The sequence below is a fragment of the Harmonia axyridis genome, chromosome 1 (assembly GCF_914767665.1).
Source record: "Harmonia axyridis chromosome 1, icHarAxyr1.1, whole genome shotgun sequence".
NCBI lineage: Eukaryota > Metazoa > Arthropoda > Insecta > Coleoptera > Coccinellidae > Harmonia > Harmonia axyridis.
This window is the reverse complement of record NC_059501.1, coordinates 45,400,837-46,338,618: the sequence shown is the minus strand read 5'-3', so window position 1 is coordinate 46,338,618 and position 937,782 is coordinate 45,400,837. Positions and strand designations below refer to the sequence as shown.

Below are 937,782 nucleotides of genomic sequence, written 5' to 3'. Positions count from 1 at the left end.
TAAACATCCAGGTAAAAATCGAAATATCCAGCATTCAAAATAGTGCTCCTTCTACTTTTACCCTTGAATATACTGATATTCATATGAATGTTTATATGAATAAACATTTTGTTTTCTTTCTAGAGTCCACTGTTGAATAAATAACCAAGTTTCCTCCAGATAAATGAATTTCACATTTTGTTGCAAATATTCTCTGTATTCACCATAAAATCGTACTCAACTTATTATATTTTCCTGATTATCAATAAGAATTTTCCTTTTATTAACTGTTTTGAACTTGTAACCAATTAAGTTTATGTAATGTTGTCTTTGATTGATTAAAATCCAGATGCTTTTTGGTCAAATTTCATCCAGGCTGATATATTGGTTGCTTTTGATAACAATCAAATCATTCAATGATTCTTTGAAGGTGAATTCGTATTCCACAGGTTTTCTTCCACTAATAATCCAGGTTGTAATGACTTGCCTTCTTCTTTTTTCAAACAGTACTGTGAGAAATACTCAAATAAACTAATCAATGTGCGTTTGAAATTGATACAACTTTTTAGTTTCAAAATTACTTGGATCAAAACCATTAACAGATAACAAAAAGCAGCTCCCAGTTTCACATCTGAAGAACCCAATGGTAAAACAACAACTCACAGAAAAAATAAATGAAGAACTAAGCAAAATGGACCTGACCCCGAGCTCTGACGTGGACACGAAATGGGAAACTCTTAAAACTACAATTATGGCCCCAACAACGGACCTATTGGCAACAATCAAAGATACAAACAAGAAAAAGTCATGGATGACTGATGACATATTACAGTTAATGGAAATCAGAAGGTCGTATAAGAATAGAGACGAAAGTGCATATAAGACCACACAGAAAGAAATTAGAAAGAAAATACGACACGCCAAAGAAAAATGGCACGAAGAAAAATGTGTAGAAATAGAGAAACTCCAAGCAATACATGATGACTTCAATCTCCATAAAAGGATTAAAGAACTAGCGGGCATTAAAAAAGCAAACAAAAGCAGTATTCTACTAGACAAAAACGGTAAGATAATTCCAGACACCAAAGGGAAATTAGAGAGATGGAAAGAGTACATAGAAGAGCTGTTTGAAGATGAGAGACAACAAGAGACAACAGATGGAGACACAGATAAGGATCAAGGCCCAAACATAACAAAAGAAGAAGTTATGTACGCAGTTAAAACAGCTAAAAACAATAAAGCTCCAGGACCTGATGAAACACCAACAGAAATTATCAAATTAATTGCAGAAGATCAAATTGGAGTACTGGTAGATCTGTACAACACTGTATATAACACCGGTGTCATCCCTAGAGAATGGCTCAAATCAACATTTATTACACTGCCAAAAAAATCGAACGCTAAGGAATGCAAGGATCATCGGACGATCAGCCTAATGAGCCATACCCTTAAGATATTTCTTAAGATTATACATCGAAGAATTTTTAGAAAGATGGAGCAGGATATCAGTGAAACACAATTTGGGTTCAGAAATGCAATGGGTACTAGAGAGGCGCTGTTTGCCTTTAATGTGCTGTGTCAAAGACTCATGGACGTCAATCAGCCAATATACGTAGCCTTCCTCGATTATAACAAAGCTTTCGACAAAGTCCGCCATAATCATCTCATAAAACTCATGAGAGATAAAAACATAGACAGGAATGATATCAGGATAATAACATATCTCTATTTCAACCAGACTGCCAAAGTTTCTGTGCAAAATGAACTTTCAGAAGAAATAAAAATAAAACGCGGAGTAAGACAAGGATGCGTGCTCTCGCCGTTACTCTTCAATTTGTATTCAGAAGATATAGTACAAGAAGCACTGGAAAATCAAAAAACAACAGGAGTGAAAGTTAATGGGAAGGTTATAAACAACATCAGATACGCGGATGACACAGTACTAATAGCAGAAACCCTGGAAGAACTACAAAGGCTAATAGATCTAGTAGTACAGATCAGTGAAGAAAGGGGGCTCACACTTAACACCAAGAAGACTAAATTCATGACGATCGCAAAACACCAACAACAGCGAGAAACATTATGGATCAAAGGAGAGCCAGTGGAAAAAGTCTGCAAATACAAGTACTTGGGAACAATTGTGAATAACAATAATGATTGTTCACAGGAAATAAGATCAAGGATCGGAATGGCTAAAACAGTGTTCAATAAAATGAGGAATGCATTAACCAGAACAGATCTCAGTCTACATCTTAAAATCAGAATGCTTAAATGCTACGTATTTCCAGTACTGCTATATGGGATGGAGGCCTGGACGCTTAAGAAATGCGACACCGATAAGCTGGAAGCATTCGAGATGTGGACATATCGAAGAATCCTCAGAATAAGCTGGGTGAGCAGAACAACGAACAAGGAGGTGTTGAGAAGAATGGGAAAGGAGAAGGAAATAGTCGACACAGTCAAGATCAGAAAATTGCAGTATCTGGGCCACGTGATGAGAGGGGAGAGGTATACGCTGTTGCAAACCATTATACAGGGGAAAATACAGGGTAAAAGAAGTATAGGAAGAAGACGCATCTCCTGGTTGAACAACCTAAGGCAGTGGTACAACAGTAGCTCTGTTGAATTGTTCAGATCCGCAACTTCAAGGGTAAAAATCGCCATGATGATAGCCAACCTTCTTAAAGGAGACGGCACATAAAGAAGAAGAAACAAACTGAACAATCTAACCACCTGTCAATGACATTTCCAATGCCAACCCGAAATCTGCAATTCAAAATGTTACTGAATGAGCCAGTACCAACTTAATTTCGATTTTCCAAAGCCACCCGGGATGTCAATAATTCCTGAATGGACTGTAACTGAAAATGTTGACATAGTTCTTGCATTTCGCTTTGTGTGATATTCTACAAATATTTATAATTTTGAATCATTTTAATGGTTATGAGACGTTCGAATCACTATAGACCGCGGGCACCTGACGTCATACGCCAACTGTCAATCACCTGCTGGACAAACAAACCGTATTTCAATAAACAACAATGGTAATTTAATAGCATTAAAATTGCAATTCTGAGAAAATTATGGGTTTATCCTTCGTAAACCTGAAAGAGAGTAACGTAATTTGATTTTGTATTCATTATTCTTTCTGCTTGCACCGAGATAATTTGTGAGATGGCTGATAAAAGTGATTATTTCAACACCTTGTCTATGGATGTCTAGAAGAGATATTTAGAGAAGATAAAAGAAAGTAATGGATGTGATCCATAATTATAAACAGGTTTTATTAGACTGATTTTTCCTGTATATATTCTTTAATACCATGTAGGTAAATAATTACAATAAGTAGGTATAATATTCATCTAACATTATCGAAAGGCCACAAAGCCAAAAAAAATTTACTGATAGATAAACAATTGATATAGGAGCTATCAAATAACTCCAAAATAAAATACAATGTACTATGTATTATTGTATTATGTATATTTATAATGCCAATAAACTATATTGAATTTGAATTTTTTTGGACGTGATCCTTATTTATTGAAATTTGGGGATTGTAGTGATGCTGTGAAGGACTTTCCTAAAGTTTCAATGTACGACATTATAAACTATTTTGTATATAAGAAGGGTGCATACATAGGAGAAGACTTCAAAGCCTATAAAAGTTTGGATTCATACAATATGTTCATAAGTAAATGGATTAGAAGGATTGGATAATTGGATACATTTTTATATGCCTATGTTTCCTTGATTCTATGAGTATACTTCCTACAAAATGTTTTGAACATACAGTTGCCCATTTCAACTTCTCAGTAGTTAAATCTGCTCTTCTAATTGCCTTAATCCACAATTCACGTCTCTTTTGAGACAGAGGATTGATATGTTTTCTATCGTCGTAAATAGAAGGGAATCGGTGGAATGAAACCTTATCTCTGCCGCTTCTACTTCCACATTTCACAACCGCGCAAAATTGAGGCATTATCGAGAAAAAACAATTTTTAATATGACATAAACACACAATAAGCATTTGTAGATCCGTTTGTTTGTCCAGCAGGCTGATTTGACAACCATCATTTACTGTCGTCTGTCAAACGTGCCCGCGGTCTATAGGCATCTGAGATTAAGAATGCAGCGCCAAGGTGAGCAAACGTAGAACTATAAATGTTGCCATTGGAGTGTTTTGTTGTATTAGTTGTGTGTGTATTTGCGTTATTAAAATTCGATTTTACAATAAATATAAAAACTTTTCAGACTTCTATAGTGAACAAGTGTGTTACTGTGTATATTTTATTTTCATTTTAGGTAAAGGCGGTAGATATCATCATTTGTTTCAGTTCAGTCTAGTGGTATTGAAAGTTATACAAGGATGGAAGACTTCGAAATATGACGAATAACAATCGTTTGCATATAATATGTGAACGGTTCAATCAACATTATTATACTACAGGATTCTAATAGTACCTTTTTTAGGTCCAAATGGCAAGACTGAGTAGAATACTTGGGGTATCTTAAAGGTACAAACACTTCTAGAAGTGTTTATGAAGGTGAAGAAGTTTTAAATGCTGGTCACATAATAAAAATGTTACATGTTATTTGCATGACTAATAAACTTTAGTTGAATGGTTTTTTTACTTATCCGAATTGATCATTTCACATTATCCTTCAATTATACAGTCCCAACAAAATATTACAAATGCTAATGTATTGAATATTTTTAGGAATACTACAGAAAGTCGCATATCCATTTTTTTTATTTATTAAGAGATAACTCAATTTACATAAAATGTTTCTAAAAATAAATTTAAATAACTAGGTTACTTAAAACTACTCATATCGATACCTATTTATCGAATTAAATTATTGCTTGACTAATGAATCATAAAAAAATAATGAGAATTCAATTGAAAATATTTCACTTATGGGATGTATTTATTTTGAAAATATATTCGGCATATTATACGACTATTTTAAAATAATTAAAATGTGATAGAGAAGTATCATCAGTGTGCCCTGAAAAAAAATATATAGAATTTCAGAATACATGTCTGAATTTTTCCAATATTGTGTAAAGGTACCTTAGATTTGAAGACAATGTATCTTTGGCACAATTCTTGTGAAATGCCAAATAAAACAGATAATGTCACATATGAAAGATCACATTTCAATTTTGTTAAAACTAAAACAATACACTGCTTGATTGTTAAACGATCTGATCACTGTAAATAGATTGTTCTGCTTCTACTATTGTATCTTATAGTTTCATATTATTGAGACCAGTAAAAACAACTGTTCAGAGCACTATCTGTTGTTATCAGATCACACAAAGAAGATACTTCAGGAGTATTCACTTGCACTTCGAAATCCTTGAAAGTTTTAGGCCCATTATAATCAGGCTGACCCTGAAGAAGCTGTAATAGACCTTGTGCAGCTTCGATTTCATCTTGGGAAGTAGATTGTAGAGCAGGTTCGATTTCTTCACTAGAGCATTCTTCAGCAATAAGTTTTTCTTTGTTGATATTTCTTTGATTCAATCCTTCAGATCTACTACTAGAACATTCATCATCGATAAAATGCAGGGAACATACTTTCATATTTCTTGTCACTGGTTTAACGATTTTGAATTTCAGTTGCCAAGCTTTTTGTCGATCCATCAGCACTTTACTCCCCAGTTTCCCTTCCATCCAAACACGATATTTATTACCAGTTTGAGGGAAAGCATGGAACTTGATATTTGACCTTTTTTTTCCCAGGAAGAACAATAGCGATTCGAACGACTCAGAACTATTGAAATGATTTAAAAAATATATAAATATTTGTAGAATATCACACAAAAACAAAGCAAAATGCCAGAACCTCAGAGGAATGAAAAGGGCTGACTATCTCTGAGGCAAACCATGGCAACATTTCTAGTTACTCAAATCGTCACCAGGTGCCGTAGCGCTTATCTTGATTCGCCTATAGGCAAATCAACATAAGCACTACGCCACCTGGTGACAATCAGAGTAACTGAAAATGATGACATAGTTCTTGCATTCTGCTTTGTGTTAGTGTGATATTCTACAAATATTTATATTTTCAAATCATTTTAATGATCATGAGACGTTCGAATCACTATTGTTCAGTTCCTCGGTGCTCTTCCTGGGAAAAACAAAGTTCAAATATCAATTTCCATGCTTTCCCTCAAACTGGTAATCACTATCATGTTTGGGTGGAAGGGAAATTGGGGAGTAAAGTGCTGATAGATCGACAAAAAGCTTGGCAACTGAAACTCAAAATCGGTAAACCAGTGACAAGATTTTAAAAGTATGTTTCTTACATTTTATTGAGGTAAGCACGGATCATAGATAAACTAGTTCCCTAGATGCCCAACGTGCCTGCATGAGACTGGTTCAACAAACATCAGCGGTCTCATGCGTCTTAACGCCGGTACTAAAAGCTTTCGCGGGAATTTCAAATGGGATTCCATTCAGAATCGTGATATCGCACAGCGATATCAAACACTCAATTTTCAAACTGACTCTGACTCAAACTATGTGTGAAGGTTAATTTGAGTCAGAGAAATAGAAATATATTCAATAATATCATAGTATAAGGAATGGATAGTAAGCCAACCGCCGTTTGACGGCAAGGAGCTGGTCACTTGGAGTCGTTACTGTAGTTGGAACCGGTGTTTTAAGGGTTGCATATATCGAACACTATTGACTACCCAAAGTGGAGAAGTAACTCGATAATAGACGGCGCTGAATCATGAGCTATAGATGGCGCAGAAATAATACGATAATTCATTCAGTGGCGTGGTTGAAAAGGGGTCGCATGACATTGCCAACAATTTTTATGTTATTATTAAGTTACCACTACATTTGAATATTTATTCGAATAATTGCGATTTGCATTACGATAAAAGTTTGAATGATCACTTAACTCTCTATTCAGGAATAATTAAAACAAATTGATAGATACAATTGAATTAAAATTATTCATATAATAGTAGAAAGTGGTTTCATCCGAAGAAATATGAATAGAATTGGGATATTATCAATGAAAAAAATATAAAAATTGAATATAAGATTCAAACATATGAATTTAGCAATAAAGAGTTCTAAAAATAATAATATAAGATTCCACATTCGAAATGTAATGTCGTCTTTCAAATCGTTGGCAAAGTTTTTTCATTTGAAATCTTGCTCTTCTGTTCCCTATGCATTGTGATTTTTAGACATTTCTCTATTTCAGTGGTCAAAAATTTTTTTATTCTGAATTGAGAACCGACGAATCTTTCTATTCTTTTAAACCTGGGGTCTTGAAATGTACACACATCCTCTTCTAACTAAACTGAATCAGAAAAACAAAGTGTTTTGAATCATTCATAGAATTGAGGACGAAGTGTATTCTTGGAGGATTTAATGTTCTCAAAATCCGCTCGATCATTGTTTTGGTATCTGTATACCTGTAATGAGAACGAATTTATTTATGGCATTTAGATTGTATTGCTGTGTCCCAGCGTAGGATTACTGCGTCTACATAAGGATCTATAATTGTATTTTGAACGTTGTCATGTAATGAAAATTATTTATGGATTTCCAAAATGAGGTTTTTGATTGAGAATTAGTCTCGAAAATTAGCTCCGCTTTGTATGATCGGTATTAATTTTCTCGATAATTTGGAACAATGAGCGATAATGAATGATACTGCTAGTCTGCTTGGATGATTTTTTTATGCAATTTAACGAAAATTGTTTTGGGGTTTGAGGATGCATTAAATTGAATTTGTATTTTAGTATATCCTGAAACATACTAACTATATTTATCTTAAAATGATAAGGAAATGCCAGGCGGCAAATTTTCAAAGTGCCTGTTATGGTTTATTACATCTCTTGTCGTTAGACACTTCTATCTTTTGAGCGTTTTCTTGTGTACCTCCAATTTATTTTATTACAAGGTCAAAAGGATTATTGAACGCATTACGACCCTAGGACCGGATCATAAAATACCATTTGGTACCTATTTTGCTCACTCTCAATTGAGCGGTAGTTTTTCTATAGAATTTAACATGTACTTGGGTAAATATCTTATTTTCTCCTTTCACAGTGTTTATGCTGCCATAATGACAGCCCTAAGAACTGGAGAACTAGTATCGGCAACAGCCGAAAATACTGCACGCTTTGTGGAAACCATCAACAACTTATTTGATGCTTTGAATAGCACACGGTTTCATTCAACAAAACCTTGTAATCGTGCACTTAGTGATAGAAATCCGGAAGTTATAACAGCCATTAATAATGGTTATGAATTAATTGAAAACTTGTATAAAGTTGGCAAAAATAACAAATTAACGAGGCCTGATAGTTTTGATGGTTTTCTATTAACTATAAATGCCGTGAAGCAATTTGCATATGATCAAAGAAATGAGGGATTCAACTATTTATTCACGGGAAGGCTTATTCAAGATCCTCTCGAGAATCAATTTTCTGTGTATCGTCAGAGAGGGGGATATAACAGAAATCCCACAGTAAGTTCATTCAGAACAGCATTCAAAATTAGCATTGTATCAGATTTTTTAAGGCCATCTGCAAGTGACAATGCAGGTAGTAAGGCAGATGACGATGAAAATATTTTAGTGGCAGATAACAACGAACCTTTTTCCTTATTGAATCTCGATGAAAACTCGTCTTCATCAGAATCGGACGATTCGGATTCTTCAAGTAGTCCAAGTAGTACTCCTGCCACCGAATTTCGAGATGGAGTGACATTGGAAAAATGTTCTGTAGTTTATTTTGCAGGTTATTTGGTCAAAAAATGTTGGGAGCGTTTCGGGTGTGAAGATTGGAAAATCACTTTGGAGGCTCCTAAAAATCTTGAAAATGAAGATGAGCTCTTGATCTTTTTCAAAAATTACGGTTTAAATTTTGAATGTGGATTAAAAGCACCTACATCTTTGCTGGAGAAATTCACAACAATAGTTTTGGATTGTTTCAGCAAAGATATAGGGAAAAGTTGCAATGATAAAGTCATGTGTAATTTGAAAAAAAAAGTGTTAAATGCATTAAAAATTTTCTGCCCGAATGGTTCGCAACGAATATCATCTGCTCGGAACATAGAAGATATATTTTAGATTTGTTGTTAAGAACTGCAATAAATAAATATTGCAAAAATATTTCCAGCCTACTTAAATCTCGGCAATCATCGAAAAATGTGAAACTGTCAATAGTTCAACATTATTGAATATACAAAAGGCCAATTTTTAATCATTCAAAATAATAATGATAATAATAATCAATTAAGTCCCATTTTTAGAAAATAGGACTTTATTGATTTAAATTCGTTACAAATGAACAGAAAAGCAAAACAACTTATAACTTAATATTGTACGAACAGAAGGAAAGTCCAAATAACCTTCAAAATATAAAGATAAAATAGAATATTTTTCTAATGTCACTTCGGTTCGAGCTATTCGATTGTGGGACTACTAAAAATAAATAAATAATTCTCTTTATTCCACAATAATTCAAATCATAATGAAATGGCGTCATCAAAATTGAGGCTTTCATTGAGTTTCAACATATCATAAACGGAATTGTTGTCATACTACCAAAATATTTTCATTAACATATGGCTGACTACCTTGCAGGTAGACTCTGTTGCGGATGTAATTTGTAACAATGCTAATTTTGAATGCTTATTGTGGGATTTCCATTCTCTGTATTGTATTGGGATTTGATTCTTGAGTCGATCTTGAATAAGCCTTTCTGTCAATGAATTTTTGAGCCCACATTTTTTATCCGTTGCAAGTTGCTACACGGTTTTTATATATAGTGACAAGGAAACCATCAAATATATGGGTCTCGGTACCTAATTTGTTATTTTTGCCAACTTCAAAGATATAATTGCCAATTAATTCATAATGATTATTGATGGTTGCAAGAGCATTCGCTCAGTATCTTCATGATTACAAGGTTTTATTGACTGAAACTGTGTGCTTTTCAAAGCATCATATTCATTATCACCAGGGCAGCACTGAGACTCAATAACCCTCATCAATATCGTATAGTGTCTTATATCGGAAAAGCTTTATTCCCATAGAAAATTATTTTGTAAAGAATTGGTGCGAGTTGAATTCAAATAACAGAGAGTATCGAAAAAATACATCATATTGTTTCCTTCCAAGAACAAAAAAAAAATCAGAAACTTTTGATTTCTAATTCAGTAAAATTTGAGGAAATCTCTCTAAATTTTTATTGAATTAGAAATCGAAAGCTTCTGACCTGGTCGTAGCTAAATTCTTTAATGTATTTCTGACATCTAAATTCACCTTGATACTCACTTGTTACTTGAATATTGAAGGGATTGAGGCAATAGGTCCTTTCTCAAATGCTGGATAAATAACAGATTTAGAACAAGATCTTGTAGAACTGATGTTAACCAGAGAGCTAAGAGTTTTAATTAAACAAGGATAACAACGATTCTGATTTAAAAAATCATTATCAGTTCTTTCTTCGTTAATGGTTGAGCTTGGATTTAATAAAGTAGCTTATTTACTTTATAAAAAAAACTGCACAGCACTAAGAGTGGCTATTTGCTTAGTATGTATAGAAGAACTAAAATTCCATCAGTCTCTACCAACTCTTGAACTTTTCTTTATAAAATTTCTTTTATTTGATATTAAAACTGAATTTTCCAATTTTCAAGTTTTTCCTTCATTTTTACCAAAAAAGATGTATTACTAGGAAACCTCTAATATTTCAAGCTCCTGAGCTATATGAAAAATCCATTGATATGTTCAATCCACAAACTATAACCCGAAAATATTCATTTCAATTTTAAATATAAGGTAGATATAAAAATAAAACATGATTTTATTTATTTTCAACATCATTGAGATATTTCAATATAATTTGGTTGTTGAAGGTAAACTTTTCTTCAAATATTCATAAAAACATGGGCTGATTTTTCGGTCAGAAAATATTATTACAGTCGAATAATAAAATAAATAACTCTAAGAATCGTAAAAGGTTGGGAAAAAATGATCGAAACCAACTGTCAAATGCTAAATATAGCTTTTGAGAAATTTCATTGGAACTTACGACATTAGGAAATCAATGTTGATAGAAACTTTACCTATTCTCACTCAATCTATAATAAAACAATATCAATCGAATATTCTTCAAATATATTCAATTGCAATATCGATATCCCGGAAAATGGAGTTTATTCCATTCATCAATCCTGAAAAAACCTAGAGATATCATTTCATGACGACTGGAACTGATTAGTGATTTCATGATAACTTGTAGCATTGTACTCGTTTATCACAAATACACGCCACTGGCGTAAATTCTTATTGTAGAGCAGAAAAAATATCAAAATATAGAAATCTTCTGACCACTCTATTTCAAATGTTTTAGTTCTTCAAAATAACACCAATTCTTTCAGAGGGCTCCACTTTACGGACCAATTTTTTGACAGTAAAATTCGAGGCTTAACGTGAGTGCAACTAGATGGCGCTCAACATCAACAAAATCGAAAAAAGCACTACACTGGCTTACTATCCTTTCCTTATACTATGATAATATATATTAAATAATATTTTATAATAATATGAACAATACAAAGTATTATGATATTTCGATTAATTTATCATGTTTAAAAGTTACATGTATTGTGAGAAATAACAAAATAAAATGTACAATATTCAGCCCAAGCAAGCTTGTATGCTACCAAGTTATTCAAATACAAAAGATGGAATTACTACCATGTAAAAAATACAAAAATATCAATTATAATAAATAAACTCTGTATATTGTGTTGGATTGGTTTCTATATTATAGAATATAAGAAACCTTATAATTGAACAATGAATAGGACATAAAAGCAACATTAGGTAAAAATGAAATAGAGTCAAAACAACTTATAGCACAGGTATGGTATACAATGTATGCCCGAAACAAGATTCCAAAAACAATTACTATAAGGAATAGGTTTCAGGAGTGTATCACATTTATACGAATTAAATTTATAAAGGCTTTTGGTTTAAAGAGAATGTCAGTCGTCATCACATTTCATTTGCTTTTATTATGGAAAAAACCAAGTTTTTGAGAAAAAAACTATTCGTACATCTAGAGATTCAATATATTGAAATAACTGTTAAATAAAAAAAATGGAAAAAATTAACTGGGATGGCAAAATCGGTGAAGGAAATTTGGGACAGGGGGACTGTGAAAGTGTGAAGATCGAAAAAAATGGGGATAGTTTTGATGTATAATATGCTTATCAAAGTATTTTTGTACCCTTTTCGATCCTTTTTTTCCTGTAATTGAAAATTTCAATAGCTGCAATTTTGATTGGGTCTGTATCCATATATGCTCCTCAGTTCCTTCCACTTTATATCCTTTTACTCGCTCTGCTCGCCGAAGGGGCTCCGCCCCTTGGACCCCGTCACTATGCCTGTAGATCCTTCACTGGGTATCCCTCTAGAAAATAAAAGATTTTTTTCGGAAACCTTGTATCGTTAGCTGATTTTAGACGATTCACTCGGTATCCTATGCTGATTCTAGGGTGGAATTCTATATGACTTTTTTCCTAGAACATACCGTTTCGCCCTTGTTCACATGAAAATATTTGATGCAAATAACTTTCCATGACGACAAATCAAGGGCTGTCCTAGCCTTAAATTTTGAGGGGGTTCGCCGTTAAGGTTTCGAGTTTTTCTATCGGACCAAATCCCAGATTACACCGATATCAAGCTTAACCTCTCAAAAATATTTATATTTAGATATTTATATGAATATTTATACAGGGTGTTTCAAGTTCGACGGCCTATTAGACGTTTCTGGAGAACGGGGCCGATTTGAAATATGAAAATTCAGAATATGACATTGTTCATGATGCCCTATTCAGCTAAAATAGTTTAGAATTTCCGGCACTTCCGGTTATACAAGAATTAAAAAAAAAAATTTCGAAAAAAACTTTTTTTTTCATTTTATGCCCCAGATATTATCTAGATTTCCATTCTCAATTACTCTCTGCTAAAATTATTGCGTTAGTTCCCATAGTTTTCAAAATTTCAAGAAAAAACCGTAAAAAGAGAGAATTTCCATAATCACCATTACGTGAATTATTTTCACTGTGAATATCCGTATGCGTATACTCAATTCACTTTCACAAACTAGAATGATGTTGGAATATCGTGCATATCTTGAATTTGAAAAATATCATCACAGGGTGTTTCAAATATTGTGCCAAAAATTATGAACAAAATTTGATCATAACTTTCGATTTTCAAATCAGAACCCTATTTTTTTTGTGATTTTGTTGAATTCTACGGTAAAAAATAAGGGTAGTGTTCAAACATGATTATGCTCTCAAATTCAATAATTCAAGAGTTATTCGAGATTTTATGAATTTATAATAATAATAATAATAAAGGTCTTTATTATTTAGACATGACTTACAGAAAATATATCATACAAACAAATAGGGCGAGGTTCAGTGTGGGTAATTGCACATTTCTGTACAACCCCCACCTGTTCTTACACCTAACCCAAAATTCGAGAGTGGCACTCAGAAAATAAGAAAAACAAAAAAATGTCATACGTAGGGTCAATTACATTCAATCTGTTTCTAGAGTGCGTTTCAAATATTCAATTATTTCAATGTGACAGGTGTACTCATTATTGAATCTAGTAGATTATAATTTCACGATATGAATCACCGTTATTCAAATAATGAAATTCTGGATCTATTCCATATCCACGGTGAATGCAACAGAATTGTTTCGAGAACTTGTCGAGCATTCAATCAGAAATATCCACATTTACCACCAATTGACGAGAAGATAATTCGGAAGGATGTTTCAAACTTTCTGTTACTCCCTTTTCATCACCACGCTGATTTTTTCCTGAATTCATAAAATGTATTCTACCGCTTTTTCATATGAATAGAATTGGCACACAGGAGTCCTGCATGATTTTATTTCATTTGGTAGGTAAAGGTTTATTTCTTCTAGAGGTAGGTACTCCATCCAGTATAATGGATATTCATGAAGTATGCAACATCCTTTCAAGAAGATGAGGAAATTTCTGATTTAAAATTTGATGAGTTCTACCAATAATTCTATTGCATTCATCGTGAATATGGAATTAGATATTTATAATACAAGTGCAGAACTTATTGATATTCTTCCAAGAGTTCAAAATGACCGAGTGGTAGAATGAGCCTTCTGTACGAGTTTTAAACATTATGTTCCCGAATTCACTGCCTTTTTATTGAAATGAACAGAAATTTCCATAAATATCTATTAGTGATTTTTGCATTGAAAAATGTTGGTTGGCAGAACAGTTTTCTGTATTACAAATTTGACAAATAATAGATAAATCCGTTCCAGTCTATTTTGTTCCACAAAATGTGCCGGAAAGAACTGATTTGCCACATAATTAGAGAAAAGTATATCCAGAATTTTGTCATTTGAATATCGGAAATTCAATTCGTGAAATCAAATTAGTGAAGCTTTGATAATGAAAATACCTGTCACATGTAAAGTAATTAGATATTTAAATTTCTGTGGTCCTAGAATATTATTGCTAGTCTGTCTGGAAACAGATCGAATAAAATTGACCCTACGTATAACCATAGTATAAGGAATGGATAGCAAGCCAACCGCCGTTTGACGGCAAGGAACTGGTCACTTGGGGTCGCGACTGTAGTTGGATCCTGTGTTTTACGGGTTGCATATATCGAACACTATTGACTACTGACTACCCAAAGTGGAGAAGTAACTCGATAATAGATGGCGCTGAATCCTGAGCTATAGATGGCGCAGAAATAATACGATAATTCATTCAGTGGCGTGGTTGAAAAGGGGTCGCATGACATTGCCAACAATTTTTATGTTATTATTAAGTTACCACTACATTTGAATATTCGAATATTCATTGAATATTTATTCGAATAATTGCGTTTTGCATTACGATAAAAGTTTGAATGATCACTCAACTCTCTATTCAGGAATAATTAAAACAAATTGATAGATACAATTGAATTAAAATTATTCATATAATAGAAGAAAGTGGTTTCATCCGAAGAAATATGAATAGAATTGGGATATTATCAATGAAAAAAATATAAAAATTGAATATAAGATTCAAACATATGAATTTAGCAATAAAGAGTTCTAAAAATAATAATATAAGATTCCACATTCGAAATGTAATGCCGTCTTTTAAATCGTTGGCAAAGTTTTTTCATTTGCAACCTTGCTTTTCTGTTCCCTATGCATTGTGATTTTTAGACATTTCTTTATTTCAGTGGTCAAATATTTTTTTATTCTGAATTGAGAACCGACGAATCTTTCTATTCTTTTAAACCTGGGGTCTTGAAATCTACACACATCCTCCTCTAACTAAACTGAATCAGAAAAACAAAGTGTTTTGAATCATTCATAGCATTGAGCACGAAGTGTATTCTTGGAGGATTTAATGTTCTCAAAATCCGCTCGATCATTCTTTTTGTATCTGTATACCTGTAATGAGAATGAATTTATTTATGGCATTTAGATTGTATTGCTGTGTCCCAGCGTAGGATTACTGCGTTTACATAAGGATCTCTAATTGTATTTTGAACGTTGTCATGTAATGGAAATTATTTATGGATTTCCAAAATGAGGTTTTTGATTGAGAATTAGTCTCGAAAATTAGCTCCGCTTTGGATGATCGGTATTAATTTTCTCGATAATTTGGAACAATGAGCGATAATGAATGATACTGCTAGTCTACTTGGATGATTTTTTTTATGCAATTTTTTTAATGAAAATTGTTTTGTGGTTTGAGGATGCATTGAATTGAATTTGTATTTTAGTATATCCTGAAACATACTAGCTATATTTATCTTAAAATGATAAGGAAATGCCAGGCGGCAAATTTTCAAAGTGCCTGTTATGGTTTATTACATCTCTTGTCGTTAGACACTTCTATCTTTTGAGCGTTTTCTTGTGTACCTCCAATTTCTTTTATTACAAGGTCAGAAGGATTCTTGAACGCATTACGATCTAGGGCCGCCTTCAGGACCGGCCAACCGGACCATTAAATACCATTTGGTACCTATTTTGCTCACTCTCAATTGAGCGGTAGTTTTTCTATAGAATTTAACATGTACTTGGGTAAATATCTTATTTTCTCCTTTCTTGTTATAAGAATAAGGTTAAAACCAAAAATCATGGTTCTGCAGTTTTTGCCCATTCTTATATTTATATTTTATAGGATGAGAAAGAAATTGTGAAATGAAATTGTTTCTCGTATATTTTCCATTCCTCTGAGGAATCAACAAACTGATTGGATAATTGAAAAAAAAAACTAATACTTGAAATATCCAGAAGCTATTTCAGATGCGCAATAAAAAAGAATCCTTTTTTGGTGAAACTTTAGAAATGTAATAATTTTCTCGAACAAAAGACAGTGGTGTAGAATAAGAATAGAAAAACTATCAGATCGTTTCCCGAATTTATAAAAAGTTTCTGATTAGTAGGTACTTAATAAAACTATGTTTATAGTTGTGAGTTTTGACTGATCATGTTTTTTCAAATGATAGGAAATAACGACGCACCCAATAAGCTGAAACAAAATATGCTACTGTTTGGGTACTTTTGTGGTCTAAATGTGATAATTGAGTTCTGATTTACTTGACAGGGTTGAAGGTCAGGTTGTTGGAACAAAAACCACCTCTCAGTCCAGTTGCCGACATCAATTGAGCGGTAGTTTTTCTATAGAATTTAACATGTACTTGGGTAAATATGCTATTTTCACCTTTCTTGTTACAAGAATAAGGGTAAATACCAGAAATATTGGTTTTGCTGTTTTTGCCTATTCTTATATTTTTTGAGAAGGATAAGAAAGAAATCGTGAAATGAAAAATGAAATTGTTTCTCGTATATTTTGCATTCCTCTGTCCTCAGAGGAATGCAAAATATACGAGAAACAATTTCATTTTTCATTTCACGATTTCTTTCTTATCCTTCTCAAAAAATATAAGAATAGGCAAAAACAAACTGATTGGATAATTAAAAAAAAATTTTTTGATGCTTTGAATAGCACACGGTTTCATTCAACAAAACCTTGTAATCGTGCACTTAGTGATAGAAATCCGGAAGTTATAACAGCCATTAATAATGGTTATGAATTGATTGAAAACTTGTATAAAGTTGGCAAAAATAACAAATTAACGAGGCCTGATAGTTTTTATGGTTTTCTATTAACTATAAATGCCGTGAAGCAATTTGCATATGATCAAAGAAATGAGGGATTCAACTATTTATTCACGGGAAGGCTTATTCAAGATCCTCTCGAGAATCAATTTTCTGTGTATCGTCAGAGAGGGGGATATAACAGAAATCCCACAGTAAGTTCATTCAGAACAGCATTCAAAATTAGCATTGTATCAGATTTTTTAAGGCCATCTGCAAGTGCCAATGCAGGTAGTAAGGCAGATGACGATGAAAATATTTTAGTGGCAGATATAACAACGAACCGTTTCCCTTATTGAATCCCTTCATCAGAATCGGACGATTCGGATTCTTCAAGTAGTCCAAGTAGTACTCCTGCCACCGAATTTCGAGATGAAGGATTGGAAAAATGTTCTGTAGTATATTTTGCAGGTTATTTGGTCAAAAAATGTTGGGAGCGTTTCGGGTGTGAAGATTGTAAAATCACTTTGGAGGCTCCTAAAAATCTTGAAAATGAAGATGAGCTCTTGATCTTTTTCAAAAAGTACGGTTTAAATTTTGAATGTGGATTAAAAGCACCTACACCTTTGCTGGAGAAATTCACAACAATAGTTTTGGATTGTTTCAGCAAAGATATAGGGAAAAGTTGCAATGATAAAGTCATGTGTAATTTGAAAAAAAAAGTGTTAAATGCATTAAAAATTTTCTGCCCGAATGGTTCGCAACGAATATCATCTGCTCGGAACATAGAAGATATATTTTAGATTTGTTGTTAAGAACTGCAATATATAAATATTGCAAAAATATTTCCAGCCTACTTAAATCTCGGCAATCATCGAAAAATGTGAAACTGTCAATTGTTCAACATTATTGAATATACAAAAGGCCAATTTTTAATCATTCAAAATAATAATAATAATAATAATCAATATAGTCCTATTTACAAAATAGGACTTTATTGATTTAAATTCGTTACAAATGAACAGAAAAGCAAAACAACTTATATCTTAATATTGTACGAACAGAAGAAAAGTCCAAATAACCTGCAAAATATAAAGATAAAATAGAATATTTTTCTAATGTCACTTCGGTTCGAGCTATTCGATTGTGGGACTACTAAAAATAAATAAATAATTATAAAAGTTTAATGAGTCTTCTTGATGAAGGATATTTAATATAAATCAAATAATTTGACAACTTTGTGTCTAATCCTTCACAATAATATATATATATAATAAATAATTCTCTTTATTCCACAATAATTCAAATCATAATGAAATGGCGTCATCAAAATTGAGTAGTTCGGAGGATATTTTCTCGATATCATTGAGATTATTACTCCACAACAGAATATTCGTGTCATCTACATATTTCAATAGCAGGTATAAGAGAAGGTATATCATAAACGGAATTGTTGTCATACTACCAAAATATTTTCATTAACATATGGCTGACTACCTTGCAGGTAGACTCTGTTGCAGATGTAATTTGTAACAATGCTAATTTTGAATGCTTATTGTGGGATTTCCATTCTCTGTATTGTATTGGGATTTGATTCTTGAGTCGATCTTGAATAAGCCTTTCTGTCAATGAATTTTTGAGCCCACATTTTTTATCCGTTGCAAGTTGCTACACGGTTTTTATATATAGTGACAAGGAAACCATCAAATATATGGGTCTCGGTACCTAATTTGTTATTTTTGCCAACTTCAAAGAAATAATTGCCAGTTAACTCATAATAATAATTGATGGTTGCATTGTTGCAAGAGCATTCGCGTTGATATCACTCAGTATCTTCATGATTACAAGGTTTTATTGACTGAAACTGTGTGCTTTTCAAAGCATCAAATTCATTATCATCAGGGCAGCACTGAGACTCAATAACCCTCATCAATATCGTATAGTGTCTTATATCGGAAAAGCTTTATTCCCATAGAAAATTATTTTGTAAAGAATTGGTGCGGGTTGAATTCAAATGATAGAGAGTATCGAAAAAATACATCATATTGTTTCCTTCCAAGAACAAAAAAAAAATCAGAAACTTTTGATTTCTAATTCAGTAAAAATTGAGGAAATCTCTCTAAATTTTTATTGAATTAGAAATCGAAAGCTTCTGACCTGGTCGTAGCTAAATTCTTTGATGTATTTCTGACATCCAAATTCACCTTGATACTCACTTGATACCATTTACTTGAATATTGAAGGGATTGAGGCAATAGGTCCTTTCTCAAATGCTGGATAAATAACAGATTTAGAACAATATCTTGTAGAACTGATGTTAACCAGAGAGCTAAGAGTTTTAATTAAACACGGATAACAACGATTCTGATTTAAAAAATCATTTTCAGTTCTTTCTTCGTTAATGGTTGAGCTTGGATTTAATAAAGTAGCTTATTTACTTTATAAAAAAAACTGCACAGCACTAAGAGTGGCTATTTGCTAAGTATGTGTAGAAGAACTAAAATTCCATCTGTCCCTACCAACTCTTGAACTTTTCTTTATAAAATTTCTCTTATTTGATATTAAAACTGAATTTTCCAATTTTCAAGTTTTTTCCTTCATTTTTACCAAAAAAGATGTAATACTAGGAAACCTCTAATATTTCAAGCTCCTGAGCTATGATATGTTCAATCCACAAACTACAACCCGAAAATATTCATTTCAATTTTAAATATAAGGCAAATATAAAAATAAAACATGATTTCATTTATTTTCAACATAATTGAGATATTTCAATATAATTTGGTTTTTTAAGGTAAACTTTTCTTCAAATATCGATAAAAACATGGGCTGATTTTTCGGTCAGAAAATATTATTACAGTCGAATAATAAAATACATAACTCTAAGAATCGTAAAAGGTTGGGAAAAAATGATCGAAACCAACTGTCAAATGCTAAATATAGCTTTTGAGAAATTTCATTGGAACTTACGACATTAGGAAATTAATGTTGATAGAAACTTTACCTATTCTCACTCAATCTATAACAAAACAATATCAATCGAATATTCTTCAAATATATTCAATTGCAATATCGATATTCCGGAAAATGGAGTTTATTCCATTCATAAATCCTGAAAAAACCTAGAGATATCATTTCATGACGACGTGACCTGATTAGTGATTTCATTATAACTTGTAGCATTGTATTTGTTCATCACAAATACACGCCACTGGCGTAAATTCTTATTGTAGAGCGGAAAAAATATCAAAATATAGAAATCTTCTGACCACTCTATTTCAAATATTTTAGTTCTTCAAAATAACACCAATTTTTTCAGAGGGCTCCACTTTACCGACCAATTTTTGACAGTAAAATTCGAGGTTTAACGTGAGTGCAACTAGATGGCGCTCAACATCAACAAAGTCGAAAAAAGCACTACACTGGCTTACTATCCTTTCCTTATACTATGGTATAACATAAAGTCATAAAATCTCAAATAACTCTTGAATTATTGAATTTGAGAGCATAATCATGTTTGGACACTACCCTTATTTTTCACCGTAGAATCCAACGAAATCACAAAAAAATAGGGTTCTAATTTGAAAATCGAAAGTTATGATCAAATTTTGTTCACCAATTTTGGCACAATATATGAAACACCCTGTGATGATATTTCTCAAATTCAAGATATGCACGATGTTCCAACATCATTTTAGTTTGAGAAAGTGAATTGAAATAGGCATAGGATATTCACAGTAAAAATAATTCAGGTAATTGTGACTAACGAAATTCTCTCTTTTTTACGGTTTTTCCTGGATATTTTGAAAACTATGAGGACTAAGAGCCCGTTCACATGACGAGCGGTCTACGCGCGGTTTGAAACCGCGCGTTTACAAGTACATGAATTTTCTTCGAAGCGTACATATGCCTCCGCGCGTTTTTATGGACCGCGCGTAGAGCGCTGTTCTAGAGCTTGCCCGTAGTAACCGCGCGTTGGCTCGCGGTTTGAGATCATTGGTTTCTAATGTAACCGTTCAGATGACCGCGCTTGCACGAGCTGATAGATGCCAGCACAGCCGTCTTCAACTCAAGCCGTGCACAGAGAAAGGCAACGCCGCTTTCGTTGATTCAGGGAGTCCTATGCTCTCTCGTCGATCCAATGTTAGTTCGACGCGGACTCCTATATCCGCATCCTTAGTTTATAATTGTTGCATAATACACGGAATAATTCGAAAAGTACTATTGTTGGGGAGAAAATTCAGTTTATTTTTTGTTTTAAATTATTAGAAGATGTAGTTTCCACAACACCCAGGAGGTACTACCGTGAAGCGTTACTTTTTAATGGGTAGTTCGCCAGTAGCCCTATTTTCCCAAAAACAATTGGTATTCAACCAGAAATAAAAATTACAAAACATAAACTCTGTAGTTGATAAATAGATAAAATAATATAGATATTCTGTGCAAACAAAAATAACGAAACATAAACTCTTATCTAGTTGATAAATGAATAAAATGATATATCTCTGTTCATACTATCTGGAGAGTTTGTAATTTTCTTTTTTTAGGGAGGTGTTTAGATGAATCTGAGGGTGAATCGGTCTTTTTGGATTCAATGTTAGAGTTGGTCTTCTCTTTTCTATAATCATTTAATATTATATTCGCGAACACTGACAGCAAATGAAATAAAATTTTCTTATAGTCCTTTCCACATAAACAAGTATTTTGAAATTCTTCAAAAGCGTATTCTGTCTGAATACTCAGAAATGTTAATTTTGAAAGAATATATTTTTGATCAACCGCTCGTAGAAAGTTCGATTCTAAGGAACTATCATTTAAAATTACCTCGAAAATGAGATAATTAAATGATTCAAAAAATATGTCGGTATCACTTCTAAAGTTTTCCTTGTATGTTGCCAAAATGTTCTCTAATTGTGACCATCTGCTCAATTTCAAATCGAAAGGAAGAATCCACTTCAAATCATTGAAATTCAACTTGTTTTTACCCAGAAAAACTTGAACAACCATATTCTCATTAATTGAAATTTGAGTTTCAAGCAGAAGCGAATCCTGATTTTCCTGAACTTTCAACTGATAGAAATAAATTTTATTTTCCGCTTTGTGAACTATCCAATTAACAAGTTCTAATTTATTAGAATATTCATTTAACAATTGATCGAAATTTTGAATAATGTCTGCAGTCTCAAATTGGTGAATAATTTCATTATGTGAATCAATATAATTTTGACGCCTTTCATCGGGAGTTTTTCTTGCAGAAACAGAAGGTTTAGAAAGATATCCAGGCAAATTTGGAAAAATTGATGGAACTGCATTTTTATTTAATTTTGGATATCTGAGGAGGTTCTTTCCAATCCTGCCATCTTTACGTTTGAATACATCGTATCTAATTATTTTATTCTCTTGGAAATGAACTGAACAAACAGCTGAATTTTGGGAAGGTGACCAATTTTTACGAGGTATAGCGGAGATCCATTTCATTCTTGAATCAGGTTCCTTAGGAAATTTAAAAATAGAGACATACGTATTTTGTGAGTCGTAATTGGACTTACAACCTGTAACACAACAGCGACGAGGCATTTTCAATGTTTTTCTGGGGAGACAGGAAGAGTCAGAAACTTTGTACCAGATCACTATGTAAATTCAAGCACTAATTCACAGAATTGATACTGAATCACACTTAAAACTGATCAATATCACAATATTTCAAACACTCAGATGAACTTTATAAACAATACACACTCGGTACACAAAACCGGTAACAAGTGCAACTTGTTTGAAGAAATTATCAGAAAACCCCACACAAATCGGTGATCTGTAAGAACTAAGAATAGTTATTCCCCTTTAAGTTTTGAACTGAAAAGTCAAGTGGTACCATTCCCTCTTAAACCCCGACCTTCCCGATGCATTTCGGGTCTATAGGCCACTCAGACATTGTTGCCGCTCTTACTGTGCATGGCTTGAGTTGAAGATGGCTGTGATGCCAGAGACGTATTTACGTATTTTCCTTCGATCCGTTCGGCCAGAAATATTTCAAAATGGAACCGGACGCTCCTAAATTATTCATAGATGAAATTGAGAATTTTCCTGTGATATGCGACATGACAAGTAGTGTATATTCAGATAAAAACTCAAGGAGACGGGCTTGGAAAGAACTCGTCATCATATCCTGTGAAGGAGATGCTAATGAAGAAAAAATATTTATTATGTGACCACATAAAAATGATAATAGCTCTTTATTTAGAAATAATGAGATACACGTAGAACAAATACAAATGAAGAGAAATAGTATCAAAATAACATTCACCTACCACTTAACAACAGAAATCTACTATACTATATAAAGGGTGAGTCTTTGACTTGTACATATATTTTAACCCAAGATTCCTGAGGTCAAAAGAAACACTTTTTTCCTTTACCATTTTTTCCGATTCGGCCCGGTTAAAAAGATACAGGCTGTTGAAAATCGTTAAAAAAATGTGATTTTCGGCTATATCTCGTAAATGGTTGTATCGAAGGAAATGATTTTTGAAATATAGCTTTTTTTTGATGTGATACATCTTCTCCGAACACCAGATTCCCTACACATTCTTCTGTTTCTTCGTTATGAACATAACATACCATAAAAATACCAGAAATTCGAAGAAACCAACTCTTAATAGTAATTTGAACGTTCATTGAAGAATATTTGGCTAATTTGAAAAATAAAAGTATTCTTCATATTTTCTCGTACAAAGCGCCGTTTTCGAATAACTTGATCTTAAAAAAAAAAAATTATCTGTGCAATTCAAAAAATTGGGTACTTTGGCTGAATGCAACTCTGTTCTATTGTGGAAAAAAAAACCACAGAAATGAATATTTACAAGGAAGTCATGTCTCAGATTTAAGAATTGAAGTATTAGCCAACTTAGTTTGAAAATGAAGTTATTTGAATAAGCTCACCTCAACTCCTCGATTTGATTAAAAATCACTGAGCTTTGGCACAGCTCTGATAATAAGAAGATACTTCACTAAAATCAACATTCTTTTTGAAAAGTCCAGATTATTCATAAAACCCATGTTTAAAAAAGTTTTCACAAAATAGTCCCATTATAATGACAACAATCAATATCCCACTAAAGACTGCTGCTATCGAATAATACTGTATTCTTCTTCGGCTCATTCAAACTCACATCGAAACATACCACTAGGACTAGGTACATACTAGACAAATTTTCATGTGATTGAGATTGAATACTTTTATTCTTTTGCTATTCCATAAACTCATCCTAAGAGCTTATGATTGACATACTTCCAAGAGGGCCATAATTGTTTTAATGTGAAAACAAATTAGGTGAGTTGAAAGAAACCAAATATTCTATTGTGGATATTTACATTGAATACTTCTCATTTATTTTCAATGCCAAAATCAAGATGAATTAAGTAGTAAAGTTGGCTATAATGTAGGTACACATTAACAACAAATTTGATTACAAGTGGAGTCTAACATTTTCCATTGATTACAGAGCCAGAATATTTTACATATTTCCATATTTCCATACTGATGGTTTCAAAAATATTGATGCATTTCAATATTTTTATGAGATGGTTGGAACAAATCAAATGCTTCATTTCATAACAAATATCTTATAACAATAACAGTGTAAACTGTAAATGAAAATTTTAGGTTAGAACCTAAAATTTTCATTTACAGTTTACACTGTTATTGTTATAAGATATTTGTTATGAAATGAAGCATTTGATTTGTTCCAACCATCTCATAAAAATATTGAAATGCATCAATATTTTTGAAACCGAAACCGAACCGAACTGCTGTGTTTATATTTGGCATCACTCGGAATATGAAATTCAAACTTAAAACCACAGATTACTATAGTCTGTGTTAGATATTTCATAGATGAATATTATTTATTTGAGATTTTAAGGTTAATTCTTGCACGAAAAATAAACAACGATATCATATAAATGAAATATAATGAATGAATGGATATGAGTATCAGAGCTAATATGGGTGGTAGCGAGCTCAATTCGTTATAATTATCGAAAATGAAATAGAAATCAAGAGAAGAATATTTAATCTTTAGCGTCAACGAAATTGGAATAACTCATTTATTTGATTATAAACACTACTTTGTTCAACAAATGGAATGTTAAACGTGAGTTTATGATGGTTTTTCTAATTTAGTAGCTTATTTCCAAGGTTCAAGAGGTATATCTTATGCTTGAGAAAACTTCAGTGTTCCGGTTTTCAGGGGTGAATTAGCTCATTTTGAAAATTTAAAATGGCTATATCTTTTTAACAGGGCCGAATCGGAAAAAATGGTAAATGAAAAAAGTGTTTCTTTTGACCTCAAGAACCTTCGGTTAAAATATATGTACAAGTCAAAGACTCACCCTGTATATAAGTATATGGTTCTAATTATAATTATTCAACAATCAATTGAATATTATATTCTTAAATGGTTTATAATTATTTATTTCTTTGATTTCATTAGGCAGTCTATTGAAAAACTTTAAACAACTGTATTCTAGCTGCTGTTTGTGTTGAATTTAATTTACAAATTTTTTTTTCCTGTCGAGCCACGTGTCCTGCCCACTGCCACTTCAATTCTGCAACACGCGCTATAATATCTACGACTCTAGTTCTTTGTCGGATTTCTTCATTCCTTTTTCTGTCTCTAAGACAGACATTGAGCATCGCTCTCTGCATCACCCTCAGCTGGTTTGCGCCGTTTGCGGTCTTCTTAGTTATTGCCATAGTTTCCAGGCCATATGTCGCTACCGGTAATATGCAGGCATCGAAAACTTTCCTTTTAAGGTTTATTGGGATGTCGTTATTCCTGAATATATATTTCATCTTTCCAAAAGCCATCCAAGTTAGCCTGATTCTTATTTTTATCTCTGCTGTTTGATTTTCTTTGCCGATTCTTATTGAGTGTCTTAAATATATATCTTCTTCTACATTTTCAAGTTGTGTGCCGTCAATGTTTATGTGTTCTGTGGTGTTGTTGATAAATTTGGTCTTCGAAACATTAATTTTCAAACCGGCCTTTTTCAGAGCATCAATAAGTTGTTTTAACATATCGGTCAATTCCTGCATGTTGCTACTTATTAGGACGATGTCATCGGCAAAACGAAGATGATTTAAGTAGGATCAGTTTTAATTGATGAATAATAGAAACTATTCGATCTATAATTACCTATCAAAACTTAAAAACGTTTAATTTTCACCTAAATCTGATACTGAATCCAGATTCAAACCAAAATGTAGAATTCAAACTGAATACGGGCCGTTACGGCAACGCGCGTTCACCGCTTGGCAACCGCGTTCCATGTGAACGGTATCCAATTATCCACCGCTCATTCAAACGCGCGTAGACCGCTTGTCATGTGAACGTGCTCTAACCCAATAATTTTAGCAAAGAGAAATTGAGAATGGAAATCTCGATAATATCTGAGACATAAAATGGAAAAAAAAGTTTGTTTTGAAAACATTTTTTTAATTCTTATATAACCGGAAGCGCCAGAACTTCGAAAATATTTTGGCTGAATAGGGCATCATGAACAATGTCATATTTCGAAATTTTAGATTTAGAGCCCGTTCACATGACGAGAGGTCTACGCGCGGTTTGAAACCGCGCGTTTACAAGTACATGAATTTTCTTCGAAGCGTACACATGCCTACGCGCGTTTTTATGGACCGCGCGTAGAGCGCTGTTCTAGAGCTTGCCCGTAGTAACCGCGCGTTGGCTCGCGCTTTGAGATCATAGGTTTCTAATGTAACCGTTCAGATGACCGCGCTTGCACGAGCTGATAGATGCCAGAGACGTATTTACGTATTTTCCTTCGATCCGTTCGGTCAGAAATATTTCAAAATGGAACCGGACGCTCCTAAATTATTCATAGATGAAATTGAGAATTTTCCTGTAATATGCGACATGACAAGTAGTGTAAAAACTCAAGGAGACGGGCTTGGGAAGAACTCGTCATCATATCCTGTGAAGGAGATGCTAATGAAGAAAAAAAAATATTATATGACCACATAAAAATGATAATAGCTCTTTATTTAGAAATCATGAGATACACGTAGAACAAATACAAATGAAGAGAAATAGTATCAAAATAACATTCACCTACCACTTAACAGCAGAAATCTTCTATACTAGTATATGGTTCTAATTATAATTATTCAACAATGAATTAAATATCTTATTCTTAAATGGTTTATAATTATTTATTTCTTTGATTTCATAAGGCAGTCTATTGAAGAACTTCAAACAACTGTATTCTAGCTGCTGTTTGTGTTGAATTTAATTTACATTTTTTTTCCTGTCGAGCCACGTGTCCTGCCCACTGCCACTTCAATTCTGCAACACGCGCTATAATATCTACGACTCTAGTTCTTTGTCGGATTTCTTCATTCCTTTTTCTGTCTCTGAGTCTGACATTGAGCATAGTTCTTTCCATCGCTCTCTGCTTCACCCTCAGCTGGTTTGCGGTCTTCTTAGTTATTGCCATAGTTTATAGACCATATGTCGCTACCGGTAATATGCAGGCATCGAAAACTTTCCTTTTAAGGTTTATTGGGATGTCGTTATTCCTGAATATATATTTCATCTTTCCAAAAGCCATCCAAGTTAGCCTGATTCTTCTTTTTATCTCTGCTGTTTGATTTTCTTTGCCGATTCTTATTGAGTGTCCTAAATATATATATTCTTCTACATTTTCAAGTTGTGTGCCGTCAATGTTTATGTGTTCTGTGGTGTTGTTGATAAGTTTTGTCTTCGAAACATTAATTTTCAAACCGACTTTTTTCAGAGCATCAATAAGTTGTTTCAACATCTCGCTCAATTCCTGCATGTTGCTACTTATTAGGACGATGTCATCGGCAAAACGAAGATGATTTGAGTAGGATCAGTTTTAATTGATGAATAATAGAAACTATTCGATCTATAATTACCTATCAAAACTTAAAAAAGTTTAATTTTCACCTAAATCTGATACTGAATCCAGATTCAAACCGAAATGTAGAATTCAAACTAAATACGGGCCGTTACTGAAACGAGCGTTCACCGCTTGGCAACCGCGTTCCATGTGAACGGTATCCAATTATCCACCGCTCATTCAAACGCGCGTAGACCGCTTGTCATGTGATCGTGCTCTTAGGCGTACAACTTTGCTTCTGCCGTTTTGCAATAGATTGCTGTAACGGTAAGTGGTAGTCGAAATAAATATATCGTAGATGTCATACAATAAGTTTAGTTTTTTGTGAACATAACGCCATCGACATGTTAGTTGATTTGTGTCTGCATCATAAAATTATTCACGATTAACCATGTCAGCTTACGAGCCAAATTCTCGTCATTTGCGGGATTGATTAATTTTCTACTGAAATATGAATAAATCTGCGGCTGAGGCTCATCCAATGCTCTCAAATACCTATGGTGAGGCCGCTATTAGTGAAAGAACGTGCCGAGAGTGGTTTCAACGCTTCAAGAATGGTGATTTTGATGTCGAAGACCAGCATCGCGGTGGAAGAGAGAAGGTTTTTGAAGATGCATATCAATACTTGATCAAGACTCATTTCAAACGCAACAATAATTGGCAGGATAATTAGGACTATAAGCCATTTCAAAACGCCTGAAAGTCATAGGAATGATTCAGAAACAAGAAAAGTGGGTGCCGTACGAGTTGAAGCCGGTAGGTGTTTGAACGGAATTTGTTTGTTTGTGAACAGCTGCTTTCAAGACAAAGACTGAAGGAATTTCTGCATCGGATTGGGACTGGAGACGAAAAACGGGTTTATTACGATAATCCTAAGCACATAAAATCATGTGGATATCCCGGCCATGCTTCCACGTCGACGGCCAAACCGAATATTCTCGGTTCTAAGGTCATGCTCAGTATTTGGTGGGACCAGCTTGGCGAAGTGTATTATGAGTTGTTTAAACCGACTGAAATGATCACAGGCGATCGTTATCGAACGCAATCAATGCGTTTGTGTCGAGCATTGAGAGACAAACCGCCGCAATACGATGAGAGAGTAGATGAATGGATTTTACTGCATGACAATGCTCGACTCCATGTTGCGAAAGTCAAGATGTACTTGAAAAAGTTGAAATGGGAATTCCTACCCCACCCAACGTATTCTCCAGACGTTGCTCCCTCGGACTATCACTTGTTTCGATCAATAGCATACTGCCTGGCTGACCAGCACTTCCTATCTTATGAAGAATTATAAACTTGGATCGATTCGTGGATGGCTTCAAAAAAAGATGACCAGTTTTTTCAATTCGTACGCTGCCCGAAAGATGGGAGAAAGTATAGTGACCAGCGATGGGCAATATTTCGAATCATAAATGTATAACCAGTGTTTTACAATAAAGCCTCAAATTTCGCAAAAAAAGTTGTTCGCTTATGTATTTGTTATATTATAATATATTTATTTACTTATCACGGTTTTAGGCATTCAGGTAGAAATTAAAAAAAAAAAAAAAATAGTAAATCTATTGTTTAATATGAAAAAATAGAAGACAATTGGCAACTATAACACAAAATCTAATTTGGTCTTTGAACCCTTTGAAAACCTTGTAATCACAGCGTTCTCGTCTACATCAATGTCCCTGTATATGTGCAGGAGGATTAAACTGAATCCGATGCCAATATCGAAAAAACCAGAATAACACCATATGAACTACCATTTATTCATTTCGAAAATCATTTACAAGTTTGATAATAGCCAATTCATTTTACTTCTATTTTAATTAATATCACTGATTCACTGATTTCACGTAAAATTATTTTGGACTACATAAAGTCACTTTTATTATATCAACCCAATCTCATCTTCCTCTTCCATTATAAACATTAAGTTAAGTTTCATTTTGATATATCTGCTTTAATACTCAATACTGATATAATATAATCTTAATCTAATTAAACGAAAACAGAAATATTTCATGAATCGTCTTTGATGATAATTTCAGACTTTTAATTCACTCATTCAAAATATACAACGTAAGTAGAGAATATTTTCAATATGTAATTGAAAAGCTTAATGCAGAAACACTTAAAACTTGATTGTATGTGATAATTTTAGGTTTCTCACATAATGTTTACTATATAGAATTAATTTCAATAATGAGCCAAAAGTTATGAAATTTTGCAGACCTACTTATTTTGGGTCTTAGATCACGAATCCGGTGACATAAATTCCTCAATCCTGCTATTTTTTTTTTATTTGTAAAGTTGACCTAATGAAGGTGAGGTTATCCACATTAATAGCTAGTTCTATTGTATTTTATTAACTGATTCTCGTTAGAAATGACTAATCAATCACATTTCAAGTTTTTCCTGAAATAAAAATCCCTTGTTTTTCGTCAAAAACTACTATTTTATTCATTGTTTATGTACGGTGGCGACCATTATGTTTCAACGTTGCCAGTGTGACACATTTGTAGTTAAATTGAATGAGATTATGACAACAGGGATCGAATTTTCGCGGCCCTTTTGGATTCTAAAAATTGGCAAGTGTATTATATGTGAAGATCTTGTGAATTGGTTCCAACTATCTATGGTTTTCATTGAACAAGTATTCCCGCTCTTTTAATCAAATCAGTCTACAGCTGATACTGATACCGAACCTTTGAGGGGACCGGGCAAAATTGTAGAAATAGATGAAGCGAAATTTGTTTGGAGAAAATATAATTGAGGTAGAATTATAGAGGGACAGTGGATGTTTGGGGGAATCGAGTGAGAATCCAAGAAAGTATTCATGGTTCCAGTTGCTGATACGAGTCAGGATACTTTGTTGAAATTAATCAAGGAGTGGATTCTTCCAGAGACCACTGTTATGTCCGATTGTTGGAGATCCTATGATTGTTTGGAAAATGAGGGTTTCCAATATTTTGTTCTTTACTGGGCCGAGCATTATTTTCATCGTAAATTTCCTGAATTCACCGATAGGTTTCATTAATTCTTCAAATACATTTCCGAAATATATACCCCCACAGACACTCAACATGATCATATAAATTATAATAATGTTTTCGAATTTTCTACTCGAATAGGTGTGCGAAAATTATGAGTTTCCATTCAGTTTTATAATACGTCATAATCTCAAACAATCTATTAATATGAATTTCCACCAAGTAAAAAACCGATCCCATCAAGAAGATCTGGCATACAGGCAACGTTGCAGTTTATTTCGCATCTGACAGACGTTACGTATTAAACATGATGGCCGCCGCCATATATAAACAATGGATAAAACCATCGATTTTGACGAAAAAAAAGGCATTTTTATTTCAGGGAAAGCTTGAAATGTGATTAATTAATCATTTCTAACGAGAATCAGTTAATAAAATACAAGAACACTAGCTATGTGGATAACCTCACAATTAAAAAAAAAAAACTAGCTTGATTGAGGAGAGGAATTTATGACAGCGGATTCGTGATCTAAGACCCAAAATAAGTAAGTCTGCAAAATTTCATCACTTTTGAATCATTATTAAAATTAATTCTATATAGTAAACATTTACCTGTTTTTCTTTTCAGAAGATGGATTATTTTCGTTTGGATGGATAATTATACAGGATATTTATTTGTCGAATATCAATTAGAAGTATCTAGAGATGTTGGAACAATTCAAGTCTGAGAATTGAGATTAAAGCTTCAAATTATTAACTAATTTGTAAAGAAATACACAATATTTGATCAACAATTATATAGGGTGTATATATTTGAAGTAGTAATTAGTCATTTTTAGAGAAATGAGACATTTTGAAATCTGAAATTCTCATTTCTCTAGAAATGGCAATTTCTTTCTTCTTTAAAAAATTTGGGAAAAATGCATAATCAAAATGTGAGAGTTATTATCAGTCAATAGAAATACTACCTGAAATAAAGAAACTGCATTCAATGTTTATTTTCAGTTTTAACAAATATTGAATTTACATAATCATTCGATAAGATCTATGAAAAGACCTACAGTGAAATTTTGTTTTAGGAATATTCAGTATAGCTATAATGAACTGAAAAGAGGCAGAATGAATAGATCTACCTTTCAAGAACCCGTGGCTTATGTTGCCTTACAAGCAATATCATTTTAGGTGTAACATTTAGGAGAAATCAGGTTATAAGAAGTCCCTCATTTCCAAGGTTCATCAATACTTTTTTCAGTTGAGCAACAAATTATTCTTCTATTCCATAATTTATCAAGAAATACAATATATATATATATATATATATATATATATATATATATATATATATATATATATATATATATATATATATAGGGTGTAATATTTAGAATACAAGGAAGGACACTTTTTGAAATCTAAAAATTTGGTTAATAGTAAGTTATTTTCAATAATTTATAATATCGAAAGACCAATTAGACATTCCTGAAGAACTAAGGCGTTTTTAGAATCTGAAAATTGTATCGATGAATTTTGCATACTCTTCTGTTGCATATTTCTTGAAGGTATATGGACAAAAATGATTTTTATGGGTGCTGGTGAATGATCAAAGGGATACAGGTAACAATTTCATTAATACCAGTCGAGATGTAGTTATCATAGATGAGGGATGATATAGAAATTACACTAGATAATTCTGATTCAGTGGAGGACAGCTGAATGATGGTTCGCTACGTTATAGAGCAAGCTTGTAGCTCTGGGTTTTACTCAGAAGTAAATTGAACAGGGCAACATATATAGTAAATAAAATTTTGACAGATATTATTTAAAAAAGATCAACAATTGAGCATTGTATTTACATAAAATCAAAAAATAATTTGTTAACTGTTGTTGCATTGTACGTGGATGACTTTTTTGTTTTAACTAATGTTAATTCTGAATGAATATATCAGATAGGAAATATGAGTGATAATTTTATGATAAAGAATTTAGGGGAAGCTAAAAAATGTTTAGTGATGAATATCACTACAAATTATGAAAAAGGTATTATAGCCATTGTATTGCAATAATTCAACATGTCTGATAGTAAACCTGTGAAAACTTAATTGAAATTTGATTCAACAAAAGAGAGTTGTAATGATGAACCATATAAGAAATTAATAGGTTTAGGAGTATTAACTAATCCTGATATAGCATACTCTGTCAATTTCTTGAGTCAAATTGTATCGGCTAATATCTAATATTACCCATGTTAGTGGGTTCGATAACTACACTGACTTGATTTTTTCAAATGTTAACTTTGGATCTGAATCAATTAATAATTTAATTTTAACCAAAATCAAAAGCAATGAATAAATCAGTAGGATAGCATTTTCGAACTGGCCATAGAGCAACTATTCTTATAACCATTGAAAACTTTAGTGAAATAGGTATCTACATGTTTATACAAGTTTAATTATCATTCATGAAATGGAAAGTTTTGATGAATAGGTACTTTTTAAAGTATTTTATACCTACATTGAATTGCTGGAAAATTGATACCAATTTCAAAAGTAACTGCCATGTTGAAATTCTTCATACACTGAATGATCCTTTAAATTTTATTTCTGTCGTAACATTTTGACTAATATTTCAACTGATTTTTTATATGTATATCCTAGTATAGCTTCAATAAACAAACTAAAAAGAGACAGAATGAATAGACTTGCCTTTCAAATACCCATGGCTTATGTTACCTCATAAGAAATTTTAATATCTTATCTTGGTGGAACCTTTTTGAGAAATCAGGTAAAAAGTTTGAGTCTCTAATTTCCAAGGTTTATTGATACATGTTTCAGTTGAGCGACAAATAATATAATAGATAATTTATAGTTGATATTATTCGTATGGAAGATTTCACAACGATTTGACTTATTCATTATAAATTCAACAGAACTGCACTCAAATTCTTCAAAAACGGATTGGCCATTTATATTTTTGCACTCTTCTGTCGTAAAAGTGTATATTTTAGATATTCAAGAAACACATGGAAATTTTTGAATGTCATCTGACTAACTTGGCTCTTTTCCAGTAATAAAGCCAATTGTGAATTATCTATAAGGAGTTTTTCTATTTGTTTAATACATGTTCAGATGAAGCTTCTGTTCTCTTTTGTAGTTCCATCTTCTGTCGCAATAGATTCAAATTCTCACGAAAGAGAATGTAGTTTTATAATTTGTGGAAAATAAACGAAAAATTCCTGATATCAAGTAACATTCATCCAATTGAATCAATAATAATACAAACCCTTCAAACGAACCTGAACTGAAAATGCATTCGATGATATCAATATTCATTTCCAAGTTTTGACAAATATCTATCGAATTTTTGATTCGCCGAAGACTTCGCATTTTATCTGTCGGCATTTATTTAAATATTGAATAACAGTTTTGGAAACTGCAAACTTTTTCAAGAACTTTCATATATCGAAATGGAATATTTATTATTAACATGACACTGACAGTCAAATTGTCCACAGATACCACAGAAATATGGGACTTGAAATGTCAAAATGATCCGAAACACCCCGTATACTCGAAAACCGCGAGGAGAATCGAAGGTTTGGGATTTTTCCCGGGATCTCCAGACGATTTTGAGGGGGGTCTTATTCTTGTCATTTTTGCTCTAGATGGTCCCGTTTGGGCTGTGATTTTACGTTTAAAGTTTGACGTAAATGTGCAAGCGGTTTTATATAATTATAGACTCGCTCTGCTCGCCGAAGGGGCTCCGCCCCTTGGACCCCGTCACTATGCCGGTAGATCCTTTACTGGGTATCCGGCTAGAAAATAAAAGCTTTTTTTTCGAAACCTTGTATCGTCAGCTGATTTCAGACGATTCACTCGGTATACTATGTTGATTCTAGGGTGGAATTCCATATGATTTTTTTCCTAGAATATACCGTTTCGCCCTTGCTCACATGAAAATATTTGATGCAAATTACTTTCCATGACGACAGATCAAGGGCGGTCCTAGCCTTAAATTTTGAGGGGGTCCGCCATTATGGGCTTCGAGTTTTTCTATGGTACCAAATCCCAGATTACACCGATATCGAGCTTAACCTCTCAAAAATATTTATATTTAGATATTCATATGAATATTTATATAAGGCGTACAACTTTGCTTCCGCCGTTTTGCAATAGATGGCTGTAACGGTAAGTGGTAGCAGAAATAAATATATCGTAGATGTCATACAATAAGTTTAGGTATTTGTGAACATAACGCCATCGACATGTTAGTCGATTTGTGTCTGCATCATAAAGTTATTCGCGATTAACCATGTCAGCTTACGAGCCAAATTCTCGTCATTTGCGGGAGGTTTTAATTTTCTACTAAAATATGACCAAATCTGCGGCTGAGGTACATCGAATGCTTTCAAATACCTATAGTGAGACCGATATTGGTGGAAGAACGTAACAAGAGTGGTTTCAACGCTTCAAGAATGGTGATTTTGATGTCGAAGACCAGCATCGCGTTGGAAAAGAGAAGGTGTTTGAAGATGCAGAATTGGAGGCAATAATTGATCAAAATTCATGTCGAACGCAACAATAATTGGCAGGATCAATAGGAGTGACACTAAAAGCCATTTCAAAATGCCTGAAAGTCATAGGAATGATTCAGAAACAAGGAAATTGGGTGCGGTACGAGTTGAAGCCGCGAGGTGTTTGAACGGCGTTTATTTTCTTGTGAACAGCTGCTTGCAAGGCAAAGACGGAAGGGTTTCTGCATAGGATTGGGACTGGAGACGAAAAATGGGTTCATCAAGATAATCCCAAGCGCATAAAATCATGAGGATATCCCGACCAGGCTTCCACATCGACGGCCAAACCGAATATTTACGGTTCTAAGGTCATGCTCAGTATTTGGTGGGACCAGCTCGGCATAGTGTATTATGACTGAAAGAATCACAGGCGATCGTTATCGAACGCAATTAATGCGTTTGTACCGAGCATTGAAAGACAAACCGCCGCAATACAACGAGAGAGAAGATTAATTGATTTTACTGCATGACAATGCTCGACCCCATGTTGCGAAAGTAGTCAAGATATACTTGGAAACGTTGAAATGGGAATTCCTACCCCACCCGACGTATTCTCCAGACGTCGCTCCCACGGACTATCACTTGTTGCGATCAATAGCACACGGCCTGGCTGACCAACACTTCCGATCTTATGATGAATTAAAAACTTGGATCGATTCGTGGATCGCTTCAAAAGATGACCAGTTTTTTCAATTCGTACGCTGTACGAAAGATGGGAGAAAGTAGTGACCAGCGATGGGCAATACTTTGAATTATAAATGTATAATCAGTTTTTTACAATGAAGTCTCGAATTTCGCAAAAAAAGTTGTACCCTTATGTATTTGTTGTATTATAATATCATTATTTACTTATCAGTGTTTTAACCATTCAGGTAGAAATTAAAAAAATTATTAATTAGTAATTCGATTGTTTAATATGAAAAAAAAGAAGAAAATTGGCAACTACAACACAAAATCTAATTTGGTCTTCAAAACTTTGAACCCTTCGAAAACCTTGTAATCACAGCGTCCTCGTCAACATCAATGTCCCTATGAATATTCAGGAGGACAAAATACTCCATAAAAATGGAAGCAAACTACTAAATATGTCGTTTTCCACTGAATCTTGTCATCTGAATCTTATTATTTATCACATCAAAATATCTCAGCGATATACAGGGTGAGTCTTTGACTTGTACATATATTTTAACCGAAGATTCCTGAGGTCAAAAGAAACATTTTTTCCTTTACCGTTTTTTTCCGATTCGGCCCGGTTAAAAAGATACAGGCTGTTAAAATCGATAACAAAATGTGATCTTCGGCTATATCTCGTAAATGTATCTATTGAAGGAAATGATTTTTGGAATATAGCTCTTCCTTGACATGACACATCTTTTCCGAACACAAGATTCCATACACATATTTCAGTTTCTTCATTAGGAAATAACATACCATAAAAATACCAGAAATTCGGAGAATCTAACTTTTGAAAGTAATTTGAACGTTTATTCAAAAATATTTGGCTAATTTGAAAAATAAAAGTATTCTTCATATTTCCTCCTACAAAGCGCCTTTTTCGAGTAACTTGATTTGAAAAAAAAATTATCTGTGAAATTCAAAAAATTGGGTTCTTTGGCTGAATGCAACTCTGTTCTGTTGTGGAAAAAAACCATAGAAATGAATATTTACTATGACGTCATGTCTCAGATTTTAGAATTGAAGTACTAGCCAACTTACAGTCCATTCAGGAATTATTGACATCCCGGGTGGCTTTGGAAAATCGAAATTAAGTTGGTACTGGCTCATTCAGTAACATTTTGAATTGCAGATTTCGGGTTGGCATTGCAAATGTCATTGACAGGAGGTTAGATTTTAGTTTGTTTGTGTTATTGGTTTTGATCGAAGAAATTTTGAAACTTAAAAGTTGTATCAATTTCAAACACACATTGATTAGTTTATTTGAGTATTTCTCACAGTACTGTTTGAAAAAAGAAGAAGGCAAGTCATTACAACCTGGATTATTAGTGGAAGAAAACCTGTGCAATACGATTTCACCTTCAAAGAATCATTGAATGATTTGATTGTTACCAGAAGCCGAGCCAAAAGCAACCAATATATCAGCCTGGATGAAATTTGACCAAAAAGTTTTTACAAAATAGTCCCATTATAATGACAACAATCAATATCCCACTGAAGACAGCAGCTATCGAACATTACTGTATTCTTCTTCAGATCATTCAAACTCACATCGAAACATACCACTAGGTATAGTATATCCAAAGTCACTTGAACTAGTCTATAAAAACGCTTGGCCAGAGATAATTGCAAAATAGTCATAAACCATAGGCGTACACTTTTCAAACCCTTGAGTTGAAAATAATAGATATTTCTGAGTATGTATGGGACTCAGATGTCGATTATTTCAGAAAATTTGTGACGTGAGTAGCTTTTGCTGTTACATCAAAAATGATACTATATGTCATTCTACGGTGTTATAATTTGATTATTCTTTATTCTCGACCTGTAATATACTATCAAGGAACGTTATCAACGATGATGAACTGATCGTTGCATAGAATTATAAGAGCACGAAAATGTTTGAGATGAATTCGGAAATGTTCTGTCTGAAGATAAGATAAACTAGGGACGAATAGGTGTATGACCTTGATATACTTGAATGACAATCGACCATATTCACCGTCGCCATATTGGTGTGCGACAATACCAACTACCCAGTGTTCCCATTGGAGAAATATTGAGTTTACTAGAAAAATTTCGCAATATAAAGTTTATAATTGTGGTTTATGTGTAAATTCCGGAGTACCTTTTCTGGCTGTTACGCCAGATTGGCTTGTTTGGGACATTATTCGCAAAAATTCCACCTTTTGGAAATGAAAACATTAGTGAAAGGTAGTTTTATATACAAATTAACTGTGGCCGAGTGTATAAATGAAGGCTTCGCTCTATTTTTGGAAATAGACAGTGGAAGAATTATGTCTATGGCTGATAGTATTTTTGATATGAGTGGTATTTTTCCAGTTAACTCAATATTTCTCCGTTGGGAACACTGGGTAGTTGGTATTGTCGCACAACAATATGGTGACGGTGAATATGGTCAATTTTCTACGTCAAGTTAGCAGCTACGTTGCCGAATTGAATTTTATTTCTTCGTTATTGTAAGGCGAAATTTATGTCCCTCAGTGGAAGCAGAAGGCTAAATGATAATAATGTACAGGTCGATTCACCGCGATGGCCTATTGTTTATGGAAAACTAATAATAATTTTGTGCTGAAAATTTAAACAATTTCCTTTTATACCGGAAACAGATTACTACTTTCTTATTTCAAACGGCACACCCAGTATATTATTGCATTATCAGATAGCTTGGTTGATGATAATTTCAGCAATATGGCAATACTTGAGTATAAGCTCAACGGTTCATAAGTTGAAGAGATTCCTATAGATATCTTATGAAAAGTTTTTTGGAAAAATCTATATTTTTATTCATTCAGTCAATTTTACGTAGATATAAAAAGAGAGGGGTCTCAAGCAAATCCCATACTTGAAGAGTTATCGAGGAAAAACTTTAACTAAGGAAAATTTCTCATTGAATGGAGTAGTCTATGACTTCCAGAAAACAAAAAAAAAACTAAAAAGTCGAAATTTCTTGAATTGTAATAAATTATTGTTTAAGATGATTGAAAATCCATAAACCAATAAAATTTTTAATTACGAATAATTAATGACATTTCCTGAAATGTCAAATTTAGTTATCCAAATTTCGATTTTAGTTTCTATGTTTTCCGGAAGTCATAGACTACTCCACTCAGTTAGAAATTGTAGTATTTCCTCAGCTCAAGTTTTTCCTCGATAACTCCTAAATTTTTCGTATTCAGAATCAGAATAAATATTCAAAGATATGTGTAACCTATTATTAAAACTGTCCCGACTGATGGCAGGATATGGTGAAATATTTCTATTTTCTATAAAATACTTGATTGATTTTTCGATCTGCCAGTAATTACCTTGCTATAATCAGAAAAATGTAATGGAAATTTTGTTGGTTAATCTCATTTTAATCAATTCTTCCTTCAGTGGAATGAAGATATTTAGGATGCGAAATCATTTTCTTCAGAACTCGTCATATATCAATTCTGACTTTGAAAGTAAATGGAGGAATTGATTTGATATTCATCTTTTTTTACATAAGCCGTAGAATTGTGCCGAACATCATAGTCGAAATCATTAAAAGCATCAGTCACACAACGAACTAAAACTACGTAAAAATGCATTTCAATAATACCCCTATGGACCACACTGGTCTATGCGAATTATTAGAAAGTATTTACGAAGTGAAAGATGCAGCCAATGAGTGTAAACAAAAACGCTCTCAAAGTGGAAAGGGGAATACGAGGGGAAATATTCAGCCAATAAGATCAATCTAATCGGGACATTCTTGTTTCCAAGACGATTTGCTAAATACCGGGGTTTATTTGAGAGTATTGATAGCAATATTTTCATAAATTCCAAAGAATTTCTGGAAACTTGGAAAACCCTTGTATAATTGAAATATTAAGGCTTCCTCCAAGTGACTTTGGATATACTATACATACTAGACAAATATTCATGTGATTGAGATTGAATACTTTTATTCTTTTGCTATTCCATAAATTCATCCTAGAGCATATGATTGACATACTTCCAAGAGTGCCATAATTGTTTTAATGTGAACAGCTGTGTTTAAGTTTGCAACACTCGAAATTTGAAGTTCAAACTTAAAACCACAGATTACTAGTCTGTGTTAGAACTTTCACATATTATGAATTTTATTTATTTGAGAATGTGAGGTTAAATGGCAATTCAATAATTGCGATGTAATAAATGAATGGATATGAATTATGAATATCAGAACTAAGCTAATTTGGGTAGTAGCGAGCTCAATTCGTTATGATTATCGAAAATGAAATAGAAAATCCAGAGATGCCTGGGAAATTGCAGAATTTCGTGAAGTGTATTGGACTATAATTTAATAGTGATGGTTCCCTACGTTATAAAGCAAGCTTGTAGGTCTGGGTTTTACTCAGAAGTGAATTGAACAGGGCAATTTATGTCCTATATAGTAAATAAAATTTTGACAGATATTAGTTGCAAAAGATCAACAATTGAGCATTGTATTTACATAAAATCAAAAAATAAATTGCTAACTGTTGTTGCATTGTACGTGGATGACTTTTTTGTTTTAACTAATGTTAATTCTGAATGAATATAATATCTGATAGAAAATTCAAGTGATAATTTTATCATAAAGAATTTAGGGAAAGCTAAAAAATGTTTAGGGATGAATATCACTAGAAATTATGAAAAAGGTAGTAGGTATAGTCATTGTTTATATTCTTCAAATATGTATTGCAATAATTGAACATGTCTGATTGTAAACATACGAAAACTCATTTGAAAACTAAATTGAAATTTGATTCAACAAAAGAGAGTTGTAATGATGAACCATATAAGAAATTGATAGGTTCATTAAGAAGCAATATTAAATAGTCCTGATATAGCATACTCTGTTGATCTCTTGAGTCAATTTAATAATTATCTCATTATTGAACATTGGAAAAGTGCAAAACTCATTTCAAGATGCAAGTAAAAAAAAATCATTGTTCAATTTTCACTTCAGTCAGAAGGACCTGCGTTTGAAATGAGTGCCTCGGTACTAAAATTGTATCAGCCAATACTATTGACCCATGTTAGTGGGTTCGATAACTACACTGACTTGATTTTTTTCAAATGTTAACTTTGGATTTGAATCAATTAATAATTTAATTTTTACCAAAATTGAAAGCAATGAATAAATCAGTAGGATAGCATTTTCGAACTCGCCATAGAACAACTATTCCTATAACGATTAAAAGATTGGAAACTTTAGTGAACAAATATGTATATACATTTTTATAAAAGTTTTATCTTTCATTCATGACATGGAAAGTTTTAATAAATAGTTACTTTTTAAAGTATTTTATACCTACATTGAATTGCTGGAAAATTGATACCAATTTCGAAAGTAACTGCCATGTTAAAATTTGTCATATACTGAATGATCCTTCAAATTTTATTTCTATCGCAACATTTCGAATAGTATTTCAAGTGAAAAACTTGAACTGATTTTATATATGTATATAGTATAGCTATAAATGAACAACCTTAAAAGAGACAGAATGAATAGACTTGCCTTTCGAATACCCATGGCTTATGTTACCTCATAAGCAAATGTTATATCATATCTTTTCGAGAAATCAGGTTATAAGTTTGAGAGTCTCTTAATTTCCAAGGTTTCAGTTGAACAACAAATAATATTATGATAATATAACAGGGTATATATAGTTGAAATTATTCGTATGAAAGATTTCACAACGATTTGATTTCTTCATTATAAATTCAACAGCACTGCACTCAAATTCTTCAAAAACGGATAGGTCACATATTTTTGCACTCTTCAGTCGTAAAAGTGTATATTTTAGATATTCAAAAAACACATGGAAATTTTTGAATGTCATCTGACTAACTTCGATCTTTTTCCAGTAATAAAGCCAATTGTAAATTATCTATAAGGAGTTTTTCTATCTGTTTAATACTGTTTCACGGTAGGTAGCACAACTTTTACTCCAATCCAAGACTGAATTGACTGGGTGATTCATGTTTATTAAAAGTTTACAATTTAAGAATATCGGTATTCCTATTGATGATCAGATGAAACTTCTGTTCTCTTTTGTAGTTCCATCTTCTGTCGCAATAGATTCAAATTCTCACGAAAGAGAATGTAGTTTTATAGTTTGTGGAAAATAAACTAAAAATTCCTGAAATGAAGTAACATTCATCCAATTGAATCAATATTACGAACCTGAATTGAGGAAAATGCATTCGATGATATCAATGTTCATTTCCAAATTTTGACAAATATCTATCGAATTTTCGATTCGCCGAAGACTTTGCATTTTATCTGTCGGCATTTATTTAAATATTGAATAACAATTTTGGAAACTGCAAACTTTTTCAAGAACTTTCATATATCGAAATGGAATATTTATTATTAACATGACACTGACAGTCAAATTGTCCACAGATACCACAGAAATATGGGACTTGAAATGTCAAAATAATCCGAAACACCCCGTATACTCGAAAACTGCGAGGAGAATCGAAGGTTTGGGATTTTTCCCGGGATCTCCAGACGATTTTGAGGGGGGTCTTATTCTTGTCATTTTGGCTCTAGATGGACCCGTTTGGGCTGTGATTTTACGTTTAAAATTTGACGTAATGTTGCAAGCGGTTTTATATAATATGGACTCGCTCTGCTCGCCGAAGGGGCTCCGCCCCTTGGACCCCGTCACTATGCCGGTAGATCCTTTAATGGGTGTCCGGCTAGAAAATAAAAGCTCGTTTTCCAAAACCTTGTATCGTTAGCTGATTTCAGACGATTCACTCGGTATACTATGCTGATTCTAGGTTGGAATTCTATATAATTTTTTTCCTAGAATATACCGTTTCGCCCTTGCTCACATGAAAATATTTGATGCTAATAACATTTCATGACGACAAATCAAGGGCGGTCCTAGCCTTAAATTTTGAGGGGGTTCGCCATTTTGGGCTTCGAGTTTTTCTATGGGACCAAATCCCAGATTACACCGATATCAAGCCTAACGTCTCAAAAATATTTATATTTAGATTGTAACGAAGTCTGATTATTCCCATAGGAATGATCAGGCTCCGTCTAAAGAATATTTCATTGTTTTTCGTTCAAATTAATCATTCTGATATATTCCGTAAATATTGGAAATAATTTATTAATTGTTCACCGCGATAATGAAAAAGTCCATGCCTCATGTTTTTCAACCGACCAGGGCCTCGAATAATCCGATTGAAATAAGATAAGAAATTATTTATTTCGGCGTTTTTACCGCTGATATATTTTTTTCCATATGTTAGATTACATTCCGCCAAGAGAATTTTCTCGAAAAACGAGGTTTTTGTCGACATGAAGAGTCACGTGGGCTGAATTCTTTCACCGCCCCGCACCGAAGTTATAAAGGGTGTAACCGACCCAAAATCGGGAATTCATGTTTAGGCATTCAGTATTATCAGATAGTAGTAGAAAATTCATGTTTAGGCATTCAGTAATTATCAGTCAGTATTAGAGATTTGCAGATTTAGTCAGTAGTATAGTTAAGATTCAGATTTAGGCAGTAGATAGTTTAGTTTAGTTTAGTTAGTTATTTAGATTTAGAGATTTAGGCAGTAGTATAGTTTAGTTTGGAAAAAGACATTTTGGTTAAGGAGTTACAAAGTGACTGGACAATAGTAAAATTGGTAATTGAACGCCAATAGTTGCAAATCCGTTTCTGAGGTCGAAAATCGCCATTTTCATCAGTTAACTTACTTGTTAGTCATTTTCTGGGGAGTTTGCTAATTTTTACTTGTGACTTTCTTACGAGTGAATATTCAAGGGTTTCATTTGATAGAGACAACGAGAGGGTGGTGTACCGGTGGAGTTTTTCAACGCGTTAGGATTAGTTTTCATTCCTTCCCGACTCTACAATATCCACGATTCTCAATCTCCAAATATCATAATTTCCCGGCTCCCGGATCCGACTAACTGGTTCAACGGTTCTGACTGACATTAAATTGGTGAGGTAAGGACACAGTAGTTGTAGACAAAACAAATTATCTCAGTAACCGAATTTAAGTATACATATTGATACAGTTTATACTTTTTCTGATTTCCCGTTTTTGCTGAGATTGTCTGTATTGTAGAATTGAATCAGTAAACCTATTAATTTTGTTGCGTTGTTTGTTACTTGGTCACCGCTACCATCCTAGGTGACACCGAATCCTGTCTTCACTAAGCTACCCTGGTAAGGTTCGTCAATTTCTCCCTAAAATTGGCTGGCGCTCGAGATACTACTGCAAAGTGCTGAAGGGCAATTGGCAGAGGCGCACAGTGACGCAAAAAGGAGCGTTACAAATGACGCCCTAGAGCAGGGACCAGAAAAGACAACGCTACAAAATTGCGCCCTAGCGAGGGACTTGAGAGGACAACGCTACAGAATAGCTCCCGATCTTCAGAAAACGACGCTTAAGGGTGTAAGGACTGAAGAGGAACCGAAGCTCAGTGCAACCATTTTTTTTTCTCTCTCTCTGAGTGGAAGAGATTATCTTCTCCTGTTGGAGGAAGATCCGTATATTGTTTAATTTGTTACTGGTACCTAAGTATCAGTGGACTATATTAAAGTGCTATAAACATTTTCGCGTTTGACAATAATTTCCTTTATTAGCAGGAAACCGACATAGCATTGACAGTGTGGACATTAATATCTGAATAACTTTTTTTTTGTTTTGTGTATTGCAGGACTAGAACAATCGACCGCCGGATTTCTTTGTGACTTTTTCGGTTACGTGAAAGGTTACGGAAAGTGACTTTGGGGTGACACTCAGTGACTATCTTTGTGCGCGTTGAATACTGTTTAACGTTGAGTGGTTGGTTCAACTCGGACAGAAAACCAGTGAGTATAATTGAGATACTGCTACCGATTGTTTCATTGTACAATCACTGTAGCTAAGATAGTGATATCATACCGCCTTCATATAATAGGGTATTGTTCACTGCTACTATTTACTGTTCCTCGTTTGAATAAAGAAAAGATTTGTTTTTTTTTCTCTTACACACTATTATCCTGAGCAACTTTATTCCAGGCTGAAACAAGGTAGGGATATAAAAGTCATAAGGACTTGGAGATATTTACTTGTGATTTCATTTGCTTTTGAACCATAATAGCTGATTTCTGATAAATAAAGTTGACTTGTTTTTATTATTGCTGCAACAGTGAATATAAGTTTTTGTTGCTGTGTATTCCTTATTTCTGAGTTTACTGATTGCCTGAAACATTTTTATTTTGTGTTGAATTGCTGATGAATTTTTGAAACAAGTGATTATCGTTATTGATTTGAATAAAGACTTGCATTGAATTTCTTTGTCTGATATTCCAGGATTGCTGAATTGTTGTTGATTTATTTGAAATATATTTTGACTGTGAATAAAATTGACAATTTGTTATTTTTGAGATTATCTGATTGCTAGAACTGTCAACTGTGTTTGACAGTGAACATTATTTGAACTACTCGGTTAACCCTACTTTTCTTTTCTGGGTTTTTGAATTATTTTCTTGCTGAAATTGTCAACTGCGTTTGACATTGAATATTTTTTTGAGCTACTCAGTTAACCCTACTTTGTTCTTCTGGGTTTATGAATTAGTTTCTTCGGGAAATTGTCAACTGTCTGATATTGGAAAATTTTTTGAGAATCATAATAAATTTAAACCAACTTGTTTTCTGAAAGTTTTCTCATTTTTGATTTTCTTTGACTGTATTAAAAACAATAATTCAAACTTGAATAGATTCTGTTGTCAACTTGTAATTTTTCAGCATTGTTGTCTATTAGTGTTATTTTTGTGCGAGGGATAAGGGAAAAATAAGGACTGTTACCGGGAATAGTGAAGTTGGGGAAAGTGTTCGGACTTCAACGGTTCATAAGAAGAGGACAGTGTCGAATAACTTCGATAGATTTCAAATCGATTGTTTGAGTTTGGACTTCAACGATTAAATCACTTAACCTCAACATGGATGTGAATCGACTATTGAATGATGAGCTGACTTATGAGTTACAGCTGAGAGGACAAGTAATACCCAGCACAGTAATGCTAAAGAGGAGTTTATTACGACAGGTATTGAAATTGAATTTGCCTCTACAGCCGACAGGAATGAACCCGACACTGGACATGGAGTCCTGTCAGAACAAACTCACCGACTTGCTGGAAGCCATTAAACACTTTGACACTGGGAACACTACAAATGAATATACTCGGATTTCAACAAGATTGATACACATTCAGAGAATACTGAATTTTATTATCACTGAAAATGAAACCGAGTCACAGATGATAGAACAATTAAAGGAGACTGCAGCTCAGGCCTTGAGGTCATTAGAGGCACTAGTGACTGCAGACAAACCGCAGCCATCGAATCATCCGGATGGATCGCTTTTGGACGTAGAAATTCCACAATCGCCAGGGATGTCTCCCATACAGCCAACCAAAGTTGCACCACTGGAGACATCATTGATAACATTGGACGCTGATGATCAGCCACTACCACAGGTTCCAATTCCCCAGGCTGCGACACCTAAAAATAAATCAAAATTAGCACAGGTCCTGAATGAAACTAGACAGGAATGTGAAGAGTTACTACAGCATTTACCAACAATGCCAGTTTCTCAACCACAGAGACAGAATGTGGAACAACAAGAGGGACCAACTCCTAGTAGGTGGACGAGCTCTATGAGAAGGGTGTCATTTCCCCATCCGACGGAATCAATAATAGATTTGAACCCCCGACATGACACCCAACAGAAGTCAACACCGACTGCAACGGTACCCATTCATGAATGGAATATTTATTTTGATGGGACTGATAGCGTAACAGGATTTATAGAGGAGATAGAGAGACTGGCTGAATCCCGGAAGACATCCTTAGAATATGTGTTCGAATCAATTTACGAACTTTTACGAAAGGATGCCAAGGATTGGTTCATCCCCCGGAGGGGACTTTTCAGAAACTGGGATGATTTCAAAAATCAATTGAAGGAAGCATTCTTACCAGTCAATTATGAAGAAAACCTACTGGATGAAATCAAGAAGAGGATGCAAGGCCCTGATGAGAAGCTATTGTTGTATGTTACCCGGATGCAAAATCTGTTCCAGAAATTGACTTGCAATCGTCCCACGGAGAGTGAACAGATTCGACTGATAAGGCAGAGGTTATTGCCATCACTGCAGCAGGCTTTGGCCTTTCAAGAGACCAACACATACGATGAACTGCTGAAGAAAGGAAAAATCTTTGAATTAGTACAATGGCAAATGGGACATTATACAAAACCACCGGCTAACTCCAGCCTTATTGATGAACCTCATCTCACCTATCAACAGCGTCGTCAAAGAGACTATCAAGTTAATCTCCATGTACTGACAGAAGATCAAGTCCCAAATTCCAAACAGGATTCCCCGAGGCCAGTGTCCTCCCACGGTAGAATAGAAAACCGAAGACTCCCTGGACCTGGTCGTTCACAACTGCCTTCAAGATCACTGGAGCATACAGACAACAGGTCAAGAAATGGTAACACCTCCCAGGACCGGACTGGATCCCCAGCGGAACGAAGAGTGACCTTTCAGACCCAATGCTTTCGATGCGGAAAATATGGACATTTAAGAAGAGAATGCCAAGGAACGCCGAAATTATTTTGCTCCCGATGTCAGAGAGTGGGCATCCTCTCCCGAGATTGCCCCTGTTCCCGGAATCAGAAAAGAACTTCCCCAACGACGTCCATCGAGCTACTGACTCCACTGGACCCCACTACTGGAAGTGACAACCGGCCCCTGGTACTGGTATACATCGAAGGAAAAGTATTTCACGCACTGGTAGATACTGGTGCAACCAAATGTTTATGCAGCCGGAAGGTGGCCCAGCTGTGTGAAAGAAACGGAATCAAGGGAGAAAAATCAACGACTGAAGCTGTCATGGTAGCAAATGGACAAACTACAGCCATACCGAAGATGTATCACCTTGGAATGGTGATAGCCGATTATGCCCTGAAGAACATAGAATTCTTGCTTGTACCCAACTTACCAGTCGACTTAATCCTGGGAATAGAGATGTTGAAGACCTACAACTTCTCCCTGGATATCAAGAACACCGAATGTTATCTAGAAGGACGACGGATCCCCAAGGCTAAACAAGTTGGCCAAGAGGTCATAGAGGTGCAGACTCCCGAAAAACACCTCCAGAATCGAAGAGGATCCCACAACAGACTTGCTGACAGCCTGTCAAGAAATCCATTGCCGACACTCAACTGTGTCCAACTGAAAGAAACAGGTATGCAATGTAAGTGGTATAAAAATAAGTTTCAGGAAGTAGAGAAAGGACCAGAGCACTGCCCCGAGTATTCCATCATCAATGGAAGATTGCACCGACACTTTTGGGATTCACCAGACGTCAGGGAAGCTGGAACAGGCCATCCCTGGAAGTTGTGTATACCCACCGAACAGAGGACCAAAGTACTGAAAGAAAACCACGACTCTGCCTTGGCTGGACATCTGGGAATAGCTAAGATGATTGCGAAGATCTCGCGGAATTATTACTGGCCAGGTATGTTTAGGGACATTGCGAAATATGTCCGGAACTGCACTTCGTGCCAAAAGTTCAAAGTACCCCAACAGCAACTGGCAGGAAAGATGCAACCTCGAAAGATGGTGGATGCGCCGTTCAAGGAAGTACCGGTGTTAAGGAGGAGAGCAACGACGGAGATGCGGATGCCCGGAACCCCCCAGAGCTCGGTGTCGTCAGTGCGAGGGAGAAACACCCTAGCAAGAGTGGAGAGGGTGGTGAAACGGACCACTACACAGTCTACACAAACACCCCCTTTGTGCCAGCTGCGTACCAGTAAGCAAGATACCGGTTCCAAAATTTCATTCAGGACGAGTGTGGAAGACAACACTGTCATAACTAAACCATATGTTTCAGATCAAACCACACCGGCCCCAAGGAGCGTTCGTATTGTAGGTACGATGGGAAATAAAGTGTACCTAGAGGTAAGGCCCAACACTTGCTGGAAGTGCGGCAAGACATGTCCCTCGCGGCAGGAGTGTCGAGGTCGACCACTCCTATTCTGCAGCAGATGTGGTTTGATAGGTACGCAGACAAGGTACTGCGAATGCGTACCCAGGAAACTGGCCCCACGGCCAACAGCAACTAGGTTGACGCCGGAACAGCTAGCCTTGAGTCCGTGTGCAAGATGCACAGAGAGGGAAGCCACGCAGCGGAGAGAAGAGAGAGCAAGAAAATGAGATAAGAGAATGATGGGGAAAATAGAATTAAAAAGAAGATACCGTTGTTTTTGTTCCATAATCCTGTAAAACTGTATAAAACAATATAGGGCCTAACCCGATATCTTAAACATTATATTCAGGACTAGTAGACTGATTTTTAATCTGTAAATGTTGATGAAACCGAATAGTGCATAATAAGTCAGTGAATATTATTCAATAAAAACAATTCCAGTCACTTGCCCCGAATTTCAAAGGCCGTCAGATATAAATCAGTAGTTTCACTGTGTAACCAATTTGAAGAATGCCATTTCTAATCTCTTACTGTTCTGATAAATAACTGAAATATTCCGCAGTGTTACAGATGAAGTTTTCTAAGAGGCTAGATACTCACCGATGAGAATAAATGCTGGAGATAGGCAACACACCTTTCACCGGATGATCAGCTGTAAGCCCAATTCCACCGAAGACATGTAATCAGTCAGTCCTGAAGATTTAATCATGTCATCATCCAAGAAAGAAGTACTTGAAGAATTGGACATCATGGCCTGTCAATTATTACTCTGGTGGACATTTGGATTCCATTTCAATTTTCATATGGATAATTTAAACTGTATAACTGGAAGAATTTTCACTGTTCTGAAAATGTCACCATACAGTCACTGATTCCTTGTAATGCCCGCAGGTAAATCAAGCAGTATATTCCATATATTCAATGGGTTTGGAATGGTTTCGTCTCATCTGACTGGGAACTTCGACGTCCCTCTGAAATAATATGGCATGATTCATCGAGAATCGAGATATGGAAATCACAGAACTACTCACCGGAGAATGGGATAATCCACACCTGACATCAGATTATTTCACCGACACTTGGAAACTTCATGGAAATGGGAATGAGTTCTACTCCACAACCCCGAGATGAAGAAATTCCCCAAACATGTACATATTCAAATCACCCCGGATGACAGAAGAAAGAAGACGACGTTTGAATTTGACAGCGATTCATAGAGCAAAGTTTTATTTTTATGAGCCCGTTCACATGACGAGCGGTTTCCGCGCGGTTTGAAACCGCGCGTTTACAAGTACATGAATTTTCTTCGAAGCGTACACATGCCTCCGCGCGTTTTTATGGACCGCGCGTAGAGCGCGGTTCTAGAGCTTGCCCGTAGTAACCGCGCGTAGGCGCGCGGTTTGAGATCATAGGTTTCTAATGTAACCGTTCAGATGACCGCGCGGGCACGAGCTGATAGATGCCAGAGACGTATTTACGTATTTTCCTTCGATCCGTTCGGTCAGAAATATTTCAAAATGGAACCGGACGCTCCTAAATTATTCATAGATGAAATTGAGAATTTTCCTGTAATATGCGACATGACAAGTAGTGTATATTCAGATAAAAACTCAAGGAGACGGGCTTGGGAAGAACTCGTCATCATATCCTGTGAAGGAGATGCTAATGAAGAAAAAAAAATTATTATGTGACCACATAAAAATGATAATAGCTCTTTATTTAGAAATCATGAGATACACGTAGAACAAATACAAATGAAGAGAAATAGTATCAAAATAACATTCACCTACCACTTAACAGCAGAAATCTACTATACTAAGTATATGGTTCTAATTATAATTATTCAACAATAAATTAAATATTATATTCTTAAATGGTTTATAATTATTTATTTCTTTGATTTCATTAGGCAGTCTATTGAAAAACTTTAAACAACTGTATTCTAGCTGCTATTTGTGTTGAATTTAATTTACTTTTTTTTTCTGTCGAGCCACGTGTCCTGCCCACTGCCACTTGAATTCTCCAACACGCGCTATAATATCTACGACTCTAGTTCTTTGTCGAATTTCTTCATTCCTTTTTCTGTCTCTGAGACTGACATTGAGCATAGTTCTTTCCATCGCTCTCTGCATCACCCTCAGCTGGTTTGCGGTCTTCTTAAATATTGCCATAGTTTCCAGGCCATATGTCGCTACCGGTAATATGCAGGCATCGAAAACTTTCCTTTTAAGGTTTATGGGATGTCGTTATTCCTGAATATATATTTCATCTTTCCAAAAGTCATCCAAGTTAGCCTGATTCTTCTTTTTATCTCTGCTGTTTGATTTTCTTTGCCGATTCTTATTGAGTGTCTTAAATATTATATATTCTTCTACATTTTCAAGTTGTGTGCCGTCAATGTTTATGTGTTCTGTGGTGTTGTTGATAAGTTTGGTCTTCGAAACATTAATTTTCAAACCGACTTTATTCAGAGCATCAATAAGTTGTTTTAACATCTCGCTCAATTCCTGCATGTTGCTACTTATTAGGACGATGTCATCGGCAAAACGAAGATGATTTAAGTAGGATCAGTTTTAATTGATGAATAATAGAAACTATTCGATCCATAATTACCTATCAAAACTTAAAAACGTTCAATTTTCACCTAAATCTGATACTGAATCCAGATTCAAATCAAAATGTAGAATTCAAACTGAATACGGGCCGTTACGGCAACGCGCGGTCACCGCTTGGCAACCGCGTTCCATGTGAACGGTATCCAATTATCCACCGCTCATTCAACCGCGCGTAAACCGCTCGTCATGTGAACGGGCTCTATATGTCATACTGTCTACAAAAACATTATAGTCTTTGATAACGTAACGTAACAGTCAGACCCGTACTTCCCATATATCCCGCGTACTAAGACAGGATAGTATTCGGTTATTTTTTTTGTTTGTTTTTAGAATTCAAATTTCTGTTTCACCGTAACTTGAATTTTTCCGAACCAGGGGGATGTAACGAAGTCTGATTATTCCCATAGGAATGATCAGGCTCCGTCTAAAGAATATTTCATTGTTTTCCGTTCAAATTAATCATTCTGATATATTCCGTAAATATTGGAAATAATTTATTAATTGTTCACCGCGATAATGAAAAAGTCCATGCCTCATGTTTTTCAACCGACCAGGGCCTCGAATATTCCGATTGAAATAAGATAAGAAATTATTTATTTCGGCGTTTTTACCGCTGATATATTTTTTTCCATATGTTAGATTACATTCCGCCAAGAGAATTTTCTCGAAAAACGAGGTTTTTGTCGACATGAAGAGTCACGTGGGCTGAATTCTTTCACCGCCCCGCACCGAAGTTATAAAAGGGTGTAACCGACCCAAAATCAGGAATTCATGTTTAGGCATTCAGTATTATCAGATAGTAGTAGAAAATTCATGTTTAGGCATTCAGTAATTATCAGTCAGTATTAGAGATTTGCAGATTTAGTCAGTAGTATAGTTAAGATTCAGATTTAGGCAGTAGATAGTTTAGTTTAGTTTAGTTAGTTATTTAGATTTAGAGATTTAGGGAGTAGTATAGTTTAGTTTGGAAAAAGACATTTTGGTTAAGGAGTTACAAAGTGACTGGACAATAGTAAAATTGGTAATTGAACGCCAATAGTTGCAAATCCGTTTCTGAGGTCGAAAATCGCCATTTTCATCAGTTAACTTACTTGTTAGTCATTTTCTGGGGAGTTTGCTAATTTTTACTTGTGACTTTCTTACGAGTGAATATTCAAGGGTTTCATTTGATAGAGACAACGAGAGGGTGGTGTACCGGTGGAGTTTTTCAACGCGTTAGGATTAGTTTTCATTCCTTCCCGACTCTACAATATCCACGATTCTCAATCTCCAAATATCATAATTTCCCGGCTCCCGGATCCGACTAACTTGTTCAACGGTTCTGACTGACATTAAATTGGTGAGGTAAGGACACAGTAGTTGTAGACAGTACAAATTATCTCAGTAACCGAATTTAAGTATACATATTGATACAGTTTATACTTTTTCTGATTTCCCGTTTTTGCTGAGATTGTCTGTATTGTAGAATTGAATCAGTAAACCTATTAATTTTGTTGCGTTGTTTGTTACTTGGTCACCACTACCATCCTAGGTGACACCGAATCCTGTCTTCACTAAGCTACCCTGGTAAGGTTTGTCAATTTCTCCCTAAAATTGGCTGGCGCTCGAGATACTACTGCAAAGTGCTGAAGGGCAATTGGCAGAGGCGCACAGTGACGCAAAAAGGAGCGTTACAAGATATTCATATGAATATTTATATAAGGCGTACAACTTTGCTTCCGCCGCGGCAACGGCGCGCCGTTTTGCAATAGATGGCTGTAGCGGTTAGTGGTAGTAGAAATAAATATATCGTAGATGTCATAAAATAAGTTTAGGTATTTGTGAACATAACGCCATCGACATGTTAGTCGATTTGTATCTGCATCATAAAGTTATTCACGATTAACCATGTCAGCTTACATTAAAGCCATACGTCCCGGTACGCCGGGATATGTCCCGGTTTGGACCATTGAGTCCCCGTGTCCCGGTTAGTTATTCAATTGTCCCGGTCAGTAATTTGACCGTTATGAGATTCATATTTCCTTATATAGTGTAGGTGAGACAAAATTTGTTTTCATGGAATCTCAACGGATTCCAGTAATCATAAATCTGAAATGCTGTTTCCGTTGCTCAAACATTATTTTTCAGAAACCGAAAGATTGAAAATAAAATTATTAAAATTGGCCAAAAAAATCGTCTTATGCAATCACTTTATTTTGTATTGTATCCTTAGAGTACCTTAATATTTCCATATAAAATATTTTCGCTGTCAGTGCGGATAACACAAATAGGTACTTACTTCGATGTAAAATAAAGGCGAGTTTTTTTAATTCGACAACGAAACTATCGGTTGTCCAGCGCATAGACTTCCCAATATTGCTTCCACTTCCGCCGATATAATTTTAATTTCTGTGCATTCTATTGGTCTTAAAATTTTCAAATATTTTTCGATATTTTTTGGAAGGGTCGAACGATGAAAGGTTTTCGTGAGTATGCAGAAACAACTTACAGCAATGTTCTTTCTTATTCTAGAATTCGATGGCTTTCACTAGTTCTAGCTATTGAACGCTTTGTGAAGCTATGGGTGCCATTGAAAAAAAATTTCTTAGCTGAAAAAAAGGCCTTAAAAGCTGTAACCGATTTTTTTTTGACTCTTTATTAGAACTTTATACTCTATTTCTACACAGTCAAGCATTTCTGATTGACAAACCGATTGAAAGTATTGAAAAATCATTAATTACTGTTATTAAAGATTAAAGTAAAAATTAATTGAGAGGATAGGTACTAAGAAAGAGTTGAATGGAAGATTACTAAATAACTATTTTGGAAACCAAACAAGACAAGTCTACAGGGTGGCCACTTTTTTAATGGGATTGTATTGGTAGCTTTTAAACCATAAGAGTTAGAAGGTCGGTCGAATGGAGAAAAAATTGCATGCATAGGAGCATTATAAAGCAGTTCAAACAAATCGAGATTATCAGGGCCGGTTATTGAGATATCATAAAAAAAGTAAATTATGTCATTTTAATTTTTCTTTTTTCCCCACTTTATTTAAAATATTATCAAAAAATGTTTCAGGAATTTTTTATTCGACAGTAAATTATCCTCAATTTGACGTATTCAGATTTCGTATTCAGCGTTTCGAACTCTCTGGGACACCCTCAACCTCATTTTTTTCAATACGGACCTGCATATTTTATGACATTTTCGAAATAACTTTTAACGCTGAATTCAACGATATATCATACAATGTCATTCAAAGTTGATTTTCAGATGATTTTGACCCTCATCCAAATTTAATGGTGTGTATGTACTTTGAATGATATTGTATGATATATCGTAGAATTCAGCGTTGAAAGTTATTTCGAAAAATGTCATGAAATATGCAGGTCCGTATTGAAAAAATTGAGGTTGAGGGTGTCCCAGAGAGTACGAAACGTTGGAAACGAAATCTGATTACGTCAAATTGAGGATAATTTACTGTCGAATAAAAAATTCCTGTAACATTTTTTGATGATATTTGAAATAAAGTGGGAAAAAAAGATAAATCAAAATGACATAATTTACTTTTCTTATGATATCTCAATAACCGGCCCTAATAATCTCGATTTGTTTGAACTGCTTGATAATGCTTCTATGCATGCAACTTTTTCTCCATTTTACCGACTTTCTAACTCTTATATGGTTTGAAATTTACCAATACAATCCCATTAATAAAGTGGCCACCCTGTAGACTTGTCTTGTTATGAGTTTCCATACAGTTTTATAATACGTCATAATCTCAAACAATCTATTAATATGAATTTCCACCAAGTAATAAACCGATCCCATCAAGAAGATCTGGCATACAGGCAACGTTGCAGATTATTTCGCATCTGACAGACGTTACGTATTAAACATGATGGCCGCCGCCATATATAAACAATCGATAAAACCATCGATTTTGACGAAAAAGAGGCATTTTTATTTCAGGGAAAGCTTGAATTGTGATTAATTAATCATTTCTAACGAGAATCAGTTGATAAAATACAAGAAAACTAGCTATTAATGTGGATGACCTCTCACTCAACTTCACAATTAAAAAAAAAAACTAGCTTGATTGAGGAGAGGAAATTATGACAGCGGATTCGTGATCTAAGACCCACAATAAGTAAGTCTGCAAAATTTCATCACTTTTGAATCATTATTAAAATTAATTCTATATAGTAAACATTTACCTGTTTTTCTTTTCAGAAGATGGACTATTTTCGTTTGGATGGATAATTATACAGGATATTTATTTGTCGAATATCAATTAGAAATATCTAGAGATGTTGGACCAATTCAAGTCTGAAAATTGAGAATAAAGCTTCAAATTATTAACTAATTTGTAAAGAAATACACAATATTTTATCAACAATTATATAGGGTGTATATATTTGAATTAGTAATTAGTCATTTTTGGAGAAATGAGACATTTTGAAATCTGAAATTGTCATTTCTCTAGAAATGGCAATTTCTTTCTTCTTCAAAAAATTTGGGAAAAATGCATAATCAAAATGTGAGAGTTATAATCAGTCAATAGAAATACTACCTGAAATAAAGAAACTGCATTCAATGTTTATTTTCAGTTTTGACAAATATTGAATTCACATAATCATTCGATAAGATCTATGAAAAGACCTACAGTGAAATTTTGTTTTAGGAATATTCAGTATAGCTATAATGAACTGAAAAGAGGCAGAATGAATAGATCTACCTTTCAAAAACCCATGGTTTATGTTGCCTTACAAGCAATCATAATATCATATTTGGGTGTAACATCTTTGAGAAATCAGGTTATAAGAAGTCCCTCATTTCCAAGGTTCATCAATACTTTTTTCAGTTGAGCAACAAATTATTCTTCTATTCCATAATTTATTAAGAAATACAATATATGATCAACAATTATATAGGGTGTATATATTTAGAATATAAGGAAGGAAACCTTTTGAAATCTGAAAATTTGGTTAATATTAGGTTATTTTCAATAATTTATAATATCGAAAAACCAATTGGACATTCCTGAAGAACTAAGGCGTTTTTAGAATCTGAAAATTGTATCGATGAATTTTGCATACTCTTCTGTTGCATATTTCTTGAAGGTATAGGGACAAAAATGATTTTTATGGGTTCTGGTGAATGATCAAAGGGATACAGGTAACAATTTCATTAATACCAGTCGAGATGTAGTTATCATGGATAAGGGATGATATAGAAATTTCACTAGATAATTCTGATTTAGTGGAGGACAGTTGAATGATGGTTCGCTACGTTATAGAGCAAGCTTGTAGCTCTGGGTTTTACTCAGAAGTAAATTGAACAGGGCAATATATATAGTAAATAAAATTTTGATAGATATTAGTTAAAAAAGATCAACAATTGAGCATTGTATCTACATAAAATCAAAAAATAACTTGCTAACTGTTGTTGCATTGTACGTGGATGACTTTTTCGTTTTAAATAATGTTGATTCTGAATGAATATAATATCTGATAGAAAATTCAAATGATAATTTTATCATAAAGAATTTAGGGAAAGCTAAAAAATGTTTAGGGCTGAATATCACTCCTTTGAAAACTTAATTGAATCAATAAATATACAAACCCTTCAAACGAACCTGAACTGAAAATGCATTCGATGATGTCAATGTTCATTTCCAAATTTTGACAAATATCTATCGAATTTTCGATTCGCCGAAGACTTTGCATTTTATCTGTCGGCATTTATTTAAATATTGCATAACAATTTTGGAAACTGCAAACTTTTTCAAGAACTTTCATATATCGAAATGGAATATTTATTATTAACATGATACTGACTGTCAAATTGTCCACAGATACCACAGAAATATGGGACTTGAAATGTCAAAATAATCCGAAACACCCTGTATACTCGAAAACCGCGAGGAGAATCGAAGGTTTATGATTTTTCCCGGGATCTCCAGACGATTTTGAGGGGGGTCTTATTCTTGTGATTTTTGCTGTAGATGGTCCCGTTTGGGCTGTGATTTTACGTTTAAAATTTGACGTAATGTTGCAAGCGGTTTTATATAATACGGACTCGCTCTGCTCGCCGAAGGGGCTCCGCCCCTTGGACCCCGTCACTATGCCGGTAGATCCTTCACTGGGTATCCCTCTAGAAAATGAAAGATTTTTTTCGGAAACCTTGTATCGTTAGCTGATTTTAGACGATTCACTCGGTATGCTATGCTGATTCTAGGGTAGAATTCTATATGACTTCTTTCCTAGAACATACCATTTCGCCCTTGCTCACATGAAAATATTTGATGCAAATAACTTTCAATGACGACAAATCAAGGGCGGTCCTAGCCTTAAGTTTGAGGGGGTTCGCCGTTAAGGGTTTCGAGTTTTTCTATGGTACCAAATCCCAGATTACACCGATATCGAGCTTAACCTCTCAAAAATATTTATATTTAGATATTTATATGAATATTTATACAGGGTGTTTCAAGTTCGAAGGCCTATTAGACGTTTCTGGAGAACGGGGCCGATTTGAAATCTGAAAATTCAGAATATGACATTGTTCATGATGCCCTATTCAGCTAAAATATTTTAGAAGTTCTGGCACTTCCGGTTATACAAGAATTAAAAAAAAAATTCTTCGAAAAAAATATTTTTTTTCATTTTATGTCTCAGATATTATCAAGATTTCCATTCTCAATTACCCTCTGCTAAAATTATTGCGTTAGTTCTCATAGTTTCCAAAATATTAAGAAAAAACCGTAAAAAAGAGAGAATTTCCATAGTCACTATCACGTGAATTAGTTTCACTGTGAATATCCTACGCGTATACTCAATTCACTTTCACAAACAAAAATGATGTTGGAATATCGTGCATATCTTGAATTTGAAAAATATCATCACAGGGTGTTTCAAATATTGTGCCAAAAATTGTGAACAAAATTTGATCATAACTTTCGATTTTCAAATCAGAACCCTATTTTTTTTGTGATTTCGTTGAATTCTACGGTAAAAATAAGGGTAGTGTTCAATAATGATTATGCTCTCAAATTCAATAATTCAAGAGTTATTCCAGATTTTATGAATTTATGTTATACGTAGGGTCAATTTCATTCAATCTGTCTCTAGAGTGCGTTTCAAATATTCAATTATTTCAAAGTGACAGGTGTACTCATTATTGAATCTAGTACATTATAATTTGACGATATGAATCCCCGTTATTCAAATAATGAAATTCTGGATCTATTCCATATCCACGGTGAATGCAACAGAATTGTTTCGAGAACTTGTCGAGCATTCAATCAGAAATATCCACATTTACCACCAATTGACGAGAAGATAATTCGGAAGGATGTTTCAAACTTTCTGTTACTCCCTTCTTATCACCACGCTGATTTTTTCCTGAATTCATAAAATGTATTCTACCGCTTTTCCACATGAATAGAATTGCCACACAGGAGTCCTGCATGATTTTATTTCATTTGGTAGGTAGAGGTTTTTTTCTTCTAGGTAGGTACTCCATCCAGTATAATGGATATTCATGAAGTATGCAACATCCTTTCAAGAAGATGAGGAAATTTCTGATTTAAAATTTGATGAGTTCTACCAATAATTCTAATGCATTCATCGTGAATATGGAATTAGATATTTATAATACAAGTGCAGAACTTATTGATATTCTTCCAAGAGTTCAAAATGAACGAGTGGTAGAATGAGGCTTCTGTACGAGTTTTAAACATTATTTTCTCGAATTCACTGCCTTTTCATTGAAATCAACGGAAATTTCCATAAATATCTATTAGTGATTTTTGCATTGAAAAATGTTGGTTGGTAGAACAGTTTTCTGTATCACAAATTTGACAAATAATAGATAAATCCGTTCCAGTCTATTTTGTTCCACAAAATGTGCCGGAAAGAACTGATTTGCCACATAATTAGAGAAAAGTATATCCAGAATTTTGTCATTTGAATATCGGAAATTCAATTCGTGAAATCAAATTAGTGAAGCTTTGATAATGAAAATACCTGTCACATGTAAAGTAATTAGATATTTAAATTTCTATGGTCATAGAGTATTATTGCTAGTCTGTCTGGAAACAGATCGAATAAAATTGACCCTACGTATAACATAAATTCATAAAATCTCAAATAACTCTTGAATTATTGAATTTGAGAGCATAATCACGTTTGGACACTACCCTTATTTTTTACCGTAGAATCCAGCGAAATCACAAAAAAATAGGGTTCTGATTTGAAAATCGAAAGGTATGATCAAATTTTGTTCACAATTTTTGGCACCCTGTGATGATATGTCTCGAATTCAAGATATGCACGATGTTCCAACATCATTTTAGTTTGAGAAAGTGAATTGAAATACGCATAGGATATTCACAGTAGAAATAATTCAGGTAATTGTGACTAAGGAAATTCTCTCTTTTTTACGGTTTTTCCTTGATATTTTGAAAACTATGAGGACTTACACAATAATTTTAGCGAAGAGTAATTGACAATGGAAATCTCGATAATATCTGAGACATAAAATGAAAAAAATTTTTTAATTCTTATATAACCGGAAGCGCCTGAACTTCGAAAATATTTTAGCTGAACAATGTCATATTCCGAAATTTTAGATTTAGGCGTACAACTTTGCTCCTGTCGTTTTGCAATAGCTGGCTGTAACGGTAAGTGGTAGTCGAAATAAATATATCGTAGATGTCATACAATAAGTTTAGTTATTTGTGAACATAACGCCATCGACATGTTAGTCGATTTGTGTCTGCATCATAAAGTTATTCACGATTAACCATGTCAGCTTACGAGTCAAATTCTCGTCATTTGAGGGAGGATTTAATTTTCTACTGAAATATGAATAAATCTGCGGCTGAGGCTCATCGAATGCTCTCAAATACCTATGGTGAGGCCGATATTAGTGAAAGAACTTGCCGAGAGTGGTTTCAACGCTTCAAGAATGGTGATTTTGATGTCGAAGACCAGCATCGCGGTGGAAGAGAGAAGGTTTTTGAAGATGCAGAATTGGAGGCAATACTTGATCAAGACTCATTTCAAACGCAACAATAATTGACAGGATCATTAGGACTACAAGCCATTTCAAAACGCCTGAAAGTCATAGGAATGATTCAGAAACAAGAAAAGTGGGTGCCGTACGAGTTGAAGCCGGGAGGTGTTTGAACGGAGTTTGTTTGTTTGTGAACAGCTGCTCTCGAGGCAAAGACGAAAGGAATTTCTGCATCGGATTGGGACTGGAGACGAAAAACGGGTTCATAACCCCAAGCACATAAAATCATGTGGATATCCCGGCCATGCTTCTACGTCGACGGCTAAACCGAATATTCTCGGTTCTAAGGTCATGCTCAGTATTTGGTGGAACCAGCTCGGCGTAGTGTATTATGAGTTGTTAAAACCGACTGAAACGATCACAGGCGATCGTTATCGAACGCAATCAATGCGTTTGTGTCGAGCATTGAGAGACAAACCGCCGCAATACGATGAGAGAGTAGATGAATGGATTTTACTGCATGACAATGCTCGACTCCATGTTGCGAAAGTCAAGATATACTTGAAAAAGTTGAAATGGGAATTCCTACCCCACCCGACGTATTCTCCAGACGTTGCTTCCTCGGACTATCACTTGTTTCGATCAATAGCACACAGCCTGGCTGACCAGCACTTCCTATCTTATGAAGAATTAAAAACTTGGATCGATTCGTGGATCGCTTCAAAAGATGACCAGTTTTTTCAATTCGTACGCTGCCCGAAAGATGTGAGAAAGTATAGTGACCAGCGATGGGCAATATTTCGAATCATAAATGTATAACCAGTGTTTTACAATAAAGCCTCAAATTTCGGTAAAAAAATTTGTACGCTTATGTATTTGTCATATTATAATATTTTTATTTCCTTATCACGGTTTTAGCCATTCAGGTAGAAATTAAAAAAAAAAAAATAGTAAATCTATTTTTTCATATGAAAAAAAAAAGAAGACAATTGGCAAGTATAACACAAAATCTAATTCGGTCTGTGAACCCTTTGCAAACCTTGTAATCACAGCGTCCTCGTCAACATCAATGACCCTGTATATGTTCAGGAGGACTAAACTGAATCCGATGCCAATATCGAAAAAACCAGAATAACACCATATGAACTACCATTTATTCATTTCGAAAATAAACTTGTCGAATTTTCTGCTCGAATAGCTGTGCGAAAATTATGAGTTTCCATACAGTTTTATAATACGTCATAATCTCAAACAATCTATTAATATGAATTTCCACCAAGTAAAAAACCGATCCCATCAAGAAGATCTGGCATACAGGCAACGTTGCAGATTATTTCGCATCTGACAGACGTTACGTATTAAACATGATGGCCGCCGCCATATATAAACAATCGATAAAACCATCGATTTTGACGAAAAAAAGGCATTTTTATTTCAGGGAAAGCTTGAAATGTGATTAGTTAATCATTTCTAACGAGAATCAGTTAATAAAATACAAGAAAACTAGCTATTAATGTAATGATGTAACCTCACCTTCATTAGGCCAATTTCACATTAAAAAAAAAAAACTAGCTGGATTAAGGAATTTATGATCTAAAACCCAAAATAAGTAAGTCTGCAAAATTTTGTAGCATTTCACATATGCTTACTTATGCGTTTCGTCCCTGGCACACACACCGGACTCATCAGTGTGACTTTGGTATAATTGTGTGTGCCGTGTCACAGACGCTTGGGGAATTTATTATTATCGGGAGCCGCCGGGACTCGAACCCGGACCTTGTTGCAACTCGGTGAGTGAGAACACAGTCTTAGCCTCTAGGCTACTGAGTGCTGTGTTTTATTATTGTTGCTATGTGGGCTTTATGAGAAGCCGCCACATGACTCCCTCCCCAGTGACGGAGGAACGAAACTTATGCGTGTTACGAGGTCATCGGTGCAGCTGGGTGATTGCCGCCTAATCAGAGCTGCACCTCGCGGCATCGTGCGGACGGTGAATGCCGCCTATTCAGGTCCGCTATACCGCGGCAGACCAAGGAGCACGTATTGCACGTCATGGGAATGGGCGTCTAGAGTTTCGTTGGAAATTGCAGATATATGGGAGCTATGCATCAACCTTCTGCTTTCCAGGACACATAGTTAAGATGGCCATTCCCATCACGTCGGGCTTGCATGCTGTGACGACGGAAACACGAGGCTCGGCGTGCCATCGGCTCTAGTGTCCGACGGACACACCAGTAGCCGTAACGTTGAGCGGGGCAGTGAGTCGCCTCTGCGCTCCAACGCCGCAGTTTTCCGCCATCACGTCGGGGTCACCAATGTGGGATTTCACATATGCCTACTTATGCGTTTCGTCCCTGGCACACACACCGGACTCATCAGTGTGACTTTGGTATATTTGTGTGTGCCGTGTCACAGACGCTTGGGGAATTTATTATTATCGGGAGCCGCCGGGACTCGAACCCGGCACGATGTCGCATCTCGGTGAGGGTGTCTACAATCTTACCTCTAGGCTACCGACTGCGGTGTTTATTGTTGCTATGTGGAGCTTTATGAGAAGCCGCCACAATTCTATTCATTCTATAATAATTTGAAGAATGAAAGAACTCTCAGTCCATATTTTTGAAAGTACAATTATTGAAAACTTTGATTGTTACATTAGAATGTATAATACATCCCTGCATTGAATGATAATTCAGGTATGAAGTGGTTACGTTTGTAGTACCTATGTCATTTGTGTTTATAATGGGAACTTTCAAAATTTGACAACTCGATGCAGGAATATAGATAGCTAGCCAAAATTTTAGCAATATCCAGTTTTTTCTGTGCTGCAGTTCTGCATAACTTTCAGCAACAGAAGAGCTCTTCCATCCTCCATGTCATTTCAAGGATATCATATTTTCTCCTTTATTTAGCAGGTGAGAGGTAGATAATTATTTATTGTTATGCTGCTCAACTCGATTCTTCTGAATTCACCAGAATATCTGCTAATATATATATACACCTGCAACGTTGTCCCAAAATTATGATCATGTCTTGCCGAAATTCAGATAAGATAAAAAGATAAGATGTGATAATATTGAGGATGATATACATAGGATCTTGACATCGAGGAATTCAAAAATTTTTCAATGTCTTCAAATTCTAAAACCTCAGACTTTTTCGGAATATATTTTCTTGACAAAGATTTTAATAGAGGTTGTCATTTCGAATAATTCGATTTCGAAAATCAATATTATGTTATCGGTTGAGTATACAACAATACATCGAATAGGTTTTCTCTTCCACAAATTTGACCACATTGAGCCATCAACTTTTGAACATAATTCTAACCGTCCATTACTATATGGTTTCAATTTTCATAATGCAACATTAATCAATTGTGCAATATAACTTTGGTCAATAAAAACAACAAGTGGGGAAAGTCCAACTTTTCTCGCTCGTGTGTTTGCGGCACTCGCCTTTCAGGCTCGTGCCACAAACTTCCACACTCGCGAGAAAAGTTGGACTTTCCCCACTTGTTGCACAATATACTATTCTCGACTGACAGGATCATCGAAAACTTCTACTTTTCCTCTGGCGGAGGAAAAAGTGGTTGCTACGGAAACGATTAATTAGTTACCAAGGACCAGAATTGATAATTCTAATTCAAACGTCATTTTTATTGACCAAAGTTATATTGTACAGTTGATTAATGTTGCATTATAAAAATTGAAACCATATAGTAACGGACGGAAGGAATTATGTTCAAAAGTTGATGGTTCAATGTGGTCAAAGGACCCCGCACGTTTAGTATGGAAAATGGCTTTCCGTGAATTTGGCTGAATTTTTGATATGTTGTAGTTCTTGATGAACTGATCAGAAAAGTCCTCAGCCATAAATCTCAAAAATGAACAGTTTGCGAGATATGGAGCTTTGAAAATGGATTTTTTGCAATTTTCGGGGTTTTTGCTCATCAATCAGGGAGCTCTCATTTCTGGTTTTGATGGAATTTGGATGTTCGGCGGCCAGAACCCGACTGAGAAATGATCTCCCTTGGTTATATTAGGCACCGCCATCGATAATTTTTTATACACTGCTCCACATTGGCTATGAAATGAGATACAAAATCCAAGATCTTCCATACATCTTTCCATGCCACAAGATGACGCCAGAATAATTCACATGACCGAGAAACGACATATTGTGAGATTTTTTCAAGAGAGACCATAATAACTGAATCCTCATATATCTGATGTCCAATAATATCAAATATGTCAGCCGAAATGTTCATAACCAGGCATTCCGAGCTGTAATGGGGGAAAATGGGAAAATCATTATCATATATCCTCAGGGATAACAATTGTGATCATTATTGATGTCATTTACATATGATATGTGATTTGTTTCTCACAAATCTCGATAATCTGACAATGGGGTGCCAAGACATTTTCCTCAGAATGTCTCGAAATTGATGATAGCATCTCACGGACAAACGAATGCGTGAAAATGTCTGCAGTTTTGATGCAATATAGTACTATACGGGTAGAATATAGAAGTCCAAGTGTTGGAAGCTAACTATGAATGGAACTTCCGATATTAACCCACGAATTCTTGAAAATATATTTTTTTTCTATGAACTTTTTGAACTTCACATATACGAATGAATACTATCTAATAATATGATCGTTGGCAAAATGAATGAGTAGATCAATCAGAAACAATATAATAATGAGAGTAACATTCATAATAATAATAACAATAATGATAATAAACAAAAAACTTTCAAAATTATATTAGCAATCGCAAGAAATCATTTAGAATATTATGAATCGAATCGGGGGCAAAATTAATGATTTGATAACATAAAACTATATCAACGAACGTAACACAATCAAAAATCATCTCAAAAATAAGAAGAAAAATCAAGCCTTTCACGCCATGTAAACTCCTATCTAACTACCCGATCTTTGGTTGGGTGGATACTACTGAGGTAGTATCCATGATGAGTCAAATCATAATATCATTGATTCATTCTGTTGGCAGCATCGATCACATAGTTCAATAAATCGGAATTTGGATACTTGACTCCTTGGTTATGGCGAGCATAACCAAGGAACCATAAAACGCTAGCAATGTGAGCACAGCATCCTACGTTGATATAGTTTTATGTTATCAAATCATTAATTTTGCCCCCGATTCGATTCATAATATTCTAAATGATTTCTTGCGATTGCTAATATAATTTTAAAGGTTTTCTGTTTATTATCATTATTGTTATTATTATTATGAATGTTACTCTCATTATTATATTGTTTTTGATTGATCTACTCATTCATTTTGCCAACGATCATATTATTAGATAGTGTTCATTCGTATGTGTGAAGTTCTAAAAGTTCATAGAAAAAAAAATATTTTCAAGAATTCGTGGGTTAATATCGGAAGTTCCATTCATAGTTAGCTTCCAACACTTGGACTTCTATATTCTACCCGTATAGTCTATATTGCATCAAAACTGCAGACATTTTCACGGATTCGTTTGTCTGTGAGATGCTATCATCAATTTCGAGACATTCTGAGGAAAATGTCTTGGCACCCCATTATCAGATTATCGAGATTTGTGAGAAACAAATCACATATCATATGTAAATGACATCAATAGTGATCACAATTGTTATCCCTGAGGATATATGATAATGATTTTCCCATTTTCCCCCATTACAGCTCGGAATGCCTGGTTATGAACATTTCGGCTGACATATTTGATATTATTGGACATCAGATATATGAGGATTCAGTTATTATGGTCTCTCTTAAAAAAATCTCACAATATGTCGTTTCTCGGTCATGTGAATTATTCTGGCGTCATCTTGTGGCATGGAAAGATGAATGGAAGATCTTGGATTTTGTATCTCATTTCATAGCCAATGTGGAGCAGTGTATAAAAAATTATCGATGGCGGTGCCTAAAATAACCAAGGAATATCATTTCTCATTCGGGTTCTGGCCGCCGAACATCCAAATTCCATCAAAACCAGAAATGAGAGCTCCCTGATTGATGAGCAAAAACCCCGAAAATTGCAAAAAATCCATTTTCAAAGCTCCATATCTCGAAAACTGTCCATTTTTGAGCTTTATGGCTTGGGACTTTTCTGATCAGTTCATCAAGAACTACAACATATCAAAAATTCAGCCAAATTCACGCAAAACCATTTTCCATACTAAACGTGCGGGGTCCTTTGTGGAAGAGAAAACCTAATCGATGTATTGTTGTATACTCAACCGATAACATGGCGAGCTTATGTTTACCCGCCGAACGGAGTGAGACGGGTAATTTAAGCGAGCCATGAAAAGTCACTTCAACTCCGAATGAAATATGCTATTTTTTTCAAACGTTTTGTAATTCATACAATCAAATTCTGAACAAAATCGTACGAGAATATATCAGATTTGCACAGCTTTCATGGTTATATTTTATTATCATACGTTGGTACTCCGAACTCTCCGTCAGCCGTCACGGATTTATCTGTCACTTCATCGTTTATTTTCATTTCTGCTCAGAAGTCAAGTCGTGAACAATAACAAATTCAATATCTACTCTACACCTATAGTAATATCGAAATTCCTGGAACGTGCCTAAATAGAAATATATCAAGCAGATTCTGTGTTATCTCGAACTTTTCTAATAGTATAGAAGAAGTTGTTTCATAAAATGGAAGTAAGAATCAAGCAAAATTATTACATCTAGTATGACTACTATTTACATTTATTTTGCAGAATTTTTGAACTCTCCAGGGTGAAAAAAATCGAGAATACTAATATGTACAATCCACACATACGTATTTATATATTTATCATAATAACTGCATTGGATAACCAAAAGGATTGAAATAACTAGAAATATTTTTGATGAAGAATATTGTTCACAATGTTTTCTTTACGGATAAGTTATGGAAAGGCATTGATCAAATATATTGTAATATAACTAACCTAAAAATTTTAGCATAAATATTTCATTAGTGTTCAGAATAAATGATTGAGAGAATTATTATTTTCATCAACAATATTAATGCACTTATATTTTTGATTACTAAAGAAGAATTACTGCAATTGTGCTAATATGTGATTTTATGAAAATAAATTAGATTTGTTTTGATATATTCTATTCATTCTATAATGATTTGAAGATTGAATGAACTCTCAGTCCATATTTTTGAAAGTACAATTATTGAAAACTTTGGTTGTTACATTAGAATGCATAATACATCCCTGCATTGAATGATAATCCAGGTATGAAGTAGTTACGTTTGTAGTGCCTTTGTCAATTGTATTTATAATAGGAACGTTCAAAATTTGACTACTCGATGCAGGAATATAGCTAGCCAAAATTTTAGCAATATCCAGTTTTTTCTGTGCTGCAGTTTTACATAACTTTCAGCAACAGAAGAGATCTTCCATCCTCCATGTCATTTCAAGGATATTATATTTTCTCCCTTATTTAGCAGATGAGAGGTAAATAATTATTTATTGTTATGCTGCTCAACTTGATTCTTCTGAATGCACCAGAATATCTGATAATTAATATTACCTGCAATTTTGTCCCAAAATTAGGATCATGTCCTGCCAAAATTCGGATAAGATGTGATAATATTGAGGATGATATACATAGGATCTTGACATCGAGGAATTCAAAAAATTTTCAATGTCTTCAAATTCTAAAACCTCAGATTTTTTTGGAATATATTTTTTTGACAAAGATTTTAATAAAGGTTGTCATTTCGAATAATTCTATTTCGAAAATCAATATTATGTTATCGGTTGAGTACCTCTGCAACAATACATCGAAAAGGTTTTCTCTTCCACAAATTTGACCACATCGAGCCATCAACATTTGAACATAATTCTAACCGTCTTTTACTATATGGTTTCAATTTTCATAATGCAATATTAATTGTACAGGGTGGGCAAATAAGCGAGGTAAGCGGCTATATCTCAGGACCCACTCATCGTGGAGACTTGCTGTAAAAAATTTTACCACTAAAGTGAACAAGGAAACACACTGGAAATTATTTTGAAGTTCATACCTTTACCGCTAGGGGGCGTTATAGCTACCGTCGAGTGGAAAAATGAATTTTACACGAAAATGTTTCATATGAAGTTGAAGAATAAATATCATTACAGTAATCCTTGGAAAATTCTCTATCTTTTTAAATTGTCACTTTCGATTTTACGACAGCAAATAATGGTAGGTGAAAGGGAGAAATCTGACTGATTGAAACGCCTGTAACTTCAGTTTGGCTCAACATTTTTGAGCAAACTACATCTCGTCTGGAAGATAATATCTTGTTGATTGAGAACAAAATATACTCATGATATATTTGTTTTCGCTGCTTTCGATAGGGGGCGCTAAGTCAGAAGTTCATTGTTTTGTTCATTTTACTCCGAAATTTCAAATGTAATGATAGGATTTCTTTAACAGAAACAGAAATTCCATCAAATTTGCATGAAAAAACCTGAAGGTCACAAAGCGATAATTTCAGACGTTCTGAAGTTATGGCCGAAAGAAAATATTCTTCAACTAATGCACGGCGAAGAATCAAATTGTGTCTTTAAGTTCTTACACAAAAAGAAATCCCATCAAATTTGTATGAAAAAACCAAAAGGTCGCAAAGCGATAGCCTCAGGCGTTCTGGAGTTATAGCCATGGCCCCCCCTGAGATTTTGATTACATCAGTTTTCAGCACAACACCCTCAATATTACTTTATCAATCCATAGAGCAAGGAAAAAAGATAGTAATGGATTCACAACAATTTTCCGGTTTTCAATGGAATTACTATACATATATTCATAATATACTATGCACATATCCATAATCGGCAGAAGTATTTTTTGAATTGAAAACTTTTTTGGGCGCGTTGAGTACTTCTTGGGTGAAGAAAAATCGTGGAACCGAACGCAATCCATGTGTCTCAATTCTTTTAAAAATCCATCTTATATACACTCTCCTATTGTCTTCAATAGATGAAGGTAATAAAAAAGGTGTTGCAGAAAATAGAAAAAAAAAATTACAGATTATAAAACAATAATCCTTTGTTTTGTGGAACTCGTTAGTCAGCTAAATATAAATCTTTGCGAGTTTTCGCTGAGAACTTCAATACTATAATATATTCAAAACTCTCTTTGCTATAATATCTGGAGAAATTTCAATGAATTCTTCAACAACAAAAAGAACTGCTCAGTTATGGGCTGCAATAAACTCTTTCACTTTTGTGATTTGTTTGACGGTAGCAAGTAAATATTCAAATATATTGGAACCAATAGCAAATACACTACAAGGTGTTTCTATTAATTTTGTAAATTTTCACTGTCATATAAACTTAATTATAGAAATTGTGGAAAATATCGCTCAGATGATGCATGCTTCACAGAAATTTTTTCCAAAGCATCATCTATTGCTCAGAGTCTCAATATAGAGATTGGAACCACGAATTTGCGGTAGACAAATGTATAGATCTAACTATGAAGCAGATTCAGCTGAAGATTTCTTTAAAAAATCTATATTCATCCCATATTTAGATCATTTGATTTCAGCACTTGAAACGAGATTCTCGAAAGAACATGTACCTAATGCTTTTTTTCTTTGTTCAATTTTTTGCCAAAGAATCTTTTGCATCTTAAGGTCAGCAATATGTATAATATTGATAATGTAAATTTTTGTCCTGCTGTCAAAGAATGCCTTATTCTTCTCCTTACATTTCCATGTACTACTTGTGCTATAGAGCGTAGTTTCAGCACTTTGCGCAGAATTATATTTTAGTTTAGAATAAAATATGCCTACTCTGTTGTATAGCGATTAGGTATTTCGTCTTCAGAATTAATATTGTTTTTATGAGTTGTTTTTTGCAATTTATGATTTGTTAATTTTGATAATATACTCATTTGTTGTTTATGCAATCTAGAGCAATTCTGTGTTATTTTGAATCATATTTTAGTATTAAATTTTAAACTTCATTGTTTGCGTGTATATTTCAAGATTTATTATTTTTATAAACATAGTTTTATCGAGCGTTTATGTATATATTTCTCATTTCGTTATCACTCGTTGATTTTTCTTTATTTATCAGCAATTATAATAATTAATTCATTCCATTCTCCAAAATTTTTATATTTTATTTCTTTGTGAATTGTTCCGTTGAATGTGACTCGTTTTGAAAAGAGTTACCGTATTATTTTACATCACCCTATGTTGATGTTTCAAAAGAAATGTTGAAGTGGAAAACTTCATAATTTTTATTTTGCACAGTCCTCCCCTCACTGATGAATATAAATACAGGAATAGAAAGAAACGGAATACTAATATCGCCTACGACAATCATGGACGCCTTATCGTTTTTCAATAAATTTCATTTTGCCCCCCCTGAGAAAAATTTCTGCGGGCGCCCATGAATATAACTTTGGTCAATAAAAATGACGTTTGAATTAGAATTATTCATTCTTGTCCTTAGTAACTAATTAATCGTTTCCGTAGCAACCACTTTTCCCTCCGCTGGAGGGAAAAGTAGAACTTTTCGATGATTCTGCCAGTCGAGAAAAGACGTTGTTATTGAACGTTTGAAAAAAACCAGATTTTATATCGATCGTTCATACTAATATATATAAATATGTTTTTCGTTGAGAAAACCACGTTTTTAAAAACGAATTTATTTACAAGGAAATATGGAAATGAACAATAGGATGAATCTAAGATGATTCTAAAGCTGATTATCTATCTGACTATCTATCTGACTGACTGACAATAACATATTGTCTCCTATTTATAACATTATATTTTCTTATCTTAATTGACGCCACGCGTCGAACCACCTGCATTATGCTGGTGTAAGCAAAATGCAGCACACTGATATGTGAATCTAAATGAACAATACAATATTACGTCAATTGATCAGAACGGGATGGAATCCTGTAATTCCTCCCCACCTAAGTTAAAGTTATCACCTTTAATAGGTGTGACTTTAGCAAGTCTATTATTTTTCAAATATTTAAAAATAAGAAAAAATATCAAAATCAATATTATTATAAACATAAGAATAAAAATTAATGAATATCCTGGTTGGATGTGCCATTCTTCTAGGTCTTCCAACTGGATGTCAGGGATGTCTTCTTTCTTGAAGTTCGAACTGGGCTGGTTCTTCATTGGATGAGCCATCTTGGGCAGGACAATGTATTTTTCTTCCATAATCGTAGAAATGGGAAAAATTTCCTTTTGTGTGTTTCCTACAACACATCTTGAACGAAGGATTGCCGTTGGGGGTATGAAATAATGTTTTGTTTGCTGTGGGCATTTCTCTTGGACTTTTTCATTTTTGATTGAGAGGATATTTCCATCTTCTAGAAGTTTCAAGTTAGCTTGTGGGACTGATACAATTCTTGAACAATTTTCTTTGTGATTTTTCAACAAATTTCTGAAGCATTCTGGAGGCTTGGATAGTAGATCTTGATCGCATAGGAAGTCTTCTTCAACTGGGTGACATTGACTCGTACTCCATAGTAATTCTTCTTCTTGTGAGAGCATGTAGGAGTCGGTTAAGGAAAGGGATTCATTATTTTGGGAAAGAAAGTAAAACTTGTATAATTCGTATCCCTTTTCATAAATGGTTGGAATAGATATAAGAAATAGTAAAATTTTATTTTTGAAAATTACCTTAGTATGGCATAATTGATAATAGTCTTTTATATGATGTAAGGGAATGATACTTGAATTTTTGATCACTTCTGAGAACTTTGAATAGGGTAAAATGGATTCATGCAACAAATGTAACCTAGCAAAACTAATTGCAGTTTGAATTTCATCCAAAGTATTTTTAATGTCTTTGAGTTCAAAAGTCATAAGATGCATTTGCTGAACTTCTTCGAGTGCTGGTACAATTTTTAATAATTCAAGATTATCATGCATTTTCTGAAATTTATCAATATATTTGTTTTTCAAGTCATTAACTACAGTAGCGATCTTCTTTTGATTCCTTATGAGGGTTTCCTCATTTTTCTTTATACTATTAAAATAATTTCTGTATAATTCTTCATCGTCAGAATCTAGGGTTCCAAAGAGTATTTTTGAGATTTTGCCTCCTAGATTAATCAATCCTCTCTTAGTCCGTATTTTGTCATTAACTATTTCTTCGAACGATTCAATATTTATTTTATTAGACTCTTGCAAATATCTATAGTTTGCAGTCTGCGAAAAACCTAATGATTCCTTCTTAAATTTATCTATTTCTTTCTGATATGCCAAAATTACATTTTCTATTTTATTTAAATCAATATGATAAATTAGTTGTAAATTCTTTTTTGTTATGTAAGCTTTTCCTAATTGAATGGGCAATACATTATTTTCAATTGGAATAATTTCTAATGAATTAATTATCTTCGTTACTTTTATCATTAAAATTATAATTATCAATGTAAATGAATGGTGATCCATGTTGAATCTGAAAATAAAATTTTGAAAGTTACTTCTTTCGTTGCTTCATAATTTTCTTATGATAAATATGTTTATTCTTATTATCTTGTATACGATGTGAATCAATTTCTTTCGCATCTATCTTTTTGAATGCAGGATCAAGTTTTCTTGTGATTGGGGCTTTGATATAGGTCGGGTTTTTATTAAGAGGGTGATCTTCTTTCGCACGTCTCTTATAATTGGTTTTTTCTAATCGATTTAACTGTTTATCTCGCTGTTTTTCTATTTGTTTTGTGATGTCGTTCAAATTTTCAATATAATTTTCTACATAATTTTGAACTTGTTCATTATGCGTACGTTCAATGGGTAATGAGTAATTTAAATCTGCCTTAATAATTTGCATGGGGGTCATTTCTAAACTTGAGTGATTTGAATTATTATAACTTAATAAAGCCTGAGCTAATTTATTTTGAAAAGTACTGTTTTTACCATTAATAGTTCTTAATTGTTCAATAAGTGTTGAATGAAATCGTTCCACTAATGCATTCGAATTCGGGTTATAATTTGTAATGTAATGAATTTGGATTTTATGCACTTTACATAGATCTTGTACAACATTATTTTTAAATTCAATACCGTTATCACATGTTATTCTATTAGGTATACCATAATGGCTGAAATAAATTATTAATTTATCTACAATTTCTAATCCGTTCTTTTGAAGTAAGGGATAACATTGTCCCAATCTAGAAAATGAATCTATTATACTTAAACAATATGTTTGACCAAATCGTATTGTATCACAATAAAGATGAGAAAAGGGTTTAGAACCAACAGGATTAGGTTTATATTGTAATTGAATTGGTGTTCTTTCGTATTTACTTTTCTGGCAATATTCACAAGAATTTATATAATTCTGAACATCTTTATTCATATTCGGCCAATAAAATTTTCTTTTCAAACTAATAAGATTTTCTCTTAATCCTCGATGTATTGTTTTGGTTTCATGATATTGACAAATTCTAAGCTGTCTTTCATCTATGTCTTCGACATCTTCTAACAGAATTCTTGAAATTTTTAAATCAAAACTCTTGTAATCGAATTTCTCCTGCAAAATTCGTATAAGTGGTTTTTCTAATTCTGGTGACTTAAAATATAATGTAAAGGAACTCTTTGGTCTAATATATTCTTTAATAAATTTATATAAATCGTTTTCAATTGAATTTATGGAAACAATAAATCTGAGTTTTTCTCCGAATAGTTTAATTTTTATAACATTATAATTAGATGCAGTTTTGAATATTATTTGTAAATTAGATGAGTTAATACTTCTTTCTGTATAAGGTATTTCGAAAATTGGATTTTCAATATTGCTATGAATAGTTATATCGTCATGAATAATAACATTTTGAGTTTCGAAGTCAATTATATCATCTTCACTTTCATTAAAATCATTCATTTGGGAATTCAATGTTTCAATTTGATTTATTTTATTATTATCTTCTCTGGGTAAATAATATACAATCACTCTCATATTTGAATTGAAAAAAATATACTTTATCATATTGAATATCGTTGACCATTTTAATCGGTCCAAGCCGCTGGCAATGCGCGGTAATGCTAAACATTTTTCATTATTTTGTTTACATAATCTCTCGAGATTCAAAATCGCTTGAAATACATCTTCATACTTAGGTTTATCATAATAAAATTCTTTTGTGATTAAATAGTAAATATTCCGATTATTTTTTCGGATCGCGGCAAATTCGCCTATAGATTTATTTTGAGATTTTAAATTTTCAATTTCGCCATATTTATTTTTGAAACTTGAAGCTATTCCTTTATTCATATGGAAATCCTGTGAAACACAATGTGCTAAAGCAAAATTCTTTTGAGAATTGAATAAATTTCCTTCCTTCTCTTTAATGTTCGGTGAATCTTTTACATCGTTATTTTCTTGCGCCTTTATAAAATTTTCGTAAGTTAGGTCATCTTCCATAACTATTCTACTTAATGCATCTGCATTGTTCTGCGAGCCTTTTCTATATTTTATTTCATAATCAAATTCTTCAAGTTTTATTCGCCATCTCATTAGTCTCGAATTAGGTTCTTTTAGAGAAAATAGCCAAATTAAAGGTTTATGATCTGTATAAATTGTAAATTTTCTTCCGTATAAATATGGCCTGAAATGTTTACACGACCATACAATCGATAATAATTCTTTTTCGATCACACTGTATCGAGATTCAGCTTCATTTAAAGTTCTACTCGCGAAAGCAATCGGAAGATCATTGGGCGGTTGACCTTGAGATAATACTGAACCTACTGCATATCCGGATGCATCTGTAGTTAAAACAAAGGGTTCTTTGAAATCAGGATATCGCAATATAGTATGGTTTAATAAATTTTGTTTACATACTTCAAAGGCTTCAACATATTTTGGATCATTTATATTGATTTTAGAATTTTTCTTCAAGCAATTTGTAAGGGGTTTGGTAATTTTTGCAAAGTTAGGTATAAATTTCCTATAATATCCGACTAAACCAAGAAATGATTTGATTTCTTTTTGAGTTTTTGGAATTGGGAATTTATTCACAGCAGTTAATTTATTAGGGTTAGGTTTAATTCCTTCTGGAGTTATAATATGACCTAGAAATTCTATTTCAGTTTTGAAAAAATGACATTTGTCCAATTGTATTTTCAAATTATCTTCTTTAAATACTTCAAGAATATTATGGATGTCTGCTAAGTGTTGTTCTATTGAATCTGAGAAAATAACAACATCATCCATATAAACATAACAATTTTTTCCAATATAATTTCTCAATACTATATTCATTAATCTTTGAAAAGAAGCAGGGGCATTTTTCAATCCGAATGGCATTCGCAAAAATTCATAATGACCATTTTCAATTGTAAAGGCGGTCTTTTCTATAGAGTCACTATCTAATTCAATTTGATGAAAACCTGACGCTAAATCGAGCGTTGTAAAATATTTCTTTTTTCCTAACTTATCTAAAATTGCATCGATTTGCGGTAAAGGGTATTTATCATCAATAGTTTTTTCATTTAATTTTCTGTAATCAATTGCTATACGCCATTTTTGTTTTTGTGATAAATCTTGTTTCTTTGGAACTACAACAACAGGAAAGGACCATGGTGAAATACTAGGTCTAATAATTTTCTTTTCTAACATCTCATCGATTTGTTTCTTAATTTCCTCTCTATGTACTTCTGGGTATCGATAAATTTTACAATGAACGGGAACTTCATCTATCGTTCGAATTCTATGTTTAATTTTATTAGAAAAATTCAAGGGTTGACCCGGCAATTGAATTGCATCCTTGTTAGTTTGTAAAATTTTCATTAATTGATTACTTATTTTGGATTCCAGATGGCTAAGGTCCACTGGTATTTTGATAGGATTTTGACAAACTTGTTGATATTCAAAAGGAACTTGACAAAATTCATTTTTTAAAATTTGATTTTTGAAATCTAACATTAATCCATACTTATTTAAGAAATCTGCTCCTATAAGTCCGTCATAATTCTTATGAAATTTATAAAGAATGAAAGGATGAAAGTCGTTTATTCTAAATTCAGAAAACAATGGTAACGATACTTTTTCATTCGACATTTCTTGTCTCATACAAGCAGTTAATGTAGTCGATTCATTGAAAATATTCTCAGGGAAATAATTATATGCAAATTTAGGATCAATTAAACAAACTGAACATCCACTGTCAATCAAAAGTTTACATTTAGGATAATTAAATTCGATATAGGGAAGTTGATTTGAATAATCAATACTATTATTTAAGTCGATTCGTTTCCCGAGGCTAGTTCGCAAAAATTTTGTTCCTCAAAATTTTTTGAAGTCGAAGCGTCGCCAATTACGAATTTCGTGGGAAATTGTTTTGATTTATTTGAATTCGAGGTTTTCCAACGACCTCTATCATTTTGTTCATAATAATTCTTTTTATTCTGACTCGAATCTAATTGGGTTAATTCCTCAAATGTATAATTGGGGGTTTGTTCATTGGAATAAAATTTCTTATTTGGATTTGTTGGGAATTGCGTCGAATAATTTGGACGTTTTTGTGCAAAGTTTCTAGTTTGGACTGACATTTTTTCTGGTGGTGTATTAATTCGTTGGTTGGGATTTGGTTTAAAAACATTTTGATTATTATATCGTTCCGTCTTTGGATATCCGAACACTTGTTTGTTTGTAGGATAATAATTATTATTTACTGATCTCTGAGTATACTGAATAGGTTGTGAAGGAAAGTTAGGAACGGAGTTAGAATTATAATTATTTCTGTAACTATTATTTGAATAAAAATTTCTATAATTATTTGGAATATAGTTTCTTTTATTGTTATTATTATTTTGAAAATTATTTTTCGTCCTTCGCGATTGAAAATTATGTTTTCTACTTTTATCTAATAAATCATATTGCTCCATGTTTGACAAATAATCTTTAATTGCATTTATGGTCTGGTCAAACGTTAAGTCATTATTCGCGATTAAATAAGTTCTAAGTTCCGTTGGTGCATTCGAAATTAACACCGTTTTACAAATTTTCAATATATTAGTCTTATACAATTGTTTTTCTTGAGCTGGCATCGTGTCAGCATCTATTCTGTAGTTAATTCTTATTTTCATCGAAATTATTTCATCTATAAAGCTAATCATATCTGATTTCTTTTCTAAGAATTGTAATTGGTGAATCAACACATCTAAATTGATTTGATCGCCAAATTTATTATTCAAAAATCTTTTCAGATGATCCCAATTATCGGGGATATCTGAGGTAGAAACTTCAGCAAGTGCTCTACCGACTAATTTTGATTTAACTAAAGCTAAACAATATTTTTTAATAAGTTCATTTTCGTTACTGAACATACTTAAATAACTTTCTACGTTTTTTATAAAAGAATGGAGTTCGTTCTCTATTCCTGAAAATTTAGGAAGGAGTGATCCAAACTTTTCTGCCGTTGATAAATCCATTTTAACTCTAGCTACTTTCTTTTCTTTTTTACCGTGGAACTGTTTAAAGGAAGTAATATTGATAATTTTAATAATCGGTTTTTATAATAAGAAACCTAGGAAAAACTTTGTGATCGGTTTTTTATAAGAAACCTAGGAAAAACTTTTTAAAGTTTTACGCTCAAAACTTGGGAAAACCACCAAATTTTCTTCTTTAATAGGAACGGCACAATCCCATCCTCGTCGCCAAATATGTTTTTCGTTGAGAAAACCACGTTTTTAAAAACGAATTTATTTACAAGGAAATATGGAAATGAACAATAGGATGAATCTAAGATGATTCTAAAGCTGATTATCTATCTGACTGACTGACAATAACATATTGTCTCCTATTTATAACATTATATTTTCTTATCTTAATTGACGCCACGCGTCGAACCACCTGCATTATGCTGGTGTAAGCAAAATGCAGCACACTGATATGTGAATCTAAATGAACAATACAATATTACGTCAATTGATCAGAACGGGATGGAATCCTGTAATTATATATATATATATATATATATATATATATATATATATATATATATATATATATATATATATATATATATATATGTATATACAGGGTGGCCACTTTTTCAATGGGATTGTATTGGTAACTTTTAACTCATAAGAGTTAGAAGGTCGGTCAAATGGAGAAAAAGTTGCATGCATAGAATCATTATCAAGTAGTTCAAACAAATCGAGATTATCAGGGCCGGATTTCGAGATATCATAAGAAAAGTAAATTATGTCATTTTGATTTTTCTTTTTTTCCCACTTTATTTCAAATATTATCAAAAAATGTTACAGGAACTTTTCATTCGACAGTAAATTATCCTCAATTTGACGTAATCAGATTTCGTATCCAACGTTTCGTACTCTCTGGGCCACCCTCAACCTCATTTTTTTCAATACGGACCTGCATATTTTATGACATTTTTCGAAATAACTTTTAACGCTGAATTCAACGATATATCATACAATGTCATTCAAAGTTGATTTTCAGGTGATTTTGACCCTCATCCAAATTTAATGGTGTTTATGTAAGAAAAAACAAGTCTATTAACGATATCAATGTTCTGACCCAAATTCAATCGAACCCAGAAAAAAAATCGAGAACTGTGGCCAGTGAATGGAATTTTTCAAAAACTGCTGGTAATAAAATAGTTAAGAGACGCGAATACAATGATTTTAAATTTTAATACCAAGCCTTGCAAAAATTATATCGTAATGACCTCAAAATGAAGTTCGAATTTGTAGTTTGTTTCAACAATTCAAATGACAAATACAACAATAGTGATACCTTGCGAGAAAATTGAGAATGTTTTGGAAGGTATTCAAGGAGACCAAACAAGCAAATGTATAAGAAGTATGGGTTCCAGAACCGTAAAGTGCATTTTACAAAATGGTGGACTTTTCGAACACTTACTTCATTAATTTTCATTTACTTTCGAATAATCATTTGATTTTTCTTTCATTAAATAACACTTTCGTTTAATTATTATGAATTGAAATATTCAAATGATTATTATAAAAGAAGAACCAAGAAACCAGTATACTGGTTTCTTGCTTTGATTCTAATATGTTCCATTTAGTTCAAGATGGGTAAGTTGATTTTCTTATCGAAATTTATTGCATATTGTTAATTAAACTAAATGAAGGTAATACAGATCCGACCCGAAGAAAATTGGATAAGGGTCAAAATCACCTGAAAATGTACTTTGAATGACATTGTATGATATATCATTGAATTCAGCGTTAAAAGTTATTTCGAAAAATGTCATGAAATATGCAGGTCCGTATTGAAAAAAATGAGGTTGAGGGTGGCCCAGAGAGTGCGAAACGTTGGATACAAAATCTGATTACGTCAAATTGAGGATAATTTACTGTCGAATAAAAAGTTCCTGTAACATTTTTTGATAATATTTGAAATAAAGTGGGAAAAAAAGAAAAATCAAAATGACAGATTTACTTTTCTTATGATATCTCAATAACCGGCCCTGATAATCTCGATTTGTTTGAACTGCTTGATAATGCTTCTATACATGCAACTTTTTCTCCATTTGTCCGACCTTCTAACTCTTATGGTTTAAAAGATACTAATACAATCCCATTGAAAAAGTGGCCACCCTGTATAATAGATAAGAATGTTAGGATGTTTCGATCTAGGAAATTCAGTGATACACTTTTATAATTTTATTACGAATTATATATATATATATATATATATATATATATATATATATATATATATATATATATATATATATATATATATATATATATATATATATATATATATATATATATATATATATATAATATCGGTAAATGGCCTGGTGGAGACACACATGATTGAAAACACGAAACGTCTACAATTAGATACTTACCTGATTAGCCAAGCACAGAAAGAGGTCGTCCTGGGTACCACACGGACAGTCAGAAGATTTCTTACTAGGTCCTGAGTACAACCTTGGTCGCTGTGGTGACCCGGTTATCTTAGATCCATCCCGCTTGTCGGTGAATTAAAAAAAAAAAAAAAAAAAATATATATATATATATATATACAGGGTGAGTCTTTGACTTGTACATATATTTTAACCGAAGGTTCCTGAGGTCAAAAGAAATACTTTTTTCATTTACCATTTTTTCCGATTCGGCCCTGTTAAAAAGATATAGCCATTTTAAATTTTCAAAATGAGCTAATTCACCCCTGAAAACCGGAACACTGAAGTTTTCTCAAGCATAAGATATACTTTTTGAACCTTGGAAATAAGCTACTAAATTAGAAAAACCATCATAAACTCACGTTTAATATTCCATTTGTTGAACAAAGTAGTGTTTATAATAAAATAAATGAGTTATTCCAATTTCGTTGACGCTAAAGATTAAATATTCTTCTCTTGATTTCTATTTCATTTTCGATAATTATAACGAATTGAGCTCGCTACCATCCATATTAGCTCTGATACTCATATCCATTCATTCATTATATTTCATTTATATGATATCGTTGTTTACAAGAAATGCCATTTAACCTTAAAATCTCAAATAAATAATATTCATCTATGAAAGTTCTAACAGACTATAGTAATCTGTGGTTTTAAGTTTGAATTTCAAATTTCGAGTGATGCCAAATATAAACACGTCAGTTCGGTTCGAATAATCTATGTTCTAACCTAAAATTTTCATTTACAGTTTACACTGTTATTGTTATAAGATATTTGTTATGAAATGAAGCATGAAGCATTTGATTTGTTCCAACTTTCTCATAAAAATATTGAAATGCATCAATATTTTCGAGCCATCAGTATGAAAATATGGAAATATGTAAAATATTCTGGCTCTGTAATCAATGGAAAATGTTAGACTCCACTTGTAATCAAATTTGTTCTTAATGTGTACCTACATTATAGCCAACTTTACTACTTAATTCATCTTGATTTTGGCATTGAAAATAAATGAGAAGTATTCAATTTAAATATCCACAATAGAATATCCAGTTTCTTTCCACTCACCTAATTTGTTTTCACATTAAAACAATTATGGCCCTCTTGGAAGTATATCAATCATATGCTCTTAGGATGAATTTATAGAATAGCAAAAGAATAAAAGTATTCAATCTCAATCGCATGAAAATTTGTCTAGTATGTACCTAGTGCTAGTGGTATGTTTCGATGTGAGTTTGAATGAGCCGAAGAAGAATACAGTATTGTTCGATAGCAGCAGTCTTTTGGGATATTGATTGTTGTCATTATAATGGGACTATTTTGTGAAAACTTTTTTAAACATGGGCTTTATGAATAATCTGGACTTTTCAAAAAGAATGTTGATTTTAGTGAAGTATCTTCTTATTATCAGAGCTGTGCCAAAGCTCAGTAATTTTAAATCAAATCGAGGAGTTGAGGTGAGCTTATTCATTTTTACAACTTCATATTCAAACTGAGTTGGCTAATACTTCAATTCTAAAATCTGAGAGAAGACATCATAGTAAATATTCATTTCTGTGGTTTTTTTTTTCCACAACAGAACAGAGTTGCATTCAGCCAAAGTACCCAATTTTTTGAATTTCACAGATAATTTTTTTTTTTAAGATCAAGTTATTCGAAAACGGCGCTTTGTACGAGAAAACATGAAGAATACTTTTATTTTTCAAATTAGCCAAATATTCTTCAATGAACGTTCAAATTACTCTTAAGACTTGGTTTCTTCGAATTTCTGGTATTTTTATGGGATGTAATGTTCATAATAAAGAAACAGAAGAATGTGTATGGAATCTTGTGTTCGGATAAGATGTATTACATAAAAAAAAAGCAATATTTCAAAAATCATTTCCTTCGATACAACCATTCACGAGATATAGCCGAAAATCACATTTTTTTAACGATTTTCAACAGCCTGTATCTTTTTAACCGGGCCGAATCGGAAAAAATGGTAAAGGAAAAAAGTGTTTCTTTTGACCTCAGGAATCTTGGGTTAAAATATATGTACAAGTCAAAGACTCACCCTGTATATATATATATATATATATATATATATATATATATATATATATATATATATATATATATATATATATATATATTGAAAGTGTAATTTTCTTGGGTTTAGAGCACATTAAAATTCAAATATTTATATTTTATTCAGTGAAATCGACATATGTTTCGGCGTAAATAAGCCTTTTTCAAGATTGTATATAATAACAGTTGGACATCAACATCTAAAATTAATTAAAATTGATTATTATTCATTTTTTTTTTTTTCCCTTATGTCTATGCTAACTTACTAGTCTAGCAATATTCCTATAATAAAAATTGTACAAGTCAAATCAATAAAATTTAATCTTTACGAGGGTACTGTCAAATAAAATTTGATTTGTTTAATTCTTGACAATGCAGTTCCCCAGTTTATCACTTGAATTGCCATCTGTGTTTATCTATCTATATTAATAAATATGTTATTGAAGTTTTCATTTCATTTTGATTTTGTTTTACAATTGTAGTCACAGATGCCTCCTCCAGATAGGTTTTATATTATTGCAGGATATTATGGTAAATTTTTGCTAAATTTTTCAGGTCGGTTCTGTCGTTTATAGAGTTTTTTTCCTTTTGAATGTAAATCATTTCCAGAAAAGTCCTAATTTTGCTGTTGGTTTCTTTGTGTAAGATTTCACAGTTGTCGAAGTCGAACCCATGGTTAGTTGTTAATTCATGTTTCTTTAAGGCTGTAGAATTTTTTGCATATTTGTGGCCGTTGATTCTTTCTTTTATATATTGGGTTGTTTGGCCTATGTAAACTCCTGAACATTCCTTGCATTTTAGTTTGTAAACACAATTGGATATTTTATCTTTTGGAATTTTGGATTTTAGCTTGGTGTAGAGATGTTTCAAATTGTTTTTGGATTTATGTGCAATTTTTATGTCCGTGTCTTTGAATATGTAATTAATTTTTTCTGATAAATTTTTCACGTATGGAATTGCTACATATTTTTTGTTTCCTTTTGTGGCTTCGTTTTCGATGGTATTATAAGCTGAATGAATTCTGTTTTTAAATATTTTTTCTATTAGATTTGATGGATAGTTATTTCGATTTAGGATTTTCTTTGCTTTTTTTATTGTCTCGATACGATATTTTGGTGATGTCAGCTTTATCGATCTATCGGCAATCCCTGAAATTACACTTTTTTTATATTGAATTGGTGCTATTGATTTATAATTTAGGTATCTGCCTGACCATGTTTCTTTTGTGTGCCAAATTGTTTCTATTTTTGAGTTCATAATATTATGTATGAGTGTCATATCTAAAAAGTTTATTCTGTTGTCTTCTTCAATTTCTGTTGTAAATTTAATTTTTGGATGATAGTTGTTTAATTCGTTTAAAATTAATAATATATCTGCTTCGGAAACTGCAGTCAGGCAGTCATCTACATATCTTTTGAAAAAAGATATTTTGTGTTTTATTTTATTTATTATGGTTTCTTCAAGATCTTCCATTACCAATTGGGCTAATAGTGCTGATAGAGGGGCTCCCATGCTGCATCCGTCTATTTGGATGTAAAAAGAATCCTCAAACTGAAAATAAGAGTTTGATATGCAGAAATCAGTGGCCTTCAGAAATTCAACTTTCGTGAGATCTGTGTGATGTTTTATTTCATCCCATCGTTTTGCAATTATGCTTTTGGCTTTTTCCATCGGAGTGTTGGTATATAGGCTGACAACATCAAATGATACCAATTTTTCATTGTCTTTCAAGCTCACTGTATTTATGAATTGTTTGAATGTCCAAGAATCTTTTATGTGGTATGCATTCTGGCCAATAATGGGTGAAATACACTTGGATAAATATTTTGATAAATTATAGGTAGGACTTTGAATACAGCTGACAATTGGTCTTAATGGAATATTGTTTTTGTGGAGCTTAGGTAAACCGTAGAATTGGGGAGGTACAGCGTTGTGTATTTTGAGACTGGAACATAGTTTTTTAGGTAGAAGATTTTTCATTTCCCAATTTTTTATTAATTCGTTATTTTTCTTTTGAATTATTTGTGTAGGATTTCTATTCAATCTTTTGTAAGTTTGTTCGTCATTAAGATGTTCCATTATTTTATTTTTATATTCACTTTTGTTCATAATAACAGTTTTATTCAATTTATCTGGTTTCAGGATGGTGAGTTGAGGATTGTTCTTCAGAAATACTGTCGTTTCTTTGATTTTTTTATTCAATATTACTTGTTCTCTATTCTTCTTAGAATTTTTGTGTTTGAAATTAGTGATGGTATTTGTAATATCTGTTCTTATTTTTGTCTGTGTTTCTGGTTCCAGATTCATAATTGCAGTTTCCAAACTCGCAACAATGTCCGTTATAGGTATGTCTTTTGTTTTATATTCTTTGCTGTAGTTTGGGCCCAAGCTTAAAACTTCCATGACTGTTTTAGGTATAGTAGTGTTAGTGAGGTTAGTGACCCACTCTGTATGTGTGATATCGGTATTATCATTTTTGTTGTTCAATTCCTGTATTTTTTTTATTTGTTTGCTTTGGATTTTTTTGAATGTTTCCTCTATTTTCATATTCTGGATGTTAAGATATTGTCTAATATAGTTAGATGGTTGTACATTATTCAACTCCGACTCTGTATGTTTAATTTCCCTTTCTAGTTTTCTCAGGTGTTTCGTTGTGTCTGTTAGAAGTAGATTGAGTGTTTTCAATTGGAAACAACGTACTGCACTGTCAAATTTTACCCCCATTGAGTTGTCCAGGAATTTGATGTGGGGAAGACTAAATTTCAGAAATGTTGGACATAATTGTGCATTTTTGCATTGTAAAAGAAATAGTCTCCTGTTTTTCTGCTTCGCATTCTTCTTTTTGATGTTCCAAAGTTTTTTCAAAGCTTGTGATATGTCCTCAGGATAGTTGTCACGAATAAATCTCATGTTGATGTTGTTTGTCTCCATTTTTTCACCCAGGAGCTTATGAATAGGAAAAGTAATATTTCTTGTGCTATATTTGATGTATTGATATTCAATACATCAAATATAGCATATGTACAACCATCTAACTATATTAGACAATATCTTAACATCCAGAATATGAAAATAGAGGAAACATTCAAAAAAATCCAAAGCAAACAAATAAAAAAAATACAGGAATTGAACAACAAAAATGATAATACCGATATCACACATACAGAGTGGGTCACTAACCTCACTAACACTACTATACCTAAAACAGTCATGGAAGTTTTAAGCTTGGGCCCAAACTACAGCAAAGAATATAAAACAAAAGACATACCTATAACGGACATTGTTGCGAGTTTGGAAACTGCAATTATGAATCTGGAACCAGAAACACAGACAAAAATAAGAACAGATATTACAAATACCATCACTAATTTCAAACACAAAAATTCTAAGAAGAATAGAGAACAAGTAATATTGAATAAAAAAATCAAAGAAACGACAGTATTTCTGAAGAACAATCCTCAACTCACCATCCTGAAACCAGATAAATCGAATAAAACCGTTATTATGAACAAAAGTGAATATAAAAATAAAATAATGGAACATCTTAATGACGAACAAACTTACAAAAGATTGAATAGAAATCCTACACAAATAATTCAAAAGAAAAATAACGAATTAATAAAAAATTGGGAAATGAAAAATCTTCTACCTAAAAAACTATGTTCCAGTCTCAAAATACACAACGCTGTACCTCCCCAATTCTACGGTTTACCTAAGCTCCACAAAAACAATATTCCATTAAGACCAATTGTCAGCTGTATTCAAAGTCCTACCTATAATTTATCAAAATATTTATCCAAGTGTATTTCACCCATTATTGGCCAGAATGCATACCACATAAAAGATTCTTGGACATTCAAACAATTCATAAATACAGTGAGCTTGAAAGACAATGAAAAATTGGTATCATTTGATGTTGTCAGCCTATATACCAACACTCCGATGGAAAAAGCCAAAAGCATAATTGCAAAACGATGGGATGAAATAAAACATCACACAGATCTCACGAAAGTTGAATTTCTGAAGGCCACTGATTTCTGCATATCAAACTCTTATTTTCAGTTTGAGGATTCTTTTTACAGCCAAATAGACGGATGCAGCATGGGAGCCCCTCTATCAGCACTATTAGCCCAATTGGTAATGGAAGATCTTGAAGAAACCATAATAAATAAAATAAAACACAAAATATCTTTTTTCAAAAGATATGTAGATGACTGCCTGACTGCAGTTTCCGAAGCAGATATATTATTAATTTTAAACGAATTAAACAACTATCATCCAAAAATTAAATTTACAACAGAAATTGAAGAAGACAACAGAATAAACTTTTTAGATATGACACTCATACATAATATTATGAACTCAAAAATAGAAACAATTTGGCACACAAAAGAAACATGGTCAGGCAGATACCTAAATTATAAATCAATAGCACCAATTCAATATAAAAAAAGTGTAATTTCAGGGATTGCCGATAGATCGATAAAGCTGACATCACCAAAATATCGTATCGAGACAATAAAAAAAGCAAAGAAAATCCTAAATCAAAATAACTATCCATCAAATCTAATAGAAAAAATATTTAAAAACAGAATTCATTCAGCTTATAATACCATCGAAAACGAAGCCACAAAAGGAAACAAAAAATATGTAGCAATTCCATACGTGAAAAATTTATCAGAAAAAATTAATTACATATTCAAAGACACGGACATAAAAATTGCACATAAATCCAAAAACAATTTGAAACATCTCTACACCAAGCTAAAATCCAAAATTCCAAAAGATAAAATATCCAATTGTGTTTACAAACTAAAATGCAAGGAATGTTCAGGAGTTTACATAGGCCAAACAACCCAATATATAAAAGAAAGAATCAACGGCCACAAATATGCAAAAAATTCTACAGCCTTAAAGAAACATGAATTAACAACTAACCATGGGTTCGACTTCGACAACTGTGAAATCTTACACAAAGAAACCAACAGCAAAATTAGGACTTTTCTGGAAATGATTTACATTCAAAAGGAAAAAAACTCTATAAACGACAGAACCGACCTGAAAAATTTAGCAAAAATTTACCATAACATCCTGCAATAATATAAAACCTATCTGGAGGAGGCATCTGTGACTACAATTGTAAAACAAAATCAAAATGAAATGAAAACTTCAATAACATATTTATTAATATAGATAGATAAACACAGATGGCAATTCAAGTGATAAACTGGGGAACTGCATTGTCAAGAATTAAACAAATCAAATTTTATTTGACAGTACCCTCGTAAAGATTAAATTTTATTGATTTGACTTGTACAATTTTTATTATAGGAATATTGCTAAACTAGTAAGTTAGCATAGACATAAGGGAAAAAAAAAAAAATGAATAATAATCAATTTTAATTAATTTTAGATGTTGATGTCCAACTGTTATTATATACAATCTTGAAAAAGGCTTATTTACGCCGAAACATATGTCGATTTCACTGAATAAAATATAAATATTTGAATTTTAATGTGCTCTAAACCCAAGAAAATTAAACTTTCAATACATCAAATATAGCACAAGAAATATTACTTTTCCTATATATATATATATATATATATATATATATATATATATATATATATATATATATATATAGTAAGATAAATTATTTGCCGAATAAAGTAAGGAGGTGTGGTTGGGTATCTAGGCAATTTAGAAAAGATCAACAGTCTATAGTCTATTCATCTATATTTCGAACCAATATGCGGTTCTTCTTCAGGATGCTAAAAAATCACACAAATTACAAAGTTGGAAAGTTGTAAAAACAGCAATCTATGCTTACATCTGACTGGAACAGAATTATTTAAGATGATAAGTGCAGCTATAGAAGGTCTTCTACTCATAAAATTCAATAAAAATCACAATAATCGTAGAAATCTCAGAAACGTTGCCGTAATGCATATGTCAATTTTACAGGTTAAAACTCATAGAACAGGGGAACACAGAGAAAACAACAATTCACGAAGTGACATAAAGTCATGTTTATCTAGATGGCCTACGATCTAAGGATAACAAATAACTATATACAACACTTAACTTCTTCAAGTCAGTCTTCTTATTTATATTAATTTCATTTTCATTTATAAAACACATTTCAGGGAAACTTTTTTTATTATAGTTAGAATTGGTACATAATATTTCAACTTCATCAAACTTAAAATGGTGGTCTAGAGAGGACGAATGGCTAGCTAATGCACATCTATCAGGTCGTAATCTGGCGTCACTCTTATGTATGTTTAAAAAGACGTATCTCAATACATAAGAGTGACGCCAGATTACGACCTGATAGATGTGCATTAGCTAGCCATTCGTCCTCTCTAGACCACCATTTTAAGTTTGATGAAGTTGAAATATTATGTACCAATTCTAACTATAATAAAAGAAGTTTCCTTGAAATGTGTATGAGTTTTAACCTGTAAAATTGACATATGCATTACGGCAACGTTTCTGAGATTTCTACGATTATTGTGATTTTTATTGAATTTTATGAGTAGAAGACCTTCTATAGCTGCACTTATCATCTTAAATAATTCTGTTCCAGTCAGATGTAAGCATAGATTGCTGTTTTTACAACTTTCCAACTTTGTAATTTGTGTGATTTTTTTTTAGCATCCTGAAGAAGAACCGCATATTGGTTCGAAATATAGATGAATAGACTATAGACTGTTGATCTTTTCTAAATTGCCTAGATACCCAACCACACCTCCTTATATATATATATATATATATATATATATATATATATATATATATATATATATATATATATATATATATATATATTATTAGCTGTAACGGGTTGGTGCACCGAAAAACAGTAAAACATCTACTTGAGATGGATCTCCCCCATAACACCATTGCATGGATGCAGAAGGCCGTAATTTTGGGAACGGTCAACATAATACGGCAAGTACTTTTCCCTCATTAACAGATGGGATGGCTCTTGGCAGCGATGCCCGGGTCATCTGACTGATCCACATTGCGTGTGAAGGTAAAAAAAAAAAAAATATATATATATATATAGATATATATATATATATATATATATATATATATATATATATATATGTTCGGATAGGTTTCCTATATACAGGGTGTTTCATCATAAACTGGACAAACATATATATTCGTGTAGAGGACATCGGGAGAATCATTTTTGCCTTATACAATATATCCCGTTTTCGACGCATAAGCGAGATACAGGGTGTTAAACGTCAATTTTGAGCAAGATTCTTATGGGTGTGGTCAGTTTTGTATAACACTCAAAGAAACGGTTTTTGGTCAAATCTCAGTATTTTTGGGTCCTCTATTCAGAAAAGTTGATGAAATCCGAAAAAAGAATTACAAAATGGCGGAAAACCTGCAACGTTCCTAATTTTTTTTTCCAGTGGTCAAATTGAATTTTAGTTCCTGAATGAACACAATTTTCTAAGAATTTCTGTGCAAAAATTTTTTCAAAAATCGAACACAATTTTTTTTTTACATGTCTACAGCGATAAAAAAATTTCACCCGAAATGAATGAAATTTTGTACAATTATACTCCTTCAATTATCAATCACGAATATAAAAACAGAATTGTAAAATATCAAACGGTTTCGTTACTACAGCCATTCAAATGTTTCGTTCAAACCTCCAAAAAAAATTTAGAATGGCTTCTTAGAGTCAAAATTATTAAATTATTGCTATTTCCAAAAATTCCGGATGCTAAAATGTATTTATACAAAAAAATTCGGTAAAACTTAGTTGGGAGTCGAATCCTCGATTCCAACGTAAGTATTAATGAAGAAATTAAGACAGTTCTAAGGATATTAATATTCGTTGCTAAGAAACGGAAGTTCGTTGCTTATAGAATTCTACTGGTTATTTGAATTTCACTGAATATAATTTCGCAAGTATCGTGACAGGAATTTGTTGTTATTATTATTATTATTAACTGTCATGCGCGAGAATGTCGAGAATTCCCTTCAAATACCATTTTGACGTTGATGTTATTTTGTTCCAAACAACAACAAAATTTACATTTTCTGTTGTTTCCCATTTTAATTGCGGAGTGGAATGAAACAGTTTATATGTAGAATTTTCCAAAATTCGTCTTTAATTGAGCTTTCTTTGTAGATGAAATTTGGTATTATTATATCAACAGCTACAAAAATATACAAAATCTTCTGCAGACCAATTTTTGAATATAAACACACTATATAGAACTGAACTAGTGCCAATAAGGGAAAGACTGCAAAAATTTCCAAGGAAACTTTTCTAAAGGCTACACAACATAGAACTAAAGTGACCATTGATGCGAATATGATAGAAGTTGTTTATTATTATTATATTTATTTGTAGGTTGATCAATTAATGTGATTTGATAATATGAAAGAGAAGTTTGTATGATGAGATTGAATTGAAAGTGCCCTTTTGTTACTATGAATAAGTATTCAAATTAAAGCTTCTTATAATTATTTTATGTGAATTGAGAAATTTATTGTTTGTAATAATGGATTGAACTTTAAGAAATTACATTAAAATATCTAGAAATGGATTTTTAAAAGTACTACTAGCTTGTTTCATATCAAGATTAGTTTGACATTTCACCTTGATAATAATTTCAAACTTTAAATCAATGTGTTATGTGAAGGATCAGGGCAAGAAAAAGATTATTTCAGATTGTAGCATCCCTTATACTATTATATATAGATCATTCAGAAACCACTCATGAATCTCAAAAAAGATTTCTCTTGGGGTTTCAATACAGAAGGGTAATATCATTCAGTGATTATGGTTAAGTAAACACTCGGACAATAATAAGTATATGATTGATAAAAAAATTGGAGGACCAATTTTGTCACTTGTATCATAATAAATATGAATTTAATATTCCTATTTTTTTTTTTTAAGAAATCCAAATTGTTAATTTTTAGGTTTTCTTGTACTCTATAATAATATACTGAATAGTTAAACGATATTACTGGGCAGACGCTCCATTACTAAAAATGCTAATGAGGTAATTTTATTTTCAGATTAGGATATAATGCATATAATGGAAATATAATAAAATCTGTATCAAATTCTTTACAGCATAGAGAATTTTGGCTGTTCAATACAGTTGAGAATACACTTTCATTGAGTTATGGGAAATGAAATCGTATAATCAATACAGGAAGTAGTTTATTGTAAGAAAACTTACAGTTGTTCAAAATTATATATAATTATATTATATTAATTATAATTAATTTCATTGATTTATGTAAAGGATGTATGTCATATTTTATTTTGATATTGACTGGTTCTTCTATCCACATTTGAACATTGTACGTCTCTTATATGTGTAACATGCTGGTTCAGTTAGAATTTATTACCTCGATTTTTTTGTCAATCTCATTTCAATGTTCTAAATTATTTTCTATGAAGTTCTGGTAGTCTCTGCTAAAAATGAAAAAAGAATATGAATTTAGAGAAAAGTTTTTTCATAGAAGATGCATACTATTCATTTTTTTCTTGGGAAATAGATTTGCTTCTCAATTTTCACTTCTTAGATGTTAGTTCTTCTTGGCATTGACCCTATGTTTGGAAAATTTTCCATTGATAGTTGCATATAATCTCCTCTTTCCTTCTGCATTGAGAGTCTTCAATTGTTTTACACATTTCAGCAAATCCTAAAACAGTTGAAATAATGAATTATACAAAAACTTGAATTGAGCTTGCTTTAACTTACATTTTCTGTGTTATTGCTTATAGATGTGAAATTTTGTGAACTAGAAATGGTTTCATCTATAAAATGTCCCACATCTTCATTATAGTTAACTTGTTGATGGCTCATTAATTTTTAAATTGTTGTCGTCATCTTAAACAGAATTTATTCTTTGTCCGAACATAGTAACAGCATGCAAATGCTTGCACAATATAACTTTGATGCTATTAGTGGAACACTCACATTTATATTTGTGCAAGCATATTTAATAATGACTACAATATCCTAAACCACAATCTGGATCATATGATGATATAAATTGTGTATTATAATATTTATCATCATATACAGACCTCCTCTATTAAGTCTTTCATTGTTTCTGCTTTTTTATGAGATTCTACAGAAATTTTTTGTTGATAGTTGTTGGAATTAAGTCTTTCATTTCTCATAATTTTCATCCACATCTTTTCATCAACTATTTCTTCCAACAAATCTGATAGCTTGTCAACTCTAAAACAATGAATACTCGTAAATTGATAATTGCAAGAATAGAATTATGTATAATACCTTATTTTCTTTTCCTTCTATTTTATTAGATTTCGGATATTTATTCAAGCTCTCTATCGCCATATTTGTATGAATACCTGCTCATATACTTTAACAATAGGCCACATCATTATTCTCTGTTGGTTTTGAAAGTAATGACTTAAAAATATCCATGATTAGTTTCGTTAGAATAAACAATCTGCCAAATTCTGCTCACTTTTTCAGATAATTTAGGAATTTGGGTAAAATTTGTTCTTCCTCATTAACCAATATATTTGTATGAATTAAGCAATAAAAATTGCTCTTCAACACTTTTTCACTTGTAAAATTCGAATATACCCAAATAGAGGCAAATATATTGTCACTGTGTCTATTCATGACAGTTGACAAGTGTCAAGTAATGATTTTAGTTGCAGATCCTCGGGAACTCGAGGATTTACGACACAGCCGATTCACGAAGAAACCCGAATCATCGATCGGGTCCAAATATTTGGTCCGTTTTAGCGTATCCTAACGTTAACCACGAGAGGTCCTGTATTCATAGTAGAAGGGGGTGACCCACGTGATGGAGGTCGCGCAGTTGTTAGGCAGCCTCCAGTCATTGATCGAGCTGTCATCGATCGAGTAGTTATAGATCGAGTTGTTTTCGATCGGTTTGTTGTCGATCGAGTTGTTATCGATTGTGCAGGAACCGATGGTGATGTCACGTGACTTCGAGTCATCGATCGGGTTATTATCGAACGGGTGGCAACTGGGAGCCTGGTACGGGTGGTATGAAGCTGAACTGTCGATTGGGTTGTTGTCGGGGGCTGAGTTATCGATCGATGTGTTGCCCTGAGACGGGAAATCAAAGGTTTCCAAGTGTTGGGTAATCTTTGACCGTCATCCCGTTTGTTGAGACAATTGGATCGTTTTTCGATCTCGAGTGCTTCACGGATTATCCTACATGTGAGGGTTCTCTCTGCAGAGATGGTCTTACATCCCTCAAAATCAACGTTATGTCCTGTTTCAGAATAGTGTTTGAATAGGGCAGATGTTGGGTCTCCTTGGCGTATTGCAAGTTGGTGCTCATATATTCTGTTAGTTATACGTCTGTTGGTTTGTCCTATGTATGTTCTAGGACATGCGGAACATGGTATCTCGTATACTCCTTGAGACTCGTTATCGATCGTATCCTTTGGTGTTCGAAGAAATTTGGAAATTTTGTTATCGGCTGTGAAAACTGTTTTTATATCCTGTTTTCGTAGTATGCGACTGATTTTGTCAGTGACACCTTTGGTGAAAGGTAGAAAAGCTTTATGGGGGAAATTTTCTGGAGGATTTTTGGGCTGTTGTGTATGGGTCTGATATCGGTTGATGGCTTTCTGAACTTGTTGACTGTTGTAGCCATTCTGTTGTAGTCGGTTTGAAGGATGTTGATTTCTTTTTGATTGTGTAGGTTATCTGTCAGTTTTATGGATCTATGTATTAAGGAGTTCAATACGGAAATGATTTGAGACGGATGATGGTGTGAATTTGAATTCAGGTAGCGGTTTGTGTGAATTGGTTTTCTGTAAATCGTGTGTGTGTGTGTGGAGGAATCGTTGGATTTCGCTACGAGGACATCAAGAAAAGGGAGTGAGTTGTTGGTTTCAACTTCCATAGTGAATTTGATATGGATATTTATTTTATTCAGATGATCAAAGAAGTCTTGGAGAGTTTCGGGTCCATGTGGCCATATGACGAAAACATCGTCCACATATCGAAGCCAGCAAGTAGGTTTTAGGTGGAACGATTCGATGGCGTTGGTTTCAAAATCTTCCATGTAAATATCAGCGATGGCTGGAGAAAGTGGAGATCGCATGGGTGTACCCCTCACCTGTTTGTAAAATGTACCTTGAAAGAGGAAGTACGTGTTCGACATGCAATGGTTTATAAGGGTCAATGTATCCTGGGGTATGCGATGTTTGGTCTCCAGTATTTCAAGGGACTCTTTGAGTGGAATATTGGTGAAGAGAGATACGACGTCAAAACTGACAAGAATGTCTGACTCATGGATTTGATACGTTCTTAAGGTTTCGATGAAGTGGAAAGAATTCTTTACATGCGATGATGATTCTTCAGCTAGTGGTTGAAGTGTAGAAGCTAAGTATTTAGCAAGATGATGAGTTGGGGATCCAAAGGCACTGACGATTGGACGAAGAGGGATGTCCGGTTTGTGAACTTTAGGCAATCCGTAGATTCGAGGGATTCGAGAAAATCTTTCCCTTGGGATGTGAGATTTTCTGATTTCTATCGGAAGCTTCGAGGCAGTGATGAGAGCTTTGGTTTTCTTTTCTAGATAGGTTGTAGGGTCCTGCGGGGTGGTTTTGTATTCTGAAGACTTCAGGAGGGATGACATCTTCTCCACGTAGTCAGAAGTGTTGAGAATAACCGTAGCGTCACCCTTGTCGGCTGGAAGGACAATGATATCGGTATTATTATGGAGATTTCTGAGGCATATTCTTTCAGAACGTGAGATGTTTGATGGAGGAAGTTTGGCTCTCCTTTGGGTGCTGGCAATGTCCTGACGTGTTTCCTCGGCTTCGGTTGGGGGGAGGTGCGATATGGCGGATTCCACCTGAGTAATGTAGTCGGTAGTTTGTGTGGGGTGATACAAAAATTGAATCCTTTAGATCGTAGCTCTCGAGTGATCTGATTGATGGGGGTATCGGAGAGATTGTGTATCAGGACAGGGGGGTTGGATGTTTGTTTAGGTAGGATTTTGTGTTGGAGAAGGAAAAACAGTTTTTTCTTCTAGGAATAGGTCTCTTTTGCACTTATATGATCTGCCTTTTTGATAGAGATTCTAAGATAAGTGTCCCAGATAATAGGATGGATGTTAGCAAGCGATAAAATTCCAAAGTGATGATAAAGTGACGAGTTGGTTGTATCGAGAGTTTGTCTGATGTTGTGGATGGTTTTCCGGATTAAGGCATGACTGCACTTTGCGAGAATGTTCACGGTTGAAGGTGAACCGTCTGGGTGTTTTAATCGAAAATTTGTAGGAATGACCTTGTTGTCTCGGCATGACTTGAGGAATGTTTAGTCACAAAGAAGTTTGGATCTGCGAATTAGAAGCGATGAATACATTCTAGAAGATTTCAAAATGTCCTCCCCGTAGAGGCGTGAAATATGTTCGGATAGGTTTCCGCGGTAGGAAATATTTGAACTTTGTGTGTACCGAATTGGACCGCGTCTAATATTTTGTCGTGTTCGACGTTTCGGCTCCGATTTTGGAGCCATTTTCAAGAACCGTTGACTTTACGCCAGGGTCTCAATCTGCCTATTCCCCAGGTATCATCAACAAGAGTATTCTCGTACGTGTGGTTATCTTCCGTCCCTCGAGGCAACTGAACGTTAACCACGAGAGGTCCTGTATTCATAGTAGAAGGAGGTGACCCACGTGATGGAGGTTGCGCAGTTGTTTGGCAGCCTCCAGTCATTGATCGAGCTGTCATCGATCGAGTAGTTTTCGATCGGTTTGTTGTCGATCGAGTTGTTATCGATTGTGCAGGAACCGATGGTGATGTCACGTGACTTCGAGTCATCGATCGGGTTGTTATCGAACGGGTGGCAACTGGGAGCCTGGTACGGGTGGTATGAAGCTGAACTGTCGATCGGGTTGTTGTCGGGGGCTGAGTTATCGATCGATGTGTTGCCATGAGACAGGAAATCAAAGGTTTCCAAGTGTTGGGTAATCTTTGACCGTCATCCCGTTTGTTGAGACAATTGGGTCGTTTTTCGAGCTCGAGTGCTTCACGGAGTATCCTACATGTGAGGGTTCTCCCTGCAGAGATGGTCTTACATCCCTCAAAATCAACGTTATGTCCTGTTTCAGAGTAGTGTTTGAATAGGGCAGATGTTGGATCTACTTGGCGTATTGCAAGTTGGTGCTCATATATTCTGTTAGTTATACGTCTGTTGGTTTGTCCTATGTATGTTCTAGGACATCCGGAACATGGTATCTGGTATACTCCTTGAGACTCGTTATCGATCGTATCCTTTGGTGTTCGAAGAAATTTGGAAATTTTGTTATCGGCTGTGAAAACTGTTTTTATATCCTGTTTTCGTAGTATGCGACTGATTTTGTCAGTGACACCTTTGATAAAAGGTAGAAAAGCTTTATGAGGGAAATATTCTGGAGGATTTTTGGGCTGTTGTGTATGGGTCTGATGTCGGTTGATGGCTTTCTGAACTTGTTGACTGTTGTAGCCATTCTGTTGTAGGGCGGTTTGAAGGATGTTGATTTCTTTCTGAATGTGTAGGTTATCTGTCAGTTTTATGGATCTATGTATTAAGGAGTTCAATACGGAGTTGATTTGAGACGGATGATGGTGTGAATTTGTATTCAGGTAGCGGTTTGTGTGGGTTGGTTTTCTGTAAATCGTGTGTGTGAAGGAATCGTTGGATTTCACTACGAGGATATCAAGAAAAGGGAGTGAGTTGTTAGTTTCAACTTCCATTATGAATTTGATATGGATATTTATATTATTCAGATGATCAAAGAAGTCTTGAAGAGTTTCGGGTTCATGTCGCTATATGGCGAAGACATCGTCCACATATCGAAGCCAGCAAGTAGGTTTAAGGTGGAACGATTCGATGGCGTTGGTTTCAAAATCTTCCATGTAAATATCAGCGATGGCTGGAGAAAGTGGAGATCCCATGGGTGCACCCCTCACCTGTTTGTAAAATGTACCTTGAAAGAGGAAGTACGTGTTCGACATGCAATGGTTTATAAGGGTCAATTCAAACACTACTCTGAAACAGGACATAACGTTGATTTTGAGGGATGTAAGACCATCTCTGCAGAGAGAACCCTCACATGTAGGATAATCCGTGAAGCATTCGAGATCGAAAAACGACCCAATTGTCTCAACAAACGGGATTACGGTCAAATATTACCCAACACTTGAAAACCTTTGATTTCCCGTCTCATGGCAACACATCGGTCGATAACTCAGCCCCCGACAACAACCCGATCGACAGTTCAGCTTCATACCACCCGTACCAGGCTTCCAGTTGCCACCCGTTCGATAACAACCCGATCGATGACTCGAAGTCACGTGACATCACCATCGGTTCCTGCACAACCGATAACAACTCGATCGACAACAAACCGATCGAAAACAACTCGATCTATAACTACTCGATCGATGACAGCTCGATCAATGACTGGAGGCTGCCTAACAACTGCGCAACTGGCTCCTGCGCAACCTCCATCACTTGGGTCACCTCCTTCTTCTATGAATAGAGGACCTCTCGTGGTTAACGTTCAGTTGTCTCGAGGGACGGAAGATAACCACACCTACGAGAATACTCTTGTTGATGATACCTGGGGAATAGGCAGATTGAGACCCTGGCGTAAAGTCAACGGTTCTTGAAAATGGCTCCAAAATCGGAGCCGAAACGTCGAACACGACAAAATATTAGACGCGGTCCAATTCGGTACACACAAAGTTCAAATATTTCCTACCGCGGAAACCTATCCGAACATATTTCACGCCTCTACGGGGAGGACATTTTGAAATCTTCTAGAATGTATTCATTGCTTCTAATTCGCAGATCCAAACTTCTTTGTGACTTAACATTCCTCAAGTCATGCCGAGACAACAAGGTCATTCCTACAAATTTTCGATTAAAACACCCAGACGGTTCACCTTCAACCGTGAACATCCTCGCAAAGTGCAGTCATGCCTTAATCCGGAAAACCATCCACAACATCAGACGAACTCTCGATACAACCAACTCGTCACTTTATCATCACTTTGGAATTTTATCGCTTGCTAACATCCATCCTATTATCTGGGACACTTATCTTAGAATCTCTATCGAAAAGGCAGATCATGTTCGAATAGGTTTCCGCGGTAGGAAATATTTGAACTTTGTGTGTTCCGGATTGGACACGACAAAATATTAGACGCGGTCCAATCCGGAACACACAAAGTTCATATATATATATATATATATATATATATATATATATATAGTCAATAGAAAAGCAGGTAAATAACATAATCAAAATATATATATATATATATATATAATATATATATATATATATATATATATATATATATATATATATATATATATATATATATATATATATATATATATATATATATATATATATGAGGAAGTTCTTAACGTCCCTCTGAAGCGCTTTGGCAAAAAAAAATGCCCGGCACTAGGAGTTACCTGCCCTATATGGTGATTGAAAAAAAAAAAAAAAAAAAAAAAAAAAAAAAAAATATATATATATATAGAAATGTTTCAAAAGAGACAAATCTTCTGATAAATCATCTTAATTAATTTTAATTTATTTTCATATATCTTCTGCATCGTCATCTATTAGTGTTAGTGAACAAAATAATATTGAACAACTTTTCGTGAAGTGCCCTGAATTTATCATCAACCAGGTGAAGCCATAGGTACTTAAGTGAGGTAAATTCTCCTGAATTCCCTTTCTTGGAACCTTCTTTTTGGAACCAGCTTAGCGGTGATTCGCCTAGGTTTCTTCTGCAGCCTGTTGGGGTGAGTTGCATTTCACAATTTTCCGGTTGTTCAATATTAGTAGCAAAATCATCTGAAATTGACCGCAAACCCCTTTTTGCGGACAATTATTGGTGTTGGAACCCGGGAAAATTCATCTCAAAACCCCCTAAGTTCAGTCTAATTGTCATTTCCGTTCATCTGATTGAATTTGTGATTTGATTGTCGTTCATTAATTGGGTAGTTATCGAAAATTCACAACACGGCTATCTTATCGCGCGTCATCTGTTCATTATCTTCAACGATAAGCACATCGTCTGTTCTTAGATTTTTCGGAATTAATTTATACCTTTATACATGCGGGGTTCATTCGACAATTCAAAATGCCATCAATGGAAAAATTGAAGGCCTCTTTAGCAGCATCTGTCATTAAGCGCGAGAATGCATTTTCCGCGGCATCTACTGTTCTTAAATTAATAAAGGATTTGACCACGGAAGTCGATGTGGCCAACATGTGCCTGGCTGAGTTGGTCAAAGTGGAGAAGACTTTCAGAGAAGCTGATGAGTTGGTTGTCCAACTCCATTCTCACCTAGAGGAGCCTGGTCAAATCGGATCACCATCAAAATTCGAGGCATTTTTTGAAATTTGCCTACATGTACGACGCCCATAGTCGTCTATGTCTGTTAAGGCGCCATCATTCTCATCTGCTGAGCTACCTATTCCGCGGGTTGACGTGCCATACTTTCAGGGCAAGGTTGAGGAATGGCCCGGATTCATCGCTCTATTCGATGCCTTAGTGCATCAAAACAATTCCCTGGCGCCCGTTCAGAAGTTTCACCTTTTGGCATCTGCCATCTCTGGTGAAGCAGCATCTGTCATCTCTGGTTCTGAATTGAATTCGGTGAATTACCCTCTCCTATCAAGCCCTTCACTCCCGGTATCAAAACCCTCATCGGTTATCGAATCTTTATGTGAATCAGATCTTGGATTCACGGCCAGCATCTGTTTCTTCATTGCCACAGTTGAAGAAATTTGTCACGACGCATCAGAATGCCATTCATGCCATCAAGGCATTACCAATTTCAGATCTGGCTGAGTTCCTCTTGTTTTCTCTAGCTTAGCGCAACCTCAATATACCATCTCGCCACTTGTTTGAGGGGCAGTTATCCTCTGATGACTTTCCCACTCTCGCTCAATTGCTCGAATTCACCAATCGACAGTTGCGAGTGTTGGAGAGCACTTCCGTCAACCCATCCAGTGCGCCGAACGGATCATTAAGACCTCAATCTCCAGCAGGCTTGGCATCTATTTCCCCCTCGTCTGTGCCTTCATCCTCTGCTGTGTACCCCCGCCGCCCTGCTTACGCTGGTGCCTGCCCTTCGTCGTCTTCCGCGTCTGTGTTTTGCTCGGCGAATCATTCTGTTCGCCAGTGTCGTGAGTTCAAGGCCATGAACGTTAAACAGCGACGAGCTTTCGTGACTGAAAGGCGACTATGTAGAAATTGCATGTCGTCTTTCCATGCCACCGCTAAGTGCAGTTCGAGTCAGAGTTGTCACACATGCGGGGGACGACACCATACAATTCTCCATCTGGCATATGCTGCCGCGGCATCTGCATCCACGGCATCTGCTGCCACTGCATCCCCTTTCGTTTCCCATGCTGGAAGGAAATCCCTTTCAACGGAAGAACCTCTTTCTTCGCCCTCTGTTTCATCAGAGCAGCCAACCCGTGCTTTCTCCTCATAGGGCACCTCATCACTCGATCAGCGGGGATCCCGATGTGCCGGAGCCCTGACGCGGCAGGTTCAGTATCGTCTCGAGCCTCGCCAGCTTCACCACCCCTTCATTCTTCCCACTCCTCTGGAAGTGGTTCCGAATGACTACACTGGTCATCTCGCGGTTGTCTCACTCCGTCAAACAAACATCTGTCTTAGTCTTCCCGTCTGTTCTCTTTTTATCATCTGTCTTCATCTTCGCGGTCTTCTTTGCGTCAGACCAATAATCCTGACTATCTCATGCCTACCGCTTGGATACGTCTTGATAAACGGTGGAATGTCGTGTTTGGCCGTGCTCTCCTAATTCCGGCTGCCAGCATACCCTCATCACCCGAGAGTGGGCCTCCAAGCTCCGTCTATTCATTCACCCTGAAACCATCCAACTTCCCACATTGAGTAACGCGGATCAGTTTCGCATTCGTTGATTTATCTATGATAGTTTCTTCTAAATCTTCCATTATAAGTTGTACTTTCTTAGCTGAAAGTGGAACTCCCATACTACATCCATTCATCTGAGTATAAAATTCGTTTTTGAATCGAAAATACGAGCATGAAAAGCAAAGGTCGATAGCTTTTATAAATTCTGTTTTTGATAGGTCTGTATGTTCTTCTTTTTTCCCCCATTTTTAATAATTAATTCTTTTGCTACGTTGAGTGATAAATTTGTATATAAGCTGACAACATCTAGTGAAAACAGTATTTCATTTTGTTTCAATAACATATTATTTATGAATTTTCTGAATTGCCAGGAATCCTTCACGTAGTAAGCATTTTTTCCTAGTATTGGAGTCAGACAATTTGCTAAGTATTTTCAAAGTTTGTAAATAGGATTTTGAACACAGCTAATAATTGTTCTAAGGGGTATTTCACTTTTGTGTGATTTGGGAAGTCCGTAAATTTGGGGAGGGTTTGAATCATGTGTTTTCAATTCATTACACAGCTTTTTAGGTAGAATATTTTTTTCCCATGATTTCATCAGTTAATTATTTTTAGTTTGAATTATTTTTGTTTCAGTTTTTTATAAGTTACTTCGTCTTTTAGGATATCATACATTTTTTTATCATAGTCTCTTGTATTCATTACTATGGTTTAGTTCGATTTATGTGGCTTAAGAACTGTTGTTATTTCAGGGTTATTTTTAAGGAATTATTTTGTTTTCTTGAACTTGTGATTTGATTGTAATTGTTTTTTATTTAATTTTGTATATCTTTTCTTGAAATTAGTAATAATATTTACCTGAAATACGAAATGTCGTATTTCAGCTTGAGTGTCTTTATCGAATTTTTCAATTCCTGCTTCTATATTTGTTATGATATGGTGTATCTGTTTTTCAACCGAAATGCAGTATTTTGGTCCTAAATTAAAAACTTCTTGAACATCGTTTCGTATAATTATATCAGAGATGTTCGCAATCCAATCTTATTCTTCAATTTTGTGTTTCAGTTGATTGATTTTATTTATTTGTTTAGTCCTGATTTAATTGTTCCCCTATTTATCGGTCTTTCTTTACCCACTCTCTGTTATCACTCTCTAGCATTTGATTTGTTGCATTTGTTATGCTTTTTTGTAAAATCCAGATGTTTTTGGAAGTGTCGCTAATGAGAAGGTTTATCGTCTTGAATCGAAATGTCTTAAAAGTTTCGCTGAATCTTTTTTGGGTGTTTTGGTCGGCTATCTTAATATGTCCAACATTTAAGCTGAGGAATGTTGGTACGAGTTCTGAGTCTTTACATTGTAACAGAAATATAGGTCGGTTCTTCTGTTTTACTAATTTAGACTTTTTTTCAAGTTTTCTAATATTTTGTGATCCTTCATGATTGTTGTATCTATTATTGATGTTAACTTCCATTTTCACCTGGAAGATTTTATATTATTTGTTGAATTGATTTAGAATTTTTATAATGAATTGATTCTTTGTGGTTCCGAAAATGGGAAAAATTATAATGTTCATGTACAGGCTGATCCAATATTCACGAAAATAGAAAAAGTCTGAAATTTTCCTAGTCCGGATCTGATTTACTCGAATTCAGAAATATTGAAGGAAGGCGATAGGAAAGGGTGACAAAACTTCAAGATTTGAAATTATTCGGTAGATTAGTTAAAGAGTTATTGAACTGTAAAATTTCACTCATAAGATGAACATCACCCTGTATATCCCCAACGAAGGCACTCAGGCGATTGAAACATCTTGATACGGGTCCTCCATGATGACCTTAATTTATGGTATTCGTTTGTCGCATTCTTCGCGGGACACCCTGTATATATTCTTTGGAGAAAGAGAAATACAAATTATTAATTTCAAACAATGAAGCATATGTGTCTATGAATCTCAGTATTAGCATGTTCATGTGTCACTGATTGTAACCTATTGTTTTTAGCCTGAAGAAGGCCTTATAAGGGCCCAAACGAAGTCTTGAAACTTCAATTATAACTTGGAACGAAATTTTCTATCCATTCCTTAAAATTATCAAATTTGCAACTTAAACTGTCAATTATTTCATTTTACTGTAAAAAAGGAGTTATTCACTAAGAAAAAATTTTTGTGTCAAAAGTATCTTTTGCTTTATTAATTGACATTGCGCCCCTACAATGTACCGCCCCGGCAAAATGGCCGGTATGACAGTTCTGGCGTCAACCCTGTGCATATGGAATTATCAATGAGGAAATTGCTGAATTAGGAGAATATTCGTTGAAGCTTCATCTATTTTCGCATAAGGAGAAATGTACAATAACGACTTTTGGGCATAGAAAACACTTGCAAACCGTTGAAACAAATGGTGAATATCAAAATTGGCAATGAATCTCTGAAGGTTGAAAACAATGAACGAAATCCAGGACTCATAGTAGAAAATGATTTCATGTTCGATAAACATATCTCCCAATGTATTCGAAGACCATATTTTGAACTGATAACTATCTACAACAACGACCAGTGGATACCAGAAAAAAAATTTGTGCGATTCTCTTGTACTTTCGACATTTAATTACAGAGATGTAGTTTATGGTGATTGCCTCACCAGTATCGAAAAAATGAGAACTCAAGAAGTGCAGAATTTTTGTCAGTGGTGCATTTCTAGCATTCGAAAATATGACAGAGTTTCACATAAGTTAACGGAATATGGTTTGCTTGAATATCGTCGAAAATTTCAAGCGACATGTTTCGTAGTAGTACCATAGTATAAGGAAAGGATAGTAAGCCAGTGTAGTGCTTTTTTCAATTTTGTTGATGTTGAGCGCCATCTAGTTGCACTCACGTTAAGCCTCGAATTTTACTGTCAAAAAATTGGTCCGTAAAGTGGATCCCTCTGAAAGAATGGGTGTTATTTTGAAGAACTAAAACATTTGAAATAGAGTGGTCAGAAGATTTCTATATTTTGATATTTTTTCCGCTCTACAATAAGAATTTACGCCAGTGGCGTGTATTTGTGATGAACAAATACAATGCTACAAGTTTAAAATGAAATCACTAATCAGGTCACGTCGTCATGAAATGATATCTCTAGGTTTTTTCAGGATTTATGAATGGAATAAACTCCATTTTCCGGGATATCGATATTGCAATTGAATATATTTGAAGAATATTCGATTGATATTGTTTTGTTATAGATTGAGTGAGAATTGGTAAAGTTTCTATCAACATTAATTTCCTAATGTCGTAAGTTCCAATGAAATTTCTCAAAAGCTATATTTAGCATTTGACAGTTGGTTTCGATCATTTTTTCCCAACCTTTTACAATTCTTACAGTTATGTATTTTATTATTCGACTGTAATAATATTTTCTGACCGAAAAATCAGCCCATGTTCTTATGAATATTTGAAGGAAAGTTTACCTTAAACAACCAAATTATATTGAAATATCTCAATGATGTTGAAAATAAATAAAATCATGTTTTATTTTTATATTTACCTTATATTTAAAATTGAAATGAATATTTTCGGGTTGTAGTTTGTGGATTGAACATATCAATGGATTTTTCATATAGCTCAGAAGCTTGAAATATTAGAGGTTTCCTAGTAATACATCTTTTTTGGTAAAAATGAAGGAAAAAACTTGAAAATTGGAAAATTCAGTTTTAATATCAAATGAAAGAAATTTTATAAAGAAAAGTTCAAGAGTTGGTAGAGACAGATGGAATTTTAGTTCTTCTATACTAAGCAAATAGCCACTCTTAGTGCTGTGCAGTTTTTTTTATAAAGTAAATAAGCTACTTTATTAAATCCAAGCTCAACCATTAACGAAGAAAGAACTGAAAATGATTTTTTAAATCAGAATCGTTGTTATCCTCGTTTAATTAAAACTCTTAGCTCTCTGGTTAACATCAGTTCTACAAGATCTTGTTCTAAATCTGTTATTTATCCAGCATTTGAGAAAGGACCTATTGCCTCAATCCCTTCAATATTCAAGTAAATGGTAACAAGTGAGTATCAAGGTGAATTTAGATGTCAGAAATACATTAAAGAATTTAGCTACGACCAGGTCAGAAGCTTTCGATTTCTAATTCAATAAAAATTTAGAGAGATTTCCTCAAATTTTACTGAATTAGAAATCAAAAGTTTCTGATTTTTTTTTTGTTCTTGGAAGGAAACAATATGATGTATTTTTTCGATACTCTCTATTATTTGAATTCAACCCGCACCAATTCTTTACAAAATAATTTTCTATGGGAATAAAGCTTTTCCGATATAAGACACTATACGATATTGATGAGGATTATTGAGTCTCAGTGCTGCCCTGGTGATAATGAATTTGATACTTTGAAAAGCACACAGTTTCAGTCAATAAAACCTTGTAATCATGAAGATACTCAGCGAATGCTCTTGCGACCATCAATAATCATTATGAATTAACTGGCAATTATTTCTTTGAAGTTGGCAAAAATAACAAATTAGGTACCGAGACCCATATATTTGATGGTTTCCTTGTCACTATATATAAAAACCGTGTAGCAACTTGCAACGGATAAAAAATGTGGGCTCAAAAATTCATTGACAGAAAGGCTTATTCAAGATCGACTCAAGAATCAAATCCCAATACAATACAGAGAATGGAAATCCCACAATAAGCATTCAAAATTAGCATTGTTACAAATTACATCTGCAACAGAGTCTACCTGCAAGGTAGTCAGCCATATGTTAATGAAAATATTTTGGTAGTATGACAACAATTCCGTATATGATATGTTGAAAACCTCAATATTGATGACGCCATTTCATTATGATTTGAATTATTGTGGAATAAAGAGAATTATTTATTTATTTTTAGTAGTCCCACAATCGAATAGCTCGAACCGAAGTAACATTAGAAAAATATTCTATTTTATCTTTATATTTTGAAGGTTATTTGGACTTTCCTTCTGTTCGTACAATATTAAGATATAAGTTGTTTTGCTTTTCTGTTCATTTGTAACGAATTTAAATCAATAAAGTCCTATTTTCTAAAAATGGGATTTTATTGATTATTATTATTATTACCTATTATTTTGAATGATTGAAATTGGCCTTTTGTATATTCAATAATGTTGAACAATTGACAGTTTCACATTTTTCGATGAATGCCGAGATTTAAGTAGGCTGGAAATATTTTTGCAATATTTATATATTGCAGTTCTTAACAACAAATCTAAAATATATCTTCTATGTTCCGAGCAGATGATATTCGTTGCGAACCATTCGGGCAGAAAATTTTTAATGCATTTAACACTTTTTTTTTTCAAATTACACATGACTTTATCATTGCAACTTTTCCCTATATCTTTGCTGAAACAATCCAAAACTATTGTTGTGAATTTCTCCAGCAAAGATGTAGGTGCTTTTAATCCACATTCAAAATTTAAACCGTAATTTTTGAAAAAGATCAAGAGCTCATCTTCATTTTCAAGATTTTTAGGAGCCTCCAAAGTGATTTTACAATCTTCACACCCGAAACGCTCCCAACATTTTTCGACCAAATAACCTGCAAAATATACTACAGAACATTTTTCCAATGTCACTTCATCTCGAAATTCGGTGGCAGGAGTACTACTTGGACTACTTGAAGAATCCGAATCGTCCGATTCTGATGAAGACGAGTTTTCATCGAGATTCAATAAGGGAAAAGGTTCGTTGTTATCTGCCACTAAAATATTTTCATCGTCATCTGCCTTACTACCTGCATTGTCACTTGCAGATGGCCTTAAAAAATCTGATACAATGCTAATTTTGAATGCTGTTCTGAATGAACTTACTGTGGGATTTCTGTTATATCCCCCTCTCTGACGATACACAGAAAATTGATTCTCGAGAGGATCTTGAATAAGCCTTCCCGTGAATAAATAGTTGAATCCCTCATTTCTTTGATCATATGCAAATTGCTTCACGGCATTTATAGTTAATAGAAAACCATTAAAACTATCAGGCTTCGTTAATTTGTTATTTTTGCCAACTTTATACAAGTTTTCAATTAATTCATAACCATTATTAATGGCTGTTATAACTTCCGGATTTCTATCACTAAGTGCACGATTACAAGGTTTTGTTGAATGAAACCGTGTGCTATTCAAAGCATCAAATAAGTTGTTGATGGTTTCCACAAAGCGTGCAGTATTTTCGGCTGTTGCCGATACTAGTTCTCCAGTTCTTAGGGCTGTCATTATAGCAGCATAAACACTGTGAAAGGAGAAAATAAGATATTTACTCAAGTACATGTTAAATTCTATAGAAAAACTACCGCTCAATTGAGAGTGAGCAAAATAGGTACCAAATGGTATTTTATGATCCGGTCCTAGGGTCGTAATGCGTTCAATAATCCTTTTGACCTTGTAATAAAAGAAATTGGAGGTACACAAGAAAACGCTCAAAAGATAGAAGTGTCTAACGAGAAGAGATATAATAAACCATAACAGGCACTTTGAAAATTTGCCGACTGGCATTTCCTTATCATTTTAAGATAAATATAGTTAGTATGTTTCAGGATATACTAAAATACAAATTCAATGTAATGCATCCCCAAACCCTAGAACAATTTTCGTTAAAAAAATTGCATAAAAAAATCATTCATTATCGCTCATTGTTCCAAATTATCGAGAAAATTAATACCGATCATCCAAAGCGGAGCTTATTTTCGAGACTAATTCTCAATCAAAAACCTCATTTTGGAAATCCATAAATAATTTTCATTACATGACAACGTTCAAAATACAATTATAGATCCTTATGTAGACGCAGTAATCGTACGCTGGGACACAGCAATACAATCTAAATGCCATAAATAAATTCATTCTCATTAGAGGTATACAGATACAAAAAGAATGATCGAGCGGATTTTGAGAACATTAAATCCTCCAAGAATACACTTCGTCCTCAATTCTATGAATGATTCAAAACACTTTGTTTTCTGATTCAGTTTAGTTAGAGGAGGATGTGTGTACATTTCAAGACCCCAGGTTTAAAAGAATAGAAAGATTTGTCGGTTCTCAATTCAGAATAAAAAAAATTTTGACCACTGAAATAGAGAAATGTCTAAAAATCACAATGCATAGGGAACAGAAAAGCAAGATTTCAAATGAAAAAACTTTGCCAACGATTTAAAAGACGGCATTACATTTCGAATGTGGAATCTTATATTATTATTTTTAGAACTCTTTATTGCTAAATTCATATGTTTGAATCTTATATTCAATTTTTATATTTTTTTCATTGATAATATCCCAATTCTATTCATATTTCTTCGGATGAAACCACTTTTTACTATTATATGAATAATTTTAATTCAATTGTATCTATCAATTTGTTTTAATTATTCCTGAATAGAGAGTTAAGTGATCATTCAAACTTTTATCGTAATGCAAAACGCAATTATTCGAATAAATATTCAATGAATATTCGAATATTCAAATGTAGTGGTAACTTAATAATAACATAAAAATTGTTGGCAATGTCATGCGACCCCTTTTCAACCACGCCACTGAATGAATTATCGTATTATTTCTGCGCCATCTATAGCTCATGATTCAGCGCTATCTATTATCGAGTTACTTCTCCACTTTGGGTAGTCAATAGTGTTCGATATATGCAACCCGTAAAACACCGGTTCCAACTACAGTAGCGACTCCAAGTGACCAGCTCCTTGCCGTCAAACGGCGGTTGGCTTACTATCCATTCCTTATACTATGGTAGTACCTACAACATATCAATAGTACTCGAATTAGTGATGTGCCAGCTGATACAAGTTCAAGCGCCTTTTTGTCGAGTTGCCCAGAAATTATAGATGATGAGAAATATGGCCCTTGAAACTAACTAAGTAATCAATTTGGCAGCAAGTCTAGAAAGTTGGAGCCTTCTAATTCATTCAAAAATTTTTTTTTCGAAGGTAATATCCCTTAACATTTTTATAACTGCTGAAGTCGAGAATTATCTCTAGTTGTCTGCAAATCCCCTTCGAATATTTTCAAACCATTTCGAAAAAAAAAACATGAACGGTATTACACACTTTATAATAATATAAAATAAAAAATATAATGTATGATTATGAAGAACAAATTGCTCCCAATCAGATTGGTTGATGAATTATAAAATAACAGAATGAACTACGTTCTATAAATAAGAGGTGTTTCGAATGCCACCTCATCTTCATCTTCTTTGGCATTCAGATTATTTTCAACACTTTTCTTATTTCCAAATGTTTCTCCAATTTTTTCATCATTCTTTCTCTTAAATCGTATTTCTTCTGATGCTTTAACTAATTTCTTATAATTATCCGATGACAAATCATCATCTGTTTTCTTTTCTGTAGATATTTTAAATTTGTCTACGAGATTATTAATATTCCTCTTCCGTAGTTTAGGCCTAATAAAATTATTTTCTTCAATTTTGAGAGGTGGAAAATTATTTAAGTTGAATAGGGGATTCTGAAACGAGTTTCTTTTTTTGTAAAGATCGATATTTTCAAGATCTTTTTCGATTGTATCTAGATTATTGGCAGAAATTCTGGTATTCACTGAATTATCCAAACCCAGATCATCAGAATTACTTCTCGTGCGAATTTGAGGCATATCATTTGTTTCCATATAGTTCTCAGAATTAGCAGCTGCGTTTTCCGTATGATATGTTTCATCATCAATTTTTTTCAGCATATTGAGATGGTTCGCTATGTAACTCTTCAATGGTGCTGCCCTCTTCCGGGAATCTTCATCGAGTTGATTATATTGATCCAATAATTTGACAAGGTTGACTTCAAGTTGGCTCCTAAGATCTGGGTCTAGTCTAGCAGGGGGACAGGATGCTCTAAATAGAAAAGTATCTTCATGGTATTTGTCATCATGTCGTGAACTGATTCTATGCTTTGGAGGTCTCACTATTCTTTTCAAGAAATTTTTCAGGTGACTTGGAAGTCTTTCACAAAGTTTTTCTTCAATCTGTCTCTTAACCAATTTATTCAGAACGCAGGATACAGATCTGAGTAAATTCTTCGCTTCTTCGTATTCTGCGCGTTCTTCGAAACTACAAACTTTGGCGTAGTTTCTCTGATTCTGAAACATCAAAGAATTAATTTTCAAATTCAAGTTTCAAACTGATTTCCTGATAATTTATATAAACATATTCAACTAGAGGAAAGCTCGATTGATTATTCCATACGTTTGGTTGAAAAATTTTTGAAGCTGGGTACTGATAGTGCGATCGATTGACTGGGCACATTCAATCCGTGGAAACAGGTTTCTGCTGTTTCATTGCGTAATATTAGTCGCTTATATTGTTTCGACACCTCGTATTGTGCATTTCAAGTTGGTATCAAAAAGACAGAGTACAGCATGACATATGGTGAATTATCAATCATCCTAATAAAATACCTGTACACTCCGTAAATCTATCATATTACATTGAAGACCACGATATGACAGAAACTATCCTTATATATATATATATATATATATATATATATATATATATATATATATATATATATATATATATATATATATATATATACATATATATATATACATATATATATATATATATATATATATATATATATATATATATATATATATTATCATTATCATTATATATCACGATCTGGCATTTGAAATGAAAACGATATATAGCCTGAAATCGACTGCTATACTCCCGCTGGTCATGTCAACAAATGGGTTGGTGGAAAAACATCTGCTTAAGAACCCATAACAAAATTTCAGATAACTTATTTCATCAACTACCTCCAGATACAAACATAATATAATCATGATGTGGCGGATCTTTTGTAAGATATCGATATTTTCTGAATTCATTATTATTCACAGAAACAAATTTATATTTGATTCGGAGTTCAATCGATTAGATTTGACGCATAATGGTTATCAAAATGAAATTCGAGACAAGTCATCTGACTTATCACCCTTATACATATACACCTGAAATTCCATGGACATCTGACAAATATTTTCTGATATTTCAACTTTTATCTAAGAGTTTTCTTGATTCACTAGCAGATTGATTATTACTAATTCTGCCCATTTAATTGATTCATTGTGGTGCAAGTGATTTCTAAATTTCAATTCATTGAATTGGTAGCATTCTGATCACTGAGGAAATAAAATTTCAGACGGTTTTATCTTCGAAATCGCCCGAGGATTTCGTATTATCAAGCTACTCAAAAAGTACCGAGACTGTAGCTTGTTCTTTTTGTAAGTTATTGCATGTAAAGTGAGATCATTTCTACTCGATATTCGAAAATTACGGACATTCTAGCAAATTTTCTTTCATTCAAAGTATCAGTTGAGATTATTCAATAAACATATTGCATGAAATAGCTGAACGCCACTTATACAATTATAACAATATCGTATATCGAATAGACGCGATAAGACCCTGTGATCTGACAACACCGCTGGGATCGACAAGGTTGACCGTACATGTCAGTCGAGTATAATAATAATAATAAGCGGGTAGCGGTAGGTGAATCCCTAGCGATTCACCTATCAGGAGAGTTGAATCAACTCCTGCCCACCGCAGATTCCAGGAGCTCCCTGACCCGGGAAGCTGAAACCTGTCGGAGGGTCCCTGTCCAGGGTAACGGACGAAGCCGTGTGGAAAGCAGCTCAAGAATTCTCCCACCGTAGCTCTGCGGATCGTAAAAAGCGATCAAAGGCCGTCTCCCCCACGACACGGAGGAACTCATGAATGATGGTGAATTTGAGGAATAGGAATATAGAGCCGCTGCCTGAGGTTCGTCAGGGCGTGTCTGGAGCCGGCGCTGGACATGACAGTATGCGGGACGTCGGTGACAGAGTGCTAAGGAGACGGGCGTCTGTCGAACAAAATGCTACGCCTCCACAATTTCAACATTCTAGGAGAAGAATAACACGAGTTTCTCCGACCGCTGAAGGTGCTGCGCAGGATCCCCAACCAGCACTCACCCAAGCAGGTCTACCAAGAAGACGCATGAAATGGACAAGTTCGATAAATGAAACGATCATGCGCATATATTATGAAGTGACTAATATGGAAGAGGGTAAAATAGGCTACCGGCAAAAATTATCTGCAGAATTCCACAGAAACTATCCCGAACTCCAAGTTTCTGAGCAAAGAGTAGCCGACCAATACCGGGTCATATTGAGAAATAAACTTGTACCCGATGAAAGACTTAACACCATAAAAAATGAAGTCCAACTGAGGCTACAGAATAGAGACTTTTCATTTCAAAATTTATCACAGATATAACATAACTATGATAAAACTGAAACAGGTCAGGTGAAGCACTACATCACGATCTCTAATGGGTGGAACAAAGGTGGTAAAATTCGTTTATATCATATGGTTCTCCATCTAATATAAACTTCCGTAGCTCAGCCTCGAACAGTCTTGATGTTTTAATTTGCCAAAAGTATCTGGGAAGAGCATTATAAAGTTTCATGCAAGTATATTTAGTACTTCTTTGAGTTAACGTAAGAGAATATTTCGGAAGCAGATACGGAATAGTTTGACGAGTATTATTCGAATTTTTAAAATTAGAGAAAAGCTCTTTATGGGTGTTGATGTAAAGCAGGGACCTGTAGATGAACAAACCCGTGAAAGTCAGCATGTTATTCGCCCTGAACAATCCTCTACACGATTCCCTGAATGGCAATCGCAACATTGATCTTAATGTCATCTTTTGAGTGATGAATAGGCGCTTTGCATAAGAGGTGTAACCCCAAAATATGATCCCGTAGGATAGAATTGACTCGAAATTGGCAAAATAAACCGTCTTCAATACATCCAACCGAACCTGAAACTTTAATACATTTATTGTATATAGTACCGAAATCAACCTCTTATTTAAATTATCAATATGGAGGTGCCACTTCAGGGAAGTATCCATGCATATTCCTAAAAAATTGGTAAATTCAGCAATCGGAACGTTACTGTCGCAAATTTTGATCGAAGTTGGAAATAAGAGCCGAGATCGGTCAGTATGGAAGAAAAGTAACTCGGTTTTAGAAATATTTAAATTCAAACAGTTACTTTTACACCAGGATGTAATCAATTCGAAGGCCACCTCAGTTTTCCGCTTGACCGATTCAAACCCATCATCGGAAACTATAACATTAGTGTCGTCTGCATATAATAACATCTTGTAAGCTGGATTGTCAAGAATATTCGATAAATCATTTATATAAATTAAAAATAAAAGCGGGCCTAAAATGCTTCCCTGGGGAACACCCTTTGTGAGAAAGAGATTGTCGGACTCAAAGGTCAAGCCTTCCCTCACAATGTCCACCCTTTGTTCCTGTTTGCTCAAGTATGAGCGTATCAGCTTAAGCTGATTATCGCGAATACCACTAACCTCCAACTTAGACAACAAAATCTCATGATTGACACTGTCAAATGCCTTTGACAGGTCGAGAAACATTCCAAGAGGAATACCACTACCCTCCAGTACATTCAACACTCCATCCAAGAGCTCAAATATGACCGTTTCGGTGGATCTATGTGGAATGAATCCATGTTGATGTTTACTAAAGATTCTGTGCTTTTGAAAAAATGAAATAAGGCGGAGCGAAAGCACTTTTTCGAAAATTTTTGAGAACGATGATAATAAATTAATTGGACGATAATTTCCAAACTCCTCACATGAGCCTTTCTTAAGGACGGGCTTAACAATTGCCACTTTTAAAGATTCGGGAAAAACTCCCTCAATGAATGAGTTAGTTATAATAAAGCTTAATTGTGTCGCTATTTTATGTATGCATTTCTTTAGGATTCTAATGGGTATTTGATCATACCCACAAGAAAAGGAATTTTTCATATTCATAACTATACCTATCAACTCTGAGGGAGCCAAATCAAACATAAAAAAAGATTTATGACACTCTGTTTGTCCAGAAGTACTATATTGTGGAGGAGAAGAAGTGTTTTCACCTGCATTAACAAAAAATTTGTTGAATTTATTTGCGATCATATAAGGGTTCCCTGAAGGTGCCCTCAGGGTTCTTACGGTTTTTTTGCCAGTAAATTCATTTATTAGAGACCAAGTTGTTTTAGATTTATTAGTTGAGTTATCGATTAACTGTCCATAATGTTCTTGTTTTAGCCTTGATATCAATTTTGGTTTTATCAAATGCGTAAATTGGTGACCAATCTACTTCCGCTAGAGCACCCATGAATTTGTGTATATTGTGCTCACTAAAATTGCGTTGTTTTACTAACTCTTTTGTATTTGAGATATAGAACTCTTCTAGATTAAAATTAAATGCTATGGCACTGTGATCCGACAGATGGGGCTGAAACACTCTCACCTGTCCGCTCTCAACATTGGTAAATATATTGTCCAAGCAAAAAGAAGAGTGGAAAGTTTCGCGGGTTGGCTCGTATATCAGAGCCTGTGCGCCATATGCCTGCAAGATAGACATTAGCATCCGACAGCTACCTTCATCAGGCTTCATTAAGTCTATATTAAAATCTCCAATTATTATATATTTTGTTGATTTCTTTTCGGTAAAAACATCAAGAAGGCTCGAAAGCTTCTCAAAAAAAAATATCTAAATTACCCCGATTGGGTTCACCCGACCTGTAAATACATACAATATTTAGTTTAAAATTACCACCAAAAGTGCATTGAACAGAACAACATTCAAAAACATACTCTATAGCTAAACTATTTATATCATATCTCGTAGTACAGTTGTCGATAGAATTATGTCCATATAATACACATCCACCATGCATGTAGATTGGACGACAAAAGTTTGATAACTGCCTATAACCAGGTAGAGTGTAGTTGATCTTGACACTGCCAGTGTTCGGTAAGAGCCAAGAAGTCGAATTTTTCGGTAGCTACAAGTTGCTGTAATCCATTATACGAGGTAGATATACTCTGAATATTAATGTGAGCAATACCTAACCCGCTTCTAGACATCACAGTTGTAAACTCTAACTGGAGTTTGTTTTCTGGAAGAAATTTCGAAAAGAAAATTCCCTAACAGTAACGCCACTGGGCAAAAAATCTACACTATTAAGACGCTTGAAGATTTCATCAGAGAAGACGCCAACACTAAATGATGAATTTCTTCCCTTACTTTCGAGTTTCTTTATTTCTATTTCCTTATGTCCCTCTATTTCAGTTAAGTATTCGTTAATCATTTCACAAGATACATCATGCCAGCTATTTTGCCTATATAAAGCCATTTCTCCTTAACAGCACCTGAGAACTTAGCAGGTCTATTTTCTGTTATTGGACCTGTGGAAGTTAGGTATTCCAAACGTTTGTCCATTCTTTTCTTTCGAGAAACAGTTACCCAATTATCCTTGTTGTCTTGAGTTTTATTTTCAGCAGGGAGATTCACTATATCATGCATTAATATTCTTTGCTGAGCCTGTAAAATTGCTGTGTTTACAGTTTGTTTACTTATTTGAGGTTTAATGTATATATATATATATATATATATATATATATATCAACAATTTTAATTCCCAATATACAACAATAGTTATAAGTATGATAAGGGGTGTGGGAAAATTGATAAGTGTTATAATTTCACTCTTCTTTATTTCATTTAGTCGACGTTTCGATCCCGATGGGGACCTTCTTCAGGACTCTACAATAGCAATAGAAAACAGTCAAAAACATGGCAATCACAAAACATGTAAAAATAGTACATACCGAAATACAGAGTTGTAAAGACCTTATTTGAACACAAATCAATAGCTCTCAAGAAAGCAATGAACAAGAACATTAACAAATTTAGCGAAAAAAGATCTGATATTTCGTTAGCATAAGAGTAGAAATCAATTATCATATGTAAATAAGGTAAACCGAATAATCAACAAAATGAGAGGTTGACAAAAATGTTGTCAACCAGACTTGCCACAGAATACACGCACATGACAAATGAAACATAGAATAGCATTAAATCACACTTGGTCGCAGTAATTCACTCTCACCGAACTCAGAACAAATGCGATTATTGTATTTGTATTTGTATTTGTTCTGATTTCGGTGAGAGTGAATTACTGCGACCAAGTGTGATTTAATGCTATTCTATGTTTCATTTGTCATGTGCGTGTATTCTGTGGCAAGTCTGGTTGACAACATTTTTGACAACCTCTCATTTTGTTGATTATTCTGTTTACCTTATTTACATATGATAATTGATTTCTACTCTTGTGCTAACGAAATATCAGATCTTTTTTCGCTAAATTTGTTGATGTTCTTGTTCATTGCTTTCTTGAGAGCTATTGATTTGTGTTCAAATAAGATCTTTACAACTCTGTATTTCGGTATGTACTATTTTTACATGTTTTGTGATTGCCATGTTTTTGACTGTTTTCTATTGCTATTGTAGAGTCCTGAAGAAGGTCCCCATCGGGATCGAAACGTCGACTAAATGAAATAAAGAAGAGTGAAATTATAACACTTATCAATTTTCCCACACCCCTTATCATACTTATAACTATATAGATATATATATATATATATATATATATATATATATATATATATATATATATATATATATATATATATATAGATGTTTGCGCATTTTATATTTTTCTTGTATTACCTTGCGTGAAAACATAGGAAGAACATCTGTCGATCGCGTCTTCACGAGATCGCGTAGTATTCTTAATTCAGTATTAATTTGATTGTTTACGCTGAAAGATATCGCTCCCGTTTTTCATTCGAAATAAAATATTAGTTCGCCCGCTTAGAAATTCCGCTATAAATTATAGAAACTTTCGCTATTATTAACAATAGAAAATCCGCTAAACCAAAAAAATGTAGTGCACCCGCTATCAAATAGTTTTTATTCGCAATAGAAGAAAGTGCCAATAGTGTCTTCCAGTATTGGGTGGAAGCCGACAAGGAAAATAGCAGAAAGGGCGCTTGTTGAGACCCTTCGCTCCTTTTTCTACCCCCCAACCCCACCTATCTCCTTTGATTCACGAAGGGTAAAATACGTTAGCACAAGGATTAGATTTTGGTGAGTTGAATTTTCCGCAGTTTCCACAATTCTTTTTAAATCTATACAGTCCATTACAATTTGCCATAACATTAATTGGTCCTTCGAGCCGGATATTGTGTAGATTGCTGGAATTCAATTTCATTTATTTGAATTTTGTTGATTTCGTTGAAATTATTCTGTATTTCACGATTGGAATTTCAACTCTCCATTTCATGTTGAATTCAATTCAATTGACAGATGTTCTAACATTCAACGCATTCAGAATCTGGGTTTTTTTGTTCACATACGCTGTTTTATATTATTGAACCTGATTTCATTTTCCATTTGATCGAATTTAAATTAAGTATGTCGAAATCAGAACCTCAAATTGAGACTAAAAACAATAAGCTAAAAGTTTTAGAATCAAGAAAAGAAATGTTGTTCCAACGTTTCCAGAAACTGTACGATTATACAAAAAGTTTGGATAATCCAAAAATTCTGGAATATTTCAAAGTCGGTTTGAATAATTTAGAGAAATCGAAGACTCAATTGTTGGAAGTAGTTGATGAAATCAATTTACTGAGTGTAGAATGTTTGCCAGAGTATGTTCCTTCCTATCAAGTAATTGAAGCAGCGGACGATTTATATTGTCACATTGTACAGACTTCTAAAATAATGTCTATGAATGAAACTAATGTTAGTTCCTTATCCGCAATGAAAGCACAACCAAGATTGCCGAAAATTGGTATAGTGGAATTTTCTGGTGATCCTAAAATGTGGCCAATTTTTTATCAAAATTTCAAAAGCTGTGTTCATGAAAATCCTGATTTGGATGACACATGCAAAATTCATTATTTGCTCGGGAAATTACGCGGACGAGCTCGAACTTTGTGCTCTGGCATCTCACCAGTAGCAGAAAATTATGAAACAATCTGGAAAATATTAGTAGACACTTTTCAAGATGAACGCCTTTTAGCTACTACATATTTTAAATCTATAGTTGAATTTAAACAATTGAATATGGAATCCGCAAATAATTTGAATTCATTCTTAGAAAAATTTGATATAGCCGTTAGTGCTCTTAAACAGCTCTCATTGAAGAATCTTGCTGATTTTTTGCTTGTTTCTATAGCGTTATCAAAATTAGATCCTAATACACAAAGGCTTTTTGAGATGTCTTTGGCATCGAATGAAATTCCATCTTATGATAGCCTAATAAAGTTCGTTCAAAAGCAATCGAAAGTTTTGAGTAGAACCTCTACTCATGCCAGTAGTTCGACCCAGTCAAAATCGCCTGGGGCGAAACCTAAAGGTGCATATTCTTATGCCAGCGCTAGTTCTGTTTCAGATAAAATCGTACATTATCCTTGTCCTGTCTGCGGAGAAAATAGCCATTTGATAACCAAATTTCATCGATTTTTGAAGCTTTCGCCAAACGAAAGATATCAGTTGACGAGAGAAAAAATCTTATGTTCAAATTGTTTGAGAAGCAAACATAAAATAAGTCAATGTAAATCCTTAAATTCTTGTAGTGTTTGCAAAAATAGACATCATTCTCTTTTACATTTCAACAAAGAAACTCCAAAAGAAGTAAAACCTATTGTTAATAGTACTGTAGAAAGTAATATTTCTCAAAGTGGTGTTAGTTTGATGGTAGCTGATAGTATTAATCGCAAAATGGATATTTCGCATAATTATGATAGAATCACTTTATTACCTACAGCTGAGGTAATGATTAAAGTAGATGATAGATTAGAAAAAATTCGAGTTCTTTTAAATAGTGGTAGCCAGGATAATTTTCTCTCAACTGAATGCTGCAAGCATTTGAAAATTCCGTTCTCAAAAAGAGATATTAAGGTGACTGGAATAGGAAATATTAGTACACCTATAAGGGGTATAGCTCCAAACCTAACAATATTCTCACGCTTCAATGAAAAATTCCAAATAACATTGGACGCATTAGTTATAGATAATCTTACCTCAAAATTACCCTCATATGATATCCCATTGGAAGATTTAAGTTTCATTGACAATTTGCCTCTGGCGGATAGTAAATTTAGCTATTCTGGGAAAATTGATGGTATTCTGGGTGCAGCAATTTTCGTTGGAATTCTGAAGGGGGATAAAATAATCGACCGATCAAATAGCTTATTCGCTCTTAACACTTCCTTCGGTTACGTTATTAGTGGAAAATTTTCTTCATGTAACAAAACCAACTTGCCGCTTTACTCCAATTCGTTTCATATAGTTGTTGATAATTTCGCTCTAGAGAAATTATTGAAACATTTCATAAAACTCGAAGAAGTTCCAGAAAAGGAACATTTTAGCTCTGATGATTTAGCTTGCGAAGATTTATTCAAAGCAACTTACTCTAGGGAACCTTCAGGAAGGTATAAAGTATCTCTTCCTTTCAAAATAGATCCCTCCAATCTAGGAGATTCGTTCACTTCTGCTTTGAAAAGATTTTTAACTTTAGAAAAGAGACTGTCCTCGTCATTGGACTTAAAGGAGAAATATAGTGAAGTTTTTCGAGATTACTTGAATCAAGGTCACATGAAAAAGTCTTCAACTTTAGATGAAACTTTTGATTTTTCTACTCTCGCACCGCACTATTTCATTCCGCATCACGCTATTTTTAAAAATTCCACTACGACTCCGGTTAGAGTCGTATTCGATGCTAGCTTGAAAACAAATCCAAAATCCCTTTCGTTGAACGATTGCTTGTTTGCGGGTCCTAGACTGCAAATAGATATAGTGCAACTCTTTTTGAATTTTCGAATTTTCGAAATAGCTATCATTGCTGATTTATGTCAAATGTATAGACAGGTGAAATTAATTGAGGATCATCACCGATTTCAGCGGATATTGTGGCGCTTTTCACCTGAAGAATCAGTTGACATTTATGAATTAACTACAGTTGCCTTCGGCGTGAAGGCCTCGCCGTTTTTAGCTTTGCGAGTAGTTCAACAGTTAGCTTCCGATGAATCACAAAAATTCCCACTCGCTTCAAAGATAATTTCCAGAGATTTGTATGTGGATGATTCAACCACTAGTGTGGATAATATAGATGATGCAAAACTCTTGTTTTCTGAACTTACTGATATGTTTAGGTCAGGAGGTTTCCAAATTAAAAAGTGGCACACTAATTCGGAGGAATTATTATCGAATATTCCTATAGAACAACGTTCTTCGATTTTTCAGTTCAACGATGAGAGTGAAATTATTGAAGTATTGGGTATTCGGTGGGATTCGGAGGCAGATTCATTGTCTTCTGATATAAAAAATTTTTTGGTTGAAGACAAGATGCTCAGCAAACGTGTAATTCTTTCAAAAATAAGTAGAATTTTCGATCCACTGGGTATTTTAGGTCCGGTTATTCTGTATGCCAAGTTATTTATTCGGCAGTTGTGGGCTTTGAAGGTGGACTGGGATTCCAATCTTCCAAGTAATTTAATAAGTAGATGGAGAAAATTTGAAACAGAAATTCCGCTTTTAGAAAATATTTCTATTCCTAGATGGTTAGGAGCAAACAATAACCTTCCCATTTCATTAATTGGTTTCGCAGACGCATGTAGTGGTTCATACGGTGCTGCCATCTACTCACGCTTAGTTGTTGGTCAACAAGTTCATGTAAATTTAATTTATTCTAAATCAAAAGCAGCTCCTTTGAAAGTATAATCAATTCCAAGACTGGAACTTTGCGCTGCTTTTTTGTTGTCCAAATTAATGAAGTATGTAGAATCCGTATATCGCGCAAGAGGTAAAGTTGAAAGAATATATGCCTGCAGTGATTCGCAGATCGCATTATCTTGGATTTCGAGTTCACCTCATAGGTGGCAAACATTTGTAGCTAATCGCGTGTCATTAATCCAAACCAAAATTTCTAGAGAAGATTGGTTTTTCGTTCGGGGCAGTGAAAATGTGGCTGATATTATTTCAAGAGGATTGTATCCCGGCGAATTCATAGAAAATAAGGATGTTTGGCTTTCAGGTCCGAAATGGTTAAAGGAAGACATTAAAAAGTGGCCTTTAGTAGGTATTAAAAATTTAGAGTTGCCTAATGATCTGCCTGAAAAACAGAAACTCACTTTCGTTTCTATAGTTGAAACTTCGGAGAATATTTTCTATTCCCTTATTCACAAATGTTCATCATTCCAAAGGTTATGTAACATTATGGTTTTCGTATTACGATTCACCAAATTATTACCTTATCGGAAAGAAATAGTTATTTCTGATATAGATGAAGCAGAAAAATATTTCATTAAGATACTACAGAAGATACGGTTTGCGGATCTTTTGTTGTGTTTGAAAAAAGGAAAAATAATTCCCTCAAATTTTAGGAATTTATCGCCATTCCTGGATAAAAATAAAATTATTCGCGTAGGAGGCCGAATCTCAAATGCAGAAATAGGTTACAATCATAGGCATCCTTATCTTCTTCCAAAAAACGAACATTTCGTGAAAATTTTGATAGATAATTATCATAGAAAAAATTTCCATACCGGTTCACATTTATTGCATTCTTTGATAAGGACAAAATATTGGATCATTTCCGCTCGTACTATGATTCGTCAGAGAGTTAGAGCTTGCAATATATGTTTCAGATTCAAACCTAAAGCTTCCTATCCATTGATGGGAAATTTACCTCCTTACCGAGTAAATATTCCGCAGAAACCGTTTATAGATACCGGGGTTGATTATGCGGGTCCTTTTTCGATTACCTTGACTCGACATAGAGGAGTAAAAACGCAAAAGGCTTATGTTTGTTTATTTGTCTGTTTAGCTACCAAAGCTTTACATTTAGAACTTGCGTCAGATTTATCTACTGACACATTTTTAGATTGCCTCGAAAGGTTTTTGAGTAGAAGAGGCCCAATCCAGACGCCACTTAGATTCCTTGAAGAAATTCATCGTCTCAAGCGATTATACAAATTCTCTCAAAAACATTCTTATTAAAAATCAGATTAGTTGGAAGTTTAATGTTCCATTAGCGCCTCATATGGGTGATTTATGGGAGGTCAAAGTCAAATCGATGAAAACCCATTTGTTTAAGGCAATAGGACATCAAATTCTTTGTTATGAAGAATTCGCTACTGTTTTGGCCCAAATAGAAGCACTTTTGAATAGTCGCCCTTTATGTGGGTATATTAGTAGTGATCCATCCGATCCTGAAATGCTTACGCCCGCTCATTTTACTTTGAATACGCTACAATGCTTACCATCAATTGACGTCTCAAATATCGATTCTAATAGATTGCATAGAAAGCAACTGTTGGATCAAATAGTTCAGTCGTACTGGAAACGTTGGAAGAACTAGTATTTGAGTCAACTTCAGGTACGAACGAAGTGGACACAAAATTCAAGTTCCCTCACACTCGGAACAATAGTTGTTCTTATGAATGAAAATACTCCTGTCCTTCAATGGCCTTTAGGTATCATAGTTGAGGTTTTTCCAGGAAAAGACGGTATTGTTAGAGCCGCCTCTGTTAAAACAAAACATGGAACATATCAAAGGCCAGTTACCAAATTGTGTCCTTTGCCGACACAATGAGTTTTTCATTTTTTTTGTATATTTGTCTTAGTTTTTAATGCATTGAGTAATTTAATAATTGGAAAATGAGTACCATTCCCCAATGGTGAGGGAGGATGTTTGCGCATTTTATATTTTTCTTGTATTACCTTGCGTGAAAACATAGGAAGAACATCTGTCGATCGCGTCTTCACGAGATCGCGTAGTATTCTTAATTCAATATTAATTTGATTGTTTACGCTGAAAGATATCGCTCCCGTTTTTCATTCGAAATAAAATATTAGTTCGCCCGCTTAGAAATTCCGCTATAAATTATAGAAACTTTCGCTATTATTAACAATAGAAAATCCGCTAAACCAAAAAATTTTAGTGCACCCGCTATCAAATAGTTTTTATTCGCAATAGAAGAAAGTGCCAATAGTGTCTTCCAGTATTGGGTTGAAGCCGACAAGGAAAATAGCAGAAAGGGCGCTTGTTGAGACCCTTCGCTCCTTTTTCTACCCCCCAACCCCACCTATCTCCTTTGATTCACGAAGGGTAAAATACGTTAGCACAAGGATTAGATTTTGGTGAGTTGAATTTTCAGCAGTTTCCACAATTCTTTTTAAATCTATACAGTCCATTACAATTTGCCATAACATATATATATATATATATATATATATATATATATATATATATATATATATATATCAACAATTTTAATTCCTAATATACAACAATAGTTATAACTATGATAAGGGGTGTGGGAAAATTGATAAGTGTTATAATTTCACTCTTCTTTATTTCATTTAGTCGACGTTTCGATCCCGATGGGGACCTTCTTCAGGACACTACAATAGCAATAGAAAACAGTCAAAACATGGCAATCACAGAACATGTGAAAATAGTACATACCGAAATACAGAGTTGTAAAGATCTTATTTGAACACAAATCAATAGCTCTCAAGAAAGCAATGAACAAGAATATCAACAAATTTAGCGAAAAAGGATCTGATACTTCGTTAGCACAAGAGTAGAAATCAATTATCATATGTAAATAAGGTAAACAGAATAATCAACAAAATGAGAGGTTGTCAAAAATGTTGTCAACCAGACTTGTCACAGAATCACATGACAGATGAAACATAGAATAGCATTAAATCACATTTGGTCGCAGTAATTCACTCTCATCGAACTCAGAACTAATGCGATTGTTGAAAGACTCCATGAACCGAATCCAATCCCCTCTCACAGAAATAGTCCGGAACACAGAATTCATTATTACGTTATCCCTCCGACTGTAGAACTTGTGGAAATTCTCACTCTATTTGATCCATCCAATTGACTCCCACCAAACTGGTCATAATGAATCAAATAAGTATAGATGGAGCTAATATTGTTTACATCCCTTCTGTAATTCATAGAACAAGTGTGGCGTTTAATATGGTACATCTCCAAGAAACATCTTTTCTTTCCACTAACTTCACATTCAAGAATTTTGGTGGAATCATAATTCATTGGGTGATCTTTGTCCCGGGTATGGTCTGCTAGGGCACAAATCTTATTTGAATTCTTGATGTCGCTCTTGTGTTGAGCAATCCTTCTCTTCAAAAATGACCTTTGTCAAAAAGTACCATAGATGAATGATTGCAAATGGGGTATTTCTCGATCAGAACTTCATGTAGTATTATATAAAAATTGGCATTCCCATTTGAAAAATAAGTTGGTATCGTGTTTCACCACTTTCAGACCGGCCTATAGAGTCAAAAATAATTTAAGCTTATGCGATGAGTGCTGTCGATTCCGTCAAAGTTTGAAAAATTTTCCTAGACCAAAATTAACAGGAGTTATCGACCGATCGAGCACTATGGACTCACCTTGAATAAGGTGTCCCATCAGAACGGTGTCCCATGTTTGAAAAGGATAATTTAATTTTTTCGATTGAATATATTTCAATATGTTTCATTTTTTTCGAGATCTCATTCATATTTGGTTCATTGTATAGTTTTAGTCAAGTCTTATGTAGGGTATCCATTTGAAAAAAAGGCCTACTACCCTCTATATCTCTGAAACGGTTATTAATTTCTATGATGTTTCATGCATAAAATATGAATCATAATATCACTGAAACAATACAAAATGAATTAAATCTCGAAATAAGTTAAAGTTATTCATATAAAAGGTGTCAGAGCTGTGCCAAAGCATTGTGCTTAGTGCTTTCGAAAGCACTTGAAGCCTTTTTGTGCTCCCGAGCACTTTTTAAAACCAGTGCTTAGTGCTTAGTAATCGAAGCACTTTCGCAAAAATCTTAGTGCTTAGTAATCCCAAAAGTGCTCCCGAGCACTGCGGTGCTCGCGAGCACTTTGGCGGATTACTTAGCACTGAGCACTTCCAAATTTCTGTCATAACACGAATATGCGCAGACGCTTTAGTACCCTTTGATCGTTTTACATTATCTGATTAGTTTTGATCGTCTTGAAATTTCAAAACTAATCAGATGATATAAATAAATACTTATTTAATTCATATTTATTTAATTCAATAAAAAATCAATACATTTGTTGAAAAAAAGGAAAATATGAAATTGAATTTCAAATCATTATTATCATGACGAAATGTTTCTAATGAAAAAATGTCAACAAGTATTTTAATATTTGCATGATTGAGGAAAGTCTATTAGAGTTTGATCAATACAGCGTAGTTAGCCAGAATGTAAACTATAAATGTTTCGGGAATTATATAATACATGGTCACAATTCCTTTATCTAAATCATATACTTTTTATGCTTGCGTTGTACTATACAAAGAAATATAATACCTATATTCTAGTTGATTATTTCGATTTCTTGAAATGAGATATTTTTGAACTTTTTGCGATTCCAAACATGAAATATTTTTTTCGTATTTTCATGAAGTTTTTAGTTGGAAGAAATCGTTTGGTTTTAAAAAATCTAACCGAAACGGCTGGGAATGATTAGACTCTAGAATGTTCCGATGAATCAATTCATTGTTCATTGAGGTTCTTCGTTCTACGTGAATCTACCTACTTAAACGTAATAAAATCATAAAACTTCTTTGGTGGCTGTCGGCTGAAAATAAATACAAAGAATGATGGAATATCCCAAGGGCACCTCATTGAAAACAGATGGTGTTTAACTTCAGTTGAAAATATGCCAATATCTCAAATTTGTTCTATTTAGTGAAAAAAAATTGTTGTAACTGGATTTCCATTGACAAATTTGAGTGGCTGAATATTTCAAATTTAAATATATTCATTTTACATAACAAAATCGTTTTTTTGATGACCTTTATTTTATAGAGAATTTTTACGAAGATATACAGGGTGTTTCCTAAACATGCGGCAAAAATTCAGGGGGTTGTTCCTTGGACTATTCTAAGAATATTTTGTCCTTTGATGATTTTTGAAAAACCTATTTGTTTCGAAGATATAGGGGAAACAAAATTTCAGATAATAACATTTTATTATGAAAAATTACATGAAAATTCAACTCAACCTACAAAAACTGTTGAAAATGACCACCTCTAGCCAGCATACAAGCATCCAATCTTCTCCTCATTGACCGCCGAACCCTTTCAAAAACACCAGGATCATTTCTTATTAAGTTACACCCAGCAATGATCCGATTTCGCAAGTCTTCCACATTTATCAATTTTTAGTCAAAAAACTGGCCGTTTTTAGTAATTGGAATGTTGTTAAACAAATTTAAAAATAAATTGTACCTACTTAGTAAACACAGTGCGGTACGCATTTTTATTTAAACTATTATTAATTTTAAAAATATGAAAAATGTTGTTCGCCCTGTATCTTCGAAACAAAGAGGTTTTTCAAAAATCATCCAAGGACAAAACATGCTTAAAATAGTCCAAGGAACAACCCCCTGAATTTTTGCCGCATGTTTAGGAAACACCCTGTATATTTGTATTTCCAATCAATTCAATTATTTAGATTCATATTTTTTTAAATTATGTGGCTATGGGAGCAATTGTTCAATTGTTGAAAGCACATAAAAAGAAAATCAAAAATATACTGCCGTTTCAATTGAAAAGAGCGTATCTGCAAAAAAGGAGATTTGAGATATTTGTCTTTGAAGACTTTCATTTCACCCACAGATTTAAATGAATTAATATGAAAAAGAAATACATGCCAATGCATGTTTACTTACAAACTTCAACTCTATATATCACTACATAATAGGATCCTTTTGTTAGTATTTCAGATTCAATTTCGAACCGTATCTTGTATTTAGTACCTCGAACACTCATATTCAAAGAATTTTGTATTTGATTATTATTTATTGGGTTTCTTTTATATCTTTATCGATGATTGAATGTTTTCGGCATTTCTCTAAGTTATCTGGGAAAATGACTTTTATGGAAAAGAGTAATTTCTGAAAAAAAAAACACACAAATAACAAAAACGATTTTCACGATGCCATAGGTAAAATTCGACCCATTCTTCCACGATTTCCTTAAAAAATTTCTTGTTTTATTTTCGAATCTGTACGCATCTCTACTATCTATCCAATTCATGAAGTAAAATTCAACCATAAGAGACATTAGAATAAAGTATATTATGAATAAAGTGAAAATATAATTCAGCGCTATCTGTGAAATTTTGTCAATAAGCACGACAGTAGATTTTTGATAGATTTCTGAACGATGTTGGTAAATTTTTAGTATATTTCTGCGGCAAGTTTAGTAGATTCATCATATTCCAATCTGGTCATGCTGCTCAGGCGATTGAAACCTCTTGATACGAGTTCTCTATGATGACCTTCATTCAGGGTATCCGTTTGTCGCATTCTTCCCGGGACATCCTGTATATGAATGATAGATGTTTTGCTATTACTTTTATTGAAATATATATCATGAAATTAAGTCCGAAAATAGTTCTGTGAAGTGGTTTCATAGAAATAAACAGATAATCTGTAATTTTTTTACAGTGTTCGACCTGATATTTCAAACAACCTTTGAAGAAAACATTGAAATCCGAAAATGCACGTTATATTCATATATTGATGTGATTCTACGTTTAAGATTTCAAAAATAAGAATAATTCAGATATAATATATTGATGAATGTGATAAATTTGTCGATTTGTTTATTATTAATAATAATAATTGTCTTTACTTCAAATCACTCTATGTTACAATACAAACAAAATTTGAAACTAGTAATAATGTAATAGTAATAATGTCCGGAGAATTTCCATCTTGATGAGTTTCTATCTAAAATAGATAGAAATATTTCAACTGCATTTCAGATGTAAATACGGCTCTCCGCTGCAGTACCGTATCTAGGGCGTGGCAAAGGTGGCACTTGCCACGGGCGCAAGGTCAGCAGGGGCGCCCGAAAATATCAAAAGAAAAAAATATTGGAACACCAAGCGAAATAATTGTGGAAACTTTCAAAATATTGCTAGCCTTCCCTGGAATATGAGTACTAAGTCTAAAATATAATTATAAGAGAACAACGAAACTTTAATTTAAGGTAAGAAATAATATACTTAAATATGGCTATGTTCAAGCGTGCCATAATCTAATCATAAATATTACGGTCGCGCATCGGCATGTGGGCTTACCCCTATTTCCACGATTTTTTTGCGCTTCATCAAGCTTGTCGATATTTCTTCGACAAACTTTACCATCTATTTTTGTGTGAAGTGCGTCTTCTTTTTCTTTGATACAATATTATAACGATCTTTTTTTTGGATCTTCAGGATCTTCAGGATCTTCAGGATCTTATCTTATGTGTATTTCAATGGTTTCAATAAAAATAAATAAATATGTACAGGGTGTTTATGAATCGTTCGGAAAAAATAGGGGTGTTATTACTGACACAAAAAAATGGGTAGGTCCTCCATATAAACCTTTTTTTGAGCCCCTTTCCGCTAATTTACAGTACCCCAAAGATGGCGCCCGAAAAGTAGTTTTCGATTTTTTCATTCACAAAAATGAAATTAAGCTGACATTTCATGCGGGCGAGAAGGCATTCAAAACTGTGTTCCTCTATGATTCCAAGGGATAGAAAAAGCCACCTCACCAACTTGTTTGGCAATAACTTCTTCTCCATTCATATTTCAAAATTAATGTAACAAAAAAAAACAATTATAAACTTTTCACAAATTAGAAACTACTTTTGGGGCGCCCCCTTTAGGCCGCTGTTACTAAGCAGGGGGAGGCCCAAAAAAAAGTTAATATGAAAGACCCATCCTATTTTGTGACAAGGAATAGCTCCCTGAATTTTTTCGCTAGGTACTATTCATGTTCACCCTGTTAAAATTGTGTATTATTTTAAAACTTCAACGAAAATATAATTATAATGGATGAAAAAACCTTTTCGGAAATAGGGGGCGCTGTCTAATACATTGCCACAGGCGCAACAGTACCTAGATACGGCTCTGCTCCGCTGTTATTGTTGCCTATCGGCTCGTTTGATTATTTAATTACTCTTCTTTGTAATTGGTAGACCCAGTGCACTAATACTTCTAGGGTTTTTTTTCCGAAATTCGAAACAGGTTTATTTCATCCGGGTTTGCATTTTTAGAATCCCGAAATATAGATGAATACAAAAAAAATTCCTTAGTGAATTTTTTTTCACTTATGTCTTGAAACGTCATAAGACGTCTCAAGCTGAGCAGATACAAAATTACGGTAGAAAACCAAGAGAATTTGTTTCTGGAGACAAGGTTCTAGTAAAAGAGTACTCCATACCAAATAAAATGACCTGGGAGGAAGGAAACATAATATCTAAAGTAGGAAATGTAATGTACGAAGTTGAGTCTTCGAGAGATGGAAAGAGTAGAAAAAAACATTCTGATCAAATTAAAAATCAGGTTATTATGGGCTCTGAACCATCTAACGGAAATTCAACTGTTAGGTTTAATAACAAACAAGACAAAATAGATTTTTCGGTTAAAAACGAGCTAAATGAAAACGATTATAATAATGATGTAGACGCTCTAATAGAAGAGACGCCTGCTAGGTATAATTTAAGACCTCGAAAAAATGTATAATAGTTTCATTTCTTATATTTTGAATTATTTTCTTTCTGATGTTATATATAGATATGTTATGAAATTAGTTGATAAATAGGGGTAAGGGTGTTACGTTGTGAGTTTAATTCTTAGGTAAACATCTGTTGTTTTCACATGTGTTGTTATTAATGATAATAAATGATCGCAAATTATTGCAACCAATTTCAGATGACGATAACTATTAAGGGATTAAGCAATTTGTTGAAAGAATTTGTGTGCACTTACCTCGTGAGTTAAGAGAGATGATGTCTTTGAATTTACCCCCTAATCTGGTGGCAGAAGATGGTCAGGTGGATGGGTAAAAGGGATGATTAACCTCTTCTGCACCGGCTTCGTAGTTATCACTCAATTTGAGTAACACACAATTCACTTAAATTGCTCAATCAGTTTTTAACAGAAGAAATTGAAAATGTATAAAGATGATAGATGATTAGATGAATTTTAAGTAATCAAATAACTTAGCTTGATAAATTTTAGAATCGATAAGCACAGTTTGACACTTGAGAAAAATTATTGTTATTAATTATGACGATGTTTGTTTACCGACCGGGTTTACCGACCGGGTAATACCGCGGCCGCAGGTGGCGCCAACAAACAACAAATTTTCTGCAGGAAAAATTCTACACGACGTAACATGCCGCCCGCCCTGCAGAGTCCCTTCAGTAATATCAATTGCAACAAGTGAACAGACGAAAAAGGGTCATCTATTGACTTGGAAGAGGACACAGCTTGACGACTGGTCGTCGAATTATCCCAGAGGAAGTAGTAACATCAGCTACACGAGTGGTGGAGTCAGTTCCAGGAAAAACAGATGATATACGACCGATACTCCATTTCAGAGGAGGAAGATTATCATCTCGAATGACGACTACAGTACCTGGAAGAATGGGTGTAGATGGCTGCAACCACTTGTGACGTTGCTGCAAGGTATGCAAGTATTCCTGACGCCAACGCTTCCAGAAGTCCTGCTGAAATCGCTGGACTAGTTGCCAACGAGATAACCGGTTCACAGACACAGAACTGACATCGTTGTCAGGAGGAGCTGTTAGGGACCGGAAAACCAAGAAATGCCCTGGTGTAAGGGCCTCAAAATCAGAAGGATCAGATGATGGAAGATACAGAGGACGAGAGTTGAGGATGGCTTCAACCTGAGTGCAGACGGTGAGAAACTCCTCGTAAGTGAGTTTCTGCTCGCCAATAACGCGAGTAAGATGATGTTTAGCAGATTTTACAGCGGCCTCCCACAGGCCGCCAAAGTGAGGACTGGAAGGGGGTATGAATCGCCAGTCAGTTCCGGACGACGAGGCGGCATCACAGAGACTCTGCTGATGTTGTGGAGCAGACAGTAAGCGGCCAAGGTCACGAAGGTAGTTATGAGCACCAACAAAGTTGGTCCCGTTATCCGAAAAGATGACGGAAGGATGACCTCGGCGTGCAACAAAACGCCGATAAGCAGCGATGAACGCTGGGGTTGACAGCTCAGATGCCAATTCTAGATGAACTGCTTTAGTAGAAAAGCAGATGAAGACAACCAGATAAGCCTTCGTGCTAACGGCTCCGCGTAGTCGTGCACTCGTCACATAAAATGGGCCGGCGTAGTCGACACCAGTAGTTAGAAAAGCCATAGCAGATGATAGCCGCTCTGGTGGAAGATTGCCCATTGGCTGTATTAGAGGACGGGGCTTGCAAGAAAAGCATCGGTTGCACTTGCGCAGACGATTGCGTACTACATTACGTCCGTCCAATATCCAGTACCGTCGACGAATGTACGAATGAGTAGCTAAAGCACCGGCGTGCAGAAGACGATAATGGGCATCATCGATTATCAGATGAGTGAGATGATTGTTCTTCGGTAGAAGAACAGGATGTTTGTGTCGATATGGTAATAAAGAGGCTGAAAGGCGACCTCCAATTCGAACAAGTCCATGCTCATCGCAAAAAAGGTGAAGTTTCATGATGAGTCGATGACGAGAAGATGGTTTCTGCAGCTCAGCCAGCTCCTCGGCAAAATGAACAGACGTATTAAGCAGATCTCTGCTTCCTGAAGCTCAACAGAGGTGAGAAAACCTGTGCGAGGAAAAGCTGAACCACGAGCATTCAGTATGAAACGTCGACAAAAGGCAATGACGCGCTTGAGTCGAAGATACGAAGAAAAACGGTCAATCATGGTGGGTTCACCGGAGACAACCGTCAACACTAAAGCGGAGAGCGGCTTGGCTTCTTCGTCCACGTGATCAATTTGAGATGAATCAACAGAGGACAGGGGCCATAGAGAGGAATCGAGAGACAACCAGTGAGGACCACGCCACCACAATGGGTGATGATGAATATCTGCAGGCATCAATCCTCGAGAGGCACAATCAGCTGGGTTGTCTTCAGACACCACATGCCTCCAGTGATTTGAGGGAATCAGATCCTGGATCTCAGCGACTCGATTGCCAACAAATGTCTTCCACCTGTGACTCTCACCACGAATCCACTACAAGGCTACAGAAGAATCGCAGAAGGCGATGCATTCAGTAGTGAGATGCTGCAAAACACGAGCGGACAGGTGATGCATGAGCTTGGCGAGAAGATGGGCACCGCACAGTTCCAAGCGCGGCAGGGTTGTGGCCTTGCAAGGGGCAATTTTGGACTTGGCCGCCAGGAGAGACACATGGTAATGTCCAGAAGATGCGAAAGTGCGGAGATAAACTACTGCAGCGTAGCCAGATTCAGAGGCATCACAGAAGCCGATCAACCAATGAGCAGAAGAAGAAATGGCTGAGATGAATCGTGGTATGTGAAGCTCTGTCAAAGTGGGGAGCTGGGATTGAAACTGCAACCATGGGGGCTGAACCTCACTGGAAAGAGGTTGGTCCCATTCCAGATGGAGTAAGCAGAGCTGACGGAAGAAAATCTTGGCATAGAAGGTAACAGGAGCTAACCATCCCAAGGGATCGAAGATTCTGGCCATCTGACTCAACACAGACCGCTTGGTGATTGCTGTTGAGGTCAAACGAACAGAGTAGAAGAAGTGATCAGATGCTGGATTCCATCCAAGTCCCAAAATCTTGAGACTCGGTTCACGGTCGAGAAGAAGGGGGTCAATGGAGGAGGATTCTCTACGATGGTCAGAAGGAATACCATCCAGAAGAGGAAGATGATTAGTAGCCCATTTGCGTAGCTCAAAACCGCCCGCCATGAGCAGATCCTGAACTTGTTGACGTAACTCAAGAGCTTCAGCCTCGGATGAACAACCTGTTAAGATGTCATCGACATAAATTTCATCTAGCAAAATCTGCCTAGCAGCAGGAAACTTGGGTCCGTCGTCCGAAGCTAGCTGTCGGAGGGTCCTAAGTGCCAAATAGGGAGCTGAAGAAACTCCATAAGTGACGGTGTTAAGGCGATAATATTGGAGAGGTTCCTGTTTAGTGAAACGCCAGACTATGCGTTGATAATCCCTTTGCTCAGGGCTTATCAAGATCTGTCGATACATCTGTCTGATATCGGCAGTGAAGACATATCGATGTAGACGAAAGCGAAGCAGAAGAGTGAAAATATCCGCTTGCAGTTTCGGGCCAGTAAGGAGAAGATCGTTGAGGGATTTGCCATTAGCAGATGCGCAAGAGGCGTTGAAAACCACTCGAATTTTAGTAGGAGGGTCGTCAGGGCGATGTACAGGATGATGAGGGATGTAATAGGGTTCATATCGCGGACAATCAGAAGATTCAGGAAATAATTCCATGTGTCCACTTTCGAGATAATCACGCATGAACTCATGATAGGCGACACGAAGAGCAGGATTATTGTCTAGACGATGTTCCAAACGAATAAACTGCCTAGTCGCCACGTTGACGGAGGTACCCAGCCGAGAAGATGACAAGGGTAAACCAACGGTGTATCTTCCATTGGAGTCACGAGTTACATCAGCGCGATACAGCATTTCACATTCTTTATCTGCAGGAGTTAAAGGAAGTACTTCAGGTACCTTGTCGAGTTCCCAAAAGCGACGAACGAGGTGGACAAGCTCCTGGTCTGAATGATGCGAGGGGCTCATGTTCATGGTTTGAAGATCGGTAACGACATGAGATTTGATCACGTCAGATGGTAAGAGTTGGGGAGATGCATCAGAAGACTCAGGTTTGACAGAAGAGGAATGGCAGGTGATCACTGATAGAGGAGAATCAGGCTGCGTAAGTGACGAAGAAGGAACAGCAGGTGATAAACCTGTAGAAGATGATGAAGAGGTGTGCTGTTGGGAGGCCTGATGGGTACTTTGAGGATGTCGAGTGAAACCATTGACAATGTCAGGTGAGAAGGAAACATGTTTTGTTCTCTTGCGATAACGAGCATAGGGCCCATAGAGCACCCAACCTAAGGTGGTAGATAATGCCCCTGGAAGTTCAGACGATGGGCGCAACGTGCCAGGAAGAATTAGATGAGGGAGCACATCCGAACCAATCAACATCCCTATGATGCGAGGAAGATAGAAAAGTGGATCAGCTAGGTTGAATTGCCGAAACTCAGACCATCGGCCATTGAACGCTTGGACAGGAAGAGGATCTAGGTGGCCGTCAAGAACGTAGGCTTTAATGATTAGATTTGGGGGATCCCCTTGGTGACAGAGAGTGACGTATGCGTACCCTTGGATGCGAAACTGATCCGCGTTACTCAAGGTGCGAAGTTGAATAGCTTCGGGGTGAATGCGCAGACGAAGCTTGGTGGCCCAATCTCGGGTGATGAGGGTGTGTTGGCAACCTGAATCAAGAAGAGCTCGGCCAAAAACGACATTCCGCCGGTTGTCCAGACGGATACAAGCGGTAGGCATAAGGTAGTTCGGATTATTTGTCTGACGCAAGGCAGAGCGCGCAGATGAAAGCAGATGACAAGGAGAGAACAGAGGAGACGCCGTGGACGGATGTTGGACCGACGGGGTGAGTCGGCCGCAAGCTGACCACACTCGTAGTCATTCCGAACCATGGCAAGACGATGCTGAACCTGCCCCCCTAGAAAACGTGCGCGACATGCCGAGATTCATCAATCGACCTCTTACTCCCACTCGAGAGGTGGAAGTACGAGCTGACTGATTTGAAGAAATAGGTGGAGAAGGGGATAGGTCTGTCAATGGCTCCTCCGTGCGGGAAACAGAAGGTGGAGAGGGGAGTTGGTCTGTCGAGTATCGAGTCCAGGTGAAGAATCGTATGGTGACGTGCCCCGCACGTGTGGCAGCACTGACTTGACCCGCAGTCAGCAGTGGAGTGGAACGACGACATGCAATTTCTGCACAATCGTTGCTCAGTCACGAAAGCTCTTCGCTTATGAATAGTCATGGCCTTGAATTCACGACACTGGCGAATGGAGTGATTTGCAGAGCCGAAAACACATGCGGGCGATGGAGATGAGCGCGAACCAGTGTATGCCGGACGGCGATAGGACTGGCCAGAGGATGAAGGCACAGCCGATGGAGAAACAGAAGCTGAGGCTACCGGTGATGGTGGTCTTGACGACCTCTTCGGCACAGACGAACGGCATGACGTGATAGAAGTGCTTTCCAACACTCGCAGCTGTCGATTGGTGAATTCGAGCAGTTGCGAGAGATTGGGAAAGTCATCCGAGGATAGCTGCCCCTCGAACAACTGACGAGATGGTACGTCCAGGTTGCGCAAAACCAGAGAGAACAGAAGATAGTCCGCTAAATCTGGTATGGGCAGCGCCTTGATGGCATTGATCGCGTTTTGATGCGTGGTGGCGAACTGTTTTAGCTGGGACAAGGAAGAAACAGATGCAGGCCGTGAATCCAGTATCTGGCTCACATACAGGTCAGCAAGTCGACGAGGATTTTGATAACGGGACGACAGGGCTTGATAGGCGAGAGCGTAATTCACCGAATTCATCTCGAAGCCGGAGATGACAGAAGCCGCCTCACCAGCAAGAGAAGATGCCAGAAGATGGAACTTCTGGACTGGCGCCAAGGAGCCATTTTGATGCACTAGGGCATCAAATAGCGCGATGAAGCCAGGCCATTCCTCGATTTCTCCATGAAAGGAGGGCAATTCGACACGAGGAATAGGGAGATCAACAGAGGAAGGCTTCGCAGCCAAAGGAGATGCAGTCAGATTGCTATGGGCAGCACGGACATGCAGGCAAATCTCGAAAAAGGCAGAAAACTTTGAGGGGGACTCGTCCCGTTCTTCTTCTAACTGAGAGTTGAGCTTTACGATCAACTCGTCAGCCTCTTTGAAGGTCTTCTCCACCTTAAACAACTCGGCCAAGTACATGTTGGCAACATCTGCTTCGGTGGTCAAACTTTTGATTAGTTTGAGAAGAGTGGAAGCCGCTGCGAATGCATTTTCGCGCTTGACAACCGCCTCAGAGATAGAGGCCTTCAATTTATCCATCGACGGCATTTTAACTTTCGAACGACCCCGGTATGAAGAAATAAATTGATTCGGAATTTATAGTTCGAAAAGTGAACAGACGATGCTTATCTTGCCAAAGGAAATAATAAACAGATGACGCGCGATAAGTCGTTCAATTAATTTTCCACTTGATTTATTGGAAAGAAAATTAAACGACGAATTTAAATGAATAATCAGATGAACGGAAATTGAAATTAGACTGAAATTATGGAATTAATTTGAACAATTTCCGGGTTTCGGCACCAATAAATGATCGCAAATTATTGCAACCAATTTCAGATGACGATAACTATTAAGGGATTAAGCAATTTGTTGAAAGAATTTGTGTGCACTTACCTCGTGAGTTAAGAGAGATGATGTCTTTGAATTTACCCCCTAATCTGGTGGCAGAAGATGGTCAGGTGGATGGGTAAAAGGGATGATCAACCTCTTCTGCACCGGCTTCGTAGTTATCACTCAATTTGAGTAAAACACAATTCACTTAAATTGCTCAATCAGTTTTTAACAGAAGAAATTGAAAATGTATAAAGATGATAGATGATTAGATGAATTTTAAGTAATCAAATAACTTAGCTTGATGAATTTTAGAATCGATAAGCACAGTTTGACACTTGAGAAAAATTATTGTTATTAATTATGACGATGTTTGTTTACCGACCGGGTTTACCGACCGGGTAATACCGCGGCCGCAGGTGGCGCCAACAAACAACAAATTTTCTGCAGGAAAAATTCTACACGACGTAACAGATAAAATAAATCAGTTTTAATCCAAACTTTGTTTGAGATACATTCCAATTACCTGAATTATCACAGAGTGTATCTAAAGTTTCTTGAGCACTTTCATTGTTGGCGTTTGCATGTCGCCTATGGCCTATGGCGGTGGAATCATCTCTTTGTTCATTATGTGCAGAATATGTGAGAGTTTTTTCGATGTCTTCAGTCTAGAACGAATTGGTAGTTTAAGAGGATTAGTACCCTCGAATTCTATGAAATATCTGTTCATTGTAACAGATAATTGCTCTAATCTAATAGATCTCTTCGACCTTCTTCTGGGTGTTCCATAGTTGCAGTTTGTATATTCCGCCGTTGCTCATCTCTTAGGGCTAGGAACATAGTGAAGCGACCAAGAGGTGCGAAGAGGATAGCAGAAAGGATAGCGGTTCCCGAGAGTAGCGCCGATGACGAGGTGTCATCTCATAGTGAGGCGAACAAGAAATCAAGGCGATAGTCGAGTTTGATTATTATAGAGGAGGCGCGTTACCGAAATATGGATTTATACTGTTAGAAAATTCGTTATTGAAACTCTTGTATGTAATGAAGAATGATGAAAATAAAAGAACTTGTAGTGTTCACGGAATTGATAAATATAGGAAAGTACATGGTGAATTTCATCACTTGTATAAAGAATAACGCGATCATCCAGAGAAATTTCTTTCACATTTCCGCATGAATATGGCAACGACTACATTCTGGGAAAAATTGAATCTAAATAAATGAAAAACTGGACTAATATCATTCGCGACCCTATCACTCCCACGGATTAATTACTTGTTTGTTTCATTTCATCCGCTACAGCATCCCATAACTTGTCCAAAATATATCAATTATGATGTTAAGCATCTCTCTGATTCCACAAATTACTTTTCACAAATATCAAACTTATGAATGCGTCAATATCCAATTTAATTTATTAATTGCGCAGCCGCTCGGCGATGAAGGAAAACAAACTTCCCCTATCTCGCCTCTATCCTCGCTAAACCGCCTCGCGCAACCGCATTCGGGATCGCTGCACTATGTACTACCCTATTAGAATATATTTGTTTGAATTCGCCTCTATCCTCTCTACTATCCTCTTCGCACCTCTTGGTCGCTTAACTATAATCCTAGCCTTACTGGTGTCAAATCTCCGCTGTTTTGTTACACAGTATTAATTTGTGCATTGATGCACAATCGTATTTTTTCTTCAATTGTTGCTTCATTGTTTGTGAGGTTCCTTCAATTGTCGCTTCATTGTTAGTGAGGTTCCTATTTTGTAGCCTCAGTTGGACTTCATTTTTCATGGTGTAAAGTCACTCATCGGGTAGTCGGGTACAAGTTTATTTCTTCATATGACCCGATATTGGTCGGCTACTCTTTGCTCAGAAACTTGAAGTTCGTGATAGTTTCTGTGGAATTCTGCAAACAGTTTTTGCCGGTAGCCTATTTTATCCTCTTGCATATGAGTCACTTCATAGTATATGCGCATGATCTTTCCATGCATCGAACTTGTTCATTTCATGCGTCTTCTTGGTAGATATGCTTGGGTGAGTGCTAGTTGGGGATCGTGCGCAGCACCTTCAGCAGTCGGAGAAACTCGTGTTATTCTTCTCCTAGAATATTGAGATTGTGGAGGCGTAGCATTTTGTTTGACAGACTCTGTCACCGACGTCCCGCATACTGTCATGTCCAGCGCTGGCTCCAGACACGCCCTGACGAACCTCAGGCAGAGGCTCTATATTCCTATTCCTCAAATTAACTATCATTCATGAGTTCCTCCGTGTCGTGGGGGAGACGGCCTTTGATCGCTTTTCACGATCCGCAGAGCTGCGGTGGGAGAATTCTTGAGCTGCTTTCTACACAGCTTCGTTCGTTACCCTGGACAGGGACCCTTCGACAGGTTACAGCTTCCCAGGTCAGGAAACTCCTGGAATCTGCGGTGGGCAGGAGTCGATTCAGCTCTCCTGATAGGTGAATCGCTAGGGATTTAATACCGCTATCCTTTTATTATGACTTTTGCCTATACGCGTAGGATTTCTCCTCGCCGTCGGCTTCTCACTCCTCGCTAAAAGGAACATTCACTCAATCACAGATATTTAAAATATCAGAAGGGCAGAGCTCGGTCGTGTCCGGTCCTTGTGGTCCCCCTGGTTCTCGTCGAACTTCTGGTCCTCTTACACGCGATCCTTGGACGTGTCCTTCGATTCCTAGAAATTTTCTCACCGTCCTTGCAGTACCTAAAAGAACAGCTCTTTGCATTATATTACATATACAGGGTGGCCAATTTTTCAATGGGATTGTATTGGTAACTTTTAAACCATAAGAGTTAGAGGGTCGCTCAAATGGAGAAAAAGTTGCATGCATAGAAGCATTATCGAGCAGTTCAAACAAATCGAGATTATCAGGGCCGATTATTGAGATATCATAAGAAAAGTAAATTCTGTTATTTTGATTTTTCTTTTTTCCCACTTTATTTCAAATATTATCAAAAAATGTTACAGGAATTTTTTATTCGACAGTAAATTGTTCGCAATTTGACGTAATCAGATTTCGTATCTAACGTTTCGTAATCTCTGGGCCACCCTCAACCTCATTTTTTTCAAAACGGACCTGTATATTTTATGACTTTTTTCGAATTTAACTTTTAACGCTGAATTCAACGATTAATCATACATTGTCATTCAAAGTTGATTTTCAGGTGATTTTGACCCTTTTCCAATTTTCTTTGGGTCGGATCTGTACTGAATGCAATTTATCAAAAACTGCTGTTAATAAAATTGTCAAGAGACGCGAATATAATTATTTCAAATTTGAATACCAAGCCTATGCAAAACTTATATCGTAATGATATCAAAATAAAGTTCGATTCTGTAATTTGTTTCAACGGATCCAACAATAGTGATTTCTCGCGAGAAGATTGAGAATGTATTGGAAGGTATTCAAGAAGACGAAATAAGCAAATGTATAAGAAGTATGGGTTCCAGAACCGTTAAGTGCATTCTACAAAATGGTGGACATTTTGAATAATTACTTGATTCATTTTCATTTACTTTCGAATAATCATTCGATTTTTCTTTCATTAAATGATAATTCCTTTAATCATTATAAATTGAAATATGTAAATAATTATTACTTGTTTCTTGATTTGATTCTGATATGTTCCATTTAGTTCAAGATGAGTAAGTTGATTTTCTCATCGAAATGTATTGCATGTTGTTAATTAAACTAAAAAGGTAAAGGTACCTAAATGCAATACAGATCCGACCCAAAGGAATTTGGATAAGGGTCAAAATTACCAGGAAATTAACTTTGAATGACATTGTATGATATATCGTTGAATTCAGCGTCAAAAGTTATTTCGAAAAGTGTCATAAAATATACAGGTCCGTTTTGAAAAAAATGAGATTGAGGGTGGCCCAGAGAGCACGAAACGTTGGATACAAAATCAGATTACGTCAAATTGAGAACAATTTACTGTCGAATAAAAAATTCCTGTAACATTTTTTGATAATATTCGAAATAAAGTGGGAAAAAAAGAAAAATCAAAATGACAGAATTTACTTTTCTTATGATATCTCAATAACCGGCCCTGATAATCTCGATTTGTTTGAACTGCTTGATAATGCTTCTATGCATGCAACTTTTTCTCCATTTGACCGACCTTTTCACTCTTATGGTTTAAAAGTTACCAATACAATCCCATTGAAAAAGTGGCCACCCTGTATACTCACTAAGTCCTAGTTGCTTGATATTTCTCTTGAGATTTTTGGGTACTATTCCTGTTGTTGAGATGATAATTGGAATAGTTCTCGTTGATATCAATACCCACTGGAGCTTTATCTGAAATTCGAGGTCCCCATATTTTGAAATTTTTTCGACCTCTTTTTGACGCATGTTGTTTTTATTGGGTATTGCTACGTCGATTAGTATTGCTGCCTTTTGATGCTTATCAACTAGCAATATATCTGGTCTGTTGTGAGGGACTGTTTTATCAGTCAAAACTGTGCAAACACGCGTATTGGCAAAAGTCGGGATAATAATAATAATATTGCAACGCAAAATGAGAACCTTCATGACGAAAGCACACAAGCACCATCCGAAAAGTAGCATCGAGGGGACGACACTGCCGAGGAATAAAGGAGGCAAAGGTCTGCTAGACATTATGGAACTTGCCCATGGTCAAATTGAATGCCTACGAACATACTTCGAAGACAAATCAGTACTGTGTGAAGCAGACGAATCAACACTTTTACAACTGCACAAGGAGCAATTGTCATACAACCACCAGACAATCCAAGAAAAACTGCAAAAATGGAGAGAAAAGCCCCTACATGGACGACATTTCAACGAGGTGAACCAGGATCATGTCAACATTGAAGCGTCGAACTATTGGCTCACATCAGGTGCGATGTATCCAGAAACGGAAGGATATTACTGACGATCGATGCCGTTATGGGTGTCCAACGAATGAGACAATCCAATAATCCAATAAATTGAATATCACTACACGTGTGAACAGTTGAATATTATGCTCTCTGAAGAATACTAAGTTTAAGAAGTAACGTTTCAAAATATTTTCTCTTCTTCGTCCCCAGTGGAAGAACGGTGAGTTTGCTTTGTTTTAGATAATTTTGAGAAATAAATTATAATATTGGTTTGTTTTCCGCTGTAATTCTTCTACTTTTCGTCGATCAGTCTTTATCTTATCGGCATATGTACAAGAGATAAAAATCGGACGAACTCATGGAACGCGTATTATCTGATTCTTAATCGAATTTGTATGAGTAATAATTTCAGCGTATCTGATTCTGAATTATATAAGAGGGTGATTGAAAAATTCCTCTGTTCTTTTACCTCTGTGTTTTCTCTTCTTCTTCTCGGCCTCCTGTGTTCGTTATTCAAGTCTCTCTGATCGGCCACAGTAGAGTGAAAGTTGTGATCCCTGTGTCTCATACTGATGTCTACAACTCAAAAAACTAACTCGGCGAGGCATCTCCGTAGTGCTTCGAATTCTTCAGTACAAGAAACTTCAGCGGAAGTCAGTCAACTCGATATTATTCTGACTAAGGTGTCTATTCTAGACTCTATCGCCAAAGATGTTGCATCCATAAAGTTAGCGCAAACAATTAAGCGCATGTGTGCAGTCTATCGAGTCCCATGGGGAGGGAGCTGCTGAGCAGACACGAAAAAAATCTTGGAATCGCATAACCGGAATATTCAAGACCTCAAGAGCTCAGATGAATATCTCAAGACTAAAATCAACAACTTATAGTCTAAACTTGAGTCTCTCGATGTTGGGGATTTAGTTTCTGCCATAACAGGCTTGATACTGAGATGAAAATTTTGAAGGTCAAAGCACCTGCAGTTCCGATCTCAGCACCTTTAACCCACATGATCAGTCCTAACGAAGTGCTGGAGCACATGAGAAGAGCTAATAATATTTTGATCCGTCGTTTACCTGAAAATGAGAACGACGATTCTGATCGATCGGTCGTGCTGGATATTGTAGGGAAAGTTGATATTTCCCTGGTATCTGCTGTGATTGCTATTAAACGAGTAGGGCTTGTCAGGGATGGATATCCGAGACCTGTAAAGGTCGAATTCAAAGATAGCAACTGCTCTCGTAAAATTTTACGCAAAGAAAAATCATTATCCACTCATAAAGACTATAGTGGATTGTATATATCTGATGATAAGACACCATATCAATCTATAAATTACAAATAAATCACACTCGGAAAGTATCGATGGAAAACAGGAGAGTCACCGGTAATACAGACAGGAATAAAACGGGTCTTACCAACCCTAAGAATTTCCCACCTCACCACACGAATTCAAACGTTCAAAAGGAAAATTGTAAACTTAAAATTAAACTCTAAATTGTTACTCAAGGAAAACCACAAAACGATCCGCTCAATAACTATAAGAAAATATCTAGCTCGAAGACACCGACAGGAGTGAATCGGAAAATATCTTTATACTTCGAAGACACCGGCGAGACTCATTGGAAAAATATCTTTTTACTTCGAAGACACCGAGAAAAATAATCCTCCTTTTCTGAAATACCTCACTAGTAATGTCGGTTGGAAGGGGAAAATTTCGAGTATCAAAATCGGCGGTGTGCCTATGAAAAACGACAACTTGTAAAAAAGAACATATTGAAGAGATAACGTCTATAGCGGTGTCGCACGGAGGTTTTTATATATAGGCTGATATTTTAAATTGCATCGTTATATTTTCATGAAATAAATAAATCAGAAATTATTTCAAATGAATTTTCCTGAACTGGACGAAAAATGCCTTCATTGCTTTCGATTGAAATTTTATTTTCACCTACTCTAGTGACTGGTAGAATAATGATGGAATTCTAAACCTGGGGCAAATTATACTGGGTGATTCTAGTAAAATAATTATTGAATTCTAAACCTGGGGTAAATTATACTAGGTGATTCTAGTAAAATAATTATTGAATTCTTAACCTGGGCTAAATTATACCGGGTGATTCTAGTAACGAATTTCACTTCGTTACAAGTGTACCGCGTAACATTCTTTATTAGTTAAATTAACAATATAATCATAAATACGGCAATCAGTTTGAATATAACACCCTGTAGTTGGTAACATTCTTAGATTAATAAAAATAAGAAATAATTTCTCTCATATTCTGTTTTCTACACCACAAGTACCAAACATGTTCGGAAACAGCTCATTTATATTAATATAAAAATGTAACAAACTTAGGTGTAACATTCAAACCAATTAGCGCTAGACAATAAGTATTTTTGATAATATTGTTAATTTAACCAATAAAGAATTTTACGCGTTACTTTATGAGCTATGAGCACATACGAAACTATTGCAAGCATCCAGTAAGAAAACCAATGGAAATAATGACATTGTATCAGCTGAAAATGTATTATTACGTCAACTGATCGAAGAGAAGGAGTCGAAAAATTCAATCCTACAAGAAAATATACACCTTCTTAAGGAAAAAATTATTATATAAGGTGAGAAATCACGAAATTCATCGTATAATCCACAACAAAAAACTGCTCCGATAACGAAAGTAAACATCGAGAATGTTCCTCATATGCCATCATTGGCGCCTGCAGTGGAAAAAGGTAAACAAAGTGCCAGTCAAATGAAAACGTCAACATCTGTGATTCCGAAAAACTCGATGCAAGCCACTCTTATCAACAAACAGTCGTCTACATTTCCATCTGATAATCAATTCGAATACATGATAAGAGAAGCAGTTCAAAAAGAAAATAATCAAGAAATTTCAAGAAGCCAAAAAAGTCAAAATAACACCGATTGGATTAAGGTCAAACCTAGGAGGCATCGTAATTTCGTATTTGGTCAATGTAATGAAGCAGGAACCATTCAGACTGTCCCGAAATTTGTCTCTCTACACGTCACCAGATTGCATCCAAATACCAAAACTAGTGATTTGGTGGATATCTTGAAAAATAAATTCCCCGATGTCAGTTGTGAAGTACATGCATCTAAGTACCTTGACAAGTATGCATCTATGAAAATAACAATTCGACAAGAAAATCTCAAAGATGCCTGGAAGCGAGAAGTATGGCCTTCAAGTGCAATTGTATCGAGGTTTTTTGCCAAAAAGAGGGTGCTAACTCAACAAATAGACCCTCAAAAACAGGAATTCACACACAAACAATAAGTATCATACATCAAAACGTTCAGTCCCTAGGAAACAGCATCGACAAATTGGAACAATTAATCTTAGACAACCCAGATTGTTCTATTCTCTGCATAACAGAACACTTGAAGTCAAAGGAACAAATCTGCCGATTGGGTTTGAAAAACTTCAGGCTAGCTGCCAGTAGGTGTCGGGAAATAGGTAAACATGGTGGATCAGCAATTTTTATAAAAAATAACATCAATGCTAAAGAATGTGAATTCATAAGTAACCTATCCACCCTTGGAGAATTTGAATGCAGTGCGATACAGTGTGAAGTGAATAAATTAAAAATGATAATTGTGTCAGTGTATAGACCGCCAAATGGAAGTATCGAAGTATTTTTTGAAAAACTTGAATGTTTGTTGTTTGAAAAAATTGAATCCAATAGCACCATATTTTTGGGAGGAGATTTCAACATAGAAATGAAAGAAGATAATGTCACTAAAAACAGGTTATTTACACTTCTGAATTATTTTTCAATTAAACCTCAAATAAATGAATATACAAGGATTACTGCACACTCTAAGAGTTGTCTTGATAACATCTTCACGAATGTAACTAATAATATAACATCTCAGGTTATCGAATACCATATTTCTGATCATAGCACTCAAAAAGTAAGCTTTCAATTGCGCAATGATATAAAAACAAAACAAGTTAAAAGAAGATTTTTAGAGATTTTTTAAAGACCCTTTTTCTCAGTAAAATTGTAGAAGAGACATGGTATAATATTTACCTCATTGAGAAGTCTGATGTGAATGAACAATGGCGTGTATTCATTAATCAATTTCTCAATATATTCAACGAATGTTTTCCCCTAAAATCGATTAATAAAAATAAGAAAGAAAAATTTAAAAAGTCAGGACATGAATACCAGTGATGAAAAATAAGAAACACCAATATAATAATAATAACACCCAACTTAATGAAATTAAAGCAAAACTAGACATAATATTTGTGATTTCTGATAATGATATAAAAGTCAATATATTGCGTTAAAGAAAGAATATGACAATTTGTTGAAATTAGAAAGAAATCTAGAATATGAACAAGGAATTAAAAAATCAAACTGCAAAATTAAATCAATGTGGGCTATTCGTAGTGAACTGACAGGAAAAAATGTTCATCAGGTCAACTCATTTAGTGAAAATTCAATACAGTTAGCTGAAAATTTCAATCAATACCTCATAAAAATAGTAAAAGATGTTCAATTCGATCAGGTTTCAGGAAATTTTTCCCTCTTGATACCGGACGCTAATCAATCAATGTTTTTCAGACCTGTGAGTGTTGATGAGCTCATAGAATTAGGAAGTCACCTGAAAAACAAATATTGTAGTGGATATGACGGCATTCCGACTAATATTGTTAAATTTTTCAATAAAGAGCTAACAGAAGTGCTATGTTATATAATAAATAATTCTATGAGATTCTCAATATTCCCAGATCAATTGAAACTGGCGTCAATCAAACCGATTTTTAAAAAAGGAGACCCGGATGACCTTGGTAATTACAGGCCAATAAGGTTATTACCGGCATTTTCCAGGATTTTCGAGCTTGTTATGTGTTCCAGACTGATTACTCATATGATTGAAAATAATCTTTTTTCTCGATACCAACACGGTCATCTGAGGGGGCGATCAACAAATACGGCTATTTACCAATTCGTCAACACAATTTTAGATAATTTAGAAAATAGAAATTTAGCCTTGGGCATTTTTATTGATTTGAAAAAGGCTTTTGACTGCGTTGATCATAATATTTTGATACTTCAGAAACTACAAAAATACGGAGTAAGAGGTAAAGCGTATGAATGGATAAAATCATTCCTTTTCGGTAGGCGACAACAGGTTGTTATAAATAATATAAAATCTAAAATCACAGACGTCGATATAGGAATAGCACAAGGAAGTATGATAGGTCCTATTCTTTTTATTATTTATATAAATGACCTCCCATTATCATTGAACAATTATTCTATAATGAATTATGTCGATGATACCAATGTTTTAATTAACGCATTCATGAAATGAATGATAGAGTAAAAGAGTGCTTTTTAAAAATAAGTGAATGGTTATCCATGAATAAATTATCCATAATTGAGTCTAAGACAAATGTTATACTATTTCGCACGAAACAGTCGCCAATTATTTCAAGCAACATCACTCTTGGTAATAATGTAATAATGCCTGTATCACATACAAAGTTCTTAGGTGTCCAAATTGAGGAATTCTTGAACGGAGACATTCATGTAAATAAAATGTGTTTAAAATTAGCTTCCATTGGCTATGGAATTAGAATTGTTACTCATTAAATGAATGAAGAAACACTTAAAATCTTATATTATGCAAATTTTGAGTCGATTTTGAGATATGGAATCATTTTCTGGGGAAGTAGTTCTGGAATCCAGTCAGTTTTTGTTTCACAAAAAAGAGTAATTAGAACCATATTCAAGATGAGGTATAGGGATTCATGTAGAGGTAAATTTAAAGATAAAAATATTTTGACAGTTTATGGTTTATACATATAGGTATGAATGTTTAGTTTTTGTTTTTAAAAATAAGGATGGATTCAATGTTGGGGGAACACATAATTATAATACAAGAACGAAAGATTTAATTTATCCCCAACATAGATTATCTATGTTAGAAAAGGGACCTTATTATATGGGCATAAAATTTTATAATAAGTTACCTGATAATTTAAAGAACTGTTATAATTTAGGAAAATTTAAAAGGTTCATAAAGAATATATTAATTGAATTGGAACCATATTCTTTATTTTTTCATTTTTTATGTATATATTATATGTCAAATTTGGAAATAAAGATAGTTGTTATTGTTATTGTTATTGTATTTTTGTCCACCCTGTAACAATTTTAATGATCTTTTGAAGCACGATAAGCTCACTAGTGAACTTTCTCAATTCTAAAATGAACATCGACATCAAGGAAAGCGATGTACAAGAGTGTCACAGAATTGGAAAACCGAATGATAAAAATCGGAGAGTAATATTCCTTAGATTGAGGGAACTTCAGACAAAACATAAAATTTATAAAAACAAAAAACTTCTCAAAGGCACTGGACTGGTAGTTAGGGAAGATCTATCGTCAACTCGGCGAAAATTAATGGAAGAAGCAATAAAACGTACAAATATCAAGAGTGTTTGGTCCCAGAACGGAATTATTTTTGTGAGAAAGAACAAAGATTTCAAACCAATTTTTAGTGTAAATGATTACGATAACTTGTCACTTTGATGGAGAATAATTTTATATTTTTTATATATGATTCAAAAATTTTTCTCAATAGATTATAAGGGTTTTTTTTTTTTAGTGGTTTAAGAATAATTTTATGAGGTCGGCTCGCTGAACGGAGAGTATTAATTAAATTCTGCATTAGAGATGCTGGACTTTTTAGGTAATTTGGATGAGATGATTGAAACAGAGGTTGTGGACGGTTTTGAAGAGGCTTTTAGGGAGGGGAGGATAGATGATTTAACTATTTTACATCTAAATATTCGAAGTGTTCGCAATAATTCTGAAGAGTTTCTTGTATACCTTGAATCTGTAAATGATAGAGTCGGAGTTGTTGTATTGTCTGAAACTTGGAATGTGGAGGAGGTGAGTCGGTTCAAAATTCCTCTTTTCAATATATTTTACAATGAGTCAAGATTCAATAAAAATGATGGTTTGATTGTCTATATTCGCGATGTGTTCACTGCGCAGGTGATCAATTATTCCTTGACTGAAAAAGTGTTATGTAGGGTATTGCTCAGGATAGAAAAACTCAGTATAGGAATCAGGGCATCATATAGGCCTCCCTCCACTGATGCATTGCTTTACATTAGATATGTTCATGAATATATAAAAACTTTGAAAAGGAATAATAATAATAATAATAACATTTATTGATCCTTTAAGACAAACAAGTATAGGACAGGTCATAATAAAGCAAAAGAAAATTCAAAAAGATTAAACTAAACAATATTTGCAATTGACTGTTACTCGTATAGTTTTGAGTCATTGTCCTCTGAATATTCTCTTACAGAGTAGTAACATTTATTCAGTAACAGATTCTTAACTAATTTTTTGAAGTAGTACATATTTCTACTTCTTATAGAGACTGGTAAATGATTGAACAGAACAATCCCCTGATATTTCAGATAAAATTATCGTTCCGAAGATTTAATGCGATGGTGGGGAATATCAGTCACAAGGAACAGTTGTACACAATTTATTCAATGGCAACGTTTCTGAGCATTTAGCTCCTTCATCAGGCTAAAAACAAAAACCAATTTATAAACAACGGCATGGATCATACAATTGGTGTAGCAATAAAGATAAAAAATACATAAAATGACTATAACGCCATACAATAATAAATATGAAATATAAACTAGATGACAAAATAACAATGAATATAAATATAAAGCAAAACAACATAAAACAATTCACGCCAGGTCGGCCAAGGAAACAATAAGATTACAAGAAAAAGCGATCTCACCCTATGAATAACGGTTATAAATCATTCGAATACATCGAAATCATCGACATGTATGGACATTTATTTGATGATTTCGATGTATTCGAATGATTTATAACCGTTATTCATATGGTGAGATCGCTTTTTCTTGTAATCTTATTGTTTCCTTAGCCGACCTGGCATGAATTGTTTTATGTTGTTTTGCTTTATATTTATATTCAGTGTTATTTTGTCATCTAGTTTATATTTCATATTTATTATTGTATAGCGTTATAGTCATTTTATGTATTTTTCATCTTTATTGCTACACCAATTGTATGATCCATGCCGTTGTTTATAAATTGGTTTTCGTTTTTAGCCTGATGAAGGAGCTAAATGCTCAGAAACGTTGCCATTGAATAAATTGTGTACAACTGTTCCTTGTGACTGATATTCCCCACCATCGAATCCTCTGATAGTTCGGAGATTGTTCGTATTTTGATGTTCTGTGCCCAGGAATTACTAGGATATCACCGCTCCTTGTTGGGTAAGAATGGTAACTCGATAGCTTAGTGAGATTGTTTTCATTCTTTTTAGTATGAAGTAAACATTTAAACAAGTAGATACCCGCTACTGTTAATATTTCATTGTCACAAAAATAAGGTCTACAAGATGTGCGTGGATGGATATTGAATATCAGTCTTATAATTTTCTTCTGACAAACGAGAACTCTATTCAGCTCAGATGTACCGCCCCATATGAGTATGTTATATGCTATATGCGGATAGCTTAAACAGTAATAGGTTTCTATAATTGATTTTAGGGGTAATAAGTTCTTAATTTTATTGATGGCAAAAAAGGAGCAATTCATCCGTTCACATACCGCATCTACATGATCTCTCCACTGCAAACCATCGTCAATATATACACCCAAAAACTTTGTAGATGTTCTTGAAGCGCTAGAAACACCTTTGTGAGAAGTAACCAGAACATCCTTTGTTCCATTTTCAGGCTGAAATGAATGGAGATTGTCTTCTCAATATTGACAATAAGCCCATTCATGACACACCATCGATTAAACATATCAACAATTGCCGTGGTCGTCCGTTCTAATTCTTTAAGACTTTGTGCGACAATTAAAAATGACGAATCGTCAGCAGACAGAACAATTATATCTGCTATGACATGCAACGGTAGATCGTTAATGAACAGAAGAAACAGAAGCGGCCCGAGTACTGATCCTTGTGGAACTCCGTGATCAGCTTCATAATCATCCGAGAAGGTGTTATCAATCTTGACTGACATATTACGATTTGATATTTAGCTTTTCAGCCAGTCAAGAAATATACCCCTGAAACCTAGGTTGTAGTATTTACAAAGCATGAAAGAAAAATTCAAAGTGTCAAACGCTTTTGTCAGATCGAAAAACAAAGCAGCTACGCACTTTCATTTATCCAAGTTTTCATAAACACCCTGAATAAATGTGAAAGCTGCTGTTTCTGTGGAATGTCCGGGTCTAAAACCATGTTGAGAGCTTGTTATGAGATTGTATTTACTCAAATAATTCAGCATACTATTGAAGAAAATTTTTTCGAATACTTTTGAGAAACAGCTCAACATTGAAATAGGGCGATAATTCAAATATCACACTGATCACCTTTTTTCAGAATAGGAACGACTGTGCCCCTTTAATATCTGGATACGTACCAGAGCATAACGACATATTAATTAGGTAAGCGAAGTGATCAGCTATGGTTTCATTAATGATTTTGAGCATCCTCGCTGATATACAGTCTCTACCAATGCTACCCCTGTTGCTCAGCGCCCTTATAGTAGCATATACCTCATCATTTTCCACCGCATGAAAGAAAAACGTAGTGTCGTGCATGTGTGAATCAGTGCACAACCCTGACATTGATCCACCAAAATACTTTGTCAGCATTCTGGAGGTAGCTGTGAAGAAATAATCACGAAAAGTGTTGGCAATAATAGTTGGATCACAAACCAGATTTCCATCAAGGACCAGTGATATCCGATGATGACCTTTATTTACTCTACCAGTCTCTAAATTAACAAGGTGCCAAGTTGTCTTTTTCTTTTGAGCTGAACACTATTAGCTTAGCAAAATAAGATTTTTAGTATCTTCCAATAGGATATTATAGTTCTTTTTCGCGGTCTTCTAATTTTTTAGTGATGTATCACTCTTTATGTTGGAGTGAATCCAGTGAAGATTTTTGAGGTATTCACTGGCTTGCCTTATTTCAGGTGTTAACCACCCCTTCTGGATATTACCAGGATTTCTGACACATTTCAAGGGACAGCTCAACTCAAAATTATGCTTGACAATCTTGATGAAAGTTTCAAAACAAATATTAACGTCATTAGAGCTATATATATCAGAGAAGGTATTCTCTTGAATCAAAATTTTCATAGTCTTTAAATTTTCTTGAGAGACTTTTCTTATGTATCTCATTTTATTTTCAATTTGGTTAGATCCTGAAACCGTGGATTTATAGAAATATTCTAGGGAGACTATTCTATGATCAGCAAGATTTGCATCAAATGTTCTAATTTTACATAATTGAATATCAGCATCTGTCAAAATATAGTCCAGCAAAGGAATTGAGTTATTGCCAGAAAGATCTGTGAATATCCGGGTTGGTTCAAGAGATGTTATATTTAGGTTGAAACAATCGTGATAACTATTGAAGTCGGTTTTTAACCTAGAACTAGTTTTGTTTACATCAATATTTAGATCACCACATATGAAAGTGAGATCAGTTTTTTCTATACATTTTTGTGTTATATAGGTAAGATTTTCAAGCAATGCAGTAAAGTTACCTATAGGTGACCGATAAACACATAATATGCCTATCCTTATGTTGTTGATGTTGACTTTTACACCACACACTTCACAATCCAATTCCTCTGAAAGGTGTGAGAGATGAAGATCTGATGAAATCCACTTTTCGTGTACGTATATCGCTGTACCTCCATTTTTGTGTTTAGCACGGCAGAAATATGCAGCAAGTACGAATTCTGGCAGCGCCATACACTTCATACTATCCTCGACACACCAATGTTCGACAACACTAAGAACATCTGGTTTTTCATCCTCCAAGAGAACAATAAGATTATTGACTTTATTTGATATACATTGTATATTCAACTGTAATATTTTGAATTTATCTACTGTTCTGTTACAGTTATCGAACTCAGGCGGGTCACAGCTTTTTTTGATCGAAAAAAATTTCGGACACTGGCGTGATTTGGCCAGTTAGATGGAATGAGGGCCTTGTCATAATCGCTTATAGGAATTGTGACCTTGAACGATGAATAAGCTTCGGGGGAACGAGAATTCAATGGTTCACATTTGACATTTGCAGAAAATTTTTGTATCAAGAAAGATTGAAAATCCTCCGTTTTAACATCAGGCCTAAGATTTGTCACATGCAGAATTTTCATGTTTTCTATACCCTGTACATTAGCACTTGAAAATTCACCAACGACCAGTGTACAATTTGAGTGCCTCTTTGGTTTTTTTATGTGTGACCTTTTTCCATTCATTTTTCTCAAGAATATCTGATTTTTTATCCGGTTGACCTGATTCATTCGACATAGGTATCAGCTGGGAATTTGTATTTATATTTATATTCTTCTTATCTGTTATCTTAGATGCATATGGGACTCCAGATACGGAATTCCTCTCTTCATTGATTTCGATCTTATCAATCTGACTGTGATCGGTATTCTTCACATGGGAATTCCCATTTCTTTGTTGACTTTTTACTTTCTGTCTACTGTTTATATCCTTGGGAGTATTGATATCGTCACTCTTAGGAGAAATGGTTCATTAATTTGATTTGGTTTTGTAAGGCTTCAATAGCTATAGCCTGATTGGCAATTACTTGATCCTTTTGAATGGGTAGTTCACTCATGTACTTGATTTCAATTTTCAAAATATTACCTGATTTCTCTTCTCGCTTTATACCAGCTGACTTATCAACTTCTGGACTCTCATCTGAAGTAGTTTCATTCTTCATTTTGTTGACGAAAGAAATCAGCACCTCACTTGTGACATTCTTCGTCAAGATGTCGCGACGTCAAGATGAAATGCAGCGTAATAATATGCAAAGGGATGAATATACATCAGATGAAAAGAAAATATTTTATAAGTGTTGTGAGAAAAGAGAATGCAAAACTCTCTTCTGTATAAAATGTGAGGGCACCTACCACAGGTCTTGTGCTCAACTTAAAAAATTTGTTTTTATAAGTGATACTCAAGTTGTATGCTGTGAAGAAGTATCTACAAACAAGGAACCGGCAGATATAAATGAATTTGATTTTACACAATTGAAAGTGAGCTACCTGGTCCAATTATTAAAGTCAGCTAATGAGAAAATTGAAATACTTCAATCGTACAATTCTTTTCTATTGAAACGTATTGATGATCTGGAAGGTAAACATACCGAATCTAATAAAATAAAAAATGTTGAATACAAACCAAACATACGGCATGAAAATATCAGACCTGATAAGAATATAATGGAATTCAGCGATGTTGTAAAAGCAAGTGAACCCAGTGCGCATGCTGCAACTGATAGTCCCGGGCAATCTACCAGCACAGATAAAACTCATTCGAGATTGCCAGTTACGGGTCCTCCCAAAACCCAACCAAAACAAAAACAAATAAGTTCCTCACATGAAAAGAACATCATAGTTACAAACAGTAGAAATTCTGTTGAAACTGAAAAATCGGAATGGAATGTTGTCTCTAATAGGAAATTGAAAAGGAAAGCCCGACCACCATTGATAATTGGGAAAAGTACTGAGATATCTACAGTTGAAGGTGTTGAGAAGCTCAAGGCATTTCATGTCTCAAGACTTAAACCTGAAACAACATCCGCTGATCTTTATTCCTTTTTAAGTAAAAATTTCACTGATGTTAAATGTGAGTCCTTGAAGTCAAGATACCCTGAATCTTATGCTTCTTTTAAAGTTCTCATTAAAAGTAGTGAAATGGAGAAAGTACAGGATGCTACCAATTGGCCCAAAAATTCCAGCGTCAATTATTTTTTTCGCAATGCGAGGGAAAAAAAGCAGGATATTGTGAAATCTCCGAATCCTTCAAAATAATTCATGTAAACGTTCAATCTTTGAGCAACAAAATTGACAACTTAGAGCTGATTTTAGCTGAAGAATGTCCACTATTCGCGAGTATAGTTGAACATTGGTGTATGAGTGACAAATTAAACTCCATGTCTCTACGAGGGTATATCCTAGCGACCTCCTTCTGTCGTGGTAGTTATATACACGGTGGTGCTGCTATCTACGCAAGAATTGGATTGAATGTAGTTGATATGGACATCTCGAAGCATTCCATAGAAAAAAATTTTGAGTTTTGTGGCATAAAAGTGGTATTCCACGGAATAAAATACGGAGTGATAAGTGCATACAGAGTTCCTACTGGTAATTACTCAGTTTTTCTTGAAAGGTTATATTTTATCTTACAACAGTCTTTCAAACAAGTTGACATTTTATTCTTATGTGGGGATTTAAATGTCAACTATTTATTACTTGATAATCCACAGAAGCAAAATCTGGATGATTTGTTGATGTGTTTCAATTTGAAGGTAACTTCAACTGAACCAACCAGAATCGTTACTCATATCAATCAATTAACTACCATCTCTAAAATTGATTACATTCTAACAAATGCCTGTTCTGATAGTTATGTAACTAATGTTTTTGAAGGAAATATGGGCGATCATAAAGTTCTCTCTCTAGATTACTATATAAGTATGCCTGTCATAAGCGAAAAATCTGAAAATGACTGGATAGATTCTAGAAGAGTATCACCTAGGGCTTTAAATAATTTATCTGATTTTATAACTACTGTTAACTTTGATACTTTGTATATGCATACAGATGTTGATGATTGTTTCTCAACATTCATGAATTTGTTCGAATATTGTTTGGAAAGATCTTGCCCAATGCGACGTGTGAAGCGTTCACACAATTTTTGCAAAAGTTGGGTAAATGATGAAATAAAAAAATCTAGTAGTGATTTGAAAAAATTGAATTGGCTCAATAAAAATTTGGGAACATATGAATCATATGAAATTTATAATAATGCTAAGAGAGACTTTAGATATCTACTCAAACAAACAAAATCTTATTTCTATCAAATTGTCCTGAATTCATCTATCAATAAAAATAAAACAGTCTGGAATATTGTTAATGAGGAAACTGGTAGAAAAAAAAGAAATAATATCAGTATAGGCCTGAAATACGAAGGTACCATATATAATAAACCTACAGATGTTGCGAATTTGTTTGTTGATCATTTCGCTTCTGTTGCTGAAATTAATATTCGAAATTATTTCGGCAATTCACTGTCACAGATATGCACAACATCTCATTTATCTGTCAATACATTCTTTTTTCGGCCAGTCCTGGGAGAAGAAGTCATAAATATTGTTAAAGCTTTTGAAAACAAAAAGAGTACTGGTATTGATCAGGTTTCTGTTAATATTTTAAAATCAACTGTTAACATTGTAGCTGACCATCTAGCTCATATTGTAAATCTATCAATTGGCTCTGGAAAATTTCCTAGCCTACTGAAAATGGCTTCGGTTATACCAGTGTATAAAAAGGAGGACCCTCTCAATATAATAAACTATAGGACAATTTCAATTTTGAGTATATTTTCTAAAGTTTTCGAGAAAATTGTACTGAATCGGATGATTTCTTTTCTGACAAAATTTAAAGTTTTAACAGACTGTCAGCATGGTTTTAGAGAGGGAAGGTCCACTGAAACAGCGGCAGTGTCGTTCATGAATTTCGTCTGCGAAAAATTAGATAAAGGACTTTTTGTTGCTGGTCTATATTTTGATTTGACCCGTGCTTTTGACGTACTTTCCCATAAATTTATTATGGATAAGTAGTACAGTATTGGTTTTCGCGGTATTTTTCTAGAGTGGATTATGTCTTTCCTGACTGATCGTGATATTTCTGTGAAGGTTGAAAACTGTTGGTCTAGAAAATATAGGATGCACTATGGGGTTCCACATTGCTCCGTGCTGGGACCGCTTCTGTTCCTCCTCTTTATAAATGATTTGCCAGAGTATATTAATCCTGAACTTCTAATTATGTTCGCTGATGATACGTCAATGGCGGTCTCAGCGGGGAGCTTTCTGGAACTCACTGCAATATGCGAGTCTTTGGTCTTCGGTTTATCACATTGGTGCAAATCAAATGCGCTACTGTTAAATGTTGAGAAAACTGAATGTATATATTTCTCAAATAGGAATGTATATGGAAAAAGGCTTATTATCAGTTGTACATGTGAACAAATTACTTCAAAACACTCCATTGTGGGGAAATTCCAGTTCTGTTCAGAGGGTTTTCATAATGCGAAAGAGAATCATAAGAATGATATTTAATTTAAAACCTCTTGATTCATGTAGACCTGTATTTAGAATGCAAAAAATATTAACACTTCCCTGTTTGTACATTTTGAGGTGCTTAGTTTATATAAAAGAAAATGAGCAGTTAGTTGATAGTATATCTAGTTTTCATCATTATTCCACTCGGAATACTAGTACTTTGTGTATACCATATCACTCAACAACCAAGTTTGAGTCGAGCCCTATGTATCAAGCCATATTGTTATTTAATCACCTACCAGCTGGATTGAAATTATTGAACAGGAATCGATTCAAAATTGTTGTGAAACAAAATTTGTTGCGGGCAGGATATTATAGTGTGAAAGAATACTTCGATGATAAGTTTGTTTATAATTGAAATTGTAATTTTTAGTTTTTTCTTTTGGACCTGTCCCATACATTTTGTAAATTATGTCATAAGGGATCAATGAACTATTGTTATTGTTATTGTTAATGAACCATTCATTAACAAGTTCATTTTTACGCAATTTATTCATTTAACTGTAAACTACGTCCGCACTCTCTGACATCTTGATGATAATGATCCACTTGAAATATTCCTGGGGGATATTAATTTCAATTTGCTGGACAATTCATTATTGGATGTCACAAATTATCATAATATGTTAAGTGGAAATGGTTGTATTTCTTACATCAATGAAATAACAAGAGAAACGGAAACTTCCGAAAGCATATTGGATCATTTTTTTATTCGAAGGGCAAGATACATCAATGACTGTGTCACTATAAAACCCCTAGTTGTACGGGCGGCCCTCACGGACCATTTTGCTACTCTCGCCTCCCTTAGATTCAAATTTAAAATCATCAATCGCTCACCAGGAAATCTGATGCAAATAGATCGGACCGATTTCGATAAAATAAGTCAGTACTTGAACGAGGAAGGCTGGGAGGACGTTTTGAAATCTAAGGATATACAGTCGAGTTATAATATTTTCATTGATAAAGTTCAGGGGTTATTCCAGCGTTGCTCTGTGAGGAAAACTGTTCATCGAAAATTTGTAAAGCTCAAACCTTGGATTACTCGCGGTTTGATTGAGTCCATAAACAAAAGGGATCGTTTGAAAAAAAATCTCACCAAAAATTTGTAAAAATAAAACTGTTATTTTTAGGGAAAACAACTTTTTAACTTCTATGTTCTATGTTCTATGATCTACGTTCTATGTCTGAGATTCTAACCTAAGACTAGTTCATGTGGTATTTGTGAGTTATTTTAGAATCCCGAAGAAGTGGCATTGTTTTTGATTTCTTACAGGTTAGTTAGCTATTTCTTTTTATTTATTTTTATTTTATTTCTTTGTATTGCTTTGTATTATATTATTTCTTTTTTGTATGTTATTATGTTATATTTTAAACTAAACAAAATAAATCTTACAGATTCAAGACATCAAATCGTCTATTTCTTTGATTATAAAAATAAGAATTGATTACATTCTTATAAATTTTTCAATAGAACTCAAAAATGAATATTGTCAGTACAGAAATAAATTGAATAAACTTATAAAAATGACAAAGAATGATTTCTACATGTTACAAATAAAGAATGCGGGAAACAATTATAAAAAATATGGAAAACAATTAATTGCGCTACTAATAATAAATCTAATGAATCCAGTTCGAGCAAGATTAGTTTAAGAGATGAAAATGGTTTGAGTATAACAGATGATAGGGAGAATGCGGCTATATTCAATAATTTCTTTGTATTGCTAGAGTGGGTACGAATATAGCTGAAAAAATAAAAACGGTCAAACCAGATGCTTGTAAGAGAATTAAGACTAACAAAATAATCCGGGAATCAGTTTTTCTATCTCCAGTTACAGAGAACGAAATAATAGGAGAAATCAGCAGCTTAAAGAATGACGCTGCGACTGGACCTGATAAGTTGCAAGCTAAATTGTTGAAACGTATACACATGTTTATCACTAAACCTCTCTGTCATATTATAAATTTAACATTCACATCCGGTTCCCTTCCCCTTCAATGGAAAGAATCTATAATTGTCCCTGTTTTCAAAAGTGGGAATCATGATAATCCATCTAAATATCGGCCTATCTTTCTCATAAATAATTTCGCGAAGATTTTTGAAAAAAGCTTCAAAAGGATACTTCTCTCATTTTACGATCAGCACCATGTTATCTCGGGCAAACAGTTTGGTTTTAAAAAGGGTGTCAGCACGTTGGATGCTGCTTTAGATCTAGTGGGGAGGATTGTGACCAGTTTCGACGAATCAAAAAAATGTATGACGGTGTTTCTTGATTTAGCTAAAGCGTTCGACACTATTTCACATGAGCGGCTGCTTACTAAGCTCAGCAATACGGTAGTGGGGGGGGATCGCTTATGACTTGTTGAAAGATTACCTGAGGGACAGAAGCCAATGCGTTAGAGTTGGTAATTCTCTTAGCGATTCAACAACGGTTGTGTCGGGGGTACCTCAAGGTACAGTCCTTGGACCGTTGTTATTTCTTATCTATTTCAACGATGTTTTTGAGATGAATAATATCTCCGATAAGATCATATCATACGCCGACGACACTGCAATTGTTTTCGTGGGTGATTCATGGGATGCTCTTTATAGAACGGCGGAGAGTTGTCTCTTTGATCTTTATGAGTGGTTGAGTTTCAATTCTATGTCCTTGAATTTTAGCAAAACTAAATTCATTACCTTTTCGATCACTATTGATGGGCAGCCCGATAATGATCTTCTACTTGTTCACAATGATGAATGTACTCTACAAAGTTGCGCATGTCCATCAATCTCGAGAGTTGACGAGATAAAGTACTTGGGTATCATGGTGGATAAATACCTGAGATGGGAGGCGCAGTCCGCTATGTTGATGAAAAGGTTGAGATTGCTCCAGCATAAATTTTATGTTCTAAGAGATATATTCAATACGAAAAACTTATTATTACTTTATAATTCTTTAGTAGAGTCAGTTCTCAGGTATTGTGTGATTGTGTGGGGGGGTCTTACTAAGAACGCTGGAAAGGGTCTATAAATATCACAGAACAGTTTGATAAAAATAATGTTTAGAAAAGACCTACTTCATCCTACGGATGAATTATATGAATCTGGGATTATGAATGTAAGAACGTCATTCATTCATCAGACTCTCATGTACATGTTCTCCCAAGATCATCCACTCATTGAACAAGAAAGAAGATACGTGACCAGAGCGGTGGACAATGAGTCGCTTGAGATTAGGTTGTTCAGGAAGAGTTGCTCACAACGTTTCATTTTCTATATTGGGCCTGAATACTATAACAGAATCCCACTAAATGTTAGAAAAATTAAGAATAGAAAAACGTTCAGTAGGGAGCTCAGGAAACTTTTGTTCGAGAACCGATTCACCTTCGATTTGTGAATTTGATATATTTCATTTTGTTTTTTTTTTTGAAATCCTCAAGCTATTGTTTCTTGCCGTGAAGTGCAAAGTTTGGTTGTTTCGTCTTGATGGGGATAACATTGAAATTGTTGTATGTATTTTGTACTATATTTAAGCACATTGTGATTGTGGTTGGAATCTCAAATAAATTGAATAAATTGAATTGAATTAAAAGTGCAATCATATAAGTCGGTACTATTTTCATATTGGATGTTCATATGTCTGGGATTGCTTGATTTGAACACACCCGAGAAATGATTTTTATAGAAATTTGCTATTTCAAGAGGTTTATTAGATAGTAACTCGTTCAATACCCTTGTTTGATGTAGATCTCTATCCGATCGTTAACGAACTTCCAGAAATATTTGAGATTACTACGAATAGAGTAATCTACTTTAGCCACGTACTGACCGAAGCAAATTCTGTTTTCAGTGTTACAACTTTCTCTTATTACGACGAAATCATAATCGTCAATGTTACGAGTTTGCTTGTATTTTTCATAGGCTGCTTTTTTACTTGAAATCAGCTTTTTTAAGTCAGTAGAGAACCAATGAGGAAAGGTACCTTCCTTCTTTTGATTTCAATATTTTGGGATGCGTTTATGATACGATAAATCACCTCGTAAAATGCGGTGATAGTTGAGGCCCAATCATTTTTAATTGAAAGGTTTCAATCCGTTTGAGACAAACTCGGAACGATTCCTTGATAATCCGCTGCCTTGAAATCCCCAATATATTCACGATTTCGGTCACTCCTAATATTTTCAAATGGAATATCGAAGTAAAATGGGGGGTGATGAGGATCGCAACTAATCAATTCATCACTCGCTCTAAATACCTCGACGTTATCGTGAGAGACAAAAATCAGAACTAATAGAGTATTATTTCCGTTTTTATTTTGTTGAGCTGTTTTACATCAAGTATAGCAATTCCATAACTTATCATGAACTGTGGTCTCGACATGACACATATAGAATTCCCCAATAAATCGAACCAAAGATCGCTGGACAAGTTGAAGTCACCACCGTATATCAGTTTCATATCGTCTTTGTATTCCTCTACTATTAATCCTAGTTCGTTTAAATAAGTTTCGAATACTTTTTCTCCGGTATTAGAAGGGATATATACATTTAATATTACGTACTTAACTGAAAGAAACTTTTCAAGAAAAAAAGAAAACTTCTATATTGGGATCAGACATTATTGAACAGGAATGAAACATTTCTTTGATTGCAATAAGAACTCCACCACCCGGCTTTTTATTACTTGTACTAGCATCGCTATCCTTCCGAAAGACTGAATAATCATTCAAGCCGAACTCAGAAATATCGAAATCAGCTGATAGTGAAGTTTCAGACAACATAATTACATCATAATCACAAATGATTGAGGACATCCAAAAGAGATTATACCCAAGTTTCATCCTGACTGCCAAAATCTCAAATCATTGCTCCTTTTCATATTCTGTGAAATATTTCCAATAGCAACAGTGCTAGGAGTGAAGCCAAAATATAAAGTCAGCAACCAGCAAGGGAAAAACAACAAAATAAATCACATTGGCAAAAAAGGATAAAAGACAAAGTCCATAGCACCAAAAAAGAAAATTGGGAGGCTCACCCAGTTTGCAGAAGGTTTGCCGTCTAGAAAACTACAAAAAATGGTGAATATTATAACGGATCATCACCGGCAACATACAACGTATTATCCAACAACGAAAATGCTCAACAAATTTAAGATATACTATAACAAAAACTTAGTGTGTACTCCGAAAGACTGAAAATATATAATGAGAGCTTTGGAAGTGAACAGGATGATATGATTTTTGAAAACTACGAAAGAAAATTCTATGAGATCTTATAGAATATATATATCGGGTGTCCCAAGGTGAGTGGCCTATTAGATTATTATGGAAACTATTGATGGTGAAGATTTCAAATTTTGTGGATAGATATTTGGCCATGTAAGGTACATTTTTGAAATAATTTCACATTTCCAGTGTTGCCGGATGTACGACAATTTGGCAACAACTTTGTTATTTTAAATGGGACATCCGGTATTTCTATTTTTTTATGATACTCCATAAAATATTAAATCTATTCACTCTTACTTTTTCATCCCTATCTTTAACGGTTTTTGAGTTATTAATTATTTTTCGAAATTTTAGATCAAATTGGCGTATTACAAAAATGACTCTAGTTCGCTCAATATTTGAAATTTAAGTCAGAAATTTTGCAAGTCGCTAGATATTGATCTGATCTGTGTTACTGCTTTCGAATTATGGTTGTCAATAATACAGGACGGACAAAAAAAAATCATCATTTGCCAAGTTACAAAATTGTAAAAAAGTATATTTTTTCAAATTAGACACCTAGTATATTTTTCAATTTTTGGAATCAGTAGAACACACTCTACAATTTTTCTATTCACGTCCCTATACCTATCTCAACTGGATTCCGAGTTATATGCGTTTATTAGATTTCACATTGATTCAATGAGCGTTAATTTCTTTTGTATTGTTATTTTCTCTATGTCGTTCATAGATGGATATATCAATGAATCAGTTAAATCCATAAGTGTTAAAATAAACAATTATTGACTAACAGGTGTATTGTTCCGAGGTTTTTCTATAAATAATGGCTCAAGAAAGATATACACATATAACGCATATAACTCGGACTCCAGTTGAGATAGTTATAGGGACGTGAATAGAAAAATTGTAGAGTGTGTTCTACTGATTCCGAAAATTGAAAAATATACTAGGTGTCTAATTTGAAAAAATAGACTTTTTTACAATTTTGTAACTTGGCAAATGATGATTTTTTTTGGTCCGTCCTGTATTATTGACAACCATAATTCAAAAGCAGTAACACAGATCAGATCAATATCTAGCGACTTGCAAAATTTCTGACTTAAATCTCAAATATTGAGCGAACTAGAGTCATTTTTGTAATACGCCAATTTGATCTAAAATTTCGAAAAATAATTAATAACTCAAAAACCGTTAAAGATAGGGATGAAAAAGTAAGAGTGAATAGATTTAATATTTTATGGAGTATCATAAAAAAATAGAAATACCGGATGTCCCATTTAAAATAACAAAGTTGTTGCCAAATTGTCGTACATCCGGCAACACTGGAAATGTGAAATTATTTCAAAAATGTACCTTACATGGCCAAATATCTATCCACAAAATTTGAAATCTTCACCATCAATAGTTTCCATAATAATCTAATGGGCCACTCACCTTGGGACACCCGATATATATATATATATATCTTGAAAAAGGCTTATTTACGCCGAAACATATGTCGATGATTTCACTGAATAAAATATAAATATTTAAATTTTAATGTGCTCTAGACCCAAGAAAGTTACACTTTCAATATATATATATATATATATATATATATATATATATATATATATATATATATATATATATATATATATATATATATATATATATATATATATATATATATAGAATATATATATATATATATATATATATATATACTACTAGCTCCTGAGTACAACCTTGGTCGCTGTGGTGACCCGGTTGTCTTGGATCCATCCCGCTTGTCGGTGAATTAAAAAAAAAATATATATATATATATATATATATATATATATATATATATATATATATATATATATATATATATATATGTATGGTGTAGGAATACGAGATCCGTATACAGCCAAGTTATCAACGCTACGAGATCATGAGATCCGATGGCCGGATCTCGTAACGTATTTCGTTCATTTTCGGTATCCTGAGGTAGTATATATCATTCTGGCGAAGTTTGAGATGGAGCTCATAGCGGTCACTAATTACATGCAAATTGTACAAATGAAGTTCGGGAAAATTGGCGCTGGCATCGAAAATGTATATCGTCCTAGAGGTGTCGTGCGTACTTTGGGAGATCCTTGAATTGCAACACTGTGTGGATCTCGGAAAGTCGAAACTCTTTATCAATTTGATGAATTAAATACATACCTATTATTCATGTCATGACTCGTGGTGATTTATCTAAGTGGAATGACGAGAAGGGTTTGGGAATGCATTTATTTCGCTTTCTGATACTCGAATTCCTGACAACGCTTGAAAGTCTAGCTAGGGCAGTTTGAACTGTTATTTCGATAAGTGTATAGGATGGTCTTTGTTGGAAATTTTCAACTTTTTAATGTAGGTGTTCGAATATACATAAGTAAAATTGAACGAAATGAATAAGAGCGAGTTTTATCTAATGAATAAATGATATTCATCGAAGTATTTCATATTTATGAGGAAAAATTTATCTCTTCTTCAATACTATAAATGAAATCATTCGAGACGTACGTTTCCTTTCCTAATTTAATGTACTCGAGACAGAAAAATATTGAGTACTCGTACCTTTGCATAATGTTGTTCTAGGCTTTGATCATAAAATATTTATTGATAGAGCTCAAATTCAAGAGCCAATATGTTGAATTGATTTTATAAACCATAAATCAATTCATGGAAATTTTTGGAGTATCTTCTTGAAAATCGGTCAATAGATATTTCTTTGGAATTTTGTTATTGTCAATTTATAATTCTAAGAACGGATATCATTATGTCGGATCGCAGATCAATTAGTTTTAGGCTGAAAGTGACGTCGCTGAATAATTAAAAAAAAAATTGTTGGAGGAAAAGTTTCGTTACATTTTCCCAAGAAAAATTTTCTATGAAAATTGATAAGTTACACCAGCCTACTGAATCGGATTTTGTATCCAACAATAAACAGAAGTACCTACTGAAGATTAATATAGGGTGGAATGCAAAATATCATATCTGGGACACGTACCAAATGATTTCGAATTATACTAGGCGGATTGTAGGTATCATTGACAAGCTTCAATATTTTCTACAATTTCTCGTATATACCGAATATTCGTCTATGGCTTTTTTTGGAAAAACTTAGGTATTGTTGAATGTAATTTCCTTTGCTCTGTTGTATTTGTCAATCAGTAATATGTAAGGGAATAAGATTTCTTCTTATAGGGTATTCCCCGAAAACTCTCGTTTTCTTTTGAAAAATGAATTTTTTGCTAGAAGACTAATGATAATATAACTTAATTCATTGCAAACATAGGTGCTAACTCTTTTTACTAAATGAAAACATTTATAACAAGTAACTATGAATTTGAGGTCAATACTCCTATCTAAAACATCATTTTTAATTAGAACATCTTATTCGAATTGCTTGAATTCCAATTTCAGAAAGAATCAAATCTTAAAATTTTTGTTGATTATTCTCTCGAAAATGGATACGTTCAGAGCCTTCGACGATGAGTACCGTTTTTCAAATTGTGATATAAAAGAGGCGAAGCTATTTTTTTACCATAATACAAGAGCGCTCACATAATTTTGCGATTTAATAACTGTTGGTTATTTAAAAGGTAGCACCTGCTTGTTATTTTTTCAGTGGGAACAAACATGAGGAAGGTATCCAATTATTTATAACAAATTATTTATTAAATGAACAATTTGAGTTTGAATGCGAATATTATTCTTTAACATGAAATAGCAGGATAAACTATGAAAATTGGTTAGTACATATGAATAATAAGTCGAATAAAATTATTGTATATCAAAAAAGACTACACCTACAACTCAATTTCGAAAATTTTAAATTAAAACCGATTTTTGCACCAAACGTCTCAAATTGAATCTGCTGATTGAAGAGATTTATATTGGAATCTACTAAGAATGATGTAATAAGAAATATGCTTTTGCTTGTGTGTTTCTCACACCATTCCACTCTAAATCCCGTAGCTCTAAGCTGACATTAAATTCCACCTCAGATTCCACTAGTTAATATGCGAGTTTAACAAAAAGGTTTTTTATGATTCCAGGTTATTTGCCATCAAATTGCACCGCACATTTGTGTTTTCTAGAATAGAACCTTTACAAAAAAGATTTTACACGAGAAATAAACCACAAAATTTCATTCAATATCAAGGAAATTTGATGTGGAAAGTTGACATAATATATAATAGGAATTCCTTCGGAATTCGAAAAATTCTTAAACGATTTTTTTCAGTAGTTTTTATGGTTCAAAGAATACTCTTAACAGATCATAGAAATTAATTAACGTGTCAGAGACATAAAGCAAAGTTGGTGTTTCATAAATGGGACACTCTAAATATGTAGAGTTCCATTTAAAAAACAAGAAACTGCGTTGAAAAGTTTTTCAACCTCAGAATTGTCGAAAAGTGTACCGTTATCGATTTTTCAAAAATATCATCTGTTTCAAAGATTGAGTAATTTGTCTTTATTATTTGATGGGACGCCTCATATATAAATATTTCTCGATGATTAAAAAGTAAAATAACTTATTTCCGCTTTATATAATATAAAGCGGAATTTCCGACAAGTAAAGACTGAAACAATCAAACACTAAATATTTCTCATTTATCTGCACATTTAATTCATTTTGTGTTCATCGTAGAATTGTAATCCAGTCATTAAAGTGTCCAATTTTCAAAATACCAACACTCCTCTATATCTCTGAATCGATATTTGATTTCTAATTAAGTGGGAACACCCTATATATAACTCAATTACAATAATACGAAGAATACAAAATGAATTGATCTCGAAATTGATGAAAAATATGTATATATGAGGTGTGCCATCAAAACGGTGTCCTATGTTTGAAACGGATAACAGAAATTTTTTTTTGATTGGATAGATTTAAATATGTTTCATTTCTTTCGGGATCTAACTGATGAATTAGATCTCGAAATAAGTGAAACATTTTTACACAAAATGTTGTGTCCATTGTATAATTTCAATCGAATATTATGTAGGGTGTCCCATTTAAATGAGACCAATTCCCGTCTATATTTCTAAAACGATTATAAATTCCTATGCTGTGTTACTGTGTTATTCTTAAAATATTGACCATTAAAATTACTGGAATAACGGGAAATAAATTGAATCTCAAGATAAATGAAAAATATTTATATACGAGGTGTCCCATCGAAACAACGAAGTCAAAAATACAAAATCTTTGAAACAGATAACATTTTTTAAAAAGCGATAACGGGATGCTTTTCGACAAATCTGCGGACAAAAACCTGCGTCGAAAAATATATGGTGTACCATTTGAGAAACATCAATTTTACTCTTTATTTTTTTAACGGTAGGTAATGATTTCTATGTTGTGTTATCAGTATCATATGAAACATAAAAATTACTGAAGACAATATTTTAGAATGTATTGAATATAAGATATATATATTGAAATATTTGTAATTTTTCATGAATGTCTTGTAACTTGAGAACTGAGCAAGATATCTATGATCAGCTTTCTGATCTTGGTTTATTTCGAAAGAAGAGCTCAGGAGTCCTTGAAGATTTTTTCATCTTGTCTTATGAGTCTCGAGATATTGAATTTAGCTCATCCTGTACATACAGAGTGTCCGGAAACTATTACGCCGAATTGAAAAAGAACAAACTTCTTTGAACAATTTCGGAAAATGTGGAATTAACGAATAAAAATTACATTCAATTTTTTATAATCTCTGCAACGAATGATTTTTGGGAAAAAAATGAAGTCTTATTGATTTTTCAAGAGAAATGTTCTGTTTTGGCATCAAAGTTTCGGGACACTTTGTATATTAAAACCATCGTTGGTTTGGGTGATTAAATTTGTTCCACTCGAAATGAAAAATTTTCCTTGTGTTCACGACTAATTGATAAAAATATTTTTTCACATTATCTTAGAAATATGTTAGTTTCACATATACCAGAAAGGGTTAGTAACAATAAGTTTGAATTACGTCTTGAACATTTATTAGAATTCGAAGGTTATGTATTAGTAATAGAATATCAAACCATAATAATCATCCTGTGGCTTGAAAGTTATTGCTTTTCAATATTTTCGTATTTGCCGGAGAATATCCTGCATCTTCGGAACAAAAAATAAACAAAACGTTTGATGGTTCGTTCGGAAGTAATATTAATTGTATTGGTTCCTAAGAGCTATTCTGTTATTTCAAGCGATACTGAAAAATTGATGAACGCTCTGTATATGACCGTTTTAGAAAAAGAAACAAACGTTAGAGTTATGCATAATATCGACGTTCCTTCATTCTACCACGACGGCCCGTCATCTGGTGTCATCTGGAAGAGGAGACCGATATGCAGGGGGCACTTCAAGCGTTGACAGGTATAATTTGCCCAGACGAAGATAATTTTTAACGCATTCATATCAGTTTTCTAAACCAACACTGTATCGATATAAGTCTGTAAAATTTTTGTGTTCAACGCTGTCTTGACACATAATTTGAACTAAAGAGAAAATAGCGATGTTTAATCGAATTGCCGTAAATGTACTTTATGTTTTACGACCTCCTCATTTTTGAGCTATTGGACCACATAATTTGATTCATTCGCGTTACGTAGTAGAATTCACTACACAACTCAAACTTCATTAAGTTACATATTTTTCGGAAAAGAATTCACTCTAAAGAACTTAAACTCTACCAATAGCCGTAACTGTTTTTTTATAAAGGGTGTTTCATTGGGCAACAGAAATATTTCACAGGTGCATAGGTGACAAACAACCAATGTAGAAATGAATTACAAAGTAATCTTGAAATAATTAAGAATTCAATATTTTTCATGATTTATTGTTAGAAGTCATTTCAAACCACTTTCAGGTATCGAAGTTTAAAAACTTCACTTTTACGTTGAAAATTTGTGCAGTAAAACTGTCTGCGCTAAAATTTGAAGTACACCTCCCAGTTCAGTTTTTAGTTCAGATTTTCAAAATTCCGATCTACAGGGTGTTGTAACGAGGATTCAAACGATTCATAATTTTTTGTTAACCCAGACATGGATTTTCGAGGCGGTTATTGCATGATACGTTTGGGCTCTCAATCAGGAATATATTTGCCAAATATGAAGAAAATATACCGGGTGGTTCGTTCGATATGGCTTCAGAAAGAAACGGGTGAAATTCATAAAACACCCTGTATCTCGACTATGAAGACAGTAAGACCCAATAAATGGGGTATCCCCAGAACCGCCTTGGTGCCACCTATGCACCCGGAAGTATTTCCGTTTTCGAATGAAACACCCTGTATAATGTGGAAGTCTTTCTGAATAACTCATTTGGACCAAACACATTGAATACCAGCTGAATATTTTTCTAAAAAGGCGTTGTTTGCAAACCAACTTGTTTGACGTCAAGTAGTCATCAATGTAATAAACATATTCTTATGATTTCGAGGGAAATGATATCAACAACAGTACAATGTTGTGCTATATTTTGTTCATTATAGGCAGTCGTAGATTAATCGTCGTACTATATAAATGTTTGATAATTCATCATTATTGATATATTCGTGTGCTTACATAACTCGTGCTACGCACTCGTTTTCAACATACACACTCATATAATAATAATAATTTTATCCCACTTGTATAGAAAATAACTATCATCCACGACTGCTTGATTTTGAAGCTCTAATGCCAATAATTGTGGTTCATTTGCGTTGCGTAAGAATACTAATCAGGCAATTCATCACGAAATGAACGAATTCAGAAACAGACTCATGAATAACCAGCACTGCTTCTTATATACAGAGTGTAATTGAATGTCAATATCCATGGAGGTGATTTTGGTGCCCATTTTAAGAAAAAAACTTCATATGAACATATGTCCTAACCTTTTCAGGGTGGTAAAGTTTTCGAAAATAATTAATTCATTTTTAATATCTCCAATAACACTTCCGATATTTCAATGAAAGTTGTCATTCATGTACTAGAAATCAAGAGGCATTCTTTAATCTATCACCTTTTTTTTTTATTTCCACCAGTGGGTAAATAGGCCGGAAATAGGCAGGTCAAATGACTTGCCTATTTCGGTAGACATTGATAGTATACCACATATTTTTCCTCAAATAAAAATTATTCTCGAAATTCCCAATCATTTTTCACCAAAGTTGATAATCTAACTTTTTTCAATTCGATGCACGGTTTTCGTTAAAAAACTAAAAACTGTTTCTCTGCATGATCATAACAATATCGTTGATTTGACAATATCATCATACAGAGACATAAGTAGATTTTATTATTTCAGACGAAACCCGTGCGTCATCCAAAAAAAAATCAAAATATCAAATTTAAAATATCCGAAGTGGTATTGTACATATTAAAAATAAATGATTTATTTTTGAAAAATTCATCAAATACCAAGGCAATTTATTTTAATCAATATATTGTGGTAAGTGATAATTTAACGGCATTTTATTTTTTCGAAAAAACGCATTGCTGAATAATATTTCAACAAAAAACATGAGTGCTGGTGGCAAAAAAAATCTGAGTTCAAGACAAGGATCTTTCACGAATGCTTCTCGTTAGAAACACATTATTTTGGTTTGTGTTTTTTATAATTTTTCACAGGAAAAATGAGATTCCGAAATAGTAATCGACAGGACTATTTCATGAAACCATAAATTCTTTTTATCAAAGGTATTTTGATTTTGATGACAAGAGCTGTCGAGTTTTACAACGGGTAAACTCGAAAAAACTGATGAAAGATGATATCATACAGTTTTCCATCAAGGTAATTATTTGTAATTCAAAATCGAGCGTTTCAGATTGGTGGAAATCAAGAAGGGGAAAAGTGTAATTTCACAATATTCAATCAAAACAATGTACAGCAATGTACAGTCTTAGATAAAACGATGTAAGTACTATATATGTATCTGTGTGAATATTAAAATATTCGTGTGTACTTACACAATAAAGTATATAGATATTAACGATGCATTGATCCCATGTTTATATATATAGGAAAATACAATTATTTGTTCGAAGTGTTTTATCTTTTAATAAGTAACTCATGTTATTTCGATGAAATGTGTTACCTGATGCGCAAGTGGTGCACATCTTTCTTGAGATTTGATACCTGCATTCTATTTTCTATATCGATGAAAGCAATATCACCTGCTTATACATATATAAAACTTTGGAGTTAAATTTTTATAATCTCTAATCATCTATAATATTCAGTCGAAGTTGTAGGCAGAGATCCAAATATAAGCAGAAACGAGTCATATTAAAATGATGTATTATATTATAGTATGATTCAAATGAATCGAAATATTTGCTCATATAACCTCCACTTTCAGGACATTAGCACACAATATCAATATATATTATAGTTCGAAAACAATATCAATTTTAATATGAAGACAATAGGACATAAAACGTTCAACTTGGTGTTCATTGTCTTGGAACTTTATATTTTATAACAACAATGTCCTAGAAGTAGAGGTATATTTTGATTGGTTCTTCATGATACAGTTGGGGTAGAAAATATATCAAAACCAATTGAACCTGCTTTTGACAGCGAAACAATTTCCCTCGTCAATTTTTATACATGTTAAGAAAATAATACTGATAAATCCTTAATTTTATCAGAAAAAAAATTTACCTATATAATGTATGAGAATCAGACATAAAAAACATAAAGTGTTTCTCATTCTCGTTAATTTTTCTTGTATTTCATTTCTTTCTCGGACTCTATATTCCATTTTTTTTTGTGCATTGCCTGAATAGTCAATAGCATATAACACGTATTTCCACAAAACGTTTTCAATTATCACATAAATAAGAAAACAAACAGAAATTATTGTTATTGTTTTACAGGATCAATAAAGTATGTTATGTTATGTTATTAAAATGAAATTTATCTTCTGAGGAATATTTCTGAATTATCGAAAAAATATGTTGATTAAAAACTCCTCTCTGAATATAATATTTTTGAGAGAATATGCATGAGTATTACTCAAGTAGAAATATAAGGACAATTTGAATTGTATCCTGGGTTGAGTGAATCCCATGCGGATAATTGGAATACTTGGTAACATTGACCAGCCGACCAAGATGCGAATCGCTAGTTAGAATAACGTGTTAAAATGAGAGAAAGCTTGGGATGCACAAATTTTTTGTTTTCTTTGTTTCATTTCGTTAAATCTGAGTGAATTCTGAATTTCTTGATCGGTCAATTTGAGTAATCGAGTGATTTCTAACATAAGGGGGTTGTGTCAAGTAACCGTGCAAGTAACGGTGACTGTGTTAGCTTTTCATTATTATTGTGCCCTTTCAAAAACCATTCACGAAAAACTCATTTGGTTAACCGGTAACGAAATTCAAAACAAACTTTTCTGTTGATACTGCCTGCTACATTTCAATCAAAAAGCCCTTTCGTTTCGACTGGATACGATAACTTGAAATTCCTTGTTTTACGAGTAAACATGAAATTTCCAAAAAACATATTCATCCGGCTATAAAATCTGAATTGTTCGTGAAACAAAATATTGTAAATACCTACTATGTACAGTGCTCAAGCAAATTCATAACAGTGTTAATAATGAGGTTAGGGAAAATCGTAAAATGATAAAGTATCTAGTGAACATGATCATTTTCCTATCGACACAAGAGCATTTAGGGGAATCAATGAAAGTGTTAATACTGACATTCGAGGAAATTTGGAGAAGCTTGTTGAAGTCGCCATGACGTCAGACGTTATTAGAATATATTTCCGTTCCGTCTGTATTTTGCAAATTATATCGAAAACCTTTCAGAATGATTAAATTGATTCGGTGACCAAAATTTTGAGGCAAATAACATTTATAACGAAATGGACAGTGTTTTTACTAGGAATAATGTATTCATTATTCATTAATAACTGATACTGATGTAGATTATTATCTGTTTAATTTCCATAAAATGAATGTTTTGTTACTGAAATATATGTTTTTAGTTATGTTCAATATACGGCCTAATAAAAAGCGTCACTTCCACTTCTGATAATAACATTTTTAAATCTGATTGATAAGTGAGAGGAACTATTCGATCTATAATGTTCCTTGAAACTCAAAATGTTGAATTTTTACCTAAATTCAATACTGAAATTCGATTCAAACCAAAATTATTGAATTAATCAAACTACAATTCAGTTATTGGCTAAACCCTACATATAAGTGTTGGCAAGAAATCGTGGAGGAAAAACTACTTTTATCAATTATTCTTCAAATTAATTGAAATGAGTATGACTACTTCAAACCTTATTCTAGCAAGGCACTCGAAATTTTGCAACAAGCTTGAAATGCTTATTTCATATATATGCGTAAAAATGCAACCCGTTCGAAAGATCAATTACCGAAATTCTCATTATGGCATCTTCCATATTTTTCTTGAATTATCCTTGGTCTATATTTGATTATACTGATGATATGATCAGCTTTATATTTCGCACAGGTCCGGGCTGTGTTTTAGTTAAAGCTTCTGAAAACTCGATCCTATCGGTTCTGTGGTATCAGAGATATTTGATAGTCGCCTTTCGATATCCTTTTCAATTGCTCTATGGTTCTGGTTCACTGAGCAACATGAAATTTCACGGAAGGCTTCAAATTGTCGTATTTCAAGGGAGTGCGTAATTTCATTCAAGTCAAACTCATAGTTTTGAAATAAATAGAAACTCAACATTTCTAAAAGACATATTCACTAAAATCTTGGTCAGATTTTACCAGTTAACGAACTTCGCGATACGAAACCACCCAAGTACACTGTCCTTCATCTCGAATGTTTCGTGTATACAAACACGCAAACAGATTTATATTTGAAGACGAATTCATCAACAGGGAGTCGAAACTTAAATTTCGACCACTCAAAAATCGGTGAGATTATGACAGAGTTCAGCCCTAAAAATGATGAAATAGGAACACCTGCTACAATGATTGACTCTGGCGTTGGCATAAATACATATTCCAAGTACACGACATGTTCTGCATCTTGCGAGATCCGACGAATATGCGATTTTGACCCTTATCGATATACAAAGATTTTGATACTTATCTCGCATCTAACGAGATCCGTCTTAGTGGCAACGTTGAACGGATCTCATTGCCACGCGGTATACAATGTATATAGGGTATATAGGAAAGGATCTCGGATTGTTGGTTTATAAGACATGGACCTCGTAGCGTTGAAATTTTACAGGGATCTCGTAATCACATTTTCGAAGTATATATATATATATATATATATATATATATATATATATATATATATATATATATATATATATATATATATATATAGAATATCTTATATCAGCAACAACAGGAATTTTTCCAAGCGCTGAGGATATTGAGAATTTTGGGATACTTAGATCAAGGGCGAGTTCGGAAAGTCAGCGCTGAAAGAGATGCGCTTGACAGCTCTGAACAGCGCTATACCAGCAAAATGCTGGAGAAAGAGCGCTGCATTCTATGCTGAATTATAGATTTACGTTGAGTTTACAAACGCTTTTTCAACGAAGTAATGGTTTCAATGTCTCTGAATTAATATGAGAAAACTAAAATTATCTGCATGCCAGGATGTTATTTTCTTATGCTCTTATGTCACAACGACAGTTGTGACGTGTCGACCTTGAGTAAGCCGGTCACAAGGCTAAAATTCGGCTCGCGACTACTCAGTGAAGACGGGAGTGAGTTCTTCAAAATAAGGTGGAATATAATAATGGGCGCCAGGTAGAGATTTGCCTGCCTTAAGAACAAATTGCGTACTCATCTACCAGAGTAGCAAAAAAACGAATACTCAATGTCAAACGTTTAATTGAAATTAAAATGTCTGCAGTGGTTGATAATAAAAAAATAATGAAAAAGAATTATCTTAATTACCAAAAGCTAGAAGAGCTTCCCAAAAACTTCATCTAACACTAACAAATGCCAGCAGGGCTTCCTATAAAATATAACTAACAACATATGCCAGAAGGGCTTCCTACAACCTATAATGCCTAAACTAATCCTGAAAACAGAATCCTTTTATCAGCCTACACTCGGCTTAGGCTAAACCTAAAATTTCAGTACCAAAACTAAACCTAAACGGAATTTACCAGATAAAAAACCAGACAAAAAACCAAGTTGAACAAGAAGATTGACCTCAACCACAGATCCTGAAGGAATATACAAATACAGTCGTTGCAATAACTTTCCGAAAGAAAATCAATAATAAAAACCGTTAACTCCTATTCAAATGACTGATTTACTATCAGTACACTAAATCGTCACTTCCAAAATTAAATCTCAATACAATAATCTTTGAAGCCAGTGCAAGCACCGGTTACCTGATACAAAATCAATATTGAAGGTTGACAGCAAACCTAACGGTGAGATCTCTATACGTAGAATGTACTCCAGGTATACCATATGACAACAATATACTATGTACTCGAACTGTACCATATATCAGAATGTACCATCCATCAGAACTGCACCAGAAATTCACCACCATATACCAGAAAATAAATACCATAAACTCCAACCGTACTCTACACCAGACTTAGAATTCTCAAAGTTATCCAGCACTAGAATTCTCAATCCAACCTGGCACTAGGATTCTCAAGGTATTCAGGCACTAGGATTTTCAATCCAACCAGGCACTACGATTCCCAAAAATATCCAGGCACTCTCAGAGGTGCGTCAAGTTGGTGATCCACTCCCAGAATTTTGGTATCGAATTGTTTTGGGTATTTTGTGCCCATTTTGTGCCAATTTTTGCCGTATAAAAAAAATTTTGTGCCCATTCGGTTTTCGAGATATTTCGAGTTTTTCCCGTGAGTCACTAACTTGACGCTGTGACTCATACATGGAAATTTTTAAATTTTTTTATTTGGGTATTTTGTGCCCATTTTGTGCCAATTTTTGCCGTATAAAAAAAATTTTGTGCCCATTCGGTTTTCGAGATATTTCGAGTTTTTCCCATGAGTCACCAACTTGACGCTGTGACTCATACATGGAAATTTTCAAATTTTTTTATTTGGGTATTTTGTGCCCATTTTGTGCCAATTTTTGCCGTATAAAAAAAATTTTGTGCCCATTCGGTTTTCGAGATATTTCGAGTTTTTCCCGTGAGTCACCAACTTGACGCTGTGACTCATACATGGAAATTTTCAATTTTTTTTATTTGGGTATTTTGTGCCCATTTTGTGTCAATTTTTGCCGTATAAAAAAAATTTTGTGCCCATTCAGTTTTCGAGATATTTTGAGTTTTCCCTGTCAGTCACTTACTTGTCGGACGGAAATTTTCTTATTTAGATAAATTATGCTCATTTTGTGGCGTATGGTAAAGTTTTGTTCCCATACAGTTTTCGAAATATTTCTACTTATTCCAGTGCGATGGATAAATGTAGCCCACTTCATCGACGAGCATTGTATCATAAAATTATGCTTCGGATAAATCTGCATTTGCTTAACCTCATATGCAAATGCGTATAAATTTGTGTCTCAAATGATATATTTTTGCCTTGCAGAGCATATTTACTAATTTTCGGTTTTATTTGCATATTTTCAAGATGAAATTTGTTTTCAAACCAATAGAAACAAGCCGAATAGAACCGTACGTTGAGAATATATTTGACAAATCCCAACCAACTTTTATGAGCTATTGACTACTAAACCCCTAAGGAAGGGAGTGTTTGGAGAAAATATTTATCCCGATAGCTAATATTACTAACATCTGGTAAGTATTACAAGGGAACACATAATCGATGTTAACTTGGTCAACTTCAAAAACAAAATAATCGAACAATGGCAGAGCAGATGGAACGAAACTGAAAGTGAATTAAGAGAATTCAAACGATGTTCAATATCTTTAACACAAAATAAAGACAGCAAAATAAGTCTGACAAACACATGTGCTTTCGATCCATTGATTGCAACAAATTTTGTGACAGCAAGTTTCTCGCTGAAATCAACCAAGATGAATTGAACAATATACAGGGTGTACACTTTTGAAACGGCCTTACTTCAAGGGGAGATTATACAGGTGATTGGCAACAAAAAATATCATATAACACATGGTCGAAATGTTGGTGGTTATTCTTCAATTTAGCATTTTTTGATTTCACGGAATTAATCACTTTTTTCCATAAAACCAATTATATCTTATTCATTTCTGCGTCCTCATCGAATTTGATCATATATTCCGAAGGTGCATTAAATTTGCCTTGATATGAGCAGTCATGAGTGGCAAAAGATTTTCACTGACGAGTATGGTGAAGTGGTGAATCCAAATATTCTGAAGAGAGCCAAATAGTCGTATCTTTCCAATCGTTTTATGAAAGAAAAACTATAAATGAGAATATGTTTTAAATGATCTTGAGAGATAATACTGAATGAAAAATCGTAGTTTCCAGATTGATAATCAGACCATTGAAGCATTTTTAACTATAAACTCCTCAACATCTCGAATTAATTTGAGTGTTTTAAGTCATGTTTGTTGTTTTTGTCTGAATGTATATTTCAGCTCCCTGAAGATGGATACACAATGATGACCGAAAGCTAGGATGGTACAATAAATGAAATAGATCTTATAGAGTTTGACGACCACACCCGATATCCTTAAATTGAGAATATGTTTTCTTTGCAGTAAAAACTTCTCCATTTTGAATGCTTTCGAATGACATATCCAGTTCTGTGTTAGCTACTTTCTTTTTGCTGTAATATCATGGCTGACGTGATGACAATGAATACTCAAACTTTCCTTTGCTCTATTTCGGAGGTGCTTATGATTGGATATTGAAATAATTCACATGGAAATACTTATTTCTATTGAACTCAATGTTTCATAAAAAAATGAATTAATTTCTAGTTATTTTTACCGAATAAAATGATTAAATCAAATAAGTTCAACCGCCACCTGCTACTCGAGTAGTACAGAGTAGTAGTACAGAGTCGGAGTTAGATTGATTCATTTTGACATACCTGTTGGGACATGCTGTACTTCATTGTTTCATGCTTTAAATGTTATATTTTTTTGTAGTGTGTTATTGTTATTATGACACAAGATTAAGTTAGAACGAAGTTGTCAATAAAAAAATCGTCACAAAAAGTCACCTTCCAAGTATTTATTTTATATAATTAGAAAGCAACTCAACATAATTGGCATCCCTGGAAATTTTGGAAAAGAGCATGCAGTCTTTGAAAACAGAAAGAAAGATTGTCAAGGACGCTGCAAGAAAACATTTCCAAGAGATTGAGAAGGTAGGACAGGATGATAAGGAGAAAATAAGTGAACTACTGCAACAAGTTTTAGTCAAAGCAGAAAAGGTATTTTCCCTAGACAACAATATAAAAGAATTGCTTTGTAACGAAGAACCCAGCGACGAAGATTTTAGTGAAGAAATCACAGAGGAAATGAATTTTTGCACTGAGGTAACCAAGTATACAAACAAATGCAATTTTTTACTGAAAAAAAATAAAGAAGCAGAAGCGGAGGTTAAAAACGAAAAAAGAAAAGCTCCAAAGAATTTTAACCTACCAAAATTAGAAATAAAAAAGTTTGACGGAAATGTCAAACATTGGATAAATTTTTGGGGTCAATTTCGCAAGATAGATGAAAATTCAGATTTGCCCGATGAAGACAAATTCCAGTACCTTATCCAATCCACCGAAGAAAACTCGCCAGCCCGTAATTTGGTAGAAAGCTTCCCACCCTCAGCAAACAATTACGAAATTGCCGTTGACCAACTCAAAACTAGATTTGCAAGGGACGAGGTTTTAATTCAGGTTTATGTGAGAGAGCTTTTAAGCCTCGTTTTAAGTCAACATATTTCACCGGAAAAATCAGGTATGGCTTTATCAAATTTGTACGATAATTTGGAGACTCAGCTCAGGGCGCTGGAAACATTGGGTGTGACCACAGACAAATACGCCGCGATGCTTTTACCATTGGTTGAGTCAGCTATACCACACGAATTACTAAAAATTTGGGAAAGAAACCGTTTAACTAATGATAAATTTGTTAACGAGTTACAGGGTCTACTGAAGTTCCTAAAAGCCGAGGTGGAAGCAGACGAGCGAATAAAACTTGCACAAAACAGTTTTTCTTTGGAAAAAGGAGTAAAAATGGGTCAGGATAGGTGTTCTGTAGAAGTGTTGCATGTGAAAAATACTGAGACTAAAGGTAAGCTCAATTTTTCTTGCATATTTTGCGATTCAAACTCTCATAACAGTCAGGATTGCATAAGAGCACAAAAAATGACGTTAGAACAAAAAAAGACAACTGTAGCAAAGAAAAGAGGTTGTTTTTCATGTCTGAAACCCAATCACAGTTTTAGAACTTGCAAATCTATAGTCAAATGTGTAAAATGTACACGAAAACATCATGCTCTTATGTGTCCCGATCTGCATGAGAAAGAGAAAGGAAAGAAGGACGCAAATAGGCAGGAGAGAATTGAGCAAACAATGACAACTGTCAATTCAGAAACTTTGCTGCAAACAATAATTGTAAAAATTATTTCTGATAATAATAGATCAAGAACAGTAAGGGCTCTGCTAGATTCTGGCTCACAGCGTTCATATATAACAACAAAATGCGCTGAAGAGTTAGGACTTTTTAAAATCGGAGAGGAAAATATTGTTCAGGGCATGTTTGGTGGATTACAAAGCGATCCAAAAATTCATCGCGTATTCAAAGCAAATATTCAAAATTTAGAACAAACTTTTAGCGTTGGTATGTCTTTGCTTGAACAGGATAAAATATGTAATTATATACCAAAGCTAAATGATATCAATATTATTGAAGACTTAAAATTAAAAAATATACTTGTGAATGATGTTGCTTCTAACGATTTCGAAGTAAACTTATTAATGGGAGCAGATATTTTTGGAAAAATTCTTACAGGAAATATAATCAGAAATATATGAGTCTATAGTAGTTGTAGGAACAAACTTTGGATGGACCATAATGGGTCAACAAAGCTGTAATAAAAATAATGTGTTTGTTTCTACTTATTTTTCTGATTCTTCTTTGGCAAATTTATGGAATTTAGACGTGTTGGGCATAAAAGAATCAGCAGAAAAAAAATGCAGAGAGGAGTTAGAGATAAAGACACTGGAAAAGTTCATGGAAAGCACCAGAATAAATGAAGAAAACAGGTACGAGGTGTCTTTACCATGGGTGGACGGTTTTCCTAACATAACGTCAAATTTTAAACTAGCGGAAAATCGATTATTTTCAAACACAAAGCGTTTACTTTCAATAAATAAATTTAAAGATTACGATAAAGTTTTTAATGAATGGGAGCAAATGGGAATTATCCAAGAAGTGGAACAAGACGAATGTGAACAAGGACACCACTATTTGGCGCATCATGCTGTCATAAAGGAATCAAGCTACACAACAAAAATAAGGCCAGTATTTGATGCATCACAAAAGGATAGAAACGGTAATTCTCTTAATGATCTACTAGAAAAGGGTCCCAATATGATTGAGTTAGTTATTCCTCTTATCTTAAAATTTAGGCTACATAAAATAGGGGTAACAGCAGATATCGCCAAAGCATTTTTACAAATTAGCATTAAAAAAGAAGATAGGGACTATTTGCCCTTTATTTGGTGGAAAGATTACGAACAACGACAAATTAAAATTTTTAGACATTGTAGAGTCGTTTTCGGGTTAAAGCCTAGTCCATTTCTATTGGCAGCTACACTAAATTTACACTTAAAAAAAGAGAAAAAATTTAAAGAAACTGCAGGTCAACTTTTAAATGCGTTTTATGTTGACAACTGTGTTTACAGCGTAAAAAACGAAAAAGATTTGGAAAAATTTATAGGGGAGTCAAAAGATATCTTATTAAGAGCAAATTTCGATTTAAGGGGTTGGACTTATAACGAACAAAATAAAGAAAATTTGATAAACCAGGAAAACAGCGAAAATAAAATTATTTCTATTCTAGGAATGCAATGGAACTTTGCAAATGACATTCTAAAATGCGAAATTAAAAATTTGGGTTGTCTTCAGGATATTCCAAGGACAAAACGGGGTATTTTATCAGCAACTCAGCGGGTTTTTGACCCTATTGGTTTCACATCTCCTTTTACATTGTTACCAAAGCTTATGCTGCAGGAAACTTGGAACTTGAAACTTATGTGGGATGAAAAACTGCCTGAGGATTTAGAGAAACGATTTGAGAATTGGCTGAAATGTGTAAATCTTTTAAGTTTTTGTAGTATTCCTAGATGTTTGACAGATAATATAGAGAATGAAGACATGATAACAAAAAAATCGATTCATGTCTTTGTAGATGCTTCAAAAGTATCTTATGCGGCTTGTGTTTTTCTTAGGTTGGAGTATCAAAATTCAGTTTTCATTGGACTTTTGTTAGCAAAAACTAGGTTAAGTCCAATAAAACCAATTACACTCCCAAGGCTCGAATTAATGGCTGCTTTAATTGGGGTAAGACTAGCGGAAACGGTTAAAGAAGTAGAAGACTTCAAACACCTAGAAACTACCTACTGGAGCGATTCCATGATCGTTTTGACCTGGATAAAAACAAAAGGTTTGTGGAATACCTTTGTTGGAAACAGAATCAAGGAAATAAGAAAATACAGTAGTGTAGATCAATGGTGTCACGTACCAGGAGAAATGAATTCAGCAGATATTTTATCACGTGGTTGCAGTGGAAAGCAGCTTATGGAGAAAAAATGGTGGCAAGGACCAGAATGGCTAAAAGAAAGTAAGGAAAAATGGCCAAAAGAAAAATTATGTGCCACAGAAGATGAAATTGAGAAGGAGCGAAAAAGGATCATCAATACAAATTTAGTAGAGAGTTTAGTTGATGAAGCATTTTGGCAGAAAATAAATCAAATTTCAAAATATAATAAAATTAAAAGAATTGTTGGATGGATTTTGAGGTTTGGCGATAGTTTAAAAAATAAACTAAGAAACAAGTGCTTAGAAGCAAAAGACAAAAATAAATTCGAATATTTGAGTACAGAAGAACTTGAAAGAGCAGAAACACGTCTTTTAAGAGTAGTACAAAGGAAAGATTTAGGAGAAAATTTAAAAGGAATGCGTAAGTTTGAGTATTTGACAGACGATAATGGGATTTTAAGAATGAAAACAAGACTTGAATTTGGAAATTTTAACGAAAGTTTTAAATACCCGATCATTCTTCCAAGTAAAAACGAAATTGTTAGGAAACTACTTATAGAAGAGCACGAAAATAGTTGTCATGCAGGACCAAAAATTTTATTAGGAGTCATCCGAGAAAAGTTTTGGTTACTAAAAGCCCGTAAAACGATAAATTCCATAATATTTGCCTGTGTAAATTGTAAAAAACATACATCTAAACCACTTGAAACTCCTTTTGCGCCTCTTCCAGCAAACAGAATAAACGACGCGGGGGTTTTTGAAGTTGTGGGTGTTGATTTAGCAGGACCATTACTACTAAAAGATGGTAGCAAAGTTTGGATTGTATTGTTTACGTGCGCAGTCTACAGGGCAGTTCATCTTGAACTAGTTAAATCGCTTTCTACAGAAGCATTTTTATATTCGCTAAGACGCTTCATCAGTAGACGAGGTAGACCAAACACCATTTATTCTGACAACGGGACAAACTTTCGTGGAAGTAATAATTTGTTTAAAAAATTAAATTGGGAAGAAATTGAAAATTTTTCGGGACAAAAAAGAATTAAATGGATATTCAATCCACCTTCGGCTTCGTGGTGGGGCGGATGGTGGGAAAGATTAGTAAGGGTTGTAAAAGAATTATTGCGTCGATCGTTGGGAAAAGCATCGTTATATTATGTTGAGTTATACACTGTGCTTTGCGATGTAGAAGCAGTAATTAACGAACGACCACTCACCTATGTTTCCAGCGCCGATGAGTGGGAGGTTCTTAGTCCTGCAAGGTTTTTAAGGCCTATACACTCACAGTCGTTAGGTACAAATTTTTTGGGTGAAGTTGCGGATTTAGACGAGGTAGACGCGACATTTTTAAAAGGTCGTTTTAAACATTTGCAAAATGTTCGAAATTCATTACGGGAAAGATTTAAAAATGAGTATCTTGCAGAGTTAGTTAATAAAGGTCACAGGAAGAAGACGGAGCAGATTAAAGTTGGTGATGTAGTTTTGGTTGGAGCAGATAACCTGAAACGGGTACTTTGGCCAATGGGAAGAATATTAGAAATTTATGATGGAAAAGATGGAGTTAGCCGGGTCGCAAAAGTAAAAACGAAGAACGGAATAATAATTAGGACATTCCAAAGGATTTATCCATTAGAATTAGGAACAGCATCAGAATCAAACAGTAAAGAAGTTATCACTACAGAAAAGAAACGAAAGAATAAGAAAAAAGAAGAGAAGAATGAAAACTCAGTCGAAAGATCAAGGTTTGGTCGAATCTTGAAGGCTCCAGCAAGGTTGGGTGTGGAATAAGCTTGGGGCCGGAGAATGTTGGGACATGCTGTACTTCATTGTTTCATGCTTTAAATGTTATATTTTTTTGTAGTGTGTTATTGTTATTATGACACAAGATTAAGTTAGAACGAAGTTGTCAATAAAAAAATCGTCACAAAAAGTCACCTTCCAAGTATTTATTTTATATAATTAGAAAGCAACTCAACAATACCATTCTCACAAAGGCACCCGATAATCTTGCCAAAGGCACAGCAGTTAACTAAATTAATTGTAAAATCTGAGCATATGAAACATTTACATGCCGGTGTCCAAAACTTACTGTCGCTGATTAGATTAAATTATTGGCCAATCGATGGAAAGAATTTGGTAAAAAGAGTAGTAAGGGAATGTATTAAATGCTTCAGAGCTAATCCAAAAACCACGAGATTTCTAATAGGTGAATTACCTAGCGCTAGGGTCACACCCAGTAGACCATTCTCGCACTGCGGTGTTGATTATGCAGGCCCAATAATAATTGAAGAAGGAACACTTCGCAGAACCAAATTGGTGAAGGCATACATATGCATTTTTGTATGCTTCTCAACACGTGCAATTCACATCGAACTCGTGAAAGATTTATCCACCGAGAGTTTTCTCAACGCGTTGAATAGATTTATAGCAAGAAGAGGAAAGCCATCAAAAATATATTCGGATAACGGCTCCAATTTTAAGGGAGCCCGTAATTATTTTCTAGAATTGCATGATTTGTTAACGACTAAGTCCACAATAAAAAATGAATTAACTTCCTCACGCCACACTCGATTGAGTGGTCGTTTATACCTGCGAAATCCCCACATATGGGAGGTATTTTGGAGGCAGCCGTAAAATCGACGAAGTACCATTTAAAACGAATTTTAGGCATCGCTTCAATAACGTATGAGGAAATGTACACAATTTTGACGCAGATTGAGTCGTGCTTCAACTCGAGACCACTTTCCCCCCTGTCGTCCGACCCAGACGACTACCTACCTCTAACCCCAGCGCATTTTTAATTGGCGACTCTTTAGCCACTCCTCCACAGAAAGATGTCCGAGACATTAATTTAAATAAATTGTCTCGTTACCGACGTACTCAGCAGCTTACGCAGCATTCTTGGTCACGATGTTCCAAGGAATATTTGACGCAGCTGCAACAGAGGACACCAGATGTTACACCCAAGATAGGCGACTTAGTCGTTCTGAAGGAGGACAACATTCCACCACTTCGCTGGCTCATGGGACGCATAGTCGACATCCATCCAGGAGCTGATAAGGTGCCCCGTGTTGTGTCCGTAAGGCTATCCAGTGGTAGTGTATTCAAACGTTCCACGAACAAGGTGTGTGCGCTCCCGATAGACAAAGAGGACTAGTTGTATTCATGAGGTGTGAACTCTCGAGAACATTTGTGCATATGTTGTAATCAACAATTATTATTAAGTGATTTCAATTGTATATATTAAGTTAATGTAATGTTGCTCTAAATTTAATATTTGAAAGCGATTCTTTCAAGTTGGGCGGCCTATGTACAGTCAAGCCACGGTGTATAGAATTTATACCGTGGTCAAACATGATTATTAGATGTAGCGCCACTGTGCTCAACATGGTAACGTGGCAACTCCCCCTGTCTCAACAATTTCACCCTTATTACGAGGCAGAGAGAGAGTCCTCCGTCTCTCTGGTCCCAACCGTCAAGGGATCAACACGTTCTCGTTAAGTAACCACGCGCCGTATCACCACAATTGTAAACCTTGTAACCAAGCAAAATATACACGTAAACTTGATACAGTCTATTTCTCGTTCCCGAAAGGGTGGTCCTTCATACACGCACTATTCAACTTAGTAAAATTCTTTCCAAAAGCTTTTCTCTCAAAATTATCACAAATCGCCGATAACCTCCATCTGACAATTTCATTCCTAACCACAGACTTAACCAGTTGTCAAACGAAACTTTCCACACAGAAGAAAAATTATAAAAAAAAATCCAGAAATTATAAAATATTTCCCCACGGTAGTGATATTCGACCTCAGCAATACGGAAATAAGTGTTCTATAATAAATTCAGAATTATAATAACACGAAACTAAATCAACAATCAACCTCCAGAGGGCGCATTACCAACCGAAATATAAAATGGTGTGAATCTAACCGTTACAAATCCCCCCTTACTTAAAAAAAAAAAATTTACCAGGAGGGTCAAATTTTTTTCTCCACTAACTATAAAAAAATCAAATACGGTAAATTAAACAGCGACAATACTTCAATGCATTCTAAAGGAAACGACACCAGCAAAACTCCAATACCGACACAACTAAAACCAGAATGTCACAATTGAATTAACTTCAAAAGTCCAATATCAGCAAATTGAAATGGAGATGGACAATATAGCATGTTGCTATCGTGGATCTGACGTTACAGAAGATGTTAGGCATATGTCAGCCACTATATGAGGGTAGTGACCACCCTAGTAAATTTATGCTCAAGGCAAGGGTTAACCATGCTTCAACCCAAGCAAAAACAAAAAACAGCCAAAATTAGTCAGACAAGTGTTCATCCGTCAGTTGATCCGGTGGATGAGCTTTTAAATCTTCATCTCAACGTCATCATATATTCTCCTAAAGGATTCTTCCCGTTCTTTAGTCAAGGCAGACCTGTAGGAACTAATCTGATCAGGACAGGTATTTTCACCCTCACACGAAACTTCCCTTCCAAAAACAATAAAATTTTGAGAGTAACCGGTGACTTCGTGATTTGAGGAACGAATAGTTAACCCAACCTGGTTTAAATGTCTATCCCAACCTCTCTGATCTTCTGACAGGTAGGACCTCAACATGATTTTTATAACCGTATTAATTCTTTCGACCGGATTAGCTTGGGGATGATATAGTGCGGTATACTGAATGTTGACATTATAAGATTTTAAAAATTTAACAAATTCTTCAGACCGAAACTGTACGCTATTATCGGCAATGATGGAAGTCGGACATCAAAGACAGGAAAGACATGTATATCCAGTATTTTTACAATGGCTGACGCGGTAGCCGTACGCAGTGGAAAAAGAGGAGGGAATTTGCTGAAACAATCCGCGACGACAAAAATATACTGGTTACCGGAGCGAGACCGAGGTAAAGGATCAACCAAATCCGCAGACAGAAGCTCGAATGGTCGAGAAATTGATAATGTTTAGGGAGCATGAGGCCAGAAGGCTTCTCCTGGCTTGGTTCAATGGCGTGACAGGTTCTGCAGCAGCGAATAAACGAAGTCACATCATATCGCATCTTTTGGTCAGTAATACCGTTGTGCCAACTTACTATGAGTTTTGAAAATTCCCACATGAAGCAGAGATTCATGGACCTGTGTATTTAATGATTTTCGTTGAGGACGCGGAACCACTTCTCTCCAGTAATTACATTTTCGAAAAGCCTACCCTGAATGATCTGCCAGGATGGGAACCGGTGAGGGGCATGAGCCACTTTTCCTAGAAGTTTGTCATACCACAAATCCGTGGAATGACCCTGAGAAGTATCAACAGTATCAATGATAGGCACCGCCCTAGATAAGGAATCAGGTACGATGTTATCTTTACCTTTACGATGGATAATGGTATAGTCATACTGTTGGAGTCTGATAGCCCACCGGGCCAATCTTCCAGAAGGTGAATTCAGTCGATCCAGCCAGAGCAAACTAGCGTGATCGGTGATAACCGAGAAATGTGACCCCACAATATACGGTCGCAGCTTCTCAATCACCCATAGAACAGCAAGGCATTCACGTTCCGTGGTGGTATAATTGCGTTCTAACCAGGTTAAAGACCTGGAAAGATAGCATGTCACCTTTTCTTCATCCTCTTGTTGCTGAGTCAAGACAGCACCAATCCCATAACCGGAAGCATCACACTGAATGGTGAACGACCTCGAAAAATCCGGGCAAGACAAAACAGGGGCACTAATCAAACATTCCTTCAACTTAATCAAAGCCTCATCACATTGAGAACTCCATCTGAAGGACCGATTTTTCTTGAGTAGCTCCGTTAAGGGAGCAGTCAGATCCGGAAAGTTTGGTACGAATCTCCGGTACCATGAAGCCAAACCCGAAACACAAGTGGGGACTGGTATGTTCAAAATGGCCTGAACTTTCGCTGGATTCATTCTTAGACCTTTCGAATCCACTACATAACCTAGATACAAGAGTTCCGGTCGACAAAAGTGACACTTCTTCTTTGAAACCGTTAAATTAGCTGCTAGGAGGCGGTTAAAGACCTCCTTTTGTACCTCTACATGTTCCTCAAAGGTATCAGTAATTATTATTATGTCATCTAAATAGACAAACACATATGGTTCCAAATCCGGACCAAGAACTCCGTCAACCAAACGTTGGAAGGTAGCCGGACTATTAGACAGTCCCATAGGCAGACGGAGGAATTGAAACAGACCTCTATTGGGTACTGTTAACGCAGTTAAAGGGCGAGAGGATGCTACTAAGGGCACTTGAAAATAAGACGACTCAATGTCCATAGAGGACAAGAACTTGGCGTTGCAGAGCCGATCCAATGTAGAATTTATATAGGGGAGAGGGTACGCATCTTTTCTGTGACGGCATTCAATTTCCTTTAATCAACGCAGAATCGGTACGAGCCATCTTTTTTTTCAACAAGAAGAATCGGGGATGACCAGGGGCTGGTCGAAGGTTCAACAATGCCCTGGTCCAGTAAGTTGTCTAACTCTGCATCATATTGACCCTGCATTACCGGACTCACAGGATAATACCTCTGCTTAATGGGACGGCACAAGGTTTTAATCTCATGTTCCACCAGTTTAGTACACCCTAACTCGTCACCCATGTTCTGAAAAGACTCCTGCACAACCTCGTTCAAAATCCTAGATTGCTCAGGGGTAAGGTGTTCCTCTGATGCAATCGCATCCACAGATACATCGGCATCTCGTTGAAATACCCATTTCTCACAACGAAGATCTGGTACGACGCTTCCTCCAAAAATCAATGCCTAGGATTAAAGAGTGCAGCAACTCAGGAACTACTAAGGCAGAAATCATCTTAACCTTATGTTGAAGCTTTATTTGTAAATCCACTGAACCGATACTAAAACAACTTTGTCCATTAGCGACTCTACAAGCAATTACATTATCGACATTAATATTCAAATTCAAATTATTCAACATCGCCCACCCACGACCTCCAATAATCGTGCATCTAACAAATCAACATCAAAAACAGAAACCGACAAATTGGTAGATCCACCGAACCGATACTTGAACAACTTTGTCCATTAGCGACTCTACAAGAAAGAACATTATCGACATTAATACTCAAATTTAGATTCTTCAACATCGCCCATCCAGGACCTCCAATAATCGTGCATGAAGCACCCGAATCTAAAAGACCTAACAAATCAACATCAAAAACAGAAACCGACAAATATGGGCGCCAACACATCATCTAACAAAGCTTTCTGGTGTAAAGGTAAACGATCACGGGCAGAGAAATGAGGAAAGGCACACATACTGCCATTAGAGGTCTTCCCCCTCAGTTTTCCGACGGCTTACACTTAGGACAGGTCCGAACAGTGGAACCTGGACGACCACACTTGAAACAGTACTTACTTTTGGTCATCTTACAATCCGTAGAAGCATGACCAGGTTGTTTACAACTTCAGCAAGTCAATACTGCACTTACCTCAGCCGAAGAGGTACTTACATCAGCAGAAGAGGCACCTACATCAACAGAAGAGGCAGATGGTTGTTCTGCATATACGTATGCTAGATCAGGTTCCATCAAAGAGCTCCTATTTCGTGGAGGAGGTACGAAGGATTCGATGGAATCCTTGCGAGCCTCGAGTTGTCTTCCGATATCCAACAGTTGCGAAATCGAGGTGATGTTAGTCAAACCTATTTGACTCTGGTAAAACCTATTTGACTCTGGGTGGAAAAAACTTTTTCCTCAATTCATCAACTAACTGCGACCACGTTGACAGGGTAGACCGAACAAATCGAAACCAGATAAGAGCCTTTCCCACAAATAGATCGCTAGCAGACAAAAACAACTGCTCGTCTGTAACGTTCCGGGAAATACATAATTCCTCGACATTTTCGAGGAAAGAACTCAGGGAACATTCAAAATTATCCCCACTGAATTTGGTAATTTTCCATTTTGCTACCGATACTGAAGGTATAGTATATCCAAAGTCACTTGAACTAGTCCATAAAAACGCTTGGCCAGATGTCCTTTTGAAGTGGATACCGCGATTCGCTAAATACCGGGGTTTATTTGAAAGTATTGTTAGGCAATAAATTCACTGGCCCCAAAGGAATTTCTGGAATCTTGGACAACCCTTGTATAATAGAGATATTCTGGCTTCCTCCAAGTGACTTTGGATATACTATACCTTACATTGAGGAGCTGAAGCTGTATTAGTGGTTCGGTGAACTATATCACTAACTGTGACATCATCCGATTCAGATTCTGAAGATGAGTCAGATATACCAGCTTCATCCATCATCGTGCTCATCTCAAGAGACGACTGAGTTTGCAGCGACAATCTCCTATACTTCCTTGCTCGCGCCCTAATTCCGCCTGTAACCAAATTATTTTCGCTAAATATCCTGACCGGAGAACCTGTTCTTCTTCTGAGAGCGCTTGAGATCTTTCCGCCCGCTTAAACAAATGTACTAAGCGTGTGGACGTCTTTAGAAAAGAAGGACTTTTCTCATCACCCGTAAATTCTAATAATTCCCTTTGAAATAACGAAATCGAATTTTCTATCACCTTTGAGTCATCTTCGAACCGATATGGATATGATGGATATTTGGTTTTAATTCCCGATTCTTCTAACCTCAAATAACCTTCAAGACTCTTTCTCATCTCAAAAACCGTACTCAAGTTACCTAAACCTCTTATAGCTAATTCATAACTTAATTCATCTTTATCAAGACGATTTACGTCCATTCGACCCTCCATACTCAACAAAATACTAAAAACACAATCCTACCTAACCTCAAAAATACAAAATATTGGCAGCGCCAATAAATACAACGGAAACTACCAGATAATAAACCAGACAAATAACCAAGTAAAACAAGAAGATTGACCTCAACCACAGATCCTGAAGGTATACAGGGTGAGTCTTTGACTTGTACATATATTTTAACCGAAGATTCTTGAGGTCAAAAGAAACCCTTTTTTCATTTACCATTTTTTCCGATTTGGCCCTGTTAAAAAGATATAGCCATTTTAAATTTTCATAATGAGCTAATTCACCCCTGGTAACCGGAACACTGAAGTTTTCGCAAGTATAAGATATACAATTTGAACCTTGGAAATAAGCTACTAGATTGGAAAAACCATCATAAACTCACTTTTAACATTCTATTTGTTGAACAAAGTAGTATTTATAATACAATTATTCCAATTTCATTGACGATAAAGATTAAATATTTTTCTCTTGATTTTCTATTTCATTTTCGATAATCATAACGAATTGAGCTCGCTACCACCTTTATTAGCTTAGCTCTGATAGTCATACTTCATATCCATTCATTTATTATATCGCATTTATAATATATCATTGTTTATTTCATTTCGTACAATTAACCTCACATTCTCAAATAAATCTGTAAAAGTTCTAACACAGACTAGTTGTCTGTGGTTTTAAGTTTGAACCTTAAATTTCGAGTGTTGCAAATTTAAACACAGCAGTTCGAATAATCTATGTTCTAACCTAAAATATTCATTTACACTATTTACGGATTACACTGTTGTTGTTATTATGATATTTGATATTATGATTATTATGTTAGCTTGCAATGAAAATCATCGAAGGTTTGAAGAATCCCAACAGAATATTGAAGTTCCATACATATCTTGAAATTTGAAAACAATTTCCAAAATAATTGTGTGGATACAAAATAAATAAGTATGCATTCTGATAGAGAGTAATTCTTTTATGAAATGAAGCATTTGATTTGTTCCAACTATCTCATGAAAATAATGATCTGCATCAATATTTTTGAAGCCACCAGTGTGAAAATATGGAAATGAAGTTTTATGGCTCTGTAATCAATGGAAAATGTTAGACTCCACTTGTAATCAAATTTGTTCTATAATATGTACCTACATTATAGCCAACTCTACTACTTGATGCATCTTGATTTTGCCATTGAAAATAAATGAGAAGTATTCAATATAAATATCCACAGTTGAATATCCTGTTTCTTTCAACTCACCTATTTGTTTTTATATTAAAACAATTATGGCACTCTTGGAAGTATGTCAATCATATGCTCTAGGATGAATTTATGGAATAGCAAAAGAATAAAAGTATTTCATCTCAAGCACATGAAAATTTGTCTAGTATGTACTTAGTGGTATGTTTCGATGTGAGTTTGAATGACCCTCGAAGAATACAGTATTGTTCGATAGCAGCAGTCTTTAGTGGGATATTGACTGTTGTCATTATAATGGGACTATTTTGTGAAAACTTTTCTTAAACATGGGCTTCATGGGAAATCTGGACTTTTCAAAATAGAATGTTGATTTTAATGAAGTATCTTCTTATCATAAGAGCTGTGTCAAAGCTCAGTAATTTGTAATCAAATAAAAGAGTTGAGGTGAGCTTATTCAAATAACTTCATTTTCAAACTAAGTTGGCTAGTACTTCAATTCTAAAATCTGAGAACATGACATCATAGTAAATATTCATTTCTGTGGTTTTTTTTCCACAACAGAACAGAGTTGCATTTAGCCAAAGTACCCAATTTTTCGAATTTCACAGATAATTTTTTTTTTAAGATCAAGTTACTCGAAAACGGCGCTTTGTGGGAGAAAATATGAGGAATACTTTTATTTTTCAAATTAGCCAAATATTGTTCAAAGAACGTTCAAATTATTTTTAAGAGTTGGGTTGTTCGAATTTCTGGTATTTTTATGTGATGTAATGTTCATAATGAAGAAACTGAAAGATGTGTAGGGAATCTCGTGTTCGGATAAGATGTATCACATCAAGGAAAAGCTATATTCCAAAAATCATTTCCATCAATAGAACCATTTACGAGATACAGCTGAAAATCACATTTTTTTATCGATTTCCAACAGCCTGTATCTTTGTAACCGGGCCGAATCGGAAAAAACTATAAAGGAAAAAAGTGTTTCTTTTGACCTCAGGAATCTTCGGTTGAAATATATGTACAAGTCAAAGACTCACCCTGTATACAAATACAGTGGTTGCAAAAACTGGCTTGTATAAAATAGCTGGTTGAATGAAGTAATAATAAATTCCAGTTACAAATCCTGAAGGTATACACTAGTATTATAATTGTTGAAATAAATGGCCAATTAGTGAAGTGCACCTCACCGTAAACTGTTTACAATGTCGACAGAATATAATTAGCATGAAACAACCTTTATTCAATATATTTTGATATAACTATCTGAAAAAAAATCAATAATAAAAACCGTTAACTCCTATTCAAATGACATGATTTACTATCAGTACACTTATTCGTTACTTCCAAAATTAAATCTCAATACAATAGTCTTTAAAGCCAGTGCAAGCACCGGTTACCTGATACAAAATCAATATTGAATGTTGACAGCAAATCTAACGGTGAGATCTCTATACGTAGAATGTACCATCTAGTCGAGCTACACTATATGCCAACAATATACTATGTACTCTAACTGTACCATATATCAGAATGTACCATCCATCAGAACTGCACCAGAAATTCACCACTATATACCAGAAAATAAATACCATAAACTCCAACCGTACTATACACCAGACTTAGAATTCTCAAAGTTATCCAGCACAAGAATTCTCAATCCAACCAGGCACTAGGATTCTCAAGGTATCCAGGCACTAGGATTCTCAATCCAACCAGGCACTAGGATTCCCAAAAATATCCAGGCACTAGGACCCTCTCAGTTGTTGTTCGAGGGAAAAGGATCTTCTTGGTATTCTTCCTGTAAGTCCAACAGTTATTCGAACTAAACACCGGGAAGCGAATCCTCTCAGATCTTCAGGGTAAATTCAATACAAGAGATGGGCCTTGTGGAAGAAAATTTTCATAATCACGTATAAAACGTATTTCCCAGAAATATTCCAAATACCATAAACATTACAGGGAAATATCCAAATTCAAGAAATAATCGCCTATAACAAGGATGATTCTAGATCATATATTCTCCAACTTAGTGAAATTCTTTCCAAAAGCTTTTCTCTCAAAATTATCACAAATCGCCGATAACCTCCTACTGACAATTTCATTCCTAACCACAAACTATACCAGTTGTCAAACGAAACTTCCCACACAGAAGAAAAATAATAACAAGAAATCCAGAAATTATAAAATATTTCCCCACGGTAATGATATTCGACCCCAGCAATACGGAAATAAGTGTTCTATAATAAATTTAGAATTATAAATACACGGAATATTCTAAGCTAAATCAACAATCAACCTCCAGAGGGCGCATTACCAACCGAAATATCAAATGGGGTAAATCTAACCGTTACACAGTTCAAACGAATAATTAGGTCAATCTATTTCATTTTCTCACAAAAAAAAAATCTTTATTTATTGCTTCAAAATACATAGTAATTTGAAAAATATATTCTTTATTGTCTATGTAAACAATTTCCTTGAACAATCTTTTCATACAATGATATTTGTTCGGGAAATATTTTCTCAATATCGTTTAATTATAAATAACATATTATACATCATTATTAATAATTAATTGATAATTGAAAATTTCTGTTCATTTAATCCTTTCTTCCATCTATTAATTCTATGATTCGAGTAAAAAAGCTTTCACCACAATTCAATATTATTCAAATACACAGCCGTTAAATGGAAAACAATCAATAATCAAATAATATTAATAATTAACCAAACCAAACTCAACTTCACACCCAACTGACAAGACAACCCCTAGGAATGACTGCATAAACATTCTCTTTCTCTCTCATTCAGCAGAAACACCGGTCCTTCGTTTCGCTGGAATCGATGAGACATCGAATGAACCAGAGCTGAATTCGAGAGGTGTTTAAGAACCCGATGGATCCATCGTGCGCTGAACCATCGATAGTTTACGAACGCTTTGTTGCTGACTTTTCGCCCCAACTGGCTACACCAACCCCTCACAACTCCCAGGTCAATTGGATAAGAAGTGAAGAGAAATCATGTATCATGACAATAGAACACATTTCGCATAACGCAGTCATTATAAGAGAATTGCATGAAATATTGAAGAACACACAATGGACTAGTTTAGTGATGTTGATAATACTACATTTGACACGATAGAATTAAAATATAGAGCAAAACTGATGAATCAGTGAAAAAATTTTGAAAATCCATCAATAAATGACTGAGAAATAGATCATTCAAATTTACGTATTTAAGCGCGGAACGTCTTTGGTCTCCGACTCGTCTGTGACGCCACGCCACTTGCCTGTGATTGCTACACCATAAATTACGTTTAAATACTTAGCCGCGCCAAGGCTCTCGCGCCGTTTGTAGTTGTACAGTGTATTTTTAACTAGAGTTTTGTTTTTATGTCACCATAATGGAAGAAGGCTTCCTGAAAGGACAAAGTTATTTTCACTCAATAACTTATTTCAAACCAACTTACACCTCAGAATTTTTATTATCAGAAATAGACAGCTAGTACTGATAGATACTCACATCAAAATGATCTTCACACGCATATGAAGTAGTTTTAGGTCCAATTAAGTCACGCCTCATTAATTTGCACCACTTCTTCCTTTGATTCATGTCATTTGGTACATGAAAATACAATTTATTGGGGTTTTTAATTGTCGTGCTTGCACACATAGGCACAATACAATATTTGTAGGATTTTTTTTTATTTCAGCCATCGTGTAACGAACAAAACACGACACGAACGGCACAAGTGATTGTACACCATTGAATTCGTAAGCACTCTGCGAATACCAGTCGCCTCGTGTAAGTGGCGTCACGTCACACACTAGACTATGAAATTATTCTTCCAAGCGCAACTTCAAAGTCCCATAACTTTTACATTTCTAGAGATATTTCACTGATTCTTCCACATTTTTGTTTCATTTTACTTAAATTTTTAGAATTAATCCTCAACAAAAAAATGAAAACTAGTCCATTGGAAATCACCAGGCCCAGATGCAATCCACAACTTCTGGTTAACAAAATTTTGGTGTATACAAGGCAGGCTAGTTTAAACCATAAACAGTGTTATAAGTAATCCAACTGCAATGTCCAAATTGTTGACAACAGGGACCACTTACCTCCTACCGAAGGATCTAGAACACACAGTAGATCCATCAGAATTCAGACCAATTACATGCCTACCACCACTATATTAAATCATCTACAATATGTATGAGACAAATAATATAATGACACCACAGCAGAAAGGATGTAACAAGAATGTACAAGGATCAAAAGAACTGCTGATAATAGATTTTATCATATGCAACCAACATTCAACAAACACAGAATAGTTATTTATAATACAAGTGCAGAAGGCATTAATATTCTTCCACGAGTTCAAAATTCAAAAACGAGCCACGAAGTGGCGAGTTTTGGAATGAACGAGTGGTAGAATGAGCCTTCTGTACAAGTATTATACATTATTTTCTCTAATTCATTGCATTTTTATTGAAATCAATGAAATATTTCCATAAATATAATTTAGTGATTTTTGCATTGAAAAATGTTGGTTGGCAGAACTGATTTCTTTAAGGCAAATTGATGAATTGACAGATAAAGCCGTGGCGGAAAGTTCGGAGTACCAACATAGAATTATAAAATATAACCATGAAAACTGTGCGTTTCTGATATATTCTCGAACGATTTTGTTCTACAAGATGTGGAAGAATGAACGTTATAACCACAGAATTAGAGAAATCTCTTTATGAAATATTTTGACTATAAGATGGCCTTCGACTCTATTCCTCATAAGTGGTTGACAAAAATTTTGGAAATATACATGATCGATCCATAAATAATAAACTTTCTGAAGTATTCAATTTGCAACTGGAGAACAAATATCGAACTTTCTACGGCGAACATAACTACTTAACAATCCAAGATTAAGTGATCTCAACGATAAATTACTGCAACCATATCATAAAGGATCGAACTATTTTTGACGATGCCGATATGGGTGTCCAACATATCACGGAAGGATATCAAATGTTCGCAGGTAATATAAAGAGAGACAAGATGCAGTAGGATAGAGGCTGCACCAAGATTTGGCAACCCTATTAAAACTAATTCATTCAGAAGAAGTGCCATACTATAAGTACCGATCAGAGATCATCCTGGAAAACGAACGCTATAAACTGCACTGAGATCGTACAGTTTTGACTGATAGAACAGTCTCTCACAACAGGAGGAGTTTTTTGTATCCTACGCGTATAGGCTAAAGTGGGGATAATAATAAGGAGTTTATTCATTATAAATTACAATAATCTTCCATAAAACCATAGATGTGTAATGATAAATATATAAACCAAGGAAGAATTCATTAAAAGTCAGACCGTTGCGTGACATAACTATGAACACATGAATATAAGACGAAAACAGATGCAAAAATGATAATATATTATAAAAATTACAACAATGTTATTATTTAAATTAATTAAACCGACCAATAAAATAAATAAACCAAAGTAGACCGGAACAGATGGAGCAAATTATACAGGGTGTTTCCTAAACATGCGGCAAAAATTCAGGGGGTTGTTCCTTGGACTATTCTAAGAATATTTTGTCCTTTGATGATTTTTGAAAAACCTATTTGTTTCGAAGATATAGGGGAAACAAAATTTCAGATAATAACATTTTATTATGAAAAATTACATGAAAATTCAACTCAACCTACAAAAACTGTTGAAAATGACCACCTCTAGCCAGCATACAAGCATCCAATGTGTTTGTATAGCGATTCATAATAGTCAAAGATAAAATGTTAATTGCTAATACATCACAAAACGAATTCAAATGAAAACCGTGTTTAATCTGTATTCCTTTACCATCTGCACTTGTCAATTTTTAGTCAAAAAACTGGCCGTTTTTAGTAATTGGAATGTTGTTAAACAAATTTAAAAATAAATTGTACCTACTTAGTACACAGTGCGGTACGCATTTTTATTTAAACTATTATTAATTTTAAAAATATGAAAAATGTTGTTCGCCCTGTATCTTCGAAACAAAGAGGTTTTTCAAAAATCATCCAAGGACAAAACATGCTTAAAATAGTCCAAGGAACAACCCCCTGAATTTTTGCCGTATGTTTAGGAAACACCCTGTATAAGCAAATTCAGTCGGTCTTTTACTGAAGGGCACTCAAAAAGCTCATCATGAAAACAAAATAGGTGTAAGTATTACCAACAAGACAGATGTATGTATTACTTTCTCATTCTATTATTCTGTGAATCACCTCTCTAGAGTTTTCAAAAATAAAATTTTTCAGTTGATTTTTGAAGTTTTATTAATGTATTTTCCGTTTTAATATAGTCTGGTAGTGTGCTATATAGTTTTATAGTTGTTTAAAACATTATTCGGTAAATGTTTACTCTTCAGAATGAATTTAAATAGTAATTCAAAAGTGTGAAGTTTTGCAGACTCACTGATTTTGGGACCTAAATCACGAATCTGGTGACGAAAATTCCTCAATCCTGATAGTTTTTTCCAAAAAACATTCAAAGTTGGCCTAATAAAGGTAATTCCAAATTAATAGCTGGTATTTTATCAACTGATTTTCTTTAGAAATGATGAATTAGTCACATTTCGAGCTTTTCCTGAAAAAAAAATTACATTTTTTCCTCAAAAGCGACGATTTTATTCATTGGTTATATATGATAACGGCCATTATGTATCATACGTAACACCTGTCAAAAGCGAAACAATCTGCAACATTGCCAGTATGACACATTTGTAGTTAAATTGTATGAGATTATGACATTGACAGGGAAAGAATTTTTGCGGCCCTTTTGGGATTGAAAAATTGGCAATTGAAGATCTTTGTTAATTGGTTCCAACTTTCTATGGTTTTCATTGGATAAATATCCCTGCTAGAATTATAGGGAGGCAGTGGAGTTTTGAGGGAGTCGAACGAGAATCCAAGAAAGTATTTATGGTTTCAGTTGCCGATAGGAGTCACGATACTTTGTTGGATTGGAATTAATCAAGGAGTGGATTTTTTCAAAGACCACTGTTATGTCAGATTGTTAGAGATCCTATGATTGTTTGGAAAATGAGGAGTTATAATATTGTATTATAGTGGATATATATACTATTTTTAATAAGTATATATCACGATGAACAGCGTTTGAATCAATGACAAAACATTCATTAATTTGATATTCATTACAGAACAACCGACATTAGATTAAAACTACTAGAACTGAACAGATTTCTAACACCCTCACTTAATCTAATGGCAAAAATGAATCAGAATATTATTATATCATTCTGGAAATAAACTTCATTTTATAATTTTCAATCCTAATTCATGAACACAAAATGAATGCTTTGGCTTGAATAGGCATTTAGTCAAGATATCTGCTGGCATTTCTTCTGTCTGTAGATAATGAACAGAAATTTCATTATCCTTGGCAAGTTCTCTCACATAATGATATCTGATAGATATATGCTTCGTGCGGTTGTGGAATACTGGATTGTAAACTAACTTGTTTGCTCCTTGATTATCATTGTAGATATTAATGGTCTCACACTCTTGATACAACTCTGTTAACAATCCCTTGAGATATACTGCTTCCTTTGCTCCCTCACACAAAGCCATACATTCAGCTTCCCTAGTACTTAGTGCAACCCTTTTTTGCTTTCTGGACTGCCAACTGATAGCTGCGTTGGCGAAAATCATTACCGAACCGGTGTACGATCGACGATTCTCAATACATCCACCCCAATCGGCATCGACAAATCCTTGAATTGATTTTCCCGTCTTTTGAAAACATAGGCAGTAGTCCATAATTCCTTTGAGATACCTCAAAACTCTTTTTGCTGCACTCCAGTGCTCCTTTTTGTGACAATTATTAAATTGACTCAAAAAACTTGTACAAACTGATAGATACATCAAAGCACCAATTAACTCTTGGTATGGATACAGGGTATCATTTTCATCAGCCTTTTCCAATTTCAAATTTGTTTCCAGTGGAGTACTTATCGGTTTTTAGTCTTTCATTCCAAATCTCTTCAAAATTTGTTCTATGTACTTCTTTTGGTCAAGACAAATATTTGTTTTTGTTCGCGTGATCTTCATTCCCAAGCATTCTTTTATTTCACCAAGATCCTTCATCTTGAAGTTGCTTCCAATTTTTTCTTTCAACTTTTTAGTCTTGCTCTTGTCTTCCGAAAAAATATAAAAATCGTCTACAGAAAGAGCAATTATAACTGATTTGCCTTTATCATTCTTTATATAAACACAGGAATCATAGGAGCATCTCTTGAAACCAATACTCAGCAAAAGATCATTAATTTTATCATTCCAAGATCTAGCTGATTGTTTCAAACCATAAATAGCTTTCTCAAGTTTACATACTTTATTAGCCGTTTTTGCATCACTGAATCCAGGAGGATGCTCCATATATATTTCTTCCTGCAAACTCTCATTTAAAAATGCAGTAGTGATGTCAATGTGATCAATCTCCCAATTATTTTCTACAGCTAGCCCGAACAATAGTCTTATAGTTGAAAGTCTAACCACTGGTGCAAATGTTTCTTCATAGTCTTCTCCCCATTTTTGAGAAAATCCTTTTGCCACCAGTCTAGCTTTATGACGCTGTGTTTTGCCATCTGCAGATTCCTACAACTTGAAAATCCACTTACATTTCACCACATTTTTTCCTTCAGGACGATCAACAAGCTTCTATGTCCAATTATCTATTATTACATATTAATGCTCCGAGATATTGACGTGTTTCGAACGTTCCGCATTTGTTGAAATTTTCGAGTGGTAATATCCGTCATTCGAGAATAAAATTGTACCGACATGCTTCTTGAGAAACCGTAGTAATTGTGAACTAGTTGGTGATTTATGAGGTTTTTTTTTTCGTGAGATACTCGAGAAAATTCAATTTTGGGGTCGCCAATTACCGATTAATTTCATTCCAGATGGAATGTGATAAGTGTAAGTCGTCCGCAGTTACAGATGTGGCGATTTGCGATAAATGTTTTCATAAACAATGCAGATCTTGTTCCGGTCTCTCAACAACGGAAATGAAGGCTATGAATCTTCAAAAGAGAAATTTGTTTTATTGGTGTCAGGATTGTGTGAGGAGATCTGAAATTGATCCAGTTGAAACAATTGAGGGAATGCTGGACAGAAAAATTGAAAAATTCATGGAAAGTATCCTTTCAATGGTCAAAAATGTATCAGATGAGGTTATGTCTATTCGTGAATCGAATATAAAACTTGTTAATCTCTTATTTGCTAAAGAAAATGAAGAACCCGCCAATTCAAGCGACGTAAATGCAACTGACGATTCATTTCCATTGATCGATAAATGGTGCGGCAAAAAGAGTGTTGAAAAACAGAAACTTCAGCTGCCTGATACAGAAGCAGGCCAAAGCACGATGAATGAAATGAGTTATGCTGGTAAAGTGCAAGCAGGCAAAAGTGGAGAAAAATCGTTTAAAAGAAGAAATCTAACTTCACAACCACAATATCAAGCAAAGCCAGGTGATTCTGCTCTTGGAGATCACCAGCAACATGCTAAAAACGGTTTAAATAAACCGAAAAGTGAATTAATTTCTACATTGGATGGTAACAGTCGTGGTTCAACCTCGACATTTAGTGTTCCTCAACAGCAAAATGGGGAATATGAATGGAGACAACAAAAACAGCGAAATAAAAGAATATTGAACAAAAATAAAAGCTTAATTGGTCAGAAAAATATCAATGACGGTAAGCTTGTTATAACACCTAAGAAGGCATTCCTGCATGTGTCCCGTTTTTCTCCAGAAACAACAATTGATGATATCACAAATTATCTACAGGGCGATTTTCCTGAGGTGAAGTGCGAGAAACTGTCATCTAAATATCCGGATTACTACAGTTCATTCAAAATAATGATTGATTTAGTTAACCTAGAAAAAGCTAAGGATCCTACCATTTGGCCAAGAGGAATATATGTGTCGAGGTTTTTTCAGAAACGCCAGAGACTCGACAACGTAAAGACTTAGCCCAAACAAAAAGGAGTGAAGTGTTAAGTGTCGTGCATTTTAACGCTCAAGGTGTTCGAAACAAATCGAACCATATAGAATCGGTTATACTGAATAATTGTGACATTTTGTGTGTGAGTGAGCACTGGCTTAATGAGATGAAGTCATCTGTTTACAAACTGGAAGACTGGAACACAGTGGCTTATTTTTCCAGAAAGAATTTCAAAAATGGCGGCGTCATATTGTTGTGTAAGAATATTTTATATAAAAATTGTATTCCTATACAGAATTTAGTTTGTGTAGAAAAGGATATAGAAATAACTGCTTGTTGTTTTCCGGTGATTGATGTGAGGGTGGCTGTCATTTATCGTTCTCCATCAGGAAATATATCTGTTTTTCTTGACCAACTTGAGAAAAATTTAAATGTTCTTACCAACTTAGGAAAAAAATGTATTATAAACGGGGATTTCAATGTAAACTTCGATGATCCGAAAGAGTCGGAGGCTCTTTTGTGTTTATTTGCCAGTTTTGGTTTCGAACGAACGATATTTAAACCAACAAGGTTGAAAAGAAATATTGATAATATATTCATAAACTTCAATTTTGGAAACTTTGAGGCAGATACAGTGGACATTGACTTTTCGGATCATAGAGGTCAACGAATAAAAGTAGAGTTTCCAAATTCAGACCAAAGTACCCTATCGAGGATCAGTAGACCTCTTACACATATTGGATTCTGTAGAATGCATAATATCTTATCTGATATGAGTTGGGATTTTGTAAATCATATAAACGACTCAAATGAATGTTTTCATATGTTCCACCAATGCTTCGTTAATGTGTTCAATGCTTCATTTCCTGAGAAAACAATGAAACATTGTGTAAGGGGTGAGTTAGGCATCAATTGGTTTACGAATGATCTTAAGAAAATGAGGGGCCACCTGCAATTTCTTCAAGAATTATACCGAGATTTTAGATTAAATGAAATAAAAAATTTAAGGAAAGAATTCAAAAAACAATATCATATTGCTTTGGTATCTGCAAAAAAGAGAGCTGTAGAAAATTACATCAAAAATTCCAATAATAAAATTAGAGCTAGCTGGAAGCTCATCAATAATTACAGAAAAACAAAATTATCAACTACGTCCTCTATTTCACCTAATGACTTTAACATTTACTTTTCCAGTATAGCTTCGAAAATTGTGAAAGATATTCCAAATTTTGCTGACGTTGATCCTGAATATAAAAAATTCGGTAGCACGTTCGAGTTTGAGGAGGTCACTTACACGGGAATCAGGGATATTGTCAGATCTCTTAAAAATTCAAAATCCAGAGATATTTACGGACTTTCTGTTCAGATATTGAAGCGTAATATTAACACGTTATGTATACCTCTCACAAAAATGTTGAACAAATGTATCAAAGCTGGAATGTTTCCTTCAGACTTGAAGGTGGCAAAAGTATTGCCCCTTTTCAAGGATGGTGATAGGAATAATGTTTCAAGTTACAGGCCAATCTCAGTTTTACCGATTTTTTCTAAGGTATTTGAGAAAGTTTTGAACATACAAATAGTGAATTACTTTGAACGAAATAAATTATTTAGCGATCATCAATTTGGCTATAGGAAGGATAGAAGCACTGGTTCGGCTATTTTGAGACTTGTTACTCATATAATGCAGGGGTTTGAAGAGGGTGATTATACTGTAATATCATTTTTAGATTTGAGCAAGGCCTTCGACTGCGTCTCGCCGCGAATTCTTCTGGCCAAACTCAGAAACTATGGATTTTCAGATAACAGCATCAAACTACTCCAATCGTATCTTTCTGATAGGTGTCAAAAGGTCGTTAAAGATGATAAGGAATCGCATATAGAAAATATAAAACTGGGCGTACCTCAAGGTTCTATTCTTGGACCGATCTTATTTTTGATATATATAAATGACTTTCCAACTAGTCTTCCAGACACAATTGAATCTATTTTATTTGCGGATGATGCTTCACTTCTTTTAAGGGGTAGCGATTTTGATCAGGTTATGGAGGGTTCGCGCGATGCGCAGTCGACGGCGAAGGATTGGTTCGGTAAGAACGGTCTAATGCTTAATCAGAACAAAACAAATGTTTTAGTGTGTACTTTGAAACCACTGGACGCTGAATTGAAACATAGTTCTTGGGCTTATATTTGGATCATAAACTTACTTGGGATGTTCACTGTGAAGAACTTTCTAAGAGGTTGAGCAAGAATATTTTTGTAATTCGTACACTGTCCTTTAAGGTTTCAGTAGAGACATTGCTGACGTCCTACCATGCTCTATGCCACTCTCTAATAAAGTATGGAATTTTAGTGTGGGGTCACACTCCACACGCCGCTAAGATTTTCTCACTTCAGAGAAAAGTAGTCAGAATCTTAGACAATCTGGATTACAGAGCAGATTGCAGAAGCTCTTTCCAAAAGTTTGGAAATCTTACTCTACCGAGTATTTTCATTTTTGAATGCTTGAAGTTCATGCATGACAAGCACTCACGTGCCCTAAATGCAGATATTCACCATCACTATACAAGAGCAAGGCTGGATGTCAGAAATGACTTCTGTAGGTTATCTAAGACTCAAAATGGTCCAAATTTTTGGGCTTATAAATTATATAATAGGATTCCTCATTCAATTAGGAACATGAAGAATCAATTCAACAGTGTTGTTAAAAAATATCTTTCTGAAAATGCCTTCTATTCTATAGAAGAATTTCTTGTAAAGAAAATTATGTAAATTCCGAATTTTTGTGACGAATGTAAGTCGAAATATAATAGCATGAATAAAAATTATTATTATTATTATTATCCGACTTTTGCCTATACGCGTAGGATTTTTCCTCGCCGTCGGCTTCTCACTCCTCGCTAAGAGGAACATTCACTCAATCCCAGATATTTAAAATATCAGAAGGGCTGAGCTCGGTCGTGTCCGGTCCTTGTGGTCCTCCTGGTTCTCGTCGAACTTCTGGTCCTCTTACACGCGATCCTTGGACCTGTCCTTCGCTTCCTAGGAATTTTCTCACCGTCCTTGCAGTACCTAAAAGAACAGCTTTTTGCATTAGATTACATATATACTCACTAAGTCCTAGTTGCTTGATATTTCTCTTGAGATTTTTGGGTACTATTCCTGTTGTTGAGATGATAATTGGAATAGTTCTCGTTGATATCATTTCCCACTGGCGCTTTATCTGAAATTCGAGGTCCCTATATTTTGAAATTTTTTCGACCTCTTTTTGACGCATGTTGTTGTTATTAGGTATTGCTACGTCGATGAGTATTGCTGCCTTTTGTTGTTTATCAACTAGCAATATATCTGGCCTGTTGTGAGGGACTGTTTTATCAGTCAAAACTGTACGATCCCAGTACAGTTTATAGCGTTCGTTTTCCAGGATGGTTTCCGGTCGGTACTTGTAGTATGGCACTTTTTCAGAATTAATTAGTGTTAATTTAGTTGCCATTTCTTGGTGTAGTATCTTTCCTACTGCATCGTGTCTCTCTTTATATTCATTTCCTGCAAACATTTGACATCCTCCCGTGATATGTTGGATTGTCTCGTTCGTTGGACACCCATAACGGCATCGATCGTCAGTAATAGTTCGATCCTTTATGATATGTTTGCAGTAATTTTTTGTTGAGACAACTTGATCTTGGATGGCTAAAAGAAATCCTTCCGTTTCTGGATACATCGCACCTGATGTGAGCCAATAGTTCGACGCTTCAATGTCGACATGATCCTGGTTCACCTCGTTGAAATGTCGTCCATGTAGGGGCTTTTCTCTCCATCTTTGCAGTTTTTCTTGGATTGTCTGGTGGTTGTATGACAATTGCTCCTTGTGCAGTTGTAAAGGTGTTGATTCGTCTGCTTCACACAGTACTTTGTAGATCTCTGACGTGCCTGATTTGTCTTTGAAGTATGTTCGTAGGCATTCAATTTGACCATGGGCAAGTTCCATGATGTCCAGCAGACCTCTGCCTCCTTTATTCCTCGGCAGTGTCGTCCTCTCAATGCTACTTTTCGGATGGTGCTTGTGTGCTTTCGTCATCAAGGTTCTCATTTTGCGTTGCAGGTTTTCCATATCTGTTTTGGTCCATGGAATGATACCGAAAGAGTATGAAAGAATTGAACATGCATATGTATTGATAGCTCTCGTCATGTTCTTGCTGTTGAGGTTTGTTTTCAAAATTTTGTTGATTCTCCTAATGAACTCAGTTGTTAAGTCTTCCTTCATTCTTTGATGGTTTATTCGTCGGTTTTGTTTCATTCCTAGGTATTTATAAAGATCGTCCGATTTCATTGCTTCTATCTCCTGTCCATTGGAGAGAGCTATCGGTTCATCTTGAATTTTTCCACGCACTACGCTAATAGTACGACACTTGTCCAATATGAATTTCATCCCCACGTCTTCCGAAAAATTTTCCACCAGTTTGACCATAATTTGCAAGTGGTTTTTGTTGCCTGTTATAAGTTTGAGGTCATCCATGTATAGCAAATGATTGAGTGCAATATTATTTCTGTTTCCTTTCACATTGAAATATTATTATTATTATTATTATTATTATCCCCCGACTTTTGCCTATACGCGTAGGATTTATCCTCGCCGTCGGCTTCTCACTCCTCGCTAAGAGGAACATTCACTCAATCCCAGATATTTAAAATATCAGAAGGGTAGAGCTCGGTCGTGTCCGGTCCTTGTGGTCCCCCTGGTTGTCGTCGAACTTCTGGTCCTCTTACACGCGATCCTTGGACCTGTCCTTCGCTTCCTAGGAATTTTCTCACCGTCCTTGCAGTACCTAAAAGAACAGCTTTTTGCATTACATTACATATATACTCACTAAGCCCTAGTTGCTTGATATTTCTCTTCAGATTTTTGGGTACTATTCCTGTTGTTGAGATGATAATTGGAATAGTTCTCGTTGATATCATTCCCCACTGGCGCTTTATCTGAAATTCGAGGTCCCTATATTTTGAAATTTTTTCGACCTCTTTTTGACGCAAGTTGTTGTTATTAGGTATTGCTACGTCGATGAGTATAGCTGCCTTTTGATGTTTATCAACTAGCAATATATCTGGCCTGTTGTGAGGGACTGTTTTATCAGTCAAAACTGTACGATCCCAGTACAGTTTATAGCGTTCGTTTTCCAGGATGGTCTCCGGTCGGTACTTGTAGTATGGTACTTTTTCAGATTGAATTAGTGTTAATTTAGTTGCCATTTCTTGGTGTAATATCTTTCCTACTGCATCGTGTCTCTCTTTATATTCATTTCCTGCAAACATCTGACATCCACCCGTGATATGTTGTATTGTCTCATTTGTTGGACACCCATATCGGCATCGATCGTCGGTAATAGTTCGATCCTTTATGATATGCCTGCAGTAATTTCTAGTTGAGATCACTTGATCTTGGATGGCTAAAATAAAACGCTCTGTTTCTGGGTACATTGCACCTGATGTGAGCCAATAGTTCGACGCTTCAATGTCGACATGATCCTGGTTCACCTCGTTGAAATGTCTTCCATGCAGGGGCTTCTCTCTCCATCTATCCAATTTTTCTTGGTTTGTCTGGTGGTTGTATGAAAATTGCTCCTTGTGAAGTTGTAAAGGTGTTGATTCGTCTGCTTCACACAGTATTTTGTAGAACTCTGATGTACTTGCTTGATCTCTGAAGTATTCCCGTAGGCTTTCTATCTGCCCACTAGCAAGTTCCATGATGTCCGTAAGACCCCTGCCTCCTTTATTTCTCGGCAGTGTAGTCCTCTCAATGCTGCTTTTCGGATGGTGCTTGTTTGCTTTTGTCATCAACGTTCTCATTTTACGTTGCAAGTTTTCGATGTCTGTTTTGCTCCATGGAACTATACCGAATGAGTATGTTAGAATTGAACATGCATATGTGTTGATGGCTCTCGTCATGTTCCTGCTGTTGAGGTTTGTTTTTAAGATTTTTTTGGTTCTCCTAATGAACTCAGTCGTTAAGTCTTGCTTCATTCTTTGGTGGTTGATTCGTCGATTCTGTTTCATTCCAAGATATTTATAAAGATCATCCAACTTCATTGCTTCTATTTGCTGTCCATTTGCGAGAGTGATCGGTTCATCTTGTATTCTTCCTCTCACTACGCTGAGAGTACGACATTTGTCCAAACCGAATTCCATACCTACATCTTTCGAAAAATGTTCCACTAGTTTGACCATAATTTCTAGGTGGTTCTTATTGCCTGTTATCAGTTTCAAATCATCCATGTACAGCAAATGATTGAGGGTGGTAGTATTATTATTTCCTTTAATGTTGAAACCCTTTTCAGTAGCGTTTAGCTGTTTAGAGAGTGGGTTCAGCGCCAAGCAGAACCATAAAGGGCTCATGGAGTCACCTTGGAAAATTCCCCTCTTAATTGGAATCAGTTTGGTTTTTATGTTTGCCGTGGAAAGCTCGATGTTCGTTTTCCAATTGTCCATTGCAAGCTTTAGAAAATTGGTTATAATTGGATCGATCTTGTATATCTCCAAAATTTTCTTCAGCCAGCCATGTGGAAGTGAGTCGAAAGCCTTCTTATAATCAAAATAAGTCATGAAAAGGTTTCTATGTTTCTTGAAGGCTTGGTTGCATATGATGGAATCTATTACCAGCTGTTTCTTCGATCCTTGTGCATTCTTGGAACATCCTTTCTGCTGTGTTGTTATTATTTTATTTTTCTCGCAATGTTTGTAGATACGAGATGCTAAACATGATGTGATGATTTTGTATATTGTTGGTAGGCATGTTATAGGTCTATATTTTGATGGATCCATAGTGTTTTGAAAATCCTTCGGTATTAGGTAAGTGATACCTGTTGTTAAAAATGTTGGCATTTCTGTTGGATTATGTATTATGTTATTTATGTATTCGACTAGCCTGCCGTGCAGACACCAAAACTTCTTCAACCAGAAGTTGTGAATTCCATCTGGGCCTGGAGATTTCCAATTGTGAGTGTTCTTCAATATTTCCTGTAGTTCTTCAGACGTTATTACACTATGTGGCATATTTTCTATGGTCTCACATGATTTCTCCTCTCTTCTTATCCAATGCGCTTTGGAGTTAAAAGGAGTTGGTGTTGACAGTTGATCGGTCCAAAAACTCTCCATATCTTCGGCGCTTGGAGGACTCACTAATTTAGTTGACGTTTGTTCATTAAGCATTCTATAAAAGTTCTTTTCGGAGTTTTCAAAAATCATATTGTCATGTTTTCGTTTATAGCTCTCATTGTATCTTCTCAGTCGTTCAGAGTATACACTTAATTTTTGTTTGAGTGTATCTAGAGTTTCTTGAGCACTTTCATTGTTGGCGTCGTAGTTTGCATGTCGCCTATGGCGATCCATAATTGCATCCACTATTTTCTGTAGTTTTCTCGACGGAGAACCTTTTTCAAATTGTGTTAACCGTCCTATATCTTGTCGGAGGCTATGTACTTTTGCTTCTAGCCTATTTTGCCAATGTGGTTTGTTATGCTGTTTTTTCTGTGCTGGTTGCTCACTTCTAGGTTTTGGCTTCACACCGAGCACTGCTGATATTGTAGAGGCTGCACAGTAGGTAATAAGATGCAATGACTCTAGGTTTTGGTCATTCGAAAAAAACGGTGGAATTATCTCTTTGTTCATTATGTGCAGAATATGTGAGAGTTTTTTCGATGTCTTCAGTCTAGGAAGAATTGGTCGTTTAAGAGGATCAGTACCCTCGAATTCTATAAAATATCTATTCATTGTAACAGATAACTGCTCTAATAGATCTCTTCGACTTTCTTCTCGGTTTTCCATAGTCGCAGTTTGTATATTCCGCCATTGCTCATCTCTTGCTAGTGCCAAATCTCCGCTGTTTTGTTCCTCAGTATTAATTTGTGCATTGATGTTGTGTTGGTTTTCAGCACAATCGTAGTTTTCTTCAATTGTCACTTCGTTGTTAGTGGGGTTCCTATTCTGTAGCCTCAGTTGGACTTCATTTTTTATTGTGTTAAGTCTCTCATCGGGTACAAGTTTATTTCTCAATATGACCCGGTATTGGTCGGCTATTCTTTGTTCAGAAACTTGAAGTTCGGGATAGTTTCTGTGGAATTCTGCAAAAAGCTTTTGCCGGTAGCCTATTTTATCCTCTTCCATATTAGTTACTTCATAGTATATGCGCATGATCGTTTCATTTATCGAACTTGTCCATTTCATGCGTCTTCTTGGTAGACCTGCTTGGGTGAGTGCTGGTTGGGGATCCTGCACAGCACCTTCAGCAGTCGGAGAAACTCGTGTTATTCTTCTCCTAGAATGTTGAGATTGTGGAGGCGTAGCATTTTGATCGACAGACGCCCGTCTCCTTAGCACTCTGTCACCGACGTCCCGCATACTGTCATGTCCAGCGCCGGCTCCAGACACGCCCTGACGAACCTCAGGCAGCGGCTCTATATTTCGATTCCTTAAATTCACCATCATTCATGGGTTCCTCCGTGTCGTGGGGGAGACGGCCTTTGATCGCTTTTTACGATCCGCAGAGCTACGGTGGGAGAATTCTTGAGCTGCTTTCCACACGGCTTCGTCCGTTACCCTGGACAGGGACCCTTCGACAGGTTGCAGCTTCCCGGGTCAGGAAGCTCCTGGAATCTGCGGTGGGCAGGAGTCGATTCAACTCTCCTGATAGGTGAATCGCTAGGGATTTCCTACCGCTTATTATTATTATTATTATTATCTGCTAAAGCCGTCAGTTCCTCCTCTATTGCTTGCTCCCACAGTATTTTATCACACCTTGAAAGAGCATCTGCAATATCGACAGGATCGAAAGGGTTATTTTACGCAAAAAATGAATATTCCATATCATCATATATTTTTGGTCTTCTTTCTCTCTCTGGATACCGTCTTTCTTTTTGAGATTCAACACTGATTTCATTCTGATGAATTTCCCTCTCATTGCTAAAATTTTCTTCAGATATGCATTCATCATTCCTCATGTTATTAAGGTTTCCTTCCATAATTCTATCATTTAGATTTGAAAGAATCTGAATTTTCCTCGTTTCACATTCTTCACTCAAAATACTATTTTGTTGAGTATCTTGAAAATTTATTCTTTCTGACTCAATGAAAACTACATCGCGTGCTTTAATAATCTTCTGAGGATTTTTTATGTCAAGCAACCGATAACCTTTTGAATTTTCACAGAATCCTACCATCATATTATATTGACATGATTTAGGATACATTTTCTTTCTAAGATGCTTTTTCACATGAACTTGAGCTTTGCAGCCGAATATCCTCAAGTGAGATAAATCTATATTTCGATTTGACCAAACTCCCTCAGGAATCGCATTTTTTACTGCTGCAGTTGGAGATTTATTCTTCAAGTAAATTGCAGTGTTCATAGCTTCTGCCCAATATTTCTTGGAGAGATTAGCATCAAACAGCATACATCTAGTTTTTTCAATCAATGTCCTGTTTTTTCGTTCAGCCACCCCATTTTGTTGCGGTGTATACGGAATTGTTGTTTGATATAAGATGCCATGAGTTTCTAAAAATTTCTTAAAATCGGAATCAATATACTCAGTTCCATTATCACTGCGAATGCACTTAATCTTTTTATGGGTCTGGTTTTCTACTAAGCTTTTGAAAATTTTAAATTCGGATAAAACTTCATTTTGATGCTTCAGCATGTACCCAAAAACCTTTCTGCTAAAATCATCTACGAAAATCAGGCAATATCTAGCACCACCCCAGGATGAAACTTTCAAAGGTCCTGATATATCTGTGTGGATAAGCTCTAATAGCTCACGAGCTATTAAGATTTCTTTGTAGGAAATTTCTGTACCGTCTGTTTCCCTTCAAGACATTCAATACATACATTGTCTTTTTCTTCTACATAATTTACTCCTGTAACCAAACCTTCTTTGAGCATTTTCATTCCCCTCCGATTCAGATGACCTAAACGTTTATGCCATCTCTCATGATCTGAAGTTAATGCTGATAGTGCCCTCACTGAATCAATATATCGATCAGCAACGTATAATCCATTTTTCAAACTGGCAGTAAACTCAACAGTTTCTGTTACATCACAATCGGATTCATCGAAAATTTTACAGCCCACCTTATCAAATAAAATTTTCTTGCCTTTTTCAGTCATTTTACTAACCGATAAAAAATTTTAAGAAAGATTTGGTACATACAATACATTGGAAATATTTTTCGTAACCTTTTTTCGTTTTCACTTCATCTGATGAAAGCTTTAAATTGTTATATGTTAGAGCCATAACTAAAGGTTCATATTCCGAACTTAGTCCATTCAGCATAACAAAAGCCACAAAATCATCTTCAATGGTAACACCAATATCAGCAAGTTTGTACACTGTAGACATTATATCACCAATATATTCTTCCATTGAAGTCAGTATGTTTGGTTCTGAAGAGATGCCTTTGTAAATCGAACTTTCTGTTCATATCCTTTGATTCGAAAGCTTTTTGGAGGTTGTCCAATGCTTCTTTGGATGTGGTAGCCTTACATATATGTACGTAACAAGTAGGTTTTACACATAAACCTATTTTCGATAGAGCCTTATTATCAAGGTCTTTGTTTAAGGTATTTGTATTGTTCATTGGTCCATTGATAACTATTTCCCATAAACCTGCCAGCATCAGACTCATTTTCATGGCAGATTTCCATGATGCGTAGTTGCTATGTCCCTCTAATTTGTCTATATTTGGAACAGACGAAGAGACTACTGGAGCAGTAGTGAATGTCGGAATAGAATTATTATTCTCACCAGGTTGTGTCATTATATAGAACTGTTTGCACAAAATTCAAATAATTCCAAAACAACTTCTTCAAATTCTTCCGCTGTTAAACATCGGCGCTATGCCCATAACCAGTTATCATATAATATTGGACCTCATCCTCAGAATGTTGAGAAGCTTTGAAGGGATATCAGGTATGATATTTCCAGGTAAGGAATGGGCTCGGATCATTTTTTTTACCTGGCCGAGCGTAAATTCCACTTATAATTCACTTCTATTATTATTATTATTATTATTACAAGGTAAAGAGTTGAGGCCAAGCCTATAAACTCACAAAAATTGAAATATATGAAAAAATACACCGAAACTCAAAAAAAATGCATTACAAAAGAAAAAGCAATTCACAGCTCCACAAGTAGCACTCACTCGCGACGAAACCAGGTGTCATAGTTGTTTTTAAAAGAGTTCACAGAAACTGAGTTCACCACCGATGAAGGCAAAGAGTTCCAAACGGTAAACACGCGGTTTGTGATGAAGAACTGTCTTTGGGATGTCTTGAAACTTTCCTTCCTCAGCTTGAAAGCGTGACCTCGCAGACGGTCGTCCAGGTTCAACTTGAAGAGACCACTGAGGTCAACTCCAAAAAAGTTGTGAAGAGCACGAAAAGTAATGATGAGATCACCACGCAGCCTCCTGTCATCAAACGTGGACAGATTCATGATGGACAGTCTTTCACCATAACTGGGACGTAAGATGCCGTAGGGCAAACGAGTTGCCCGTCGCTCTCCAACAATGCCGAGTCTCTACTCAATGAAGGACTCCACACAGGGCCAGCAAACTCCAGTATGGGTCTCACGTAGAGTTTGTAAAGGATAGCACAGGTGGAGGGATCACATCTACCAAAAGCTTTCTGAACCATAAATAAAGTTCTTTTGGCCTTGTTTACCGCCTGAAGAATGTGGTCGGACCAGCTTAGATTCTCTGACACAATTACACCAAGGTCAGCATGACTACTACAAGTAGCGATGGGGTTGTTGTTTATATAGTACTGACGACGGGGATTGCGAGCACCCAAGTGCAGAACAACACACTTCTCGTAGTTCAGAGGCAACCTCCACTCCTGGCACCAATGGTTCAATTTCTCCATGTCTTCCTGAATCAGATGAGCTGCCACGTTGGGGTTACCGAATAATTTGGTATCGTCGGCAAATTGGGAACACTGAGAGTTGAAGATTTTGGGTAAATCAGAGATGTAGAGGAGAAAAAGTAGTGGACCCAAAACAGAACCCTGTGGAACTCCACTTCCAACAGGTCTCGCCGAAGAGAGAGATTTATCGACTCGAACCTGGAAGGTTCGATCGGTAAGAAATGCTTCAATCCAAGAAAGCAGGCGGCCGCGGACCCCAAGATGTTCGAGTTTATGTAAGAGAAGATCATGTGGTACACGGTCAAATGCCCGAGAAAAATCCAGATAAACAATGTCGACTGGAAAGCCTTTATCAAGGGACTCGGACCAGGAGTTTACGCATTCAAGGAGGTTAGTAATGACTGATCTACCAGGAAGGAAGCCGTGTTGACATTCGGGAATAAGGTTACCGCTAATTGCAAACTCAAGGACACCACTCAAGATGATCTTCTCGCACACCTTTGCCACAATCGGAACCAAACTAATTGGACGATAATTTTCTGCGTCACGTTTATCTCCCTTCTTGAAAATTGGCGTTACCAAGTGCATTACGCCAAGCAGAGGGTAGGCAGGATGTTTGAAGTGAACGTTTGTACAAAATAGAAAGAGGATACGAAAGAGGTTGGGCACATTCCTTGAGTATTTTAGCAGTGATACCATCTGCACCAGGAGAGGAGTTAACATTGAGTGAAGATAAATGGGCTTCAACGACTGCAGGGTCGAAAGAAGACTCTGTTATTTCAGAAGAATTCCTCTCAACGTTCAATCTTGGAAGTTGGTGGGCTCCTCTTGTAAAAGAGGCAGCAAAGGAATCAGCTAGGACGTTTGCCGTCTCCTCGGGACAGGAGCAGGGAGTATTGCTAGAATTGCGAACCAATGGTATGTCAACTTTAGAATTAAGGGTTGATCTGACGTATTTGAAAAACTTTTTATTGTTCTTAGAATGTATAAGATTGGATTCAAATTCCCTTTTGGAATCGGCAATTAGTGATGAAAGTGAATTGGAGAAACGTCGATGATCTTCGTAGTCTCTTACTTGCTTACGACGTAGGTAACGTTGCCATATGGACTTCTTGTGACGTATTAGTCTAAGGATATTTTGATCGATCCAGGGCTTAGCTGGTATGCAAACAATATTTCTCACAGATGAGCATTCATTGGTCAAGTTTAGAAGGGTTGTGGTAAAAACAGCCCACATCTCCTCAGTATCAGTATTGGGCGCAAGAAGTGTACTCCAATCGACGTCCCCCAGTCTCAGACAAAGTTGATGATAGTCTATGATTTTCAAATGTTTTCTTGACCTATTGGATGGTGTACGTGATCTCATATGAATGGTGAAGAGTAAGATAATGTGGTCTGATTTGCCTAAGGGTGGATATTGTTCAATCTTGGAAACAAGGTCAGTATCGTTCGTTAGCAATAGATCTAGAAGAGAAGGAGTCTGCAAATTGCGAAAGCGCGTAGGAAAGTCCACCAGTTGAAAGAGGTTGTAGTCGCGGATAGCGTCTACATAAACGCTAGATGCCGAATTATAGGTCTTTGATGTCATAGGCCATTCAACATCGGGCATGTTGAAATCACCAGCTATATATAGATTGCGCTTGGTCGTGGAAAGACTACCCAGATGAGCAGCCAGTGAAGTATCGGATTGGCAAGGGCGAGGTCGATAAATGCAGCCGATGGTAAAGAAGCAAGACTTCTCCTCCAACAGATCAAGGAATATATTGTCAATTCCTGGCAGGTCAAGGTTAGTTACTTTCAGAGAAAAAGATAAAGAGATATTCGTGGCCACATACATGCAAACACCACCATGACCCACAGTTGTTGTACTGTCCTGCCTATAAATCAAATAACCGGGTATGGAAACCAGTGAGTCTGGAATACCAGGATGAAGCCAGGATTCCGCAATCAAGATGAAAGTTGGATGATGGACGTCCACATAAGCTAACAATTCCAAGTACTTGGAGAACAGAGACTGTGCGTTGGTATAAAGGATGGTCCACTCATGGAGAATGTCTAGTTTTTTGCGCTCTTAGAAGTGGAGATCTCTGTGATAGTAGGCTTACCGGAGATATATTTGATGTTGATGTTAGACTCGCCCGCGTCGATTCTGTGCTTTAGTTCGGCACGCAAATCATTGAGCTCTTTTACTTGTAAAGGTGTTTTATCGTCAGTAATGCTATATTTCCGCCAGTCGCGTACGCTGGCGATGACTCGCCTGTCTTTGAGAATTCTCGTGACTATCAGTGGGTTGTTGAAAGATACCTTGAGAATTCTTGGACGGTTGTTAGTCGATACTCCTATTCTAGAGATGGAGGTACGTTGCAAATTAGCATCCGGATTCACGCGGTCGAGAACTTGAGAAACACTCGCCTCGTCATCCGCGGGGCTAGCTTCAGGAATTCCGCGAATCAGTATATTGTGGGACCTACGTAAGCGTTCCAACATTTCAGCTGGCTGAATCTCAATCTCGGATATTTTGGTGCTGGCGTTATCAATCGCGACGGAAAGTTGTTCATTCGATTCCTCTAAACTCCGCATTTTAGAAGTGCAGGCCTTGATCTCAGTTTCGTGCTTAATGATGGAGTTGGAATGTTCATCGAGAAGGCTCTCATGACGGCGCAAATCCTCAGAATGTTCCTTCAAAACAGACTTGCACTCGGATAAATCTGACTGTATCGCTAGTTGGGTGGATTTTATGGTAGACATATCAAGAGACATTTCGTTTAATTTTGCCATAATGGCAGCGAATTGATCACCACTGAGTGAGGAAGCCGAGGAAGACTGTGAGTTTAAAGTCGAGACCGGTTTATTCAGATGCTGGGAAGGGGATGATACCGATCCACTACGAAGTGAACGACCCTCCTTCTCACAATAGCTACAGATCCAATCTTTATCAATCAGGCTCAACTCATCAGGCAGCAAACACAAGCACTCCACATGAAAATGTTTCTTGCATTTAGAACAATTTGTGAATTTAGTGGAGGCTGTTTGTTTCGAGCATATATGGCATTTAGCCATTTTCCTACTGTATATTCTGGGTTAAATGGAAAGGTGGAAAGGGAATTTACGAACTTCACTCTCTTGGGCCGATAAGAGAGACTTACACAGATAAGGTTGGCCACGGGAAGGAATAACGAGGTAAATAGATGAAGGATTTAAGTTTATATGACCTAACAATGTGAAAACGACCCTGCCAACAGTGCGAAGACTTACGACGCCCACGCTGTTGAGTTTGGAAGCAGACTTGTATAGTTCTCCCGTCAAAGCAAGAAAGGTACTGAGCGGCAGGCAAACAAACCAAGCGGAAAACGAAGCGAAGCGTACCGACGCAACGTAGGTATCACGCGCAGCTGGAGGGGTTATCGACGCAATGGAACTGCGTATATTTAGTAAACAATGAACAAGTCAGGGCGAACAAGAAAAAATAGAATACAAAAAACCTAATTTGAAAGGTTATATTCTTCAGATTATCTGTGGTTTTCATACCTCGGGAAGCACAGGAACCATCACTCAAAAATTCACTATAAAAAGATCGGTATTTCTCGAAGAAAATATGCAACGATTAAGGAGTAGCTCGTAAGACGTGTTAACAGTTAGATTCGGTGAATATTTCACTTCTATTCATGTGTTCTATTCTATTCAAATTTTTTCTTATTTTTCTCCAAAACTCAAGTTTTCCTCATTTCCATTATACTTTCCTGGCAAAGGTGGCCTACACCTCTTCTTGGTCTTTGCTGGATAGCTTTACCAATAGTAGGAAGAAGGTTACCTGACATGTTGGAATAAGTTAACAAAGATGAGCCTAAGTACTTATTTTCGCAATAAATAAACCTTAAAATCAGTTTTTAACATATAAATTATTATGAATTTGCCAAATTTTTTATTCAAAAAGGTGTGCGTGAGTTTAGATAAAATACTTCATTATCTCAAACAATTTAGTTACAATTCACTAATATGAATTTTCCATAGAAAGACCGATCCCATCAAGCCGCTATGTCATACTGGCAACGTTGTAGATTGTTTGGCATCTGACAGGTGTCACGTATGAAACATAATGGTCGTCACCGTATATGAACAATGAATGAAATAATCGTTTTTTACGAGAAAAAAAATATTTTTTTTCAGGTAAAGCTTGAAATGTGATAAATCCATCATTTCTTACGAGAATCAGTTGATGAAATACAGAAAAAACCAGCTATTAATGTGGATAACCTAACCTACATTAGGCCAAATTCACAATTTTTTTTTTAAACTAGCAGAATTTAGGAATTTTCGTCACCGGATTCGTGATTTAGGTCCCAAAATTAGTAAGTCTGCAAAATTTCATTACTTTTGAATTATTATTTAAATCACTTTTATATAGTTAACATTTACCCATTATTCTCATTAGTCTGCAGTAAATAAAAATATACCGGAGTTCCCATATAAATTGATAAGGTTGAAAATTCTGATTCCACCGGAAGTATCGTGCGTTCATCCAAATTCGTGGTAACGAGTGCTTTGGAGACATTAAAATTACAAGTTGTGCTTAGCTTGTACGATATGGTTCCCAAATTATGTATGTAATTAGATGATAGTAAAATGGTTCAAGCTAAGCACTACTTGTAATTACAGAAAATCCACTATTTTTTCTCTACAGCACTCTTGGCCACGAATTTTAATTGAAGCTCGTTATATTATCAACAAAAAAATCTACATCACATGCATTTCTGGAATATTTTATATATATTGTCCTTTTCGTTCAAAAGATGTTCACTTGGTTCTTTACGTTATACCAACCCTGTATATTCATTGAACCTCTAATTAACCTTCCAGCGGGCGCGCCCTTTGAGTTTCCATGAGCGGGCGCTTGTCGTAAATTTTGCGTCATCCAGTGAATTATGTTTTCTTCATAAACATGTTCGGGAATTATTGTGGTCATATGAAAAATGAAATTCAACATCACTTTGGAAGAAATAAAGTTTTATTCAATAAACAAAAACTCATCCAGAACATAAAAATCATGAATTTCATAACAATTCAATTAACGAGTTAATTTTCAGAATCAGCATTCTCATCTTCACAATCATGACAAACCACATTGATTGAAGCATGTTTTTTGCAAGTGAAGGACTGACAACGGCAACATTTCATCGATGCTGAGGTTTTTTCCTCTCCATCACACATACCCGACATACACCTCGTTTTGGAAGATTTATTTCTTCAATTTCTTCTGTTGGTTCAACACACTGACCATAAGTCACTTTCAGGAAACATTTAATGTCTTGGGGTAAATGTCTCAGAGTCGATTTAGAGATGAGATGTTCTTTCATTAGGCTCAATGCCAACCCTTTGTTGGGCAGGCAAATTTGTGTAAAATTTGAGCATTTATGCCTCCTATATTCATTAGAGTGTAGAAAACTACACACGGCCATCTCTTTGTTATTCTAGAGACAGAATACGCAGCACACATTTTGTCGACGGTGTCCACTCCACCTTTGGTTCCGTTATAGTCTAATATAACTTGGGGCTTTCTGGTGTCTGGATCCATTTGGTCGTCGTCATGAAATGTTGACAGTAATATCACGGATTTATTCTTCCGAGGTACATAGGAAACCATCATTTTGTCCTTTTGGAAACCAAATAGAGATGATTCAACACTTCTTTTTTCGTCTGGCAAGAATTCTTTCGGGATTTCACATTTGTTCTAGCTCCTCTTGTGTAAGCGGCTTACTTCCCATGATGAGGCACTATGAAATTTTATTTAGCTGAAATAATAACAAAAATATAGAAATAAATTCGAAATAAAAACGAAAGACAGTTTACACCACAAACTCACCTGTGAGGGCGCGTGTCGTAAAATTTACGCTCAATGAAAATTTCCCGAATATTTGGATATAAAACACTTCTGAGCACGGACCGCACGCCTGAAGTTCTGGGAGGTACTGATCCTGGAATACCTCGAACCTCTTTGCTCTCAAACAAGTCGTTAGAGTGGGAGAAGCAATTATATGTGTTTGTCGTAAATTTTAAGACACCGCGCCCGCTGGAAGGTTAATATCGATACAGTATTTTTCTTTCTCCAATGCTGCATATATTGCAATATTTCTCTTCATTCCACCATTATAATAAAGCTACATTCATGTTGAATGTGCTGATAGGAATTAACACAAAAACCATATCGTCAATAAATAACTTGGACTAGATTGACGCACACACACTAGTGTGTGAGCACTGAATTTGTGATTGTTGACTTAATTTTACTATTCGCTGTTTGCTGGAAAAACCCGAGTAATAACGTGATTTCAGCAAGGGTAGAAGTGCTTTTAGTCGTATTCATTCGTATAGCCCCACGTAGAAAGATATTTTTTCCACAACCATATATCCCCAAGATTTCATTATAAGAATTAATTATCGGTCGTTAAACTTTTATGGTTTGCATTATTATTTCAGTCATAGTTGTTTTTACTTCGAATACTTTCACCCAGCTTCCTTTCAATGTATATGGACTAATTCACACTATCCTTCTTCAAACTTTCGACAAAACTAGTTGAAAAATAATTTGACACAATTGAGTTTAATCGAGACGGATGTAAAGTAGGTATGAATTATTGGCCTTTAGCATACATCGCAAGATTTTTGGCGCTCTTGCTTCCAGAACCTCAAAGGCGCACCTATTTCCTTCCTTGCAAGTAGCCACCGAAGGTATAGATATTGCAACGTCCTATAAAGTCGGTAACAGCGTGTGTCTTAACATAACTTCAAGGGTTCGATCAGCCGGCTAGCCAAGAGAACGCAGAATATGGATTGAAGAGACAGAACTAGGCAACGACATTGAATCAAATGATTCCGAGTATCATGTTCATCGAAAAAAGTTGAATTTTCATTCTATGTTTTTTGGCTACTTTTCGGAACTGTTGGCTACGTTTGTCCTGTGACGGTATCTGTTCCTTCAAATTGAATTATTTTCAGTTAAAATCAGAAATGTATGGAAGCAACATCAATTATTTTCATTTCCAAAGCTGAGGGAATATCATTTAGGCGTACTTTTAGGATTATTTTGATAAACGAGGAATTAGTACTCACATTTTCTGTTTCATATATTCTCTTCTTATTTAGAGCATTTCCAATTTTAATTTTGAGATTCGTGTTTTTATTAACTTTGTTCATTATTGCTTCTACAATTTCTTTGGCAAAATGCATGTCTTGATACTCGCTGTTGCTCTTTTTACGCAAAAGCATGAAATCTTCCTATAAAAATAAGAAAAATTATTAAAAATGAACAAATGATATGCACTAACTAACAGGATTGAGTTCACTTCTACAGCAACTTTCTGTATTACAATCTTTTTGACAATTCCGACGACGAATTTTTCCAATTTGAGAAATCACATCATCTTCATCAAAACCGTCATTCGAACTCTTGAAGATATTTTCTGGTTCTTTGAATTCATCAGGTGAATTTTCCTTCATATTGTTCCCCAAATAGTTCAGTTCTTCATTCTGTTTTGTCAGTTTTTATTGAGAGGTCTTTAAGGAATACCTTCTAGGTCTTCTCACCTGTCTGTCTGAAGAGTCCTGATGCGGTTGTCTTGCCTGAATTGAATTTTCTACTGATGATAACTGTCTTCGATTTCTAGGGATGACTTGATTATTGATTATGTAACGGCCGCTTAGATATTCATTTTTCAGACGATCGTTCACTTGTCGTGCTTTCTGTACTAACATGTCATTGGCAGTATCATCACATGGTAATGGACAAGCAGGTGGACAAGCTGGACAAGGTGGTAATGGTTCACAGGGTTTTGGACATTTACGCTTCTCTTTATTTTCAGTATCGGTTTTGAAATTTGAACTGGCAATAAGATCGGAAGCTGATGCTGAAGAAGGTAGAATAATTGATGGTTGAAGAATGTTTGACCTCCTCTGAAGTGGAACTCTGGTGTTCTCACTATTACACTTATATCTACAAGGACCAATAATATTACAATTCCAATACCAAGGAGGACAAGGAAAGTCAGATTCTTGGCAGCATTGGAAACAAGGTTTTGATACAGCACAAGGATCTGGACAATAAGGTTCGATTCGGTTAGATTCAGATTCATCACAATTACACCCGCAGATACAATTTCGAGTACAAAAAGGTAATTGACAAACTGGTTCGAAACAAGAGAACGGATCATTAAAGCTTATAGATTCGATGCAATATGGAGGAGTGCAACAATCTAGGCAGTCACGTAATTGCTTGGACTTGGGAATATCATTGAGAAATTTTGGACACAGCCTATTGCGCTTCATACGATCAGAAAACTGTCCAGAAATATAAACTGGATAAGAAGAAGGTGAAGAACAGCATCTCTTGCTCAAATATGTGCAAGGACATGGAATTCCATAATTTATAGTACAAGGAACTGGAGAGTATGGAAAATGACTTGAGCAGGGTAGTGGACATAATTCGGGTATCTGACAGCAAACTTCGGGACAAGGAAATGATCCTGGAATACTTGTTGGAGAACAGTCTCGGTACGGAGAACAACAACAGGTACCCCAACAATTTGGTAGACTCAATTCAGGATAAGAATGAATACATATTGTCCGGCATGGATCCTGAGAACAACAACATGGACTTCGTTCTTCGATTCTATGATTGCTTTCTTTTTGACTTTCTCGCTTACAAGGCCAATCACAGTTATAAAAATCACAAGGACAATTACCGCAAGATCCACATTTACATGATCTACAATTAGAGCAAGGATCACATATCTTACATGTCCTGAACGGGTTGCAGAGATTTTGTGAACATGGAGATGGAAAATGCAGAAATCCAAAAACGCAACGCTCATTCAATCTGGGATTCGAAGGCAAATTTCGAATTTGTCTTTTACAAGACATGCAACAAGAGATGATGTAAGGATAGATGGAGGGACAAGGACATGGAGACGCACAAGTAGGAAGGCAAATAGAGGAGCATGGACAGGAACAGGAATATTGATTGCAATTAAAATGATATGGATTGCAAAAATAGGGATCACAAAAGTCACATTGGGGAAGACATCGTCCAAATCTTTTATCTTCGCTTTCTTCTGAATATTCACCTATATCGTTAGTTTTATAACACGGGCAAGATAACCCACAAAGACCAGGTAATGAACACTGGTATGATATTGGATAATAGCAAGAGCACGAAGTACTTGGTGTAAAAGAAAAGGGATATTCAGAAGTGCACATTTTGATAAGTTTTGATTCTTCAATTTTTGGGAATACTGTTGAATGTTCGGATGTTTTACGTTTTGTGATGAAATGAGGTTCATACATATTGGGATGGGAACTTTGGCATTGCCTACAAACATTTTTCACTGGAATACATGAGACTGGACAATTACAAGTGCATGATGGACAGACAATATCTGGACAAGTACAATGTATTTCGGGATAAGTACATGGAAATGGGCAAAATGGCTCAATCCATAAATAAGTAAATGGAACACATAAACGCTTTTTGATATTATGAGGAGAATTTATACGGAAAATAGAATGAGATGCAGAGCAGTCATTTGGACAAGTTGTGTGATAAGTATGGATCATTGGATGAAAACATTCTGGAGACATAGACGTGTAATAAGAAATTAGATCTGGGTAACTGTATCTCTGATTCTTGAATATTTCTGTTTCTTGATCTCGTTTCTCCACAGGAGCAGTGAAAGATTGATGATACGGTTTCATAATGGAGAAATAATGTTGAGGATAGGAACGTATATGATACTTTGGACAAATTTGATCCTCTCGTACTCCTCTGGGTTCATTATTGAGCAATTTTTTCTCCTTATTATATCCATTCATCACATCACTCATTTCCATGTCTTCATCTTCACAATGAGAACTCCTTTTCATTATAAGATGTTCTGCTTCATGATTATCACCTGATGATCTAGTAGTAGAGGAACACGATACAGGATAAAAGCATTGGTTATCTGAACGAAATTTATATCCAGGAGAGCATGAGCGAGGTTCTGAACATTCTGGAAAAGAAGAACACATATATTGACACGAATTTGTGGGATGAGAACATAGACAATAAGTTGAGCAAGGATTTGTGATCGAGTGAAGTGAATTTCTACAGAGAGATGAGCCGAGAAAGGGGCACCTACCTGTTATTCCATGAAATTTATCATCTTCTTGAAGATTCGACTCCGGTTCCACTGCTCTAGAATGAACTTTTTCTAACTTGGAAATAATAGTTTTATGATCTTGAGAGGAAGAACGGTCATCTCTTCCAAAAAAACAAGGTTCTAGAGCAACAGATTGTGAACAGCACCAAGGAGTACAGTCAGGGCAACAGCGTTTAACAATTTTATGATCTCCACTTTCAAAATCTTTGAATTCTGATGGATTAAACATTCGTTTATTTTGGGAATTGATATTAATCTCCTGATCCTTTTGTTGTCTGTTGTTATCCATAATGAAAGAAAGAAGAGGACATGAGCATGGTTGAGAAGAGGGATATGGATGAGTATATGGACATAGTAAAGGAAAGGGGTGTTGGGAATCACATGGCGGATAAGAACAACGATTTCTGATTTCATGATAACGAAGTTTATCTGGAGTGTCAGATATACTTCTTATATAACAATTGGAGCATGATGATAAGGCAGGAGCAGAACAGATGCATGAAAATGTATATGGACAAGAACAATGATAATATGCAGCACAAGGACATATATGTGAATGGAAGTCTGAACAGGGATATAAATAAATATGACGACATCTCTCACAACATATGAAATCACAGGATGGAAGACAAGAATAACAGCTAGGACAGGGACAAGAAGCAGAATGAGGGCATGCATAGGAAATAGGATCATATGACACTAATGGACAGCGATTCTTTATTCTATGAAATTTTGTTTTTATTTCTCTTTTAATCGCATCGAGACATGAGCAAAGCAAAGAACATGATTTGGAACACTGATAAGGAGAACAAGGATATGAATATGAACATAATTCATCTGGAGATAGACATACGTCGAAAGGAGATAAACATCCACAGGGTGGTGAAAATTGGTAAGGAGGGGGGCAGATCAAGGGATCACAAGGAAAAGGACATGAGCATGAACAAGCGCAACTACAAGAATTGCAAGGATACGAACAACAATCACATGAATTTGCACATCTATCTTCCTTCACAACTTCTGAAGGATTTTTAGTAGAAGAACTTATAGAACGTTCCTCGACGTTATGGAATTTATTGGTTTCTAAAGCCTTTCTCGCAGAAGGACTGCAACAAGGGCATGGACAAGGATATGAACAAGGATATGGGCATGTACCAGGGCATGAACTAGGACAAGGACAAAAGCAAGAACTAACAAATGGACTAGTTGTTGGTTCACAATTCAATATGGTATGTCGCTTCTTCATATCATTAAGACAATATTTTAGAGCAGAAGGTTTTTGAGACGGTTCCACAATTTTATGAGACTCACCAGATTCGAATTTTCTTTTAACCCGATGCGCAATTTGAAAATCAGAACATGAACTAGAACATGGATAACCACAAGGACAAGAGCAAGGGCATGAACTAGGTAAAGGTATGGGTTCACAACACGACGGATTAGGAAGACAACGATCTTCGATGAAATGCAAGTTACCTTGTTCACTGGAGATACTTGAAGATTGTTTTAAGTCTCTGTGGTAATTAGAAGAAGGGCAAATATAAGTATCAGAGGAAGGAGAAATGCAAGAACACGGACAAGGACAAGGACACGGACAAGAACACGGACAAGGAAAAGAACATGGACAAGTACAAGTACTAGGTAATGGTAATGGTTCGCAACAAGGAAGACAACGGTCTGTAATATCATGTGACTGATATTCTTGACCGGAAACTCCTACAGATCGTTCCAATGGTTGATGAGAGTCAGAAGATTCAAAGTGCCTTTTTGTCGGATGATCACTGTGAAGATTAAAAAAGGAACAAGAATAAGGATAAGCACAAGGACTAGAACAATGATAAGAACAAGGACAAAGCATTGGTTTGGAACAGCTGTGATAAGGAATACAACGGTCAGTAATATCATGTGACCCATAATCTTGACAGGAAGCTGCTACATATCCTTCCAGGGGTTCACAAGGGGAAAAAGATTCAAATTCCCTTTTTGAAGGATGATCAATTTGACAATTGGAAAAAGGACAAGAAGAAGGAGAAAGGCAGGGACAAGGGCAAGGGCAAGGACCAGAACAAGGATACGAACAAGGACACGAACAAGGACAAGAACAGGGACAAGGACAAGGGATTTGTTCACAACAAGATGAACATGGAACACAACGGTTGGTTTTATCATGTGACCAATTGTCTCTATTAGAAGCTCCTTCATATAGTTCCATCGGTTCATGAAATTCAAAGTGCCTTTTTATCGGATGATTGAAAGCAGGACAGGAACACGGATACGGACAAGAACAAGGGCAAGGACATGGACAAGAACAAGGACATGGACATGGACAAGGACAAGAAGAAGAACAAGGACAAGGACATGGACATGGACCAGGACATGGTATTTGTTCGCAACAGGAGGGACAAGGAAGACAACGCTCGGTTATATCATGTGACCAACAGTCTCGACTTGAAGAATCAACAGATCGTTCTACGGGTTTATGCGATTTGGAAGATTGGATTTCTCTTTTTTCCGGATGATTGTTGTGATAATCAAAAGATGGAAATGCATAAGAACAAGGGCAAGGACAAGGACAAGGACAAGGACAAGGACAAGGACAAGGACAAGGACAAGGACAAGGACAAGAACAAGGACAAGGACAAGAACAAGGACAAGAACAAGATATAGGTTCGCAACAGGAGGAGCAAGGGAGACAACGGTTGGTGATATCATGTGACAAAATATCTCGACTGGAAGATTCTTCAGACCGTTTAATGAGCTTATGAGCTTTAGAAGATTCAATTTCTCTATTCATTCGATGATCACTGTGATAATCGGAAAAAGGACAACGACTAGAATAATCACAAGGACAAGGGGAAGGGCAAGGGCAAGGGCAAGGATAAGGACAATTACAAGTACAAGGATTGGGAATTGGTTCACAACAGGACTGACAAGGAAGGCAACGGTCAGTATTATCATGTGACAAAAATTCTTCACTGGAATATCCTACAGATTGTTCCACGGGTTTATGTGATTTGGAGGACTCGATTCTTCTTTTTGACAGATGATTACTTCGAGAATTATAGGAAGGACAAGGACCAGCACAAGGGCAAGAAGAAGGACATGGACAAGGACAAGTAGAAGGATAGGGACAAGGACAAGGACAGGGAATTGGGTCACAACAAGGTGAACAAGGAAGACAACGGTTGGCTCTAGAATGTGACCAATACTTTCGATTGGAAGATTCTTCAGATCTTTCAACTGGTTTATAAAATTTGGAAGATTCGATTTCACTCGTCGTTAGATGATTGTGAAAATTAGAAACAGCACGAAGACAAGGATGAGAACATGGACATGGACAAGGACAAGAGATTGGTTCACAACAAGAAGTACAAGAAAGACAACGGTCAAAACTATCGGGTGACCCAAAATCTCGACTAGAAAATCCTACAGATAGCTCCATAGGTTTATGAGATTTGGAATATTCGATTTCCCTTTTTGTCAGATGGTCATTGTGGAAATTGGAAGAAGAACAAAGACAAGGACAAGGACAAGGTAATGGACAAGGACATGGACAAGGACACGACCAAGTACATGGACATGGACAAGTACAAGGACAGGGGATTGATTCACAACAAGATGAACAAGGAAGACAACGGTCAGTTATATCGTGAGACCAAAATTCTTGACAAGAAGATCCTACAGATCGTTCCACAGGTTTATGAGATCTGGAAAATTCGTTTTCTCTTTTTGTCAGATGGTTATTCTGGAAATTGGCAGGAGAACAAAGACAAGGACATGGACAAGGTAATGGATTAGGACATGAACAAGGACATGGACAAGGACATTGACAAGGGCATGGACAAGGAGATGGACAAGAACATGAACACGGACAAGGACATGGAATAGGTTCACAACAACATGAACAAGGAAGACAACGGTCGGTTATATCGTGAGAACGAAATACTTGACTGAAAGATCCTTCAGATCGTTGCACAGGTTCATGAGATTTGAAAGATTTGATTTCCCTCTTTTTCAGATGATCATTGTGGAAATTAGAAGCAGGAGAAATACAAGGACAAGAACATGGACCTGGACAAGGTGATGGGCAAGGACAAGGGCAAGAACAAGGGCAAGGACACGGACAAGGACAAGAACAAGGACAGATTGGTTCACAACATGATGAACAAGGAAGACAACGGTCAGTTATATCATGTGACCAAAATTCTTGACTGGAAGATCCTTCAGATAGTTGTACGGGCTTACGAGATCTGCCAAATACGTTTTCCCTTTTTTGGCAAAAGTTAGAAGCAGGACAAAGACAAGGACAACAGCATGGACATGGACAAGGTGATGGACAAGAGCAAGAACAAGGACAAGGACAAGGACACGGACAAGGACACGGACAAGGACACGGACAAGGACAAGAACAAGGACAAGGATAGGTAATGGGATCACAACAAGATGAACAAGGAAGACAACGGACGAAATTATCATGTGACCGAAATTCCTCACTTGAAGATTTTTTAGATCGTTGCACAGGCTTGAATGATTTGTCGGATTCGATTTCCCTCTTTTTCAGATTATCATTGTGAAACTCAGAAACAGGACAAAGACAAGGAAAAGAGCATGGACATGGACAAGGTGTTGAACAAGAACAAGGACACGGACAAGGACAAGAACAAGGACACGGACACGGACACGGACAAGAACAAGGACAAGGATAGGAAATTGGCTCACAGCAGGATGAACAAGGAAGACAACGGTTGGTTATATCATGTGACCAAAATACCTGACTGGATGACCCTTCGGATCGTTCCACGGGTTTATGAGATTTGGAAGATTCGGTTTCTCGTTCTTTCAGATGAATATTGTGGATATTAGAAGAAGGACAAAGACATGGACAAGAGCATGGAAGTGAACAAGGTAAGGAACAAGGATAAGGACAAGAACAAGGATACGGACAAGGTGATGGACAAGAACAAGAACAAGGACAGGGGATTGATTCACAACATGATGAACAAGGAAGACAACGGTCGATAATATCATGTGAACAGAATTCACCACTGGAAGATCCTTCAGATCGTTCCACGGTTTTATGAGATTTGGAAGATTCGATTCCTCGTTTTTTCAGATGATAATTGTCTAAATTAGATGAAGGACAAACACAAGGACAAGACCATGGACATGGAAATGGTAGAGGACAAGAACTAGGACACGGACAAGGACAAGGACAAGGACAGAGGATTGGTTCACAACAAGATGAACAAGAAAGACAACGGTCGGCTATATTATGTGACAAATATTCATGATTGGAAGATCCTACAGATCGATCCACGTGTTCATGAGATTTGGAAGATTCGATTTCTCGTTTTTTCAGAAGGTTATTGTGGAAATTAGAAGAAGAACAAAGACAAGGACATGGACAAGGACATGGACAGGGACATGGACATGGATATGAACAAGTACTCGGACAAGGACATGAACAAGGACATGGACTTGGACAGGAACAAGGACAAGGACAGGGGATTGCTTCACAACAAGATGCACAAGGAAGACAACGGTCGGCTATATCATGTGACCAAAATTCTTGACTGGAAGATCCTTCGGATTTTTCTATTGGCTCATGAGATTTGAAAGATTCGATTTCTTTTTTTGTCAGATGGTCATTGTGGAAATTGGAAGACGAACAAAGACAAGGACATGAACAAGGACAAGGACATGGGCAAGTACATGGACAAGGACATGGACAAGGACAAGGACATGGGCAAGGACATGGACAAGAACATGAACAAGGACATGGACAAGGGATTGGTTCACAACAAGATGAACAAGGAAGACATCGATCGGTTAAATCATGCGACCAATCTTCTTGACTGGAAGATCCTTCAGAGAGTTGAAGAGTTTTATCAGATTCGGATGATTTGATTTCCCTTTTATTTAGATTATTATTTTGAAAATTGGAAGTAGAACAAAGACAAGGACATAAACAAGGACAAGGACAAGGACATGAACAAGGACATGGACAAGGACATGGACTAGGACAAGTGCAAGGACATGGACAAGGACATGGACAAGGACAGGAACAAGAACAAGGACAGGGGATTGGTTCACAACAACATGAACAAGGTAGGCAACGGTCGGTGATATCATGCGACCAAAGTTCTTGACTGGAAGGACCAATAGATCGTTGCTCGAGTTTATGAAATTTGGATGATTCAATTTTTCTTTTTTTCAGATTATTATTTTGAAAATTGGGGGCAGGACAAAGACAAGGACAAGAGCATGGACAAGGACATGGACAAGGACATTGACAAGGACATGGACAAGGACATGGACAAGGACATGAACAAGGACATGGACAAGGCGATGTGCAAGGACAAGAACAAGGACAAGGATAGGGGATTTCTTCACAACAAGATGAACAAGGAAGACAACGGTCGGTTATATCATGTGACCAACTTTCTTGAGTGGAAGATCCTTCAGATCGTTCCACGGGTTTATGAGATTTTGAAGATTCGATTTCTCGTTTTTTTAGATGGTCATTGCGGAAATTGGAAGACGAAGAACGAAGACAAGGACATGGACAAGGAGATTGACAAGGACATGGACAGGGACAAGGACATGGACAAGGACAAGCACAAGGACATGGACATGGACATGGACATGGACATGGACATGGACATGAACATGGACAAGGACATGAACAAGGACAAGGACAGGCGATTGGTTCACAGCAAGATGAACAAGGAAGACAACGGTTGGTAATATCATGAGACCAACATTCTTGACTGGTGGATCCTTGAGATCGTTGCACTGGTTTATGAGATCTGGATGATTCGATTTCCCTTTTTGTCAGATGATTATTCTGAAAATTGGCAGGAGAACAAAGACAAGGACATGGACAAGGACATGGACAAGGACATGGACAAGGACATGGACAAGGACATGGACAAGGACATGGACAAGGACATGGACAAGAACATGGACATGGACATGAACAAGGACAAGGACAGGCGATTGGTTCACAGCAAGATGAACAAGGAAGACAACGGTTGGTAATATCATGAGACCAATATTCTTGACTGGTGGATCCTTGAGATCGTTGTCCTGATTTATGAGATCTGGATGATTCGATTTCCCTTTTTGTCAGATGATTATTCTGAAAATTGGCAGGAGAACAAAGACAAGGACATGGACAAGGACATGGACAAGGACATGGACAAGGACATGGACAAGAACATGGACATGGACATGAACAAGGACATGGACACGAACATGAACAAGAACAAGGACAGGGGATTGGTTCACAACAAGATGAGCAAGGAAGGCAACGGTTAGTGATATCATGAGACCAAAATTTTTGACTAAACGGTCCTACAGATCGTTGCTCGGATTCAAGAAATTTGTATGATTTGATTTCTCTTTTTTTCAGATGATTATCCTGAAAATTAGAAGCAGAATAAAGACAAGGACAAGAGCATGGACAAGGACATGGACAAGGACATGGACAAGGACATGGACAAGGACATGAACAAGGACATGGAAATGGACATGGACAAGGAGATGGGCAAGGACAGGAACATGAACAAGGACAGGGAATTGGTTCACAACAACATGAACAAGGAAGGCAACGGTCGGTGATATCATGTGACCAAATTTCTCGAGTGGAAGATTCTTTAGATCGTTCCACGGGTTTTTGAGATTCGGAAGATTCGATTTCTCGTTTTTGAAGATGAATATTGTGGAAATTAGTAGAAGGACAAAGACAAGGAAAAGGGCATGGACATGGACAAGGTAACGGACAAGGACAAGAGCATGGACATGGACAAGGACATGGTATTGTTTCACAACAAGATGAACAAGGAAGACAACGGTCGGTTATATCATGGGACCTAAATTCTTGAGTGGAAGACCCTCCGGATACTCCCATGGCTTTTTGAGATTTGGAGTCTTCGATTTCCCTCTTTTTCAGATTATCATTGTGAAACTCAGAAACAGGACAAAGACAAGGAAAAGAGCATGGACATGGACAAGGACAAGAACAAGGGCATGAACATGGACAAGGTAATGAACAAGGACAAGAGCATGGACAGGAACAAGGTAATGGACAAGAACAAGAGCATGGACATGGACAAGTACAAGGAGAAGGGCAAGGACAAGAACAAGGTAATTGTTCGCAACAGGAGAGGCAAGGATGACAACGGTCGGTGATGTCATGTGACCCATATTTTTGACAAGAAGTTTCTACTGATAGTTCCACGGGTTTATTGGATTCGGAAGATTCGATTTCTCTTTTTGTCTTATGATCACTCCTATAATTAGACGCACTTGAACAAGAATAAGGACAAGGAAAAGGACAAGGACAAGGAGAAGGACAAGGAGATGGACAAGAACAAGGACAAGGACAAGGTAAACAACGGTCTGTTATATCATGACACCAATTTCTTTGTTTAGAAAATTCTACAGATCGGTCCATGGGTTTATGCGTTTCGGTAATTCCGGTTCTTCCTTTGTCAAGTTGATCACTGGGATAATCAGGTAATGAACGAGAACACTCATAAGTACAAGCGCAAAGACATGGACAAGGACATGGACAAGGACATGGGCAAGGACATGGACAAGGACATGGACAAGGACATGGACAAGGACATGGACAGGGACATGGACAGGGTATTGATTCGCAACAGGAAGGACAAGGGAGACATCGATCAGTAATATCATGTGACCCAAATTCTTTACTGTAAGCTCCTTCAGATCTTAGTACGGGATTATGAGATTTGGAAGATTCGCTTTCCCTTCTTGTTAGCTGATCACTCTGATAATTAGAAGAACAAGAGCATGGACATGGATAAGTACAAGGAACAGGACAGGCTAATTGATCATAACAGGAGCTACAAGGAAGACAACGGTCGGTCATATGATGTGACCAATTATCTTCATTTAATGACCTTACATATCGTTCCTCGGATTCATGAGGTTCAGATGATTCGAATGCCCTGTTTATCGGTTGATCATTGTAATAATCATGAGATGAACAAGAAGGACAAGCATAGGGACAAGGGCAAGGGCAAGGACAAGGACAAGGGCAAGGACAAGGACAAGGGCAAGAACAAGGGAAAGGATAAGGACAAGGCATTGTTTCACAACAAGATGGACAAGAAAGACAACGGTGACTTATATCACGTGCTGAATATTCTTGACCAGATGTTTCATCGGATCCCTCCACGGGCTCGTGGTCTTCTGAATTTTCGAAATCCCTTTTTGTCTGATGATTCTGGTCATCATTATAAGAAGGATGAGCATAAGGACAAGGACAAGGACAAGGATAAGGGCAAGGACAAGGACATGAACAAGGACATGAACAAGGACATGAACAAGGACAAGGATCAGGACAGGGGATTGGTTCACAACATGATGAACAAGGAAGACAACGGTCGGTCATATCATGTGACCAAAATTCTTGACTGAAAGATCCTACAGATCGTTTCACAGGCTTCTGACATTTTGAAAATTCGGTTTCTCTTTTTGTCGAATGATCACTGTGAAGACAAGTAGATGGACAAGGATAAGGACATGGAGAGGGGCAAGGACAAGAACATGGACAAGAACATGGACAAGAACAAGGACATGCACTAGAACAAGAATAAGGACAAGAACAAGGACAAGGACAAGAACATGGACAAGAATAAGGGCAAGGACAAGATATTGGTTCGCAGCAGGAGGAGCAAGGAAGACAACGGTCGGTTATACCCCGTACCCAATTTTCTTCACTGGAGGATTCAACTGATTGTTTCATGGGTGTGTGAGATTTTGAAGATTCAAATTCCCTTTTTGTTCGATGATCACTGTAATAATCAGAAGAAGGACAAGGATAGAGGCAAGGACAAGGACAAGGACAAGGATAAGGACAGGGTAAAAGAATTGGATCGCAACAAGAGGAAAAAGGAACACAACGGTCAATTATATCATGTCGATTGGAAGATTCAATATATCGTTTTGAGGGTTCATTTGATTTGGTGTGTTCGAACTCTCTCTTCATAGGACAAGTACATGGACATGAAGGACATGCACAAGGACATGGACATGAACATGAACAAGGACAAGGGCTTGGACAAATACATGGGCATGGACATGGGCATGGACATGGGCATGAGCATGGACATGGGCATGGACATGGGCATGGACATGGGCATGGACATGGGCATGGACATGGGCATGGACATGGGCATGGACATGGGCATGGACATGGGCATGGACATGGGCATGGACATGGGCATGGGCATGGACATGGGCATGGACATGGGCATGGACATGAGCATGGACATGGGCATGGACATGAGCATGGACATGGGCATGGACATGGGCATGGACATGGGCATGGACTAGGGCAAATACATGGAGAGGGACATAAACAAGTACTTGAACAAAGACAAGAATATGGACATGAACAAGGTGGAGAACATAATGCAGACATCAATTCACAACAAGAAGGACAAGAAAGACTTCGGTCTTTCAAAGAATGTGAAGAATATGATCCTTCAAAATCCCTTTTCATTAGATGGTTACTGAGATAGTTAGAACAAGGAGCAAAATAACGAAAAGAAGAAAAACAAGGATTGGAATGGCAAGAACAAGAATACCAATCAGGTATTTGTCCAAAATCAGAAGAGGTACAACGGTCTTCAATATCATGTGAGTTTGATTTATGACTGAAAGGATTCAAGAAACAGTCCTTACTGCCATGTGAATCCTTTTTTTCTAGTTCTCTTTTCACCAGATGAGAAATACATGGACATGGACAAGGACAAGGACAAGGACAAGGACAAGGACAAGGACAAGGACAGGTGCAAGTACAAGGTAATGGTTCGCAACAAGATAAGATACAACGGTCTCTTATACCATGTGAGTGGAATTCTTGGTCATTTTCTGATTCTTTGCAGGATTGCATATAATTAGGTGAACAAAAATATGGAGAAGAGGTGAAAATTTTCGATGGAAACTGTTCTGGATGATTCATTTCCGAGTTGCGTTCTCTGATTTTATGTACTTCATTTTCTGTTGGTGCTGTGAATGAAACGTCCGAACGAAGCCCACAAGGTAAGGAACAAGGACATGAACAAGGATTTGCACAAGAATCACAACTACATAGAAAAGGCTTATTTGAACATGGACAAGGTTCAAGAACACAGGGACATGATTTGCAGGAACATATATCTGGATATAAGCAAGGTGTAGACGAACAGGGATAAGGACATGAACATGGTTCACAACGACGATTTAAGGCATTACCTTTCCTATATCCTCTCTTATGAAATGAAGAATCTGACTTCGAATAGGTATCTGGTGAACGTTCACTAACAACGTGGTCTTCTGAATAGTCATCCGTATTAATTTTATCATTTTCTTTCACATGAGGTGAAGCAGTTGGGCAGGGATAAGATTGAAGTGGAGGATAAATACAAGGTGATGAGCAAGAAGTTGATTCGCTATATATGGGTGAGGATATATCTCTTGAACAAAATTCTTTTTTTGTCAATCCTGCTGAACTCAAACCAGGACTTTCCTTACATAACTGAGGATAAGGATTAGGAGTTGACTCGTATGGATCACAAGGGCAGGAAACTGATTCGCACTTATTAAGAATATAAGAACTTGGACCTGACTCACGGCATGATGGGCAGGGGTGGCAAGTGTTACACAAACGATTAGAGCATAGGTCTTCTGGACAATGACAAGGGGCAGATTCGCATACACGGGAATCATAACAACAAGGATCACAAGAACATGATTGACAAGAACAAGGATCCAATGAACACGATTCACACGAACAATGACAAGGGTCAGGCAATGGTTGACAAGGTAAACAAAACGTGTTGGGATCACAAGAGTTCCAACAAGGATCACAAAGTTGTCTTTTGTTTTCTAAATCAGCATCAGCAGATTCTATTCTTCTTGAAGGACCATAAAAACTATAATCTTGTTCACTGAAACTAGTGGGTTCCGATTGTCTTTCTGACCTTATGTTGCCATCATATCTACCAAAAAAAGGAATTTCATCATGCAAAGCTTTTTCTGACTCGTCAGGTTGACTACTGAAAAGTTTATTTTTCAATTTTGCTAGTTTTTCTCTAAATGATACTTGGCAAGAATGGTGATCAGTTTTTTGTAGTTTGAATTTTTTTTTTTTGCATTTTTTTTTTGGGTAGCAGCTCTTTTTCGATTCGAGAAAATAACTTTTTTCAATAGGTGCCTCTTCGTACTCATAATTATCTTCAAAATTTCGGCATGGAGCCATAACTCTACTGTACTTCTTCAATTTCGAATGTTTTTTGAAATTTTGACCTTCGGATAAATCGGGCTCTTCTCCGTAATCAGATTCCGTTCGTTTCTCTATAATTTCCGTTGGCTCATTTATTTCATCATCTTCTTTACCGTCTATAACGTCTCTCTTCTGTATGATGTGTTTATTAGTGGTAAAATCATAACTGTTCATTAATTTTCTGGAACAAATACAGTTGCAATAATCCAAAAAATTATTTTTGTCGTTCCGTAAATCAATAGTTTCTGGTACACCATTCATTTTCATGCCAAAATTTTTCTGATCGATAGTATTTGTATTCGATAAAGAATTGCACATCGCCTTGCTATTCCTGAATGAACAAATACGATCCATATATCTTATCCTAGTACATTTCGGATCATAAGTGTGATTGAATGTATCTGCTATATATCCCTTTGTATTTTTTGAATTTTCCTTTTCTTTCAAATGAAAAATATATTTTGTTTTATCGATTTTGTTATTCTTTTCTGTCCTGCTTGTTTCTATGATCCGATTCATTTCTGTATTCATCGACATATTATAATTTATGGCTTTAGTACTGCTGGTTGAATTCTTGAGTAACAGAGTGGTTGTCATCAGGACTGTAGGAAGTGTTATTGCAGAATAGAGCTTATCTGAAGTTGAACTTGAGTCTTCATTTAATTCTACTGATGTTTTTTGTGTAGGTGTATCGGTCAATGTACTAGTTGTCGTGGTCAATGTACTAGTTGTCGTGGATAATTCTATTCCAATAGTTGAATATTTTGCAGAGTCATCTTCATTTATCATATTATATATCTTACCAAACTTTTTCTCATTTTTTTGAGATGGCTCTGCAATAGAATCAATGAACTTCAAACTTCTAGATGGGTAAATATTACTATCAACAAGAGTTTGCATGATTGGAAATTCTCTTTTGAATCTCATTGGTTTCATATTTCCATTAATTGCTTTTGTGTAGTAAGGTTCATTATGAATCATGTTCCTTAAATTTTCGTTATGAATCATACTTCCAGGATCTTGAATGTATTCAGGGTCCATACAAGATCGATATTGATTTTGAGAATTAGATCTTGAAAATTCATCATCACTACCATAGTTCTTCTGAACCTGATCAATAATATTTTCCACAAATCTAGGAATGTTTTGCAGAGACTCAGATGATATGAAAGCTCGTTTCAATTCAGAAATAGTTTCTGGTTCTTTCAATTTCATAAAATTATTGATAAGATTGGAATCTTCTTTAGTTCCGTCATGTCCGATAGTATGCATTAAATAGTTATTTGATCTACTGTCGTGAGCATTTCTAATGTGTGTAGGTTGAAGAATATTTCGAAAAATATTAGCATGAGTAGGTTGATCGAATGGAATATTGTCATTGTTGTCGAAGGAATAAGTTTTGCATTTTTTGCCTTTATTCATACCAAGGTTTAGGTCTCTTTTGCTCTTCTCCCTTTGTGTATTAACTGCTATTTCTCTTTTTATGGTTGAAGATGGTTCTGAAGATTCTGTTGTGGTCAAGACAATATTGACTGGTTCATCGTTGGTGTTCTTGAAATCTGAATTCTTGGAGAGAAATAGCTCTCTTTTAGGGGCTGGGGTTATTCTCGCATATGTTGGATGTGTTGATCGTCCCAATTGGTTAAAAATAGTCATGAGAGCTTCATGAGCATCATTTTCCATCAATTCCGCGTTATTTCCTAAATTGATAACTCGTTTCCTATCTGGAAAAAAAAATTGATACAATTATAAAAATGAAAATTGTAATTCACCAAACTCACCCAGAATATCTATGTTGCCCTTTGTACTTTTTGGATCAACTTCGACATCTTCTGCTAATTGACGCCGATAACGTACACCCTTATCGATATCGAAATTATCTAGATATTTATCCAGGTAATGTTGATCTGAATGGTCCTTATAAATATGGGGATAAATATCATTTAATGGCCTGTTTGATTTGTGTATCGACGAGACTCTATTAATAGGCGGTGAATATTTCTCCTGAAATAAATATTGATTTTGCAAAAAAGAACCATTTCAATTAATAATGTCTTCTAATATAAAGATAGATATAGAGATAAATATAAACTATATTTTGGTATTTCATGACTAACAACAGTTATAATTTGAATGTCTCCATAACAGAAATGGATATAGAATAATATATGGATATATAGAGATACAGAATAATAAAAAAAATAATAACAAATATTTATTTGGTCCATAATGACCATTCGGTGTATATCATGTACATAAAAATAAATGTTATTTCAACTAGTTAAACATTATTGTTGAACACAATCTCAAGGAACCTCCGGCGCTGGACATGACAGTATGCGAGACATCAATGACAGAGTGCTAAGGAGACGGGCTTTCGAACAAAATGCTACGCCTCCACAATCTCAACATTCTAGGAGAAAAATAACACGAGTTTCTCCGACCGCTGAAGGTGCTGCGCAGGATCCCCAACCAGCACTCACCCAAGCAGATCTATCAAGAAGACCTATGAAATGGACAAGTTCGATAAATTCCAATGTTGCCGGATTCCAAATCCGGCAACATGGCGACATTGGATGACTTTTACGCTGAACTCAATAAATTAAATAAAAATAAGTTAATCGAAATTATATTCAATAAAAGTGTATCAGACAGTATCACAATGAGTGAAAGTATCAGAAAACATATAAATGTGTGGAGTGAAGACGGTTTGCATGGTTCATCCGGCGATTCATCACAACTTAACCTAGAAACAAGTATCCAATTTGTGAAGTTGAAAAGCGAATTGGAAATTCTAAAAACAAAATTAGACGCTTCTTCTGAGAAGACATCATGCCTGATGGAGGTAATTGAAAATCAAAAGTGTATTATCGAACTGCAAAAATCAATGATGAATGTAAACAAAACCAATACAAGAGAAATGAAAGGCGATGTTGCCGTTACTACTGAAAATTCCGAAATTCTCTCAGGTAAACCAAGGAAAATGAGACAAGCTGAGGAAAAAAGCAGGATGCCCAATACTGGGGAAACACAGGTATCAAAAAGCGATCTACGGAGGGAATCAATCATAATGGGAACTGAATCAAGCACAACTTTCGTTAGTTCCCAAAGAAAGGCTTGGATATATGTGGGACGTGCAAATGTTGATACAAAGGAAGAGACGGTCCATAGCTACCTCAAAAGCAAATTTCCTACAAGGCAATTCACAGTAGAGAAACTTCCACAGAGAGAGAATGCCCATAGCAGCTCTTTTAGGGTAAGTGCAGATATCAATATGACTGATGAATTATATAAATGTGAAAACTGGCCTGAAAATATTGTTGTTAAAAGGTACAGATTTTTTCGAGGGACAAAAGAAAATAAAGGCAAGTAAAAAACAGGAAACGTTTGTAGTATGTAATCTTAATTTACAATCAGTTAAAAATAAAGTAGATATTATGCAACATTTTCTCATTGAGAACAAGATAAGTATTGCTTGTTTTACTGAACATTGGACGACAGTGGACATTCTTCAGCGAATTGTTCCTGCTAATTTCGTTGTGGCTGATTGTTTCTCTAGAGGAGGAGGTGTCTATGGAGGAACTGCTATAATCCTGAAAAATGACCAAAAATATGAACAAATCAGGTCAATTAAAGAAAAATCGTTAGAAAATCATATAGAAATGACGTCAGTCCGAATAGTTGAGAAAAAATTGTTTATATTGGCCATATACAGGCCTCCAAAGGGAAACTTTGATGATTTTCTATCGAGACTTAACGAAAGTCTGAATATTTTGTCGAATTTGAAATCAAATCATAATATGTACGTCACTGGTGATTTCAATATAGATTTTTTGAAAGAGAGTCGTCAGCGAGCTGATATTATTGAACTTTTTGAGTCATATGGACTGAGTCGGATTTTTAGTGAACCTAGTCGTATCAGCAGACTCACGCAGTCATGCATTGATAACATTTTCACAGATTATGACAACTCTACTTACCAACACAAAACTATTGATCCATATTTTTCAGATCATCGTGCCCAGATCGTGTCAATGCCTCTTGTTGTATCTGGAAGTAAATTAGTAACTAAAATGAAGTACAGTATAAATAGTCGAAATATACAAAGGTTCAAAATTTCACTGGCTGAGATAAACTGGGAAAGTGTAAGGGATAATAATGCTGCAAAATACTATGAGAACTTTCATTCTGCACTCCAAGGCTGTTTTGATGACTGCTTCCCAAAAATAGTCGTTAAAAACACCAGTTCTCTGAGAAATTCTGACAAGCTCAAAAATAAGAACGAGGGACTTCACAAGGCAATCGAGGCTGCTCAAACTATATATGAGGTAAGGAAGGATAAAGCCTCATGGGAATTACTGAGTGTTCTCAAACGTCATCTACGAGAATATTACACGAATATTAGAAGATATCGGAATGAGATGCATGTACAGCTAGCTGAAAATAAGACTAGAGCTATTTGGAATATCATCAGGAACCAAACGGGTAAATCGAAGGAAAATACCGAGAATGTCAGCGTCTTGAATGCTGAGAAATTCAATAAATTCTTCTCGGAAATTGGAGAAATTATCTCGAAACAGTGTAACCCTTCTGTGGATCAGGCATCAACTATGTTGAGGAAGAACAAAGGCAGGTTATCATCCTCCTGTCAGTCAATGTTTTTAGAGCCAACAACAACTAGCGAAGTATCGAATATTGTCTGCAATCTCAAAAATAAAAAATCAGGGGATGTGTATGGGCTCAATTCTGAATTGTTCAAGCAGATATATCCGATTCTTTCAGATGCTCTCTGTGAAGTTTTGAATATGTGCATGGAACAAGGAATATTCCCTCAGGAATTGAAGATTGCTAGAGTGGTCCCAGTTCATAAAAAGGATGATGTGGATGAAGAGGGCAATTATCGCCCAGTGTCGATCCTGCCAATTATATCTAAAGTTTTTGAAGAAATTCTGAGGAAACGCTTACTATCCTTCCTAGATGAACATTCCTGTATTTCTGACTCTCAACATGGTTTTAGATCGAAGCGATCCACTACTTCGGCAATAGTTGAACTCATTGCGGGAGTCACAGAGGCTTTAGACCATCATCTACACCCTGAAATACTTGCGTTAGATCTCAGTAAGGCTTTTGACTGTGTTGACAGGGAAATACTGCTTGAGAAGATGGAGTACTATGGAGTGAGAGGTATAGCTTTGAAATTCATCAGATCATACTTAACTGATAGAAAGCAGGTGGTCACATGGAAGGGTATGAACTCTGGAATTAGAGAGATAAATGTGGGAGTCCCACAGGGATCGATACTGGGTCCTTTGTTGTTCATTGTGTACATTAATGACTTACCAGGAAATGTTCCGTGCGAGGCAACGAGTTTATATGCAGATGATACATCCTTTCTGAATATTGCTTCTTCACGGGAGGAACTGGAGCGTGTGTGTAATGAGACCCTGCGAGTTGCGGAGGACTGGTTTACCTTTAATGGTCTAAAATTGAATAGAGATAAAATTCAAAGACTGAATTTCAATTTAAACAACAAAGAAAAACGTAGTTTGAACCTACTTGGGATAACCTTGGAGAATGATCTTTGTTGGAAGGGGCATATCTCATTACTTACCAGGAAACTGTCGACAGCCCTTTTTACTATGAGGCGTATGAAGGCCATCTCTACCGATAATGTCTGTAAGCTGACTTATTTTTCCAACTTTCACTCTGTGGCGACATATGGGATACTGATATGGGGGCATAGTCCAGGTCTTGATCAGATTTTCCTGAAACAAAAGGAGGCAGTAAGAATTTTGAGTGGAGTACCAAAAACACATAGCTGTCGAGAACTATTTAAGAAGCATAGGATACTTACCATTGTCTCCGTTTTCATTCTGGAGTGCTTGAAATTTGTTCACTCAAACAAAAATGGGTTCACTCAAGTCAGCGATTGCCATTCGTACAACACCAGACACAGAGATGAGTTCAGGAGCAATTTTCATAGAGCTAAATCCACTCAAATTGCAGTGAATTACTGGTGCATTAAACTGTACAACAAGCTTCCTCAATCTATGAAGAGTTTGCCAGGGTCAGCTCTTCAAAGAAATGTCAAGAATTTGTTGTTGGAGAACGTATTTTATTCTGTTGACGAGTTTTTGAGATTCGAGTTCTGACTTGTGTTATCTTCAGCGTGTTGATGGATTGAATTTTAACTTGTTAAACTGTGTTAACTGATGTTTATATTTATATTAGTATGTTTTTTTTTCTCATTATGTAATATTGCTGAATGTGTTTATATGACGTGCCATGTAATTCTTTCTTGATGGCGAATAAAATTTACTATTACTATTACTATTACTACTAAATGAAACGATCATGCGCATATATTAGATAGATAGATAGATAGATAATCACACTATTTCCAAATACAGTTTGATACAGAATGGAAATGGTGTCCAAAACACAAATAAAAAAAAATACAAAAAACAAGTAACAAAAAAAAAAATCAAAGAATCATATCTTTCAACTCTAATAATCCCTTAATTCATACAGTTCAAGTGACACTAGAAATTCAAATAAATACTTCCTGAATTTAGCAAAATGCTCTATATTTTTCAAATCAATAAGAAATTTGAAATTTCGGAGTAAAATAAACAAAACAATGAACTCGACTAAGCGCCCCCTATCGAAAGCAGCAAAAACAAATTTATCATGAGTGTATTTTGTCCTCAATCTGTTGATTGATATATATCTACTTAGATATTATCTCTCAGACGAGATCTAATTTGCCCAAAAATGTTGAGTCAAACTGAAGTTCAATCCGATTTCTCCCTTTCCCCTACCCTCATTTGATGTCGTAAAATCGAAAGGGACAATTCAAAAAGATAGAGAATTTTCCAAGGATTACAGTGATGATTAGTAAGCACTTTGTAAAAGTAATTCGAAATTTCGAGCACTAAGCACTTCAGTAGGAACTGTTGAGAGTGAAGTTTTTTAATCGGAATGAATATTGTTCCTATGAACATTTGTGACATTATGGTAGGGTAAGAGGAGAAGTACAGCGAACTGATTCAAAATAGTAAATTTTTGAAAATAAAAAAATGGGGTTATTATTTTTCATAATTATAGTTGATAATATAAATAGGATCATCAAAATAAAAAAGAATTGGAAAAATGAAAATGAAAGAGAACAAGTTCATATTCTTCAAATATGATTTTGAATTTTTAACAATTCAATTTTTATTTGTAGAAAAATGTTTGACTATATTTGAATGAAAGTAAAACTTGAAATTTCATAATAATGAATGATACTAGTTAACCAACATATAGATTGAATATCAAATAGCAGGAACCTGCATGGAGTGGACGAATGTGATGAGTTATTATTCCATACTTGAAAACTTATGATCATAGCTTTTTGAGCCGTCGTTCAGCTTTATTATTTCGTCTTAATGTCTGTAATTTATGAATTTTGTGCCAGAGATGGTCAAAAACAATGAAGTTCGACAGAGGGTTCGACTCACTGATGATGAATCCGTCCTGAAATTCGATTCTGTTCGTCCGGCCGAAAACATGATAATTCAAGGAGAGAAATTCAAACTTGAATTTTCAGGATATCTTAATGATAATAATATTAGAGTCTTTATTTGGTCAATTCAAGGGGCGAAGTCTAGCCAAGGCTACTCCACTCAACCCCCCTTCGAGTATCGAATGTTGCTGTTTAGTTAGTCAAAGTACGACAAGGAATTCCGTAGATATAGCCGTTCGAATTTTTTTTTGAAGATTTCGAAACTTTCAGTTCAATCTGAATGAAATGTTGCCTTCAGATGTTAAATAACACTTTCAAGACTTTCAAGAGTAGTAATGAATATTATGTAGATAGCTCAACCAGAAATATTAAAATTTCAAACAAAATATCTTGAAAAAATTATCCAATATATCCTAGATCACAAAACCGACGAGTTTGGCTTAAGCCTAACTAGGCTTCCGATGAATATGCATTTGCATAACTACATATTCCAATGTATATTCGAGTTGAACTTCATATTTCAATTTTTTTTTGTTGGGAATGGACATTTCCAAGATAAAATTTGTTTTTAAACCAGAACAAATCTAATAGAACCGTTCTTCTGGCAAATCCCAAAGAGCTTTTATGACTTTTTATGACCTAGCCAACCCGCAAAGAATGCAGTATTCGGAGAAAATATTTATCCCAAATGAGGACATTAAAAACATCTGGTAAGAAAGATAGTTTACCTGAATAAGAATTAATTCTGAACCATCAAACTAACTCAAATTATGAAAGATTTAAATAATATTTGATTTTTTACTACGATACGGAGCAGCGTGACCATCAGATTGGCATATGGTAAATCTACTAAATTTGCCGCAGACATCTACGAACATTGTTCTGAAAACTACCAAATATTTACTAACATACTTTTTGACAAAATTTCACAGATGATGCTGCATTAAATTTAAAATTGTCGTAAAAATCGTTTCTGTCATTCTTTTTCAAGTGCCGACTGAAATTTTTCTTCGGGCAAGTATCAGAGCAATGAGAATTTGAATGAAAATATGAATTTCACTATGGAACTTTTTTGCGTATCAATTTCTTGACCCTTATACGTATTTATTCTTATTATTTGAATTTTCACTGTCGCTTACCTAACTCTGTAAATAATACTATTGTTGTTTAATCCACTATTGGCCAACGGGATACTAAACTAATGAAATTTTTGAGATTTTATTCTTCACGACCTTTATACCTGCTTCCGTAGGTATTTTGTTCAAACGAATACTTCATTATTTAACTATAGTATAAAAGGAAGAACCAACGATCACATATAAGTGGATACATAAGAGTTTTTGTCCGATCAGAAAAATTTTTACCGATTTGTATTTCTTTTTCAGAAATCACTCATTTCCATAAAAGTTCTCTTCCCACCTAACTTCAAATATTGTCCAAATGAATGCAATCACTGACAATGATGTACAAAATACCCAATGAAATATAACCAAATACAAAATTTTTTTAACATCAGTGTTCGAGGAATTAGTTGAATCTGAAAGAATCATAAAAAATAGGTTTTGCGGAAAATTTTCAAAGATCCTTTTATTTAATGATATACATGATATACACTGTGTCTGTAAAGTATCGAAAAAATTCATTTTTAGCTAAACAGACCACTTTAAGAAATAATCCTGAAACAAGTCGATTTTTCATTTTAATTTAGTGTATTTTGAAATAATAATCTAATATACGGGTTAATTACTTTTGAGTAATGACGTTACCGTCATTTTTTTCAAATGGAACACCTCCATTTTGTCTCAATTTTCCGATTACTGTTATGTGATATGAATATCTATAAATCTGAAATATTCAGTCACTTTAATTTGTCAATGAAATTCTAGTTACACCTTTTTTTCCGCTTAATACCAGATGTGAGATCATGGTATATTTTCAACTGAAGATTTAACACCACTCGATACACCATCTGTTTCAAATGAGGTACAAAATTCCATCACCTTTCGTATTTATTCTAAAACCTCGTAGAACCTCGATGAACAATGAATTGATTTATCGGAACAGGTGGCGTATATCAAGAAGCAGAAATGAGTAAGTGGTGAGCAAGCAAATTGAGCAATGATAAAAACGGTTTAGTGCGGACAAGTGTGGAAAGCATTCAGATTGGCGTGTGAAATGCAGTCTAATAAGTCAGATGTGACAACCTATCCTGTGTTCCGTACGGTCTAGTTCGATACCTCCTTATTCGAGAAAACAAGCCTGAACAATATATTCGAATCAGGTCTTGTATCGACGCATCCATCAAAATGGATATCAAGGGAATTGGGGCAAAATACTATGTCGATAATGCGACTGTGATCCGGATATCAAGAATAAACGACCCTTCTCCCCAAGATAAAGGTGCCTGGTGGTCCCAAATAAGAGTTGCTCGCAATTAGGAACCGGACAGACAAACTCCACTTGAGAAAGAAAGATCAAAGAAATAAATTTCACTTAGGGTATACCCCGGCGCATCCACCAATTCACGACTCGAGTCGGACCGGACAGGGTAATTAACCTAAATGACCGCAGTGATCCGGAAATCGGAAATAAACGACCCATCTCCCCAAGATAAGGAGTTTTGCCTGGTAGTTCCAAATAAGAGTTGCTCGCAATAAGGAACCTGATAGACAAACTCCACTTGAGAAAGAAATCTTTCTTTCTCAAGTGGAGAAGCGAAGAAATAAATAAATTACAAATAAATAACACTCGGAAGGTAGCGATGGAACACAGGAAAGTCACCGGTAATACAGACAGGAATAAAACGGGTATTACCAATCCTAAGAACTTCTCACTTCACCACACGAACTCAAATTCTTTTTGTGTACGAGCTAAGTATCAAATTCACGAATATAAAATACTGCACTAAAATTTCCAACGTTCAAAAGGAAAATTGTGAACAAAAAATTCAACTCTAAAATGTTACTCAAGGAAAACCACAAAACGATCCGCTCAATAACTATCAGAAAATATTTCAGATGAAATTATCGTTCCGAAGATTTAATTCAATGGTGAGGAATATCAGTCACAAGGAACAGTTGTACACAATTTATTCAATGGCAACGTTTCTGAGCATTTAGCTCCTTCATAAGGCCTATGAATAACGGTTATAAATCATTCGAATACATCGAAATCATCAAATAAATGTCCATACAATAAAATGGCATTATCAGGATAGCATAAAAAAAAACCACATCAAATAAGACGTATAAGTATAAACTAAGGTATCAGGCAACACTGTCTTGCCTGATACCGTAGTTTATACTTATACGTCTTATTTGATGTGGTTTTTTATGCTATCCTGATAATGCCATTTTATTGTATGGACATTTATTCCTCCTTCTCCGAAATACTTCACTTGTAATGTCGGTTGGAAGGGGAAAATTTTGAGTGTCAAAATCGGCGGTGTGAATATAAAAAACGAACGACAACATGTAAAAAAGAACATATTAAAGAGATAACGTCTATCGCGTTGTCGCTCGGAAGTTTTTATACATAGGCTGATATTTAAAATTGCATTGTTATATTTTCATAAAATAAATAAATCAGAAATTATTCCAAATGAATTTTCCTGAACTAGACAAAAAATACCTTCACTGCTCTCAATTAAAATTTTATTTTCACCTACTCATATGAATAGATAGAATAATGATGGAATTCTAAACTTGGGCCGAATTACACTAGGTGACTCAAGTAAAATAATAATTGAATTCTAAATCTGGGGTGAATTATACTGGGTGATTCTAGTAACGAATTTCACTTTGTTACACATCCCCCTTACTTCCCCGAAAAAAAGGCCGTTTTTTTATGTCACCACCTGCTACCTCGTTGTTCAGAAATCTATTGGCAGACAGCCAATATAACCCCTGGATGAATCTTCAATGACCAGCGATGGAGGTTCGTCGCGGTTCGCAGCAGCTCGCATTGGATTCCAATGGACTCGGTGTTGGGCTGGTCTGATCTCGCTTGCTGATTGCGGTTTTCTTCAGCTCGCGATGGCTCCTCTTGTCACCTCGTTTGGACTCGACTATCTTGGGGGAACTCTTTCGGGCACAAGTATTCCCTGGACATTACCCCCTCGCAGTCTTGGCCAGTAGTCGAATGCTTCTACCACCAGCTCGTCTAGGCGCGCTAACATGGGATCCACCAATCTGACATTGAATAGGTTCTACTACTTTCTAGATATGTCTATTCTGAAACATAAAAGGATTAGCGACTATTCGTATGGGTCCCCCCAGGACCAACGACGACCCACTTCGGACTCCAATATAAGGAAGTTTTGATGGACGGCCTCACACTCTGGGAGTCCAAATTCGCATTGTGATCACATCTAAAGAAGAGGCGGGTGATGTGACCGCCAAAGATCGGGGCTTCCAGAAAACGAGCGGCTAACACGGTTACACCTTATTGGCATGCTCTCCACCTAGCTCATCCTCGTGGAACAGTTTCAAATCTTTCACGTGGATATGACGGAGGCATTTACTCGACCCGCTTTTCAAGTCGTAAACCACTGGAGATATGACCTTGGTAACGGTATATGGACCAGAATATTTGGGCGCTAATTTAGATGCAAAGCCTTCTGCCGCCGACGACAACGGATGTTCCCGGCGCAAAACTTTGTCACCTACCCGGCACGACCAAGCTCTCCTCCGGAGATTATAATACCGACTCTGTTGGTTGAATGAACGAGCCAGCTGGAGTCTAACAAACTCCCGTGTCTCTTGGAGTCGCTTGATGCGATTTGCGTATTGGTCTACAACTTGGACCTGTGGTTCCTCCGTTGATTTCTCTGCATCACCTGATGTCCTGATGTTCCTGATGTCTGACGGTTTGTTTCTGGGGAGTGAACCTCCCGACCGAAATTCAGGAACGCCGGTGTGAACCAGTGGACTCATGTTTGGCAGAATTCAACGCGAAAGTCAGTTCTCCTACTCGCTCATCCCAGGAGCGATGATCCTGCTCGCAGAATTGTGCTATCACGGTTTTGATGGTCCGGTTAGCTCTTTCCACGGGATTGCACTGCGGCGAATAGACTGGAGCAAACCTATGTTGGATACCCAAACTCTTCAGGTTTTCCCTAAATAGACGTCCGTCGTATTGAGAACCATCGTCGCTTATAATGGTCTTTGGACATCCAAATTTCAGCAACACTAGGTCGTAGAACGCCTGAAATACACCTTTACCCGTGGCCGCCCGGAATGATTTGCATTCGATCCACTTCGAAAAACGGTCCTGGAACATCACGAGGAAGGTATTACCCCTTTTGGATCGAGGTAATGGGCCTATTAGATCCGTGCAGACAGTATGCCATGATTCGGTGATGTGGTACGGTTGTATTTTCTCTGGGGGTTTCGGTTGGCAAACCTTGTACCTCTGGCATCTCTGACACCTTTGAACGTATTGAGCTGCTTCACGAAATATCCAGGCCAATAGTAGCCTTGGGCCACTCGAGATATGGTCTTTGCGACTCCCAAGAGACCAGCCACCGGCTCGTCATGGTTCTCCCGTAGTATCGACTGCCGATCCTCGGTCGGGATGCATAGTTTCCACGTTGTTCCCATCTCCGTTTCCGTGAAGTCGTCGGCGCTCTGAAAATATCTATATAACCTTTCCTCCTGTATCCGATAATCTGGAAATTCCGCAGGATTCTTCGAGACCTCCTGGTATTTCTTGGTATACCACGGGCATCGGTTCGTGTTCTTAACCACATAGACCTGTTCCTCGATTTTCTGCATCTTGGGCTTACTCGGACTATATCTAGGCTTTTTCGGTTTAATCTTCGGTAGGGCCATCCTTGTTCCTTCGGAACCTCCAAGTTCCTTCTCTGGGAACTTCTGAACGACTCGTGTTTCCTGTCGGTGCAAGGAACTGGTCGATGAGTTGTACGGCGTGGAGATCGGCGAAACGGCTCTCTTTAGCAACTTGCACTTGAGGAAGCACTGCGAGGTACGAAAATCAATCTTGAAATCGTGCGAAGCCAGCAGGTCCATTCCCAGAACCAGATCCATCGGTACATGGGTCACCAAATGGAGTCGATATTTGATCTCCTCCTCCCCAAACCGTATTATGGGCTCGTACATCTTTTTCACGGTGATTGAACTTCCGTCGGCAACTGTGGCCACCATATCTGCGATCTCCGATGAGAAAACTCCCATATACAGGGTGTCCCGTAAAGACCACGTCAAACTCAGGGAGAATGTAGATCAAAGGATAACCCACCTGCTATGACAAAATTGCTATAATGAAAGTCTTACCGTTTCCGAGATATTTTTTTTTTTCGAAAATAATGAATTTTTGCCCCTTTCAATAGTTTTGCCCTTACGGTTGGTACAATTTTACATCTTTCTGGTTAATTTTTTCAGTAAAATATTGCAGAAGAATGATTTTAACGTTTACATTAAAGTAATCCCCCAAAAATTTTAAAGGGGGGCTAAGAGAAATATTTTCATTGGAAATTTTGGTAGTGGATTATTTTGTTCATGAAGTTTAGCCCATCGTAGTGGAAAAAAAAATGTACCGAGCTACTGCTGCACATTACTCCAATAATTTGTCTATTTTATAGTGAATTCAAAGAGGTATCACACAAGTCATTTGTTATTCAAAGAAAAAAGATATGGCTGTTTTTATCCAAATGGGTACGTTTCTGACAAAATCAAGTTTGTCAATTCTGTTGAGAAATCTTCGATGTTGCATTACTTAGTGAACAATGGCAATTGTTTACGTGCGAAAATATTACTCGCATAATTATTCACCTCAACGAAATTCAATTTTGCCGGAAAATTTTGGAAAACATCATGCAGGTCCAGATTTTTTTAATAAGATCATTTGGAGCGACGAGTCTTCCTGTACCAAGGATGTGTACATTAAGACCTAAATCCTCTGGACTTTTAATATTGGGGCTGCCTAAAAGACAAAGTATACGCAACACCCATACGTGATGAAGCCGAATTGCGGATGCGTTCTCTCAATTCGGCTTCATCATGTATGGGTATTGCGTATACTTTGTCTTTTAGGCAGCCCCAATAATAAAAGTCCATAGGATTTAGGTCAGGTGAACGAGGAGGCCACAAAATTTCACCTTCTCTTCCAATTCACCGGTGGGGATAAGTTCTATTCAAATGTGCGGTATCTTCGAGTCCGTAATGTGCTGGGCATCCATCATGTTGAAACCACAGACTACGGCACATCTTCCAATAAAATGGGCAGCTGGTTGGTTAAAAATTCCAAATAATTGTTTGCGTTCAGTGATGGTGGCAGTTCAATCGGGCCCAAAATTGCACCATTAAATATTCTAGTCCATAAATTGATCTTGAATCGATATTGTGATCTATCTTCTCTCACCTAGTGTGGATTTATGATATTCCAGCTATGCAAATTGTGAAGATTCATATACTCGTCGCTCCAAATGATCTTATTAAAAAAATCTGGATCTGCATGATGTTTTCTAAAATTTGCCGGCAAAATTGAATTTCGTTGAGGTGAATAATTATGCGAGTAATATCTTCGCACGTAAACAATTGCCATTGTTCATTGAGTAATGCAACATCGAAGATTTCTCAACAGAATTGACAAACTTGATTTTGTCAGAAACGTACCCATTTGGATAAAAACAGCCATATCTTTTTTTTTTGAATAACAAATTACTTGTGTGATACCTCTCTGAAATCACTATAAAATAGACAATTTATTGGTGTAATGTGCAGCAGTAGCTCGGTACATTTTTTTTCCACTACGATGGGCTAAACTTCATGAACAAAATAATAAACTACCAAAATTTCCAATTAAAATATTTCTCTTAGCCCCCCTTTAAAATTTTCGGGGGATGTTTTTAATGTAAACATTAAAATAATTCTTCTGCAATATTTTACTGAAAAAATTAACCAGAAAGATGTAAAATTGTACCAACCGTAAGGGCAAAACTATTGAAAGGGGCAAAAATTCATTATTTTCGAAAAAAAAAAATAAATTCGGCAATATCTGAATAAAAACGAATAAAAAAAAGTGGCCATTTTAAAAGATCAGAAAAAAGAAATACCATAAAATACTTCAGAATTGCAGTACTCGTGATCAACCTTTAGTTGAAGTCGAATGTAACGAAGAGGCTGATCCAGAAGAAACAATAATTATAGCTTCAGCCAGTAGTGATAATACTGAGGAAAAATCCAAAGGAAATGAATACGAACATGATATGTCAAGAGGAAGCGTCTACATTAATAGTGCTGATGAAGAAAACATCGACAACAAAAATTTGAGGCATTCTCTATCTGATATCGAAAAGAAGATTAAAATAAAAGAACAACTCAAGATTTGGACAACGTCTTTCAATATTATCATTCTGCATTAAGAGAACTTTTCGTTATATTGAACCTGGCTATTCCTAATCTTCTTCCTACAGATTCAAGGACATTCCTTAGTACTTCTCAACAAGTTGAACTGGTAACACTCGAAAATGGAACGTATTGGCACAATGGTCTAGAATCCAACCTAATAATTTGCTTGGAAAAATATTCTCATATAGAATCTATCACAAAAAGAAAATTCAAGTAAAAATTCGATGTTTTATAGCAGATTCTCCCGCGTGAGTTTTCATCAAATGTGACTATTTTCTTGAAAATTTCTTTTAACATTAATTTTCATTTACTTTCAGAAATAGCGAATTTTAATGCCAAACATATTCAAATCTAATAATTTGAGGTTACTTCACGCGTGGAAAGAATCTGTATGCAGAAGTTATTCGAAACGCAATATAACTAAATAATTGTTTACTGTTGTATGGTACGCATGTTAAGCGATACTTCTGTCTTATTATGTAGTTTGCAACCGCGCTATAGGATAACACGCAAATCTAACGTACAATGTTGCTAGTTTAGGCAGTAAGTAGTTATAACATACATAAAATTAGTAGCAATAAATAGGTGGACTATTTATTTTATTATGATACCTACATCTTGTAGTTCAAGATGTTTTAAATGCACCTATAATGTATGTTTTGGCAATTCTATTATGAAAAGTATTCTATTTGATACCGATTGTCATAAGGGGGTTCATTGTAACTTTCAACTGTAAACTTGTGTTGGAGGGAGTTTAGTCATATAATAAAACACTATATTGCGACAGATCCCCATATTTTAACTGAGCAAATAACTTTATTTCTATAATAACTGATTAATTATAGCGAAAAATCTTCTTTACCTACATTTTATGCAGAACAGCGACTTGTATTTTTTGCACACAATGTGGTAGACTACTTACTAAACTCACCTTTATATCAATATCAACTTTTATATTGAATTCTACCTATTTTTTCTGTGAAAAACAAAATGCTGAGGGAAAATATTTCATATTTATTATTAAATCTGGCAACATTCAAAAGTGGTCAAGAATCAAACTGCAACTGACTCCTGAGATTGTCAAAAACAATCAATTTTATGGCGCTGCATTGAACAACATAATAAAACTGTAATATCGTATAGTGCCATGTAGGAAACAGAATCATTGTATAAGGTTTCCAATTTGTAGTCTACCATATACGCCATATTTATTGAATGCTCGGATTATCAGAAACCGTAAAAAGATGAAATAAAAATAGATTTTTCAAAAAAATATAGAGATTTCCTTTCCGCTTTCACAACAGTCATAATATATGTTGTTTTAAGGTTAAAATTCAACAAATAAGACATAACTTTTATTATTTTAATAAATTCAATAATGTATGCTAATATGACGCGCCTTAATTAAAAAAAAAAAAAAATATATATATATATATATATATATATATACATATTTATTTATTTTTTTTTTCACCTCATAGGGTTGGTATTTCTTAGTGCCGGGCAGAATTTGCCAAGGCATTTCAGATAGATGTAAGGAACTTCCGTACTATTCTAACATTTGCTAGTATGACCTCCCTCTGGGCTGTACTAATGAGGTCCACATCCATATATATACATCCATATATATATATATATATATATATATATATATATATATATATATATATATATATATATATTTATATATATATATATATAAAAAAAGAGGGTTATCCTTGATGCCTTGGCGTCCGGATAACTCTACGAAACCCACTGATAAGTGTGAATTAAAAAAAAAAAAAAAAAAAAAAATATATATATATTTATATATATATATATATATATATATATATATATATATATATATATATATATATATATATATATATATATATATATATATATATCGTGAATCTATTAAGGGAATTCGACTGATAAGAAGGATTTCAGTTTTACTCTTTATTCATACCAAGCTTTCGGAACTGGTTGGTATGAATAAAGAGTAAAACTGAAATCCTTCTTATCAGTCGAATTCCCTTAATAGATTCACGATATTTATAGTACGACTGTTATCTAGAGACAATATATATATATATATAACTGTGAATATATATATATATATATATATATATATATATATATATATATATATATATATATATATATATATATATATATATATATATATATATATATATATATATATATATATATATATATATATATATATATATATATATATATATATATATATATATATGTGTGTGTAAAGGATAACGAGGGTTTTTGTTCATAAAACAAAGCACAAAAGGATGAGGACAGTCCCTCACAGAGAAATTCTAACCGTAGACACGTGTTTCGGGCTTTCGGCCCTCATCAGTACGGTGAAAAAGTGTTAGGATGAGCAACACTTGAAACAAACAACAAACAAACAGAGTCAACAACAGAAGCCAGCCGTCCATTTGTGGTTTCAGCAGGAAGACCCAATGGGTTTTCGGGAAACAACCAACATCACCACGTAGGAAGCTATAGATATATATATAAATATGCAAAGATTTTCAATAATACACTGGACTGTGGGCAAGTTTTGCAAGATGATCTGAACTCCTTGTTCCTTGTCCCAAAAGTGGCTTCTACCCATCAACTTCAAGAAGTGTGTGGTTCTCCACATATATATATATATAGAAATATATATATATATATATATATATATATATATATATATATATATATATATATATATATATATATATACATATATATATATATATATATATATATATATATATATATATATATATATATATATCAACAATTTTAATTCCCAATATACAACAATAGTTATAAGTATGATAAGGGGTGTGGGAAAATTGATAAGTGTTATAATTTCACTCTTCTTTATTTCATTTAGTCGACGTTTCGATCCCGATGGGGACCTTCTTCAGGACTCTACAATAGCAATAGAAAACAGTCAAAAACATGGCAACCACAAAACATGTAAAAATAGTACATACCGAAATACAGAGTTGTAAAGATCTTATTTGAACACAAATCAATAGCTCTCAAGAAAGCAATGAACAAGAACATCAACAAATTTAGCGAAAAAAGATCTGATATTTCGTTAGCACAAGAGTAGAAATCAATTATCATATGTAAATAAGGTAAACAGAAAAATCAACAAAATGAGAGGTTGTCAAAAATGCTGTCAACCAGACTTGCCACAGAATACACGCACATGACAATTGAAACATAGAATAGCATTAAATCACACCTGGTCGCAGTAATTCACTCTCACCGAACTCAGAACAAATGCTATTATTGAAAGACTCCATGAACCGAATCCAATCCCCTCTCACAGAAATAGTCCGGAACACAGATTCCATTATTACGTTATCCCGACTGTAGAACTTGTAAACATGATTTTAGGATTGAAGAATCGCATCGAAAAAGTTGCCCATCCAAGTCTAAGGCAGCAGAATCTGAGGTTATTGTTACAATTGATGCTAGAGAATGGATACCCAAAGAGGTTGTTGTCCAGATTGATATACAATACCACTCCTTCGAGACAGCCAACGAATGGAGAGAGGGGCGCATCCACCACTGTGGACACTGAGAACGTAGATAGAATTCTTTACTCTTCTATTCCCCTAATAAATGGTATGACTAATGCATTAATTAACCTCCTAAAGACCACACAAATTAAATTGATTCCGAAATCTTATTTTAAAATTGACAGACTATACAGTCGAGTGAAAGATAGGATGACTGTTGATAATATGAGTGGTGTGGTGTATTGTATTCCATGTTCAATATGTAGTGAGGTGTATATTGGTCAGACATCTCAGCTTTTGAAGAGAAGGATTGCTCAACACAAGAGCGACATCAAGAATCCAAATAAGATTTGTGCCCTAGCAGACCATACCCGGGACAAAGATCACCCAATGGATTATGATTCCACCAAAATTCTTGAATGTGCAGTTAGTGGAAAGAAAAGATGTTTCTTAGAGATGTACCATATTAAACGACACACTTGTTCTATGAATTACAGAAGGGATGTAAACAATATTAGCTCCATCTATACTTATTTGAATCATTATGACCAGTTTGGTGGCAGAGAATTGGACGGATCAAATGGAATGAATATTTTCACAAGTTCTACAGTCGGGATAACGTAATAATGAAATCTGTGTTCCGGACTATTTCTGTGAGAGGGGATTGGATTCGGTTCATGGAGTCTTTCAATAATAGCATTTGTTCTGAGTTCGGTGAGAGTGAATTACTGCGACCAGGTGTGATTTAATGCTATTCTATGTTTCAATTGTCATGTGCGTGTATTCTGTGGCAAGTCTGGTTGACAGCATTTTTGACAACCTCTCATTTTGTTGATTTTTCTGTTTACCTTATTTACATATGATAATTGATTTCTACTCTTGTGCTAACGAAATATCAGATCTTTTTTCGCTAAATTTGTTGATGTTCTTGTTCATTGCTTTCTTGAGAGCTATTGATTTGTGTTCAAATAAGATCTTTACAACTCTGTATCTCGGTATGTACTATTTTTACATGTTTTGTGGTTGCCATGTTTTTGACTGTTTTCTATTGCTATTGTAGAGTCCTGAAGAAGGTCCCCATCGGGATCGAAACGTCGACTAAATGAAATAAAGAAGAGTGAAATTATAACACTTATCAATTTTCCCACACCCCTTATCATACTTATAACTATATATATATATATATATATATATATATATCGGGTGTCCCAAGGTGAGTGGCCTATTAGATTAATATGGAAACTATTGATGGTAGAGATTTCAAATTTTGTGGATAGATATTTGGCCATGTTAGGTACATTTTTAAAATAATTTCACATTTCCAGTGTTGCCGGATGTACCACAATTTGGCAACAACTTTGTTATTTTGAATAGGACATCCGGTATTTCTATTTTTTTGGTGATACTCCATAAAATATTAAATCTATTCACTCTTACTTTTCCATCCCTATCTTCAACGGTTTTTGAGTTATTAATTTTTTTTCGAAATTTTTGATCAAATTGGCGTATTACGAAAATGACTCTAGTTCGTTCAATATTTGAGATTTAAGTCAGAAATTTTGCAAGTCGTTAGATATTGATCTGATCTGTGTCACTGCTCTTGAATTATGGTTGTCAATAATACAGGACGGACCAAAAAAATTCATCATTTGCCAAGTTACAACATTGTGAAAAAGTCTATTTTTTCAAATTAGACACCTAGTATATTTTTCAATTTTTGGAATCAATACAACACACTCTACAATTTTTCTATTCACGTCCCTATACCTATCTCAACTGGATTCCGAGTTATATGCGTTTATTAGATTTCACATTGATTCAATAAGTGTTAATATCTTTTGTATTGTTATGTTCTCTATGTGCTTCATAGATCGATATATCAATGAATCAGTTCAATCCATAAATGTCAAAATAAACAATAATTGCCTAAAAGGTGTTTTGTTCCGAGGTTTTTCTATAAATAATGGCTCAAGAAAGATATACACATATAACGCATATAACTCGGAATCCAGTTGAGATAGGTATAGGGACGTGAATAGAAAAATTGTAGAGTGTGTTGTACTGATTCCAAAAATTGAAAAATATACTAGGTGTCTAATTTGAAAAAATAGACTTTTTCACAATTTTGTAACTTGGCAAATGATGAATTTTTTTGGTCCGTCCTGTATTATTGACAACCATAATTCAAGAACAGTGACACAGATCAGATCAATATCTAACGACTTGCAAAATTTCTGACTTAAATCTCAAATATTGAGCGAACTAGAGTCATTTTCGTAATACGCCAATTTGATCAAAAATTTCGAAAAATAATTAATAACTCAAAAACCGTTGAAGATAGGGATGGACAAGTAAGAGTGAATAGATTCAATATTTTATGGAGTATCATAAAATAAATAGAAATACCGGATGTCCTATTCAAAATAACAAAGTTGTTGCCAAATTGTCGTACATCCGGCAACACTGGAAATGTGAAATTATTTTAAAAATGTACCTTACATGGCCAAATATCTATCCACAAAATTTGAAATCTTTACCATCAATAGTTTCCATAATAATCTAATAGGCCACTCACCTTGGGACACCCGATATATATATATACATATATGTATATATATATATATATATATATATATATATATATATATATATATATATATATGTGGAGAACCACACACTTCTTGAAGTTGATGGGTAGAAGCCACTTTTGGGACAAGGAAAAAGGAGTTCAGATCATCTTGCAAAACTTGCCCACAGTCCAGTGTATTATTGAAAATCTTTGCATCGTCGGCAAACATGAAAAGCCACGAACGAACATCACTGGGGAAGTCAGATGTGTATAAGAGGAACAAAAGTGGCACAAGAACTGATCCCTGGGGAACTCCACTAGTTACGTTCCTCGCATCGGAAACTGATTCACCCACTCGTTTGCGAAAACTTCGTGAAGAAAGAAAAGCTTCTATCCAAATCTCCCCGTAATCCAAGATGTTCCAACTTGGGGACTGTGGGAGCCCCGGTCGAATGCTTTGGAAAAATCCAAGTATATGACGTCCACGGTTATATTCACGTCCAAAAAACGGGTCCAGATGCCTACAGATCCCAGAAGATTAGTGATGATTGACCGTCCCGGCAAGAATCGATGCTGGCAATCAGGGATTAAATTGTTCTTAAAGGCAAATTCTCGCACTCTCTCCATCACAATACGCTCACAAACCTTGGATACGATCGAGACAAGGCTGATTGGACGATAATTTTCAGCACTCAGTTTATCTCCTTTCTTGAAAACCGTGGTAACCAGAGAGTGTAGCCAAGATGACGGCAAGGTGTGAGATGAGAACGACTTGTCGAAAATCTTCGACAGTTGAGATGAAATCTTGGGAGCACAATTATTAAGCATAGCAGCAGATATGCAGTCAGGGCCTGGAGCTGATGTTGTATCGAGATATAGAAGATGCTTCTCCATGCGTGCCTCAGGAAAATCGATCTCAGAAAGTGATAATTATGTACGAGGAGTAGACAATGTTGGCACTGATCACTTTCATGTATGAACGCTGATGAGAATGTCTCGGCAAACATATTGGCACTCTCTTTGTCATTTGTGCACCTAGAACCATTATTGTTGCGAACTAACAATTTACATATGCACACGTATATTTCGCTGCTCTGATATAATTTCATCGCACAGTTGAGGTGTTGAGGTGATTTAAAATCTGGAAAAGTAGATACCTGTTGAAAGTATACTTCTTATAACATTTTTGTGGTTGAAGATTGTTCCTTGAACGATTCTGTCCGCTGTTCTTTGGGAGTGATTCATTATTTGTTTACCTGAGGATTCCTTATCATTAAGTCGAACATCTGACTGATGTTGGGAGTTCCCTCTATAAGGGAAACCACTTACTCTCCTTCAAATATTCACTGATTGTCTCAGCTGTGTTTTTTCACCTATTCCATCCGTGGCCTTTTTCTGTCTGTCATATTTGAGTCTCCCTGACGGGCCACAGAGGAGTGAAGCGTGTGTGCTTGTTTATGTTTTTCCTTTTTTCCCTTTTTTTTGCTTTTCGCCTGATCAGCAGTTTTTTGCGGTGGCTGGTGGAGTTTGTTTCTGCTGCAAGCAATCTTTCGCGGAGAATTGAATTCATTGAAGGTACCCGTGGCAAAAATATTTGGACCGTTTTTTCAGGTTAAAAATTAATTATTTCTATGGCAGATGATTGGAACAAAGCTGTGAGAGTACTGAAAGAAGAAATTATCAAAAACAGAAAAGAAATCAAATCCGCTATTGAGGCGTCGGAAAGTAAATTACTATTGAAAATAGAAGAACTTAACCACCGAGTGAACAATTTGGAAGCTGAAAATACAGTCCTCAACAATAAAATAGAAGCCTTAGAAATAACCACAAGGAAAAATAACATTATTATATTTCGGTTAGAAGACTCTGAAGAAGTATCCCCTTCCAGTATCTGTAAAGATATCAAGAAACTTTTGGATGTTGATGTCCATACATCTGACTCAAATAATCTCTACAAATTGAGAACCTCGGAAGAAACCCACTGAAGTTCGAATTCGTTCCGTACTTCCACCAAAGGCAATTGCCGCTCCATCAGAAAAAGATAGGCTTAAAAGTTTAAGATCTGGTTCTTCATCAAGTACTTGCTCCTGAGATGGTGAATTTGAAAACCATGACTACTGATTAGACTGTCCTGAACTAACTGGCGTACAAGTAGCTTAAATAAAAAAGAAATGAGTATATAAGAGACTGTAAAGCGGATCCCATAAGCACACTAGTGGTGGAAAGTCATGAGGGACCAAAAGTAATCCTTGAAAACAAGAGCGAGTTGACAATTTTCCATACGAACATCCGCAGCATAAGTAAAAACTTCGACGAGTTTCAGGCATACATGTCACAATTCGAAAATCAATACCCCATATCTTACATTGATTCATCTGAAACTTGGAAAATACATGATATTAGTTTGTTTAATATGCACTATTACAACAGTGTATACAATGGCAGTCCCCTGAATAAAAGTGACGGTATTATGGTATATATTAGGGATACTATTGGTTCCACTTCGAAACAAATTAACTTAGGTGGAACACAGGCAGTCTTTACTGAATTTGACATTGGTAAGAAAAAAATCTCGATACTATCGATCTATCGATCACCATCGACCTCTATTCAGATGTTCAATGATAGGCTGGAACATTTTTTGAGTAATGTAAATATAGAAATTTATGACCAATTTTATATCATAGGTGATATCAATATAGACCTTATGGATGATAGCGATGAATTAACTCAAGAATATATCAATTTGTTATCTGAAAAGTGATTCGTATCGCTCATCAATACCTCTACTAGAGTAACTCATACTACCGCTACCTGCTCAGATCATGCTTTTGTGAGAATGAAAAATGAACAGTATTGTACAGATATAACTCTAGCTATCATCAGAACCAACATCACCGATCATTACTCATTAATCTTAGGCACAAATATCACTAATACGACAAACAAAATCAAAAAAATTACTTTACCTATGACATATTAAATAAGGATAAACTTCAGCAGTTAATACAAAGAACGGTGGCAAAATGTTTACACCTCAGAAAATGCCGAAACCGCGACTGATGCATTTGTTAAAGAGCTCCAACACTGCATCAGGGCCGCAACAGCAACCATTAAGAAAACAATGAAACCAAAGAAGAGAGAATGGATAACGAATGGACTCATAACTTCGATAAAACAAAGATACCAATTGCGTCAAAAGTCTCTCAAATTTCCCAAAAACCAGACCCTAAAAACTGAGTATAAAAACTACCGTAACAAACTAAATTCCCTTATAAAAAAAAACTAAATTCAACTTTTATAAAAACAAAATAGTTCAAAACTCCCAAAATTCCAAAGAAATGTGGAAAACAATTAAGGAGTACGCAGGAAACGATCCCAAAAGGCAGAATATTGACAGCGTTGAACAGGAGAACGGCAACATTGTCTTTGATAGGAAAGATATTGCTGAATGTTTCAATATTTATTTTGCGAATGTGGGCAACGACTTGGCAACAAAACTTAAAAATCATGGAATAAATGAACCCGCTACCAGAAGACAACCTCAATCAATGTTCCTAACTGAAACAAACCCGTCTGAAGTGACAAAGATAATTACAGAACTGAAATCCAAAAAGGCACCTTTCCAGATAAAATCACTAACGATATTTTGAAGTCCATATCTGAAAAACGCGATTATCATACCAATCTACAAAAATGGTGACAAGAGAAAAGTCAACAATTACAGACCTATATCACTAACTTCTACAATCTCTAAAATCTTTGAGAAAATCCTAAAATTGCGAATGACAAACTACCTCGATAAATACAAACTGATTGCGCTATCACAGTTTGGGTTTCGAGATAACCTATCCACTCAAGACGCCATTGCTGCTATCTCCTACCAAATAAACCAAGCAATGGACAAGAGAAAAGCGTGTCTAGGAATTTTTATCGACTTAGCGAAAGCTTTCGATACTGTTTGCTTCATGTTGCTGTTGAATGAGCTGGAATGTTTGGGTTTTCGAGGGTCGACCTATAGATTACTGGAAAATTTTTCAACCAATCGCAAGCAAAGCATTCGGATAGGAGACGATGTAAGCAGTGAAATGGATATCACTTATGGTGTTCCTCAAGGGACCGTGCTAGGCCCAGTCCTATTCATAGTTTATATAAACGAAATACTCACTAGAAAGAAATCTGGGACTCTAATTTCATTCACTGACGATACGGCGATTATACAGGGTGTCCCGGGAAGAATGCGACAAACGAATACCATAATTTAAGGTCATCATGGAGGACCCCTATCAAGATGTTTCAAACGCCTGAGTGCCTTCGTTGGGGATATACAGGGTTATGTTCATCTCATGAGTGAAATTTTACAGTTCAATAACCCTTCAACCAATCGACCGAATAATTTCAAATTTTGAAGTTTTGTCACCCTTTCCTATCGCCTTCCTTCAATAATTCTGAATTCGAGGAAATCAGATCCGGACTAGGAAAATTTCAGACTTTTCCTATTTTCGAGAATATTGGATCACCCTGTTGTGACGTGTCGACCTTGAGTAAGCCGGTCACAAGGCTAAAATTCGGCTCGCGACTACACTCAGTGAAGACGGGAGTAAGTTCTTCAAAATAAGGTGGAAAATAATAATGGGCGCCAGGTAGAGATGTGCCTGTCTTAAGAACAAATTGCGTACTCCTCTACCAGAGTAGCAATAAAACAAATACTCAATGTCAAACGTTTAATTAAAATTAAAATTTCTGCAGTGGTTGATAATAAAAAAAAATAATGAAAAAGAATTCTCTTAATTACCAAAAGCTAGAAGAGCTTCCCAAAAACTCAACCTAATACTAACAAATGCCAGAAGGGCTTCCTGTAAACTATAATATAACAACACCTAATGCCAGAAGGGCTTCCTACAACCTATAATACCTAAACTGATCCTGAAAACAGAATCCTTATATCAGCCTACATTCGGCTTAGGCTAAACCTAAAACTTCAGTACCAAAACTAAACTTAAACGGAGTTCAACAAACTCCAACTAAACCAGACAAAATAACCAAGTTGAACAAGAAGATTGAACTCAACCCAGTGGCGGCTCGTGAGCTTTCATTCAGAGGGGGCCAAGCAAAAAAAAATAGGTATACCACTAGTGTATCTACTAAGCCAGCGAAATGCATACCCAAGTGCAAGTATGAATAAGTATATATATATATATATATACGGTTCAATGTTATTTACCTGCTTTTTAATAGTTACTAAGGTTTCCTTTATTTGGATGTGTCATTTGGATGACACATCCAACCGTAGTACACACCTTAGTAACTATATATATATATATATATATATATATATATATATATATATATATATATATATATATATATATATAGTTATGAAATATTCAAATATTCATCATGAACTTAAATTGACACGTGGTCCAAAAAAAATCGAATGTCTATTCTATTAACTTGTCCCTGTTCGAAAATACTGTGAAAACAATCCTAGATGTAAAATTCCACCTTGTTGCCGCATTTGATGGTAATCGATTGGACCCTACTGCATTGAGAACCTCTGTTCTTTTAGAAGATTTGGAAAAAAATGAAGAAAAACCAGACAAATTTGCAAAAAAAATTTTACATTCTCTGATACTACCCGAGCAAGCTCTACTTAAAACTAAATTTAGTGCGTGAGCATTTAAATGACCTGCCATAACTGAAGCTCCATCATACGTCTGCGCTATCAATTTTTTTTCTAAATTCAATTTGTTGAACGTTTCTGTCAAAAATTTGAATAAGGAATCGGCAGTTCGACCTGCGTCTGCAAAAAATCCTGCAAATCTTTCAACTATTTGCCTCTCCTGATTTACATATCTAAAAACTATGGACAACTGCGAGCTACATGTAATGTCTACCGTTTCATCTGCTTGCCAGGCCAAAAACAATGAATTTTGCAATTCCGCCTCAATTTTACTCCGCACTACAAAACTAACCGCTTCGATCAAATCGTTTTGAATAGATTTTGACGTCCCAGAGAAAACAGTGGCATCATTCAAAAACTTTTCTAATTTTGAATCATAGCGGCTAATGAAACACAATAGCTCTTTAAAATTTCCCCTATTATCCGAATCTACACTTTCATCATGTCCTCTAAACGGCAATTCTTGAAAACAAAGGAACATAACTACGTCAAGTAATCTTTTCAAAATATCCCTGTTTTCTTTGACCTTTTCGTTATGATCTATGATAGTTTGCCTATGACCCTGATCAAGTGAATTTACAATATTGAGTTTTCCGAACAATTTAAATTTAATTGATGCGCCTAAATGAGATTTTGATCTGCCATGTCTTTCAATAGACCTCTGTAAATTTTTTAAATCCGAATACCCTAATTTTGACCACACATTGATTTCTGAATCGTCGGAGAAAAGTAAACAAAACCAACAAAATAATTTATTCCGAACTGTACTTCCGGTCAGCCACTCGCATTTATTGTACCATTGGACGCAGAAGGAACGATTATGCCTGGAATTGACAATTAAATTTTGCATAGGCTGAGGTGTTTTTATAGTTTTGGTAATGAAAATTTTGTCATCGTAAGGCATTTGGCTGAACTTTTTAATCAAAATAAAATCTACAATATCTTCAGTAACTCTGAGTTCCCTACTGACACTATCATTTTCATTTCTAGTTTCCGACGTTTCCGTTTCCATTTTTCTCGATAAAATATATCTGAATAGCCAGCCAATATCCTTCCTTACCTACAAACTTTGCCGAACAATCCTAACACGAAACCACAAATCACACGCCGAAAGGAATAAAAAGTACTGACCTATCTTTTTCTTTCCCTAATTCTGGCGCTAATAAACAGAAACAGCTGATATAAGCCCATCGTTAATCGCCGTGGATCATGTTCGGGCCGTTCGGGTTAAACGAATATATGCTTCGGTCAACGGAGACAGGGCCTCCGGCACGTGATATCCAGCTCGAATTTAGAGTGGCCGGTGCTTCGTATCGGGAGAAATTTGAAATTCTACGTTCAAGACAAACGCGACTAGAGAGGAATTGGGCCTCCGCGACCCGCGTCTGGAGTCTGCTGTATTCTTTAGCACATCGCATGCCTGTAGTACGGTGCAGCGATGCGCAATCTTCTCAGTTTTGAAGTCTGTTGCGGAGAATGTATAAATATGATGAAATATTGGGGTAAAAAGTATCCAGAAATTTGAATATTCTATTGATTTAGGTTAACATGATATAGTTGGACTTGAACTAAGAATTAAATATAATGCGGTAAAATTTGGGGAGGCCCGGCCTCCTCTGCCTCCTCTGAGCGGCCGCCACTGACTCAACCACAGATCCTGAAGGAATATACAAATACAGTGGTTGTAATAACTGGCTGGTATAAGATAGCTGGTTGAATAAAGTAATAATAAATTCCAGTCACAAATCCTGAAGGGATACACAAGTATTATAGTTGTTAAAATAAATGGCCAGTTAGTGAAGTGCACCTCACCGCAAACTGTTTACAATTTCAACAGTATATAATGAGCAAAAAACAACCTTTATTCAATATATCTCAATATAACTATCAATGGATAGAAAATTAATAATATAACCGTTAACTCCTATTCAAGTAACTGATTTACTATCAGTACACTAAATCGTTACATCAAAAATTAAATCTCAATACAATCAATACTCATTAAAGCCAGTGCAAGCACCGGTTACCTGATACAAAATCAACATTGAAGGTTGACAGCAAATCTAACGGTGAGATATCTATTCGTAGAATGTACCATCTACTCGAGCTACACCATATGTCAGCAATATACTATGTACTCGAACTGTACCATATATCAGAATGTACCATACATCAGAACTGCACCAGAAATTCACCACCATATACCAGAAAATAATACCATAAACTCCAACCAAACTATACACCAGACTTAGAATTCCTGAACGTAACCAGGCAGGAGGATGCTCAAAGATATCCAGGCACTAGGATTCTTCAATTCAAACAGGTACTAGGCTTCTCAACGTTACCCAGGCACTAGGACCCTAATAAAATACTATAAGATATTGTTCACAGAATGAAAAAGGATTTATACCTCTCAGTTGTTGTTCGAGGGAAAAGGATCTTCTTGATATTCTTCGTGTAAGTTCCACAGTTGTTCGAACTGATCGGCGGGAATCGGATCCTAATAAAGCAGAAATCTCAGATAATGACTCAAGATATAGTAATGATATCATACCTCTCAGATCTTCAGAGTAAATTCAATACAAGAGATGGGCCTTGTGGAAGAAAATTCTCATAATCACGTATAAAACGTATTTCCCAGAAATATTCACAATACCATAAACCATACAGGGAATTATCCAAATTGGAGAAATAATCGCCTATAACAAGGATGATTCTAGATCATATATTCTCCAAATTTGGTCAATTTTTTCCAAAAGCCTTTTCTCAAAATTATCACAAATCACCGATAACCTCTATTTGACAATCCATTTCTAACCATAGATTATATCAGTTGTCAAACGAAACTTCCCACACAGAAGAAAAATAATAAGAAACAAGAAATCCAGAAATTATAAAATATTTCCCAACGGTAATGATATTCGACCTCACTTATCCGGAAATAACTGTTCCATAATAAATTCAAATTTATATTAATACGGAATATTCCGAGTTGAATCAACAATCAACATCCAGAGGGCGCACTACCAACTGAAATATCAAATGGTGTAAAATCTAACCGTTACAAATCCCCCCTTAATTAAAAAAATTGTAATTTACGTAAGTCCGGAAAATAGGGTTTTTTTGGACGAATAGACAAAATTCCAGGACGAGCGTAAGCGAGTCCTGGAAGTCTGTGAGTCCAAAAAAACCATTTTCGGGAGTGTTGCGTACAATATTTTTTCGGCAACCATGTAAAATAACACTATCGCTGCTGCTTTCCATATTTTATTGCGATTGCGATTAAAAAACATGCAAATTTTTGACAACTAATTTCATATGAACTGTCAGCCGTTGTCTCGGTTGCTATGGATTCTATGATTCTTTTCCGGCCTAGTCCGGGAAGTACGTACTTTCCGGACTAGGCCGGGAAATGCTACTTTCTCAGACAAAAAGCGTCCGGGAAGTGAAAACTTCCCGGACGGTTGCCGAAAAAAAATTTTACCAGAAGGGTCAAATTTTTTTCTGCCAGTAACTTCAATTGCCAAATACGGTAAACCAAATAACGACAACACTTCAATGAATCCTAAAGAAAACGACACCAGCAAAACTTCAATACCGAATACAAAACTAGAACCAGAATTGTCACACTTGAAGTAACTTCAAGAGTCCAATCTCAGCAATTATAGCATGTTGCTATCGTGGTTCTGACGATACAAAAGATGTTAAGCATATGTCAGCCACTAGATGAGGGTAGTGACCACCCTAGTAAATTTATGCTCTAGGCAAGGGTTAACCATCCTTTAACCCAAGCAAAACCAAGACAGCCAAAATTAGTCCGACAAGTGTTCATCAGTCAGTTGATCCGGTGGATGAGCTTTTAGGTCCTTTATATGCCAAACTCCCTGGTATTTACCGTCCTCATCCTGCAGTTCATAAGTCCAAGGAGATACCCGCTGAAATCAAGAAAGGTCCAACATATTTCGGTGCCAGCTTAGCTGTAAAATATTTCACGGCGTCCGAAAGCACCTGATTTCTTCTCCACACCAACTGGTTAACAGTGAATTGGACATCCCGACGTCGAAGGTTGTAAGTTCGACTATTGGCCTCGTACGCTCTCGCTAACTTAATCTTAACGTCACCATATATTCTCTCGAAAGCTTTTTCCCGGTCCTTAGTCAAGGCAGACCTGTCGAAACTGATCTGATCAGGGCAGGTATTTTCACCCTTACACGAAACTTCCCTTCCAAAAACAATAAAACTTGGAGAGTAACCGGTGACTTCGTGCTTTGAGGAACGAATAGCTAACTCAACCTGGTTTAACTGTCTATCCCAACCTCTCTGATCTTCTGACAGGTAGGACATCAACATGGTTTTTATAACCCTATTAATTCTTTCGACCGGATTAGCTTGAGGATGATATAGCGCGGTATACTGAATGGTGACATTATAAGATTGTAAAAAGGAAACAAATTCTTTAGACCGGAACTGTACGCCATTATCGACAATGATGGAATTGGGACACCCAAAGACAGGAAAGACATGTGTATCCAGTATTTTTACAATGGCTGACGCGGTAGCCGTACGCAGTGGAAAAAGAAAAAGGAACTTGCTGAAACAATTCGCGACGACGAAAATATACTGGTTACCGGAGCGAGACCGAGGTAAAGGGCCAACCAAATCCGCAGACAGAAGCTCGAATGGTCGAGAAATTGAGACCTGTTTGGAGAGCAAGAGGCCAGAAGGTTTCTCCTGGCTCGGTTTGATGGCATGGCAGGTTCTGCAGCAGCGAATAAACGAAGCCACGTCATACCGCATCTTTGGCCAGTAATAACTTTGTGCCAACTTACTATATGTTTTGAAAACTCCCACATGAAGTAGAGATTCATGGACCTGTCTAATTAATGATTTTCGTTGAGGACGCGGAATAACTTCTCTTCAGTAATCAGAATCAGAGGCTGGTTCGGGAATTCGAGGTGTTACATTTTTGAAAAGCTTACCCTGAATAACCTGCCAGGATGGGAACCGGTGAGGGGCATGAGTCACTTTTCCTAGAAGTTTGTCATACCACAAATCCGTGAAATGACACTGGGAAGTGTCAACAGTATCGATGATAGGTACCGACCTAGATAAAGTATCCGGTACGATGTTGTAACGTAGTTTCCTACTTTTATTACATAATTGCACTTGGCAGCTTTTCGCCAGAGAACATTTGGGTCGTAGGTTATATAATTCACAGAATTCTCGTTACCACTATAACAATTATTAAAATGAATTGGGCGCCACTTGATTTAATTTAATTAAAATAAAATTATATGAATCCACTGATTGAAAATCAAGAGACAAACAGTGTTACTTTCAGGTGACAGTGAATAAAGAAATATGATTACCTAATGACAATTTAATATATGCAGGTGAAATGCAATTATAATATTCAGAAAAATAAGGGGTTAGTAATCCTACTTATAACACTATTCTAATGATGATGGAAAGAAAGTCTTTGTTTCAAAAGGTAGTACGATATTGAAGTTATTACACCAAACTCTCCTTTGATAATCGTAATATGAATATTAATACAGTGTAGATTGATACTGGCCTTGATGTTAGAAGGTCCTTACAGAACAACTGTACTTTAAAACATAATGGCTTCAGCTTGCAGTGATGATGATGATTGACGTAACTCAGGTAAGTATACTCGAAAATACTATTTTCAGAACGGTAACCGAATTCCAGTTGATAAGGTTGAATCTCTGGCAGTAACAGCAATAATTTCCTTCTAGGTATCCGATAAGAAAGACAATTATGTACAAAGCCTCCGGTAGAAACCCTAAAATTTCGTTTTCACGAATGAAACAATTGAAATTAAATCTCGACAACACTCACCTTTTGATAAAAAGGTTTTTTCAGATTCAATAGAATTTTGGTAGGTATTTCGATACGAAATATTCTCTATATTCAGAAGTTTAGGTTTATTAATTTCTAATCCCTTTTCAGGTCGACAACCAGATCGATAATGAAAAATCTGTAATGATTCTTATCTACTACGCCGATACAATATAAGAATAAGGAGACATACGGACAACGATCGCCACCTTTGTTCTGTTCGAATTAATATTAACTTGTGTTTTTAAATAAAACTGTCTGATTTCAAATTGATTTTAATTGATGCCGTAAGATGGACATGATGTGAAAAGAGGAAAACTGTTTGCTTAATAGAAAAATATCTTGAAATGGTTCAAATAAAAACAGAGGAATTTTATACCGTTACACTACCCCTCTCCTAAAAAAGAAAAAAATTAATATAATTTTTTTTGAGTTCATCTTCAGTATACATGTAATAGGCATAGATGATTTAGCGGCTTACTAACCCTGTTATTTTGTTTTTCAACCTATTTATTCCTTATAGCTAATTTTTGTTTCGTTGTGGCCACAACCCTAAACTAACTAAACTATCTAATTATTATCTAACCTATTCATCTACTTATCTAATCTATTTATAACCTATCTACTAATAACCTATCGTTAACTATATAATATATACATCTTTAGGTCAAATCCTGATAATTTTCAGAAATTATCCAATCGAAGGAGTTATTAAATGAATACATCAGAAAGGAGGTATTCAACGAAAGCGATACTTCAAATTACTTAAACGATACTTAAGAAATCTTTATGACACGGAAACATCTGAATTTGAGCCGAAATATGGTTTTGGGTCTTTGACATGCCATTTACCGTCCGGTGAACCGTCTAGATTTTCTAAATTGTAACAAAGTCCGGAAACTCTTTGATGGACTCGACGCAACACATACTTTGGTGCAAGTTTTGCCGAGAACTTCTTCGATGCATCCGAAAGGACTTTATTTCGTCGCCAAACCTTCATTCCTACCTCAAAATTGTAGTTCCGTCGACACAAATTATAGGTTCGGGCATTCCTGTTATAAGCCTTATGAAGCTTTTTCCGAATATTTCGAAAAATATCAGACAACGGTGCGATATCAACAGCGTAACTATCCCTCTTTTCAGGTAACAATTGTATATCGTCCGTCGACTCTATTTCCCCGTAATAGTCTCCACTAAGCGGAACATATCTACCGAAATTCAGAAAAATTGGTTGAAATCCTGTTACCTCATGCTTAGCGGTATTAATAGCGAAAGCAATTTTCTGCAATTCTTCATCCCATTCCGTGTGATTCTGTTCTTTTATATAACAACGAATGGTAGTACCAACAGTTTGATTTGTTCGTTCAACAAAATCACACTGCGGTGAATATACGGGCGTGAACCAAATCTTCTGTACCTTATATGCTCTGGCCAGGTTCTTCATAGCGCGCCCTGCGAACTGTGTTCCATTATCAGCTATGATAAACTGTGGGATACCAAACTTTAAAAAAACATCTGATTCCAAAAATTTAACGACATTTTCAGCGCTAGCCTTACGCAAAGGGTGTAGAATGACATATTTCGTGAACCAATCAGATATGACCAGTAAAAAAGTATTTCCACGTTTCGACCTAGGAAAAGGACCTACTAAGTCTAAGGCAATAATTTGCCAAGGAAAACGGACATTTTTCTCTTGCCCCATTAATCCTAAACCTGGCTGGTTATAAATCTTATTCGCTCCGCAAGTTTTACAACTCCTTACGAATTTGAGAACATCGGCTCTCATCTTTGGCCAGTAATAAAGTTCATTTATTCGGGAAAGTGTCTTAAAACAACCGAGATGACCGCAGGTTGGAGGGTTGTGGAACGATTCTATTATTGACTTACGTTTCTTTTTTGGTACTACGACCTTCCACTCAGAAATATTTGATTGAACATGAATGCTTGACGGGACGAACTTAAAGAGTTTCTCATTTTCTACTTTCCACTGTGGGTAGGAATTTCCACTTTGTTCAACTTTATTACGCATGTTAACATACCAATTGTCAAAATCATCGTCATGAAAGGATATTACATTAATCTCTTGAGATTCATGAATGCGGGATAAAAAATCGGGTACCACATTGTCCTTGCCCCTTCTATGTATAAGCTCGAAATCATATTGTCGCAGTCTAACTGCCCAACGAGAAAGTCTACCAGATGGATTTGTGAGTTTATTTAGCCATAAGAGCGAATAATGGTCCGTTATGACGGTGAATCTAACGCCTTCCACATAGGCTCTGAATTTATCCAAACAGAATATTAAGGCCAAAAGCTCGCGTTCAGTTACTGTGTAATTTCTTTCTGTTCTTGTGAGAGATCGGCTAGCATACGCAATTACTTTTTCCTCGCCGTCATGACATTGTGTTAGTACGCCACCGACACCGGTTGCAGAAGCATCGCTTTGTATGGTAAAAGGTAAATTGAAATTAGGGGATGTAAGTATGGGAGACGCCACTAGAGCCTCTTTTATTTTCAAAAAAGCTTCCTCAGCTAGAGGAATCCAAGAAATGGCCTGTCGTTTCTTTTTGCCTTTCAGTAAATCATTAATTGGCGAAAGTAAAGTAGAAAAGCCTTTGATAAACGCTCGATACCATGAGCACAATCCCACGAATCTTTTTACTTCTGTACTCGTATTCGGACGCGAAAAATTGACCATACAAGACACTTTCTCGGGATCAGTTCTTAAACCATTTCCATCCACAATATAGCCTAAATATTTCAATGAATTTCTGAAGAATTGGCATTTTTCCAGGTTAACACTAAGATTGGCTTGTTTTAGACGATCGACAACCTGCTTCAGAAGATAAACGTGTTCTTCGAAAGTACTAGATATAATTATTATGTCATCGAGGTAGGCAAATATTTTATTTTCGAATTCGGGACCGAAGAGACTATCAACCAGACGCTGCTGTCTTTGCGCACTATTTCGCAAACCGAAAGGAACGACTGTAAACTGAAATAAGCCTCTTCCAGGTATACTAAAAGCGGTTTTTTCTTTTGATTCTGGATCCAACGGAATTTGCCAAAACGATTTCTTTAAATCAATACTAGTAATGAATTTGGCTCCAGTGAGACTTCTTAATATGCAATCGATTCGGGGAAGAGGGTACGAATCATGTTTAGTCACTTCATTTAATTTGCGCCCATCAAAGCAAAATCGATATTCATTATTTTTTTTCTTGACCAAGATAACCGGACTGCACCAAGGTGAATTTGATGGTTCAACAACACCCAAATGCAACATATCATCCAATTCCTCATTTAGTATCTTCATCATATATGGAGACATCGGAAATTGTTTCCGTCTAAAAGGTTTCGCGTCGCCGGTATCTATAGTTAGAGAGATTCTATCTGTTCTACCTAGACGTTTTTCACCGCTGACTTCCTTGAACGACTGTAACAACTCATTGATAACAACTTTTTGATCTGGGGATAAACTTTTTCTATGTTCCAGTTCATTTTTTGAATCGACCGAATTAACCGTAACCAAGGAAACATTATTTTGTTGTATTTCCCAACTCCCCTCAAGATAATCAATTTTTATTCCAAACTTTTGGCAGAAATCACTTCCAAAAATCAAATTATGATTCAGACTTGGAACGACCAGTGCTTCTACAAGATGACACTCCTCGTTAATTTCAATAGGCAAATGTACGAGACCTCTTACATGTTGTTCTTTATTATCAGCGGTATGTACAAATTTCGAGTTTGGACTAAAAATTTTCAAATTCAAACGTCGAACTATATCAAAGCCACCTTTACCGAGAATTGTAATGTTGGAACCAGAGTCCAACAAACCAACTATTTTAAAGTCTAAGATTTTCACTTCTATATATGGTCTATTATCGTGTGTCATTTTACTGAAAAGTCGTGAGGTTTGGAAATTTTCAGAAAAATTCAATTCAGAAGCCCCCAAATTAGATGATTGGGACGAAGCTCGGGCTTTTAGTTTCGCCCCTATAATTATTTTTTTTGACAATGCGTGCAAGTACGAACAGTTACGTTAGATAATCCGCAACGATAGCAAAATTTACTTTTTCTAGCTCTACACTCACTATAGAAATGTCCTTTCTTATGACAATTCCAGCATTCATCAGGGTTAACAGGAATATTATTATCTTTTTTATCAATCGTTAATAATTTAGGTGAACGAGTATAATTTTTTGAAGCATTAGGGTATGAGGGAGCATTTATGGTTTTGAAAAAGTTACCTTTCGCAGTTTCGGCACGACTACTCGAGGGCATCTGTATATTTATATCCAAATAATCATCGTCTTCTAAACGTTTAATGAGCTTGTAAAGTTCGGAAACGGATGAAACTTCTGTCATTGCTATCGCCTTACGATATTCCGGGATCAAATTATTTCTGATATATCTAAGTTTAGTGCTTTCTGCCGGAATTCGAGTTGACCGAACAATTCATTCATTTTGGCAAAATAAATAACGACCGATTCGCTCTTCATTTGAATTCAACATTTAATAGTTTCCCAAAGCTCATCGTCATGATACGGTGATCTAAAATCTCGTTTTAATGCCTCAACAAGTGCATCCCAATCTTCAACATTATCTATGGTCTGTCTAAACCAACATCGTGCATCACCCACAAATAAGTCCCTAGCTGATTCGAACAATTCTGTTTTGCTTACGTGCCGAGCTTTTCTTAACTCTTCTACGTTCTCTAAAAATGAAGATAATGTGCTCTTATCGCCAGAAAATGTTTCACCCCATTTATAAACAGGTATGGATTTATAGTAAGGAGGATTTGGTAATGACTGTGATGTACCGGAGACACTGTGTATGCAAGAATCGATGTACTAGATGCGTTATTGACAGCAGGTGATTGATCAGTGATTTTATCATATAAGTCAGCTTCTAAACTGATACAAGTTGCAAAGGCTTCATTTTTAAATGACAAACGTTCTTTTTCATCATCTTCTCCAACGATAATAGGTAAACGTGAAATTCGCTCTGAAATGTGCGATAAACGTGATTTCGCTCTTTTAAAAGTTGAATCGTCCTTATTACCTTCGAACTAAATAACAAGTTGCGTTATAGACTCTAATGTGGCATTAATTTCGTTTTGTTCAGTAGTGAATGAAAATTCAGGATCGTGTAATTCCAAGTCTTTAACGGTTTTCTGACGTACTAATAACCTACGCAAGATTTTCCTCCTTTCATCTTGTCCTCTACATGATACAACGCGCCTTATACTCAATTCATAGTTGAGTTCATTAATCGATAAATGAGTTGGATTAATTTCGATTTCCATTATACAGAACAAAAATAAAAATCATAAATTCAACAAGAACTGCAATACCTAGCACATATGTTGGCAATATCCATCAGATAATCAAACATCACACAAATAAAAAAATTGAAAAGTTTGGTGCATCACAGCTATCAAGAATAAAAAAATGCAGGATATTCAATTATTATAGAATATAATAATATAAATTTGGAATAAATATCATTCAATAGCAAAAAGTATTCCGAAAAATATGAACTTCTGCCCCTCGTTTGGGCGTCAATTTTATGTAACGTAGTTTCCTACTTTTATTACATAATTGCACTTGGCAGCTTTTCGCCAGAGAACATTTGGGTCGTAGGTTATATAATTCACAGAATTCTCGTTACCACTATAACAATTATTAAAATGAATTGGGCGCCACTTGATTTAATTTAATTAATATAAAATTATATGAATCCACTGATTGAAAATCAAGAAACAAACAGTGTTACTTTCAGGTGACAGTGAATAAAGAAATATGATTACCTAATGACAATTTAATATATGCAGGTGAATTGCAATTATAATATTCAGAAAAATAAGGGGTTAGTAATCCTACTTATAACACTATTCTAATGATGATGGAAAGAAAGTCTTTGTTTCAAAAGGTAGTACGATATTGAAGTTATTACACCAAACTCTTCTTTGATAATCGTAATATGAATATTAATACAGTGTAGATTGATACTGGCCTTGATGTTAGAAGGTCCTTACAGAATAACTGTACTTTAAAACATAATGGCTTCAGCTTGCAGTGATGATGATGATTGACGTAACTCAGGTAAGTATGATGATTAAAAAGTAAAATAACTCATTTCCGCTTTATATATTTATTTTCACAACAATTGTTTCGTCATGATAACATGACTTCGTCAGGTGAGTATGGTAACTAACTACATATTTGGGATACAGTTCTTTAAATAGTTGAAAAAAAATATGGTGTGAAATCTAATAAAATCCTGGAAATTCTTGGTTTTCAAAATAAATATATAAAGTGGAAATAAGTTATTTTACTTTTTAATCATCAAGATGAATTTCCGACAAGTAAAGACTGAGACAATCAAACACATCAGGTAAGTATATTCGAAAATACTATTTTCAGAACGGTAACCAAATTCCAGTTGATAAGGTTGAATCTCTGGCAGTAACAGCAATAATTTCCTTCTAGGTGTCCGATAAGAAAGACAATTATGTACAAAGCCTCCGGTAGAAACCCTAAAATTTCGTTTTCACGAATGAAACAATTGAAATTAAATCTCGACAACACTCACCTTTTGATAAAAAGGGTTTTTCAGATTCAATAGAATTTTGGTAGGTATTTCGATACGAAATATTCTCTATATTCAGAAGTTTAGGTTTATTAATTTCTAATCCCTTTTCAGGTCGACAACCAGATCGATAATGAAAAATCTGTAATGATTCTTATCTACTACGCCGATACAATATAAGAATAAGGAGACATACGGACAACGATCGCCACCTTTGTTCTGTTCGAATTGTTATTAACTTGTGTTTTTAAATAAAACTGTGTGATTTCAAATTGATTTTAATTGATGCCGTAAGATGGACATGATGTGAAAAGAGGAAAACTGTTTGCTTAATAGAAAAATATCTTTAAATGGTTCAAATAAAAAAAGAAGAATTTTATACCGTTACAATGTTATCTTTACCTTTACGATGGATAATGGTATAATCATACTGTTGAAGTCTGATGGCCCACCGGGCTAATCTTCCAGAAGGTGAATTCAGTCGATCCAGCCAGAGCAAACTAGCGTGATCGGAGATGACCAAGAAATGTGACCCTTCAATATACGGTCGCAGCTTCTCAATCGCCCATAGAACGGCAAGGCATTCACGTTCCGTGGTGGTGTAATTGCGTTCTAACCGGGTTAAAGACCTGGAAAGATAGCATATCACCTCTTCTCCATCCTCTTGTTGCTGAGTCAAGACATCACCAATCCCATAACCGGAAGCATCACACTGTATGGTGAACGATTTCGAAAAATCCGGACAAGACAAAACAGGGGCACTAATCAAACATTCCTTTAACCTAATCAAAGCCTCATCACATTGGGAACTCCATCTGAAGGACCGATTTTTCTTGAGTAGCTCCGTTAAGGGAGCAGTCAGATCCGCAAAGTTTGGTACGAATCTCCGGTACCATGAAGCCAAACCCAGTATACGTCGAACCTCCGAAACACAAATGGGGATTGGTATGTTCAAAATGGCCTGAACCTTCGCTGGATCCATTCTTAGACCTTTTGAATCCACTACATAACCTAGATACAAGAGTTCCGGTCGACAAAAATGGCACTTCTTCTTTGAGACCGTTAAGTTAGCCGCTTTGAGTCGTTTAAAGACTTCCTTCAATATCTCTACATGCTTTTCGAAGGTATCAGTAATGATGATTATGTCATCTTAATAGACAAAAACATATGGTTAAAGATCCGGACCAAGAACTCTATCGACCAAACGCTGGAAGGTAGCCGGACTATTAGACAGTCCCATAGGCAGACGGAGGAATTGAAACAGACCTCTATTGGGTACTGTGAACGCAGTTAAAGGGCGAGAAGATGCTTCTAAGGGCACTTGAAAATGAGCCGACTTAATGTCCATAGAGGACAACAACTTGGCGTTGTGGAGCCGATCCAAGGTGGAATTAATATAGGGGAGAGGATACGCATCTTTTTCTGTGACGGCATTCAATTTCCTGTAATCAACGCAGAATCGGTACGAGCCATCCTTCTTTTTAACAAGAAGAATCGGTGATGACCAGGGGCTGGTCGAAGATTCAACAATGCCCTGCTCCAGTAAGTTGTCTAACTCTGCATCAATATGACCTTGCATTACCGGACTCACAGGATAATACCTCTGCTTAATTGGACGACAAGAGGTTTTAATCTCATGTTCCACCAGTTTAGTACACCCTAACTCGTCACCCATGTTCTGAAAAGCCTCCTGCACAACCTCATTCAAAATCCTAAATTGCTCAGGGGTAAGGTGTTCCTCTGATGCAATCGCATCCACAGAGACATCAGCATCTCGTTGAAATACCCATTTCTCACAACGAAGATCCGGTACGACACCAAACTTCCTCCAAAAATCAATGCCTAGGATTAAAGAGTGCGGCAACTCAGGAACTACTAAGGCCGAAATCATCTTGACCTTATTTTCAAGCTTTTTTGGTAGATCCACCGAACCGATACTTGAACAACTTTGTCCATTAGCGACTCTACAAGAAAGAACATTATCGACATTAATACTCAAATTTAGATTCTTCAACATCGCCCATCCAGGACCTCCAATAATCGTGCATGAAGCACCCGAATCTAAAAGACCTAACAAATCAACATCAAAAACAGAAACCGACAAATAAGGGCGTTCATCATTTTGCGCATGCGCCAACACATAATATAACAAAGCTTTCTGGTGTGAAGGTAAACGATCACGGGCAGAGAAATGAGGGAAGGCACACATACTGCCATTAGAGGTCTTCCCCCTCAGTTTTTCGACGGCTTACACTTAGGACAGGTCCGAACAGTGGAACCTGGACGACCACACTTGAAACAGTGCTTATTTTTGGTCATCTTACAATCCCTTGCAGCATGACCAGGTTGCTTACAATTCCAGCAAGTTAATACTGCACTTACCTCAGCCGGAGAGGTACTTACATCAGCAGAAGAAGTACTCACATCAACAGAAGAGGCAGAAGGTTGTTCTGCATATACGTATGCTAGATCAGGTTCCATCAAAGAGCTCCTATTTCGTGGAGGAGGTACAAAGGATTCGATGGATTCCTTGCGAGCCTCGAGTTGTCTTCCGATATTCAACAGTTGCGAAATTGAGGTGATGTTAGTCAAACCTAACTGACTCTGGTAAAAGGGTGAGATATTACGAAGAAGAATTCTCAGTCAAGCAACCTCATTAAATGGTACAGTAAGTTGTTTGAACATAGTGTCCATCATTGCCAAATACAAACCGATGCTTTCATCAGGGCCTTGTGTTCTGCGTTTAATTTCCTCGAAAAGTTTCTCGTTATAATCGGGAGGGAGAAACTGTTTTCTCAATTCATCAACCAACTGGGACCACGTTGACAAGGTAGACCGGACAGATCGGAACCAGATAAGAGCCTTACCCACAAATAGATCACTAGCGGACAAGAACAACTGCTCTTCTGTAAGGTTCCGGGAAATACATAATTCCTCGACATTTTCAAGGAAAGAACTCAGGGAGCATTTAGAATTATCTCCACTGAATTTGCTAATATTCCACTTGGCTACGGATACTGAAGGTACCTTACATTGGGGAGCTGAAGCTGTAGTAGTGGTCAGGTGAACTATATCACTAACTGTGACTTCATCCGATTCAGATTCCGAATCAGATATACCAGCTGTCCTCATCAGCATGCTCAACTCCAGAGGTGACTGAGTTTGCAGCGATAATCTCCGATATTTCCTAGCTCGCGATCCTAATTCCGCCTGCAATTGAATTATTTTCGCTAAATAACCTGACCGGAGAACCTGTTTTTCCTCTGAGAGTGCTTGAGATCTTTCTGCCCGCTTAAACAAATGTACCAAGCGTGTAGATGTCTTAAGAAAAGATGGACTTTTCTCATCACCCGAAAATTCTAATGATTCTCTTTCAAAGAATGCAATTGAGTTTTCCATTGCCTTTGAGTCATCTTCGAACTGATACGGATATGGTGGGTATTTGGTTTAAATTCCCGATTTTTCTAACCTCAAATAACCTCTAAGACTCTTTCTCATTTCAACAACCGTATTCACGTTACCTACACCTCTAATAGCCAATTCATAACCTAATTCATCTTTATCAAGACGATTCACGTCCATTCGACCCTCCATACTTAACAAAATACTAAAAACACAATCTTACCTAACCTCAAAAATACAAAATATTGACAGCGCCAATAAATACAACGGAAATCGACACTACAGAAAAAATTATAAGAAGATAGATTTGAAAACTAACGGAATACGAAAAATATCAATAATAACAGCAAGACCGATCAACCACTGCAAGTCAGATAGAATAGAATTTTGAGCCCCACGTTGGGCGCTAATTTGTGACGTGTCGACCTTGAGTAAGCCGGTCACAAGGCTAAAATTCGGCTCGCGACTACACTCAGTGAAGACGGGAGTGAGTTCTTCAAAATAAGGTGGAAAATAATAATGGGCGCCAGGCAGAGATGTGCCTGTCTTAAGAACAAATTGCGTACTCCTCTACCAGAGTAGCAATAAAACAAATACTCGATGTCAAACGTTTAATTAAAATTAAAATTTCTGCAGTGGTTGATAATAAAAAAATAATAATAAAGAAGAATTCTCTCAATTACCAAAAGCTAGAAGAGCTTCCCAAAAATTTAACCTAATACTAACAAATGCCAGAAGGGCTTCCTGTAAACTATAACAACACCTAATGCCAGAAGGGCTTCCTAAAAACTATAATCAACAACAAATGCCAGAAGGGCTTCCTACAACCTATAATACCTGAACTGATCCTGAAAACAGAATCCTTATATCAGCCTACACTCGGCTCAGGCTAAACCTAAAACTTCAGTACCAAAACTAAACTTAAACGGAGTTCATCAAACTCCAACTAAACCAGGTAATAAACCAGACAAAATAACCAAGTTGAACAAGAAGATTGAACTCAACCACAGTTCCTGAAGGAATATACAAATACAGTGGTTGTAATAACTGGCTGGTATAAGATAGCTGGTTGAATAAAGTAATAAAAAATTCCAGTCACAAATCCTGAAGGGATACACAAGTATTATAGTTGTTAAAATAAATAGCCAGTTAGTGAAGTGCACCTCACCGCAAACTGTTTACAATTTCAACAGTATATAATAAGCAACAAACAACCTTTATTCAATATATCTCAATATAACTATCATTGGATAGAAAATTAATAATATAACCGTTAACTCCTATTCAAATAACTGATTAACTATCAGTACACTAAATCGTTACATCAAAAATTAAATCTCAATACAATCAATACTCATTAAAGCCAGTGCAAGCACCGGTTACCTGATACAAAATCAACATTGAAGGTTGACAGCAAATCTAACGGTGAGATCTCTATACGTAGAATGTACCATCTACTCGAGCTACACCATATGTCAGCAATATACTATGTACTCGAACTGTACCATATATCAGAATGTACCATACATCAGAACTGCACCAGAAATTCACCACCATATACCAGAAAATAATACCATAAACTCCAACCAAACTATACACCAGACTTAGAATTCCTGAACGTAACCAGGCACTAGGATGCTCAAAGATATCCAGGCACTAGGATTCTTCAATTCAACCAGGCACTAGGATTCTCAACGTTACCCAGGCACTAGGACCCTAATAAAATACTATAAGATATTGTTCACAGAATGAAAAAGGATTTATACCTCTCAGTTGTTGTTCGAGGGAAAAGGATCTTCTTGATATTCTTCGTGTAAATTCCACAGTTGTTCGAACTGATCGGCGGGAATCGAATCCTAATAAAGCAGAAATCTCAGATAATGACTCAAGATATAGTAATGATATCATACCTCTCAGATCTTCAGAGTAAATTCAATACAAGAGATGGGCCTTGTGGAAGAAAATTCTCATAATCACGTATAAAACGTATTTCCCAGAAATATTCACAATACCATAAACCATACAGGGAATTATCCAAATTGGAGAAATAATCGCCTATAACAAGGATGATTCTAGATCATATATTCTCCAAATTTGGTCAATTTTTTCCAAAAGCCTTTTCTCAAAATTATCACAAATCGCCGATAACCTCTATTTGACAATCCATTTCTAACCATAGATTATATCAGTTGTCAAACGAAACTTCCCACACAGAAGAAAAATAATAAGAAACAAGAAATCCAGAAATTATAAAATATTTCCCAACGGTAATGATATTCGACCTCACTTATCCGGAAATAACTGTTCCATAATAAATTCAAATTTATATTAATACGGAATATTCCGAGTTGAATCAACAATCAACATCCAGAGTGCGCACTACCAACCGAAATATCAAATGGTGTAAAATCTAACCGTTACACTGTACGTGGACATTATGATTTTTCCACATTTTCGGAACCACAAAGAATCAATTCATTATAAAAATTCTAAATATCTGCTTAGCACGGTCATACAGGGTGATCAATAAACATTCCCTTATGGGTGATTTTTTTTTTGTTCAATAACTCTTCAACAAATCCACCGAATAATTTCAATTTTTGAAGTTTTGTCGCCCTTTACTATCGCCTTCCGTCAATATTTCTGAAATCGAATAAATCAGATTCGGACTAAAAAAATTTTAGACTTTTTCAATTTTCTTGAATATTGGATCACTCTGTACGTCAATATCAATTTTTTTTCGTTTTCGTAACCACAACGAATTAATTCATAATCAACATTCTAAAACTCAGCTTGCCACCGTCATACAGGGTGACCAATAAACATTCCCTCAGTAAAGAAGTACAACCGATTTAACCGAATAAGATAGCGAAATCTGTGAAACAACTATTATATCAAAATGCTCACAAATGCATTGAAATGGAGGAATATCATTTTGAACAATATCTGCTGAACTGAAAATATTTTATTTTCGATTAATTGTTTTCAAGACCAAATATTTTCAATTTATTTGCTGTTTTCGTTCTATTCTTTACCCAGCTTGTTGATTGAAAGTTTTCCTAAATAATTTGGGGAAAATTTAGGTGAGACATTCGTGAAGTGTGAAACAACTTCAATTTTCGAGATAATTCTACCGATAAATTCAAGATATCTTGAACTATGAAATTTCTTTCATGAAGAAATGTTTATTGATCATCCTAAATGATGGCGCCAAGCAGAGATTTGAAATTTTTATTATGAATTAATTCTTCGTGTTTACGAAAACGAAAAAAAATCATTTTTTCAACAGACAGGGTGATTCTATATTCAAGAAAATAGAAGACGTCTTAAATTTTCCTAGTCCGGATCTGATTTACTCGATTTCAGAAATTTTGAAGGGCGACAAAACTTCAAAAATTGAAATTATTCGGTGGATTTCTTGAAGAGTTATTGAATTAAAAAAATTTCACTCATAAGGAAATGTTTATTGATCACCCTGTATGACCGTGCCAAGCCGAGATTCAGAATTTTTATAATGAATTGATTCTTTGTGGTTCCGAAAACGGAAAAAAATCATAATGTTTACGTACAGGGTGATTCACGATAATAGGAAAAGTCTGAAATTTCCCTAGTCCGGATCTGATTTACTCGAATTAAGAAATATTGAAGGAAGGCGATAGGAAAGGGTGACAAAACTTCAAAACTTGAAATTATTCGGTCGATTAGTTAAAGAGTTTATCAACAGTGAAATTTCACTCATAAGATGAACATCACCCTATATATCCCAAACGGAGGCACTCAGGCGTTTAAAACCTATTGATACGGGTCCTCCTTGATGACTTTAATTCATGGTATTCGTTTGTCGCATTCTTCCCGGGACACCCTGTATATACTGGAGAATCATGGCGACAGGTACGAGAAACAGCTGAAAACGATCTAAAGCATATTTTCGAATGGTTCAAGTGTAGTGCCTTCACAGTAAATGAATAGAAAACTAAGGTTATACCATTTGCGTCATACGAGAGTAATTTACCCAGTTACGATACCCTCACGTTGAACGGTGTGGGTGTCCCATTGGAGAGATCGGTGAGATATTTGAGGATCATTGTTGATTCGTTTCTTAGATGGGACGTACACACGGCCAATGTAGTGAAAAAAATCCGTGGACTGATATACAGATTCTGGCAGTTAAGGAAATTTTTGGGGTTCACTCATCTCAAAATCTTCAGTACAGTATTATTGGCTGGGGAGGCATTTTAAGTTGTCATCTGAAACCATTAGAGATACTCCAAAAATGGTTCATCAAAATAATCCTGGGAAAACCGAAAACTTATCCAACCGACCAACTGTTTTCTGAATCCCAACTACTCGATTTCTGACAATTGTTCTGTAAAAATATTATTCAATTCATTTCTGAAAAAAAAAACATGTATCCATTCAGCGAACCATAAATATCCCACCAGAAACAACAAAGGAACCAATATGTTCATGCCCAGAGCAAATAAGTCAGTTGGTCAGATGTTTCTCCTACCTTGCTCCTCGTTTACTCCGCTTGTTGCCTGATGAACTTCAAGGAAACACTTCAAAACCATTATAATATTAAAGAAAAGACTGAAACGTTGGCTTCTGAATACCGATAAAGCAAGAATTCATAGCATTATCAACTGCTGATTCTATATATTTGCTATCTCCCTTGTATCCACTTCGTCGAAACCCTTCCGAATGTGTCCTTACTGTATCTACATCAAGAGGAAAAAATTATTATCCTGTTGCCTTGTTGAAGACTGTAAAACTGATGGCCGATATCCTGTAATTTTGTTTGTGGCGTTACTTATGTGTTTTTTTGGTTCTCTTTAAACAGGACTGTTTTCCTTAAAAATTTTTGAACAAAGCCTTAATGGCATACTGTATCCCCTGAGAGATCTTGAAACCATGGGAAGAGATGGAGGATAGAGGTGTGCTCACGGACAAGTTCTTCAATGAACTTAGGTGAGTTCATGTTGCCATTTTTTATCTCCTATGATTCCGTGTATTTATGAATCCCAACCATTTATATATGATACTGCAATCTCGAGATCATGAATTGTTGTGTGTTGTTTTCATTCTATTTATTTTATTCACTTGTACTGTTTGAAATCGGAGCCTGAAATTATATGTAACAAAATGGTGGATGAATATTTTTATTGTTTTTATTATTTTTTATACGCTGTTTTGCATGTATTTCATGAGATTGATATGAATGAAAAAAACTTATTATTATTATGATTAAGTTTTTTTTGACTTTGGAGAATAAAGAAGATCTGAAATATTTGAAGAATTTCTTGCGGTTATTGGATCTGACAAGTTTCCTCTCATAGTTTCTCTTGGCTTTCCGAATTACACCTGATAGATGAGTGCTATAGTTTCTGTGTGACATGTAGTCAGAATGCAGCTGGCGCCGAATGTACCTCTGCCATATCGATCTTTTATGACTATTCATCCTGAGTATTTCCTGACTAATCCAAGGTTTTGATGGAAAAGATGTTATCACCTTGGTGGTAGTGCACAAATCAATAGCCTCTATCAGGGTACCCAAAAACACATCTCACATTTCCTCTACAGTTGAACGTGAGGAAAATGGGGTTTCCCAGTCTTTATCGCCAAGGACGGTGTTTAAGTGTTGATAACCAATAATTTTGATTGAGTTTCTCTTCTTTTTAAGACTGGTGGGTATAGTAAGCTGAAGTTCAGTTAGTAATGTGACATGATCTGATCTGCCAAAAGGGGGAAGATATTGTATGTCCGAAACAAGATATGAGTCACTCACAAGAATAAGATCTAAAAGCGAGGGGATTTAATTTATTCTGTATCGGTTCGGGAGATCGACAAACTGAGAATAGGCAGATGTCCGGAAAAGTTGAAAGTATGCTTCCGATGATATATTACAACCTGTAGCCGATGAAATCGGCCAATGACTATCTGGCAAGTTGAGATATCCAGCAATGAAAATAGTGTTCTTGATGTTCAGAATACTTCTTAAATACTCAGCAAAATTTAAATCAAAAGTTGATGGCCGAGGCCTGCAGACACAACAAATTGTGAGGAAAATGTTTTTATCAACAGCGAAATCGAAAAATATATTGTCTACACCCGGAGAAGCACGAGGGAATGTGGTAACCGAAAACTGGTCAACTATAGCATTGCGAACAAAGATGCAAACTCCGCCATGACCAATGGTTGTCAAAGAAACTTGCCTGAAAACCGAATATCCAGGTATAGCAATGGTGTTGTCAGTTATTGCTTCATGAAGCCAGCTCTCAGAGAGAAGAATAAAATCGAGTGTTTCAGCCTTGGCAAAGCTTATCAACTCCAAATACTTTGAGTGGAGAGATTGAACGTTAGTATAGGCCACACGCCACGATGTGAAGTTGGTATTTAGTTTTTTGCATGAGCATCGTGTGAAATATTGAAAATCGTGGGAACTCCCTCCATGAACTTGATATCAATATCAGTTTCGCCCCCCATCTTCTCCGATTCCACTCTGCCCAAAGATGGGTGAGCTCTGCAATCTGCTGAGGTGTTTTATTATCCGTTATGTTGAAATCCTTCCAAGATGGTATGTCTGATATTATCTTCTTTCGCCTAAGAATGGTAGCCATGATAGAAGGATTTGAAAAGCATATTTTAAGTGGACGATGGCAAGGAGGGTTGTGCTTTCCAATAACTCTGGTGATAGATATACGTTGACTGTTGGCTCCGCCATCGATACGATTGAGAAGTTGCGTAACCAATTCTTCATCCTTGCCTTCCTCAGGAATCCTCCTAATGAGGATGTTGCTAGCTCTTTTGACACGCTCAAGGATCTCCGGAGGTGATACAGAAGAGAAAGAGCGCCCTTCCGATTATGTGTTCCATCGTTGTTTGAGAGATAAACTTAGCCTCGAGAGCATCCAAATGCAGCTTTATTTTCGAGTTGTTCTCTGATATGGACGCTATTTGAGATTGGCACTCGAAAATCCTGAAATCGTGAGCTTCCAGAGCCCCAGAATGAGTGTTCAGAAGGGAATCGTGGCCTTCAATGACTTGCGAATGATCTTGGAGCATCGATTTACACTCTGAAAGTTCTGTTCGAATAGTGTTCTGAAACTCTTTTATATCCGCAATGTCCTGCGAAATTTCGTTAAGCTTGGTCATGAGAACAGTGAATTGATCGACCTCCAGAACTGGTACACGAGGTGAATTGACCAAAGAATCATTCACGTTACTGTCGGTGCTAGAGGATGATGTAGGCATTGCTCTACTACGGAGCGAACGACCATCCCTTCTACAATATTCATATTGCCAACTGTCATTCCCCCCACTCGCAAGCAGCCTTGACTCGTTGGATGGCAATTTGAGGCAATTGATATGGAAACACTTATTACAAAGAGTACATTTCAATAGCAGGCTCTTAGCATCAGTGGAACACAAATGACACTTCATTTTCTAGGAATTGGATTGAGGACTAGACACTCTTCACTCTCCCGGGTCTATAAGAGAGACTCGACACAGAATGGCGACCCAGCAAAAAGGAACGGGATAAGGGAAGAAAACAAAGGACGCCTAGACAGAGATCCGATCAGGACAGTTCAGTGGTTAGCAGTGTATATGAGCCCAGAGATAACTGCGTGAAGCAACACCTGTTCCCTCACAGAGAATAAAAATAAACGATGAACGAATTTCATGAAAACAAATAATCAATTGTTACTTAATGGCAATGATCCACGATGAAGGAGGTATATTTTTCTACCTTAGCCTTTCACTAATTGAACACAAACAATAAACCGTTTGCACAGTATCACACGCGAAAATTGTGATATGATGTGATATATGTTAGAAAATGTAAAATCTGCGCTTCTTGTAAGCCATACAACCTTCCACAGGCCTGCTTGACAGGAAATTATCGTAATATCAACTCTCCTTTTTCAATTTATTTCTGCAGACTTGTAAGCACAATATCCTGGATCGAAAAATGGAAATCAGTGCGTCCTTGTTATTACTGATTGGTTCACGAAATTTGTTTTGGTACATCCTATGGTTAAAGCTACCGCAAAAGGCTTCTTCAAGTTTATTGAGAATAATGTGTTTCTAATTTCCGTAGTTCCACAAATGATGGTAGTTGATAATGGAGTCCAGTTCATTTCAAAGGATCTTGAAAACTTAGTGAAAATTATTACAGAAAATCTAGTAGAGGGTTTTTTACCATAAATTACCCACCCCTTATCAGCCTTATTATTGTCTACAGAAAAAAAAGTTGAATGAAATTGACCCTACATGAAATCTCGAATAACTCTCGAATTATAGAATTTGAGAGCATAATCATGTTCGGACACTACCCTTATATGTACCGTAGAATCCAACGAAATCTCAAAAAAATAGGGTTCTAATTTGAAAATCGAAAGTTATGATCAAATTTTGTTCACAATTTTTGGCACAATATTTGAAACACCCTGTGATGATATTTCTCAAGTTCAAGATATGCACGATATTCCCACATCATTCTAGTTTTGAGGAAATGAATTGAGTATACGCATAGGATATTCACAGTACAAATAATTCACCTAATAGTGACTATCGAAATTCTCTCTTTTTTTCGGTTTTTCCTTGATATCTTCAAAACTATGAGGACAAACGCAATAATTTTAGGAAAGAATAATTGAAAATGGAAATCTTGATAATATCTAACACATAAAATGAAGAAAAAAGTTGTTTCCAAAAATTTTTTTTCAATTCTTGTACCACCGGAACTTTGAAAATATTTTAGCTGAATAGGGCATCATGAACAATGTCATATTCCGAATTTTCAGATTTCAAATCGGCCCCGTTCTCCAGAAACGTCTAATAGGCCGTCGAACTTGAAACACCCTGTAGAATCATAAAATATATAGCCAACAGTTTTATTTCTGAAAATTCCGCACCAAATGCTAACAGTTTTTCTTCCTGGTTTCTTTATTTGTTCAATCAATCGACGTTTCCAGTTGACAATTTAGGACGGAGTCGGTTCTTTCTACCATTTTTCTCTATCTAATAATCTTTTCATTTTTCGTCTTCGTTAAGATGTCTAATCAACATGCGCAGAACCTGATTTGCACGAAGGATTGAAAATTGGTCAACTTATGACTTTCACTCAATTCCTTAAGTCGCGTGCGTGAACATTACCATGAAAAATCATAGTTTCATCTTGAGTTTATGATTAGGTTAAGTTAAGACTAAGTGAATTCGCCATTAATCGACGTCTAATAACTCGAAAACGCTAAAAGATAGGGGTAACATGGTATATTTTTCAATTTAGGGAAAATATACCATTCCAGAAATTCAATAATATACAAAGTGTTTCATTTGAAAGAAGAAATTTGTATCCCCTGAAATCTGCACGCCACTGGGTTTTTAAAAGCATTGTATCAAAATTCAGTCAGAAGCACACAACTTTTACATTCAACTTTTTTTTCTGTAAGCAATAATAACGCTGATAAGGGGTGGGTAATTTATAGTGAATAACCTTGTACAATACTAAGTATTTCCTTCAGATCAATTCTACGGAACCATAGACCATAGTAACAGCAATAAGATCTTTTATTCATGAAAAAAAAAAATTTCTTGAGGTTGAATTCTAGAGTATGAGAAAAACCAGCTATATTCAAACATTTATCCATGTTACAGAGAAAAATTCAAATTTGAGATCTGGATCGACAGTCTTAGATCTGAGCTTTTTGACGAAAGATTTGTTGGACGTCATAGAGCCAAGTACGAGTAACCAAACTTGATCAGATGCCAACAAATCCAAGAGAAGTTATTGGCTACGAGACATTATCATAAACAGAATTAACGAGAATCATCACAAGAAAATTTTCAATATCCGAGACCCTGTTGAAGTAATTAGAGGTTTGAGGTTCTCCAGGAAGTGCGAGTCAAATGTGACACACACTTCAGGTAAGAGCTCGCTTGTACTCCATCATCAAAATGGAGAAATACGAATCGGTCGATTATTTCGACTCGATAATATGAGAAGTAGTTAGGGATAAGTATGTTCTAAGCCACAAAACGAACCTAACCTCACTTTTTGATACTAGTGGGATAATGAATATTGGAGTGCGGCGCCATCTTGTGGTGGATAGCGTGAGTGACTTTGGAAGCTAGAGGTGGGAACTGTTTTACCGTTCGCGGCGCCATCTTGTGGTGGATAGCATGAGTGAGTTTGGAAGCTAGTGGTGGAAACTGTTTTACCGTTCGCGGCGCCATCTTGTGGTGGATAGCGTGAGTGAGTTTGGAAGCTAGTTGTGAAACTGTTTTACCATTCGCGGCGCCATCTTGTGGTGGAGCTTGAACTGATAAAAAAGTCTGAGCGGAATTCGAACCGGCGGTGCCTCGAGCGTCAGATTGTGAATCCAACGCCTTAACAACTGAGCTACAGGGAGGCACAGAGTAAAGTAAGAAATTAAGTGGTAGAAATGGAGTGTGTTCTTCGAAGCGTTAATCGAATATTTGAGATTTGAACGAATAGATGGTTACGTTGTTGAAAGATTGGATTTATCCGCAGTGGAATTTGGATTTCTGTAATTTTCCATACTAATTAGTTCATAATTTTAATAGTTGCGCGTGTTTTATTTGAATTGAGTAATGTGTGTGTGTGGCTTGACGCATTCGCATTTATAGGGACGGAACAGAACCATTATATTTGCATGATCTCAATGAATGAATGCACTGGGTGTCTCATGATAATCAAGGATATGCATGGAATTTTGGCATTCAATGTGATATATAATGAAAAAGCAAATTACACTCTTTAACTAGGTAGCTAATGCTTTTCGCTGTAGGATTATATGATTCATTGCCGAGGAAAATATTTTAGGATTCAGACAAAGCCATTCGTAAACAAATTGTTTGAAAGCAGAATTGCGATTTTGTTGAAGGAATTTTTTTCATGTCAACAACAACAAGCATGTGAGATATATCGGGAATGGAAATATGGTGACATATCGTTTTGACCTGAAGGTGGGGTGTTTTTGAATGGAGGAATTGTACTGGTTTGGTTATTGAAGAATAATATCAGAGGAAGATGATTTTTTATTGACACAACGTTATGTTAGTTATCTAAGTCGTTCAATAATTTATTCTTATAGAAGTACATACATTCTAAAATTGCATAACTCTGAACACATGGATTAATTCTACAGAAAGCATTTATAAAATCTTTAACAGAATTTTCATTGCTGGAGTTCTGTGTTAATCCTTTGATGGTGTCCACGAATTTGAAGTAATACAGAGATATTCGTAGATTTTTCAGCATCTCAAGACGATTGATAATTAGCAGTTGATTCAATTCAGATATTTTATTCAAGTCAGATATACTGAAATATATGCAGTTCCCCCATTTTTTAACTCTAGTCATCATACATTCACAATCACATCGTACAACTGTTGCTCCACATTCTCTTTGGTAATCATTTTCGATTTGTGACATAAACAACTCCCATTCCCAATCATCAAACGATATTACACAATTATTGCAGCTCAGCTTGACGGCAGGGGCAAATTGCCTTGCTGGACTTATGCCACAATCAATGTTTAGAGAAGCAGATCCCAATCTACATTCCATTTCCAGACGAAATTGTTGGTTCAACAGGTAGTGCTTTTCGTTTTTCACTGCAGCATTATATGATTCATCATCATCATCATTATGCTTTGATTCAACATCAGAAGCATTTACGCTTAGCGATGGCTCATTGTATTGTGGTTGCATGATTGCTCAAAGTTTGTTTTCTGACTGAATCCAGGAATCATGTTCTTCACTCATCCCCAACTATCGCACCAAAACCTTGTCTGCACGTCAATACTTTTTCAACCAAGTAAACATCGGGCTGCTTTGTCTTTTGCAACTCTTCTTGGTAGAAAGCTCCACTTATAGGTCTACCGGCAAAATCTTCAAGAAGGTAACTTACTGGGTTGGTCAGTTGAACTTTTGTGATTTTAAGTATTTCAGTAGTCCATTGTGGGAGATATCCTTTTGTAAAAACATGTCTGTATTTACTTATACGTACAATATCACCCTTCTGAAATCTATGAGGTCCTGCTATTGTGATGTGGTTGTATGCAAATTTATATATGTCACTCTCATTTTTCGTATTAACATCACATGGTTTCATTCTAATCGTCCGATGCCTTTTATTATTATATGCATTCACCACATCTTGAAGGATGTCGATCCATCGATAATTTCCTCTCAAACTAAATTGTTTGAAAAGCGCTTCTTTCAACGTTCTTATGACTCGCTCCACTATTGCTGCTTTCTTATCACTATACGTATTATAATGATTTATGTGATGTTTTCTAACTAGTTCTTGAAATTGGTGATTGAAAAATTCCTTTTCTTAATCAGATTGTAAGTTGATAGGTATTCGTCCGTCATTGTGCTGTAGGATATCGAGCAAAGCCCTAGTCACTCCTTCGCCTGTTTTCCTCTTCACTGCTCTAGCCCATACGAATTTTGAGAAGCAATCAATAACAACAAGAATATACTTAAAACCCTCATTACTTGTGGCGAGCTTATCAAGCTGCCCTAAATCCATTTGCCAAAGATCATCTAACCCTTTAATAATTGTCCTTCGTCGAGAGAAATTTTTACGCGCAGGACAATGAAGTTCTTTAATTACTTGAACTATTTCTTTAGATGGTTGGGTGTGTCTCATCTTTATGAGTTTCACAATTCATCTGTGAATGTGTGATTGGTACCACGGTTGTTATTGAAGAATGTGTCCAGCAGAAGGAGCAACAGAAGCAGCAGGAGCAGCAGCAACAATCCAATCATAGCTCTATAGCAGAAGCAGACAACTCTACGGATGCCAAGCTAGAAACTTTAGATGGTTGGGTGTGTCTCATCTTTATGAGTTTCACAATTCATCTGTGGATGTGTGATTGGTACCACGGTTGTAGTATAGGCAGAAGCAGACATCTCTACGGATGTCAAGCTAGAAATCATTTCACAAATTTTTTCCAATTTCTCACACATGCGTTCCAATTTCTCACTCAGGTGTTCTAATTTACTTCCAAAATCTTTCAAGACATTGCTAAGGTTAGACAATACTATGTCAATGATTTCTTCAGTCACAACATCACTTTTTTCAGTTGGTCTCTTCACATTACATAGCCTTCTATTGCCGAAATCATAGTCACCATCATTGGTCATGGGAAAAGTATAATCAACCCGCAAGCGCTTCGCTGATGAGATGTTTCCAGTGTATGCAACCCGACCAAATTTGTCCATTGTAGCTGCTATAATGAATTTGGATGCAAAAAACCACACCTAATATATTATATTATTCCAGCTTCACGCAACTCATCCACAATTGCTTCGATTTCGTTATCGTTGGAGTTGTTGCCTGCTTCTTTTGACGCGTGCTCTAAACACAAACGATCGACTAATTCGTTAATATCATTCCAATATCTATACTCTATCGCTTTTTCATTGTATCGCATCATCCCACCACCAAGTTTCTTTATAATATTTTTATATTTGTGACCAATATTTGCCTTGATTTGTTTTGATGGATTGAATTCTCTTCTATGTACGTTGGTGATGTTTAATATTCGCTGATAATTTTCTTCATCTTCTCGTGTGAATCCTACTGGTTCTTTATTGAATAACAGTTTGAGGAGGCCCTCACTGTCTGGAAAATAAAATTCACCATCAATAATAATTTTACCACTGCGTGAATCAAAATCTAGTGAGCCGCCTAGACTCCAACTAGAAGCTCGTGGGTCATATTTAGGACCATATGTGAAATCTATTTGTGCATCTCGATTTAACGATTGTCGAATGAAGCGTTGTACATTTTTGGGATAGGTTTCCAAAGTTTCTTCGAGACTGTTGAAATTATGCATTTCTTTGGAAATGTTTTTCGAATCAGTACCTACATTTCCATCACCATCATCATCATCATTATCATCATTATGATTATTATTTTCAAACTTTTTCACAACAGATGAAGCATTAGATAAAGGGTCTAGCTCTTTTTTCATGGTTTTACTGAGGTTTCGTGAAGGTTTTTCTTCAATTCCTTCAACAGGTAACGCTTTCGTAACAATTCCTATAGGAGTCGATGATGATTTTGGTTGTGGTTTGGTTGCCAGCGATGTCTCATGCTTCATGTGTTGCGTCATCTCATCTAAACGTTTTGTAATGGGAGAAATAATCCGATTGATCGATTCATCAGCTTCAGAACGACCCAATTTGAATGCTAAATATTTTCTTTTAACATCATTGATGAGCTGTCTTATTTTGAGTTTACGATTATGCGTTGACTTGTCTCTCGACATGATTCTTGTGAACTGGTCAATTATCCTTAATGCTTATGAATTTATCGAAACCATGACGATAACGACCATCGTTCAAGTTTAAATCTTTTACAATCATTAAAAAACCATAATTATCGGTACTCCAGCATATGGAACAAATATCTTTAAATTTTTCATAAGGCCGCACCTACATTAGGTCCGCATTTCTCCCGATCCGATCCGATCCGATGTTGTCCGATGGTCGGACGACGTCGGAAGAAAAACAAACACCTTTATCTTAATGTTAGTGCCTACAACTAATCGGCCGTCAAATTGGATAGTGTCGTGAATCGTCGGGAATCGAGAATTCGGAAGCTTCGTTTCAATTGTAGGCACTAACATTAAAATAAAGGTGTTTGTTTTTCTTCCGACGTCGTCCGACCATCGGACAACGTCGGATCGGATCGGATCGGAAGAAATGCGGACCTAATGTAGGTGCGGCCTCACTCATATCAGGGGATATGTGTTCATTGAAAATATAACGTGAATTGACATTATCACTTCTGAATATAACAATAATATTCGCATTGTCACGGATCAGATGTTTATTAATTGATACATATGTCTGACAGAGAAAAGCAATATCAATATGTTTATGTCTACCCATAGAGTAATAAGACTTGATTTTATCTTGCTTGCTGTTACATATATCATCAAAGATGAATATGGAATTTTCTTTAGCCTCTGAAGTATCTATGATTTCGTCATTTTTTTTATAGCTGTGATAACCAATACCATGAACACTGTTTAGGACTTCTTCGAGTAGCTGATACTTGGGTTGATTTAAACTTTTCGAGAATATATATATACATTTTCAATTGTAAGTCCATTAGGATGAAAAAGTAAGGATAAAAGTGCGTTAGATTTTCCACAGCCACTTGGACCCATAATCAAAAATCTACAACTATCATAGATGGAAATAAATCACCATTTCTATTCAATTATTTTTTATTCCTCATGTACTGATACAATATACAAGCACATCTGCAAGAACCATAAGATTCACAAATTCGACAAGCCAAGCCATCTACTTCATCCCACCTTAGGTCTGCACCAATGCACTTAAGAGGACAGCAATATCTCAATCCCTCTATGATATTGAAACTTCCTTCCTCAGTCATTTTGCTGCACAGGTTAGTATTACTTTCCATGCAGAAAACAGTTAGACCACAGCTGAGACATTTCACATGTTCTTTATCAAATAAAAATTTGCTACTCGGACACAAAGCATTTTTCAGAGTTTTCAGACAGTAAAGTATTTCCAAAAATAAGAGTGTACTCAATAAGTATATTCCAATGAAAATGTATCTCTCTATTAATTCATAGAGTGAACCTTCCATGATGACGGTCACTGAGTTAATAAACTATAAGAGCGGGATACACTTAGTTCTGAATTCATTAATATGCTGACGTTTAAGAAGGGAGGAGGTCTAGTTGATACACTCATTAATAAGTTACCTATTGAGCTGCATATACCTTGTGGTTACAATTTCTGTGGGCCTGGTACAAAATTAGAAAAACGTTTAGAGAAGGGCGACAAAGGAATCAACTCACTCGATGATAGTTGTAGGGAACACGACATATTTTATTCACAACACAAGAGCCTAGCGGAAAGACATAAAGCAGATAAAATTCTAGAGGACAAGGCTTGGCAACGTGTAAAATCAAGGGACGCTTCAGTTGGTGAAAAAACTGCAGCACTCATAGTGACTGGTGCAATGAAAGCTAAACGCAAACTCGGAATGGGTTGTAAAGTGAAAAAAACGTTCAAGAGAAGCTTAGTAGTTCCTTTAACAAATCGAATTGTGGTAAACTATGTTTGCAATTTCTGCTGAGTAAAAATTGAAAAGAAACATAAATAGCATCATTTTTATAATCCATCCTCAGTCATGTCGTTAGTATTCACATTGAAAGGACGTAGTTCGACACTCTCAACAGATTTTGTACCTCCAATCGAGCTAGATCCTAGTCATCAGTATGGTATCGCTTTAATTGGTTTTTATTCATATAATACAATACAAAACATTGAAGAAAACACGTATTTGTATTATTCAGAAGCATCTGCAGAAGGAGTGCAGGAAAAAAAGCTACAAATCCCTAGTGGAACATACGAAATTTCAGATATCGAAAAGTATCTAGCTAAATACCTGATTGCAGAAAACGAGAGGAACGAGAGAGATAAGATTTTTTACTTGAGACCAAACAATACCACTTTAAAGTGTGAACTTTTTCATCGATCGATATCTATCGATTTTACTAAAAGTGATGTACTAGGTAAGCTTTTAGGCTTTTCTCGAAAAAATTTGGTGGCTGGTGTTGAACATCAGTCAGATTTACCTGTTAATATAGTTCCTGTACGCTGTATTCATGTAGATTGCAGTTTAGCCCAGGGATAATTTTACAACGATAAAATTTGTCACACAATCTATGAGTTTTCAGTCGGTGTTGATCCTGGTTACGCTATAGATATAACGCCTCAACACTTGATTTATCTACCTGTAAGTAGTAGTGGAACAATTGACAATATCACTTTGAACATACTTGATCAGGATTTCAACTTTGTCAGTTTTCGAGGTGAAGAGATTATTGTTCGCTTAGAACTGAAGAAATGGTCTTGATTTTCCCTCAACGTCAACACTTTCAGCATAATAAATACGCCATCCAGTCAGAGAAAAAGTCATTAGTACAACAACACCGCTCAGAGAAGCAACAACAACAACAGCAGCAACAACAACAACAACTTACGAGTATATCCCAGAGAAATAGAAGAATACTACAATCGCTTGGCTATGTTGTCAGGCCACACGTTTGACATTTATCAACCGGTGGATAAAGATGATTCAATTGTTCGTGTGGAAAATCGCACATACCTACCATTCATAAAATCATTTAACAACAATGATACAATTGAAATTGTTATTAACCGACCAGATATATGGTTTCTGATGTATGAATCAGCACTTTTCATAAGGGGGCACTTGAGAAAAACCGCAGGCGCAGGAACTTTGAAGCTGGTGAATAATTATGGCGCTTTTCTTTTTGACTCAATAACCTATGAATTATGTGGTACAGAAGTGGAAACTGTTAAAGATCCAGGACTCGTATCACTAATAAGAGGATTTTTGTGCTATGAGAAAGGGGATAATAGTGAATTAAATGAAGCTGGATGGAATTTTCCTGATGAACCATTGCAAAATGATGATGGTACATTTGCTATACGTATGCCCCTCAAACATTTGCTCAACGTGTTTAATGATTACCCGAAAGCAATGTGTGGAAAACAGGTGATTCGGTTAATTAGAGCTCGTAACGATAGCAATTGCATGATAATCACAGCAGGAACAGGTGAGCAGAATGGAGCGACAAATGGGCAAATTACAATCAGCGATATAGAGCTAAGAGTTAAACATGTGCATCCAAATGATGAGATTAAATTCAATCTACTATCCATGATAAAAAGCGATAAACCTATCTCACTTCCATTCAGGAAATGGGATGTCCATCAACTTCCAGTTCTTACGGCTGGAGCAACTCAGGAATTATGGAGCATTAAAACGGGTGCTATTGTGGAATGTCCTCGATATGTTATTATGCTGCTTTCGCTCGGATCGAAAAGACAACCCCACTAAAGATCCAAATTACTTTGAGAATGTTGACACTTCAGATATACGTGTTTTACTCAATGGTATTATTCTCAAAAAAGATTGCGACTGAATTTCGATCAAAATGACTATAGCGAAGCTCATTATAATTATTGTGAATTTGCAAAAACTTATACTGGTAGAACAGGGAATACAGCAGTGCTCGATTATGGTGAATACAAGTCACGTTTTTTATTTGTTATTGATTGTTCTAAACGGGATGAAACTTATAAATTCGCCACCGTTGATGTTAAATTGGAGATTGAAGCGAGAAAAGGTTTCCCTGCCAACACCAGAGTGTACTGCGTCATTGTTCATGACAACGTCATCGAGTACCACCCACTTAGCGAAATTATAAGAAAATTAACAAACTTTTGAGGATTCAGTTCAGCAAGAGCAGTCACCATATCAAGATGAAAGTGGCAGTAGTAGATTTTCAAGGTTTCACAATTAATGGCAACTTCCAACCAAAAGAGATGTGTGTAAATAATGGGCACCAAATTGCACATTTTATTGTGAAACCTGAAGTTAAATTTTCATCTTTATTGGTGCAAGATCAGAAGCTAATAAGATGGTTGGAAAATAATTTTCATGGTATAAAGTATAATTCTGGAAGTGTAGAACTTCGCGATGTTTGTGATGTTCTTAGCAGATTACTCTCAGATATGGATGTACGAAACGTACAGAAAATCCTATTCATATCATAATTTTCCAATAATATTCATACAAATTAATTTCTGAAGGTATTTCATATTTCTCAATCAAACGTAGATTGAAGGATGTGTGTCTTCAATTTGTCTACAAAATCAGCATTTTCATTTCCGTTCGAAGTACGTTGACCAGAGAAATACCTAGTTACTTTCATATTTCCGGTGAACTGTGGAATTCGTATTGTATCAATAAATATATTGTCATCATATTTACGCTTGGTCTTGACGTCACTAGAATTATATTATAAATAGTTGTTAGTTTTAGAAATAAAGTGCATTTACACATGATCTGCCTTTCAGTCATAACCCTTGAGTCCTTAACAAATCCTTTACTTTGAAACTCAAGGTAACGTTGTGACGCTACCCCAACATTGGTCCTTCGAGCCGGATATGAACCAGCGACCTATGGATTGTTGGATTACTTGCGTTGTCGGATGTTTCAACCATTCAGGTCCATTCCACCAGAGATCATTTGTTGCCAGTGCACCTGGTCTCAATCCCCGTGAAATCAGATCTGCAGGATTGTCGGTCGATTTAACGTAGTACCAGTGCACTTGACCTAGAAGCTCCTGGATGCATTGAACTCTGTTGGCGATAAATGCTTTCCATTTTCCCGCATCAGCGTTTATCCATGATAAGACAACTTTCGAGTCGGACCAGGCGTATATCTTTGTATTGTTGTGCTCCAGAGCCGTAATGCATCGCTTGATGAGTTTTGCCAAGAGGAGAGCTGCACAGAGTTCTAACTGAGGGATTGTTTTCGTGTTCCTCAACGGTGCAACTTTTGATTTTGATGTGAGCAGTCGTACTTGTATTTTTCCACTGTTGTCCATGGTTTTGGTGTATACTGCTGCGCCATATGCCTTTAGGGATGCATCTGAGAATCCGTGTAATTCCAAATGTTGAGAGCGGTTTAGATGAATCCAACGTTGCACTTGAATTTCTTCTAGTTTTGGAAGCTCGATTTTGAAGTTCTTCCAAGCGTTTCTTATTTGCTCTGGTGGTGATTCGTCCCATGAGGTGTTGTTTTTCCATATTTCTTGCATTATCATTTTCGCCTGAATTATGACCGGTGACAACAATCCTAGTGGGTCGAAAATTGTGGCAATTTCTGATAGTATTTTCCTTTTGGTAAGCCGACATTCGGAGTTCTGAATTATTTGATAGTGTATATTATCTTCTCTGGGTGTCCATGATATACCGAGTGTTCTCGTTGGGCCACTCTTGTCGTCCAACAAGAAGTTTGCTGGGTTTTTCAGTTGTTTATTGAATTTCCATTTTCTGATATTAAATCCTCCTTTTTTCAGTAAATTCATTATTTCACTTTGAATGTGACGAGCTTCTTCTTCAGTGTCGGCTCCACTTAGCAGGTCATATAGGTGCAAATAAGGCTTTCCAGAGGAAGAGGATGCAAATCGTACAAAGGATACATAGCGATATTCATCTGCCTGTCAACTAAGGCAATTCACATAGAAGCGGTAACAGATTTAACATCAAATGCCTTCATGGCCGCCTTCAGAAGATTCATCTCGCGCAGAGGAATATGCACCGATTTGTACTCCGACAACGGAACGAATTTTGTCGGCGCCAAGAAAATCCTAGACAAGGAAACCAAAGAAGCTATTGACGAACAAGCCCTAAAAGAAGCAGTTGCAATCGAAGCCGTGCGATGGCATTGGAATCCTCCAGCATCCCCTCATCATGGAGGTCTATGGGAAGCTGGAGTCAAATCCATCAAGTATCATCTGAAACGAGTAATCGGCAACCACACACTCACATATGAGGAACTGTCAACCCTACTGTGTCAAATAGAAGCATGCCTGAATTCACGCCCATTAACAGCCCTCTCAGAAGATCCAGAGAATATAGATGTGATCACGCCGGGGCACTTCCTAATCGGACACCCCCTTAAAATGATTCCTGAAACTCCATTTTCATCAGATGAAAGGTTGAGTCTTCACAACAGATGGTCCATTATTCAGGCGATGAAAAAGGATTTTTGGAAAAAATGGACCAACGAATACTTAACTAGACTACAGCATAGATCGAAATGGATAAGGAAAGAAGAAAACCTGAAAATCGGGGACATCGTGCTGATAAAACAAGAAAATGTCAATCCAAATAACTGGCCTCTCGCAAAAGTACGAGAAACTCACCATGGCAACGATGGTCTAGTGCGAGTGGTAACCTTACGCACTAAAGACAACTTCAACATTAGAAGACCAATCACGAAAATATGCAAACTCCCAGTAACAACAGAGAATGAACAGGACCTGAACATTTCAAAAACTTGTACAAAAAAAAATAGTACTTGCGGAATATTGACGATGTTGGTGACTCTAATGTGCATAATCACCCCATTGAATGCCAACTACACTCAACAAACACTAAAGCCTGGACTTTACGTGGAGCACATGGGTAAAGCCTGTATAAATGCAGGCACCCTCCAACTTAAGTTGAAAATTCCGTGGGAACAAGTCACATCGGACAGATACAACGTCAGAAACACCTCCCAGCAATTTGGAAATATCTGTGACAAAATAGGGACTCATGAAGTAAAGACCCATTGCAGGGAGCTCGAACATCACATAAGAGAGGTGGAAAAGGAAACTACGTCCATGATTGAAAGTCTTCTCGATTCAAAGACAAGAAAAAGAAGAGGTATCCTTGGCAAATTAATGACTGCTGTGTTTGGAGTAAATGAAGAAGTATACCGCGATATCGATGAACTACACGATAACCAACAACACTTGATTAGTCTTACAAATCATCAATCAAAAATTATGATCTCGACGATGGTAGCCATGAACTCATCAGAGGCGAGAATCAACCAGAAGCTAGAAAATTTCCGACGCAAATTCAACGAAGGAATAGCCATCATAGATGAAATGCGCAAATGGTATAAAATGAAGAATGAGCACACCCTGAATTTACAAGTTATGATGAATTTCCAACTGGCTAACAACTATATTGAAGAAATCAACACAAAGTATCGAAAAATAATAAATACTCACTACTCACAAGGGCATATAACAGACTTCATAACGCCATTAGAGTTGAGAAAAATCATAAGGGACGTGGAAATGAAACTGCCATCTGACTTGAGGATTCTCATAAAGCCAATATGGAAGATGGAAACGAGATCCAACACAGACTCTTTAGGCATATATGGTTTTTTATATGTGGTACAAAGGACATACTATGACCTGATAAAAATCACCCCAATACCCGAAGAAAAGCAGAACAAAACATTTGTGGAGCCAGCAATTTCTTCCTCATTTCTCGGTGTTGAATACAACACGCAAAAATACTTCGAACTCACAAAACAAGATGACTCCAGAACAATAACCATCGCTGAAAACGTTTATTTATGTAATCCAAGTATAGTCAGGAGCATGGTCCAACATCCTAACTGCGTGATAGACGAAATATTTAAGGAGCCCCATCAAAACACGTGTCCCTCCTACAGTTACCAAGTACCTAACATACTGTGGAGGAAACTGAAGAAACAGAACTCTTGGCTATATATATCCGACCATCCCGTAAGAGTCTCAATAATTTGTAATGGCGAACGGAACGAGATTACAATAAACGGCACGGGAACAGTCCAAGTATCTACACACTGCACGATACAAACCGACAGGAGCATCTTGAGATCGGACAATTATAACGAAAAGGTCGTCATTGGTACGTACATCCATCCCATGAAAATTAATTTGACTGCACCAGAATTCCCAAAAATCTCTAGGCATATAGAGAGCGAACAAGAGCTGCAGACGTCTGGAGAAATCGACAAGCTATTAGTCGAAGAAACTGACCTAGGTGACGAATTATCCAATTACAAATGGAAGCACAATCACCTACATTCATCCATAAACTCGAGTGCTACGGTCATCATAATAACTGTCATCGTAATATTATGTTATTCAAGGTTAAAGAAACGACAACGCCGACAACGAACCTCAGTCCAGACGAGCGATGAACCTGTGCCTATTGAAGAAGGGATTGAGTTGCAGCCAATCTACAGCCACCCCCATGACAGACCGATCAACCCTCACCTGGCTTAGAATAGATAGATAGATAGATAGATATGTTCTTTATTTCAGATTTTAAATTTTCATATACCATTCAGGACGTCATGACTCCAACCACAATACTAAGGCCGCCGGGAATATGTACGAAACGTACAGAAAATCCTATTCATATCATAATTTTCCAATAATATTCATACAAATTAATTTCTGAAGGTATTTCATATTTCTCAATCAAACGTAGATTGAAGGATGTGTGTCTTCAATTTGTCTACAAAATCAGCATTTTCATTTCCGTTCGAAGTACGTTGACCAGAGAAATACCTAGTTACTTTCATATTTCCGGTGAACTGTGGAATTCGTATTGTATCAATAAATATATTGTCATCATATTTACGCTTGGTCTTGACGTCACTAGAATTATATTATAAATAGTTGTTAGTTTTAGAAATAAAGTGCATTTACACATGATCTGCCTTTCAGTCATAACCCTTGAGTCCTTAACAAATCCTTTACTTTGAAACTCAAGGTAACGTTGTGACGCTACCCCAACAATGGATATAGTGTACGTGAAGGCCCATCAAAAAAAGAAATATTAATTGGGCATGGGGCAGTCGTTCATGGTTATTGATCTGAATGAGCTAGAACATTTCAATCCCCCACCACCAAATTTAAAGATGCAACGACCGTTGTGTATGTATCATGATGGAAATGTACCACGCATGTGCAGCATGACAAACTGCAAAGAAATATTCGATCGGCTTTGGGATTTCATTCCCCATTAACCGCATGCACACACACACACACATATATAGAAAAAATGACGATTCATGATTTTAAACAAGAACTACCTCTACCCAATGATGGAAACTATCACAATCAAGTGCAAAACCTAATTATTCAATTTGGGATGCTAAGCTTTCAGGAATATGGTGATCAACGAAATGCATATGCATCATCATCGTTATCATTATCATCATCATCTACTTCAGAATGAATCCGTGACAATGCGAATATTATTGTTATATTCAGAAGTGATGATGTCAATTCACGTTATATTTTCAATGAACACATATCCCCTGATATGAGTTATGAAAAATTTAAAGATATTTGTTCCATATGCTGGAGTACCGATAATTATGGTTTTTTAATGATTGTAAAAGATTTAAACTTGAACGACGGTCGTTATCGTCATGGTTTCGATAAATTCATAAGCATTAAGGATAATTGACCAGTTCACAAGAATCATGTCGAGAGACAAGTCAACGCATAATCGTGAACTCAAAATAAGACAGCTCATCAATGATGTCAGAAGAAAATATTTAGCATTCAAATTGGGTCGTTCTGAAGCTGATGAATCGATCAATCGGATTATTTCTCCCATTACAAATCATTTAGATGAGATGACGCAACACATGAAGCATGAGACATCGCTGGCAACCAAACCACAACCAAAATCATCATCGACTCCTATAGGAATTGTTACGAAAGCGTTACCTGTTGAAGGAATTGAAGAAAAACCTTCACGAAACCTCAGTAAAACCATGAAAAAAGAGCTAGACCCTTTATCTAATGCTTCATCTGTTGTGAAAAAGTTTGAAAATAATAATCATAATGATGATAATGATGATAATGATGATGATGATGGTGATGGAAATGTAGGTACTGATTCGAAAAAGATTTCCAAAGAAATGCATAATTTCAACAGTCTCGAAGAAACTTTGGAAACCTATCCCAAAAATGTACAACGCTTCATTCGACAATCGTTAAATCGAGATGCACAAATAGATTTCACATATGGTCCTAAATATGACCCACGAGCATCTGATAGCTGAAAACTGTACCCTGGCCAACTTATAATATTTGATTTTTCTTTTTGTGATCTGCTTGTATCAAATAGAATAGCTTTTGATTTACTTTCATTTAATATTAATTTATTTTGGTCAAACCATGCTTTGGACTTAAGAAATAATTGACCAGCTTTCCTTGTTAGTTCTTCGAAATTTACATCACTTACTAATAAACTGGTATCATCAACATAATTAACAACAAATTCTTGAATTTTCAACAATAATACTCCTAGATCATTAAGATATACAGGGTGTTTCCTAAACATGCGGCAAAAATTCAGGGGGTTGTTCCTTGGACTATTCTAAGAATATTTTGTTCCTTGATGATTTTTGAAAAACCTATTTGTTTCGAAGATATAGGGGAAACAAAATTTCAGATAATAACATTTTATTATGAAAAATTACATGAAAATTCAACTCAACCTACAAAAACTGTTGAAAATGACCACCTCTAGCCAGCATACAAGCATCCAATCTTCTCCTCATTGACTGCCGAACCCTTTCAAAAACACCAGGATCATTTCTTATTAAGTTACACCCAGCAATGATCCGATTTCGCAAGTCTTCCACATTTTCTACTGGAGTGGTATAAACTAATGATTTTATCAATTTTTAGTCAAAAAACTGGGCGTTTTTAGTAATTGGAATGTTGTTAAACAAATTTAAAAATAAATTGTACCTACTTAGTAAACACAGTGCGGTACGCATTTTTATTTAAACTATTATTAATTTTAAAAATATGAGAAATGTTGTTCGCCCTGTATCTTCGAAACAAAGAGGTTTTTCAAAAATCATCCAAGGACAAAACATGCTTAAAATAGTTCAAGGAACAACCCCCTGAATTTTTGCCGCATGTTTAGGAAACACCCTGTATAATGAACAAAATACCTCCGAGTGAGCTTCCTTGGTCAATTCCTGTGGCGCGAGTTAATATTAACGACTTGGCAGTTACATTATTTTGAGTGATAGTTACTCTCTGTTTCCTGTTTGTTACAAATGATTTCAACCATTTGTTTGCATTTCCTCTTACACCATAAAATTCAAGTTTTTGTAAGAGATATATTGTATCTATTGAATCATATGCTTTGGACAAATCTCAAAATATTCCCAACGCCATTTTATTATGTGCTCAAGCTGAATAATATATCTCAAGCTGAATAAAATATCTGAATTGAGTCAACTGCTAATTATCAATCGTCTTGAGATGCTGAAAAATCTACGAATATCTCTGTATTACTTCAAATTCGTGGACACCATCAAAGGATTAACACAGAACTCCAGCAAACAAAATTCTGTTGAAGATTTTATGAATGCTTTCTGTAGAATTAATCCATGTGTTCAGAGTTATGCAATTGTAGAATGTATGTACTTCTATAAGAATAAATTATTGAACGACTTAGATAACTAACATAACGTTGTGTCAATAAAAAATCATCTTCCTCTGCTATTATTTTTCAATAACCAAACCAGTACAATTCCTCCATTCAAAAACACCCCACCTTCAGGTTAAAACGATATGTCACCATATTTCCATTCCCGATATATCTCACATGCTTGTTGTTGTTGACATGAAAAAAATTCCTTCAACAAAATCGCAATTCTGCTTTCAAACAATTTGTTTACGAATGGCTTTGTCTGAATCCTAAAATATTTTCCTCGGCAATGAATCATAAAATCCCACAGCGAAAAGCATTAGCTACCTAGTTTAAAAGTGTAATTTGCTTTTTCATTATCATATCACATTGAATGCCAAAATTTCATGCATATCCTTGATTATCATGAGACACCCAGTACATTCATTCATTGAGATCATGCAAATATAATGGTTCTGTTCCGTCCCTATAAATGGGAATGCGTCAAGCCACACACACACATTACTCAATTCAAATAAAACACGCTCAACTATTAACATTATGAACTAATTAGTATGGAAAATTACAGAAATCCAAATTCCACTGCGGATAAATCCAATCTTTCAACAACGTAACCATCTATTCGTTCAAATCTCAAATATTCGATTATCGCTTCGAAGAACACACTCCATTTCTACCACTTAATTTCTTACTTTACTGTGTGCTTCCCTGTAGCTCAGTTGTTAAAGCGTTGGATTCACAATCCGATGCTCGAGGCACCGCCGGTTCGAATCCCGCTCAGACTTTTTTATCAGTTCAAGCTCTACCACAAGATGGCGCCGCGAACGGTAAAACAGTTTCCACCACTAGCTTCCAAACTCACTCACGCTATCCACCACAAGATGGCGCCGCGAACGGTTATACAGTTTCCACCATTAGCTTCCAAACTCACTCACGCTATCCACCACAAGATGGCGCCTCACTCCAATATTCATTATCCCACTAATATCAAAAAGTGAGGTTAGGTTCGTTTTGTGGCTTAGAACATACTCATCCCTAACCACTATGAGAGTATGAAACTTGTGAGGATGTGATTGAGCTAACTGATCTAGAGATGAGATCTGGATTTCATCGGGCTGTATTACCAGTCATATCCGAGTTACGAAATGCAGATCTGATCAGGAGACAGACCTCAAACCAAGAAATTAATTTAGACGAGACCAAGACCTTCATCTCTCTATTAGAGAGATTAAAGGCTGAGAAGAGGTCTCAAATTAAAGAGGAGACTCCAAATGGTTCAACGGGAGAACAAACTAAAATGCTACCGTTGTAACAAAGAGACACTGGTCAAGTGATTGCAATTTGAGGTAATAGAATATGTGGTTCTGCTACGGTTGTGGGGCAATCAAGAACCATAAGAAAGAGGATTGCCCTAACAATGGTGGCACCAACGAGACTAGGCTCGTTCAATCTAGAGGAAAGAGTAGAGGTAGATTGCCAAGTTGAAACATTAAGAGACGGAGCCACGTAGACCAGAGAGAATGAGAAAGAGCAAGAGATTCAACAAAGAGGGTCGCTCCAAGGCAAGAAGGGTTGGAAGTATAGAGCCTAGAGAATCTCAAATTAAAACAGGTGAGCTTGATCCAACCATTTAATCTTTGCAGATTCTGGAGCAACAGACCATATCGTAAATGATAGTGTCTGATTTGCGAAACTTTGAGAGATGTCAAAATACGAGTATAAAGAGTGATAATAAAAACGAGATAGCAGACATTGTAATCGATGGTTAAGGTGAGTTAATCTTATATTCAGTTTCTAGAGATGAGAATACTAAGAAATTTCAGAATGTATTTGCAGCCGAAGAGATTTCTGAGAATTTGCTTTCCTTACGTAAACTTGCAGACTGTGGGTTCAATATTTACTTAGACGATCAAGTCCCAAGAGTTTAAGATTGTGACTTTGAAATTGTTTTAGAGAACAATTCCAAGTCCCAAGAGTATACAATTAGGTTAATAATGAAATTGTTTTAGAGAACAATTCCAAGTCCTTAGAGTTTTTAATAAGGTTGATTATGAAATTATTTTAGATAACAATTCCAACTCTCAAGAGTTTACAATAGGGTTAACAATGAAATTGTTTAAGAGAACAATTCCAAATCCTAAGAGTTTGCAATAAGGTTAAGAATGAGATTGTTTCAGAGAGTCAGTATTAAAAACCGAAATGGATTCTTAAATTCAAATTTATTGTTACAGAGCAACGATAAGCGAAGAAGATGTGATGAGCTTGCACTCGCAGACACATTCCAATAACGAGTTATTAGGTTCGGAGGGAGAACCGTAATCTGTGATTGAGAGGGAGAAAAGGAATAATCTCATCTCTTCACCTGAAGAGAAAGTTTTACAAGTTTCAACTGACAAAACAGATAAAACACAATCTGAGCAACAAGATAAAAATTGGGCTTGCAGTCATATTAGTAGAGATGTAATTTAGATCGATGACTTACAATCTCTCCAAAACTTAGAGAAATTATGTATCGTAAGTCCATTAGAAAATAACTCCTGTAATCCAGAAAAAATCAATGAAGCAATGTAATGGCATTGTAGACTTGGACATGCTCCACTTAACTATCTGAAGAAAATGCAGAAGTTAAACGAGAAACTTTAGAACGTCATATTTGACGACTTTATTTCACTATGTGAAGTATGTATCATGTCAAAAATGGAGAAACTACCTTTCAAAGAGAAGAGAATGAGAGCTGAGAAACAACTTCAATTGTTACACACTGACACGATGGGACTTATTAAACAACCATCTCATCCAGGTCAGTAAAGATTCATTAACGTCTACATAGACTTTCAATCGAGACTTGCTGAAGCCTATTCATTAAAAACAAAAAATGAGTTGGCTGAAGCATTAGAGAAATTCTTAATATCAACAAGAAGCTTGTTGGGGAAAAATGAGAAGGTGTGTTATATCAGGTCAGATCAAGGTACAGAATTTACCGAAAGGAAATTCCTAGGAGTACTGAGTAGAGAAAATATAGAGAACGAGTTTGCAGCTCCATATACGCCTGAACATAATGGTGTAGCGGAGAGGTTTAACTCGACGATCCAAAAGAAGGTTCGTACATACATGTTTGATTCCAGACTACCTAAGAGTATGTGGGAGATTGCTGTTGATGCATCTATAGATGCGTACAACAGAACACACAGGTCTATCGGATATAAAACACCATTGACAACGTTTGCACCACATGCACAATGCCACTCTGCTCAAATTAAGAGATTTGGATGTATTTATATGTATTGAAATGTTTGCGTTAAGATTCCAAAACCCAGCTTGAAATTTGGATAATGTGCCTTGAAAGATGTCCTAGTGGTTTATACCGCTACAGGATACTTGACGTGGCATCCAAGCTCGGGAAAGTCCTTTGAATCTCAACATGTGAGATTTAATGAGAAACTTGTCTACAAAGATGTTTATAGAAATGAACAACTTGATGACACTAGAGAAAAATTAGAGACCCAGGAAAATATAATTGATTGGGTTTGGATGGAAAACTCCAAAGAGACCAATAAGGAACAACAAGAGGTTGAGAAGGGTGAGCCGAGGAAACGAGGCAGGCCTAGAAAAGAAACAAATGTTCCCAAAATTGGAGATAAGGTAAATATCACAAAACTGTATACGAGGAGCCAAAGTAAGGGAACTGCCGATAAAAAGGCAAGTAGCCTGCTACACTTAGAGAAAACTGTAAGCTATGCAAGGTTTTTTAATTAGGTACTCAGAGAATAATATTTTAGAAAATAGGCTGAAAGATCTCGTTCGATTGTCCTTTGATAACTAGTTATCAATAAAGATAATATTATTATTTTAGGGAAATATAAGGAAACCGATAGAGAAGAAGATATGAGGCTTTGTCTTATTTCTTCATTGAATAGACAACCCATAAATTCCGAAGAAGCTTTAAATTCTAGAGAAGGCCATTTATGGAAGAGAGCTATAAAAGAAGAAATTGATTTCATGATACAAGATGAAGTTTGGATATTGGAAGAGAAAGAGAATATTCAAATATCTGTTAAATGGACCAATATTATAGACTCGAAATGGGTATTTAAGAGAAAATTAGAGGAAAATGGTCTTATACGATAGAAGGTAAGATTAGTCATACGAGGCTTCAAGGTCAGAAATAATTATGACCTTAAAGGGACATATGCACCAGTATCTAGACTTCCTGTAATTAGAGCTACACTTTTAATTATTAATGAGTATGATTAACATGCTTGTCAATTAAATGTAAAAACTTGTTTTTTAAAATGGCACTATAGAGGAGAAAATCTATATGGAGATTATGGATGGAGTAGACATCGACAATGAGATCAAACGATCTTATGTATGTAAACTCCGGAAAGCCCTCTTTGGACTGAGGATATGAGAAGAAAAAAAAGAGATTCACTGAAGAAATCGAGAAACTTGGTTCAAAGAATGATCTACATGAACCTTGTATACTTGGAGGAGAAATGATAAAGTGGTACTACTATACTCATATATGTAGATGATATATTGCTAGCTAGTAACTAAAATTTTTCTAGGTATAAAAATAGAGATATACCGAGAAGAGAGTTTTATAAATCGATCAATCAATATATCATTCATATATTAGAGCGATTAAATATGAATGAATGGAATGCCAAAAATACTCCTATGGAAACCAGACAGGTTGAAAATTGGATTAAGAGAAATCAATCAGAGAATCTACAAGATGACTCAGATGAACTAGAGATTTCTTATAGAGAAGCGGTTGGTAGCTTAATGTATCCCTCAAATGGTAAGCATTACGTTTGCTGTTAACTATGTAGCGAGAAAACAAATAAAGCCCATCGAAGCTGATTGGAAAGATGTGAAGAGAATCTTCAGGTATTTGAAAGGTATTGTGAATTTAAGTCTTAAATTTACTGCTCAAACTGAAGACTTGGAGGTATTTACCGATGCAACCTTAAGAGACCATACAGATTCTTCATCAACTGGAGGGTATGTTATTAGATTGTTTGGAGATGTAATAGCTTGAAGAAGCCATAATAAAAACTATGTCACATTGTCCACTTGTCTAGCCGAATATCTTACCATGAGTGATGCCTGTCAAGAATTAATATCTCTTGACAAGGCACTTAGATTTGTGATAGGAAAAACGATGTTTCCTATAACAGTCTGGTGTGATAACAAATTCGTTGGAGACTTCATCAAGAAAGATGGTAGTCACAAACAAAAGGTATTCGATGATCGTTTAGAGGTAATAAATGACGATCTACTAGATAGAAAGAAATCTGGACTTAGACGACATATGGTTGAAACACATGGTGAGAATGTAACAGACATAATGACAAAACCTCTACCATCAGACGGTCATAAGACATTAACTTAAAAACTTATGATTTAATAATCTTAGAATACAAATTCATTAAATTTTTGTTTTTGAGATTATTCTTAGATACTAGAGTACAAACTAATTGAGTTCTGTTTATAGATTTATCTTAGAGTGGATAATGCTGGTTGTAGTTCGATGAAGGGAGGGAGTGTTAGAATATTATTTCATCCGAACAAATTACGAGAGAGACAACCAACATTACATTCTACCTACTTACTTCATCTCGTCACCGCGGCGCTTCGAGTGCTAAGCGAGTGACGAGGCCATCGAGGCTATCGAGAGAAAGAACAAAAATAGTTCTTCAATGATCTAGAGCGAATGACAGAGGTCTAACCTAAGAGATGAGTCTATGCGACATCGAGCTTGCTCGGGGAGAGACATTCTTTACATTATATTAAACTATTAAAACTTTAACTGTGGATTAGTGAATCCTCTACTAAACCTATAAATCCGACAAGGATTTTCTCTTTCCCATTAATGCTTCCTTAGGAACGTTCCTATTGATGGAACATTTTTTGGTTCAATTTCAGATAATGCTCACAATAATATAAAAATGGGAAATAAAGTAATGGATTCTTCCTTCCAAGCTGACAATCTCTCAGAGCTTTATAAAACAATACGTATCCAATTATCGACGTCAACGTGTGAACAGTTGAATATTGTGCTCTCTAAAGAATACTAAGTTTAAAAAGTAACTTTTCGAATTTTTTTTTTCTTCTGCTTCGTCTCCGGTGGAAGGTCGGTGAGTTTTCACTTTGTTTGAAGTTATTTTCTGAAATCAGTTCAAACTGCAATAAATTATAATATTAATTTGTTTTCCGCTGTAATTCTTTCACTTTTCGCCGATCGGTCTTTATTTTATCGGCATAGGTACAAGAGATAAAGATCGAAAGAACTCATGGAATGTGTATTATCTGATTCTTGATCGAATCTGTATGAAAAATAATTTCAGTGTGACGATTGTGAATATATGTACAAGGGTGATTGAAAAATTCCTTTGTTCTTTTACCTCTGTGTTTCCTTTTATTCTTCTCGGCCTCCTGTGTTCGTTATTCAAGTCTCTCTGATCGGCCACAGTAGAGTGAAAGTTGTAATCCCTGTGTCTCATACTGATTCCTCGCTTCCCGAATTTCTCCTTTTGAAATGTCTACAAGTCAACAAACTAACTCGCCGAGGCATCTTCGTAGTGCTTCGGGTTCTTCAGTACGAATTACTTCAGCGGAAGTCAGTCAACTCGATATTATTCTGGCAAAGGTGTCTATTCTAGACTCTATCGCCAAAGTTGTCGCATCCATAAAATTAGCGCCAAGTGATCTCAGCAAACAATTGTGCTCATGTGTACAGTCTATCGAGTCTCATGGAAAGATGCTGAGCAGACCCACGATAATCCTGGAATCGCATGACTGGGATATTCAAGGCCCCAAGAGCTCAGATGAATTTCTTAAGACTAAAATTAACAACTTAGAGTATAAACTTGAGTCTCTCGATGTTGGGGAGGTAGTTTCTGCCATAAACAGGCTTGAAACTGATATAGAAAATTTGAAGGTCATAACACCTACAGAAGCGCCTCCGGTTCCCATATCAGCACCTTTAACCCCCATGGTCAGTTCAAATGAAGTGCTGGAGCGCATGAGAAGAGCTAACAACATCTTGATCCGTCGTTTACCTGAAAATGAGAACGACGATTCCGATCGATCGGTCGTACTGGATATTGTAGGGAAAGTTGATATTTCCCTTGTATCTGCTGTGATAGCTATTAAACGAGTGAGACTTGTCAGAGATGGATATCCAAGACCTGTAAAGCTCTAATTCAAAGATGGTTACTGCTCTCGTAGAATTTTACGCAACAATAACTCATTAGCCGCTCATAAAGACTATAGCGGACTGTATATATCTGATGATAAGACACCATATCAATCACTCGGTCGGAATTGAAAACTAGACGTTCTTGTGGTGAGACCAACCTTACCAAATAATATATTAAGGGAATACCGAGTATTGTAGACGCGGGATCAGCTTCGGTTTCAGCAGCAGGATCAAGAAACAAGATCAACATTCAATTGAATGACCGATTTTTTACTCAAATCTCGTAAATCAGCTAAATTCAATGAACTTCTCCTATTGGTGAAGGATCTGAAAACAGTAATAATTTTTCGGACTGAATCTTGGCTGCACCCTGGAATTCCTGAGGTTGCTACAAGATTCCCGGTTATTGTATGTATCGCTGTGACAGTGTCACAACGCCTGGTTATGCTGGTGTATGTATATATATGGTGTATGTATATATAGGTATATATAGGAATAATATATATATATCATTCCTTGCACATGGCTTGTTGCGATTAGACGTGTGTTCGAGCGCTCCTGCAATTCAAGTTAATTCGAGTATATAAATTAAGAAAAGTACTTATATATTATTTGCCGGGGGGAATATCAACGAAGATGGTTTTGACCCTGGATGTGTCAGATGAAATAAAATCTGCAGTTGAATCTGCAATGTCCAAATTCCTGAAAGATGCAACATTTGTTAAAACGATCACTGACAGTGTGGCCAAGGCGGTAAAACTATCCATCGAAAAAAAACTGTCTATGCTGGAAGAGAAGATTACTGACCTTAAAGTGGAGATGAGGGAATCAACTCAACGCTATGAGAACCGAATAGCTAACCTGGAGACCACAATAAGAGAAATAAATTGTGAAAATTCCCTGATGCATAAAAAAGTCGACATTATAGAACAGGCCACGAAGAAGAGTAACTTACGGATTTTCAATTGTAAACAGACTGATGAAAAAAATTTGAAGGAGGACATGGTCAAATTTTTAAAAGAAAAAATGGCAATCAATATAAAAAACACGGATGTCGAATTGTGCTATAGGGTCGGAAAGGGAACGGAGGGTCGAGAAAAAAAGAGAGGAATTTTTATGAAACTTACAACGTACGAGATGAAACAAATAATTTACGAGAAGAAGAGATTTTTGAAAGGAACTGGAGTCGTTATAAGGGAGGATTTGACTAGTGCCAGGTTGAATATTCTTAAAAAGGTTATTGATAAAACATCATTACAAAATGTATGGACAAACGAAGGAAACATTTTTTGTAATTATAATAATAAAATTGGTATCTTGAGATTTGGTGATGATTTTGATAGATTTTTCGGAGAAGAAAACTAAATAGAGCCATTATAATCCCTATTTTGTTCAAGTTACTCTTATTTCTCATTTCAACGAACCGTTTTTTTGTTTTCCTCTCTGAATTATTGAATAAGATAAATCACATGCATATTTACTTTTCACTGAAACGAATTAGGGAGATATCGAACATGTTTTGTTTTGTTCGATAACACATTTGGAAATCGAACATTTGTTTTGTAAACATTACCTATATTTAGGTTGATTCTGTTTTCTTTTCTTTTAGGAAGTAAATATTGAGTTTTATATATATTTTCTTTTGAGCAAACACCTTTTTACTATATTATGAATGAATTTTTGGATTTGTTGGATGAGGAGAGAGAGTTTGAGACTGAGGAGTACTGCGATTTTCGAGCATATCTTGGGGAGGTTGGGGACAGGGTAAGTTCGTTGGCTTTCATCCATTTTAATATCAGAAGTATCAATAAAAATTTTGACGAGCTCACTATCTACTTGGTTGAGTTAAAGAATCATGTGGATGTAATAATTCTATCCGAAACTTGGAAGATTGAGTCGGTGAGTGACTTTTCAATTCCAGGTTACTCAACATATTATGATAATTCTAAGGTGAATCAGAACGACGGTCTGTTGGTATATATCAGGGATTGTATATCTGCTAATGTCGATGTAATTCCATTAACAGAAACGAATCTAGTTCGTGTTTCAATGTCGATTGATGACGTTGAGATTGGAATTACAGCTTCTTATAGGTTACCTTCTATTGACACCCAAACTTATATAAATGACTTAAGTAAATACATATCTGATTTGAAAAAAAAAAAAAATTATGTCGACATATTCATGGGTGACATTAATAGTGATTTGATGGATGAGCGTTCTGGTTTTGTCAGTGAATACCTCAATATACTAGCTGAAAATGGTTATTTTTCCTATATCAATAAGCCCACCAGGGTTACCTCAAATTCAAAAAGCATAATAGACCATATATTTGTTCGCAAACACAGTATTAACCAGAACATTCAATTGGCTTCAGCTTTGTTCCAAAACGATCTCACTGACCACTACCCAGTGCACTCGAAATTATCGGGAAAAATGAAACCTCATCACAAAGGTGAACCCAACTTATTCGAAAGGAATAATATTATAAGTTTCAATAGATTAAATATTTCTTTGAAAGCTGAAAAATGGGAAGAGGTGTTGAACAACAAGGAAACGCAGCTTTGTTACAATAAATTTATGGAAAAATTGGGATCTCATTTGAAAGCAGCCTCATGTTCTTATGTTGCGCAACACAAAAAATATAAAAAAATAAAACCGTGGATTACCACTGGTCTGATTACCTCAATACGACATAGAGATCGACTGAAAAAAAATTATTGAATGGATATACTCGGGAGGGAGAGAAAGAATACAAATCATACAGAAATCGATTGAATAATATAATAAAGCTAACTAAAAATCAATATTACAAGGGAAAGTTATATACAGCGAGAGGAAATTGTAAAAAGACATGGGAAATCATTAACGATATAGCAGGAAGGAGCACTACCAATAAAATTAACCTAAATAACATGAATATCAAAAATATAAATGGAGAGCCAATTTTAAATAAACAAAATTATCCTAACATCTTTAAAAATTACTTCACTAATATTGGAACTGAAATGTCAAAAAAAAATTTAAAAAACTGAAAACTTGCCAAAACAATTTCTTGGAGATGCCACTCAACGAAACTCCATGTATTTGAAACCCATAACACAAAATGAGCTCATAGACATAATATCCAAACTGAAAACTAATAGCTCATCTGGTCCTGATGGCATCTCCTCGAAACTCATAAAGAATATCCATCCGTTTATTTTATCTCCACTGGCTCATATCATAAACATGATCTTTAAAAATGGAAAATTGCCCCACCAGTGGAAAGAGTCAATCATCACCCCTGTATATAAATCAGGTAAGCGTGACAGTGTAGGTAACTATAGGCCAATATCCATCATAAATAATTTTGCCAAGATTTTTGAGCATAGCCTGAAGAGTAGACTCACAAACTACCTCAATGACAAACGAGTTCTTACAGACAGACAATTCGGTTTTATAAGTGGTTCCAACACCGAAAATGCCGTTCTAGATTTCATGAAAGAAATTATTAACAGTTGGACAGATCGGAAAAGAGTTTAGCAGTTTTCCTAGATCTGGCGAAGGCGTTTGACACCGTTGATCACGGGATGCTTTTGAGCAAATTGCATGATTATGGTGTACGTGGTCCAACTTATAATGTGCTCAAAGACTATCTCACACATAGAACACAGAGGGTTAAGATTAAAAGTGATCTCAGTGAGGCAATGGAGGTCAAAATGGGAATACCACAGGGAACGGTGTTGGGGCCAGTTTTATTTCTTGTTTACATCAACAGTATTGGCTTCATCAACGGGTTTGGGGGCCATCTTATCTCATTTGCGGACGATACAGCACTTGTTTTCACGGGTAATAGTTGGAGGGAGGCTTATGAAAAATCAGAAAATGGTCTGAGATGTATACAGTTATGGCTTAATTATAACCTACTTAGTCTGAATGTGAAAAAACCAAATTTATCACTTTCACCCTATTACAGAACAACCAACCGTGGCAAAACACTATCCACATTCACGAGAAAGACTGTGTTTGCTCAATGAATTGCAACTGTCCTGCTATCGAGAAGACGGAGATGATCAGGTATCTTGGGGTAATTGTGGATCAGCATAAGAGATGGGATGAACATGTGGCTTATGTGGTGAGGCGACTCAGGCAATTGATCAGGAAATTCTATGAACTGAGAAACATCCTCGAGAAAAAAAATCTAACCACTATATACCACGCTCTTGCGGAGTCTGTAGTGAGATACTGTATTGCTGCCTGGGGTGGTACTTTCAATAATTCCCTGAACGTCCTCCAGGTGACTCAGCACATAATATTAAAAATTTTGTTTAGAAAACCGAGATTGTTTCCCACGGAATGTCTGTACAGAGAAACTCAGTTACTCAAGGTAAGAGATCTCTATATAAACCAGTGTTTACTCTGGGTATTCAAGAACAAATCTGTTCTTCGGGAGGAGAAGGAGAAGCTTACACGATTCGTGACGGGTTCATGCTTGACTCTACCATCCTTCAAAAAGAGTCACACACAGAGGTGTGTTTTCTATCACGGCCCAAAACTTTTTAATCTCTTACCAGTTACCATAAGAAATATTTCAAATTTCAATGTGTACAAAAGCTCAATCAAAGCTTTCATCATGCCCAATAAAGAACTTTTCAACTTGTTTGGTTGATTAGGGGTGGCTATGAGAGTGGCAGCTTGTGTTTTTTCTTCTTGAGAGAGGTTCTCTCTCTCTCTCTCTCTCTCTCTCTCTCTCTCTCTGCCTCTCTCTTTTTGTCATTATTTTGTTTTCATTATTTTTGTTACTATATTTTGCTCAAAGGATCATCAGACTAAATGTTTGCCTTGGATGTAAAAAAAGGTGTGTTTAATCTCGGTCCTGCAATATTTAGTTCTTATAATATCTTTGAACACCCTGAATGGAAGATGGAGAGCACAACACAAGTTGCTACTTAGGTGCGTCCATCCTCACATGAGGGGTATATAATTTCAGATTGTATGATTGAAATTGTATTTATATTTCTAAGGAATAAAATTTGATTTGATTCGATATCTTTCGGAGTCTATACTCCCTTGTTATAATATATCTGTGGACTCCCTCAATTGATAATATTTACTAGATATATGGTGAACTACACCCGATCTTATTTTAGTTGATGATACTGATCTTGTGTCTGATATGAATTATCTTCCACCTATTGCACAGTCTGATCACGTGGTTGTATATACCAAAATTCAGCCGCGATCGACCAATCAAACCCGGAATCAGGCAATAAGTGTTAGATTCGTAGATTATGATGAGGTCAACCGAATTTTGGAAGGGTGTAACTGGAGCACAATCTTAGACAGCACCGATGTGGACAATACATGGAACCCCACGAAGCCCTGGATCAGCAACAGGATTCTTAAAATGGTTCGGTGCAAGCGAAGTTTGTGGCAACGTTTCCGACGTGGTAGGTCAACCCAAGACTTCCAAAGTCATCGAAATTACTCAAACCAACTCCCTGAATCCATCCGAGATGCTAAGAGAACTCAAATTGGCACAGTCCAAGAATAAGAAAAAGTTCTTCAAGTATGTACGCAACATCCTAAACTCAACTGTTTCTGTTCCAATATTCCGGACCAATGACAATACTTTGTTGACTGACCATTCAAGGATTGCAGAAATGTTTGCGGATACATTTTCTGAAGCATTTCCTATCGAACTAGATACTCCTCTGCCACAGATAAGCGAGCCAAAAATAGCTGATGGTGTTAACGACTCAAACATAAATGAGGAAATTGTGCACGAACATCTACAAAATCTTGTTGCTGAGAAGTCCACTGGGCTTGATGGCATTACCACAACATTGCTCAAACGTTGTGTCTCCTCCATCACCTCACCACTTACGATGATATTTAAGCTATCGGTATCAACGAGTAAATTTCCGGAGTCTTGGTTACGATCTTTCGTCACTCCGATTTTCAAAAAAGGCAATAAATACTGTCCTCAAGACTATAGATTCATTAGTTCAACATCAGCTGCACTCAAGGTTTTGGAGAGGATCATCACTTCGGAATTGACCACATTCCTATTGGACAATTCTGTTTTCCTACTGAACAACATGGTTTCGTACCAGGCAGATCAGTTTTAGCGAATCTTCTGAAGTGCGTGGGTTCATGGACTGCATCTCTAGATAGGAAGAATCCGGTAGACGTAATTTACTAAGATTTCTCACGTGCATTTGATAAGGTGCCAATTTAACGTCTGCTCCATAAAGTAGAACATTTTGGAATCCGTGGTCTCCTTTTGAAATGGATCGAAGCATACCTTTATGATCGCACTTTGTCGGTAAGGGTCGATTCGGGGGGATCTTCCTTTAGGTCGGTGAACAGTGGAGTCCCTCAGGGTTCCGTGTTGGGTGCTCTGCTGTTCCTGGTTTATGTATGTGATCTGCCACGTTTGATATCTTCTGACATCGCATTTAATGCCGATGATATTAAATTTTACAATAACCCCACTACGCCCAGTAATTTTCTTCAAAAATATTATAAGGACGTGGACTGAGGACTGGCTATTACCTCTCAATTACTCTAAATGTCGAGTACTGCATTTGGGTAGCAACAACCCCAAAAAGATTTATTACTTGAATGGAAGTCCAATAGAAACATGATCAACTCACGTTGACCTGGATTTACAACAGGTAACTAATAAAGTCAAAAAGTCCCTCTACCTCATTCAGAAATGCTTCAACCGGTGTCATTACTACACATTAGCATCGCTCTACAGGATCTACATTCGCCCCATATTGGAGTCCGCCGGTCCAGTTTGGCATCCCACATTCGCACAAGATACACATCTATTGGAGACAGTGCAGAGAAGAGCTACTCTGATCCCATACGGTATCATAAGACCTGATTACCGAAATCGTCTCTCACTAATGGATTTAGATACGTTTGCCAATTGTAAGCTTAGATGGGATATGTTAACTACATTTAGAACTTCGAATGGACTTTTCGGGGTGGATATGTCTGGCCTCTTTACTCCAAATAATAACCACCTGAGAAGGCACATTTACAAGCTAAGTAGAGAGCAATTTTTCACCAGGAGCAGGGAGAATTTTCTGAGCAATAGGGTCTTTCGCATATGGAATATGTTACCCAGCAATTTAGTCAACGCCCCAAGTGTGAATAGTTTCAAAAATAGATGGGACGCATGGAGAGCTGGTGGTCCATTGTGACATGTGTTTATGATTTGTTCCTTGTGTTGTGGTGAATGAAATATATTGTTATATTGAGTTTTTCTTTAATAATTGTTGGGTATATTTTTTCACACTGAAATGCTTTATTTAAGTTCTGTGAGTTATATAGGGAATCCTCAACTCTTATATTGTATAATAATAATAATAAAATATAAGAATTTTTTCAGAAATGTGGACAACAAAATAATAAAATAATAATAATACAAAGTAAGCTCTTTAAAGCATATCAGAAAAATGCCCATCGTTATAACTTGAGGAAACGCGATCTTCGTTTTGAGGTAGGAGATAGAGTTCGGAAAAAGAACTCCGTTCTGTCAGACGCTTCAAATAAATTTTCAGCCAAGTTAGCACCGAAATACATCCCCTGTATAGTGAACAAAGTTATTTATCCGTTGGTTTATAATTTGAAAGGCTTGAACGGGACTGAATTTGACAATTGGATGAAATGAGATAAACATTGTAGGAATTTGTCCCAGACATGAAATCAACTGAAAAAATGAAAATGTGTGATTAAAATAGAAATTTTGAGCAGGTACTAGATTGAAAAACTCATTGAAAAAATAATTATTATGAAAATTCAGACAATCGCATAACTGCTAGTCTGCAAACAAGTTTCGAAAATAACAAAATAAAAATTAAATAAGTACTTTTCAGTCTAAATGAAATATTTTCGATGACAATCTTTTTTTGTTGGTATTCTATTTATACCAGGATTTCTATTCTAACTCGGTCATCATTCTGTTAACTTGGTGAATGCTTGGAAATGTATTCCATACATTCATGTTTTCTGGGAGGCTTCTTGTCCCTTACATTATAATTGAAGTGTTTTAGTACTAACTGCTTCTCCTCTTCTAACCATATATGACGTTTCTGTTTCACTTCTTTACTTTTAGTGTCCACGTCAGTTGAAGAGCCTTGACATAAAAGTATGAAAGAACAAATATTATATTATTCTTGAAAATATCTGAGCTTTTCACTGCCATTATCGAAAACAGAACATATAAAACATTAAATATTTCATTATATATAATGGGCCTGCGTTAGAAGTTGTACACTCTGTGAGGAGCAAATCAAATTTTGCCTCCGTTATGAAACATAAAGTACCTATTGAACTGTTCGAAATAATGTCCCAAGTCTAACTCAGATCTTTGTCGGTAATTATACTCGTATAAGAGAACGATGAAAAAAGTGAATGAGCAAAGCACAATCAAAATGAAGCAAGGAATCTACCCAATAAAAACCTTAATATTCAAATAAAAATTTGAAAAAGGAAAACAACTGTCCAAATTTCCGTAATCATAGTTCTCATCTTAATATTCAACTTTTTAGTCCTGTCATGAAGAGGTTCAGCTTTTGCAAGATAACTCAAACGGAAACATACTGATGATGAGTGTACGTAAGATACTCAGGATGTCTCGAGGAAGTAGTAAAAGATGGTATGCTACTTCATATTTGAGAAAGAATGGATATCTTCCGCTGAGAAATGAAAAATAAATTCAGATCCTTCGCATTGACGAAAGTGATGTTCCTCCGAATAAAAAGTAATATTATTTCTGTATCCACTGCTTCGGTTTCTATAAAACACTCATTTATGAGGGCATCGATAAATATGCAATGCATATCTCAACAATGATTTCTGACAATCCACCAAATTATGTCAAATGCTTTAAAATTTTCAACCAACAACGTATTTCCTCGATAGAAGAAGAAAAGACAACGTATTCGATGAAATGAAACCAGTTTATTTTAGTTTCATATAGAAATGAGTCCCCTCCTATTTGTTTATATGGCGAATTTCATATGAAAAAAGCATAAAATAAAGCAAATATTCCTTTTTTTATTCAATGATCCTATTGAAAGCAACTGTATTTACAGTGGCTGGTGAATTGGCCAATTTGAAAATATCTATCACAAAATCTACTAGAATAACGTCCTTGCTTGATGGTCTATTGCCTCATCATTGAGCTAATTGTCGCAGCAGCTAAAGTGGTCTGTATGGATTTGATACCCATAAAAAAGTTTTTGTGTGAAGTTGTAAAAAAGGCAATACTCACAATACTCCTCTTGTGATATTATAACTGAATTTTCTAAATGATCAGTTTGGATCCCTAAAATTGTCCGCGTGAAAACTTGTTTCAAATCACGATAATTTTTCTCATTCTCAATTTTTTTTTATAGAAAAAATACCAAATATTGATCATTTCAATCTAACAGAGATCACCGCAACAAAATCTGTTATTTTAAGATGTAATCAATTTCGTTTTTGAGGTGAGGAAGTTATTTCAGTTCTAAGGAACAAAAAGCACTATGGTTCACCAGGCGCGGATCCAGGCCCCACTTTTGGAGGGGGGTACTTTTTGATACTCAAAATACCATCAAGATAGAAGAGAAGGAAGCGCTATGAGCAGTTATCGTGCTAAAAGAAATGTGTCCACTAGGCAGGGCTAATTCTATTACTAGACTGGTGGAAAGATCAGGGTCGAATTAACACTTTCATGAAGGAATACGAAAATAAACCGTGTTCATCACTTTTTAAACAGTCCAAGCATTGTTCACCAACAAGTTTTTGTTTCAAATGATATACAATATATCCTGCCATATGAATTTTAATATATTTAGAGCATAGTGAAGATGGATATGCAGATATACAAAACTTGTGAATACGGATCTATTCACTCTTATGAAATGTTATTGGTCAAAAGTTAAGATCTATATCCAGAAAGACGTACTGGTACCGCTTTAAGTAACGAGATGTCGACTCCTTCTCTATTCTATCTCGATGCAAAATAATGAAAATGTGGACTCCAGACACATCCGCCATTTTGGGATATCATTTTTATTTTGCCGTTCATTAATATGGTTTTTCAAAAAATGTATTGAAGGTGAAATGAATAGAATGAAAAATGACCCCATTCATTTACTTGTACATATTTCCACATTATATAAAGTAACAAAGTGTATCAGTTCATTGACATTTTTTATGTCACTTGTGTTCAGTAGGTTATGCCATTTAATCATGGCAAGATACAAGCTTTCACTTCGAAATGGACCATTTTTTTCTTCAAAATGACACTGGGTTCACACAGCATGAAAAAACCGAATGGATTGAATGATACTCCAAATCAGCTATTATACAGGGTGTTCTTAAATTAGAGGATAGGCACCCAAACTTTTTGTTTTCCAGATACAGGGGGTTGAAGTTTGATTTTTCCAAGATTTTTCTCATAGCACCTGATGTCCTTCACAAGATATTCAACTTGAATTTGGCATAGATATTCTAATCTAAAGTTTTCATCATGTGATACGAATATGCAAATTTTGAATACAAATCTACAGGGTGATATTTTTTCTGGAACAGTGCCCGCTTTATTCCTCCAGAACTTTTTTTTGATGGACTACAGGTAGTTTAGAAAAATGTCAAAAGAAACTTTGGTCGAGTACTACACTTTTTGGTTTCGTGTAGTTCTGTCCTATCTGCTACTGATTTCCAGAAAGAAATTTCAAACTATTCTTTAGTGCCAAATACTCATAAAAATCCAAATTATAACGAAGATCCAATTAGTAAGCTATGATGAATGAATTTATTATATGAGTATTGATACTTATTTACTGCATCTGCAGCGGAGATGAATAAAGATTCGATAAACTGGTATAATCATCACAAAAAAACTAGATTACAAAACTTACAAGAAACACTCTGTATCACGAACACAAAACTTTCGCGGGCCTATATTTATAAGCCTTTTTTTATTATCCAAGGAATCTCTCATATTCCTTTGTACCTCCAATTTTGGCAATCCATTCCTATGATTATCCAAAAAAGCTAAATATTTCTTGTGATAAACAAAATTAGAAATATATTGACAAGTAGGCCTGCTTTTATTGAAGATCATTATATTTCAGATCCTTTTTTTTCGAAGAATCAATAAAGAGGAAATATTTCGCATCCACGTAATATAATTACTTTATAATTGTCTATTTTCATTACCATCCGTTCCAAGAGACGGCCTCATAAACATGGTATAGAATAGGTAACTCAAAACATCATTAGACTCAAATAACAGAAATGGATAGACGGAGGGACCCGACGTCTTATCATGTTTCATGGGATAATTAGAAAAAAATTACTCAGAAATTGTTTTGTTAACGCGTAGTCTACGATCGTAGACCACCACAATTCCAACGTTGATATATTTTTAATTTCATTGATTGTATAAGCGTGGCCCTCAGTAACTGTACCTCCTTCTAACGATTATCTATGCATTGAGCTATAGGAAATATTATTGGTGGAGTTTAGGAGCGTCTGAATACGACTGGTCTACCATTTAAATCCACGCGCCTAAAGCTAGGTTGACATGGCTAGTGGATCACAGCTGTGGTTCAAGAATACATGGAAAACTACCTGTGTCAACGGAAGAGTCGAGCGAATATTCACGAAATGAACGATTTATCCTAGTTGACACGGGTAGTGAAGCAAAAGAGAGGTTAGTTATGTGTGGAGATCGACTCGTGTCAACGGAGGAGTTGTGAAACTATTCTCGAAACGGATTGTTTCGAAGGCGGCACGACCGTAAAATCGGATATCAAACATGTTAGATATTTAACGTGTTTCGTGGTGAGCGACCATAGTGGAAGAAGACAAGGGTTATTTTCGATTTTTTTTTACTGAATTGTGCTGTACTAGGTTTGTGATACTTCGTAACATTTTTTTTCGTACATACGACTTTGAAAATATTTTCCAAAATATGTTTATTGGGTTTAAACGGATGAATTAAATTTTTAGTAGGTACTTGTACTAAATATCACAAAATTCAATTAAAAGCAAGGCCAGCACATATGTCATAAAGTTTTTGGGTTTCACAGGAATACTCAAAAATTAAAAAAAAACTCATCCCAGCACATCTGTATTTCGATTTTGTGCTGCACTTATGGGAAGTTGTGCCCCTGACATTTCCGTAAAAAAAAATTGAAGAAGTCGTGCACTTTCGTTTTTCTTCGGCCAAAATTGCTTCAGATACTTTTACTACATTTGTGCAGTTGCATTGTTCTGGTCAGATTTTCAGAAATAACTCTCTACTTTTTCTTCAAAGGATGGAAATCACTAAATTGTTTGAAAACCTGGCAGACATTAGTCAGCTGAAATATAAAGCCGAACTATACAGGGTGAGTCTTTGCTTGCTCATGTCCGATTCCATTCCATTTGCGAGATATAACTGAAAATTAGATTTTTTTTTAAGGATTTCCAACAGCCCATATCTTTTCAACCGAGCCGATTCGAAAAAAATGGTAAAGGAAAAAAGTATTTCCTTTGTCGTCAGGAATTGCGATCTGCAAATTTCGAATTTAATTCTACTGATAAGTTTATCGCACAATGAAATTTCGCTCATAAGGCAATGTTTATTGATCACCCTGTATGAGAATGCCAATAATGATTTTTGAATTTTCTCTATAAATTAATTATTTGTGGTTACGAATTCTAGATAAAATCATAAAGCACCAACAGGGTGATCCAATATTTCCGAAAATATAAAAGTCCGGATCTGATTTGTTCGCGATTTCAGAAATATTGAAGGAAGGCGATAGTATAGTGACTACACTTCAAAATTTGAAAATATTCGGTCGATTAGTGAACTATTAAATTTCACTTATAAGGTTAACATCACCCTGTATATAGCAAACGGCGCTCTTGATACGAGTCCTTCATGATGACCTTCATTTATGCATCCATTTGTCGCATTCTTCCCGGGATACCCTGCATATAGCCTAACTATATAAAAATATTCTCAGACAAAAACTTTTTTGAAAATATTAACGGCAAGAGAAAACGAAAAAGCGAGATGCCTTCGATTAAAAAAGTCCTATGAAAATAGAGCCACAAACGTTTTGCGATTGATCAACAAAAATCACAACAAAAATGTTTAGAAATTCGGAATGAGATTTAATTCGGTCATAAACAACAGGCAGGAATACCGACAAAGTTAATTCCAATCAAAAAGGAGCCGCATCATGGTCATAAATATCTAGATTGACGCAGAAAGACATGTGCAGTCATCAGGGCTGGTCGGCATCCCTTTGTGCCGACGAAGAAACAGCATAAATTAGCCAAATAGGTTCTGGAGATACGAATATACGTCATTTCGTTTCTGTGAAAAAGGAGTGAAATCATCGAAATCAATGCACTACCCATGTCAACCTAGCTTAACTGCGATATGATTTTTGGAAGCATGTGTGTTGTGAGAAATTCGGTAAGTTTTGTTTTTCTGGCATTATTGCAAATTTAATCGAGTTCATTTTATGATTAGCAAAGTTTTGGTTTATTTATGTGTTCTTATGCTATTATTATTTCATGAATATTCATGTATCAGGAACAAAATATTATGTCTGACTCTAAGAAGACTCTAAGAGAGTATAGAAAGGAGCATAGATACGGGGGTTTGGCTGAGATGTTTCGATAAAATTTCAAATAAGAATATCTATTCGATGAAATTGAAGAAGATGAAATAAAGTTTACGAGAATGAAAACTAAGTGGAAACTCGAATTTAGAAGAAGTCGAGCAAGAAGATGAAGATGAAAGTGAATGTTTTTTTACAATATGAAGGTGATCGTAATGAAAGTGGGTGCTCTGATAGAGATACATAAAGAAACTGAGTGGAGAAAAAATGCAAAAATAAACAATTGCGATGAACAAGTGCGTAGGTACTTTTCTTGGACTTGATGCGACATTACCCAAGGCAAGTTAATGTTGTCGGACGATTTCATAAATGCCCCCCAAGCCGCATTATATCATCAAGAAAAGTCTGCGTGAAATGCAGAAAACACGCATGCAAAGAACATGCAGTAGATACCTACTTGTATTGACTGTTTGGATGGTTGGACAAATAGCAATTTTCAAGTCGAATTTCCATGCACACGATGACTTTTTAGTGATTGAACTTAATATACATTTTCACTCAATATGTCCATGTATCAGAATATTTTTTTTTCAAACCTTCATAATTGTTTTTTGTTTGTTGCCCAAAATTGTCGAGAAGCCAATAAATGTGTGAAAAAAGTGATTCTTTAGGTTTTCATTCTTCACAGTGCGATTCTTGGAAATTTTGATGAAAAAATATTCAACATTGAAGCAGAGACATGAACAAAAATAAATTCAAAATAAACCCGGTGGATATATGACTCAATATATCATTTAATGACAAATTATTATGGTCTACGATCGTGAACACGCGCCTAACGAAGGTTTAACGGAATTCTGAAAATTACAGGCTCCCAAAAATCACGACCCCGTAGAGAATCACTCTCGCCCCCCTCTCTCGACGGACTAAAAGGCTTGCGTAAGACGGATAAACTACGTTTTTATTGCAGATTTGAATTCAACGTACTTTGAAATGCAAAAGGCCAAAGTTTAAGGTATGACTATAATGAAAAAATGGTTGGATTCCAGATGTTACTACAGCATCATGTCAAAAATTGTTGCAATTGTGAAATGTCAGCTCAAATCATATTCATTTAAGGTAAGTTGAATACCAATGAAATATTCTGATATTTACAAATAATATTTAAATGATAAAATTAATACAAATAGTGGTTTATTTATATTTGGCGAAACGTCAGGTGAACAAAAATAAAAACATCAAAGACTTGCTAAGACTAAATTTGTCCTAGTACAAGTCAATACAACAATTATATTTTGGGGTCACAAAACAATTTCACAATATACAAATTAACAAATAGAAAACAACAGCTTATTCCGATCGTCTGCACTCTCTTTTCCTCTTCTAGGGGTTCATAATTCTGATTGATAAATTGAAAATGAAAACAATTGCTGAAATATCAGAAATAACGCCTGAAGATCTAAAACACCCATCAAAGAAGCCACACTTCACACAAAAATTAGATGGTTTGTCAAAGAGATACCGACAAGATTTATGAAATGCAAAAAAACTCTTGGAAATCGGGGTAAGCAGAGAATTACATGCCGACGCGTGACAGTAATATTTATGACCCAATGGCGGCACCTTTGAACGTGTTTATTACGGCAGGTTTGAATATAGAAATTGGACCATATTCATTTTATTTCTAACCTTATTGCATTTTCATTCCTTATCGGTACTTTCAACATCTTTGTTTGAGAAATTGCGTCAAATTACATTTTTGCTGATTTTGTAATTATTTGAGCCTTAGTATATCAAATTCTAGCAGGGCCGGCAAAATTTAAGAGATGCCCGGGCCATTTGGGGGAGGGGGGAACGTTTCCCCAGTTCCTGGATCCGCGCCTGGATTCAATTATGACTATAATAACTTATTGCATAAAAAATGATTACACCAATGGAATCCACTGAAAACACACCTACAGCGCCTGTAGAATGTTTCTGTTTCATTACTTTAACACCAATAATAAAAATGTTAGGGGAACTTTTCATTATACTCCATTTTCAAATTTCTTCTTGTAGCTTAAAAACAGTTGAAGTTGTGAGGTTGCAGTTTTCACCAAATTAATTCTCTCAGAAATCCAGCACGAAAATGAGCCATTCTGTTTCTCTAGTTCGAAGAATTCTAAAATCCCCTCATTGGACAGCGAATTGGGGACTACCCATACAGAAAAATAAACAGAAGGCTTGCTTGGAAACAGGCAGAACAAGAAACAGATAAATGGACGGACATAAAGACCTACGAAAAGATAATCAGACATATGGATGGAAGGATATTGTAGCCATATGGTATTGATATCGTAGCCATATGAGTACGTAAGTTCGAGTTCTCTGGAGTTTTTTGATTATAAGCTGAGAAATAACCTCATTGTTTCACTAAAAGTCCCCCAGACAATTATTTGAGTTTATAGTTTATGTTTTTCTCGGAGTGTTTCTCAGGAAAAATAGTCTTTTATAGTGTAATTTGCGATTGTTTTGATTCGGTTCAGTTATTCATTCGTGATAACTCGTATCAGATCAGCACATGTCACTTCGTGAACATATCTAAAGCGTAGCATACACGTCAGGATTGAACAAGAAGGATGGCAACAAATGAAAATAGAACAGCACTTTTGAAGAGTGAATTTGCCAAACAAGCTATTACCCTCAAACAAGAACTTGCAAAGGTGAGGAACGAGATAAGGCAGTTCGGAGTCGCCACGAATAATAGATTGGAGACTTATGAGAAACGAATAACTAATGTTGAGCAGGAAATTCTAGAAATTAAACGAAGATCTTTAAAAAATAACATTATTGTATCTGGACTGGAACTGGACAATTCTGATCTACCACGTCCCGTTATATCTAAGTTGAATACCCTATTGGATATAAATCTGGTGGAGATAGAAATAAATAAAATCTTCAGACTGGAAAAAAATCAACCAGTCATAAAGATCGAATTTCTGTCCTACTTAGCGAAATATAAGGTAATCAGTAATAGACACAAATTAAAAGGATCTCGTATTTACATCAACGAAGAACTCTGCGAGGAGGATCGAGGGGATTTCAAACTTCTGCGGCAAAAACTAAATTTGGCGAGAGCAACTAACCAGAAGGCATACATTCGTCAAAAATTTCTGGTTGTGAATGGTGAGAAATTTTCAGTGGATCAACTCAGGAAACAGACTGAACCTGAATCGGAGTAGTAAATAATTAACAGCGCACCTAATAGCCTTCCCCAATAGCTCGTTTCAAACAGATGGTGACTGAGAACGAACATCTACTATTGGAAGAAGACTCCAAGATCAACAAGGAGATCTCCCTACTAAACCAGGTACTAGAGAAAACTAAAGACTGGGAGGAAAGAAGTAGGACAAAGTCACAATCATCAGGGACCGGAGGTAGCAAGAAAGATCAGAAGACTAGTGGTAACGGAGGCAAAACGAAGAAAGGTGGCTAGACGGGAAGTATAGATTGTGTCTTGCCATTTTAAGTAGTATATTTCCTTATTTTTTGCAATTGAATAGTATATGTGTATAAAATTGTTTTTTGTGGTATTGATATGGATCAATTTTTGAGGGATTTTGAAGGGGAACCGCATGGGAATGAGTATATATGTTGTATTGAGGAACTGGATAATTTTAATATAGCTTCAAACTTCAAAATTGTACATAATAATATTAGGAGTATCGAGAGGAATTTTGATGAATTTAAATTATTGTTGAGAACTTATAGAGAGGAATTTCATATTATTGTTTTAACAGAAACATTCATTATTACAGACTTAGAACTTTATAAGATAGAGGAATACACATGCATATACAACAATGGAACTTTCAACAGAAACGATGGAGTTGTATATATCCGGAATAATTTAGAGTACAGCGGGAGAATAGTAGCTATAGGACAAACAAAAGCATTGGAATTAGACCTCATATTAGAAAGGAGAAGGATTAAGATAACAGCCATCTATCGTTCACCACAAATTTGTCAAAAGATGTTCAATAAAAACTTAAGCGATTACATTAGTAACTCTAATACGTCATTATTGGCGATATCAACATCAACCTTCTAGCAAACAATGAAATTGTTGATGAATATAAGAATATACCTACTCAGTTTTTATGGGTATGAATCTTATGTAAATAATGTAACTAGACCTTCAGGGAGTAGTTGCATAGACCATCTATTTTTGAGATGTCGTCAACCTATTCCAGAGCAGACTAAATCATTTATTGTTCGTACGGATGTAACTGAGCACTACTCAATTCTGTTATGTCTCGATTTCATGAAAATACCTCCGAGGAAGAACAAAATACGTTATAAAGAATATATAGACTATAAGCGGTTGAGGGATGATTTGGGAAAAGTTGATTGGAAGGAATTAATAAAGGATAGAGAAGTGGATATCGTTGCAGAACTTTTTATGGAATTGTTGAAAAAATAAACAGAGAGGCACACAACAAGGATTGAGCTGAGTTACAGGAAACCAGGTAAAAGCAATTGGATCACTCCAGGATTACTCAAAGCAATAAATAGGAAGAACGACTTATATAGGACAATGATGAGAGATCAATTTAATACTGGATTGAAACAGCAATACAGAAAATACCGAAATATTCTACAGAAGCTAATTAGAAACGCTAAAAGAGAATACATCAATACTTTTATCAAAAGAAGAAATACTTCGAAAACAAAGGCGCTCTGGTCATATGTGGATAATCTATGTGGCAGGTCCAAACCTGAAACAGAGATAAACTCAATCATAAATATGGATGAACAGGAAATAACAAATAAGGAAGAGATTGCGGAAGAATTTGGGAGATATTATAGCGAAATAGGAAGAAAACTGGCAGAGGCCATACCCCATACACTACAGGTAAATGAGTGTGAAGGTTTCTGTGATGAAACATTGTTTCTATTCCCAACATGTTTGAATGAGGTGAAGGAGATTATTCAGACATTAAAAAACGGTGGAGCCCCTGGTGATGATGGCATTAGAGCAGAACTCCTTAAGAACATCAAAGATGAAATAGCCGAACCCATAATGTTACTAACGAATATGTGCTTTGAGTCTGGTAAATTCCCCAGAATATTAAAAGTGGGTGTCGTCAAACCAGTATATAAGTCGGGAGAAAAAAACAATATGACAAACTATAGACCTATTTGCCTTACATCTAATGTGTCAAAAATATTGGAGAAATTACTGAAGGTTCGCATCGTGAAATTCCTGGAAAAAAATAAAATACTATCAGAAGATCAGTACGGCTTCAGAGAAGGGAAATCCACAGAAGATGCAATTAGAAGACTGATAGAGAGAGTATACGGTTGGTTGAATGGTGGGAGGACGGGTTTATGTGTCTTCATAGACCTTGAGAAGACGTTTGATACTGTTTCACACAGAGGACTATTAGATAGGCTCTATCCATATGGGTTCCGCGGCAGAGTTTATGAATTGTTGAGGAGCTATTTAACAAGTAGGCTTCAGTTTATAAAGGTGGGCAACTGTTCTAGCGCAGCGAGATATGTTGAATATGGAATACCCCAAGGAACGGTGCTGGGGCCGATATTGTTCATCGTTTATGTAAATGGCCTATTGATGATGGAGAAGAAGGGTGAAGTCATTAGTTTTGCGGATGACACCGCTATTCTATATGAAGATGATTCATGGCTAAAGTTGAAATCTAAAACTGAAAGGGATATCTTTCTATTATAAAACAATGGTTTGAGGTGAAAGAACTTACATTGAATTTGAAAAAAAACAAATATTTACCATTCGCCTCTTATAAATCAGGTCTACCACAAATGGGTCCTCTAACCGTCAACAAGCAGACGTCAATACCAGAGGGTGATTCAATAAAGTATCTAGGCGTTACGGTTGACAGACATCTGAAATGGGACATTCATATAGATGTTTTAGTAAAGAAGCTGAGATGCCTTTTATTAAAATTCAAACACCTAAAAAAATACCTAAATACAGAAAAGGTAATGGAGATATACAGTTCCTTGGGCCAATCTCTAATAAGATAATAATAATAAAATAATAGCTTGGGGAGGAGTTGTTCAGAAATGGATACTTCGAGTTATCGACGGAAAACCCCATTTATTTTCATCAGACGGTTTATATGCCATATCAGGAGTTATGAATCCTCAACAGTTGTTTATGGTACAAATGTTGATTGCAGTCTGTCTTGGGAAAATCAAACTGAAACAAACCGAGTGTGAAAAAGAAACTAGGAGTAAAAACGCTTATTATATCCCAAGAGCCGAAAAACGTATTGGACAAATATTTCACATACTTAGCACCGCGCATTTACAGAATATTCCCAGGGAACATGAAAAATATAAAAAATAACAAGAAACAAAGAAAAATCATAATAAAATGGGTAATTGAAAAAGGAAGAGAATATTTCCGATTGCTGATTAATCGACGATGGTGAATCTCATTTTCTGTTCATCTCTGGTGTACTTACCTGTGAATAAGATGATCATATTTTATCATGGTTTCTCAACATTATATCCATAGTCACCAGAACAGTTGTTCTGGTATAAAGATAATAAATTCCCGAAATTTGATTGGAAAAGAATGACCCTCGATGCTTTCTATTCCAATGTAGGTACTCGTACCTGGTGTACAATAGTTTTAGTATATATTTAATTAATTCTTTTTGTATTTGTTGAAAAACATATATTTTTCTTCACTAGATATTTATGTTGGCTACTGTAATAATGAATGTATTATTTGTATATCGCGTACAGGCTCTAAAGCCTCTGCGATTAATGTTTATGATAAAATAAACTACATTATTATTATTCAGGTGTGTGAATAAGTCTTTCCCGTTTTTTGTAAGAGATGGCGCCACCAGTACTGTGCGAGTATTTAATGGTTACATATGTCATAATCAAAGCTTATTCATCTGTCAACAATTCCACACTAACACATTAGTTGAAATTTTTTCGCATCATAAATTTTTGAAATCGTGAAAATGTCGAAATTTGAGCCGAGTCGACGTCATTTGCGGGAAGTTTCACTTTATTGGTTCAATTTGAAGAAATCTGCTGCCGAGGCGCATCGGTTGCTTCAGGAAGCTTATGGAGAAGGTTGTGTCGATGATTCAAGTGTTCGCGGATGGTTTCGACGCTTCAAAAGTGGCGATTTCGACGTGGAAGACAAGGAGCGTTCCGGGCGGCCGCAAATCTTTGAAGATCAAGAATTGGCGACTTTGCTTGATGAAGATTCGTGTCAAACGCAAGAAGAACTTGCTGAAGCATTGGGAGTTGACCGAACAACCATTTCCAAGCGTTTGAAAGCCATGGGAATGATCCAAAAGCAAGGAAATTGGGTGCCGTACGAACTGAATCTGAGAGACGTCGAACGGCGTTTTTTCACTTGCGAACAGCTGCTTCAGCGACATAAAAGAAAGGGTTTTCTGCATCGTATCGTGACTGGCGATGAAAAGTGGATCCGTTACGATAATCAGAAGCGAAGAAAATCATGGGGACTACCAGGCCATGCATCATCATCGACTTCCAAGCCAAATATTCAGGGCGCCAAGCTCATGCTCTGTATATGGTGGGACCAGCTAGGTGTGGTTTACTATGAGCTTCTGAAACCGAATGAAAGGATCACAGGCGAGGTCTATCGACGACAATTGATGCGTTTGAGCCGCGCACTGCAAGAAAAACGGCCACAATACTCCGACAGGCACGACAAAGTTATTTTGCAACATGACAATGCTCGCCCACATGTTGCACAGCCGGTGAAAACATACTTAGAAACGCTCAAATGGGAAGTCCTACCCCACCTGCCGTATAGTCCAGACATTGCTCCGTCTGATTACCATCTCTTCAGATCGATGACGCATGGCCTGGCTGACCAGCACTTCCATTCCTACGAGGAAGCCAAAAAATGGGTGGATGACTGGATAGAGGCCAAACCGGTCGAATTTTTTCGCAACGGGATTCGTATGTTGCCAGAAAGATGAAGAAAAGTTGTAGCTAGCGATGGCCAATACTTTCAATAATTCATTTGTAACCATTTTTTCACAATAAAGGCTCAAAATTTGAAAAAAAAACGGGAAAGACTTATTCACACACCTTATATTATTATCCCCTACTTTTGCCTATACGCGTAGGATTTCTCCTTGCCGTCGGCTTCTCACTCCTCGCTAAGAGGAACATTCACTCAATCCCAGATATTTAAAATATCAGAAGGGTAGAGCTCGGTCGTGTCCGGTCCTTGTGGTCTCCCTGGTTCTCGTTGAACTTCTGGTCATCTTACACGTGATCCTTGGACCTGTTCTTCGCTTCTTAGGAATTTCCTGACCGTCCTTGCAGTACCTAAAAAAACAGCTTTTTGCATTATATTACATATATACTCACTAAGTCCCAGTTGCTTGATATTCCTCTTGAGATTTTTGGGCACTATTCCAGTTGTTGAGATGATAATTGGAAAAGTTTTCGTTGATATCATTCCCCACTGACCCTTTATCTGAAATTCGAGGTCCCTGTATTTTGAAATTTTTTCGACCTCATTCTAACGCAGGTTGTTGTTATTTGGTATTGCTACGTCAACGAGTAATGCTGTCTTTTGATGTTTATCGACTAGTAATATATCTGATCTATTGTGAGGGACTGTTTTATCAGTAAAAACTGTACGATCCCAGTACAGCTTATAGCGTTCGTTTTCCAGGATGATCTCCGGTCGGTACTTGTAATATGGCATTTTTTCAGAATGAATAAGTTTCAATATGGTTGCCATTTCTTCGTGTAGTATCTTTCCTACTGCATCGTGTCACTCTTCATATTCATTTCCTGCAAACATTTGACATCCACCTGTGATATGTTGTATTGTCTCATTTGTTGGACACCCATATCGGCATCGATCGTCAGTAATAGTTCGATCCTTTATGATATGCCTGCAGTAATTTCTAGTTGAGATCACTTGATCTTGAATAGCTTAAAGAAAACCTTCTGTTTCTAGGTACATTGCACCTGATGTGAGCCAATAGTTCGACGCTTCAATGTCGACATGATCCTGGTTCACCTCGTTGAAATGTCTTCCATGCAGGGGCTTCTCTCTCCATCTTATCCAGTTTTTCTTGGTTTGTCTGGTGGTTGTATGAAAATTGCTCCTTGTGAAGTTGTAAAGGTATTGATTTGTCTGCTTCACACATAATTTTGTAGAACTCTGATGTACTTGCTTGATCTCTGAAGTATTCCCGTAGGCTTTCTATCTGCCCACTAGCAGGTTCCATGATGTCGTTAAGACGCCTGCCTCCTTTATTTCTCGGCAGTGTAGTCCTCTCAATGCTGCTTTTCGGATGGTGCTTGTTTGCTTTTGTCATCAACGTCCTCATTTTACGTTGCAAGTTTTCGATGTCTGTTTTGCTCCATGGAACTATACCGAATGAGTATGTTAGAATTGTGTTGATGGCTCTCGTCATGTTCCTGCTGTTGAGGTTTGTTTTTAATATTTTTTTGGTTCTCTTAATGAACTCAGTCATTAAGTCTTGCTTCATTTTTTGGTGGTTGATTCGTCGATTCTGTTTCATTCCAAGATATTTATAAAGATCATCCGACTTCATTCCTTCTATTTGCTGTCCATTTGCAAGAGTGATCGTTTTATCTTGTATTCTTCCTCTCACTACGCTGAGTGTACGACATTTGTCCAATCCGAATTACATACCTACATCTTTCGAAAAATGTTCCACTAGTTTGACCATAATTTTAAGGTGGTTCTTATTGCCTGTTATCAGTTTCAAATCATCCATTTAAAGCAAATGATTGAGGGTGGTAGTATTATTATTTTCTTCAATGTTGAAACCCTTTTCAGTAGCGTTTAGATGTTTAGAGATTGGGTTCAGCGCCAAGCAGAACCATAAAGGGCTCAAGGAGTCTCCTTGGATGATTCCCTTTTTAATTGGAATCTGTTTAGTTTTTAGGTTTGCCGTGGAAAGCTCGATGTTTGTTTTCCAATTGTCCATTTCAAGCTTCAGAAAATTGGTTTTAATTGGATCGATCTTCTATATCTCCAAAATTTTCTTCAGCCAGCCATAGTGTTTTAAGAATCCTTCGGTGTTAGGTAAGTGATACCTGTTGTTAAAAATGTTGGCATTTCTGTTGGATTATGTATTATGTTATTTATGTATTCGACTAGCCTGCCGTGCAGACACCAGAACTTCTTCAACCAGAAGTTGTGAATTCCATCTGGGCCTGGAGATTTCCAATGGTGAGTGTTCTTCAATATTTTCTGTAGTTCTTCAGACGTTATTACACTATGTGGCATACTTTCTATGGTCTCACATGATTTCTCCTCTGTTCTTTTCCAACGCGCTTTGGAGTTAAAAGGAGTTGGTGTTGACAGTTGATCGGTACAAAAACTCTCAATATCTTCGGCGCTTGGACGACTCCCTAATTTTGTTGACGTTTGTTCATTAAGCATTCTATAAAATTTCTTTTCGGAGTTTTCAAAAATCATATTGACATGTTTTCGTTTATAGCTCTCATTGTATCTTCTCAGTCGTTCAGAGTATACACTTAATTTTTGTTTGAGTGTATCTAGTGTTTCTTGAGCGTTTTCATTGTTAGCGTCGTGGTTTGCATGTCGCCTATGGCGATCCATAATTGCATCCATTATTTTTTGTAGTTTGGAGGAGAACCTCTTTCGAATTGTGTTAACCTTCCTATATAAATATTGTACTCATTGTTAACTTCTTCCTATATCTTGTCGGAGGCTAAGCACTTTCGCTTCTATCCTACTTTGCCAATGTGGTTCAGTATGCTGTTTTTTCTGTGCTGGTTGCTCACTTCTAGGTTTCGGCTTCACGCCGAGCACTGCTGATATTACAGAGGCTGCACAGTAGGTAATAAGATGCAATGACTCTAGGTTTTGTTCATTCGAAAAAAACGGAGGAATTATTTCTTTGTTCATTATGTGCAGAATATGTGAGAGTTTTTTCGATGTCTTCAGTCTAGGAAGAATTGGTCGTTTAAGAGGATCAGTACCCCTCGAATTCAATGAAATATCTATTCACCGTAACAGATAATTGCTCCAATAAATCTCTTCGACTTTCTTCTCGGTTTTTCATAGTTGCAGTTTGTATATTCCGCCATTGCTCATCTCTTACTAGTGCCAAACCTCCGCTGTTTTGTTCCTCAGTATTGGTTTTCAGCACAATCGTAGTTTTCTTCAATTGTCACTTCGTTGTTAGTGAGGTTCCTATTTTGTAGCCTCAGTTGGACTTCATTTTTTATAGTGTTAAGTCTCTCATCGGGTAAAAGTTTATTTCTCAATATGACCTGGTATTGGTCGGCTACTCTTTGTTCAGAAACTTGAAGTTCGGGATAGTTTCTGTGGAATTCTGCAAACAGCTTCTGCCGGTAGCCTATTTTATCCCCTTCCATATTAGTCACTTCAAAATATATGCGCATGATCGTTTCATTTATCGAACTTTTCCATTTCATGCGTCTTCTTGGTAGACCTGCTTGGGTGAGTGCTGGTTGGGGATCCTGCACAGCACCTTCAGCAGTCGGAGAAACTCGTGTTATTCTTCTCCTAGAATGTTGAGATTGTGGAGGCGAAGCATTTTGTTCGACAGACGCCCGTGTTCTTAGCACTCTGTCATCGTCGTCTCGCATACTGTCATGTCCAGCGCCGGCTCCAGACACGCCCTGACGAACCTCAGGCAGCGGCTCTATATTTCTATTCCTCAAATTCACCATCATTCATGGGTTCCTCCGTGTCGTGGGGGAGACGGCCTCTGATCGCTTTTTACGATCCGCAGAGCTACGGTGGGAGAATTCTTGAGCTGCTCTCCACACGGCTTCGTCCGTTACCCTGGACAGGGACCCTTCGACAGGTTACAGCTTCCCGGGTCAGGGAGCTCCTGGAATCCACTGGTGGGCAGGAGTCGATTCAATTCTCCTGATAGGTAAATCGCTAGGGGTTTTCCAACCGGTACCGGCTATTATTATCATTATATACATACACACAGACAAACAGGCATACGGACGGAAGGACAGACAAAGAATTTGAACTATTATTTCTCATCCGGGAGTGGAAACTCTATCGTTTGATATTATTTTCAGCTCAATATTTGAAAACGAAAACTTTCCACAAAAAACGAGCGCGAAAAACGATTTTTCTCAACTTTATTGTTTAACATTCTATAGAATTATCTTTCGGAGTTTTCAAAAATCATATTACCTGTCTTCTTCTATAGCTCTCATTGAATCTTCTGAGTCTTTCGGAGTACACACTAAGTTTTTGTTTTAGTGTGTCTGAAATTTGTTGAGCATTTTCATTGTTTGGATCATACGTTGTATGTTGCCGGTGACGATCCATTATTATATTCACCATTTTTTGTAATTTTCTAGACGGCGAACCTTTTGAAAATTGGGTGATCCTCCCAATATCTTGGCGGATGCTATGAACTTTGTCTTCTAGCCTTTTTTGCCAATGTGGTTTATTTTGTTGTTTTTCTCTGGCTGGTTGCTGACTTTTAGGTTTTGGCTTCACACCCAGCACTGTTGCTATTGAAAATGCTGGTGACAGACTTAGGAGACGACAAGGGGTTGCCCACCCTAACCCAGAATGATCGCTCAGCGCGAAATTCAAAATGATCAAGCACGTGCAACAGCCGCCTGTGGGGGACACGATCAAAGGCACGGGAAAAATCGAGGTATACCACGTCTACGGAATCCTTCTTGTCGAGTGCTCTTGACCAGTTATTGACGCATTCCAGTAGGTTAGTTATTACTGAACAACCAGGAAGAAAACCGTGTTGGCAGTCGGGGATGATTTTATTTTCCAAGGCAAACCGCAGAGCGGAGTCGAGTATAATCCTCTCACAGATCTGGGCTACTATGGGAACTAGGCTGATGGGACGGTAATTTGATGCATCCAGCTTGTCACCTTTTCTGAAGATAGGATTAACCAGAGCATTCCGCCATAATATAGGTAGCAAAGTCGATGCTCGTTAAACCAATGTTGATACGATTTGTTGCAATCTCAGGAGGTAAACCAGTTTCCAGGCTAAAATCTGCAGCAAAAGTATCAGCCAGGACATCTGCGGCCTCTCCGGGCTCATCGCATGGTCGGGCACTTGAGTTGCGGATCAGTAGGATATCGACTTTAGAACTTAAAGATGACCGGACATTCTTGAAAAAGCGCTTCCCATCTCCAGACTGCACCAATTTCGACTCAAACTTCCTCTTGGCAGCAGAAACAGTACAGGAAAGAAAATTAGAGTATTGGCGATGAGCATCGTAGTCAGGCTGTTGTCTACCACGAATAAATCTTGGCCATAGCGATTTTTTGTGCCTAATCATTCTGAGAATGCCATTGTCAATCCAGGGTTTTGAAGGAACTGTTAAAATATTCTTCGCACTCATCAGCTAATTTAGTCAGTATTTCCACAAAACGGCTCCACATGGTCTCGACATCAGTCGCGGACTCAAACACGGCATCCCAGTCAACACCACAGACATCAATCTGCAACTATTCGTTGTCGGTAATCTTTATTGACTTCTTATTTTTATTACCCTTCTGCAACTGTAGCTGCAACCTGAAGAGAAGCATGACATGGTCCGACTTTCCTAGGGGAGGATGGTGCTCAATAATAATAATAATAATAATAATAGTTTATTAATCCTGTAAAACAAACAAGTGCATAGGACAAGTCAGCAAAAAACACAATTAACCAGTTTCAAATGAGTCACAAAGATAATCATTTACACAATAATAACATTTTTTCAACATCAATGCTTTTACAACTTTCTTAAATTTATTTACATTAAGAGATTTTATATAATCTGGCACATGGTTATACAATTTTAAACATTGATATAATGGAGATTTTTCAAATTTACTAGTTTTATGCTTAGGTATAAATAATGTTCCCTCATTTCTTGTATTATAACCATGAAAACTAGAAAGTTTTTTTATTTTGTTTTCGTTCTCCTTAGTATAGATAAGACATTTGAGAATGAAAATAGAAGGCAATGTGAGAATGTCATTTTCCAAGAACAAACTCTTGCAAGAAGTACGTGGACCCACCCTGAAGATCATGCGCAAGATTCTCTTCTGCAATATAAAAACTCTACTGGCTCCAGAAGAGCTCCCCCACAGAAGAATATTGTAAGTCAAGTGGGAATAGACCAGGCTATAATAAATATTAAGCAGTGACCCCAGAGGTACTGAATCTCTGACCCTACAAATTGCATAAAATGAACTATTAAGTTGTTTGCACAAAACATCAACGTGCAAACCCCACCCCAATTTTTCGTCAATATGGATGCCCAGAAACTTGGTGCAATTTTTTGCTGTTATGGTATTATCTAGATGACGAATGACCAAGCTACGATCACTTTCTCCGATCGAGAAATGAATAATTACAGTTTTGTCAACATTGACCATCAAATTATTGGTACGACACCACATTACGAAGGAATTCAGTAAAAGTTCGCACAACCTATGCAGCTCCAGAAATGTGGGGGCTGAGATGGCTACTGAGGTGTCATCAGCAAATAAAGCCAATTTGATTCCATCCACTGATGACTGTAAGCCCTGATAGGTACACAAGTTAATTACCATTTCTCTTAAATTTACTGGTAGGTCATTGACAAATAGTAAAAAAAGCAATGGCCCCAGAACAGATCCCTGAGGCACACCCATACCTAACTCATGCTCGCCAGACAAATGGTCCTGAACCCTTACACGCATAGATCTACCCTGCAGATAAGTGCCGAGCCAGTCTAAAAATATTCCTCTGAAACCAAGATTATAACATTTGTCAATAATAAATCCAAAAGGTAGACTATCGAAAGCTCGAGACAAGTCGAAAAATATACCAGCGACAAATAAGCCAGTGTCGAGACATTCATAAACAAACTCAATAAAATGAATCGCTGCCGTCTGAGTTGATCGGCCAGTTCTGAAACCGTGTTGAGCGCTATCTAGTATATTGAATTCATCAAGATATTTCATCATTCTATTAAATACAATTCTCTCGAAAACCTTAGAGAATACACTCAGAATGGAGATGGGCCTATAATTCTCAATATCATGAACATCATTTTTTTTTAAAATAGGTATAACAATGGCCTTTTTAAGAAGGGAAGGAAATACGCCCGTGCTTATTGATAAATTTATACAATGGGCAAAGTGCCGATCAATGTCAGGACCTATCAATTTCAGAATTCTGGCGGAAATTGAATCAGTACCTATACATTTTTTGTTTTTTAGAGAATAAATTACATCAACCACCTCATGATTCATTACAGGATAAAAGAAGAAGTTGAAATTCAAAATACAAGACGTGGTACATGACATAGATAGTGAATTTCTATAATAATTTCTGAGAGTGGCTTCAGTTACTGTGGAGAAATGTTCCGCAAAAATTTCAGCTAGTTCATCAGCTTCACTATGCGGAACATTGTCAACAATAAGAACCATAGATTCTTTCTTCTCAGTCTTTCGGCCAGTTAACGTATTCACCATCGCCCACAAAGTTTTATTCTTATTATCTGATTTTTCAATAATGTCACTATGATATTTGAGCTTTGAATTCTTTATGAGGGACTTATAAGAATATTTGGCGTTTCTATACAAATTATAAGTAGATTGATTTCTAATATTCGTATGCAACCAATAGATATCTTTCAACTCTCGTTTAGCAGAGATGATTTCCGGAGTAATCCATTTTTTGCGATCATGAATTTGTTTAGTCCTTCTTATTAATGGACAACATGTATCATAAGTATTCTGAATAATACCGACAAAAGCTTTGAAACATTCATCAACATGTGTGCGTTCATATATTTCATAGAAATCATTCATGGATATCCGAAAAGTAAACTCATCAAGATTTTGCCTACTCATATCCCTAACTAGTTGATTGTTATTAGTTGATAGAGGCTCATCAATGACATTCAGATCAGCGAGAAAGTCCAGAGATATTACTCGATGATCACTAATATGTGCCTCAAAAACCTCAGCCGTACAATCAGACAGGTTAGCATTTGTTAATATATAATCAACCTTTGAAATTGATACATGGCCAGTTACGTTTGTAAATATTCTTGTTGGGACCTTAGATGTTATATTTAAATTGAAGCACTCCAACAAGTCGATCAATAGTTTACAATTTTTTGTGTTGATTGTCAAAAAATCTACATTGAAATCACCGCATACAAAAATGATATCGACCAAAGAGAAACAATGAATCAGTGCACATGTTAATCTCTCCAGAAAATGAACAAAATCACCAGAACAAGGTCGGTAAACACTTATAATACCTAACTTAAAGTTACCTGCCACTAGCATGATTCCACACATTTCACATTCCAATTCAGAAGAAAACTTCGAAACACACAACTTCTTCACCTGTAATCCAGATTTAACGTAGATCATAGATCCTCCATGAGCTCGATTTGGACGGCAATAGGAATCAGCTTGAAAGTATCCAGGCAATGTCATCGTTTTTACACTTTCGAAACTGCACCAATGTTCGACAATACTGACAAAGTCAGGATTATTTTCCGACAGGAACAACTCGATGATGTCCAATTTGTTCGATATGCATTGGACGTTCAACTGTACAATTCTCAAATTTCTTTGTTGGGCTATGTCTAATCTGCTGGACGATTCACTTTCTTTGGTTGAAAAAACCGATGAATACTTGCCTTATTTGGCCAATTTGATCCTTCGAGAGCTTTCTCATTCTCAGAACTCGAAATAAGCACTTTAAATGAGGAATAGCTTTCAGGATATTTTGAAGTTAATTTTTCACACTTGACTGTTGAGAATTTTTTTTTTTAGAAAAAGTTGCAGGTTTTCGACTGTAGTATCCGGTTTTAAGTTAGACACATGGAAAGCCTTGTATTTTTCTACCCCTTCGACATTTGAACTGTCTACATTTGTTCCAATAACTAGTGCTTTATTACGTTTTGAAGCAGCTCTTTTGTGGGAAACAACATTCCATTCAGTTTCCTTACTAGGTTTATTTGGTGGAATTTTCTTTAAATTAATGTTGGGAATAGACTCATTAGCAGCATTATGTAGATTTGATGACTTGGATAATACAACTTGGTTTTCTTTTCTTGGATTGCTGTTCATCCGCTTCGTCGGAGCGGCAGAAGTCCCCGCTGACGGAACCATTGTTGTAGGAACTAGGGTAATTCTTGAGCGAGCATGATCGTCAGTTACGGCATCCTTTATTCTTGAAGAATAACTAACTAAATCATGTTCCGCCATCCTCATGTTGACATCTGTGTTTATTTTTAATTTCTTATTCAGATCGCTAATCTGCGTATTTTTAATGATGACTTCCGATTCGAGTGTAGAAATCTTATATTTTCAATATTGTAACGAAGTGTAATTCGTTACTAGAATCACCCGGTATAATTTGCCCCAGGTTTAGAATTCAATGATTATTTTACTAGAATCACCCAGTATAATTAGCCCCAGGTTTAATTCCATCATTATTCTACCAGTCATATGAGTAGGTTAAAATAAAATTTTAATCGAAAGCAGTCAAGGTATTTTCCGTCCAGTTCAGGAAAATTCATTTGAAATAATTTCTGATTTATTTTTTTCATGAAAATATAACTATGCAATTTAAAATTTCAGCCTATGTATAAAAACTTCCGAGCGACACCGCGATAGACGTTATCTCTTCAATATGTTCTTTTTTACATGTTGTCGTTTGTTTTTCATAGGCACAGCGCCGATTTGGAGACTCGAAATTTTCCCCTTCCAACCGACATTACAAGTGAGGAATTTCGGAAAAGGAGGATTATTCTTGTCGGTGTCGTCGAAGTAGAAAGATATTTTTCCAATTAGTCTCGTCGGTGTCTTCGAAGTATAAAGATATATTCCGATCTACTCCCGTCGGTGTCTTCGAGCTAGATATTTTCTGATAGTTATTGAGCGGATCGTTTTGTGGTTTTCTTTGCGTAATATTTTAGAGTTGAATTTTTAGTTTACAATTTTCCATTTGAACGTTGGTAGTTTTAGTGCAGTATTTTATATTCGTGAATTTGACACTTAGCTAGAACACGAAAAGAATTTGAGTTCGTGTGGTGAAGTGGGAAGTTCTTAGGATTGGTAAGACCCGTTTTATTCCTGTCTGTATTACCGGTGACTTTCCTGTGTTCCATCGCTGTTTCCGGGTGTGATTTATTTGTAATTTAATTTAGTACTTTGATCTTTCTTTCTCGAGTGGGGTTTGTCTGTCCGGTTCCTTATTGGGAGCAACTCTTATTTGGAACTACCAGGCAAAACTCCTTATCTTGGGGAGAGGGGTCGTTTATTTCCGGTCTCCGGATCACTGCGGTCTTTTAGGTTGATTACCCTGTCCGCTCCGAATCGAGTCGTGAATTGGTGGATGCACCGAGGCATACCCTGAGTGAAATTTATTTCTTTGATCTTTCTTTCTCAAGTGGAGTTTGTCTGTCAGGTTCCTTATTGCGAGCAACTCTTAGTTGGAACTTCCAGGCAAAACTTCTTATGTTGGGGAGAGGGGTCGCTTAATTCCGATCTCCGGATCACAGCAGCCTTTTCGGCGAATTTTCCTGTCCGGTCTGACTCGAGTCGTGAATTGGTGGATGCGCCGAAGAATACCCTGAACGAAATTTATTTCTTAGATCTTTCTTTCTCAAGTATAGTTTGTCTGTCCGGTTCCTTATTGCGAGCAACTCTTATTTGGAACAACCAGGCAAAACTCCTTATCTTGGGGAGAGGGGTCGCTTAATTCCGATCTCCGGATCACAGCAGCCTTTTCGGCTAATTATCCTGTCCGTTCTGACTCGAGTCGTGAATTGGTGGATGTGCAGAAGTATACCCTGAGCGAAATTTATTTCTTAAAACTTTCTTTCTCAAGTGGAGTTTGTCTGTCCGGTTCCTTATTGCGAGCAACTTTTATTTGGAACTACCAGGCAAAACTTCTTATCTTGGAGAGAGGGGTCGCCTAATTCCGATCTCCAGATCACAGCAGCCTTTTCGGCGATTTACCCTGTCCGATCTGACTCTAATCGTGAATTAGTGGATGAATCGACAAATACCCTGCCTGAAATTTATTTCTTAGATCCGTCTTCCTCAAGTGGAATCAGTGTGTCGGGTCCCTTATTGCGAGCGACTCTCATTTGGGACCACCAGACAGAATTCCTTATCTTGTGGAGAGGGTTCGCTCATTTCCGATTCACGGATCACCGTGGTCATTTCGGTGATTCACCCTGCCCAGTCTGACTTGAGATTTATTTTGGTGGATGCGCCGACGAATACCCTGATTGAAATCTGTTTCTAAGACCCAACTTTCTCAAGTGGAATCTGTGTGTCGAGTCCCTTATTGCGAGCAACTCTTATTTGGGACCCCCAGACAGAATTCCTTATCTTGTGGAGAGGGGTCGCTTATTTCCGATTCACTGATCACCGTGGTCATTTCTGTGAGTCACCCTGCCCAGTCTGACTTGAGATTTATTTTTGTGGATGCGCCGACGAATACCCTGATTGGGATTTATTCGTTAGATCCAACTTTCTCAAGTAGAGTCTGTGTGTCGGGTCCCTTATTGCGAGCAACTCTTATTTGGGACCACCAGGCAGGACTCTTTATCTTGGGGAGAGAAGTCGTTTATTTTTGATCTCCGGATCACAGTCGCATTATCGACAAAGGAATTTGCCCTAATTCCCTTGATATCAATTTTGGTGGATGCGCCGATACAAGACCTGATTAGAAGAGATTGTTCAGGCTTGCTTTTTTTAATAAAGAGGTTCCGAACCAGACCGTACGGAACACAGGATAGGTTGTCACATCTTACTTATTAGACTGCTTTCACACGCCAATCTTCATGCCCCTGCAAAATAGACTTGTACTCGGATAATTCAGACTACAAAATCAATTGAACTCTGCCTGTTTGGCCGTTGGGTGGATTGAGTAGCTCAGCGGTCAGGTTGCCGGTCCTAAGCCCGGATAAAAGAGGAAGGTTGTCGGGCCAGGTTAGCACCCTACCCAACGTAAAAACAAGAAAATGCTCATAGAACCAGAAACACGCCTCGGACCAGGACTGCTAAAACGATGACGACACAAGCTAGAAAAAGGTATTTGAGTTGGAAATCCGAAAACATAATGACAGTTGCCACTTGGAACATAAAGTCACTAAATAACAGAGACCAAGAAACAATGAATGAGTTGAGTGATAACAAAATCGATATCTGTGCCATTCAGGAAACTAAGAAGAAAGGCAATGGTCAAAAACTTTACCCTGAATATCTGTTAGTATACAGTGGTGTACCAAAGAATGAGAGGGCGAGAGAGGGAGTCGCTATAGCCATTAAAAAGAAGTATATTGGCTGCATAGAAAATGCTGGTATATATCCTCTCGGATTGTAGTCATCAGGATGAATACTGAAAAACAAAAATTGAACATATTATCCATCTACGCAACAGAAGAACACAGACCAAAGGCAGAAAGAGAATTATTCTATGATGAGTTGCAGGATACTATTGACAAACTACCACCTAGACAGCCGATGATCATCCTTGGAGATTTTAACGCCCGCGTTGGCAATGAAGTAATACTAGGAGTAAAACAAAGATTCAACGAAGCTGCCGTGAACAAGAACGGAGAATTAATGATGGGTTTGTGTTCCTTCAATGAATTACGCATTAATAACACCTTTTACGGCCATAAACCTCAGTAAAAGATCACTTTTTCGAACACCAGAAACCAAAGTTCGACAATAGACTACATATTAACAAACAGATGCATACATCCCGGACAAGTACTGGATACAAGAACACTTAACTCAGTGAATGTCGGCAGTGACCACAGCATGGTGCTGGGAAAAATCAGATTGAAAATCATAACAAAAAGAACCCCTAGATCAGAGAACACAACAGAAAAGATCAATATAGAATCACTGTGGGACCCAACGATAAAAGAGCTTTATGAGAGAAGATTGAAAGAAAAGATTGAGCCTATAGAGGGGGCAGACGGAGTTGAAAGTGGCTGTATGAAGATCAAGGAGAACATACTGAACGCAGCATTCGAAGCACTTGGCACAAGAAAAGGCAGAAGTAGCAACAAGAGCACGAACAGGACACCGTGGTTCCGCCCAGAAATCAAACAGAAATGTAAGGAGAAAAAGCAAGTCTACCTTCAATATCGAACATTGAGAACGCCTGAATCTTACATCGAATACAAGAGGATAAGGAACGAAACAACAAGTCTAGTAAGGCAGATAAAAAATGAACATTGGGTGAATTTCTCAAAGAGAATGGAGAACGACTTATATGGCCTTCAGAAACAAATATGGAGAATGATAAGTTCACAAAGAAAGGAGGTCAATGAACTAACAGAAACGAACCAAATATCTAAGGAAGATTGGACCAACTATCTTACCCAGTTATAGAAAGGAGAAGACATAGAAGAAATAGAAAACACACCTGAAATAACAACTAATGAGAATGTGAAGGTTTAAACGCAGGATAAAGAACAGGCCCTTCAGAAGCTCAAGAACAGAAAAAGTCCTGGACAAGATACAATTACAAACGAGCTACTGAAATACGGCGGACAAACTCTGGTGCAGCAGTTGACAGAACTGATTAAAAAAATATTGGATCAAAATGAAATACCTGATGAATGGAGAACCAGTACTACCATCTTAATGTTTAAAAAGGGAGATAAGAAGATACCCTCAAATTATAGGGGCATAAACTTGCTGAGTACAATACTGAAACTTACTACAAAAATCATAACAAATGAGATTAATACTCTTGTATCCCTTGAAGACGAACAGCAAGGCTTCAGATCAGGTAGATCGTGCACGGACGCGGTGTTCGTACTAAGACAGATTAAAGAGAAATCATTAGAGTACAACAGACCTGCTTTCATATGCTTCGTGGACTTGACAAAAGCTTTCGATCGCGTACAATTGAAAGATTTTATACATCTTCTATACAACAGACATATTCCACACAACCTGATCAAAAACATAGAGGACATATATAGCAAAAATCAAGTCCAAGCTAAAATAAATGGAGAGCTCACCACTTTGATCCCAGCTGGGAATGGCATTCGTCAAGGAGACTCGCTAAGCCCACTTCTTTTTAACGTCATCATGGACGAGCTAATAAGAAAAGTACACACAATGAGAGGATATAGGATGGGAGACAAAGAAATTAACATCATATGCTATGCGGATGACGCAGCACTGGTTGATGAGAGCGAAGACGACTTGCAACGACTCCTTCATCAGTTTAACCGGACAGCTAAATCGTTCAACATGATTATAGCGGACACCAAAACAAAATGTATGACCACCTCAAGAATACCTATAAGGTGTAAACTCGAAGTAGACGGAAGTGTTATTGAACAGGTAATGCAGTTCAAATATCTGGGAGTAGAGCTGTCGAGTGGTGATGGCGTTGAGAAGGAGGTGGGAGAACAGGTAGCGAAAGCAGCAAAGATAGCTGGATGTCTTAGTCGAACAATATGGTGCAACAAAAATATGAAAACTGAGGTCAATTCCAGAATATACAAGGCGGTTATAAGACCAATCCTGACATACACCACCGAAACAAGGCCAGAAACAGCGAAGATCAAACGCTTAATGGAGACAACAGAGATGAGAGTGTTGAGAAGAATTGCGGGCAAAACACTCATGGACAGAAACACGAGCGAAAGCATAAGAGGTGCATGCGGGGTGGATAATGTGAATGACTGGGTACTACAACGGCGAAAAGAATGGGATGAACATATTAGCAGAATGGATGAGGGAAGAGTGGTGAAGATAGCTCGAGATAGATCTCCAAGGGGACGCAGAAGTTTGGGGCGACCCAGGAAAAGGTGGAGTGATGGCCTGAGGGGTGATGACTGAGGGATGAACAGGCTTCAAGCCTAAACCAGAGAAGGAAGAAGAAGAAGAATATCAATTGATTGGACTTGATGGTGGAAATGTCAGATGATATTTCGTTAAGCTTGGACATAAGTAAAGCGAATTGGTTATTGTTCATAGGATCGAGTGGGCAAGGCTGGGAACCACCACCTGCAACATTCGAGCCAATTGATGGAAGAGGCGAAGGGGCTGATTGACTACGAAGTACTCGAGTGTCGCTTCTACAATATCCGCAATTCCATTGCCCGCCCACCCCACTCAGCTCATCTGGCGACAACTTATTTATTTATTTATTTATATAAACAGGAAAACATACAGGTGATGACCACCCAACACAGTATCCACTATTTGGAAACTCAAAGTGTGCTTAATTGCTTAATTAACTTAATTGCAAAACAAAAATATATAGATACATATATATATATACAACAATAGTTATAAGTATGATAAGGGGTGTGGGAAAATTGATAAGTGTTATAATTTCACTCTTCTTTATTTCATTTAGTCGACGTTTCGATCCCGATGGGGACCTTCTTCAGGACTCTACAATAGCAATAGAAAACAGTCAAAAACATGGCAATCACAAGACATACCGAAATACAGTATGTATTTCGGTACATACCGAAATACAGAGTTGTAAAGATCTTATTTGAACACAAATCAATAGCTCTCAAGAAAGCAATGAACAAGAACATCAACAAATTTAGGGAACAACAAATTTCGTTAGCACAAGAGTAGAAATCAATTATCATATGTAAATAAGGTAAACAGAATAATCAACAAAATGAGAGGTTGTCAAAAATGTTGTCAACCAGACCAGATCTCAAATAAGATTTTTACAACTCTGTATTTCGGTATGTACTATTTTAGCATGTTTTGTGATTGCCATGTTTTTGATTGTTTTCTATTGCTATTGTAGAGTCCTGAAGAAGGTCCCCATCGGGATCGAAACGTCGACTTAATGAAATAAAGAAGAGTGAAATTATAACACTTATCAATTTTCCCACACCCCTTATCATACTTATAACTATTGTTGTATATTGGGAATTAAAATTGTTGATATATATATATATATATACATATATATAATGAGACAGAATGAATAAAAAAGGAAAACAAAAATATTGTGAGGCAATAATAACAAGAGAACAATGATATATATTGAAACAGCAATGAAAATGATCACAAAAAACAAAAACAAAATCTCACTGACACAAATACATCCTTTTAAGTCTCTGCTTGATTGAATTCTGACTTATATGGAACAAATCTATATCACCCAAAAAATTACAGCATCGCATCATCCTGCAGAGAGGTGAATTCATCGCGCTATTAGTGTTGCGAAAGGGAATGTGAAACAATTCGCTATTTCTGAGGGGACGGCACGGAACATGGAGAGTTATGGAGGAAAAGAGGTCAGGGGAATTAAAGATATTATTAAGGAGCTTATATAGGAAAAGGACATCACTGATTTTTCTTCTATTCTCTAGGGAAATGAAACCAAATTGAATCAAACGAAGATTATAGTTTTCGGGATTTCTAGGTGTTAAACGAAAATTGTACTTGAAAGAAATGAACTTTGAGAATCTATTCTGAATTCTCTCGAGCCTGGCAATATATAGTGCATATTTTGGATTCCAAACTACAGATGCAAAGTTGAGCTTACTGAAAACATAGGAATTATATAAAATGATGAAGGTTTTCAAATTTCTAAAGTGTCTACTGTTTCTTGTAATAAAGCCCAAAATTTTACAACAGGAACTTGCCAGTTGATCGATATGAAGGTCAAAACTCAGCTTAGAGTAAAAAACTACCCCTAAATCTTTTATGTTATCTACCCTAGACAAGACAGTATCTTCAAGATTATAAAGATAGATAATTTTATTGATATTGCGCGTGAATGTGATGACCAGGCATTTATCTAAATTCAAATATAATTGATTTTCACCACAGAAAGCACAAAGGGCATTCAATTCAGACTGCAAAACTAGGCAATCCTGTTCGGAGCTTATACTTTTCATTATCTTCAAATCATCCGCGAAAAGGAGGAATTTACATTTGGTAAAACATTCAGCAATATTATTGATATATATATAAGAAACAATAATGGTCCTAAGTGGGAGCCTTGAGGTATACCAGAACATACCTCAAAGAGACTCGAAGAATAGCCCTCCACTGAAACGAACTGGAACCTATCGGACAAGTATGACACAAACCATCCAAGCATACTGCCACCCACACCAACCTCAGCAAGGCTAGAGATATGAACATTTACATCTGTTTTATCAAAAGCCTTGGTGAAGTCAGTGCAGACAACATCAACCTGAACACGTCGGTCAAGTCCAGACTGCAGAAACGCTACGAATGTTATTACATTAGTTTCGATTGAACGCTCTTTCATGAAGCCGTGCTGTTCCGCAATAATTTTCGATGCAACTAGACCTGAACGGTATGGATAAGCCAATGACTCAAACACTTTTTCGAAAATGGATAATTTGCTTATGGGTCTATAATTACTAATTGAACTTCTATCTCCTGTTTTGAAAATTGGGGTAATGGATACAGTCTTCCATCTTGTCGGAAAATAGGCTGTCTTCAGAGATTTATTATATATTATCATTAGTGGTTTAACTAGGGAAAGACTACAATTTTTGATGAAAATTGACGGAATTCCATCAGGTCCGGCACCTTTCTTTTCATCGAGACCCTCTAGTGCCTTCCGTATTTCATGAGATGAAAACTGAATGTAATTTAGTTGATTCGGAAGATCAACTTGAGGAAAATTGTAATTTTGATGAATTGATTTGAGAGGTCGGTTTCTTTTAATGAACACACTCCTAAAATATTCCGCGAACAATTCAGACACCTCCCCTCCCGACGAAGCCGATTTGTCCCCACAAAACATCAACTCCGGAAGACCCTGACCACGACATTTTCTCGATGCAAACCTGAAAAAACTCTTAGGATCATCAGTAACCTGCTGTTCAATCCTTGAAATATATTTTCTGTAATCAGATGCAATAACTTTTTTTGATGTAGTACGCAAATTCCTGAATTATACTAAATCCTTCATATTTTTATAGATTTTCCATTTGGCATGCAATATATTTTTACGCTTAACTAGTTTAACTGCCTTCTTAGAGAAATAAACAGGAAAACGTTTACGAATTTTTTGTTCCGGTACATGAGACTTAATAATTTCAAAAAGTTTATCGTAAAAAATATTCAAGTCGCAATCGACGTTATCATTATTCAGCAAAGTTTCCCAACCAATATCAGATATAGACTGATTTATAATATTGTAGTCAGCTCTTCGAAAGTGAAAAAAAGAAGAGACATTGGATGGAATATGTCTGAATGTTTCAACCTCAAACAAAAACTCTAATGCAGGATGATGACGATTTTCAAAAACCAAAGGAGATAAACAATGTTCCAAATTATTAACCCTGTGAGAATTGCTGAATAAAAGATCAAGATTTCTATTATTACAGTTTTTTATATGAATATATTGCATTAGTTCCAAATACGCACAAGCGTCAACAACATGTTCGAATTTACTTTCCACATTAAAGGCATTCAAATATTTTTCATCATCATTAAAAATCCACGAAATCGATGAACAATTAAAATCGCCAAGGATTATGACGAGACAGTCATCAAATTTTGTTTTGTTGGAGTAAAGTTTAAAAATGAAGCTGGAGCTAGCAAATTGCTCGCCAGGTGGAAGATAAACACAATAAATAAAGAGCTTTATAATACCTAGTTCAAGCACTATCCAAATATCCTCTGCATCACTTTGAAGTTCAGCAGCTCTGGTAGGTTTAAAATTGTTTTTAACCGCAATGAAGACACCACCTCCGTCGGTTTTTACCACACCCGTCGCACGATCTCTCCTGAAGATAGTGTAGTTGTTCAAATCGATTAATTCCGAGTCAATTATTCCATCGTTCAACCAAGATTCGGTTATACAAATTATATCGTGGTTATTAACAGTGGCGTTTACTTTAAATTCTTCTAATTTAGTGCTGAGTCCAGTGACATTCTGGTAATATATCGAGAGAGCCATGGTAATCAAAAAATATTTTTAAACATAGGATGTAACTATATGGACTATATGAGCTTTCTCAACTCATCGCTTGACCGAATATGCAAAATTTTAGAAGCCTCGTTCTTGCGTAGAAGAATATTACCAGATTGAGTCCATACATACTTATACTCCTTTTTCCTTGCAATTTCTCGTGCTTCTTTAAATAGAATTTTGTTGTAAGTTGACAAGTGCTCATTAATGTATAGCTTTTCAGATACCTTTTCAACTTTAATTCCTGATTTATCAAATCCCGAATTTGACATTCGTTTGGCCTTGTATGCTGCAAGAAAATCGCCTCTCCTGATTTTCGAGATGAATTTCACAACAATATTCTTAGGTCTCCCTTGAATGTCCGTAGGAACCCGGCTGCAAAAATCAAAACAGGAAGAGTCAACCGGTGATCAATAGCCCTCCCAATTGATGAAATAATCTCTATGATATTCTCATTAGGTTTTTCAGGAATATTCTGAATTTCGATGTTGTTAGATCTGGTGAATTGTTCAAGGTTATTGACTTTAGAGCTGAGATCCATGATCTGTTTTTTCAGAAATTCATTCTCCCTCTCCACTTTACCCATTCTAGTGATAAGCTCGTTGAATTTACTTAGCTTGATTTCGAAATCGCCTATTTTTCCTGAACAAAAATTAACTGATTCTCGTAGGTTTCTTATTTCCATAGTGAGAGATTGAATGGGCCTATTTTTGTTCAGCGTCTGATTCATCATCTGAAACGATGGGCTTTTCAACTCGTTGAGACTGATTACCCAGGGATGCGAGGGATGGACGGCCAGCCGAAATAGATTGCCTCCTCCGATCTCCACCACTGGATATATGTGCATTTTCTTGACGACATGTGTCACATTTCCAATCAGTACCAGGCATATTCTTGATTGCCGATAACTGACTCTTAGTGACATCAGAGCAGGTGCCATTTGCGTGATAATGTTTTCGACAAAAACTGCAAAAAATACTCGGCGATCTCTTTGATGTTACTTCATTACAACGCACGCAATGAGACATTTTATAGTTTTAAAGACAAAATACTTCTCTTCTAGATTTTTTGAAATAAACTTTCTGTAAGGATGGATTCAACACTGATCACTGTGTGAAACTAAGAGATTTATAGACTATATTAACACACTTAATTTCGAAAAAACTATGGAGCGAACAGAATACTACCTTCAAGTCCGACAACATATATAATAATGAGGCAATCTAAGTGGAAAGTTCCCTCACATATGAAACAGTTCACACAGCGTTGGGATGCTGTCTGCTTTGAACATACATGACACTTTGGCATCATTGATGAATTTCTATAATAATCTCACAAAAATACGGGATAAGGATGAGGAGAAAAACGCACGTCACTCTCTTGGGCCGATAAGAGAGACTTGAGACAGACAAGGAAGGCCACGGAGTCAGGGGTGAATGTTACAAAGGCAAGGACGATTGGAATGAAAACAAGAATACAAGATGAAAGTGCTCAAAAATAAACCGTCATAAACAAAAAAAATATATTCTAGCGACAATCCAAGATAAAATGTGCGGACCTCAACCACCAGCGAATCACGCTTTCCGAGCGAGGAACAAAACAAAAATGGAGTGACAGGATTGTTGAGATATGAAACGTGATGTTTGTAGACGGAAATCAATAAACCAGCATCAAAAGCACTAATCTCATACCAGATGCAGGCCTACTGTACAGAGAATAAGCGTGTCAGGGCTGCCGCTAAAGGAGGTGGGAACAAATTTGAAATCAACTCAGATCGTCGGCGCGACTCAAATTTGAGATAGGAAGACACGCGAATTTCACCTCTAAGAAAACAAACAATTAAAGAGCAACAAAAAATAACACGATTGAAGATCGAAGGAAAAGTTCCGAAAACGAAAATTTGCTTACGTGTTAGAAACTAAACAACACACCAAAGTATTTGATCACAATTTTATAAAAAAAAATTTGTTTTATACCATTCAAAACTTCAAACAAATTTGACAGACAAGAACATACGTGTGTTACCCGAATTCAAATTCAATTTATAGGCAATACTCAACAAAAAAAAAACCTATTTTTGGAAATTATTAGAATATTGTAGGTTTGGTTTTGAATGACCAAAGATGAGAAAACTAACACGTATTACGCATTCACTAGACGTCCTATCCGTTCTCTATTTGTTATTAACGTACCTACATAACTAGAATGCTCATTTAAATACATGAGTAAATAATGTAAGTTGATCCGGCCGTTTTGAATATTGTATCCAAAACCAACAATAGGAAATTGAACAATACATTAGGTAACACGAGAGAACTTACCTTCAATTTGAATCCCTGAAATCCAAAGACACAAAAAATATTGAATAATTCAACTTTGAATACACTTTCAACTTAGTTTCGCGTAATTGTTTCTCTAGAATAGGAAATAAACTGAAAAGGTTCTGCAATATCATACCCTTTCTCGGAAAACAATATCGTGATTGGAAAATGGATAATTATTCTGCATTTTTGAAATATCAAAGAAGCAGCCTTAAGAATATCCCTCATTCTAAAGATGCCTACCAATAAAGCAATCATCTGGTGAAGTTTAGTGAGATAACAGATAATGCCGACAAGCTTCATGATCGTAAAACACATGTGTATATTGGGGAGCGCAGGGAGCGTAAAGCTGACTGGAACTTGAATTATAATTTTAAATATAATTGAGGAATATTTCTCTATATATCCCGTCCAATTAACTGCTATTGTTTTGTATTTTTATAACTAGTTGAGAGCGCCTATTCGATTTATTTTTACCACAAAGAGTGGTAATTTAACTAAGAAGAAAATTTTATTTCAAAAAGTATGTCTTTTTTATTAACCGACTTTGCGTCCCTAGAATTTGGCGCCCCGGCAAAATGTCCGGTATGCCGGTCCTGGCGGCGGCCCTGGGTATGGAATTCAACTTTTAAGAAAAATATCGTTAGAGTACATACTTTTCTTGGAATAAATCAAAGCTTATGAGTGAATCTAACCATTTTTAATAGACACACGAAATCTTAGAATATTTCATTCTATGGTGCACTAATTATCAGCCCGGTACATTATAAAAGATAGAAGAAGAAGAAGAAATGAAGTGAGAACTGGTCAGACTTAGTGACATTAGGGTAATGACCATATCAAAATTCTGAAAGAGATTTTTTTTTCAAAACTAAATGGAAAACCATAACAAAATTCAATTCTTCAAATTAGTCTAAAAGCCAGTGGACAGTGGACGGCAGAAAACACATATTTTAGAAAAGCTCAAAATTTCCTGAGTGAGTCTATTGTACCTACCGAACATAGAATGAGGGTTAGCTAAGCGCGGTTGCGGTGGCCTCAGCTTTTTATTTTGACATATTAAATCGGCAGCGTTCCTAAAATATGTTTTTTCATGGAATTTTCCCACTTGTCGCTCTTCACTACAGTTGAGGGCACCGCAACCGCCCTTAGCTAACCCCTGGGTTTCATGGTCGGTAGGTACAACAGACTCACTGAGGAAATTTTGGGCTTTCCTGAAATATGTGTTGTCTGCCGTCCACTGGTTCTCAGACTATATATATTTTTCAAGAAAACAATTATTGAAGAAAGAGGTTATGACACCATTTCAATTCTGTATCAACTGTATTTGGAAATAAAGTGATTATCTATCTATTTCACAACGAACAACATCTACGCTTTGTTCCTTCAAAATCGTAAGAGATTGAAAAATTGTATCGTCATTCGAAAAAAGTCTTTCACACAGGCAGCATTGGGAGTCTAAACTGGTATTTCCAAATTTTTATTGATTAAAAAATTATAGAAGATTGTCCTTTTCCACGTTGATAGGGATTTTCGTTTCCGTACATGAAAGAGAGTACTTATAATTTGAAAACTTCATTTCTCAAAACTCAGTTACAATTAACTAGGAGCAGAGAGTGGTGGTTCAGTGCAGTTTTTAATTATTGACTTTCTCTCGAAAGTGTCTAATGAGCTTGTATATTATTTAGGTCTTCGATGAATTTTTTGTGTCTCAGTGAATTCCATTCCGCTTTAGCGCCTGCACTTGACGAAAAAAGTGGGGGTCAAATACATGCGATGAATTGTTCGAATGAAATAAATGAAATGAAATAGTGAAATTCAAACACACGTCCTGTGAAAATTACGATTAAAATTTTAATCTGGATATTTGTCGCTAATCTCGGAAAGCCCTGAACAGGTATTGTTGATTTATTCAGTCAAATTTTATCTTACACGGAAAAAAATCTATTTTCAAATCAAGAAAGATTATATTCTTGAAATATTAAACTTGATCCAAGTATATATTGGATCAGAAAAAGTAAAGTAAGAAATTTGGTATACTCGGAATGATTAAATAGAATACCGAATATATATACTTCATACAGGGTCTTTCACGAGGAACCTCACCCATATTTATACGGGAAACTACTGAACGTATTTTCATGAAATTCAGCACTTATAAGTATTTCACGATGCTGATGAAATCTTAAATATTTTGAAGGCATGAGCACCTCCGGTTTTTCCGGAAATGACGTCAACTTCCGTTTTTCAAATTAGAACACCATTTTTTTATTGCAGAAATAGATTCCTTAGAAAATTCCAAGTTATTTTGATGTAACATTTTTAGTTTTGGTTGAAAAATTCTCTGAGCGGGAAAATTCGAAAAAAAAATCGAAAATAGAGCTCCGCTGAAACAAGAATAACTTCGAGGTTTTTGGATGGAAAATTTTCATTTTTGAGATTTTTCAAGATGTAAGATTGATGTATCCACTTTGAAAATCGAAATCGCGATTCATGATACAGGAAGTGAAAAAATCGCTTTCAAAGTTAGGGATGACAAAATCGTGAAAAATCAATTTTTTCGAATAAGAACCCCCTTTTTTTATGGCAGATATTGAATCTACGTTGAAAAATAATGTGAGTGTATGCATCACACCCTTGCCCTAAAATGGATATTTTCTGAGTTATTCACAAAAAAACTGTTTTTCGTCTTGAATTTTCAGCTATTTCTTTTCCCTTCACGCCAAAAAGATGAAATTTTCAGGAACTGTTACTTAAACCATGTTTTAGATTTTACTACCCTAATATGCAAGAGAAAAAAGTTACAGGTTGTTCCTAAATAGATGGCGAATTTTGATTCGAATTTGTATCGGAAACCTCTTTATTTCAACTAATCGGCCATCGGTTTTCTCTCCAGTGATAAATAAATAATTCCTTATGAACCATATGCAAAAACTTACCATGTTTTACATTCTTTTTTTCTAATGATAGATATCATCAATTACATCTGCCAAATTCCTCTTTATTCAGTAGCATTTTGTGTTTTCTATTAATTTGGTGATAATTCGTATTCGTATTAAGTTATAAAATCGATCACTATGCCTAATTTAAAGTTTGCCATGGTTCTCCTAATAGTAACTTGAAGTCGGTTTCAAGAAGTGGTGAAAAATCTACAGTATGGTTCAAATAACAGTTCCTGAAAATTTCATCTTTTTGGCGTGAAGGGAAAAGAAATAGCTGAAAATTCAAGACGAAAAACAGTTTTTTGTGAATAACTCAGAATATATCCATTTTAGGGCAAGGATGTGATGCATACTCTCACATTATTTTTTAACGTAGATTCAATATCTGCCATAAAAAAATGGGGTTCTAATTTGAAAAAATTGATTTTTCACGATTTTGTCATCCCTAACTTTGAAAGCGATTTTTTCACCCCCTGTATCATGAATCGCGGTTTCGATTTTTAAAGTGGATACATCAATCTTACATCTTGAAAAATCCCAAAAATGAAAATTTTCCATCCAAAAACCTCGAAGTTATTCTTGTTTCAGCGGAGCTCTATTTTCGATTTTTTTTTCCAATTTTCCCGCTCAGAGAGAATTTTCCAACCAAAACTGAAAAATGTTACATCAAAATAACTTGAAATTTTCTAAGGAATCTATTTCTGCAATAAAAAAATGGTGTTCTAATTTTAAAAACGGAAGTTGACGTCATTTCCGGAAAAACCGGAGGTACTCATGCCTTGAAAATATTTTAGATTTCATCAGCATCGTGAAATACTTATAAGTGCTGAATTTCATGAAAATACGTTCAGTAGTTTCCCGTATAAATATGGGTGAGGTTCCTCGTGAAAGACCCTGTATAATACTCCACAAGGCCGCCGCCAGACATTTATGCTCCCCCGCAAAATAAAATTTCACCGCCCTGCTCTGCCAAATTTCTATGAAATTTCGTGGAAGGAGCATCTTTTGAATTCCATATGGAATCGTATGTTTTAATGTAAACTCACCTTGTCAAACTTATCAAAGAACGTTTTGTCGATTATATCAAAAAAGTCCTGCATTGTTTAAAAGTACGACGCTCTGTAAGCATAAGACGACGTAAAAAGACGACGTAGTTCAAAAAGGTACATTTAAGAACCTATTGGTATTTTCATAACAATAGTTGCGAAAGCTCCTGGTAATTTTATCATTTTACTACAAAGAGTGGAATTTTCACTGAGAAAACAGTTTTGTGTCAAAAAATATGTCTTGTTTTATTAACTGGCTGCACCCCTAAAATTTGGCGCCCCGGCAAAATGTGCGGTTTGCCGGTCCTGGCGGCGGCCCTGATACTCCACACCTACTAGCAAATGTTATATTCAAAATGAACGAATAAATTCATTTATTCAATAATACTACTACATAATCTTTGAACAAACGATATTGCATTTTCGAAGATATCATTTACTCTTTATGGAAATTGAAATATACTCATTTCATATTATATTTTTGAAAAATTGAATTTACACATTTAAATTATTTCGAGTGATACATTTAAGTTGCAATTAGAATATGCCCAAGTCACAAATGCATTGGAGACATATTTGCTCCTTTTGCATGTTTAAGACTAAGACCATTCAATCATAATCAATGAATTTATAAAATTTTGTGGTCAAATTTTCGTCATAGTGAGACATATTTCATTTTAATATTTAAATATTAAGGTTTGAGTGTTAGGAGAGGGGTAAATAACTCATCTGAACCCAACCCTGTGATTGAATTAGCAGGTAATATGAATTTTATAAGAGGGAATGCAACCACTTGACTGCTCAGTTCAAAACTTAAAGGGGAATAACAATTCTTGCAGATCACCGATTTGTATGGGGTTTTCTGATAATTTCTTCAAACAATGATCTGAAAGCAGGGGATTGGCTTTTTTTAATTTGCGAATGAAAAAACAAAAAAAAAAGTTGGTAACTTTTCGTTTTACATTGTTGGCAACGATATCGATGTTATGTGTTCGTTACTAAATAAAGATTTTGATTTACTAGATGATTGGCTTAACGATAATCAATTGAAAATTAATATCAATAAATCAAGTTACATGATTTTTGGAAGGGAGTATACATTAAGATCTTTAAATTATGGGAGAGTAATAATCAAAGTTGATAACCAAGTATTACAGAAACTTAACTCAGTCAAGTATTTAGGAATTATACTCGATGAAAATCTGAATTTCGAACTTTATGCCGATCATTTGACAAAAAAAATTTCACAAAAGATCCAATACATCTCAAGGATAAGTAATAAAATTGACATGAAAACAAGATATCTTTTGTTTAGGTCAATCGTACTGCCACATTTAGATTTTGCACGTCTCTATTATTTAATTTGAAATCGAATATCATCACTAGACTACAAATAGTCCTGAATGAGGCATGAGAATGGTTCTCAGATGTGGTAGAAGAACACCAATCAGATCAATGTTGGAGGCACTAAATTTGATGACCGTCAGACAAAGAATCTATCTCAAAACGTTAGATTTCATATACAAAATTGAACATAAAATGTTACCAGATTATTTATCTGAGAAAATTAGATATGTTTCTGAGGTTCATCAGTATCATACCAGAAATCAAAATAGTTTTTTTGTTGATACATTCAGCACTCAGTTGACAATGGGTTCCACCCTGATTCTTCGTCATCTTCGTCAACATAATTCGACTCGTTTGATATGCCGCGCCAAAGAAAACGTTCTTATTCATCTGTTGGCAGTGCTTATCGTAATAAAGGTATATAAATGCTTTCATTCACTAGATTCAAGAATATTATTCGAAGCTATACTAAAATGCGTTCTCTGTGCAGTTTGCAATAGACAATATCCCTTTCGCTCCCCTTCAGTCTCATATGCATATGGGTGTGATAGGACTGATCGGTCAACGAAAGTTTTGATTGTGTGTTAGTGACTGAACACCTACTACAAAAAGCAAAATTTAATGAGGAATTAGTGATACATGGAGTGTCAGATTGGAACATTTTAAGCTTAGCTTTCATTGAGAAATAGTTAAAACTCACATATCTATTTAATTTTTATCATGATTTTGGATTTTATTTTTCTTTTCTTGATGCTCATGGTGTCTTTGAATATTGCAATTCAGCTTGATATTTTGTATCATTCCTTTGAGGACTAGGTATTTTTGAATTGATATTTTCATTTAAATCCTTACAACAAATGCGTTAATATTTCGCAAGTAATTAGATCGGTCCTAAATATTTTCAAGATATTTCTAATTATTTTCGTAATATTAATGCATTTTTTGAATACCATTTCCTGTGTATGAGTGATGAATGTTAATTGAGTTTGATTCATTTTCAGAATAGGGAAAATTGTCCTGATGAACAATTGGGAGTACGTTATGATTCGCTGATGAAAATGCAAATAAATGGATATCTATCGATATGAGTGACATACAATTTTTGAATAATTGTTCAGGACCAGGTAGTATCTATTTTTCATTCGAAAAAGCCACGGTGAAATTTATTAATAACAAATTTCTTTTTTTTTTTGCAGATCTCAAATGACATTGGACAAATCATCAATCAATCAAGAATAGAAAAATAGAGCAATAAAGAGGAATCTAACCATACAGCCCAACTTTTTATTGGAATCAGGGAAATATTTTTTGTAGCCGAAAGGTTCAATTGTTGTAGATGTAGAATGTAGATGAACTATGTTCCTTTGTAGTACAATGTTCTATCCTGTATTTGTATAAATCATCCCCGACTTTCCCCTATACGCGTAGGATTTCTCCTCGCCGTCGGCTTCTCACTCCTCACTAAGAGGAACATTCACTCAATCCCAGATATTTAAAATATCAGAAGGGCAGAGCTTGGTCGTGTCCGGTCCTTGTGGTCCCCCTGGTTCTCGTCGAACTTCTGGTCCTCTTACACGCGATCCTTCGACCTGTCCTTCGCTTCCTAGGAATTTTCTCACCGTCCTTGCAGTACCTAAAAGAACAGCTTTTTGCATTATATTACATATATACTCACTAAGTCTTGATTGCTTGATATTTCTCTTGAGATTTTTGGGTACTATTCCTGTTGTTGAGATGATAATTGGAATAGTTCTCGTTGATATCATTCCCCACTGGCGCTTTATCTGAAATTCGAGGTCCATATATTTTGAAATTTTTTCGACCTCTTTTTGACGCATGTTGTTATTGGGTATTGCTACGTCGATGAGTATTGCTGCCTTTTGATGTTTATCAACTAGCAATATATCTGGCCTGTTGTGAGGGACTGTTTTATCAGTCAAAACTGTACGATCCTAGTACAGTTTATAGCGTTCGTTTTCCAGGATGGTTTTCGGTCGGTATTTGTAGTATGGCACTTTTTCAGAATGAATTAGTGTTAATTCAGTTGCCATTTATTGGTGTAGTATCTTTCCTACTGCATCGTGTCTCTCTTTAGATTCATTTCCTGCAAACATTTGACATCCTCCCGTGATATGTTGGATTGTCTCATTCGTTGGACACCCATAACGGCATCGATCGTCAGTAATAGTTCGATCCTTTATGATATACTTGCAGTAATTTCTTGTTGAGATCATTTGAACTTGGATGGCTAAAAGAAATCCTTTCGTTTCTGGATACATCGCACCTGATGTGAGCCAATAATTCGACGCTTCAATGTCGACATGATCCTGGTTCACCTCGTTGAAATGTCGTCCATGTAGGGGCTTTTCTCTCCATCTTTGCAGTTTTTCTTGGATTGTCTGCTGGTTGTATGACAATTGCTCCTTGTGGAGTTGCAAAGGTGTTGATTCGTCTGCTTCACACTGTACTTTGTAGATCTCTGACGTGCCTGATTTGTCTTTGAAGTTTGTTCGTAGGCAATCAATTTGACCATGATGTCTAGCAGACCTCTGCCTCCTTTATTCCTCGGCAGTGCCGTCCTCTCAATGCTACTTTTCGGATGGTGCTTGTGTGCTTTCGTCATCAAGGTTCTCATTTTGCGTTGCAGGTTTTCCATATCTGTTTTGCTTATTGCATTATTATTATTATTATCATCATTATTATCATTTATTCAAAATAAGAGAGGAGGCAAAAGCCTTCACATCTCAGGTACAAATAAATTCAAAGATATACGTTGCTAGTGAGCGAGGAGTTCAAAACAATACAATCAAAAAGAGAAGGCAGGAAAAAAAAATACAAATTAACATTGAAAATCACGATACAGTCAAATGATGATTAAGACGGTTTTTGAAAGCGTTTATTGACGGGGCGCATGCAACTTCACTAGGCAGTGCGTTCCAAGCGTGGAATACACGATTAGAGAAAAAATTCTCTCGAACGGTAGAGCTTAAGATGATGACCACGCCGTCCAGCACTATCCAGAAAAAGGTGGCAGACCAAACAAACTGAGCCTCTCCTCGTACGTTAGACGCATGATACCGAATGGAATCCTGATAGCCCTTCGCTGAACAGACTCCAGGGTTTCGCGATCTCGAACTAGCACAGGCGCCCAGACAGGACCAGCATATTCTAGTACCGATCGCTTGATGGGATATATGAGTCTATTAGCTTTGCTCACTATATATTCAATATGTTGAGACCAACTGAGGTCGTCAGAAACCACAAAACCAAGATCGCTTTGGGAACTGGTAACTCGCACCAATTGCTCATTAATGAAGTGCTGGTGACCAGGGTTTTCTCTTCCCAAGTACATAATAGCACATTTTTCAATATTTGAAGGCAAGATCCACCTTTTCGACCATTCGAATATGCGATCCAAATCCTGCTGCAAGTCAAAACTTGAAGAGATATCAGAGAAGATCTTAATGTTATCGGCGTACGAAGAGTGACGGCAGACCAAGCCCGTCGGCAAATCTGCCACGTAAGCCAGGAATAGGATTGGGCCGAGGACAGATCTCTGAGGCACGCCACTACCAACTGCGAAATTACGGGAAGTAACGTCAGCCACCCTCACCTGAAACTGGCGATCCTGCAGAAAAGATTCAATCCATCGTAGGAGTCCACCCCTGACACCAAAATGTTCGAGCTTGTGGAGAAGTCTTCTATGCGGCACACGATAGAATGCACGCGAGAAATCCAAATATGCAACATCCATCGGAATATTTCGATCTAGTGATTTAGTCCATTCATCAATACACCTCAGCAAGGTGGTTAGGACTGCCTTCCTTGGGAGAAAACCATGCTGATCGCCAAGAATAATGTTGTTTCGCTCAAAGAACGATAATAGCCTCGAACTGAGCAACCGCTCGGCAATCTTACCAATAATAAGAAGCAGTCTTATAGGCCTATAATTTGAAGTATCAAGCTTGTCCCCTTTCTTATACAATGGAGTCACCCTGGCACATTTGCATACTGTAGGCAGCTTCATAGAATCAAAAGATATATTAAGTAGTCTTTTAATAGGTTAGAGACCCAGCACAGTGTTTTAGGATGCTGGCAGGAATGTTGTCAGGACCTGGTGCAGAGGTGGGGTCAAGTGACCTTAGAATGTCGTTAATTTCTGTGGGACTAAAGCTGATACGATCGAGAGTCTGGTGGCATCTTGGTGCTTCAACATCAGGAATAAGTTCATCAGGTTCCGATGTGAATGTTGAAGCAAAAGATCTGGCAAATGAGTTGGCACACTCCAGAGAATCAGAGCAAATCACACCGTCATGGTTTCGAACCTGAGTTGTAAATGTAAAACAATTATTTTTCAATGAAGATATGATTTATTGGTTGATTTTTCTTTATTATATGTGTATTTTTCGGGAAGAGAAATAAATTTGTTTTTATATATGCTGTATTTTATTTAGCAAGGACTAATGGTTTATTTATATAACTTATTTACTTTTACAAGCAGTTAGCATGGCAACAATGAGTACAAAACTGCGCATGTTTTGGTTACTATGATCAACTATCTACAAAAATTTCCATCTATCTCTAATCAAAGATAGAGATTCTGTCATTAGCTGTTTATTGAAACCAAAACATGCTAACTGCCAGTGAGAAGTAAATAGGTTATATTAACCAGCCGTTAATCGTTCTTCAGTCGACAATATAATTGTACTTAGTTCATTGGTTCAGATTAAGAAATCTAATGGATTGGACAGATAATTGCATTTATTCTATCGAATAACTTCAAAGAATTGATTTCAATTAATATTCATTTCAAGTGAGTTTACTGTTTCTTCGGAACAACTATAAAATTAATTTTGAATTGACCACATTTCATACTTGTTTTAACACTAACTCAATTTTGGTTTGACTAATTAATACTTTCATTCGAGTATTTGATTCACTACCTTTAAACGATTGAAATTGAGGAATTCAAAATCTTGACTTGAAAATATTTCATATTCAAACGAAATTTTCCAACCACTCATTTCAAGTATAGTCATTCACTCAAAGCTTATATTGAAAATTTCCTTGGGCCAATAATACCGACTATATTAAATTGAAGAATATCATATACTCATTGGAAATACTTGTTATATTTGAATTTCGAAAATAAAGTATAGTTGAGCCAAATCTACTATATTCTTGCTTATATTATATGAATCTCTCATGTATTTCAACCAATTATTATTTACCCAATTTGAGAATAGATTTTTTTGCGTGTAATAGATTATAATATAAATATATTTTACTATATGGTCTTTTAAACCGACGAGGTTGCGGGTTTGATACGAATTAGAATGAAACAGTCTGGAATATTGTAAACCTCGTCGTCACCATTTTCTTCATAAAAATTTCATTGTGAACCACCATGTATAGGTCTTTGTGAGTTGAGATAAAAACATTGAAACATCAGCTAGCAATTTCTGAGTTTCAAGCCAAAAATGATTTCAAAAGTACTGAATGAAATAATTGTAGGAAAGTTCATTTCATGTGTTCTGCAGTACCAATGAACTTTCAGAAGATCATCGACTTCTTGAGAAGATTAAACCCTACAAGTGAATAACTCGAAATCTAACGATCTGATCGAATACAAGCTCAAAACACTATTCAATGTTCTTCATCCAGACTCTTTTTGACCTCGGTATTTAGAGAAAAATAGCAATTTAATTTCGTAATTGAAAAGATTTAAATGAATTGTATCCTGAAATTGATGCTGGAATATGTATTTTGAGTAACTTACATTATTCAATTTCTTATTACTTGTCACAAAATTGTCCTCATCATATACGTATTCATCAATATCTCGTTCTCTTCGATCCCTGGACAAAGTGTTGTCAGCTTGGCTCTCGGCGGATGCCCTTCTTATCATTTTGAATGCCTTCTTGAATTTTATAACATCCTCGAAAAATGCATTGAGGTCAATAGGGTTGTCGTCACTGGTTTGTAAATCCTGATCGAGAAAATCAGTTGAATAATAAAATGAGAAAATTGATATTGAATGGGATATGAATAGTTGTCAAATGTTGACTAAGAAGAATTTATATGATAAGTTTGGTACTTCTTATTTCGTCGAATATTAATGTTTGAAAAAATATTCCGGATTATACATTTGTGGATTCTCTTTTCTGAGGAAATAGTCAGCTCGTGTGTTTATGCTCATTATGGTTTGTCGGTTTGTTTTGATTGTCAACGGTGATGACAGTGCTGCCGAACATCGTTTTGTGAAAAAACCAGAATGTAAATAGATCAAAAAAGGAAAAAATACTGTTTGACCCCCAAAGTAGGGAGCAATCTTCCATCGGGAACAATCAATAGATAACAATGGAAAGAGGATCGGGACTATCTTAGTTTCCTCTCATTCTCTTCACCTTGGACTTTACCAACCAAATCTCTTTTTTATATAATCTTATAAATATATCTTTTTCCACTGCACCTAGCCTGAACTACTTATCTATTGGACACTCGATTCAGTATTGAACATAAAAATAATTATTTTGTAATATGCCATGCTTATAAAAAGATTTGAACTGGAGTTGCACACAATAAGTTGATAGAAGATTATCGAAATTCACTTTGTTGATATCTTTTCAATCTTTCATGTTCGAACTATGAAAAAAAATCACCTGCTTTTATTCAAGGAACCAATTTTGTCCTTTTCGTTTTTTGAGGTTTAGATCGATACTGCATTGAATCCATCGTTATCAGAATCCTTGGATTATTGAGTCAGGTGCCATCCATTCAATACATCCAAGAAAGTTTGCGATACATAATCAAAGATCAAAAGCAGCCCAAACCACATCAATAAAAGCCTCATTTGTCGAGTGGTCACAAAAAATAAAAACACAAACAGGACATGTTTATAACATGATGCTGGACGAAGAAGACGTGCTCTCGGATTGCTCCTATCACTCTGAGCCCAAGTCGTTTATGAAGTTCTGTAAAAACAGAAAAGGAAGCGTAAAAGTATGCATAATCTCCTTCTCCTTCTATCACGAAAGTTGCATTAAGAAGAAACCCAACATAGTAGAGTCAGACAATGCAGAAGTGGTTTGTTGTGAAAATCTGAATAATCAAACTGAAACATCGCAAAAACAGGAAAAAGAAGCGCTTCAGTTTGGAGTTCGATATCTACGAGAACTGGTGAAAGAAACACGAGCCGAAAATATTAGTCCAAAAATCTACAATAAATCATATATTGACGCTGTCATGAGCTCCGTCGCAGTTCAAATACCTCGTCTTCGTCCCAAATTTTAACCTCAAATTCAGAAATACAATCAAAGCAGAAAACAACCCATTGCAACAAAACTGTTGCATTCCGAAAAATCTTCTTGAAAAAATGTCATTTGAAATGAGATTTTAGAGGAAATGGGAGATATAATCAGCTAATCAAGATTGCTCCAGAAGGCAGAAATGGATCTGGGTAGGTGGATTGATTCAAACACTACCGTAGATAAAGTAGATAACCTCTCGACGTACGCAAAGGAAAAATTGCCTGACAAGGATGATAATAATAATAATAATGCAACGCAAAATGAGAACCTTGATGACGAAAGCACACAAGCACCATCCGAAAAGTAGCATTGAGAGGACGACACTGCCGAGGAATAAAGGAGACAGAGCTCTGCTAGACATCATGGAACTTGCCCATGGTCAAATTGAATGCCTACGAACACACTTCAAAGACAAATCAGGCACGTCAGAGATCTACAAAGTACTGTGTGAAGCAGACGAATCAACACCTTTACAACTGCACAAGGAGCAATTGTCATACAACCACCAGACAATCCAAGAAAAACTGCAAAGATGGAGAGAAAAGCCCCTACATGGACGACATTTCAACGAGGTGAACCAGGATCATGTCGACATTGAAGCGTCGAACTATTGGCTCACATCAGGTGCGATGTATCCAGAAACGGAAGGATTTCTTTTAGCCATCCAAGATCAAGTGATCTCAACAAAAAATTACTGCAAACATATCATAAAGGATCGAACTATTACTGACGATCGATGCCGTTATGGGTGTCCAACGAACGAGACAATCCAACATATCACGGGAGGATGTCAAATGTTTGCAGGAAATGAGTATAAAGAGAGACACGATGCAGTAGGAAAGATACTACACCAAGAAATGGCAACTAAATTAACACTAATTAATTCTGAAAAAGTGCCATACTACAAGTACCGACCGGAAACCATCCTGGAAAACGAACGCTATAAACTGTACTGGGATCGTACAGTTTTGACTGATAAAACAGTCCCTCACAACAGGCCAGATATATTGCTAGTTGATAAACAACAAAAGGCAGCAATACTCATCGACGTAGCAATACCTAATAACAACAACATGCGTCAAAAAGAGGTCGAAAAAATTTCAAAATATAGGGACCTCGAATTTCAGATAAAGCGCCAGTGGGGAATGATATCAACGAGAACTATTCCAATTATCATCTCAACAACAGGAATAGTACCCAAAAATCTCAAGAGAAATATCAAGCAACTAGGACTTAGTGAGTATATATGTAATATAATGCAAAAAGCTGTTCTTTTAGGTACTGCAAGGACGGTGAGAAAATTCCTAGGAAGCGAAGGACAGGTCCAAGGATCGCGTGTAAGAGGACCAGAAGTTCGACGAGAACCAGGGGGACCACAAGGACCGGACACGACCGAGCTCTGCCCTTCTGATATTTTAAATATCTGGGATTGAGTGAATGTTCCTCTTAGCGAGGAGTGAGAAGCCGACGGCGAGGAAAAATCCTACGCGTATAGGCAAAAGTCGGATAATAATAATAACAACATACTGCAAGGACGGTGAGAAAATTCCTAGGAAGCGAAGGACAGGTCCAAGGATCGCGTGTAAGAGGACCAGAAGTTCGACGACAACCAGGGGGACCACAAGGACCGGACACGACCGAGCTCTACCCTTCTGATATTTTAAATATCTGGGATTGAGTGAATGTTCCTCTTTGCGAGGAGTGAGAAGCCGACGGCGAGGAGAAATCCTACGCGTATAGGCAAAAGTCGGATAATAATAATCGTTCAGATTAAGTTTTAAGGGGTTCTTATCAGGAGAGTTGAATCGACTCCTGCCCACTGCAGATTCCAGGAGCTCCCTGACCCGGGAAGCTGAAACCTGTCGAAGGGTCCCTGTCCAGGGTAACGGAAGAAGCCGTGTGGAGAGCAGCTCAAGAATTCTCCCACCGTAGCTCTGCGGATCGTAAAAGCGATCAAAGGCCGTCTCCCCCACGACACGGAGGAACCCATGAATGATGGTGAATTTGAGGAATAGGAATATAGAGTCGCTGCCTGAGGTTCGTCAGGGCGTGTCTGGAGCCGGCGCTGGACATGACAGTTTGCGGGACGTCGGTGATAGAGTGCTAAGGAGACGGGCGTCTGTCGAACAAAATGCTACGCCTCCACAATCTCAACATTCTAGGAGAAGAATAACACGAGTTTCTCCGACCGCTGAAGGTGGTGCGCAAGATCCCCAATCCCCACTCACCCAAGCAGGTCTACCAAGAAGACGCATGAAATGGACAAGTTCGATATATGAAACGATCATGCGCATATATTATGAAGTGGCTTATATCGAAGAGGATATGCTACCGGCAAAAATTATTTGCAGAATTCCACAGAAACTATCCCGAACTCCAAGTTTCTGAGCAAAGAGTAGCCGACCAATACCAGGTCATATTGAGAAAAACACTTGTACCCGATGAGAGACTTAACACCATGAAAAATTAAGTCCAACTGAGGCTACAAAATAGAGACCTCACTAACAACGAAACGACAATTGAAGAAAACTACGATTGTGCTGAAAACCAACAGAACATCAATGCACAAAAGAACACTGAGGAACAAAACAACGCAGATGTGATAGCAATAAGTGATGCTCAAGGACGGAATATATATGCTGCACCCGTCGAAAATTCAGAAGAAGACCAAAGAGAACTACTGCCACAATGAATAGATGCGTTATAGATATTGAGGGCACAGATCCATTGAGACGACCGATTCTACCAAGATTAAGGACCTCCAAGAAACTATCTCATCTTCTGGTCTTGGCCAACAAGAAGCTTATGTCAAAGTATCTTTCTGACTACCATGATCTCGAATCATTACACCTCATCATATACTGTGCAGCATTTTCAATAGCAACAGTGCTAGGTGTAAAGCCAAAACCTAAAAGTCAGCAACCAGCCAGAGAAAAACAACAAAATAAACTACATTGGCAAAAAAGGCTAGAACATAAAGTTCATAGCATCCGCCAAGATATTGGGAGGCTCACTTAATTTGCAAAAGGTTCGCCGTCTAGAAAATGACGAAAAATGGTGAATATAATAATGGATCGTCACCGGCAATATACAACATATGACTCAAACAATGAAAATGCTCAACAAATTTTAGACACACTGAAACAAAAACTTAGTGTGTACTCCGAAAGACTCAAAAGATACAATGAGAGCTATAGAAGAAAACACGATAATAATATTTTTGAAAACTCCGGAAGAAAATTCTATAGAATGTTAAACAATAATATGTCAGCAACACCAGGAAGTTATCCAACCGTCGAGAATATTGAGAATTTTTGGACAGATCAACTGGCTACACCAAATCCCTACAACTCTCAGGCTGATTGGATAAGAAGTGAAGAGAAATCCTGTGAGACAATATAACACATGCCGCATAACGCAGTTTCTATAGAAGAATTCCATGAAATATTGAAAAACACACACAATTGGAAATCACCCGGCCCAGATGGAATCCACAACTTTTGGTTGAAGAAATTTTGGTGTATACACGGCAGGCTAGTTGAAACCATAAATGAGGTTATAAGGAATCCAAAGGAAATGCCCAAATTTCTAACAACAGGGACCACTTACCTCTTACTGAAGAATCTGCAAAATACAGCGGATCCATCAAAATACAGAGCAATTACATGTCTACCAACAATATATAAAATCATCACATCATGTATAGCATCTCGTATCTACAAACATTGCGAGACCAATAACATAATGACAGCACAGCAGAAAGGATGTTCCAAGAATGCACTAGGATCGAAGGAACTGCTGATAATAGATTCCATCATATGTAACCAAGCCTTCAAAAAACACAGAAATCTTTTTACGACATATTTTGACTATAAGAAGGCCTTCGACTCTATTCCACATGGGTGGCTGACAAAAATTTTGGAAATATACAAGATCGATCCAATTACAATAAACTTTCTGAAGTATGCAATGTGCAACTGGAGAACGAATATCGAACTCTCTACAGCGAACATAACTACTAAAAAGATTCCAATAAAAAGAGGAATATTCCAAAGAGATTCATTGAGTCCCTTATGGTTCTGCTTGGCGCTGAACCCCCTTTCTAAACAACTGAAAGCTACGGAAACAGGTTTCAATATCAAGGGAAATAGAAATACTATTGCACTCAATCATTTGCTATACATGGATGACCTGAAACTTATAACAGGCAACAAAAACCACTTGCAAATTATGGTCAAACTGGTGGAAAATTTTTCGAAAGACGTGGGGATGGAATTCGGATTGGACAAGTGTCGTACGATTAGCGTAGTGCGTGGAAAAATCCAAGATGAACCGATAGCTCTCTCCAATGGACAGGAGATAAAAGCAATGAAATCGGACGATCTTTATAAATACCTAGGAATGAAACAAAACCATCAAAGAATGAAGGAAGAATTAACAACTGAGTTCATTAGGAGAATCAACAAAATTTTAAAAACAAACCTCAACAGCAAGAACATGATGAGAGCCATCAACACATATGCATGTTCAATTTTCACATACTCTGTTGGTATCATTCCATGGAGCAAAACAGATATGGAAAACCTGCAACGCAAAATGAGAACCTTGATGACGAAAGCACACAAGCACCATCCGAAAAGTAGCATTGAGAGGACGACACTGCCGAGGAATAAAGGAGGCAGAGGTCTGCTAGACATCATGGAACTTGTCCATGGTCAAATTGAATGCCTACGAATATACTTCAGAGACAAATCAGGCACGTCAAAGTACTGTGTGAAGCAGACGAATCAACACTTTTGCAACTGCACAAGGAGCAATTGTCATACAACCACCAGACAATCCAAGAAAAACTGCAAAGATGGAGAGAAAAGCCCCTACATGGACGACATTTCAACGAAGTGAACCAGGATCATGTCGATATTGAAGCGTCGAACTATTGGCTCACATCAGGTGCGATGTATCCAGAAACGGAAGGATTTCTTTTAGCCATCAAAGATCAAGTGATCTCAACAAGAAATTACTGCAAGCATATCATAAAGGATCGAACTATTACTGACGATCGATGCCGTTATGGATATCCAACGAATGAGACAATCCAACATATCATGGGAGGATGTCAAATGTTTGCAGGAAATGAATATAAAGAGAGACACGATGCAGTAGGAAAGATACAACTCCAAGAAATGGCAACTAAATTAACACTAATTCATTCTGAAAAAGTGCCATACTACAAATACCGACCGGAAACCATCCTGGAAAACGAACGCTATAAACTGTACTAGGATCGTACAGTTTTGACTGATAAAACAGTCCCTCACAACAGGCCAGATATATTGCTAGTTGATAAACATCAAAAGGCAGCAATGCTCATCGACGTAGCAATACCCAATAACAACAACATGCGTCAAAAAGAGGTCGAAAAAATTTCAAAATATAGGGACCTCGAATTTCAGATAAAGCGCCAGTGGGGAATGATATCAACGAGAACTATTCCAATTATCATCTCAACGACAGGAAAAGTACCAAAAAATCCCAGAAGAAATATCTAGCAACTAGGAGTTAGTGAGTATATATGTAATATAATCCAAAAAGCTGTTCTTTTAGGTACTGCAATTACGGTGAGAAAATTCCTAGGACGCGAAGGACAGGTCCAAGGCTAGCGTGTAAGAGGACCAGAAGTTCGACGACGAGAACCAGGGAGACCACAAGGACCGGACACGACCGAGCTCTGCAATTCTGATATTTTAAATATCTGGGATTGAGTGAATGTTCCTCTTAGCGAGGAGTGAGAAGCCGACGGCGAGGAGAAATCCTACGCCTATAGGCAAAAGTCGGGATAATCGTTTATTGATCTCATAAGACATACAATTATGTGTGAGATAAGTCACAAAAAAAAGAAAAAAGTTAACATAAATAATTATCAACTGTATCGTTTAACAGTATAATAACAATTTCTTAACAATAAAGCTTTCACACTGGCCTTGAATTCTCTAAGATTCAGAGACGTAATATGGGAAGGTAAATGATTGAACAATTTTATGTCCTGATATGTGGGCGACATTTCAAATTTTGTTGTTCTGTGTTTTGGCACAAACAGCACTTCCCCACTTCTTGTATGGAAATTATGAAAGCTTGATAATTTTGTGATGCTATTCTTTTTTTCCTAAATATATAATAAAGTTTCGAGAATGAAAACACAAGACAGCGTGAGAATACCATTTTGTGAAAAAACTTGTCTACAAGACGTCCTTTTGAATAATAAAGACCCTACTAACCTCTGAAGAATTTCCCCAAAGTAGGATGTTGTAAGATATATGGCTATATACTAAGCTGTAATAAATATTGATCAACGATGACATGGGAAACAAGTGTCTTACTCTACTCATAGCGAAAAATGAAATTTTCAATTTACCGCAGACCAAATCAATGTGACTGAACCATCTTAAAGCTTCATCCAATGTGTTATGCTTTGAACTGAAATCTTATCACCCAAAACAAAAGGCATTCAAATTCGACAGCAGAGATCTGGAATTCAAAGAACTTCTGAAGCCTGGCCAGAAGGTGTAACCTCAAAATTTTGTAACCTCAAAATTCAGGTTTTTACCTGAACTACCTACTTAGATATCCACGGCTTGCCTCAGTGGAGACGGGGTGATTTTTCAAGATGGTAAGATATAATAAATATAATAAAACATTTCTAAAATTTACCAAAAGAGTGTAATGATGAAAAGGTTTATACAGGTAGCACAAGATACAGCTGCCAATTGGCGTTGACAAAAAAATAAGAGCAAATTGGTCGCTATTGAACGATAAGGAGGGGGTCACTGATACGAAGCCGTGAGAAAGAGGAAATGAAATTGAGGGAATCAAATATCAACCGCGTCGCGTCGCTTGAGCTCAGGCGCATGCGCGTAGTATGGTAAAAATTTATGCGGAATTATTCTTTACAAAAAAAATACGTTGAATCTGTACCTCACCAATGAAATAATGGTCGGTATATATAGGCGATATGTCGTCAGACAATGATGATTTTAATTCTACTTATGATCCAATAATGATAACTTTCTCTATAATATTTGCATGAAAATAACCTCATTTATTATTATTTGAACTGGGGTCGTTTTGGTTCGGTAACCCTTCCAGGAACTGCGACCATGCAGATCTTTTGTTCTCTACCCTACTCATTCAAAGAAACCCAAGGAGGTCGTCAATGACGTTAATAAAACTGACAACCTCCATAGGGGCCTTGGCCGTTACCTCTCTGGCATCCAGGACCGGCTTATCCATGTGAATGGTTCTTAGGCCAGCCAGCTCCTGACACTTGCATACCAAGTTTTCAGCTGTTTCTGCTTCCGATCCACAGAGCCTGCAAATCTCGTCTGCTGACTTTTCCATACAGTACAAATAATGTTTGTACCGACATTGCCCCGTCAGCAGTCCCACCATCACCCGAAGCTCGGCTCGCGACAGCTTCAGGAGTTTTTTGGCGTAGGTAGGTTTTTCTTTGCCTCAACAATTCTAGGAGTGTTAGTTCAGTGGATGGTCCTGCTGTTCAACTCCCGTAGCTGGACCGCAGCTTCATGTTGGTCTTTTCCTAGCCCACAGAAAGGCTCAAGTCCAGCAGGTGTTAACCTTGATGCACATTTTGCAAGTTCATCAGCTTTTCCATTTCCTTCAACTCCACAGTGCCCTGGTACCCATAGTAGAGTCATCTTATATGAAAATAACCTTACTTATAAGTGTTCTATTGACAAAGGTAATGAGATAATGTTATCTTTATGAAACTGAAGGTCTTCGCAGTTTGAACCTGCTTGGTAATAAAGTTATGAACAAATAGTATATCAATAGAAAATAATCAGGTTCAGGCAACTTTCATGAATACAGATGTTTCAACGATCCGAAACTTGCGTTAAAATCCTCAATAGTCCTCAACTTGATGACTCTCCTCTCAGGAACTACTCCTTCTATACTTCTCCAATCTCCTCGATTCCAAGTTGACTGTCCCTTGAAATCGATCCCCAGAGTGGAATATAACTCAGCGCTAATCTCACAGGACTACGCAGAAACGTGGTGCTCCATCAAGACGACTTGATACGATGACGTTCAACTAACACCCTGTAGATAAGGAGTGCAAATGAGGTTTCGACAAAGTTAAAGGGTTCAATCTTTATCACTAGAATAAAAATTGATCAATATCAAACACTAGAAAGAACGAGGAACTTTTCAATTCATACCCAGTTGTTCGGGGGCAGTCAATGAGACTTCTTTCCACCGAGTGGAATTTTTCAGTGAATTCCAACCAAATTTCTCCAAATGCACTAAGGCAATGACTAATGAAGAGGAAATATCAGATGGTGAGAAGCATTGCAGAAAGTGTATACTACGAAACATACCTGATTGACTGAAATTCCAAAGATCACCACATGCAACAGTAGAATATTCAAATAAGCTTCCTTTGAGAAAAATACGGAAAATACCAGTTTCTCCAAAACGAAAAAGGGCTTGGATTGTGAATAATGCACAAAATATGATTAACGAAATAAATCCCACAATGGATGACTCTAAGTCAAGAATTCGAGAAATCGCAAATGATACCTTCAGCTCCTGATCAAAATTTTCCATAATCATAGAGTCCCTGGCCTGTCAATTTTTTCCACTCGAATATCTATGATCGACAGTTGACACCGGTAGCGCTAATGCACGCAGTACGAAACATAAATAATAACATTTACCTCAACTGGTGAAAAATGTCATAATAAACTTTTAGCATGTAACAAAGGAGTCAAAATCCGTAGGTTTCGTAGTTACTAGTTGTTACTGCAACTAGTCAACTCATCTTATTTTCTTTGTTTTCCTTTTATTATTAATAAATTCATTGTTTTCCTAATTCAGAGAATATCATTCATTTAAATGTACCGCGGGAAAACATATGCTGGAGATTTGATAGATGCCAGATACGCGAGGATTCATTCAAGACCCGTCCGTGCATATGGACATTTCATACAGATTTCCACTCGCTCTTTCGTTGTGTTAAACGCAATATTTTCTTTTCATAAACATTTTCTAGTCGACTCTATTTTCAAGAACAATACCGTTTCTTCGGTTGTGCGAGATTGAGTGTTCCGTCTACCACCCGTTCGACGGCGAAGATCTGTCAGCCAAGGACATTTCATGGACTTTCCTTTATCAAGGTAGGCAGAAATCATTTCTCCACGAATTTCAATTTTCGGTCCTTCGCTACTTTTTTCATATTAAGGCTCTTGTCGTGCCATATTGGTCCAATCGAGCCGAATATTTGAACCTTATTTCTAAATTCTTTTGATTGGGAAACTCTGAATTTAATTCATTTCATTTCCATATTGTTCTGCTCATAAAAAACTGATGAGCGCAGTGTGTTGACATTCAGCGTCTTCTCAACCATAGACGACGTATTTTCAGTGGATAACCTCTCATTGTCGAACAATAACAATAACCTGACTTTTCGTAAACAATTTCATGATTGTTTACTTTCGATTATTTCGTTTCTCTATTTCTATATTCTCGCTCTTTCTGTCAGGTATTGTTCTTGTTTGAACATTTATCGATCTATAGTGTCCATACTTTGTTATTGATATTTTCATTTTCGTTCAATTTGAAAAACTTTTCAAAATAAACTTTCGACCTAACATTATAACTGCAGTATACTTTGAATCGTAGAATAGCTCATTCCACTCACAATGAATTAAAAGTGAAACAGAATAAAGCACGACGTCAAATTCTCATTGATGACATCGAGGAAATTTTGGTTTTAGCTCAGGCTGCGGTAACTGATCAAAGTCTTCACGTACGATTTCGTTTAAGATACGAAAGTCTGGAGGAAATTCACAGCGAATTTCAAACTCTGCACAGTGCTATCATAGTACTTTTAGCAAATTCAGACGAACCAGATTACAACGCCGAAAAATCAGTTAGAGCTGCGTTTACCGATAATTATTTCACAATCAAAACGATCTACGTGAATTTATTTCCTGTCGTTATACCTGAGACCAATCGTATATCAAAATCGCCAAGTGTTAAACTTCCTAAAATCGTTTTACCTATTTTTGATGGTAATTATAAGGAATGGCCAACGTTTTATGACTTATTCAAAAGCTTAGTTCACGAGAATTCTAATTTGAGTCAAATCGAAAAATTTCAATATCTATTAAGTTCACTTTCTTCTCAAGCTCTTAATTTGCTCAAAGGTTTTCCTTTGACCGCTCAAAATTATGAAAACGCCTTTCAAACTCTAACTGATAGATATCAAAATAGACGCCTCTTAGCTAATACATGTTGGAATGAAATTTATAATATTTCAAAACTTCACAGTGAGTCGGCATCCGGACTTAGACGGATTCTGGAGGTATTTTCGGAAAATTTAGCTGTGTTGAAAAACTTAGGTCTGCCTACTGATCAGTGGGACTTTGTTTTATTTCATCTGCTCATTCAAAAATTAGACACAGCCACCATTAAACGATTCGAATTACAGGAATGCTCAACAGACATTCCTTCATTTATCAATTTGCAAACTTTCTTAACTAATCAATGTGTAGCTCTAGAATCAGTGGCTCTTTCTGTTCCTTCAAAATCTCAACAGTTTTCTGATTCTCGAACTTCAAAATTCAATAATACTTCAAGTAAACGAAATTCCGCTCTTTTAGTTCAGTCGAAAAATAATTCAGATAAAAAAGGCATTAGCTGTAATTATTGCAAGTCATCTCATAATATTTACAACTGTCCTTCGTTTTTGGGAAAAACTGCCTCAGATCGTTTCAAAATTGTCAAAGATAAGAATTGGTGCATCAATTGCCTTCATTCTGGGCATCAATTAAATAACTGTTCCTCGAAATCAACATGTCGAACCTGTAATAAAAAACATCATTCTTTATTGCACATGCGCAGTCCATCCGACGATGTACCTCAGAACGAATCATGCCAATCGCAGAGTCAAACCTCTTATTTTTCGCATTCCAACTCAGTGAATCTTTTGCCTGCCAACTCCACAGTTTTATTGGCTACTGCTCAAGTAGACATCCAAGACGCTTGGAGTATCTTTCAGAAAGTTCGAGTTTTATTAGACGCCGCACAGTGGGGCAAGATACCCAGAAAGTTGGCAAAAAATCAAAAAATTAAAATCAGTATCGAGGATTTTTTTTCTTTAGAATACGTATAAACCATCCTACGGATTAGATAATACCCTTATTTCAGCCACCGAACTTTTCAATGACTTGTTAGTTGGCTATTATTTTCACTGTATCAAAATATTTTATAAGCTGTAAACTTTAGTTCATTGTGTACTCAACTTTTGAATAGTTAGTTTGTTATTATTTCGTAATAATTCTTGAAAACCAAATATGGAAGCTTCAACCTCAGGTAAGTGACGACAATTTGACTATTTGAATGTTATAATATTCTCAAATATAGTAGGTCAATAAGGCATTTTTAAATAAGATGTACAAGTGTTGAAATTTTCGCATGTCACGCATATATTTTGGACTTTTTGTTATGGAGCTCCACCAGATACCGCTTTCATTTTATATTCAATCGAAAGCTTGAGGAATCCTCTTTGAAATATACTTGTCTTTGTTTGCCTTTTGTTGCCTTTTAAATCAATAGGACATTAATTTTATGAGTAGTTTTGATACATAATGGTAATGCAACGTAAATCGCCCTGGACTTCATATCTACATCTAGCTTGTTTATATTTATTTGTTCAATTTATTTGTATGTTGAGAAAGTTGTATGGAATAAAAAATTAAGTCTTATGTACTAATAATAATGATTAGCAGCCCAAAATGTGGCCCGAAAAATATTTTAATTTAAAAAAGGTATCGATACCATGATTTAAAATATGTTTTCAATTGAAGGAACTGAGTGAAGTCTACAGTTCACGAACTAATAAGTGTCTTTTCCTTTCCCTTATAGGATCATGTCTTCTGCACTATTACCTATTGGACAGTTGAGTGAGGAGGCTCAGGAAGCACAGAATAAGGATTTCAAAAGATACATAATTCCAGAAAGTGTAGTAGATCCAAAAGAAATGAAGATATTTTCAACTTATTTTTGATTAGTAGCGATCCAGTAATTACAAGCAAAAGGAAAATGAAAAAAAAGAAACAAGAAAAAATCCCATGGGAAGCTTTGCAATTGTTGAATGTTTCATCCTCATTTGATTCGTCATCAGAAGAAGAGGAGGAAGAACAAATTTATAATGATACGAATTCTGATTTCTAAATAATCAAAATTCAAAATATGCATCAAAGTTGTTTTTTTGTTTTTCATTGGAGAAAATGATTCATTAAAATTCTTAATTTTTAGTTGTCCCGAATTCTTTTCTGCCTGAAATCGAACCTCTACCCGTGGTTTTTTTACACTTTTATTTTACAATGGGCTTCATTGTACCTTATAAATGAATAAATAAATCATTTCGTAATTTAAAACAGTTTTCTGATTTTTTGCCAACATTCTGGGTATATTTTTTCGCAACACGGACCTGGAATTTACTTCCAGGTTTAGCGCGAAACAGCTGCCATTCATATTTTTTTTTGTTTTGAATTTATGTATGTGAATTTTAATTGTAATTTTTGTTATGATAATGATGAATAAAGATTGATTTGAAAGATTGATTTGATTGCCCCACTGTGCGCCGGTTCTCAAATTAATATCATATCCCAATCTTGTGTTAATAAGTTAGGATTGCAAATTTCAAAGACTGCACTTTCAATTACTGGCATAGGGAAAAGTTCATCTACTGCTTCTGGTAGCACTGTCTGCTCTATTCGCCCTACAGGTCAGATCAATCCATCTTTCACCTTTGACGCTGTAGTTCTCCCAAAAATTTGTACACAAATGCCGACCTCTTTAGTCCAATTTTCCAATTGGAAATGCATCTCCAACAAAAAATTAGCAGATCCTGAATTTTCTACTCCACATTCTGTGGACATTCTTCTTGGTGCAGATATTTTCCCACTTGTACTCAAAGACGGTCGAATCAAAGGCAACGGTTCGGAACCTACAGCCCTAGAAACTGTTTTCGGTTGGGTTTTCATGGGACAAATTCAGTCTCCTAGTCGCTCAATGAGTTCATTTCATTTGTCTTTATGTGATTCTTCTTTGAATTCCACATTAAAGAGGTTCTGGGAATTCGAAGAGGTGCCAACAACAACATCCTCTTCACCAGAGGATCAACGTTGTGAACAACTCTTTGTTGAAGGTCATTCGAGAGATGCTTCGGGACGATACACGGTTGCATTGCCATTTGAAAGTGGCAAATGCGTTTGTTTTGGGGATACATATTCTTTAGCTCTGCGTCGTTTTCTGTCGCTCGAACGTAGACTTATAAGAACTCCAGAAGTTTACCAGGAGTATTGTCATTTTATGAAAGATTATTTGAGTAGTAATCATATGTCGTCAGTAATCACTGATGTCGAAACTGAAAATAATTTCTATATCCCTCATCATTGTATCATCAAGCCTGATAGTGCGTCGACTAAGTTACGAGTAGTGTTCGACGCATCAGCTCACCTTCCAGGTAAATTGTCCTTGAATGATGCTCTCTTGATTGGTCCTAAATTACAGAAGGATATTTTTGTAATTCTGTTGAATTTTCGTGTCCACACTTTCGTTTTCACTGCCGATATAAAACAGATGTATCGTCAAATCTTGATGCAGCCGTCACATCGTGATTACCAAAGAATTCTTTGGAGGTTTTTTCCGTCAGAGCCTATCGGTGCATATCGATTAAACACTGTCACCTACGGAGTTGCGCCTGCTTCTTTTCTTGCTCTTAGAACTTCGTCTCAACTAGCTGAGGACGAAGGAGCCTCTTTCCCAAATGCTTCCAAAATCCTGCTCAGAGATATTTACGTGGACGATATTGTCACTGGCTGTGATGATCTCGAACAGGCCAAAGTTTTGGTGGATGAGTTGATATCATTGTTGGAATGTGATGGGTTTGAGCTTCGTAAGTGGTGTAGCAATAGCCATGAATTACTTTCGCGTGTTCCTTTAGACCACCAACATCAGCATTCCATAAACTTTGATGCCGACTCTGCCATTAAGATTCTTGGTTTGAAATGGTTTCCTTCATTGGATGAATTTTCTTACTCAGTGAAGTCATCTGGTGAGGTCTGCTCAAAACGATCTATCCTGTCTGATCTCTCGCGTATTTTTGACCCTCTCGGATTTCTTGCCCCATTTACTTTTCTTGCAAAGCACTTAATCCAGCATCTCTGGACTTTAGGCTTGCAATGGAATGATTCTCTCCCAGTTGAGGTAAACAATAGCTGGAATCAGTGCAAATCTGAATTGCACGAACTAGCAAAGCTCAAAATTCCTAGACTGTTGGCATCAGGTTCCTATTCACGATGCGAACTCCATGGCTTCGGAGACAGTAGTGAACGAGGTTATGCTGCTGTCATTTACCTTAGATTTTTCTATCCCAACAGATCTATTGATACATCATTCGTATGTGGCAAATCAAAGGTTTCTCCGGTAAAGAGAATTTCAATTCCTAGATTGGAACTCTGCGCCTGTCTTCTCTTGTCTAAACTCATTTCCTTAGTTCTCTCGGTCTATTCATCCGCCTTTTAAATAAACAAAGTTTTTGCCTGGTCCGATTCCACAGTCGCTCTGACATGGATCAGATCCTCCCCTCATCGATGGAAATCATTCGTCAGTAATCGAACGACTCAGATTCAGGAATTGGTTTCACCAGAACTCTGGTATCATGTCAAATCTAGGGATAACCCCGCTGATTGTGCTTCACGTGGTTTGACGCCAGTTGAACTTCTGAATTGTACATTATGGTGGGCGGGACCATACTGGCTCCGTTCAGAGGAAACCACTTTCGATCGCAGAGAAATGGAAAGTGATCAAAATCTCGTGAGGGAGGAAGAACGTCACATTTCTTTGCCCACATTTGTCTGCTCGCAATTTGTACCTGAGTTGCTTTCAAAGTTCTCGTCGTTGTCCAAGATTCAGCGTATAGTGGTTTACGTTTTCAGATTCGTTCATAACCTGAAAAATTCCAAGTCTCGTATAAATGGAATTGTATCATCGATAGACCTCAAACATGCTTCATCATCAAGCAAGTACAGCAATCTGTGTTTCAGGCAGATATAGCTAATATTCAGAATGAAAAACCTATTTCGAAGGGTCTTCCTAAGTTGAATCTTTTCATTGGCGAGGATGATGTTCTCAGGGTGGGCGGCAGACTTTCATTTTCTGGTCTTTCGTATGACCATAAACACCCAGCCCTTCTCCCGTCTTCTCATCGACTCACTGAACTTATAATTCAGCATTTCCATAGAGTTTACCATCATCCAGGTGCCCAAACTCTACAATTTCTCCTTACTCAACAAGTTTGGATATTTTCCGCTCGAAGAGCGATAAATAAAGTTATTTCTCGTTGTCATACCTGTTTCAGGGTGAAACCAAAGGCTTCTCAGCCTTTAATGGGTAATTTGCCCTCTCTAAGAGTGAATCAGCTCAAGCCTTTTCAATGTGTAGGTGTAGACTATGGTGGGCCATTTCAAACAACTATGTCTCGAACTCGCGGTTCTAAATCGTTCAAGTCGTACATATGCCTGTTTGTATGTTTTACAACAAAGGCATTACATTTAGAACTCGTCTGAGATCTCTCGTCCAACGCCTTTCTCGCTGCATTACGTCGATTCATTGCTCGACGAGGACGATGCAATCATATATTTAGTGACGGCGGAACGAACTTCAAAGGAGCATATCGAGAGCTCTCAAACTATATGCAAAATGCGCTGATTGAGGAACAAATAAAATGGAGCTTCAATCCCCCTTCTGGTCCACATTTTAGAGGACTTTGGGAATCCGGAATAAAATCCGTTAAATCGCACTTGCTTCGAATCATAGGTGATCAAATTCTTACTTATGAGAAATTTTACACAGTACTTACGCAAATAGAAGCTCTTCTCAACTCGCGCTCGCTTTGTCCACTTAGTAATGACCCGAATGACATATCGGCGTTAACGCAGGGACATTTTCTCACCTTAGCGCCATTGACTGCGTTACCTGAACCGGACTTATCACACCTTTCAATGGGAAGACTTTCACGTTGGCAGCTTTTGACGCGTATCCACCAAGATTTTTGGAAACGGTGGCACTTGGAATATTTAAACACGTTACAACAACGTAAGAAGTGGTTCGATAAAACCACCGATTGTCTCTCAATAGGTACACTCGTACTTATCAAAGATGATCAGCTTCCTCCATTGCGCTGGCGTTTAGGACGGATCGAAAAATTGCACCATGGTGCTGATAAAATAGCTCGAGTAGCTAGTGTCCGTACAACTCAAGGTGTACTGCAGAGGCCGGTGGTTAAGTTATGCCCTTTACCACTTCAATAGTTTTTTTTTTTTTGTCAACTCTTTTTTCGTGTAAAATATTCTATTTTAGTTGAGCGGTTATGTTACTGCAACTAGTCAACTCATCTTATTTTCTTTGTTTTCCTTTTATTATTAATAAATTCATTGTTTTCCTAATTCAGAGAATATCATTCATTTAAATGTACCGCGGAAAAACATATGCTGGAGATTTGATAGATGCCAGATACGCGAGGATTCATTCAAGACCCGTCCGTGCATATGGACATTTCATACAGATTCACACTCGCTCTTTCGTTGTGTTAAACGCAATATTTTCTTTTCATAAACATTTTCGAGTCGACTCTATTTTCAAGAACAATACCGTTTCTTCGGTTGTGCGAGATTGAGTGTTCCGTCTACCACCCGTTCGACGGCGAAGATCTGTCAGCCAAGGACATTTCATGGACTTTCCTTTACCAAGGTAGGCAGAAATCATTTCTCCACGAATTTCAATTTTCGGTCCTTCGCTACTTTTTTCATATTAAGGCCCTTGTCGTGCCACTAGTGATTTGTTAAAAATCGGAACTGTGAGTGTTGAACAGACCAATAGGTCTGTATCAAAGAAATCTGTAAGAGATATTTCATTTTACTACCGAAATGTAATAGGTTTACGAACAAAGTTAAAAGATATTTCACATTAAAGCACCTTTCGCACGATGTTGACTGTGCCCAATATCACAGCCTTTTGCATCCACATCAGAGTATTTTGTGGTAAGTTTAGTTCCTTCAGATGTTCGGTTGTTTTACGATGGACGAGTCCATTCGCGCTGATGATGATAGGTTTTATATTCACTTTCTTCAGCTGCCACATATCCCTCATTTTGCTTGCTAGTGCCTCATATTTCGAGATTTTTTCGGTGTAGCTTTTAGAGAGGTTGTAATCTCGAGGCACAGCGAAGTCTATTATGAGGGCGGTTTTTGCTATCTTATCCCACACTACCACGTCCAGTCGGTTATGTTCGACACCTCTATCTGTGATGACGGTCAGGTCCCAATATATGTTTGTCGTTTCATTCTCCATAAGCTTCTGCGGGTTGTATACGTGGTGCGGCGTGAAGCACTGGATTCCGTCAATCCCAGGTGATGACCAGTTTTTCATTCTTCTCACTGTTTCGCGTACATTCTCTTCCGTGACACACACTGTCTGCATTTCTGGCAACGTTCTTAGATTCTCCTTTTCGGCTCTGATCCAAGGAGCACTGTCCTTGTGTTTTGAACTTTGAGATCATAAAAATAAATAGGTAAAATTTCCAATATCATACGATATTAACTATTTATCCGGTCAATGTATCAGCAATAGGAAAATGCCATCCACACAACCATTGTCAGACAGAAGGTCTCCACTCCATTACGTAGGATTCAAAATCGAAAGTAACCCAAGGAGAATGCATGCCATCAAGGAGGATAGCGATATACCGGTTTCACCCTTATTAGGGATCATCAGTACCGCATAACCCTACCCAAGATGACAAACAAATTGTCCATTTGATAGTGATTTCAAAGAGGTATCACACAAGTCATTTGTTATTCAAAGAAAAAAGATATGGCTGTTTTTATCCAAATGGGTACGTTTCTGACAAAATCAAGTTCGTCAATTCTGTTAAGAAATCTTCGATGTTGCATTACTTAGTGAACAATGGCAATTGTTTACGTGCGAAAATATTACTTTCATAATTATCCACCTCAACGAAATTCAATTTTGCCGGAAAATTTTGAAAAACATCATGCAGATCCAGATTTTTTTAATAAAATTCATAAAATTTTCGGAGGATGTTTTTAATGTAAACGTTAAAATCATTCTTCAGCAATATTTTACTGAAAAAATTAACCAGAAAGATGCAAAATTGTACCAACCGTAAGGGCAAAACTATTGAAAGAGGCGAAAATTCATTATTTTCAACAAAAAAATATCTCGAAAACTGTAAGACTTTTATTATAGGAATTTTGTCATAGCAGGTGGATTATCCTTTGATCTACATTCTCCCTCGGTTTACGGGACACACATATATATATATATATATATATATACATATATATATATATATATATATATATATATATATATATATATATATATATATATATATATATATATATATATATATATATATATATATATATATATATATATATATATATCTGAAATGCCTTGGCAAATTCTGCCCGGCACTAAGAGATACCAACCCTATAAGGTGAAAAAAAAAATATATATATAATATATATACAGAATGATTTCTAAGGGAATCGACCAAGGTTTACACCAAAAAATACTCTGTTTTCTTTGCCGAGCTTTCGGATTTTATTCAATCCGATGAAATGATGAATAATTAAATGTGTGAACACACCCACCATCTCTCTTGTACACATTATTTGATGCCTTGTCTCATTGATTTTTATCTTCTGTCTAAATTGAATGATTTAAACGCATGTGCAAATACCACCATCTTATTTCATTCTATATTCCACATTAAAATATTGACCTTTATCGACATAAGATACCCAGTTGGCACTTTGAGATTCCTGAAATATTTTTGTTTGATTTATGGATAACTTAATGATTAGTTTATATTTGATGACACCTTAACCTCGATTTCAATGAGTATGTTTTCAATTGTTTTTGTTTTTCATTTTAATCAGTTTTTATCGATGACTGTATGTACCATTGTGACAGTTTTATGTTTATTTTTTCTCCTTATTGTAACTGAAAATTTTTGTTGATATCTTGTAGAAGCCCTGAGGATGGATTGAATAAAATCCGAAAGCTCGGCAAAGAAAACAAAGTATTTTTTGGTGTAAACCTTGGTCGATTCCCTTATATATATATATATATATATATATATATTATATATATATATATATATATATATATATATATATATATATATATATATATATATATATATATATATATATATATATATATAACTTAGATGCAGTAATGATCGTGATTTATACAGAATGATTTCTAAGGGAATCGACCAAGGTTTACACCAAAAAATACTTTGTCTTCTTCTATATATATATATATAAACACTATGCTTCAGGAAATAGAGGCTCAATTGTGATAGGAAAAAAAAAAAAGTGGTACTCTTTTTTCTAAACCAAGCTTTCGCAATACTTTATTGCTTCTTCAGGGTGTCTAAAATAAACAGATACAAAACATTAATACATTTACGTAAATTAAAATCATCTCGTAAATTACCGAAATTGAGGTTATATATGAACAATTGAAATTGGTGCAATCATTAAATGGCAAAATCCTTTTATTTCAAAATACAATTTAGTATGTCTAATTAATTTTAACTTAAAAAGTACTATGGCAATCTTGTTTCAACTTATATTTTTTTACTGGGTCGTATTTTTTTTGACGGAATGTCATCTGTCCTTATGTCTAATCACTCATCGAGTGGGCCGTCATAGAATTCAGTTTCTTTTTCTAACAGATAGCTGTATATATTATCATACTCAATTTTTTAGTATCAGATTTTTTATTTATGGAGTTTTCTCTTTTATTTATTTGGATCATTTCGTGGATAAGTCTTTTATGATAATTGTTTTCAGTTTTTAAAATTTCTACGTTTTCAAAGTCAATTTGATGGTCTAGGTTATGCGCATGTGTCGCCAATGCACATCTATCCTTACCGCTTCTAATGTCTGATCTGTGTAGATTTATTCTGTTTTTCACCCATTGGGAAGTTTGGCCAACATAAATACCGTGACAATCTTGACAACTTAGTTGATACACAACATTACTTTTCAATGTCTTCTGTATAGGGTCCTTGAGTATGGAGTATAATGATTTAACGGTTTTTTGGTTGTAAGTTGTTACTAACACTTCCTCATCTCTAAAAATGGATTTGATCTTTGATGTCAGCCCCTTGATATCTGGAAAAGAGGCATAAAGTTCATTTGTTGGTTCATTTCTCACTTGATTTTGTTGGTTCGATTCAGTTGTTTCATTTGACGCATATATCAATTTATTGATCATTGATGTTGGATATCCATTCTGTCTTAAAATATCGAATAATCTCTTTAATCCATCTTGTCTGTAGCTTTCATGGCATATTTTGTTTATTCTCTCTTTCATTTCTTTTATAAAATTTATTTTGATATTTATATTATCTTTGTTGTAAGCGTTTAAGTACTCAAGAGTTTGTTCAATTTGATCTTCAGGTATTGCTGCAATTATGTCATCTACAAATTTTTTTAAGAATGGTTCTTTGAAATTTACTCTTCTTGTGCACTCATCCAGTAGATCATCCATAACATATAAAGACAAAATCGGGCTCAATTTGGACCCCATAGCACAGCCAAAAATCTGTTGATAAAATTTTCCTCGAAAAGTGCAATAATTATTTTCCAGGATATATTGAATTATTTCCAAGAACAGATCTTTATCCATCTTTGCATATTATTGAATTGTTTCCCACTTTTTTTCCAAAATTCTAATGATGTTGTTTTAATCTAGGTTTCCGAATAGATTCACAACATCAAATGACACTATTTTATGATTATTAGGTAGTTGAAAATTATTTATTTGTGCTGCGAAATCGAATGTATCTTTAATATAGTAATCATTATCTGTATTGTATGCTAACTTTAAGATGTCTGCTATAAGCTTCGATAGATTTGTCATGGGACTATTTACACTGGATATTATTGGTCTTAATGGGTTTTCTGGCTTATGCACTTTTGGGTTTCCATATATTCTAGGACAGGTGGAATTGTATGTTTTGAGTTTTTCAGCTTGTTGTTCTGTAATGTAACCTTTGTCATGCATTCTTGATACGAATTTATTGCATTTTTGTTGTATACTATTTGTTGGATCCCTGGGTAATTTCTTAAAATCTTTCGAATCAAGTAGGACTTGTATTTTATTTTCATATTCAGTTTTTTTCATTATGACTGTCACTCCTCCTTTATCACTTTCTAATACTATAATATCTGATACTAAAAAATTAAGTAATATATACAGCTATCTGTTAGAAAAAGAAACATAATTCTATGACGGCCCACTCGATGAGTGATTAGACATAAGGACAGATGACATTCCGTCAAAAAAATACGACCCAGTAAAGAAATATAAGTTGAAACAAGATTGCCATAGTACTTTTTAAGTTAAAATTAATTAGACATACTAAATTGTATTTTGAAATAAGATGATTTTGCCATTTAATGATTGCACCAATTTCAATTGTTCATTGTATAACCTCAATTTCGGTAATTTACGAGATGATTTTAATTTACGTAAATGTATTAATGTTTTGTATCTGTTTATTTTAGACACCCTGAAGAAGCATAAAAAGAATTGCGAAAGCTTGGTTTAGAAAAAAGAGTACCACTTTTTTTTTTCCTATCACAATTGAGCCTCTATTCCCTGAAGCATAGTGTTTATAGTTAAAAAGGCTCTTATCTCAGATTACAATAGTAAAAATGGGATTTTATGAAGATATTAGTGACAGATATGGACCTGAAACAACAAGACAATTGAAGATATGGAGTAATATTAACAACAAATTGGCGTCAACACGAAACAGGAGGATATTCTTGCTTGAATGCAAGAGACGAGCAGTTATACCGAAACATATTATGGGTAACTTGAAGAATGTAATGAGATTATTTGAATTCAGTAATGGAAAACTGAACAGAAGATTAAAAGAATTCAATGACAGAACAATTAGACACATACTGAATTTAGAGATAAGTCAGGTAAATTATAAGATAACCAAACTAGAAGTCAAGAAAGAGAACATCCTAGTTGATTTAGAACACCTACCAAATAGAATAATTATGGAATATAGTCGTAGAATGCACATGATCTATAATAGGAATTTTCATAATATTAAAACAACAAATTTAAAAAAGATTAATGATCTGTGTATGAGAAAGCAAAATCCAGTAGAAATACAAGAGAGATGGATAAAGAATCTCACAAACAAACCCCTTCCAACAACAGTAAAAATTCAGTGTACCAACAACAAAAAAAGATATCAAAATAGATAATCTTATTGCAGACTTAGAATATGCCCTACTAGCAGTGCCTGAAAACAGAAGAGATGTACTCAGAGCAAGGGCGACAAATATGATTACTAATTTCACCCACGAAAACAACAAATCAGATACATTCATTCAAAAATGGTACAAGGACACAAAAAAATATTTAAAAGACAATGATGATATTATAGTATTAGATAGGGATAAAGGAGGAGTGACAGTCATAATGAAAAAAACTGAATATGAAAATAAAATACAAGTCCTACTTGATTCGAAAGATTTTAAGAAATTACCCAGGGATCCAACAAATAGTATACAACAAAAATGCAATAAATTCGTATCAAAAATACATGACAAAGGGTACATTACAGAACAACAAGCTAAAAAACTCAAAACATACAATTCCACCTGTCCTAGAATATATGGAAACCCAAAAGTGCATAAGCCAGAAAACCCATTAAGACCAATAATATCCAGTGTAAATAGTCCCATGACAAATCTATCGAAGCTTATGGCAGACATCTTAAAGTCAGCATACAATACAGATAATGATTACTATATTAAAGATACATTCGATTTCGCAGCACAAATAAATAATTTTCAACTACCTAATAATCATAAAATAGTGTCATTTGATGTTGTGAATCTATTCGGAAACCTAGATAAAAACAACATCATTAGAATTTTGGAAAAAAAGTGGGAAACAATTCAATATCATGCAAAGATGGATAAAGATCTGTTCTTGGAAATAATTCAATATATCCTGGAAAATAATTATTGCACTTTTCGAGGAAAATTTTATCAACAGATTTTTGGCTGTGCTATGGGGTCCAAATTGAGCCCGATTTTGTCTTTATATGTTATGGATGATCTACTGGATGAGTGCACAAGAAGATTAAATTTCAAAGTACCATTCTTAAAAAAATTTGTAGATGACATAATTGCAGCAATACTTGAAGATCAAATTGAACAAACTGTTGAGTACTTAAACGCCTACAACAAAGATTTACAGTTCACAATCGAGAAGGAAGACAATGATCAAGGAGTTCCATTCCTGGATACCAAGGTACACAGACATGAGAATATTGTAAAATTAAATTGGTACAGAAAAACCACTTCATCAAATAAATTTATAAATTACCTATCAAATCATAATATAAATATCAAAATAAATTTAATGAAAGAGAGAATAAACAAAATATGCCATGAAAGCTACAGACAAGATGGATTGAAGAGATTATTCGATATTTTAAGACAGAATGGATATCCAACATCAATGATCAATAAATTGATATATGCGTCAAATGAAACAACTGAATCGAACCAACAAAATCAAGTGAGAAATGAACCAATAAATAAACTTCATGCCTCTTTTCCAGATATCAAGGGGCTGACATCAAAGATCAAATCCATTTTTAGAGATGAGGAAGTGTTAGTAACAACTTACAACCAAAAAACCGTTAAATCATTATACTCCATACTCAAGGACCCTATACAGAAGACATTGAAAAGTAATGTTGTGTATCAACTAAGTTGTCAAGATTGTCACGGTATTTATGTTGGCCAAACTTCCCAATGGGTGAAAAACAGAATAAATCTACACAGATCAGACATTAGAAGCGGTAAGGATAGATGTGCATTGGCGACACATGCGCATAACCTAGACCATCAAATTGACTTTGAAAACGTAGAAATTTTAAAAACTGAAAACAATTATCATAAAAGACTTATCCACGAAATGATCCAAATAAATAAAAGAGAAAACTCCATAAATAAAAAATCTGATACTAAAAAATTAAGTAATATATACAGCTATCTGTTAGAAAAAGAAACTGAATTCTATGACGGCCCACTCGATGAGTGATTAGACATAAGGACAGATGACATTCCGTCAAAAAAATACGACCCAGTAAAAAAATATAAGTTGAAACAAGATTGCCATAGTACTTTTTAAGTTAAAATTAATTAGACATACTAAATTGTATTTTGAAATAAAAGGATTTTGCCATTTAATGATTGCACCAATTTCAATTGTTCATTGTATAACCTCAATTTCGGTAATTTACGAGATGATTTTAATTTATGTAAATGTATTAATGTTTTGTATCTGTTTATTTTAGACACCCTGAAGAAGCAATAAAGTATTGCGAAAGCTTGGTTTAGAAAAAAGAGTACCACTTTTTTTTTTTTCCTATCACAATTGAGCCTCTATTCCCTGAAGCATAGTGTTTATAGTTAAAATATATATATATATATATATATATATATATATATATATATATATATATATATATATATATATATATATATTGTAATCTGAGATAAGAGCCTTTTTAACTATAAACACTATGCTTCAGGGAATAGAGGCTCAATTGTGATAGGAAAAAAAAAAAAGTGGTACTCTTTTTTCTAAACCAAGCTATAATATATATATATATATAATATATATATATATATATATATATATATATATATAATATATATATATAATATATATATATAATATATATATATATATATATCGTGAATGTATTAAGGGAATTCACGATATTTATAGTACGACTGTTACCTGGAGACAATATATATATAATAATAATAATAATAATATATACTTTATTTCCAACAATACTTTTCATAACAATAATCATACAAAAATACATTATATATAAACAGCTGTTGGAAATTGGTGAGAATATCGAAGAGAGTTTTGAAACAAAACTCCCACCGGTTTTCAATTCCGACCAAACAAAAAAAAAATAGTAAAATAACTAGTCTACAATACCAAATTGGGAAAAATATATCCAACGAAAATAATCCCTGTAACAATCTTTCATTATAAACATTTCATGGGGAGGTGCATAAAATGAAAACTCAACAGTCCAGTACAACCCTGATAATCAAAAATAAAGCAAATTGAAGTGTAATGGGAATAATCTATATCTTATAATTGAAATAAAACAAACAAAAATAAATAAGTAAATATGTATATAAATATATGGATATCTAAACATGGTGAAAAAATCTTACATAATCTGCTTTGAAACGATGAATGGATGTGCTCTTCAGGAAATTTGGCAAGTTGTTGTATACCTTAGATATTTTATATGAAAACCCCTTTTTGAAAAATTGAGTACGATGTGACGGAATCATCACCACCCCTCTATGTCTCAGGTTCAAATTATGAACGTCAGTCCTAAATGTTATCTTGTTATATAGATATGCAGGGGTTTTATTGAGTACTACCTTATGGAACATGCACGCACAGTGGAGCTTTCTGCGAGCATCCATGTCCAACCAGCCAATCTCTTTTACTCTATGAGAGATCCGTTCTCGTCTTCTGATACCATAAATAAAACGAAGACACGAATTTTGAACCATTTGAATTCTTTTTACATTTCTATATGATAAAAAAGAGCCATATAATACGTCGCAAAAGTTGAACTGAGATAACACTAATGTATCACATAAGAGAGTCTTCGTTTTGGTAGTAAGAAAGTGTCTATTCCTATAAATCAACTTCAACGCACTGAAAGAACGTCGGAGCAATAGTTTCACATGATCATCAAATGAGAGACGATCATCGAGCATCACACCAAGGTTTCTAGCCACATGAACAAATTCCAAACGATCACCATCAATAAATAAATCAAGGCAGGGAAGACTCGTTCGAAGATGGTTTGGTGCAAATAACATAGCCTTTGATTTTTTGGCATTCAAGTATAAAGAATGGTTCCTAGCAAATTGATGTATTGAAGATAGGTCATCATTGATTTTCTCAACTGCACATTGAAAATCAGAGACCGGAAAGGAGAAGTATAACTGGGTATCATCAGCATAAAGGTGAACTTTACAGGATTTTAAAAGTGATGGCAACCTCGCAGTGTAAAGAGAATAGAGCAGGGGCCCCAAGATGCTACCCTGGGGCACGCCAGAAGTGATTGGTAGTGGTGCAGAGGTCGTGCCATCGAACGAAACAAGCTGAGATCTATTGAATAGATACTGAAAAATCAACGAAAGTGAACCAGAACCGAAACCTGTATACCGCAGAACAGAAAGTAATGTCTGATGATTTATAGAATCGAATGCTTTAGAGTAATCTAATAAAATCAAGATGGTCACATGGTTTTTATCTAGAGCAGAAACGATATCATCTACAACATGCAAAAGCGCAGTCTCACAACTATGCCGTGGGCGAAATGCAGATTGAACAACCGGAATCAAAGAAAATTTGTTGATAAATTCATTTATTTGATCCTTCAGGATCTTCTCGAGGAGCTTGGATAGAACACAAAGAACACTGATCGGACGCAGATCACCCTTATGTTTGGGAACTTTCACCTTAGGAATAGGAGTTACCAAAGCCTTCCTCCACTCAGATGGAAATACAGATTTTTCAATACAAAAGTTGATTATATGAGATACATAAGGAATGATATGGGGATAACAATATTCGAGCATTCTGTAACTCAAACCATCAGATCCGGCTGAACTGCCCCTCAAACTCCTAAAGGCTTTATCAATGATATCTTGCGATACACAGTAGAAGGAAAACTGTTCATCATCCAATACCCTACAGTTACCGTTGTAAAATGCTAGTGTATCAAGATCAGGATCCAATCTTGGCACAGACTTCACAAAGTAGTCGTTAATATCATCTGCGTCCGCCAAGTAGTTAGGAATCCCAGTAGTTCTTCCCACCACACCAAGCCGCCTCAACCGGGTCCAAACATTTCCACCATCTGCACCCACCCCATGCGCACCATTCAAATATGCTCGCTTTTCCGCCTTAATAACCCGAGCTGTGAAATTTCTTAAGTTCTTGTACTCATCATAGTCAATCGGGCTCCTTGAACATTTCCACTTTACTCTTGCTTCATCGCGAATGGACATTAATAATCTGGTGTTTGAAGTTAACCAGGGTGAAAACTTTTTTCGAGATCTTACTTTTTTAAACGGTGCATGAACTTCGAATAGACATAATATATGTTTAGTGAAGAAGTCAACCTTGGTATCAACATCATTGAAATAAAACAGCTTATGAAACGGAACAGCGAAAAAATCCGACAAGAACAAGTCTATGTCAAAATTTCTGAAGTCCCGTATTATTTTGAAAGTCTCCTTATCCGAAATTGGGCGCAGATTGAGGTTACAAAAAATCAATTCATGATCAGAAACATTGTCAGCATTCATTGTGTCCCAATCAGCAACTAGATCAGTATTTGTAGTTAAAATGAGATCTATTGCAGTCGCAGAACTTCGGGTCAGCCGAGTCGGCTTATCCACTATTTGCTTTATAGAATAAGCATCGCACATTTCAGGCACAACTTCCGCTGGCCAAATCGAGTACATCTATGTTAAAATCGCCTAAACAGAATAATTCATCACAGACTGGCAAATATTGTGAAAAATCCATCTCAAGGTCATCAATGAAGTCAGCCACGCTGGTACTCGGTGGTCTATAAGCAACCCCTACCACAACACACAATCCATTTAATTTAACATTTACCCATAGTCTTTCACCAACACTCAAATTTGGAACAATTTTACAACACAAATTGTATATATAAATATATATATGTAAAGGACTTATTCATTGGGTATCTAGGTTGAAGTTTAACTTCGATGTTTATTGTTTACAAACGTTTCGGCAAATCCGCCTTCTTCAGTGTAAAATATCAATTAAAATGGACATTACAATCTAAAAATTGCATACATCAATTAAATGAATAAAAATTATTGCAAAATATCTCAAAAATTGTCATCTTTGTTGTTTTGATGTTGTCAAGTGGGTGCTGTCATCTTTATGTCATAGTTCTAGGGTTCAGTCCGCTGTCATTTATTGTCAGTTCTTTTACTTCAATTCGGTGGTTGCTTCAATAGTGGCATATAGATACGGCTCAGATTTTTAGTGTCTAATTTGTCATTTACTGTGCTTTCGTTTGTCATTTGAATGTGAATCATCTCTAAAATTTCTCTTTTATTTTGTTGGGGTTCGATTGCTAAAATTTTGGTGTCTTCGTAATTAAAATCGTGTTTTTGTGTTTTTTTATGCTTGTTCAGTGCTGTGGTCGCGTTTTTGGTGTATTTGTGTGCGTTTAATCGGTCTTGAAGTCTTTGAGAAGTCTGACCTATGTACTGTCTGTCACAATCTCGGCATGGCACAGTGTATACCACGTGTGACTTTTTTGTTTTTGGTGTTGAAGCTTTTATCTGGCCTATTTGATTTTGTGGTTTGTGAACTAATTCTCTATTAAAAGGTTTTATTATGTTATTAATTTTCTGTGACAGACCCTGGATGAAGGGTAGGGGTATCCATTTAGTATTGTCAGTTGTGGACTTTTCCTCCTTTTGTGTATTGTATAATCTGTGTGTTCTTCGTATTATAAGTTTCTGAACCATAATCTTAGGGTAGTTGTTGGCGAACAATAGTTACTTCACATATGTTACTGTCCTCTCCCGCAGTACTGGTGATGTCAGTTTTAGTGCTCTGTCAATATATCCTATAGCTGTACTTTTTTTCTGGGACTGGTGGTGATTGGAATTGAAGTCTAAAATGTGAATAGAATTTTGCTCCTTCCTGTACCACTGTGTTAAAAGCTTTCCATTCTTTCTCATAATTGTCACATCCAGAAAGTTTATGCTGTTGTTACTTTCTTCTTCCAGTGTGAATTCTAATGATTTATGGAAATTATTGAAATGGTGGAGGATCTTAGTAATTTCGTCTGGTGTTGTAACGATTATACAGTCATCAACATATCTTTTGTAGAATGTTGTTCCATATTGTTCCATGATTTCTTCTTCAATTAATTCCATTACTAACTGGGCTATAGGGCTAGATACAGGGTTACCCATGGCAGCTCCTTTGGTTTGTTGGTAGAAATTGTTTTCGTATTGAAAATAGCTGTTATTCATGATGAATTGAACAGTTTCAACAAATTTTTCTTTGGTTATTTTTGTGAAATGTGATATTCTGTCCCAATTTTTTTCAATTGCCTGTTTCGTTAAGTCGATGGGAATGTTTGTATAAAGTGATCGCACATCTAATGAATATAATCGGTGGTTATTTTGTATTTTGATGTTTTTTAATGACTCTTTGAGGTGAAATGAGTTTTTTATATAGTAAGGATTGGTGTTTGTTGTTTTTGAAAGGATGTTGGCTATATATTTTGACAACTTATATAGAGGTGATTGTATGAATGAGACTATTGGTCTCAGTGGTATGTTCTCTTTATGGATTTTTGGCAATCCATATATTTTTGAGATTTTACTGTTGTGGACAATCATCGTTTTTGCTTCTTGTGTTGTGATGTATTTCTCCTGTAGCCAATCTTTGACTATTTTGTTGTTCTCCTTTTCTATTGTTACAGTCATATCTCGTTTAATTTTTTTGTAGGTTGTTTTGTCATCTAAGAGTTCTTGCATTTTTTTGTTATATTCATCTTTGGATAATACTACCACTTTATTGCCTTTGTCTGCTCGAATAACCTGTAAATCGTTGTTATTTTTCAAGAATGTTTTTGTTTTCATGAAGTTTGATTTAACAATATTTTTCTTTGGTGTTCTACTTCTCAATTGGTTTTTGTGTGTATTGAGAGCTTGTGTTATATTTGTTCGTATGTTGTCTTAATCTTCCTTAGGCAATTTTTCGATTGAATTTTCTATTTCTGTAATTATATCGAAAACTGGAATTTCACTTTCTCTGTCTATTTCCATAGCATATTTGGGGCCCAAGTTGAGTGTTTCTGTCACGAATTCAGGTAGTGTTGTCTGTGTTGAGTTTACCATTCTGGTCGTTTCCTTATTTATCTGTTTATAATTTTTCTGTGAATGTGTCAATTTTTGGATTTTTTGTCATGAATGGTTTTATGTTGGTTTATTGTACACTTTAATTTATGGTCCACAAGTCTTTCTAGGATGTTTCTCGAATTCTTTCCTTTGATGTTTTCGAATTCGTTGAGTGTTCTGTGGATTTCACCCTCTAGCCTGTTTATTGTTTTGGTCGTGTCTGTTATCAATAAGTTTATCGTCCGGAAGATGAAGTTGTCTTTTAGTTTCTTATATTTCTCAGTGAGATATCCGCAATTGTACACAATGTGATCTGTTCTCAGCTTTAAAAATGTTGGGCATAATCTATATTGTTTGCATTTAAGTAGAAATATTCTTCTGGTCTTTGTTTTGGCAACCTTGTCCATCAATTTCTGTGTGTTCATGTTATGGAGCTGTGCAGCTACGTCGTGATCTTGAAAAATGCTTTCTTCCCCCTGCATTGTTATATTTGAATTCATTTTTACCTAGTTCTTTATAACATGTAAAGAACTTATTCATTGGGTATCTAGGTTGAAGTTTAACTTCGATGTTTATTGTTCACAAACGTTTCGGCAAATCCGATCAAAACAACAAAGATGACAATTTGTGAGATATTCTGCAATAATTTTTATTTATTTAATTAATGTATGCAATTTTTAGATTGTAATGTCCATTTTAATTGATATTTTACACTGAAGAAGGCGGATTTGCCGAAACGTTTGTAAACAATAAACATCGAAGTTAAACTTCAACCTAGATACCCATTGAATGAGTCCTTTACATGTTATAAAGAACTAGGTAAAAATTAATTCAAATATATATATCGGGTGTCCCAAGGTGAGTGGCCTATTAGATTATTATGGAAACAATTGATGGTAAAGATTTCAAATTTTGTGGATAGATATTTGGCCATGTAAGGTACATTTTTAAAATAATTTCACATTTCCAGTGTTGCCGGATGTACGACAATTTGGCAACAACTTTGTTATTTTGAATAGGACATCCGGTATTTCTATTTTTTTTATGATACTCCATAAAATATTGAATCTATTCACTCTTACCTTTCCATCCCTATCTTCAACGGTTTTTGAGTTATTAATTATTTTTCGAAATTTTAGATCAAATTGGCGTATTACGAAAATGATTCTAGTTCGCTCAATATTTGAGATTTAAGTCAGAAATTTTGCAAGTCGTTAGATATTGATCTGATCTGTGTCACTGCTTTTGAATTATGGTTGTCAATAATACAGGACGGACCAAAAAAAATCATCATTTGCCAAGTTACAAAATTGTAAAAAAGTCTATTTTTTCAAATTAGACACCTAGTATATTTTTCAATTCTTGGAATCAGTACAACACACTCTACAATTTTTCTATTCACGTCCCTATACCTATCTCAACTGGATTCCGAGTTATATGCGTTATATGTGTATATCTTTCTTGAGTCATTATTTATAGAAAAACCTCGGAACAAAACACCTGTTAGGCAATAATTGTTTATTTTGACATTTATGGATTGAACTGATTCATTGATATATCGATCTATGAACGACAAAGAGAAAATAACAATACAAAAGAAATTAACACTTATTGAATCAATGTGAAATCTAATAAACGCATATAACTCGGAATCCAGTTGAGATACGTATAGGGACGTGAATAGAAAAATTGTAGAGTGTGTTGTACTGATTCCAAAAATTGAAAAATATACTAGGTGTCTAATTTGAAAAAATAGACTTTTTCACAATTTTGTAACTTGGCAAATGATGAATTTTTTTGATCCGTCCTGTATTATTGACAACCATAATTCAAAAGCAGTGACACAGATCAGATCAATATCTAACGACTTGCAAAATTTCTGACTTAAATCTCAAATATTGAGCGAACTAGAGTCATTTTTGTAATACGCCAATTTGATCTGAAATTTCGAAAAATAATTAATAACTCAAAAACCGTTGAAGATAGGGATGGAAAAGTAAGAGTGAATAGATTTAATATTTTATGGAGTATCATAAAAAAAATAGAAATACCGGATGTCCTATTCAAAATAACAAAGTTGTTGCCAAATTGTCGTACATCCGGCAACACTGGAAATGTGAAATTATTTTAAAAAGTTACCTTATATGGCCAAATATCTATCCACAAAATTTGAAATTTTTACTATCAATAGTTTCCATGATAATCTAATAGGCCACTCACCTTCGGACACCCGATATATATATATATGAATAAAGAGTAAAACTGAAATCCTTCTTATCAGTCGAATTCCCTTAAAGATTCACGATATTTATAGTACGACTGTTATCTGGAGACAATATATATATATATATATATATATATATATATATATATATATATATATATATATATATATATTTATATATATATATATATATATATATATATATATATATACAAAATATATATATATGTATATATATATATATATATGTATATATATAATAGATAAGAATGTTAGGATGTTTCGATCTAGGAAATTCAGTGATACACTTTTATATCATCCAAGCTTTCGGTAAGACTTCTTACCTTTCTCAAGGATCTGTAATATAATTTCCTAGATCGAAACATCCTAACATTCTTATCTATTAGATATATTGCGATCAATAATTTTCTTACTAATTATATATATATATATATATATATATATATATATATATATCAATATATATATATATATATTGATCTATATATATATATATATATATATATATATATATATATATATATATATATATATATATATATATATATATATATATATATATATATATATATATATATATATATATATATATATATATATATATATATATATATATATATATATATATATATATATATAGTTCAATGAGATAAGGGTTTATCGACTCAATGTTTGGAGGAATAATAGAAAGATGAACTCTTTATTCTTTGCCAAGCTTTCGCATTTTTTTAATGCTTCTTCAGGGCTTCTAAAAGAATGTACAATAATTTTCACAATGAACAATTTAAAATATTTTTTTACACATTGAACTTACCGAATGTGAGATTTTTAAAGTCACTAGCATCATGCTCAAACATTCGTCATTAAATAAAACTTACAGACTAGACAAAACAATACAAATACAATTATCAATGTAAATTAGCCGCATCGCAGTTTATAGAAATAAATGATTGATAAACTTGTTATTGTTGCTTTGTTTACGAAATAATTACAGGTTATGTTACAGCTCTCTGTGGATTTAGATCTTTACTTTGTGTTCCCAAATCTTCCTGGTTCATTATTCATCTACAGGGCCATCGTAAAAGTTCTTGTATTTTGATCTTTCCAACAAATAACTATATATTGAACTCAAATTGTTGGTGTCCGTTTTTTCATTTATCACCTTTTCTGTTTTATTGATGTGGATCATTTCATGTATCAGTCTTTTATGATAATTTGGTTCAGATTTCAATACCTTTACACTACCAAAATCTACACGATGGTCTAAATTATGCGCGTGAATAGCTAGGGCACACCGTTCTTTATATTTTGTTATGTCTGATTTATTTATCGCAATTCTATTTTTGACACATTGTGAGGTTTGTCCAATGTAACTGCGGTCGCAACCCAAGCACTCTGTTTCGTAGACGACATTACTTTTCAGAGGAGTTGGTATAGGATCCTTTATCCTGCTGTATAAATTTTTTACGGTTTTTTGATTGTACACTGCAATTTTAACGTTTTCATCCTTGAATATATTTTTAAGTTTTTTTGTTAGGTTGTTTACATTTGGATATGATGCAATATGTACTCTACTTGTGGTTGTATTTTGGTTTTCTATCTGACGTGATGTTTGTGTCCCATCATTAGCATAAAGCAATTTGTTCAGCAGACCATTTGGATATGAATTTTGTTTGAAAATTTTCTGTAATCTTTTTATTCCCTCTTGTTTGAATGTATCATGGCATATTTTGTTGATTCTATTTTTCATCTGTTTTACGGTGTTAATTTTTATATTTATGTTGTGATCTGATTGGAAGTGAATGATCTTGTTTGAGTGGGTATCTTTTCTATGCCATTTTAGTTTTATTCGGTTGTTATGTCTAAGTGCTTTTGTATCCAAGAAAGGTACTGCTTGTTCATTATTCTCTATTTCGATGGTGAATTGGAGATTTGCAGAATGTGAATTGAAGCATTCGAGTGTAGTTTGAATATGATCTTCAGGTACTGCCAATATGATGTCGTCCACAAACTTCTTTATGAAAAGTACTCTGAATGATAATTTAATCAAGCAGGAATCCACTACATGATCCATCACATATTGTGCTAGGATGGGTGTAAGTTTTGAACCCATTGCACACCCAAAAACTTGAAGATAGAAATTTTGTTTAAAGGTGCAATAGTTTTTGTTCAGCAAGAATTCGATTATTTCAATAAATAATTCCATATCTACAGTCGTATGATCTTTAATGATGTTCCATTTGAGTCTTATAATCTCAAGTATTTCACCCTTGTCCAAATTACCAAATAAATTAACGACATCCAGAAAATTAGTCTGTAGTCATCTGGTATTTCAAAATCGTTAATATCCTGTGCAAATTGAAATGAATCCTTTACATAATATGGATTGTCTGTATTATAGGCACTTTTGAGGATATCAGCCACAAATTTTGACAGTGAATTCATTGGGCTATTTATGCTGGATACTATGGATCTAATAGGGTTTCCCTCCTTGTGAATCTTTGGATTCCCATATATTCTTGGGGCTACAGAGTTGTATGTCTTCATTTGTTTAGCCTGTTCTTCTGTTATATATCCTTGTTGTTGCAACCTTCCTATGTATTTGTTACATTTGTTCTATGTAGTTTGGGTTGGGTCCCTTGGTAGTTTTTTGAAATCTTGGGAGTCTAGTATTTGTTGTATTTTTTCGTGATACTCTTTTTCTTCCATTAGGACAGTCACCGCACCTTTATCACTGTTTAAAACAATGATATCATCATTGGTTCTCAGGAATATTTTGGTTTCTTGATACCATTTATTAATTTGGGAATTAGATATTAAATCCTTGTGTATGTAATTTGTAATTGCATTTGTGACCCTTGCCCTCTGTATATTTTTCCTTTCATCTGGTATTCCCTGCAGAATATATTCCGTATCTGCAATAATGTTTTCTATGTTAACATCTTTTTTCGTTGTTTGTATACTGAACTTGGAACCAAGAGATAGTAAATTATTTACTGACTGTGGGATTTGTTTGGTGGTCAAGTTTTTTATCCATTTATTTTGAGTTTTTATACCTGTACCTGTGATATTTCTTTCTTGCAGACTATTCAATTTTTTTATGTTAGTATCTTTTATTTGATGGAATTTTTTGTTGTAAGAGATGTTTAGCCTGCTCTTGTATTCTCTCAGTATATTCTCTGGTAAGTGTTGAAGTTTACGTTGTATTTCACTAATATGCCTTTCTAACAATTTTATCTTATGGTTTATCTGACTAATTTCTAGGTTAAGAATTTTTTTGGTTGTTTTGTCATTAAAATCTTTCATCTTTTATTTTCATGTTCAATTTACTGTTGTTGTACTCAAAGAGACCCATGACATTCTTTATATTGGTTGTTATATGTCTTGGTATTAGTTCTTGTCTCTTACATTCTAATAGGAATATACGTCTGTTTTTTGCTGATGCCAGTTTGTTGTTATTTGTACTCCATAATTTAAGGTCCCTTGTTGTTTCAGGTCCATAACTACTGTTTATATCTTCATAAAAACCCATGTTTAATTATATTATAAATGAAGTTAAGAGTCTCAGGTATATTTAGATCAATGAGATAAGGGTTTATCGACTCAATGTTTGGAGGAATAATAAAAAGATGAACTCTTTATTCTTTGCCAAGCTTTCGCATTTTTTTAATGCTTCTTCAGGGCTTCTAAAAGAATGTACAATAATTTTCACAATGAACAATTTAAAATATTTTTTTACACATTGAACTTACCGAATGTGAGATTTTTAAAGTCACTAGCATCATGCTCAAACATTCGTCATTAAATAAAACTTACAGACTAGACAAAACAATACAAATACAATTATCAATGTAAATTAGCCGCATCGCAGTTTATAGAAATAAATGATTGATAAACTTGTTATTGTTGCTTTGTTTACGAAATAATTACAGGTTATGTTACAGCTATCTGTGGATTTAGATCTTTACTTTGTGTTCCCAAATCTTCCTGGTTCATTATTCATCTACAGGGCCATCGTAAAAGTTCTTGTATTTTGATCTTTCCAACAAATAACTATATATTGAACTCAAATTGTTGGTGTCCGTTTTTTTATTTATCACCTTTTCTGTTTTATTGATGTGGATCATTTCATGTATCAGTCTTTTATGATAATTTGGTTCAGATTTCAATACCTTTACACTACCAAAATCTACACGATGGTCTAAATTATGCGCGTGAATAGCTAGGGCACACCGTTCTTTATATTTTGTTATGTCTGATTTATGTATCGCAATTCTATTTTTGACACATTGTGAGGTTTGTCCAATGTAACTGCGGTCGCAACCCAAGCACTCTATTTCGTAGACGACATTACTTTTCAGAGGAGTTGGTATAGGATCCTTTATCCTGCTGTATAAATTTTTTACGGTTTTTTGATTGTACACTGCAATTTTAACGTTTTCATCCTTGAATATATTTTTAAGTTTTTTTGTTAGGTTGTTTACAATTGGATATGATGCAATATGTACTCTACTTGTGGTTGTATTTTGGTTTTCTATCTGACGTGATGTTTGTGTCTCATCATTAGCATAAAGCAATTTGTTCAGCAGACCATTTGGATATGAATTTTGTTTGAAAATTTCCTGTAATCTTTTTATTCCCTCTTGTTTGAATGTATCATGGCATATTTTGTTGATTCTATTTTTCATCTGTTTTACGGTGTTAATTTTTATATTTATGTTGTGATCTGATTGGAAGTGAATGATCTTGTTTGAGTGGGTATCTTTTCTACGCCATTTTAGTTTTGTTCGGTTGTTATGTCTAAGTGCTTTTGTATCCAAGAAAGGTACTGCTTGTTCATTATTCTCTATTTCGATGGTGAATTGGAGATTTGCAGAATGTGAATTGAAGCATTCGAGTGTAGTTTGAATATGACCTTCAGGTACTGCCAATATGATGTCGTCCACAAACTTGTTTATGAAAAGTACTCTGAATGATAATTTAATCAAGCAGGAATCCACTACATGATCCATCACATATTGTGCTAGGATGGGTGTAAGTTTTGAACCCATTGCACACCCAAAAACTTGAAGATAGAAATTTTGTTTAAAGGTGCAATAGTTTTTGTTCAGCAAGAATTCGATTATTTCAATAAATAATTCCATATCTACAGTCGTATGATCTTTAATGATGTTCCATTTGAGTCTTATAATCTCAAGTATTTCACCCTTGTCCAAATTACCAAATAAATTAACGACATCCAGAAAATTAGTCTGTAGTCATCTGGTATTTCAAAATCGTTAATATCCTGTGCAAATTGAAATGAATCCTTTACATAATATGGATTGTCTGTATTATAGGCACTTTTGAGGATATCAGCCACAAATTTTGACAGTGAATTCATTGGGCTATTTATGCTGGATACTAATTGGATAATTGTATTTGTATTGTTTTGTCTAGTCTGTAAGTTTTATTTAATGACGAATGTTTGAGCATGATGCTAGTGACTTTAAAAATCTCACATTCGGTAAGTTCAATGTGTAAAAAAATATTTTAAATTGTTCATTGTGAAAATTATTGTACATTCTTTTAGAAGCCCTGAAGAAGCATTAAAAAAATGCGGAAGCTTGGCAAAGAATAAAGAGTTCATCTTTTTATTATTCCTCCAAACATTGAGTCGATAAACCCTTATCTCATTGATCTAAATATACCTGAGACTCTTAACTTCATTTATATATATATATATATATATATATATATATATTTATCCAGCATACTATGTTGCGTCCATACATGGCTTTGGGCCATACACTCTTGCGTCCTGAATAATACTGCGTCCGTATAATGGACGCAGCATTGTTTTTCGAGTTTTTCTCGGGTGTTTCGCAAGAAACAATGACAGAGTGGTCGCAAATACTTCAGGACTCTCACAGCTTCTTTTGGAACAAATATAGGTATCTTTTGTCTTATGAGAAGATAGTTATTCCGTCTCGAAAGTCTAATCTTGGGACGTAGCATGGTACGTCGAATGAAAGATGTTGTATATTTTCAGTTCACGTGAATTCTGCTTCGGAGGCGCTGCAATAGGTGAAGGTTTTTATAATTCAGATATACATCTTCTAAGGAAGGCTCAATAGTGCGTCCTAAATCTGGCAACAGTGGATACTACTGAAACAGATGCGTTCGCTCGACCGATATGATTTTTTCTCGGCTCCAAGGTATATCCAGCTAATGTTGATATGAAAAGAAATCTGACGTTCGAGCACTGGTAGACGTACGATTGAACTGCGGTCATTTTCAGTTGGGTTGATAAGGTTTATTTTTGTTATTTCCTCTAGAAATTTATACAGTTCGGGTGGAACTAGCTGAAAAAAAGTTCACATATTTCCTACCGCGGAAACCTATCCGGGTAGATGTATATATATATATATATATTTATATATATATATATATATATATATATATATATATATTTATATATATATATATATATATATATATATATATTTTTTATATATATATATTTTTATATATATATATATATATATATATATATATATATATATATATATATATATATATATATATATATATATATATATATATATATATATATCAACAATTTTAATTCCCAATACACAACAATAGTTATAAGTATGATAAGGGGTGTGGGAAAATTGATAAGTGTTATAATTTCACTCTTCTTTATTTCATTTAGTCGACGTTTCGATCCCGATGGGGACCTTCTTCAGGACTCTACAATAGCAATAGAAAACAGTCAAAAACATGGCAATCACAAAACATGTAAAAATAGTACATACCGAAATACAGAGTTGTAAAGATCTTATTTGAACACAAATCAATAGCTCTCAAGAAAGCAATGAACAAGAACATCAACAAATTTAGCGAAAAAAGATCTGATATTTCGTTAGCACAAGAGTAGAAATCAATTATCATATGTAAATAAGGTAAACAGAATAATCAACAAAATGAGAGGTTGTCAAAAATGTTGTCAACCAGACTTGCCACAGAATACACGCACATGACAATTGAAACATAGAATAGCATTAAATCACACTTGGTCGCAGTAATTCACTCTCACCGAACTCAGAACAAATGCGATTATTGAAAGACTCCATGAACCGAATCCAATCCCCTCTCACAGAAATAGTCCGGAACACAGATTTCATTATTACGTTATCCCGACTGTAGAACTTGTGAAAATATTCATTCCATTTGATCCATCCAATTCACTGCCACCAAACTGGTCATAATGAATCAAATAAGTATAGATGGAGCTAATATTGTTTACATCCCTTCTGTAATTCATAGAACAAGTGTTATATATATATATATATATATATATATATATATATATATATATATATATATATATATATATATACCTACCCGGATAGGTTTCCGCGGTAGGAAATATTTGAACTTTGTGTGTTCCGGATTGGACCGCGTCTAATATTTTGTCGTGTTCGACGTTTCGGCTCCGATTTTGGAGCCATTTTCAAGAACCGTTGACTTTACGCCGGGGTCTCAATCTGCCTACTCCCCAGGTATCATCAACAAGAGTATTCTCGTAGGTGTGGCCATCTTCCGTCCCTCGAGGCAACTGAACGTTAACCACGAGAGGTCCTGTATTCATAGTAGAAGGAGGTGGCCCACGTGATGGAGGTTGCGCAGGAGCCGGTTGCGCAGTTGTTAGGCAGCCTCCAGTCATTGATCGAGCTGTCATCGATCGAGTAGTTATAGATCGAGTTGTTTTCGATCGGTTTGTTGTCGATCGAGTTGTTATCGATTGTGCAGGAACCGATGGTGATGTCACGTGACTTCGAGTCATCGATCGGATTGTTATCGAACGGGTGGCAACTGGGAGCCTGGTACGGGTGGTATGAAGCTGAACTGTCGATCGGGTTGTTGTCGGGGGCTGAGTTATCGATCGATGTGTTGCCATGAGACGGGAAATCAAAGGTTTCCAAGTGTTGGGTAATCTTTGACCGTCATCCCGTTTGTTGAGACAATTGGGTCGTTTTTCGATCTCGAGTGCTTCACGGATTATCCTACATGTGGGGGTTCTCTCTGCAGAGATGGTCTTACATCCCTCAAAATCATCGTTATGTCCTGTTTCAGAGTAGTGTTTGAATAGGGCAGATGTTGGATCTCCTTGACGTATTGCAAGTTGGTGCTCATATATTCTGTTAGTTATACGTCTGTTGGTTTGTCCTATGTATGTTCTAGGACATGCGGAATATGGTATCTTGTATACTCCTTGAGACTCGTTATCGATCGTATCCTTCGGTGTTCGAAGAAATTTGGAAATTTTGTTATCGGCTGTGAAAACTGTTTTTATATCCTGTTTTCGTAGTATGCGACTGATTTTGTCAGTGACACCTTTGATAAAAGGTAGAAAAGCTTTGTGGGGGAAATTTTCTGGAGGATTTTTGGGCTGTTGTGTATGGGTCTGATGTCGGTTGATGGCTTTCTGAACTTGTTGACTGTTGTAGCCATTCTGTTGTAGGGCGGTTTGAAGGATGTTGATTTCTTTTTGAATGTGTAAGTTATCTGTCAGTTTTATGGATCTATGAATTAAGGAGTTCAATACGGAGTTGATTTGAGACGGATGATGGTGTAAATTTGCATTCAGGTAGCGGTTTGTGTGGTTTGGTTTTCTGTAAATCGTGTGTGTGAAGGAATCGTTGGATTTCGCTACGAGGACATCAAGAAAAGGGAGTGAGTTGTTGGTTTCAACTTCCATAGTGAATTTGATATGGATATTTATAATATTCAGATGATCAAAGAAGTCTTGGAAAGTTTCGGGTCCATGTGGCCATATGACGGAGACATCGTCAACATATCGAAGCCAGCAAGTAGGTTTTAGGTGGAACGATTCGATGGCGTTGGTTTCAAAATCTTCCATGTAAATATCAGCGATGGCTGGAGAAAGTGGAGATCCCATGGGTGCACCCCTCACCCAGTGCCCTATTACTATTTTTTCTCACTTCTTCAGGATATTTACGTTTTCTTCTCAATCTCGACTGCTCGCTGGGGGATACTAATGAAACATCTGACTGGCCCTTCAGTGAAACGATTATCTACAACTCGCTGGTCGGCGAGATATGAAGCTTGCAACAGCATGAACCAAAATTGGAAAGAAATTGTCGCAGCTTTGAGTGAAATTGATGAGCGGGACAGGTCTAAGACTGGGAGTGAAGCAAAAGGATTGAAAATCAAGCTAACATCTCTGGAAACCGCAATAATGTTCGCTGTATGGAGTCCAATTTTGGAAAGATTTGATAAAGTGAGCGAAGCAATACAGAAAGTTGGCATTGGTATAGATGAAGTAGTTTTGTATTATGAGTCATTGGTTGATTATATCTTAGGATTAAGAGATCAATTCGATCGATTTGAGGAGAGAGCGAAGATCAATTCTGGATTTGAGAAATATCGAAGTGAAGAAAGAAGAGCCACAACAAGAACTGTTCCTGGTGATGAAACTCGAGTGGGACATAATAATAATAATAATTCTTTATTGCCATAACAAAGTGTTACATCGTGTATTACATTGTGCAATAGGTGAGCATATCACTAAAGCGATATCTTCCTGCCTACCTAAAAATGTGTTAAAACAAGATATGACGAGACTCATTGCTTATGGCCACTAATCTAATACAGAACTAAAATTCGACTACACACGACTGAGGATACAGGATTGGAAAAAAAGGAGAAGGGAAAAGCGAAATTGCACAGCGCGATGAACCTACCTTTATCTTTATATCAAAGTTCGTTAGTAAGTAAGTACTTCTTAAGAGCAATCCTAAACGATGAAAAAGTAACACTTCGAGTGATAGATGGAGGAACACGATTCCAGAGCTGGGAGAACCTCAACGAGAAATTGTTGGACATAATACTAGTCCCATGTGCTGGTATCCTGAGAGTAGTATTGGAATGGGCTCTAGTATTATAGAACTCACCACCCAGACCACGAAGACCCTCGCAGAGATATCTAGGCTCACGAGCTCTCATAACTTTGAAGCCCAACAACAACAGTCGCCAATAACGGCGTTGCTTTATTGTTAGCAATTTGAGTTCCCGACGAAAACTACTAACATGATCGAACTTTCTTAAACCATACACGAATCTTATGCCGGCGTTCTGCAATCGGTCGAATTTGCTGAGCTGCTGCGACGTCAGTCCCATATAGGCCACATCCGCATAATCAATTATGGGCAGTAACAAAGAATAAAATAGGGACTTTCTTACTACAAGAGGAAGAAAGTTCTTTAGGAGGCGTAGCTGGTGCATAGTGCGATAAAACCTTCCGTGGACAGAAGCAACCTGAGCATCCCATGACAAAGTTTCATCAATCGTTATACCAAGATTACTCACGTTGCGAGAATATGGAATATTACTCCCATTGACAAAAATTTCATGTCCCTGTGGATTTATCTTACTCAGAGACATACGGGTACCAATTATTATGGACTGAGTTTTAGTAGGATTCAGTAATAGACCCCAACTTGAGGCCACCTGAGATAAATGTGCTAAATCCTCATTGATCGACAGGACACAACTCGCAAAATTCTCTACAGTAGTGTGCAAATAAATCTGCAAATCATCAGCAAAGAGGTGGTATTTACACTTAATATTTTCCATAAGAGAAGAAATATAAATGGAGAATAAAAGAGGACCCAAAACACTACCCTGCGGGACTCCCACGCTCGCCTGCACCCAATCCGAAATACTATCGCCCAAGTCGACTCTACTCTGTCTACCTCTCAAATAAGTCTCAAAGAACGACCTAGAGCTGCAAGAAAATCCCATGGAACGTAGCTTAGCAATCAATATGTCAAAGTCCACAGTATCAAACGCTTTACTGAAATCTAAAAGTACCAACACGGTAAGTAGCTTACTATCCATTGCCTCACTTATATCACAGGTTATTTTGGTTAATGCTGTAGTTGTGCTATGTTCTTTGCGGAAGCCAGACTGAAACGGATTAAACAAGTTATAGGTGTTCATATATGATATAATTTGTGAATGAATTATTTTTTCAAATATTTTAGAAAGTGTGGGCAGAATCGAAATGGGTCGAAAGTCTGCTACATTGTTAGTATCATGCTTTTTCGGTAGTGGTATTATCTTGGCATGCTTCCACAAAGTAGGAAAAACTCCGTTAGAAAATGAAAAGTTATATATGTGTTCTAAGACTGGGAGTATTCCATCAACAATAGGTTTGATGAGAGCCGTACCGATATTATCCAAACCTACCGCCTTCGACGTTATATCCTCCAGTGCTTTCTTGATATCATCGGCTTGAACAGGAGCAAAATCAAAAGGAGGTCTAGAAGGCAATGATGTGGTGTATAGTGATTCCAGCGTGGCCCTTTTTTGGTCATCACTCAAAGTGATAGGAATCGAGGAAAAATGATGAGCGAAAACGTCAGCATCGATACCATAAGAATGACTAGGCTTCTGAGATCCTAGGCCTACAGAACGAAGGGTTTGCCAAACTTTTTTGGGAGAGACATTGATGAGATTCTTATGGAAAAATTCCCGCTTTTCACTTCTACACAGATGATTACATCTATTTCTCAATACTCGATATGCTTCCCTATTTTCCACAGTGGAGTTCCTCAGATAAAGCGACTTCATTTTATCGCGTTTCTTCATCAACCTTTTTAGACCTTCGCTCAACCAGGGGCATGGTGGGTGTTTTACTCTTACCGGTCTAAGAGGTGCTACATTGTCATAAACTCTTAAAATGTTTGCGTTAAGATATTCAACCTTTGCATCAACCGTAGGCATCCTATATAACGGATTCCAGTCGACTTTACAAATTTCATGTTGAAACACTGTTTTATCAATATTAGTTAGGTTACGACAATTTATGACAAGTGGTTTCTTTTTGGGGCGCTTGAAATTAAGTGCAGCAAAAATAAGGTTATGGTGAGAGAACTGATAGGCGTCCCTTTGGCCGTGCGTATAAATTTTGTTAGGACTGGAAGTCACAATCAGATCGAGCAGCGTACTAGAGTTAGGCAAGTGATGAGTCGGCTCTTTATTTACTAAATACAGGTTATAACTATTGAAAATATTACAAAGGATTTTAGAGCGATTAGTACTCTGTAGCATGCATGTATTCAAATCTCCCATCATATCAACATCCGGATAATATGGTAAAAGCTCACTCATGACGGAATCGAATTCTTGAAAATAATTGAATGAAGGAGGTGAATAAAGAACGCCGACCAATAAACGCTTACGTAAATTGATTTCCACGAAAACATACTCCAGGAGAGGTCCGTGATCCGGGACCGACTGCTTTACAATCTTATAAGGAATTTCTTCCCTAATATATATTGCCACACCACCACCACGACGGTGGACTCTGTCATTTCTCAACAATCTGTAGCCCTTCACCTCTACCATGGTCTTTTGAATAGAAGGTTTCAGCCATGTTTCACTGACAAGAATTAAATCATATATACAATCAGTGAAAGTGTTCAACATGTCATCACGGTGTGCTACCAAACTTTGTGAATTTATGTGACATATGAGGAAATTATTTGGTAGCACTTCACTTGAATTACTATCACCCGAAGTATGAGGTGGATCATCAGATTCCAGCAGGCCCGAAATCTCGTGCTCAATGCCGCTTGGGTCCAGGACATGGGAAGGGAAGGAAGTATCGAATGTGTAGTCATAATTTTCCATAATAAATCCAAATAAAATTAAAAAAAAAACAAAAATTACAAGTCAAGTAAGACTTCTAGACTGTAGTGAAATGAACGAGGGAAATAAAATCAACAATATGTAATAAGAAAAAAAAAACAATAGAAATTCGCGGCCACTGTGAAATATTAAATGAGAAAAAAAAGAAAAAGAGTGCCCTATTTGCTCACATTTTTGCTTCTAGTATTCGGTCTTGAGCCCTTAGTAGGCAAATTCTGGGATCGAGCAGCTTCTGCACCCCCCACAGCAGCACTCCTCAACTCATGGATCTGGGACAAAGAAGATATCTTGATTTTACGTTTACCCACCGCAGCATGTATATAGTATGCAATATGGCTTCAACAGATAACGATGTTGTAAGCGACGATCTTCCAAGTATTGCAAACAAGTGCGCTTATTGCAAAAGAAATATTGCGAAAATTAGTGTAAAGTGTAATTCATGCACTAAAGTATTTCATAATAGTTGTGGATTGAAAATTTCGAAGTGTTGTGACCAGAAATTTGCGATTTCATCGACTGGCGAGAAGGTTAATTACAATTCAGATATGAATACAGCTGTCGGAACCGACCTACAAGTGAAAACTCCGTCTAATTTAATCGATAAAGATTCAGGCCGACAAGAACTCTTGTTTAAGATAATTGCCGAACTGGAAAGTAAAAACTCTATACTGGAAGAAAATATCGAATTAATGAATTATAAAATCTCCATCCTTGAAGATAACATCACAAAAAAAGATTCCCTTATAACACAATTGAACAAAAAATTAAATAAACAAACAAACGCAGGCAACGGGAATAACGCTAAGGTTCAGCAAAGCGATCGTGATCGACATACTGTAACTGATGCTCCCGAGGCTACCGTGCTATCTACTTACACGGCAGAAATTTGTGAGGCGAGATCTCCACTTGCAGAAGCGCCAACAATGTCAAAAATAGTAAACAAAAATAAAACACCTGAAATAAAAAGTATGAATAAGAAAATATTGATAAAGAAAGATCAGGATCCTCCTCTAAATAAACAGGTCAGTCTCAGTACGAGTGTAGATATCAAAAACATCTCCTTTGATGGTGAGGTAAATAATGAATGGAAAAAAGTTTCTCGAAAACGAAATAGAAAAAGTTCCCGTCCTGCATTAGTTACAGGAACATTCTCGGGTCCATCAGCTGTAGAGGGGATCAAGAAATACAAGGCACTGCATGTAACAAACCTTAAACCTAACACTGCAGCTGAGGATCTTACAACGTTTTTAAAGCAGAATTTCTCTGAAGTGATATGTAAGCCAATTAAATCACGATTCCCAAATAGTTACTCGTCTTTTCCTTATTCCCACTGGTGAAAATGACAAAGTGATGATAGAATCGAATTGGCCAAATAGATCCACAGTTCATTATTTTCACCAGCGAAAAAGGAGAGAAGAAGAACCCTAAGTCTCAATAATCATACAAGTGAACAATGTGAAGAGATATTCAAGATGAAAATACTACATAAAAAAAAAAAAAAAAAAAAAAAAAAAAAAAAAAAAAATAAATGTTAAGAAATCTTACTATTGTAATTTTGGATAAAGCCGTTGAAATTGTATTGACTTGTCCTATACATTGTTATATGTCTCACAGGATTAATAAATATTATTATTATTATTATTATAACCATTTTGTGTCCATACATTTTGAGAACCAAAAGCAGTCCTTGCATCTCCATAAAGCTTCTGTCTCTTCCTAGTGAGAAATTCTGTGATGAGTATGCCAGAGCCCTTCAGCTTCCTCTTAGCAGACCACATCGAATTTTTGTAGCTGAACTTGGTAAATGTAACCAGAAGAGGTCTTGGTTTAGAATTATTCTGGCCAGTGGGCCTGCCGAAACGATGAACATCATCTATGCATTTTTCAGAGGGCAGATGGGATTCAAGCTTCATTATAGCAATCACGTTCTCGACCAGTAAAAGAGGGACTTCATCTTCTGTCTCAGCAACACCATGAACAAGAATGCAAGTTTTTCTTGAGTCGTTTTCCAATGCCTCAATGCGATCATCAAAATTCACAAATATTTTCCTTATATCATTCAGCGCACCAGTGATATTCTGTTTAAATGCGGAGAAATCTTCTTGCAGGTGATTTAAGTACGGATCATTACCACTGGTATCAATTGCTCGCTGCAACCTCGAGCTAAAATTGCCGATAGATATGTTAAAATGTTCTTCTAGCCTTCTGAACTCCTCTGGTAGATCCATTATGTTTATGCAGTGATAATATCCGATGAACGCACGAAACTGAAAGTGACAGCACAGATGATCCCGAATAACAGGTGGTGAATGAATATTCGATGAACGTATGCGCGATATGATTGTTCTTATCGCTTGTTTACAACAATTATTATTGAAAACAATATCCAGAACTCCGAAAGAAAAACACCAAACATCCAAAAATACCAAGCACAGGCACTCAATTGTTGTACTGTTCAATTTCAAACTAAACTTTCCAATTAGATATAAGGTAAAAACAAAGTTTTTCACAGCGCCGGTATGAGTGTCCTCATCCGATCATATCTCGCTTATCAAATTTACATTACTGCTTTGAGTGGGAGGGAAAACTTCAGAGTAGGGGTTTATCTTGTTATAATTGACTATCTAACAAGAGAATTGAATCAACGTAAAAATTGCTACAAGGGTTTTGCTGCGAAATTCTCCTTTTTATTAAAACTGCAATCGATTAGTTCTGAAGAATTAGGAGTAGCGGTTACTAATCTCATCTCTAGTTTTCCTCAGGATTTAGATGAAAAACTCCACGATGAATGTTTGCACTTCAAATCCTACTTAGCACAGTTAGAACAACCTCCAAAAACTCTACACGAGATGAGTACTTTCATTAGAAGTGATAAAAGCTTAGTGCAAGTGTTTCCCTACATCGATATTACAATTAGAATGTTTTTATGCACTTTTGCAACGAACTGTTCAGCAGAGAGGTCGTTTTCAGCATTGAAGCGAATTTTATCCTATTTGCGATCTAGCATGTCTCCAGAGCGTTTGAATTCTCTGGCCGTTTTGTGCATTGAAGCTGAATTGTTGAAAAAATTAGACTTCAAAGCTGTGTTGCAACAATTTGCGGAAAAGAAGGAAAGAAGAAAACCATTATTAGTTTGATTATGAAAGCTGTAATTTTTTACTATGAAATATAACTCTGAAACATTAGATTGTTTTATTTCCAGATAGAAAATTGTCTTTATCAACTTCTGCGAAAATCACGTATTTAAAAAATTTTAATTTTTAAGATTCTCTTTACTCATAGGGGCGGCAAATTGTTTTTGGCCTAGGGGCGGAAAAGAGTTTAATCCGGCCCTGCCCTCACCTGTTTGTAAAATGTACCTTGAAAGAGGAAGTACGTGTTCGACATGCAATGGTTTATAAGGGTCAATGTATCCTGGGGTATGCGATGTTTGGTCTCCAGTATTTCAAGGGACTCTTTGAGTGGAATATTGGTGAAGAGAGATACGACGTCAAAACTGACAAGAATGTCTGACTCATGGATTTGATACGTTCTTAAGGTTTCGATGAAGTGGAAAGAATTCTTTACATGCGATGATGATTCTTCAGCTAGTGGTTGAAGTGTAGAAGCTAAGTATTTAGCAGGATGATGAGTTGGGGATCCAAAGGCACTGACGATTGGACGAAGAGGGATGTCCGGTTTGTGAACTTTAGGCAATCCGTAGATTCGAGGGATTCGAGAAGATTTTTTCCTTGGAATGAGAGATTTTCTGGTTTCTATCGGAAGCTTCGAGGCAGTGATGAGAGCTTTGGTTTTCTTTTCTAGATAGGTTGTAGGGTCCTGCGGGGTGGTTTTGTATTCTGAAGACTTCAGAAGGGATGACATCTTCTCCACGTAGTCAGAAGTGTGAAGAATAACCGTAGCGTCACCCTTGTCGGCTGGAAGGACAATGATATCGGTATTATTATGGAGATTTCTGAGGCATAATCTTTCAGAACGTGAGATGTTTGATGGAAGAAGTTTCGCTCTCCTTAGGGTGCTGGCAATGTCCTGACGTGTTTCCTCGGCTTCGGTTGGGGGGAGGTGCGATATGGCGGATTCCACCTGAGTAATGCTAGTTTCGGTCGGTAGTTTGTGTGGGGTGATAACAAAAATTGAATCCTTTAGATAGAAGCTCTCGAGTGGTTTGATCGATGGGGGTATCGGAGAGATTGTGTATCAGGACAGGGGGGTTGGATGTTTGTTTAGGTGGGATTTTGTGTTGGAGAAGGAGAAACAGTTTTTTCTTCTGGGTATCGGTCTTTTTTGCACTTATATGATCTGCCTTTTCGATAGAGATTCTAAGATAAGTGTCCCAGATAATAGGATGGATGTTAGCAAGCGATAAAATTCCAAAGTGATGACAAAGTGACGAGTTGGTTGTATCGAGATTTTGTCTGATGTTGTGGATGGTTTTCCGGATTAAGGCATGACTTCACTTTGCGAGGATGTTCACGGTTGAAGGTGAACCGTTTGGGTGTTTTAATCGAAAATTTGTAGGAATGACCTCGGCTTCGCTGACGTGTTTCCTCGGAAACACGTCAGGACATTGCCAGCACCCTAAGGAGAGCGAAACTTCCTCCATCAAACATCTCACGTTCTGAAAGATTATGCCTCAGAAATCTCCATAATAATACCGATATCATTGTCCTTCCAGCCGACAAGGGTGACGCTACGGTTATTCTCAACACTTCTGACTACGTGGAGAAGATGTCATCCCTTCTGAAGTCTTCAGAATACAAAACCACCCCGCAGGACCCTACAACCTATCTAGAAAAGAAAACCAAAGCTCTCATCACTGCCTCGAAGCTTCCGATAGAAATCAGAAAATCTCTCATTCCAAGGGAAAAATCTTCTCGAATCCCTCGAATCTACGGATTCACAAACCGGACATCCCTCTTCGTCCAATCGTCAGTGCCTTTGGATCCCCAACTCATCATCTTGCTAAATACTTAGCTTCTACACTTCAACCACTAGCTGAAGAATCATCATCAGAATCAGATCATCGCATGTAAAGAATTCTTTCCACTTCATCGAAACCTTAAGAACGTATCAAATCCATGAGTCAGACATTCTTGTCAGTTTTGACGTCGTATCTCTCTTCACCAATATTCCACTCAAAGAGTCCCTTGAAATACTGGAGACCAAACATCGCATACCCCAGGATACATTGACCCTTATAAACCATTGCATGTCGAACACGTACTTCCTCTTTCAAGGTACATTTTACAAACAGGTGAGGGGTGCACCCATGGGATCTCCACTTTCTCCAGCCATCGCTGATATTCACATGGAAGATTTTGAAACCAACGCCATCGAATCGTTCCACCTAAAACCTTTTTGCTGGCTTCGATATGTGGACGATGTCTTCGTCATATGGCCACATGGACCCGAAACTCTCCAAGACTTCTTTGATCATCTGAATAATATAAATATCCATATCAAATTCACTATGGAAGTTGAAACCAACAACTCACTCCCTTTTCTTGATGTCCTCGTAGCGAAATCCAACGATTCCTTCACGCACACGATTTACAGAAAACCAAACCACACAAACCGCTACCTGAATGCAAATTCACACCATCATCCATGTCCTAAAACATACATAGGACAAACCAAGAGACGTATAACTAACAGAATATATGAGCACCACCTTGCAATACGTCAAGGAGATCCAACATCTGTCCTATTCAAACACTACTCTGAAACAGGACATAATGTTGATTTTGAGGGATGTAAGACCATCTCTGCAAAGAGAACCCTTACATGTAGGATAATCCGTGAAGCACTCGAGATCGAAAAACGACCCAATTGTCTCAACAAACGGGATGACGGTCAAAGATTACCCAACACTTGGAAACCTTTGATTTCCCGTCTTATGGCAACACATCGATCGATAACTCAGCCCCCGACAACAACCCGATCGACAGTTCAGCTTCATACCACCCGTACCAGGCTCCCAGTTGCCACCCGTTCGATAACAACCCGATCGATGACTCGAAGTCACGTGACAGCACCATCGGTTCCTGCACAATCGATAACAACTCGATCGACAATAAACCGATCGAAAACAACTCGATCTATAACTACTCGATCGATGACAGCTCGATCAATGACTGGAGGCTGCCTAACAACTGCGCAACCGGCTCCTGCGCAACCTCCATCACGTGGGTCACCTCCTTCTACTATGAATACAGGACCTCTCGTGGTTAACGTTCAGTTGCCTCGAGGGACGGAAGATGGCCACACCTACGAGAATACTCTTGTTGATGATACCTGGGGAGTAGGCAGATTGAGACCCCGGCGTAAAGTCAACGGTTCTTGAAAATGGCTCCAAAATCGGAGCCGAAACGTCGAACACGACAAAATTTTAGACGCGGTCCAATCCGGAACACACAAAGTTCATATATATATATATATATATATATATATATATATATATATATATATATATATATACACAATTTTTTTTTTTTTTTGTATAATTCACACAGTGTAAACTGTGGGTTGTTTCCTCAGAACATGCCCGGGCGTAATGCCAAGAGCATTTCTGCCTTCCCTACGTCAATGGGGGTATATAACCTGTCTTATTATATTCACTGTTCCTAAGATAACAGCTTTTTGCATCCATGTAATGGTGCCTTCCGGGAGTTTCAGTTCTCGCAGATGTTTGACCGTATTTTTGTGGACTAATCCGTTCGTACTTATTATTAGGGGTTTTATGTCCACCCTGTTCAGCTTCCACATATCTCTCATCTGCCGGGACAGTGCTTCGTACTCATTGATTTTTTCTCCATACGACTTTTTCAAGTTGCAATCCAGAGGCACCGCGAAGTCCAGTATTACGACGGTATTCTCCATTTTATTCCACACCACTATATCCGGTCGATTATGTTCCAGTCCTATATCTGTTATGACCGTCATATCCCAATATAATTTGAAGTTTTCATTCTCCATTAGAGTTTGTGGTGAGTATGGGTGATGTGGTGTGAAATGTGGAAGAAGTTTGAATTGAAGATCCAGCAGCTGGTGTACCACCTTGCCCATGTTATTGTGTCGGGCTAAATATTTAGTGGCCGCAATCGTCGAACAAGGTGAAGAGATGTGCTGCAGCGTTTCCTCAGCAATGCTGCATAACCTGCACTTGGTATTCTCGACAGGAAGTTTCATTATGTACTTGCTATAGTTACGGGTTGGCACCACCTGGTCCTGTATAGCGAAGAGTGTTCCCTCTGTCTGCGGATAGAGGTATCCCAGTGTGAGGTAAGTGTTGTATTATGCCAGGTCCACTTCTGGCTGGTGTAGGCTAGCATAAAACCTCCCGTGGAGAGCTTTGGCCCGCCAGCTCAGTTCTAACCTCTCTATCCGATTTTCTGTTTCAGGCTCCCCGGCTCCTTCCTCTCGGTCCAAGATGTGGATGTCTCTTTGCGTGGCTACCCATCGGTGTACAGGTTGGTGCGCTCCACGAAAATATGCCCTTATGTGTGCTTCTTCTTGCAGGCAAGCCTGTTCGATGCTGGTTAAACCTCGACCTCCCTGTTTCCGTGGTAAGTATAGCCTTTCAGTAGCTGAGTTGGGGTGAAGCATACCGTGCTCTGTCAATGTTGTTCGCATACCTCTGTCCATTTGTTGTAGATCTGTTTTGGACCAGGTTAGCACTACTGCAGTATAGGTGAAGGAGGGTATGGCCCAGATATTTAGTGCTTCGATTTTGTTTTTGGCTGAGAGTTGTGTTTTGAGGATCTTCCGCACTCTTCTCATCAGCTCATTTTTAAATTGAAATTAATAAAAAAAAAAAAATATATATATATATATATATATATATATATATATATATATATATATATATATATTTTTTTTTTTTTTTTTTTTTTTACCACCGTTTTCAAAAACGGGATGAAACCCTTGCCGGGCTGTCAGCCAAGGCAAGTGTTGCAGCTACGGACCCTGCAGAAACTTTCTGACGGTTCTGACAGTGCCCAGGATAACCTGCTTCTGAGAGGAAGAAATTGTGTCGTTGTCCAAGCACAGTTTTTTGGTGTTTTCAGGTAGGTGCTTCTCAACCAAACCGTTCACCGATATAATCATCGGGAGTACACTTATTGTCCGGAGCTCGTATAGCTCCCGGAGCTGGAACGCCAGATCAGAGTACTTACTGACCTTTTCAGAGTAGGCTCTGGAAATGTTGTCATCTGCCGGGATGGTGAAATCCAGCAGCATACAGGTCTTCCTCTTCAAATCGAAGATAGCGACATCCGGCCGGTTGTGGGCAACACCTCTGTCCGTTACCAAGGTGGTATCCCAGTATAATTTATATTCCTCGCTTTGTAGCAGCGACTTCGGCTGATACCAGTACGATGGAGTTTCATTCTGCAACAGGCCAAGTCTCAGTGCAATCTTTTGATGGTATATTCTTGCCATAGAGTTGTGCCTTTCAAGATAATCCCTTGGGGCGAGAACTGGGCATGCCGAAGTAATATGCTGGATGGATTCTAGTGCTTGGGCACACCTGCGACATCGATCTGTAGGAATGTCAATCCGAGCAATGTTTTTCATGTACGCTCTTGTTGCCACAACCTGATCCTGAATGGCGATGAGTCGCCCTTCTGTCTCGGGAAAAAGGTATCCCGCACGTAAGTAGGTGAGTGATTCTACCTCATTGACATGATTATTATTTTTCAGGTGACTGGGATATCTTCCGTGGAGGGCCTTCGCATTCCATTCTCCTATCATGTCTTCCCGCGACCGTCTGGTGTCATGGTGTTCCGGCGCGGACAGGTTCAGTGCAGTGATCTTATCATCAGCCTCACGAATGGACAGGAACAGAGGTGAGTTTTCTTTGAGGAAGTAATTCCTCAGTGAGATCAGATTGCCTTCGTGAACATTTTCTAGGTTCATGAGGCCTCTGCCTCCCTGATGTCGTGGGAGGTAAAGCCGGATTTTTGACGCATGGGGATGGTGCATTCCGTATTTTGTGAGCATAGATCTCATTGCTCTGTCTATTTCTCGCAGCTCAGTCAGAGACCAAGTCAGGACGCCGAAGGAGTACGTTATGCTCGGGATTGCCCAGATGTTAATGGCCGTAAATAGGGACCTGGAGTTGAGTTTGGATTTTAGGAGAAGGTTGACTCTTTTGTATAGTCTTTGTTTGAATAATTCCTTCATCTCCGAGGTCTTGATTTCCAATGCCTGTCTTATTCCCAGGTACTTGTAGGTGTCATCTGTGTTTAGGGGGGGAACCGTTATTTGGTTCATCAAAGTTGTTCCCTTGCAGCTCTCCTGAATCTTTCCTCTCTTCACCTCAAGAATAGCGCATTTATCTATGCCCATCTTCATGCCTATGGAGTCGCTGAAAATTGACACGATCTCTAGGAGTCTCTTTAGCTGGTCGGCGTTAGCAGCGTAAAGCTTCAGATCGTCCATATATAACTGATGGTTAATCCGAGTTCTCCTTTGTTTATCGATGACGTATCCATAGGCTGTGTTGTTCAGTATCATGCTGATAGGGTTCAGCGCCATGCAGAACCAGATCGGACTCAAAGTATCTCCCTGAAAAATCCCCCGCCCGATCCTGATTCTGTCCGATTCTACCATACGGTCCCCCGTCCCCAGCAACAGTGACGTCCTCCAGGATTTCATAAGGTATGCCAATAGCTTTGTGACCTTATCATTAACTCCGTGCATCTCTAATACTTTTATCAGCCATGAATGAGGGACCGAGTCGAAGGCCTTTTGGTAATCAACCCAGGTCACAGAGATATTCCTCAATTTCCGCCGGGCTTGTTTGGTAAGTATATAATCAATAACCAACAGTTCTTTACACCCTTTGGTACGTATTCTCCCGCCATTCTGCTCACGGGCTATGAGGTTGTTGTTTCTCAAATGTTGGCTTATGTTCCTGGTGAGCACTGCCGTGAGGATCTTATAGACTGTTGATAGGCAGGTAATAGGCCGATAGTTTTTGGGGTCCTGGGGATTTCCGTCTTTAGGTAAAAGATGAGTTACTCCCACTGTGAAGAAATCAGGGACTGTTGTTGGATCCTCCAAGGACCTCTGAAGAAGTCTGGCGAGAGTCCTGTGTGAACTGGTCAGATGTTTCCACCAGTAGTTGTGCAGTTTGTCTGGTCCAGGTGCAGACCAGTTGTTTGAACCCTTCAAAGCTTCACCTATGTCCGCCTCAGATATCTGCATCTCGGCCATCCGAACATCCGGGATCTGAGACTGGGCCTCATCGATCCAGTATGCCTGCTCGTCATGGGCTCCACCGCTGGACCATATCTCGCTCCAAAATTTGTGAGCTACACCGGGATCCACCCGGCAGCCTCCCTCGTGTTCGGTCTCCTCAAGGTCCCGGAAGAACTGTTTTTGGTTCTGGTAGAAGATCCTATTATTCTTGTACCGTTTACATCTTTCATTATAACGCCGGATGCGATGACCTAAGGCTCTGATTTTTTGTTTCAGATTGTCCAGCACTACAGACAACCTATCCCTGAAAGAAGGATCCCTACGTTTTACCCGGAACTCGGATGATATTTTCCTGACAGCTTTAGCCACCTTCGCTGTCGGATTATCAGAAGCCATGTAAGCATGTATAACTCCTATTTTTTTTCTGATAATAACGATCTTTTTGTCCAGGCGTTTCTTCCAAGGAGGTACTTCAGATGACTTTGGACCGTGGTGATGTTCCGTTCCTCGGCCATGTTCCTCACACGTAGTGGCTGCTCCCGCATATACAAGATCAACGATCTCCTCCAACTTGTCGACTTTCTCCATATATTTCGAAAGAATCGAATTGATCATCTTGACTGTGGCAAGGAATTCCCTGGAATGTTGCATGCGGGGAATCTTCGGTCTCTTCTCCGGCGCAACTCCCGAGAACTTCAACACGTTCCCCAGAAATCGCTGTTCCAACTCGTTGTTGTCCTCGACTTGTGTTTGCAATCCACTTCTCCGTATCCTAGCCGATGACCTCCGTGGGGTCCGCTCTTGTAATTCAGAGCTGAGTTGCTCGGTTAGGATGAGTGGGTAGCAACTGGCTTTGATGTTCTCCAGTTCAGCTCAGGACAATTTCTGGTTTTGCAGTATCCATCTTACTCTGTTGGACAGTAATTGAGCATATGCTGGTCTGCTCGGGCAAATATTTTCCCATACATCTACAAGATGTTGTCTGTAGGTTCTACCAGGTTCCGCAGCTAAGTCCAATGCTATATAGTGTGCACGCATAACCATACAATTTTCCTTTGTCGTCCAGCGTGTTCGCCTGTCCCGGTGTGGGCTACCAGTAGCGGAGTGAACATTTGTCTGCACACCCAAGCGACTCGAGCTTACTCTCTGCGGAGTACCGGGACTTGGCCTTACGGTGCCATCTCGGGGGGGTGCGCCGCTCGCCCCACACCTTTCCCCTACAGGCCGAACCTCTGGACGGTTCCGAGAGGAGCCGGCCTGAGACTCCTCCCCGCCCTGAATTCTACTACGAAGAACTGGACCAGCGCAACTACATAAACCCATTCGAGGGTGCTTACCTCGATGGGCTGGTGACTCGGGTACGCGGGGTCGTCACTCCCCGTAGGTCGAAACCTCCCTGCATATATTTATATATATATATATATATATATATATATATATATATATATTTATATATTTATATATATATATATATATGTATATATAAATATTTTTTTTTTTATTAATTTCAATTTAAAAATGAGCTGATGAGAAGAGTGCGGAAGATCCTCAAAACACAACTCTATATATATATATATATATATATATATATATATATATATATATATATATATATATATATATATATATATATATTATAAGTGAAGTTAAGAGTCTCAGGTATATTTAGATCAATGAGATAAGGGTTTATCGACTCAATGTTTGGAGGAATAAATAAAAAGATGAACTCTTTATTCTGTGCCAAGCTTTCGCATTTTTTTAATGCTTCTTCAGGGCTTCTAATAGGATGTACAATAATTTTCACAATGAACAATTTAAACTATTTTTTTACACATTGAACTTACCGAATGTGAGATTTTTAAAGTCACTAGCATCATGCTCAAACATTCGTCATTAAATAAAACTTACAGACTAGACAAAACAATACAAATACAATTATCAATGTAAATTAGCCGCATCGCAGTTTATAGAAATAAATGATTGGTAAACTTGTTATTGTTGCTTTGTTTACGAAATAATTACAGGTTATGTTACAGCTCTCTGTGGATTTAGATCTTTACTTTGTGTTCCCAAATCTTCCTGGTTCATTATTCATCTACAGGGCCATCGTAAAAGTTCTTGTATTTTGATATTTCCAACAAATAACTATATATTGAACTCAAATTGTTGGTGTCCGTTTTTTTATTTATCACCTTTTCTGTTTTATTGATGTGGATCATTTCATGTATCAGTCTTTTATGATAATTTGGTTCAGATTTCAATACCTTTACACTACCAATTGTTGTAGATCTGTTTTGGACCAGGTTAGCATTCCTGCAGTATAGGTGAAGGAGGGTATGGCCCAGATATTAAGTGCTTCGATTTTGTTTTTGGCTGAGAGTTGTGTTTTGAGGATCTTCCGCACTCTTCTCATCAGCTCATTTTTAAATTGAAATTAATAAAAAAATATATATATATATATATATATATATATATATATATATATATAATTATGTTTTTCGTTGAGAAAACCACGTTTTTAAAAACGAATTTATTTACAAGGAAATATGGAAATGAACAATGGGATGAATCTAAGATGATTCTAAAGCTGACTATCTATCTGACTGACTGACTGACTGACTGACTGACAATAACATATTGTCTCCTATTTATAACATTATATTTTCTTATCTTAATTGACGCCACGTGTCGAACCACCTGCATTATGCTGGTGTAAGCAAAATGCAGCACACTGATATGTGAATCTAAATGAACAATACAATATTACGTCAATTGATCAGAACGGGATGGAATCCTGTAATTCCTCCCCACCTAAGTTAAAGTTATCACCTTTAATAGGTGTGACTTTAGCAAGTCTATTATTTTTCAAATATTTAAAAATAAGAAAAAATATCAAAATCAATATTATTATAAACATAAGAATAAAAATTAATGAATATCCTGGTTGGATGTGCCATTCTTCTAGGTCTTCCAACTGGATGTCAGGGATGTCTTCTTTCTTGAAGTTCGAACTGGGCTGGTTCTTCATTGGATGAGCCATCTTGGGCAGGACAATGTATTTTTCTTCCATAATCGTAGAAATGGGAAAAATTTCCTTTTGTGTGTTTCCTACAACACATCTTGAACGAAGGATTGCCATTGGGGGTATGAAATAATGTTTTGTTTGCTGTGGGCATTTCTCTTGGACTTTTTCATTTTTGATTGAGAGGATATTTCCATCTTCTAGAAGTTTCAAGTTAGCTTGTGGGACTGATACAATTCTTGAACAATTTTCTTTGTGATTTTTCAATAAATTTCTGATGCATTCTGGAGGCTTGGATAGTAGATCTTGATCGCATAGGAAGTCTTCTTCAACTGGGTGACATTGACTCGTACTCCATAGTAATTCTTCTTCTTGTGAGAGCATGTAGGAGTCAGTTAAGGAAAGGGATTCATTATTTTGGGAAAGAAAGTAAAACTTGTATAATTCGTATCCCTTTTCATAAATGGTTGGAATAGATATAAGAAATAGTAAAATTTTATTTTTGAAAATTACCTTAGTATGGCATAATTGATAATAGTCTTTTATATGATGTAAGGGAATGATACTTGAATTTTTGATTACTTCTGAAAACTTTGAATAGGGTAAAATGGATTCATGCAACAAATGTAACCTAGCAAAACTAATTGCACTTTGAATTTCATCCAAAGTATTTTTAATGTCTTTGAGTTCAAAAGTCATAAGATGCATTTGCTGAACTTCTTCGAGTGCTGGTACGATTTTTAATAATTCAAGATTATCATGCATTTTCTGAAATTTATCAATATATTTGTTTTTCAAATCATTAACTACAGTAGCGATCTTCTTTTGATTCCTTATGAGGGTTTCCTCATTTTTCTTTATACTATTAAAATAATTTCTGTATGATTCTTCATCGTCAGAATCTAAGGTTCCAAAGAGTATTTTTGAGATTTTGCCTCCTAAATTAATCAATCCTCTCTTAGTCCGTATTTTTTCATTAACTATTTCTTCGAACGATTCAATATTTATTTTATTAGACTCTTGCAAATATCTATAGTTTGCAGTCTGCGAATAACCTAATGGTTCCTTCTTAAATTTATCTATTTCTTTCTGATATGCCAAAATTACATTTTCTATTTTATTTAAATCAATATGATAAATTAGTTGTAAATTCTTTTTTGTTATGTAAGCTTTTCCTAATTGAATCGGCAATACATTATTTTCAATTGGAATAATTTCTAGTGAATTAATTATCTTCGTTACTTTTGTCATTAAAATCATAATTATCAATGTAAATGAATGGTGATCCATGTTGAATCTGAAAATAAAATTTGAAAGTTACTTCTTTCGTTGCTTCATAATTTTCTTATGATAAATATGTTTATTCTTATTATCTTGTATACGATGTGAATCAATTTCTTTCGCATCTATCTTTTTGAATGCAGGATCAAGTTTTCTTGTAATTGGAGCTTTAATATAAGTTGGGTTTTTATTAAGAGGGTGATCTTTTTTCGCACGTCTCTTATAATTCGTTTTTTCTAAGCGGATTAACTGTTTATCTCGCTGTTTTTCTATTTGATTTGTGATGTCATTCAAATTTTCAATATAATTTTCTACATAATTTTGAACTTGTTCGTTATGCGTACGTTCAATGGGTAATGAGTAATTTAAATCTGCCTTAATAATTTGCATGGGAGTCATTTCTAAACTTGAGTGATTCGAATTATTATAACTTAATAAAGCTTGAGCTAATTTACTTTGAAAAGTCAAATTTTTATTTCCAATTGTTCTCAATTGTTCTATGAGAGTAGAATGAAATCTTTCAACTAATGCGTTTGAATTTGGGTTATAATTCGTGATATAATGTATTTCGATTTTATGGACTTTGCAAAAATCTTGTATTACATTATTTTTAAATTCGATCCCATTATCACAAGTAATTTTGTTAGGGATTCCATAATGACTAAAATAAATTAATAATTTGTCCATAATTTCTGATCCTGTCTTTTGTAAAAAAGGATAGCATTGTCCAAATCTGGAAAAAGAATCTATCACGCTTAAACAATTTGTTTGATTAAATTTAATCGTGTCACAGTAGACATGAGTAAAAGGTTTGGTACCGACGGGATTTGGTTTGAATTGAAGTTGAACTGGAGTTCTTTCATATTTGGATTTTTGACGAATTTCACATGTATTTATATAATTCTGAATATCTTTATTCATATTCGGCCAATAATACTTTCTTTTCAAACTTAATAAATTTTCGCGTAATCCACGATGTGAAGTTTTGGTTTCATGGAATTGTTTTATTATAAGGAGTTGTTCCTCCTTGTCTTCGACATCTTCTACTAATGTTCTCGATATTTTCAAATCAAGGCTCTTATAATCGAATTTCTCTTGCAAAATTCGTATAAGAGGTTTTTCTAATTCTAATGATTTGAAGTATATTGTATAAGGACTTTTTGGACGTAGATATTCTCGAATGAATCTACATAAATCTGTTTCGACAGAATTTACTGATACAAGAAATCTTAATTTGTCTCCGAACAATTTAATTTTCGTAACATCATAATTCGATGCTTTTTTAAATATGACCTGTAAATTCGCGGAGTTTATACTTCTCTCCGTATAAGGTATAAAGATAGGGTTTTCTATACTACTGTGAATAGTTACATCATCGTGTATAATCACGTTTGAAGTTTCGAAATCAATTATATTTTCATCTTCATTTTCATATTCATCTGCATTTAGTAATTCTAAGCATTCATCAAGTTCTTCGTCAGTAACTTGATTAATTATTGACACTAAGTCATCTTCAATACAATTATTTATTTCTTCGATTCCGTTCAAATCGTTCATTTGCATATTTGATGCTTTGATTTGATTTATTTCATTACCATTCTTATTTGGTAAATAGAATATAGTAATTTTTATATTAAAATTCAGAAAAATATATTTTATCATATTAAAAATTGTGGACCATTTCAATCGGTCTAATCCGCTACTTATACGTGGTATTGCTAAATATTTTTCATTATTCATTTCACAAATTTCTCTGAGTTCCATTAGAGATTTAAATACGTTTTCGTACGTAGGTTCATCATAATAATTTTCTTTCGTTATTAAATAATAAATATTCCTATTATCTTTTCGGATCTTGGCAACTTGACCTACCATTTTATTTTGCGATTTCAGTTTTTCAATATTTCCGTATTTATTTTCAAAACAGACGGCTATACCCCGACTCATGTTGAAGTCTTTAGAAACACAATGCGCTAATGCATAATTTTTGGGGGCTTTAAATAAATTACCTTCTTTCTCTTTTACATTTGGAGAATCCGTTATTTCATTCATTTCATTCAGCTTTATAAAATTTTCAAAATTAATTTCATTTTCTATAACAATTCTGCTCAATGCATCTGCATTATTCATTGAACCTTTTCTGTATCTAATTTCATAGTCAAATTCCTCTAATTTAATTCGCCATCGCATAAGGCGAGAATTTGGTTCTTTTAATGAAAATAACCAAGTTAATGGTTTATGATCCGTATAAATTATAAATTTTCTTCCATACAAATAAGGTCTAAAAAATTTGCAACTGAATAAAATAGCCAAAAGCTCCTTTTCTATGGTGCTATATTTTATTTCCGATTGGCTGAGAGTACGACTAGCATACGCTACAGGTAAATCACCTGGCGGAGTACCTTGAGAAAGAACTGAACCGATTGCATATCCGGATGCATCTGTCGTAAGCACGAAAGGTTTATTAAAATCAGGATAACATAGGATTGGATGGTTTAAAAGGTTACGTTTCAGAACCTGAAAAGCTTCTACATATTTTATATCATCAATATTAATTTTCGCTTCTTTTTTTAAACACGCAGTTAAAGGTTTTGCTATCTTTGCAAAATTTGGAATGAATTTTCTATAATATCCTACTAAACCAAGGAAAGATTTGATTTCTTTCGAAGTTTTAGGAATTGGAAATTTAGTTACTGCTTCTAATTGTTTTGGATTAGGTTTTATTCCTTCTGGAGTTATAATGTGACCTAAAAATTCGATTTCTGTTTTGAAGAAATGACATTTATCTAATTGAATTTTCATATCATCTTTCATAAGTGTTTCCAATATAGTATGAATATCAGCCAAATGCTGTTCTACCGTTTCTGAAAAAATAATTATGTCATCCATATAAATATGACAAATTTTTCCTATATAATCTTTCAAAGTATTGTTCATCAATCGCTGAAATGTAGCTGGCGCGTTTTTTAAACCAAATGGCATTCTTAAAAATTCGTAATGTCCATTATCTACAGTAAAAGCCGTTTTTTCTATTGATTCTTCGTCCATTTCGATTTGATGAAAGCCTGAGGCAAGGTCAAGTGTCGTAAAATACTTTTTATTTCCTAATTTATCTAGGATACTATCAATTTGGGGTAAAGGATATTTATCATCAATTGTTTTATCATTCAGTTTTCTATAATCGATGGCCATTCGCCATTTTACTTTTCCTGATAAGTCCTCTTTCTTTGGGACTATAACTACTGGGAAAGACCAGGGGGAAATACTTGGTCGAATAATATTTTTATCTAATAAATCTTTTATTTGTTTTTTGACTTCTTCCCTGTGTACTTCGGGATATCTATAAATTTTGCAATGAACCGGAACATCATCGGTTGTTCGAATCTTATGTTTGATTCTACTAGAAAAAGATAAAGGTTGATTGGGTAATTGTAATACATTTTCGTTTGTTTGTAAAATTTTCATAAGTTAATTACTTATTTTTGATTCTAAATGAGAAAGATCCACTGGGATTTTCGTTGGATTTTGACATACTTGTTGGTATTTAAAAGGAATGTTGCAAAATTCATTTTCTAAAATTTGATCTTGAAAGTTCAAATTGATTCCATACTTGTTCAAAAAATCTGCTCCTATTAAGCCATCATAATTTCTATGAAATTTATAAAGTACAAATGGATGAGTATCTTCTACGTTAAATTCAGAAAATAAAGGCAATAAGACTTTTTCATTTGAAGTGTTTTGTCTCATACACGCGGTTAAAGTGGTTTTTTCTTGATAAATATTATTTGGGCAATTATACGCAAATTTGGGGTCTATTAAACAAACTGAACATCCACTGTCAATCAAAAGTTTACATTTAGGATAATTAAATTCGATATAGGGAAGTTGATTTGAATGATCAATACTATTATTTAAGTCGATTCGTTTTCCGAGGCTAGTTCGCAAAAATTTCGTTCCTCAAAATTTTTTGAAGTCGAAGCGTCGCCAATTACGAATTTCGTGGGAAATTGTTTTGATTTATTTGAATTCGAGGTTTTCCAACGACCTCTATCATTTTGTTCATAATAATTCTTTTTATTCTGACTCGAATCTAATTGGGTTAATTCCTCAAATGTATAATTGGGAGCTTGTTCATTGGAATAAAATTTCTTATTTGGATTTGTTGGGAATTGCGTCGAATAATTTGGACGTTTTTGGGGGTAAACTCTTGTTTGCACTGACATTTTTTTCTGGTGGTGTATTAATTCTTTGGTTGGGATTTGGTTTACAAACATTAGTATTAGTATTATATCGTTCCGTCTTTGGATATCCGAATACTTGTTTGTTTGTAGGGTAATAATTATTATTTACTGGTCTCTGAGTGTACTGAATAGGTTGTGAAGGAAAGTTAGGAACGGAGTTAGAATTATAATTATTTCTGTAACTTTTATTTGAATAAAAATTTCTATAATTATTTGGAATATAGTTTCTCTTATTATTATTATTATTATTTTGAAAATTATTTTTCGTCCTTCGCGATTGAAAATTATGTTTTCTACTTTTATCTAATAAATCATATTGCTCCATGTTTGACAAATAATCTTTAATTGCGTTTATGGTTTGGTCAAACGTTAAGGCATTATTCGCGATTAAATAAGTTCTAAGTTCCGTTGGTGCATTCGAAATTAACACCGTTTTACAAATTTTCAATATATTAGTCTTATACAATTGTTTTTCTTGAGCTGGCATCGTGTCAGCATCTATTCTGTAGTTAATTCTTATTTTCATCGAAATTATTTCATCTATAAAGCTAATCATATCTGATTTCTTTTCTAAGAATTGTAATTGGTGAATCAACACATCTAAATTGATTTGATCGCCAAATTTATTATTCAAAAATCTTTTCAGATGATCCCAATTATCGGGTATATCTGAGGTAGAAACTTCAGCAAGTGCTCTACCGACTAATTTTGATTTAACTAAAGCTAAACAGTATTTTTTAATAAGTTCATTTTCGTTACTGAACATACTTAAATAACTTTCTACGTTTTTAATAAAAGAATGGAGTTCGTTCTCCATTCCTGAAAATTTAGGAAGGAGTGATCCAACTTTTCTGCAGTTGATAAATCCATTTTAACTCTAGCTACTTTCTTTTCTTTCTTACCGTGGAACTGTTTAAAAGAAGTAATATTGATAATTTTAATGATCGGTTTTTATAATAAGAAACCTAGGAAAAACTTTGTGATCGGTTATTTTATAAGAAACCTAGGAAAAACTTTGTGATCGGTTTTTTATAAGAAACCTAGAAAAAACTTTTATACAAGTTTTACGCTCAAAACTTGGGAAAAGGTTGACTATTTTTGGGACAGAATAGGTAAACTGGGAGTCAGTTAGAAAGGATTGCTCACCTCGTTGATATTCCTTGTTTGAAGTTGAAAGTGTCCTGGGCGCTACTCCAATGATCGAGCCTCTGGTTTTCTTCTTAGGGGTTGCTTCTCACCTTAACAGTTGAAACTGATAGTCGAAAGAAAGTTTTTGTTTTTCACTTCTACGACCGGCACAATATTTCAGATAATACGTCGCGAGATTTCTGTCGCGCTATTATTTCCGAAATATTTAAAGAGATCCCATCCTCGTCGCCAATTATGTTTTTCGTTGAGAAAACCACGTTTTTAAAAACGAATTTATTTACAAGGAAATATGGAAATGAACAATAGGATGAATCTAAGATGATTCTAAAGCTGACTATCTATCTGACTGACTGACTGACTGACAATAACATATTGTCTCCTATTATGTGAATCTAAATGAACAATACAATATTACGTCAATTGATCAGAACGGGATGGAATCCTGTAATTATATATACATATATATATATATATAAATATATATATTTATATATATATGTATATATATATATATATATATATATATATATATATATATATATATATATATATATATATATATATATATATATATATATATATATATATAAACTTCAAACTTATTTTTAAGAGTCTTTAGTGTATAACTGTGAACTATTGATAAGGGTCAAACGACTCGATTATTTTGGAGAATAAAAGAAAACTCTTTATTCCTTGCCAAGCTTTCGAATTTATTTAATTCTTCTTCAGGGCTTCTGAAATACAATACAAATCCTTCACATATTCAGTTTAACAATAACTACAAAACATTTGTCTTAATTCAATTCACATTGATCCTTTGGACATTAAAACGACAATAATTTTCTTCAATTTGAAACGTCAACAAAATAAAAACATTTTTTTCACAACCAAAATATATTACTTAAAATATTTAATTTATTTATTTTTTCTCCTTTGTGTCAACTGGCTAGATAGGTATATTGTTTTGTTTGTTTTTGACACTTTCGTAATCTGCCTTCTTCCTTTCACTCGTCAACTGGACCATCGAAAAAGTATATGTTTTCTTCCGATTTTTCTAACAAATATCCATATATAGCACTCAACTTATTTGTGTCTGTTTTTTTGTTAATAATATTTTCCTGTTTATTTATCTCTATCATTTCCAATATCAACCTTTTTTTGTAATTTTTTTCCGTTTTTAACACCTTTGCTTCTTCGAAATTTATTTTATGATTTAAATTGAATGCATGGGTTGCTAGTGCGCATCTATCCGGATGTTTTGCAATATCTGATTTTTATTATGCCAATCTGCTTTTCAACCATTGAGATGTATGTCCTATGTATATTTTTACGCAATCTTCACATTTTACTTCATCGACTACGTTGCTTTTTAATAGTGTTTGAATAGGATCTTTTAATTTAATTAATTAATTTAATTCAATGATTCAACAAGCAAAAAAATAATAAACCTAGAACTGTGTCAGGTTAATCACAAAATAAAAAGACTGGAATTACTCAACACCCAGATAAGACAGAGTTTACAATATCTACCAGAATATATGCTTATACAGTATCAAGACCGACTGAAATGCTCGTTCAACAAAGAGTTCCACAAGATTAAAATGACAAATTTAAAGAAAATCAACAACCTCAAGACAACTAGCATTCCGAACGTAACAACTCAAGATAGATGGATAAAAAATTTATCTGACAAAGAAATACCAAATACAGTCAAAAGTCTGTTATCATTAGGATCCAAATTCAGTGTAACAACTACAAAAAAAGATGTAAACATTGATCACATAATAGCAGATACAGAATATATCCTAGAAGCAATACCAGATGGAAGAAAAAATGTACAGAGAGCGAAAGTCACAAATGCAGTCACAAATTATATACATAGACCTATAGAAGAAAATTCTCTGATACAAAAATGGTATAAGGACACCAAATGGTTTTTAAAAGAAAACAATGATTTAATCATATTGAATAGTGACAAGGGTGCAGTGACAGTTGTAATGAATGAAAAAATGTATAATGAAAAAATTCAATCTATTTTAGAATCCAAAGATTTCAAGAGACTACCCAGAGATCCCACACAGACATTACAAACAAAATGTAATAAATATATTGACAAACTAGGAGAACTGAAATACATAACAAAAGAACAAATGAAGCAAATGAAAACATACAACTCTGTTGCGCCAAGAATTTACAGGAATCCAAAAGTTCATAAAGATGGTTATCCCATGAGGCCAATAATATCAAGTATAAATAGTCCAATGAATTCCTTATCTAAATTCATTGCTGACATTTTGAAAACCGCATATGATGAAGAAAACCAATATTATGTCAAAGATACATTCCACTTTGCAACAACAGTTAACAATTTCAAATTACCAGAAAACTACACACTAATCTCCCTAGACGTCATAAATTTATTCGGTAATCTGGACAAAAATGACATTATTGAAGTCCTGAAACAAAAATGGGACATAATTAAAGAACATACAAACATCAATATGGAGCTGTTTATGGAAATTATTTTGTTTATATTGAATAACAACTACTGCTTGTTCAAAGAAAAATATTACCTTCAAATATTTGGATGTGCTATGGGTTCTAAACTAAGTCCAAGACTAGCCCAATATGTCATGGATCACTTGGTAAAATCATGTGTGGAAAAGTTACCATTTAATATACCCATTTTAAAAAAATTCGTAGACGACTTATTATTGACTGTACCAAAAACACATATACAGACTACGTTGAAGTGTTTTAACTCTTATTCCAAAAACTTACAATTCACTTTGGAAGTAGAAAACTTGGAACAATGTGTACCTTTCTTAGACACAAAAGTACAGAGACAAGATGTTGTTATAAAGTTAAAATGGCATAGAAAAGAAACCCACTCAAACAAAATGATTCATTATAATTCAGACCATAACATAAATATAAAAATTAACATGATAAAACAAATGAAAAATAGAATAAGAAGAATATGTCATGAGTCTTACATACAGGAGGAAATACAAAATTTATTGGAGATATTAAGACAGAACGGATATCCCTATGGAATGTTGAAGAAATTATTGTATGCAAGTGACACCACAGAAGCACCACAACTAATAAGAAGCGAGGAAGAAACAGAGGAAATTCATTATGCATCATACCCAAATATACATGGATTAACAAAAAAACTAATAAATATATTTAAACATGAAAAAGTGAAAATTGCTATTTATAATAAAAAAACTGTGGGCAATTTATATACAAAATTAAAAGATCCTATTCAAACACTATTAAAAAGCAACGTAGTCTATGAAGTAAAATGTGAAGATTGCGAAAAAATATACATAGGACATACATCTCAATGGTTGAAAAGCAGATTGGCATTACACAAATCAGATATTGCAAAACATCCGGATAGATGCGCACTAGCAACCCATGCATTCAATTTGAATCATAAAATAAATTTCGAGGAAGCAAAGGTGTTAAAAACGGAAAAAAATTACAAAAAAAGGTTGATATTGGAAATGATAGAGATAAATAAACAGGAAAATATTATTAACAAGAAAACAGACACAAATAAGTTGAGTGCTATATATGGATATTTGTTAGAAAAATCGGAAGAAAACATATACTTTTTCGATGGTCCAGTTGACGAGTGAAAGGAAGAAGGCAGATTACGAAAGTGTCAAAAACAAACAAAACAATATACCTATCTATCCAGTTGACACAAAGGAGAAAAAATAAATAAATTAAATATTTTAAGTAATATATTTTGGTTGTGAAAAAAATGTTTTTATTTTGTTGACGTTTCAAATTGAAGAAAATTATTGTCGTTTTAATGTCCAAAGGATCAATGTGAATTGAATTAAGACAAATGTTTTGTAGTTTTGCAAGTTTCCTAAACATAACCTCACATTCTGTAAGTGAATTATTAACGAAGTTATTGTTAAACTGAATATGTGAAGGATTTGTATTGTATTTCAGAAGCCCTGAAGAAGAATTAAATAAATTCGAAAGCTTGGCAAGGAATAAAGAGTTTTCTTTTATTCTCCAAAATAATCGAGTCGTTTGACCCTTATCAATAGTTCACAGTATATATATATATATATATATATATATATATATATATATATATATATATATATATATATATATATATATATATATATATATAAATATATATGTTTATATATATATATATATATATATATATATATATATATATATATAAATATATATGTTTATATATATATATATATATATATATATATATATATATATATATATATAAACATATATATTTATATATATATATATATATATATATATATATAAACATATATATTTATATATATATATATATATAAACATATATATTTATATATATATATATATATATATATATATATATATATATATATATATATATATATATATATATATATATATATATATATATATATATATACGCCGTTGCAAAAATATACCACATGGAGATAGCTCGAGAAACCGGATTGTCACTGGATAGTCGAAGTGTTTATGAGTATGAGCCCAGAAGCGTGCTGGAGAACGAAGAATACAAACTCTACTGGGACACAACGATAATAACAGATAGGGCAATACCGCATAATAGGCCAGATCTAGTGCTCTTCAATAAGATCGAGAAGAGTGTACAGATTATCTATGCAGCAGTGCCTGCGGATGAGAATATTGGAAGATCCTACAGTGAGAAGCTTACTAAGTATCATGACCTCGCATTTGAAGTGAAGGAAATATATGGTCTGAAGAAAACATCAATACTCCCTCTGATTATATCAGTGAATGGCTTGGTCGAACAGCACATGATAGAAAATACTAGACGTTTGAAGTTAGATTCTAGCCTCATTAGTCGAGCTCAGAAGGAGGTTGTACTGGCCACAACCCGAGCTGTCCGGAAGTTCCTTACCAGCTCCTGAGGACACCTTGTCTGCAGAGTAGACCGGTGCTCCCAGCGAACCGACTCGTCTATCGGTGGATTAAAAAAAAAAAAAATATATATATATCAGAAGTGAAGATGCCTATAGAAATAAGCATGTACGTCTTCTTTGCTTGAACACGAAGGTTGCTCCATTCAAATCATTATCTATTCCTCGGCTCGAGTTGTGTGCAGTCCTTTTATGTGCAAAACTAGTAAACCAAGTTCAAATATCCCTAAATATAAAAGCTGAAATTTTTTATTGGTCAGATTCTCAAGTTGTTCTTCATTGGTTAAAAACTGAACCTAATATAATACAAATATTTGTGGCCGGCCAACAGAGTAACACAAATCCAAACTTTGACCAATGTACGCAATTGGAACTTTATTCGATCTCGATCAAATTTCAATCCAGCGGATGTGACATCCAGAGGTATAGCAACGGGAAAATTAATGAATTGCGATATGTGGTGGAATGGCCCAGAATTTCTATATTATAATACTGATGTGACGAATTTTTCAAATCACTTTGATCCAGATTTCATTTTAAATATGAAAGATGAACCTGAAATAAATAAAATTACAAAATCGATATTCCAATTCACTAACGAAACGAATGTTTTTCTAGACTTAATAACTAAATATTCAGATTTTCATAAATTGAAACGCATTTTTGCATATTGGATGAGATTCATTGATAACACTAGAAAAAGGGTTACTCTTTCAACAGATTCAACATAGGGTGCCCTCGAAATTGAAATATATTTTAAGGAACTCATTCGAATTATTCAACGTCAAGAATTTTCCGAGAACTATTTAGCATTAACAAAGAACCAATTCGTGTCTAAAAAATCAAAAATTTATAACCTCGTTCCATTTTTAGATGGATTTCAGTTGATTTGTGTTGGTGGTAGATTGAGGTACTCAAATCTTTCACAAGAAAAAAGACAACCTATTCTGTTACCAAAAGATCATCCTCTAACTCTATTAATTTTCAATCATTATCATGGTAACTTTCATCCAGGTTCCCAATTATTATTGAGTTGGATACGACAACGTTATTGGCCCCTAAATGTAAAAGTTACAGCTAAAAATATTGTTAGAAAATGCATTACATGTTTTCGTCACAAACCTCCTGAGAATAAATTAAATATGGTTCCGTTATGCCTTCTGCATATATATATATATATATATATATATATATATATGCAGAAGGCTGTGATTTTGGGAACCGTGAATATCTTACGGAAGGTCGTATACCCCCATTGATCAAAAAGAGGGTTATCCTTGATGCCTTGGCGTCCGGATAACTCTACGAAACCCACTTATAAGTGTGAATTTAAAATATATATATATATATATATATATATATTTTTTTTTCACACTTTCGTGGGATTATCTGGTATTGTCCGGGCACGCGTGCGCCAAGGACAACCCCGTCTGTTAATGAGGGTAGAGCACTCTCCTTATGATGTTGACAGTTCCAAGAATTACCGCCTTCTGCATCCACATAATTGCATTGTGGGGCAGGTTGAGCTCTTTTAGATGTTGGGTGGTCCTTTTTGGGACGAGTCCATTTACAGATATGATAAGAGGCATTATGTTGACCTTTTTCAGCTGCCACATATCTTTAATTTGTTGGGCTAACGCCTCGTATTTTGACATCTTTTCCCCATAGGTCTTGGCGAGGTTATAATCCTGGGGCACGGCAAAATCTATTACCAGGGCAGTCTTCTCTTCCTTATCCCATACCACCATATCCGGTCTGTTGTGTTCGACACTCCTGTCCGTTACAATACTTAGGTCCCAATAGATCTTATATCGCTCATTTTCCTCTATCGGATGGGGAGAGTATAGATGGTGTGGTGTGAATTTGTGAAGAAGGTGTTTTTGGAGACACAACAACTGATGAACTACTTTCCCCATGCTGTCGTGTCTTGTCAGATACCTGGTACCTGCGATGGCTGAGCACCCAGATGAGAGGTGCTGGACTGACTCCTCGCTATTGCGCAACCTGCATTTCGTGCTCCCCACTCGTTGCTTCATTATATGTCTGACGTATGTTCGTGTCGGTACAACCTGGTCCTGAATGGCCAGAAAGGTACCTTCTGTTTGAGGAAATAGGTAGCCCTGAGTAAGGTAGGTGTTAGAATTTTTGATGTCTACTTCTGGTTGATGCAGGCTGGCGTAAAATCGTCCGTGTAACGGTTTAGCTTGCCATGTTTGTCTGAGTCTATTTAATCGATTTTCTTCTGCATCGGCTGTGCTGGTTGGAGTGGAGACACTATCAGATGCCGCTACCCATCGGTGTACAGGTGAGCTGGAGTTCCGGAAGAAGAGATCTAGTTTTTCTTTTTCTTTCAGGCATGCTTCTTCGAGATTAGTCATCCCTCTTCCACCTTCTTTACGGGGTAAGTAGATCCTTTCCACTGCCGAATTCGGGTGTAACATACCGTGTTTCGTGAATAGTGTTCGGATGTTTCGATCTACTTGTCCTAGCTCAGTTGTTGACCAGGATAGTATACCTGCGGTATACGTAAAGCATGGTATGGCCCAGATGTTTATTGCCATAACTTTATTTTTCGCCGAAAGTTGCGTACTTAGTATAGCGTTCACCCGCTTGAGGAGTTCATTTTTTGTGTTGTCTTTATTTTCTCTCTGTTTTATTTCATATGTTTGTTGAACTCCCAAGTACTTATACCTATCCTCCCTACTCAGGCCTGTCACTTCTCGCCCGTCAGCTAGGGTTACACTATCCTCCACTGCCATCTTTCCCCTTTTCACGTTCACCGTCGCGCACTGTATATATATATATATATATATATATATATATATATATATATATATATATATTCTTTTGAGAAAGAGCAATACAAAATATTAATTTCAAACAATCAAGCATATGTGTCGATGAATCTCAGTATTAGCAGAGGAAATGTAACGGGGCATCATACGAACGAGTAAATCAGGCACATTCACTTCAACACGTAGGCTTAGATTTTGCTGGTCCATATTATATGACAGATCGAAAGGGCCGGGGTAATAAAATTACCAAATGTTACATTTGCGTTTTCATTTGCTTTATAACGAAAGCAGTTCATTTGGAACTTCTTTCTGACTTGACAACGGACTGCTTTATAGCTAGTTTGAAACGATTTATTTCACGTCACTAATTCCTACTAATATTTATTCCGATAATGGAACCACATTTAAGGGAGCTAGAAATGTACTTTATAGACTTAACTATATGTTACATTCGAATGAAGCATCAATTCTAAATTTTTCTTCAACATTCAATATTTCATGGAAATTCGCTTCTCCTTATACTCCCAATTTCAGTGGTCTCTGGGAAGCCGCTGTAAAGCAAATGAAATTACATCTCAAGCGAACTCTTAATGACACACATTTAATTTATAAAGAGTTCATAACACTTTTATATCAAATAGAAGCCATTCTCAATTCTCGACCCCTGTACACCATTTCAAATGATTCTAATGATCTTCAACCTCTCACCCCATCCCATTTCCTGATACACCTTAATATATGTGCCCTTCCTGAACTTGATATCCAAAATATTTCCTCAAATCGCCTCACAAGATACGAACATATACAGCAATTGTATCAACGATTTTGGAAGAGATTTTCAACAGAATACATCAGCCAGCTACATCAAAGTTACAAATGGCACGGGACAACGTCACAACTCGCAGAACGGTCACTTGTTTTAATCAGAGATTCAAAGCTCACACCAGGTAAATAGAGTTTGGGAAGAATCATAAAGCTTTTCCCAGGCAGAGACAATATCACAATGGTGGTTGAAGTGAAAACAACGAAAGGTCATATCACTAGGGCCGCAAGATATTTATATCCACTTCCAAGCCTAGAAAATGAATCCTCAATTTGAAGACTCTTCAAATGGCGGGGGCTATGTTAGGAAATTACCGGTGACGAAAGAAAAAGCCGAGGAGCCGGCAGCGTTGCAGATCTGCGCACATTTGATTAAAAAACAGCTGTTTAGTGCATATTGTTAGTCAGTCGAAAATTCATGTAGATGCGATTAATAAACCCACATAAAATTACATACAGTCCATTCATTTTAATGAAGTTTCCACCACTCGGATCTCATTAATCATTTTTTTATGAGTTTCTATGCGTTATTTTTTGAAGGGTAGTAAAAGTTTTCACTTGAATTTCCTACATAGCATACCTAAAGTGTATATCGAAGGAACTTTTATATTTACTGAACTGAAATTTTCAATTCCCCATTTTTATATTATCAACAGAACATTTTCACAACATTATTATCAGAACATTATGAACGAAATCAAATAATTGAAAATATATGAACAGCACACTCACCTCTAGTAGATCCTTAATTTCTTGAGAAATATGCAAAATCGATATGAAAATCAGGAGTTCTTTGTATATAATACATCGCATGACACTGAAAAGAAAAGGAAGTTGAAACTCTGCTTTTAACCGTTATAATTTGTATAATAATTAAAGTATTAATATCAGAATGAATTCATATGAAATGTTCACTGTCCTGCCTATCATAAGATGAATCGTTTTTTGAAAATCTTTTGTTTTCCTCGCCGAGGGGGAATTAATTTATTTTTGGGACACCCTGTATCGTGATCTGATTTTGACGATCCATCCTGATCCATCCGATATATATATTCAGTTGATTTTAGGGCGTACTCTATATACGTACCGTTTGGACCCTATCCATATAAAAATATTCGATGAGAATACATTTTGATTATGACAAATGGTTGAAAGAACAAGTTTCAGATTTTCATTGAAGACTCAAACCTCAAATATCGATATAATAGCTAATTAAATATGAGATTGTGACCCTCGGTAGATTTTTCGCCTTCGTATTTTCAATATAAAAGTACTTTTAAATTGAAGTAAATAATTGAAAACACAATTGAGCAAAACCTACTGAGGTTCAAAATCTCAACAAACAACGAATAGTTTTCAGCTGGCCGCCAGAAAAAAGTTCCGATTTCTGCCAGTGCTGTAGTAGTTTAACGCTGACGCTAGTATCTAGGAACAATGTCAAGGAGTTTTAGCACGGAAGTCGAACTTCTTCTTTATGTTGGTACTGGAGAAGTCATAGATTATAGAACATATATATACATATATATATATATATACATATATATATATATATATATATATATATATATATATATATATATATATATATATATATATATATATATATATATATATATATGTATATATAAACAACTGAGAACTGCCTTGATAAAACTTACCCGGCACTCTCAATGGCCTAACCCTAGAATGGTCAAGAAAAAAAATATATATATATATATATATATATATATATATATATATATATATATATATATATTTTTTAAATTCACACAGTTGTGTGAATATATATATATATATATATATATATATATATATATATATATATATTTATATATTTATATATATATATATAAGTAGGGGTGATTTGGGTATCTAGGCAATTTGAAATGATCAACAATCTATCGTCTGTTCATCTATATTTCGAACCAAGGTGCGGTTCTTCTTCAGGATGCTAAAATCACACAAATTACAAAATCAAGAGTTGGAAAGCTGCAAAAACAACTCATGCTTACATCCGACAAGACAGTATTATCAATGCTAATAAGTATAGCAACAAAGGTCTTCTGCTCATAAAAATTACAATAAACCAAAAAGAAAGGAAAGAAACGCTATCACAATGAATCTGTCAAAATTATAGGTTAACATTCACAGACAAGGGAACACAGAGAAAACAACAATGCAGGAAGTGACATAAAGTCATGTTTGTCTAGATGGCCTACGATCTAAGGATAATAAATAACTATATATAACACTTAAATTTTTTAAGTCAATCTTCTTATTAATATTATTTTCATTTTTGTTTATGAAACACATTTCAAATTTTGGTACTAGACTCAAGATAACCTCAACTTCGGTGGGAATTTGTGTAATAGTGAGATTGCAAAGCCATTCATCTCTGATTTGGATGGACTAGATTTTGTGTTTCTTTGGTGCAAGAAACCTTTTTTCAAGAAGCTTCTTGTTGTTGGAAAACACTCTCTTGTATGATCGGTTCCTTCTGTCGTTATTGGCAACATCTGTCGTTCTGCAATGGAGCAAGAAGTTCCTTCTACATGCTAACTTTGCTAATTTGGTGTTCAAATGAGCCCATAGTCTCATCTGTTCAGACGTATTCCTACCATACGTTAAATCTACGTCATCAAAGAAACCCATTTCTGTATAATGCAGTAAGAGAATTACCCCTACTTACTTTATTCGGCAAATAATTCTCTTACTGTATATATATATATATATATATATATATATATATATATATATATATATATATATATATATATATATATATATATATATATATATATATATATATATATATATCTATATATATGTATATATATTTATATATATATATATATATATATATATATATATATATATATATATATATATATATACATATATATAGATATATATATATATATATATATACATATATATAGATATATATATATATATATATATATATATATATATATATATATATATATATATATATACATCATCCGCCAGGTGCTTTACTCCTATTGAAGGTGACGACAGGATTTTTACCTTGGTGCTCCCACCCGGTTGATCCTATATAACCACGAAAGTGTGAAGGGAAAAAAAAAAAAAAAAAAAAAAAAAAAAAATATATATATATACAGGGTGAGTCTTTGACTTGTACATATATTTTAACCGAAGGTTCTTGAGGTCAAAAGAAACACTTTTTTCATTTACCATTTTTTCCGATTCGGCCCTGTTAAAAAGATATAGCCATTTTAAATTTTCAAAATGAGCTAATTCACCCCTGAAAACCGGAACACTGAAGTTTTCTCAAGCATAAGATATACCTCTTGAACCTTGGAAATAAGCTACTAAATTAGAAAAACCATCATAAACTCACGTTTAACATTCCATTTGTTGAACAAAGTAGTGTTTATAATCAAATAAATGAGTTATTCCAATTTCGTTGACGCTAAAGATTAAATATTCTTCTCTTGATTTCTATTTCATTTTCGATAATTATAACGAATTGAGCTCGCTACCACCCATATTAGCTCTGATACTCATATCCATTCATTCATTATATTTCATTTATATGATATCGTTGTTTATTTTTCGTGCAAGAATTAACCTTAAAATCTCAAATAAATAATATTCATCTATGAAAGATCTAACACAGACTATAGTAATCTGTGGTTTTAAGTTTGAATTTCAAATTTCGAGTGATGCCAAATATAAACACAGCAGTTCGGTTCGAATAATCTATGTTCTAAGTTCTAACCTAAAATTTTCATTTACAGTTTACACTGTTATTGTTATAAGATATTTATTATGAAATGAAGCATTTGATTTGTTCCAACTATCTCATAAAAATATTGAAATGCATCAATATTTTTGAAACCATCAGTATGAAAATATGGAAATATGTAAAATATTCTGGCTCTGTAATCAATGGAAAATGTTAGACTCCACTTGTAATCAAATTTGTTGTTAATGTGTACCTACATTATAGCCAACTTTACTACTTAATTCATCTTGATTTTGGCATTGAAAATAAATTAGAAGTATTCAATGTAAATATCCACAATAGAATATTTGGTTTCTTTCAACTCACCTAATTTGTTTTCACATTAAAACAATTATGGCCCTCTTGGAAGTATGTCAATCATAAGCTCTTAGGATGAATTTATGGAATAGCAAAAGAATAAAAGTATTCAATCTCAATCACATGAAAATTTGTCTAGTATGTACCTAGTCCTAGTGATATGTTTCGATGTGAGTTTGAATGAGCCGAAGAAGAATACAGTATTGTTCGATAGCAGCAGTCTTTAGTGGGATATTGATTGTTGTCATTATAATGGGACTATTTTGTGAAAACTTTTTTAAACATGGGTTTTATGAATAATCTGGACTTTTCAAAAAGAATGTTGATTTTAGTGAAGTATCTTCTTATTATCAGAGCTGTGCCAAAGCCCAGTGATTTTTAATCAAATCGAGGAGTTGAGGTGAGCTTATTCAAATAACTTCATTTTCAAACTAAGTTGGCTAGTACTTCAATTCTTAAATCTGAGACATGACTTCATAGTAAATATTCATTTCTGTGGTTTTTTTTCCACAATAGAACAGAGTTGCATTCAGCCAAAGTACCCAATTTTTTGAATTTCACAGATAATTTTTTTTTTTTAAGATCAAGTTATTCGAAAACGGCGCTTTGTACGAGAAAATATGAAGAATACTTTTATTTTTCAAATTAGCCAAATATTCTTCAATGAACGTTCAAATTACTATTAAGAGTTGGTTTCTTCGAATTTCTGGTATTTTTATGGTATGTTATGTTCATAACAAAGAAACAGAAGAATGTGTATGGAATCTGGTGTTCGGAGAAGATGTATCACATCAAAAAAAAGCTATATTTCAAAAATCATTTCCTTCGATACAACCATTTACGAGATATAGCCGAAAATCACATTTTTTTAACGATTTTCAACAGCCTGTATCTTTTTAACCGGGCCGAATCGGAAAAAATGGTAAAGGAAAAAAGTGTTTCTTTTGACCTCAGGAATCTTGGGTTAAAATATATGTACAAGTCAAAGACTCACCCTGTATATATATATATATATATATATATATATATATATATATATATATAAATATATATATATATATATCTCTATATATATGTATATATATATATATATATATACAGGGTGAGTCTTTGACTTGTACATATATTTCAACCGAAGATTCCTGAGGTCAAAAGAAACACTTTTTTCCTTTACAGTTTTTTCGATTCGGCCCGGTTACAAAGATACAGGGTGTTGAAAATCGATAAAAAAATGTGATTTTCAGCTATATCTCGTAAATGGTTCTATTGAAGAAAATGATTTTTGGAATATAGCTTTTCCTTGATGGGATACATCTTCTCCGAACACAAGATTCCCTACACATCTTTCAGTTTCTTCATTATGAACATTACATCACATAAAAATACCAGAAATTCGAAGAACCCAACTCTTAAAAGTAATTTGAACGTTTATTGAACAATATTTGGCTAATTTGAAAAATAAAAGTATTCTTCATATTTTCTCCTACAAAGCGCAGTTTTCGAGTAACTTGATCTTAAAAAAAAAAAATTATCTGTGAAATTCGAAAAATTGGGTACTTTGGCTAAATGCAACTCTGTTCTGTTGTGGAAAAAATCCACAGAAATGAATATTTACTATGATGTCATGTCTCAGATTTTAGAATTGAAGTACTAGCCAACTTAGTTTGAAAATGAAGTTATTTGAATGAGCTCACCTCAACTCTTCTATTTGATTACAAATTACTGAGCTTTGACACAGCTCTTATAATAAGAAGATACTTCATTAAAATCAACATTCTATTTTGAAAAGTCCAGATTTCCCATAAAGCCCATGTTTAAAAAAGTTTTCACAAAATAGTCCCATTATAATGACAACAGTCAATATCCCACTGAAGACTGCTGCTATCGAACAATACTGTATTCTTCGAGGGTCATTCAAACTCACACCGAAACATACCACTAAGTGCATACTCGACAAATTTTCATGTGATTGAGATTAAATACTTTTATTCTTTTGCTATTCCATAAATTCATCCTAGAGCATATGATTGACATACTTCCAAGAGTGCCATAATTGTTTTAATATGAAAACAAATAGGTGAGTTGAAAGAAACAGGATATTCAACTGTGGATATTTATATTGAATACTTCTCATTTATTTTCAATGGCAAAATCGAGATGAATGGAGTAGTAGAGTTGACTATAATGTAGGTACATATTATAGAACAAATTTGATTACAAGTGGAGTCTAACATTTTCCATTGATTACAGAGCCGTAAAACTTCATTTCCATATTTTCACACTGATGGCTCCAAAAATATTGAAGCAGATCATTATTTTTATTTTTTGAGATAGTTGGAGCAAATCAAATGCTTCATTTCATGAAGGAATTACTTTCTATCAGAATGCACACTTATTTATTTTGTATCCACACAATTATTTTGGAAATTGTTTTTAAATTTCTCGAAAATATGTATGGAACTTCAATATTCTGTTGGGATCCTTCAAATCTTCGCTGATTTTCATTTCATGTAACATAATATCAAATATCATAAGAACAACAACAGTGTAATCTCACTGTAAATAAATATTTTAGGTTAGAACATAGATTATTCGAACTGCTGTGTTTAAATTTGCAACACTCGAAATTTGAGGTTCAAACTTAAAACCACAGACTACTAGCACAGATTACTAGTTAGTCTTTGTTAGAACTCAGATGAATATTATTTATTTGAGAATATGAGGTTAAATTGTACGAAATGAAATAAACAACGATATATTATAAATGCGATATAATAAATGAATGGATATAAATTATGAATATCAGAGCTAAGCTAATATGGGTGGTAGCGAGCTCAATTCGTTGTGATTATCGAAAATGAAATAGAAAATCAACAGAAAAACATTTAATCTTTATCGTCAATGAAATTGGGATAACTCATTTATTATATTATAAATATACTACTTTTTTCAACAAATGGAATATTCAAAGTGAGTTTATAATGGTTTTTCTGATTTAGTAGCTTATTTCCAAGGTTCAAATTGAATATCTTATACTTGCGAAAACTTCAGTGTTCCGGTTACCAGGGGTGAATTAGCTCATTATGAAAATTTAAAATGGCTATATCTTTTTAACAGGGCCGAATCGGAAAAAATGGTAAATGAAAAAAGTGTTTCTTTTGACCTCAAGAATCTTCGGTTAAAATATATGTACAAGTCAAAGACTCACCCTGTATATATTCATATATATATATATATATATATACAGTAAGATAAATTATTTGCCGAATAAAGTAAGGAGGTGTGGTTGGGTAACTAGGCAATTTAAAAAAGATCAACAGTCTATCGTCTATTCATCTATATTTCGAACCAATATGCGGTTCTTCTTCAGGATGCTAAAATCACACAAATTACAAAGTTAGAGTTGGAAAGTTGCAAAAACAACAATTCATGCTTACATCCGACAAGACAGAATTATTCACGATGATAAGTAAAGCTATAAAAGGTCTTCTACTCATAAAAATCAATAAAAATCACAATCAATCTAGAAATCTCAGAAACGTTGCCGTAATGCATTTGTCAAATTTATAGGTTAACATTCATAGACAGGGGAACACAGAGAAAACAACAATTCACGAAGTGACATAAAGTCATGTTTATCTAGATGGCCTACGATCTAAGGATAATAAATAACTATATACAACACTTAAATTCTTCAAGTCAGTCTTCTTATTTATATTATTTTCATTTTCATTTATAAAACACATTTCAAAGAAACTTCTTTTATTATAGTTAGAATTGATACATAATATTTCAACTTCATCAAACTTAAAATTATGGTATAGAGAGGACGAATGGCTAGCTTATGCACATCTATCAGGTCGTAATCTGGCGTCACTCTTATGTATTGAGATACGTCTTTTTAAACATTGTGACGTCTATCCAACATACACAGACTCACATTTCTCACATGGAATGCGATGAACCACGTCAGATCTAGACATGGTGTGGATCTTATCTTTAGTTTGGCTGAAAAGAACGCCTACTACTAAAGGATTGTACTTCGCAATTTTTATGTTCTCAATTTCTTTTAAAATTTTGGTCAATTTACCTGTTAATGGTGGAATGAGGGGCAGGCATGCATATTTGTCATGTGTGGCAGGGTCGACTAATGTCGATGTTCTTATCTGTGGGACTTCGTCGATTTGGTTAGAAGTTAGAGAAAGCAGACATCTGTTCAAAAACATCCTGGGGTAACCATTGTTCTCAAAGATCTTAAGCAACTTTTCTTCACTGTTATGAAGAAAGTCTGGATGGCAGATTTTCTTAATTCTACGAAACATACCTTTAATTAAGTTAGTTTTCATAGCCCAAGAATGGTTGGAACTATAATGTATATAACGACCTGAAGAGGTCGGTTTTTGGTACCAATCCAATTTTACAATGTTACCTGCACATCTGATAGCTTTGGTGTCAAGGAATTGGACACCATTTTCAGTTTCTTCTTCTGCAGTAAACTTAATGTGTGGGTCGTAGTTATTGAAAACGGCCAAAGTCGTAGCAGTCCTGTCTTCGGGAATAGCAAGGAGAAGGTCATCAACGTATTGATAGGTAATCGGCACCTGGAAGGGCAGTAGAGGAATGCAATATTTCAAAAGCACTGACATGACTATATTAGCCAAAATGGGACTGATTTTACTCCCCATTGCACAACCAAAGATTTGTAAAATGAAGGAGCCCTTGAAAACAAAATAGCTGGACTCAAATAAAAACTTTATGATTATTAGAAAAAGTGATATATCTATGGTTGTGACCTGACTTACTCTGGACCATTCCTGCTGGATAATTTGTATAACTAGCTCTAGTGAAATATTCGTGAATAAACTGACAGCATCTAAGGAAATGAGTTTATACCCTTGGGGTAATATAAACTTATTAATTTTGGAAGCAAATTGGAAAGAGTGAGCTATGGTATCATCATGGAAATCTGAGAATGCTTCTGTGAGAATCTGTGTCATAAACTGACTGAGTTCAACTGACGCTGAGCCAATTGTGGAGACGATGGGCCTCAATGGGATGTCTGCTTTGTGTACTTTAGGAAGTCCATATTTTCTTGGTGGAATCGCTTTATAGGTGGTTAATTTTCTGGCCATGGAAGCATCAATAAAATCTTTGTCTTTCAGTTGTTTGACAATTTTGTTGTTTCTACATTGAAATTCATTTGTATGGTCTTTCCTCAATTGTTTGTAAACTGACGAGTCTTGTAAAAGCTGGTTCATTTTTTGTTCATATTGTTCTGTGGAAAGTACTACTGTGATGTTACCTTTGTCAGCAGGAGTGATAACCAAGTCACCATGTGTCTTGACAAATCTTCTAGCATTGGTCAAAAGGTAGTGTTCAAAGTTATGTGCCATCTGTGAATTGTGCACGAAGTTGGTTATAGCATTAGTGCATTTAGCTCACAAGATATTCTGCCTGGTGATAGGAGCCAAGTTGATTATGTTCTCTACATCCGCTACAATATTCTTGATTGGTATGTCTGTAACAGGAAGGGGAGCTACACCAAATTTTGGTCCTAGACTCAAGATAACCTTAACTTCTGTGGGAATCTGTGTAGTAGTGAGATTGCAAAGCCATTCATCTCTGATTTGGATGGACTGGATTTTTCGTTTCTTTAGTGCAAGGAACTTTTCTTCAAGAAGCTTCTTGTTGTTGGTAAATACTTTCTTGTATGATCGGTTCTGTGAAATGTAAAATCGTTCAAGGATTTTAGTTGGAACGAGTACCAACAATTCAGTTTTCAGGTATTCTATCTAAAGTGGAAGAAAAATTATTGATTTTCTTTATGGTGAAGGAAATCTCCATGTTAAAAATTCTGGTAGATATTTTTTTGTTGAAAAGACTAACCTTTCTGTTGTTTTCGGCATCATCTGATAAGAGGTTGGTCAAACATTTGATGTTCTGGACGATATGTCTGGGTAAAATACCGGTCGTTCTGCAATGGAGCAAGAAGTTCCTTCTACAAGCTAACTTCGCCAATTCGGTGTTCAAATGAGCCCATAGTCTCATCTGTTCAGACGCAGTTCTACCATACGGTAAATCTACGTCATCAAAGAAACCCATTTCTGTATAATTCAGTAAGAGAAATTATTTGCCGAATAAAGTAAGGAGGTGTGGTTGGGTATCTAGGCAATTTAAAAAAGATCAACAGTCTATCGTCTATTCATCTATATTTCGAACCAATATGCGGTTCTTTTTCAGGATTCTAAAATCACACAAATTACAAAGTTAGAGTTGGAAAGTTGCAAAAACAACAATTCATGCTTACATCTGACAAGACAGAATTATTCAAGATGATAAGTACAGCTATAAAAGGTCTTCTTCTCATAAAAATCAATAAAAATCACAATCTTGTCGGATTTCTTTTTGGTTTATTGTAATTTTTATAATTTTTATGATCAGAAGACCTTTGTTGCTATACTTATTAGCATTGATAATACTGTCTTGTCGGATGTAAGCATGAGTTGTTTTTTCAGCTTTCCAACTCTTGATTTTGTAATTTTGTAATTTTAGCATCCTGAAGAAGAACCGCACCTTGGTTCGAAATATAGATGAACAGACGATAGATTGTTGATCATTTCAAATTGCCTAGATACCCAAATCACCCCTACTTACTTTATTCGGCAAATAATTCTCTTACTGCATTATACAGAAATGGGTTTCTTTGATGACGTAGATTTAACGTATGGTAGAACTACGTCTGAACAGATGAGACTATGGGCTCATTTGAACACCAAATTAGCAAAGTTAGCATGTAGAAGGAACTTCTTGCTCCATTGCAGAACGACAGATGTTGCCAATAACGACAGAATGAACCGATCATACAAGAGAGTGTTTTCCAACAACAAGAAGCTTCTTGAAAAAAGGTTTCTTGCACCAAAGAAACACAAAATCCAGTCCATCCAAATCAGAGATGAATGGCTTTGCAATCTCACTATTACACAAATTCCCACCGAAGTTGAGGTTATCTTTAGTCTAGTACCAAAATTTGAAATGTGTTTCATAAACAAAAATGAAAATAATATTAATAAGAAGATTGACTTAAAGAATTTAAGTGTTATATATAGTTATTTATTATCCTTAGATCGTAGGCCATCTAGACAAACATGACTTTATGTCACTTCCTGCATTGTTGTTTTCTCTGTGTTCCCTTGTCTGTGAATGTTAACCTATAATTTTGACAGATTCATTGTGATAGCGTTTCTTTCCTTTCTTTTTGGTTTATTGTAATTTTTATAATTTTTATGATCAGAAGACCTTTGTTGCTATACTTATTAGCATTGATAATACTGTCTTGTCGGATGTAAGCATGAGTTGCTTTTTCAGCTTTCCAACTCTTGATTTTGTAATTTTGTAATTTTAGCATCCTGAAGAAGAACCGCACCTTGGTTCGAAATATAGATGAACAGACGATAGATTGTTGATCATTTCAAATTGCCTAGATACCCAAATCACCCCTACTTACTTTATTCGGCAAATAATTCTCTTACTATATATATATATATATATATATATATATATATATATATATATATATATATATATATATATATATATATATATATATATATAGTAAGAGAATTATTTGCCGAATAAAGTAAGTAGGGGTGATTTGGGTATCTAGGCAATTTGAAATGATCAACAATCTATCGTCTGTTCATCTATATTTCGAACCAAGGTGCGGTTCTTCTTCAGGATGCTAAAATTACAAAATTACAAAATCAAGAGTTGGAAAGCTGAAAAAGCAACTCATGCTTACATCCGACAAGACAGTATTATCAATGCTAATAAGTATAGCAACAAAGGTCTTCTGCTCATAAAAATTATAAAAATTACAATAAACCAAAAAGAAAGGAAAGAAACGCTATCACAATGAATCTGTCAAAATTATAGGTTAACATTCACAGACAAGGGAACACAGAGAAAACAACAATGCAGGAAGTGACATAAAGTCATGTTTGTCTAGATGGCCTACGATCTAAGGATAATAAATAACTATATATAACACTTAAATTCTTTAAGTCAATCTTCTTATTAATATTATTTTCATTTTTGTTTATGAAACACATTTCAAATTTTGGTACTAGACTAAAGATAACCTCAACTTCGGTGGGAATTTGTGTAATAGTGAGATTGCAAAGCCATTCATCTCTGATTTGGATGGACTGGATTTTGTGTTTCTTTGGTGCAAGAAACCTTTTTTCAAGAAGCTTCTTGTTGTTGGAAAACACTCTCTTGTATGATCGGTTCATTCTGTCGTTATTGGCAACATCTGTCGTTCTGCAATGGAGCAAGAAGTTCCTTCTACATGCTAACTTTGCTAATTTGGTGTTCAAATGAGCCCATAGTCTCATCTGTTCAGACGTAGTTCTACCATACGTTAAATCTACGTCATCAAAGAAACCCATTTCTGTATAATGCAGTAAGAGAATTATTTGCCGAATAAAGTAAGTAGGGGTGATTTGGGTATCTAGGCAATTTGAAATGATCAACAATCTATCGTCTGTTCATCTATATTTCGAACCAAGGTGCGGTTCTTCTTCAGGATGCTAAAATTACAAAATCAAGAGTTGGAAAGCTGAAAAAACAACTCATGCTTACATCCGACAAGACAGTATTATCAATGCTAATAAGTATAGCAACAAAGGTCTTCTGATCATAAAAATTATAAAAATTACAATAAACCAAAAAGAAATCCGACAAGATTGTGATTTTTATTGATTTTTATGAGAAGAAGACCTTTTATAGCTGTACTTATCATCTTGAATAATTCTGTCTTGTCAGATGTAAGCATGAATTGTTGTTTTTGCAACTTTCCAACTCTAACTTTGTAATTTGTGTGATTTTAGAATCCTGAAAAAGAACCGCATATTGGTTCGAAATATAGATGAATAGACGATAGACTGTTGATCTTTTTTAAATTGCCTAGATACCCAACCACACCTCCTTACTTTATTCGGCAAATAATTTCTCTTACTGAATTATACAGAAATGGGTTTCTTTGATGACGTAGATTTACCGTATGGTAGAACTGCGTCTGAACAGATGAGACTATGGGCTCATTTGAACACCGAATTGGCGAAGTTAGCTTGTAGAAGGAACTTCTTGCTCCATTGCAGAACGACCGGTATTTTACCCAGACATATCGTCCAGAACATCAAATGTTTGACCAACCTCTTATCAGATGATGCCGAAAACAACAGAAAGGTTAGTCTTTTCAACAAAAAAATATCTACCAGAATTTTTAACATGGAGATTTCCTTCACCATAAAGAAAATCAATAATTTTTCTTCCACTTTAGATAGAATACCTGAAAACTGAATTGTTGGTACTCGTTCCAACTAAAATCCTTGAACGATTTTACATTTCACAGAACCGATCATACAAGAAAGTATTTACCAACAACAAGAAGCTTCTTGAAGAAAAGTTCCTTGCACTAAAGAAACGAAAAATCCAGTCCATCCAAATCAGAGATGAATGGCTTTGCAATCTCACTACTACACATATTCCCACAGAAGTTAAGGTTATCTTGAGTCTAGGACCAAAATTTGGTGTAGCTCCCCTTCCTGTTACAGACATACCAATCAAGAATATTGTAGCGGATGTAGAGAACATAATCAACTTGGCTCCTATCACCAGGCAGAATATCTTGTGAGCTAAATGCACTAATGCTATAACCAACTTCGTGCACAATTCACAGATGGCACATAACTTTGAACACTACCTTTTGACCAATGCTAGAAGATTTGTCAAGACACATGGTGACTTGGTTATCACTCCTGCTGACAAAGGTAACATCACAGTAGTACTTTCCACAGAACAATATGAACAAAAAATGAACCAGCTTTTACAAGACTCGTCAGTTTACAAACAATTGAGGAAAGACCATACAAATGAATTTCAATGTAGAAACAACAAAATTGTCAAACAACTGAAAGACAAAGATTTTATTGATGCTTCCATGGCCAGAAAATTAACCACCTATAAAGCTATACTTATTAGCATTGATAATACTGTCTTGTCGGATGTAAGCATGAGTTGCTTTTTCAGCTTTCCAACTCTTGATTTTGTAATTTTGTAATTTTAGCATCCTGAAGAAGAACCGCACCTTGGTTCGAAATATAGATGAACAGACGATAGATTGTTGATCATTTCAAATTGCCTAGATACCCAAATCACCCCTACTTACTTTATTCGGCAAATAATTCTCTTACTATATATATATATATATATATATATATATATATATATATATATATATATATATATATATATATATATATATATATATATATATATATATATATATATATATATATATATATATATATATGGGCAATTCAAAAAAGATCAACAGTCTATCGTCTATTCATCTATATTTCGAACCAATATGCGGTTCTTCTTCAGGATGCTAAAATCACACAAATTACAAAGTTAGAGTTGGAAAGTTGCAAAAACAACAATTCATGCTTACATCTGAGAAGACAGAATTATTAAAGATGATAAGTACAGCTATAAAAGGTCTTCTACTCATAAAAATCAATCAAAATCACAATCAATCTAGAAATCTCAGAAACGTTGCCGTAATGCATTCGTCAAATTTATAGGTTAACATTCATAGACAGGGGAATACAGAGAAAACAACAATTCACGAAGTGACATAAAGTCATGTTTATCTAGATGGCCTACGATCTAAGGATAATAAATACTATATACAACACTTAAATTCTTCAAGTCAGTCTTCTTATTTATATTATTTTCATTTTCATTTATAAAAAACATTTCGAGGAAACTTCTTTTATTATAGTTAGAATTGGTACATAATATTTCAACATCAAATTTAAAATAATGGTCTAGAGAGGACGAATGGCTAGCTAATGCACATCTATCAGGTCGTAATCTGGCGTCACTCTTATGTATTGAGATGCGGTCTTTTTAAACATTGTGATGTCTGTCCAACATACACAGGCTCACAGTTCTCACATGGAATGCGATAAACCACGTCAGATCTAGACATGGTGTGGATCTTATCTTTAGTTTGGCTGAAAAGAACGCCTACTACTAAAGGATTGTACTTCGCAATTTTTATGTTCTCAATTTCTTTTGAAATTTTGGTCAATTTACCTGTTAATGGTGGAATGAGGGGCAGGCTTGCATATTTGTCATGTGTGGCAGGGTCGACTGATGTCGATGTTCTTATCTGTGGGACTTCGTCGATTTGGTTAGAAGATAGAGAATGCAGACATCTGTTCAAAAACATCCTGGGGTAACCATTGTTCTACGAAACATACCTTTAATTAAGTTTGTTTTCATAGCCCAAGAATGGTTGGAACTATAATGTATATAACGACCTGAAGAGGTCGGTTTTTGGTACCAATCCAATTTTACAATGTTACCTGCACATCTGATAGCTTTGGTGTCAAGGAATGGGACACCATTTTCAGTTTCTTCTTCTGCAGTAAACTTAATGTGTGGGTCGTAGTTATTGAAAACTGCCAAAGTCGTAGCAGTCCTGTCTTCGGGAATAGCAAGGAGAAGGTCATCAACGTATTGATAGGTAATCGGCACCTGGAAGGGCAGTAGAGGAATGCAATATTTCAAAAGCACTGACATGACTATTTTAGCGAAAATGGGACTGATTTTACTCCCCATTGCACAACCAAAGATTTGTGAAATGAAGGAACCCTCGAGAACAAAATAGCTGGACTCAAATAAAAACTTTATGATTATTAGAAAAAGTGATATATCTATGGTTGTGACCTGACTTACTCTGGACCATTCCTGCTGGATAATTTGTATAACTAGCTCTAGTTACTTCGTGAATTGTTGTTTTCTCTGTATTCCCCTGTCTATGAATGTTAACCTATAAATTTGACGAATGCATTACGGCAACGTTTCTGAGATTTCTAGATTGATTGTGATTTTGATTGATTTTTATGAGTAGAAGACCTTTTATAGCTGTACTTATCATCTTTAATAATTCTGTCTTCTCAGATGTAAGCATGAATTGTTGTTTTTGCAACTTTCCAACTCTAACTTTGTAATTTGTGTGATTTTAGCATCCTGAAGAAGAACCGCATATTGGTTCGAAATATAGATGAATAGACGATAGACTGTTGATCTTTTTTGAATTGCCCATATATATATACTACAATTTCAACAATATACTACAATTTCAACAATTAAAATTAAAATTACATATACAAAAGGAACTATCACAAATCTTTAAAAACAGTCACTTACAGAATTTGAGGTTGTCTCCTTAAGAGTCCGTTCACGCGGCGCAAATTCCGGCGTTTTCTTCACTAATTCGGTCTTGATTTTCTCAGGAACGGTAAACGCTATCGAGATGATTCAAAACAATATTGGAAGGTCTTTATCCCTTGTATGTTCGTTAGGTAATAATTTCACTTTAAGTTGCAAATTAATTGTTTTATTGAAGTAGAAAGTACGATTTTCAATACCAATTTTGAATAATTTATTGTCGCTTCAGTTGACCTAAATTCGAAAATCTAATACAAAATGGTCATAGCCTATTTCTTCTTCTTTCCAATGATACCAATTAGAAATATATTACATCATAGTTACTCAAAATTCTATGTGACGTTGTAAATCTGTTTCAAGTGCCAGAGTTGTGAACTAAAAATCGTTGCTCCTCCCTGAGGGGCGTGGCTTGTAGCTATCAGGACCGTCTTTTAGGAAATATATTCTTGAAAACCTGAATTATTTGTCACGAACAAAAAAAATATTTTGTCGCTTATACCTGCATGTTTCTATTGCAGCATTGATTATCTTAAGAGCCATACGACCGATTTTCATGTTACTTTCTCGAATGAAAAAATGGATTCCTCATGGAAGGATTTGGATTGGTTCCAATAGTCAATTATTTACTTCGGACCGAAGGTTTCGTAAGTTTGGGAAAGAGTAAATGTCTGTTATTATGAAGGAAAGCGATTCGGATGTAATGATGGCTGGCAAATTACCTTGTTTTTACCATATTTCATATAATACAAAATTTGGGAAGTTCAGAAGCTCTCTTAGATTCGGTATTGTGCTTGAGGATAATACTTCGGAAGTTAACAAGAAGTGATTTCGTGTAAATTTATTTGAGTTATTTCACGATTTTATTGCCACATCAGATAAACATCAGTTGTAAATAAAGGTTACTCGGTACTCTTTTGTGTACCATATTATTTCATTGCTGGACAATTTGACAGTTTCCAGGTAGGTTCAGCATTGCATAGGTACCTGAAAGAAGGCAATTTCGGAGTAAAGATTCAAAATGGTCTATTTTTGTACCGATACATATATTTCTACTTACTCAATGATTCTATGTAGAAATGAAGAATATTAACTATACCTGACATTAAAATAACGCATTTTCGAACTGAAATTTCTAGAATGGTATTTTCAATTTGGGGTTGAGGTACCTATTACTAGAAGTTTTCATATCTATTTGGCCTGTGCAGTTCTTCTTATAATTTTTGTTACGATAGCTCAGAAAATTTAGAAAAATAAGGAAAAAGAATTTGAGAAAAAGAATACACAAAAGATACGTTGGAAGCACTCGACCTACCTTTGTTGGAATGAACGCCAGAGTTGGAGATGGTACTTCCCAGTATCTATTGTCTTGAGAAAACTTGCAGAAAATAGCGAAAATGTCCAAAAATTTCGTGGTTCCGATTGAATCAATTCACGGCGTAGCGCACTTTTTGGAACGAGAATTCGAACTGATCTCTCGCCCATATGTCACCTAATGCAGTCCGAGATTTCCCAACGTATTTTACTACAACTAAATGAAATGAACAAAATGAACGGAATAAATGTGAACATTAATTAAAGAAATCGACGCATTGATTCAACGATTGTTTCGAAACAAAATAAATAATTATATAACCGAATTTAGAATAAAATTAGAACAAAATAAACAATGAGTGTTGCATTAACATAACCGCACACCTAAAATATACATATTTTAAAGAAAGAGAGAAAAAAAAAGAAAATTGAAACTGAAATTTAGCAATGACTATTGCTGTGGCAATGGACACAACTTTACAATAGGTAGTTGCATCACACTTTGGCTTGTGCGAATGGTAGCTACACGAGCTATTCCATCTGAACCCAGATGTAATTTCTCGATTCTTGCCAATCGCCAGCGCAAAGGAGAAATAGGTCCATCATTGATGAGGACAAGCATTCCTGGTTTTAGGGTGGAATCTGAATGTTTATCCCACTTTTGACGTTGTTGTAACGTATGTAGATATTCGGTGTGCCAACGTTTCCAAAAATCAGCATGAAGCCGCGAGAGCAATTGCCATCGAGACAACCTATTGATTTGTAAATGGGACAAATCATCATCTGGTAGCGCAGTCAAGGGTGCAAGAGTCAAAAAATGACCCGGTGTCAAGGCGGATAGGTCATTTGGATCACTGCTCAATGGGCAGAGGGGTCGTGAATTCAGAACCGCTTCAATTTGTGTCAGAACCGTATACAGTTCTTCATAAGTCAATTTCTGCTCACCTATCACTCTCATTAAATGTGTTTTCACTGATTTTATGCCAGCTTCCCAGAGACCGCCGAAGTGAGGTGCAGATGGAGGATTGAAACTCCAATCAATATTTTCAGCCTCGGTAGCATTGCGGAACAAAGTACGTAAAAGAGTGTAGGCACCACGGAAATTGGTACCACCGTCACTAAATATTCGATTACACCGACCTCTACGTGCTCTAAAGCGTCGTAATGCTGCTAAGAACGCTTCTGAAGAAAGGTCAGAAACCAACTCTAAGTGTATTGCCTTAACCGCGAAACAAATGAAAAGGCAAACGTATGCTTTTGTGTATTTAGTACCTCTTGACCTTGTCATAGTGATGAGGAAAGGACCACCGAAATCAACACCAACACATTGAAATGGCTTTACCTGGTGTAAACGGCTAGAAGGCAAGTTTCCCATAAACGGCTGAACTGGCTTAGGATTCGAACGGAAACAAGAAGTATCCAAAATTGCTGACAAATAAGGTATTGCAATGCTTGGTGACCTGGATGTAGGTGTTTAAAGTGGAAATGACGAATTATGAGGTCCGTCAGAGGATGTTGGCAAGGAAGTAAGGCAGGGTGTTTGCTCTCAAAAGAGAGCCCTGAAAGAGAAATTCTACCGCCCACCCTGAGAACATCATCTGAGTCAAGAAAAGGATTCAGTTTTCTGAGGGGCTTAGATAAAAGTTTACCTTTTCGAAGCTGATCGATTTCCACGGCAAATATATCTGCTTGAACTTGTTTCACCAGAAAAAGTAAGGCCTGTGTTAGCTCCGGAAAAGTCAACTTGCCTTGGCAAGGCGATGAAGAATTTCGAGTATTGAAGCAGAACCTTAAGACATATGCTAAAATCCGTTGAATTTTCGGGAGAGATGAGAACTTTGTTATTAGGTCATCAGTCAAGGATGCCTGAACTGATGTTATCAGGACAATTTTCCGTTCTTCTTCCGAACAGAGAGGAGAATCTTCCGAATCAACAAATGAAGTGCTCAGAATTTGGTTCGATCTCAACCAAGCTGGTCCCGACCACCACTTACTGCAATTTATCAATTTTAGCGGAGTTAAACCGCGAGAGCCAAAGTCAGCAGGGTTATCCTCTGATTTAACATGAAACCAGTTTTCAGGGGGAACAAGATTTTGAATTTTTGTGGTTCGATTGCTCACAAAAGATTTCCACTTATGAGGGGACGATTTTATCCAAGATAGAGCAACGGTTGAATCTGACCAGGCGAATAGGTCAGAAAATATACCTGATGGATAGGTTGAGACTACAAAGGAAATAAGTTTCGCTAATAATAGAGCAGCACATAACTCCAGACGAGGAAGAGATATGCGCTTAATGGGAGCAACTTTGGATTTTGCACAAATAAGAAAAGTTTCAATTTGTCCCGATGAATAAAAGAAACGAAAGTAGACGACTGCTGCATAACCTTTTTCACTGCTATCACCGAATCCATGTAATTCACATCTGGTATATGATTCTGGAAAAATGCAACGAGGAATACGTAGATTTTGTAGATGAGAAAGTTCAAACTTACATTGATTCCAACAGTTTACGACGTCAGAAGTAGGGGTCTGGTCCCACTGTAAACCTTGAGTCCAAAGAACCTGTATGAGATGCTTCATGAAAAAAGTAAAAGGAGTTAAGAAGCCCAAGGGGTCGTAAGTTCGAGCAAGTTGTGATAATATGCTACGTTTCGTGCAAATGGAATCTATTTTAGATGTAACAAATGAAAAAGTATCGATATTCGGATTCCAGCAAAGTCCAAGAATCTTCATGAATTCCCCATCAGTGAATGAAAATGACTGCATCAGCTGATGTTCTATTGGAATTCCTTCGAGGATTTCCGGCTCATTACTGGCCCATTTTCGCAATTCGAAGCCCCCTTTGTTCAAAAGATAAATGAGCTCATTTCTGAGATCAATGGCATTCTGAACATTATCGGAACCTGACACGACATCATCAATGTATATATCCTCATCAAGGATCCTAGAAGCTAAAGGACAACTATCTTTTTCATCTATAGCCAAATGACGCAAGGTTCGAAGCGCTAGAAAAGGAGCCGAAGACAGCCCATACGTGACAGTGTTTAACTCATAACACTTTATGGATTCTGAGGGTGAAAATCTCCAGAGAATGCGGTGATATTTACGATGATTCGTGTGAATCAGAATTTGCCGATACATTTGTCGTATATCGGCCGTGAAGACAAACTTATGTGTACGAAATCGGAGAAGGATGGTGGCAATATCCTTTTGTAACTTTTGGCCTGTAAGAAGGCAATCATTCAAAGATGAATGACCAGCCACCTTTGCTGAGGCATCAAACACAACCCTTAGTTTGGTGGAAGTGCTATCGGGTTTGAGAACGCAATGATGTGGGATAAAATAGGAGAATTCATCAGAAGGCATTGAATCTACCAATGTCATATGATCAGATTCCAAATAATCTTTCATGAAATCACTATATTGTTTCCGCAGAGAGGAATCTTTATTGAGTCGTTTCTCCAGCAACAAGAAACGACGCAATGCCAATGAATAGGTGTCACCGAATGAAACGGGAATTGATTGTTTGAAGGGTAATGATACACTAAAACGACCTGTCTTACAATCTCGAGAGATATCTTTCTTGAAAATCTCTTCACAGAGAATTTCATCGGGAGAATGTGATTCTGATGCCAAAATTGGAAGTTCTTCGAGTTCCCAGAATGCCTTCAAAGTTGCGTTCAGAGATGAATCTAGAGTCACATGCAATGCATTTACTACCTTACAAGAAGAATGAGTTCTACCCATCAAGACCCAACCGAACACAGTTTCGAGTGCTGAAGGTTCTCCTACTCCACCTTCTTGACGACCATCAAGAAGTAAAGAGGGAAATATTTCAGCTCCCAGAAGTATGTCGACACTACCAGGTTTATTGAAATTTGGATCCGCCAAATTCAGTGAATCGTGGAATGAAAATTTTGTTGTGAAGTTTGGCAAGTCTGAACATATTCTTGGGATGACAACAGCATCGAAGGTAAAGATTGGGTGAATCCCTTCTCGGGGGCGGATTGTGCAAGTGGCAGTGGAAGTTGATGGTGATGATCTTTCTCCTATGCCTTTTATGCATAGAAATGATTTAGATAATGTTAACCCTAGTGAAGCAACACACTTTTTAGTAATTATATTAGTTTGGGAACCACTATCTAAAAGAACTCTGACAGTTTTATAATTCCCCCAGGCATCGAGAATTTCTACTTGAGCTGTAGCGAGAAGAACGTTGGAAGACGCAGTGGTAGTGAAACTCTGAGCTGAGTTACATGAATTGATATCAGAAGAAGAGGGATAGGTTTGTTTTTCATTTTCATCGGAATCGATATGGAGCAGAGAATGGTGTTTCCTAGAACAAGTGCGACAACTTGATTTAGAAGCACATTTCGAAATGTCATGCGCTGAATGCAAACAATTAATACACCAATTGTTACTTTGGGCAATTTTCAATCTTTCAGTTGGAGTTTTGGACAGAAATGAATAGCATTTGTAAATAGTATGCGGTGAATTGCAAAAATTACATTTTATTTTTGAAGAAATATTATTAGTTTGAGCCAGAAAAGTGGAGGTTGATTTACTCGAGGAAGGTTTTTGCTGTTTGGTTTGAGTTTGAGCAAGTGGACTGTATTTGGGTTTAATGGAGGTAGAGAGAGCTGCAGATTCTAAAGCGGTGCACTGATTCAGAAGGAAATTGTGTAAATTTCGGAACGATGGAATATCTGACGAGCATTCTTGTAATTCAAAACGTTTAATTGTAGCGTTATCTAGTTTCTGAATAATCATATGAAAAAGTACAAAATCCCATTGATCAACTGGCAAACCTGAGTTTTTCAAAGATGACAAATTCTCAGAGAATGTATCGAGTAGGTTCCTCAAACCTTCAACCGACTCATTTGTCAACTTTGATATGTTCGTGATATCTTGCCAATATGAATTCGCCAAAAGACGTTTATTTTGATAACGTTTAGTCAAGGTGTCGAAAGCAATATGGTAATTTTGTGCTGTTAATGGAAAACCTTTCAACAATGACAAAGCTTGGGATTTTAAGGAATTTAGAAGATATTGGAATTTTTCAATATCAGACAAATTAGCATTATTGTGAATCAAACTAGTGAATATGTCATGAAAGGTTGTCCAATCTTTATAATTTCCGCTGAATGATGGCAAAGAAATCTTCGGAAGTTTGACATTAGGTGTAACTTTCGAGGATTTGACCGAAACATCACCACTGATTGTGGGGAATAAATTATTATAAATGGTTTTTATAGTGAAATATGTATCATTGAATGCTGACTTTATCTGTTTTTCTGACACTAAATCAGGGTTTTCTAAAACTGAAATGATTGAAATAATTGAATTGTGAGTGTTATGAAATTTTTCATGAATATCCTCCAACTCTTCATATCGAAGTCGGAATCTAACATGACGACTTGTATCATCGACCGCTGCTGTCGCTAAAGGAAGAATTTCCTCAACATCGTCAATTTGTAATTGTCGAATAGCATAATTTTGTTTCAATTTATTAGCACTCATAATGAACAAGCTGAATGTAAATAAATAATTAAGAAGAAATCAAATTATACTGCAACACTCAATATGTGAATCGATTTATCGATAGTGAAAAAAATGAAAGTGAAATATTGAACTGAAATAATTTCGAAACAATTGTCGAAGCAACGGAAATTAAAGAAAATTTGGCTCGAATAGGACCAATGTTACGATAGCTCAGAAAATTTAGAAAAATAAGGAAAAAGAATTTGAGAAAAAGAATACACAAAAGATACGTTGGAAGCACTCGACCTACCTTTGTTGGAATGAACGCCAGAGTTGGAGATGGTACTTCCCAGTATCTATTGTCTTGAGAAAACTTGCAGAAAATAGCGAAAATGTCCAAAAATTTCGTGGTTCCGATTGAATCAATTCACGGCGTAGCGCACTTTTTGGAACGAGAATTCGAACTGATCTCTCGCCCATATGTCACCTAATGCAGTCCGAGATTTCCCAACGTATTTTTTACTACAACTAAATGAAATGAACAAAATGAACGGAATAAATGTGAACATTAATTAAAGAAATCGACGCATTGATTCAACGATTGTTTCGAAACAAAATAAATAATTATATAACCGAATTTAGAATAAAATTAGAACAAAATAAACAATGAGTGTTGCATTAACAATTTTGTTTATGTGTTCATCAAAATTCTCAATGAAACTTTTTTATTTCGGATTAGATATTTCAAAATTCATTCCATTTAATTCATAAGAGTTTTTAACAATTCAAAAAATGAGGATAATGGTATATCAAAGCGTATTTGGATTCTCAATTCGATATCAAGTAATTATGGAAAGTAGAGTCTTTTTCAAAACCTAAAAAACAGTTCGTGTTTCTCAACTCTGTTCTTATTATAAAGAAACCGTCTTTACAATTACAACCATAATCATAGGTGACCATTTGACAATCATTTCATTTCATCAAAATGTCGAATATGCGGCTGCATATTCCGACACGCACTAGTAGAACTCGAGAAAGAAACGAGATCATCCCAATGCGTTACAAATTCATTCAATCTGGGCTGAGGGGCTAATACGTTCTCTATATTTTTACTACGATAGTCAACGCCCACCCGATCTTGTCCCTTCACGTTGCGACCCCTCTGCTTCCCAAGCAGTGTGGTGTAAACAGACTCTTAATAAGTTAAAATTCATCAATTAACGCAAATTTTCAAGTAAATTAGTCTCAAATACTCTATCAGTTGGATTAATCTTTCTTTGTCAATTGGATGTGAAGTATAAAAAGTGTGTCTAACCTAACTTGATTATTTACTTTGGTACATATCACAGAATCGCGTCGCGTCAACTTTGGTTTACTTTTTCTTCTTATTTTTATTCGTCTAGTGGTCCATCATAGAATCGTTCCCGGTTTGGATATGTTAACAGGAACGTGTAAACATTGCTTAATCTTTGTACGTCGGTTTTTTTTTATTTATTGGATTTTCTTGATTTCTTATGTTGATCATTTCTTGTATCAGTCTTTTATTATATTTATCTTCCGTACATAATACTTCTGTATTTTCAAAATCAATTTTGTGATCCTTTTTCATTGAGTGTACAGCTAAAGCACATCGTGGGTTCATTGTCCGGATATCACTCTTATGTAACGTTAATCGACTCTTTAACCATTGAGATGTCTGTCCCACATAGGTGCCATCACATTCGGAACATTTAATTTTATACACTACATTAGATTTCAGTGGGTTTGGTGTTGTATCTTTCAATTTACTGTATAACATCTTGATAGTTTTCGTGTTGTATGTACTCATTTTTACTTTTTCATCTTTAAAACAATTCTTAATTTTGCTGGTTAGATTTCCTATGTTGGGAAGGCTGCCATATTTTATTACAGGATCATCTTGAACTATATTTTCAATTTGTTCAGGTTTTCGTCGAGGTTCTGTTATGGAGACTCTGTCAGTTTCATACATTAGTTTGTCGAGCATTTGTTTTGGATAGGAATTTTGCCGAAAGATCTCATGTAATTTCTTTATGTTCGCATCCACCATATCTGGATGGCAGATTTTTTGTATCCTGTTTTTCATTTCTTTGATACAATTTATTTTCATGTTTATCGGATGTTCTGATTTGAAATGTATGAATTTGTTTGAATTTGTTTCTTTTTGATACCAGTCCAGTTTAATTATGTTATTTATTCTGCAAACCTTTGTATCCAGGAATGGAACATAATTATTTTCATCTTCTCTTTCACTTGTACACCACGTACAAAGATTAAGCAATGTTTACACGTTCCTGTTAACATATCCAAACCGGGAACGATTCTATGATGGACCACTAGACGAATAAAATAAGAAGAAAAAGTAAACCAAAGTTGACGCGACGCGATTCTGTGATATGTACCAAAGTAAATAATCAAGTTAGGTTAGACAAACTTTTTATACTTCACATCCAATTGACAAAGAAAGATTAATCCAACTGATAGAGTATTTGAGACTAATTTACTTGAAAATTTGCGTTAATTGATGAATTTTAACTTATTAAGGAGACAACCTCAAATTCTGTAAGTGACTGTTTTTAAAGATTTGTGATAGTTCCTTTTGTATATGTAATTTTAATTTTAATTGTTGAAATTGTAGTAACCCTGAGGAAGGAACCAATCAGATCCGAAAGCTTGGTATGAATAAAGAGTAAAACCGAAATCCTTCTTATCAGTCGAATTCCCTTAATAGATTCACGATATTTATAGTACGACTGTTATCTGGAGACAATATATATATATATATATATATATTTTTTTTTTTTTTTTTTTTTTTTTTTTTTTTTTTTTTTTTTTTTTTTTTTAATATCACCATAAAGGGTAGGTAAACCCTGAACAGCCGGACAGTTTGTGCCAAGGCTGCTCAGAGGGATGTAAGGAACTTCCTCACCAGTCTAGTATTGGCGAGGATTACTTCTTTTTGAGCTGTGCTCACGAGCTCTTTTTCTAAACCTAGTCTTAGGGTGTTGTCAACTAGGTGTTTCTCCACTAGCCCATTGGTGGACATGACTAGTGGCAGTATGGTTGTTGATTTGAGGCCATAGATTGTCTTCATCTCAAATGCCAGGTCCTGATATTTCGTTAGTTTTTCCGTGAAAGCTTTAGCTATGTTGTCATCGGCCGGGATAGCAACGTCCAGGATTTCCATCGTTCTCTCTATTTTATTGTGGAGCAGGATGTCGGGTCGGTTGTGTTTGATTGTCTGGTCCGTTGTGATAAAATTATCCCAGTATAATTTGTAGTGCTCGTTTTCTAATATGTTACTGGGTCGGTATTCAAACGGTCTTACTGTTTTTTTTATTAGTCCGCACTTTTTGGCTATCGCCTGATGGTAAACTCTGGCCATCGCGTCATGTCGCTGCGTATAGTCAGTTGGAGCCAGGATGGAGCAAGATGAGGTGACGTGCTGAATGGATTCAGTCACCTGGGAGCACTTTCGACATTTATCCGTGGGTATGTTGCGTCTAGTAATGTTCTTAATGTATGATCTTGTTGGGACCACTTGGTCCTGAATGGCGATCAATCTTCCTTCAGTTTCAGGAAATAGGTATCCGGATTTAAGGTAAGTAAGTGAGTATTCTTTATTGACGTGATCGTTTTTTAGGGTCCCGGGATACCTTCCATGTAGCGCTTTGCTGTGCCACTCCTGAGTCAATTTTTCGATGGTAAGTTGTTGTGGTTCGATTTGTCCTGCCAGGTTCAGCGGACTCAAGCGGTCATCTTCTCGACATATGGTTCGGTGAAACGGTAAGTTTTTATTCAGAAAATATTCTCTTGTGTCGCGAACTGTTCTGTCATGTATCATTTCCAGGTTCTGCAGCCCTCTCCCCCCTTCATGCCTTGGAACATATAACCTATTGACGGATGCATGCGGATGGTGAATGCCGTGTTTGGTGAGTAGTGCCCTAACTTTCTGATCAATATCTTTTAGTTCCGTGTTGAACCATTTGATGACTCCAAACGAGTAGCTTATACAGGGTACTGCCCATATATATATATATATATATATATATATATATATATATATATATATATATATATATATATATATATATATATATATATATATATATATATATATATATATATATATATATATATATATATATATATATATATATATATATATATATATATATATATATATATATATATATTGTCTCCAGATAACAGTCGTGCCGCACCCTGTATGTATATATATAGATATATATATATATATATATATATATACAGGGTGAGTCTTTGACTTGTACATATATTTTAACCGAAGGTTCTTGAGGTCAAAAGAAACACTTTTTTCATTTACCATTTTTTCCGATTCGGCCCTGTTAAAAAGATATAGCCATTTTAAATTTTCAAAATGAGCTAATTCACCCCTGAAAACCGGAACACTGAAGTTTTCTCAAGCATAAGATATACCTCTTGAACCTTGGAAATAAGCTACTAAATTAGAAAAACCATCATAAACTCACGTTTAACATTCCATTTGTTGAACAAAGTAGTGTTTATAATCAAATAAATGAGTTATTCCAATTTCGTTGACGCTAAAGATTAAATATTCTTCTCTTGATTTCTATTTCATTTTCGATAATTATAACGAATTGAGCAATGAGCTCGCTACCACCCATATTAGCTCTGATACTCATATCCATTCATTCATTATATTTCATTTATATGATATCGTTGTTTATTTTTCGTGCAAGAATTAACCTTAAAATCTCAAATAAATAATATTCATCTATGAAAGATCTAACACAGACTATAGTAATCTGTGGTTTTAAGTTTGAATTTCAAATTTCGAGTGATGCCAAATATAAACACAGCAGTTCGGTTCGAATAATCTATGTTCTAAGTTCTAACCTAAAATTTTCATTTACAGTTTACACTGTTATTGTTATAAGATATTTGTTATGAAATGAAGCATTTGATTTGTTCCATCTATCTCATAAAAATATTGAAATGCATCAATATTTTTGAAACCATCAGTATGAAAATATGGAAATATGGAAAATATTCTGGCTCTGTAATCAATGGAAAATGTTAGACTCCACTTGTAATCAAATTTGTTGTTAATGTGTACCTACATTATAGCCAACTTTACTACTTAATTCATCTTGATTTTGGCATTGAAAATAAATGAGAAGTATTCAATGTAAATATCCACAATAGAATATTTGGTTTCTTTCAACTCACCTAATTTGTCTTCACATTAAAACAATTATGGCCCTCTTGGAAGTATGTCAATCATAAGCTCTTAGGATGAATTTATGGAATAGCAAAAGAATAAAAGTATTCAATCTCAATCACATGAAAATTTGTCTAGTATGTACCTAGTCCTAGTGATATGTTTCGATGTGAGTTTGAATGAGCCGAAGAAGAATACAGTATTGTTCGATAGCAGCAGTCTTTAGTGGGATATTGATTGTTGTCATTATAATGGGACTATTTTGTGAAAACTTTTTTAAACATGGGTTTTATGAATAATCTGGACTTTTCAAAAAGAATGTTGATTTTAGTGAAGTATCTTCTTATTATCAGAGCTGTGCCAAAGCTCAGTGATTTTTAATCAAATCGAGGAGTTGAGGTGAGCTTATTCAAATAACTTCATTTTCAAACTAAGTTGGCTAGTACTTCAATTCTAAAATCTGAGACATGACTTCATAGTAAATATTCATTTCTGTGGTTTTTTTTTCCACAATAGAACAGAGTTGCATTCAGCCAAAGTACCCAATTTTTTGAATTTCACAGATAATTTTTTTTTTTTAAGATCAAGTTATTCGAAAACGGCGCTTTGTACGAGAAAATATGAAGAATACTTTTATTTTTCAAATTAGCCAAATATTCTTCAATGAACGTTCAAATTACTATTAAGAGTTGGTTTCTTCGAATTTCTGGTATTTTTATGGTATGTTATGTTCATAACAAAGAAACAGAAGAATGTGTATGGAATCTGGTGTTCGGAGAAGATGTATCACATCAAAAAAAAGCTATATTTCAAAAATCATTTCCTTCGATACAACCATTTACGAGATATAGCCGAAAATCACATTTTTTTAACGATTTTCAACAGCCTGTATCTTTTTAACCGGGCCGAATCGGAAAAAATGGTAAAGGAAAAAAGTGTTTCTTTTGACCTCAGGAATATTGGGTTAAAATATATGTACAATTCAAAGACTCACCCTGTATATATATATATATATCTATATATATACATACATATATTAATATATATATAGGGTGTTTCATCATAAACTGGACAAACATATATATTTGTGTAGAGGACATCGGGAGAATCATTTTTTCCTTATACAATATATCCCGTTTTCGACGCATAAGCGAGATACAGGGTGTTAAACGTCAATATTGAGCAAGATTCTTATGGGTATGGTCAGTTTTGTATAACACTCAAAGAAACGGTTTTTGGTGAAATCTCAGTATTTTTGGGTCCTCTATTCAGAACAGTTGATGAAATCCGAAAAAAGAATTACAAAATAGCGGAAAACCTGCAACGTTCCTAATTTTTTTTTCCGGTGGTCAAATTGAATTTTAGTTTCTGAATGAACACAATTTTCTAAGAATTTCTGTGCAAAAATTTTTTCAAAAATCGAACACAAATTTTTTTTTACATGTCTACAGCGATAAAAATATTTCACCCGAAATGGATGAAATTTTGTACAATTGTACTCCTTCAATTATCAATCACGAATATGAAAACAAAATTGTAAAATATTGAACGGTTTCGTTACTACAGCCATTCAAATGTTTCATTTAAACCTCCAAAAAAAAATTCAGAATGCCTTCTTAGAGTCAAAATTATTAAATTATTGCTATTTCCAAAAATTCCGGATGCTGAAATGTATTTATACCAAAAAAATTCGGTGAAACTTAGTTGGGAGTCGAACCCTCGATTCCAACGTAAGTATTAATGAAGAAATTAAGACAGTTCTAAGGATATTAATATTCGTTGCTAAGCAACGGAAGTTCGTAGCTCATAGAATTCTACTGCTTATTTGAATTTCACTGAATATAATTTCGCAAGTATCGTGACACGAATTTGTTTGGAAACGAAAATGAAATATTCTCTTTTAGGAAAAAATGATATTGTGCAGGCTTATTATGAAGTGAATTGCTCAGGTAGAAAAGCAAGGGAAATTTACTCCCGCAGATTTCCAAGCAGAAATTTGCCAAACTTCAAAACTTTTTATGAAACATTAGGTACGCAAATTACGTGAAGAAGGAGATTTGCACCGGAAAAAGAAGGAAACAATAAGAACAAACGATGATCGCATCCTTAATTTAGTAGGAGATAACCCAATGATTTCAACAAGAACTCTTTCGAACCACCCTTCAGTGAATAAAAGTAAAACTACTGTTTGGAGAGTACTCAAAAGGAACAGCTTCCATCCGTTCCATTTCCAACTTTGCAAAACTTTAGAAGACGGTGATTTTCATAGAAGAAAAGAATTCTGTCAGTTTATTTTGAGAAGAGTACGTGGAAATAGGGATTTTCTCCATCAAATTTTATTTACGGATGAAACTACTTTTCATAGGGATGGTTTCTTCAACAGAAAAAATAATATTTTATGGCATAGAGAAAATCCGCATGCCACGGTATCAAAAAATAGCCAGAAGAGGTTTTCAGTTAATGTTTGGGCGGGAATAAAAGATAAATTCATTATCGGACCATACATTCTTCCTCAAACATTGACTGGAAACGGCTATTATCACTTCCTGACGGAGATTCTGCCAGATCTTCTTGAAGATATTCCGCTGAGTCAGATTCAGGGCATTTGGTACGAGCATGATGGTTGCCCTGCCCACACAACTCGTGATGTAAGAGGGTATCTAGATGAAGAATACCCACGCCGATGGATTGGCCGATTAGGACCTATCGCATAGCCTCCTCGTTCGCCGGATCTCACACCACTTGATTTTTATTTCTGGGGACATCTCAAAAGTCTTGTTTATGATAAGAGAGCTCCAGTAAACTCAAAGGAAGAACTTATTCAACGAATTGAATCAGCTGCCGAGGAGATCCGGCAAAACCCCGCAATGCGGTCGATAGTGTTGCGAAAAGGGCGAGAATGTGTATTCTTAAAAATGGAAACATCTTCGAAAACGATTTATAAATTGATTTTTCCACTAATCTGTTTTTTTTGTGTTTATAAAATGTAGAATTATTAGTAAAAAATTCAGGTTTATTCCTTGAATAATTCGTTTACTAATGAGCATGAACCATGACATTTTTTCCAAAAGAGAATATTTCATTTTCGTTTCCAAACAAATTCGTGTCAAGATACTTGCGAAATTATATTCAGTGAAATTCAAATAAGCAGTAGAATTCTATGAGCTACGAACTTCCGTTGCTTAGCAACGAATATTAATACCCTTAGAACTGTCTTAATTTCTTCATTAATACTTACGTTGGAATCGAGGGTTCGACTCCCAACTAAGTTTCACCGAATTTTTTTGGTATAAATACATTTCAGCATCCGGAATTTTTGGAAATAGCAATAATTTAATAATTTTGACTCTAAGAAGGCATTCTGAATTTTTTTTGGAGGTTTAAATGAAACATTTGAATGGCTGTAGTAACGAAACCGTTCAATATTTTACAATTTTGTTTTCATATTCGTGATTGATAATTGAAGGAGTACAATTGTACAAAATTTCATCCATTTCGGGTGAAATATTTTTATCGCTGTAGACATGTAAAAAAAAATTTGTGTTCGATTTTTGAAAAAATTTTTGCACAGAAATTCTTAGAAAATTGTGTTCATTCAGAAACTAAAATTCAATTTGACCACCGGAAAAAAAAGTTAGGAACGTTGCAGGTTTTCCGCCATTTTGTAATTCTTTTTTCGGATTTCATCAACTGTTCTGAATAGAGGACCCAAAAATACTGAGATTTCACCAAAAACCGTTTCTTTGAGTGTTATACAAAACTGACCATACCCATAAGAATCTTGCTCAATATTGACGTTTAACACCCTGTATCTCGCTTATGCGTCGAAAACGGGATATAATGTATAAGGCAAAAATGATTCTCCCGATGTCCTCTACACAAATATATATGTTTGTCCAGTTTATGATGAAACACCCTGTATATATATATATATATATATATATATATATATATATATATATATATATATATATATATATATATATCTATATATATACATACAGGGTGCGGCACGGAGGATGGATGGTTTTAAAAAAATAATAAAAGCGTTAATTTTTACTCAAAAACACATTTATTGACGGAATCAGATTCTCAAGGAAATAGCATTTGAGACAGTCAAGTGTGGAAAATCACATCAGGCATGTGGTGGCCGAAATCGATGATGCAGTGCTGGAGGCGCTCTTGGAAGTTCGCGTAGACTCTCTCCAACATCGCTCTCTCAACTTGGGCAACTTCCACGCGAATAGCCCTTTTCAATTCGTCCAGAGTTCGGGGCTTGGTCTCGTATACTCTAGCCTTGAGGTGTCCCCATAAGAAAAAAATCGCATATGGATAAATCTGGGGACCGGGGAGGCCAATGAACATCGCCAAACCTGGAAATAAGGCGACCAGGGAAGAGAGGGCGAATAACGTCCATTGATGCTCTGGCTGTGTGGGCGGTCGCCCCATCCTGTTGGAACCACAAACGTCGGATTGGAACACGTTGCCGTCGTAATTCGGGGATAAAGAAGTTGTTGATCATTTCGACGTACCGTTCTGAGTTCACGGTAACAGCACGACCATTAACGTCTTCGAAGAAGTAAGGGCCAATGACAATGCCAATGCGAGTTTGCGATACAGTGCACCAAACCGTAACTTTTGGGCTGTGCATCGGTCTTTCGTGTAAGTGTTGCGGATTATCATTAGCCCAATAACGGCAATTCTGCCGGTTAACCATGCCGTTGAGGTGAAAGTGGGCTTCGTCACTCATGAACAAAATGAGGTTCTCATTTTGATCGATCAGTGCTTCCATCTCACGTGCGAAGTTCATTCGTTGTGCATAATCTCCGGGGTGTAACTGTTGCACAATGGCCAATTTGTAGGGGTGAGAACGAAGATCCATATGCAAAATTCGCCTCACCGAACGATCACCGAGGCGAAGTGCAGCAGCATGTTTCCGAGCAGATCTCGACGGACTGCGAAGAATGGCTTGTCGAACGCGTTCAACATTTTCAGGCGTTCGAACTGTTCGCACAGGTCCTCTTGGTCTTCTGTTGATCAGTTCACCACGTCTGCGAAGTGATTCAACCCAACGAAGGATGGTGTTTCGAGAGGGAATAGCTCTATTCCGATGAATGTGGAAATGGCGACGAAACTCACGCTGCACGACCGTGACTGACTCATTATTTCGGACGAAACTATCATAGGCGAAAACACGATGCTCCACCGTCCAAGGCTCCATGACGACAACTGGTAAATAAATGCTAGGAACACACGAGTCTAACGGCACCTTCCCCACTTCTCTCGTCCTCAGTGGGGGAAAGTTATGCCCATCTGAAAAACGTCCGCCCTCCGTGCCGCACCTTGTATATATATATATATATATTGAATGAAATTTATAACAATAGTTATTATATATATATATATTTTTTTTTTTTTTTTTTTTTTTTTTTAACCACCTTTATAGGGTATGGCTTGAGGAGCGAGAATGCCGGGCCGAGTTGGCCAAGGCATTGTTACTCACTGGTCAAAAATCCGCGTAAATTCTTGTCGTCCACAAGATCACCTCTCTTTGTGCATCCGATATGAGTCTCTCTTCCAATCCAAGATGGTGATATTTTCAACTAAATGTTCCTCAACCAGTCCATTCGTGCTGATGATAAGGGGAAGTATCGTAGTGCTGGTGAGTTTGTAGATTTCTTTTAATTCGAATGACAGGTCATGATATTTAGTCCTTTTTTCAGTGTAAGCTCTTTCGATGTTGTCATCCGCTGGAATGGTGATGTCGATGATTATCACCTTCCTGTTCGCTTTGTCGAATATGACAATGTCGGGTCTATTGTGTGGAACAGGCCTGTCCGTGGTAAGTAGAGAATCCCAATATAACCTAGTTCCATCATTCTCCAGTATTTCCCTTGGTATATACTCATGCACCTTCTTTGTTTCTTTTATTAGTCCGGCTTGGATGGCAATGGCCTGGTGGTATATCTTGGCCATAGCGTTGTGGCGATCTGTGTACTTTCTGGGAGCCATTACCGAACAGGACGAGGTGATGTGCTGAATGGTTTCAAGCGACTGAGCACACTTGCGGCATCTATCATTAGGTATGTTTTTCCCTATTATATTTTTCAGGTACGCTCTTGTGGGGACCACCTGATCTTGGATGGCCGCCAACCTGCCCTCCGTCTCGGCAAATAGATATCCAGATTTGAGGTAGGAGACTGATTTTTCTTTATTGACTGTTCTTCGTTTCAGGGCCGTCGGATATCTACCATGAAGGGCTTTGCCATGCCATTCTTCAGATAATTTCTCAGATGTAGGAGGTTCAGTTGGTTGGTTGCTGGATGCAAGGTTCAGATATATATATATATATATATATATATATATATATATATATATATATATATATATATATATATATATATATATATATATATATATATATATATATATATATATATATATATATATATATATATATATATATATATATATATATATATATATATATATATTGTGACGGCGACTTTCTTCGGATTGTTGATTGTTTACTATTTCCCTTCTTTATTACCCCGGGCGCCAATTGCGATAGGTTTTATAAGGTCGCAATTCCTTACGTCGCTCACTATTATCGACCCTGGGTAGCTTTTAAACAGTTGGAGAAGGGTTCGATTCAATCTAAGATAAGAGCGATTGACCAGTGGTGATTTCTTTCACTAAATGGCAGTAAATGTCTATGAGATCAATAAAAGACACCCTGACGAAACACACTATATTTAACAATATTCGTTCCCTTATGTACAACACCAAATTATATACAATACTATCCTATATATACAATAATGCAAAAGGCTACTAAACACCAAAAGCAAATATTTACAATGCAACACGGTACGGAACGAGAACTAAGCGAGGTGAGCAGGTGGCGTATATCAAGCAGCAGAAATGAGTAAGCAGTGAGCAAGCAAAGTGAGCGATGATAAAAACGGCTAAGTGCGGACAAGCGTGGAAAGCATGCAGATTGGCGTGTGAAATGCAGTCTAATAAGTCAGATGTGACTACCTATCCTGTGTTCCGTACGGTTCGGTTCGATACCTCTTTATTAGAAACAGCAAGCCTGAACAATATCTTCGAATCAGGTCTTGTATCGGCGCATCCACCAAAAATTGATATTAAGTCAGACTGGGCAGGGTGACTCACCGAAATGACCACGGTGATCAGTGAATCGGAAATACGCGACCCCTCTCCACAAGATAACGAATTCCGTCTGGTGGTCCCAAATAAGAGTTGCTCGCAATAAGGGACCCGACACACGGATTCCACCTGAGAAAGTTGGGTCTTAGAAACAGATTTCAATCAGGGTACTTGTCGGCGCATCCACCAAAATAAATCTCAGGTCGGACTGGGCAGGGTGACTCACCGAAATGACCACGGTGATCCGTGAATCGGAAATAAGCGAACCCGCTCCACAAGATAAGGAATTCTGTCTGGTGGTCCCAAATAAGAGTTGCTCGCAATAAGGGACCCGACACACAGATTCCACCTGAGAAAGTTGGGTCTTAGAAACAGATGTCAATCAGGGTATTTGTCGGAACATCCACCAAAATAAATCCAAGAAATAAACTTCGTTCGGGGTATACTATGGCGCATCCACCAATTCTGGACTCGAGTCAGACCGGACAGGGTAATTCGCTGAAAAGGCTGCTGTGATCCGGAGATCGGAATTAAGCGACCCCTCTCCCCAAGATAAGGAGTTATGCCTGGTAGTTCCAAATAAGAGTTGCTCGCAATAAGGAACCAGACAGACAAACTCCACTTGAGAAAGAAAGATCTGAGAAATAAATTTCACCCAGGTATACTTCGGCGCATCCACCAATTCACGACTCGAGTCAGATCGGACAGGGTAATTAGCCCAAAACACCGCGGTGATCCGGAGATCGGAAATGAGCGACCCCTCTCCTCAAGATAAGGAGTTCTGCCTGGTAGTTCCAAATAAGAGTTGCTCGCAATAAGAAACCGGACAGACAAACTCCACTTGAGAAAGAAAGATCTGAGAAATAAATTTCACTCGGGTATACTTCGGCGCATCCACCAATTCACGACTCGAGTCAGATCGGACAGGGTAATTAGCCCAAAACACCGCGGTGATCCGGAGATCGGAAATGAGCGACCCCTCTCCTCAAGATAAGGAGTTCTGCCTGGTAGTTCCAAATAAGAGTTGCTCGCAATAAGGAACCGGACAGACAAACTCCACTTGAGAAAGAAAGATCTAAGAAATGAATGTCGTTCAGGGTATACTTTGGCGCATCCACCAATTCTAGACTCGAGTCAGACCGGACAGGGTAATTAGCCCAAAACACTGCCGTGATCCGGAGATCGGAAATTAGCGACCCCTCTCCTCAAGATAAGGAGTTCTGCCTGGTAGTTCCAAATAAGAGTTGCTCGCAATAAGGAACCGGACAGACAGACTCCACTTGAGAAAGAAAGACCTAAGAAATGAATTTCGTTCAGGGTATACTCTGGCGCATCCTCCAATTCACGATTCGAGTCAGATCGGACAGGGTAATTAGCCCAAAACACCGCGGTGATCCGGAGATCGGAAATTAGCGACCCCTCTCCTCAAGATAAGGAGTTCTGCCTGGTAGTTCCAAATAAGAGTTGCTCGCAATAAGGAACCGGACAGACAAACTCCATTTGAGAAAGAAAGATCTAAGAAATAAATTTCGCTCAGGGTTTACTCCGGCGCATCCACCAATTCACGACTCGAGTCAGATCGGACAGGGTAATTAGCCCAAAACACCGCGGTGATTCGGAGATCGGAAATGAGCGACCCCTCTCCTCAAGATAAGGAGTTCTGCCTGGTAGTTCCAAATAAGAGTTGCTCGCAATAAGGAACCGAACAGACAAACTCCACTTGAGGAAGAAAGATCAAAGAAATAAATTTCACTTACGGTATACCTCGGCGCATCTACCAATTAACGACTCGAGTCGGACCGGACAGGATAATTAACCTTAAAGACCGCAGTGATCCGGAGATCGGAAATAAACGACCCCTCTCCCCAAGATAAGGAGTTTTGCCTGGTAGTTCCAAATAAGAGTTGCTCGCAATAAGGAACCGAACAGACAAACTCCACTTGAGAAAGAAAGATCTTAGAAATAAAATAAATTACAAATAAATCACACTCGGAAAGTATCGATGGAACACAGGAAAGTCACCGATAATACAGACAGGAATAAAACGGTTCTTACCAATCCTAAGAATTTCCCACTTCACTACAGGAACTCAAATTCTTTTCGTGTACGGGCTAAGTGTCAAATTCACGAATATAAAATACGGCACTAAAACGTCCAACGTTCAAAAGAAAAATTGCAAACTAAAAATAAAACTCTAAATTGTTACTCAAGAAAATCCGCTCAATAACTATGAAAATATATAGCTCGAAGACGCCGACAGGAGTAAATCGGAAAATATCTTAATACTTCGAAGACACCGGCAAGAATAATCCTCCTTTTCCGAAATATTTCACTTGTAATCTCGGTTGGAAGGGGAAAATTTCGAGTCTCGAAATCGGCGGTGTACCTATGAAAAACGAACGACAACATGTAAAAAAGAACATATTGAATTGATAACGTCTATCGCGTTGTCGCTCGAAAGTTTTTATACATAGGCTGATATTTTAAATTGCATCGTTATATTTTCATGAAATAAATAAATCAGAAATTATTCCAAATGAAAATTTCTGAATTGGACGAAAAATACCTTCACTGCTCTCAATTAAAATTTCATTTTCACCTACTCATATGACTGGTAGAATAATGATGGAATTCTAAACCTGGGGCAAATTATACTGGGTGATTTTAACAAAATAATTATTGAATTCTAAACCTGGGGTAAATTATACTAGGTGATTCTAGTAAAATAATTATTAAATTCTTAACCTGGGCTAAATTATACCGGGTGATTCTAGTAACGAATTTCACTTCGTTACACACCCCCCTTACTTCCCCAAAAAAAAAACGAAAGTTTTTTTTTGTCACCACCTGCTACCCCGCTGTTCAACTATTTATTGGCAGACGGCCAATATCATCCTTGGGTGAATCTCCATCGGCCATAGTTGGAGGTTCGTTGAGGGTCGCAGTAGCTCACACTGGATTCCAATGGACCGGAGATTGGGTTGACCTGACCTCACGCCCTGATCCACTCCGACTCTAGACGGCTCCTCTTCTTGCCTCGTCCGGGCTCGAGTTTCTCTTGGGCATGGACAATCCCTAGACATAACTCCCAAACGACCGCAGCGAGAACAAAATAATCGGACGTTGTTCCGGCAATCTCTCCGGGCGTGGCCCAGTAGTCCACACCGCCAACATGCACCCTCCATGAGTTTGACGAAGCGTGGAACTTCCCTCTGCGCTCCTGGGTAGTGTGGGTCTGGGGCTGGTACGTGGATTCTGGAAGGCCTGCGGGGTTTTCTAGCCTTTGGCTTGTGTCGTCCACCGGCATGGCCACGAGGTAAGTCATAGGGGCGTCGTCTCGCTGGAGGTGTTGGGTGATGACGTAGAGATGTAGGTGTTCCCCTAGCCGCCGTCTCCTTCCGTTGCTGTTGCCAGAATTCGATTTCTTCCTCCACTAACTCGTCGAAACTGGCCGGCATGGATTTCACTATTCCGGCGTCGATGAGGTCCTACTCTCCTCTAGACATCTTTGTTCTAAAACACAACAAGATTAGCGACCCATTGTATAAAACTTACCAACACCAATGACGACCTACTTCACTCATTGACGGACAGACGGACGTCCGCGGGACAGAGAGGCGCCCTTACTCCTGGGGAACCCAAATTCGCTTCGTCCTCCCATTCGGAAACACGAACTTAGGGTGGAGTCTACCCCGCACTCCTGGAGGGCGAAACCGCAGCAGCCTCTGCCTGAATCGGGGAGTCCAGCCACCCTTTGGTTGCCTCTCAAAGGCTTCTACAAAGCTCTCTCCCACCTTTATGGCCTCAAATTTTGACGGTCTTTCAGATGAGGCCATCTCTTTGGACCCCTCTGTGGCTGACACGGCCAGCTGCCTGAAGGTCATCTCGCATCATGCAGCGGAAGGGCGATGCGCTGGATCAACCCTCAGAAGTTCCACCAGGCTGCTGCGTAATCCCTCTGGCACCTCGAGCATCTCCTCCCCGCGGTAGTGTCCTATCAAGTTCATGACCTTCTTTTCCCCATTCGGCGTCATGAAGGGTAGCTTCCCGGTTGCCATGTATAAGGCCGTCACTCCCATGGCCCACACATCCGAGGGGAGTCCGAATGGCAACCTTTTCAGGACCTCCGGTGCCCAAAATGGGGGAGTACCAGCTCGCCGCGACGTGGTCGGGAACCTCTGATTAAGTCGGCAGGCGAGCCCGAAATCAGCGATGCAGACCCGCCGACCCCGGAGGAGACAATTGTCCGGTTTTATATCCCGGTGCAGGATACGCTGAGCATGGCAGGCCGCCAGCCCAGCGAAAGCCTGCCCCAACATATCACAACACTCCCCCTCCGGCAGAGGTCCCCGTCGTTGGACCAGTTCCAACAGGTCTCCCTCCATCAGCTCGACCCCAAGATAGAGCCGTTCGTCGGTTACGTAATCCACCAATAGGCGGACCACGTTTGGGTGTCTCATGGCTTTCAGCATCCTCAGCTCCGTCATGGACACCTCGTCTTTCGGGGCCACCTTCAGGGCAAATCTTATATCTCCGTGTTCGACCTCGAACACTTTTCCAAAACCTCCCTCGCCGAGGGTACGGATCTTCCGGAATGGTCCGGAGATCCTGGTTATTCTCTCCGGAGTGGACTCTTCATCAGAGGGGTTGGAGGGTACGACCGCCACTGATCGCAACATATCCTGAAACAGACGGATGACTGACACGGCTCCACCCCTCGGTCTTATGCATGCTCTCCACTATGTATCCGCGGGTTTCCCGCAATTGCCGAGTGCTCAACGCCCTGCTCACCTTCGTAGAATGGTTTAAAATCTTTAACGTGGATGTGACGAAGATATTTACCCGACGCGCTTTTCAAGTCGTAAACCACTGGAGATATGACCTTAGTAACGGTATACGGACCAGAATATTTGGGCGCTAATTTAGATGCAAAGCCTTCTGCCGCCGACGACAACGGATGTTCTCGACGCAAAACTTTGTCACCTACCCGGCACGACCACGCTCTCCTTCGGAGATTATAATACCGACTCTGTTGGTTGAATGCACGAGCCAGCTGGAGTTTAACAAACTCCCGGGTCTCTTGGAGTCGCTTGATGCGATTTGCGTATTGGTCTACCCCTTGGACCTGTGGTTCCTCCGTTGATTTCTCTGCGTCACCTTTGGTTCCTGATGTCCGACGGTTCATTTCTGGGGAGTGGACCTCCCGACCGAAATTCAGGAACGCCGGTGTGAATCCGGTGGACTCATGTTTGGCAGAGTTCAACGCGAAAGCCAGCTCTCCAACTCGCTCATCCCAGGAACGATGATCCTGCTCGCAGTATTGTGCTATCATGGTTTTGATGGTCCGGTTAGCTCTTTCTACGGGATTGCACTGCGGCGAATAGACCGGAGCAAATCTATGTTGGATACCCAAACTCTTCAGGTTTTCCCTAAATAGACGTCCGTCGTATTGAGAACCATTGTCGCTTATAACGGTCTTTGGACATCCAAATTTCAGCAACACTAGTTCGTAGAACGCCTGGAACACACCTTTTCCCGTGGCTGCCCGGAGTGGCTTGCATTCTATCCACTTCGAGAAACGGTCCTGGAACATCACGAGGAAAGTATTACCCCTTTTGGAACGAGGTAATGGGCCTATTAGATCCGTGCAGACCGTATGCCATGGTTCGGTGATGTGGTACGGTTGCATTTTCCCTGGGGATTTCTGTTGGCAAACCTTGTACCTCTGGCATTGCTTGCACCTTCGAACGTATTGGGCTGCTTCACGGAACATCCCAGGCCAATAGTAGCTTTGGGCCACTCGAGATATGGTCTTTGCGATTCCCAAGTGACCAGCTACCGGCTCATCATGGTTCTCCCGCAGTATCAACTGCCGATCCTCTGTCGGGATGCACAGTTTCCACGGTGTTCCCATCTCCGTTTCCGTGAAGTCGTCGGCGCTCCAAAAATGTCGGTATAACCTTCCCTCCTGTATCCGGTAATCTGGAAAATCCGCAGGCTTCTTCGAGACCTCCTGGTATTTCCTAGTATACCAAGGGCATCGGGTCGTGTTCTTGACCACAGAGACCTGTTCCTCTGACGGCAACGGATCCCTGGACAAGGCATCTGCCACTCGGTTCAGGGCGCCTTTTCTATATTTGATCTCAAAATCATATTGTTGCAGAAAGACACACCACCTTGCAATCCGGCCTGAGGGAGATTTTATCGATCGTAACCAGCGCAAACTCATGTGATCAGTGATCACGGTAAAATGATACCCTTCCAGATACGGCCTCATTTTGTCTATGGCCCATACGATTGTCAAGCATTCCTTTTCGGTCACCGAATAGTTCTTTTCGGCACCATTTAGAGTACGGCTGGCGTAGGCGATAACTCGTTCGCGTCCTTCCTGGATCTGCGTTAAGGCAGCCCCGAGCCCGCTCTCGGATGCATCAGTCTGCAACGTAAACGGTTTGGAGAAATCCGGACATTCTAACACTGGTGATTCAGTGAGTTTCTCCTTCAGCGTATCGAACGCTCGCTGTTGCTCCATTTCCCACTTCCATCTTTGCTTTTTCTTCAGCAATAACGTGAGTGGCGTAACTATTTTTGTGAAGTCATCCACAAATCTTCGGTACCAGCTCGCCACTCCCAGAAATCGGCGAAGTTCTCGTACGGTCTTCGGCGGCTTCATCGAATTTATGGCAGCAATCTTGTCCGGATCCGTCGCAATCACTTCTTCGGTTATCACATGACCCAAATATTTCAGAGAACTCCTCACGAACTCACATTTATCTGGGTTGATCTTGAGGTTTGCTTCTCTGAGACGGCGAAACACTAACTTTAAGTTAGCCAGGTGCTCCTCAAACGTTTCTCCCAAGACCACTATGTCGTCCAGATATGCGAAGGCAATTGGGTCCAACTCAGGACCTATGACACGGTCCAAGAGTCTCTGGAACGTCGCACCGGCGGAATGAAGACCAAACGGCATCACTTTGAATTGAAACAGACCTCTTCCAGACACAGCAAAAGCAGTGATGGGCTTACTCTCCTCCGTGAGAGGAATCTGCCAATATCCTTGTTTCAAATCCAACGTAGAGATGTACTTTGCTCGCCTCAGTTTGTCCAATATCCCAGCAATGTATGGCAAAGGGTATGCGTCTTTGACCGAGACCTCGTTTACTGCTCGGAAGTCGATGCAGAATCTGGGGTTTCCATTAGCCTTCTTTACGATAACGACACAGGAGCTCCACGGTGATTTTGACGGTTCTATAATGCCCTCTTCCAACATTCGGTCCACTTCCTGGTCTATTATCTCCTGCATTTTGGGGTTACATGGGCGGTATCTCTGCTTGATAGGCTCGGTCCCGGGCTTCACCTTGATCTCGTGTTGCGCCATTTTCGTCGGTCCTCGTATCTGTTCGAAGACTGTAAGTTCTTTCTCCAGGAACTTCTTCCTGACGATCTAAAGAACTAATCGACGTGTTGTGTGGCGTAGAGATCGGCGAAACGGCTTTCTTTAGCAACTTGCCCTTGAGGAAGCACTGCGAGGTACGGAAATCAATCTTGAAATCGTGCGAAGCCAGCAGGTCCATTCCTAGAACCAGATCCATCGGTAGATGGGGCACCAAATGGAGTCGAGATTTGATCTCCTCCTCCCCAAACCGTATTATGGGCTCGTACATCTTTTTCACGGTGATTGAACTTCCGTCGGCCACTGTGGCCACCATATCTGCGATCTCCGATGGAAAAACTTTCATCCTCCTGCATGCCTCTGCTGCCTTTTTGCTCAAAAAGGACTTAGACGCACCAGTGTCTAGCAGGGCTGCCACTGACTGTTTTCCGATGTGGACAGCGACTATTGGCCGGTTATCCTGCGTGTACGCTGACTGCTTGATTGGGGATGCCATGGAACGGAACTGTCTCTTCCCCGCGGGGCAGCTCCGCTCTAGTTTTCCGAACATCGGCAATCCCTGGACATCACGCCTTGCTTCCCACATCGGGAACAAAACAGCCTCGGCGTTGATTGACACTCCCTTCTCAAGTGTCCGACCTTACCACAACGCCAGCATTGAAGTTCTCGGAGCCTGATGTCTTCGAACCGAACGACCTTCGCATCACGGGGTGGTGTGTCTCCAGGTTTGGCTCTAGCGGATGTAGACTCCCCGTTTGGTGTTTCCTTCCGGGCCTTAGGCGTCGACTTCGGTACATTTTCCGGTGGCTTCATCTCTTCCGGCCTCTTGGACGGTGGAGACTCGACGGTCAAGGTCTGTGGAAGTTTTCGGCGAGGTCTTTCATATACCAGGTGTGGATCATCGATTAGACCTTTATGGGCTGGAGGTGGAGTGTATTGGTCCGCATGCCACTGAACCAACTCGAACACCTTTCCTTTGGACAACAGCTGGGCATAATTGTTGATCTCTTGAAAAGCCAGTGCCTTCTGCAGGGTCGGCAACAGACGCTTCCTGATCATATTCACCTGTTCTTCTTCAGGAGGTCGCTTTGTAGTCAACTTCAAGAACAGGTTCTGCATCCTTGTGACGAACATCAACAGCTTTTCGTCCTCCCCCTGAGTTCGTTTCCTTATTTCCTCTAGAAGCGTTTCCTCGTAGTCGAGGGGGAGGAAAGCTTCACGCAGTTGCTCCTTGAAGTCTTCCCAACCTCTGAATGTACCTCTCCTGGGAATATACCAATCCCTGGCATCCTTCCGTAGTAACTCGAAGATAGATTCGAAGAGGCACTGTCGAGTAACCTTGCGAGTTTCGGCTAGATGTTCGACCTCCTGCAGGAATGCGTTAACGCTGGTTGATCCATCGAATTGTATATTCCACTTATAAACAGGTACGGCTGGCTGATTAAATGATCTATCCATTCCAGTCCTGTTGTCCTGTCCTGTTCTGCCTCACTCCAAACTATCTGATCTGCCTAGATCAGCTTGACCTCCCGTAGCCGTCGTGTGGGCTACATCCTCCTCGGTATCTCTCGAATCCTCGGGTACCAAAAATGGGAACGAAATTCTCCGAGTCGACTCAGCCACCACCGGCCTATTCCCTCGCATGAGCGGTCCAGAAGTTTCCTCTGTCCTCCAGGGACTAGTGAAGTTTAATCGTCGACGGACAGCTTCACAAGCCCTGTTGTGTAACCGCCGGAAGAAACTCAATGAGAAACCTCCCTCGCTATTTTCCTGCTGCAAAATCTGCGTTTGGTCTCCCTTGAAGGTGCCTCCGTTATCAGCGCCGGTGGTTTGTTGGTCTTCCATGGGAGGATCCTCGAAGGAGATAAGACTTACTTCTCTTTCCGTTTGAGATGCTTCACCCAGCTCAGGGTTTTCCGAAACATCCCACATCCCGTTCCGGGTAACTTTAGCTCTGGCCAAGACCACGGCGTCTCCCAGCATCTCGTCTGTTTGTTTCCATAACTCAGACAGCTCGTCGGCCTTGGCCTGTTCCTCCATCGTAGTTGGTCTCACCAGGCTGAGACGGTTCTGTAGGTGTATGAGTCTACTCCTGATACGAGGCTCCTCATTCGCGGTGTTCTCCTCGTCAAAAGCTTGAACATGTTCCACCAAGCTTCTCAGGATTCGACTGGCATCGTTCAGTTCTTCCTCGGTGTCTCTTTCCATGGGACAGAACTGTACTTCCTGTGCCAACACCTTCCTTAGTTCCTTTCGGTTTTCCTGTACGGTTCTGCCGGCTCTACGGCCACGAGCCTCCAGCTCCCATCTCAACTCTTCCGCTCTCAATCTGTTCACCTCCATTATCCTCTGAAAAATATTCTACACAAAAAATACTCTAAAGGGCTCTTCTGTCAGTCCTATAGCAAAAAAAAATCAGGTCCCTGCTCGGGCGCCAATTTGTGACGGCGACTTTCTTCGGATTGTTGATTGTTTACTATTTCCCTTCTTTATTACCTCGGGCGCCAATTGCGATAGGTTTTATAAGGTCGCAATTCCTTACGTCGCTCACTATTATCGACCCTGGGTAGCTTTTAAACAGTTGGAGAAGGGTTCGATTCAATCTAAGATAAGAGCGATTGACCAGTGGTGATTTCTTTCACTAAATGGCAGTAAATGTCTATGAGATCAATAAAAGACACCCTGACAAAACACACTATATTTAACAATATTCGTTCCCTTATGTACAACACCAAATTATATACAATACTATCCTATATATACAATAATGCAAAAGGCTACTAAACACCAAAAGCAAATATTTACAATGCAACACGGTACGGAACGAGAACTAAGCGAGGTGAGCAGGTGGCGTATATCAAGCAGCAGAAATGAGTAAGCAGTGAGCAAGCAAAGTGAGCGATGATAAAAACGGTTAAGTGCGGACAAGCGTGGAAAGCATGCAGATTGGCGTGTGAAATGCAGTCTAATAAGTCAGATGTGACTACCTATCCTGTGTTCCGTACGGTCCGGTTCGATACCTCTTTATTAGAAACAGCAAGCCTGAACAATATCTTCGAATCAGGTCTTGTATCGGCGCATCCACCAAAAATTGATATTAAGTCAGACTGGGCATGGTGACTCACCGAAATGACCACGGTGATCCGTGAATCGGAAATAAGCGACCCCGCTCCACAAGATAAGGAATTCTGTCTGGTGGTCCCAAATAAGAGTTGCTCGCAATAAGGGACCCGACACACAGATTCCACCTGAGAAAGTTGGGTCTTAGAAACAGATGTCAATCAGGGTATTTGTCGGAACATCCACCAAAATAAATCCAAGAAATAAACTTCGTTCGGGGTATACTATGGCGCATCCACCAATTCTAGACTCGAGTCAGACCGGACAGGGTAATTCGCCGAAAAGGCTGCTGTGATCCGGAGATCGGAATTAAGCGACCCCTCTCCCCAAGATAAGGAGTTATGCCTGGTAGTTCCATATAAGAGTTGCACGCAATAAGGAACCGGACAGACAAACTTCACTTGAGAAAGAAAGATCTGAGAAATAAATTTCACTCGGGTATACTTCGGCGCATCCACCAATTCACGACTCGAGTCAGATCGGACAGGGTAATTAGCCCAAAACACCGCGGTGATCCGGAGATCGGAAATGAGCGACCCCTCTCCTCAAGATAAGGAGTTCTGCCTGGTAGTTCCAAATGAGAGTTGCTCGCAATAAGGAACCGGACAGACAAACTCCACTTGAGAAAGAAAGATCTGAGAAATAAATTTCACTCGGGAATACTTCGGCGCATCCACCAATTCACGACTCGAGTCAGATCGGACAGGGTAACTAGCCCAAAACACCGCGGTGATCCGGAGATCAGAAATGAGCGACCCCTCTCCTCAAGATAAGGAGTTCTGCCTGGTAGTTCCAAATAAGAGTTGCTCGCAATAAGGAACCGGACAGACAAACTCCACTTGAGAAAGAAAGATCTGAGAAATAAATTTCACTCGGGTATACTTCGGCGCATCCACCAATTCACGACTCGAGTCAGATCGGACAGGGTAACTAGCCCAAAACACCGCGGTGATCCGGAGATCAGAAATGAGCGACCCCTCTCCTCAAGATAAGGAGTTCTGCCTGGTAGTTCCAAATAAGAGTTGCTCGCAATAAGGAACCGGACAGACAAACTCCACTTGAGAAAGAAAGATCTGAGAAATAAATTTCACTCAGGTATACTTCGGCGCATCCACCAATTCACGACTCGAGTCAGATCGGACAGGGTAATTAGCCCAAAACACCGCGGTGATCCGGAGATCGGAAATGAGCGACCCCTCTCCTCAAGATAAGGAGTTTCGCCTGGTAGTTCCAAATAAGAGTTGCTCGCAATAAGGAACCGGACAGACAAACTTCACTTGAGAAAGAAAGATCTAAGAAATGAATGTCGTTCAGGGTATACTTTGGCGCATCCACCAATTCTAGACTCGAGTCAGACCGGACAGGGTAATTAGCCCAAAACACTGCCGTGATCCGGAGATCGGAAATTAGCGACCCCTCTCCTCAAGATAAGGAGTTCTGCCTGGTAGTTCCAAATAAGAGTTGCTCGCAATAAGGAACCGGACAGACAGACTCCACTTGAGAAAGAAAGACCTAAGAAATGAATTTCGTTCAGGGTATACTCTGGCGCATCCACCAATTCACGACTCGAGTCAGATCGGACAGGGTAATTAGCCCAAAACACCGCGGTGATCCGGAGATCGGAAATTAGCGACCCCTCTCCTCAAGATAAGGAGTTCTGCCTGGTAAATCCAAATAAGAGTTGCTCGCAATAAGGAACCGGACAGACAAACTCCACTTGAGAAAGAAAGATCTAAGAAATAAATTTCGCTCAGGGTTTACTCCGGCGCATCCACCAATTCACGACTCGAGTCAGATCGGACAGGGTAATTAGCCCAAAACACCGCGGTGATCCGGAGATCGGAAATGAGCGACCCCTCTCCTCAAGATAAGGAGTTCTGCCTGGTAGTTCCAAATAAGAGTTGCTCGCAATAAGGAACCGAACAGACAAACTCCACTTGAGAAAGAAAGATCAAAGAAATAAATTTCACTTACGGTATACCTCGGCGCATCCACCAATTAACGACTCGAGTCGGACCGGACAGGATAATTAACCTTAAAGACCGCAGTGATCCGGAGATCGGAAATAAACGACCCCTCTCCCCAAGATAAGGAGTTTTGCCTGGTAGTTCCAAATAAGAGTTGCTCGCAATAAGGAACCGAACAGACAAACTCCACTTGAGAAAGAAAGATCTTAGAAATAAAATAAATTACAAATAAATCACACTCGGAAAGTATCGATGGAACACAGGAAAGTCACCGATAATACAGACAGGAATAAAACGGTTCTTACCAATCCTAAGAATTTCCCACTTCACTACAGGAACTCAAATTCTTTTCGTGTACGGGCTAAGTGTCAAATTCACGAATATAAAATACGGCACTAAAACGTCCAACGTTCAAAAGAATAATTGCAAACTAAAAATTAAACTCTAAATTGTTACTCAAGAAAATCCGCTCAATAACTATGAAAATATATAGCTCGAAGACGCCGACAGGAGTAAATCGGAAAATATCTTAATACTTCGAAGACACCGGCAAGAATAATCCTCCTTTTCCGAAATATTTCACTTGTAATCTCGGTTGGAAGGGGAAAATTTCGAGTCTCGAAATCGGCGGTGTACCTATGAAAAACGAACGACAACATGTAAAAAAGAACATATTGAAGAGATAACGTCTATCGCGTTGTCGCTCGAAAGTTTTTATACATAGGCTGATATTTGAAATTGCATCGTTATATTTTCATGAAATAAATAAATCAGAAATTATTCCAAATGAAAATTTCTGAATTGGACGAAAAATACCTTCACTGCTCTCAATTAAAATTTTATTTTCACCTACTCATATGACTGGTAGAATAATGATGGAATTCTAAACCTGGGGCAAATTATACTGGGTGATTTTAATAAAATAATTATTGAATTCTAAACCTGGGGTAAATTATACTAGGTGATTCTAGTAAAATAATTATTAAATTCTTAACCTGGGCTAAATTATACCGGGTGATTCTAGTAACGAATTTCACTTCGTTACAATATATATATATATATATATATATATATATATATATATATATATATATATATATATATATATATATATATATATATATATATATATATATATATATATACAGGGTCTTTCACGAGGAACCTCACCCATATTTATACGGGAAACGACTGAACGTATTTTCATGAAATTCAGCACTTATAAGTATTTCACGATCTAAAATATTTTCAAGGTATGAGCACCTCCGGTTTTTACGGAAATGACGTCAACTTCCGTTTTTCGAATTAGAACATAATTTTTTTATTGCAGAAATATATTCCTTAGAAAATTTCAAGTTATTCTGATGTAACATTTTTCAGTTTTGGTTGGAAAATTCTCTCTGAGCGGGAAAATTCGAAAAAAAATCGAAAATAGAGCTCCGCTGAAACAAGAATAACTTCGAGGTTTTCGGATGGAAAATTTTCATTTTTGGGATTTTTCAAGATGTAAGATTGATGTATCCACTTTAAAAATCAAAATCGCGATTCATGATACAGGGGGTGAAAAAATCGCTTTCAAAGTTAGGGATGACAAAATCGTGAAAAATCAATTTTTTCCAATTAGAACCCCATTTTTTTATGGCAGATATTGAATCTACGTTAAAAAATAATGTGAGTGTATGCATCACAACCTTGCCCTAAAATGGATATTTTCTGAGTTATTCACAAAAAACTGTTTTTCGTCTTGAATTTTCAGCTTTTTCTTTTCCCTTCACGCCGAAAAGATGAAATTTTCAGGAACTGTTACTTAAACCATGTTTTAGATTTTACTACCCTAATATGCAAGAGAAAAAAGTTACCATGTTTTACATTCTTTTTTTTAATGATAGATATCATTAATTACATCTGCCAAATTCCTCTTTATTCAGTAGCATTTTGTGTTTACTAATTTGGTGATAATTCGTATTAAGTTATAAAATCGATTACTATGCCTAATTTTACAAATGAAGATTATTTAAATCTCATTCTACTTCATGGAGAACGTAATAAAGTTGTAGATAGAACGATTCGACTGTTCATTGAGAGGTTTCCTGACCGACCCAGACCAACGAGAGATACCATTAACAGAACCATGACAAACTTGAGAAATGTCGGATCTTTCGTTAAGAAAACTATACACAGAGAAAAAAGTGTAGTAGAAGATGAGAACAACGAAATTACAGTTCTTGCATATTTTCGTGTGAATCCTCAAAATTCTCTCAAAGATGCCGAGATTGATCTGGGATTATCTCAATCGAGTGTTTGGAGAATATTAAAAAAACATAAAATGCACCCATATAAATTCAATAGGGTACAGCATTTGAAGGAAACTGATTTCGTCAGGAGAACAGAGTTTTGCGAAGCTATGATGATTCGATTTCAAGAGAATGAAAACTTTTTGGACTGTATAATTTGGACAGATGAATCTAAATTCACAAAGAATGGTTCTTTCAATAGGCATAACAGTCATTATTGGGATGAAGAGAACAACCACCACTTCAGACAATGGAACTTTCAAGAGACCTGGAGTTTCAATGTTTTTCGCGCCATCAAAAATAATGCAATTCTCAATGTTCACATTTATGATGGGCTTTAACTGGTAGGATAGAACACTACAAATGTTTGCATTATTTAAAGAATGTTCTTCCTTAGGAGATAGATATTCTGACATATTGACTCAAATAATTGAGCCTCAAGTACAGAACCATAATGACTTATGGTATCAACAAGATGGCGCGCCTCCACACAATTCACTCAATGTGTCAAATATCCTCTACAGGCTATTTGAAGATCGATGGTTGGCGAACAATGGTCCACATCTTTGGCTACCACGTTCTCCCGATTTAACTCCTTTAGACTATTATGTTTGGGGTAGGATAAAAAATATTGTCTACTCAACTCCCCTGACTGATAAAGAGGACTGCATAGAACGAGTCAGAAATGCGTTCAGGTTTGTTTAGATTTTAAGATTCATAGTTTTGAAAATCAATTTGGTTTTTAAACACTTTTGCAGATCTCTTCCTCCCGATGAAATAAGAAGAGCAACGCACGAAGCATTCCTGAGACGTATAAATAAATGTCTAGAAATTAACGGTCAAAACTTTGAGCATCTTCTCTAGTTATAACTGCGAGAGTTTGCCATGGTTCTCCTAATAGTAACTTGAAGTCGGTTTCAAGAAGGGGTGAAAAATCTACAGCATGGTTCAAATAACAGTTCCTGAAAATTTCATCTTCTTGGCGTGAAGGTAAAAGAAATAGCTGAAAATTCAAGACAAAAAACAGTTTTTTGTGAATAACTCAGAAAATATCCATTTTAGGGCAAGGGTGTGATGCATACACTCACATTATTTTTCAACGTAGATTCAATATCTGCCATAAAAAAATGGGGTTCTAATTTGAAAAAATTGATTTTTCACGATTTTGTCATCCCTAACTTTGAAAGCAATTTTTTCACCCCCTGTATCATGAATCGCGATTTCAATTTTCGAAGTGGATACATCAATTTTACATCTTGAAAAATCCCAAAAATGAAAATTTTCCATCCAAAAACTTCGAAGTTATTCCTGTTTCAGCGGAGCTCTATTTTCGATTTTTTTTTCGAATTTTCCCGCTCAGAGAGAATTTTCTAACAAAAACTGAAGAATGTTACATCAAACTAACTTGAAATTTTCTAAGGAATCTATTTCTGCAATACAAAAATGGTGTTCCAATTTGACAAACGGAAGTTGAAGTCATTTCCGGAAAAACCGGAGGTGCTCGTGCCTTGAAAATATTCTAGACTTCATCAGCATCGTGAAATACTTATAAGTGCTGAATTTCATGAAAATACGTTCAGTTGTTTCCCGTATAAATATGGGTGAGGTTCCTCGTGGAAGACCCTGTATATATATATATATATATATATATCCTTAACACATGTGATTATCCCGGGACTCGGATGTCACGCAGGTAGCTATAGCTTCCTACGTGGTGATGTTGGTTGTTTCCCGAAAACCCATTGGGTCTTCCTGCTGAAACCACAAATAGACGGCTGGCTTCTGTTGTTGACTCTGTTTGTTTGTTGTTTGTTTCAGGTGTTGCTCATCCTAACACTTTTGCACCGTACTAATGAGGGCCTAAAGCCCGAAACACGTGTCTACGGTTAGCATTTCTCTGTGAAGGACTGTCCTTATCCTTTTGTGCTTTGTTTTATGAACAAAAACCCTCGTTATCCTTAACACATGTGATTATCCCGGGACTCGGATGTCACGCAGGTAGCTGTAGCTTCCTACGTGGTGATGTTGGTTGTTTCCCGAAAACCCATTGGGTCTTCCTGCTGAAACCACAAATGGACGGCTGGCTTCTGTTGTTGACTCTGTTTGTTTGTTGTTTGTTTCAGGTGTTGCTCATCCTAACACTTTTGCACCGTACTGATGAGGGCCTAAAGCCCGAAACACGTGTCTACGGTTAGCATTTCTCTGTGAGGGACTGTCCTTATCCTTTTGTGCTTTGTTTTATGAACAAAAACCCTCGTTATCCTTAACACATGTGATATATATATATATATATATATATATATATATATATATATATATATCGGGTGTCCCAAGGTGAGTGGCCTATTAGATTATTATGGAAACTATTGATGTTAAAGATTTCAAATTTTATGGATAGATATTTGGCCATGTTAGGTTCATTTTTAAAATAATTTCACATTTCCAGTGTTGCCGGATGTACCACAATTTGGCAACAACTTTGTTATTTTGAATAGGACATCCGGTATTTCTATTTTTTTTATGATACTCCATAAAATATTAAATCTATTCACTCTTACTTTTCCATCCCTATCTTCAACGGTTTTTGAGTTATTAATTATTCTTCGAAATTTTTGATCAAATTGGCGTTTTACGAAAATGACTCTAGTTCGTTCAATATTTGAGATTTAAGTCAAAAATTTTGCAAGTCGTTAGATATTGATCTGATCTGTGTCACTGCTCTTGAATTATGGTTGTCAATAATACAGGACGGACCAAAAAAAATCATCATTTGCCAAGTTACAAAATTGTAAAAAAGTCTATTTTTTCAAATTAGACACCTAGTATATTTTTCAATTTTTGGAATCAGTACAACACACTCTACAATTTTTCTATTCACGTCCCTATACCTATCTCAACTGATTCCGAGTTATATGCGTTATATGTGTATATGTTTCTTGAGCCATTATTTATAGAAAAACCTCGGAACAAAACACCTGTTAGGCAATTATTGTTTATTTTGACATTTATGGATTGAACTGATTCATTGATATATCGATCTATAAACCACATAGAGAACATAACAATACAAAAGATATTAACACTTATTGAATCAATGTGAAATCTAATAAACGCATATAACTCGGAATCCAGTTGAGATAGGTATAGGGACGTGAATAGAAAAATTGTAGAGTGTGTTGTATTGATTTCAAAAATTGAAAAATATACTAGGTGTCTAATTTGAAAAAATAGACTTTTTCACAATTTTGTAACTTGGCAAATGATGAATTTTTTTGGTCCGTCCTGTATTATTGACAACCATAATTCAAGAGCAGTGACACAGATCAGATCAATATCTAACGACTTGCAAAATTTCTGACTTAAATCTCAAATATTGAACGAACTAGAGTCATTTTCGTAATACGCCAATTTGATCAAAAATTTCGAAAAATAATTAATAACTCAAAAACCGTTGAAGATAGGGATGGAAAAGTAAGAGTGAATAGATTTAATATTTTATGGAGTATCATAAAAAAAATAGAAATACCGGATGTCCTATTCAAAATAACAAAGTTGTTGCCAAATTGTGGTACATCCGGCAACACTGGAAATGTGAAATTATTTTAAAAATGTACCTAACATGGCCAAATATCTATCCATAAAATTTGAAATTTTTACTATCAATAGTTTCCATAATAATCTAATAGGCCACTCACCTTGGGACACCCGATATATATATATATATATATATATAAGGGTTCATATTATCATATTATGTAATTATATATATATATACGGCAAGTACTTTTCCCTCATTAACAGATGGGATGGCTCTTGGCAGCGATGCCCGGGTCATCTGACTGATCCACATTGCGTGTGAAGGTAAAAAAAAAAAAAAAAAATAAAATAAAAAAAAAATATATATATATATATATATATATATATATATATATATATATATATATATATATATATATATATATATATATATATATATATATATATATATATATATATATATATATATATATATATATATATAATTACATAATATGATGATATGAACCCTTATTAATAAATAGATCCTTTCCTTCAATCCCATAAGAACCATATATTACAATCTATCTAATTGCAGATTCAGCATTTCATCTTTATGAATAGGCCTTTGTTTCACTTGTTATTGAATTGTTATTCACCTAGGAATTTAGATAAGAAAATCTATAAAGGGGACTGAATCTGTGTACTCATTAAGAATTGATTGTGAACTCACTAAGAACTGATTGTGAATCCATCTAAGAAAGATCGATTAGAGCTTACTAGCATTGTATTGAGTTTTTCCAACACAAAAAATATATTTGGCGACGAGTTGATGGGATTGTGCCGTTCTTATTAGAGAAGAAAATTTGGTGACATTGATTGTGCCATTTTTCCTGCCAGAAGAAGAAGTTCCTGCAGTGATCCAAGAATTCAACTCAATCAACATCGATCTTCCTAGGACGTCGGTTTCAACCGATCAGCACAACCGAACAGAGAGTAGAAAACCACCCAGAAGCCTTGATCACCTGAGTAGCGCCCCGTGACGACTTCACAGAATACAATTCGATGAGCAAAATCCTTTCCAATTTTTTCTTCCCAGTTTACTTATTCTTGACAAAAAGAGTCATACTTTCTAATAGTTTTGTGTGTAAAACTGTATCATAGTTTTTCCTAGGTTTCTTTAAAAAACCGACATAAGAGTTTTCCCTAGGTTACTCATTTAAAAAACCGATAACTATATTTTACTTTATTGTATCAATAATTAATCAAGATTACGTCAGTAAAGCATTTTAAAGGTAAAAAAAAACATGAAGAAAAAATAAATATGGCTCAAGAAAGAATAGATTGAACATTGCCAGAAAAATTTGGAAAGTTAATACCTAGATTTTCAGGAGAAGAAAATGAGTTGCATTCGTTCTTACGTAGCGCAGAACAATTTTTATTCATACTTGCAAATGAAGCCCAAATAATTAAAGATTATTGCTCCGCAGTTGTGAAATCGAAACTTACTGATCGTGCATTAGCAGAGGTATCTACTTCTGATATACCTAACAATTGGGACGTTCTTAAACGATTCTTAAATACGAAATTCGGAGATCAAATAAATTTAGATGTATTAATTCATCAATTGCAATTTTGAGCAAAGAAGCCACATGAAGACATGTTAAATTTCATTGATAGAATAATTTCGTTGAAAATTCGAATTAATTATAGAATAGATTCAGATCCTATGCCTGATCCAGAGAAATTAATTTATAAATCAAATATTTTAAAAATATGTAAAACAGTATTGATATCGAATTCCCCTATAGAATTACGAACTTATTTGATTACTAACAATGCATTCAACTTTGATAATACCGTAAACGCTGTAAAAGATTATTTATGTAAAATGGCTCAGTATGAATTATTAGACAAAAGTCTACATAAAAATGTATCAAGAAATAATTATTCCGATCATCGCAATAATACAAACAAATACATACATCATTTTTCAAATAATAATTATCGAACGCAGCATTATGAAACTCAGCATAGATTTCCTTCGAGACCGATACAATTTACGCAACGTCAAGTAAATACTCATTACCCTACGCAACGTGAAACGTTTGGTGTTCCAAGTACGTCGAGAAATCAAAACGTTTTCAAACCGAATCCAAATCAAAAAATTACTACCCCACCTGAAAGAATGTCAGTACAGACACGAGTTTATCCGCAAAAGAGATCTAATTATTCAACCCAATATCAAAATAATCCCCAGAGAAAATTCTATAATAATAATGATCGAAGCTCTGATTTTCTCGTAGAAGAATTAACTAATATTGATATAAATCCAAATAAAAAAAAATTTTTTTCACAACTTTCTACATCGAAAAATAATTTCTCAAATAAACTGAATTTTCAAGACCCTACTTTAGAAAACGAACTGACATAAATCATACGTTAGATGATACGAATCAAAATCCTATTGAAGTACCAGTAAACCTTAGTCATTTAGAAACTGAAAAAAGAGATTTATCACAAAAACAGAAACTGCGTATTGCAAATAATCTTAGAAAATTAAATGAAAAAACTATTGACATTAATCATCCAAAACCGGAAATAAACAATCTATTGTCGAAACATATAGAAATAAATAATATTGAAAACGTGATTTTCAAATGCGTAATAACTAATGATACGAATAATAATGAAACCAATGAAATTGAAAATAATGAAATAATGGAAGAAAAATTGGATAAACCCTCTGAATTATTAAATACTATTGAATAAAAATGATGATTTTTTGGTTCATAAATTGATAGAAGATGTAAATGATCATAATTAATTAACATACCAAAACTTTTTAACTTTTAACAAAAATGATACTATCAAAAATTACGTGAATATTAGAGACAAAGAAGGGAACTTATTTGAATCCCCTGAAAATTGCGCCCTAGCACATTGTGTATCACAAGAATGAATACGGTGGAATAGGAAAACTGAAGAATCAAAATGAATTAGTTGGCGAAGTTGCCACAATCCGAGAAGATAATAGGAATATTTATTATTTGATTACTAAGAAATGTCATTATGAAAAACCTGAATATGAAACAGTTTTTCAGTCACTTTTAAATCTTAGAAAAATATGCGATATTAATGACGATAGATTTTTAGCTTTACCACGAATTGCATGTGGATTAGATCGACTAGAATGTTCAATTATTTCGAAAATGTTTAAATATATCTTTGGTGAATCCAATATGAACGTGATTATTTACCATTTACCAACAGATCCTAATGAGAATTCAATTGAGTGTAATGGAAAAGATGATGATCTTATTTCAATTGCAAATCAGATAACTGACGAAGAGTTAGATGAATGCTTAAATCTTTTGAACTCCGCAGACGAAAATAGTAAACAAGATGAAAATATAATTGACTTCGAAACTCAAAACGTTATTATTCATGACGATATAACTATTCATAGCAATATTGAAAATCCAATTTTTGAAATACCTTATACAGAAAGAAGTATTAACTCATCTAATCTACAGATAATATTTAAAGAAGCATCTAATTATAATGTTACAAAAATTAAATTATTCGGAGCAAAACTCAGATTTGTTGTTTCCATAAATTCAATTGAAAGCGATTTATACAAATTTATTAAAGAATATATCAGACCATAATACATACATACTACATACATACATACTATACATTATATTTTAAATCACCAGAATTAGAAAGACCACTTATACGAATTTTGCAAGAGAAATTCGATTATGAGAGTTTTGATTTAAAAATTTCAAGAATTCTGTTAGAAGACGAGGAAGACATAGATGAAAGACAACTTAGAACCACTCAGTATCATGAAACCAAAACGATACATCGAGGATTAAGAGAAATTCTTATTAGTTTGAAACGTAAATTTTATTGGCCGAACATGAAAAAAGATGTTCAGAATTATATAAATTCGTGTGAATATTGTCAGAAAAGTAAATATGAAAGAACACCAATTCAATAACAATATAAACATAATCCTGTTGGTTCTAAACCCTTTTCTCATCTTTATTGCGATACAATACGATTTGGTCAAACATATTGTTTAAGTATAATAGATTCATTTTCTAGATAAGGACAATGTTATCCCTTACTTCAAAAGAACGGATTACAAATTGTAGATAAATTAATAATTTATTTCAGCCATTATGGTATACCTAATAGAGTAACATGTGACAACGGAATTGAATTTGAATATAATGTTGTACAAGATCTATGTAAATTGCATAAAATTGAAATTCATTACATTACAAATTATAACCCAAATTCGAATGCATTAGTGGAACGATTCCATTCAACACTTATAGAACAATTGCGAACTATTGAAGTAAAGACAGTAGTTTTCAAAATGAATTAGCTCAAGCTTTATTAAGTTATAATAATTCAAATCACTCAAGTTTAGAAATGACTCCCATGCAGATTATCAAGGCAGACTTAAATTACTCATTACCCATTGAACGTACGCATAATGAACAAGTTCAAAATTATGTAGAAAATTATATTGAAAATTTGAATGACTTCACAAAACGAATAGAAAAACAACGAGATGAACAGTTAAATCGCTTAAAAAAAACGAATTATAAGAGACGTGCGAAAGAAGATCACCCTCTTAATGAAAACCCTACTTATATCAAAGCATCAATTACAAGAAAACTTGATCCTGCATTCAAAAAGATAGATGCGAAAGGAATTGATTTACATCGTATTCAAGACGATAAAAATAAACATATTTATCATGAAAAAATATTGAAACAACGAAAAAAATAAGCTTCAAATTTTATTTGCAGATTCAAAAATGGACAAAACAAATGGTATACTACTTACTCTAATAATGATAATCCTATGGACAAAAATAATTATCATAATAAACGCACTCGAAATCATTCCCTTAGAAAATAATATATTAGCTGTTTTATTAGGAAAAGCCTATGTAACGAATAAGAATCTACAATTGATTTATCACATTGATTTAAATAGGATAGAGGAAATAATTTTTAAATATCAAAAGGAAATTGAAAATCTAAAAGACCAAAAATTAGGTTTTGCTCAGACAGCAAATTATAAATATTTACAACATTTAAATGATATAAATTTTAAAGCCCTTGAAGATATTCTTAATGAAAGTATTAAAACTAAAAGAGGATTAGTTAATCTTGTTGGCAAAATTTCAAAAATATTATTCGGAACGTTAGATTCAGACGATGAAGATTTATATCGAAACTATTTTAATAGCATACAGAAAAATGAGAAAACGCTCACGAAAAATCAGAAGCAAATAGCTACAGTTGTAAACGATCTTAAAGATAAATATATCACTAAATTCAAAAATATGAATGAAAATTTGAAATTATTATCATACAAATTGTTCCAGAGTTACGTGAGGTAGAGCAAATGCATCTCATGACATTTGAAATTAAAGATATTAAAAATACCCTTGATGAAATTCAAACAGCAATAAGTTTCGCAAGATTACACCTTTTACACGAATCCATTTTACCTTATGCTAAATTTGTCGAATTAATCAAGAATGTCACAATAATACCTGTTCATCACCTTAAGGATTATTATCAATTATGTCATACTAAGATTATTTTACAAAACAAAATATTACTCTTTTTGATTTCAATTTCCACTGTTTATCAGAAAGGCTATGATCTATACAAGTTTTACTTCCTACCTCAGAATAATTTAACCATTTCTCATACCAATCCCTATATGCTCTCTCAAGAAGAATTATTGGAATGGTTAACTTCAACAAATAATTGTCATCCCGTGGAAGAAGATTTCCTATGTGATCAAGAATCATTAAATAAATCCCCAGAATGTCCCAAGAACATTTTCATAGAGAAAATGGTCCTAGAATTAAAACTACTTCACATTCAGATATCAGATTGTTAGAAGATGGAAGTATTCTTTCAATAGACAACGACAACAATAGAAAGTTCAAGAGAAATGCCCTCAACAAATTAAATATTATTTTACTCCTTCAATGGCACTCCTCCATTCAAAATGTGAAATAAGCAACCTTCAGAAAGAGATTTTCCCTCTAACCACCATAAATGAAGAAAAATATATTATTCTACCCAAGCAGATCTATTTTATCAAGAATAATTCCAAAGAAGAAAATATCGATAACGAAGATATTCCAGACATCGTCTTAGACGACTTAGACCAGTGGAATCTTCAACCCATAGGAATAACTTTTACATTTATTTTAATAATATTTATAATAATAATTATTATTGTTTTTGCTTTTAGATATTTCAAAAGAAATGTATTTTTAAAAGCTACACCTCAGCAAGGTGATACCTTTTTCCAAGAAGGGGAGGAATAACATAATATGAACCCCTATTAAATAAATAGATCCTTTTCTTTAATCCCATGAGAACCATATATTTCAATGTATCTAATTGCAGATTCAGCATTTCATCTTTATGAATAGCCCTTTGTTTCACTTGTTATTGAATTGTTATTCACCTAGGAATTTAGATAAAAAAACCTATAAAGGGGACTGAATCTGTGTACTCATTAAGAATTGATTGTGAACTCACTAAGAACTGATTGTGAATCCATCTAAGAAAGATCGATTAGAGCTTACTCGCCTTGTATTCGAAATAAATCGTTTTGTTTTTAAAAACGAGGTTTTCCACCACAAACACATATTTATATAAATATATATATATATTTATTTATTTTTTTTTTTGCTTCACACTTTCGTGGGGTTATTTCCCAGTTTACCCGGGCCAGTAGGCCAAGGGTAAGCTGTGCTACTAGGAATTATTAGTAGGGATATATATATATATATATATATATATATATATATATATATATATATATATATATATATATATATATATATATATATATATATATATATATATATATATATATATATATATATATATTTATTTTTTTTCCACCACAAACACATATTTATATATATATATATATATATATATATATATATATAAACAATGGTTTAAGGGGTGTTGGAAAACTTCAATTGTTACTAACTTCTTTATTTCATCAGTCGACGTTTCGATCCTTGGTTGCACAATTGGGAAAAGTCAGATCACAAGAAAGGTGGGTTAAAAATATAAGTGGAACAAATATCCCGGATAGAGTTCTAAAATTCTTGTCGCTGGGTCCTAAATTCAGCATTGACATCCCTATGAAAGAAATCTCTATTCCGAAACTTTTATCTGATGTTGAGAATGTTATCAACCTCAATGACTCCTTATCTCCTGATGCCAAGAACATAAAACGCGCCATGGCCACCAACATTATAACTAATAATATCAAACCTAATAAAGTTGTCAGAAATGTAGTACAGAGAGAATTTTATAATTGTAAAAGATATCTCAAAGAACATCCAGACTTACAGGTATTACAATCAGACAAAGGAAACGTAACAGTTATTATGGACAAGTCACAATACATAGAACTATCTAATGGAATTCTCAATGATCTTGACTATTACAGAAGACTACCTAGAGACCCAACAACTACTATACAAACTAAAGGTAACACATTGATTAAAAAATTGGTAACAAGTGGTCATATTTCCCAAATGCAAGGAAAATCCTTGTACAGTTATAACTCCATTCCTGCAAGATTTTATGGACTACCTAAAGTCCATAAACCTGTTCTCTCCCTCAGACCCATCATCTCCTCTTTGAATACACCAACATCTAAGATATCAGGTTATATATCTGAAATAATTTCAAGTTATTTAAGTGTTTCTAGAGGCAGATATTACGTAGAAGATTCTTTCTCTTTTTCCACCTTCATTAGTGAATTCCAATTGCCAGAAGATTATGTCCTCATCAGCCTTGATGTAGTATCCCTCTTTACCAATATTTCATTAGAATTAGCTCTGTCTGCAATTCAACACAGATGGGAATCAATCAGTAGCCACACCACAATACCTAAGGAAGACTTCATCAACATCATCAGATTTCTTTTCAACTCCAACTATTTCATCTTCCAAGGTAATTTCTACAACCATATACTAGGTTCCCCAATGGGGTCTAAATTCAGCCCTTCCATTGCAGAGGTAGTGATGGATTTCCTCCTAGATGGCATCCTAACAGATATCCCCTTTGAGATGCCTTTTATTAAAAAATATGTAGATGACATCATTTGTGCAGTTCCCAGTGATAAGACATCTTACACTCTTGAAAGGTTCAACAGACAGAGTGAGTCTATAAAATTTACCATAGAATTAGAAAATAACAATAGTGTGCCTTTCCTAGATACCCTAGTCATTAGAAGACCTGACAATACACTGATTCTTGATTGGTATAGAAAGCCCTCTAGCTCAGGTAGATACTTGCATTATTTTTCCAACCACCCTCAGAGACAAAAAATCAATATGGTTACAGGATTGAAGAATCGTATACAAAGAATATCACACCCCACTCTGAAGGAGAAGAATATGAAACTATTATATCAGTTGATGCTTGAGAATGGTTACCCCAAGAACCTTTTAAAGAAATTGATACACAATTCATCGAATTCTGGACAGCCACAGAATAATGACGAAATCGCATCCACCAATTTAGATCAGAGAATTATATTTACTTCCATTCCACTGATTAATGTAATGACAAAATCCTTAATAAACTTATTAAAAACTGATAACATCAAAGTGATACCTAGAACTGAATTTAAAGTAAAGAGACTTTATAGTAATTTGAAAGATAGGATAGAAACTGATAAGAAAAGCTGTGTTGTATACAGAATACCCTGTCAAAATTGTGATGAGGTGTATATCGGACAAACATCCCAACAACTTAAAAGAAGAATAACTCAACATATCAGCGACATTAAGAATCCTAGAAAGATTTGTGCACTGGCAGAACATGTAAGATCAGTTGACCATCGAATGGACTATGATTCGGTGACAGTCTTGGAGTGCGAGGAGAATATGAGAAAAAGATGTTTCCTGGAGATGATTCACATTAAGCGACATGAAAATTCCATGAACTACAGAAAGGATATAGAGAACATTAGCAACATTTATTCATATCTGATACATTCAAACCAACTTAGTGAGAGTGAGTTGTTGATCTCAAGTTCTATGTTCTCCAATGTCAGTTGAAGATCTATGATGTTCTATGAACCCGACCTAACCCCGTTCGTTTTTTACGCAGTTGTCAGATGGATGAAGAAAGAATTTCAAAAATAAGTTTTCAAGAGAATAAGGAAGTGTGTGATATAAAAAAGAGACGTTATTGTATTAGAGACTATTTTGTGTTCAAGTTAATTAATAATTTTTTCCTCCAAATCTGTATAAGATTCAGTGCAACTTAAGATCTGGTAACTCTTCGCATTTCGGTGCGTTTTAACATGTTGTCTTTTCTGCAATGTTTGTTATATTTGTATGTTGTTTGTTTTATAGAAGTCCTGAAGAAGATCCCAACCAAGGATCGAAACGTCGACTGATGAAATAAAGAAGTTAGTAACAATTGAAGTTTTCCAACACCCCTTAAACCATTGTTTATTAATTACTTTAGGAAATTATCATATTTTGTATATATATATATATATATATATATAGATTTGTTTGACCGCTTATACAGACCCGAATCGATATACTCTACCGACTTTTCAGTCCAAAACTGACGTTGTCAGACCCGACTCCGGGTCTGGTAGCGTTTAACCATATATTCTTGATCAGGGACGTTCGGGGATGCCAGGGATAAATTTTCAGCCGGGTGTGAAAAATCGGTGAAACGTCATAATATATACAGAAAACTTCAGGGTTCGGCCAGTGCGAGGGCGCTTATATCGAGCGTAACACGCTGTATATAATTGATATATTCGATCGACTACTCCAGACCCTAAATATGACAACGCTGTAGATTGTATATAAACTTAAACCTCACACTCCGCACTGCTTATACAAACCCGGTATATAGGACCGACGTCGATAGAAATCATTTTTTATTTGTTCTTATAGAGCTCGTAAATCGGATATTCCATTTTTCTGAAATATACATCTGAAAACCATACGATTTGAAGCTTATACAAACCCGGTACATTGAATCGACGTCATGAGAATTGGATAGTGATCCTTTCGATTATGAACCTAGCAGTCATACTTGAAGAATTTATTAAAACTAATAGTATTTTTCCATAGGTAGTCGTTGTGATAAATGCTTTCTTTTAGAGAACTTGGAATTCTGCTCAAGGGAACAGAGATACATGAAAAATTTTATGAGTGGTACAAATTTTCTTATTAACTTGAATGAAACGCATACCTACGTGAACGTAAGAGGTTCTTTCATATACAATTTTTTTAAATCTGTCCCAAACGTAAAAATCCGAAGTTGATGGAGCTGTACTTCTCACTGGGCACGAAACAGGTTCTGTCATATGTATCCTTCGATAAGGAAGCAATTCGTTCAAAAATATACCAACGTTGAGCCTAGAGTATGCGGAACACTCATTCTATTGAAAAATGATTTCACGCCTATCAATCAACGAAACTTCCAGAAAAGAAGTTTCATATCTGTTTCCGAAAATTCTTTATAATTTTCCTGTCTATGATTGCACGAAACTAGTGAATGCGGAACTTTCTCTTGAGAAAAAAAGAAGTAAATTCGCCAGATTCGAAAATATTTCTGGCAAATCAAAAGTTGCATGCCAAACATACTATTCAACCTCAAAGCGAAATAATTATCGAATTGGGATCAACGTGGAAAATGAAGACGAAAAATGAACTAAGGTAGAAAATCTTTTAAGAATCAAAAGAACTTCAAATTGAGGGTTATCAATAAATATGACTCAAACGACCGCAAATGAGTCATACCAACTTATTCTCCACGGTTCAAGTCTTATTTGGAATCATCCTGTATAGAACTTGAGTTATTGTGTAGTGCAGCATGTTTTTCTGCTTGTTACAGAAGAGCTGCATGCGATCATTTTTCTCCAAAGACTTTGATCTTCGGATTTTGAAAAAAAAAAATTATGAAGCAATTGAATTCGAATATTTGATGAGTAATTGTCGTTCGAAATCGATTCTGACGGGCGCAGACATGATGAGTATAGAATCAAGTTTAATGATTTATGACTACCTATGATATAACTTTATTTTATATTGTTTTGTATAAACAATGAAAATATTATATAAATGAACCGAATAAAAACCATGCTTCACAATCAAAACTATGTTGGAAATGATGGCCAATCATAAAAAGAACGGTTTGAATTCAATCAATTAGGAGTGTTAAGGAAGAATACAATAGATTGGTATAGTGTTATGAGGAGATATTGAACGTTTTCTGTGAAATTCATAGGAATATCGAAACTAAAAAGAATGAATCAAAATAAAATCATTGATATAAATGTTATATCGATAACTGGAATGATCTAATTCTTAGTTAGAACTAGTTGAATAAAATAAATATTCTTAGAATTTGTCTCTGAACTGAAATCATCTGGAAAAATAAGAATGTGTGAGTGAAATAGATATTGTGAGCGGGTACTTGATTGAAAAATTCATTGAAAATATAATTATAATAAAAACTGAAAATATCACATAACTGCAAGTCTGCAAATAAGGTTTAAAAATAACAAAACAAAAATAAAATGAATAGTTTTCAGTCTCAAACAAATATTTTCAATTACACTCTATTTTTGCTAGTATTCTTTATATACCAGGATTTTAATTCGAACTCGGGCATCATTCTGGAAACTTGGCGAATGCATGGGAATGAATTCCATACATTCATGTTTTCTGGGAGGATTCTTATTCCTTACATGATTCTTGAAGTGTATTAGTACTAATTGCTTCTCCTCTCCTGACCTTATATGGCGTTTTACTTCTTTGAGTGATCACGTCAGTTGATGAGCCTTGAAATATAAGTATCAAATATAAGATTTCTGGGCTTTTCACGGCCATTATCTGAAACAGAACCTATATAAAACATTTAATATTCCTGCATATTGAGAAGGTGTACACTCTGTTTGTGAGGTGCGAATCAAATTTTGCCTCAGATATAAACATTAATTATTGAACTGTTCAAAATAATCATCATTCGTTTTTCATTACAATAAATATTGGAAGTCATAACACAAACATGTATTTTGTTAGATGTAAATCAGAAAAATTTCTATGAAAAATAACAATTCTTTTTCTTTCTAAACATATATAACACCAAATATAAATTATTCATCAAACTTAAAGAATCATCGAAAGTTTTACTTTCAAATGGCAAATGACTTATTGAAATCTGTGGACTTCAGATAAGGGAAATTGTCCGTGGCCACCAAGATTTACTATCGTTAGATTTGTTCCTTTGGTCACATTCAAAGAGTATCATTCATCAGTTGAAAAATTTCAAAATAAATTATCCGGCACTGTTAAATTCAGAGAACTTGGTGGCCACCGAATATATCTGAAGTTCACAGATTATAATGGATAGGCTTTAGGGTGACTTTCTATGTGGAACTGAATTTTTTGATTATTTATATAGTTGGATGAGCAATTTATATTCCATGTTATCATTATGAGAAGGAAATAAAAAGCGATTTCATTTCTCATAGAAATTTTTTCGATTAACATTCAAAAACCACAAGATTGTATCACATCTATAATAACTAACAGCAATAAAAAATGATAACACAAATAGATTCTACTGAAAAAAGCTCCTGTAGAATGTTTTTGTTTCATTACTATAGTACCAATGATAAGAATGGTATGGGAACTTTTCTTTATACTCCATTTTCAACTTTCTTTGTTTAGCTTGAAAACAGATATACAGAAGGGCAGACCAAGAAACAGATCAATGGACGGACATGCAGACGTACGAAAAGATAATCAGACATACGGATGGAATGTCATACATACATACAGACAAACAGGCATATGGACGGAAGGACAGACAATGAATTTGACTTATGATTTTTCATCAGGGATTCGCAACTCTATCGTTTGAGATAATTTTCGGCTTAACATTCGAAAACGACAACTTTCCTCGAAAAACGAGCGCGCAAGTACTATTTTTCTAATCTTTAACATTCTGTGTGATTCGAATTAGGAATGCATGTATGAGGTTCTAAGAAAAAATTAAAATTTTCTTGGTTAGGAATAACTTTCGATATACTTACACAATCTCCCAATCTATAATGATGACCCATCGATGCACATTGCTTATTTAAATGAACCTCTCTTTCAAAGTCGATACCTACAGAACAGATTATCAGTTGTTTCATAATTTGTATCACTAAAATTAGTGAGGCAATAATGAGTTATTGCTTCGAACAATATCATAATCTAAAGAAATTGTCTCATGGAGTATTCATAATCTATTCTATTTAAAAATATAATAATAATTTTTACTATGCAGTTGCTGCGCGCGGACATTGTTCCTTCCCATCTCAACACAACTCATACCAATTAAACGATACCACAATAACACAAAAATTTCGAGCCCTTTTGTATATCGAATAAACAAGATCGGACCCAAATGCGAGAACGCCCCACTCTGTATATAATTGTTATGGTCTCAACGTCTCCATTCCCTCAATGTGGTTGACCGCAGATGAAAGGCAACGATTTCAATATTAGATATTTCATCTTATCTGTATATAAACCTAAAACTAACACTTGGCTACTTATACAAGCCCGGTAAAAACGGCCGTCGTCATGAGAAATGCTCATTTCGAATTGTCTGTACCCAGATCGAAAATGAAATATTTAAACTATTTGCATTATATGCAGGTGATGTATGTAAGGAAGGAAAACGACTTCGTGATTTGATCCTTGTATGAAAATTAGAAGGAGTAGTTCAATTATTTTTCGAAATCAGCCTCATTTCCAAGATACATTCCGTACAGCTCTAATAGTGTGTTGGCGAGTTTATGGTTATTGATATTTGTAACTGCTCTGAATAAACATCGAACACAATTACTCTAGATAATGTTCGAAATTATTTTTGTGAAGATGATATTTCAGACATATAATCAGACTTTGGAAAAGAATATCGAAAGAGTTGAGTAGAGTAGATACTTTTCTTGAAATAAATCGATGCTTACGAGTATATCTGACCACTTTCAATACAGACACACGAAATCTTAGAATATTTCATTCTATGGTGCACTAACTCATTGATATGAAATGAGAAGAAGAATTTTTTCGAATGACCAACAATTTTTCATTCTCATACGATTTTGATGGAACAAAGCGTAGATGTTGTTTGTTGTTGTGAAATAGATGAATTAATCACTTTATTTCCATATACAGTTGATACTCCTTCTAACTTTCATACAAGAATCAAATCATGAAGTCATTTTCCTTCCTTACATACATCACCTTCATATAATGTAAATAGCTTAAATATTTGATTTACGAGCTGCGTACAGAAAATTCCAAAAGAGTATTTCTCATGACGACGCTCGTATTTACTGGGCTTGTATAAGTAGCCAAGTGTTACTTTCAGGTCCATATACAGAAAAGATGAAATATCTAATATAGAAATAGTTGCCTTTTATTTTCGGCCTACAACATTGAGGGACTGGAGACGTTGATTGACCATAACAATTATATACAGAGTGGGGCGTTCTCGCATGTCGAGTTCGATCTTGATTATTCGATATAAAAAGGGCGCGAAATGTTCGTGTTATTGTAGCATCGTTTAATTGGTATTAGTCGTGTTGAGAAGTGAATGAACAATTTCCGCGCGCAGCAACTGCATAGTAAAAATTGCGACAGGAATGGGTATTATTATTATTACATTTTTTTATAGAATAGATTCTGATTACTCTATGAGACAATTTCATTAGTTCATGATATTGTTTGAAGCAATAACTTATCATTTTCTCACTAATTTTAGTGATACAAATTATGAATCAACTGAAATCTATTCTGCAGGTATCGACATTGAAAGAGAGGTTCATTGAAATAAGCAATGTGCACCGATGATCTAATATTGAAATCGTTGCCTTTCATCTGCGGTCAACCACATTGAGGGAATGGAGACGTTGATTGACCATAACAATGATATACAGAGTGGGGCGTTCTCGTATTTGGGTCCGATCTTGTTTATTCGATATACAAAAGGGCTCGAAATTTTCGTGTTATTGTGGTATCGTTTAATTGGTATGAGTTGTGTTGAGATATGAAGGAACAATGTCCGCGCGCAGCAACTGCATAGTAAAAATTGCGACAGGTATTATTATTATATTTTTAAATAGAATAGATTATGAATACTCCATGAGACAATTTCTTTAGATTATGATATTGTTCGAAGCAATAACTCATTATTGCCTCACTAATTTTAGTGATACAAATTATGAAACAACTGATAATCTGTTCTGTAGGTATCGACTTTGAAAGAGAGGTTCATTTAAATAAGCAATGTGCATCGATGGGTCATCATCACAGATTGGAAGATAGTGTTAATATATTTAAAGTTATTCCTAGCCAAGAGTATTTTAATTTTTCCCCAGGACCCCATACATGCATTTCTAATTCGAATTACACAGAATGTTAAAGATGAGAAAAATAGTTCTTGCGCGCTCGTTTTTCGAGGAAAGTTTTCGTTTTCGCATAATAAGCCGAAAATTATCTGAAACAATAGAGTTTCGACTCCCGGATGAAAAATCATAGGTCAAATTCTTTGTCTGTCCTTCCGTCTGTATGCCTATTTGTCTGTATGTATGTCATTCCATCCGTATGTCTGTTAACATGATATATAAATTGCTCATCAAACTATATAAAAAGCCTCTCAATTTATTATTGCCAGGTATTTTCTTTTAAAAATTTTTCAACTGATGAATGGTGCTCTTCAAATGTGATCAAAGGGACAAATCTTACGATGTTAAATTCATAGATCTTGGTGCCCACCGACAATTCACATTATCTGAAGTCCACAGATTTTAATATGATATTTGACATGTGAAAGTAAAACTTTCGATAATTTTTGAAGTTTGATGAATAATTAATATTAAGTGTTTTATATGTTTCAGACGGAAAAAAATCAATTAGCATAGAAATTTTTCAGATTTACATATGAAAAAACACACGATTGTATTATGATTTCAAAACTTAATTGCAACGAAAAATAAATGATGACTACTTTGAGCAGTTCAATAGTTAATTTCTGTTTTATATCTGAGGCCAAATAATAATAATAATAATAATAATAATATTTATTTATTTCACAGTATAAACATAAAGGAAAACGTCGAGAATAGCAATAATATCAAAATGTCAAAAAGGACAGTTTAACAGTTTCACAAATAACAATATTTTTGTACAAACATCAAAAATATCACAGTCGAAAAGTTCAGTCACCTCATACATCGCCGTCCTCAATAGCACCCTCTTCACCTCCGTGCTGAAACGTTTTTCATTTAGAGCCTTTATACGATCAGGTACCATATTGTAGAATACAGGACCCCAGTGATCAACAAACCGCTGAGTAGATGCCAGACGATGGAAAAGGTGTCTCCAGGGCTGCCTTGTTGGTAATTTGATTTGTTCCTCACAAACAGAGTGTACCGGATGGGCAAATTTCGATGTTTTAGCACTACAACTTTTAAACCTGAGGTGATAGACAAAATCTGATACCCTATACTCGGTCTCTTTTTCTGAAAAAATAGCAAGAGTTGTATTCATTTTTGGCCACCTGCTTTTATTTTCGAGTTATAAACGAAAATTGGAAAAATGGCGATATCGAAAAACTTTTATATTTCCGCTAATACTGATGCTAGAGCTCCGAAATTAAAACATTATACAGGCACTTTTTTACGTAGAATCCAGTTATGTTTTTTCAAAGGGGAACACTAAATTTCTGTGTCATTTCTTGAAAGCTTAATTTTTCCTGATTTCAAAAATATATAACATTGTGTGGTTTGAATCGAAATAAATAATTTTGGGTCGAAGCTTCGTAATTAATGACCCTTTTGAAAAAACAAGACCGCTACTGGATTTTACGTGAAAAAGTGCCTCGATAATGTTTCAATTTCAGAGCTCTATCTTCAGTATTTTCCCAATTTTCGCTTATAACTCGAAAACAAAAGAAGGTGGCCAAAAATGAATACTACTCTTGTTACTTTCTCAGAAAAAGAGACCGAGAATCGGTATAAGATTTTGTCTATGTCTAATGGTTTAAAAGTTGTAGTGCTAAAACATCGAAATTTGCCCACCCTGTACACCTATTGAAGTAGGCAGGAATATTAAATGTTTTATTTAGGTTCTGTTTGAGATAATGGCAGTGAAAGCCCAGAATTTTTGAAAAAAAATCTAATATTTGATACTTATATTCCAAGGTTCTTCAACTGACGTGGTCACTTAAAGTGAAGAAGTAAAACAGAAACGTCATATATGGCCAGGAGAGGAGAAGAATTTAGTACTTCAAACACTTTGAGAATCATGTAAGGAATAAAAAGCCTCCCAGAAAACATAAATGTATGGAATTCATTTCCACGCATTCACCAAGTTTCCAGAATGATGACTAAGTTAGAATTTAAATCCTAGTATATATAGAATTCCAGCAAAATAGATTGTTAATAAAAATATTTCATTGAGACTGAAATATTAATTATATTTTCAATGAGTTTTTTAATCAAGTACCCGATCACAATATCTATTTCACTCACATATTCTAATTTTTCCAGATGATTTCAGTTCTGAGACAAATTCTAAGAATGTTTATCGTATTCAATTTAGTTGTAACTAAGAAGTATTAGTATTAAACTTATTATAAATTAACAAAATCATAATATCTATTTTACCATCCTTGATGTTTTCTCGCTATAATGGTCGATCAAATACAACTCATCTCACAAAAGTTTCGCTGTGCTCTCATCAAACACAAGAACTCATAACCAAAATTTCAGATAACTTATTTCATCACCTAACTCCAGATTCAGACATAATATAATCGTGATTGGCGGATATATTGTAAGATATCGATATTTTCTGAATTCAATTACAATCGTTTGAGATCATTTCTACTCGATATTCGAAAATTACGGACATTCTAACAAATTTTCATTCATTCAAAGTAACAGTTTATATTATTCAATAAACATATTTCATGAAATAGCTGAACCATGCCAAAAATGCAATATTATCTTGATTTGTTCAGATCTCAACGCCACTTATACAATTATAACAAAATGGTATATCGAATAGACGCGATAAGACCCTGTGATCTGACAACACCGCTGGGATCGACAAGGTGGGCTGTACATGTCAGTCGAGTATATGTGGGAATGAAAAGTCGGCGGAACGTGACGGGTCCCAAAAAGAGAACAGAATATATAACTTTCTTGAATGAAAAAAAAATTTTCCCCTCTATGGATGCCTAAGGAGTTATATTTTCAAACAGCTGATATATATATATATATATATATAGATATATATATATATATATATATATATATATATATATATATATATATATATATATATATATATATATATATATATATATATATATATATATATATATATATATATATATTGATCCAACAGACGTATTCAGTCCCGTTATACTTGGCAGGCTACCTCAGACCATATATTTATATATATATATATATTTAAATATATATATATATATATTTATTATATATATATATATATATTTATATATATATATATAATAAATATATATATCTTTAATCTTTGCCGAGCTTTCGAATTATTTTAAATCTTTTTCAGGGCTTCTGGAATACAATATAAATTCAAATATAAACGATCAGTTTTTCATTATTCACTTACTGAAAGTGAGGTTATATGAGGAATTTCGATCAGCCATAAAGATCGTCTTAAATTTTAAAAACAAATTGTGTATATGGGACTTGCGATTTTTATCTTCAACAAACTACTTAAAAACATACAATAAATTAAATAGACTATTAGTTAAATGACTGAAATTCAGAACCGTGTCAAGTTGTTGGATAAATTTTGAAATTTTGCCATTCTATGGTATTTATTCGTCGAGTGGGCCATCATCGAATATTAAGTTTTTTTCCATTTTTTCCAATTGATATCCATATATGTTGCTCAACTTATTTGTATCCGTTTTTTATTGATGATATTTTCTTGTTTATTTATTTCTTTTATTTCTAGAACCAATTATTTTTGATAATTTCTTTCTGTTCTCAATAGCTTCATATCTTCAAAATTTATTTAATGATCCAAATTTAATGAATGTGTTGACAGTGCGCATCTTTCAGGATGTTTGGTGATGTCAGATTTATGTAATGCCATTCTAGTTTTTAACCATTGAGAAGTTCGTCCTATATATACTTTCTCGCATTCTTCACATTTGACTTCATGAACTACGTTATTTTTTAATGGTGTTGGAATTGGATCGTTCAACTTTGTATATGAGTTTGCCACTGTAATTTTCACATTTTTATTTTTGAATATATTTCTTAACTTTCCTGTTAATTTATATTTGGGTATGACGCATAATGGGTTTCGTTGGGTGTTTCTTCCATTCTTGGTGGTTTTATATTTGTTATATGACTAGAATATACTAATTTGTTCAACAAACCATAGGGATAACCAGTTTGTCTAAATATTTCCATTAGATTTTTTATCTCTTCTTTTATGTATGACTCCTGACTTATTCTGTTTATTCTATTTCTCATTTGTTTTATGATGTTAATTTTAATGCTAATATTATGGTTTGAATTGTAATGAACAATTTGATTGTGTTGTCCTGACGTTGAACTTTTGTGTCTAGAAGAGGTACACATCGTTCAGAATCTTCCATTTTCAAAGTGAATTGTAGACTTTTTGAATATGAATTGAAAGAATCTATTGTGGTTTGAGTGCTTTCTTTTGGTACAGACATTATTATATCATCAAGTCTACAGTTTACATTGGAAATGGAAGATTATGAAAGATGTGTACCTTTTCTAGACTCAAAAGTTCAACGTCAGGACAACACAATCAAATTTAAATGGATAGAATAGAAAGGAGACTCAATCTAACAGAATTGTTCATTACAATTCAAACCATAATATAAGCATGAAAATGAACATAATCAAACAAATGAAAAATAGAATAAAAAAATATGTACATGGTGGGCGAAAAAAAAAATTCCGAAATTAATGAAATTTCTCACGATTACACTTTTCTTATACCTAACACGAATATGAAAACAGAATCGAAAAATATCGAACGGTCCCTTCATAACGGGCATCCAAATTTCTCATACCTCTAATAATTGAAAAAACAACTGGTTGGCCTATGAGGTGCAAAATTTTGGAATTGCATTGTCGAAACATTCCAGATGGTAGTATAAAATTATAAAAAAGCGAAAAAAACATTTCGCTGTAATTTCAATAAATCTCTGTGGAGCAGTCGAACTCTCGACCTCTCGAGGTATTACCCAGAATGTAAATTTGAACAGATGCAACGATATCCATTTTCGTTACCAACAATTCAGAGAATTTGACAGTATATTTGCATTTGAATATTATTTCGCAATTTTTCTGCTGATGTGCTGTTTATTCTCACGTTTGTGAAATATGCAATTATTTTTAAAACTTTCTCTAATAATTCTATTAATATCTGGAAAATTATTGAAGTACCCAACAGCTTTCAAATTCGTTTCAAAGAACTTGCAAAATAGTATTCAGTAAAATGCGATTACACTGTCAAATTCTGCGCTTGGTTACGAAATAGTATATTCTAAAACAAGTTCTAGAATGGACTCCTATTCCAACACGAATGCGAAATTCGAAAACGAGCGACGAAGGAGCGAGGTTCCGAACGCATGAGTGGTGGAATTGCCTGCTGCAACGAGAATTAAACGATATTTTCTCTATTTCAGTCAAGTTCTGTGAAATTTTGTCGAAATTCAGATTATGCATCCTAGTGACATTTGTATTGTATCTTGGCAGTTGGTGTGAATTTGAATCATACGTTTCGAATTTCAATTAATTCATAATCACGCATTAAATTCGTGAATTATTCCGAAATCGATTTAGCACTAACAGAATTAAGAGAAAATGCCAATAATGTTTCAAATCCAAATTATATCATTTTGATGTGTGTTGAATTTTGACAGGGTTGGAAGTCTATGTAGACAAGCACAAAACGAAAAATATAACTGAAAACAATGGAGTAATGAGTTCATTACAGCACTATTTTTCAAACTGTAATGAACCAATTACGATATTGAAATAGAGAAATCAATATTGTTGCATTAGTTCAAATTTACATTCTGGGTAATACCTCGAGAGGTCGAGAGTTTGACTTCCCTACAGAGATTCATTGAAATCACAGAGAAATTTTTTTTTCGATTTCGATAACTTCATACAAACCTCTGGAAAGTTTTAAAAATGCAATTTCAGAATTTTGCCCCTCATAGCCCAACCAGTTGTTTTTTCAATTATGTTAGAGGACCGAAGGAGAAATTTGGATGGCCTATATGAAAGAACCGTTTGATATTTTTCGTTTCTGTTTTCATATTCGAGTGAGGGATAAAAAAAATATCATCATCATCATCACTCAGCTCCCTGCGTCCACTGCTGAATATAAGTCTCCCCCATTTCTGCCCATTCCTTCCTGTCTTGAGAAATTTCATCAATTTCGGGTGAATTTCTTTTTTGCTGTAGACATTTTTGTTCGATTCTTGAAATAATTTTTTCACAGAAATTCTCAGAAAAATGAGTTGATTCACAAAATGAAATTTAATTCGACAACAAATTGATATGAAAAAAATTTCAAACGTAGTAGATTTTTCGCCATTTGAATTTTTTTTAAGGTTCTTTACCTTTTCTGAATTGAGCACTCGAAAATACTCTGATTCGACCAAATATCGTAACTTCAAAGAATATAATTATGTTTTCGGTATCATAAACAAAACTATATAGGTTTGTCCGGTATAAAATGAAACACCCTTTAGATAATCATACAATAATTCAAGCTTGTATAAATTCTGTTTTCAACTTGTAATTTTCAGCATTGTTATCTATTAGTGTTATTTTGTGCGAGGGATAAAAATAAGGACTGTTACCGGATATAGTGAAGTTGGGGAAAGGGTTCGGACTTCCACAAATAACAATAATAAAACAGTGTCGAATAACTTCAATTGATTTCAAAACGATTGTTTGAGTTTGGACTTTAGCGATTCAACCAATTAACCTCATCATGGATGTGAATTGACTGTTGAACGATGAGCTGACTTATGAATTACAGTTGAGAGGACAAATAATACCTAGCACAGTTATGCTAAAGAGGAGTCTATTACGACAGGTATTGAAATAAAATTTGCTTCTACAACCAACAGCAATGAACCCAACACTGGATATCGAATCATGTCAGAACAAACTCACTGACTTGCTGGAAGCCATTCAACACTTCGACACTGAGAACACCACAAAGGGATATGCTCGGATTTCAACAAGATTGATACACGTTCAGAGAAGACTAAATTTTATTTTCACTGAAAATAAGACCGAGTCAAAGATGATAGAACACCTAAAAGAAACCACAACTCGGGCCTTGAGTTCATTGGAGGCACTGTTGACTGCTGACAAACAGCAACCATCAAATCATCCGAATGGATCGCTTTTGGACTAAGAGATTCCACAGTCCTCTGGAATGTCCCTCATCAACCAACCATAGTTGCACCACTGGAGACATCACTGATAGCAATGGACGCTGATGAATGCCCACTACCAACTGCCTCGGTTTCTCATGCTGCGACACCTAAAAATAAATCGAAGTTAGTACATGTTCTGAATGAAATGAGGCAAGAATGTGAAGAATTATTACAGCATTCACCGACGACGCCAGTTCCTCAACCACTGCGACAGAATATGAATCAACCCGAGGATCAACTCATAGAAGATGGACAAGCTCTATGAGAAGGGTGTCATTTCCCCATCCGATGAAACCAATAATCTGAACCAACGACATGACACCCAACAGAAGTCTGAAATAAGGTCAATGCCGACTGCAACGGTACCCATTCATGAATGGAATATTTATTTTGATGGGACTGATAGTGTTACAAAATTTATAGAAGAGATAAAGAGACTGACTGAATCCCGGAAGACATCCTTAGAACTTGTGTTCGAATCGATCTACAAACTTCTGCGAAAGGATGCCAAGGATTGGTTCATCCCCCGGAGGGGACTGTTAAGAGACTGGGAGGACTTCAAGACTCAATTAATAAAGGTATTCTTACCAATCAACTATGAAGAGAACCTACTGGATGAAATCAAGAAGAGGATGCTGGTCCTGATGAGAAGTAACTACTGTATGTCACCCAGATGCGAAATCTGTTCCAGAAACTGACCTGCTATCTTCCCTCTGAAGGTGAACAAAATCAGCTGATAAGACAGAGGTTATTGCCATCACTGCAACAGGCCTTGGCCTTCCAGGAGACGACCACCTATGATGAACTCCTGAAGAAGGGGAAAGTTTTTGCAACCACATGTAATGTATCATCAACGTTGCCAACAAAACTACCTCGCCAACCTCACTGTAAATGTGGAAACCACGGCATAACTGAACCACAGTACTCGTCAAGGAGCTCCAACGCCATCCCCATCTCCAAGGATGGACCCGTCAAGACCGGTAACCAGACCCAGAAGGACAAATGACTGGAATAGCTCAGTATCATCTGGACCAGATCATCCCCATCTAACCTCGGGGCCAACAGAATACTCGACCAACAGAACAGGAAATGCCAACACCTCCTAGGACCGAAATGGATCACCACCGGAGCGAAGAGTGTTCTCCCAGATACAGATGCTGGGGATATGGCCTCTACGTCGAATTTGTCAAGGGACGCTGAAACTGTTTTGCTCTCGATGTCAACGAGGGAATATCCTTTCACGAGACTGCCCATGTTCTCGAAACCGGAGAGGATTTACATCGTCAACTTCAGCTGGACTTCTGACTGCAGTTATTCTTATCGTCAGCAGCGACAGCTGGCCTCTGGTTGAAGTGCACATCGAGGAAAATGTATTCCATGCACTGATAGACACTGATGCAGCCAAGAGCTGTTTGAAATGGAATCAAGGGGAAAAATCAACCACTGAATCTGTCTGTAGCGAATGGACAAACTACAGCTACGCTGAAGATGTATCACCTTGCGATGGTGATAGCCGATTATGCCCTCACGAACTTCGAATTCTTACTTGTACTTAACTGCAGGCTGAGTTAATACTAGGAAAAGAGATTCTGAAGATCTACAACTTCTCCCTGGATATCAAGAACACGACTGTTGTCGAAAAAGACGACTGATTTCCAAAGCTAAAAAGGTTGGCCAAGAGGTCATAGAGGTGCAGGCTACCGAAAAACACACCTCCAGTACCGAAGAGAGCCCCGGAATAAGCCTGCTGACAGCCTGTCATGGTATCCACTGCCAGCGATCAGTTCTGTTCACCAGGAGGAGATAGAAATTCTCTGCAAGTGGTATCAGAATAAGTTCCAGGAAGTAGAAAAAGGACCTAAGAATTGCCCAGATTACTCCATCAGCAATGGAAAACTTCATCGTCATCAGATGTTTGGGAATCTGGAACAGGCCAACCCTGAAAACTGTGTGTACCCACAGAAAAAATGACTGGCTGGTCATCTGGGAATCACCAAGACGATTGTGAGGATATCCTGGAACTACTACTGGACCGGCATGTTTAGGGACGTCGCAAAATACGTCAGGAATTGCACTTCGTGCCAAAAGATTAAGTTCCTAAACAGCAAAATGCTGAAAAGAAGGATATCGACTGCAGAATGACAGCCAAAACAGATAGGAAAATCAAATCTTATGTTTCAGATAAAAACTCACCGTCACCCAGGAACGTCCATACCGTCAGGGTCATGGGAGGCGCCATCTATCTGATGCGGAGGGGACAGTGCAAGGGAAGGCTCTTGTTATTCTGTAGCCAATGCGGTGTGCTGGGAACGCAAACACTACACTGTAACTGCTCAAAAAGTCAGCATGACCCAGCGCCTCCATGAAGACCATCCATCGACCATCAGTTCCGACAATAAGACGGATGAAATAAGAACCACTAGCTGGGCGTCCAGGACTCTGATGTCAACCTGGAGACACCAATTCCAAATATTAAATACTGGATTGTTGATACTGGATAGAATAGATAATTAACCCATTAATGCCCAGAACTATCAACTCATGTTAAAATGATGAAGGTTACTATGTTTTGTCAGAAAATGATTGAAAATGACCTAGAAAAATGTTAAAAAAACTTGTAATTTATGATTTAGGGCATGGGCACTTATAGGAGAAAAAAAGTATATAATATATTTATTCATTCATATGATTTGAAGTGAAAATAAGAAGGAAAAATCATTCAAATTCATGAAATTCGTCAAAACAATTATCATGTAGTGGAAATTTACCACATGCCTCAGTTGTTTTTTTTACAAAGCGAGCATCTTGCTTGGTGGCAGATTATCAAAGGCGGTCCATCCAAAGTAGAATAAAACGTGAAAGCCTTCCTAGGTTTCTTTTTATGTCTATGATAAAATTTTTTCTTTAAAAATCATGAATTCTACTTTTGCTCTAAGCTGTCATTAGCTCAATCTAGCTGAATTTGTTGCCTCCTCGTCTCCTGAATCACAGACCGTAGTTTTGCCATTAGTTGCAGGGGAAGTAATTTGTATAAATTTCATCGGAAAGAATTGGTGAATAATTGATATCCAAATTCTCCACTTCCTCTAGAACTTCAGTCACTCTTCCTGAAAAATATTAGAAATATGAATAGTTCGATAGATGCCCAAGGGTCCGTTAACGAGCAATCAGACCAAAATGGCTTGCCATTTACGTATATCGAACCCAAATTAAATCGAATAAACACATATATTCCCAAGAACACCTGACAGAGCTATAAGTAAAATGAAACAAAAAAGTAATAACATGGAAGCTACTTACCAATAATAATTTGTACAGTGCATCCCATTTTGGGTGAGACAGCCAGGTTTCTCGCTTGTTATTCAAGATAGAGCCTTGCGGTTTTCACGTTCCTGTCCTACTTTTTCGTGAAACTCAAGTTGGTCTTATCAGATTCTGCATAACTTTTTCCGTTCAAAAGATACAGAGTGATTTTGGAAATTGATACTTTTCGAACCCCTCCTTTATCTCCGAAACTATTAGAAATAATGCTGAGCTGAAAACTACGTCTGAATCAGAATTCTGCGTAGAATCCAGTGGCGTACTCAATATTTTTTTTCGGGGTATGGTTTTGAAGATTCAACACAAACTTATGTTTTTTTTAATGGAACACCATGTGTATCATTTCTTCGTTGAATTTGTTATTTTTTTCCCTTCAAAATGATAAATGATACTATGTAGGTAGGATGTTTAGAAATGTTAAAAAAACACTAAAACGTCAAACAATGATGATTTTTTGTAAATGGGCCATGAATTTTCTATGTTTCAATAAGAGGATTATTACTTTCGATTTTCAAAAGTAGTAGATCATTGATGACACAAACATCCTTGTTGTTATTATGGCTACTATGCATTTGGGAGCATTGTTTTATCAAGTAGGCATTGGAGGGAAAAAACCAATCTGATCTAGCTGTCATCGCTATAAATTATTGTTATCATTATTGATTCTTCTTTTCTATGGGAAATCCATTGCCCATTAACAAAAAATCATCATTATTTGATGTTTTAGTGTTTTTTTTTAACATTTCTGAACATCTTAGCTACATAGTGTCATACATCATTTTGAAGGAAAAAAAATAACGAATTCAACGAAGAAATGATACACATGATGTTCCATTAAAAAAAACATAAGTTTGTGTTGAATCTTCAAAACCATACCCCGAAAAAAAATATTGAGTAGGCCACTGGATTCTACGCAAAATTCTGATTCAGACGTAGTTTTTACCTCAGCATTATTTTTAATAACTTCGGAGATAAAGAAGGGGTCCGAAAAGCATCAATTTCCAAAATCACCCTGTATCTTTTGAACGGAAACAGTTATGCACAATCTGATTAGACTAACTTGAGTTTCACGAAAAAGTAGAACAGGAACGTGAAAACCGCAAGGCTCTATCTTAAATAACAAGCGAGAAACCTGGCTGTCTCACCCAAAATGGGATGCACTGTACACTTGATCACTTTTCTCATTTTCGTGGAAGTTTACAAGTACTAGAAACACGTATATGCTTCTGTGCATAGCGTATAAATGGAAAAACGATGGAATTATAATTTGTTCATATCAATGCAATAGTCGCATCTTCTACCACTTGCACTGCGTGATAGAACAATTCCTAATCCATGGGTCGTTAACGACCCCTTGGGCATTAATGGGTTAATAACTCCGATTATTTCTATTTTCTAAGATTATAAACTGTATAAAACAATATAGGGTCTGACTTGATACTGCAATCAGGAACATATATTCAGAAATAGGTTTAAACTGTATTTGTAATAGAGCTAAATAGTGAAAAATACGTCAGTTAGTATTATACAGGGTGTCTGCTGAGGAATGGGACAACGTTTAGGTGGTGATGAGGAATGTCTCAAGGAGTGAGAAAATGCCATTTGAAATCATCTGAGGTACATGGTTCCTGATATACAGGGGGTTTTAGAAAAAATGTGGAAATTTCAAATGACCTTAATTCAGGAAATGTGAGAGCTAATCCGATGATTTGTCGTATGAACAATGATAGAGTCAGTACGAATCTGTTTGAACGAAAAATTCGAAATAAAATCAGATCCGGACTCAGAAATTTCAGTTTTTCTGAAATTAGGTAAAAACAACACCCTGTATGCGGTTTTCAATTTTTTTGACTTCAGATTCTGAGAGAGCAGGAAAAATACTTTCGAACTCAACTGTCATCGCGAATGGCACAAATTTTTGCTGCTTTCTATGCATTCTATGAATGTCAATCTTCCGATTTGTGCTCCTTACATATTATTATTTTCTCGACATTTCAGAGTAATGAGATCCCAGATAGTTACTCATAAGAAAAGAAAGGGTCATAAACGAATCAAAAATTTCATAAAAATTATCAAAAAAGCGAAAAACAGTTAACATTTGGAAAATTTACGAACTATTTCTGAAGTACTAATTGATGATTCAGTAGGAACAAGATTAATGATTAATTCTTCAAATATTGTTCAAAATTAAAACCGTCAACTTCTTTTCTCTTAGTCGATCTTTCAGATGAGTTTGGATCATTTTTTCCTGTAATATCCAAAGTTTCATTCGTCATGTACATATTTCATCATTAGTCTTGAATCTAGTTGCCAGTTATGTCAATTCTATAGTGTGCTATCATTTATGATGAGAAAAGATAGAGCATTTAGTTATCTGTCAAACTAGTGATTTAATTGTTGATACAATCTTACTTCAATTTGTTGAAAATCATGCCGCACACATTTTTTAATGAAGAGTATGTTGACATGCTTTTGGTGTATGGTAAATGTGATATGAACGGAAGAGCAGCTGAAAGGGAGTATCGTAGACGTTTTCCCAATCGTCGGGTTCCAAATCACAAAATTTTTGCCCGCCTTGTTGCGCATACGAAACAACATGGTACTTTTCCCAGCAAAACAGTTTCTGAAAGACCACATACAATAGAAGAGAATATCCGTGAAAATATTTTAGAAACTGTGCAAAACGATCCGGGAGTAAGTATCAGACGATTGGCTTCAATTCATGAAGTATCGGAATGGTACGTTTGGAATACTCTGAAGAGTGAAAAATATCACCCTCAACTTGTCCAGCAGTTGGAACCTGGCGATGAGATCGCACGGCTTCAATTTTCCAGGTGAATAAGAAGTCATAGAAGAAATGTCCAAAGAATATTATTCACAGATGAAGCTCAATTTACTCGCGATGGAATAAACAATGCTCGAAATAATCACCTTTGGCATCAACAGAATCCTTTCGCTGTCTTACAAAGACAATCACAGAGACGTTTCAGTGTTAATGTGTGGTGCGCAGTTTATGATAATAATTTAATAGGTCCTCATTTTTTCGAAGAAAGAATCACCGGAGAAATTTATAGAGATTTCCTCATGAATGTTCTTCCTAATTTATTAGGGAATATTATTCAGAGAGAACTTATCTTCCAGCATGATGGAGCACCCTAACATTTCTCAATTTTAGTGAGAAATCATTTGAACGAGGTATATCCAAATAGATGGATAGGTCGTGGTGGTCCAAGAGCATGGCCACCTCGGTCCACCGACATGACACCATTAGATTAAGTAGTTTTGAACTTAATGAAAAGAGCAGATAAATGTGTAGAAGTTGGCGGTTTTCATTTCGAACAATATTTGAAGAATTAGTCATTAATTTTCCAAATGTTAACTGTTTTTCGCATTTTTGATAGTTTTTATAAAAGTTTTGATTCGTTTATGATCTTTTTTTTTACTTATGAGTAACTATCTAAGATTTCATGTTTCTGAAATGTCGTGAAAATAATATGTAAGGAGCGAAAATCGGAAGATTGACATTCGAAGGGTCATAGAAAGAAGGAAAAATTTGTGCCATTCGGGATGACAGTTGAGTTCGAAAGTATTTTTCCTGCTCTCTCAGAATCTGAAGTCAAAATAAATTGAAAACCGCATACAGGGTGTTGTTTTTACCTAATTTCAGAAAAACTAGAATTTCTGAGTCCGGATCTGATTTTATTTCAAATTTTTCGTTCAAACAGATTCGTACTCACTCTATCATTGTTCGTACGAAAAATCATCGGATTAGCTCTCATATTTCCTGAATTATGGTCATTTGAAATTTCCTCATTTTTTCTAAAACCCCCTGTATATCAGGAACCATATACCTCAGATGATTTCAAATGGCATTTTCTCACTCCTTGAGACATCTCTCACCACCACCTAAACGTTGTCCCATTCCTCACCAGACACCCTGTATAGTAAAAACCTATTTCAGTCACTTATTATAAAGTGAAGGTTAACCTCTAAATTCAAATCTAAAAATATAATATGAAACTGAGAGATTTTCGAGAAGTGAAAAACAAAAATTGACGTTAAATTCTGTTCTGATTAAGTGGAAAGAGGAAAGCCATGTCTGAAACGAAAAGAGAAGGTAGTGCTCTGTAGGTGATAATTAAATCACCTCTTCTCCTGCGTTCTGAAAAGGAAGGCAATTCAAACAACCGCAGCCTTGCCACCAGACAAGGCTGCGGAATACCCGTCTTCCAAGTTCAGGCGATTCCTGCCAAATGGTAGACGGGTATTCCATCGTTGTACGGATTCTAAGAGTTCTTGATCACCCTTCAGATTAGCCCACCAAACAGGACCAGCATACTCCAGGATAGGACGCACATAGGTTGTGTAGATAGTTCTGCTTGTTGCTATATCACATCCCGTGGAAGTTTCAGATAGTCGGTAGGTAAACTGCCTAGACACAGCAATAAAAATGTGTGTGGACCAAATCAAATTATCAGTGGCGGTAACAACCCGGTCACAATGATGAGAGACGCTAGCTAGCGTCTGTTGGTCGATGAAGTAGCGGGTCCTAGGGTTACCCCTGCCGATATGAAGATCGCAAGACTCATCAATATTTAGTGGCAAAAACCACTCCCCATACCACTCGAAGATCTTGTTGAGGTCATCTTGAAGATGCCCTGTATTTACCAATGGACAGTTATAGAGTTTTGTGTCATTCGCAAACATTGCACAATCAGACAGAAATAGACGAGGAAGTTAACGATAAGAACAGGATTGGACCCAGCACCGAACCCTGGAGCACTCCACTCAGAACCCACACATCTGAGGAGGAAAAACAATCACCGACCCTTACTCGAAAAGTACGGTGGGACAAAAATGATTCGATCCAAGAAAGCAGAGTTGGCGATAGGGGACACGATCAAATGCCCTTGGAAAGTCGAAGTGAACAACATCCACCGCACCACCAGAATCAATCCACTTGGTTCAATCGTTAATACAGGTTAGTAAGTTTGTGATCGTGGACCTACCAGAAGGAAACCCATGTGGTTCCTTGGGATGTATTTCATTTTGCAGGGCAAACTCTATTGACTTATCGCTAATAATTCTCTCGAGCACTTTGCAAACCTTAGATTTCTTGCTTATTTGTTTGAAGTTGTCAGCAGAAAGCTTGTCCCCCTTCTTGAAGATAGGTGTGACAAAAGCTGACAACCAATCTTCGGGGAGCGAAGATGTACGAAAAAAATATGAGAATATAATGGAAAGTGGCTCAGCCAAAGCATTGGCACAGGAATGAAACAGCTGTGAAGAAATTCCATCACGACCAGTGGAGGAGTGCTTCTTCACCCTGGAATAGTAACTCAGTACCAGTTCTCCGTTCACATCGATCATCGCCAACCCATCGACAGTATGCGAGAAAATAGGATCAATAATGAAATTGTCAGGCTCTGGCACAAAAGCGGACGCAAATTTCACGGCCATCACATCAGCCACCTGAGTAAGGCTCTCGCAAGGTACTTGTCAAGGCTTACAGAGGAAGAAGAAGAATCCTGTGATTCTACTCGATGCTATCTCCCACCATAGTCCCACTACGACCAGAGAGGGCTTTCAGTTATTCATTCACCAGTTATAATTCAGTATTCAACCAGTTAACATACAGTCAGTCAGTAACTCAGCATCAATCATACATATTCAAGTATTCAATAAGTTATTACTATTATAACATTATAATTATATACAGTGTTTGTGTTAACATTTTAAACAAGTAAAAATCATAGGTATTGTCCTTCATCCAAAATCAAGCATACACACGTTCATGGTCCTTCGAAGCCGAATTAAATATACCAAGCACACACTCGTTCATGGTCCTTCGAGCCGGATTTATACGAATCAATCAATCCATACAATCGTTCATGGTACTTCGAGCCAGAAGATCATTTTTATAATTCAAGCAATCAATCCATACAAACGTTCATGGTCTTTCGAGCCGAATCAATCATTCCATACACTCACCACATGGTCCTTCGAAGCCGAATCAATCAATCGAGCATGATCGTTCATGGTCCTTCGAGACGGATTCAAACGAATCAGTGAAAATACTAATCAAGAAACAAGTGATTGAAGATAACATCAAACAAGAAGGCCCACATTCCCGTTCATGGTCCTTCGATAGCCAAATTCACAAGAATCAGTTAAACAGCAGAAAAACACAGTAAGTCATCCACTATCCTTCTATATATTATTATTCACATTAATTCCCTATTTTTGAGGATTTTTAATCCGACAAAATATAGTGTATATATATATATATATATATATATATATATATATATCGTGAATCTTTAAGGGAATTCGACTGATAAGAAGGATTTCAGTTTTACTCTTTATTCATACCAAGCTTTCGGAACTGGTTAGTTCCTTCCTCAGGGTTACTACAATTTTAACAATTAAAATTAAAATTACATACACAAAAAAAACTTTCACAAATCTTTAAAAACAGTCACTTACAGAATTTGAGGTTGTCTCCTTAATAAGTTAAAATTCATCAATTAACGCAAATTTTTAAGTAAATTAGTCTCAAATACTCTATCAGTTGGATTAATCTTTCTTTGTCAATTGGATGTGAGTATAAACAGTGTGTCTAACCTAACTTAATTATTTTCTTTGGTACATATCACAGAATCGCATTGCGTCAACTTTGGTTTACTTTTTCTTCTTATTTTTATTCTTCTAGTGGTCCATCATAGAATCGTTCCCGGTTTGGATATGTTAACAGGAACGTGTAAACATTGCTTAATTTTTGTACGTACAAAAATTAAGCAATGTTTACACGTTCCTGTTAACATATCCAAACCGGGAACGATTCTATGATGGACCACTAGAAGAATAAAAATAAGAAGAAAAAGTAAACCAAAGTTGACGCAAGGCGATTCTGTGATATGTACCAAAGAAAATAATTAAGTTAGGTTAGACACACTGTTTATACTCACATCCAATTGACAAAGAAAGATTAATCCAACTGATAGAGTATTTGAGACTAATTTACTTAAAAATTTGCGTTAATTGATGAATTTTAACTTATTAAGGAGACAACCTCAAATTCTGTAAGTGACTGTTTTTAAAGATTTGTGAAAGTTCTTTTTGTGTATGTAATTTTAATTTTAATTGTTAAAATTGTAGTAACCCTGAGGAAGGAACTAACCAGTTCCGAAAGCTTGGTATCAATAAAGAGTAAAACTGAAATCCTTCTTATCAGTCGAATTCCCTTAAAGATTCACGATATTTATAGTACGACTGTTATCTGGAGACAATATATATATATATATATATATATTGAATGAAATTTAAGGGTCTTTAGGCTCAAGTTTTGGGAGTAAATGATTGACTACTCTTTATTCTATGCCAAGCTTTCGCATTTATTTAATGCTTCTTCAGGGCTTCTGCAAAAGATCAATAAAATACAATTAATAAATAACAAATTTTAGAAAACAAACAAATTTACTCACTGAATGTGAGGTTTTACATGGATAACATCTGCCACAAACGTTGTAACTAATAAAAACAAAAAGTTATATTTTGATTTCATAGGAATTCTCCAAAAACACGTCAACTAAATCTATTTCACAATTTAAAAATTCTTCCGGTTGATAATCTTATTTATACACAATTTAGTAACTCTCATCTAAGATAACACAATAATGACATTTGATGGTTATGTTTCTGTTATTATAGAAAACTAGTCTCTCACTCCTCTATGTTCCCTGTCTTCTTTATTCATCTATTGGGCCGTCATAAAAAGGTTCCATTTTTATCCTTTCTAACAAATAACTGTATATAGAGCTTAATTTGTTCGTATCTGTCTTCTTATTTATGGTTTCATCTTCTTTGTTTATGTTAATCATTTCGTGAATCAATCTTTTTTGATAATTTCTCTCTGTTTTGAGTACCTCAACACCTTCAAAATTCACATGATGGTCCAGATTATGCGCATGCGCAGCCAATGCACATCTCTCTGGGTATTTTCTTATGTCCGATCTATGTAGCGCCACTCTACTTTTCAACCATTGGGAGGTATGTCCTATATAACATTTGTCGCATTTGTATATAGGACATACCTCCCAATGGTTGAAAAGTAGAGTGGCGCTACATAGATCGGACATAAGAAAATACCCAGAGAGATGTGCATTGGCTGCGCATGCGCATAATCTGGACCATCATGTGAATTTTGAAGGTGTTGAGGTACTCAAAACAGAGAGAAATTATCAAAAAAGATTGATTCACGAAATGATTAACATAAACAAAGAAGATGAAACCATAAATAAGAAGACAGATACGAACAAATTAAGCTCTATATACAGTTATTTGTTAGAAAGGATAAAAATGGAACCTTTTTATGACGGCCCAATAGATGAATAAAGAAGACAGGGAACATAGAGGAGTGAGAGACTAGTTTTCTATAATAACAGAAACATAACCATCAAATGTCATTATTGTGTTATCTTAGATGAGAGTTACTAAATTGTGTATAAATAAGATTATCAACCGGAAGAATTTTTAAATTGTGAAATAGATTTAGTTGACGTGTTTTTGGAGAATTCCTATGAAATCAAAATATAACTTTTTGTTTTTATTAGTTACAACGTTTGTGGCAGATGTTATCCATGTAAAACCTCACATTCAGTGAGTAAATTTGTTTGTTTTCTAAAATTTGTTATTTATTAATTGTATTTTATTGATCTTTTGCAGAAGCCCTGAAGAAGCATTAAATAAATGCGAAAGCTTGGCATAGAATAAAGAGTAGTCAATCATTTACTCCCAAAACTTGAGCCTAAAGACCCTTAAATTTCATTCAATATATTTATTTTGGCTCTTACAACAATAGTTATATATATATATATATATATATAAGTATGATAAGGGGTGTGGGAAAATTGATAAGTGTTATAATTTCACTCTTCTTTATTTCATTTAGTCGATCTGATATTTCGTTAGCACAAGAGTAGAAATCAATTATCATATGTAAATAAGGTAAACAGAATAATCAACAAAATGAGAGGTTGTCAAAAATGTTGTCAACCAGACTTGCCACAGAATACACGCACATGACAAATGAAACATAGAATAGCATTAAATCACACTTGGTCGCAGTAATTCACTCTCACCGAACTCAGAACAAATGCGATTATTGAAAGACTCCATGAACCGAATCCAATCCCCTCTCACAGAAATAGTCCGGAACACAGATTTCATCATTACGTTATCCCGACTGTAGAACTTGTGAAATTATTCATTCCATTTGATCCATCACATTCACTGCCACCAAACTGGTCATAATGAATCAAATAAGTATAGATGGAGCTAATATTGTTTACATCCCTTCTGTAATTCATAGAACAAGTGTGTCGTTTAATATGGTACATATTACATGGGCAAAGTTGCCCATCCAAGTCTAAGGCAGCAGAATCTGAGGTTATTGTTACAATTGATGCTAGAGAATGGATACCCAAAGAGATTGTTGTCCAGATTGATATACAATACCACTCCTTCGAGACAGCCAACGAATGGAGAGAGGGGCGCATCCACCACTGTGGACACTGAGAACGTAGATAGAATTATTTACTCTTCTATTCCCCTAATTAATGGTATGACTAATGCATTAATTAACCTCCTAAAGACCACACAAATTAAATTGATTCCGAAATCTTATTTTAAAATTGACAGACTATACAGTCGAGTGAAAGATAGGATGACTGTTGATAATATGAATGGTGTGGTGTATTGTATTCCATGTTCAATATGTAGTGAGGTGTATATTGGTCAGACATCTCAGCTTTTGAAGAGAAGGATTGCTCAACACAAGAGCGACATCAAGAATCCAAATAAGATTTGTGCTCTAGCAGACCATACCCGGGACAAAGATCACCCAATGGATTATGATTCCACCAAAATTCTTAAATGTGCAGTTAGTGGAAAGAAAAGATGATTCTTAGAGATGTACCATATTAAACGACACACTTGTTCTATGAATTACAGAAGGGATGTAAACAATATTAGCTCCATCTATACTTATTTGATTCATTATGACCAGTTTGGTGGCAGTGAATGTGATGGATCAAATGGAATGAATAATTTCACAAGTTCTACAGTCGGGATAACGTAATGATGAAATCTGTGTTCCGGACTATTTCTGTGAGAGGGGATTGGATTCGGTTCATGGAGTCTTTCAATAATCGCATTTGTTCTGAGTTCGGTGAGAGTGAATTACTGCGTTGTCTGGTTGACAACATTTTTGACAACCTCTCATTTTGTTGATTATTCTGTTTACCTTATTTACATATGATAATTGATTTCTACTCTTGTGCTAACGAAATATCAGATCTTTTTTCGCTAAATTTGTTGATGTTCTTGTTCATTGCTTTCTTGAGAGCTATTGATTTGTGTTCAAATAAGATCTTTACAACTCTGTATTTCGGTATGTACTATTTTTACATGTTTTGTGGTTGCCACGTTTTTGACTGTTTTCTATTGCTATTGTAGAGTCCTGAAGAAGGTCCCCATCGGAATAGAAACGTCGACTAAATGAAATAAAGAAGAGTGAAATTATAACACTTATCAATTTTCCCACACCCCTTATCATACTTATAACTATTGTTGTATATTGGGAATTAAAATTGTTGATATATATATATATATATATATATATATATATATATAAATATATATATATATATATATATATATATATATATCAACAATTTTAATTCCCAATATACAACAATAGTTATAAGTATGATAAGGGGTGTGGGAAAATTGATAAGTGTTATAATTTCACTCTTCTTTATTTCATTTAGTCGACGTAAGTATTAATGAAGAAATTAAGTTAGTTCTAAGGATATTAATATTCGTTGCTAAGCAACGGAAGTTCGTAGCTCATAGAATTCCACTGGTTATTTGAATTTCACTGAATATAATTTGGCAAGTATCGTGACACGAATTTGTTTGGAAACGAAAATGAAATATTCTCTTTTGGAAAAAAATGATATTGTGCAGGCTTATTATGAAGCGAATTGCTCAGGCAGAAAAGCAAGGGAAATTTACTCCCGCAGATTTCCAAGCAGAAATTTGCCAAACTTCAAAACTTTTTATGAAACAGTACGCAAATTACGTGAAGAAGGAAGTTTGCACCGGAAAAAGAAGGAAACAATAAGAACAAACGATGATCGCATCCTTAATTTAGTAGAAGATAACCCAATGATTTCAACAAGAACTCTTTCGAACCACCCTTCAGTGAATAAAAGTAAACCTACTGTTTGGAGAGTACTCAAAAGGAACAGCTTTAATCCGTTCCATTTCCAACTTTGCCAAACTTTAGAAGACGGTGATTTTCATAGAAGAAAAGAATTCTGTCAGTTCATTTTGAGAAGAGTACGTGGAAACAGAGGTTTTCTCCATCAAATTTTATTTACGGATGAAGCTACTTTTCATAGGGATGGTTTCTTCAACAGAAAAAATAATATTTTATTGCATAGAGAAAATCCACATGCCACGGTATCAAAAAATAGCCAGAAGAGGTTTTCAGTTAATGTTTGGGCGGGAATAAAAGATAAATTCATTATCGGACCATACATTCTTCCTCAAACATTGACTGGAAACGGCTATTATCACTTCCTGACGGAGATTCTGCCAGATCTACTTGAAGATATTCCGCTGAGTCAGATTCAGGGCATTTGGTACCAGCATGATGGTTGCCCTGCCCACACAACTCGTGATGTAAGAGGGTATCTAGATGAAGAATATCCACGCCGATGGATTGGGCGATTAGGACCTATCGCATGGCCTCCTCGTTCGCCGGATCTCACACCACTTGATTTTTATTTCTGGGGACATCTCAAAAGTCTTGTTTATGATGAGAGAGCTCCAGTAAACTCAAAGGAAGAACTTATTCAACGAATTGAATCAGCTGCCGAGGAGATCCGGCAAAACCCCGAAATGATACGTTCAGCGGTCGATAGTATTGCGAAAAGGGCGAGAATGTGTATTCTTAAAAATGGAAACATCTTCGAAAACGATTTATGAATTGATTTTTCCACTAATCTGTTTTTTTTTGTGTTTATAAAATGTAGAATTATTAGTAAAAAATTCAGGTTTATTCCTTGAATAATTCGTTCAATAATAAATAAGCATGAACCATGACATTTTTTCCAAAAGAGAATATTTCATTTTCGATTCCAAACAAATTCGTGTCACGATACTTGCGAAATTATATTCAGTGAGATTCAAATAACCAGATAACTTCCGTTGCTTAGCAACGAATATTAATATATCCTTAGAACTGTCTTAATTTCTTCATTAATACTTACGTTGGAATCGAGGGTTCGACTCCCAACTAAGTTTCACCGATTTTTTTCTGTATAAATACATTTTAGCATCCGGAATTTTTGGAAATAGCAATAATATAATAATTTTGACTCTAAGAAGCCATTCTAAATTTTTTTTGGAGGTTTGAACGAAACATTTGAATGGCTGTAGTAACGAAACCGTTTGATATTTTACAATTCTGTTTTTATATTCGTGATTGATAATTGAAGGAGTACAATTGTACAAAATTTCATCCATTTCGGGTGAAATTTTTTTATCGCTGTAGACATGTAAAAAAAAATTTGTGTTCGATTTTTGAAAAAATTTTTGCATAGAAATTCTTAGGAAATTGTGTTCATTCAGAAACTAAAATTCAATTTGACCACCGGAAAAAAAAATTAGGAACGTTGCAGGTTTTCTGCCATTTTGTAATTCTTTTTTCGGATTTCATCAAATTTTCTGAATAGAGGACCCAAAAATACTGAGATTTGACCAAAAACCATTTCTTTGAGTGTTATACAAAACTGACCACACCCATAAGAATCTTGCTCAAAATTGACGTTTAACACCCTGTATCTCGCTTATGCGTCGAAAACGGGATATATTGTATGAGGCAAAAATGATTCTCCCGATGTCCTCTACACGAATATATATGTTTGTCCAGTTTATGATGAAACACCCTGTATATATATATATATATATATATAGATCAATGAGATAAGGGTTTATCGACTCAATGTTTGGAGGAATAAATAAAAAGATGAACTCTTTATTCTGTGCCAAGCTTTCGCATTTTTTTAATGCTTCTTCAGGGCTTCTAAAAGAATGTACAATAATTTTCCACAATGAACAATTTAAAATATTTTTTACACATTTAACTTACCGAATGTGAGATTTTTAAAGTCACTAGCATCATGCTCAAACATTCGTCATGATGGTTTCCAAGCTATCCATTTAGTTTCAGATTTTTTTTCAGAATGGGTAGTTAACTTCAAATCGATATAATGAAAACTAATATTTAGTACTCCTTTCTGCTTCTTTTTTTTTTTTGTTTTAGGATCCAATTGGAAATTATAGAGTCGTCAACCGAAGAGAGAGGATAAAGTAAATTTTGTTTTGGTTGAAGAGGAAGTCCTTCAATATAAATTATGTCAGCTTATTCTGTAAACGTTTACACAAACCAGTCACTACACCGATACAGGGAGACAGAGTTTTTGCTGAGGTTTTTATCTGTTCTCTTGTATCATACGTTGAAATGTATGATGCCCCGTTACATTTCCTCTGCTAATACTGAGATTCATCGACACATATGCTTGATTATTTGAAATTAATATTTTGTATTGCTCTTCCTCAAAAGAATATATATATATATATATATATATATATATATATATTTTTTTTTTTTTTCATTAAATAAAACTTACAGACTAGACAAAACAATAAAAATACAATTATCAATGTAAATTAGCCGCATCGCAGTTTATAGAAATAAATGATTGATAAACTTGTTATTGTTGCTTTGTTTACGAAATAATTACAGGTTATGTTACAGCTCTCTGTGGATTTAGATCTTTACTTTGTGTTCCCAAATCTTCCTGGTTCATTATTCATCTACAGGGCCATCGTAAAAGTTCTTGTATTCTGATATTTCCAACAAATAACTATATATTGAACTCAAATTGTTGGTGTCCGTTTTTTTATTTATCACCTTTTCTGTTTTATTGATGTGGATCATTTCATGTATCAGTCTTTTATGATAATTTGGTTCAGATTTCAATACCTTTACACTACCAAAATCTACACGATGGTCTAAATTCACAAGGAGGGAAACCCTATTAGACCCATAGTATCCAGCATAAATAGCCCAATGAATTCACTGTCAAAATTTGTGGCTGATATCCTCAAAAGTGCCTATAATACAGACAATCCATATTATGTAAAGGATTCATTTCAATTTGCACAGGATATTAACGATTTTGAAATACCAGATGACTACAGACTAATTTCCCTGGATGTCGTTAATTTATTTGGTAATTTGGACAAGGGTGAAATACTTGAGATTATAAGACTCAAATGGAACATCATTAAAGATCATACGGCTGTAGATATGGAATTATTTATTGAAATAATCGAATTCTTGCTGAACAAAAACTATTGCACATTTAAACAAAATTTCTATCTTCAAGTTTTTGGGTGTGCAATGGGTTCAAAACTTACACCCATCCTAGCACAATATGTGATGGATCATGTAGTGGATTCCTGCTTGGTTAAATTATCATTCAGAGTACTTTTCATAAAGAAGTTTGTGGACGACATCATATTGGCAGTACCTGAAGATCATATTCAAACTACACTCGAATGCTTCAATTCACATTCTGCAAATCTCCAATTCACCATCGAAAAAGAGAATAATGAACAAGCAGTACCTTTCTTGGATACAAAAGCACTTAGACATAACAACCGAATAAAACTGAAATGGCATAGAAAAAATACCCACTCAAACAAGATCATTCACTTCCAATCAGATCACAACATAAATATAAAAATTAACACCGTAAAACAGATGAAAAATAGAATCAACAAAATATGCCATGATACATTCAAACAAGAGGGAATAAAAAGATTACAGGAAATTTTCAAACAAAATTCATATCCAAATGGTCTGCTGAACAAATTGCTTTATGCTAATGATGAGACACAAACATCACGTCAGATAGAAAACCAAAATACAACCACAAGTAGAGTACATATTGCATCATATCCAAATGTAAACAACCTAACAAAAAAACTTAAAAATATATTCAAGGATGAAAACGTCAAAATTGCAGTGTACAATCAAAAAACCGTAAAAAATTTATACAGCAGGATAAAGGATCCTATACCAACTCCACTGAAAAGTAATGTCGTCTACGAAATAGAGTGTTCGGGTTGCGACCTCAGTTACATTGGACAAACCTCACAATGTGTCAAAAATAGAATTGCGATACATAAATCAGACATAACAAAATATAAAGAACGGTGTGCCCTAGCTATTCACGCGCATAATTTAGACCATCGTGTAGATTTTGGTAGTGTAAAGGTATTGAAATCTGAACCAAATTATCATAAAAGACTGATACATGAAATGATCCACATCAATAAAACAGAAAAGGTGATAAATAAAAAAACGGACACCAACAATTTGAGTTCAATATATAGTTATTTGTTGGAAATATCAAAATACAAGAACTTTTACGATGGCCCTGTAGATGAATAATGAACCAGGAAGATTTGGGAATACAAAGTAAAGATCTAAATCCACAGAGAGCTGTAACATAACCTGTAATTATTTCGTAAACAAATAACAATAACAAGTTTATCAATCATATATTTCTATAAACTGCGATGCGGCTAATTTACATTGATAATTGTATTTGTATTGTTTTGTCTAGTCTGTAAGTTTTATTTAATGACGAATGTTTGAGCATGATGCTAGTGACTTTAAAAATCTCACATTCGGTAAGTTAAATGTGTAAGGAATATTTTAAATTGTTCTTTGTGAAAATTATTGTACATTCTTTTAGAAGCCCTGAAGAAGCATTAAAAAAATGCGAAAGCTTGGCACAGAATAAAGAGTTCATCTTTTTATTTATTCCTCCAAACATTGAGTCGATAAACCCTTATCTCATTGATCTAAATATACCTGAGACTCTTAACTTCACTTATAATATATATATATATATATATATATATATATATATATATATATTATAAGTGAAGTTAAGAGTCTCAGGTATATTTAGATTTAGATTTATATATATATATATATATATATATATATATATATATATATATATATATATATATATATATTATAAGTGAAGTTAAGAGTCTCAGGTATATTTAGATCAATGAGATAAGGGTTTATCGACTCAATGTTTGGAGGAATAAATAAAAAGATGAACTCTTTATTCTGTGCCAAGCTTTCGCATTTTTTTAATGCTTCTTCAGGGCTTCTAAAAGAATGTACAATAATTTTCACAAAGAACAATTTAAAATATTCCTTACACATTTAACTTACCGAATGTGAGATTTTTAAAGTCACTAGCATCATGCTCAAACATTCGTCATTAAATAAATCTTACAGACTAGACAAAACAATACAAATACAATTATCAATGTAAATTAGCCGCATCGCAGTTTATAGAAATATATGATTGATAAACTTGTTATTGTTATTTGTTTACGAAATAATTACAGGTTATGTTACAGCTCTCTGTGGATTTAGATCTTTACTTTGTGTTCCCAAATCTTCCTGGTTCATTATTCATCTACAGGGCCATCGTAAAAGTTCTTGTATTTTGATATTTCCAACAAATAACTATATATTGAACTCAAATTGTTGGTGTCCGTTTTTTTATTTATCACCTTTTCTGTTTTATTGATGTGGATCATTTCATGTATCAGTCTTTTATGATAATTTGGTTCAGATTTCAATACCTTTACACTACCAAAATCTACACGATGGTCTAAATTATGCGCGTGAATAGCTAGGGCACACCGTTCTTTATATTTTGTTATGTCTGATTTATGTATCGCAATTCTATTTTTGACACATTGTGAGGTTTGTCCAATGTAACTGAGGTCGCAACCCGAACACTCTATTTTGTAGACGACATTACTTTTCAGTGGAGTTGGTATAGGATCCTTTATCCTGCTGTATAAATTTTTTACGGTTTTTTGATTGTACACTGCAATTTTGACGTTTTCATCCTTGAATATATTTTTAAGTTTTTTTGTTAGGTTGTTTACATTTGGATATGATGCAATATGTACTCTACTTGTGGTTGTATTTTGGTTTTCTATCTGACGTGATGTTTGTGTCTCATCATTAGCATAAAGCAATTTGTTCAGCAGACCATTTGGATATGAATTTTGTTTGAAAATTTCCTGTAATCTTTTTATTCCCTCTTGTTTGAATGTATCATGGCATATTTTGTTGATTCTATTTTTCATCTGTTTTACGGTGTTAATTTTTATATTTATGTTGTGATCTGATTGGAAGTGAATGATCTTGTTTGAGTGGGTATTTTTTCTATGCCATTTCAGTTTTATTCGGTTGTTATGTCTAAGTGCTTTTGTATCCAAGAAAGGTACTGCTTGTTCATTATTCTCTTTTTCGATGGTGAATTGGAGATTTGCAGAAAGTGAATTGAAGCATTCGAGTGTAGTTTGAATATGATCTTCAGGTACTGCCAATATGATGTCGTCCACAAACTTCTTTATGAAAAGTACTCTGAATGATTATTTAACCAAGCAGGAATCCACTACATGATCCATCACATATTGTGCTAGGATGGGTGTAAGTTTTGAACCCATTGCACACCCAAAAACTTGAAGATAGAAATTTTGTTTAAATGTGCAATAGTTTTTGTTCAGCAAGAATTCGATTATTTCAATAAATAATTCCATATCTACAGCCGTATGATCTTTAATGATGTTCCATTTGAGTCTTATAATCTCAAGTATTTCACCCTTGTCCAAATTACCAAATAAATTAACGACATCCAGGGAAATTAGTCTGTAGTCATCTGGTATTTCAAAATCGTTAATATCCTGTGCAAATTGAAATGAATCCTTTACATAATATGGATTGTCTGTATTATAGGCACTTTTGAGGATATCAGCCACAAATTTTGACAGTGAATTCATTGGGCTATTTATGCTGGATACTATGGGTCTAATAGGGTTTCCCTCCTTGTGAATTTAGACCATCGTGTAGATTTTGGTAGTGTAAAGGTATTGAAATCTGGACCAAATTATCATAAAAGACTGATACATGAAATGATCCACATCAATAAAACAGAAGAGGTGATAAATAAAAAAACGGACACCAACAATTTGAGTTCAATATATAGTTATTTGTTGGAAATATCAAAATACAAGAACTTTTACGATGGCCCTGTAGATGAATAATGAACCAGGAAGATTTGGGAACACAAAGTAAAGATCTAAATCCACAGAGAGCTGTAACATAACCTGTAATTATTTCGTAAACAAAGCAACAATAACAAGTTTATCAATCATTTATTTCTATAAACTGCGATGCGGCTAATTTACATTGATAATTGTATTTGTATTGTTTTGTCTAGTCTGTAAGTTTTATTTAATGAAAAAAAAAAAAATATATATATATATATATATATATATATATATATTCTTTTGAGGAAGAGCAATACAAAATATTAATTTCAAATAATCAAGCATATGTGTCGATGAATCTCAGTATTAGCAGAGGAAATGTAACGGGGCATCATACATTTCAACGTATGATACAAGAGAACAGATAAAAACCTCAGCAAAAACTCTGTCTCCCCGTATCGGTGTAGTGACTGGTTTGTGTAAACGTTTACAGAATAAGCTGACATAATTTATATTGAAGGACTTCCTCTTCAACCAAAACAAAATTTACTTTATCCTCTCTCTTCGGTTGACGACTCTATAATTTCCAATTGGATCCTAAAACAAAAAAAAAAAAAGAAGCAGAAAGGAGTACTAAATATTAGTTTTCATTATATCGATTTGAAGTTAACTACCCATTCTGAAAAAAAATCTGAAACTAAATGGATAGCTTGGAAACCATCATGACGAATGTTTGAGCATGATGCTAGTGACTTTAAAAATCTCACATTCGGTAAGTTAAATGTGTAAAAAATATTTTAAATTGTTCATTGTGGAAAATTATTGTACATTCTTTTAGAAGCCCTGAAGGAGCATTAAAAAAATGCGAAAGCTTGGCACAGAATAAAGAGTTCATCTTTTTATTTATTCCTCCAAACATTGAGTCGATAAACCCTTATCTCATTGATCTATATATATATATATATATATATATATATATATATATATATATATATATATATATATATATATATATATATATATATATATATATATATATATATATATATATATATACAGGGTGTTTCATCATAAACTGGACAAACATATATATTCGTGTAGAGGACATCGGGAGAATCATTTTTGCCTCATACAATATATCCCGTTTTCGACGCATAAGCGAGATACAGGGTGTTAAACGTCAATTTTGAGCAAGATTCTTATGGGTGTGGTCAGTTTTGTATAACACTCAAAGAAATGGTTTTTGGTCAAATCTCAGTATTTTTGGGTCCTCTATTCAGAAAATTTGATGAAATCCGAAAAAAGAATTACAAAATGGCAGAAAACCTGCAACGTTCCTAATTTTTTTTTCCGGTGGTCAAATTGAATTTTAGTTTCTGAATGATCACAATTTCCTTAGAATTTCTATGCAAAAATTTTTTCAAAAATCGAACACAATTTTTTTTTTACATGTCTACAGCGATAAAAAAATTTCACCCGAAATGGATGAAATTTTGTACAATTGTACTCCTTCAATTATCAATCACGAATATGAAAACAGAATTGTAAAATATCAAACGGTTTCGTTACTACAGCCATTCAAATGTTTCGTTCAAACCTCCAAAAAAAATTTAGAATGGCTTCTTAGAGTCAAAATTATTATATTATTGCTATTTCCAAAAATTCCGGATGCTAAAATGTATTTATACAAAAAAAATTCGGTGAAACTTAATTGGGAGTCGAACCCTGGATTCCAACGTAAGTATTAATGAAGAAATTAAGTTAGTTCTAAGGATATATTAATATTCGTTGCTAAGCAACGGAAGTTATCTGGTTATTTGAATCTCACTGAATATAATTTCGCAAGTATCGTGACACGAATTTGTTTGGAATCGAAAATGAAATATTCTCTTTTGGAAAAAATGTCATGGTTCATGCTTATTTATTATTGAACGAATTATTCCAGGAATAAACCTGAATTTTTTACTAATAATTCTACATTTTATAAACACAAAAAAAAAACAGATTAGTGGAAAAATCAATTCATAAATCGTTTTCGAAGATGTTTCCATTTTTAAGAATACACATTCTCGCCCTTTTCGCAATACTATCGACCGCTGAACGTATCATTTCGGGGTTTTGCTGGATCTCCTCGGCAGCTGATTCAATTCGTTGAATAAGTTCTTCCTTTGAGTTTACTGGAGCTCTCTCATCATAAACAAGACTTTTGAGATGTCCCCAGAAATAAAAATCAAGTGGTGTGAGATCCGGCGAACGAGGAGGCCATGCGATAGGTCCTAATCGCCCAATCCATCGGCGTGGATATTCTTCATCTAGATACCCTCTTACATCACGAGTTGTGTGGGCAGGGCAACCATCATGCTGGTACCAAATGCCCTGAATCTGACTCAGCGGAATATCTTCAAGTAGATCTGGCAGAATCTCCGTCAGGAAGTGATAATAGCCGTTTCCAGTCAATGTTTGAGGAAGAATGTATGGTCCGATAATGAATTTATCTTTTATTCCCGCCCAAACATTAACTGAAAACTTCTTCTGGCTATTTTTTGATACCGTGGCATGTGGATTTTCTCTATGCCATAAAATATTATTTTTTCTGTTGAAGAAACCATCCCTATGAAAAGTAGCTTCATCCGTAAATAAAATTTGATGGAGAAAACCTCTGTTTCCACGTACTCTTCTCAAAATGAACTGACAGAATTCTTTTCTTCTATGAAAATCACCGTCTTCTAAAGTTTGGCAAAGTTGGAAATGGAACGGATTAAAGCTGTTCCTTTTGAGTACTCTCCAAACAGTAGGTTTACTTTTATTCACTGAAGGGTGGTTCGAAAGAGTTCTTGTTGAAATCATTGGGTTATCTTCTACTAAATTAAGGATGCGATCATCGTTTGTTCTTATTGTTTCCTTCTTTTTCCGGTGCAAACTTCCTTCTTCACGTAATTTGCGTACTGTTTCATAAAAAGTTTTGAAGTTTGGCAAATTTCTGCTTGGAAATCTGCGGGAGTAAATTTCCCTTGCTTTTCTGCCTGAGCAATTCGCTTCATAATAAGCCTGCACAATATCATTTTTTTCCAAAAGAGAATATTTCATTTTCGTTTCCAAACAAATTCGTGTCACGATACTTGCCAAATTATATTCAGTGAAATTCAAATAACCAGTAGAATTCTATGAGCTACGAACTTCCGTTGCTTAGCAACGAATATTAATATCCTTAGAACTAACTTAATTTCTTCATTAATACTTACGTTGGAATCCAGGGTTCGACTCCCAATTAAGTTTCACCGAATTTTTTTTGTATAAATACATTTTAGCATCCGGAATTTTTGGAAATAGCAATAATTTAATAATTTTGACTCTAAGAAGCCATTCTAAATTTTTTTTTGAGGTTTGAACGAAACATTTGAATGGCTGTAGTAACGAAACCGTTTGATATTTTACAATTCTGTTTTCATATTCGTGATTGATAATTGAAGGAGTACAATTGTACAAAATTTCATCCATTTCGGGTGGAATTTTTTATCACTGTAGACATGTAAAAAAAAATTTGTGTTCGATTTTTGAAAAAATTTTTGCACAGAAATTCTTAGAAAATTGTGTTCATTCAGAAACTAAAATTCAATTTGACCACCGAAGAAAAAAATTAGGAACGTTGCAGGTTTTCCGCCATTTTGTAATTCTTTTTTCGGATTTCATCAACTTTTCTGAATAGAGGACCCAAAAATACTGAGATTTGACCAAAAACCGTTTCTTTGAGTGTTATACACTGCTTCAACTTGCTCGAATCCAGGGAAATTTCTTCTTGAAATTGATTAAATATTTTTCCACTTCTTCTCACAATGATTTTCAGGTACGTATTTAACAATTTTAATATCTTGCAATTTTTCGTTAATAAATTCTTTCGTTTATCAATTATTTCAGATATATTTCTTGAGTCAGGTGATGTGCTCTCAACAATGGTTTTTTACTGACTGACTAGCTGTCATTCGGCTGGGCTTTATATAGGTTTTTATTTTTTTCTTGAAATCAAGATTGCCTTGGATGCCAAAAAATTTTCCAAATATGATGCTTTCGCAATTTTCTCTTTTGAGGTAAGTTTTCCTTCTTCAATCTTGATCTAGTTAATTTCTTCATTTTTTCCCCCATCTTTTGGTACCACATATGTTGCATTCGGTCGATTCGAAGTTACAAAATTTTCAAATATTCTATATACAATTTGGAAATTTTTCTAATATTCACTTTCTTTGGCCTAATATTCAAAGATTTCTATCTATAACTCCTAAAATCTACTACATATTTTTAAATTATACTATAATCTAAAGAAATATATACATTTTTGTATGTTTGAGACATTAATTACTTTGGAATCCCTGATTTATCATTCGATATCCTATCCCTATCCATTTTTTACAATTTTATTAGGAATTTCAGCTAATATTACATTTTTGAGATTGCATCTAGATGTAATTCACTAGATCACAAGCTATTTCATGAAAATTAACATAAGAAATATAAAATAAATGATTATTTTTTATCATTTTGAATGAAAATTGAATATTCAGTCTTTTGACTCTTTCAACATTATTTACATGATATATAAATGGTTCCTGATACTTGAGTTGAATATCTTTTGTTGATCTTATCAAATTGAACTTGAATTTTATTAATATTTTCATTTTGTTTCAGATCCTGAGATGTTTTGAATGAATATTGATATAGAACTTTAAAAATATTGGATTTATGCTACTTTTATTATGTGCAAGTGAATGGAATAAATGAATAAAGTTACTCTACTTTCTTTAAAATTATTGGATCATATCAAGTTGAATTTTATTATCTATTTGATGAATTTGCTATAGTTTCCGAAAGATAGAGTCTGGTAATGTATTCTCATTGATTTTATGAGTTGATAATACCATTCCATAACAATATATATAACTAAATCAAAATGGTTGAAGCATTAAAACTCAAAAGAGGATAAATCAAATGGCAACTAACTCGATTCAGCAATTTTATATCTAATCTGTCGGATGGAAGTTGTGAAACAGACAAGCACCAAATCAACAGTAGATTAGAAAAACTGAGAACGCTTCATGACAATTTCAATCAAATTCAAGGCAGTATCGAGTTAGAAAGCGGAAAGATAGATGATGACGAGCGATCATATTTCGAGGAAACTTATTTTGATTTAGAAGCACAGGCACTCGAATCAATTTCTGAACATTCTCTCAAAACATGCCCTTCAGAAAACGGATCTGTTCATTCGAACAATCCAATAAGTTCAATAAAGCTGCCTCATTTAACCCTACCCGATTTCCAGGGTTCTTATACGCAATGGTTGACTTTTCACGATACCTTCGACTCATTAATACATTCAAACTCTCTCTGATGTTCAAAAATTCTATAACTTAAAATCATGTTTGAAATCAGAAGCTGCAGAGTTAATACGATCAATAGAAATCACCTCAGATAATTATACTATAGCATGGTCACTATTGAAAGAAAGGTATGAAAACAAAAGATTAATCATTCATACACATGTAAAATTAATATTTGAACTACCTCCTGTTGAAAACGAATCACTCTTTCATTTGAGAAAACTTCTAGACAATTTCAATAAAATATTCGATCATTAAAAGCTCTAAATCAACCCATTGAAAGCTGGGATACTCTTTTAGTGTATATATTGTCATCAAAATTGGATTCAATTACCAAAAGAGAATGGGAAGAATTCGTGAACGCAAATTTAGATAATAAAACACTTCCCACAATATCAGAGTTGACTTATTTCCTGTTTGAAAGATGTCAACTTTTGGAAACAATTGAAAACGAAAGCAAACCTTCAACTGATCCCTATCGAGAAAACAAAATACATACAAATTTAGCAACGCAAAAGCAAACATGTTCATTTTGTAGAGAAAATCATTTCAATTATCAATGTCGTAAATTCTTAGAAATGTCTACAAACGAAAGATTAGAAGAAGTTAAGAGAACCAAGCTTTGCACCAATTGCTTAAGGGATAATCACTCACAATCAAAATGCAAATCACTTTCTAATTGCCGAATTTGTAAGAAAAGGCACAATACGTTACTCCATAACAATACTAAAAGTCCAAATTTGTCGGTAACTGACGCATCTAGTAATTATTCTGTACCTACTCAGGTAGAAGAAAACGACCATCCAAAAACCCATCAACCAAATTCGACTTTCACTTCAATACTAGAAAATAAGCCGACTAATTCTCTATTCTCAGAAAGTTCTCAGGTAATATTACCAACAGCTAAAATTAATTTTTTTGACTCAAAGGGAAAATTAATACCATGTAGAGCAATTCTAATTACTGGGTCACAAAGCAATTTCATATCTTCATCTTTAGCCAAAAAACTTAATCTCAAAGTTTCTAAAATCAATATCCCAGTTATCGGTGTAAATGCTACCACAAGTCATATTCAAGGAAGATTAAAGACATCATTTATTTCAAATAATCGAAATTATCAAACAAAAGACAAATTTTTAATTGTAAATGAAATTACTAATCAACATTCTTTCGACATTTCAAATTTAAAACTGCCAGACTACATTACCCTAAATTTTATAGATGTATTGTTGGGTGCTAGTATATTTTTCAATATCTTATGCTCTGGACAAATTAAAACCAATCGTAACTGCCCCACATTACAGAATACCAAACTAGGTTGGATAATTTCAGGCTCAATTAATTACGCAAGGCATTCGAATTCACCCGTCCTTTGTAATATAAATAATAACAATAATGAACAACATCAAAATTTTTGGGAACTTGATAATACAAGACAAGAAAGAACTCATCGAAAATTTTACTTCTAAGGGAGGAAAATCTTACACTCGAAAAAGCAGAGGAATTAGTCAGATTACAGGAGACGACGAATAGGATGATGCAAGGGAGGCCAACAAACACGAAAATATCTGTCGTTGACACTAATAAGGTGTGCCAACTATGTGAGAAGGGGGGACACTTGGCGAAGGAGTGTAGAAAAGGTTGGAGGAATCAAGGGAGCCCAAGCCAAAATACCGGGAAAACTTGCTATTCCTGTGGCAGATCCGGGCACTTCGCAAAAGAATGTCGTAATAACGACAGAATAGGACGAAGGAACGCGGAAACATGTTTTTTCTGCAATCAAACAGGACATTGGGGGAGGGAATGTCCCAAGAATAACGCAGCGAGAGGCCCTGGAAAAGAACAAAATTTTAGAATTCCAAATAGGGAAGAAGGATATCAATGGCAGTCCAGAAGGGAAGGAGGAAATCGATGGAACCCCAGGAGGGACGAAGGAATAACCTCGGAAAATAATCGAGAAACCGGCGCAATACCAAGACAATCGAGACCATCATCTTTTTTCCGAAGAGAAAATTTAAACTCCAGAGGCCAAACTCCTTCTGCACGGACGGCGGTCCAAAATATGTAACTAGGCAGACTTATTCAGACGAAACATTGGGGGGCACAAATAAGGGAAAATTGGGGAAACAGCCAGTTATGGTAATTCCGGAGATAAACTACGGGGAACTACAGGATATAGCACATATAGTAAAACTTAATATAAATGGAAGGACGAGTTTTTGTCTGGTAGATACGGGAGCGGCGGTGACGCTCATTCAAAAAGGTCTAATACCGATCGATAGACGAAATGAAGATGAAGTTAATTTTCATCTGACTAGCGTATCGGGCCATAGTTTACGTACCTGGGGTACGACTGAAATTTCAATAAGACCAGAGGGTGAAAAGTTGGGCACAAATTGGACCACTATCCTATGCGATGATAGCAAATTAGAGAATGTTGAAATTATTTTGGGTAGGGATTTTCTCAGCGCGAATCAGGCGCTCATTAGCTACGAAGGAAAACCCATCATGATGATGTGGGGTAGGACTTTCGAACTTCTAACTAAAGAAGAATTTGAGGATCAAATTATTGGAGAAAGAAGGGATGTGGCTGCGATCCAGGGGATCGAAGAGGATAATTATAACAATAATACAGGTTATAAGGGAATTTCTTTGAAGAACAGAGAAGAAAATTCGCCGGCGGACGTAAAACGTATAAGGGAATATTCGCCGGCGGGCGTAAAACGTATTAGGGAAAATGTGCCGCCGGGCATAAGACGCGTTGAGGAAAATACGCCATTAAGCGTACGAAATGTTAGGGAAATAGGAATACAGGTGGAGAGTACCGAAATAAATAGGAACTCGACCATAGGGATATCAAAAAATGGATTCAAGGAGGCAGTAGGAAATGAGGAAAGCTTCGACTTTTCAAAAACAATGAGTCACCAAAATATGAAGTGAACGAAGGAAAAAATAGCAATAGGACAAGGAGTTTTGAGGAAACGGAAAAGGAGCCGGTCACATATGAAAACAGGGAAGAACGTTGGGAAACAGACATTATTTTAGTCGCAGGGGTCACAATCCCAGCTCGTTCAGAGGCTCTGGTAGAAGCTGAATTGAAAAAAGAGATAGAGGGAACAAACATAGTCTGCGAACCAATAGAATTAGGTATTGGTCAAGCGTATGTCGCCAATTGTTTAATGATTAAACGAGATAAATTGTGGATTCGCGTAGTAAACGTATCAAAAAAGGAGGTTAGATTACAGAAAAAGCAAAAATTAGCAAAAGCCATGACTTGCATAATAAAACAGGAAAACAGGTCACATTTGATTGGGAAAATCAGTCTCGAAGGAAAAGATGATTGGGCAGCCAGTGGATTTAATTTGGAGCATTTAGATGAGAATACTCAATTCAAATTGAAAAAGTTGATTAAAGAATATGCTGATTTGTTTATTGAGGATGACGAAGCATTAACCAGTACAACAATGGTTAAGCATAGCATTACATTAGAACCAGGAACACAACCAATTTGTAAAGCCCCGTACCGAATTCCTTATCTTCAGAGGGAAATTTTACAAAAAAAAATTGATAAGTTATTAAAGGCAGGCGTTATTCGTCCATCATTTAGCCCGTGGTCGGCGCTTGTGGTTCTCGTTACAAAGAAATTATTTACGGGAGAAGACAAAGTAAGGATGTGTATTGATTATCGGGGACTCATTAATGTCACTAAAACGGAATATTATCCCCTTCCCAACATATCAGATTTGATTCAAGGATATAGCCCCGGAAATGAAGTACTATTTTCAGTAATCGATGTAGCAGAGGCTTGCCATCAAATTGATATGGAAGAAAAAGATATACCTCTGACAGGATTCAGTACCTTTCAAGGACATTACGAGTACACTAAAATGCCATTCGGATTGAAAAACGCACCTTCAACGTTCCAACGATTCATGAATATCACGATGACTGTACTTACCGGGGAATTATGCATGGTATACTTGGACGATATCATAATATATAATTCAGAAGGAAATGAGGACCACATAGGAAGATTACGACAAGTTTTTGAACGCTTAAGGTCCGTTAACCTAAAACTTAAACCGAAAAAATTTAACTTCATGCTGAAAAAGGTTAAATATCTAGGGCATATGATAACGCAACAAGGGGTACTTCCAGACCCAGAAAAAATTGAAATTATCCAAAGTTTTCCTATACCAAAAAATGTGAAAGGATTTCGATCATTTCTAGGATTAGTAAACTGGTATAGGAGGTTTATTCCAAACGCCGCGGAACTAATAGCCCCATTGTCAAATCTGACGAAGAAGGAAGTGAAATTTGAGATCAAGCCAGAAGTACTAAACTCGATTGCTCACCTGAAAAATGTTCTTACATCAGACATGGTACTTATATACCCGGATTTTAGTCAACCCTTTGTGGTCGCGACCGACGCCTCTGGATTGGGAATCGGGGCGGTACTTAGTCAAGTTAGGGATGGGTACGAACGACCGATAGCATACGCTAGCCGTAATTTCAATAATGCAGAATTAAATTATTCAACCACAGAGAAAGAACTTTTGGGAGTAGTTTATGGAATACAAGCATTCAGATGTTATCTTTACGGAAAGAAATTCACTGTTATATCAGATCATCGACCACTCAAATGGTTGTTAAGTTTGAAGGACCCAGGATCAAGATTAGCTAGATGGGCAATGACATTGGCAGACTATGATTTTACCGTAATCCATCGAAAAGGGAGACTACATGGTTACGCCGACGCATTGAGTAGGGTGTATAACAAAGAGGATCATTTCATCGATGTCAATATCAATGAATTTCAAGAATATAAACGCAAACATCAAATGCCGGAAATGCAAAAATTACAAATAAAGAAGGTGTAAATTCAAATGTGAAATTCTTCAATTACTTTTTATTTGAAAACTTCACAATTCAGAACTATCAAAAAAACTAAACTCCTTTGATTTCCTGTTCACTCGTCTGTCAAATTAAAAAATGAATTTGGCCTTAACATTTCCCCCCCCCCCCCCCGTGAAGAACTTAAAATCTTCACTAAGTGGTCGGAAGGATGTACAGCTTCGTAACAGGTCTTTTATAAATGCCTTTCTTCGTTTGAATTTTTGCCACCCTCACAACACCATAACTTCCTTGGTTTTCTCAAAAACGATGGTCCGCTAAACCAATCTCCATCTTGTTTAAGATTGATATTTTTCAATTCTTTGGTAGCCTGATCTGCTACATTTCCTTCAGAAGGAACCCAGTGCCACTGGAAAACATCTGTATTTTCATGGATTTCTCCTATTCGACATGACACGAACATAGGAAACCTTCTCGACTGGGATCTTATTTGTTTAAGTACCACCAATGAATCAGTCCAATGATGTGTTTCGCGAATTTTATGTTCAACTTCTTCCCATATTTTCTTGGATAGTCTGCATGCCAACACTGCTCCCTGTAATTTTAATTTGGGTATGGTTTGCTGAGTCAATGGCGCAACTTTATACTTAGCAGTAACAAAGCAGACATGTGTTTCATTATTATCCTCCTTTTCTTCTGTTCTGAAGTAAGCAACAGAGGAATAAGCTTTATCACTCGCATCACAAAACACGTGCAGGTCCACTTCTTCTACACAAGAAATGCTTGGAAAGTAATACTACAATAGGAGCCAATTCTTTGAGTTCATGAAGCCAGTTTTTCCACGCTGGTAATAACGTCTCAGGTATTTCTGAATCCCAATCCACGTTGCTCTTCTAAATATTTTGCATCAATATCCTCGCCTTTATGATCAAAGGTGTCAAAAACCCGATAGGATCAAATATTGACATGATGATCCGCAAGACCTTCCGTTTCGTTGGTGCTATTGATCCTGATCTTTTTTCAATAGGAATTTTGTGAAAGTTCAGCGAATATATAAATTGGTCAGTTTCTGGAGACCAAGACAATCCAAGAACTCTTTTGATTTGTTGTGAATCAATTTTAATGTTTTTTTCTGATTCAGCACGAAGACATTTTGGAATTGATTCTAGAACCCTCTTGGAATTACTAATCCATTTCACCATTTCAAAACCAGCTTGATTATGAACATAAATTACATCTCTCACTCTTTGAATAGCTTTCTCGTCTGTGCTACATGAATCCAAATAATCATGAACATTATGTTGTCTCTTCATTGCTCTGCTTATTCCAGGGAATTTATTTTCGAAACATTCGGCATTCCTGTTCTTGATGAATTGGGCTACGGATGGAGAAGACACGGCCCCGAAGATCATAACATTCATTTCATAAACATCCGGAATTCCACCAAGGTTATTTTCATCATGCCAAAGAAATCGTTGAGCACATCGATCTTCCTTTCTTATTAACACTTGGTGAAACATTTCTCTGATGTCCCCACTAAATGCAATTTTTCCCTGTCTAGAGTGCTATAAAACGGAAACCAAGGAAGGAACAAAGGCTGGACCTTGTAGTAAAAAGTCATTGAGGCTATATCCAAATGATCTTGCAGCAGCGTCAAAGACAAGTCTGATTTTACCGGGCTTATGGACGTTCCACACTGCAAAATGTGGTAAAAACCTGTTTCTCGGATTTTCTGTAATCTCCTCTAACTCTAATTTTCTTGCATAACCCTTGTTGATGTAATCCTGGATCTTATCACGGTACTGCTTTGCAAATTCACAATCTTTCTTCATTTTCCTCTCCATGCAGGAAAGACGGTTGAGTGCGTTTACTTTGCTGTAAGGAAATGCGACATCCATATTTCTCCAAAGGTGTCCAATTTCCCAACGGTTACCAATTCTTTTAGCTGTTCTATTCATGATTTCAAGTGCTTTGCGATCTTCTACTGAGCTGATGATTTTTTCATTCACTCCAAAAGCTTCTAACTTGAAACTATCTTTCACCATACGATGGAGTTCATCATCTTCAATATGTCGGCAACACAGAGTTGCATGATTCATTTCATTTCCATCAGTTGAATCAGTGAGTGCTCCAGTCCAACCTAATTTGGATGTGGACATTATAGGTTGATTTATTCTTGGTTGTATAACCTGACGTGGTATAATTAGTCCGCAATTGTCTTGGCCAATGAGAATTGCTGGAGTTGCATTCTCCACGGCCTCTAGAATTTTTCGGTTCAAATGTGGGAAATTCTGAGACAAAAAAACTACATTGATTTTCTGGTTTGGTATACTCAAGTTTTCAACAGTCCTCAAATTTTTCAGATTATAGAAGATTCGTTTATTGCTGTCGGCAGAAATATCAACATCAACCATTTTCGGTTCATCCTCGAAATGAGTAATGTTATTTGTCCATTGAAAACAGAGTGGAACGATGGGTTCAGAGAGGTTCAATTAAATAGCTAAATTTTCATCCATCATCGAGCATGTGGAGCCTTCATCGAATAAGGCAAATGTCTTGATTTCATTATAAGGCCCACGAAGTATAACTGGTGCTATTCTCAGCAGAGTTTTTTGATCTACATCGTTCAATTTCGCACAAAATTCACTCGAAGCTGCAGTTTTATCTTGTAAAGTTGGATATGAGCTGATTGGATCTCTTGCCAGATGAAGAAGACTGCTATGCTTTCCTTTACAACCCATTATACCACATCTCGGTCTGAGGAAACATTTATTAGCCATGTGGCCCAATTGGAGACATAGAAAACATAATCTCAAATTCATAACTGATTGTCTTCTCTCTGATACAGTCTTCTCTATGAATTCACCACATTCCTCTATTTTATGATTCGTTCTCTTGCAAAATACACAAACTTTGGAATTTTCTGCCTTTCTCGGCCCGGCCTTTTTAGAAAAACTAACTGTTTCTTTCCTTGACATGTGCTTACTTCTCTGGAATGAATTACTTGTAGAAGCCATAGAATTTACCTCTTCTTCGTACCAATTTGCAAAATCTTCAAGGGGTGTTGGTATTCCCTGTAAATCTTTCTGATATTTATATTTTCCCCAGTTGTACTTTTGTATGGTGGGAAGTTTTTCAACAATATTCACTAACATTTCCGGATTGAACAAATATAGTGGAGAATTAACATTTCTCATCGTGACCACCATATTAGTAACTGCGTTTGAGAAAAAAATACAGGATTCCAAACTGTCTTCTTTTACAGGGCTGATTTTCTTCACTTTTTCCATGAGAGATAGAACAATCCATTCAGGTCTACCAAAATTCATCTCGAGCATATTGATTATCCTTGAAACATTGCTCGGATGTATTAGAAGAGCTTTAACAGTTTCCCTAGCTTTTCCCTTGAGTGCTCTATCAAGACGAATGAGGTTATCCTGGTCTGATAATCCAAACTGTTCCGTGGATTTTTTGTACTCACTGAAAAAATTCGGCCAATCTTTGAGTTCTCCTGAGAAATATGAGAGTTCTTTGACTTTCTGTCTCATCAATAACTCATTCGCTTTTGCCATACTTGCAATACACTGATACATTGATGGATTTTCACAAATGTCTCTGGATTGTGAGCATTGTTCATCGTTGTTACATTTTCTTGCATTCTCAATCCAATGTCTTATGGAAAGTGGATCTTCGTGAAGGTCTTGAAAGGATAGTGAATTGATGTCACCATTCGTTGAACTCTTTTCTATGATTTTTTGCTGAATTTCCAGTTCTTTCAGAACATTTTCTCTTCTTCTCTCAATGGCTCTCAACTTTTCCTGAGTTTCTTGTTCATCAAGTTCCTTCTTCTCCTGGATAAGCTTGAGTTCCAGATTTAACTTTGAAATGCTTGACTTTCCCGAAATTACAGATTCTCCCTTCTTTGTGGAATCACGTAACAAAGGTTTGAAGCAGGGGTGAATTATATCTGACCTGGTATTTCTTTCGTCCTTTCGGGCAACAGTCATATTTTCCATCGATTCAGCAGAAATAATTTTGCCCGCTACACTTTTGCAGTTCTTTTTCACTCTACTGGTATTGGCATTACCAATAGGAACTGCATTCAATCCAAGTTCAGCGTCTCTTATTTCTGCCAATCTTCTCGGCGGAACACCCTTGTTTATCCGACGACTTCTGCGAAATCCCGTTCCTTCCGTTTCACCACCATTCTCTTTAAGTGTTACTTTCGACTGTTCCATAGCGTGTTCTATTTGATTATTCGAAGGACCAAATGTAAATTCAAATGTGAAATTCTTCAATAACTTTTTATTTGAAAACTTGATAATTCAGAACTATCAAAAAAACTAAACTCCTTCGATTTCCTGTTCACTCGTCTGTCAAATTAAAAAATGAATTTGGCCTTAACAGGAGGGGAGCCTATTTTCAGCACCCGAATCGTGGGCCTTGGCCCATTGTGTATCACAAGACATCACTATGAAAGGCGGAATAGCCGCACAATTTAGAAAAATTTACGGTTCAGTAAACAAATTACGCCAACAAAACAAACATGTAGGAGAGAGGTAGCCGAACTAAATTTGCCGGAAAGAAATATTTATTACTTAATTACTACAATTTCGGAACATGATAAACATTCGTATAGAAGCATATGGAACGTCCTGAAGAATTTAAGAACATGTTGCGAAAGAAATGGGGATAAGTCGCTGGCCATAACTAAAATCGAATGTGTCTCAGATGAGTTCGACTGGAGAAGAATTTTGGAGATGATAAAGTTCATATTCCATAATTCTAATATCGAAATTATAGTTCACGAAACAGGGTCGATACCGATATCAACAATAAAACTTCAAGAAGAAGAGGCAGTCCGTATGGAACCTGAGTGGGACAGACAGGCCTTGAAAGAGGCACAACATAATGATCCTTACTGTAAATCGATTTTCGAAAGGTTAGGCACTCAAATAGATTCCGAAGTTACGGCATATTACTTATCCAATGATGGTATCTTATATCATTTCAATAAAGAACAAGATAAGTTAGTGGTACCACAAGTTTACGTGATGAAGGTGCTGAATGACTTTCACGATTCTCCAATGGCAGGGCATCCAGGACAACAGAAGACTCTTTCCAGTCTTAAACTAAGATTCTTTTGGCCAAACATGCGAACTGACGTTATAAAGTACTGTGTAAGCTGTGATGCGTGAAATAAGAGAAAAACCTCACCTCACCTGAAAAAGGCACCACTTCAAAAATTTACAGCTACCACAGAACCCTAGGAACTAACATCTATGGATATCGTAGGACCCAAAGTTCATACAATGAAGGGCAATCGGTATCTCCTCACTTTTCAGGATTACTTCACAAAATATGTGGAAGCGATACCAATTCATGATCAGAAGGCCGATACAATCGCACGAGCATTTGTGGAAAATATAATCGTTAGACACGGAACACCAAAAAGGCTGCTTACAGATATGGGGGCTAATTTTACCTCAGCATTATTTAAAGAAGTCTGTAGGAATCTTGGTATTTAAAAAATACAAACGTCAAGCTATGCCCCAACCTCGAATGGACAGATCGAAAGGATGCACCGAGTGTTGGAGAAACTCTGTATCTAAGATATCTAAGAAACATAATTTTTTGACGTTGTCAATATTTCGAAGAAATAATATTTTGATGTTGTCAGTTTTATGAATATATTTTACGAGACAATAGTTATTTGAAGCCTCCTTTGGAATCATATTTGTTTACCATTCTCCATATTAGACGTCTTTGTTCACCGGGTAGGTGTTCTTTGGAGACGAAACAATTTGGCGACCGTGACAGGACACCTTCAGATTATGGAGAGGGTGAAGAAGATGCTTGAGGCTCAGAGAGTATCATTTACTCGAATTTATGATGCGGTGATTACACTGCTTGGTGAGAAGAATGTTAATTTAATTGAAATTCGAGGAAATGTTCGAATATTGGACCAGAAAATTGAGTTGATTGCTGATTTGGGCAGACAATTGCTAGATCATATCCTAGAGTCAGAAAGCAGCGAAGAGAGTACTTTGCTTTCCGAAATTGAATCAGCAGATAATTTTTTGAAAAAATATCATGAACTCAAGTTGATTGTTGAGAGTCATTCACCGAATCATTCCGATGAAACAAGTAACGTATGTTCCACCCACACGAAGCGTAAACTGAAGCTACCTACTATAGAATTCAAGAAATTTGGAGGTGATATCACAGACTGGCTTCCATTCTGGAGTCAGTTTAAGCGAATTCACAATGATGAAGATCTTCCTGTTGAAGACAAGTTTCAATATCTTTTACAAGCTATGATTCCGAACTCTCGTGCTCGTCAATTGGTTGAGAGTTATCCACCTAGCGGAGACAATTATCCCAAAGTTATTGAAAGCCTTGAGAGTCGATTTGGCCGAAAAGATCTTCTTGTTGAAGTTTATGTTCGAGAGCTGTTAAAGTTGGTCCTGACTAGTATTGAGAATAGAAATAAGCTTAGTTTTCTCTATGATAAGCTAGAATCCCAGTTGCGATCATTGGAAACTCTAGATGTGACATCAGATACATGCGCAGCAATGTTGTACCCACTGGTGGAATCTTGCCTCCCCGAAGATTTGATTAGGGTATGGCAAAGGAGTAGTCATTATGATGTTGAATACACTTTGAAAATACGTTTGGATAACCTGATGATCTTTCTTAGAAAGGAAGTTGAAAATGAAGAACGGATTACTTTGGCGGTTGCTGGTTTCGACATGCAATCTAAAACAAAAAAGATTGTGGATTGTCCTCCTGTGAAAAATGCTCTTCCAACAGCATCTGGACTGATGAATAATAAATTCCAGAAGAAATGCCACTTTTGCAACGGAAGTCATTGCAGTGGAGATTGTTCAGATGCCAGAAATTGGACACTAGCTGATCGTAAGAAGAAATTGATTGAACGGGGGTGCTGCTATCTATGTCTTAAATATGGTCACATTGCAAGAAAATGCAGAGTGTTATTGTACGTCGGCTAATAATAACTATTTTTTGGTTAATAATAACTTTTTAATGCTGTGACTTATACAAAAACAGTTTAACTTAGAATAACAAATTTTACTATTACTATGGAAACTTTCATATATCATATTTTAATGATTGTAAAGCCAACTGACTATTAAACTATATAAAACTGTAACATTCTCCCCCCCAAAAATAAATAAAACAACAACTTTATTGAATATCTAGGGGACATAATTTAACAGCTGGTCTTCTGTATGTTCCCAGTGTTGTTTTGACGTCGGCGCTTCTGACTTGTCCATCCTTTCCAACAAAAACAGCTTCGATCACCCCTTTCATCCAGCAGTTCCTGGGCAAGTCACAATCGATTATCATTACTACGTCTCCTACGACTAAATTTTTCGCCTTCTTGTGCCATTTCGTCCTTCTTGTGAGAGTTGGAAGATATTCCCTGATCCAACGTTTCCAGAAACAGTCTGAAAAATATTGGGATATCTTCCACTGCTTTCTCGTAACTAGATCTCTTTCCGACAAGAGGCAAGGAAGTGGAGAAGCACTTGAAGTCCCTATAAGAAAATGGTTCGGCGTCAAAGCTTCTCCATCTGCGGCATCTATTGGAACGTGGACTAAGGGTCTGCTATTTACTATATTTTCAGCTTCGATGAGAAGTGTAGACAAAACTTCTTCTTTTGGCGATCTCTCTTTGAGAGTGACTGATAGGGCCGTTTTTACGGATCTCACCATCCTTTCCCAGCAACCTCCCATGTGTGGTGTAAGCGGTGGTATCCTTACCCACTCGATTCCCTTAGTGGTCATTTCGGCTAAAATCTGATTTTCGTTCATTTCCTGCAACGCCTTCTTCATTTCTCTCTCGGCTCCCTTCAGATTCGTACCATTATCAGCAAATATTTTCTTAGGACAACCTCTTCGTCCGATCATTCTTCTGATGGCCATAATGGTGGAGTCGGTAGTTAGAGAATTTGCAATCTCCAAGTGGATGGCTCGAATACTCATACAAGTAAATAAAACCCCGTAACGTTTTTCGTGTCGACGGCCAATGGTGACATTCATTGGACCAAAGTAATCCATACCTGTAAAAGTAAAAGGTCTTACAAAGGCACTTACCCTGCATTTTGGGAGTGGAGACATTTCTGGGACTATGGGTTTCGCTCTGAAATTCCTGCACCTATAGCAAGAGTTCCATGCACTTCTGACAGCAGCTCGAGCTTGTAAAATCCAAAACTTCTGTCGTAACTCATTCAAAACCAACTCTTGTCCCTGATGACTGGCTCTTTTATGATAATGAAGGATCAAAAGACGTGTAAAATAATGTTTTCTATCAAGAATGATTGGAAATTTTGTTTCATAACAGATATCTTCTGATTCTCCTATTCTTCCGTTTATCCTTACAATTCCTTCACTATCCAACATTGGCGATAATTTATAAAGTCTACTCGTTTTATCGACAGGCTTCTTATTCTTTAAACTTCGAATTTCTTCCCTGAAACATGCTTCCTGTACAAGTTTAAACCATAATTTTTCAGCTCTGTCTACTTCATCTGGTAATAACTCAGAGAACGATTTTATGGTACCTCTGAAAACTTGAATAGCTCTCAACAACCAGGCAGTTGACCTTATGAGTCGAATATAAGATGAAAACCTTTCAATTTTCGGAATAGACTCAATTAAATTGTCTCCTTCCGTTGTCAGAACAACGTATTCTTTTTTCATTTCCCTGAAAAATTCTTCCATTTTTTCATTTTCTCCTTTGTCTATCTCTATTTCGTTTTCTCTGAACTACGTGTCTTCATCGCATCTAAGAAAGGATGGACCAATGTTCCACCTACTTAATTCCGACCATTCACAATTTATATTATCCCTAGTTGCTTCATCTGCTACATTCTCCTTTATTGAAATCCAATTCCATTCATTCTCTTCAGATATATCCAATATTTCATTAACTCTATGACTCACAAATGGCTTAAGTTTGCGAGAATCTGATTTCAACCAACTGATTACTGTCCGGGAATCCGTCCAAAAATACTGACGATTTATAGGAATACTGTGATTTTCTCTTATTGTTCTAGCCAAACGAGCTCCCAGTACTGCTCCTTGAAGTTCTAATCTAGGAATAGATAAGGTTTTCAGAGGACTTACTCTTGATTTTGCCATAACGATATTGGAATAAATTTTTTGATATGATAAAATTCGAAAATACGAAACTGCAGCTAAGGCTTTCGAACTGGAATCACAAAACGTATGCAATTGTATTTTACGTTCCGTATTATCATCCAAATAGCATCTATGAATTTTCACACCTTCAATTTTTCTTAAATCTTGCAACCATTTGAGCCATTTTTCATTTACCGAATGTTCTAATTTGTCGTCCCATCCAGAAACCATTTTCCAAATTTCTTGTAACAAAATTCTTGCTTTGAGAGTGAAGTGACATAGAAACCCATGAGGGTCAAAAACTGACATTACAATTTTCAACATTTTTCTTTTAGTAGTTATTGCTTTCTTTTCTAAAATTTCCATAATTTCCTTGGGTTCGACTTTGAACAAAAAACAATCTTCATTCGGATTCCAGTGAAGTCCTAGAACACGTTCTGCTGGAAGCTCTTTCTCTATTTCTACATCTTTCAATTCCCTTGTTCTTTTTTCTGTCGGAATCAGCTTTAAAACTTCTTTGGAGTTACTTGTCCAATTTCTTATTTGGAAACCACCTCTCTTATGAACCTCTTCGACACCGGTTATTAAATCTAATGCCTCTTCTACAGAATCAACACTATCTAAATAATCATCCATATAATGCTGTTCTAAAATTACCCTTGCTGCTTCAGGAAATTCGTCTTCAAACTCTTTCGCGTTTTTTCTCATTATGAACTGTGCAGAAGAAGCTGCTCCGAAAATCATCACTGTCATTTCATATTCCGTCGTTTGTCCATTTTCTCCCCACCACAAAAATCTTTGAAATTTTCTATCTTCTTCTCTGATGTATACTCTGTGGAACATGTCTTTGATGTCTCCTGTGAATGCAATTTTCTTTTGTCTAAACTTGAAGAGTACACCCAGTAGGGAATTTAAAAAATCAGGACCCTTTAATAATTTTTCGTTTAAAATGATACCATTTACCTTAAAGGCAGCATCAAAAACTAATCTTACCTTTCCAGGCTTTTTGGGATTCACAACTCCAAAATGAGGTAGATACCATGATTTTTCATCCTGTATTTCCTTATCTATGACCTTTCTTGGAAACCCGTTGCCTTCATATTCATTCAATTTGTTTAAATATTCCTTGGAAAATACTGGATTCCGGGCTAATTTCTTTTCCATCATTTTGAGACGATTTTCTGCTGCTGACCTCGACTGAGGCATTTTAACATCATCTTCTTTCCATAGAAGGCCTATCTCCCATCTGTTTCCGACTCTCTTAGCTGTTTCTTCCATTATTTTCGTTGCTCTAGCTTCTTCTACTGATATTTTCTCTTCCATCTTCACTCCAAGGCTATCAATTTTAAAAGACATTTTAACTAATTCATGCAATTCTTCATCCCTATCGACATGTAAAATGAATGCATTGTCAACACGGCCACGGTGCATCATATTGCCATGAACAACCCAACCAAGCTTAGTACGAGACAATATTGGTGAATTTTTTCCAGCCTCTATAACCTCACGTGCAATTATTAAATGAATATTGTCTTGCCCGATTAATATTTTTGGTTGCGCATCTATTAAGTCTGGAAGGTTAATTGGTGGCAAATAATTCCATTTTTTCATGAATTTCTCGTAACTAATTGTCTGAGTTGGTAAATTCAGATCGCTGACAGTTCTTACGTTCGTCATAAAAAATTCTTTATTTTCATTTTTGCCTTTGATAGTTAAGTTGATCCTCTGAGAATCGTTCTCTTCATTAACAGTTGAATTTGTCCAGCGCATTCTCAAAGGATCAGTTGGACCTGTTGCTCCCAAAAATGAGGCTAACTCTTTGTCTATCATGGTAATAGTGGACCCTTCATCGAATAACGCATATGTATGAACCTCGTTTTCAGGTCCTTTTAAAATTACAGGAGCTATGCGCAATAAAACTTTCTTTTCTGTTTCTTTTGTATGATAACTCACATTTTCAGTCTCAGAAATTGGTGCTGTGGCAATATATTCTCTCGGAGAATTTGGATGGAGTAAGCTGTGATGGAATTTATCACAACCATCTTTGTTGCACACTTTTTTCTTTCTACAAAACCTAATCTGATGATTGTTACGCAAACAACAGAAACAAATTTTATTTTTCTTTACCCATTCCCATCTTCTGTCTGAATCCAACTGCTTAAAGTTACTGCAAGTATATGTCCAATGATTGTTCATTTTGCAGAACAGGCAATTGAATTTGCGGGTAGAGTTCTCCTCACTGGCGGCACATACGTATTTCTTCTTCTTTTCATTTTCAGTTTCCGGATAACTTAGAACCCTACATGCAGCATTTGCTATCTCAGCGAACCAATTAGAAAAATCTGAAATATTAATGTTTTCAATTTTGACATTTAGACAATTCACTTTTTTGCCCCATTCCGATTTCAAAGAGGTTGACAACTTTGAAACTAGTTCAGTCAGTAGCTGTGGATTGTAAAAAGATTGTTGACAGTTGAGACTTGTCACTGTTACTGACAGATTCTGAACTGCTGTGGAGAAATCTAATATAGGTTCTAATTTATCGTCGCGCAATTGCGGAAACTTTCTAATAGAAGCTATCAAATCATTAATAATGAACTCCGACTTTCCATACCTCTTTTCGAGTGTTTCTATTATTTTATCTACTTCACAGGTAAAATTCAATAATGCTTGAACACTCAACTTAGCTTTTCCTCTCAAACATTTCTGGAGCCTAGCAATATTTTCCCTATCACTGAAGCCGCATATTTCAGTGGTTTCCCTGAAGGCTGTTACAAACTGCAACCATTCAGTTGGATCTCCGGAAAATATTGGTAGTTCTTTGGGAATGGACTGTCTTGATAAAAACTTGCATAAGTTATGATCTTCTTGTTTTACTTCAATTTTTTCTTCATAATTCACCTTCTGCTTCTTCTCCTCATTCTTCTGGTGTAGTTTCTTCTTTCCATCACTGTCTTCTGTCCCTGTCTCACTACCCAAAAGATGTTCAGGATCTTTGCCAGACCTAGAACTTAAAACAAGTTTTTTATTATGAAAAGCATGAACCTCAACCCAATTTTGGGTCCTGCATTTAAAGGCGTAACATATGTCGGTTTCTTGATCTCCACATTCACTTCTTTTTTCTGACGATTCAGAATGTCCTAAGTCTTGTCGTTCTTTCAACTCTGCTTTTTTCAGTTCAATTTCTTTCAAAATGAGTGACTTCTCCAATTGCACGATCCGGCGTTGGGCTTCAAGTTCTATCTCTAGTTTTCGTCTTCGGATTGTGCTGGTTCTCGTCATCTTCGATAAGGCTTTCGATGATAATGATTTTCTCTCACTCAAAACCTCTTGATCTTTTGGAATTTCTTCGGGTTCACGTCGATGAATAATTTGTGGTTCGGATATTGCTTTGGGTTGGCTATCATCCCCATATCTTACTGGAGGTACTCCCAAATTCTTCCTACCACTTATTCTGACAGACATGATTATTCCCGAATAGTTTGTTGACTATTTTTCCACGGACTAGGCAGTTTTTTGCTCGAAGGACCAAATGTTATTGTACGTCGGCTAGTAATAACTATTTTTTGGTTAATAATAACTTTTTAATGCTGTGACTTATACAAAAACAGTTAAACTTAGAATAACAAATTTTACTATTACTATGGAAACTTTCATACATCATATTTTAATGATTGTAAAGCCAACTGACTATTAAACTATATAAAACTGTTACACAGAGTAAATTCGGTGTGTTCAATCTGTAATGGAAGACATGTTGATATCATGTGTACAAAGACTGATGAAACAACTACGAAATTCGTACCTGCTCCAAAACAGTCAAATGTAGAGAATTCCCTTTCGAATAATACATATGCAGAGGTGTTTCTACAAACTCTGAGAGTGAGGCTTAATGGATTGAATAAATCATGAATGGCACGAGTAATCATTGACACCGGTTCTCAAAGATCATACATAAAACAATCCGTTGCTTCTGAGATGTTATATGAATCTATTCGACGAGAAGAAATGGTGCATGCCCTCTTTGGTGGCACGAATACTAACGTTTGCAACCATCATTGTTATCAAATACGATTGAGTAGTATCCACGACGACTATGCGTGTAACTTCGAAGCTCTAGACCAAACAGTCATCTGTAATAATGTTACTTCTGTAAGGCAAGGACCTTGGATGGATGAACTAAGTTCATTGGGAATAGAAATATCAGATAAAAGAGATAGTCCCGTTGATATTTTAATTGGTGCTGATATTGCTGGAAAGTTACTCACTGGAAAACGTCATGAACTTAAATGTGGACTTGTGGCATTGCATACGCTATTAGGATGGACAATCATGGGCAAAGTTACTTCGAATGAGCAATCTATAAATTCCTCAATGCTGGTTGTTACTTCTATGTTGAGTAGAGACTTGGGCCCTACCGACTTATGGAGTCTTGATGTCCTTGGAATCACCGATCCATTACAACAGAAATCAGAAAAAGACACGGAGAAAGCTGTAATGGAACATTTCTTGGAAACTGTTCTGAGAAAGGAAGATGGAAGATATGAGGTGCACATGCCGTGGATTGAAGGCTATCCTCCATTACCCAACAATTTTTCAATAGCACAGAGACGACTCGAAAATTTGATGAAAAAATTGAACAATGATGGATGTTCTCCGAAGAGGTATAGACTCAAACTGAAAGAAGATTTGCGAAGAAGATTTCGAACAGAATATCTAGGAGAATTAAAATTATTTTCGAAAGGTAACAATGTCAAAGAGATCAAATTGGGAGATATAGTTTTAGTTGGATTGGACAACATAAAACGATTGGATTGGCCACTGGCTCGAATAGAAGAAATGATTCCACGGCGAGATGGTAAAATTCGAGTAGTTCGCTTGAAAACAGCTACGGGGTCATTATTGAGACCAGTGCAAAGAATTTATCCCCTAGAAATCAATAGTCGGGATAACGAAATAGATTTCCATGCTCTAAACAGAATAGGACAAGAAAAAATGAAAGAAGAGAAAGGAACGAAAAGGGACAGAGAACCAGAAGAACAGAAAAATGAAAAAGATGACAAACCCGCACATGAGAAAAAACCTGTGGTCACAAGATACGGGAGAATTGTCAAATCGCCATCGAAGTATACAGGGTGATTTGGAATTGAGTTACTCCTCTGATGTTTTGTAACTCAAGGTGGGAGTATGTTGGAGAAACTCTGTATCTAAGATATCTAAGAAACATAATTTTTTGACGTTGTCAATATTTCGAAGAAATAATATTTTGATGTTGTCAGTTTTATGAATATATTTTACGAGACAATAGTTATTTGAAGCCTCCTTTGGAATCATATTTGTTTACCATTCTCCATATTAGACGTCTTTGTTCACCGGGTAGGTGTTCTTTGGAGACGAGACACCGAGTACTGAAAGATATGTTATCTCAGTACGTCAGTAATGATCAACGAGATTGGGACGAGTGGATACCATTCGTGTTGATGGCATATCGAGGTAGCATTCACGTTGCAACCGGATATAGCCCATATTTCTTATTACACGGAAGGGAACAAAGTCTCCCAATTGATAGTTTTATCGGATCCGGAAGAGTCAGATATGACTATGATGATAACTATGTATCGGAATTAGTTAAACGACTTAGAAGGGTATATACAGAATTATACCAAAGTACGGAAAAAGACAAGACAGATCGAATCGAAAGATTCAATAAGAATACGGCCGAAACATATTTCCAAATAGGAGACAAAGTATATTTGAAAAACATGAGTACAAAACAGGGCTTATCGAAGAAACTCACATGGCGATCCTGCCAGTCCTATACAGTTAGAGGACTATGGTTCTTATCAACATATGGATATGTGACTCCAGTAGAAGATTCTAGTTCAACCTCCAATCCAAGATGGAATCTTCAGAGATGGCAGCCAAGTTCCTGTCAGTACCAGACATCCTGGGAGATGGAGCCTTCCTGTATGTATATTTGAAAGGTAAATGGACCATCAAGAAGAAGATCAGGAGAAGCCATCAAGATTTGGTATAAAACCGTAAGAAAAATGTAGTCCCCTCATTGTTATGTCCAATTGTAGAAAAGTGATAAACTATTTGCGGAGTTACGTGGTGAACGTAGGGAACGGGCCGATAGAATCAATTAATTTAAAAAAAAAAATTTTTTTTAGTCAAGTTAAAATATAAATTTAATTAATTGAATGGAATTGTCAACTCGGATCCAAATTTTCTCAAAGCAAACCTCACCAAACAAGTCTTACAAATTCACTTTCAAAATCTCGGAAAATGCTTAGCGAAAGGAAATTTTGACCATTCAAATCGAGGTCGTGACCGCAGCAAGCAGAATTACAATGCAGCGAAAAAAAATCACGGGCAAGGTCGCGGTCGCCAGTTCATCAATCATTTCAAAAACAATAACAAAATCAATTAAACAATAATAATATCTCTTCAATATGACTAATCCTTCTAGTAGATTAACCAAAATCCTTTTGGTTTTAGAAGAATATGACTTCACGGTTCATTATGTAAAATATTCAGAAAATTTTACAGCAGATGCCTTATCGCGTATTAAAATAGATTCGGAAGAACGTCAAAATGAAGTAGGTTCTACATAACATGAGACGAATGCCTCCGATGGCAAAAGGATTGATCACCCTGTTGTCGAAGTTTTAAAACGTCCAACAAAAAGTATTGAGTTGAAACCACTTTCAGAAAAAGAATTTCGTAATTTGAAAAATCAACATTTAGAGGTTTACAATGAAAATTTTATATGTATATAATGTGAATTCACAAATTATTTTCATTAACCAGGACATCCGATCAGCGTACGACTTAGGTACATCGTTGAGGAAACTGGAAAAATTATGCGCAGAAAATAATATATTAGAATTGTACCTCATAAAGCTAGCTAGTAATAAAAAAAATTTTGAATATGTTGACAAATTATAAGAATAAAATTCTAGGAACATCCCTCAAGATCAAAATAATAAGAGATGTAACGCGAATCGAAGACAGAGAATTAAGAGGCAAATATACTTCTATACTTCTAACGAATTAGTTTTCGGAAAACTTAGTAGATTTCCACAAAATTTAAACAGCCAAGTTAATGCAATCTACAATTTTGATAACTATCCCCTTGAACTAAAATATAGGTTGCAAACGGCATGGAAAGATGCTAGAGAAAACTTGGTGAAGGCAAAATTGAAGAGAAAAGAGATTTGTTGCCGGCCCTGCAGAAGGCGCTGGCTTTTCAAGACATCAACAATTATGCCCAGCTGTTGTCCAAAGGAAAGGTGTTTGAGTTGGTCCAGTGGCACGCGGACTAATATACTTCACCTCCAGCCCATAAAGGTCTAATCGATGACCCACACCTGGTATATGAAAGACCTCGCCGAAAACTTATACAGACCTTGACCATCGAGTCTCCACCGTCCAAGAGGCCGAAAGAAATGGAGCCACCGGAAAATGTACCAAAGTCGACGCCTAAGGCCCGGAAGGAAACATCGAACAGGAAGTCTACATCCGTAAGAGCCAAACCTGGAGACCCACCACCCCGTGATGCGAAGGTCATTCGGTTCGAAGACACCAGGCTCTGAAAACTTCAATGCTGGCGTTGTGGTAGGATCGGACACTTGAGAAGGAAGTGTCAATCAACGCCGAGCTGCCTCGCAGGGAAGAGACAGTTCCGTTCCATGGCATCCCCAATCAGGCAGTCAGCATACATGCAGGATAACCGGCCAATAGTCACTGTCCACATCGGAAAACAGTCCGTGGCAGCCCTGCTAGACACTGGTGCGTCTAAGTCCTTTTTGAGCAAAAAGGCAGCAGAGGCATGCAGAAGGATGGGAGTTTTTCCATCGGAGATAGCAGATATGGTGGCCACAGTGTCCGACGGAAGTTCAATCACCGTGAAAAAGATGTACGAGCTCATAATACGGTTTGGGGAGGAAAAGATCAAATCTCGACTTCATTTGGTGCCCCATCTACCGATGGATCTGGTTCTGAGTATGGATCTACTGGCTTCGCACGATTTCAAGATTGATTTCCGGACATCGCAGTGCTTCCTCAAGGGCAAGTTGCTAAAGAAAGCCGTTTCGCCGATCTCTACGCCACACAACACGTCGATTTTTTCCTTAGATCGTCAGGAAGAACGTGTCCTTCAGAAGTTCCTGGAGAAAGAACTCACGGTCTTCTAACAAATACGAGGACCGACGAAAATGGCCCAACACGAAATCAAGGTGAAGCCCGGGACCGAGCCTATCAAGCAGAGATACCGCCCATGTAACCCCAAGGTGCAGGAAATAATAGACCAGGAAGTGGACCGAATGTTGGAAAAGGACATTGTAGGACCTTCAAAATCACCTTGGTGCTCCTGTGTCGTTATTGTAAAGAAGCCTAATGGGAACCCCAGATTCTGCATCCACTTCGGAGCAGTAAACGAGGTCTCGGTCAAAGACGCGTACCCTTTGCCATACATTGCTGGGATATTGGACAAACTGATGCGAGCAGAGTACATCTCTACATTGGATTTGAAACAAGGATATTGGCAGATTCCTCTCATGGAGGAGAGTAAGCCCATCACTGCCAGGGCCGTCGCTAGCCAAATTGCCGCCCTAGGCAAATTCCCAATTTGCCGCCCTAACAGTCAACTCTGCAAAATGCAAAAAAATTATTTTGGCTTATCGGGGTCTTCTACCGAAATATGGAAAATTGAAGGTGACTGTTTGGGAAATTTTAATAATAATAATATAGAAAAAACAAAAACAAAACCAACAAGTTCAAACTTATACAAAAAATAAAATTCATTTTAGGATTGGTAAGTAACAATAATAATAGGAACACATGAATGACTAGAACAAAAAATGAAAGTATCTGTCCGGAAAAAATATTCAACGAATTATTTAAAAATTAACTTTTCGATCATTGGAAAAAATGATCGAAGTTATACATTATTTCCATTCTTTGAACCAAAGAGAAAAGAAAACGAATTAAATATAACGAATTCGGTACGTTTTTTTGCGGACATTTCTAAGTTTTCATCAAATTATGCCGTAAATTGTAAAGAATCAAAAAGATGGAGTTCGCTACCAATACCTTTCGTCCTTTCATATTTCATAATAATATTCAATAAGGACCCGCTCTAGCGTTTCTGCCGCCCCGGCAAAAATACAAGTCGACGCCCTTGCAAATTCGTGATAAGATTTTTTTATAAAAAGTTAAAAAGGTTTTATGGACGTAATATGTATTGAGTGTAATTATTTCTTATGAATTCAAATTTAATCAGGAAAGATTATTAATTGATAAACTACTAAAGAAATTCATGAAAATTGTTGGACGAAACAGATAAAAATTCGATTTCTTGAATATATTTGGTTTTTTCCATGAATTGTTCGTAAACCCGTATTAGGTCACAAAAATCTACCCTCGATTTCAGCAGCTGGTATAACGTAAACAAAACCGATCTTCGACAGAGGCAATAAAGTGATAAAACTGTGCTAGAAACCAATTGCTAGTTATGAAAGGAAGCAAGGACGATTTCTCATAAAGGCACGTCACGGTCCGTAATGTTTTTAAGATGTTAAAAAAATGTGGTAATGGAATCTATTACAAATGTTCGAATGATAACTATTTCAGTTCCGTTAATATCGCTCTTTTGCCTTCTACCGAAAACAAAATTGCAAGACCCTCCGAATTTCAGAATTGTACCTAGCATTTTAACACCTGACAAAGTACCTTATCAAGTATCTGAAAAAGAATCTTCAGATAGTTATTTGAATTCTTTTTTTTTTAAGTATCTTAAGATACCTTTGCAAAAAAGTATCTTATTTTGTATCTAGATACTCTTATAAAGTGAATTTGACGGCTTTGTCAACTTTATTTTAAAATATAGGTAATTGATTTATAAAATTTGAAATAATATTCCAATTTCCAATCAGCATTGAAAAATCAAGTTATTAATCCGAAAAAAAAATCACGGTGAAAGTAAAAAGAAATCTATTCAATACATTCTTCTAGTAATTTAGTACCTAGATTTCTCGGAAAAAGTAGAAAATACCTTCCTTCAATCTTTGCCGCCCCTCTAGAATAGGCTCTGCGATTTCAGGTTCTTCTGCTGAGTTTCACTTTATAAAACGTTTGAACATTTTGTTTTTTTTCAGGGGGTTTAGACGACATCTGGATATTTATGAGTTGTTGTGTATAATGCGGCACCTTTGATGGTTTAAATTGTTGATTAAATTGTCTGTATATTTTCGTGTTGTTTCTAACCGATTTAAATCTCATTTCTTACTTTGAATTTTTACACATATGATTTCTGTTGATCAAGATTGAAATGCCGCCCCAGAATTTTGCCGCCCTAGGCGGTCGCCTCCCCTGCCTACCCCCTAGCGACGGCCCTGATCACTGCTTTTGCTGTGTCTGGAAGAGATCTGTTTCAATTCAAAGTGATGCGGTTTGGTCTTCATTCCGCCGGTGTGACGTTCCAGTAGGGATGGGCAACAATTATCGATATATCGAAATATCGATATTTTTTTCTCTAACATATTTCGATACATTTCGATAGTGTCAGAAAATATCGATACAATATATATCGATAGTTTTCTGTCCCTTGCCCATCCCTACGTTCCAGAGACTCTTGGACCGTGTCATAGGTCCTGAGTTGGACCCAATTGCCTTCGCATATCTGGACGACATAGTGGTCTTGGGAGAAACGTTTGAGGAGCACCTGGCTAACTCGAAGTTAGTGGAGAAATTGCAGTTTTATAAATCATAGACTTGAGAGAAATCCCATAGATGGCGCCAGCGTCGGTTCTCCCTTATATATTTAATTCAATTTAATTTTTAATTCATATTCGATATTGTATTTCTTCCTCTGATGAGGTTTTCTAATGTAAATGACATAATTTGTATTCATTGGTATAATTTTGGATAAGTTTTCTTCATTGTATAAATTCATGAATTCTGTGCGTAATATTCTATGGTAAAAGTCTATGTTCTGGGAGCATGAGATTATTCTGACCTCTCTTCTTTCTAGTTAGCGCGTGTATAGTTGACTCTTTGTCGTTAACTGTCTCGTGTTAAACACGTGATCGTGAGTCTATGTTAACAGGCTCACGTTTTTAGTTCTATCTGTTGTTAGTTTTAATAGTGTTCAAATGAACCATTTAACCAGCGCAGGAATTATTATTTATTATTTTATTTATATTTTTTATACAGTCCATTATATCGTAGATATTTCTATGGTCCTTCGAAGCCGCATATTTTTATAGAAGCTTCGAACCGTATAATTCCAAGGTACTACGTGTACCTTCTGGTTAGTGTGTAAAATCGTTACATCGAAAGACTGGTGACCTTTCTGTTCCTGTTTTAAAGAAGACATCATTGGAAACCAAGAAAGGGCCAGAGGAAAAGTCCATCTTTCAAGTTTAAGTCAAGTTTATTTCAACAAGTAAACTAGTAACCTTTCTGTTTTCATGCGGTAAAAAGCAAGAAAGTGCTAGGAAGTCTCCAGAAGAATATTGTTTTCGTGTGAGAAAGAGCCAAAGGAACCCATCTGTTAAGTATCCTTTGTTTTACCTGCCAATACTATTTGAGTCAACAAATTTTATTCACTTATATAGTTAGTATATTTAATTCATTATATATATTCAGTAGGTATATTAGTATAATTCATGATGGATAGTATGCTTTTTGAAAAACGTGCTAGATTAGAAGAAAGGTTCACAATAATTGCAGAGAAATTGGAACCTTTCATTGCGAAATTTGAAAGCGATTCATCTTCTTTGAGTGAAGAAGATTTTGATATTATTAGCGATTTTAAATGTAAATTATCGTCAATTGATAAATGCTTCGATGATGTTCAGACAGAAATTGAAATGTATTGTGAAGAAGACCAATTTGATACTCAAATGAGTTTAAGAGAGGAATTTTTCGACAAGGTCTGAAGTGAAAAGTACGTCGATGTTGAACAAGAGAAATGTCCTCAATAATGATGTCAAATCTGAGATTAAGTCAAGGGTACAATTACCAGTAGTAGATTTACCTGAGTTCAATGGCACATTAGATGGATGGTTGAATTTTAAAGATATTTTTCATTCTCTCGTTCATTCAACTCAATCGATGAGTAATATTGAAAAGTATCATTATTTGCGGGCTAGTTTGAATAGTGCCACATCCGAAATTATAGAGTCGCTTGAATTTTCATCAGAAAATTATGTTAGTGCTTGGGACTTACTCTGCAACCGGTTTGATAACAAAACGGAGGTATTTTCTCCCAAGGAAGATATTGAGTGTGATGAAAGTTTTGAATCAACTTTCTCTAGTAGGGAATGCGGTAGATTTGGGGTGAAGATTCCTTTTTTTACAGATGATATCTGTAAGTTGGGTGACTTAAAGGCAACATTAATGAAAAAGTTGTTGCCTCAAGAGATTAGGTTAGAAAAAAATCCGGTCCTCAAGAAACGATTTCATGATTTCATGAAAGAATATCGGGAATTAGGGCACATGAGTTTGATTAGCGACATATCGCATGATAAGGTGTCATTTTTTCTACCTCATCATCCTGTTCTTCATGAGGATAGTCTCACAACAAAAATCCGAGATGTTTTTAATGGGTCATCTTCTAGTACCTCAGATTATTCATTGAATGATATTCAATGTGTTGCACCTCAAATTCTTGGCAATCCTCTTAAATTATTATTCAAATTCGGTAAATTTCACTTTGCCGTCTTGGCAGATATAGCCAAAATGTATCGAGCTGCTTTGATGCTCTCTCGATTAGTGAAATCTGTCACCGAAATCATGACCACGGTGGCAGAATGCGATTTATGGTGGGATTATGAGATTGTGTTATATTGAATTAACACAGAACCCGTCAAATTGCAGCTATTCGTTGATTCTAGAATTTGTGAAATTCAGGAGCTCACCTGCAATTTTAAGTGGAACTATGTCCAATCTAGCGAAAAACATGCGGATATCGCATCTAGAGGTTTATTTCCGTCAGAGTTACAGTCGAGTGAACTCTGGTGGTCCGGTCCTAATTGGATAAAATATTTCAATCAAGACAATTTTCCGGCGCGCCGGTGTAAATCCGGTGGAACGCCGCGGCGTTCCTGAATTTCGGTCGGGAGGTTCACTCCTGAGAAACGAACCGTCGGACATCAGGACCCAAAGGTGACGCAGAGAAATCAACGGAGGAACCCCAGGTCCAAGGGGTGGACCAATACGCGAATCGCATCAAGCGACTCCAGGAGACCCGGGAGTTTGTTAGACTTCAGCTGGCTCGCGCATTCAACCAACAGAGTCGGTATTATAATCTCCGAAGGAGAGCGTGGTCGTGTCGGGTAGGTGACAAAGTTTTGCGCCGGGAACATCCGTATTCGTCGGCGGCAGACGGCTTTGCATCTAAATTAGCGCCCAAATATTCTGGTCCGTACACGGTTACATAGGTCATATCTCCTGTAGTTTACGACTTGAGAAGCGCGTCGGGTAAATAGAAATAAAAATAGTTTATTGATCCTGTAAAACAAACAAGAGCATAGGACAAGTCAGTGAAAAACATAATTAACCAGTTTCAAATGAGTCACAAAGATAATCATTCACACAATAATAACATTTTTTCAACATCAATGCTTCAACAACTTTCTTAAATTTATTTACATTGAGAGATTTTATATAATCTGGCACAGAGTTATACACTTTTATACATTGATATAATGGAGATTTTTCAAATTAATCAGTTTTATGCTTAGGTATAAATAATGTTCCATCATTTCTTGTGTTATAACCATGAAAACTAGATAGTTTTTTATTTTGTTCTCGTTCTCCTTAGTATAGATAAGACATTTGTGAATGAAAATAGAAGGCAATGTGAGAATGTCATTTTCCAAGAACAAACTCTTGCAAGAAGTACGTGGACCCACCCTGAAGATCATGCGCAAGATTCTCTTCTGTAATATGAAAACTCTACTGGCTCCAGAAGAGCTCCCCCACAGAAGAATAGTGTGAGACAAGTGGGAATAAACCAGGCTATAATAAATATTAAGCAGTGACCCCAGAGGTACTGAATCTCTGACCCTACAAATTGCATAAAATGAACTATTAAGTTGTTTGCACAAAACATCAAGTGCAAACCCCACCCCAAATTTTCGTCAATATGGATGCCCAGAAACTTGGTGCAATTTTTTGCTGTTATGGTATTATCTAGATGACGAATGACCAAGCTACGATCACTTTCTCCGTCACATCCACGTTAAAGATTTGAAACCGGTCTACGAAGGTGAGCAGGGCGTTGAGCACTCGGCAAATGAGGGAAACCCGCGGATACAGAGTGGAGAGCATGCATAAGAACGACAGGTGGAGCCGTGTCAGTCATCCGTCTGTTTCAGGATATGTTGCGATCAGTGGCGGTCGTACCCTCCAACCCCTCCGACGAAGAGCACACTTCGGAGAGAATAACCAGGATCTCCGGACCCTTCCGGAAGATCCTTACCCTCGGCTAGGGAGGTTTTGGCAAAGTGTTCGAGGTCAAACATGGAGATGTAAGATTTGCTCTGAAGGTGACCCCGAAAAATGAGGTGTCCATGACGGAGCTGAGGATGCTGAAAGCCAAGAGACACCCAAACGTGGTCCGCCTACTGGTGGATTACGTTACAGACGAGCGGCTCTATCTTGGGGTCGAGCTGATGGAGGGAGACCTGTTTGAACTGGTCCAACAACAAGGACCTCTGCCGGAGGGGGAGTGTTGTGATATGTTGGGGCAGGCTTTCGCTGGGCTGACGGCCTGCCATGCTCAGCGTATCCTGCACCGGGATATAAAACTGGACAATTGTCTCCTCCGGGGCCAACGGGTCTGTATCGCTGATTTCGGGCTCGCTTGCCGACTTAATCAGAGGTTCCTGACTACGTCGCGGCGGGCTGGTACTTCTCCATTTTGGGCACCGGAGTTCCTGAAAAGGTTGCCGTTCGGACTCCCCTCGGATGTGTGGGCCATGGGAGTGACGGCCTTGTACATGGCAACCGGGAAGCTACCCTTCATCTCGCCAAATGAGGAGAAGAAGGTGCTGAACTTAATAGGACACTACCGCGGGGAGGAGATGCTCGAGGTGCCGGAGAGATTACGCCGCAGCCTGGTGGAACTTCTGATGGTTGATTCGGAGCATCGCCCTTCCGCTGCATGGGGCGAGACGACCTTCAGGCAGCTGGCCGTGTTAGTCAAGGAGGGGTCCAAAGAGATGGCCTCATCTGAAAGACCATCAAAGTTCGAAGTCATAAAGGTGGGAGAGAGTTTTGTGGAAGGCATTGAGAGGCAACCAAATGGTGGCTGAACCCCCCGATTCAGGCAGAGGCTGCTGTGGTTTCGCCCTCTAGGAGTGCGGGGTAGACTCGACCCTAAATACGTGTGTCCGGATTAGAGGATGAAGCAAATTTGGGTTCCCCAGGAGTAAGGGCGCCTCTCTGTCCCGCGGACGTTCGTCTGTCCGTCAATGAGTAAAGTAGGTCGTCATTAGTGTTGGTAAGTTTTATACAACGGGTCGCTAATCTTGTTTTGGTCTAAAACAAAGATGTCTAGAGGAGAGTGAGACCTCATCAACGCCGGAATAGTGAAATCCATGCCGGCCAGTTTCGACGAGTTACCGGAGGAAGAAATCGAATTCAGGCAACAGCAACGGAAGGAGGTGGCGGCTAGGGGACCACCTACATCTCTATACCATCACCCAATACCTCCAGCGAGACGACGCCCCTATAACTTACCCCATTGCCAGGCCTGTGGACGACACAAGCCAAAGGCTAGAAAACCCCGCAGGCCTTCCAGAACCCACCTACCAGCCCCAGACCCGCACTTACCAAGAGCGAAGAAAGAGATTCCACGCTTCATCAAACTCGTGGAGGGTGCATGTTGGCAGTGCGGACTACTGGGCCACGCCCGGAGAGATTGCCGGAACAACGTCCGATTATTTTGTTCTCGCTGCGGTCGTTTGGGAGTTATGTCTAGGGATTGTCCAAGCCCAAGAGAAACTCGAGCCCAGACAGGGCAACAAGAGGAGCCATCTAGAGTCGGAGTCGATCAGGGCGTGAGGTCGGGCCAACCCAATCACCGGCCCATTGGAATCCAGTGTGAGCTACTGCGACCCGCGACGAACCTACATCACTGGCCATTGAAGATTCATCCAGGGCTTATATTGGCCGTCTGTCAATAGATAGATTACCCGGTATAATTTGCCCCAGGTTCAGAATTCAATAATTATTTTATTAGAATCACCCAGTATAATTTGCCCCAGGTTTAAAATTCCATCATTATTCTACCAGTCATATAAGTAGGTGAAAATAAAATTTCAATTGAGAGCAGTGAAGGTATTTTTTCGTCCAGATCAGGAAAATTCATTCCCAATAATTTCTGATTTATTCATTTCATGAAAATATAACGAAACAATTTAAAAAATCAGCCTATGTATAAAAACTTTCGAGCGACACCGCGATAGACGTTATCTCTTCAATATATTCTTTTTTACATGTTCCAACCGGCATTACAAGTGAAGTATTATGGAAAAAGAGGATTAGTTTCACCAGTGTCTTCGAAGTATAAAGATATTTTCCGATTTACTTCTGTCGGTGTCTTCGAGCTAGATATTTTCTGATAGTTATTGAGCGGATCGTTTTGTGGTTTTCCTTGAGTAACATTTTAGAGTTGAATTTTTAGTTTACAATTTTCCTTTTGAACGTTGGACGTTTTAGTGCAGTATTTTATATTCTTGAATTTGACACTTGGCTCGTACACGAAAAGGATTTTAGTTCGTGTGGTGAAGTGAGGAGTTCTTAGGATTGGTGAGACCCGTTTTATTCCTGTCTGTATTACCGATGACTTTCCTGTGTTCCATCGCTACTTTCCGAGTGTGATTTATTTGTTGTTTATTTTATTACTTTTCGAGTGTGATTTATTTGTTGTTTATTTTATTTCTTTGATCTTTCTTTCTCAAGTGGGGTTTGTCTGTCCGGTTCCTTATTTCGAGCAACTCTTATTTGGAACTACCAGGCAAAACTCCTTATCTTGAGCCGACGAGTACCCTGATTGAAATCTGTTTCTAAGATCCAACTTTCTCAAGTAGAATCTGTGTGTCGGGTCCCTTATTGCGAGCAACTCTTATATGGAACTACCAGGCAAAACTCCTCATCTTGTGGAGAGGGGTCGCTTATTTCCGATTCACGGATCACCGTGGTCATTTCGGTGAGGCACCCTGCCCAGTCTTACTTGGGATTTATTTTGGTGGATGCGCCGACGAGTACCCAGATTGAAATCTGTTTCTAAGACCCAACTTTCTCAAGTGGAATCTGTGTGTCGGTTCCCTTTTTGCGAGCAACTCTTATTTGGGACCACCAGACAGAATTCCTTATCTTGTGGAGGGGGAACGCTGATTTATGATTCACTGATCACCGTGGTCATTTCGGTGAGTCACCCTGCCCAGTCTGACTTGAGATTTATTTTGCTGGATGCGCCGACGAATACCCTGATTGGAATTTATTCCTTAGATCCAACTTTCTCAAGTAGAGTCTGTGTGTCGGGTCCCTCATTGCGAGCAATTCTTATTTGGGACAACCAGGCAGAAATCTTTATCTTGGGGAGAGGGGTCGTTTATTTTTGATCTCCGGATCACAGTCGCATTATCGACAGAGTATTTTGCCCTATTCCCTTGATATCAATTTTGGTGGATGCGCCGATACAAGACCTGATTCGAATATATTGTTCAGGCTTGTTTTCTCGAATAAAGAGGTATCGAACCAGACCGTACGGAACACAGGATAGGTTGTCACATCTGACTTATTAGACTACATTTCACACTCCAATCTGCATGCTTTCCACGCTTGTCCGCACTTAACCGTTTTTATCATTACTCAATTTGCCTGCTCACCGCTTACTCATTTCTGCTGCTTGATATACGCTACCTGCTCACCTCGCTCAGTTCTCGTTCCGTACCGTGTTGCATTGTAAATATTTGCTTTTGGTGTTTAGTAGCCTTTTGCATTATTGTATATAATTATGTTTTTGAGATGGAAAACCTTGTTTTTAAAAAACTTTATTCACAAGAAAAAGACGAAAGGTACAATGAGAACTAACCGTCATGAACTGATCTATTATTGACTTATACGTTATGACTTATCCGTTATGACTGACTAAAAAACAATGCATCTGAGAATTCATAACATTACTTATCTCTAATGCAAAATGTGGCGTGATCCTAAGCGTCACAAAAAGAATAGATGAAATAGCAAAAATACATTGTAAGAACAAAGAGCGTATTATGCTTACAATGGGCATTCATTCCACGCACATTATCTCGTGTTTGAAAATGATGAGTTAACAATATTCTATCATGAAATATAAAGTAACAAATGAAGATTCAAAAATATATCGTATGATCAGAATGGGGTCGTATTATGTAATTCCTCCGCTTCTTGGAAAAAGGTATCACCTTGCTGAGGTGTAGCTTTCAAAGATACATTTCTTCTGAAATATCTACAAGCAAAAGCAATAACAATAATAATTATAAGTATTGTCAAAATAAATGCAAATGTTATTCCTATAGGATGAAGATTCCACTGCTTTAATTCTTCTAAGACGATGTCTGGAATATCTTTATTCTTGATAAGTTCTTCTTGAGAATCATTCTTGATAAAATGGGTCTGCTTGGGAGGAATAATATATTTTTCTTCATTTATGGTGGTTAGAGGAAAAATTTCTTTTTGTGAATTACTTATAGTACATTTAGAATGCAACAGGGCCATTAGCGGAATAAAATAATGTTTGATTTGATGAGGGCATTTCTCTATGACTTTTTTAATGTCTAGAGATAAAATATTTACATCTTCTAATAATTTCAAATCTGAATAGGGAACTGATGTGGTTCTGGTACAATTTTCTTTATGGGTTTTCAAAACGTTGATGAGGCATCTTGGAGGTTTCTTCAAGGATTCTTGATTACATAGGAAGTCCTTTTCAACTGGATGACATTCACTTGTCGACCATTGTAATATTTCTTCTTAAAATAGCAAATAGGAATCGGTGTAAGGAAGGGTTTCATTATTTTGTGATAGGAAGTAAAACTTGTACAACTCGTATTCCTTTTCATGAATGGTTGAAATCGATATTACGAACAATAACATCTTGTTTTTGAAAATAACTTTCGTATAACAAAGTTGACAATAATCTTTCAAATGATGAACAGGGATTATCGTAACATTTTTGATTAATTCAGAAAATTTTTTGTAAGGCAGAATAGATTTGTGCAAAAGATGTAATCTAGCAAAACTGACTGCCGTTTGAATTTCATCAATAGTATTTTTAATATCTTTAGTTTCAAATGTCATAAGATGCATTTGTTCGACTTCTTCGAGTGCAGGTAAAATTTGTAATAATTTCAAATTTTCAGTTATTTTTTGAAATTTATCGTAATATTTGTTCTTTAAGTCATTAACTACAGTAGCAATATTCTTGTGATTCCTTATGAGTATATTCTCATTTTTCTTTATGCCATCAAAATAATTCTTAAATAATTCCTCATCATCTGAATCTAAGGTTCCGAATAGAATCTTTGATATTTTTCCACCGAGATCAATAAGTTCTCTTCTTGTTTTTATATTTTCATTTGATAATTCTTCAAGGGCCTTGATATTTAATTCATTGGAATGTCGTAAATATTTAAAATTCGCTGTTTGTGCGAAACCTAGTGGTTCTTTTCTAATATTCTCAATTTCTTTCTGATATTCGCTAATTACTTTTTCAATCTTACTTAAATCAACATGATATATTAATTGCAAATTTCTATTTGTAATAAATGCTCTTCCAAGTTGTATGGGTAACATATTATTTTCAATAGGAATAATTTCTAAAGTAAATGATTCTATGATAATCTTAAGTAGTGTGAGTGTCACGATGAAATAATTCATTTTCAATCTGAAACAAAAATTAAAATTTACTTTTTCCGTTGTTTCAGAATTTTTTTATGATGAATATGTTTATTCTTATTATCTTGTATACGATGTGAATCAATTTCTTTCGCATTTATCTTTTTGAATGCAGGATCAAGTTTTCTTGTAATTGGAGCTTTAATATAAGTTGGGTTTTCATTAAGAGGGTGATCTTCTTTCGCACGTCTCTTATAATTCGTTTTTTCTAAGCGAATTAACTGTTTATCTCGCTGTTTTTCTATTTGTTTTGTGATGTCATTCAAATTTTCAATATTATTTTCTACATAATTTTGAACTTGTTCATCATGCGTACGTTCAATGGGTAATGAATAATTTAAGTCTGCCTTAATAATCTGCATTGGAATCATTTCTAAACTTGAGTGATTTGAATTATTATAACTTAATAAAGCTTGAGCTGATTTATTTTGAAAAGTAATGTTTTTACCTTCAATAGTTCGCAATTGTTCTATAAGTGTTGAATGAAATCGTTCCACTAATGCATTCGAATTTGGGTTATAATTTGTAATGTAATAAATTTCAATTTTATGCAATTTACATAGATCTTGTACAACATTATTTTTAGATTCAATTCCGTTGTCACATGTTATTCTATCAGATATACCATAATGGCTGAAATAAATTCTTAATTTATCTACAATTTCTAATCCGTTCTTTTTAAGTAAGGGATAACATTGTCCTAATCTAGAAAATGAATCTATTATACTTAAACAATATGTTTGACCCAATCGTATTGTATCGCAATAAAGATGAGAAAAGGGTTTAGAACCAACAGAATTAGGTTTATATTGTAATTGAATTGGTGTTCTTTCGTATTTACTTTTCTGGCAATATTCACACGAATTTATATAATTCTGAACATCTTTATTCATGTTCGGCCAATAAAATTTACGTTTCAAACTAATAAGATTTTCTCTTAATCCTCGATGTATCGTTTTGGTTTCATGATACTGACGGATTTTAAGTTGTCTTTCATCTATGTGTTCCACATCTTCTAACAGAATTCTTGAAATTTTTAAATCATAACTCTTGTAATCAAATTTCTCTTGCAACATTCGTATAAGTGGTTTTTCTAATCTGATGATAATGACCTACTACAATACCTACGCTTATTAGCTTTAGTTTGCCGCATGCGTATAGCTATACCTTGTACAACATAGCTTGAACTTTTTGACAGATGGGTTAGTGATGGGAAACACAAAATATCTATTGGTGTAAAAAATATGTGGCTGTATGTATGTTTTAAACTATTCAAAATAAATTTATTCATTTATCAATCAATTTTATTGCACTGGACATAAAAACATTGGGTAGGTAAGAGACCATTGTTTTCGTTTTTCTATTTAAATTTTACTTTGAAGCAATAAAAACCACTTAAGACCTTCGGAAAATGCTTGAGTCTTTAACAGGTACTTTTGTGTAGTGTGTCTATTCTTATGATTATTAACAATTATTAAAATAAGAAAATATTGTTCGTCGTTGCAAAGTTACATCGATTTCAGATTTGACATCCGTCAAAAAGATCAAACTATTAAATGCAACTATAAACAGGGTATAAGTACTCCACTTAATTAAATACCTATACTATATGTAGGTGTAAGAATACAATTTGATGCGGTGTGGTTTATGTCATAAAGAAACCTATTGAAACGTCATACGTAATACCAAAGACAAAAAGGGGAATTCCCGACTCCCGATCGTCGTTTGACTTGACGAACGGGATTTCCCCTGTATTTGTCTGCGATGTTGTGACGTTTGTTTTGCTTGTAGTTCTTACTGTCTGCTCGAGCTCTGATAAAAAAATAGTATTGTTTGATTAAATCGTCGTTTGTCTGTTTTGTGTTAGCGAATATTTTCGTAATAAAATTAATTAAATACTGAATTATTATATAAAATGTCGAAACGGTCATATCCTAGTGGATCTGAAAAAAGGAAAGAAGCTCTACATCAGAAAGAAGTGATTGAAAAGTTACCAAAATTAACATCTTTTTTTACTACTACTACTGGAGAAACTTCTGTAAGTAGCAATCAACTAATATATGTTCCACATGATGAGTCAGCTCAATCACAAATTGCGGGAATTTCCAAACCTTCATGTTCCAATTTTGAAAAAGAGATTGAATCAGAAAGCGAATATTCCTACGACGAAAGTGCAACAACTTCAGTGACTTCACTAAAACCGACAACTGTGTCAATTAACAGCAGTTTTCCAACACAGAAGAATTAATATCACACGACCCCGCCGATTATTTTCACAAAAAGTTTATTGAAATAAATCGCGAAATTTTAATTCGTAAGGGACCAGTATATTTTCAAAATAAAGATTCTGACTTTTCCGAGGCATCTAGAACCTACAAAGATGGTAATAAATTAGTAAAGAGATATTTCAACAAAGCATTAAATATTCGCAAATTAAAGAACAATGAAAGCGTCGAAAGAAAATGGTTGCTGTATTCGCCTTCCAAATGCTCTGTATTTTGTTTTTCATGGTGCTTATTTAACCCAACTGATGTTAATCTTTGCTCTCAGAATGGATGTAATGATTGGAAGCATATTAATAACATAATTTTATCACATGAAAATAGCCAAGCGTATAAGCAATCTATGATGACTTATCTGGCACGAAGTAAAGCGGTTGGTAGAGTAGATATAGACTTATTATCTCAACATCAAAAGGAAGTGGATTACTGGAGAAACGTACTTAAACGGATTGTAGCTGTTGTAAAATTTTTGGCATCGAGAGGGCTTCCGTTCCGCGGCGACAATGAAATCCTAGGATCTCCAAACAATGGAAATTATTTGGGTTGTGTGGAATTATTAAGTGAATTTGATCCATTTCTTGCAGATCACTTAAAAAAATTTGGGAATCCTGGAAAGGGTAACATTTCTTATTTATCAGCAAATATCTGTAATGAGTTTATTGAAGTAATGGGAAAACAGGTTCTAAAAAAAATTATAAATGAAGTTAAATCAGCAAAATATTTTTCCATTAGCGTTGACAGTACTCCCGATCTGTCTCATATTGACCAGCTAACTTTCATCATTCGATACGTAAAAGACTGTGTTCCTGTTGAAAGGTTTTTGAAATTTATACCTATTAAAGAGCATAAATCTAAGTATTTAGCGGAGACTATCTTAAATTTTTTAGAGATACATGATATTCCCATAAAAGATTGCAGAGGACAAAGCTACGACAATGCTTCAAATATGTCGGGAAAGTATAGTGGTTTACAAACAAGAATCAAGGAAAAATGTGAATTGGCCACCTTTATACCATGTGCGGGACATTCACTAAACTTGGTAGGTTTCCATGCGGCTGGGTGTGTACCGGAGGTATCACAGTTCAGAAAGTGTACAACTTTTTTTCGGGCTCTACCCACAGATGGAATATGTTAACAGAACATTAAGGTTCAAAAAAAGTTGTTAAAAGTCTTTCACAAACCAGATGGTCAGCCCGAGCTGATGCAGTAAGCGCTTTGCATGGGGGTTATAAACGAATAATAGAAGCTTTAATCACCATCGCAAACGATACTGAACAGGCACGAGAAACTAGAGACGAAGCCCTTAGTCTGTCTAGAAAAATGGGAAATCTAGAATTTATTATACTGACGGAAATCTGGAGCTGTATATTGGAAAGAATAGACAAAACAAGTAATTATCTTCAGAAAGAAACAATAACACTGGACGTTGCAACCAATTTGTTCACTTCACTTTTTATTACTGATTTTATTGAACGTTCTATAAGATTGGTAAGATGGCGTCAAGTGACGATGAGCATAGTGAAAACGAGAGTATCAAAAGCGACAAAAGTAATAGTTTAACAGAAAATTATTATAAATGTTGTGCGAAAAAAGCTTGCACTATACAAGTATGTATAAATTGTGAAGGTATTTTTCACGGTTCCTGCGTGAAAAAGAAAAATATTAAAGTTCTGAGTAAACGTCATATAGAATGCTGTGATAAGATTCCTGACAAACAGAAGAAAATGAATAAAGAAGAAATATTGGAACTCAAAATTGAATATATAAGTAAGTTACTTGCTGAATGCCAGGAAAAGAACGAAGTTTTAAAAGAAAACAATTCACTTTTAAAAGAAAATAATAGGTTATTATTATTACAATTGAACTCCATAAATAAAAAAAGTGAAACAAAAAATATATCAGAATATGCAAACATTGTGAAGAATGGATGTCAAAATGATATAAACAAAATAGTTCCAAAAATATTAGTTCAAACATCTGACAGAAGTAGCGAGAGACCTAACAAACATAACCTAAGCGTTGACCAGCGAACGCAACTGTCGCAACTTGGGAATAAACAAACAACTCGTAACCCTACGCATAGACAAGATATACCTAGGGCTGTAGAGATTAAGGATGATAACAACAAGGCAGAAAAAGGAGATGATTTCATACAAGTACGAAGAAAAAAATATCACAAAAGACTGGGCACTGCAACTGTATCAGAAGAAGTAATAAAAACAGGGTTTTCAGGAGCGGAGAGGAAGGTATGGCTCAATATATACAGAGTTAACAATCATGTAACTACTGACATGATAGAAAGTTACATAAAAACCCAAAAGGGATTCGAGAATGAAAAAATAACAGTTACTGAGTTACAAACAAAACCAACCCAACTAAAAAGTTTCTGTGTTACAGCACCATTAACCAGAAAAGATAATTTATATGAACCATCATTCTGGCCCCCAAATGTAGGAATCAGAAGATTTAATTTTGAGATATATAAAAGGAATAATGGAGGGCATTTTTTAGTTCAATAAATGACGACTGCAAGAGACCACATAAATATGAAGTAATAATCAAACCAATAATTTCAAAAATGAGTTTAATCCATCAAAATGTACAATCTATCGGTAATACCATCAATAAATTGGAATATGGACTTCAGGACCATAAGGAGTGCATGATATTATGTTTAACTGAACATTGGAAATCTAAAGAACAACTTATTAGTTTGCCAGTAAAAGATTTCAATCTCATAGGAAGTTTCTGCAGAACAGAGGGTAGCCATGGAGGGTCAGCAGTTTATCTGCATAAATCGATTGAAGGAAAAAAAAGAGAAGAACTTCAAAAATTCTCGCAATGTGGGGATATTGAATGTGCAGCAGTGGAATTTTATGGAAAGAACACAAGTGTGATAGTTCTCACAATATATAGGCCACCTAATGGGGATATGAAGACTTTCTTCTTTAAATTAGAAAATATTCTGGACAAAATTCATCAAGAAAATAAACTTATCATTATTGCGGGTGATTTTAATATAGAACTGTTGCAAATGAACAAAGATAGATCGGAATTTATGAACCTTATGGAATCATTCAACCTTTATATATATATGAATAATTTACCCATAACAACTACAGATTTTTCACATATGGAAACCATTAATAAATCCTTTTATCTAAAACCTACAACATCTACAGAAATTGAAAACCTAGGCAAGTCAATAAAAAACAAATTTAGCAGCGGAGAAGACGAAATTCCTATAATTATAATTAAGTTAGCATTACCAGCTGTCAGTGAAATAATGTCTGTCATCATCAACAACTCCTTCAAATATGGCATCTTTCCCGAATCACTGAAACTCGCATCAATAAAACCATTGTTTAAGGAAGGAAAACCAGAAGATATAAACAACTACAGACCCATAAGTTTATTACCAGGATTTTCAAGAATTTTTGAAATGTTGATGTCATCAAGGCTGATGAATTTTTTTGTTGAGAATGAGCTATTTACCGACGCCCAGCATGGTTACCTTCAAGGACGCTCAACTCGAACAGCAATTTTTTGGTTTGTGCAGTACATAATACAACAGCTTGAGCATAATAAAATGGCATTGGGTATATTTTTAGATTTGTCCAAAGCATATGATTCAATAGATACAATATATCTCTTACAAAAACTTGAATTTTATGGTGTAAGAGGAAATGCAAACAAATGGTTGAAATCATTTGTAACAAACAGGAAACAGAGAGTAACTATCACTCAAAATAATGTAACTGCCAAGTCTAAAATATTAACTCGCGCCACAGGAATTGACCAAGGAAGCACACTCGGAGGTATTTTGTTCATTATATATCTTAATGATCTAGGAGTATTATTGTTAAAAATTCAAGAATTTGTTGTTAATTATGTTGATGATACCAGTTTATTAGTAAGCGATGTAAATTTCGAAGAACTCACAAGGAAAGCTGGTCAATTATTTCTTAAGTCCAAAGCATGGTTTGACCAAAATAAATTAATATTGAATGAAAGTAAATCAAAAGCTATTCTATTTGATACAAGCAGATCACAAAAAGAAAAATCAAATATTATAAGTTGGCCAGGATACAGTTTTCAGCTATCAGATTGTGTAAAATTTCTGGGAGTACACATTGACCAATTTCTTAATTGGCGTCAACACACTGAGATCCTGTCAATTAAATTAAGTAGAATATGTTTTGCATTGAGATCCATCACTAGATACTTGAATGAAAGAACTTTAAAAATAGTTTATTTTGGGAATTTTGAAGCAAATGTCAATTATGGAATAATATTTTGGGGAAATAATGAAAATTTAAATAAAATATTTTTGATACAAAAAAGGGCTTTCCGCATAGTTTTTAAGTTAAAATTTAGGGAATCTTGTAGGGGAAAATTTAGAAATAAGAATGTTTTCACAGTCTTTGGTCTATATTTGTTCGAATGTTTGTTGTTTCTGCACAAAAATAGGCACAATTTTGCAGAAGAGAATTTAAATATATATAACACAAGATCTTTAGACATAAACTTTCCTGCACATAGGTTAACATTAACAGAGAAATGTCCATCTTACATGAGTATAAGAGCTTTCAATAAGTTGCCTAATCAAATTAAATGTATATCAGATTACAAACTATTCAGGAATAGAATAAAGAATTTATTAATAATGTTAGAGCCATATAGTCTGGCAGAATATTTCGAAGGGGCGGTATAAGGGCCTGTAAATGTATGACGTCATTTCACTTAAATTTTTCTTTGTATAACATTGTATTTGTTTATTTGAAATAAAGAAGCATTATCTATCTATCTATCTATCTATTACTAACCTCAGGGATACATTTGATAACTTCGAACCATCTGCCAAAGAAAAGAACCCAGAATCTGACTACAAGGATCTATCTCAAAGAACAAGACGTAGAAGCTCTCGGCAGAGTTTTTTTGACGGCTCTGCGCCATCAGTCCAATTGAATGGAAAAGAGCGATTCAACGTAGAAACCTTTCTCCCAATAATCGATACCTTGAGTGTTCATCTAAAACAGCGACTAAGTTCATATGAGACCGTTAGTCAACGTTTTAGTTTATTTTTTCAGTTAAAAACTCTGAATTCCGAAGAGATACGACAAGGATGCAAAGAATTTACTGAAATCTATCACGAAGATGTAAATGAAAAAGAGTTAGAAATAGAATGCCAACATTTAAATAATACTTAAAAAAAGGTCAGAGTGAAAATGAAGCACCTAACAGTGTACAGGAAGTATATAATCTATTAAATCAAAACAAAATTGAAGACACATTTCCTAACGTAGAACGAATAAAAAATGAATTAAGAAGTACAATGCTTCAAGAGAATTTAACTAGTTTGTCGCTGATGTCCATAGAATGTGATATTCTCAATACCATAGATTTTGAAGAAGTGATTAACGATTTTGCTCATCTTAAATCTAGAAGGGTACCTTTGCAATCAACATAGAATTAATCTAAGGATTTTATGCTAAGCGAGTTACTTTTGTAGATTATTTTTTATATATCCTATTTTTTTAAAGTTAGTAACTAAATAAAAATAAATTTAGAACCTTGTTTGTCTATTTTCTTTATATATTATAACTAAATAGTGTTTTCTCAAGGTCATAGGGGCCCCATGATCCTAATGTGCCCAGGGCCTCAAATAGTTCAAAGACGGCCCTGTGAATAATAACATTTCGAGTTTCTGAGTCAATTATATCATCTTCGATTTCATTAGTAAATTCATCATTATCTTCATTTTCGTATTCACTCGCATTTAATAATTCTAAGCCTTCATCAAGTTCTTCGTCAGTAACTTGATTAATTACTGAAACTAAATCATCTTCAATACCATTTAAATCTTCAATACCATTTAAATCTTCAATACAATTTATAAATAAATAAATAAATAAATAATAACTTTATTTCAAGGAATCCTCACGATAACAGAGATCAAATGAAATAGACGTCACAAAAAAATATAACTACAAGAGTTTAGTAGCTTCAAAGTATTCGCTCAGCGAATATGGCTCAATATTTATAAGAGAGTTTTTCAGTCTTTTTTTGAACACATTCAGGTTACATGAAATTCTTAAATTACTAGGAAGTGCATTGAACAATTTTATGCACATGTAAGATGGATGTTTTTCCGTCACTGATAATCTGTGAATTGGATAGTGTAAATTTTCTGACCTGGTTCCATAATTATGATGAGTTGTATGTACTTCAAACACTTCTCTATGTTTGAAAAAAAATACTAAACACTCAAATATATATAAAGCGTACAGAGTTAAAATACCGTTCTTTTTGAACACCCCTCTACAAGACTCTCTAAATGACATATGATACATAATCCTAACAATTCTTTTCTGAACTCTGAAAATTACATCTACCGCAGAACTACTGCCCCAGAAAATTATTCCATACCTCATAATCGACTCAGCATTTGCGAAATAAACAATCATTAATTCTTTTTCACTTATATACTTTGACAATGTTCTTATGCCAAAACTAATCTTACTGAGTTTAATTGATAAGTACTCAATGTGGTCATACCATTTCAAAAATCTATCAACATGTAGACCCAAAAATTTTGTTGATTTTTCTATTACTACAATTCTATTTCCGAGCTGTAAGGTGTCATCCAGATCTCTACGTGATTTATCAGTACTGAAAATTAATGCTGCAGTTTTATCTTCATTTATTTTAAGTTCATTGGAGCAGAGCCAATTTTTAATTATTGTGAAAATTTCATCAGCTTTCTCCTTTAGAACCAAAAAAGTCTCACCTTGTAATAATACGTTTGTATCATCCACAAAGCAAGTAATAATAATTAAAAGGTATTCAACCAATATACACAGATCATTTACATATAGAATAAATAATAACGGGCCCAGTACACTACCCTGAGGTACTCCTGTTTCAACTTTTGTGAACTCTGATTCAGATAACACACCTTCTACTGTTATAACAACTTTTTGATGGCGACCTCCGAGGTAAGACTCAAACCACTTTTTCACCTCATTACGAACTCCCATTCTTTCAAGTTTTTGAAAAAGATAATCATGATTGAGACAATCATATGCCCTTGATTGATCTATAAATAAGCCTAAACCCAGCTCATCATCCTCCAGTATTTTTATTATTTCATGAGTAAATTGAAAAATGGCTGTGATCGGAGACCTACCCCCAAGGTAACCATGTTGAGATTCACTAAATATTCCATTTCTTATACAAAATTCTAAAAGCCTTGCAGACATTGCTTTTTCAAATATCCTAGAAAAACTAGGGAGAAGACTTATGGGTCTATAGTTTTCAACTGCATTTTTATTACCCTTTTTAAAAATAGGTTTTATTAACGAATATTTCAGCTGATCTGGAAATATTCCAAATTTGAAAGAATTATTGACAATATATGAAATCACGGTTTTCAGTTCATCGCTACAAGATTTGATCAGAGATTTGACAGAGACACCTCATCATAGCCACTGCAATGTTTATTTTTGAAACTATTAATTATTAGAACAATTTCTTCAGGCGAAACTGGCGTGAGGGTGAATACTTCCATTATTTCCGGAGAATAATTTACAAAAGGAATATCAGTAATTTCCTTAGCCAACTGTTGAACAAGCGAATCAAAAAATTTGGAAAATTTGTTTGACACCTCAGAAGGTGACCCTTCAACACCACATTCATTGTTATAATTCTTTCCGGTTACATCATTTACTATTGACCACATCATTTTGGATTTGTTATCTGAACTTTGGATCTTTTTCCCATAATAGGAAGCTTTGGATTTAACTAGAAGGGACTCATAGTTTTTCTTTTCAATTTTATAAAGATCATCATATATTTTATGATGAGTTCGCAGTAGTAGAAGATTATCTAATCTATTCTTACATTCCCTAATTTCCTGAGTTTCAAACATCTTTATGGAATCCACCTTCCTAACATGAACAAGTTTTTGAGGAAACTTCTCATGGAAGAGCAACAAAAATACATCCATAAAACTCTTCCATTGAGAATTCACATCACACTCAGCTGCCGCAAATACAGACACCCAGTCCTGCTCCCCCAGATCACTCCTGAAAGCCTCAATATGTTCAGGGGTAAAAAACCTTCTAAAAATTGGTTTACTTTTGTTAACTTTATGGAATTTCAAAGAAATTTTCTGACCGAAGTGATCCGATATTACAGTTCTGAGTATCTGCGATTCATATTCAGAGTAATGAAAACTGGTAAAAATATTATCTAAGCAACTACTACTGTTAATTGTTACCCTGGTAGGTTCATTAATGGTTTGAGTGAGTTCAACTGAACTCATTAAGGACAGAAAATCTATTTTATCACCTACATTTGTTGACTCCAAAAGGTCAATGTTGAAATCATCCGACACAATAATTTCCGGCCCCACACCAACTGAAGCTAGCACCATTTCCATCTTCTCAAGGAAAACATCCAAACTGCCGCCGCAGGGTCTATATACCGACAGAACGATCAACTTGGTCTTATTAATCCAGCACTCCACAGCCGCACATTCAAAATGGCCAATCACCGAGAAATCACTTAAGTCCTTTCTTTCTTTGCACTTCACTGATCTTCTTGTGTAGATTGCTGATCCTCCATGTTTTCCACTTTCACGACAAACAGAAGACATCAATATAAAGTCGTCAATATAACTATTCAGTTCATATTTCGCCTTCCAATGCTCAGTAATGCATAGTACTTGGCAGTCTTTAGGGTATATGAGGAGACTTTGTAAAGAATTCAGAGCATTTCCCAATGATTGGACGTTATGATGGATAATGCTGTACCAATTTTTGGAGTTATCAATTTTTCTGTTCTTATTGTCAGTTATATAAAATCAGATGAGGTTCGATTCTTTTCATAGGCTCGAAAATTGAATCTTCTGATCCCCACATTTTCCGGCCAAAATTCGGTGTCATAAAGTTCATCTTTATGTTTAAAAGGAACTTTGATCAAAAAACTCTTCAGATCACCAAGTTTCCCGGCCAAAGATAGCTCCTTAACTTCCACAGTTGTATCCTTGAAATTATTTTTGGATTTAATGTAATTTATGACTTGCTCCTCGGTTACGTGAGATTTAACTCTGTTTATAAAGAACCAAGCCTTCTTTTCTTGACCTGTGAAACCATTCTGATTATTATCGGTTTTACCTGTCCCATATCTCGTTTTAATATTCTTTTTTCTTCTTTTACCTACGGTTTTCCATTCCGAAGACATTTGCGTAGCTGGACTAGTTGTTCTGTTGCTGGTTTGTTCGCTTAAATTTTCACGAGATTTTTGTTTGTTTTGATTTACACTTAGGTTATTCAGGGAACTTGATTGTTTATGTTGAGTTGCGAGTACCGGAACTGAAACTCCCAGTTGATCTCTACCATGATCGTCAGTTGCAGATTGCCTAACTTCACTGCTCGATGGAATGACGTTCATGATATTTTCAACATATTGTTTATCACTTTTTTTGTTGCGTTTTATCTTCATTTCTCGAATAATCTCTTCTTTTTCATCCAAGGTCTTTTCTAATATTGATATTTTGAACTTATATAAACTTGCATTTTCTTCTAATTGATTTATAATTTTCAACAATAAATCAACATTTGTAGATTCAGCAGATAGACTACTCGCGGTTGATACATCCGCGGCTAAATATTTGTCCTTTTCTGTTTCATTCCGCAGGGAAAAGGCGATTAAGTCTTGTCCACAGCAATTGTCCTTTACTCTATTTCCACAACTAGGATGGAATATTTTCAAACAAGTACGGCACTGTAAAGCACTTTTCGACACAGTATTTTTACAGTATCCACACTTTGATATTTCGCTTTGCGGAGCGCTACCGACACGACTACTCTCGTCGGACGACATGTTGCGTATGATTTAAATCTTTAATTTCATTCAAATCGTCTATTTGGGAAATCAATGTTTCAATTTGATTTATTTCATAATCAGATTCTAAAATAATTCTACTCAATGGGTAAGCACATTCTTTATTAGTTGAGAAAAATTGTGAATTGCATACTTGCTTCCTTCTGAATATAGGATCAAGGTTGCGAATAATCGGTGCTTTGATAACAGTTGGGTATGTATTACAATAGGAGTAATTGAACGGTTCGTGAACTACGTAGCTTGATTGAAATTGTATGGGAGGTCGTTTGAATTTGCTTTTTCGACAAATATCAGCGGAAAACTTATGGGAATTCATATCATTCGAAAATTTTTTATTTATTTTCGTCCTTAAGTATTTTCGTTTTGAATCACTGGAAATATCCGTATAATTATGATCATTTACATCTTCTATCAATTTATGAATCAAAAAATTATCATCTTTTTGTTCGATAGTTTTTAGTAATTCAGAGGGTTTATCTGATTTTTCTTCCGTGACTTTATTATTTTCAATTTCATTGGTTTCACTTTTATTGGTATCATTAGTTATATCGCATTCGGAAAATACGTATTCAATGTGATTCATTTCTATTGATTTCGACAATTGACTATTTATTTCCGGTTTTGGATTATCAATGTCAATAGTTTTTTTTAATTTGATTCGATAATGAGTTGTTGTGGCGAGTAGACGTCCTCGCGGTTGCTCCGACATAAACACAAAATTAAATAACTTAAAAGAGAACTTCTAGTCATTGTAAGAATTAATTTCGAGTAATACTGATCAAGCAGGAATCATGGGCCTTACTAGAGAGAACAAAGCAGAAATCAAGGAACTCATAAAACAAACATTGATCGAAGTATTAGATGGTTACCTAGAAAAATTAGTAGACAAGGTGTTAACTAAGGTTAAAGATGGAATTCGAGTCGAGCTCGAAAACATGAAAACGGCGTTAGCAGAAACTCAGGATGAAGTGGATTATTTGAAACAATTACACAAAAAGAAAAACTTAATAATATATGGTATCAACGAAACACCAAACGAAGAAGTGAAAGAAAAAGTTATCAAATTGTGCACTGATAAACATGTAAACATCCCAATGACAGCAATAAAACATTGCTATAGAATAGGAAACAAAACCAACAATAAAATACGTCCTATCGTCATTAAATTTGCTAACGAAAATTATCGAAAAAATTTCATGTCAAACAGAAAAACCCTTTCTAAAACTGGAATAAGGATCAAAGAAGACCTGACAAGAAAGCGACTTCAACTATTTAAATGCTGTGGAGAAAAATTAGGTTTCCAATCAGTTTGGACATACAATGGGAATATCAGAGTAAAAATAGGAGAGAACATTCATCCTATCAAAAATGAAAAAGATATTGTCAACTTACTATCAGAAATCGATGCTTGTGAGTGAGTTTGCTAGGGGTAGAAAAATTAGAACTGATTTTTGTTTGTATGTTTCATTCATGTTATTCTGATTGTAATTTTGGGTACATTTCATTTATAAGGGAATTAAATTCACATAATTTTGCTATTATAGTACAAGTTCATGGTTAATTCATGTTGAACTTAACCTCACTCGAAATTATTTGTTTATGTTGTGGGTATATTAGGGGCATTCATTTCTTTCGATGTCCAGAATCCTCATTATTGTTTAAGTTCTCGAAAGGTGAATGAAAATAATTTAATTGTCGAGAAAAAGCCGCAGATTGTCTGCATTGATTTTGCCTGAATAAATTTTATTTTGTTCAATTCTTTTTTGTTTGTATATTTTACGTGTATTCTCGTTTCTTCAAGATAATACATGATTAATGAACTTTGTAGAAGAAGACTTATCTGAGGAATCTGATGAGACGAGAGTTCACGTCAACATAGATGATGCCAGGGAACAATTAAAATGTAATAAAATTTTGAACATATTACACTTCAATATAAGAAGTATTAGAAAGAATTATGATAACTTGCTCTTATACTTGCAAGGCCTAGACATCGATAATGTGGACATTTTAATACTTTCTGAAAGTTGGGAAGTGACCACTGTTTCGAATTTTGATATACCAGGTTTCTGTGTTTTTCACAATGAGTCAAAACATAACAAATGTGATGGTTTATTAGCCTACGTGCGTGAGAGTTTATATGTGGAAATGATGATTATTCCTTTTTCACAGACGAATATAATGCGCCTGTGCCTTGAGGTTGGTGGGGTGAGTTACGGTGTTTCAGCTTCCTATAGGCCCCCGTCGATAAATGAGGAAAGATATATTGAGGATTTGAACCGTTATCTAGTTGAACTAAATAAATGTCAAGCAGAAATCTTCGTCGGTGATATTAATATCAATATTGGGGACTCGAACTGCAAAAATAGTTTGGACTATCTAGACTGCTTGGCATTAAATGGTTTTGTATCTCGAATAAATAAGGTTACAAGAGAAACTGAGAGCACTTCTTCTGTTATCGATCACATTTTCACAAGAGTAAACAGATTAATAATTGACAAAATATACTTGCAATCTTCCACAATTGAAGCAACTATCACGGATCATTACGGGATATTTCTAGCCGTGAAGACACCAATTCCGGTGGTAGGAAGTAAAAAGCTGGAAACGATATCGACAAAATCTTTTATCGATTTCAATAAACTATTCAACTATTTACAGAATGAGAGCTGGTCGAGCGTTTTAAATGATAATGATCCACAGGGTGCATATAGTAAATTCTTAACATTATTAAAAGAATACATAAAGCTGTCAACCTACTTCAAACGTGTCACAAATAATCAAAAATTTAAAAAAATCCAACCATGGATTACTAAAGGGCTAATCACGTCTATTAAACAAAGGGACAAGATGAAAAAACTTTTTAGGAGATATCCTACACAAGAAAACAAGAGGATTTTCAATAATTATAGAAACACATTGAATTCATTGATCAAAACTACCAAGGACTCATATTATAGAGAAAAAATTGCAATAGCTGGTAATGATCTGAAAAAAGTTTGGGCAACAATAAATCAAATAGGTGGCAGAAAGAAAGCAAATAAGGGTGCTCCCAAAAAAATCAATATTGACGATAAAATTGTGGAAGATGCACAAGGCAAAGCGGATGGGTTCAATGAATTTTTTTCAAGCATAGGCAGTCAAATGGTTGAAGAGATTAAGAAAAGAGCTAAAGGGAGAAATGAAAGACTTTCGGATTCAAATAAACCAAAATTTTGCTCTGCATCATCTTCTTTTTACATCAAACCAACGACAGTTAAAGAGATAATCAATCTCATAGCTACATTGAAAAACAATTCGGCTCCCGGACCTGATGGTATAGCAGCTTCGCTGATCAAAAAAATACACGCATTTATATCCATTCCATTAGTTCACATTATAAACATCGTCTTTTCAACCGGCAAAATACCATCGGAATGGAAAGAATCCTATGTTTCTCCCATTTTCAAATCAGGTGATCGAACCAAAATGACAAACTATCGTCCGATATCTGTTATTAATAACTTTGCTAAGATATTTGAAAAATGTTTGAAAGAAAGATTAACAAATTACATGGAACGTTTTGGTTTAATCAGCGCTAGACAGTATGGTTTTAGAGAGGGTTTGTCAACAGCAGATGCCATCGAGGAGCTCACGAACAATACAAGGTGCGCCTTAAATGATGGAGAGAAGGTTTTGGCTGTGTTTTTGGACTTAGCTAAGGCATTCGACACAGTAACGCATGATTTGTTACTCGAACGTTTGGAAAACTGTGGATTCAGGGGTTCTAGTCATACATTATTTGAGGACTATTTAAAAAATAGAAAACAATATGTGAAAATTGACGATAAACTCAGCAAGCCAATCTTGGTAAATACTGGTATACCGCAGGGAACAGTTCTGGGGCCATTACTGTTTCTTATATTTATAAACCAACTCTCCTCGATTCCAAACCTGGACATAGTGTCTTATGCTGATGACTCAGTGATTACTTTTAGAGGTAAAACATGGGAGGAAGCACGCAAGGCGGCTGAAGGGGGTTTGAGATTTGTTGACTCTTGGTTAACGGAAAGCTGTCTTAGTCTGAATGTGGCGAAAACAAAATTCTTAACTTTTTCTCTCACAATGAGTACCCAACCAGATGACCGCCTTCTAACTATCCATACAACCCACTGCATTAATAACTCTAGTTGCAACTGTCCTTGTATAGAAAAAGTAGATCATGTTAAATACCTGGGCATCTTCATCGATCAACACCTTAGGTGGGATAGGCATATCACCTATCTGGTGGAAAGACTCAAGGGTATGTTCCATACTTTCTACAATTTGAGATATGTTCTTTCGTTGGCTGGAATAATCAGAATTTATGAATCAATAGTGGTGTCAATTTTGAGATATGGAGTCGTGATATGGGAAAGTGTTCTAAATAGTCATTTAAAAAAATTAGAAATCACACAAAACACCGTGTTGAAGATTATACGTAAGGTGGGAAGAAGATATAACACCAATAAATTGTATTCTGAAATCGGAGAACTTAATATTCGGCAAATATACATTTACGAGAACATCTTGAATCAGATTAAGAGGGAGAAGACAACGATTAATCACCCATACCCAACTAGATATGCTAGCAATCAAGCAATTATATTGCCACACTTTAAGAAAACACATGTTCTACACAGTTCACTTTATCATGGTCCTAAGCTCTACAGCCATCTAACCATATATTTGAAAAGCAACATCAATACGAGGAGCAGGAAGTATAGAAGTGAGCTCAAAAGATATGTAATGGAGAATTCAGTCAAATTGTGTGGCATCCTCTGATGATCTTGATGGTCGGTATTTTTCACTTTTCGCATTTGACTTGTTGTGGGAAGATTCCTGGCCGTGTCGAAGTTCACACTGAAAAGGAGATTATCCTAATGAGCACACTTTGTTATTAGACTTATTTCACCTCTGGCGTCATCTCGGATAATAGTTATTAAGATATTGTTGTGTAAATGTATGAATGTACAGAGAAGTTATGTATCGAATTTATCGAATTTTATTCATGAAAATATTGAGGGCTCTATTGACATACAAGCTTGCTTAGGTCATAGAGTTTCTCATAGTTTTACCTGTGTTTTGAACATGTATTTTTGGGATGAATGAATTTTACATTTAATTTTGTAAAATCACTTGCAATACGCAGTTTCTGTTTTTGTGATAAATCTCTCTTTTCAGTTTCTAGATGAGTAAGGTCTACTGGTAATTTAATAGGATTTTGATTTGTTTTATCTAGCGTATGCTTTATGTCAATTCGTTTTCTGAAGTAGGGTCTCGAAAATTTTGTTTGGAAGTCGATGGTTTCGAATGAAAATCTCTATTATGATTTTTATTATAAAATATATATCACAGGATTCATTATTAGGATTTGATCCTATTTGAGTTAATTCTTCAAAAGTCAAATGTGGTTCATTAGAAACGCGTTCATTAAAAATTTCCTCTGGGGATTCGTTGGGAATTGGGTCGAATAATTTGGACGTTTTTGGGGGTAAACTCTTGTTTGCACTGACATTTTCTCTGGTGGTGTATTAATTCTTTGGTTGGGATTTGGTTTGAAAACATTAGTATTAGTATTTGTATGTCCAAAAACTTGTTTGTTTGAGGGATAGTATCTATTCACAGTTCTTTGATTAAACTGAATATGTTTTGAGGGGAAATTCGAATTTGAATTCGAATTATAATTATTATTCGATGTAAAATGATAATTATTAGAAATATAAATTGATCTATAATTATTTGTTCTCGTATTGGGTTTATTTCTGAAATTATTTTTTTCAGGGCGTGTTTGAAATTTTTGTCTTCTGCTCTCATCGAGTAAATCATATTGACCTAGATTCGATATATAATCTTTAACTGCATTTACGGTTCCGTCAAAATTCAAAGCATCATTTGTTATTAAATAAGTCCTCAATTCTATTGGGGCATTTGATACAAGAACTGTTTTACAAATCTTTAAAATATTAGTTTTATATAATTGTTTTTCTGGATCTGGCATGGGATCCGCGTCAATTCTATTATTTATTCTTATCTTTAAGGAAATTATCTCATCAATAAAATCTTTTATATCTTCATTATGCGACTTATTCAAAAATTGTAATTTGTGTATCAATACATCTGAATCAATTTGATCGCCAAATTTGATCTGCAAGAATCTCTTCAGAGAATTTCAATCATCAGGAATATCTGTTGTTGCTACCTCAGCTAACGCTCTTCCTACTAATTTACTTTTAACAACTGATGAACAATAACTTTTTACTATATTTTGTTCATTTGTGAACAACCTTAAATATTCTTCTGTACTTTTTATAAAAGAATGTAATTCATTCTCCACTGCTGAAAATCTTGGCAAAAGCATCCCGAACTTTTCCGGTAATGTTAAGTTCATATTTTCTAATGCCATTTTTACTGTTTGCGCTTTACGGCCTTTAAAATGTTTTATAGAAGTTATCTTGAATTAAAATTAGTAATCGGTTTTGCAAATGAGTAACCTAGAAAAAACTCTTCTGTCGGTTTTTAAAGAAACCTAGGAAAAACTGTTCTACAAGTTTTACACTCAAAACTTTGGGAAAAAGGGTGACTACTTTTTGTCCAGAATAGGGTAAACTGGGAGTCAATAACGGGTTGGATTGCTAACCTTTTTTTTTTCGTATTCCTTGTAGTGAAGTCGTCTTGGGCGCTACTCCAAAGATCAGGGCATCTGGGTGGTTTCCTTCTCAGGGTTGTTTCTCACCTTAACAGTTGAAACTGAAAGTCTTGAAAGTTTTACGTACTTTCACGACCGGCACTTTTTTCGAATTTCGGTTTTCGATGAGTTGCGTCGCACTTTTCTCGATCGAACTCGATAACGAACAAACCGTATTAAAAATATTTTATTATTCAAAATATTTCAATATCGAAAAAATTTTTGCATCCCATCCTCGTCGCCAATTATGTTTTTGGGATGGAAACCTTGTTTTTAACAAACTTTATTTACAAGAAAAAGACGAAAGGTACAATGAGAACTAACCGTCATGAACTGATCTATTATTGACTTATTTATGACTTATCCGTTATGACTGACTAAAAAACAATGCATCTGAGATTTTATAACATTACTTATCTCTAATGCAGAATGTGGCGTGATCCTAAGCGTCACACAAAGAATAGATGAAATAGCAAAAATACATTGTAACACAGAACAAAGAGCGTATTATGGTTACAATGGGCATTCATTCCACGCACATTTTCTCGTGTTTGAAATTGATGAGTTTACAATATTTTATCATGAAATATAAAGTAACAAATGAAGATTCGAAAATATGTCTTATGATCAGAATGGGGTCGTATTATGTAATTATATATAGGATAGTATTGTATATAATTTGGTGTTGTACATAAACGAATATTGTTAAATATAGTGTGTTTCGTCAGGGTGTCTTTTATTTATCTCATAGACATTTACTGCCATTTAGTGAAAGAAATCACCACTGGTCAATCGCTCTTACCTTAGATTGAATCGAACCCTTCTCCAACTGTTTAAAAGCTTCCCAGGGTCGATAATAGTGAGCGACGTAAGGAATTGCGACCTTATAAAACCTATCGCAATTGGCGCTCGAGGTAATATAGGAGGGAAATAGTAAACAATCGTCAATCTGAAGAAAGTCGCCCTCACAATACATGAGGAAACGATCGAAAGAATCGTTATCTGAATTTATTGATGGAGTCAGACAAACTAAATTACAATATGATTATCAAATACAGCTCATTGGGCTAAGTCCCACAGAATTGAAAGTCTATAGAGACTTGTCAGATAAAATAGGAAATACAGTTTTATATAACAACGTAGACGAAAATTCAAGAAATCTCCTAGATTTACAGCCCCAACCTTTTGATGCAACGTGCAAATTATTAGAAAATAAAGAAATTAAAAGGCAACAATTATATCATTAAGCATTTCCGAGAGTAACACCCACAGTTCAAGATATTTCACCACAAACGACTATTAGAAATATTTTACCACAAATGACTAGTAGACATGAAATACCTTCTACAAGTCGAATGAATAATTTTCCCTCACAACCCGTTCAATTGAATTGGAACCACAAAAAGCAGGAAACAAAATTTTCTACGAATAGTCAAGTGTTTGGTAGACAAACAAATGTATTCAAACCAAGGCCCAATGCGCAAAATAACTATCCTAACCAGAACCAATGTCGGTAAGAAGTAGAGTTTATCCATTTAAAAGACACGCTAGTACTCAACTTAGACATCAAGAAGCGCCAAACAATCGACAATTTTTCAAAAAAACAGGTCCCGCTGATTTTTATACCGAAGAACTTACAAATACCGATGAAGTTCAAGACGAAAACGATAAACAAATCTATAATGAAGAAATCGATTATAATTTTGATGAAAACCTAGAAAATGAAGACATATTCGAGGAAGAAACGGAAAATTTTCAATTGGAACCCCATCAAAATTTCAAGACTTAAATTTTAATATGGACCATTCAGCTACATTACCATATTTAAAATTAGTAGACCCTCCTATTAAATTATCGATAGATAGCGGAAGTTCGATGTATATTATTGATTCCGCACTCCCGCAGTAGCATTCAATTTATTTCCCGAAAACATTTATCAAGAACGTACCGATTTCAAGACAGCTACCGGAAAAGATTTAAGCCGATATAAAGCAGAATTCCCTCTCACATCTTTCGGATTTGATAATACTTATCCATTTGTAATCTATGAATTTCATACACATTACGATGGTGTTATAGGTGCAAATTTGTTAAAAGACTCAGAACTAAATTTTGATTGGCAAAATCAGGAATTTGGAAATGATGTTAAAACTCAGAGATTTTATTTTCAACAATCTCATCCCAACGTTAAACTTCCCATCAGACTAGACTATCTTGACCCGAATCTAAAAAATCAATTAATTAAAATTTTACAAAGTAATAAAGAGGCTTTACAACTACCAGATCAACCTTTAAATCTTACAAATAAAATCAAACATAATATTAGGACAATTGACGATAACCCAGTATACTTTAGACACTACAGGTATCAAGAGGTGAAAAATCAAGTGCGAGATTTATTGAAGAAAAATATCATAAAACCTAGTAATTCTCCATGGTATTTCCCTATTGTTATGGTTCCGAAAAAATTAGACCAATCTGGCAAACAAAAATGACGAATGGCCATTGATTATCGAAAACTTAATGAAAAAACAATCGACGATAAATTCTCGATACCAAATATTGACGAACTTTTGGATCAATTGAAGAATGCAAAATATTTCAGTGCGTTAGATTCAGCAAGCGGTTTCCACTAAATAGAATTGGAACAAGATTCAATCGAGAAGACTGCATTCGCAACGGACGAAGGTCATTTCGAATTTCTAAGAATGCCGTTCGGACTGAAAAACGCTCCGTCAACTTTCCAACGGGTAATGAACCTAATACTCAGACCAGTATTAAATTAAATTTGCGATATGTACATTAACGATATTCTAATTTTTTCCAAAACACCCGAAAAACATCTGGCTGATATTCAAACTGTTTTACAATTGTTGAAGAAAGAAAACTTGAAAATTCAGTTAGATAAGTCAAACTTTTTCAAGAAGGAAGTAGTCTATTAAGGATACAAAATTTTGGAAAGAGGTGTTGAACCGAATCCTGATAAAATTGAAGTTTTAAAAAAATTTCCTATTTCAAAATCAACCAAAGAAATTAAATCGTATTCAGGAATGATAGGATATTACTGAAAATTCATTCAAAACTTTTCAAAATTAACGAAACCAATGACTAAATATTTGAAAAAAGAGATCAAATTGAATATTGATGATACACAATATATTGACGCATTCAATTTTACAAAAAATATGCTTATCAATTATCCAATATCACAATATCCTTTGAAGAAGACTTTGAAGAACCTTTCGTATTAACGACAGATGCTTCTCAATACGCTATAGGAGCCATCTTATCTCAAGGAATACCCCCTAATGATTTACCATTAGCTTATGCAAGAAGAACATTATCGGAGGCAGAAATAAAGTATTCCACAATCGAAAAAGAATTACTTGCAGTAGTGTGGGCTACGAAACATTTTAAACATTATTTATTCGGTCGAAAATTTACCATTTTTACAGATCACAGACCTCTTTTATGGCTATTTTCATCAAAAGATGCATCATCCCGTCTCATGCGATGGGGAATAAAATTAGAAGAATTCAATTTCGAAAATAAAAACACCAAAGGCGTAAACAACAATGCCGATGCCATGTCCCGTATTCGTTTAGAAGAATTAAATATTAACGAAGATTCCGACGACGACTTACAATCAATGATACCCCAAATTTCTCATAAATAGTTAGAATTAACCCAAAAAGAACTAGAAGATTTGACTCAATCATGTATACAAAATAGAGAGACAGGATCAACATTCCATAGTAACATAGAAGATCTTATTTTAGAAATTCCTTACTCAGAACGCACCTTGAATACGAACATGAACCAAATTATTTCCCAAAAGGGTAATAATTTCAAAGTAGAAAGATTGAAATTACATGAAAATAGTCGATTAAGAATGATTGTCTCAATCAACGACTCGGAAGATAATACAAAATTCCTGAAGGAATACATCAAACCAAAAATTCAATACGGTATCCATTTTAAACAAAAAGAATTAGAAACACCGTTCATAAATTTCTCGCAAAACTTATTGAAAGATGAAGCGTTCTCATTCAAAATTCATAATTTATTAGTCGAAGATATAGAAGCGGAAGAAAATCAACAGGAAAAGATCAAACTCTTTCACGAAACGAAAACTAAACACCGAGGTTTTCACGAAAATATAGAAAGCTTGAAAAAAAGATTTTATTGGCCCAAAATGGACAAAGATGTGCAGGCATACATCAATTCATGCGAGATATGTCAGACCCAAAAATATGAAAGACAACCAAACAAACTAATTTTCAAAAGTAACCCTATTGGCGACAGACCTTTCTCACATTTAGAGCCCGTTCACATGACGAGCGGTTTACGCGCGGTTCCAAACCGCTCGTTTACAAGTACATGAATTTTCTTCGAAGCGTACACATGCCTCTGCGCGTTTTTATGGACCGCGCGTAGAGCGCGGTTCTAGAGCTTGCCCATAGTAACCGCGCGTTGGCGCGTGGTTTGAGATCATAGGTTTCTAATGTAACCGTTCAGATGACCGCGCGGGCACGAGCTGATAGATGCCAGAGACGTATTTACGTATTTTCCTTCGATCCGTTCGGTCAGAAATATTTCAAAATGGAACCGGACGCTCCTAAATTATTCATAGATGAAATTGAGAATTTTCCTGTAATATGCGACATGACAAGTAGTGTATATTCAGATAAAAACTCAAGGAGACGGGCTTGGGAAGAACTCGTCATCATATCCTGTGAAGGAGATGCTAATGAAGAAAAAAAATTTATTATGTGACCACATAAAAATGATAATAGCTCTTTATTTAGAAATCATGAGATTCACGTAGAACAAATACAAATGAAGAGAAATAGTATCAAAATAACATTCACCTACCACTTAACAGCAGAAATCTACTATACTAAGTATATGGTTCTAATTATAATTATTATGAAGAAATGGCTTATAATTATTCAACAATAAATTAAATATTATATTCTTAAATGGTTTATAATTATTTATTTCTTTGATTTCATTAGGCAGTCTATTGAAAAACTTTAAACAACTGTATTCTAGCTGCTATTTGTGTTGAATTTAATTTACTTTTTTTTTTCTGTCGAGCCACGTGTCCTGCCCACTGCCACTTCAATTCTGCAACACGCTCTATAATATCTACGACTCTAGTTCTTTGTCGGATTTCTTCATTTCTTTTTCTGTCTCTAAGGCCGCGCCTACATTAGATCCGCATTTCTCCCGATCCGATCCGATCCGACGTTGTCCGATGGTCGGACGACGTCGAAAGAAAAACAAACACCTTTATCTTAATGTTAGTGCCTACAATTGAAACGAATTCCCGATTCCCGACGACTCACGACACTATCCGACACAATTCGTTTCAATTGTAGGCACTAACATTAAGATAAAGGTGTTTGTTTTTCTTCCGACGTCGTCCGACCATCGGACAACGTCGGATCGGATCGGATCGGGAGAAATGCGGATCTAATGTAGGTGCGGCCTAAGACAGACCTTGAGCATAGTTCTTTCCATCGCTCTCTGCATCACCCTCAGCTGGTTTGCGCCGTTTGCGGTCTTCTTAGTTATTGCCATAGTTTCCAGGCCATATGTCGCTACCGGTAATATGCAGGCATCGAAAACTTTCCTTTTAAGGTTTATTGGGATGTCGTTATTCCTGAATATATATTTCATCTTTCCAAAAGCCATCCAAGTTAGCCTGATTCTTCTTTTTATCTCTGCTGTTTAATTTTCTTTGCCGATTCTTATTGAGTGTCTTAAATCTATATATTCTTCTACATTTTCAAGTTGTGTGCCGTCAATGTTTATGTGTTCTGTGGTGTTGTTGATAAGTTTGGTCTTCGAAACATTAATTTTCAAACCGACTTTATTCAGAGCATCAATAAGTTGTTTTAACATCTCGCTCAATTCCTGCATGTTGCTACTTATTAGGACGATGTCATCGGCAAAACGAAGAAGATTTAAGTAGGATCAGTTTTAATTGATGAATAATAGAAACTATTCGATCTATAATTACCTATCAAAACTTAAAAACGTTTAATTCTCACCTAAATCTGATACTGAATCCAGATTCAAACCAAAATGTAGAATTCAAACTGAATACGGGCCGTTACGGCAACGCGCGGTCACCGCTTGGCAACCGCGTTCCATGTGAACGGTATCCAATTATCCACCGCTCATTCAACCGCGCGTAGACCGCTTGTCATGTGAACGTGCTCTAAGAGCCCGTTCACATGACGAGCGGTTTACGCGCGGTTTGAAACCGCGCGTTTACAAGTACATGAATTTTCTTCGAAGCGTACACATGCCTCCGCGCGTAGAGCGCGGTTCTAGAGCTTGCCCCTAGTAACCGCGCGTTGGCGCGCGGTTTGAGATCATAGGTTTCTAATGTAACCGTTCAGATGACCGCGCGGGAACGAGCTGATAGATGCCAGAGACGTATTTACGTATTTTCCTTCGATCCGTTCGGTCAGAAATATTTCAAAATGGAACCGGACGCTCCTAAATTATTCATAGATGAAATTGAGTATTTTCCTGTAATATGCGACATGACAAGTAGTGTATATTCAGATAAAAACTCAAGGAGACGGGCTTGGGAAGAACTCGTCATCATATCCTGTGAAGGAGATGCTAATGAAGAAAAAAATTTATTATGTGACCACATAAAAATGATAATAGCTCTTTATTTAGAAATCATGAGGTACACGTAGAACAAATACAAATGAAGAGAAATAGTATCAAAATAACATTCACCTACCACTTAACAGCAGAAATCTACTATACTAAGTATATCGGGTGTCCCAAGGTGAGTGGCCTATTAGATTATTATGGAAACTATTGATGATAAAGATTTCAAATTTTGTGGATAGATATTTGGCCATGTAAGGTACATTTTTGAAATAATTTCACATTTGCAGTGTTGCCGGATGTACGACAATTTGGCAACAACTTTGTTATTTTAAATGGGACATCAGGTATTTCTATTTTTTTTATGATACTCCATGAAATATTAAATCTATTCACTCCTACTTTTCCATCCCTATCTTTAACGGTTTTTGAGTTATTAATTATTCTTCGAAATTTTAGATCAAATTGGCGTATTACAAAAATGACTCTACTTCGCTCAATATTTGAGATTTAAGTCAGAAATTTTGCAAGTCGCTAGATATTGATCTGATCTGTGTCACTGCTTTTGAATTATGGTTGTCAATAATACAGGACGGACCAAAAAAATTCATCATTTGCCAAGTTACAAAATTGTAAAAAAGTCTATTTTTTCAAATTAGACACCTAGTATATTTTTCAATTTTTGGAATCAGTACAACACACTCTACAATTTTTCTATTCACGTCCCTATACCTATTTCAACTGGAGTCCGAGTTATATGCGTTATATGTGTATATCTTTCTTGAGCCATTATTTATAGAAAAACCTCGGAACAAAACACCTGTTAGGCAATAATTGTTTATTTCGACACTTATGGATTGAACTGATTCATTGATTTATCCATCTATGAACGACATAAAGAAAATAACAATACAAAAGAAATTAACTTATTGAATCAATGTGAAATCTAATAAACGCATATAACTCTGAATCCAGTTGAGATAGGTATAGGGACGTGAATAGAAAAATTGTAGAGTGTGTTGTACTGATTCCAAAAAATGAAAAATATACTAGGTGTCTAATTTGAAAAAATAGACTTTTTTACAATTTTGTAACTTGGAAAATGATGATTTTTTTTGGTCCGTCCTGTATTATTGACAACCATAATTCAAAAGCAGTGACACAGATCAGATTAATATCTAACGACTTGCAAAATTTCTGACTTAAATCTCAAATATTGAGCGAACTAGAGTCATTTTCATAATACGCCAATTTGATCTAAAATTTCGAAAAATAATTAATAACTCAAAAACCGTTGAAGATAGGGATGGAAAAGTAATAGTGAATAGATTTAATATTTTATGGAGTACCATAAAAAAAATATAAATACCGGATGTCCCATTTAAAATAACAAAGTTGTTGCCAAATTGTCGTACATCCGGCAACACTGGAAATGTGAAATTATTTCAAAAATGTACCTTACATGGCCAAATATCTATCCACAAAATTTGAAATCTTTACCATCAATAGTTTCCATAATAATCTAATAGGCCACTCACCTTGGGACACCCGATATGGTTCTAATTATAATTATTCAACAATAAATTAAATATTATATTCTTAAATGGTTTATAATTATTTATTTCTTTGATTTCATTAGGCAGTCTATTGAAAAACTTTAAACAACTGTATTCTAGCTGCTATTTGTGTTGAATTTAATTTACTTTTTTTTTCTGTCGAGCCACGTGTCCTGCCCACTGACACTTCAATTCTGCAACACGCGCTATAATATCTACGACTCTAGTTCTTTGTCGGATTTCTTCATTCCTTTTTCTGTCTCTAAGACAGACATTGAGCATAGTTCTTTCCATCGCTCTCTGCATCACCCTCAGCTGGTTTGCGCCGTTTGCGGTCTTCTTAGTTATTGCCATAGTTTCCAGGCCATATGTCGCTACCGGTAATATGCAGGCATCGAAAACTTTCCTTTTAAGGTTTATTGGGATGTCGTTATTCCTGAATATATATTTCATCTTTCCAAAAGCCATCCAAGTTAGCCTGATTCTTCTTTTCATCTCTGCTGTTTGATTTTCTTTGCCGATTCTTATTGAGTGTCTTAAATATATATATTCTTCTACATTTTCAAGTTGTGTGCCATCAATGTTTATGTGTTCTGTGGTGTTGTTGATAAGTTTGGTCTTCGAAACATTAATTTTCAAACCGACTTTATTCAGAGCATCAATAAGTTGTTTTAACATCTCGCTCAATTCCTGCATGTTGCTACTTATTAGGACGATGTCATCGGCAAAACGAAGATGATTTAAGTAGGATCAGTTTCAATTGATGAATAATAGAAACTATTCGATCTATAATTACCTATCAAAACTTAAAAACGTTTAATTCGCACCTAAATCTGATACTGAATCCAGATTCAAACCAAAATGTAGAATTCAAACTGAATACGGGCCGTTACGGCAACGCGCGGTCACCGCTTGGCAACCGCGTTCCATGTGAACGGTATCCAATTATCCACCGCTCATTCAACCGCGCGTAGACCGCTTGTCATGTGAACGTGCTCTTATACATCGATACAATCGTTATGGACAGGACACCATGCTTAACAATTATAAATTATTTTTCTAGACACGGTCAATGTTATGTTCTAAATACAAAAACAGCTATAGAAATTGCAAACCAATTGACTCAGTATTTTTCGAATCATGGAATTCCCGAAAAGATAACGTTTGATAACGGCACTGAATTCAAAAACCAAATTATTCAAGATTTAGGAGAAACTCACAAAATTTCCCTTCATAATATAACAAATTACAACCCAACGTCCAATGAATTAGTTGAAAGATTCCACTCAACTTTAATTGAGCAAATAAGAGTGATAGAAGACAAAAACATTTCTTCAGCAGAAAAATTGAATAGAGCTCTCCTGAGCTACAATAATTCCATACATTCATCTACTTCATTTACACCATTACAAATAATCAAATCGGATATAAATTATAGTTTCCCAGTGGAACGTACCAATCAAGAAAAAAATATCGAATTATATTCAACAATACCGTGAGAATATAAAGGAAATTTCAGATAACCTAGGCTTGCAGAAAAAGAAACAGGAAGATAACCTAGACAAAATCATTCAGAGCAGAGAATCCGATGATAAATTAGACGCAGCTTATTTAGCTATTCCTAAAGGAGCAAAACTCAACCCAAAATTTAAGAAACCAATATTAAAATAATCGATAACATTTAGATAAAAAATCCGGACATCGAAAAAGTATATCATAAGAACGAAATAAAACAGAAAAAATAATAAATTATTATTTTCTCTTGCAGGAAAATGAGACCCAGTCTTCCAATTTTAATATTAGCTTTCTTATTCATTCATATTTCCTTTCAACTGAAATTCATCGAAATAAAAAATAATATTCTTCCCTTTTACGTAGGAAAAACTTACATGAGCCATTCGAAGCAAATGTTGATGTATCATTACAATTTCACAGATTTTAGAGAAATATTACAAGTTCATTCAGTTTTAATTGACCAGATTAACGCAGTCAAATAAGATTTTGAAAACACATGTGGAAAATGTAAAGCATCAACTTCAGCAAAATTATATAATTTTGGATAGCTTGTCGTATACCAGAAGTAAAAGAGGTTTAATAAACGCAGGAGGACATATAGCAAAAGTTTTATTTGGCACTGTGGATAGTGAAGATGAATCCCTGTATTCAAATTACTTTCAGACCATTCAGAGAGATCAAATAATGAAAATTAATCAAAACAGAGTAATAAATAATATCAGATCCATGAACAAATACTCGAATGTAACGAATCAGATGATTAGAAATTATAATCAATATCGATTAGTACAAAATGATATAAATCGGATAAATCTAATACATTTTGAACAGCTAAGCATTAATGCAATCTTAAATGAAATAAATACGGCAGTTACCTTTGCCAGGTTACATGTTTTACATGAAAGTATTCTGCCTATGAAGATATTTCCAGAATTTGTGAAATCAACTAATTTTATGAATCATTTAGAATATTTCAAAGATTTCTATGCTATCTGTTATACTGCTATATTATTACATAGTGAAAATGTAATTTTCATCATCGAAATACCCATCACTTTTTCAAATCCACTAGACACCTACCACCTTCATTATATTCCTTATAAAAATGTGACCCTTACCGAGAAGTCTTCATATCTGCTAACCGAAAAGAAACTTTCCCGATGGTCCATAACAGAAGAATGTCCAAAGATCGAGGATTGGTGGATTTGTCTACAAAATGCCCTACGACCAGTTCCTGTCTGTATGGAAAAATTAATTTCCCACAAGTACGAGGACTGCCCTAGAAGACGTACTCAAACCAGTGACGATCTCCTGATGTTATCACCAGGAAAGTTTTTATCAGTGAACAATGCCAAAATAAGTGATATATGCAGTGAACACACCGAATATTATAAACTGTCAGGGATTTACTATATTGAAAAACCCTGCAATATAACTAATAATTTTAAGTATTTTTATTATGATAAGGTCTTCACAATATTTTACCATGTTATGCTTCTAAATATGAAGACCGAAAACATTGGTAATTTAACCATACCTGAATTAGTATTTGATAATTTAACCACACCACAGAAGAATCAATTTTCAATTGGAAAATTCATCCAAATCATATTTCATCCATTTATTTCATTACAACCATTGTATTGATCCTTATAATAATCTTTGCATTATATAAAACTTTTTTATTCAGATTTTCCAAAATTGTTGAAAAACATAAAAATAATTCAGCCCAAGACGCTGAACTTATTATTATTATTATTACGCAATACTAACCCTAGACTTCCTTAAGAAGTAATATAAGATAGCTCAACGTCAGCGTTTATGCTCCTAGGAGAGTTCGCTTAGAGATAGATTCATTGTTAATTAGACTTTCGAACAATAAACTTGCTTCAGAAGATTCTTGTGTTTTTTAAAAAAAGTGATTCAAAAGAGGAACAAAATAATTATATACAGGGTGAATCCGGATGAGACCGTCAGATTTTAGGAGAAGTTTACACTAGTCAAGGCAGTTTCGACTCAATGTTTGGTTCAGGGTTGGGGGCCTTTATTGAGAGTCTACAGGGTGATTTGACCGATTCGACCGATTTTTCTTTTCTTGATAACTTTGGTAGGGCTTTATTGATGAAATTTTCAGTGTAGAACAATATGATTGTCTACTTTGCATAATTTCTACACTTCGTCAAAACAGAAGGTGAGAATTATGATGATTCAGATTAAATTTGAAGGTTGAAACAACACCCTGTTTTTTTCGTTTTTAAAAATTCACTGTCGGCTTCAGATTCTACCATAAGTTTACATTACTGGAGCGTTTTTTTTTTAATTCTTAAACATGAATATTATCGTTATTTTGGTCCAAGGCAGTGAGAATATTCTGAACTAGATAGTAAAGCTGTATCGTCCAATGATACAAAGCTCTTTTGAATGATCAAAAATAGTTTTTCTAAAATTGTAAATTTTCCATGAAACTCAAATCTCAATTTAAATCTAGTTCGTTACGATCCATGGTTATCATCACAGTGAACCTCAGATTGAGAATATTAAAAAATCATCTGTTACTAGAAGTGTATTTCAACATGCCCCAATTATTTACTCATGCGAAATATGCAGATTTCATTTTTGTTTATGGTTTTTGTATCGGAAATGAAAATGAAGCCAAAATGTAATGCTAAAGACGATTTCCCAACCGATGTCAAGCAAATAAAGTTACTTTTGGACAAGTATTATTATAATATTATATTCTAAAGAACATGGGCAATATCCTAGATTTTTTGGTTTACGTAGGTACGTATACGGTATTTTCTGTATTAAATGATTTTACACATCAGAATATGGTTGATTGAAAACGAATTTCGAATTTTGAAAATCTACTTTAGAACTCAGGTAGAGCTTTGTATCATTGGCCGACACAGCTTTACCATCTTGTTCAGAATATTCTCACTGCCTTGAAATAACGATATTGTTCATCTTTAAAAAATTTTTCTAGGAAAACTGGACGTGTGCGAAAAAAAAATGAAATTCTTATTGATATTTTTCAATAAGAAACATGTACTCCTTGTTGAAAAAATAGATTGGTTGTTATAATAACTTTCTTCATTAACTATAAAATTTGTAATGAAATGAAACAATTTCGAAATATCATAATGATATCGGTACTTTATTTCATCGAAAATCTGCTGTGAAATGATTGACAATTAAATTTCATATTGTCCTTCTTCTTATCGAATGAATCTATTTGTTATTAAATTGTTATTAAATACTAATATAAATATAAGTCGTGAGTTTCAAGGTACAAAATAAACCCATCTGATATACAACTGCACACTGAATTTTCACAAATCAGATGCATCAGATGTTCATCACTGTATTGAATTCCAATACACGAACAAAATCTTATCAATCATATCAAGTATTACGATCGTAGGGTACCGAGGCGTGGGCGCATTACAACAAGAAATCGGAAGGGCTTAGTGCTTAGTTATCCGCAGAAGTACTCGGGAGCACTTTTGGGAGTACTAAGCACTAAGCCTTTTGTTAAAGAGCTCCAATTACTAATCCCAAGCATTGCTTTTAAAAAATGCTCGGAAACACAAAAAGTCTTCTATTGCAATAAGCGCAATGCTTTGGCAGATCTCTGCCAAGAAATAGATTTCGCGTTCCTACCCGTTAATCCGGTTACAATTGAATGAATGTTATCAATTGTGAAGAATTTCATAATTTTATGAATTTTATAGAAGGTTTTTTTTCCACTCATGTTCAATTGTTGAATCAAGATATCTAGAAATATTCATGAGTTAACAGCAAATTTAGGAATAAACATATATTTATTTATTTATTTATTAATATCCCTTTTTCCTGTTCAACCAAATGAATCATTATAAAAATGCCTTTTTTCAAAATAGCGAATATCGGAAGGAACAAGGACATTTCATTGAAATAAATTGAAATCATTGAGAAAATGGATTCTTTAGTTGATTTTTTTTTATCAGATAGACTTTGGAAATCAACCATAGCCTTTGCGGTGGTATTTGATGAACATAATAATGCTTTTACACAATAAAAGAATATTAAATGAATGATTTTCAGGAAATAAGATAAATAAGTGTCACTTATTTGACGCTATTCTCATATGCGTTAATCGATTAACTGTTTTTTTGCATATACTTGAGTCAATGAATTCCCATTTAATTTATACGAAGTGGCTTCCATGAGAAAGGTGGTTTTTATGCAACTATGCAATTCAAAATGTCAAATGCCTTATACCTAAAGTCCATTCAGAGTTTTTGTTGGTTCATTTTAACAGATAGATCTGTAAATACATCACGCATTTGAGTTCGCATACATCTGAAAAATGGACGCTGTTGAAATTATCTACATTCACATAAATATCTGTCTTTTGAAATGAAGAAAAAATATGAATATTATTGACTTACGTGAAATTCCTGATTATCAAATAAAGCAGATAGAAGTCTAATTCACTGAGAGAACTACTTTTTATGACATGACAAGGTTGTCATATTTTGATAAACGTCTAGAGAAGTTAGCCCTTTTCAAAGTACGTTAATTTGTCACATGAGGGCAAAAATTTTCATTTCCAAAAATCACTTTCATTCAAAATTTTTCCTGCTGAGAATCTTTTAATGATTTATATAATCTCCATAATGATTATGGAAATAATCAAATAACTGATCGAGACAATTGGCAATAGTAAAAATTCTCTGAATAGATTATGACTTTAGTGTCGATTCTGTACTAAACCAGAGAAATAGGGATTCTGCTTTACAGGCTGTTCTTGAAAAACATGCTTGAGGGAATGATTATTGGCACCATTTTTAAAAACTTTATATAAACGAATGTCATCATCCTTTTCGACTATCAAAATACAGTGTGACTGTATTTTCGTGAAAAAACTATTTTTGGTAATTATTGTGCTATTATTTTTATTCCTACGACAATTGTTTCGTCATATCATGATTTCTCCAGATGAATATTACTGACTGTCGTAGAAATGAAAACTGCTGACAAAAAATATTGTTTTTATTCAATTTCAAAATGAACTTTCGTCCTGTAAAGACCGGATAATCTTGCTGAACCTACAAGTGAATTTTTGTGCATAGAATGCATCGATACTGTAATTTCACGGTTTTTGTTTCCTGATTGTGCACACAGTTTATTCTTCAACTCCACGGTTCCATCGATATCCCTTCGACAATATCCTCGAATTGCTGCAGGTCATTGGTATTTTGAAGGTTTCACAAGTGTTGGAGTTTTTTTTCGGGCACCATTTCATGCCTTCTGAAGGAGTCACAAAACCAAAAGTATGACGAATTTCTTCATCACTGAAGACTTATGCTGGATCTAGAATTAGGTGTTTGTTTTGTAACGTCCATTTTGAAGGATAAGATAAAGTACAATTTCAGCATATAAACCAAGATAGTTATCACGTTGATATTCACTGAATCAAAATCCTCTGGTGCAGCATATATATAGATTGCCATATACCTATTTACAAAGAGTAACGCTCGAGAACGAAGTATGTTTCGACGAAGATGCACAATCGCATATCGCTAAGCGCAAGTCCCGATTGCAGAACAGAGGAGAATTCATAAGCGGGGTTCACTATTATCTTGGATGCTGTTCTTGATTGAAACGAGTCAAAATAAGAATTTTGATGAGAATAAGAATTCTTAACCATATAAGTGTGGGATATTGATCGACTCAACGGGCACTATTATCAGTCAATGTTCAGAAGGGTACTGGGCCTGATGGTATTCCAACTATTTTTGTCAGTAATTTTGCACTGAATCCCCCCTATATTATCTTCAATAAATCCTTCTTATCATCAATCTCGACATCTCGAAGTTGTCATATATTGTTCCAATCTTTAAAAGCGGACACAGAGATCTCATTGAAAACTACCATCCTGTGAGCATCTTATCAGTGTTTCTCAAGCTATTTGAGTGTTTGGTTCATAGATACCTCTCATTTCATCTGAAGAAAATTATTTTCGATGAACAGCACGGTTTTTGAGGTGGTAGAAGAGTTGAGACGAACTTGCTTTGCTTTCTACATTTTTTTGAGGGTGGAGGCGAGTCCTGCGTCCAAATAGATGCCGTATACACTGACTTCACGAAAGCCTTTGATAAGCTGTGTCATACAGTTTTGTCGGTACGGCTTCCTTAGGTGGGAGTGTGTGGAGTTCTGAGACTGTGGCTGATGTCTTATCTCTGGGTAGGAGTCAATACGTTGTGATCAATGGCTGTGAATCTAGGAAGTTCCGCAATACCTCTGGAGTTACTCAGGGTTCTCATCTCGGCCCCTTATTCTTTCTTATTTATGTTAACAACATTGGAAAATACTTTAGGTATTGTCTCAAGCTGTTCATGATGTTCCGCAAGAGGACTGTCTGAATCTCCAGTGTGATCTGGATAGATTAGTCCAATATTGTAAGAATAATTGCTTGTTCCTTCATTTGGATTAATGTTTGAAAATTTCGTATACTAGGAACATCAACAAAATCTCCTTCCAGTGCTCACTTGACCACGATCTGTTGAAGGAAGCAAGTATTGTCAGAGACTTGGGAATAACGCTCGACTCCAAACTAATATTTGATGCTCACTTTGGTAACGTCGTCACATCCTGCTCCAGAATGCTTGGCTTTGTTCTAAGGCATGGAAGAGCTCTCCAAAAGAATGAGACTATCTTAACACTCTACCAGGCATTTGTCTCCTCACGATTGAACTTCGCATCAATCATATGGAACCCGAAATACGACTGCTATATACGACGCTTGGAGTCTGTTCAGAATAGGTTCATTCGGTTTCTGGCCTACAAAAATAAAATTGTAATTGAAAATCACGACTCCACGTATGCTCGTAGGATTTTTCAGCGTCCCAAGCTAGTTGATATAAGATTCATGAATGACACTTCATTCATGTTAAAGCTCTTGAATGGTTTGATCATTGCTCCTGGTATTTTGGAGGAGATTCGCTTTAGGGTTGCTCAGGTCAGATTTTATGTTTCAGGTCTTCCTCAGGAGAAAAAACTACACCGCAAATTCCCCACTTGTCACAATGATAACGACCTCAATTGTCGTCTGTCCACACGTCGATTTCTTTTTCCGTTCGCTGACAACTTTCAAGAAACATCTGAAACGTCGACTTTTGTTTTCGGTTTTTCCAGGATAATTATATTATATATAGATTTGAATATTGTATCTTACATGTGATTCTTTTGTTTGTTTAGTTCATAGGTGAATAGCATGTATAATTAAGGTTTTATTTGTAACTGAGTGAACACTGCCTCTGCGACTTTGTCCAGTTTGTGTTTCAGTAGAAATAAATAAATAAATAAATATAGTATTCAAGATGGCAAGCGGTGTAGACGTAGTCGAATAGCGCTTTAGTAAAAATGTTAATTTAGTTGAAAATAAGTGTTTCCATTGTGGCAGAGACATAATAATGGAATTGGCGAAATGCATTAAGTGCTGTGATACATACCATCCATCATGTTTGGTGAAGGCGGCATCGATAAAATCCGTTAAATGCAGACATGAAACTAGAGGTGATGATGATCATAATAGTGGAGAAGAAATAGATCAGAAAGTACTTTTCATTGAAATACATAGTTGAAACAATTAATTGAATAATTGGAGGAAAAGAACCGAATTCTGATTCAAAGCAGTGAATTACTGCAGGAAGAAATCAAATTTCTGGAATCGGACAAGGGTAATAAGAATATAAAAAACAAAAAATATAATTCCATAAGTGAAAAAAATATGGAAAAGATTGAAGTACAATAAACCCAAAAAAAATAGAAGGAAATACAGCATCGAAATGTAATTACGTTAGATTTACTCCAAATAGTGGTACGAAAGAAATAAAAGGCTGAATATCGCAAACAGAAGTAAGTCAGAAGGTTTTCAAACGAACGGAAGATAAACAACATGACAAAAAGACAGAGAAATAGACCGAAATAAACAAAATAATGAACAAGTAACATGGACGACTGTTGTCAAAAGAAAACAAAATAAACCAAAAAGATTAGGCACAGGAATTGACGACAAGGACTTCTCAGCAAAAGAACGGAAAGCATGGTAAAATAGAATGAATTCACATGTAACAGAAGGAAACATAGTGAAATATACTGCGTCGAAACCTGGTTTTGACAAGGAACCTGTTGAAGTGAAAGAATTATCTTTTTTGAAAAAGAGTGACCTCAAAAGTTTCTTAGTCAAGGCCCTTGTTGGAGAAACAAACTTAGATTTCACAATACGCGTATGCCGAATATTTTACTGAAGTGAAAGTTGAGAGTTGTCTCTTTAGTCAAACATTTTGGCGTTTTCTTGTCTGGTTCATGCACCTTGCAGACTTTCCTAAATTGTAATTTCTTCTTCTTTCCCGCTACTGCCGAGGAAATTTCATCCACCATCTGCTGTCTGAAGAAAAGTAGTAGCGCAGGTCCTGATATGATATCTGCCAGGGCCCTGAAATTCATAGCCCCTTCAATATTTGAACCCCTGGCTGCTCTGCTGAATGAATCAGTGTTCTCTGGTCACTTCCCAACTATCCTCGAATTGGCGAGGATTATACCAGTCCATAAAAAAGGTGACGCACAAGATATAACAAACTATCGACCTATCTCCATCCTTAGCAAATTTTCAAAAATCTTAGAGAAAGTCATATATAATCGCATGTACAATTATTTAACAAAGTATTCCATACTATCGAGTCAACAACATGGCTTCAGGCAAGGCAGGTCGACACAATCGGCCGGTTGTGAATTTTTCGAGTTTGTTTACAGCTGTCTGGATGGGGGTAACTACGTGGCAGGTACTTTTTTTGATCTGTCGAGGGCATTCGACAAGCTGCAACATGGCTTCATTTTGAATAAGATGTATCAGATGGGATTCAGGGGCGTGTCGCTCAGGGATCTGTGCTGGGCCCGCTTCTCTTCTTGTTATTTATTGATGATCTGCCTGCATACGTTGTAGTCCATACTCTGATAATGTTCGCTGATGATACTTCTATCGCTATTGGAGCGGAAAATTGGCGGAAATTGAAGTCGCTGTGCGAAACAATAGTACAGTGTTTCATTGATTGGTGCCACAGAAACGCACCTATTCTCAATATGACGAAGTCGGTAATAGTTAGGTTTTGGAATCAAGATAATCCCAGTGTCGAACCTTTCATTATAAAACACAAACAAGAAGAATTGAGGGCGAGCGACTAAGTGAAATTTCTGGGCTTATATGTGGACGGAAACCTTAGGTGGAATCTCCACATTGATCATGTTTGTGGGAGGCTGAACAGTGCTTACTATGCCTTATTGCGTCTCAGGAGTTGTCTTCCTGTTGAGGAGCTACTGACTATTTATAACAGCATGATTTACAGTCATCTAAATTACAACTTGTTTCTTTGGGGCTCCTCGACAGTGTCAAGTCGAGTTTTCATTTCTCAGAAGCGTATCGTACGACTTATTTTCGGACTTCGGCTATGCAATTCATGTCGTCCGATTTTCTGTCAATTTGTTATGCTTCCCTTCACATGTATTTACATTCTCAATTGCCTCAATTATATCCACCTCAACATCAGTAAATACAACAGATGCTCTGACTTTCATGGGTATGAAACACGCCATAGTGATACCACAGCCTTCTCCAAACATCGTACAGTTGAATATGAGTCCTCACCGAGCTTTATGGGCATTAAATTGTACAACCGCTTGCCAAGTAGGTTGAAATCAATGAATGGAAAGTCTTTCAAGTGGGAAGTAAAGTTGCTATTAATTAAAGGATGCTACTATAGTGTTGATGAGTTCCTTAAGGACTCCATTCGTTGAATTTGTTTTTTGTTTTTTTTTTCTCTATGAAATTGTATATTATTTTATATGACTTGTACTAACTTGTAACTTCGCTATGACTAGTGAAAGTGCTGTGCTGCTCTGCACAATAGGAATCAAACTCTGAACTACTACAGACTTGAGGAAGAATCCAATCACCCGCTATCGCACTTGAATATTTGGAACGACACCATCCAGGTAAGACTTTTGATACCATTGCTTTTTCAAATACAGTCCACCTTATTTCTATCAACTTGAGAGCAATCGTTTTGATTCTTCTGTAACCGGATATAAGCCATAGTTTCATTAAAATTCAAAATTTTCATCTCAGTTTCAAATTGATCGCATATGCGTAAAGATCGCCAATCAATCAAGTAGTCAAACAGTTACCCCTTCAATAGAAGCTCGTCAGATTTTCAATTTATTTGATGCAATTATTATATTTCTAAGAGATATATAATTCAGTGATTCGTTTTTTGAATACAAATGCAGTAATTGAAATCGAACATCGGTTCCGCTATATTCAAGAGTTCTTCAGCATTTTAAAACGCAGCGACCTTGAACCTGAAAATTCATCCCGCGTATTAACGCATGTCTGTTGACATAAAAGTCAGCTGAAAGAGTTCATTGACTCTTTATTTTCCGATCAGCTGATTTCACGGTATTTCGTCTGAATAACAGAGCGCTATGGATAAATTGAAGAAATCCAAAACATTTCGAAACAATTCGATCACCGATATGAAGGCGCTTCATGTCATAGCCCAGAAGGCTAAAACCGATAGAACTCAACACGTCACATTCAAGGTACGCTATCCAGATATACAGCAATTCACGATGAATTTTTTGAACATCACAACAATCTAATTCCCGCGCTTTTGACTGACTTTGAGTCCAATTTGAAACCGGAAAATTTGATTCGAGAGAGTTTACTTTCTGATTACTACGATGTGAAAACATGCTTTACCGAATTATTTGACTATTACGTAAGTTCGTCATCAGGACCAAGTCATAATAGTACAATGTTAGGTCCACCCGCTATTCATGGAAATGTTCGACTACCTAAAATATCATTAATGAAATTCAGTGGTGATTACAAAGATTTCACATCTTTTCGAGATCAGTTTGATGCACTTGTGCACAACAATCCCTCCTTAACTCCAATAGAAAAATTTACTTATTTAGTTAGTTCTGTGCAAGTCTCTGCACTTTCTTTAGATGAAACGTTACCTTTAGCATCGCCGAATAACGTCATCGCCTATAAAAGTATTGTTGAACGTTTTTCCAAACGCCGCTTACAATCTCAGAGTCTGTGGACCGAAATAGAGAACGCTCCTAAGATCACAGTTCTTTCTGCAGAATCTTATAGGAAATTGATAGATACCTTCACTGAAAACGTTGCTGCTTTAAACAACCTTAAATTTCCAACTTACCATTGGGATTGTATTTTACTCATGATGATTATAAAACGTCTTGACAAGAATACCCTTACACGCTTTGAAGTAGAGCACCAATCCACCGAAGTTGCAGCATTCAGTGAAGTAATTAATTTCATTAATAGACATTGTCTTGTTTAAGAAACGCTGGGATCATTAACTTCGCCATCAATTAATGATAAACAAAATACAATGCGAAAATCTGCTTCATTTATACGTCCCGCTTCATCTCGTACTACTGCATTGTTTGTCAACAAATCGCCCGCCGCTACTTGTATTTTTTGCCAAGCAAATCATTCGCTCTTGTGGTGTATTGAATAAATCAGCAATGATTAAAAACGACTACGACGTATACTTTACTCTTTCATTTGCTACAATACAACTGAACTCTTTTTGCAACGGAGAACAATTAGGATAAAACAAGATTAAGTGGGAAGTTTAACGCATGACAATATTAATCTTTATAACCAATATATTACATTCTTCCCCCCTATGAGAAAATCTGAGTTATATGAATTTTTAAACATATCACAATTCAACATAAGTAAATTTAACTTATTTTAGCTATAAGCACTCAAAAGAATATCACAAACTGATCAATGAAAATTTAACATATCACATCAAAATTCATCACAGCAAAATATCCTAAAAACATATATCCATCAAACATTATTCAGCTTAGAATCTCTCCGGAGGCTTTCTCACTCTCTTAGGTCTGTCAGTCTTATCTAATATTACATTTTCATTACTTTTAAATACATTTTCATTACTTTCAAATACATTTTCATCATTTTCACATACATTTTTATTCTTTGTTTCTTGTTCAAATTCACTAACAATTCTCTTCGATGGGTAAACAATATTCTCTGAAGTTTTTCTCAATTGATTAGCATGACGTTTCCAACATCTGTCAACTCTAAAATATGGACTAGAAATGTTATTCTTCCAATTTTTCTCCTAATTTTACCTTCAATCCATTTTGTTTAATTAACGTCTCGATAATCTTTCACCAAAACTAAATCATTTACTTGGTAATCGACAGAATTTTTTCCTATATGAACTTTCTTTTGATCTTGCTGTTTACAATGTACCTTATTCGCTAATTCTTTAGATGGTTTATACAACAGAGCATTGAATCTTGTTCTCAAGTTTCTACCGCACATAATTTGAGCAGGGCTTACTCCGGTAGTGCAATGTTCAGTAGTTCGATAGTCAAAAAGGAACCTAGAAAGAACTGTATTGGTGTCTACAGAGGTTTTTTCGCTCATAGCCTTTTTGATACCTTTTTTAACTGTTTTTACACAATTTTCAGCTGCACCATTAGATTCTGGATGATATGGTGGGATCAAAACATGCTTAATATTATTCTTCAAAAAAAAAAATTCGAACTGTTCAGATGTGAAATGAGCAGCGTTGTCTGATATTACCGTTTTTGGTAAACCAAATCTGGCAAAACAACTCCTAAGCATCTTAATCGTCGCTTCCGAACTTGTCGTTGAAGTTTCAAAAACTTCGACCCATTTCGAATGCGCATCTAATATGATCAGATAATACTTCCTGGAGAAAGGTCCAAAATAATCAATATGTAACCTTTCCCAAACTTCACCTGGCCACGACCAGGTTGCCAACGGAACCTTAGCGGGATTAGATAAATTCTTTCTGCAACTTTCGCACCGCTTAACATAATTTTCTATATCCTTATCAAGATTTGGCCACCAAAAATGTGCCCTTGCAATATTTTTTGATTTAACAATACCAAAATGCGTCATATGCAATGTTCTGAGAAAAATATGTCATAACTTTACTGGAACAACTATGCGATGATTCCAGAATAAACATTTATTAGACACTGCAAATTCTGAACGTCTGGAAAAATATGGTTAAATCATATCGTTACTAACGTACTTTGGCCACCCCATCTTCATAAATTGAATGACCTGACTCAACCCTTTATCATCGGCAGTTTCCCTTTCAACTTCATCTAGGTTTATTGGCATTTCTTCACTATTTGTTAAAAAATTGTTACTTAAACTATCGGATTCGGATTCCGATAATCGTATTATTCTCCGATTTGACGTATTTGACTTCGTATTAATAATTCGATGGAATCACAGCCCAACGCCTCAACCTATTAGCAGAAAATTGAGGGATTGGCTTGTTTTGTCCGAAAATCGTCATCAGAGGTTTATTATCTGTAATCAACTTAAATCTTTTCGCATAAAGATATTGATGAAACTTATGTACGCCGAAAATAATAGCTAAACCTTCTCTCTCTATCTGACTATAATTTTTTTCACTTTTTGAAAGTGACCTTGAAGCACAAGCAATTGGTTCTTCAATTCCTGATGGGTATTGATGGCTTAAAATAGCCCCTAAGCCTTGTGAACTAGCGTCTACTGTTAATCTGATATCTAATTCAGGATTGAAATGTACCAAAACTTCTGTTGAACTAAGCAATAACTTGATTCTGTCAAAAGCTTGGTCACAATCTTTCGACCAAAACCATTTTACATCCTTTCTCAACAAACGATATAATGGACATAAAATCGAAGAAATATTTCGGATAAATTTTCCATAATAATTTACCATACCTAGAAATGATTTTAATTCAGTAATGTTACTTGGTTTCTGGACCTTCAAAATTCCGCGACTTTATTCTCACTTGTGTGAAGACCTTCCCTATCAATTTTATATCCCAAATAATAAACTTTATTCACCAAGTACAAATACTCATGAATAACCTTCCCATCAACATGATTACATGGGTTGTCAGTATAAATAATATATTTACATAAAAACGTGAATCAAACACTTGATGAAAATAATTATATCAATAAGTTAAAGTTAAAAAATGAGTCAACAATATTCACAAAAAAACAAACAATCACATACATAAGAGTTTATCATTCCAGAATTCCTCGATTGAATAATATGCTTTCTTCATCAAAATTTTATTCAGTTCTTTTTTCAATTTGGACCTTGTCATTTTTTTCAAAAATTCCGATATTCCGTTATATATCTGAAATGCTTCATGATTAATACTTAACTGGGATGATGATACTCTGTGGTAGGGCACAACTAGATTCTCTGCATTCCTAGTTGTATAGCAATGATAATGTTCATTTCTTTTCAAGTCTTCTATATTATCATATACATATAGTATACAATTTAATATACAGGGTGTTTCCTAAACATGCGGCAAAAATTCAGGGGGTTGTTCCTTGGACTATTCGAAGAATATTTTGTCCTTCGATGATTTTTGAAAAACCTATTTGTTTCGAAGATATAGGGGAAACAAAATTTCAGATAATAACATTTTATTATGAAAAATTACATGAAAATTCAACTCAACCTACAAAAACTGTTGAAAATGACCACCTTTAGCCAGCATACAAGCATCCAATCTTCTCCTCATTGACTGCCGAATCCTTTCAAAAACACCAGGATCATTTCTTATTAAGTTACACCCAGCAATGATCCGATTTCGCAAGTCTTCCACATTTTCTACTGGAGTGGTATAAACTAATGATTTTAGATGGCCCCATAGGAAATTATCTAAGGGGTTTAAGCTGTTTTTAGTAAGTGGAATGTTGTTAAACAAATTTAAAAATAAATTGTACCTACTTAGTAAACACAGTGCGGTACGCATTTTTATTTAAACTATTATTAATTTTAAAAATATGAAAAATGTTGTTCGCCCTGTATCTTCGAAACAAAGAGGTTTTTCAAAAATCATCCAAGGACAAAACATGCTTAAAATAGTCCAAGGAACAACCCCCTGAATTTTTGCCGCATGTTTAGGAAACACCCTATATATATAGAGCTAAGGGTAAGGATGTTTTCATTTCGGAAGTGGTTTCTACAGCTATCTGTTATTCTGAGATCACATAGAATGCGTATGGCATGTTTTTGTTTGATAAATATTTTTTTACTTTCAGAACTTCTTCCCCAGAAAAGAATTCCATAACTGAGCAGACTATGAAAATAACCGAAGTATGCGTGTTTAGCTGCTATCTTACCTGCCAGTTGCTTAGACCTTCTCATTGTATAGGTTGACATGGACAATTTTTTTGTCAGACTTTCTATATGCTGTCTGAATTTCATATTTGGCTCCAGGACAATACCTAAAAATTTTAAAGATTTATCTGCGGTCGGAGGGGTTTCAAATGTCAGATATTGTGTTTTATTCCTATTCATTTTCATATTGTTTGCTTGAAACCACACTTCAGCGTTTTCTTGGATTTCTCCTCTAGTAACTCTCGTTTTTCATCTTTGTTAAGGAAAGAAGCATCATCAACATATAGTGAGATGAGGTCTGCCTGCAAATTTGATGGTAAATCATTCATGTATAATAAGAATAGCAGAGGACCCAGAATAGACCCCTGAGGTACTCCAAATTTCACCTCCTTCCATTCAGAGTTTTGTCCATCCATAGAGAGTCTTTGAAACCCTGATTTTAAGTAATTTTGTATTAGTTTCTTCGCTACTCCTCTAATTCCATAGTATTCCAGTTTTTCGACAAGAACATCGTGGTTTATGGTGTCGAAAGCTCTGCTCAGATCATATGTCACAAGCTGACTTGTTTTCCTATTATCGAAACCTTCCGCTACTTCTAATAAAAGAGATGTTATGGCAGAGTTTGTAGATTTTTTTTTTTTTGATATCCATGTTGGTTTTTGCATATTATATTATATTTTTCAAGGAATTCAGTTAGTCTGTTTTTAATCAATGTTTTAAAAACTTTAGAGAGAGCAGGAAGTATGGAAATAGGCCTATAGTTTTCTGGTTTACTCTTTTTTCCACCCTTGAACAAAGGTACCACTTTTGACACCTTAAGCTGCTCTGGGAAGTGACCTTCGTTGAGACATCCTGTGAATACCAGACTAAGTGGTTCTGCGTTTCTTCAACACTGGTACTACCGGAGTGCCCCACTGACTATAGTCTACCGGTGAGATGATACCTAGTGAAAGAAGACGATTAATTTCAGCTTCAACTGGCGATTTTAAAGCATATGGAATAGGACGGGCCTTATGAAATTCAGGAGTAACATTGGTATTTTTTAACTTTAAACTTAAGATTGACTTATTGAATAATCCTACTCCTTCAGAAAAGAGATTCGAGAATTGATTTATCAGAGCATTTGTTTTAATATTAATTCTTTCATTCATAAAATTCAAATTTGAAAAGCCAATATTATTATATATATTCAAGAAATCTCTACCCGATAATGGTGGGCCACCGTTTTTAAAGACATAAAAATTCATATTAGTTACAATTCTTTTGAATTCAACATTAGTATTCAAAAAACCTGAAGGCTCTACCTTGGTTCCATTATAAAAAGTGAGACATCGATCAGTCTGTTTCAATTTATACATTCTAAATTTCTCTAAATACAAATCTTCAGAAATGCAAGAGATACTCGCTCCAGTATCAACTAGAAATAGAATATTACAAGAACCAAGTTTTACTTCTAGTGAGTATGCATTGTCTTGACTGTTAGCATTATTGACAACCAACAAGGTTCATTTTCATAATTATCATTTTCATCTTGCAAGTAAATATGAGGTCTTGAAACATTATTCGTTCTTTTTTTCTTTTTGAAACAGTTATTAATATTATGGCCATTCTTTTTACAGAAAGAACAAAATAAATTTCTGAAGCACTTATCTTTATTATGACCAATTTTTCCACAGGTTGTACACTTGTCATTTGTAACTCCTTTCGTTGCGCTGGCGCTGGAACCTTTCTGGGAATTGAAGTGACGTTTGCGCTCGTGACGATTACGTGGATGCGCACATATAACAACTTGTGATGTACCCAGCTAGGGTAGGTTCGGTCAATCGTTATACAGTTGAAGGAATGGTTAATTAATACTCTCCAGACTCATCAAAGGGTATTTATTTCTTACTGCACACTGTACTGATCACAGATGAAAACTCACATGATGTAATTCAAGAATGTGAGCATCAAATGAATGAATTACAGACTACTACTGAATAAGATCATTCTTACTATTTTATGTATCTAGCGACATGATATATATTTACTATTTATATTGTATATTCACAACAACCTTGCGAGTTGATAAATACAACACGATAGACAAGGGTAAACATAGTAAATATATTTATATTTTAAGATGGTGTTTGGTTATACGGACCTTGTCGTCTCAAGTATGAAAATATACAGGTTCTTCATACTGATACATACTATAAACTGTTCCATCTTCACGGGGTTGCCGATCTGGTAGCTCTGCGAAGACGCCATCTTGTTTTCTGCGCTATGCCGATAGCTTGCTCGAAAGTTATATCTTTCTTCTCTTCCAGGAGTCTGTCCAGTATAACACCTTTTTCGAATCCACAAACAAAACGGTCTCGTAGACAAATATCTAATTCCCTTCCAAACTCACAGGAACCAGCTAAGCTCCGCACACGCGCTGCCCAATCCTTAATTGTTTCATTATTCCCTTTCTTGCTATCGAAGAATTTGAAACGTTCAGCTAGGACTGATTTTCTTGGGATGAAATGTTTTTCCAAGAGTGAAATTAACATATCGAATGTTTTCAATTCAGGGACATCCGGGCTGCACATTTTGAATATCAGTTTGTACGATTCTTCATCCAACATGTTTAAGAGAATTACACGTTTTTTATTATCACTGGTACCTTCATTAGCGATGAAATAATTGTTCAATCTCGCTTCATAGATGTTCCAATCCGTGATATTTAAATGAAATTCTCGCAGTTGGCCGATTCCACCCATAATCTTTTCGGAAGAACCGACTTCACCCGTAGCCATTTTGTCTTTTACACTTTTATTCACTCGAATAAAAAGAAATTCCCAGGCAAAACAAAATTAAAAATACTTTTAGCAAACTTAACTCAAAAATAATTCTTTTATTCTCGTCGCCAAATTATGTGGTGTATTGAATAAATTAGCAATGATTAAAAACGACTACGACGTATACTTTACTCTTTCACTTGCTACAATACAACTGAACTCTTTTCGCAACGGAGAACAATTAGGATAAAACAAGATTAAGTGGGGAGTTTAACGTATGACAATATTAATCTTTATAACCAATATATTACAGCTCTATACTTTTAAAACAAGCTATGTTTTAATTGTTTGAGTTCCTCGAATGATTTACGATCTTGCAGATCCTGCCATGCATGTAAAGTATGTAAGTCAAAATTTCATCACACGCTTCTCCATGGGAACACTAAACTTCGCTCTGCTAATGCTTCAAGTTCTCCACCATCTGCAATATCTGCTATGTCAAATGGTCAAGAATCATTTCGATCGAAAGCTACCTCAATTCGCCGTGATAATGATTCGACTTTCGTTGGTGCTGGGGTCATGGCACATCCCAGTCATGTTCTTTTGTCTACTGTTTATGTTGATGTTTGTGATGGCCGCGGTGCTCATTAATCTCTTAAATGTTTAATAGATTCGGGGGACTTGTTTCATCACGGAAAAGGCAGTTAAACGTCTGAACTTGCGTAAAGTTCCTAATTCTGTTGAGGTCAGAGGATTAGGATCCATGAATACTAAATTGAGTGGTGGATCAGTGTCACTATCGTTGAAACCAGTAATGTCAAATAACCCCAATTTATTCACTGATGCTATAGTTATTGATGAAATTTGTGAAAATTTACCTGTACATCCAGTTTGTTCTTATTACTGGAATCATATTCGTAATTTACCCCTAGCTGATCCATCATTTCATCGTCCCGGTGCCATAGATTTGCTTCTGGGAGCAGAAATGTTTTCTCGAATTATTTTGTCCGACTGCATTACCGCTAATGATAATCAACCCGTGGCTATAAAGAACGGGGCCGATTTGAAATTCGGAAACATGACATTGTTCATGATGCTCTATTCAGCTAAACTATTTTTGAAGTTCAGGCACTTCCCGTTATACAAGAATTAAAAAATATTTTTCAAAAAAAGGTTTTTTTTCATTTTATGTCTTAGATATCATCAAGATTTCCATTTTCAATTACTCTTTTCTAAAATTATTGCGTTAGTCCTCATAGTTTTCAAAATATCAAGGAAAAACCGTAATAAAGAGAAAATTTCCATAGTCACTATTACGTGAATTATTTTTACTGTGAATATCCTATGCGTATACTCAATTCACTTTCTCAAACTAGAATGATGTAGGAATATCGTGCATATCTTGAACTTGAGAAATATCATCACAGGGTGTTTCAAATATTGTGCCAAAAATTTTAAACAAAATTTGATCATAACTTTCGATTTTCAAATTAAAACCATATTTTTTCGTGATTTCGTTGGATTCTACGGTGAACAATAAGGGTAGTGTCCAAACATGATTATGCTCTCAAATTCAATAATTCAGGAGTTATTCGAAATTTTATGGATTTATATCATACGTAGGGTCAATTTCATTCGATCTGTTTCCAAACAGACTAGCAATAATACTCTATGACCATAGAAATTTAAATATCTAATTATTGATATTGACTGTTAGCTATATGCGAGAGACGTACTTTTGAATTATTGGTGTTTAGTTTCGATTATATCAAGTTAATAGTGTTTAATTTAGCCCCAATCTATCAAGGGTGAAAATATCAATATTGTGAGTTCGTTCACTGAAAATTTTGTTGATCGGCAGTTTTTACAGTTGATTTTCTTTACATAGATTAGTTCTTGTGTATAAATACCACCTTGATTACCGTATCAGTTTAGTTCACGCATCTGCTGTCGACTAAAGCGTTACATACATGTTCATCATGATGGCGGGTCAGGATACGGGTGTGAACCTAGCAGACCGTTTCCAGCAGACCGTTTGACGGAAACATCCGAACGCGGTCACCAGTGGCGTACTGACAAAAGCCGAAATTTATATTGAAATAACGTTACAACATGTAATAGAGGACATGAGGATTTCGTAGTTGATGATTTTGAAGCAAAACAATGGAATGGTATACAGAAAAATCAATTATAGAATTTATTTCTGGGAATTAATGAAGTTTTCATTCATGTTTATCTACATTTCTCTATTTCAGAAAGTATTTGTCGGAGCATGATCATATTTGAAATGTGAAGTCGTTATACCGATATGAATAACCAGGAAAAAAATCAGAGACTCGCATAGGAATACAGGGGATGATTTGTCATCCCTTACTTCCAAAAATTTTATAAGTCGAGAACCGTTCGCCGGAGCATAACCATATTTGGCATGCGAAATCGATATTCTGATGTGATTAACCTCTGAAAAAATCAGCGACTTGCATAGGGATACAGGGGTTGATTTGTCATCCCTTATATCCGAAAATTTTATAAGTCGGGAACCGTTCGCTGGAGCACAACCATATTTGGCATGCGGAATCGTTATTCCGATATGATTAACCACTGAAGAAATCAGCGATTCGCATAGGGATACAGGGGTTGATTTGTCATCCCTTATATCCGAAAATTTTATGAGTCGGGAACCGTCCGCCAGAGCATAACCATTTTTGGTATTCGGAGTCGCTATTCTGATGTGATTAACCACTGACAAAATCAGCGACTCGCATAGGGTTACAGGGGTTGATTTGTCATCCCTTATATCCGGAAATTTGATAAGTCGGGAACGGTTCGCCAGAGCACAACCATTTTTGGCATGCGGAATCGTTATTCTGATGTGATTAACCACTGGAAAAAAACAGCGACTCGCATTGGGATACAGGGGTTGATTTGTCATCCCTTATATCCGAAAATTTTATGAGTCGGTAACCGTCCGCCAGAGCATAACCATTTTTGGTATGCGGAATCGCTCTTCTGATGTGATTAACCACTGACAAAATCAGCGACTCGCATAGGGATACAGGGGTTGATTTGTCATCCCTTATATCCGAAAATTTAATAAGTCGGCAACCGTTTCCCGGAGTACAACCATATTTGGCATGCGAAATCGTTATTCTGATGTGATTAACCACTGAAAAAATCAGCGACTCGCATTGAGATACAGGGGTTGATTTGTCATCCCTTATATCCGAAAATTTAATAAGTCGGGAACCGTTCTCCAGAGCACAACCATATTTGGCATGCGGAATCGTTATTTCGATATGATTAACCACTGAAAAAATCAGCGACTCGCATAGGGATACAGGGGTTGATTTGTCATCCCTTATATCCGAAAATTTTATAAGTCGGGAAAGGTTCGCCGGAGCACAACCATATTTGGCATGCGGAATCGTTATTCTGATGTGATTAACCACTGAAAAAATCTGCGACTCGCATTGAGATGCAGGGGTTGATTTGGCATCCCTTATATCCGAAAATTTAATAAGTCGGGAACTGTTCTCCAGAGCACAACCATATTTGGCATGCGGAATCGTTATTCCGATATGATTAACCACTGAAGAAATCAGCGATTCGCATAGGGATACAGGGGTTGATTTGTCATCCCTTATATCCGAAAATTTTATGAGTCGGGAACCGTCCGCCAGAGCATAACCATTTTTGGTATTCGGAGTCGCTATTCTGATGTGATTAACCACTGACAAAATCAGCGACTCGCATTGAGATACAGGATTTGATTTGTCATCCCTTATATCCGAAAATTAATAAGTCGGGAACCGTTCTCCAGGGCACAACCATATTTGGCAGGCGGAATCGTTATTTCGATATGATTAACCACTGAAAAAATCAGCGACTCGCATAGGGATACAGGGGTTGATTTGACATCCCTTATATCCGAAAATTTAATAAGTCGGGAACCGTTTGCCGGAGCACAACCATATTTGGCATGCGGAATCGTTATTCCGATATGATTAACCATTGAAAAAATCAGCGACTCGCATAGGGATACAGGGGTTGATTTCTCATCCCTTATATCCGAAAATTTAATAAGTCGGAAACCGTTCTCCAGAGCACAACCATATTTGGCATGCGGAATCGTTATTTCGATATGATTAACCACTGAAAAAATCAGCGACTCGCATAGGGATACAGGGGTTGATTTGTCATCCCTTATATCCGAAAATTTAATAGGTCGGCAATCGTTTCCCGGAGTACAACCATATTTGGCATGCGAAATCATTATTCTGATGTGATTGACCACTGAAAAAATCAGCGACTCGCATTGAGATACAGGGGTTGATTTGTCATCCCTTATATCCGAAAATTTAATAAGTCGGGAACCGTTCTCCAGAGCACAACCACATTTGGCATGCGGAATCGTTATTTCGATATGATTAACAACTGAAAAAATCAGCTACTCACAAAGGGATACAGGGGTTGATTTGTCATCCCTTATATCCTAAAATTTTTTAAGTCGGGAAGCGTTCGCCGGAGCACAACCATATTTGGCGTGCGAAATCGTTATTCTGATGTGATTAACCACTGAAAAAATCAGCGACTCGCATTGAGATACAGGGGTTGATTTGTCATCCCTTATATCCGAAAATTTAATAAGTCGGGAACCGTTCTCCAGAGCACAACCATATTTGGCATGCGGAATCGTTATTTCGAAATGATTAACCACTGAAAAAATCAGCGACTCGCATAGGGATACAGGGGTTGATTTGTCATCCCTTATATCCGAAAATTTTATAAGTCGGGAAAGGTTCGCCGGAGCACAACCATATTTGGCATGCGGAATCGTTATTCTGATGTGATTAACCACTGAAAAAATCTGCGACTCGCATTGAGATGCAGGGGTTGATTTGGCATCCCTTATATCCGAAAATTTAATAAGTCGGGAACTGTTCTCCAGAGCACAACCATATTTGGCATGCGGAATCGTTATTCCGATATGATTAACCACTGAAGAAATCAGCGATTCGCATAGGGATACAGGGGTTGATTTGTCATCCCTTATATCCGAAAATTTTATGAGTCGGGAACCGTCCGCCAGAGCATAACCATTTTTGGTATTCGGAGTCGCTATTCTGATGTGATTAACCACTGACAAAATCAGCGACTCGCATTGAGATACAGGATTTGATTTGTCATCCCTTATATCCGAAAATTAATAAGTCGGGAACCGTTCTCCAGGGCACAACCATATTTGGCAGGCGGAATCGTTATTTCGATATGATTAACCACTGAAAAAATCAGCGACTCGCATAGGGATACAGGGGTTGATTTGACATCCCTTATATCCGAAAATTTAATAAGTCGGGAACCGTTTGCCGGAGCACAACCATATTTGGCATGCGGAATCGTTATTCCGATATGATTAACCATTGAAAAAATCAGCGACTCGCATAGGGATACAGGGGTTGATTTCTCATCCCTTATATCCGAAAATTTAATAAGTCGGAAACCGTTCTCCAGAGCACAACCATATTTGGCATGCGGAATCGTTATTTCGATATGATTAACCACTGAAAAAATCAGCGACTCGCATAGGGATACAGGGGTTGATTTGTCATCCCTTATATCCGAAAATTTAATAGGTCGGCAATCGTTTCCCGGAGTACAACCATATTTGGCATGCGAAATCATTATTCTGATGTGATTGACCACTGAAAAAATCAGCGACTCGCATTGAGATACAGGGGTTGATTTGTCATCCCTTATATCCGAAAATTTAATAAGTCGGAACCGTTCTCCAGAGCACAACCATATTTGGCATGCGGAATCGTTATTTCGATATGATTAACCACTGAAAAAATCAGCGACTCGCATTGAGATACAGGGGTTGATTTGTCATCCCATATATCCGAAAATTTAATAAGTCGGGAACCGTTCTCCAGAGCACAACCACATTTGGCATGCGGAATCGTTATTTCGATATGATTAACAACTGAAAAAATCAGCTACTCACAAAGGGATACAGGGGTTGATTTGTCATCCCTTATATCCTAAAATTTTTTAAGTCGGGAAGCGTTCGCCGGAGCACAACCATATTTGGCGTGCGAAATCGTTATTCTGATGTGATTAACCACTGAAAAAATCAGCGACTCGCATTGAGATACAGGGGTTGATTTGTCATCCCTTATATCCGAAAATTTAATAAGTCGGGAACCGTTCTCCAGCGCACAACCATATTTGGCTTGCGGAATCGTTATGTCGATATGATTAACCACTGAAAAAATCAGCGACTCGCATAGGGATACAGGGGTTGATTTGTCATCCCTTATATCCGAAAATTTAATAAGTCGGGAACCGTTTGACGGAGCACAACCATATTTGGCATGCGGAATCGTTATTCCGATATGATTAACTACTGAAAAAATCAGCGACTCGCATTGAGATACAGGGGTTGATTTGTCACACCTTATATCCGAAAATTTAATAAGTCGGGAACCGTTCTCCAGAGCACAACCATATTTGGCATGCGGAATCGTTATTTCGATATGATTAACCACTGAAAAAATCAGCGACTCACATAGGGAACAGGGGTTGATTTGTCATCCCTTATATCCGAAAATTTTATAAGTCGGGAAGAGTTCGCCGGAGCACAACCATATTTGGCGTGCGAAATCGTTATTTTGATGTGATTAACCACTGAAAAAATCAGAGACTCGCATTGAGATACAGGGGTTGATTTGTCATCCCTTATATCCGAAAATTTAATAAGTCGGGAACCGTTCTCCAGAGCACAACCACATTTGGCATGCGGAATCGTTATTTCGATATGATTAACAACTGAAAAAGTCAGCGACTCACAAAGGGATACAGGGGTTGATTTGTCATCCCATATATCCGAAAATTTTTTAAGTCGGGAAGCGTTCGCCGGAGCACAACCATATTTGGCGTGCGAAATCGTTATTCTGATGTGATTAACCACTGAAAAAATCAGCGACTCGCATTGAGATACAGGGGTTGATTTGTCATCCCTTATATCCGAAAATTTAATAAGTCGGGAACCGTTCTCCAGAGCACAACCATATTTGGCATGCGGAATCTTTATTTCGATATGATTAACCACTGAGAAAATCAGCGACTCGCATAGGGATACAGGGGTTGATTTCTCATCCCTTATATCCGAAAATTTAATAAGTCGGGAACCGTTCTCCAGAGCACAACCATATTTGGCATGCGGAATCGTTATTTCGATATGATTAACCACTGAAAAAATCAGCGACTCACATAGGGATACAGGGGTTGATTTGTCATCCCTTATATCCGAAAATTTGATAAGTCGGGAAGCGTTCGCCAGAGCACAACCATATTTGGCGTGCGAAATCTTTATTCTGATGTGATTAACCACTGAAAAAATCAGCGACTCGCATTGAGATACAGGGGTTGATTTGTCATCCCTTATATCCGAAAATTTAATAAGTCGGGAACCGTTTTCCAGAGCACAACTATATTTGGCATGCGGAATCGTTATTTCGATTTGATTATCCACTGAAAAAATCAGCGACTCGCATAGGGATACAGGGGTTGATTTGTCATCCCTTATATCCGAAAATTTAATAAGTCGGGAACCGTTTGCCGGAGCACAACCATATTTGGCATGCGGAATCGTTATTCCGATATGATTATCCACTGAAAAAAATCAACGACTCGCATAGGGATACAGGGGTTGATTTGTCATCCCTTATATCCGAAAATTTTATAAGTCGGGAACCGTTAGCCGGAGCATAACTATATTTGGCATGCGAAATCTTTATTCTGATGTGATTAACCACTGAAAAAATCAGCGACGCGCAAAACGACACAAAGCTTTCATAACACGTTCAATCATTGACTCGATAGACTGGATCTATTCTGAGCATTCGTTTCCACGCCACCTTGAGGTAGAATGCATGGCGCGTTTTTTTTACATGGTTTCCCCGATAGGCATATTCCATGATAGCTTTTTCAGATTTCAGTAGTTTTCTTCAATAAATTCGGCATAGATCACATATTCCATTCATGAATTCCTTGCGGGGTTCAGGATTGTTCGTTAGGCATGAAATATGCACCTTCCTTTTGCAACTTCAGCAAACATATATATCGAAGTCAGATATTCTTGAGCAATACAAGCATCTATCTTGCATTTTTGATGATTTCTCTAGGAAAAACCTTTTAACGATATTGCGGAAGTTATTAATGTCAATCTTGTCGTTTAACGGTTCTGCCAAAAGGTATTTTTTGACGTAATACAATATGAACATTCCACAATTGAAATTATCTTCTTGATATATTATGGGTTCGTCTATAACTTTCCACGATTGAACTTCTTCATTTTCATTTATTAATCGTTTGAATCTCTCGAAATATTGAAATTTTCTTTGTTCAGCTTGAATTTCCGTTCTTCTGAAGGAATCCATGAATGAAAATTTTTTGGCCTTGACTTCGAGCATGATTAGTACAAAATGACTGTTGTTTTCATTAATTGGGAGTGCTACGTAATCTTTTTCAATAATCAATTCATTATTCGCATCTAAGTTATCGCAAAACAAATTGCTGGCTTCTTGTACAGAAAATTTTTGAATTGTATCCTGTGAATCAATCAGGCAGAAATAATTATCAATCACAAAACTTGTCAAATAATTTCGGGGGTTTAGACTCAAAAAATCACTTATTTCTATCTCTCTAACAGGACAGGATACATTTTCGAAAAATGCAACAACATATTTGCGTTCTGACGCTCTCCTTGATTTAGTTTCTGTTTGCCAGCGATCAGGTTTATTTTTGTAAAGGTTTATATCTTTCACTAGGCCATTCGAAAAAAATTCTAAATCTTTGAGTGTCCTCCATTTTCCCTCAATTGAAATCTCCAAGCTATTTCCTTCCCCTTGAATAACGTAAGGCAAAAAATCGAAATAATAAAATGATTTCAAATTCGGAAGCATGTTTTCTTGCCAAAATTCTTTATTCCTTCTTACCCTCACGATATTTATTCGTTTGAATGTGAATATGATCAAATCACACCATTGCCTGTCACAAATATTCAATAGCCCCTGGATTTGGTAATAATGTTTACTATTATATTTGAGGTTGCGACATTCATCTAAAAATTTCAATTGGATATCATTGGGATTCTGATTTCTTATACCGAATGGACATTTTATTTTTATGATCCCATCAACAGATATCAAACCCTCCGGAGAACATGCCAGAAATTGATCAGTGCTGTCTATAATCAATCCACTTAGTTCACATTTAACATTGGTTATCTCGCAATATTTTTCTCTAGCAAACTTTTCATTCTCTTAGCCATGATTTACTGCTGGGCAGTTTAAAATAACAGGATTCCTGATTTGTTTAATGCTGTTTTCCTTGGAAGATGTCCTGCATTTACATAATTTGTAGAAATGTGAGGACGTTATTCTTTTTTTTCTTTCTTCCCACCAAAGTTCACAATTTCTTTGAGGAATTGTCTCCTTTGCGATAATCTCTCTTTGTTTGGAAGATAATGAGATTGATTCAATTTCCGCCATACATTTGATATACAAATATGTGCCAGGTTCATTCTCAGATAAATTTTCACTGTTTGTTTTGCCGATTGTAATAACATCATCATCTTTGAGGCCAATTTTATCTTCCACGCCTCTTGTTTCTTTCACTATAACTAATTTTTTCAAATAACTACCGCTGAAGTGTGAAGTATGTCTTTGTGGCTTTCTTGACCAAGATTCTTGTGTTTGCTTTTCATCAGTTTCTCTGTCTTCTTTTTCCTTTATATTCAGATTCGATTTCTCAATGTTGATTTTAACTTCGTTGCAAAGTGCCTGCATCTCATTCTGATACGCCCTGATAAACCTAGAACATTTCATATTTTTGCTCCCTTCTAGTATACCGTTTTTCAAATAACCAAAATAATTTTCTATAATTGCATTGCTCAGTCGTTTTCGTGTAAGAATGCAGGTCCAAAAAGGAGAAAAAGGCATATATTTTTTCAAGATAAGTCCAAGAAATTCCTTATTTGAGTACACATTTTCAATATTTGTAGAAGATGAATTTTCTATTCTGCTGATGATTTCGTTATGAATATTCTCGTACCTTTTATAGAAAGGACTCGACCGATAAAGAGATTCAGAAAAATCATCTGTTTTCAGAATGTTATTATCAAATTTTTCAAATTCTGATTCTACTTTTTTTTCATTACATAATGCTTGGAGACTCTCCTCATTTAGTTTATTCACATATTTACTAAGTAAAATAACCATATTCTCAAACCATTTGTCCAAATCTAATAAATTAGTTATATTGATTGAAAGAGCCATCATTATATGTAGTCATGGAGCAATTTAAAAATTGCATTTGAATTATGTTCTCCAGAAATCATTGAGAAAACAGGAAATATCCTTTTTGTTTTCAAGAAGACTACTCCGGTATATAAATAAACTCTTTTTTTTACTTTATATGGATGTCTCACAACAGATCCAGTAGCGTCAAAGTGAATAAACACTTCCCCAGAATCAATTTGATATAGATTATGAAGGATTTTAACCTGATCTGAACTGAACAATATAGCCCGGAACGGAAACGATAATTCTCTAAAGAATTGTTTTTTGTCTGCCTGCAACTTCACTAAATCCATTAAATCATTTCTATCTCAATCAAATTGGGCTAATTTCTCAGACCTTATTTTTCGTATTGTAGGGTCGGATTTGATATTTTCGAGTGTTTTGGTTTGATTAATGAAAGAAACATCACATTTTCTTAGTGTTTCTTTTTTATAACTCAAAGGTTTTCCTCTGAGTAAATGTTTCTTGACCATGTCCATCTCCATACCCTTAACTTCTGCAGTCAAGTATTTTTCATGATGAAAATTTAATGAATTACTGTATACCTTCACTAATGCAGAAATTGTTGATATGACGATTTTGAATTTTTTACATTTTTTATGTGCACATTGGGCATACACTGTGATTACAGATTTTCTTCTCATAATTTTTTTTTAACGAATTACAAATATGCCAGTACTGTTGACGAAACTACTTATGTAATTTCTAAGTACATAAGAATATGATCTATCTAATTCATCTTTCTTATATATTCGTTCCCATACCCGTTTATCTATTGTGAACTGGCCTTCAAAAAAAGTGCAATTTTTGAAACCGCCGGAAATAGGAATATTATCATTAATTGAATTTACTGGTAATATAACATTTTGAATTTCACGATCTCGGCATAAGTTCAATGATTTTTCTCGTAAAAATGATTCCTCTTTTGATGAATCTAAATATTTAGGAGAAAATTTTACTTCATCTGTGGAATTGTTTTTCTTATATAGGTCACTTTGACTATTCTCTGACGAGTTGGTATGATCAGTAGATCGAGGTGAAATATTATAGCCAGGCAACACTGGCTCTGGTGTTTCATGTTTGTTCAAAATTGTTTCTTCATGGCGGACAACATTGTTCAGATCGTCAGATTGTTTTGAATTGTAAGATTCGTTTGAGCTATTTTTGACCTAGCTATCGAAAACTAAGGGTGAATTAAAAGGACCTGTTTTACATACGACTGCATCTGTCTTTCTTGGATGATACATTTCAAGAAATGAATTGATTTCAGTATGCCATTGTTTATAGAAATATAATCTGTTGTTTATTGAATTTTTTCGGCCAAAATATTTACAAAGGTCTGCATAAACGGAAAAATGATGTCTATATGATGAGGCAGGGTTAATTCTGCCTTGACAAGATATATCGCAGAGGACATGCTGTATATTAATTTGCGAAAAATCGATTGTCGGCTCTTTTTCATTTCCTTCGAACAATTTTTTGAATGATTCATTTTGGATTAATATTCTCTTCAGATCGCTGGCATAACATTTTTCTGTCTCGGTATTTATCACTAGAAGAATGTCTTTCAATATATCATGATTTTTTTGTAAGAGAGCAGGTATTTCAGCATATTCGAGATTTGGAAAACTACATTTGAGAAAATTTACAATCTTGGTCATTGTTATTGAATCCATTTTGATAATAGGAATGAGATAATTTTTGTATACAATTATGCAGACTTACAAAAAATGTATGTTGTTTCTTCGTCGACAAGCCGTAATGAGTGCAAGTGTCTCTCAGTGTCAATCTGGATATTTTATGATAAGGCACCTTTTGATGAAAATTTACTTTGTCGGTGTTTATGACCGAAATAATCTCAATGTACTCTCACACTTCACTATCGCGAAATGTATCTCGAACTTCACGTAACTTTGTCGAAACGATACCGTTATTGCCTAATCTTTAAATCTACTAATTGTACGATTCTTGAGTTTCCCTGAACTCCACGTGACTAACTCTAACTTCCGAAACTTACTCGTGACTAACTTCTCTGAAATTTGGCTTAAGGTTACTTATTTCCCGCCCTCGATGGGCGTACCTTCAAAAAGAAGGTCTTGGATTTTTTCCTTAGTTGCCAAGTTTTTCTCTTCCAACGGATCGAATGTTCCCATAAGGAGACCACTCAACAAACTTCGATACAACTAATTTTTAACACCGAATAAGATATGTTCTTATCGCCTGATGTCGAGACTGCAGCTAAGTATCTACTTGTTCAAAAATTTGCATCATCCAAATCTGACAAATAGGGAACCAATAAATTTCGCACTTTACTAGGCGCCAGCAAGTCTAGTGTCAAGGGCCTGACCTTACATGGTCTTCGAAAAGGGTCTGGTCTCTGGTCTACCTACCGCACGTTGGACGTCCAGACCCAATAATCGAGAATCGAAAATTCCCGATTATTACAATTTTCACAGAAAATGATACTTCTTCAAAAAAAAAAAGACATGAGAAAAATTTAAACCAGAGCGTTGTTTTTTTTGATCGAGAATTGTTTTATATAGTTGGGCTATATAAAGGTTGTCCCGGTAAGAATACAACAAACGGATACCACGAATGAAGGTCATCATGGAGGACTCGTATCAAGAGGATTCAATCGCCTGAGTGTCTTCGTTTAGTGTATACAGGGTGATGTTCATCTGATAAGTGAAAGTTCACATTTGAATAACTCTTTAACTAATTGACCGAATGATTTCAAATTTTGAAGTCTGGTCACTCTTCACTATATCCTTCCTTCAATATTTCTGAAATCGGATCCGGGCTATTTTTGTGAATTTTGCATCACCCTGTACGTGAACCAGATTTTTTCTCGATTTTGTAACAACAAATGATTAATTTATAATAACAATTCAAAATCTCTGTACGAAGAGCCAGCAATTTATTTTCCGATAACTTAGATGCGAATAATGAAGTGGTTATTGAAAAACATTACGTAGAAGTCCCAATTAATAAAAACAACACTCATTTTGTACTAATCATGCTCGACGTCAATACCAAAAAATTTTCATTCATGGATTCCTTGAGAAGAACGGAAATTCAAGCTGAACAAAGAAAATTTCAATATTTCGAGAGATTCAAACGATTTATAAATGGAAATGAAGAAGTTCAATCGTGAAAAGTTTTAGAGAAACCCATAATATATCAAGGAAATAATTTCAATTGTGGAATGTTCATATTGTATCATTTCAAAAAATCCTTTTTGGCAGAACCGTTCAACGACAAGGTTAACATTAATAACTTCCGAAATATTCTCAAAAGGTTTTTCCCAGAGAAATCATCAAAAATGCAAGATAGATGTTTGTATTGCTCAAGACAATCTGACTTCGATATATATGTATGCAGAAGTTGCAAAAGGAAGGTGCATATTTCATGCATAACGAACAATCCTGACCCCCGCAAGGAATTCATGAATGGAATATGTGATATATGCCGAATTTATTAAAGGAAACTACTGAAATCTGAACAAGCTATTATGAAAATGCCTATCGGGGAAATCATGTGAAAAAAACGCGCCATGCATTTTACCTCAAGGTGGCGTGGAAACGAATGCTATTTGATATTTTCGGATATAAGCGATGACAAATCAACCCCTGTATCCCTATGCGAGTCGCTGATTTCTTCAGCGGATAATCATATCGGAATAACGGTTCCGCATGCCAAATATGGTTTTGCTCCGGCGAACGGTTCCCGACTTATAAAATTTTCGGATATAAGGGATGACAAATCAACCCCTGTATCCCTATGCGAGTCGCTGATTTTTTCAGTGGTTAATCATATCGGAATAACGATTCCGCATGCCAAATATGGTTGTGCTCCGGCGAACGGTTCCCGACTTATAGAATTTTCGTATATAAGGGATGACAAATCAACCCCTGTATCCCTATGCGAGTCGCTGATTTTTTTAGTGGTTAATCACATCAGAATAACGATTCCGCATGCCAAATATGGTTGTGCTCCGGCGAACGGTTCCCGACTTATAAAATTTTCGGATATAAGGGATGACAAATCAACCCCTGTATCCTAATGCGAGTCGCTGATTTTGTCAGTGGTTAATCACATCGGAAGAACGATTCCGCATGCCAAATATGGTTGTGCTCCGGCGAACGGTTCCCGACTTATAGAATTTTCGGATATAAGGGATGACAAATCAACCCCTGTATCCCTATGCGAGTCGCTGATTTTTTTAGTGGTTAATCACATCAGAATAACGATTCCGCATGCCAAATATGGTTGTGCTCCGGCGAACGGTTCTCGACTTATAAAATGTTCGGATAAAAGGGATTACAAATCAACCCCTGTATCCCTATGCGAGTCGCTGATTTTTTCAGTGGTTAATCATATCGGAATAACGATTCCGCATGCCAAATATGGTTGTGCCCTGGAGAACGGTTCCCGACTTATTAAATTTTCGGATATAAGGGATGACAAATCAACCCCTATATCCCTATGCGAGTCGCTGATTTTTTCAGTGGTTAATCACATAAGAATATCGATTTCGCATGCCAAATATGGTTATGTTGACTTCTTTTTTTTTGTAGTTTAATTCTTTGTTTATTTTCTGGTGAATTTTATTTTTCTAACAGGGGATGTTTTTGACAAGTTCATTTATGAAAGGTCTTTGATTTCAAAGTGACTGAAATTGAGTTTTCAGGGCGGGGGGTATGTTTGAGCCCTTTTTGAGTTATTATGATGTTTAGTTTTGGCAACGTCGCGGATTCTGGGAATATCGAGACGTATGTTTTGTGAGATTATTAATGAGATGTATCGGTTGTCGGAAAGAAGAGTTGAAGTTTGTTAGTATAAAGTTTTCAGTGTTTAATAAAACGGTTTTGATTACATTCACGGACATTTTAAATATATTAGGATTACAGTTCATTAGAAGGTTAGTTTGCATTGTATAAGTCCCATTACATCCTTATACAGGGTGGCCATTTGAATACGAAACAGACGAGATTACTGACGAAATAAAGCTTTTCGATAGAAATGCTCGGACAGGTCGATTTCTGTTTCGAGGGGGACAACTTAAGATGTAGGTTACGGACGCATAGCGCTTCAACCCTTGCTACTACAACCCTCACCCCCAATTTTTGAATAAGGAAGATGGGGTGAGTGATACCTCAATTTAAAGGTATTGTTATACTGATTTCAGCACAGTAATTGTTTTTTCATTTTATGCATTAGTTCTCGAAATATTCTCAACTAAGTATTTGAAAATGAAGTAGTGTTTTCATGGCACTTGTAGTGTTTTGTGAAAAATCGACATTTTGAGCTTCAAAACTGACTGTGGCTTCCTTCCTAGCTAACTAACGCATGAATATTTCGAGAACTAATGCATAAAATGAAAAAACAATTACTGTGCTGAAATCAGTATAAAAATACCTTTGAATTGAGGTATCACTCACCCCATCTTCCCTATTCAAAAATTGGGGGTGGGGGTTGTAGCAGCAAGGGTTGAAGCGCTATGCGTCCTTAAACTACATCTTAAGTTGTCCCCCTCGAAACAAAAATCGACCTGTCCGAGCATTTCTATCGAAAAACTTTATTTCGTCTGTAATCTCGTCTGTTTCGTTTTCAAATGGCCACCCTGTATATCCTTATATCATAATCGGATACCACCGAATGAAGACCACTCAGACCGCAGAAATAAAAAAAAGCCTTCTGGAGAATACTTTCTACACCCTTCTGGAATTTCTTGATCATTCGTTCTGACAGATGTTTGTTTGTCCTTCTTGTTGAGTGTTGTAGCATTATACAGGGTGGCCATTTGAAAACGAAACAGACGAGATTACAGACGAAATAAAGCTTCTCGATAGAAATGCTCGGACAGGTCGATTTCTGTTTCGAGGGGGACAACTTAAGATGTAGGTTACGGACGCATAGCGCTTCAACCCTTGCTACTACAACCCTCACCCCCAAATTTTGAAAAGAGGAGATGGGGTGAGTGATACCTCATTTGAAAGGTATTTTTATACTGATTTCAGCACAGTAATTGTTTTTTCATTTTATGCATTAGTTCTCGAAATATTCTTAACTAAGTATTTGATAATGAAGTAGTGTTTTCATGGCACTTGTAGTGTTTTGTGAAAAATCGACATTTTGAGCTTCAAAACAACCATGACTGTGGCTTCCTTCCTAACTAACTAACGCATGAATATTTCGAGAACTAATGCATAAAATGAAAAAACAATTACTGTGCTGAAATCAGTATAACAATACCTTTAAATTGAGGTATCACTCACCCCATCTTCCTTATTCAAAAATTGGGGGTGGGGGTTGTAGCAGCAAGGGTTGAAGCGCTATGGGTCCGTAACTTACATCTTAAGTTGTCCCCCTCGAAACAGAAATCGACTTGTTCGAGCATTTCTATCGAAAAACTTTATTTCGTCTGTAATCTCGTCTGTTTCGTTTTCAAATGGCCACCCTGCATAATAAACTGCTGTGTATTCGTTTTTCTTTCTATATGTATATTCAACTAAATTTTTGATGTGCCATGTAATATACTTAAATGTTATCTTTTGATGGAGAATAAAATTATTATTATCCCCGACTTTTGCCTATACGCGTAGGATTTCTTAGGATTTCTCCTCGCCGTCGGCTTCTCACTCCTCGCTAAGAGAAACATTCACTCAATCCCAGATATTTAAAATATCAGAAGAGTAGAGCTCGGTCGTGTCCGGTCCTTGTGATCCCCCTGGTTCTCGTCGAACTTCTGGTCTTCTAACACGAGATCCTTGGACCTGTCCTTCGCTTCCTAGGAATTTTCTCACCGTCCTTGCAGTACCTAAAAAAACAGCTTTTTGCATTATATTACATATATACTCACTAAATCCTAGTTGTTTGATATTTCTTTTGTGATTTTTGGGTACTATTCCTGTTGTTGAGATGATAATTGGAATTGTTTCGTTGATATAATTCCCCACTGGCGCTTTATCTGAAATTCGAGGTCCCTATATTCTGAAATTTTTTCGACCTCTTTTTGACGCAAGTTGTTATTATTAGGTATTGTTACGTCGATGAGTATTGCTGCCTTTTGATGTTTATCAACAAGCGGTATATCTGGCCTCTTGTGAGGGACTGTTTCATAAGTCAAAACTGTACGAATGCAAGTTCCATTATGTCTAGCAGACCTCTGCCTCCTTTGTTCGTCGGCAGTGTCGTCCTCTCAATGCTACTTTTCGGATGGTGCTTTTGCGCTTTTGTCATCAAGGTTCTCATTTTGCATTGCAGATTTTCTATATCTGTTTTGCTCCATGGAATTATACCGAAAGAGTATGTTAGAATTGAACATGCATATGTATTGATAGCCCACGTCATGTTTTTGCTGTTTTGGTTTGTTTTTAAGATTATGTTGATTCTCCTGATGAACTCAGTTGTTAAGTCTTCCTTCATTTTTTTATGGTTTATTCGTCGGTTTTGTTTCTTTCCTAGGTGTTTATGAAGATCGTCTGATTTCATTGCTTCTATCTCCTGTCCATTGAAAAGAGCGATCGGTTAATCTTGGATTTTTCCTTGCACTACGCTAATAGTACGACACTTGTCCAGTCCGAATTTCATCCCCACGTCTTTCGAAAAATTTTCCACCAGTTTGACCATACTTTTCAAATGGTTTTTGTTGCCTGTTGAAAGTTTTAGGTCATCCATGTATAGCAAATGATTGAGTGCAATAGTATTTCTTTTTCCTTTGACATTGAAAACTTTTTCAGTAGCATTCAGTTGTTTAGAAAGGGGGTTCAGCGCCAAGCAGAACCATAAGGGACTCAATGAATCTCCTTGGAAAATTCCCCTTTTTATTCGAATCTCTTTAGTAGTTATGTTTGCCGTAGAGAGTTCGATATTCGTTGTCCGGTTGCACATTGCATACTTCAGAAAGTTTATTGTAATTGGATCGATCTTGTATATTTCCAAAATTTTTGTCAGCCACCCATGTGCAATAGAGTCGAAGGCCTTCTTATAGTCAAAATATGTCATAAAAAGATTTCTGTGTTTTTTGGAGACTTGATTGCATATGATGGAAACATGACTGTTTGTCATCTTGGGTAGGGTTATGCGGTACTGATGATCCCTAATAAGGGTGAAACCGGTATATCGCTATCCTCCCTTGATGGCATGCATTCTCCTTGGGTTACTTTCGATTTTGAATCCTACGTAATGGCGTGGAGACCTTCTGTCTGACAATGGTTGTGTGGATGGCATTTTCCTATTGCTGATACATTGACCAGATAAATAGTTAACATCGTACGATATAATTACTCTATTGGAAATTTTACCTATTTATTTTCATCAAGTATTTCCAAATATTAGCCGTTATATTTACTATTATCAGCAGTTCCTTAGATCCTAGTGCATTCTTGGAACATCCTTTCTGATGTGCTGTCATTATGTTATTTGTCTCGCTTTGTTTGTAGATACGAGATTGGTCTGTATTTTGATGGATCCGCTGTGTGTTGCATATCCTTCGGTAGGAGTTAAGTGGTCCCTGTTGTTGAAAATTTGGGCATTTCCGTTGGATTACTTATGACACCATTTATAATTTCAACTAGGCTGCCGTGTATACACCAAAATTTTTTCAACCAAAAGTTGTGGATTCCATCTGGGCCGGGTAATTTCCAATTGTGTGTGTTTTTCAATATTTCATGGAATTCTTCTTTAAAAACTGCGTTATACGGCATGTGTTCTATTGTCTCACAGGATTTCTCTTCACTTCCTATCCAATCAGCCTGGGAGTTGTAGAGGGTTGATGTAGCTAGTTGATCTGTTCAAAAATTCTCAATATCCTCGACGGTTGGATAACTTCCTGGTGTTGCTGATATATTATTGTTAATCATTCTATAAAATTTTCTTTCGGAGTTTTCAAAAATCATATTATCCTGTTTTCTTCTATAGTTCTCATTGTATCTTCTGAGTCTTTCGGAGTACACACTAAGTTTTTGTTTCAGTGTGTCTAACATTTGTTGAGCATTTTCATTGTTTCGATCATACGTTGTATGTTGCCAGTGACGATCCATTATTATATTCACCATTTTTTGAAGTTTTCTAGACGGAGAACCTTTTGCAAATTGGGTGAGCCTCCCAATTTCTTGGCGGATGGTATGAACTTTATCTTCTAGCCTTTTTTGCCAATGTGGTTTATTTTGTTGTTTTTCTTTGGCAGGTTGCTGACTAGCACTGTTGCTATTGAAAATGCTTATTATGAGGTGTAATGCTTCGAGATTATGGTAGTCAGAAAGATACTTGGGTATAATCTCCTTGTTGGTCATGACCAAAATCTACAACGCATCTATTCATTGTGGCAGATAATCGCTCCAGTAGTTCTCTTTGGTCTTCTTGTGGATTTTCGACGGGTGCAGAATATATATTCCGTTGTTAAGCATTCATTATTGCTATCACATCTGCGTTGTTTTGTTCCCCAGAGCTTATTATTATTATTATTATTATTATACAGTGCGGTGCTGTGTGGAAGCAGAGAGCAGTATTATTGGTAAGACTATTATATTATAACATCATTTTATTGGTTCAAATAGGGAAAATGCGACAACGTGATAAAATACGATAATCTGAGGATACTACACAGAGAGAATAATTATTTTAAATTAACTATACTTGAACAGATCGAAATCCTAAAAAATAAAGATAACCCATTGATATTTAATTATAGCATCGAATTTAAGGGAAGACACATTTTTAAACTTATAGATAGATAATAATAACAACAAATTCAAATTTCAATTTCCCACCAATAAAACAACAACACGAACTTGACATCGAGAACAAAACATATTATGTCAATGTTATTTCTATGATGACTGATAACTATATTCCAAAATGACACCACCGTTGCTGATAGAAATAAGTGAAATAAAATAATACGATTCTTATGATGAAACTCAATAAAACTAGGATAATAGTAATGTACAATGAAACACAATTTTATCCATTTTGACTTCTATACGACAGTGAGTTGCATACTCTTAACTTAACCCTAAATATTCCATTTCGAATACATGAATTAATCATAGCAAATTAAAATATTATAAAATCGTGTACTTTCAGCTGGCCTGATGATGGAATCGGAATGTTCCGGAATCGATAGCCTAAGATTAATAAATAATAATATATTATAGTGTATTTTCCTGTGATCGATACTTTTTTTACAATATATGAGTTTTCTCTAGTTTAAAACCAAAAAGAAGACTGATTCCAGGATTACATTGCTTTAGTATTTATAGGAGGAGGGCTTGATACATAATGTATCTAAACAGGAATATCACAATTTGTTAAATGATAAGCATTTTCATAAATATTACATCTTAAGTGATGGTATTTATTTTGGGGTGACAATATTTATGTGAGGCTTACAGGTGAAATAAATCGGAAATTGGTGAAACCTTCTAAATTGAATCGAACCAAATTCTACGCAGTGCGAGAGATTCGAATTATCGATAATTCATAATTAGATCTTTCAGCAGTTTCTTTGTTCTGTATCTCAAGTATATTGATCATTAATGTCACATAAATTGAGTGGTCAACATGGTTTTTAAAATTTGTCTTTCGAGGTTCAATACGCAGTTATGATGATCTAATATATTTGAACGGAATAATTCTTTGGAAAAATATTTGGAAAATAACATGAAATTGCTTTTAACTCCCTCAACTAAGCCCCTCTGTAAGAGATCAATTGGGAAAATGGATTAGAAAAATTGAGCAGTATCGATCGGGGTTTCAAGGGAATCGTTAGTAACGGCAGAAAAAAATATCGATCGGGAACTCAAGGGAGTCAATAGTAACGGGAATAGTACGTCGGTCGCGAAACCAGACTAAAGCAGAACAATTTTTTTTTTAAGAATAAGAGTAATTTTTAACAAGGGTAAGGAACTTCAAGTATTAAGAAAGAAGAAATTGTTTTGCTCTGAGAAAGGACGAGTAAGGTCAAACTCAGAAGTAGGAAAACAGGGGGTTTTCGATAAAGTTTCAATTTTGTTTTGATAAAGAAATAGATTAGCTTTGAGTCCGTGATTCAGGGGTGAAGTGAATAAAAAAGAATTACACGTCTCGTGTGAAAAGTTGAAAAGGAGTTCATTAAAACTAGGTATACCAACCTAGCCCCGCGGGATAAGGTCAAGTGACAGTTCAACGATCTTTTGTGTGTCTTTTTATTTTTGTCTTGTTGAGTAGTCCTGATTCTCCCAAAATCAACGTGCAATAAAAAATTATGTTTCATTTTGTTGAGTAGTGGATCATTTGAGATATTTTTCTGTATTGAAGTTTTGGCCGTTGAGTCAAATAATACAAATTTTGTGAATATTATAATTTTGGTTTTTGTTTCATTATATTCAATTTTAAAGAATTAATTGATTTCAATCAACCTGAAAATCTGATCCTGTCTCCAAGCAAGAAAATCAACAAAAAGACCTGTTTCTAGTGCGAAGGGCTGAACCCCACAATAACATCTTTTTTTTTCAGTCAGTGGAAAGCCGCTCTTCCATTGACAGATATACCCCCAAAGAAGGGGTTTATTACACAGGGTTGGTTTGTTTATCAGGAATGTGTCTTGCCTTTTTATCTTGAAGTGTTTAAATTAGAAAAGTTATTTTGTCAAAAATTTGATGATTTATGCAATCTGGTCCGTAACAATCTTGATTGAAATCTTGCAGTCATTATCGGGTCTAGTTGTTCATGAGGTTGGTATGTAATTATATCCTCATAAAAATGATAAAGCATTCATCCCAGGAACCGCTGATAGAAGCAGTATTGAGTTATGTGTTAAAACACATTCAAAAATTATAGATCGACATTTGGAATGGCTATTAAAATTTTAAGCAATACGTATCTGTAATATCCATTAAGTACTGTCGAATATCGAATGTGGTTTAACTGATTTGAGGTTTTACTATCCAACTTGATTCTCATAAGTTCTCATAAATCATTTTTTATAAGTTTCTATAGGAAATTTTTGCAGGAGAGTTCAAAATTCATATTTGAAGGATTTAAACTAGCTCTTTTTCATCTTTATTCTTCAACCTTTTTTATTTCGTTTATTCTGTTGATATTGTCAACTCTGAAGAATAATAACCTCATTTTTTTTTACTCGCACAAATTTACTATTTTGAATCAGTTCGCTTCGATAAAGTTCTGCTGTGATTCTTGTCTTACCCGTCCATAATTTTACATATGTTTAAGAAAACCATATGCATTCCCATTGAAAAATTTCACTTTCATCACTTCCTACCAAAGTGCTTAGTGCTCGAAATATCGAATTACCTTCACAGTGCATAGTATTCGCAAGTCTTTTGCGGAAATCGGTGCCTAGTGCATATTGCTCGAAGCCTTATTCGAGTCATTAGTGTTTATTGCTCGAAGCACGATATTCCAGTGCTCGTCACAACTCTGGTCCAGACCAGGAGTAGTCTCATTCTTCAAAAACTTCATCAAGTGCTTTAAATTTGTTACATATAATTTCCTACGAAAAATTCGCATAAAAGAAGCAACTTCTATATAAAATTCCTATCTGAGGAGGTATTGAATTTCAGTTTCATTGTTACGTGAATATTGTAATTTTTGTCGATGTTCTGCATAAATTCTTTTAAGTTGTAATGATGCATGGCAATCAATATAAAACTTTTGCACGTAGCTGGAAGTCGTTATTGTGAATCCAGTTATAAAATGTCAACTCGTATGAATGACTTGCCTTTAAAATTTAGCGATATACTGCATGAATTATCATTGAACTTCAAACAGTTATTCTTCATCTGCTTCGCAAATTCTCAACTGGGTCATATCCGTTATTATTGAATATCGATATTTTTCGATATACATCTTGAATTTTCTCTCCTTCTAGTCTAGCGATCATGGAAACCTTATTCGAAACTATCAGTAAGAGAAAATTGGGAGCTGCCATATTAACGCAACCCCTAATCGGATTCCACAAAATTTGAAGTCATCTCAACCATTCAAGATCAACCACTCACAAATTTCTTCTTTCCATGTTATTTTGTTCAAGAATTACCATGTTTAAGAACAGACGCCAGCAACGTAAAATAACGATTGCTCAAAATGTGTGACTTCTCAGTAGCGTAAAGTATAAATATGTTAATGGTTATTTGAAAATCAAAATTTGACTCTGACAGAAGGACATATTTTCATTCAGGAATTTACATTTTATCCTCTTCAACAATCCTGGGCCTTTGAACGCAGCCGTTGATCATTTTCCCACAAGCCCTTATCAGTTCTCCGTCCAGTCATTGAAATACACAGGAAAAGAGAATGATAAGGGATTGTGAAAAGTCCATTTTTTGACAACAGTCTTGCACCTAGGATGTATGGCGCCCAACAATAAATGGTAAGTCTTTGACTTATACAAATACTTAAATAGGTGATCCTTCAGAAGAAAAACTTTTTCCTATCCCATTTCGCAATTATTTCAGGACTCTCAGAGCTTCTTCTGGAACAACTATAGATCTCTTTCGTCTTGGAAGATAGTCTCGAAAATCGAAACTTGGGACGCAGTATGGTACGTTGAATGAATGTTGGTGTATATTTTGAGTTCACGTGAATTCTGCTTCGGGGGCGCTGGTTGAAGTTTTTATAATCCCAATATACATCTTTTAAGAAAGGCATAATAGTGCGTCCTAAATATGGCAACAGTGGATACTAATCTAACGATTTTTTCGCTCAACCGATATGATTCTTTCTTAGCTCCAAAGTCAGTCCAGCTGCTGTTTATATAAATTGGAAACTGTCAAGACCTCAATTTGAATGACATATTTCCATTCAATCTCAATAATGAAATAATATTGAAATAATTACACTGTTCAAAAAAATTAACGCACATTCTGAAAGTCTAAATTTTAATGAAAGTTAACTCTACATTGACTTTATAACTTATTTTTTATGTTCTCTCGGGAAGGTTTTGAACGAAACAAGACACATCAAATGGAAGAAAAATTCAGGATTTCACCGAATCTTATGTGAAAGAAAAGAAATGAACTATTTTCAAAATACTGGAATGCTGATAAGTGATTTAATACTTGGTATTTCCACCCCTTGCGTTAATTACAACTCGGCAACGAGGGTTCATACTCAAAATGAGTGATCTTTAAATGTTCTGATCTAAACCTTCCCAGATTGGATTCCTAAGTCATTAAGAGTAGCTGGATGATTTTCTGAACTTCTCAGCCTTCTATTGAGGTTGTCCCAAACCTGCTCAATCGGATTGAGATCTGGACTTCTTGCTGGCCATTCCATTCGAGAGACTTCAACCTCTTCAAGGTACTCCTGAACGATGCGCGCACGATGGGGTCTGGCATTATCGTCCATAAAAATGAAGTTTTCACCAATGTATGGGGCAAATGGCACTACATGCTCTTTAAGAATGTTCCTTATATACCTATCAGCCTTCATAGCTCCATTATCAATGACCACTAGGTCTGTGCGAGCAGTCAAAGATATTTCACCCCATACCATAATCGATCCTTCCCCGAAACCAGTAGTATTCAGGAAATTGCACTAAGTAAATCTTTCATGTGGACGTCTGTATACAAGGAAACGTCGATCACAATGGTAGAGGCAGAATCTAGACTCATCTGTGAAGAGAAATCTTTCCCAATCAGCCTCTTTCCAATGGATACACTCTCTCGCAAAATCCAAACGCGCCTTTCGATGGGCTGGGGTGAGAGCTGGGCCTCTTGCCGCGACACGAGGCCTTAAATCATATTCTCTGAGGCGATTTCTTATTGTCTGAGTGCTAATTTGCACTCCATGAGTTTGCTCAAGATGATTTTGTAGGAGGCGAGCGGTTGCAAACCTTTGTCTCAACGAAGAAACTCTCAAGTAACGTTCTTGAATGGCAGTTGTTACCCGTGGTCTACCCTGTCCTGGTCTTCGGACATTCATACCTGTCTTTCTGAATCGGTGCAACATTCTGGACACACTTGTATGGGAAACTCTAAACCTTTCTGCAATTCTTGTGTATGTCCACCCTTCTTCTCGCAACACTACCGCTTGGGCACATTCCTCTTGGGTCAAATTGCGTGTTTCGCATTGCATAGCGATCTAGTGTAGAAAATCAAACGAAAGTAAAACTATTGGTCACTAGAATTGATCGAGAACAACTGATTTCCGAATGGAGCCAAAACAGTCAAAATCTGATAAACTCATCTTTTTTAATTCCTTCTGGGAAAAAACATCTGTATTGAAGAAAAACATTGAAAGTGGATAACATATGCATGCATAATTCTGATAAAAATAATTATCATTGAGAACACTTTCAGTTGTAGAATAAATTTGAGACTTCCATAATGTGCGTGAATTTTTTTGCCCAGTGTAGTGTTGGAGAAACAAACCTAGATTTTCATAATACGCATTAAATCATATGGTATCATAAATCTAGATCGTTATCCCCCCTCATCAAAAAGACAATTCGTCAGTCATAAAAGACAATCGCTATAATATACATGTATCGCCGCTTATATTTTTCTGCTTTCGTTTTCGCTTTTGCTTTACTATTGTAATTTCGCTGAAACTAGTGAAAGTGCTGTGCTGCTGTGGACAATAGGAATTCAACTCTGAGTTACTATAGACTTGAGGAAGAATCAAATCACCCTCTATCGCTCTTGAATATTTGGAACTACACCATCCAGGTAAGACTTCTGATACCATTGCTTTTCAAATACAGTCCTTCGAGCCGGATATAAGCCATATAATTAAAATTCAAAATTTTCATTTGTTTCAAATTGATCGCATATGCGTAGAGATCGCCAATCAATCAAGTGGTCGAATAGTTACCGCTTTCAATAGAAGCTCGTCATATTTTCAATTTATTTGATGCAATTATTATATTTCTAAGAGATATATAGTTCAGTTTATCGTTCTTTCAATACAAGAGCAGTAATTGAAATCGAACATCTGCTCCGCCATATTAATAAGTTCTTCAGCATTTTAAAACACAGTGACCTTGAACCTGAAAATTCATCTCGCGCATTAACGCATGTCTGTTGCATAGAAGTCAGCTGCAAGAGTTCATTGACCTTTTATTTTTCCGATCAGCTGATTTCACGGTAATTCGTCTGAATAACAGAGCGCGATGGATAAATTAAAGAAATCCAAAACATTTCGAAATAATTCGATCACCGATATGAAGGCGCTTCATATTGTAGCCCAGAAGGCTAAAACTGATAGAACTCAACACGTCTCATTCAAGGTGCGCTATCAAGATATACAGACGATTCACGATGAATTTTTTGATCATCACAACAAGGTAATTTCCGCGCGTTTGACTGATCCTGAGTCCGATTTGAAACCGGAAAATTTGATTCGAGAGAGTTTTCTTTCTGATTACTACGATGTGAAAACATGCTTTACCGAATTATTTGACGAATACGTGAGTTCGCCATCATCAGGACCGAGTCACAATAGTACAATGTTAGGTCCACCCTCTGATCATGGAAATGTTCGACTGCCTAAAATATCATTAATGAAATTCAGTGGTGATTACAAAGATTTCACATCTTTTCGAGATCAGTTTGATGCACTTGTGCACAACAATCCATCCTTAACTCCAATAGAAAAATTCACTTACTTGGTTAGTTCTGTTCAAGGCTCTGCACTTTCTTTAGTTAAAACGTTACCTTTAACATGGCCGAATAACGTTATCGCCTATAAAAGTATTGTTGAACGTTTTTCCAATCGCCGCTTACAATCTCAGAGTCTGTGGACCGAAATAGAGAACGCTCCTAAGATCACAGTTCCTTCTGCGGAATCTTATAGGAAATTGATAGATACCTTCACTGAAAACGTTGCTGCTTTAAACAACCTTAAATTTCCAACTGACTCTTGGGATTTTATTTTAGTCATGATGATTATAAAACGCCTTGACAAGAATACGCTTACACGTTTTGAAATGGAGCATCAATCCACCGAAGTTCCAGCATTTAGTGAAGTAATTGATTTCATTAATAGACATTGTCTTGTTTTAGAAACGCTGGGATCTTCAACTTCGCAAACAATTAGTGATAAACAAAATACAATGCGAAAATCTGCTTCAATTATACGTCCCGCTTCATCTCGTACTACTGCATTGTTTGTCAATAAATCGCCCGCCGCTACTTGTATTTTTTGTCAAGCAAATCATTCGCTCTATACTTGCTCTACGTTCGCTAATAAGCCTGATTCTGATCGCTATCATTCTTGTAAAGTAAACAAGCTATGTTGAACAAGCGTTCATCACACGCTTCTCCATGACAACACTAAACTTCGCTCTGCTAATGCTTTAAGTTCTTCACCATCTGCAATATCCGCTATGTGAAATGGTCAAGAATCATTTCGATCGCAAACTAACTCAAATCGCCCTGATAATGATTCGACTTTCGTTGGTGCTGGAGTCATGGCACTTCCCAGTCATGTTCTTTTGTCTACAGCTTATGTTGATGTTTGTGATGGCCGCGGTGCTTATCAATCTCTTAGATGTTTAATAGATTCGGGTAGTATGACTTGTTTCATCACGGAAAAGGCAGTAAGACATCTGAACTTGCGTAAAGTTCCTAATTCTGTTGAGGTCAGAGGATTGGGATCCATGAATACTAAATTGAGTGGTGGATCAGTGTCACTATCATTGAAACCAGTAATGTCAAATAATCCGATTTTATTTACTGATGCTATAGTTATTGATAAAATTTGTGAAAATTTACCTGTACATCCAGTTTGTACTAATTCATGGAATCATATTCGTAATTTACCCCTAGCTGATCCATCATTTCATCGTCCCAGTGCCATAGATTTGCTCCTGGGAGCAGAAATCCTTTCTCGAATTATTTTGTCCGACTGCATTACCGCTAATGATAATCAACCCGTGGCTATAAATACTATATTCGGGTATATTTTACTTGGTAAAAACAACAATAGTTTTCCGCATCCTGTTTCATCTTTTTTCATAAATTCACTCGAAAATGTGCACGACTGTGACATACAACAATTTTGGGAAGCGGAAACTGTCCCCGAGGTCGAACATTTTAGTCAGAAGTTGATTGTGAAAGACATTTTCTTGAAACGGTATCTCGCGCCGATGACGGAAAATTTGTTGTCTCTTTGCCTTTCTTTAAAAATTCAACGCCACAGTTCATGAATATGCGTGATTTCGCTTTATCTCGATTTTACTTGAACGTCGTCTATTAAAAAATCCGCAGTTGCATATACAATACAAAGAATTCATGATGGATTATCTTAAATCGCACCATATGGAAGTTATTCCTGCCGATGAAATACAGTCGAATTCGTACTATTTAGTTCATCATTGCGTACTGAATCCTGAAAGCATCTCAACCAAATTGCGAGTTGTTTTTAACGGATCTTATAAATTTAACTCTCAAAAAACCCTTAACGATCATCTAATGACAGGTCCAAAATTACAAACCGATATTTCCAAAATAATAACGCGTTTTCGTCTTTTTACATTTGTTATATGCTGTGATATACGCCAAATGTATCGTATGATTTGGGTGGACTCTAGTCATTGTGATTTTCAGAGAATTCTCTTTCGCTTTTCACCGAATGATAAAGTATAAGACTTTCGTTTGAGAACCGTCACTTATTGACTAAGATCGAGCCCATATTTAGCACTTCGCACTTGCGCAAACTCGCAGAAGATGAAAGATCGAATCATCCACATGCCGCCGAAATTATTTCAAATAATTCCTATATCGATGATTTTATATTTAGTGCACCCACCATTGAAGACGCTCGCATACTGCGCGATGATTTAATTTCTTTGTTAGAGAAAGCTGGGTTTCTATTGCGTAAGTTTTGTAGTAATGAACCATCACTTCTGAATGATTTACCAGCATCGCATTTGTCTGTTGAATCACTATCATTCGACAATGGGTCATAACCATTTTCATTAAAAGTTTTGGGATTGAATTGGAATCCCAGCAGTGATTACTTTAGTTTTTTCTGCAAACCCATTGATGACTCATCATGTACGAAAAGGATTATGCTCTCTGAGTTAGCAAAAGTGTATGATACCCTCGGATTTGTTGCACCTACGATTTTTCTCGCAAAAAACCTAATCCAACAACTTTGGATATCAAAAATTGATTGGGATGAAACGCCGCCCCCTCACATTATTCGTGTCTGGCAACAATATAAATCAGAACTACCGTTACTCTCTGAGTTGAAAATTCCACGCCTTATTATTCCAACTGAGATCCATGGGTTTTGTGACGCTAGTGAGAGGGGATACGCATGCGTCATTTATTTAAGGGCGCTGAATGATTTTTCGATTTCTACTAATTTTTTATGTGCAAAATCTAAACTTGCGCCTTTAAAGAAGATAACTATTCCTCGCCTCGAACTTTGCGCTGCCGTCTTATTGAGCAAACTGATGAAATTTACTGTCAATTTTGGAACCAACCATACATGTGGGATCCAAATTCTTAACACCCGACTGAATGATACGCTACTGACTTTACGAAACGAGAACTACACGATCGACCCTAAAAGGTTGCACCATGCAGATTTATCGATATAGGGAGACGTAAGGGGAAGAGGTACTTGAGACTTACGGATGACGAGGGTGGAATTCGACGTAAGATAATAGACGGACATAGTTAGGATTCGACGTTACAGATTAGACGGAAAAGGTTAAAGAATTCGACGTGATAGACGCATATGATTCGACGTAAAATATAGTAGACGCATCGAGTTAGATAATTCGATAATTAGACTATTAACAATTAGACGGAATAAAATAACTTCGATAGTTCTATCGACGAAAGTTCAGTGGCTGTACATTCAATTGACGTTGAATTGTACAAAGTGTAAATAAACCATAGTTAAGTTCCGGCGGCCTTTTATAATAACCCCTAGACAACGATATATAAACCCTACATTTTGGGGGCTCGTCCGGGATATAAGAAGAAGGAAACCCTCACCTCGTCCGGGATAAAAGTGGAAAAACCTTTTCATCGACGGGATAAAAGAAGAAGTACCCCTACATCGTCCGGGATAAAAGTGAAAAAACCTTTCCACCGACGGGATAGAAGAAGAAAACCCCTACATTGTCCGGGATAAAAGAAGAGAACACCTACATTGTCCGAGACGGAAGAAGAAAATCACACATTTTGAAGACGATTTGGATACGACATCGAAATCGACGTAGAAGTGAATTCATGTGTCCAGAATTTGGGAAGAGGAAAAATTGCCAGTGAGTCAATCAACAATTGGGAATACGGAAGAAGCCAGTACCGAAGGTGTAGACGAGTGAGTTTTGATCCAGTAGACGAAAGGACCGAAACCAGATCAATTTTCCGCAGTAATCTGAGGATGAATGGTAAAATTGTATGCAGACTTTCAAGGTAGGACGTTTATCTTTCCAATTTCCATATTGCGAGGCTTGTTGAAGAAGACGACCAAAGAAGAGACTTTATATTTGTTTTTTAACATTTTTGAATTTTGAAATTGCATTTGAACATTGTTGATATTTGTGATTATTGATATTTGATTTATTTTGTGAGAATATACAGCCATTTAACGTTCGCTATTAGTTCGAAATCTTGATAATTTTAAGTTGAGATAGCATAGTCGAATTAGTATTGATTTTAGAGTTTACTGTTTTAATTTGGCGGTTTTTGTTCATATGAATTTTCAGTTTTTCGTTGAATATTGACTGAGTACTTTTATTGAAAATGTCAACTTTGGGCGATATTACAATTATTGAGAATCAAATATCTAATGCTAAATTATCTGCTGTCAAAGCATTGCATTTTATTTGTTTCGGTGATGAAGGCGAACCGCATAAGGTCCGTAGAGCGCTACGTAAATTTTCGGGTTTTGTGTGGGACAGAAACTCAGACCAACTCTTGACGAAAGTACAAGACGTTCATAAACAACTAAGACTCCTAGACCTGATAACCGTTTCCAATATGCTTGGCTTGGATTATAGTGGAACTGATGACGTAATTATCGATCGTATATGCTCATTCTCAATAAAATTCGATTATGGCTTTGAACAAAATGATGAATCGGAGAGAGATGACGAAAATGACGACGAGACGGAAAACACTGACGACGAGAATGAAAACAGTGACGTAGAAAAATATTCCTCAAGACATGACAAATTCAATAGACGGAAAAGTATGAAAAAGGAAACTTTTTCATTGACCTTTCGAGACGTAGAGGATAGTATTAAGTCATTTGACGGAAGAGACGATTATCCGATAGAAAGGTGGATCGAGGATTTCGAAGAAATTGCAGAAGTGACGGGATGGAATAACTTGCAAAAGTTGATATTTGCAAAGAAATCTTTGAAAGGTCTCGCTAAACTATTTATTTAGTCTCAAAAAGGTATTAGAACTTGGAGTATTTTGAAGATAAGATTGATTCAGGAGTTTGAAGTCAATGTAAACAGTGCACAAATTCATAAAATGTTGATGTTTAGAAAGAAGAAATATGATGAAAATGTTCGAGAATATGTATTGATCATGAGGGAAATAGCTAGTCGAGCTAATATAGAAGAGGAAGTTATCATTCAATACATTATTGATGGGATACAAGACGAATCATCAAATAAAATTATATTGTATGGTGCCAGAAACTTTCAAGAATTCAAAGAAAAAGTGAAACTCTATGAAACCATTTCCAAGAAACAACCTGTAAGATATATCAAACCTTCCAAGACGAACAGAGACGATATGAGACATGAGGAAAAACATGAATTTAAGAAGGAATATAGAGCTGAAAGTAGTCATCAAAATAGAAGGTTTAAGAAAGAACTTTGTTATAATTGTGGAAGGTACGGTCATAAATCGAAAGACTGTCCAGACAAAGGTAAAGGCGTGAAATGTTTTAGTTTTAAGAAATTTGGTCATTTATCATAGAACTGTCCTGACAAAATTTCACAACAGACTCATACTTCTAAAAATGTGAATATTATGAATATTGTACCGCGAAATGCAATTAAATTGACTTTTGACGATATTAAATTATCAGCATTATTTGATACCGGCAGTGACATAAGCGCGATTAGACAAGACGTGTACGAATCATATTTTAGAGACGATTTGCTTACGGAGGATAATTTCTTAGTTAAAGGGATAGGATCAAATAGAGTCAAAACATTAGGTTCAATCAGGAAAAAGGTTGAAATAGACGGCGAAGAATTTGATATGTTGTTTTATATTTTACCTAAACAGACTATGGATTTTCAAGTTATTGTTGGAAATAATTTATTGAAACTAGCGGAAGTACACCTAAGTCAAGATGAAATAGTTGTACATAGAATAGAAGAAAAATTTTTGATGAGTGTCAGAGTTGATGAGAGCATAGTAGACGATGAGATTAATTTGAAGCACATAGACGATAAAAAATTCAGAAAGTTAGAGAAACGAACTATTGGAGATGATAAATCAAAAAAGACTGAGTTTACTGATACTAAGATGAATATAATACAAAAAGATGACGAATATATTGTGTGCGCATGATTGATTAAGTATCTAGGTTTCCACATGCGTTTATAAGTTCAGTATTCGGAAAGATTTTATGTTAGTAGTCGAGATTGAGAAATTGTATATCGAATAAATTTGTAAATCACCAAACGTAGTTTTCTTATGGACATGACAATAATCTGGCGACGAGGATTATGGTAAAAATAGTTGGATTGCTTATTCCGGCTTAAGAATTTTAAAGAGTATGTCGGACGCAGATGGTGCTGCAAGTTCTCAACCTAGTTCCAGAGGAAGAAGTCCATCCAGTGAAGTGAGAGTGAGCTGGGTGTACGAACTTAATAAACAAGAACTAATTGAAAAACTAAAAACGTATAACGTTACTGTGAGTGAAACTGATAGTGTTGATAACTTACGAAAAACGCTCGTCAAAAAACTTCGTGGAAAAAACGAAACTTTCACAAAGAAGGAACTATACCGGTGCGACATGTCCGACTTTAATAAAATAAGTTTTACCCTAAACAAAGACAATTGGGAAGTTTTTGTCGAAAGACTAGAATTAATTTTCGAGTGTCAGTGTATTCCGCCGGAAAGACAAAGTGCAGAACTGTTAACAAGGGTTTGTCAAGAGACTTTCATGTTGTTCCGCAATTTAACTTCATCAAAAAAGGCCAAAGATCTTTCCTACTCTGATTTAGTTAATATCATGAACTCTCATCTTCATCCAAAGCCTTCAGAAATTTCCGAAAGAAATAAATTCTACGCCACGAAACAATTACCTTCGGAATCGATACACGCATTCCTTACAAAATTGAAAGAAAGATCTTTTTATTGTAATTTCAAGGACCTTGGTATTGCTCTTCGTGATCAATTTGTATTTGGACTTATAAATCACGAAACAAAAGTGGAATTATTTCGTCAAGAAAATCTAACATTTCAAAGTGCGGTGAAGATAGCGGAGGATCGAGAAGCAGCTATAAAAAATTCCTTATCAATGAAGCCCGCATATGCTGTGTCTGAAGATACAATTTTTTACATGAATAAGGCTGGTTCAAAATATTCCAATCATCAACAATACAGAGGAAGGGGAAGCGGAAACGCAGAAGGAAAATTCAAATCTTCGCAACCAAACAACGCAGCCGCGGCTTCCACTTCCAAAGATCAGAGCCAGAAACTCATCAGAGACAATAGACAAAGACAACACGATAACAGGAGCAGTAACTACAGACGAGAAGACAGAAACGGCAGCCGTAGGTCGAATGTGTCAAACAATTCTCAGGTACATATAACCTCAAAAACGCGTAATAATAATAAATGTTATTGTTGTGGTGGATTTGATCATTTCGCAAGAGACTGTAAACTTAGGTGGAAAACTTGTAATTATTGTAATGTAAAAGGTCATATTGATAGAGCATGTCTAAAAAAACAAAACGGAATTAATTTAGTCAATGACAACTTATTAGAAAATGAAGATTTGGATAGTTCTGATTTAGATTTTTATTATATGCAGCAAAACAATTTTACTGAATTTCAGGTAAACAATATTGTGGTAGAACCTCATAGTATGAAATTAATTATTGATAATAATCAGGTAGAATTGGAAGTTGATACAGGTTCACATGTGACTGTGTTTTCAGAAAAAACTGTAGCTAATTATTTTGCAGCTAAGAAAATCCACAAGGCAGATATTTCATTGTCCAGCTATGACAGAACAAAGTTGAATGTAATGGGTATGTTGACTGATCTTAAGGTGCATTTCGAAGGGGTTGAAGCAAATTTGAAAGCTTACGTTTTGGCAGGCAACGGGAAAAATTCAATAGGAAGGCAATGGCTTCAAGCCCTGGGTATGTGGCCGATAACTTTTAAACCTCAGTTTGCGTTGAATTGCTTGAATGATCATAACAGTATTATTTCACATTTTAAATCAAAATATCCCCAATTGTTCGACAGCAGCCCAGGTAAATATAAAGGTAAATCTATTAAACTAACTTTCAAAAAAGATTATCAACTAATTCAATGTGAACCTTATCATGTCCCTTTCGCTTTGAAAGACAAAGTAGATGCAGAAATCGATCGTTTGGTAAGAATAGGTAATTTGGAACAAGTTGAGGTGAGTGAATGGGCTACTCCAGTAGTTCCTGTGGTGAAAGGGGAAGGAGTTCGTTTATGCGGAAATTTTAAATTAACAGTGAATCCTCAAATAATTGTTAAAAGATATCCATTACCCATAAAAGAAAAAGTGTTTCAGACGTTACAGGTTGGAACCAAATGGTCCCAAATTGATTTAAAACATGCATTTATGCAATTTGAAGTTGCTAAAGATTGTAGAGATCCATTGACAATAATCACACAGAAAGGTTCGTTTAGGTACGAAAAATTGCCAGAGGGTGTAGCCTCCAGCCCAGCCGAATGTCAAGATATTGTTACTGATATTTTGAAAGGTATTCCGAATATTGAAATTTACATAGATAATATTTATTGCACAGGAAAGAATGATTCAGAGCATCTCGATAATTTAGAAAAAATATTTTATTAGTTAAATGAAGCATGACTTAAAGTAAACGAATCAAAATGTGAATTTTTCAGGTCTGAAATAGAGATATTAGGATTCAAATTGGACAAAAAGGGTTTATCACCATCTCCTAGTAGAATTCATTCAATTGTGAATATGCCTTCTCCAAAAACTAACAAAGAACTTCAAGAATTTTTAGGGTTAGTAAATTTTTACGAGTCATTTTTGTATAAGCGAGCTGATCAATTAAAGGTATTGTACGATGTTTTGAAAGCGAGCAAATTTTATTGGAATTCTAATTGTGATCAAGCAGTTAATTGGGTAAAGAAGGAATTAGCATCGGATAAAGTTTTGGTTCCATATCAGCAAGATATTACTTTAGTATTGGCTACAGACGCAAGTTACTCAGGGTTGTCAGCTATTTTGTCTCACAGATTTTCAGACGGTACAGAGAGACCAATTGCCTTTGCTTCTAAATTAATACCTCATAATGAGTTACATCGATCTATTCTAGATAAAGAGGCAGCAGCTATAATTTTCGGGTTTAGAAAATTTTATCATTATATTGTTGGTAATGAAATTATTCTTAAAACTGGTAATCAACCTTTAAAGTATATATTTGGTAATTCGAAGAAATTGAATGTTACAATTCAGAATAGGTTGTTAAGATGGATATATTTTTTATCGGGTTTCAAATACAAGATTGAATTGATTTCATCATCTAAAAACAGTAATTGTGATGCGCTTTCCAGGTTAGCAGTACGAGATAAGATGGCTGTGTTTGATTCTGAATTAGATGTTTTAAACTGTATTGAAAATGAAAGTAATTTGATTGATTTAAATTTGATTAAGCCACAAACAAAAAAAGATAAGGTTTTATGTGATGTGAAAAGAAAGTTAATGTTTGGATGGGTAGAAAATTCAAATGATATTTCTTTGGAAGAGAAAATGTATTTCGATAAGAAAACAGAATTAAGTATTGGAAATGAATGTCTTGTTCGAGGTTCTAGACTAATAATACCAAAAGCATTGCGAGAAACTTTATTGAAATCACTTCACCAGTCTCATTTTGGTATTGTTAGAATGAAACAAGTAGCTCGTTCGTTTTTTTGGTGGCCGGGCTTGGACGATGATATAGAAAAATTAGCAAATAGTTGTGAGTTATGTGTGAAAAATAGAAAACAAAATAACAAAATCAGTACTTTTCAATGGTCCAGGTTACACACTGATTTTTTAGGACCTATTCAAGGAAATATGGTTTTAGTCATAGTTGATGCACACAGTAAATGGCCTGAAGCTATAAATATGAAAAATAGCACCTCAGCTAGTAAATTGATTGAAGCTTTTGATTCTATTTTTTCAAGGTTTGGATTATGTGATCATTTAGTCTCAGACAATGGTCCACAATTTGCAAGTGAAGAGTTTAATGAGTTTTTGAAATCGTTAGGTATACGGCACACATATTCTCCACCCTATCACCCAGCAACTAATGGAGCAGCAGAAAATTTTGTGGGTACATTTAAAAATAAGGTTTTGAAAATTACAGGAGAGGGTAAGTCATTAAATTTTGCTGTGAATTCATTTTTGTTTGATTATCGTACAATGAAGCATTCGACAACGGGAAAATCACCATCAGATATTATTTTCAAAAGGGAGATTAAAACGAGGTTTCATCTTTTAAGAGATAATTCAGTTAGTGAAACATCTTTTAAACAATTCAATATGTCAGTTAAAAATAAAATAAGTTAAATTGATTTCAAGTTGGGAGATGTGGTTTTAGTAGATGTTTACAACAATAATAAGAGGCACCGAGTACAAGCAAAAATCGTTGAAAAATTATCACCAGTTACATTTAACTTGTTATGTGATGGAGGACGAATTATAAAATGTTGAAATTTTTAAATAATGGCAATGATATAAATAAAGACTTGAAAGATGATATAAGTATAAGGAGATCTGAACGCTTGAAAAATTTAAATAAATGAAATTAAGATCCAGAATTTCTGTTTATATGTATATTGTAATTAGTTCTATATTGCATAATAATTGTATAGTAATGATAATTGATTATATATTGTATAATAATAAGTCTATTAATTAATTGTTTCTATATCACATAATAAAAAATAAAAATAAAATTTATGATTGTAAATTATTATATTGGAATCATATTGTTAAATTGATTTTGATCGTATTTGTGAATTTTGAAAAATAACAGAAAAAAAAAATTATAAAATTTAAAAAATTAAAATATATGAATTCTTAGATTGAGATATAATTGTAATTTCTGATTAAATCAAATTGTACTTATTTAAATGGGGGAAATTGTAATATATTGTGTGCGCATTATTGATTAAGTATCTAGGTTTCCACATGCGTTTATAAGTTCAGTATTCGGAAAGATTTTATGTTAGTAGTCGAGATTGAGAAATTGTATATCGAATAAATTTGTAAATCACCAAACGTAGTTTTCTTATGGAGATGACAAATATACCAAGAAACTCGAAGATTTTCGCAACCGGAGAAGGAACAAGAAGAAAAACCGCTTGAAGAAAATGGATTATTAGAGAGAGTGAGAATAGCTCGAAGAATTAAGATGAGAGAAAAGGAAGATATTGTGTTAGCAGAACTTATAGAAAAAGAAGTGAAGAAACAGTTTGACGAAGCCAGAGAAAATTTGAGAGAAGAATTTCGAAAACAGCACTTAATGAAATTCGAAAATAAAAATCGAAAAAATTATAACGGAAAAAGGAGTGAAGCCGTATTTTGTGACGGTGACCTAGTTTCGATTAGAAGAACTGAATTCGGTGCAGGATTAAAAGTGCATAAGACATTTTTAGGACCATACGAAGTGATCAAAGCGAAGAGAAATGATAGATATGACGTAGTTAAGATAGGAAACCACGAAGGACCCATTCGGACATCGACTTGTTCGGAGAATATGAAGCCTTGGATACAGTATGAATCCGAGTCGGATTCTCAGTAGGATGGCCGAGTGTGGGATCCAAATTCTTAACACCCGACTGAATGATACGCTACTGACTTTACGAAACGAGAACTACACGATCGACCCTAAAAGGTTGCACCATGCAGATTTATCGATATAGGGAGACGTAAGGGGAAGAGGTACTTGAGACTTACGGATGACGAGGGTGGAATTCGACGTAAGATAATAGACGGACATAGTTAGTATTCGACGTTACAGATTAGACGGAAAAGGTTAAAGAATTCGACGTGATAGACGCATATGATTCGACGTAAAATATAGTAGACGCATCGAGTTAGATAATTCGATAATTAGACTATTAACAATTAGACGGAATAAAATAACTTCGATAGTTCTATAGACGAAAGTTCAGTGGCTGTACATTCAATTGACGTTGAATTGTACAAAGTGTAAATAAACCATAGTTAAGTTCCGGCGGCCTTTTATAATAACCCCTAGACTACGATATAAAAACCCTACATACATATAAAGAAAGTGGTCTCTTGGTCAGATTCGCAAATCGTGCTTCATTGGCTAAACAGCGAATCTACTCGTTGGAAACCGTTCGTGGCCAATCGTGTTTTGTTTGTACAAACAAATTTACCACAAAATTCATGGTATTATATTAATACAGAAAATAATCCCGCAGACATCGCTTCCCGAGGTGTACTACCTTCTCGTCTTCTCTCTGTAAGTTGGTGGTTTACCGGTCCACCACTGTTGCAAGAACGCGAGATATCAAGTTTCATTCCGACCTCTTCCTTTTCATATCCAGTGGAGGAGCAGCGTAAATTAGTTCTGTTAAGCGTCCCCAATGATGAAAATTTAGTTGACACATATTTTTCTGCTTTCGTTTTCGCTTTTGCTTTACTATTGTAATTTCGCTGAAACTAGTGAAAGTGCTGTGCTGTTGTGCACAATAGGAATTCAACTCTGAGTTACTATAGACTTGAGGAAGAATCAAATCACCCTCTATCGCCCTCGAATATTTGGAACTACACCATCCAGGTAAGACTTCTGATACCATTGCTTTTCAAACACAGTCCACCTTATCTCTCAGCTTAAGAGCTATCGTTTTCGTTTTTAAATTATTTGATTTCAATATTCAGTGATGAATAATCATACTTCTCACTTTAATTAATTTCACTTGGTGTAGTGTGAATTGAAATAAAGATCACATAATACCTTTAAAAAATTTGGTTATATAAATTTTTTCCAAATAAGGACTTTCGTTTCTTATCCTTATACTCATAAATCCATATTACTTCACGTAATGATAAAGAAAATCATGAAAGCTTCTACACATCCTAAAAACCTTCAATTTTTATCCGAAATAAATTTCTGCAATCCACTGACGTGTGTGTCCTGAATCAAATCTTGCAAGTTCAATTTGAACCACTTGAAAAAGTCCGACTGATTTGAAATTTGACAGGTTTACAAACTTCGTTAACAATGCATCATGCAGTTTTTGTTAGAGAAACTAGTTGAAAAGCACTGACGTGAAGTCGGGAGCTTTTGAGCACTCGTTCATGCATGTGCCAGTTGCGCCCTTCGAGAACACAGAACTGTACTCATATAGGTATACAGGGTGGCCACTTTTTCAATGGGATTGTATTGGTAACTTTTAAACCATAAGAGTTAGAAGGTCGGTCAAATGGAGCAAAAGTTGCATGCATAGAAGCATTATCAAGCAGTTCAAACAAATCGAGATTATCAGGGACGGGTTTCGAGATATCATAAGAAAATTAAATTATGTCATTTTGATTTTTCTTTTTTTTCCACTTCATTTCGAATATCATCGAAAAATGTTACAGGAATTTTTTTATTTGACACTAAATTATCCTCAATTTGACGTAATCAGATTTCGTATCCAACGTTTCGTGCTCTCTGGGCCACCATCAACCTCATTTTTTTCAATACAGACCTGTATATTTTATGGCACTTTTCGAAATAACTTTTAACGCTGAATTCAACGATATATCATACAATGTCATTCAAAATTGATTTTCAGGTGATTTTGACTCTTATCCATTTTTCTTTGGGTCGGATCTGTAGTGAATGCAATTTATCAAAAACTACTGTTAATAAAATAACCAAGAGACGCGAATACAATGATTTTAAATTTGAATACCAAGCCTTGCAAAACTTATATCGTAATGATATCAAAATAAAGTTCGATTCTGTAATTTGTTTCAACGGAACAAATGACAAATCCAACAATAGTGATTTCTCGCGAGAGATTGAGAATGTATTGGAAGGTATTCAAGAAGACGAAATAAGCAAATGTATAAGAAGTATGGGTTCCAGAAACGTTAAGTGCATTTTAGAAAATAGTTGATATTTCGAACACTTACTTCATTCATTTTCATTTACTTTCGAATAATCATTCGATTTTTCTTTCACTGAATGATACTTTCGTTTAATTATTATGAATTGAAATATTTAAATGATTATTGTAAAAGAAGAACCAAGAAACCAGTATACTGGTTTCTTGTTTTGATTCTAAATATGTTCCATTTAGTTCAAGATGGGTAAGTTGATTTTCTTATAGAAATTTATTGCATATTGCATGTTGTTAATCAAACTAAATGAAGGTAATACAGATCCGACCCAAAAAAAATTGGATAAGGGTCAAAATCACCTGAAAATCTACTTTGAATGATATATCGTTGAATTCAGCGTTCAAAGTTATTTCGAAAAATGTCATAAAATATGCAGGTCCGTATTGAAAAAAACGAGGTTGAGGGTGGCCCAGAGAGTACGAAACGTTGGATACGAAATCTGATTACGTCAAATTGAGGATAATTTAGTGTCAAATAAAAAATTCCTGTAACATTTTTTGATGATATTTGAAATGAAGTGGGAAAAAAAGAAAAATCAAAATGACATAATTTAATTTTCTTATGATATCTCGAAAACCGGCCCTGATAATCTCGATTTGTTTAAACTGCTTGAAAATGCATTTTTTTCCCCATTTGACCGACCTTCTAACTCTTATGGTTTAAAAGTTGCCAATACAATCCCATTGAAAAAGTGGCCACCCTATATACACAGTAACACACTTGTTCCCTATAGAAGTCTGAAAAGTTTTCATATTCATTGTAAAATCAAATTTAAATAGAGCAAATACACACACAACTAATACAACAAAACACTCCAATGTCAACATTTATAGTTCTACGTCTGCTCACTTTGGCGCTGCATTCTTATTTTCATTATACAGGCACTTTTTAACGTGGAATCCAGTGGCTTGCTTATCTTTTCGAAAGGGTTTTCAATTACGAAGCTATGACCCAAGGTTATGTTTTTTCAAATGGGAACACTAGATTTCTGTGCTATTTTTTGAAAGCTTAATTTTTCCTGATTTCAAAAATATATAACATCATATGGTTCGTATCAATTAAATAATAGAAAATGGTCAAAAACCTTTTTTTACATAAGATTCTCATTATTTCTATGGTTTCGACTGTTCCTATAACAAGAGAAGAGTCCTTCCGTTAATCTGATTTTTCTATGATTTTTACTAATTCCCTTCGTAATTAAATTGTTCAATCATATATGCATTGTTTCATGTGCTATTTGAAATGAATTGGTAAGTATAGTATATCCAAAGTCACTTGGAGGAAGATGAATATTTCAATTATTCAAGGTTTGTCCAAGTTTCCAGAAATTCCTTTGGGCCCAGTGAATTTATTGCCTAACAATACTTTTAGTTAAACCCCGGTATTTTGCAGACCGCGGTATCCACTTCAAAGAGACATCTATGGCCAAGAGTTTTTATGGAATAGTTCAAGTGACTTTGAATAAACTATACTTGTGCGTATTCATTCTGGAGACCTATTAAAATAATCTTCTGATGCATCCATCTCATTACAACTCTTTCGATTGAAACAATCGATCCTGTGGATCTTTTCGTTATTTCCGAATCTATTTTCAGATAAAAAATTTATAAAATATACTTACCTAGATTCGAATTCTGTATGAATTAGTAAAAAGCATAGAAATAATCAGATTGATGGAAGGACAGTACTCTTGTTATAGGAAGCTCAATTTTTCTGTGCTCGTCAACAGTTGAAACCATAGAAATAAGGAGAATCTTAGGTAAAGAAAAAGGTTTTTAACCATTTTCTATTATTCATATTGATACGAACCATATGATGTTATATATTTTTGAAATCAGGAAAAATTAAGCTTTCAAAATATAGCACAGAAATCTAGTGTTCCCATTTGAAAAAACATAACCTTGGGTCATAGCTTCGTAATTGAAAACCCTTGTGAAAAGATAAGCACGCCACTGGATTCTTCGTAAAAAAGTGCCTCTATAATGTTTTAATTTCAGAGCTCTATCATCAGTATTAGCGGAGATATAGATGTTTTTCGATATCGCCATTTTTCCAATTTTCGCTTATAACTCGAAAACAAAAGAAGGTGGCCAAAAATGAATACTACCCCTGTTAGTTTCTCGGAAAAAGAGACCGAGAATGGGGTATCAGATTTTGTCTATCTCCTCTGGTTTAAAAGTTGTAGTGCTAAAACATCGAAATTTGCCCACCCTGTACTTGCGTCGAACTACTAGGGGTTGCAGAGTCTAATAATATTGTGTTGATATGTTTACCCAGTCACACTACACATTATTTACAACCTCTAGATCGAGCTGTTTTTAAGTCATTGAAAAGCAGTTTCTATAATGCATGTAAGAACTGGATGAGAACCCACCCAGGAACACAAATCAAAAGAACTCAGTTCGGTCAACTCCTGTCCCAAAGTTGGGGACTATCAGCTTCTCCAACCAATGCAGTGTTAGGAATTTACCCTTTTAATCCCACAGCAATCCCCGAGCATGCTTACGACATATCGGACATAGCACTGAAAAATTTGCAAGCCCCCAATGAAAAAGTAACTCAAGAATCAACAAATTGTGAGGAACCAGGAACCTCCAAAATTAAATCTGTTATGTGACCGAGCATATCAAAATGTGGAAAACCAACCTCTGTCATCTACTTCACGTTGCGTTACTACACCTCCGCTTGCAGTGCCGCTGGTATCATCATGTCCAGATAAGGATGGCATAACTCCAGGAAAGCTACTTCAGTCAATCAACCCTATCCCAGTTGTGACTCCTAGTTTGAGAAAACGAACCAAACAATTAGCAGCAATATTAACGTCACCAGAAAATATTGCTGAAGTCAAAGCAAAAGCGCTTAAAAGAAAGAAACCTACCAAAAAAAATTACTAATACTAAACGTGCAAAGAAAGTTGAACCAAAAAAAAAACCGATTAGGAAAAATGTGTCATCGAGTTCAGAATCAGATGTGGATGTTGAACTGGACAATGAAGACGAAAATTCTGCAGAAGATAGCGATGCTGACTGCGTTGGTTGCGGAGAAACATATAATTGTACCAGAAAGGTGAAAGATTGGATAAAATGTATAATTTGCATGCGATGGCTGCATGAAAATTGTACAAATTTTGTAAATATGAGTCAAAAATGTGGCAGAAATAACAATGTTTGACAAGATACAACAGCGGCCATTTATCTTGGAATCCAGAGGTCATCTCACCCCGGCAGCTGGGGATAGATGGCCAAAAGCTGCTGTTGTCTTTATTATTTATTTCTATAGAAATGATAATTTATTTATGCGTTTTAAATCTTGTTTTCATTTGTGCATTGATATTCTACCACTTTAATAAACATATTTAATTTATATGTGGTAAATATATATTTTTTGAATTGCCTTTAAAAAAACTGAGGCGAACTCTCCCTGACTCACCCTATCGTAGAATTCAGCGTTTAAAGTTATTTCGAAAAGTGTCATAAAATATACAAGTCCGTATTGAAAAAAATGAGGTTGAGGGTGGCCCAAAGAGCACGAAACGAAATCTGATTACGTCAGATTGAGAACAATTTACTGTCGAATAAAAGATTCCTGTAACATTTTTTCATAATATTTGAAATGAAGTGGGAAAAAAAAGAAAAATCAACATGACAGATAATCTCGATTTATTTGAACTGCTTGATAATGCTTCTATGCATGCAACTTTTTCTCCATTTGACTCTTATGGTTTAAAATTCACCAATACAATCCCATTGAAAAAGTGGCCACCCTGTATAGAGGGTGTTTCACGAATGATTCTACAAGTTTTCAGGGTAGATGTGGTACATTTCGGTGAGTCTGAATCAGTGTTCGAATATGACGCAGGTCCAGACTGAGAAGATTATATTCTTTATTCCACATCTTGTAAAACACCCTGTACAGCGAATTTTCAAAAAGTAAAATTTTCCTCAGAATCTAGAATAGATACTCTCTGTCAAACAAGTTCATTTGAAATAATGCCACACTCCGCATGCATATTTAATGAGCTATTGAATATCTGGAATTTTCCATTCATAGTAAAAGCAGTGGAGTTTACCAAATAAGTGGTTAATTCATATTGAATGGTTGCAAGAAAAGAATTATCGACTTTGGTACAAGTTCAAGGGCATAATGTATTAGGTATAAAGATACTCAAAGATCTTATTAAACTCTTTATTAAATATGGCCTAGCATTCGGTCATTTACATGGCCATCTCTAGGACACTGAAAATAATTTTTACATTACAAAAGACTATAAAAACCAAAAAACTCATAAATTATCAAAAACTGAACTTACAATTAATCTGAACCTAACAATGAAAAGTTAGGCATAACCATAACAATGAGAGTCACCTTGGAATAAAACTTCCTGGTCATACAAGTAAAATCTGAAAAACAGGTATAATCCACAATTCAATTATTTTAAAAGTACAATAGATATGTGTAAAAACACATGGCTACAAGAACGTAAACACTCAGAAACTATGGAAATTGACACCGACAACAAATTGAAAATACTAAAACTTCAGTCGACTACAACAGCGTTGTGTTAGCTATACTATTCCGGTAAGTTACACTGAAATTATCTTCATTTTATTTTTATAATGTATCACTTCATTTATTTCTTATTTAATTATTTTTATTCATTATTAGGTCAATCATATTGCAATAGATGGCGCTAACACCTTCTGACTTTGTGACTAGATTCAACGAAGTATTTAAATATTTAATCTCCAAAGACTCAATAAATAAGCGTTTAAACTTATTAGAGAGTTATTGCAACGCACAAATAAGCGATCTTTTATTAAAGGCTGCTGTAATAAAGGATCCTCTATCGTGGTCGTTAAAAGTGAACTATTGCAAGGTGTTTTTAACGAAAGCCACTAAGGTGACAGATCTTCAAATTTGACATATTTATATTTTGTATTCTGATAAATAAAATAATTCATTTGGTAAAAGTTCAAAATCGATAATGGAAGAACAAATAGCGTTAGCAATTTTAGCTGGGACCATAATTGAGGAATTGATTTTTCATAATAGATACAGTTGGTGTAGAAAATATATCAAAAACAATTCAAACAACTCGACTAGTTGACTTGGGAAAATTTTTACTACAAGTCTCGCAATCATTATCGAAGTTTATTTTTATAACTGCAAACTTGATTGCGGAAAATCATGGGCACTTCTAAGATAATTTGAATGGCTTTATAGGAAATAGTTATCAGCTCTAGTTATAGGTAAGCTGTTAGCTGAATTGAACTCAAATTATATATTATATTACCTTAATTCGTTTTTAGTCTACCAATTCGTAATATGGGAGGAGCTGTACCAAACTACTGGGGTTTTATCGATGGAACTATTAGAGAAACTTGTTGACAAAGTATCATCACTATGTAAAATATCAGTCTACTTTATGTACTTGTTTGAATGGAAGTCATTCAAGTATTTCTTTTCATGTAAAGCCACCAGTATTGGAAGATTATTTTCTTTAACAGAATTAAGTTATGTATTTTTGTACTTTTTCCTACAATAATTTTGAAAAAAGTGAACTTAACGTATAATTTTATAATAACAATACTTATTATTAATTAGGTTCTGCATTGTGATTTGCTTTTTTTATGCTATAATGATCCAATATATGAAAAAGTACTCAGGTAACAAGTTTATTATTTTTCTTTCAAAACAATCCCATTGGTGTGTCCATATTACAGAATAAATTACTTATATTCAATATAAAAAAATAATATTCAGTATGCAGTAGCATTCTGTAACAATACAACATTATACATCTAGGTAAATTCTTATTTCTAATAAAATTAAGGATTTATCAGTATTATTTTTAATTCTTTTAGTAGGATCAAATTGAATATGATGTTTTGTTGAGAATCGTATAAGTTCTTGAAACATTCGTTATGGAGAGCACATTTTTTTCCTTGAATGAAATGGTTCCCACAGATGCCCAAAATCAAGAAATAAAATGCAAATTTCTCAAAAAGTTCACTTTGTTTTAACTAAACAGCTACCAATATTTATATGTTAGTTCTTGCTGAATAACGACGGCAAATAGTCGGCATAAACAGATATCTGTCAAAATAAAGGATCCTTAAATAAAAGTTGGTCGCCTGTATTTGAATAAAATAAGGGAGGCCTGTATTTTAGATTTAGACAATCCTTAATATCTGACTCAATGCGCATGGGTACATGTCAAAATACGAGTTCCTGTAATAAAAGATCGCTTATTTGTGCGTTGCAATAACTCTCTATTATCTACCGTTCTTAATATCGTAGCGTCCTCAAAATTCATGCGGTGACCTGGCTCAACTGTGTGAGTACACAGACCAGTCGAAGGCTTCAAAGTCTGGCAATCTCTCTGGTGTTCTTTTAATCTAGTTTTGAAGTTTCTTCCACTCTGTCCGATATAAGACCCCCTCATAAACTCCACAATCAATTTTATAAACTATGTTATTCCTAATCAGTTTGTTAGTTCTGTCTTTAGTTTAAGTAAACACCAGTGAAGCCAAAGTATGAGGCACCCTTTTAACCACTTTTATATTATTTTCTATTGGTGAGGAACCCTTCATAACAACCGAACAGATTTTATTGGTTGAGTTGCGGATATAGGGTAACGTTAATATTCTGATGTTGTTATCAGAGTCATGATTAACAAAATCCTCAACCACCGCATTTGGAGTCTCAAGTCTCGCTTCCAATCTACTGCGAGTATTAAAAAGCAACTCGCTCTGCTCGCCGAAGGAGCTCCGCCCCTTGGACCCCGTCACTATGCCGGTAGATCCTTCACTGGGTATCCCTCTAGAAAATAAAAGATTTTTTTCGGAAACCTTGTATCGTTAGCTGATTTCAGACGATTCACTCGGTATACTATGCTGATTCTAGGGTGGAATTCTATATGGTTTTTTTTCCCAGAACATACCGTTTGGCCCTTGCTCACATGAAAATATTTGATGCAAATAACTTTCCATGACGACAAATCAAGGGCGGTCCTAGCCTTAAATTTTGAGGGGGTTCGCCGTTATGAGCTTCGAGTATTTCTATGAAACCAAATCCCAGATTATACCGATATCAAGCCTTACCTCTCAAAAATATTTATATTTAGATATTCATATGAATATTTATATAAGGCGTACAACTTTGCGTCCGCCGTTTTGCAATAGATGGCTGTAACGGTAAGTGGTAGTAGAAATAAATATATCGTAGATGTCATACAATAAGTTTAGGTATTTGTGAACATAACGCCATTGACATGTTAGTCGATTTGTGTCTGCATCATAAAGTTATTCACGATCAACCATGTTAGCATACGAGCCAAATTCTCGTCATTTGCGGGAGGTTTCAATTTTCTACTAAAATATATAGTGAGAACGATATTGGTGGAAGAACGTACCAACGATATTGTTTATGTCTAGGTTTAGTTATTTTCTGGTACATCAGTAAAATGGCTTGTTCCGTTTGATTAAATAAATAAAGAAATAGATGGGTGGTTTCAACGCTTCAAGAATGGTGATTTTGATGTCGAAGACCAGCATCGCGGTGAAAGAGAGAAGTTTTTTGAAGATGCAGAATTGGAGGCAATAATTGATCAAGACTCATGTCAGACGCAACAATAATTGTAGGATCAATAGGAGTGACACTAAAAGCCATTTCAAAACGCCTGAAAGTCATAGGAATGACTCAGAAACAAGGAAATTGGGTGCGGTACGAGTTAAAGCCGCGAGGTGTTTGAACGACGTTTATTTACTTGTGAACAGCTGCTTGCAAGACAAAGACGGAAGGGGTTTCTGCATCGGATTGGGACTGGAGACGAAAAATGGATTCATTACGATAATCCCAAGCGCATAAAATTATGAGGATATCCTGACAATGCTTCCACATCGACGGCCAAACCGAATATTCACGGTTCTAAGGTCATGCTCAGTACTTGGTGGGACCAGCTCGGCGTAGTGTATTATGACTGAAAGAATCACAGGCGATCGTTATCGAACGCAATTAATGCGTTTGTACCGAGCATTGAAAAACAAACCGTCGCAATACAACGAAAGAGTAGATGAATTGATTTTACTGCATGACAATGCTCGACCCCATGTTGCGAAAGTAGTCAAGATATACTTGGAAACGTTAAAATGGGAATTCCTACCCCACAACCCTACCCGACGTATTCTCCAGACGTTGCTCCCACGGACTATCACTTGTTTCAATTAATAGCACACGGCCTGGCTGACCAACACTTCCGATCTTATGAAGAAGTAAAAACTTGAATCGATTCGTGGATCGCTTCGAAAGATGACCAGTTTTTTCAATTCGTACGCTGTCCGAAAGATGGGAGAAAGTAGTGACCAGCGATGGGCAATATTTTTTACAATAAAGCCTCGAATTTCGCAAAAAAAGTTGTACCCTTATGTATTTGTTGTATTATAATACCATTATTTACTTATCAGGGTTTTAACCATTCAGGTAGAAATTTAAAAAAATTACATTGTTTAATATGAAAAAAAGAAGACAATTGGCAACTACATCACAAAATCTAATTTGGTCTTTAAAACTTTGAACCCTTTGAAAACCTTGTAATCACAGCGTCCTCGTCAACATCAATGTCCCTATAAATGTTCAGGAGGACAAAATACTTCATAAAAATGGAAGCAAACTACAAAATATGTCGTTTTCCACTGAATCTTGTCATCTGAATCTTATTATTATCCTCTATGATAGAAAAACTTCATTCAAATCAGCAGAATTTTCTCACACCAAAATATCACAGCGATATATATCGACATTTTACTCTTAAATATTTCGCTACATTTCGATAGTGTCAGAAAATATCGATACAATATATAGATATCGATAGTTTCTGACCTTTGCCCATCCCTAGTGTGGATTTGCCGAACGCAGTCATAACCATAAACAAAGATTTCTCTATGATCATAATTGTCAGTCACACGCATGTCTTAAAATTTTGTTGAAATATAAATCGTATATTGTATTCCTTAATAATGAATAAAAAATAACCGATATCAACCAAATTCTCAGATCTCATTTTTCCAGATATGGCAATTTCTTTCTTTGAAAAATTTGGGAGAAATGAATAATCAAAATGTGAGCGTTATTATCAGTCTTTCAAGAAAGTTATTCATGCTTATAGGTTTGTAAAAATTTTTTAGAGAATATTGAATAATAATATAATCCCAACATTAAGATTTTAAATTAGCACATTTCTTCTTTATAGAGACATGTATGATGCAAAAGTCCAAATTTAATTGATGATTGGGTGGGAAAAATTGACAAAAAAAGTTTATGTTTGTTAGTTAAGTTGTAATCCTTTTTATGGTCCTTTTTTTTGTTTATTTCATAGTTACAATAGACAATTATTAGCATATTCTTCTCTGAATTTCAACTTTGAAAGAAAATTTGTCGTTTTATGTCTTGCCGATGAAAATATCGATATTCTTGTAAGTCAATTAAAAATGAATAATAGATATATTTTAAGGGCAATCATTCCATTGGATATTTACTTGTGGGCCCTAAAATGAAGTTACATTTATTCAATTGACTCATTAATAGAAATACTACCTGAAATAAAGAAATTGCATTCAATGTTTATTTTCAGTTTTGACAAATATTGAATTTACATAATCGTTTGATAAGATCTATGAAAAGACCTACAGTGAGATTTTTGTTTTAGGAATATTCAGTATAGCTGTAATAAACAAACTGAAAAGAGGCAGAATGAATAATAGATCTACCTTTCGGATACCCATATCTGATAAAATCCGGTTATAAGGAGTCCCTCATTTCCAAGGTTTATCAATACATTTTTCAGTTGAGCAGCAAATTATTCTTCTATTCCATATTTTGTGAAGAAATACAATATAATTGCAACAATTTGAAGGACCTATTGGAAATTCCTGACGAACTAAGGAGTTTTTTAGTATCTGAAGATTGTATTGATGCTATGTTATAGAACGAGACTTGTGGCTCTGGGTTTTACTCAGAAGTGAATTAAACAGGGCAATTTATGTCCTATATAGTAAATCAAATTTTGATAGATAAAAGTTTCAAAAGATCAACAATTGATCATAGTATTTACATAAATCAAAAAATAACTGGCTTACTATTGTTGCATTGTACATGGATGACTTTTTTGTTTTAACTGATGTTAATTCTGAATGAATTTTCTGATAGAAAATTTTATGATAAAGAAATTAGGGGAAGCTAAAAAATGATTAGGGATAAATATTACTAGAAATTATGGAAAAGGTAGTAAAGCTATCGATTATATTCTTCATATATGTATTGCAATAATTCAACATGTCTGATTGTGAACATGTGAAAACTAAATTGAATTTTGATTCAACAAAAGAGAGTTGTAATTATGAAACATATAAGAAATTAATAGGTTTATTAATATCTTCAGCAGTATTAACTAGTCCTGATATAGCATACTCTGTTAATTTCTTGAGTCAATTTAATAATTATCTCATTGTTGAACACTGGAAAAGTGCAAAACTCATTTCAAGATACAAAGATCATTGTTCAATTTTTACTTCAGTCAAAAGGAACTGAGTATTTGAAATCGGTACTAAAATTGTATCGGCCAATACTATTGACCCATATTAGTGGGTTCGATAGCTACACTGACTTGATTTTTTCAAATCTTAACTTTGGATCTGAATCAATGAATAATTTAATTTTTACCAAAATGAAAAGCAATGAATAAATCAGTAGGATAGCATTTTTGAAATGGCCATATATACATATTCCTATAACGATTAAAAGATTGGAAACTTTAGTGAACAAATAGGTAGGTATCTACATTTTTATACAAATTTGATCATTCATTCATGACATGGAAATTTTCAATAAATAGTTGCTTTTTAAAGTATTTTATACCTTCATTGAATTGCTGGAAAATTGATACCAATTTCGAAAGTGACTGCCATGTTAAAATTCTTCATATATTGAATGATCCTTCTAAATTTATTTCTGTCGTAACATTTTGACTAGTATTTCAACTGATATATTCCATACGTCATTGAAATCAATATCTTCAAAGTACGATTCGAAAGACTTATAATGGAATTCAGAAGAATATGTCTTTCTCAATTTCATAGTCATATATGATATGATGCATAAGTCCAAATTTAATTGATTCACATCTGAAGTGAATGTTATTTTTAGAAATATTCAGTAAAGCTATAATAAACCAACTAAAAAGAGACATAATGAATAGATCTACCTTTCAAAAACCCATGGCTTATGTTGCCTTACAAGCAATCATATTTAGGTGTAACATCTTTGGGAAATCAGGTTATAAGAAGTCCCTCATTTCCAAGGTTCATCAATACTTTTTTCAGTTGAGCAACAAATTATTCTTCTATTCCATAATTTATTAAGAAATACAATATATGATCAACAATTATATAGGGTGTATATATTTAGAATACAAGGAAGGACACCTTTTGAAATATAAAAATTTGGTTATTAGTAGGTTATTTTCAATAATTTATAATATCGAAAGACCAATTGGACATTCCTGAAGAACTAAGGCGTTTTTAGAATCTGAAAATTGTATCGATGAATTTTGCATACTCTTCTGTTGCATATTTCTTGAAGGTATAGGGACAAAAATGATTTTTATGGGTTCTGGTGAATGATCAAAGGGATACAGGTAACAATTTCATTAATACCAGTCGAGATGTAGTTATCATAGATAAGGGGTGATATAGAAATTTCACTAGATAAATCTGATTTAGTGGAGGACAGCTGAATGATGGTTCGCTACGTTATAGAGCAAGCTTGTAGCTCTGGGTTTTACTCAGAAGTAAATTGAACAGGGCAATATATATAGTAAATAAAATTTTGATAGATATTAGTTAAAAAAGATCAACAATTGAGCATTGTATCTACATAAAATCAAAAAATAACTCGCCAACTGTTGTTGCATTGTACGTGGATGACTTTTTCGTTTTAACTAATGTTAATTCTGAATGAATATAATATCTGATAGAAAATTCAAATGATAATTTTATCATAAAGAATTCAGGGAAAGCTAAAAAATGTTTAGGGCTGAATATCACTCCTTTGAAAACTTACTTGAAATTTGATTCAACAAAAGAGAGTTGTAATGATGAACCATATAAGAAATTAATAGGTTTATTAACGTCTTCAGCAGTATTAACTAATCCTGATAAAGCATACTGTTAATCTCTTGAGTCAATTTAATAATTATCTCATTATTGAACAATGAAAAAGTGCAAACTTCATTTCAAGATGCAAGTAAAAAAAGATCATTGTTCAAGTTTTACTTCAGTCATAAGATGTGTTCAGTATTTGAAATGACTGCCTCGGTACTAAAATTGTATCAGCCAATACTATTGACCCATGTTAATGAGTTCGATAACTACACTGACTTGATTTTTTTCAAATGTTAACTTTGGATCTGAATCAATTAATAATTTAATTTTTACCAAAATCAAAAGCAATGAATAAAACAGTAGGATAGCATTTTCGAACTAGCCATAGAGCAACTATTCCTATAACGATTGAAAACTTTAGTGAAATAGGTATCTACATGTTTATACAAGTTTAATCATTCATTCATGAAATGGAAAGTTTTGATGAATAGTTACTTTTCAAAGTATTTTATACCTACATTGAATTGCTGGAAAATTGATACCAATTTCAAAAGTAAATGCCATGTTGAAATTCTTCATATACTGAATGATCCTCTAAATTTTATTTCTGTCGTAACATTTTGACTAGTATTTCAACTGATTTTTTATATGTATATCCTAGTATAGCTTTATATCCTAGTATAGCTTTAATAAACAAACTAAAAAGAGACACAATGAATAGACTTGCCTTTCAAATACCCATGGCTTATGTTACCTCATAAGAAATTTTAATATCTTGGTGGAACCTTTTTGAGAAATCAGGTGAAAAGTTTGAGTCTCTAATTTCCAAGGTTTATTAATACATGTTTCAGTTGAGCGGCAAATATAGTTGAAATTATTCGTATGGAAGATTTCACAATGATTTGACTTATTCATTATAAATTCAACAGCACTGCACTCAAATTCTTCAAAAACGGATTGGTCATTTATATTTTTGCACTCTTCTGTCGTAAAAGTGCATATTTTAGATATTCCAAAAACACATGTAAATTTTTGAATGTCATTTGACTAACTTGGCTCTTTTTTCAGTAATAAAGCCAATTGTGAATTATCTATAAGGAGTTTTTCTATCTGTTTAAAACATGATCAGATGAAGCTTCTGTTCTCTTTTGTATTTCCATCTTCTGTCGCAATAGATTCAAATTCTCACGAAAGAGAATGTAGTTTTATAGTTTGTGGAAAATAAACGAAAAATTCCTGAAATAAAGTAACATTCATCCAATGGAATCAATAATTATACAAACCCTTCAAACGAACCTGAACTGAAAATGCATTCGATGATATCAATGTTCATTTCCAAATTTTGACAAATATCTATCGAATTTTCGATTCGCCGAAGACTTTGCATTTTATCTGTCGGCATTTATTTAAATATTGAATAACAATTTTGGAAACTGCAAACTTTTTCAAGAATTTTCATATATCGAAATGGAATATTTATTATTAACATGACACTGACAGTCAAATTGTCCACAGATACCACAGAAATATGGGACTTGAAATGTCAAAATGATCCGAAACACCCCGCATACTCGAAAACCGCGAGGAGAATCGAAGGTTTGGGATTTTTCCCGGGATCTCCAGACGATTTTGAGGGGGGTCTTATTCTTGTCATTTTTGCTCTAGATGGTCCCGTTTGGGCTGTGATTTTACGTTTAAAGTTTGACGTAAATGTGCAAGCGGTTTTATATATACTTAGACTCGCTCTGCTCGCCGAAGGGGCTCCGCCCCTTGGACCCCGTCACTATGCCGGTAGATCCTTCACTGGGTATCCCTCTAGAAAATAAAAGATTTTTTTCGGAAACCTTGTATCGCTGATTTCAGACGATTAACTCGGTATACTATGCTGATTCTAGGGTGGAATTCTGTATGATTTTTTTTCCTAGAACATACCGTTTGGCCCTTGTTCACATGAAAATGTTTGATGCAAATAACTTTCCAGAACGACAAATCAAGGGCGGTCCTAGCCTTAAATTTTGAGGAGGTTCGCCGTTATGGGCTTCGAGTATTTCTATGGGATCAAATCCCAGATTATACCGATATCAAGCCTTACCTCCCAAAAATATTTATATTTAGATATTCATATGAATATTTATATAAGGCGTACAACTTTGCATCCGCCGTTTTGCAATAGATGGCTGTAACGGTAAGTGGTAGTAGAATAGTTATTTATAATACAAGTGCAAAAGGCATTGATATTCTTCCACGAGTTCAAATTTCAAAAACGAGCCACGAAGTGGCGAGTTTTTGAATGAACGAGTGGTAGAATGAGCCTTCGGTACGAGTATTATATATTATTTTCTCTAATTCATTGCATTCTTATTGAAATTAATGAAATATTTCCATAAATATCATTTAGTGATGTTTGGCTTGAAAAATGTTGGTTGGCAGAACTGATTTCTTTAAGGCAAATTGATGAATTGGCGGATAAAGCCGTGGCGGAAAGTTCGGAGTACCAACATATAATAATGAAATATAACCATGAAAACTGTGCTTTTCTGATATATTCTCGCACGATTTTGTTCCACAAGATGTGGAAGAATGAACGGAGTAACCACAGAGTTAGAGAAATAAATATATCGTAAATATCATACAATAAGTTTAGGTATTTGTGAACATAACGCCATTGACATGTTAGTCGATTTGTGTCTGCATCATAAAGTTATTCACGACTAACCATGTTAGCTTACGAGCCAAATTCTCGTCATTTGCGGGAGGTTTCAATTTTCTACTAAAATATGAAAAAATCCGCGGCTGAGGTTCATCGAATGCTTTCAAATACCTGTAGTGAGAACGATATTGGTGGAAGAATGTACCAACGATATTGTTTATGTCTAGGTTTAGTTATTTTCTGGTACATCTGTAGAATGGCTTGTTCCGTTTGATTAAATAAATAAAGAACTAGATGAGTGGTTTCAACGCTTCAAGAATGGTGATTTCGATGTCGAAGACCAGCATCGCGGTGGAAGAGAGAAGTTTTTTGAAGATGCAGAATTGGAGGCAATAATTGATCAAGATTCATGTCAAACGCAACAATAATTGTAGGATCAATAGGAGTGACACTAAAAGCCATTTCAAAACGCCTGAAAGTCATAGGAATGACTCAGAAACAAGGAAATTGGGTGCGGTACGAGTTGAAGCCGCGAGGTGTTTGAACGACGTTTATTTACTTGTGAACAGCTGCTTGCAAGACAAAGACGGGAGGGGTTTCTGCATCGGATTGGGACTGGAGACGAAAAATGGGTTCATTACGATAATCCCAAGCGCATGAAATCATGAGGATATCCTGACAATGCTTCCACATCGACGGCCAAACCGAATATTCACGGTTCTAAGGTCATGCTCAGTATTTGGTGGGACCAGCTCGGCGTAGTGTATTATGACTGAAAGAATCACAGGCGATCGTTATCGAACGCAATTAATGCGTTTGTACCGAGCATTGAAAGACAAACCGTCGCAATACAACGAGAGAGAAGATGAATTGATTTTACTGCATGACAATGCTCGACCCCATGTTGCGAAAGTAATCAAGATATATGAAGAAGTAAAAACTTGGATCGATTCGTGGATCGCTTCAAAAGATGACCAGTTTTTTCAATTCGTACGCTGTCCGAAAGATGGGAGAAAGTAGTGATCAGCGATGGGCAATACTTTGAATTATAAATGTATAACCAGTTTTTCACAATAGAGCCTCGAATTTCGCAAAAAAAGTTTTACCCTTATGTATTTGTTGTATTATAATACCATTATTTACTTATCAGGTTTTTAACCATTCAGGTAGAAACTTAAAAAAAATTAGATTGTTTAATATGAAAAAAAGAAGACAATTGGCAACTACATCACAAAATCTAATTTGGTCTTCAAAACTTTGAACCCTTTGAAAACCTTGTAATCACAGCGTCCTCGTCAACATCAATGTCCCTATGAATGTTCAGGGGGACAAAATACTCCATAAAAATGGAAGCAAACTACTAAATATGTCGTTTTCCACTGAATCTTATTATTATCCTCTATGATAGAAAAACTTTATTCAAATCAACAGAATTTTCTCACACCAAAATACCACAGCGATATATATATCGATATTTTACTCTCACATATTCCGATACATTTCGATAGTGTCAGAAAACATCGATACAATATATAGATATCGATAGTTTTCTGACCTTTGCCCATCCCTATTGTGGATTTTCCGAACGCAGTCATAACCATAAACAAAGATTTCTCTATGATCATAACTGTCAGTCAGTAGGGATGGGAATACCGGTTACTCACCAGTCGCGTTACATTCGCGACCGCTCCAGAAAAATACCGCTCCAAAATACCGCGATTTTGTAACTGTGGTTACAGGCAACAAAACCGTAAGCGATTGCAACTGGGTTGAGTATCAGCGACGGAGGAACGAAGGAAACGAGACCATTGGGATACCTAGACTATTTGTGGACTGTCCTGTTGAATGATAATTCATTGTTCATTGAGTTTCTACGTTTTTCCAGAAGAACGTATGCAAGCATAACAACATTTTTTTCTTGCAAGCATAACAAAATCATAAAACCATAAAATTTTTTTGGTGGCTCAGAATAACAACAAAGGTTAGAATCTTCGAAGGGTACCTCATTAAAAACAGATGGTGTAAACTTCAGTGGAAATATACCATCCTCGGGTAATCTAGGTATTACGTGAAAGAAATTATATCTATGTGTATTGAGGGAAGACGTGGTATTCAATGTAAAACCTTAATGAGGTATCTACATTTACCAAACCTCGTTCAAATATCCCAAACCGTTTCGATGTTATAATTCGAAGTCCGGTGCCGGTACGCCGTAACTATCGTTACTTTGGAACCGGTTACTTTACGTTTGTGGAACGCGCGACTACGTTACTCAAAAATACCGCTCCAAAATCGCAGTATTGAAATACCGTCCCATCCCTATCAGTCAGACTCAGACGCATGTCTTAAAATTTTGTTCAAATATAAATCGTATATTGTATTCTTTAATAATGAATAAAAAATTACCAATATCAACCAAACTCTCAGATCTCATTTTTCCAGAAATGGCAATTTCTTCCTTTGAAGAATTTGGGAGAAATGAATAATCAAAATGTGAGCGTCAGTCTTTCAAGAAAGTTATTCATGCTTATAGGTTTGTAAAAAATTCTTAGAGAATATTGAATAATAATATAATCCCAACATTAAGATTTTAAATTAGCACATTTCTTCTTTATAGAGACATGTATGATGCATAAGTCCAAATTTAATTGATGATTGGGTGGGAAAAATTGACAAAAAAAGTTTATGTTTGTTAGTTAAGTTGTAATCCTTTTTATGGTCCTTTTTTTTGTTTATTTAATAGTTACAATAGACAATTATTAGCATTTTTCTCTGAATTTCAACTTTGAAAGAAAATTTGTCATTTTATGTCTTGCCGATGAAAATATTGATATTCTTGTAAGTCAATTCGAAATGAATAATAGATATATTTTAAGGGCTATCATTCCATTGGATATTTACTTGTGAGCCCTAAAATGAAGTTACATTTATTCAATTGACTCATTAATAGTAATACTACCTGAAATAAAGAAATTGCATTCAATGTTTATTTTCAGTTTTGACAAATATTGAATTTACATAATCGTTCGATAAGATCTATGAAAAGACCTACAGTGAGATTTTTGTTTTAGGAATATTCAGTATAGCTGTAATAAACAAACTGAAAAGAGGCAGAATGAATAATAGATCTACCTTTCGGATACCCATATCTGAGAAATCAGGTTAAAAGAAGTCCCTCATTTCCAAGGTTTATCAATACATTTTTCAGTTGAGCAGCAAATTATTCTTCTATTCCATATTTTGTGAAGAAATACAATATAATTGCAACAATTTGAAGGACCTATTGGAAATTCCTGACGAACTAAGGAGTTTTTTAGTATCTGAAGATTGTATTGATGCTATGTTATAGAACGAGACTTGTGGCTCTGGGTTTTACTCAGAAGTGAATTAAACAGGGCAATTTATGTCCTATATAGTAAATAAAATTTTGATAGATATAAGTTTCAAAAGATCAACAATTGATCATAGTATTTACATAAATCAAAAAATAACTGGCTTACTATTGTTGCATTGTACGTGGATGACTTTTTTGTTTTAACTTATGTTAATTCTGAATGAATTTTCTGATAGAAAATTTTATGATAAAGAAATTAGGGGAAGCTGAAAAATGATTAGGGATGCATATTACTAGAAATGATGGAAAAGGTAGTAAAGCTATCGATTATATTCTTCAAATATGTATTGCAATAATTCAACATGTCTGATTGTGAACATGTGAAAACTAAATTGAATTTTAATTCAACAAGAGAGAGTTGTTATGATGAACCATATAAAAAATTAATAGGTTTATTAACATCTTTAGCAGTATTAACTAGTCCTGATATAGCTCTGTTAATTTCTTGAGTCAATTTAATAATTATCTCATTGTTGAACACTAGAAAAGTGCAAAACTCATTTCAAGATACAAAGATCATTGTTCAATTTTTACTTCAGTCAAAAGGAACTGAGTATTTGAAATCGGTACTAAAATTGTATCGGCCAATACTATTGACCCATATTAGTGGGTTCGATATCTACACTGACTTGATTTTTTCAAATGTTAACTTTGGATCTGAATCGATGAATAATTTAATTTTTACCAAAATGAAAAGCAATGAATAAATCAGTAGGATAGCATTTTTGAAATGGCCATATAGCACCTATTCCCATAACGATTAAAAGATTGGAAACTTTAGTGAACAAATAGGTACGTATCTATATTTTGATACAAATTTGATCATTCATTCATGACATGGAAATTTTCAATAAATAGTTTGCTTTTTAAAGTATTTTATACCTTCATTGAATTGCTGGAAAATTGATACCAATTTCGAAAGTGACTGCCATGTTAAAATTCTTCATATACTGAATGATCCTTCAAAATTTATTTCTGTCGTAACATTTTGACTAGTATTTCAACTGATATATTCCATACGTTATTGAAATCAATATCTTCAAAGTACTATTCAAAAGACTTATAATGGAATTTAGAAGAACATATCTTTCTCAATTTCATAGTCATATATGATATGATGCATAAGTCCAAATTTAATTAATTCACATCTAAAGTGAATGTTATTTTTAGAAATATTCAGTATAGCTATAATAAACCAACTAAAAAGAGACACAATGAATAGACTTGCCTTTCATATACCCAAATACTATAATATCTTATCTTGGTGAAACCTTTTTGAGAAATCAGGTTATAAGTTTGAGAGTCTCTAATTTCCAAGGTTTATTAATACATGTTTCAGTTGAGCGGAAAATAATATAACAGGGTATATATAGTTGAAATTATTAGTATGAAAGATTTGACTTATTCATTATAAATTCAACAGCACTGCACTCAAATTCTTCAAAAACGGAGTGGTCACTTATATTTTTGCACTCCTCTGTCGTAAAAGTGTATATTTTAGATATTCAAAAAACACATGGAAACTTTTGAATGTCATTTGACTAACTTGGCTCTTTTTTCAGTAATAAAGCCAATTGTGAATTATCTATAAGGAGTTTTTCTATCTGTTTAAAACATGATCAGATGAAGCTTCTGTTCTCTTTTGTATTTCCATCTTCTGTCGCAATAGATTCAAATTCTCACGAAAGAGAATGTAGTTTTATAGTTTGTGGAAAATAAACGAAAAATTCCTGAAATAAAGTAACATTCATCCAATGGAATCAATAATTATACAAACCCTTCAAACGAACCTGAACTGAAAATGCATTCGATGATATCAATGTTCATTTCCAAATTTTGACAAATATCTATCGAATTTTCGATTCGCCGAAGACTTTGCATTTTATCTGTCGGCATTTATTTAAATATTGAATAACAATTTTGGAAACTGCAAACTTTTTCAAGAACTTTCATATATCGAAATGGAATATTTATTATTAACATGACACTGACAGTCAAATTGTCCACAGATACCACAGAAATATGGGACTTGAAATGTCAAAATGATCCGAAACACCCCGTATACTCGAAAACCGCGAGGAGAATCGAAGGTTTGGGATTTTTCCCGGGATCTCCAGACGATTTTGAGGGGGTTCTTATTCTTGTCATTTTTGCTCTAGATGGTCCCGTTTGGGCTGTGATTTTACGTTTAAAGTTTGACGTAAATGTGCAAGCGGTTTTATATATACTTAGATTTGTTAAGCAATCCAACAGGATAAGAATTATCCACAAGTAAACTCTTCAACTTATTGAGGTTTGGGCGTATTAACATGGGGTTAACAATTCTCCTATCCGATCCCTCACACCTAACACCAGATTTATCTTATGTCTATACTCATGATTGGATTTATGATTCAAATACCTACCTGAAGATATACTCTTCCGTAATATGTCAGTGAAAATGCAGTTATTAACATCATATTTCAAGAGGACATCTAAATAAGGTAATGAAGAATCCCGCTCTATTTCACAAGTAAATTGTATATCTTCAGAGTAATTGTTAAATGTGATAAACAACTGATTGATTTTATCCTTAGGTATTATACGGAACAAATCGTCTTCGAATTTCTTCAAAACGGGGACATGAGTTGGTAAAGTCTCTTCAATGAGATCATCCACAACTATCTGTGCTGTTATAGGAGAAATAACACCACCCATAGGTGTACCTTTCAATCGTTTATAGTGCTCACCTTGAAACTTATAGTGAGTGGTATCAAAAATAAGTTTAACACCATCAGTAAATTCACCTTTTCTCCAATCACAATGCTGTGATAAACCATTCCAATGCTTGTCAATTCTTCTTAAAACTAGATCTAATGTTACGTTAGTGAACAGTGACACAATGTCAAGGCTAACCATGAAGTAACCGTCAGGAATGTGAAAACCTCTGATTTCGGAAGCAAATTCAAATGAATCCTTGATGATTATCACGGTTATATGGGACAGTCAAAATATATCTAACAAACTTTGACACAGGGGAATTTGGGGCATCTATACATGAAATAATGGGTCTGACAGACAATGATGGTTTTGGCAATGCATAAAACTTAGGTGCCACAGAGTTATAAGTAGCCAACCTTCTTGTCGTTATCGCCTGTTAGACTTTTTTAATTTAGTGATATATCGATTAATTTTCCCTTGATAGTATTCTGTTGGATCCGATTTCAACAACTTGTAACTGTTAGTATCGATCAATAAAATTGAAGATTCATTAATGTATTCTTGATTCAACATAAGCACCTTGTCAGATTTGGTCAAAATCAATTCAATATTATCCCCCAGAAATTTTCTAGATGACTTTATTTCCTTAATTAACATTGCATTTGAATGTGGGGTACTATCATTGATATAATTAGTAATTAAATTAGTACATCTGGCTCTCAATATATCAGCACTGTTAGATCTGACTCCATCTGACCGGATCGTAAATAGCGATTGCCGTCTCCTCCACGACATGGAGGAATCCATGAATGATGGTGAATTTGAGGAACAGGAATATAGAGCCGCTGCCTGAGGTTCGTCAGGGCGTGTCTGGAGCAGGCGCTGAACATGACAGTATGCAGGACGTCAGTGACAGAGTGCTAAGGAGACGGGTGTCTGTCGAACAAAATGCTACGCCTCCACAATCTCAACATTCTAGAAGAAGAATAACACGAGTTTCTCCGACCGCTTAAGGTGATGCGCAGGATCCCCAACCAGCACTCACCCAAGCAGGTCTACCAAGAAGACGCATGACATGGACAAGTTCGATAAATGAAACGATCATGCGCATTTATTATGAAGTGACTTATATGGAAGAGGATAAAATAGGCTATCGGCAAAAATTATTTGCAGAATTCCAGAGAAACTATCCCGAACTCCAAGTTTCTGAGCAAAGAGTAGCCGACCAATACCGGGTCATATTGTGAAATAAACTTATACCCGGTAAGAGACTCAACACCTCCAAAAATGAAGTGCAACTGAGGCTACAGAATAGGAACCTCACTAACAACGAAACGACAATTGAAGAAAACTACGATTGTGCTGAAAACCAACACAACATCAATGCACAAATGAATTCTGAGGAACAAAACAAAGCAGATGTGATAGCAATAAGTGATGCTCAACGACGGAATATAAATGCTGCACCCGTCGAAAATACAGAAGAAGACCAAAGAGAATTACTGGAGCGATTATCTTCCACAATGAATAGACGCGTTATAGATTTTGAGGGCACAGATCCATTGAGACGACCGATTCTGCCAAGATTGAGGACATCCAAGAAACTATCTCATCTTCTGGTCATGACCAACAAGGAGATTATACCCAAGTATCTTTCTGACTACCATGATCTCGAATCATTACACCTCATCCTATACTGTGCAGCATTTTCAATAGCAACAGTGCTAGGTGTGAAGCCAAAACCTAAAAGTCAGCAACCAGCCAGAGAAAAACAACAAAATAAACCACATTGGCAAAAAGGCTAGAAGATAAAGTTCATAGCATCCGCCAAGATATTGAGAGGCTCATCCAATTTGCAAAACGTTCGCCTTCTAGAAAATTACAAGAAATGGTGAATATAATAATGGATCACCGGCAACATACAACGTATGATCCAAACAATGAAAATGCTCAACAAATTTGAGACACACTGAAACAAAAACTTAGTGTGTACTCCGAAAGACTCAGAAGATACAATGAGAGCTATAAAAGAAAACAGGATAATATGATTTTTGAAAACTCCGAAAGAAAATTCTATAGAATGTTAAACAATAATATGTCAGCAACACCAGGAAGTTATCCAACCGTCGAGGATATTGAGAATTTTTGGACAGATCAACCCTCTACAACTCCCAGGCTGATTGGATGAGAAGTGAAGAGAAATCCTGTGAGACAATAGAACAAATGCCGCATAACGCAGTTTCTATAGAAGAATTCCATGAAATATAAAAAAACACACACAATTGGAAATCACCCGGCCCAGATGAAATCCACAATTTTTGGTTGAAAAAATTTTGGTGTATACACGGCAGGCTAGTTGAAACCATAAATGGTGTCATAAGTAATCCAACGGAAATGCCCAAATTTTTAACAACAGGGACCACTAAACTCCTACCGAAGGATATGCAACACACAGCGGATCCATCAAAATACAGACCAATTTCATGTCTACCAACAATATATAAAATCATCACATCATGTATAGCATCCCGTATCTACAAACATTGCGAGACAAATAACATAATGACAGCACAGCAGGAAGGATTTTCCAAGAATGCACTAGGATCGAACGAACTGCTGATAAAAGATTCCATCATATGCAACCAAGCCTTCAAAAAACACAGAAATCTTTTTATGACATATTTTGACTATAAGAAGGCCTTCGACACATGGGTGGCTGACAAAAATTTTGGAAATATACAAGATTGATCCAATTACAATAAACTTTCTGAAGTATGCAATTTGCAACTGGAGAACGAATATCGAACTCTCTTCGGCGAACATAACTACTAAAGAGATTGCAATAAGAAGGGGAATTTTCCAAGGAGATTCATTGAGTCCCTTATAATAATAATATAATAATAATAATATATTTATTCACACTATAAATACAAATACTGTGAACAATTTCGACCCATCAAAATTTACATGGGGTGTCAGAAATACAAAATAAGTCAAATATAAAACAAACAATGAAATCTACAGAATTACAAACATCTTCAACATTTCCTGAGATGAACTACCTTAACTGATCACTCCAGTATTCCTCCATCGAGTAGTAGACCTTTTGAGCAAGTATCTTTTTGATCTCGTTTTTCATTTTCCTTTTGTCCATGATTTTTAATCGTTCTGAGATCTTATTGTATACTTGGATAGCCTCACAGTTGATACTCAGTTGAGCAGCATTTATTCTGTGGTACGGTGCTGTGAACATTCCTGCATTTCTTGTTTCATACTGTGATATTCACAGTATTTAGATAAATTATCCATGTTTTCATGGATGTACAGGATACAAGCAAGTATGTACAGTGTATCCCATTTTGGGTGAGACAGCCAGGTTTCTCGCTTGTTATTTAAGATAGAGCCTTGCGGTTTTCACGTTCCTGTCCTACTTTTTCGTGAAACTCAAGTTGGTCTAATCAGATTTTGCATAACTGTTTCCGTTCAAGAGATACAGGGTGATTTTGGAAATTGATACTTTTCGGACCCCTCCTTTATCTCCGAAGTTATTAGAAATAATGCTGAGGTAAAAACTACGTCTGAATCAGAATTCTGCGTAGAATCCAGTGGCGTCCTCAATTTTTTTTTTCGGGGTATGGTTTTGAAGATTCAACACAAACCTTTATTTTTTTTAATGGAACACCATGTATATCATTACTACGTTGAATTCGTTATTTTTTTCCCTTCAAAATGATGTATGATACCATGTAGGTAGGATGTTCAGAAATGTTATAAAAACAATAAAACATCAAATAATGATGTTTTTTGTTAATGGGCAATGGATTTCCCATATAAAAGAAGAATCAATAATAATAACAATAATTCTTAGCGATGACAGCTAGATCAGATTGGGTTTTTTCCCTCTAATGCCTACTTGATAAAACAATGCTCCCAAATGCAAAGTAGCCATAATAACAACAAGGATGTTTGTACATCAATGACCTAGTACTTTTAAGAATCGAACGTAATAATCCTCTCATTGAAACATAGAAAATTCATGACTCATTTACAAAAAATCATCATTATTTGATGTTTTAGTGTTTTTTTCAACATTTCTGAACATCCTACCTACATAGTATCATACATCATTTTTAAGGGAAAAAAATAACGAATTCAAAGAAGTAATGATATGTGTGGTGTTCCATTAAAAAAAATATAGGTTTGTGTTTAATCTTCAAAACCATACCCCGAAAAAACATATTGAGTACGCCACTGGATTCTACGCAGAATTCTGATTCAGACGTAGTTTCTACCTCAGCATTATTTCTAATAACTTCGGAGATAAAGGAGGGGTCCGAAAAGTATCAATTTCCAAAATCACCCTGTATCTCTTGAACGGAAACAGTTATGCAAAATCTGATAAGACCAACTTGAGGGTCACAAAAAAGTAGGACAGGAACGTGAAAACCGCAAGGCTCTATCTTAAATAACAAGCGAGAAACTTGGCTGTCTCACCCAAAATGGGATGCACTGTACAGAGAAGTCAGCGTCAGAATACCTTCTAGCTGGAAATAACCTCTGCAGACCACAGATGACACGTATAGCATTCTTTTGTTTTATAAAGATCCTCTTGCTATCATTTCCTCTACCCCAAAATAACAGTCCATAGCTGATGAGACTGTGGAAGTATCCGAAATATGCGTGGCGAGATGCCTACTTCCCTGCAATCTGCTTCGTCCTCCTTATCATGTACGTGGCCATTGACAGTCTTTTGACGAGATCTTCTGTATGTACCGTGAATTTTAGATTTGATTGTAGAAACACGCCTAGGAACTTCAGGGAAGCGCTTGTTTTCAGGTTAGTATCGAAATTTAGATGTTGAGTTTTGTCTTTATTCAGTTTTAACCTATTTGCATGAAACCACATCTCCGCCTGCTTCAGTATAGATTCTGTTTTAACTTTATGGTTATGCTTGGCGCTGAACCCCGTTTCTAAACAACTGAATGCTACTGAAAAAGGTTTCAATGTCAAAGGAAATAGAAATACTATTGCACTCAATCATTTGCTATATATGGATGACCTAAAACTTATAACAGGCATTAAAAACCATTTGCAAATTATGGTCCAACTGGTGGTAAATTTTTCTAAAGACGTGGGGATAAAATTCGGACTGGACAAGTGTCGTACTATTAGCGTATTGCGTGGAAAAATCCAAGATGAATCGATAGCTCTCTCCAATGGACAGGAGATAGAAGCAATGAAATCGGACGATCTTTATAAATACCTAGGAATGAAACAAAAACGACGAATAAACCATCAAAGAATGAAGGAAGACTTAACAACTGAGTTCATTAGAAGAATAAACAAAATTTTAAAAACAAACCTCAACAGCAAGAACATGACGAGAGCTATCAATACATATGCATGTTCAATTCTTACATATTCTTTCGGTATCTTTCTATGGAGCAAAACAGATATAAAAAACCTGCAACGCAAAATGAGAACCTTGATGACGAAAGCACACAAGCACCATCCGAACACGAACCATCGGTAACTATGTGGGGAAGAGAGTTTAAATTTCTGAATAAAGATTTGAATGAAGGTATATATACAGGGGATAGATAAACGGAGGAGAAGAAAAAGGAAATACAAGTTAATCACTTCAGGGTAAGGCAGGTTAGTTTGGAAAAACAAGGCGAAAGAGAGAAATTGCAGGTAAAGACGGAGGTCGGTACTTGAACGGAAAATTACGAGGAGAAAAGAAATTTGGCGATGAAAGATATGGGTATTCAAGTGGAAAATATAGCGGAATTTGAAACAAAGGGTTTTTCAAAACCAGAAGGGATAAATCAGTCAAACACTGATATTGAAAAAATAAGGGTTGACGAAGCGATAGGGATGACAGAAAGGGATGAGAAAAAAATCCGTAGAAAAAGAAAAATTTCGAAGCAAAATATTACAAGTACGAAATCTCGGGAATATACCGAGCCAATAAAAAAGGTAAAATCTTATAGGGTTGAGAAATTTGACAAAAATACAGTGGATCCTCAATTTGATGTAGGGGAATTAGTTTATTTGAAAAAAATGTAAGCGAAACAGGGTATATCAAAAAAGTTAATGGAACCTTGGGTAGGACCTTGTAGGATCGTGGAATTGCTTGGTCCGATGACCTATAGAATTAGGAAATGTGGGGGTAGAGAGGAACAAGTCGTTCATGTAGATAGGTTAAAATCGTATACCGCTAGAAATCGAGAGTTTGGGATTGATATAGAAGAATCCGACGGTTCGGAAAAATTAGATACGGGCGGTAGCGAGACTGAATCTGATGATGAACGTACTGAGATACGAAAATTTTCGCCGATGAGGATGATTTTAAGGTTGAATCGAGCGCAATTTGAAAATGAGGAAATAGAGGAGGAAGAAATCCCTCTACGTAGATCGACTAGGGTACGTCGCCCACCCGATGGGGTTGGGACTAAAAGAAAACGGTACCTACAGATGAATCCATTGTGATGTAGGTTAGTGATATTTTGGTAAATTTTCGACATTTTGGATAAGTAATGGAAATTTTGGTGATTTTTTTCATAGGTTTGATGAATTATGGAAAATTTGTTATTTTTTTTTTTGGAGATTTTTGATAATTGCGTGAAATGATTGATAATTGATAATATTGGTAAAATTTGATTAAAATTTTATTTCAGATTAGGGAACTTGGGAAGTATAGCGAAGTGAAATCAGAATAATTTTTTTCGGGATTTATGATAGTTTGATTCTCAAAATAGTTGAAGAGACATATAAGTAATTTGAGTATTATAAAATTATTTAAGGAATCAATTTATAGAATCAAGACACTTAAGGAGTAATGATGATAGTTTTTTTTTTGAGTAGATTTTGGAATTTCAATGAAAGTTTTGTATGAGGAAACATTAGTGGTTTTTTCATTTTAGGATTTTATTGAGATGCTTCTGAATACGAATTTTGAGTTTAGGAAAAAGTTGACTCTAGGAAAAATGAATAAGGACTTTTTTTAGTTTTGACAGTGAAAGGCTTGAAAGGACAATGAAGTAGATAAATAGTTTGATTTTGAACACAGAGAAAGAGGGAGAATAGGCATTTCGGATTATAACTACAGTTTCAGTTTTTGGGAAACATTGTACTAAAATTATTTAGAATTATGTGGAACTCAGGATATTGAGTAAGAACTAGTAGAAGTGAGGTATATAGAGAGTTGCCAATTTTACGTTGATTTATTTTGTTTTTGAATTCCATTTTTATAAATATTGAGGTGAAGAGTTAATAAATTGTGGGTTAGGTGTAGTGTAGGCTGTTTGGGAGATAAGATACTTTTTTTTGCAATTTTTGGACGATATGAAACCGAGTTTGTTTTCAATTTCGAAATTTTGCATGGGTAACGTGGGACACAGGTCCCTCAGGGAATTGAGTCGAACCTGCCCAACGTGAGATTCTAGTGGCTCCTTCTTCCAAGGAAGCCATTTTCAGATATAGGGTCCCATTTTGGGATATGGATGTTTTAATTTTTTTTTTTAGAAAAAAAAAAGATTTTTTTTTCTTTATATTTAATAGTTTATTTCGGAAATGAGTATTACATATTTGGAACGATGGCGACGACAGAATAAAGTAAAGCGGATTTATAGTGTAACCTTTTCTATGAGACTAGACGGTAATGAGTATTAAATATTTGGAATGAAAATAGAATAATGAAGACAATGGGACTTTTCAAAATTTTGGTGAGAAATTAGAAATGATATGAGATATATATATATATATATATATATATATATATATATATATATATAGTTATAAGTATGATAAGGGGTGTGGGAAAATTGATAAGTGTTATAATTTCACTCTTCTTTATTTCATTTAGTCGACGTTTCGATCCCAATGGGGACCTTCTTCAGGACTCTACAATAGCAATAGAAAACAGTCAAAAACATGGCAATCACAAAACATGTAAAAATAGTACATACCGAAATACAGAGTTGTAAAGATCTTATTTGAACACAAATCAATAGCTCTCAAGAAAGCAATGAACAAGAACATCAACAAATTTAGCGAAAAAAGATCTGATATTTCGTTAGCACAAGAGTAGAAATCAATTATCATATGTAAATAAGGTAAACAGAATAATCAACAAAATGAGAGGTTGTCAAAAATGTTGTCAACCAGACTTGCCACAGAATACACGCACATGACAAATGAAACATAGAATAGCATTAAATCACACTTGGTCGCAGTAATTCACTCTCACCGTACTCAGAACAAATGCGATTATTGAAAGACTCCATGAACCGAATCCAATCCCCTCTCACAGAAATAGTCCGGAACATAGATTTCACTATTACGTTATCCCGACTGTAGAACTTGTGGAAATATTCATTCCATTTGATCCATCCAATTCACTGCCACCAAACTGGTCATAATGAATCAAATAAGTATAGATGGAGCTAATATTGTTTACATCCCTTCTGTAATTCATAGAACAAGTGTGGCGTTTAATATGGTACATCTCTAAGAAACATCTTTTCTTTCCACTAACTGCACATTCAAGAATTTTGGTGGAATCATAATCCATTGGGTGATCTTTGTCCCGGGTATGGTCTGCTAGGGCACAAATCTTATTTGGATTCTTGATGTCGCTCTTGTGTTGAGCAATCCTTCTCTTCAAAAGCTGAGATGTCTGACCAATATACACCTCACTACATATTGAACATGGAATACAATACACCACACCACTCATATTATCAACAGTCATCCTATCTTTCACTCGACTGTATAGTCTGTCAATTTTAAAATAAGATTTCGGAATCAATTTAATTTGTGTGGTCTTTAGGAGGTTAATTAATAAATTAGTCATACCATTTATTAGGGGAATAGAAGAGTAAAGAATTCTATCTACGTTCTCAGTGTCCACAGTGGTGGATGCGCCCCTATCTCCATTCGTTGGCTGTCTCGAACGAGTGGTATTGTATATCAATCTGGACAACAACCTCTTTGGGTATCCATTCTCTAGCATCAATTGTAACAATAACCTCAGATTCTGCTGCCTTAGACTTGGATGGGCAACTTTTTCGATGCGATTCTTCAATCCTAAAATCATGTTTACCTTTTGTCCATGTGGATGATTGGAAAAATAGTGTAAGTATCTCCCTGAACTTGTTGGCTTTCGGTACCAATCCAGAATCAGCCTATTTTCCGGTGTTCGAATCACCCTTGTATCCAGGAATGGGACACCACTCGCTGTTTCTTCCTCCAACGTAAACTGTATACTTTCATGTTCACTGTTAAACCTGTTTAGAACGAAAGCAACCTGGTCTTTAGGTACAGCACATATTAGATCATCAACATATTTCTTGATGAAAGGAATGTGAAAAGGAATGCTAACAAGAATGCAGTCCAGAAGGAAATCCATTACTACTTCAGCAATGGACGGACTGAAGTTGGAACCCATAGGGGAACCGAGCACCTGTTTGAAGAACCTACCATTAAAAAGAAAATAGTTAGAAGAAAACAGGAACTTAATGGCATATATGAATTCTTCTTTTGGTAGACTAGTGTAGTTTTTGATAGTATCCCACTTGTTCTCAACAGCTGAGACTGCCAACTCTACAGGAATGTTGGTGAAAAGAGATACAACGTCCAGGCTGATCAGGACATAATCAACAGGTAACTGGAAACCATTCACACATTGGGCAAAAGCAAAGGAATCTTCAATAAAATATCTACTTCTGGTGGAAGAAAGATATTTAGACAGGATGTCTGAAACAAAAACTGACAGTTTGGAAGTGGGGGTGTTGACAGATGATATTATTGGTCTCAAGGCAAGAATGGGTTTGTGGATTTTTGGTAAACCGTAGAATCTAGCGGGAACTGAATTATAAATGTACAGTAATTTACCTTGTACTTGTGTTATGTGGCCCCCACTGACCCATCGCTTAATCAATGCATTACATTTACCTTGTATTGTAATGGTTGGATCTCTGTTAGGAAGAAGTTGGTAATATTGTTCATTGAGCAAAATTGTGTTGGAGAGCTCTATGTACTGATCCTTATCCATCAATACCGTAACATTGCCTTTATCAGCCCGTAACACAAGCAATTCTTGATGTTGACTTAGGTACCTCTTACAGTGGTAAAATTCTCTCTGGAAAACATTATTAGTCCTTTTTCCAGGTTTGATGTAGTTGGTTATAATATTAGCAGCTTGGGAACGTTTGATGTTCTTCCCCTCATCTGACAGTCTATCATTAAGGTCTATAATGCTCTCTACATCTGCCAACAGTCCCGACATGGAAACCTCCTTCAAAGGAATATCAATGCCGAAACTGGGGCCCAGTGCTAGGAATTTCAATATTCTATCTGGTATAATCACAGAACTAACATTCCTAACCCACCCTTCTTGTGGTTCTACTCTCTTTAGAAGTTCATCCGATAGAGCTCTCACCTTCATCAGATTTCTCTCCTTGATAGCAGCAAATTCTCTTCTGTACCTTCTGGACTGGTAAGATTCAAAACGAATTAGCATCTCTGGTGGAAGCAACCCCTCCAAGATCTGCCACAACCTGGAAGACTCACACTCCATTCTTCCTATCCTGGTCACAGTCACAGTGATCTCAAATTGAAGAACGAGACGCCTTGATTTCTCCAACATAGCTTGAACCTGTCTGGACGAACCTGAATCACTTGCTGAGCTGAACAAATAATTCATATTGCTGGAAATATGTTTGGGAAGTAAACCCTGTCTTTTGAATTCCAAAAGGAACACTCTTCGGTTTCTATAAGATGCCAGTTTCATATTGTACGAAGACCATGACTTCAACGCCTCATATGCTACTCTTCCATAGTTGTTTCTTACTTCTGCATAAAACCCCATGCTTAAATATCAACAATTTTAATTCCCAATATACAACAATAGTTATAAGTATGATAAGGGGTGTGGGAAAATTGATAAGTGTTATAATTTCACTCTTCTTTATTTCATTTAGTCGACGTTTCGATCCCGATGGGGACCTTCTTCAGGACTCTACAATAGCAATAGAAAACAGTCAAAAACATGGCAATCACAAAACATGTAAAAATAGTACATACCGAAATACAGAGTTGTAAAGATCTTATTTGAACACAAATCAATAGCTCTCAAGAAAGCAATGAACAAGAACATCAACAAATTTAGCGAAAAAAGATCTGATATTTCGTTAGCACAAGAGTAGAAATCAATTATCATATGTAAATAAGGTAAACAGAATAATCAACAAAATGAGAGGTTGTCAAAATTGTTGTCAACCAGACTTGCCACAGAATACACGCACATGACAAATGAAACATAGAATAGCATTAAATCACACTTGGTCGCAGTAATTCACTCTCACCGTACTCAGAACAAATGCGATTATTGAAAGACTCCATGAACCGAATCCAATCCCCTCTCACAGAAATAGTCCGGAACATAGATTTCACTATTACGTTATCCCGACTGTAGAACTTGTGGAAATATTCATTCCATTTGATCCATCCAATTCACTGCCACCAAACTGGTCATAATGAATCAAATAAGTATAGATGGAGCTAATATTGTTTACATCCCTTCTGTAATTCATAGAACAAGTGTGGCGTTTAATATGGTACATCTCTAAGAAACATCTTTTCTTTCCACTAACTGCACATTCAAGAATTTTTTTTGTTCAGCTCAGCAAGTGATTCAGGTTCGTCCAGACAGGTTCAAGCTATGTTGGAGAAATCAAGGCGTCTCGTTCTTCAATTTGAGATCACTGTGACTGTGACCAGGATAGGAAGAATGGAGTGTGAGTCTTCCAGGTTGTGGCAGATCTTGGAGGGGTTGCTTCCACCAGAGATGCTAATTCGTTTTGAATCTTACCAGTCCAGAAGGTACAGAAGAGAATTTGCTGCTATCAAGGAGAGAAATCTGATGAAGGTGAGAGCTCTATCGGATGAACTTCTAAAGAGAGTAGAACCACAAGAAGGGTGGGTTAGGAATGTTAGTTCTGTGATTGTACCAGATAGAATATTGAAATTCCTAGCACTGGGCCCCAGTTTCGGCATTGATATTCCTTTGAAGGAGGTTTCCATGTCGGGACTGTTGGCAGATGTAGAGAGCATTATAGACCTTAATGATAGACTGTCAGATGAGGGGAAGAACATCAAACGTTCCCAAGCTGCTAATATTATAACCAACTACATCAAACCTGGAAAAAGGACTAATAATGTTTTCCAGAGAGAATTTTACCACTGTAAGAGGTACCTAAGTCAACATCAAGAATTGCTTGTGTTACGGGCTGATAAAGGCAATGTTACGGTATTGATGGATAAGGATCAGTACATAGAGCTCTCCAACACAATTTTGCTCAATGAACAATATTACCAACTTCTTCCTAACAGAGATCCAACCATTACAATACAAGGTAAATGTAATGCATTGATTAAGCGATGGGTCAGTGGGGGCCACATAACACAAGTACAAGGTAAATTACTGTACATTTATAATTCAGTTCCCGCTAGATTCTACGGTTTACCAAAAATCCACAAACCCATTCTTGCCTTGAGACCAATAATATCATCTGTCAACACCCCCACTTCCAAACTGTCAGTTTTTGTTTCAGACATCCTGTCTAAATATCTTTCTTCCACCAGAAGTAGATATTTTATTGAAGATTCCTTTGCTTTTGCCCAATGTGTGAATGGTTTCCAGTTACCTGTTGATTATGTCCTGATCAGCCTGGACGTTGTATCTCTTTTCACCAACATTCCTGTAGAGTTGGCAGTCTCAGCTGTTGAGAACAAGTGGGATACTATCAAAAACTACACTAGTCTACCAAAAGAAGAATTCATATATGCCATTAAGTTCCTGTTTTCTTCTAACTATTTTCTTTTTAATGGTAGGTTCTTCAAACAGGTGCTCGGTTCCCCTATGGGTTCCAACTTCAGTCCGTCCATTGCTGAAGTAGTAATGGATTTCCTTCTGGACTGCATTCTTGTTAGCATTCCTTTTCACATTCCTTTCATCAAGAAATATGTTGATGATCTAATATGTGCTGTACCTAAAGACCAGGTTGCTTTCGTTCTAAACAGGTTTAACAGTGAACATGAAAGTATACAGTTTACGTTGGAGGAAGAAACAGCGAGTGGTGTCCCATTCCTGGATACAAGGGTGATTCGAACACCGGAAAATAGGCTGATTCTGGATTGGTACCGAAAGCCAACAAGTTCAGGGAGATACTTACACTATTTTTCCAATCATCCACATGGACAAAAGGTAAACATGATTTTAGGATTGAAGAATCGCATCGAAAAAGTTGCCCATCCAAGTCTAAGGCAGCAGAATCTGAGGTTATTGTTACAATTGATGCTAGAGAATGGATACCCAAAGAGGTTGTTGTCCAGATTGATATACAATACCACTCGTTCGAGACAGCCAACGAATGGAGATAGGGGCGCATCCACCACTGTGGACACTGAGAACGTAGATAGAATTCTTTACTCTTCTATTCCCCTAATAAATGGTATGACTAATGCATTAATTAACCTCCTAAAGACCACACAAATTAAATTGATTCCGAAATCTTATTTTAAAATTGACAGACTATACAGTCGAGTGAAAGATAGGATGACTGTTGATAATATGAGTGGTGTGGTGTATTGTATTCCATGTTCAATATGTAGTGAGGTGTATATTGGTCAGACATCTCAGCTTTTGAAGAGAAGGATTGCTCAACACAAGAGCGACATCAAGAATCCAAATAAGATTTGTGCCCTAGCAGACCATACCCGGGACAAAGATCACCCAATGGATTATGATTCCACCAAAATTCTTGAATGTGCAGTTAGTGGAAAGAAAAGATGTTTCTTAGAGATGTACCATATTAAACGCCACACTTGTTCTATGAATTACAGAAGGGATGTAAACAATATTAGCTCCATCTATACTTATTTGATTCATTATGACCAGTTTGGTGGCAGTGAATTGGATGGATCAAATGGAATGAATATTTCCACAAGTTCTACAGTCGGGATAACGTAATAGTGAAATCTATGTTCCGGACTATTTCTGTGAGAGGGGATTGGATTCGGTTCATGGAGTCTTTCAATAATCGCATTTGTTCTGAGTACGGTGAGAGTGAATTACTGCGACCAAGTGTGATTTAATGCTATTCTATGTTTCATTTGTCATGTGCGTGTATTCTGTGGCAAGTCTGGTTGACAACATTTTTGACAACCTCTCATTTTGTTGATTATTCTGTTTACCTTATTTACATATGATAATTGATTTCTACTCTTGTGCTAACGAAATATCAGATCTTTTTTCGCTAAATTTGTTGATGTTCTTGTTCATTGCTTTCTTGAGAGCTATTGATTTGTGTTCAAATAAGATCTTTACAACTCTGTATTTCGGTTTGTACTATTTTTACATGTTTTGTGATTGCCATGTTTTTGACTGTTTTCTATTGCTATTGTAGAGTCCTGAAGAAGGTCCCCATCGGGATCGAAACGTCCACTAAATGAAATAAAGAAGAGTGAAATTATAACACTTATCAATTTTCCCACACCCCTTATCATACTTATAACTATTGTTGTATATTGGGAATTAAAATTGTTGATATATATATATATATATATATATATATATATATATATATATATATATATATATATATATATATATATATATATATTTATATATATATATATATATATTAAACTTCAAACTTATTTTTAAGAGTCTTTAGTGTATAACTGTGAACTATTGATAAGGGTCAAACGACTCGTTTTTTTTGGAGAATAAAAGAAAACTCTTTATTCCTTGCCAAGCTTTCGAATTGATATTTGGTGAGTTTCTCAGTGTACGCTCGGGCGATATCATCATCGGCGGGTACCGTTATGTCTATTATCTGCACTAATTTTTCGGTCTTATTAAACAGAACTATGTCCGGCTGGTTATGCGATATTGCCCTGTCCGTGACCATAGTTGTGTCCCAGTACAGTTTGTAGATATCGTTTTCCAGGACGCTGCATGGTTGGTAAGTATAAAGCGTCCCCGTATCCCGTATAAGAGCTGTTTTCTTCGCGAGTTCCCTGTGAAAAACCTTTGCAATCGCGTTGTGGCGCTCCATGTAGTCCTTTGGAGCCAGTATTGGGCATGAGGATGTTACATGCTGTATTGTTTCCAGGGATTTGGAACATTTCCGGCAGACGTCTGTGGGTATATTGCGGCCTGTTATTCTTTTCATGTACGCTCGTGTGGGGACCACCTGATCCTGTATTGCCACGATTCTGCCCTCAGTTTCCGGGTACAGGTATCCTGCTTTGAGGTAAGTTAATGACTCCGATCTTAAGACATTATCTGATTTTAAACCTCCGGGGTATCTGCCGTGGAGAGCTTTACTGTGCCACTCCTCCGAGAGCTGCTCCATTGATCGCTCCTCTAGGTTGACGGAAGGATTTGCCAGCTGCAGTGCCGAGAAGTCATCCGCCTGGCATATAGTCTCATAGAAAGGTGATTTTTTTGACCTGAAGTAGTTTCTCATATCTGATATTATTTTATTATGAGTTATCTGGATGTTCTGGAGCCCTCTACCTCCATCATGCCTACTGATGTAGAGTCTACTGGCGGAGGAGTGGGGATGATGAACTCCATACCTGGTGAGTAGCTTTCTTGTCTGAATGTCCAATGCCTTCAGCTCGGCAGATGTCCAGCGTACGACCCCGAATGAGTAACTCAAGCAGGGTAAGGCCCATATATTGATTGATGTGAAAAGTGGCTTAGAATTGAGTTTAGCCTTTAGAAAACTCTTTAGTCTTGTGAAGTATTTTGTTCTCAGTGTTTCTTTCGAATCGGCTGTTCTAATAGCTAGGGCCTGCTGTATGCCAAGGTACTTGTATGCTTCATGCGGTTTTAAGCATTCTATTATAGAGTCGTCCCACAGCTTTATCTCATCTCCATCCACAATCCTTTTCCTCTTTACGTTCAGTACCGCGCACTTATCCAGTCCCATTTCCATACCTATTGTTTGACTGAAGGAGGACACAATTTCCAACAGCCTTCTCAGTTCGGCTTCGGTTGCTGCGAACAGTTTCAGGTCGTCCATGTAAAGCTGGTGGTTGACTTTCAATTTTCTGGTTTTATTTAATACATATCCATACCTGGATTTATTGAGTATCTTGCTGAGGATGTTCAACGCCAGGCAAAACCAGAGCGGGCTTAGAGTGTCGCCTTGGAAAATTCCGCACTTGATCGCTATCTCTCTCGTTTTGTTTGTTCCATTCTTGGTCTCGATCAGTAATGTTGTTTTCCATTCTTTCATTAGATGTTCTAGAAGATTTATTATTTTTTCTGATATTCCGTACAGTCTTAGTACTTTGAGTAACCAAGAATGTGGCACCGAATCAAAGGCCTTCTTGTAATCAATCCAAGCGATTGATATATTGCGGAGCTTGCTATTCGCCTGTCCGGTAATGATCTGGTCAATAAGCAGCAGTTCCTTGCACCCCTTCGCATCCTTGCAGCAACCGTTTTGTTCTCGGGCCAAAATATGGTGTTCTCTCACATGCTTCCAGATGTGCATAGTCAGGGTGCCCGTGAGTATTTTGTATATTGTTGGCAGGCATGTTATAGGGCGGAAGTTTTAGGGGTCTGATGTTATATTTCCCTTCGGTATCATCAAGGTGGTGCCCAGTGTCAAGGATTTTGGGATAACGGTTGGGTCTAGCAGCGACTTCTGAAAAAGGTTAGCCAGAGCTTGATGGGTGCTCGTAAAGTGTTTCCACCAGTAGTTCTGAATTTTGTCCGGTCCCGGCGCAGCCCAGTTGTTCGTTCTTTTGATCACGCATTGCACATCGGTTCTATATATTTTTATGTCCTCCATACCATATTTCCAACTTTCGGATTCAGCTTCCTTTATCCAGCTTGCCCTATCGTCATGTTTCTTGTCTTTACCCCATAAGGCATGCCAGTAATTGTACATGTCCTCTGTCTTTGGGGGTTCGCCTTCAACTCTTGTGTCGTCTTCCAAGGTCCTAAAAAAATGCTTTTGATTCTTATAGAAGAGCTGGTTGTTGTGATATCTTTTTGTTCTCTCGTTGTATCTCTTCATGCGGTTACCAAAAGCTTTTATTTTCTGTTTCAGGTTGTCATACAGTATTTGCAGTTTCTCCCTCAGCTCAGGTGTTCGAGCTGGTATTCGGTATTCAGATGCTATTTTTCGGACTGCTTTATGAACCTTTCTGGACACAGGCTCATCATTCAGGTAAGTATGCAATGGTCCGATTTCTCTCCTAATCTTATTTATTTTTCCTTCCAGGCGGGCTTTCCAGGGAGCTGGATGCTTCTTTGCTTTTGTATGTGCCGGTGTGATAGGTTTGCCCATCTCCTCACACACCGTGATTGCGCCTGCGTAGACCAGATCAACGATGTCGCTTAGGGTAGAGGTGTTCGATTTGTTTGATCCAATCGTTGCGTCTATCATGCGAACTACTGCCAGGATATCATGCGAGCCTTTCAATCTGGGGATCTTAGGTCTGTCTGCAGGGTTCATTCCCGAAAAGAGGAGGACGTTTCTCTTTAGCAATTGTTCAGCTCGTTTGGCTGGTGGAGTGCTTGTGTCTATTGCATGCTGTTGTTCTTGCTGCAGTTCCTGTTCTTCAAGCTGTTCTTATTCTTCGACCACTATTGCTGCCAGCGGCCAGATGCTTTCTTTGATGGATGCAAGTTCTATGCTAGAGAACTTCTGTTTCTCAATAATCCATCTCACCCGATTTGCCAGAAGGTTAGTGTATAGCTGTTTGCCAGGCTTTAGGTCGTTCCAGGTCTCGGTCAAGGTTTGACGATAATTTCTATCTGATATTTCTTCCATAGTCTTAGCTACAAAGTGAGCACGCATAGGGATGACGTTGTCATCCTCTGTCCAGCGTGCTCTCTTGTCTCGTCTTGGCACCTGAACGGGCCGAGGTTCTACCTCGTCCAAACTGAGGGCCTGTCCTACTTCGAGCTTGGGTCTTGCGGTACCATTTCGGGAGGCTGCGCCGCTCGCACCACAGTCCCACCCACCAGGCTGATCCTCCGGACGGCTTCGAGAGGGGCCAGCCCGCATCCCCTCACCGCCCTCCTGTTGCTTTTGGCTTCTCGTAATGGGAGCAATATCTTCTATCTTCTCAGTACCCGAGGCTGCCAACCTTCGGGCACCGGGCGACTCGGGTACGCGGGGACGTCAACCCCCGATGGCATGAGCCCCCCTGCGATATATATATATATATATATATATATATATTTATATATATATATATATATATATATATATATATATATATATATATATATATATATATATATATATATATATATATATATATATATATATATATATATATATATATATATATATATATATATATATATATATATATATATTTATTTATATATATATATATATATAACTTAGATGCAGTAATGGTCGTGATTTATACAGAATGATTTCTAATGGAATCGACCAAGGTTTACACCAAAAAAATACTCTGTTTTCTTTGCCGAGCTTTCGGATTTTATTCAATCCATCCTCAGGGCTTCTACAAGATATCAACAAAAATTATCAGTTACAATAAAAAGAAAAAATAAACATAAAACTGTCACAATGGTACATACAGTCATCGATAAAACTTGATTAAAATGAAAAACAAAAACAATTGAAAACATACTCACTGAAATCGAGGTTAAGGTGTCAACAAATATAAACTAATCATCAAGTAATTCATAAATCTAACAAAAATAAAAATATTTCAGGAATCTCAAAGTGACAACTGGGTATCTTATGTAGATAAAGGTCAATATTTTAATGTGGAATATAGAATGAAATAAGATGGTGGTATTTGCACATGCGTTTAAATCATTCAATTTAGACAATTTAGACTGTCTGAATTGAATGATTTAAACGCATGTGCAAATACCACCATCTTATTTCATTCTATATTCCACATTAAAATATTGACCTTTATCTACATAAGATACCCAGTTGTCACTTTGAGATTCCTGAAATATTTTTATTTTTGTTAGATTTATGAAATACTTGATGATTAGTTTATATTTGTTGACACCTTAACCTCGATTTCAGTGAGTATGTTTTCAATTGTTTTTGTTTTTCATTTTAATCAAGTTTTATCGATGACTGTATGTACCATTGTGACAGTTTTATGTTTATTTTTTCTTTTTATTGTAACTGATAATTTTTGTTGATATCTTGTAGAAGCCCTGAGGATGGATTGAATAAAATCCGAAAGCTCGGCAAAGAAAACAGAGTATTTTTTTGGTGTAAACCTTGGTCGATTCCATTAGAAATCATTCTATATATATATATATATATATATATATATATATATATATATATATATATATATAGTCGATAGAATTTTCTTTATTTGGAAGTGTCAGGTTTTTAATGAAGTTATTTATTTAATATAAAAAAATATATAATTATACGTTTCGGAGAGACTCTCCTTCTTCAGTAAAAATGATTCATTTGATAGTTTACAATATAAAATATTAATTAAAATTGAACCTGTAAAAAAACACAAACATTTAAAATAGTATACACAATAATTTACTTCACAAAATAAGTTAATTAAAATAAATGTATCTCACCTTCAATTTCTCGTCAATTTACAATATTGGAACGTGAATGTCAAAGTCAGTCTTCTTTGGTATGTGTCACGTTTTAGGTCTTGTCTTCTTCTTTTTGTTGTGTCGGTTTTTTAAGGAGTGGTACATAAAATTGACTGAGTTGTTTTACGTCTTGTCTATCATTTACTGTTTTTTCCAAGTTTGATTGTATGTGTATCATCTCCCATATTTCTCTCTGTTTTCGTCTTGGCTCTATTGTTAGTATTTTTGTCTCGTCATAGTCGAATTCATGTTTTTTTGTCTTTTTATGTTTGTTTAGTGCCGTTGTTGCGTTCTTTGTGTATTTATGAGCGTTGAGTCTGTCGTGTAATCTCTGTGATGTTTGTCCAATGTATTGCTTGTCACAGTTTTTGCACGGAATACTGTAAACTAGATTAGACTTCTTAGATTTAGGTGTTGAAGTTTTTAATTTAGTGAAAATCTCCTTTATTTGATTTTGAGGTTTATGGACTAATTCGATGTTGTGGGGTTTTAATATCTTTGTTATTTTATGTGATAAGTTTTTTGTGTAGGGAATTGGTATTCGTGTTTTTTGTTCTTTCTTTTCCTCAGTTATTATCGTGTTGTACAGTCCATGTATTCTTTGGTTTATTAGTGGTGTAGTCATCTTTGTAGGGTAGTTGTTCTTAATAAGTCGGTCTTTCAGTTCTTTTATAATTTTTGGTCTCAATTCCGGTGATGTAAGTTTAAGGGCTCTGTCAATGTATCCAATTATTGTGCCTCGTATTTGTCCGGTGTGATGGTTGGAATTATAGTCCAAGATGCGGTCGGAGTTTTGTTTTTTATTTTTCCATTTTGTTAATATTTTGTTGTCTATGTTGATGAGTGTCATGTCCAAGAAGTCTAATGTTTTGTCTTTTTCCTGTTCGATCGTAAATTGTAATAGTGTATGAGCACTGTTGAAGTCCCGTAAAATGTGTTTCATTATTGTTGGTGTGGTTATTAAGAGACAATCATCAACATATCTCCTGAAAAAGGCTTTGTTGTACTTTTTCATGATTTTTTGTTCTATGTGTTCCATTACACTTTGGGAAATCACACTTGATATTGGGGTTCCCATGGCTACTCCCTTAATTTGTTTGTAGAATTCATCTTTATATTGAAAATAGCTGTTATTGATTATAAGTTGAGTTGTTTCTGTGAATTCATTTTCAGGTATTTCCGTGTGTGATGTTAGTTGGTGCCATCTTTCTTTTATCGTTTTTTTCACTAGCAAAATAGGGATATTTGTCTATAGAGATACTACATCAAGTGAATATAATTTATCATTTTTGTTTATTTTTAATTTATTTAGTTGTTCTTTTAGCTGTATTGAGTTTTTTATGTAGTATTCATTTTTACCGGTTGTGCGTGTTAGTATTTCCGCTAGGTATTTTGACAGATGGTATAAAGGTGATTGGACACAAGATACTATTGGACGTAAAGGATTTCCTTCTTTGTGGATTTTAGGTAATCCGTATATTTTTGGTGTTTTACTGTTGTGTATGGTTAATGTTTTGTAATCAATTTCTGATATGAATCCTTTCTCTTTCCAATTCGTTATTATTTTGTTGTTTTCTTTTTCTAATGTTAGCGTCATGTCTCGTTTAGTTTTTATGTATGTAGTATTATCTTTCAACAAAATGCTCATTTTTTCCTCGTATTCCGTGTTTGTCATGATTACCGTCTTGTTTCCTTTGTCTGCTCTTGTAATCAGTAATTCGTTGTGTTCTTTGAAAAATTTTTTTGTTTTGGTAAAGTTAGTCAAATGTTTGTTGTGTCTCTGTTTTTGTCCCTTTATGTCTTTTATATGTGAACTCAGTGTTTGTGCTACTTTCATTCGTATGTCATTTTGTTCGTCTGTTGGTAATTTTGTGATTCCTCCCTCAATCTGTGCCAATATTTGGTGTGTTGGGACTTTTCCGATGTTATTGTCTTCTATGGCAAATTTTGCTCCCAATTTAAGAGTATCAATTACATATGGGGGGAGTGTTGTTTGTGTGATGTTCTCTATTGTATCGTCTGTCAAATATTTCGTGTCTCCTTGTATGTTTGTTCTTCTAGTCAGTGTTTCTAGTTTTTTGTTATGGGTTTTTGTACATTCTGTTATTATATATGTCTGTCTTCTATGTATTTCATTCGTGAGTTCTTGTACTGTTTCTTCTGTTTCACTGTTTTGGATGTTCCCGATAAGATTGTTCATTTCTTTATTCATTGTATTAATTTGTTTAGTGGTGTCTGTAATTAGTAGGTTTATCGTGCGTCTGATAAAATTTTGTTTTAAAATCTCAAAATTTCGGGTGAGATACTTACAGGTAAAATTGATGTGTTTGGTTTTGAATCTTAAAAAATTTGGACATAAATTCCGGTGTTTGCATTTCAATAAAAATATTCTTCTTGTTTGCATTTTTGCTATCTTCTCAGATAACTTCAATGATTTCTTCATTTTCGGTTGTGGGTGGCCAGTAGTACTTGAATATGTTTGTCTGGTTGCCGACGTTTCCATTTTGGTGTATTGTTTATATTCCGTATCTATTGTAAACAGTGCAAATCTTCCTCCTTTGCATTTATATTTTGATTATGTTATTTACCTGCTTTTCAATAGTCAATAGAATTTTCTTAATTTTGAAGTGTCAGGTTTTTAATGAAGTTATTTATTTAATATAAAAAAATATATAATTATACGTTTCGGAGAGACTCTCCTTCTTCAGTAAAAATGATTCATTTGATAGTTTACAATATAAAATATGAATTAAAATTGAACCTGTAAAAAAACACAAACATTTAAAATAGTATACACAATAATTTACTTCACAAAATAAGTTAATTAAAATAAATGTATCTCACCTTCAATTTCTCGTCAATTTACAATATTGGAACGTGAATGTCAAAGTCAGTCTTCTTTGGTATGTGTCACGTTTTAGGTCTTGTCTTCTTCTTTTTGTTGTGTCGGTTTTTTAAGGAGTGGTACATAAAATTGACTGAGTTGTTTTACGTCTTGTCTATCATTTACTGTTTTTTCCAAGTTTGATTGTATGTGTATCATCTCCCATATTTCTTTCTGTCTTCGTCTTGGCTCTATTGTTAGTATTTTTGTCTCGTCATAGTCGAATTCATGTTTTTTTGTCTTTTTATGTTTGTTTAGTGCCGTTGTTGCGTTCTTTGTGTATTTATGAGCGTTGAGTCTGTCGTGTAATCACTGTGATGTTTGTCCAATGTATTGCAAGTCACAGTTTTTGCACGGAATAATGTAAACTAGATTAGACTTCTTAGATTTAGGTGTTGAAGTTTTTAATTTAGTGAAAATCTCCTTTATTTGATTTTGAGGTTTATGGACTAATTCGATGTTGTGGGGTTTTAATATCTTTGTTATTTTATGTGATAAGTTTTTTGTGTAGGGAATTGGTATTCGTGTTTTTTGTTCTTTCTTTTCCTCAGTTATTATCGTGTTGTACAGTCCATGTATTCTTTGGTTTATTAGTGGTGTAGTCATCTTTGTAGGGTAGTTGTTCTTAATAAGTCGGTCTTTCAGTTCTTTTATAATTTTTGGTCTCAATTCCAGTGATGTAAGTTTAAGGGCTCTGTCAATGTATCCAATTATTGTGCCCCGTATTTGTCCGGTGTGATGGTTGGAATTATAGTCGAAGATGCGGTCGGAGTTTTGTTTTTTATTTTTCCATTTTGTTAATATTTTGTTGTCTTTGTTGATGAGTGTCATGTCCAAGAAGTCTAATGTTTTGTCTTTTTCCTGTTCGATCGTAAATTGTAATAGTGTATGAGCATTGTTGAAGTCTCGTAAAATGTGTGTCATTATTGTTGGTGTGGTTATTAAGAGACAATCATTAACATATCTCCTGAAAAAGGCTTTGTTGTTGTACTTTTTCATGATTTTTTGTTCTATGTGTTCCATTACACTTTGGGCAATCACACTTGATATTGGGGTTCCCATGGCTACTCCCTTAATTTGTTTGTAGAATTCATCTTTATATTGAAAATAGCTGTTATTGATTATAAGTTGAGTTGTTTCTGTGAATTCATTTTCAGGTATTTCCGTGTGTGATGTTAGTTGGTGCCATCTTTCTTTTATCGTTTTTTTCACTAGCTCAATAGGGATATTTGTGTATAGAGATACTACATCAAGTGAATATAATTTATCATTTTTGTTCATTTTTAATTTATTTAGTTGTTCTTTTAGCTGTATTGAGTTTTTTATGTAGTATTAATTTTTACCGGTTGTGCGTGTTAGTATTTCCGCTAGGTATTTTGACAGATGGTATAAAGGTGATTGAACACAAGATACTATTGGACGTAAAGGATTTCCTTCTTTGTGGATTTTAGGTAATCCGTATATTTTTGGTGTTTTACTGTTGTGTATGGTTAATGTTTTGTAATCAATTTCTGATATGAATCCTTTCTCTTTCCAATTCTTTATTATTTTGTTGTTTTCTTTTTCTAATGTTAGCGTCATGTCTCGTTTAGTTTTTATGTAGGTAGTATTATCTTTCAACAAAATGCTCATTTTTTCCTCTTATTCCGTCCAAATTAAGGGAGTAGCCATGGGAACCCCAATATCAAGTGTGATTGCCCAAAGTGTAATGGAACACATAGAACAAAAAATCAGGAAAAAGTACAACAACAAAGCCTTTTTCAGGAGATATGTTGAAGATTGTCTCTTAATAACCACACCAACAATAATGAAACACATTTTACGAGACTTCAACAGTGCTCATACACTATTACAATTTACGATCGAACAGGAAAAAGACAAAACATTAGACTTCTTGGACATGATACTCATCAACAAAGACAACAAAATATTAACAAAATGGAAAAATAAAAAACAAAACTCCGACCGCATCTTGGACTATAATTCCAACCATCACACCGGACAAATACGAGGCACAATAATTGGATACATTGACAGAGCCCTTAAACTTACATCACCGGAATTGAGACCAAAAATTATAAAAGAACTGAAAGACCGACTTATTAAGAACAACTACCCTACAAAGATGACTACACCACTAATAAACCAAAGAATACATAGACTGTACAACACGATAATAACTGAGGAAAAGAAAGAACAAAAAACACGAATACCAATTCCCTACACAAAAAACTTATCACATAAAATAACGAAGATATTAAAACCCCACAACATCGAATTAGTTCATAAACCTCAAAATCAAATAAAGGAGATTTTCACTAAATTAAAAACTTCAACACCTGAATCTAAGAAGTCTTATCTAGTTTACAGTATTCCGTGCAAAAACTGTGACAAGCAATACATTGGACAAACATCACAGAGATTACACGACAGACTCAACGCTCATAAATACACAAAGAACGCAACAACGGCACTAAACAAACATAAAAAGACAAAAAAACATGAATTCGACTATGACGAGACAAAAATACTAACAATAGAGCCAAGACGAAGACAGAGAGAAATATGGGAGATGATACACATACAATCAAACTTGGAAAAAACAGTAAATGATAGACAAGACGTAAAACAACTCAGTCAATTTTATGTACCACTACTTAAAAAACCGACACAACAAAAAGAAGAAGACAAGACCTAAAACGTGACACATACCAAAGAAGACCGACTTTGACATTCACGTTCCAATATTGTAAATTGACGAGAAATTGAAGGTGAGATACATTTATTTTAATTAACTTATTTTGTGAAGTAAATTATTGTGTATACTATTTTAAATGTTTGTGTTTTTTTACAGGTTCAATTTTAATTAATATTTTATATTGTAAACTATCAAATGAATCATTTTTACTGAAGAAGGAGAGTCTCTCCGAAACGTATAATTATATATTTTTTTATATTAAATAAATAACTTCATTAAAAACCTGACACTTCAAAATTAAGAAAATTCTATTGACTTTTGAAAAGCAGGTAAATAACATAATCAAAATATAAATGCAAAGGAGGAAGATTTGCACTGTTTACAATAGATACGGAATATAAACAATACACCAAAATGGAAACGTCGGCAACCAGACAAACATATTCAAGTACTACTGGCCACCCACAACCGAAAATGAAGAAATCATTGAAGTTATCTGAGAAGATAGCAAAAATGCAAACAAGAAGAATATTTTTATTGAAATGCAAACACCGGAATTTATGTCCAAATTTTTTAAGATTCAAAACCAAACACATCAATTTTACCTGTAAGTATCTCACCCGAAATTTTGAGATTTTAAAACAAAATTTTATCAGACGCACGATAAACCTACTAATTACAGACACCACTAAACAAATTAATACAATGAATAAAGAAATGAACAATCTTATCGGGAACATCCAAAACAGTGAAACAGAAGAAACAGTACAAGAACTCACGAATGAAATACATAGAAGACAGACATATATAATAACAGAATGTACAAAAACCCATAACAAAAAACTAGAAACACTGACTAGAAGAACAAACATACAAGGAGACACGAAATATTTGACAGACGATACAATAGAGAACATCACACAAACAACACTCCCCCCATATGTAATTGATACTCTTAAATTGGGAGCAAAATTTGCCATAGAAGACAATAACATCGGAAAAGTCCCAACACACCAAATATTGGCACAGATTGAGGGAGGAATCACAAAATTACCAACAGACGAACAAAATGACATACGAATGAAAGTAGCACAAACACTGAGTTCACATATAAAAGACATAAAGGGACAAAAACAGAGACACAACAAACATTTGACTAACTTTACCAAAACAAAAAAATTTTTCAAAGAACACAACGAATTACTGATTACAAGAGCAGACAAAGGAAACAAGACGGTAATCATGACAAACACGGAATACGAGGAAAAAATGAGCATTTTGTTGAAAGATAATACTACATACATAAAAACTAAACGAGACATGACGCTAACATTAGAAAAAGAAAACAACAAAATAATAACGAATTGGAAAGAGAAAGGATTCATATCAGAAATTGATTACAAAACATTAACCATACACAACAGTAAAACACCAAAAATATACGGATTACCTAAAATCCACAAAGAAGGAAATCCTTTACGTCCAATAGTATCTTGTGTCCAATCACCTTTATACCATCTGTCAAAATACCTAGCGGAAATACTAACACGCACAACCGGTAAAAATCAATACTACATAAAAAACTCAATACAGCTAAAAGAACAACTAAATAAATTAAAAATAAAAAAAATGATAAATTATATTCACTTGATGTAGTATCTCTATAGACAAATATCCCTATTTTGCTAGTGAAAAAAACGATGAAAGAAAGATGGCACCAACTAACATCACACACGGAAATACCTGAAAATGAATTCACAGAAACAACTCAACTTATAATCAATAACAGCTATTTTCAATATAAAGATGAATTCTACAAACAAATTAAGGGAGTAGCCATGGAAACCCCAATATCAAGTGTGATTTCCCAAAGTGTAATGGAACACATAGAACAAAAAATCATGAAAAAGTACAACAAAGCCTTTTTCAGGAGATATGTTGATGATTGTCTCTTAATAACCACACCAACAATAATGAAACACATTTTACGAGACTTCAACAGTGCTCATACACTATTACAATTTACGATCGAACAGGAAAAAGACAAAACATTAGACTTCTTGGACATGACACTCATCAACATAGACAACAAAATATTAACAAAATGGAAAAATAAAAAACAAAACTCCGACCGCATCTTGGACTATAATTCCAACCATCACACCGGACAAATACGAGGCACAATATTTGGATACATTGACAGAGCCCTTAAACTTACATCACCGGAATTGAGACCAAAAATTATAAAAGAACTGAAAGACCGACTTATTAAGAACAACTACCCTACAAAGATGACTACACCACTAATAAACCAAAGAATACATGGACTGTACAACACGATAATAACTGAGGAAAAGAAAGAACAAAAAACACGAATACCAATTCCCTACACAAAAAACTTATCACATAAAATAACAAAGATATTGAAACCCCACAACATCGAATTAGTCCATAAACCTCAAAATCAAATAAAGGAGATTTTCACTAAATTAAAAACTTCAACACCTAAATCTAAGAAGTCTAATCTAGATTACAGTATTCCGTGCAAAAACTGTGACAAGCAATACATTGGACAAACATCACAGAGATTACACGACAGACTCAACGCTCATAAATACACAAAGAACGCAACAACGGCACTAAACAAACATAAAAAGACAAAAAAACATGAATTCGACTATGACGAGACAAAATACTAACAATAGAGCCAAGACGAAGACAGAGAGAAATATGGGAGATGATACACATACAATCAAACTTGGAAAAAACAGTAAATGATAGACAAGACGTAAAACAACTCAGTCAATTTTATGTACCACTCCTTAAAAAACCGACACAACAAAAAGAAGAAGACAAGACCTAAAACGTGACACATACCAAAGAAGACTGACTTTGACATTCACGTTCCAATATTGTAAATTGACGAGAAATTGAAGGTGAGATACATTTATCTTAATTAACTTATTTTGTGAAGTAAATTATTGTGTATACTATTTTAAATGTTTGTGTTTTTTTAAAGGTTCAATTTTAATTCATATTTTATATTGTAAACTATCAAATGAATCAATTTTACTGAAGAAGGAGAGTCTCTCCGAAACGTATAATTATATATTTTTTTATATTAAATAAATAACTTCATTAAAAACCTGACACTTCCAAATAATGAAAATTCTATCGACTATATATATATATATATATATATATATATATATATATATCGCAGGGGGGCTCATGCCTTCGGGGGTTGACGTCCCCGCGTACCCGAGTCGCCCGGTGCCCGAAGGTTGGCAGCCTCGGGTACTGAGAAGATAGAAGATATTGCTCCCATTACGAGAAGCCAAAAGCAACAGGAGGGCGGTGAGGGGATGCGGGCTGGCCCCTCTCGAAGCCGTCCGGAGGATCAGCCTGGTGGGTGGGACTGTGGTGCGAGCGGCGCAGCCTCCCGAGATGGTACCGCAAGACCCAAGCTCGAAGTAGGACAGGCCCTTAGTTTGGACGAGGTAGAACCTCGGCCCGCTCAGGTGCCAAGACGAGACAAGAGAGCACGCTGGACAGAGGATGACAATGTCATCCCTATGCGTGCTCACTTTGTAGCTAGGACTATGGAAGAAATATCACATAGAAATTATCGTCAAACCTTGACCGAGACCTGGAACGACCTAAAGCCTGGCAAACAGCTATACACTAACCTTCTGGCAAATCGGGTGAGATGGATTATTGAGAAACAGAAGTTCTCTAGCATAGAACTTGCATCCATCAAAGAAAGCATCTGGCCGCTGGCAGCAATAGTGGTCGAAGAATAAGAACAGCTTGAAGAACAGGAACTGCAGCAAGAACAACAGCATGCAATAGACACAAGCACTCCACCAGCCAAACGAGCTGAACAATTGCTAAAGAGAAACGTCCTCCTCTTTTCGGGAATGAACCCTGCAGACAGACCTAAGATCCCCAGATTGAAAGGCTCGCATGATATCCTGGCAGTAGTTCTCATGATAGACGCAACGATTGGATCAAACAAATCGAACACCTCTACCCTAAGCGACATCGTTGATCTGGTCTACGCAGGCGCAATCACGGTGTGTGAGGAGATGGGCAAACCTATCACACAGGCACATACAAAAGCAAAGAAGCATCCAGCTCCCTGGAAAGCCCGCCTGGAAGGAAAAATAAATAAGATTAGGAGAGAAATCGAAGGTGAGATACATTTATTTTAATTAACTTATTTTGTGAAGTAAATTATTGTGTATACTATTTTAAATGTTTGTGTTTTTTTACAGGTTCAATTTTAATTCATATTTTATATTGTAAACTATCAAATGAATCATTTTTACTGAAGAAGGAGAGTCTCTCCGAAACGTATAATTATATATTTTTTTATATTAAATAAATAACTTCATTAAAAACCTGACACTTCCAAATAAAGAAAATTCTATTGACTATTGAAAAGCAGGTAAATAACATAATCAAAATATATATATATATCTTTCCTTCAATCACCATATAGGGCAGGTAACTCCTAGTGCCGGGCATTTTTTTTTGCCAAAGCGCTTCAGAGGGACGTTAAGAACTTCCTCACAAGCCTCGTGTTTGCGAGGATTACTTCTTTCTGCGCTGTGCTTACAAGCTCTCTATCTAAGCCCAGTCTCAGCGTGTTCTCAAGCAGATGTTTTTCCACCAACCCATTTGTTGACATGACCAGCGGGAGTATAGCAGTCGATTTCAGGCCATATATCGTCTTCATCTCAAATGCCAGATCGTGATATTTCGTCAGTTTTTCGACGATATATATATATATATATATATATATATATATATATATATATATATATATATATATATATACATATATTTGTATATATATATATATATATATATATATATATTGTTATGGAATGGTATTATCAACTTATAAAATCAATGAGAATACATTACCAGACTCTATCTTTCGGAAACTACAGCAAATTCATCAAATAGATAATAAATTTTAACTTGATATCATCCAATAATTTTAAAGAAAGTAGAGTAACTTTATTCATTTATTCTATTCACTTGCACATTATAAAAGTAGCATAAATCCAATATTTCTAAAGTACTATATCAATATTCATTCAAAACATCTCAGGATCTGAAACAAAATGAAAATATTAATAAAATTCAAGTTCAATTTGATGAAATCAACAAAAGATATTCAACTCAAGTATCAGGAACCATTTATATATCATGTAAATAATGTTAAAAGAGTCAAAAGACTGAATATTCAATTTTCATTCAAAATGATAAAAAAATAATCATTTATTTTATATTTCCTATGTTAATTTTCATGAAATAGCTTGTGATCTAGTGAATTACACCTAGATGCAATCTCAAAAATGTAATATTAGCTGAAATTCCTAATAAAATTGTAAAAAATGGATAGGGATAGGATATCGAATGATAAATCAGGGATTCCAAAGTAATTAATGTCTCAAACATACAAAAATGTATATATTTCATTAGATTATAGTATAATTTAAAAATATGTAGTAGATTTTAGGAGTTATAGATAGAAATCTTTGAATATTAGGTCAAAGAAAGTGAATATTAGAAAAATTTCAAAATTGTATATAGAATATTTGAAAATTTTGTAACTTCGAATCGACCGAATGCAACATATGTGGTACCAAAAGATGGGAAAAAAAATGAAGAAATTAACTAGATCAAGATTGAAGAAAGAAAACTTACCTCAAAAGAGAAAATTGCGAAAGCATCATATTTGGAAAATTTTTTGACATCCAAGGCAATCTTGATTTCAAGAAAAAATTGAAAATCTATATAAAGCCCAGCCGAATGACAGCTAATCAGTCAGTAAAAAACCATTGTTGAGAGCACATCACCTGACTCAAGAAATATACCTGAAACAATTGAGAAACGAAAGAATTTATTTACGAAAAATTGCAAGATATTAAAATTGTTAAATACGTACCTGAAAATCATTGTGAGAAGAAGTGGAAAATTATTTAATCAATCTCAAGAAGAAATTTCCCTGGATTCAAACAAGTTGAAGCAGTGGAGCAATATTAAATGGAAATTGGATTCAAAACAATGCAACTGAATTAATACAAATTAAGGTTATAATCCATTCGAGGTTAGGAGCATAGAAGACGATACCATACCATAACATAGAACACTGATGAGGTCGATGAAGATTTAAATACGTAAATATAAGATTAGATTAATATAAATTTAGTTATTAGATAAGAATTTTTTTATAGTTAGTGAATTTCGAAAATATTAATTAAATTTTTAAACAAAATTGAATTTGAATGAACCCTCCTGAGATATATAGTCGGCGCAAAATTATAGAAGATATAGTATCAAATTTAGTTATTGGATCGAATCAATTTAAATCAAATCAACAACAACATAATCTCAGCTTGAATATACGATCCATAACAATTGGCGCCCAACGTGGGGCTTATATTAATTCAATTACAGCATTATTATATTAATTCAATTACAGCATTATTATATTAATTCAATTGCAGCATTCTTATATTAATTCAATTACAGCATTCTTATATTAATTCAATTACAGCATTATTTTTAAAAAAATTTCAAATTAATACATAATTGTTGGAATCATATCATCGATTATTCAATAAAAATGGAAACAAGAAGTAAAATGAAAATTGGAGAAAAAGGAGATGAAGAAGAAAATGCAAGAGGAAATATGGAAATAGATGAAGAAAATAGAAAAGAACTGAATTTCTTGGATATAATGACTGCAATGAAAAATTTTGAAGAAAATATGAGTAAAAAATTTGAAGATCAGTCAAAAAAATTGGAAGATCAGTCGAAAATATTGGATAAAACATTTAAAGAATTTAAAGAAGAATTGACAGACAATATAACTGAAATGGATAAAAAACTTGTGAATAGTTTAATGGCATTCAATGATATGTTTAGTGCCAGAATAAATCAAGTTGAAGAAGAATTCACTTCAAAATTACAAGAGAAAAGCAAAATATGTAAAAAGAATTTAGAAATTAGTGAAAATAGAATCAAGACAGAATTTCACAATATTATAGAAAGGAACCTGAGCATTATACAGAATGATATGGAAAAACAAAATGAGCAACTAGAAAACAATAAAATTGAGATGTATAAAAATGCCAAAATTCAAAATGAGAAAATTGAAGAAAATTGGAGTACATCTGGAATTATTAATCTTGGAGACAATAAAATGCATTTCAATGGAAAGATAAAAAAACAACACCCAGTGCCTTTCATGAAATTTTTAGAAAATAGACAAAAATATTTCACATCATTCATAACATTTAAAGAATATATCAGGAGTCAATTAACTGAAGAAGCACTGTTATGGATAAATAATAAGGATGTTGAATTGAACGATTTCGAAACTTTCAAAACAAAATTTTTGTCATATTTCTGGGGTCCATCTCAGCAGAAGTTAATTAAAAATGAGTTTTTCAGTGGAAAATTCAATCCAAATATGGGAAAAAGTTATCACAGATATGCGATGCAAATATATAGTGTAGCACAGTACTTAGATGCTGATTTTACTGAAGAATATATTGTAAGTTTGATCATTCAACATTTCGATAAGGAATTAGAAGATGTCTTATTATTATATGATTTCAAAGAAATGGATAAATTGTGTCAATTTCTCATGAGTCAAGAATATAGACTCAGGAGAAATTTTCAAAGACAAAATTTGAATCAATATGCCAGCAATCAAAATCAACAAATCAATAATGGGAACAATTATAATTCTAATAGATCATATCAAAGAAATCAACAACATATAAATAATTATCATCAGAATCAAAATTATAATAGAGGACTAAATCAAAACAATAGGAATGCCTGGAGACAAGGAAATCAAAATGAACGATCAATGGAAAATAGAAACAATCATCAAAGCGGGGAAAACAGAAGAATGAATAACATGAACAGAAGTAGCGAGTCTCAGGAAATTATGCAAGAACAAGATGGAAATTTTTAAATGAAGCACCTATTAAAAATGTTATTGTTTATCAACATCCGAGGGAATTTATCAAATTAAAGGGAAATTTTGAACATGAAGATATTAAAGGATTAATTTTTTTAAAAGTTAAATTACAATCTAAACCAATTCAAATATTAGTAGATACAGGATCTGAAATTTCATTAATTGATTATAAATTAATTCAAGAATTAAAATGGGAGCAATATTGTTATAAAATACCAAAAACAAATTTAATAGGTGCAAGCAATAAAAAGTTGGGGGAAGTCATGAAAGGAATAATAGTACAAATAATCTTCAAAGAAATTCAATATCAAATACAATTTTTTATATTTGAAAATATGGAATATGATGCAATACTGGGGACTGACGAATTAGATAGAAATAATATGATAATAGATTATAAAAATGGACATGTACAAATAGGAGCAGAAATTATTACATTTGAAAAAAATAACCTTAATGGAATAGAAAACGAAATAAATGAAGGTGATAATTTGGTCAAAGATATAATGAATGTTCAAAAATTTGAAATAATGGAAGATATTGTATGTGATTTGAGATGGAAAAATGAAGTTATAAATTTAATGATGCAACATGAAGATCTCATTACAAATGAAAATAGAACTGCTAAAAATTATGTGCATAGTATAGACGTAAGAGGAATAGAAAACTTTCGATCAAAAACCTACCCAATTCCATATAAATACAAAAAAGAGGTATCATTAGAAATTAATAAAATGTTGGAAAATGGAATAATTGAAAAATGTAATTCAAGATATATAAACCCAATAGTTGTTGTTAAAAAAAGTAATGGAGAATTGAGACTGTGCTTAGATGCTAGGAATATAAATCAATATACAATCCCGCAATATGAAATGCCAATGAGCACAGAGGCAATTTTTGGTAGAATAACAGAATCAAACATATTTTCTAAAGTAGATTTGAAACATAGTTTTTGGTTAATTCCATTGGAAAGAAAAAGTAGAGACTATACTGGATTTATAATCGATGGAGTAGTATATCGTTTCAAAGTAGTTCCATTTGGACTGCAAAGTTCATGTTCAGCCTTAGTTAGAGCACTTCACTCTATTTTAAATAAATATGATGATTTCATTTTGCATTATATAGATGATATTTTGGTATTATCTAAGGATGAAAAGAGTCATTTAAATCATATTAAAATATTATTAGAAGAATTAGATGGAGCAGGTTTGAAAATCAATTCAAAAAAATGTCAATTTTTCCAAAAAAGTGTAAAATACTTAGGATACAAGTTGGATAATGAAGGTGTAACAATGGATGAGGAAAGAGTTAAAATAATACAGGATTATAAGAGACCTGAAAATTTAAAATCATTAAGGGGATTCCTAGGATTAGTGAATTATTTTAAAAAACTTATGCCAGATTTAAGTGAAAAAGAAATTCCATTAATACAATTGCTTAAAAAAGGAAATAAATGGAAATGGACTGAAGCACAAGAACAAGCAATGCTCAAAATAAAAGAAGAATTTTCAAAAAATTTGCGAGTATATCATCCTGAATATAATAAACCTTTTATATTGAGAACAGATGCTTCACTGAACAAATTTGTATTATTGCAAGAGCAGAATGGAATAGAAGTACCGATATATTTTATATCTAGAGTAACAAAAAACTATGAAAAAAAATATAGTATAAAAGAATTAGAATTTGCAAGTATAATTTATTGTGTAAAAAAATTAAGATTTTATTTATTGGGATCAAAATTTATAATAGAAACTGATCATCAATCATTATTGAACATCATGAAAAGTAAAATATTAAATAATAGAATATATAGGGGATCATTACTATTGCAAGAATATAATTTTGAAATAAGGTACATAAAAGGAAAAGATAATATTGTGGCAGATACATTAACAAGAAATGAAGAAAAGGGAGAAAAGGAAAGAAAAACAGTACGAATAGGTGCTAATATATTAAAAGAAGAAGAAGGGATTTTTTCAAAACGAAAGATAATGGAAGACCAACAAAATATGTCATCAGAAGAAAAAGAAAAGTGTTTAAAAGTAGATGATATTTATATTAAAAAATTGGGTGAAATGGAATTGTATGTAATTGGTGGAGGATTGGCAAGAGAAATTTTGAGAACATTGCATGAAGAAAATGGGCATTCAGGAAGTAGAAAAATATGGATGATTTTCCGTGAAAATTATATAACAAAAAAAGATTATAGTTTAAGCAAAGACGTAACAAGAAAATGTGAAATATGTCAACTAAATAAAACCAAAAATTATATTAATTAAAATCAAGCAAGAAATATTTATGCCGAAGAAAAATTGGACATGATTGCTATTGATTTTATAGGAGAACTAATAATTACAGAAAGAGGAAATAAGTTTATTTTAATAATTGTAGACATATTCTCAAAATATATTAAATTATATCCATGTCAAAACACAAAAGTGGTCACAATAAAAGAGAAATTTGACCAATTTATAGAAGACATAGGACATCCAAAAAATTGTATATTAGACAATGCAACTTATTTTCAAAACAAACGTTTCCAGGAATACTGTAACAAAAATAATATAAAACTAAATTATATCAGCATCCGACATCCTCAAGCAAATCCAGCAGAAAGATACATACAGGAAGTTATTAAGTTCCTAAGGGTACTCGTTAATAGAGAACATGATGAATGGGATATAAAATTAAACAAAGTGGAATTTTTTTTGAACACAATACCTAATACAGTTACAGAAGAAACACCATTATATTTAATGAAACAAGAAAATCCAGAGAGACATTGGAATAGTCCAGAAAGGACAAATTATGAAAAGATTAGGGAAGAAGTGAGAGAAAAATTACTTAAAAAAGGTGAAAAATATATTAAAAGGATGGAGAATAAGAAAATAAGGAAACATGTGAAGTTTAAAAAAGGAGATTTGGTTATTGTACGATCCCACAGGTTAACAGACAAGCGGAATAAGATTTGTGCGAAATTAAAAACTCCATTCGAGGGACCATATATAATAGATAATGAGAATGGTTTGAACAGTTATGTATTAAAAGAATTAGAAACAGAAAGAATAAGAGGAATTTTTCATATTAATGATTTATATGAATTCATCCAGACAACGAATGAAAGTTAATTTAAATTTCAATCGAATTTCAGAATTTTGGAGAAATTTTAATATTTTAAATTTTATATTGAAAATAAAAATTATCAAATATTAAATTTGGGGAATTGTTATGGAATGGTATCATCAACTTATAAAATCAATGAGAATACATTACCAGACTCTATCTTTCGGAAACTACAGCAAATTCATCAAATAGATAATAAATTTTAACTTGATATGATCCAATAATTTTAAAGAAAGTAGAGTAACTTTATTCATTTATTCCATTCACTTGCACATTATAAAAGTAGCATAAATCCAATATTTCTAAAGTACTATATCAATATTCATTCAAAACATCTCAGGATCTGAAACAAAATGAAAATATTAATAAAATTCAAGTTCAATTTGATAAAATCAACAAAAGATATTCAACTCAAGTATCAGGAACCATTTATATATCATGTAAATAATGTTAAAAGAGTCAAAAGACTGAATATTCAATTTTCATTCAAAATGATAAAAAAATAATCATTTATTTTATATTTCCTATGTTAATTTTCATGAAATAGCTTGTGATCTAGTGAATTACACCTAGATGCAATCTCAAAAATGTAATATTAGCTGAAATTCCTAATAAAATTGTAAAAAATGGATAGGGATAGGATATCGAATGATAAATCAGGGATTCCAAAGTAATTAATGTCTCAAACATACAAAAATGTATATATTTCATTAGATTATAGTATAATTTAAAAATATGTAGTAGATTTTAGGAGTTATAGATAGAAATCTTTGAATATTAGGTCAAAGAAAGTGAATATTAGAAAAATTTCAAAATTGTATATAGAATATTTGAAAATTTTGTAACTTATGTGGTACCAAAAGATGGGAAAAAAAAATGAAGAAATTAACTAGATCAAGATTGAAGAAAGAAAACTTACCTCAAAAGAGAAAATTGCGAAAGCATCATATTTGGAAAATTTTTTGACATCCAAGGCAATCTTGATTTCAAGAAAAAATTGAAAATCTATATAAAGCCCAGCCGAATGACAGCTAATCAGTCAGTAAAAAACCATTGTTGAGAGCACATCACCTGACTCAAGAAATATACCTGAAACAATTGAGAAACGAAAGAATTTATTTACGAAAAATTGCAAGATATTAAAATTGTTAAATACGTACCTGAAAATCATTGTGAGAAGAAGTGGAAAATTATTTAATCAATCTCAAGAAGAAATTTCCCTGGATTCAAACAAGTTGAAGCAGTGGAGCAATATTAAATGGAAAATGGATTCAAAACAATGCAACTGAATTAATACAAATTAAGGTTATAATCCATTCGAGGTTAGGAGCATAGAAGACGATACCATACCATAACATAGAACACTGATGAGGTCGATGAAGATTTAAATACGTAAATATAAGATTAGATTAATATAAATTTAGTTATTAGATAAGAATTTTTTTATAGTTAGTGAATTTCGAAAATATTAATTAAATTTTTAAACAATATTGAATTTGAATGAATCCTCCTGAGATATATAGTCGGCGCAAAATTATAAAAGATATAGTATCAAATTTAGTTATTGGATCGAATCAATTTAAATCAAATCAACAACAACATAATCTCAGCTTGAATATACGATCCATAACAATATATATATATATATATATATATATATTGTTATGGAATGGTATTATCAACTTATAAAATCAATGAGAATACATTACCAGACTCTATCTTTCGGAAACTACAGCAAATTCATCAAATAGATAATAAATTTTAACTTGATATGATCCAATAATTTTAAAGAAAAGTAGAGTAACTTTATTCATTTATTCCATTCATTTGCACATTATAAAAGTAGCATAAATCCAATATTTCTAAAGTACTATATCAATATTCATTCAAAACATCTCAGGATCTGAAACAAAATGAAAATATCAATAAAATTCAAGTTCAATTTGATAAAATCAACAAAAGATATTCAATTCAAGTATCAGGAACCATTTATATATCATGTAAATAATGTTAAAAGAGTCAAAAGACTGAATATTCAATTTTCATTCAAAATGAAAAAAAAATAATCATTTATTTTATATTTCTTATGTTAATTTTCATGAAATAGCTTGTGATCTAGTGAATTACATCTAGATGCAATCTCAAAAATGTAATATTAGCTGAAATTCCTAATAAAATTGTAAAAAATGGATAGGGATAGGATATCGAATGATAAATCAGGGATTCCAAAGTAATTAATGTCTCAAACATACAAAAATGTATATATTTCATTAGATTATAGTATAATTTAAAAATATGTAGTAGATTTTAGGAGTTATAGATAGAAATCTTTGAATATTAGGCCAAAGAAAGTGAATATTAGAAAAATTTCCAAATTGTATATAGAATATTTGAAAATTTTGTAACTTCGAATCGACCGAATGCAACATATGTGGTACTAAAAGATGCGGAAAAAAATGAAGAAATTAACTAGATCAAGATTGAAGAAGGAAAACTTACCTCAAAAGAGAAAATTGCGAAAGCATCATATTTGGAAAATTTTTTGACATCCAAGGCAATCTTGATTTCAAGAAAAAATTGAAAATCTATATAAAGCCCAGCCGAATGACAGCTAATCAGTCAGTAAAAAACCATTGTTGAGAGCACGTCACCTGACTCAAGAAATTTACCTGAAATAATTGATAAACGAAAGAATTTATTTACGAAAATTTGCAAGATATTAAAATTGTTAAATACGTACCTGAAAATCATTGTGAGAAGAAGTGGAAAATTATTTAATCAATTTCAAGAAGAAATTTCCCTGGATTCAAGCAAGTTGAAGCAATATTAAATGGAAAATGGATTCAAAACAATGCAACTGAATTAATACGAATTAAGGTTATAATCCATTCGAGGTTAGGAGCATAGAAGACGATACCATACCATAACATAGAACACTGATGAGGTCGATGAAGATTTAAATACGTAAATATAAGATTAGATTAATATAAATTTAGTTATTAGATAAGAATTTTTTTATAGTTAGTGAATTTTGAAAATATTAATTAAATTAAAAAAAAAAAATAAAATTGAATTTGAATGAACCCTCCTGAGATATATATTTAGTCGGCGCAAAATTATAAAATATAGTTTCAAATTTAGTTATTGGATCTAATAAATTTAAATCTAATCAATAACAACATAATCTCAACTTGAATATATATACGATCCATAACAATTGTCGCCCAACGCGTGGCTTATATTAATTCAATTACAGCATTCTTATATTAATTCAATTACAGCATTATTATATTAATTCAATTACAGCATTATTTTAAAAAAATTTAAAATTAATACATAATTGTTGGAATCATATCATCGATTATTCAATAAAAAAATGGAAACAAGAAGTAAAACGAAAATTGGAGAAAAAGGGGATGAAGAAGAAAATGCAAGAGGAAATATGGAAATAAATGAAGAAAATAGAAAAGAACTGAATTTATGGGATATAATGAATGCATTAAAAAAATTTGAAGAAAATATGAGTAAAAAATTAGAAGATCAGTCAAAAAAATTGGAAGATCAGTTGAAAAAATTGGAAGATCAGTCAAAAATATTGGATAAAAATTTGAAAGAAATAAAAGAAGTAAAGAAAATTAATTTGGCAGATAAGATAATTGAAATGGAAAAGAATCTTGGGAATGTATTAATGATTTGCAAGGAAAGGTTATATACCAAAAGAAATAAAGTACAAAAGGAATCTTCAGCTGAATTAGATACAGAAAGTAAAATATATGAAGAGAATTTGGAGATTTGTGAAACTGAAGTTCACAATCGAACAGAAGGAAATCTGAGTATTATATATAATGATATCGAAAAACAACTAGAGCAACTAGAAAACAATAAAATTGAGATGTATAAAAATGCCAAAATTCAAAATGAGAAGTCGAATGAAAAATTGAAAATTGTAGGAGAGATTAACATGAATTTCAATGAAAAATCAATAAATCAGTATACAGCACCTTTAATAGAATTTTCAGAAAATAAAAACAAGATTGACCAAAATATATATGAGCTAGGAAATCCACAAAATTTAATAGAAGACAAATATTATGAAAATAAAGAGATAATTCTGAATTATAACAGTATAAGTGATACTCAAGCAAACCCATCAGAACGATACATTCAAGAAGTAATGAAATATTCAAGAAAACTTGTCAATAGAGAACAAAACAAATGGGATATACAATTAAACAGAGTGGAATTTTTGTTGAATACAACACATAATACAGTTAGAAAAGAAACAAATTTATATTCAATGAAACAAGAAAAAAATTGTTACAGAACAAGTCATATAAATAATGAAGACATCATGAAGAAGGTAAAAGTAAGATTGAAAAAGAATAGAAAAAGATACAGAAAGAAAATGGAGAGAAGGAATAGAAGGAAATATGTGAAGTTTAAAAAAAAAAAAAAGATTTGGTTATTGTACGATCCCACAGGGTAACAGACAAGCGGAATAAGATTTGTGCGAAATTAAAAACTCCATTCGAGGGACCATATATAATAGATAATGAGAATGGTTTGAACAGTTATGTATTAAAAGAATTAGAAACAGAAAGAATAAGAGGAATTTTTCATATTAATGATTTATATGAATTCATCCAGACAACGAATGAAAGTTAATGTAAATTTCAATCAAATTTCAAAATTTTGGAGAAATTTTAATATTTTAAATTTTATATTGAAAATAAAAATTTTCAAATATTAAATTTGGGGAATTGTTATGGAATGGTATTATCAACTTATAAAATCAATGAGAATACATTACCAGACTCTATCTTTCGGAAACTACAGCAAATTCATCAAATAGATAATAAATTTTAACTTGATATGATCCAATAATTTTAAAGAAAAGTAGAGTAACTTTATTCATTTATTCCATTCATTTGCACATTATAAAAGTAGCATAAATCCAATATTTCTAAAGTACTATATCAATATTCATTCAAAACATCTCAGGATCTGAAACAAAATGAAAATATCAATAAAATTCAAGTTCAATTTGATAAAATCAACAAAAGATATTCAATTCAAGTATCAGGAACCATTTATATATCATGTAAATAATGTTAAAAGAGTCAAAAGACTGAATATTCAATTTTCATTCAAAATGAAAAAAAAATAATCATTTATTTTATATTTCTTATGTTAATTTTCATGAAATAGCTTGTGATCTAGTGAATTACATCTAGATGCAATCTCAAAAATGTAATATTAGCTGAAATTCCTAATAAAATTGTAAAAAATGGATAGGGATAGGATATCGAATGATAAATCAGGGATTCCAAAGTAATTAATGTCTCAAACATACAAAAATGTATATATTTCATTAGATTATAGTATAATTTAAAAATATGTAGTAGATTTTAGGAGTTATAGATAGAAATCTTTGAATATTAGGCCAAAGAAAGTGAATATTAGAAAAATTTCCAAATTGTATATAGAATATTTGAAAATTTTGTAACTTCGAATCGACCGAATGCAATATATGTGGTACCAAAAGATGCGGAAAAAAATGAAGAAATTAACTAGATCAAGATTGAAGAAGGAAAACTTACCTCAAAAGAGAAAATTGCGAAAGCATCATATTTGGAAAATTTTTTGACATCCAAGGCAATCTTGATTTCAAGAAAAAATTGAAAATCTATATAAAGCCCAGCCGAATGACAGCTAATCAGTCAGTAAAAAACCATTGTTGAGAGCACGTCACCTGACTCAAGAAATTTACCTGAAATAATTGATAAACGAAAGAATTTATTTACGAAAATTTGCAAGATATTAAAATTGTTAAATACGTACCTGAAAATCATTGTGAGAAGAAGTGGAAAATTATTTAATCAATTTCAAGAAGAAATTTCCCTGGATTCAAGCAAGTTGAAGCAATATCAAATGGAAAATGGATTCAAAACAATGCAACTGAATTAATACGAATTAAGGTTATAATCCATTCGAGGTTAGGAGCATAGAAGACGATACCATACCATAATATAGAACACTGATGAGGTCGATGAAGATTTAAATACGTAAATATAAGATTAGATTAATATAAATTTAGTTATTAGATAAGAATTTCTTTATAGTTAGTGAATTTTGAAAATATTAATTAAATTAAAAAAAAAATATAATTGAATTTGAATGAACCCTCCTGAGATATATAGAGTCGGCGCAAAATCATAAAAATATAGTATCAAATTTAGTTATTGGATCGAATCAATTTAAATCAAATCAACAACAACATAATCTCAACTTGAATATATATACGATCCATAACAATATATATATATATATATATATATATATATATATACGCAGGGTGGTTTAGGCCATCGGGGAGTGACGTCCCCGCGTATCCGAGTCAACCAGTTTTCAGGTTAGCAGCCTGGGAACTGATGAAATAGTTGCTCCTATAACAAGAAGCATGGTCCAGGGCGGTAGAGGGCAGCGGGCTGACCCTCTTCGGAACCGTCCGGAGGAAGAGCCTGTTGGGGTAAGCTGTGGGGCGAGCGGCGCAGCTCCCCGAAACGGCACCGTGAGCCAGGTCTCGAGCCTGTTCGGCAGATTGAGGAGGAGCATAAGCTTGGACGGATTAAATACCCGCCCCGCTGACGCTCCAAGACGAGATGGGAGAACACGCTGGAACGAAGAGGAAAACATCCTCCTATTACGTGTTCATTACATCGCAAAGGAATTGGAACGGAACAAGGGCATGAATTATAGGCAGACCCTCACGAATGTGTAGAACGAGATCAATCCACATAAACAGTCGTACGCCAACCTTTTGAGCAATAGAGTAAGATGGATGTTGGATAATGAGAAGTTCACCGAAATCGAACTGAACAGCATAATGCTCAGCTGTTACCCACGAGGCGCCACACCGAGTTCTGCTGACGAGTCTGCAGAAGACATCCCAAGTCAACTACCAAGAGAAAGCGCTGTACCTAAAACAAGCAAATTACAACAAAAGCTACTTGATAAATACATGATGTATGCTGGGATTCCACCTAAAAAGAGGCCTAGGATACCTAGAATGAAAGGCTCCCAAATCATGCTGAAAAAGGTGCAGGAGGTGAATGAGATAATCCAGCAGAATTTGCCAACCATCGCAAAAATAGAGGAGGTAGTAGACCTTGTATATGCAGGGGCAATCACAGTTTGCGTAGAGTTGGGCGTAAAGATCACGGACTCTGTCAAACCGATGAGAAAGGAAACACCACCACCTTGGAAGAAACGTCTGCAAGAGAAGATAAAAAATATAAGAAAAAACATAGGTATACTGCATACTTACCTGAACACTGAAACTCCTTCCAGCAGAGTCGGGAAACGAACACGACAAATAGCGTCGGAATTCAAAATCAAGTCCCATGACCATCACTTCAGGCAAAGGGTAATTGAAATCTGTGACAGGCTGAAACAGAAAATTAAAGCATTAGGTAGCAGAATCCAGCGATATAATGAGCGAGTGAAAAGGTATAAGAACAATCAACTCTATTATAAGAACAAACAAAAGTTTTTCCGCCAACTTGAGCATGAAACATCTGATCAAGATAACTCACCAGCAGAAGAAGCCATGTATGCCTTTTGGAAAAACATATGGGGAGAAGAAAAGGTACACGACGATGAAGCGCATAGGATTAGGGAAGTAGAAGCGGACTCCGCCAGGTACCAGATGAACGAAGTAGAGATTACGGAAGACGACATCAAGCTTGCATTAAAAAAGACGAACAACTGGTCAGCCCCAGGAGTCGATGGCATACAGAACTACTGGTGGAAGCAATTCACGACGACGCATGGCCTTCTGGCGGGGTTTTTCCAGGCTGCCCTCAGGGACCCATCCATGTTGCCGGATGTTTTCACACTTGGTGTTTCGTATATGCTACCAAAGGAAAACAACACTGTAGACCCGAAAAAGTACCGGCCGATCACCTGCCTCCCAACTATATACAAGATCTTAACAGGGGTACTAACTCGACACATCTGGAAGCATGTAAATAAAAATAATATACTAGCACAGGAGCAGAGCGGGTGCAGAGGAGACGCCAGAGGATGTAACGAGCTTTTGATCACGGACTACATAATAACTAAGTAGGTCAAAAAGAAGCAGCGAAATATATCGATGGCATGGGTGGATTATCAGAAGGCGTTCGATTCGGTGCCTCACTCATGGCTCATAAAAACACTTCGAATGTATGGAATAACTGAACCAATAATTTCGCTACTCGAACACCTCATGAAGACCTGGCGCACACAACTGGTGGTTAATACTGCAGAGTCCAGCTTTAAGACAGCGGAAATTAAGGTCAAACGGGGAATTTTCCAGGGGGATACACTGAGCCCCCTATGGTTTTGTCTGGCACTGAATCCTCTAAGCCAACTACTGAGGAACCAGATATATGGATACACTGTTCACAAGGCACGAAATATCAAAATCAACCACCGGTTGTATATAGATGACCTTAAGCTCTACGCCGCGAATGAAGAACAACTGAAGAAACAACTCAGAATAGTGGCATCGTTCTCCGAATCCATAGGCATGAAGGTGGGCGTAGATAAATGTGCTGTGGTCCACGTCAAAAGAGACCGAATACAGGAGGGAGCTGGTCTACGGGTGATGGATGACATTATAATACCGCAACTAGGCACGGAGGAATCTTACGAGTATCTGGGTGTCCAGCAGGCCCTGGATATTAAATCAGCAGAGATGAAGAAGGTTTTCAGAGAAAGGCTCTTCTGCAGAATGAAGAAAGTGGTCCAAAGCAAGATCAATTCAAGATCGATGTTTGAAGCAATAAACATCTGGGCTATACCTTGTATCGCATACTCGTTCGGGGTAATCAGATGGACCAATGCGGGGCTAAAAGATATGGATAAGAAAGTGAGAGCAATACTTACAACACATGGAATCCATCATCCACGCTCATCCGTGAACAGGTTGTATATCCCAAGAAATGAGGGAGGCCGGGGCCTACTCAACCTGGAAATAACGCATTATAATACAATCTGCAGTATGAGAGAATATTTCACTTCTAAAAGCTCACCCTTTCACCAAGCACTTCTTCAAGAAGATGATAACTTGAGCCCATTGAACTTGGCGGGCCAGCTGGAACCTCCTGAGCTTACCATGGAGGGACTCTCCCAGGAGTGGCGAAGCAAGGCACTCCACGGAAGGTACCCTGGAGCCCTGCAAAACAAAGATGTTAATAAGTCGGAATCACTTACTTACCTTAAAGCAGGATATTTGTTCCCGGAAACAGAAGGAAGGACAATTGCAATACAAGATCAAGTGGTTCCGACAAGATCTTATATAAAAAACATCACAGGCAGGAATATACTTACAGACAGATGTCGCAAGTGTTCACAGGCAATAGAATCCATCCAACACGTGACTTCCTCATGTAGTGTGCTGGCGCCAACGGATTATACTCAACGGCATAATGAGATGGCGAAGGTTTATCACCAGGCTATCGCTAAAAAATACGGCCTTATAAAAAGGACATTAAGACCGTTTGAGTATCAGCCAAGTAGCGTCCTTGAGAACGAAAGCTACAAGCTATACTGGGATACTTTCATCACGACGGACAGACCAGTCAAACATAACAGACCGGATACCCTACTTCATAACAAGAAGGAAAAAACAGTGGTGATTATGGACGTCGCTATCCCGGCCGACGATAACCTGAGCAAAACGTTCATCGAAAAGTTGACAAAATACCATGATCTGGCTTTTGAACTGAAGACTATCTACAACTTAAAGTCAACAACAATACTGCCTCTGGTCATGTCAACAAATGGATTGGTCGAGAAACATCTGGTTGAGAATACACAGAGACTGGAATCGGACGAGGAGGTCATCAGCGCAGCCCAAAAAGAAGTTATCCTCGCGAACACAAGACTGGTGAGGAAGTTCCTAACATCCCTCTGACCTGTTTTGGCAGAATCTGCCCGGCAGCGAAGAGTCCAACCCTATATGGTGAAGAGGAAAAAAAAAAAATATATATATATATATATATATATATATATATATATATATATATATATATATATATATATATATAAATATAATAATAATAATAATAATAATAAAATGGTTTATTCTGTAAGCTACAGGGTATAAACATATAGTCACAGAGGCGTGAGCCTGTACGTGACTTCTAAATAAACAAATATATAATGCAGTAGCCAGTATTCAAATAAATTCACAAATCAAGATCAAATTCTTTTAACATATTTCAATAAAAATATAAAAATCAACAAAAACTCAATAGCATAGTAATGATCATAGATAAGTGCCCATTCTATACATACAATTATATACATATATTATATCATAAACTCAGGGGCGCACTCATTCGGTCATGTCCACTATCAGCTACTCGGTCATCAAATAACACTGCATCAAAAAGCTCATTCTCTATTTCAAGTTACATCAATATACTTATATGGAGGAAGGTTGAATCCAGTAAGTAATTTATTCATTTCTCTTCTAGCAAAAATCAGTGAATATATATATATATATTGTATATATACAGGGTGTTTCCTAAACATGCGGCAAAAATTCAGGGGGTTGTTCCTTGGACTATTTTAAGCATGTTTTGTCCTTGGATGATTTTTGAAAAACCTCTTTGTTTCGAAGATACAGGGCGAACAACATTTTTCATATTTTTAAAATTAATAATAGTTTAAATAAAAATGCGTACCGCACTGTGTTCACTAAGTAGTTACAATTTATTTTTAAATTTGTTTAATAACATTCCAATTACTAAAAACGGCTAGTTTTTTGACTAAAAATTGATAAGTGCAGATGGTAAAGGAATACAGATTAAACACGGTTTTCATTTGAATTCGTTTTGTGATGTATTAGCAATTTTTAGTCAAAAAACTAGCCGTTTTTAGTAATTGGAATGTTGTTAAACAAATTAAAAAATAAATTGTACCTACTTAGTAAACACAGTGCGGTACGCATTTTTATTTAAACTATTTTTAATTTTAAAAATATGAAAAATGTTGTTCGCCCTGTATCTTCGAAACAAATAGGTTTTTCAAAAATCATCAAAGGACAAAATATTCTTAGAATAGTCCAAGGAACAACCCCCTGAATTTTTGCTGCATGTTTAGGAAACACCCTGTATATATATATATTGTTATGGATCGTATATTCAAGCTGAGATTATTTTGTTGTTGATATAAATTAAATTGATTCGATCCAATAACTAAATTTGATACTATATTTTTATAATTTTGCGCCGACTCTATATCTCAGTAGGGTTCAATTCAAATTCAATTATATTTTTTTTCGAATTTAATTAATATTTTCAAAATTCACTAACTATAAAAAAAATTCTTATCTAATAACTAAATTTATATTAATCTAATCTTATATTTACGTATTTAAATCTTCATTGACTTCATCAGTGTTCTATGCTATGGTATGGTATCGTCTTCTATGCTCCTAACCTCGAATGGATTATAACCTTAATTTGTATTAATTCAGTTGCTTTGTTTTGAATCCATTTTCCATTTGATATTGCTTCAACTTGGCAATCTTTTGAAAACAAATTATTATTCGAGTTCCAAAATGGTTGTTACAGGAAGATGACTACTTTTCCTTCCGTCCCATTTTGGAGCTCAAAAATTTTTATGTAACTGTTAAAAATATTGTTGTAGTTTATGAGATTGAGTGCTGAATCGATGTTATAACATAGCAAATTGTCATAAATGTGGAAGATGGTTGTTATAAACTATGTTTGCCACTGTGGGATGATATAGGTTAATCCTAGACTCCGTGACCCCAGGAATCATTCCACATTACTATTATCAATTGAATTATTTTATATTACATTACTTGATTTTGGGTACATAGCATTACTGCTGAGCCCAACTCATATTTTGGTCCACAGTGGGGGTTTTCACTGCCCAAAGTATGGTACTTTGAATGAATGAATGAATGAATGAATTGCTTCAACTTGCTTGAATCCAGGGAAATTTCTTCTTGAAATTGGTTAAATAATTTTCCACGTCTTCTCACAATGATTTTCAGGTACGTATTTAACAATTTTAATATCTTGCAAATTTTCGTAAATAAATTCTTTCGTTTATCAATTATTTCAGGTATATTTCTTGAGTCAGGTGATGTGCTCTCAACAATGGTTTTTTTACTGACTGATTAGCTGTCATTCGGCTGGGCTTTATATAGGTTTTCAATTTTTTCTTGAAATCAAGATTGCCTTGGATGTCAAAAAATTTTCCAAATATGATGCTTTCGCAATTTTCTCTTTTGAGGTAAGTTTTCCTTCTTCAATCTTGATCTAGTTAATTTCTTCATTTGTTTCCCCATCTTTTGGTACCACATATGTTGCATTCGGTCGATTCGAAGTTACAAAATTTTCAAATATTCTATATACAATTTGGAAAATTTTCTAATATTCACTTTCTTTGGCCTAATATTCAAAGATTTCTATCTATAACTCCTAAAATCTACTACATATTTTTAAATTATACTATAATCTAAAGAAATATATAAATTTTTGTATGTTTGAGACATTAATTACTTTGAAATCCCTGATTTATCATTCGATATCCTATCCCTATCCATTTTTTACAATTTTATTAGGAATTTCAGCTAATATTACATTTTTGAGATTGCATCTAGGTGTAATTCACTAGATCCCAAGCTATTTCATGGCTTCATTGAATTAATGCGAAAGCTTGGCTTTCGCATTAATTTAATGCTTCTTCAGGGCTTTGAATGTGAGGTTTTACATGGATAACATCTGCCACAAACGTTGTAACTAATACTAATACTCCCAAAACCCGAGCCTAAAGACCCTTAAATTTCATTCTATATATATAATATATATATTTTTTTTTTTTTTTTTTTTTTTTTTTTTTTTTTTTTTTAATCACCGTTGTAGGGTAAGGCTTCGAGGTTGCCGGTTCCTCACAGAACAAGGCAACACTCAATTGCTAGTGAGGAAACTTCTCACAATTCTCGTGGTCCACAAGATCACCTCCTTCTGCGCCTTCTCTATTAGGTCTTCGTGAAGTCCAAGTTTCGCTGTGTTCCCAGTCAGATGCATCTCAACCAGCCCATTCGTAGTGATGACCAGAGGAAGTATCGTTATGTGGGTAAGTCTATACAGTTCTTTTAATTCAAATGCCAGATCGTGATATTTAATTATCTTTTCAGTGTACGCTTTTTCAGCGTTGTCGTCGGCCGGTACGGTGATGTCAACTATAGTGGCTCGGTTTTCCATCTTTTCAAGGATGACAATATCAGGCCGGTTGTGCGCGATTGGCCTGTCAGTTATCAGTGGATGGTCCCAATACACCTTCACAGCATCATTTTCCTGAACTTGTTTTGGTAAGTATTTATGTATTTTTCTTTCTGTTTTTAATAATCCATATTTCAGGGCGATGGCTTGGTGGAATACTTTTGCCATGGAATTGTGCCGATCAGTGTATTCCCTGGGAGCGAGCGCGGGGCAAGATGATGTGACATGCTGAATTGTTTCTGGTGCCTGAGAGCATTTACGGCACTTATCACTAGGAAGATTTCTGCCCGTTATGTTTTTCTGATACGCTCTTGTAGGGACCACCTGATCCTGGATCGCTGCCAGTCTACCTTCCGTTTCTGGAAAAAGGTATCCAGCTTTGAGGTATGAGAGCGATCTTTCTGTATCTATATCTCTATTTTTTAGGACCGTTGGATATCTTCCGTGAAGTGCCCTGCCATGCCAATCCTCGCACAGTTCCTCGATGGTTGGAGGTTCAGCCGGATGATGTTCAGAAGCCAGGTTCAGCGCCGTAATGCCTTGATCTTTCCTGGAGAGAGCTTTATAGAAAGGTAAGTGTTTTGATTTGAAGTACTCTCTCATATCCTTGACTATATTGTGGTGTATGGTTTCGATATTTTGTATACCTCTACCCCCTTTATTCCTCGGTATGTATAGCCTATTTACTGAGGCATAAGGATGGTGTATTCCATGCCTGGTGAGGAGCCCTCGCACTTGAATGTCCAGTGCTCTGAGATCTGTTGTTGTCCACTTCACAATTCCAAAAGAATAAGACAGGGATGGTATTGCCCAGGTGCTTATTGCCGTGTTCATAGCTTTGGCATTCAATTTGGCCTGTAGTACTTTTTTTAACCTGTTGAAAAATTTATGTTTGAATGCTTCCCTGGCTTCAGTTGTTCTAATTTCCATTCCCTGTTGGATACCTAGATATTTATATGTGTCCTCTGGTTGTAGAATTTTAATGGATAAGTCATCTTGTATCCTCATCATGTCTCCCCCGGATATTTTTCCCCTTTAAACATGTATAGCAGCACATTTGTTTAGTCCTAATTCCATTTTTATGGTTTTTGTGAATGATGTTACAATTTTGAGTTGCCTTAGGAGCTGATCTTCATTCGCAGCAAAAAGCTTCAGGTCGTCGATGTAAAGGAGATGGTTTATTTTAGTGTTGTTTCGTTTCTCAATGACATAACCATAGCTGGATTTATTTAGGAGCTTACTCAAGAAGTTTATCGCTAGGCAGAACCATAGGGTACTCAATTTATCCCCTTGAAAAATTCCTCTTCGAATGTTGACTTCATCTGTTGTATAGTTGCTACTGTTGGTTTTTACATGTAGTCTTGTTCTCCATGTATCCATAAGATGTTTAAGTAGGTTGATTATGGCCTTAGATACACCGTAGAGCTTCAGGGTTTTGAGTAGCCACGAGTGTGGTATTGAATCAAAGGCTTTTTTATAGTCAATCCAAGCCATGGACAAATTCCGTTGTTTCTTCTTGGCCTGTTTTGTTATTAGAGTGTCTATTATTAATAATTCCTTACATCCCCTCGCATCTTTTCTGCACCCATTTTGTTCCTGTGCCATTATTTTGTATTTTCCTACATGTTTCCATATTTTCTTCGTAATGATTCCTGTCAATATTTTATATACCGTGGGTAGACATGTGATAGGTCGATAGTCTTTGGGGTCTTCGCTGTTCGTTCCCTTGGGTATCATGTGCGTTACACCAAGTGTACAGAAGTCAGGTATGAGTGAAGGCTTACTTAGGGCTTTTTGGAATACTGTTGCTAGACATGTATGTGTTGAGGTGAAGTATTTCCACCAATAGTTGTGTAGACCATCCGGGCCCGGTGCAGACCAGTTATTTGTTTTCTTTAAAACCGTTTTTATGTCTTGTTCAGTAATGTTTTCCTCTTCCATAATGTATCCACTTGATTCCTCCTCTGCTTCCCTTATCCAAAACGCGTCATCATCATGCTCCTCATTCCTGCTCCATATTTCTTCCCATGTTGACTGTATGCTTTCCTTTGTTGGGTGTTTTTGCTCAGATGTTGTTGTTGTTGTTGTTTCAAGTGTGCGGTAAAATTGTTTCGGGTTTTTATAGAAAAGATTATTGTTTCTGTATCGTTTGACCCTCTCATTGTATCTCCTCAATCGGTTTCCTAATGCTTTCGCTTTTTGTTTCAGAATGTCGCATTCTACTGTGAGGCGATCCTTAAGTTGTTCTCTGCTGATGTTTGATACCGATGCAATGTGGAGTGCTCTTTTAATTACCTTTCTAGATGGTGAAGTGGTGTTTAGGTAAGTATGAAGTGTGCCAATTCTTTTTCTAATACCGTTTATTTTCTTTTCCAGACGAGCTTTCCATGGAGGGTCTTTTTGTGTTTCCGTCTCTCGTTTCTTTGTTTTTCGTCCTATGTTGTTCTCTTCACACACTGTGATGGCTCCGGCATAGACAAAATCCACAATATCTTCAAGAGTTGAGTTGTTGTTTATATGCATTCTTATGACTTCGTTTGTTCTTTTCACGCTTTCAAAGATTTTTCGAGATCCTCTTAGTCTCGGGATTCCAGGTCTATCTTGGGGGGAGATTTTGCTATACAATTGCAAATATCTGTTTAAGACTTTGCTGGTGTTTTTTATCTGATGGTTTTGTTCATGTTGGTTTTCTCGATTGACTTCCTCAGTTTCTGTGAGATCTTGGGTTGGTGTTGGTGTGTGGGGTCTGTAGCTTCTTTTGATGTTTGCCAGCTCAACACTTGAGAACTTTGCATTTTGAAGGATCCATCGGACTCTGTTTGAGAGGAGATTTGGGTATGATATCTTGTTCGGGTTGATATCATTCCACGTTGTAGTGAGTATCTCTCGGTATGTTCTGTTGGAAGTTTGTTGAAGATCCTCTGCTATATAATGAACTCTCATTAGGAGAATATTTTCTTCCTCTGTCCAGCAAGTTCTCCCGTCTCTTCTTGTAAGTTCAGCGGAACGGTTTCTTATCCCGTCCAAGATGGTACTTCTTCTTGGTCTTCTCATTCGATTCGAATCTGGGCTTACGGTGCCATATTGGGGGGCTGCGCCGCTCGCCCCGCAGCTATCCCCATCGGGCTCTACCTCCGGACGGCTCCGAAGAGGGCCAGCCCGCTGCCCTCTACCGCCCTGATTCATACTTCTAGTTATAGGAGCAACATGATCAGCGGATTCCAGGTTGCTAACCTGGAGATCCGGGGTGACTCGGGTACGCGGGGCCGTCACTCCCCGAAAGCTTACGCCTCCCTGCGTATATATATATATATATATATATATATATATATTGTATATATATTGTTGTATTCCTCTTTGGAATAATGCACGATGTAGAAGAAAGAATAGCAGGATTGCTGTCACCAGGGCAGCTTTATTAAGGAAAGCTCCGTAAAACTTGATGAGATGAGAAGAAAAGGGTTTGCTGAGGGTAGATGCGATGATGGGTTGAGTTCACTTGTAGTTACACTTAACTTTCACTTATTAGGGTTTTTTAGGAGATGCACTCGTTAAAGAATAATACGAAATATTAAGAATGATATTTATTAAGATACTCGGAAGAATGATCGTAACTGATCGGATGAAAAATATGAACTATACCGCTCGGATGAAAGAACTGAACTGATCGGATCAGAGGAAAGATTAGAACTGATTTAATGGCGGTGTGCTGCTTCTTTTATATTGATATGATAAATGCTGCTGTCAGCAGAAAGTAATAATGAATAGGCTTATTGTTATAGGGGTTGCCAACACCTCCCCCCTCAAAAGATTTTTGATTACATTTTTTAAATAAAGAGCAAAAATCTAGAAGCAACAGATCACCTTACAAAACATAAAAATATCTGAGTTATGGAGCTGGTACATCGGTACAGTTATAGAAATATTATTATAAATAACAAATGAATCAATAAAATAAGAGAACATGGCATTTTCCAGAATTAAAATATTAAATATGAAAACATTAATTATCATGAAAATTAAGAATGTTATTAAAATATCAAAATTCTTTTCAAAAGTTCAAGGTGAGCTGAAAATAAAGTTATAAAGGATTAATCTTGATTCCTTGGAGTCTCTTGGATCTTCTCATTGACTGGGATCCGGTGCTGATGGCATCTTCAGAAGGACGTGAAGTAGAAGGTTTAGGGTAGTTGAGACGCTCTAACTCTACATCGTAGAAAACTGGAATTGGTTGCTCGACTGGCGTTGTACAGCATTGATTGAATATCTGGAAACATGGACTTCCTTCGATTGCTCTGGGTTCCTTGGTACAGCAGAGGTATCTTCTTAAGAATTGAAGGAAACCACACCATTTTAGAATGTTGTAACCAATGATAAGAGTGATCAAGCCAAGTATTATTGGAATTATTGTTTGAAGCCATGATGAATGCTGAATCACAAAGGGTTTGTTCAGTTGTTGTTGAAGTTGCTCATCAAATTCACTTAGTTTGTGTTGAGCATATTTTAACTCATGAAGATTAATTTGTGTGAATTTGAGAGGTTCCAAATGTATGGAGTTCAGAGTAATATTTTCTTTTAATTTTTCACAACAGTCATCGTCGACTATATTTGTAGAAGGAATTTCAAAACTTGAATTAGTAGACATCAAAATAGAATTGGTTTCGAGATTGACTTGGTTGGTGAAGGCTTTACAATTTTGATTAAGTTCTAAGGTTCCCATTTGCTTGATAACTTCATTTTTCAAAGGATCTTCATCGCAAATAATCGTTAGTTGGGTTGGAGTAGAAACAGAAAATAACCATAGATTGTTGTCAATTTCATGCCAGATTTCAGCGTCAGCAATTAAATTTCTTGTGTTACATGACTTTGGAATTGATTTTCTCACAGCAGATATTAATTGAACTTCACATGCAGCATCGGTCTTTCTAAGGGTAGGCATCTTCTTGCATATCCATTCCTTTGGATGGTATTCTTCACAATTTGCCAAAGTATCGACCATCAAATAACTAGTTCTCATATGGGAGATAAGGAGAAAGGATTTTGATGGTTCAATATAGGAAAATAAAGTATTATCATTTTTGTGTGGGGTAGGTAATGACAACATATGATAAATGTCAAGTTTTTCAAGAGAAGCAAGAGGTATCTCAAACGCAATAATTAATAAGTCTTTTGTTAGAAATGATTTTAAATTCATGATTTTATAATAAAGATAAACATTTTCAATGTTAAGAGGAATTGGAAGAGTGAACTTTGAAGATATAATTGATAATTCATGAAGCAATTGTTCTGGAAAAAGTATTCTATAACTTATAATACCATGTTGTAATAAAATGAAATCATTGACATAATTTTCAAGAGTATTCAATACTTCATCAGTCATTTCTATAAGTAACAATAAATGATTTGCGATATGAGTTTCGATTTCAAAAGATTCTTTCATTCTCTCTACTTGTTTTGAATAAACGTAGAATTCTTTCAAATTATTATTGAGGATTTCGATATTTTCATTCATTTTACGAAAAGAACTGTTGAAATTAGAAATAGTTGAAGATAAAATGGAAATTTGTTGTTGCATTAATACTTTAGTTTGTTTACTATTATTGATTAGTTCATTTATTGAATCTGAATAAAATTCAGCATCATTTGAATCAGGGGTACCGATAAACCATTTGATTGCTGTGCCAACTCCATTTAAAATACCGCGTTTTTTCCTTTGAGAAGAGATTTGATGAGAAATTGTTTTGTATAATTGTTTGATAAGATTCATTTTAGTTTTAACATAATTTAATTGATTTTTACAATCACTTGAAATGTGATCAGCCATTGCAATTTTACATATATTTGAGGAAGCCGTGTAATAAAGAGAAATATGTTCTACTTGAAATTTAATGTTGGTTAAATTATGATACGTTAGAAGTGTAAATCGATTGTTTGAAATTTGCGCTTTTCCTAGATAATGAAATAAAAGACCCGAGGAAGAATCAATAGAGGATATTTTATATTTGTTTTGATGTGCTCGGATTGGGGCTAGGAATATGAATGCAAGGAGGAGAAGAACCGTTGTCTTCATTTTCATCTGAAATGACATAAGGTTTTAATTGGTTAAAATGATATGTTTTCAATTTTGTTCTACTTATTCTTAAAGAGGCTGTTTGATTTTCATGAATTTGTTCTATTTTATAAGGACCTTTATAATTTGGATTGAGTTTCTTATTCGTTGCCTTTGAATGATTGTCATACAATAATACTAGATCTCCTTCATTAAAAGCATATGTTCGATTATGTGATTTGTCATAATATTCTTTCGATTTATTTTTTGATTTAATTAGATTTTCACGAGCTGTTTCCCTTAAAATTTTCAATTTATTTGTTATATCGGTTGCAAGTTCCGAATAATTTGCTAAAGGTTTAGGTTTGTTAATTTGAGACGGTATTCTTGCTCGTTGTCCGAAAACTAATTCATAAGGGGTTTTCTGAGTTGATTTGTGAATTGATGAATTATAGGTGAAAGTAGCAAAATTTAAAAATTCATCCCAATTATCAGTATCTTTATTTATATAGCATTTAAAATAATCCTTCAGAGTTAAATGAGTTCTTTCTAATGAACCTTGAGTTTGTGGATGATATGGAGTTGATTGTTTATGTTTTATTGACATTAGTCGATTGATTTCTTTAAAGATATTTGAGGAAAATTCTACACCTTGATCAGTGAGGATTCTATCAGGAAATCCGAATTGTGTACAAAATTTAAGAAAATAAATTGCTACGGTTTTAGCATCATGAGTATTCAAAGAATATGCTTGAATAAATTTTGTAAGATCATCTTGAATGGTTAAAATGAATCGATTATTATTTTTGGTGTTAGGAAGTGGACCTACGATATCTAGTGCAATTTGTTCACAAAATTTAGTTGAAGTGGTTGTTATAATCATTGGGCTTTTATTATGTTTGAAATCAGTTTTTGATTGTTGACAGATTTTACATTTCTTAATATATTGCCTTATTTCATCTTTCATGTTTTTCCAAGAATATAATTGTTTGATTTTCTCATAAGTGCGTTCGAATCCTTGATGACCACCTAGAGGTGAATCATGATTTTCAAATAAAATTTCTTTAATTAAGTTTTCATCATGTACGAATATACGTTCTTCAGGTAAAATTTCATAATCGAAATCACGGAATAGGAAATATAAAAGACTATAATAAGTTTCTTCTCGAATGACTGAATTTTGTTTGGATAAAGCTATATTTGGAATGACGAATTTCTGAATACAATTATATTTTAAAAGAAGTCGAAGATTGAATAAAGTTTCGAATAAATTTTCATAAAGAACAGATTCATCATAAAATTCTTTCAGAAATATAATATAAATAGATTGTTGAGGTAATCTTTTAACAACTATATCGGATATCTTCGAACGAGTAGGTAAATCTGAAAATTTTGATTTTAAATAGTCTGAGAATTCATTAGAATCAGAAAGGTCACATGACATTGGTATTATAAAGTTTTTTATTTGTAAAATAGGAATATTAATTAATTTTGGTCTTGGAATTTGAACTTCTCTTTGATGAAAATTCTTGGAATTGTCGAAAGTTAGTTCTTCTTCATTAATTGAATGGATAATTTTGGTTGAATCTTGATTTTGAAAATTATAAATTGATATCTTAATATTGGAATCTGAGAAAACATATTGAATCATCTTAAAAATTTTAGGCCAATATAATTTATCTAATCCACAAGCAATTCGTGGTAAAGCCAAATGAGTATCTTTGTTTTTGTTGCATAATTTTTTGAGATTTAGAAGTGAATTGAACACTGTTTTATAGGATGGTTTTTCATGATAAAATTCTTTAGTTATGAGATAGTAAATGTTTCGATTCTTATATCGAATTTTTGCAACTTGTCCAACTGATTTATTTTGAGATAAAAGATTTTTTATTTGTCCAAATTTATTTTTGAAAGAAAGAGCAATTCCTTTTCCCATATGGAAATCTTTAGAAACACAATGACCTAGAGAATATTTTTCAGGTGAATTGAATAAATCATCATTAATTTCCAAAATATTAGAAGGCTGCTCGATTTTATTTTGTTCATATAATTTAAGAAAATCACTGAAGGAATTTTGACTGATTGAATTTATTTTTTCAGGAATGATTCTACTTAAAGCATCAGCATTTTGATTTAATTTTCCTTTTTTATAAACAATTTCGTAATCATAATCCATTAATTTCGATCTCCATCTAACTAAACGACTTGAAGGTTCTTTACAATTTTTAAGCCAGACTAAAGGTTTATGATCTGTGCAAATAATGAATTTTTGTCCATAAAGGTATGGTCTGAAATGTTTACATGCTTCTACAATAGCCAGAAGTTCTTTTTCAGTAGTTGAATAATTTCGTTCTGCTTTATTAAGTGTTTTAGAAAAATAACTAATTGGAAGGTCTTTTCCGATTGTTCCTTGAGATAAAATAGCGCCGATTGCATCATTTGAAGCGTCAGTAGTTAATATGAAAGTTTCCGAAAAATTTGGAAATTGAAGAATTGGTTCTTTTGAAAGTAGTTCCTTAAATTGATCGAAAGATTTTTGACATTTATTGGTCCATTCAAATTTTTGATTTTTCTTTAATAAATTGGTCAATGGTTTTGCGATAGCTGAAAAATTTTCAATGAATTTCCGATAGTAACCGATAAGTCCTAAAAATGATTTGATTTCCGTAGCAGTTTTGGGTATTGGAATGTTTTTAATAGTTTCAATTTTCTTTGGATCTGGTTGTACTCCAGATGCAGATATATGATGTCCTAAATAAGATATTTCTTTACATAAAAATTCGCATTTGTCCGGTTGTAATTGTAAATTATGACGTCGCAATTGTTCAAACACGGTTTCTAATTTCCGATTGTGGTCTTCTAAAGACGAACCATAAACTACAACATCATCTAAATAACAAAAACACATATTTCCTTGAAGTCCAGATAAAACAATATTCATTAATCGTGCTAAACGACTTGGGCTGTTTTTAAGTCCCATAGGCATTCTATTAAATTCGAAAAGTCCTGAAGGAGTTGCAATTGCAGTTTTAAATTTATCATTTTCTTCTAATTCAATTTGGTAAAATCCCGAAGCAAGATCTAAAGTTGAAAAATATATAGCATTGCCTAATTGATCTAAAATATTTTCAATATTTGGAAGTGGATAAGAATCACCAATTGTAATTTCATTCAACTTTCGAAAATCGCAAACAAGTCTCCATTTTTGTTTTCCTGAAGCGTCCATCTTTTTAGGTACTATCCAAATAGGTGAATTCCATGGAGAATTCGAAGGTCTTAAAATATTTTGATCTAACATTTTCTGTATTTGAGCATTAGCTTCTTTTTCATGAATTTTAGGTAATCGATAAATTTTTGAAGAAATTTGAGTATTTGTTGTTGTCGGAATACTATGTTTCATAGTTGATGTACAATTTAAATTATCACCAGGTAAAAAGAATAAATCAGAATAATTTTCACAAATTTTTATAATGGATGATTTTTCTTCAGTATTTAAATGATTTAATCGAAGAGTTTCTTTTAATAATTTATGACGTTTAGTTGTCTCAAATTTAGAGGAATTATAAGGTTTAGAATTAGTAAAATTTATAAATTTTTCTGGTTGAATTTTTTCTAATTTGAAAAAAGGTTTATCAATTGTAACAGATTCAAAATTCAAATTTAGAATAGGTATTTTTGCTTTCGAATTTTGATTATTGACTAAAATATTAGGAATATAAACGTTTGGAGAAATTTCGGTTCTTTCAATAAGTCCATGATGTAGATTATTCGAAATATTAACTTCAGCGATATATTCTGAGCGAGGAGGAATGATAATTTTATCAATGGGGATTGTGTTATTGAATTTAATAATGCGAGTATTCATTGAAACTGATTTGTCTGCGTAATTAATTATTACATTGTGGTCCTCGAAAAAGTCTGAGCCTAGCAGTCCATCATAATGAGATTGAATTTTATTTGCATTGATAACATTGAATTTATGCTTGATATCTAAATTGTCCAGTGATAAGTTAACAATAGTGGTCCCTAAGGTTTCAATTGGCATATCCGGATTGATACCGTTGACAAGAATAATCTCTCCTATATTGACATAAGTTTTTTCAGGATTAAATGCTGAGTGTTTAACTATAGAGCATGCAGCTCCAGTGTCGATTAAAAAAGTCATATGGGATTTAGATGCATTTTTTACTTTAAATGAAAGAGTGTACAATTGATTTGAAGGAACAATATTATGAACAAACGATTTAAATGGAATGCCGGTGAAATTAATTAATCGGTTTCCTGGGCATTCGTCAGGTCCGACATTTTCAAGTTTAAATGGTTGATTTTAGAATTATTTTTATTTCGTTTAAAGCAATCATTTATCAAATGTCCCGATTTTTTACAATAATTACAGAATTTAAAAGAGGATGCATTTGGATTGAGATTTTGATTCTTAGAAGGAGTATTAGAAGTAGAAGGATGAGGATGATTTTGATTCACATAATTCGGTCTATAATTAGAGCTAAAATTCCTTGAATTAGACATATTATTATTTCGTGAATTATTAGGGTTGGTATTTCCTTGATTATATTTATGACGAAAAAAATTATTTTGATTAAAATTTCTTTGATTAAAGTTTCTTTGATTAGAGTGCGTTCCACGTTGAAAATTATTATTCTTTGGAATTATTTTTGATTTCGTATAATTAATAAGTTTTTCTTCCTGAAGAGCTATTGAATACGCTTCATTCAAATCACTAATATTACGTGCCCTTAACATTTGACTAATTTCAGGTTTACAATGAATAATGAATCTACGAAGTGCAGTTTGTTGAATCGCTTTTTTCAATCCTGGAATTTCTCTATCTGAATAAGTGTTTAAAATTTCTGCTTGAATGCATTCATTTTTAATTTTTTCTAATCTTTTGAAGAAATCAGTTATTGATTCAGAGAAATATTGTTTGATTGTTTCTAATTCTTCATGAATTTGAACTAAATGTTTTGTTTGACCATAAAATTGTTTTAAAACTATTTTCAAATCATGCCAAGATTCAATATCAGATAATTCTAATTCATTGATTACTTCGGTAGATAATTGTGAAACTACATATAAAAAGAGAGTTGGAGTTTGTTGTGGGCTTGCTAATTGGAATGCAGAATTTGTGTTTTGAATGAATGTATTGAGTTCAGATCTTTCCCCAGAAAATGGCTTAATGAATTTAAATAAGAGTGCAGTTGGAAGATTTAAATCATCACCTTCTTCCGAAATATTATCATTATTTGTAGTATGAACAGACATTTTAAAGGATTTATATAGGAATTATATGAGAACAATTACTTGAGAATACGATAATATAGCAAATTGACTTACTTGTTGTCTGTTTATTTGAAGAGAAAAAAAACTGTGTGTAGACCCCGATGGTCCGGTGAATCTTCAGACTCAGTAGCACAGTGGGTTGCTTCTGCGTAGACACCCGATGGTCCGGTGGATCTTCAGATCCAGTAACAGAAGTGGAGTAGCAGGGTGGTTTTGGAGGGTTGCGTAGAGGGTACGACCTATGAACAGCTGTGCTGAAGTGGAGGAATCCTGGTCCAATACTCTGTGCGTTGACTCCCTATGGTCCGGTGAATCGACTGATTCAGTTACTCAGATGGTCCGGTGTTGTCCTCTCACCTAGGCTTCGTCACTTTGGAGATATTTAATTATTTCCAAAATTGTGGCTATCCCAACGCTTTGTCACCAAATTTCGTGTTGTATTCCTCTTTGGAATAATGCACGATGTAGAAGAAAGAATAGCAGGATTGCTGTCACCAGGGCAGCTTTATTAAGGAAAGCTCCGTAAAACTTGATGAGATGAGAAGAAAAGGGTTTGCTGAGGGTAGATGCGATGATGGGTTGAGTTCACTTGTAGTTACACTTAACTTTCACTTATTAGGGTTTTTTAGGAGATGCACTCGTTAAAGAATAATACGAAATATTAAGAATGATATTTATTAAGATACTCGGAAAAATGATCGTAACTGATCGGATGAAAAATATGAACTATACCGCTCGGATGAAAGAACTGAACTGATCGGATCAGAGGAAAGATTAGAACTGATTTAATGGCGGTGTGCTGCTTCTTTTATATTGATATGATAAATGCTGCTGTCAGCAGAAAGTAATAATGAATAGGCTTATTGTTATAGGGGTTGCCAACAATATATATATATATATATATATATATATATATATATATATATATATATATATATATATATATATATATATATATATATATATATATATGGGTGTCTGGTGAGGAATGGGACAACGTTTAGGTGGTGATGAGGGATGTCTCAAGGAGTGAGGAAATGCCATTTGAATTCATCTGAGGTATATGGTTCCTGATATACAGGGGGTTTTAGAAAAAATGAGGAAATTTCAAATGACCATAATTCAGGAAATATGAGAGCTAATCCGATGATTTTTCGTATGAACAATGATAGAGTGAGTACGAATCTGTTTGAACGAAAAATTCGAAATAAAATCAGATCCGGACTCAGAAATTTTAGTTTTTCTGAAATTAGGTGAAAACAACACCCTGTATGCGGTTTTCAATTTTTTTGACTTCAGGTTCTGAGAGAGCAGGAAAAATACTTTCGAACTCAACTGTCATCCCGAATGGCACAAATTTCTCCTCCTTTCTATGACCCTTCGAATGTCAATCTTCCGATTTTCGCTCCTCACATATTATTTTCTCGACATTTCAGAAACATGAGATCTTAGATAGTTACTCATAAGTAAAAAAAAAAAGATCATAAACGAATCAAAACTTTTATAAAAACTATCAAAAATGCGAAAAACAGTTAACATTTGGAAAATTAATGACTAATTCTTCGAATATTGTTCGAAATGAAAACCGCCTACTTCTACACATTTATCTGCTCTTTTCATTATGTTCAAAACTACTTAATCTAATGGTGTCATGTCGGTGGACCGAGGTGGCCATGCTCTTGGACCACCACGACCTATCCATCTATTTGGATATACCTCGTTCAAATGATTTCTCACAAAAATTGAGAAATGTTAGGGTGCTCCATCATGCTGGAAGATAAGTCCTCTCTGATTAATATTCCCTAATAAATTAGGAAGAACATTCATGAGGAAATCTCTATAAATTTCTCCGGTGAGTCTTTCTTCGAAAAAATGAGGACCTGTTAAATTATCATCATAAACTGCGCACCACACATTAACACTGAAACGTCTCTGTGATTGTCTTTGTAAGACAGCGAAAGGATTCTGTTGATGCCAAAGGTGATTATTTCGAGCATTGTTTATTCCATCGCGAGTAAATTGAGCTTCATATGTGAATAATATTCTTTGGACATTTCTTCTATGACTTCTTATCCACCTGGAAAATTGAATCCGTGCGATCTCATCGCCAGGTTCCAACTGCTGGACAAGTTGAGGGTGATATGGGTGATATTTTTCACTCTTCAGAGTATTCCAAACGTACCATTTCGATACTTCATGAATTGAAGCCAATCGTCTGATACTTACTCCCGGATCGTTTTGCACAGTTTCTAAAATATTTTCACGGATATTCTCTTCTATTGTATGTGGTCTTTCAGAAACTGTTTTGCTGGGAAAAGTACCATGTTGTTTCGTATGCGCAACAAGGCGGGAAAAAATTTTGTGATTTGGAACCCGACGATTGGGAAAACGACTACGATACTCCCTTTCAGCTGCTCTTCCGTTTATATCACATTTACCATACACCAAAAGCATGTCAACATACTCTTCATTAAAAAATGTGTGCGGCATGATTTTCAACAAATTGAAGTAAGATTGTATCAACAATTAAATCACTAGTTTGACAGATAACTAAATGCTCTATCTTTTCTCATCATAAATGATAGCACACCATAGAATTGACATAACTGGCAACTAGATTCAAGACTAATGATAGAAATATGTACATGACGAATGAAACTTTGGATATTACAGGAAAAAATGATCCAAACTCATCTGAAAGATCGACTAAGAGAAAAGAAGTTGACGGTTTTCATTTTGAACAATATTTGAAGAATTAATCATTAATCTTGTTCCTACTGAATCATCAATTAGTACTTCAGAAATAGTTCGTAAATTTTCCAAATGTTAACTGTTTTTCGCTTTTTTGATAATTTTTATTAAATTTTTGATTCGTTTATGACTCTTTTTTTTCTTATGAGTAACTATCTGAGATCTCATTACTCTGAAATGTCGAAAAAATAATAATATGTAAGGAGCGAAAATCGGAAGATTGACATTCGAAGGGTCATAGAAAGGAGGAAAAATTTGTGCCATTCGGGATGATAGTTGAGTTCGAAAGTATTTTTTCTGCTCTCTCAGAATCTGAAGTCAAAAAAATTGAAAACCGCATACAGGGTGTTGTTTTTACCTTATTTCAGAAAAACTAAAATTTCTGAGTCCGGATCTGATTTTATTTCGAATTTTTCGTTCAAACAGATTCGTACTCACTCTATCATTATTCATACGAAAAATCATCGGATTAGCTCTCATATTTCCTGAATTATGGTCATTTGAAATTTCCTCATTTTTTCTGAAACCCCCTGTATATCAGGAACCATGTACCTCAGATGATTTCAAATGGCATTTTCTCACTCCTTGAGACATCCCTCATCACCACCTAAACGTTGTCCCATTCCTCACCAGACACCCTGTATATATATATATATATATATATATATATATATATATATATATATATATATATATATATATATATATATATATTTTTTTTTTTTTTTCACACTCTAGTGGTACTTCTTACAGGGCTTCCCGGGTATTTCAACCAAGAGAAGATCAGCTCCTCAGTGTGGATAGATGACCTGTCTGATGATATTCACAGTGCCAAGCAAAACGGCTTTTTGCATCCATGTAATGGTATTATTTTGCATTTCTAGATCTTTGATATGCTGGACAGTTTTCTTTAGTACTAGTCCATTGACACTGATTATAAGTGGGATTATTTCCACCCTTCTCAACTTCCACATGTCTCTCATCTGCCTTGACAGTGGTTCGTACTTCCTTATCTTCTCTGCATTTTTTTCTTTATTCACACTAGCGTGGTAGTGGTATATATATATATATATATATATATATATATATATATATATATATATTTATATATATATATATATATATATATATATATATATATATATATATATTTATATATATATATATATATATATATATATATAAATTTTTTTTTTTTTTTTTTTTTTTTTCACCATCTATCGGGTTGGTACGTGAGACAACCGGGCTGATTCTTCAGCCAAGATTGTTCTCAGGAGCTGGTCAAGAACTTCCTGACTATCCGCGTAGTGCCCAAAATCACTTGCTTTTGGGCTTGACTAATCAAGTAAGTATATATATATATATATATATATATATATATATATACTTACTTGATTAGTCAAGCCTGACTATCCGCGTAGTGCCCAAAATCACTTGCTTTTGGGCTTGACTAATCAAGTAAGTATATATATATATATATATATATATATATAGTGATATATATATAGACGAATATATAGATATATATATATATATATATATATATATATATATATATATATATATATATATATATATATATATATATATATATATATATATATATATAGAGATATATATATATATATATATATATATATATATATATATATATATATATATATATATATATATATATATATATATATATAGTTATATATATATAGACGAATATATAGATATATATATATATATATATATATACTCTTCACATTATTAACTTTTTAATCTGAGTTCGATCTTTCAAATATGTTCTGATTAGGTCAGCAGCTATACCTCTAACACCGTACTGCTCAAGCTTCTCAAGTAAAATGTCGTGAGAGACCGTATCGAATGCCTTTTCTAAGTCTACAAACATTGCGATTACCTTCTTGTTTCTATCGATAGACTCGTTTACAGTCTTTGTTACTTCAAAGATGGCATCAAAGTGAAGTTTATAAGAACTTGGATACCTGAAAGTAGTTTAAAGTGACTTTCAACTTTTTTTCAATTGTCAAAATTATTGAATCCAAAATTATTTCAACATTACTTTTTAATTTATTTTTAAATTGGTTTTCCTTTTTATAGCGGTATACTATTTCATTTTTTATTTTTGAGTTACTCTCTCGTCGTTTCTCAGCACTGCACAAATTTGCATCGTAAACGTGAAGTTTTTAAGAATTTGGTTTGCTGGAAGTGGGTTAAAGTAACTTTCAGGGATAAATCTATAAGTTGGTTATTGAGAGCATAGTCCTCTTCTGTGTGTAAAGTCTATTGTTTCTTTCAGCAAAGCTGTTTTCATAACTGCGAATAATCATAAAATTTCGTATTCAATCAAGTAGGTTGACAACCATCACTTTGACAGAAGACAATTATATTGTTTGTTTTTGTTTAGAATTTTTTGTTCTTATATTTTTCTGTTCATAATTGATTCAAAATAAACGATATCAACCTAATAATAATAATAATAATAAGAATAGCCGACCAATACCGGGTCATATTGAGAAATAAACTTGTGCCCGATGAGAGACTTAGCACCATGAAAAATGAAGTCCAACTGAGGCTACAGAATAGGAACCTCACTAACAACGAAACGACAATTGAAGAAAACTACGATTGTGCTGAAAACCAACACAACATCAATGCACAAATGAACTCTGGAGAACAAAACAACGCAGGTGTGATAGTAATAAGTGATGCTCAACGACGGAATATATATGCTGCACCCGTCGAAAATCCAGAAGAAGACCAAAGAGAACTACTGGAGCGATTATTTGCCACAATGAATAGATGCGTTATAGATTTTGAGGGCACAGATCCATTGAGACGACCGATTCTGCCAAGATTGAGGACATCCAAGAAACTATCTCATCTTCTGGTCATGACAAACAAGGAGATTATACCCAAATGTCTTTCTGACTACCATGATCTCGAATCATTACACCTCATCATATACTGTGCAGCATTTTCAATAGCAACAGTGCTAGGTGTGAAGCCAAAACCTAAAAGTCAGCAACCAGCCAGAGAAAAACAACAAAATAAACCACATTGGCAAAAAAGGCTAGAAGACAAAGTTCATAGCATCCGCCAAGATATTGGGAGGCTCACCCAATTTGCAAAAGGTTCACCGTCTAGAAGATTACAAAAAGTGGTGAATATAATAATGGATCGTCACCGGCAACATACAACGTATGATCCAAACAATGAAAATGCTCAACAAATTTTAGACACACTGAAACAAAAACTTAGTGTGTACTCCGAAAGACTCAGAAGATACAATGAGAGCTATAGAAGAAAACAGGATAATATGATTTTTGAAAACTCCGAAAGAAAATTCTATAAAATGTTAAACAATAATATGTCAGCAACACCAGGAAGTTATCCAACCGTCGAGGATATTGAGAATTTTTGGACAGATCAACTGGCTACACCAACCCCCTACAACTTCCAGGCTGATTGGATAAGAAGTGAAGAGAAATCCTGTGAGACAATAGAACAAATGCCGCATAACACAATTTCTATAGAAGAATTCCATGAAATATTGAAAAACACACAATTGGAAATCACCCGGCACAGATGGAATCCACAACTTTTGGTTGAAAAAATTTTGGTGCATACACGGCAAGCTAGTTGAAACCATAAATGGTGTTATAAGTAATCCAACGGAAATGCCCAAATTTTTGCACAGGGACCACTTACCTCTTACCGAATGTTTGAATTTCGCGCTGTAAACTCAAATTCATCAAAGTACTGTTGCGCGCCTCCCTACCACTGTAGCTTCCATCTCTCCTCTATCTAATCTTGATTATGTTCATTGTTCGATACGTTGTCATATGTGAATAACAACAACGAGAATCGAAATTAACTACGCAAAATTTATGTATCTCCGAGTGTGTGTAAAAATAAAGAAATCTGATATCTTCACCCCAGAAGACAGAGTTTTTAATAAGAACCCCTCTTTTATGTACGAAGTACGATTTCGTTACATAAAAATTGGTGCCGAAACCCGGGAATTTGCCCACTGATTCACTGAAGAAAGATAAAACATTTTGATTGATCCACGACGAAAGAATTTTCCACGAACTGGTTCATCATATATCCATCTAGAACATCTACCAGTAAGGGAAGTACCCCTCACATCCTTTGACGAGAGAAATAAAATTTGATTCATCCACGGAAGAGAAATTTTCTACGAATTTTCATCCTGTAACCACCTGGAATTTCTACCTGGCGAGAAGTGTTCCTGGTTTCCCGTTGAGCCCCTGCAAAGATTCAGGTTTTCGACTTCACCTACAGTAAAGGAATTTAGCGAACCATACATAAAAAATACAGGTCAGATTGTTTCAGTTATCTCTATAAAAAGTGAAAACAGTGAACTTGTGATTGAACAATTCGTGCATATTTCCATCTCTCTTTACTGAATTGAAAGAAATTTCACTATCTTTATTGCACAGTTTCGGCATATTTTATTTATTTTATTATTAGAATTGGTAGTTTTTACTGAAGTTTGCATCAGTGTCCACGGAATTTAAATTCATTTTTTTTTCTGTAAACATTCACTTCATATTCGAATTAACATTGATTCATTTCTGAAGTTTGAATTTCTGTGTAAACTGTTGTATGTTTTTTCAATATTCTATTGCTTATCTCTTGAACCAAAAGTGACATTTTAATATTCCTTAAGTCAAAATGGAAGCTTTAATTGAACAAAGAACAGCGCACAAAAATACTATCGAGCGTCTTGAAAGATATCTGAATAGAAATAAAGATAGAGAAGCGATTGTTATTGAAGAATATTTGTCGAGGCGTGATAGGTTAATTGAAGCTTTCACCAAATATAACACAATACAAGATAAAATTGAATATCTTCAAACTGGAAAATCTGAGGTTGTGGACACTGAAGATACAGAGGAATGGATGGAAGCTAGATATTGCCGGATCTTTTCTGAAATTAAGGGGAAAATAAGTCAATATAACTCTAAACATAAGGTAAACAGCCCAACTACCTCTGATGCTCTACCGGCAGAAAATAAAATGCATGTAAAATTGCCTGAGTTGAATATTCAAGTATTTTCTGGAAATATTTCTGACTGGATTCCTTTTTTTTGAATTATTTTCCACATTAATAATTGAAAACAAGAACTTAACAGATATTGAAAAATTCATTTATTTGAAGTCTTTCTTGAGACAGGAACCTCTTTATCTTATCAACCATTTGCAACTCATTAGCTCTAATTTTCAAATAGCAATAGATACTTTAAAGGATCGTTACGAGAACAGGCTTTTGATAATTAACTCACACATAAGAAGCCTTTTGGACACTCCAACTCTTTCAAAATACTCTGTGAACCATTTAAGAGACTTTATTACTAGAATTAAACAGCACTTAGAATCTTTAAAAAATTTGAAAATGCCAGTTGAAAATTGGGATATATTACTCATTTATATTTTTTCTCAGAAATTAGACTATAACACCAGGAAGGTCTTCGAAGTGGAAAGAGACTCTGATGAACTCCCTACTTTGAAAGAATTTTTCGCCTTCTTAAAGAAACGCTGTGTGATTTTCGAGAACTTATCATCTGCGGACAATTCTAAGGGTAAAAACATTAAGCTTTCTCACTTCTCAGGGAAGGCTTCCTCAAAGTCTCCTGAACCTAAAAATTGTTTGTTCTGCAATTTGAAAAATCACTCTGTTTACAAATGTTACAAATTCAAAATATTCTTCTGAAAGACCGTATTAGGTTTGTGAAGGAAAAGACACTATGCTTTAACTGTTTAGGCTCAAAACATTTGACAATTAATTGTAAATCACAAGGATGTACAATATGTAAGAAATTCCATCACACGCCACTTCACGATTTCAATAACAACCCCTCTTCTAGTTATAACAACCCCTCTTCTAGTTATAGCAATACCTCTCCTTATAACAACCCCTCAACTAGTTGCTCCATTGGCTCTGGCCAGGAAAGCCCTAAAAATACTCAAGTCAGTAGTCAGTTTAGCCCATCATCCTACCCTAAGTCTCATCAAAAATCAACAATAAGCTCACAGGGTGCCACGCAGCACAGCACTACCTCTATAGATATGTATGCAACAAATATATCAGCACATAAAGAACATTTTCATATCCTCTTGGCCACAGTTTGCGTTAATGTTCTCACAGAAAATGGTGGAACCATTAAGGCAAGGGCTTTACTTGACTCAGGGAGTCAAAGTTCATTCATTACCGAGAACCTTACTAAAAAATTGAACTTAACCATGCATCCTAAAATTGTAGAAATTTCAGGAATTTCAAATAGCAATACTCTAATAAATGAAATGGTGGGTATAACCTTTCATGGTGAAGGTAAAATTCGAAAATTCAATATTACTTGCTACGTATTGAAAAATATCACTTGCAATTTTCCCCAATGTAAGATTGATGTTGAAAAATTGAATATTCCCCCTAATATTAAACTAGCAGACCCTGAATTTGCAACACCCTCAAATATTGATTTCTTGTTAGGTTGTGACATCTATCATAGTTTAATAGCTCCTAATATGATAAGACTTGGTACAAACGCCCCAATATTGCAAAAAACAGAATTAGGATGGGTCCTCATGGAACCCATTCATAAGTCATGCTTATTTCTCCCCTACACCTTCAGTTTCACTTCTCATCTCACCTCATCTGAAAACGAGAATTTAAATAATACTATTCAAAAATTTTGGTTGACTGAAGAAATAGATATACCTCACACTTTATCACGTGATGACAAGTTTGCAGAAGAAATATTTGAATCTACTACCATAATATTGCCTGATGGTCATTTCCAGGTAAACTTACCCCTCAAAACCGATATTCCTATGCTCGGTGAGTCTTTTAGCTTAGCCAAAAAGCGCTTTCACAGTTTGGAATCACGTTTACAAAAAAGTAGCAATTTATTTCGTATGTATAAAGATTTTATAGATGAATATGTTGCGTTGGGGCATGCAAGATATGTACCATTAGAAAAATATACTGAATCAAATGACAATAAATATTCTCTATCTCACCATTGTGTTTTGAGGGAAACCATGTCTGGGGTTAAAATTAGAGTTGTTTTTGATGGCTCTATGAAGAGCTCTTCTGGGATTTCCCTCAATGACTTAATGTTGAAGGGATTTCCTGTACAATCAGAATTGTTTGATATTCTTTGTCGATTTAGAACATTTATTTATGCATTTGTAACTGACATTGAAAAAATGTTCCGAAATATAGAAGTTAACCCATTTCAAAGACATTTTCGAAATGTACTTTGGAGAGATCATCCAAGTGAGGAACTCAAGTGTATTGAGCTCTGCACAGTAACTTACGGTTTAAAGTCATCTCCCTTTCTCGCAACTCGGATTTTGAAGAAATTAGCCGTGAAAAATGAGAATACCCACCCATTAGCATATCGTTGTATTATGAAACAATGTTTTATGGATGATTTCATTTGCGGCGCGAATTCATCAGAAGATTTAAAGGCGATGTATATTTAGCTTCATGATTTATGTACATCTACACATTTTTCCTTACGCAAATGGAAATCAAATTCAGAAGAATTTTTGAGATACTTCGATAAAATTCATTCCCAAAATGGCGATAACTACAATTTCAAAATTTCAGACTCTCCTGATAAGGTGTTGGGCCTAATGTGGAATCCTCATAATGATGATTTCCTGATCACAATTCCAGACTTCAAATATGATAATGTTCTTACAAAACGCCATGTTCTTTTCTTAATATCACAAGTTTTCGATCCCTTAGGTTTGATCGCCGCGTTTACAATTAGACTAAATATGTTTATGCAAAAAATATGGTCTTGTAAAATTGATTGGGATGATCAATTATATTCTGAACTGTCGGATGAATGGCAAGGCTATTCGAAGGGAATTGATCACCTAAAACAATTGAAAATTCCACGCTGTCTTTATTTAAATATTCCTGTTTCAAAGAATGAATTAGTTGGTTATTGTGTCGCTAGTACGAAGGCCTTCGGTTGTTGTATTTATTTGCGTGTTACCTACAACAATAGTACCATTTCAACTCGCCTCATTTGCGCCAAATCCAGGGTGGCCCCTTTGAAAAGTTTGTCACTTCCAAAACTTGAATTGAATGCTGCTCTTTTATTGTCAAAATTAATAATAATAATATAATAATAATAGTTTATTCTGAAAAATCAGTATAAACATTAATTAATGAATAAGATCATAAATATCTATGACAAATTAAAAATAGATAGCGCTCATTTATTTTCTGATTCAGAAATTACATTAGCGTGGATATCATCTCCCCCTTCTCGGTGGTCTACATTTGTAGCCAATCGAGTGACAATCATACAGGAGTTGACCTCTAATTGTAGGTGGGCTCATGTGAGATCTGCTCAAAATCCCGCCGATTTGGTTTCGAGAGGGTTATCACCCAAAGATTTGACCAAATAGTTTAACTTGGTGGAAAGGTCCCAACCTTTTGTCTAATTTCGATACAAACCTTCATGAACTCAAGTTTACTCCTTGTTTTAAAGATTTACCGGAGCAGCGAAAGATAACTTTACTTGAATTGTGTTCTCAAACAGAATAGGATTTGGAAAAGTTGTCCAAATCCTTTTCACATTTTCCAGGTTACATCGAAGCCTTACGTATTGTTTTCGATTTTACAATAACTGTAGGTTACAGGAAAGAATAGAAGGCCCACTTAAGGTTTGCGAACTTCAGCATTGCCTTCTCTCCATAATTAAAGTTATACAAAGGACTCATTTTTCAAATATATTTTCACATTTCCATTATGGTTCTGAAATAAAAGATAGAAATATCGTCAAACTAAGTCCATTTTTAGACAGTCAAGGCATAATACGCGTCGGCGGTCGGCTATCATTATCTAATCTTCCTTTCGACCAAAAACACCCAATTTTGTTGCCCTCACGAAATAATATAGTAAAATTGATGCTGAAATTGGAACATGAAAAATTACTACATGCTGGTCCTCAAACGGTTCTTTCCAATTTCAGATTGAAATTGTGACCTTTAAACGGACTTAAAGATATCAAAAATATATAATAAATAAATGAATCACTTGCTATAGATTCCGGTCAAAAAATGCCCAACAAATAATGGCAGATCTTCCTAAAGTGAGAGTTTCAGTCGCTAGAGCATTTTCTCAAGTTGGACTGGAATACGAAGGGCCATTATTGATAAAATCCTCTAATTTGCGGAAGGCCCCAATAATACGATGCTATATTTGTATATTTGTATGTATGGCTACAAAAGCAGTACATATTGAGTTAGTGAGCGATCTTAGTACTCAGGCCTTTATATCTGCACTCAAAAGGTTCATCTCACGTAGAGGATGTCCTGCTTGTATGTATAGTGATAACGCAACAAACTTTCTCGGAGCAAGTAATGCTTTGAAGGATCTTTATGACTTTTTCAAAATAAAGAATAATGTTAATGTCTTGGAAGTTTACTTGAGTAATAGAGGCATACAATGGAAATTCATACCCCCTCATAGTCCACACTGGGGAGGATTATGAGAGGCTGCAATTAAAAGCGCCAAGCATCATTTATATCGCGTAGTTGGTAATGCTTCTCTTACATTTGAGGAGCTTTACACGGTACTCACTCAAATTGAAGCTGTGTTAAATTCCAGGCCCTTGTGTCCCCTTTCGAACGACCCTACTGACTTGAGTTGCCTGATCCCAGGGCATTTCCTTATAGGCACGCCCTTGACTACATTCCCTGATAAGGATGTCTCCACAACACCTACAAACCGCTTGTCACGTTGGGAACTTTGCACAAAGGTGCAACAAGATTTTTGGAAGAGGTGGTCTGTCGAATATTTGAATAACTTACAAAATAAGCCTAAATGGTTGAAGCCCTACCCAAACTTAAAAGTCAATGATTTGGTTCTCTTGAAAGAAAACAATTCACCCCCTCTGAATTGGCGCAGAGCACGCATATTAAAAGTTTATCCTGGTCCTGATAATAGAGTTAGGGTAGTCGATTTAAAAACAAGAGATGAAGTGTTCACAAGACCAATATCAAAGGTTTGTCCTCTACCAGAGATCTCTGACTCTAAAACATTGCAATAATTTCATTTATCGACTATTATTGAATAGAATTGAAAATTGATTTCCGCATTCTCTTTTTAATATTCGGAAATGGCGGGGGAGGATGTTTGAAATTTGCGCTGTAAACTCAAATTCATCAAAGTACTGTTGCGCGCCTCCCTACCACTGTAGCTTCCATCTCTCCTCTATCTAATCTTGATTATGTTCATTGTTCGATACGTTGTCATATGTGAATAACAACAACGAGAATCGAAATTAACTACGCAAAATTTATGTATCTCCGAGTGTGTGTGAAAATAAAGAAATCTGATATCTTCGCTCCAGAAGACAGAGTTTTTAATGAGAACCCCTCTTTTATGTACGAACTACGATTTCGTTACACCGAAGGATATGCAACACACAGCAGATCCATCAAAATACAAACCAATTACATTTCTACCAACAATATATAAAATCATCACATCATGTATAGCATCTCGTATCTACAAACATTGCGAGACAAATAATATAATGACAGCACAGCAGAAAGGATGTACCAAGAATGCACTAGGATCGAAGGAACTGCTGATAATAGATTCCATCATATGCAACTAAGCCTTCAAATAACACAGAAGTCTTTTTATGACATATTTTGGCTATAAGAAGGCCTTCGACTCTATTCTACATGGGTGGCTGACAAAAATTTTGGAAATATACGAGATCGATCCAATTACAATAAACTTTCTGAAGTATGCAATGTGCAACTGGAGAACGAATATCGAACTCTCTACGGCGAACATAACTACTAAAGATATGCCAATAAAAAGGGGAATTTTTCGAGGAGATTCGTTGAGTCCCTTATGGTTCTGCTTGGCGCTGAACCCCCTTTCTAAACAACTGAATGCTACTGAAAAAGGTTTCAGTCAAAGGAAACAGAAATACTATTGCACTCAATCATTTGCTATACTTGGATGACCTAAAACTTATAAGAGGCAACAAAAACCACTTGCAAATTATGGTCAAACTGGTGGAAAATTTTTCGGAAGACGTGGGGATGAAATTCAGATTGGACAAGTGTCGTACTATTAGCGTAGTGCGTGGAAAAATCCAAGATGAACCGATAGCTCTCTCCAATGGACAGGAAATAGAAGCAATGAAATCGGACGATCTTTATAAATACCTAGGAATGAAACAAAACCGACGATTAAACCATCAAAGAATGAAGGAAGACTCAACAACTGAGTTCATTAGGAGAATCAACAAAATTTTAAAAACAAACCTCAACAGCAAGAACATGACGAGAGCTATCAATACATATGCATGTTCAATTCTTACATACTCTTTCGGTATCATTCCATGGACCAAAACAGATATAGAAAACCTGCAATGCAAAATGAGAACCTTGATGACGAAAGCACAGGCAGAGGTCTGCTAGACATCATGGAACTTGCCCATGGGCAAATTGAATGCCTACGAACATACTTCAAAGACAAATCAGGCATGTCAGAGATCTACAAAGTACTCTGTGAAGCAGACCAATTAACACCTTTACAACTGCACAAGGAGCAATTGTCATACAACCACCAGACAATCCAAGAAAAACTGCAAAGATGGAGAGAAAAGGCCCTACATGGACGATGTTTCAACGAGGTGAACCAGGATCATGTCGACATTGAAGCGTCGAACTATTGGCTCACATAAGGTGCGATGTATCCAGAAACGGGAGGATTCCTTTTAGCCATCCAAGATCAAGTGATCTCAACAAAAAATTACTGCAAGCATATCATAAAGAATCGAACTATTACTGACGATCGATGCCGTTATGGATGTCTAACGAATGAGACAATCCAACATATCACGGGAGGATGTCAAATGTTTGCAGGAAATGAATATACAAAGCGACACGATGCAGTAGGAAAGATACTACACCAAGAAATGGCAACTAAATTAACGCTTATTCATTCTGAAAAAGTGCCATACTACAAGTACCGACCGGAAACCATCCTGGAAAACGAACGCTATAAACTGAACTGGGATCGTACAGTTTTGACTGATGAAACAGTCCCTCACAACAGGCCAGATATATTGCTAGTTGATAAACATCAAAAGGCAGCAATACTCATCGACGTAGCAATACCTAATAACAACAACATGCGTCAAAAAGAGGTCGAAAAAATTTCAAAATATAGGGACCTCGAATTTCAGATGAAGCGCCAGTGGGGAATGATATCAACGAGAACTATTCCAATTATCATCTCATCAACAAGAATAGTACCCAAAAATCTCAAGAGAAATATCAAGCAACTAGGACTTAGTGAGTATATATGTAATATAATGCAAAAAGCTGTTGTTTTAGGTACTGCAAGGACGGTGAGAAAATTCCTAGGATGCGAAGGGCAGGTCCAAGGATCGCGAGTAAGAGGACCAGAAGTTCGACGAGAACCAGGGGGACCACAAGGACCGGACACGACCGAGCTCTACCCATCTCGTATCAACAAACATTGCGAGACAAATAATATAATGACAGCACAGCAGAAAGGATGTACCAAGAATGCACTAGGATCGAAGGAACTGCTGATAATAGATTCCATCATATGCAACCAAGCCTTCAAAAAACACAGAAATCTTTTTATGACATATTTTGACTATAACAAGGCCTTCGACTCTATTCCACATGGGTGGCTGACAACAATTTTGGAAATATACAAGATCGATCCAATTACAATAAACTTTCTGAAGTATGCAATGTGCAACTGGAGAACGAATATCGAACTCTCTACGGCGAACATAACTACTAAAGATATGCCAATGAAAATGGGAATTTTTCAAGGAGATTCTTTGAGTCCCTTATGGTTCTGCTTGGCGCTGAACCCCCTTTGTAAACAACTGAATGCTACTGAAAAAGGTTTCAGTCAAAGGAAACAGAAATACTATTGCACTCAATCATTTGCTATACTTGGATGACCTAAAACTTATAACAGGCAACAAAGACCACTTGCAAATTATGGTCAAACTGGTGGAAAATTTTTCGGAAGACGTGGGGATGAAATTCAGATTGGACAAGTGTCCTACTATTAGCGTAGTGCGTGGAAAATCCAAGATGAACCGATAGCTCTCTCCAATGGACAGGAGATAGAAGCAATGAAATCGGACGATCTTTATAAAATACCTAGGAATGAAACAAAACCGCCGAATAAACCATCAAAGAATGAAGGAAGACTCAACAACTGAGTTCATTAGGAGAATCAACAAAATTTTAAAAACAAACCTCAACAGCAAGAACATGACGAGAGCTATCAATACATATGCATGTTCAATTCTTACATACTCTTTCGGTATCATTCCATGGACCAAAACAGATATAGAAAACCTGCAACGCAAAATGAGAACCTTGATGACGAAAGCACAGGCAGAGGTCTGCTAGACATCATGGAACTTGCCCATGGGCAAATTGAATGCCTACGAACATACTTCAAAGACAAATCAGGCATGTCAGAGATCTACAAAGTACTGTGTGAAGCAGACCAATCAACACCTTTACAACTGCACAAGGAGCAATTATCATACAACCACCAGACAATCCAAGAAAAACTGCAAAGATGGAGAGAAAAGCCCCTACATGGACGATATTTCAACGAGGTGAACCAGGATCATCGACATTGAAGCGTCGAACTATTGGCTCACATCAGGTGCGATGTATCCAGAAACGGGAGGATTCATTTTAGCCATCCAAGATCAAGTGATCTCAACAAAAAATTACTGCAAGCATATCATAAAGAATCGAACTATTACTGACGATCGATGCCGTTATGGATGTCCAACGAATAAGACAATCCAACATTTCACGGGAGGATGTCAAATGTTTGCAGAAAATGAATATAAAGAGCGACATGATGCAGTAGGAAAGATACTACACCAAGAAATGGCAACTAAATTAACGCTAATTTATTCTGACAAAGTGCCATACTACAAGTACCGACCGGAAACCATCCTGGAAAACGAACGCTATAAACTGTACTGGGATCGTACAGTTTTGACTGATAAAACAGTCCTTCACAACAGGCCAGATATATTGCTAGTTCATAAACATCAAAAGGCAGCAATACTCATCGACGTAGCAATACCTAATAACAACAACATGCGTCAAAAAGAGGTCGAAAAAATTTCAAAATATAGGGACCTCCAATTTCAGATAAAGCGCCAGTGGGGAATGATATCAACGAGAACTATTCCAATTATCATCTCAACAACAGGAATAGTACCCAAAAATCTCAAGAGAAATATCAAGCAACTAGGACTTAGTGAGTATATATGTAATATAATGCAAAAAGCTGTTCTTCTAGGTACTGCAAGGACGGTGAGAAAATTCCTAGGATGCGAAGGACAGGTCCAAGGATCGCGTGTAAGAGGACCAGAAGTTCGACGAGAACCAGGGGGACCACAAGGACCGGACACGACCGAGCTCTACCCTTCTGATATTTTAAATATCTGGGACTGAGTGAATGTTCCTCATAGCGAGGAGTGAGAAGCCGACGGCGAGGAGAAATCCTACGCGTATAGGCAAAAGTCGGGATAAGAATAAAAATATAGAGTTGCTGCCTGAGGTTCGTCAGGGCGTGTCTGGAGCCGGCGCTGGACATGACAGTATGCGGGACGTCGGTGACAGAGTGCTAAGGAGACGGGCGTCTGTCGAACAAAATGCTACGCCTCCACAATCTCAACATTCTAGGAGAAAAATAACACGTGTTTCTCCGACTGCTGAAAGTGCTCTGCAGGATCCCCAACCAGCACTCACCCAAGCAGGTCTACCAAGAAGACGCATGAAATGGACAAGTTCGATAAATGAAACGATCATGCGCATTTATTATGAAGTGACTTATATGGAAGAGGATAAAATAGGCTATCGGCAAAAATTATTTGCAGAATTCCAGAGAAACTATCTCGAACTCCAAGTTTCTGAACAAAGAGTAGCCGACCAATACCGGGTCATATTGAGAAATAAACTTGTACCCGATGAGAAACTTAACACCATAAAAAATGAAGTACAACTGAGGTTACAGTATAGCAACCTAACTAACAACGAAGTGACAATTGAAGAAAACTACGATTGTGCTGAAAACCAACGCAACACCAATGCACAAATTAATACTGAGGAACAAAACAGCGGAGATTTGGCACTAGTAAGAGATGAGCAATGGCGGAATATACAAACTGCAACTATGGAAAACCGAGAAGAAAGTCGAAGAGATCTATTAGAGCAATTATCTGTTACAATGAATAGATATTTCATAAAATTCGAGGTTACTGATCCTCTCGAACGACCAATTCTTCCTAGACTGAAGACATCGAAAAAACTCTCACATATTCTGCACATAATGAACAAAGAGATAATTCCAACGTTTTTTTCGAATGACCAGAACCTAGAGTCACTGCATCTTATTGCCTACTGTGCAGCCTCTACAATATCAGCAGTGCTCGGCGTGAAGCCAAAACCTAGAAGTGAGCAACCAGCACAGAAAAAACAGCATAACAAACCACATTGGCAAAATAGGCTAGAAGCAAAAGTACATAGCCTGCGACAAGATATAGGAAGGTTAACACAATTTGAAAAAGGTTCTCCGTCGAGAAAACTACAAAAAATAGTGGATGCAATTATAGATCGCCATAGGCGACATGCAAACTACGACGCCAACAATGAAAGTGCTCAAGAAACTCTAGATACACTCAAACAAAAATTAAGTGTATACTAGTGAGAAGATACAATGAGAGCTATAAACGAAAACATCTTAATATGATTTTTGAAAACTCCGAAAAGAAATTTTATAGAATGCTTAATGAACAAACATCAACAAAATTAGGGAGTCCTCCAAGCGCCGAAGGTATGGAGAGTTTTTGGACCAATCAACTGTCAACACCAACTTCCTTTAACTCCAAAGCGCGTTGGATAAGAAGAGAGGAGAAATCATGTGAGACCATAGAAAGTATGCCACATAGTGTAATAACGTCTGAAGAACTACAGGCAATATTGAAGAACACTCACAATTGGAAATCTCCAGGCCCAGATGGAATTCACAACTTCTGGTTGAAGAAGTTTTGGTGTCTGCACGGCAGGCTAGTCGAATACATAAATAACATAATACATAATCCAACAGAAATGCCAACATTTTTAACAACAGGTATCACTTACCTAATACCGAAGGATTCTCAAAACACTATGGATCCATCGAAATACAGACCTATAACATGCCTACCAACAATACACAAAATCATCACATCATGTTCAGCATCTCGTATATACAAACATTGCGAGAAAAATAAAATAATTACAACACAGCAGAAAGGATGTTCCAAGAATGCACAAGGATCGAAGGAACAGCTGGTAATAGATTCCATCATATGCAACCAAGCCTTCAAGAAACGTAGAAATCTTTTCATGACTTATTTTGATTATAAAAAGGCTTTCGACTCACTTCCACATGGCTGGCTGAAGAAAATTTTGGAGATATACAAGATCGATCCAATTATAACCAATTTTCTAAAGCTTGCAATGGACAATTGGAAAACAACCATCGAGCTTTCCACGGCAAACATAAAAACCAAACTGATTCCAATTAAGAAGGGAATTTTTCAAGGAGACTCCTTGAGCCCTTTATGGTTCTGCTTGTCGCTGAACCCACTCTCTAAACAGCTAAACGCTACTGAAAAGGGTTTCAACATTAAAGGAAATAATAATACTACCACCCTCAATCATTTGCTGTACATGGATGATTTGAAACTGATAACAGGCAATAAGAACCACCTAGAAATGATGGTCAAACTAGTGGAACATTTTTCGAAAGATGTAGGTATGGAATTCGGATTGGACAAATGTCGTACTCTCAGCGTAGTGAGAGGAAGAATACAAGATGAACCGATCACTCTCGCAAATGGACAGCAAATAGAAGCAATGAAGTCGGATGATCTTTATAAATATCTTGGAATGAAACAGAACCGACGAATCAACCACCAAAGAATGAAGCAAGACTTAACGACTGAGTTCATTAGGAGAATCAAAAAAATCTTAAAAACAGACCTCAACAGCAGAAACATGACGAGAGGCATCAACACATATGCATGTTCAATTCTAATATACTCATTCGGTATAGTCCCATGGAGCAAAACAGACATCGAAAACTTGCAACGTAAAATGAGAACGTTGATGACAAAAGCAAACAAGCACCATCCGAAAAGCAGCACTGAGAGGACTACACTGCCGAGAAATAAAGGAGGCAGAGGTCTTACGCACATCATGGAACTTACTCATTGACGTAGCAATACCAAATAACAACAACCTGCGTTAAAAGGAGGTAGAAAAAATTTCAAAATATAGGGACCTCGAATTTCAGATAAAGCGCCAGTGGGAAATGATATCAACGAAAACTATTCCAATTATCATCTCAACAACATGAATAGTGCCCAAAAATCTCAAGAGGAATGTCAAGCAACTGGGACTTAGTGAGTATATATGTAATATTATGCAAAAAGCTGTTCTTTTAGGTACTGCAAGGACGGTGAGAAAATTCCTAGGAAGCGAAGGACAGGTCCAAGGATCACGTGTAAGAGGACCAGAAGTTCGACGAGAACCAGGGGGACCACAAGGACCGGCCACGACCGAGCTCTACCCTTTTGATATTTTAAATATCTGGGATTGAGAGAATGTTCCTCTTAGCTAGGAGTGAGAAGCCAACGGCGAGGAGAAATCCTACGCGTATAGGCAAAAGTCGGCGATAATAATAAGTTTATTCACCAAAAAAATGTTTTACATAGATAACAAAAGAATAGTTGAGATGTAAATAAACATTGAAATCCCACTAAAACTAAAGTTGCGCGTGGGTTTTGCACAGTTAAATTTACAGTATTTCTTATACAGGGTGTCCCGTAAAGACCACGTCAAACGGAGGGAGAATGTAGATCAAAGGATAACCCACCTGCTATGACAAAATTCCCATTATAAAAGTCTTATCGTTTTCGAGATTTTTTTTTTTTTGAAAATAATGAATTTTTGCCTCTTTCAATAGTTTTGCCCTTACGGTTGGTACAATTTTACATCTTTCTGGTTAATTTTTTCTGTAAAATATTGCTGAAGATTGATTTTAACGTTTACATTGAAAACATCCTCCGAACATTTTAAAGGGGGGCTGTGAGAAATATTTTTATTGGAAATTTTGGTATTGGATTATTTTGTTCATGAAGTTTAGCCCATCGTAGTGGAAAAAAAATGTACGGAGCTACTGCTGCACATTACACCAATAAATTGTCTATTTTATAGTGATTTCAAAGAGGTATCACACAAGTCATTTGTTATTCAAAGAAAAAAGATATGGCTGTTTTTATCCATATGGGTACGTTTCTGACAAAATCAAGTTTGTCAATTGTTGAGAAATCTTCGATGTTGCATTACTTAGTGAACAATGGCAATTGTTTACGTGCGAAAATATTACTCGCATAATTATTCACCTTAACGAAATTCAATTTTGCCGGAAAATTTTGGAAAACATCGTGCAGGTCCAGATTTTTTTAATAAGATCATTTGGAGCGACGAGTCTTCCTCCGAACATTTTCGGAGGATGTTTTTAATGTAAACGTTAAAATCATTCTTCAGCAATATTTTACAGAAAAAATTAACCAGAAAGATGTAAAATTGTACCAACCGTAAGGGCAAAACTATTGAAAGAGGCAAAAATTCATTATTTTCAAAAAAAAAAAAAATCTCTAAAACGGTAAGACTTTTATAATGGGAATTTTGTCATAGCAGGTTGGTTATCATTTGATCTACATTCTCCCTCCGTTTGACGTGGTCTTTACGGGACACCCTGTATATTATGTATATGATATCTACAATACTTGACTCCTAACACTTTGACATTTAACCTATTTTAGATACAACTACGAGAAAAAAATCTAACAATAAACAAAATTTTTAAATAATTTTTGGATTTACATAATCGAATTGACATTTTATATATTGATCCATACGATAGAACAACAACATAAACATCGAAAAAAGTCTGTTAGTCGATCAGAGATCGAACTAGATCTCTATTCAAGTTAAGCACGAAGTTTCTTAATTTTTTTTCAACATGTAACGAGAGTTTATATTTACTGCAACTCAATTCTCAATAAATAGAATCTGAAATAGTATACAGCTATAAAATAGAAAACCAATGTGGGAATGAATTTCAAAATAATGTTGAAATAATTATGGATTCGATATTTTTGATAATTCATTGTTAAAAGACACTTCAAACCACTTTCAGGTATCCAAGTTCTTATAAACTTCACTTTTACGTTGAAAATTTGTGCAGTAGAACTGCCTGCGCAAAAATTTGAAGTACACGTCTCAGTTTAGTTTTTAGTGGAGTTTCCGAATATTAAAATAGAATATCAAAATTCCGATGTATGTACAGGGTGTTGTTTCGAGAATTCAAACGATTCATAATTTTTTGTTAACCCGGACCTGGATTTTCAAGGCGGTTATTGCATGATCCGTTTGAGCTCTCAAGTGGGAACATAATTGCCAAATATGATGAAAATATACCTGGTGGTTCGTTTGATATGGCCTCGGAAAAAAACGGCCAAAATTCATAAAACACCCTGTATCTCGGCTACGAAGACAGTAAGACACAATAAATGGGGTATCTCCAGAACCGCCTTTCCGTTTCCCAATGAAACACCCTGTATAATTAATTGGAGGAACATAGGATGATTCGATTTGAAGAGCCTGAGATGTAATACAAAATATTATGTTTGCATTCTATTGTCATGTACGATTTTGTTTTTTTCTGAAATCTTATCAATACTACGCTTATGGTGCATTCTTGAATATAGATTCCTTGAACTGGGTTTATTTAATAAAAGTAATCCAATTCTGTTACACATTCGTGGTTTTCAATCTGACTGAGCAGAAACATACATCGATTTCAAACATCTCACATGCATGATTATCCAATAAATCAAACACATAGGACACAAAAATGCAATAATTAATCATCTTAAACTGGTCTAGAAATACTCACCTTTCGATTAACTGAAACATAACGACGCAAAAAATGATAGATCTGAGAGAAAAACCAATTTATATGCAAGCATTGAGAACTTCACCGTAATATAAAGTTTTTCGAACCACAGAGTACATCAGAACTCTCCCGAACGCGTATTTCATGAGAATGCTGAGCGTTACAACATCCCTTACTCTTTATAGAGGTCGGTAGGGTTGGAATCTGCGCGTTTCTTGAAAACATTGGATTTTAATAATACCTTGCCCAGTATCCACCTATGAATTGGGGCCTTAAACGAGAATAACTACGTGAGGCTAAAGGTTTTTTATTACTTCAGTGAAATTGAAGGGAACATGGTATTAAGTATTGAATTAAGCTAGGATGATATGGGTAGTGCATAGGGACTGTTGATTTCATTCTTATAGTATAGGAGCTAGCAACGTTTTCGAGAAAGAATTTTAGGTCAGCTGATTTTGTGATATGTCGTCCTTCTTGCACTTTCGGTTATAATCTGGGCTATCTGGCTGGCGGTAGCGGTTGCGTTCATCAGTGCGCATCCTACCTATCCAGGTAACAATCCTGGATTTTAAAAACATTTCAGAAGGCGTAATTTTTAATTTTTTGTTTTTAAATAAGTCTACCTGACATACTTCTTTCATTGCAAGGCATTTTTGATAATGCTAACTATATGCCAAACGCGATTTTTTTTTTATTCAAATTTCAAAGTATTTTATAATGTCTGTAATTTTAATATTATGTTATTTAAATATAAGAAAAACTTCAAATAAATTTGCCAGACATTAATTCGATTGTTGAGTCTTGAATTGAAAATAAAGAGTCATGAAGAGTATTGCAGTATAATGCTAGTAGTCCGAGAGAGACAGTTGCAGAATAAGTCGAGAATGATACAGACAACCATTACGAAAGTAAATTACTTCTCACTGTGCATATAATAATAATCTGCTAGAGTACCAAAACAAAAAACTTTCGTTACCATCATCAGCGAGCATATTTAATACCAAATGAAGTGTTATCGGAACTGCTCAATTCTTATAAAAGGTACGTAGAAAATTCCAGACAAGGCAACCACGGAAAAACAGCAAAATTTTATATAATCTACATCGAGTTAATTAGTCACTACATAAACCTGTCGAGAAGCATACGTATGGGTGACTTTGAAATGTTTAAGTACGTAATTCCGAAAATGGCAAATTTATTTTTTATTGTTAATCAGCGTAACTACGCTCGATATTGTGTAAAATATTCGGAAAATTTTAATAATGTCTATAAAACCCACCCTGGACTAGAAGATGATTTTTATAAAGGATGTTTCGGAGTTAAAAGAACCGATAAACCATTCCCACGAATACCGATAGATCTCACTCTGGAACAAACAATAAATGCTGATGCAGCTAGACGATTGAGTGGTATTGCTCACTTTACTAATTCTATAGCTGCACGACAACGCTGGTCAAAAAGTCACAGCATAAGAGCAGCATTGATATCACATGTCTTGGATGTTTGTGGCTTAAGGTACTTACAAGATGTAACAGCAGAATTACAACCGAACAGAATTAAAATCTATGGAAAACAAATTGCTGATTTTATTGAAATTCTCAAAGCAAATTGCAATCCATTCAATCCACAATTAGATAAAGAAAATCTGTACAACATTGCTACTTCAAAGCCTGCTTCTCCTGAAGTTGCTGACTTTTTATTGAAAATTCACGAGAATGGTGAGAATTTAAGGAACCAATTTATCAATGAGTGCGCAGCAGTAGCACCAAAAAAACATCATTAACATTGGAACAATTTTTAACTCCATACATTTGACAAATGAATTTCTCCAGCGTTACAAACGTAGTTTCAAGTACTTCTTCGTCATCCGTAATTTCATTATCAAAAGCTAACTGGTATTCTTTAGAATTTTCTAATATTTTAAAACGCTTAACTCTGTCTCTTCTAAAAAAAGCTGGCGTGTAATCACATCCGGTTATTGCGTGGAAGCATGGTAAAGCTTTGCATAAAGAGTCACCAAGAATTCGGTGTAATTCATTGATATTCATGTAACGCTGATGATTTCCATCACCCATATCCATCCAAATTTTCAAAGATGCTTTCAGGTGATCCATATTTCCCAGAATTATAATTAAAATATCAAAATCAGAACAGCGTATAACAACGTCAGCGTCAAAATCGATTTGGCAAATTTGAAAAATAATCCTAGAATCAGCTTCTTCGTGTTCTTCACACGATAATGATTCTTCAATAGTTTTAATTACTTTGTTATTCATCACATTGTATGAATAACATTTATTGAAACTTACGTAAATGTTTTTATTACCAATGAAAGGCAACATGTCTTCACTACCCCAGTGATCAATGAAAAAGTTAACCAGAGCTTCTTGAAATTGCACATTTTCAAGTTAAGCTGCGAAATGATGGGGCCGAATTTGGTTAGGACCAATTGAGAAAGGGGTCGTTGCTTCTTCTCGCCGTAAACGTTCAAAATCTTTGATAGAAGGCGAAAAATATTGGTCGAAGACAATATCAATTCGAACAGATTTCATTTGGGAGATACTTAGAAACATCTTAGAAATACCGTCATAGGTTTGTGGCACATCTCTCATCAGAGGCAAAAAAAAAAAAACATCTTCCTTTTTTTTGGTGCTTCAGCAAAATTAAAAACTTCATTTTTTTTTATTGCTTTATCAAATCTTCTCTCATCATCAGCGCATTCATTGATAAATAATTGGTTCCTTATATTCTCACCATTTCCGTGAATTTTCAATAAAAAGTTAGCAACTTCGGGAGAAGCAGGCTTTGAAGTAGCAATGTTGTACAGATTTTCTTTATCTAATTATGGATTGAATGGATTGCAATTTGCTTTGAGAATTTCAATAAAATCAGCAATTTGTTTTCCATAGATTTTAATTATGTTCGGTTGTTATTCTGCTGTTACATCTTTTAAGTACCTTAAGCCACAAACAGCCAAAACATGTGATATCAATGCTGCTCTTATGCTGTGACTTTTTTACTAGCGTTGTCGTGCAGCTATAGAATTAGTAAAGTGAGCAATACCACTCAATCGTCTAGCTGCATCAGCATTTATTGTTTGTTCCAGAGTGAGATCTATCGGCTCGTCTATCGGTATTCGTGAGAATGGTTAATCGGTTCTTTTAACTCCGAAACATCCTTTATAAAAATCATCTTCTGGTCCAGGGTGGGTTTTATTGACATTATTAAAATTTTCCGAATATTTTACACAATATCGAGCGTAGTTAGGCTGATTAACAATAAAAAATAAATTTGCCATTTTCGGAATCACGTACTTAAATATTTCAAAGTTACCCATACGTATGCTCCTCGACAGGTTTATGCAGGCCCCTCTTCTCCACTGGGCACTATGGGCACGTGCCCAGGGCCCCGCGATCGAATGGGGCCCCCTAGTTCCTGCCAGATTACCAAATGATAACCGATATTTAGGTATTACCGAAAAACATTAATTTTGAAAAATCTGATGATAATGACCTACTACAATACCTACGCTTATTAGCTTTAGTTTGCCGCATGCGCATAGCTATACCTTGTACAACATAGCTCGAACTTTTTGACAGATGGGTCAGTGATGGGAAACACAAAATATCTATTGGTGTAAAAAATATGTGGCTGTATGTATGTTTTAAACTATTCAAAATAAATTAATTCATTCATCAATCAATTTTATTGCACTGGACATAAAAACATTGGGTAGGTAAGAGACCATTGTTTTCCGTTTTTCTATTTAAATTTTACTTTGAAGCAATAAAAACCACTTGAGACCTTCGGAAAATGCTTGAGTCTTTAACAGGTACTTTTGTGTAGTGTGTCTTTTCTTATGATTATTAACAATTATTAAAATAAGAAAATATTGTTCGTCGTTGCAAAGTTACATCGATTTCAGATTTGACATCCGTCAAAAAGATCAAACTATTAAATGCAATTATAAACAGGGTATAAGTACTCCACTTAATTAAATACCTATACTATATGTAGGTGTAAGAATACAATTTGATGCGGTGTGGTTTATGTCATAAAGAAACCTATTGGAACGTCATACGTAATACCAAAGACAAAAAGGGGAATTCCCGACTCCCGATCGTCGTTTGACTTGACGAACGGGATTTCCCCTGTATTTTCTGCGATGTTGTGACGTTTGTTTTGCTTGTAGTTCTTACTGTCTGTGCTCGAGCTCTGATAAAAAAATAGTATTGTTTGATTAAATCGTCGTTTGTCTGTTTTGTGTTAGCGAATATTTTCGTAATAAAATTAATTAAATACTGAATTATTATATAAAATGTCGAAACGGTTGTTGAAATATTTACCCAGTACATAAGTAATATAAGTTGTCTTGTAGTATTTCTATGCGCGGCATGCGCAGTTGTATATTTTATTCTGTGTAAATTGTTAGATAGTCCATGTGCAAGCTATGCTCGCTCCTTTTCTCTTGTTAGCCGTTCTAGAAGAGTATTATTGTATATTTGTCAGTGTGTTTACTACACAGTTATTTCCTATATTTTATTAAAGACTTTTAATTATTAAACAGTGCGTTGAAAAATATCATGCCGAGTATCGCAGAACCACTTGGTCTGGTGTTCACAAGATGTCTCAACGAAGGTCACTTCCCAGAGCAGCTTAAGATGTCAAAAGTGGTACCTTTGTTCAAGGGTGGAAAAAAGAGTAAACCAGAAAACTATGGGCCTATTTCCATACTTCCTGCTCTATCTAAAGTGTTTGAAACATTGATTAAAAACAGAATAACTGAATTCCTTGAAAAATATGATATAATATGCAAAAACCAACATGGATATCAAAAAAATAAATCTACAAACTCTGCCATAACATCTCTTTTATTAGAAGTAGCGGAAGGTTTCGATAATAGGAAAACAAGTCAGCTTGTGACATGTGATTTGAGCAAAGCTTTCGACACCATAAACCACGATGTTCTTGTCGAAAAACTGGAATACTATGGAATTAGAGGAGTAGCGAAGAAACTAATAGAAAATTACTTAAAATCAAGATTGCAAAGAGTCTCTATGGATGGACAAAACTCCGAATGGAAGGAGGTGAAATTTGGAGTACCTCAGGGGTCTATTCTGGGTCCTCTGCTATTCTTATTATACATAAATGATTTACCATCAAATTTGCAGGCAGACCTCATTTCACTATATGTTGATGATGCTTCTTTCCTTAACAAAGATGAAAAAAGAGAGTTACTAGACGAGAAATCCAAGAAAACGCTGAAACAAGCTGAAGCGTGGTTTCAAGCAAATAATATGAAAATGAATAGGAATAAAACACAATATCTGACATTTGAAACCCGTCCGACCGCAGATAAATCTTTAAAATTTTTGGGTATTTTCCTGGAGCCAAATATGAAGTTCAAACAGCATATAGAAAGTCTGACAAAAAAATTGTCCATAGCAACCTACACAATGAGAAGGTCTAAGCAACTGGCAGGTAAGATAGCAGCTAAACATGCGTACTTCGGTTATTTTCATAGTCTGCTCAGTTATGGAATTCTTTTCTGGGGAAGAAGTTCCAAAAGTAAAAGAATATTTGTTAAACAGAAGAATGCCATACGCATTCTATGCGATCTCAGAATAACAGATAGCTGTAGAAACCACTTCCGAAATGAAAACATCCTTACCCTCAGCTCTATATATATATTAAATTGTATACTATATGTATATGATAATATAAAAGACTTTAAAAGAAATGAACATTATCATTGCTACACAACTAGGAATGCAGAGAAACTAGTTGTGCCCTACCACAGAGTATCATCATCACAGTTAAGTATTAATCATGAAGCATTACAGATATATAACGAAATACCGGAAATTCTGAAAAAAATGACAAGGTCCAAATTGAAAAAAGAACTGAATAAGATTTTAGTGAAGAAAGCATATTATTCAATCGAGGAATTCTGGAATGATAAACTCTCATGTATGTGATTGTGTGTATTTTGTGAATATTTTAAACTCATTTTTTAATTTTAACTTATTGATATAATTATTTTTATCAAGTATTTGATGCACGTTTTTATGTAAATACATTATTTATACTGACAACCCATGTAATCATGTTGATGGGAAGGTTATTCATGAGTATTTGTACTTGGTGAATAAAGTTTATTTATTTATTTATTTATTTAATTTATAACAACGGTCATATCCTAGTGGATCTGAAAAAAGGAAAAAAGCTCTACATCAGAAAGAAGTAATTGAAAAGTTACCAAAATTAACATCTTATTTTACTACTACTACTGGAGAAACTTCTGTAAGTAGCAATCAACTAATATATGTTCCACATGATGAGTCAGCTCAATCACAAATTGCGGGGAATTTCCAAACCTTCATGTTCCAATTTTGAAAAAGAGATTGAATCAGAAAGCGAATATTCCTACGACGAAAGTGCAACAACTTCAGTGACTTCACTAAAACCGACAACTGTGTCAATTGAACAGCAGTTTTCCAACACAGAAGAATTAATATCACACGACCCCGCCGATTATTTTCACGAAAAGTTTATTGAAATAAATCGCGAAATTTTAATTCGTAAGGGACCAGTATATTTTCAAAATAAAGATTCTGACTTTTCCGAGGCATCTAGAACCTACAAAGATGGTAATAAATTAGTAAAGAGATATTTCAACAAAGCATTATTTATTCGCAAATTAAAGAACAATGAAAGCGTCGAAAGAAAATGGTTGCTGTATTCGCCTTCCAAATGCTCTGTATTTTGTTTTTCATGCTGCTTATTTAACCCAACTGATGTTAATCTTTGCTCTCAGAATGGATGTAATGATTGGAAGCATATTAATAACATAATTTTATCACATGAAAATAGCCAAGCGCATAAGCAATCTATGATGACTTATCTGGCACGAAGTAAAACGGTTGGTAGAGTAGATATAGACTTATTATCTCAACATCAAAAGGAAGTGGATTACTGGGGAAACGTACTTAAACGGATTGTAGCTGTTGTAAAATTTTTGGCATCGAGAGGGCTTCCGTTCCGCGGCGACAATGAAATCCTAGGATCTCCAAACAATGGAAATTATTTGGGTTGTGTGGAATTATTGAGTGAATTTGATCCATTTTTTGCAGATCACTTAAAAAAATTTGGGAATCCTGGAAAGGGTAACATTTCTTATTTATCAGCAAATATCTGTAATGAGTTTATTGAAGTAATGGGAAAACAGGTTCTAAAAAAAATTATAAATGAAGTTAAATCAGCAAAATATTTTTCCATTAGCGTTGACAGTACTCCCGATCTGTCTCATATTGACCAACTAACTTTCATCATTCGATACGTAAAAGACTGTGTTCCTGTTGAAAGGTTTTTGAAATTTATACCTATTAAAGAGCATAAATCTAAGTATTTAGCGGAGACTATCTTAAATTTTTTAGAGATACATGATATTCCCATAAAAGATTGCAGAGGACAAAGCTACGACAATGCTTCAAATATGTCGGGAAAGTATAGTGGTCTACAAACAAGAATCAAGGAAAAATGTGAATTTGCCACCTTTATACCATGTGCGGGACATTCACTAAACTTGGTAGGTGTCCATGCTGCTGGGTGTGTACCGGAGGCATCACAGTTTTTTGAAGTAGTTCAGAAAGTGTACAACTTTTTTTCGGGCTCTACCCACAGATGGAATATGTTAACAGAACATTTAGGTTCAAAAAAAGTTGTAGAAGTCTTTCACAAACCAGATGGTCAGCCCGAGCTGATGCAGTAAGCGCTTTGCATGGGGGTTATAAACGAATAAAAGAAGCTTTAATCACCATCGTAAACGATACTGAACAGGCACGAGAAACTAGAGACGAAGCCCTTAGTCTGTCTAGAAAAATGGAAAATCTAGAATTTATTATACTGACGGAAATCTGGAGCTGTATATTGGAAAGAATAGACAAAACAAGTAATTATCTTCAGAAAGAAACAATAACACTGGACGTTGCAACCAATTTGTTCACTTCACTTTATGATTTCATTACTAACCTCAGGGATAAATTTGATAACTTCGAATCATCTGCCAAAGAAAAGAACCCAGAATCTGACTACAAGGATCTATCTCAAAGAACAAGACGTAGAAGCTCTCGGCAGAGTTTTTTTGACGGCTCTGCGCCATCAGTCCAATTGAATGGAAAAGAGCGATTCAACGTAGAAACCTTTCTCCCAATAATCGATACCTTGAGTGTTCATCTAAAACAGCGACTAAGTTCATATGAGACCGTTTTACGTCAAGGCCTTCGACTCTATTCCACATGGGTGGCTGACAAAAATTTTGGAAATAAACAAGATCGATCCCATTACAATAAACTTTCTGAAATATGCAATGTGCAACTGGTGAACGAATATCGAACTTTCTTCGGCGAATATAAATACTTAACAGATTCCAACTAAAAGGGGGATTTTCCGGGGAGAATCATTGAGTTCCTTATGGTTCAACGCCAAACAGCTAGTAGCAACTGAAAAGTTTTGTCATGGTCAAAATAGGACATGAAAAGAGTTCTGTGTTTTTTGTGACTTGGTTGCATATGATGGAATCTATTATCAGCAGGTCCTTCAATTCAAATGCATTCCTGGAACATCCTTTTTGCTATGCTGTCATTATATTATTTGTCTCGCAATGTTTGTAGATACGAAATGCTGAACGAGATGTGATGATTTCATATATTGTTGGGTAGGCATGAAATTGGTCTGTAATTTGATGGATCCGCTGTGTGTTGCACACAGGTCGTAGGTAAGTGGTCGCTGTTGTTAAAAATTTGGGCATTACCGTTGGATTATCTATAACACTATTTATGGTTTCACCAAAAGTTCTTTAACCAAAAGTTGTGGATTCCATTCGGGCCTGGTGATTTCGATTGTGTGTGTTCCCCAATATATCATGGAATTCTTCTATTAAAACTGTAAGGGGTCAGTGGAACCTTTACGAAACGTACAGAAAATCTTATTCATATCATAATTTTCTAATTTTATTCATACAAAATAATTTCAGAAGGTATTTCATATTTCTTAATCAAACGTAGATTGAAGGATGTGTTTCTTCAATAACCAACAATCACCAGTAATTATCTTTCCTATCATATTTCTATCACATCCCTTCATTCTTTCGAACCAACTCTTCAACCTTGTTGACAAGCTGTGGAATTAAGACTGCCCTTGAACATCTGAGCCTGGTTGTTCAGTTTGTCGAACAAAATTCCTTATCATTCGAACCGATCCTTCAACCTCATAAACTTAACGTCCTATAACTAGACTAGACTAGACTTAGAATACTTACCTAATTCAAATGAAAAACCTCGTCGCAGAGCAGATCAAAACGACAGAAGTCATCGAAAGAATTCTTTATTACTTGAAGAAGAAAGAAGAAACGCAGAATACCACCAAATGAAAATGAAAATAGTAGAAGAAGAGAATTAATTCAATGAAACGCACCAAAATTCAGAGGATAATATACCAGAAACTGATGAATACTTCACCAAAAACATATCTGGGCAAGCAGAAAAGATATACAACCAGGCATTAGCCTACGTCACAAAAATACAGGATGAACTTGGAGACAAACAAGGAAATGCAGAAGAAAATAAAAAGAAGAACACCGATTGCTTAATCATCAAACAACAAATTTCAAGCATCGAAATGTTCATGAGACAGCTAGCAAAAATTGAAGGCTTTCTGGAACAATCATAGAACATTGAACTTCTGAAGATCAAACTACAATCTATGGATACAACATGGTATCATAGCATCTCACTTGAAATCGAAATCAACGCAATGGATAAAAATGTTTTCAAATCATAAATGGAAAGCGGGCAGTTCAATGAAGCAAGTGACAAATACGAAGAAATCAGAGTTAATATCCTAAAAGCCATTCAAATGGGAGAAACAAGGAAATATTCAAGAACAAATTTGTCGGCACTTACCACTTCAATACTTACTGGACAATATGACTCATGGCCCAAATTGAATGATGGACTAGTGGCACAGAACACGCACGAGAATGCACAATTCACGAATTTCCGGAATACAGAAAAAGAGGAAAATTCGAATGAAACAACACATGACGAAACATCGATACTAACACCATTCAGAGAAACGAACACGATCACACTGTGAAAATCCCATTCAAAACATTTTCAACTCAGCTTGATGGATCTCAAACCAAGTTAAAGGAACGACTATTTCAATTAGAAAATAAATTGGAAAAGAATGAAAAATTCAGCATTATAACCAAGGAATCCATGCAGAAATACATTGACCTAGGCCACATGAAGATTGCAAGTACAAACGATTCAATACCAAGACATAATATTCCACATCAGCCTGTGATCAACGAAGAACGCGATACAACAACCTTAAGAGGTGTTTCGATGCTAGTTCAAAAACCCGTTTCAGATGGCGAAAACACAAAATTGCATTGACTACAGACATCGAAAGAATGCCCAGGCAGTTGAAATTAGACAGCTAAAATCAATCATTACACTCAATACTTTGGATAAAAAACAGGGACAAGCCTATACAAACTCATGAGTTAACCACAACAACCTACTGCACAGGACCGAGAGCCTTTTAAATTCAGGCGAAAATGCTAATGCAAGAACTACGGAGAAACAAGACCTCATGGTACAAATCAATGCCAGAGCAAATAAGACACCATTCCAGAATTCCAGATCGAGCTAGGAGAAATTCAAGTGAACCATTGGATTCATCTAAACCCCTATCAGCATTTAGAATTGCACGGATTCTCAGATGCATCCCTAAAGGCATATGGCGTAGCAGTATACACCAAAACGATGGACACCAGTGGAAAAATACAAGTACGACTGCTCACATCAAAATCAAAAGTTGCACCGTTATTAAAAACGAAGACAATCCCTCACTAAGAACTCTGTGCAGCTCTCCTCTTGGAGAAACTCATCAAGAGCTGTGTTACGGCCCTGAAACACAACAATTCAAAAGTATTTGCCTGGTGCGACTGGAAATATCTCATATCATGGATAAACGCTGACGCAGGAAAATGGAGAATATTCGTCGCCAACAGAGTTCAATGCATCCAGGAGCTACTAGGTCAAGTTCACTGGTACTACGTTAAATCGACCGACAATCCTGCAGATCTGATTTCACGTGGATTGAGACCCAGAACAATGCCAATGAATGATCTTTGATGGAATGGACCCGAATGGTTGAAACATCCAGAAACAACAGAGGATGAAGAAAATTGCAGTCAGAAGCACAATCATCTCCATGCATCATGTTTATAAATTTCATTTAATATTTAGTATTATGTTATTCAAGGTTAAGGAAGTGACAACGCCGACAAAGAGCCTCAGTCTAGACGAGCAATGAACCGGTCCTATTGAAGAAGGGATTGAGTTGCAGCCAATCTATAGCAACCCTTATGACAGACCAATAAACCCTCACCTTGCTCAGAAAATAGCATTCAAGACGTCATGACTCCAACCACATTACTAAGGCCGCCGGGAATATGTACGAAACGTACAGAAAATCTTATTCATATTGTAAAGGTTTACACAGGAAGAAGAAGAACTCCTGTAATTCTACTCGATACTTCCTCCCACCATGGTCCCACCTCGAGAGAGTGCTTTAAATAATTCAGTATTCACCTTTTATTCATAAGTCAGTGACTCAGTATTCATCATCATTACATATTCAAGTATTCAATCACTTGATATTCACAAGTTATTACTATTATAACATTATAATTCTATAGAGTGTTTGTGTTAACATATTAAACAATTAAAATCATAGATATTTTCTTTCAACCAACCAAGCAAACACAAACGTTCATGGTCCTTCGAAGCCGAATTTAAATATATCAAGCATACATTCGTTAATGGTACTTCGAGCCAGAAGATCATTTTGTAATTCGAATATATCAACCATACATCCCTTCATGGTCCTTCAGAAGCCGAATCAAAAACACACACCCGTACATGGTCCTTCGAAGCCGAATTTTAATACGAATCAAGCAACCACACACCCGTTTATGGTCCTTCGGAAGCCAAATTCATACGAATCAGTGAAAATACATCAAAAAACAAGTGATTGAATATAACATCAAACAAGAAAAACAGTAAGTCATCCACTATCCTGCTATATATTGTTATCCACATTAATTTCCTATTTTTGAGTATTTTTAATTCGACAAAATATAGGGTATATATATATATATATATATATATATATATATATATATATATATATATATATATATATATATATATAACTAAATCAACATGGTTGAAGCATTAAAACTCAAAAAAAGGACAACTCAAAGCTCAATTAACACGATTCGGCAATTTTCTATCAAATCTTTAGGATGAAAGTTGTAAAAAGGACATTCACAAAATCAACAGTAGATTAGAAAAATTGAAAACGCTTTATGACACTTTCGATCAAATAGAAGGCAATATTGAGCTACAAACCGGGAAGATAGATGATGATGAGCGAGCATACTTTGAGAAAACTTTATGACGCGGTGAATTGGCCCTCAGGTATGACAGTATCACGATATAGTTTTTTCCGCAGGCCGGAAACAGTTTCCACAGTAAATAATGGTGAGTCCACCACATATACTACTGACCTTAATTTGAATGTACAGTGTATAAGAAATAAAATTGACATTTCTAACGAATTTCTAGAAAGTATTGAGTGTACGGTAGCATGTATCACAGAGCACTGGTTAACACAGGATCAGAGAGCAAACGTCGAAATACACGGCTTTCAAATAGCAGATATTTACACCAGGAAAACCGCCGTGCACCTCTCAAGGGACCTGGATGTTGAGATAGCCGCCGCAAGCATACCCCATCTCCAAATGGTGGTGCTTTCCATATACAGGTCACCTTCTGGTAATATTGACATTTTTACCACACAGATGGAGCTTGCTTTGGATTATATCCTCGAAAATTAACCATCCAATGTTTTATTGGTGGGGGGGATTTTAATGTGGATATATTGACGGACACAACAGAAAGAGAGAAACTGGTAGATTTATTCGATTTATAGGGATTAAAATATGCGTTTACTGAACCTTCCAGAATAAGAACTTGTATTGACAATATTTATACAAATCTGGATCTGGGCAGGGCCAGGGCCACCACACTACAGCCTCACATCTCGGATCATTTGGCCCAAAGTCTTGCCATACCGATCTTGTCAACTGAAACGAAGAAATACAGATACATTCGTGAACTTAATGAAAGAAATACTCACCAGTTCATAAGAGAGCTGCGTAAAGTTCACTGGGGATCTCTCACCACATTGTCGGCAGAAGATTCTTACCAGGTCTTCCATGACGGCATAATGAAGTGCTTCAATGAAAGTTTTCCTCTCAGAAGACGAACTGTAGGATTATAAAAAGAAATCTTCATTGTTCTGCGGAGACAGCTGAACTGATAAATGAGGCTGATTTAGCGTATACAGTTTTTATGGTGAAGAAGGATACAACTTCAAAAAATGCATATAATTACAGGATTCCATCCCGTTCTGATCAATTGACGTAATATTGTATTGTTCATTTAGATTCACATATCAATGTGCTGCATTTTGCTTACACCAGCATAATGCAGGTGGTTCGACGCGTGGCGTCAATTAAGATAAGAAAGTATAATGTTATAAATAGGAGACAATATGTTATTTTCAGTCAGTCAGATAGATAGTCAGCTTTAGAATCATCTTAGATTCATTCTATTGTTTATTTCCATATTTCCTTGTAAATAAATTCGTTTTTAAAAACGTGGTTTTCTCAACGAAAAACATAATTGGCGACGAGGATGGGATTGTGCCGTTCCTATTAGAGAAGAAAATTTGGTGACATTGATTGTGCCATTCTTTCCTGCCAGAAGAAGAAGTTCCTGCAGTGATCCAAGAATCCAACTCAATCAACATCGATCTTCCCAGGACGTCGGTTTCAACCGTTCAGCACAACCGAACAGAGAGTAGAAAACTAGAAGCCCTGATCTTTGGAGTAGCGCCCAAGACGACTTCACTACAAGGAATACGAAACAAAAGAGGTGAGCAATCCTTTCTAACTGACTCCCAGTTTACCTATTCTGGCCCAGAAATAATCAACCTTTTCCCAAGTTTTGAGCGTAAAACTTGTATAAAAGTTTTTCCTAGGTTTCTTATAAAAAACCGGTCACAAAGTTTTTCCTAGGTTTCTTATCATAAAAACCGATCATTAAAATTATCAATAATACTTCTTTTAAACAGTTTCACGGTAAGAAAGAAAAGAAAGTAGCTAGAGTTAAAATGGATTTATCAACTGCAGAAAAGTTTGGATCACTCCTTCCTAAATTTTCAGGAATGGAGAACGAACTCCATTCTTTTATTAAAAACGTAGAAAGTTATTTAAGTATGTTCAGTAACGAAAATGAACTTATTAAAAAATACTGTTTAGCTTCAGTTAAATCAAAATTAGTCGGTAGAGCACTTGCTGAAGTTTCTACCTCAGATATCCCCGATAATTGGGATCATCTGAAAAGATTTTTGTATAATAAATTTGGCGATCAAATCAATTTAGATGTGTTGATTCACCAATTACAATTCTCAGAAAAGAAATCAGATATGATTAGCTTTATAGATGAAACAATTTCGATGAAAATAAGAATTAACTATAGAATAGATGCTGACACGATGCCAGCTCAAGAAAAACAATTGTATAAGACTAATATATTGAAAATTTGTAAAACGGTGTTAATTTCGAATGCACCATTAGAACTTAGAACTTATTTAATCGCGAATAATGACTTAACGTTTGACCAGACCATAAATGCAATTAAAGATTATTTGTCAAACATGGAGCAATATGATTTATTAGATAAAAGTAGAAAACATAATTTTCAATCGCGAAGGACGAAAAATAATTTTCAAAATAATAATAATAATAAAAGAAACTATATTCCAAATAATTATAGAAATTTTTACTCAAATAATAGTTACGGAAATAATTATAATCCTAACTCCGTTCGTAACTTTCCTTCACAACCTATTCAGTACACTCAGAGACCAGTAAATAATAATTATTATCCTACAAACAAACAAGTGTTCGGATATCCAAAGACGGAACGATATAATAATCAAAATGTTTTTAAGCCTAATTCGAATCAACGTATTCAAACACCACCGGAGAAAATGTCAGTCCAAACTAGGAACTTTGCACAGAAACGCCCGAGTTATTCTACTCAATTTCCCACAAATCCAAATAAAAAATTTTATTCCAATGAACAAACTCCCAATTATACATTTGAGGAATTAACCCAATTAGATTCGAGTCAGAATAAAAAGAATTATTATGAACAAAATGATAGAGGTCGTTGGAAAACCTCGAATTCAAATAAATCAAAATATTTTCCCACAAAATTCGTAATTGGCGACGCTTCAACTTCAAAAAACTTTGAGGAACGAAATTTTTGCGAACTAGCCTCGGGAAACGAATCGACTTAAATAATAGTATTGATCATTCAAATCAACTTCCCTATATCGAATTCAATTATCCTAAATGTAAACTTTTGATTGACAGTGGATGTTCAGTTTGTTTAATAGACCCCAAATTTGCGTATAATAATTGCCCAAATAATATTTATCAAGAAAAAACCACTTTAACCGCGTGTATGAGACAAAACACTTCAAATGAAAAAGTCTTATTGCCTTTATTTTCTGAATTTAACGTAGAAGATACTCATCCATTAGTACTTTATAAATTTCATAGAAATTATGATGGCTTAATAGGAGCAGATATTTTGAACAAGTATGGAATCAATTTAAACTTTCAAGATCAAATTTTAGAAAATGAATTTTGCAACATTCCTTTCAAATACCAACAAGTATGTCAAAATCCAATGAAAATCCCAGTGGATCTTTATCATTTAGAATCAAAAATAAGTAATCAACTTATGGAAATTTTACAAACAAACGAAATTGTATTACAATTACCCAATCAACCTTTATCTTTTTCTAGTAGAATCAAACATAAGATTCGAACAACCGATGATGTTCCGGTTCATTGCAAAATTTATAGATATCCCGAAGCACACAGGGAAGAAGTCAAAAAACAAATAAAAGATTTATTAGATAAAAATATTATTCGACCAAGTATTTCCCCCCGGTCTTTCCCAGTAGTTATAGTCCCAAAGAAAGAGGACTTATCAGGAAAAGTAAAATGGCGAATGGCCATCGATTATAGAAAACTGAATGATAAAACAATTGATGATAAATATCCTTTACCCCAAATTGATAGTATCCTAGATAAATTAGGAAATAAAAAGTATTTTACGACACTTGACCTTGCTTCAGGCTTTCATCAAGTCGAAATGGACGAAGAATCAATAGAAAAAACGGCTTTTACTGTAGATAATGGACATTACGAATTTTTAAGAATGCCATTTGGTTTAAAAAACGCGCCAGCTACATTTCAGCGATTGATGAACAATACCTTGAAAGATTATATAGGAAAAATTTGTCATATTTATATGGATGACATAATTATTTTTTCAGAAACGGTAGAACAGCATTTGGCTGATATTCATACTATATTGGAAACGCTTATGAAAGATGATATGAAAATTCAATTAGATAAATGTCATTTCTTCAAAACAGAAATCAAATTTTTAGATCACATTATAACTCCAGAAGGAATAAAACCTAATCCAAAAAACTTAGAAGCAGTAACTAAATTTCCAATTCCTAAAACACCGAAAGAAATCAAATCTTTCCTTGGTTTAGTAGGATATTATAGAAAATTCATTCCAAATTTTGCAAAGATAGCAAAACCTTTAACTGCTTGTTTAAAAAAAGAAGCGAAAATTAATATTGATGATATAAAATATGTAGAAGCTTTTCAGGTTCTGAAACGTAACCTTTTAAACCATCCAATCCTATGTTATCCTGATTTTAATAAACCTTTCGTGCTTACGACAGATGCATCCGGATATGCAATCGGTTCAGTTCTTTCTCAAGGTACTCCGCCAGGTGATTTACCTGTAGCGTATGCTAGTCGTACTCTCAGCCAATCGGAAATAAAATATAGCACCATAGAAAAGGAGCTTTTGGCTATTTTATTCAGTTGCAAATTTTTTAGACCCTATTTGTACGGAAGAAAATTTATAATTTATACGGATCATAAACCATTAACTTGGTTATTTTCATTGAAAGAACCAAATTCTCGCCTTATGCGATGGCGAATTAAATTAGAGGAATTTGACTATGAAATTAGATACAGAAAAGGTTCAATGAATAATGCAGATGCATTAAGCAGAATTGTTATAGAAAATGAAATTAATTTTGAAAATTTTATAAAGCTGAATGAAATGAATGAAATAACGGATTCTCCAAATGTAAAAGAGAAAGAAGGTAATTTATTTAAAGCCCCTAAAAATTATGCATTAGCGCATTGTGTTTCTAAAGACTTCCACATGAGTCGAGGTATAGCCGTCTGTTTTAAAAATAAATACGGAAATATTGAAAAACTGAAATCGCAAAAAAAAATGGTAGGTCAAGTTGCCAAGATTCGAAAAGATAATAGGAATATTTATTATTTAATAACGAAAGAAAATTATTATGATAAACCTACGTACGAAAACGTATTTAAATCTCTAATGGAACTTAGAGAAATTTGTGAAATGAATAATGAAAAATATTTAGCAATACCACGTATAAGTAGCGGATTAGACCGATTGAAATGGTCCACAATTTTTAATATGATAAAATATATTTTTCTGAATTTGAATATAAAAATTACTATATTCTATTTACCAAATAAAAATGGTAATGAAATAAAGCAAATCGAAGCATCAAAAATGCAAATGAACGATTTGAACGAAATCGAAGAAATAAATAATAGTATTGAAGATGACTTAGTGTCAATAATTAATCAAGTTACTGACGAAGAACTTGATGAATGCTTGGAATTACTAAATGCAGGTGAATGCGAAAATGATGATTCCAATGAAAATGAAGATGAAAATATAATTGATTTCGAAACTTCAAACGTGATTATACACGATGATGTAACTATTCACAGTTGTATAGAAAACCCTATCTTTGAAATACCTTATACGGAGAGAAGTATAAACTCCGCGAATTTACAGGTCATATTTAAAAAAGCATTGAATTATGATGTTACGAAAATTAAATTGTTCGGAGAAAAATTAAGATTTCTTGTATCAGTAAATTCTGTCGAGAATATCTACGTCCAAAAAGTCCTTATACAATATACTTCAAATCATTAGAATTAGAAAAACCTCTTATACGAATTTTGCAAGAGAAATTCGATTATAAGAGCCTTGATTTGAAAATATCGAGAACATTAGTAGAAGATGTCGAAGACAAGGAGGAACAACTCCTTAGAATGAAACAATTCCATGAAACCAAAATTTCACATCCTGGATTACGCGAAAATTTATTAAGTTTGAAAAGAAAGTATTATTGGCCGAATATGAATAAAGATATTCAGAATTATATAAATACATGTGAAATTTGTCAAAAATCCAAATATGAAAGAACTCCAGTTCAACTTCAATTCAAACCAAATCCCGTCGGTACCAAACCTTTTACTCATGTCTACTGTGACACGATTAAATTTAATCAAACAAATTGTTTAAGCGTGATAGATTCTTTTTCCAGATTTGGACAATGCTATCCTTTGTTACAAAAGACAGGATCAGAAATTATGGACAAATTATTAATTTATTTTAGTCATTATGGAATCCCTAACAAAATTACTTGTGATAATGGGATCGAATTTAAAAATAATGTAATACAAGATTTTTGCAAAGTCCATAAAATCGAAATACATTATATCACGAATTATAACCCAAATTCAAACGCATTAGTTGAAAGATTTCATTCTACTCTCATAGAACAATTGAGAACAATTGGAAATAAAAATTTGACTTTTCAAAGTAAATTAGCTCAAGCTTTATTAAGTTATAATAATTCGAATCACTCAAGTTTATAAATGACCCCCATGCAAATTATTAAGGCAGACTTAAATTACTCATTACCCATTGAACGTACGCATAATGAACAAGTTCAAAATTATGTAGAAAACTATATTGAGAATTTGAATGACATTACAAATCAAATAGAAAAACAGCGAGATGAACAGTTAATCCGTTTAGAAAAAACGAATTATAAGAGACGTGCGAAAGAGGATCACCCTCTTAATAAAAACCCAACTTATATTAAAGCTCCAATTACAAGAAAACTTGATCCTGCATTCAAAAAGATAGATGCGAAAGAAATTGATTCACATCGTATACAAGATAATAAGAATAAACATATTTATCATAAGAAAATTATGAAGCAACGAAAGAAGTAACTTTCAAATTTTATTTTCAGATTCAACATGGATCACCATTCATTTACATTGATAATTATAATTTTAATGATAAAAGTAACGAAGATAATTAATTCACTAGAAATTATTCCAATTGAAAATAATGTATTGCCCATTCAATTAGGAAAAGCTCACATAACAAAAAAGAATTTACAACTAATTTATCATAATGATTTAAATAAAATGGAAAATGTAATTTTGGCATATCAGAAAGAAATAGATAAATTTAAGAAGGAACCATTAGGTTTTTCGCAGACTGCAAACTATAGATATTTGCAAGAGTCTAATAAAATAAATATTGAATCGTTCGAAGAAATAGTTAATGACAAAATACGGACTAAGAGAGGATTGATTAATTTAGGAGGCAAAATCTCAAAAATACTCTTTGGAACCTTAGATTCTGACGATGAAGAATTATACAGAAATTATTTTAATAGTATAAAGAAAAATGAGGAAACCCTCATAAGGAATCAAAAGAAGATCGCTACTGTAGTTAATGACTTGAAAAACAAATATATTGATAAATTTCAGAAAATGCATGATAATCTTGAATTATTAAAAATCGTACCAGCACTCGAAGAAGTTCAGCAAATGCATCTTATGACTTTTGAACTCAAAGACATTAAAAATACTTTGGATGAAATTCAAACTGCAATTAGTTTTGCTAGGTTACATTTGTTGCATGAATCCATTTTACCCTATTCAAAGTTTTTAGAAGTAATCAAAAATTCAAGTATCATTCCCTTACATCATATAAAAGACTATTATCAATTATGCCATACTAAGGTAATTTTCAAAAATAAAATTTTACTATTTCTTATATCTATTCCAACCATTTATGAAAAGGAATACGAATTATACAAGTTTTACTTTCTTTCCCAAAATAATGAATCCCTTTCCTTAACCGACTCCTACATGCTCTCACAAGAAGAAGAATTACTATGGAGTACGAGTCAATGTCACCCAGTTGAAGAAGACTTCCTATGCGATCAAGATCTACTATCCAAGCCTCCAGAATGCATCAGAAATTTATTGAAAAATCACAAAGAAAATTGTTCAAGAATTGTATCAGTCCCACAAGCTAACTTGAAACTTCTAGAAGATGGAAATATCCTCTCAATCAAAAATGAAAAAGTCCAAGAGAAATGCCCACAGCAAATAAAACATTATTTCATACCCCCAATGGCAATCCTTCGTTCAAGATGTGTTGTAGGAAACACACAAAAGGAAATTTTTCCCATTTCTACGATTATGGAAGAAAAATACATTGTCCTGCCCAAGATGGCTCATCCAATGAAGAACCAGCCCAGTTCGAACTTCAAGAAAGAAGAAGAATGGCACATCCAACCAGGATATTCATTAATTTTTATTCTTATGTTTATAATAATATTGATTTTGATATTTTTTCTTATTTTTAAATATTTAAAAAATAATAGACTTGCTAAAGTCACACCTATTGAAGGTGATAACTTTAACTTAGGTGGGGAGGAATTACAGGATTCCATCCCGTTCTGATCAATTGACGTAATATTGTATTGTTCATTTAGATTCACATATCAATGTGCTGCATTTTGCTTACACCAGCATAATGCAGGTGGTTCGACGCGTGGCGTCAATTAGGATAAGAAAGTATAATGTTATAAATAGGAGACAATATGTTATTTTCAGTCAGTCAGATAGATAGTCAGCTTTAGAATCATCTTAGATTCATCCTATTGTTCATTTCCATATTTCCTTGTAAATAAATTCGTTTTTAAAAACGTGGTTTTCTCAACGAAAAACATAATTATATATGTACCTGAAACAGAGACTGAAAACACATATTGATATGTCTCTGAGGGCGGAATATAAAAATTCAATTGAGAACTCCAGCAACAGGAACAAAGAAATCTGGTCCATAATAAGAGCGAATACAAAACATACAAACCTGGAAACAAATTACAATTTGGATGTGAATTCACTTAACAAGTTCTTCAAGAACGTAGCCAAAAGTGTTTCACCCTCACCTGTGGGCGCTACACCGGGAAGTTACCTGAAAAATATTAAATCTCCGCGGGGCTCCATGTTTCTGGCGGACACCACAGTGGAGGAAATAATTAGTGTAACTTCAAAGATTCAACGGCACTGGATGCCTACGGTTGAAATGTGTCCTCACTCAAGAAGATTATACACCAAATAGCAGCGCCCGTTAGGGACCTTCTGAATGTTTGTTTTTCTGAGGGAGTATTCCCGGGAAAACTCAAAATTGCCAAGATAATACCTGTTCATAGGGGAGGAAGCATAGACAATTATGGAAACTATCGGCCAATTGCTATACTGCCCAGTGCCCGTGTTTTCTAAAATATTCGAGGCAATTCTGAAGAACAGAATCCTGAAATATATCGAGAAGGAAGATTTTATGAGTACACATCAGCATGGATTCACTGGGGGAAGGTCTACTACGACAGCTCTGGTGAATGTTGTGGAATACTTGATTGAGGCTTCGGAGAGTGACGAGGACGCGGAGTTGTGTTGTTGTGACCTCATTAAGGCGTTTGATTGTGTGGATAGATCATTACTGCTGCAGAAGCTGGATCATTATGGCTTGAGAGGACGAATATACAATATACTACAATCCTACTTGACAGATCGATGGCAGACAGTTCAGTGGAACGGCTAGAAATCAGAACTACAGGAGAATAAACATGGTGTACCACAGGGATCTATTTTGGGACCTGTGCTGTTCGTCATTTATATGAATGATCTGCCTGTGAACATGAATGCTGGTAAGATGTGTTTGTTCGCTGACGACACTACAATCATGAAAAAAAATCGTGACATGGATGAGTTGGTGCGGATGAGTGAAGAATCATTGAAGGATGCGGAGCATTGGTTTGGAGAAAATTGTTTGGCTCTCAACTTAAATAAGACCCAAAGGTTGGTGGTCAGCAATTAATCGGCTTGCAGAGATCCAACTAGAACAGTGAAGCTATTGGGCTTTATTATTGAGCCAAATTTGTTGTCGTGGAGGAGCCATGTTGCGGAGGTGTGCAGGAGGCTGTCAGCGCCGATCTTCTCTATCAGAACCATTCAGGTTTCCACAGCATTTCCACCTATGGCATCCTCATAATATGGGGTGGATCTCCAGAGGGTCGTAGGGTTTTTCTCAAACAAAAGAGAGCGATGCGGGTTCAGGCTGGTCTACCTAAAACAGAAAGCTGTAGAGGATTATTCCGGAGATATGGCATACTAACCATAACATCGTGCTACATTCTTGCCTGTTTGTGCTTCATCCATGATAATAGGAGGGAATATGCCCGGCTGTCTGATTTTCACGAACACAATACGCGCAGAAAAGATAATATAAGGCAGCCGAAAATTCGAACCGCGGCTGTGCAAAGGTATTTCGTGTCTAACGGCATCAATCTATACAACGCATTACCACTAAGCATTCGAGGGTTTCATTCGGCCAAATTTAAGTATTCTACCAGGAGATTGTTGATGCAGGGCGAGTTTTATAGTGTGGGGGAGTTTTTTGATGGTGTGGCTGATCTGCAAAGTTTGTGATAGTTGTTCCGTTTTGTATATGTACTTATATGTATGCATTTTTTTCTTTCTTATATTTAATATTTAATTGACAGTCCATGTAAAGTTTTGATGGAAAAATAAATTACTAAGACTATGACTATGACTAAGAGATGATCACTCACAATCAAAATGCAAATCAATTCCTAATTGCCGAATTTGTAAGAAAAGGCACAATACGTTACTCCATAACAATAGTAAAAGTTCAAATTTCTCAGTAACTGACGCATCTGGTAATTATTCTCTACCTACTCAGGTAGAAGAAAACGATAATCCAAAAACCCTTCAACATAATTCGACTTTCACTTCAATACTAGAAAATAATCCTACTAATTCTCTATTTTCAGAAAGTTCTCAGGTAATATTACCAACGGCTAAAATCAATATTTTTGACTCAAAGAGAAAATTAGTATCGTGTAGAGCAATTCTAGATACTGGGTCACAAAGCAATTTCATATCTTCATCTTTAGCAAAAAAACCTAATCTCGATGTTTCTGAAATCAATATACCAGTTATCGGTGTAAATTGTACCACAAGTCATATTCAAGGAAGATTAGAGACATCATTTATTTCAAATAATAGAAAATATCAAACTAAAGACACATTTTTAGTTGTTGATAAAATTACAAATCATATGCCTTAAATTTATGTCGACATTTATTTTATTTAAATCTGCCAGACAACATTACCCTAGCTGACGACGAGGCTGACGATTCCTTTTACAAATCCGGTTCTATTGATGTATCGCAACTGCCCCACATTACAGAATACCAAACTAGGTTGGATCGTTTCAGGCCCAATTAATTACGCAAGGCATTTGAATTCACCCGTCCTTTGTAATATAAATATTAACAATAATGAACAACATCAAAATTTTCGGAAACTTGAAAGTACAAGACAAGAAAAAACTCATCGAAATTTCAAAATCAGAAAATCTTCTCATATTCGATAATCAAATCGATATTATAAACCCATTAGGATTAATTCGGACTCCAAATTCCGCTCATCTCACTTTTGAAGGTTTATTTATACCTATACAGTTATTTGTCAGATTGAAGCTGTGCTCAACTCACGTCCTATTACCTCATTGCCTATCTATCCCTTACACCTGCACATTTCCTTGTGGGTGACTCATTGATGGTTGCACAACAAAGGGAATTCACAGAAATTCTCTATACACCTTTGAAGATATCAAAGACCACAGCAGATTGCACAACATCAATGGCGTTTGGAAAGAATCGCGGATCTTCATCCAGGAGTGGACAAAATTGTACGTGTCGTAAGCATCATGACGAAGAGTGCTGTTTTCAAACGCAGTGTACATAAAATCAGTCCCCTGCCAATGGAGGTTTAATATCTAACAAGAATCAAGTCATTACCTGTCGCCAAACAATAGGAAGGTCGTGAAAATCCTTTATTGAAAGTCGAACCTTTCAAGGTGGCCGCGATGTTAAGGCTTACAGAGGAAGAAGAAGAACTCCTGTGATTCTACTCGATACTTCCTCCCACCATGGTCCCACCTCGAGAGAGTGCTTTAAATATTTCAGTATTCACCTAATAACCATCAGTCAGTAACTCAGTATTCATCATCATTACATATTCAAGTATTCAATCACTTGATATTCACAAGTTATTACTATTATAACATTATAATTATATACAGTGTTTGTGTTAACATATTGAACAAGTAAAATCTTACGTATTTCCTTACATCCATAAATCAAGCATACACTCGTTCATGGTCCTTCGAAGCCGAATTTAAATATATCAAGCACACACTCGTACATGGTCCTTCGAAGCCGTATCAATCAATCCATATAATCGTTCACATATCATAATTTTCTAATAATATTCATACAAAATAATTTCAGAAGGTATTTCATATTTCTTAATCAAAAGTAGATTGAAGGATGTGCGTCTTCAATTTGTTTATAAAATCAGCACTTTCTTTTCTGTTCGAAGTACGTTAACCAGAGAAATACCAAGTTACTTGCATATTTTCGGTGAACTGTGGAATTTATATTGTATCAATAAATCTATTGTCATCATATTTACGTGGGTCTTGAGGTCACTACAATTATATTATAAATAGTTTTCGAAACATAACCCTTGAGTCTTTAATAAATCCACTATCTTGAAAGGTAACGTTGTGACGCAACCCCAAGTTGATCTGTCCAAAAATTCTCAATACCCTGGTCGCTTGGATAACTTCCTGATATTGCTGACAAATTATCGTTTATAATTCTATAGAATTTCTTTTCGGAGTTTTCAAAAAGCATATTATCCTGTATCAGAGCTGTGCCAAAGCATTGTGCTTAGTGCTTTCGAAAGCACTCGAACCTTTTTTGTGCTCCCGAGAACTCTTCAAAAGCAGTGCTTACTGCTTAGTAATCGAAGCACTTTCGCGAAGGGCTTAGTGCTTAGTAATCCCAAAAGTGCTCCCAAGCACTGCAGTGCTCGCGAGCGGACTAAGAAAATTTCAGACTTTTCCTGTTTTTGTGAATGAGGATTGAAATATTGTACGTGTATAATTTTTTTGTTTCAGTAACCACAAAGAAATAATTCATAATAAAACTTCTGAATTTCTACTAGGCACGGTCATACTGGGTGATCAATAAAAATTCCCTCATGAGTGAAATTTTTTTAGTTCAGAAACTCTCCAACTAATCCACTGAATAATTTCAATTTTCGAAGTTTTGTCATCTTTTACTAACGCCTTCCTTCAATATTTCTGAAATCATATAAATCAGATGTGTACTAGTTAAATCTCAGCATTTTTTTCTTTTGGTGAATATTGGATTAATTGAACAAACAAACTTTCACTCTTAAGTTTATTGATCGCCCGGTAAGACCGTGTCAAACACAACAGAAACAAAAAATCATACTGTTCACTTGCAGAGTGATCCAATATTCACGAAAATGGAAAATATCTTAAATTTTTCTCGTCCGAATCTAATTTATTCGATTTTAGAAATATTGAAGTAAAGCGCTAGTGAAAGATGACAAAACTTCAAAATTTGAAATTATTCGGTCGATTTGTTAAAGAGTTATCGAACTGTCAAATTTCATTCTTAAGATGAACATCACCCTGAATATCCCAAGGCACTCAGGTGATTGAAACCTCTCGATACGAGTCCTCTATGATGACCTTCATTCAGGGTATCCGTTTGTCCCATTCTTCTCGGGACACCCTGTATATGAATGATAGATGTCTTGCTACTTATTTTATTGAAATATACTCGCTCTGCTCGCCGAAGGGGCTCCGCCCCTTGGACCCCGTCACTATGCCGGTAGATCCTTCACTGGGTATCCCTCTAGAAAATAAAAGTTTTTTTTCGGAAACCTTGTATTGTTAGCTGATTTTAGACGATTCACTCGAATATACTACGCTGATTCTAGGGTGGAATTCTATATGATTCTTTTCCTAGAACATACCGTTTCGCCCTTGCTCACATGAAAATATTTGATGCAAATAACTTTCCATTACGACAAATCAAGGGCGGTCATAGCCCTTGAATTTGAATTTTGAGGGGATACGCTGTTATGGGCTTCGAGTTTTTCTATGGGACCAAATCCCAGATTACTCCGATATCAAGCCTAACCTCTCAAAAATATTTATATGAATATTTATATAAGGCGTACAACTTTGCTCCCGCCGTTTTGCAATAGATAGTTGTAACGGTAAGTGGTAGTCGAAATAAATATATCGTAGATGTCATACAATTAGTTTATGTATTTGTGAACATAACGCCATTGACATGTTAGTCGATTTGTATCTGCATCATAATGTTATTCACGATTAATCATGTCAGCTTACGAGCGAAATTCCCGTGATTTGCAGGAGGATTTAATTTTGTGCTTTAGTTTTAGTATGAATAAATCTGCGGCTGAGCCTCATCGATTGCTCTCAAATACCTAAGGTGAGGCCGCTTTAAGTGAAAGAACGTGCCGAGAGTGGTTCTAACGCTTCAAGAACGGTGATTTTAATGTCGATGACCAGCATCGCGGTGGAAGAAAGAAGATTTTTGAAGATACAGAATTGGAGGCAATACTTGATCAAGACTCATGTCAAACGCAGCAATAATTGGCAGGATCATTGGGAGTGATATTACAAGCCATTTCAAAACGCTGAAAGTCATAGAAATGATTCAGAAACATGGATATTGGGCGTCGTACGAGTTGAAGCCGGGAGGTGTTTGAACGGCGGGGGCGTTGGTTTGCTTGTGAATAACTGCTTGCAAGGCAAAAACGGAAGAGATTTCTGCATCAGATTGGGACTGGAGGCGAAGATGGGTTCATTACGATAATCCCAAGCGCATAAAATCATGGGGATATCCCAGCCATGCTTCCATGTCGACGGCCAAACCGAATATTCACGGTTCTTAGGTCATTCTCAGTATTTGGTGGGACCAGCTTGGCTCAGTGTATTATGAGTTGTTGAAACCGACTGAAACGATCACAATCGATCGTTATCGAACCCCATTAATGCGTTTGTGCCGAGCATTGAAAGACAAACTCCCGCAATACAACGAGAGAGAAGATGAATTGATTTTAATGCATAACAATGCTCAACCCCATGTACGACAGTAGTCAAGATATACTTGGAAACGTTGAAATGGGACGTATTCTCCAGACGTTGCTCTCTCGGACTATCACTTATTTCGATCAATAGCACACGGCCTGGCTGTCCAGCACTTCCGATCTTATGAAGAAGTAAAAACTTGGATCGATTCGTGGATCGCTTCAAAAGATGACCAGTTTTATCTACGTGGGATTCGAAAATTGCCTGAAAGATGGGATAAAGTAGTGATCAGCGATGGGAAATACTTTGAATTATAAATGTATAACTAGTTCTTTACAAAATTCGCAAAAAAAATTGTACCCTTATGTATTTGTTGTATTATAATATTATTATTTACTCATCAGGGTTTCAACCATTCAGGTAGAAATTTAAAAAAAATTAATTAGTAAATCGACTGTTTAATATGAAAAAAAAGACAATTGGCAACTACAATACAAAATCTAATTTAGTCTTTGAACCCTTTGAAAACATTGTAATCACAGCATCCTCGTCAACATCAATGTCTCTATGAATTCTCAGGAGGACTAAACTGAATCCGATGTAAATCTCGGAAAAACCAGATAGAAAAAATCCCAGAAATATTTGCACAAACATCAACAAAGGGTAAAAACATCATCAAACATTCAAACGAGCCGACAGTCTAGTATCATGCTCGAATCTGAGAATTTCGGAAAAACAATAATTATGAATTATAAGCTTATTATGCAAAATCTCTTTATATATTTAAAGTTTTGTCTTATATTTGTATATTTTGAATGCAATTAGGAAACGAATAGGTATTATTATTGAAAATAAAGGTTTATTTTACAAAGTACATAATTGTATCAAAGCGAAGAAAACTTTCATTCATGTTCATTTCCAACTTTTTCATTAAGTGATTCATCAGCCTCAGGATTATCTCCTTTCAAGACTTTCAAGATGAACACATTATGTAGAATACATGCTGACATCACGAGGAGACAAATTAGATCTAGTCTGACCGTCTCCAATAATTTAAATCGACTAAATTGTTCTTTTCTTTCCACAAAACACATTCAAAAATTTTTCGATCAGCTCCGTTAGCCCCATCATCGTTCGGCAAAACAAGCAACGCCCCTCTTGCTCCGTGGTCATATGATGTATCAACCGTTCACACCGCACGCTCCGCACCGGTGTGGATTTGCCGAACGCAGTAACTGTAAGACTCGTTTCACACTTATTCGGTTCGGTGCGTATTGGATTCGTTTTCGGTAGCCGCCGGAAAAGTGTGATATGGTGTGTGTTCGGTCCCTAATAGATAACTGATAGAACCGAAAGCCCCCTCGACACGAATCGGTTTCGTTCGGTTTCCATTCGGGTCCAGAGTTCAAAAAAGCAATTGGTCATACATACATACGGTTTAGTTTCGGTTCGGTCACGTTTTCGGCAAAGGAAAATATTATTTTTTTTTTCATTTTCTCATTTTAAATTTTGTAATTTACATTTGGCAATGTCTGATTCACTTGACATTGATATTGAGCAGCTGCATGCTTTCGGGGACTGACGGCCCCGCGTACCCGAGTCACCCAGCTCCCCAGGTCAGCAGCCTGGGAGTTGTTGAACTGTTGCTCCTATTACAAGAAGTATGTGTCAGGGCGGTAGAGGGCAGCGGGCTGGCCTTCTTCGGAGCCGTCCTGAGAAAGAGCCTGATGGGGTAAGCTGTAGGGCAAGCGGCGCAGCCCCCCGAGATGGCACCGTAAGCCCAATATCAGATCCTCCTAGCAGAGGAGGGAACCAAAGCTTGGACGGAACACAGTACCGTCCCGCTGAGGCTCCAAGAACACGAGATGGGAGAGTGCGCTGGACAGAGGAGGAAAATATTCTTATAATGCGCACTCATTTCATTGCTCAAGAACTGCAACAGACAACTGGGAGAACATACCGTGAAATTCTGACAACCATCTTGAACGAGATCAAGCCAGAATGGCAATCGTACCCAAACCTCCTCTCGAACAGAGTCAGGCGGATGCTCGAAAGTGGAAAATTCTCCAGAGTAGAATTGAATAATATCGAGCGGAGCACGAGACCTTTTGCCCCGGTTCCAGAGGATGAGGACCAAAACACTGAATGTTCACCATCAGAAACACTCACACACCAAGAAACTGATGTAAATAATGAAACAAGGCAGAGACGTAGCAAAATCCAACAAATCTTCGAGAGTAACTTACAAATGTACACAAGAATTTCTCCTCAAGAAAGACTACAAATACCGAGATTAAAGGGCTCACGTAAAATCCTTGAAAGTGTACAGAGTGTCAATGATATAAAAGGAACCATCCTCAGCAGCCAATCCAATCTGGAAGAAACCACAGATTATGTCTACGCTGGAGCAGTCACCGTCTGTAAAGTGAACAAAATACGACTCAGAAGTACAGAACCAACGCCGAGAAGAGAGACCACCCTGGATAATACGACTGGAGACAAAAATAAAGAATAGCAGAAAAAAAATTGGCAAACTGCATACTTACCTGCAAACAGACTCACCAACGAGAAAACTTCTCAAATCCATCCACCGCATATCATCGGAGATCCACATTCAGGAAAGAGGCGTTGACTACAGGCAGAAACTTCAAATGGCCTGCGACACCCTGAAACAAAAGGTAAAAGCATTGGGTAATCGCTCAAAACGATATAATGACAGGGTGAAAAGATATAAGAACAATCAGTTATACCAAAAAAATCCCAAACAATTCTTTAGATCTCTTGAGGGTACCACAACAGCACAAGAAGAACCACCAACAGCTGAAAATATGCACAGAACCTGGAAACAAATTCGGGAGTCTGAAGGGGAGCATGATGATACGGCCTTCTGGATCCGGGAGGCGGAACTAGAAGCCAACAAGTATACAATGGGAGAAATGAGAATCACAAAATACGACATAAGAACCATACTCAAAAAGACAAACAACTGGTCTGCTCCGGGCCCCGACGGTATACACAATTATTGGTGGAAGTATTTCGACTGCACCCACAGAATCCTGGCGAACATATTCCAGAGAGCGTTAACAAATCCGTCTGTCATACCGGAATCTCTCACTGTTGGCATAACCCACATGCTTCCTAAAGGCGAAAAAAGTGGAAATCCGAAGAACTACCGGCCAATAACATGTTTATCGTCAGTGTACAAAGTACTCAAAGTACTCACCGGAGTGCTCACGCTTCACATTTCAAGACACATAGGACAACATAACATACTGGCACGAGAACAAAATGGGTGCCGTAGGGACGCGCGTGGTTGTAAGGAATTGCTTACCGTTGACTCTCTCATCACAAGACAGGCTAAAAGGAAACAACGAAATATCTCAATGGCGTGGATAGGCTACAAAAAAGCCTTTGACTCGATACCACACTCATGGTTGCTGAACACCCTGCAACTCTATGGTGTGTCAGATGCTTTGATCAAGCTTCTAAGACACTTGATGAACTCATGGTGGACGAGGCTGCATGTGAATATCAACGGGCGCACATACACAACAGAAGAACTGCAAATCAGAAGGGGAATATTCCAAGGAGACAGGCTTAGTACCCTTTGGTTTTGTTTATCGATCAATTTTTTGAGCAAGCTCCTAAATAAAAGCCACCATGGGTATATAATAGAGAAGAGGCATAATACAAAGATAAATCACCAGCTTTACATTGATGACCTCAAACTTTACGCCGCCAATGAGGACCAACTGATGAGTCAGCTTAGAGTGGTGGCATCCTTCACTGAAACAATCAAAATGGAGATGAGGCTTGACAAGTGTGCGGTCGTATATGTGAAAAGGGGTAAACTCATGCAGGGAAAAGGAATGCTGGTGCAGGACGGAATAGAGATCCAAAGACTAAACACAGAAGAAACCTATAAGTATCTGGGCATCAAACAAGGGTTGGAAATAAAGACTGCTGAAACCAAAACCACGTTCAGGATTAAATTTCTGAATAGAGTGAACAAAATCCTGCAATGCAAACTGAATACCAAGGCAATGGTCACATCGATAAACACCTGGGCGATGCCTTACTTGGCCTATTCCTTCGGAGTTGTTAAATGATCCGCAGCAGACCTTAAGGACATTGACATACAGGTGAGAAAGCTCCTAACGAGGCATGGAATACACCACCCACGCGCATCAGTTAATAGGCTATACATACCGAGGAAGGATGGTGGGAGAGGTTTGCAAAGCGTCGAAACAGCACACCATAAAGCTGTAATAGGAATGAGGAACTATTTCCACAAAAAAAACTCACCATTCTCCAGAGTTCTGTGTAAAGAAGATGAGAACATCACAGCATTGAACCTTGCATTCAGCAACCAACCAACTGAACCTCCTACACCTGAGAAATTATCTGAAGAATGGCATGGCAAAGCCCTTCATGGTAGATATCCGACGGCCCTGAAACGAAGAACAGTCAATAAAGAAAAATCAGTCTCCTACCTCAAATCTGGATATCTATTTGCCGAGACGGAGGGCAGGTTGGCGGCCATCCAAGATCAGGTGGTCCCCACAAGAGCGTACCTGAAAAATATAATAGGGAAAAACATACCTAATGATAGATGCCGCAAGTGTGCTCAGGCGCCTGAAACCATTCAGCACATCACCTCGTCCTTTTCGGTAATGGCTCCCAAAGAATACACAGATTGCCACAACGCTATGGCCAAGATATACCACCAGGTCATTGCCATCCAAGCCGGACTAATAAAAGAAACAAAGAAGGTGCATGAGTATATACCAAGGGAAATACTGGAGAATGATGGAACTAAGTTATATTGGGATTCTCTACTTACCACGGACAGGCCTGTTCCACACAATCGACCCGACATTGTCATATTCGACAAAGCAAACAGGAAGGTGACAATCATCGACATCACCGGATGACAACATCGAAAGAGCTTACACTGAAAAAAGGACTAAATATCATGACCTGTCATTCGAATTAAAAGAAATCTACAAACTCACCAGCACTACGATACTTTCCCTTATCATCAGCACAAATGGACTGGTTGAAGAACATTCAGTTGAAAATACTCACCATCTTGGATTGGAAGAGAGACTCATATCGGATGCACAAAGAGAGGTGATCTTGTGGACGACAAGAATTGTACGCGGATTTTTGACCAGTGAGTTACAATGCCTTGGCCAACTCGGCCCGGCATTCTCGCTCCTCAAGCCATACCCTATAAAGGTGGTAAAAAAAAAAAAAATATATATATATATATATATATATATATATATATATATATATATATATATATATACATATATATATATATATACGCAGGGTGGTGCATGGTGCCATCGGGGAGTGACGCCCCCGCGTACCCGAGTCACCACAACTTACCTGAGGCTGGCACCCTCTGTAAGCTTGAATTAAATCGCTCCCGTTACAAGAAGGAATGCAAATCAGGGCGGTGAGGAGTCTCAGGTTGGCTCCTCTCGGAACCGTCCAGAGGTACAACCTGTTGGGGTTAGATGTGGAGCGAGCGGCGCATCCCCCCGAGATGGCACCGCAAGGCCGAGCCTCGTCACTCTCCAAAGAGTGAGCTATGGAAACTTGAATGAGCAAGATGCTCATTCCGTTACAAGCGGAACACGAGATAGGCGCACACGCTGGACATACGAGGAAAATTGTATTTTGATGCGTGCGCATTATATTGCACAGGACCTAACTGAACGAACCGGAAAAACTTATAGACAGCTTTTGGTTGAAATATGGGAGGAGATGTATCCCAGCAGACCCTCATACGCCCAACTTCTATCAAATAGGGTGAGATGGATGATGAAAGGTGGAAAACTGTCTCGAGCTGAGCTGAGCAACATCAAAGGAAGCTGTTATCCACTCGAAGTGGTACAAAATATGAACACAGATGGGGTGGAATCCAGTCCGCGCAGATCATCGCTGAGGGTTAGACGTAGCGGATTGTATCTGGGAGGTGACGTACAGACTAATGAGATCGAAGAAGCGTTTGTTGGGACTTTGATGAAGTTTTCAGGCTTAAAATTAGAAAACAGGCCAAAAATCCCACGGATGCAACACAATAAGAGGCTGTTGAATTCGGTGAAGTTGTTGAACTCTGTGCTACCAAGACTCACTGGAATTGAGACACTTTCCGATCTGGTGGACATAGTGTATGCTGGGGCGGTGACTGTCTCTGAGGCTCAAGGATATCAAGTGGGCGATGACAACTCCCGATGTTTCAATTCATCACCACCATGGAAAAGACGCCTGGAAAATAAAATCGTGCAATTTAGAAAAAAAATTGGAACGTTTCATACTTACCTAGCTACTCCACATCCTTCGACAAAAGTAATGAAGAGCGTTAAAAAACTCGCATCTGAGTTCAGGATCAAACGGAGAGATCCTCTCTTCAAGGATAAGATAACCCTTTTAAATGACACCCTGAAACAGAAGATCAAAGCTTTAGGGAACCGTATACGACGATACAATGAGAAGGAAAAAAGAAATAAAAATAACAGAATGTTTCACCAGAATCAGAAGAGATTTTTTCGAGATCTTGAACAAAAAGGCGTCAGTCAAGATGTCAACCTCGAACCTGGGGTTGCTGAGGAGTATTGGAGTGGGGTATGGTCGGAGAGCGTCGAACATAATGAGCAGATGTCTTGGATAAAGGAGGCTGAATCCGGAATACCACAAGTCCAAATGGATGAAGTTGAGATAACTGTATCTGATATAGAAGAGGTCTTAAAAGGAACAAACAACTGGGCAACCCCAGGTTGTGATAAACTACATAATTACTGGTGGAAACACTTCACTAATATCCATGGAGTATTGTCCTCGATTCTCAAGAAGTCCTTAACAGATCCCCTTTCACTTCCTCCTTACCTCACACAGGGACTTACGTACCTAATCCCGAAAGCTGGAGACCTTCAGAACCCGAACAACTACCGGCCCATAACCTGCCTCCCTGCGGTTTATAAAATATTGACAGCTGTGATCACTAAACACATAAACAAACACCTCAGAACGAATAACCTGATGGCACCAGAACAAGGTGGGGGCCGTATAAGAACCAAAAGCTCTAAAGAACTGCTTATTGTTGACTACATCGTGACGAAGCAAGCCCGTAAAAAGCTGCGCAATATATCTGTAGCGTGGATTGACTATCGGAAAGCCTTCGATTCGGTGCCCCACTCTTGGTTGTTGAAAGTTCTTAAAATGCACGGAGTCCACGAACAAGTGATCAGTCTCCTGAGATTCCTCATGCAAACCTGGAGGACGTCTCTCCTCATGCGTGCTGGGGATGAAATGAAGAAGTCCAGGAGCATAAAAATCAACCGAGGAGTCTTTCAAGGTGACACACTCAGTGCAATATGGTTCTGCATGGCGATCAATCCTCTGAGTGCACTGCTGAGAAACACAGAATATGGATATGTAATTGACAAGCAGAGGAACATTCGAATAAATCACAGTCTGTACATAGACGACCTTAAACTGTATGGTGCCAATTTCGAACAGATAAGGAGACTCCTGGAAATAGTGTCGCTATTCAGCGATTCCATCGGCATGAGTTTTGGAGTGGATAAGTGTGCGACCCTGGAAGTGAGACGTGGAAAAATTCGAAACACAAGCCTTGTAACTACATTAATGAATCAGATTACCATACCATCCCTGGATGTAGATGATTCATACAAATATCTCGGAATAAAACAGGCTTTAGATATCAAAACATCAGAGATGAAGGAACTATATCGTAAGAAAGTTCTTGGAAGAGTCAACATGCTTTTACGATCAAAACTGAACTCTAGATCTCTATTCACTGCCATCAACATCTGGGCCATACCAACAGTAGCGTATTCTTTTGGCATCATCACGTGGTCGACGACTGACCTACAAGAAATGGACAGAGCAATAAGATGTATGCTCACGAAACATGGAGTCCACCACCCTCATTCCTCGACGATAAGACTATATCTCCCACGTCATCAAGGAGGTCGAGGGTTATTGAGCCTGGAGAAAATCCATCAGGAGAACATCACCACATTAAGAAATTACTTTCTGAAAAAAAACTCACCTTTCTTCCGGGCAATTCAGAAAGCGGATCAGGATATCTCGGCTTTGCGCCTCTCGGGATCATACCCCCAATCGGTAGATCGTACAATAGAGGATCTCATTGAGGAATGGTGCTCCAAAGCCTTGCACGGAAGATACCCTGCTTGCCTGAAAGAGGAAAATATAAATAAAAAGGAGTCGTTAACTTACCTGACAGCAGGGTACCTCTTTCCGGAGACAGAAGGTCGACTAATGGCAATACAGGATCAGGTGATTCCCATAAGAATGTACCAGAAAAATATTGCCAAACTCGACATACCATCTGATCGCTGTCGCAAATGTTCCCAAGCACCTGAAACATTACAACATGTAACTTCATCTTGTCCTATACTTGCTCCAAGAGATTACCTGGAGAGGCATAACTCCATGGCGAAGATCTACCACCAACAGATTGCGTTGAAGCTGGGTTTAATCCGGGAAAACCTACCAACTCACATATATGTTCCAAAACCTCTCCTACAGAATGCACGCTACAAACTATATTGGGACTGCACCTTAGTAACGGATCGAGCGGTGATGCATAACAGACCTGATATCGCGCTCTTCGATACTGAACAAAAAACATGTATACTCATAGAGTTCACGATCCCGGCGGACGATAACATCACGAAAGCTTACACGGAAAAAATAACCAAATACGGTGACTTGGCATTCCAACTACGTGAGCTCCACAATTTGAGGACGATCAGCATTTTCCCGATGATCATATCGGTGAATGGCTTGGTGGAGACACACCTGCTGGAAAATACTAAGAGATTGTGCCTGGAACCTGATGTCATTTCAGCTTCCCAAAAGCAAGTGATCCTGTCTACCATCCGAATCGTTAGAAAATTCCTACAAGGATTCTGAACACTATTTTGATCTTGACAATGTGTTTGTCCGATTGAAATTAAACCAAACCCGAAGAGATGGTGGAGGAAAAAAAAAAAAAAAAAAAAAAAATATATATATATATATATATATATTTTTTTTTTAATTCACACTTATTAGTGGGTTTCGTAGAGTTATCCGGACGCCAAGGCATCAAGGATAACCCTCTTTTCGATCAATGGGGGTATACGACCTTCCGTAAGATATTCACGGTTCCCAAAATCACAGCCTTCTGCATCCATAAGATCGTGTTCTTAGGCAGATTCAGCTCCTTGAGATGTTATATATATATATATATATATATATATATATATATATATATATATATATATATATATATATATATATATATATATATATATATATATATATATATATATATATATATATATATATATACCGTATAAGTGTGAAACGAGTTTAACGATTCCATATATATATATATATATATATAAAGCACAAAAGGATAAGGACAGTCCCTCACAGAGAAATGCTAACCGTAGACACGTGTTTCGGGCTTTCGGCCCTCATCAGTACGATGAAAAAGTGTTAGGATGAGCAACACTTGAAACAAACAACAAACAAACAGAGTCAACAACAGGAGCCAGCCGTCCATTTGTGGTTTCAGCAGGAAGACCCAATGGGTTTTCGGGAAACAACCAACATCACCACGTAGGAAGCTATAGCTACCTGCGTGAATTCCGAGTCCAGGGATAATCACATGTGTAAAGGATAACGAGGGTTTTTGTTCATAAAACAAAGCACAAAAGGATAAGGACAGTCCCTCACAGAGAAATGCTAACCGTAGACACGTGTTTCGGGCTTTCGGCCCTCATCAGTACGGTGAAAAAGTGTTAGGATGAGCAACACTTGAAACAAACAACAAACAAACAGAGTCAACAACAGGAGCCAGCCGTCCATTTGTGGTTTCAGCAGGAAGACCCAATGGGTTTTCGGGAAACAACCAACATCACCACGTAGGAAGCTATAGCTACCTGCGTGAATTCCGAGTCCAGGGATAATCACATGTGTAAAGGATAACGAGGGTTTTTGTTCATAAAACAAAGCACAAAAGGATAAGGACAGTCCCTCACAGAGAAATGCTAACCGTAGACACGTGTTTCGGGCTTTCGGCCCTCATCAGTACGGTGAAAAAGTGTTAGGATGAGCAACACTTGAAACAAACAACTTTTCACCGTACTGATGAGGGCCGAAAGCCCGAAACACGTGTCTACGGTTAGCATTTCTCTGTGAGGGACTGTCCTTATAGAATAGAGAGTTTATTTAGTACAAATTACAAAATAAACTACAGAAAAATAAAGCTGTGAGTTATTCACCCTGAGGTAACAACTGTGTACAGCATTCAAATTATTATTTATTCCCTATTTTACGGTAACAAAAAAAAAAATAAATAAAAAACTAGCAACTATACATAATAAATGATAAATAAGTTCCAACTCTAAGTTATCCCTGTCTCAGCCGGTATAGGTACGTCTCTTCATCAGTTTTTATTTCGTCTTCATCGGTTACTCTTCCTTTTCGGATCTTTCCCCCCTGTCCTTTTTAGCGTGTATTTTTTTCTCCTCATCCTTTCTCCCCTATCTTTTTCTCTTTTTTTTAAGTGGAATTTATAATCTTATGTATCTCAGTTCGGTCTTGTTCAATCAGCCATCTCTTTAGTTCTTTGTTGAATTTATTTTTATTATTAATTTCTTTTATTTCTTTTGGTACGATCGGGTATAGTCTTGCAGCTATATATTCACTACATCTCTGTCCAATTCTTTTTTCTGCTCTGGGTCTCTCATAATTTTCGTTATCGTCTCCAGCTCTCGTAGGGTATTTGTGTTCTTTTTGTATGATGGAAATTTTATTTTGTTTGATATGCGAGATAATCCTTTGAGCAAAAATTTGTCTTATATCTAATACTTTAGCTAAACTGTATATACTGTCACTAGAGAATGTAATTTTTTTTTTGTACATCACTTTGAGGATATTTCTTTGGAGAACATCAATGATTCTCTTGTGTGTGTCAAAAACACCTCCCCATCCTATTATACCATACGAAAGCTGTGGCTGCACCAGCGACTCATAGAGCATCTGTAGATGTTTTGGAGAATTAACATAATTCATTATATACTTAAATCTATATAAGATACCTCTAAGTTTTCTCGAAACATACGTTATGTGTTCATCCCACTTCAAATGTTCATCGATGACTACGCCAAGATACCTTGTTGAATGTGTTTTCGCTACATATAACTGGTCATCGAAATTCAAGTCTCCTAAATCTGGAATTCCCTTTTTATTTGAGGCGAAGGTTATATATTTGGTCTTACTGATATTTATCGTAAGTTTATTCAATCTGAACCATTTTGTCAGAGTCTCAAATTCTTGGCATACTTGTTTTTTCAGATTCTTCCATGTAACATCATGAAAAAGTATCATGGTATCGTCCGCGAAACCGATAATTTCACCTTTGTTATTAACCCTGAAGAGACTGTTTATATACAATATGAACAGAAGAGGCCCAAGAACTGTACCCTGTGGTACTCCGAAATTTATTTGATTACTTTCACTATATTTTCCATTTAGGTGTACAATTTGTATTCTATCTGATAGATAGCTTCGTAGCAGATTTAATACTTTGCCGCGGAAACCAAAATTTTCAAGCTTTTCTAGTAGACGATCATGACAGACAGTATCAAAAGCTTTTGCAAGATCGACAACTACCGCCAAAGTTGGAATTTTACGGTCAATATTTTTATATATGATGTCTGTGACTTTTTTTATGGCATTTTCTGTCGACATGCCTTTTCGAAAACCAAACTGATTATCTGAGATAATCTTATGTTTATTTATAAATGTCTCCATACGAACTTTAATCAACTTTTCGAGGATCTTTCCCAGATTTGAAACTAAAGTTATCGGTCTATAGTTCTGCATGCGACTCCTGTCTCCTCCTTTATAGAGTGGTTTCACTATTCCTACTTTTAATATTTCTGGAAAACAGGCTTTTTCGAAGCAGTTATTCATAATATAAGTGAGAGGATTAGATATCTCCTGCCGTATCTCCTTCAAATGTTCTGCGCGTATTCCGTCATATCCAGCTGATTTTTTCGATTTCAAACTATTAATAATTTTTTTTATTTCTTCAGAATCAGTTGGAAAAAGAAAAAAAGACTTATCAAAATGTTCACTCTCCTCTGTGAAGTCAGCAGGAGCAATTATTTCATTTGCATAACTTTCCCCTAGTCGACTATAATAGTCATTGAAAAGATCGCACATTTCTTGTCCGCTCTCTATGATTTCGTCATCGTCATTTTTTATGTGTTTTATATTTGTATCCGGTTTTTCGTAATTGGTAATCCTTTTCACACAGTCCCATAAAGCCTTGGAGTCTTTTTCATTATTTTTTATGCACTTTTCAAAAAAATGCGTTTTGGCTTCTTTTATGAGCCTTTGTAATTTATTTTTTAATTTAGAATACTCGCTCTTCAGTTGTGAATTGTTTGGTTCTCTTTTAACCCTATTAAACAATTTTTGTTTTTCATCTATAACTTTCATGATACTTGGAGTAACATAATCCTTTCTGATCTGATTTTTCTTTTTCGCGGATATCACGCTTGTGCATTTTTCTATATATTCTTTCAAGATATTGATAAAGTTTTCCATCATTCTATTGACATCATCACAACCGTAAACCGTATTCCATTCCTCATTAATCAAAAAATTTCTTAGTTTGTCGTAATTAATATATTTTTTAATACGTTCTTTTCCAATGTGATGTTCTTTTAGTTTTCTATTTGCATATAATAATACAGGATAATGGTCGGTAATAAGATTGCGAAATATGATGCCACTAACATTTAAATTTTCTGGATGCATAATACCTTTCACAAAATAATGATCCAAGCAGGATCGGCTGTCTGGCCGTGTGACATCGTTAATAAGTGATATGAATCCATATGTACACAATATATTTTTATATTCTTCCACAAGAAATTCATGAGATAATAAATTTATATTTATATCACCACTAATAATATGATCGGAGCAATGTTTCTGTTTTTCTAGATAATCTGTTAATTCTTTATTGAATTCCATGATAGGATAATGTGGCGACTTATATATCGCAGTGAGTTTTAAGTTTTTCTCTTGACTCTGAATATTCAATTCCAATGCTGTTATCTTTCCCAGTGTGATATTTTTGTGATCAAAAACAAAACCTTCTTTGACGTATACAATTATCCCATCGTTCTTGTTATATTTACCCTCACTGTAAACATGGGCGTACCCTCTCATCTTAAATAGTTTCGGATCCTCTACTTTGTATGTCTCAGTTAGTATAACAATGTCAAAATCTGCAGGAAACATTTCAAGTAACAATCTGAATTCATCGAAATTTTTTTGTATGCTCCGTATGTTCATCGTTATAATCTTCAATTCACCAATTAAATTCATCTTATCTAGTTCCCTCATACCATCAATGTTGATAGTTTGATAGTCTTCATTTTGATAGTTTCTGATGAAATCATCCATAATTCAAACTTTGACGAATTGGATATACCCACAAAAAAAGGAAAGAAAAACTCCTATGTAAACCCCAAATACAACTAATTTTGATTATATAATTCAATACACATATATTGTTTATTATTTGTATATATATATATTTTTTCTTTTTTTTTCTTTTTTTACATAATGAAATTTCACTTATCTAATGTTGACTTCTGCCGAAGTTTCATCCCACTCGCACCTTCCTTTGAAGGTGGTTTCTTCCTATGTAAAAATCTTTTCTTATGCGTTGCCAATTGTGGTGTCATCAACTTAGCCAAACGTTCTTTCACACTACTTGTAGCTACCCCAGAAGCTGAATCTATCAATCCATAATCTGTTCTCTGTTCTAAAGGCTTAGTTTGCTCCTCAGCGGCAGGAGTACTTGGTGCGCTATTTGGTCTATTTTCCTCTTCAGAACTATCCAGCTCCTCCAAATCGTAAATCCTCTGTCCAACCACCAACCTATTCCCCTTTATATAGGATTTTTCGGATGAATTTGCCCTTGCCTTCAGCAAGAACGACCTGAGCCTATTATTTTCCTGTCGCTGCCGAACAGTTAGATCATTTGCAACGGATACTGCAGTACCTTTCAAGTTCTTCACGTGTTCGAAAATAATTTTTTTTGTACGATATGAAACAAATTCAATTTTAACAGGACAATTTTTTTCCCTTCCCAGCGCGTAGCAATCACTAATTTCTGTGGTTTCAATGTTAGTCTTCAACAATTTATTAAGTTCACAGCAGAGAAACTCCGATGTCAATTTTGTATCCCTCTTCAAACCAAAAACTAAAACATTATTCTTATTCAATATGCGCTCAGCTTTTTCGAGTCTTTCTTTTAGGTCTGCGCTCTCTCTCTCCAAATATTCGTTTCTGCTTTTCAATGCTTGAATCTCCAACAACAACCTAGATTCTGATGCAGATATGCAATTTTTAACCTCTTTTTTAGAATTTTTAATTTCCTCCAAGAGTTGTTTCAGTGTTATTTCTTCCACTTCTCGATCTGGCATCTCCGTTCCAATGAAAAAAAAGAATAAGAAAAAAAACAGAGGACACACGCTTCACTCCACTGAGACCGACCAGGGAGACTTAACTTTTAAACGTGCACAGGAAGGTCTAGGTTAAGAAAGGTGACAAACGAAGGGACAGAACATGGGAAATTCAGAACAATCTACAATTCCTGCAGTGTGTGTAACACCTTATTTTAAACGATATCGGATATCAGCATGTGAGCGGACGCAGATGTCGCAAGAGAAGTCGAAATCCAAAATTCACAACAAACAATCAATTTCAAATTCTCAAACACCTCATTAATGACGTGTTATTTCTAATAATTGAAACGATAGGTACCTACTCAGGGTTCGTCTTGACCTTGGACAAACCAAAACCAGCAAATATCACAGCAGATATCACTCAAAAACAACAACTGGAACAGCGACCGACCGAAACATTCGAACACCGTAATAACTTTTGTGCTTTGTTTTATGAACAAAAACCCTCGTTATCCTTTACACATGTGATTATCCCTGGACTCGGAATTCACGCAGGTAGCTATAGCTTCCTACGTGGTGATGTTGGTTGTTTCCCGAAAACCCATTGGGTCTTCCTGCTGAAACCACAAATGGAGGGCTGGCTCCTGTTGTTGACTCTGTTTGTTTGTTGTTTGTTTCAAGTGTTGCTCATCCTAACACTTTTTCACCGTACTGATGAGGGCCGAAAGCCCGAAACACGTGTCTACGGTTAGCATTTCTCTGTGAGGGACTGTCGTTATCCTTTTGTGCTTTGTTTTATGAACAAAAACCCTCGTTATCCTTTACACATGTGATTATCCCTGGACTCAGAATTCACGCAGGTAGCTATAGCTTCCTACGTGGTGATGTTGGTTGTTTCCCGAAAACCCATTGGGTCTTCCTGCTGAAACCACAAATGGACGGCTGGCTCCTGTTGTTGACTCTGTTCGTTTGTTGTTTGTTTCAAGTGTTGCTCATCCTAACACTTTTTCACCGTACTGATGAGGGCCGAAAGCCCGAAACACGTGTCTACGGTTAGCATTTCTCTGTGAGGGACTGTCCTTATCCTTTTGTGCTTTGTTTTATGAACAAAAACCCTCGTTATCCTTTACACATGTGATTATCCCTGGACTCGGAATTCACGCAGGTAGCTATAGCTTCCTACGTGGTGACGTTGGTTGTTTCCCGAAAACCCATTGGGTCTTCCTGCTGAAACCACAAATGGACGGCTGGCTCCTGTTGTTGACTCTGTTTGTTTGTTGTTTGTTTCAAGTGTTGCTCATCCTAACACTTTTTCACCGTACTGATGAGGGCCGAAAGCCCGAAACACGTGTCTACGGTTAGCATTTCTCTGTGAGGGACTGTCCTTATCCTTTTGTGCTTTGTTTTATGAACAAAAACCCTCGTTATCCTTTACACATGTGATTATCCCTGGACTCGGAATTCACGCAGGTAGCTATAGCTTCCTACGTGGTGATGTTGGTTGTTTCCCGAAAACCCATTGGGTCTTCCTGCTGAAACCACAAATGGACGGCTGGCTCCTGTTGTTGACTCTGTTTGTTTGTTGTTTGTTTCAAGTGTTGCTCATCCTAACACTTTTTCACCGTACTGATGAGGGCCGAAAGCCCGAAACACGTGTCTACGGTTAGCATTTCTCTGTGAGGGACTGTCCTTATCCTTTTGTGCTTTGTTTTATGAACAAAAACCCTCGTTATCCTTTACACATGTGATTATCCCTGGACTCGGAATTCACGCAGGTAGCTATAGCTTCCTACGTGGTGATGTTGGTTGTTTCCCGAAAACCCATTGGGTCTTCCTGCTGAAACCACAAATGGACGGCTGGCTCCTGTTGTTGACTCTGTTTGTTTGTTGTTTGTTTCAAGTGTTGCTCATCCTAACACTTTTTCACCGTACTGATGAGGGCCGAAAGCCCGAAACACGTGTCTACGGTTAGCATTTCTCTGTGAGGGACTGTCCTTATCCTTTTGTGCTTTGTTTTATGAACAAAAACCCTCGTTATCCTTTACACATGTGATTATCCCTGGACTCGGAATTCACGCAGGTAGCTATAGCTTCCTACGTGGTGATGTTGGTTGTTTCCCGAAAACCCATTGGGTCTTCCTGCTGAAACCACAAATGGACGGCTGGCTCCTGTTGTTGACTCTGTTTGTTTGTTGTTTGTTTCAAGTGTTGCTCATCCTAACACTTTTTCACCGTACTGATGAGGGCCGAAAGCCCGAAACTCGTGTCTACGGTTAGCATTTCTCTGTGAGGGACTGTCCTTATCCTTTTGTGCTTTGTTTTATGAACAAAAACCCTCGTTATCCTTTACACATGTGATTATCCCTGGACTCGGAATTCACGCAGGTAGCTATAGCTTCCTACGTGGTGATGTTGGTTGTTTCCCGAAAACCCATTGGGTCTTCCTGCTGAAACCACAAATGGACGGCTGGCTCCTGTTGTTGACTCTGTTTGTTTGTTGTTTGTTTCAAGTGTTGCTCCTCATCCTAACACTTTTTCACCGTACTGATGAGGGCCGAAAGCCCGAAACACGTGTCTACGGTTAGCATTTCTCTGTGAGGGACTGTCCTTATCCTTTTGTGCTTTGTTTTATGAACAAAAACCCTCGTTATCCTTTACACACATATATATATATATATATATATATATATATATATATATATATATATATATATATATATATATATATATATATATATATCCTCCGTGAAATAGATCGAACTATATCCTCCGTGAAATAGATCGAACTATAAGAACAATACTCACGAAGTATGGCGTACACCACCCACATTCGTCAACAATCCGACTATACTTACCTAGACAACATGGAGGCAGGGGTTTGATAAACTTAGAGACGACACATGGAAAGAACATAAATAGCCTGAGAGAATATTTCCTCAGCAAAAACTCACCTCTATTTCGGGCCATCCGCGAAGCTGATAGTAATATATCTGCGTTAAAACTGTCGAATTCGGACCATCGAGAAGCGGTGCGGACGTTGGATGAGCTGGTGGATGAATGGAGCTCAAGGCCTCTGCATGGTAGATATCCTGGACATCTGAAAAGTAAAAACATCAATAAAAGTGAATCTCTTACCTACCTGCGTGCGGGATATCTCTTTCCTGAGACAGAGGGGCGGCTCATGGCAATCCAGGACCAGGTCATGCCAACGAGAATGTACCTGAAGCATATAACGAAGCAGAATATTCCATCCGATCGATGCAGAAAATGTTCCCAGGCGCAGGAGTCCATACAGCATGTGACCTCTTCATGCACAATCCTGGCATCAAGAGATTATTTAGATAGACATAATGCCATGGGCAAAATTCACCACCAACAACTAGCCTTAAAACTTGGTCTAATCCAGAATGAAGAGCAGCAACACTTGTATCAGCCCAAGACGCTCCTGCAAAACCAACGCTATAAGCTATACTGGGATGCTACACTTATCACAGATAGAAGGGTCGCGCATAACAGACCGGATGTTGCTTTATTCGACATGGAGAGGGAAACATGTCTGCTACTGGATTTCACGATACCTGCCGACGATAACCCCACGAGGGCGTATGCGGAGAAGTTGTCAAAGTACGCCGATCTTGCCTTTCAACTGCGCGAACTGTACAAGCTCAAGTCGATCGGCATACTCCCGCTGATTATTTCTGTCAACGGACTCGTGGAGGAGCACCTTATTGGGAATACAGATAGACTGTGTCTCCCCGCGAAGTCATCTCAAGCTCGCAGAAACAGGTAATCCTCAGTACAACCAGGATCGTACGAAAATTCCTGCAGGAATCGTAGCTGCCATTCTTGTCTTGACGACCAGTCTGACAAGTATGGGTAAAACCTGTTGCAAACAGTGATTATTGAAAAAAAAATATATATATATATATATATATATATATATATATATATATTTATATATATATATATATATATATATATATATATATATATATATATATATATATATATATATATATATTTTTTTTTTAATCACCTCAATAGGGTTTGGCTATCGATAATGCCGGATCGGTCGGATCAAGACATTTATCAGCTGGTGGTCAGGAAACTTCGGACTATTCGGGTGGTCCATAAGATGACCTCCTTCTGCGCTTTTTCAATTAGTTTTTCGTCAAGTCCCAGCTTTTCCCTATTTTCCGCCAGATGCTTTTCAACAAGTCCATTGGTGGTGATGATGAGAGGAAGAATTGTTGTTGAGGTAAGTTGGTTTATTTCCTTCAGCTCAAAAGCAAGGTCATGATATTTGACAATTTTTATTTATTTTTTATATATATATATATATATATATATATATATATATATATATATATATATATATATATAATGTTATTAAGTATCTTTCTGGTTGGAATGGAAACAGCTGTGTTTCTCTGTAAATAACAAAGCTTTTATTATTATATACACTATTAACACATACATACATGATATAGAATATTAATCCTACCTGTAAATAACAAAGAAACAACATTCAATGATCTTATTCACTAGGTTGTCGTTAGATAAATTTCACAATATTGCAATTCACTGTATTCGGAATGAATTCATCGATCATACTGATGATACGTTTGCGATTTTAACTACGTTCCGTATAGGTATTAAGCAATCTGATTCATTGACCTGACTACGCGCGTAATTCAATCAGATCGAGGAAATTCCTTACATCTCCCCCCTTAAGACAAAAAATTTTTTTGATACAAGAAAATTTTGCGTGAATTACAATATTGCAAAAATTATATAAATTTATATTTAAGTATATGCTGAGGTTTTCATTAACAAGGTTTTGGAATGAGCTTCGAAATGTGAAATATATTTGATTCTGATTTCTTATGTCCTATATCAATTTCATATATTGAATTCGATATCTTCTTCAAAATTTTATATGGCCCGATTCTCACTTCATCTAATTTCTTCCGGTTTATTCTATTGCCATTTTCAATGTACACTAAATCTCCCACATTGAAGTCGAACTCCTTCCTATTTTTGTCATATAATTTCTTATTATACTCATGATATTTTATACTATTCCTATATGCAGTCATTCTATCGTTTTCTAGTTGTTTATAATTTTTATTTTTGTTCAGTTCATTCGGTAATATTGATGTATCTTCGCCCTCTAATAAATATTTTGGACTAAATTTTGTCACTGTATGCTCAGTTTCATTGTATTGATCTATGCAGTTATGAGCTACAGTTGTCCATGCATGCTTATTTTTTTCTTCGTTCGTTGTACATCCTATCTTATTTACTAAGGTTTGGTTGAGTCTTTCATTTAAACTATTCGAAAATGGTGCATAAACCCCTGTAAAAATCATTGTAATCCCTTTTTCCACTAGAAAATTTTTGAAATCTTTAGAGTTTATACCTGGATATTGATCTGTCAAAAGTATTTGAATATCGTGATCTTTTAGTACATTTTCTGTTAGTTTAACAAAATCATTTGCATTTTGTGTTTTCGATGTTAATATGTAAGCATACCTTGAAAAGTGATCTACTAGGAGGTGTAAATATTTTTTCGTGGATCTTGAGCCACCAAATCCACCTATTGTGTCTATGGAGACTATTTCGAATGGTTTTTTTGCGGGCCCAAGATGTGACATTAAGCCAATTTTATTTTGTCCTCTTGTTTTATTTTTTATGCAAACTTCACAATATCTACATATTTTTCTTATGTTTTCTGATATATTTGCTGCTGTATAATGAGTGAGTATTTTGTTTTTCATTTGATTTATTCCAATATGACCAAATTTATTGTGTGTGTCCTTAATTAGTTTTTCACTGAATTTTTCTGATGGTAAAATTTTCTCTTTATTTCTTGCTTTTTTATAACACAAATTATTTTTACTGTCCATTCTCAGTCCATTTTTATTGATTTTTATATGTTTATTCTGCTTCTGGTCTTCTAAAATATCCTCTAATTTTATTAAGTTCACCACTTTTATCTTGTCTTCTTATTCTTCAGCGTCTAGCACCGGGTTTCTGCTTAAGCAATCTGCTTCTAAGTTATCCTTGCCCGGGCGATAAATTATCTCAAAGTCAAATTGCGACAAGTAATGAGTGAGATCTCCTAGTTCTTCGTCAGTTCTAGCTTTTATATTAATCTTTTCTAGAGGTTTGTGATCTGAAAATACTTTATGAAATGATCTATGTGTTCTTCAAAGGATTTTGAAAATATTAAAATGTCGTCTATATAGTTGACTGTGAACTCTGATAATTTGTGTTTTCTTATTATATTAATAAGAATTCTTTGGAAAATAGCCGGAGATGTTTTTAATCCGAATGGTAGGCAAGTCCATTGGAAGTGGCCTTCTTGGGTTACAAATCCCGTTTTTCTTCTATCTTCAATTCGTAAAGGGATTGACCAAAAAGCAGAATTAATATCAAGCTTTGAAAAAAATTTGCAGTTTCTTGTTTTGATTACTAGGTCTTCTATTAATGGAAACGGTTGTGATTGAGGGACTATTATTCTGTTCAAATCTCTAAAATCTATGCATAATCTTGATCTTCTATTTTCTTTTTTAAAGGCTAAAGTAACCGGGGCAGCAAAAGGGCTATATGATTCTTCTATCAAATTTTTTGAAGTAATTGAGATATTTGTTCTTCTATTTCTTTCTTGTCATCAATTGTACATCTATAAGGCCTTTTACTACAATATTTATCTACTATGAGATCTATTCTTGCTTCATAGTCTTTTACGGTACCTATATCGTACTTATATTTAGCAAAAATATTTTTATATTTGTTTACTAAATCTGTTATGATTTTTTTTTCAATATTATTCAAATGATTCATTGAAATATTAAAAGTATTTATCTCTACATGTTCATTAAAATTAATTTGATACTCATTCATTAATATATTAGATTCGGAATCTTTTTGTTCTATCTCTTATCTTTCATTTTGTATCAACTTAAATGTTTGAATACAATCTAGGCCTATAAGGAAATTGTACTTAAAATTTTCATTATTGATTATGAACACGTTTACATATTTTTCTATATTTAATATTTTTATTTTTTATTTTACCATACCATCTGTTTCATGAACACCATTAATCGTTCTCAAATTAGTTTTCTTTTTATAGCCATTTTTTGTTTTTACAATTAATCAATTTAGCATTTATCAATGATATATTTGATCCTGGATCATAAATTGCAGGTATTTCCAAAATATCATTCAACCTAATTTTGAGTTCAATCAATGGTGGTACGATTAGTTTTCTGTATCATCGGTACTTAATTCTACATCTAAAGTTAAGTTATTTACTTGTCTCAGTTTGTTACCTTTCTTTTCTGGGTCTCTAAACCAACATTCCATTTCGGGATGAAATCTTGTTCCTTTGTTATTATCTTTGCATATTTTACAAGGTATTTTTTCTGTTTTTCCTTTAAAGTCAGGTTTAAACTTTTCGACTTCTGAATTTTTTTTCATGGTTAAATGTTCTAATTTATTCAATTCATTATGTAGATCTTCAGATTTTACTATTTTTTCTCTATCAATTTTGTCTAATATGAAGTTGGGTAAACCCATAGCAATAAGATCAACAAGCGTATCACTATCCATAGTTTTTCTTACTTGTAATAGTAATTTTTCCTTCTTCATAGAATATTCTAATAGTGAGCCTGCTTGATATCTAAATGCTATTGCATATTTTATTGGGGACCAACCTTTACATGAGAAAATCTTACAAAAATTTTTTCTCCAATCAGTCCATTCTGCTGTGATAGTGAGTTTCAATAGAGTACAATCATACCAATCTGCAGCAACTTTTTCCATAAATGATTTCAAAATTTCTATTTTATTACAATTTTCATCAATTTCGAATCTTTCACATTCTTTTTCAAAACTTCTTAACCATTGCTCTGCATTTGCATTTTTTCCATCAAATTTTCCGATAGTAAATTCTGTGGCCAATTTACCCACATTTCTGTCTCCACTATTTTCTTGGTTTTTCTTCAGTATCTTCTCTAATAATTTTTCTAATGAATGTTCTGGAGCACTAGTACTTGTAGTTGTGTCACTGCTTTCTTTACTCACTTCCTCTAAGTATACGCTTTCAAATTGGATATTTCCATCTTCATCGAAATAAGTATTTTTCATTTCTTTTGTTGAACTCACCCACACTCTCCTTGTTTGGCCTCTTTGTGAGCAAGTTTTCTTGATTTTTGTATATGTCGCAGTTTTTAGTAATTCGACATGTAATAATGCATTTGAATACTCATTTGGGATTTTGAATGTATTTCCATCCGTTGTAGTTATTCTGGTCACACAAAGCACATTTGACTTCCCATCTGAAGCAGCCAGCATTTTGAATGTGAACTTCAACTTTTCCATAGTGATTTAAAACCAGAATGTTGTTTTATAATGTTAATAAGTATCTTTCTGGTTGGAATAAAAACAGCTGTGTTTCTCTGTAAATAACAAAGCCTTTATTATTATATACACTATTTACACATACATACATGATGTAGAATATTAATCCTACCTGTAAATAACAAAGAAACAACATTCAATGTTCTTATTCACTAGGTTGTCGTTAGATAAATTTCACAATATTGCAACTCACTGTATTCGGAATGAATTCATCGATCATACTGATGATACGTTTGCGAATTTAACTACGTTCCGTATAGGTATTAAGCAATCTGATTCATTGACCTGACTACGCGCGTAATTCAATCAGATCGAGGAAATTCCTCACATATATATATATATATATATATATATATATATATATATATATATATATATATTATATAACTATTGTTGTAAGAGCCAAAATAAATATATTGAATGAAATTTAAGGGTCTTTAGGCTCGGGTTTTGGGAGTAAATGATTGACTACTCTTTATTCTATGCCAAGCTTTCGCATTAATTTAATGCTTCTTCAGGGCTTCTGCAAAAGATCAATAAAATACAATTAATAAATAACAAATTTTAGAAAACAAACAAATTTACTCACTGAATGTGAGGTTTTACATGGATAACATCTGCCACAAACGTTGTAACTAATAAAAACAAAAAGTTATATTTTAATTTCATAGGAATTCTCCAAAAACACGTCAACTAAATCTATTTCACAAATTTAAAAACTCTTCCGGTTGATAATCTTATTTATACGCAATTTAGTAACTCTCATCTAAGATAACACAATAATGACATTTGATGGTTATGTTTCTGTTATTATAGAAAACTAGTCTCTCACTCCTCTATGTTCCCTGTCTTCTTTATTCATCTATTGGGCCGTCATAAAAAGGTTCCATTTTTATCCTTTCTAACAAATAACTGTATATAGAGCTTAATTTGTTCGTATCTGTCTTCTTATTTATGGTTTCATCTTCTTTGTTTATGTTAATTAACATAAACAATTATGTTAATTAACATAAACAAAGAAGATGAAACCATAAATAAGAAGACAGATACGAACAAATTAAGCTCTATATACAGTTATTTGTTAGAAAGGATAAAAATGGAACCTTTTTATGACGGCCCAATAGATGAATAAAGAAGACAGGGAACATAGAGGAGTGAGAGACTAGTTTTCTATAATAACAGAAACATAACCATCAAATGTCATTATTGTGTTATCTTAGATGAGAGTTACTAAATTGCGTATAAATAAGATTATCAACCGGAAGAGTTTTTAAATTTGTGAGATAGATTTAGTTCACGTGTTTTTGGAGAATTCCTATGAAATTAAAATATAACTTTTTGTTTTTATTAGTTACAACGTTTGTGGCAGATGTTATCCATGTAAAACCTCACATTCAGTGAGTAAATTTGTTTGTTTTCTAAAATTTGTTATTTATTAATTGTATTTTATTGATCTTTTGCAGAAGCCCTGAAGAAGCATTAAATTAATGCGAAAGCTTGGCATAGAATAAAGAGTAGTCAATCATTTACTCCCAAAACCCGAGCCTAAAGACCCTTAAATTTCATTCAATATATATATATATATATATATATATATATATATATATATATATATATACCTATCAAATCATAATATAAATATCAAAATGAATTTTATAAAAGAAATGAAAGAGAGAATAAACAAAATATGCCATGAAAGCTACAGACAAGATGGATTAAAGAGATTATTCGATATTTTAAGACAGAATGGATATCCAAGATCAATGATCAATAAATTGATTTATGCGTCAAATGAAACAACTGAATCGAACCAACAAAATCAAGTGAGAAATGAACCAACAAATGAACTTTATGCCTCTTTTCCAGATATCAAGGGGCTGACATCAAAGATCAAATCCATTTATAGAGATGAGGAAGTGTTAGTAACAACCGTTAAATCATTATACACCATACTCAAGGACCCTATACAGAAGACATTGAAAAGTTATGTTGTGTATCAACTAAGTTGTCAAGATTGTCACGGTATTTATGTTGGCCAAACTTCCCAATGGGTGAAAAACAGAATAAATCTACACAGATCAGACATTAGAAGCGGTAAAGATAGATGTGCATTGGCGACACATGCGCATAACCTAGACCATCAAATTGACTTTGAAAACGTAGAAATTTTAAAAACTGAAAACAATTATCATAAACGACTTAACCACGAAATGATCCAAATAAATAAAAGAGAAAACTCTATAAATAAAAAGTCTGATACTAAAAAATTAAGTAATATATACAGCTATCTGTTAGAAAAAGAAACTGAATTCTATGACGGCCCACTCGATGAGTGATTAGACATAAGGACAGATGACATTCCGTCAAAAAAAAAATACGACCCAGAAAAAAAATATAAGTTGAGAACAAGATTGCTATAGTACTTTTTAAGTTAAAATTAATTAGACATACTAAATTGTATTTTGAAATGAAAGGATTTTGCCATTTAATGATTGCACCAATTTCAATTATTCATTGTATAACCTCAATTTCGGTAATTTACGAGATGATTTTAACTTACGTAAATGTGTTAATGTTTTGTATCTGTTTATTATAGACACCCTGAAGAAGCAATAAAGTATTGCAAAAGCTTGGTTTAGAAAAAAGAGTACCACTTTTTTTTTTTCCTATCACAAGTGAGCCTCTGTTCCCTGAAGCATAGAGTTTATAGTTAAAAAGGCTCTTATCTCAGATATATATATATATATTTGTTAGATTTATGAATTACTTAATGATTAGTTTATATTTGTTGACACCTTAACCTCGATTTCAGTGAGTATGTTTTCAATTGTTTTTGTTTTTCATTTTAATCAAGTTTTATCGATGACTGTATGTACCATTGTGACAGTTTTATGTTTATTTTTTCTTTTTATTGTAACTGATAATTTTTGTTGATATCTTGTAGAAGCCCTGAGGATGGATTGAATAAAATCCGAAAGCTCGGCAAAGAAAACAGAGTATTTTTTTGGTGTAAAACTTGGTCGATTCCCTTAGAAATCATTCTGTATAAATCACGACCATTACTGCATCTAAGTTATATATATATATATATATATATATATATATATATATATATATATATATATATATATATATATATATATATATATATATATATATATATATATATATATATATATATATTGAATGAAATTTCAGGGTCTTTAGGCTCGAGTTTTGGGAGTAAATGATTGATTACTCTTTATTCTATGCCAAGCTTTCGCATTAATTAAATGCTTCTTCAGGGCTTCTGCAAAAGATCAATAATATACAATTAATAAATAACAAATTTTAGAAAACAAACAAATTTACTCACTGAATGTGAGGTTTTACATGGATAACATCTGCCACAAACGTTGTAACCAATAAAAACAAAAAGTTATATTTTGATTTCATAGGAATTCTACAAAAACACGACAACTAAATCTATTTTACAATTTAAAAACTCTTCCGGTTGATAATCTTATTTATACACAATTTAGTAACTCTCTTTTAAGATAACACAATAATGTCATTTGATTTTTGATGGTTATGTTTCTGTTATTAAAGAAAACTAGTCTCTCACTCCTCTATGTTCCTTGTCTTCTTTATTCATCTATTGGGCCGTCATAAAAAGGTTCCATTTTTATCCTTCCTAACAAATAACTGTATATAGAGCTTAATTTGTTCGTATCTGTCTTCTTATTTATGGTTTCATCTTCTTTGTTTATGTTAATCATTTCGTGAATCAATCTTTTTTGATAATTTCTCTCTGTTTTGAGTACCTCAACACCTTCAAAATTCACATGATGGTCCAGATTATGCGCAGGAGCAGCCAATGCACCAGATTCTCAAAGAAAATGATTATCCTAACAGCATGATTAAAAAATTACTATATGCTAATGGTACCACTCAAATTGAACAAACAGAAGAACAAAATATGACAACAGATAGAACACATTATGCGTCGTATCCAAATGTTACAAACTTGACAGGAAAATTGAAAAATGTGTTCAGAGAGGAAAACATCAAAATTGCAGACCAAAATCAAAAAACGGTGAGGTCATTGTACACCAAAATAAAGGACCCCATTCCAACATCCTTCCAAAGTAATGTCGTTTATAAAATAAAGTGTGAGACTTGCGACAAATGTTATATAGGACATACCTCCCAATGGCTGAAAAGTAGAGTGGCGCTACATAGATCGGACATAAGAAAATACCCAGAGAGATGTGCATTGGCTGCTCATGCGCATTATCTGGACCATCATGTGAATTTTGAAAGTGTTGAGGTACTCAAAACAGAGAGAAATTATCAAAAAAGATTGATTCACGAAATGATTAACATAAACAAACAAGATGAAACCATAAATAAGAAGACAGATACGAACAAATTAAGCTCTTAAGACAAATGAAACATAGAGTAGCATTAAATCACATTGGTCCCAGTAATTCACTCTCAATGAACTCAGAACAAATGCGATTGTTAAACGATGCCATGAACCAAACACCAATCTACTCTCACTAAACTGGTCCAGAACATAGGAATCAATCACGTGATCTCTACGACTGCAGAACTTGTGGAATGTGATTCATTCAATTCACTCCCACTAAACTGGTTATAATGAATCAAATAAGAATAGATGGAGCTAATATTGTTTACATCCCTTCTATAATTCATCGAACAGGTTTCGCGTTTGATATGGTACATCTCTAAGAAACATCTTTTCTTTCCATTCACTTCACATTCAAGAATTTTGGTGGAATCATAATTCATAGGATGGTCTTTGTCCTGGGTATGGTCCGCTAGGGCACAAATCTTGTTTGGATTCTTGATGTCGCTTTTGTGTTGAGCAATCCTTCTCTTCAAAAGCTGAGACGTCTGACCAATATACACCTCACTACATATTGAACAAGGAATACAATAAACCACAACACTCATATTATCTACAGTCATCCTATCTTTCACTCGACTGTATAATCTGTCAATTTTAAAATAAGATTTCTGAATCAATCTAATTTTTGTGGTATTCAGGAGGTTATTTAATGCCTTAGTCATACCATTTATTAGGGGAATAGATAAGTAAAAAATTCTATCTGCGTTCTCAGTGTCAACAGTGGTGGATGCGCCCCTCTCTCCATTCGTTGGCTGTCTTGAAGGAGTGGTATTATAAATTAATCTGGACAACAACCTTTTTGGGTATCCATTCTCTAGCATCAACTGTAACAATAACCTCAGATTCTGCTGCCTTAGACTTGGATGGGCAACTTTTTCAATACGATTCTTCAATCCTAAAATCATGTTCACCTTTTGCCCATGTGGATGATATATGCGCATAATCTGGACCATCATGTGAATTTTGAAGGTGTTGAGGTACTCAAAACAGAGAGAAATTATCAAAAAAGATTGATTCACGAAATGATTAACATAAACAAAGAAGATGAAACCATAAATAAGAAGACAGATACGAACAAATTAAGCTCTATATATACAGTTATTTGTTAGAAAGGATAAAAATGGAACCTTTTTATGACGGCCCAATAGATGAATAAAGAAGACAAGGAACATAGAGGAGTGAGAGACTAGTTTTCTATAATAACAGAAACATAACCATCAAAAATCAAATGACATTATTGTGTTATCTTAGATGAGAGTTACTAAATTGTGTATAAATGAAATTATCAACCGGAAGAGATTTAAATTGTAAAATAGATTTAGTTGACGTATTTTTGGAGAATTCCTATGAAATCAAAATATAACTTTTTGTTTTTATTGGTTACAACGTTTGTGGCAGATGTTATCCATGTTAAACCTCACATTCAGTGAGTAAATTTGTTTGTTTTCTAAAATTTGTTATTTATTAATTGTATATTATTGATCTTTTGCAGAAGCCCTGAAGAAGCATTGAATTAATGCGAAAGCTTGGCATAGAATGAAGAGTAGTCAATCATTTACTCCCAAAACCCGAGCCTAAAGACCCTTAAATTTCATTCAATATATTTATTTTGGCTCTTACAACAATAGTTATTATATATATATATATATATATATATATATATATATATATATATATATATATATATATATATATATATATATATATATATTTCGAATGGGAGATTCGGGAAGATCCGGGGAGATCCAGGGGAGATCCCGGAGATCTAGGGGAACCACGAGGAGATCCGGGGAAATCCAAGGCAACAATTTCAAACTGGCATTGATCAAAAGCAAACTGCCAATAGTCAAAATCATATTCGTACGAGTAGACTTTGAATTGACAACAAACAAAATTGGCGATTGTCAATTTCATATTGACATCAAATGAAATGCAATTCGCGAAATCAATTCAATGAATTGGGAAATTTCGTAAAACATTTCATGTTGCATAATTTTCCTTTGTAACGGAAATGAATAATGACTGTTCACCAATTGAAAAAATTAACGAGTTTCAAATCATTAATTGAAAATTAATTTGTTGCGTATCCAATACAGCGGGAATGAATCTTTGGATATGTATTTTTCTTCAGGGAAAAATAAACATTATTATTATTAATTCCTCAGCAATCTTGTTTACATAATATATTATATTTTTTCGAAATCATTGAATCAATAAAAAATTCAATTGATTCATTTCATGTCAATATGTAATTGATAATTGCCAATTTGATTTTGGTTATTGTCAATTTGAAGTCGACTAGTGTCAATGTGGTTTTGATTATTGTCAGTTTGTTTTGATCGATGCCAGTTTGGAATCGAACTCTTCTATTCGATTTTGACTAATGTCATTTTGATTATGGTTAGCACCAATTCGGAATTGAAAAGGTAGGTATAGTGATTTCCATTGTGATTTTAATGAATTTCATATCATTCTATTTTTCTCAGTCAAATAATCTCGAATAGAAAATCAATGAATAGCTTGAAAACATCCACAAATAATTCTGGATCTAGCTAGTAACAATGTTCTGAAATATCTTGTTTCATCATGGTTGTAATACTGAAGAATATAACCACATTAATACAATCAACAATTGCTAGGGATCACTTATGAACTTCTCTTCATTTGTATTTTTTTCAAGTTATCTCGTGAATATCTGTACATTATACAGGGTGTCCCATAAGTGGCACGTCACAGTGACACCGGAGGTAGGTAAGCTAAAGAGGGACCTAACCAGCCTAACATGACCCCAGTAAAAGTTGCATGGTTTTCGAGTTATTACCAAATTACGTTTTTTAGTGAATTTTCACCTTTTTTAACATTGTCAGGATCAGAATTCTGCTGGAAAGCTCTCGAAGCTTATTTTTGTTGTTGTAATGGAATCTTAAATAGTTATTTAAGATGACATGAGTATGATCCTGTCAAAAAGTTATGTGGATTTCCGTAAATTAATGGATAAATCTTGATTTCAATTGCTAGCAAAACGAGAACTTCGACTTTGGACACCTGCTGTGAAAAAAAAATCCTTGAAACAAAACGAGCAAGTAACATCAAAAAATTGGGCTTTTTAGACAGATTTAGAAATGGTACAATACACGAATCTTATGCCCATAAAACTAGGTATTTTCATCATTTTACCGATGCCCTACTTAACTAAGTTGAAACTAGGAACCCCGCTATCAGGTAATTTTGCCGCTTGCTATGACATTACATTTGATACCGGGCTTTGTTATTATTTGTTAAAGTCACAATAGGGAAAAAGATGGATTAGGGTAAGCGAAAAAGGAATATTATTGAAAAAAAAGGTAAATTAATTAAAAACAGACTTAACTTTCGATTATTTATTTAATTCTTAAATCTAACTTACAGTAAATGTTCAAACTGTTTCCCTCGGACTCTAATGCATAAATGACACCGTTTTATAAAATTACGATTCAATTTTCTTAAACTAATTTCCGATATGGTCCGGGCTGCGTCGAATAAGAAGCGAGGAAGAATTGCGTGAACGCGTATTCGACGCAGCCCGGACCATATCGGATATTAGTTTAAGAAAATTGAATCGTAATTTTATGAAACGGTGTCATTTATGCATTAGAGTGAGATCAAAAATCCACAAAACCATCCGTAAAACGTAATTTATGACCCCTGAAATGCAAACAGCTACTAATGATATTATAAAATTTTATTAGGAGGATAAGCTAAATTATCACAAAATTTGTAAGCTCTAGGGCTAGGGGATCGAGAGCTAAAGATTGATACTATGCCATAACTCATTAATAGTAATACACTGCTCAACAATTGATAGGGATTACTTACTTGTTCTAAATTTATTTCTGAAATATTCGCTCCAAGATTATAAATTTAGTCAGATATCAGAGTATTTTCAGTTGATATTATGGTTCATTTGAGAAAAGGATGAAAAAATGGAAAGTTGGAGGGAAAAAAAGACTTTATTAGGAACACTCAAAATTCTGTGTTTTAATAACATAAAAATTTTATGATCAAACCACAAGAAGGCTGAAGTGTCCGTTAAGCTAGTACCTAGTTGGTCCTCCACGAGCTCGTCTCAAGCATTCTACCCTACAAGGCATACTTTCGATCAAACGATTCATAAAATTTTGGGGCAAATTCGTCCAAATATCCCGTAAAGCGTTAGAAAGGTCCTCCAGGTTATTGATCGGTTGTTCTAAGGTTGACAATCGTCTAGACATCTCAGACCAGACATGTTCGATGCAATTCATGTCTGGAGAGCGAGATGGCCAGTCCATCCTATCAATAGCATGAATTTCTACCGCTTCATTAACCAGACGACTACGGTGTGAACGGGCATTATCGTCAATTAAAATGAAATTCTCGCCCACGGCAGCCAAAAACGGAACAATTAGGGGTTCAATAATCATATCGTGATATCTCTGGCTGGTCATGGTGGTATTCTGCAGAACAACCAACTCTGTGCGTTGGTTCAAATAAATGCCTCCCCATACACATATAGAACCTCCGCCAAAAGCTGTTGTGGGTACCATAAACTGTTCTGCATACCTTCGACCTCTTTCCCTCCAAGCAAGAATACGTCCATCGGAGTTGACCAAACGAAATCTAGACTCATCCGTAAATAAACATCGGCTCCAATCTTCAAGTGTCCAATTGCGGTGCTCCTCAGCCCATTGCCGTCGATGAACCCGGTGTTCCCTATTCAAACGGGGATGTTGTACCCTCCTACGTGCTCTCAAACCACGAACATGTAGTTGTCGTCTTACAGTCTGTTTCGAAATTAGAACTCCTGTTGCAACTCTCAGTGATCTATTGAGCCGCGACGCCGGGTAAGTGGGATTTCTCCTAGCATTGAGGATCAAAAGACGATCTTGGGCAGCTGTTGCACTGCGCTGCTGACCTCCCCCATGAACATAAGCTACTGAGTCGTTTTGGATGAACCTATTCCAAGCCCGACTCACGACACTTTGCGAAACATTCAACCGCCGGGACACTTCTCGTTGGGACAAACCTTCCTGTATCCACCGTATGATTTGGTCCAGTTGCACAGGAGCCAAACGTCTTCTCGGCATGACTGATAAGCTGATATTGTTCTCATTTCTTCAATTATTGTCACCTTATGTGTTTGAACGAGAAAAAAAAACAGATTTAATAACAAATACCACATTGCTTTTCACTCCACCTGTAACAGCCTACAGATAATAATCGATTTTGTGAACAAGAGCCAATGAAGTGAGGAAGACTTTGATATAATCAAATTTCAAATTCAAATTTTCAAATTTTTCAAATTTATTCTGATTCCAATTACATGGTGCCTATGTACAACTAAATTATAACATTACACTGAATATCATCATCGACGATCGGAAACTCATCTAAGCGCAATGCGCTTGTATTATGTAGTCTCCGCTCCCCGACGAAATTAAGCACCTAACCTATCTGAACAGAAAATATAAAAAAAAACAAAAAATAAAGTAATTGGTTTTCATTTTTCTCACATACAGTGGAAGCCTATTATAGAATTTCGGACCTAGATAGAAAACGGAATTCTGAGAATGGCTTTTCTTAAATAATGGAATTTGGAGAGACTCATTACCTACTAATCTAGTTATATATTTATTTCCATAGTCAACAAGAGGGTAGTTGTTCGAGAACATATACATAAGTGACTGGTAAATAAAAAGATTTTCAACGTTCATCAATTTGGATTCATAATATAAATCCCTTGTTGGATAGAGCCTATCTTTCCTCAGCATTATCTTGATCAAGGTATTCTGTGTTGTTTGCAAGTTTCTTCTAGCATTTATGGTTAGTCCTCCCCATACAACAATGCAATATCTCAGAATCGATTCAACGAGAGAGTAATAGACCATGCGTATATTTTGTCTAGATAATATATCTCTCAGACCATAGAACGTATGCATGAGTTGCCTCAACTGCGTCGAATACGCGTTCACGTAATTCTTCCTCGCTTCTTATTCGACGCAGCCCGGACCATATCGGAAATTAGTTTAAGAAAATTGAATCGTAATTTTATAAAACGGTGTCATTTATGCATTAGAGTCCGAGGGAAACAGTTTGAACATTTACTGTAAGTTAGATTTAAGAATTAAATAAATAATCGAAAGTTAAGTCTGTTTTTAATTAATTTACCTTTTTTTTCAATAATATTCCTTTTTCGCTTACCCTAATCCATCTTTTTCCCTTTTGTGACTTTAACAAATAATAACAAAGCCCGGTATCAAATGTAATGTCATAGCAAGCGGCAAAATTACCTGATAGCGGGGTTCCTAGTTTCAACTTAGTTAAGTAGGGCATCGGTAAAATGATGAAAATACCTAGTTTTATGGGCATAAGATTCGTGTATTGTACCATTTCTAAATCTGTCTAAAAAGCCCAATTTTTTGATGTTACTTGCTCGTTTTGTTTCAAGGATTTCTTTTTCACAGCAGGTGTCCAAAGTCGAAGTTCTCGTTTTGCTAGCAATTGAAATCAAGATTTATCCATTAATTTACGGAAATCCACATAACTTTTTGACAGAATCATACTCATGTCATCTTAAATAACTATTTAAGATTCCATTACAACAAAAAAAATAAGCTTCGAGAGCTTTCCAGCAGAATTCTGACCCTGACAATGTTGAAAAAGGTGAAAATTCACTAAAAAACGTAATTTGGTAATAACTCGAGACCCATGCAACTTTTACTGAGGTCATGTTAGGCTGGTTAGGTCCCTCTTTAGCTGAACTACCTACGGTGTCACTGTGACGTGCCACTTATGGGACACCCTGTATGTTCTCCATGGAAAAAGTAAAATGTTTTGAGTTGATGAAAATATCCTATTCATTCACAATGAAGTATGTAACCTTCAGGGGTGCACATGTCCATCTATTTTGAGAGTTAATGGGGTCAAATATTTAGGGATGGTTATAGATAAATACCTACGATGGGAGGCGCAAGCAGCATTGCTGACGAAAAAGTTGAGGCAACTCATGCATACGTTCTATGGTCTGAGAGATATATTATCTAGACAAAATATACGCATGGTCTATTACTCTCTCGTTGAATCGATTCTGAGATATTGCATTGTTGTATGGGGAGGACTAACCATAAATGCTAGAAGAAACTTGCAAACAACACAGAATACCTTGATCAAGATAATGCTGAGGAAAGATAGGCTCTATCCAACAAGGGATTTATATTATGAATCCAAATTGATGAACGTTGAAAATCTTTTTATTTACCAGTCACTTATGTATATGTTCTCGAACAACTACCCTCTTGTTGACTATGGAAATAAATATATAACTAGATTAGTAGGTAATGAGTCTCTCCAAATTCCATTATTTAAGAAAAGCCATTCTCAGAATTCCGTTTTCTATCTAGGTCCGAAATTCTATAATAGGCTTCCACTGTATGTGAGAAAAATGAAAACTAAGAGAGGATTTAAATCGGAAGTGAAAATACTCATATTGGAAGGCCGACTTGCCTTTGACTCGTTGATATAGTGATTTTTTTCAATGATTCGCGATAACGATGAAATTGAGCGAATTTCTTTGAAATATAGATCTTTCCTCCTGTTTTGCGCCCAGAACCGTCCACACCAATTACTTTATTTTTTGTTTTTTTTTATATTTTCTGTTCAGATAGGTTAGGTGCTTAATTTCGTCGGGGAGCGGAGACTACATAATACAAGCGCATTGCGCTTAGATGAGTTTCCGATCGTCGATGATGATATTCAGTGTAATGTTAAAATTTAGTTGTACATAGGCACCATGTAATTGGAATCAGAATAAATTTGAAAAATTTGAAAATTTGAATTTGAAATTTGATTATATCAAAGTCTTCCTCACTTCATTGGCTCTTGTTCACAAAATCGATTATTATCTGTAGGCTGTTACAGGTGGAGTGAAAAGCAATGTGGTATTTGTTATTAAATCTGTTTTTTTTTTCTCGTTCAAACACATAAGGTGACAATAATTGAAGAAATGAGAACAATATCAGCTTATCAGTCATGCCGAGAAGACGTTTGGCTCCTGTGCAACTGGACCAAATCATACGGTGGATACAGGAAGGTTTGTCCCAACGAGAAGTGTCCCGGCGGTTGAATGTTTCGCAAAGTGTCGTGAGTCGGGCTTGGAATAGGTTCATCCAAAACGACTCAGTAGCTTATGTTCATGGGGGAGGTCAGCAGCGCAGTGCAACAGCTGCCCAAGATCGTCTTTTGATCCTCAATGCTAGGAGAAATCCCACTTACCCGGCGTCGCGGCTCAATAGATCACTGAGAGTTGCAACAGGAGTTCTAATTTCGAAACAGACTGTAAGACGACGACTACATGTTCGTGGTTTGAGAGCACGTAGGAGGGTACAACATCCCCGTTTGAATAGGGAACACCGGGTTCATCGACGGCAATGGGCTGAGGAGCACCGCAATTGGACACTTGAAGATTGGAGCCGATGTTTATTTACGGATGAGTCTAGATTTCGTTTGGTCAACTCCGATGGACGTATTCTTGCTTGGAGGGAAAGAGGTCGAAGGTATGCAGAACAGTTTATGGTACACACAACAGCTTTTGGCGGAGGTTCTATATGTGTATGGGGAGGCATTTATTTGAACCAACGCACAGAGTTGGTTGTTCTGCAGAATACCACCATGACCAGCCAGAGATATCACGATATGATTATTGAACCCCTAATTGTTCCGTTTTTGGCTGCCGTGGGCGAGAATTTCATTTTAATTGACGATAATGCCCGTTCACACCGTAGTCGTCTGGTTAATGAAGCGCTAGAAATTCATGCTATTGATAGGATGGACTGGCCATCTCGCTCTCCAGACATGAATTGCATCGAACATGTCTGGTCTGAGATGTCTAGACGATTGTCAACCTTAGAACAACCGATCAATAACCTGGAGGACCTTTCTAACGCTTTACGGGATATTTGGACGAATTTGCCCCAAAATTTTATGAATCGTTTGATCGAAAGTATGCCTTGTAGGGTAGAATGCTTGAGACGAGCTCGTGGGGGACCAACTAGCTTAACGGACACTTCAGCCTTCTTGTGGTTTCATCATAAAATTTTTATGTTATTAAAACACAGAATTTTGAGTGTTCCTAATAAAGTCTTTTTTTCTCTCCAACTTTCCATTTTTTCATCCTTTTCTCAAATGAACCATAATATCAACTGAAAATACTCTGATATCTGACTAAATTTATAATCTTGGAGCGAATATTTCAGAAATAAATTTAGAACAAGTAAGTAATCCCTATCAATTGTTGAGCAGTGTATTACTATTAATGAGTTATGGCATAGTATCAATCTTTAGCTCTCGATCCCCTAGCCCTAGAGCTTACAAATTTTGTGATAATTTAGCTTATCCTCCTAATAAAATTTTATAATATCATTAGTAGCTGTTTGCATTTCAGGGGTCATAAATTACGTTTTACGGATGGTTTTGTGGATTTTTGATCTCACAATCCTACCTCCATGTAAGGGTACATGAGATTTCTCGAACCTCCTCACTCTCCTTACGTGAAATTCAATCTCGTTTTTCTGAATAATAAAACGTTAGAAAACGATCAGTTTAATGAAAAAAATATGGACGTAGATAATTCAAAGATTTGAATTTCAGATATCGATTATTAGATAATCTTTGGAATATTATTATTATAATTGAATATTAGTTGAAATAATCATAATTCATAATTTGATATGTGAATGTTAAGAATAAAATTGATACACGGGAAGAATATAAAAATATAATATCATTATTATCATAAACTTCGATTTTTTGAATGAATTTGAATGAACAATAAAACTTTGTAAAATATTATGTGAATCGAGGTGCACATTATAGGATGAAGAAAACCGCATTCAACATCCGAAATGGAACTGAATTTGCATTCATAAATTCCTACTCGTGAATTATTACGTTAAAATTACATCCCCATCGTCCAAATAGGGACATGTATAGATTTTCTCAACCCCCCTCCGCTTCATGGTCATTACGTAATCAATGAATGGTCACTTTTTGAGACATTTATAATATTAGGACTCGTAGTAAGAGGTGATTAAAGGAAATCCGAGGAGATCCGGGGAGATTCGGGGAGATACCAGGGAGATCCGAGGAGATTCGGGGAGATCCAAGGAGATCCGGGGAGATCCGAGGAAATTCGGGGAGATCCAACGGAAATCGCGAGGAGATCCTGAGGGGAGGCAATCTTTTGCCACAAAAAATCTCCAGTGGTTACCCCCACGCTGTATAATTCATGGAAAACAAACAAGATTTTCATCAAACACAACTTATAGTTATTCAGTACATAAAAATCTATCATGAAATTTTGAATAATTATTTCTTGAAACTGTATTCAATAACACTGATTTCTTGAATTTTTTTATAAAATAAACAAATGAAGATCACTAAATTTGACTTTCTACTATCTGAATTGGTAACACAGTTTAGGAATTGTTTTGTGTAATTTATTGAAATTTAAAAACTAATAACATCTCAGTTTATACAATGAATCCTTGGGCACAATGTTGGACTCTGTTATCTGGTGGTGGTATTGAACAACAATAACTAGCAACTACTCCAGTGGTAGCGAGGCACAACGACAGAACCGAAATAGTGCATACTGCTCCTGATGTCATATCTGCCAATGGGGTTCCTGGTCTTGGCTGAAGGAAGAGTAGAATCAGTAATGCAGAGCAAGTAAGAAGACTGAAAATGCTCAGGACGATGTAACCTGAAAAAAATGTTGATATTTATATGAGGGTCTAACTTGTATTTGTTTTGATATTTCACATGAATTTCTAATACATATACATAACAAAATTATGTAATTCATTACTGGAGGAACGTAGATATAGTTTCGAAGAATCCGTAGAATATAGAAATGGACGAGCTAAATCCACAAAATTGAAAAATTAGGTGAAAAGGTGAATATTTTAGACCCCGAGATGTGATATTATTAGTTTAGTGATCGAAGATGCTATAAAATAGAAATGACAGTTGTCAAATCTGTATTATATAAAACCGCTTGTGACAGTTCGGCAAATTTTAAACGTAAAAGCACAGCCCAAACGGGACCATCTAGAGCAAGAATGACAAGAATAAGACCCCCCTCAAAATCCCAAACCTTCGATTCTCCTCGCGGTTTTCGAGTATGCGGGGTGTTTCGGATTATTTTGACATTTCAAGTCCCATATTTCTGTGGTATATGTGGACAATTTGACTGTCAGTGTCATGTTAATAATAAATATTCCATTTCCATATATGAAAGTTAATTAACTGTACAACTTAGGTATTACTGAGCTCCTCCTTCTCCGGTGGGCAATGATTTGATAATGTCTGAATCACCTGCATCAGTAATGGACATCGTGCACACTCGGAAATATTTTCCATATGCTAGTTCTTGAGAAAGTTTGCAGTTTCCAAAATTGTTATTTAATATATAAATAAATGCTGACAGATAAAATGCAAAGTCTTCGGCGAATCAAAAATTCGATAGATATTTGTCAAAATTTGGAAATGAACATTGATATCATCAAATGCATTTTCAGTTCAGGTTCGTTTGAAGGGTTTGTATTATTGATTCTATTGGATGAATGTTACTTTATTTCAAGAATTTTTCGTTTATTTTCCACAAACATAAAACTACATTCCCTTTCGTGAGAATTTGAATCTATTGCGACAGAAGATGGAACTACAAAAGAGAACAGAAGCTTCATTCATCAATTCAGTCTTGGATTGGAGTAAAAGTTGTGCTACTATGAAACAGTATTAAACAGATGGAAAAACTCCTTATAGATAATTCACAATTGGCTTTATTACTGGAAAAAAGAGCCAAGTTAGTCAGATGACATTCAAAAGATTCCGTGTGTTTTTTGAATATCTAAAATATACACTTTTACGACAGAGGAGTGCAAAAATATAAGTGACCACTCCGTTTTTGAAGAATTTGAGTGCAGTGCTGTTGAATTCATAATGAATAAGTCAAATCTTTCATACTAGTAATTTCAATCATATATACCCTGTTATATTATTTGTCGCTCAACTGAAACATGTATTAATAAACCTTAGAAATTAGAGACTCTCAAACTTATAACCTGATTTATCAAAAAGGTTTCACCAAGATAAGATATTATAATTGCTTATGTGGTAACATAGGCCATGAGTATTTGAAAGGCAAGTCTATTCATTCTGTCTGTTTTTAGTTTGTTTATTATAACTATACTGAATATTTCTAAAAATAAAATTCACTTCAGATGTGCATTGATTAAATTTGGACTTATGCATCATATCATATATGACTATAAAATTGAGAAAGACATATTCTTTTGAATTCCATTATAAGTCTTTTGAATAATACTTTGAAGATATTGATTTCAATAACCTATGGAATATATCAGTTGAAATACTAGTTAAAATGTTACAACAGAAATAAATTTTGAAGGATCATTCAGTATATGAAGAATTTTAACATGGCAGTCACTTTCGAAATTGGTATCAATTTTCCAGCAATTCAATGAAGGTATAAAATACTCTAAAAAGCAACTATTTATTGGAAATTTCCATGTCATGAATGAATGATCAAATTTGTATAAAAATGTAGATACCTATTTGTTTACTTAAGTTTCCAATCTTTTAATCGTTATAGGAATAGGTGCTATATGGCCATTTCAAAAATGCTATCCTACTGATTTATTCATTGCTTTTTATTTTGATAAAAATTAAATTATTCATTGATTCAGATCCAAAGTTAACATTTTAAAAAATCAAGTCAGTGTAGTTATCGAACCCACTAATATGGGTCAATAGTATTGGCCGATACAATTTTAGTACCGATTTCAAATACTCAGGTCCTTTTGACTGAAGTAAAAATTGAACAATGATCTTTGTATCTTGAAATGAGTTTTGCACTTTTCCAGTGTTCAACAATGAGATAATTATTAAATTGACTCAAGAACTTAACAGAGTATGCTATATCAGGACTAGTTAATACTGCCAAAGATGTTAATAAACCTATTAATTTCTTATATGGTTCATCATTACAACTCTCTTTTGTTGAATCAAAATTCAATTTAGTTTTCAAAGGAGTTTTAACATGTTTACAATCAGTCATGTTGAATTATTGCAATACATATTTGAAGAATTTAATCGATAGCTTTACTACCTTTTCCATAATTTCTAGTAATATTCATCCCTAATCATTTTTCAGCTTCTCCTAATTTCTTTATTCAATTCATTTTCATTCAGAATTAACATTAGTTATTACAAAAAAGTCATCCTCGTACAACGCAACAATAGTAAGCAAGTTATTTTTTGATTTATGTAAATACTATGCTCAATTGTTGATCTTTTGAAACTTATATCTATCAAAATTTCATTTATATATAGGACATAAATTGCCCTGTTTAATTCACTTCTGAGTAAAACCCAGAGCCCCAAGTCTTGTTCTATAACATAGCATCAATACATGAATACAATCTTCAGATACTAAAAAACTCCTTAGTTCGTCAGGAATTTCCAATAGGTCCTTCAAATTGTTGCAACTATATTGTATTTCTTCACAAAATATGGAATAGAAAAATAATTTGCTGATCAATTGAAAAATGTATTGATAAACCTTGGAAATCAGGGACTTCTTATAACCTGATTTCTCAAAGATGTTAAACCTAGATATGATATTATGATTACTTATGATGCAACATCAGCCATGGGTATCCGAATGGTAGATCTATTATTCATTCTGCCTCTTTTCAGTTTGTTTATTATAGCTATACTGAATATTCCTAAAACAAAAATCTCACTGTAGGTCTTTTCATAGATCTTATCAAACGATTATGTAAATTCAATATTTGTCAAAACTGAAAATAAACATTGAATGCAATTTCTTTATTTCAGGTAGTATTTCTATTAATGATTCAATTGAATAAATGTAACTTCATTTCAGGGCTCACAAGTAAATATCCAATGGAATGATAGCCCTTAAAATACAGGGTCTTTCACGAGGAACCTCACCCATATTTATACGGGAAACTACTGAACGTATTTTCATGAAATTCAGCACTTATAAGTATTTCACGATGCTGATGAAATCTAAAATATTTTCAAGGCATGAGCACCTCCGGTTTTTCCGGAAATGACGTCAACTTCCGTTTTTCAAATTAGAACACCATTTTTTTATTGCAGAAATAGATTCCTTAGAAAATTTCAAGTTATTTTGATGTAACATTTTTCAGTTTTGGTTGGAAAATTCTCTCTGAGCGGGAAAATTCGAAAAAAAAATCGAAAATAGAGCTCCGCTGAAACAAGAATAACTTCGAGGTTTTTGGATGGAAAATTTTCATTTTTGGGATTTTTCAAGATGTAAGATTGATGTATCCACTTTACAAATCGAAATCGCGATTCATGATACAGGGGGTGAAAAAATCGCTTTCAAAGTTAGGGATGACAAAATCGTGAAAAATCAATTTTTTCGGCAACCGTCCGGGAAGTGCTCACTTCCCGGACGCTTTTTCTTTGAGAAAGTAGCATTTCCCGGCCTAGTCCGGAAAGTACGTACTTCCCGGACTAGGCCGGAAAAGAATCATAGAATCCATAGAAACCGAGATAACGGCTGACAGTTCATATGATATTAGTTGTCAAAAATTTGCATGTTTTTTTATCGTAATCGCAATAAAATATGGAAAGCAGCAGCGATAGTGTTATTTTACATGGTTGCCGAAAAAATATTGTACGCAACATGCCCGAAAATGGTTTTTTTGGACTCACAGACTTCCAGGACTCGCTTACGCTCGTCCTGGAATTTTGTCTATTCGTCCAAAAAAAACCCTATTTTCCGGACTTGTTACGTAAATTACTATTTTCAAATTAGAACCCCATTTTTTTATGGCAGATATTGAATCTTCATTAAAAAATAATGTGAGTGTATGCATCACACCCTTGCCCTAAAATGGATATTTTCTGAGTTATTCACAAAAAACTGTTTTTCGTCTTGAATTTTCAGCTATTTCTTTTCCCTTCACGCCAAAAAGATGAAATTTTCAGGAACTGTTACTTAAACCATGTTTTAGATTTTACTACCTTAATATGCAAGAAAAAAAAGTTACAGGTTGTTCCTAAATAGATGGCGAATTTTGATTCGAATTTGTATCGGAAACCTCTTTATTTCAACTAATCGGCCATCGGTTTTCTCTCCAGTGATAAATAAATAATTCATTATGATCCATATGCAAAAACTTACCATGTTTTACATTCTTTTTTTTTAATGATAGATATCATTAATTACATCTACCCAATTCCTCTTTATTCAGTAGCATTTTGTGTTTACTATTAATTTGGTGATAATTCGTATTAAGTTATAAAATCGATCACAATGCCTAATTTTACCAATGAAGATTATTTAACAGAACCATGACAAACTTGAGAAATGTCGGATCTTTCGTTAAGAAAACTATACACAGAGAAAAAAGTGTAGTAGAAGATGAGAACAACGAAATTACAGTTCTTGCATATTTTCGTGTGAATCCTCAAAATTCTCTCAAAGATGCCGAGATTGGTCTGGGATTATCTCAATCGAGTGTTTGGAGAATATTAAAAAAACATAAAATGCACCCATATAAATCAATAGGGTACAGCATTTGAAGGAAACTGATTTCGTCAGGAGAACAGAGTTTTGCGAAGCTATGATGATTCGATTTCAAGAGAATGAAAACTTTTTGGACTGTATAATTTGGACAGATGAATCTAAATTCACAAAGAATGGTTCTTTCAATAGGCATAACAGTCATTATTGGGATGAAGAGAACAACCACCACTTCAGACAATGGAACTTTCAAGAGACCTGGAGTTTCAATGTTTTTTGCGCCATCAAAAATAATGCAATTCTCGATGTTCACATTTATGATGGGACTTTAACTGGTAAGATAGAACACTACACATGTTTGCATTATTTAAAGAATGTTCTACCTTAGGAGATAGATATTCTGACATATTGACTCAAATAATTGAGCCGCTAGTACAGAACCATAATGACTTATGGTATCAACAAGATGGCGCGCCTCCACACAATTCACTCAATGTGTCAAATATCCTCTACAGGCTATTTGAAGATCGATGGTTGGCGAACAATGGTCCACATCTTTGGCCACCACGTTCTCCCGATTTAACTCCTTTAGACTATTATGTTTGGGGTAGGATAAAAAATATTGTCTACTCAACTCCCCTGACTGATAAAGAGGACTGCATAGAACGAATCAGAAATGCGTTCAGGTTTGTTTAGATTTTTAGATTCATAGTTTTGAAACTCAATTTGGTTTTTAAACACTTTTGCAGATCTCTTCCTCCCGATGAAATAAGAAGAGCAACGCACGAAGCATTCCTGAGACGTATAAATAAATGTCTAGAAATTAACGGTCAAAACTTTGAGCATCTTCTCTAGTTATAACTGCGAGAGTTTGCCATGGTTCTCCTAATAGTAACTTGAAGTCGGTTTCAGGAAGGGGTGAAAAATCTACAGCATGGTTCAAATAACAGTTCCTGAAAATTTCATCTTTTTGGCGTGCAGGGAAAAGAAATAGCTGAAAATTCAAGACGAAAAACAGTTTTTTGTGAATAACTCAGAAAATATCCATTTTAGGGCAAGGGTGTGATGCATACACTCACATTATTTTTTAACGTAGATTCCATATCTGCCATAAAAAAATGGGGTTCTAATTTGAAAAAATTGATTTTTCACGAAAACTAATAATAATTTTGTGCTGAAAATTTATACAATTTCCTTTTATACCGGAAACAGAGAACTACTTTCTTATTTCAAACGGCACACCCAGTATATTATTGCATTATCAGATAGCTTGGTTGATGATAATTTCAGCAATATGGCAATACTTGAGTATGAGCTCAACAGTTCATAATTTGAAGAGATTCCTTTAGATATCTTATGAAAAGTTTTTTGCGAAAAACCTATATTTTTCATTCATTCAGTCAATTTTACGTAGGTATGAAAAGAGAGGGGTCTCTAGCAAATCCAAGAGTTATCGAGGAAAAACTTGAACTAAGGAAAATATCACTCTCAGTTTATTTCATTCGTAATCTGAAATCTGAATTGAATTACCCCTACGTACACCAGTCAATTTGTGCTAACATGTGCCCCTCAAGGAAAAGTTATGGGGTAGTTTCCATTTCTTCGATCGTATGTATTTTTTTGGGTGCTGAATCAATACCTCCCAGAAAACATATAATTGTGAAACGAGTCACAAGCCGAACGCTCACAGTTCAGTCGAGCTGGGTATGCTTACGTCACAAGAGAGCACCCAGGCCTTGTAGTCTAGGAGGTATTGGCTGAATCCGAATCTAAGGTTTACCTTCAAAATTTCGTGACGGAACATTAAAAAAAAATACAAAAAATTTTTTAATCTTTTTAATCTTTTAAGAGTAGGGGCTAACACATGCCTACAAACATTATAAATACAACATAAGAATTTGAATCTATATCATGACATCTTCTGTTGGAGAATTAACCTAGATTTTCATAATACGCGTTAAATCATATGGTATCAGGAATCTAGTTCGTTATCCCCCCTTATTAAAAAGACAATTCGTCAGTCATAAAAGACAATCGCTATAATATACATGTATCGCCGCTTATTTCTTCTGCTTTGTTTTTGCTTTTGCTTTACTATTGTAATTTCGCTGAAACTAATGAAAGTGCTGTTCTGCTGTGCACAATAGGAATTCAACTCTGAGTTACTACAGACTTGAGGAAGAATCAAATCACCCTCTATCGCCCTTGAATATTTGGAACGACACCATCCAGGTAAGACTTCTGATACCACCTTATCTCTCAGCTTAAGAGCTATCGTTTTCGCCAACATTTTGATCCTTCTGTAGCTGCATATAAGCCATATTTTCATTAAAATTCAAAATTTTCATTTCAGTTTCAAATTGATCGCATATGCGTAAAGATCGCCAATCAATCAAGTGGTCGAACAGTAACCGCTTTCAATAGAAGCTCGTCATATTTTCAATTTATTTGATGCAATTATTATATTTCTAAGAGATATACAGGGTGTTTCCTAAACATGCGGCAAAAATTCAGGGGGTTGTTCCTTGGACTATTCTAAGAATATTTTGTCATTTGATGATTTTTGAAAAACCTCTTTGTTTCGAAGATACAGGGCGAACAACATTTTTCATATTTTTAAAATTAATAATAGTTTAAATAAAAAGGCGTACCGCACTGTGTTTACTAAGTAGGTACAATTTATTTTTAAATTTGTTTAACAACATTCCAATTACTAAAAACGGCCAGTTTTTTGACTAAAAATTGATAAGTGCAGATGGTAAAGGAATACAGATTAAACACGGTTTTCATTTGAATTCGTTTTGTGATGTATTAGCAATTTTTAGTCAAAAAACTGGCCGTTTTTAGTAATTGGAATGTTGTTAAACAAATTTAAAAATAAATTGTACCTACTTAGTAAACACAGTGCGGTACGCATTTTTATTTAAACTGTTATTTATGATAAATATTTTATCTTAGATTTATTGGATTATATGATTGGTAACACTGTTTTCTGTTTAATGACAATGACATTGACAACTGATTTCATGATTATTATTAAGACGAAGTTTGTAGAGTACGTATGACGACTGAGAGAATAGCTGTAAACCGAAAGTGTATCAAAGTATTGAATATAGAAAATATAGTTGAATAAAATAAAACGAAGTAATTTCCACTATGTTATTTAATTGTTAGCAACAATTGTTTCGCCACACTGTGGCTTCATCAGGCTACATTTCTGAACTGATAAGAGTACAAAGGTTTTCGGAATCTTATATAGGAACAAAATTGACACTAAAATATTCGAAAGGGTATAAATTACAAAGTTATCTTGGACCATTTACCGCCTGGGATTTCCAAACTATCGGAAGAAATTCAATAAAGGGGATGAGTTTACATCCGTTTGTTCGTTCAACAGAATATTTTGGGTATTATACCTGTTTATTTCTAGGGATTCTAAGAGTGTTAGTCTTAAGCTCTTGTTTTCTAAATGAAGAATTTTAAAGTTATTATTGAAGGTATGGTCCCATTCTTTTAAGTGATTCGCGTAGGTTGAAAACGAACTATCAGATGTATAACAACTAATCACTTAAAAGAATGGGACCATACCTTCAATAATAACTTTAAAATTCTTCATTTAGAAAACAAGAGCTTAAGACTAACACTCTTAGAATCCCTAGAAATAAACAGGTATAATACCCAAAATATTCTGTTGAACGAACAAACGGATGTAAACTCATCCCCTTTATTGAATTTCTTCCGATAGTTTGGAAATCCCAGGCGGTAAATGGTCCAATATAACTTTGTAATTTATACCCTTTCGAATATTTTAGTGTCAATTTTGTTCCTATATAAGATTCCGAAAACCTTTGTACTCTTATCAGTTCAGAAATGTAGCCTGATGAAGCCACAGTGTGGCGAAACAATTGTTGCTAACTATTAAATAACATAGTGGAAATTACTTCGTTTTATTTTATTTATAATGAATTTCCGCCAAGTAAGGACCGAATCCATTAAATAAATAAATATAGTTGAATATAAATTAAACCTTTCATTTAATTATTCCACGACTCCAACATGGTAGCAGAGCGTGGTTGATCGGCGAAATATAGTGAGAAAGCAAAATTATCACGAACACGTGAAAGGTAACCTCACTTTGTATTATAAGTACGAGTAAAATTTTACTTGACGAAATTGAAAACTTCCTCATGAATGAAATGGCTCAACAAGCAAGAATTGAAGATATTATAATACCAATATTCGATGGCTCAAATTATTCAAGCTGGAAATTAAGGTTATTAACCCTCTTGGAATACAAAGAATGTCACGAACCCTCAATTACCAAAATGCCTATTAAATATAAAGATGAAGAAGCAACGTGGAAGAAAATGGATTTAAAAGCGAGGACTATAATAATGAGCACAATCTCCGATAAACAATTGGAATATATCGCTGAATGTACAACTGCCTGTGAAATGATCGAAAGATTGGACAAGATGTACCTGACAAAGTCCACAGCCATGCAAATAATCTACAGAGCAAAGATTGAAGAAATTAAGCTTAGCAACTACAATACCCTCGAAGAATTTTTTATTGATTTTGAAAGAACTACAAATGACTTCAAGGCAGCTGGTGGAAAGATGGACGAATCAGAAAAGATGAGATACCTACTCAGGGCTCTACCTCCAGGTTACAGCTATATTGGAGATTTTATCGATGTAATTCCAGAAGAAAACAGGACAGTGGATTATGTCAAATTTAAAATAAAAGAAAAAAACATGTCTACTGATGAAGCAGACAAGAAGGCCAACGTGAGTACATTTACAACTAAAACTAAAGCATTATGTTTCATTTGTGGAAAGTCTGGTCATCTCAAGAAGGACTGTTGGCATGGTCAGAAGTATGGTCAAGGGCAGCAAAATCACAGAGGAAGATACCAAACTAGTCAAGGGCTGCGAGGACCCCAAAGAGGCTACAACCGAGTTGGTTTCCACAGAGGTCGAGATCACCCAAGAAGTGAATTGTCGAACACTCAGCTGGAAAATTCTCCATCACAATCATGGACAACGCAAGTATCTAGTCTCGAATTATATCAGGTGAGGTGTAATGAAAATGATGATTGTGATTATAGTGTAATTAACTGGTTGCTAGATAGTGGATGTACTGATCACATCATAAATAATGATAAATTTTTTCTTGATTATGTAGATTTAAAATCTCCTATCGATGTGAAATTACCAGATGGTAAAATGTTAAAGGCCACTAAAATAGGTACTGTGAAAATTTACTTTGAGAATTATTATAGTCATAAGTATATAAATTTAAAAAATGTTTATTTTGTAAAAAGCATTAAGCAAAATCTATTAAGTTTTTCAAAAATTACCAAAACCTGCACTATAGTAGCTAAAAATGAATATGCAAAAATTTATGATCAGACAAGAGAATTAATAGCTGTCGCTAACAAAGTAGATAATCTTTATTGCATTAAAAGCTTCGTATCAAACTTTAATGATGATGAAAATTATTTCTGTCATGGTAATAATGAAATATATGTGAATACAACAAAATTGACTGATAAAGAGAAATGGCATAGAGCACTCGGTCATGTAAATTTTCACTATTTGAGTAAATTGATTAATAATAAACTGGTTGAAGGTCTGCCAGACAAGATTGAAGGTACGGAAATGAAATGTTCAAATTGTATACAAAGCAAAATGACAAATTTACCTTTTGAGAATAATAGAACAAAGACAACTGAAATTTCAGAATTAATTCACACTGATTTGAATGGTCCACATAACACAACTGGTTATGGTGGTGAAAAGTACTTTTTGACATTTATCGATGACTATAGTAAATGTACAAGAGTTTTTTGCATAAAAAGTAAAGCTGAAACCGCAAAGTGCTTCATAGAATTTGTTAATTTAGTAGAAAATTAATTTAATAAAAGATTAAAGAAATTACAGTGCGATAATGGCAAAGAATATTTAAATAAAGACATTTATAATTTCATAAGACAAAAAGGAATCGAGTTATTACCATGTCCACCTTATGTCCATGAATTAAACGGAGTAGCGGAAAGATATAATAGGTCCATTATGGATGTAGGTAGATGTTTAATGAGAGAAGCTAAAATTCACAGAAGGTATTGGCCTGAAATTATAAAAACGGTGGCTTATTTAAAAAATCGTACAATTGCCAATACGGTAGAGAATAAAACTCCCTATGAAATATTTTTCGGTATCAAACCAAATGTAGAGCATTTAAAAATTTATGGAAGTAGGGTTTATGTCAGGGTCCCAGAAGTTTTAAGAAGAAGTAAATGGGATGATAAAGCCCAATTAGGAGTATTAGTAGGTTACAATGAGAATGGTTACAGAGTTTTAGTAAATAATAAAATCGTTAATGCTAGACATGTCCAGGTAGTCGAAGAAAACACTCAACTTATTTGTTTAGAAAAACTTGATAATGAGGATGATAGGGATTCGAATGATAGCAATGATTCAAATATAAAAGATGATATAATAGTTAAAAGTGAGTCTGAAGAATGTGTAGATGCGACTGAATCTGTTTCTGATAGTTATAATGATAATCCAAATGATCTTGTGGTAGAAAGAAAATCAAAACGAAAGAAAAGTCCGGTTTCTAGATATGGTAATCCAGTATCGCATTTTGTTTATGTAAATTATATTGATGCAAATGTACCAAATACTTTCGAGGAGGCGACAAACTCTCATGATTCTAAAAAATGGCAAATCGCAATGGACTCTGAAATGAATAGCCTAATGAAAAATAATACATGGCAAATTGTTGATAGGCCAAAAGATAAAAGGGTTATTGATGTAAAGTGGGTTTTTAAAAAGAAAAATGATAATGTATATAAAGCTAGATTGGTTGTGAGAGGATTCCAGCAAAAGGAATCTCTTGAGAATGTTTATTCACCCGTAGGAAAAATGCAAACATTAAAAATTTTATTGTCATTCAGTTGTGAAAAAAGTTTATTCATAGAACAAATGGATGTTGAAACTGCATTTCTAAATGGTGTTATTAAGTCAGAAGTGTTTATAAATCAACCAAAAGGTTATGAAACTGCGGATAATAAAGTTTATAAATTGCAAAAGGCTCTCTATGGTCTCAGGGAAAGTTCTAGAGTATGGTATGACTGTTTTAACAAATTCATTGAAAAACTTGGTTTCGTTAGAAGTAACTATGATCACTGTTTATTCGTAAACAATACAAACAAAGATCCAGTTTATATACTGATATTTGTTGATGATCTGTTAATTTGTTGTAAAGATAAAATTAAAATAATTGAGGTGAAAGCTAGTTTAATGAAAAGATTTGCAATGAAAGACTTAGGAAAAATTAAAAGTTATATTGGCTTGGATATTGATTATAATGAAAATAGGAATAGAATGACCTTATGTCAAACAAAATATATTGAATCTTTGGCAATAAAATATGATTTAGAACATACTAAGCTGTATGATACTCCTATGGAAACGAACTTGAAATTAGAACAAGCTAGTGAAACAGATGATAGCATTAAATATAGAAATTTAATAGGTGAATTATTATATATTAGTACAGGCACTAGGCCAAATATAGCATACAGTGTAAATTATCTAAGTCGATATCAAAGTTGTTACAACCGAACACATTACAAATATGCTATTAGAATCTTAAAATATTTGTACAAGACTAAAGATTTGAAGTTAACGTACTATAAGAATTTTAACTCAGAAGAACTTGATTGTATGGTAGATTCTGATTACGCAGGCGATAACGTAGATAGAAAATCTACCACAGGTTTTGTAGTTAGATTATTTGGGAACTTGGTTTTCTGGAAAACACATAAGCAAAATGCAGTTACTAAATGTTCAACTTTCGCAGAATACGTTGCTATGTCCGAAGCAGTGACAGAGATAGTTTTCATCAGAAACTTGTTGGCTGAATCATTTGATGTAAAATTTTATGAACCAATCAAATTATATGAAGATAATGCAGGTGCAGTTGCCATTGCTAAATACGGCAATTTTACGAAAAATTCGAAACATATCGAAGTACAATATCATTACATAAATGAAAATTATGAAAAGGGTATAATTGACATTATAAAGATTGAATCGAAACATAACTTAGCAGATATGTTAACTAAAAGTTTAGATAAGAACAAGTTTTTAAAAAATAGAATAGAATTAGGATTAGTCTAGTCTTCTGAAAATATTAATAAAGCTTAGTGTAAGAAATCAAGATTATAGATTTAAGGAGGTGTGTTATTTATGATAAATATTTAATCTTAGATTTATTGGATTATATGATTGGTAACACTGTTTTCTGTTTAATGACAATGACATTGACAACTGATTTCATGATTATTATTAAGACGAAGTTTGTACAGTACGTATGACGACTGAGAGAATAGCTGTAAACCGAAAGTGTATCAAAGTATTGAATATAGAAAATATAGTTGAATATAAATTAAACCTTTCATTTAATTATTCCACGACTCCAACATAAACTATTATTAATTTTAAAAATATGAAAAATGTTGTTCGCCCTGTATCTTCGAAACAAAGAGGTTTTTCAAAAATCATCAAAGGACAAAATATTCTTAGAATAGTCCAAGGAACAACCCCCTGAATTTTTGCCGCATGTTTAGGAAACACCCTGTATAATTCAGTTTATCGTTTTTTCAATACAACAGTAATTGAAATCGAACATCTGCTCCGCCATATTAATAAGTTCTTCAGCATTTTAAAACACAGCGACCTTGAACCTGAAAATTCATCTCGCGCATTAACGCATGTCTGTTAACATAGAAGTCAGCTGCAAGAATTCATTGACCTTTTATTTTCCGATCAGCTTATTTCACGGTAATTCGTCTGAATAACAGTGTGCGATGGATAAATTAAAGAAATCCAAAACATTTCGAAATAATTCGATCACCGATATGAAGGCGCTTCATATTCTAGCCCAGAAGGCTAAAACCGATAGAACTCAACACGTCTCATTCAAGGTGCGCTATCAAGATATACAGACGATTCATGATGAATTTTTTGATCATCACAACAAGGTAATTTCCGCGCTTTTGACTGATCCTGAGTCCGATTTGAAACCGGAAAATTTGATTCGAGAGAGTTTTCTTTCTGATTACTACGATGTGAAAACATGCTTTACCGAATTATTTGACGAATACGTAAGTTCGCCATCAGGACCAAGTCATAATAGTACAATGTTAGGTCAACCCGCTAATCATGGAAATGTTCGGCTGCCTAAAATATCATTAATGAAATTCAGTGGTGATTACAAAAATGTCACATCTTTTCGAGATCAGTTTGATGCACTTGTGCACAACAATCCATCCTTAACTCCAATAGAAAAATTCACTTATTTGGTTGGTTCTGTTCAAGGCTCTGCACTTTCTTTAGTTAAAACGTTACCTTTAACATCGCCGAATTACGTCATCGCCTATAAAAGTATTGTTGAACGTTTTTCCAATCGTCGCTTACAATCTCAGAGTCTGTAGACCGAAATAGAGAACGCTCCTAAGATCACAGTTCCTTCTGCAGAATCTTATAGGAAATTGATAGATACCTTCACTGAAAACGTTGCTGCTTTAAACAACCTTAAATTTCCAACTGACTCTTGGGATTTTATTTTAGTCATGATGATTATAAAACGCCTTGACAAGAATACGCTTACGCGTTTTGAAATGGAGCATCAATCCACCGAAGTTCCAGCATTCATTGAAGAAATTGATTTCATTAATAGACATTGTCTTGTTTTAGAAACGCTGGGATCTTCAACTTCGCCAACAATTATTGATAAACAAAATACAATGCGAAAATCTGCTTCATTTATACGTCGCGCTTCATCTCGTACTACTGCATTGATAGATAGATAGATAGATAGATAGATATATTTATTTCAATAATTGAAAACAACTTCATGTTACAAAAATGAAACAAGTCAAATTACCCTCAGCTAACTACAAAAATTAAAAAATTCTTCAATATCATAAGGTTCACAATTCATTATAAGTTTATATATCTCCTTTCTGAATACATTATAAACCTGAATATTTTGAAATTTTTTTGGTAACACGTTAAAAACTTTTATTGCCATATATAATGGATGCTTCTCAAAACAAGTTAAAGTATGATCAGGAAAGAACCAAGGAAACATACGTCTTGTATTATTGTGATTTTTGTACTTGAAAAAATAGTCATTATGCTCATGAAAGAATAACATTAATCGATATATATATAGACCAGGAATAGTTAATATTTTGTTCTTCTTGAAAAGAGTTCTACAACTCTCTCGATATTTTTTACCAGTAATTACTCTGATCGCCCATTTTTGTTTCAAGAAGATTCTATTCATGACACTGGAACTACCCCAAAATAAGATGCTGTATGTTGATAACGACTGAAAATTGGCAAAGTATATCGTCCTCAGCACATCATCATCAACCATTCTCTTCAAAAAATTCAGTGTATAAATCACTGAGTTCAACTTTTTACCTAGCTGTTCGACATGATCCTTCCATTTCAAATTTTTATCCACTGCAATACCCAAGAAAGACACCACCTCCTTGACGTTGACATCACCATCTTTGCAACTCAGAGCGTTAGGAAATACTTGTGTACATCTATTCGTACAGAAGTAGGTGCAAACAGTCTTCTGCATATTCAAGATTAGCTTGTTTTCACAACACCAGCTGCTTATCTCATCCATCACCGAACTGAATAAGTCCATTGATATTTGGAGGTTGTTACACCTCAGCAAGATGTTAGTATCATCTGCAAAATTTACGAGTTCACAATTTTCAGGTAGTACTAGGCCTATGTCATTAGCGTATATTAGAAAAAGTAGTGGTCCCAGTATGCTGCCCTGTGGGATGCCCACATTCACATCAATGCCTTCTGAGGAATACTTCTCACCATCTTTAGATATAACCACTCTCTGTATCCTGTTTCGTAAATAACTTCTCATTAGGTTAAGTTGTTTATCTCTAATACCAGACATTTCAAGCTTGTCCAAAAGTTTTCGATGGTCAACGCAATCAAAGGCCTTCGATAGATCCAGAAACAAGCCCAAGGTAATGTCTCCCCCTTCCAAGGCATCTAATATTGCCAATGTTAGCTCATACATGGCCGTTTCTGCGTTTTTATTTCTCATATAGCCATGTTGACAGTTTGAAATTATATTGAATTTCCTGAAAAAATTTATTAAACGGGTTGCTATAACCTTTTCAATGATCTTTGAAAAGGAACTAAGTAGACTTATTGGTCTGTAATTCCCAAATTCATCTTCCTTTCCTTTCTTGAATAGAGGTCTCACAATAGCTACCTTGAGAGCATCTGGAAAAATTCCTTCCTTAAAAATACAGTTCAAGATATGTGTTAATGGAGATACTATCTGAGAGATGCAATTTTTTAACAAGCTAACTGGAATTTCATCATAACCACATGTATTAGTGTTCTTCAATTTCTTTAAGGCTGACATCACCTCTGCATTTGTAATGTCAAAGACAAAAAAGGAGTTTTTTATGGTTTTCTGTTTTTTATTTTTATGTGGTGGATTCATCGGGAGATTTTTAACTAACGATGGTGCAGCATTAGCGAAAAATTCATTGAATTCCTCTGCCAATTGTTTAGGATTATTTGTTTTTATGGGACATTCATTGTTCTTATGTTTTTTTCCTGTTAATGAATTTACTAATCTCCATGTTGCCCTACTTTTATTGTCTGATGTTGCTATTATTTTGCCTGTATGAGCACGTTTTGCTTCTGAGATAGCCCTATCATATTTCTTCTTCATTCTGTTGTAACTGCTCTTCAAATCCTGTCTTGTTGTTGATGCAATCAGTAAATAATCTAAAACATTTTTCATTTTTTTTAAATCTGGAGTTTCTATAAATTTGTTAGATTTTGATCTTATAGTTCTTTCCACTAAAGGAAAACATTCATTAAATAAAATTTTGAATTTATTTTCAAAATTGTTCCACATCTCATTCACCTCATGTGTTTCAAATTCAAAAATATATTGCCAATTTTGTTCTGAGAGGCAATTTAGAAATTTTGCTGTTGTTTCTTCATTTATTTTTCGATTGAAGTATTTTGTCTTGCTAATACCTTCATTTACATCTTGAGCAAACCTGAAAACACAGGTAGAGTGATCCGATATATGATTTTCAGTTACTTTTGTATCTCCCTCTTTATTCGTTATGAAATTATCCAAACATGATCTTGAGACTAAACGTGTAGGCTCTTTGATAGTGAACTTTAAATTGAAATATTCTGCAATAGAAATAAACTCACGTGTTTCATTGTTATCAGAAAGTATATCTATATTGAAATCTCCCATTATTAGAATTTCTGCTTTTTCCTGTAAACATTTCTGAAGAATGGTTGTTATTTTCTCAAAGAATATGTTAACATCAGCTTGAGGAGACCTGTAAATACAAACTGCAATAATTCTAGTTGATCCTAAGTTGAATTGGATTGCCGAACACTCAAAAATATTGGAAACACTGATTGTTGTTATATCGATTCTCTCATTAAAAGTGCAGGAGTTGTGTATGTATAGAGCACAACCCCCATGTTTACCTTTCTTTCTACAAAAGCTTGAAGCCAATTCATATTCTTCAAAATGGAATGCTGTAAGTTCATTAATATCTTGCCAATGTTCCGTGATTCCGAATAGATCAGGTTTTTCTTTATTTATTACTAAATTAAATTTATTGAAAGCTGTACTTAAGGCTTGAACATTTTGTTGGATTATACAGAAATTTTTTGGGAATCTATTACTTGCCTGAATTTGCTCCCTTTCTGTTTGAAAAAAAAATTTTTAAATGAGAATTCTCTCAGTATTACACCTGCTGGCCAGAAATCCTTATTGTATACAGTTTTATAATCTTCATCTTTTGTTAAACCTACACTGAATGCAGAATTTGAACCTTTTGTTTCAAGTTTTTTCACTATTATATCTCCTAGTCCATCAGTATTCTTCAAGAACTTTTCCACATCTTCTTCCTTTACATCTTTTCCTGCAATTCTTCCTACATAAAGCCATTTCCTTTTTGTAGCACCTGAAATAGTATTTTCTTGATTATTTGTTTTTGATCCATTGCAGACTAATTCATTCTTCAACTTCATGGGGTTAGACGGTCTGATTTTTTTCTTTTGATATGTTATTTGCTTCCATTCTTCTCCATTCTCTTCACTAAAATTTTCATCTTGTTCCATTTCTTTGTTTACATTCACGTTAACTGTTTGTTGTTGTTTGTTTAACCTCAAATTGGAATGTGTCATTTTACGACTTTCTGTGACTTCTGCGTCTTTCTTGAATTCAGCTCTCTTTCCTTCACCTGATACTTTGTCGGCGTAGGAAATGACCTCTTTGTTGTTTATGTTATTCGTCTTTTTTTGTTGTTTATCATTATTTTTTATATTGCTGTTAATGAAATTTTCTATAACACTATGCAACAATTTATTGTTTTCATATAGAATTTTATTCTTTTCATTCAAATATTCTACCTGTTGTTTTAGTAGTTTATTTTCCATGCGTAAATCTTCGGGAATAAAAATTTCTTCGGATCTAATGGCTTCGTGTTGGCACACAGTTGATCCTCTGTTTGCATCTCTAACTAGGCAGGACGGATGAAAAATTTCGATACATTTTGAACATCGAACGAAATCAATCACCTTTCTATTACAAAAATTACACAATTTATCCACTTGATCTACATTCTTACGAGAAATCGCGGAGCGATTCTCTAGTACGTCTTCATTCGGCAACGACATATTGACCAATTGTTTGTCAATAAATCGCCCGCCGCTACTTGTATTTTTTGCCAAGCAAATCATTCGCTCTATACTTGCTCTACGTTCGCTAATAAGCCTGTTTCTGATCGCTATCACTTTTGTAAAGTGAACAAGCTATGTTTCAATTGTTTAAGTTCCTCTCATGATTTACGATCTTGCAGATCCTGCCATACATGTAAAGTATGTAAGTCAAAATTTCATCACACGCTTCTCCATGACAACACTAAACTTCGCTCGATTAAGTTCTTCACCATCTGCAATATCCGCTGTGTCAAATGGTCAAGAATCATTTCGATCGCAAACTAACTCAAATCGCCCTGATGATGATTCGAATTTCGTTGGTGCTGGGGTCATGGCACTTCCCAGTCATGTTCTTTTGTCTACTGCTTATGTTGATGTTTGTTATGGCCGCGGTGCTTATCAATCTCTTAGATGTTTGATGGATTCGGGTAATATGACTTGTTTCATCACGGAAAAGGCAGTAAGACGTCTGAACTTGCGTAAAGTTCCAAATTCTGTTGAGGTCAGAGGATTGGGATCCATGAATACTAAATTGAGTGGTGGATCAGTGTCACTTTCATTGAAACCAGTAATGTCAAATAATCCGCTTTTATTCACTGATGCTATAGTTATTGATAAAATTTGTGAATATTCACCTGTACATCCAGTTTGTACTAATTCATGGAATCATATTCGTAATTTACCCCTAGCTGATCCATCATTTCATCGTCCCGGTGCCATAAATTTGCTTCTGGGAGCAGAAATCTTTTCTCGAATTATTTTGTCCGACTGCATTACCGCTAATGATAGTCAACCCGTAGCTATAAATACTGTATTCGGGTATATTTTACTTGGTGAAACCAATAATAGTTTTCCGCATCCTGTTTCATCTTTTTTCATTAATTCACTCGAAAATGTGCACGACTGTGACATACAAAAATTTTGGGAAGCGGAAACTGTCCCCAAGGTCGAACATTTTGATCAGGAAGAAGTTGATTGTGAAAGACATTTTCTTGAAACGGTATCTCGCGCCGATGACGGAAAATTTGTTGTCTCTTTGCCTTTCTTTGAAAATTCAACGCCACAGTTCATGAATATGCGTGATTTCGCTTTATCTCGATTTTACTCTCTTGAACGTCGTCTATTGAGGAATCCGGAGTTGCATATACAATACAAAGAATTTATGATGGATTATCTTAAATCACATCATATGGAAGTTATTCCTGCCGATGAAATACAGTCGAATTCGTACTATTTAGTTCTGATGAACTTTTAGTACGCAATGACTTGCGTACTAAAACCTGAAAGCATCTCAACCAAATTGCGAGTTGTTTTTAACGGATCTTATAAATTTGACTCTCAAAAAACCCTTAACGATCATCTAATGACAGGTCCAAAATTGCAACCCAATATTTCCAAAATAATAACAAGCTTTCGTCTTTTTCCATTTGTTATATGCTGTGATATACGCCAAATGTATCGTATGATTTGGGTGGACTTTATTCATTGTGATTTTCAGAGAATTCTCTTTCGCTTTTCACCGAATGATGTAGTACAAGACTTTCGTTTGAAAACCGTCACTTATGGACTACGATCGAGCCCATATTTAGCACTTCGCGTTTTGCGCAAACTCGCAGAAGATGAAAGATCGAATCATCCACATGCCGCCGAAATTATTTCAAATAATTCCTATATCGATGATTTTATATTTAGTGCACCCACCATTGAAGACGCTCGCTTACTGCGCGATGATTTAATTTCTTTGTTAGAGAAAACTGGTTTTCAATTGCGTAAGTTTTGTAGTAATGAACCATCACTTCTGAATGATTTACCAGCATCGCATTTGTCTGTTGACTCACTATCATTCGACAATGGGTCACAACCATTTTCATTAAAAGTTTTGGGATTGAATTGGAATCCCAGCAGTGATTACTTTAGTTTTTTCCGCAAACCCACTGATGACTCATCATGTACGAAAAGAATTATGCTCTCTGAGTTAGCAAAAGTGTATGATCCCCTCGGATTTGTTGCACCTACGATTTTTCTCGCAAAAAACCTAATCCAACAACTTTGGATATCAAAAATTGCTTGGGATGAAACGCCGCCCCCTGGCATTAGTCGTGTCTGGCAACAATATAAGTCAGAACTACCGTTACTCTCTGAGTTGAAAATTCCACGCCTTATTATTCCAACTGAGATCTCCATGGGTTTTGTGACGCTAGTGAGAGGGGATACGCATGCGTCATTCATTTGAGGGCGCTGAATGATTTTTCGATTTCTACTCATTTTCTATGTGCAAAATCTAAACTTGCGCCTTTAAAGAAGATAACTATTCCTCGCCTCGAACTTTGCGCTGCCGTCTTATTGAGCAAATTGATGAAATTTACTGTCAAAATTTTGGAACCAACCATACATATAAAGAAAGTGGTCTCTTGGTCAGATTCGCAAATCGTGCTTCATTGGCTAAACGGCGACTCTACTCGTTGGAAACCGTTCGTGGCCAATCGTGTTTTGTTTGTACAAACAAATTTACCACAATATTCATGGTATTATATTAATACAGAAAATAATCCCGCAGACATCGCTTCCCGAGGTGTACTACCTTCTCGTCTTCTCTCTGTAAGTTGGTGGTTTACCGGTCCACCACTGTTGCAAGAACGCGAGATATCAAGTTTCATTCCGACCTCTTCCTTTTCATATCCAGTGGAGGAGCAGCGTAAATTAGTTCTGTTAAGCATCCCCAATGATGAAAATTTAGTTGACAATTTGCTAGACAGATTCTCGTCATTCAATACCTTGTTACGTGTTACAACGTATGTTTTGCGATTTATAAATAATGTAAGGAATCGAACCGTCAAATTTATTGATAATCTGTCAACCAGTGAGATGTACTCCGCTCTTTTGTTGCTTGTCAAGTTCACCCAACATAAGTATTTCGCTCGGGAATATGAAGGCAAAAAGTTTTCGTTTCCTCTTCGAAAATTGCACGCATTCATTGATTCTGAGGATGTTTTACGAGTGGGAGGACGAATCAAACACGCTCATCTGCCACATGACGCGAAGTTTCCGATGCTCCTGCCGCGTCAGAGCCGCTTAACTTTTTTGATCATAGATCATTACCATAAAATCTATTTGCATGCTGGGTGCCGGACCACCTAATACTCAATCTCTCAAAAATTCTGGATTCTAGCTAGCAAACGCGCCATCAATTCAGCAATTTCAAAATGCGTTCGTTGCTGGAAAATTGCTCCTAAACCTTATCAACCCCCTATGGCTTCACTACCTGAAAAGCGAGTTACGCAAGCTAAACCATTTCTTAATTCTGCTGTTGATTTCGGAGGTCCTTATTACCTAACTTTGACCCGTCATCGTGGTGTCAAAGTTTGCAAAGCTTATATATGTGTTTTTGTATGCCTTGTTACAAAAGCTGTGCATTTAGAGCTGGCTAGCGATCTATCGTCGAAGACGTTTTTTTCTGCGTTGCAGCGTTTCATTGCAAGAAGAGGAAGAATTCAGACAATTTTTTGTGACAACGCCACTAACTTCGTCGGAGCAAGTAAACAATTAAAGCTGATGCAAACTGCAGCTCAACAAGAATTTATCAATTTTAAGTTTTCACCACCCTCTGGTCCCCATTTCAACGGACTAGCAGAGGCAAGTATCAAATCTGTGAAACTCCATTTAACGAAAGTAATTGGCGATCAAGTGCTTTCGTACGAAGAATCCAACACCATTTTGACGTTGGTCGAATCCAGTTTGAATTCGCGTCCACTGACACCGCTGTCCTCAGACATTGAAAGTGTTGAGTTTTTGACGCCCGGACACTTTCTCATGATGGAACCGCCATCTGCAGTTCCCACTTCGGAGTTTTCTGAAATCCCTCTAAACCGTTTATCGAGATGGCAACTTCTACAACGCATTCATCAAAATTTTTGGCGTCGTTGGCGTCAAGAGTATTTACATACGCTTCAACAGCGTTCCAAGTGGCTAGACCCACTTTCACCTCCAAAAATTGGCACAATGGTCTTATAATAAAAGACGATAATTTTCCACCAGGCAAATGGAATTTAGGAAGAATCCTTGATTTGCACCCTGGTGACGATAAAGTTGCTCGCGTCGCCACCATTAAAACCTCTACAGGTTTACGGAAGCGCCCGCTTGTCAAACTTTGCCTGCTTCCCAGTGAGCCATCATCAAATATGATATTTTATTAAATTTTTTTTTTTGCTGAATTTTTTATTTTGTATAAAGTGCTTCTCTCTCTTTGCGCATCTGCGATCAACGATCAAATTTTTTGTTTTTTTTTCTCTCTAACTCAAATTTAACTAATTTTTTTTTCTTTTAATTAAGTAGTTTCAAAATTCATTCTTCATTTTCCCGGGGCAGGATGTTGGAGAAACAACCTAGATTTTCATAATACGCGTTGAATCATATGGTATCAGGAATCTAGTTCGTTATCCCCCCCTCATCAAAAAGACAATTCGTCAGTCATAAAAGACAATCGCTATCATATACATGTATCGCCGCTTATTTCTTCTGCTTTGTTTTCGCTTTTGCTTTACTATTGTAATTTCACTTAAACTAGTGAAAGTGCTGTGCTGCTGTGCACAATAGGAATTCAACTCTGAGTTACTACAGACTTGAGGAAGAATCAAATCACCCTCTATCGCCCTTGAATATTTGGAACGACACCATCCAGGTAAGACTTCTGATACCATTGCTTTTTAAATACAGTCCACCTTATCTCTCAGCTTAAGAGCTATCGGTTTCGCCAACATCTTCCTTTTCACAACAAAATAAGTATTTAATGGATTCGGTCCTTACTTGGCGGAAATTCATTATAAATAAAATAAAACGAAGTAATTTCCACTATGTTATTTAATTGTTAGCAACAATTAAATAACATAGTGGAAATTACTTCGTTTTATTTTATTTACAAAATAAGTACCTGACAATTTCCTTTTTTTTTAAATTAAAAATTCTTAATAATCTGAAATGATTATAGTTTCATCTATATACTTAATATACAAAATAATATATATTTATACAATGTCATCCTTAATATTAACAAACCTAAATAAAGAAAAATTTCAAAAGTATAACTTATCTTAGTAATTCAAGGTTTATATCTAAAGATTGTATTCTAGTCCATCAAAATGTCCAATCTATAGGTAACTGTCTGAACAGACTTGAAGTGTTTATAAACAATATTCGCGCAGACTTCGTGGCTGTCACGGAACATTGGAAGAGTGGAGATGAACTATCGGCATATGTCATTGAAGGATGGAAGTTGGTGTCTTGTTTCTGTCGTCCAAGTGGGTGCCACGGAGGCAGCGCAATTTACTGTAGGTCTAATACTTCTTGTAAACAGCGAACTGATTTAACCTCACTTAGTGTTATTCGATGTTTTGAATGCTCCGCAGTGGAGGTTCAGTTGGGATCGTCAAAGTACGTAATAGTATGTATTTACCACCCGCCAACAGGAAATGATGAACTATTTTTTGAAAAGCTATATAAACTTCTAATTATACTAACACTTGAGGGAAAAAATTATATTTTAGCTGGAGATTATAATATTGATTTGCTTTCACAAACGAAAGAAAGTAGAACGTTTGTTTCACTAATAGAAGGATTTGATGCTAGATTTACTTTAAATAAACCGACTCGCATTACATCAACCTCATCCACTTGTATTGACAACATAATAACTAACCTGGAAAGCGGAGAAACAATTATAATTCCATCCCATCTTTCTGATCACACTGCTCAGAAGTTCTCTTTTCGTTGCTCATCTGAGAGAGTGGTCAGGGGAAAGAAACGTATGCGACTGATAAATGACCAAACAGTCGCTGATTTCCTGACATCGTTAGCAACTATAGATTGGTGTGATGTAATAGATCCGGGCATTTCTGCTGATCGACAGTGGGATCAGTTTTTCGCGGCTTATAGAGCTCATTTTGAGCAAGCTTTTCCGGTATTTTGGTCCAGAAGAAGTGAAGGTAAGTCGAGAAATTTCAATGCAGAATCTGATGAATTGAGGGAATTGAAAAACCATCTGGACATTCTTTACACTATTTCTCATCATAAAAGTGAATATATGGATCTTTACAAAATAACAAAAACTAAATATGAAACACTCTTAAAAAAACTGAAACAAGAACATTTTCACAAAATTTTAAATAACTCGCATAACAAACCAAAGAAAGTATGGGAAATAGTCAATAACATGACCGGTAGGGATAATAAAAACCACAATCAAATAACAACAAAAAATCCTCAGCATCTAGCTGAAGATTTCAACGATTACTTCATCAATGTAGCCAAAAAATTAATTCAAAATTCCCAAACTAAGAAAAAATTTCAACCCTCTGAAAACAGAGGAAACGTTAAATCGTTTTTCGTATTTAATGTAACTGATGATGAAGTTATTAATACTGTCAAAAGAATGAAAAATAAAACTTCATTTGGCTATGATGAGATACCTATGACAGTTATCAAAAGGTCAATTCATTTGATAGCCAAACCACTGTCTGAAATTATATATGCTTGTTTCACGCAGGGAATATTTCCAGAGACTTTGAAGACTTCAATAGTGAAACCTGTTTATAAGAAAGGAGATGTCAACAATATTGGAAATTACAGACCTATCAGTCTTCTGAGCGCATTCTCAAAAATATTCGAGAAAATACTATCAGTGAGATTAATTAAGTTTCTTCGCAAATATAATATCTTTGCGAGTAATCAACACGGTTTTTTGAAAGGGAAGAACACAGAGACCGCAATATTTGAAATGGTTGATGAAATAATTTCGAAATTAGAGAATGGAAATCCTTCAATTGGTCTGTTCTTGGATCTCAGTAAGGCATTTGACTGCGTTAGCCATGACTTGCTGCTGGAGAAGCTGTTCCACTGTGGGATCAGAGACAATCAACTGGAACTGATCCGGAGCTTTCTGAGAGGCAGGATTCAGAAGGTAAAAATTGAGATGAATGGGGAAGACTATTTCTCGGCTAATCGGATTGTGGAGATGGGGGTACCCCAAGGAAGTATTCTTGGTCCCCTACTATTTCTTCTATACATAAATGACCTTCCTGATTGTGTCCAAAACTGTCTGCTTCTGATGTTTGTGGATGACACAAACATCATAGTATCTAGAAAACTGTTAGATGACGCAGTTGATGACATCAAAGCTGAATATAAAATTTTTTTGAAATGGTGTGAGAATAACCAAATAATAGTAAACTCGGAGAAGACAGAGTGTGTTTTATTTACTACACATAATTCCAAACTGACGTTTCCTGATAGAGTATCCCTGGAAGGTGGCGGAAAGATGTTCCAGTCTTCAACCAACTTTCTCGGTGTAATCCTTGATAGCCATATAAGCTGGAGCTCTCAGGTGTTAAACGTGAGAAAAAGATTGAACTCGGTAATATATACAATGAGAGTGTTGTCGAGGAGAGTAGATTCTTCCTTTCTCAGGGTGGTCTATTTTGCCAACTTTCAGTCTCTCCTACAATACGGCTTAATGATATGGGGTAATGCTTCTGATGCATCTGATATATTTATTGTACAGAAATCGGCAATACGTATTATGAATAACATGAAATACAGAGATTCCTGCCGTGGTGTTTTTCGGAGGAATGGAATACTAACATTGACGGGGCTATACGTGAAAAAGTGCCTACTCTTCTTCCGGCAGCAAAGTTCTTATTTCGAAAAATTCAGAAATACAAATAGTACAAGGAAAATGACTCCCTTTCATTTCCCCCAACACTCTTTAACTTTGACTGAGAAGAATGTCAAATATATGTGCCTGAAATTGTATAACTCTTTACCAAGAAAGATTCAACAAATCGATAATTTCAAAAATTTTAAAAGAGAAATATCAAACTTTCTAATTGAAGCTGAACCTTATAATGTTCAAGAATATTTAGATCACTGTAAGTGTAAAGGATTCGTATAGCTGATTTATATTAACTTGTATTCTATTTTTTGTTATTATGACATGTTCTTCTTCATGTATTGTACATTGATTTGGGAATAAATTATTTGATTTGATTTGATTTGATTTGATTTATATCTGTCTGGAGGTTTGGACGACCTACCAAACGTTGTAATGTACAGAGAATTCTTATCTTGTACATTTGACTTTGTGTTCCCAAAATTGCTAAAATCAGGTTTAATTTGATGCTGATTTCTAATTATGATATTATCAGAATTACTCAATCCAATATTATATTTCCTGTGATGTTCATCAATATTTGTTATTGTTCCTGGTAACTATACGAACCATTATTCTTAATGAGTACTTTTTGATTAAGTTTGAGTTCAGGTAAATATTTTGTATTTCTGTCAAGTTATTTCTGTGATATTTGTTATTTATTATTTTAGGTTTTAGATATTTTGAAGTGACAAGTAAAATACTTTTCAAGTTTCTATGCATTAAAACTTGAGCAGGAGAATATGAGTTATTGTCGATTGGTGTATTTCTAAGTTCTAACAAAGCTATATTGAAATCTGTATTATCATATAGACATTTATTCAAAACAGATTTAAGAGTACCTATTGTTCTCTCTATTTGACCATTAGATTGTGGAAAATACGGACTTCTTGTGGTATGCTGAAATCCCCATTCCTTAGCAAAAGACCTGAAAGAATTTGATGCAAATTGTGGACCGTTATCTGAGAAAATTTCATCTGGTATTCCAAATAAAGAAAATATACGTTTTAAGTAATTAATTATATTTTCTGATGTAAAATTTCTATTCAAACATTCAACATCCATGAATTTTGAAAAATAATCAACTAAAGCTATGTAATATTCACCCTTCAATTCAAAAAGGTCTATCCTGGTTTTTTGCCATGCTCTTAGAGGAATTTCGTGATTAATTAATGGCTCTTTTCGTGGAGATTTGGAAAAAAGTATACAAGACTTACACTTTGAAATTAAGTTATCAATATCAATTGACATATTAGGGCAATAAAATAATGTTCGTGCTCGATATATAGTTTTTTCTCTACCTAAGTGACTTAAATGTAATTTTTAAATAATAATAATAAATTTTGAGAGTTTTTCCTTCTGTAAACTGCGTGGAACAATTAGTCTATTATTGAAAAATAATAATCCATCTGAAAAAGATAAATCATTTCTATTTATGAAATATGGTTTCAAACTATCAGGAACTATTTTATTACACGGCCAACCATCCTTCATATCTACAAGCAATACCTAACGTTCAACAGAATTGAATCTTTTTTAATTTCAGATTTGATATTTTCCAAATTTGTATTTGAAACAGGTAAATTTGAGATTCGATATTTTCATCTAACAAAATTTCATCTTGATGATAGATATAATTATTCGAATCATAGGAGCGAGAAAGAGCATCTGCTAGAGCTAATTTAGTACCAGGTATATACAATAATTTTCTCTATTTCAGTATCGTAATGAGTTCATTACAGTTCTAAAAATAGTGCTGTAATCTCGGCTGTAATGAACTCATTACAGCATCGTTTTCAGATATATTTTTCGTTTTGTGGTTGTCTATACTGACTTCCAATTCAATCAAATTTCAACAAACGTCAATATCTGTCAATATAATATAATTTGGATATAGTGAAATGATTGGCAACATTATTCGCAAATTCTCTTAATTCTGGTGATGTTAAATCGATTTCGTCAGACATAACTCACGAATTTAGTGCGTAATTGTAAATTATTTCAAAATTCGAATACAAATATCACTAGGATGTATAATCTGAATTTTTCATTGAATTTCGACAATATTTCACAAAACTTGACTGAAATAGAGAAAATATCTCTATCTCGCTCCTTCGTCGCTCGTTTTCGAATTTCACATTCGTGTTGGAATAGGAGCCCATTCTGTAACTTGTTTTAGAATATACTATTATTCTATATGGTTGTATCGATATCAACATTCGTTGTAAACGCATGGAACATGCATTGAGTGGTTTTTTTATGATTGAAACTAAAGGTTTGTGATCAGTCTCGACCGTAATATATTTTCCATACATATATTGATGAAAACGTAAACAAGAATAAGATATCGCGTACATTTCTTTTTCATTTTGTGCCCATCTTTTTGCGTATCTGATAAAGATTTTGAAATATAGTAAACAGGCAAATTATTTTGAAGTAAAACTGCATCAATAGCATTTTGAGATGCATCAACAGATAATGTTATTGGCAATTCATTATTGAAAAATTGTAATATCGGTTTATTCATCAAGATTTTTTAGAGTTATTCAAAATTTTCTTCTTGCTGATGATTCCAGTGCCATACAACATCTTTTTTGAGTAGAATTCGTAAATTTTCGGTTTCAAAAGACATATTCGGTACGAATTTCGATATGTATGTCACCATACCTAGAAATCTTTCTAAATCTTTTCTACATTCCGGTTTTTTGAAATTTTTTATTGCAGAAATTTTATATTCATCAAGTTCAACGTCATTTTTTATTATTATGTGACCCATAAACTTGAGTTTTTCCACACAAAACTCACACTTTTCCTAATTTAGTTTCAAATTTATTCCACGAGCTTTTTCTAATACCAATTTTAATTCGAGAGGACCACGATCCTCTCGTGTAGATCCCCATATCAAAAAATCATCAATGTACGATAAAACACCTTTCATATTATCGAAATTTTGTTTTATGTATTTTTGAAATACTTCAGATGCAGGCTTAATTCCATAAGGCATGCGCAAAAATCTGTATCTTCCGAATGGTGAATTAAACGTGCATTAGAAGGAACTTCCTTCACTTAATTTAATTTGCCAGAACGCCTGACTTGCATAAAGTTTTGAGAAAAATTTTGCATGTCACAGTTCAGAAATAATTCCATCTACTATGGGAAGAGGAAAATTTTCAGAAATTATGGCTGTACTTCATTGTTTCATGCTTTACATGTTATATTTTTTGTAGTGTGTTATTGTCATTATGACACAAGACTCGCTCTGCTCGCCGAAGGGGCTCCGCCCCTTGGACCCCGTCACTATGCCGGTAGATCCTTCACTGGGTATCCGGCTAGAAAATAAAAGCTTTTTTTCCGAAACCTTGTATCGTTAGCTGATTTCAGACGATTCACTCGGTATACTATGCTGGTTCTAGGTTGGAATTCTATATGATTTTTTTCCTAGAATATACCGTTTCGCCCTTGCTCACATGAAAATATTTGATGCAAATCCTAACTTTTCATGACGACAAATCAAGGGCGGTCCTAGCCTTAAATTTTGAGGGGGTTCGCCATTTTGGGCTTCGAGTTTTTCTATGGGACCAAATCCCATATTACACCGATACCAAGCCTAACCTCTCAAAAATATTTATATTTAGATATTCATATGAATATTTATATAAGGCGTACAACTTTGCTTCCGCCGCGGCAACGGCGCGCCGTTTTGCAATAGATGGCTGTAACGGTAAGTGGTAGTAGAAATACATATAACGTAGATGTCACACAATAAGTTTAGGTATTTGTGAACATAACGCCATCGACATGTTAGTCGATTTGTATCTGCATCATAAAGTTATTCACGATTAGCTGCCATACGTCCCGGTACGCCGGGACATGTCCCGGTTTGGACCATTGAGTCCCCGTGTCCCGGTTAGTTATTCAATTGTCCCGGTCAGTAATTTGACCGTTATGAGATTCATATTTCCTTATATAGTGTAGGTGAGACAAAATTTGTTTTCATGAAATCTCAACGGATTCCAGTAATCATAAATCTGAAATGCTGTTTCCGTTGCTCAAACATTATTTTTCAGAAACCGAAGGATTGAAAATAAAATTATTAAAATTGTTCAAAAAAATAGTCTTATGCAATCACTTTATTTTATATTGAATCCTTAGAGTACCTTAATATTTCCATATAAAATATTTTCGCTGTCAGTGCGGTACTTACTTCGAAGTAAAATAAAGGCGAGTTTTTTTTTAATTCGACAATGAAACTATCGGTTGTCCAGCGCATAGACTTCACAATACTGCTTCCACTTCCGCCGATATGATTTTAATTTCTGTGCATTCTATTGGTCTCAAAATTTTCAAATATTTTTCGATATTTTTTGTAAGGGTCGAACGATGAAAGGTTTTCGTGAGTATGCAGAAACAACTTACAGCAATGTTCTTTCTTATTCTAGAATTCGATGGCTTTCACTAGTTCTAGCTATTGAACGCTTGCTGAAGCTATGGGTGCCATTGAAAAAAAATTTCTTAGCTGAAAAAAAGGCCTTAAAAGCTGTAACCGATTTTTTTTGACTCTTTATTAGAACTTTATACTCTATTTCTACACAGTCAAGCATTTCTGATTGACAAACCGATTGAAAGTATTGAAAAATCATTAATTACTGTTATTAAAGATTAAAGTAAAAATTAATTGAGAGGATAGGTACTAAGAAAGAGTTGAATGGAAGATTACTAAATAACTATTTCGGAAACCAAACAAGACAAGTCTACAGGGTGGCCACTTTTTTAATGGGTTTGTATTGGTAGCTTTTAAGCCATAAGAGTTAGAAGGTCGGTCAAATGGAGAAAAAATTGCATGCATAGAAGCATTATAAAGCAGTTCAAACAAATCGAGATTATCAGGGCCGGTTATTGAGATATCATAAAAAAAGTAAATTATGTCATTTTGATTTTTCTTTTTTCCCACTTTATTTAAAATATTATCAAAAAATGTTACATGAATTTTTTATTCGACAGTAAATTATCCTCAATTTGACGTATTCAGATTTCGTATCCAGCGTTTCGAACTCTCTGGGACACCCTCAACCTCATTTTTTTCAATACGGACCTGCATATTTTATGACATTTTTCGAAATAACTTTTAACGCTGAATTCAACGATATATCACACAATGTCATTCAAAGTTGATTTTCAGATGATTTTGACCCTCATCCAAATTTAATGGTGTGTATGTAAGAAAAAATAAGTTTATTAACGATATCAATGTTCTGACCCAAATTCAATCGAACCCAGAAAAAAATCGAGAACTGTGGCCAGTGAATGGAATTTTTCAAAAACTGCTGTTAATAAAATAGTCAACAGACGCGAATACAATGATTTCAAATTTGAATACCAAGCCTTGCACAAATTATATCGTAATGATCTCAAAATAAAGTTCGATTCTGTAATTTGTTTCAACGGAACAAATGACAAATACAACAATAGTGATACCTCGCGAGAAAATTGAGAATGTTTCGAAAGGTATTCAAGGAGACCAAACAAGCAAATGTATAAGAAGTATGGGTTCCAGAACCGTAAAGTGTACCTATTTTACAAAATGGTGGACATTTCAAACACTTACTTCATTAATTTTCATTTACTTTCGAATAATCATCTGATTTTTCTTTCGTTAAATGATACTTTCGTTTAATTATTATGAATTGAAATATTTCAATGATTATTATAAAAGAAGAACCAAGAAACCAGTATACTGGTTTCTTGCTTTGATCCTAATATGTTCCATTTAGTTCAAGATGGGTAAGTTGACTTTCTTATCGAAATTTATTGCATATTGCATGTTGCCAATTAAACTGAATAAAGGTAATACAGATCCGACCCAAAGAAAATTGGATAAGGGTCAAAATCACCTGAAAATCTACTTTGAATGATATATCGTTGAATTCAGCGTTAAAAGTTATTTCGAAAAATGTCATAAAATATGCAGGTCCGTATTGAAAAAATTGAGGTTGAGGGTGTCCCAGAGAGTACGAAACGTTGGAAACGAAATCTGATTACGTCAAATTGAGGATAATTTACTGTCGAATAAAAAATTCCTGTGACATTTTTTGATGATATTTGAAATAAAGTGGGAAAAAAAAAATCAAAATGACATAATTTACTTTTCTTATATCTCAATAATAATGCTTCTATGCATGCAACTTTTTTTCCATTTGACCGACTTTCTAACTCTTATGGTTTAAAAGTTACCAATACAATCCCATTAAAAAAGTGGCCACCCTGTAGACTTGTCATGTTATGAGTTTCCATACAGTTTTATAATACGTCATAATCTCAAACAATTTATTAATATGAATTTCTACCAAGTAAAGACCGATCCCATCAAGAAGATCTGGGCATACTGGCAACGTTGCAGATTATTTGGCATTTGACAGACGTTACGTATTGAACATAATTGCCGCCACCGGATATAAACAATGAATAAAATAGTAGTTTTTGACGAGAAAAAGCCATTTTTTTTCAGGGAAAAGCTTGAAATGTGATTAATTAATCATTTCTAACGAGAATCAGTTGATAAAATACAAGAAAACTAGCTATTAATGTGGATAACCTTACCTTCATCAAGCCAATTTTACAAATTTTCAAAAAAAACCAGCAGGATTGAGGAATTTATGTCACCGGATTCGTGATCTAATACCCAAAATTAGTAAGTAAGCAAAATTTCATCACTTTTGAATCATTATCAAAATTAATTCTATATAGTAAGCATTCACCTGTTTTTTTTTTCAGAAGATGGATTATTATACAGGATTTGGATGGATAATTATACAGGATTTTTATTTGTGGAATATCAATTAGAAATATCTAGAGATGTTGGACCAATTCAAGTCTGAAAATTGAGATTAAAGCTTCAAATTATTAACTAATTTGTAAAGAAATACACAATATTTGATCAACTATTATATAGGGTGTATATATTTGAAGTAGTAATTAGTCATTTTTGGAGAAATGAGACATTTTGAAATCTGAAATTCTCATTTCTCTAGAAATGGCAATTTCTTTCTTATTTAAAAAATTTGGGAAAAATGCATAATCAAAATGTGAGAGTTATTATCAGTCAATAGAAATACTACCTGAAATAAAGAAACTGCATTCAATGTTTATTTTCAGTTTTGACAAATATTGAATTTACATAATCATTCGATAAGATCTATGAAAAGACCTACAGTGAAATGTTGTTTTAGGAATATTCAGTATAGCTGTAATAAACAAAGTGAAAAGAGGCAGAATGAATAATAGATCTACCTTTCGGATACCCATATCTGAGAAATCAGGTTATAAGAAGTCCCTCATTTCCAAGGTTTATCAATACATTTTTCAGTTGAGCAGCAAATTATTCTTCTATTCCATATTTTGTGAAGAAATACAATATAATTGAACAATTTGAAGGACCTATTGGAAATTCCTGACGAACTAAGGAGTTTTTTAGTATCTGAAGATTGTATTGATGCTATGTTATAGAACGAGACTTGTGGCTCTGGGTTTTACTCAGAAGTGAATTAAACAGGGCAATTTATGTCCTATATAGTAAATAAAATTTTGATAGATAAAAGTTTCAAAAGATCAACAATTGATCATAGTATTTAAATAAATCAAAAAATAACTGGCTTACTATTGTTGCATTGTACATGGATGACTTTTTTGTTTTAACTAATGTTAATTCTGAATGAATTTTCTGATAGAAAATTTTATGATAAAGAAATTAGGGGAAGCTAAAAAATGATTAGGGATGAATATTACTAGAAATTATGGAAAAGGTAGTAAAGCTATCGATTATATTCTTCAAACTCGCTCTGCTCGCCGAAGGGGCTCCGCCCCTTGGACCCCGTCACTATGCCGGTAGATCCTTCACTGGGTATCCCTCTAGAAAATAAAAGATTTTTTTCGGAAACCTTGTATCGTTAGCTGATTTCAGACGATTCACTCGGTATACTATGCTGATTCTAGGGTGGAATTCTGTATGATTTTTTTTTCCTAGAACATACCGTTTGGCCCTTGTTCACATGAAAATATTTGATGCGAATAACTTTCCATGACGACAAATCAAGGGCGGTCCTAGCCTTAAATTTTGAGGGGGTTCGCCGTTATGGGCTTCGAGTATTTCTATGGGACCAAATCCCAGATTATACCGATATCAAGCCTTACCTCTCAAAAATATTTATATTTAGATATTCATATGAATATTTATATAAGGCGTACAACTTTGCGTCTGCCGTTTTGCAATAGATGGCTGTAACGGTAAGTGGTAGTAGAATAGTTATTTATAATACAAGTGCAGAAGGCATTGATATTCTTCCACGAGTTCAAAATTCAAAAACGAGCCACGAAGTGGCGAGTTTTTGAATGAACGAGTGGTAGAATGAGCCTTCTGTTCGAGTATTATATATTATTTTCTCTAATTCATTGCATTCTTATTGAAATTAATGAAATATTTCCATAAATATCATTTAGTGATGTTTGGCTTGAAAAATGTTGGTTGGCAGAACTGATTTTTTTAAGGCAAATTGATGAATTGGCGGATAAAGCCGTGGCGGAAAGTTCGGAGTACCAACATATAATAATGAAATATAACCATGAAAACTGTGCTTTTCTGATATATTCTCGCACGATTTTGTTCCACAAGATGTGGAAGAATGAACGGAGTAACCACAGAATTAAAGAAATAAATATATCGTAGATGTCATACAATAAGTTTAGGTATTTGTGAACATAACGCCATTGACATGTTAGTCGATTTGTGTCTGCATCATAAAGTTATTCACGACTAACCATGTTAGCTTACGAGCCAAATTCTCGTCATTTGCGGGAGGTTTCAATTTTCTACTAAAATATGAAAAAATCCGCGGCTGAGGTTCATCGAATGCTTTCAAATACCTATAGTGAGAACGATATTGGTGGAAGAACGTACCAACGATATTGTTTATGTCTAGGTTTAGTTATTTTCTGGTACATCTGTAAAATGGCTTGTTCCGTTTGATTAAATAAATAAAGAAATAGATGAGTGGTTTCAACGGTTCAAGAATGGTGATTTTGATTTCGAAGACCAGAATCGCGGTGGAAGAGAGAAGTTTTTTGAAGATGCAGAATTGGAGGCAATAATTGATCAAGATTCATGTCAAACGCAACAATAATTGTAGGATCAATAGGAGTGACACTAAAAGCCATTTCAAAACGCCTGAAAGTCATAGGAATGACTCAGAAACAAGGAAATTGGGTGCGGTACGAGTTGAAGCCGCGAGGTGTTTGAACGACATTTATTTACTTGTGAACAGCTGCTTGCAAGACAAAGACGGAAGGGGTTTCTGCATCGGATTGGGACTGGAGACGAAAAATGGGTTCATTACGATAATCCCAAGCGCATGAAATCATGAGGATATCCTGACAATGCTTCCACATCGACGGCCAAACCAAATATTCACGGTTCTAAGGTCATGCTCAGTATTTGGTGGGACCAGCTCGGCGTAGTGTATTATGACTGAAAGAATCACAGGCGATCGTTATCGAACGCAATTAATGCGTTTCTACCGAGCATTGAAAGATAAACCGCCGCAATACAACGAGAGAGAAGATGAATTGATTTTACTGCATGACAATGCTCGACCCCATGTTGCGAAAGTAATCAAGATATACTTGGAAACGTTAAAATGGGAATTCCTACCCCACAACCCTACCCGACGTATTCTCCAGACGTTGCTCCCACGGACTATCACTTGTTTCAATCAATAGCACATGGCCTGGCTGAACAACACTTCCGATCTTATGAAGAAGTAAAAACTTGGATCGATTCGTGGATCGCTTCAAAAGATGACCAGTTTTTTCAATTCGTACGCTGTCCGAAAGATGGGAGAAAGTAGTGACCAGCGATGGGCAATACTTTGAATTATAAATGTATAACCAGTTTTTTACAATAGAGCCTCGAATTTCGCAAAAAAAGTTTTACCCTTATGTATTTGTTGTATTATAATACCATTATTTACTTATCAGGGTTTCAACCATTCAGGTAGAAATTAAAAAAAAAATAGATTGTTTAATATGAAAAAAAGAAGACAATTGGCAACTACATCACAAAATCTAATTTGGTCTTCAAAACTTTGAACCCTTTGAGAACCTTGTAATCACAGCGTCCTCGTCAACATCAATGTCCCTATGAATGTTCAGGAGGACAAAATACTCCATAAAAATGGAAGCAAACTACTAAATATGTCGTTTTCCACTGAATCTTATTATTATCCTCTATGATAGAAAAACTTTATTCAAATCAACAGAATTTTCTCACACCAAAATATCACAGCGGTATATATCGATATTTTACTCTTACATATTTCGATACATTTCGATAGTGTCAGAAAATATCGATACAATATATAGATATCGATAGTTTTCTGACCTTTGCCCATCCCTAGTGTGGATTTGCCGAACGCAGTCATAACCATAAACAAAGATTTCTCTATGACCATAATTGTCAGTCAAACTCAGACGCATGTCTTAAAATTTTGTTCGAATATAAATCGTATATTGTATTCTTTAATAATGAATAAAAAATAATCGATATCAACCAAATTCTCAGATCTCATTTTTCCAGAAATGGCAATTTCTTTCTTTGAAGAATTTGGGAGAAATGAATAATCAAAATGTGAGCGTCAGTCTTTCAAGAAAGTTATTCATGCTTATAGGTTTGTAAAAAATTTTTAGAGAATATTGAATAATAATATAATCCCAACATTAAGATTTTAAATTAGCACATTTCTTCTTTATAGAGACATGTATGATGCATAAGTCCAAATTTAATTGATGATTGGGTGGGAAAAATTGACAAAAAAAGTTTATGTTTGTTAGTTAAGTTGTAATCCTTTTTATGGTCCTTTTTTTTGTTTATTTAATAGTTACAATAGACAATTATTAGCATATTTTTCTCTGAATTTCAACTTTGAAAGAAAATTTGTCATTTTATGTCTTGCCGATGAAAATATTGATATTCTTGTAAGTCAATTCAAAATGAATGATAGATATATTTTAAGGGCTATCATTCCATTGGATATTTACTTGTGAGCCCTAAAATGAAGTTACATTTATTCAATTGACTCATTAATAGAAATACTACCTGAAATAAAGAAATTGCATTCAATGTTTATTTTCAGTTTTGACAAATATTGAATTTACATAATCGTTCGATAAGATCTATGAAAAGACCTACAGTGAGATTTTTGTTTTAGGAATATTCAGTATAGCTGTAATAAACAAACTGAAAAGAGGCAGAATGAATAATAGATCTACCTTTCGGATACCCATATCTGAGAAATCAGGTTATAAGAAGTCCCTCATTTCCAAGGTTTATCAATACATTTTTCAGTTGAGCAGCAAATTATTCTTCTATTCCATATTTTGTGAAGAAATACAATATAATTGCAACAATTTGAAGGACCTATTGGAAATTCCTGACGAACTAAGGAGTTTTTTAGTATCTGAAGATTGTATTGATGCTATGTTATAGAACGAGACTTGTGGCTCTGGGTTTTACTCAGAAGTGAATTAAACAGGGCAATTTATGTCCTATATAGTAAATAAAATTTTGATAGATATAAGTTTCAAAAGATCAACAACTGATCATAGTATTTACATAAATCAAAAAATAACTGGCTTACTATTGTTGCATTGTACGTGGATGACTTTTTTGTTTTAACTAATGTTAATTCTGAATGAATTTTCTGATAGAAAATTTTATGATAAAGAAATTAGGGGAAGCTAAAAAATGATTAGGGATGAATATTACTAGAAATTATGGAAAAGGTAGTAACGCTATCGATTATATTCTTCAAATATGTATTGCAATAATTCAACATGTCTGATTGTGAACATGTGAAAACTGAATGGAATTTTAATTCAACAAAAGAGAGTTGTAATGATGAACCATATAAGAAATTAATAGGTTTATTAACATCTTTAGCAGTATTAACTAGTCCTGATATAGCATACTCTGTTAATTTCTTGAGTCAATTTAATAATTATCTCATTGTTGAACACTAGAAAAGTGCAAAACTCATTTCAAGATACAAAGATCATTGTTCAATTTTTACTTCAGTCAAAAGGAACTGAGTATTTGAAATCAGTACTAAAATTGTATCGGCCAATACTATTGACCCATATTAGAGGGTCCGATATCTACACTGACTTGATTTTTTCAAATGTTAACTTTGGATCTGAATCAATGAATAATTTAATTTCTACCAAAATGAAAAGCAATGAATAAATCAGTAGGATACAAATAGGTATCTACATTTTTATACAAATTTGATCATTCATTCATGACATGGAAATTTTCAATAAATAGTCTGCTTTTTAAAGTATTTTATACCTTCATTGAATTGCTGGAAAATTGATACCAATTTCGAAAGTGACTGCCATTTTAAAATTTTTCATATACTGAATGATCCTTCAAAATTTATTTCTGTCGTAACATTTTGACTAGTATTTCAACTGATATATTCCATACGTTATTGAAATCAATATCTTCAAAGTACTATTCAAAAGACTTATAATGGAATTTAGAAGAATATATCTTTCTCAATTTCATAGTCATATATGATATGATGCAGGAACAAAAGATCTGCATGGTCGCAGTTCCCGGAAGGCTCACCGAAGCAAAACGACCCCAGTTCAAATAATAATAATAATAATGATATGATGCATAAGTCCAAATTTAATTAATTCACATCTAAAGTGAATGTTATTTTTAGAAATATTCAGTATAGCTATAATAAACCAACTAAAAAGAGACATAATGAATAGATTTGCCTTTCAAATACCCATGGCCTATGTTACCTCATAAGCAATTACCTATAATATCTTATCTTGGTGAAACCTTTTTGAGAAATCAGGTTATAAGTTTGAGAGTCTCTAATTTCAAAGGTTTATTAATACATGTTTCAGTTGAGCGGAAAATAATATAACAGGGTATATATAGTTGCAATTATTAGTATGAAAGATTTGACTTATTCATTATAAATTCAACAGCACTGCACTCAAATTCTTCAAAAACGGAGTGGTCACTTATATTTTTGCACTCCTCTGTCGTAAAAGTGTATATTTTAGATATTCAAAAAACACATGAAAACTTTTGAATGTTATCTGACTAACTTGGCTCTTTTTTTCCAGTAATAACGCCAATTGTGAATTATCTATAAGGAGTTTTTCTATCTGTTTAATACTGTTTCATAGTAGCACAACTTTTACTCCAATCCAAGACTGAATTGATGAATGAAGCTTCTGTTCTCTTTGGTAGTTCCATCTTCTGTCGCAATAAATTCAAATTTTCACGAAAGGGAATGTAGTTTTATAGTTTGTGGAAAATAAACGAAAAATTCCTGAAATAAAGTAACATTCATCCAATTAATTCCAAATAATACAAACACTTAAAACAAACCTGAATTGAGGAAAATGCATTCGATGATATCAATGTTCATTTCCAAATTTTGACAAATATCTATCGAATTTTCGATTCGCCGAAGACTTTGCATTTTATCTGTCGGCATTTATTTAAATATTGAATAACAATTTTGGAAACTGCAAACTTTTTCAGGAACTTTCATATATCGAAATGGAATATTTATTATTAACATGACACTGACAGCCAAATTGTCCACAGATACCACAGAAATATGGGACTCGAAATGTCAAAATGATCCGAAACACCCCGTATACTCGAAAACCGCGGGGAGAATTGAAGGTTTGGGATTTTTCCCGGGATCTCCAGACGATTTTGAGGGGGGTCTTATTCTTGTCATTTTTGCTCTAGATGGTCCCGTTTGGGCTGTGATTTTACGTTTAAAGTTTGACGTATATGTGCAAGCGGTTTTATATATACTTAGATATGTATTGCAATAATTCAACATGTCTGATTGTGAACATGTGAAAACTAAATTGAATTTTGATTCAACAAAAGAGAGTTGTAATGATGAACCATATAAGAAATTAATAGGTTTATTAATATCTTCAGCAGTATTAACTAGTCCTGATATAGCATACTCTGTTAATTTCTTGAGTCAATTTAATAATGATCTCATTGTTGAACACTGGAAAAGTGCAAAACTCATTTCAAGATACAAAGATAATTGTTCAATTTTTACTTCAGTCAAAAGGAACTGAGTATTTGAAATCGGTACTAAAATTGTATCGGCCAATACTATTGACCCATATGGGTCAATAACTACATTGACTTGATTTTTTCAAATGTTAACTTTGGATCTGAATCAATGAATAATTTAATTCTTACCAAAATGAAAAGCAATGAATAAATCAGTAGGATAGCATTTTTGAAATGGCCATATAGCACCTATTCCTATAACGATTAAAAGATTGGAAACTTTAGTGAACAAATAGGTAGGTATCAACATTTTTATACAAATTTGATCATTCATTCATGACATGGAAATTTTCAATAAATAGTCTGCTTTTTAAAGTATTTTATACCTTCATTGAATTGCTGGAAAATTGATACCAATTTCGAAAGTGACTGCCATGTTAAATTCTTCATATACTGAATGATCCTTCAAAATTTATTTCTGTCGTAACATTTTGACTAGTATTTCAACTGATATATTCCATACGTCATTGAAATCAATATCTTCAAAGTACTATTCGAAAGACTTATAATGGAATTTAGAAAAATATGTCTTTCTCAATTTCATAGTCATATATGATATGATGCATAAGTCCAAATTTAATTAATTCACATCTAAAGTGAATGTTATTTTTAGAAATATTCAGTATAGCTATAATAAACCAACTAAAAAGAGACATAATGAATAGACTTGCCTTTCAAATACCCATGGCCTATGTTACCTCATAAGCAATTACCTACAATATCTTATCTTGGTGAAACCTTTTTGAGAAATCAGGTGATAAGTTTGAGAGTCTCTAATTTCCAAGGCTTATTAATACATGTTTCAGTTGAGCGGAATATAATATAACAGGGTATATATAGTTGAAATTATTAGTATGAAAGATTTGACTTATTCATTATAAATTCAACAGCACTGCACTCAAATTCTTCAAAAACGGAGTGGTCACTTATATTTTTGCACTCCTCTGTCGTAAAAGTGTATATTTTAGATATTCAAAAAACTCATGGAAACTTTTGACTGTTATCTGACTAACTTGGCTCTTTTTTTCCAGTAATAAAGCCAATTGTGAATTATCTATAAGGAGTCTTTCTATCTGTTTAATACTGTTTCATAGTAGCATAACTTTTACTCCCATCCAAGACTGAATTGATGAATGAAGCTTCTGTTCTCTTTGGTAGTTCCATCTTCTGTCGCAATAAATTCAAATTCTCACGAAAGGAAATGTAGTTTTATAGATTGTGGAAAATAAACGAAAAATTCATGAAATAAAGTAACATTCATCCAATTAATTCCAAATAATACAAACCCTTCAAACAAACCTGAATTGAGGAAAATGCATTCGATGATATAAATGTTCATTTCCAAATTTTGACAAATATCTATCGAATTTTTGATTCGCCGTAGACTTTGCATTTTATCTGTCGGCATTTATTTAAATATTGAATAACAATTTTGGAAACTGCAAACTTTTTCAAGAACTTCCATATATCGAAATGGAATATTTATTATTAACATGACACTGACAGCCAAATTGTCCACAGATACCACAGAAATATGGGACTTGAAATGTCAAAATGATCCGAAACACCCCGTATACTCGAAAACCGCGGGGAGAATCGAAGGTTTGGGATTTTTCCCGGGATCTCCAGACGATTTTGAGGGGGGTCTTATTCTTGTCCTTTTTGCTCTAGATGGTCCCGTTTGGGCTGTGATTTTACGTTTAAAGTTTGACGTATATGTGCAAGCGGTTTTATATATACTTAGATTAAGTTAGAACGAAGTTGTCAATAAAAAATCGTCACAAAAAGTCACCTTTCAAGTATTTATTTTATATAATTAGAAAGCAACTCAACATAATTGGCATCCCTGGTAATTTTGGAGAAGAGCATGCAGTCTTTGAAAACGGAAAGAAAGATTGTCAAGGACGCTGCAAGAAAACATTTCCAAGAGATTGAGAAGGTAGGACAGGACGATAAGGAGAAAATAAATGAACTATTGCAACAAGTTTTAGTCAAAGCAGAAAAAGTATTTTCCCTAGACAATAGTATAAAAGAATTGCTTTGTAACGAAGAACCCAGCGACGAAGATTTTAGTGAAGAGATCACAGAGGAAATGGATTTTTGCACTGAGGTTACCAAGTACACAAACAAATGCAATTTTTTACTAGAAAAAATAAAAGAAGCAAAAGCGGAGGTTAAAAACGAAAAAAGAAAAACACCAAAGAATTTTAACCTACCAAAATTAGAAATAAAAAAGTTTGACGGAAATGTCAAACATTGGATCAATTTTTGGGGTCAATTTCGCAAGATAGATGAAAATTCAGATTTGCCCGATGAAGACAAATTCCAGTACCTTATCCAATCCACCGAAGAAAACTCGCCAGCCCGTAATTTGGTAGAAAGTTTCCCACCCTCAGCAAACAATTACAAAATTGCCGTTGACCAACTCAAAACTAGGTTTGCAAGGGACGAGGTTTTAATTCAGGTTTATGTTAGAGAGCTTTCAAGCCTAGATTTAAGTCAACATATTTCACTGGGAAAATCAGGTATGGCTTTATCAAATTTGTATGATGAATTGGAGACTCAGCTTAGGGCGCTGGAAACATTGGGTGTGACCAGCGACAAATACGCCACGATGCTTTTACCATTGGTTGAGTCAGCTATACCACACGAATTGCTAAAAATTTGGGAAAGAAACCGTTTAACTAATGATAATTTTGTTAACGAGTTACAGGGTCTATTGAAGTTCCTAAAAGCCGAGGTGGAAGTAGACGAGCGAATAAAACTTGCACAAACCAGTTTTTCTTTGGAAAAAGGAATAAAAATGGGTCAGGATAGGTATTCTGTAGAAGTGTTGCATGTGAAAAATACTGGGACTAAAGGTAAGCTCAATTTTTCTTGCATATTTTGCGATTCAAACTCTCATAACTGTCAGGATTGCATAAGAGCACAAAAAATGACGTTAGAACAAAAAAAGACATCTGTAGCAAAGAAAAGAGGTTGTTTTTCATGTCTGAAACCCAATCACAGTTTTAGAACTTGTAAATCTATCGTCAAATGTGTAAAATGTACACGAAAACATCATGCTCTTATGTGTCCCGATCTGCATGAGAAAGAGAAAGGAAAGAAGGACGCAAATAGGCAGGAGAGAATTGAGCAAACGATGACAACTGTCAATTCAGAAACTTTGCTGCAAACAATAATTGTAAAAATTGTTTCTGATAATAATAGATCAAAAACGGTAAGGGCTCTGCTAGATTCTGGCTCACAGCGTTCATATATTACAACAAAATGCGCTGAAGAGTTAGGACTTTTAAAAATCGGAGAGGAAAATATTGTTCAGGGCATGTTTGGCGGATTACAAAGCGATCCAAAAATTCATCGCGTATTCAAAGCAACTATTCGAAATTTAGAAGAAACTTTTAGCGTTGGTATGTCTTTGCTAGAACAGGATAAACTATGTAATTATATACCAAAGCTAAATGATATCAATACTTTTGAAGAGTTAAAATTAAAAAATATACTTGTAAATGACGTTGCTTCTAACGATTTCGAAGTTAACTTATTAATGGGAGCAGATATTTTTGAAAAAATTCTTACAGGAAATATAATCAGATTAAATGAGTCTATAGTAGTTGTAGGAACAAACTTTGGATGGACCATAATGGGTCAACAAAGCTGTGATAAAAATAATGTGTTTGTTTCTACTTATTTTTCTGATTCTTCTTTGGCATATTTATGGAATTTAGACGTGTTGGGCATAAAAGAACCAGCAGAGAAAAAATGCAGAGAGGAGTTAGAGATACAGACACTGAAAAAGTTCATGGAAAGCACCAGAATAAATGAAGAAAACAGGTACGAGGTGTCTTTACCATGGGCGGACGGTTTTCCTAACATAACGTCAAATTTTAAACTAGCGGAAAATCGATTATTTTCAAACACAAAGCGTTTACTTTCAATAAATAAATTTAGAGATTACGATAAAGTTTTCAATGAATGGGAGCAAATGGGAATTATCCAAGAAGTGGAACAAGACGAATGTGAACAAGGACACCACTATTTGGCGCATCATGCTGTCATAAAGGAAGCAAGCTACACAACAAAAATAAGGCCAGTATTTGATGCATCACAAAAGGATAGAAACGGTAATTCTCTTAATGATCTACTAGAAAAGGGTCCCAATATGATTGAGTTAGTTATTCCTCTCATCTTAAAATTTAGGCTACATAAAATAGGGGTAACAGCAGATATCGCCAAAGCATTTTTACAAATTAGCATTAAAAAAGAAGATAGAGACTATTTGCGCTTTATATGGTGGAAATATTACGAACAACGACGAATTAAATTTTTAAGACATTGCAGAGTCGTTTTCGGGTTAAAGCCTAGTCCATTTCTCTTGGCAGCTACACTAAATTTACACTTAAAAAAAGAGAAAAATTTAAAGAAACTGCAGGTCAACTTTTAAATGCGTTTTATGTTGACAACTGTGTTTACAGCTTAAAAAACGAAATTGTTAGGAAACTACTTATAGAAGAGCACGAGAATAGTTGTCATGCAGGACCAACAATTTTATAAGGAGTCATCCGAGAAAAGTTCTGGTTACTAAAAGCCCGTAAAACGATAAATTCCATAATATTTGCCTGTGTAAATCGTAAAAAACATACATCTAAACCACTTAAAACTCCTTTTGCGCCTCTTCCAGCAAACAGAATAAACGACGCGGGGGTTTTTGAACTTGTGGGTGTTGATTTAGCAGGACCATTACTACTAAAAGATGGTAGCAAAGTTTGGATTGTATTGTTTACGTGCGCAGTCTACAGGGCAGTTCATCTTGAACTAGTTGAATCGCTTTCAACAGAAGCATTTTTATATTCGCCAAGACGCTTCATCAGTAGACGAGGTAGACCAAACACCATTTATTCTGACAACGGGACAAACTTTCGTGGAAGTAATAATTTGTTTAAAAAATTGAATTGAGAAGAAATTGAAAATTTTTCGGGACAAAAAAGAATTAAATGGATATTCAATCCACCTTCGGCTTCGTGGTGGGGCGGATGTTGGGAAAGATTAGTAAGGGTTGTAAAAGAATTATTGCGTCGATCGTTGGGAAAAGCATCGTTATATTATGTTGAGTTATACACTGTGCTTTGCGATGTAGAAGCAGTAATTAACGAACGACCACTCACCTATGTTTTCAGCGCCGATGAGTGGGAGGTTCTTAGTCCTGCAAGGTTTTTAAGGCCTATACACTCACAGTCGTTAGGTACAAATTTTTTGGGTGAAGTTGCGGATTTAGACGAGGTAGACGCGACATTTTTAAAAGGTCGTTTTACACATTTGCAAAATGTTCGAAATTCATTACGGGAAAGATTTAAAAATGAGTATCTTGCAGAGTTAGTTAATAAAGGTCACAGGAAGAAGAAGGAGCAGATTAAAGTTGGTGATGTAGTTTTGGTTGGAGCAGATAATCTGAAACGAGTACTTTGGCCAATGGGAAGAATATTAGAAATTTATGATGGAAAAGATGGAGTTAGCCGGGTCGCAAAAGTAAAAACGAAGAACGGAATAATAATTAGGCCATTCCAAAAGATATATCCATTAGAATTAGGAACAGCATCAGAATCAAACAGTAAAGAAGTTATCACTACAGAAAAGAAACAAAAGAATAAGAAAAAAGAAGAGAAGAATGAAAACCCAGTCGAAAGATCAAGGTTTGGTTGAATCTTGAAGGCTCCAGCAAGGTTGGGTGTGGAATAAGCTTGTGGCCGGAGAATGTTGGGACATGCTGTACTTCATTGTTTCATGCTTTACATGTTATATTTTTTGTAGTGTGTTATTGTCATTATGACACAAGATTAAGTTAGAACGAAGTTGTCAATAAAAAATCGTCACAAAAAGTCACCTTCCAAGTATTTATTTTATATAATTAGAAAGCAACTCAACAATGGCTTTATTTAATTGCTGAGGGTCTATGCAAATTCTAAGATTACCATTTGGTTTGTATACTAGAACCAAACTATTAACCCATTCAGTTGTTTCATTTACCTTAGCTATAATTTCTTTTTTCTCGATATCATTCTAAGAGGTTTCTTAATTTATTTCGTAAAGAAAATGTAACTTTTCTCGGAGGATTGATTACAGGTTGGATAGAGTTATCTATTTAAGAACAATATTCTTGACAATTCAGAGCACCAATGCCTTGAAATAAATCTTTAAACTGACTTAAAATTTTTTCTTTATCGAATTTGTTATGTTCAATGGAACCAATGAATTTAAGTAATTTCATTCTTTCGCATTCTTGTTTTCCTAGAATAGCGGGCGAATAGTTATTTTTTACAACATGAAATTCAACATACCCATGAAAATCATTGTAATGACATAGTAAAGAGCACTCACCCAAAGTCTCAATATTAGTACCAGTATATGTTGATATTTTTAAACTACATGGTATTAAATTATATTCATCAACATCTAAAACTTTCAAATATTTTGCAGGTATAGCACTGATTTAAGCACCACTATCAAGTTTGAAGGTGATCCATACATTATTTTCAAATTTTAAATTTATATACCATTGCAATTTTTGATTTTGAATTAGCTTACTTACACAATTTATGAAAATATCTGAAAAGGAACAAGATTCATCAGAAGTTGCCAGGGCCGTCGCTAGGGGGTAGGCAGGGTAGGCGATCGCCTAGGGCGGCATTTCAAGCTTGATCAACAAAAATCACATGTGTAGAAATTCAAAGTAAGAAATAAGATTTAAACCGAACACGAAAATATACAGACAAATTTAATCAACAATAGAAACCATCAAAGGTGCAGCATTATACACAACACTCATAAATATCCAGATGTCGTGTAAACCCCCTCATAGTATTGTTTATCTACGAGTTATTGATATTAGAAAACACATGTACTAATCAAGCTTGTCGACATTCCCTCTGCTAAACTGCTCTATTGTATTGCTTTATAAGGGCAGCCGGTGGATGATATTTTTTTTAAAATTCTCCAATCAGAATGCTGATTCTCCAGAGGAATGCAAAATATACGAGAAACGTTCCCATTTCAACATTTCTATCTCATCCTTCCTAAGAAATAAATTTATGAGAAGTTTTTTTTATTTTATACCACTTTCCTTTATATAACAATATTTTTTGATCGTACTGTATGTGCAAAGTGAGTGTTATATTCTGATTTTTTCGATTTGCCTTTGGATTTAAGGATTTCAAAGTAGGTTACTGAAGGTAAGTTCTATAATTTTTTATTTTCATCATTTCATTATTATTACCTATCATTTTTCGGCACTGGAAAGTACCTACGTTTGAAGCGTCGGATGATGAGATAGACTTAATAGAAAAAATCATTTTCACTTATTTGATAATATAATGTTCCCAAAGAAATATGATCCGTGTTTCTTTTAGGTACGTTTCCGGGTTGATAGTGCGCCCCAAAACTGTTCAGGCGCCCCCTGGAGGAAAATTGGGGCGCTTAGATTCAGTTACGATATTCTACTTTATGACCAAAAGTCGCATGTTCAAAATGTAAGGTGCCGAATGAGAAATCAATCATTCCAAGATAATATTTTTCTAAAACGTTCTCATACTTTACCCCCCATCGACCGGAACTTTCGATTGCCTCTTGAGGAAATTTTTCTTAATTAAACACTGAATTAGCGCCCACTCTGGAGGCTGGCTAATTGGCATTTTGCCTGGGCGGCAAATATTGGAGGGCGGCATTTTCAACTTTTTTTTTCAGAAATCCGAATTCCAAGAGGATTGTGTTGAATATTTCTTTTCAATTTCAAAGAATTTCAAACATGATTTTTTATCAAATTAATTAGTTTTGGGGGTGGGCGCATTCGAATTTGAAATAATGGTTAATCCGTATCATCCGATTGTTACACACTATCATCTTAAAGATAAAAAAACAAAATGTTCAAACGTTTTATCAAATCGGAACTTAGCAGAAGAACCTGAAACCGCAGAGCCTATTCTAGAGGGGTGGCAAATATTGAAGGAAGATATTTTCTACTTTTTCCGAGAAATATACTAATAATAATAAATAATAATAAATAAACATTTTGGAAACAAGTGATAAAATTAACAATGAGTACAATATTTAGTACAATTTCCAAACGAGTAATATCATCGTATGATATTAATTATTTATCTGGTTATCTAATGTATCAGCAATATAAATTGCCATCAACATAAACCATTGTCAGACAGAAGGTCTCCACGCCATTACGTAGGAATCATAATCGAAAGTAACCCAAGGAGAATGCTTGTCATCAAGGGAGGATAGCGATATACCGGTTTCACCCTTATTAGGGATCATCAGAATCAGAATCAGAATCAGAAAAACATTTATTAAACATTAAAATATATACAATACACACAATATACATAATTGTTTTCATATTTTCTTATACAATGATAGTTCCTACATAAGATGTTTACCTATCTTTCTTTTTATGTGGTATTATATTACCTTACAATAGTTGAAATTTCATACAAGTCGAGTATTCTTTTATAAATTTAAGTTTTCATTGTTTTTACAGGGAAATAAAATAAGAAAAAACCTGCTTTAATTTGTTCAATATAAATTATTGATGTGGGGTTTTATTTTACCTTTCGGGGTTTTATGACTATTTTTTAGAATACTGTTTATATTCTTCGTAGAAAATTGGTAGGTGTTCGTAGGGAAGAACATGCCGACCATTTCGATTCTTATCACAGAATCGAATTTTTGTTATCCGACTAACCGGATCGCTCACATAACAGGATTTTTCATAAAATTTGGAGGCTATGCCATCTATGTATTCCTTCAGAGTTTCAATTCCTGAGGCGTCATGGAGTGTTGTCACCCTTGTATACCTATTTTTCTTCAAAACCATCCTCAGTATTTGGTTTTGGAATTTTTGTAGTGGGCTTAATGGTGTAGGTTTTAAATGACACCAAGTAGGTGCTGCGTATGTAATAATTGGGCGGATCAGTGCAGTATAAATCAGTTTCTTGTTTTCTGTATTTACTAAACTGTTTTTGTGCAACAGAGAATGTAGGGTCCTTTTAACGGCGTACGCTTTTCTTAATGTATTATCGATGTGTTTGTGGAAGTTTAATCTTGAATCTAGTGTTAATCCTAGATATTTCACAGACTCTTTCTGTTTGATGATGTGATTATTAAAAGTGAGAGGCGAAACTAAATTTCTATCATTAATTTTCCTACTGAAAACGATCATTTCGGTTTTATTTCCATTTACTTTAATTTTCCACCTATTATAGTAATCCATCAATATTCGTAAATGGTATTGTAATAATTTCGAAGCCACTATTGCACTGAAAGAATGAGCGTAAATCGCGGTATCATCCGCAAAAAGTGCAGTTTTCGTATTGGGAAATGGTGGGAGATCGTGTATATACAAGTTGAATAGTTTGGGCCCAAGGACGGAGCCTTGAGGTACACCTGCCGAAATTGTGATTGGATTTGATAATGTTTGGTTCAATTTGACCATGAATTTTCTCTCTAATAGATAAGAATTAATTAATTTTATGATGAATGTGGGGAGTTTAAGGTTGATCATTTTGTATAGTAGTCCTTGGATCCAAACTCGATCAAACGCTTTTTCTATGTCTAATAGTACCATCACTGTGTTCTGTTTTTTATTGAATGCATTGATGGTGTCGGTTATGATTCTTGCTAATTGGTGGGTTGAACTGTGCTTTTCTTTGAATCCGAATTGAAATGGGTCTCGCATTTCCGACCTCTCAAGCGTTTTTTTGAGTATGTTAAAAATTACTTTTTCTGTAAGTTTACTCAACATCGGCAACAAACTAATAGGCCTGTAGCTTAAAGGCGAGTGTTTGTCTTTACCTGCTTTATGAATAGGTATCACCATTGCGGTTTTCCATATTCTGGGCCAATAACTCAATTTTATGATAGCGTTCACTATATAGGTCAATTGTACCAAAGCTTTTTTAGAAAGATTTTTTATTAATTTGTTGTCGATGTCATCGAGTCCTGGGGATTTATTGGGTGGGAGGGTTTTAATTAGTTCTTGAAGATCTGAGGGATTTGTTAGGTATTTATTGGATTCGGTGTTACTTTGGTTGGAATTCCGTAAAAAGTCAGACACGGTATTTTCTATGAGACGATCAGTATCAGAATGCTCTAAATTGTGAATTTTTTCGAAGGTTTTGGCCATTAACTCGGCTTTCTGTCCGTCTGTGACAAAGAAATTTGAATCGTGATTCAATTGGGGTATGGTAGTATCTTTTTTCTTCAGAGTCTTTGTTACTTTCCACAAGGAACCGTCCGATGGATTGAGTTTTTGAAGTTTATTATTCCATTCTTGATTTTTATAAATTTGGATTTCTCTTTTTATCATTGCGGAAAGTGATTCAGAATTGATTTTTTCTAGGGGATCACGAAAGCGTTGCCAACGCTTGCGAGTTCTATTCCTAAGTCTAATTAAGTCAACAATATATGAGGGGAGTGATTCGGCGAATGGATAGATTCTTTTGGATTTTGTCGTACGGTTCCGTGCGTAAGTGAGACACTCTGTAAATTTCAATAGTTCTTGCTCTAAACATTCAGCAGAGTTAACGGCATTATTTATGACTATTTTTTCATTGAGAATTCTCCGAAATTCCTTCCAGTTTGTAGTTGAATAGTCAAAGATGTTTTTGGAAGTATTGTTACGAAAGTTTCCGAATATTTCAAACTTTATGACATTATGGTCTGAATTTAACTCAGGTAAAGATTCGAGTTCACTAATACGGGTAAAGGATTTTGCTAATAAAATATCTATTGTTGAGGGAGTGGTGCTGTTATACGGAAATAGGGTAGGACTGGGTGAGTAATGTAGATTACAGTCTGGATTTTTTTCCAAAAATTTCAACAGGGTTCTTCCGTTTGTATTATTATTGAGATTTCCCCAAACACGATGTTTGGCATTTAGGTCTCCAATTACAAGAGTTTCTCTTTTATTTAAAAGACTTTCTAAGCAGGTTTCTCTGAATTTATTCGAAGGGCTATTATAAACACAAATTATTTTAGGACCATTTTCCACTTGTATACCTACATTCTCTATTGAACAACTAGTACTAGGTAAAATTTTATATGGAATTGAAGTATGTACGAGAATGGCAACACCTCCGTAGTGAGTATTATTTGAACGATCCATTCTAGCCACGTGGAAGCCTTTTATTTTAAAATTATCCGATGATGTTAACCTTGTTTCGTTTATAAGAAAAATTTTGATGGAATGTTGTTTTAAGAAATACGAAATTTCGTACTCCTTATCACGAACTCCGTTTGCGTTCCAGGAAGCTAAATTAAGTCTATGTGCTGGTTTACTAGTCATTATATGCTATCAAGAAAAGAATGAAAAGTTTGGAATTTTTCATAGCCAGATTCGCATCTAGCCAATTTTTCGTTTAAAGTTCTAATTTTTTGCAGAAAGTCTGAGATATTGATGAAGTTATTCAATTTGTTGAATTCATTTTTGAGTTCTGTAAATGTACCGAATTCACCTGTGGGTTGTTTTGGAATTTTGCGTTCTTCTATTTCTTTTGAACTATTTTGACGGATGTTCTCTTTCTCCTCCCGTCTTCTCAGGCGTTCCTCCCAAGGGTTCTCTTTCGGCAAAGGCGCTGGTATATATTTTTTTGGTTCTTCTTTCTTCTTGTTGGAGGTTTTCTGCAGTTTCTCCAAAAGGTTTATATATACCTCACACTTTATGGAATTTGCTGGATGATCCCCACCGCAGTTCGCACATTTCGCAGGTGTGTCCATTGTTTTTCTACAGTCTTTCGTCAGATGTCCCTCTGCACATTTCAGACATTGATAGGATCTGAAACAATTTGAGGTAGCATGGCCCCAATTTTGACATCTCCTATACTGCGTGATCTTTCTGTTAGAGTAATGTCGTTCCCATGATACGACGGTGTAGTTGACAATCCTGACATGTTGTTTCAGGTATCGAAGTGTGGTTTTTTGGTCGGTTATGACCAAGTACGCTGGATTTCTGGTTCCTTTCATTTTGAAGATGTCTTTTATATTTAGGTTACTCTCCGACAGATCTGTTCTCAGGTCTTCAAGGTTTTGGTCATCGTTTAGGCCTCGTACGACGAATGCATGGGATTTTTTGTCCCTCCTGGTAAATGAGTGGAATTCCAGGTCGTCGGATAAGAAATATTTTTTTAGGTTGTTGAACGCCTCTTCGGTTTCCACAAAGACGTTCGATGTATTTTTCCCATATCGGATATGGAATTTTGTCTCTTCGCCAATAATTTTTTTGATTATTTTCACCGTTTCGGAGTGTTTTTCAAAAACCCCATCTACAACTATTGGGGGTATTCTCAATTTAGGTTTTGTAGGGGCTGACGTTTCGGGAATGTCGTTTCCTAGGGGTTCGAAACGATTCTTCAATGTTATGCGCGGGGGACTTGAAATTTCCATTGGTAGTGGCGGAAATACTCCTCCTGGGTGCGTTTGGTTAGGATTCTCCTCATCGCGGAGTTTAACTTTTTTCCTCTTCGTAGGGCTCACACTCATTTTGTATTGGCTGGTTTCGAAAAACTTAAACACTTAAGTCTTTGTTTTACTCACAACACTACACTTACGGCGCTGACACTAATTGAAGTCTAGGCAATAGAACCAAACTTTTAAATCACATTACTCACTGACACTATTAGGGATCATCAGTACCGCATAACCCTACCCAAGATGACAAACAAACGAAATAGCAGGCATCTTATTGAACGCTGGCAGTCGCTAGTCAGTATGAACTACTGCAGAGCGCCACCCAGCGGACAAATAACCTAACTACCTCCTCCATGAATACCTCGAAAAAGCAGAATCCCACGTCAACAAGGAGAATCTTCTGTAATTAGCCTAAGCGATTTTCATCGTAAATAATAATAATAAATAAACATTTTGGAAACAAGTGAATACTAACAATACTAAATTACTATAACATTTCAACTTCAAATTGAAACTAATCACATTCAATTTGAGATTAAACAACTTCAAAATGAGAATAAACAACTTCAAAATGGTAAGCACAATCAAATTGGGAATAAACACCTTCAAAATGAAAATAAACAACTTCAAAATGGTTAACACAATCAAATTAGGAATAAACACATTCAAATTGGCACTAAACAATTTCATATTGGGAAATGACATAAAAATTTGAATTTGATACCTACTTCAAAAGTATTGTAGTATATATTATAGGTATTAAGAATGGAGATTGTAAACTTTTGTATTGAGATTAAATAACTACAAATGAGAAAGAAATGTATTGAATATTATGGGTAGAACTCAAAGTTTATGTACATTAACTTAATCTTACGCTAATAATATGAAAAATTTTTTCGAAAAATATGGAAATCAGTACCGAAAATTTTTTCTTATATACATATATTTTATAATAAAAAAATTACACAACCATATCGACTAAGTTCAAAACATCCGGAAAATATCTCTGTATGTGCGCCACATATCTCGCACAGTTATTGATATTTATTATGTTTATATTATCACGCAAAATAATTTCCAATTCACGCAAGCGATACTGGTTTTGAGGAAGATTTGTCCTTTCTTCGCCAGCCAAAATCTGTTGCAACCTTAGAGACATCGCTCTTTTAACTGCAGCTTTGAAACTTGACCATGCAAATTCTATAGGGTTCAGCATTGGACTATAAGGACTGAGCCTGAGAAGAAGATGGTCTTGAAATTCTGGTTCCTGGAAGACCTCTTCTAAGCCTGCATGGCAAGGAGCATTATCAACTACTAATACAACACGAGTTTGATAAATATTATAAGCAGCTCGTAAGCAGTTTCGCACGAATTCTTTTGCTTCTTCCCTTCTGAATGCACCCCTTCTTATTTCATGATGTATCAATCCCATGTTTCCTATACATCCAATGACATGAACATTAGCCCCACGACTGCCTGCTGAAATGTATCGACATCTGGTCCCTTTCTTAGATCGCCCTTGCCGTCGTGATATAAACAAATTAAAATTTGTTTCATCTCACCACGCAAGGGCGTCGATTTGTATTGTTGCCGGGGCGGCAGAAACGCTAGAGCGGGTCCTTATTGAATATTATTATGAAATATGAAAGGTATTGGTAGCGAACGCCATCTTCGATTCTTTTCAATTTACGGCATAATTTGATGAAAGCTTAGAAATGTCGTTAAAAAAAACGATCATTTATTCGAATGATCGAAAAGTTAATTTCTAAATAATTCGTTGAATATTTTTCCCGGACAGATACTTTCATTTTTTGTTCTAGTCATTCATGGGTTCCTATTATTGTTACTTACCAATCCTAAAATGATTTTTTTTGTATAAGTTTGAACTTGTTGGTTTTGTTTATATTTTTTTTATGTTATTAATTTTGAAATTATACAAACAGTCGCCTTCAATTTTTTCATATTTCGGTAGAAGACCCCGATAACCCAAAATAATTTTTTGCATTCTGCAGAGTTGACTGTTTGGGCGGCAAATTGGGTATTTGCCTAGGGCGGCAATTTGGCTAGCGACGGCCCTGGAAGTTGTATTATCAGAATTTGAATTAATTTCCAAATGAGAATTGTTGGTTACAGAAATTTCTTTCACTAATCGACAATATTTCGCGAAATGATTCACTTTTCCACACTTTGCACATTTCTTTCCATATGCCGGACACTGATTTATTGAATGTTTATTACCACAATTTCTGCATGTAAAAACTTTGTTTCTGTATCTCATGGGTCCTTGTTGTCCTAACTTGTTTTGTCCTTGCTTATAGCTGTGGTTTTGTTGTTTTCGTTCATTATAGTGAAATTTTTGGGGTTTTTGTTATCTTGAATCATATTTGTTAGATTGTGTGGCAAGTTTTTCATTGCGAGACTTGCTTATTATATTTATTGATGATCCAGCTACTTCATTTTAGAGGGATTTCATTTGTAATTTAATTGATTTTCCGAAATCTTACATAATTCCATTGCTTTCTCAAGCGTTAGATCCTTCGTTTGTAGTAGAGTTTGTTTCACTCTAGGATCAATTATGCCCAGAACTAATCGATCTTTGATTAAAATATCACGAAGATCACCAAATTCGCATGTAGCACTAAGTTGACGAACTCCACAACATAAGTATCAATGCACTCACCATCTTGTTGACTTCTCAAGAAGAATATATATCGTTCATATGTGATATTTTTTGCGGTTTGAAATGCTCATCGAACTTGAGTTAAATTACTTCGAAGTCCATTTTATTTTCATCAATTTTATATTCGAAATTATTGGATATTTTCGAAGCTTCATTGCCATAATACTTAACAGAATTGATGATTTCATTTCTGACGATTTTTTAGAATCCGTTGCTTTCAGATATAATTCGAATTTTTGTTTGAATAAACTTATAATAATAATAATAATAAATGGGTAGCGGTAGGAAATCACTAGCGATTCACCTATCAGGAGAATTGAATCGACTCCTGCCCACCGATCACTCTCGCAAATGGACAGCAAATAGAAGCAATGAAGTCGGATGATCTTTATAAATATCTTGGAATGAAACAGAATCGACGAATCAAACACCAAAGAATGAAGCAAGACTTAATGACTGAGTTCATTAGGAGAACCAAAAAAATCTTAAAAACAAACCTCAACAGCAGGAACATGAGGAGAGCCATAAACACTTATGCATGTTCAATTCTAACATACTCATTCGGTATAGTTCCATGGAGCAAAACCGACATCGAAAACTTGCAACGTAAAATGGTTGATGACAAAAGCAAACAAGCACCATCCGAAAATCAGCATTGAGACGACTACACTGCCGAGAAATAAAGGAGGCAGGGGTCTTACGGATATCATGGAACTTGCTAGTGGGCAGATTGCCTTCGGGAATACTTCAGAGATCAAGCAAGTACATCAGAGTTCTACAAAATTCTGTGTGAAGCAGACGAATCAACACCTTTACAACTTCACAAGGAGCAATTTTCATACAACCACCAGACAAACCAAGAAAAACTGGAGAGAGAGGCCCCTGCATGGAAGACATTTCAACGAGGATCATGTCGACATTGAAGCGTCGAACTATTAGCTCACATCAGGTGCAATGTACCCAGAAACAGAAGGTTTTCTTTTAGCCATCCAAGATCAAGTGATCTCAACTAGAAATTACTGCAGGCATATCATAAAGGATCGAACTATTACTGACGATCGATGCCGATATGGATGTCCAACAAATGAGACAATACAACATATCACAGGTGGATGTCAAATGTTTGCAGGAAATGAATATAAAGAGAGACACGATACAGTAGGAAAGATACTACACCAAGAATTGGCAACCATATCAAAACTTATTCATTCTGAAAAAATGCCATATCACAAGTACCGACCGGAGACCATCCTGGAAAACGAACTGTACTGGGATCGTACAGTTTTGACTGATAAAACAGTCCCTCACAATAGACCAGATATATTACTAGTCGATAAACATCCAAAGACAGCATTACTCGTTGACGTAGAAATACCAAATAACAACAACCTGCGTCAAAAGGAGGTCGAAAAAATTTCAAAATATAGGGACCTCGAATTTCAGATAAAGCGTCAGTGGGGAATGATATCAACGAAAACTATTCCAATTATCATCTCAACAACTGGAATAGTGCCCAAAAATCTCAAGAGGAATATCAAGCAACTGGGACTGAGTGAATATTCTTCTTAGCGAGGAGTGAGAAGCCGACGGCGAGGAGAAATCCTACGCGTATAGGCAAAAGTCGGGATAATAACTAACTTTCACACAGTTGTTCAACTGTTTGTTTGTATTTGCATTATTTATTTCGACGAATTTAATACTGAATTTCACTTGAAAAACTTTTGTCGCAACGCCATGTGTTGTCCTTATTTCAAAGAAATCTATATAGTCGGAAACTTATCTGTTTATTCAAGTACGAGAACTACATGGAAAATGAGTAGGGGTTAACACATGCGTACAAACATTATAAATAGAACATAAGAATTTGAATCTATATCATGACAGTTTTGATTTCTTCGATTTATTTTTTTGTTTCTGGGGTACAGAATTCCCTGTTTACTGGAACACTACAAGTGCGCTTCGGTACGCTTTGGAGCTATACCGAGGAGCTCCTGACGTTGGCTGGAATTGGAAAGCACCCTGAAGGTCTATGATAATAAGCTGCTTTCCAGTCAGGTGCGTGTCACCCCGGGGCTCGGCGCACTAGGGCTTCGAGCCCTTGCTATGAGTGGAACGCGCCAAAACGAAACTGTCAAATTCAACGTAAACAAACAGCTGTCTCGTACTTTATGCGAAGTAACGGTCTTCTTTCTCTCTCACACCTGTCAGGGCTCGAAGCCCCGCAAATGCAGGGGGTGCTTCAGGGGAAGGGGAAGGTAACGCGAGGGCTCGACGCCGTTTACTAGAACACTACAAATGCGCTTCGGTACGCTTCGGAGCTGTACCGAGGAGCTCCTGACGTTGGCTGGAAAGCACCTTATAACATGGACTGGACGTTAGAGAGAGACCATTGATATCGGTGTATTGTGACAAGGATGGAAGTTTAAAGGCAAAAACATTGGTTTTCTGAACTGATTGTATGTGTTTTCTTGTGGTGATTACTGATTTTTAAACAATTTATTGTGTGTTTGTTGGTGTTCTGGTGCTTATTTCAGTACTAATAAACAATTTTAAGTATCTCTGCTTCTTGTGTAGCTTATAATTGTGTTGTTATATGCAAAAACGTGTTGGACGTGACCATAGACGTATCAAATAGGATAATAAGTCTATGGACGTGACATTTCATAGGTAAGAAAACAAGAGGGGATTTATCGTTTGTTTTTATTGAATATTTTCACAGGTTTCCGGGAAATTGAATTGAATGGGTGATGGAAATATGGAGTAAAGACAAAAAACCTTCTGCCACAACCGTAATATGTAGTGATCACTTCAAAACAGAGGACTATTTTGTCAATCCCTCTATGGAACCAAAGTTTTGAAGGAAGGAGCCATACAATTATGATATTGAGAACATGTGTTACTAAAATAATGATGAATACTAAATAGCAAATTCCAGCCATTCATAGATACGGAGTTATGAATTTTTGACCATGTTATTCCAGTTTCGAATCCCTGATTCCAATCTCTTCGTCAGATGTTAATCATAATTTTTTTATATTGATATTTATTATTTGTTTTATTTTTTATATGTGCTTGCATATTTGATGATAAAAGGTAATATAATAAAACCATGTTTAAAATTTGCAGTACTTTTTTAAACCGTTAGAGTAGAGGAATATATATACTTTTCGAACGTAATGCTGAATTTGTCCTTTGATAGGAAAAATATGGCACTTTCATTCCCAATAACACTCACTATTTCATTTCCTCAGTCTATTTCTAAAAATATTTCGGTTATTTTTTCTGAAGATGAAAGATATAAAATTTTAAAAATTCCATAAATTTTTTTTGTGTTTTTACTTATCACAAATTTTGAATTTCCTAAAGCTCAGTTACACTTGTAGCTACATTATATCGAATATAAATTCAATTATCTATAATGATATACTGAACTATCTAAAAACTCTGGAATTATAATTTAAAAATTATTTTCTTTCAGGTAGCACTCAATAAAGCTCATCTTTTTCTGAAAGAAATTTTAGATAACATGAAAATCTGTAAATCCTAAATGGGATTCATTTAGCTATTTCAATACTATTCTCATCCGAATATCTCAATATTTTTCTTCAAGCGCGTTATTCCTATTGCCATATCAAGCTATTTCAATTCTATTTCAATCGAAATAACTCAATATTTCTCATTAAAAAATTAAAAACACTTTATTTCCATAGCCATTCAGCTATTTCAACGATCAACTAATGCGGAAAACACAATTTTTCTCCAAAAAAATAAAAACGCGTTATTCCCATAGTAAATCCGCATTTACTGCCTTTCTGATTTCCATTCTTCACAACACCTCTCTCTCTTTGATAGTCTGCAGAGCGAAGCGAGTAGAAGCCACGTGAAGGCCAGTCCATGTTATTAAAGGTCTATGGTTATTATAGGTCAATTGGCTACGCCCGTACTTTAATTATTGTCCTGTTCGTTTTGTGGATTTTTGAATTTTGCGTAGGTTGATTTCTTGCAATTGCAGTAGGAAACTTTAGAAACCTTTATTGTGTTCACGTGTGTCAGTGTAGATGACGCCGACTTATGTATCGATTCGAGTTGTTGTGGGGTCTCTAGCTTCCATTTCATAATTTGTTAATTATATCATTTTACGTCGTGAACGATATTGAATAAAAGATTGATGAAATTGAACCTGTGGATGTATATGATTTTTTCATTTCATGCATCTGTTGATGCCCTAATTGAGGTGTGTAGGATGTTAAATTTAGTTAATCTTTAGAATTTAGCCACTTTTTTGCACATCAACAACTTAATCTTTTTGTTTTATTGCATTGTGCTTGTCCTATTGTTGATTTTTTCGCCCTTGCCTCTCACTTGAGATTCATTCTGGATTGTAATTGCGATTTTTGTTCTTACACGCCCTGATGAAGTTTATTCATTGAAATAAACGAAACGTTGGCTGAAAATTAGATATTTGAATCTGTCCTCATCCGACAATCCTCCCATTCAATTTAATCTAATCGCGAAAGTACATACGAAGGGCGGTAGCTCCGTAGACATACGCCGCAAAAGACCTGGGTTTCAATTCTTATCATGAACTAAAGTTCTCTATTGATTTTGAGTAAATGAAGGAGTGTAAGAATATTTTAAGAAGTGCAGTGTCCTCCATACAGATTTGATTCCTACTTCTGAATCTATAAGTTTCAAGTCACATTAAAGTAAAGTAGGGCTGCCATACGTCCCGGTACGCCGGGACATGTCCCGGTTTGGACCATTGAGTCCCCATGTCCCGGTTAGTTATTCAAATGTCCCGGTCAGTAATTTGACCGTTATGAGATTCATATTTCGTTTAATAGAGTAGGTGAGTAGGTTTGTTTTCATGGAATCTCAACGGGTTCCCGTAATGATAAACCTGAAATGCTGTTTCCGTTGCTCAAACATTTTTCAGAAACCGAAGGATTGAAAATAAAATTATTAAAATTGGACACATGGCCAAATGAATCGTCTTATACAATCACTTCATAATGTATTGAATCCTTAGAGGACCTTAATATTGCCATATAAAATATTTTCGCTGTCAGTGCGGATAACACAAATAGGTACTTACTTCGAAGTAAAATAAAAGCGATTTTTTTTAATTAGAAGAGATTTTTTCCGAAGACAACAAAACTGTCGGTTGTCCAGTGCATAGACTTCCCAATACCTCTTCCACTTCCGCCGATATGATGACAATTTCTGTGCAGTCTATTGGTCTTAAAATTTTCAAATATTTTTCGATATTTTCTGTAAGGGTCGAACGATGAAAAGTTTTCGTGAGTATGCAGAAACAACTTACAGCAATGTACTTTCTTATTCTAGAATTCGATGGCTTTCATTACTTCTAGCGATTGAACGCTTGCTGAAGCTATAGGTGACATTGAACAAAAATTTCTAATCTGAAAAAGGGCCTTAAAAGCCGTAACCGATTTTTTTTGACTCTTTATTAGAACTTTATACTCTATTTCTACACAGTCAAGCATTTCTGATTGACAAACCGATTGAAAGGATTGAAAAATGAGTAATTAGTGTTATTAAAGTAAAAATTAATTGAGAAGATAGGTACTAAGAAAGAGTTGAATGGAATAAATATTTTGGGAACCAAACAAGACAGTCTATAACAAACTAAAGCACGATGAATACAATGCAATAAGTTAAATTTGACATTGAAGCAGAGTTTTTTCACAGCACCCGATATCTCGAACATAATGGACTCGGCCAATGACAAAATTCGATATATTTGTATGTTTTTGAATGCTTTTCCTTAATGAAATCTAGTAGAAGAAACTGTTGTATATTGAATGGGAAAGGTTTCACGCTTGAAGATTCCGTTTATGAAAAATTTAAGTACCTATTTGAATTCTTTCATTTTTGCAGAAATTTCAGACGAGTGAAAAGATAAAAACATACACGATAAATAGATGTCATTTTTCAATAAAACAAGAGAACATGAAATGAAGACGAATCTCGTCAAAATGTGCCAATATATTCTCGCAATTCTGGAACACAATGTTCATGTGGAATGGGTGTTTTTTTTTATGAGATCTTCACAGTGGTTTAAGAACGAAATGCATCAAGCACATTGGAGAGCATTTATGTCAGAAAAAAATCACTTGAAAAGGCCAACACTTTGAAATATATAAATGGGCTAAAAAGAATTGCACCGAGAATCGAGCCTAAGAAAAAAAGGGTACCATACCTACTTGTTTATTGTTGTCACTTTATGTTGTTCTTATTGCGAGTTGATATTATTTTTTTCTTTATAAATTATTTCAGTGGATATGTCCGAATAAATCTTATTTTATTGGAGAATGTGTTATAATTCAACAATGCAAAAAAGTTAATAATCCTAGAAACCCTGGAAAAAAATAAATGAATACCTCTCAGATGAGGTTTTAATTTTTGTCCGGGTCGATGTTCCTGCCATTTATGGCAGCTCTAAAGTAAAGGCATACTTTTCTTATGGGAGCAAATAGAGAGTTAGATGTGTGGATACTCTACTTCATTCGAATATATCTACACTAGGCACCAAATAGTTATTTTCCTATCTAGAAAGAAGACTTACTTTCCGCACAAGATTTTTCTATTTAGCGCTATATTATCTAATACAACTATGACATAGAAATAAAAAGTAGTTCATGGCAAGGACAAATAAGGGAAATAAAAGGAAGGGATACACAATTACTCAATTTGTTTTCAACCCACTAAGAGAGTATGAAGATGATCCTTTTCTTATCGTTTTTAAGGGCGCTGGTTACTTGGGTCCAGTAGAGTGACTGTATATACTACAGTGACGACACGGCTCGTCAGCGTTTTGATTGGTTGGAGCTCTGTCTGCCATTAAATGTCGAACTTTCACCAGAGATCTCTGATTTTCACTATTTATATTCGAGTGCCGGGCTGTTTCACATGCTTTGAAGCATTCTTGTTTAACTTGTTAGTGATTGTGACGGGTTTAGGGGGGTTCAAACCCTCCAAAATGTGAAGATGTTATCAAAAGAAACGAGCGGTCGACCAACCTTCGCGCATGCGCAGTCGATCATATGAATCTTGAAATACCTGTTAACGTTCGAATCTATCATTTCTCGCCGACATTTAATGGCGGATGACCGAAGTTGTCGTCACTGTAGTATACAGGGTGTTTCAAGTTCGACGGCCTATTAGACGTTTCTGGAGAACGGGGCCGATTTGAAATCTGAAAATTCGGAATATGACATTGTTCATGTTGCCCTATTCAGTTGAAATATTTCCGAAAATCCGGCCCTTCCGGTTATACAAGAATTAAAAAAAAATCTACAAAAAAAACTTTTTTTTTTATTTTATGTCTCAGAAATTATCAAGATTTCCATTCTCAATTACTCTCTGCTAAAATTATTGCGTTGGTCCTGATATTTTTCAAAATATCAAGAAAAAACTGTAAAAAAGAGAGAATTTCCTTAGTCACAATTACGTGAATTATTTTTACTGTGAATATCCTACGCGTATACTCAATTCACTTTCTCAAACTAGAATGATGTAGGAATATCGTGCATATCTTGAAATCGAGAAATATCATCACAGGGTGTTTCAAATATTGTGCCAAAAATTGTGAACAAAATTTTATCATAACTTTCGATTTTCAAATTAGAACCCTACTTTTTTGTGATTTCGTTGGATTCTAAGTTAAAAAATAAGGGTAGTGTCCAAACATGATTATGCTCCCAAATTCAATAATTCAAGAGTTATTCCAGATTTTATGAATTTATGTTATACGTAGGGTCAATTTCATTCGATCTGTTTCCAGACAGACTAGCAATAATACTTTATTTTAATCTATGACCATAGAATTTTAAATATCTAATTACTTTACATGTGACAGGTGTTATCATTATCAAAGGTACACTAATTTGATTTCACGAATTGAATTTCCGATTCTCAAATAACAAAATTCTGGATAATACTTTTCTCTAATTATGTGGCAAATCAGTTCATTTCGGAACATCTTGTGGAACAATATAGACTGGAACGGATTTATTTATTATCTGTCAAATTTGTGATACAGAAAACTGTTCTGCCAACCAACATTTTTCAATGCAAAAATCACTAATAGATATTTATGGAAATTTCCGTTAATTTCAATAGAAAGGCAGTGAATTCGGGAAAATAAAATTTAAAACTCGTACAGAAGGCTCATTCTACCACTCGTTCATTTTGAACACTTGGAAGAATATCAATAACTTCTGCACTTGTATTATAAATATCTAATTCCATATTCACGATGAATGCAATAGAATTTTTGCTAGAACTCATCGAATTTCGAATCAGAAATTTCCTCATCTTCTTGAAAGAATGTTTCATACTTTTGAATATTCAATATACTGGAGTACCTACCTAGGAGAAAAAACCTGTACCTACCAAATGAGATAAAATCATGCAGGACTCCTGGGTGCCAATTCTATTCATATAAAAAGCGGTAGAATACCTACATTTTATGAATTCAGGAAAAAATCTGCGTGTTAATGAAAAGGGAGTAATAGAAAGTTTGAAACATACTTCCGAAATATCTTCTCGGTGGTGAATGTGGATATTTCTAATTGAATGCTCGACAAGTTCTCGAAACAATTCTGTCGCATTCACCGTGGATATGGAATAATAATATAATGTTTATTTACTATAAACATAAAAAAATTACAGAGGTATTTATTTCACGAAATATTTACCTGTGCGTAATTATAAACAAAAAGTGGTTCTAAAATATTTGAAGAAATATACATTAATTATAATATTTAAACTAGTAGTGAATTCTTTCCATTCAGACCATATTGTTTCACGTTCTAGTACAAGTCACTTCCGGGTAAAAGTCCAATCGGGTGGGTTTCTAAGATCCATTCTAGGGTGAACATAATTTCGGGGGTGAAGGTCCAATCGGTAGGTAGGTGTCCATATTCGGGTTCATAAAATGTCTCTAAATTGTAAGTATTAATTTCAATTTTTTTTTTATTTATTTTTTTATCTTCCTGATTGATTATTCTGCTTATACAATCTCTTCCTTTTTCTATTAACCATTGTTTAGCCTTTCTTTTGTAATATATATAATTTTTTATTTTTTTCAGATTTTCAGGAATTTTTTGATATATCCTTGGGGCTAGGTAAAAACAGGATCTTTGTCCTATCCTTTTTTTTGCTCTCGGTGTTTGGTAGCTATTCTCTTTTTTTCTTGTAGAATACAAATGCTCTGTTTTATTCAACCTGATATTTCCTTTAAAGATGTTCAGGAGTATTTGGAGTGCATATGTCTATCTGATATCGGGAATCCCTGCTAATTGGAATAATTGATCACTTGGGAATTTCAGGTTTTTTCCATAAATTATCTTCAATATCCATTTCTGTATAGTATTCAGATGTTTCAAGTGTGTGTCATAGACTCCTCCCCACCCTATAATTCCGTAGTTGATCTGGGATTGTATCAATGCATTGCATAACATCATTAGATATTTAGTGTCATTCAAATATTTTTTCGTAAGTCTGAACTTATATAGAAGTCCTCTCAGTTTTCTTACCGTATTTATTATGTGTTTATCCCATTTTAGATTAGCATCAATCATTATTCCGAGATATTTGATTGATGTTGTTTCTGGTATCCTTACAATTTCATTTATCTCAAGATCTCCCATTGATGGCAGATCTGAATCATAAGAGGAAAAAGCCAAGTATTTGGTTTTCTTTAAATTCAGTGTGAGTTAATTTGCTTGAAACCATTTTCCCAAATATCAAAATCCTCTTCAACTTTATTTTTCAACTCATGCCCCGTGGGAGCCGTGTAATGAATGACAGTATCGTCAGCAAAACTGAGTATCCTACCCGTGCTTCCGGACTTCAACAAGCTGTTGATGTAGATCAGGAACAGTAGCGGGCCAATCACTGTGCCCTGTGGAACGCCGTAGTTAACCATTTTTGGGGAACTTTGATTTCCGTTTATATCCACAATTTGTTGTCTTTTGTCCAGGTAAGATTCACGTAATTTATAACTTGTACCACGAAATCCGTATCTCCACAATTTCTCGAGAAGTCTCCCATGGCATACGGTGTCGAAGGCCTTTGCAAGGTCAACAAAGATGCATAAGCTAGGAATCCGTTGATCCAAAGATTCATATATTCGTCCAGTTAGCTCTCTTATTGCATCCTCCGTCGACCTCCCACTCCTAAATCCATACTGAGCGTCCTCCACAGCATTATTTTTTTCTAAAAAGCTGACCATTCTATTCTTCAGAACCTTTTCAACAATTTTTGAAATAGTAGATAACAATGATATAGGTCTGTAGTGGTACATTTCAGTTTTGTCATTAGTTTTGTAGAGTGGTTTGATTAAGCCCACTTTTAGAATATCCGGAAAAGTACCATTCTGGAAGCAATAATTGATTATATAACTCAGAGGTTTGGAAATTTCTACTTTTATCAGTTTCAACGTTTCTGCTCGCAAACCATCAATTCCGGGTGACTTTCCTCTTGTGAATTTTTCAATAGTATTTTCTATTTCTTGTGAATCTGTATGCTTCAGAAAAAAGGTTGTATTCTCCCAAGTGTCAATCTCTCTATAACCTTCAATATCTGGTATGTTATCTGCATATTGTTGTCCTAATGTGCTAAAGTATTCGTTAAATGCTTCAGCAATACTCGATTGATTGTCGATCGAACCATGTTCCCTTCTAATGTGATCTATTCTTGTTACAGGTGCATCCTCTCTACATACATTTTTCACATAATCCCAGATGGCCTTTGTTTCTGATTGGTTTGTTGCCATTTACAAAATTTGGAATAGATCCAGAATTTCATTATTTGAATAACGGGGATTCATATCGTGAAATTATAATCTACTAGCTTCAATAATGAGTACACCTGACACTTTGAAATAATTGCATATTTTAATTTCTATGATCATAGAATACTGATTTGAAACGCACTCTAGAAACAGATTGAATGAAATTGACCCTACGTATAACATAAATTCATCAAATCTGGAATAACTCTTGAATTATTGAATTTAGGAGCATGATCATGTTTGGACACTACCCTTATTTTTTAACGTAGAATCCAACTAAATCACAAAAAAGTAGGATTCTAATTTGAAAATCGAAAGTTATGATAAAATTTTGTTCACAATTTTTGGCACAATATTTGAAACACCCTGTGATGATATTTCTCGATTTCAAGATATGCACGATATTCCTACATCATTCTAGTTTGAGAAAGTGAATTGAGTATACGCGTAGGATATTCACAGTAAAAATAATTCACGTAATTGTGACTAAGGAAATTCTCTCTTTTTTACGGTTTTTTCTTAATATTTTGAAAAATATCAGGACGAACGCGATAATTTTAGCAAAGAGTAATTGAGAAAGGAAATCTTGATAATATCTGAGACATAAAATGAAAAAAAAGTTTTTTTGGAAAAATTTTTGTATAACCGGAAGTTCCGGAACTTCGAAAATATTCTCCAGAAACGTCTAATAGGCCGTCGAACTTGAAACACCCTGTATACAGTCACTGTAGGGTCCACTACTGATAATTTCTCGCCGGCCTCGGAAACCGATGTGGGAATCTTGGCTCATCTCTCGTTGTCGTGCAAGTGTGGGACATAATGGTGTCGATTATAGGAGACTGAACTGAGTTGTTTCTTAGCCCTTATCAGAGCCGTATCTAGGGCGTGGCAAAGGTTGGCGCAAGGTCCACAGGGGCGCCCAACGGAGCCGTATCTAGGGCGTGGCAAAGGTGGCACTTGCCACGGGCGCAAGGCCCATAGGGGCGCCCAAAAATATCAAAAGAAAAAAATATTGAAGCTCCAGGCGAAATAAAAATAACTCGGTTTTCATGTATATATACGCCTAGCGACGAGCGATGCCGAGGAATTTGGAAACATTTAAACTATTGCTAGCCATCCATAGAATTTGCCTACTAAGCCTAAAATAATATCTAGATCAATAAAACTTCAATTAAAGGGAAGAAATAATATAAGTATGGCCATAGTATAAGGATTCCTTATACTATGGTATGGCTTAATTCAAGCGTGCCGTAATCAAGTCATAAATATATCTGTTGAGCGTCGACATAAACAAAGGTCCGCATTCAGATCATAAATATTACGGTTGAGCGTCGACATGTGTTATTACCCCAATTTTCACGAGTTTTTTGCGCTTCATCAAACTTGTCGGTATTTCTTCGACAAACGGTACTTACCATCTATTTTTGAATGAAGTGCGGCTTCTTTTTCTTCGATACAATGGTTGTGGAGGTTGGAATTATTTTCGACCTCAAATTTATGCAATAGGCGGATGTCAAAACGATATTATTATGGAGAAATGATACAAATATAAAATGATTGAAAAAAAAAACAATTACAAACTGTTCACAAATTGAAAACTACTTTTCGGGAGCCATCTTTAGGGAGCTGTTACTGAAGAGAGGGAGGCAAAAAAAAGTTTATATGAAAGACCCACCCTATTTTTTGACAAGTTATTGCTGCCTGAATTTTTTTGAAACTATTCAACTATTCTGTATAATATTGTTTATTTTAAAATTGCAACGAAATTATACGACTTAAATTATGAATAAAAAAATTCTATCAGAAAATATAATGGGCAAAAAAAAATTTTCGAAAATGGGGGCGCTGTCTAATATTTTGCCACAGGCGCAAGAGTACCTAGATACGGCTCTGACTCCCAAAAATGTGAAAAGAAAAAAATATTGGAGCACCAGGCGAAATAATTCGAAAGATCACAACTCGGTTTTCATGTTTATACAGGGTGTTTCTTTTACGAATTATTGTACAGGCTTTCAGGGCAGATGTAGGACATTTGGTGAGTCTGAATCAGTGTTCGAAATGTATATTAGCTATATTACTTTGAGAGATACAGGCTGTTTTATGTATTTTATCAAAAACTTTCAATAATAATAATAATCAGTTTATTCTTGAAAAATTGACTAATGAATACAATTAGTCTCAAATTCAAATATCTCAACAAATACAGTAGAAAAAAAAATGTTAAATACAATTTCACAAATATTGAAAACCAGCCCATAAATTTGTGCTAAATAAATCGGCATAACTTTTGAACGGCTGCATGGATCTTCATGAAAATTTGAGGGAATGAGTATAAGCCAATGCCTAATATTTGCACCTGATGACTTGTCGATAGCGCAGGTCCGGACTGAGAAAATTATATTCTTTATTTCACATCTTGTAAAACACCCTATAATGTGTAATGTGAAATTTTCCTCAGAATCTGCAATGGATACTCTTTCAAACAAGCTCATTTGAAATAATGGCACACTTCGCATCAATATTTTATGAGCTATTGAATATCTGGAATTTTCGATTCATAGTAAACGCAGACCAGTGTTTTTCCGAATAATGCGTTAATTCATATACTTCTTCTTCTTCTTCATTTTAGGCGAATCGCCTGTTTCTTTCCGTCGAATCTCTGCCTACACTGACAAATTGTCGCTCTATCGCTTTCGAGGGCGTCCTAAACTTCTGCGACCTAGTGGTGATTTATCGCGTGCAATTCTGACCATCCTTTCCTCGTCCATTCTACTTTTGTGGTCGTTCCATTCCCTCTTTTGACCCAATACCCACTCATTGATATTTTTCACTCTGCATGTTCTCCTTATATTTTCACTTCTCTCCCGGTCGAATAGTGTCTTTCCAGCTATTATGCGAAGTACCCTCATTTCGGTGGTCTTCAGTAGTAGTCTTGTCCTCGCTGTGTCTGGTTTCAGCGGTGTATGTCATAGTTGGTCTTACTACTGCTTTATAAATTCTGGCCTTTGTTTCCACTTTGATATTTTTATTTCACCATACCGTGTCACTCAAACATCCCGCCACTCTTGTTGCCCTCACAGTTTGTGCCCTCACTTCCTCCTCAACATCACAGCCTGATAATTCTATGCCCAAGTATTTGATTTCATTTCTTGTTGGATGACATTGCCGTCAACTTCCAGTTTGCATCTTAATGGTGTTTTTGATGTTGTCATGCATTTGGTTTTCTGGGTTGATATTGTCATATTGAATGATTTGGCAGTTCAATTGAATCGATGTAACAGCCGTGGGAGGTCGTCTTCACTCTCAGCCACCAGTACGGCGTCATCGGCTTAGCAGAGAATTTTTATTTCACGTTCGCCCATTCCGTATCCCTTTAGTGTCCGTATAATAATAATAATAATAATAATAATAATAATAGGCCTTTATTGACAATAAAAAGAAATATTTGATTCACATATTATCAACACAAAAATATATTTTATTTCAATCACAGGGCGGAGTTCAGGTGGGTGTTAACCCTCTGTTCTTCCACTCAAACCCTGAAGAAGAAAATAGCAATTGAGTATTATTGTGCTTTATGTCAATAAAAAAAAGTACAAGTACTCTGAAGAAGAAAAATTAAGAACAAAAAAAAAAAAAAACAATGGTGAGAAAAAAAAAATTATGATAACGGTGAAAATAAGAAATAATGGTTTAGAGGAACCAAAAACTTATCTCACAGGTGCACACTGTTCACTAAACAATATGTCCCAGACACGTTTTCTGAATGAACTTACTGATAATGATTTCAGATGGATGAATTGATTGTACAATTTGTATACTCAAAAGGTAAATGATATCTCGAAGAGTGCAAGCCTATGAGGAGGGACTGATATAAGTCCACGAGTTCTGATATTCAAATTGTGAATATCAGATCTGTATCTGATCTTCCTGTGAAGGTATGAAGGAGCTGCTGTGGTGACTATACGATGGTAAAGAACTAGAGCTGATAATTTAAACCTGTTCACCATATTGAGCCATCCAGCTTCCGGCAATTTATGACTTATTCTGTCGAACTTTCTTATGCCGTAAATAAACCTCAAACATGAGTTTTGAATCTTTTGAACTTTTCTAACTGTTTCCTGGTTTAAACAAGCGGAAAAAACTGGTGAACAATAAGTAAAATTCGACAGTACTAGTGAGTTGCAGAGCATTGTTTTAATTTTTCCGGAAAGGGATCGCCTGTGTGGGTAGAGAAGTCGCAAACTCATAATGGATTTTTGAACACAACTAGCAATATGTGTTCTGAATCGAAAAGTGTTGTCCATGAACAGCCCCAGGTTTTTTACACTACTCACTATTGGAATGACCTCATCCCCAATTTTGAATTGAGTTCACAGTGACTCAGGTCACTGCAGACCGCGGCATTTCCAAAATATATTGCCTGCGATTTAGCTGGATTGAGTATCAACTGATGCGCGCCCGCAACCCTGTTCATCATTTGAAGATCCTCGTTTAATCTTGCTATCCCTTGCTCAACCTGATCTGCAGGAAAACTAAGGTACATCTGTGTATCGTCTGCATAGAAGTGCACAAGACAGTATTTCAGGAATGTACGAATATAATGGGTGTAAAGAATGAATAGCAAGGGTTCCAATATTGATCCTTGCAGCACACCAACTAATACCGGCAATGGATCCGAAATTACCTCGCCACATCTCACCTGCTGGGTTCTTAAATTTAGATAGCTTTTTATGAAAGCCACCGCACTAGACGAAAAACCAGCGAAATGCATAATTGCGTACAGAATCTCATGTACCAGGGTATCAAATGCTCTCGAATAGTCTAGCAAAATAAGAGTGGTTATGTGGGCCCTATCCGTAGCAGTCAAGATGTCATCAGTAATCTTGAGTAATGATGTCGCGCAGCTATGACCCCTCCGAAATCCCGATTGCTCTTCTGGAATAATATTGAAGTTATTCAAATGGACCTTAATCTGATGTTCAAGTACCTTCTCTAAAATCTTAGACATAGTTGGTAGAAAGCTTATTGTTCGAAGGTCCCCATAACCCTTGACCATTTTACCCTTGGGAATTGGTAGAATAATAGCTTTCTTCCATAGTTCAGGATAGTAGCTTTCGATAATACATGAATTTATGATATGAACAATAAAGGGAACTATAAATGGGCAGCACAATTTCAGAAGTTCACAGTTAATGTCATCAACACCTCTCGATTTTGACTTAATATCTGTTAAGTATCCGTGAATTACAGTCTCATCAACCAAAACGAACTCCATTCTCTCATCAAATTCGCAGAATTTATTTTCGTTATAAAATTTGATAACATTAGAAGAACCTGCGTTATCCGTTTGTGGAACACTACTGATGAAAAATTCATTTATTTTATTTGGATCAGCTAAATCTGTCGGAACTTCAGTTCTTCTTTTTCGTTTGCCTATATTTAAATAATTCAATTGGCTCCACACTTCTTTTTTATCCGCCCCGTGAAATACCCGTAAAAAGTAATTTCTTTTTTCACATCTTATGAGATCTGTTGTTGAATTACGAAGTGATTTGTATGCCCTCCAATCATTTTCCGATCTAGTTTTTCTAAATTTCCTCTTAGCAGAATCTCTGTTCCTCATCAATTGTTTAACATGAGGTGTCAACCAGGGCGCAGGGGGTCGCGATATGCGTTTAGTAACATATGGAGCATGCTTGTCAAAGAGATTCAAAATAACCGCATTTAAGAAATTTATTTTTTCATCAATATTTGATATATGGCAGATACGATGAAGATTGGATGTGGCAAGTTCACCCTGAAATGATTCCGCTGAGAACTTCCTGAAATCTCTATAAGTAACGTATCGCTCGCTTTTCGCGGTGTCGAAGTCAACAATGATGGAAAAAACAGGCATATCATAGTCACTATGGTGACAATCAATAACATTTATGCATTTGAAAATTTCAGGATTATTTGAAATAATATGATCTAACAATGCATTTTTCCTGGTTGGTTGTTTAACCAGTTGATGTAAACCGAAAGCATTAAGCGAGTCTAAATATGAAGACGAATCAGGTTAAGTAGGATCCAACAAATTAACATTCATATCACCAACTATAACAATATTATCAGCTAAATGTAGGGATGCCATAACAAGATTCTCTAAATCATTTTCTAGTAAGTGAACATTTGTCTTTCCCTCAATTCTAGGTGGTTTGTATATAACGCAAAAAAGTAACTTCACACCTCCACTTTCAAGTAGGATACATGTATTTTCCAACTGGAGATCGAAATTAACAACTCTATAAGATAGATTATTCCTTATATAAATACCTGTGCCGCCTCCTCTTGTGAGTCTATCATTCCTAACAAAATTGTAACCCTCAATATCAACCGAAGATGATAGTTCTGCATTAAGCCAAGTTTCCGTAAGACCGATCAAATCAAAATTATGATATTTAAGAATGTCTTTGAATTCAGAAAAATTAGCTATTAATGAACGAACATTTAAATGTGCACCAGTAAGACCGAATTCGGAACTTCCCCCCATAAAATATATCAGAAAACAAACAAAAAATTAATAAAAACAAAAAAAAAAAATTTCCCCAATATTCCCCTCAAACAGAGAATGCAAATATTTGTACAACCTTTATTCTTATGAAGAAATTACTTACTCCTGCTCCGCGATTCCACTCTTCTCTCCATCTAACATTACCAAGTCGGCTGCAGATCTTATGAGCATTTTTCTAGCACCCACTTTTGTATAAACATTTCCATTAAGAGTCCATACATCTCTACTTCCCATCCTATCCATACTTCGTTTGAAAAGGGCATAGTTAGTCTTAGTTAAATCCTCAGTAATGACCAATCTAGTTCCTTTCAGCTTACTTTTATTCTTGAAAATTAAGTCTCGAGATTGTACAGATGAAAAGTGAACTATGACAGGTTTGGCCCTTTTAGTATTTGTTTTCATTCGATGGCAATAATCAATTTGAACATCGTTACGTTGAAGTTTTAATTTATCAAGAAACGTTTTTTTTACTATAGCGGTCAGATCTTCACCCTTTCTCTCTTCAAAACCAAGCAATCTTATACAGTTACGTCGACGCTGTTGATCCAAATAATTGAGTTGTTCTTTCAAAATGAGATTTTCATTCCTCAATACAACAACCTCGGTTTCAACCTTATTTACTTTTTCTTGCAGGGAATTCCATTTCTCGTTCAATTTATCAACAACCAGATTAGCGACAGTTTCAGCGAGCATCGATAAGATTATCTTATCTTCAAATGTGTTTCGGATGATATCTTTAATATCACTTTGTTGTTGCGACGTAAGAACCATTTTCAAAATCAAAAATTGGGATTCAAAACACTTGAAAATTGATATTCCACTTATATATTTCAGTGGGAAAATATGAGAATTTTGTATATGGCACAGTTTTTTCAGTCTGAGCAGAAATTATCCTCTCGAAAATATCAAAAAACGATGGAGCGATTGACGAGCGACTATCTCTGACTAGAGCACATATTATATTCTCTATCACCTCGTCCATAATGATGTTAAAGAAGAGAGGGCTCAAGGAATCTCCCTGTCGAATGCCACGGCCCACTGCAATTGGTTCAGTCAAGGTCCCGTTTATTCTCGCCTGAATCCAATTTTCCTTGTATACGTTCTGAACGGTCTGAATGAGGTTATGCGGTATCTGCCTGTTGTAAAGTAGGTGCAAGACGTCCTTTCACTGCACATGATCGAACGCTTTTTTTAAGTCAACAAAACACATATATGCTGGCCTGTTGTATTCTATTGATTTTTCCTTAATTTGCCTTAAAACAAACACCGCATCCGTGCATGACCTGCCCTATCTGAATCCCTGCTGTTCGTCTGCTAAGGATGTTAAGCTGATAATTTTGTTGGCCATGACTTTAGTGGTAAGTTTCAGTGTGGTGCTGAGAAGATTATTACCTCTGTAATTCAAGGGCACTTTTTTGTCTCCTTTTTGTCAGGATGGTTTCGCTTGTTCGCCATTCGTCAGGTATTCTATGCTATGATGGTAGATGATACTTTTAATGAGTGATACTAACTGCTGAGTGAGCTGTTGTCCCCCATATTTGAGTAATTCGTTAAGAATTCCATCCGGTCCTGGGCTCTTCCTGTTCTTCAATTTTTGGAGAGCTGTAAGTACATCGGCTGTCTTAATTTAAATGTTGTTGTCCATTACTATTTCGGGTACATTTAGTGCAGTCTCAATTTCTTCCGCCTTATACAATTCAGTTAGCTATTCAACCCAGGTTTGTCGTTCTATCTGATTCGTTTCGACCAGATCATTGATCTCTTTTCTCTGGGTTCTGATGAAACGCCAAAATATGTTTTTGTACTCCGTAAAAATCATCCCCTAAGCGTCTTGAGAAAATTTCCCAGTTATGGGTTTTTATTCGTCTTACCAGTGCTGTGGTCTCATTTCGAATTTGTTTATATCTTTCGTAGGATTCTGATGTTCTCAATGTTCTATGAGTCAGATATGCTTTTTTCTAAATTCTTATTTTTTATTCATTTTGAATAAATTTAATTTCTGAGTAAAATGACTTAAGGCAGCATTTATTACCTGTGGGGGAGCCCCCAAGGGGATGCAGGCATACCGAAAGGAAAAATTTTAGAAATTCAAAAAAATTAAAAACTGGCTGAAATCAGACACGCATACAAAACGTACTTTTTCACATCTTATCTACACTTTCGCAAATAAATTCTTTTATACCCCTTCCTCATCAATTTTCGTATGTGTTTTTTTCTCGAAAATTCCCCTTTTTTTTGACACCTGCTAGCTCTTGTATTGAATGTTCTGCAGCTTTCATTAGCCTTTCTTTCTGGTCCACTATTTATCTTCTCACATGCTGCTTGAATCGATCTGAAGCATCAGATATAATTTATTTTCAATGCTATGTGAAAGATCACAGAAGAAATTCGTTTACTCTGAATTCAATCCATTTCAAGATCGAAGTAGCTAACAACATCGTTTTCTAAAATATTTGGTGTGTATTTTACAATAATCGCCTTATTGGACCATATATTCTTCCACACAGGCTGAATGGAGTGACATATATAACATTTTTAATCGAGCATTTGCTAGGGCTCTTGAATGATGGAAGCAATATTCCAAGAGGAAATTTTCGAGAACAAAATACATACGAAAATTAATGAGAGAAAAGGTATAAAAAAATTTAGTCAAGAAAATGTAAATAAGATGTCGAAAAGTATTTGTTTTTGTATGCGTGTGTCTGATTTCAGCCAGTTTTTAATTTTTTTGAATATCTAAAATTTTTCCCTTCGGTATGCTCGGGTCCCCTTAGGTGGCGCCCCCACAGGTTAGAAATGCTGCCTTAAGTCATGATACTGAAAAATTAAATTCATTCAATATGAATTAACGCATTATTCGGAAAAACAGGTCCGCGTTTATTATGAATCGAAAATTCCCGATATTCAATTGCTCATAAAAAATTGTGCTATTATTTCAAATGAACTTGTTTAAAAGAGAATCCATTGTAGATTCTGAGGAAAATTCCACTTTTCGAAAATTCGTTGTACAGGGTGTTTAACAAGATGTGAAATAAAGAGTATAATTCTCTCAGTCCGGACCTGAGGTATCGACAAGTCATCAGGTGCAAGGTATTAGGCATTGGCCTATACTCATTCCCTCAAATTTTCATGAAGATAAATGCAGGCGTTCAAAAGTTATGCTGATTGAAAGTTTTTGATAAAATACATAAAACAGCCTGTATCTCTTAAACTGATATAACTAGGACATATTCCGAACACTAATTCAGACTCACCAAAATGTCCCACATCTGCCCTGAAAGCCTGTACAATCATTCGTGAAACACCCTGTATACGCCTCGCAATGAGCGATGCCGAGAATCTGGAAATATTTAAATTATCGCTAGCATTTCCTAGAATTTGCGTACTAAGCCTAAAATGATCACAAAATCAACAAAACTTTAATTTGAGGTAAGAAATAATAGAAATATGGCTATGTTCAAGTGTGCCGTAATCTAGTCATAATTAAATCTGTATGTATGTTCAAACATTCAGCACATAAATATTACGGTCGCGCGTCGGAATGTGTTATTACTCCTATTTTCACGAGTTTTTTGCACTTCATCAAGCTTGTCGGTATTTCTTCGACAAATGGTACCATCTCTTTTTGAATGAAGTGCGGCTTATTTTTTTTTGATACAATTTTATAACGATCGGTTTTTCAGGTCTTCAATATCTCTTTATATGTACCGGGTTTTTCACCATAATTTGAACCCCCTTTCAACTTTTTTACTAGAAGAGGTACAAAAAAATGTTTTCTACAAAAGTTTCACGAAATCGACTAGTGTTTTTCAAAATGATTTCACAAAACGGAATATATACAGAGTGGGCAACATATTAATAGCAACTTCATTTTTTCAAATGGAACACCCTGTATATTTTTCTATATTTGATCAGCTCTTTTTCCCCTGATTTCGAATATATAACATATGTTGGGCCTATATCTCTTATTCTGAGTACCACAGAGTTTCAAATTCTAAGAACCACCTGGCAAAAGTAATCAATTTTCGAATGGAAGGATGCAATAACTCAAAATCCTTTTTTTTGAGTTATCTCGTTGTCAACGATATGACATACGTTTTTCACTATAAATTGGAATTGGATCATTTGGATGCAACTTCATATATTCTCTACTTGTGTCTTTCTTATTTTTATTGTTCTCCACATAAAGCGAAAATATTTCAAATTTTTCCGCTTCTGTGTAATGCATATTCGATGAATAGTTTTATTCAATGACAAACGTATGTTATATATCGTAGCCATCGAGATAACTCAAAAAAGGGCATTCTGAATATCGCATCCTTCTAATTGAAAACAATTACTTAGCTTGCCAGGTGGTTCTTATATTTTGAAACTCTGTGGTACTCAGAATAAGAGAGATAGGCCAAACATATATTCGAAATCAGGGGAAAAAGAGCTAGTCAAATATGGAAAAATATACAGGGTGTTCCATTTCAAAAAATGAAGTTGCTATCAATATGTTGCCCACTTTGAATATATTTCGTTTTGTGAAATCATTTTGAAAAATACTAGTCGATTTCGTGAAACTTTTGAAGAAAACATTTTTTTGTACCTCTTCTACTAACAAAGTTAAAGGGGGGGTCAAATTATGGTGAAAAACCCGGTACCTATATGAAATGTGTATTTCAGTGGTTTCGATAAAAATAAGTGAATATACAGGGTGTATATGATTAGTTGCGAAAACAATTAGAGGATTAGAGGATTTCAAAAAAGCGGGTGGGTCTTTCAAATAAAACAGCCCCTAAATATGGAGCCCGAAAAGTAGTTTTCAATTTGTGAAAAGTTAATGATTGTTTTTTTTTTTTTGTTACATTCATTTCATAATTTTTATATTTGTGAATATAACATCGCTTTGACATCATTTATTTCTCGAAAACTGAAAAATTCCTAAAATGAAATCGAACACTTCATTCGAGAAGGCATTCAAAAAAATTGTTGGTGGTGTTCCTCTATGATTCCAAGAGGTAGAAAAAGCCATCCCTAAAAGTTGTTTCGCAATAACTTTCTCTTCATTCATATTCTACAATATGACGAATAAATACAATAAGTGAAATAATTTTGGATAGACTAATCCATTCTCAACAAATGAGATCTCTTGTAGTTTTTTGCTGAAACTCACGGTTCTCAAGGAAAAAAAACATCGACAAATAATACGCCTGAGTTGTGAAGATTATTTTATCCAATTGGCTGATGTTAAAACGATATTTTTATTGAGAACTGGAATTGCTCCCTGAATTTTTTCGCAAGTATTCCTATACAATAATTATTTTGAAACTTAAATGAAAATAAAAGACTTCAATTATGTATGAAAAAATACTATAAGAAAATATAATGAGTGAAAAAAAATCTTCGAAAATGGGGGCGCTGATATATTGCCACAGGCGCAATAGTAGCTAGATACGGCTCTGGCCCTGACCGAGTTCATATTGACCATTAGCATGGCCTATATGCAGATCATTTATGAAATATTTTATATATGAAATTAATTTCCATTCATTGTTGATAATCTCAAAATTACCAATAAAGTTCTAAGAAATTCGGAATACATCCAATCTTCACAAAAAGTTCAAATTTTTACCGTTCATTTCAGTGACCGAATAAATATTAAATTTTATATTAATCATTAATATAATCTGAAAAACCACCATCGTCTGTATACGGGGTGTTTCAAATTAAGTCGGCACCTTGCTAACTACGTTATTATTGATGCTACGATGTCGGTCAAATGGGCAAACTAGTAGCATTTTCAGGGGTCTTTTCGATGCTGAACACAAAAAAAAATTGAGAGTCGCGTTGTCAAAATATTTCATTAAATGATATTTTTTTCGATGGAACACCCTATATTTTTTCATGCATTTCGATTCATAATAACATTCTCAACAACAAAGCTCATATCAACTTTCTTCCTAAAGTGGAAAATGAGCCACTTATTTTGAAATATTTATTTCTTTCACTAGTACAAAAAAATTTTTTTTTTTTTTGCGAATAAACCTCATGATTGTCCAAACAACCATTTTTTGTACTTATACGAATGACAATATTCTGTTAACAATAGCAAAATAAGTAAAAAGAAAAAAGTGCGCTGGGATGTGAACTCGTGAAACCCGTGATCATCATGTAGCACCACTCAATCGACACCACTAATATAATATAAGCTATCTGATATTAATAGACATAACGATAATTTCCATCTTAAAGCCATTCCGCTAGCCGCATTCATTTTGTAAATCAATAGTGTCAATAGAAGCGCTCAAATATGTATTCAACAAGAAGGAGGTTGTTTTGACCATTTACTCGATATTCTAAAGCGCTTTATCGAATCCGTTTGTTATAAATGTTTCCTATAAATACAACTGTCTTATTTTCATCAAAGTTAAATGAGCTTTGTTGTTGAGAATGTTATTACGAATCGTAATGCATGGAAAAATATAGGGTGTTCTATTGAAAAAAATATCATTTTATGAAATATTATGACAACGCGACTGTCAATTTTTTGTTTGTTTTCGGCATTGAGAAGACCACTGAAAATGCTACTAGTTTGCCCATTTAACCGACATCGTAGCATCAATAATAACAGAGTTAGCAATGGTGCCGACTCAATTTGAAACACCCTGTATACTATATACCTCGATTTTTTTATCTCACCAATTTGTAATTTGAAGAAGATCCGCCTAACGCATTGCCAAATTTTCATCCATTGATACTTGATAGGTATTTATGATACGGTCATAAAGAGAACACTCTTTTCAATTCATTTAACAATCACATGAATTCATGGAATTCATTCTTATCAGGAAATGGCAACAGTGACAATATTGCATGTACGAGCGGTACTACGCCAGCTCTCAAAGGGCTTAACCCAAAGAAAAATAGATCCTATGATCATAGTTGCAGAAAAGAGGTCACTTAGTTCAGTTACGAATTCACGCTCGTCCACCACCTATGGAAAGTTAAAATCATTAGACAGTATACAGTTCAAACCTCGTTTTATTTCAATCCCTAGCAACTTTTTGATTATACGAAGTGTGACGCGAAAAACGGGGAAGAATAATGCCCGCTCCATTGGCACAGCATATTTTATAGTTCTGATGATTTTATCACCATGAACTTGTACAGGGTGGGCAAATAAGCGAGGTAAGCGGCTATATCTCAGGATCCACTAATCGTAGAGACTTGCGGTAAAAAATTTTACCACTAAAGTAAACAAAAGAAAACACTGGAAATTGTTTTGAAGTTCATACCTCCACCGCTAGGGGGCGTAATAGCTATCGTAGAGTAGAAAAATGCATTTTACTCGAAAAATTTTCATATTAATTTGGAAAAAAAATATCATTACTGTAAACCTTGGAAAATTCTCTATCTGTTTGAATTGTCACTTTCGATTTTGCGACATCAAATAAGGGTGGGGGAAAGATAGAAATCTGACTGATTGAAATGTCTGTAACTTCAGTTTGGCTCAACATTTTTGTGCAAATTAGATCTTATTTGAGAGACAACATCTTGTTGATTAAGGAAAAAATATACTCATGATGAACTTGATTCAGCTGCTTCCGATAGGAAGCGATAAGTCAGAAGTTCATTGTTTTGTTCATTTTTCTCTAGAATTTCAAATGTAATGATAGGATTTTCTTAACACAAACAAAAATTTCATTAAATTTGCATGAAAAAACCTGAAGGTCGCAAAGCGATAATTTCAGGCGTTCTGAAGCTATGGCCGAAAGAAGATATTCTTCAACTGATGCACTGCGAAAACCCAAATTGAGTCTTCAAGTTCTAACAGAAACAGAAATCCCATCAAATTTGTATAAAAAAACCAGAAGGTCGCAAAGCGATAGCTTCAGGCGTTCTGGAGTTATGGCGGAAAGAAGACACAATTTAGTTTTTCAGTGCATCAGTTGAAGAATATCTTTTTTCGTCCATAACTACAGAACCCCTGAAGCTATCGCTTTGCGACCTTTGGTTTTTTCATACAAATTTGATGGGATTTCTGTTTCTGTTAGAACTTGAAGACTCAATTCGGTTTTTCGCAGTGCATCAGTTGAAGAATATCTTCTTTCGGCCATAACTTCAGAACGCCTGAAATTATCACTTTGCTACCTTCAGGTTTTTTCATGCAAATTTAATGAAATTTTTGTTTCTGTTAAGAAAATCCTATCATTACATTTGAAATTTCAGAGAAAAATGAACAAAACAATGAACTTCTGACTTAGCGCTCCCTATCGGAAGCAGCTGAATCAAATTCATTATGAGTATATTTTTTCCTTAATCAACAAGATGTTGTCTCTCAAATAAGATCTAATTTGCTCAAAAATGTTGAGCCAAACTGAAGTTACAGACATTTCAATCAGTCAGATTTCTATCTTTCCCCCACCCTTATTTGATCTCGCAAAATCGAAAGTGACAATTCAAACAGATAGAGAATTTTCCAAGGTTTACAGTGATGATATTTTTTTTCCAACTTAATATGAAAATTTTTCGAGTAAAATGAATTTTTCTACTCTACGATAGCTATGACGCCCCCTAGCGGTGGAGGTATGAACTTCAAAACAATTTCCAGTGTTTTTTTTTGTTTACTTTAGTGGTAAAATTTTTTACCGCAAGTCTCTACGATGAGTGGTTCCTGAGATATAGCCGCTTACCTCGCTTATTTGCCCACCCTGTACATTATAATTTTATCATATACATGAAATCGGTATTGTATTGTCACGAAAATATCAGATATTCAATTTTGCGATTTTATTCTGACATACTAGATTTTGGCCAAAGATATATCTCATTGATTTAATGGGTAAGTTTGACACATACAATCCATGAATGCTTGTGGAATGTATTTGTTTTTTCTATGAAATATGTATTCATATCAAATACCTAATGAGCCCTGGGTGAAAATTGTTCGAAAATTAGTTTTCAGTCATTCGAAACATTAGCATGTATTGAAGGAGGAATCACATTTCTAAGAGTAAGATCTGGCAACATTCATATATTTTTCAACAAATTCATAAAACCAATCACATCCTGGGAAGAAATTATTGGTAGAAACATTTCTACCCCTTTTGTAATAAGCACACATGCACTAGGAATTCAAGCCCAACTCTCTAGAATGTTCGTTCCTTGTTTACATTAAATTGAGGAATTCGAATATCTAAGTAACCAGATTATCAGATCTCACCTCCGAAAAGAAAAGGTATAAAATTATCACATAGAAAAAAACCGCCATGTGACGCACCAACAGCAGAGATACCACGAACTACATATTAGTTACGACGTGCACATCCGTCCTCTCTTGTTTCTTATAGTGAATATATTGTGCTTTGCTTTATTTACCACATTGATCCACGAGAATTGGAAACACGATTCATTAATTTTCAAGGGTAAAAATCAAACACAAAATTAATTTTTCGGGCACTATGTGAGTAATCATGAAATTGAAAAAATTGTGAGGATTATTACACATCTCTTCAAAATCCTTAAAAAAAAATTCGGAATTTCAAATCAGTTTTCTGAAATGATTAAAGATATCCTACAAAGAAGAAAGAAACTAAGTATGTACCTACTTATAAAATTTGCAGTTTTCAATATGAATTTCAAAGATCTGCATAAAATATTAGGGTTTGTTGAAAATGAAGCAGATAACATTGAGATTTACTAATAATTATAAAGTCTTGATCTGACCTAATGTAGAGGTTGGGAGAATATCCATCTTATGGATATTTCTATGAAGATACTTACATTTCAACATAATTAGGTTAAACCTAATTTTTTCATATAAAATAAGCGGAATTTTTGAAAACGTAAAGGCGCGAATATCTTGTGATATATTTTCTCATTGAATGAAAATTCGAGTTGCAATGGGGAAATAGGTCTGATAACCATTATACAGGGTCTTTCACGAGGAACCTCACCCATATTTATACGGGAAACTACTGAACGTATTTTCATGAAATTCAGCACTTATAAGTATTTCACGATGCTGATGAAATCTGAAATATTTTCAAGGCATGAGCACCTCCGGTTTTTCCGGAAATGACGTCAACTTCCGTTTTTCAAATTAGAACACCATTTTTTTATTGCAGAAATAGATTCCTTAGAAAATTTCAAGTTATTTTGATGTACCATTTTTCAGTTTTGGTTGGAAAATTCTCTCTGAGCGGGAAAATTCGAAAAAAAAATCGAAAATAGAGCTCCGCTGAAAAAAGAATAACTTCGAGGTTTTTGGATGGAAAATTTTCATTTTTGGGATTTTTCAAGATGTAAGATTGATGTATCCACTTTAAAAATCGAAATCGCGATTCATGATACAGGGGGTGAAAAAATCGCTTTCAAAGTTAGGGATGACAAAATCGTGAAAAATCAATTTTTTCAAATTAGAACCCAATTTTTTTATGGCAGATATTGAATCAAAAATGAAAATTTTCCATCCAAAAACCTCGAAGTTATTCTTGTTTCAGCGGAGCTCTATTTTCGATTTTTTTTTCGAATTTTCCCGCTCAGAGAGAATTTTCCAACCAAAACTGAAAAATGTTACATCAAAATAACTTGAAATTTTCTAAGGAATCTATTTCTGCAATAAAAAAATGGTGTTCTAATTTGAAAAACGGAAGTTGACGTCATTTCCGGAAAAACCGGAGGTGCTCATGCCTTGAAAATATTTTAGATTTCATCAGCATCGTAAAATACTTATAAGTGCTGAATTTCATGAAAATACGTTCAGTAGTTTCCCGTATAAATATGGGTGAGGTTCCTCGTGAAAGACCCTGTATATTGAAGAAAAATAATAATATCAATTGTCTCAGACTTATATCATTCTAATGAAATATTCATGAGATTTTTATATTATCAGACAAAAATGTCACGAGATACTGTTATAGAGAATCGGCACAAAAATAGTATCTGCAGTGGCGTAGCCAGGCAACTAAAATCCCTGGCGCAAATAGTGCATATACAAAAAACTCAACTTTGTAGTGTTCACAAAGGACGGTGCCACAGAATAGTCATACTTTGATAAAATAATATGGTTGGAAGATACGCGAGCAAAAAATCTTCTAGTTTTTTTTTATTTCAACTCTTCCATGAGTTTCAGATATAAATGTTCTTGGAAATTGAATAATAAATTAGTATCTATCATTTATTATTTCTCATCAATTCAGTTTTTCAAATCTATTTCCTTTTATTTCTTCAATAATTCGAGGAGAATAAATAGCGAATCCCTAAGGGCCAGTTGCACCATTTGGCTAAACATTGATTAAAATTTAAACATTGATTAATTTATTAATTTCTGATTTCTCTTGAGAAATTATAGACTAATCAACGTTTAAATTTTTAATCAATGTTTAGGCAAATGGTGCAACTGGCCCTTAAATTTTCACATTTCAAAATATGGAATGTATAGAATTTAATACAGAAATTAGTTGTCAGACCACATTGATCTTCCGATGTTGTCTATGAATTTCAAATTGAGGATTTAAATTTTCAATAATTCATATTCACAGAAATCGATAATGCAGAAGAATAAAATTTCAATCCTGTTATGCATTCCTTTAAATTAATAATTATTTTCACCTCTATTCTCTAGCTCAATTATTTCAGGAGTTAGGGAGTTTTTCTATAATATAATCTAATTTACCTACGAAGGGCGGTAGATCCGAAGTCGCGGAAGACCTGGATTTTAAATATCATCATGAACTCAAGTTTTCTATTGATTTTGAGTAAATGAAGAAGTTTAAGAATAGTTTGAGATTTGCAGTATCCTCCATACCGATTTGATTACTTCTGAATATTTAAGTTCTAAATCACAATAAACGCATACTTTTCCTATGGAAGCAAATACGCTCTATTTGTATGACGTCACACACCGCCATTTTGATTCTCCTGTCAGTGTTCGGAATCCAAACAAATAAATTGTCATTCAAATTAGTACGGTGTCGTTGAAGGAATTGGCTTATTTTCATAAATAAGAGTATTTGAGGAACGATTTCAGTATTAATTGATAGACAGAAGGAACGAGGTTAATACCAGTTAGTTTGAATCCTGTATCATTCCCCAGATTTTGTAGAAAGCCGTGTTTATTAGTCGAACTTCATGTTCGAACTTACTGGCATTAATCTCGTGCCTTCTGTCTATCAATTAATAGTAAAATCGTTCCTTAAATGATCTTTTTATCAAAATAAGCCAATTTCTTCAACGACAATGTACTAATTTGAATGACAATTTGTTTGTTTGGATTCCGATCACTGACAGGAGAACTGAAATGGCGATGTGTGACGTCATCACTAATAGAGCGTATAGAGAGTTAGGCTTTTGAATACTCCACACGGAAAAAAATCTATTCTCAAATCAAGAAACATGATATTCTTGAAATATTAAACTTGATCCAAATATATGTATACTGAATTAGAAAAAGTAAATTAAGAAATTTGGTATACTTGGAATTATTAAATAGAATACCGAATACATATACTTCATAGAAATATATAATACTTCATACTAGTGAATGATATATTCAAAATGAACGAATAAATTCATTGATTCAAGAATACTGCTACATTTTGTTTGAACATACGATATTGGTAAATCGAAGATATCATTTACTCATTATGAAAATTGAAATATACTCCTTCCATATTATATTTTTGAAGAATTGGTTTACATATTATAATTTTTTCGAGTTGCAATTAGAATATGCCCAAGTCACAAAGATTATGGAGATCTATTTGCTTATTTTTCATGTTCAAGACTATTCAATCATAATTAATGAAACCGTTTCACAATACATCTAGTTTCTGATGCTAAACATTGTAATAGCGGTAGGTATTCCATTCCATATTGAGATAAGTTATGTGATTTTTTTGTGGGAACTTTTTGAGATGTGTTAATAATACATAAAAATATAAGTGAAATTGATTTTGATGACCACTCATGTACCTTAAACAATAAGAAAACTTAGAAAACACAGTTTTTCATATAATTTGAATTTTGACCAGTCTTTTGAAATAAACTTTTGACCAGTCTTTTGAAATAAACTTTTGTTTCAACATTCAAAAAAGGTGATGAAGTACTAACAATCAAACACCTGGGATTGCTCCAGATAGCAAGAGTTTCGTGGCCGACACAATATATAGGAATAATCTCAGAGGAAAGAAAAGATAGAGGTGCCCTTAGAAGTAAATAGCGTTGTATTGTAATCAATTGCAACAGTATGATGATAAAGTGAGATAGGACAACAACAAACCTGCAAAATTGACAACTAGAGGGGCGGTAAACATTTCAGTGGCGTAGTCAATGGTTCTCTTACTGCCTCTTATTAAGTTTTCGGTGCTGAAATGTTTGGAACAAACATATGCATATTTCGGCAAATTGTTCATTTGCAATATTAATACGTGGTACCATATTTTGCTAAATTCTCTATTTGAAGGAAACCTACAAATGTTAGCATTGAATTGAGTTTTCGATATCTCACAAATACTACGCCATAGGCGAGATATATTCTACGCCTATGGACTCAAAACGTGAACTTACCTATGATAGGTTAGGTTTTCATTTCCGATGTTTTACACACTATACATGTTTTTCGAGTATTTACCATGATTAAAATTAACAATATGTAACTTAAAATTCACAAACTTGTATGAAATAACGCCGATTACAAACGTGAAATTAAAATGAACAGTTAACCCTTAACGCACCTCTAGTTGACACGTGCAATAACAACAACAGAACCGTGTTGCCAAATCCTCAGAATATTCGCAAAACATCTATGCCACAGAACGGAGAAAAGATTACTTCTTCCTCAGAATGGCAACGCAGTACATTATAAGTGTTTGTAAACAAAAATGTTATAGCGATGTCAACGAATGCTATAAGGCACCTCTATCTTTTCTTTCCTCTAAGGGAATAATCGTTTACAGTTTACGTTATATGTGTGATATAGAATTAGCCAAAAATTATTTGATTGATATAAATGTATTTTACAAAATATAATTCCTTAAAGTGGTGTATAATAACCCAAGTGGTTGATGAGTGAAATATTTGAATAAAAAAAAATCTAAAATACCTATTCTCATCACGGATTTCGTTTCGAATAATTTGAGAGACAAAATTCGTTTTGACTTTTGAAAAATTCAAATTAACCAGTTCAGATTATATTTGCATGTACTAGATCTGAGTATATTATAACGAAATATACTAAAACACGAGTTCTTCCCTACTGCATCTTCGTCAACATGATTCGACTCGTTTGATATGCCGCGCCAATGAAAACGTTTTTATCCACCTGTTGGCAGTGTTTATCGTAATATAAGTATATAAATGCTTTCATCCACTAGATTCAAGAATATTATTCGAAGATATACTAAAATGCTCCCTCTGTGCAGTTTGCAATAGAAAATATCACTTTCGATCCCCTTCGGCCCTTCAGTCTCATATAGGTCATAGGACTGATAGGTCTACGAAAGTTTTGATTGTGTATTAGTGAATAGTGACTGAATACCTACTGCAAGAAGCATAACTTAATGAGGAATAAGGGATACATGGAGTGTCTGATTGGAATATTTCAAGGTAAGCTTCTATTGAGAAATAGTTAAAGCTCACATATCTATTTGATTTTTTACATCAATTCAGATTTTATTTTCTTTTTCATGATGATCTTGGTGTCTTCTACTATTTTTTTGAATTGATATTTTGATCAAAATTCTTACATCAAATGCATTAATATTTCGCCAATAATTAGATCTGTTCTAAAGATTTTCTAGAGAATTCTATTTATTTTCGAAATATTAATACTTTTTTTGCACACAACTTCCTGTGTATAAGTGATAAATGTTAATTGAGTTTGATCCATTTTCAGAATATGGAAAATTGTCCTGATTAAAATCAAAATATCAGCTGCAGTTCATGAACAATTGGGAGTACGTTATTATTTGCTGATGAAAATGCAAATCAATGGATCTATCGATATGAGTGGGAGACAATTTTGGAATAATTGTTCAGGACCAGGTTGTATCTATTTTTCATTCGAAAAAGTTCACGGTAAAATTTATTAATCACAAATTTCATCATTATTTGCAGATCTCAAGTGACATTGGACAAATCATTCAAGAACAGAAACAAAAAGCAACATAGACGAACCAAACCGTCCAGCCCAACTTGTTATTGGTAACAGGGGAATATCTATTATAGTCGAAAGGTTCCAAAATTGTAGATGTAGATGAACTTTCAAAAATGTATCTCTCCACATAAATAATTTATTCTTTAGGAGATAACTATGTTCCTTTGTAGTACAATGTTCTATCCTGTATTTGTATGAATGTAATACAATTATTTTTCAATGTAGATATTGTTTATATGTTGATTTTTCGGGAAAAGAAATCAATTTGTTTTTTATATATGTTGTATTTTATTTATTTTTTTAACTTCAAAGAATTGATTTGATGTTAATATTTATTTCAAGTGAGTTTACTATTTCTTCGGAACAACTATAAAATCAATTTTGAATTGACCACATTACCTACTTGCTCTAACACTAACTCAATTTTGGTTTGAGTGAATCAATACATTTTATTCGAGTATATAATTCACTACCTTCGAATGAAGAAACGACTGAAATTGAGGAATTCAATATCTTGTCTTGAAAATATTTTATATTCAACCGAAATTTTTCATTTCAAGTATTCAAGTATCACTCAACATAGAAATAAATAGAATATAGAAGGTAATAATTCACGAATTCACAAATATTTACTTCCCTACATTAGTGCGTAGAATTAACACTTCCCGAGACAAAAACAATGCAGTACAGTAGTAATTTAGTCAAGAGTATCTCCATTCAATCAGGTAATGAATATTGAATATTTCTTTTAGACGGTAAATTTTGAATATTTATTATTATAATATAAAGAGAAACGAATCACCACATTACTTGAGTTATTTAGGTATAGAGATTTTATAGGGAATAGCCTGAAATGAAATATTTTATAGTCCATTCAGGAATTATTGACATCGAAGTAGGCCTTGAACGTCTAGTCGCGGCTTTATTTCTAGTCACAAAAATATCACTAAATATTACTGTAATCCATTATAAAAATAATCAGTACATATATAATTTTCATAACTTTTGTATTCCAAAGATCCCAAATTTTCTGAATTACGAAGGGGCGCATACAGTCATGATTTCATAAAATGAAATTCAGGTTCTATAATGTAAAAATATAGTGGAATGAACGCTATCACATTTCAAGGAAATCCAATGAAGATATATCAATTCATTTAAGAATTGCCAATGGAAGATCCCATTGAATATATTTCAAATATGCATACCTATTGCTTTTTACCAATGGCTCTTCAATAATTGTTGCTTTCTTGATGGACACTGGATACCAACCTTCTTACAAAATTCTAATCATATAATTCTTACGCATCATTTTAACTGTGGTGACTTAACTGATGAAGAAATCAGAAAAAACTGGTTGATAAATTTAAATATTGTAGCTTAGTGAATGGAAGAGCCATATCATAATAAGACAGAAATAAAATTCAAAAAATCCATTTAATATATGAAGAATTTTTAACATTGCAGTTGTACTGTAACTTTCAAAATTGGAACCAATTTATCGGCTGATATGTAACTTACTTTCTAAAGTTACTATTTATTGAAACTGTTCATGACATGAATGATTTATTAAACTGGTATGAAAAATATAGATACTCTTTGTGCACTCAAATTTTCTATTTTTTATTGAAATGCTTTCATACTATTTACTATTAAATTACATAAAGTATTTTGCCCATAATAGCTTTGATTCTCCCACTAAAAGCATTTTTGCATGAAATTATTTTTAATTTGTGAATTTTAAAATTTCATTGCATTCTGTTATTACCTTTAAGTGGTTGAGAGGTGAAAAAATTTTTAAATTTACTCTTCTGAATATATTTTTCAATTAGATACTCAGTGAAAATTCTATAAAGCAATTAGAATGTTTTAGATTACTCATTGACGAACAAAAAACAGATATAACAATACTTAATTTGAAAATAGAAGATCAATAAACCAGGTATAGATGGAATGCAAAGACTTTGTTTACAGATCTTTTTCATATAGCTTGATATAATATAACTTCAGTCATGCTCCATGAATTTTTGAAATTCATCATTTGAGCTTTGAACACATTATTTCAATTATCTGCAGAAAAGGTATTAATCTAGCAACCCAATTATAAAATAATTATTCCTTCATAGATTTATATAATTCTCATGATCACCACTGTCAAAACAAAATATCCAGGTGAAAATCTATCAATCCAGCATTCGAAATAGTGCTCCTTCTACTTTTACCCTTGGATATACTTGCAAAACTTCTTGTTTTCTTTCTAGAGTTCACTGTTGAATAAGACTGGCATTTTCAAATAACCAAGTTTCCTCCAGATAAATGAACTTCACATTTTGCTGCAAATATTTTCTGTATTTACCATAAAATCGTACTCAACTTATTATATTTTTCTGTTTATCAATAAGAATTTTCCTTTCATTAACTGTTTTGAACTTGTAACAATCAAATCATTCAATGATTCTTTGAAGGTGAAATCGTATCGCACAGGTTTTTTCTCGCTAATAATCCAGGCTGTAATGACTTGCTTTCTTCTTTTTTCAAACAGTACTGTGAGAAATACTCACATAAACTAATCAATGTGTGTTTGAAATTGATACAACTTTTTAATTTCAAAATTTCTTGGATCAAAACCAATAACACAAAAAACTGAACAATCTAGCCTCCTGTCAATGACATTTCCAATGCCAACCCGAAATCTGCAATTCAAAATGTTAGCCAGTACCAACTTAATTTCGGTTTTCCACAGCCACCAGGAATGTCAATAATTCCTGAATGGACTAGGACTATATATCTGAAATTAAGTTCCGTTCATTGTTAATAATCTCAAAATAACCATTCAAGTCCTAAGAAATTCGAATCACTGACTCATGTTTTTTAACGTCTGTGAATTAATTACAAGAAAATAACATCGTGGTATGCAGATAATTTTTAGTTCAAGAAAAAGCACCTCCTCGAGCGGGACTCGAACCCGCACCCTTCGAATCCCTAGTTCAAAACTTTACCAAATGAGCGAGGAAGCTGAAAGTTTCAACCCCATACGAGGGACTGCTTCTGTCAGAATCAAATTTTAGAAGTACCTATATCTACCTTCAAAACTATATAGTTTGCAAGGGTTTTGCAATTGAATGTTAGAAGGGAAGGGTGTTCTGTAACACAAGATACAAGGTGCCGCATTAATCTGTCTAGATCGAGAACGCTGGAGGTACATGTATTTTTGAAACAAAATAAATCGCTAAAACAAATTAAAAATAATCATTATTTATTACCATGGTATGAAAAATATAAATACGTTTTAACGCATAGACCTAGCGCTTACAGTTTTTGAAATTTTCATTTTCATTCCTGCATTTTCTATGCTCCATTTTTTATAGTTCCAATGATGTGATCAGCCTGAATTTCAGCAAAAAACTCGCAATGGGTATTTCATATCAACACCCACCATCTCAACTCCGTCAGTTATTTGCTCACAGAAATATTGGTCTTATTTTTTCATCATTTTTCTTCAGTTTTCTTTGGTTCTGACTGAGAAATTTGATCTTCTGGTAATGCTATGATGATATCGTCCACGAATTTTTTTCAAGAATGGTATTTTAAAATTTAATTTTTTTATGCTGTTATCGAGTAAATCGTCCATAACATATGATGATATAATTGGACTCAGTTTTGTGTCTGCCACAAATTGAGATAGTTTCGAGCTGGGGCTGTTTATTATATCAAGTGTAAACAGCCCCAGTGTAAACAGCCCCAGCTCGAAACTATCTCAATTTGTGGCAGACATTCTAAAGTCAGCATACAACACAAATAATGAATATTTCATAAAAGATACATTCGATTTCTCACACCAAATAAATAATTTCCAACTACCCAACAATCATAAAATAGCATCATTTGATGTGATAAACTTATTCGGAAATTTGGAAAAAACTAACATAATGAAAATTTTGGAAAAAAAGTGGGATATAATTCAAAATCATACAAACATCGAAAAAAAGCTTTTCCTAGAAATTACTCTGTTTATTCTTGAAAATAATTATTGTACTTTTCGTGATAAATTCTACCAACAAGTATTTGGCTGTGCTATGGGGTCAAAACTGAGTCCAATTATATCATCATATATGTTATGGACGATTTACTCGATAACAGCATAAAAAAATTAAATTTTAAAATACCATTCTTAAAAAAATTCGTGGACGATATCATCATAGCATTACCAGAAGATCAAATTGAACAGACTATGAAATGCTTCAATTCCTACTGTACAGATTTACAATTCACTGTAGAGATGGAAGATCACGAACAGGGAGTTCCCTTTCTCGACACAAAAGTATACCGACATAACAACACCATAAAATTGAATTGGTACAGAAAAAATACAGCATCTAATAAATTCATTAATTACCACTCAAACCATAATATGAATATAAAAGTTAATTTTATCGTTGGAATGAAGGAGAGAATAAACAAAATATGCCATGAATCCTTCAGACAAGATGCATTAAAAAAATTATTTGAAATTTTGAAACGAAATTCATATCCAACAGGTTTGTTGAATAAGCTTCTGTACACTTCGGATACAACATTTGAGTCACGTAGACAACAGTAGAATAATGACACAGTGGAAAAATTTTATGCATCATTCCCGAATATAAACAAACTGACCTCGAAAATTAAATATATTTTCAAAAATGAAAAAGTTCTATTGGCAACCTACAATCAAAAAACAATAAAATCATTATATAGTAATCTCAAAGACCCAATACCAACAAAATTAAAAAGTAATGTGGTGTATCAGATAAAATGTCAAGATTGTCAGGGTATGTATATTGGTCAAACTTCCCAGTGGGTTAAAAGTAGAATAGCTCTACACAGATCGGATATCACAAAACAGAAAGATCGATATGCACTTACAACGCACGCTCAAAACTTGGACCATAAAGTTGATCTTGAAAATGTTGAAATACTCAAAACGGAAAGAAACTATCAAAAGAGATTGATTCATGAGATGATCCAGATTAATAAATATGAAAATACTATCAACAAGAAATCTGATACAAAAAAACTCAGCAATATTTACAGCTATTTGTTAGGAAAAGAAAAAGAATATGAATTTTACGACGGTCCATTAGATGAATGATAAGAAAATCACGATTAAAAACATATCAATCTGACTTGTCATCGAGACATATTGACAACTAATTAAAAAGACGAAATAACCCAAATCAGAACAGATCACATTGTTGTTTTTAAAATGTATTCGTGTAAATTTATTTATATTTTTATATCAAATTAGTTTTATACCTGTAATATGCAATGTCGAGCTCACAACTCAATAAGTTTTAATACATAACCTCAATTTCGGTAATAACAAACAAATTATAGTAGACAAATTTTATTTATATAAACTATATCTGTAATTGTAGAAACCCTGAAGATGCAATAAATAAATTGCGAAAGCTTGGTGAAGAAAAAAGAGTACACTTTTTACCTAAATGATACATGAGTCTCAATACCCTTAAACAAATATTTATATTTCTAATAGGTTCTTAATCTAGATAAATATATATATATATATATATATATATATATATATATATATATAATACAGAGTGGCCACTTTTTTAATGGGACTGTATTTGTAACTTTAAAACCATAAGAGTTAGAAGGTCGGTCAAATGGAGAAAAACTTGCATGCATAGAAGCATTGTCCAGCAGTTCACACAAATCGAGATTATCAGGGCCGCACCGGTTATTGAGAAATCATAAGAAAAGTAAATTCTGTCATTTTGATTTTTCTTTTTTTCCCACTTTATTTCAAATATTATCAAAAAATGTTAGAGAAATTTTTTATTCGACAGTAAATTATCCTCAATTTGACGTAATCAGATTTCGTATCCAACGTTTCGTACTCTCTGGGCCACCTTCAACCTCATTTTTTTCGATACAGACCTGCATATTTTATGACACTTTTCGAAATAAATTTTAACGCTGAATTCAACGATATATCATACAATGTCATTCAAAGTTGATTTTCAGGTGATTTTGACCCTAGTCCAAATTTACTGGTGTGTATGTAGGAAAAAACAAGTCTATCAACGATATCAATGTTCTGACCCAAATTCAATTGAACCCAGAGAAAAAATTGAGAACTGTGGCCAGTGAATGGAATTTATCAAGAACTGCTGTTAATAAAATAGTCAAGAGACGCGAATACAATGATTTTAAATTGGAATACCAAGCCTTGCAAAAATTATATCCTAATGATCTCAAAATAAAGTTCGATTCAGTAATTTGTTTCAACGGAACAAATGACAAATCCAACAATAGTGATTCCTCGCGAGAAGATTGAGAATGTATTGGAAGGTATTCAAGGAGACGAAACAAGCAAATGTAATAAGAAGTATGGGTTCCAGAACCGTAAAGTGCATTTTACAAAATGTTGGACATTTCGAACACTTACTTCATTAATTTTCATTAACTTTTGAATAATCTTTTGATTTTTCTTTCATTAAATGATACTTTCGTTTCATTATTATGAATTGAAATATGTAAATAATTATTACTGGTTTCTTGCTTTGATTCTAATATGTTCCATTTTAGTTCAAGATGGGTAAGTTAATTTTCTTATCGGAATGCATGTTGTTAATTAAACTAAAGGTACCTAAATGTTATACAGATCCGACCCAAAGAAAATTGGATAAGGGTCAAAATCACCTGAAAATCAACTTTGAATGACATTGTATGATATATCGTTGAATTCAGTGTTAAAAGTTATTTCGAAAAGTGCCATAAAATATGCAGGTGTATTGAAAAAAATTGAGGTTGAGGGTGGCCCAGAGCGTACGAAACGTTGGATACGAAATCTGATTACTTCAAATTGAAGATAATTTAATGTCGAATAAAAAATTTCTGTAACATTTTTTGATAATATTTGAAATAAAGTGCGAAAAAAAGAAAAATCAAAATGACAAAATTTACCTCGGAATTTACTTTTCTTATGATATCTCAATAACCGGCCCTGAGAATCTCGATTTGTGTGAACTGCTTGATAATGCTTCTATGCATGAAACTTTTTCTCCATTTGACCGACCTTCTAACTCTTATGGTTTAAAAGTTACCAATACAATCCCATTAAAAATGTGGCCATTCTGTATATGTACAGGGTGTCCCGGGAAGAATGCGACAAACGAATACCATGAATTAAGGTCATCATGGAGGACCCGTATCAACAGGTTTCAATCGCCTGGGTGCTTTCGTTTGGGATATACAGGGTGATGTTCATTTTATGAGTGAAATATCACTGTTGAATAACTCTTTAACTAATCGACAGAATAATTTCAAATTTTAAAGTTTTGTCACCCTTTATTATTGCCTTTCTGCAATATTTCTGAATTGGAGTAAATCTGATCCGGACTAGGAATATTTCAGACTTTTCCTATTTTCGTGAATATTGTGGATCATCCTGTACGTGAACATTATGATTTTTTTCCGTTTTCGCAGCCACAAAAAATTAAGTCATGAAAATTCTGAATCTCTACTTGGCACGGTCATACAGGGTGATCAATAAACACTCCCTAATAAGGGAAATTTTTTTTAGTTCAATAACTCCTCAATAAATCCACCGAATAATTTCAAGTTTTGAAGTTTTGTCACATTGTTCTATCGGCTTTCTTCAATAATTCTGAAATCGAAAAAATCAGTTCCGGACTAGAAAAATTTTAGACTTTTTTCCATTTTCGTGAATATTGGATCACCCTGTAAGTCAATATCATATTTTTTTTCGTTTTCGTAACCACAATGAATTAATTCATAATTAAAATTCTAAAACTCTGCTTGCCACCGTCATACAGGGTGACCAATAAACATTCCCATATGAAAGAAATTTCATAGTTCGATAAATCTTGAATTTATCGGTAGAATCGTCTTGAAATTGCAGTTTTTTCACCCTTCACGAATGCCTTACCTGAATTTTCCTCAAATTATTTAAGAAAACTCTTAGTCAACAAACTGGATAAAGAATAGAACAAAAACAGCAAATATATTGTAAATATTTTTTTGATCTTGAAATCAATGAATCAATCATAAAATAAATAAAATATTTTCAGTTCAGCAGCTTCCTAATGTTCAAACTGGTATCCTTCCATTTCAATACATTTTTGAGAAAGTTGATATAGTTTTTTCACAGATTTCGCTGTCGTATTCGGTTGAAATTCAATTATATCGCAAACATTAATAATTCTTTGTACTAGTTGCTCATTACTGTCAGTCTGTAGCGCAAAGACCTTCCCATAATAAAAAATCCAAGGGTGTTAGATAAAAGGATCGAGGAGGCCAAGCCACATTTCCAGTCGGCCAATCCATCTGTTTCCAAACGTCTCAGTCAAAAATATTCGCGCACTTTTTTTGGTTAATGCGCATCATGTTGCAACCACAATGACAATGTTTCTTTTATTAAATTATGTTCCTAAAAATTTTCATAAATATCTCCTGCCTACCTATTTTCAAAAATATTAGGGCAAATCGAATGATTGTTGTAGATACCGCACCAAACATTTATCGAGAATTTAACTTGGTAATTTTTCTGAATTTTGGATCATCCTGAACCCATACGTGAAAATAACGCGAATTGTTGATTTTGATTCCATTCCTACCACTCATAGGGAAATGTTTATTGATCATCCTGTATGACGGTACCAAGCCGGAGATTTAGAATTTTATAATGAATTAACATTTTGTGGTTACGAAAATGAGAAAATAAAAATGTTCACGTACAGTGTGATCCAATATTCATGAGAATAAAATGAGTTGATTTCAGAAATATTGAAGGAAGGCATTCGCAAAGAGTTAAAAAACTCCAATTTTCAAGATAATTCTACCGATAAATTCAAGATTTATCGAACTATGAAATTTCCTTCATAAGGGAATGTTTATTGGTCACCCTGTATGATGATGGCATGCGGAGTTTTAGAATTTTAATTATGAATTAATTCATTGTGGTTACGAAAACGAAAAAAATTATGATATTGACTTACAGGGTGATCCAATATTCACGAAAATAGAAAAAAGTCCAAAATTTTTCTAGTGCGGACCTAATTTTTTCGATTTCAGAATTATTGAAGGAAGCCGATAGTAAAAGATTAGTTAAAGAGTTATTCAACAGTGATATTTCACTGATAAAATGAACATCACCCTGTATATCCCAAACGAAAGCACCCAGGCGATTGAAACCTGTTGATACGGGTCCTCCATGATGACCTTAATTCATGGTATTCGTTTGTCGCATTCTTCCCGGGACACCCTGTACATATACAGAGTGGCCACATTTCTAATGGGATTGTATTGGTAACTTTTAATGAAAGAAAAATCCATGATGACCTTAATTCAAGGTATTCGTTCGTCGCATTCCTCCCGGGACACTCTATATATATATATATATATATATATATATATATATATATATATATATATATATATATATATATATATATATATATATATATATATTTTTTTTTTAAATTCACACTTATTAGTGGGTTTCGTAGAATTATCCGGACGCCAAGGCATCAAGGATAACCCTCTTTTTGATATATATATATATATACATATATATATATATATATATGTGTATATATATATATATATATATATATATATATAGATATATATATATATATATATTTTTTTTCTATATATATATATGTTAGTAAAACAATTGAAATTATCACTAACCTGAAATGAAATTTCTATTTGGCAACCAGGTACAATACCTGGTTCTGAATCCCAGTATACCAAGTGTCAAACACACGAAACCTGATAAGATTCCAAACTCCAAGTAGTACACTTTTCCAATCAAGTACGTCATATAGGAACACATTCCAGAGGATAATCCTCCACATACAACCATCATTAAAGCAGCAACAGCCAAAGTTACTCGAACACGAGGTTTTTCTGCACTAATATTCAGCCATGAATTATTTTCATCTAAATATGGTTCTTCACTATAAACGGACTTTACAGAACTGGAACAAATAGGTGATATTATTGCGGTATGTTTCTTACTGTTCGGAGTCATTATCCTTGATCCTGTGGCATAATTCAGTTTTTGCTGAGCTTTAAGATTTCTAGATGATGAAACCTTCTGAGGTGTGATGAATGGATCGTATATCGTCGATCTAGAGATATGATCAGCTGATCTTTGAGAAATAGGGGATGACATATATTGAGAAGTTGATTTCATAACAGGTTTTTTTTTTGGAGTAGATAGTATTTCATGCAATTGCTGGGTTGGTGTCAGATTTTTGTAGCTATGTGAGTATCGTTGTCGTACATATTCTTGGCTATATTCATTTTTTGTTCTTTGAGGAGAACACCCTCGGCGATGAATTGGAATTTTCATTGGTAAAATATTCTTGCTAACAGGATATTTGGAATAACTCTTTGAATTATGACTATCTGGATATACTACACTATCGTACTCCTTGTCATCAATGCATTCATATCTATGATAATTTTGTGAGTATGTCATAGGCTTATTCGGTTGCTGCATCCGATTTTGTGACGGTGTGTTTTCTATTGGAACTAATGAGTATCTTCCTTTACTTGTTGCTGCCATGTCTTCGTGAATTCCTATGAGAGCATTATATCTTAAATATTCTGATTCTTGAAAATTTATGACATCATTTTCTTTTGTCGAAGAAATATGTTTAGCCATCGAGAAATAATCGTAACTTTGTTCATCTGCAACTCGATCTGGGGAATTTAAGTAGGTAACGTCATCTGTTATTCCCAAATTTTGTTGTGGTTGTAAAAATTTTGAGTCTTCATTTTGAGAATGAGAAAAAATAACAATTTTTGTGTCTTTAACAATACCTGTATTGTCAATTTCCATTTCTTCGTAGAAATCTTGTTCTTCGTAAGAGTTATTGAGTTCGAATTCTTTATGCACTAAATGGTCTATATCTCTATAAGGAGTTTGAGCACCAATTGGATTTTTTCTAGGACTAATTTTTGTTCTCCAGAGGATTTGGTCTTCGTCATTGTGAAATTCACTTTGTTGACAAAAGGCCGGATTAGTGTAATAATTTCCGTTGTTCGCTCTCGCCATATTTCTTATCCTTAACACAATTCAATCCAACAATTTTACCATGCTTAATAGTTAGGTATGATTTGTTTGCAATTCACTTTTATCACTGAAGCCACATATTCATGAAAATTTCCGATGTGGAGAAGAACACAGTATATCATTGACTGAGTACTGTAACGGTCGTCGGGTCGTGCAATATAAAAATGGGGAGCAGCTGTTCCCCATCTCTGAAATGAGTACAAGCAGCTGTTTGCCTTTATGGTGTGTTCAACTGGGGTACATTCCATAGGCGTCTCAACATACAAGGAATATATTTCACATAGTTTTTCGAGTATTATTTGAGAAACTAATGAATCCAATTCTCAAAATGTACGACTTTTGAAGAAATTCACCTATTATTAACGTATCAATCGGTAATAAATTAGCATCCCTACTGAGAGGTGGGATTCTTCTAATTTATCACCAATTGATAAATTTAAAAATCGGAACCCCTCCCTTCTCCTCACTATAGTGACCTTTCACTTACCAATTTTATCAATTCGAATTGATAAATGGGCTGTCAATTATCACGTTTCGGTTGTCACATTAACTTTTTGACGCTTCGTAACGCTAAAAATCCGTATCCCCTCATCATAGTGACTTATCAATCGTTAATTTTGGAAACCTTGCTAAACATATTATCAATTGCCAATTGGAATTGATAAATGGATAATTGAGTTATTACGTTTCATTTATAATATGTCGATATAGATTTCTGTGAAGAATTTTGAATTGATTAATCTACAGGGTGCTTTATTTTATACCGGACAAACATATATAGTCATGTAGATGGCACCGGGAGAATCATTTTCGCTATTTATGACATATACTTACCTCATTTTCGAAACCG

General features: G+C 35.2%; 26 protein-coding genes and 3 long non-coding RNA genes across 32 annotated transcripts; 11 read left to right on the top strand and 18 right to left on the bottom strand.

The window, feature by feature from the left end:
• Positions 1 to 91,004: 91,004 nt before the first annotated feature.
• Positions 91,005 to 92,222, top strand: LOC123670700. The gene is made up of 2 exons (XR_006745967.1): positions 91,005 to 91,752; positions 92,014 to 92,222. It is a non-coding gene; the product is annotated as an uncharacterized LOC123670700 (long non-coding RNA).
• Positions 92,145 to 93,007, bottom strand: LOC123670699. Its single transcript, XR_006745966.1, has 3 exons — positions 92,709 to 93,007; positions 92,478 to 92,649; positions 92,145 to 92,419 (listed from the first exon to the last, which is right to left on the bottom strand). It is a non-coding gene; the product is annotated as an uncharacterized LOC123670699 (long non-coding RNA).
• A 16,964-nt stretch (positions 93,008 to 109,971) lies between these two features.
• On the bottom strand, positions 109,972 to 613,134 carry LOC123671129. Its single transcript, XM_045604823.1, has 9 exons — positions 612,839 to 613,134; positions 443,108 to 443,192; positions 367,215 to 367,424; positions 238,296 to 238,518; positions 224,193 to 238,238; positions 221,605 to 224,063; positions 221,350 to 221,547; positions 221,131 to 221,295; positions 109,972 to 111,025 (listed from the first exon to the last, which is right to left on the bottom strand). Exons 2-9 carry the CDS (start codon positions 443,186 to 443,188, stop codon positions 110,084 to 110,086), a joined length of 18,324 nt encoding a protein of 6,107 aa, XP_045460779.1. The 5' UTR covers positions 443,189 to 443,192; positions 612,839 to 613,134; the 3' UTR covers positions 109,972 to 110,083.
• Positions 178,481 to 180,396, top strand: LOC123682075. The gene is made up of 2 exons (XM_045620475.1): positions 178,481 to 179,334; positions 179,523 to 180,396. Exons 1-2 carry the CDS (start codon positions 178,677 to 178,679, stop codon positions 179,624 to 179,626), a joined length of 762 nt encoding a protein of 253 aa, XP_045476431.1. The 5' UTR covers positions 178,481 to 178,676; the 3' UTR covers positions 179,627 to 180,396.
• LOC123682003 lies at positions 450,455 to 452,028 on the bottom strand. The gene is made up of 2 exons (XM_045620386.1): positions 450,892 to 452,028; positions 450,455 to 450,773 (listed from the first exon to the last, which is right to left on the bottom strand). Exons 1-2 carry the CDS (start codon positions 451,853 to 451,855, stop codon positions 450,679 to 450,681), a joined length of 1,059 nt encoding a protein of 352 aa, XP_045476342.1. The 5' UTR covers positions 451,856 to 452,028; the 3' UTR covers positions 450,455 to 450,678.
• LOC123682066 lies at positions 457,431 to 458,631 on the bottom strand. The gene is made up of 3 exons (XM_045620464.1): positions 457,898 to 458,631; positions 457,626 to 457,779; positions 457,431 to 457,543 (listed from the first exon to the last, which is right to left on the bottom strand). The coding sequence occupies exons 1-3, from the start codon at positions 458,042 to 458,044 to the stop codon at positions 457,437 to 457,439; spliced, it is 408 nt and encodes a 135-aa protein (XP_045476420.1). The 5' UTR covers positions 458,045 to 458,631; the 3' UTR covers positions 457,431 to 457,436.
• On the bottom strand, positions 460,528 to 461,364 carry LOC123671123. Its single transcript, XM_045604814.1, has one exon. The coding sequence runs from the start codon at positions 461,362 to 461,364 to the stop codon at positions 460,528 to 460,530; it is 837 nt and encodes a 278-aa protein (XP_045460770.1).
• On the bottom strand, positions 461,582 to 467,664 carry LOC123671114. The gene is made up of 4 exons (XM_045604805.1): positions 467,217 to 467,664; positions 462,572 to 465,400; positions 461,726 to 461,878; positions 461,582 to 461,661 (listed from the first exon to the last, which is right to left on the bottom strand). The coding sequence occupies exons 1-4, from the start codon at positions 467,662 to 467,664 to the stop codon at positions 461,582 to 461,584; spliced, it is 3,510 nt and encodes a 1,169-aa protein (XP_045460761.1).
• Positions 481,866 to 482,654, bottom strand: LOC123671107 (sperm motility kinase-like). The gene has a single exon (XM_045604792.1). The coding sequence runs from the start codon at positions 482,652 to 482,654 to the stop codon at positions 481,866 to 481,868; it is 789 nt and encodes a 262-aa protein (XP_045460748.1).
• On the bottom strand, positions 518,709 to 591,971 carry LOC123682015. Of its 3 annotated transcripts, none has more exons than XM_045620400.1 (4): positions 590,440 to 591,971; positions 582,524 to 582,691; positions 521,084 to 521,340; positions 518,709 to 518,997 (listed from the first exon to the last, which is right to left on the bottom strand). In XM_045620400.1, exon 1 carries the CDS (start codon positions 591,969 to 591,971, stop codon positions 590,940 to 590,942), a length of 1,032 nt encoding a protein of 343 aa, XP_045476356.1. In that variant the 3' UTR covers positions 518,709 to 518,997; positions 521,084 to 521,340; positions 582,524 to 582,691; positions 590,440 to 590,939. The 3 variants fall into 3 exon arrangements, with proteins under 3 accessions (XP_045476356.1, XP_045476363.1, XP_045476349.1); XM_045620407.1 differs by lacking the exon at positions 582,524 to 582,691 and adding an exon at positions 521,659 to 521,997; XM_045620393.1 differs by lacking the exon at positions 582,524 to 582,691.
• On the bottom strand, positions 527,177 to 527,671 carry LOC123671093. The gene has a single exon (XM_045604774.1). It carries the CDS (start codon positions 527,669 to 527,671, stop codon positions 527,177 to 527,179), a length of 495 nt encoding a protein of 164 aa, XP_045460730.1.
• Positions 536,748 to 537,803, top strand: LOC123671090. Its single transcript, XM_045604761.1, has one exon. It carries the CDS (start codon positions 536,748 to 536,750, stop codon positions 537,801 to 537,803), a length of 1,056 nt encoding a protein of 351 aa, XP_045460717.1.
• Positions 557,884 to 559,422, bottom strand: LOC123671074. The gene has a single exon (XM_045604738.1). The coding sequence runs from the start codon at positions 559,420 to 559,422 to the stop codon at positions 557,884 to 557,886; it is 1,539 nt and encodes a 512-aa protein (XP_045460694.1).
• On the bottom strand, positions 559,253 to 561,672 carry LOC123682040. Its single transcript, XM_045620432.1, has 2 exons — positions 560,836 to 561,672; positions 559,253 to 560,699 (listed from the first exon to the last, which is right to left on the bottom strand). The coding sequence occupies exons 1-2, from the start codon at positions 561,670 to 561,672 to the stop codon at positions 560,592 to 560,594; spliced, it is 945 nt and encodes a 314-aa protein (XP_045476388.1). The 3' UTR covers positions 559,253 to 560,591.
• LOC123671066 lies at positions 559,468 to 560,586 on the bottom strand. Its single transcript, XM_045604728.1, has one exon. It carries the CDS (start codon positions 560,584 to 560,586, stop codon positions 559,468 to 559,470), a length of 1,119 nt encoding a protein of 372 aa, XP_045460684.1.
• Positions 574,425 to 575,168, top strand: LOC123671058 (sperm motility kinase 2B-like). The gene has a single exon (XM_045604716.1). The coding sequence runs from the start codon at positions 574,425 to 574,427 to the stop codon at positions 575,166 to 575,168; it is 744 nt and encodes a 247-aa protein (XP_045460672.1).
• On the top strand, positions 583,577 to 586,887 carry LOC123682058. Its single transcript, XM_045620452.1, has 2 exons — positions 583,577 to 584,329; positions 584,481 to 586,887. The coding sequence occupies exons 1-2, from the start codon at positions 583,577 to 583,579 to the stop codon at positions 584,487 to 584,489; spliced, it is 762 nt and encodes a 253-aa protein (XP_045476408.1). The 3' UTR covers positions 584,490 to 586,887.
• Positions 584,662 to 586,887, top strand: LOC123682034. Its single transcript, XM_045620420.1, has 2 exons — positions 584,662 to 585,632; positions 585,695 to 586,887. Coding segments are annotated over exons 1-2 (972 nt in total). The 3' UTR covers positions 585,696 to 586,887.
• LOC123671050 lies at positions 589,540 to 590,742 on the bottom strand. The gene has a single exon (XM_045604702.1). It carries the CDS (start codon positions 590,740 to 590,742, stop codon positions 589,540 to 589,542), a length of 1,203 nt encoding a protein of 400 aa, XP_045460658.1.
• Positions 613,135 to 620,661: 7,527 nt separating the features above from the next.
• On the bottom strand, positions 620,662 to 621,447 carry LOC123671029 (uncharacterized protein K02A2.6-like). Its single transcript, XM_045604672.1, has one exon. It carries the CDS (start codon positions 621,445 to 621,447, stop codon positions 620,662 to 620,664), a length of 786 nt encoding a protein of 261 aa, XP_045460628.1.
• Positions 621,448 to 657,532: 36,085 nt separating this feature from the next.
• On the top strand, positions 657,533 to 658,180 carry LOC123671019. Its single transcript, XM_045604665.1, has one exon. The coding sequence runs from the start codon at positions 657,533 to 657,535 to the stop codon at positions 658,178 to 658,180; it is 648 nt and encodes a 215-aa protein (XP_045460621.1).
• A 1,967-nt stretch (positions 658,181 to 660,147) lies between these two features.
• LOC123684319 lies at positions 660,148 to 661,088 on the top strand. Of its 2 annotated transcripts, none has more exons than XM_045623539.1 (2): positions 660,148 to 660,566; positions 660,952 to 661,082. In XM_045623539.1, exons 1-2 carry the CDS (start codon positions 660,282 to 660,284, stop codon positions 661,006 to 661,008), a joined length of 342 nt encoding a protein of 113 aa, XP_045479495.1. In that variant the 5' UTR covers positions 660,148 to 660,281; the 3' UTR covers positions 661,009 to 661,082. The 2 variants fall into 2 exon arrangements, 1 of the variants encoding a protein (XP_045479495.1); XR_006748134.1 differs by lacking the exon at positions 660,148 to 660,566 and adding an exon at positions 660,576 to 660,821 and having other exon boundaries at positions 660,952 to 661,088.
• Positions 661,089 to 731,252: 70,164 nt separating this feature from the next.
• On the top strand, positions 731,253 to 732,539 carry LOC123671012. The gene has a single exon (XM_045604651.1). The coding sequence runs from the start codon at positions 731,253 to 731,255 to the stop codon at positions 732,537 to 732,539; it is 1,287 nt and encodes a 428-aa protein (XP_045460607.1).
• Positions 732,540 to 737,406: 4,867 nt separating this feature from the next.
• Positions 737,407 to 738,732, bottom strand: LOC123670999. The gene has a single exon (XM_045604630.1). The coding sequence runs from the start codon at positions 738,730 to 738,732 to the stop codon at positions 737,407 to 737,409; it is 1,326 nt and encodes a 441-aa protein (XP_045460586.1).
• Positions 738,733 to 738,756: 24 nt separating this feature from the next.
• On the bottom strand, positions 738,757 to 740,907 carry LOC123670994. The gene has a single exon (XM_045604618.1). It carries the CDS (start codon positions 740,905 to 740,907, stop codon positions 738,757 to 738,759), a length of 2,151 nt encoding a protein of 716 aa, XP_045460574.1.
• A 61,170-nt stretch (positions 740,908 to 802,077) lies between these two features.
• LOC123670973 lies at positions 802,078 to 803,535 on the top strand. Its single transcript, XM_045604586.1, has one exon. The coding sequence runs from the start codon at positions 802,078 to 802,080 to the stop codon at positions 803,533 to 803,535; it is 1,458 nt and encodes a 485-aa protein (XP_045460542.1).
• A 6,505-nt stretch (positions 803,536 to 810,040) lies between these two features.
• Positions 810,041 to 813,990, bottom strand: LOC123670959. Its single transcript, XM_045604562.1, has 3 exons — positions 813,634 to 813,990; positions 813,180 to 813,525; positions 810,041 to 811,422 (listed from the first exon to the last, which is right to left on the bottom strand). The coding sequence occupies exons 1-3, from the start codon at positions 813,988 to 813,990 to the stop codon at positions 810,041 to 810,043; spliced, it is 2,085 nt and encodes a 694-aa protein (XP_045460518.1).
• Positions 813,991 to 837,302: 23,312 nt separating this feature from the next.
• LOC123677069 lies at positions 837,303 to 937,098 on the bottom strand. Its single transcript, XM_045613515.1, has 2 exons — positions 935,540 to 937,098; positions 837,303 to 837,590 (listed from the first exon to the last, which is right to left on the bottom strand). The coding sequence occupies exons 1-2, from the start codon at positions 936,912 to 936,914 to the stop codon at positions 837,358 to 837,360; spliced, it is 1,608 nt and encodes a 535-aa protein (XP_045469471.1). The 5' UTR covers positions 936,915 to 937,098; the 3' UTR covers positions 837,303 to 837,357.
• On the top strand, positions 924,780 to 925,995 carry LOC123677077. Its single transcript, XR_006747049.1, has 3 exons — positions 924,780 to 925,266; positions 925,556 to 925,704; positions 925,777 to 925,995. It is a non-coding gene; the product is annotated as an uncharacterized LOC123677077 (long non-coding RNA).
• Positions 937,099 to 937,782: the final 684 nt, after the last annotated feature.

Bases quoted from the DNA above. Each gene is read 5' to 3' on its own strand.
- LOC123682075 (XM_045620475.1), top strand. From the start codon at position 178,677: ATGCAGTCTTTGAAAACAGAAAGAAAGATTGTCAAGGACGCTGCAAGA. The intron at 179,335-179,522 runs GTATGGCTTTAT...AACGAGTTACAG, and splicing joins TATTTCACCGGAAAAATCAG to GGTCTACTGAAGTTCCTAAA.
- LOC123671129 (XM_045604823.1), bottom strand. From the start codon at position 443,188: ATGCGATGTATTATATACAAAGAACTCCTGATTTTCATATCGATTTTG. The intron at 224,064-224,192 runs GTAGGTGCCCCT...CTTCTTTTCCAG, and splicing joins TAAATTTCATGGAATAACAG to AATGTTCAGAACCTCGCTCA. The intron at 111,026-221,130 runs GTGAGTACTAAT...TTGATGTTTCAG, and splicing joins GAATATATGAAACAGAAAAT to AATCAGAGAAACTACGCCAA.
- LOC123682003 (XM_045620386.1), bottom strand. From the start codon at position 451,855: ATGGCACATAACTTTGAACACTACCTTTTGACCAATGCTAGAAGATTT. The intron at 450,774-450,891 runs GTAACATTGTAA...TATGTTTCGTAG, and splicing joins CAAAGCTATCAGATGTGCAG to AATTAAGAAAATCTGCCATC.
- LOC123682066 (XM_045620464.1), bottom strand. From the start codon at position 458,044: ATGACCTTCTCCTTGCTATTCCCGAAGACAGGACTGCTACGACTTTGG. The intron at 457,780-457,897 runs GTAACATTGTAA...TATGTTTCGTAG, and splicing joins CAAAGCTATCAGATGTGCAG to AACAATGGTTACCCCAGGAT. The intron at 457,544-457,625 runs GTAAATTGACCA...CGTTCTTTTCAG, and splicing joins CCTCATTCCACCATTAACAG to CCAAACTAAAGATAAGATCC.
- LOC123671123 (XM_045604814.1), bottom strand. From the start codon at position 461,364: ATGACAAGGTCAAGAGGTACTAAATACACAAAAGCATACGTTTGCCTT.
- LOC123671114 (XM_045604805.1), bottom strand. From the start codon at position 467,664: ATGAAAAACAGGATACAAAAAATCTGCCATCCAGATATGGTGGATGCG. The intron at 461,879-462,571 runs GTAAGTTTGAAC...AACGGATTTTAG, and splicing joins CGTAAACTGTTGGAATCAAT to CATATGTCTTAAGGTTCTGC. The intron at 461,662-461,725 runs GTAAACTTTTAT...TGATGTTCTCAG, and splicing joins AATCGATCAGCTTCGAAAAG to GGTGGGCGGTAGAATTTCTC.
- LOC123671107 (XM_045604792.1), bottom strand. From the start codon at position 482,654: ATGTTGCGATCAGTGGCGGTCGTACCCTCCAACCCCTCTGATGAAGAG.
- LOC123671093 (XM_045604774.1), bottom strand. From the start codon at position 527,671: ATGGCCGTGAAATTTGCGTCCGCTTTTGTGCCAGAGCCTGACAATTTC.
- LOC123671090 (XM_045604761.1), top strand. From the start codon at position 536,748: ATGGGTTCAAAACTTACACCCATCCTAGCACAATATGTGATGGATCAT.
- LOC123671074 (XM_045604738.1), bottom strand. From the start codon at position 559,422: ATGGAAGAATTTTTCAGGGAAATGAAAAAAGAATACGTTGTTCTGACA.
- LOC123671066 (XM_045604728.1), bottom strand. From the start codon at position 560,586: ATGATTTTCGGAGCAGCTTCTTCTGCACAGTTCATAATGAGAAAAAAC.
- LOC123682040 (XM_045620432.1), bottom strand. From the start codon at position 561,672: ATGATAGACAAAGAGTTAGCCTCATTTTTGGGAGCAACAGGTCCAACT. The intron at 560,700-560,835 runs GTAAGATTAGTT...TTGCATTCACAG, and splicing joins ATCCCAAAAAGCCTGGAAAG to GAGACATCAAAGACATGTTC.
- LOC123671058 (XM_045604716.1), top strand. From the start codon at position 574,425: ATGACGGAGCTGAGGATGCTGAAAGCCAAGAGACACCCAAACGTGGTC.
- LOC123682058 (XM_045620452.1), top strand. From the start codon at position 583,577: ATGGCGTCAAGTGACGATGAGCATAGTGAAAACGAGAGTATCAAAAGC.
- LOC123682034 (XM_045620420.1), top strand. From the start codon at position 584,662: ATGAGTTTAATCCATCAAAATGTACAATCTATCGGTAATACCATCAAT.
- LOC123671050 (XM_045604702.1), bottom strand. From the start codon at position 590,742: ATGTCTTCTGTTTGTCGTGAAAGTGGAAAACATGGAGGATCAGCAATC.
- LOC123682015 (XM_045620400.1), bottom strand. From the start codon at position 591,971: ATGTCGTCCGACGAGAGTAGTCGTGTCGGTAGCGCTCCGCAAAGCGAA.
- LOC123671029 (XM_045604672.1), bottom strand. From the start codon at position 621,447: ATGACGCATTTTGGTATTGTTAAATCAAAAAATATTGCAAGGGCACAT.
- LOC123671019 (XM_045604665.1), top strand. From the start codon at position 657,533: ATGTCAACTTTGGGCGATATTACAATTATTGAGAATCAAATATCTAAT.
- LOC123684319 (XM_045623539.1), top strand. From the start codon at position 660,282: ATGAAGCCCGCATATGCTGTGTCTGAAGATACAATTTTTTACATGAAT. The intron at 660,567-660,951 runs GTACATATAACC...ATTATTTTGCAG, and splicing joins ATGTGTCAAACAATTCTCAG to CTAAGAAAATCCACAAGGCA.
- LOC123671012 (XM_045604651.1), top strand. From the start codon at position 731,253: ATGTTGGATAATGAGAAGTTCACCGAAATCGAACTGAACAGCATAATG.
- LOC123670999 (XM_045604630.1), bottom strand. From the start codon at position 738,732: ATGATGAGGATACAAGATGACTTATCCATTAAAATTCTACAACCAGAG.
- LOC123670994 (XM_045604618.1), bottom strand. From the start codon at position 740,907: ATGAATCAGGGCGGTAGAGGGCAGCGGGCTGGCCCTCTTCGGAGCCGT.
- LOC123670973 (XM_045604586.1), top strand. From the start codon at position 802,078: ATGGCCTGCGACACCCTGAAACAAAAGGTAAAAGCATTGGGTAATCGC.
- LOC123670959 (XM_045604562.1), bottom strand. From the start codon at position 813,990: ATGCCAGATCGAGAAGTGGAAGAAATAACACTGAAACAACTCTTGGAG. The intron at 813,526-813,633 runs GTTAAAATTGAA...ACTGTTCGGCAG, and splicing joins GAAGGGAAAAAAATTGTCCT to CGACAGGAAAATAATAGGCT. The intron at 811,423-813,179 runs GTGCGAGTGGGA...CCTGTTTTCCAG, and splicing joins GAAACCACCTTCAAAGGAAG to AAATATTAAAAGTAGGAATA.
- LOC123677069 (XM_045613515.1), bottom strand. From the start codon at position 936,914: ATGGCGAGAGCGAACAACGGAAATTATTACACTAATCCGGCCTTTTGT. The intron at 837,591-935,539 runs GTTAGTGATAAT...CATTTTTTTCAG, and splicing joins AAATAGAAATTTCATTTCAG to GTTACATCGTCCTGAGCATT.